The sequence below is a fragment of the Schistocerca americana genome, chromosome 1, assembly GCF_021461395.2.
Source record: "Schistocerca americana isolate TAMUIC-IGC-003095 chromosome 1, iqSchAmer2.1, whole genome shotgun sequence".
Taxonomy (NCBI): Eukaryota; Metazoa; Arthropoda; class Insecta; order Orthoptera; family Acrididae; genus Schistocerca; species Schistocerca americana.
This window is the reverse complement of record NC_060119.1, coordinates 302,022,965-303,108,139: the sequence shown is the minus strand read 5'-3', so window position 1 is coordinate 303,108,139 and position 1,085,175 is coordinate 302,022,965. Positions and strand designations below refer to the sequence as shown.

Sequence of the window (1,085,175 nt, the reverse complement as noted above, 5' to 3'; positions counted from 1 at the left end):
ATCATTGCTCATGGACCACTGAATATGGACTGACATGTGGTCAACAAGGACTCCAGAATTGTCCAAAGACATTGTAAACATTACACGATTTTATAAAATAATCTAATACAATCTGTAATACATTAACATTTGCCATTGAAGTTACAACGTTCAGTATATCATGAGGTTCTGTTTTTTCATGGAATTTCACACATACTTTTTATCCCAGTAGTCTGACAAGGAAGTGTCAGGGAATTTCTTGGCTGGTAATTTAAATCTGAAAAAATAATCACTAAAATCTTTGTAATAAAACTATAAAATTTTCAGAAAATTAAAGGCTACAAGGCAGTAACAAGATTTTTGGTATTAAGTTAATATTGAACATCCTTGAATATATATTTTTGAATAAACATTTCTTGAATTAGATAAATGTCTGAGATTAATCTTCTATATAATAGATCTGTTAAGTGTTTTGAATTTGACATGGTTTGCACTTAAATTTTTATTTCCTCACAGAAAATATTTCTGCGCAATATATCAGTTAAATATAAATTTGCCTATACCCTGAAAAAAATTCAGGACAAAGGTTCACAGCATACATGTCCTGCAAGCAAATGGTGACACAACTGCAAGTAATGTATACAGTAGTACCATCTGTCATCAGAGGTAATGGGGTATGGTGATGTATAAAGAAGGTAATCAGACCTGAAGGAAATGCTTGGAGAAAGTCTAGACTGTCTTTGTCTTACCTGTCAAACTACATACCAGCTGTTGATTAGTGCAAATTAGGTTCTGTAAGATTTTGCATTACCTATTGTTGCACTGAGATTCCAGATTTCTAAACATTACTGTTGCTATGACTATAGACACACTACTAAAATCCACCCTACCTATTCAACGCTGCTAAGAATGTCACATCCATGTCACTGAAAATTTAGTTAATACTTGGTCTCCCATGGCGCAATAGCCGTGCCACAGTGGATGCACCAGTTCCCGTGAGATCACCGAAGTTAAGTGCTGTTGGGTGTGACCGGCACTTGGATGGCTGACCATCCAGCCACCGTGCGCTGTTGCCATTTTTCAGGGTGCACTCAGCCTCGTGATGCCAGTTGAGGAGCTACTCGACCGAATTGTAGCAGCTTTGGTCAAGAATACCATCATAACGACCGGGAGAGCGGTGTGCTGACCCCACACCCCTCCTATCTGCATCCTCCTCTGAGGATGACACGGTGGTTGGATGATCCCGGTAGGCCACTCGTGGTCTGAAGACGGAGTGAGCTTTTTTCCCCATACCAGATAGGTCAAAGGTGATGGACTAAATGGGACACCCTGGTCCTCTAGGTTGAGGGTTGGGTCTGGGGCCAACATTCCCCACACTGTAAAAGAGGATTGTTATGAAACACCAGGAAATAGCCTTGGATTAGCTACGTAACAATGGAAATGACCCAGCAAGTCAAAAGTTAATGCCAGATCACAGAACATAGGGTGAAGCGTGGTACTCATATAAAAAAAAAACGCCCACCCGCACACGCCCACCCGCACCCGCACGCACGCACGCACCCACCCGCACGCACGCACCCGCACGCACCCACCCGCACGCACCCACCCGCACGCACCCACCCGCACGCACGCACCCACCCGCACGCACGCACCCACCCGCACGCACCCGCACGCACGCACCCGCACCCGCACCCACCCGCACGCACGCACCCGCACCCGCACCCACCCGCACGCACGCACCCGCACCCACCCGCACGCACCCGCACCCACCCGCACGCGCGCACCCGCACCCACCCGCACGCGCGCACCCGCGCACGCACCCGCACCCACCCGCGCACGCACGCACCCGCACCCACCCGCGCACGCACGCACCCGCACCCACCCGCGCACGCACGCACCCGCACCCACCCGCGCACGCACGCACCCGCACCCACCCGCGCACGCACGCACCCGCACCCACCCGCGCACGCACGCACCCGCACCCACCCGCGCACGCACGCACCCGCGCACGCACGCACCCGCGCACGCACGCACCCGCGCGCGCACGCACGCACGCGCGCACGCACGCACGCACCCGCGCACGCACGCACGCACGCGCGCACGCACGCACGCACCCGCGCACGCACGCACGCACCCGCGCACGCACGCACCCGCGCACGCACGCACGCACGCACCCGCGCGCGCACGCACACCCGCACCCGCGCCCACCCGCGCGCGCACGCACCCGCACCCGCACCCGCACCCGCGCCCACCCGCGCGCGCACGCACCCGCACCCGCACCCACCCGCGCGCGCACGCACCCGCACCCACCCGCGCGCGCACGCACCCGCACCCGCACCCACCCGCGCGCGCACGCACCCGCACCCGCACCCACCCGCGCGCGCACGCACCCGCACCCGCACCCACCCGCGCGCGCACGCACCCGCACCCGCACCCACCCGCGCGCGCACGCACCCGCACCCGCACCCACCCGCGCGCGCACGCACCCGCACCCGCACCCACCCGCGCGCGCACGCGCCCACCCGCGCGCGCACGCGCCCACCCGCGCGCGCACGCGCCCACCCGCGCACGCGCGCGCCCACCCGCGCACGCGCGCGCACCCACCCGCGCACGCACGCGCGCACGCACACGCACACACACACGCACACACTCTTCTCATATGGAAAGGGGAAGGTTGGTTGAACTGAATAGTTAGGGGCTAGACATGGTTGTACTAAAAGAAATGAGATGGCCTGGAGAAGGAATGCATAACAAAAAGTGGTATAGCTACTTCTGCAGTGGAAATAAAGGTAAACAGTTTGGAGTGGGCTTTGCAGCAGCCAACAGTTAGGGGAAATATCATGGACTTCAAAGCTGTTAATGAAAGAATATGCTGGATCAGAATAAAAGGAAAATTCTACAACGTAACTCTGGTTTTATTCCGTGCACCTACAGAAGATAAAGATGACAGTGAAAAAGGTTTCTATGAAAACCTAAACTCAGTGTAGGAAGATGCACTATCATACAATGTGATGGTTTTCCTTGGTGGTGCCACTGCTAAAGTAGAAAAAGATATTTTGAGACCTTAAGCTTTCCTTCAGTCTGCATGATTCCTCTAACAATGTAATGAGATTAGTCATTCCGGCAATTTCAAAAACTATAATAATTAGAACTTTCCTTGCAAAGACATCCATAAGATAACATGGAAGTCACCTGACCAAGAGACTGAAAACCAAATAGACCACGTACTTGTGGATGTGAGACAGAAGTGCTATCCAGAATTTAAAAAATCTGAGGTGCAGAAATAGAATCAGACCATGTGGTGACAACACTATAGGAGAAGATAGATAGCTGTAACAGCAGGAGAAGAGAAGCAGACCAGGAAATAAATGCAGACCTACTGAAAGAGGAGCACATTAAGGGAAGATATGCATTTGAAATTGGAAACAGGTTTGCTTCCATAGAACAGGATACTGAGAAGTTTTGGTCGAAAATAGACAGATTTAAAAGATGCTGCAAGTGAGGTGCTGAAACCAATGGAGAAGAGGAGGAAGAGCAGAGGATGGTTTGACAGGTGTAGAGATGCAGTAAAGAGAAAAGGAGTGAAACTGTTACGGCTGACAAATGAAATGGATGAAAGGACAGGGTTGAGATACATGGAAGCAACTAGAGGAGCAAGATAAGTCCTTTGAATAGAAAAGCTAATTCATAAACAGTAAAATAAAACTGGCAGAAGACCGGACAGTAGGAAATACAAGGGACTTTACAGGACAATCAGGTTCTTCAAGAAAGGATACAATCCAAAGATTGACTTGATCAGAGGTCAAGGACAGATAATCACAGATGAAATGAAAGCTATGGAGGAATGGAAAAACTACTTCGAAAAACCTCCTGAATATGGATGTAACAGAAAACGAAGAATTATATAGACAAAACAGAGACACCGTACCATTGGGGAGTATGAACTAGCCAGAATGGAAGAACGAATGACAATAAAACTGCTGAAGAGGGGGAAGGCACCAGGAATAGATGGCATACCTGCAGTGATGCTGAAGGAGGAAGAGCTACTCTACAATAGAGACTACACCACTTAATCTGCTTAATTTGGAAGAAGGAAAGGATCCCAGAAGAATTGGAGTAGTCTCTCATCTGCCCTATACTAAAGAAAGGAGACCCAATGAGATGTAGCAATTGTAGAGGAATGACGTTACTATGTACAGTTAAGATCTTGGGCATGTTGATACCGAAGCGACTAACACCACATGTTGAGAAAGTACTGGGATTCCAACAAGCAGGTTTCAGAAAGGGAAAGTCAATTGTAGACTATTTACATACAAAACAGCAAGTGTTGGCAAAGAGCTGCAAAAAATGTTCACTGCCTTTTTGTGGATTTCCAAAAAGCATATGATAGTGTGAATAGACAAGTAATATGGCAAGAACTCAAAAGGGCTCAAGTTCCTAGAAAACTCATGAAACTGACACAGATATGCACCCAGGAGACGACAAGCATGGTGAAAGTAAATGAAAACGTATCAAAGAAGTTAAAGGTGAGGACGAGAGTGCGATAAAGAGACTGCCTCTCCACCCTTCTGTTTGACCTGGTACTGAAGTGAGCCCTGAGAGAGATAGCAAGCCTAGAAAGGAATACAGTTGGGAAGAAGGATCAACACCCTGGCCTCTGTGGATGATGTAGTTTTAATAGCAGAGCAAGACCTGGTTCACATGACAAGAACATTAATGGAAGAGACAATGGGAGCAGGCCTGAAGTTGTATATGGATAAGACAAATGGCCTCATAGTTAGCAGAGGAAATGATGACAGACCCCTGAAGGTGGAGGACAACATCTTTGAAAGGGTAAAAGACTTTAAATATCTTGGGGCTGTACTCGGAGAAAGGAACGGGATGGACCAGGAAATTACTGCACGAATACAAGCAGGAAACGGGTCAAGGTTCGCGCTGGAAAAGCTGTTAGTCCCAGCTTCTATTGAGATCCTCAAAGACCAAGATATACAAGACAATAATACAAACTGTAGTCTTATATGGAGCAGAGACCTGGACCATTACCCAAAAGATAGAAAGAAAACTCCTGCCATTTGAGAATGCCATCCTTGGACAGATTTTAGGGCCAGTTAAGGATGGAGATGAATGGAAGAAAAGAAAGAACTGTGAATTGCATGAGCTATACAAGTCAATCAAAATCGTGACATTGGTCAAAGAAAGACGACTGAAGTGGTATAAACATGGAATGTGTCAAGAAGGCCAGATCATCAATGGATTAGTCAAAAGACCACGACTCCGATGGATTGAGCAGGTCGGAGAGGATATGGGTACGCTGGGGTTATCTGAAGAAGAATACATGGACCAAGGAGGCTGATTGGTGAAGCCAAAGACCAACTGCAGTTTTTAGTGGCCAACACAGTAAGTACTTACTAGATAGTATGTAACAAACTCTATGAACCTGGCTGAGTGTCACGTCATAATTTGTGTGGGACAAAGGATTGTGGTGTTTGATGATGCCACTGCAGGAAACTATTTAACCTTGAATGGACACACTGTGGAAATTTACGAAATTAGAAATAGATGCGAATTCTGCCTCAAAATGCAAAAACACAAAATTACTTAATACAGCCTATTTTGTAGCAAATTATATGCAAATGAGCTATTTTCTGAGACAGCTTTATTTTCTGCAGGCAAATATCAAAAATGTAACAAATTGTCAGTTACTGGTGTTGTATATCTGGCGAAGCCGAATTTGGAAAGATAATGTGCATAAGAAATTGTTTGCAAAATAGTGTATAAATGGGATGATGTATCAGTTACATTACATTAATACTTGTTCCATAGATCATGATGATGTGGAATCATAATGATGTGGAATGTGTTAGTTTAACACGAGTTTTTCTTTATATGACTTTTTACAGTTACTACTTCATGCATAAAAATTCATCTATTGAGTAGGAGTAGTTATTCAAAAATTATTTTGTTTTTAATTGCTGGTTGGCTATTTTTCAGGCTTTCAATGCTGTTTGGCAAATGACAAAAGATTTTTTGTCTCGGCATAACTCGCCCCTTTCTGTGCCAAAGTCAGATTTAATCCAGAATAGTGAAGTTAATTTCTTCTGGTGTTGTAGCTATGCAGTTTGGTATTATTTTTGCATTTGGATGGGTTATTAATAACAAATTTTGTGAGTGAGTATCCAGAGTGCCTTAAATAAATGTCTGCAAGGTGATCTTGGGTGATTACACATTTTTGTGCAATGAATACTTTTCCTTAATGATGAATTACCCCCAAAATGTAATATCATATGAATGAAGTGAATGGAAATAGGCCTAGTAGGCTAATTTTCTGATATGTTTCTCACTAAAGTTTGCAATAACTCTAATAGCATTTAAGTAGCGGAATCTAGTCATTTCAACTTTTCATAAATTTGTTTTTTCCAATTAAATTTCTCATTGTGCACACCCAGAAATTTTTAATGGTCTGCCTTAGCAACATACTTCTGTTCAGACTCTACATTTATCAGTGGTGTTATGCTATCTACTGTACACGACTGTATATACTGTTTCCCCCCCCCCCCCCTCCCCCTCAAAATTTGAGTGCCCTTTTGCAGAGAACCAGTTAAGTTTCCTGCAAGACGTTGTTTCCAATTTCTTCACCTAATTCTTGTTTCTTGGGTATGATACTATAACTGTATCATCAGCAAAAAGAACTAGCTTGCTTCTTAACCCATTTGATCCCAAGAAGGTTTGCCATTAAAATCTTTTACGAATTCCTGCTTAAATCTTGTGTTTGGAGTGTAGATAAACCATAAATACCACTTTCAAGATTGTAACAATATACAGGGTGGCACGCAAAATGGGTTACAAATTGTTTCTTTCACAATTTACGATGCACGTTAGATATCCCGCCCCAGCAGAGCTTGGAAAAACAAATGAGTTACGAAATGACGTGTAATGCACGATACTGCCGGTAGGAGACTAGTAAGCAGCAGTGGCTGACAATGGAAGACATGACACAGCAACGATCGGCAATTGTGTTACTTTTTCATGAAACGAAAAGCCTTGTTGTGACTCAGAGGCGTTTTCGACAACAGTTTAACACACGATGGGTTCCTTGCAAAAAGACAGGTTGTACGATAAATTTGTACAGGAAGGAACAGTATTGGAAGCGAAGCGACGCGACCTCTGCCTAAGCCTGTTTGTTCGCCAGATAATATTGAAGCGATACGAGTTGCTGTACAGAGGTGTGTAGAAAGGCAGCAGTGCAACCGGGAATATCCAGACGCTCCGTTCAACGCATTCTTAAAAGTGACCTTCATATGTACGCAATCAAGATGACCTGTGCACAGAAGCTCACTGAAGAACACAAGCAGCAGAGGCTACTGTTTGCTCAGTGGGCAGAGGATAGGGAAGAAACTCTCAACAAAGTTTGGTTTTCAGATGAGGCACATTTTCATTTAGACGGTGTGGTTAACAAACAAAATGTACACTTTTGGGCAACTGAAAATCCACAATTGCTTCATGAATGGCATTATTATGCTCCAAGGATTACAGAGTGGGCAGCAGTTCCAGTCACGGACTTATTGGACCCTTTTTCTTTTTCTTTGAAGAAATTGTGAACAGCGAGCGTTACTTGAGCATTCTTCGCAATAGTTTCATTCAGTGGCTTCTTGCTACTGCCTTGCCCTTCAACATGCAGTGTTTCATGCAAGATGGAGCAAGGCCACATACTGCAAACACTGTGTTGGAGTTTTTAGACGAGCATTTCGGCATGCGGATCATTTCACTCAGGTTTCCAGGTCGCTTCAATGACGAACAAAATGGTAACACATTTCATGCGCCACCCTATATTTAGTACCAAAAAATGGAACAGTGGGAACGGGAGGGTACAGGTACCATGCCTATAATACTGTGAGAAACGAATGTAAATTTTTCATGTTTACATTTATATTTCTCACTACATAGTTTACACAGCTCATTTACAGATTATAAAAAAATGTAAACATATAACCAAATAAGGAGCTCAGTTTTAACTTTAGCTTGTACGAAACTGCGCAAAACAATTGGCGTGTAAAGGAATTTTACATTTCTTACATTGTTTTGTTGTGTTGTTCTTACACTGGCCACATCTTAGTTGTTTGTCTAATGGTACAATCAGATGATCTTGTCCATCGTAGCGTACATTATTGAGCACCCTTTTAAGTAAGGCTTTTGGATTTTGCACTGGATGGGCAGGTGACTGTCGTGAGCTGTACTTTTGAAAGTAGCAGTTGACCACATACCTTGTGAAGGCAAGAGGATCGAGTGGATTGCGCTTATACTGTATTGTTTGCCTATACAGCAACCAAGCATTGTTTATTGATGCATTTAGCGAAAACGCAAGTACCATTTCTTCATTCTCAAATTAATGTAAGTGTTGTAGCTAACAACTGCAGCAGGAGTAATTATATCAGTAAACTTTCTCTAACTCTCACTGTATCAATTGGATTGTCCAGTTGGGTGAACTTCACTTCTGTTTGAGGTGATGGTAACAACGCTGTTGTCACGGTAGTGAATCAGTCAATCCAGATTTATTATTGGTTACTTGGTCATATGTTCCTCTCGGGGCTTTTTTCATTTTATGAAGATCTTACAGAGGAGCACTCTCTGTTCTATTTGAGCGAATTGTTCCTGTTCCAGTGCAGCCCTTTTCATTTAGTGCACCCAAAAGTGGCAATGAAGTAAAAAAGTTGTCAAAAAAGAAATCATATGACTGTTCATTCTCAAATGGAAGTTTTTATACTAGGTCTAACACAACTCAACCACCTACACAAAGCTCAGGTCTTGTGTTTCCTGCTGCAGCACCCTGGTACGGTTCAGCTTAAACTAGGTAAATAATCTTTTGCAGAGACACCAAACTTTATAACCAAACCTAATTGGTTTACCTGCCATATGTTGCTTTGTTCCATGTCTACCATAATACGGAATCCTGGGCTCATCAATAGATAGCAGTCTTTCATTATTGGAAGCTCTTAGCCACTTATCATTAAAGTGTTTCCAGAGGGGTCTCACTTTTTGAAAAGCTGTCATCTTTGGATAAGCTGTTGTTATCACAGGCATACATATATTTCACAATTTTTCCCCTTGACATTGCTTTTGACACAGCTAGATTATAGCAGTCGTCACTCTTTTCCCAGTACATTCTATATCTTGGTAAAGGGTTTGTAACCTGTCAGAAGAAATATGGCCAATAATACTTTTATTTCTGTATTTGACACATTGAATGTTGTATTCCCCGCTGATGTGCATATATTGTGTCAAAAATTCTGGGAGGGTCCATGTCTTCATCTGCACTTCACCTATATCATTCTGAGTCCATTTCCTACCAGCCTTCTTTCTTTTGCCGGTAACAGGAATAGTAATTGATGTAAAACATTCCGGACTGAGAATACTATCAATATGGGCAGCACCAGAAGTTGAACATGATACCTCATTAGACTCCCTAGGACCTACCTGTAATATAAATCAACTTTCTAGAAACCATAAATAATATTTATATAGTTACATATAAATAGCTCAGAAAACTCTAAGAAGTATATTTCCTAATTAAAATCTTCAATTCATAGTACTGTTTAATATTTACCTTTTAGGTAACAATTTCCCCTTCTCAATATGTTGTAACTTTTGCTTCTGCAATGGATCTTAGCTGTTTGTCAATTAGATGATTTATATCTCTTTCATACTCGTCACCTGAATCTGGTTGCCATGGGTCATCAGGGGGATTTATGTATAAATCAGCATCGGAATAATCAATATCCTCTTCCAGTAATGCTACACTTTTATCAGCAGTCAACCTAAGAAGCTAGTGCTTTACTGTTATTTCTGTGCACCCATTCAATCACATTGTTCCAAAAACTAGGACACTCAGCTATAATACATTATAACTCAATGTTATACACACACACACACCTAAAAATAAAGATGATGTGACTTACCTAACGAAAGCGCTGGCACGTCGATAGACACACAAAATTCAAGCTTTCGCAACAAACTGTTGCCTCATCAGGAAAGAGGGAAGGAGAGGGAAAGACGAAAGGATGTGGGTTTTAAGGGAGAGGGTAAAGAGTCATTCCAATCCCGGGAGCGGAAAGACTTATCTTAGGGGGGAAAAAGGGACAGGTATACATTCGCTCACACACTCATATCCATCCGCACATACACAGACACAAGCAGACTTTTGTAAAGGCAAAGGTAAGTCTTTCCGCTCCCGGGATTGGAATGACTCCTTACCCTCTCCCTTAAAACCCACATCCTTTCGTCTTTCCCTCTTTCCTGATGAGGCAACAGTTTGTTGTGAAAGCTTGAATTTTGTGTGTCTCTCTCTCTCTCTCTCTCTCTCTCTCTCTCTCTCTCTATATATATATATATATATATATATATATATATATATATATATATATATATATAAAAACCCGCAGCACAACTGGCAGTTTTGTGTAAAAGAAAGAGCATCTGGAAGGCCAGCAGTGTGACAAAATTACCAAAATCCCTGTGCACAAAAAAATTACGAACTCTAGTTACAAAAATGGAACAGTGGAATAAAATGGGTTAATGAATAGAGTGGCAAATCATTAATATATATTACGAACAATAAGGGACCCAAGACTGAACCCTGTGGGACATCATTCTTGATACCTCCCCAGATAGAAGACTCTGCTGATTTTTGCAGACAATCTGTTATGTTAATTTCAACGTTCTGCATTCATCCACTGAAATATGAATTAAACCATTTGTGTGCTATCCCACTCATACCCCAATGCTTAATCTTATCTAGAAGAATTTGATGGTTTAAACAATCAAGTCTCTGAGGGATCACAGAATATCCCAATGGGTGATGTTCAGTTGATCAGAACATTTAATATTTGACCATTGAATGCATATAGAGCATTGTCTGTTGAAAAGCCTTTATATGAAACCACCTTGACATTTCGTTAGTACTTTACTTTTACCAATATGTGGAGCTACTCTTGAGTACATTACTGTTTCAAGTATGTTGGATGAAGTTCTCAGAAGTGAGATTTGGCAGTAGTTGTTAGCATCAGACCTACCCCATTCTTTATACGATGCTTTAACAACAATTCTAACATTTTCAGACGACAAGAGACAGTGTCGTATTGGGATGCAAGGCACACACTTCTCTCAATTCAGTTAACTTCCACGCTGTGTGTAGCTGATCTTTTTCTCTGGATAATCAGCTACGTCGATCTCCCACAAGCTTCTTCTCCAAAGACTATAGATGGTTAAGGGAATTTATTAAAATACTTCTCTATCCTTGAAATAATTTTGGTACTCGTATAATACTTTTCAGTTCAATCACTTTATATTTTCAACTTTCATAGATAATAACTCCTGCAAACTAACTTATTCCTTACACGCTAGACTCATTTACACATACTCAAATAGCATACATGGGTCTTGTTTCGTTCATAGCCAGGTCTCAAGCGAGTCCAATACGTAAATTTGCATAGCAATCTATCTAATCACCAGATGCACTAAAAGAAAAAGCCAAACAAACACTAATCAGTGTATGTGAGTGGGCATCCAATAATAAACTAACACTAAATCTTAGAAAAACAAATGCTGTTAACTTCTATGTCTGCAAAAAACCACACTATAACAACTTTAAGTTAAACAATGAAACTATAGAATGTGTAGACTACACAAAATTTCTTGGTATGCATGTTGACAGTCAGTTAAAGTGGGAAGAACATATTAAAATACTTAGTAACAGAATCGCTACAGCATGCTATGCTCTGAGAATTCTGACTGCAGTTTGTGATACTACATGTGTCAGATCTGTATATTTTTCTTATATCCACTCTGTTATTACCTATGGAATAATATTTTGGGGAGTCAACAGTAAAAATATTCAAATAGTTTTCAAATTACAGAAAAGAGCAATTCGTATAATAACCAAGAGTGGCAGTAGGGCTCACTGCCTTGAACATTTCCAAAAGCTGGAAATCCTAACTGCCCCCTGTGAATACATTTTTCAAAGTGTTATGTATGTAAAAAAAAAATATTGACTGCTATATGAAAAATTCTTTAGTACACAGCTATGAAACTAGAAACCAATACAATCTGCATCTAGAGAGGAAAAATAAAGTTAAAACTCAGCAGAGCTTGTTGTACAATGCTGTTAAATTATATAATAAATTACCCCAAAAAATAAAAGATATTGACACAATCGGACAGTTCAAAACAAAACTAATTTTTTTTTTATTAAATAAAAGTTATTACGCAGTAATGGACTATCTGAATTAAAACATGTAGTGTAATTAAAGTAGCCTGCATTGTAATACATGAGGAAATAATTATAATATGAAATCAAAAATTGTACAGTACTATAAGAAAATTACACAAGGATATAAAACTAATTTAAGATACCTCAAAAATGTGTGTAAATATAAATTTTATGTGTAAAATTGTAGGTATATTGTATTGTATATGATTTTGCTGACGAAATCCACACAATGTAAATTGTTACATGGATTAATAAAGAAATCAATCTTAAACTGTTCAATAGACTTTTTTTTTTTACAATCACTACAGAAACTAACACATCAAAGAACACGACATAATTATTCATTGAGTTCTCACATTTTCTGTGGCGCTGGCGGCAAACACTTGTCGTCGCAGTGACTCGCCCCTCTTACAGTTTTCTAATAACAAACTTCCGTCCTGCACATAGAAACAGGTGGATCCGTAGGAACGTTCTCACTCTCCCGGGCGTACCTAAAATATCGGGTGTTTGAGACGTTTGAAGGCCAAGTGTTTCTAGACTTTACACTGAAATTCTTGAGGCGCTACATATCCCTGCCCTTAGCTTGAACACGCGATATTTTGTACATATTCACTATGTACAATAATATTACACAGATGATACCTTTTAACAGTACCTCTCTTTTTTACTAATAACTGTGCATATTTTACCACAATTACAAAACTTGAACCTTTCAATGTATGTTGGAGATAGCTCTTTTCACTCTCCAAAAATTCGTGAGTTCCAAACTTTTGTTTTCTATTCCTCTTCCAATTGTAAATTACAGGTGTACATAACTCATGAATACTCGACTGCTTTGTTCTTAATTCCCGTACTACTTTTCCGAAGTATGTACTTAATCATTACTTATTGTAATCTGGAGGAATTCTGGGTAGAAGAAAAGTGTTCCCTTCTACTGGCACTTTTAAACCTAAAACATAAAAATTCTAGTGCTGCATAGAATTCAAATTTACCAGACTCATCCCTTTAAACGTGTGACTTCTGTCACTATACTGCCCTTTTTCCCTTTAGGAACAGTACCTATATCTTCCGTGGGTTGATCGTAGGAGTACCCTGTCTCCTTCCGTTTTGGTAGGTACACTCCCTTCTTATTCCTATCCTCCTGTGGTACAGGTCAATCCCCTTCTTGGTGCCCCTGTCTGCGCAGTATATGTCAGCCTTTCATAGGTCTGCCTATCCGCCCTTTTTCTCATCCAGTAAATGTCGAGTGCGCCCTCTGTACTCTTCTTGAGTAGGCCTCCTGGTTCATAGCACTAGCATAAATCTTTATGAATACTATTCTTAAATATTCTCTGGTAAAATTACAAATCTACTTTACATTTCTATTCCACTTTCTAATATCTCATCTATTACACTTTTCAATTGACTGAGGACAGCCCTAGCTGAAGACAGAAGAACCACCACGAACGGAACTGGAGGTAGGAGCAAACTGCAGAAACAACGGATATGCTACTGGGATTCCCACATTGCGTTAGTATGGGTAATATACCCATCCTGCTAATTTCCATGCACACAAAGGGAATCATTGTGGATAATAGGCACAGTGACTATAGACTCACAAATAACGCCAAATAATTCGAATAAATAACAGAAAAAAATTTTGTCTTTCAAGGTGTTTCGAACCTTTACTATAAAGTCACCATGCTTCCCAGCCCTTCCCGTTCACCATTACACTATCAGTGATATGTCAAACAGATTGCTTGCAACTATACCTAGATCAAATTTACGTATATGTCTAATAACTGTCACTCTAAGCCTTTTTTTTATTCAAAATGTTGTAGGCTTACTTGGGTTTCTTAATAAGATTACTGTACATGAAAAGAGAAGCGTATGTTATAAAAAAGTGTAATTTAATCGAATGATTTTCACATTTTTATCATTTTGAATGGGAATAATATGCGTTGTTTCATTGTTTGGTTAGTGTTTATAAAGCAGATGTTACGCCATTTCGTAATAGGACAGTCAGCTAGAAACGAAGCTTTATTTTCGGGTATCTTAAGCTTCATTCTATTGCTTGTCAAAAAGAATTCGACACTCTTGAAAGTGTTTCATGAAGTGTTATGTTGTGTTTCAGTATCTGTGCCGAGCCCGAATCTCGTACGACACAGAGCGGAATGAAACATCACTGTTTCGATACAATTAGTCCGTTCCAAGCGCAGGCGGACTGAAACAGCCTTATTTTGAAACAACGATACAGTTTCAGTGTCTGGTTCAAGATCGAATCTGGTGCGGTTATCCGAAACAGGGGCGGAATGAAACACCAGTTTCGAAACAGTGAACCACGGCCTTTCCGAAACACTGAAACAGTTCCACGTATCGATACACTGTATCGAAACATGGAAACAGTGGTCAAGTCTAGTCCTTTGAATAGTGAAGGTCTTATACCGACTGAGGACGTCCCAGCACTTCAGGAAACAGGAAAAACAATGCGTTTGGAAAGATGTTTGATGCGAGACAACATGGACAGATTTTATTTTCGTATTGCGAAAATGAATACACAAATTCTACAAGTTACAGCACGGTAGTTTCCGAAGCCTTAAAACAGAGATTGCGTTGAGCGATGCACTTTTGACAGCCAGTCATAGCTCATGTCACGTGATCTCACTAGCGAATGACGGCAGTTATTCAGAGCACGAGGCCTACGAGAAACAGGCTGCGGCTCGTGCGTTACGAACGTAGGCCGAGCTCGCTAAACTCAGCAAAGTGCGTTTCTACACCGGTTAACGTAACTAAATGTGTATATATGAACGAGAATTGCATCGGCTACTGGAATCCACTGTTATTAGTCCTACAATGATAGGAAGTCCGTAGGCCTACTAACAGGCTCTAATTTGGCAATTAAAATCATACCAAAATGATTATCAGTTGTGTAAGGCATCACATCTTCTATGAAAGGAGAACTGTTACGAAGAAGAGACTAAATACTGTAAACGAGCGGTTATACCATTTCTATCGAGAACTGTAAAATTTTGTTGTACGAACAGTAATCAGTAAGACTTCATAATAACGGATTCCAGTACAAGATGAAATCCTCGTTAGTATGCACGCACCCGGTTGCGAGTTAAAAGATTTAAATACGCATTCTGCCAGCTGAGTTGGAACGAGCGAGCTGAGTCCGTTCTTCGTGACGTACGAGCCGCGGCCTGTGTCTCTCGTGGGCCTCGATCAGTGCATAAGACATGTTATGTACTCAACCACTAGCAGCATCCTTGTTAAGTAGCACGACCATACAAAGACGAAAGGTTAATGGGTTACAGTAATGTAAGTACACTATATCTTCTTGAAAAGCTGAACTTTCACATATAATATTGGGCATTAACAATGTTTTGCTGTTTTTTCTCGAAGGGCGTGGTTAGGCAGGAAACTAAGAATGCTTCGGAAACTAAACTGCTGTAATTGATGTATTTCATACATATACTTTCGTATTACGCAAACGTGCAGTCCAAACGCCGATGCGAATCAAAGATCTTTCCAAAACGCGTTGATTTTTGCTGTATTTCGTTTCCTAAAGTGCTCGGAAGTATAAAACCCCTAAACTTTCCATAAGCCGTTTTCCAATAACACTATTTAGTTTTTATTTCGTGATCATAGCTGCAGCGATTTAGGAGAACCTTTACAAAGTGAAGTTTATACTTCATGTTTTCTCGAAGAGTGATGCATCAACTTTTACATTGTTTTTATTCGAAACTCTGAATATACTGTACAACATTTAAACACCTACTGACGTAAGGCTGTGAGCACTCACCACAAGGTCTAGGGATCTTTGAGTGCAATCTGCGTTCTCCCTGACTGGGACTGGAGTGGCAATGAAGGATGGGACAGAATAGGAGACACCATGGCGTCAGCTGGTCAATGCAAAGCGATCCAGTGACTGGATGAAGTGGGAGGAGACATCGCTGCGAGCTGAGGAGGCGAGGTGAGATGACCAAGCCAGCAATCGATCACACGAAAGACGAGCCATCGCTTTCAGCAGCTAACATCGTTACATGCCTGCTCAAAATCCCAATACCGTGAAACGCCGTAATAATACAGCCGCTGTTCCCGTGATTAAATACAAATAAAACAATTGTCGTTTATACATTCAATGCCAAAAAATATAACTTGGTATACGTAAAAAAAAAAACGTCGAGACAGTATTGCAGGAAAATACTAGCTGACAAATAAGTGGTAAACAAAAACATTACGTAAGTTGGTCAATAATTAAAGAAGAAAAGTCTGGAGCAAGAGTCTTGAAATATGAGTTTATTGAGCCGAGTAGCATGTTCTTCAGATGATCATAGAATACCGTGTAGCTAGCACATTTCGGGTTGTTTTTGTGCTCTATCTTTGCAACAAACATTGGCAAATACAGAAGCAGTTACTAGAGCGCACTCCGCAACATTTAAGTTCGCCAACCATCGGATCACGCAAAACTTCATGTGCAAACGTTCCGATTCAATGGTCCAAATATACAGAGCTAGTCTGGAATGGAAATCCTTAAATAGGTTTTGCAAGGCATGTACAAACTGAATTATCATCCAGAATGTTTCCTTTACTGCGGATTTGATTAGCAGAAAGATATGGAGAGGGGTCTTGCAAGTACGTCAAAGAACAGCAAGAAAACATAACGTGAAGACAACAATAACAGCTGAACAGGGTTTATTACGTTTCTAGGTACGGAAGGATACATTAAATGCGACATTATCAATGTACTGGATGTCAAGTAAAACCATATTTTAAAATTAAGCGGGTAAATCATTCCTCTACAAGTAAATCAACATGTACGCTGCTACAGAATCTAGACTTTAAATTAAAATCGGTATATGTACAACAGAAGGTCTACCAAGTCCTAAAGCACTTCGGAAATTTTACACACAGTAGAGCGCCTCAGCTGTAAAGTAACTGGGAGGCCAAGTCGTTCGTAACCGGCAGACTTCGTAACTTAGAAATCGTGCATGGGAGACGAGAGCAAGCAACCAATAGCAGCCGATAGAGAGAGAGAGAGAGAGAGAGAGAGAGAGGGGAGAAGCCTCATGGTAAGGAATAAGCTAGAACGAAAAGGTGGCGAAGCGTTCAGAACTTTGGTCGATAAGCGCGGTGGCCTTAATGTCTTTCGTCTTTATAACTGAGATGCTGTACTGTACATGTAAAATTAGCTAGAAACTTGCAACAAATTACTGGTGCTAGACTGGTTGATAAGTCTTGTCATTCATAGTTTCTTAAAGGGTCAACAAACACAGCGCTATTAATAATATCATAATTAACGCCTATTGTTGCTTGGCAGGACAGTGTTGTCAAACGTGCCTCGTTCGATTTTCAAATCACACAGTCTGTCAGTAGTCAGTGTGCTCGGCTCACCTGTTGAATTCAGTTCTGCACACGAGCGGGGCAAAGTTTTATAAACTAACAAGGTAGGTAACACTCATTGTGTCACATTTCATTATGCGTAATAACGAGGTGCAGCCTTATTTACATCCATCGCTCCTCTTTCTCCAATAAAGGTTGCCGAGCAACAACCACTGCGACTGCGCCATGGCGATTGGTTTTCAAGATAGCTGGCTTTCAGATCCAGCATTCAAGGACTGGTTGGTGCAAGTACCTACAGACCTTTGTAGTGCTAAATGTGGATTATGTCCAGGGACCCTCATTAACATCCGACTATGGGAAGATCGGCTCTTACACATCACGTGACAAAATCCAAGAAGCACGTCGCGAAAGTAGCTGCCATGAGAAGCACAGCAAGTTTGTATGTCTACACACGACCGACGGCGACCACTTCAACCCAGCAGACAGATTCCACTACCACATCTGCGGATTCAGCTGGGTCAACAACAGTGGCGTTGGCCGCTGGAATTGTTGCGCCTCCGCAGAAGGATGTCACTGCAATGTCAAAACCCGGGGATAAACTGAGAGGAATTGATCGGATGGCAATAAAGGACGAAGTAACAAAGGCGGAAATACTGTGGTGTTTTGAGTACATCGTTTCACACAAGTCACTGCGTAGTTCTGCGAACGACGTGTTGCTTTTCCCCGCCATGTTCCCCGACAGTGAAGTGACCAAGAGCATGCGTTTACAAAAGGACAAAATCGGTTATATCGTGCAATATGGACTAGTTCCCTTCTTTGAGTCTGAAATTAAATCTGACCTCGTAAACGCATCAAGGATTGTTGTTTGTTTTGACGAATCCTTGAACAAGGTGTGCAAAAGAATCCAGATGGACATTTTAGTGCGTTATTGGGACATCAAAAAAAATCTAGTGTGCACCCGTTACTACGCATCGGCTTTTCTAGGCAGTCCGACGGCAACTAAGCTACTCGAATCCTTCAAGAAAAAAATTCCCGGCGAAGCAATGAAAAAACTTTTACAAGTATCGATGGACGGCCCTAACGTCAACTTCGCGTTCTTAAGGGAACTTAAAAATTATTTGAAAGAAATTGAAGGAGTAGACACCGTTTTACTGGAAATTGGAAAGTATGGGCTTCACGTTGTTCACGGCGCCTTCAAGTCCGCAATTCAAGAAACACAGTGGATGATAATTCAGTTTTTACGTGCCTTGTACAATCTTTTTAAGGGTGTCCCTGCCAGAAGAGCTCTGTATATTTAGACAACGGAATCGGAACCGTTTCCCTGAAAGTTTTGCACGATCCGATGGCTGGAGAATGTGGAAGTTGCTGAGTGAGCTCTAGTAATGCTTCCGTTTCAGCGAATATTTGTTGGAAAACTGGAAGAAAAAAACAAACCAAAATGTGCTAGCTACACGAGTAGTGGAGGATCACCTCAAGGACAAGCTACTTGGTCCGAAAATTGCCTTTTTCAAGACTCTTGCTGGAGACTTGACACCTTTCCTAAAGGATTTCCAATCCGATTGGCAGCTAGCACCGTTCCTCCACTCTGCTTTGACAGAGATAATGGAGACAATGATGACACGATTTGTCCAGCCGACGAAGATCTCGCCGTCAGTTAATTTGGACAAAGAATCCAATCTTTTGGGTGTGAACCACGTCAAGATTGGGTTCACCGTCAAGAATGAATTCAGAAAGTGCAGGTTTCTCACAGCCCTTAAAATCGCTAAGTTCCGGAGCAAATGCAGAAGAGGAATGATCAAGCTCATGTCAAATTTGATGGAGATATCTCCCTTACACTTTAGGTTGACAAAAGCTGTAAGCTGCTTTGATCCCACAACAACGTGCAGGGAGGCTGGTCCCAAACGATTTCATTCCTTTCTACAGATTTTGGTGCAGAGCAATTGGATGGACGGTGTATGTGCCGATAAAGAAGAAGCGCAATACGCTTATGTTGTAAAGAAGAACTGCAAAACAAAATTCGAAATATTCTACAAAAAGGGGCAACGGCTGGATGAGTTCTGAATGAAATGTCTCAAGAACCAGAATCAGCGTGCCACGAGCTGCAGAAGGCAATGGAAATCGCGCTCACTTTTTCGCACGGTCAAGCCGCTGCGGAGCGAGGATTCTCGGTGAACAAAGAGTGCCTCTTCGAGAATATGAGGGAACAATCTGTAGTGAGCAGAAGACTGGTGTACGACGCAAGACACACGGCGGAGTCCAAGGAGTGCCTATAACAAAGTCCCTTATACAAACTCTGTAAGAAACTCACGAGATCGATACGTTGAAGACCTCAAAAATCGAAACGACGAGTCATCCAGGAAAATGGATCATCTGATTAAAAGGAAGATTGTTGAAGCAGAAATAAGACAGCTCAAAGAGAAAAAGGCAAAACTTGAGGGGACCATTCAAAACGCTGAGATAGAGCGAGAATCGATTACAGAACGAATCAATGCTCTCGCACACAGCTCCAAGTGAGTTATTCTCCAAGGTCAATTCCTAAATTACAGTATTTGTTGTTAAACATGGCACTTCCTTCTAAATTATTTGTTGTATTGTCTAATAATAATTAAAATGTTTCTTTAATAAAATGTTTTTAAAACAAATGAATATGATAGCTAACTCCCACAGATGTTTAAATACACATTTCAAACAATAACTTTCGTGATTAAAAAATATTTGAAAAATAAACCTAATTTAAGAAATTAAGTATTAAAATAAAGACCAGAGCTAAAATTTAGCAACACGAAAATCCGAAAAGAAAGGATTGTAAAAATGCACAAAATATTTTACGGAAAAAATCTCTTATTATTCTAAAACGAAAGACAGAAATTAAAGGTCTTTAACAACGATTAAACCGCAAGCTTTTGTATTTAAATAAAAAATAATAAAATCAGAAAAACTGAGGAATGGAAGACGTAAAAGACATACTTGTCCTTACTGAAAGCAAATTTTAGAGCGGGGAATGTAGTAGCTGCGCTTGACACAGGTTTTCGCTCTAGAACTGGACTAATTTTGTACGAGAGGAAGGTACGGATGTCCCGCTACCTGTCGCATGACTGGTACTGCCCTCTATTGTCCATTTATAGGATTAGTTAGAAATAAGTAGTAGGGAACGTTAGAGCTGTTCGGAGACGAAGATCCAATTCACCGGCAAAAAAAGTAGAAAAGAAGCGAACTGATATAGCTCTGCATGCCAGAACACTTCGTCTTCTCTATACTATAGAAAATTCGAAGTGCTCTGGCATGAAGAGACTTGTGACATTGCTCAGTGACACATTATTCACTGTTTTTGAAGGTCAATTATACTTTTTGCCATCGATTGCATAATTTTTTATCTATGAAAGAACAACATTAAATATGAAAACTAACTTGAAGCTCGGTCTTTTTTTAACGTGTGTTTCACGTTAAGTCATATCAAATACAAATGTGCGGTAGAATTTTAAATAGTGGCATAAATGACTTATCTTCTGGGCACGAAATTTTTCAAATGGCTGATCCTCAAGTGTTACGGGTACGTTTTGAATGAGAGTTATAGCGCCCTGTGATTTAAGAAATTCACTGCACATTCTCACACGTAACATGCATCATTTTGCGTGGAAATTTACTTTGAAAGTAACGCTTCTCAAGTCACTATTCGTAATATTTTCCAGTGATCTGTTAGAAATGTAAGCAATTGCGACGCAAGCACATCCAATGCACGTTAGTTGTTACGGACGTACTGCATTATCTTCAACCTAAAGCCTTTGACACTTTTCGATGTCGGCAAACTGGTCTGTGCATTGTGTAAATTACTCATTTTCTACGCAACTTAACTTTTATTTTGGAGTTATTCTCCGATTTATGTTTCACTGTTGCAGTATTACTCAGCAGTAGTGGGCTAAAGTTCTTTGTCAGCGTATCAGATCTTACACGTCAAACCTACAAAAATTTAACTGAAATCTAAAAGAATGAAAAATCCCGGAATTCTAAAAAATTCCCGGGTTTTTCCCGGATTTGTCCCGGATGAAAAAATTCCGGGATCACCCAGATGTCCCGGTCCGTATACACCCTGCCTAGAGCAGTGGTCGTCAAACTTTTTTGCTCAAGGGCGAAAACTAACAATATGATGTGGCACCTCGTTCTACAGATTTCCAGGTCTTTTTATTAACTGGCAAACCGTGTAAATGGTGTGTTATGAACCTCCAATAGACTAGCTACAGTAAAGAAGTGAGAGGTTGACCACTGACTTTCCAGCACTTGTCGTTAAAGTCAATACCATTCGGACCACTACGTGTAGAATATTCTCTGTTTCAGATTGTTGCCACCCTCAATGACCCATAAATTATAACGCTGTCATTGCCCAACAAAATGTTGCTGCGTTGTCTTTGTGAACAGATGGTTAATAACAGCAAATGGACTTTTATTGAACTACAACAGCCCTAATTTTATTTCACGCTAGATGCAGTACCTGGCATTGGCTAGATATCTTCCTTCCCCAATTCTCTGTCGTCCACCTTGACTTTCCCCTCACTCACCATCTCTTCACCCCTTTATCTGTCCATTTCGCACTCCCCCTGTATGTGTCCATGTCCTCCTCCCCCTTCTCCTTCCACATTACCATCCCCAGCCCCACTGAGACGTTGCCTTTACTTACCCCACAATATTTCTTTGCAGGTTGAAAATAGTGTGTGTATGTGTGTGGTTCAAATCGATCTGAGGGTTTAGGAGGAGAAGTGGAGGAGCTAATGACTAATTATTTCTTTTAACAAATATGTACCACATATGACCGTCTCTATAATGCGTATTCATGAATCCTATGCACTTTCACTTGAGATTGATACAATAGCAGATAACTGGTAGGAGGCACACCCACCCATTTGTCGTCAGCACTGAGAAACAAACAAGAAAACATTTCCATTATTACATCCCCTCCCACCGCAACGACAAATCTACCTGCCCCTGTACTATGTGGCACCTGTAAAGCTTATAGAACAACTTTACGCACTCCTACTTACAGTTCTTGGAATATTTTTCATTTGACGAAGGAGACAGGTACAGCCAACAGCTGCAAACCATTTATTCTTTACTGGATTTGGATATATATCATTTATCGTTCTTCAGAAACTAAACATTAGTACCTGTTAAAATGAAATACTACTTTCGGAAACAAACCACTCACAACTGTTGGATGTATGTGACTCCTTCGCCAAATAACATTGCTGTCCAGTTGCTGACAACAATAAGCTATGTTTATGACACTGAAATTCTACAATACAGAGGAAAAGATTTTTAAATACCTGTCCGCCGGTTTGACAACTATTAGATTATGAGGTATATATTTGTAGGAGACATAAGAGTAGTTGGGTCATGTTGTCAACAATTACAGTTTTAGCCAATCTTCACAGGAGTCGAGTGTTAAGACCGACTGGAATAATCATTGTGGTAACATGAGTCAATGATGACATGTGCCAATTCATAGACTCTCACCGAATGACTGTCACCATGTTTACGAGTGTTGAAAACTGCATAAAATGCTGATTATCAAATTTCAATAAACTGGAAAAAAGCATACAGTGCATCTGACTAATTCATTCCAGTTTAATTATCTCTGCGAAAATAAAATTCACAAGTCTTGCATAATCCTACAATATTCATATAGCTAGGCAGGAGCATACGAAGGGTGAAGGGAAGGAAGGGAATCATTAGTAATTTTGAGCCACTACCAAAAACAAATCTGGGATCAGTGTATCTTGTTCCTGAAATTTATTTTAAACTACTTTCATGCAAGATGAGATGGATGCATTATTAAAATATTAATTATATTATTAAGATGGCCACAAAAACTTTATTATAATTGCATTAATCTCAAACTTTCGAAAAATGTAGAAATAAATAAGAAATTTAAGAAATAAGAAAAGGACTTATGCACTGCACATGCACCAGGCTATATAAGAAAGCTACAGGTCTCTTATTGAATCTGGTTTTTATTCATTATAATTGGAAAACAAACTTAAATACAAATAAATATATAATCTTTCATTAATGTGACTTGTGATGTTGAACTTTTTTGGCTATGTCGTCTATATCTGCGCTGTTTGTGGGGCTTGCCACCCTCATTGCATCTTCTAGATGACTGGACAACCAGTTGCTGACAACAATAAGCCATGTTTATGACACTGAAATTCTGCAATACAAGGTAAAATTACAAGTACTCACAAATTATGTACGTTACTTTCCTGGAAAAAATTCCGTCATGGTTCGCTGACGTTCATGGGAACGATAATATGTTGTAATTTCACAACCAATTGTAATGATAGCGCCCGTAAACCCAGCAGCGACGTCGGATGTTGAAGCGAACCGAAGGCTGTAAACATCTCCTGACGGGTGGGTGGAATGGTATCTATATTCTCTTCCTCATCACTTTCTTCTGATGGCCCTTCTTGCACCTCGTTCACAGCTTTTGGCACATCAGATTCCACAGAAGCACATACGGCAACATCAAGACTAATCCCAGGGTTCGCAACGTCCTGCAGAAGTGTCCGTTCATCAGGTGAAGTGGCATCTTCTAACTCGTGGACATCTTCAGTGTTGCTATGTCTCCAAGCTCTGTTATACCCAGTTCCAGGCTGCTGCAATGGCTTTTATTGCATCAAGCAGATTCCAATTTGGGGTTGCACTATTGTTTTCAGCAGCGTGAATTGCAGCTCTTACAAGTCGCTTCCGATAAGCTCTCTTTATGACAGAGATTATGCCTTGGTCCAAAGGCTGAAGGCGGCTTGTGGTGTTGGATAGAAAAAACTGAACCTTTATGTCGTATAGGTTCAGATCATGAATGTTACGGGCAGTACATCTGTCCAATGTAAGAAGAACGTGTCTATTTTGAGCAACCATTCGACTGTTGAAACGAAGAAGCCACTTCCGAAATGATGTGCCATCGATCCTAGCATTCTTGTGGTGAGAGTAGATGCAAGGTAAAGTGTCCATATTTATATTTTTAAAACAACTTGAATTCTGTGATTTACCGATAACCCAGGGACGAAACTTCTCATTGCCGTCAGCATTACAGCACAGTACAACAGTCACACGTTGTTTGCTTCGTGCTCCACAGTGACACTTATCACCTTTTATCGCGTGAGATTTGGAAAAAGACTAGAAAAATCCAGTTTCATCCATGTTAAGCACATCACATGAGGCATACTTTTCCCTCACTCGGTTGAATTCGTGCAACCAGCTCTTCGCACTTTCTTCATCAACTTTATTTGCTTCACCACAAATTTGTACAGATGAAATTGAATGTCTCTTTTGGAACTGATACAACCAACCAGCAGAACAACGGTAGTCTTCGATGCCCATATTTTTAGCAATATCATTCGTTTGACTGAATCACAGGGCCAGTTAAAGATATGTTAGATGCACGCATATGATTGAAGCATTCTAGCAGTAACGTCTCGATGTCGTCATACTTCGCGGTACAAAGTCGTTAAGATTTGTTTCCAGAACCTGATGCCGCAGCATTAATAATTTTTTCTCGGTTCTTAATAATCGTAGATAAAGTAGATTTAGGCATTCCAAGCTGCTCTGCAATTGCTATTTTCTTGGTACCATGGTGCACTTCATCTAGAATCTTAAGCTTTAACTGTACATTTAGAGCTGTCTGTTTCCTCTTTGCCATTTTCGCGTGCTACGGTACCGGTTGTAACTGTACTTTTTATTCAGTATTCCAACTCGATACGCCTGCGACTGCCAGAACACCTGTCAAATCTGGCACTGAGTACGTTCCTAAATTGTGCTGCACACATTATTGAATGTCTTACAATGTACAGCATACGCTGATTGTTGTGGTGATAATCGCGGCTATCGACCTACAATACGTTAAAAACGAGTCAACAATAAGTATAATTAGCTTTGTAGCTACATTTCCTACATTCATTTCGGGAAAAAATACGCTTTAGAATACTCTAAGGTCGGAAGTTTGTGTTACAATGAAATTTAGTTACGCTAGGAACTGAAACAGAGTTCGTAATTCGCCTTAACCGAAATTCGTGTTAACTGATAAAACATACCATAAGAACTAATGTATTCCTGGTGGGACCAATATTTTTTTCGCGTTAACCGCGAGTTCGTCTTATGCGAGTTCGCGCTAACGAGGTTATACTGTATGTCACCAAATGTGAGCACAAATACACTGGATACGCAACGAACGCTCAGGGGCATCGAAACTTGGTTTTCGTCTGACATGAGAAAGCTAACAATGACGCGGCTGCGCTACAAGCCCGTCGCCGACAAACGAGCAGCAGTGGGCACGCGGTGCGTTTGATGCACGGCTCCTATTGTTGTCTTGCAGGTCGTTCACGCCTTTAGCGCTGCACGGAACACAGTCGTGTGAAGTTAGCACCCCTTTTTCGAGAAATATACATTTTTTTCACAGTTCTTGATAGATGTACCATAGTTATAGAGTTCTTTGTACAAAATTTCAATAGTTCTGCAGAATTTAGCGAAGAAAACAACAATACTCGTAAAAATTTTCGTATCGAAAACATTCTTTGTCAATTTCCGCAAAATGTAAATAAGTACAACAGTTCTGAGCAGAGTTCCAAGAGTTCTTTCGAAAATCCATGTAATATTTATTGCTGCAGCTAATAATTTACGAGATAATTGCATTTTAATGAGAAAATCTTTTCACTTACTGTGAAGTTGGCACCCTTTTTTTCAGAAATGTATATTTTTTTCAGAGTTCTTGACAGATATGGCATAGTTATAGAGTTCTTTGTACAAAATTTGAATAGTTCTGCGGAATTTAACGAAGAAAACAGTAATACTCGAAAAAAATTTCGTATAGCAAACATTCTTTTTTAATTTTCGCGAAAAGTAAATTCGTACAACAGTTCTGAGGGCAGTTCTGAACGGAACCCCAATAGTTCTATCGAATATCCTAATAACAATTTTTGTGCAGCTAATAGGTTACGAGATAATTGCAATTTAAGGGTGAAACCACTTACTGTGAAGTTGGCACCCTTTTCTTCAGAAATATATATTTTTCAGAGTTCTTGAAAGAACTGCCATAGTTTTCGAGTTATCTGTACAAAATTTGAATAGTCATGCAGAATTTAGCGAAGAAAGCAACAATACTCGAAAAAATTCGTACAACAGTTCTGAACAGAACACCAAGAGCTCCTAATAACATCTTTTTGTGGCGATGATAGTTTATACGGTAACTGCTTTGATGTTAGACCCACTGTCTCCACAGAAAAAAAGTAAATTCGTACAACAGTTTTGATAAACATTTCTGGTTAACACCTCAAGACTTCTAGCAATAATCATAATAACATTTTTGTGGTTGTAATAGTTTGTAAGGTAACTGATTAATTGTGGGGCTCACTTACTCTACAAAAAAGTTATGTCTATTCGTATGTTCTGATAACAGCTGTGGATAGCATTCTAAGAGTTCTATCGAAAATACTTGTAACATATTGTGTGCAGGTAATTGTTTACGTAGTTACTGCATTTAATAAGGAATGCATATGAGCATTTCCCGTGAAGTTTGAACCCCTTTTACGAGAAATATACATTTGTTTCATAGTTCTTGATATATATGCAATAGTTCTAGATTTCCCTGCTCAAAAAACGAATAGTTCTGCAGAGTTTCGGGAAGAAAACAATAACTCGGCAAAATTTTGGTATGGTAAAAAATTATTTGTCAGTTTGGAAAAAAAAAATTTTGTATAACAGTTCTGTTGGCAGTTCTGGATAGCACCCGCAGAGTTGTATTGAAAATGATAAGAACATTTTTGTGGCGATAATAGTTTATACGTAATTGTTTTAATCTGATACTCACTTTCTCTACGATAGCAAAATTCGTAGAATAGTTCTGATGACAGTTCTGAATAGCACCCACAGAGTCCTACCAAAAACTATAGTAACATTATTTGTGACGATGAGATTATATGAGATAATTAATGTGGGACTCACTTTTGTCACGTAAAAGTAATGTATTAGTATAAAAGGCCTGATGGAATTTCTTAATAGGACCCTAAGAGATCTACCGAAAACTGTAATAACCTTTTTTGTGGGGATAACAGTTAATGAGAGAATAGTATTTATGAGAGACCCACTTGGTCTACATTATAATAAATTGCACAACCCTTTTCTGACAGTTCTGGATAGCACCGAAAAGGATCTTTTAAAAACCCTCATAACATTTTTATGGTGCCAGTAGATTATGAAATAGATTGTGTGTTCACTCTGCAGTGGGTGTGCGCCGATGTGAACCTTCTGGCAGATAAAAACTGTGTGCTGGGCCGGGTCTCTAACCCCAGGCTACGACGAAGGAATATCGTCACAATATCCTTTCGCCCAGGAGTGCTACTCCTGCAATTTTCGTAGGACAACTTCTACGAAATTGGGAACGCAGGAGATGAGGTAATGTTGGAAGTACAGCTATGAGGAGGATCGTAAATTCTCACTTTTATTTTGGAAAAACCGAAAACCCGGATGTATATTCTACTAAATACAAAAAGTCTAAATGTTCAGCACTATACAAATGCCAGTACACGTGGAAGCGTGGGATGTGCACGCTTAGATGATTCAAGGAGAGAAGGCTCGTCAGTGCAAAACAAACAGATGGCTGAGAGAGCAGATACATTCACATGCGCCACTAACCAGATGGTGTCACACTTGTCGAGAATCGCACCAGAGGTACAATGAGCTGTGGTGGAGTGCTGTTGGCGTGGTTACTATACAACTTACTTGATGGGCACCAATACACCGTTATATTAATGTACAATACTTGAGAAACAATGTCATTCACACACTCTAAGTTCCTTATCACTCAGTACTAGACTAAATTACCGGCCTAGTGATAAGCAGCCTATGTACCTCCCGACTACACATCTTCGTGTTATAAGAAAAAAGAGAAAAATACCAAGGGACACAAAATATGAATCCGGATAAACCGGAAATCCGGATTACAGAGGACCAAGTAAACGAGGTTCTTGTTTATAAATTTGGAACTCCTTATTAACGTTAATACTGTATCCCCTCAACATAATGACACCTCTATCAGTCATGTAAACATACTACTCAGTTCGTTTGTACAATATATTCATTTAAATATACTTACATTTCTATACATTGTAAAGACGTTTGATTCTCGCTGTAGTGTAACTCATAAGACTTCCACACTTCGTTTCTAACTAGAACAAATGTTTGCAACAATATTAACGACAGCAATTTCAAATTTATTCGTTACACACAGCACATGTTTTTATGTATCCAAGCGTCTGGTGATGTTGCCACATAACTTTCATCCATGAGGGTCCTGGGCATATTTTTAGCTGTTAATGGTTCCTGGATATCATGAGAGCTCAAAACAATTACTGTTTTACGTAATAAAATTCATCTGGTTCTTCCTGATTCTAAAAATATACACTTCATGTACAGTGCCTCGCAATTCTCGTGCTTAAATGTCATTTTGTATAATTTGGCGTACCGCGCCGGATTAGCCGAGCTGTCTCAGGCGGCTGCTCCTGGCAGAGGATCGAGCCCTCCCTCAGGCATGGGTGTGTGTTTGTCCTTAGCGTAATTTAGGTTAAGTAGTGTGTAAGATTAGGGACTGATGACCTTAGCAGTTAAGTCCCATAAGATTTCACACACATTTGAACATTTAATTTGGGCGCCGCAGTTTCCGTAGAACCTCGTTTATGTAATACCTTCGAAGAACCTGTCGTCTGTCGTATGTGCAGGAAAAACGTTTACATGGCATAAACCAAAATCAGAGTGCGTTTCAACAGTTGCAATAAGTTTTAATGGTGGAGTAAAAATGGTTCAAATGGCTCTGAGCACGATGGCACTTAACTTGTGAGGTCATCAGTCCACTAGAACTTAGAACTACTTAAACCTAACTAACCTAAGGACATCATACTCATCCATGCCCGAGGCACGATTCGAGACTGTAGCGCCTAGAACGGCTCGGCCACTCCGGCCAGCCTGATGGAGTAAATATTAAAAACAATGAGCAGAACAGGCATCAAAACTAGGAACAACACAAAAATTGTGCTGGTATGGGCGGACGGGCAATATGTCACATAAACTGAAAAAGCTGCTAAAAGGATAAAAAAGGAGGCCAGAGTAACAAAGAAAAGAAGCAAAACTAAAGAAAATGAAAAGGACATGAAATGTTTCAATAGGATTATGGAGCAGGAATGGTTTTGCAATGTCGTCATTGCAAAGAAAATGACATACAAATCTTTAGTTTCAATTTTCTGCAATCAACATGTTTGTATACAGAGATACTGTTACCGGTATCTCATCCACTATTAAAGCTACATAAACGAAGCTATGGATGAATAATAATAAAGTGCTTGCCTACACACTGAGCCACATTATTCAACAATGGATTAAATATTGTAACCTGCAGTATGTCATATTACGTTCCTAAATTATTAGGAGAAAAAATTTTCTCTTAAAATAAATTGTTTTTAAAATAATCAAAACATGAAACTGAAAAATATTACCGGTTTGCTGTTTCAACAAGGTAATAATTCAAAGAATAAAATTTGTTTTTAGCTTTTATTTGGAATAGCGTGTAAGTACATTGAACCTAAAATAACAATTATGTGTAATTCAGTGTGTAAGAAAAACATCAATATTCACTGCACAATGTATTTCACAGATTTACAATGTATTTCACCTAGAGGTCACAATATACCAATTCTTTGATAAAAGTTTCATTCCTGAATCTATTGACAGTCTTGCATTATTAAATTTCAAAGTACCAGGAAAAACTACAGGCCGTGATGTACAGGTTCCCTTAACAGCTCTTCTTCAGGATATACTAAAACCCAGAAGGAAGTACATATGTAGGGAATTCAGTAATAAATAAGCATAGAATTTATGAGGTGTGAAACAACTATGAAAAATAAGTACAAAAAATATATACGTGAAATTTAGGGCATAAAATGCTGTGCTGTAACTAAAACAGGAGGGCTGTGGTTCCAGAAAAAAAGATACGAAGAACTAACATAAGAGCTGTATTTGTAATATTTAGATATCAACTTTTAGCAATTGCTTACTTTATAAAGCAAACTTCCTATGTAGGAACTACTTGTTTCGTCTCATCGGTCTTGTAGCTGCCATTTGAAAATTTTCCTGTCTTGACATACATGAACAGGTGTGGAGGAATTATCGTTTCTTTTGAAACTCTCTGTACATCTTTATACAGGTCATCTTACTGCTATCAGTAGGTTCCATCGAAGACATATGCCGTGTATTGTTTGATGGAGCTATTATAATGAATGGCATCAACGAGAGTGTACTCTTGATTGTCGACTACGATTTCTTTCGTGATCGTTTGCAACACACATTTCTTCCTTTGATTCGGAGGAAACTGATCTTCAGTGGACAAGTGGACAAGTTGTTATACTAGTATCCATCATCAAGCAGCATCTGAATTTCTTTTCTTCGACTGCTTCTCCTTTACATTTCTTACATTTTATGATAGTCTTTAGACCTCCATTTGTTGCATCTACAGCCTCTTGCATGAAATTATAACCAAGTCTGAAAAGCACATACGTATCAACGGAAATATGTAGTTTCACATAGCGTGAATTAGGCACGTCAGACACGATATCTTTTTGTTCCAAATCGGGTTATCTTTTAATATTGTCTCGTATAATTCCCCAACATTCGACTCTGCATTCAGAGAGAATATTTTTCGAGAGATTACTCCTTTCTTTTAGGAACGGTATCACATATAAAATATCAAATCTCTGCTTAAAATGCTGGGAGTTTATAATTTTTTTGTCCAAAACATCCAAAGCCAGATCCAAAAATGGATGGCTCACCATTTGAATGGTACTTTTGAAATCATCACTGAGTGATACTGCTTGCATGAATAAGGTTATCAAAGAATCGAAACTGCACGTTCCCTTCAAGTTGTAGGTAGCAGATTTGAATTTACTTGAGGACCCATTTGGGAAAAGTGGCAAATTAATGTCTATAAATTTCTTAGTCGAATTCCAGTTTGAGCAATCATCTAAGTAGTTTTTCTTGCTCTTACTTTGCATGCTCGATGTGACAATGATTTCATTTTGAAGCTTTTTCAGCATTTCACTCTCCTCCATTTTATTGTTACAGGTCTCTCGGTTTTCTTCTGTTTTCGAACCACAGGATGAAATTTCAGTGCATCCCTGGTGAAGCATGATTCTCGATAGTCTTTTGTGGAATGACATATCTCTTTAGAGTCCAAATTCGGCAGTAAATTATTACCTGAAGAGCGCTGAAAGCACACTCTATCACTTTTGACTGAGAGACTGTTGTTCTCCGCATTCATAACAAGTGAGCTCGAAGTAGGAGAAACTCTGTATTCAAAACTATTAAAAATTTTGTTTAACTCTGTCTCATTGGCATCATCGAGTTGGGTCTCACTTCGTAAGGTATTGTTCAGTGTGCTCTCAGAATTATCAAGGATATGATTGCTTTTGGGGTTTGTTATCTCCAGCTTCTTATTTTTTCCTCTCCAGTTTTCTTCTTCATGGTAAGGCAATGATCCTTCAGTTGGTTTGTGCTTCACAGCTTCTTTTAATCTTGTTTTTTCATCATAAGTGGCGCTAACAGTTTTGTTTCCTCACGCAGCCACTTCAAATGTTGAAAAATGAATTTGTCTACTCGCAAAGGCAGCTTGTCAAAGCCCATTGTCTTTAATTTTGAAAATTGTCCTTCAGTCGCTGCTGACGAACGAATAGATAAAGGAATATGGAAAGAAGGATACATCACAGCTGTCCACAGTGGTATATAGCACATCAACTCTTTCAGCATCTCTGCAGCATTAGGAATGTTGTACGGATTCACATCAAAGAGATTTTCATCCTTTGTCTGATTTGCGATGACTTCAGCTTCATTGTAGATACGTTTTGCCCTATCAATCCACGCGTTTGCAGTAGATTCCTTAGAGTTCAAAATTGATTCTAAAAGACAGTCATCATTGTTTTCAACATCATCAGTTTTCTTGTCATCATCTTTCTTTTCGTCAACACATGAATGATGTGGACCACCTCTGATAATGTTATGAAGGTGGCGCTGATATTCCATTGATGAATATTCTTGACTGCACTCATCAATACCAAGATGTTCAGTCAATGCAACAACCAAAAGTGAGCGCAAAGCACTTTCAATATCACGAAAATCTGTCATCATGTAAATATGCGCCAAAACTCGAAGATAAAGTTGTTTGACTTGTGATTTACCTCTCGATAAGCATTTCCACCTCGAAATCATGACCATAAAATGGTTTAAGTCTATTCTCAAAGAACACGAGGGTAGAATCACTCTCTCACGCAAAACAATATGACTATAACACCTATTCAAATAATCTGTTAAGTCCGAGTAATTGGCTATTGCTCTAGAAATGGCAACCAACAAAGCCTTACCAAAATCAGTTACCATGATTTTTGGTCTGGGAGCTCCAGATCTGACGATTTCCATAAAGAGAAATGACAAGAATGATGCGTCATGCCTAGAGGATATCTTTTGATAAGTTGGGCAACTGATTGATGATCGATTGACGATATTTGGATCTTTCCTAGTGACGTTTACTTCGCGGATGCACATGTACTGATACAGGTATATATACTTTGATTTAATTTCCACACAGTCAGCCCTGTTTGACAGGTCTCCAAATCGTGAAATCACTCGAAATGCAGCGCCACCTGTAGCAACTACTGAGTCGTATACACTGCTATTGACTTGATGACAATATTTGTGCAACTGACTTTGATCTTTCAGCCAATATATAAAGAAGAGTGGGTCCAATCCGATTGCGTGAATTTCGTCCCGATGCGTTGGATGTTTTGCAATTTGCAGGTTTTCAACAGGCTTACTAGTTGTTATACCAAATCGTTTGTCCCTTTCCTCTTCTTTAGCCTTTCTCAAGACATCAGCATTTGGTAAATTTGGAGGAATCATGTCTCCGAAAGACATATCTTTCGCTTCATAATTTCGCCAAAGAGCTGCAGGCATCCTGTTATCAACCAATTTAACACCTACCTGTTGTCTTCTCGTGCCACGAAGTTGTCTTCTATTCAGGTGAATACTATCGTCTGAAAAGTTTGAAAGTCTACAGTTTAGAATAATATCGTTGTCCTTTTTTGGCTTCTTCAGAGCAATCCCTTCGAAAGTGGCTCCGCATTCTGTAAATCTTCCTTTGATCTTCAAGAAGTACTTTGAACTTGAACTTTCACACACTTTCGCGTATTTGAAAGAAAAGGCACATGGAATTTTGTGATGTTCATAAATTTTATCAGCCATCAAATCTGTCCATTTCCCTATTTCCAGTCTTGAAGGATTTCCAAGTTTCCTCTTTGTTGGTTTTATGGTCGACCATTTTTCTGCTGACAGTAGTAAGTCGAATTGCTTTGTCATGTCCTTGTTGCACGAAGAACCAAAAACATTCCACGACTCATCTTTGCTGTCGTCGTCTTTTTCTTCAACGAAACATTCCAGCCTGAAAGTGTTTCTAACAAAAGTAATCAGATCATGACGATCTTCTTTAATTGTTGTGTAAATATGTTTTGAAGACATTTTCGAGCCGATGTCGGCCATGGCATCGGACAGTTTTTGGAAGACCGGATAAGACGGAGTGAATTGAATGCCTCTATCATCGATTACTTTAAATTCCTCCATGCTGAGAAGACGTTTCAATTCTGGTGGATTGTACATTTTTATGGGTATTACGGTTCATAAATATCACTTACACAACAGCACCGCCTGCACAAGAGCTCTGACTGAACGAGCATAATGATTATTCGCATGAGAGTGAGCAGTATTGTTACGTTTAGTCATTAGGGGCAGATCAAGGAGCGAAATGTAGCGCAGGCGGGCGGCTTCACACGACGCGGCGCGCGCCACCCAAAAAGTGCAGCTGTTGTTGTCATTAGCTTTGATGCTACCTCTATTGTAACTACTACACTGACGTCATTTGCCGATTCTTTAAAAGACGCAGTTCACGTGTTCATTGTTTCAAGATGTAGTGCCACGACTTTTGCATTGTTGCTGTGTTTTGTTTATTATTTTTTGGCCTTGAGAGGTCTCAGGGACGTATCATAGTTTTCATTATCCTTCCATCGGGCGCAACTGTTCGGATTGACACATGTCGAATTTTTCTGTAAATTACTTTTCAACAATTTGCAGTATTGGCGCTGCTTCGTTAACAGCTTCCCTTCTCCGTATGCTTTTCATTGTTGTGTGATTCTGTAAATTACTTGTCAACAATTGGCAGCACTGGCGCCTTCTCGTTATAGCTTTCTTTCTCTGTATGCCTTTCATTGTTGTATGATTCAGTATCGACGCTAATGCACTCTTGATGAGATATGAGCCGATTGCTCATTTTTGTCCACTGTGCCCTTTCGTATTTCATTTCAGCAATTAATTTATTTGTTTATCAACGTAGTAAGTAGTACAAAGCTAATCCAGAATGTAAACTGCACTTAAATTCTGTTTGAACTGTTTAATCGTCAGTGTCCGCTGTCTGAACGTCAAACATCAGATTAATACACTGCGCCTGGTTGCGTTATTTTATAGGAATTTTATTATTTTAGGTGGGAAGTACTAGATCATGTTGAAGAAATCCAAAGCATATTGTTCGAAGAGGATAGTATTATTCGCAATTTACCTGGACCAATAGGTGCAGCCAAAGCAGCCTTTGTGATGCTGTAATTACCTCATAGATGACGATATTTGTCTATTGTAGTTTTGTATTCCAATCAGAATTTTGAGAGCACCAAAGCTTCATTTCAGCGTGAGAGAGGGGTAAAATCAATAGATGTTATCGAATTGAAAGCCTTCATCAGTCTCTTGTTTTTAATAGTTGTTAACAAAAGTAACAGATAACGCCTGGAAGATCTGTGTAGAACTGATGGTGATGGCATTGAAAAATTTCACCTCGCAAATGAACATAAAACGTTTCAAATTTATTGTGGAGTGCCTTAGATTTTACAGTCGCGCTATTCGTGATGAAATAAGACAATTAGACAAGCTAACAGCAATTCGGGAAATATTTACTGTGTTTGTATGCAACTACCACAAATCTTACACCCTTGGAGAAAATGTTTCAGTAGACAAGAAGCTGGAAGGATTCTGTGGAAGGTATAGTTTTCGCCAATATGTACCTATTAAAACAAACGAGTATGGATTCTTAAGCATTTTACCTGTACAATTTGGAAATATACGCTATGTTGCAACCAGAAGGATTTACCAACTGAGCAATAAACATTTTGATGTTGTTCTGTGACTGTGTAAACCTATATATCAGTTAGGTCGAAGTGTGAAAGCGGACAACTGGTTTACTAACACTGGAATGATAATAGAGCTATGAAGGGAGAATTTTTCTTTTGTTGGCATGATGAAGAAAAACAAGCGTGAGATTTCTCTAGAGTTTGCTATCAGCAAAAGAAGGGCTGCCCACATTTCCTTTTTTGGCTTCCACAAGACTGAACTCTTGTTTCCTCTGTACCTAAAAAGGGGAAGTGTGTGATCCTGGCAACACGTTTGCATGAAGATAATTCGATGGATGCTGACACTGTAGACAAACGGAAGCCATCCATCGTAAATTTTACAATAGCGTTAAGTGTGGTATTTTCACAGCGGATAAGCCGAATGCTTTGTACAACGCTGCAAGAAATGTGCGCCGCTGGTCAATGGTTATATTCTTGTAATGATCAGTACAGTTGGACTCTATGCACAAGTGATTTATTGTGGCAACAGTAAGAATTGTATCAGAAGGAAAGGGTTACTGAATCAGCTATGTTGTACATTGTTGTTTTCTTCGCTGAATTCTGCATAACTATTGAAATTTTGTACAGAGAATTCTAGAACTATGACTTATCTATCAAAAACTCTGAAAAAAATATATATTTCTGAAATAAAACGGTGCCAGCTTCACAGTAGGAGCTCTTATGGGATTCTTAATTAAGTTGCAGTTTCTTCTTAAAAAATTACCTGCACAAAAAATTCTACTAGAATTTTCGATAGAACTCTTCACGTGGTGTCCAGAACTGTCATCAGAACTGTTGTACGAATATATTTATATTTTCTGTAGAGAAAGTGTGTCCCACATAAAATCAATTTATCACAAAATACTATCGCCATAGAAAAATGTTATTAGGATTTTCGATAGAGCTCTTGAGATGCTGTTCAGAAGTGTCCTTAGGACTGTTGTACAAGTTTGATTTTTGCGAAAATTGACAAAAAATGTTTTCGATACGAAATTTTTACGAATATTGTTGTTTTCCTCGCTAAATTCTGCAGAACTATTCAAATTTTGTACAAAGAACTCTAGAACTATGGCATATCTATCAAGAACTCTGAAAAATATATGTATTTCTGAAAAAAAGGGTGCTCACTTCACAGTAGGAGCTCTTATGGTATTCTTAATTAAGTTGCAATTACCTCTTAAACTATTAGCAGCACAAAAAATTCTACTAGGATTTTCGATAGAACTCTTCACGTGGTGTCCAGAACTGTCATCAGAACTGTTGTACGAATATATTTATATTTTCTGTAGAGAAAGTGTGTCCCACATTAAGTCAATTTATCACAAACTATTATCGCCATAGAAAAATGTTATTAGGATTTTCGATAGAGCTCTTGGGGTTCTGTTCAGAGCTGTCCTCAGAACTGTTGTACAAGTTTAATTTTTGCGAAAATTGACAAAAAATGTTTTCGATACGAAAATTTTTTCGAATATTGTTGTTTTCTTCGCTAAATTCTGCAGAACTATTCAAATTTTGTACAAAGAACTCTAGAACTATGTCATATCTATCAAGAACTCTGAAAAAAATATACATTTCTAAAAAAAAGGGTACCAACTTCACAGTAAGTGAAAAGATTTTCGCCGGCCGCGGTGGTCTAGCGGTTCTAGGCGCGCAGTCCGGAACCGCGCGACTGCTACGGTCGCAGGTTCGAATCCTGCCTCGGGCATGGATGTGTGTGATGTCCTTAGGTTAGTTAGGTTTAAGTAGTTCTAAGTTCTAGGGGACTGCTGATCACAGTAGTTAAGTCCCATAGTGCTCAGAGCCATTTGAACCATTTTGCCAAAAGATTTTCTCCTTCAATTGCAGTTATCTCGTAAACTATTAGCTGCACAAAAAAATGTTACTTGGGTTTTCCACAGAACTCTCGGAGTTCTGTTCAGAACTGCGCTCAGAACTGTTGTACTTATTTACGTTTTGCGGAAATTGCCAAAGAATGTTTCCGATACAAAAAATTTTTCGATTATTGTTGTTTTCTTCGTTAAATTTTGCAGAACTATTGAAATTTTGTGCAAAGAACTCTAGAACTATGGCACATCTAATAAGAACTGTGAAAAAAATGTATATTTCTCGAAAAAAGGTGCTAACTTCACACGACTGCGGAACCGGCAAGTGGCGCGTTAAATGAAAGTGCTGGATGGTTTTCAGTTACCTAATTACTTCCCCTACTTTAATCACAATTCTATGCAGTTTCTGTAAACAAGACACCGCTACGCCAGATGAGTAGATAACTAATGCTACCCGTGCGACGCCGAGGAGAGTCGCGGGCCGCACAAAAACATGATCTGGGCCGCATGCGCACGCGGATTGTAGTTTGACGACCGCTGCCCTAGAGTCCTCTTTCACTCCTCACTTTTACCATATAAACAGATATCATGCTCACGCTTAGCAGATGCTATGTCTACCTGTATTTACCAACTTCCAGTAGATACTGTGCCTTTTCTCAAAGGACTAGCACGGCACATGTAAATATAATTTTGAGAGCGACAAAAAATAACGATGCAACAAAAAAAATAATGGCGCAGAACCGTCACAGGGGTAGCACGGGCTGTGTGGCGTGGTCTGGGCGGTTTTTTAGGTTAGATAGATCCATACCGCATAAGTTAATTAGAGACGGGACTGATCCACCATGGTACACAAAACCCGTCAGAACACTGTTGCAGAAGCAACGAAAAAAGCGCGCCAAATTCAGAACGCAAAATCCCCGAGACTGGCTAACAGTAAGTTTCACGGAAGATCGAAATTTAATGCGGACGTCACTGTGAGATGCTTTTAATGGTTTCCACAGTGAAATATTCTCTCAAAATATGGTAGAAAGCACAAAGATATTCTGGTCGTATGTAAAGTACGCAAGTGGCAAAAAATCAATACCATCAGTGCGCGATATCGATGGAAATGTTACCGATGATGGTGCGACTAAAGCGGAGTTACTAAATACAGTTTCCCGTAATTCCTTCGAGAAAGACGGCGAAGTAAATATTCCAGAATTCGAAACCAGAACAGCTGTTAGCATGAGCGACATAAAAGTAGATATCTTAGGTGTTGCGAAACAACTCAAATCACTCAAGAAAGGCAAGTTTTCCGGTCCAGATGGTATAGCAATCAGGTTCCTTTCAGAGTATGCAGACACAATAGCGCCTTTCTTAGCAATCACATACAACCCCTCACTTGACGAAAGGTCTGTTTCTAAAGACTGGAAAGTAGCACAGGTCGCACCAATGTTCAAGAAAGGAAATATAGACCCATATCACTGACCTCAATTTGCAGTAGGTTTTTGGAGCATATGTTGTATTCGAACATTATGAATCACCTTGAAGAAAATGACTTATTGATACATAACCAACACATATTCAGAAAATATCGTTCTTGTGCAACACAGCTAGCGCTTTATTCCCATGAAGTAATGAGTGCTGTAGACAAGGGATCTCAGATCGATTCCATATTCATAGATTTGCAGACGGCTTTTGATGCCGTTCCTCACAAGCGACTATTAATCAGATTGCGTGCATATGGAGTATCGTCTCAGTTGTGTGACTGGATTCGTGGTTTCCTCTCAGAGAGGTCACAGTTCGTAGTGATAGACGGTAAATTATCGAGTAGAACAGAAGTGTCATAGGCCCTCTGCTGTTCCTAATTTACATAAATGATTTAGGTGATAATCTGAGCAGCCCCCTTAGATTGTTTGTAGATGACGCTGTAATTTATCGTCTGGTAAAATCATCAGACGATCAATTCCAATTACAAAAGATCTAGAGATAATTTCTGTATGGTGCGAAAAGTGGCAATTGGCACTAAACAAAGAAAAGTCATCCGCATGGGTACTAAAATTTTGGGTATACGATACATTGCAGAAATCTAAGGGCTGTCAATTCGATTAAATACCTAGGAATTACAAATACGAGCAACATAATTGGAAACACCACATAGATAATACTGCGGGGAAGGCAAACAAAGACTGCGCTTTGTTGTTGGTAGAACACTTCTTAGAAGATGCGACAAACCCACTAAAGAGACAGCCTACATTACACTTGTCCGTCCTCTGCTGGAATATTGCTGCGAGTTATGGGATCCTTAGCAGGTAGGATTGACGGAGGACATCGAAAAAGTGCAAAGAAGGGTAGCTCGTTTGGTGTTATAGGGTTGAGAGTGTCACTGATACGATACTCGAGTTGGAGTGGCAGTCACTGAAACAAGAGCGTTTTTCTTTGCGCCGAGATCTATTTACGTAATTTCAATCACCAACATACTCTTCCGAATGCGAAAATATTTTGTTGACACCCACCTACGCAGGGAGAAATGATCATCATAATAAATAATAGAAATCAGAGCTCGAACGGAAAGGTTTAGATGTTCCTTTTTCCCATGCGCCGTTCGAGAGAGGAATGGTAGCGTAGTGGTATGAAAATGGTTCGATGAACCCCCTGCCAGGCACTTAAGTGTGAATTACAGAGTAACGAAGTGGACGTAGATAGGATACAGCTTAACATACTTAGACCAACACTCTGTTGTTGTTGTTATTGTCGTCTTCAGTCCTGAGACTGGTTTGATGCAGCTCTCCATGCTACTCTATCCTGTGCAAGCTTCTTCATCTCCCAGTACCTACTGCAACCTACATCCTTCTGAATCTGCTTAGTGTATTCATCTCTTGGTCTCCCTCTACGATTTTTACCCTCCACGTTGCCCTCCAATACTAAACTGGTGATCCCTCGATGTCTCAGAACATGTCCTACCAACCGATCCCTTCTTCTAGTCAAGTTGTGCCACAAACTTCTCTTCTCCCCAATCCTATTCAATACCTCCTCATTAGTTACGTGATCTACCCACCTTATCTTCAGCATTCTTCTGTAGCACCACATTTCGAAAGCTTCTATTCTCTTCTTGTCCAAACTAGTTATCGTCCATGTTTCACTTCCATACATGGCTACACTCCATACAAATACTTTCAGAAACGACTTCCTGACACTTAAATCTATACTCGATGTTAACAAATTTCTCTATGAGAACAAATATGTACGCCACTTCTCCTTTTCCTTTCGGAATTGGTTCGAAGAAGTCCGCTGCTGTTTCACAAGTAATAATTAAAGATGCTACCTTATGTCCCAACTTTTTAAAATATAGGAACTTGTTTATGTGCGTTATAAACTTTTTTATACCGAAGTGTCCATACCCTGCATGGACATACGACACGACTTTGTCCTCCATCAACTTCGGGGTGCATAAACGCCACGGTGGAGATGTTATACTGTCTCTCCAAAATAAATTTTGCCCTATAATTTTCCATTTCTCTGCTTGATTAGGAGGTAAAGATTTTCTATTACACATAGCACATATTTATGTAAAGTAGGAATCATGATGGATATTGTCGGTAATTCTTTGAGCCATTTCTTGTACTCTGTTGTGCAGATATTCTATTGTCATAAAATTAATCGCTGAAATTACGCCGGGTCCTTCTGTACGTTCTTTCATATCTACAAGTAATCTAGACAAAGCGTCAGGTACAATATTCTCAGAACCTTTTCGTACTGTATTTTAATGTCATATTCCTATAGGGCCGGCCGGAGTGGCCGAGCGGTTACAGGCGCTACAGTCTGGAACCGCACGACCGCTACGGTCGCAGGTTCGAATCCTGCCTCGGGCATGGATGTGTGTGATGTCCTTAGGTTAGTTAGGTTTAAGTAGTTCTAAGTTCTAGGGGACTTATGACCAAGGCAGTTGAGTCCCATAGTGCTCAGAGCCATTTGACCCATTTGACCATTCCTGTAGGAAAAACCTCCACTGCGTTAATCTACTAGGTAATAAGCGACTACTCATTAAAAAAGATAGAGCTTGATGATGCGTATATACATGGATCTCTGACTCCCATACTAACGTTTGGAATTTTTGGTTACTCCATACTACCGCTAATAGTTCTTTCTCTGTAGCCGTATAGTTTAATTCATGTTTGCTAAGACTTCGGCTAGCAAAAGCTATAGATCTATGATTTGAACTTTCCAGACCCCTTTCTCCTAGAAAAATTCCGCTGCTATACCATAGTCAGATGCACCTGTTGACATTTAAATGGTTCACCCATAACCGGATGGTGTAGTATAGGTGATTTTACCATCGCTTTTTTCACATTTTCAAACGCATCATTAGACTCTTGGCCCCAACTCCACTGTAATCCCTTCCATAATAAACGGATAAGTCTTTGGTCGTTCAGCTCTTGACTTCGTATGTATCGTCTATAATACCCGGCCATTCCAATAAATCCTTTCAATTGCCTTATGTTACTAGGGGCTGGACATTCCTTAATAGATTTTATACGTTCGGGATCTGGTTTAATACCGTGCACTCCTACGATATGCCCAAAAAACTTAAGTTCTTGCCTCGCAAAATGCGATTTAAATAATTTCACTGTAATACCATTTTTTTAAAATTTTTTCAGGGTTTTCTTTAAGGTTATACAATGTTCTTCCCATGTAGTGGAGATTATAAGGACATCATCCACATATATTATTAAATCCCTTAACAATTCCCTTCCTAACACCTCGTCCAGCGCGCGTATAAACACGGATACCGAGATATTTAGTCCAAACGGTAACACATTAAAATGATATTAATTCCCATCAAATAGAAACACTGTATACTTCTTTGAATCAGGATGTAACCGAATCTGCCAATACCGAGCAGCCAGATCCATCGTGCTAAAATACTGCGCTTTCTCAAATTTTGACAGTAATTCATCGATGTTAATTGGTCTGTCTCGTTCCGTCTCTATATGCTTATTGAAAGTGCGCGCGTCCAGCACTAACCGCACTCCTCCTGTACCCTTTTTTACCACTACTAAAGGGTTATTCATAACACTCGTACTATGTTCTATTATTTATTGTCAATAATTTTATCTATTTCTTCCTTAACCGCTTCTTTCAGGCTTACCGGTATCGGATAGGGTCTACAAAAAAAAAATGGAGTGTTGTCTTTGATCTTAAATTTACATACATAGCCACTAATACTGCCCAGACTATCAGAAAATACCCTTTCATATTACAATAGAAATTTAGATAAATCCAATTTTTGGTCGTTGGTTAACATTGGGGATTCATTTACTTTGTCCCGCGTCCGGCCATCCTGATTTAGGCTTTCCATGATTTCCCTAAATCGCTCCAGGCAAATGCCTGGATGGTTCCTTCGAAAGGGCCCGGCCGACTTCCTTCCCCATCCTTACTTAATCCTATGAGACCGATAACCTCACTGTTTGGTCTCTTCCCCCAAGCAACCAACCAACCATTTACTTTGTTTCGTATGTCAGCTCGGTGTGATGCATGACTTGTGTTTTCAATCTCTGGTGACAATTGCGCTGTCGTTATTAATCGCAAACGCTGATTTTGGGTTATTTGTTTACCATTGGCGTGCTGTGTCACAAACTTTACACAATATTTATCGTCACCTATTCCAAAATAAAGAAAATTCTCCTCAAAATTCAATATTATGTTAAATTCTGTTAGCCAGTCTATGCCAAATAACACATTGATATTTTCCACTACTAAAAGTGACTGACGAAATAGGACATTCCCAATGATGCAGTTCATCTGGGTCTCGTGTTTCACAACTTTACTTTTGATTCCAGTAATACCTACTATATACACTCCTGTTACCGGTAATGTTATGTTTAGTTCGTAATGTATTAGAGAAACCACTAGAAATAAATGACACTTCACTACCGGAATCAATAAATATGTTAACTTCAAAATCTGCTACCTTTCCAACTATAATTGGTTATGGATTAACGGTAGTTAAGCTAGGTTCTTCTAGTAACAACCATTCTTAGGTCAGTACTTTATGCGTAAAGCTAACAAATTTATTATATGCTAGGCCTCCTAATGTATTTCTACGACCTGGGCCTTAGCCCTGAATGCAGATCGCATAACGTTTTCCTCATTGTTTGTAATAACCAGCTGGTTACCAAATTGGGACATTACATTTTCACTTCGTGCTCTATTGCTACTAGGTACAAATTCCTGTGATCTTACTGGACCTACATTCGAAATGGATGTTTCTTTTGATAACTTTCATTACCCTTATTCCGACTACACTGGTGTACTCTAGCTAAATTAGTCTCATGTCTCTTAAAATTACCATTACTACTATTCTTATTTCTTCGGAAATTCTGGCTTTCATTTTGATGTACGTTCTCATTCCTGTCTTTCTTTTGGGATCAAGTGTATCTACAAAGGATAAAAATTCTTCGACGGTCTTCCACCCACTACATAATATATCTTTCCTGGAGTAGGTAGGTAATCGCCTTATTAAGATCGTAACTATCCCTTCTTCCCCCATGGGTTTGTCTAAGTACTTTGCCCGCTTCAATTGCCAGTCAGAATGCCTTCTCATTGTTCCCCACGTACTGTTATAACACTTTGGGTCCCACAAATCAGATAATTTTTCTTGGGCTCTCGCTGACCAATACTTCTCCTTAAACTTTTCGTCCCAAGACGAAAAGTTATCTATGTGCCCAGTGCCCCATTCTGAAGCCTCTCCTAATAGGTACCCTACCGCGAATTCGATCTTTTTTGAGTCTTCCCAGTTTTTCGGCAAGGCTTGGTTAAACCGTTTCAGAAAATGAATTGGATGTACGTCCCCGTCTGGCTTAAATTTCGGAAACTGCCTGGATAGTCCCGAATTTGCTCCCCATTGTAGGTTAACACCACGTTAGAAGAAGTCACTTTTTTGTCTACCTTATCCTGGATAAGTTTGAATTCTATCCATAAACTATCTATGCCTTTCTTCACATCATTAAGTTCCAAAGCTGAATCTGAAGAAACTCTTCCACTTGTTCCTCCAGGTTGCTTATATTTAAGGTATCTGATATCAGTAGTTTCTCTTTAAAATTCCTTTCCACGTCATTGGATAAAAGGAATTAGCTTGTCTTGTTTCTCAATACTCAAGGTATGCAACCTCTGATTTACAACATCAAAGGTAACATTGCATACGCTCTGAAATGATCCTAATTTTTCGGCAAGTTCCGTTTCTACGTTGTTACATTTATCTTCAATGTCAAATTCTAATTTTTTAGCTAAACCCTGAAGTTGCTCATCCTGTCTCTGGTTAAATTCAGTAAATAGTTGTTTAACCTGTGTATTCAAAGAACTAGTGAGTTCACTCTTTATATCTAACTTCAGATTTTCTACCTTATCATTTAAAGAGTCAAATCCAGTCTTTAATAAAACTATATTTGCTGCTTGACTATCCAAGGTTTTACTCTGATTACTTAAAATTTCACTCTGAGCATCTAATTTACTATTTAATTGGGTATTCACTGAATCTTACCTAAGACTTAAATTCTCACTCAGTTTATCTCTCAAGGAAACGTTTTCAGCATTTAACTCTGTTCTTTGATCGCCTAACTTAGCATTTAGTTCTTGTCTTAAAGTTGCCATTTGAGCGTTTTGAGCTTTGATTAGACTCACTACTTCTGAACAATCTGGCATTTCCCTATTCACTTTAATGGACGTGGTTGGTTCTGAAGTTTGTTGCTGTTTTTGGTCCATAATTTTATTGGTCTTAGACCTAGTAATCATCTAAACAAAATTCACCACTGAGTGCAATAACTATACTAACAGTTTATCATGCACAGTTCCTTCAACTTTACCAAAAAGAATCTTTTTTTGGCTCAACCGGCATAGACTTCTGGCTGCGTTGGTGAGAAGTTGTTTAATCAGCACCAGTGGACAGCACCAGCGCCGGCGACGTCGGACGTTGGTTTCAGCGTCGTCGTCGGCATGCGGACGTGGAGTCACCACCGGCGAGTAGCAGTTGGTGCAGTTGGCGTTGGTGGCTGGATACTGCGTCAGCGTTGGCGCGATGTACGTGTGAGAAAACTGCTTACTCTCCACACCCGATCTTCTTAGTCGAAAAGTTGAGGTCTTCTCTCCAGTTTTCTCTGCTATTACTTTTTCACGTCTCATTAGTTCACTGGCATCATCATGGTATTTATACTGGGCGCAATTGCTTATTCTTTTATGCCAGATATCAATACCATCACTGGTGCTATATCAAGCATCAAATGTAGCTTTTATAATGGTTCTGTATTTCACACAGCATCAGTTTCCCACGTTCCTATGGACATCGATCATTTGCACCACACATCTCCGGACCTTTGAGTGAATAATTTACAAAGTTTGTGGAATTTAGGAAAATGAAATTAATTAGACCATGTAACGGGACATCCTCCTCTAGCATTACTTTTCCACAACAGTAGTAATCGCTAACAATAATATTTTTCGAACTTTTGGGCAGGTCGATATTATCTCAGTTGTTTTTCTGAAAAATTTCATGTAACTTTATACGCCATATGTTATGCTTCAAGCTAAAATTTATAAACAGGAATTATTATTTTGGATGTTATAGTCGTTAAATACTGGTTCTGAATATAGAGGAAAAAGTTTTTTTTTTTTTTTTTTTTTTTTTTTTTTTTTTTTTTTTTTTTAGAGATGTTTGAAGTTACAAATTATTTGGCACACTTAAAATTTCTATTATTAATTGTGCAATCAAGTACTATTTTCATACCAGGAGTCATTTATGAAGTGGTAATCGAAACTAATAGAAATTCATTTGTCCAGAAAAATTGCATACCCTTTGGAATATTGTTATTATCGCAGAGTGAAGGGGCAGTAAGCATGTCTCAGATATGATCATACGTATTTATTTATTTTGGGCGAATGATGTAATTTTGCCTTTGTTAATGTAAAAATTCAGAAGACTGTGTGAAATACTAAAACTGTGTAAATACTAAAATGTGCCAAAATAAATTAAAAATAAAAACAAAAATTCTGCAATGTCAATCTTCAAAATTATTTAAATTAATTCAACCACAAGGACCTGAAATGTGAGAATTTCAGTTTCAAGAATCAGACCCCTAGACAAGAAGAAATAGAGCCAATTATGCAGGAAAAGATAAGTAAACTAAAATGTTTATTGTAATCTTAATCCTCTCTAATCTTCAGAAAAGACTTTGCTCATTTAGGGATAATAGCTGCAGCTAGGAAGGAGAAGGATAGATTAAAAGCAGCTGTTCTTTGAAATTTCCTATCTCCTGTCCATACTGTTTTTTCTTTTAAGCTTCTAGGCTTATTCCGTCTCCCTTACTCCACCTCTCACTTTTTACTGCTGGAGTTAATTTTATTCGGCTTGTGGTTATGGAGTGGGAGAGGGAATAAACACTTTCATCATAAATGTGGCACACCGTGGATCAATGACTGCTTTTCCACATCTGCTCTGGATAATCATGTAGGGAACATTCACTTGCTACTGTAGCGTAATCAAGAAAGAGAGAAAACTATATCTGGACTCACTACCTTGCATCGTATTCAGAAAAGTCAGTAATGAAATTCAAATGATCGTTACAGCACTGAATGTTGTTTACGTTATGCAGTGGATTTTTGAATACTGTTCATTAAAATAGGATCGCGGCTAGCCCGCGTTCTCTTAATTTCAGGGAAAAAATGTAAAATATTGCTTTAGTTTCACAGAGCAGACCTTGCCGCAAAATGTGAAAATGATAAAGTCATAACACAGTTATTCGTTATATTTTTTGCGGCCTCATGGAACATGTCGCACAGCAGCTTCCAAATCAAACTGAGAAATGCACTGAATAATACGATATAGTCTGCCGGCACTGCTGGAAGCTGTAAGAAAATGTTAAATACAATTATGTTACCTCGCTTTACCGGCGAGGCGACTGCGATGCCTGAAATAAATATTTTTTAAATGTGCCGCGTCTGTGGCCGTTACCTTCGCAGACTGGCACAGCGCCTTCCGCTAAATTAAATGCTGAAAATTATTTACGGGACGAATGGCTGGCAACTTTACAAATTATTTTAAAAACATATTTGCTCCAACTCTATATATTCAAACAAAAATGCATTAATTTTACACACCTTTTTACAACAACTTGCCTAATGGCTAATCTCAAGCTTTATGAACAAAAGACTCACGGCTAGCATATACATTTGCTTAACACGCGAGTGTTACTCATAACGAAACCCAAAGAGAACAGAGAGATTATTACAATGCTTTTTACTATATATACATCTACTCAATTGTCCTTTATATCTGAGGCACAGATCATAATCACTAATTCATTTAACAAGATTTTCAAAGATAATAATATGTCATGGATTCGAAGTTAAAAAATGCATAAAACGTCAAATAATTATGAATGTTCTACATACACACATAATACATTCGTGAAATGTTTACACAGTCTTGCTTTATTGCTTCACTTGGTCGTGTTTATTCGTGTTTAAATTATTTCTCTTTCGCCATGTGCGTGGCACTATATAGATACATGTTAACTGGTCTTACACACACGGAAAAAATTCTATCTCACGCTTTTTATGACGACTGGCCAGGAGACGCTACAGGCTGCATGCCCAACATGAATCGTTTTTCACCACTGACACTGAATATATTGTATACCCTATTATCACTGTGATGGTTAATGAAATCAGTAAATTCATCATCATTGTGTAATTTCATTGTGAGTTCATCAAAAGATTCAGTAACTGGTCTAAAGATTTCCCTCAGTGTTATCTCTCCATTCAAATGTCCTAAACCTTTCCTAAAACATGATGACCTTATGCTTAGTCGACATCTTGTTACATACTAAGCTGACTCCTTTACATGATGCTCCTAATATACATCCTGCCTAATTCTGTCAACCTTTACATGTAAGTCCTCTACTTTCTGATCAGTTGTGTCAACCTTTACAGTTAAGTGTTTATATTCTTTTCAAGTGGGACAACCCTAGCATCTAACTGGTTGATCAGTCTCAGAAGCTGTACAGAATACATCTCTAGGCCCTTAACTTCACATTCAAGAAGCTGAAATTTTCCAATTACATATATGCGATTTCTCTTTCACACCTATCCGGTCGATGGGACTGCCTGACATGTGTGCAAACTTGTCTGTGGAGGACTGTATACTCCTGTACCTGTTGTAACCGCGACTGGAACGGTCGCAGGGTGGCCGAGAACGAAAGTGTGGTGGGACCAAATGGGAGCGGCCAGCGAACAAACAAAACAAATGGGGAAGGACGGACACGAACAATGATGGACGACTGAGCAAGACCTGACGAACAACAACACGCAAATAGCAACAGGGTCACTAGTGAAACCTCACGAATCCACAACGTCCACTTGTACACAGAAAACAAGTAAACATGCTGTCTGTAGGTGAGATGTCGATAGACTAACGCGAATATCAGACTGCCTGCTGAGCAAGAGGCAGGCGCTTAAATACCTGATAGAGTACGTTGCTATTGGCCACTGGGACCACGTGCTCCACTCTGGCGGCCTCACACTACATGCGGGCCAGGAGCACACGCGCAACCATGGCTTACAGCGCAACAGCTGGGGAGACCTCTAGTGGTTATTGAGGTCCATGCCGTCTGACACGGATTTGAAACCCGTGGCGCTTGGTACCAGATCCCTCCCCCCTGAACCTTGCGCGTAGGAGCAGAAACGCCCCAGACAGTGCCAAGGTGGTCGGCAAATGGGAGAAGACCCAGACTCATCAACCACCGGTGGCCGGGAGGAAGGGAAGTCCAAGGTGTCCTTGATGGCTGACCCAGAGGCCAGGGCAGTGGAGGGAGCCGCCAATCCACCTGGGAGCGGGTAGGGCAAGTGGCAGGCACGTGGGGAGGCAGCAACCATGGGCAGTGGAGCAACTCGAGGACCATGTCTGTACCTGAAGGAGGTAGCGGAGGAGGAGGAGGCAGCGGCGGGGGTCCCACGGGGGCATGCGGGTAGAGCTGGTTATGACGGCGACGCTCCAACCCTTTAGACGTCTGCACCGATGTCACACGCTGCCCAAGGGCTGCGACGACCGTGGTGGGCGTCCAACCTGTCTTGCTCCTGTACACACGGCCACATTGGGGGTGTAACGCTGAGAGGGCCGGGAGTGGGAATAGGAGGGAGACGGCATCAGCAAATGGAGAAGGGTCCGTGGCTGTCGCCCATGGAGGAGCTCTGCCGGACTGCGGCCATCAATTTACGGCATGCAATAGGTGCTCAAAAACAGGGTGAGGACCGACGTGATTGGAGAGGTGTTGACCGCCTTCATCAACTGTTTTTTAAATGTGTGGACAAGCCTCTCCGCCACGCCATTTGAGGAAGGGTGGAAAAGCAGGCTATGGATATGTTTGAAACTGCTGGCCTGACAGAAGTCGTGGAAGGAGGATGCTTGAATTGGAGGCCATTATCGGAAACCAATGTGTGAGGCAGGCCCTCTATGGCGAGAACCTGGGCCAGGGCTGTGAGTGTGGCCTTCGTGGTGGTGGATGCCATGCGGACGACATATGGATATTTGGAGTAGGCATCAACGATAAGTAACCACATGGATGCCAAAAATGGGCCCGCAAAATCGAGATGGATGTGATCCCAGGGCCGGCGAGGTATAGGCCAGAGAGCAAATGACTGAGGGGGGCTTGCCTGGTGATGTGCACACACAGTGCACCCACGAACCAGTCAGTCAATATCGCCATCGATGCTTGGCCAATATATGTGCCGGTGAGCCAAGACTTTCATGTGGGACATACCCCAGTGCCCATGGTGTAACAAACTGAGCACTTGATGCTGCAAATCCGGAGGGAAGACCACTCGATAGGCATCTGACTCTGTGGCCAATAGAAGGACATCATCGACCACATAGAGCCTCTGGAACAAGTGGCCAGGGGCTGAATCGGTCCACATCCGACGAGTAATATAGGAGGCCCACCTGTGGACCACATAGCGGAGATTCTGCCGCAAGATAGGGTCATGGCGGGTAGCCACAGGAATGTGAGCGGCCATAAGAGGCAGACCGTCCAGCGTTCCCGGCGGGCGGAATCAATGTGAAAGTAGAGGACCTCCTGTTGGTCAAATGCAGAATCCACGTTAACATGGTAGGCGGTGGGTAGATGGTGTAAACATAATTTCGTAAAAATAACGCCCAGCGCTGGAGACGTCGAGCCGCCCGCTCTGGAAGGTGAGAGTGGGGTCCGAAAAGCGTAACTGAGGGTTTGGTCCCTCAGGAGGGTGAACTTTGCCCCAAAGAGATAGGTGTGAATTTTTTGGACGGCGAAAGCGATCGCCAGGGCCTCTTTTTCAATCTGGGAGTAGTTCCGTTGTGCTGAGGTGAACGTCTTAGACGCATAAGCGATGTGCTGTTCGGAGCAATCAGTATTCTCATGCGCGAGGACGCCGCCAATGCCATCTGCCGACACATCAGCCACCACAACCAAGGGGCGGTCCAGCGAGAAGGGAGTAAGGCAAGCATCGCCTTTAAATGGAGAAAAACCTGGTCCGAGGCAGAAGTCCAATCAAAAGGCACCCCTTTGCGACGCAAGTGATTGAGGGGTTGAGCAACAGAGGCAGCCTGGGGTAAGAACTTTAAGTAATAAGTAATCTTGCCCAAAAAGATCTGGAGTTCAGATAAGTCCTTGGGACGAGGAAGGGCGTCAATGGCCGTGACTTTACGACCTGAAGGGCGAATACCATCTTTGCTAAGCCAGTGGCCTAAGTATTCCATTTTCCGTTCAAAGAAACAACACTTGTCCAGGCGACAGCGTAAAGCTGCAGATTGCAGAGCGTGAAATAAGGCGTTGAGGATTTACAAATGTTCCTGGTGGGAACGCCTGGTAACCAAGATGTCATCTAAATAGTTCACACAGGCAGGGATAGGCTGCATAAGCTGCTCTAGGAACTGCTGGAAAATGGCCAGCGCCGAAGGGACACCAAATGGAAGGCGCTTGTACTTGTACAATCCAAAAAGCCTATTGATAACCAAGATATTCTGGGAATTGGCATCCAAGGGTAACTGGTGGTATGCCTCAGCCAGGTCGATCTTGGAAAAGTACTCTCCCCCAGCAAACTTGGCGAGAAGGTCTTCCTGTTGGGGAATGGTGTAAGTGTCTACTAGGGACTGAACATTGACAGTAGCGCCGAAGTCCCCACACAGGTGAAGGGACCCATTGGGTTTCCGTATGACCACCAATGGTGTCGCCAAGGCACTGTATGTCAGAGACTCCCAAGCGCCAGTAGCCTGGAGCCGATCAAGTTCCTGCTTGACTGCCGGCGTAAAGCCACCAAAAGGGGTCAGGCCTAGAAAAAGCGACGCTGCGCATCCGGCCGAAGTGTGATGTGGGTCTGAAAATCGGTAGCACATTCGTGATCCGTGGCAAACAACGACGCAAAATCGGGGCACAGTTCGTCCAAGCCCTGAAAAGGAGCAGCCTTCGAAACGACTTTAACTTCATCAGAAATTGAACAGCCAAACAGCTGAAATGCATCCAGGCCAAAAATATTCGAAGCCGACGGATGGTCGACGACAAATAGAGTAAGGAGCTGGGGAACATGTTTGTACATCACCTGGACGATGAACTGCCCACAAAGGGTAATGGAACCGTCTAAATAGGCAACCAAACACCGAGAGGGAGATGCCAACTCAGGAGAGCCCAGGCAGGTATATGTCGCCATACTAATCAGGGAGATGGTGGCCCCAGTGCAGATATGAAAACTGACAACCTCAGTGAAAAGGTGGAGCGTGAGGAAAACCTTCTGCACTGATGGGTCATCCTGTGGGACTACCGCTTGCAGAGCATAGACGGTATCTTGAGTTCCAGGAGGGGGAGGACTAGAGCGAGTCGAGCGACTATGACAAACCGATTGGATGTGGCCCTCCATGTTACACAGCATGCACGTTTTCCAGCGGTGGGGACAATCAGCTCGAGAATGTGCCGTAAAGCTCTGTGGGAAAGATGGAAGTGGGCCGCGCAACCGGTGATGAGGGGTGACCAGAGTCGCTGATGCCATAGAGATGTTGGACAAAGAGGAGTCCCGACGGCGCTGGCCTCTGTCGGCAGGGCGACGTCGATGTCACGAGGGCGGAACTCGCCGAGACGCATTGATCACTGCCACTTGCAGCCGCGCCATAAGACGCTCATTAGCCTCCTGAGCAATTTCAAAGGAGTGCGCAATGCGGAGAATCTCTTCCAAGGAGGGGTTATCGAGTTCGAACGCCGCAGTGCGGACCTCAGGATTGGGAGCCAGCTACATCCCAGATCAGGGAGTCCACATACAAAGCCTTACACTGCAGACTGCTGCATGTAAAATCGCATCGACAGCTGAGACCCTGCAAGTCCATGACCCAGGAATGATATGATTGACCAGGCTGTTTATGGTACTGGTGGTACAGCAGGCTGGAGAGTTTGGGAATAGTAGTTCGTCAGCAAAAGACATATCTCCTGGAAAGAGAGAGCCACACTATCAAACAATGGTGCCAATTTCTGGAGAAGAAAGAACATGTCTGGGGTGGCCCAAGACAAAAACAACGACCGCTCCGACCGCTGCCAGGAGCCATCTGTGACTTGAAAAGCCATGAAATGTTGTTTCTGCCGATGTAAGTATGTTTCCCAGTTTTCTTTAGAGTCATTAAATGGTGGGAACGACTGTGGCCTAGGGTAAGCATTGGACACCCAAGAACTCGGAAGCTGTTGTGGTAATGCGTCCTGGGCATCGACTTTGTCCATTAGCAACCACAGTGACTGTTGTAAGATGTCTAACTGGAGCTGCTGCTGCATGAGCTGCTGCTGTTGCTCCAGAAGACAGACCACCTTCGCCTCCATGCTGACAACTACCACCGTTTACCTCGTCACCAAAATGTTGTAACTGCTGCTGGACGGTCGCGGGGTTGCCAAGAACGAAAGCGCGGTGCGACCAAACGGGAGCAGCCCGCGAACAAACAAAACAAACCAGGAAGGACAGACACGAACAATGACGGATGGCTGAGCAAGACCTGACGAACAACGACACGCAAATAGCAACGGGCCAGGAGCACGCACACAGTCACAGCTTACAGCGCGAAGGCTGGAGAGACCTCTAGTGGTAATCGAGGTCCATGCCGTCTGGTGCGGATTCGAAACCCATGGCGCTCGGTACCAGAGTACCCACCTCAGCCATATATACACAAATTTCTGGAACTTGCAGCTGTATCTACCATCATTAGTTACCTTGTTTTATCAAGAACAAGAAAACCATACTGAGTGTGATTCCAGCAATCCCCACATATCTTTACAAATTCACTGAATGACTTATCAGTTCCTACATGCGCTTGGTAAATGTATTTTAAATTCAAAGTGTCTTGTTTGAAGGCTATAATGAGGTTTTCATTATCCCTCATCAACTGTTTTGGGATCCCGGAGCATGTTTGACGCAAATAAAACACATCAAGACCCGTATGACAACCAAAAAAGAAATATCATAGAATTTGATCCTGTTTTCCACAAAAAAACCCTGACTTAACAGGTCTTCGAAGACCCAATGTTACCGACCAGCTGCCGTGTCATCCTCAGCCCACAGGTGGCACTGGATGCGGATATGGGGGGCTTGTGGGCAGCACACCATTCTTCCAGCCGTGTATGATACCAGAGCCACTACTTCTCAACCAGGTAGCTCCTCAGTTTGCCTCACAAGGGCTGAGTGCACCCCGCTTGCCAACAGCACTCGGCAGACCAGATGGTCACCCATCCAAGTGCCAACCCAGCCTGACTGCACTTAACTTCAGTGAACTAACAGGAATCAGTGTTACCACTGCGGCAAGGCCGTTGGCTGTTTTCCACAGCAGCATCGTAAAATACGAACACATGATGAATGTCGCTGCTGGTCCAAACGTGCAGGAGCCCACTGAACAAAGAAGTAGAAACCATAAGCATCAGCCAACAAAGTCACAGAGTTGAACAAAGAAATGGAACTTGACAAAGAACCACTATGTCAGTAATACTAGCAAAGACATGTAATGAGTACTTACTCTTCTGCTTCTTCCTATTCTGCTGATGGGAAGCACTGGACAATCTCGGCTGTTGCTGCTGCTCCTGCAGACACTTCACAACTACTATTCCACTGACTGAGAATGGTGGGTTACCACGTCTGCCTTATATGAACCATGTTGTCAAGATCACATGACCAGTTGTTGTGTTCATGCATCCCTATTGGCCTTAAAATTTTTAGGTGGGGAGGGAGAATGCTGCATTCCTATTGGTTTCTGAGGGAAATTTTGGGGCAGCAAATCCCACTTCGGGCACCCTTTGTGACAGTTTTGTGAACTAGCTCAGTCGGTCTGGTATTATCATAATCCATCAGTATGAGTTGCAGTGACGTTTGGTTTGTGAGGCGCTCAACTGTGCAGTCAGCAGAGCCCCTGCCACGAATGATGAAATTATGAGAACAACACAAACACCCACCCCCAGGCAGCGAAAATCACCAACTCAGCCGGGAATCGAACCTGGGACCCCATGATCCAGAGGCAGCACCACTAGCCATTAGACCACAAGCTGCAGATGGCCTGAGTTGCGAAGTACAGCTTCAACACATCATGATGCATCACCATTATTAGCTTAAATACACTGGTCCAGTATCTGCACTTACCGAGCATCATGTAGGGAGCTATGGACACAGTCCTCAGCTGCAGGATCACAGCTAAACTCCCCCTCTTCAGACACTGATCTTTGCTTTCCAATCCTTGTGTAGGGAGCTATGGATGCAGTCCTCAGCTCTGCACTTACAAGTAGTCTGCTTATTAAAATACTCCCAGCTCATCACCAGCACCTCTCAATTGAACATCTTCTGAACAAGATGACTACACCAGAGTGGATGAGAGTCTCGCACCTTGCATTTTCAAAGACTGATTAGATTTTTTGTGAAAGGTCTACAGTTTCAGCACAAGCATCTATCAGCATGAGTTGTGAAATTTGACTTCAACCCATCACATTGCGCCATTATTACTTGATGAAACATATTCTTCTTGTTACGTTCATCCAATATCTGCACTTTCAAACATCATGCAGGGAGCTATGGACACAGTCTTCAGCTGCATGATTACAGCTAATACAGCTCTTAAACTCCTCCTTGTCCAACACCAACATCTCATCCATTGTAAACATCACACATAAAGACTTATGTCCACTCTCTCTTGCAGCTCAGCACAAATTGTGTCTTTTGCAGCCCATTCACAAGTGGGGTAGGGGGAGTACACTCTGATGGGAATTTGAAATTCCCACCATTTTGAATTTCCCACCATTTTTAAGTCCTGCCATTTTACTTTTGCGCCATTTTTGAATGTAATTAATTTGCGTGATTAATTTAATTGATTTGCATGTAATTTATTTTTTTCTATTTATTTCATTAATTTTGCATATTAATTTAAGTGTGACATTGCCACATCTACACCACAGTGAAGGGATGAGCACCCAAGACGAGCCGCCACCTTGGATAAATTTGGTAACAATCCAGAGTGCACCAGAAAGCAGTTTGCTCCTTTACTTAGGTCTACAAAAGGCCCACTTATATACAGGTTGTGATTATGCTGCTTCTATCTACAATAAAGGAACAGTCATTTTTCTTTTTATTTTCGAAAAACGAAAGCTACAAAAGAATTTTTGTGTCACTGACATTTTCACTGGCAAAGAAACTAAGATGCAGTTCAAGAGTTTACTGCTCCATTGACGACATAAAGCAGTGCACATTTGCTAATGATGCAAGAGTTCTTGTTTTCCAAACGAATGATTCAGCCAAGAAAGAAAATGAGAAATTTATGAAAACATTGCTAAGCTTCAATTGCAACACAATTCTGCCATGGTGGAAATCTTTAAAACAAAAAACAAAAACTTTACACACAATAAATGTAAATTAATATGCCTTAAAGCTACTGATCCTTATTGCATAAAACCATAGCCTGAAACTTGTGGAGGGTACCCAAATGGCTGTTTAAAGCCAAAAGGCTTCATCAGGGACCCAATACTCTTGCAAGTTGATAAAATTTTACATTTTACAATTTTGTTGTGATGATAATTCCACTGTACTGGAGTTCAATAGTGCCACTTCTCATGCATCAGCTTCGAAGAACTATAATATTTGATCTCTTTGTTAGTTGGTTGATTTGGGGGAGGGGACCAAATGGCGAGGTCATCAGTCCCATCTCATTAGGGAAGTTAAGTTCTACGATAAATTATGTTGTTTGTATCAAAAGAAACATATTAAGCAGTTTTTAAAGTATTAATTTATTTTCTTTCATTAAGATTTACTAACCCTCTTTTGTAAATAAATTATGTAAAATTTGAAAAGTAAGTGAATATTATTTAGGTATTATTATCATGTTTTATATTTAGACAGATAAAATTATTGCACACTTCAAAACAAAAACCAGTGGGTGTAGATGTTGAACGACACAGAACCTTTTCCATATTCATGAATAATAATCTTCTTCTCCGTCTCGGCCAACCAGGGACCATGTCAAGAACTAGCATAAAATATTCTTAACTTTGTTTGGTGCATTCTTTTTTTTAAAAAAAAGGGCAGGGGGTTATTGTGCTTGTGTACCTTGTGCCTATGAGCTTCTGTTGTATAAGTTTCAATTGGAAGTAACATGGATTCGTCATTGCCCATTACACAGGCTGTCGCCATTACAAACAGTACATATTTCTACCAAGGATTATGAAATTAAATTAAACCCGTTGTAACAAAACACAATGAGCAGAAGAAAAAGTATATTTAAGACATGTGGGAAACACTTATCTGGTGTCTCATACTGCATAATGCATTTAAATAAAAGTATAATTACTGTTATTAATCACTTAATCATCCAATCACAGTGGCAACACAACACTTCATCGACCAATTAAACTGTCACAACTTTGGGGTCACTGAATGTGTTGGCAAACAGAGAATAGTCGACACAAAATGTTCCGAATGGTGCTGACTTTTAACAATCAGTATTTGGGGACTGCCGGGCAGTTTACCACTGCCTTACTACAGCTAGTCTATTGTGATTTCATAACATACTAATTTCTGTTAGTTACCAATTAATGACAATATCGTTACAGACGGGACCCAAGGTGACACCCAACAATGTCAGCACTGGCTCCTGAGCAGAAACGTTTCACGACCACTGCTCTAGTTAGTTGATAGGCCATTTACATCTTGTTAATGTGTGGTGCACAGGCTTCCTCCTCTGACAGGTTGGGCTCTATCAATTCACCTAGGTATTTAAACGTATCTGTCTGCTTAGCGTTTTCTTGCCCAACCTCCAGTTTCCCTGGTGATGATTTTATTTTTATCGTAAAGTGTGTCTTCTCAAAGGAGATTTAAAGCCCAGAGTTTGTTGCCTCTGTCTTCAGTTGGTCAAGTTGTTTTCCTGCTGTACTGTATCTATGGGGTCTGAAAAGATCACTATATTATCCACAAAGGCTAGACAGTCGATTGCAAAATTTATATAGGCCTACTTGTAACCTAGCCTACTAATAGTATTACTGTTATTCATATTTTATACTCAGACTCAGATTATGGCGGAAAGGCTGTAGTTTTTATCACTTATTAAACACGATTATTATCTACAAAATTATTATTATTAGTAGTAGTATTATTAAAATTGTAATTGTTACTGTTATCAATGAAAACATTATTTACTTCTAAATGAATTCTGGATGGTACAACAGATTTGTGTGTCTATTACACTGAGAAACTCTAACTCAGTGACTGTCTCGCATGCAGCTGTCATTCAGCATCTTTGTCTGTTATGAGGTTTCTAGGTTCAGTGCTTTTCTGTCAAGCTACACTCTCATACTCTGTTACTGAAACTTAAAATCTCTACAAGCCTAATATTTGCCTCCTTTATCTAAGGCAACCCTATACCATCACGTTTGCATAAAATATCAGCTTTTTATACATAATTACATAACGAAACTTAATTAGAGAATTTACTCACACATGCTAATGTTTCCACTGGGAAACTTTCCATTACTGCAGAGAAAAAGGCATGCAACCTTACTTTGGAGTTTTATTTACACCTTTTACTCATGATTTCTTCTATAATTCTTAAGAAACTTCATGAGAGTAACTACCAAAAAAACTTTAATTATGTAGTTTTTAATCAAAAATAGCTTTGCAGGGACCTGGGACAACAACACTGCCATGTTTTGTTTAAATGTACATTGCATTGTATAAAAATACATTTTTATAAGAAACTTAATGAGGGAAGGTTAAGTTAAATCGAGATCTTAGGCTGCTAGCAGACTCGCCCATCATTAAGATGGCACCGTAGACTATCTTCCCACTAGAGGAGCGTACAGTCTTACAGTGTGGCTCTCCTATGAAAACACTGCCAGTTTTTTGAGCTCTGTTGGATATCGGGTGAATCCGTGAAAGACGGGAGTAAGGGGCCCATTTCTACTGCTGCCTATCTGTTCCTCTGGTCTGAAAGGACGCCCTGTGTGTCGTTTCGTACCACTAGCTTCAAAGTAGTTTCGCCACCACAGGCAGAAAGAAGCGTCATGAGAACTAGTGAAAATACAGAGTGCCATTTCAGTTTTTTTCCTTTCAAAAGGATCTGATATTGGATGGCGTATGTTCTTGATGTAAGTCCAAGGCACAGAATTCTCAGTACAGAGCAAGCCCACAGACACTGGATTGGAAGCTGTGTCTTTTACAATTTTGGTGGGAATAAACCTGCAAATACTACTGTCAGAAGTGCAAAATCATGTCATTGGTGCACCCAGCTTTTGTTCTGTGCAGGATTATATTTAGAATATTCCTCTAAAATTCGAAGTCAGGGACAAACTGCAGTCCCACGGGTATTTTCCGGGACACCGATTTCTTTTATTTCACAATTCTGCATCTGCATAGAAATCCATTAATACTTGCTATACTCGGCATAAATTGCCAGTTTCACACACCTTAAACTTAACACACTCTCTCTGCTACAACTTTCTTTCACAACAAGACCTTTTTGATCAATTTATATGACATGATTACAAACTACTTGCATAATATGTGTCAAACTCAAACCCACATTTTTCACTCAACACAAAGATTTTAAGCGTGAGCGACCCGCTGGTGAAATCCATGTTTGGAAACTCAGAAGCGTTGCCGCATAATAATATCTACTCCCTTATGGACGCTGTTAACTGTGATAGAACAGACTTTAGTGCTGTAGATCCGTGTTGTGATCGGAAGTGAACTTGCTGCAAATACTCAATACAAAAGGGAAAAGCATATTGACAAGTGTTTGAGGTGCCCTCAGAATTTGGAAAAAAAAATATGCTGAAGTTAGGCACAGTGTTTGAGAGCAATTTTTTAATTTTTTGCAGTAGTATAGTATAATTAAAAATACTATAAAGGCGAACTGCTTAATATAAACTTTACTTTATTAAGAAAGAAACCTTTATTCTTGAGTCTGAAAGCAAGTATGTACACTGCAAAAGGAGTCTGAAGTCGCTCTGTAGTCGGAAATTAATGCCAGGTGATGCTGCTGTCACCTGGGCGGGTTTATATCGATAGTAGTCGGTGGTCATAATGTGCTAGCAGTCATATCTGTAGAACAGGAAGCAATAAGTTTCTTTATGTCGTTTAAGTGATTTAAGGAAGTTACCATTTCATCTGACTGGGGTGAAATTACATTAGGTATTCCACTGGGTTCGACAATGGGTCCCCTTCTGTTCTTGATATATGAGAATGATCTCCCTTCGTATCTGAAACAAGACACTAACGTGGCGCTGTTTGTTGATGATACAACCTCTAATATTAATCCAGTAAAAGAAACTCCAATAGAACATGCTACAAATAATGTATTTGGAAAAGATATTGATTGGTTTTCTGCAAATGGGCTTGCTCCAAACTCTTAAAAAAAATACATCCAATTTTCTACTGCATCAAGTACAGTTTCTTCACTAAATCTTACACATCAACAGAAGTCAGTGCCCAGGGAGGAGCATACTAAGTTTGTGGGTGTACATACAGATGAGGATATTAATTGGAAAATTAATATTTTCGATCTTCTAAAGTGACTAGGCTCAGCAACTTCTGCAATCAGAACAATTGTCAATTTTGAGGATATAGAAATTAGTAAGCTAACATACTTTGCATAGTTTCACTTTCTGATGTCATAAAGAATAATATTTTGGGGTAACTCAATACTTACGCAAAAATATGCACTGCTCAAAAGAAAGTGGGTAGAATAATATGTGGGGCTCCTTGTCGCACATCTTATAGGCATCTGTTTAAAAGGTTGGGAATTCTTACAACAGCCGCACAGTACATTTACTCAGTAATGAAATTTGTTCTCGATGACATGGACCAGCTTAAAAACAACAGTGATATTCATGATTATAATAGCAGAAGAAATAAAGACTAACACTGTCCTCTACTTAACCTGTCTTTGGAACAGAAAGGGGTAAACTATACTGCTGTAAAACTTTTCGATTAATTACCAGGTGAAATAAAATGTCTGACAGACAGCAGTAATAGTTTCAAAAATAAACTGAAATAATATCTCCTTGACAACTCTCTCCATACCACAGATGAAATCCTGAAGAGGAATAAATAAATCTATAGGGACAATAAATACATTTTGTGCCATTTAAGGGAATGTGGTAGGCACTAAAAAATTTAAGCTTAAAAAAAACCTTGATTCATGTGTGCATTTCTTACGCATTTGAAGACAAGTTCCACATCGTAACAGTTACTGTGAGATTAATCAATGGAACAAGTAACTAAGTAACTATAGCCCACATCACATAGGACAACGCTTCAGCGCATAGAGGTGGAGCTATAAGGAAGTGTGGTAGCATTATACCTGCTTGGGGGCTGCAGCAGAGAGTGAGCAAACAAAGTCCACTTTGCCGAACTGTGTTGGTGTGGACAACAGTCAGGCTCATTTGCCTACAATACATCGCATTATACGTTCAGATCTGTGAGGGGAATAGTGAATATTAAAACCGATTTCGATCAGTCGTCATGAGAAAAATATTAATTCACCTCATGATGACTTTGCGTCCACTGCTCCACAGATTTACTCTGTGTGACATTGGGAGGCTCGAACAGCTGACAGTTTTGTGAAGGTGTGAAGTACAATATTTCTCAAAATTACAAAAGTCACACGACAAGATCACTGAAACTTCTTGCAATAATTTTATATACAACAAAATTAACTTCAAGTACAAACTGAAATCAGTTTATTTGCTGGACAACCGTTTCTACTCAACAGAGTTTTTAAAAATGTGTAAAGTGTGTGTGGTAAAAATGGTCAGTAAATTGTCATATTTTTCGCTGTTAATGAGCATTATGAGTGTGAACTAACTCGTTCGACATTACAGTGAGCACTTGCATTTGTAATCCATTGAACAAGCAAACAATTAACTATCATCTGCGTATAATTCCATGGAATGCTGACCGATAACATCGAAAACCACCGATATCTCCACAAGTTTCAGTTACTGTCATTTTAGGCACTTATTCAGTTCATGCCTTCAAAGTGACATAGGTTTACACGTGGAAATGTCAGACTTCTGACGAATTTACCCAGCTGCATTCTCATGTGGCATTAGAACATACAACATGGCGGGAGAAGATTAACTTTTCCTTGGGCAACATGTTGAACATTATAGTCTGCATAATTCAGAGGATGCAAAGTCGTAATCAAAACGGCTAGAAAGCTCTCATTATTATGTATGCAACAGTTAGTTGACAAGCACATTTTTTTAAAAAAATCATGAGTCGGAATATTATTACTTTGTTCCAAAGTCTACATCATAATGCGATTCTTACTTCTGTTTGAGTCTATTTCCGAACAATCCAATTGTAAATTTACGATCATAGGTTCAATGCTTATATCCATCAGCACTTCCCTGTAATTCTTCTGTTCTGAAGCTTTTCAGCAAGTCTCCCACATGCCCTTAACCGTTTGCCCAAATTAATTCTATGGAGCTACACTGACAGTGACTTATGCGTAAACACAAATGTGTGTGAACCCATTCATGTAGAAGGAAGTCAAGTTTGTATGTTCCGTCAGCTGACTTGTATAAATGGATGAGCTACAGGAGATCAGCACGAGTCTGGAACCGAGTCTGTGCTTAATATTTTTATTTTTCAGCCAGCGAAAAATATCCGCTTTTCTGGTGTTTGTACTTGGTGTTTTCTCTGTAACAGTTGAATAATAACTGACAATGACCGACTTTGAAGCAATGTATCACAAGAATTGTGAATCATGTCACGAAACTAATAGCTTTCATTTCTGAATAGTAGTCACTGTTGTTTTTCTTACACGTAAATACAAGTTATTCGCAGAGACAAAACCAGAAGAAGAGTTATCATGCAGAATAATTACCCGAGACCTATTCCCATGAGAACTTTAAAACGACCAGTAGTATTACTCATTTTCCAGCAGATCTTCTGGAATTATTCTAATTGACCTTTGTTTCATCAAGGTAATACACTGCTGAACTTACTCTTTCTCGTGTATCGTCAATCTTTATATGGTGTGTAGTTCGTGCTGCACGTATGTCACTTCTTTGAACTAAGAGCTCTCTTCTTTACATATCTGGAACAAACATCTTTTAAAATTATCTGTGTTGACGAAACGCTTACCATTGAAGATAACTTTCTCCTATACGACTGTAATATATTTTTGTGATGTCGGGCATTCATCCTTCACATGGAGCACTTACAAACATCGTTGTTAAAATCATCCATTTGTGTTACATGTTCCTTATGACTTCGATGCTTTCCAGGCATCACAAAACCAACTTTTTCTACGGTTCCTACTGCTCTGATACTTTCGTTTACAATTCTGTTTGCAGTTCTCTTGCCAACACCACATAGTTCTGGAGTCCGTTCTTGTGTCTTCAAATGTCAACGGTAGGAGACCTGCTTTCAAATTCAAGTTTGAAAAAATTGTAAATGCGGTAAATAATCCCCTTGGCCTGCTTGTGATGCACTTCACATTTCTTGCAGTTACCTGGCTGTTTTTAATCGCACTTAAACATTTACTGATACGTATTCATAGCTGGACTGCTACAAGAAAAAACCGACAGTTGAATGAATAATTCGGTTGTCGCGAAGTACGGCAACAGTGCAGGAGCGAGATTCTCGCTGTCTAGCTGTAACTCGCTGCTAGCCGCTCGGAAAGAGAATGAATATTATTGGCTGCTTGTGGCTGGTGGAGGGGGATGAGCAGAACGGCTGTAATTGGGCCGCCTTCCTATATGCTAGTGATGGGCTAAACTGCGATTTTCCGATATCAGTGATTTCTGTGAATGCTACTTTTCAGTATCTGTTATTCTTAACTGTGATTTGTCGCAGTTAAGAGTCGCAGTTAAGGAACCTAGGTGGTGTATCCCTCCGCCACTGCTATTTCCGCGATTTCTGCTACTTCCGCGATTTCTGCGACTTCTGCTACTTCTGCGACTTCTGCTACTTCTGCGATTTCTGTGACTCCTGCGATTTCTGCGACTTACTACCGTATGAAAAAGTTACATCTGTCCACACAGAAAATTGCATCTCAACAAACCTGTCATTGGTAAGTATGTTTTACGTTTGTTCTTCCGTTGGCTTTAATTTTGTGTTGAAGAAACAACTGTGAAAATGTTAATAGTGTAATTAATATGTAAGTAGCCATACAGTAGCGTAATAGTTCGTGTTTATAAAATGAATTCTAACATATTGTTATGTTCACAGGTACGCGAACTACATTTTAGTCACTCAGTAAAGTGATAACTCAAAATATCATTGTCAACAGATCTGGAGAAATTGCCACTGCGTCTTTAGACCGTTTTCGTCAGACGAGAGGTTAGTTTCTAAGTGTTTCGATGGACTTAATTACTTCAGTGAGATCGTTCTTGCAAATGTGAAATATACCCCATTGAGTGGCTTGCATTAGAGCAAATTTTAGCAATCTACTCTGTCAATTATATTACTTGTAATTAGTGACAGCAAAAATTGTTTAATAATCCTTGTGATTTTGCAGACACAGTTCTGACTCTGATTACTGGTTGCTGTACGAATCTGTCCACATCAAGGCTGTTGAGAGAGACTCGTGAAGATTCAAGACAGCTCTTAGAAGATTTTGCAGTTTAAAAGTGACATAATTGCGAAATAAGTGTGCAGATGAGTGATTAAACTGCGTTTTATTGAAGTTGTTGTGCGATTTTAAAGGAATAATAAATGTTAAATACAGTGAGTGAATAATGAAAATCTCATTTTCCACATGTTTAAGCCGTCCTATACCCGTAATTTTCCGCCACTTATTTACTGGTAAACACTAGTTGGAGAGTGACATGCCCCCCCCCCCCCCCCCCCCCTTCCCTGTCTCCACGATCTTGGTGTGACACTGACCTGTAACATATCGCAAAGTCTACAATATGCATTTTGAGGCTGTTGATATGAAAGTGGGAAGTACAGATCTTCCATTTAAATCAGGAATAGCTTAAGTGCATTACTTGAAAGTAACACAGGAAAAGCTTACTTATGTAGGTGGTAGTAGTGTCGGCAAAAAGTTCTTGTGTGTGAAGTTGCCATGTGGAACACCAGGTGTAAAACTTTTATCCTGAGTCTTGAACTGTGTCGGAACAAAAGTGAGGCATTCATATGACCCAATAACACTGTTTTCATTTCACTACACTTATACAGATGTCTGAGTTCCTCTGTGTTAACATTGCAAAGTCCTGTAGGCATGTGGAGTATTAAGCAACACTGCCATATTGGAAGCAGAATCAAACACATTTGTTACGTTACTCGATATTTTCGGGAGAAAAAGGCAATGTTGCTTCTTATTAATATAATACTTCCAGAGTCACAGCTGTGTTTGACCAACCATAACTGATGCTGAATGTGCATGTCGTCATATAATGTGAAGGGCTTATTTCAATAGTGGTACAAGTCCATTACCTCCACTTTTCTGTCTATAATGCTTCTGAAATTAATGATCCAAACAAACATAAATAAAGGTTCATCTCTAGCAAGAAGCTATATGCTTCAATATTTCTGGTATCTCAACTGCAGATTTTTCAGCTCTCATTTAACTTTACGACTCTGTATCTCAAAATGAACAAAAATGGACTTGTACCACTATTGAAATAAGCCGTTCATATGCACACACAGCACATCGATCTCGTGAGGCACAAGGCTCTCATAACGAAGTACGTACGTCGGTCAACAGATGACACTAGGAAAAGTATGTTAACTGCGCTTTTTAGTTGCTACTTGCGACTCTTAGTTGCGATTTGTCACAGAAATCGCAGTTTGACTCGGTAGCGAATAGCGTAGTATGAACTTTGCTCAACAGATGGCAGTGCTAACTGCGCTTTTTAGTTGCTACTTGCGACTCTTAGTTGCGACTTGTCACGGAAATCGCAGTTGGACTCCACAGTGTATCGCAGAGATGGGCGTAGTACGAACTTTGACCCACAGATGGCACTGTTAACCGCGCTTTCTAGTTGCTACTTGCGACTCTTAGTTGCGACTTGTCACGGAAATCGCAGTTAGACTCGATACCGTATCGCAGAGATGGACGTAGTACGAACTGTGGCCAACAGATGGCACTGTTAACTGCGCTTTTTAGTTGCTACTTGCGACTCTTAGTTGCGACTTGTCACGGAAATCGCAGTTGGACTCCATAGCGTACCGCAGAGATGGACGTAGTACGAACTTTGGCCAACAGATGCCACTGTTAACCGCGCTTTTTAGTTGCTACTTGCGACTCTTAGTTGCGACTTGTCACTGAAATCGCAGAAAGCAGTGTTGGTTAAATTCGACCAATAGATGGCTCACGTCTTTGAATGTGTAATACTACTTGCGACTGCTAACTGTGACTGAAATCGCAGTTAGATTCTGTAAAGTTGCTACTGTGATATCTGTGACTTCTCAGTCACTGTGATTTCTAACAGATACGCGATTTCCTGCCCACCACTACTATATGCCTTCAACACTTACAAATGAAACAGTATATTTCACAGTCACTTTTCCCTCCTTCTATGAGGAACCATTCTTTTGAATATTTTGCTTGGAACAAACGCTTCCTTTTTGGCATTTAGAGTTCCCTTTAATAACAAATTAACCGCGATACGAACCAGAGAAACACGTAACTGTAAAGCTTAAAGTAAACTGAAATAAAGGACAATAATGGAAACTCACAAGCGTTGCCGCGTAATACTATCTACTCCTTTATGGACGCTGTTAACTGCGATAATACAGACTTTTGTTATTTAGCTTAACAGCTGAAGTTGAAGTACAGATCCACGCAAGAATTTGAAGTAAAAATAGATTGAATTTAGAATATTCCTCTAAAATACGAAGTCAGGGATAAACTGCAGTCCCAGCGGTATTTTCCGGGATGCCGATTTCTTTTATCTGACATTAGGACTGTCCAGGAAAACCGGGAATCTGGCAACCCTATTTCCAAAGATATTAGCATAATTGCGCTGTAGATCCGCAAGGTACATCGCGGACAAACCTCCTTGGATTTCACCAGCGGCTCGCTCACGCTTAAAATCTTTGTGTTGTGCGGAAAACGTGGGTTTGAGTTTGAGACATATTGTGCAAGTAGTTTGTAATCATGTCGTATAAATTGATCAACAAGGTCTTGTCGCGAAAGAAAGTTGTAGCAGAGAGAGAGTGTTAAGTTTAAGGTGTGTGAAACTGTCAATTTACGCCATGTATAGCAAGTACTTGTGGATTTCTATGCAGATACAGAATTGTTCGTTAACATTCGGTACTGTTTAACATACTAAACGTGTTGTATTTTAGGCATGGCAGTGTCGGTAATTTCAAGCGGTTCCTGTACACCGTCCATTCTCAAAGTAGCTGGTAATAGAAGCCGTGCTGTGCAGCAGCGCGTTCGCTTTCAGTTGCCCAATGACCTGAGGGCTATTTTGTTGGATTTCATCAACGAAAAGAGTTTGAAACCATATGAAGAATTAGTTTGCATTCTTAAAGATTCAGAAATTCAGGTTTGTCTTGGCTATGTTGTCAACATATTTGACCAGTTTTCAAAGTATGCGTACTGCAATACATTTGTTTTGCAGGATGAAGATCTTTGTGAATTGCTTCGTAAATCAAGAGACTGCATATCTTTATTGAAACAGGATCTTCGTCATTTTGTTGAAGCTATACTTGTAAGTATTGTGTGTCCTCAACGTTACACACACACACACACACACACACACACACACACACACATAGCCCTTGGCATGTCGAATAGCATGGTTGATCTTCAACTTTTGAGCAAGTGGCTGTGTATGCAATTTGGAGGAGGACTGTTCTAGTATGACAGGTAGTTTACATATAGGTCCAGAGTGCAGAATGTCCACAGTAATTAATGTGCATGCAATTTGAAGAAAGACTAGGGCCTATTCTTGTATGACAGGTAGTTTACATGTAGATCTAAAGTGCAGAATGTCAACAGTACTTAATGTTATAGTCGATGGATTGCTCTGCGCTTTTCTCAAGATGCAGAGCTGCTAAATATACGTAAGTAGGGAGGTGTGTTATCTTTAATCAGCCTATATACTGCTGATTAGTGCATACTCTGGATCACAAGCATTTAATTGCGACCTTTGAAAAACAGTTAATTTTACTTTGGTGAAATGGTGCAAAAAATTGTCCTGTAAGTCATTTTAGGGTACTCTATATCTTGCATATTTTACTTGCATAGTTTAACCAGTACTCTCACTATTATTTTTATTTGTCAGCTGACAGATCATTGGCCTATTTGTGTGAATATTAACTGATCTTTAAATCCACAACGTTAACTACTCATACATATGTAGTATGAAAAAAGATTCGCTTCTAGTGGAAATCGTGCAAACTGTTTTATGAAGAATGGCAAAAACTTTTTTTATATCAAATTTCTGTGGAAACTGCGACTTCTTTCCATCTCCCATTTTATAGAACTGGTCTACAATATTACACCTGGAGAAAAGATTGCACCTCACTGTAGTCAGACTGCATTACAGTTTCTTAATTAGTGTTTTCTTTTTTATGTATTGTTTCTTTTAGCTAAATGATGATCCTACTGTAAATTGAAGGGTCGCAAGTGGATGTGTATGTAAACTTTATGTTGTTGTTTTTGTTGTTGTTGAGTTGTTTACAACCATGCGAGTCCATACTTGGCTTTAGATGTTTTATACTGTCATGGATTTGTCACTGTTGTTGAGTTGTTTACAACCATGCGAGTCCATACTTGGCTTTAGATGTTTTATACTGTCATGGATTTGTCACTGTTGTTCCTGATACATAGCAGATATAAGCAGTGATGTGAACTGACAAGTCACATAAGCATCAGCATTATATTTAAGGTAGCTCTATGTATTTTATAATGCACCCATGTTGTGGGTGGGGGTCTTTCTATTATGCTTGCCAGAAAAGCTATTAATATGTTTGTGAAACTAATAGAAATGGGTTGTAACTCTGGAAAATCTATATTGCCAATTGCTATACACATTTTGCAGTATTTCTAAGCTGCTTGTTTGTTCCATAGCATTTTTAAAGGTGAATTCTAAAAATGGTACAAATGTCTCATCCACAGAACTTGAAATGGGTGCACAGAACAGACAAAGCTGTCAGAGAATTCCAGGGCTTTGTCTTGGATCTGCTATCTGCACATACATATTACACAAAGTATACGCTAGATAAACTTGTTACTTCTTTCAAACCAGGTGAGTCTTTGTTGTAGTCCTACTGTGTACGACGTGTATAGGAGCTAAAGTGTGTGCTAAATTACATTTCTTTTTTCAGATGATGACAATGAGTGGGTTAACAGTATACCACCTGAGAAAGACAAAAGGAGCTTCATGAAAATCCATGATCTGATATCAGTCATTCTGCAGGTTATCCCTATGTAAGTTCCAAAATGTTTTGTGTTGTATAAATTATTGATGTGCAAGTCTTGTTCTGTTATTGTTTCCTACAGTTGTTCCTGTGTTCGTTTATCTACTGGTCATTCCTAAATCTAAAAATTAACTGAACTAAAAAGCGCCCTTAAGTACTTTTTTGTAAAAGAGTTCTTGACATGTTCCACATATATTTGTCAATGATGAGAAATGAAGAGGACAAGTGTGTGGAATCTAGTGCTCCATCTTTTGAACTTGGACTAACTAAGCTAGACACCCATAAGAAGCTCCTGAACATAATCTGCAAGTTCATGAACATACAGGTGACATGAAAAATTGTAAGGTGTTAATAAAAGGTCTTGGCCTCTTATCATTACTATCAGCTTATAAAGCTAAAGAAAGGCTTGGTAAAGCTTAAAAAACTGCAGGCGTACAGAAGGATATTTCCAGAATGTCAAATACATGGTTTTTCTAGCATTAGCAAATCAAACACGGGATAAAGTGTGTGTGGAAAACAACTTTGATGCTCAGTTCTCTAAATTCTGCTCTCTCTTTAGATGAATTTTTGAGATGATGATACAAACATAATCATTGCAACATGTAAAAAAAATAGATGGATCAGCGTACTGCAGTACACTTCTAAGTGGCAGACATGTAACACATTTTTTCAAGTGTAACAAAGTCACTATAACAGCCGGAGCATACTACCTTTCTTTCAATTCCATGATGACACTTTTGGTCATAGAGCGATTTGAGAACTGCTGTTTTGTTTGAAGATCATTGTCAAAAAATCTGCGATTGCTGGAAATCAGTTCCTCGATTGCCTAGACATGGTCTCTGGTCAGTGGCGTTCCTTTGCAATCAGCATCACCCACATCTGTGCAGAGTTGGTCAAATTGTTGACACCTTTTCACTGTGGCCATATAGCACCAGAGTTTAACGGTAACTGTGCAGTTTGGATGTTTTGTCTGCGAGAACCATACTGTCCCACATACTTCAGCTTTGGGGACAACTGAAGTTCACTGGCTCATCTGATTTGACCCCAGGGTCATACTTGTGTTGCGTTGATTGACTTTGTGGTGGCACGACGTGTGTAATAGCTCATGTTGGAATATGCTGTGTTGCTCTCTGGTGTTGGATATTTGTTTCTATATTGTTTTTGGGTGCTGTTAGTATAATTCTTGAGCAATGTTTGAAAGAATGGAATTTGAAGAATTTCTGGTGATTTATTAGTGAGCTATTGGGCCATTCCACACCAGGTGGTCTAAATTCGGAAAAAGTTCTCGCGTGGCCAACACGGACTTGCTGAAGTTCTGTGTGAACATTCGCATGTATTGCCAGTGAACATTACTAAAAATTTACTTTCCCCGTTTTACCCTTTAGTTCAGCTATCAAAGATGCAACCCATAGTTTTAGGCAACTTTGAGACTGAATATCCGTGGCAGTATGCTCTTAAAGAAAACAGAGCTAGCCTGTGTTCGGTGCCAGACGCAGCAGATGACACATCAAGAACTTTCTCAATGTGGAGGGGAAGAGGCGGTGAGAAAGAATCCCAGCCATAGATGAAATGCTTCAAATTTTTCTTCATATTAAAAAAAAAAAAAAATCTCCTGGAGAATGTTCTTTGGCTCTGAGAATCTTCTCTGGAGAATGTTCTCTTTTTCATTCATACAACGGCTTGTTTTTCGGGGCCTTATGTGCTTGCATTGCCAAACCAAATTAGTTATTTCAGTAGTTTAGAATATAGTCTTTCTAAGGAAAATGGTTAAAAGAGATTGTAGAAGAGTGATGCTTTTTTGTGAGCTCAAAAAAGCCTTTTTTTTTTTTTTTTTTTTTTTTTTTTGTTTTTTTTTTTTTTTTTTTTCCTCCAAAAATTGTCAACCTTGTCCTTAATTTGTAAACTGTTGGGGAGCAGTAGGAGATGAAATTTTATATTCTAAGACCTTGTTTTGATAAGTTATTGTATGCAAGGTTTCAGGTTTATCCAGCAATTGTGTCCAGATATACGAATTCCAAGTTCACACTTTTTTACCCCCAAGTCTGTCTGTCTTTTTTTTCTTTTCTTCCACCCCCCCCCCCCCCCCTCTTCGAGGTTGATTATCCATATAAAAATTTCTCAAGAAATATTATTATTTTGCTTAAGAGGGTGCAAGAAGTTGTAAAAGATCTCCTAGTTTTGCATCTTTTAAGAAAATATTGACAGAGATATTATGTCTCAAAAAGTAGGGCGCACTTGTGATGACTGCACTAAACCTTCATATAAATGTGTATATCCAGTGCTTAAAAGAGAGAGTTTGAGGGTACTCCGACATTGGATATAATGCAGCGAAATTTACTTATAACTGAAGCATGGGATACCACCCGTCTGCTTTTAGCTGTGACATCATCATCATGGTAGCGGGACCGTAGAGACATCCATCGGTAGCTCGGTGTTTGAGCTTGCACATATCTGTGTAGCATTACCATCGCCCACTATTAGCAGGTGAGGGCGCTACATGCTTTTCAAACTGGTTGCCAGTGATTCAGTTGTCGAGAACGGTTGCCACAGCTTCAAAATGCTTGAAACAGTCAATGACATCGCTTTTCCCACCAAAAACTGCACTAGTATCGTTCGTATTGCAATTACCAATACGAAAAAATGAAATAAAAAATTTACGTTCATAAAATAAATTCTTGGCACTTCTCCAAGTTCTCAACATCGTAAAAAAATTACTTTGTCGATGAAAAAGTTTAGGGGTACACATCCCCCAGAAAATCAGCATTGTGTATATCTCTGCAAGTACCCTATTAGCAAAATGAAACTTTTACCGATGTTTATTGGGAACATGTGTTAATGTTCCCACAAAGATTTATTAAAATGTATGATGGTTTTTATTTTGTAGTTCCCTAAGGTAATAACATAAAAATGACAGGGGAAGAGCAATAAAAAATGTAGTTAAGTCATTAATATCTTGCTTATGTTTGTATTTCCTTGCCAATTGCTTTTCTTTGTTGAGAGTTGTCTTTCTTTATGCCACTGTTTACATTCTGTAGAAGATTTCCTTCATTCTAATTCAGATAAGGAAAAATTATTTTCTTTCACATTTTTCAGTGACAAACCTAATCAGCAGTCTAATGTTGTTGTAATTTTCGTCAAGTGAGCCTCGAATAATAAGTCTCAACGAATTTACGTACATAAAAGGTCTGTTTAACAAGCTGTAGTCTCTATGAGTATGACAAGAAATTTTTTTGTAGAACATATCTGAGTGGTTCATGGTGTGGGTTCCTGTAGTCATGTCCTAGTTCATGAACCACGGGCAACGTATGAGTGGCCAAGTAAGTGGTCCCGACAGTCGGGATACCAGTTACTTTGGAATAAGGTTGGGCATCTCGGACATATTCTGAGTCGTGGTCACCTTTGTGCTCATACGGCAAAGACTGTCAAATCCACCGGTTAGTCCCTCAGCCGTTAGGGGTAAAACCCAATGGGACTCGGGGCAAGTAAGGCTAGCAACCTGCTTCCCTGGTACTTTAAATATGATGCTGGCAACAATCAGAGCAAAATGCCTCGGACCTTTGGAGGTGACGGAGTCCCACCTCTAACTGACAAACCAGGGACTCCTAAGATACGACTTGGCAAACAAATGGTAATGAGATGGGGAGCTATTAATATCAATGGGGGCTACTCTTGGAAGAAGGTAGAGCTGGCAGAGGCTGCAAGTAAGATGGGGGTGGGTGTTTTAGCTGTTAGTGACATTCGGGTAAGGGGTGAGAAAGAAGAAGAAGTGGGAGAATACAAGGTCTACTTGTCAGGAGACAAAGCAGGAATAGCACAATGGGGTGTAGGGCTTTACATCAGGAAAGAAATGGAACCCAGCGAAGTTGCAATAAGGTATGTAAACGAACGACTGATGTGGATAGATTTGACAGTGTCTAGCAATAAAATTAGGATTGTGTCAGTATATTCGCATTGTGAAGGGACTGATCAAGATAAGATGGATAGTTTTTATGAGGCACTCAGTGATGTAGTTGTTAGAGTAAAGGACAAGGACAGTGTTCTGCTCATGGGTGATTTTAACGCCAGGATTGGAAATCGAACAGAAGGGTATGAAAAGGTTATGGGTAAATTTGGAGAGGATATGGAGGACAACAGGAACGGGCAGCAACTCTTGGATTTCTGTGCCAGTATGGGCTTAGTAATCACAAACTCCTTTTTTAAACATAAGAACATTCACCGATATACTTGGGAAAGCAGGGGAACCAGATCTGTCATTGACTATATAATAACAGATCAGGAATTCAGGAAGGCTGTGAGGGACACACGTGTATTCAGGGGATTCTTTGATGACACTGATCATTATTTAATCTGCAGTGAAATTGGGATTGCGAGGCCGAAAGTGCAGGAGGTCAGGTCCATATGTAGGAGGATAAGAGTGGAGAAACTTCAGGATAAGGAAATCAGGCACAAGTACATAACAGCGATCTCAGAAAGGTACCAGTTAGTTGAATGTAGTCAATTACAGTCATTGGAAAAGGAATGGATAAGGTACAGGGACACAGTACTAGAAGTGGCTAAAGAATGTCTTGGAACAGTAGTGTGTAAAAGTAGGAGGAAGCAAACAGCTTGGTGGAATGACACAGTCAGGGCAGCCTGTAAAAGGAAAAAGAAGGCGTATAAAAAATGGCTACATACTAGAACTCAGGTAGACAGAGAAAGTTATGTTGAAGAAAGAAATGAAGCCAAACAGATAATTGCAGCATCCAAGAAGAAATCTTGGGAAGACTTTGGAAACAGGTTGGAGACATTGGGTCAAGCTGCTGGAAAACCATTCTGGAGTGTAATTAGCAGTCTTTGAAAGGGAGGTAAGAAGGAAACGACAAGTATTTTGGACAGGTCAGGAAAACTGCTGGTGAATCCTGTGGATGCCTTGGGCAGATGGAGGGAATATTTTGAAGAGTTGCTCAATGTAGGTGAAAATACGATCAGTAATGTTTCATATTTCGAGGTACAATGGGATATGAATGATGACTGAAATAGTATCACATTTGAGGAAGTGGAGAAAATGGTCAATAGATTGCAATGCAATAAAGCAGCTGGGGTGGATGAAATTAAGTCGGAACTCATCAAGTACAGTGGAATGTCAGGTCTTAAATGGCTACACAGGATAATTGAAATGGCCTGGGAGTCGGGACAGGTTCCATCAGACTGGACAAAAGCAGTAATCACACCAATCTTTAAACATGGAAACATAAAAGATTGTAACAACTACAGAGGTATCTCTTTAATCAGCGTTGTGGGTAAAATCTTCTCAGGTATTGTTGAAAGGAAAGTGAGAGTATTAGTTGAGGAGCAATTGGATGAAAATCAGTGTGGATTTAGGCCTCTTAGAGGTTGTCAGGACCAGATCTTTAGCTTATGACAAATAATGGAGAAGTGTTGTGAGTGGAACAGGGAATAGTATCTATGCTTTATAGATCTAGAAAAGGCATATGACCGGGTTCCTAGGAGGAAGTTATTGTCTGTTCTACGAGATTATGGAACAGGAGGCAAACTTTTTCAAGCAATTAAAGGTCTTAGGCAGCAGTTAGAGTTGACGGTAAATTGAGTTCATGGTTCAGAGTAGTTTCAGGGGTAAGACAAGGCTGCAACCTGTCTCCAGTGTTGTTCATATTATTTATGGATCATATGTTGAAAACAATAGACTGGCTGGGTGAGATTAAGATATGTGAACACAAAATAAGCAGTCTTGCATATGCAAGTGATGGCAGATTCGATTGAAAGTTTGCAGAGTAATATTTCAGAGCTAGATCAGAAATGTAAGGACTATGGTATGAAGATTAGCATCTCCAAAACGAAAGTAATGTCAGTAGGAAAGAAATATAAACGGATTGAGTGCCAAATAGGAGGAACAAAGTTAGAACAGGTGGACGGTTTCAAGTACTTAGGATGCATATTCTCACAGGATGGCAACATAGTGAAAGAACTGGAAGCGAGGTGTAGCAAGGCTAATGCAGTGAGCGCTCAGCTACGATCTACTCTCTTCTGCAAGAAGGAAGTCAGTACCAAGACTAAGTTATCTGTGCACCGTTCAATCTTTCGACCAACTTTGTTGTATGGGAGCGAAAGCTGGGTGGATTCAGGTTACCTTATCAATAAGGTTGAGGTTACGGATATGAAAGTAGCTAGGATGATTGCAGGTACTAGTAGATGGGAACAATGGCAGGAGGGTGTCCACAATGAGGAAATCAAAGAAAAACTGGGAATGAACTCTATAGATGTAGCAGTCAGGGCGAACAGGCTTAGATGGTGGGGTCATGTTACACGCATGGGAGAAGCAAGGTTACCCAAGAGACTCATGGGTTCAGCGGTAGAGGGTAGGAGGAGTCGGGGCAGACCAAGGAGAAGGTACCTGAATTCGGTTAAGAATGATTTTGAAGTAATAGGTTTAACATCAGAAGAGGCACCAATGTTAGCACTGAATAGGGGATCATGGAGGAATTTTATAAGGGGGGCTATGCTCCAGACTGAACGCTGAAAGGCATAATCAGTCTTGATGATGATGATGGTGATGAACATATCTGAATGCATGGAGAAACTCTTATCAGCATAAGATGTGGTGACTGGTGCAAATGACAGAAAAACTGAATAGGCAAAGAAAACTACAGAAGAGAGCTAATAATTGGAAGTAATAGTCAAACTAATGGGGAAGAACTCATTAAAGAGCACGATAAGTTGTAATCTCTGTTGTTGCCTAAAAAATTCATAAACTACTTCCTTGAAGGGTTCCCAAGCTTCTTTTTCTTTCTCCTCCAAAAATGGATCAGATACAGGATCCTTTAAAAGTTCTCCAATTTGTGGCCCGGTAAAAATACCTTCCTTAATTTTTGCATCAGTTGATTTTGGAAATTTCTCTCTTATGTACGTAAAGGCCTGTTCTCCTAGGTTCATACATTTGAAGGAGGTCTTTTGAGTCCATGATAGGCTCAGCAATGACATTTTTCTTGCTAGGATTAAGGTTTCTTACAGGCCAGTCTACTTTAATATTTCCAATCCCTACTGTCCCACATACATAAGAGACAGCAATGTATTTGTACTCCAGTAGCATTCCTAAGAGTGTGGCAGTGACTTTTAGATTACCACAGATTTTCCATTTATGTTCATGATATTTGATAGAGAACAAGAGGGCTGTCATATTTGCATATGTCTCCTTCATGTGAACTGCATGACCAACAGGAATAGAAGGAAGAGGGTTGCTATTGTGAAGTAATACAAATTTCAAACTAAGCTTGGAGGAGTCTGTGAATAGCCTCCATTTAGTTGGATCAAGATTTCATCAAACCATCCTGTTGCAGCAAACAAGATTGTTTTTCTTCTCCAAAAACGGAAGCAGTTCCATGTGGCATTTTCTGTACTGTGAGACTGTGACATCACTTTAGAGAGGATTCCATTGCTGTAGTCTCCCTTCTCCTGTGACACGTCAAGGCCTCTAATGAGATCACCCAATTCTATTTGACTCAGTGTGTGTGGTTTATCATCTTTTTCCTCAAAATCAGGGTCACAGGATATGGAAGGCTTGCTTGGTTCTTCTTCTTTTTCTTCTTTTTCTTCTTCTTCCACACTGTCTACATTTTCTACTTCAAACACACAATTTTTGGGTGGAATAGGAACTGGTAAACTGCCTGAATGGGGAAGGGATCGATGAAGATTGAAGATTCAGTTACTGTACTGTTCTTTTCTTCATAGACAATCGTGCCTCTATAGGTGGAGTCAAGCATAAATAGCAGTTATCTGTATGGTTTGTAGGCTCCTTCCAAGCCATAGGCACAGCAAAAACCATAGATCTTTTCTTATTTTTTCAGCAGTTCTCGCAGTGTAACTGAACATGTGTTGCAACATATATGGGAGCTCAAGACTTATGCTGATCCCCTACTTTCATACCAAAATAATGCTCATGGGCAGTCTTCGCAAGTGTTGTCAGATTGCATTTCTGTGAGGAAAATGTTATTTCACCACAAGTGCAACAAAAACTATTCACCTTATTTACAAATTTTCATGACATTTTTATGAATTTTGCACTGCAAAAGCACTCTCAAATCAGAAATTTTGCTTTAATTATAGCAGAAACTGTATGAAACTCAGTCACAGAAAATAGCTTAAGATCATTTGTTTTGTTATTGGACAGGGTGCCAACTCTGAAATCAAAATTTCCCCCAAACTGAAAATGAGGACTGTAAAAATGAAATGTCACTTCATCTCCAAAGCAAGAGTTAATCTGTCATTTTTATGGTGATTTTTTAATTCAACATATGAAAATACACAAGAATTAACTATTTTTGAGCCTGAACCATTTTCATTGTTGACCAATATAATGGAAAAAGAGCCAGTTTTGGATTTACATTTCCGAAGGAAAAAGAACAGAAAAACTCAGAACAGCATTTTTTTTATTTATTTTTTGGGTCAGGTACAATAAATCACCTAAGGACATGAAATAACAAGTAGGCCATATGGTATTGGACACCCATGCCTCATCACAAAATATAAAAGGCAGAGGATCTCCCCCCTGTGTAATCCAGGATAGTAAGCGATTTGTGGCAGATTAGATGATGGAGTTCAGTGCTGGTGCAGAACAATCAAAGGCCATTGTTGAACATGAAACTCCACACGCATTACTCCTACTTGTCCCTGTGTTAACCCAACAATATTGTCAGTTTTGATTGCAGTGAGAACAGCATCACAGAGTTTTCACTGTGAATCAGTAGAAACGTGTCGCCTATCAAAGGAATCACATTCCTTGTTACACCAGGTTGTTGGTTGGGTCCTTACACACAGTCATCCAGGTGAATGGCTGCATGAAACATGTGCTATGCCACAGAAGCAAGGTGGTGAGGAGAGAATTATGTTATGGCTTACATTGAGTTGGGCTTCCGTGGGATCTCTGGTGGTAATCAAAGGCATCATGACAGCAGTGAACTAGTGAATATAATTGTGGACCGTCTGCATCGTTTTATGCTTGAAGCCTCCCCCTATGACGGACTGTTGTGTTGCATGATCAGAATCATGCTACAGTGATTTGAGGGGCATTATAGAGAACTCACATTGATGTCTTGACCAGCAAACATGTGTGATCCGTACCCGATGGAACACACATGGAGCACCATCTGAGTGCCCTTAAACTACTGCTTGCAATTTGCAGAAATTGCTTGACTTGTGCGTAGTCATCTGGTGCCACATACTTCTCGACTCCTGACAAAGATTTGTAGAATCCATGCCAAGCTGAACCTCTGCTGTACTGTGTTTGAAAAGTAGAACAACACGCTATGAAACAGGTGGTCAAACTGTTTTGGTTCATTGGTGTATTTTTAAAGTTCTTAAAGATAGATGAAATACGTATGGGATGCTTTGGCTGTTGAATGGGCAGAGAACCATGCTTCAGCATACACACTAACAAGGAAAATACAAATGTCACAAACTCTTGTGCTGATAATTCATCACAACCCACCTCGTCTGATGGATAACACCGGATTACGGAAAGATTCCCTTATTTGAGACAAGTAACTGTGATTCAACAGTTCTCTAACTTGACATCAACAGTTTGCGTGAGAAAAAATAAGAACAATCTGAATGACAGCAAGGTAACAACAGAAGTGAGAGTAACATTAACAGTAGTGAATGAGTAGCGTGTTTATCCTTTCCTTCATTTTTTAAATGTAATTATGTATTGTATTATAAATTCATAAATGATTTACCAAGTTGAATTTAATATTTGCTCGCTCTTGCCTGTTCCCAGCTGCCCTTGCTTATTCAGATGATCTATCACAAGTAACTCATAACTCATTCCATGCATGAATCCTTGCTGTCCTTTCAACTGTTAGTTGATCAAATACTGTATCTTCTTCAATAGTAATGAAACGTATTGCATTAACATGTGATGTATTAAGAATTACAAATATTTAAATGAAATCTGTTTATTTCCACTTATCATTTTCTTACGAACTTCCAGAATGTTTGTTTGATAAGCAGTTTATCACCCTCTTTGATGGAATAAATGCTTTTTCCCTAATAAATCATCACTACCGCATAGACACTGTGGCACTTTTGACTTAGTATACACACCTGTAAAATTGTAGAAGAAAACCTGAATGTTTGCTCGACAGGTGGCAGTTTGCTTCCAGTTCTTTCATGGTGCTAGTATCCAAATAAATGACTTTTTTCCCCCATAAACAAACTGATGACAAAGACATTGGTTTTACTGCTGCTTCTACCACTACCTTCCTTAAAAGTGAAGGACTATTGGAGTTGCCAAGGTTGAGTTGTAAAAAGAAATGGTGTGGCTTGCTCTGCCCTCTCCCTACCTGTCTTGGGGTGACTGACCTTTCGTGTCACTCAAGCCAAATGATTTGTGACATGAGAATGCACTCGGTTGAGGCAACTGAGGTACACTAACAGCCTTCATTGGGAAATGATCGAGTTTATTGTGCAGAAGCAATATTTCATAAAGTGGATGGATATATATTTTTGTGTTGACCAATTTTGAAGGTTCCTGTCCTATTGAGCTCAAACTTCACACAGCTCATTTTTACATGGAATAGAAACCAAACTGGAGTGTAGCCAAGATAAATTATAAAAGAAATTTTAAAAATGCCAAATAACAGCCACACTAATGGGGCGTATTGAACATTTCCGAAAAAAACTTTGAGTTTCCCGTTCATCAAAATACAAAATTCATTTTATATTTTTATTAATTTCAGAAATATACATGCGCCAAATTAGATGATTCATTGTGATACAGTATGATGGCAAATCTGGTAGTGTTGTGCAATGATCCATGGATGAATGTACAAATAAAATCAAAGAAAATCTATATTTTTTGGCCCTAAGAAAGAAAAGCATAAATATTTGGGCCCTGAGAAAATAAATTTGTGGGAGAAAATGTGTATTTTAGTCATTAAAAGTGGAGTGCCTCATAAATGTCATTTATTCTTACAAAAATAGGTTTTTCAGTTGGCTCATCATGGAATGAATTAACCCTCTGGTCACTGGCGACTCAAAGGTGTGCATCCAGCTCTTTCCGCACAATTTCGCAGGCCCCGCCATTATTGTGTCTTCCTGCAGTGTTTGGAAATTGGAAGTTGTGATTTTCTCATGAAATACTTTTCTGTTGCTTTGGAATATTGTAGGCTGGTATTTTCCCCATCAGATATTTTTCTGTTGCTCTTGAATATCTGAAGTCATTATTTTTCTTGTCTGGAACATCAGGAGTCACGTTTTACATGTTTCCCAGTCTCGCTCACCTACTTACACATATACCATTTTGCACCAGCAATTTTATAAACTATATTTCTGAGCTTGTGTGTGGAACATTGCTCCAAAATATGCAACACTCAGAAAAATTATCAATAAGTTCTTTCTGACCTTGTAACATTGAACGCAATTTTCGTGTTTCCCACTTTATTTCTGTGTAAAATTTCAATTAAAAATCAACTCTAAATTAAATGTTTGGTTTTCTTATTACAGTCCTTTAGTTTTATTCTTACAGCTATACTCCACGTGATGTAGGAAGTGGCCCAGTTTCCAGCTGTTTCGCTCATTGCCCTCTGTTAACCACTGTACTTTGTTCATCATAAGAATGAACATGATGTAAACAAACGCAAATGCAATGGTTGGTCAGCAGCCATAGCTCATGTACACTGGTGTTGTTCCACTCTTGGAAGTAGGTCCTGTATATGCTATCTTATTACTATGTCAGTGTAAATGAAACTTTGACATTCTAATGCATTAACAGCCATCAACATTTTTCTTAATCATACTTTAGCTATGTAATTTGTATTTCAAAAATCTTATATGTTCAGTCTCTGTAAGCATTACTTGTGGTCTGATTGTCACGCTGTTCATACATAACATGAAAATGGATGACACTGCTTCCAGCTGTGTAGTGAAACCCTTGCAAAACATGGTTAATGGCTAGAAATAAGGTTTTCTTAATGTTTTTTACAAGTACAGAGCAAAATCAGCTAAGACTTTTTTGTTCGTAACAAATATAAGATAAAATAATTTAATTGTATGCATGGTGGAATCGGTAGCATCATAGATTGATAATTGAGTCTGCTGCTGGCCAGCTGTTCGAAACGCCATGTGGTATATAATTTTTCATGTTAGGTTTGAATACCTAAATCATTTAAATATGAAGTTCATCAAATCTGTGGTAATTAACTCCTACTTTACCATCACTTTTTCATGGAAAAGGCACGTCTTCTCATTTCTATGTACATATTGGATGCAAAATTCTATAGTTTTCATTGCAAATACACATCTTAATAATTGATATTTTATAAAAGATTGTTGCAGTTAAGAAAAATTACACAATTAAATTTTTTGGAGAAAAATGAAAAATCAAATACTCTGTTTGAATATGCAAATTGTTTTGTAGGACAGATGTGGTCTCACATGAGCCAGAGTGACAAGCATCATAAAAATGTGGAAAACAATAATTTTCATGGTGTTGAGTGCACTGTACAAATGCTGCATTTATACAGTTGTCCTTAACACTGCATTCTGATTCCAATAGAATTGATCTGGGGTCAGGTTAAGGGATTTGTCATAATGGACTTTCTGGTGGCTTGGGATTCTGTTGCTGATCGCCTCGTTATCAACCTAGCAGTACTGAAATGTATTCCTCAGAGTCCGATATGGAAGGAGTTCAGAGATTATCCGCCGGCTGATTGTAATACCTTCAGTGGCTTTAATATTTAACTACATGGTGAAATCCCAGCGGTGCACTTTTACGCCTCGCGTAGTTTGTTAGCTAAGATTGAGAGCATGTTATGTTTTCCATCAGATCACTTAAGAAAAGAACTGCTTGAGTTTTACCATTATTTCCTTCTGTTTAAAAATTAAATGACATTCAAATCTATATTGTTCTCTGCTTGTCCCATATTATTGCTGACTCAGTGTACATGTAATGCACAGCATAAAATTATCCTCATTATCGTACTTGACTGTATTTGAGACAGCATGGCTTCCGTTCCATATGAAACAAAATCCAATGAAGTTCCAGCAGACATGTAAGAATACTTAGTGTGATGCTTACATGAGGCTTATTCTTATGATAAACAAAGAGTAGCGACCAATAATATTAATTCTTTCTCCCAGCAGCTAGCTGCGAGCTACAACTAGATGGGAAGGATCTCTCTCCTGCATGCTGCCATATTTCGCAACAGTGCAGTTTTATTCACAGAGCGACTGAATTATTCTTACAGATGATGATGATATTTTCTTGTAGCAGTATAGCTGTGAATGCGTATATGTAAATGTGTTAGTATGATTGCCATACAAATGCATAAGGTGGTGGCAATAAACACGAAGTGCTTCACAAGCAAGTGACGTGGTTTATAATTTTTTCAGATGTGAATCTGAAATCAGATCTGTTGGTGACTTTTGGAAGACACAAGAATGAAGTACGGAAGCATATGTTGCCAAGATAACTGTGCAGAGAATAATAAACAAAAGTGTACGAGCTGTAGAAATGTTAGGAAAAGTTGGTTTCATCTCACGAGAAACATAAGACACGTGAATGGCTTTGAGGACGACATTTTGATGTGCTTCGTGTTTGAAATCTACATAGGGCGGTGAATACCCGATTTCACATAAACTTGCTACACATTGTTGTTGTTGTGGTCTTCAGTCCTGAGACTGGTTTGATGCAGCTCTCCATGCTACTCATACAGTAAAGCTGCATGTCCTCGGGAAAAATTACGGCTGTAGTTTCCCCTTGCTTTCAGCCGTTCGCAGTACCAGCACAGCAAGGCCGTTTTGGTTAATGTTACAAGGCCAGATCAGTCAATCATCCAGACTGTTGCCTCTGCAACTACTGAAAAGGCTGCTGCCCCTCTTCAGGAACCACATGTTTGTCTGGCCTCTCAACAGATACCCCTCCGTTGTGGTTGCACCTACGGTACGGCCATCTGTATCGCTGAGGCATGCAAGCCTCCCCACCAACGGCAAGGTCCATGGTTCATGGGGGGAGGTTGCTACACATAGACATGTGAAAATTGACTTCAAAGTGAGTGCTGCGCAGTTTTTCAAATAACAGTACATTAAAAGTAATGATAGAAGAAAGTTTTTAATGAAAAGGAGTGACTTAGCTGCAGTACAGCCCAAAAGCTTGAGAAAGATGCAGGAAACAAGAGAAGGTACTTCAGCAGTGCATTACCTTGATGAAACAAGAGTGAATGAGAATCATTTCAGGAATCCCCGCTAGAAAATGAGCGATGGTACTGGTGGTATTAAAGTTTCCATAAGAAAGTGTTCTCAGATAATTATTAGACATGCTGGGCGTTCTTCCGGTTTTGTTCCTGAGAGAAAACTTGTATTCAGCTACAATTAGGAAATTAAAGTTGTCAATTTCAAAAAGTGGTTCACTGAACAGTTTGTGCCTTACCTTGCTCTGAAGTTGGCCATTAAAAACATTGGAAGAGAATTTGTGTAGGGAGACAAAGAGAGATGTAAGCCTTAAAACTATTGTTGTATACTTGCAATCGTACAGTTTTGACACAGTCTCAGATAGCAGTAACATTGATATTAAGACGTAGACGTTGGAACAAAGTAACTTCATAATAGTGCTTGGTTTTAAAGGCTCGTAGTTTAAAAACATTCTTTTTTAATATATCAGTTACATAAATAGTATATGAGAGCTTCCTAGCCTTTATTTTTTGGGAATTTGTACCCTAAGAAATATACAGACATTCACTTGTTATGATTGACATAATTTTCAATATCTTCCCCAAAGAAAAGCAGCTAGGTAGTTGTGAAATACAAGCGTTTCTCAGCTCGTACTATGCTCTAATAACTCATGAGAATGCAACCAGATAAATTGCTGAAAATGTAGATAATTCAGTTTGTAATCCCTTGTCATTTTCAAGGCACAAACTGGAAAATATCTTAAAATGGTGAGGCAGATACCTGTCAAGATGTGTGTTTTTCAGTGTTATTGGGCAGTGCTCCCTCGAGTTATTCGAAGAAAGTATCCAGTTGTTTGCTTGTTCCATGGATCACAGTGCGGTCTCTTGTTGTGATGTTGAATGAGTTTATTTACACTATAATGCTCATTGACAGCGAAAAATATGACAACATTTACACAACAATCTTTTGCATTAGTCTTGCCACTAGTTATTCTTTTTTACTCACAATGATATACATTTAACTGCTCTCTCTCTCTCTCTCTCTCTCTCTCTCTCTCTCTCTCTCTCTCTCTCTCTCTCTCTCTCTTTCTTTCTTAAACACACACACACAAAGCCGAGTCAGCTGTTTTGCCTTCCCACATGATGCAGAAGCTGTAGGGCAGTGGACACAACATTGTCGGCATGTCTTTCATGTACACAATTGATCGAAATAAGTTTTAAAATATTTATTAGTCTACTCGTAGATCTGAACATATAATATGAACCACTGTAGGTAAATGAACTTCATTGTCCATAGCAACATGGTTTGCTCATGTGGAATTTGTTCGTTCAGTCTCTGCTGCCACACTTGTGCAGACACTGTCACCTGAAGGCTTTCCTTTCTCTCTCTGGATGGAAGTGCCTTCCTACATGATGCTGATTATTATCGAATAAAAATACCTTGCAATTCTGTATGGAAAACTCAGATGATTGCCTGTGATTAGAGGATTAAGTCTCTCTCCAGAAATTTTTTCAGCATTAGGTTAAGTTATTTCAGCTGGGAAAGATGACATTGGGCTCCTTGATATTATGTAGTAGTGGCAGTTAGTGCCATCGTGCAATTTTGTTGTAGCAATTACCAACAGTGGTTTTGGTTGGTTGAGGCATGCATTGGATTTCAACGTACTGATGCAAGCAATTCCTCTGAACAAGTGGCAGCTGTCAGCAGTCCCTTAAGAGCTTTTTCTTTCTGTGCTCTGAAAGCTAGTACACCCATACACTGCAACAAACAGTTTACTGTTTTAACCATTTTTCAACATTTTATTTCTGCTTTTTCTTGGGTGTTTCAGGTTGGGCTAAAGTTGATGCATCTCCTGCATGACCAAGAGACTGAAATACTATTTCAAGTAATTAAGAATAAAGGAAGGTGGCTAATTTTGAAACATTATGTATTTCAAAAAACAAATTATTTTTCACAAACTCCTTAATAGATTCTATATATGATTTAGCAGGTTTGCTAGTCAGTGTTCTTAACAACTTTTTGTTTGTTTGTTAAGTCTATGAATTATAGGAATTATTGTTTAAGACTGATATTTTTGGATCAGTTTAAACTACTCATGCATCACAAAACGATTATGTGGCAAATAGAATTTGAATGGGAGACTGACGATAGTTTTGTGTGTGTGTGTGTGTGTGTGTGTGTGTGTGTGTGTGTGTGTGGTTGTGTGTGGTTGTGTGTGTGTGTGTGTGTGTGTGTGTGTGTGTGTGTGTGGTTGTGTGTGTGTTATTTTTCTGGAATGTAAGCTGTGAAGACACAGGTATTTATTGTAGCCGGTGTCTAGGTTAAGTCGGTAGAGGGCAGTTTGTCAATTTGTGTGAAGTTGTATTGAAGGCATCAGTTAATCCCTGTTCTCCAGACAGTATATTAGTAAGGGCGTCTAACAATTTTCTTCTAAAAGCAACTGCCATAGAAGTTTCTTTTCCTCTGACTGTAAATGTGTTACTTAAATAGATAAAGTCTTGAAATATGATACATTGTGTACTTTCATACAGAAGCGTGCGACAAACCTCGGAGCATCTGCCAAATTGTCATGCTTGGAGAAATTCATCTTGTACCTTTAGTAAACTTGAAGACATGGCCTATTCACCATTCCACTTTATTGTAATATGTTTCATTGTCTTCTGTTTTCTGCAACATCTTGTACATTACAGTTTTTTTTTCTTAATTTCTTACATCATGTAAAATAAAATTTAAAATATACTGCTATTTTCCTGCTGTTTCAAAACAAGTGTGATTGAGCAAATTCTACTTTCTTCAATAGAAATGAGTGTCTGTCAGCACAGCGACACAATAGTGTGGTTACTGTAATTTCGCTATTCACACTATATGATTAAATAAAATTTAATGGTCATGCTACACATGATACGTGTATCACACGTCCTCATGTTTCACAGTTGCAGCAGTGTCCACCATTGTCTGTAACCATACAAATAGCTCTGCCTAAAGAAAACAACACTTCTCTGTGATATAGTTTTTTTCCTCCAACTTTTGTGCTATTCTTTGCAGTTCAGTTATCCTTAAAAACAAGACATGTAAGGCACCTCTATTACCTAATATTCCATTGCTGTGAGGTAAGTCACTTTAATGGAACACTGGTCATAAGTCCCATACAAAGTCTGCGTACATAGGTAGGCCGATTAAGAACAAGTAACAGTCGTCCTGAGAGTGGAGTCAAGTGTCAAGTGGGCATATGAATGAACCATAACAGAATGAGGAGGGAGAGCCCTCCAGTGTGGAATGTAATAGATTGATGCTTGTCTGATTAGCAATGTGGCACTGCCTGTGGGCTGCACAAACTGAGCTCATTGTGGTACTGCTGTTGCTGTTTGGTCATACCGACAGGTGCCAGTGCAGGCGAGTTGAGTCATAAAAAGATGAACTGGCACCGTCCTCTTATGTCCATGGACGGAATGGCACTGGTGCCATAGATGTGGTAAAATTTGGTTACCATAGTCCTCTCCTGTTGGTGAGGTGACTGTGAGATGATGCCAGAGGAGGGCGAAGTAGGTGAGATTGCACTTGTTGTTGGAGTTTGAGGCAAAAACAGAGGAGGAGTTTCCAAGGCCGGCAAAGAATGGAAGGATCTGCACACTGAGAGGGCCTGGGGTTTTTTTTGGGAGGGGGGGGTCGGCACTGTAGGCCGGTCTCCCATTTTTGAGTAAAGTTAGTTATGATGGCAGGCCACCAGCCTGTCCTCTGTGTCTCATGAATACTCACTGACCCCGCTGACATGCACAACCACCAGGATCCATTGTTCACAGTGCCCAAAAGTGAGAGTCCAAACAACAGTCCCTGTCATGTATGCTCTCAAGGAGGGCATGGGGCAGGCAGCAGGATGTTGAGGACTGTGCGCAGCTGGTACCGATGTACCATTTCAGCCAAACTCTTCTCACCCTATGGTGTGGACCTAAGAAAATTTTGTGTGTGTGTGTGTGTGTGTGTGTGTGTGTGTGTGTGTGTGGCTGGCTGGGACGTCCCCAATGAACTTCTTCATCTCCCTTTCAAAAGTCTGGATGCATTTTGTCTCCTCATTTGACTGAAGGTAGAACTGCAGTGTCTCGATGTGGTGTATACCAAATTGTGCACAAAAATCTTGAAAAATGTGAGACATGAACTGTGAGCAATTGTCAATCACCAGGTTGCAGGGAGAGGCCTTCAGTGGAGGAGATGCAGGTGAGGGCCTGCACCATCAATTCCACCATAGTCAAATTGCAGTTTACAGTGTATGGAAACAAAGAGCAGACATCTATAATCACCAACCAGTAAGCGTCCAGGAAGGGGCCCGCAAAATCAAGGTGGACTCATTCTCGTTCCTATGAAGATTCTGACCGTAGAGAGTAACACTGCTGCAGGGCAGCCTGGTGAGCTGCATACTTAAAAAAAGCAGCAGTCAAATGTTCAATCTCACAATCAAACCCTGGTCAGTAGACATGTTTGGCAGGCCAACGTCTTTGTTCGTGATATGCCATAATGACCATGTTGCAGGAGGAGGATGATGATGCCCCTCCTGAGTTACGCTGGAATGACCATGCGTGACACATGTTCTGTGGACAGCAAAATAACACCATTAACAAGTCAATAGCACAGCACAAAATAAAAATGAAAGGAAGATGCGAGATGGTATTGGCATTATTTCTGAGCCATTGGTGAAATTGGATCTCATAGTAGTAACAACTAGGGCCATGGCCCATTGTTGAAATGTGTGTGCTGTATCGTTCAGCACATGCGCTGCAGGGCTAAAAACAGAAACTATGGTCTGTAATGATGTCAAACTTGACACCATAGAGAAACACATGAAACTTATTGATTACATAAACGTCAGGGCTTCCTTCACAATTTGTGAGTAATTTTTGTCTGCCAAGTTGAATGTTGTACAGGCAAAACCAGTTGACCGCTTTGAACGCCAAACCATCTGTGATACACTGTAACAGCACAGCCACCACACCATACTGTGATGCGTTGGTAGCTACAACAAGATGATGACCCAGCTGATATGCGGCCAAGCACTGGATAAAATGCAGAACATCTTTCAGTTTCCGTATTGCTTGGGTGCAGGCAGTGTCCAAACAATGTGCTATTCTTTATCAGTTGATTAATAGGATACACTATTGTAGCTGGCTGTGGCCAAAACTAGTGGTCATACATGACTTTGCCAAAAAATTCCTGGAGCTCCTTCACATTGGTAGGATGTGGGAGGGCCTCAATAGAAGCGTTATGACAGTTTGTCAGCTGTACCTCCTGACAGGAAATAGCAAGGCTGGAAGAAAGACTTATTCAAATCTCACTTGAGACCCGCGTCCCCCAAGGTGTGAAACAGAATCTGAAGTTTGCGAAGAGGTTCTCGATGGAGGGACCCGTGACAATGTAGTCAAGCTCACTCGATACAGCAGGGGATTCTTTGTGCGAGTTTCTCCAACTAATGTTGAAATAGAGCCAGAGTTCTAGTGGCTCCGAAAACCAACCAGTTGTACCGGTAGACGCATATGGCACATTGATAAGAAGCATCTGACGTGACTCTTCAACTGGCAGCTGTAAATATGCTTCCAACAAGTCAAGTTTTCAAGAATATTGTCCCTGCTAGTTTTGTCATGAGGTCTTATGGGTGGGGAGTGGGGTACACTTGACCATAGACTGCAGATTGGTAGTCACCATGAAATTGCTGCAAAGGCAAGAGTTTGCCTCATGTTTTCATAACAATCACTAATGGTGTGGCCCAGGAACTGAATGATATGGGTTCCATGACACCCAGTGCTGTCAGCCTGTATAGTTCTTTTGCTCGACCATGAAGTGCCAGGGGCCTAGCCCAGCTGAAAAAAAAGGATGTAAAATTCTTTGCACAGGCCATCCAATTCTTGATTGGGCACAGGGCATTAACTTCAATATGCAGCAGGATTTTGGAACATATATTGTGTTCGAACATTATGAATTACCTCAACTTGCCTAACAAGTGGTACATTTGAGGAGACTTCCATGACAGAAACACAGCTTTATGAAAGTTGGTGTCTGTTACCTTAAAGGCCTCAAAGTGTTGCCGCCATAGGTGTTTCATATGATTCAGTCTTCGGCAGCTTTGTCATAGGGAGTGAAGGGTGATGGATAAGCCAGCAAATTGTGCGGCCACATTATCAAGCCTGTCAGCGCACTTGACATGGTCATGTGTCCCTCCTGCTGCATTTCCAAACGCCTGTGGGTTTCCAGCTGCTACCTCCAAGGATGTGCTTGGTGACATTGCAACTTTGTCAAAAACAACAACTGAATAACGAATTGTATTCCTTCACTTGTTTAGTAACACAGACAAATAAGTATGCATAATCACTTTAATGGGAACATCAATTACAAGTTCCATACGTAGTCCTTGTATGTAGGTAGGCCAAATCAAAACAAGTAACAGGCGTCCTGAGAGCGGTGTCAAACGGGCATACGAATGAACCATAACAGAATGAGGAAGAGAACCTTACACTCCGGGGTTATAAAAAGCAGATTGCTCTTCCAGTCGCAAGGTGGCACTGTCTGAGGGATGTGCACGCTTAAGTCGCTGCAGTGTTGCCATCACTGATCATGTTGTCGTCTGGTGGCTGGACCTGTACCATCATGTTGGTGTGAGCAAGTAGAATCAATCAAGATGAGCTGGCTCCCTGCTTCTTATGTTAATGGCAAGCATGGCACAGATGTGGTAGGTGTGGTAATTTTGGGTTACCACAAGAATCTTATCTGTTTGAAGACTAACCTGTAAGTTAGTTTAAAGTTCCATAGATTATTTTACACGATAAATTTTATGATGCGGATTGAGTCATTTTACATTCACATCCCAAATTAATCTGTAAATATGGGTACATGCTGAACATTTACAAGTTCTTTTACATACAGATGTGTTTTGCCTCTAAGAATGAATACTTATGAAAAGACATCGTGGCAGTATGATATGAAATTCAATTACATAATAAATTTTACCTGGATATAGGTTTAAAATGCTGTGACTTATGGGATTTTAAAATTAAATGAACAACATTTTTATTATCGTCTTGAAGAAACGGCAATATTCATACTCTGAGGATTTATTAATCTGTGTATCTACTTCATTTGAGCATAAAAAGTAAGAAACATTTATAGTACCAATAAATTATGCTCAGCATTCATGACAAAAATACTTGAATACATAATGATAACTGGAACATTCTTCTTAAATGAAAATGAAACTTCCCGATTCACTCCTTGTTAATAATCATCCAGTCATATGTAGTATTCCAAAAGTTTTTTATTTCCTCCTCATTACACGGGTATCCCTCTAACGTCTTCATATCGGTTGTAAAATTAATGAAGTGTACTTTTTTGGCATTGTAATGTTCCTTGGATCACCGTTTAGAAGACTGAATGTGTGATGTACAAGGCCGTTAATCCTTTGGCTCACCTAAAGTACATCAAAATGTTCTCTTGAGTAAGCAGAATGGTTATATGTTACATAATGTTAAATAGTCTTCACGGGTTTGCCGCCAGATGGAGGTGTGCAAATTGCACAATATTTGCTCGGAGCAACTGTCCAACATCTTCAGGTGGTTCAACATTGCTGATGGCTAGGTACAGCAGACGGTATCCGCATGCTGATATCCTGTATACAGAACCTGCATGCGAAGAATATGCAGGCATGGAAATCACTCATGCACAATGATTAGCAGATAGAGGGTGCCATACTAAAAAACCTTTGCCAAAATCCACAGAGTGGCCCTCCTGTGCGTGCACTGCATGCTGTGTTTACAACAGTGTGGCCAGACATCACTCACTAAAAAACTATACGAGGCCAATGTTATGATGGGTGTGTTATCCAAGAAATCTTAATTTTCTCAGCATGATTTAATAGCAGCCAGTGCAGGGTTCCAGGCTGAGCTCAGTTGAAATCCAGCATACCTGTTGATGAGATTATTGGCTGTACGGATATGTATTGCTTCTTTAATCATGCAATCCCAGAAAGATGATACCAGGGATAAAACTTCTGTCTTTTCATAAATCGTGTGGTGTCTTGTATTCAGACAGTGTTCTGCAATTGCTGACTTTTCTGGTTAATGTAGGCATGCCTGACGCTAATGTTCATCACAGTGTTCTTGTACTGTGCAACATGTCTGGCCTATATATGCTGCCCCACATTGGCTGCTATTAGACCATGACGAGAAAATTAAGCTTTTTTTTCGATAACAGACACGTCACAATATTCGTATAGTATAGTTTTTTGAGTTGCATCTGGCTGGACTGTTAGTAAACATAAAGTACAGTGCATGTGCAGGAGGGCCGCTCTGATTTTCGGCAGATGGCTTCTTAGTATGGCACCATCTATCTACAAATCATTGTGCATGCGTGATTTCCGTGACAGCGCATTCTTCGCACACGTGTTCTATGTACATGGCGTCAGCGTGCAGCTACTGTCAGTCGTACCTAGCCACCAGCTAGATGAAAATGTCGGGCTCTTGCTCTGAGGAAATATTGTGGAATTAGTACATCATCATGCGACTAACCTGTGAAGACTATTTAACAACATATCAGCCGGGAAAGTGTGAAGAGTCACAATGTTAAATAACATAGTGCCTATCTTTCCTCACATCTAGTGCTCTTGTCGTTGTCCAAGAAGTTGATTGTTCTGCATGCAAAAGGACACTCTGAACAGTTGGTCATGTGCTGTCCAGTCTGCTCTTCACCACATAAGCAATCTCAAGAAAGTATCACACTAGAACTTCTTGGCTCTTAGCCTGACAACACTGGTACAAAGGTGATTCAGAGCTTCTGAAGTTGCTCAGCGTTGATTAAAACCTGCAGGTGGTATCTGGGCTGTTTTCACCCTTTTGCCAAGCCAACTGTAGGTTGTTATGATATCCTACTTGTTTTGGGGCTAGTTTTGAATCTGGTGAACCAAAGGTGATGGAATAAAGGTCTGCGCTGCAGCCGTAAGGTATGTGAATAATGTTCCGTATTGAATGCAGTTCATTGTGAAAAAATGAGACACTCAAAAAGAGCCATTTAAAGCTCCATTTAATAAATTGTTTGTAAGCCATACCTCTTTCTTTGAAGAACTTTTGCTCTTCTCAAAACTCTCGCTACACTTTTATTTTGGGATTACTGCATAAAGTTATTTATTGTACATGTACAATCTTTTTGTTTATTTCTGTATCCATCTGAGTATGGGAAAGGTTGTCAGTTGTGGCCTTTGTGAAGGAACCATCTTAGTATCTGCTTTAAATGGCTTAGGAAAACCAAAATGATGGTGGCTGCACAGAGAAAGCCACCCTCCTGAATATGAGGTCATTGTCTTAATAACTTAACTGCTTCATTTGGTTGGTCCCTGTTGTACAGTGTTCTTTGATATACAGCTTTGTTTGCTAACTTATAGTATGAAACAGTTCACTTTTCATTGCGGCACATACTGACACCCACTGGTGCCTCTTCAGCCATGAAAGTGCTGCATTGCCCTTTGCACAGAATCCAGTCTTCCCAGAAAACTGATTCCCAGCCTGTAAACATGCAAGTCTCCTGGGGACATCTTCATGTCTTCCCATCCATCCACTTAAAACTGCATCATTATCATCCTCCCCCGAAGATCAGTGAAATGTTGAAGTCGGCAGAATGAAAAACATTACTGTCAATCACTAAAGATCTTGGCACATTGTGACCATGTACTGTAATGTGGTAGTGTGTTGTAGTTATCCTCTAGCCACTCATCTGAGTCCTCCACAATTTTTTATTTTGTAGTATGTATTATTTATGAATGATTTGCCTGCCTTTTTTAACAGAATTATTTTTGTAATTTTTCGCATCTCTTCAGATGGTTTATTATAGTTTTATTTCATGATAGAAAATGCTGTTTTGAGTTTTTGTTTGTTTCTCCTTGGTAAATGTAAGTCCAGAGTGATTTATTGTTCCCTGGTTGTGTATAGAACTATTGGTGGAATACTGAGTAATTACACCCCTTTTCTGAAGTTTTTGTATATTTTATTTTTCTGTTATTTGAAGGCGGTCACACTAGCCCCATTTCTCCTTGCAAGTGTATGAGTAGTTTTGTTGCACATAAAATATCCTGTTATTATGTATGCAGCTTACTATTTGCCAAAGAGACCTTCCGTATGATTTGGGAGTAGAAATTGTTGAGATTTACTATATGAGGATCACTTGAAAATAATTTGAAGAATGTTTTTCTGACAACTGATTATGTTAGTCACTGAGAAATGTAAAAAGGAAATAGCCTTGCTTATATCTGAAATAGACTATTTTAGATTAGAATGGTGGAAATCTTGGACTGAGTGTAAACAGTAGTATAAGGAAAGACAACTGTCTGTAGCAGTGGACCATGAAATAACACATATAAGGAAGATATTGATGACTCGAGCTGAGCCATGGAATTTAAGTTTGTCCTAATGCCGCTTCCTCTCATGCCCACCCATGCCACCCATGGTAGTGTAGAAAGGTATTTGGGTGGGGGGGATCCTGAGGCTAAGAAATTGTTCTGCTTCAGTCAGACACCTTGTTTGTTTCGGCTGCTGAAAGTATCTTCTGTATGGTTTAGTTGCTTTGAAATTATGCTCCATAACATGTAATTTGCAATTTTAAATTAGAATTTTCTCTTTACAGGTCATCAGCTTTGTTAGTAAAAACAATTAGGCATCACTTTCCATATCTAAAGCGAAGTGCTCATGAACATGAGTGCTACATTTATAATATTCTCAAGGTTTTTGACTATCAACCAGATCTACGGACAGATCTTCTTCTACTCGTTGCCAGCAGGTAGGTTGCCTCTGATATCTTTGTTCAAATTTAGATGCATCTGCAGAAAAGGCTTTCAAAAATTAGTCTTTATAAAATAATCACTAAGATTTGTGTATAGTAATCAGTGGCAAGATGATGGGTTGGTGTTATTGTTTCTAATTATGTTGTAATTTGCTTAACAAGTAATTATCCATGAAATTTATCATACTATTCAATTCAAGAAAGAATATATTTAAACTACAGATTTTTTATGGCTGCAGTAATGTAAAAATCAGAAGTGAGAGATACAATCATGCAGGGTCACTTGAGAATTCTTCAAAATCATCCATTGTAATAGTTCTGATGATGTCCAGCAATGCATTTTATTCTTTACCAAATTTCCCCAGCAAGAGGGCTTAAATGATAGGTAGATTAAAATAGCATTGTGACTGACAGATACCTGTTGTGGAATGAAGTTTTCAGCTCAACAACATGTCATATGCCCATGTGATAAGCAGTAGTGCGCACACAAAGTACCCCCTACAGCCTGCTTCACCTGGCCTCCGCCTAATCAGTTGGAGCTGCTGTCACCAGGCAAGCTAACAACGTTTGTACCTGCACAGTAGGCAACACAGTGGGCACATGAGGCCCAGCAAACAGCCGACCACTACCATTAAACTTTATCATTTCAAGAAAATCAATAATTTTATCATTACTCCTGTGATAGCTTAAGCATTTGAATTGTGCAGTTTGTACCTCCCAGGAAGATAAAGTGACTGTAGAGTGTCTCAAATTTTTAGAATTTGTCTGCCATACTCACTTTTGACAGTATCTATATCTGTATCTATACTCTGCAATTTGCCTTATGGTGTGTTCTGAAGATACAAATAAGTGTTCAAAATACTTACATTACATGTCTTAATGGTGCATGTCACCAATTTTTCAAATAATCCCATATTATTCAGTATTAAGTAATCTTAACAGATTTCTGGACCTTATAAAAATAAAATTTGCACTTTTATTTATAAATAGTATGGTATTCCCTTTGTAGCTTCTTGTGTGATTTGGTGCCATATGACACAACTTTTCCATTGGGTGTATAGCCTGGTGCAGTGATGAATATCCATTTGTGACATCAGGTCATTATTGAAGTTTCCATTAGATTATGTTAAATGGAATCCCATGCTGAAAGCATTGCTTCCAATTTACTTTGTGTAATGACGAAGTGAGATGGTGGCAGTGGATAAAGCACTGGACTCGCATTCAGGAGAACCCTTATTTAAAGCCCCATTAAACCATTCTCATTTGATTGTTCTTTCATTGTGCTTGAGGTAAATTTTAGAATGGCTGATTTCTTTGCCCAAAGCTGCAGATGAGCTAGTGCTCTGTCTCAAGTTGATGATACTTTACAGCTCAAAAATGAACATTTCAGAAAACTCTGACATCAGATCTATTGTTGATGTGAACACAAAAAATGTCATTTTTCACCAAACTTCTTTTTTTACCTGAAGCTGAAAGAACTAAACAAAGTAGTTCTGTGTTCCACAGCTTCCATAAATTGTAGAAATGACACATCATCATAATCTCCTGTTCAGTGTGGTCTTTGTGTGTCTAGTTTTTGTCACGGACCATTTTCCAGCACCTGTACATATGTCATTGATACACGAAAATTTGTGGTGAAAAGGTTGTTTGAAAAATTGTAGCAGAATGCAAGCAAAACTTGCAGATTTTTGTTAACAACAAGAGTTACATATTGTTATCAAAAGAGATAAAGTCAAAAATGTAATATTTATAGGTAACGTATAGTCCTGCAGAGGCAGATGTATGGAATGTCAGTTATAGACAACTGTGCAGAGAATACACAATATAAAATTGCAAAGAACTGCCTTCATGACTGATATTACATTTGTTACAGTGTATTGTGTAAATTTTTACTGTATTTTTTGTTTGTCAGTTACTTGTTCATTCAAAACGAAATTTTTATCTTTAGCGTAATGTGAACAAATTTCTGTTCCTTGTGTCAGACCCGTATGTCCACTTTTGCGTGCTTAACATAGAATAATAATACTATTTCTAATTTTATGTACTACATGCTTTTTATCACGTAAATACTTGGCAGTTGTCAATGGATTGCTGTAGTTGGTGTTACATCACATATATATTTTTCTACTGGTTTGTCAAATGTAATATTTATTGCAGCTGCTACACTGTACTGCTCATATCTACCCAATTATTAGTAGCCGGGTGCTGGGGCAGATTTATGTCCTTTAGTAGACTGAATTGTATTTCCAGTCCAAAAACCAATTTTTACTCCTATTTTACTAAATACTGATAGCTAATTTTGCCCCATGTTTTTGCAGTATATCATAAGATTACAATTTTGGTTTCTGTTTTTTCTCTTCATTTATTAATGTTCCTTCTCCGCTTGTTTTCTTATAGTTCTTAGTTTATGAAGTATATAGGGATAGTAGAAATATAAGAATATTTAAGGATTACAGCAGTTTTCCATGGCTAAGTGTATCATTGTAATTATCTCTGTTTCACTGTTGTTATCTGATAGTGGTAAGCAAATCATTTTGTCTGCTGTGGCAAGCTACTAACATTAAATATACTATAATGCATTCTACAGGTTTTAAATAAACGAAATATCTCTATCAAAACTGAAATAACTAAACATTCAGTCACTTAGCTATTACCCCTTGTGACATAACGACAAACAACATTCGATTAAAGTGGAGTATCCCACATAGAAGATCGCAAATATTAATATGGGCAATACCACAATATTCTTCCTTGATATATTAAATGCTGTTAAAATAATTTCATCTTTCCATCATCAAAAATTATAGTTATGCCTGTGTCTGAATCGATAACAAGTTGAGAGTATTATAGCAGTATATGCACCTCTGTGCATGCTATCATTTGAAAAAAAAGAGAGGGAGAGAGGGGGGGGGGGGGGGAGTGAGTTTCAATACATTGAACCATTTATGAAATATGATGGATATTACCACCACACAGTTCACATTGTGTGTGGCTAGAACACTAGGCCCAATACACACCACCCACCTGTGGATATAAAAACCAGTAGCTTGAGAATGTTGATACATACTGCTCTGCTCTCAGCTTTAAATAAAATTTCAGTATGTTAGCACATTTCACACATTGCAATCACTGGTGTAAAACGAACAGTATGCAAAGTTTACTCAATGTGTTTTTACCTCTGCGAAGCTCTTAAAGTATCATGCAACACTTTACTTCATTGGATGCAGCACAGTAACTAAGACAAACAATAAAAGTAAATTCAGTTCTTTATTGAGTGAAGATGAGAAAGAATCAGTTGTTTTTTTTCTAAGTAGTTTTCTTAAAATCAGATGATATGTATTTCATTGTGGTTGGCATGTCCACTCATGTGTTGCCAACAGTTCGTGTGACTCTCGTGTAGATATAACAACTAATATCATCAGAATGGTGATATAAATTGCCCTGCTTTCAGCTTTAAATACGGGGCGTATATGAGGACAATTGGAAAATGTAGAGAAAACATAGGAATTTTTTAGTCAGGGAAAACCCGGAAATTGTTTACAATTGCAGGAAGTTTTCATTGTTTTAGTTCCCAGTTAAATTTCTATAATTTTGCCTGGTAAGAAGTTATACTGTAACAACGAATTTTATATTAGCCTACTGCACAGAGTGGTATTGCAACAATAAGACAGAAATGGGAGAATAACACCAAAAGAAAACTTTGGTTACAAAGAAAATGTCCGATTTACAACAACAAGGCACAGTGCACCCAAGATATCTGCTGACAGTAGAATATGTTGTAGGAATTAGCATAAGAATATGCAATACTTCGTACCAACAGACTGCTTTCGATGAGCAAGACATCACTACTGTTTACATTTCTATCAGGTCACAGGAAAATATTGCAAATGTTGGTTTGAAAAGCATTATTTTCAAAGTAGATTTACCTTAATGCAAGATGAATTGCATCATGTGCGAACGTGTGATGAATTTCTTTAGTCACAAAGTGTTCTGACTCTCATTCAGAACTTAACACTATCAGCACCAGACACTTAGAAAAATACTGGACTCATAAGACCAGCCAGTCATCCCATTATCTAAAATTTTACTGGCATATTTCATTTGATATATCTTAATGGGAAACACACACTAAAAACGACAAAGTTCCAAGGTTTAGTTCTTTCATTGATTATAAATTATATAATAACGATGCCAAAAAGTATACTTATAAAAGTAATTATACTTAGAAAAAAGTGTGAAGTGAGTTCTTGAGCAATTTTGCATGTAATTGGCTTTATAAAAAAAAAAGCCAAAGTGCTCTGGCATACAGGGGGATATATTGTAATCAGAGCAATGCCAGTTTACTCCATTTCTGCTTCTTTTGCCAGCAAATTGTCTTGTCTTCTCAAAACTTCACCACAAACAGATCTAATGTTTGCTACTGCTTCTTTCGAAGTGATGCTGTAAATTGACAATAGAAGGCAGCATATGTTAAGTGACATGTAGTGGGACGTTTGTACCTTGTTCTCAAATGAAATAATTCCAGTTACCATTGTATTATTTGTCCCTTCTTTTGTTTTAGAATAAGAGATTTTATTCCGTAAAATATTTTGTCAGTTTTTAAAATCTTCTCTCCCCCCCCCCCCCCCCCCCCCTCCTTCCTGTTTGTGTGTTTGCGCCACTATAGTGATGTTTGATGTTGCTGTTGGCCAAGTACATCACATGTGCTGAATATCTGTTGTCATTGGCTGGCAAGATCACTAGACAGAAGCCACGATTGGCTGACAAAAGTGCATCTAGCTTTCAGTGCGTCGGAAGCTAGTATGCTGTATTCATTGGAAATCTTATTTATACTTTTATAATATGAAAATATGCAGTGTACATGTTACTTCTGCAAAAATCTGAAAATTTCATTCAGTTTGTTGTTTAGCTGGATGTATCAAAGTATCAAAGACAAAAATTAGTTCTTTATCAAGCAGACACCGACTTTTATGATGTGTAATTTTCCTTAAAATCAGATAAATAGTATTTCATTAGTAGCCTGCCTGCCCACTCAACTGCACCTCCAACAATTTGTGAACAGAATCAACACCCCCATGGAGCAAAAAAATTATTACTGTGGTTTGGTTCCCAGTGACTGGGAATGTATTAGAGCAATATTACTAATAGACTCATCTTTTCCTTGAGTTACTACAGTTATGAATATATGTACAACAGCAGGTTTATGGAGGAATACCTATGTAAGAACACTAAGTTACTGAGATGAATTGAAAGTGAGACTTCGCTTTCATCATAGGCTTCAAATGTGCTGCTAAAAACTCTAGGAAAGACATAATTCTTAGGCGTGAAACAATATTGACATACTTAATGTGTTTCTCTTTGTAGTGATTTATTTCTGAAGGTATTTTAAAGTGAAAAACTTAAGTTGTTTTAGTAACTGTGTTCATTTCGTATCTGGGCTGGCGAAACCCAGAACAGCAGACAAAATAGTCATACCCAGCCCTCCAGGAACATTCAGCACAGGGTCTCAGGCTGTGCGGCAGAACCAGTTATTCCATGGAACGCAGCGAGCCTGTTTTTACTATTCAGAGGAGTAAGCAAGTTGTTGAATCTTCTAGTAGAGTTGTTTTCTACCTTGTTAATATTTTTGTACATACATACATACACGCAATGCTTACTGTTAACAAAAATCTGTAAGTATTGCTTGTATTTTACTAAAATTTTCAAACATACTTTCCACCAGAAGTTTTCTTGTAGCCATGACATATGTGTAACAGGTGCTGGAAAATGGTCTCTGACCAAAGCTAGTCTCACGATAAAGAAATGTCATTTCTACAATAACTAAACAAGTACGGCCACACGTAAATAATTTATAATAACTTATTTGCCAAGGTATACTTTTTGTAGTTTTTATCTGTTAGGGTGAAATTATGGTAATGGGTGAATTTTCCTTTTCTTTCAGGTTGACAATTTTGGATGTAAATGCACCAAAAGCAGCTATAGAAGAATTAGAAGAAGAGAATGAACTCGAAATTGACATGGATGACCAAGACGTATTCGCTATGGATGATAGTGAAGCCCATGAAGATCACATGGCAATTAAACCTCAATCACCGCACAGAATGAAACATCCTATCGCAAATACATTAGATATTATAATGGAGCGTTTATTTCAGTACATGCACACTGAATGTCATGAACTAAAAGACCCAACACTCTTGAATTGGGACCGAACAAAAAAACTTTATCATGAAATGTTGACAGTATTTGACAAAATGATACTTCCAACTTACGCGTGTCATCATATACAGTTTCTCATGTTCTATCTCTGCAGTTTCAAACAGGCATTAGCCGAGTCTTTTCTTAATTACCTGTGGCAAAAAGTTTGTTCTCCAAATGTTGCACCAGTGATTCGTCAGACAGCTGTCTTGTATATATCCAGCCTACTGGCACGAGCTACGTACATCCCAGTGTCGTAAGTTCATTTACTTCTTTTGTGTTAAGTTCATTTACTTCTTTTGTGTTTACTATTACATTATCCATTAGGTCATGTTGTTAAGCAAGTACAGTTTGTGTTACTATTTCCCTGCAGTAAAATTTAAATGGTATTTAAAATATTTTGACTCATAAGTCACAAAGAATGAGATGAAGAGGTTGGCACCGAAAAGTAAGTTGTAGCGAACTGCCTCAAGTCCGTCTGAAAACATGAGTCACCTCTTGCCTGGGGTGTGAGTGCAGAATGTTAATAACTCATAAGAAGTAGTGAACTGAAAACAAATCTTTAGTAGAATTAAAGTAGTTAAGTAAGGACACACTTTGACTGGTTGTAGTATAAAAGTCAATTTTAGGGAGCGTAGAAAGTAATATCTACAAGAACTGGTGATGCTTGGAGACTGCTGTTTATGATTAAAAGGGAACAGAAGTAATTAAATCAGGTGATACAAAATGTACATTAAGTTTTCTGCTCACAGAATGCTGGTATGTTCTTTGCCAGAACACCAGTTCCAGAATTTTCTGTTGTTTCTTGTACCTCATTTTCATGCCCTTTTCCTCTACCTCACATTTGCTCAAAATACTTAAATTACTTTTCATATAGTTAGAACACGGTCTCAGCATATTTCTTTAGTTTTCATTTTACCATTCAGTCTTTTATCTTGCTCTGTAACATGTTGCCTTTCACTTCCAAATTTTTAAAGAATCTGAGTAAGACATTTTGGTTTCTGTTCTGCAGGAAATGTCTATCCAAAAATGTGAAAATATTTTAGATATCTTCGTATGTGCTACATCCATTTTTCACATTTTGAATACAGTCACTTGGTGAATTTAAATTGTCTAAATTTGAGAATATATCATGAACTTAACATAAAATTTTGAATGATACACAATTTTACAGTATGTGTACAGTGCACAGTTTAAGGTCTTGGACACAAGTTTCTTTCCTCACTTATATGAGCATACTACTTCACATTTTTCACTCATGCTGGCTTAAAGTGTAATATAATTTTTAAAAGTTGTATGTTGTCTGTTAGTGTCATATCTTAACTCAAACAATGAGTATCTTAAAGTTGTTAACTCCTTTGTGGGCCTATATGTTCAGACAAAAGTGTTTTTGCCATGGTTATATGAGATATGTATTGTGAGCAAGGTGAAGCAATGATTTATTTATGCTTTTTCAACCAAAGTATGTTATTTGCCACTTAAAGGGATATTTAAAAAGTATGTTACCGAGTTTGTGAAATACATTGATGGCAATTGAAATCATGTCAGAGGTAGCAAACAGTAAATTGACATGATCTATGGATGTGCAAAATTAGCATTTCAGTGCAGCTGCACAAAATAGATAAGAGTAATGCTATCCACATTCTGAATTGTAGCAGGCGTCAAAATGTCTGGTGTAATTAGGTACCATACTACAGGTTGCAGTTTGATTAGCAGTGCTGCCTGTTGCTTTACGCAGGTGGATATTCACTGATAGATCATAGAAGTAGAAGAGAATTTTGTTTGTTCGTTCTATCTGGTACAGTGTGGCTTCTGTATTTTCACTGAGTCAGCAGTGTTACAAGCTTGACTGCGGCATTGAGGCTTGCATGTGTGTTTACTTACACTAGTATGTGCCCTAGCAGTGATTCTTGCTGTCTTGCCACAGCATGCTTCTTGTTTTTTGCAAAAGAATGCCTTGCCAGCTCCCGTCTTCTTGTCAGTGTGCAGTGACATTTCCTGTCAACTCTAGCATAGATTTCAACTGCCATTAGGAGGCTCAGTGGCACAACAGTATTATAAAGATTACTCAGTGAGTTTCGTTAATCTAATTTCTACCATCATATGTGGTGCTTAGACGTATATAACAATACAGGAAATTTCATTAGTTTTCAAATTTATGTTGTCTGAGACAGCATGGTCAAATGGTAGGTGTGTGTATGTGCATAGCTACTTAATGAAACAAATTGCTATGTTTATTATGTCAGTGGCAAGTTCAGCAAGGAATAAAAGATATATCCATTGTATTTGTTGTAATATTGCTAATGTGTCAGTTGAGTTAATCCTGATTGACTACATGTCATTTCTTTAGAGCTATCATCCTGTATAGGCAGATTGTGAAGTCATCATAGTTGATGCTGCTCTATCGTAGGTACTATCCAGGATGTGAAATTGTTGTCCCTGATATAGCCAATGAAACTTTGCATTCAGAAGTAAATAAATAAAAATACTTTCTTCGTTATATAAATAAAAGTCTTGTAGAAAATGAAAAATAGATGATCGTCAGTTTTCAGTGGAATTAACAGTAAGGTCGTCAGCGTTGAGTGCAAGTGGATAGAGAAGAGTATTTCGAAGGCCTCTGTGAAGGGGAGGAATTGTCTGATCACATTGTAGGAAGAGAAATTGGAATTGATATGGAGGATACAGGGTACCCAGTGTTAGTCAGACTTTTAATAGAACTTTGTAAGACTTGTGATCAAACAAAGCGGGATGGATAGGTAACATTCCTTGGGAATTTCTGAAATCGTTGGGGGAGTGGCAGCCGTGTAGCCATTCAAGTTGAGTGTGGGATCAAAGAGTCTGGAGACATATAATCAGACTTTCGGGAGGGGGGGGGCGGCACCATCCACACAATCCCAAAGATAGCAAGGGCGGCCAAGTGCAAGGGCTATCATACAGTCAGATTAATGGCTCTTACATCCATATTACTAACAATTATATATAGAAGAATGGAAAAGAAAATTGAAGATCTGTTAGCCGACTATCAGCATAGTTTTGGAAAGCCAGGGCACCGGAGAAGCAGTTTGGACATTGAGATTGATCATGGAAACAAGACTTAAGAAAACTCAAGACAAGTTAATAGGACTTGGTGACCTGGAAAAAAGTGTTTGGCAGTGTGAAATGGAGCAACATGTTAGAAACTCTGAGTGAACTGGAAATAAACTGTAGGGAAAGACTGATAATATACAATATGCTCAAGAACCAAGAGGGAATTATAAGAATGGAAGATAGAGAACAAAGTGCTCAGATTAAAAAGGCCATAAACAGGGATTTAGTATTTTGCCCCTGCTGTTCAATCTGTACACTGAAGAAGCACTAAAAGAAAGATCTGAGTGGGATGAAAATTTAGGGTGAAAGGAAACATCGATATCCTCGGAGAAAGTGAAGACTAGGTACTGGTAGTGTTGAATAGAATGAACAACCTATTGAGTACAAAATGTGATTTGAGAGTAAATCGAAGAAAGATGAAAGTAATAAGGAATAGCAGAATAAGAGTAGCGATGTCAACATAACATCAAAAATAGTGACCAGGAAGCAAATCAACTGAAGAATTCTGCTACCTAGCAAGCAAAATAGTACATGGCATATGAAGCAAGTACAACATAAAATGCGGATTGACGCAGCCAAAGAGGGAATTGGTTCAAGAATAGTCTGTTAATATAAAACTTTTGACTTAATCTGAGGAAGAAATTTGTGAGAATGTATGTTTGGAGAACAGCATTCTATGGCCGTGATTCATGGACAATGGAAAAAATAAGAGAATCGAAGTGTATGAGGTATGGGATGGAAGGATGTTAAAAATGACGTGGACTGGTAAAATGAGGAATGTGAGGAAGTTTTTTGCAGAATTGGCAAATAAAATAATATAGAGAAAACACCGACAAAAAGAAGGGGCAGAATGATAGGACATGTGTGAACATGTAAGGGATAACTTTAATGGTATTAGAGGGACATGTAGGTGGTAAAAACTGTAGGGGAAGACAGAGATTGGAATGCAGTCAACAAATAGAGGGAAAAGAGTTACAGTACTACTAAGATAAAGAGATTCACACAAGAAAAGAACTCATGGTGGGTTGCAGGAAATCAATCAGAAGACTGATGACTCAAAACATATTTTGGAAACCGTTTTGTAATGTTTTTCATATGATTTACCATCCATTTTTTACTATTTTTTAAAATTTGTTTTCATTGCTTTTCTTGCAGGGTTCTGAAGAATAGAATCTCTGATATGGCTGTATGGATACATAATTATATATCCAGTCAAGATGGCCTGGAAAGTGTGAATTCTGATGTGCGTGTGCACACTGTATTTTATGCAATTTGCCAAGCATTTTTCTACATCATTGCCTTCAGGCATAAGGACCTAGTAAACACAAAATCAAGTATGTATATAAACATATTTTATTATATCTAAAAACAAAGATTCTGTAACTTACCAAACGAAAGCTTTGATACGTTGATAGAAACAATAACAAACACACACACACAAATTTCAAGCTTTCGCAACACACGGTTGCTTCATCAGGAAAGAGAGAAGGAGAGAGAAAGACGAAAGGATGTGGGTTTTAATGGAGAGGGTAAGGAGTCATTCAAATCCCGGGAGCGGAAAGACTTACCTTGGGGGGAAAAAGGGACAGGTATACACTTGTGCGCGCGCGCACACACACACACACACACATCCATCTGCACATAACAGACACAAGCAGACATATGTGTTTGTTATGTGCGGATGGATATGTGTGTGTGTGCGCGCGAGTGTATACCTGTCCCTTTTTCCCCCCAAGGTAAGTCTTCCGCTCCCGGGATTGGGATGACTCCTTACCCTCTCCCTTAAAACCCGCATCCTTTAGTCTTTCCCTCTCCTTCCCTCTTTCCTGATGAAGCAACCGTGGGTTGCGAAAGGTTGAAGTTTGTGTTTGTTATTGTTTCCATCAACGTACCAACGCTTTCGTTTGGGAAGTTACAGAATCTTTGTTTTTGGATATATTTTTCCCATGTGGAATGTTTCCCTCTATTATAAACATATTTTATTATGCATTTATGAGTACTTTCAGTGAAGTATCTGTGCTTGCTACTGAAACAGTTGAATTTTGTAAGATACCATCAATATTTAGTGTTCTCAATGAATTTTATTTGCTTTCTTTGTATCATCTCTGATAATAACAGAGATTAATCATCTTAGCAAATGAGCTGCTGAAATGTTGATAGGCACTAAAGTAAGAATATGAACTTTTCTAGTTTTTGGGATGAATCTGACACACACACACACACACACACACACACACACGAAGCCCTAGTTGCCCTGGCTGAATATGTTGTGCCAGTACTGCAGATTGACTGAGTGAGGGGATGTCATGTGCTGTAGTTGAAGGGTGGGATGAGGCAGGAATTGGGAGGGACAGTTGTAGAAAAGTGGCTGATGACTGGATGGAGGTAGAGGCATTTGTGCATGGGATAGTAATTTGGCTCTATGAACTTCTTCTGGCTTCAGGCTGGGGAGTTGTCTACAGTGCACAGGAATGTGGAGCAGTAGACTGGGAGGGAGAGTGTGTGGGACCATTTGGAAAGTGATTCATCACAGGAAGTATGTGAGAAAAGAATATGGGTGCAGGATGGGTGAGGTTAAGGACAGGGCTAGCAGAGATTGAGCCCCAGGAAGATTATGGGATTGAGAGATGTGTTGCAAGGACAGCTCCGATCTACATAATTCAGAGAAGATAATGATATGGAGAAGGATCCAGATAGCGTGAGTTGTGAAGCAACCATTGAAATATAATATGTTGTGTTCAGAAGCATGTTGTGCCACATGCTGGTGAATTCTGCTGTTTGTCAAGTTTGGCAGTGGCCATTCATTAAGGGAGGACAGCTGATTGGTCATGAACAGCCATCATGCTGTGCAGAAATTACAGATGAACTAGTATAAGATACGACTGCTTCCACAGGGGACTCTGCCTCTGACAGGATAGGGAAAGTCTGGGCCTTCCATTCATTTGAGACCATACAGAGTGGCACGTGGAAAGCCAGAGAAAGGAATTTTGTTGACGCCTCAAACAGCAGGTGGTCTTCATTAATGTACATTATCCCAAAGAAGGGTAACAGTTGGCACCCTGATGGCATTTACAGATAATGCAATGCTTGGAGAAGGCTGATTTCATATCCTGTATATTGAAGACATGCCATGACGGTTCATGATATGAATGGTTTGAAAAGTTAACCAAATGGAATAGAAAAAAAGTACTTACATCACCGAAATTTTTTATTGTTTTTCAATGTAGTCCCCTTGTAGATTAATGCACTTTGTCCCATGATGTTCCGGCACTTTATCCCATCTCGAAAATGAGTTCCCTCCAGGCCTGCAAAATAGTTGTCAACTCTGGCTATCAGTTCTTTGTTTGAAGTGAATATTTGTCTTCCAAGAAAAATTTGTAGTTTTGGAAAGAGATGGAAGTCTGACGGAGCCATATAAGGTGACTAAGGCAGGTGTGGTAACAATTCATACCTTAGTTCGTGTAATTTTGCCATGGTGATGGCACGTGTGTGGGCTCACATTGTCTTGATAGAATATGTCTTTCTACCTTGCTAAACCTGGCCTTTTTTTAATGTATCTTGTGTTGCAATTTGTCCAGAAGGTTAGCATAGTATTCTCCAGTAATTGTTTGTCCAGTGGGGAGATAATCTAGAAACAGAATCTCCTTCGCATCCCAAAACACTGATGCCATGACCTTTCGTGTCAAAGGAATTGTCTTTGCTTTCTTTGGTGGCAGAGAATTAGCATGTTTCCGCTGCTTTGAATGTTGTTTTGTCTCTTGGGTATAGTAGTGCACCTAAGTTTCATCTGTGGTCACAAACTGGCACAAAAAGTCTTGTTTGTTTCTCCTAAAATGGGCCAAACATTTTCCAATATGTCCACTCTCATGTGTTTTTTCATCCAGCGTCAGGACTCACGGCACCCATCTTGCAGATAATTTTTTCATTTCTAATTCTTCAATTAAAATGGAATAGACCCTTAGAGAACATCTGGCAAGTCTGAGCAATTTCACGCACTTTCAATTGACGATCCTCTATGACCATTTTGTGCACTTTTGCAATGATTTCTGGAGTAGTGACACATCTTTCCCGATCACTGCACGGATCGTCAGCTAAGCTCTCCCGACCAAATTTAAATTCATTTGTCCTCTTGGCAACAGGTGAATATGAAGGAGCAGAGTCCCTGAGTGTACTCTGGAAATCGGCATGAATGTCCTTTGTTTTCATACCTTTCTTTATGAAGTGCTTAATCACTGCACAAATCTCAATTTTTTTCCATCTTTGCAAATCTCTGCTTGGGAACAACAGAGCCACGCCTGGCACTGCTCTCTTCCAAGGGCACTGACGTGGCACATGTTTACAGGCAACAGTCCAATGAACATCACATGAATAACTTGTTGTGCTAGTGCTGACTTCTCGTGGTGATTCCGAGAACTTTTCAAACCACCCTCATAATAAGATATCTTCAACAATCAAACTCAGCCACATATTCCAGCATATACCAGTTGCTCCACAGGATTTCAAACGTCACACTTTGCACACCATTTGGAATGTTTGAATTTGCTTTTATACAGTAACAAACAATTTGAAGGTTAGTTTTGTCAAATGCAGATCATTTTTTTTTTGTTATTTGCTTTTGTGATTTGTGTTTCTCTGTTGGCATGCACAAATTTTCAAATGTAAGTACAAAACATTATATTTCGTGTTGTATCCTGCCTACTCCTCAAATATGGGGTGCCTAGGAAACTCGCTTTTTTGGATCGCTAGACAATAATTTAAGCAAATCGTATTAGTGTGTTTTATTTACAGAAAATAAATGACAATACTTAACTTTGATAAATTTACAATGAAGTGTCGCAAGCAAAGGGCGACAGCAAAAGCAAGGTCTTCAGTATATACAATTCCTAATACAAGAGAAGTAATATAGTTCCTAAGTCACTGTAGTTCCTAAGTCACTGCTATACAGGTGCCTATTCTTGATGCCGCTGTTGAAATCGGCGAACTGGCTCGTCTTCAACTGGGCCGCGGCCAGGCAGCGCGGCACTTATGTCCTCTTCTTGTTGAGGGCACTGCCGTCGGGTTGTCATCCTAGAGGGGGGTTCGTCTGTGTGGAATTGGCTGACATCATCTCCACAGCCCTCTCTGCTCTGATGTTCCCGACCAGCATGCCGACGCCTGACCTTACACCAGAACACTTCAGATGTGTCATGTAGTTCAAAAAACATGAATAACTGAAAAAAATAGGAAAAATTGTGACAGTTACTTCAATTTTGGTTCTGTGTGTACTACTACTGGTAATAAACAATCACAGTGTCATTTGTTTAAGTTCTACCTACTGAAATAATGTTTCCTTGTAAAATGAAACAACATTTCAGTGCAAATTACAGTAGTTTGGTTAACAAACCATGATAATACTTTTCCCACAAGTTACAAGCAACCATGAGGGGAAAAAAAGCTTCTGCTAAGCAAGCTCTTCTTTCATTTTGCAAAATTGCCTACCATTCTACAAAGATTGAGAAACCACACAACAGTTGCTCGAACATGGTATCTTTTGATGGGTGAGTCAAGTCCCAAGTAACTGGGTATTGTGTCTTTGTCAGATAACACTATTAATTGTTGAATACTCAATATGACTGACAATATTAGTGATTGGTTGGTTGAAAAACTCAATATGACCTTGTCATTCAGTTTGGTGAAGCTACTGGCAACCACATTAATGCATATCTAGTTTGTTACATGCACCTTTTTACAAGGCAAGAAATTTCATGATCTTTTCTGTAGAAACATAACATTTGGAACAAAAGCAGCAGACCTATTTGAAATACTATTCCCTTTTGTAGAAGAAAATGTTAATTCAAAAAACTGTGTAGGTGTGTGTACAGACAGAGGGCATAGTATGCCTGATTTTTCTGCTGCATTGCAAGCTCTAATTTGCAAAGAGGCTCCTCATACTGTTTGGATATAATGTTTTATTTGCTGTATGCACTAGCATCAGAAAGCTTGAGCCCTGCCCTTCATGATGTGCCTCAGTGATCTAAATGGTAAACTTCATTAAAAATAGGCCACTTAAGTTGAGATATTTTTCAACAAAGGTGCATTGATTTGGGGCTCCTATTTTATTACACTAGTCCTTGCTGTCTTTCATGTGGGAATGTCTTGAAGTGTGCGTGAACTCAGTGATGTAGTTTACTCTTACCTTGTTCAAAAGAAACATTCGTGCTCGAGAAATTCATGGACAGTGACTTTGTTTTGAAGCTAGCATATCTTCGAAAAACTCTGTTCATTGAGTGTATCTCTTCAAGGTAATGAGACCAATACTCTGCAACTATTAAATGAAATTTCAGTTTTCAGAAGGAAACTATTATTGTGGAAGAAAAGACTGGATGATAAATACAAATGTTGTCCTTGCTTTCCACATGGGTTTAGAAGGCAGTGACTTTCAGTTCCATGAAGAACTAGAGTATGTGTTTCTATATCATTTAACTGACGTCAGTGATTACTTTCTAAACCACTTCCCAGAAAAAGTTCAACAACACAACTGAATCAAAGATCCTTTCAGCATGTAACTTTCATAAACAAGAGCAGTTTGACATTTCAAGCTTCAGGCACAGCTCTCGTACAAGTGCTTTGCTCCTGCATCAAGCCTTCATCAATAGTCTTTTCTTTCTCTCTTTTGTTGTTTTTGTGTGGCAGTTTTGTATTGTATGTGCATACGTTTTTACCACTATAATGTGGTGCCCTTTAATGCTAAAGAAATACCAACTTAAAAATATTACTTTATGCTATACGCAAAATACAACTATGATTTTTTAAAAGGGTCTCCACCTAACTGTTACTAGGTAGTGTTTGGATATTGGACTGGAAATGAGTGAACACACAATGCATGATTAACAAATTCTTAACAATTTCTATACCCTTGAAGTGTTTGAAAGTGAAAAGATTTAGTGTTTACAATGTCATTATGTAACTGTTGAAATTGTACATTAGATTTGGGTTATTTAGTATGTGCTGCATATTTTTAAAATAACCTTTTTTTCTAAAATATAAAACAGATAAAGAAAATTTAGGAGGAAACAGAAAAGCATGAGCTAAAAGTTATCCATATATCATTTAAAGATAAAGCAAGAGGTGTGTGTGTGTGTGTGTGTGTGTGTGTGTGTGTGTGTGTGGGTGGGCGCGCGCGCGCGCGTGCGTGCGTGCATAGATCAGTGATGTCATAATTAAGGAAACACTACAGATATATGTATGGAGATAAGTAGTAACCTGTGAATTTCAGAATAGTTTGCTGCTAGATATAGAGGTTCTGGGAATAGATTAGTTTGTTCTGTTTAGGATCAGGTTAATTCTTCAGTTAAACAATACATTCAAATAAAGCAGACTATCTATGCTTAATATGTAGTGACAGTGGTGTCCAACACCATCATAGTGACACATCACGCAACTCATTTCAAAAGAGTGTTAATGAAATTGTGGTGTGCTAAGCGTAATTTGAGTGCTTTACAGATGTTGTCTCATTGCTTCATACCTAATTTGTGAATGAGCCTTTCTATGCACACGAAGTGGGACAAATAAAATTTATCTGCTGTTGAAGTAACATTATTTTCTATTCACTGCTTTTTGCTATATAACTTACATCATAGTCCAAGTTGCTTGCCAGTTGCTTTTAATGAAATGAAAATTATAGCAATATTTCACTGTGCTACCAGAAAAAGGGACAGAAAAGTTGTGAATGCCTTTTCCTTCACAGTGGAAACAGGAAAAATATTGTTTCTATTGTCATGTTTATTAGCCTATTGTAAAATTTGCTTTCTTTCAGATTTGGTGTTCCTGCAGAGTCTGAACTTAACAAAGATAGTAACATGTCGGCTAAATCCATTGAAGGTGTGTCTTCCAGCTGTAGTGCAGAACTTTGCAGCAGTTACCAGAGCTTATCAGCTTGCATACTGCTACACCATAATAGAACATAATACGAGGAATACCATGCCAGTTGCACAACAAGATGGACATATTGTGAAAGACAAGTCAGAGTTAGTTCTTCTGAACACGTTCTTCCCATTTGATCCTTACATACTTTACAGGTAACTATAATGTTCCACATTTACATTTCTTTCACCTAGCGCATCTATCAAATTGTTACAGAGATTTGAGATTCGCAAATAAAATATTATCAAGAACACAGTTTGGATTTCTGAAGGGTTCTGATATCGAGAAGGCTATTTATACCTACAGTGAAAATGTACTTAATTCATTAAATAACAAATTACATGCAGCAGGTATTTTCTGTGATTTGTCAAAGGCATTTGATTGTGTTAACCACAACATCCTTTTAAATAAATTAGAATTCTATGGTGTCACGGGCAGTGCTGCAAAATGGTTCAGGTCGTACCTCGCTAACAGGAAACAAAGGGTGTCAGTGCAGCGGACTAGTGAATTAAGTCATCAGTCATCATCAGAATGGGAAGATATTAGATGTGGTGTCCCACAAGGATGTTTGCATATGACACAAGTATTGCAATAAATAGTATGTCGAGTGTAGTTCTAGAAAGATCTGCTAATGTTATTTTCATGGATATTAATAAATGGTTTAAAGCGAACTCACTGACATTAAACTTCGAAAAGGCTCACTATATATAATTCAGAACGTGTAAGAGGTTTCCACCCAGCATATGCATAAAGTATGAAGAAGAGCAGATAGAAGAGGTTGAATAGTCTTAAATTCCAGGGATTACAACTTGAAAATAAATTCAATTGGGAGGAGCACACCAAAGAACTGCAGAAACGCCTTAACAAATCTGTATTTGCAATTCGAGTGTTAGCAGACATAGATGACATAAAAATGAAAAAGCTTGCATACTTTGCCTACTTTCATTCCATAATGTTATATGGTATAATATTTTGGGGTAACTCTTCCAGACAAACAAAAGTTTTCAGAGTCCAAAAGTGTGTAATATGTATTATTTGTGGAGTAAATTCACGGACGTCCTGTAAAACCTCTTCAAAGAACTGGGTATACTAACCACTGCCTCTCAGTATATTTACTCCTTAATGAAATTTTTCCTAAATAATATATCTCTTTTTTTCCAACAAACAGCTCAGTTCATACATACAATACCAGGAACAAAAATGATCTGCACAAGGACTTAAAAGCACTTATTTTTGTTCAAAAAGGGTCCACTACTCAGGAACACTCATCTTCAATAATTTCCAGCAAACATAAAAAATTTAGTTACAAATAAAGATCAGTTTAAAAGTAGCCTGAAAGACTTACTAGTGGCCAACTCCTACTCCATTGCCGAATTTTTTAGTGGACACAAATGATGTACTGTATATACTTATACTATTAGCATTGTTATTTCAGCTTTAAAAAAAAATTAAAAAAAAAATTGACATGTTCCACATCCACAAGGATCTCCTCAGCACGGATCTATGGAACAAAAAACTAATCTAATCTAAAATTTTGCAAGAGACAAAAAGGAGTCATCCATAGTAATCCACAGGACAGTAGACGAAGTGTTGAATAACATCAAGTATTGTGACAACAATGACCCATTGCTTACATCTCTATTCTTCAATTCTGTATTTGGGTACATCATAAGAAGTCACAACTAAGTTTATTAATGATTTCATCAGATCTTTTTTGATTTCAGTACCTTTATATTTGTGTTTTCCAGAAATGTTCTTTTGGGACTTGAGTACATGGACCTTAAGATTAATGAATATTGTGTTGAACAACACTTTTAATGTTGTGCCGTAATGGTGTATCAGAAAACACAAATAGGCTAGTAGTGTTGACAGTTTATAAGCATTCACTAGGAAATATCTTACATTTTATAAAGCATATTGTTTTAACGACATTATGCATGCATAACTGGACAATCATTTGCCTTGGAGGATTTAATGTTATTTTCTGTGAGATAGTATTAGTTGAGAGCACCAGCTTTGCCACTGTCAAATTCCTTACAAGGAATGTTAAAATGAAGTGAAACAGTTATGGTAAGCATAAGAATATTGTATACAGTAGATAATTGTACATTTTGCACTGCCCTTAAGAGTCATGGAATCCTTGTAGCCGGTTCTAAATAGATTCAATTTTTAATAATTTTTATTACTGATATTGAAAATCAGTTTCAGAACAACTGTGATTTGTACAGTCAGAATACTAGACAAAAATAATTTCATGTACCCATTGTCTGCTTCTCTAGGTTCAGAGATGAGATATGCACTCTTGTGCAAAAGTGTTCAACAAGCTCCCACGTAACAGAAAGCAAAAAATAGAAAATCCCTACCTACACAAAAGAAAATTAATGTAAAATACCTCATTAGTCATTCAGTGTACACATTATCTAACTACCAAGATTCAACAATTGGATATTCCTCTTAGCAGCATTGCAAGTAGCAATGTTCATTGTAAAGCTGCATGAAAATTAGTTTTGTATTGTAAATAGATATTTGCTGTCACAAACATAGGTATTTGCTTAAATAAATACCAGTTTATTCACATACGTGTTAAGCTGCTTGCTGAAAATAAACAGCAGCAGTTCAATATAATTTAGGCACCAGCAGCTTTTTAGGTAGCAGCTTTCCTTCAAATTTACTATATTAAGTTTAACTGGCATAAACACAACTAGTATTAAGCAGTGTAATAATGGTTTCTCATTAATACTGTATACATATTACAATATATTATCCCATTCCAGATCCTTGAAGGTGTTTCTATAATGGGATCTCTGGAACATGCATCAAAAATGTGGAAGTGTATTTTGTGTGTTAGTATGTGTTGTCTTGAAAATGTGTGCTTTCAAAAAAGACTGACTATTTATTCCAGTTTCTTGAGCTTTTTATTTATTTATTTTTGAATGATGATTACGTGATTTTATTCCATTTGTAAGTCTGTCTGTTGAAGTCAGCCAAATCAATATTTTAACAACTAAATAATCAATTTTTGACAACATAAAGTAATTGGATTGATAAAAAAATCTACTCACCAAGTGGTGGTTGGAGAACACACACATAAAAGGTTATGCTTACGCAAGCTTTTGGAGCCAGTGACTGCTTCTTCTGGCAGAAGGCTTGAAGGGGAAGGAAGAGGTGCGAAGGAAAAGGACTAGAGAGGTTTAGGAAAAGGGGTAAAGTTTGGAAAAGTCACCCAGAACCACAGGTCAGGGGAGACTTTCCAGTGAGTAGAATTTTTTTATCTATCCAGTTAAATTACAAATCAATATTTTTTTATTCATTTCCTTATGTTTGCAGATCTGGATGTGCCATAACTCCAATTTATCGAGAGTACCAGGGTTCTGTAAGCAGTGAAGACAGTTACGATATGTCCCATGAAGACAAGCATCTTGACGAATTTGAAGAAGACGACGACTTCTTGTCAGGCAGTAGTTTCGTGCCAAGCCCAGTTACCTATCCAGAACTTTTCTCTTATGGATCATCACCAGGATTTAAGCACATGTAGTCTTGCTGCACAGCCTTGAATTCTGTTAATGATTCTTCCTACTGAGGTGCTTTCATTTTGTGTTATGTGTGTAATGTGTAATGTTGTGTTTTCCATGAACGTCTTCCAGAATTTGTTTATACTGCAATTGTTTATCAGGCTATTGATATACACTTCATTGCATTCAGTTTCTATTGAATTAGCACTAGGCTCATTGTGCCTGTATTATATTATGTGTATGAATCATTTATTTATACCTATAAACTTATGTTCTCAAGAATATTCACTACATTTCTTTCACCTTCAGCTTTTTTGTCCATGAATTATGTTCATGAAAACATATGTCTCGTCAATTTGGCTTTCAGCTGTTAGAAGTAATTCATACTGTGGTTATCAAACAGAGCTCAGACTATGTTGTGAAATTAGTACTTTTAGTCTGTGGTAATTTGGCAGTGAACTTAAATTCATGCTTAATCAGCAGTGAGGCACCGCATGGAAGCCTTTAGTGATGTAGTTAAGAATTCTCTGAAGTTAAGCAATTTCATAAAGAACCTGATACTATACTATCACAATTTTTGAGGTAGTATACTATGCCCTGTTTGTTAAATTTTAATGAAGCCCATGGGCTTTCATTTTTATGTGTAACAGTCAGTCATGATAGTTTTGTAACATATACAGTTTTGTGTGTAAAGAAAACTAGAACAGCCCAGAATCAGTGAAGTAAATGATGATGTGATGTCTACATCACTTTCCCTTAACATCAGAACTCTTTGTGGTTATTTGGATCAAAGTTTCTCATGCTACGCAACTATTACATCACCATAGTATAAATGAATCAAAAAGGTTTATCCAGATAGCTATTTCCATGATTGTTCAACACAAGACTGAATGTTGAATTTATCATCATCAGTTCCTAGCTGCATAATACCATTTCCATTTGACATTGACTGTAGTGTGCAGGTAACTGCACAGCCACTTTTGTGGACATGTTCACACTGGCGTATCCAGACATTACTCGCAACCCATTCTCACAGGTTCAGTGCAGAGGAGAGCTTCTGTGATATTGAAAACATAGGAAAGAGGCACTGGCAGAGAAGAAGTTGAGGGTAGATGGCAATTCATACCTTGTTAGCTTAGTTCGTAAAAGTGTTGACAACAAGAAAGGAGGATTGTTCCTAGTCCAGAACAATTTTAATCTGTCTGAAATTTAAATTCATTGCTTCCTTGTCAGTAAAATGTGTTACAAAATTGGCTAGCTCGTTCTGAATTAGATGCTAACCAGTGGATACGCATTTAGGAAATTGAAGGTATTTGCAATTGCATTGCATAGCATTTAAAGACGTCGCACACATTACCATGCCAAAATGCTATGAAAATGTCAGCCACCAATAATTTTTCAGCAGCATTGTGAGATTTCATACCTCACTAATAGCAGTCTGAAAGTTTGATAATGCTGCATTTTTATGGGAAGTTGCAAATGAGTCTGTTGTTCATAATTCTGTGCAATACCCTAAACTTTCTTCCAAAGTTTTAAGAAAACATTCAGTTTTGAAAAGTTGTTGCCTTCTCAACACTAAATTGTTGTTGTAAACCATTTAAATTTTTAAGAAAGGCTGGGAGGAGGTTGTGGTATCCAACAGACATTGTATCTAAATGATATGTGGAGAATTTTAATTCTATGATATGAACATTCGAAATGTTTGTCAAAAGATGAATGTTGATTAATTTACATTCAGTAATAACCACAAAGTGATTTGAATGAATGTCTTCTGTTTTGAAAGTTGAACGTGTTAGATGTGTTTGACTTGCTCTTAAAAGTATTTTTAATGGAATATTAAACAAAACAATGGAATTGAAATATCAGAGCAAATTATGTGGTTGATGTTTATGCATAAATAAAATAAATATTTTTTTAAAGTGTTTATGGAGATGGCTGTTTTTGGCAACAGACTGAAGATCGGATTTGTCTAAAATGGTATTGTGTAATGCTGTTGAGGACAGAAGTTAATTCATTCTATGATGTTTCAATAAACAAAATAAAAAGATAAATTATTGTGGCCACTTGTAGCGTGTTCCAGCCATTGGGCAAGTAGAACTTAAATTTCATTGCCATTAATTGCCACATAAAAATCTGTGATGTCATTTTAGATAATAGTTTAAACATTTTGTTATGAACATAAGAAGAAAGAAATAGAAAGATCATGAGATTAAGTTATTTTGTTGATTGGACTTGACATGTTACCATTTATCTTAACCTTATTCCCATTGTTCCCAACTAGCCATATTCCTTAGACTCTTATAGTCTCAAATTAACGTGTAAGCAGTATCCAGTTATTCAATTTCAACAGGAAAAATAATTTACACACACCTGAAACAAAACAAAATTGCATTACATTTTTCACTGAGGTCACACAAATGCTGTCTAATCAGTTTTAACTTCTTAGCAAGTCATCAGATTTATTTAAAGAAAGAGCGGGTGGATAGTAAATTACAAAATCAGTCGAGCTTATATGCCCAGTTATACACACGTGAATGGAATGTAGTTACTAATCAAAATACAACAAGGTAGTTGATAAACTCATATGTTGCTACTGAAATTTCTAAAATACTGTACTGCAGCAGGTGTGTGGCAGGCTGATCTCATTCATGTGACCACCCACTCTGCAGTGGACTTGAACCTTCGACGTAATGTCAAGATATAAATTCCCCTCCATTGAAACAGAGTAGAGATATTTGTACACTAGATTGGGAAGATCTTGCCGGACTGTGACATTACATGTAGAGAACAGTGTCTTGACAGCTTGCATAGGAGTAGCACTGTGACATCTGCAGGTGTCCTCGGCTGCTATCTTGACTTTATTTCCATGGATTCCTATGTGCTCTGTCAACTAATCAAAATTATGAATCGTTACTCAGTTGTTAAAGTAGAAGTGTGACTTGAATTTTTGGTTCACTCTCGCTCCTGGAAAGGAAACTGATGGAATCAGAGTAGACAGTTTTTGCCTGCTACAGAGCCTGTGTAATCAAGTTAGTTCAGAACATGGTAAATTTATGAAGAAGGGAATTGCAGAAAATGTTGTCAAGAAAAAGTCATTGGAGTCCCCCTTGTTCTGAATGTATTACAATAAAATAGTTCCTATGTAAAATATGTCCACCTCTTGTGGCTGCCATGTGGAGGATCCGGGTTCGATTACCAGTGTTGCCAAGGATTTTTTGAGAGATTTCGGAATGATACGGGGTGCACTCAGCCTTGTAATGCCAATTGAGGAGCTTCTTCACCAAATAGTAGCAACTCCACAGTCTGGAAAGTCTGCAAAACAGCCAGGAGAGCAATGTGCTGACCACATTCCACTCCTTACTGCATTTGCAAGATGAAGGATGACACAGTGGTCAGTAGACCCCTTGAACCTTCATAGCTTGGTGAAGTAAAGCCTAAGCTACATCTAGATATGGCAACTTTTTAATTTTAAAAAATTTCTAGAACTCTTAATATGACAAGTTGGTGATCTGCAGCGACTTGTGTGTAAAACAGTGATATGAACCTTACCTAACTCTAAATGGCAGTTCCTTGTACGGATCTCAAAAGATCACAGTGCTTGCTGGCAGTTACTAAACAATTATTCCACTGGTAGGTAAGTTGCCTGTAACATGGATAGTACTTACTGTGCCTGTTTCAGTCTAAGAAATTTCCACCTGATGCTATATTGTAACTCCCCAGTCTCATCACAAATGGTATGAATGGTTGTGTAAAGTTAGAGCATACAGAAACTTTTTACTCTACATTAAGTTGTGAAATATTCAGAGCTTTCATGAACCTTGGTTCAAGTCCACAAATAATGGCAACCAACAGAACTTTGAATCAAATGTGTTACCCCAAGAACCGCAACACTGATTTCATATTTAAGTGTCCCAAGCCATAAGTTCAGGAAAGCTACACACAGGATGTGCCCAGTTATAAAAGAGACACAGATGTCTCAGTTAAAAGTGTGAAACCTTTCTTGTAACTGTTTACAACTGACAGTTCACTGTGAGGTGACTTTTTATTATGGATGAAATATTGTCAACAGCAACACTTAAAACACTGTCTACAGGGTCACTGCTTTTGTTCGAAGTGTCCAACCAAGACAGTGCTAACTTCATATTTAAGACATCTTGTGGAGGGAAACTGTCTAAAGATAGGAAAATGTCCTCAGAAGCCCCATTCACAGAGCAATCTGAGGACATTATCTCAAAGTAGACTTGTAGGCCTACGTGAGACAGAAAAAGGCAATTAAGTGATGAGTGCCGAAGTAAGCCTGATGTATAAGGTTATAAGTGGTGACAAACCCTGGACCTACATTAAAGAGGGTAATAAGCTTCCTGGATTCTAATAGCCAGACAAAACACCTTTCCTATGAAGCTCACCAAGACAAAACTGTGATAACTGATGGGCATCTATACTCCTAACCAGATTTCAGGAGGAAGATTAAAAAGTTTCCGCCCATGATTCAGGGGTACTGTCCTTTACACAGCTACCAATAGAAAAGGTTTGAAGGATATCTTAACTTTCCCCTTTGATGTGATGTAACATGAAATTGTTCTTATCATGACATATGATATGTTCCACAGTACATACAATGCTGACCCTGCTCCCACATGATTAAGGGATACTGGCATGCTCTAAAATATGTGTGTGTGTGAGAGAGAGAAGTTAGTATAGAAGAGCTAACCTGTTGTGATGTCAACAGAAGGCAGAAATGAAGGGGAGGCATCAGAGTGAGGTGGTGATAAAAGATAGCGCACTGGTAAGCACTGTAAGCATCAGTTCAGAGATAATGATGAAAGTAAGAAATAAGTACAAATTAAGAGAAATGAAATGGATAGTGCAGTTAACAACTAGGAGGAAAAGGTGATGGAGAAGAAAAAAAAAAGTGCAATTTGTAAGTGATTAAACTAAATGCCCAACTACCCCTATCTATGACCTTTGTGTGCTGATGAGAAGATAGATCTGGACTGAAAGGTGAGGAACTGGCAAAATGTTCTGTTGCCTGTGCTGTCCAACGGGTTGTTCTGAAGACTGCCATGTCATATTGTAATAATGATTTATGTACTCGCAGATAGTGCCCGTTGCAGCCATCTAGGCCAATCCTTATGAAAAAAAAGATCAAAATAATAGTAATTTGATAATTCCAACCACAAATTTGGTCTGCTTAGAAAATTACAAGCTTATTGATGATAATCTCAGACCAGACAGTACCATTACTTAAAAATTCAGAAAACTTAATTGATTAGTTTATGCAATTACACTAATTTTCCTCAACCAACGAGTACCACTGATGGATTTCTATGTGGAGAACCATCAGATGGAAAGAGTGAAGTACTTTGTGTGTTCTCCATTTGTTTAATATAGGAAATGCTCAAAATGGCAGATTTCCCCCAGAAGTTCCTGGCTGTTACATTTGAATTTAAGGTAAATCCATGTACTGTCAACGGTGTACCAATCCCACCCCTCATTTTGTAAATTCCTGCTCAAACAGGCATCCCAATTTGAGTGTCAAAAGGGCTGAGGCTACAGAAACTGCTCCAATTCCAACCCCGCGTTATGTTGGCAATGACGAATTATTTGTTACTGTGGATGCACACAATGGTGTGGAGTCAGATTATAAACAGGACAGAGAGAATCTGTCCACCCCTATTAAGCTGCTGATCTCGGATGAGTATAGATCGCAGATGGAAGGAGTGTGGCAATTAGTGCAATTTTGGTACACAGTTGTTGCTTCCTACTACCCTATGAGCAGCCTTGTCTTAGGACCATCCGGGTTGGTTAGCATGTTCTTTGTCAGAAAACGCACAGCTATTGTGGCATCGTGAATCCAGTGATGACAATGTGTTAAGACCTGCTTCTTAACTCCTGCCACGGTGCTCATAATATGCAATCCATGGTTAGCAACACACTGTTTCTGGAGTTATTTCAATTAAACATACGTCTCTCTCCTGTGTCTGGATCTATTGTCACTTACATTTGCATTACAGTTGATACTCTCCCCCCCCCCCCCCCATTCCCCGTCCTGCAGCAAGGCAGAATTTTGCCAAGATATCCCAAAGTGTTGATGCTTTCTATAAAATACTGTGATAGGCTACATTGCATTTGTGTGTCTTCCTGCAAAATATATGTATTCAAATTTAATCACTTTACTGGCTATCATTATTCTGTAGCTTTCCCTCTCTCCCTTTTCATTTAAATTAATCATTTAAGCAATGAAACACCCGCCAAGTGCAGAAGTCTTTATAGGCCAGGGATAGCAGATTAGCTGGTGAGTGCTGCTACCTGCCTGATAGGGAAATTGTGATGGTGGTTTCACACGACATTTCCATTTTATACCATTTTTATTCACATCACCCATCTTCTACAGATCAGTAGTTACAGATTTGGTGATACGTGACAGGATTCAACAAGTTTTTAAGATTGCCAAATCCATCTAGAAAGCCCCAGTTGTGTGTTTACTGCCATAGTTACAGAAAGTCCACCTTTGTTCTTGGTGTTGGCCTTGATCGGGTGGCTGAGATAGTTACAGTGATGGTATTGTTAATCATTAGCTACGTACCGAAGGTGGCGACCAACTTGCTGCATTCAATATTATACCCTTCAGAGAGAATTTGCTATATCTTCCCAGCAATGAGGGATTGTTTGCAGAGTGGACCAGATGGCTTTGCAGGTATGGAATAGGAACAGCCTGGTGCCATCCTAGGTGGGAATGGGAACAGCCTGGTGCCATCCTAGGTGGTCCATCCCAACCTACAGCCTTTGCAGAAACAGGCACCTTTGTCGAAGCCAGAGCTGCTACCTGCAAGAGGTTGTCGACTTGATCTGAGGTACAGATGAGCTGCCACTATGTTCCAGTGGCCAACTGCATGCTGCAAGGTGAAGCTACAGCCAACGAATGCACTGTCCCCAGCATTTAAGCAAGTGACGGCACACCAGCACAGACCACAGCACAACCAGCAACCTATTGTTGAGGAGACAGTCACATGGATGCTAACACCGCCGTTTGCAGACCCCAGTCACAACAATACAAGTGTCGTTTCGTGACCAGGTGTGGCGCAATGTAAGTCGAGCCAGTTGGTGACCGTGATTGTAGTGCAAAGTACAGAATTAAAAACAAAATTAGAAGGACAAAAAGCAGAATTGTGCATACAAAACGAGAAATTAAGTTCAGAGTTGCAATTGCAGGCTGTAGAAGTAGTTGAGAATTCATTTGCCGTGGCCGTGCAGACCCAAATGGGGGAATTTTTGAGCCACCTAGATGTACGGGTGGTTAAATTGCAACAGCAAGGCGAGATACTAAACCAAGTACTGGTTGAAAATAAGGTAGCATGGGACAATACGGAAACAAAACTTGGCTCTCTTGACGAAGGTTTAGAGGGTCTGATGAGCAAATAATCAATGAGGATAGATTAATTATCAATAAGCTAAGCTCAAAAATATAATAATTCCAATCCCAAAGAAAGCAGGTGTTGACAGATGTGAAAATTACTGAACTATCAGTTTAATAAGTCACAGCTGCAAAATACTAACACGAATTCTTTACGGACGAATGGAAAAACTAGTAGAAGCCGACCTTGGGGAAGACCAGTTTGGATTCCGTAGAAATATCGGAACACGTGAGGCAATACTGACCCAACGACTTATCTTAGAAGCTAGATTAAGGATAGACAAACCTACGTTCCTAGCATTTGTAGACTTAAAGAAAGCTTTTGACAATGTTGACTGGAATACTCTCTTTCAAATTCGGAAGGTGGCAGGGGTAAAATACAGGGAGCGAAAAGCTATTTACAATTTGTACAGAAACCAGATGGCAGTTATAAGAGTCGAGGGACATGAAAGGGAAGCAGTGGTTGGGAAGGGAGTGAGACAGGGTTGTAGCCTCTCTCCGATGTTATTCAATCTCTATATTGAGCAAGCAGTGAAGGAAACAAAAGAAAAATTTAGGGTAGGTATTAAAATCCATGGAGAAGAAATAAAAACTTTGAGGTTCGCAGATGACATTGTAATTCTGTCAGAGACAGCAAAGGTCTTGGAAGAGCAGTTGAATGGAATGGATAGTGTCTTGAAAGGAGGATATAAGATGAACATCAACAAAAGCAAAACCCGGATAATGGAATGTAGTCGAATTAAATCGGGTGATGCTGAGGGAATTAGATTAGGAAATGAGACACTTAAAGTAGTAAAGGAGTTTTGCTATTTGGGGAGCAAAATAACTGATGATGGTCGAAGTAGAGAGGATACAAAATGTAGACTGGCAATGGCAAGGAAAGCATTTCTGAAGAAGAGAAATTTGTTAACATCGAGTATAGATTTAAGTGTCAGGGAGTCGTTTCTGAAAGTATTTGTTTGGAGTGTAGCCATGTACGGAGGTGAAACATGGACGATAAATAGTTTGGACAAGAAGAGAATAGAAGCTTTCGAAATGTGGTGCTACAGAAGAATGCTGAAGATTAGATGGGTAGATCACATAACTAATGAGAAAGTATTGAATAGAACTGGGGAGAAGAGGAGTTTGTGGCACAACTTGACAAGAAGAAGGGATCGGTTGGTAGGTGTGCTGTCACCGCCAGACACCACACTTGCTAGATGGTAGCCTTTAAATCGGCCGCGGTCCGTTAGTATACATCGGACCCGCGTGTCGCCACTATGTGATTGCAGACCGAGCGCCGCCACACGGCAGGTCTAGAGAGACTTTCTAGCACTCGCCCCAGTTAGACAGCAGACTTTGCTAGCGATGGTTCACTGACAAATTACGCTCTCATTTGCCGAGACGATAGTTAGCATAGCCTTCAGCTACGTCATTTGCTACGACCTAGCAACGCGCCATTACCAGTTACTATTGATGCTGTAAAACATGTACCGTCAAGAGCGATGTTCACCAATTATGAATTAAAGTTAAGTATTCCAGTAGTTACGTACGTTCTTTGCTACTATAAATTCCTTGTCCTGTTCCAGACCTCACGCCAGCCTGCGTAAGCTTAAACGCGTGCCTTTCGGCTTCCTGTCATAGTGGATTGGCTGTCTTGCCAATCCACAACAGTAGGACATGTTCTGAGGCATCAAGGGATCACAAATTTAGCATTGGAGGACAGCGTGGAGGGTAAAAATCGTAGAGAGAGACCAAGAGATGAATACACTAAGCAGATTCAGAAGGATGTGGGTTGCAGTAGGTACTGGGAGATGAAGAACCTTGCACAGGATAGAGTAGCATGGAGAGCTGCATCAAACCAGTCTCAGGACTGAAGACCACAACAACAACAATAAGCTCAGAACGTTGAGCGAACGAATAGAAGAGTCCAGTTATTTTTGGTCATACTGAAATGTTCCATACTTTTGAATCCCGATCAAAATTAGAAGAAGAAAAATTTGAAGAGTTTGATTCAAGGATTTTGGACAAGTTTGCTGAGCAATACATGGACCTAGAATTAAAATTTGAGTCTAAGCTAGTTGATAAGATGGCATGTGCTACGCCTTCTCGGTGGATTTCTGAACCTGATTTGGGTAAGGTGCTTTCACCTGTAGTGCAGGTAGAAGGCACAGTACTGGCGGCCACCCCTGGTGGTCACAACACGTGGAACGGTGGCGCGCTTGAGGGATTAGGTTCACGTGCTGTCTGTCTGTCGGCAGCCGCTTCTGTAGCAGCGCTACAGTCAGCCGCAGAAGCTATTCCTGGGAAAGCGATCTCTGGAGCAGACCAGTCAATTAATAAGATGTTTTTAACTGCTACTGAGAGAGCCTGTACTGTTCTGCTGGGAGCGAGTATTCCAAATTCTCTTACAAACACGATTTGCCCCGGTCCCTTGGAAATCACAGCCAACAGTTTTTGCCTCCAACCATTCCTTGCACGTTTCCTAGCTGGGAGCATTTTAGTGGGATGAGATCTAAAATTCACTCCATGGACTATATAAGAACCTTTTTTATCCGGCCTTCATTAATTTGGATTTACGGTTTATAAGGATTCATTTTCTCTTTCCTTTTCCTTTTTTATGTGAAAATGTGCGGCATACAGTTGATACGATATGGTATATATCTGTTATGTGGCCATCGCTGGTAGCAAACTCGCGCTTCCAGTAAGTGGCGTATCAGGGTGAGAAGTGATGCCTCATACAGACGTAGCAGCACAGCTGGAAAAACTGAAGTTTTACCTAACTCCAACCAAACCGATGTTACTGAAACATCTATGCAATCCTGCTGCTCTCAAACGTCACACAAGTTTAAAAAAAAAATTAAAAAAAAAACAACCTACACGTTGTTTCAGTAAATAATCGTGAGTAGACTACAGTAACTATAGAGTTTAAGTGCCAAGAAAACGTTTCTTGTTAGTACCAAAATAAACGGTTTGTATATCGTAATACGTAGTAGAGTTTTTGCATTCATCAGAATATTTCCGGATTTTCAATAATCCAGATTACATTCAGTGCCACACCGCGAATTTTTTCTCTGGAAAGTGTCAGTCAAGCAACATCTGGAGCCTCCCATGCGTTCTGAGGAAATGATTCTTTTAATACCGGTATATCATAAGATGCCGGAATTGGCGAGATTACAATTACTAACTACCTCAGTCATCATTACTGGATACGCTTTGGAAATACCATTGACACACTACAATTTCCAAGAGGCGAGAAATCATTGGGTACCCCTCAGTGTAGGGACAAGTCAGTCAACGCCCGATCGCGTATTTTCTTTTCCGTGTTGAGTAGGAGGCAATAGTGTCTTGAAACACGCACGGGGGTATTACGCTAATTTCTTCTCTAAACTCATGTTCATTTCGAGACAAACTCCTCCAATCATTTACGGTTTTGAAATACAAACTGTTCTGTGCATGGAACATCATGCATTTTCTTACAGTCTACTCGTTTATATCCCACTTGTCTTTTAGCTCTGGGTACTGTACAAATCCCTTTTCGAAGAGACCTTCATTGGTACACTAATTTTACATACAATACTGACGTTTTGTACGTTAAGTTGGTCATTTCCAAAAAGTCCCACTCCTCTCCATACGGCTGACTGTGATGCCTGATTTATGCACATTCAGTACACTAGTACTCCCCTCATTTTGAACTATCACATAGTCATCTACTTGAGGAACATATACTACTGCCCATCAACAGACTTCATTAATTCATCGTCACTTTCTTCTGATGAGCTCTAGTCAAGTATCATCGTCATCTGATACAAATGTTGCTGAATCCTCATCAATAATATTGGTCACCTTTTTCTTGGGAATCTGAAAATTAAAAGTAATGTGAATGTTATTGCCTTAATGCAAATAATAAAAGTAACGGAGAATAATGTACGTGATGTACACTTACTGCAAATCTATTTTGTTTTTTGAAATTCCTGAAGGTCCAGGTATATTTTCTTAGCTATTGTGGGCTGAATGATCGCAACTTCTGTAGCACATACACTCTTCCCTGGCTCGACATTGACGTTTTTTCTCCTTCCCATAGTACCAGTACAATCAGAGTTTGTAAGAGTTTCTTATGCCCTCACTGACTCAAGATAATCTGTGAAGGAAGCACTCACTAATAGTAATGAGGAATTGAGTTCATTATTTGGTAATTGCTTAAAACTTCATTCCTGTTAAGAGGGTACAGTCGTGATTTTCTGAACCCAGCTTTCAGATTAGAAGGTCCTTTGGCAGCCAGCCTATCCACCAACTTCTTTAAGAGCCATGGGAAAATGTCTTTTGGGAGTGTCAGGTATTTTCTTCTGCAAGATGTTTGTATTCATCTAGTATCTGACTCCAGTAGATTTTCACAGGGCAAAAATACAATTCCAGATGTTGGGTCAGATGTATTGCATTTGAAGGCACGGCAATGAATGAAATATCATTGTCTTAACACATGTTAATAACCTTTAAGCTAATGTGACTGCTTAGGTTGTTCCCTATAATGACCTTCCTTCTGTCTTCTTCAGCTCAGATGAGAGTAAAGCCATGAACTAGTCTTCAAAACTGGTTCTGACTAATCAATCGCTTTTCATGCTGTTATATCTGGCTCCTAGAGGGCCACCTTCCATCCAAGTACCGCACATTTTCTCTTCTCTGGCTTATACAGCCCCGGATCTATGATATTTCTGAACCAGGGCAAAAACTTAATAGTGGCGCCCACCTTCTTCCCCTGGAAGGTTTGAGATAGGGCTTCAAAAATTAAAAAAAAATGATTTTTCAAAAATATGTTCATTTCTAGCCCATATCTTTATGAAGAGTGTGATATAATAAAACATATATGTTCAGGGAAATGTAAGACATGTTATTTGGTCTTAAGTGTGCCAAAGTGCAGTACCACACCTCTGCACACAGCAGTCTTTTACCGTATGTCACAGCATTTCACTCTGCGGAATTCAAACGTGTATATTTTGTAATGGAAGCCATCAAACCTATATTTAGGACAGTAGAAATTAAAATGTACTGTTTTGCCTCTACTGCTTCCAGTCGGTCGGTTTGTCATCCTACCCTTAAGGAAAAGCTCACAGTTAGTACTGGGCGGGATTACTTATGACTGGGAGAATGAGAACTCTTCAGAAAACTTGCACTCTTTATTATCTGTTAGCTAATAACGTTCACTTTTGTGTGACATAAAATTAAATATAGAAAACATACAAGCAGTAAAGACATGAGAGACATGAGAGAAGCAAGTCAATACAAATTTCTTCAATCCTTACGTCCCAGCATTTTTTTTTCTATCTAGCTACTGCTTTACACGGCATGCTTTCCTTTCTGTGAAAGAATTTAGTACCTCATCAAAGTTCGTCAAACGTTTTGCTACTTGAAAAATCAAAATGTCGTTATCTAATACTGAAAAAGCTTTTAACACGAATAGTACCCAAGACTGGTGTGATTTCTCGATTTGATTACTTTTATTTTGTGCCTGTCTGCTGGATAAAACGAAACAGGCCTTTCTAATATCGCAGCGGTTTTAACAAATGCCAAATAAACGAGACTATTTTGGCATAAATGGCCATTTTTATGTGCCTCATTTACATAAATAACACGACAGAATATAATTCACGAAGTACCAAATTCAAATGCCTTTTAGTCCTACTACAAGCAAAATGTTTTATGTTAGGAAATAGTTTCACACCTCATTCATACGCTCCAGTTTCTCAAACATGAGATCGAATCAACATATTCTTCCATATAATTTGTGTGATGTCCCCTTTTCTTCTCCTTCTTCGTTCTAACAAATACTCTTGTCATCACTAATTCTGTAACTATTCCTCCCATTGACAAAACTTATTCTCCGGTTAACTTCACTAAACCTGCCAGAATCACCAGTTTAGTTATCCCACGTTTATTCTCCGGTTAGGCGTTATTTCGTGTTCGTATTACACTTTTTCAGCACCATTCCGAGAACAGAACTTAAGCGGTTGCTAATCGGGGACTGTATAACTGGCCCTCAGAAGTGTAGCGACATGGCGAAGATTTTCTGTCAGAATTTCATTTTCTTGGATACACCGAGAAAATAACGTGTAATCTATCTTACCTGTTAGTCGTTTCTTTCCACTCTTGTAGTCTGAATATATGGATTTCGCTCATAATTATAACACCCAATCAACCACACAAACAAACAGCGATTGGCATTCACTCGTTAGGGTTTATTTGGGTCAGCTCGTACTGCCTCGTCCCCTTTTCTCTGCGGGAAAGTATTTCACTTCTAGATGCGACCGTGATTCCCATGACAGACATATCACGTAGAATATGCACGTGTTCAAAAATCAGCTTATGATTCTTTTAGAAATCAACTTATGATTCGTTCAGAAATCAGCTTAGAATGTGTTCAAAAATATTCGAAAACCAACAGGGATGGGTTTCAAATATCATATGAACAACTGATAGACCAACAAGAGCTGAATGCTAGGCGCTTTGTGAAACAAGACTTTTTCCTTCAAGATTATGATTTGGTGCCCCCTGAAATTGGGGCGCCCGTGCAGATACTCTGTTTGCCCCCACCCCCCCGCTGGCCGAGCGGTTCTAGGCGCTACAGTCTGGAACCGCGTGACCGCTGCGGTCGCAGGTTCGAATCCTGCCTCGGGCATGGGTGTTTGTGAAGTCCTTAGGTTAGTTAGGTTTAAGTAATTCTGAGTTCTCGGGGACTGATGACCACAGCAGTTAAGTCCCGTAGTGCTCGGAGCCATTTGAACCCCCCCCCCCCAGATCCAGGCCTGTCTTATGATTGACATATTGTGGTAAGATCTCACCAACTGCATTCCCATACATCACCATAGAGACCGATGTGTTGCTTGAATTCATTATGACTTAGGGATATTTACAACCCCATTTAGTTAAGCCCATTTTCTTTCCCAGGTCATTAGCCAGGTTTGCCTCATCGTAATTGTAAATACGAGGTATGTCCAGAAAGTAAGTTCCGTTTGGTTATATAAAACAAAAGTTGTACGGATACAGAAAAAATATTTATTGTACAAAAATCTACAGCTGTCAAACTACTTTTCCACATAGCTTCCGTAATTTTGTAGGCACTTGTCACAGCGTGGCACAAGTTTTTGTATGCCTTCCTCATAGAAGGTTGCCGCCTGTGTATTCAACCATGTGGTAACATATTCTTTCAGCTCGTCATCATCGTTGAAGTGTTAACCACCAAGGACAGATTTTAGGTGTAAGAAGATATGAAAGTCGCTAGGAACGAGGTCTGGGCTGTACGGAGGATGATCAAACAGGCCCCAGTGAAATTCCCATAAGAGTTGTTTGGTCACATTCGCTGTGTGAGGTCGAGCATTATCGTGGATAAAAACAACACCTTTTGGCAGTAATCCTCGGCGCTTGTTCTGCATTGCGCAGCGCAATTTCTTAATTGGTTCAAATGGCTCTGAGCACTATGGGACTTAACATCGGAGGTCATCAGTCCCCTAGAACTTAGAACTACTTAAACTGCGGCCGGCCAATTTCTTAATTGTCTCGAAGTAACCATGTGCACTGATTGTTTGGCCTTGTGGTAAGAAATCAATCAGCAAAATGCCTTTTCTGTCCCAAAAAAACGGTGCACATGACTTTTCGAGGTGTCAAGATTTCCTTAGGCTCAATCTTCGTTGGGGATGAAGTTACCTCCATTCCACTGATTGCTGTTTTGTTTCAGGGGTGTCGTACGACACCCAAGTTTTATCCTCCGTGACTTTCTGAGAAAGAAAACCATCACCTTCTGCATTGTAGCTTGTCAAAAACTGAAGTGCATTGCCCATCCGTTGTTTTTTTGTGTTGTTCAGTAAGAATTTTGGGTACCCAACGTGAGCAAAGTTTTCGAAATCTCAGTTTTTCAGTAACAGTTTCATGAATTAGTGGTCGTGAGATCTGCGGAACTTCCACAGCAAGGGCACTAAGTGTAAACTTACGGTTGAGCGTAATCTTCTCTTCAATTGTGTGAACCAGTGCATCAGTAACCACAGATGGGCGTCCACTTCGTTCTTCATCATGCACTTGATCACGTCCTTCATTGAACAGTCTGACCCATCTTCTAACCATTGAATCATTCATAGAATTTTGTCCATAAACCTCGCAGATTTGCCCATGAATTTTCTTTGGTTTAACTTTCTTTGCATTTAGAAAACAAAACACAGATCTGATTTCACACGCGGCGGCATTTTCAGTTACGGCTGACATTATAAAGAAGCACTACAAAGCACACGTCGGCAGCAGCGATCTGAAAATGGCGTACATGTCTTCTCCTTGAGTCAGAGTAATTGCCGCCCATGCTCGGAACTGCGATCGTAGCGCTGCCGCGGATAGAAATAGAAACAGAACTTACTTTGTGGACGCCCCTCGTATTTTCAGAAGCAACACCTTCCAGTTCCTTCTCAATGTTATCGAAGTATAAATTTATGTCATCTCTGTTCACAGTAGCTCTACCTCTCTTAACATTACTTGCAAATCCTTGTGATAATAGGCCTTGGTGACTTGAACAAATGATTCATCGCAACGCTTTCCAGGAAAATTGTTGGTGAATGTTATTTCTTTAAGGCCACACGAATCCAGATACATTTTTACAATGCAGCGAGGGTCAACTGTGAAATAGGGAATCCGAACTCACTCAATTTGGTAACACGCTGTACAAATGATTCCTCCTCTTGTGAAGTAAATACACAGCTTCGTACAGGTTGTGCCATATTGTTTACTCGTACAGCTTTCATCTGAAGAATTATAGAGCTACATGGAGTTCCAAAGACAAATGCATCCTTTCGAGAGTATAGTCCTTTTGTCTTGATATCTTCCAAATACTGTTGCATCACAGTTTCAGAATACGGTTTGTATGGCCGACCACCAATCTTCTTTGATCTCTTTCTCTTACGATCACTCATTGCTGTCTATAAGTTACCTAAAAAAAACTGCTTTATCACCCTTAATTTGCCTTCATGCTAACAGTCGAGAACATGGAACACAACTATGGTCTATCCTGCAAAGTGGACCACAGATGTCATATGTTTTACTTTTACTGCATATTTCTCACATATAATGCAAACAGATAAGCACCAAACTAAAGATAATACGAGGGTGACTACCTGTATGATGGAGACAATGACAATTACCAATGTAAAATTCAATGCTCTTTATCTTGTGAAGGCGGTTACGAATCACAGTGTGGTTATTTCACTGAGAAACTTTTGGAGCCATCTCAAATTGGACTATGATGAGACGTTATTCGCAGCAGGTACGATATGATTTCAGAAATGTATATAATTGTCATTTTTCACAACGAAACAAAGACAACGAGAAAGGTGAGACTAGAAACTTAAATTGTAAAGCAAAAATAGGAATCAAATTATTAAATGTAACTAAGAGTACCTCAAAAAATTCACCATTGGACGAGGATTGAATGTTCAAATAGAGATTAACTACAATGATTCCCATCGAGTCAACGTCGCTCAAGCATTGAACCTGTTGTGGTGTTCTAAGGACACTAAAGTGATTTGAATCGTATTTTGAGGGTGGCATGACAGCTGTAGCAGCTAGATCTTATCATGAAGTGGCCGTCATTGAGGATTGTGAGAAAAACGCTTACATTACGTTCTATAATGTACAAAAGAATCCACTTGACCGTCAAGTTACGTATCTACATAAACAATGGCGTCATCAAACCTACGGAAAGCAAAACGTCAGTGATGTTACCGACGTTTCAAAACAAAAGAATACTGAGTTAACATAAATGTAGATATTTCTGCCAAAGAAGAACAAACGGCGTGCGTTATAATTTGTTTTAATGATACCACTCCAAATCCTGTATCGTGTCAGTGACACTCTCTCCACTATTTCGCGATAATACAAAATGTGCTGCTCTTCTTTGAACTATTATGCAAAGAGTGTTTATGGTTGGTTTGCCTGACGAGACGTGTTTATTGGTACAAGCGGATCCTATGATCAAGCAAATACCTGTGTTACATTTACGTTTGCTGCAATGAAAATTGGTGCTACGCCAGTTGTCATTTTGCACACAAATCTATAGAAAATAACATACGAGTGCATGCCTTTCAATTTACAAAAGATTATTTTTCACCCAAAAATAGTTATGACAGATGAGAGCAGCACAGAAAAGAATGCCTTTCGAGCTGTACTTCCAAACAGTGGATTACATATACATCTACATGGATACTCTGCAAATCACATTGAAGTGCCTGGCGAAGCTTCATCGTACCACCTTCACAATAATTCTCTGTTATTCCAATTTCGTACAGCATGCAGAAAAAAGGACACCTGTTATGATTCCATGCGAGCTGTGATTTCCCATATTTTATTATAATGATCGTTTTTTCCTTATGTAGGTCGCTGTCAAAAAATATTTTCGATTCAGAGGAGAAAGTTGGTGATTGAAATTTCGTGAGAAGATTCCACAGCAACGAAAAGCGCCTTTCTTTTAATGATGTCCACCCCAAATCCTGTATCGTTTCAGTTACACTCTCTCCCCTATTTCGCTATAATACAAAACGTGCTGCCCTTCTTTGAACTTTCTCGATGTAATCCGTCAATCCTATATGCTAAGGACCCCAAACGGCACAGCAGTATTCTAAAAGAGGACGGACAAGTGTTAAGTAATGGGACAAGGGGGCCACAAGCACAATTTGATAACCATGTCTTTGATCTATTGTCCTGCAAGGAGGATTAAGAACCCCTGGGGATAATCAATCATTTTGATTGACAGGTCCTAAACCTATTGTACCTACCTACACCCCTTCACCTCCTCCTCTTTCCAACCCCTCAGGAAACCACCAACCCCCCCCCCCCCAATCCATCCTCACTGATTATACAGATACACTTTCAGACGTGAGTTATTCGCATAGCCCCCTCTCAGTTTTATCAGTTTGACTGACTGCTTAATTAAATTGATAAATTAATTAACCCATCCCTGTCTGGTAAACACGCCATCCCTCCCCTTCCCCTCTCCTTCCCTCCCTACAAATTGGCGGTTCTGGGGTGGAGAGCAAGGCTCTCATGACAGGGAATTCAAGGGTACGTTGTTTATTTATAAAAAATCAGTTTTCAGGGGTTGGATATCTCTTGATCATCATTCTTTGTTGTTTGAGAAGATGCAGGTCTTGTAAGAAGTAATTAAATCGATCGCTTTTAGGCTATTTACAATTTGTACAGAAACCAGATGGCAGTTATAAAAGTCGAGGGACATGAAAGGGACGCAGTGGTTGGGAAGGGAGTAGGACAGGGTTGTAGCCTCTCCCTGATGTTATTCAATCTGTATATTGACCAAGCAGTAAAGGAAAAAAAAGAAAAATTCGGAGTAGGTATTAAAATTCGATGGTTCGCCGATGACATTGTACTTCTGTCAGAGACAGCAAAGGACTTAGAAGAGTAGTTGAACGGAATGGCCAGTGTCTTGAAAGGAGGATATAAGTTGAACATCAACAAAAGCAAAACGAGGATAATGGAATGTAGTCGAATTAAGTCGAGTGATGCTGAGGGAATTAGATAAGGAAATGAGACACTTAGAGTAGTAAAGGAGTTTTGCTATTTGGGGAGCAAAATAACTGACGATGGTCGAAGTAGAGAGGATATAAAATGTAGACTGGCAATGGCAAGGAAAGCGTTCCTGAAGAAGAAAAATTTGTTAACATCGAGTGTAGATTTAAGTGTCAGGAAGTCGTTACTGAAAGTATTTGTATGGAGTGTAACGATGTATGGAAGTGAAACATAGACGATAAATAGTTTGGACAAGAAGAGAACAGAAGCTTTCGAAATGTGGTGCTGCAGAAGAATGCTGAAGATTAGTTGGGTAGATCACACAACTAATGAGGAGGTATTGAATAGAAAAGGGGGAGAAGAGGAGTTGTGTCACAACTTGACTAGAAGAGGGGATCGGTAGGTAGGACATGTTCTGAGGCATTAAGTGATCACCAACTTAGTATTGGAGGGCAGCGTGGAGGGTAAAAATCGTAGAGGGAGACCAAGAGATGAATACATTAAGCAGATTCAGAAGGATGTAGGTTGCAGTAGGTTCTGGGAGATGAAGAATCTTGCACAGGATAGAGTAGCATGGAGAGCTGCATCAAACCAGTCTCAAGACTGAATGAAGACCACAACAACGCTTTTTTTTATTCCTCTCGCACACGGAATACTGTCATGAAACACCCATCTCACGTAATTACGCTGTTTCGATCACAAAGCACACACCACCTGCTGTCCCCTGTCCACTGGACAGCACAGAGTGCCACCGCACACGCTGCCAGAGGTCGGGTTGCTCTGACGAGAACCTGAGAAGCGGCCGCCACATACAGGTGTTACCGCTCGCAGGCTCGCGACTGACAGACTGGATGTGAAATTAATCCTCGAGCAATAACATCAGGCTGCAGCGTCCCTCTCGTACTTGACAAGTGAGAAATTCCTGTCGAAACACTCGCTCTTGTTCTTTTTCTCCTCGTGTCCTGCCGGGCCCACATGCGCTATCAATCGCAGTCGGACTGAAACGCAAACAAAGCAGCGTTCACCCGATAAACCCCTATGGAATACCAATGCACGCGAGACGCCTTCCTGCCAAGGCAAATTTCTGACTGAGAATGGATTCCACCATTGGCTCTAATGTGTCACCTGTGCTGGAAAGAAAGGATCTCACAGCAAGAAATGCAATTATATAGCATAGGATATAATGTATATTTATAAAATTGCAGGGGCTGGAGCTCACTTTTACCTGGTAGGAAAAGCTCACATCCAGCAACTACAAGCCCTCAATACGTAATAACATTGCGGCAGATTGCTTGTGTCGTCTTATTAGAAAAATTTCCTCTGTGCACTCATCTTGACATGCAGGGATTGACAGAGCTAGAGCACAAAGCTACCACCAGAAGACGTTCCAGCCCCCCCTCCCCTTCCTCTAACCCTCGCCTCCTCCCTCCCCAACCCTCCCAGAAAAAAATAGTGGGAAAAAGACTCACTCTGAGCTGGAGAAGAAGGATCTCACGACACGAAATTCAAATCAGTCAATGATGTATTGATGCATATTCTTTATTTAATCACTTTGCGGGAGACGGGGATCCCCACTTGGGCAGACATCTTGACTGCACCCTCCCCCCCCTCCCCTCCCTGCTAACTGTGACCTAATGACTGTAATCACAAGGGAATGGAATGAAGTGCAATATAGTAATCACCGTTTGGGCTCTAGCGCGTGTCTCTCTCTATCGTCAGGACGCCGCCACGACAGTCAAAACAGCGCATTGTCCTAATTAAAGATCACGTTACTAAATACCACCGACCATGGACCGGTCATCGGCCTCCCAAACAAAGAATCAAGTGGCAGCATTCTGTTGATCGGCAAACTCCTGTCTCTCTCGTTCCCAAGAAGCCACTCCCTGCTTCTCTCTGTGAACCAGCATCTCCAAACACGAAGATGGAGGTTTTCATCTCTCCTCAGAATATTGTATTCCTATTGGATAATGTTGGAAACAATTGGAAACCTGACGCAATTTCGATATCAAAAACAGAGCAAAATAATCCATACTCACAGGCAAATAAATTTTTTAACAATTTCACCTTACGATGGTCCTTCTTCATAATAAAACATATGTACAACGTTTGGGTATCACACGTAAACGTTGTGCAACTCCAGTGATGAAATTTCAAATGGTTCAAATGGCTCTGAGCACTATGGGTCTTAACTTCTGAGGTCATCAGTCCCCTAGAACTTAGAACAACTTAAACCTAACTAATCTAAGGACATCACACACATCCATGCGCGAGGCAGGATTCGAACCTGCGACCGTAGCGGTCGCGCGATTCCAGACTGTAGCGCGTAGAACCGCTCGGTCACTCTGGTCGCCGATGAAATTTCCGTGACAAATAGATTGTAGCGCTAAATAAAAGTATAAGCGAGGCCTTGTTCGCGCCCTCCACTTTCACAACGTTTCCACTAAACATAACTGACGAAAAAAAAAAAAAAATCCTGACGATCACACAACCTTGCGATCACGATGCACGCGCCGCTTGCTGTCGGACGCCACTCTAGTTCGAAGCGGCGCGCCAACCGTGGCCCCCATACAGAACGCACGCTGCACGCAGCACTACTATTGGAAACAATAAATTGATCAGCCAGAAATTTTACGTCGCGATTGGGTTTTTAAAAGTACTACGGAATTCCCAAATTGGTCCTCTCTGCTACATTCGGAAGGAGGAGTAAGGTGCGCGATACAACAGTGGCAACAGCAAATACCACTGTAAGACAGAGCCCACTGCGATGTACTGAGAAGCACTAAACATAACACACTTAAACCACGATCCAGTCCGTAGCAATAAGCTGTCATGGCTAAATGTTGGAGACAGCTCAAAACACACACACATCACCTCCCAGATGCCCACACACGGTACCACCCTCCGTCCCCATCGTAGACCGCCAGCGCCGACGTAAAGAGGTCAGTGAAAATTACCGCTACGGCTGCAGCCGCAGTCCTGGGTGCGCGTGTACGCCAGAGTGCACCACCCTGACCATGGAGGGTATCCGGGGAGGACTGGAGTGGTGGGAATTCGGATGTTATCAATACGTCCAGCGCAAACGTCCATCATTTTGAATCTTCTCACACGCAACACACACACGTCCGCTTCGGTATGCGGACATTTGCCACACCGGACATTTGCCACGCCGGACGTCTCCCACGATTTTACCTGCTCCGAAGGGTTGTGTCCCTTGTCTCCCCCTCCCCCTCCTCACACGCCGCCCGACCCCTGTAACTGCATTTAGTAACTCCACTTTAGTGGCACTGTCATCAGTAACATTACCGTCGCTGTCGCGCAGTAAAGGCACTTACTTACTGAGCCTTTCCGCCGGTTTACTTAACATAGGTCCAGAGTCTCTTTGGTTTTTCCGCCACATTTCTATAGAGAAACTATAGTGGAAACTATTAAATGCAACTCTCATTGAAATCGGCACCAAATTTCGAGCCTCAGTAAATCATCGCCAATCTTGGAGATTTTGCGTTCGTCTAAATTATACGTGCCTTTTTCGGTGCTCCTGCAGCAGCTTTCTGTCGTGTTTTGTGTATCATGGGGGATCATTTCCGTATCTTATTAATTTATTTGGTATTAATCTCTCGAGTGCTGTTGATACTACTGTATTTCTTTGAACTTAAGCCACATATGGTCTTCACTTACATAGTTTCGAAAGATTGGAGACTGTCTCCTAGAAAGACGTCAACCGAATTTTTAGCTGCTTTTATAAATAGATGTATTTCGCGTTTAGTTTTGTTGAAATTCTTTGTTACGGAATTGAGCCTCGCTACGACTGTATTTTCACTAATCCCTGTATCCGTCGTGATGCTCAGGATTAGTTGTGACTAAGAGGTCAAGTGTGTTTTCGTAACCAATTACAATTTGAATGGCCTCGTGAACTAATTGTTCAAAATAATTTTAAAAAAACGCATTTAGAACAATTACGGAAGTAGTTTCCTATCTACAATAGAGACTGAAAAAGTATTTTCGTCAACATACGGTAGGTAGATTGAAGTCACTGTCAACTATAATTGTATGAGTACGGTACCTATTTGTGATGAGACTCAAGTTTTCTTTGAAATGTTGAGCAACTGTTTCATCTGAGACCGGGGGTCGGTAAATGGAGCCAGTTATTAATTTATTCCGGTTGTCGAATATAACCTCTTCCCATACTAAGTCACAGGAACTTTCTGCTTCAATGTCGCTTGTAAGCTGGAACACACATTACATTATTTTTCCTTAAGTTATGCTTCTTGTTTCTGTTGTAGTGTAGATCATCACAATTACGGCGTTTCCCTTCAAAACCTAGGACGCTTTCTCTGTGACGCTGTAAATACCAGAGCTAAACAATGTAGAACAACAACGTACGTTACAAGCATAGCATTCTGTATTACTTCATTTCCTTATTACTAACATTTTAAAATTGTACGTCGACCTTAGATGACATGTCAATAATATGAAGTATGTCGTTCTTCTTTTCAAACATTCTCATACCCATGCAGTTGTAGTAATTAAAGTAGGCAAAAATGCAGTGATGAAAAAGAAATGATTAGCGTACATTTGCATTCTCTTTACATCGTTTCTTTCTTGTTGCTCCCATGGCGATGGACTGTTTCTATCGCAATCAGTAAGCGTCAAAGGAAGCTACCATACATACAGAGGGATCTATATTTATACTTGGCAGAACTAATTACATACTGACATAATCGTCGGTATTGCTTTCGTTCCCCAAAAGTTATAAATATTTCGATTTCGGAAAAGAAGCTCTGTATTTCGCCAAGACGTCGAAGAAGAAGATCCCTTACATACTGGTTGTATCGAGTAAGATGCGGAGACGGCGGTTTGAAAGCGGACAGAAGAAGTACGAGGAAGGGCGTCCCTTACCTGAGGGATCGCTACTCAAGCTACCTGGCGAAGGGGCAAGTGTGGCAAATGTCCGGCGTGGTAAATGTCCGGCATTCGTCCGCTTCTGGTGCGCTCACCCAGCACACAGGTCACTTCGCCAGCCCTCGCTGCCGCGGGCAAGATCAGGCAGGTAGGCGCATTCTTTGTACATGTCAAAGGTTAAGCTAATCTGTTACTTCCGGTTGCCGACTTCTCGTGATCGCTCCTGCAGGCAGCTGCGGTGCATTCCGAAACAAGCAGCTGCAGCTTGGAAGCATACAGTAGCTGTAAACAATTCCACCCCGGCGTAGACCCGTCGGTTTAAATCCGAGGCAACGATGTTGTTGACCAAACACCAAGATTTTCTCACGTGAAATGTAGATTCCTCCCTTGTATACGAGTAATTTTCGAAGGTAGAAGAAATCGGACAATATACGCGTTTTCAAGTCGCTAAAATGTCGTTACTTGTGAAAATCGCGTGCAGAACTATGGCATAGCCTACATTCCCTCTAAGTATTCTTTCATCAAGTAGAAAAATATCTTCCTTTATCTGTCACGTCACGCATCACAGGACTAGAATATTAAACTCATTTTTGGCTCATGACGGAGTGCTAAGATCTACCACTGTCACAGGACGCTCCCTCACTTTCGAACTCTGTCTTAAGGTAACCAAACTTTTCGCCACATACGAAGTATCTTAAGGTAACACCACAGATAAGTTGTAAATATAAGTTTTATACTATGTATCACTTTATAAATTCGGTAACACATCTGATTTTATTACGATCGTTGTCTGTCCCTGTATAGGTGGACGATTGAAATATCGTAAAGATAACGCCGCAACGGAAAAAAATAAAAACACCAAGTGAAGCGACACAGATATACAGAAAACAGAGCAAACGCATTGCAACTGTGAAATATGTGGTTAGAGGTGACTGGATGCATTCGAGTACAGTGCTTATTAAATGCTGCCCGGCCAGAAAAATAGTGCATTTGTGCAAACTGTTGGGAATTGTATTACAAGCAATTTTTGAATACGGAATGAGATGCGATGTCATGTGGGTAGAAGTGATACAAAATCGATAAAGTTACGAAAACTGACGGAAAATACGTATAAATTGAGGGAAAATTCGTCGAAATTCGCGGAAATTGAGGGAGTACTTACATGTCTTCTGCTTACTGCAGTACAATTCTTGTACATGGGAACGAATATACGACAGCAAGAAGAATACGAGACAACGTTGACATGGAAGCACCGGGTACCAGGGAAATGGCCATTTATTTCGTCGAGGCAACATTCTACTGTATGTCTGTTGAGATAATAGTGATACAAGCGAGTTGACTGCTGTCTTTGATGCTTTTCTGCACAAAAGAGAACCATCTGCCTCTAAACTTACCTGCATTTGCGTTAAAGGACACCCGAGAGTGGATGGAGTGATCGGTGGAGGGGGAGTTGTAACGAGGTATGATTTAATGGTAGACAGATGATGCATTCTAGAGAAGCAGAAAGTTGTTGCTGCAGCTCATTTAACCATTTTTTCGGTTGTTCTGTCGGGATGTATCAGTTGCGTGACATAACCCACTTTCAACTCATATACAACTGCATGTTCTGTGTGTGACTTAGAGCACTGTCTACTTGCGATCGTTAACAGCAAATCTCCCTGTCATTAGAGAACTTCTATCTTATGTGTGATGAAACATATCCATCCTCTTTTGAACAATGCTGTAGACGAACAAAGATTTACACGACGTACTCCATTCCCCTGCCGCATCTTGGGCATAAAATCGAGCCTTCAGTTTGATAACTACATTGCGTTTAAGTTAGCGTCAGGTATTTGTGAGTTACTACGAGGGCTCTCCACAAAGTACATTACGTTTTCGTTTGTGTCCGTTAGGGGCGGGGCTAGCACGGCCATCTTGGTGGCATGGCATTCCGCCGCTCAGTCGGCATCCTGCCATGCTAGTGAGAGGTTCGTGCTGTACTCCGTTGAGTTACTGTGACAGTTTGAAACGTCAGCGTTAATTGAAAATGCCGCGAAGTATGAAGTGCGTGCTGTAATAAGGTTTCTGACTGCAAAAAAACTGTACACCGTTAGAAATCTATCGGCAGCTTTGTGAAGTGTATGGGGACAACATAATCACTGAAGGTGGAGTGCGTCAATGGGTCATAAAATTTAAAAATGGCCGAACTAACGTTCACGACGAAGAGCGAAGTGGAAGACCCAGCATAGTGACTGCCGAACTTGTCGAAAAAGTTGATGCCGCGGTCCGTGAAAACCGTAATTTCACAATAACGGAACCCTCTATGAGTTTTCCACAAATTTCACGAAGTTTGTTGCACGAAATCATTACCGAAAAGCTTGGTTACCACAAGTTTTGTGCAAGATGGATACCAAAAATATTGACAGAGATTCACAAAAATCAGCGAATGGCTGCAGCGTTAACGTTTTTGGACGCTTACGAGAAAGATGGCGACTCATTACTCGATTACATCGTTACTGGTGACGAAACATGGGTTAAGCATGTGAACTGCGAGACAAAATTGCAGTCAATGCAGTGGGGGCACACAAATTCCCCCCAAAAACCCAAGAAATGCGCGACCGCTACGGTCACAGGTTCGAATCCTGCCTCGGGCATGGATGTGTGTGATGTCCTTAGGTTAGTTAGGTTTAAGTAGTTCTAAGTTCTAGGGGACTGATGACCTCAGATGTTAAGTCCTATAGTGCTCAGAGCCATTTGAACCATTTGAACCCAAGAAATGCATGCAGACAATGTCAGCAAGAAAGGTGATGGCGACTGTCTTTTGGGACAGAAAAGGTGTGATTTTTGTGGATTTCCTGGAAAGAGGCACTACAATAAACTCTCAAAGGTATTGCCAAACTCTGCACAACCTCAGAAGAGCAATAAAAAACAAGCGCAGGGGAAAGTTGGGCTCAAAGATCTTGCTGATTCACGACAAAGCCCCGGGCCCACACGGCAAATGCCACTCGTGAAATTCTCGAATCTTTTAAGTGGGCGTTGTTTCCTCATCCGCCGTACAGTCCTGACTTGGCACCGAGCGACTTCCACTTATTCCCAGCAATGAAGAAGTGGTTGGCTATGCAGCGTTTTGATGACGACGCACAGTTTCAAGAAGAGGTAACAACGTGGTTGAAGGTGCAGGCGGCCGAATTTTACGACGAAGGAATTTCCAAGCCCGTCCATCGCTACGATAAAAAAAAATGGCTCTGAGCACTATGGGACTCAACTGCTGTGGTCATAAGTCCCCTAGAACTTAGAACTACTTAAACCTAACTAACCTAAGGACATCACACACATCCATGCCCGAGGCAGGATTCGAACCTGCGACCGCAGCAGTCGCACGGTTCCGGACTGCGCGCCTAGAACCGCGAGACCACCGCGGCCGGCGCTACGATAAGTGCCTTAATTTAAATAGCAACTATGTAGAAAAGTAGTATTTAAGTGTGGCTCTCATCTGTATACAATAAAAAAATTTCCAAAACTTTATTTATTTTTTTAAATTCAAAAACGTAATGTGCTTTGTGGATATTCCTCGTACAATCCCCACGCATACATCTGCTTCACAGATGTCCTGTTTATGGAGTTAGTGGCGGCATGACGCGTAATTTCAGATGTCAAACGCTGCCGATATGCGTCTGTATTTTTCTTTGTAAGAGGTATTCTTCGTTACTAACGATTATTTTATGTAGGTCTGATGCGGACGTAGTATAATTTCTGAACTGTGATAAGATGTGAACAGTGGTCGCTATACACCCCTGGGAAGTTATATTGTGCATGTACCATACAGAATCGATGTTTTAAGGAAGTAGTTTTTTTCATTTTACAGTTTTTTTCCATACTTTATCGTAGAGAAACCTGGAAGGAGAATGAATGTCATGCACTGGAAATATATTTCCTACATTGTAATATTAAAAGCGTTGCATTCCACACGACTGATAGATCAAAAACCGCACCGCTCTAACATTCCAGCCTCTTTTAAGTGCAGAACTGTGTAGCCTTAGGAGTGCATGCCTTTATGTCCTCTCTTACCAGTACCTTTTTGGTACTGATTCGAGACACTAGAACAATATTTCAGAATCGATAGCGCAACTGATTTACATAAAATGCTTCAAACGCCGTCCACTGGAGCTCTGACATGCATAAAAACCACCTGTTTCTTCTTCTTCCTATCCGTCTGCTATTACAAAACTTCCAAATCTACTACTGTACACTGATAAGGGGTGCTAACCTCCTCAACATGCACGTGTCTGGAGAAATCTTGTTCTCTTGGATGAGTATGGAACAGCAGTTATGGACCCGGCTCGCTCTATTCCTTCATGAGACATGGAATGTAGTTGTCTACTTCGGGTCAGCTGCAGATTAAATCAGTGACAGTTCTGCAGGGTGGGTTGGTCAAAGACAATGCGAGGAGATCTTTCAGTCTCTAATTTTATGCTAAAAATGTGAGAATGCCCTGTGATTCCCATCTGCATAGTGAAAGATTGTAAATTACGCACTATACTCGAAGTGGTAGAAATGTGTAGATCGCTGTCTGGTATACTTTGATGTATGTGTTCGAGAATTAACAACGAATTGACGTACACAGTCAACCATCTACATTCGCAATGGTACTCCCAAAGTAGAAGAGGGGCAGTTTAGCGATGCTACAGAAATTGGGAAGCATGCTGCTGCGTCATTGGTCGGTGTTGAAATTACGGTAAAATTTCTAAAATTGTTCGTACTATCAACTGTGATGTTTATTATTACAGTACATTAGTGGTGTCTTTTCCATCCCATCCGTTCACTGGTACACTGTTGATTACCACACAATGACTGACTGAGATCACATGTTTGAGATGGAGAAAGAGTCTTGGTGGAGGGGCAACACCTTCTGGGGATGGCTAGCACCGAAACAGTAAATGCGTACATGACTGCAATAAGAGGAATCTTTCGAAACAGAACACTGAGCCATCAACTATTCCACCACTGTGAAAGATGAGTTTAAATGTAGAGGCCATCAATCACCTTTAGACAGCAGTTTGCAAACGCTCCACAACATGGCTAAACTCTTCCAGTTTCCATATGTCGTGACTATCGTTTATTTAAAATCATCCTGTGTGTGTATTGTGGTAGCAGCAGAACATGATTTACACCATGCGATGTCCAGTTTTCTGTGAGAGCCAATGGATCGAAACATGTTAATATCAGATCACGACGTCACGGCAAAAAATGGTGGTGTACAAAGCACGTTACAGCACAAAAAATAACAATGTACACTACTCTCCATTAAAATTGCTACACCAAGAAGAAATACAGGTGATAAACGGGTATTCATTGGACAAATATATTATACTAGAACTGACATGTGATTACATTTTCACGCAATTTTGGTGCATAGATCCTGAGAAATCAGGACCCAGAACAACAACCTCTGGCTGTAATAACATCCTTGATACGTCTGGGCATTGAGTCAAACAGAGCTTGGATGGCGTGTACAGGTACAGCTGCTCATGCAGCTTCAACACAATACCACAGTTTATCAAGAGTAGTGACTGGCGTATTGTGATGAGCCAGTTGCTCAGCCACCATTGACCAGACGTTTTCAATTGGTGAGAGATCTGGAGAATGTGCTGGCCAGGGCAACAATGGAACATTTTCTGTATCCAGAAAGGCCTGTACAGGACCTGCAACATGCAGTCGTGCATTATCCTGCTGAAATGTAGGGTTTCCCAGGAATCGAATGAAGGCTAGAGCCACGGGTCGTAACACATCTGAAATGTAACGTCCACCGTTCAAAGTGCCGTCAATGCGAACAAGAGGTGACCGAGACATGTAACCAATGGCACTCCATACCATCACGCCGTGTGATACGCCAGTATGGCGATGACGAATACACGCTTCCAATGTGCGTTCACCGCGATGTCGCCAAATACGAATGCGACCATCATGATGCTGTAAACAGAACCCGGATTCATCCGAAAAAAATGACGTTTTGCCATTCGTGCACCCAGGTTCGTTGTTGAGTACACCATCGCTGGCGCCCCTGTCTGTGATTCAGCGTGAAGGGTAACCGCAGCCATGGTCTCCGTGCTGATAGTCCATGCTGCTGCGGCGGCCGGGATGGCCAAGCGGTTCTAGGCGCTAGAGTCTGGACCCACGCGACCGCTACGGTCGCAGGTTCGAATCCTGCCTCGGGCATGAACGTGTGTGATGTCCTTAGGTTAATTCGGTTTAAGTAGTTCTAAGTTCTAGTTCTGATGACCTCAGAAGTTAAGTCCCACAGTGGTCAGAGCCATTTGAACCAATTTTGAACCATGCTGCTGCAAACGTCGTCGAACTGTTCGTGCAGATGGTTGTTGCCTTGCAAATGTCCCCATCTGTTGACTCAGGGATCGAGACGTGGCTGCACGATCCGTTACAGCCATGCGGATAAGATGCCTGTCATCTCGACTGCTAGTGATACGAGGTCGTTGGGATCCAGCACGGCGTTCCGTATTACTCTCCTGAACCCACAGATTCCAAATTCTGCTAACAGTCATTGGATCTCGAGCAACGCGAGCAGCAATGTCGCAATACGATAAACCACAATCGCGATAGGCTACAATCCGACCTTTATCAAAGTCGGAAACGTGGTGGTACGCATTTCTCCTCCTTACACGAGGCATCACAACAACGTTTCACCAGGCAACAGCAACGCCGGTCAACTGCTGTTTGTGTATGAGAAATCGGTTGGAAAGTTTGCTCATGTCAGTACGTTGTAGGTGTCGCCAAAGGCGCCAACCTTGTGTGAATGCTCTGAAAAGCTAATCATTTGCATATCACAGCATCTCCTTCCTGTCGGTTAAATTTCGCGTCTGTAGCACGTCATCTTCGTGGTGTAGCAATTTTAATGGCCAGTAGTATATTAAACAACAAAACAGGGACCCTCTCTTGAGGCTGATAATCTGTGAGATATGGTCGTCCCACAGTACGGGCGATGAAACTTTGCAATGGTCTGTGCAAGCGACTTTGATCACTGGCCGCCTGCTGTAATAGATCAGTACCTGTATATTTTATAAGATCGTCACATATGCTCGATACTGGCACGCACCCCGTATTTGTTTTAGATATATCAGAAGAGAGAGATGCAGTAAAAATCTTATAGATTTCTCTGTTGGATGAAATTAGTAGAGCTTTTATTGTTTGTAGTTTTTCTCTGTTGGATGGTACAGAACAATGATGATAGAATGTTCGGGTGACAGATGTGAATGCACCCTGAGGGACGCACATCTGCTTCGAATTGTAGTACTTGTATGTAGTTTGGAAGCACATCACGATACAGTAGCAAAATCCTCGTCCCTCTTCCAGCTCCTGTATGATATGGAGTCTTCCCAATCTTCCCCGGTAAGAAACACCACCAATACTGTTCATACTGTCTTTTATACTACCTCTTGTTGCAGGAGCAATCTTCATTTGGCGCTGACTTTACACATCATCCATGTTTGGCGGAGCTACAACATTTTTCCATTTCCAGTGAGTGGTCAGAACATGGTCCTTTCGCATTAGCTCGGCTTGCCCTGTTTCTACACAGATTGCAGAATATCGTAGATATAGCGCTCTCTGACTTCTGCTCAGTTCCAACTCAAACTGCAACGATCGCACGCGCAAAGCTGCAGGGATGGCGGGGCAGAGACTGAGGAGCTGTTATGAGATGCATAGGGAATATCTAAAACCATATTAGAATTTTACTTTAGCAGATAGGTTCGGTAAAGGTGACTCGTTTCGAGATATGAGACGGCCATGAATAAGATTCACTAGTGGTTCTAATCATTGAAAGACATCTCCATAGGAGCCAATGCAGGTATGCGGTTGATTGGAAAGACTTTCGCAAATCGCATACAGCATTTCTACCAGAAAGCATAAGACTATCACCGACTCTTGCGTGTCCCTGTACAACCAAGACTGCTTTTTATGCATGGTGACGGTAGCATAGTCGTTGTGATCGTGAGTATGTAGCCCTTATGCGTAATGTATGTTGCCGGCAGTAGAATCCTTCTGTGGTCAGCTTCATTGGCGGAGCTAAGATAACATGTTCCCATGGCCAAAAGACAGTCCTGTGGCATTAACTCAGCGCAGCCTGTTTCTACATGGTTGCAGAAGGTGGTATAGCACTCTCTGACTTCCATTCAGTTCCGACTTAAATTGGAAGGATCACATGGACGCAAAGCCACAGGAAGGTTGGGGCAGAGGAACTGTCTGAAACCACATTACAGTTTTGCAGTAGCTGATAGGTTCGGAAAAGGTGACTCGTTTCGAGATATGAGAGTTGCACGAATATTGTTCACCAGTGGCTGTAATTATTAAAGGTCTTCTCCATAGGATCTAATGAAATTATATAGCTGGATGGAAACACTTGATTCCACATCACTGACAGCATTTCTACCACAAAGATTTACATTATCAGCGACTCTTGCTGTGCCTGAAGAAATAAGACTGCTTTTTATGCAGGGTTACGGTAACATAGTCGTAGTGATCATGTTTTTAGTAGCACGGTCCTTACGTGTAAAATATGGTAAAGTACGCTGCTGGCGGTAGTATCCTTCAATGGTCAGCTTCAAATGTCGGTTCTCAAAAGTGTTCTTTGCAAAGAACATCGTCTTCCTTCCAGAGGTTCCTATTTGAACTACCTGGCGAGTGTAATCCGACTACTGGAAAAGAGAAACTACTCACCCTGCAAAGTGACTCTCATGATTAATTCAATTAATTAGTTTATCAATTTGATAACAGTGACATGCTGCCTGGCAGGAGTAGGCGATGGCTAGGGCACCACGGATATGATTCTTCACTCAGTGTTTTTTTTTCATTGCGGCAATATCTTTTAACGATATTTCAATCGTCCACCTATACAGGGAAAGACAACCATCGTAAAAGAATCAGATGTGTTACCGAATTTATAAAGTGACACATTGTGTGTGTGTATTGAGTATTAAACTGGGGACCTAGAAACGATGGAGAGGCTTTGTGCCGCCGTAGCCCTCAGCGGTTCACAACCCCACAACAGACCACAGCAGTCCACCCACCCCACCGCCGCCCCACACCGAATCCAGGGTTACTGTGTGGTTCAGCCCCAGTGGACCCCCGCCCTCCCATCCTCAGGAACGCCTCATACCAGACGAGTGTAGCCCCAAATGTTTGCATGGTACAGTAATTATGGTGTACACATACATGGCGACAGTGTTTGCGCAGCAATCGCCGACGTAGGTGTAACTGAGGCGCAATAAGGGGAACCAGCCCGCATTCGCCGAGGCAGACGGAAAACCGCCTTAAAAACCATCCACAGGCTGACCAGCACACCGGACTTCGACACTAATATTCTAGTCCTGTGATACATGACTTGACAGATAAAGAAAGATTTTTTCTACGTGATGAAATAATACTTAGAGGGAACATAGTCTATGCAATAGCCTCTACGTGATTTTCACTACAAGTAACGATGTTTTAGCGACGTGAAAACGCGTATATTGTCCGATTTCCTCTATCTTCGAAAATAGCTCGCGTAAACGGGAGGAATCTATATTTCACACGAAAAATTCGAGGTGTATGGTCAACAACATCGTTGCCTTGGATTCGGTAAAGAAGATTTTTTAAACTGACAGGTCTACATCGAGATGGAATTGTTTAGAGCTACTGTAAACCTCCGAGCTGCAGCTGCTTGCCGCGTTAAGTGGCCGCGCGCTTCGAGGTACCATGTCACACATTGACAGGAGCTTCGATTCCTACCTCGGGCGTGAGCGTGTGTGTGTTGTTCTTAGCATACGTTAGCTTATGTAGTGCGTAAGTCTAGGGACGATGGCCTAAGCAGTCCTAAGGAATTCACACACATTTGCACATCTTTTTTTTTTTGCAACCACTTGTTTCGGAGTTCGCCAAAGCTGCCTGGAAGGACGGTCACGTGGAGCCGGCAACCGGAAGTAACGGATTAGGTCAGCCTTTGACATGTACAAAGAATGTCTGCGGCAGCGAGGGCTGGAGAAGTGAGCAGTGTGCTCGGTGAGCGCGACAAGAGCTGACGTGTATGTTCAAAATGATGGACGTTTGCGCTGGACGTATTGATAACATCCGAATTCCCACCACTCCTATCGTCCCCGGATACCCTCCATGGCCAGGGTGGTGCACTCTGGCGTACACGCACACCCAGGACTGCGGCTGCAGCCGTAGCGGTAATTTTCACTGACCCCTTTACGTCGGCGCTGGCGGTCTACGATGGGGACGGGGGGTGGCACCGTGTGTGGGCATCTGGGAGGTGATGTGTGTGTGTTTTCAGCTGTCTCCAACATTTAGCCAGAACAACTTATTGCTACGGACTGGATCGTGGTTTAAGTGTGTTGTGTTTAGTGATTCTCAATACATCGTAGTGGACTCTGTCTTACAGTGGTATTTGCTGTCGTCTCTGTTGTACCACACGCCTTCTCCCTCCTTCTGAATGTAGCGGAGAGAACCAGTTTAGGAATTCCATAGTACTTTTAAAAACCCAATCGCGACGTTAAACTGCCGACTGATCAATTTATTGTTTCCCAGAGTTGTACTGCATGCACGCATGCGGTTGGTATGGGGATCATGGTCGTCGCGGCACTTCCAACCAGAGTGACGCCCGACAGATTTGTTTTATTATGAAGAAGGGTTGTAAGGTGGAAGTAAGTGTATTAAGTGAGCTATTTGACTCGTGTAGATTGTTAAGCAATTAATTTGACAGGGATTATGGATTATTTCGCTCTGTATTTGATATCGAAATTACATCAGGTTTCCCTTTGTCTCCAATATTAGCCGATAGGAGTAAAGTGTTCTGAGGAGAGATAAAACCTCATCTTCGTGTTTGGAGATGTTTGTTCAGACAGAGAAGCAGGGAGCGACAGAGACAGGGAGCATGTCTGGAATTTGCCGATCAACAGAATGCTGTCATTTGATGCTTTCTTTGGGAGCCGCGAGGTCAAAGGAGACTGATAAATGGTCCATTATCGCTGGTATTTAGTAACGATATCTGTGATTAGGACATTGGGCCGTTTGGACTTTCGTGGCGGCGCCCTGACGATAGCGAGAGAGACACGTAGGAGGGCCCAAACGTTGGCTACTATATTGTATTTCATTCCATTCCCTTGTGATTACAAACGTTATGTCATGGAGAACAAGGGTAGGGGAGGGAGTAGTAGAGCAACAAGGACGTCGCCCCACTCTGTATTGTTGCCAAATTTATTCAAGATGGCGGATCCAAGATGGCGGCGATAGATACGGCAACGTCTGCAATGACGTCATGGCGGGAACTTCAAATTTTGGTCGGAAGGTAGGTCAGTTGGGCTACCTTCACTAACCCCCCCCCTCCCCCCTCCCAAAATGGAGGGAAATTCAAATTCAAGCAGGACAGTGCAACACACCACGGCTACCTCCACTAACCTAAGAAAATGGCGGGAAAATAGGTCACTTGGCCTATCTCCACAAACCTAAGTCATACAACTGCCACCTCTTCCTAGAAATTGGTGGGAAAAGGACTCAGCCTGTGCTGGATAGGATGCACATAAGTCTTTATTTTCAGTCTTTACTTAAACAATTTGAGGCAGTACAAGCATTAAATGTGTTCACCATGAGGTCCAGAGCCCAACTGACCTAATACACAGTACCACTATCAGAGGACACCATCGCCCCTTCCGTGACGTAATCCAAGATGGTTGTCTGGAGGGGAAAAATGGCGGGAAGAGGACACAGCCTGTTCTGGGCTGCTGGAGAGAGGAGGGAGTGTACTTTATTCGTTTCTGAACAATTTATTTAGAGACGGATTTGACGTAGTATATTTATTACACTGATACAAAACACTCACCCTGACACGCTTGAGGTCGCAGTAAATAGTCTACAAACCTGCAAACTTTCATAAATAATGCAGTACACTGATGTAGATACATGCAAACAACTCGTAAATTACCGAAATAATGCAGTACACAGCATACAGACATGCAAACTACTCGTAGATCACCAAAATAATGCATGTGTAACACTATGCAAACATGCTCATGGTACTTAAAAGGGCGAAAAACATAAACAAATGCTTTTATGCTGCACATAAAAAATGCTTTCGAACTATCATCAACTGCAACATATCAATGGCTCCAATGCGTGCAAGCGTCAATGCCGTCACGAGCCACTGCCGCTGCCAATGGCAGCCAGCAGGTGAAAGTCGCATCTATAGTTAAGAGTTCTTCGAGTGTTATACTGACATCACAGAACTCAGTGCACGCACGCACCACCCACCAGCCCCTGTCCACTGGACCACACAGCACACTACAGCACATGCTCCCAGGAGTTGGGATGCACTGGCAGCCCCATGAAGTGACAACATGGCTGTCAGCTGCCAAGCCACACACAGGTGTCCGTTCAGGTCCTGCAAGAATGAGGCGGCGGTATCCCTTTCATACTTGACACCTGAGAAATTCCTATTGAAATACATGTTCACATAGGCACCGTTGCAGGACCATGTCCTGCTACTGGTGGACCCAGCTTCGAACATGGAACACATCTTCTGAAGTAATGCGTGGTTTGTCCACCTGCAAGCCCTATCCCATATGCAATGTGGGGTGGATCTGCTCTGAACATCAGTCTGGATATATAGTGCACAGCGGATCCACATTCGAACGCTAACTCGGGTCTGCTGTGAGTCCTGGGAGTCATCTGCGACACATGCACATACACAGATATACAGAAAAGAGATCAGATACTCTGCAAATGTGGAATATGTGATGTGGAGACGACTGGATACAATCAAAAAATGGTTCAAATGGCTCTGAGCACTATGGGACTCAACTGCTGAGGTCATTAGTCCCCTAGAACTTAGAACTAGTTAAACCTAACTATCCTAAGGACATCACAAACATCCATGCCCGAGGCAGGATTCGAACCTGCGACCGTAGCGGTCTTGCGGTTCCAGACTGCAGCGCCTTTAACCGCACGGCCACTTCGGCCGGCGGATATAATCAAGTACAGTGTTATACTGTGCCTTCAGATCAGTGCATTTGCGCTAGGTGATGGCAGCTGTACTACGTTTACAAGTACCCATAGTACAGGGAAGCTTCAGGATAGGATGGAGCTTGTAAGCTGATTCACAATGCATAGTGTCAGGGACAGGATTCAATGGTGGATCCATCATGTGTTATGGTCGGGATAGGGCTCGAACGTGAATCCACTATGTACGAGGGTTATTCCAAAAATAAGGTCCGGTTATAAAAAAAAATCAAAACTAAAATGTTTTTTCAAAACAATTGTTTTATTTACATTTCTTACATCTTTATCTATTTTTCTACATAACTTCCATACTTATTTAAACATTTGTCACATCGTTCAACAAGCTTTTGAATGCCCATGTTATAGAAATCGGCCGCCTGTGGCGATAACCAGTCCTTAACTGCTTCTTTCACTTCATCATCTGTGTCGAAGCGCTTGCCGCCGAGAAACTCCTTTAAGTAACGGAACAGGTGGAAATCACTTGGCGCCAGGTCCGGACTGTAAGGAGGATGGTCCATCTGTTCACATCCAAATTTCTTGATCAGAGCTTGCGTTTCATTTGCAGTGTGGGGTCTGGCATTGTCATGCAACAACAAGATTCCAGACGACAAAAGACCACGTCGCTTATTCTGGATTGCACGTCGAAGTTTAGTCAGGGTAGCACAGTAGGCGGCTTTATTAATCGTTGTTCCTCTCTCCATAAAGTCGACTAACAATACTCCACGTCTATCCCAGAACACAGTCGCCATAACCTTACGTGTTGAGATTGTCTGCTTTGCCTTGACATTGACTGGCGATGACGTGTGACGCCATTGCATTGACTGACGTTTAGACTCTGGAGTGATGTGAGAAACCCATGTCTCATCCCCTGTGACAACATTGTCTAAAAGACTGTCACCTTCCTTATGATATCGCTCCAAAAAATCAAGAGCAAAAGCCATTCTTTTCATTCGTTGGGGCTCAGTAAGCAGCCTGGGAACCCAACGGGCACACAATTTGTGAAACTTCAAATGTTCAGACACAATTCTGTACAAAGTTGTTCTACTCACATTCGGAAAATGCATGTCTACGTCTGTAATAGTGAATCGGCGATCTTCACGAATTTTTTTGTCAACCGCATTGACCAAATCGTCTGAAATCACTGATGGTCGGCCACACCTTGGTTCATCGTGCACATTATCCCGTCCTTCATTAAAAGCTCGCACCCACTTGCGCACTTTACTGTCGCTCATTATGTTAGGACCTTACACTTCAGTAATCTGCCGATGGATTTCGCCGCTGAATTGTTTCTTGCAGACAAAAACCGTATCACTGCCCTTACTTCACAATCGGCGGGCTGATCAATTGTCTTAAACATTGTAAAGTGACACTGTGAACTACACTCAGCAACAGTAACAAAGCGAATGGCGGCGTTTGACGCGCAAGGCTTGCCGGGAGTCGGCGCGCATGCGTGTTTTGTCATTGGCGCCAAATTTCAATAGTTACGGCGAATCGGACCTTACTTTTGGAATAACCCTCGTATTATGGCTGGGATAGGGCTTGGAGGTGGATCCACCATGCAATACAGCCAGGATGATGTTCAAAAGTAGATCCATCATGTGTTATGGCTGGGAGACGGTTCAGATGTGGATTCACCACGTGTTACTGCCAGGATAGGGTTTGAATCCACCCGCTGTATGTCTGGGGCAGTGTATGAAGGTGGATTCACTGCTAGTAGGTTTGGAGTAGGGTATGGGAGGGAGTCCCGCATGTGAAATCGATACAGGCAGACAGACACACACACACACACACACACACACACACACACACACACACACACACATACAGAAAAATTGCGCAGTTGTGCTGGATGTTGACAACTGTACTACATTTACAAGCAATTTTAGAAGTGATGTCTTGATCACATGAGCAGAAGTGACATAAAGTCGGTAAAATTAAGAAAATTGACGGAGAATCCATATAAATTGAGGGAAAACATGCCAAAATGTGGAGAAATTGGAGGAAAATGAGGGAGTACTTGTGTGTCTGCTTGGTAAAGGAAAATTCTCGTACAAGGGAACAAGAAATGTGACAGCAAGAGGAATATGAGGAAGAGTTGACATTGAAGAACTGGGATCTATGCAAACAGTTATTTTTCATGGGCAGCGATAAGACGGCTAGAATAGATTGTTTAACGTTGATGACCACCAAATGTAGAATCATAAACTTATATATGTCGAATCACAAGCCCAGGTGTGACCCCAAAGTTAATGGCAACAACTTTATAGATTTTTATAACGTTTTCTTAGCTAAAGAGAATTGTGTTACCAGCTTGGATCATGTGTTTGACCCTGTGCAGGACAGTTTACATGTTTTAAACACTAACAAACAATAGTTACAAAGTGCTTCTCTGTACTCTCTACCAATCACAACGATGCAGTGTCAGCTAACAAATACCTTACAGAACAGCTGCTGCATGGTTTTCAACAACATTCTGTCGTATGTCTGTTAAGGTAATAGGGATACATAGAAGTTGACTGCGGTCTTTGATGCTTTCCTGGAAAAGAGAACCATCTGCCTCTAAATTGACATGGATCTCCGTTAAACAACAATAGAAAGTAGATGGAGTAATCGGTTGAGATGTGTTGTAATTAGTTATGATTTAATGGTAGACTTCTTGTGGTGTTGTATACTGGTGACGTCCAGTGCTGTAGCGCCTGTACACGTTTCCTGTCTGCTGGAATGGTTGCCATAATCTTGAGATCACATTTTGTGGCACACGGAGGGCCCTTGCTACGACCTGCTGTGTTTGACCAGCCTCCAGTCGACCTAGTATTCTACCCCTCATAACGTCATCAATATGTGTTCTTCCAGCCATTTTCCACACACAGTCACCATTAGCACGTCTGAAAACGTCTGCACACTTACTCGCTGCACCGTACTCTGACATGCACCAACACACCTCTGCGTTTGTGGTGGACTGCTGCCAGCGCCACCGTGCGACGACCGCAGGTCAGATGCACCGCGTGGTCATACCCCGAGGTGATTTAAACCCGCAAACCGCCCACCAGAGCGTTGTTTCACCACGTATCAGCATTATACTTAATTTATGAGCATGAGTGTACATGTAGATCTATCTGCCACGAGACTGAAGAAACCAATGAAACATAGGGGTTTAAATAAATTTAGCTAAGGTTCACTGTACAACACCAAGCAGCTGAAACGTGTATTTTAAGACGCCATCGTAATTGTCTTGCATGCTCCGCTTGGACAGGGTGAAGTCGCCAACAGGTAGTTTCTTAGACAGAATTGGCGTCGCTCTGTCACTAGTCCGACCTCTCAAACCGCTGCATGTCTCCTCAAATGCAGTACACCGAGTGTATCTCCCCAAACAGGCTACTGTGAACTGCGTGGAGCACCGCAGCGCCTCGGCGTGCGAACGTACACACTGGCCACCGGAGGCACGAAGACGCATATCCATTCCACGGGGAGCTATTCCAGTAGTAACAGACAGAGCAAGCCTGCGCGGACGGCTCTAAAAACAAGCAGGCGCGGCAAATAGCGCACTCTAGCGGGACGCCGTAGCCCTCATTGCTAGGTTACAGACACGATAAAGGGAAGGCTTCTATTGATGCTAGCCGTTGGGTCGGGGCATATCCCCAACAACCGACACTGCCCGGAGATAACACAACTTTTCAAATCATTATGCGGTCTCAGCGCGATCGGCGAAATTCATATAGCTTTGTCTTCTTCGGCCGAATTGAGAGGCGTTCTCACATGCAGGTCACGGATTATGAAAAATTTTTAATTTTAGTACGTGAAAGATGGAGTCTGTTGCATGTTGAGGATTAGAAACATAAAAAAGGGGATATGTCTGGGGATCTATAGCCTTAAATCGCTCCTTAATTGGAAACCACAAGTTTCGAACAACTTATCTTTATTATGAGGATCATTCAATGAGTAATGCCCCACATTTTTTTCTCACAACGTCTTTGTTGTTAAGAGTCAGGATTTTGTGACAATATATGCCAACATGTCTTGTCCATGTCATATTTTTCTACGTAGTCTCCATCACGTTGTACGGCCCAACGCCAACGTTGTGGAAGAGCATATATTCCCTGCTGGTAAAAGCTCATGTCCTATAAGTGAAGCCACGTTTCCACTGCATCCGTGACAGAGACGCCTCTCCGTCGGTCTCAAAACGCTCCAACAATTCCGATGAAATCGCCTTTCTTTGAATCTTGTGGTCCGCTGTGAGCATTCGTGGAACCCATCGTGAGCATTTCTTTGAATATCCGAGAGTCTCGATCATTTCAGACGCACTTCCAATGCTGACCGACAACTGTAGAAGCAATTGTCGAGTCGTGATGCGACGGTCGGCACGAATTACAGCATTCGCAAGATTCAGCACGTCTGGAGCAGTGGCTGTGACAGGACGGCCCGAGCGTGGCTGATCATGGAGCTCTGTTTCTGCATTTCCTGAGGCTCTAACTTTCTGTAACCCCCATCGCCCAGTTGTACTCCTATCAACTGCAGCATCGCCATACACTACACACAAACGTTTATGGCTGTTCATCAAGGTGTCTTTTTCTGCACAAAAGAATTAAATAACAGCGTGCTGCTTGTAACGTGAGTGGTATGTAGACATTTTGATCCTGTACCACGGCTCTGTCAGCTGCCAGAACGGTTCGAAACTTCATCCGGGCTCAGAACAAACATCAAATGTGAAGCACCAACAATGAAGTTTGTCTTTGTATATTAACGGCTTTTTTAAAAAAATGTGGGCATTACTTATTGAACGACCCTCGTACAGTATGAATGTTCTCTGGCTGTCTAGCTTTTTCAACCTGATGTCTATACTTAATGCAGCATGTCGTTTACAACAAAGGCAAAATCTGTATCTGAAACTTTAGACCTAGATTATAACTTCAAATATTATGTGTTCAAGTGAGAAAGGTCGTGATGTTGCGCTAGGGGAACATTAGGTGTCTACGATTTATTGTTGCCCCTTACCGCTGATTTTATGCCAGTAGGGTGGTGATTCTGTTAAACTGGGTGGTTTGCAAATGTGTTATATGTGTTTCCACTTTGCAGTGCCTTAGGTGTTCAGAGTGTATTATTCTAAAATTTATATTTGTCTTTCACGTGTCTGCTGAATGACAGTCATTGAAGATGAATTGACGTGCTGTATGTCTGTTCAGCTGAATTTATATGAAATTGTGCAGGGTGTTTGTAATCTTGCTTATGAAGGTTGTCATCAATCATCTCTACTATGCAATATAACGTTTCTTCTCTTCACTTCATATATATTCGTAAAATTTCTCTGTCCAGTAACTGAGGGAAGTAGTAAGCACTGGCCGCGTTCGTTTCAAGATCCGCATACACTCGGTGTCGTTTCAGTAGCAAAAGCCACAATGGAGCACTTGTCTCCAAGTAATGAGACGAAGCGGCATCCATCCCTCCCTCTTTAGTACTTACTCCAGTCGTAACACATTTTGGAAGCAGCATCCAAGGATCCACTTATACCACTCAAGGTACCTGCGAAATTACATAGTTGTATGACACATAGTTCAGGATAGATGCCATCATACACAATGAGATGCGTGAAAAGCTAGCTTTTTGCTTAAAATGGAGCGTAGATTACGCAAACCAAAGTAGTTCAGATTTTCGGAATGAGAACACCTAGCAATTTACAACACCCTTTCAACACAATTTCACACCTTTTCTAAACTTATTCTCGCTTATATGCTTAACGTCAAATATTTAACACTTTAACTCATCAGCAAAATATCACACATTTGAAGCTGTTTTATCCATCAGAGTTCGATTATTTAAAGGAAAACACTTCATTTGGGCGGGGGGGGATTAGGGAAGGAAGTCGGCCGTGCCCTTTCTAAGGAACCATACCGGCATTTGCCTGAAGCGATTTAGGGAAATCACGGGAAACCTAAATCAGGATGGCCAGACGCGGGATTGTACCGTCGTCCTCCCGAATGCGAGTCCAGTGGGCTAGCCACTGCGCCACCTCGCTCGGTCGATAATTTAAAGAATCGTGGTTGGGGGGGAGGCGTTGATTGGTAGATACTAAGAGGCTGAAGAATATTCATAGTTTCTGCTCTGAAATACGTTTTTGAAGATTGCTGACCAACTTCTCGCGAGGTGTGCGGTATCTTTCTTCGAGAGTCTGCCAGTTAGGATTTTTATACATCTCTGTTACACACCTGTCAAAAAACCTGTGACAGTTCGTACCACTCTCCTTTTTATACGCTCGATATATCAGCTGATATTTGTCCCGTACACTTTTGCAGTATTCGAGCATAGGGTTTGTATTTAGTCTAATTTGTAACCAAAGTACAGTTTCCCAGTATCCTATCAATAAATCGTAGCTGCCATTTGCTGTACCCACAACTGAGCCTTCGTGGTCTTCCCATTTCATGAGGCTACACGCTGTTAGTGCAAAATATTTTTGTGACGTGACTGCCTCTGTGACTTATTAATTCAATAATCAAGTGGTGCCACGCCTTTACGTTTTCTGAAGTGCACTATTTTATTTGTCTCTACATTGAGGTGACGCAGTGGTTAGTACACTGGACTTACATTCGGGAGAACAACGGTTCAAATCTCCGTCCGGGCACCCAGATTTAGCTTTTCCGTGGTTTCCTCAATTGCTTAAGGCAAATGATGGGATGGTTCCTTTGAGAGAGTACTGTCGATTTCCTTCACCTTCCCTCTATAATCCCAGCTTGTGCTCCTCTAACAGCCTAGTTACCAATGAAACGTTAATGAAACGTTAAACTCTGAACTTCCTTCTACATTAAGACCTGTGGCCGCGGTGGCTGAGCGGTTCTAGGTGCTTCAGTTTGGAACCGCGTGGCTGCTACGGTCGCAGGTTCGAATTCTGCCTCGGTGATGAATGTATGTGATGTTCTTAGGTTTAAGTAGTTTTAAGTTTAGGGGACTGATGACCTCAGATATTAAGTCCCATAGTACTTAGAGCCATTTGAACTCTACATTAAGACCTAGCTGGTAGTCTTTCTACCAGAATGACATTTAGTCGAGATCTACTGTGTCATAGGACCATTACTTTTCACTGTATACATAAATGAACTAGTGGATAGATAGCGTTGGAAGCTCCATGAGGCTTTTTGCGTATAATGCTGTTGTATATAGAGAAGGAAAGAAGAGCTACAAAGGATCGATGCTTGATGCAGGGATAGTCAGTTGACCCTCATCATAAGCAAATGTAACTTACTGCGCATAAGTATGCAGAAATATCCATTATTGTACGACTACACGATTGTAGAACAATCGCTGGAAGCAGTCTTATCCATAAAATAACTACGAGTAAGCGTACGGAGCGACTTAAAGTAGAAAGACCACATAAAACTAATAGCAGGCAAGTCAGATGCCAGGCGATTCACTGGAAGAATCTACATGAAATGCAGTCCATCCACAAAGAGGTAGTTGATAAGACCGTCGTTCGACCAATTCTTGAATATTTTCGTCAATGTGGGATCCGCACCATACAGGATTAATAGAGGAAACAGAGAAAATCCAAAGAAGAGCAGCGTGTTTCGTAACACATTCATTTAGTAAGCGAAAAAGGGTCATCAGATTGTCAATCAATTCCCGACGCAGACGCTGCAAGAGAGGCGTTCTGCATCACGTTGTAGTTTGCTGTTAAAATTCCGTGAGCATACGTTCCTACAAGAGTCAAATATTTCATTGCTTCCTATCGCGTATATCTCGTGAAAAGGCCATGAAAGTAAAATGAGATATTTTCCTCCTCACACAGAGACTTACCGGAACATGTTCTTCCCTTGAACAATTTGCGACTGGAACAGGCAAAAGGGGGAAGTAACAGCTGTACACAAGTACCCTCCGCCACACTGTAAGATGGCTTGCGGACTGTAGATGTACATGTAACTGGATATTAGCGCAGTTTTTTCCGGATAGTATTTTCTCGTAGAAGATGACCCTGAGATTGCAGTTAATACCATATGATAAGTCATTAATATATATCATGAACAGCAACGGTCCTATCACACTCCCCTAGAGCATATCATACGCTAGTTCTGTATCTGTGGGTGATTCTCCATTCACGAGTTAAAATTGTCAGCTATTCTTTCTCTACTATGAAATATATTACTGCCTAGGAGCAAAGTTGTGCTACCTGCTTCACGACAGGAGATAACGTTATTTCCGAAAAAATTTCCAGAGAGAATGTTTCTCCCTGCAACTGAGTGGGCACTGTTTTGAAATTTCCTGTTCTGTAAATCTGTGATCCGCACAGGGACTCCAACTCGGATTGAGAGAAGTCCTGGCAGTAATGAATCTGTGAAGGTGGGTCAGTGCTCAGTCGATAAGAGCATTACCCACCACAGGTGAAGATCTGATTTCGAATTCCGGTCCGGCAAGCAGTTTTAATCTGACAGGAAGTTTCAAAGTACCAGTTATTCTCAACACGTGCTGGCCATGTTCTCCATCGTATAGCGTGTGGCTGCACTGACTTTAATGATGGCAGTACCGATAGAGCACGGTTCACCTATCACTCAGAGAGAAAAAAAATGGCTTCGGGAGGTTAGAGGCAGTAGAGTGCAGTAAAATGTTGCTTAACTTCTAACTTTTGACAATCGATTATCTTGCAAACCTTATGACTAGCTTTCTCGTAAAGACGTTTATCTCAAAAAATGATTAGCTTTGACTGTTGTATCACATAACGTAACTAGAATCTCAATCCATCAGGGCCCGAAGATCGACAGAAGCTACAGTAAAAAAACATACTCGTGAATTGTTTCAGTACCATTATCTACACTACTGATCATTAAAATTACTACACCAAGAAGAAATGCAGACGATAAACGGGTATTCATTGGACAGATATACTAGAACTGACAAGTGATTACATTTTCACGCAATTTGTGTGCATGGATCTTGAGAAATCAGTACACAGAACAACCACCTCTGGCCGTAATAACGGCCTTGATACGCCTGGGCATTGAGTCAAACAGAGCTTGGATGGCGTGTACAGGTACAGCTGCCCACGCTGCTTCAACACGATACCACAGTTCATCGAGAGTATTGTGACGAGTCAGTTGCTTGGCCTCCATTGACCAGACGTTTCCAATTGATGAGAGATCTGGAGAATGTGTTGGCCAGGGCAGCAGTCGAACATTTTCTGTATCCAGAAAGGCCCATACAGGACCTGCAACATGCGGTCGTGCATTATCTTGCTGAAATGTAGGGTTTCGCAGGGATCGAATGAACGGTAGAGCCACGGGTCGAAACACATCTGAAATGTAACGTCCACTGTTCAAAGTGCCGTCAATGCGAACCAGAGGTGACCGAGACGTGTAACCAATGGCACCCCATACCATCACGCTGGGTGATACGCTAGTATGGCGATGACGAATACACGCTTGCAATGTGCGTTCACCGCGATGTCGCCAAACACGGATGCGACCATCATGATGCTGTAAACAGAACCTGGATTCATCCGAAAAAATGACGTTTTGCCATTCGTGCACCCAGGTTCGTCGTTGAATACACCATCGCATGCTCTCCTGTCTGTGGTGCAACGTCAAGGGTAACGCCGCGATGGTCTCCGAGCTGATAGTCCATGCTGCTGCAAACGTCGTCGAACTGTTCGTGCAGATGGTTGTTGTCTTGCAAACGTCCCCCTCTGTTGACTATGGGATCGAGACGTTGCTGCACGATCCGTTAATATGCCTGTCATCTCGACTGCTAGTGACACGATGCCGTTGGGATCCAGCACGGCGTTCCGTATTACCCTCCTGAATCCATCGATTCCATATTCTGCTAACAGTCATTGGATCTCGACCAACGCGAACAGCAATGTCGCGATACGATAAACCACAATCGCGATAGGCTACAATCCGACCTTTATCAAAGTCGGAAACGTGATGGCAGGCATTTCTCCTCCTTACACGAGGCATCACAACTACGTTTCACCAGGCAACGCCGGTCAACTACTGTTTGTATATGAGAAATCGGTTGGAAACTTTCCTCACACAGCACGTTCTAGGAGTCGCCGCCGGCACCGACCTTGTGCGAATGCTCTGAAAAGCTAATCATTTGCATATCGCAGCATCTCCTTCCTGTCGGTTAAATTTCGCGTCTGTAGCACGTCATCTTCTTGGTGTAGCAATTTTAATGGCGAATAGTGTATGTTTTATCTTTCAGATCACTGGTCATTTATTGTGTTTTTTGCTTTATCAAACATAAATATGAAGCTTGAAATTGCTCAGCGCGTACAGTTTTTGAGTTACAAGAAAATTTGCGAGCTTTAATAAAATTCCCTGAACAAACAACTTTTTATTAGAAACCCAGAAGAATGTCCTACGAAATTTCGGGTGAAATACCAGGTATCAACAACTTGCTACCATGACATTTCGGGACAGAGTTTTCTGGGCGTCTTCTGGTGCATACTGTCATAATTACACTTAGGTCCGCCTATATTTTAAGACCATGGTGAATCCAGTTACCACTCATTGCTAGGGCGCATGCGTTTCTGCGTCTGTGCGTGCTGTGGACGCTATCCCTAGTGAAAGCTCCTCTCATTAGTATCAGATCAATGGTCTTCACACAGTAGAATTTCAAAACGAATTTGGCTACTCAGAGCAAGAAGTTTTTCTATGACGTGGTTCTATGCGTTATCTAACTGGAAACACCCATCCCAATTGATAAGAGCCACAGTCAGTCGTATTTCCACCGATTCATTGATAATAAAGTACCAAATGTTTAAAGAACAAACAATGTCTGCTTCACTGTATTTCATCGAAAGACCAGCAGAAATATAGCGCTCTGTGACAGTGGATTTGCTGGCTTGCGAGAGGAGAGTACGTCGCTAGTATACGGCGATGCGGTCCTGAATGGTCCGTGTCGTTTGCCTCTCATGGAATCTTCCCATCAACTTCGTGGTGCAGCTCTAAATCGTCTCTGACTGGTCCAAGAAACGCTGATGTTTTTGATGGACGACTAAAGATCACTTTAGCCTTCTGTTTACAAAATTTCACAACGCAGAATAAGAAAATATTGTTAACAAATCCAAGACATTTGGTTTTTTGTGAGACCAAGCAGAGCAATTAAATAGTTAGAAAAAAGTATTTATCACACAAAAAGTTATTCATTTTTTGTGTTATGTAATACCATATCCTTTTTGTTAAAAAACTAACACTAATCACCCATCATGGCTGCCTCCCAACGTCCCTAGCATCTGGTTTTTATTGTTCTTATTGTTCTGTCTTGGTGGAACATTTCACCTTGTTCGTCACTAACTGCTCCTAGGATTTATGGGACTTAGTCCAGTTGTAAATGGAGGCAGCATAGTTTTAGAGATACTCGACATTCCATGGCGTTACATTGTAAGTAGGCTGTTTAGGTTTTTTTATTGGTAACGCCACCTTTGTATAAAAATCACTGGCTGTGCTGTGTGCAGTCTGTGTCTAGTTTGCATTGTTGTCTGCCATTGTAGTGTTGGGCAGCGGCAGATGGATGTTAACAGCGCGTAGCGTTGCGCAGTTGGAGGTGAGCCGCCAGCAGTGGTGGATGTGGGGAGAGAGATGGCGGAGTTTTGTAATTTGTCATCAACTGCTATATATATTATGACTACTAAGGTAAATACATTGTTTGTTCTCTATTAAAATCTTTCATTTGCTAACTATGCCGATCAGTAGTTAGTGCCTTCCGTAGTTTGAATCTTTTATTTAGCTGGCAGTAGTGGCGCTCGCTGTATTGCAGTAGTTCGAGTAACCAAGATTTTTGTGAGGTAAGCGATTTGTGACATGCATAGGTTAATGTTAGTCAGGGCCATTCTTTTGTAGGGATTTCTGAAAGTCAGATTGCGTTGCGCTAAAAATATTGTGTGTCAGGTTAAGCACAGTCTCGTGTATAATTTTTCAAAAAGGGGACGTTTCATATGGTGACCCTGCTAGGATACGAACCTGGAATCTTCTGATTTTTTCTTGTAGTTTGTGTAATTAGTGTAGATTTTGTTTATTGCTGGCGCATAATTGTAGAGAGAATCTCCTTTGTAGTTGCAGTCTTTCGTTGTTGTACAGTAAAACAGGTGTGGCATGCATGTAGATTTGCACCAAGTATTTCGCTGCTGCGCTTGCAATTAACTACATATTATTTTCAGTGCTATGTTAATGTGTTCTCTTATTTTTGCTCTTAAAATTGTGCTTTTCTGTGTTATCGTGTGAAATATTGTGACAATTATGGCTTGTGAAAAACGTAATACTAGGCTCCAAAGTAAACTGAGGAATGACAGTGAAGACGAAAGCAGTGTGTTAGCGCCACCGAGTAATGAATTAACTGATGTTCAAAGTAGTAATTTGGTAATTGTGCATAGGGAAATGGAGCGGGCTGCAAACAATGGTGTAGACAGTGAAACAGGTAGTGAACAGGGAAGCATTATCGATCGATCTGTCGGCAACAGCTCGCCTCAGGAATCCGAAATGACAGGACACAATTTCGCAAATACTGTAGATTCAGGTTTTGGGTCATCACCGTTTTCTCAAATAAGTCAAGACACATTTTCTGCTTGTCAAAATGTGAATGTTGCCGGTGCAAATGCACTGCCGAAAAGCGTAGAGAAACAGATTCCAGACGCTAATACATTATTATTGCAATTAATGCAACAAATGGAACAAAATCAGAGACAAATGGGACAAAATCTTCAAAAGTTAGACACAATGGAACAACACCAGAGACAAACACAGCAACAGTTAGACGCAATGGAAACAAATCTTCACACCACGCTTGAGCAAACACGTGAAGATTTAACTACTGAGTTACATAACATCGAATCGAAATGTCAAAAAGTCTGTAATGACGTAAAAACACAAATTTGTGAGCATTTCCAACCTATTTTTTCGAGTCATGAAAATGCATTACAGAATCACGAAGCAGCCATGAAAGAACTGCAAACTATTGTTCATGAAAATCATGAGACCTTGCAAGCTAAATTTGACTCAGTTGCATCTACCGATTTGGTTACGCAACTTGCAAAAACTCAGGAAAACTTAAAGGACACAGTAGATACTCTGAAACTTGGTTCAGAAAAACACACTGAGGAAATAAGTACACTATCGGAGAAAGTAGCCGAACAATCGGATCAGTTCACTAACTTATCTGCAAAGGTAGATGATGATCTGAATGACACAAGACCTGTTGCCATCACTGACACAGAAGAGTATGAACAAATTAAGAAATTCAAACAAAATCAGAATCAAATTAATACGCAATACAAAAGAGAAATCCGGGAAGTACAAGATCAGTTGGCACAAGTAATACAAAAATTTCATATTTCAGAGGACACTCGCGCTCCAACACGGGAAGAGAAACTTACAAATATGGAAAAGCCACAAAATAATAACACAGGGCATTTCGGAAATTATGAAAGAAATTGGCAATGTGCACCGAATTTTGAGATGGAACCGCCGACACGACGTAACAATGACCGATATGCAACTCGCCGTCATGATGATTTTGACTATAAGCTGTTCATTACTACACGTAAATTCAAAACATTTAAGAATTCTGGCAACGACATTCATCCACAAGCGTGGCTCCATCAATTCTCTCATTGTTTCCCTCCCAACTGGTCATTGGAGCACAGGTTAGAATTTATGTGTGGCTACTTGGAGAATGAACCAGCTGTAAGAATGCGATCGGTCATTCACGATTGCCACAATGAAGGAGATTTTTATCATGCCTTCCTCTCAGCGTATTGGTCTCAAGCTACACAAGACCGAGTAAAACATAGCATCATAATGATGAAACGTTTCGAACAATCTGAATTTTCCAGTCTTATGAAATATTTTGAAGACATGTTGCATAAGAATCAGTATCTTTCAAACCCATACAGCCCCTCAGAACTCATCCACATTTGCTTAATCAAATTACCTGAACATTTACGGCACATTATTTTAGCAGGACGTTGCAAAGACGACATTGAAGCTTTTCAGGGACTGCTACAAGAACTAGAAATTGACACTGATAATCGTGGAACGCGAAAACAAGAACACAACAATTACAGGTCACATCCGTCGCAATTCCGCGATGAAAGAAATAATAACTGGACACGACAAGGCTATTCTCACAACACAAATCGTGACCAAAACAGACACCACCCGTATGACAACCGTTGGCAGAGTAGTGATAATTACAGGGAAAGATCACCTCTCCGCGGTAATGAATATCACAGAGACAACCAGAGAAACAGACAATATGGGAACCAAAATAACTATTATCAAGGGAGACAGAATAACTTCAGACGCAACAGTTCAGTGCGCAGGTACGATTCAGGGAGAAATTCTCCACCACGTGATCGACAAGAAAGAAACTATGGCATCTACCGACATAACGACAGACGATATGATCGTAACGACAGACCTGAATTGCATCAGAACTGGCGGGATTCAAACAGAGCAGGGCCCCCTCGAGGAGGTGAATTTGTAGAAGTTAGGTCTCCAAATCCCAATAACGACGCGCGCCAACAAAGAGACAATAGGCAATGACTCATACCGCTGGCAGCCACGAAACGTACGTATGAAACTGACGACGCAGCTGCCGTAGCTAGTAATTACGTAAGACATTAGAGACATCTTACTCCAGGAACATGACGTAAAACATAACAACATTGCATATCCTGTGATTCACATTACAGTAAATGACGTAAAATTTACGGCAGTACTTGACTCTGGCAGTCCCATTTCAGTAATTAGTGAAACAGCCTTTAGCAAATGTAACAAATCGAACGATTGCCGCACACTTCCGTTATGTAAGATTAAATTACAAGGTGCAATCTTTGGAAAAAGTGTAGATGTACGCCAACAAACCAACTTAGAATTCTTTTGTCAAAGCCACAGCTTCTCTATGAGCTTTCTTATTGTTCCATTATTGTCGACGGAAATTATGTTGGGAGTAGACTTTTTGAATGAATACAAAGCAATCTTAAACTTTCACGATGCTGAAATAAGTTTAGAGAAAGAAGGTAAGTCAATAGCTTTGAAATTTAAAGATTGGCTCTCAAACCATGACGAGGAAATTAATCGGCTTTACCTTCTGTTAGACAACAGTTCGGAGTTTTCTACGGAACTAGACACTAACAATCACTCTGCAAGTACTGACAGGGATGATATCGACGACATATTTGAAACTAATGAGTTAATTCAAAATAAAATTCAAACAATTGAGAACTGTAATGACATTGATAGGCAGGACCTTTTTGAGATTTTACAAGCACATTCCACAGTTTTTACTCACAGAACAGGAACAATCAAGGGATTTCAATACCAATTTCGTGTTCGTGAGCATACTAAATTTTGTGTTAGACCATACGTAATTCCAGCACATTAGAACAGAAATACAATCTATGCTTAATGAGGGCATTATTGAGCCTGCAGTAAGCTCATACAACAATCCATTACATGTTGTCGAGAAGAAAAATGGATCGATCAGGCTTGTCTTAGATTCGAGACAAATCAATACTATCATCATTCCTGAAACAGACAGGCCGCAAACGTTGGAAGAACTTCTTCAAAATTTTAATGGCGTAAAAGTGTTGTCTTCTATTGATCTCAGATCCAGCTTTTATCAGATCGAACTTCATCCAGAATGTAGAAAATACACAGATTTCCTTTGTTTCGGCGTTTGTTATCAGTTTCGGAAACTTCCTTTTGGTTTGAAGATTTCTTCGGCAGCATTCATACGCGGGCTAAATTCCATATTACCTGAGTTCTTAAAACGTCACATCACCTTATATGTGGACGATATTCTAATAGCGGAAGCTTCATGGGAACAACATAATCGCATCCTCAACAGTTTCTCACGTATTTTTGCAGAATCTGGAATTACAGTTAACTTGGAAAAGTCTGAATTCGGTAGGTCAAAGGTGAGGTTTTTGGGACATATTATTTCTTCTGAAGGCATTCAGCCGGATCCTGAAAAGTTAGAAGCAATCAGAGCCATTCCAGTTCCATCCACAAAAAAACAAGTCCGCAGTTTTCTAGGTCTCGTAAATTTTTACCGTCGTTTTCTGAATATGCAAATTCTTGTTACACCAAAACTTTGTTCTCTCACTGGAAAAAATACTATTTGGAACTGGGACGAACAATCACAGTTGGAATTCAATTCTTTGGAAGAAGCGTTACTTAACGCGCCAATACTAGCTCATCCAGATCTGTCACAAGATTTCTGCCTTAGCACGGATTCTTCTAAAGTCGGTCTTGGTGCCCATTTATTTCAAGAAGCCATAGAAAATGACACTACTGTTCAGAAAACCATTGCTTTTGCTAGCCGAGTGCTAACAAAACCTGAAAAAAATTATTCCGTTACTGAATTAGAAGCTTTAGCTATCGTTTGGGCATTTAACAAATTCCGTTTCTTTCTTTCTGGTAAGCACGTAAAAGTATACAGTGATCATCGTGCATTACAATTTCTTATGTCTTCAAAATTAAAACATGACAGGTTAAAACGTTTGGCATTGTTTCTGCAAGAATTCCGCTTCACAATAGTCTACATTCCCGGCAAGGAGAACATTGTCGCGGACGCACTGTCACGCGCAGCGGCTGGGCTTGAGAAAAGTAACACAGAAGGCAACCTCGAGAAAAATTTCAGAATTCTTTACATTCAGAAAGTCGCCTTTGAAAACTTCATCACCACATCTTTAAAGGACATTGGTCATGAACAAGATAAAGATCCGATTTGGAAAGACATCAAGAGCAAATGGCATGGAAAGACACACACACAGATTCGGCATTATTACCTGGTTAGAAACAACATACTCTTCAAACGCTGCACTGTTGATGACAAGCTATGGGTACTTTGCATTCCAGACGATTTTGTTAATAAGCTCATTTGGTACATTCATTTCAGCTACGCACATTTTGGTCCACGAAAATGTTATCATATTCTTCGAACGACTTGTTATTTCAACAATATGAAAAAAAGAATTCGAAGAGTCTTGTCTATTTGTAAACTTTGTCAAAAGGCGAAACCATCTACTGTCTCACATCGTGCTCCGTTGTTTCCTATTATTCCTTCTAAATTAAAAGAATTTGCTGCTGTTGATCTCTTGGGACCGCTTGTCAGAACATCTAATGGATTTTCGTACGTTCTAGTCGCTGTTGAACTTACTTCAAAATTTGTTTCTTTCACTCCGTTACGTAAAGCCACTGGACGGTCTGTATCCAACGCCTTTGTTAAAAATTTCTTACGTGAAGTTGGACACGTTAGTTAAGTCATTTCAGATAACGGACCGCAATTCAGATCTGCTGTTTGGTCACGCACGCTTCGGAATCATAAAATCAAACCTGTTTTTATTTCATTGTACTCACCACATTGTAACCCGTCTGAACGGATTATGAAAGAAATCAATAAGCTTTGCAGACTTTATTGTCACAGAAAGCATCAGCATTGGGACAGATATTTACACTTATTTCAAAACGTGCTGAATGAAATGCCTCACGACTCCACTGCTTTACCACCTACTCTTGTACTAAAGAATGAAGAACCACCGAACAGAATCAGAGAGCTTGTACCTTTCCCGAATACACGTAAACTTCGACACAAAGACATAATTGATTTGGCTATTAAAAATATAAAATCTGCAGCAGACAAAAGGAGAAAACTACACGGTAAAGCAAATGCAAAGAAATTATACATTGGTCAGAAAGTTCTCATTAAAGCTCATTCATTGTCACATAAGAAGAAACACTTGAGTCACAAATTCTTTCTAGTTTACAATGGACCATACAGAATCCGACGTATACCACATGATAATTGCGTTGAAGTTGAAACTCTGCGTACTAGGAAGAGTAAAGGTTTACACCACATTTCACACGTAAAACCGTTTATTGAAAGATAATCTGCTTTTTAACTTTGTCTTTGCCATAAAACTCTTCACTTCACGTTTCTAGTATGCTTTGTCAGACTTAGAATCTGTTAACATGCAACAATGTTTGAAGTTAAATATCCAGTCTAGAACCTAGGGAACATTTTTAAACAGAAATTACGAATGCATTGTTATTGTGAACAGACGACACAGTGTTATTGTGTGTGTACATTCTTGCTTGTTAGTTGCTCGATTACGTAACGACTATAAGGCTCACATACTTAGAACATATACCGGCACTGCTAATGAGATTTTCATGTAACATTTTGGTTTACTTGAAAAGACATTCTTTATTTGAAGTACTTTCTGTGGGATTAAAGATGACTTAGCACTTGGTTTCTTTGACAGCTACACAATTATATCACGACGCTACTAATGTGTGACACAATTTACAATGTTGCTTTTGTGCTGTATCTGCTTTATATCTGCACAGTTTTTTTGAATTCTTCTGGAAAGTAAAATATGTTTTAGTAGTAACTTTTGTGGTATAGCTACAATGAGACTGCCTTTTCCGTAGCACAACAATACGTTACAGCACAGTACTTTCTTCATCATGGCAATAAGCGTAATAACTAAGATATCTATACGCAAAGCATTTCACTTTTTTTTGTCATGAGGTAAGTACATTGACTTCTGCAGAACTTAGCTTTCGGAGGACGACAACTACGACACTTCCACAGAGATTATCTTACAACAAGACGCACAGTTTAGCGCTACAGTACATGTATTTGAGTGATTAATTTTATACTTAAAACATTTATTTTTAAAGGTTTTTGAATTACAAAGAAAGTTTTCCGTGATACATTTTATTCCATTGCAATAATCTGTAACACCTGAGGGTATAATTACATTAATCCTCAGGGGGGTACACGCCTACTTTGTGTACCATGTGTTTGGCAAGCACAAGGAGCCCTAGCTAATATGGTATTTGCTTATACAACTTTACACATCGATACCATATTTCTCTAACACAGAATTACACAGCTATCTGATCATTTAACAGAGAAAGAAACTTTTTTTACTACATCAGTGACAGATGTTTACGTAATTACACAGTTGGATAACTTCACACTTATGAAATTGTATTTTGTCTGTACTTTCTGAAGTCCTCATATTTTTCAGAACCATTGTGATATTATGAGAGCTTTGAATGATATATTTGGTATGGGATCATGATTTAAAGTGCGTTTGAGGCAGATGACACTTTTGACATGAGCAGAGAAATTTTTTACGTTTTGACATTATTGCAAAAAGCTACGACGTTTTTGAGATTTGACTGAGGTGTTATGATGTTATTATTATGACGACGATGTGTATTATGCTGTTGAGGTATGTTTGTGATCAATGAGATGATGCTATATGAGGAATTTGATTATGCTACTTATTTATTATAATGACATATTGAAGAATGTCTACGAATACGTATATGTGTAATAAGGTAAGAAATAATGAGTAGTGGTTAGGGACGCTGATTTGTGAAAAAGGTTGTTGGAAACCAAGAATCGTACTTTAAGAGTTATGAAATGTGTGTAAATGCGTGAATGTATCACAATGCCGACGAAAACTTTTTGAACACTGTTATATTCATAGGATTTTGTTTCTACAGATTTGTAACGCAAATTCTTGACCTGTGAAATTTTTCATATGAGACTGTCACTGTAGCGGAAACTGGTGTCGTAAATATTTCGGTAAGAAAGCTAAGTGACCTTGATGTAATGCGTTGTGGCGCCCAGCTGGGCCAGCCGCCTGGAGAAAAAGCCATTAGGTGGAGAGAAAAAAAAAGAGGCCATTAACCTCGCTTCTGACATTCCTTTGTAGAAAGCATCGCAAATACGACACGCTCATTACTTGGAAACATATCGTACTTTCTGATATTTACTGAAATGCCTAATGAAATGACAAGAAATAGTTTGTCTACACACCTGATTACGACTACTGTCTTTCTAGATGAGATATTTTTTTACTACTTATGAAATGCCACATGGCTATTGAACGATGTTCTTATGCTTTGCTTTGTACATAGTTGCTTATTTCATTTGATATCTAGTTTCTAGCTGCGCTGCAGCATTGGTTAAAATAAAATTTTATAGATGTACTAATATAAATATTTTCTGTCTACAGATCGAGTAAATAATAATTTTTTTCAAAAAAATGAGGGAGCACAAAAAGACATTTACCTTCACAGGAACTGCATTCATAATTTTCTTTTCAACTACTTGGTAATATCTTTTGTAGAATTAGTTTTGTGGTGCACCATTTTAATTACATAGACATTAAGATGCGATTATACATTACCTTTATCTGTATTGTTGTTATACATTACCTTTATCTGCATTGTTGTTATACATTACCTTTATCTGCATTGTTGTCTTACTACTGATTTATTTCTCTTGTTTGCTACTCATTGCGTAATATTAGTTGTATTATTGCTGCTTGCTTGGCCAATTTGAATATTTTGTCATTGATGTTTGTGTTAATTGTTTTGTGCTGCTGCATTGCCTCGTCCCTTAGTTTAGCATCTGAGCTCAGTAGATTTAAGTTAGCTTAAGAGGGGGTAGCATATAAGAGAATGAGTTGCGATGAATTGGAAGAAACGCATTGAGAAGATATAAGAAACAGATTTGGTAAAAATGAGTATTGTGCACTGAGAAATAATTATTTTGAAAGAAATATGAATAGAATACAGAAAGCAGGTATAGATAGGACTTTTTGGGAATAATGATGAATGAAGGGAGATCTCCAAGAAGTAAAGAAAGTTTTGTTTGCAAAATACTGCAGTAAAACAAACCCTGTCCTTTCCTTTTGTATTATTATGCTATGTGTTTGTGTACCCTTGTGTATTTCTTTTCTTCCTGTCTCTGTGTACTGTTTCATATAATTTTTTTTCTCTTATAATACTAAGCTACATTCACTATGATGACGAATACTGTTATCCTCAAATATAACTGGCATTAATAATATCTTATTTACTTTGTAAAGATGTTAGACATTATTAATTCTGTTTTGTTTTCATGCTCATGTGTGAAGTTGGTGTTTCAAAAGTTATTCTGATCTTTTATGTATTTACTTATGTCATAATTCCTGTAACACTGATGTATATATCTATTTCTATTCTTTTGTAAAGCCTGTATTACTACAAATGTTATCTGTATTGTTATGTTCATTAACAGTGTATTTTGTACCTTTGTTACTGTATTCTTATGTTATAAAATTGTAATTGACACCAGTTCATTAAATTAAGTAACTTGTAAGTTACATTTCACTGCACACGTTTCTGTTGGTCATAGTATATGGACAATATGTGAGGAGTAGGGACTGATAGTGTTTGCACGTGTGTTAATGATTCAGCAAGGGACTGGATAACAGCATTGCTGGTTCTAAGGACAATTCCAGAAACTTTGTGAGTGCACAAGTGGTGGTTTATGGACTTGCTATATTGTCCACAAGACTCTTCGATGGTGATTGTGCACCTGCACATTTGCAACAGATGGCTGCTGGCCGTCTCTACAAGGACTACAGTGGGTCTGCGTCTTTGCTGACTCACCAGTACCATTATTTCTACAAGGACTGCAGTGGGTCTGCGCCTCTGGTGGCCCACCAATACCGTAATCTCTACAAGGACTACAGTGGGTCTGCGTCTTTGCTGACTCACCAGTACCACTATTTCTACAAGGACTGCAGTGGGTCTGCGCCTCTGGTGGTCCACCAATACCGTAATCTCTACCAGGACTACAGTAGGTCTACTCTGTGATGACCTACCTACCAATATTCTTCAAAACGTCCAATGACTCTGCTGTGGGTTTGGTCTGTTGTGGCCCATTATCTGTCAGCATGTCAAGAGTGAGCACTGTCTTTCTGTTGGAAGGACAACACTACTTCTTCAAGACTGCCTGGAAATCCACTACTTCCACGTGCATTTTCTTTTACTGCTCAGACTTAGAGAAAAACACTGCAATGTTACTGTGATGAATGATCAGGACTGTCTTTATGGTCTGAGAAAATTTTAGCTTTTGACCAACAATGTATCAATAAGTGTGTGCATTTGATATCTTTGTTTTTGTAATTATGAAAAATTTTATCAAATCATTATTGGCCACTGCCCAAAACAATTTGTAAAATTTTTTGTGGGGAGCATGGGGGCTATGTAAGTAGGCTGTTTAGGTTTTTTTATTGGTAACGCCACCTTTGTATAAAAATCACTGGCTGTGCTGTGTGCAGTCTGTGTCTAGTTTGCATTGTTGTCTGCCATTGTAGTGCTGGGCAGCGGCAGATGGATGTTAACAGCGCGTAGCGTTGCGCAGTTGGAGGTGAGCCGCCAGCAGTGGTGGATGTGGGGAGAGAGATGGCGGAGTTTTGTAATTTGTCATCAACTGCTATATATATTATGACTATTAAGGTAAATACATTGTTTGTTCTCTATTAAAATCTTTCATTTGCTAACTATGCCGATCAGTAGTTAGTGCCTTCCGTAGTTTGAATCTTTTATTTAGCTGGCAGTAGTGGCGCTCGCTGTATTGCAGTAGTTCGAGTAAATCAAGATTTTTGTGAGGTAAGCGATTTGTGACATGCATAGGTTAATGTTAGTCAGGGCCATTCTTTTGTAGGGATTTCTGAAAGTCAGATTGCGTTGCGCTAAAAATATTGTGTGTCAGGTTAAGCACAGTCTCGTGTATAATTTTTCAAAAAGGGGTTTCAACATGTCCTCTGAAGGATTGTAACAAGACAGTTTGTTTTTGCTAAGAAAACCTTTCACTACCTTCACAAATGCCTTGCTCTTTTTTATTTTGCTTATACTCAAATTCCGAGTCATTTATTACTTTTCTGATGCTAGTTCCATTTAAATCTCTAAACTTGAATTTAGCTTCACTCACTTCGGGAAAAAGTTCAGACACCCCAAGCCGGCACGTTTTTACACACAGCTTTCACAAAGTTTTTCGTCACTCCATGTTTGATACGAACCGGAGAAGAAGAATATTATTACAATCGACTAAGAGCTCATAAGATAATTTTTTCCTCCAGGGTCGTAAGATATTCTTTTGTGCCAGTTTTTCTTAACAAAATGTCGCTCTCTGGCTTTATTGTCCCATAAGCGTACAAAAAACAACACTTTTCATATCCATAGGCAAGGCTGATGGCAATGAACTTCTCTTATCTTTCATCTTATGCAGAGATTCACAAACTTTTTTTGTCTCGTAGACCAATGCTGCTCATTTTTTCTGTTTTTGGTGGATCCCTACATTTCGTACAGAGAGTTATCAGAAATTCATCAACTTCAAATGCGTGTGTGACCGCTAATACAGTGCTACTCGCTTTGTTGGGTTGAACTGTAGAAGTGTGGATTGAAAAACCTAAAAAACATGTTAAGTTTTATACATTTATAATTAAAACTATACAAACTGCAAATCCAGTAATGTTATTGCGTAAATGTTTTGAATAAAGGGGATGGGGGATGAGCCTAATGCTTTATAAGAGCAGATTTTCAATATTTGGTTTCAAATAAGTTGTGTTTAACCTTAAATCGCCTAGGTCAGTGATTTGCAGAAGACTGGAAACCACGCCGAACTCCCGTTCCACGAGGTATGAACATGGAAAAGCTGTTAAAAACTCTCTCACAATAGTCCATAACACAGGATGGTAAAAGATATCTCTCTCTGTAGCCGTAATTGTTGATATCCCTTTCAAAACTGTTCCTTAAGCTTTTCGTTAGTGCTTATTCCAATCAGTTTTTCTTGTAATTTGACATCCGTATCTTGAACATCACTGTATGGATTGACAGTCCACTGTGGTATTTCCTCCATAGTCAAAACATCCCTAAACCTGATTTCAAAGTCTATATGAAGAACATTTAAACGTTGAACGTTGGTTGAACTGTCATTATCTTGGCAGATTGTCTATGACAAATTAGGAAACTGGGAAAATTTGCATCCTCAAATGTTTTGCTTCATAAGTTTAATTCTGGCAAGAAAAGCTTAAGCACTTTGTTTTTTTCAGACTTAGACTGCCGTCTTATAATTGCGAGTTAACCTCATTATGTTTAATGAACAAATCTGTTAAATAAACAACGTCTGACTTCCACTTGGTTAAATTTCTTTTAAAATTAGATCCTTAGCGTCCAAAAACTCCAAAACAATCTCGAAAAGTGAGAAAAATCTTGTCCAGTGTAAGTCTTGACAGCCAGCATCCTTTAGTGTAAAGGGTTAATTGATCAGAGTTCCCGCCATTTTCTTCGCATAACTGCGCAAATAACGTAGAAGTCAAAGCGCTGCGTCGAATTTTGTTTACTGCTTTAATGTCGAATTGGAGAGTCTGATGCAATCTTCCACGCAGATTTTTGGCTACTTAATACTGTCGATGGATGACGCAGCATATTCCAAACATCCAAGTAATATTTTGTTTTAAATGGCTTATAAATTCACGATGGCGCCAATACATGGCAAATGGTCCATCTGTCTCTGCTGATATTATTTATGATAAAGGGATCACTTTTTCCACGAAATAATCCATCAAAACCTTATCTACTGATTCACATTTCGTGTCTGATCTCATAGTTCTCGGGAAGATCTATTCTTCATGGATTTCTGGTTCCATAACAAAACGAACATATGCCAATTATAGTATTTCATTAACACGTAAAGTTTACTCGTCCAGTTGACGGAGAAATTGATACTTTAAGGGTAGTTACACAAGATGCTTTCCATATCATAGCTCATTTCATCAATACGTTCTTGAACTGTGTCATTGCTAAAAAGAATCTTTTGAGTATATCAAAAGCAGATTTGTGCAGAACAGTTTTGAGACCTCTTCACCGGCTACAAAAATTACTTGTTCCCCTATACGATGAGTTTTCCATATTTTCCTGTAAGTAACGAGATATTGTAAGATTAATGCAAACTATCATCATCTCTTTGTGACGTCAAAACGTATATACTGTCCACAGTGGACTTTCGAAATTCGTCTTTAAGCATTTGAAAGTCTTTCAAATCTGTACTTGTTTTATCAGTACGACACCTTCTCAGATGATCCTTCAGCCTGGATGGTTTTATAGCGTCATTGCTTAACAGTTCCTTACATAAAAGATACAGAAGTAATCGTCTGTCCGACAACGATGGAATGAAACCAAACTTAGAATAATCAATACTGTATTGTCTACATTTATCTTTGGATTTGGCTATGTCTAGTATCAGTTATCCGTGTAAAAAAAGTTAAGCTATTTAGGTAAATATGCTAAGACATGACAATCAAACTCAACCGTCTCAGCCTCAGGTCATGATCGACGTGTCTCTAAGGAATTGAAGGAACTCCAAAACGAAAATTTTGTAAAAAAAATAATTCACTCACTTTCTCTGGCGCTCCCAAACAACATGAAATTGACTCATTTTAAAATGTATGGTACCTAACTACAGAAATGAGCGAGGGTTCCCTTGTTCTGAATCGGTAGAAGTCGTTCGACTTCGGACCGCTCATGTCTAGTGTCCGGCCGCTGCCACAAAGCCACTGCGAAGTGTCGCAAATTAATACATCTCTTGATGAGAGACGAAGAGAGTCCTGGCCCCTCACGGGCAGTGCCAGATACTCTGCCCACTCCTTGAAGAAGAGCAAGATGTACTACTTTAAGGAAAAAGGAAGACTGGGGTTTAACATCCCGTCGAGATCGAGGTCACTAGAAGCAGAGCACAAGCTCTGATTGTTTCAAGCACTTGGCGTTAATTGCAGAGCAGAACTAAACCGCTTTTGAAAACAAACACAAATTCCGCCTACCACCAGTTAGTGTACAGAAACTTAGGCTGGCCCGGCAGTCGACCAAACAACTCTTACCTCCACCACCAACGACTCGGGAGTATTAAGAAATTCCGGACTTGAACGATACAGTAAAACCAAAGATGCTACAAACAAAAATGTGACGTGCTGCACTTTTTAATATTTTTATTAGTAACTAGTATAAATAGCAACAACGGTATTTTGTTTGATACAAAATTATTGAGGCTTTCGCGGTCACTTGTTGACATATGGCCTGTTGGTTCCTGCCTCGGGTTCTTAGGCCGAAGTTGACAATAGTCAAAAAAATGTCGGCCGAACAGACCGAGAAAGAAGCCATCATTCTGGTTGATGTTACAAAACCGTTGTTGATCCATGTAATAAAAAGAGGAACAACATAGCATTTCGCAGATTTTTACTTTGCATCAAGATTCTTGTCACGATTCTTGCCGAGCAGCGTTTCGAGTTGCTGTTCGTCAGTCCGTTGAGCTATGGAAGAGTACCTTAAGACTGCCTGTTGTGATTACCGCTGTGGAAAGACCATCTACACTGCGGCATCCGTGCTCGGGGGCTTTCAGCGACGTAAAGAAATTAATGCCGGAATACTTCGAGCTCCCTGTCCCGGACGATTCCCAAGAGCTGAGGAGGAATGCCGCTGGAATGGGCTGCTACATCAGTCCAACGGAAAAGATACTGGCATATTTTACTTCATTATGTAGAGGCGCAGTACAATAAAAATGATAATCCTAGCTTGTAGTGCCCGACCGGATGGATATCCAGGCTCGGCATGTAGCCACTGCATGAAAGAACAGAACGTGGTTCGGTACACAGGCCACCCAGTTTGTTTTAGAGAAATTTTAAAGCAGTCCAAGTTCTTCAACGTTGCTGACTTAAACTAAGCGTTGCAAAAAACACGTAAAATGCATTAAACATTTGTCACAGGTATATGCGAGTCGCATTCAGCAAACTACGCAAAATCTCAACATTTGAGAAGGTAACCAATCATCGACGTGTGCATTTGGCATCCTTCGGTCACCAGACTTTCTCCCACGAGCACACTCACTATGGCAAAAGTATTAATTCCAATCTTTCTTAAGGAAACCAACAGCCTCATTCTTATCCCCAAACGCCACATAACCCCGCAGTGAAAACGACCTGCTTCTGTTGGGTCGGCAATATCGTGATGTGGACTGTCAAATTTCCTCATCAATAGCGTGGCCACTTACCTTACCTCTGGAGCCGCAAACTTACGGAGCTGTTAAGAAGCGAACCGTGTTTTTTAAGGACATTAATGAAGAAACATTATTTTAAAAATAACATTATTGAACTATTTTATTACACAACAAGAAATTGAAAGTTACATTTGCCGGATGCTTTTTCGAGGGTTTACTATTGCTGTAGGCTGTTTGATATATGGCTGATAACTGGTGAGTGCAGTTCGCACAAGCTCACTTAAATGTTCATCAGAAAGAACAGAAAAATTTGATTGTTGAATACAGTGATTCACACATATAAATGTTCCCAGAAATATATATCAATCTCTTGGCATATTCCCTTGTTAGGAAACATTTTTCTTCTGGAACCTACTTTCAAAATTTAACATTTGAACAACCGCTACGTTTCAGATCTTTCAGCCCTTTATCCTCTTGACGATCCAGTAGCTCCAACTGTACAGCTCCTGAAACCTTACTAATTAGCGGTGAAACAGGACAGTCATCTTCCACAACATCAACAATGAAAGGCTTTTCCAACAATGAAAATGATGGTTTAAGTGCCCTCACATCACTATATCTGACATTTATTTGTTCAGCAATGTCACGGCTCTTAACTTGTATTTGCACCTGAATTAAAGGAAGGCTTTCAGTAATTTTCTTCAAGCATATTAAATGAGCAAATGTTTTAGTCTCCAGTCCTTCCGAAAGAGTCTTCATTTGTTATGAAAGATGAACACAGTCTGCGCTGACTCAGAAATTAGTTTCTCTCTTCACTGCAATGTTGTGTTCAATGTTTTTAAATGCTGAACGTCAGTGAAAAAGGTCATATTTAACAGCCACAGTGGCTCATCAAGCTGAGGGAAAGATTTTCATTTTTCTTGCAGAAATTTCTTGATTGGATCCAAAAAATGCAAAAATCTTCCTAGAAAATTGCCTACTGTTTGCTATCTCACCAAACAATACTAAGACAAATCATCAGGAATGTCATCATTGCTGATTCCTTCTATGAAGTATTTGAACTTTTGTTAGAAGAAATGCAGCTCACGGTTATTAGAACCATCTGCGTAACATGAGGATACTGAAAACATTTAGATGTCAAATGTTCTCTAGGAATAGTACAGTGAACAGATAGGAATTCAGGGTACGAAATGTCAGCGTTTAAAAGCCCCAGAGGTCTTGGTTTTTAGCTGTCACAGACGGTGCAGCATTGGTAGCAATACTGACAATCTTCCCAGTGCAGACACTGAATGTTTCACGAAAACACCATCGAGGGCTTCATTAAAGTCATAACCTCGAGCAGTATCCTTCAATGTAACGAGGTATAACAGCTCTTCCACCACCTCCAAGCCATTTGCTACATATTTTACAAATATGGCAAATTGCGGTTAATCTTGAATATCTTTGGACTCACCCAAATCCAGACTCGTTGCAGAGCGGTCACTTTTTTTTTGCGAGTTGTTCACAGTATCACACTGATAGTAGAAATTCGCTTATATTGTGTGTCTAGAAACGGGCATTTGGTCACCGAGTTCTTGTAGTTTCTTATTTCGGGGTCTAAAACAGAAACTTGTGCGATATTGACTTTCGAAAACTGCCTCTCTGTGTAAGGTTTCTTTGATTTTACAATACCAAGGTAGCTCAGTTGTTAAATCTGCTTCCCTGATAAACGTTGTCATAAACCTAATGACAACAATTTATCTTTTCTCAACTGAGACCAAGAGAAGAAATTTTCGTGAATCCACTATGGATAATGTTATGATGGTATCTGAGATTAATTCCTTCGTACTGTGACAATGTCATTTCACACAAAAGAGACATTGGTTTACCATTTCTCTCCACAAATAGCAATTGCTCCTCCCACTCTTTAGTAACCTTTAACTCACTAGGTTACTTTCCTGTAGCGTATATTACGAAGTGGGGTCTCTGGGACCCATACTTTAAACTGAGATTTAAGGGGCAAATAATATGAAATTTTTAGTTTAAGTTATATAAAAATTATTTTTACAATTATTTAACTGTTGTTTAAATAATTCTTGTTGATTTTATTGCACTAAATAGATCCTGCAGTACTTTACTTTTTATCACACAAAGTCAAAAGCTTTTGTGTGGTTTTCTTTAAATAGTACACATAAATAAATTGTTAAAAATCTGAATGTTACATTCTGAAAAATTATTGTATCTCTGTAGTAAGTAAATTCCAGGATTTAATCCTGCGTGTAAAAATAGCGCTCCAAAGGTACAAAAGAAAATCTGCAAAATCGACGTGGGATCTACGTCGTTCATCTCCACACAGAACACATTTGATTTTAACTAACGCTTCAATTATTTTATTGGAGAAACAGAAAGATCCGCACCACAATTTTTTTGAAGTTCTTACACTGGCTAATATACTCTAGCAGAACTGTGATCACTGCCTATCGTAAAATCACCGTCGTTTTCATTTCTTGCTCCATGTCGCTGACATCTTCCTCCAAACACCAACCAACAATTTTATCGGAAATTACCAAATAAGCAGCAACCAGTCGCAAAATCATGTTTTATTTCTTCACTTTTGCAAATCGATTTGACCTCTGCTTAAGACAGTATTACTACTCAGGGCACATATTCGTTGAAAGCACCGATGATGGCTGTTAATCAGTTGAAATCGATTTGCAAAAGTGAATAAATAAAACATGATTTTGCGACTGGTTGCTGCTTATTTGGTAAATTTATGGTTTACGGTCTCTGCACAACTTGGGAACCACATGGAGCCCACCATTCATAATTTTATCGGACTTAGGATTGTTAAAACTTACATGTTCCTGCACGCACATTTCGTACTACAGTGGGGAAAAACAGAAACTTAGTTCACGAGGCGCACTCTAGAAGACCCAAACACGTGTCAAAAAACTTGCCGACCAGGCCATGCCAAACGGGCTTCCCGCACAGACTGCACATTCCCCCACATCGCCTCTCCCTCCCCGTCCCCCCACCCTCCACTCTCTACGTACACAACTACGATAAACGAATCAGTTCTCCTTGAGAAAATGGCCAGCCTTGAGGAAATCATTCCCTTTCCCGAACACCGTATTACCTGCCAGTGAAATACGAGTAGCTCTACACCCTGTATGTCGGTAACATTTTTCTATGGACTGATTTCTCCTTTAGTGCACCTAGTTCCTTAATTTATGACCTGATGTCCTCTCTACGTAAAAGTTTCGTTATGTGCTATAAAAAGCTTTCCACAGTTCATAATTGCGAACCATTCGAATTAGCTATCTAGGAAAGCCTAAATCTGCATGATTTGAACTTCCATCCTACTGAATGCGAATCCATTGTCCCAGGAACTATGTCTTCCAGTCCCTCCATATTCCAAGCAGTTCATATCTCTGTAAGGTTACCTTTTGAAAATTTATTCAATCCATCCTAGGAAGTACACTCACCCAAAGCAGTGCCAAAGTGCACCGAGGTGACAGTCATGGAACGCCTCCTAATATCGTGTGGACCTCCTTTTGCTCTGAAATAGTACAGCAACTCGAGACTGTATGGACTCAACATGTTGCTTACAACTTGGGTCCATGGCTTTGTGGGGGCTGCGACACTCTAACCTCACCATCAGCTCTTATCAACTCAAATCGGAACTCATCTGACCAGGCCACGATTTTCCAGTCGTCTAGGGTCCGACCGATACGGTTACGAGCCTTAGGAGAGGCGCTGCAGACGATGTCATGCTGTTAGTTAATGAAGGCACTCGCTTCTGCTGTCAGCTGCCATAGTCCATTAACGCCAAATTGCGCCGAACTGTCCTAATAGATAAGATCGTCGTACGTTCTACATTGATTTCTGTGCTTATTTCACGCAGTGTTGCTTGTCTGTTAGCATTGACAAATCTACGCAAACGCCGCTGCTTTCGGTCGTTAAGTGAAGGCCGTCGGCCAATGCGTTGACCTTGGTAAGAGGTAATGCCTGAAATTTGATATTCTCGGCACACTCTTGACACTGAAGATCTCGGAATATAGAATTCTCTGACGTTTTCCGAAATGAAATGTCCTATGTGCCTAGCTCCAACTACTATTCCACTTTCAAAGTCTGTTAATTCCTGTCGTGCAGCCATAGTGACATCGTAAACCGTTTCACATGAATCACCTGAACGCAAATAACAGTTCCGCAAATGCACTGCCCATTTATACCTTGTGCACGCGATACTACCGTCATTTGTATACATGAATATCGTTATCCCATGACTTTTATCACCTCAGTGTATTTCATCAGGAACAAAGACTCCCAAATCTCAGCTCCTGCGCAAACATAACTTAGCGTTCCATATCGCAGAGTTAACCTCTGTCTGTAAGTAGACGCAGATGGACAACGAATATCAGCATGCTCTGCTAAGCAGTAATCCTAGGTTTGTGTGTGACCTAGCTTTTCTCTGCATTTTGCTATTCCCGTCCATTTGTCTACTGGTTAACGATTTCTTTAGTTTATTCTTTACCACTTATTTCGTATTTTATCTATGTCTTTTTGTCTCGATGGTTACTCATTCTGCATCATCTTTCTGACAGCGCCTGCAGCATTTTACCTGAAATTACCTCACAAAAATTCTTGTTATATCTTTCTTGGCAACAAAATTTTGTGAACTAAACGTTCTACGCTATTCCGCCATCTCCTCTCTCCGTAACTCACGGCCTGTTAGATGCGTTAAAAGAGGGGATGCGAAATGCTCTGCTCTATTAGTTTAGGAACGAGACTTGGATTATTAACTGAACGTCTAGGAAAACAGAAAGGGCTAGTACCTGTTGGTCTGCCTTTTTCAGACGAACGTCTGATGTGTCTCGCAAGCAAATCCTTCGTCTCATAGTCTGATGTCCTTTTTCATGTCAAAAGTATTGCAGAGTGGGAGATATAGACCAAGAAAGAGTAATTCACTTATATTTGAGTCAGCGTAAATTGTCTCCCGATAGTTACAGTGAGCTGGGCTTCAGAAATTTCGAGGAAAAAAAAACATGCCGCAATGTAAACCGTTTTTATATTAATAGTTGTCAACCCGACTTGCTTATTGTATTGTTGATATTCTCTCCCATGTTTCGCGATAACACAAAACGAGCTGCCTTTCTTTGAACTTTTCGACGTCATCGGTTCTGTCTGGTAACGATCTCATACTGCGCAGCAATGCCCTATAAGAGGACGGACATGCGTAGTGTAATCATTGTCTTTGGTAGATTTGTTGTACCTTCCAACAATAATGTTCTCTCCCACTGAAACGCAGTCTTTGGCTCGCCTTTCCCACGAATATTTTCTACGTGACGGTTCCGAAACAATTTTTTGAAATTTTAGTCTCTAAGTATTTAGGTGAATTCATAACCTTTAAACTCGCGTTATTTTTCGTGTAACTGAAATTTAACAGATTTTTTTTAGTACCGGTACTCATGTGGAGGATCTAACACTTCCTATTATTTATGATCAACTTCACTTTTCGCACCATGCAGATATCTCGTCTAAATCATTTTGTAATTCGTTTCGACCGTCTCATGGCTTTACTAGTCGGCTAACGATAACAACATCTGCAAACAATCTAAGATGGCTGTTCATATTACTCCTAAATCATTTCTAAAGAGGCCTTTAACACTTCCTTGGGGAACCCCAGCTATGACTTCGGTTTCACTGCGTAATTTTCCGTCAACTATTACGAACTGCGACCTCTCTGAAAGGAAATCACAAATCCAGCCGCTCAACTAAGACCATCCATGGATACGAAATTTGATTAGAAGCTGCTTATGAGGAAAACCTAGATATAGGGAATAATTTGAGAGCCCCTGTTGACAGACTCATTACTTCGCGTGCTAAAGTGCCAGTTGTGTTTCACAGGAATGATATTTTACGAATCCGTGCTGGCTGTGTGTCAATAGATGTTAGGATATATTGCATCCAAGGGCAAAATGATATTAGTCCATACTGTACCTTCCTGCAACTATGCGACTTATCCTCGTGTCTCTGATGTGCGAGTGAGAGCGCTAATACGCTTCGCCAACGTAGGCGGAAGTTGCCGAAAATTACCGATGCTAATGACAACTGCGTGAGCACATGTACTCGTGGTTGCCACAGCCGCTTGAGCCGCGCGGATTCTACGCGCCTACACTCACTTGTAAGTAGGCTGCGAATTTGCAGTGTGAACTTGCGTGATGCGCTTCCCATAGCACCAGACGTGGGCCAAGTATATATGAATAACGAATGCAGTTATAAATTACTATTCGTCTTTCGTGACTAACGGATATTATTCGAAACATTATTCACTTACACGAATAAAAGCAAGTATTTGTCATCTGTGAATAAAAAGGGTTGTGAATAATAGATAAATTTGAAATCCAGTTGCATTTATAACTCCAATTCTCTATCATTTATTAAACGAATTTACTTTTCGTTTTTCCCAGAACAACTCTTTTTTCGAAACGTCCCATCAGAAAGTTTATTTGATTTAAGGAGATATACTGAATTTGTCTTTAATCATGACTTCGATGTACAACTTTCAGCTCACAATCTTCTTCAGCAAAAATTGAGAAATCATCAATTCCGCTGTAGTTTTTGGCAAATAATTGTGATTCCACTGTGACTTCACATCTTAAGTCACATTCCAAATACAGTTTTCTTTTTACATCGTAATCTCATTTGAAACTTGTGATCCGATTTCTTTGGCTATTATTTGTTTGAAGGTTCTTGTAAGCCTCCTTTGGTCATGGACAGCAATACATGTGAACTACTTGTTTCTAAATCGTGGATAACAGTTCGCTGTAAGAACCGCAGTTGGTATAGAAAGGCGAAAAACATCTTCCAGTTGTCTCCTGACACTTTCACGATACACAAGAAGCAAGTGTGCTGCTACATTATGAACTTTTTTATATACTCGAACCCAGACTCTCATCCCCAGTTTTTGAATCTCAAAATTGCATAGACGTATGTCGGATAGAAAAAATATTCCATATTCTAACTGCAAGCTCACTTACAGTTCATCCTACAACACTTTGGATGACTCTGGACGTCCAGCAGCGTTCCATAAACATTGTAGAAGACTTCCGTTAATCGTTGGCAACCACTGAGGTCTTGTTTGGTTCGCTCGTTTTCCAGCACTACAATCACGAAATGCGTGCTTATACTAAGGAGGCATGCATATCCGATAATGTTAGCAATCTAAGAAAGTTTTTGGAGGTTAAAGAGTTTTCTTCATTCTCCTTGTCGTCGTTGGCTGCTTACGTAGAGTTCTTGCGCCATGTTAGCAGTGAGAGAGGGAGACGTACTGGCAGATGCAAAGCTAGATGAGGGGGGCTGAGTAGATAGTGTAAGGGCTGTAAAGCACTAGGTAGGCCGTCTGCGGCAGACAATAACGAAAATGTTGTGCACTGCAGTGTCTGTGCACGTATCGAAGGAGCCAGACCTTCCTTGCATCCTGAAATAAACTTCATGATGACTTTCGACAGCTTGTAGGACTTGGGGGATTTTCCACTTCTCGAGGGACGTACAGTAGGTCTTCAGATTTATAGCCATATCTTTCTGGCACATTATTTTGCAAAATACAACATCCATTTATTATGGAAATCGTAAATTCATCTCGAAAATCCAAAAATGCATCTTGGGCGATGAAAATTACTCTCATCTCCATTTATTTGCCAGAATGTATTCTATAAATTGTCTAGTCCGACACAGTCGGTTTTTAAAGGCTATTTTATTGTTTGTTAATCTCCTTTCTCCATAAAGACGCATAAAATTTTCAGATATAATAAATACCTTATCTTGTCACTCAACCACAAAGGTACCTTTCTGGACAAACCATTAATAAGTTGTGACTTCTGACATTTTCCCTGCGTATTTCGTCATTTCCGGGTATGCAGCCGGACCCCGTCGACATTCGGCAGAATGTCGACGGGATCCGGCTGCATACCCGGAAATTATTAGATGGTTGGTTGTTTTGGGAAAGACCAGATAGCGAGGTCATCGGTCTCATCGGATTGGGGAGGGACAGGGAAGGAAGTCGGCCGTGCCCTTTGAAAGGAACCATCCCGGCATTTGCCTGGAGCGATTTAGGGAAATCACGGAAAACCTAAATCAGGATGGCTGGACGCGGGAAAATTATTAGAAGTTATGTATAAAACAGAAACTACGCTGAGCCAAGGGAACAAATACTAATTCTGTATACTAATTCTGTACAAGAAGTAATCAAAGAAAATACAGTGACATTATATGTTATTCGTTATTAAATTTACAGGTGATTTATTTGCAAATAAATTTGTTTGAATGATCTACTTATTCTAATAACTATCCACATAGAAATCTTCTTGAATTATACCCATCTGTTTTCACCATTACACCTTACACTTCCCTTCTCTTTCTGTTAATATTATCAAATGTAACGAGGTCTACTTGTTCACTTGCTTGATTTTCTCACGAGGACCTACAGTGTAGCTGGACTGAAGTTCCTTTTGTTGATTATAAACAGACCTGACAATTATAGTCTGTTGTTGTACTCTCAATGTAATTTTTAAAAAAATTGTTTTGTTCAAAATATGCTTAAATGCAAGTGCGATTTTAGCAGCTGATTGACATATGATGAGGTCCCATACTCCGAGGAGCGTAGGGGACGATGCGGAAGACCCGCACTGCTCTACTAGGCTAGGTCCTATTGGAAGTGGTTTGCCATTGCCTTCCTCCGACCGTAATGGGGATGAATGATGAGGATGAAGACGACACAACACCCAGTCATCTAGAGGCAGAAAAAATTCCAACCCCCGCCAGGAATCGAACCCTGGACCCCTCGCACAGGAAGCGAGAACGCTACCGCAAGACCACAAACTGCATACAGCTGATTCAATGTGAGCATTAATTCATCGCCTATTATTTCACGGAGATACATAGTTCCACAACTGCAACGATGACCTTCAATAACAATCAAATTCGGTTATCGCTTTAATTTTCGTTATACTGCGGCAACACTCTGTGAATGTCAGGCGCACAGCACACACCTTCTACATAGAAAACATGGAAAATAGACAGCTAAAAAGAAATTCTACTTCTAAGTGCATTTGAACGCTTGCCAGGCCCATTAGCGCCGCTTCATTCTGTCGTTGCTGTATAAGTAGAGCCTATGTCAAGTTACTTGCGTGGCAAGGGCACGCGGCTGTGGCCCGCCACCCAGCGTGTGAGCGCCTCGTGAGTGAACAACCAGCCGCGTGGTGCGGCTTGTGCGTGCGTAGCGAGTGATGTACACGAATACTACTCACGCAGATTCACCACGCAGATGAAGTGCTCTGCCTTCCACGACACATCGTTTTGCGACTTGCAGTTTACGAATGTAGAGGCATATGTTTTATAATGGGCCGCAGGAAATTCAAGGTTAATTCTTATCGTGGTAGCGTTTTGTATCCTGCAGGATTCAACAGCACAACGGAAGCAGCGCGTGTAAACAGCTCGCCTTCCGCAGAGGTAATTCAGCAACGCTATCTATACTATAACAGAGTACTGTAGAAATCGATTTGGATCGTGTCACAGGCGTGACGTAGCAGCTTAATCGCAAGACTCGCGCCGCCGTCCGTAGATAACAGTTGTCAGTGGACAGTCCTTGACCAGCTCCTCAGCTGTGCCGTTCGTTAAGCCATGTCCGGTCTCACAACACAACCGATCACCCTGGGATTCAGAACGACAGCCAACAGGTTGGTGTCAGCTTTTCGGGGTCGTCCTGCTCCGGAAGTGTCAACAGTCCCGCGCAAACAAATAACGCAGTTCCGTTAAAGGTGCCGCAAAAGCTTCTGTCCGTCTGTGAATGTAGAAGCAGGTATGTGTTGTTAAGAATGCGCTGTCCATTTGCTAATAACAAACGTGTTTTTCAGCCCAGGGTTTACGTCAACGCTTTCAGTGTTCCGCGAGAACATGAAATACGCTTTTCTATATGTGTACATTCGGCGTTATGCCTTAAGAGGAAAGCAGCTTTCTTATGTACAATTCGCTGCACGCAGTTTATGTTTGAGATACAAAATAAAAATAAATGTATAAAGTTTTTGCCAATTACGGCTTCCGCCTACAGTTCACATAATAGAAAACTGCGACCAAGTCCGCCTCGGTACCTACGTGGTCAAGGCGGCAGATTGTTAACCGAAAGGACCCGGTTTCGATTCCCGAGCTGGTCGGAGATTTTCTCCGCTCGGGGACCGGTTGTTTGGTTGTTCTCTTCTTCGTTACGTATAACAGCCTCGAAAATCGTCTGCATGGCATCACATGACAAGTCTAAGCATGTATAACTTGGTCATAATGAATGTTCTGAATCGTCGTGTCGTCTTTCCAATGTTGAGATGGCTGTATGGGAACGTCTCGTAAGGCAGTAAATAATAAAAAGTTACCGTGTTAATGTCGCGCCGAGATATAGAAATATGAAGAAGTACCGTCACTACATGTTGGTCGAAATGGTTATATGATGTAGAACAGTAACACACATTAAACTCTAATTTTATGAGAGAGAGAGAGAGAGAGAGAGAGAGAGAGAGAGAGAGAGAACGGTGCTTATTTTATTGTTTTTCTTTATTTTGGCCAGACCGGTGTATGGTTAGACGCATATCTGTAGCGGTCCTATATAAGATACACAATAGATAATATTAGGTGTAGCATATAATATGTGGCGCGTCCATATGTCCTCGTTTTCCTAGTGATGAGGCTGCGTGGTTTACACACCAGCTGAAAACTAGTAAAAATTAAAGTAAGATTTCCACCAAAAAGATGTACCGAAATGCTCTGAGGGGACAATAATAATTTATGAACATGTCCCATAGCATATAGTATTATGTATTGCACATCTTATTATTTATCTTCTACGGGGCCGCTGAAGTTGGGCTTGTAACATGATACTGGTCCGGACAAAATACAAATAAACAATAAAAATAACATCCTCGTCTATTTTTATAAGAACGTGTCATTCATCAACTTCATAACGGCCGCAGGAGATCGCGGATACGACACCCTAGTTCAATAATTTGCCAATTGTTCGTAGTTAACTGAAATTGAGACCGGTTGTGACCTGGATTATCACTGTTTGTTAAGTTTCACATAGCAAAGCTCAGAAATAGCACACAATGTAACCCTTCCAAGGCAACTGACAACATATTTAAATACCGAAAATCATTACAGCACTTTTGTAGAGAACATGCACGATATATTAATCGCTCAGCATATTGTACTTGGAACGCCGATTCACGGCACCGTGTTACATAAAACGCAATAAGATTTCATCACACCAGTCTCACCAATTAAGCTTAAAGACAGGAAACACACACATTTACACATTCGTGCCAGCACTTCTATTGTGTAATGTGTTCAGAAGCAGTCTGAACGGCTTGTAAGGGATGAAATTATAATGAAATCCAGACCTTTAGCTGCTTACAGGAGTTGATAAATATCAGCGGGGAGCTCTGCTAAGAAATCATAGGTAAAAAAAAATTTCCATACGGTGTATCGTGTTCAAGTTAATTAGCGCCAATGTTTGCCAATCGGGCTGTTGCGCGCGCAAATTCAAGCGGCTCGCCAATTGGTGTCAGTTGTTCTCATAGCGTAAATGACAGCGCACGAGACTGTCGCAGGGATTCGAATTTTACTACCACCCCATGTCCAAGTTTTACATCGCTCTCTTGGTCGGTATTAGGAAACCAAACGAAGAACGTGTTTGAATCACCGTCTCTGTGGGCCACTTACATTTGTTCGCGCAACGGCCTGATTGACTAACTTAAGTATCCCATTAACTCGGAAATGGCGCAAAGTATCGAATTTTTTCCTCAACATTTCTCAGCATAACGTACTCTGCCACACAGAATTTTCAGGCCGTTTCTGACCAGCCTATATTTCGTAAGCGAACAAACCGAAGTAGAGGACACAATAATTTTAACTGCGGATGTGCATCGTAGTGACGCAACACATTATATTATTTCAAACACAGTGTGGACCTAAACTTCATCGAAAAAATTTCAGGAGTTATTCAGGGATATTTTCTGAGTATTTTGGTACGAGGTGCCGTGGTATCCGGAGTAATTACCTTTCGTTTCATTTCTTACCACCCATTTAATTTTGTAGTATCTGTATTGTACTGAAAATATTTGCACGACAATGTTATCTTTATTCACGATAGACGACAGTAATGCCCACTTTACTTTTGGGCCTGAAGCCTCCCTCTAGCACTGCTCGGTTCTTTCTCGGGTTTCCTGCAGTGTTACTTGTACGTTTGTAGTGATACACGGCAGTAATTATTGACTGATGAATTGGCCGACATGCGCCTCGTGTGTGGATTTACTGAATGCAATCGAAGAGCCGCGCAACGCCGACATCCATGTCATTGAATATTTGCACCTGTAGACAGGAACTCACCTTGTGTTTTGTAGTACGTTTTGGTGACTGCCTATTACATCCTTTTTCGCTTTTGTAAAGGTATTTTCACGTAGACAATGGTAATTGTGACAACTAATCGAATAAGTCACTCACACTACTACTCTGTAACGAGCCACCGGAGCCTGTGACTCCCTTAACGACCTCTGAATTTTTGTCGGTGGGGTTATAAGCTGTCAAGCGTAGTGTAGCAAGACACTTATGAACACTAGAACACTAAAGGGGAACAATCGTACATAGCTACTAACCATCGTAAATATTACTATTCCAAATTTTATTCAAAGGGCGACAAAATTTAAAGGTTACGCAATAAGTACAAAACACCCTGTCTCATAAAGTACTGCGACCTTAAATTTTACGAGGGTTTGGTAATCTAGCGTTAATACGTAGCTGAAATCAGAGACAGTAAACATGCGGACAAGTTTTTTCCAACTGTTTCTTTAAGCTACACCTGTAGATGTGCTAGTAAAACTTTATCATGCATATTACAGTTAGTCTGGTCAGACAAACTGTTGGAAGGCAGGGACAAAATTGTTTCAAATGAACTATGAAGCTAATTTTTACTGATAGCTCTTATATTATGAAATCAACAGATAAAATCTACTGAGTAGACTACGTACAATCTGAAACTTCCTGGCAGATTAAAACTGTGTGCCGGACCGAGACTCGAACTCGGGACCTTTGCCTTTCGCGGACAAGTGCTCTACCATCTATTTTTTTCCCCTTCCTCGATATAGTTCGTTGCGTTTGGTCTGGGCGGACGTCACAAGACATCCGTTCAAATTGATCGTTGATTCCTTGACTCAGGTTTTTTTATTACAGAGAGCACGCAGCCCTCTGACCGAACACGCTGAGCTACCATTCCGGCCTCCTACTTTCCAAACTTCACAGAAGCTCTCCTGGAAGAAAGGATATTGCGGAGACGTGGCTTAGCCACAGCCTAGGGGATGTTTCCTGAATGAGATTTTCACTCTGCAGCGGAGTGTGCGCTGATATGAAACTTCCTGGCAGATTAAAGCTGTTCTGCAAGGTTCGCAGGAGGGCTCCTGTTAAGTTTAAAAAGTAGGAGACGCGGTACTGGCGGAAGTGAAGCTGAGAGGACGGGGCATGAGTAGTGCTTGGGTAACTCAGATGGTAGAGCACTTGCCCGCGAAAGGCAAAGGTCCCGAGTTTGAGTCTCGGTCCGGCACACAGTTCTAATCTGCCAGGAAGTTTCATATCAGCGCACACTCCGCTGCAGAGTGAAAATCTCGCTCTACGTACAATCTGGTTGGACTCTAATCGAGGCTACACTACCGTAGCAATTGTGTTGCTGAGACTAACACTTCTACGTACGAGTGAACTCATGCTCCTTCATTTATCTCGACGCGTCATAACACTGTATTGTCATATTCCTCCCATACTAACATTTTGGTCACGACCAGCAATTTTCAGCATGTCCACTAGACCAAGGCCGATCAGGAACTTCCTTTCTGTCGCCTCTCACAAATCGTTGCATCGCTTGGAAACAATCAGCCACATCAAACTGCGACAGTGCCTACTGCACGACTAGCCAGAATTGTGCACACAAAGTTCTTCATAATACTGCGATTTCATTACTGAAAGTCAAAAAAATGTTTGTGTTGACCGATAGCATTAATCCTGCATTGCTGTAGATGTACGCAATAACCGTGAACATTAACCTTGGGAATTGCCAGAGTCGGTTAGAGCACATTTTTCCATACAAGTGGCTTATCATTAGCCCCCCTCCCCCGTTTTTCATTCGTGTCACTTTTCGCTATCAAAAGTGAGAAGACTGTTTACGGACCTTGCTTGTGTCATTAGTGTTACAGATCATAACAGTGCCGCACAAATAAACGTTGGTGTTAACTATACGGACTCACGTGTAGCGGATGATTGCTGGTCCCAAGCTACTACTTCCCACTCCACACATTGTGCTTACCTACTCCAGAATTTACGTAGGCGTTGAAACGAAGAAGGGAACATATTCACTCGGATTATGTATGTGTTTCATTTATCTGCCTCTCTTACCCTACAGGGCGCATTCAAACACGGTTACAGTGATAACTACAGTAGACACTACAGCAGTCCTTACGCAGCGCTCTACAGTTATAATCACGTGCAAAGCACTGCAGACCGTGACACTTTCGATTACAACTGCAACAATGTGAGATAAAAAGCAAGGCGCTTCTACAAAAATAGACATTATAACAGCAGCTTGGCAGAAATAAAGACTTACGGCAGAAAACGGACATATTTGCAACGTAGGGCAGACAGCCACACGAGCCATCGAATGACCTGCTACGTAAATAAATCAAAAGCACACACACACACACACACACACACACACACACACACACACACACACACACACACACACCGATGTATCGTGTGTGGCTGAAAGTAAGAAAGAACGCATTTCAAAAATTTCTGGTTATGATATCAGCGACACAGTGGCATACTACAGCGAGGTGAGAAAAATCATGAGGTAATTCCTAATATCGTGTCGGACCTCCTTTTGCCCGACTTAGTGCAGTAACTCGAAGTGGTATGTACTCAACAAATAGTTGGAAGCCTTTACAAAAATGCTGGAACCTTGTAGGTGGGGCAACCACAGCTATGGGTAGCCATCTTGGGTATTAATAACCGCTTCAGCTGTATTAGTCCTTCGTTATTGGATCACTACCGGTTTCGTGGCCCTGCAAAAATACTGAGCCAAGTTGCCTTTATAGCCGTCTACAATTGCGAAAATGTTGCCATTGCAGGATTTTCTGCATGAACTGGATGTCCTGTAAATGTTCATGCGATGTATGGTGGGCGATCTGGGTGGCAAAAATATCCTCGAAGTATCCAAAACGTTCTTCAAACCAATCAGGAACAATTGTGGCCCGGTGACATGGCACATGGTTGCTTGGGAAGATGGAGTCCATGAGCGGCTGCAAATGGTCTCCACGTAGCCGAACGACACAATTTCGAGTCAATGATCAGTTCAGTTGGACCAGAGGACCCAGTCCAATCCACGTAAACACAACTCACACCATTATGAAGCCAACACCAGTTGTTTACAGCTTCGGTCCATTGCTTCGTGGGGTCTGCGTCACACTCGAACCTCACCATCTGGTCTTGTCAACTTAAATCGGGACTCACCTGACCAGGCTACAATCTTCCTGTCGTCAAGAGTCCAGCCAATATAGTCTCGAGCCCAGGAGAGGCGCTGCAGACGATGTCGTGCTGTCAGCAATGTCACTCGCGCCTCCCATAGTCCATCAACGCCAAATTACGCCGCTCTGTCCCAACGGATAAGCTCGTCGTACGCAGAGAGCAATCTCTGTACCATTTGGATGTTGCATTGCTGCTGTTTGAGCCTACCGGCCAAACATGCCCATATTTCGTTTACTGCCTAATTACAGCATGGCTGCCACTAAATGTCACGAGAATCCAAAATGAAAATACTTTTCGTTCTGCTCCCACATCAGCCTATTACGTCGCGTCTTGATATAAAATTCAAAGGCAAAAATAAGTAAAAAATACTGTATCACATAAGACCGCTGGAAAATGTTTGACTAACTATAAGAGGGCGGACTTTGCAGATGACAAGAATCTTCAGGTACGCCAAACTTTCAGGCTCAGAGATCAGAGTTCTGCATCCCAATAGTATAGGGATCGCTGATCGTACGTCCCACATTGATTTCTGCGGTTATTACCAGCAGTGTTGAGACTCGTCCGACATGCAGGGTCCATGGATGCATGAGGATGTATCCATACCCGTACACGTCCATCCACTCGATACAATTTGAAATGAGACTCGTCCGACCAGGCACCATCTTTCCAATCATCAACAGTCCAATGTCGGTGTTGACGGGCCAAGGCGAGGCATAAAGATTTGTGTCGTGCAGTCATCAAGGGTACGAGAGTGGTGGGCCTTCTCCTCCGAAAGCCCATGTCGATGATGTTTCGTTGAACCGTTCGCACGCTGACACTTGTTGATAGCCCAGCGTTGAAATCTGCAGCAATTTGTGAAAGGGTTGCACTTCTGTCACATTAAACGATTCTCTTCAGTCGTAGTTGGTCCCGTTCTTGCAGGATCTTTTTCCAGCCGCAGCGATGTCGGAGATTTCATGTTTTACCGGATTCGTGATATTCACGGTACACTCGTGAAATGCCCTACGGGAAAATCCCCACTTCATCGCTACCTCAGAGATGTGTCCCTTCGCTCGTGCGCCGATTATAACACCACGTTCAAACTCACTTAAATATTGATAATCTGCCATTGCAGCAGCAGTAACCGATCTAACAACTGCAACAGACTTTTGTTGTCTTAGATAGCCGTTGCCGACTGCAGCGCCGTATTCTTTTTACATATCTCTGTATTTGAATATGCACACCCATACCAGTTTCTTTAGCCCTTTCTTTCAGTGTACAGGATGCACGGGGCTCGCCTGGGGTAGGGAGAAACCAGGTGTACGCGTCTAAGATAAGATGCCGAACAGACTAAATAAAATGAGCAACGGGAGAAGAAGCACTTCATGTTAAGATCTGCTGGTTGCCAGTCATGTGGCGCAGGTCTGTGTCACAAGAGAGGGAAGCGGCTGAGTTCTGCTGATCAGGATCGTCGAGCTTCGACACACGTGACCTGCCTCCCACGCAGACCGATGGCGTGAATTCGGTAGCAACTTAGCAACTTGCCATGTACGAGGGTTGAATGAAAAGTAATGCCTCCACCTCCGTTAATTGGGTTTGGATGGGAATATTTTAATAAATCAAACGCAGAAATAATCCTTAGAATGTGATCTTTAATTGCCAATATTCACTTTTCCACATAATCACCAGCCAATTGGATACATTTCTGCCAACGATGAACAAGTTTCTTGAAGCCGTCACGGAAGAAGTCGACACTCTGTTTCCGCAACCAAAGTGTCACAGTTCTCTCAACGTCTTCATCAGAAGCATAATGATGTCCCGGCAGATCGTCTTTCATTATCGGGAAAAGATAGAAGTCAGACGGTGCTGAATCTGTACTGTATGGAGGATGCCGTACGGTGGTGAGATTCAGTCTCTGGAGTTCTGCTGTGATGGCACGTGAAGTGTGTGGTTTGTCATTGTCATAGTGCAGGAAAACATTTCCCTATTCCTTTCGGACCCTTGTTAGCCGTTGTTTCAGAGTTCGCAGTGTTGTGATGTAAAGCTCTGAATTTATTGTTTTACGATCAAGGAAATCAACATGGATAACACCATCTGCGTCTTGAATTTCTTTTTCTGGGGCGAGTCTTTGTGTCGATATTTCATAGACTGATGTTTCGTCTCCGGGTCGTTATGGTGTATCCACGTTTCGTCTCTTGTCACAATTGAATGGAGAAAGGCGTCACCTTCATTCTCGTAACGCGAGAGGAGTTCCTGGCACAAGTCTGTGCGCTTTCATTTCAGGAGTCAGCTTCTCGGGTACCCATCGTGAACAGATCTTCCGATAGCCAAGCAAAGCAATAATGTGACCCACAAATTCTTGTGAAATGCCGATTGTGCTTGCAATTTCTCTCTGAGTGATATGACGATCGTCCTGAATCAGTCTGTCATCACTTTGTTTGTGAAACTGTCATAGGACGTCCATCTCTTCGTCACGCAGGTCAGATGTTCCTGCCTCAACATCTTTAAACTTACTCGCCCAACGACGCACAGTACTCACATCAACACAATCACCATAAACTGCTTTCATTCTCTGAAGAATCTCCTTTGGGGTGACACCTTCTGCTCTCAAGAATTCAATGACTGCTCGTTGCTTAAATCGCATTGATTGACCGTCTGCGCAGAGTCCCATACTCTACACCGTAACAACACAACCGTTCAATGCTAACTCACCAACTGGAGCTATAGAGAAGAGGCTACGGAACAAGCCACTACCTGACATATACCAAAGCTGCCAATTGTTGAAGAGTTACGAAGGTGGAGGCATTACTTTTCAGTCAGTCCTCGTACGTACAGCCAGAATCACCCTCGGAGAAAACTTGTAAGGACTTGACTGGGGTCTTTGGCATAAATTTTTCTTAAATCCATGAATACCGGGTGATCAAAAGTCAGTATAAATTTGAAAACTGAATAAATCATGGAATAATGTAGATAGCGAGGTACAAATTGAAACATATGCTTGGAATGAATGGGGTTTTATTAGCACCAAAAAATACAAATGTTCAAAAAATGTCCGAAAGATGGCGCTTCATCTGATCAGAATAGCAATAATTAGCATAACAAAGTAAGACAAAGCAAAGATTATGATCTTTACAGGAAATGCTCAATATGTCCACCATCATTCCTCAAAAATAGCTGTAGTCGAGGAATAATGTTGTGAACAGCACTGTAAAGCATGTCCGGAGTTATGGTGAGGCATTGTCGTCGGATGTTGTCTTTCAGCATCCCTAGAGATGTCGGTCGATCACGATAAACTTGCGACTTCAGGTAACCCCAAAGCCAATAATCGCACGGACTGAGGTCTGGGGACCTGGGAGGCCAAGCATGACGAAAGTGGCGGCTGAGCACACGATCATCACCAAACGACGCGCGCAAGAGATCTTTCACGCGTTTAGCAATATGGGGTGGAGCGCCATCCTGCATAAACATCGTACGTTCAGCAGGTGTTTATCAGCCAGGCTGGGGATGATGCGATTCTGTAACATATCGGCGTACCTCTCACCCGTCACGGTTGCAGTTACAAAACCAGAATCACGCATTTCCTCGAAGAAAAAAGGCCCGATAACGGTAGATGTGGTAAATTCAACCCATACCGTGACTTTCTCGTCGTGCAATGGAGTTTCCACGACAGTTCTAGAATTTTAGTTAGCCCAAATTCTGCAGTTGTGGGCGTTGTCAAACCCTCGGAGCGTGAAATGAGCTTCGTCTGTCCACAAAACGTTACTCAACCAATCGTCATCTTCCGCCATCTTTTGAAACGCCCACACCGCAAATGCCCTCGGCTTCACTAAATCGCACGGTAACAGTTCATGATGCCAATGGATTTTGTACGGATAGCGTCGGAAGCTACGCCTAAGTGCCAACCAAACAGTCGTGTATGGAATGCAGGTGCGACGTGCGACTGCACGAGCGCTGACTTCCCCGTGCATAGACGAATCCGCTACAGTCTCCATTTCTTCCTGAGAATTACGCCTTATGCTCGGTCGGCCACTACGGGGTCTATCGTTCAAACAACCCGTGGCTTCCCCCCCAGGGGGTCCACAACTCTTTTGTGGACACGTGCGTAGCGAGCACGGGACCCCGAGCTAATGTGGCCCTCCTTCCTTTCCGGGATGCATACCTTCCCTTCCCTTTCCGCATCCCTCCCCGTCCCCCATCTTCGCCCCCCCCCCTCACCTCTGGCTCTTTCCTTCCCTTTCTCCCCCTCTGGGAGTATGGTTTGTGCCTACGTCCTGAGACGGACGCTCGAAACTGTTCCAAATTCCTTGCTTTTCCACTTGCAAGTCCTCGTCCTTCCTCTGTCCTTCTCTTTTCCTTCCCTCTTCTCCTTGCCCTTTTCTCCGCTGCGGCGTTTGAGACCCCCTTTTCTTTCCTTTCCTTTTCTCTTTTTTCCTCCCTGTGCGTGTCTGAAGGCCGACCCACGCACTTCCATGCGTAGCCGGTGACGGGGTAACGCGTAATTCCCCGCCCCGGGTAGACAGGTAGGACACGTACGTACCCCCTGGTAACGGCCAGGCCCAGGGAGGGGTGATTACCCGAGCTGATACCTTCCGAAAGTGCCGATTGGTCCCTCCGTCCGTTTGTCGGGAGGTGTGACCTGAGGTGTGAACAATCACCTAAGGCGGGTGTGCCCTCGGTGAGGGCCCCCACAAGGGAGGAGCGCGCCATCGGAGACGCCGGTAATCATGGGGGATTCTTCCGCAATGGTTTCCTCACCTTCCACTATGTCTGCTCACAAACGTAAGTTCACTGAGTCTCAGCCACAGACGGTTCTTCCATCGTTGCCACAGTTCCTTGTTGTTTCTCGGTCTGACGAAGGTCACGACTTTTCCATGGTCAACCCTTTCATTATTCAGAAGGGTGTCGACGCAATTGCGGGTCCTGTAAAGTCTTGTTCCAGATTACGGAATGGCACCCTGTTGTTAGAAACACACAGTGCCCTCCAGGCTCAAAAATTGCTGCGTACTTCTCTGCTCCACACCTTCCCTGTCCGGGTGGAACCGCACCGTACCTTAAATTCCTCGCGTGGAGTCGTTTATACACGCTCCCTCGATGGATTGTCTGACGAAGAAATTCAGCACTATCTGTCTGACCAGGGTGTCACGGCTGTTCATCGGGTTATGAAAAGGGTTGACTCGAACATCATTCCAACCCGCACTGTCTTCTTGACATTTGACAAAGTTCAACTCCCATCAAAAATCAAAGCAGGCTATGAGATAATTTCCGTTCGCCCTTATGTCCCAAACCCTACGCGTTGCTATCGATGTCAGCGGTTCAATCACACCAGCCAGTCCTGTTCCAATCCGGCCAAATGTGTTACGTGTGGCAAGGATGCCCATGAAGGTGCTTGTCCACCTCCATCCCCTCGCTGCATCAACTGTATGGGTGACCACGCTGCTTCCTCTCGAGATTGCCCCGTTTTTAAGGACGAAAAGCTGATCCAGGAAATAAGAGTGAAGGAAAAGGTGTCGACCTTTGCTGCTCGAAAGTTACTCGCCAGTCGACAGCCCACCGTGCCTCAGAAAGGAAAATACAGCACTGTCCTTGCTTCTCCTCGGCCAACAAAGGAGGCGGCCACGCAGACTTGCGACCTCACATTTAGTACCACGGTCGTCAGATCGGCCAGCGCAAAGATCGCCCGTTCAACCTCACCTCTTTCGCCTGCCCACTCTATGGCTCACCCTTCGTCGGGTTCTGCTAAATCTCGAGCCCAAAAGTCAGACGCCAAGTCTTCGAAAAAAGAGCATTCTCGTGAAGAGTTTTTACGTACTGCAACTTCACAACCATCGGTTCCTTCTTCATCTAAACATACCTCCAAGAAGGCTACGAAGAAACACAGTTCCTCTCCTTCTCCGCCAAGGCGTGTCCCATCTACAGCACCACCTGGCGGAAATCGCCCTCGGCCATCTTCTGTGTCGCCGAGGCGCACTTCTGGTGGCCGGTCAACTGGCCGATCGTTGGTGGCAGGAGCTGCTCCTGACCAACCTATGGATCAGGATCTTCTGCCTTCGACTGAATGCCATTCCATGCTGTCGGTCGCAAGCTCTGAGCAGTCGTTGAGTTGACAGCACCCTTGGTCACGTTCCTCCATTTTCTGTTCACCCTATGTCCATTATCCACTGGAATATCCGTGGCATTCGCGCCAATCGGGAGGAATTGTCGATCCTCTTACGATCCTACTCGCCGGTCATCTTCTGTCTTCAGGAAACAAAGCTGCGTCCCCATGACTGCTTTGTTCTCCCTCATTTTCAGTCCGTCCGATATGACCTCCCCTCTGTTGAAGGCACTCCAGCCCATGGAGGACTCATGATTCTGCTCCATGATACTCTCCATTATCACCCAATCCCCTTAAACACTTCCTTCCAAGCTGTCGCCGTCCGTCTTTCCCTTTCTGGATACACGTTCTCTCTTTGTACGGTATACATTCCATCGTCTACACCAATGGCACGAGCTGATCTCCTTCTTCTTCTTGATCAGCTTCCACCCCCCTATTTGCTGGTTGGGGACTTCAATGCCCACCACCCGCTTTGGGGATCTCCACATCCTTGTCCACGTGGCTCACTATTGCTAGACGTCTTCCACCAAGCGGATCTAGTCTGCCTCAACACTGGGGTCCCCACATTTTTGTCTGCCTCCACGGCAAATTTATCCCATTTGGACCTTGCGGTCGGTACTGTTCCGCTAGCTCGGCGCTTCGAATGGTTCGCCCTTGATGATACACACTCGAGTGACCACTTTCCATGTGTTCTTCGACTGCAGCCTCAACTGCCATATATGCGCTCGCGACGCTGGAAGTTTGCCCAAGCCGATTGGACACTTTTTTCGTCTCTAGCGACATTCGATGACCGTCGCTTTCCCAGCGTCGACGATGAGGTCACACATTTTACCGACGTTATTCTCACAGCTGCGGAACGCTTAATACCACGCACCTCCGAATTGCCCCAGCGCCCTCCAGTTCCTTGGTGGAACGAGGCATGCCGTGACGCAATACGTGAGCGGCGACGTGCTCTTCGCATTTTCCGTCACCATCCAACTTTGGCCAACTGTATCCGATATAAGCAGCTCCGTGCGCGATGCCGTCGCGTCATCCGCGATAGCAAGAAGGCAAGCTGGAAATTCTTTACTAGCTCATTTAACACCTTCACTCCCTCCTCGGAAGTTTGGAGTCGGCTTCGACGGTTCTCAGGCGCGCCTAGTTTCTCCCCGGTCTCTGGGCTCACTGTCGCGCATGATACCTTAGTGGACCCCGTCGCAATTTCTAACTCATTGGGTCAGCACTTTGCTGAGATTTCGAGCTCTTCAAATTACCCGCCAGCGTTTCTCCCGAAGAAACGTGCAGCGGAAGTGCGACATCTTGCTTTCTCCTCTCAAAATCGCGAAAGCTACAATACTGTTTTCTCCATGCGCGAACTCCAACATGCACTCTCTTCTTCTCGCTCCTCCGCCCCAGGACCGGATGGTATCCATGTCCAAATGTTGCTGCATTTATCAACCCATAGCCTGCGTTACCTCCTTCGCCTTTATAATCGAATTTGGACCGACAGTACCTTTCCCAGGCGATGGCGGGAAGCTATTGTCGTTCCCGTTCCGAAAGCTGGAAAGGACAAACATCTCCCCTCTAGCTATCGCCCCATTTCTCTCACGAGTAGTGTCTGTAAGGTTTTGGAGCGTATGGTGAATTACCGTTTAGCTTGGTGGCTGGAGTCCCGCAGTCTTTTAACACCAGCCCAATGCGGATTCCGAAAGCATCGTTCTGCCGTTGACCATCTTGTTGCTCTCTCCACTTATATCATGAACAATTTTCTCCGGAAACGCCAAACGGTAGCAATATTTTTTGATCTGGAGAGAGCATACGATACCTGTTGGAGGACAGGCATCCTCCGCACACTGTTCTCTTGGGGCTTTCGAGGCCGGCTGCCCCTTTTTCTTCGCGAATTTATGGCGGAGCGCACATTTAGGGTGCGGGTGAACACTACTCTCTCCCGTACTTTCTCCCAAGAAAACGGGGTACCCCAGGGCTCCGTGCTGAGTGTTGTACTGTTTGCCATCGCCATTAATCCAATTATGGATTGTCTCCTTCCTGATGTCTCGGGCTCCCTCTTTGTGGACGATTTTGCAATCTACTACAGCTCTCAACGGACCAGCCTTCTTGAAAGACGTCTTCAAGGATGTCTCGATCGCCTCCACTCGTGGAACATCGAAACCGGCTTCCGTTTCTCACCCAGTAAGACCGTTTGTGTTAATTTTTGGCGACGTAAGGAGTTTCTTCCGCCCTCCTTACATCTAGGTCCTGTCAACCTTCCGTTTTCCGACGTCGCTAAATTCTTGGGTCTTATGTTTGACAGAAAACTGTGCTGGTCCTCCCACGTTTCCTATCTTTCGGCTCGCTGTCTGCGTTCCCTTAACACCCTCCGTGTCCTGAATGGTACCTCTTGGGGAGCGGACCGAGTGGTCCTTCTCCGCCTCTATCGCGCCTTAGTGCGCTCGAAATTGGATTATGGAAGCATAGTCTACTCCTCTGCTCGGCCGTCTATTCTTCGGCGTCTCGACTCTATCCACCACCGTGGATTACGTTTAGTGTCTGGAGCTTTTTACACCAGCCCTGTGGAAAGCCTTTATGCTGAGACTGCTGAACCTCCGCTGTCCAATCGGCGGGCAGTCCTTCCGAGTCGTTATGCTAGCCATCTGTCTTCCATGCCTGCTAATCCAGCCCATAACCTTTTTTTCGACGCCTCCTTTGATGTCGGGTATGCAGGCCGCTCCTCCTCCCTACTACCCCCGGTAGTCCGCTTCCGTCACCTGCGCCATTCTCTTTCCTTCCGCTTTCCTAAACCCTTCTTGACAACTTGGGGTACAGCACCGCCTTGGCTCCGTCCCCGGATCGACTTGCTCAGAGACCTATGTCAATTTCCCAAGGATGGTACCCCTACACTTGTTTACCGTCGGGCATTTGCTGTTCTATGTGCACAAATGCCGGAAGCCACATTTATTTACACCGATGGCTCGAAAACATCGTTAGGTGTAGGGAGTGCCTATATTGTTGGCGACACCCCAAATCACTTTCGGCTTCCCGACCAGTGTTCGGTTTATACTGCGGAGCTTTACGCTGTTCTCCAGGCTGTCCACTACATCCGCCGCCATCAGCGGATACAGTACGTAATCTGCTCAGATTCTCTTAGCTCTCTCCTAAGTCTCCAAGCTCTTTACCCTGTGCACCCTCTGGTCCACCGGATTCAGGACTGTCTGCGCTTGCTCCACCTGGGGGGCGTCTCAGTGGCGTTCCTCTGGCTCCCGGGACACGCTGGTATCTGTGGAAATGAGGCGGCCGATATAGCGGCCAAGGCTGCAGTCTCTCTTCCTCGGCCAGCTATTCAGTCTCTTCCGTTTACCGATCTACGGAGCGGTTTATGTCGCCAAGTTGCTCGTTTATGGCATGCGCATTGGTCAACACTTCCCCACAATAAATTGCGGGAAGTGAAAGCCCTTCCTTGCGCTTGGACCTCTTCCTCCCGAACGCGTCGTCGGGAGGAGGTAATTTTAGCTCGACTCCGGATAGGGCACTGTCTTTTTAGTCATCGACATCTTTTAAGCGGTGATCCTCCCCCACTCTGTCCCCACTGCTCTCAGCTGTGGACGGTCAGACACCTTTTAATTGAATGCCCCTATTTTAATCCGTTACGCTCCCGTCTACAGCTATCGCCTGATCTATCGTCGCTTTTAGCAGATGACACGCGCTCAGCTGACCGCGTTCTACGGTTTATTAGTGACAGTGAAATGACGTCAGTCATTTGAAGCTTTTTTTTGGGGGGACAACCAACCCCTTTCTATAGTGGATTTTTAAGCATTCCTTCTGCCTTTAGTTTCTCAAATTTTATGACTTTGTTCCCATTGCTGCTGATTTTAAATTTCGTTTTTTCCTGTTTTCAACGTCACGGGCTGGGCGCTAATGACCATAGAAGTTTTGCGCCCTAAAACCACAAAAAAAAAAAAAAAAACCGTGGCTTCGAACTTCGAAATCATTCTCGCCACAGCTGCATTTGTCAACGGACCTTTATCCGTTCGAACCCCTTCCTATGGCGATAGGATCGTAACGCTGAACTGTCACGTTCCCCATTCTGATAATACAGCTTCACTAAAAACGCCTTTTCAGGTAACGCCAACAGGCTGCGACTGCTGGCGCATCTGATTCTCTCTCTCTCATTACAGCTCCTTTTATACACGATTGTCATGCGCAGTCACTGACGTTTTGCTGCCCAGCGCCATCTGTCGGACGTTTTATGAACTTTGTTGTTTTTTTTTTGTTCTAATAAAACCCCATGTCATTCCAAGCATGTGTGTCAATTGTTACCTCTCTATCTACATTATTCCGTGGTTTATTAAGTTTTCAAATTTATACTGACTTTTTGATCACCCGGTATTCCTCGACTGGCTGCCACCTTGTACAGTCCAATGGCATAGTTCTTTAGGCCACTTCAAGTGTTCCTTAGCAATGACTACAGAAATGTGTGGCTTATGAGGAACTGCTCGACCAACTCGGCGCACAGTCATTGAGCTAGCTAAACTGCTGGTAGCGTTTCGGATCACGCGTGTGATTCCTCCCACAGATGATATTTTTTTACTACCAACTTCCGCAACGCTCGAAGGTACCTGTCCGTAAGTACATCAGGTCTACCTGGTCTTGGCTGAGCTGCGGTTGTTCTTTCGCGTTTTCACATCAGTGACGTCACCAACAGTCAGTTTGGACAGCTTTAGAAGAGGTGAAGTGTCTCTGATAGATGTGTCACTCCGGTGTTATTTAATGACAGGATCATATTCGAAGTCATTAAGCACTCCCGCTGTTACTGCTTGTCTACTGACGATACATTAATCTCCGCCTACTTTTATATTGGTGCCTATCAATTTTGTCCGTCTGGTCGCTTCCTTCCTCTCGCACCGTCCTTCCTATGTCACCCTCCACAACACCAACTCTCGTATCTTTTATCCCACGGCTGGCGTCCCCCAGGGTTCTGTCTTCTCACCTCTCCTTTATCTCTTGTATACAGCTGATATGCCCAAGCCACCCCCACCAGTCCACCTTCTCCAGTATGCTGATGACACCGCCTTCCTGGCTCTCTATCCTACCCTTCAACGGTCTCAACGTACCCTCCAAACCCACCTTAACCAGTTCACCACTTGGTGTAACCAGCGGTTCCTCCGTCTCAACCCCTCCAAAACCCAGGCAATCATCATAGGCCGCACCACTCGCTCCTTTCGCCTCCATGATTTCTACCTCACCCTTTATGGTCGTCCTATCCAGCTCACCCCCACCCTGAAATACCTTGGCCTCACCCTCGACCGACACCTCACCTGGACCCCTCATCTCCAGACCATGCAGCAGAAAGCCCATTCCCGCCTCCGCCTTCAGAAACTCCTGTCTGGCCGGACATGGGGATTGCATCCTTCTACCATCCTCCACACCTACAAATCCCTCATCCGTCCTATCCTCTGTTATGCCGGCATTGTCTGGATCTCCGCCCCCACCCACTTTTACAAGGCCCTCCAAATCCTTGAACATCATGCGCTCCGCCTTGCCTTCCGTATCTGCCTTCCTTCCCCCACACGGCTCCTGTATGAACTGATCCCCTTCCCCCACCTCCTCCTGTTCCTCCAACATCTCCGCATCCTTTACATTGTTCGCAGGCTTAATGCCCCCCACCCTCTGGTTTCCTCCTTCCTCTCCACCCCCCGCCCGTTGCCGCACATCTATCGCTGTATCCCTCCATCTCTCCACCTTCACACCCTCCATCTCCTTCATCAGGGCAATTTCCAACGCCTCCCCCTCCCGGGTGACGAACTTCGCCGTGACATCTACCCTTCCTTCCAACTGTAACCTGGCCTTGTTCCCCCCCCCCCCAGGGCCCCCTTTTTCCTCTTCCCTCCTTCTCCCAGAGCGGATTTTCCTCCATCCCCCCTCCCCTGAGACCCTGCACCCCATACTTGCCTCTTTCCTGCAGCGCGCCCCCCGCTCATCTCCCCCATCTCTTCCCCTCCCTCCCTTCTTCAGGTCTCCCTCATCTCCTTGCGCCTGGCAGATCCTCTGTATTGATCATCATCATCAGTGTGCCACATCAGTGTTGTGTTTAGTGCTGTTTCTCCTGTGCATCATGAGGTGTGATTTTAATTGTGTACTGCCTTGAGGTTCGCCGTCAGTGTTACGCTATGTGCTATGCCATCCGTCGATACCTTTATGCTCCAGTCATACTTTTAATCATCACAGTGTGTGGCTTTTTGTATGTGCTACTTTTAAACAGTTTTTTATCTCCATTTTACAGTCACCCCGTTTTTTTTCTATTGCCTTCCATGATGTTCCCCCTTTTTTATATCTATGTTCACCTTATTCTCTCCTTTGCTGTTTTTAAATGTCTTCTATTGTTTTGTTCTATGTCTTTCGGCTGAAGAGCAGCGCATATGCTGCTGCCAGCCCGCCCCGATGGGGAATTGAAATACAATAAAGAAAAAAAAAAATTTATATTGGTGAGTCCTCCTCTCGTGCCATCTAGTGGTCAATTCCGCATCACACAGGGGTGTCCGCATACTTTCGATCAGATTGTGTAGGTTGCTGTTGCTGTCTTCAGTCTGGAGACTGGTTTGATGCACACTAGTCTATCCCGCATAGCTACTGCAAAATGCATGCATTCGATCCTGCTTACTGTGTCTAAGCCTTTGTCTCTCTCTAAAAATTTTACCCCCATATTTCTTTCCATTACGAAACTGAATTCCTTTATGCCTCAGGATGTCATATAAACTGATCTCTTTTTGGTCAAACTGTGACACTAATTTCTTTTTTCCTCCAATTTGATTCAATACTTCCCCACTAGTTATTCGATCTGTCATTTAATTTTCAACATTCTTTAGCACCGCATTTGAAAAACTTCTGTTCTCTTCTTGTCTGAACTGCTTATTGTTCTTGTTTCACATCCGACAACAGCTCTACTCCACACACATAAACTTAAATTTATATTCACTGTGAAAAAAATCTCTGTTTTTCAGAAGTACTTTTATTGCTATTACCAGGCTGTACTTTATATCCTCGTCGCTTGTTTTGCTGCTCATACAACAAAATTCAACGATTATTTGTGTTATCATGTTTTCTAATGTAGTTCCTTCAGCATCACCTAATTTAATTCTACTAAGCTCCATTATCTTCGTCTTACTTTTGACGGCGTAAATCTGATAACTTCATTTCAAGATACTATCCAGCCTATTCAGCTGGTCCTCCACGGTCTTCGCTGTTTGTGACAGAAGTACGATGTCAATGGCTTATCGCAAAGTTTGTATTTCTCTCTGAACTTTAATTCAAAAAATGGCCTTGACCACTGTGTGACTTAACATCTGAGGTCATTAGTTCCCTAGAACTTAGGACTACTTAAACCTAACTAACTTAAGGACATCACACACATCCACGCCCGAGCCAGGATTCGAACCTGCGACCGTAGCGGTCGCGCGGTTCCAGACTGAAGCGCCTAGAACAGTTCGGTCACAGCGGCCTGCTACTGTAATTTATTTTCCATTATTTAGGTAATATTGATTAAACACACTACACCAAAATGGAATCAGCCTTCTCTTGCTTAGATTACTTCACAATCACTCAGTGTAAAGGAATATTCACATAATTGAGTGGTCCTTGGACCGCAACGCAAAAAGCGTAGCTATGAGTTGTCTGTCACACGCAAACCAGGATTTCGCAGTCCTCTCCCACTGCCGTTCACCTCGGCCCCTTAATCGTGTTTGTGGAGTCATCCATTCCGTTACGGTTCCGTGTGGAGTCTTCCGATGTTCTGCTTACGTGATTTCCGCCGCGACGCAGAAACTCCGATACGGAAGGCCCTGCTGAATCTACCGAGGCGACGGAAGTTAGCGTGCAGTCAGCTCCACGGGGTGATTCGTATAGGAATACGACAGGGAGGAGATGGATCTAGAGAGAAACCAGCAGATACCGAAAATCTCTGCATCGTAAAGCAAAGAGAAAAGTGCACGAAACAATATCGAAACTGGATTTACGCTCTGCAGCAATGTTGCAAGAAAATCGCGAAGGGAAGTTAAAGCTTGTCTCTGAAATCTTTCTCATGAGAAACAATCAACAGTCCGATTACACAACAGTGACGAAGGAAATGGGCAGTAGTCTTACCGAAGGGAAAGTACCACATACATCTGAACATATTTTGAAAAAGAGCAAGTGAGAGAAACATTCAGGCTGGACGAGGGCGTGAATCATGCTACTTCTGAATATTTGGTTATTGCATTAACCACTGAACCACTGCATGCCTAGACTGTTGGGCTGGTTGTTGATTACTATTAATGAAATGAATGAAGAATAGTGTCGAAATTAAATTAATTGTCTTGACTTCTACAAATTTTTCATACTCCGCTATGAGGATGCATGTCAGCTGCCACAAGCTCTAACTCTGATCGGCTTTTGCAATATGCAAACGTTTCAAACTGAGTATAACGATCTATGTATCATTTATGCTACTCGATAGCCAAAATGGGATAATTAATGGGTTCTTCCATCGCTATGAGGTAGAACAATTTGATATTTCTGGATGAAACCCACAAACTGTGCAGTTCTTGCAGTATCTGACGGCGAAACGTTTTTCTGCTCAGTAGGCGAATGTCAGGTGTCTAACCTCCATCCGACAATATTTTGCCGATTCTCAGTTGAGAGTTTTCTTTTCCGCTATCGGAAATGAATAAGGTATTGTTAACACAGAACAATTATTGCGTGCTCTCAACTAAAATGCCTCACTGCTATGTCCAAGGTTAAATTGCTCTATAACTGTACAAAAGACAAGTGGCTAAAAATATTTCAGAAAATAATGACTCACAAGTATAGATAGATGAACATATTGTATAGACAGCAAACGCCAGCTTCTGTAGACAGCTGTATTCATGGTTATATAATTTTAATGTTGGCATTTTTTCTAATATTGCTTGATTGTCTTTTTTACTCGTTTGTTTCTAATTTTTTTCTTCTTTCGATAAATTTTAGAGCCATATTGAACTATACCGGAAATCAATCAGCTGTATTTCAATTTCTTCAAACTTCCAAACAATCAGGTTTAGACAAGTTCGAGTTATACGATGAAGTCAAATCTGGATACATAATAAACTGCAGTGTTTCCAACAGGTCTTCAGAGTGACAATATCTCGATGAAAAGTCTTCGACTGAAGATTGTATTATCAAAGAAAATTCCTCTGACTTTTTCTGGGTCTGGCTTTTTGTTAAATCTAAATCAGAGGACTTTTTTTTCAAATTTGGGAAATACTTGTAGCTTTTAGAGACAATATCGTTACTAAAATCTTGCAATATAGCCGCAGAAGCGCGAATAAGGTCTGTCATAACAATAATTGTTTTGTTTTTGTCTAAATCATGTAACATTCATTAACTGCAACATTGCACATTTTTTCCTCGTTTTGTAAAAGCAGCCTGATTTCTTCCCAATTCACAAATCTTTCAAGTATGCTGCCACGGCTCAACCAGCGAACATTGTTGTATGTCAGTATACCACTGTACGCAGAGCTGACTTCATCTAACAACAACTCGAATTTTCTTTTATTGAATGCTTGCGACGATATATGGTTCACTATTTTTGTGACTGCGACCATTATATTATCAAGGGAATCTAAACTATCTTTGCATACAAGGCGTATTGACGTATGACACAGTGGAGTTCAAGATCAGAATGTTTAATGTATGCTTGGAATGGTGGGAATTTAAGGAGATGGGACCTAGATAAACTGACTAAACCAGAGGTTGTACAGAGTTTCAGGGAGAGCATAAGGGAACAATTGACAGGAATTGGGGAAAGAAGTACAGTAGAATAAGAATGGGTAGCTCTGAGGGATGAAGTAGTGAAGGCAGCAGAGGATCAAGTAGGTAAAAAGACGAGAGCTAGTAGAAATCCTTGGGTAACAGAAGAAATATTGAATTTAATTGATGAAAGGAGAAAATATAAAAATGCAGTAAATGAAGCAGGCAAAAAAGAATACAAACATCTCAAAAATGATCGACAGGAAGTGCAAAAATGGCTAAGCAGGGATGGCTAGAGGACAAATGTAAGGATGTAGAGACTTATCTCACTAGGGGTAAGATAGATATTGCCTACAGGAAAATTAAAGAAGCCTTTGGAGAAAAGAGAACCACTTGTATGAATATCAAGAGCTCAGATGGAAACCCAGTTCTAAGCAAAGAAGGAAAAGCACAAAGGTGGAAGGAATATATAGAGGGTCTGTACAAGGGCGATGTACTTGAGGACAATATTATGAAAATGGAAGAGGATGTAGATGAAGACGAAATGGGAGATACGATACTGCGTGAAGAGTTTGACGGAGCACTGAAAGACCTGAGTCGAAACAAAGCCCCAGGAGTAGACAACATTCCATTAGAACTACTGACGGCCTTGGGAGGTTGCAGTAAATACTGGAAGATAAAGAAGCTTGCACAGGATAGGGTAGCATGGAGAGCTGCATCAAACCAGTCTCAGGACTGAAGACAACAACAACAACAACAACAACAACAACAACAACATGCTTGGAATAAACTAATTACACCATTTCTTTTGTTTCTTTCTTTGTTTTGCACATCATATTGGGACCACAATTTTCCGCCAGTTTCGGAATTTTGTCTTTCATTGACTTTCTAGATAAAGTGTAAGGAGAGTGTCAGAATTCTCCATTACATTGATTAAATATTACATTGAGTATCGAAAACAATGCAGCCAACTTAAGGCTATCTTTTGCATTGTGTAAAATTGAAAATAGATAAGCACTCTGATATCGAGAGTGACAATCTGAGGGTGAAACATGGAAGCGCGATTCTAAGGATTGTTGTGAGACGAGTCAGTAGTGTTGGTCGAGAGCTCGGAGACAGAAGACGTGTCACGCTGTCCTCACGTCGATGATGGCAGATCTGACCATACTCAAGGCCCGATTTCATTTATATAGCTAGGACAGATTTGGATGGCTTAACTACGCTTGAAGATGAAATTCAAAATAAAATTCGCAAGCTTAGCGTAAAGCGCAATTGCTGGGATACGCTCGTGATTGTTAGTCCGAGTTTGCAATAATTCCATGTTTTTCTTGTCACTTAAAAAAGCCTCCTTATCCTCCAACTAATAATAATTATTCTCCACACCTAATTAATAAATATGCTGTGGTTATTAAATGTTAAAGCAACTTTGAAATAGAAATAATTTGTTAATTTGGCACTCAGTCATTATTGATACGTACGAAGTCATTGTCAGGCATTTCGCCGTAATTAACACTTGTCAAACTATTACTGGTCATGTTGATTTCTAAAGTTTTTAAATAGACTTAATTTATAAAATCCCTTCTTACAAGTTATTTAGTAGTTAACAAGATCCAAGCAAACTCCTGTTTATTAAATTCATTCTTAGTAACGATAAGCTTTAGCCGCTGCTGCTGCTGCATGCTGCTACGAATTACTGTAAACCACTCGGAAAAAGGCAGTCATCTAAAGAGCTGAGTGCAAACTTAGGGCCAAAATAGACACACTTACACACCACAACACGTCATGTAATCTAATCGAGTAAATTCCGTTCCTCAAACCAGGTTCTGTATCACTTGTAAATTCTTATTCAAATACACAGTCAGATAGCTTATCCAAATATCAGTTTTAAGTTTTTCATGTAACGATTTCTTGAGGGCTTAAATGACAGTGAAACTGACACTCATACAACACACACAGTGTTATGCAGGTTAGATTCCGATTACTGATAGCTCAGGTTGCTTATCGAGTCCATTATCACATACGAACATAGGCTATACTTGTTGTAGGTAAGTTACATAGTATATTGTCGGTAAGCTATATATACAGTAGTTTTAGGTACACTACAAAAGGAGTATCTTTGATGCGCTGTTATTATTTTACCTTTATTTTAAAAATCTTCAAAAAGTGCTGGGGCACATCGTAACCAGGCTTCCTTCAGAAATTCCCCTTCGCAAAAAGGTTTACCATACCGGGAAACGATATTTTTGCAGCCGAGAAACTTGCGACACTGATAAGACAATTCTTGCTAACATACTTAATCGTATAAGGGCCCTTCAAAAAGAAACGAGCTGGAGTCTGGAACGCGCAAACCGGTGACAGGAGGGTAATATCGTGGTGTGTGTAATGAGGTGTGGTTCCGACCAGAGCATGAAAGTTCGCAGCCCGTCGCTAGAGGTTACGCGTGCGCGTCACGTGACTATACAGAGCTAGCAGCAGCATGCATCATCAATCGTCCACACGAGTGCAGGAAAGGTTATGCTGACGTTCTTCTTTGACCAAGATGACCCCCCCCTTCCCCCTCTGATTCACTTCCTGCAGCACGGAACAACAGTGTATGCCCAGCGTTACTCGCAAACCTTGACCAAGTGATCAAATCAAAACGACGAGGCAATCTCACCCGTGGGGTCATTCTGCTCTGCGACAACGCGAAGCCTCTTACGGCCAACACAGTCGCGGCACTCCTGCAGAAATTCAAATGGGATGTTCTCATCCACCCTCCATACAGTCCGGACCTCTCTCTCCTTGTGATTACGCAACTTGTCGCCCCCTTAAAAAGGCACTGAGGGGCAAACGATTCACCTCTAACGACGACGTCCAGCTGTACGTGCGGAACTGGTTAACATCACAGCCCCGGGAATTTTATGAGGCAGCCATTCACCGCCTTGTGTCTTAGTGGGACAAGTGTCTCAACGGCCAGGGTCAATACTTCTAACATACAGGTACTGGTTAATGTAATTTATGCCTCCGGCTCGTTTCTTTTTGAACGCCACTTGTAGACATCCGCTGTCTATTCCTGTCTTTGACAGCACACCCCGTCAATTCCTTTTGCTCTGGTACTCCTTTTTGAAAAAGATTTGTGATTTGTTTCACAGTACCGTTTTACAGACGATGTTCTACATACCACTGTTCCTGAACGTAAAACACATACCGCTTTTTGTCTTTATTAATCATTCCGTGCTTCAAAGACCACCAAGTTTGAAAATTTGTTACATTTATCCTACACTTTTTATCTCTTTGTCAAGTTAACGATGCTGAATAACTAAAGTTTAAAAATGCTACTGTGTGCTCAACGAACGAAACAGGTGAATAGTATTTCGCCACGACCATTTGGTAGTGCGGTAGGCCCTACTTAATCGTTAGAGGTCGGAAACTGTCGTTGTTGAAACAGCTGTCAAGCTATGATATCTAACAGTGGATGACGGTGTGTTATTACTAATGCAGCTGAGTAAACTGTGACTCACAATGAGCGAGCATGAGCGAATAGCTTACCTCTCCTTTTTCTAAGAAGCCACAGCACCGATAGCCAGTTCACGGTGAACTTTGGTACTATGACTTCAAATGCAGACGGACAACTGAACTATTTCCGTTAGGCAGACCTTCCTAAGTTCCTCGTTTAATGGTCACCTGCCACTAACTGTGTGTGTTCCATTGGTTTGTCATCCCTGATACGCCCGCTAAACCCGCTGGACATAACAAGTGATTAGGATTGTGGAAAGGGCCAAATAAGGTTGGGGTCAGTTTCACCTTAAAATTGTAATTTATTGTTGTTTGATAACATTTACAGCCAAAGCGGCACATAGCCGAACCTTTACAACTACGAGTTTCAAACTCCAAATCTTTCACGGCTGAAGGCCTCCAAACAAGAAATCTTAAAAATCAACAAGATGAATTTGCAGTTAAAACTGCCAATAAAAAAATTAAAATATATGTATATACTACAGCTAGGCTGACAGCCTTAAGGCAAAGGTGGATAGACAACATAAACAAGATGCAATACAAACGGCTGAAGGCCAACAATAAAATTTTCCAAGATTTTAAAATAAATTACTGTAAGCTTCCAAAGGCAATGTTTAAGATTGAAAAGTAATTTTAAGAATAAGGTTCCAAGCGGCTGAAGGCCCACAATTTTCCAAAATTTAAAAAAAATGTAACCATAAGCCTTAGGTTTTAAGTGGCTGAAAACGTACTAAATAGAAAAGGCAACAACGACAATAACCTTTCAGCAAATATCCACTTGCCGGAACTCAAACTTACTTATGCGCAGCTGAAGGCCTTTATTTAGATAAAAGACAGCAAAACCAAGAATTTTATTAATCATTGGCTATGATATATTATAAACGGACAATTAAACACCGATGAGAAAGACAGTAAAGACAACGGCACTCAGAAGCCTCCAGGGGGTCGGTCACTTAGGTGAGACAGGTGGTGAGCCCAACTGCACTTGATCCTGTAAGAACCCAACCACGGGACAGCTACGGACCGACCGACAAACGACTTGCTTGCCACCAATCGGTACATGAGAATTCAAACAAAATGTTATGGGCGTTATTATGCACAATTAAATATGTATATGTATTAAGCTGTCAAAACTACACACCGTGTTGGACAGCAACAACAGGTGAGGAAAGGACACTGCCTGAAATTACGTTAGTGGCCAGGGCAGATAACCGGAACACTAACGGACAAAAGGCAGAAAATTCCGTTGGTGTACTTGAGTTGTAGTCAACCAATATAGTTAATTCCACGGCATGGCGGCTGAATTTCAGCAATACAAACACTCGGTGTTGCTCACAGGAAAATCTCCCCAACAGCCAACCACCGACACGAACCACACAACATTAATGGACGTGGCTTGGGTACTTGAAACCACTACTCAACTTTGACGTCATGGGTCCGTGAACCACAAAGCTCGTAGCGATCGGACAGCTCCACGCAGGCTCCGACACTGCGCAGGGGCCGCCAGCGGACCAAGCCGACTGCACCACGCGGAGATAACTTCCGTGGTCCGCTGCAACCGACCGACTCCTCTCAAAATGCCGGCAACATCTAAAATAGTCGTCAGTGGAAATAACGCCAACTACACGCACAACCTGACAAACACTTGCACGAAGACCTGAACGATACCGAACAGTAACTAAGCACGCACGAAGACAAATCGGGAGTCGATGCACACACATAGCCGACTCATGAACGATCGGCGAGCCAAAACGCGTCGTTCAGTAGGACGACCGACCGACGATCCACTGAGACCGTGGCCCGACTCAAGTGATGCGTGGCGGGAATGTTCGGGCAAGCCATGTCGACGCAGACCTCAATGCTTCTCCAACCCGACTGCACTAGAGCCGCATTTGAAACTCGCCGACTGGCAGGTCCGGACTGCGCTCCAGACACGTTCCAACTGACTGGCAGCCCGAACTCGCGACCTGAACTGGCTTACGATAGACAATGACCGGGGAGTAATAGCAGTCGAGCAAAGATACTGCGAGAGGAGATATATCGATTCGCGCTGCTGGCGCCCATCACGGTCAGGCAAAGCAGCAACTCAGTGACACCAGTAATTTAAATTAACGTAGTGAAGTGGAAGTACGTTAAAAACATGGTGTAGAATACATGATGGCGGGAACATGAGCCACGCACGGCTCAATCCTTGTCTTCAAATATGCATTTTGAACCCACGTTTAAGAGACTTTTTTGATTCGTATGATCGTTCCTTTCATGCCTCTAAATACTACCATTCCTCTGAGGCTACCCTGTGTACGTGGTTTTCCACTTAACATTCACTAGGCAGCACTGGAACTTTTTGCAGACAATACTAGAATTAAATGAATCAAATTAGAGGGAAAGCACAAAAACTAAATTGTTAAAGATGTTTTTCAATTAATTATTAAGTGATTCTCTGAAAATGGAGTCTCCCTGAATTTTTTGAAAACACGCTGGAAAACTGGATATTTGTGTAAACCCCAGCATTCTGGAAGATTTGATGATCATATACAGTGATGAGCCAAAACATTATGACCACCTTCTTAATAGCTTGTTTGTCTGTCTTTGAAACGAAATACATCACTTATTCTTCGTATCATTGATTCTTGTGTACACAGTGATTGTGCCCGATAGCGAACCACATGAATTCCATAGGATTTACATCAGGCGCACTGGACGCCTAGACATCAACGTGAGTTCACTGTAGCACTCCTCAAACCACTGTAGCACGGTTATGGTTCTGAGACATGGCCACTTATATTGCTGAAAGATGACATCGCCGACGGGGAAGACACCAAGCATGAAGGGATGCAGGTGATTCGCAGCTGTCAGCGTGTCTTCGATTACTGTCGCAGGTCCCAAGCAAGTGCAGCAGAATGCCTTTCATAGCATAACACTGCTCCCACCATCTTGCGTCCATGGGGCATTGCACGTTTCGAGCCGCCGTTCACATCGATGACGGCTTTTGTGGACACGGTGATAGACCTAGTGTAGCAAAAATGTGATTCGCTCGAAGAGCCGAGGCGTTTCCATTGATCGACGGTCAAATCCGATGGTCCCATGCCCACTACAATCGTAATTGACGATGTCGTTGGGTCAGCACGTGAGCACGATGAACGGTGTGCTCCGAAACACTTGTGCTTTTTCGGCAGTGATGCCACATTTTACCATTTATCCTACTTTATAGAGCAGACAAGCATCCGAACTATACGTTCTGTGAAGAATTGAGGGTAACCGACCATTTAGCGTCTAGTGGTAGTTTCCCTATCCCTCTACATCTTCCCGTAGATGCTGACGACGGTAGCACGTGAACATTTCTCCTCGCTACGGTCACAGGTTCGAATCCTACCTCGGGCATGGATGTGTGTGATATCCTTAGGTTAGTTAGGGTTAAGTAAAACTAAGTTCTAGGGGACTGATGACCTCAGAAGTTAAGTCCCATAGTGCTCAGAGCTATTTGAACCATTTGAACATTTCTCCAGCTTGGCCGTTTTCGAGATATTTGTTCACAGGTTCTGCGTAATAATAATATTCCACTCTGTCAAAGACCTTATCTCAGTGGATTTCCCCATTTGCTGCCCATATCTTCGCTAGGGTAATCACCTGTCTGTGTCTGCTCTGCTTACATACCTTTGTTACCGCGTCACTTGCCCACAATGCCCCAGGCCGCGTCCAACGTCGGGATGGGCAGTGGCCGTAATGTTTTTGACTTACCAGTCTAAATAACTGCACACTCTGTTCAGGTAGACCTGTTCCGGCTGTACGTTGGTGACAGTGAAAAATATGCTTTCATTGCTGTTGTACTTCATTAATAACGCCGTCTTTGGATTTGGACTTGATTCTGGTTATGACGTAACAGTGTTTGGTATAGACACTGGGTACTTCGAAACATCTTCTCTGTTATGCCTGTCCCTTCCTCTGTCCTTTTCCTGGGCTCCCTCTCTCCCCCCCTTCCATCTTGTTTTTTCCCCGCCTACCCTCTCTCTGTCTCCCTTCTCTTCCCCGATTTCTTTTGCTCTCCCTCCACTGCTTTTCCCACTCCTTCTCGCGTCCGCCCACCCCCCCTTCTTCCCCCCTCATCGGTCCAGGTTCCCCCCCCCCCCCCCCATCTGCCTCCGTGTCGCCTGTATAGTGCTGTTTTAAGTAAGTGTTCAGTGTTGTGCGTCCCATATCAGTGTTGCGAACAACCACCATACTGTCGCTAGTTGTGTTTTTTTTTATCTCGTATGACCTGAAACCAGACTGTCGCCGTGTTTTTTAAATTGTGCCTGTCTATTTACTATGTGTTTTAATCAGCAGCGCCGACCGTTTTGTTTTTATATTTTCTTCCTATCTTTTTCTTTATGTTTCAATTTTCAACTTTCACCGTTTTATCGCCTCCTTTTGTTTGTTTTTCATATCTCCTAATTCTGTTTTTTAACTTATCTGTAGGCTGCAGAGCGGCGTATTGTGCTGCTGTTGCCAGCCTCTGCTACCCCTCCTCTGGGGGGGGGGGGGGGAGGAATCGAAATCCAATAAAGAAAAAAAAATTCCATCACAATGGCTGCAGTTGATCATTGTAGAGGCCGTCGTCTAAATGGGCAGCAACAGAAGTACAAATAGAGTATTGTTCCTAATATCCGTTAATTGATGAGACAGATGGATTGAAAAAAAAAATTAAGTGCGCTGCACATCAGGGATTCATCAGTTTTCTGAACCGCTGGTCAGGACCCGACGAAATTGCTGAAAGGATTCAACTGCGTCGCTAGTTGCAGCAGGTGGGGTTACATGATGCGTTTGGCAAATGTGTACTTTTACTTGGACGGTACAGCAGCGCAGTGGGTCGAGAAGAACGGAGAGAAGCTCAAGAGGTGGGATAAATTTCACCCCGAATAACTGAAGAAAACGTATAGCGACAGTCAGCAGCAAGGCAACTTAGCAGAAGTTTCTTATCCTACTCCGTGGAGCTAACGTCGCCGAACAAAAATTTAGTCACACCACTGCGCACGCACAGACGAATCGTTTAGCAGTGCTCAACTGCAAGCGCTCTGTCTCTAAATGAGCTAAGGCAGTAACGTTCAGTGAGGCATCTGTGTTTCAAGCGGGTATTATGTATAAACATGGGTAAGTGTCTCCCGCGTCGCTCCCCTACGCTCTGTAAAGAAGTATGGGACCCATCATCATCAAGTGTAAGGACGTGACAGAGTGACAATCATGTTTGGCCATGCCCCTGGCAATACGGTTTGTAAAGTTGCTTAATTTGCTGGTGTTTCACAGTGGACTGTTCAATGTGCCGATTAGTACTGGTGTAACACACGTGGCCACGACACACGGCGTCAGAATTGTGGTCGGAGAAGAACCCCGAGTCAGAGGGACCATAGAGTCGTTTTCGTGTTTGTGAATCAAAGTCGCTTCCAAACCCGACAGTAATTACTGCAGGCAATAAAGTAATATCCATTTCAATCCTCTAGCGAGAGAACATGGCGACGGGAACTGCGTGCAATGAACATTTGGAGTCGGTCACCCCGCAAGAGGCCATTGCTCACACAGGCACATAAATGTTCAACAACAAAGTTCATCGTGATGGAAGAATATGAGACTGGTTTTCTGAACGTTCCCCCACCGTATTACATTTCTACTGGCTTGCAAAATATCGTGACTCGAACACCACAGAAAATCTGTGGGACATATTGTAACAGTGGGTAATACGCTGACATAAGCATCCCAGATATTTGGTGGAATTGGGCGATCAAATCCTCAGTGAGTGGCTTAACCTAGATGCGACGTACGTACACGACCTTGTGGATTCACTTCCTAACCGAATCTACGAAGTTATCGAGACCAGGGGCGGAATTACACGCTATTGCGTGATGCTTGTAGTGATTTCTCTAGGAGAGACTAATTTTTGGTCCGCCGAGTTTAGAACACAGTTTATAACAACCCGCACTGGTGGTAACGTAGCGACTGGCGGAACGGAACAGGTGGTTCCGTATGTGAATGACAGAGTAGACCACAATGTGAAGTAATAACCAACGCAAGTCCAGAGCGTAGCCGTTTTAAGCATATACAACAATCCAGGGGCAATCCAAATCGCAAGCGTAAGTCGGGCGAGGGCAAAACTACTGTTGAATGGCGCACGCGTACGAGTAAAGGCTTCAGTGATTAGGGAGAGACTGGCCAGCAGTAGCTGGGCTGCGGCACCTATATATTGGGAGCGCCCCCTCGGGCGCTTGCTGCGGCGGCTGCCCCTGCGTGGGCGCAAGCCGCAGCTGTTGCCTGGAGCCCGAGTACCTTCTGTTCTCCCTGTCGATACTCAGGCTAAGGGGAGGAATTCGAATCTCCATCGGAAAACAGAGGAAGAACGCTTGAAGAACAGGGCCCAACATCGTGGGCCAATGACACAGTCGTATGTACAGGATGTTTTTGCCCAAAGTCACATCACCAGTCCGAATATCACAGAAGTTGACAAAACGTACAATTGATGATAGGGATCACAGAAGACATATACCGAGCTCTCCTGGTAAAGAATGTCACCACAAAAGAATAGCTCATCAAGTGGTGCCAGCGAATCGAAGAACAGCTAGAGAAAAGAAGAAGAAAAAAAGATATGATCGACTGCCGAATGTGTACCCTATGAAATTTGTGGAAGACCACTATGAGCTCGCCTCACTCGTGCGTCAGATAGTAAGAGAAGAGATACGGCAATGTTTGGCAGCCAGAAATGTCTGACCAAGTTCACCAAGACACAGCAGCTATAAATATTGAGAAAAAAATGGTTCAAATGGCTCTAAGATCTATGGGACTTAACATGTGAGGTCATCAGTCCCCTAGACTTAGAACTACTTAAACCTAACTAACCTAAGGACATCACATCCATCCATGCCCGAGGCTGGATTCGAACCTGCAACCGTAGCAGCAGCGCGGTTCCGGACTGAAGCGCCTAGAACCGCTCGGTCACAGCGGCCGGCTATAAATATTGAATCCATGACTTAGGGGATAGTACTGAATTTCAAACAAGAGGTGTATCGATCTGTAGCAACTATCTCCGTCACTAGTCGAACGCGCAATGAACAAAGGATTTGACCAACTCGCAAGCGTCAAACGAGAACTCAGCATCCGAACGATGTGGATACAACTAACTCCTCTGTCAAGTACAACGTCCCTCAGAACAACAGACATTTGGACAGACAACACTCTTGATGACCCGGACATGTTGTACGATACTGCAGAAAAAGAAGACGAGTTTTCGCCGATTTCTATGCCGCCAGACGTCAACCATCGCAACAGTTCCATTGACGTCAGTTGACAGCAGACGAAGCCCATCGCCTCGTCCTGGACGAGGTCGCTCCACAACACGCAGCAGCTGTTCCCCGTCGCTGTACAGAGATACCAGCCGTTCGCCTAGCCGCCGATTTCAAATTGCGCGAGGTGGCCATTTATGGAGCGGAGACCGTTGCAGATGTAAGTCCGCCAAGGTCAACGATCACCAAAATGTCAGGAAATCTTATTGATGTCATCAACGGCAAATCTGTCTGGGCGCTAGTCGACTCAGGGGCTTCCTTTTCTGTAATGTCGAATGTTCATCGTTTTCACCTGAAGAAGACTATGTTACGTGGTATGAAATCGACTGTGCTGAAAGTCGCAAATCGGAAAGACATCCAGCAAACAGGAAAATGTATTGGAAGAATAACTGTCGACGAGAGAACACAGACCTTCGAATTTGTCGATTTAACAGAATGTAGTCATGATGTTATTCTCGGATGGGAATTCCTTCGAGCATCACAAGAAGTCATAGACTGGGAGTATCGGAGATCCAGATTAATAAAGTTATTTCAACAAGCACACAAAGCAAAGATTGCTCTGGATGGTTGTTTGCTGTTGAAGACGTCGTTACTCCAGCCAGTAATCTTGAGGTTCAGTTAAACGACGAAGCTTTTGTCGATTCCAAAAGGCTACTCAGTCTCGCAAAAGAAATCTATATGCCAGCGACAACTATGAGCATAGTAGGCGATAAAGGAGAACTTTGGAACGCTGTCACAAGCAGCCACAACTCATCCCTAAAGGTATTCTCGTAGGGACAGCCGAACAAATTTAAGAAGAGCAACTTAGTATCATCGACGAAGAATTTCGCTCCACTACGACTAAAGACAACACCAATGCCAATGGGATATTGGCTTGATCGAATAACGTCGGTGAGTGATAGTCATTTGCATCAGTTTTCACATGCTTTCAAATCCAGAGTGGAGCAAAGACAGACCAATTTGGCTGCAGTAAAATACCATCTGAAAAATGGGATCATCCACCAATTATCCAGTTCTCATAGTGAATATCGCTGTCCTAACGACCGGTGATCCAGAGGCAATGACATTGACGAGCATGACATTGATGATACGAAAGTGCCAGTGTTGTTAACACGGTACAGTGTTCTTTCGGACATGCATGCATCTCTGAAGAACCGGGCACTGAGGTGACTACAGCTTTTATGAAATGTTATTCTTTGACACTGTTAATGAGGAGACACGCGATCTGATGAGTTAAAACATGTGTGGTCGTAGGACTTTTATCTCCATGTTTTATAAGAAATTTATTCGCAGTTGTGAATGCGAACAACCATAAGCTGTTGAAAGGAGTATACTGCGGCAGATTGCATGTTGCACCAGAATAAGATAAGAATATTAATAAATTAAAATGAAACTAGTGTACTATAAACGATGAATGTCTCTGATAGGCTATTCAAGAATTCATCTATGGTATAGAAGGAGTTGCCAAGGAGACATGATTTCAGTTTATTTTTGAAACTATTACTGCTGTCTGTCAGGCACGAATCAAGGCTCTTTTTTTTTAGGCTTAAAACTTTTATTACCTATCTCATTCCTGCAAATGGTGTAAAATGCATATATTATACCTATAGATTTATTTATCCCTAACTGTGCGCGACCGCAGAGCCGAAGACACCACTAGTGTTCGTGTAAGAGAGCGCTTGGCGCACAGTTGTAGGTAGCTGTCTGCGAGGGAAAGACGGTGGAGTGGGCAGGTTTTGTGGTGTGCTGTGTAAAGCCATCAATGTTAGATTAATTTTGGTATGTCAGTATTGTTGAACATGGAAGAGCAGAAGTCTTGATGGAAATAAGGTAAAAATATTAAATAATTATGATTTCTGTCTTTGCCAGTGCGTTAGTATAGATGAGTTGGCTGATAATTTGTTGAGTAACCCCAGAATGTACGTAAATTGTTTTGATAAAAAGGCTAGATAGATATTTCATTTTTGTAATGCTTTTAAGATTTGTTAACAGAGTTGTAAGTAATTTGATGATTTACATTTATGTTGGATTAATGAAGTTAGATAATACATGCTGTTTAAATCTCATTGTTTGTGAATCAGTTTTGAGTACTGCAACTTCAATTGTCGGATGTTTCTGAAAAGACAAACTTAACTTGTTATATAATTTTTCTAACAAAACCTGACTGTTAGTAATTTACCATAACCTGTACCGCCTCCCAGTCCAGGTCCTATATTTTTCAAAGAAGTTGAATTTTCTTAAATATTCTCGTTTATCAGCCAAATGAATTTCATGTGCATTTCAAGTACTATGGCCAGCATTGCACACTGCTGAGCCGGTAATTAGCATATTTCTATTTTTTTATGAGAGACTAGAATATATCGCGTTCCACCGTTGCTGCTGTAGACGTAATACAATTTAATTTATTGATATGTGCACAGGGACCAAAGTTATCCGTTTTGAACAGGGCCTTAGGATTCAGTGCCTAAGGGGCTGAATGTATTTTGCAGTGACTGTATTTCTTTATTGGTATTGGGAGTTGCATTGCCCAATCGATTCGTAAAGTTTTGCTGACAATAACACAGTGTAAACATACCACTTGCAGTTGCAAGAGCCAACATGACATTTCGAGTTCTGTATCCATTCCACAGTTAAGACTTCATTCAACGTGATCGTAAAGTTATCATTTTTAAAAGAACTTTACACTATATGGAGTTCAGACGTCTTGGTACGCTGAATGCAATCCACATTGGTCACTACTAAGTGCTGAACCTGCTGAAAACATAAAGAAATGGGCTTTATGATGCAGTCACTTCAACATGCTCCTAGGCTTCAGCCATGACTCTTCCTTTCCCTTGCCCAATCCTATACCATTATCTTGACGATTAGGATTATATACTGATTCTGCTTTACATGATTTATTTGCCAGCAACCTTGTTTACAAGACAATTTACTCAGATTATAACCAGATTATGATTTATAGTAGTGCATCTGAGCACTATCAATTCTTTCAAGCCGGCCCTTGTGGCCGAGCGGTTCTAGGCGCTTCAGTCCGGAACCGCGCGACCGCTACGGTCGAAAGTTCGAATCTTGCCTGGCGCATGGATGTGTGTGATGTCCACAGGTTAGTTATGTTTAAGTAGTTCTAAGTTCTAGGAGACTGATGACCTCAGATGCTATGCCCCATAATGCTCAGAGTCATTTGAACCATTTTTGAAATTCTTTCGAGTTAATGATGTTATAGAGTTAGATAAATTTATCGTACAAGGTACTTCCAAATATGCACCAAATATGTTAAACCCCGCTGGAGGGTTGTGAAAGGTGTATACCGGGTCACACTGTATAAGGGAATGACGACAATGAAAATTTGTGCCTGACCGGAACTCGAACCCAGATTGCTTACTTTGCGTGAGTCGCCCCCTTAAACGCTCTGGCTGTTCGTGCATGGCCCACGACTATGCTCCGTTCATCATAAGAATAAACGTGATGTAAACAAATACAAACGAAATGATCTGTCAGAAGCTGTAGCACACGTACACTAGTGGTGTTACGCTCTTGGAAGTAGGTCCCACTGATGTTTCAGATATATTATTACTAAGTTACGTTAAATGAAACTTTAAGATATTTAAATGTAGTAACAGTCATCAACTTACTTCCTTTAGCTAGGTAGCTTTCATTTCGAAAATCGTGTACAGTCAGTCTCTGCACTGTTGTGCTCTAATTATCATGCTGTTAATACGCAGCATGAAAATGCCTGAGGCTGCTTACTGTTCCGCAGTGAAACACGCGTGTGGAACATGGCTAAAAAATGTCGAGAAATAGGTTGTTCCTAAGGTTTTTCATAAATTCACAGAGATAACCGGCTTTGGAGGTTTCCGAGGCACTGTATTACATACAATCGAGTCACCAATTCACATTATACGTGTAGCGGTTTCGGTAGCATAATAATTTACACCCTTTAATGCAGTTAATGGTTCGGTGGTTCACTTTTGTCTGAGTAACTTTTATTTCTCGTTGAATTTGAAATACCTGCATCTCGTAATTGTGAAATTCATCACAATTTTTTTATGAATAATGGACGCCTTCTTGTTCTTTTATTACATATTGCCCGCAAAAGTCCTGTTTTCATTCCAAATATAAATTCTTAATTGTCGATATCTTCTGAAAGACTTTTAATAAAGGTTGCTTAATTTAAGAAAACATAACCAATTTTTGAAGGCAAAAATGAAAAACCAAGTATTTATTTGGACGATGTCCATTGTTCTATACCACAGACGTAGATAACCCCGTAGAAATGTGGAAAACAATCATTTTCACAGCATCGAGCATGTCATACAAATACTGCTTTTTTACATTTGCCACCGTACCACTATAATATGGACCCAACAGAATCAAGGGATTTGGCCCTAGAAATAACAAGACTGTCAAGCTGCCAGACATACTGGAGCTAACGCACGCAGCTTTTACACATCACTGTCGAACAATGGCGGGATATAGAACAGCACGTCACAGAAGACGTCTGAGTGGCTTCGTGGATTCTGTTGTTGATCGAGGCGTTATCAACGTAGGAGACAGTTCCAGAACTGAAAGGTATTTCTCGGATTCGGATACGGAAGGAGCCAAGATACCTTCATTGGCTTCAGTATTCAACAGTACCGTGAAATCCCTACGGTACGCTTTTGCATTACACATACTTCGCTCAGAAAAATTACCCTGTGTTTAAGTTAGGAATTTGAGCTATCTTTAAATTTATTTCTGGAACAATGCATCCCAGACACAAATTTGGTACCTAGTCCACCTTTGAGTACTGTTTATATGTGTTAGAGAACAGAATCAAAGACTTGCTCGACACGTTTGTAAGTAGAATACTAAGTAAGGTGAGAACGAGAGCATTTAATACTTTCTGTCTGGTTACGTAAGAAGCGCGCTGTAGTGCTGAAGTTTTCCCTAATATTATTTCGTTCTTTTTAAAAGTTAAATAACATTCGAAGCTATATTGTTTCTTTGCTCGTCTCTTTTTACATCTGCCGGCCGGTGTGGCCGTGCGGTTCTAAGCGCTTCAGTCTGGAACCGCGTGACCGCTGCGGTCGCAGGTTCGAATCCTGCCTCGGGCAAGGATGTGTGTGATGTCCTTAGGTTAGTTAGGTTTAGGTAGTTCTAAGTTCTAGGGGACTGATGACCACAGATGTTAAGTCCCATAGCGCTCAGAGCCATTTGAACTATTTTTACATCTGAACTGCAACTGCTCACACCATTTCAGGTTAATTGGATCGCTGGCTGGCTAGTGCTGTCAATAGTTAATGTGCCAGTAAAGCTGTTGTCACGCCTTATCTCTCAGTCTGCGTGCGTGCGCACGCGCGCGCGCGCGCTTGTGTGTGTGTGTGTGTGTGTGTGTGTGTGTGTGTGTGTGTGTGTGTGTGTGTAACACAGCATAAAACGTATACCTATGATCGTACCTGACTGTACTGGTCACAGCTTGGCTTTCGCTCCACGTGAAACGATATCTAATGAGATTCAAGCAACGCGGAATAATGTATGGTGTAATGTTTACATCAGGTTTATTCTTATGATGAACAGAATATAAACCCAGATTTCCATACGTCGTCGTTCCTGCGTAGACCCATTCCGACACAAATTTTGATGTCTCATTCCCTTACGCAGCTGATGGTTGTTTATATTCGCGAATGTGAATGCATTTAATGTATTTCATAATAGCTATAGTCACCGCAGAGCGTGTATTATGTCGCCTTTCATAACAACACAGGCACTGCAATATTTATCCATTTATACCAGGCAGCGACTTTCGGTTAAAATGTTCTCCCCTATACGGGAATTACATCATGTATAGCGGAGTACAAGTTGTGACGCAGGAACGACGACATATGGGAGTTTGGATCTGACCGTGGGTCGAGGTGACCCACAGCTGATGGCGTTTCGTATTTGCAACTGCGAATCTTGAGGCTTAGTCCTCTGCTGTGGTCCTCGTAAAGGAGGAGATGGCATTTCTGCGTCGGTTATCGTCGACTGTGGCCAGCGGCATGCGCCCTGTAGGCGCTAGTTTTAGTTACGCGACTGCCACTCGGTTCAGGGCCGTTGAAATGGTTGGCTGTCACGTCGGCACCAAGTAATCAGAGACTGGCTGTCTCCGTACTTGTGCTTTTTTTAGTGTCCAATAAAGGTGCATGGCGGGTCACCGAGGGTGTTGCCGAACTGGGGATGGGGGCAGGGGAGTGTATCAGAGGGGCCGTTTGCCGTTTTTATTCACACTGTCGCAACGCCCACCCATCTATCCCCCCACCCCGCCGTGATCACGCCACAGGAATCGGCGGAACAGGACGGCTGAAAAAGCATAAACATTGTTGGCTGCTTCGGATCGCTTTCAAATCACCTACCTGCAATAGGGAAGGGGTGGAGGTGAAAACGCTGTGATAAAGTAGAGTAATGCAGAGCACCAACTGTCCAATTAGAGTTCCTGCACAGTGGCCGTGCGTAGCAGATTGCGTCACAGTGCCTACAGGAGCAATATGCGTAAAATATCTTCCGCATAGAAGGCCTGCGACAGTTCATTCGGTTTATAGGTGCACGTCTGTAATGCCTGGAAAAATTTCTACCGACCAAGGCACACACATCACTTGCAACCTGGAAAAGAAATTAGTGTGACAATAAGAACCATTATAGCACCGCTACAGCTGGGCGTTGTATTGAAACCACGTGACAGAAGAGCGTAACTCAGTGTTGCCTATAGCAGTTTCGACCAATTTTCATATACACTGTACTTCTCTTACTACTTTTTAATAAACTCGTTGTTTTGTCTGTCTGTCTGTTCAGAACAACTTTTGCAGTTGATTTTAACTAACTTCCCAAATTAGCTAGAGACCTGGAACCTGCAACATAGCTCAGAACTGGATGGCAGTGCAATACTAACTCACATTCTTATCTGGTGTGTGGCGGAAGGCACTTTGTGTACCACTGCAATTTCCACCTTATTCCGTTCTGGTTGCAAATGAATCATAGGAGAAACGGTTTGTGATAACCCTCCAATCCTCTCTAATTGTTACTTTCACAGTCTTTTCCCGAGACATACATAGGAGGAAGCGATAAGCTGGTTGACACAGGTGAGGAGAAACTGAATTAAACCTAACATTTACCACAAGCCTTTGTTGTAATATCATCGGTATGTTTAACATCAACTGAAAAATTTCACATAAACGAAACTAGAAAGGGTCATACAAACAAATAAAAATAAATGTGAGATACAACTCAGACTAAAAAGCATAAAGTAATTTATCCTAGCCCCAAACAGATACTTAACCCCATACAGATAGTTCCGAAAATTTGTAATTATGAATTTTTAGTAGGTGAGGTATTCATGCGTCAATTATGTGTTGCATGCGCCCCACTTTTTTGTTATAAACCTTACAAGTGTAAGCATAGTTATTAAAAATTCACAATTACAAATTTTCAGAGCTGTCTATAAAGGGTTAGAAATCTGTAATGGACTAGAAGAAATTATTTTCTATTAGAAGAATTTTTTTTAATCAGGCGAACTGATAGTGATTAAGGGGGGGGGGGGGGGGGGGGGAATCGAAAATGATAGGAATAGGATTTGCCTTGTAACGAAGGGAAACCTCCCGAAAAACTTGTTTGGAACCGGTGGATTGGACTTACCTTTAAATTTATTTCTGGAACAATGCACCCTAGACACATATTTGGTGCCTAGTTCACGTATTAGTACTGTTTGTGTGTGTCAGAGAACAGAACCAAAGACTTGCTCGACACGTTAGCTGCCTGAGATTGTCCTGCCATCTTACTATAATATTTGTTGTTTCAGTCATCAGTCCTAATGCTGGTTCGATGCAGTTCTCCATTCCTACTGGATGTCAGCTGTGCCGTGTCCGAACATAGGACAGAATCCCCGCTCGGTTAGGAGCGATCACAGAGAGACAAACTTCCAGTGATGGCAGGTTCATTGCCTGGATCAGAGCCAAACACTGTCACAGGGTATCTACGACAGGAGCCGATTTTCGATAGGAAACTCGCAACAGGAGACTCAAGAAATTCAGAAACCTGAATAACACTGCATTGAGACCAGCCAGTACACTGAAAGCTAATTCTGAATACTATGAAAAGCAAAGGAAGCAAGTAGTTTCAGAGCAGAAGTCAGTGTCTGAGTCCGTGGGGGTTACAGCTAACAGAAGCAGAAATAACTAGCAGCATTGTAAAATACGAACTTCGAGAGCAACACTCCAAGTGGGAAAAATAGACTTGTCGGAGATTAGCCGAGGCTGGCTACGAGTGACATGGAGTTGGCATCCCAATAGCCTGACTGAAAACACTTCTCAATACAAAAACGTGGATTTTTAAAGGATTGTGGCTCACTATTTCTCCCTATCTATAGCGAGCCCGCCAATCCACCGGCACTTTACAGCCATCCGTCAGGCGCCTCCCTGGTGCCTCTGGCCAACCACATTCAGATTCGTCCCCTTCTTCTACTCGGTAGGTAGGGGTGTTTGCTACCAAATTTGGTAGCAACAGCGTTCAGCTAAAACTTAGCGTCACTGCTCTTCCTCTTATGGTTACAACAGCAGTGGTCGACGTCACTTCGCCCCGTCTTGACGCCTCTCGTGAGTGGGCACCGCTGTTGCAACAGTATTACCCAGTTCCCATCTCCCTCTAAAATGTTTAAACCCACTGACGTTGCAGTCCTTAGGGGCAACTATCAAGCCGGCTGCCCCTGCTAAGACATCCCTGTCTGTGAACACCTTCTACTGTGAGGCCTTAAGACAGCCTTATGTTGTGGATGGAGTTACCAGTTAATTCTCTGAAGTGAAACTTCTCCACAGGGACAGCTGCCCAAAACGTTTGCAATTCGCAGGGCCATTGTCTGCCTTCGGTAACCTAAATGGTAACATTTTGCCTGCTCCCTGCATTCTGTCTCTAGAGTGCCCTCGCTGGCTTTCAACAGCCTAAGACAGCTTAAGACTGTACGAATCAATGCCAAAGGCCTTGCCGCAGTGGTAACACCGGTTCCCGTCAGGTCACCGAAGTTAAGCGCTGTCGGGCTGGGCTAGCACTTGGATGGGTGACCATCCGGTCTGCCGAGCGCTGTTGACAAGCGGGGTGCACTCAGCCGTTGTGAGGCAAACTGAGGAGCTATTTGATTGAGAAGTAGCGGTTCCGGTCTCGGAAACTGACATACGGTCGGGACAGCGGTGTGCTGACCACATGCCCCTACATATCCTCATCTGGTGACGCGTGTGGGCTGAGGATGACACGGCAATCGGTCGGAACTGCTGGACTGCAGACGGAGTTTACGTACGAGTCAATACATCACCAATCCATTTCTGCCCTACTGCTACATCATATAGCATCAACTTTCAGCCTTATATCTCGGTCTGCAAATCTTTCTTTCCACCATACCTTCAACTGCAGCTTCCAGCAGCGACTCATGTCGTAATAAGTGCCCGACTTTTGTCACTCTTCATTTCATAGTGTTCTTTATAAGAACTATTTTTCACTTGACTCACTGCAATACTTCTTCATTTCTAACTCGATCAATCCATGTGATCTTTAACAGTCTACCGTAACATCTACATCATACTCCGCAAGTCACCTAGTGGTGTGTGGCGGAGGGTACTTTCGGTACCACTACCCGTGGCGGAACGCGCTGCTCTTCGTTGGATCTTCTCTATCCCTTCTATCAGTCCTACCTGATAGGGATCCCAGATATATGAACAACACTCAAGAATCGGGCGCCTTATAAGCCACTTCTTTCGTGGATGTGTTACATTTCCTTGAGATTCTTTCGACGAATCTGAGTCTTGTGTCTGCTTTTCCCACTATCAGTTTTATATGGTTATTCCACTTAAGGTCGCTCTGGATAGTTACGCCTAGATATTTTACGGCAGACTGTCTCCAGCTGTTTGTCATCAATAGTGTAGCTGTACAGTAGTGGATTTCTTTTCCTATGTATGCGCCATATGTTACTTATGTTTACGTTCAGGGTCAACTGCCAGAGCCTGCACCATTCATCAGTTCTCTGCAGGTCGTTCTGAAAATTCTTACTATCTTCTGGCGTTCTACTTTGGTATAAACAACTGCATCATCTGCGAACAGCCTTAAAGAGCATCCGACGCTTACTAATAGATCATTTATATGTATTGTGAACAGCAACGGTCCTAGCACACTTCCCTGTGGTACTCTGTATATTACCATTACATCTGCTGATTTAGTTCAGTTAAGAGCGACGTGTTGAGTTCTATCTGCAAGAAAGTCTTGAATCCAATCGCAGGTCTGCTCCGATACTACGTAAGCTCGTATTTTTTCCATTAAACGGAAATGCGGGACGGTGTCAAATGCCTTACTGAAATCAAGGAACACGGCAACAACCTGAGCGCCTTTGTCCACTGCGCTGTGGATCTCATGGAGGAACAGAACGAGCTGAGTTTCGCAGGATCTCTGTTTGCGAAATCCATGTTGATATTTATAGAGGAGCTGTTCATTTTCCAAAAACGTCATAACCCTTGAGCATAAAACAAGTTCCATAATTCTACAACAGATTGACGTCAATGTTATAGGTGCAAAATTGTGTAGACCTGTCTTAGGGCCTTTCTTAAAAGCTGGAATGACCTGCGCTTTCCTCCAGTCGTTAGGTACTGTTAGTTGTTCAAGCGATCTACGATAAATTATTGCTAGAAAGGGAGCAAATTCTTTCGCACAATCTTTATAGAATCTTATAGGTATCCTATCTGGTCCTGAAGCTTTTTCTTTACTAAGCGATTGTAGTTGCCTTTTTCGCGATCGATTATCTCAATATCTGCCATTTCGACGTTCGCACGACGATTGAGAGGAGGGACAGTGTTACGATCTTCAGCGGTGAAACAACTTCGGAAGACCGAATTCAGCATTTCGACCTTCTCTCTGTTATCTTCCGTTTTGGTGCCGGTGTGGCCGCTGTGAGAATGAATAGATGATTTTGACTCACTTACTGATTTTACATACGACCAAAATCTCTTAGGGTCTTTACTCAGGTCTGTTGACAACGTCTTACTTTCAGTCATTGAACGCTTCTCTCATTGCTCTCCTTACGCTCATTTTCGCTTCGTTCAGCTCTTGTTTGTCAGCTAGGTTTTTACCGCTCTTGAACCTGAGATGAAGTGTCCTTTGTTTATGTAGCGATTTTTTAACGCGGCTATTAAACCATGGTGGATCTTTCCCATCCCTTAAAACCTTACTCGGAACATACTTGTCTAGGGCATATTGAACGATGCATTTGAATTTTTTCCATTTGTTCTCCACATCTTCGTCCTCATCACCGAATATTTGATTCTGACTTCTGAGTTATTCAGAAATTTGTATGCTGTCACCCTTACTCAGCAAATATATCTTCCTACCATTCCTTGTAGGACCTGTCGTCATAGATGCTGTCACAACCTTATGATCACTGATACCTCCCTCTACGTTAATTGATTCAATAAGCTCAGGTCTGTTTCTTGCCAGCATGTCTAATACGTTACCTTCACGAGTTGGTTCTTTAACTATCTGCTAAAGGTAATTTTCGGACAAGATATCCTGAACAATACCACATGATTCCCTGCCTCTGGCACCAGTTTTGATGGCATAACACTCCCAATCTATACCTGGCAAGTTGAAGGCACCACCTATTACAACGGCATGGTCAGGAAAATTACTAATGATATTCTGCAAGCTCTGTTCGAAGCGCTCTACAACTACAGATCCCGACCCAGGTGATCTATAAAAGCATCCGATCACATTTTTTTACCGTTATTTGATACTCAGTTTCACTCAGATTAATTCACATTCGGAATCCGTGATAACCTCGCTAGATTTTATCGAATTTTTTACTGCAATAAACGTGCGGCCACCATTGGCGACTAACCTATTCTGAAGATAAACATCCCAGTCTGAACTTAAGATTTCGTTGTCATTGACGTCTGGCTTCATCTAGCTTTCTGTTCCCAATACTGTCTGTACATTATAACCTTCAGTAAGCGATACTAATTCTGGGACCTTTCCTTGGATGCTCCTGCAGCTTACTAAAATCATATTAATCTTTTCTATCTCTGATTTGCGAGGACCAAGATTCTATGAGGTCGCTGTGGCTGATTTAACGGGCAGATCGTGTTTACTCCCAAGGGAGGGGTCCTCTAACGTAAAAAAGCGCCACGTGCACGCCACACGTACTCCGCTAACATCGTAGCCGCTTCCTGCGTGTAGTGCATGCCTGGCCTATTAAGGGGAACTCTACAATTCTGCACCCGATAGCGGAGGTCGAGAAATTCGCATCCGATACCGTCGCAGAGCTGTCTGAGCCTCTGGTTTTGACCTTCCACTCTGCTCCAAACCAGAGGACCGCGATCAAACCTGGGTGCGATACTACGAGGGTCATTCCAAAAGAAATGCACACTATTTTTGTAATAATACAGTTCATTCTGCGTGTGTGAAAGTTTTACAGTGTGCAGATACATCCTTCCCGCTTGTTTTCAAACTTAGTTCAATCTGTTCCCGTGAGTGGCGTTGTCACAGCATGTCTTCAAAATGGCTGCTACACTTGACGTTCGTCAGAGGCAACGTGCTGTCATAGAATTCCTGTGCTGTGAAAACGAGACAGTGGGAAACAACTACAGGAGGTTAAAAAGGTGTATGGAAATGCTGCTGTCAATCGCAGTACAGTTAGTCGGTGGGCAAGCAGGTTACGTGATGAAAGCAGGCACGGCAATATTGAGGATTGTCCTCGCAGCGGCGGGCCTCGTACTGCACACACTCCAGACAATGTGCAGAGAGTTAACGAATTGGTGACTGCTGACAGACGCATCACAGTGAACGAATTGTCACGCTACGTTGGGATAGGGGAAGGAAGTGTTTGCAGAATACTGAAAGTGTTGGCGTTAAAAGAGGCTTGTGCCAGGTGGGTCCCCAGGATGTTGACAGTGGCTCACAAAGAAACAAGAAAAACGGTATGCAGCGAACTTTTGGAACAGTATGAGAATGGTGGAGATGAATTTCTTGGAAGAATTGTGACAAATGTTGAAACATGGCTCCATCATTTTTCACCAGAGACGAAGAGGCAATCAATAGAGTGTCAACATGTAAATTCGCCCAAGAAAAAAAATTCAAACCCACACCTTCTGCTGGAAAAGTTATGGCCACGGTGTTTTTCGATTCCGAAGGACTCTTGCTTGTGGACATCAAGTCAAGTGGAACCACCATAAATTCTGATGCATATGTACGACACTGAAGAAACTTCAAGCTCTACTGAGTCGTGTTTGACCACATCGGCAAAAGCAGGATGTTTTGCTGTTGGACGACAATGCATGGCCACATGTCAGTCAAAAAACCATGGAAGCGATCACAAAACTCGGATAGACAACACTGAAACACCCGCCTTACAGTCCTGACCTGGCTCCATGCGACTATCATCTCTTTGGGAAACTGAAAGATTCTCTTCGTGGAACAAGGTTTGAAGATGTTGACTCCCTTGTGCACGCTACCAAACAGTGGCTCCAACAGGTTGGTCCAGAATTTTACCATGCGGGTATACAGGCGCTGGTTCCAAGATGGCGCAAGGCAGTTGAGAGGGATGGAAATTATGTGGAGAAATGAAAATATTGTTCCTAAAGGACGTATCTACACACTGTAAAACTTTCAAACAAGTAGCATGCACCTCGCGTGCCTTCACCAAGTCAGCCAGCCTCCGAAAGGAGCCGAGGATGGCCTCAGAACCCAAGCGGCAGGCGTCACTTGTGCCGACATGTGCCACTACATGCACACTGTGTCATGGTTCCGACAAGTGTCTGCAAGCAAACAGGGCGCATTACAAGCCAACAAAAGTCCAGCCGTGGTCTCAGTGTCTGGAAATTACGTCTACTCCTTTGCTCTCGTGTGCCACAAGTAACGTATGTAAACTCTTTCCCTGCATCACAATTTTTATTCGGTGATTCTGCATACACTACCTGACAAATAAAGTGAAACCCTCAGAAAGGGGGAGGAAACGAATTGAGCCTTTCCAGGTATGCCATTCTCGGCGACTATGGTGATCCAGGCTAGTGCCGAATCCCTCATTCACCGCAGTCCGTGCTTCCCAGTCACGGCACCGCTCCAGACGCAGCAGTTTGTGTGGTGTTAATGTCAGCTTATGCATGAGATCGATAATTCCCTAGCACAGCGGCTGCAAGTTTCCGATCAAAGGTGCGGAATGACTAAGAATGTTGCAGGGAATCCATTACTTGTTCTCGAATAGCAGGTGCAGATTTGAAGATGTTACGGTGCACTTGGTGCACAATACGAGGACTTTCTCTTGTGGCGATCAGATATGTTCGTCCGGTTGGTTGATTCGGGGGAGGGGGAACAAACAGCGAGGTCATCGGTCCTATCGGATTAGGGAAGGATGGGGAAGGAAGTCGGGCGTGCCCTTTCAAAGCAACAATCCCGGCATTTGCCCGAAGCGATTTAGAGAAATCAAGGAAAATCTGTATCAGGCTGGCGGGCCGCGGCTTTGAACCGTTGTCCTTCCGAAAGCGAATCCAGTGTCGTAACCGCTGCGCCACCTCGCTCGGTTCATTTTATAAGCTGTTAATAAGGTTTATATTTTTTTTCAAAATTTCTGATTTTCTGCCTTAGCAGTGGGCAACGGGCTAAAAATATTTACTGTTGTAACTGCGACCAGGACGGTCGCGGGGTAGCAATGACGGAAAGCGCGGCGGGACCCGTGGAGACGCCCGCGAACAACAACACAACGGGAGAGGATGGACACGACCAATGAAGGACAGAACGAATACAAGATCGAACAACGGAGTCACAAGGAAACAAACACGTCCACTTGTACACAGAACAAGGAAGTAAACTGTCTAGCGCGAAACGAGGTGTAAACTGACGTACGCGAGATTAGACTGGCTGGATGAGTTTTTTTTTTTTTTTTTTTCTTCTTTTCTTTATTGGATTTCGATTCCCCCCCGAAGGGGACGGGCTTGCAGCAGCATAGTATGCCGCTCTTCAGCCTACAGACTTTGTTTTAAAAAGATGAAGAGAATAAACAATAAACACAGGCGATAAAACTGGAGACTTAAATAGTAACATGGCGAAAAAATCGTGGAACTTAAAACGTAGAACAAAGGGATGATGATGCTAATAAAATACATATGAAGCATACAGGTAAAACAATAGAGAAACAATTAAAAACACACTGCGACAGTCTGGTTTCTGTTCACAAAAGACATAAAATTCACACCCAGCGACAGCATGGTTTCTGTTTGCAACACTAGAAAGTCGAACAACACTGAACATTCATTGGAACACTGCACTAAAATGTTGGCAAATGTGACATACCACAGCCGAGAGCAGGTGGGGGGAAACTGGACAGATGATGGGAAAATAAAAAAGGGGGGGAAGGAGAGGAAAAGCGAAGGGGAGGAGGGGGGAAAGGAGCCAATGGAGGATGAGGACCCATAAGAGGGGCTGGCTGAGCTTTATTTCTTTTCTTTTCTTTTTTGATTTTCAATTCCCCCCGAAGGGGGCAGGCTGGCAGCAGCTTAGTACGCTGCTCTACAGCCTACAGACTTTTTTTTTTTTAAACGGAAGAACAAAAGAAACAAGAAACAGCCGATAAAACGGTGACAAAGTGTAAAATTGCGGAAAAATGCGGAAAGTTAAAACAGAAAGCAAAGGGGTGGGCAATGTTAATAAAATACACAGGAATCAGACAAGTAACATAGTAGACACACAATTAAAAAACATGGCGACAGACTGGTTTCTGTTCGCAAGATATAAAAAAATCACACCCAGCGACAGTATGATGGCCGTGCGCAACACTTCCCAAAAGACACAACAGGGAACACTCACTGTAAAACACTGCACGAAAATGGCGGCACAAAGATGACACTCCGGTGCCAAAGGCAGATGGGAGGGGGGGGGGACCTGGAGGAGGGGGAAAAACAAGGAGGGAGGAGAGGAAAAAAAACGAAAGGGAGGGGGGGGGGAACCAAGGAGGGAGAGGACCTGGCTGAGCTTTTTTTTTTCTTTATTGTGATTTTAATATCCGTATAAAAACAGGTAGGCTGGCAGCAGCACAATACGCCGCTCTTCAGCCCAAGATATTACAATGGTAAAACAGAGAAGACACATGAGTTGGAACAAAACGGCGGGGAAGAAACAGTAGACACATGAACACAAAAAACATGAAGCCGTTCACACCCGATGACAATGCACACCACAAACTGTTGACACGACGCAGAAACACTGAAGCTGTCGATCGCACAGGTGAACGATGGAGTGTGACGGTGAACACTGAACACTAAACACGACGGCACACACGAGACACTAATGGCGATGACCTCCGGCGCGCGGTTGTCCATGTAGCGTGTGCGAGTCCGGGGACCTGCCGAGAGGGGAAGAAGGGGGGGGGGGGAGAGGGGAGAACAAAGATGCCAATGGCTGAGGAGATGGGAGGAGGAGTAGAGGGACAGGGGAGGGGACCTGGCTGAGCGCGAGGCAGGCGTTTAAGTATGCTATCGGGGGCGCCGCTATTGGCCGCTGGGACCACTTGTTCCACTGTGGCGCCCTCACACTAAAAGCGGGCCAGGAGGCGCGTGCCACCACAGCTTACGACGCGATGGTGCAGAGACCTCTATGGGTCTTCGACATCTATGACGTCTGGCGCAGATTCAAATTCCGCGGCGCGCGGTACCAGATTTGCACCAAAATAAACGCTTCATTTTGTACTCTGGACAAACATGCATGGTTGATAATGGAATTGTTTTCACGCACTGGAATTTGGGAGTGTATCTTACAATTCATTGTAAATTGACTGTCTTTGTACTTAACTTGGCCTTTACAAGACATTGGTCCAGAATGTCAAGGTGTTTATAAGACCATGATTGATTCTTGTATTCGTGCTTGCTGATACTGAATTTCATTGCTCAAAACAATTAGGGGATGACTTTGGGCGTCTACCATACTCCATTGAGCATGCCGCACACATGTTCGATGGGGTTTGGGTCGGGACTCACGGTTCGACATTCCATTGCTTCAACGTCCAGGTTTCGCAAGTCATTGCTGGAGTCGCCCACCACATGAACCCTATCATTATTGTGAATGAGAAGGAATTCAGGGCCACCACCGGATGCATCAGCCACCACAAGGTCCAACGGGACCTGTTCGATGTACTGAGAGGCGGTGAGGCGACCACGGGAAACGATGAGATCCGTACGGCTGCTATACTGATGCCTGCCAAAACACGGTCACAGAATCTTGACCGATTCGTCGATTTCCTGAACAACATTTGGAAGGTACCCCTCGCGACTGCGTCTCCACACACGAACACGGCCATCACCTTGCGTCAGAGGAGACCTGCATTCGCCTGTGAATAACACGTTTCCCCAGTGACGAAGTTGCGAATTGCACGGGAACGGTAGACCTGAAGGCGAGCAGCGAGATGTTGTGTCAAGTAGGATACTAGAAAAGAACGTCTGGGTCGCAAGATCGTTCTTCGTAATGCGTTCCTTGCAGTCTGGCTGACAACAGTGGCCGGCCGGAGAGGCCGAGCGGTTCTAGGCGCTACAGTCTGGAATCGCGAGGCCGCTACGGTCGCAGGTTTGAATCCTGCCTCGGGCATGGATGTGTGTGATGTCCTTAGGTTAGTTAGGTTTAAGTAGTTCTAAGTTCTAGGGGACTGATGACCTCAGCAGTTCAGTCCCATAGTGCTCAGAGCCATTTTTTTTGACAACAGCGGCTCCAGTGGCCCCTCTGAGATCTTCTTGTGGGGCTCTGGCGGTAGGCGTACGACGCCGCAAGGAAGAAATGGCCAGATGTCGGTCTTCGCGTCTTGTGGTAATGCGTCAGCGGCCTTATCCGACTCACCATATGTGCTGACCTGCGTCACTATATCGTGTCCACAACCTGTGGATGACAGATGGAGAGACACTGGTGTCAGCAGCAACACGACAAAAACTTAGTCCTTCGTTGATCAAACTATTGCAGCTAGCATTGCAGTAAAATGTTGCACTGCACGTGATCCATTGAATGCAACTTCCACAAATGCCAACTGCCGTCTGTGTGCCTCACTAGAGAACGATGGGGCACCGGTACTCATTTCCTTCTAAGATGTCGTCTGATACTTTATGCATAACTCAGCTGACAGATGGCGAATTCATTGAAGACGATCTCAAACTACACAGCTAGCACCTATATCAAAGTACATGTAACACACCGGACGTTGATAAACGTGTTCCCCTAACTCTTTTTGAGCTGTATATTATATCATCTTCGTTGAACTCTCTCGAAGGGCTATTGAAGAAAAAGAAATAAATGTGTGTTAAAAATGTAGATGCTGAACCGATAATTGGGAACTCTTAAAATTAATTGTAGGAATCGTGTGTTCTTACTCGAAGAAACGGTTTTTCATATTGACGTTCTTCGAGGTAAGTTTCTGATACGTTTGCAGAGACTGCTTCGGAAGGCAGTACAGCGATACCGCGCAACGAAGCGTACTCTGCTCTCATCCACAGCCCACAACCATGCGGCCTGTCAGTTCCGCCACGGGCCGCAAGAGCGCTCTGCTGCGCCGCCCACTGGCGCAGGCGTGTCGTTGCTACTTTGTCAGAGCGCGGCAGTACACGCGCTGCGCTCGAACACAGGGGGCGGGTTTCGTGTGTGCGCGCTTGCTGTGGGTTGTGTTCTGTGATCAGCAGTCTCCTCTCTTCACCACCAGCATCGTTCCCACCTGGACTGTCAAGGTAAGAAAGAATGCACCTCTGCAGCATGGGTCGGGTCGACTTTCTCAACTATCACCACTACTTTCGCTTATTTCCGGTGTGTCGACTCGTCACCCACCTGCGATTGGTGTTCTAACAACCCTACCACAACAAGGGTCAAAATTTTAATAAAGATTGTGGTGTTGCTCACGCTGCTAAATACTGCATTATCAGGCAACAACTGTCATATTATGTGGCAGATGTCATTAGAGCACAGTTAATAAAGTCATTTCATGTAATAATGAAAAAACTAGGCACTCATCTTTTTGTGTTTCCCACGCAGGTCTCGTCGTAAAATCGTGGCTCAATCGTTGAAAATCTAGGTGGATATGATCCCAAGCTCTGATGCAAAGAGGCCTAGGTTTTATTCTGCTATATTCAAAAGTTTTGTAGATGCGCTTCAGAAACCATTCTTGGAGATTACACTTTTGCAGGACAATGATGATGTAAAAAAAGTAATCAGCATTCCGAACTTAAGTTACACTACCTTTTAATTGCTTTTATTGCAATATCACGTGACACACAAACATCACTTCACAATACAAAACATACTTGAAAACATCTTCATCACAGTCACTGTTAAAGTTCACATTTTATAAGCTGACTACGTTATGCGTCTTTCCAAAATGACGTCCACGACTTGACTTTCTCAAGGTCCGACTCTCTAACAAGTTAACAACTAACTAACAATCGCTTACGCGCCCAAAAATCAGAGTTACAAGTACGTCAAAGACCATAGTGACAAAAAAAAAAGAATACACATAAGAATAATATCATTGCAATATAAACATATCGATGTATCACAAATGAAATCAAATCTGAATGTTGTCTCAGAAATATGTCAACTACTTTGCAGAAACACAGTAGAATATTACTGGTATCGAGAGGTTCAGATGAGGTATCATAATGGTTACGTAATTCAAGTACCATTCGGGGAATGATTGCTCTTGAGATTCTGCCATTCCGTAAGACAGCCAGCAGATTAGCGACCTTTTCTGCGATAAAATGATCGTATGGCATTATGGCCGGATAGAAGGCACGATTTCCAAATAGTATAATCGATGTTAGTAGCAGACAGTTTTATTTTATACAATTTTTGTCACCAAGTCCACAATTTTTTTTTTTTTGGTGCATGTTGGTTCAGTCATCCTCCAGAATATTGCTTCTATCGAAACCTTTTGTATCAAACATGTACTTGCGCCATCTTCACACATGCATACCATTCTGTAATAGCCACAAAAAAAGGACAGATTTTGTTAATTTATTCAGCACACAATACATAAAAAAGATGTGATAACACAACTATGCGTTTTTTCGAACTTTTGATATTTTATTTTGAGTAAAATAATTTTGGGTTTTGGGTCGCTTGTTTGTAAACTACTAAAGCAATTAATTGCCGACGTTGCAACCGACTTGCTGCGGTCCTCTTCAGAGCGGTTCAGTCGAACCGGTCTGAAGGGAACCACAGCAAGTCAGCCGAAACGTCGGCAATTAGTTGCTATAGTAGTTTGACCCGCCCAGAAGAGGACCGCAGCAAGTCGGTTGAAACGTCGGCAGTTAGTTGCTTTAGTAGTTTACAATGACGCAGCCCAATACCCAAAATTATTTTATTAAAAATGCCACTGGCCGAGAAAGTATACGAACTTATATTGATAGCTTACGCTATTTTAAGCAGAAATAGTTGGACATACAACGTCGTAGCAGAGCGAGAAAGTTTACGTTTCTGCGTACTGTTTATCAGAGAGCCTTCATGACGATCGTATGTTTTCATTGTTGCAAAATGGTCTATCAGTAGCGTATTACTCAAGAAGGGAATATATGGGGAGACTGTGGCACAACAGACGGTAGTCTGTCCCATTTTCAGCATTAATGATTAATCAAAACCACTCTTATATGTATTATTACACGCTTATTGTGTTACGACCAGTTTCGTACGTTGAAAATCTTCAGGTTGCCGAGTTGTGCTGAAGTCATAAGATAAACAGTGTGGCAACCTGAAGATGTTCAACGAATGACACAATAAAATAGTTTATTAATCATTAACTCTGTCAGCTGTGACGCTCGATATAATCAGGATTATTGCTTGTAAATGATGAGTAGGAATGTTGATTTACTTCGTCAAAGACAGTAGCCGAGCAGTAGTAAAGCTGAAAACTAAAACTAAACATTGTGGCTACCTCAGTATCCAGGGAGCGTTGCGACATAGCCTCTCATCCTTGACCTTCCTCGATAGTCTTCCTTCCGTAGCTTCCAATTCCTGCGAATACACGACAGTTCCTACTGAAAGACTGTGGCGGGTGCCTGTGACGCTTCCGTAAACAGTTACTGCTACGTCCCTAATGGTGTCCCTATTTATGGAACGTTAGGTCGTTATAGCCATGTGTATATGACTCCCTGACAGGCGCTTGTGAAGTAATTAATTTCTGATTTTCACTCACTGAGGTATTCCATACAAACGTATGTGGAATGTCTGTGTAAATTTGTCTTGTTCATTCTGACCGTTGTTGAATACTGCGACTGTGGTGTAAATAGATGTTACGGGCGGAAGCAGCAAACAATCGGCGCCTTAGTCTGTCGAAATACACTCCTGGAAATGGAAAAAAGAACACATTGACACCGGTGTGTCAGACCCACCATACTTGCTCCGGACACTGCGAGACGGCTGTACAAGCAATGATCACACGCACGGCACAGCGGACACACCAGGAACCGCGGTGTTGGCCGTCGAATGGCGCTAGCTGCGCAGCATTTGTGCACCGCCGCCGTCAGTGTCAGCCAGTTTGCCGTGGCATACGGAGCTCCATCGCAGTCTTTAACACTGGTAGCATGCCGCGACAGCGTGGACGTGAACCGTATGTGCAGTTGACGGACTTTGAGCGAGGGCATATAGTGGTCATGCGGGAGGCCGGGTGGACGTACCGCCGAATTGCTCAACACGTGGGGCGTGAGGTCTCCACAGTACATCGATGTTGTCGCCAGTGGTCGGCGGAAGGTGCACGTGCCCGTCGACCTGGGACCGGACCGCAGCGACGCACGGATGCACGCCAAGACCGTAGGATCCTACGCAGTGCCGTAGGGGACCGCACCGCCACTTCCCAGCAAATTAGGGACACTGTTGCTCCTGGGGTATCGGCGAGGACCATTCGCAACCGTCTGCATGAAGCTGGGCTACGGTCTCGCACACCGTTAGGCCGTCTTCCGCTCACGCCCCAACATCGTGCAGCCCGCCTCCAGTGGTGTCGCGACAGGCGTGAGTGGAGGGACGAATGGAGACGTGTTGTCTTCAGCGATGAGAGTCGCTTCTGCCTTGGTGCCAATGATGGTCGTATGCGTGTTTGGCGTCGTGCAGGTGAGCGCCACAATCAGGACTGCATACGACCGAGGCACACAGGGCCAACACCCGGCATCATGGTGTGGGGAGCGATCTCCTACATTGGCCGTACACCACTGGTGATCGTCGAGGGGACACTGAATAGTGCACGGTACATCCAAACCGTCATCGAACCCATCGTTCTACCATTCCTAGACCGGCAAGGGAACTTGCTGTTCCAACAGGACAATGCACGTCCGCATGTATCCCGTGCCACCCAACGTGCTCTAGAAGGTGTAAGTCAACTACCCTGGCCAGCAAGATCTCCGGATCTGTCCCCCATTGAGCATGTTTGGGACTGGATGAAGCGTCGTCTCACGCGGTCTGCACGTCCAGCACGAACGCTGGTCCAACTGAGGCGCCAGGTGGAAATGGCATGGCAAGCCGTTCCACAGGACTACATCCAGCATCTCTACGATCGTCTCCATGGGAGAATAGCAGCCTGCATTGCTGCGAAAGGTGGATATACACTGTACTAGTGCCGACATTGTGCATGCTCTGTTGCCTGTGTCTATGTGCCTGTGGTTCTGTCAGTGTGATCATGTGATGTATCTGACCCCAGGAATGTGTCAATAAAGTTTCCCCTTCCTGGGACAATGAATTCACGGTGTTCTTATTTCAATTTCCAGGAGTGTACAAGGTGGGGCAAAAAAAAAAAAAAAGTGGGGCCGAGAACAGAGTTTCAGGGTACAAAGAAACACAGCAGGGGAAAGGAAATATGGTACTAATCTATAGTAGATGTTGAAAGTGACCACCATTCATTTCTTGGCACTTTTGACTCCTAGTCATCAAGTTGCTGAAGGTGGAACAAAACTGGACTGCTGGAAATGCTGCAGTCTCGTCCGAAATGTTCCGCTGCAGTTCTTGAAGACCACGAGGGTTGTTGCGATACACCTTAGACTTGAAGGCTCCCCACACAAAGTAATCGCACACTTATTAATCAGGTGACCTGGGTAACCAGCTAGGTCGCGACCAGACTGATCTCTGCTAACAACTGTCAGGCGTGGAGAATGTATAAACGTGCTCCAAGGTTCGGCCGGCTGTAAGGGTAGTTGCTCCATCCTGCTGGGTGTCAGGGGGTGTGGTTATATGCATACATCCACGTCCACTCGTCCGGGCCGCTTTTATTTTCCCCACCCTGTGTTCATTCTCTCATGATCAAGCTACAGCAGGCTCATCAGATGACACCACTTGCAGGATCAACTCTCATCCGACCCCGACGGTTGTGACAAGCTTTTGGGCGATCTGTATCATAGCCGGAGTGATAAGACAGCATGAAGCAATCAAAGGGCACATCATTTCACGCAAACTTGTGGATTCTTCGACGCCAACGCAACTTTGACTATGATATACACGTAACTCGCGAAATATTTGCGTAACGTCACCATCCGATGATAGGCCAGCAGTCGCTTGAAAATTGTCTGCAACCTCATTGAACTCTGCAAACGGCTGTGAAGTGCACGGCGAAGATTTCTACCCGTTTCATTCGCGTATGCCTAGGAGTCTATGCGAGAGGGATAGAGTGCATAGGGGGCTGTAGTATATTCCTAGATTTTTCACTTATTACTGGGTCTTGAAACCTTGTGTCTCATGAGAGATCATACATTTCAAGACAATAAATCGAGTCGATTTGCTGTTTTATGCGCCGACCGTCCTCTGATAATTTTCTACTCATGGCGGGGCTTCTGATTTTTTTGATGGAGTGGCGCATCTGTCACGCCACTAATCTTGAATTCTGGAAAGACAGTGGTCAAATTCATATCCGAATTTGTTTCCCACTTCCTTTAAAGGATCAAGTTTGATTCCCTGCTTCATCCTGGTCCAGTATTAACTCCATCTCTAACCATCCTTTTATTTTTACCGGAGTACACACTCAGTTGAAAATGCGTTAAGTTTGTGTCCGGCGGCGACTAGAAGGAGGAGGCGCACGTTTCTCGGACAGCGCTTGCCAGCAGAGCACCTAGAGTGTATCGTGTTTCATCTTCTCATTTGCTCTTCTCCAAATTCCACAGGAACTCTCAGGCGATGCCGTGAGACTAGCACCTCCAGGATAGTGAATACAGAGATAGTCTGAGTCAACGACTGCCTCGGCATAGTGGTACAACCATTCTGCACTGATGCCGAGTTGGAAATGAAATATTGGTTAAGATCTTTATATAAATATTAAAAAACAATGCGGATAATCACTAGAGCACTCAGGGGCACATCATCTTCCTGCCTCACCGTCCTAGCAGTTATGGAGCGCCTTGGAATTGGGTGCTCACACTTAGCTACAATAGCAAACAGAAAAATGATAGACACCTAGAACTCCCTATACCTAGCTGCTACAGACAAAATTTAATCGAGGTCACCTTTATGGAAAGTCGGCGAAGAACTGCAAGACATCGATTCAAGACAGCTTGGAAAGAACAATGGGCTGTAAGTGGACATAAGAATCGATAATTGGTGGACGAGCCCAGTAAGGAGGTCGATGAATTCAACCTCCCGAGAAAATCGTTGACAACTTTGAACCGCGTCAGGACTTGTTGGTAGTGTAAGCACTTAATGAACAAGTGGGGCGTATCGGACAGTCCTAAATGTGAGTGTGGGGAAATCCAATCAGTGGACCATTTACATGTGTGTCAAGTGCGTGGCTGAGAGGGTGATCTGACGAACGTACGCAGATTCTCCGCCTCAGCCATAGACTGGCTCAAGAATATTTGTAATGTTGTGTAGTGTTATAAGAACGTATGTAAAGAATATTGTAAATCAGTATAGAGCTACCAGAATATTTTCGTTATTACATTTCGTGATGAATACCTTTGCAGGTGCCGAACGAATACATAAATAAATCTGTCCTAGAAACTGAATTCCGTTGTTCGTTTCTAGGTCGTGTCAACTGACTCAGACGGGATTCTATGTGTGGCTGCACCGGCAGCTGTCATTATTTACACCGCGTGGATAAGTGGCTCACTCCCCTCCTGCTAGATCGCTACTAACAACAGCTGGTGGCGTGGGACAAGGAACAACCGGCTAGAACTGACCAGGATTAGCAAAAAACGAGCTATCGTACGTCTTCTAAGCTCATCAACGGGCCTCTTAACATTTTTAATAGTTTAACACAGCAATCGAAGACACGGGCACTTCATTGACATACTAATTGTAAGTTGCGATTGTGAGCTAATCCGGCAGCTACATACCTACTTTGTTTACGTCTCTCTCTCTCTCTCTCTCTCTCTCTCTCTCTCACTCTCACTTCTTGTTACTGGGCATTTTTTACAAATTATACTACATCTTTCTTCTTTACCTCGCTGTTCCGCAGCAATAAAAACACTATACTTCACATAAATCTCCTTCCGCGCTTCGCGTTATTTCCGAATGCCTCAGTCTTTAGTGGCCTGTTCGGAGTGGGACTGATGACCTTCGCTGTTTAGTCCCCCTTCAACATCCCAACAACCACCACCTGTTCGGAGCATCAAATGGTTTTTCTGTTCGACTCAATGATCAAGCTTTCGTTTCTACTCCGTCTCTCATCAGTCACAGACATGTTCCTCGTGGGTGTGGAACATGTCAGAAAGTATAACATAAAAACGTAAAACATTTGAATAAAATACTTACGGCCCTGATCAATTGTCAGGAGATTGTCGAAACAGATGATTACAATGCGGTGAGAACAGCTAATATTTACAGAATTAACATGCTGTCAAAATGAAACATTGTTATGCACTATTAATAAATTTATCATACACAAAATACCTAATCTTGACTGTTGTGACCAAGTGCTGTCAAAACTGAAATGTAACAGACATTTTTACTTACGCTGGCTTAACAGTCTCTGTTAAGCCAGCGTATGTCATTCGGACGGTCTAATGTTGCCAAGTTGGCTTGATGTGAAACAGGTTATTTCATGAACAGTCTCGACAGTAACTAGCTGTTGCCCTCCGATTCTCAGATCTATTATTTACAGCTAGAATAACGTTTTTGTAGTAACCTGCATGATCCTACAACAATTACTATTCAGATAATGAGGTTCGTTGCGTATAACCGGTACTACACTAACGTCATTCAAAATGGCTCTGAGCACTATGGGACTTAACATCTGAAGTCATCAGTCCCCTAGAACTTAGAACTACTTAAACCTAACTAACCTAAGGACATCACACACATCCGTGCCCGAGGCAGGATTCGAACCTTCGACCGTAGCGGTTTCGCGGTTCCAGACTGTAGCGCCTAGAACCGCTTGGCCACAACGGCCGGCCTAATGTCATTCCATCCGTACGTTGTAGATCTGAGAATTTGAAGATGACACCTAGTTACTGTCCAATCGGTGATGAAAAACTATTGCACATCCAGCGATCTTGGCTCCTAATTTTATAAATCACATGACAGATCTGCCCAGTGTCATCTTGCTGCATGTAGCGTGCCCATGCCTTAAGTCTACTGTCCATTCATTCTCTGCCTTAGGCCTTGTATCTTTCTTGTTCCTCCAGTTACAGACTTGTTTTATGCATTTACTGTACGCAGGATGTTTTCTAATTTTCACTGAAGTTTCTGAAATCGGTTCAGATAGCTTGAAGTAGCACCAAGTCTCACTAGTATATAAAACGCTACTTTCATTCAATTTTCTCATTCTATGAACGCAGATCTATCTATATGGATTTACGCCTTGTATGGAGACCTTTCACAGACGTCATTGCCGCTATCTTAGTATTGCTTTCTTTAATACCTACGTATTTCACCATTTTTATAGCACGTTTGGTTTACATCAGTTGCACTACTGCTCATGTCTACCCCATTAAACCAAGTATACAAATACTTAAAGAAAATTATCAGATACACAGTTAACATTCTTAACCAGGATAGTTGGTTGCCACAAATGAGAAAGCTGTCAGACACGTGTGCTTCTTTTTCTCTGGCGTTTCGAATAGGGTAAACTGGTTAGGCTTTCGTTCATAACATCATGGTCTATGGCAAAACTAGAAAAGAAGTGAATCGAAGCGTTTGATGTGCGGTTCCATAGAAGTATGTAGGAAATTAGATGGACTGATAATACATGAGGAGGTTCTCCGCACAGTGGGCGAGGAGAGGAATATGTGGGAGATATCGAGGGAGCTGGGAGGGAGAGAAGTACAGGGGAAGACAGAGACTGGAACACGCCCAGGACACTGGGTGTAAGTAGTACTCTGAAATGAGGAGGTTTGCCAGGAGAGGAATTCGTGGAGTGACGCATCAATCCACTCAGATGAGAGATGACCAAAAAGAAGAACGTCACACTAGTTTAGAAGTTGAAAGGCAGCGTGATGCGAGAAACAGCGGTATAACGATGCCTGATGCAGAAGCTTTAAGATAGTGTCAAACTCTCACTTGAGCAACATTTCAAAATCTAAATACTGATAGCATAAAAATCGAGAATAACTATGCGGGTGCTCTTTCATCGTAAATTTTGGACGCAGCGCTTCGGACAGAAACTATACCTTCGTATACGTGTAATTTAGAGATATCCACTGAGTTGACTTCTATCAGGTTAGTGAAAATAAACATAAACTGGAAGAACATCAACAATAGCCTCTGTTGATTCCGTTGTGTTTGCTCAAGAAAAATTGAAACATTATATGATTCCACTAAAACGGTATATGTGAAGATATTGCAAATACACATCTCACACACACATTTTTCCTCTTGCTGTGTCAATCCGATTAACACAATTAACGTTAATAGGTAGCTTATGACAGAATACATTAGTAAAACTTGTCCCTTACCTCATTAATTACATTATTAAATACGCCGCTCCGCGATAAGGGCACTGAAATCTAATGCCATAAGGAAAGCTCCCCGCTCTGGACAGGACATCATTGCAAATAACCTGGAACTTGTTGTTGCCTTCATGCTTGGCGAAATAACATTTTTATTGCTTTCTGACTGTGAATGTGACTTTCTAGAGGCGAGACTGTATTTCATTACTATCGGAAGGGAAAAAAAAATCCGTTGCCATTTATAGTACTGGCTTTAAGCAGTCTTGTTACCTCGCATTTGTCACATTAGTACTGGACAAGGCCGCTCAGTGCAGCGTCAGATTCGTAGACACTGACGCACGAAATCTGCAGCACAAAAGAAAATGTTTACTTTCATCTACCCCGTGCTGAAGCAACAACTTCATTAATATGGGAATTAGTCGACCACAGTGTTGTTGCGTGTGGGAGTGGTGGCGCTTTGGTAAGTTTATCGTGATCAGGGTTGATAATAAATGGACAAATTACCTGACAGTATTGACCGTAAGATGCGCTTCCCTTAGTCAGCGCCGTACTTGTTTACTGCAACAACACCGCGTGCTTCCGGTAATGGCCAAGTGCAATAATATCGTGGTTGAGTTGTACTTTGTGGTAATACGTCGATGATTAGTCGTTGAAGTAAGCTTTCCACATTTTTTACACATATTGAGACAATATCGTGCGGTACTTACAGGTCACAAAGGGGCTACGCTACGGCTAAATAAATTTGGATTTTTTGTTACTAATAACAACTCACGAATTTCTAAACTTAATGAATGCCACTACCTGCCATCAGACTGCCGGTGGTGGCGTTGCGAGCACGTGACCCTGTAAGTAGCGGAGACGAATGGGGAATCATTGTAGCGACGATACCGGCCGCAAAGGTGGAAATCAACTGATGTAAGGGACTTTGACGGAGAGCACATAGTTGTGGCCAGGGACCTGTGAACGAGCGTCTCGGTATCGGCAAAGCTGGTCGGATGTTCACTTCCTACAGTCATGAGCATTTGTCGGAAGCTGTTGAACGAGTCTGAAACTGTAGTGTTGGCAGAAGAGCCAACACCGTGTTGCTAGAGCGCGTTTAAGCTCACGCAGACTGGCGTGAGGTCTGGAACAGGACAATGTCTTGAGAATTGCAAATAAAGTACGAAGATCTTGGAATACTTAACTTTAATCCATAATTGGTGTACATCGCTCTTGTTGATACGTTAATAACAATCTCAATATAAACTGGTAATGGCGCCTTGCTAGGTCGTAGCAAATGACGTAGCTGAAGGCTATGCCAACTATCGTCTCGGCAAATGAGAGCATATTTGTCAGTGTAGCATCGCTAGCAAAGTCGTCTGTACAACTGGGGCGAGTGCTAGGACGTCTCTCTAGACCTGCCGTGTGGCGGCGCTCGGTCTGCAGTCACTGACAGTGGCGACACGCGGGTCCGACGTATACTAATGGACCGCGGCCGATTTAAAGGCTACCACCTAGCAAGTGTGGTGTCTGGCGGTGACACCACAGAAACTACGAGTGGGCGACAAAGTGTCGTATGTACACGCCTCATCACAGAACGTGGAGGTCGGAGGCTAGCCCGTTCTGTAAAATAGGCGGCAGTCTGTGGTAGACTAGCACATGCGCAAGTATTTCAGAGCACAGCGATCAGCGCACATTGTTGAACATGGGGGCTCCACTTCAGCAGACCCCTCCGTGTTCCGTTGTTGACCTAACGACATTGTCAGCTATGACTGCTTTGGGAGGCGAACGGCTGCTCGAAACGTGCACTGCGCCACTGGCGAAAGCCGATGGGGCGCTATTATGCTATTAGGAACATTCAGCTGGGCTTCTATAGGAACTGTGGTAGCAATTGAGGGCGCCGTGGCAGCTGTTGACTGCGTGAACACTATAGCGAACCATCTGCATGCCTTCATGCTCGATGACCTCCACGACAGCGACGGCATCGTCCCGCCGGATAACTGTCTGTGCCATAAGGTCGAAATCGTGCTATAGTGGTTTGAGGAGGATGATAGTAAATTCACACTGATGTCTTAGCCACCTAATCTGAACCCGGTGGAAGACATCTGGGTCGCTATCAGCTTCAACTCCGAGAAACAGACCACCAGACCGTAGATAAAAACTGTGTGCGAGTCCGGGGGATCTTCGCCTTTCGCCCTTTCGCTGGCAAGTGCTATATCGACTGAGCTACCCAAGCACGACCTCACGACCTCTTGTCACAGCTTTACTTCTGCCAGTACCTCATCTTCTACCTTCCAAACCTTCAAAGCCATGACGATTAGTCGTGAGCCGGGCTTTGGCACCTCAGTCGGTAGAGCACTTGCCAGCGAAAGGCAGAGGTCCCCGGGTTCGAGTCTCGGCCTGGCACACAGTTTCAATCTGGCAGCAGGTTTCACTTACACCCCATGTTGACATTCTTCATTATATTTGTTCCTCGATATTTCTTGAATGTTTACTGATGCAATATCACACTTATTATTATTATTATGTGCGATTGGACCCATACGGATCACGCAAAGCTTTTCCGATTCAATTTTTTAATTCTCCAAACTCCTCTCATTCTTTCCCCATGAATTCTCTTTCTTTCCTCTGTCCATTTTGTCCCCTGTCTCTTGCAAACTGCATTCTCGGGTTGTACTTTCCAACTATTGATTTTTTGCCTGTATACATTTCTGTTTATAACTTCTGAAGAATTTATTTGTGCATTTGCTAGATCTGTTTTGGTTTCTTGTATCCAGGGTATGGTTTTCAATTTTTCAATGTATATTAAAATTTTGTGGGAGAGTCTGGGTGTTGGGAGTCTGTGGATATGACCGTAAAATTTTAGTCTTCTTTTCCGGATGTCTGCGGCGAGGTTAGATAATTTTTCTGTAGTTTTCCGAGACTGTAACCTGTATCCATCTTCCGTTCTTTTTGGGCCAAGAATCTTTCTGATAATTTTGCGCTCCTCTTTCAGGATGCCTTCCAGGTCGCCTTTTCTATGGAGTGTGAGTGTTTCGCTGGCATATAGTGCTTCGGGCTTGATTACTGTATTGTAGTGTCGTATTTTTGAGTGAATGGAGAGACACTTTTTATTGTAGATGTTGTGGGTTTTCCAGTATGCTCTTTTCAGTTTTTGCAGTCGAACTTTTTGTGCAGTTTTCTCTCCCCCTGTGGGTTCTAGGACCTCGCCTAAGTATTTTAAGAATGGAACTCTCTCAATTTGTCCATATTTTGTAGTCAGTTTTTGAGTTTCAAATTTTGAGCAGATGAATTTGGTTTTTTGGAAGGAAATCACACTTATATTTTAGCGGATCTTCTTTAAACCACTAAATATCAGCTTTGTGTTAATTATTTATATTTTTTGTGTCTGAGAGAACAGGTACAACTTTGTTCCTGCAGCCACTATGAATGAAGACACAAAGGCACTAAAGACATTAGCTGCCACTGGGCGTTGATTTACATCAATGGGACAGCTTGAAAACTTGCGACAGAGTGGCACTCAAAGCCGGGTCTGCTGCTTACTAGGCAGTTGCGCTGACTGCCATCCGGACACAGTGGTCAGCACAACTGTACGGAAAGAACAGACACCACATATACATAATTGTGCATCTACATCTACACAGATACTTTGCAAGCCACGTAACTTACGCGGCGGAGGGCACCCTGTTGGTGGTAGCAGAATCGGTCGGCAGTCAGCTTCAAGTGCCGGTTCTCTAAATTTTCTCAATAGTGTTTCCCGAAAAGAACGCCGCCTTCCTTCAGGGATTCCCATTTGATTCCCGAAGCATCCCCGTAAAACTTACGATTCGGTCGAACCTACTGGTATCAAATCTAGCAGCCTTCCTCCGAATTGCTTCGATGCCTTCCTTCAATACGACCTGATACAGATCCCAAACGTTCGAGCAGTACTCAAGAATTTGATCGCACCAGCGTCCTATATGAGGTCTCCTTTACAGGTGAACTACTCTTTCCTAAAATTCTTCCAATAAATCGAATCAGACTATTTGCCTTCCATACCATAGTTTTCAGATGTTCGTTTCACCTCATATCGCTTTGCATGTTGCGCCCAGATATTTAAACGATTTGACTGTGTCAAGTTGGACACTCGTAATATTGTATCCGAACATAATTAAGGCGATGACGGCCAGCGACCCATTTAGTGCAGAAGCACACCAAGCTCTGACTCTTACGGGAATCGGCGACGTACCGCAAGTAATGAGGCTACTCAGTGGGGGCATCACATCAGTAGTGTGTGGTACAAGTTGAGAATTTGGGTGTGACGGGAGGCGTGCTAGGGTAGACCGTGCGCTTGTGGGGACCACTGTGCCCAGACGGCTTAGTTGTCAGCGCATTTGCCCTGGAAGCAGGAGGCCCGAATTGAAATCCTGGTGCGGCACAAATTTTCACCTCGCCCTGTTGCTATAAATCAACGTCTACATCTAAATCTACATGGTTACTCTGCAATTCACACGTAATATTTCGTCGTTCAGTTCTTCGTGACAACGTGTAACTTACAACAGTGCATAAATCAGTTGTAAAAATGAGCTCGAAAAAAGTACGTCTTTGACTTTCACAGAAAAGAAGCAGGTTATTGTGATCGCGGAATGTGGAGAGGAAAAGACAAAAAGAGATTGTAGCGAATTATTTCGGGATTCCGTTGCCCTCGCTGTCGTCAGTCCTCAAGCAGAAAAACAGGAAGAGGGAGGAAGTGAAACCGGTGAGGAAAGTTCCCACACCTTGAAGTGTTACTGACACTGACACGGAAACTTGTTTTACGATTTCTACGTTTAGATCTGACGATGATAGAAGCCGAACGACCCTGCAGATAAAGACGACTTTATTCGCAAAATATCTGTCGGAGATAATATGATTAAAGAAAGGCTAAGCCATTCGCTGTTAGCCTGGGCATTGAAAAGTTCGCCGCTAGACTTGACAGAATATCGCAAGTGGTGTATGTTTAATCAATGAATGGACTAAAATTGTCTGTTCAGATACGCTGTGAACGTTATGGTACTGAAGAAGAGGATGGCATAGAAAAGGCCTATATACTAAATGTCTTTTTGCAAAACTGTTTCACAGAGGGAGATCGGACTGTAGCTCCTTTTTTAAATCGTCGCACGAGCCACAAAATGTCACATATCGAAATAAGTGACCAAGGGATAGAAAAGCAATTGAAATTGCTCGACAGAGAGATTGCCACTGGAGCTGACGGGATACTGATACGATTATGCACAGAGTAGTCGGAGGAACGTGCTCCTCTTATAACAGCAAGCACCACAGGAGCGAAGCGTTCCCAGTCATTGGAAAAAAAAACGCAGGTAATTCCCGTTTTCAAGAAGGGTCGTCGGACAGACGCACAAAACTGTAGATCTATAGCTCTGACGTCGATACGTTGTAGAGTTTTGGAACATACTTTACGCTCGCGTATTATGACATTTGTGGAGACCAAAAATCTGCTCTAGGAATCAACATGGATTCTGAAACCAACGTTCGCGTGAAATCCTGCTAGCTCTGTTCGTCCACGAGACACAGAAAGCAGGCAGCCGCGCGAGTAGATGCTATGTTGCGAGACTTCCGGAAGGTGTTCGATACAGTTCCACACTGCCGCCTCACGGAAAAAATATGAGCGTACGAAATATCAGACCAACTGGGACTGTGACGAAACACGTAGCAGTCAACAAAGCACAGCATGTCATTCAGAACGGAGAAAAGTCTTCAGACGTAACTTAGGCTGTGTCCCAAGAGTGTGTTATAGGACCATTCCCTTTCGCTGTAGATAATGACCTAGTAGATAATGTCGAAAGTTTCGTTAGGTTTTTCGCGGATGCTGCTGCTATGTACGCGAATGGGGCAGGAAAAGGGGGAGCGACAGTGATACACGAACTAATCTCCGCCACATACCGGAAGAGGCTCGCCGAGTAAAAGTGTAGATGTAACAAGGGATAGCTCACTAGCTGTGAAAAGACGTCGTTTTTTAGCTGATTTCTGCAGAAAATGCGAGCGCTGATGACAGCTTGTTCAGCACGGAAGAATGAACGAAACTGAAGTTACCGCATGTTTTCGGAAAGCTGTATGTGCCTTTCCTTTGAAATATTAAAGTGAATAAAATAATTAAGTGAATGAAAACTTCGATTTTGCGTTACCTTCTGCTTACTTCAGTAAAGAAATGCGATTGTTATTAAAACTGCAGTAAAGAAATGCGATTGTTATTAAAACTGCAGTACCATTTTTAACATGTATTCTATTTTCGATCTTTTCCTGATTTCACAGTGATAAGTTTAATTTTCATTAAATCGAACTCTCTGTTATTGGAAAACTTTTCGTTGGGTCCTTTAAACCTGGAACCAACGAGGATCGACTGCAGATAGGAAAAAAAGACCTATCCGCATCGTTCCATCTTCCTGTTCCATGCGCGGTTGGCACGCTGGAGAAAGAATGCCGGCAGCCCTTCGCAGGAGCTCTTAATTTCTTCAGTTGTGGCCTCGTGGTCTTAGGCGGGACGCATATTGGAGCAAGTAGTATGTCTCTGTCTGGATTTAGTACGGCTCTCGACGATGCACAACGCTTTTCTTGCACCATCTCTATTAGTGCTGTTGCATTCGTTACTCACTTACGAGTGTTCCACGAGACTCGACGCACCGTTTCGTTACTGCCTGAAAAGTTTCGTTACTCGCATGCAATTCCGTGTCCGATACGGGCGGAATCGACAGTACTCATAGATCCTCCAGTTCTTTCGTTCCACACGCTACAGTTTCCACGGTACGGAAAATGGCCGGCTCTTCGACAGCTCACAGCTTTAGCCAGGGGCTTTAACAGGGCTATGGCAAGAGGCCGCCATGTCTTGCCTTGCCTCTGGAGAGGCGGTCGCCAAAAGAGGAAGAATACCATAGACGGGCAACACCGCCACCAGACTGAAGCAAACTGAACAACTCTCCGTCACTTTTTCGGAAGTCAAAAGAAAGGAATGTGATACAGGAGAGAGGCAGATGGTAACTACGACATAGCGCCCATCTTTTAGTTTAGCAGACGGAAGCGAAATTAACTGTGATTATGACAAACGAACACTTCATATACTCGTACACCGTCTTTCAGTAACTGCGGTAAAACATGCAGACAAATACTCCATTTCCAGGCTATCTGTTGCATGACATTCAGAATGTGACGACATGGTTTGGGAAATTCAGTTTACTACACGGAAGACGCATTCAACACGCAAAAATTCCAAAAGCAGTTGTAGATATAAGATTGGTTTGGTTGGGTTTAGGTTGTTTGGGGGAAGAGACCAAACTACGAGGTCATCGGTCTCATCAAATTAGGGGAGGACGGGGAAGGAAGCCGACCGTGCCCTTTCAAAGGAACCATCCTGGCATTTGCCTGGAGCGATTTAGGGAAATCACGAAAAACCTAAATCAGGATGGCCGGACCCAGGATTGAACCGTCGTCTTCCCTAATGCGAGTCCAGTGTGGTAACCACTGTGCCACCTCCTCGCTCGGATATGAGTTACCCACAAATTATGGAGAAGAGAGATCACAGAAAACCTTCTGGAAAATTTTTGCTTTTATTTATATTGTATGTACACATATTGCTAAATTTGAATTTGAAGTAACTGAAATAACCTGTTTGTTACGTGGATCAAGTACGTAAACTCATATTGACGAGTCGGGTGTACTACAACCTAACACCATCCAACCAGTCCAGTATACAACGAAGCTGTTGGACGGTCGTGTGTTTATGAAATTAATACTTACGACAGGCATCGCTAAACTGGCTTTCTCCTGAATTATACAAAATTAAGTTACATCAGTTTACACTGTTAGTTTACCATCAGCTAATTACATAGATCGAGACTTTGCGAAATGACTATCCATGTACGAAGGTACACCAAGTTCATTTCATCGAGTAAGTTGCACGTTTCATTTTCATACAAAAGACTACTATTATAATTTGAAGTTATAATTTAAAACGGGTAACTGTTTGTTCAAGGCCATTACTGGCCTCTCTGTCTGTAATAGATACTTTCTAGTGTGGAAGCACGCTTCAGGTATAATTTTAAGAAAGCAATGAAAACGATTATTAGTGTGAAGCCTATTGCAACTGTCAAAAACTGAACCACTTAGTTTATAATATTCACACTAAAAAGACGGAATTCACGATACCTTCCATCCAGCAGTTCTGTCACAGTAAAAACTTATGACCTTATGCTACTGACGTTTCGAAAATGTTACGAAGTGTGATACAAGCCTTTGTACGGCTTCTCTATCGTCACATAATTTTCAGAATACCATCTGACTTCAGTTATGTCATGGAGGACTTGATCAAGCAAGCTTTATCACACAAGTAAACGAATACATGAATGTACACAAAGCACAGAAATGTTACAGAACAAATGTAAAGATATGTAACCCAACCTCGAAATGTTTTTCGAGATCGTGCATTTATATTCTGAGCACACGGCAGGCGCGATTCTGAAAAGAAATTCAACAATTGTGTAGCTTATAAAAACATACACGAAAAGTCTCGCTTTCAAAAGAACCGCAGAGTGACTTGCTGAAACATGGCGGCTGACATGACGCGGTGGCACCGCAGGGGGCGATGAATAACGTGCCACAGCCCCACTAATATTATCCACCTCTCTGGCCGTATGTCACTGTAATGCGTCTACGTGTGGCAGAGCTGTGCTGACATGATTTGTCATTATTTTGAAGTGACGAGTTAATTTGCTGAAATTTCAGATGTTATCATTAATGCCACCATAGACACGCTAACTGTTCATCAACATGTAGGAGAGAGTGTACTTTACACACGAGCAGATACCCTTTGAATCACTGCTACACTCATGCTCAGAAAAAACAAAACACCTTGAACAAAAGAGGATATTTCCACTAGCATGTTCTGCAGAAATGATTCGCATTTGAACCATGTCGGCCCGCGGGTTCAAGGTCAACATCGATATCGTACGCAACACCACCTACTGGTGAAATGTGCCTGCACCTATAAACCGAAGGTAATGGATCAGTGACATGCAGGATGCCTCGCAGACGTATGCGCCAACCGTACGGTCAAATGACTGCAGCTACAAACCGAAGAATGGATCAGTGACATGCAGGATACCTCGCAGACGTATGCACGAATCGTACGGTCAAACCAATGAGTTTGCAAGAGGGCGCACTGTTGGCATGAGAGAATGTGATGCATCCATCCGGGAAATTGCTGCTCGTATGGGACGAAGTGTTTGGCAGTGCAACGGGTGTGTGCCGAATGGTTCACGGAAGGCCGTAGAACGCTATGAGATGGGTCAGGTCGCACCATCCAGACTCCCCCCCCCCCCCCCCCCCCCGACAAGATCAGCACTTCATCCGAATGCCGTCGCAGGACAGACCTGCGTCTTCGTCGTATCTGGCGCAATAGCAAAACAGTGGAAAACATCGTACACTATCAGGTGTGACAGTCGGACGCCGGCTATTACGGCATGATTATGCGTGCCGTCATCCACTTCTCCGCCTACCTTTGACAAACGTGCATAAACATGCTAGGTGTATGGAACGACGTCACTGGCGATAGGAGTGGCATCAGATAGTGGTTTAGGACGAAACCAGTTTCTGTTTGTTTGAAAATGATGGCCGCATTTTGGTTCGCCCCAGACAGGAGGAGCGGCATCACAGTGACTGCATTCGCACAGGACATATAGCACCAACGCAAGGCCTTATGGTGTGGGGCTCTACTGGGTACAACCACAAATTACAGTTGGTGCATATCTACATCTACATTTACATTTATACTCCGCAAGCCATCCAACGGAGTGTGGCGGAGGGCACTTTACGTGCCACTGCATTACCTCCCTTTCCTGTTCCAGTCGCGTATGGTTCGCGGGAAGAACGACTGCCGGAAAGCCTCCGTGCGCGCTCGAATCTCTCTAATTTTACATTCGTGATCTCCTCGGAAGGTACAAGTAGGGGGAAGCAATATATTCGATACCTCACCCAGAAACGCAGCCTCTCGAAACCTGGACAGCAAGCTACACTGCGATGCAGAGCGCCTCTCTTACAGAGTCTGCCACTTGAATTTGCTAAACATCTCCGTAACGCTGTCACCCTTACCAAATAACCCTATGACGAAACGCGCCGTTCTTCTTTGGATCTTCTCTATGTCCTCTGTTAACCCGACCTGGTACGGATCCCACACTGAAGAGCAATACTCAGGTATAGGTCGAACGAGTGTTTTCTAAGCCACCTCCTTTGTTGATGGACTACATTTTCTAAGGACTCTCCCAATGAATCTCAACCTGGTACCCGCCTTACCAATAATTAATTTTATATGATCATTCCACTTCAAATCGTTTCGCACGCATACTCCCAGATATTTTACAGAACTAACTGCTACCAGTGTTCGTTCCGCTATCATATAATCATACATTAAAGGATCCTTCTTTATATGTATTCGCAATACATTACATTTGTCTATGTTAAGGATCAGTTGCCACTCCCTGCACCAAGTGCCTATTTGCTGCAGATCTTCCTGCATTTCGCTGCAATTTTCTAATGCTGCAACTTCTCTGTATACTACAGCATCATCCGCGAAAAGCCGCATGGAACTACCGACACCATCTACTAGGTCATTTATATATATTGCGTAAAGCAATGGTCCCATAACACTCCCCTGTGGCACGCCAGAGGTTACTTCAACGTCTGTAGACGTCTCTCCATTGAGAACAACATGCTGTGTTGTGTTTGCTAAAAACTCTTCAATCCAGCCACACAGCTGGTCTGATATTCAGTAGGCTCTTACTTTGTTTATCAGGCGACAGTGCGGAACTGTATCGAACGCCTTGCGGAAGCCAAGGAAAATGGCATCTACCTGGGAGCCTGTATCTAATATTTTCTGGGTCTTATGAACAAATAAAGCGAGTTGGGTCTCACACGATCGCTGTTTCCGGAATCCATGTTGATTCCTACAGAGTAGATTCTGGGTTTCCAGAAATGACATGATACGCGAGCAAAAAACATGTTCTAAAATTCTACAACAGATCGATCTCAGGGATATAGGTCTATAGTTTTGCGCATCTGCTCGACGACCCTTCTTGAAGACTGGGACTACCTGTGCTCTTTTCCAATCATTTGGAACCTTCCGTTCCTCTAGAGACTTGCTATACACGGCTGTTAGAAGGGGGGCAAGTTCTTTCGCGTACTCTGTGTAGCATCGAATTGGTATCCCGTCAGGTCCAGTGGACTTTCAGGGCACTGTGACCAGTGTGGCCTACGCGAATGACATCCTGCGACCTGTAGCCATTCCCTTGCTGCACATCATCCCAGACGCCACTTTTCAACAAGATATGTCGCTGCACTTCTTGGTGTCACAGGATGTCAGCCTTTTCCCCTGGCCCGCCATATCACCAGACTTGTCTCCAATCGAAAATGTGTGAGATATGGTGAAATGACGGGCGCAGCGCTGTGACCCGATGCTAACCTCCACAGATGAAATTTGGAACCAGGTGAGTGCAGCGTGGCTATACCACAGGACTCTGGTAGCATCCATCCAGGTATCCATCTATGCCCTGGAACGGTCCCGTCGTTCAGTTGTGTTTTTGTGGACCCCTGGATATTCGGAACTCCAGGGAACGAACTTGTCGACAGGCTGACCAAACAGGCGACGCGGAAACTGTTTCTGGAGATGGGCATCTCCGAAGCTGACCTGCGTTCTGTTTTACGCCGCAGGGTTTTCAGGCTTTGGGAGACGGAATGGCATAACAGTACGCACAACAAGCTGTGTATCATTAAGGAGACGACGAATGTGCTATCCTCTCGCAGGGAATCAGTTGTCCTCTGCCGGCACTGCATTGGCCATACATGGCTAACGCATGGTCACCTACTCCGTCGCGAGGACCCACCTCAGTTTCGCTGTGGCTCACAAATGACAGTCGTCCACCCCTTGCTGGACTGCCTACTTTTAGCCGCTCTTCGGCGGGCTTTTAACTTTCCCACCCTCCCTACCTTCGGTGTTGGGCGACAGTGCCTCAGCAGCAGCTTTAGTTTTAAGTGTTATCCGTGATAGTGGCTTTTATACATCTATGTAGGTTTTAGCGCATGGCCTTTGGCCCTCTGTGTCCTCCACCCTAGTGCTTTTAGGGTGGAAGTTTTAATGTATTGCAGAGTGGCTGGCTTCTCATTTTAATTCCCGTGGCCGGTCAGTCACTGTAATCTGCTTTCTTGTTTTACTCTCTTCTGTTTCTAGCGCCTCTGTTGTCTTCTTGTCCTCTTTTGTTCCTTTTAGGGTTCGTTGCCTTTCCTTCGTTCTTGCCTTTTCCTTTCTTTCCGTTTTGTGTTATATGTCTCGTCCATTTTATTCTCACACTTGCGGCATTGTTTTATTAGGAACAAGGGAACGATGATCTCGTAGTTTGGTCCCTTCCCCCCTCTTTTAAACCAACAACTACTATACCACAGGACTCCATTCGCACCTTATATGTGTCAGTACCATCACACCTGGAACAAGCTATCAAGGCCCTATAGGCAACACGGCAGATGCTGGACCGAGGTGACTGAAACGCTAATCATTTTTGCAGAACAAACTAATGTACATGTCCTTTAAATATGAACGTTCTACTTCTAATCGAAAAGGAACGCGGGATTAGCCGAGCGGTCTAGGGCGCTCCAGTCATGGACTGTGCGGCTGGTCCCGGCGGAGGTTCGATTCCTCCCTCGGGCATGGGTGTATGTGTTTGTCCTTGGGGTGATTTAGGTTAAGTAGTGTGTAAGCTTAGGGACTGATGACCTTAGCAGTTAAGTCCCATAAGATTTCACACACATTTCTAATCGTAGGAGGCCATTCGTTTTTTTTTCTGTTTTGAACGTAAGTATATCTATTCCGTTTATCCCAGATTGAGGCACGAAACTAAAAAAAAAGAAATAAAGAAAAGAGAAAGAAAGGAAAGACTGAACGAGAGTTTCGTAAGCAGCCTTTCTGGAACAAAGGTATTTTTGCTGCTTACGTAATAATGAAATAAAAGTGATAAAGGCTAAAGCATGCACAGTATACCTGTTCAATGAGGAACTGTGGTTACAAGAAAGTCTGTATAACGTGACGTACTGGACTGTCCCGGCGGCTACTGTACGCCGTTATGTATGGTAGGCGGCGACGCCCGCGGGCCGCGGCTTTCCCGGAAAGTGGGCTGGCTGTGCCGGGGGAGCTGCAACTGTTCGGACGGCGAACCGGTTTGAGGGAAAGTCGCCTTCGGGCGCCGGCTCCCTACTGACGGCCTGCACGCTTTTGGATAGCTTCTTATACGCAGCTAAATATTTACTATGCTAACCGTGGCAGCCAGCGTAATCTGACAGTACGACGTCACGATGACGTAGATAGACCAATTACATGCCAGTTATTTGTTGTAAGACGCCAGCAGAACAAGAATTAAAAGACTTACTTACCTCACCAATGACATACACAAATGGCGTGGATGCCTCCTGCCACTTTTCGCACAGACATTGCTCTTGCATGACCACCTCCAACCTCTTATTCATAGAGAGGAAACTGCAATGACTTTTGTTGATCCGGGACTGCACAGGACAATCATTAATAATAACAAAACACAAGCCATAATGCTTTATAATTGTTTTTATTTACACGTTTGTTTCGCCTGGCAAGATTGTGCCCTTCAGACCCTGGCTTACATCTACCCAGACATGCCTGTGAGTTAACATTACTGTATGAGCACTAGACACCGATAATAATAACAGAGAGAATAATGGCCAACGGGCTCGAAGGCGGAAAAGGAAGTCTGATTTAAATCCCACGGTGGAGAGAACGAAAGAGCCTAGTGGGGCGGACCACGAACAAAAAATCAAATTTCGGGCTAACAATCCGATCTTATCTTAGAATTCAATTCCTTACTTTGTAATACAATTTCATTGCAGTATAGAAAATTCTCAAAATGAATGCACTATTCCAGGCAGAGAAATCCACCATTGCGTCACGCAATGCATTGGGACCAAGGGTTCTGGGGAATCCTAACAATTGCAGTCAGAAGGCTCAATCGGAACATCCTTCGAATCCTTCTAAAGTAATTTTTAACATTTTTATGCAGCGACAGCAACTGATATTGCTTATATGAGAATATACAGCCTACAGTTGCAGATTAACTTTGTCGTTTACCTAGGTTTCAACGTTAGTCACACGACGAGGTCCATACAACGGGCTTAAAGTGAATTTGCTACAGCTTGTTTAATGGAAGTGACAAAACCTTATGGTTATGCATCAAGTTTTATAAAGTTGACTTAGGACATGGCCTGTTTTAGGCAAACATTTAAATAATATTTTATGTTCTGAAGAAGACGTTATTACTAACGTTGAAACCTAGGTAAACGATAAAGTTAACCTGCAACTGTAGGCTGTATATTCTTATATAACCTTCTAAAGTAAAATTAAAAAAGAAATTCTTTCTAGGCAATTTAAATGTATAATTTCTAACCAAGACTGGAAAAAAGACCTAGAAATACTGAAAATGGAACGTGGTCCTCAGATGACCTATTCGCAGTGTAAAAAAATGGCTACTTTCTCCACAAGTAAATCAAGGAGGCGTGATTCACCGAGGTAGGAAAACAGCTGCGAGAAGCAGGGATAACACTAGAGGACATCCATAAACGTAACCAGCTCAAGAAGGACTTCCAAGAGCACCTTGGTTTCCGTCATAAGTCAAAACTAAAAAGTGGCAAACATGGGCCGAAGCGAGCGAGGAAGGAACAGCACAGAAACGAATGTGGGAATACTGGGCTAAGTTAGTCCAGGCGCAAAGGAAAAGTGCAGTTGATGAGGCGTGCTCTGGATATGTCCAGTACGAAAAGAACAAGAAAGACTAAAAGCAACAACAGAAATAGTACTCATTACAATGATTAGTGCATAATAATGCTAACAGATGTAGTAATCAATATGATATATCGTAAATGTTGCCTCTGTTAGGCAATTTCTGCATCTCCATACACACTCAATATGCCACCACACGTTGCATGGCGGAGGGTACTTTGTATTATTGCTCGTCATTCCTTTTCCTGTTCCACTGACAAATGGAGCGCGAAAATAAAAACTATTGTCTTCTGTACGACCCTGCTTTATCTTACCTCGTCTCCGCGATTCTTACGCGAGATGTACGTTGGTGGCAGCAGATCCTACTTTAATCTGTCGCAAATGCCGATACTCTAAACTTTCTCAATAGTGTTTCGCGAAAAGAACGTCTTCACTCCAGGGATTACCGTTTGTGTTGACGGAGCATTTCCGTAATACTCGCGTACTACCAGCAGCACATCTAGCAGCAGACTTTGAATTGCATCAGTGTCTTCCTTTAGTCCAACCTGGTGGGAATCTCAAAAACTCGAACAGTACGGTACTCAAAAGTGGGTCGCCAAGGGTTCTGTACGCGTTCCCCTTTCTAGATGAGTTACACTTCCCTCTAACTCGACCTCATCCAGTAAACCGAAGTCGACCTCTTGCCTTTCCTACAGCGGACCATATGTATCTGCAGCATCTGATATCTCTTTGCAGCGTTACGCCCAACATATAATTGATGGATTGTGTCAAGTAGAACACCACCAATATTGTATTCGAACCTCACAGAATTCTATGTGGGTAATTAAATATCAAAATGAAGTTGGCTGTTCTGGAGAAGGCAAAGAAATAGTGTAAGGTTAGTAGATGAAGAAGAGGAAAGAAAAACAAATCTAATGAGTCTGATGTGAGGTTTTCTACAACCAGAATTGAAATATAACACATGTGGTGTCCTAAGAGGCATAGGGAACCAAACTGTTTTAGTGTATCTAAGCTTTTGAAGAGCTTTTCTTACGCTACCAAATCAACGCAATAAAAAGAAGAAAGAAATCATTTGGGACGGGGGCTGAATTAAAAACGTCTTGACTAGCTGATGGCCGCACTTTATCCTGGGTGAAGTTTAATCAGCAGACACAGAAGTAATACGACTAATAATGTTCATGTTATACAGTTACGACTTCACGAATGGCATTAGCTGCGATCTCACAGTTAACGTAGTGAGTCTATTATCTCTTAGGAAACGTTTTCCGGTAAAGTATTAGAAAGATCCAGTAGATCTTGACAAATCATCAATACATTTCTTGAGCTAAAACTGCGTAAAGTACATATTAAACTGTGGTAGGGCTTGACTATATGGTTAACGTCAAAACTGGAGTCTGTCACGCCACCAAAATACCTATGTTGCTATGTGACGTGAAACATATACTTTCAGGTGTAGATAAAGCAAATGACAAGATTCTGTGTATTGGTAGAAAAATCCAAGCTTGTAGCTTTCGTGGGAAAGACATTGTTTGTTATTGCTTCTATGCAGTATAGTGAAATACTACTCAGATGCGTAGGATCCATGTCGAATGCAGAATTTAGTCTAACAGGAGTATTCATCATATGAAAATAAGAGCAAAATGAAGGTTCACATTTGCCCAGCGAGAGGGTAACTGAAATGCTGATGTCTGAAATGGCAGGTACATTAAGGCTACGAGTATATCGCAAAATTCCAAGAACCAGTTTTTAAGGAAGAGGCTCCGAATATTTTTCACCAGCATGTTGCACTCATTCATACCGAAAGATGAAAGTAGTCTAAAACAGATCACATTTTGCATGTCAGGTGGCATTGTTTCCACATTTTGTCTGTGAATGAAACATCAGAAAACGTTGATACAGGTAAAGGTGTATGTCTTTAGAGATCGTAACAACTGCTTGCGTCTAAAGTTCTTTTGGAATTGTTAAAGTGTTTCCCATTTTTAACATGAGAAATACAAGCGCATATTAACAGCATTTTATGTTTTGTTCTTTTTGGCTTACATTATCGTGCAGATAAAATTGGATGAATATTGTAAAGCAGTATGGCCAGCCGCTGTGGCCGAGCGGTTCTAGGCACTTCAGACCGGAACCGCACTGCTGCTGAGGTCGCAGGTTCGAATCCTGCCTTGGGCATGGATGTGTGTGATGTCCTTAGGTTATTAGGCTTAAGTAGTTCTAAGTCTAGGGGACTGATGACCTCAGATGTTAAGTCCCATAGTGCTTACAGCCATTTGAACCATTTTTTGTAAAGCAGTCTGTTCGAAACGTCGGAGACATCACTGTTGGAAACGACAAAGTGGAAGAGCAGAAATGGAGAAAAAACTAGAAACTGAGGAAAAGCATAGGGAAATAGGACGGAGCCACCAGGATGATTCAGTTGCATAACTTTTAATCCGTCCGATACTACTACCTACGTTGAAAATTTTGTGCTGTGTAAGAAATTTTCCTCTATGCAGACCGTTCAAGGCTGTAGAAATAAAACAGAAAAGTAGGGGGTGGGGGATATTACGAGACAGAGTTTCTCTTTAATCTGTCAAGTGTCTCATTATAACGTCCTCGACCTGCACGAAACATACGAGTATAAAAGAGCAGCTGCTACAACAGTTCGCAGAGCAAATCGAACTATAGTAAAGAAACCTATTTTTAGTTATCTGACAGTTAATAAAGAAGGATATCGAAAGTGAAACGCGATTCCCACACTGCTGATGACACAAAGACTCTCCAGAAACGAAAGATGTTTCCGTACGCACGATTTTGGTGAAACTTCGGCGCTCCAATAGTTTGCGTTTATTTGATCCGCTGCGAAGACTTTTCTTGATATACTTGAAACACGAAGTGTGTAGTATTAATTTGGCAACTAGAAGAGGCATCTCGTTCGGCGGAGTAATACCAAATAAAGATACAGTACTACAGTGCTTCTTTCACACAATGCAGCTGACTTGGCAAAGTGATCAGGCAAGTTGCGCAATTACTGCCAATGAAAACAGCAAACAGATGATAAGTTTGTGGTTTTGGCTTTGTTGCTGGAATGACGTCCAGCCACATAAAGCTGAGAGGTTCCCATTATTCACAACAGCTGCGAATCTTTCCACTGCAAGCTATGAATATATGGCTAATAGAGAATGTCCACATTCTTTAATTAGCGATCACATATTGTTCAGAGAGATTCAGCAACTCTTGCTTATTAACCACAATTTATTTGCAGTCACGTTACCATATGACATTTTCAACAAAACCAATTTGTCTATCTCACCATATTCAGATCTTTAGTCGTCACAAAGTGACCCGCTGGAGTAGAATCACAACACTCCTTGATCAGGAGGTTCTCTCGAAACTTTGTCAAATAACTCAAACTTGTGAGCCAAAAAAAGTTGCGGCTGCAGAATGACTGGCTTACTACCAACTACAGTACGGTTCAGCCTCGTTTGTAACAAAAAACTACCCTGTATTCAGTGTAACAGAAGATGACTTTCTTTTGATCGGTGAATACTTTTTGCGTAAGTGTTGAATTACCCCAAAATATTATTCCGTATTACATCAGAGATTGAAAGTATACAAAGTATGTTAGCTTACTGCTTTCTGTATCCTCCAAATTGGCAGTTACTCTAATTCCAAAAGTTGCTGAGCCTAGTCGCTTTAGGAGATCCAAAATATTAATTTTCCAATTAAGATTCTCATCTATATGTTGTAACCTCCCCACAGAAATTTTGAAGACATTAATAATAATTGGGAGCCAAGCGTAACCTCCCTAGCAATTAAATTTAATGACAATAAAAATGAGAATCGCAATCTGACTCAAGGTGTAAGCTCTCACGAAAATAATGAAAAACAATTCAATGCTAATGAGACTTCAGTGACAATGTAAACTCAATTAAACCGAAATATCGGTCTTTGGCCCTGTGCAAAAAATCAGAATTAATTTCTTACCTCATTGAAACTGCATGTCAAATTTCTGCTCTTATTGTTGGCCACGGCTTGGAGGAAATGCATCGCAAGTAATATTTTTTTTTTTTTTTTAAATTTAACTGAAACTTTTCTTTAAAGGAAATGGAAGGAAATCGTTCGTTCAATTAAATAGTTCTTTTGTTAAAAAATTGCTTTGAAATCAAAATTATTATTGGGGCAGTTGTTGAAAATTAATTACAATGAATAAACTTTACATTATCTGATGTGCGCAATGCAGCTTGGTTACCTTAATTACCAATATACCTCATTCAGCATCTTGACCAGAGACCCATGTCGACGCCTGCGACTGCATCCCGCTCGCGACTCTCTCGCGACCGTATAAGACCACTACTGCTAACAGACTACCATTAGCAACTGAACTCGACTACTGCTACCGACAGAGTGCAACAGACAACTGCACTGCCGACAGACCACTGCTCGCAACTCTCGCGCGGTCAAGCGCAGACTAGCCACGATAAAAAGCTCTCAGGTCAGAGACTCTGCAATGCCTCGCCATCGCCGCCACACAACATACGTGTTTCATAACCCTCCACTGGGGGGGCAAAAATTTGGCAGCGATAGTGAGTCATTTGGACTTGCCAAGCGCGGCAAAATTTTTTCTTCAATTAATCAACTTTTACAATTTACAGAATATTCAGATGTAGTACATGAATTAAATGTGGTGTACATGCACCGAGTACAAAAAATTTCAGACAAAGACAAAATATAAGTACAAAGCATATCAGGAAAATGTATACAAATTATTTGATAAGATAACAAAGTGCACACGCACTGAAAAAATTCCTTAGCATTTTCAGAACAAATAAATAGAATGGCAAAAAATCATATTGACAAGTGACATGAGTGCACATGCACTGCAGTTCAGAACATATCAGCAAATGACGAAATGTATATACAATGAGTAACAAATGACATAAGTGCATACGCACTGAAGTATTGAACATACAGAATGAGTACAAATCATATTGAAAAATGAGAAAAGTGCACAGGCACTGAAGTTCAGTAGAAAACATATTAACACATAAGTGCACGGAAAAACTTTTGAACATTTTCATAACAAATAAACGCAACTGACATAAGTGTACATGCAGTGAAGCAAATCACAAAATGTATTAATAAACGGCAAAAATACACACGCACTGTATATGACTTTTCATTTTACAAGAATTAGGGAAGGAATAGGAAGGATTGCATCATGGTTGTAGCACTTAGGTTGCACGAAGCTGCACTAAAAGTCCATATCTTTCCACAGAAGTACAACATCAAGTGAGACAATTTGCAGTTCTTTTCCCCAATGTATTTATCAGCGTATCCAAGACACTGAAATGTCGTAGTAATATTTCCTGTTATCATTTTGGCACTACATCAGGTACACCAAACGGTGGGACCATAATAACGTCTTCATCGCTCACGGTGGTGGACAGCATGTCGTGTCTAACACCACGCTCTTACAAGGCACACCAACGTAGAATTAGTGCAAAAACCAAATATAGTGCTCCATGATCATGAGGATGGACAGGACAAATGGATATTGCACTAATTCTAGGTAGTTAGGTCAGAAGGTGAAGGACATTAAGTCACAGACTAGTCTTGATTAGTAATTACATTAGTAGTTTTCGGCATTCATAGCCCAGTTATTGAACATTTCTGTACCATGTATTTAGTATTATAGAATAATGTTCATAAAATTAAATTATTGGCATCATGGGTAATCGTATTACAATAAACAGCGGCAGTCTTTGGCCAGTTACAAAGCATATTTAGTATGACAGAATAATGTTCATCAGAAGTCTTCATTGAAAAAAAGAGTCAATTATTGGCCTAGCATTAACATAATACATTGAGTTATACAAATTATTGGCACTCATTGGCCAGGTATCAAAACATGAAAACTCATAATTGAAATAGGAACTAATTAATGGCATAATTAATAACATAATTCATTTAGTAACATTAATTATTGGCACTCAGTGGCCAGTTATAGAACATGAAAAATCATCATTGAAAACAGGAGCTAATTAATGGCATAATTAATAACATAATTCATTTAGTGACATTAATTATTGGCACTCAGTGGCCAGCAAGTATTGAATAGTATAAAACATTGTTCATCATTCAGTATTATTCAGATCATTAAGAAGTCATTATTAAAAATCAGTTAATTACAGTCATAGCATTAATAATCATGGGCATTATAAGTAGTCTCATTACAATAAATAGTGGCAGTTATTAGCCAGTTACAAAGCATTACTATTATTTTTGTATCATTAAGAAGTCATTACTGAAGTGACATACTATTCAGAGCTGATCAGTATTATTCAGAATTCTCTTAAACTAGTAACATTGTTTGGGACTGGTAATACATTTTGTTTTTGTGCTAGCAATGCATTGCTTTGGGTAATTATAAGGGAATGCAACAAGAGAAAAAGAAAAAATTGCTTCTAGGTTGTTCCTGTAAATGAAAAATGTGTAACGTCATTCGTCATGAGTCAGCTGTAGCAAGGTTATGTAACAACGCAGTATATGTGATCACATTTATAAATTATAGACACAAATGGGCAAAAATAAAATTGCAAGTACTAGAACAGGTATAATAAGTAACAAGTTTAGTAAGTATCATGAAAGGCTTCTCCTGAAAAAAATACAAAATGGATTATTGAGCTGAAAGAAGAAATGCAGACTATGCTGAAAAGTAGTGAACTTCGAATTAACAGATATTGAAATGTTTATAAAAAATGTGTTCCATAGCTGTCCTTTCCAAAACCTTCAGTCATCATACCAAACGATATAAAACATACTGTCAAAACAAACTGCAACAAATACTTAAATAACTACATAGCCTAAATATAACTTCAACATTATCCTCATCTGCAAAGAAAACTTCATTATCCATATCATCATAACTCCATTATCATCACCACCTGTAAAGAAAAACTTCATTATTCATAGTAGCATATTCTTCATCAGCATTCATTATCATCTGCAAAAAAAAATCACTTCCTTACTCATTATACAACTATCACTCATCTCTAGCATATTTCATCACTAAAACTAAGATGTGTAGTTCTGTCTGACAGCTTGTATCAATCGCCTTGTATTCTGAAAGAAAAAATTAGTTAAGACTGCTATTCTACAATGAGTATAGTATATTCTTGTTAATGCTTGTTAATCCTGATCCATTTACTCTTCCTCATAAAGTTATTGCATCTTCTTTCGTTTATTCCGTAGGTGAAGTTCCCATTTCTGCGTAATTTATTTCCTTTACACGTTATTTTTTTTGAAAATGATGAACAAAGATTAATGCCTTGCATTTTCATCATATACTCACTAAATAATGACTGGTTTATGGTGACATAATTAAGCATACAGCATAACATGACAGAAAACGTAATATGTCAAAAGCATAGACAGTGTTCAAAGGCAAAAATGTACACAGAATATCACAATGCAGCAGCAAAAAATGTAAAACAGTCACGATCTTGAGATGTCATAAGGCAAAAAATGTCCAAGTCGACTGGTGTTTGCTATGTCTTCACCATTTCATAATGCATACAAACAAAACATGAAATAATCGTATATATATAAGAAAGAAAAAATGTGATGTTCGTTGTGTTCAGCTTGTATGTAGTGTAGTTAATAGAGGCGATAATTAAAGCCTTTAATAGAGAAAAAATGTAATGAAATTAACATGTCATTAGATAACATTGCATAATTAGTCATAAAATACGTAAGTGTCTCTGGAAAAAAATGTGCACAGTCTGATATATAACAAGAAAAGCGACCTGCTAACCTTACCTTGCCGGGCACTTGCCAAGAAAAATATACGATAATCACCAGTAATTAGTCATGTGAATATAATTGCATAAGTGGTCATAAAGATTAGTGAATGGCATCATAGCATGTTACATCATAAAGTGGTTTCATTCAATAAACGGTTTAATGTTTGAGATATGGTGATTGCCTTTCGATTTTCTGGTTCTCAAAGTTTCGACGTGTACAACATTGGGGTGAGGAATACTGCGAATCCGATATGGACCTGCGTATAGAAGTTCAAATTTACTGCACTTACCTTTTAATTTGCTGGATAAATAGTGTGTACGTACTAATATCTTCTGTCCAATGTGAAAGTCTCGGCGTCTACAAACCTGTTTTTGCTGTCTTCTCCGGCGCTCTGCGGCACGTTTGATGTTGTTCAGCGCAATGTCAATTATTTCTTGGTGTCTTAGTCGACGACAAGTAGGGAAGTTTACTAACTCTTTAATTTTGTTTGGTGGTTCAACGTTTTTCAGTATAACAGACGGAGATAGCATAGTGGATTCATTTGGAATGGAATTAATTACATCTTGGAATGAGAATATGTGTTTATCCCAATTAATGTGTCTTTTGTGGCAGTATATTCTACACAGTTTACCAATTTCTTTCATTAATCGTTCACAAGGGTTCGAAGAAGCATGGTACTTGGATATATAGATCAGAGAAATATTTCTAGCTCGTAACATACGTGTCCATGTAGCAGAACGAAATTGTGATCCATTGTCAGAAATTACTTTCATCACATGCCCTACATGAAATAGAAAATGTTTTACAAATGCTTTCGAAACAGTTTTAGCTGTAGCTTTGCGTAACGGAGTGAAAGTAACAAATTTTGAAGTGAGTTCAACAGCGACAAAGATGTAGCAAAAACCTCTATTAGTTCTCGGAATCGGACCAAAAATGTCTACAGCTGCCATGTGTCTTAATTTAACAGGTACAATGGGATATAAAGGAGGAATATGTGAAGTGGTGTTTGATTTAGCTTTCTGGCAAATTTTACAAGACGTTAAAACTCGTCGTATACGTTTCTCCATGTTGGTAGAATAACAGTTCTGTCTCAGTATAAGAAAACATTTTCTTGCTCCGTAATGTGCGTAACTGAAATGAGTATAACATATTAATTTATTAACCAGTTCGTCAGGAATGCACAATAACCAATTGTTGCTGTCAGGATGAGAGCGGCGAAACAGAATGTCATTGCGTACAGTGTAATGGTTTCTAATCGTAACATTATTCCTATCTTGCCAAAGGTGTTTAATTTCTTTCCACACGTTGTCTTTATTTTGCTCTTGTGCTATGTCCTGTAATGACGACGAAATAAAATTTTCAAATGCTACTTGTTGAATGTACATAACGCTGAAATTTGCTTTGCAGAAGTTGGTTGCTACGTCTTGCTGATTGTTGCTGAGAGAACGGGATAATGCGTCTGCTATAACATTTTGTGTGCCGGGAATGTGAACTATTGTAAAATTAAATTCTTGTAAATAAAGTTTCCATCTACTTAACCTGTCGTGAGTAAATTTAGCTGAAAGTAAGAATTGTATAGCTCTGTGGTCTGTGTAAACGGTGGTATGTCTGCCATAAAGAAAATGCCGAAATCTCGTAAAAGCCCATACAACACATAATGTTTCAAGTTCTGTAACAGAATAATTTCGCTCAGCAGGTGACAGAATGCGACTTGCAAATGCGATGTTTTTAATTACTGTAGAGCCATCTTCTTCAATTTCCTGAAAAATGTGTACGCCTAAAGCGGTGTTAGAACTATCGGTGGCAATGGAAAAATTTCTGGTAAGATCCGGGTGCGACAAAAGTGGAGCATTCAACAGAGCATGTTTCAGGTTCATGAATTCAGAGTGTGCTTGCTTATCCCAAGACCAAATACTGTTTTTACCTGTCAATTGGCATAATCTAGGCGTGTCTAAAGCGGAGTGATGATTAAATTTACGAAAAAAGTTAATTAAACCCAAAAAACTGCGTAATTGCTTCTTCGTTGTAGGAATAGTAATGTCACGTAGAGCTTGAAGTTTTTCCGGATCAGGCGCAATGCCTTCTGCTGAAATTACGTGTCCAAGAAATTTTATAGAAGTTTTGCCAAAGTGCGATTTACTGAGGTTAACTGTGAGTCCTTGTGCACGAAAAGTTTGCAACAGTTGTTCTAAAATCACATTGTGCTCAGACCAGTTAGCTTCTGCAATAAGAATGTCGTCTACGTACGTCGTGATAATATTTTCATGCAAACGTGTGTCGGATGGCGTCAAAATTAATAACGTTTTTCGTGAACAAGATTCTGCGTGTCAAAATTATTGCTTATGTTACTGGAATATGCAACCTGTACTGTATGTGGTCAAATTCTATCGTACGTGCTGTTATTTATTTTACGGGAGGATGCTGTGGCATATCCACTATTTGAACTGTTCTGTTAACTCTTCCTGACGTATTACGCTATGGATGACACCTATTGTCTGGATCATTCATGATAATGTGTTGTTGCTGATGTTCTTGCTGCTGAAAAATCGACTGTTATTAAATGTACGCTGAAAATTGTGCTCATTATTTTTACGTTGGTCATGATAGTCACTTCTATACGGTGCATTGCGATAGGAATTGAAATACTGTGTTTTCTATACGTAGTTATTTCCTTGGTGCTGTGCGTTACTATTTGTTGTAGCTGAAACTATACGTGCACGCGGCGAAACATTAAAGCTTGGTTGACCTTGTAGACTGCATTGTTGGTTAGGTATGCTAAGCGGCTGACTTTCATGCTGTTGTGGTGAAAAAACATCTATTGTTACAAAAAATACATTCGCTGTTAATTTTACACATACTGATGATTACGATTTTTACCTGTTATTAATATTCTCGTGGTAGTTCTGGAGTGCCTAATGAAAATTGTCACATTCGGTAAAAATTTGTCTTATCGGATTCTCATTACATATTCTTAATTCTAGATAGAGCAATAGTTAAAGAGCTGTTTTGATAGATATAAAGGATAGTAGAAGAGAAAGCAGTAGTGCAGAAAACTAAAGATGAAACAGCACTACTACAGCTCGGGGCCCTATGCACGCTACGGCACATATTCATTAAAGAGTAATGAATCCCCTGAGGTCTATTACGCACTGCAAATAAATTTTAGCTTTTGCGTTGCAGGCAATAGCGGTAAAAATCCAAAAGCAAATTGTTGTATTCTTGTTAATTCCAATTTCTGCATTACAGGTAATGCTGTTGAAAGTACAATAGCAAATTGTCTTATCGGGTTCAAAGCCAGCTTCCGCATTACAGGCAATAGCGGTGAAAGTACAAAAATAAATTGTCTTATACAGTGCAAATCGTGCATCTGTGCTCTGTCATTATTAAATTCCTTAGATTTTTTTACGGATAAAAACTGCTCGTAATCTACGTTCTTGTCTCTGAATTTGAGAATACGTTCAGGTTTGTGTGAAGATCTGTTCGTCTGTGTCATTTCGGATTTCAAGTTGCGTAGCTTTTCAGATTTTAAGTCGTGTAGTCTCTGTAGATTAGCCAAATTATGCGCGCTGCGCGAGTCTGACAAATGTTCGCAAAGTGGCGTCTGCTGTGATGTATTATTAACTGAAATATTTTTCATCTCTGTTACCTCTTGCTGTAAGCTTGACAATTTTCTACGCAAGGTGTTGTTAGATGAATCGATCTCATTAATTGTCTGCTGTAAATTTTGAAATTCAGGTGTTTGATTAAATGAAACCGGTGAAGTATCGTCTGATTTGCTGTCATTATTACCTTCAATGACGTCAATACGACTGGCCAGTTCATCACATTTTTCAGTCAGTATTTTTACCTGATCATCGGTTTTGGTGTCAGTGGCATTAATCTGTTTTTGCAATTTACGTGTAGTTTCATTCAGTTTTTTAACGTCAGCTTTGACGACATCGAAATCCTCTGTTAGTTCTAATTGTTAGAGTCTGTCGGTCACTGTTTGAAAATCGGTTGTGTATGGGTCTGTTTTCGATTTAAGATCCGAAATTTCGTCACGTAATTCTGTGTTCGACTGTTTGATGGTATTAATTTCGTCGGACACTGTGGCAATATTATTGTCTACATATGTTTTTGCCTTCGCAAACATTTTACGTTTGTCTTCCTGTCTCTGTGCAGTGATTGTTTCCATTACCTGACGTTTTACTTTATTTTGATCCTGAATAAATTTACGGAAACGCGTATCACTGTTTTGTATGTGAACACTAAGACGTTCGTTAATTTGAGAGTTCTGTTGCTCGAATTTAGCGTCTATCTTTTCATCCATTGTGCGCGAAAGTTCTGCTGTCATTGTTTTAAACTCGTCGCGTAATTGTGTAGCTTTTTCAGAGCATTGCTTAGCGACTGTACTAATTTCCGCTCTAAGTGTTTCTGTCGCGGCTGTTTGCATTTCCCTTAATTCTTGCGCAACAGACCTAATTTCTTCGCTACTTTTTTTTGAACAAGCCTCGATTTCCTCGCGCAACTGTTCCTTAGTGTCTTGACACTGTGCGGCAACGGCTCTAATTTGTTCACTAAGCTGTCTGGAATTGTTGTCTAATTTTTCATTTTACTGTTTGTTCTGTTCACTAAGTTGTCTAAAATCTTCACTTTGTTGTTTGGAATTTACACTAAATTCGTTCTTAAACTGTAGCATTACTGCCATAAATTGTTCCAAACCAAAAGTAGCTGCTGCATTCTCAGTGCTCTGTGATGGAGTACATGCAATTGTCACGTTCTGTGTGACCATTTGGTCATTCTGTAATTTGCAAAAAGATTTGTCAGTCAAACGTACACTGTCAGTCACTATTTCGGAATTAAATAAATCCGTCGTACTTTCACTACACTGACCATTTTCATTCGAAAAATTTGTCTGTATGTTACTTGAATTTTCCAAACCGGTTGTGTTAGGCTCGGCAGCGCTCATTACAATAGACCGCTCCGCGTCATCATCTCCTAATGAGGACCTGTACACTGTTGCTAATATCAACACTATATTATCTAGCTATAGTTCACATGCACAAACTTCAAAGTGCTGATCAACACAAAATTTGCTTACTTCTACAGTTTTGAAGTGTGCCCTTGTTTTGTGTAAATGGCAAAAAAATTTCCCAATGTGTGTGAATTCCTAAGGGACCAAACTGCTGAGGTCATCGGTCCCTAGACCTACACACTACTTAAACTAACTTATGCTGTGAAAAACACACACACCCATGCCCGAGGGAGGACTCGAACCGGGAGGGGCCGCGCAATCACTCCGCGCGGCGTGTAAATGGCAACTCCTCCTTCATCCATGCTAGATCTGCAAGTGTAAGATGCTAAATTATACCCATTTATACTGACGTTTTCCATCCCCACAGTTACACTGTGTTCAGACAGATAAAGTATGTCAATCTCGTTCTTGTTTCTGAGATCATCTGAATACACTAACGGCTCATCTACTTTATTTTTTATACACCTGATATTTTGTTGAAGTAAGTTGATACTACGCCCACCCGGTTGGCAGTTCGGTCTAACTCACGGCTTTCCGGGCGGGATGGAGCGCCGGTCCCCGGCACGAATCCGCCCGGCGGATTTGTGTCGAGGTCCGGTGAGCCGGCCAGTCTGTGGATGGTTTCTAGGCGGTTTTCCATCCTCGGTAAATGCGGGCTAACCCCCTTATTCCGCCTCAGCTACACTATGTCGGCGATTGCTGCGCAAACAAGTTCTCCACGTTCCACCACGGAAACATAGGGGTTACATTCGTCTGGTGTGAGACGTTCCCTGGGGGGTCCACCGGGGGCCGAACCGCACAATAACCCTGGGTTCGGTGTGGGGCGGCGGAGGGGTGAAGTTGGCTGCGGTAGTCGTCGTGGGGTTGCCGACCACCGCGACTGGGGCGGGGACGGAGCCTCTCCGTCGTTTCTAGGTCCCCAGTTAACGTAAGTTGGTACTACCCTTGTTGTTGTTGTTGTGGTCTTCAGACCTGAGACTGGTTTGATGCAGCTCTGCGTGCTACTCTATCCTGTGCAAGCTTCTTCACCTCCCAGTACCTACTGCAGCCTACATCCTTCTGAATCTGCTTAGTGTATTCATCTCTTGGTCTCCCTCTAAGATTTTTACCCTCCACGCTGCCCTCCAGTACTAAATTGGTGATCCCTCGATGTCTCAAAACATGTCCTACCAACCGATCCCTTCTTCTAGTCAAGTTGTGCCACAAGCTCCTCTTCTCCCCAATTCTATTCAATACCTCCTCATTAGTTATGTGATCTACCCACCCTTAGTTTATCCCTATTTTCTGTAGATGAAGCGTCTTTTATTCTATTTTTCTTGGGCGTTGTCTGTCTGGACTTTGGCTTTAACATACATCGAGCAGGTTTGCGCGACGTTCAATGCGACGGCCTTGCGCCATTTTACTGGGAATGCCAGTATGCGCGCGTAGTACCACTGTCCTGGGTGACGTCGGAGCCAACGTCTCTCTGCAGCAATAACCTGCCGTTCACCTCGTACTGGTTTCCACGGAGTGCATACTTCATTGGGCCAAACGGATGGAGCTCCGAAGGTGCGAGATCGTGGCTATAAGGAGGATGAGTACCCCAACTGCAGGACCAGCACTACGAACAGAGACGTCCAGACGTCCAGCGAGGTGATTGTGATGCGGCGATCACCTCGAATGAGTGTGTCCGCACGTTCCAACAATGCAGAAGTCACAGGCGTGTGAAGCCGGCCGGCTCGCGAGAGATCGGACAGGTTTGCGCGAACTCGTTGAGATGATGATAGACGCCTCGAACAACGACTCACCGTGGTTTTGTTCCCCATAGACATTCTGCAAGTGCCTATAAATATCTGCGATGCTCTGTTTTCCCGCCAAAAGAAACACAATGACGGCTCTCTGCTCAGAACGCACCTCCGCTACGTAACCATTTTGAAGGCTACTCATAGCGCCACCACCTATCGGAACTTCATTTAACTATAGATGCTGAGGGAATATTCCACGATGTTTCAGTAAATCCCACATTTTTTCAACCGAAACTGGGGGAGGAAAAAATGTGTGGCATTACTTATTGGACGCCTCTCGTGTTTTCCGTAATTACCATTAATCGATTCGAGCGCAAGTGCCAGAACGTTTTTTAAAAAGGTCACAGATGGTTTCCTCCATGGTCCTTATCCAAACATGTTCCATTTATAACTATATCGATGACGAGATGATGCTAAACTCTAAACTTCCTTACACACCTTTCTTTCCTCTGATATGCTTCATTCCCAGCGAGAAAGCGCGATGTCCAAGCACTGACCTCGCATTTGGCAGGACAGCGGCTCAAATCCCTGTCTGGCCGTCCAGAATAACGTTTTTCCTGGTTTCCGTAAATCTCTTAAGGAACATGCCCGGAAGGTTCCTTTGAAAAAGACACGGCCGATTTCCTTCCTCCATTCCCATGTGGACTGTGTCTCTAGTGACTTTCTTCCATCCTGAAACGTTCGGAGTATACTGAGCAGCTCGCACCCACTGGCACTAGACAATCGGGACACCGAGGTTAGTGTTCCCCACGACATTGCTAAGATGTGTGTCAAGGAAGAGAGATCATAAGTGTTCCCTTTTCTCATTTATCACGAGTAACGTCAGTGGATAAGCTGCAATAAAAAACCCATTCATTATTCTAAGATTATGAAATCTGGTCTGTGTGCAACGAATTGAATAAAATTTGTCATTTGTGTTTCGCCTCGACTTACTAAGAGTCCTCTTCAGTGATTTGAACTACATAAGATGTGTGTTTTCAAAGTAAGGGCCGTTTTGAAATATCGCCGTTTGAGCTTTGAGATCGTCGTGTTGCGCAATCTTGCATAGAACCTTCAACTGTTGATTATCCCTAGAACCATTACGGAAGATTTCGTTTGTATGAGTCTTTATTTACATGGGTTTAAAATAGCTCAGCATGTTGCAAATGTCACTGATTATGAAATACGCCCTGTTATTCGTTTCCTAAAAGCAAGGGACGTAGGCCTAAATGCTGGCGAAAGTCTTTGGCAGATTCGTGAAGTATTTAAAGAATACCATCTTAACACTGTAATGGGTGGAAAATGGTGTAGAACATCGAAGAATATCCGCACAAATTAGCTCTATGAGAAACGAAGTGGGTGACCGTCCGTCATTGCTAATGACCTGATGCAGAAAGTCGAGCACCATCTCGTTTTTATTACACAGTAAAGTCGGTTGTGGTCACATATTTTAAGTATCTTGTACAAGTTTATGAATGCTAGTTAACAATAACTGAGGAGCCGCAGTTGTGGAGGTAACAATACGCTACAATAAGAGCCGTAACGCATGAAACAATAGGTGATTGATTATTTAAAAAATATGTGAACAGCGGACCAATAAACGAAGTAAATATTTCATTACATTATGTTAATGTCCTTTTCCGTAGGATGACTACACCACACAGCAAGATTGTAAAAATCAAATTTAATATTTATGTGTGCTTTTGTTGAACTTCTTTTCTTTTGCATTGCCATTGTGGCCTGAAGACGAGGTTCGCACGTCGAAACATGTTACTTCATTAAATAATTTGAGTGTCAACGAAATTTTATGACTGGTAGCGGTCTCTGAAAAATCTTTCCACGATGCATGTGTAACACTACACTGTACTGCTCACGATCTTCGGCGTTTCGTATCTCAGCTAACTGGTCAGCCTGCCGTCTCAACCAGAAGCTCACGATATTTCTTGATTTAACTAAATCTGTATGCATCTCCAAAGCCTTGCGAACGTAGTGATGCGATCCTGCATCAATTGTTCTCATTTTCTAATTACAATAAAAACGTTGTTCAGTACGGTGCTTTTCTGATAATATTTACGGAATTACCCGTAAAAATTTTCTCGGAAGGCATTGAGATTGGTTATTGTTACCCGAAGAGTTGGGGGTTTTTTATTTGAATTTTGTTCTTTTTCCGCTGGATGCTAGAAAAATAAGGTCTACCAAGACGTGACCTTGCATACTCAAGCAAGTGAAACACAAGTAGGCTGCTGCAGGCATCAGAAATACCCCGCCAATGACTGTTTAGCCCGAACAGCCAGCCACGGCATCGGTACGAACGTCATCTCGGAAATTCCAGGTACCTCGAACACGCACACAGCCACTGTTCCCCGAGGCGCTCGCTGTTTAAAATGACAACCAACCCAAAGAGTATGTGCGGTTTTTACGTTATGAACCCCTCCCCCCCCCCCCCAAAAAAAAAAAGAAACTATAATTACTAAAAACGTTTGTATTTTTACATACATTAATTCCCATTTCTAGCTAAGTTTAGAAGAAAACAGTGTCGTGGGAAGTAAGTGCCCTGAAAATAGCAAGAAATTCTAAAAAATTAACAACTTCATTTAACACAGAATACTCTGTAGTAGGTTTGCTTGAGATTAGCCCATGTGAGTCGGTTTGCAGCCTGACTGAGCGCAGGAAACATTTGAACTAGAAAAGAGCGTTGAACACTGTCACGCCACAAGAACAAAGTGAGTATTTTATAAAAGATTTCATATGGACAAAGTGGCATCGTCTCTTACTACATTGTCCTTCTCTCTCTGCATAGAAAACTCACAGCAGTAATGTAAAAAAAATTTAACATTATGTTAAATGTTTTTGAAGTGCCACTATAGGCTGATAACGAGGTAACACCTCGAAACATGTCGCCAAATAAATAATTTAGTAATCAATAAATCTCGTGACTGGTAGCGGTATTTTAAAATCTTTTCACATTTTTGAAACAGTCACGGTCGATTAATGGTCAATATGGCTTCCAAAGAAATCTGACACGGTTCGTGAGTGGCGATAAACCACAAGGATTACATCCGCGCCCGGTGATATGACAGCAACCGCTGACTGATGCGGTGAAATGCGTAGTCTAAACTTAACGAAAGAATACAGTAGATGCGCCCGGCGGAGGTCGTTGGTAATAGTGTCATCCTGCGACGACATACATACCAACAAAGCTATCTGAAATAAAGTATTTCTTGAGGCGTCCCAGAAGCCACAGTTCTCCATGCCAATGCCCCATGGCAGAGTGTGACAGAAGCCAGCACTAGTCATAATTTTGTGTCTCTAGAGAAAGCTTTACTTAAGAAGTTTTTCTGACCATTCATCCTAATCAGAATTCCTATTTTTTTGAAACAGTACATTGCTTCGCTCCAATTGAAGGCGTGCGTTTGGAAGGTCTGAGGGTTGGTTTACGGATAGGAGGGAGTTTATATTGTTTTCTAGAAATTGTAAAAGCGATCCTCATAGAGGGAAAACTTCACGGAGAGTAGATGACCTTGTTTCCTGCGACCGACACACCAGTCGGTTTCCCACCTCAGTTTCAAGGAAAACGGCGAGCCAGATTCTCACTGCAATAAGCCGTTTGTGTCAAGGCCATTCGTAGGGTTGCCATACATATGGGTTTTGCCCGTCTTTGTCCTAATTTTGAGGGCATCCGGAGGCGTTTTAGATAGGCGGGCGCTGGGGAGATAACAACTTCTCTGGTACATCCATGCCTTTTTTGTCTCTGGAGACGTTCCATTGATTGGAAATATATAGACTTCATAAATCTTGTTAAAATTCATTAAACGAGGACTGGCGCGAAGACAGTTTCGTTAATTTTGTCCAGGTTGTTCCAGGGAAATGACAGGAACAGATAATTAGAAAAAAAATCATATGGACATAAGCCCTATTCCAAAAGGTTTCCGAAATAGAACACATTTAATGTATATTTGTTTTTTAGCTAATGGCGCGCACGTAGGGTCACGAGTCTTGTCCTAATCGGTGGACTAGTCGTGATAATAAAATTAACCGACCGCCAAGATCGCCTGACGTTAGCGCCATAAGGTATTTGTTTAAGGGGTTGCATGAAGTCCGAAGTGTACAAATAAAAGGTGAATATGCGAGGTGAACTTCTTGGTTGCATTGTGGACGCTGTTGCCCTCATTAGGAATCGTGCAGAGGCATTCAGACAAGTAACACAAATTGTTCTCCCGAGAGAGCCCAGACGCACTGAAGTTGACTGTATGATAGTTGAATGTTTATTGTGAACTGTACGGCAGCTGTAATGTGACGTGTACGATAAAGCATAGAGGTGAATGTATGAAAAATACGTATTTTTCAATTGATACTTTGTAAAATGAACGTCGTAATGTTTACTATCTGTGCATACGCGTAAACCTGACAATGGACAGAACACAGAAAATAAATAACAAAGTACATTAAATGTATTCCATCTCGGAAACCGTTCGGAAAGGGGCACATGTCCATTTCGAGGTTTTTTGCTTCAAGTGATCGTTCCTGTCATATTCCTGAATATTGAACATTACTTCTGGGACACTTTGTATTGAAGAAAACAACTAATCGTCGACAGATTGTACGTGACCAGGAAAATAATCCGATTTGACCCAATTATCCGGGGTATTCAGAGTCTTTGTGGGGGTCGGAAATTTAAGTAATTGCAGGCCTAGCCCTCGATGACACAACAGTACGTTCTCACAGTAATTACTGCGCGAAACTGCCTATGTTGTCAGACTGATATACTGCGTCTTATCCTTCCATTTTCTTCTCTGCTCATTCCTTGCTGTCCAAGCATTTGCGCTTTCAGATGGTGACAAACTGGACTGTTTCTTGATTAGTGTGATTGGGTGTGCTGGTGTTTGTCAGTAATAAGGTTGGCCACGGGACAAATGTGTTGCTGCGTTGTTTAATTCTGACCTCGACATTCAGAATTTGCGGTCCAAGATGTATTCATGATATCAGTGGAACGGCTGTTAGAGGATAAACTTTCGCTGTAGCAGCCTCCCTCTATTGTGGGATTCATACGAGGCGCAAGCAAGATCCCTCTGGCTATAAAATTCGACTGTTCGCTTTGATCAGTTTGCGCTTGTGCAGGAGCACGCACAGATATCCGTCTGCGGACAGCCCACATTATTCATGCTGTTGTTGCTTCCTCTTCGTGTTGTATTCCAAAACAGTGCCTCCGCGTTTGAATTTCCGATAACGCAGAGAAGCTGAGTGTATATATGTTTTTTCTCACATCTTAGCTGGAAATGAAACATTGCGCCAATGAGTAATGTATGCCAAACACAATGTGATGACCATGACGATGAGCGCCCCACGCCTGAATCATCACCATCCTCATATCCATAGTCACTTCCATGTCTTCTATCACGTCATCAAACCGTTTCTCGTTCTCGTAGAGATCGTCAGTGTATTCTTTCTACCTGTCAACTCTCTGCTGTACGTTTGACAGTGGACTTCCTGCTACAATCATAATCTTGATAGTTTGCTTTTGCATCCACCGAGAGTTGTTTTTACTTTTCTGCACGCTATATCTCTTTCCGACGACCATTTCTATTTATTGATTTCTCCACATTTTCCCTGCAGCTCTTTATCTACATGCGTAAAGAAATTCAAAAGCACATTGTAATTCCTCAGTACTATTACTTCACTTCTTTGCTCGTTGATTTTCATTGGCGATTCTTGTAAACTTCAGTCTACTCTTCATCACTATTGAATTGTGATCTAAATTTATAAATGCTGCTGGACACGCGTGACAACCCAAAATCTGATTTCGGAATCTCTGCCTCACCATGATGTTATTCAGCCGGTACCTTCGCGTGTCTCCAGGCCAGTTTACAAGTACACCTCCTCGTCGTATGATTTTTGAACAGTGTGTTCACTAGTAATAGCTCATATTTACTGCAGAATTCGACTAGTTTTTTCCTCTCTCATTCCTACTGCAGAGGCAAATTCTTCCGGAACACAGTCTTCAATTCCTTCCTCTATCACGTATTTGCAGTTACCCATGATTGTCATCCCTATTTATTTATTGAGGTACATGTTCAGTGCCCTCGAATATTCTCTCTCTTGATCCCCTGCTTCCGATTTTCTGGCCACGTTATTCGTTTTCTTTTTTAGTGTCTGGTGGTGTGACTCTACGAACCTGCTTTCTAAATGCATCTCTGTTCAGAATTTCATGGTCTTCTTTCTTAATCTCTTTCAGAAGTAATTGGCTGGTGTTGAGTAATTGGCTGGTGTTGATACATGATCCGGAAGCTTTCTATGAGTTGGTATGACAAGCTCTGGAAAATTTTTTTAGTCATCAATCTTCTGACTTGTTTGATACGGTCCGCAATTATTCCAAACAGGATACAGTATCGGCAGTCATTGCTTAAAAGTTGTTTGTCAATGACATCCAATAGCTTTACGTAAATTAGTAGCCCCATTCCAGGAGCCGTTTTGTAGGTGCACCATTTATAACAGAGAAACCAGAAAAAGCAGAAATACCAGTAAGGCGTCAAAGCGAGATGTGCACCGACCAGAGGTGACCAGCTGCATAATTCTGAACCAACTGAGCGCAGCACCTGGATACTCACAAACAATGGCCACCTTTGACACCACGTGGACCACTAGGGTTAGTAATCCGTTGCAAAAACGTGACCCCCGTAAGTGAGAGACCCTAATTTTCATTATGCTCAGATACTGGTAGTAGGAAATCTTCTGACCCTCTAGAGTAATTGGAGCACTCACTTCAATAATACAGTCCATATCGCTCAATCATGAATTTACGGTGAGCGTTATAAAAACGTAGCCAATGAAGAATCTTAAAAAGAGCACACGCAAAAATCATAGCGGTGGACGCACACACGAGCCTTAGAAGTTGATCTGCTCTGCTGTCCACTGAAACTACAACACCAAGATAACAAATAACGAAATTTTATTCATTGTGCTTATACAGGGTCGTCCACTGATAGTGACCGGGCCAAATATCTCACGAAATAAACACCAAATGAAAACAATACAAAGAACGAAACTCGTCTACCTTGAAGGGGGAAACCAGATGGCGCTATGGTTGGCCCTCTAGATGGCGCTGCCATAGGTCAAATGGGTATTAACTGCGTTTTCTTAAATAGGAACCCCCATTTTTTATTACATATTCGTGTAGTACGTAAAGAAATATGAATTGGACCACTTTCTTCGCTTTGTGATAGGTGGCGCTGTAATAGTCACAAACGTATAAGTACCTGGTATCAAGTAACTTTCCGCCAGTACGGACGGTATTTACTTCGTGAGAACATTACCCGTGTTAAAATGGACCGTTTACCAATTGCGGAAAAGGTCGACATCGTGCTGATGTATGGCTATTGCGATCAAAATGCCCAACAGGCGTGTGCTATGTATGCTGCTCGGTATCCTGGACATCATCCAAGTGTCCGGACCGTTCGCCGGATAGTTACGTTATTTAAAGGAACAGGAAATATTCAGCCACATGTGAAACGTCAACTACGACCTGCAACAAATGATGATGCCCAAGTAGGTGTTTTAGCTGCTGTCGCGGCTAATCCGCTCATCAGTAGCAGACAAACTGCGCGAGAATCGGGAATCTCAAAAACGTCGGTGTTGAGAATGCTACATCAACATCGATTGCACTTGTACCATATTTCTGTGCACCAGGAATTGCATGGCGACGACTCTGAACTTCGTGTACAGTTCTGCCACTGGGCGCAAGAGAAATTACGGGACGATGACAGATTTTTTGCACGCGTTCTATTTAGCGACGAAGCGTCATTCACCGACAGCGGTAACGTAAATCGGCATAATATGCACTATTGGGCAACGGAAAATCCACGATGGCTGCGACAAGTGGAACATCAGCGACCTTGGCGGGTTAATGTATGGTGCGGCACTACGGGAGGAAGGATAATTGGCTTCCATTTTATCGATGGCAATCTAAATGGTGCAATGTATGCTGATTTCCTACGTAATGTTCTAACAATCGTACTACAAGATGTTTCACTGCGTGACAGATATACGTCCAACATGATGGATGTCCGGCACATAGCTCGCGTGCGGTTGAAGCGGTATTGAATAGCATATTTCATGATAGGTGGATTGGTCGTCGAAGCACCATACCATGGCCCGCACGTTCACCGGATCTGACGTTCCCGGATTTCTTTCTGTAGGGAAAGTTGAAGGATATTTGCTATCGTGATCCACCAACAACGCCTGACAACATACGTCAGCGCATTGTCAATGCATGTGCGAACATTATGGAAGGCGAATTACTCGCTGTTGAGAGGAATGTCGTTACACGTATTGCCAAATACATTGAGGTTGACGGACATCATTTTGAGCATTTATTGCATTAATGTGGTATTTACAGGTAATCACGCTGCAACAGCATGCGTCCTCAGAAATGATAAGTTCACAAAGGTACATGTATCACACTGGAACAGCCGAAATAAAATGTTCAAACGTACTTACGTTCTGAATTTTAATTTAAAAAACCTATCTGTTACCAACTGTACGTCTAAAATTGTGAGCCATATGTTTGTGACTATTACAGCGCCATATATCACAAAGCGAAAAAAGTGGTTCAACTAAAACATTCATATTTCTTTACGCATTGCACCAATATGTAATAAAAATGGGGGTTCCTATTTAAAAAAACGCAGTTGATATCCGTTTGAGTCCGCAGCTCGTGGTCGTGCGGTAGCGTTCTCGCTTCCCACGCCCGGGTTCCCGGGTTCGATTCCCGGCGGGGTCGGGGATTTTCTCTGCCTCGTGATGACTGGGTGTTGTGTGATGTCCTTAGGTTAGTTAGGTTTAAGTAGTTCTAAGTTCTAGGGGACTGATGACCATAGATGTTAAGTCCCATAGTGCTCAGAGCCATATCCGTTTGACCTATGGCAGCGCCATCCAGCGGGCCAACCATAGCGGCATCTGGTTTACCCCTTCAAGCTAGGCAAGTTTCGTTCTTTGTAGTATTTCGTTTGACGCTTATTTCGTGAGATATTTGACCTGGTCACGATCAATGGACCACCCTGTATAGTACGCGTCAGGAGGGATGCTACATGCTTTGAGGGGTGAAAGCGTTAGTGATTCTAAACAGAAAACGTTATATGAACATATGTCCTGTTCGTAACAGGTTCTGGGGAAACTGATGAAATCCGGGAAGAGCAGGACAAATGCAGGTGATAATAATGAGACATTGTGATCTAATGTTTTGTTTAACTGTGTTCCCCGAAAATATGTTCAAAAACTCCGCTGTCAACTGCAACGCATTTTTGCAGATCTTGTGAACAGTTGCTGTCTTGCCGATCAGAGCTCATTCGGACAGAACGCTGTGTTTCACGTATTCTGTCCGCTGATGGGTCTTAATTTATCCGCAACACCATCAATAACACGCGCAACTCTCACGTGTGGACAGATGAACATCTGCACTCTACTGTGGAAACTAATTTCCACGACCTTTCCTCTTGAAAGTGTGGTGCGATATTGTCGATGACCAACTCATCAGTCCAGTTGCTTTAGATAACTTCCTTAACAGAGTACAGTATCTTGATTTCCTTCAAAATGTGTCACGAGAATACTGGCATCACGACTTCGTATGCACTTTCAGCGTGGTCTAGCGGTTCTGGCGCTGCAGTCCGGAACCGCGGGACTGTTACGGTCGCAGGTTCGAATCCTGCCTCGGGCATGGGTGTGTGTGATGTCCTTAGGTTAGTTAGGTTTAAGTAGTTCTAAGTTCTAGGGGACTTATGACCTAAGATGTTGAGTCCCATAGTGCTCAGAGCCATTTGAACCACTTTCAGCGCCACCGACACCTGTGATTTTCACACAACTGTACCGTTACGAAAATAGTGTAATGTTCATCTCAAGTTTTTTTTTTCAGAATCATCATTACTATCAGTGTTTAAAGCATGAACGTTTCCTCCTGTCTCGGCCTGTGTAGTATAGTAGGATGAATACAAAATTAAGTTAGTAGGTTATCTGGGAGTGTACATGCTGTGAAACTTGTTACACGGAGCTGACTCCTCTGGTAGCTACAATGAATCTATCCCTGCTGGGCAGAATGTTGAAATGAGTATGGATGACAGATTCGGCTATGTCATTCCATAGTGACTGACCACTGATGGTGTGCCAGTCTGTCAGCAGCCTATGACCAGATCCTTTCAGTGGGGAGGCACTCGAATACACGCTCTGTCGGATTGGGTCAGAACAGTAAAATCAGCATGCAGTTTTGCGTTAAGTCGTTGAAAGAGAGCTTCATGGAGACCTCAAAGCTACGTCACAGCCACAGGCCTTAAGTGACCAGAAATGCATACTGCTGTCCACTTTACCGGCTTTATGATTGAATGGCGTTAGTGTTGTGTACCCAATGAAATCCCGTACCATCAAGCTAATTGCTGGACTCATACGACGATGGTGGATACTATGTAGCAACTTTCGTGCACCTCGGAACGTCCACACGCAAATACGCTCAAGGCGATGCTCTAATGTCTAGACGGAACGAGTGGTCGTCTGAAAAGACATCACGCCACTCCTGTGTCCAGTGTTGCCGTTGGGCTCACCACTGCTGGCGCGTCTCTCTCTCTCTCTCTCTCTCTCTCTCTCTCTCTCTGCTGCCACGCCGAGGGAAGCCACAACAGTGGTCACCGTTTTGACACTGACAGTTCATGGAGCTGCAGACGTCGTTCCACTGCCCATATGGATGTTTGCGTTGTTATAAACAGGGTAGGTTCACGACGTAGCCGTATGATCCGCACGGGTAAGTTAACAATACAGGAGTTGGACAAATATTTGGAAACACCGCGAGAAATGCGTGCTTTAGCCAAGCCTGCCGTTTGGGCTGTTGTATTTGACCACAAAGGTCACCTGCACATGGTCCTCAATACACTGCAAATGTTAGGCTTGGTTGATGACAGTATTCTGTGTAGTTGTGAGTGCATTATGTTGGAGCTTTGTGAATTCGATTGTGGGAAAGTGGGTGGTGCTCCCATGGTGGATGCTTCCTAACCAAGGTAGCTGAAGTGTTTGGTGTTTCGAGACGCAGATTTATACTGAATACAGGAAAAGCAGAAAAACAGCACCCACTTAGTGACAATGAGGACGAAAGTACATCTTGACTGATTGTGAGAGATGGTCGTTGAAGAACATTGTGACGAAAAATAAGAGGAATGCACTTGCAAAAGTCACTACAAAACCGAATGTCGCACAGAAGAAGCTCTATCAGCAGGGAACTGCAGAGTGAACATTCGCCAATGATGCAGAGGCCCGTAACATGAAAACGCGGTGCCTAACCCACAAGATCTGGGCTATGGAGCAATGGAAGATAGTCATTTGATCGGATGAGTCTTGTTCCACACTGTTTCCAGCTTCTGGTCGAGTATACGTCACGAGAGAGAAACATGGTGCGACTTCGGTAATGACTCGGGCATCCATATCCTGGTATTCCATGGGCCCTGCAGTTACTCGGCAAGGTCGCATGCCTGTTAAGGATTGTGTGGCGATATTGGCTGATCAGGTCCATCCCGTGGTACAATGTTTGTTCCCCAATGGTGTTTCACTAAAATCTTTTCGGCTTACCATGAAAATCAAAGACGGAGGCTTAACGATTGTAAGGAGAGCGGTAGTTTCAGTCGTGATACCGGCCCCTCGCGCCACCTGACGTCACTCCGCCATCGCGGTAGGATGGAGCAATGAGCTGCCGAACTTGCTTTCCGCGCTTACATCACGTCGGCCTTTTCGGAAGGTTCTGCACGCTGCTATTGTATCTATACAAGCAAAACACTGCGCCAGCCACGGCAGTGATTTTACGTCCTGATGACTGTGGTGGAGACACCTGTCTAGAGCTCGAGTGTTTTATCGAAATGACGAGGCTTCTATACAGAGTGAAGCAGGTCACCGTGAAAGACACAGAGGACACCCCAATGGTGACGCTGTGTTCCAAGAAGACAGGCCCCTGTTCACACGGCTCGCATCGTCCAGGACTGGTTTCGTGAGCACCAGCATGAATTGTCACATCTTCCTGGCTACCAGCATCACCAAATCTCAATGTTATTGAGCCATTTTGGTCTATTTTGGGGGAACGGCGCGTGATGGCTATTCACCTGTACCCTAGTCACTAGTTTGCTGGAGGAATGGTATAAGATTCTCTTGAAAACCACACAGAACCTGCATTTATCCTTTGAGACGAATTGTAGCTGTTTCGGATGCCAATTGTTTTTCTAGTCCGTATTAGGCTTGGTAGTCTGTTTTTCACCCCTGTGTGTGTGTCCTCACGTGCGATAGTCGCCTGGGGTCATTGAGGCCCAACATGCTGTTCAACCCATCGATTCGGTACATGCATGATAGTTGTAGGATCTCTAATTCGGACGTGGGTTTCTATTTAAAATATTATGTACTCACTCGTCTCTAAAAGTCCTAGAAGTTTGTAACGGTTATTTCCGAACTCGCAGTATACAGAATGCTGATGGCGTGAATCACACCTAGTTTGTGCGGTTGCGCAGAAACGCAAACCATTTGCATGTCAAAGCGTGTAGTACAATATATGCACGTCTGCCGTTCGTTGCATATCACCTTCATGATGTAACTCTCAGGGCCATCAGTGTGTAGCAGGAATTGATGCCCCAACGCAGTGCCGGTGCAGCCACGTAGAATATCGTGCAGAGAGGAAAGAAAAAAGAGGACGTGTGTGTGTGTGTGTGTGTGTGTGTGTGTGTGTGTGTGTGTGTGAAAGAGGGAGAGAGAGAGAGAGACAGAGAGAGAGAGTACCACGTCAGCAGGCTGAGCCGCGCTCAGGCGAGCGCGTGAGGCAATCACGCCGAATCGTTCGAGCGGAAGGCAAGGCGGGAAAAACCGGCGCACCTTCCCACTCCACTGCCTGCCGCTTCTTTCCGCACATCGGCGTGACGTATCTGCCTGCCCTAGGCTCAGATGGTGCAGGGCAGCTCGCTAATTCCACTTCAGTGCTCGGAGATTACCATTCCAGTATGAACCAATGTAAAATCTCGCGTCACTTGGTTCACAGCTCCGTGAGATTACGACGTGGCATCCCTTTCTCATTGTATTAACCCCTAACTTTTTGATGCATTGCGCTTGCTCTTCTCATTGGAAAGGGGCTCAAACGTAGCTAGAAGTCGTTTCCAGCGAACTGAGTAGCGGTCGTAAGGGATTCTCGTGCTAGGTGCCCTTACCGCACACTGTTTTGGACCAGTTGACTACCATCAGAGCGAGCCGACGACTCTAATGGGTCTAAGTGTTCGTCTTCATAAATCCTGTGCCATGTGTAATCACCTGTTGGAGAATCCGTGTCTTGAAAGCGCTTCGTTTCAACGTAGTCCTAGTGAACTAAAAGAAACATCGATTCAAGATACTGCTAGGGAACTTGTCCTTTTACTGAATACGGCCTGACAACCAACGATGTGACAGACAGTACTTCGTCGTAGACGAGAAATTAATTTTTTTATTAGTCGCTGTGCAAGTTACATTTTTGCTCAGTGTATCTTGCAGTCACATTGTCGAACGTCATTATACTTGTTAACTTCGTGTCTTGGGTAATAAATTCATGGAGCGGTATCCCCCTCACAAAAAAAAAGCGTGACGACTCATTATTCGACCAGAGTATTTATCAACAAAATGGCTCTGAGCACTATGGGACTTAACATCTATGGTCATCAGTCCCCTAGAACTTAGAACTACTTAAACCTAACTAACCTACGGACATCACACAACACCCAGCCATCACGAGGCAGAGAAAATCCCTGACCCTGCCGGGAATCGAACCCGGGAACCCGGGCGTGGGAAGCGAGAACGCTACCGCACGACCACGAGCTGCGAGCATTTATCAACAGATTTCGGCTTTTTAGCACACTATCTCGACATTAGACTATTCCCTCCAGTACATTAATATCTCTTTCACAGAGCAAAAAAATTGTGTTGTGATTCTCACGGCGGATAAATACTTCATCTTGATTCTCGCCTCTCTTCGATCGTCGTGATAAAACAGTCTGGCACAGGCTTCATTGTTAGTCACTTCATGTGAAACACATACCACCATATTTGCCCGTCTGTAGTTATTATTATTATTTTCTTTTTTACAGAATCTTACTCTTTGCATGTTGTTTCGTCATGTCCACGGTTACAAAACTTCCTAACAAGTGAAACAGCATTCTCGGAAACTAGCACGTTGACTAAATGGTTGACGGTTTGTAAATTATGCGAAGGCAGTGCGATGTAGGCCAGACAGTTACTAACTTCCGTGTACTTGTTGGCAGGGTCACTGGCCATTGTCATGTGAGATTTTGTGTTCTAAGCGCAGACACAACGCTAGTGCAAACCACATCCATATCCTGGGCAGCAAGCCTGCTGTATGTAGAGGTCTTTGCAGATAAGAGAAATACTATCCCTATTTGAAAGTCTTTGATTCACATCCGCAACTATGGATACTGAGGTTCTTGTCGATCATGGCAACCTCTTCGGCTCGGCGCAGTTGCGGTCACAGTCTTGCGCCTGGCCTTGATTTGCGTCTACTAGCCGCGCGGGATTAGCCGAGCGGTCTAGGGCGCTGCAGTCATAGGCTGTGCGGCTGGCCCCGGCGGAGGTTCGAGTCCTCCCTCGGGCATGGGTGTGTGTGTTTGTCCTTAGGATAATTTAGGTTAAGTAGTGTGTAAACTTAGGGACTGATGACCATAGCAGTTAAGTCCCATAAGATTTCACACACATTTGAACATTTTTTTTTTTGCGTCTACTAAAGACCGCACCCGGCCTTTCACCCTTTGCTGCAGATTAGCTGCTGGACATATTTAAACATCAGTCATGTCGAATTTAAGCTCATTCCTTGCTGTATCTAAGGGTGGCACATAGTATTATTGTTCCTTATGTTTACACCCTGTCGCCGCCAAGAAGAAATTTCGTACCCGTTTATTATTTTACAAACTGTGCTCGCTATTCATTGTTGGTAGAATTACAAGGTAAAAGGCAATCATGAGAGCACTTGAATGCAAAATAATCTGCAAAGTTCTCGAAATGTTCCACAAATTATCACATTCCATGGTAATTATTAAACAGATTTTGGGAATTTTTCTGAGGAATATTTCTGGAGCACAGAAAAGTAAAAGGAAGTCACAGTACAAGTTTTCACGTGTCGTATGTTGTTAAATGTCAATTACCTAGAACATTCACAATATGTGCATTAATGTACAGGGCTACTATTAATTAATTTGCTTTTAGGTAGGGTCTGCCTTGAGAAAAACACAATTTTTATCTCTTTAATTATTTCCCAGGCACGTTTCGCCATCATCAGGGGCTTTTATTATCTTTCTAAGTCCGCCCCGATAGCTGAGTGGTCAGCGTGACGGATTGCCATCCTACGGGCCCGGGTTCGATTCCCTACTGGGTCGGGGATTTTCTCCGCTCAGGGACTCGGTGTTGTGTTGTCTTCATCATCATTTCATCCCCATCCGGAGCGCAGGTCGCGCAATGTGGCGTCGAATGTAATAAGACCTGCACCAAGGTGGCCGGACCTGTCCCATAAGGGGCCTCCCGGCCAATGACGCAAAACGCTCATTTCAATTTCCATTATCTTTCTATAAAACGAAAAAAATTGCTGTTTACTACTTGACAGTGTTTATAAATTTCAAAAACAGTTTTGTGTAAAGACCTTGTTTCCAAATGCTGTCATTTTTCTGCATTTTTATGTTTTTTATTGCAGTTTTCTTTCAGTTTGTCGTCTGCAACCATACAGAACTTGATGTAGAACTTTAACGACTGGAAATGTTCTGGTTATGCCTAATATTAACTAATTCTGTATGGAAGATTGTCTGTGGGCCCGCTCGCGCTATATGTTTCACTTACTTTTTGTGTTTCCCTCATTATCTTCACTGTGAAGACCTAAACAAATCTGTTTGTAAGTAAACACGACCACGACAGAAGAGCTTCCCTCAAGATGACGACTATAACCGAATAATTTGTGCTCGAAGGTCCATATTTTCCAAAAAATATTATACGCGCGAATACGACTGGTGCATGAGTAGTATCGTAAACCCAACAAGATAGCATTCTACCAATGCTCCAACCGACACACGTCAAAGCGGTAGTCAAGTTCGTTACGTACCTTAGGTAGCAATATCCTGTCAATCGTTGTAGCAACCGTATCAATGCTTCCTCTGAGCTGTTCCAGTGTTCTTGACAGCGGGAGTAAGTAAACACGGTCCCTAATGTACTCGCAAAGGAAAAAGTCAAAAGACGTTAGATCAGGCGACCTTTGCTTGGGGTGGGGGGGGGGGGGGAGGGAGGGGGCGGCAAGGGAAGAGAGCCACTTGGCCCAGTCCAGCGCTGCGGAAGTTCGTCGCTTAAGTAGCGATGGGCAACGATGCTCCAATGATGGGCTGCCTCATCTTGTTGCAAGATGGAATTCTCGGATTCAGCAGTCAATTGTAGAAACAATCAATGTGTTGTCACCGCCAGACACCACACTTGCTAGGTGGTAGCCTTTAAATCGGCCGCGGTCCGTTAGTATACGTCGGACCCGCGTGTCGCCACTATCAGTGATAGCAGACCGAGCGCCGCCACACTGCAGGTCTAGAGAGACGTCCTAGCACTCGCCCCAGTTGTTCAGCCGACTTTGCTAGCGATGGTTCACTGACAAATTACGCTCTCATTTGCCGAGACGATAGTTAGCATAGCCTTCAGCTACGTCATTTGCTACGACCTAGCAAGGCGCCATTACCAGTCACTATTGATGCTATAAAACATGTACCGTCAAGAGCGATGTTCACCAATTATGGATTAAAGTTAATTATTCCAGAAGCTCCGTACTTTTTTTACTAGACTCAACTCCTTTAACTGTTCCAGACCTCACGCCAGCCTGCGTGAGCTTAAACGCGTGCCCTTCGGCCTCCCGTCCTAGTGGATTGGCTGTCTTGCCAGTCCACAAAAATCACAATATATCAAGCTTACTCGTCATAGTCTTCTCAAAAAAGAAAAACGGCGCACACAACTTCGTCTGTAACATTGCACAAAAAACATTAATCATATGCGAATCTCGTTCATGGGGCACAATTTCCTGAGGATTTTCAGTGCCGCCACAGTCTCACACTGTGGCGTTTAACCTCTCCAGATAAATGGAAGATGGTTTAATCACTGAATATCAGCTTGGAGGCGGAACATTCATCCTCAAGTGCTTCCTGCATTGTGATGCAAAATTGATGGCGCCAGCCACAATCTTCCGCTTTTATTGTTGCACGAGCTGCAGCATGGTTTAAAATTTAACCCGTCACAAAATCTTCCACACAGTCTGCTGCGGTATACTGAGTTAGTGGCTTACGTGAACTTTTTTTACTGCGTACTAAACTTTCCCTCACCCTCTCCTGGGCTGCATCTGACACTTGGTCGACCGGTACTGTTCTGTGTACAGAGACCACCAGTCCCTAAATTGTACACACAGATGCAGAATGCTCAGTTTATATGGAGGTTCTTTTCCATAATTCCTTCTGAAACCACGTTACATTGTTGTAGCAGATAACCATCTCGTATATTCCAAAATATGAAAGCTCTTTTCTTGCTTTTGTCGCCAATTTTTCAAGGCGTTGCACTGGTAACGCCAGCTGGTGGGCACAATGCAAACTAGGTGAGTTTACGGCTTTATTCATGTTTCAACCATATTTATCATAGAAGTATGAAAACAAGTGAATCATTTATAGTATCCTTGTGCCATAATGTTAAACCATGTCAACGTGGTACACTTCTCACTTAATTTGAATCTGTCTTCAATTTTTAAAAATGTTGTTGTTGTTGTGGTCTTCAGTCCTGAGACTGGTTTGATGCAGCTCTCCATGCTACTCTATCCTGTGCAAGCTTCTTCATCTCCCACTACCTACTGCAGCCTACATCCTTCTGAATCTGCTTAGTGTATTCATCTCTTGGTCTCCCTCTACGATTTTTACCCTCCACGCTGCCCTCCAATACTAAATTGGTGATCCCTCGATGTCTCAGAACATGTCCTACCAACCGATCCCTTCTTCTAGTCAAGTTGTGCCACAAGCTCCTCTTCTCCCCAATTCTATTCAATACCTCCTCATTAGTTATGTGATCTACCCATCTGATCTGCAGCATTCTTCTGTAGCACCACAATTCGAAAGCTTCTAGTCTCTTCTTGTCCAAACTATTTATCGTCCATGTTTCACTTCCATACATGGCTACGCTCCATACAAATACTTTCAGAAACGACTTACTGACACTTAAATCTATACTCGATGTTAACAAATTTCTCTTCTTCAGAAACACTTTCCTTGCCATTGCCAGTCTACATTTGATATCCTCTCTACTTCGACCATCATCAGATATTTTGCTCCCCAAATAGCAGAACTGCTTTACTACTTTAAGTGTCTCATTTCCTAATCTAATTCCCTCAGCATCACCCGACTTAATTCGACTACATTCCATTATCCTCGTTTGGCTTTTGTTGATGTTCATCTTATACCCTCCTTTCAAGACACTGTCCATTCCGTTTAACTGCTCTTCCAAGTCCTTTGCTGTCTCTGACAGAATTACAATGTCATCGGCGAACCTCAAAGTTTTTATTTCTTCTCCATGGATTTTAATACCTACTCCGAACTTTTCCTTTGTTTCCTTTATTGCTTGCTCAATATACAGATTGAATAACATCGGGGATAGGCTACAACCCTGTCTCACTCCCTTCCCAACCACTGCTTCCCTTTCACACCCCTCGACTCGTATGACTGCCATCTGTTTTCTGTGCAAATTGTAAATAGCCTTTCGGTCCCTGTATTTTACCCCTGCCACCTTCAGAATTTGAAAGAGAGTATTATCTCCTGATAATGACGTCCTCTTGAGTAGTCCCCCCCCCCCCCCCCCCCGGAGATCCGAATGGGGCACTATTTTACCTCCGGAATATTTTACCTAAGAGGACGCCATCACCATTTAATCATACAGTAAAGATGCATGCCCTCGGGAAAAATTACGGCTGTAGTTTCCCCTTGCTTTCAGCCGTTCGCAGTACCAGAACAGCAAGGCCATTTTTAAAAATATGATTACGAAAATTTCTTCCAAATCTTTACATAATTTTCTAAACCGTTTAGGCTGCAGTCTGCTGTGGTCCGATCGACGCATATGCGTCCGCCCGTTCCTCCGACTCTTGAAGTTACGAGTACCTCATAACAAGTTACGAGCGGCCTTCGAAATCGTTGCGTCATTTAGCACTTTGGACTAACATGTCATTAGCGTCAGCTCACAGTGTAACGGTAGTGCATCGACTGACCAATTCAGACACTGCTGTCTGACCTGACGTCAGTACTGCAAGTGGCCATTGCGGTCTGTGCGTGATGGAGAGGTTGATCCTGATGAACCACGGCTTCATTTATTGGAACCCGTGGATATTAGACATCTGAACGTCCTCATCACTTATATCAAGAGCCTGTGCAGGAGGTAAAAACAAGAGTGTGGTGCGAAAATTCAACGCGAATTATTAAGCAGATCCTTTTCTACTAAACCATAACTACTGATAGGTATGTGAACTAACAAGGAATGGTTCCTGTCGTCAAATACTGGCATAGACGCATTGTTGAAATGGGCCCTCGCATTGTCCTGCACGAGATAATCGTCCACGAGACTCAGAGGGCCTTAGACACGGGTCCCCAGGTAGATGCCGTGTTTCTTGACTTCCACAAGGCGTTCGATATAGTTCCCCACAGTCGTTTAATGAACAAAGTAAGAGCATATGGACTATCAGACCAATTGTGTGATTGGATTGAAGAGTTCCTAGATAACAGAACGCAGCATGTCATTCTCAATGGAGAGAAGTCTTCCGAAGTAAGAGTGATTTCAGGTGTGCCGCAGGGGAGTTTCGTAGGTCCGTTGCTATTCACAATATACATAAATGACCTTGTGGATGACATCGGAAGTCAACTGAGCCTTTTTGTGGATGATGCTGTGGTATATCGAGAGGTTGTAACAATGGAAAATTGTACTGAGATGCAGGAGGATCTGCAGCGAATTGACGTATGGTACATTGAATCTCAATGTAGACAAGTGTAATGTGCTGCGAATACATAGAAAGAAAGATCCCATATCATTTAGCTACAATATAGCAGGTCAGCAACTGGAAGCAGTTAATTCCATAAATTATCTGGGAGTACGCATTAGGAGTGATTTAAAATGGAATGATCATATAAAGTTGATCGTCGGTAAGACAGATGCCAGACTGAGATTCATTGGAAGAATCCTAAGGAAATGCAATCCGAAAACAAAGGAAGTAGGTTACAGTACGCTTGTTCGCCCACTGCTTGAATACTGCTCACCGGTGTGGGATCCGTACCAGATAGGGTTGATAGAAGAGATAGAGAAGATCCAACGGAGAGCAGAGCGCTTCGTTACAGGATTATTTAGTAATCGCGAAAGCGTTACGGAGATGATAGATAAACTCCAGTGGAAGACTCTGCAGGAGAGACGGTCAGTAGCTCGGTACGGGCTTTTGTTGAAGTTTCGAGAACATACCTTCACCGAGGAGTCAAGCAGTATATTGCTCCCTCCTACGTATATCTAGCGAAGAGACCGTGAGGATAAAATCAGAGAGATTAGGGCCCACACAGAGGCATACCGACAATCCTTCTTTCCACGAACAATACGAGACTGGAATAGAAGGGAGAACCGATAGAGGTACTCAAGGTACCTTCCGCCTGACACCGTCAGGTGGCTTGCGGAGTATGGATGTAGATGTAGATGTAGAATCGTAGGACTCTTAGTTATCAGTTCTCTGAAAAAAGGTGTAAGGGTTCAGCTATATCGGCCGCAGTAAGCTACTTAATTTCCCCTTTTAAAGCAGTAACGCTAGGCTGATGCAGTAAATATGTTCGCTGAGTGAAGGAATGAAGGCTACAAGTGAGAGAAAATCATTTTGTTAGTTGTTTTAAAAATCGGTTTCACTGTAACGAGGCACCATGCACTGGTTCAACCTCCCGCGGGACAGATAACCTGCACGAAGGAGACATGAAAGCTGACGGCAGCTTAACAATAAACCAGTCAGTGTGGCCCGTACAGAAGCGATTGCCGATCAAAAACAAGGTATCAGTTACGTTGTAATGTGCTAGTCATTGGCTTGTATTCATTCCAGACAGATTTCAGTCTTTTATTGTGCCAGACTTGGCCAATTAACATGGACACTGGATTTAAAATGACTTTACTTACATGAAAGATAGTTGGGGGACTGCAAGACGGAATTTTATGTGTGGTTTCAGAGTGTAGGAAAGATTTGTTTGTTCAGTATTTCACTGTTTTTCTTTCATGTAGTGTGAGGATTAAGTGGCCGCGTGATGAACTTATTTTGGATTTATTAGAATTCATTTGCAATTTACTTTTCATTTAAAGCTTGATATGTGGAAGTGGGAGATAATTATTCTTTGCGTGTTGTGGCCAACTCCTTGGAATTCTTGTTCATCTGGACCGGCGCGACTTTCACTATTTTAGGAATTGCGTGTATTAGGCAAGAGGGATGAGACTCATATAGTGACTTCCGGTAACACGATCTTGGTTCACTGCATGTTTGTCAATCCCTCCTCAAAACGTTTCCTTATTGGATGATTTAAAGTCTTCCATTTCTGTTTTCATTTCGTAGTAAACAGAAGCTGGTTTCATCGCGTTGTGTTTCTAATTAGCTCTTCTTGTGTGTGTTACACACTTTGAATTGCATCGTAAATATGTTGTTTGTTCTGCTTGATTTTTGATCGGATTCAAAATACTGGGTGGTGTAAATAATTCCATATTTGCTGTTGTTTCATATAAAACACAAGTTGGTTTCGTCACATGCTCCTCCGCGGGCTCACGTCTATTTATTCCTGATTCCGAATCCGTGTGCAAACTGCTCGATTTAATTGCATTGAAAGCTTATTGCTAATATTCTACTTTATTTTTGATCGCATCAAATTTCCGTACATTCTCGCATTTAATAGAGAACTCCATGTTAGCAGCTTTTGACAATTGGTATTAAACTTTATCATATCTTGTCACGTGATGAGTATGTAATTCTGCTTTGAATGATGTTGCGTCTTCCCACTAAGTATGCTTTGTAATGTTAATGACTCGGGCACTCTTCCTTGCAAGTGATAAAAATGCAAATTTAGTGAAACAAATGTGTTCACCTGTTATTAACAGCAGCTAAGAACAATAGATTTTCGCAGAAATAAATGTACTGGAATCGTCATCCTACTTTAATGAAAATTTTGAAGTTCTCCATTAAATACGAACAAAAAAAAGAGAGTAGAATATGAACAGTATACTTAAAATGCATTTAAACTGAGAAGTCCATTTATGGATTTGTAAACAGGAACACACACACACATATATATATATATATATATATATATATATATATATATATATGACTCCGCAGAACACCATGAAATGAAATCAGCTTCTGTTTTACACTACTGGCCATTGATATTGCTACACCAAGAAGAAATGCAGATCATAAACGGGTATTCATTGGACAAATATATCATACTAGAACTGACATGTGACGTGGCTGCACAATCCGTTACAGTCATGCGGATAAGATGTGTGTCACCTCGACTGCTAGTGGTACGAGGCCGTTGGGATCCAGCACGGCGTTCTGTGTTACTCTCCTGAACCCACCGATTCCATATTCTGCTAACAGGCATTGGATCTCGACCAACGCGAGCAGCAATGTCGCGATACTATAAACCGCAATCGCGATAGGCTACTATCCGACCTTTATCAAAGTCGGAAACGTGATGGTACGCATTTCTCCTCCTTACACGAGGCATCACAAGAACGTTTCACCAGGCAACGCCGGTCAACTGCTGTTTGTGTATGAGAAATCGGTCGGAAGCTTTCCTCATGACAGCACGTTGTAGGTGTCGCCACCGGAGCCAACCTTGTGTGAATGCTCTGAAAAGCTAATCATTTGCTTATCACAGCATCTTCTTCCTGTCGGTTAAATTTCGCGTCTGTAGCACGTCATCTTCGTGGTGTAGCAATTTTAATGGCCAGTAGTGTATATGAAACAAACATAAATATTTAATCAATGAATTCACACTATATTACGTATGTGAGTAAATACCGATAAGAATCCGAGCAGTATATCCACAAAGCAGTTCAAAAAGTGCAATACACGAAAGATATAATCATCAACACAATATGATGAAACCAGCTTCTGTTAAATGTCAGATGATTTTTAGGTTTTGACATGTGCTAAGGGACAGTTATTTCCACTTGATAATGGCCACGTGGTCGAAGTTGCATTACTGAGTTTTACAAATTATTTTACAGTCAAAAGGTGACAATATATATTATTTACAAGAATTTTCGCATGGCTGAGAATGTCAACTATGAGAAGTTAATCTTAGTTTTTGACTGAAATTTCACTAATACATTACTTTTTAGGGTCACAAAAATGTTTCCAGGTATGCACCTTAGGACTAGATTACGAGGACCACGCGAAAAATATTATCATTTAACACTCGCGTTTCCCAAAGCAAGAGTACCGATTTTCGTGCCATATTTTTCCCGTATGGGAAGTTGACTGCCAGAAAATACTAGGAGTGGATGCTTGTATATTGATGTTCTATGGTGTTAGTCAGATGCGAATTTAGGACTCGGGTAAGCCATTACCTACTCGTTGCACATAAGCAGGGATTTTTAATGTTAGGTCCCTTTTAATGCTCAGTTTATTCGAGCCAGATTAGTAGAATTGGTACTTCGTGGACGCTCAGGAAATGGAGTTCCGACACATATCAGCAAAGCCCAATCTTTCAAGCCATTAAATGCGAGAATCACCACAAAGATTCCATTATGTTGTTCACATACCAATCCGAATTTATGGTCTGGGGGAAAAGGATCCGTCCAATCCATCATATTGCACCAATTGACCCATCCACAACTCAAGTGGTACTGGTTGCTTATTTTAGGCTCACTAGCCCCACAATCGGGATCTGTAATTTCTTTAACCCGAAATGGGACAAATATCAACTTCTCTCCTTCAGGAATGTGGTTGAAACTAATAATAGATGAAAATTTAAGTTGGATTTAACACGTAACTGCAATGTACAAGAAGACATCATCTCTCCAGGCCCACAAAAATATAAAAAGCTCTTTCCTCTTGACCTGAAAAAGAAACTTGTACAAATACATCTTAAGTAGCGATGTTATCCTGCAAGGTCTTTCTCATGAAATCTCACTGCGCGTTGAAATGATTATGAAAGACTGTGTTCGATTTATCCCTGACGTAGACTCCTTCATCACATCTCACAGTCCCACGTGCAGCTGGCTACGTGCAGACAACTGCAGAGCTTTCCGTTCACTATCTCCTCTACTGTCTTATCATAAGGACACTGTCCCTCATCTCACTCGTCGACCTCAACGCTCCTGTGTGAATAGCTTGGCAGAAACACACGTTTCCACCAGAGAAAAGTTCTTTCTACAGAAAGGCTCAGCGACTTTCTCTGGAATGCTGCTTGTACAAGGGGCGTTTAATAAACAATGCAACACATTCATTTCTGAAACCAGCTTGGTTCTATCCAGATTTCCAGTACACCATATTATTCCCTATTCTTTTTTTGTTACAAAATCCTGTTTCTCAAGAATAGTCACTGGCGTATTGTGTCGAGCCAGCTGCTCTGCCACGTTTTCAATTGGTGAGAGATCTGGAGAATGTGCTGGCCAGGGCAGCAGTCGAACATTTTCTCTATACAGAAAGGCCCGTACACGACCTGCAACATGTGATCGTGCATTATCCTGCTGAAATGTAGGGATCGAATGAAGGGTAGAGCCACGGGTCGTAACACATCTGAAATGTAACGTCCACTGGTATCGTGTTGAAGCTGCGTGGGCAGCTGTACCTGTACACGCCATCCAAGCTCTGTTTGACTCAATGCCCAGGCGTATGAAGGCCGTTATTACGGCCAGAGGTGATTGTTCTGGGTACTGATTTATCAGGATCTATGCACCCAAATTGTGTGAAAATGTAATCACATGTCAGTTCTCGTATAATATATTTGTACAATGAATACCTGTTTATCATCTGCACTTCTTCCTAGTGTAGCAGTTTTAATGGCCAGTAGTGTACTATCCGTTCTATCCGACGGCCTTGCGACGCCTTACTTGAGGACTTGTTTACCCGCATGATCCCACTCGATTGGTCGACACCGGAGCCAGCGTCTTGCTGCGTCAATAACTTCAACATCTTTCACGTACTGCTTGCCGTGAAGTGGATCCTCCATTGAGTCAAACGGATGGAAAGTGCGAGATCCGGGCTGAAGGGTGGAAGAGGAAGAACAATCCAATGAAGCTTTGAGAGTCCCTCTCGAGTGCGCAGGCTTGTGTGAGGTCTTGCGTTGTCATGGAAAAGGAGGAGTTCTTTTGCATTTTTGTGGCAACGAATACGCCGAGCTCGTTTCTTCCGTTTTCTGAATGTAGCATTCTTCAGCTTCTAGAGTGTAGCACAATACACTTCCGAGATGATCACTGCACTATGAGGGAGGACATCAACTGCAATAGCCCCTTCACTGTCCCAGTAGACCGTCGCCATTATTTTACCGGCAGAGGGTGCGGCTCTGAAATTTTTCTTCGACGCCATTCCGTGGATTGCCGCTTTGTTTCCGGTTGGAAGTGTTTTTTTCTCACCTGTGACTATGTCCGACAGATATCGAAACGATTAGTCTCGTAATGCGCAAGCAATTCCCCACGGATGGTCCTTGCTCTTTATGTCCTCTGCTAGGCGCCGAGGAACCGAGCAGGCACACACCCTTGAGTGCCCTAACAGGTGGATAGGTGTGTCGGCACTACCAAGACAGATGACCAATTGAACAGCGATATGTTTGATTGTGATCCGTCGATCACCTGGAATGAGAGTATCCGCATTTTCAAACATTGCAGTAGTCAGAACTGTGTGTGGCCAGCCGGCAGCGGGAGATCGGGCAGGTTTGCACGACCTTGTTGCGATGATGACAGATGCCTCGCCCAACGACTCAGCGTGCTTTTGTCCACTGCCAGGTCTCCGTAGACAGTTTGCAAGCGCCTATGAATATCTGCGATGCTCTGCTTTTCTGCAGAAAAAAAATACAACCTCAGTGTCTCCTCTGTGCTTGGAACGCATATGCGCTACAGATGCCATTTAGAAGGCTACGTAACCGCCGCCACCTATCGGAACTTCATGACACTTGAAACTTCCCCTTTGAATGTAAAGAATGACTGTGCTGGTAAACGTCTACGTTATTTGATACAGAAACAGCTGAGTAAAACTGAACGTACTTAGACAGTATTCTCTTTACTTATCCTGATCATTTCTAAACTGACACACAATATTTCAGCGCAACGCAATCTGACTTTTAATAATCCCTACAAAAGAAAAGCCCTGACTAACAATAACCTGTACCCCTCTTGAATCACTTACCTCACAAAAATCTTCGTTACTCGAGCTACTGCAATACAGCGAGCGCCAGTACTACCAGCTAAATAAAAGATTGCAACTACTGAAGGTACTAATTACTGATAGGCATATACTTAGCAAATGGAAGATTTGACAGAGAACAAACAATGTATTGACCTTAAAAGTGTTCGACATCTATTTTGACAAATTTACTTTTTCTGTCGGACCACCTCCAACTGCCCAACGCTACGCGCTGTTCACATCCAACTGCCCAACTCTAGACAAGCGAATATTCCAACAATGAGTCCCACTAGCCACAGACTGCACACAGCGCAGTCAGCGATTTTCATACAGAGCGCTACGTGGCGTCACCAACATAGAAACCTAAACAGCCTACTTACACACTATAGCAGCTAAAGTGGAAATATTCTACAATGTCACACGACAAATTTCGCGTGTTTTCAACCGAAATTTGGCGAGAAAAAAAGTGTTGCTTTACTTATTGAACGACCCTCTTATTAGAGAACTGAGTAACATGTCCAATTTCGAAAGACCCATCTACATCCTTCTTTACAACTAACTTTTGCTCATTTCCCAGCATTCTTAGCTGGAGCAGTATCCTTAAATTTCTCTTCTCCGGAAATTGCTATATCAGCAAATATCTATTCTGCATATCTATAAATTCTTTTTATGTTACCAGTACCCTAACAACAATAATAATAATAATAATAATAATAATAATTATTGTTTTTATTATTATTATTACTACTGTTGCTTTTATTATTATTTTTATCGTTATTATTATTATTTTCGATTATTCCCATTTAAAGAGAGCGTTTGAACTTGATTTCCTTTAGGATGATTGTTTATGTTTTTTCTGAGCCCAAATTTTTTTCATGTGTTCACTGTGTTGTTTCTTTCGCTTCGCTGTCCATTTGTATCCGGGTCTCTTCTGTGTTGTAGCGTCAAATTTATGTTTTTTGATGATGTTCCTGAATTCAGTTCTATTTTCTGCATCGTTTACTGTTATGTGTGCTTGTCTGAGGTCCTCTTCAACTTCTTTTATCCACTTTGTTTTTCCCCTGCCTGAGTTGATGGCTTTAAGCATTCGCTTTGAAATTCTGTTTTCATTCATCCTGTGGATATGTCCGTAGAACTGCATTCTTCTTTTCCTTATTGTATCTGTAATCTTGCTGTGTATTTATATAATTCTGATGTTGGTCTCTTCTTCCAGATTCCTTGCTCTTGTATTGGGCCAAAAATTTTCCTGAGAATTTTCCTTTCTTGTTTCTCTATTTCTTTGATTTTAGTTTGCCCACCTATTTGTGTTGTTTCAGATGCATACAGTGCATACAGTGTTGTAGTGCCTCAATTTTGCGTCAATGGATATGTACTTTTTGTTATAATAGTTCCACGTGAGTTTATATGCTTTCTTTGTTTTTTTTTATTCTTTCCTCGTTGGCCTTTAGGTTTATCTCTGATGGCTGGATGATTTCTCCCAGGTACTTAAAATGTGGTACTTGTACGATTTTCCCATGGGTTGTCACAATAGGCAGTTTGTCTTGTGGCACTCTTTCTATGTACTGGGTTTTCTCATACGAGATTTGCAGGCCAGTTCTTTTTGCAGTTTCGTGTAACTTCTCTATGGTGTTAGCGGCTTCTTTTCTATTATTTGTGAAGATTGCAAGGTCATCTGCAAAAGCTAAACATTTCACATTGAATCTATTATCTTTTCTAATGCCAATTTGGACTCCTTTGACTTCTTTTTCCCATGTCCTGATAATTTTTTCACGAGTAATATTAAAGAGTAATGGTGAAAGTCCGTCACCCTGTCGCACTCCAGTTTGGATTTCAAATGGTTCAGAGATACCCCCCATAAATTTAACCTTGGAGACTGTGTCACTTAATGTTTGCCGAATGATTGCTCTTGTCATTCTGTCAATGCTGAATTCTTCCGGCGTGTTGCAGAGCGCTACTCTGTCTATTGAATCGTAGGCCTTTTTAAAATCTATTATTATTATTTGTGTCAGAGGCAGCTGCAGCAGAAGCACTGTGACTATTACCTTTATCAGTTCCTAGTAATTCGCATTGTCTCTATAAACACTCAAGTCATTTTAGTCCTTTGTCTTATTAAGATTGCCGTTATTTCTTAGTTAACTATGACGTAAAAAACCGTACTGTATGTGTGAAACTCTGGCCCAATATGAAAGAGGGCCTGGCGGCCCTAATCAGATAAAGATAGATAAATAAATACATAATTTATAAAAGTTTAAGTTTGAGTACAACCGAAGCTGATGACGTACCAGTCTGGAGTGCTAATTGTCACAACAGATTTTTCTGACTTATTTCAAAGGCCACACCTGACTTGTATTTATTCAGTCGAGCCGATTCGCCACCCTCCACAGTTAGAGGAACGGACCGGAACGTATGCGGCGACATGTACCTGCCTTCGCAGTAATGTTTCCTGCGTGATGCTAGACACCGCTGACACCGTGCGTGGAACAGCCTGTATTTTTTGTGTATGTTTGTGAACATCTGTATAACTTCTTAATGTGAATGTTTCTCCTTATGTTACCTTGTTTGTCTTCTACAACCTTTTGTACTTTCTTCGCCGGCCGGGGTGGCCGAGCGGTTCTAGGCGCTACAGTCCGGAACCGCGCGACCGCTGCGGTCGCAGGTTCGAATCCTGCCTCGGGCATGGATATGTGTGAGGTCCTTAGGTTAGTTAGGTTTAAGTAGTTCTAAGTACTAGGGGACTAATGGCCACAGCAGTTAAGTCCCATAGCGCTCAGAGCCATTTGAACTATTTTTTTGTAGTTTCTTCATTCCCTTTTACGCTAGAATTCCTTATGCTTTTTTGTATACGGTGAGAGTTAATGCCCTGCGATCCGTCTTGCGTTACTACAGTGAATTCTTTTCCTACCCACTAGACGGAAATATGATTTACATGTGAATGACATACATTCACTTAACAGATAGCTGTGCTATAGGTTAGATTAAACTCGTCACCGAACTTGTGACATTCAGAGCTCGTAAAGTGCCCTTGCATTCTTACGCCTCGCTGCATGCTGTTCATTCATAGGACTAACAGCAAAGGTACTTACAACTATGTGATTCTTCAGCCTTTCCAGGCGATATGTTGACATGTTGAATAATCGGCTCTTCTGACGGTTGTTCGCGTCGTTCTCGCACGATATTTCGACCGCGTAACTCGGTGCCTTCTTCAGGTGCTCTGAGACTGTCATCCGGTGGATAGGACGCGGTGCGGACCGAAAACGGAGCGCATAGCATCATCCAGGCATAAATACTGCACCGTATCAGCCTAAGAACCCGTCTCAGTAGACCCTGTTATTCAGCACATCTACATATAACTAGCTTGCGGAACGGGCAAAATGGACCCACGTGTCTGGGTCATGGCTTGCTCATCTGATGACTAAAGCATGCGTCGTGCTTCCCGATGTAGTGACGCTCTCGCTCGCGCTGCTGTTGGTTATCTAAGTGATTCACACTGTAAATAGAGACTAAGGTCATATTAATTTTTTAGAGCTATAGATTGCTTCACAGCAGTTTGGAGTCAAACTCCTGTTACCAGATTAGCGGGTCTCAATCTCCTTAGTCTCCTGATCTCAATAAGGCGATAATCGATTAAAAAACGTTGTACTTTATACTTCGTTTACTGAACATAGTGTCTAAAGGATGCGTTCTTGTCTCTTAAAACCTTTGAAATATCGCACAAACAGCAACTAGTTTGCCAAAACAACAGCTTCACCCAGTGCTAGTTTACTGAAATAAGCAACCTTGTACATACATACATTCATTAATCCTAGTTCCATAGATCATGAATAAGACAATTCGTTACGCTATGGAACGTGTCACTTTAACATAAGTTTTTTTACACAAAATAATTAATTTTTTACCGTTACTAACTCATATTTAAAAATTAATGTATTGATTAGAAGCAGTTGTTACTCAGAAATTCTTTTAATTTGCTTTTAAATCTTGGTTGGCAATCTGTCAGGCTTTTAATGCTATTTGGCAAATGACCAAAGATTTTTGTGGCAGTATAATTCACCCCTTTCTGTGCCAAAGTGAGATTTAATCCAGAATAGTGAAGATCATCCTTTCTTCTTGTGTCGTAGCTATGCTCTTCGCTATTATTTTCGAATTGGGATGGATTATTAGTGATAAATTTCATATGTGAATATATGTATTGCGAAGGTACTGTAAATATCCCGAGTTCCTTAAATAAATGTCTGCAAGGTGATTTTGGGTGAGCTCCAACTATTATCCTGATTACGCGCTTTTGCACAATGCATACTTTCTCTCTTAATGACGAATTGCCCCAAAATATGATGCCATATGAAAGCAGTGAATGAAACTAGGCATATTAGGCTAATTTATTGATATGTTTATCACCAAAATTTGCAATAACTCTAATAGCATAACTAGCTGAACCTAACTGTTTCACCAAATCATCGATGTGTTTCTTCAAATTCAATTTTTCGTCAAAGCACACACCCATAAATTTTGAATATTGTGCCTTAGCAACAGACTTCTGTTCATAGTCAATATTTATCACTGGTGTTACGCCATTTACTGTAAAGAATTGTATAAACTGTGATTTCGCAGAATTTAGCCACAGTCCATTCGTAGAGAGCCACTTAATAATTTTCTGAAAGACATTATTTACAATTTCCTCAGCTGATTCTTGCTTGTTGGGTGTGATCACTATACTTGTATCATCAGCAAAAAGAACTAGCTTTGCATCTTCATCAATATAGAGTGGCAAGTCGTTAATATATATTAAGAACATTAAGGGACCCAAGACTGAACGCTGTGGGGCACCATACTTGATACCTCCCCGGTTAGAGGACTCTGCTGATTTTTGAAGACTATATGTACTGTTAATTTCAACCTTCTGCATTGTTGTTGTTGTTGTTGTTGTGGTCTTCAGTCCTGAGACTGGTTTGATGCAGCTCTCCATGCTACTCTATCCTGTGCAAGCTTCTTCATCTCCCAGTACCTACTGCAACCTACATCCTTCTGAATCTGCTTAGTGTATTCATCTCTTGGTCTACCTCTACGATTTTTACCTCCACGCTGCCCTCCAATACTAAATTGGTGATCCCTTGATGCCTCAGAACATGTCCTACCAACCGATCCCTTCTTCTGGTCAAGTTGTGCCACAAACTTCTCTTCTCCCCAATCCTATTCAATATTTCCTCATTAGTTATGTGATCTACCCATCTAATCTTCAGCATTCTTCTGTAGCACCACATTTCGAAAGCTTCTATTCTCTTCTTGTCCAAACTATTTATCGTCCATGTTTCACTTCCATACATGGCTACACTCCATACAAATACTTTCAGAAAAGACTTCCTGACACTTAAATCTATACTCGATGTTAAAAATATCTCTTCTTCAGAAACGCTTTCCTTGCCATTGCCAGTCTACATTTTATATCCTCTCTACTTCGACCATCATCAGTTATTTTGCTCCCCAAATAGCAAAACTCCTTTACTACTTTAAGTGTCTCATTTCCTAATCTAATTCCCTCAGCATCACCCGAATTAATTCGACTACATTCCATTATCCTCGTTTTGTTTTTGTTGATGTTCATCTTATATCCTCCTTTCAAGACACTATCCATGCCATTCAACTGCTTTTCCAAGTCCTTTGCTGTCTCTGACAGAATTACAATGTCATCGGTGGACCTCAAAGTTTTTATTTCTTCTCCATGGATTTAATACCTACTCCGAATTTTTCTTTTGTTTCATTTACTGCTTGCTCAATATACAGATTGAACAACATCGGGGAGAGCTACAACCCTGTCTCACTCCCTTCCCAACCACTGCTTCCCCTTCATGTCCCTCGACTCTTACAACTGCCATCTGGTTTCTGTACAAATTGTAAATAGCCTTTCGCTCCCTGTATTTTACCCCTCCCACCTTTAGAATTTGAAAGAGAGTATTCCAGTCAACATTGTCAAAAGCTTTCTCTAAGTCTACAAATGCTAGAAACGTAGGTTTGCCTTTCCTTAATCTTTCTACTAAGATAAGTCGTAAGGTCAGTATTGCCTCACGTGTTCCATTATTTCTACGGAATCCAAACTGATCTTCCCCGAGGTTGGCTTCTACTAGTTTTTCCATTCGTCTGTAAAGAATTCGTGTTAGTATTTTGCAGCTGTGACTTACTAAACTGATAGTTCGGTAATTCTCACATCTGTCAACACCTGCTTTCTTTGGGATTGGAATTATTATATTCTTCTTGAAGTCTGAGGGTATTTCGCCTGTTTCATACATCTTGCTCACCAGATGGTAGAGTTTTGTTAGGACTGGCTCTCCCAGGGCCATCAGTAGTTCCAATGGAATGTTGTCTACTCCGGGGGCCTTGCTTCGACTCAGGTCTTTCAGTGCTCTGTCAAACTCTTCACGCAGTACCGTATCTCCCATTTCATCTTCATCTACATCCTCTTCCATTTCCATAATATTGTCCTCAAGTACATCGCCCTTGTATAAACCCTCTATATACTCCTTCCACCTTTCTGCTTTCCCTTCTTTGCTTAGAACTGGGTTTCCATCTGAGCTCTTGATATTCGTACAAGTGGTTCTCTTATCTCCAAAGGTCTCTTTAATTTTCCTGTAGGCAGTATCTATCATACCACTAGTGAGATAAGCCTCTACATCCTTACGTTTGACCTCTAGCCATCCCTGCTTAGCCATTTTGCACTTCCTGTCGATCTCATTTTTGAGACGTTTGTATTCCTTTTTGCCTGCTTCATTTACTGCATTTTTATATTTTCTCCTTTCATCAATCAAATTCAATATTTCTTCTGTTACCCAAGGATTTCTACTAGCCCTCGTCTATTTACCTACTTGATCCTCTGCTGCCTTCACTACTTCATCCCTCCGAGCTACCCATTCTTATTCTACTGTATTTTTTTCCACCCATTCCTGTCAATTGTTCCCTTATGCTCTCCCTGAAACCCTGTACAACCTCTGGTTTAGTCAGTTTATCCAGGTCCTATCTCCTTAAAGTCCCACCTTTTTGCAGTTTCTTCAGTTTTAATCTACAGGTCATAACCAATAGATTGTGGTCAGAGTCCACATCTGCCCCTGGAAATGTCTTACAATTTATAACCTGGTTCCTAAATCTCTGTCTTACCATTGTATAATCTATCTGATACCTTTTATTATCTCCAGGGTTCTTCCATGTATACAACCTTCTTTCATGATTCTTAAACCAAGTGTTGGCTATGCATTATTCCATTTAAAAATGAATTAAATCATTTGCGCACTGCCCCATTAATGCCACAATCCTTAAGCTTATTTAGAAGTATTTCATGATTCACACAATCAAAAGCCTTTGCAAGATCACAAAATATCTCAATGGGTGATGTTCAGTTATTCAATGCATCTAATATTTGATCAGTGAAAGCATATATAGCAATTTCTATTGAATAGTCTTTCTGACATTTTGTTAGTACTGCATTTTCACAAATATGTGATGCTACTGTTGAATACATTACTTTTTCAAGAATTTTGGATAAAGTTGTCAGAAGTGAGATTGGGCAGTAGTTTTAGCATCAGACCTATTCCCTTTTTTATGCAATGGTTTAACAATAGTGTATTTCAGTCTATCTGGAAAAATGCCCTGTTTCAGTGAACTGCTACATGTGGCTGAGAATCCTACTTTCTGTTGGGAACATGCTTTTAGTACTCTGTTGGACATGCCATCATTTCCATGTGAGCTTTTACTTTTGAGTGAACTTATTATTTTCCTAATTTCATCAAACTGCATAGGTAATGCCATGTCCTTATACTGCCTTGCATTTTCTATTGAAGAGCTCTATCCCATTGTCTCTACAACACTTAAAAATGTCTTCTACTTTTGACTTCTTGTTAACAAACATTTCATTGCGTTTGATAGAAATAAAGTCCTCCTGTGCTCTCGGTTGCCTCGTTTCTCTTTTAAAAATATTCCAAATTGTTTTAATTTTATTATCAGATGTGCTAATCTCAGACATAATGCACCTACTTCTGGGCTTTTTAGTAACTTTTCTTAATACAGTGCAGAAGTTTTTGTAATGTTTCACAGTTTCGGAGTCATTACTCCTCCTAGGTATAAGAGGCAGTCCCCTTTTCTGTTTACAAGATATTTTTATCCATTAAGTAACCCATTGCTTTCTACATGGTTTCTTACCGTTATACTTCTGTTTTCTTAGGGAAATTGTTTTACAATATACTCATAAAGGTATCGTGAAATAGGTTAAATTTTAAAGTAGCGTCAATTTCCCTGTACACCTCACCCCAGTCTCACTGTTGCAAGCTTTCCCAAAAATTTTGAATTGTTAAATCATTGATTGAACTCACTATTTTGGAGGACTGTTTTGCATTAATGTATGGCACTATATCATATACTGTGACTAGCTGTGCATCATGATCAAACAGACTATTATTAACTCGAAAAGTTTTGGTTCAAATGGCTCTGAGCACTACGGGACTTAACTTCTTTGGTCATCAGTCCCCTAGAACTTAGAACTACTTAAACCTAACTAACCTAAGGACATCACACACATCCATGCCTGAGGCAGGATTCGAACTTGCGACCGTAGCGGTCGCGCGGTTCCAAACTGTAGCGCCTAGAACCGCTCGGCCACTCCGGCCGGCGAAAAGTTTTTATTTGATTAGATTTATCTTGGTCTATGAAAACATTACCTACCAGTGTTCTGTTTCCTGTACCAGCCGAGTAGGAAAATCAATAACTGACATCAAGTTGAAAGAACCAAGTAATACTTAAAGGTCAAGCTTTCTATCGAACTCTTTCAGAAAATTTACATTGAAATTCCCACAAACAATAATCTGCTTTCCTCTGTCTGACAGATAGCACAACAAATCCAAGTTTTTCAAAAATAGTTGAAAGTTTCCCAGTGGGGACCTACACACGGCTACAATTATAAAAGAGCCATTACTTAGTTTAAGCTCACACGCACATGCTTCTATATGTTGCTCTACGAAAAATTTTCTAGTTTCCAAATTTTTCACGCTGTGACAGATTTTAACGTATATGGCGCAGATTTTAACGTATATGGCGACTCCTCTCACCATAGTGTCTCTACTTACATGTGCTGAAAGCTTGTATCCACCTACATTTACCATTTCCTTACCTGTGACTGTATGTTGTTCAGACAGGCATAGTACATCTATTCTATCCTCATTTTCTAAATCTTCTAAACAAACAAGAAGCTCATCTACTTTGTTTTTTATTCCCCTGATATTCTGACGCAATATACTAACATTACTTTTCACTGCGCTTTTATGAGACTCTTGTAACATACTAACATTATTCTTCAAAGTACTGTTATGAAAATGTTGTGATATTTTAACATCTCTAGTACCTGCCTGTCTGAACCTCTCATTAAGCTTAATTTCAATCAATGTTGGATGATTGGACACTGATTTTACCTAAGAAGTAGCAGGCCATGTCTTGTTAACCACCGGAACCAGAACGAAATTACACGCAATTTTAGCGTCAGAATAGCTTGGTTGTCAGTTCCACAGCATAGAGCGTTGTTGCAGAGACAGAGAACACGTTACGTTAATTCATTAGTCTATGAATTTGTCAGGTCTGCGACAGTAGTATCGCCTCATACTCAGCAGTTAATAGCGTCCTCTCTCTTGCTTCACACGCAAGAATGTATTCATTCGTCCGTATTATTCGTATAATCAAGTTTTAGAAACCGCAGATCAAGAAATTAGTTCTCGGAGTTTTAGGGCCGCTTGAGTGAAAGTGTGATCGACAATGAGGAACCAACTTATACAGTCCCTAACAATTCGAGTTTGTGTCTGCATATGTGCAGACGGTATTTTAGTTCTTTGACGGACCAAAATTGTTATTAAACCTTATTCAAACAGTACATTCACACCGAAAATGATTATTGTAGAGTTCAGTAAAACATAGGAACGACTGGCCCAAATGCTGACCAGTAAAACCGAAACACTCGAAAGCATAGCAAATAATTAAATTTTACCTCTTGTGCATATTCAGTACAAGAGGAAGAAACATTAAATTTCTAGTTGGTGAGTATACGGAACTGCCACCTGGGGCAACAACAGAGGTGACCAGTTGGGCATCAAATAAGCTTGGACAACAGATACAGAAACGTCATTCCATGCTGCATGCATTCCAGACTTAATAAACGGCGTCCCAGGCTCTGGGCAATCCGTTAGCAGGCGTATTCATTCAGTGACCTTTCTGACAGGAAATCACTAATTGAGTCGCACAGCTGAAGCGATACTCCATATGTATGCAATTTAATTACAAGCCTCTTGTGAGGTATGCTATCAAAAGCCTTCTGGAGCTCTGTAATATGGAATCAATTTGAGATCCCCTGTCGATAGCATTCAGTATTTCGTACGAATGAAGAAGTGCTAGCTGTGTTTCACAAGAGCGAAATTTTCTGCAACAGTGTTCTGACCTGTTTTGTGTACTGTGTGGGTGAATACCATCACCATCTTTTATTAATGTATTTGGTATACATCTGTCAGTTGCCTCATATTCTTTTTCTTTGAATTTAATGCAATTCTGTTATTAATATAATTATTTTATTTAAAATTACTTAATAGAAGAAAGGAAACATGCATCAAAAGGACTCGATCAGAGGAACACACATAAAAGATCAACGATCGTCACTGAAGTCACATTTTAAGCAGAACAACAGAAGGAACTTACATAAAACATTCAAAAATAGTTTCAAGAGGCACACCACCAAGTTTACAGTTCATAGATCCAAAAACGCAAAAGACTTCATGTAACAACACAGAGAACTGCAGAATACTTGCAGACTACTTGAAATAACTACACAACTGCGATCCATCAAAAGGAGTATTACATTTTGATACTGCTGTCCAGATACAACCAGACTCAAAGCCAGCAAGAGGAAGTCAGAGAAATCATAAAACTAAAAATAGCAAAGCAGAACGACCAGACAGTATAGTTGCTGAACTGTAGAAACACTCTAGTGATAACATTATTCTATGCCTAAGAGAAATCACGAATGGAATTTCAACAACAAAAAGCTTAACATCAAAATGGACATCGGCATTAATACAGTCACTACATAAGAAAGGAGAAAAACTGATCCTAACAATTACAGAGGGATCTCCTTCTTACCAATAACATGTAAGATATTGCCCATGGCACTTTCACAGAGCCTGTTACCCGACCCACAGCTAGGAGCGTATCAAGCAGGATTTAGGAAGGGAAGGTCTTGCACAGAGCAAACATTAAATATAAGGAACATAACAGAAATGAGGAAAATCATAAACGTGGAATACATGATGAGTTTTGTAGATTTTAAAAACGCACATGACTCAACTGATAGAAATGCACTCATCGGTATTTTAAGGAAATTGTGACTCGACAATAAAACAACAGAAATAATTAAAGGAACTTTAACAAACATGACATAAAAAGTAAATTTATCGGTGAACTGTCAAAACCTTTTGACATAAAGTCAGGAGTAAGACAGGGAGATGGGTTATCACCCGTACTTTTTAACTGTGCATTAGAGGAGGTAGTGAGACAATGGAGAAAGTACATCAATACTAACGAGTTCCACTAGGAAGAAACTCCAATAAAATCAGCTTAGATTGTCCAGCTTTTGTGGATGACACATCATTAATCCCTAACTCACTAGATAGCGCCGAAGAACAAATCACAGAACTACAGAAACAAGCAGACAAAATCTGGGTGATCAATATCACTGATGCCCCTCAAAATCTTAAAATTCATAACAACACAATGTCTAAAACAAACTGTTTTAAATAGCTAGGAGAGTGGATAACAAGCATCACAAAAGAAAAGATAGCCACAGAAAATGGAGTACATCAAATAGGACGCTGATTACAAATGACAAAAACATATATAACAAGAAACTTTGTCCTGGAACACAAAACTAAGACACTATCAAACAGTGGTAAGGCCTGAAACACTGTGTGCGGCAGAAACACTTAACTAACAAGATTTTGGGATTCTGAAAAAGCTGGAAAAGGTTGAAATAAGAATTCTAAGGAAAATAGTGGGACCTAGTAATGTTGAATATGAATTAAGATCAAACAGCGAGCTCTATTTGAAAATGGAAAAGCTAATTGATGTAATGAGGAAAAGAAGTTTTACGGCCACACTTACTGAATGGATGATAATAGACTCATCAGGCAGATTTTCAACTTAGTAAACAGCTACAAATCCAAACCCATATGATTCAGCGAAAGTAACAAACATATGAAAAACTTAACATTTAGAATGGACACAATAGATAGCAGAACACTTTTTAGAAAAGCACAGGAAAAGGCAGGATTTCAAGAAAGAAAGTGGTCTGCAAAAGGAAGAAAGTGGAACCTAGATGAAAACGAACGACTCTCTCGAAGAATGAAGGAAGTATGCAAGCACGAAAATTAAACACAAAGAAATAAGATCAAATTCGATTTATCGTACCCTCCAGAATGGATATTCGAATAAATATAACGTAATTAATAATTGGGTCACGAGCGGGAGATCGTCCTGGCCAGGACAGTATCCGTCAGAACAGCATAGGCAACATGCGGTCTTGCTTCATCTTATTGAAAGACAACGTCACAAATACCTCGAAGCTCAGGTAATGCACAGCCACTGGTCTTAAGACATCAGAAACGTAACGCTTGCTGTCCGAATTCAACGCTATGTGAACCACAGGTGACTGTGTCGTGTACGGGAAGGCACGCCATACCACGCAAGTTGCTGAGCCCATATGTGATGATGAATGCAATGTGGCGATGTTCGTTCTCCGCGGAGCCTTCACACATCGATAACTCCATTGCTACGAGGAATCGGGACTCGTGTGAAAATAATAAGTGATACCACTCCTAGATCTAGTACGAGGCAAGATCGGAAATAGTCACAATAATTTTGTTACCAAAAAGTTTAATGTGTAACAAAAGACAAAAATCACAAAGGATCTTGCATCTTTTACCTACTTTTCCACATAGTTACCATCGTTTTGAACACATTTTTTTCCTTCGGGGTACTAGTTTTCCAATATGGCCTATATGTTGCAGCCCGTTTGTTGGAGTATACCCATCTGAAGGCTGCTGATTTCACATTCGCATCTGCCGCAAAGTGTTGGCAGTCTAAGAATTTCTTCGTCGGACCAGGTAGATCGACTGTGTAAGGTCCGGACTGTACGGTGGATACTGGAGGACTTCCCACCCAAATTTTTCGACGTTCTCACGAACAGGAGCAGCAACATGAGGGCAGGCATTGTCATAAAGAAGTTTGACATCTGCAGCATTGATGTTGTGGCATTTGTCACGAAGGGCACGTCGCAGCTTAACCAAAGTTTGATTGTAGGTTGCAGCATTCACAGTGGTCCCACATTCAGCAAAGTCCACCAGTAGCACACCATGCATTTCCCAAAATACTGCCACAAGCATTTTCCTAGCAGATTGAGTCACTCTGATTTTTTTTTCGAATTAGGGAGCCAGCAGGTTCCCATCCCACAGAGGCTTGCTCGGTTTCGGGCGTGTAGTTGTATGCCGGTGACACGTCACCAATGACGATTCCTTTCAGAATGTCATGCCCTTTTGCGACGTAACGTGTTAAGTGATCCAAGCTTGTCATCATTCGATGGCCCTTGTGGTTGTATTTCAGATTCTTAGGCAGCTAGCGAGCCCTGACTTTACGAATTTTCAACGTGTCATGAATAAAATCGTACGCCGCACCATAAGAAATGTTGGACTGCTAAGGTTCGCAGTTGCACTCGTCGGTCGTTCAAAACGGCCGCCTCGATGGCTCCCACAATCTGCGGGGTTTCAACCGTTACCGGCCGCCCGGAGCGTGGCGAATCACTGAGGTTCACACGGCCCCTTGGAAGAATGCACACAACCTGGAGACATTGCTATGGCCCGTGGAGTCATCCCCGTACACACCATTCTTGTCCTTGCGAATTTCGGGTTTATGCTTTGTAGCCCATAAATATCGAACTGCACTTCGCCACTCTTCTTAAATTGACAACAGGACTTGAGCGCTATGTTTGTTTCGTAGTTCAGGCTTCTTTCGCCAGAGCTGTACGTGAAAACAGAATACCCTCTGTAGCGCAGACTTCATACTACATCGTCGTGAAATTTCAGCATTCCAGCTGCAATACCAGTGGAGAAAAAAAATTATTGTGCTTTACTTTCCGATCCTCGTATTATTACTAGGCACTCTATTTACTGAGGGCCTCTCTGTTGCCGCGTCAAGGGAAGCGGTGACAGTGGCCACCGAGCCAACTGTCAGCGCTGCACAGACCGTCGTGCAGTGCAGTATCCGTGTAGATATTTGTCTTGCTGCGGACAAGCCCATTTCCCGACGCTAGGTATGTGGGGTTGCTGTATGATCGTACCCGACCGAGTGAAGTATATGTCTGCTCTCTTGGCATTAGTCGCGTTGGTCGCTGAGATCGTGCATAGCGTTGAGTATGACCCCCTTCCTCTCACCTCACCTCTCACACCCGCCCGCCCATCAATTCGACAATTCGATATTCGCACGATAGTCGTGTGATCCCCACCTACTCGTGCCACTGTGGAATTCCGACACGTGCCGGTAGACTTATACGAGGCACAACACAATTTTATCACAAACCAACAACATTGAAATTCGATTTCTGAATGAAAGACCTGCTCCTTATTCTTTCCTTACACGCAGAAAGTAGATGGCGTAACACCTAGCCTGCCTGTTCCCTGCGTTTTGGTGCAGTGCTGATTATCTGCATACCAAGCACGTAATAAACCTCGTGCCGATTTGACATCTGTTCCAAGCTGCCTTCATGGTGTTGCAGTTTCAGTGTCCTCAACTGTATAATCCGTCATATCTATAAGTCGTCCATATAGCTCTGTGTAATTTCTCAACCTGTTTCCAGCGTTTGGCGTACCTCAGTTAGCAGAACAGAAAGACAGCAAAATGAGTGCAAGGAGACACTTTATTGAATGACTCTCTGTGCTGCGTCAGCCTGTGTGCAGATTAGCGGAGCCTCTGTCCATCAACCTCTTGAGTGTGGTTCGTGTGCCTACAGCGTGTGAGTTGCCTCCTGTCTCCGCCTAGTCCACTTGCTGAGAACCGACAACATGGGCTGTGCAACGCGATGGAGCCGTAAAGGCCGCCTAAGCGGCACGTGGCAAATGAGTCTGTAACCTGACGAGACATGTCATCTCAGGAAACTACGATGACAAGCTTCTCGGAGAGGTCCTTTCATACCTCTGTCTGCTATTAATAGAAGAGACGAATACGCTGGCGTTCCTTCAAAAAAGTACTGTAGACACTGCTCCCCTCGCTCCAATTGTGTCTGGTTTGTTTCATGTGCCCAGAGTGAATCATTACACGTCTTCTCATGTCCAGTAATAACCCAGTTTGGGCTTAACTTAAACATGGTCCGAATAAGGGTCATTATAGTACCCATCGTAATATGAAAACACTTCACATAAATATAAATCGAAAGACAGACAGAGAGAGAGAGAGAGAGAGAAGGAGAAATCTATTGCACCAAACACGGAAACAATTGCGCACTTTCATATTTATAAAAGATGAAGAAACACACGAGGGAACAGCGTACTCTAATTGCTTCTTTAACATTAACGAATCGAGACTTTTCTTTCGAAATGCCAAACTCAAAAATAGAAGAGAATTATAATCGATTGGAAGTCGAGACAATTATAATTTTAAAGTAAAATTATTGACACTGGGGAATTTTGACTACTATGTCACGGTGCTGTACATGAGCCTTTCTCTTCACCTTTCCTAGCAGTGCTCTAACATCAACACACACCAATATTTGAAGCCATGTTGACTATTTTTCGACCGCGATTGTACCAAGAAATCTGCAAAGGTTTTTTTAAATTACCGCTACCAGTCACAAACTTTGTCAACTTTTTTGTATTATTTATTTAGCGACATGTCTCGAGGGAATACCTCATCTTCAGGCTAAATGGCATTACAAAACAACTTTACAATAAGGTCACACTGGTGTTACATAGTCTTTTTATAAATGCTGTGGTCATCTTTGTTCTTCTGACGTGGCAGTCTCGGTGTGATGCACTAAGGCGTTTCCATTTCCGTGCTTCTCTTGGTCACTGTTCAAAAAAATGGCTCTGAGCACTATGGGACTTAACATCTGTGGTCATCAGTCCCCTAGAACTTAGAACTACTTAAACCTAACTAACCTAAGGACATCACACACATCCATGCCCGAGGCAGGATTCGAACCTGGGACCGTAGCGGTCACGCGGTTCCAGACTGAAGCGCCTAGAACCGCACGGCCACACTGTTCACAAATTATCACTAACATAGCAGAAACTTGGAAACACGATCACAAACAGCTCTGTAGTGCAGTGCACTGCACTACAGATTTGTTTGTGATCAAGTTACTGTTATTTAGTGAAAATTTGTGAACTGTGACCAAGAAAGCCAAGAGAGCCACGGAATGCCATTTAGCCTGAAGATGAGGTATCCCTCAAAATATGTCGCTAAATAAATAAGTAATACAATAGTTGACGAGGTTTGTGACTGGTAGCGGTAGTTCAAAAAAAAAAAAAAAAAAAAAAAGCCTTTACACAATAATTTTGCCGGCTCAGCCAATTCATTCGCGCTTCACATAAGCTCTACAGACTGAAATTGATACTGATGTAGAACACATTTTCGAAAAAACAATTTCAGTATCGTTGTCTCGGGTCTCACACAATTTCAGTCTGTCAGTAGGCCCAAACGAGTGCGAATTACTGTCTAGGCCGCACTGAAGATTATTTCACAACATAAAAAGAGCGATACAATACCCGTTTGAATTGTAACATCTTTTCGTCATCACGGACATTGTGTAGTTCAGCGATCAGTTGATTACGCATAGCACCGAATACGACTGTATGGCTAACCAAAATAATTCTAAAAATTGCAGTTGCTAGATTAATGTAACTTTACTATCCGCTTGTAATATACCCACACTCTCCGGAAATTAATGAGACATGTACATGATGCTTTGTAATTTTCAGAAAAGGTATCTATTCCAAATACACTCCTGGAAATTGAAATAAGAACACCGTGAATTCATTGTCCCAGGAAGGGGAAACTTTATTGACACATTCCTGGGGTCAGATACATCACATGATCACACTGACAGAACCACAGGCACATAGACACAGGCAACAGAGCATGCACAATGTCGGCACTAGTACAGTGCATATCCACCTTTCGCAGCAATGCAGGCTGCTATTCTCCCATGGAGACGATCGTAGAGATGCTGGATGTAGTCCTGTGGAACGGCTTGCCATGCCATTTCCACCTGGCGCCTCAGTTGGACCAGCGTTCGTGCTGGACGTGCAGACCGCGTGAGACGACGCTTCATCCAGTCCCAAACATACTCAATGGGGGACAGATCCGGAGATCTTGCTGGCCAGGGTAGTTGACTTACACCTTCTAGAGCACGTTGGGTGGCACGGGATACATGCGGACGTGCATTGTCCTGTTGTAACAGCAAGTTCCCTTGCCGGTCTAGGAATGGTAGAACGATGGGTTCGATGACGGTTTGGATGTACCGTGCACTATTCAGTGTCCCCTCGACGATCACCAGTGGTGTACGGCCAGTGTAGGAGATCGCTCCCCACACCATGATGCCGGGTGTTGGCCCTGTGTGCCTCGGTCGTATGCAGCCCTGATTGTGGCGCTCACCTGCCCGGCGCCAAACACGCATACGACCATCATTGGCACCAAGGCAGAAGCGACTCTCATCGCTGAAGACGACACGTCTCCATTCGTCCCTCCATTCACGCCTGTCGCGACACCACTGGAGGCGGGCTGCACGATGTTGGGGAGTGAGCGGAAGACGGCCTAACGGTGTGCGGGACCGTAGCCCAGCTTCATGGAGACGGTTGCGAATGGTCCTCGCCGATACCCCAGGAGCAACAGTGTCCCTAATTTGCTGGGAAGTGGCGGTGCGGTCCCCTACGGCACTGCGTAGGATCCTACGGTCTTGGCGTGCATCCGTGCGTCGCTGCGGTCCGGTCCCAGGTCGACGGGCACGTGCACCTTCCGCCGACCACTGGCGACAACATCGATGTACTGTTGAGACTTCACGCACCACGTGTTGAGCAATTCGGCGGTACGTCCACCCGGCCTCCCGCATGCCCACTATACGCCCTCGCTCAAAGTCCGTCAACTGCACATACGGTTCACGTCCACGCTGTCGCGGCATGCTACCAGTGTTAAAGACTGCGATGGAGCTCCGTATGCCACGGCAAACTGGCTGACACTGACGGCGGCGGTGCACAAATGCTGCGCAGCTAGCGCCATTCGACGGCCAACACCGCGGTTCCTGGTGTGTCCGCTGTGCCGTGCGTGTGATCATTGCTTGTACAGCCCTCTCGCAGTATCCGGAGCAAGTATGGTGGGTCTGACACACCGGTGTCAATGTGTTCTTTTTTCCATTTCCAGGAGTGTAATTTGTACCCTCAGAATGTAGATAACTGAACTGCTGAAAGTTACAGTAAACCGCCGCGTTCTGGCCCTAGAAGGGCGTCGTCGGATTCGGTCTCCAGAGAGATGTGTTCAGCACACCGTCTCTCCCGGTCGTTCCGGGTTTCTGGACTTCGGAACCGCCACAAATCGGTCGAGTAGCTCCTTAGATGGTCTAACGAGGCTGAGCGCTCCCCGGTCCAGTCCTCCCAGTAACGAAAAATCCCTGGCAGTACCGGGAATCAAGCCGGGTCCTCCGGATGACAGTGAGCTGCGCAGACAACTTAATTACGGGGGTGGACAGTGTGTAAGTAGGCTGTTTAGGTTTTCTTATTGGTAACGCCACGTAGCGCTCTGTATGAGAATCACTGGCTGTGCTGTGTGCAGTCTGTGGCTAGTTTGCATTGTTGTCTGCCATTGTAGTGTTGGGCAGCTGGATGTGAACAGCGCGTAGCGTTGGGCAGTAGGAGGTGAGCCGCCAGCAATGGCGGAGTTTTGAAATTTGTAAGACTGGATGTCATGAACTGCTATATATATTATGACCTTTGAACACTATTAAGGTAAATACATTGTTTCTTCTCTATCAAAATCTTTCATTTGCTGACTATGCCTATCAGTAGTTAGTGCCTTCCGTAGTTTAAATCTTTTATTTAGCTGACAGTAGTGGCGCTCGCTGTATTGCAGTAGCTTGAGTAACGAAGATTTTTGTGAGGTAAGTGATTTGTGAAAGGTATAGGTTAATGTTAGTCAGGGCCATGCTTTTGTAGGGATTTCTGAAAGTCAGATTGCGTTGCGCTAAAAAAAAAATTGTGTGTCAGTTTAAGCACAGTCATGTATAATTGTTCAAAAGGGGACGTTTCAAGTGGAAGGTATAATGTCAATGAAAAATATTGCGCTAATAATGACCGAAAAAAGTATGATTGTGGTGATCAAAAAGTCAGTATAAATTTGAAAATTGAATAAATCACGGAATAATGTAGATAGAGGGGTGCAAATTGACACACATGCTTGGAATGACATGGGGTTTTATTAGAACCAAAAAAAAAAAAAAATACAAAAGTCAAAAAATGTCCGACAGATGGTGCTTCATCTGATCAGAATAATTAACATAAGAAAGTAAGACAAAGCAAAGACGATGTTCTTTACAGGAAATGCTCAATATGTGCACCATCATTCCTCAACAATAGCTGTAGTCGAGGAATAATGTTGTGAACAGCATTGTAAAGCATGTCCGGAGTTATGGTGAGGCATTGGCGTCGGATATTGTCTTTCAGCATCCCTAGAGATGTCGGTCGATCACGATACACTTGCGACTTCAGGTAACCCCAAAGCCAATAATCGCACGGACAGAGGTCTGGAGACCTGGGAGACCAAGCATGACGAAAGTGGCGGCTGAGCACACGATTATCACCAAACGACGCGCGCAAGAGATCTTTCACGCGTCTAGCAATATGGGTGGTTCTAATAAAACCCCATTTCATTCCAAGCATGTGTGTCAATTTTTACCTCTCTATCTACATTATTCCGTGGTTTATTATGTTTTCAAATTTATACTGACTTTTTGATCACCCGGTATTTTAATTATTTCACGAAAATGTTTTTAATTACGAGCTTGAAATTTAGCAAAGCTAATTGTTTAATGAAATAATAAGATCGCTAGCCCGGTGGGGGCAAAAGTTATGAAGCTGGCTACGTTAGGTTAAACTTTGAATTTACGTAACAATTATTGACATTTATGTAGGCGACAACGGTCAATACACGCGCGAGATGGGGATCAGGTCGAGACACTAAGCAGGCCAGTCCGCCTCCGGATTGTTGTTGTCCACTAACCACTGCCTCACAGATGCTGCGTTTATGACATTTTGCATTATGTCTGAACTGCTTCGGTGTTGTACGGGGTACACAATGTTGTAAAAGCGCAATAAGGGGACCGCACCTTTACCAAGAAAAACCACACCCATACGGTAACACCATACCGTCTGTATTTCATTGTAAGCACTACATATGATGGTAAATGATGTTCTTAATGCCTTCGCCAACTCCAAACAGTTCCATCGCATTTTCACGGACAATAGTGTGATTCAGCATTCCACATCGCTCGTTTCCTGTCGCCCATTGTCGAATGATACCGCTCTTTACACCAGCTGAAGTGTCGCTTACCTCTGACTACTGAAATGTGTTTCTTATGAGGAGCTGCTCGATCACTGTATCCCATTCTTTTCAACTCTCTACGTACAGTCATTCTGGAAGCTAGACAGCTGGTAGCACTCTGAAAGTTCAAATGTCTCTGAGCACTATGGGACTTAACTGCTGTGGTCATCAGTCCCCTAGAACTTAGAACTACTTAAACCTATCATTATCATCGAAGAGCTCTATATAAGTGGGACCACCAGCGCCTAGCAGCCAGTCGCCGACTCACCTCAGAAGATGTTGCCCGCAGCCGTCAACGAAACGTCAGGAAGGAGAAGTAGTTTTATATATGGACCACGACAATTCAGCCCGGAAGTTTTAATTAATGAAGACGCCGGTCGTGAAAGCTTACATGCTATGATTACTTAAACCTAACTAACCTACGGACATCACACACACTCATGCCCGAGGCAGGATTCGAACCTGCGACCGTAGCGGTCGCGCGGTTCCAGACTGTAGCGCCTAGAACCGCTCGGCCACCTCGGCCGGCACTCTGGATGTGACGAGTGATTCCTTACGCTGATTTCATGTGACTTTTTACAACCAGCTCTGCAATGCTTGACGGACTCTGTCCGTCGGTAAATGAGGTCTGCTTAGTATTCACTTAGCTGCGGCTGCTCCTTCGCAGATCCACTGCAGTCATAGCACGAACAGTAGGCATAGGCAGCTGTAGAAGGGTTGAAATGACCCTGATGGATTTGTCACTCAGGTGACATCCAATGACTACTCCACATTCGAAGTCAGTAAGTTCTCCTAACCGATTCATCCAACTGTTGTTGCTTCTCTACTGCCAACACAGTACTTCCTGCCTGCTTTTATACTGGAGTGTCAGCCTCTCGTTACATGTAGTGGTAAATTTCGCATTACTTCCGCATACTTTTGATTAGACAATGTATATTTCAGATATTATTAGCTTATTCTCATTCACGTCTGGCTGCTCAGTAGGTCCAATAATTCTTTTAGTTCCTTTATCACTCGTTTCATCCCTGCCACTTGGGCTCTGATTTACACTGAAGAGCCAGAGAAACTCGTACACCTGCCTAAAATCGTGTAGGGCCCCCGCGAGCACACAGAAGTGCCGCAACACGATGTGGCATGGACTCCACTAATGTTTGAAGTAGTGCTGTAGGGAGCGGACACCATAATCCTGCAGCACTGTCCATAAATCCGCAAGAGTACGAGGGGGTGGATATCTCTTCTGAACAGCACGTCGCAAGGCAGCTCAGATATGCTCAATAATGTTCACGTCTGCAGAGTTTGGTGACTAGCGGAAGCGTTTAAGCTCAGAAGAGTGTTCCTGCAGCCACTCTGTACCAATTGTGGACGTGTGGTGTGTCGCATTATCCTGCTGGAATTGCCCAAGTCCGTAGTAATGCACAATCGACACGAATGGATGCAGGTGATCAGAAAGCATGCATACGTACGTGTCATCTGTCAGAGTCGTATCTGGACGTATCAGGGTCCTGCTACGGTCGCAGGTTCGAATCCTGCCTCGGGCATGGATGTGTATAATGTCCATAGCTTAGTTAGGTTTAAGTAGTTCTGAGTCTAGGCGACTGATGACCTCAGATGTTAAGTCCTATAGTGCTTAGAGCCATTTGAACAATTTCGTATCAGGTGTCCCATATTACTCGAACTGCGAAGTGCACACGCCCAACACCATTACAGAGCCTCTACCAGCTTGAAGAGTTCTCTGCTGACATGCAGGGACCATGGATTCATGAGGTTGTCTTCAAACCCTTCCGCTCGATACAATTTGAAACGAGATTCTTCCGACCAGGCAACATGTTTCCAATCATCAGCAGTCCAAAGTCGGTGTTGACGGGCCCAGGCGAGGCGTAAAGTTTTCTCTCGTGTAGTCATCAAGCGTGCACTAGAGGGCCTTCGACTCCGAAAGTCCATATCGATGGTGTTTCGTTAAATAGTTCTTGCTGACACTTGTTGATGGCCCAGCATTAAAATGTGCAGCAATTTGTGGAAGGGTTGCACTTCCGTCACGTTGAACTATTATCTTCAGTCGCCGTTGGTCCCTTTCTTGCAGGATCTTTTTCCGGCCGCAGCGATGTCGGAGATTTGATGTTTTACCGGATTCCTAATATTCACGGTACACTCGTGAAGTCCGCAGCTCGTGGTCGTGCGGTAGCGTTCTCGCTTCCCGCGCCCGGGTTCCCGGGTTCGATTCCCGGCGGGGTCAGGGATTTTCTCTGCCTCGTGATGACTGGGTGTTGTGTGATGTCCTTAGGTTAGTTAGGTTTAAGTAGTTCTAAGTTCTAGGGGACTGATGACCATAGATGTTAAGTCCCATAGTGCTCAGAGCCATTTGAGCCATTTGAACACTCGTGAAATGGTCGTGCGCGAAAATCTACACTTCATCGCTACCTCGGAGATGCTGTGTTCCATCGGTCGTGCGCCAACTCTAACACCACGTGCAAACTCACTTAAATCTTGATAACACGCCATTGTAGCAGCAGTAACCGATATAACAATTATGACAGACACTCGTGTTATGTGTGCGTTGCGGACCGTAGCGCCGTATTCTGCCTGTTTACATATCTCTGTATTTGAATGTGCATGCCTATATCAATTTCTTTAGCGCTTCAGTGTACATTCTAGTTGTTGATACTGTACGGATTATGATTCGTGTTGCATGTGTTTGCGATTAATAAAACCAGTATCGTGTCCAATACTAAACAGGACCTGTAACACATTAAAATAAATGACGTTAAAATTCATGTCTACCTCTGTTTTCTCAGGTTGTAGTGTGTGCGTATTATTGTTGTCAAACACTTAACGTCGATGCATATTGGTCGTACTGGACATTGTCACGGCATCCGGTATGACGCGCAGCAGCGAATTGTTTGGCAACTGTAACCAGCACACACGGCAACGTGTGTACCACGGAGATCTACAGCCATTTTAACGTCGTAAAGGTTTCATACGTGACACACACGTCATTTGATGTAGACGTAAACAATATGTGCCACTGACGACAGGCTATGTCCGACTACCGGTATGGAAATTAAATATTTTTAAGTGCAGCTCGTGGTATACAGAAAGGTCGATGTCAATAAATATTTACAAGCTGCGGAACACGCACAAGATGTTCATATCATTGCACCTGTTTCGATTCTTGCACGTTTTATTTCACGATTTAACACAAAATATATCTGGTATAATTTGTTTCGGTCATTCTGACGTTCGTCAGAAATATAGACAGGAAAGACTTCGGTCTGGCACAAAAGTGGAAAGTGACTGAGATTTGAGGCAGCACAGTAAGTCATTGGAAGGAACGGAGCACGGCGTAGCCACCCGGCTCGAACATGCGCTGCGTAACAGGTGTTAAACACCGCGCCGTGTCAGCCGGAGTGCGGCGGCTGCCGGCTCGCATTACATGCCGCGGCCAGTCAGTCGCAGACGCGCCGGCCGCGCCGCGGCTCAGCCACGAGCGACCCCGCGATTGCTTGCTTCGTCTACTGTCCAGGCCTCGCCGCTCCTCCTGTCAACAATGTTGAACGTTTCTTCGGCCGAGGTATGGTATCTACACCTGCACTACTGGCCATTAAAATTGCTACACCACGAAGATGGCGTGCTACAGACGCGAAATTTAACTGACAGCAGGAAGATGCTGTGATAAGCAAATGATTAGCTTTTTAGAGCATTCACACAACGTTGGCACCGGTGGCGACACCTACAACGTGCTGACGTGAGGAAAGTTTCCAACCGATTTCTCATACACAAACAGCAGTTGACCGGCGTTGCCTGGTGATACGTTGTTGTGATGCCTCGTGTAAGGAGGAGAAATGCGTACCATCACGTTTCCGACTTTGATGAAGGTCGGATTGTAGCCTATAGCGATTGCGGTTTATGGTATCGCGACATTGCTGCTCGCGTTGGTCGAGATCCAATGACTGTTAGCAGAATATGGCATCGGTGGGTTCAGGAGAATAATACGGAACGCCGTGCTGGATCCCAACGGCCTCGTATCACTAGCAGTCGAGATGACAGGCATCTTATCCGCATGGCTGTAACGGATCGTGCAGCCACGTCTCGATCCCTGAGTCAACAGATGGGGACGTTTGCAAGACAACAACCATCTGCACGAACAGTTCGACGACGTTTGCAGCAGCGTGGACTATCAGCTCGGAGACCGTGGCTGTGGTTACCCTTGACGCTGCATCACAGACAGGAGCACCTGCGATGGTGTACTCAATGACGGACCTGGGTGCACGAATGGCAAAACGTCATTCTTTCGGATGAATCCAGGTTCTGTTTACAGCATCACGATGGTCGCATCCGTGTTTGGCGACATCGCGGTGAACGCACATTGGAAGCGTGTATTCGTCATCGCCATACTGGCGTATCACCCGGCGTGGTGGTATGGGGTGCCATTGGTTACACGTCTCGGTCACCTCTTGTTCGCATTGACGGCACTTTGAACAGTGGACGTTACATTTCAGATGTGTTACGACCCTTGGTTCTACCCTTCATTCGATCCCTGCGAAACCCTACATTTCAGCAGGGTAATGCACGACCGCATGTTGCAGGTCCTGTAGGGGCCTTTCTGTATACAGAAAATGTTCGACTGCTGCCCTGGCCAGCACATTCTCCAGATCTCTCACCAATTGAAAACGTCTGGTCAATGGTGGCTGAGCAACTGGCTCGTCACAATACGCCAGTCACTACTCTTGATGAACTGCGGTATCGTGTTGAAGCTGCATGGGCAGCTGTACCTGTACATGCCATCCAAGCTCTGTTTGACTCAATGCCCAGGCGTATCAAGGCCGTTATTACGCTCAGAGGTGTTTCTTCTCGGTACTGATTTCTCAGGATCTATGCACCCAAATTGCGTGAAAATGTAATCACATGTCAGTTCTAGTATAATATATTTGTCCAATGACTACCCGTTTATCACCTGCATTTCTTCTTGGTGTAGCAATTTTAATGGCCTGTAGTGTTTGACGGTATGTGATGGAGGGCACTTCTGATACCACAACCCCCTTCTCCGCGCCATATGTGAGTGGCGCGTGGGACAACGACTGTCGACAAACCTCTGTTTTATTCCAGTCACTTTTCTCGTCATGATCATTGTGCGAGACTTATGTGAGACAAAGTAACGCTTGTTTTGGAACGTAAGTTCTCGCAATCAGACGCCTACATGATGCTCGACATCACTGTCATATTTGAGCATCTCCGTAAAGCTCTCTCGCTTACTGAACCATTCCGTGACGGAACGTGCTCCTCTTAGTTGGATCTTTCCTGTCCATCTGCATCTAACTCCGCAAGCCATCATACGTGTGTGTACCGCTACTAGTCGTTTTCTTTTCTGTTCCACTCGCAGATAGGGCGATGGAAAAACAAGTCTACATGCCTCCTTATGAGCCCTAATTTAACGTGTCTTATCTTCGTGGTCCTTACGCGAAATGCACGTTGGCAGGGATAAAATCGTTCTGCAGTCAGCTTCAATTACCGGTTCTCTAAATTTTCTCAATAGCGCCCCTGGAAAAGATCGTTGCCTTCCCTTCACGGATTCCTATTCTAATTCCCGAAGTATCTCCGTAACACTTGCATCTTGTTCGAACCTATCGGTAAGAAACCTAGCAGCCTGCCTCCGAATTGCTTCGATGTTTCCTTTAATCTGACCTGGTACGGATCCCAAACATTCGACTAGTACTCAAAAATAGACCACACCAGCGTCCTATATGTGGTCTCTTTTACAGATGCACCGCAGTTTCCCAAATTCTACCAATAAACCGAAATCGACCATTTGCCTTCCTTACCACAATCCTCAAATGCTAGTTCTATTTCCAGTCCTCATAATCTAGTCGGATAAGTCCTCCAGACTGATGAGCAGTGCTCAAGAATGGGCCTTAAAAGCGTTTTGTGAACCAGTTCTTTCCGGAATGAATTACATTTGCATTCAATTCAACGGCGATTCTGAGGGAATTAGATTAGGAAATGAGACACTAAAAATAGTAGACGAGTTTTGCTCTTTTTTCAGTAAGGTAACTGATGATGGCCGAAGTAGAAGGGATATAAAATGAAGATTGGTAATGGGAAGAAAAGCATTTCTGAAAAAGAAGCAATTTGCTAACATCGGGTATAAATTAAGATGTTAGGAAGTCTTTTCTGAAGGCATTTGTCTGGAGTGTAGTGTTTTACAGAAGTGAAACGTGGGACTATAAGAAGCTCAGAACAGAAGCTTATGAAATGTGGTGCTACAGAGGAATGCTGAAGATTAGATGGGTTGATCGTGTAACTAATGAGGAGGTGCTGAATCGAATTGCGGGAAAAGTTTATGACAGAACTTCACTAAAAGAAGCTATCGGTTGATGGGGCACATTCTAAGACAGTTACGAATCGTCAGTTTACTATTGGAGGGAAGCGTGTGTGTGTGTGGGGGGGGGGGGGGGGGGGCGGAGGGGGCGAATTACAGAGGGAGATCAAGAGACGAGCACAGGAAACAGACTCAGTGGATTGGGGTTGCTGTAGTTATGCGGAGATGATGAGGCTTGTTTAGAATAGAGCAGCGTGGGTAGGTAGCTGCATCAAACCAGCGTTCGGATGGAAGACTATATCAACAAGATCTTTCAATGAATCTCAGAATGACGTCTGCTTTTCCACAGTTTGTATTATGCATTCATTCCACTTCAGGTCACTGTGGGCGCTCGCTTCTAGGTATTTTGCGATTTTTACAGTAATCGGTAACTGATGGATCTCTTCGCCTATATATGAACATACGTTACTACGTTCAGCGTCAACTGTGCCAGTCCCTGCGCCAGTCATCGATATTATGTAGGTCTTCCAGCAGTCCACTACACTTTTTCGCCGTTGCAGCCTTCCTAGCATCGTTTGCGACAGCCTCAAGAATCTTCGGACACTTTGCTTTATATTATATACTCTTCTAGGTAGCCCCGAAATTACCTATACGTCTGTCAATTTCATCCCCTTAGGTACAACGTTTTGAGTTCTGTGTGCAAGGAAATCCTGAACCCTGCCGCAAACCTGGTCCGATGCTCAGTAAGCGCATACTCTCTGCAGATCCCTACCGTGTGCCATCCAGCAATCAAGGTACACAGTATCAACCTGGGTGCCTTGCCTTTGGCTCTGATTTTCGTGAATGAACAAACCGAGCTGTGTTTCGTATGATCGCTGCTTACGAAATCCATGTTGATTTTTGTAGAGAAGATTTTTATTTCTCCATAAACATCGTAATGCCTGAGAATAAAACATATACATAAATTCTACTAAATATAAGCGATATAAGCGTAAAATTACATACAGTAGTCCGAGGCCCTTCTTGAAAACGACTGTGCCCTACGCTTTCTGAAGTCGGTTACTACCCTTCGTAACCCTAGCGACATACGATAAACCACTGCCGGAAGGCGAGCACCTTCTATCCCACAATCCCTGTCGAATCTACACCTCTACACACACTAAGCAAGCCATTATACACTCCACAGTGTAGGATTTTTTGTGCCACTGGTAGCGATTCCATTTCCTGTCCCACTCGCAGATGGCGACAGCGGACAAACAATAGCCTGTATACATCTGTGACTGCCGTAATCTCCCTTGTTTTATCCTTGCGTGGGATGAACGTTGGCGGCCGTATCATCGTTCTCTTCTCCGTCTCGAATGCTGGTTCTCTCAAATTCATGATTAACATTTTTCGAAGATATTGTGTTATTCCCACTCAGGATTCCCATATAAGATCGCGGAGCATTTGTGCTCCGAGACCTTAGATGGGAATCCTGAATAGCAGCAAACCTCTGAATTACTTTGATGTCTTCCTTTAATGCAGCATGTGGGGATCTAGCGTACTCAAAAATGGGTCATGCTTTATGGTTGCGCTAGACTCTCCCCAATTTCTCCCAATAAACCGTTGTCGGCTGTTCGTATCATTTCGTGTGACATTAACGTTAAGCGAAAATTACAGCACCCAAAAGGATGTCCCAGATCAATCCGAACACAGAGGTTATATACAAGCACTCCACATCATGCGCCACCTATTCGATAGCAGTTCACTCGTAACTATAGAAACAATATCTCCAGAATAGCGCCTCTGATGCTGCACCTATAATGAAACCTGTATTCTGCAAGCGGAGAGCACTTCGCGTTTAAGTACCAGTATTACTACCCACCCCTTCTTTCCCAGTCTAGTCGCGAACAATGAGTTAGAATATCCGCTATTGGTAAGCGTTCGTGTAAACTCGAGTCTCTCTAATATTTACTTATTGGTCTTACCGCGAGATACACTTAGGAGGAAGCGATATATTGGTTGACTCTTCTAGAAACGCACACTCTCGGAATTTTAACAGTAAACCATTCCGTGATATATACCGATCAGCCAGAACTTAATGAACACCTATCCAATAGTTGGTATGTTCGCCTTTCGCACGTAGAACAGCGTCGACGCGTCGTGACATGAAAACAATGAGGCCTAGGTAGGTCACTGGAGAGAGTTGACACCACATCTGGCACATATCAGTTGGAACTCGCCACTGTGCTCCTCGAACCGTGTTGTCTAGGAATCCTGCGTACTCGATTCGCTAGAAAAACAGTCAAACAACTCATATTAATGAGTTTTATTAAAATAAAACCATTACAATACTTTGAGTTTGTCAAATACATGGATGTGTCGCGTTGTCGTCCTGGAAGGGTCAGTCAGCGTGCAATTGGCTGACCTATTCTTGCAGCCTTCTCTTCCTTGTCGTGCCCGACTGGCGTGCCGGCGCTGACTTTACGCCGTAACACGAACCTCTCTATCATGCTCCTGGCTTTGTGATGTGGCGCATTATGTTGTTGAAAAACGCCACTACCGTAGGGAAATACGATCGTCATGAAGCGGTGTACGTGGTCTGCAACCAGTGTGCGATACTTCTTGGCCGTCATGGTGCCATACACAATGTCCAGTGGACCCATGGATGCCTACGTGAATGTCCCTAGAGCATAATAGAGCTGCCGCCAGCTTGTCTCCGACCCTCAGTACTGTTGTCGAGGAGCTGTTCCCCTGGAAGACACGGATTCGAGCCCTCCCATCGGCATGATGGCATATAAATCTACCTTGTCGCACCAATGACCTATATGCGGTATCCTTTACAGGTGAACCGAGCGGTCTGAAAAAAATAAACAAATTTGGGAGAAGTCTCCCACAGTTAGGTCAATGTATTGGTCGGAATATCATATCAGTCTCAGTTGCAGTAAAGAAAATTCAGTTTAGAACCTGTCGTACCTACAAGCTACCGAGCGTGTCAGTGCAGTGGCGAAAGCACTTGTATACGGAACGCTGGCGGTTTACATCAACGTCCGATCATTCAGATTTGGTTAAGTTTTCTTCGAGATCTCCCTGCATCCTGATGGTATGGTAGATCATGGCCGATTTCCTTTCACGTCCTTATCCAACTGAGAAAGTTTAATGCGGTAGAATATTATTGCGTTTACGATATACCGCAATCTAAATTTCAGTACAACTTTTGAAAAAAATATTGATTCGATTAAGTTACAGACATCACCGTAATGCTTATGACTCTGGACAAGTCATGCCTTTTCAAAAGGTGTGACAAGAAAGGCTAGAAACCTGATATAACGAGAAACTTAATGTGGTTTTCCGTTAGGTAAAACTACCTCAAGAGCGAACAGTGTATACAGTATTCGTCAGTAATATATTGATAGATACTTAGATCCTTGATGGATAGCTAAAACGTATCTTCATAGCAAACTGTGTATACACTTTTCGTCAGCAATATATTGAAACATGTGTATGTCCTTGATAGATGAAAATACTGAGAAACGCGTGCTTCTTAACGAAAACACTTCGGTTTCTGATGGTCGCTAAATATAACAGGCACATCCCGAATGAACTGATGCAGAATAACAACGATTACACATCGAACGAGAGATACGTGCTGTAATTAGTTTCAAGGTTATTCATTCTAACTCTCAGCAGCTGGTCATTTGCAGATAACTACTAGCGTTGAGTATCTTCTCATTGATTATTGGTACCGTTTCTTCCATCACTACATGTTTTTGTAGACCATACCGTCTGAGGAATGAGTTGCTTCCTACAGGAGATTTCTGAAGTTTTATTTCTGTCTAAGGATTTGTTAAAATAAGTTGTTGCCGTTGTGGCGGCAGTGAGCTACTGAAACTGGTAGTTCCCAATAACAGAGTGAGGCTGCTGTAACTTTTTTAAAAATTGTTGTTCTTGTATTTTGTAAGGGTGCTTGTGTCACAGTTGGTAATAATTGGTAAAGTATCTGTTAGACGGTGATGTAGGTATTGGGAGATGAATAACCTTGCACATGATAGAGTAGCATGGAGAGCTGCATCAAACCAGTCTCTGGACTGAAGACCACAACAACAACAACAACAACAACAACAACTGTTAAACGGTAGACTTCTACAGAATGAGTAGACGAATTTTGTTGTAAGAGCTTCTACGAGACCCAGAATGAACTACCGATACTGGACAGACAATGTCTTTGTGGCGTATCGCGTGGCTCCACGTGGTTTTTTTGTGTGTCGCGACGCTGCTACAGTGCTGAAGGTAATGTGCAAACTGGCTAACATGGACTGCAGGGCTGTAGTGGTTAACGGTGAATGAAATGTGAACTGTTACGTTCAACTGAATGGACACGGTCATTTTCATGAGTGCTATGGACGTACATCGTATATTTGCAGTTGAAATAATGTGCAAACGGCGTTAATATACACAGCACGATGGCACATTATCTGTGAATACAATGTGAACTAAGCGAATAGACAAATACGGTTTCGTGACTGCTACGGAATGAGACAGTGTTCGCGCAGTTGCGGTCACGAATTAACTGTGTGTCGTGTCATCACTTTGAACTCCCGGGCTGATAGACAGAGTTCGATGTTCGAAACTTTCTCCTAACGTTTCCTCTCCGACTGCGGGAGACATCTTCAGAGGTAAAATTCGCTACTTTACCTCTGAAGATGTCTCCCGCTGTAGGAGAGGAAACGTTAGGAGAAAGATTTATACGTTGACCATGGCCTGTTAGTCCGGAAGTTATGTCAATACCAGCCGTGAAAGCTTCATTATACAGGGTGTTACAAAAAGGTAAGGCCAAACTTTCAGGAAACATTCCTCACACACAAAGAAAGAAAGTATGTTATGTGGACATGTGTCCGGAAACGCTTACTTTCCATGTTAGAGCTCATTTTATTACTTCTCTTCAAATCACATTAATCATGGAATGGAAACACACAGCAACAGAACGTACCAGCTTGACTACAAACACTTTGTCACAGGAAATGTTCAAAATGTCCTCCGTTAGCGAGGATACATGCATCTACATGCATGGAATCCCTGATGCGCTGATGCAGCCCTGGAAAATGGCGTATTGTATCACAGCCGTCCACAATACGAGCACGAAGAGCCTCTACATTTGGTACCGGTGTTGCGTAGACAAGAGCTTTCAAATGCCCCCATAAATGAAAGTCAAGAGGGTTGATGTCAGGAGAGCGTGGAGGCCATGGAATTGGTCCGCCTCTACCAATCCATCGGTCACCGAATCTGTTGTTGAGAAGCGTACGAACTCTTCGACTGAAATGTGCAGGAGCTCCATCGTGCATGAACCACATGTTGTGTCGTACTTGTAAAGGCACATGTTCTAGCAGCACAGGTAGAGTATCCCATACGAAATCATGATAACGTGCTCCATAGAGCGTAGGTGGAAGAACATGGGGCCCAATCAAGACATCACCAACAATGCCTGCCCAAACGTTCACAGAAAATCTGTGTTGATGACGTGATTGCACAATTGCGTGCGGATTCTCGTCAGCCCACACATGTTGATTGTGAAAATTTACAATTTGATCACGTTGGAATGAAGCCTCATCCGTAAAGAGAACATTTGCACTGAAATGAGGATTGACACATTGTTGGATGAACCATTCGCAGAAGTGTACCCGTGGAGGCCAATCAGTTGCTGATAGTGCCTGCACACGCTGTACATGGTACGGAAACAACTGGTTCTCCCGCAGCACTCTCCATACAGTGACGTGTTCAACGTTACCTTGTACAGCAGCAACTACTCTGACGCTGACATTAGGGTTATCGTCAACTGCACGAAGAATTGCCTCGTCCATTGCAGGTGTCCTCGTCGTTGTAGGTCTTCCCCAGTCGCGAGTCATAGGCTGGAATGTTCCGTGCTACCTAAGACGCCGATTAGTTGCTTCGAACATCTTCCTGTCGGGACACCTTCGTTCTGGAAATCTGTCTCGATACAAACGTACCACGCAACGGCTATTGCCCCGTGCTAATCCATACATCAAACGGGCATCTGCCAACTCCGCATTTGTAAACATTGCACTGACTGCAAAACCACGTTCGTGATGAACACTAACCTGTTGATGCTACGTACTGATGTGCTTGATGCTAGTACTGTAGAGCAATGAGTCACATGTCAACACAAGGACCGAAGTCAACATTACCTTCCTTCAATTGGGCCAACTGGCGGTGAATCGAGGAAGTACAGTACATACTGACGAAACTAAAATGAGCTCTAACATGGAAATTAAGCGTTTCCGGACACATGTCCACATAACATCTTTTCTTTATTTGTGTGTGAGGAATGTTTCCTGAAAGTTTGGCCGTACCTTTTTGTAACACCCTATATATGTCGCGTGCCCACATTGCCATGATTTGAGAGCTGGAAGATAATAATATTAAAGTTCCGACTATAAAACCAAGAGGGCAACAGTCGGAACATTACGTGAAACAGACGGTTAAGAGATCTGGTGTCACCTCGTTCAAATGCAACATTTCCAAATGTCAGCATCGCGAAACGTTGTCGTCACCAGAGTGTTCAAATGTTCAAATGTGTGTGAAATCTTGTGGGACTTAACTGCTAAGGTCATCAGTCCCTAAGCTTACACACTACTTAACCTAAGTTATCCTAAGGACAAACACACACGCCCATGGCCGAGGGAGGACTCGAACCTCCGCCGGGACCTGCCGCACAGTCCATGACTGCAGCGCCGCAGACCGCTCGGCTAATCATGCGCAGCTCGTCACCAGACATTGGTAATCAGCCACGGGGTAAAACACAGCCAATGCAAAGACTTTTGTGATGGATTATTAGGAAAGCACATGATGAAACTGTGTGTGAATTTCTTAGTATTTAAAAATCAAAGATGTACCTTTTTTAATAATTCATATGGGTTCTATCTTAACATTCTTGGTTTTGTAATTAATTTTTATCTACCGCTACCTAATTAAGTAACGGTTATCACTGAAACGTATTTAATTAATCATTTAGTAATAGAGGTCAATGATTTACTGTAGGAGTTTAATTATAAAAAATGTTTTTCGTTGTTTAAAACAGGTAAGCGTTCACTTTTCGAGCGTCAAAACTTAATTTCACCTGTAGTAAAGATTATCAAACGTTAGTTAATAATATCAGATTGTATAAAAACAGTGTTTAAGATTCATGTAATGTTTCAATTAAGTGGCAAAGTGATGCTGATCAACTGCAGACTCTTTATTAAATGTCACCGTTATTACGTGCAGCGACCGAGCTGATCTAGTGGCTAGTGTTAGATTCTGGTCCTGGAGGTCCCACGTTCAACCCCGTGAAGGAGCGGGCAATCCTCTTCGTTCCAGTATCACCTGGACGGCCCCTAATCCACTCAGTCTGCTACAGATTAGAATACCGCGCATCTTTCCCGTGGCTGAAAGGGCGCGGAGGCACCATTACATACTGCACCAATAAAACAAACGACAAAGACAATATTTTCTCTCGCAATCAGTTAGTTCCTACAGTTTTGTTGATAATTTATGTAACAGCACAAGCACATATTTCATATCATTCACAGCAAATTACAAGATCGGTAGGTTGCAATTTTCTGTATAATAACTATTTTCCAAGTGAGGGAAATTATATTGCGCCATCGGCTTGCGCATTAACGTACCATAATCTGTGATTTGTTCTCGTTGGCTAAGAACAGTAGCATGCATCATATTCAGACTTGACAGATGGCGGGCATGTGTTTCGGTGTTATTGTTTACGTTTTTACGCCAACTGTTTATCTTTACGTGATCAGTATATTCTTGTAAGTTTATGCACTTTTGATTCCATGATGCCATATTATCAGTCATGTGTGTGAATTCCTAAGGGACCAAACTGCTGAGGTCATCCGTCCCTAGACTTACGCACTACTTAACCTAACTTATGCTAAGTACAAAACACACACACACACACACACACACACACACACGTGCCCGAGGGAGGACTCGAACCTCCCGCGGGAGTGGCCGCGCAGTCCGTGACATGGCGCCGTGACCTATACGACTGTGAATAACTAAATGTGATGACAGCAGATATATTTCGGCAATATTTTGGTTCCAATGTGAAAAGGTGAAACAGCATTACGAGCAGCATGACTTGAGACCCACTAGTCTACTTTCTGCCGTTACCGTGCCTAAAACTTCAAATTTGTGCATTCCTGCAGTCCTAGCCATCACAGTGCATGGATTAAAGGTGATAGGGAATAGCGCAACTCTACTTATATAAGACTCGACCGCATATTCAAATTTGTATATTTTTCTTAAAGACCCATCAACATACACTACTGGCCATTAAAACTGCTACACCAAGAAGAAATGCAGATGATAAACGGGTATTCATTGGACAAATATATTATACGAGAACTGACATGTGATTACATTTTCACGCAATTTGAGTGCATAAATCCTGAGAAATCAGTACCCAGAACAAACACCTCTGGCCGTAATAACGGCCTTGATGCGCCTGGGCATTGAGTCAAACAGAGATTGGATGGCGTGTACAGGTACAGCTACCCATGCAGCTTCAACACGATACCACAGTTCATCAAGAGTAGTGACTGGCGTATTGTGAGGAGCCAGTTGCTGAGCCACCATCGACCAGACGTTTTCAAGTGGTGAGAGATTTGGAGAATGTGCTGGCCGGGGCAGCAGTCGAACATTTTCTGTATCCAGAAAGGCCCGTACAGGACCTGCAACATGGGGTCGTGCATTATCCTGCTGAAATATAGGGTTTCGCAGGGATCGAATGAAGGGTAGAGCCACGGGTCGTAACACATCCGAAATGTAACGTCCACTGTTCAAAGTGCCGGCAATGCGAACAAGAGGTGACCGAGACGTGAAACCAATGGCACCCCATACCATCATACCGGGTGATACGCCAGTATGGCGATGACGAATACACGCTTCCAATGTGCGTTCACCGCGATGTCGCCAAACACGGATGCGACCATCATGATGCTGTAAACAGAACATGGATTCATCCGAAAAAATGACTTTTCGCCATTCGTGCACCCAGGTTCGTCGTTGAGTACACCATCGCAGGCGCTCCTGTTTGTGATGCAAGGGTAACCGCCGCCAGGGTCTCCGAGCTGATAGTCCATGCTGAGGCAAACGTCGTCGAGCTGTTCGTGCAGATGGTTGTTGTCTTCCATTGTCCCCATCTGTTAACTCAGGGATCGAGACGTGGCTGCACGATCCGTTACAGCCATGCGGATAAGATGCCTGTCATCCCTACTGCTAGTGGTACGAGGCCGCTGGAATCCAGCACGGCGTTCCGTATTACCCTCCTGAACCCACCGATTCCATATTCTGCTAACAGTCATTGGATCTCGACGAACGCGGACAGCAGTGTCGCGATACGATAAACCGCAATTGCGATAGGCTACAATCCGACCTTTATCAATGTCGAAAACGTGATGGTACGCATTTCTCCTCCTTACTCGAGGCATCACAACAACGTTTCACCAGGCAACGGCTGTCAACTGCTGTTTGTGTATGAGAAATCGGTTGGAAACTTTCCTCACGTCAGCAAGTTGTAGGTGTCGCCACCAGCGCGAACGTTGTGTAAATGCTCTGAAAAGCTAATCACTTGCATATCACAGCATCTTCTTCCTGTCGGTTAAATTTCGCGTCTGTAGCTCGTCATCTTCGTGGTGCAGCAATTTTAATGTAGTATGTTTACAAAGCATCTCACAGGTCAAATAGGGTAAAAAGGCAACAAAATGGGTGGCAAAGGTGCCTGGATACCAGAAAGTCGTTATTGACCTTGTAGACGACGGTCAGAAAAAACAGAGGACACGAAATGAAGAAATTGACGGCTGGCGAGGAGTTCTTAATGATGGCATACAGCAGTAGAACGAAGCAGCGGCGGCATACAAGCGCCGGTAGTCGGCATGCGATCGTAATTACGAGCTGCCTTCGTGATTTCGGATAATCTCATTGTAGCATGATTGACTGCAGGGAGCAACAAGATCCTTAACTGCTTCTCCGACTAACTGGCAGACAACAGGATGCCTGTAATTACACCTTCGCTACTTGAGAGGGCCCCCGAGATAAACGAGTGACCGTAGGAAAATGAAACATTGAGGTAATACATGGAGGGACACGCGGAAGAGTACGAATGAACCACGGAAAGAAACACATTTTAATTTTCACATGAGAGAGTAACATGTTACGAATTGCTCCTTACCCTGCGTCTGAATCTACGACAGCTTGTAAGCGCACAAGAGAAACCATTCCACAATTGTTCGCCTCATTTTTCGGACAGTGGACCACGGGATGTTCAGCTGTCGTGACACAGCTCCTGCACTGCTTAATGTTTGCACAATGCATCCATCATTCTACGTCTACCATCTACATCGACACTCCGCAAGCCACCGTACGGTGCGTAGCGGAGGGTACCATGTTCCACTCGCAAGCAGAGCTGGGATAAATGACTGTCTGTATGCCTCCATATGAGCCCTAATTTCTCGTGTCTTGTCTTCGTGGTTCTTACGCGCAGTGTGTGTTGACGGCAGTAGAATCGTTTGGCAGTCAGCTTCAAATGCAGGTTCTCTAAATCTTCTCAAGAGTGTTTCTCGAAAAGAACGTCCCTTCCCTCCAGGGATACCGATTTGAGTTCCCCAAGCATCTCCTTAACACTTATGTGTTGTTTAAAACTGCCGGTAAAAAGTGTAGCGGCCCGCCTCTGAATTGCTCCGAGGTCTTCCTTCAGTCCGCCCTGGCACGGATCCCAAACACCCGGGCAGTACTAAAGAACAGGTCGCACCAGTGACCTATATGGGGTATCCTTTACAGGTGAATCACTCGTTCCTAAAATCCTCCATGTGCTCGTACCTTTGTTAACAGCCTGCCACGGGCATCGTGTCAAATGCTTTTCGGAAATCTAGAAATATGGAATCTGCCTGTTGCCCTTCATCCATAGTTCTCAGTATATCACGTGAGAAAAGGGCAAGCTGAGTTTAGCACGAGCTATGCTTTCTAAAACCATGCTGATTCCTGGACGTAACTTCTCAGTCTTACGAAAGTCTGTTATATTCGAACTCAGAATATTTTCAAGGATTCTGCAGCAAACAGAAGTTTGAGATATTGGTGTATATTTTTCCGGGACCGTTCTTATACGTTTCTTATATACTGGAGTCGCCTGCTCTTTTTTCCAGTGGCTCGGGACTTTGTGCTGGTCGAGAGATTCACTATAAATGCCAACGCCTTAGAGTGCTCTTTGTAAAATCGAACTGGGATTTCATCCGGACGTGGTGATTTATTTGCTTTCAGATCTTTCAGTTATTTCTAAACGCCAGGTATGCTTATTACTATGTCTTCGATATGGGAGTCTGTTCGATGGTCAAATGACTGTACGTTTGTACGATTTTCCTGTGAGAACGTTTTCTTGAATGTGGAATTTAAACCTTTGGCTTTCTTTTTGCTATCTTGAACTGCCACACCAGACTGGTCAACAAGGGACTTAGAACTCACCAATTTTACATACGATCGGAATTTTCTCAGCTTCTCGGGCAGATATTTTGCTAATGTGTGACATTGGTAGATGTTGTATGCTTCACGCATAGATCTTTTCACAGACGTACGAATCTCTTCTAAACTTCGCTTGCCGTTATTTATGCGTTTCCTTTTGAACTGAGAGTGCAATAGCCTCTGCTTTTGCAGCATCCGCCGAATTTCGTTATTAAACCTTGGTGGGTCTTTTCCATCCGTTGTCCACGTACTAGGCACATAAGTCTCCAGACCACGATTTTAAATCTGCTTAAACTTTGCTCATAATTCCTGTGCGTCAATTTTAATGGAAATAATTGGTGACAATTAAGTGTCTGAGTGAGATGCTCTATCTGGCAGAAACACTCACCTAGTTTTCTTGATTGATTTATTATCTTTCGTAATCATACTTGCTGTAATGACATAATGATCGCTTATCCTCGTTTCTATATTGACATTGTCGATAAGTTCCGTCTATAGTAGCTACAAGGTTTAAGATATTTCCGTCGCATGTGGGCTGCCGAGGTAGCTGCTCAAGACAATTTTCAGGAAACGTTTTCAAAAGTATTTCGCATGACTTTCTGTCTGCACCCCCCCACAATCAATCCCTAGACATCTCAGTCTATGCTGGGCAGGTTAAAGTCGCCTCCAACTAGTAATGCATGATCTGATTATTTACGCACTTTTGACCGTAGAATTTCTTTGAATGACACTAGATCTGTCACAGCAGAATCGGGTCGCCGGTAGAAACATCCAACAATCAACTTTCCATCCGTTTTACGCAACCAGGTGACTCCACTCTCACACTCAACTTCAACCTCAATAGAGACAAAATTTTTGTCATCTGATGGGCACCAGTACGTCTTTCCGATGTACGTTCCACAACTCGCTAAATATCTCAGAGCTCTCCTCTTCGGATGTGACCCAGCTCTTGACCCCAAGAATAATTTGAACGCGAGAACTTTCCTGTTGGGGCAGTAAATTCGGGAACTTCACTACGAATACTTCGACAGTTTACAGATAAAGTTGTGACGGTCGAAGTGTCTTTATTCTGAACGCCGTTTGACTTTCTTTGCTGTATATCGAATGGCGAGTGTTCATCAGAGCCATGGCAACAGAAACTTGTTTAATAATTTGTGGCGAAATTTGTCATCGGCCTCTCCCAGGAGCATTTCCCAAATCATCCGTTGATAGGAACTTAAAAATCAAGTTCTTCAACTCCGTTGTGTAGAGAGAACCTCTGCGTACTCCTTTAATGCGTCGAGACGGCTGTTGTGGCCGGGCGGTTCTAGGCGCTTCACTCCGGAACCGCGCTGCTGCTACGGCCGGAGGTTCGAATCCTGCCCCGGGCATGGATGTGTGTGCTGTCCTTAGGTTAGTTAGGTTTAAGTAGTTCTAAGTCTAGGGGACTGATGACCTCAGATGTTAAGTCCCATAGTGCTCAGAGCCATTTGAACCATTTAATGCGTCGATACTCCGAAGAGCAACAGTACTATTGCTGATGTTTTAATAAAACAGCATTACGAGCCTTGTCCAGACCCATCTTCACTGTCTGCAACTGTAACGCACACTGATGATTGTGGCTACAACACTACGTCGCCTTACCAGTATCGGAGCATAACGGCAAGCCTTAACACTAACACTGACTGCTAACAGCGCAAATCCTGCAGTGCACAGTCTGAACATCATTGCTATACAGTTGGCTACCGATATGACAAGTACACAGCCCAGTCACCTTAATGTGAGCACACCCTATGTTTGAAGTGCACGTACAATAACCACTTGCGGACGGTAGTTGGCAGCACTGGGTATACAAAATGTGCCGGTCTGGAGGGGGGGGGGGGGGCTGGACGGAGAAAACAGTGCAGTCATTGTCGTAACGCGGCATTGGCAACGCACGTGCGTGGTAGGAGAGCACCGGGATGAGGTCGCCGCACCCACCTGGCCACCAAACTCCCCGTATTTAAACCCAATCGAGAATCTGTGGGACCACCTCAATCGGGCTGTTCGCGCTATGGTTTTTCAACCGAGAAGCCTGGCGCACCTGGCCACGGAATGGAGTCGACATGGATCCACATCGCTGTAGGTGCCCTACACGTCCTCACTGACACGTGCTTATTCAGGCTTTTGACAGACAGCCACTTTAATGTGACTGGACGGTGTAGATTTCTGCCTACAATGGCTCAAGTAGCGAAAGTTTAATTATAACCACCCTGCATTGTCGGCCTCTCTGATCCCTGCAGCACTCAATGCGCTGCTCTGGTTTCAGTATGTTGTGACCATAATCAGGTTTATATACTGACAAGTGTTTAAGAATTATTATTACGAGGACAGTCATAAGGTTTAAATTATCACATCCAAAAAATTTAAGGTACATAGTTAATTTTGTGTGTTTGCAGGTACATGTCGGTACATACTGAAACACGATCTTCAAAGTGCCGTAGCACGCCGCTAGAGAAGACAAAACAATATGGCGCAAGCCGTTGATAAGCTGAAGTGTCGTAATTAATTTTCTGGATCTGAAGAGGACAACATCTCAATTACAATCCATCTCAGTTTGTAGAAACATGCGGGAACAATTGACCATCAAATGGTTCACTGGTTAGGTGGCGTAGACGATTCCAGTGTAGTCAAACAAATCTGAATCAGAAGAATTAAGTGACAGCTTATGTTTTTGCGAAGAACCGGGAACAGCAAGAGGTGATGATGCTCAGAGACCGGGATATCACAACCAAGGCGGCATCTACATCTACATTTAAACTCCGCAAGCCACCCAACGGTGTGTGGCGGAGGGCATTACCTCCCTTTCCTGTTCCACTCGCGTATGGTTAGCGGGAAGAACGACTGCCGGAAAGCCTCCGTGCGCGCTCGAATCTCTCTAATTTTACATTCGTGATCTCCTCGGGAGGTATAAGTAGGGGGAAGCAATATGTTTGATACCTTATCCAGAAACGCACCCTCTCGAAACCTGGACAGCAAGCTACACCGCGATGCAGAGCGCCTCTCTCGCAGAGTCTGCCACTTGAGTTTGCTGAACATCTCCGTAACGCTATCACGCTTAGCAAATAAACTTGTGACGAAACGCGCCGCTCTTCTTTGGATCTTCTCTATCTCCTGTGTCAACACGACCTGGTACGGATCCCATACTGATGAGCAATACTCAGGTATAGGTCGAACGAGTGTTTTGTAAGCCACCTCCTTTGTTGATGGACTACATTTTCTAAGGACTCTCCCAATGAATCTCAACCTGCCACCTGCCTTACCAACAATTAATTTTATATGATCATTCCACTTCAAATCGCTCCGTACGCATACTCCCAGATATTTTACAGTAGTAACTGCTACCGGTGTTTTTTCCGCTATCATATAATCATACAATAAAGAATCCTTATTTCTATGTATTCGTAATACATTACATTTGTCTACGTTAAGGATCAGTTGCCACTCCTTGCACCAAGTGCGTAGCCACTGCAGATCTTCCTGCATTTCGCTGCAAATTTTCTAATGCTATACCTTCTCTGTATACTACAGCATCATCCGCGAAAAGCCGCATGGAACTTCCGACACTATCTACGTGGTCATTTATATATATTGTGAAAAGCAATGGTCCCATAACACTCCCCTGTGGCACGCCAGAGGTTACTTTAACGTCTGTAGACGTCTCTCCATTGAGAACAACATGCTGTGTTCTGTCTGCTAAACGCTTCTCAATACAGTCACACAGCTGGTCTGATATTCCGTAGACTCTTACTTTGTTTATCAGGCGACAGTGCGGAACTGTATCGAACGCCTTCCGGAAGTCAAGGAAAATGGCGTCTACCTGGGAGCCTGTATCTAATATTTTCTGGGTCTCATGAACAAATAAAGCGAGTTGGGTCTCCAACGATCGCTGTTTCCGGAATCCATGTTGATTCCTACAGAGTAGATTCTGGGTTTCCAGAAATGACATGATACGCGAGCAAAAAAGTGGAAAGACTGAAGACCGGAGATGGGTGAGTTTTTCAACATCTTCACGATACTTTGAACACAACCGCCCTTTGCGTTCCGCAACTGCTCACACGTCTTCAAACAGCTCGTCGAACGGAGGTATCAGCTAAATGTAGCAGGTCTAACGGCCAGTTCAAGTGGCTTCTTGCATCCACAATTACATGATTACTCTGCAATCCATAATTAAATGCCTGGCAGTAGGTTCATCGAACAACCTTCAAACTATTTCTCAACCGACATCGAACGGCGAGCTCTGATTCTTCTTATTTTATTGTCATGGTCATTTATGTCTATACTGGTGGATACCAACAAAGTATTTTCGCACTCGGTTGAGAAAGTTGGTGATGTTTTATGAGAAAATCTTGTTGCGACGAAAACAATTGCCATCCCAATTCTATCATATTCGAGGCAGTTTATCCCCTATTTCGCGACAATCGTAAACAAGCTGCTCTTCTTTGAACTTAATCGATGTCCTCCGCCAGTCCTGTCTGATTACGATTCCATACCGCGCATCAGTACTCCAGAAGAGGACAGAAGAGCGTGGTGTGGGCAGTCTCTTTAATAAACCTGTTTCATCTAAGTGTTCTGTCTATAAATCGCAGTCTTTGGTTCACTTTGCCCACAACGTTTTCTATGTACTCATCCCAATTTATAATTATAATCACTAAGAATTACAGCCTTTACATTTAGCGGATTCCTTTTAGAATTCATGTTGATGGCTTCAGACTTTTCATTATTTACAGTCAGTTTCCACTTTTTGCACTCTGAACTATCTTGTCTAAATCATTTTGCTATTGGTTTTTATCATCTGATGCGTTTACAAAGCGGTAAGTGACAGCTTCATTTGCAAATAATCTAAGAGTGCTACTCAGATTGTCGCCTAAATTGTTTATGTAAATCAGGAACAGCAGACGGCCTATAAAAATCTTTCGGGAACGCCAGATATACCTTCCGTTTCGATGACTTTCCGTGAATTACCACGAACTGTGACCTTTCTGATAGGAAATCAAGCCTAATCGTGACCGTCGCGTGCTGGATATATCGCTATGACCACGGGAAAAAGGAGAAAAGCAAGCAGTGAAAACGTATGGATTCACCACCGCCGGAATAGGCGAAGACAGAAGCATTATCAGAGGAGGTGACGCTGAGTCTTTTTTGGGACAGTCAAGGTGTGGTGCTAACAAATTATGGTCATAAGAGGCAAACTATTAGAGTAATTTGGGTTGGGTTGTGGGTTGCCAATTTCGCCTCCCCCCCCCCCCCCCCCCCCTCTCGTATTTTCCTGACATGCACTCGGAGACTTTTTCCGCTTTGCACGGATGAAGAGTAGGAATTTCCAACAAAAGCCAAAATTATACTTTTACAACCAAATTTTACAGTTGCAGGTTTATTTTCTTCGAGGTGGTGATTAAAACTTCTTCATTATTCTTCGTGTTAATAATCCTCTGACGTTCCCCTATCGACGTGTTCGAACTCGGTGCCGATAGTCTTGGAATTGCGCTCAGGTGTTGTATTTGCTTGTTGAACTAGTCACTTAAAACAATAACGGAGCATCCTTGTTACTAAAAAGTTTAGTATTCTCTTACCACTTGATGAACTTGTGCGTCGCTTACGAAACCATTGCTGGATCGTTGTTCGACTGTGAAATCTTTCTTCTGTGCTCAATGATCTTACCGACTGAGCTATCCGGACACGCGTCACACAACTGAATCCATTTTATGTTATTAGTGTATTTCGTACTTTTATACTTTGACGATAGCGTCATATTATGAACGGTGATTGGCAGTTGTGAGGTAGTGTGAGAGGAAGTAGGCGGAGCCTCTGCATATTTAAGCTCATGCTCAACACTCATAACCATCAGTTGACTTCGTAGCAGCTGAGGAGAGCTCCGCCTCCCATCCTCCAAGGAAGCCATGAGTATAATAAGTTTTATTTTATCTTGTTAAAATTTTGTCGTCATTAGACTCTTTTCATTTTATTTTAAGATTGGTCTCTAGTATTTTCTAAAATTAATTCACAGGTCTGAAGATGGTTATATAAATATATCCGAAACCGGTCACCTATGTTATTGAGACATAAGTGTTGTGATCAAGACTGAACTTTAGTTAAAATATAGTACATATTATGCCGGTTTACGTTACCGCTGTTGGTGAATGACGCTTTGTCGCTAAATAGAACGCGTGCAAAAAATCTGTCATCGTCCGGTAATTTCTCTTTTACCCAGTGGCAGAATTGTACACGACGTTCAGAGTCGTCGCCATGCAATTCCTGGTGCACAGAAATATGGTACGGGTGCAATCGATGTTGATGTAACATTCTCAACACCGACGTTTTTAAGATTCCCGATTCTCGCGCAATCTGCCTGCTACTGATGTGCGGATTAGCTGCGACAGCAACTGAAACACCTACTTGGACATCATCATTTGTTGCAGGTCGTGGTTGACGTTTCACATGTGGCTGAACACTTCCTGTTTCTTTAAATAATGTAACTATCCGGCGAACGGTCCGGACACTTGGATGATGTCGTCCAGGATACCGAGCAGCATACATAGCACACGCCCGTTGGGCATTTTGATCACAATAGCCATGCATCAGCACGATATCGACCTTTTCCGCAATTGGGAAACGGCCAATTTTAACACGGGTAATGTATCACGAAGCAAATACCGTTCGCACTGGCGGAATGTTACGTGATACCACGTACTTATACATTTGTGACTATTACAGCGCCATCTACCAAAAAGCGAAAAAAGTGGTCCAACTAAAACATTCATATTTCTTTACGTAATACACGAATATGTAATAAAAATGGGGGTTCCTATTAAAAAAAAAACGCAGTTGATATCCGTTTGACCTACGGCAGCGCCATCTAGCGGGCCAATCATAGCGCCATCTGGTTTCCCCCTTCAAGCTAGACGAGTTTCGTTATTTGTAGTTTTTTCGTTCGATGCTCATTTCGTGAGATATTTGGCCTGGTCACTATCAAAGGACCACCCTGTATAATGGAAACGAGTCATACTGTAAAAGTTGTGCAACTGAGACGGAAAAGTAAACCAGAAATTATTTCACCATGTATGATTTTCAGCGGTCAACCAATCAGCAGAAAGCAAGTAAGGTTAGGTTGTCCAGTAAATCATTAACTAAAATTTTGCGAGTGAAAAATTCTTGAATGGCGAAGGGTGCAGCGTCAGAAGGGAACGCAGCCTTACAGAGGGCTGTACCCGATGGTCGTGGACAGCCGCCCAGAGTGATCAGAGAGCGCCGCTGGTGCTGGCTGGTCTGCTCGGCTGGTTTGTGCCGTACGCAGGGAGTGGCCAGACTTTCTAACAGGTCTGGCGTGTTCCCCGCTGCTGAAAACGAAACTGAGTCAGTATGGCCAGCTTTTCCCCTGTGGGATGGCGACCACGCTGTCACTCAGGTACGTGTTGACGCGAGGGGTTATATGCATCAAATGGATAATGCAGTCTTTTGTACAAACGGCTTTGGTAGACGACTTCCTGCCGGCGTACATGTGTGCAACTGTTTTGACAGGTTGTTCAGGCCTTCACCTTAGAAAATGAAGGAGCCAGCTGTGGACAGTTGGCAGTCCGGACATATTTCCTATGCGATTTGTTCACAACTGCGGGCGTGTCAGACATCTAGCAGACTATAGCAGCGGTCACCAAACTGCGACGTTAGTTCACTCGGACTGCCGACGGTACTCAAATTTGCTTGTTAAAACGTATGGAACACGAGAAGTTGTGATTCAATTGAAATTTAAATATCATGTATAGAATACTAGATCTTGACATTTGCGGAGATCTACTGGCTGCTGTGTGCCTTAAATTTGATATGTTCAATTATCGGGACTCAGTTGGCTCTGCTGCGGTAAAGTCCTGTTCCGTTTTTACGAGCTCTAAAACGAAATATCTGTTTTCATTCATTGAAAAAGTTAGAGCTGATACATAGCTGTCAGATAAGGCCTTGCTGTCAAAGTTGTAATTTTTGATCGACATCACATCCCACACGAATAAACTGAAATTGAAACTTCAGGGAAAGGATGTGCACGTCTGTGGTCTCTGCAGAACCACCAAAGCATTTCGGGGAAAACTGTCATTGTTTGTAGCGCAACTGGAAGCAAAAAGCTTTTTTCATTTTTACCGTTTCGAAGAGTTTTGTGCTACAATCCCAGAAGTTGTCAACCTTGATTTTCCGAAAGAAAGTATTCGTAGCTTAAAACACTTCGGAGAGATTTTTCATATTCTGACAGAAACTCTTCTGTCTCAGAATCCATTTGATTGTAACCTTCATGATGTGCCAGTTGATGTGCAGCTGACGAATTTGCAATCAAGTGAATTGTTGAGAGTGATGCACAGAGAAAGAAAACTTTTCGAATTTTGCTGCTGCTTACCTGATCGAGTTTCCGAAACTGAAGAAATTTGCCGGTGCTATGGTATCAGTGTTTGAGACAAAATGGTTCAAATGGTTCAAAAAATGGCTCTGAGCACTATGGGACTCAACTGCTGAGGTCATAAGTCCCCTAGAACTTAGAACTACTTAAACCTAACTAACCTAAGGACAACACACACATCCATGCCCAAGGCAGGATTCGAACCTGCGACCGTAGCGGTCGCGCGGTTCCAGACTGTAGCGCCAGAACCGCTCGGCCACCAGCGGCCGGCGGTTCAAATGGCTCTGAGCACTATGCGACTTAACTTCTGAGGTCATCAGTCGCCTAGAACTTAGAACTAATTAAACCTAACTAACCTAAGGACATCACACACATCCATGCCCGAGGCAGGATTCGAACCTGCGACCGTAGCGGTCGCTCGGTTCCAGACTGTAGCGCCTAGAACCGCACGGCCACTCCGGCCGGCTGTTTGAGACAACTTATGTCTGTGAGCAAACATAGTTAAAAATGCAGTATGTTGATTCAGCACATCAATTGATGAACATTTCAAGGCAGTTCTCTTGATCAGATGCAGCAGTATCAAACCGAACATTGATGGTATCTAACCAACGTTTTTTCCTGCTTGATTTGAGTTATTCGGATATGTGCACACTATCTTTTGTAACGTTACTTTCTTTGATAATCATTTTATTAAATAAATATATTGGTTGCTCTTGTTTCTTGTACATTGCATGCCACTCACCCATGATTAACACAATATACTGGAATTAGTTATTCGACTTTTTTCCCAGAGCTTTCTTGTCCGTTATTTGGTCGGCTGTGAAAAAGTTTGCTGACGTCTGCACTAGAACCTTAACCGTAGAAATCTTTCCATCTTCCAGCGCCGCACTACTCCACCGTATGAATTTTTTCCTTTATTGTAATTTCATTTCCTGGTACCCAATGGCGAGTATGTTGGAAGCGTTTCATTGCCACTCTTCATATTTACATGATAAAATATTTACGTTTTGCTCAAAGTGACGGTGAAAAATATAGGAAGCTGAAAAATTATTTGTTGTCTTCTAAAACACAGAAAGTGTTGGCATGTTTTATAATAAATACGAGTCCCTTCCCTACACGTTTTCGACTTGCAGTGGGAAACATTAAGTTCGGAGCAGAAGGATTAAGCAATGCTATGAGAAGTGGGAGGGGGAGGTGATAATGAGTATACGGGTTGGCATGTGTGGCTGTGAAGAGTAGAAGAATGGATGGCAGGAGAGGCAGGATGTGGGATAGTGGTGATCAGGATTCTCAGACCATGGTCGTTCAGGGGAAGAAAAAAATAATTGGGAGGGAACCCTGTGGAATCAGTGGACAGATAAGAAATGGGTCGGATCTGATAGAAAGAATAAATTTCAGAGTCGAGTTCATTTATTGGAGGGGGAGGATGTGGAAGTTGCGTGGGGGAAACAATGTGGACGGCTCGTAGCTTTAAGGGTGGTGAGATGTGTTGGTATTGTCTTGGCAGCCTACCAGGTTGGTTAACTATGGTGAAAACAATGAACTTTCTGGTGCAGAATTTGAAGTGTGTGTGGGGTATACGGTGTGTAGGGGTTTATACGATATGTGGGAATGTCCAGTGTGTGTAAAAGAGAGGCTGACCGGAGTGGCCGTGCGGTTCTAGGCACTACAGTCTGGAACCGAGCGACCGCGATCGCAGGCTCGAATCCTGCCTCGGGCATGTATGTGTGTGATGTCCTTAGGTTAGTTAGGTTTAATTAGTTCTAAGTTCTAGGCGACTGATGACCTCAGAAGTTAAGTCGCATAGTGCTCAGAGCACTTTGTAAAAGAGAGAGAATTTGATGAGTTGGGAGGAGTTTCGTGAGACGGATGTAAGTGGATGTGGTGAACAAGACGAAATGCATAGCGCTCAAGAATTTGGAGAGACTTGTTGTACCACTAATTAACAAGGAAACGTTTACCAAGGAAACTGAAACAGTTCTCGTCACTGCTACACTTTAAATAGAGGTCGTCAGTTTTGACCTCCGAGACAGGGCTACAACAATGAAATTTTCACTCTGCAGAGGAGTGTGCACTGATATGAAACTTCCTGGCAGATTAGGACTGTGTGCCGGACCGAGACTCGAACTCGGGACCTTTGCCTTTCGCGGGCAAATGCTCTACCGACTGAGCTACCCAAGGACGACTCACGCCCCGTCCTCACAGCTTTAATTCCGCCAGTACCTCGTCTCCTACGTTCCAAACTTGGTAGAGCACTTGCCCGCGAAAGGCAAAGGTCCCGAGTTCGAGTCTCGGTCCGGCACACAGTTTTTTACTGCCAGGAAGTTTCAGGGCTACAACAGTTATAGTCCAATTTCTTTCTTTCTTTCTCGGGCCTTTGTCCCGCTCCAACGCGGGCTCGGCTTTGTTATGACGGATTTGGCAGTGTTAATTGCAGAGGGTGGCCGGATGCCCTTCCTGCTGCCACCCCGTACCCCCCGGGATGGAAGTAGTGTACCCCAGCTGTCAATAGTGCGAACGTTTTCAAATGTCTGTGAGTCGTGTAACTGAGGCGGAACTTGGAGGCCAGCCGAGTATTCACCTAGCAGGATGTGGAAAACCGCCTAAAAACCACATCCTGGCTGGCAGGCACACCGGCCCTCGTCTTTAATCGGCCGGGCGGACTCGATCCGGGGCCGGCGCGCCTACCCGAATCCAGGAAGCAGCGCATTAGCGCTCTTTTTTTTTCTTTTTAAATCTAATTTTGTTCGTTTTCCTTCGTTGTATCTGCTTGTGGCGGACGTCGCTAGACACCCGTTTCACTTTGTCGTTGATCCATTAACTCAGTTTTTTTATTACAGAGGGCAGCTAACCCTCTGACCGAACACGCTGAGTTACTGTGGCGGCTATGCTCTCGGCTACCCTGGCGGGTACAACAGTTATAGTCCAATACCGTTTATAATTGCGCCGTAGCAATCTAAATGCGAAAGGATTCCAAGACATGATCACAGGACAGGAAAACTTGCACCGATAACAGTCCGTACACCGCTTCCAATTGATTCCTTTTTAAACAAAGACAAAATAGAGGAACACTACGAAACTACGTAGGTCGTGAGTCAGAACTTTTCTAGCTTCCAAGGAAGCAAATGCCGTGCTTTATGTCTGCATAAAAAACAGCAGTTCAAAATAAATACCCATTCAGCTGTATGGGATGCGACATTATGAGAAACAGACTCACGGAGCGAGATAGAATTGTGGGAGCCTTGACAGCATGCGGCGGCTTAACGACTGGGTGGAGCGATGCAATACGCTTGCGGCCAGACGTTGGCTGAGGGGTTTCCCCAGAGGGTCGAGCGTGCGCGCTGGCCTGTAGGACGGAGACGACTCGACGGCAGCAAAGTTAAAGATTTCAGCGAAACTACTGCAGATCCTACAAACATGATGCAGAAAAACAGGACATTTGTGGCGGTGGGATGAACTCGTTACAACTTCAAGCATGATTATAGGATAAACATTGCGGAAGTTAGAGTTTTTTAATTACGATATATAATTAATATCAACACAATCATTGGAGCGATCTGATCATAGGGAGTGTAAAATAAAAGCTGACAATGCAGTAACCACTGCAACAAGCTACTTTTCAAATCATGCACATATGAGGAACGTTCAGTAAGTAAGTTTATCGACCAATTTCGGCTGAAAAATTCGGACTTTGTTGTGAGACATCGTAGAATAATCCCGTCTCAGCCCCTATAGTTTTATGACTTTCTGATAAGTGTCGGTGCCTTAAAAACGGCGTCTGTAGCGTAGCGGTGTTCCGAGTAGAGAGCTGTCATTGAGTTTCTTTTTGTGGAAAATTAGAGCATCGTAGATATTCATAAGTGCTTGGTCTACAGAGACCTGGCAATGAACAAAAGCACGGCGAATCGTTTGGCGAGGCGCCTGCCATCATCACAACAAGGTTGCGCAAACCTCTCTCTCGCGTGGTGGCCGCCGCACAGAGCTGCGGCCTCCTGCAGTGCTGTAATGTGTGGACACTCATTCGAGGTGATGCGTGGATCACAAACACCTCACTGCACAACTGAACTTTTTGTTGGTATTGCCGACTCACTAGTCCACCAGTTGAGGTACTCAAAGGTGTGCGCCAGCTAGGTTCCTCGCCGCCTAACAGAAAACCATACCGTCTGACTTCCATCTGTTTGGCACAGTGAAGGACGCTCCCGCGGGAAGCTATACTGGGATGATGGGGAGGTTACTGATGCAGCCAGACGTTGGCTCGGACGTCGACCAGTGGAGTGGGACCCAGCGGGCATACGGGCCTTCCCAGTAAGGTGCCATAAGATCATCGCATAAAACGGAGATTATGCTGAAAAATTAGGTTTTGTAGCTAAAAGAGTGAGGAATAATGTGGTGTATTAGAATTCTGAATAAAACCGACATGCTTTCAGGAAAAAAAAGTTACATTATTTGTTAAATGACCCTCGTATATAAAGAATAAATTTTAAGTGGATGATTACTCACAATTTACTATCTGATACGCTTTGTAACTCATTATGTTAATGGCTGTTAGTAAAATTGTATAAAACCGCCATGATGACGCTAATTTTAATGAATGAACATGAAAATTAGACAGCTCATCTAAGGAGCAGAAGGAAACTCGTTCTTCATGTATTTGTAATTTTAAGTATTTTTTATTGTAGACTCGGATGTAGGCATGCTTTGTGAATCTGTTAATGATGTGTTTAATATTTTGTCCTTATTTTTATAAGATGCCGGGAAATGACCATAAATTTTTTTTATGTGTGTTCTGGTCTCTTCTATGGACATGTAGTTAGGTTTAGATATGAGTGATGGTCATTATTTAAATGCACAACTTGAATTCAGTAGTGTGTGGCGTCACAGAAAGTATTTAAGGGTGAGCTGTAGAATGTGCGTGGTATTTGATGTTTTGATAGGCTTTCGTGGTTGTGTTTTATCTGGTCGCTCTTGGTGATTCGATTGAGAGACCTCTGCAGTCGAGCAAACGCATGAGAAACACACTTTTACTTTTGTTTGGAATCGTTTTATGAGTCGAGTTATGTACTTTAACTTCTCACTGGCCTTATATTGTTTGATTATGTTGCTGGCGACCTATTTTGTCCGACTGTACAAACTTGAACTTCATTTATAGATCTGAGGCAACTGATATCTGTAATTATCTCCTGCAGTTGGTATTTGCATTTGTGTGAGGGGGACTTGGGTGTATATTTAACAATGGTTAGTCACATTAACGAACTTCAATTTACGTCACGATTCATACTGGGAAACTTTCGTGAATTAATGTGCAGTTATATGAACTTTGGTCGCATGTTTTACTGTATTAGACGCTCTGCTCCTCTACATACATTAATTATTGTTTTCTTTTAATCTGCAATTTTTGTGAGACGACCATGGATATATGTGGAAATATCTTTCAGCTAACATTTACTTGGTTTAAGCTATAATTCTCTCTGCCGGCCGAAGTGGCCGTGCGGTTCTAGGCCCTGCAGTCTGGAACCGCGAGACCGCTACGGTCGCAGGTTCGAATCCTGCCTCGGGCATGAATGTGTGTGATGTCCTTAGGTTAGTTAGGTTTAACTAGTTCTAAGTTCTAGGGGATTAATGACCTCAGAAGTTGAGTCCCATAGTGCTCAGAGCCATTTGAGCCATTTTTATAATTCTCTGGTCTCAACATCATTAATTCTTTGGGATTTATCCAGTCATTTATATATTTATATATTTATATCTTATTCGCTAACTTATTTGCTTACTCAGAAGGGGTTGAGGATCAATTTTGTATTAAATGTAATACCTTTAAAGCGGTGGTTGATGACCGACACGTATGACAAAGAGTGAAGCCAACAAATTAGGTCGTACATTGTCCACACCAATAGCGACCAAAGAAATCGCCGATGCGTTTGTAAGGTCAAATAGGCAGATTTTTGAGGATGACTTTGGAGAACATTGTACTGTAGGTAGTAATAAAACAGCGTTTGCCTTATTTACAAAAACGCAGATATAAAATAGGGGCCAACCGGGTTGGCCGAGCTGTTCTAGGCGGTACAGTCTGGAACCGCGCGGCCGCTACGGTCGCAGGTTCGAATCCTGCCTCGGGCATAGATGTGTGTGATGTCCTTACGTTAGTTAGGTTTAAGTAGTTCTAGGGGACTGATGACCTCAGATGTTAAGTCTCATAGTGCTCAGAGCCATAAAATAGGGCGCATAATTCATCTCGATATTTGCCGTTATTTGGTGGGGACTTAGCATCTGAGGTCATCAGTCCCCTAGAACTTAGAACTACTTAAACCTAACTAACCTAAGGACATCACACACATCCATGCCCGAGGCAGGATTCGAACCTGCGACCGTAGCGGTCAAGCGGTTCCAGGCTGAAGCGCCTAGAACCGCCCGGCACACCGGCCGGCTGCCACTATTTCCTAGAGGAATATTGTGAATATTCTTAACCTTATTTCCTAAAGGAATATTGTGAACATTCTTAACCTTACACTTCCTTGATAGTTTTACTGTTTTAATTAAATATTCTGATCTATTATGTCTCTCTTAATTTTTAATTTGTTGAGATTCCTTTTCTTCTGGCTCGTACGTGCCTTAATAGTAACTTCACTTATCATTCCTTTCATGCTAGCTATTTAGTACACACTTGCAACCGGCAGATACTGGTTTACTATTCAGAGGTGTCATCTGTGTCACCTATCCTACTTCTGCTGCACATCTAGGTTATCAATATCAGTAATTAAGTAATTCTTCGTTAGTTTTCACTTTGAGAAAGCGTTCTGTCGCACTCTATTTTACATTGTGAGTATTGTTAGTCTTTTATTTGCGATTTATCAACTTTATATTGTTATGTAGCCAATTGCAACCTTGAGTTAGCAACAATCAAAATGCAGATAAGTTCTGAGTGCTCCCCGGCCTCTTCAGTTGACGTATTATAGTATGTAACATATTCAAGTATTTATAGTAGTGTGTATAAGTTCGATTTGTAATTAAGTGGTCCGCAGCTCGTGGTCGTGCGGTAGCGTTCTAGCTTCCCATGCCCGGGTTCCCGGGTTCGATTCCCGGCGGGGTCAGGGATTGTCTCTGCCTCGTGATGACTGGGTGTTGTGTGCTGTTCTTAGGTTTGTTAGGTTTAAGTAGTTCTAAGTTCTAGGGGACTGATGACCATAGATGTTAAGTCCCATAGTGCTCAGAGCCATTTGAACCATTTTTTTGTAATTAAGTCTCCTGTAATTTTAATATCCCCTTTTTTAAAGAGAACCGCGCGGGATTAGCTGCTGCAGTCATGGACTGTGCGGCTGGTCACGGCGGAGGTTCGAGTCCTCCCTCGGGCATGGGTGTGTGTGTTTGTCCTTAGGATAATTTAGGTTAAGTGGTGTGTAAGCTTAGGGACTGATGACCTTAGCAGTTAAGTCCCATAAGATTTCACACACATTTGAACATTTTTTTTTTAAAGAGATCATTTGATTATGGTTTGGTAATAAGGCCGTCTTGGACCTTATGCGAGTTCCAAGCAACTACAAGTATTGTTTAAGCATTCAAGCCTTTCAGCCAATGAAGTCTCAGGAGCAGAATTGTTGGCTTTTGAGTCAAACATGAGCACTCTCATTGGTCTTCCCTTTTTCCCGCTGGTAGCGCTTCTCTGCAAGGAGCTGCCTGCTGCCAACACTTCTTGCAACATTGTTTTCCACTTAGGTGTACCACAAAGAATAACCCACTTCAACCTCTAAATAAGTCTAGTAAGCTGCGATCGCAGCACTGAGCATGCAGTTTGTATCTCACGTCCAGTAAAGTTTTCACGAATTAGGAAAGCCCTCCCCATCACCTCCTCGTCGACAACAAGCTATCAACTAGCCCGTGAGGCCTGGAAATGTCGCTCGAAACTCTCATTGACGGCAGATTTTATTTCACTGAGGGCTAAGATCAGGTGCTAAACTAATGTCTAACGAGTAGTTCCCAACCTGGAATATTTATCCCTTGGAGGGAAAAAATGAAATCTTCTGAGGGGTAAAAATAAAAAAAAGGTTCGCTCATGATTAAAAGTGTCCTTAACGTTAAATCTCTCCTACTACAATTTTGTTAGATTCTAGCACTCACTGATTACCACAACAAGCCATTTGATATCCAGTTAGCACCAGGGGACTTTTCCGTAGATTGCAGTCTTTAACAATACACATCCATGCAGCTCCTATATATATTTTATAATGTTATCCACCCACCTTCCGATAGATCCTTGCCTCGGCGTTCTTTCTAGGTGCTAGCAAAGAACGTCCTTGTTCCATTTATTTCCCATTCACCTGGATAGGTATCCCGCCCAATCAATTATAATTTAATTACAATTCTAATATGTTTTCTTCTCCATTATTTTCCTTATTCCTGTCCCTCCTAGAAATTCCCATCATACCTCTCTCCTTGCTAACTGTCTAACCCTCAGTTTGAGAATGATTTAGTCGTTACAAGCGTACAGTTTACTGCCATAAATCAAAACTGGTAATACAAACTGACGATAATCTTTCAGTTCATAACCATTGAAAGTTTCGTTTTGAAAATGTGAATTGGTTTACCAAGAGCACTGCCGGCAATTTTTACTCTTTTGTTTTTTTACTGTCTGTCCGCTAGCGGTAGTCAGCACAGGTCAAGGGCAGTCAGTTTTATTGGCAACTATTTTCTCGATATGAAAAACAGGCGAATTAATTAAAATAAATGTTTCACGGAATTCTTGTCGCGTCCATTTTGTCGGTTTCGAACTTACGACGATTTCTTACGCATCGCAGTCAGGAGATTATATTTCAGTAGCCCCTTAGGCACTGCAATTGGCAGAATTATGTCATGCACGTCACGGAGATTACGTCGATATCTGTGACTAAAGAATATTAGTAGCTATGCTGATTTCGTGACGTCTTTACGACATCAATGGGCCAACTTAACTATCTAACGCCCACTGAAATATCTCCTGGCGATGAAGAAGGAGGAAGTCGTCGAAAGCTCGAGGCTAACAAACCTCATGCAGAAAACACAGCGTGAACCATTTATTCAAGAATGTCACCGCGAAAAAGCACGTTCGCAGACGAATTAATGTTTGGATTATACTAAAGTAGGTTTATTTTCACATAGTGGAATTCGAAACAAAGTGCAGTTGCTTAGACTTTATGTACGCAACACACTGAAAATAGATTTTTATAGAACAGGCAACATTTTGGTGAAAGGTTTGTTGTGAGTGTTTATTATTTTCGAAAAACCTTATGAGGCATTTTAACAATGGAAACATAAGCGAGGGACATACTTTGTACATTGGCCTACACCAAGCTGAATGTAAAATGAAGATAGCTGTAACATTGCAATCGTTGCTCCATCTGTCGACAGTCATTGCTGTCGAAGTTGATTTCTTACAAATGATACCATCCTTTGCCTGGTAGTATAGTATTCAAAAGAGCAAAAAGTTAATTTAGACAAGATACTTGCATGAGTCCGCCTCTGTAGTCAACTGGTCAACGCGACGGATCCTCAGGCGGGGTACCCGGGTTCGATTCCTGGTACTGCCAGGAAGTTTCCTTGCTGGGAGGACACGACCGAGGTGCACTCAGCCTCGTGATGCCAACTGAGAAGCTAGCCGATTGGGAGAACGTCAACAGCGGCTGGGAGTCCTGTGCGCTGACCCATGAGCCTCTGTACCGCATCCGATGATCAATGACTGATGATGATACGTCAGTGGTCTTCAGGGCCTGCTTGGTGCAAAAACTGCCAACTGATCCTTCACAATAAAAGTGAGAGATCCTCCGAATGAGTATTAAAAAATTCAGTAAATTTCCATTACGCGTTACCTAACACACCTTGAAACGTTGACCATTCAAATAAATACCTGGGGATGAATATGAATGGTCTAAACTCGAGTCATGATATAGAAAATGTTTTGGGAAGATGAACATGGAAATTACACAACACTGACAAGGTGCAAAGAACTTCCTAAGAGGACAGCCAACACCAGACCTGTGCGTCTCTTACGGAGCATTGATGCGCAATATTGGATCTTTACCAGACTGAATTGATGGATGACATGGAAAAAGTTCAAAGAAAGGTAGGCCATTTGTGTTATCACGAAACACATGAAAGAGTGTCACGGAAATGGTATGCGAGTACGAGTGGCTGTCATGGTAAGACAACGTTTTTCGTTGAGGTGAGGTCTTTCCGAGAATTTTCAATGATCAGTTTCCTCCTCCGAATGTCGAAATACTTCGTTGGCTTCTGAAAAGGAGGTAATCATCGTCATGATAAAATAAGAGAAATCAGACGCCGCACGGAAAGACTTACGTGTTCGCTTTTCCCACTTACTATTCGATAGTGGAACGGAAGGGAAATAGTCCGAGGCGCTTCTATAAACCCTCTGACAAGCTCTTAAATGTGAATTGCAGAATAGTCGTATAGATGTAGATTTCTTCAGTCGACGTTCACAACAGACCGCACTTAGTAACTTGAGAAATAGGTCACAGCGAGCTAGCCGTATTGCCATATAATGGTGTGATTCCAATGCGGCGGCTGTGGCGATTTAAGTCGAGTGGCAATAACCGTGCGCCTGTCCAGTGGCACTCCTGTAAAGTAAACGAACGCAACCCTTAGCCAACGTCGTGTCTGTACTCGCGCGTCACCAGAGACAACGAGGCGACGCGCAACCTGACTTCCGTCTACTTTGATATCCCTGCTGTCGAGCAACTACAGACGCACCATGGAAAAGGTATGCATACGTTTACTTTAAAGGAGTGCCATTGGACTTGCGCACGGATGCTGCCGCGCGGTTTGCGTCGCCACGACCGCCGCATTGGAATCATACCGTAAAGATGATTCAAAAAACAGTTCAAATGGCGCTGCAGTCTGGAACCGCAGGACCGCTACGGTCGCAGGTTCGAATCCTGCCTCGGGCATGGATGTTTGTGATGTCCTTAGGTTAGTTAGGTTTAACTAGTTCTAAGTTCTAGGGGACTAATGACCTCAGTAGTTGAGTCCCATAGTGCTCAGAGCCATTTTTGAACAGTTCAAATGGCTCTGAGCACTATGGGACTTAACATCTGAGGTCAAATGGTTCAAATGGCTCTGAGCACTATGGGACTCAACTGCTGAGGTCATTAGTCCCCTAGAACTTAGAACTAGTTAAACCTAACTAACCTAAGGACATCACACACATCCATGCCCGAGGCAGGATTCGAACCTGCGACCGTAGCTGTCGCGCGGTTCCAGACTGAAGCGCCTAGAACCGCTCGGCCACAAAGATGATTCCTCACCTGCTACTCATCGAATTGCTTGGCAACCAGTGGCGACCAGCAGATCCGTCTGCGATCAGCGCACACCTATGTGCCACCTATGGACAGATTGCGCGACCTGGCGACCAACTTCCGCAGCCTGTTGCTCACGCACAGGCCCCTTCACGCTTGAGACGTGGTGGCCGTGGTCAGTGATCAGCTGTTCTCGTGACTCCGGGCACGCCCAGAGCGGACATTTCCGAGGGGCAGGAAGCCAATAGGCTCTACAGGTGCAACCCGTTCAGAGTTCCTGTTCACGGCAGCTCCGTTCCATCGGAACCAGGTCCACTAACTCATGCACTGCCATGAGACGTTAATGTCGCTGTAGTTATGCTATCCCGTATGGATATCACCCCACAGGCATCAAAGCTGGCGTTGCAACTGCCGGTCTCCATCAGACGCTGAGAGCTGTCGCGCAGGATCCGGCAGATCCAGTGGTGTGCACCTGCTGAGCCACGGCTCCAGCGGCTCCGTACCGCGAGCGCCCCCTGCTGCCGCAGTACAGGACGGCTGGCGGCGGCCGCGCAGCCCACACACTCGGAGCCACTCCGTTACGTGACGCTATGCACACGCCGCCTGGTCACCGCTCTGACACCATCGTTCGTGCTTTAGTTCAGGGAACCTCATCCTTGTTGACAAGTGAACTCTATTTATGCTGCATTATTTGTAATTAGTCATCGAGCACTTGGAGAAATACAAGTTAAGCAAATGTTCTGTTCACTGTTTTACCTTGTTCGCTAATCATTTCTGCTGCTGTCCAGGTTTTCTACGACCATAATTCATCATTCTGTAGCTCACCTCTCCTAACCGTTGTTTGCAAAGTCATACACAACCGAGGTCAATGATGCTGATTAACTTGTCTTAATAGCACACTTCGTTTTCTAATGGTACACTATCAAAACAAAGGAAACGTGGTAAGCTGCTTTTGACAACCCCAGCACTGGTATCTCCATCAGCACACATACGCAGCAAGCCACGTGACCATATGTGATGGACGACACTTTGTGTACCACCGTTCTTTTGCCCTTTCCTGTACCAGTCACAAATGGTGCACGGGAGGAAATTTTCTTATTTTAGCTTCGTGGTTTCCCGCGAGTTATACGTACGAGGAAGCAATGTGGTGTGTGACTCTTCTAGAAACGTTCTGGAATTTTAACAGTGAACTACACTGTGATTCAGGATGCCTCTCCTACAGCGTCTGCCGCTGCAATTGGCTGAGCTTTTTTGTGGCGACTTCGCACTTACTGAAATGCACCGCTGTTCTTTCGATCTTCGGTATTTCCTCTATCAATCCTACATGGTACGCGTCTGACTGACGAGCAACATTCAAGTAATAGTTGAGCGAGAGACTTATAAAATCTGTGTGCCGGACCGAGACTCGAACTAGGGACCTTTTGCCTTTGCTGGGCAAGTGCTCTACCATCTGAGTTCCGCAACCACGACTCACGCCCCGTCCTCACAACTTTACTTTTGCCAGTATCTTGTCTCCTAGCTTCCAGACTTCACAGAAGTGCTCCTGCAAACCTTGCAGAACTAGCACTCCTGGAAGAAAGGATATTGCGGAGACATGGCTTAGCCACAGCCAGGGGATGTTTCCAGAATATGTCTTAGCCACAGCCTGAGGGATGTTTCCTGAATGAGATTTTCACTCTGCAGTGGAGTGTATGCTTATATGATGTTTCTTTCATATCAGCGCACACTCCGCTGCAGAGTGAGAATCTCATTCTGGAAACATCCCCTGGGCTGTGGCTAAGCCATGTCTCCGCAATATCCTTTCTTCCAGGAGTGCTAGTTCTGCAGGGGTTTGCAGGAGAACTTCTGTGAAGTCTGGAAGGTAGGAGACAAGATACTGGCAGAAGTGAAGCTGTGAGGACATGTCGTGAGTCGTGCTTAGATGATACAGCACTTGCCCGCAAAAGGTAAAAGGTCCCTAGTTCGCGTCCAGTCCGGCATACAGTTTTAATCTGCCAGGAAGTTTCGCATCAACGCACACTCCGCTGCAGACTGAAAATCTCATTCTGAGAGACTTATAAGCTAATTCGTGAGTGGACTACATATCTTGAGGATTCTCTCTATGAATCTGGCTTCTTGCTTACCTGCGATTAGTTTTATGTAGTCGTTCCACTTCAAGTCGTACGTACCCATACTCCTACATACTTTGTGGATGTTACTGTTTCCAGTGATTGGTTTGCAATCATCTTATCATATCGTGAAGGGTATTTCTGCCTATCTATGCTTGATATGCTGCATTTGTTTGTGGCCGTTACTTTAAAGTCTGCAGTTTCACCAAAGACGATGCTGAACGCAAATTTAAAATTTAAAAAATGGCGATAACTCGTCTCATGAATTACACTCTTGTTTAACATTCATGTAGATTTACAAAGTTGTGTCAAAAGCAATGCTCGACTCTCTAACTCAATACTGGTAAGCACTAGGCCGGCCGAAGTGGCCGTGCGGTTAAAGGCGCTGCAGTCTGGAACCGCAAGACCGTTACGCTCGCAGGTTCGAATCCTGCCTCGGGCATGGATGTTTGTGATGTCCTTAGGTTAGTTAGGTTTAACTAGTTCTAAGTTCTAGGGGACTAATGACCTCAGCAGTTGAGTCCCATAGTGCTCAGAGCCATTTGAACCATTTTTTTGGTAAGCACTAGCAATATAAAATTTTGCATGGTAAAGCGTTGTTACTTTATGTTGTCCATCTAATTTTTGTTTTCTGTTGTTTCAGGTAAGCCAGTGTGGTTAATTAACGTGACACCGTACCTCACCAACGACCTGTGGTGGAATTAATCTACAAATCCGGAGTTAACTCAGAAATATTGATTCACAGTAAGTTGTTTGTTAGTTTATAGGAAAAATAAAATGAAGAGATATGGTGAGCTCTGAAGGCTTCCAACATTTCACCACGGTGTGACTGTCTTACACCAGGCATGTATCATTTAGCCTTGTTGCCACCACTTCTTCTTCATCCTCGTCTTATTATTATTATTATTATTATTATTATTATTATTCACGACACTGTTAGCTGTCTTCCGTTAAACGTTGTGTTACACAAAATCATCATTGAATGGAGGGTCCGCAGCTCGTGGTCTAGTGACCTCTGGATCACGGGTCTCGGTTCGATTCCCGGCCGGGTTGGGGATTTTCTCTACCCGGGGACTAGGTGTTTGTGTTCTCCGCCTCCTCATCATCACCATCATCATTCGTGACAGTGTCTTGATTGGATTGAGTAAAAATTGGGCTGCGTAAAAATTGGAACTTTGTACGGGCGCTGATGACCGCGCAGTTGAGCGCCCTACAAACCAAACGTCGTCATCAAACAGAATGGAGGAAAGAAATCGAGTGCATAAACATCGGGATTTCGAGACAAGAATCAAAGTGAAGCGCCTGATGTTTGCTAACGATCTAGTTATTTTGATAGATTGATGAGGAAACCAAACATGCCATAGAGTAGTTATACGAGTTGATATCAAAGACAGGTCTCCGATATCATATGAGAGAAGACTCGTTGGACTGAAACTTTTCATCAAAGTATCATAACATCCCCACTACAACCAAAATACTACACAATGGTGGTGGTGGTGACGATGACGATGACGATGACGACGAGACTGAATGAAACTATGTGCTAAGAAGTGATGTACACTTACGAAATTGTTTTGAAAGGATTCAGTTTTATAATCTTGATAATGTGCAGACCACTGAATAGTTGAATGTTTAGTAGATGTTGATACTGTGTGCTTTTGCGAATACAGTTTCATGTAGTCAGGGGACCGTGGAAATCACAAAAATTGCAGTTAAAAAAATTGTACCGAATTATCAGTTTTATTACAGATGATAGACAGCTACACGAACATCAAACAATATATGCTAGTAAGAAAAATAAAGGGGAACCACTGAAGCACTTGTGGGTGAAACACAAGAAAAATGTTTACTCAACGTAGGATCCCTTTAAAGATTATTTCTTCGTTGATGCAAAAGCGGACACATCATGTGAGCTATCACCTCAAGTTGAATTACGTACATTTATAGGAGAAATCCCACTGGAGTGGCCGGTCTGAATCTGCCAGAACGAGATACCGATTAACACCAACAGCACTTCGTTCCAAAAAACACTGTGGCGAACACTAGGATTTGATTCGGGGCAGGAGCTCAGCGTCTGGTCATCGAGGACATTACGGTGAAGTTTTCCTGATATAAATAAAATGACAGACGGAAAGCACGTACGCTCAGTGTCACTATCTCTCAAAGATGCGAACGTTTTTCAGTTACTATGATAATTTAGACGCTGTATACTTCCCTATCGCTGTCTTCATTTACGAATTCACGAATGTCGTGCGCTTTGTGGTACGCCCGAGACTGCTAAGTGTGCAGAAATGAAATACAACATTAAACACTGACAGACACTTTTGTTTGACAATTCTCCTATTAAAAAATGGCTCTGAGCACTATGGGACTTAACATCTGAGGTCATCAGGCCCCTGGAACTTAGAACTACTTAAACCTAACTAACCTAAGGACATCACACACATCCATGCCCGAGGCAGGATTCGAACCTGCGACCGTTGCGGTCACGCGGTTCCAGACTGAAGCGCCTAGAACCGCTCGGCCACACCGGCCGGCAGTCTCCTAGTAGATTACTACTTCGACGGCATTTATCCACAGCGTAACCTGTAGAAATCCATGTGTCGACTGAAAAAAAAACCTGTCCGCTTAAATTCTAATGCTTCACTTTTTCGTTAAAATGTAAAGTAGTATGCCTTTATAAAAAGCGTCGTGTAGTTCCCATGCATGAGGACTCAATTATTCTGCCATCGTTTAAAAGCAAATCTCATTGACATAACAGTTTTTCTAAGAGTTTCTTTGCTAACGTTGGATTTTATACAAGCTGTGAAGTTTTCACAAAGTTTGTATTTCCATGTAGTGTTCATAATATCGCATACTGTTGCCTAATAACACATAATCTGGTAAGTCTAGAGCAGGGCTACTAGAGTACCTACTGTGTTTCGTACAGCAATATTGCCGTTGGCTTAAGGTATGATGGGAACGACAGAGGCTTTCTTCTGCTGGTTTCTACGCATTCAGTGAGAGAGCAGAAGATAGACAACGTGTTTCGAAGCAAAAGACGAGGGAATATTGTGACATTCATCGCAGTTGAGCATAGACTCAAAAATCGCAACACATTCTGAACAACCAGTCAAATTATTTTTGGAAGTCGAGATTATAATTTTAACTGTTGCTCGTTTCTCTCGTAGCAGTTTAAGCTTTGCTGTTAGGTACCAACCGAACCACAGATTCGGAAAAAAAAACAATTAAATACACTGACGTGCAAAGCCTAAGGAAGAAAGTAATTTTCGCATCATGTGCCACTGCCAAGTAACATATCTCGATGAAAGCTGCAACATTATATATATATATATATATATATATATATATATATATATATATATATATATAGAGAGAGAGAGAGAGAGAGAGAGAGAGAGAGAGAGAAATAACTGCTACAATATAGTAAAGAAGGTAACTGGCAGAAATAAGCAATGAGACGAACAGAAATTATACCTTCATTCAAAGCCTATAATTAAACTGCAGACACCACGATTTACGATGGTCCCCTGAACGTTACACAAGCCGGGACATGGTTCTTTTAATAGGATGTGTGTTCATCTCGGACGGCAGAGCATGCTCCGCAACTTGCTCCTATGTTGGCCACAAGGTGGGCAAGGAGTTCTTGTAGTAGGAAACTGGAAATTTGTGGAAAGTTCTTATGGGACCAAACTGCTGGGGTCATCGGCCCCTAAGCTTACACACTACTTAATCTAACTTACGTAAGGACAACACACGCGCGCACACACACACACACACACACACACACACACACACACAAACACACACACACATGCCAGAGGGAGGACTCGAACCTCCGACGGGGGAAGCCGCGCGAACCGTGACACGGCGCTTCGGACCACGCGGCTACCCAGGCGGCTTCTTTTGGTAGGACGTTGGAGTCTTCCACCAACGCGGTTGACAACTGGTGGATGGTGGTGTTGCAGTACGTCTCTCCCACGCATCCCACTCGTGCTGGATGAAATTTAAGTAGGGGTAATGAGCATATCGGTCTACCTACCGAAGATCCTCTCGTGCCAAGAGCTCCTATAACCAGCGATTAAAAGTGAAGTCGGAGCCAAATGCACCCATTGAAAGACGCACACTGGGAAAGAGTAGAAGATCACAATAACGTTGACTGGTGAATGTACCGTGTTCAAACACTGGAGAAGAGTAAGCCCATGCAAACTGTATGCGTCCCTACAACGTGACACCTGAACGCCAAAACGGTCATGTTCGACAATGTTCCTGGGTGCATTGTGTGTTCCCACCTCTCACCATACGACTGTACATCCACGATCACTACTGAGAGTGTGCTCCTACCTGAGCAGAGCACGTGACCACACTTCTCGTTCGTCCAGTGCTCTGCTCTTGACACCATCTGAAACGGTGCCGCCGATGTGCAGATGTCAACGGAACACAACGTACTGGTCTTCGGGCAAAGAGACCACCCGATTGCAGTGATCGTGCCACTGTGGAGCATAAGACTGCGTGCCTTACAATCCTGTTAAATGTGGTTGCAATTGCTGCGGCTGTTTAACGTCGATCCCATCGTGCCGGTTACACAATATAGCGGTCACCTGTTACTGTAGTTGAGCTTGGTCGACCACTTTCGGGCAGCAGTGCCGGTAATTCGGAACGCTCCCCATGCACATGAAACAATGTTTGAGCAATACGAAACTGCTGGGCTACACTCGTCACACTACGTCATCTTCCAGGTTCTCGGCGATTCTATTCCCTGTGAAATCATTCAAAAGTTACTTCCGGACCATGCTGTAATGAAGAACACCACAATAATGCATCGTAACTACACTACTGGCCATTAAAATTACTACACCACGAAGATGACGTGCTACAGACGCGAAATTTAACCGACAGGAACAAGATGCTGTGATATGCAAATGATTAGCTTTTCAGAGCATTCACACAAGGTTGGCGCTGGTGGCAACGTGCTGACATGAGGAAAGTCTCCAACAGATTTCTCATACACAAACAGCAGTTGACCGGCGTTGCCTGGTGACAATGCTGGTCGCGGTGGTCGAGATCCAATGACTGTTAGCAGAATATGGAATCGGTGGCTTCAGGAGGGTAATACGGAACGCCGTGCTAGATCCCAACGGCCTCGTATCACTAGCAGTCGAGATGACAGGCAACTTATCCGCACGGCTGTAACGGATCGTGCAGCCACGTCTGGATCCCTGAGTCAACAGATGGGGACGTTTGCAAGAAAACAACCATCTGCACGAACAGTTCGACGACGTTTGCAGCAGCATGGACTATCAGCTCGGAGACCATGGTGGCGGTTACCCTTGACGCTGCATCACAGACAGGAGCGCCTGCGATGGTGTACTAAACGACGAACCTGGGTGCACGAATGGCAAAACGTCATTTCTTCGGATGAATCCAGGTTCTGTTTACAGCATCATGATGGTCGCATCCGTGTTTGGCGACATCGCGGTGAACGCACATTGGAAGCGTGTATTCGTCATCGGCATACTGGCGTGTCTCTCGGCGTGATGGTATGGGGTGCCATTGGTTACACGTCTCGGTCACCGCTTGTTCGCATTGACGGCACTTTGAACAGTGGACGTTACATTTCAGATGTGTTACGACCCTTGGTTCTACTTTTCATTCGATCCCTACGAAACCCCACAGTTCAGCAGGATAATGCACGACCCCATGTTGCAGGTCCTGTACGGGCCTTTCTGGATACAGAAAATGTTCGACTGCTGCCCTGGCCGGCACATTCTCCTGATCTCTCACCAACTGAACACGTCTGGTCAACGGTGTCCGAGCAACTGGCTCATCACAATACGCCAGTCACTACTCTTGATGAACTGTGGTATCGTGTTGAAGCTGAATGGGCAGCTGTACCTGTACACGCCATCCAATCTCTGTTTGACTCAATCCCCAGGCGCATCAAGGCCGTTATTACGGCCAGAGGCGGTTGTTGTGGGTACTTATTTCTCAGGATCTATGCTCCCAAATTGCGTGAAAATGTAATCACATGTCAGTTCTAGTATAAAATATTTGTCCAATGAATGCCCGTTTATCATCTGCATTTCCTCTTGGTGTAGCAATTTTAATGGCCAGTAGTGTATTCGCTGATTGACAGCCAGTTTCTCTTCCCGTTGCTTCAACTCCATCGAGTTGCGAGCCCACCAGCATCTGGCGCTATAATCACGCCGACCTCACACCGTGTGAAGTCCAGCTTTCTGGGCACCACAGGGAGATCTCTGGCACCATGGACACACACTTTCATTCATGTCCACCGACTTGTTAATACACTCCTGGAAATTGAAATAAGAACACCGTGAATTCATTGTCCCAGGAAGGGGAAACTTTATTGACACATTCCTGGGGTCAGATACATCACATGATCACACTGACAGAACCATAGGCACATAGACACAGGCAACAGAGCATGCACAATGTCAGCACTAGTACAGTGTATATCCACCTTTCGCAGCAATGCAGGCTGCTATTCTCCCATGGAGACGATCGTAGAGATGCTGGATGTAGTCCTGTGGAACGGCTTGCCATGCCATTTCCACCTGGCGCCTCAGTTGGACCAGCGTTCGTGCAGACCGCGTGAGACGACGCTTCATCCAGTCCCAAACATGCTCAATGGGGGACAGATCCGGAGATCTTGCTGGCCAGGGTAGTTGACGTACACCTTCTAGAGCACGTTGGGTGCCACGGGATACATGCGGACGTGCATTGTCCTGTTGGAACAGCAAGCTCCCTTGCCGGTCTAGGAATGGTAGAACGATGGGTTCGATGGCGGTTTGGATGTACCGTGCACTATTCAGTGTCCCCTCGACGATCACCAGTGGTGTACGGCCAGTGTAGGAGATCGCTCCCCACACCATGATGCCGGGTGTTGGCCTGTGTGCCTCGGTCGTATGCAGTCCTGATTGTGGCGCTCACCTGCACGGCGCCAAACACGCATACGACCATCATTGGCACCAAGGCAGAAGCGACTCTCATCGCTGAAGACGACACGTCTCCATTCGTCCCTCCATTCACGCCTGTCGCGACACCACTGGAGGCGGGCTGCACGATGTTGGGGCGTGAGCGGAAGACGGCCTAACGGTGTGCGGGACCGTAGCCCAGCTTCATGGAGACGGTTGCGAATGGTCCTCGCCGATACCCCAGGAGCAACAGTGTCCCTAATTTGCTGAGAAGTGGCGGTGCGGTCCCCTACGGCACTGCGTAGGATCCTACGGTCTTGGCGTGCATCCGTGCGTCGCTGCGGTCCGGTCCCAGGTCGACGGGCACGTGCACCTTCCGCCGACCACTGGCGACAACATCGATGTACTGTGGAGACCTCACGCCCCACGTGTTGAGCAATTCGGCGGTACGTCCACCCGGCCTCCCGCATGCCCACTATACGCCCTCGCTCAAAGTCCGTCAACTGGACATACGGTTCACGTCCACGCTGTCGCGGCATGCTACCAGTGTTAAAGACTGCGATGGAGCTCCGTATGCCACGGCAAACTGGCTGACACTGACGGCGGCGGTGCACAAATGCTGCGCAGCTAGCGCCATTCGACGGCCAACACCGCGGTTCCTGGTGTGTCCGCTGTGCCGTGCGTGTGATCATTGCTTGTACAGCCCTCTCGCAGTGTCCGGAGCAAGTATGGTGGGTCTGACACACCGGTGTCAATGTGTTCTTTTTTCCATTTCCAGGAGTGTATATCATGTTAGTTTATCTATCTCGTCCTTAAGTTCTGCAAAGCTGGGTATGTGTGACACCAGCGACGAAGAAAATTGCTTCAGTTTTCGGCTCAGACTGGTTACGTGAAAGTATCATCGCAGTGGCTACGTGTAATTGACATGTCGCCAGCTTATGAGCTGTGGACAAACACGACCATGGTCGGCGCTGGCTCTGATCTACAATTCCGCACTTTGCTTCCATGCACTTGAATCTGACGCCGCTTAGCGCTACATGTCTCCTCTTCCTGTAATTTGGAAACCATCAGCTTATACTTTCCATAAATTTCTCCACGAGCACTGTCACTTCCTCCTCCTTACAATAGTCGGTAAATTTAATGAAGTTAACTGCAAGCAGACGCGGCTCTGCTCGAAAACATTTTAAATCGCATTCGGTACTCGCGCTGCGAGATAGCAAAGAGCGCTACTTGGAGCTAGTAGAACTCGGCTGTAACTAGTCACGTGGTCAAGATGTTTCCTGTTTGGACGAGTTCTGCGGTTCGCTTTGTAAAGTAATAGATTTGCAGAAAATGATTGTAGTGGGTACGCCGGACAGAAAACTTGTTAACAAGACGGCATGCGCGGGACAATGGAGGTGCGGTGTAGAGGCTATTGCTCAAGGCGGCTACCGAAGCAGTGCGCGACGGCGGATCCTGTTTGCCGTGGACGGTGGGTCGCGGTACTGTTACTGAGCCGACACACATCCCACGGCGACTCGCCTCGGTCTGCCGTCACCCAGCCGCCTATTGGCGCTACCACGGCAGCTGACCACCGACTTGTATGCCGGGTATAAAACTGCGAGTATTCGCTGACGATGAGCTTTTCTACGGGGAAATACCTCTGTCTGACGACAGTAACGAATTTCAGAAATATTTGGAAGAAACTTTTCACTCAATTTGGCAGGTGTGTATCACTGTAGATAGAAGTGGGTTAATAACACAAGGAGAAAGAACTTGATAGTATCTAATTGCAATATTTGTGCTGAATGTCTTGAACACATCAATTCGTATCAATATTTAGGGGTAATAGTAAGAAGCGATACGAAAAGATACGATCACGTAAAGGTAGAATCTCGGGAAGACGTGAGAGGGACCCAGATTTGTCGGAAAGACTCTGGAGAAGTGCAACGCATCCGTTAAAAAAAAAATAAAAATCGCTAGTGATCTTCGATAAGTTTCTTGAACATTGTACAGAAGAAGGTTGTACTATTCAGCAGGTTCCAGCCTCTGTAGGCTTTCACTAGAACTAAAAAAGAAAAACTGAGTAACAAACTCCAAGTGAAAGATTTTCTTGTGTCACAGTCCTTCTATTGTGTACGACAGTTCGTTGCAGTAGTTGAGAACTTTTCTCTATATGACATATTTATTCGTATTCTCTCACAACTTTTTCGTATTTTATTAATTCTTTTGTTTATAAATGTTCTAATCAACGTTGTGTAAACTATGTACTAACTCAGAAGATTCAGTATCTAAGTCATCCGCAACTGAGAGGCATGATTAATTAATTTGGAGATACGCTTCAGTTGTACTAACGATTTATTCAGTCCTCACGGACTGAATAAGTCATTAGTGCAGCTGAAGCGGATCCCTTTAGATTTAATCGATTATATACTAACCCGTTCCACAACCAACTAGATCGCATCACAGCACATAACCTGATAAATGAATAACTGCGACCAACTCTAAGTGTGTTGTTCCAACGTATGGTGCCATTATCTTAATGTCTTCTTCTTCTTCTTCTTCTTCTTCTGTCGGAGGACTGATCTGATGCAGCTCTCCACCCTAGTCTATCCTGTGCATGCGTCTTCACCTCTGCATAACTATTGCAACGTACTTCCATTTGAATCTGCTTACTTCAGTCAAGGCTAGGTATCCCTCTACAATCTTGTCCCCCATCTTCTCATCAAATTGACAAGTCCTTGACGCCACAGGATATGTTCTATCAATCGATCCTGTTGTTTAATCAAGTTGTGCCACAAATTTATTTCTCCCGATTACGATTCGGTAGCTTCGCATTAAATACCCAATCTACCCATTTAGTCAGCATTCTTCTGTAGCTACAAATTTCAAAAATTTCCATACTCTTCTTGACTGAAATATTTATCTTCTATCACTCCAGATAAATACCTTCAAAAATACTACGTAACTTTTAAATTTGTATTCGGTGTTAACGAATCTATCTCTCTCCAGTTGTGGAAGCAAGGACGAAATTTTCAAATGTGTATCTAAAGCTGCATCACGCGTGAAAGATATTACACTAAGCGCCAAAGAAACTAGTATTGGCATGAGTATTCAAATACTGAGATATGTAAACGGGCAGAAAACGGTGCTGCGGTCGGCAACGCCTGTATAAGAATGGTTTAAATGGCTCTGAGCACTATCGGACTTAACATCTGAGGTCATCAGTCTCCTAGAACTTAGAACTACTTAACCCTAACTAACCTAAGGACATCAAACACATCCATGCCCGAGGCAGGATTCGAACCTGCGACCGTAGCGGTCGCGCGGTTCCAGACTGAAGCGCCTAGAACGGCTCGGCCACAGCGGCCGGCGCCTATATAAGACAACAAGTGTCTGGTGCAGTTGTTAGATCGGTTACATCCACTGTTTCTGTACTGCCTGATGCATCGGTCTGAAGATTTTTTTTCAGTCAAGGCTTGTTCTCACGATTAGTTTAATAGTTTGCTCTGGGGACTTTTATATCATTCACTTGTCATTTTTTACCCCTTACTGCTTAATCTGTTAGAATGTTTTGCATTCCAGAAAACATTTCGGCAAGTGAAATCTTTCTCGAATTTTTAATTCTTGTTTAACTGGTTCCGTCATCAGCTTTGAGTGTGGATTCGTTTTGGGTGTGGTCAGTTTCTATCTTTTCAGTTATCCCCATCAGGCACCTCCGCGAGAGTTTCTCAGAGTACGAATAATAGCGGGAAAATTCATATACATTTTCGATAAAGGCATTCTTGTTTTGGTAGCAACCATTGGTCTGGTGTTAATTTCAGAATGTACTCATATTGATAATGTTGTCTCCATTTTAATGGTCAGTTGCTGTATCTATTTCTCACTTTCCTCCTACTACTACAGAATCTTTACGTGAATATGAGACAGTGTTAGGGGTCGTCTGATGAGCGAAATAAGAGCGTTCGGAATATCAAACCAGCAATGTGCTGTAAGAGTTTGTAGCCAACAGACGACATCATGTGATTCTCAACGGAGAGAAACCTTCGGACGTATCCCAAGGGAGTGTTGTAGGACCATTACTTTTCACGGATGATGCTGCTGTATAGAGAGAATGGGTAAGGCGTTGACAACTCCAACGCTACACTTGTGAAAAGCCGTCAACGGAGACCTAAGGTGATTTGTATGTGGGCATAATCATAATTACTTGTTAATAGACCCCCATCTTCTTCCCTGGTTATCCGAACTACTGTACACTTTGTACCTGAGAGATATATCTTACATGTTGTTGGAAGATACTCCACTTTATCCTCCTACACGTACGTGCTACAATCAGCTAGAATTACCTTTTTAAAAAGTTTTATCTTATTTCCATGACCTGCTCCAGCACAGTATGACCATCGTCAGGTAGATGCATTTGTTTTAGGACAATGTCGCAATCGTCAGTGGCATGTTGTCTACTCCTGTAATTCGTCTATTGGATGATGATTTGTTCTTCTTTGTCCTTATGCATTTTTGTGAGAAAGAACGAAATGATCGACAACATGTGAACAGCATCCATGCACTACACAATCGACTGGGGTACTCGAACATATATACTGAAGAGCCAAAGAAACTGATACACCTGCCTGATATCATGTAGCCCTCCCCCCCCCCCCCCCCCTCCTCCAAGCACGCAGAAGTGCTGCAACACGACGTGGCGTGGACTCGCCTAATATCGGAAGTACGACAGTGATCCCAAAAGTAAGGGCTCCTATTTTTTTTATAAGTACATAGACCTGTTTATTTCTACAATGGATTACATCAATTTACAGCTTGAACATTTAGCTATTTTTCAACATAATCACCATTTCTGTCGATGCATTTTTGTAGACGCTGCGGCAGTTTTTGTATGCCCATGTCCGTAAGAGTACGAGGGGATGGAGATCTCTTCTGAACAGCACGTTGCAAAGCATCCCAGATATACTCAGTAATGTTTATGTCGGCGGAGTTCGGTAGCCAGTGGAAGTGTTCGAACTCAGACGAGTATTCCTGGAGCCGTTCTGTAGCAATTCTGGACGTATGGGGTGTCGCATTGTCCTGCTGGAATTGCCCAAGTCCGTCGAAATGCACAATGGACATGAATGAATGCATAAGAGTCGTATTACACGTATCAGGGGTTCCATATCACTCCAACGGCACACGCCCCACATCGTTACAGAGCCTCCACCAGCTTCAACAGTGCCCCCGCTGACATGCATGGTCAGTGGATTCATGAGGTTGTCTCCATAACCGTATACGCCCATCCCCTCGAAACAATATGAAACGACTCTTACGCCCTGGTAACATGTTTCCGATCAACAGTCTACTGTCGGTGTTGACGGGCGTAGGTGAGGCGTAACGCTTTGTGTCGTGCAGTCATCAAGTGTACACGAGGGCGTTCGTCTCCGAAAGCCCATATCGATAATGTTTCGTTGAATGGTTCGCACGCTGACACTTGTTGATGGCCCAGCACTGAAATTGCAGCAATCTGCGGAAGGGTTGACCTTCTGTCATGCTAAACGATTCTCTTCAGTCGTCGTTGTTCCCGTTCTTGTAGGATCTTTTTCCGGCCGTAGCGATGTCGGAGATTTGACGTTTTACCGGATTCCTGATATTCATGGTACACTCGTGAAATGGTCGTACGGGAAAATCCCCACTTCATCGCTACCTCGGAGATGGTGTGTCCCATCGCTCGTGCGCCGACTTTTAACAGCACGTTCAAACTCACTTAAATCTTGATAACCTACCATTGTACCAGCAGTAACCGATTTAACAACTGCGCCAGACACTTCATGCTGTGCGAGCTGTACGTAATCATTAGAGACCAGATTATATTCATTTGCATGTTGCATATGAATTTGCAAATTAGATCCTTTTTCACCGGTTATTGCATATTTTAACTAAAAACTAGTGACGCTGTATATTTTCGCTCTATGTTTACAGTATTTTAAAAATTTAGACGGGCGGTCTCTAGCTCGATCTACTTTTGATGTGTGACAAATTTATCGCGACCTAGAATTGCGTGCTATTGCTAACCGAAATCATTACAAAAGAGGAACACGAAGCAGAGAGAGTCAATGCTCTTGCGCCCGCGCCCCCGGTTAATTCCCTCCACTGTCATATTGTAAGTGTCGGCAACAATTAAATTAAGCTGCGCAAGTTTTTAGTCGCACGTCCATTGTTTGAGTTTAGCTGTCTATTTACTTTTACACAGTTGAACGTGTTTATGACGTGTAGTGCGTAACGTGTTGTGCGCCATGCTGCCCGAAAATGAAACGTCGCTTCGTGGATAGCTAGCCATCTTGGATCATTTACATATGACGGAATTGTTTTATATTGTCGAGTTTGCGAGAAAAAAGTTTCGTGCGAAAACAAGTTTCGAACAGACCAGCATGTCAAGACAAGTCTTAATATCGCAGTAATGCAGGAGAAAGGACCACGACGACAAGTTTTGACAACAGCAGGGTGCAATAGTACGGCTTTGTCCAAAGGTAACAAAAAATGTCGGGTTAACATGGATCTATGTGAAGCATTCATTACAAGCAGTATTGATTGCTCTTCACAAACTTACAATCCTATCCTCAATGGCTTCCTGCGCAAATATTGCTTAAATCAAAATATACCAGTTGAATCAACTTTGCGTAAAAATTACATAACGACAATTTACGTAAATGTTATGGAAGAAATACGCAATGAACTCAGAACAGCATTATCTGGATTTCAGTTGACGAAACTACAGACACTTGTGGCAAATACATTGCAAATTTAATTGTTGGTGCTTTAAAAGTGCCTTCTTCTTCCTACTAACGGCCTGCAAAGAACTTGAAAAAGTAAATCATACTACGATCGCCTGGTTTGTGAATAAGGATATTAGAAAAATATTTCCCGAATCTTCTGCAGATGAAAGGGTGTTCGTGTTTATTTCAGATGCTGCTCCGTATATAATCAAAGCAGAAAAAGCCCTTCGAGTATTTCATCCCAATTTGATTCATGTGACGTGCTTTACTCATGGAGTACATCGCCTTGCTGAAGACTTACGTTCCACGTTTGTGAATGTAAATAAACTGATTTCATCCACAAATAAAGTGTTTCTAAAGGCTCATAATCGCATCAAGACCTGCAAAGAAAAATTACCAAATGTGCCTCTACCTCCCGAACCAGTGGTAACTCGGGATACGTCGGTCGAAACTGTGTTGTAGACTTGGCCACTGTTTCTATGTTTCGATACAGTGTATCGATACGTGGAACTGTTTCAGTGTTTCGGAACGGCTGTGGTTCACTGTTTCGAAACAGTGGTGTTTCATTGCGCCCCTGTCTCGGATAACCGGACCAGATTCGATCTCGAGCCAGACACAGAAACTGTTTCGTTGTTTCAAAATAAGGCTGTTTCAGTCCACCTGTGCTTGGAACGGACTAATTGTATCGAAACAGTGATGTTTCATTCCGCTCTGTGCCGGACGAGATTCGGGCTCGGCACAGGTACTGAAACACAACATACCGCTTCATGAAACACTTTCAAGAGTGTCGAAATCTTTTTGACAAGCAATAGAATGAAGCCTAAGACATCCGAAAATAAAGCTTCGTTTCTAGCTAACTGCCCTATTCCGAAATGGCGTAACATCTGCTTTATAAACACTAATCAAACAATAAAACAATGCATACTATTTACATTCGAAGTAATAAATATGTGAAAATCATTCAGTTAAATTACACCTTTTGAATAATATACACTTCTCTGTTCATGTACAGTAACCATATTAAGAAACGCAAGTAAGCCTACAACATTCTGAATAAAAAAAGGCGTAGAGTGACAGTTATTAGACATATAAATAAATTTGATGTAGGTATAATTGCAAGCAATCTGTTTGAAATGCCACTGATAGTGAACAGGAGGGGCTGGGAAGCATGGTGAATTTATAGTAACGGTTCGAAACACCTTGAAAGACACAATTTTTTTCTGTTATATTTTGTTGTTTATTCGAATTATTTGGCGTTATTTGTGAGTCTATAGTCACTGTGCCTATTATCCACAATGATTCCCTTTGTGTGCATGGAAATTAGCAGGATGGGTATATTACCCATACTAACGGAATGTGGGAATTCCAGTAGCATATCCGTTGTTTCTGCAGTTTGCTCCCACCTCCAGTTCCGTTCGTGGTGGTTCTTCTGTCTTCAGCTGTGGCTGTCCTCAGCCAATTGAAAAGTATGAAAGTCACATGACACGAAAGCAGAGCATTTGCTGCAGGAAATACGAAACTGCCAAGACACCTAAGTGATAGTTTCATACTTTCTGCGAGATGATTAGCGCTCTCGCACCTCATTTGTGTTTATATGGACATACTTATACAGTAGACATTCAAGATGATAAAATGTGTAGATTTATTAGATTACAAAACACAAACTGTTTCACTGTTTCGAGACAGCGTATCGAAACATTACATTGTACTGTTTCATTTGTTTCGAAACAGTTACGTGTTTCAGTTTGCCCATCTCTACTGTGTTGTTTAACAAAGAACATTTCAAAGACATTAGAGGGGTAGTAAACGTCTTCGATAGTACAGAGGCTTTGGCAGTTTGCCAGTGCAAGGGAGCTCTTAATGATTCCAGTATTAAAAAAGACATTTGCCATCTCATTTTCCCATATTCCTGCAAGTATTAAAAAACTTGAAACTCAAGGTTTGGATTTGTATGAATCTATTTAATTAACGAATAAAATTATTCTAGTGAACTCCTCATTGCTGGCGGTATTCCCAGGAAAACTTAAAGAATAGTTTGAAGACATTTTTAAAAATAACCCAGGCTTTGAACCCTTGTGACAAATTGATAGTTTTATTAATGGGACAGGTGAACTTTTACCAGAAACATATGTGCCAACATCGCACCCAAATTCAAATACAGCCCAGTTACCTCAGTTGATGTACAACGGTTCTTTTCTGCTTATAAAAATATTTTGAGTGATCTAAGACACAATCTTACTATCGAACATTTGGAACAGTACTTGGTCGTTTATGTTTACAATAGTAGAAAATAAATTGTAAATGATGCTTTGGTCCAATAGCATTAATTAAAAGTTAATGCTGTTCAAAAAATTCATGATCATGTGTTGTTTTTTAAATAAAATATTACGGAGCTTTTGGACGTGCCACTCTGCGTGCGATTTATCTCGAAGTTGGTTCTGCACATGTCGACTGTTTTGGTGCGACTCACTCGCATCGCATCCGCTTGTTACCGACAACAATGAAAAAAAAGAACATTATTGAAACACGGTATGCGTTCCCATTTTGCAAATTTTTAGAAAATGTTCCCAGAAAGGCCGCCTTCCTAATCTCCACCAGACAGTATTCAGAAAATGGTATCAGCGTTCTAAATGTACAGATTTTTCGCTTTGCCGGCGCTCTCCTTCGTAACTGATGTGCACAGGTTCGACTTTGAGATACAATGTAGACAGTAACTACCATGTTTTGTTATTATTTAATCTAGCATATTTCGACACTTTTTATGCATTTTTCAAGCATATTTTCATGCATATTTTAAGGTTCTTATGATGCATATAATCCGGTCTCGTGCTTCAAGGATTGAACCTTTTGTGTCAAAGCCTGTCACAAACTAGGCAGATCACTTTCACGAATTGCGCATCGTAAGGAAACGACGATGGACGCTAAATCGATGGACAGAAAGTCAGTGGAGAGCGAACGTCTCAGTGGCCAGTAACGTGAGCTCAAGTGAGGACCGATGAGTCAAACGTAAACCGCCTGTAACAGCAACACAGGTAAAAGTCAAAGACCAGGTTCAGAAGACGAAGTCATAGTAGCATTCGAGAAACGACGTATAGAGACTCGAGTAATGGGAGAAGAACTGCGGGTCCAGCCACCGGCATGACCTGGTATTTCCTGTAGAGGGCCAAAGACCGACACTTAAGTGACGTGTTCACAGCGACCACTGGAGCCGCGGCAGCCTGAAGCGCAACTACCTGCCCCATAGATGCTATCGCAGCTACTGTTTGGGTCTATTTCCACACCACTGGAGTAAAAACGTAAACTCTGTCCACTGGCAGTGGTGAGCCTGGGGTACCGACCGACCGCCGTGTCGTCCTCCGCCTGTGGTACCACCGGACATGGTGCGGTGGAGCGTGGGGTCAGCACACCGCTCTTCTGGCCGTTGTCAGTTTTTGTGATCTGGAGTCACTACTACTCGGCCTAGCATCTCCCCATTTGTCATCACGAAACTGACTGCACTCAAAGGAAAAATCCTTGGAGGTATCGGGAATCAAACCTGTGTTCTCCGCATGGAAATCAGCATCGCTAATAACATTTTTGTTGGACTCATTTTGTTCATTATTGTTCGTTGCAATTTTTATTTATTTTTACAGAAGGCAGCTAATCCTCTGACGGAACACGCTGAACTATTGTGCCGGTAGCCACTCAGCTCCGAGGGCAGACAGTCGCTGGAGTGGCGGGATATTGTAGAACTTTTTCCTTGAAATATTTATTCTCGACGTTAATTGAACTTGAAGGGCAATTAGTTGAAACATTCAGTTTTTAGATTAAAAACTCATCTTCATTTCCAAGTTGAGAATTTCTTCCCTTTCCCTCGCATATGCGGTTTTCATCGCAAGACGTAGCGATTGTCTTGTATTTCATTCTTCCAGTAAGCGGACTACCTTCTGAACCACTTAGAGCGTAAACGATAACGAATCACATTAGCGTAGGGAAGTCAAGATGAATATTCAAGACGAGAAATAACCTAAGTCTGGCCCAGGGCATGCTCGTCCCGCTAGATTGTTTATACCTTCTCGCCGTCTTATGCCACCAGGCCTTCGTTAACATTAGCAAGGTAACCCTACCTGCGAGGGTAACGAAAGAAAAGTACTAGCTGTCCGGGCTAGATTTATACACAAATAAGCCGGCCGCGGTGGTCTAGCGGTTCTGGCGCTGCAGTCCGGAACCGCGGGACTGCTACGGTCGCAGGTTCGAATCCTGCCTCGGGCATGGATGTGTGTGATGTCCTTAGGTTAGTTAGGTTTAAGTAGTTCTAAGTTCTAGGGGACTTATGACCTAAGATGTTGAGTCCCATAGTGCTCAGAGCCATTTTATACACAAATAAATCTTTATAACGAAAGAACTCGACAGTTTATGTTGTTGGGTAAATACGCAGTTGATGCAGACTCTCTCCAAGATGAGATCCTCACCATTTCGTGAACAGCGCTGAGTCGCATGGCGCATGCGCGCCAGTGTCAGAGCACATCTGTGTCGGCATGTCGGCGAACTGTGCAGTTCCACACATGCCTCCCGACGTAATTTTCCAGCAGGATGGTGCTCCCTCCTCCCCCCATCTCACCCCCCCCCTCCCCTGCACTATTATGCGGATGTTACCACATTTCTCCATGAGACGTTTCCTGAGCGTTAGATCATCAGAAAGAGGATCTTTGCCGCAGCAGAGGCCATGGCACCTGTCACGCTTATGAGCATGAGCATGTGATGAGAAGTGGAATACAGTTTCGATGTGTGTCAAGCTACAATCAGTGCCCATATTCATTTGTATCAACATGCAAAAAAATGTTTGAGTTGCTGTGTAAAAAGTGGGACAGATAGAGTTATCCGCTTTAATAGGCACTAACATTTAAACAAAGTGTTTTTGTATACATCTACCCTGGACACCCTGTACTTTTGAGTACGGTGTGCAACAACTTATTACTTTCCAATTCGATCTAATCTTAACCCTTCCAGGGACAGCTGTCTCGTAGTAAGAAGGCCAAAGTAACAAAAATACTTAATTCAAATTTTTAGGCAGTAAAATTCAAAACATTGAGGTGGAATGCATACAAATGTCAGATTTATAGTTTGTAAGTGCACGACTAAGCAGGTAGGTTAAGAAGGCGAGAGGACCGTTTATAATCTGCGTAAAATTGAAGTATTCGTGAGATGATGATCCATCTAGTAACGCCCCAAGGCTCACAGTAACAAAAACAACGCAAGAACGCAAGCCTTCATAACGGGTGCTACAGCACGATCTTCTAACGCCGATTTATCTGTGTTGCCTAGGCGACAGTTGCTCTTGTGTTCTTTAAACCGAGTGTTAGTAACTGCTTTTCTTAGATCCTCTGTACACAGGACTGCATGTTAAAGGTATTTGATACACTCCTGCTGTGGCGAGCACTGGGATTAGGTTCTCTGCGGTTTTCATCTTTCTTGTAAGTTTAAATACTATGACAATACCGCTTCTTCTTGCCACTCGGCTTACACGATCCTTGATTTTTCTGCTGTAACACCAATCTAGGCGATTCCGCCCACTGGTGGCGTCACTTCCCGACTGCTGTACCGAGCGAGGTGGCGCAGTGGCTAGCACACTGGACTCGCATTGGGGAGGACGACGGTTCAATCCTGCGTCCGGCCATCCTGATTGAGGTTTTCCGTGATTTCCCTAAATCGCTGCAGGCAAAATGCCAGGATGCCTCCTTTGAAAGCGCACGGCCGACTTCCTTCCCCGTCCTTCCCTAATCCGATCAGACCGACGACCTCGCTGTTTGGTCTCTTCCCCCCCCCACACAACCCAACCCAACCCGACTGCTGCGCAGATAATAGACAGTTAGCCTTTCTGAGCTTGACACTACTATCCGTCTTTATAGCCTTTGACGATGTTTCCAGAAACATGCCTTTGATCACAGCCGCATTAACGAATGCCCCAGTAACGAAAATAATCGACTAGTATGATATATATGCCAGGCAGCATGAGTATATGATATGCCAGGCAGCATAGGTTAGTGAGTACACTAGACGTGAAGGTGAGAGAAAATTGCTGAAGTATTAGTGACGGCGTTGCATAACGGAGTCGGCCTCGGTGGCCGTGCGGTTCCAGGCGCTTCAGTCCGGAACCGCGTGACTGCTACGGTCGCAGGTTCGAATCCTGCCTCGGGCATGGATGTGTGTGATGTGCTTAGGTTAGTTAGGTTTAAGTAGTTCTACGTTCTAGGGGACTGATGACCACAGACGTTAAGTCCCATAGTGCTCAGAGCCATCAGAACCTTTTTTTGCAAAACGGGACGCTGTGTACGCAAGCGGCAGGCCGGCGCCGACATGGTATATAGACCCTGCAGCCAACTTGTGACGTCACATTAGTAGGCTTGTTCGCTACACTTCGGGAACGCTCGGCTCCTTGCATGCCCACGGGAAATCAGTATTGAATTGAAAAGATACCCACTAAAGGCCTTAAATTTGTCGTGTGATACTGAGAGCTGCGTGAAGCGCAGTGAAGAATTACTAAATTCGTCTGAAATAGTTACTCGCTCCCCGCCGGAGACGGATGCTGTCACGCTTAAGACCTGCAGTGTCGCATGGTGTGACGTAGGCGGCCTGTCTTCCTCGTGAGCCTCGGCGGCAGGTGGTGTGACGTCAGAGATCATCGGCGGCGCGTCGGCCGGCGAGGAGTGGCTCAGTGCTCGCTCGTACACAGGCGCTAGCTGCGAGCTCGCCTACTCCGACACCTCGCACATTGATCGCCGCCCAAAATACCCTTCCCCCCAAAAAGGGCAATGCTCTGTGCCGGGAGAGGGAAAACAGTGGCCGGTGCGCGGCTGCCACGATGAGTTGTCGCCATTGTGACGCGCCGGGAGGGGGCCGGGAAGCCTTTGTTACTGGCGCTCCGGCGGGATGAGCCGCGATCACAAAGGGGAGCCGCGCCGCTACGAAAATTCCGGCGTGCCGCGCCAGAGATAATGTCTTGGCCAGATTAGCCCTCTGCGTCAGGCTCCGACGCCGGCGACGCGCTTTTGTTATCGTAACGGACGTCCGCGGATAGAGGACTCGTGGACGGCGACGGAATATACATTCATTTTGGTACGTACTCTAGTGTCGAAAAATCCGTCTGCTGTCGCCAAGCAGCGCCGCTTCTCATTCGCTGTAGGAGCTAAGGTTATTTTTTTATATTGTGCTGTCCTGGTGAACAAATGTCGTTAAACTGAACATAGCGCAGGTCCAAACTGTGACCGTTGTTTCAGATAGCCGCGTAAAATACCACTTAAAATTTTTGATTCCTAGCGACAGACGTTTCCCGTTGACGCTTGGCATCGCGTGAAACACGTGGGTTAAAGATTTTGTTTCGGCAAAAACAAAATTGCAGATATTTGCTGAAAGATCAGAGAAATAACGCCTGTCGATTTTTAGTGCACCATTATAAGCTTAATAACAAAGTTATAATAAATTACATAGAGAAATTTGGTCCTTGTACAGGGTAACAAATGATCATAATAAGACGAAACCTAAAGGTAAAACGGCGTTCCACGATCAGGACCATTTAAGGGCAAAAATAACAACTGATGATAAACCGTTAGATCTAATAAATGCTTCTAAATATCTGGGATGTGAAGTCTCATATATCACACATAATTATCTATAATACAAACTGCAAAAAAAAATCTGGTAGTTGGTAGGCACCATAAATCGCACTCCCCCAAACAAAGGTAGAACAGAGACAGTACTAAAGTTTTATAATGTAACGGCGGCAGTTTGAGTTCTAATGTATAGGTCAGAGACTTGGACTCCAACCGCCAGTCAAATGAGGAGGACTGAAGCAGCAGAGATGCGACTCATAAGACCTCTTGCCTGTTATAAACTCAAAGATCGGATGAAAAATAGTGAAATAAGGAATGAACTGGGTGTCAAAAGCATACTTCACAAAACAGATGAGTACAGAAACAAATAGCACGAACACACTCGAAGTATGTCAGAAGAACGAATACCTAAGTTAATATACAAATATAAACCTCAAGGGAAAAGCATTGTTTGGCGTCCTAAGAAGAAATGGAAAGTCCAGCTACAATCTACTTGAAACTGGAACAAGCAACGACACCTAGACCAAAACTGTATTGACGATGACGACGGCGACGATGATGATGATCCTTAGGGGAGGCACCGTGTATACACGGGATGGACGTCGTGAATGAGACGCGCCGCGCACACTTTTGAACATGTGGTTAGACGTGTGCATCTGCATTACGTTGATTTTAGCGTAAACGCTCCAAGGAGAACTCCCGAGTCGCTGCGTACCTAAAGGTGAATAAACAGTGCTTGCCATAGGCAGGAATTTTGGTCAAGTAGTTGTACCAGACATTATCGACGCCAAAATACAGCTTTACGCTACTAATTTTATTCAAGAACCAAGAATTTTATTCACCATCGATCATTTTAGAATGATATTGGCTTCGTCATACAGGAGTACTAGTATATAAAAAATAATAAAGTAGTTTCAGTGCATTATAGAATACATTTTAAGCATGGCAGTGGACCACATTACACCAGGATAGCTTCTAAAAGTTAATGTAATAAGCTATACTATAATCTAAAATAATACAGTATTTTATTGTTTATTGTTGAAACGTCCCCTTAGAACAATTTATACACGTGACTGGGCTTAAACTGACACACAATGTTTTTAGCGCAACGCAATCTGACTTTCAAAAATCCCTACAAAAGAATGGCCCTGACTAACATTAACCTATACCTTTCACAAACCACTTACCTCACCAAAAATCTTCGTTACTCGAACTACTGCAATACAGCGAGCGCCACTACTGCCAGCTAAATAAAAGATTCAAACTACTGAAGGCACTAACTACTAATAGGCATAGTTAGCAAATGAAAGATTTTGATAGAGAACAAACAATGTATTTACCTCAATAGTGTTCAAAAGTCATAACGTATATAGCAGTTCATGACATCCAGTCTTACAAATTTCAAAACACCGCCATCTCTCTCCCCACATCCACCACTGCTGGCGGCTCACCTCCAACTGCGCAACGCTACGCGCCGCTCACATCCAGCTGCCCAACACTACAATGGCAGACAACAATGCAAACCAGCCACAGACTGCACACAACACAGCCAGCGACTCTCATACAGAGCGCCACGTAACGCCGCCAATAATAAAACATAAACAGCCTACTTACATAGCCCCCATACTCCCCACAAAAAAGTTTACAAATTGTTTTGGGCAGTGGCCAATAATGATTTGATAAAATTTTTCATAATTACAGTAACAAAGATATCAAATGCACACACTTATTGATACAATGTTGGTCAAAAGCTAAAATTTTCTCACAGTCCATAAAGACAGTCCTGATCATTCATCACAGTAAAATTGCAGTGTTTTTCTGAAAGTCTGAGCAGTAAAAGAAAATGCACACGGAAGTAGTGGATTTCCATGCAGTCTTGAAGAAGTAGTGTTGTCCTTCCAACGGAAAGACAGTGCTGACTCTCGACATGCAGACAAGTAATGGGTCACAACAGAGCAAACCCACAGCAGAGTCATTCGAAGTTTTGAAGAATATTGGTAGGCAGGTCATCACAGAGTAGACCCACTGTAGTCCTGGTAGAGATTACGGTATTGGTGGGCCACCAGAGGTGCAGACCCACTGCACTCCTTGTAGAAATAATGGTACTGGTGAGTCAGCAAAGGTGTAGACCCACTGTAGTCCTTGTAGAAATAATGGTATTGGTGGGTCATCAAAGATGCAGACCCACTGTAGTCCTTGTAGAGATGGCCAGCAGCCATCTGTTGTGACTGTGCAGGTGCATAATCACCATTGAAGAGTCTTGTGGATAATATAGCAAGTCCATAACCACCACTTGTGCACTCACAAAGTTTTTGGAATTGTCCTTAGAACCAGCAATGCTGTTATCCAATGCGTTGCTGAATTATTAACACACGTGCAAACACTAACAGGCCCTACTTCTCAGATATTGTCCATATACTATGACCAACAGAAACGTGTGCAGTGAAATGGAACATACAAGTTAATAATATGATGAACTGGTGTCAATTACAATTTTATAACACAAGAATACAATTACAAAGGTACAAAATATATCATTAAAGAACATAACAATACAGATAACATTTGTAGTACAGGCTTTACAAAAGAATCGAAATAACATATACATCAGTGTTACAGGAATTATGACATGAGTACATACATAAAAGATCAGAATAACTTTCGAAACATCAACTTCACACATGAGCATTAAAACAGAACAGAATAAATAATTCACAATAAAGGATGGCAGCCAAAAACAGTTGCAGGTTAGAATTTTTTTTATTAAAATTCTTGACCAAGGTTTCGGTACATATAAATATACCTTCATCAGAAGTACATTTCCTGAATAGAAAGACACATTCATTAGAAAAGCCATATCAACGAAAGTGAGAAACAGAAGCTTAAATAACGGTGAAATTGCTAAAGTAATACAGACACACAATCTTTAGTACTTACTAAAATTACATCATGCACTGGAGAATAATGAAACAATTATGCCAAAAGGCGTCGTCAGTAATTAAAATATCATCTCCATTTGTACAACATGTGTAATGGGTACAGGATCAAAGCGAACAGTTTAACAATGTTACTTCGCCTATGAACTGTTGAGACACGAGTGTGAAGGCACTAAGGTAGATTGTTTCGCCGAGAGAGGGCACTTGCATGTGCCAGACTCGCGCATATTACAATCCATAAATACATACATAAGCGCATCAAAATTATTAAAGGTTGTGTTAATTCAAACTTTGTCTTAATAAATAAAGCGTATCACGCCAATTAAAGACATTTATGTAAACCAGAAATATAGAACCAAATTTACCTGTGTCCTAGTGTCAAACGGATAAAGCTTGCGCTTGGAACATCTAACGAGAGAGGGCACTACTGTAATGCGCGAGAGTCTCGCGTAACGTAGGCAGTGAAATACATACTAGCGAAACAACCAAAATGTTATAATAAAACGAAACCATCTGTCTGTATGAATAAAACATAGTAGTCATTTAACCACACATACACATTGAAATTCATAATTAACAAACATCACAATATGTAGATCCCAACAAGATAGGAAAAGCGCATTTCACCGGCATCAACAAGCAAGAAAATAACTCCTAGTCAGCCAGACTATATTACATTAAGGCAATGAGGGGTTTGAAACTGTCTAAAAAATTTTTGTTTCGAAGCTGCACCTGTTCATTAAGAACAAAACCATCTTTTAGAGACAGATGCTTGAAAATCTCTAATTCTTCGAGCAAGTCTAGTTTGTCACCTTTATCAGCTTCATGAAGCAGCTCTACGTCGTCCAGTTCTCTTGGCGTGTGCTGTAAGAGCCATAGATGTTCAGCAAAGGTGGAATTATATACGTTTTCTCCATTTTTACCTAACTTGTGTTCTTTATACCTAACTTTAATGGGTCTACCTGTCTGCCCTATGTAATAGTTTGGGCAGTCGTTACAAGTAATTTTGTATACACCGGACTTAGTGCTGAGTTCTTCTCGTGCTCCAATATTATGAATTACTCTACGTTTGAGGCTATTATTTACGGAAAAAGCAACTCTATAACCGTATTGTTTCTGTAAAAGTCTTTTAATCTTATATGAAACGTTCCCTAAAAATGGAATAGAAATAAAGTTATTACTCTCATAGTTTTTTGTCCTGTTATCTCCTAAAGTAGAAAATTTTACAGCTGTTTTTTTCTTAGCAATTTGGTCAATTAATTTAGGGTCGTATCCATTGTTAGTGGCTATTGATTTTAATAAAAATATTTCATTTTCAAAACACTTCTGTGCTAAAGGTGTGCTCACAGCGCGATGAACTGCAGAATGAAAAAGGCGATCTTGTGAGTTTGAGGATGACAGGAATCTGCTGGAATAATATTATCAGAAAAAGTTTCTTTACGGAAAATGTCGAAGCTAATGGTGTTACCCGATAACTTAAGTTTCAAATCAAGAAAATTGAGTTCTCTCTCGTTATTTTGTATCTCTTTTGTAAATTTCATTTTCTCGTGGAAACTGTTGAAAACATGAAACAGTTGTTGTAGATCTTGGTCACAACCTTGAAATAGTATGAGTATATCATCAACATAACGAGCATAAAAAGAAATCTTATTGCCTAACGTAGGGTTGTTTTTGAAGAAATTTTCTTCTAGTGCATTCATAAAGATGTCAGCAAAGATGCCAGCTAACGGGCAACCCATGGCTGCAGCCATGTTTAAAATCTTGAAATATGTACCTGCCCAGGTTTCAAAGGCTGTTTCAAAATACATGGACATCTCATTTAAAATCCTGAAAACAGATATGGCTATTGACTTCACTAAACAGTGTGAGAGACGCCATTTGACACCGAATTATGTGAAGGCTTTTATCAATGTGAAACAGTGTAAGAAGTTTCCATCTACTAAAGCTAAACTGGTGAAACAAATTATGAGTGACAGAATCAGTGACCTTTATAAGAAGAAAGATAAACTAAATGAAGAAGCTTACTCTTTATATCTCTATATTACTAGAACTTTTAAAGATTATTTTAGCTTTCACGTAGACAGTGTTTGGCATAGTGTTAATGAGTGGTTACACAATCGTAAGGTTGAAATTCAGTGTAGACATGATTTTAAACTTCATAAACTGGAAAATGTTACCCCAAAATCTAATGTTGTTCATGCAAAAAGAACTGTCAATTGCGAACACCAATTTTTCGACAGAGTACTAAACAAAACTTCTATAAGCTTTACCCCTCAAGAAAGCGCCATGCTAGCGAGAGGTTTTAAATACAATTTCATGCCTGATATTAACGATCCTAAAGTGATAGATAATTTTATTGTTGACCTTAAAGTTGGTCTTGACTCCGTAAAAACTGAAAAATCCCAACAAAATAGGATAGCTCATGAATGTAGCGCAATTATAGAAAGAAAGGTCAAGTCGGTAAAAAACAGTGATTTAAAACAGAGAGGTGGTAACATTATTACTAGTATTAACCGTAAATTAAAAAATAATGAGGCTCTCATCACTAAATCAGACAAAGGAAATTCGCTTGTTATAGCCTACAAAAGTGAATACATTGCTAAAACTTTGGCTTTTTTCGAAGAAAATGGTATATTTGAAATTGAGCAGGATCATACCCCTACGTTACAAAAGCAAATTAGAGATACGTTAAGGAGAAGTAAACATCTTATGAAAGAGTTTCAAAAGAAAACCTTAATTAACATGAACCCTAGAGCACCTACGCTTAGAAGTCAGTTTAAGGTACACAAAAGTCAACACCCAGTTCGTCCCATTGTTAATGGAATAAAGAGCCCACATCACAAATTAGCGAGATTTTTACACACTAAAATTAAAGAAGCCTTTGTTTTTGAAATCAATTACTCTGTTAAAAATAGTGCCGAGGTAATAAACAAGCTAAAATCAATAGAGATCACTTCTTCCTCTCGTTTGGTTTCTTTTGACGTCGTAAGTTTATACACCAATGTTCCAGTGGATATCACTCTTAAGATTATTGAAGGTAACATTCGACAACATAAAACTTTAAGTGAGCTACAGTTGTCGGAACTTATGTCACTACTGCAGGTTGTACTAGATTACAATTAATTTCAATTTAATGGTAAAATGTATGAGCAACCATTCGGCTTAGTCATGGGTTGACCGTTAGCTGGCATCTTTGCTGACATCTTTATGAATGCACTAGAAGAAAATTTCTTCAAAAACAACCCTACGTTAGGCAATAAGATTTCTTTTTATGCTCGTTATGTTGATGATATACTCATACTATTTCAAGGTTGTGACCAAGATCTACAACAACTGTTTCATGTTTTCAACAGTTTCCACGAGAAAATGAAATTTACAAAAGAGATACAAAATAACGAGAGAGAACTCAATTTTCTTGATTTGAAACTTAAGTTATCGGGTAACACCATTAGCTTCGACATTTTCCGTAAAGAAACTTTTTCTGATAATATTATTCCAGCAGATTCCTGTCATCCTCAAACTCACAAGATCGCCTTTTTTCATTCTGCAGTTCATCGCGCTGTGAGCACACCTTTAGCACAGAAGTGTTTTGAAAATGAAATATTTTTATTAAAATCAATAGCCACTAACAATGGATACGACCCTAAATTAATTGACCAAATTGCTAAGAAAAAAACAGCTGTAAAATTTTCTACTTTAGGAGATAACAGGACAAAAAACTATGAGAGTAATAACTTTATTTCTATTCCATTTTTAGGGAACGTTTCATATGAGATTAAAAGACTTTTACAGAAACAATACGGTTATAGAGTTGCTTTTTCCGTAAATAATAGCCTCAAACGTAGAGTAATTCATAATATTGGAGCACGAGAAGAACTCAGCACTAAGTCCGGTGTATACAAAATTACTTGTAACGACTGCCCAAACTATTACATAGGGCAGACAGGTAGACCCATTAAAGTTAGGTATAAAGAACACAAGTTAGGTAAAAATGGAGAAAACGTATATAATTCCACCTTTGCTGAACATCTATGGCTCTTACAGCACACGCCAAGAGAACTGGACGACGTAGAGCTGCTTCATGAAGCTGATAAAGGTGACAAACTAGACTTGCTCGAAGAATTAGAGATTTTCAAGCATCTGTCTCTAAAAGATGGTTTTGTTCTTAATGAACAGGTGCAGCTTCGAAACAAAAATTTTTTAGACAGTTTCAAACCCCTCATTGCCTTAATGTAATATAGTCTGGCTGACTAGGAGTTATTTTCTTGCTTGTTGATGCCGGTGAAATGCGCTTTTCCTATCTTGTTGGGATCTACATATTGTGATGTTTGTTAATTATGAATTTCAATGTGTATGTGTGGTTAAATGACTACTATGTTTTATTCATACAGACAGATGGTTTCGTTTTATTATAACATTTTGGTTGTTTCGCTAGTATGTATTTCACTGCCTACGTTACGCGAGACTCTCGCGCATTACAGTAGTGCCCTCTCTCGTTAGATGTTCCAAGCGCAAGCTTTATCCGTTTGACACTAGGACACAGGTAAATTTGGTTCTATATTTCTAGTTTACATAAATGTCTTTAATTGGCGTGATACGCTTTATTTATTAAGACAAAGTTTGAATTAACACAACCTTTAATAATTTTGATGCGCTTATGTATGTATTTATGGATTGTAATATGCGCGAGTCTGGCACATGCAAGTGCCCTCTCTCGGCGAAACAATCTACCTTAGTGCCTTCACACTCGTGTCTCAACAGTTCATAGGCGAAGTAACATTGTTAAACTGTTCGCTTTGATCCTGTACCCATTACACATGTTGTACAAATGGAGATGATATTTTAACTACTGACGACGCCTTTTGGCATAATTGTTTCATTATTCTCCAGTGCATGATGTAATTTTAGTAAGTACTAAAGATTGTGTGTCTGTATTACTTTAGCAATTTCACCGTTATTTAAGCTTCTGTTTCTCACTTTCGTTGATATGGCTTTTCTAATGAATGTGTCTTTCTATTCAGGAAATGTACTTCTGATGAAGGTATATTTATATGTACCGAAACCTTGGTCAAGAATTTTAATAAAAAAAATTCTAACCTGCAACTGTTTTTGGCTGCCATCCTTTATTGTGAAGAATTTTAACAGTTGCTGCTGCAGCCATGTTTAAAATCTTAGAATAAATAATGTCTAAACATCTTTAGAAAGAAAATAACACATTATCAGAAAAATTCTACAACATAACTCTTATTAGCTAAACACATTAAGACAGGAAAAACACAAATTCACATAGTGTAATAACACAAAAATACAGGACAGGGTTTGTTTTCAGTGTGACATTTGGTACTGCAGCCCATCCCAAAACTTCATTCCATATATCTTTCCTCTTATTTCAACATTTGTTTCCACTAGAAAAATTCTATCCAAGCATGCTTTCTGTATTTATATGTTCACACATTTCTTACCTCATTATTTATTTTCCATTATCTTACCTCATCATTTATTTCCAAGAAAATCCTACCTAAACCTGTTGTCCCTAAACCCTACTTTTTTTGTTCATATCCTCTTTCAAAATACGTTTTTGGCCAAACCATTTTCTTATAGCTTCTCAATGCATTTCTTCCAAATCATCACAATTTGTTCTCTTATATGACCTACCCCATCAAATGGTTCTGAGCACTATGGGACTTAACAGCTGTGGTCATCAGTCCCCTAGAACTTAGAACTACTTAAACCTAGCTAACCTAAGGACATCACACACATCCATGCTCGAGGCAGGATTCGAACCTGCGACCGTAGCAGTCGCGCGGTTCCGGACTGCGCGCCCAGAACCGCGAGACCACCGCGGCCGGTGCCTACCCCATCTTAAGCTAACTTAAGTCTACTGAGCTCAGATGCATAAACTAAGGGACGAGGCATTGCAGCAGCACAAAACAATTAACACAAACAGCAATGACAAAAAAAAAAAATGGAAATTGGCAAAGCAAGCTACAGTAAATCTAAATTACCAAGCAATGCAACATTACAACTAATATGAGCCAATGTGCAGCAACAAGAAAAATAAATCAGTAGTAAAACTAGCTTAACAGAGTAATACAAAGTGAAATTTAGTAGCACTATGCCTGGCAAACAGCCGCAGCAAATGCAATAACTTATATCTAAACATGAGAAAGCTCAAGCAGAAAAAATATTAGAGTAAAAATGGCCATGTTTAATACCTATGTCACATCTTAACACTGGAGTGATGCATCACTGTAACTTGCTCTAGCAGACAAGTTACCAAGTCACTGACAAAAATTATGTATGCAATTCCTGCGAAGTGGAAATGTCTTTTTGTGCTCCCTCATTTTTTTGGAGTACATCCATCATAGTTATTTTTTACTGGATCTGTAGACATAAAATATTTATATTAGTACATCTATAAAATTTTATTTTAACCAATGCTGCCACAGTTCCTCCGTCCACTCCAGAGCACCTACGCCAAATACGACTAGTGTGAGACGGTCTACGCAGACGACCCGTACACATCAGAATCTATCGAGATTCGAGTAATGGAAGCGCTGTTCAATCTTGATAGTGGTCACGTCGTAAGTAATGTCTGGGAAACCACACTTGGTCTGATTAAATAGAGGAAGGTGATATCCCATAATGGACTGACTTCTGGAGGGGGGTGGGGTGCAGGGGGAGCAACGGGAGCAATAGCTGAGATGTCACCGGTAACGTCCCCGGGCGCGAACCGCAGACGGAGCGTTGTTTCGGCGGGAAAAGGGGGAGCAGATGCTGCATTGGCGTCCACTCCTCAGTGCGGCCGCAAGCAGAGCGTCAAGTCGAGGGAAGGGGGCTAGAGGCAAAAGCGTCGCTCCATATCCTAAGCGACCAGTTCATCAGCTCGCCTGATAACAAGGTGGTCGCTTGCCGAAATATTGTGGCTGTTGGACTCTGACAACAGACCCATCACCCGTCAACTATTTCGTTATGGATGATGCTGGGAGAAGTGACGAAGTGGAGAATCTACACTCATGCTCATAAATTAAGGATAATTCCAGAGTGTGGTGCCACACAACGTGGCACTACACAAAACTGGCACTAATAGCATAGGCACCTAGGGAGCACACACGACACAGATCTTTAAGTCCACGATATTGATGATAAGTTGAGAAAACCGTCCCGAAACACATGTGCTACAAACGCCACTGTTTCCTGCGCATGTACCCCGACATCAATATGGCATATGATCACCATGCACACGTACACAGGCATCACAACGGGTTGGCGTACTCTGGATCATCTGGTCGAGCAGCTGCTGGGGTATAGCCACCGAGAGCATCCCAGACGTGCTCGATGGGGTTTAGGTCTGGAGAACAGGCAAGCCACTCCATTCGCCTGATATTTTCAGTTTCAAGTTACTACTCCAAAGTGGCAGCTCCGAGAGGCCGTGTGTTATCATCCATCAGGAGGGAGGTGGGACCCACTACAGCCCTGAAAAGGCGGACATACTGGTGCAAAATGACGTCCCGATACACTTGACCTAATACAGTTCCTCTGTCAAACACATGCAGGGGTGTACGTGCACCAATCACAATCCCACCCCACACCATCAAACCACGACCTCCATACAGATTCCTTTTAAGGACTTTAAGGGGTTGGTATCTGGTTCCTGGTTCACGCCAGATGAAAACCCGGCGAGAATCATTGTTCACACTAAACCTGGACTCGTCCGTGAACATAACCTGGGACCACTGTCCCAGTGACATGTACTGTGTTGTTGACACCAGGCTTTACGGGCTATCCTGTGACCAGGGGTCAGTGCAATGCACCTTGCAGGTGTCCGGGCGAATAAACCATGTCTGTTCAGTCGTCTATAGACTGTGTGTCTGGACGCAACTGTTCCAGTGGCTGCGGTAAGGTCCCGAGCAAGGCTACATGCAGTACTCCGTGGCCGTGTGCGGGCACTGATGGTGAGATATCTGTCTTCTTGTGGTGTTGTACATTGCGGACGTCCCGTACTGTAGCGCCTGTCTGCTGCAATCGCTGCCATGATCTTGGGATCACACTTTGTGGCACACAGAGGGCCCATGCTACGACCTGCTGTGTTTGACCAGCCTTCAGTCGCCCTAGTATTCTACCACTCATAACGTCATAAGTATGTGTTCTTTGAGCCATTTTCGACACACAGTCGCCATTACCAAGTCTGGAAACGTCTGCAAACTTATTCGCTGCACCGTACTCTGACAAGCACCAACATACATCTGCGTATATGCATTGCTGCCAGCGCCACCGTGCGACGACCGCAGGTCAAATGCAGCGCATGGTCATACCCCGAGGTGATTTAAACCAGCAAACCGCCCACCAGAGCGTTGTTTCACCATGTATTAGCATTATCCTTAATTTATGAGCATTAGTGTACACAGGCCACACTATTCGCACTGCTGTTGAACTTGCGCTGAGCGCACACTATGCAATCAACAAGGGGAACTTTAGAACTCTGCTGTGACTGAACATTGCCTCAAGAATAGTCACAAAATACAATTCGAAAAGGCTCAAGAGTAATCATATTGGGATTCCATTAAAAAGGAAGTGATAGAAATTGGAATAAACCGCAACAGTTTTGAAGGAGACCAGGGCTACACATCGAGTGGGGAATGGATGCAGGCTTTGGATATCGAGAGAAAGCGCAGTGGTTAGCACACTGGACTCGCATTCGGGAGGACGACGGTTCAATCCCGCGTCCGGCCATCCTGATTTAGGTTTTCCGTGATTTTCCTAGATCACTCCAGGCAAGTGCCGGGATGGTTCCTTTGAAAGGGCACAGCCGACTTCCTTCCCCATCCTTCCCTAATCCGAGCTTGTGCTCCGTCTCTAATGACCGCGTTGTCGACGGGACGTTAAACACCAATATCCTCCTCCTCCTCCTCCTCGAGAGAAAGCAAAGGTGTCTTCAGAATGCTTGAGGCTTGTAGAGGCGTGGGAGCAAAAATTTCAAACCTGGCGCCACCTGACGTCACTCAGTCCCGCGCGAGGCTCACAGGCCGTGGAGCGTACGTCACAACACGTGACACTGCCAGCAGCCGTTTCCGGCGAGGAGCGAGTAATTGTTTCAGGCGAGTTTAACCCTTCTTGACTACACGTTTAAATGGATGCAAACTCTTGACAGCTCACGACAAAATTAAGACCTTTAGTGGGTACCTTTCCATTGATATACTGGTTTCCCAAGGGCTTCTGCAGGGCGCCGAGCGTTCGTGAAGTATGACCAAGGCGATTAGTGTGATGTCTCAAGATGGTTGCGGACCCGTATTTTTCGTGGGTCCCCAGTCCCGTGGTGAGCCAGAGCTGGTATGAGCTGCCTAACTCGTCTTCCTTCGCGTGAGTCAATGCGGCCCTTTCTGGAAGGTTCTGGACGCTGCAATCGCGCCTGTTTAAGCGGTTCACCGTGGCAGCCCCGGCAGTCTGTGGTTTTATTTTACTCGTGATGACGATGGCCGAGATAGCTATCGAAATCTCGTGTTTTATCCGAAGTGACGCAGCTTGAAAACGAAGAAAACCTTATTCAGTCGTGCACCGCAAAAGGCTCCAAGAAAAAACGTATTAGGTCGTTAATTCTTTTGATTCCAAGACTAGCAATTATTACGAGCTCTTCATCCCACAGCGTGGAGGCTCAGGGCATGTCTACCGGCGCTATGTCATCCTCTGCCCTGCGGCGTTACGCAGACGTGGTATGGGGGAAGGGGGGGGGGGGTAAGTCATGTGGTCATCACACTGCTCTTCCGGATCTTTCGCAAGCTTACCGGACCATGGTTTCACGAAGCTGAGTGAATCCTGTGCCTGTACTTCCAGCAGGGAAAAATATTTGGCAGTATCAGGCATTCGGACCCTCCACACGGTAGCCATTTTTTCTTACAGTTCTTCATAAATTAGCAACGATGAATAGGGAACATTCCACCCTGTTTACTGACTCCTGATCTGGAATTGCATCAATGTTGGTATAGTTACCTGCTGTACAGAAATGAATAAAGTGTGTCTCCTCAGAATCAGGGGAGAGTCTGTTTTCAGAGACTCACATAATACTTCTTTGGATAACAACATTAACAACTTCTTCTCTTGCTTTCGTGTCTAATTGTATTTGTTATGACACTAGTATTGCCTGAGAAAAGTACCAATTCTGCTTGTTATGTGGGAGATAAAGGCATTGTGAAGGTCCCACCATGTGAATTTCAGCAAAACTTACTCGTCTATCATACTGGTACTCATCATCAGCGTTAGTGATTACTTGTATTTCCGTATAGACACTAGGTTTCTGATCGACAGTTTATTTTTTATTGGAGTGCAAGTATTTTTTTCTTTCTCTATAATTTAATTAAGGGGCCATTTCTCGTCACCATGAGCAGGACTGAGATGGTGTCACTGAAATAATGTTTTGATTTCCCTTTATCCGGCGTAGACTTCTACGATGGGCTGTATGACGGTACCGTCCGCCAACTTTGAGACGAGCAGAGAAGTTGCGCATCTGCTCATGGAAAGAAATATCCGACTGTTGATTTCGCAAAGGAGCCTTTCTTGATTTTGCTTGCTCTGGTAATGAAAATCGGAAGAAAATTTAAAAGCCTGATGTCTACATACTGAACAACAGACCTCTCAACTGTTCGCTGCTGCGTCAGTTTTTGTGTGTGACGTGGTGCGCGGACCTTGTGAACATGTTTTCACACCGTGGAACAGGTATGAGCTCGGTGCTTATGCCGGAGACGCAGAAGAGAGGGCAGGGACTTTCAGGCAGCATTTTCCTCCGCTCGGGGAATAAAAAACTCTTGCGTCAGGTTATACAACTTGAGGATGGAAAAAGTTTCTTGACGACGTGCGCATAGCTTTCGCGAGACCAGATCAAGCGGCCCAGTCTTTTCACGTAGTACTCCAGCTTTATGCATACAGATCGCTTCGAATTCTACGCTGCAGGTACAGGGAAACAGGGCAGTAATGAGAGACAGGTTGTCGAAATAGGGTTGCCAGGTCCGAAAATAGAAAAGCGTTATATTTTGCCCTGAAATTCGGTATACTTATTTTAGAAATAATTCAAAAGCCAAGATCGCTTAAATACTGTTTACTGGATAACCGGTTTCAGCACATTAAAGGTGTCACCATCGGATCTGAATGTAGCTTAACATTTATAAACCATTATAAATGTTAATCTACATTGAGATCCGATGATGGCACCTTTAGTGTGTTGGAACCGGTTATCCAGTAAACAGTATTTAAGCGATCTTGGCATTTGAATTATTCCTACAACAGAGTGATCTATCCACTACGCACTATGTGTTCACTGCAGCATGCTTATTTTAGATGCAAATATAGCCATTTGAGTATTTTCAATCGTTATTAACTACCAACTACAATTATTTTTTGGCGAAATCAAGCATAAACATGCTTGAACTAAAAAAAGTTAAACATCCTTATAATTCGGCTGTTATGATAGAAAATAAGTGGTCAGTCCTCTTAATTGCTCGGCCTCCTTTCCAAGATAAGCTTATGTGAAAATAAACAAGAAGTTCTTCAAAAAACAATAAAAACGAAGAAAAACATAAGACACAGACATAATAATGGCATTGGTTGATAAATGTACTGTACTTATCCTTATAGTGTATGCCCTTACTCCTCTTTTTATTGTTCCTTGCGCTTACGTCATTAGCTCGTAACAAGCCTTAGTTATGCGTTTACTTCATTGCTAAAAAGCCCAGACTGGACTTGCAAATATTTGGCAGGACACAACCGTAAAAATCTGGGCATGTCCGACTAAAGCCACACACACCTGGCAACCCTAGTTACCGCTGTGTTTTTCGGGACGTCAGATAGCAACAGCTTAATGTTTTCGTCGCGGACGTCCTTGGTCAGGGGAGGATTCCATAGCCTGTGTGTACCAGCAGATAACGTGGGAACAACTTTCTGTCGAGTGACTAAGTGGACACTGCAGTTATCGGACTGAGTTATAATGAATGCACAAATAAGAGAGCATGGTGAGAAGTAAAGCCTCCGAATTTTTATGTAAAAAGAAAGCTTTTTAAATAAAACAAACGTTATTAAGAGGTTCAATTGATTGGAAATAAGTCAACCAGCCGCATGTTACAGGTTCATTACACCTTCACTAGGGTTTCGACAGTTTTAAAACTGTCCTCTTCAAAGGGTATTGGACATGGAACCACATATTATCTGTACGGTGGTGGGAGTCGTTGACTGTCTAGTACATGTGCGTGTCATCCACTTAATCACCACTTAAAACACATGATTTAAAAGTAGTAGCACTCTACAGTAGAGAGCTACTAATCGAATAGTCATGCAACACCGACAACGTCAGATCTCGTATTGGCTGTTGACGTCAGAGTGTAGTGCAGGTTATCAGGCATTTCATCGCCGCCGGGCGGTGGATGTATGACGTGTGTAACGCTCTATTCCAGAGGTCGCGCAGACACTGCGCCTTTCCCGAACCACTGTGTCGGAGCGCACGCGCGCGGGCGCACACACACACGCACACACACACACACACACACACACACACACACACACACACACACACAAAACTTGGGTTAAACTGCTGCCGCCCGAGCCAACTGCCGTGGACAAAATATATTGATAAAAGTGGACGATGTCGACGACTGCAACGTCGGACTGACGGAACAGAGTGTCGTAAATCACTTGCCAGTTCAATTTGGACGACGAAGACAACAACAACAACAACAACAACAACAACGGTCAACGAGCAGCCGTACAGTCTAGAATCAGCTGTCAGCTACTCGCTGTGTGATACAGAACCGACCACATATGCCTCACTATTACCTGACCGTGTGATTGCGTACCCCAAGCATTATGCACTGACGGGAGAAAAAATTGCAACACCAAAAAATAATTAATGCCGAGTAATGAAGTTTCGGGAACACATTTGTCTAGGTAACATATGTAAGAGATTAAGTTTACAAGATCACAGGTTAATGCAAGCGCGAGATAAGCCATTGCAAATATGAAATGCTGATACATTAATAATCGATATAACCGCCAGAATTTTGAATGCAAGCATGCAAATGTGCATGCGTTGTGTTATACAGGTGCCGGATGTCAGTTTGTGGAATGAAGTTACATGCTGTTGCACTTGGTCGATCAACACGGGGACAACTTGTATTGTGGATGGTGTTGGAATTGTCCGATGACGTCTCATACGTTCTCGGTTGGAGACACATCTGGTGATCGAGCTGGCCAAGCCAACATGTCGACACTCTGTAGAGCTTGTTCGGTTACGATAGCGGTGCGCAGACGAGCACCATCCTGTTGAAAACACGCCCTGGGGCGCTGCGGTTCATGAAAGGCAACGCAATAGGTATAACCACCAGACTGACGTACAAATTTGCAGTCAGGGTGCTTGGGACAACTACGAGATTGCTCCTGCTGTCATACGAAATCGCACTGCAGACCATAACTCAAGGCGTAGGTCCAGTGTGTCTAGCATGCAGACAGGTTGGTTGCAGGACATCAACTGGCCCCCTTCTAATCAACACACGGTCGTCATTGGTACCGAGGCAGAACCAGCGTTTATCGGGAAACACAACATACCTCCTCCCTGCTCTGCAATGAGCTCCCACTTGACACCGATGAAATCGCAGATCTTCGTTCAAAAATGGTTCAAATGGCTCTGAGCACTATGGGACTTAATATCTGAGGTCATCAGTCCCCTAGAATTAGAACTACTTAAACCTAACTAACCTAAGGACATCACACACATCCATGCCCGAGCCAGGATTCGAACCTGCAACCGTAGCAGCAGCGCGGTTCCGGACTGAAGTGCCTAACAACCGCTCGGCCACAGCAGCCGGCGCAGATCTTCGTGGTTTGGGGTCAGTGGAACGGTCGCTACAGGGCGTCTGGCTCGGAGTTATCCTCGAAGTAACCGATTTTGCGCCAGAACCATGCGTCGAAAGCAATGACCTTCCTCACGGTATGCCACGTGGCCGTCTGGAGCCCAGTCTTCTTGAGATCGTACATTTTCATTAGCACTGCTGCCAGCAATCATGTACAGTGGCGACATTCCTGCCAAGTGTTTCTCCAATATCGCAGAAGGATATGCAGCTTTAGCCCTATTACACAACCTCGTTCCAGTTCAGTGAGATGGTGATAATGGCGTCTTTGTCTGCTCAAAGGCATTCTTGACTAAAGGCAACTCACCGAGTCCAGTCTCAGAGGTAACTAACGTTCACAACCGGACCGTAATGGCATGTATTTAAAGCAAACCTGATTTGCATCCTCAAGTGGCGCTACTAGCGACTGAATCGAAATTTGAACAGACGTCACCTTTCAGATCTAGAAACACGCCCAACAAACGATGTCGATGTCGCGCCAACTCCTTCTTTGTGTTGCGATATTTTTTTCCTTCAGTGTATATCATGTAGACACTTCTTCTTTTCTCTAACCGTATCGCGTGTCTTCACGGATTCAGCATGTTAATTGAACTGGGCAATGTAAGTGGTAGACGGTGGCCGGATCCCCTAGCCGCTTACTCCCCCTCCCCATTGTAATAGGAAGGACCCCTTACTGGAAATGTGGTACTATTGTAAGTACATTCAGACATGCCCTTTACACTGATTTGTGTAGATATAGATACTAAGTGTAATCTCATACAAAAAAAATTGTACATTTGGAAATTCCAGGCATAATGTATTACGCACATTGATCATAACCTCTACAACGACGCAAACTATCACCAACACGAAATAAATTTAGATGAATCAACTGAAACCATACTATGTCCAATACGAATATCGAAGCAGGGAAATCGTACGATGTTTGATGTGAAGCTTTTGCTTTCCTTTTCTAAAGCAGTGTTCCCTAGTACTGTTTCGAACTTGTTCAAATGTGTGTGAAATCTTATGGGACTTAACTGCTAAGGTTATCAGTCTCTAAGCTTACACACTACTTAACCTAAATTAACCTAAGGACAAACACACACACCCATGTCCGAGGGAGTACTCGAACCTCCGCCCGGACCAGCCGCACAGTCGAGGACTGCAGCGCCTAGACCGCTCGGCTAATCCCGCGCGGCTGTTTCGAACTTCTCATACTGTGTTACTTTCTTCACTGCTTGCCCTAAGCCATCCACAGTCTGCTTTATTTGTGCTAATCTTACCCCGAAAGTTTTTTACCTTTACTGCTCTCTCTGTTACCAGTGGGGATTGATGACGTCGCAGTTTGTTCCCTTCAACTCCATCCATCCATCAATCCACCTACCCTCCCTCCCACCCACCCACACACACACACACACACACACACACACACACACACACACACTCGCTCATCCACTGCGAACTAATATCATTTCTTCTTCTCATAAGATTCTGCTGAGTGACCTTCAGCTCCTTCCTCCTTCATTAGATTCCCTTTGAGTTCCTTTCCCTCTTGTTCAATTTAACACATCTACATTTCCTATGTAGCTCAGACTGTAGCTTTTGTGTGTGTGTGTTGCTCTTAGCATAAGATAGTTTAAGTAGTGTGTAAGTCTAGGGACCGATGACCTCAGCAGTTTGGTCCCTTGGGAATTCACACACATTTGAACATTTGAACGACATGAGCAGATAAATACATTTTATAGTCTCTTAATGAGAAATAGTAGGTTGTAACTAATTTTTTCATGGTTGTGACAGCATGGAGTGAGCTACTTCCAACGCTGTTTATGCAGCTTTAGATTATTTCTTCCCGTTCTGGGCATGCGAAACTGAGATTACAGTACCACGTGGTTCCTAAGGGTTGCCCACTCCTTGACACACGGTCGGTCCTGGAGGCGTACTCGGGTAGCCAAAGTAGATAATGCAACGGCTCGCAATAAGCGGGAAATCCAGGTTCAAGTCCTGGGTTGGCACCAATTTTCATGTGTCACGAACAGCTGACATCAATCTAGATTCGCAAAATGCGAATCTGTTTCTTAATAATTACCACAGGATATTGTAATGTGTCGATACAGACGCTGTACAAACACATACATTCTATCCAACAACAACGCTACAGCACCCTGAGGGAATATATCGCATTTTTTGCAGACGAACTAAACGAGTTTTTGTCAAATTGTTCATCTTTTTTTCTGAGTGATATAAATACTGGACTATGCGGAGGGCAGGAGTGTTCACTGTCTGTAGTATAATAGCGTCGTGTGGCTTCTTCCGGCAGCTTCGTGTTGAGCAGGGATCCCCAAACTATTTTGGACAAGTGACCCCTTTTCCAAAATGAACTGTTACCTCAAACCCCCATGGCCAAATTACCTACTTTTGAGATCAACCCCCTTATTCATAATGGTCCGCTAACTTAAAACAGCTGCTACAGAGTGTTATTTTTCATTCTGACTTAGGTCAATAGAAGAAGACAGAGTGAGAATTAGCAATGCTTTAAGTTAGCAGACTATTATGAATAAGGGGGCCTATCTTAAGTTTTTTTCCTATTGATACAAAATATCTAGGTACTAAGGTACCAATTGGAAAACTTTGCACTTGGTTAAGTGAGTAAAGTTGACTTCATTTTCTCATCAAAATTTAACAAAATAAAAAGACATACAATTCAGCAAATCTCAAGTTTAATTTATAATGATTATTACAAATTATGTACTTAAAGAATCTTGTAGGTAGGAAATTATATTTAAAAAAGTATTAATTCGCAAAGAGAAAATAAAACATTCAGTGTGATGGATGAACCTGGTCACTATCTACCAATCTAACTACTTCCTCTTCTTCTTCTGTGGTGGTCAATCCAAGGATTGGTTTGCAACAGCTACAATGGCAGCTTGTCTCCATTCTGTGCGTCTTTCAGCTTTTCTCTTCATTTCTTTATAGGTGTTACATCTCACATCTTTCACGATTTGATCCATGTACCTCAGTCGTGGTCTTCCTCTTGGTCTTTTTCCCTCGACATATCCCTCTATGATTGTGTTCAGGAGTCCTTTATGTCTTAATAGATGGCCTGTAAATTGCACTCTTCTTTTAACAGCCGGCCGCGGTGGTCTAGCGGTTAAGACGCTCAGTCAGGAACCGCGCGACTGCTACGGTCGCAGGTTCGAATCCTGCCTCGGGCATGGATGTGTGTGATGTCCTTAGGTTAGTTAGGTTTAAGTAGTTCTAAGTTCTAGGGGACTGATGACCACAGATGTTAAGTCCCATAGTGCTCAGAGCCATTTGAACCATTTTTTAACAATGAAACTCTAGAAGCTTCTCTTCTCACCTGCTCTTTCCAGAACCACTTCGTTTGTGACCTTGTCGATCCATTTTATTTTGAGCATGAATCTAGCTACATCCGGTTCAATATTGGTGAGCTGCAGCCTTAAATCTCCACGTTCGTTGATTTTCAAACGGTTTCTTTGTTTCGTCAAAATGTTTGTTACCACAATGAAGCTTTTTTCAATTAGGTACGATGATGGAAAAGCGATAAGGTATTTTTCAGCAATGTTCCACAATGTAGGATACTGTGTTTCAATGTTGCGTTGCTACCAGAACTTCTGATAGCCTTGGTTGAACTTCTGCTTAAGCTCTTCGTCTGTGCTGATGGTAATCAACTCTTCTTGCATTATCACATTGGCTTCTTCTATGGCTGTGGTATTGTACGGATTTATTATCCATTGAGGAATTTGTAAATTTAAAAGATCGTCAAACGCCTCTGTAAAATCCTTGTGTAATGCGTCCAAGTGAGTGACATATAATAAAATGTCATCATCTTGAAGCATTTCTGGTAATTTTGACAAATGCGGAAAGTGCGAATATTCTTTTCTGCCTAAATTTTGTTTATAAAGGATTGGTTTACCCAAGAAGGCCGATATTATTGATTTTGTTTTAATCAAGTTAAGATCGTCACTCTGCAGTTGCATATTAACTTTGTTGAACATTATAAAGATATCAGTCAAGTAATAAATATCAGTTTTACAATTGTTCAGATTTTCTTTCAAATTCGGATCTTTTTCTTGTAAAAACTCCAACACAGATTCAAAAATGGCTGAAAATCTTTCTAAGCAAGAGCCTCTTGATAGCCAGCGAACTTCAGTGTGCAGAAGTAATCGAGTAAAGACTTCGTCGTTTTCCTCACATAGCTGAGCAAATAACCGAGAGTTCAAAGAATTGCTTCGAATCTTGTTGATAGCATTTATTACATATTGTAAAGATTTATGCAATCTAGGACTCAGCTTTTTTGCTACTAAATGCTGCCTGTGAATCACGCAGTGAATGACCAGTACATCAGGCAGTTGTCGCTTTAAGTGAGCTATAAAACCACGATGACGACCAACCATAGACGGCGCACCATCAGTCGCAACAGAAACAATGTTCTTCCATGGAACAGCTTTGTCAATAAAAAAATGTTCCACGGCCTGAAAAATCGATTCTCCTCTGGTATCAGTCTCTAAATATGTAGCAAAAAACAGTTCTTGACACATATTTTCATCTTTGATAAATCGAACATATCCTAACAACAGAGCTTCATTGCCGGGTAATGTAGACTCGTCCAACTGGAGAGAGAATCTGTTGGTCTGTAAGAACTGGAATAAAACGTTTTCCACATCGCGTCCCATCTCGTCTATGCGTCTCTGAATGGTGTTATTGCTCAAAGGTATTCTCTTTAAAATATCATGTGCGGGTTTGTGCAATACATTGTTAAGGACCTCCGCAATGGCTGGTAAGATACGCTGCTCTCCAATTGTGTGGGGTTTCCCCGACTTCGCTATTAGTAAAGATATATTATAGGACGCTCGTAAACCATCATCCTCTTTAATAGATGATGACGCAAACATCGATCTTATGGATGGCCTTTTGTCTAGTTTTTCTTTAAGTGCTTGAAAGAATGACAAGGGCTTACTTTTTTTGTCAGCATGTACTCTTGATAAGTGGTCATCCATTTTTGAAGGCTTCATGGCATCGTTACTGAATACTTTTTAACATATGAGACACATCGGCAAGTGTTGATTTGATGGAGATGCAATAAATCCGAACTTCAAGTAATCCAAACTGTATTGTCTGCATTTTTTTCGTGTCCGCCATCATAAAACTCTTAGTAATTCCGCAAATAAAAAACTACCTAAATAAAAAACAATAATAAACTGTTAAATTTGCACACTATCTTATTTTTATCACACCCAGGTAATGGATTCTTGTTAGGTATTACTGATTTACTCACTGATAAACTTGGATACCTATATTAGGTAAGTAACTATAGTAGGTAATTAGGTACAGAAAATTCGTATTAGGTAAGTAGGTACCTATCAGCATAAGAACGAAAACCAAAGCAAACTGAACACTTCAAAGTTTAGGTACCTACCTACTTAACAACTTAAGTGTAAGTAATTTTTACAAATACTTTTATATCTACCTACTTAAAATATGTTGTATGTTGTGTTTACCACTTTTTCAGTCACTTTACTTCACTTAATTTAGCTATGTAATAACTTTGTAATCTCTTGAAATAAATGAGTACTTATGAGTACTTTTATGAGTTATTATCGTTCAAGCTACAACGAATTTCAAAATGCAGGTGAACTTTCAACCTAAGTGCAAGCTCGTTAAATAGTAAAATATCAGGAACATGTTTGGACTTTCTCATGAATTCGTTCGTGTTAAATCGCGTAAGCGTCAAATAGAGAGCAAGGCAAAACACGCCTGAAAGACGTATGCTCGAACTTGTCCATACAGACTTGCCGAGTTTTTCATCTTGTACGAACTTGAGACTTTACATTACTACAACAATGCTATTTCCTACAAAAATATTAATTATTCTTAGTACACGTAACTCAACATAAACAATACAGTACCAACCTATCTTGGAAGTTTTAAATAAGAACTTGTGTTAATTTAATAGGGGTTGATTTTTAGACCTCGTCGACCCCCAAAATCAGTTTTCGTTCATGTCGACCCCTAGGAAACCGATATCGACCCCAAGGGGCCGATATCGACCACTTTGCTAATCCCTGGTGTAGAGGGTGGCGCAGAGCAGTGAGTGATTTTGGAAGCGCAGGAATCGTGGTCAGGCGACGGAAGGTGGTGTCGATGCAGTCTGTCATGTTGACGTCACGTTATCATTGAGCAGCAGCGGAACGGTGGACACCTCAGCGTCGCGTGTGCTCTATTAGTTTTACCAGGACCGTAGCTGTTACGTGCAGGCACGTCATGCTTTTCGTACTCTTTTTCAAATTAATCGGAATAAACAGATGCCGTACACCTGTGCGATTAAAGGTGGCTTAAGAACTTAGAAGTACTTCGTCAACGATGGTAAAAAAAAGCCTGGGAAACCAAAGACAGTGTGCAGTACTGAAAACATGGAGCGTTAAAGACCTGCAGTCGAAAGACATATGCATCACTCCGCTCGCTGGCATAGCACTACACTTAGGACTTCCAACAGAACTTATAGACGGACTTAACAATATTCTCCGCCATCCATACAAGATCCAAGTTTTTCATGCTCTTAAAGAAGCAGATTACGTGAGTCCAACACAGGTCTGTGAAGAAATGTTGAATTTAATTAATGATGACGAAAGCACGTTAATGAAGAGTGACGATGCGCATTTCCAATTGTCCGGTTACATCAACAAGCAGACCTGGAGGCTTTTGAGTGACGTGAATCCGAGGCAACAGTATCAGCAACCTCACCACTCCACGAAAGTTATTGTGTGGAGCGCTTTGTCTTCATAAGGTATCACGGGGCCCTTCTTTTCCGAAGACGGTCAAGGCAATGCCGTGACAGTAACTTCACACAAATAAGCAGACGGGTTGGAAAAGATTCTTATTACACGTCCTCCTCGTTACGAAGTAAACGAGGAAACATTTTTCAACGAGACGGAGCAGGACTCGTCGGTAGGGATGCTGTTAATGCTGTATTTTCAAGGCACGTGGTTTCTCGAAATGGGGATATCGCACGTTCTCCCTGTTCACCGAACAACAATGTGCTACTTTTTCTTGTGGAGGTACGTAAAGAGCAAAGTTTATCAGGATAACCCATCACAAACAGTTGAAGCATTGAAAGAACGGATTCGAGAGGAGATAATTCCAATTCCCTCCTGCAGTGCTGCAGAGTGTGGTGAACAATTTCAAGGGTCGCCTGCACAAATGTTTACGCCTGAAGGAACGTAATCTTACTGGCGTTATTTTTAAAATTTAGTTACACTTACTTAATTTTCTTAAATGCTTTGTTTTTAATCTAAATTTTCAAAATGTGATTGAATTTTACAGTGTTTTCAAATTGATTTTTACTCTACTCCATCATGTATTTTCTTCTCCACCGACGACAGTGCAACAGAAAAACCAGAGGAACTGATCTAGTCGAAAAATCCGACTTCTGCGGTAGGTGAACGTCCAATTTGAAGCGTTCTTTCCATTCCTTTAGCAACTGGAGCCTCTGCTGATGTAATGAAATTTAATTTCGCGATAGTTATATGACCACCCTGCAGGTATCTGGACGACGCTACAATTTTGTATACGGTCAACTGTTTGTAGCGTAGCTGGGTCAAAGTTATGCTATCACTTTCTAGGGATTTAACTAAATCTCTGTACATTCTACAGAAGAACCTGAAGATGCTATAGATATTAACGCGCGAGAGAGGAAGACGAAAATATTCGTAGAAACAAGATGATCAGCAGTTCGTTTCATCACTCTCAATGTTTGATGGCCTTCTCTGAGCGGTTTATCGGACAAGATACGGCAGAAAAGGGGTCATCAAAAAATTTCCTTTTGAGGGTGTTGTTGCAGCGTATATGCAAAGTGGCGCGACTTCAGTGCGGGTTTATTGGCACCGAAATGTAGGCAAGGCATAAGTGTGGTATTCTTGTCTTTTCGAAGTGCTTTCGGTATATGCGGCAACATGAACTATGGCGACGTTATTACCAAATGCACCCAAACAGGATCAACGTACTGTTATTCTTTTCTTGGCTGCCGAAAGACAAATACCGGTAGACATCAATCGGGCAATGAAGAATGTGTATGGGGCAGCATGTCTGTCGTTAACGACTGTTGTGGTATGGTGCGCCAACGGGTGGTGTTGCTTTATGATAACAAACGTCCCCATATGTTAATATCTTTGGAAATAATGACTTTGTTAGTCTACGGTTCTCGTATGGAGGGCGAGAGCCAGAGATGTTATGGAGGACAATGCGCGAGCTGTATAGAGAGGTGAGCCAAAACAAGGAGATGAGCCTCCAGCAGGTACCCAGGTAAGAAACCACGCCGAACGTGGATGTAACTATGGACTTTCCGGTATTATTGGAATGAATATCGATATTATTGTTACGATATCCGAGTTATCGGCATCAATACCAACTATTTCGTAATTTATAATGTCGTAAGATAGCTAATCTAAATGGGATGTATCGAATGGCGGGTGGGGAATTCTAACCTTTCATACCTTGTTTAAAGATAATTAAAATGTATTCATTATTTATGTTGTACATAGGAAAGACAATTATATTATTTAATAAAAACTACATACCTTGCGCAGTCTATACAAACACGTCAGATGTCAGCAACGTGTTCCAGTAATCTGAAGTATTTAGTTGCTTCCTCAAAAATGTGGTCTGAATATTGACTAGGCAGTAAACCCCCCGATTCTTTAAACAATCGAACTCCCATATATATAATATCTTCAAAAGTTTGATTTCAAATGAATTAATGAGTTATTTGGTTTAAGCATATGATCGAGAACAACTTTAGAAATAGTTTGAAATTATGCTTAAAGTTTGTTAGAGATCGCCAGGTGCTCTCATTATGAAACATTGGATGGCTATAAACTGGGTAATTTGTGCTGCATTTGAAGCAAAAGCTAGTTTATCACGCATTCAATGTTTATGAAGTCATACCTTGTGAAGTGTGTCATACAGTGATATAATTTTGCATATACATTCAGTGATATATGCAGATATTGGATGAAAAGTGTGTCACGAATAGAGATAGTCGTGAAGAAGTAATAAATTAAAACGTCATACCTCAATTTTAAGCAAAAGCTTGTTTTTCACGCATCTAAATGTTTATGACACAATATCTCCTAAACTTTGTATCATACAATGATATAATACTGCTAGTACACTCACTGATACATGTGGGTACTGTGTGGAACGCGTGTTACCAAAAGAAGAGGTAATAAAGAGTCAATAAATTATAACTTCATGTCTGAGTCTACCGTTTTACTGCATGGATAGTGGAAATGTAGTAAGCGATAAATTTTTTTCCCTCCATCATTTTGTGGGGGATGTCAGCTAGAAAAAGTTTCGAAAAGGTTTGTAATTATGAGTAAACTTTGTTGGAAGTTGCTAAGTACTCTGATTCTCAAATACTGGATGAATAAAGTTCGGACATTTGCGCGCTGTCATTTATGTCGCCTCGAGACAACCACACAGTTTCTAACTCTCAAGCTTGTCTTATTATCTCAAACTTTTAACATTATACCTCTTAATGGTTAGAATATCAAAGCTTTTCAAATTCAGCCATAAATTACGCGAAATATTGAAAATCACATTTTTGTTGTTCCTGGAAATAGCTGGATAGGCATCTTACAGATGGCTTTGGGTACCGTGCACCGGATTTCGGGATAGCGGTTTAGTAATATAGGTTGGGTCCTGAAAACAGCACATTTCTCACATTGTGCCTTCAAAACGGGCGTTGATGACTTATAGTTTAAAAAAATTGTAATTAAGTATATGTGTCTGAAAGGAAAGCTTGTAGCGTTGCACTGTAACCAGGCCGCATACCCGTGCACGTTAACAGGCCGCTTTCGGTGTTTATGGGGCGCATTAACGACGAGGGCTGAAATGCCGGCCAGTCTGGCGATGGTTTTTAGAGTTTCCCCACATCCGAACATGTGAATACCGGGCTGGTGCTCACATCTCGCCTCAGATACACGATTGGCACATATCTCACAATTTCGCGTGGAATAACACTAGACACACAGATGCCGTCCCGGGTTGTGGAAAGGGTTTTGGGGTAGTGGTGGAGCGAGGGTTTGGCGACGGAAAGGGCATCTGACCTCACTCAACCACTATGCCAAATCTAGAATAACACACCGATTCTTTGAGGGGTTAATGCCAGGAGAATGGAGTTGCACTGTAATAATGATCCCCCTGCAGTTCCGGGGTTAGAATAAGCCCGAGATATTCCTGCCTGTTGTAAGAGGCAGAGTCTCACACGTTTCGACCTTTATGTGATGATGCCTCTGAGCACTTTGGGACTTAACTGCTGAGGTCATCAGTCCCCTAGACTTAGAACTACTTAAACCTAACTAACCTAAGGACATCACACACATCCATGCCCGAGGCAGGATTCGAACCTGCGACCGTAGCGGTCGCGCGGTTCCAGACTGTAGCACCTAGAACCGCTCGGCCACTCCGGCATGTGATGATGCCCTGTAGGGTTCGACCTCGATTTTTCTAAATTTTCCCGACGAGCGAGCCAATTGGGGAAGGGCGCCTTACATGGTTCATCGTGTCCATTGTGCACTGAGACCTTCACATCCTTTATCATCGTGACTTTGCAGTTCCACTCATTCTCCATTTCTTGGGCGAGGACACCTTCCTGGCTGCGTTTTCCTCCATCCACTATGCAGTGTCGTTTTTTGCGCCGACGATGACCATGGACTTCTTTGCACCTCATATCCAGCATGGTAGCCAGTCCATTGTGGTGGGGCCGCCATGTACCCTGTTGGTTGTAGCCCCCTGACCACACAGGGATCTCTCTGCCGGTGCCTGCACCGTTAACTCCCCACGTATGCCAAGGAGTAGGTACCCGTCACCCTGGGGCATCGGGACTCCCGGCAATGACCATCCTGCCAGGGAGGAACCCTGGTCGGAGTGGGTGGCATCAGGGCGGATGACACGCCATGAAGCGTAATACATTATTTCTTGCTGGTGGTTAACCACTAGCAGTTTCTAAGCGTTCAAGGGCTCAATTTAATGCACGGAAGTATGACCCCAAGTCGTTCCCCTCTCTGGCCACACCATGGGAGGAACGCCAGGCTAAGGATGGCAGCGAATCTTATTCGCCCTGGTACCTATTATGTATGAGAGCTAATGGGGAATCCTTTGTGCTAGTGAAGCCTAAGTTTTTTTAGAGCATTTAGAGGACATGTTTGGGGAGGTGGAGGGATTGTCCAAAATGCGGTCAGGGTCAGTCTTGATAAAAACAGCAGCATCCTCTGCCCAGTCACGGGCATTACTCGATTGTAACTAGCTGGGGGATGTTTCTGTTACTATCACGCCCCATAAGAGCTTAAATATGGTCCAGGGTATTATATTACACAGGGACCTTCTTTTGCAGTCTAACGACGAGCTGCACGCCAATTTAGAGCGGCGAGGAGTTCATTTCGTTTGGCACACCCTTTGGGGTCCAAGGGATAATCAGGTTGCCACCAGTGCCTTCATCTTGGCAGGGTGACCCGAGAAGGTCAACGTGATTGTCTACTGCTGTGATGTCAAGACATATATCCCTCCCCCAATGTGATGCTTTAAGTGCTTGAAGTTCAGCCATATGTCTTCCTGCTGCACTTCCAGTGTCACCTGTCGAGATTGTGGACGTCCTTCGCATCCCATATGTATCAACTGCGGAGAGCATCATTCACTTTGCTCGCCAGACTGCAGGATTTTACAGAAACAGAGGGAAATCATGGAATAAAAGACCCTGGACCGACTGACCACACTGAGGCTAAGAGGAAATTTGAAAGGTTCCATTCCATGCGCTTGGCATCTTATGCCGCCGCTATAACTACTGTTCCAGCCCCATCCCTTGCACCAATTCCAGTCGGCTCTCAGAGCCATAAGACTACACTGGCCCCTTTGATGGTGGGGGGCAGTTCCCTCGCTGTTGCTCCCACACCACCTACTTTGGGAGCAGCACACCCCCCAACCATAGGGGACATCGGTGCCCACTTCTCAGCTGGAGAAGCGTAAGTCTTCCTTGGCTCCTCTCGCTAGGACAGGGTCCCTTGGGTCATATCCTTCCCAGGTTCCTACCGGTGGCAAAGCGGACTCACACCAGTGGCTGAAGCAGCTGGTTGTAGGGTTTCATGGTCCTCCTCAGGGCCTGAGACTGACTCAGTGGGCCAGCCAGTGTGGCTGAGCAGTTCTAGGCGCTTCAGTCTGGATCCGCGCTACCGCTAAGGTCACAGGTTCGAATACTGCCTCGGGCATGGATGTGTGTGATGTCCTTAGGTTAGTTAAGTTTAAGGAGTTCTAAGTTCTAGGGGACTGATGACCTCAGATGTTCAGTCCCATAGTGCTCAGAGCCATTTGAACCGACTCAGTGAAGCCCTCCTAGCCAGAAAAACCAAAGGAGCAGGGAGAGAAACCCAAAAAGAGGAAGATGCCCAAGAACCCAGGCATTGTGGTGGCACCAGTACCACCACTACATACAAGCTCTGTGTCCGAGGATGAGATGGAGATTCTGGTGTCTCCTGAGGAGCTAGATCTCGCTGGACCCTCAGACACAATGGATGTTGATAGAATGGGTACTCAATCGATGGCAGCATGTGACCCTGCAGTGTGAACTTGAGCTACAGCAACTGTTAAGCTTTACACCTGCTTTCTGCACTGCCTTCCAGGAAACCTGGTTCCCAGCAATGCGGACCCCTGCCCTCTGTGGTTATAGAGGATATTACAAGAACAGTAGTGAATATAACAGAGTGTCAGGTGGAGTTTGCTTCTACGTCCTGAACTCGGTATGTAGTGAACCTGTGGCTGTCAGGATAAAGATGATGCAGGAAATAACTGTCTGCAATGTGTGTCTCCCTCCAGCTTGTGCAGTACCCCTGAACGCATTGGCTGCACTGATTCATCAACTACCTAAACCTTTCCTACTTTTGGGAGATTTTAACGCCCATAACCCCTTGTGTGGTGGTACCATGCCTACTGGCCGAGGTAGAGATGTCGAAAATTTACTGTCTCAGATCGACCTCCGCCTCTTAAATACTGGGGCCTCCACACATTTCAGTCTGGCTCATGGTACTTACTCGGCCATTGATTTATCACTTTGCAGCCCAGGACTTCTCCCATCTGTCCACAGGACAGCCCACGATTACTTGTGTGGTTGTGACCACTTCCCCATCTTCCTGACACTCCCCCAGCGTCATGCTCATGGACGCCTACCCAGATGGTCTTTAAATAAGGCTTGGAAGCTTTCACCTCTGCTGTCACCGTTGAATCTCCCCCACATGATCCCATCGATGTGGTGGTTGAGGGTCACTAGAACGATCGTTTCTGCGGCGGAAAACGAGATCCCTTGTTCCTCACGGGGCCCCAGGCAAAAGACAGTGCCTTGGTGGTCGCCGTAAATTGCTGAGGCCATTAAAGATCAGAGGCGATCTCTTCAGTGACATAAGCGGTACCCTTCTCTGGAGCGCCTAACAGCTTTTAAATGGCTCCGTGCCTGTGTTCGCTAGCTTATAAGAAGGACGGAAACAGAAGTGTTGGGAGAGGTACGTCTCGACCATTGGGTGCCATACGTCACCTTCCCAAGTCTGGACGAAGATCAGACGTGTTTTTGGGTACAGACCCCTAGAGGTGTCCCTGGCGTTAAGATACCTCTGCGACGGAGAACTACCCCCTCCAGCGTTTCGCACCCTCAGACGGCGGATGGAAGACAAAGTCCTGTCGTTCACTACTCGCCACAGTGAACCCTATAACGCCCCATCTGCAGAGTGGGAGCTGCTCAGTGCTCTCCCACATTGCCCCGACACAGCTAGTGGGCCGCATCGGATCCGCAGTTAGATGATGAACATCTCTCGTCTGACTACAAGCGACATCTCTTCATGATCTTCAACCGGATCTGGTGCGATGGCGTCTTTCCATCGCAGTGGCGGGAGAGCACCATCATTCCAGTGCTCAAACCCGGTAAAAACCCGCTTGATGTGGATAGCTATCGGCCCGTCAGCCTCACCAATGTTCTTTGTAAGCTGCTAGAATATATGGTGTGTCAGCTGTTGGTTTGGGTCCTGGAATCACGTGGGCTACTTGCTCCATGACAGGGTCGTTCTGCCACTGATAATCTCGTGTCCCTCGAGTCTGGCATTCGAACTGCCTTTTCCAGGCGCCAACGCCTGGTTGCCGTCTTTTTTGATTTACAGAAAGCATGTGGCACAACCTGGCGACATCATATCCTTGCCACTTTATATGAGTGCGGTCTCTGGGGCCCGCTCCCGATTTTTGTCCAAAGCTTCCTGTCGCTCCGTACTTTCCGTGTCCACGATGGTGCCTCCCATAGTATCCTAAGTTAACCTGTATGCTATTTCTGATGTCGGCGTTAATTTACTAGCAGCTCGGTTGCTTCAACTGCTTCTTTCCTACGGACCTCACTGTTTTTCTTGATTTTGCAAATTTATTTTATGTTTCCTTGTGGATGTTGTCCTTGCTGTCGTCACGGTCATCGCTTAAGGGGGGTAGGACGTCAAACGGGCCGACTTGGAGCAGGAGAGGCACCACACGACATTTTAATTTCCACTGTCTATACTTTTACAAATAAATTCGTAAAACTTTGTCAAAATGACCAGGAGGGATTCAGAATTCACACTCTTAGGAATGTAAGTTCAAAAATATAACAAAATAATTTTTTTTACGTGTGAAATTTCATGATTTTTTCACTTACTATTGGCTGCATTTGTTGCTATAGGTACACTTTTCTTTATAAGTCAGAGAGATACTTCGATGAATTTTGCCCAGCATACAAATCATACTTACGGGTGTATGGAACTCTAGAATTTTCCAAATCTATTAGAAACTGTGGTAAAAATTGAGATAATTAACCATAAAATTTGAGTTTTTTCTAAACACGAAGTTTAAAATGTAGCAGCTCATTCATTTTTTCATTAATTAAATAAATTATAGAGTTTCATACACCTGTAAGTATGGTTTGTATGCTGTGCAAAATTCATCGAAGAATCTCTTACTTATGAAGAAAAGTGTACCTATAGTAACAAATGCAGCCAATAGTAAGTAAAAAAATTATGAAATTTCACACGTAAAAAAAATTTATTTTGTTATATTTTTGAACTTACATTGCTAAGAGTGCGAATTCTGAATCCCTCCTGGTAATTTTGACAAAGTTTTATGAATTTATTTGTAAAAGTATAGACAGTGGAAATTAAGATGTCGTGTGGTGCCTCTCCTGCTCCAAGTCGGCCCGTTTGACGTCCTACCTCCCTTAACCAAAGGGATGGAGGTCACGTGCGGCATCTGTCTGTGAATCTAGTTAACTTTGTCGTGTGTGTTAACATATTCTGACTGTGTGTATGTCACATCTTGTGAGGCAGAGTGTCGGGTCCAGAATAGCATTTACCTCAACTAGCATTGAAAGCCGCACAAAAACCGCCCTCACGCTGGACGGCGTATCACACGAGATTCAACGCGAGTCTTGCCCAACTCTCCGTCTCAACCAAACGAGGTGGCGGAGTGGTTAGCACATTGGACTCGCATTCAGAAGGTCGACGGCTCAAACCTACGTCCAACCACCCCAGTTTAGGTCTTCTGTGATTTCCCTAAATCGCTTCAGGCAAATGGCGGGACAATTTCTTCCCTAATGCGTTAGGACCGATGACTTCGCTGTGTGGTCCCCCCCCCCCCCCCCTCAAATCAACGAAGTAACCTACCCGTCTTATAACCTAGTGCGCTACGCGTTGGTCTATACGAGCGGTTGTAGCTTCAAGTGATGTGGCAAATTCAGCGTAATGACTCCGATGTCATATTTTATAGAATTCTCAAGGATATTCTAAGTTAGAATCTAGTAAATTTGCTTCAGAGCGAAAAGCTTCTATCGACGAATCAACACTGATTTAGTATGCATCTCTTGTGTTTCACCCAGATTGCCTTTTTTCTCGCAACGATATCCTGCGAACCACTGATGAAGGGCAACAGACTTATTCCGTATTCGTAGATTTTCGGAAAGCGTTTGATTCACTGCCTCACTTCATACTGTTAACGAAGGCTAGAGCACAAGGAGTAAGTTCTGAGTAGTGCGAGTGGGTCGAAAACTTTTTGAGTAATAGAACCCAGGACGTTGTCCTGGATGGCGAGTGTTTATGGGAGATGATGGCATTCTCTGTGAACTCAAGTGGGAATACCTGGAGCGACGTTCATTTTGCGAATCGCCGGTGAAAAAGTTTCGAGAATCGTCATTTGAGACAGACTGTAGAACGGTTCTACAGCCGACCACGTACGAGGGAGAGTTGGAAAATAAGTTTCCCCTGTCGACTGTGGGCAGAATTGTGTGATATGGGCGAAAGACGACACGGCAGGTGAACGCACACGTGCAAGACACCGATACACCATTGGGTAGAGGTCGACCGCGATCAAGCAGATGGCGCTGTCGCAGTGCCTGCGCAAAGCAGAGGCCAGCCGCTCAGTCTACTCCCGGAGCTAAGGAGAGAAGGTGCATTTTGGAGTCGTGGTCAAAGGCGGAAGTGAGAGCTGTTATCCGCTACGAATGGGCACGTGGAGTATCAAGCACAGAAATTCATAACCGCCTTGTTGAGGTGTATGGGTCAGGCGTGATGTCGAGGCATATGGTGTGGAGATGGTGCCAGCAATTCAGTGATGGACGTCAGCAAGTGCAGGACATACCGAGACCTGGACGGACGCTCACGGCCACTACAGATGAAAATGCCAGGAAGGTGGATGACATGATTAAAGCGAACTGGAGTATCACCATCGATGGAGTAGCGGCAGAACTTGGAATCGGACATGAGCGAGCTCACAAGATCACCCACGACATTATTCGATACAGGAAGGTGTCAGCACAATGGGTGCCCCGCCAACTGACTACGACACACATGGAACAACGCATGGCGTTCAACCTGGAACAGCTCGTGCGTTACCATGAATTTGGCAATGACCTTCTGTTTCGGATTGTGACGGGGGATGAAACGTGGGTCCACTATTACACGTCCGAGTCGAAAGCCGCCTCCATGGAGTGGAAACATCCATCATCACCTGTCCGAAAGAAGTTTAAAAGCACTCCATCTGCAGGTAAAGTGCTACTCGCCGTTTTCTGGGACACCAAATGAGTTTTGCTGCTGGACTTTCTGGAGGATGCAACCATCAATGCTGCGCGGAACTGTGCCACTCTGTCGAAATTGAAAGAGGTGACTCGGAAAAAGCGACCTGGCCTTTTCAGATCTGACGTTCTGCTGTTGGATGACAATGCGAGACCACACACGGCGACGGCAACGCAAAACCATATCGCAACTCTTGGTTGGGAGCGCCTTCACAAATCGCCTTACAGTCCGGATCTCGCACCAAGTGACTTCCATCTCTTTCCCGGTTTGAAGAAAACGCTCGGCGGAAGGCGCTTTGGCAGCAATGCTGACGTCAAACAAGCCGTTCAACGCTTCTTCCGTATGCAACGCCTTGATTTTTTTCCTGGAAGGCTTTGAAGGCTTATAAAGCGGTAGGACAAATGTCTCAACGTACTTGGAAATTATCTAGAAAAATAAAGATATGTCTTCTCTTTAATGTCCCATTCTCTTTTTTTCCCTTTCACATACTACTCTGACAACAGTCGACAGAGGAAATTTATTTTCCAACTCTCCCACGTACTTATCGCTAAGGATAGCGAATACAAGCTAAGGGAAATGAGGGCTCTTATAGACAGTCGTTTTCCACTCGCTCTACACTAGAGTGGAAGAGGAAAGGGGATGACTAGGAATGATACAATCGCCATAATGCCATGCTGAGAATGTATGTAGATGTAGGATATTAGTCGACACGTATAGTATCAAGAATCAGAAGTTACCACCTCTCGTTAGAACTCGATGAACATCTGTGGTATGCTGTACTCTCGGTATTTAAGAAATAAAGAAAGCGGGAGCGAGTGCGGGGATTGCCTTTAAGAGCGTGACCCGGTTGTCCTGCGGACAACGTCTGCTGCGGCTGCCGTGTGCACCAGCGGAGGCGTCCGCTTTCGCCTCCCCACTGTGAGCCAAGGCCGGCCGGAATGCCGCCGCGGCCCGACCTGCCTGACTCACGGGCCGTCCCAGGCGCTGCGCTGGCCAGGCCAGCAGGTGAGAAGAGACCAGGGTACCGGGGATCAGGACCCGCCGGCTGGCTACGGTGTCGTGGACTTTGCGGCGCCTGACGTCACTGTAGTTATTCCGACCACAAATATTTTAACCTTGAATTTCCCCACCGTTCGGTGACGACAAAATCCCTTCACATTTTATCTAGGCTAACCATTGTACCGAGTGGTTATACACTACTGGCCATTAAAATTGATATACCACGAAGAGGACGTGCTACAGACGCGAAATTTAACCGACAGGAAGAAGATGCTGTGATATGCAAATGATTAGCTTTTCAGAGCATTCACACAAGGTTGGCGCCGGTGGCGACCCATACAACGTGCTGACATGAAGAAAGTTTCCAACCGATTTCTCATACACAAACAGCAGTTGACCGCCGTTGCCTGGTGAAACGTTGTTGTGATGCCTCGTGTAAGGAGGATAAATGCGTACCATTACGTTTCCGACTTTGATAAAGGTCGGATTGTAGCCTATCGCGATTGCTGTTTATCATATTGCGACATTGCTGCTCGCGTTGGTCGAGATCCAATGGCTGTTAGCAGAATATGGAATCGGTGGGTTCAGGAGGGTAATACAGAACGCCGCGCTGTATCCCCACGGCCTCGTATCATTAGCATTCGAGATGACAGGCAACTTGTCTGCATGGCTGTAACGGATCGTGCAGCCACGTCTCGATCCCTGAGTCAAAAGATGGGAACGTTTGCGAAACAACAACCATCTGCACGAACAGTTCGACGACGTTTGCAGCAGCATGGGCTATCAGCTCGAGACCATGGCTGCGGTTACCCTTGACGCTGCATCACAGACAGGAGCGCCTGCGATGGTGAACTCAATGACGAACCTGGGAGCACGAATGGCAAAACGTCATTTTTTCAGATGAATCCAGGTTCTGTTTACAGCATGATGATGGTCGCATCCGTGTTTGGCGACATCGCGGTGAACGCACATTGGAAGCGTGTATTCGCCATCGCCATACTGGCGTATCACCCGGCGTGATGGTATGGGGTGCCATTGGTTACACGTCTCGGTCACCTCTTGTTCGCACTGACGGCACTTTGAACGATGGACGTTACATTTCAGATGTCTTACGACCCGTGGATCCACCCTTCATTCGATCCCTGCGAAAACCTACATTTCAGCAGGATAATGCACGACCGCATGTTGCAGGTCCTGTACGGGTCTTTCTGGATACAGATGATGTTCGACTGCTGCCCTGGCTAACACATTCTCCAGATCTCTCACCAATTGAAAACGTCTGGTCACTACTCTTGATGAACTGTGGTATCGTGTTGAAGCTCCATGGGCAGCTGTACATGTACGCGCCATCCAAGCTCTGTTTGACTCAATGCCCGGGCTTATCAAGGCCGTTATTACGGCCAGAGGTGGTTGTTCTTGGTGCTGATTTCTCAGGATCTATGCACCCAAATTGCGTGAAAATGTAATCACATGTCAGATCTAGTATAATATATTTTACCAATGAATACCCGTTTATCATCTGCATTTCTTCTTGGTGTAGCAATTTTAATGGCCAGTAGTGTAATTAAACTGACGAGTTCAGGGGGCTGCAATGCGGGCTGTATACGTCACAGTACGCTGAAACATTGCAGGTATGTTCACTAATGGGCGCTTGCGGAGTACGCTAAAAAATAGAAGTTCCATTTTTGGCACCAAATGAAAATATTGCGCTGTAAACAGTCAGATTAAATGTTTCCTGTCTTGACGTCACTATGCTGTTTGTCCCTTGGCGAAGCATGTTGATTGCTTTGCTGAAGTGAGTTTTGCTGTAAAGGGTTAAGGAGATTGAAGTTTTTCGCACGAAACACAATGGCTATTGAAAAGAAGGCCGACTGTCGATAAAGTAGTTTTATCGCAACGGCAGTATTAGCAGCTTTACTGGAACATCGCCGACAGAAACAGCCGTGAAGAGGTCGCATATCAATAAATGCGCTAAACAATATTATCAAAAAATCTGAAGGAACAGGTGAAATAGGGAGACGGAGGCAGCTCATTCCCATGGTAGTTGTCGATGAAGCCTCTATAGCTTCAGCCGTCCTTGCAGCACATGCGTTAAATCCCGCACCAGTGCTCGAGCTGTGTCGCGGGAATTGTCTCCGCCCTTGTCAACGTCTGAAAAGCTTTTGGGGCGTATTTTACCCTGGTATCCTTACAAGATTCAGAATGAGCGCCGAATGAAGCTCCAAGGCAGGCTAAAACGCCCTGACTATGGTCTTCGTGTTTTGGCGCGCATGGAAATGGATGACATGTGGCTGGGGGAAATCTTTTGGACAGACGAGACAAATTTTACTCTGCATGGTGCTGTGAATGCACAGAACTGTCGTATATGGCTTTGTTGTGCAGGAACAGCCACTGCACTCGGCTTATATGACTGTGAGGTGTTCTCTCACAAGCTCCTTCATCCTCGGTCCGTTTTTCTTCGAGGAGATGACATGTTGCGAGCCTGTTAGGTGTACAGTGACATCTGCAAGTAATGAGGACTTCCCTGTGCAACACGTGATTCCAGCATTGCAAGAACACAACTGTGTCCACACCACCATTTTAATGTAAGATGGGGCGACACCGCAAGTCGCTTGCCAGGTGAAAGATATGTCTCTTGAAACCTTCGGTATTGACGGCGTAATCTGTAGACAATTTCGAGATGTGTGGCCTTTCAGATCCCCCGACCTAAATCCATGTGACTGGTTGTGGGGGTATCGAAAAGATCGTGTCTATCAGGGATTTATCCGGACTCTTCCTGATCTGAAGGATAGCAAAAAAATGGTTTAAATGGCTCTGAGCACTATGGGACTTAACTTCTGAGGTCATCAGTCCCCTAGAACTTAGAACTACTTACCCTAACTAACCTACGGATATCACACACACATCCATGCCTGAGGCAGGATTCGAACCTGTGACCGTAGCGGTCGCGTGGTTCGAGACTGAAGCGCCTAGAATCGCTCGGCTACTGCGACCGGCGAAGGATAGCATACGACGACATATCGCTCTTATTACACCAGATGTGCTGCGACAACTGTCGACCATGCTGTGTTTATAGATGTAGCATGTTGCTAGGTCGAGAGATCATACTGAACACGTATTTGTAACTTTGATTATATCCTAATAAATATGCCAGACCCACCGTTATCATGTGTTTGACTGTTCCTCCCCTTTTGCTGCACCCACACCACATTCTGACTGCATGTAGCGTCATATTTTCATATGGTGGCAGAAAATGGAACTATTATTTTTTCAGCACACTGATTAATGAAAATACCTACGATTTTTCAACGTCCGGCACTGCAGCATACGCAACACAGTCAGTTTAATTCTAACCACTCAGTACATGTAAAATATTTCCATTTTTATCTTTTTGTCTTTCTACAAAATTAGTGCAGCAAGGGATGAAGTACTTTTTGTCTTATTTCATGATCCTTAATTTCTCACTCAATTTTTTGAAAGAAAGCCAGAAATTTTAAACATCATCTTAAATCAGATGGTTCAAATGGCCCTGAGCACTATGGGACTTAAACTTCTGAGGTCATCAGTCCCCTAGAACTTAGAACTACTTAAACCTAACTAACCTAAGGATATCACACACATCCATGCCCGAGGCAGGATTCGAACCTGCGACCGCAGCGGTCGCGCGGTTCCAGACTGAAGCGCCTAGAACCACTCGGCCACTCCGGCCGGCCATCTTAAATCCCCCGCGTTCTTACATATCTTTAAAATATAGTGTTTACTGCTTCCTCCTTCAGCGTATTTATCGGAAAATATAAGTACAGCCGATTTTGATTTACTGCAGAGTTTAGTTCCTATGCCATCCTTCGACAGCTTTCGTGCCTCTGTGCCGGTGGTTGGAGACTATTCACATTCCAATTGGTATACTGGGATTTGGCATTCACTTATTGACCATACAGCCCAGAAATTACGACGTCTTTTCCCACTGGGCATTTGCTCCATTATTTCTATCTAGGCTTCATCAGCATCGTTAGTGGAAGATGTGTGACGGCAGCACACATGTGACAGAACTATCCGACTTATTCTCTATCCCTTAATCCCCAATCTTGTATTTTCTTTCACAGACATTGGTTGAAGTGAAAATTTTAAACGGAAAGCGATTGTTGGGGAAAACTGTTTTCATAGCTTTAATTGTACTTTCAAACATCCTATCCATGTGAGCAATTCCATTGTCGCGCAACATGTTCCCACTTCTTTACAACCGAATATTAGGACTCTTGTCAGGAACAGAGTTATCGTATATTTTTTTTAAAAAACTATTATCTTCAGTTAATTTTAGAATGCTTACTTTAATCTGTTAACTACAGCCAACGTTCTGGTTTGCCGCAAAAGCTCTTCTTCTTTATCTACACAATCCAGTACTGAAGTTCTAACGAAATATAAACTTTTAACTTTCAAATCTTGGACTTGTTCTTAAAAATTTTGGGAAACAGGCACTGTCTTTTCTTTGCGAACTCTTTTCTTGCAGTTATGCATTCGTTTTTTAATCTGTACATCTGTTGCGTCAAGTCGACAAGAATGTCGCTGTTCAGCCATGAATCCGTCATTTGCAGCTTTTGTAAACTCTTAGTCCATTCGGAATTCACGCACAACCAGTTCATATACTCATCATATTTTCTGTGCATTTACGCCATGATTGCCACTTGCAACTTGTCTTTCTGAGCTCAATATCTCTGTCATTGAAGGGGGATTCTGACTCAGTTTCTCAGGCTAACAAATTAAAAGACACGAGAGACAAAAATGAAAACTAAACATCGTCGCTATGGTCCTGATATCAGCTGATGGTGTGTGTAGTGTTACATTATAAAATAACGTGTCTATAGTGTATGTTAATGTATAGATTGACTAGAAGTGGGAAATGAACAGCGTAACACTAGCTTTTACATCACTGAATACATTCTTTGCTAAAAGGTATTATATACTACGGATAAACCTAACGAGATAGGGCAATTTAAAACAGACTGGCGACAGTCTAGTTTTTCCTAACATGCAAGGTCCAGAGTTTAATTAATTACCAGAAAAAGTTCCGGCTAGCTCACGTAAAAGTTGACCAGAGATTTTATTAACAGCGTCGTATTGAGCTTTAAAGTTAACATATGTCTGTCGCTGTTAATTTCTTTGTGGTTCGTAGCAAACTGTTCACACTGAAAAATTGTGATTAAATTCACTTTTTAAACTCTCACAGCCTATTTAATTGAAAGTCACTTCTTAATGAATTCTCATTTAATAAGCAGTTTATTAATATTTCTGTCTCTTTCTGTAGTTTCAGTTTTGAGAAATAATTATTTCATAGGATGAAATTAGCACCAACTTGGCGCAAGGATATTCTTTGGTTAAAGAACCATGGAGGTAGAAAAGGAACATAGAGTAGAAATATCTCTGGAGTGAGCATTGCGTCCTGCGCATGTTGTCAACATTAAACTGGAATTGTCACGTGATCTAGGGACGACGTCGATTGTTTAACGCCAATTCGCGTCCGCCATCAGGTGACGTCACGTCTCGTCACACAACACCAAAACATTCTACAATACCTTTCGAATGGAGGCATTCGCACCGGTCGTCAACTGAACGTCACGTTATTTCACGGTATGTCAAGGTTTCTCGGGAAGAAAATTTTGACGGTACCCGTCTGTTAACATCTTAAGTTAACCTATTTTCGCCGCGCTCATTCTCCTTATAATAGTGGATCTTGTACTGTTGTATCTTCATAATCTTTATTTGGTAATAGCGCTTTGTTTTAGTGACAAATTGGAGATGTTCCATGACGACTGGGATATTTTTTCCACTTTCTTACACAACCGAGGTCGTATATCTGAAGGCGAAAAGTTATTTAGGTTTTACGATAACACAACGGCGCTGACGCCCACAATGTCTATGTGTAAGAACATACGAAAACGAAGCAAATTCCACCATATGACATTTTAAGCAAAAAAGTCAGCTTTAATGAAGGAGTCAAATACATTAACGTTATTAATTACGTAAGAAAAAACATAATAGATAAGTTTAACAGGCTTCATTAATTCGTTTGAAGCTTTCTTTGATTTGTATGAATGTACATATTTTCCCTAGCAAATAATTGTCGATGTTTTGAAACGTTGTCTCACTTCTCAGTAATTTACCAAACATAATTGATCAAGAACGTAGGTTATAAAGTTTGCTTCGACCATTGACAAATTTTGTCGTTGTTAGCTCCACTGTTCTGATACTATACTCTAACATTTTATGCATATTAGGGATGGTGACTCAAAACCCCAATTTCGCCGTTCAGTACTGTGTTAAGCGACTTCACGAGATGTGACATGAAAGACACTGTAAATACATGCTGACGTGAAGCTTCTGTGACGTCATGCTCGTTCATTTTGCTGTTCAAAGCTAAGAGCCCAATTTCTTTCAAATATCAGACGTAAACTGCTATGGTGCCTGCAAAACTTCTATACTAAATCCACAGCACTTACGAAGGGAATCTGTCTTTACTAGCGATATGACAACATTCAAAATTTAGAGGATAAATGTCGGACAAATCTACGGCGTCCCGAGATCACGTGACCATTGTAGCAACGTATGTTGACAACACAAAATCAATTCTGCGTTTCTGAATGCTCACTCCAGAGATATTTCTACTCTATGAAAAGGAAGGGAGTTATCATTACGCCACAAACTTGAAGCCGACGTACGTCATCTTACGTAGCTCAAAAACAGTAGGTTCACAGCATTTATACCTCCATGGTTCACAGCGGTGATACTTCCCTGTGACATCACCCAGTTTCGATAGCTGGGAATAACTATTGACTTTCATGGTCGTATCCCAAATAATATCAGTGTGCAGACGTAGTTGTTTAATAAAAAAATTCCAGCTTGCGTCGTATACAGGTGTGCATTTTAATAATCGTTCACAGTGTTGACATATACAAGATACGATAGCATGTGTTGCCTCTTTCCTCAGCACATGCCGGGATTGTGCCTTTGAATAGGCGTGGCCCACTTCCTTCCCTATCCTTTCCTCATCCGATGGTATCGATGACCTCGCTGTTTGGTCCCCTCTCCCACATCAACCAAGCATTGTTTTCGGATTTCCAGCTTAGTATGCCATCGATACAGATACAGTTCAAGTGGAATTACGTGGATTATGAAAGCATCCTATTCACATCGTAACTTTCTCTTCTCGATTATTCGAAGTACATCAAGAAAAAACAAGTTACGATATCGACGCCAAATGTATCGTACGAGAGGTTGAAAATACCGCTACGGCTGTAAAGCTCTTTTATTATCACACAACCGGTTTCGTGCTCTTATACGCCCATCTTCAGGTGTTTTAACTTGGTGCTGTGGCCCCCGAGCGCGGCGGTGGACGTGTACCCAGCTATGCGTACGGGGTAATATTAAATTCCTAGGTTCACCCCTCGATGCTGGTTCTTGAAGCTTTGCAACTAGACCTCCACAGGAAAGTTTGCGTCTGTCTTCAAACGTTTTCCAGTTTAGGTTTCTTAGCATCTCCGTGTAGCTGTGCCGTGGGTCAGACAAACCCGTGACCATTCGTGTAGCCCTTCTTTATAGAGGTTCAATATTCCTTGTTAGTCGTATTCGGTGTAGGCCCCACGCACCTGAGTAGTGTTGTAGGACGGGTCGCACGTTGTTTTTAAACAATCTTCTTTACAGACTTATTTTGAATAAAATAATTTATGGGTACTTGGTCACGTCAATATAAAAATTATTATAATAAAATAATAATAATTATTATAAAATAATAATAAAAAATTATTATATTGGTCGTATAGAAAATCACTGAGTGGGTCAAAATGATCTATTCATTATCTCAGCGACCACACCGGCACTGAAACGGAAGATAACAGAGAGAAGGTCGAAATACTGAATTCGGTCTTCCAAAGTTGTTTCACCGCGAAAGATCGTAACACTGTTTTAGAATTATGACGCATTTGAAAAATAAACATGTCCTCTACAAAAATCAACATGGATTCCGCAAACAGAGATCCTGCGAAACTCAGCTCGCTCTGTTCCTCCATGAGATCCACAAGGCAGCGGACAACGGCGCTCAGGTTTATGCCGTGTTCCTTGATTTCAGTAAGGCATTTCACATCGTTTCGCTCCGAGACGCCTGGACACTCCCCTTGTTGAGAGCCCTTCCTGGCACAAAGTAAAAATGGTACGCCATCGAACCGCGGTATTGACCGTCTAGGCATGGTTGAACTACAGACAACACAAGCCGTGTACCTCCTTCCTGGTGGAATAACTGGAACTGATGGGCTGTCGGACTCCCTCCGTCTAATATGCGCTGGTCATGCATGGTTGTTTACATCTTTGGGCAGGTTTAGTGACATCCTGAACAGTCAAAGGGACTGTGCCTGTGATACAATATCCACAGTCAACGTCTATCTTCGAGAGTTCTGGGAATCGCGGCGATGCAAAAATTTTTAGATGTGTGTACTAACACCTTTCCATTGTGAGTCACCGTGAGTATGAGTCATGGAATACGAAGACGAACAAAATGAAAAATAAATGTGTACTGTGTTCAGACTGCGCCTGCTGTTCGAGTGTATTATCATTTACGTATTCTATAGCACGTAAGGGTGTCTGCTCTCCAAGCAGTGTCCTGTCGACTTTTATATGTTCTGCTCTATTTTTTGACGTCAGTGTATACCAATTGTGCTTTTGCTGTTGCTGGAAAATTATCTTTGGCAGGAACGATCACTTATTTAAGAATACTTTTGACAGAAGCGTACAGTGTTAGATGACGTCTATTTTAAAGTTTATAAAAGTTGTGGAGCGCAACCAACGGAAAATATTCCACATTGCATTGAAAATGGTGACATTTACAGAGGCCGTAAAGACGACGGAACGAGGCATCAACGTAAAGGTTATTTGGGGAGAAAGTTTTGACGTTGTCGTTCGTCGGTAAGGAGCGGACGGACGGACGGACGTATGGAGAAGTAATGGTAACAACTTTAGGTGTGTGTTTAAATCTCCTTATTCACATGCGACCTGTTTCGGTGAGACACTGCGCCCTCGTCATGCCTCTGTCACATTTTATAAAAGTATTTAAACACACAGATGAATGTGTTACCATTAATTCTCATTCACTGACTAGCCGTTGTCGCACTATCCGTCTGAAATAGAAGATGGGTGTGCTAAAGCTAATCTCGGAAGTTAACCTACTCTCGCCGTGGTCATTCGTGTTTTAGTGGTGAAATTTGTGATGTTATGCCTCTTTAATCTGTATTTGATTGTTTACTTTTGTCTTCGTTACCCACCCTCAGTTTCCGTAAGGACTTGGATTTTTTTCTCATGAGCGGCTTTCTACAAAACAGGCCGGACATCTGAAAGCAAAATGTCATTTAGACTTGACAACACCTAGACAAAAAGGGCTTATATTGATATACATAGGAACGTAAACGAATAAAAGGATGCATTTCTAATGAAAATTATTTCAACAGTGACAAAGATAGCTGTATTGAAGGAAAAAGTAGAGCTGTGTTTCTGGTTATTTAATACTTAAAAAACTAATGCATCATGCGGGTATGGGCAACCATTGATGACTGCGGGCCTGATTAATATGTTTACTTAACCTCGCGGGCCGTCTCTTCACGTGACAGCATCGCGCCTAGCGCATAAAGCCAAAATTATAGCGTCCGTGATGGTAGTTTATGGGGTAAAGCACCGATATGAATGGCAGCCCTTTCCCGACACGACACGCCAACAAATTATGCCGGAAAAACACTCGTTTTTGAGAGTACATTCATTTTATGTTTACCCCATTTTCAAATGTTTACATTCATTTACGCGTCGTGAAATTGTCTCTATATTAACGAATTAAAAAAAAAAAATCTGAAGTGGGGTGCCAGGTAACTCGATGAATAAAGACCTATAAAAGCAACTGGTTGCACCTCATTCATTGTAAATTACATTCAGTTTCAGCGGTTGCAGTGTTCCTATAAGTCCACAACGGACAGGAATTATTTACTAAAGTTAATACCGGAAAGAGTGGAAAAACAATATATGGCAAATGTATAGCCAATCCCAGTCGACAAACAATTAGGAGTAACTTTGAGAATTTCTTCCGTGGGCTGGATTGAAAACAACCGTTTGCCCACCCATGGCATGAGGTAAAAAGGTTGTATTTATTGCCTTCTAAATACTGTTTGATGTTCTAGTTTCTATACATTTTCTCTAGCAATAATTGTCGAGGTTTGAAATAGTTTGACAACTCTTCTCCTATTGTTTCACTTCTCGGCAGTTTACCATACAAACTTTGTCAGGAACATCCATTATGCATTTTACTTGGGTGTTAATAGTCTCTATCCTTGCCAGTTCCTTAATTCTGACACTACAGTCCGGAGTTTTGAACCTCGGATGGTATCTCACAAGACACTTTCACCGATAGGTGCTACGGTAAGCGAAGTGTGTTGTTTTGACGTTCCTTGTATGACACTCCACTCCTTTTGCCGGCTGGGGTGGCCGAGCGGTTCTAGGCGCTACAGTCTGGAACCGCACGACCGCTACGGTCGCAGGTTCGAATACTGCCTCGGGCATGGTTGTGTGTGATGTCTTTAGGTTAGTTAGGTTTAAGTAGTTCTAAGTTCTAGGTGACTGATGACCTCAGATGTCAGAGCCATTTGAACTCCACTCCTTTTCACTTTCGTCAGATATAAGCGAAACACCCTGTGAGTGCGTTAGCGTTTATAGAATAAATGACTGGGGTTAGGAGTGGACCCTTATTCTAGGACAGAGCACATCGGAGTTTAGCCGTTGACAGTTTTTTAAATTTCAGAATTATTGTCAAAGAAGTACACGATTTTACATGGATAGTGCCATTACATCTACAGGACAGTTGTCAATATAACGCATTATGGTCTGTTCAGCAGAAATAACCCTGAACACAACAGTATCAAATTTAAATAGAAGGTTCTCTACAAAATTATTTTTACTACTACACCGTGAAGTTGGCCAATATTACTACAAATCATCCGATTCAGGTTCTAAGTTCGGTACTAGTAAGGATGACAATCAAGTCTACGGAGGATGGTTACTTTTTGTGACAAGATGAGCAAAAAATTACTCAAGGTTGCTCGAGCTCACAGTGGACGCAAGCTAGTGAACCAACAAGTTTACGCGTCTGCCAGCAGCAACTACCTTTTAGCTGCGATGTGCTGTCGGCTGCATGGCTGCTCTCGCACTCTGGAAATCCTATAAAAAGCTAATCAAATTCTTTACTGATATTATCAGCTGAAACTGTTCTATGTTTCTCGTTAGGCGAGAAAACATGCCCTCATCCCTAGTGGAAAATATGGCGATATACACACGCATAGATGGTGCAGCGTCTATACTTCAATGCCATCTCCGTTCTCACAAGAACTACGTGGATGTTTCGCGTTTCTTCGCTATCGGAGCTCAACGAATCTTCAGCTAATTTTTACATCTACACCTACATGGTTACACTGCAATTCACACTTAAGTGCCTGGCAGAGGGTTCATCTAACCATTTTCATACTACTTCTCTACCATCCCACTCTCGAATGGCGCGTGGGAAAAGGAACACCTAAATCTTTCCGATAATTGCCATTGAGAAGCAAATGCATGGCAGATACATTATGTGGAGTCCTTGAAATCAGGCGAAATCTCTCATACTTGGGGGGAGACACTCTTTTCTAGGCCTCTTTCAGTAATCATTGTGCGATCGGAACTGAAAAAGAGCGACGTGAACGCGATCTGTGGACATACTGAAGACACTATACAATTTGTCATTTATATAAAGTTCAGTTTTTCCTGTTTTCTTTAGTTTTATCACAATTTTGTCTGTTGTACTCTTTCTTGAATTGTACAGATTTTCTTTACTAGAATTTGGTTTTTACACATTCTATGTAGACCTGTTACAATTTATTGCCTTAATATTTGTACTCTTTCCATGGAGCACGTGTGGCATGCGTTGAGGAGACGTAATGCAGCACATCCACGTAGACCGATGACGCTCCAGCAGTTATGAACCCCACTGGTGGAATAATGGGATGCCCTACCACATGGGCTCCTTACCAACCTAGTGGCCAGCATAAGAGCACGTTGCAGAGCACGTATTGCCGTGCGCGGTGATCCCACACCCTATTGAGAACCATGTCCCGTCTTTTGTAATGTAATTTGCTACGAGTAAACTGTGGTGACTTCAGTGTAAGTACTGTCTTTCGATAAAAGTGTCATTTCTGTTCGTCTCATTGCCTATTTCTTTCAGTTGCCGTCTGTATTATACTGTAGCAGGTCTTTCGACGTACGGTCCAAGTTTCATTGATGTATTTTATTTGGCAGCAACACATCATGCAAAGTTACTTTAGTCATTTTGCGGAGACGGAAAATGCTACTGATGTGCTTTTTTCACAAAATAGGGTGGTAAACAGAGGCTCTTTCTGTCAGCTAATAAACTAATTGTAATAATACTTAGTAAGTGTATTTCTTGTTCAAACACACACGTTTAAATGAAACAATGGCAGCTGACATTAACAAACTAAATGTAGAGTAAATTAGAATGTCAGTGGTGTTTGTTGCAGGATTATAATGCGATTCATTTACGAGATATCGCATTTTGATAAATTCCCACCATACCTGTGGTAGCACACACTAAAGAGCAACCCAAGTGCATATCCTACTGATGCGGATGCTGACCAGTAACGAGACAACTGACCGTCACAGATTGTGTACAAAATGACCACCGGCAGCGCCAGTACATGCTTCCAGTCTGGTATGGAGCGACTGCTGCACAAGTGCTAGCATTTCAGCGGAGATGTCTGAACGGGCTGCAGTAATACGTCGCTGAGTGTAGTTGCTGTGTCCACGTAGACAGCGTCTTTCAGCTTTCCCTAAAAAACAAGTCTACAGGCATCAAATCCGGGGAACATGCCGGCCAAGGTACAGGTCCTCTGCATCCAGTCTAACGATTTGGAAACAATTCGTGAAGACATGCTATAGTACTTAGTGCACTATGGGCTGGACAGCGATCATGTTGGTACCACAGGTTCCTCCTAGTGTACGGAAGAACGTCTTCCAGCTTACGTGGAAGATGGTATGTTAGGAGGCTGCGGTACTTTGGTTTCATCTACGGAAAACGGGCCTTTGAGCTGAAGGTCCACTATCCCACATCATACGTTTATGCTCCATGGACGCTGACGTTCCACCTGGTGAAGCCAACGACGACTGTCAACAGACTAATAGTGCATGTTTCGGGGGTTTACCTGACCATGATTGGTAAATGTGGTTTCATGACTAAACAAGATACATGATGCCTCTGGAGTGTGCTGTCTTAATGCCCATTACGGGAGTTAACACGGTCCTCACAATCGTTTCCATGCAGCGCTTGATGGAGATAGATATGATAGGAACGGAACGTATGTCGATGGAGAATACGTAGGACACTTCCCTGACTAATGCCACTTCCTCGTGTGATAGGGCGGGGGCTAACTTGCGGATCAACTATTAACTGCAGCCAGAACTTTAGTTTCCCTCCTCTTCTGTCGTCATTTGTTTGCTTCTGTTACGTTTTCTAGGTGTTACACTACCACTTTCACGTAACTGGTTGAAGAGGCTGATAAATAATTGCAGCGATGGTTAAGGCCTATTGGGATATCTTGCCGCATACATCGTACAGGAACGAACTGCATTCTTCCTGTACTCTCCACACGCCACGTGCCTGTCGGCTTGTCCTGCGTTGGTAAATCCCAACGTCCACTCACAACCTCCTGCTTGGACTGTTACACATTAACTGACTCGCAAGTCGCAGTGTACTCAAGTAACACACAAGAACACTGTAAGCAAAAGTAACAACATGGTACCTAGCAACTGCGCAGGCTGACAAGTGTCGGTGCGTGAACTTTTCAAAATACGATATCTCGTAAACGACTCGCACTAGAACCCTGCAACAAACACCACTGACATTCTAATTTATTCCACCTTTAGTTTGTAAGTGTCAATAGGCATTATCCCATTTAAAAAACTATATATTTGCACAAAAAATACACTAAGTAATCTTATAATCTGTTTATTACTAACAATACGAGCCCCCGACTACTAACCCATTCTCTGAAAACCAGACATCACTAGCACTTTAGATTTCCGTAATATTTGCGGTGCAAGTTTTAGATGATTCACCCTGTATATTAACCACAGTAAAAATGAAAATTCAATTCGTTGATTACTGATTGACCCTCGTAGATATTAACCTGTGTCTTCCTAGTTTAGAAACAAAAATAGTAATTATGTCACTGTAGGCTATACAGGCTGTGTCAAGGAGAAAGGTGCGTGCTTTGAAGGGTCACAGTATCAGCGATTCTGAACTAAAAACGTCTTACAAACATATGTCCTGTTCTTAACAGCGTCTGAGGAAACTAATGAAAACAATGAGTCAACAGGAAAATGCAGGTGATAGTAAATGAAACATTGTGACCTAATGTTTTGTTTACATGCGTACATTTCGGGGCAAAAGATGTTCAAAAACTCCACCATAAAGTGCAATGCATTCTGCGGCTCTCGTACACAGTTGCTATGTTGCTGGTCCGAACTCATACGTGCAGTCCTTTACTAGAGCACAGACGTGTAAAATACGAGTGAGAAGTTCCTCCTTTTGTGTCCACTGTGCTTTTGTAGACTTTTCTCTTAAGCCTACCCCACAAAAGTAATCTATTGGAGTAATACCGTATGACCTCGGTGTCCAGGAAATTATTCCATGGGGACCAAGCCGATGTCCAGGATACGTTTCAGTGACGTACTGACGTACGACGTCGTGTTAGCAAAGGAATACCCACCGAGTATTCTGACAATACATTTTGAAGGAAATCAAGACACCGTAGTCCATTAAGATGGTCATCTAAAACAAATGGACCGATGATTTGGTCATCAATAATACCGTACCACACGTTCACTGAGAATCATCGTTGAAAACCCTATGTAGCCTAATGTTGCTTTGGTTGTAGTCGCATGTGAGTGATGTTGAAGGTCATGTGACTGGCAACAGTGATTTTCATCACCCATACTGTCACTCCTCAAAGCATGAACCTCTCCTCCTTACTGATGTGTGTAATATTATCAGTTATACTGAAGAGCCAAAGAAACTGGTACACTTACCTAATGTCATTTAGGGCTCCCGCGAGGATGCAGAAGTGCCGCAACACGACGTGGCATGGACTCGACTAATGTCTGAAGTAGTGCTGGAAGGAACTGACACCATGAATCCTGCAGGGCTGTCCATAATTCCGTAAGAGTACGTGACCGTGGTGGTGGAGATCTTTTAAGAACAGCACGTTGCAAGACATCCCAGATATGCTCACCAGTGTTCATGTCTAGAGAGTTTCGTGGCCAACGCAAAGTGTTTAAACTCAGAGGAGTGTTCCTGGAGCCACTCTGTAGCAATTCCGCACGTGTGAGATGTCGCACTGTCCTGCTGGACTGTACAATGGACATGAATGGATGCAGGTCATCAGACAAAATGCTTACGTACGCATCAAGCGTCAGAGTCGTATCTATACGTACCAGGTGTCACTTATCACTCCAACTGCCCACGTCTCGCACCATTACAGAGCCTCCACCAGTTTGAACAGCCATCTACTGACATACAGGGTCCAAGGATTCATGAGGTTGTCTCCATAACCTTACACGCCCAACTCCTCGATGCAATATGAAACGAAACTCCTCCACCCAGGCACCAAGTTTCCAATCATCAACAGTCCATTGACGGTGTTCACGAGCTTAGGCGAGGCGTAAAGCTTTGTGTCGTGCAGTCATCAAAGGTACACGAGTGGACCTTCGGTGCCGGAAGCCCATATCGATGATGTTTCGTTGAATGGTTCGCACGCTGACACTTTTTGATGGCCCAGAATTGAAATCTGCAGCAATATGCGTAAGGGTTGCATTTCTCTCACGTTGAACGATTCTCTTCAATCGTCGTTGGTCCCGTTCTTGAAGGACCTTTTTTCGGCCTCAGCTATGTCGGAGATTTAATGTTTTACCGGAATCCTGATGTTCACGGTACAGTCGTGAAATGATCGTACGGGAAAATCCCCACTTCATCGCTAACTCGGAGATGATGTGTCCCATTGCTCGTGTGCCGTCTATAACACCACGTCCAATCTCGATAAGCTACAATTGTAGCAGCAGTAACCGATCTAACAACTGCGTCGCCGAACGCACCGCCGTATTCTGCCTGTTTACATATCTCTGTATTTGAATACTGTGACATCAGTGCAGGTCCGTGACTCCGACGTACCCTATAGAAATACTGTCAGATTTAAAGGTAGCTTTGCTGGGTAACACGAAACAAGACTGGAAATAAAGCACTCTATGGGAGACAGGGTGCATTTCAGCAAGTTATTTCGATAATTGTTAAACTGTAAGAAGACGAGGTATTAGACATAGTACAATTTTAGTTTGTCAAATCATGGAGACACTAATAAAGAATAAAAACGTTAATAACAACATGGAAACCAACACTCCAGCTTTTAGTAAGAAGAAAGTACAGTGTTCTAGACCTAATCACCAAATCATTAATCATTGAAGTATAGTGCTATGGCGCAATTAAGAAACTTAATGGAGCTATTCTAAAACAAGACTTAAGAAAATGGCCTGAATGGGCACGGGAAAAAGAAAATGAGCATGAAACAGCGGCAAATAAATTATTAGTTTCAACGTTACGAAGAGCGTAGCGTAGCTATGAGGGGTGTCGAGAAACGAAATAGAATAATACAAAATTAGAGATAAGAGCAAATAGAAACATTCGTTTTATGGAGCATCTTCTGTGCATCGAATGCGAAGGGAGGCAAAAAGTGCAACTACCATGTGTACGTATCTTTACCACCGGCGAATGAACGGGAGAGTGGGCGTGTGTAGGGATGTAAATGAGCAACGCGCCTCATCTGTTTCCATTAAGCCTCTTCAGGGAGACGCATCTCATCTGTTTTCATTAATTCACCTGAGGAAAATGAGGCGACAGAGCAATGTGACTAACAATGCGTCAATGGAACGCAGACACACAGAAACAGATAGTGTCAGAGTTAAAGCTGGATAGCATAATAGCTAGCAGCTGTGCTATTTGTAAACGATATTAAAAACTTAGAACGGAGACGCTCTGTTGTTGCGCTGTCATTAAATGCTATGACTGACAGAAATTGCGAAATTACTGGATGTTTAATGACGCATGAGGCGTCTGTAATATTACAGGGGTCTGATCCTCAGGACGTGGAGGCTACTGGAAGCGAATATCGTTATTACATGATTGCTAATTTCACCAAGCGATTTCCACCAAGGTCGCAATGAATAAGAAAATGTTTGCTTAGCAAAAATAATTTCATCGTTACGGCTGTGTAGAATATCTTAGTAGGCTTTCATAAATTCCAGTTGCCAAGAACAAAGCCTCCATTACAATGCGGCATAATACTAACACAGCGAAGAGAACTTTTTTTCTCCATCCATTTTAATGACATTGATTAACTGGACATTACACAGAGCAGACTCTACGTAATAGAGTCGAGAAAAATATTCTGTTCCTCAGCGACCCGAAGTGCAAAATCACAGGAGGTTTTGCCATTCTTGTGTAATTTAATGATCAGTCTTCTTTAAGGTGCGACCGACAGCTTTGATAAACCGCATTTTTATATACAGTGTGTCCCAGGAGGAATGGAAAATATTCAGGAATGTGACAGAAACGATCATTTGAAGCTATAAACTCCATGTGGACATATGTCCTAATCCGAATGGTTTCCAAAATCGAACTCTTTTAATGTGCATTGGTATGTATGTTCTGTAATATTCAACACTTTGTTAGGTTTACGAGTGTACAATAGTAATGGGATAGTAGCTGGAATGTGGCGTGCGTATTTTTCAATTGATACTTTATAAAATACGTGTTGTAATGTTTACTAACTATTGTACGTAAGTATGTAAATCTGGCAATGTACTGAATAACATAGAAAATAAATATCAATGTACATAAAGTGTGGTCTATCTCTGAAACCATTCGCGATAGGGCATACATCGATATGAAGCTCTTTGCTTCAAATGATCGTTCCTATAGTATCCGTGAATAACGACCACCCTACATACCACCAAAAAACAGTCTAGTGTTAATGATCAGCGTTACTGGTAGACGCGGAAGCGAAACATTCATCAAAATATCACTGCTGCCGCTCAACTTGACATTGAAACTGATTGTTTTAGAAGTTGGGTTGGGTTGTTTTGGGGGAGACCAGACAGCGAGGTCAACGGTCTCATCGGATTAGGGAAGGATGGGGAAGGAAGTCGGCCGTGTCCTTTCAGAGGAACCATCCCGGCATTCGCCTGGAGTGATTTGGGGAAATCACGGAAAACCTAAATCAGAATGGCCGGACGCGGGATTGAACCGTCGTCCTCCCGAATGCGAGTCCAGTCTCTAACCACTGCGCCACCTCACTTGGTGTTTTAGAAGTCCAATACTGTATATTTAATTAAAGTTACTTTTTTGAAATATTCTTACATTCCTTGAGTAAGAGCGTACAAAAAAAAAAAATGGTTCAAATGGCTCTGAGCCCTATGGGACTTAACTTCTGAGGTCATCAGGAGGAATGGAAAATGTGTTAGTAGCTAGAACTTAGAACTACTTAAACCTAACCAACCTAAGGACATCACAAACATCCATGCCCTAGGCAGGATTCGAACCTGCGACCGTAGCGGTCGCGCGGTTCCAGACTGTAGCGCCTAGAACCGCTCGGCCACGACGGCCGGCTAAGAGCGTACAGTTGGCACTCTGAGATGGAGAGGATGACTGATGACTCGGAATAAGAAAGAAAAAAAAACCTAACGTCTGCAGATCAAATGCAACGCGGCCCTCCGCCGTTTCTTCATAGAGCAATTTCTGGATACTAGCTCCTTGGGCAAAGGAAATGATTTTGACCTTCTGAAGAGCAATTATGGGATGGGAAGGCAGAATGGACAACGGTTAGACTCCCGCCTCTGGTTGCCCACATGAGGAGTGAAACCCGGCTAATGAAGCTACGTGACAACACAGAACGACAAACTCAAGAGGCCCCATGGAACAAAACACGCCGACCGATGTGGCCGAGCGGTTCTAGGCGCTTCAGTCTGGAACCGCGCGACCGCTACGGTCGCAGGTTCGAATCCTGCCTCGGGCATTGATGTGTGTGATGTCCTTAGGTTAGTTAGATTTAAGTAGTTCTAAGTTCTAGGGGACTGTAAACCTCAGATGTTAAGTCCCATAGTGCTCAGAGCCATTTGAACCTTTTTTTTTTAACAAAACATGAGTGTGGGCCTGCAGTAAGTACGCCTATCATCAGATACGCAAAGTTTGTTTCCGCATAGGCCGTTATACGAACACGTTGCCGCTGGTGCATTTTACAATACAACCACAAGATGTGGAAAATCGAGGTACTAAACAAATGACTTTGTGAAAAAGTTTCCAAAGAAGACGTAGCATGTAGAGATAGTATTTGTTGACATGATTTCACAAGGCGGAAAAATAATTACACTTTTGTCCTAAATGCGTCACATTAGTGAATGTACACGTTAGATTACTAATCCTCGTAAAAGTTAAGTTCCCGAAAATCTGGAATTGGAAGTAATGGGTGTAATAGCGGACGTTTTGTTCTTATTTTGTATGTGACGTACCACTGGAGACCATATAACTGTAATTAATTAGAGCATAAACTATAAATTAAGACTTACTTTGAATAAAATATGAAGCAGTAAAACTTACAACTTTTTAGCAACAGTGTAACATTTTCTCCCTTTAGTGTTCTAGGTTTAATCGACCGTCGGAACATTATCAAAGTTCACGTTGTCACACTCCATACAACTCTACAGTAAGGAACTTCAGTAAGTCAAATAGTTTCACTTAGTTTGCACACAACCTACAGCTATACAAAGTATCATAGCCTACATAGCCTAAGGAAGTAAAAAAAAAAAAAAAGAAAAAAAGGGTTCAAATGGCTATAAGTACTATGGGACTTAACATATGAGGTCATCAGTCCCCTAGACTCAGAATTACTTAAACCTAACTAACCTCAGGACATCACACACATCCATGCCCGAGGCAGGATTCGAACCTGCGACCGTAGCAGCAGCGCGGTTCCGGACTCGGACTGAAGCACCTAGTACCTCTGGAAGCCAATGTGGAATGTTATTGGGCTGGCCATCACGTAGTTTTCAAGAATTGTTTCACCTTTTTAATTCATTACTGGATACTTTTCAGCTTTCTTGAAGGATTCTTCGTTTCTTGTTCTAGTACATTACCCCTCCCCCCCCCCCCCCCTCTCTCTCTCTCTCTTTTTCTACCGGGATGTTTCCTTTGAAAACAACTCCCGGGATGCTTCCTTTTAAAAAAAGTCAAAACCGACTCCCATTTTTGCATCCAGAGCTTAGCTTTTGCGTCGTCGCCGGTGACCTTGCCGCCGACGAGACAAACACTCGCCTTCCTCTCTTTTTCCTTTCCTTGCTCATGCATCAGTCTGCGAGGTCATCGCTGCTTAAAACTTCTTGGAACGGAAATGATGTGTAGCATTACCTTTCTGCAAAGCGTGTAAAGTGTTTTGGACTTTATGTTTTGATTTGACGGTGAAATATTAACGTTGCACCGAGCGTGCAAAGAAGTCGACACGTAATTTTCCACCGAAGTGGCTTAGTAAAGTACTGACAAGAGCGTTAGCGCAAGTTGCGATCGTAATTGCAGTTGAGCTGTGGTTTGTATGAATATGTTCGAGGCGCTGATTCAAAAATATGTAAACGAAGTGCCATTGCCATTTACACTGTAAGTGACGAAGATGCGATATTCCGCTCACAGTGGACCAAGACTAACACGATATCAGGATTTCCGTGAGTGAGTGTAGCCATCGTAGACAGTGTTCCTCTAGCTAATTTAGTTATTTGAGTCTGTACGAAGGTTGATACCCTCCGCGCCATACCGAAGGTCACATGAAGTGTGCGATGCGACGTCTAGGACAACCAAACATTACGCATAAGAGCAAGGAAACCAGAATAATAGTGCCCCCCCCCCCCCCCGGCCCCTTTGTGTTGCCTTACACACGGGAGCTTATCAGTCTGATTGTGCTGTTATGTTATTCTCACTGTCGATGTAATTATTACGTCCAGCCTTGTAGTCAAATATTATATCTCTATGCTGCTCCTCAAATATGTGGAGTTTAGGAATCCTACGTACTCGGTTCGCTAGACAAACAATTCAAACAAATCGTGTTAATGAGTTTTTTAACAAAAAAGTAAATGACAGTACTTAAGTTTGACAAGTACACAGATGTGTCGCAAGCAAAGGGCGACATACAAAATAAACAATCTCTTCAGTATAAAATTCCCAAGTCTGTGTTACATAGAATGTACAATCGAAGTAACGAGCGTTGAAGCTTCTATCCAAGTCGCTTGTCTTGAAGCGGCTATTCAACTGGGCCGTCGCCAGTCCTCTTCTCATAGGGGCCGCTGCTGTCACGTTGTCGTCCTGGAGAGGGGTCGGGCAGCGCGCGATTGACTGACGTCTTCTCACAGCCATCTCTTCTCTATCGTACCCGACTGTCGTGCCTTAACTTTACGCCGTAATAGTAATTGTGTGATAATGAATATTGAAAATACAGGGTGGTCCATTGATCGTGACCGGGCCAAATATCTCAAGAAATAAGTGTCAAACGGATAAACTACAAAGAACGAAACTTGTCTAGCTTGACGGGGTAAACTAGATGGCGCTATGGTTGACCCGCTAGATGTCGCTGCCATAGGTCAAACGGATATCACCTGCGGCTTTTTTTAAATAGGAGCCCCCATTTTTATTACATATTCGTGTAGTACGTAAAGAAATATGAATGTTTTAGTTGGACGACTTTTTTTGCTTTGTGATACATGGCGCTGTAATAGTCACAAACATATGGCTCACAATTTTAGACGAACAGTTGGTAACAGGTAGGTTTTTTAAATTAAAATACAGAACGTAGGTACGTTTCAACATTTTATTTCGGTCGTTCCAATGTGATACATGTACCCTTGTGAACTTATCATTTCTGAGAACGCATCCTGTTACAGCGTGATTACCTGAAAATACCACATTAATGCAATAAATGCACAGAATGATGTCCGTCAACCTCAATGCATTTGGCAATACGTGTAACGACATTCTTCTCAACAGCTAGTAGTTCACCTTCCGTAATGTTCGCACATGCATTGACAATGCGCTGACGCATGTTATCAGGCGTTATCGGTGGATCACGATAGCAAATATCCTTCAACTTTCCCCACAGAAAGAAATCCGGGGACGTCAGATCCGGTGAACGTGCGGGCCATGGTATGGTACTACGACGACCAACCCACCTGTCATGAAATACGCTATTCAATACCGCTTCAAGCGCACGCGAGCTATGTGCCGGACATCCATCATGTTGGAAGTACATCGCCATTCTGTTATGCAGTGAAACATCTTGTAGTAACATCGGTAGAACATTACGTAGGGAATCAGCATACATTGCACCATTTAGATTGCCATCGATAAAATAGGGGCCAATTATCCTTCCTCCCATAATACCGTACCATACATTAACCCGCCAAGGTCGCTGATGTTGCACTTGTCGCAGCCATCGTGGATTCTCCGTTGCCCAATAGTGCATATTATGCCGGTTTACGTAACCGCTGCTGGTGGATGACGCTTCGTCGCTAAATAGAACGCGTGCAGAAAATCTGTCATTGTCCCGTAATTTCTCTTGTGCCCAGTGGCAGACCTGTACACGACGTTCAAAGTCGTCGCCATGCAATTCCTGGTGCACATAAATATGGTAGTGTGCAATCGATGTTGATGTAGCATTCTCAACACCGACGTTTTTGAGATTCCCGATTCTTGCGCAATTTGTCTGCTACTGATGTGCGGATTAGTCGCGACAGCAGCTAAAACAACTACTTGGGCATCATCAGTTGTTGCAGGTAGTGGCTGACGTTTCACATGTTGCTGAACACTTCCTCTTTCCTTAAATAACGTAACTATCCGGCGAACGGTCCGGACACTTGGATGATGTCGTCCAGGATACCGAGCAGCATACATAGCACACTCCCGTTGGGCATTTTTGTCACAATAGCCATACATCAACACGATATCGACCTTTTCCGCAATTGGTAAACGGCCCATTTTAACACGGGTAATGTATCACGAAGCAAATACCGTCCGCACTGGCGGAATGTTACGTGATACCACGTATTTATACGTTTGTGACTATTACAGCGCCATCTATCACAAAGCGAAAAAAGTGGTCCAACTAAAACATTCATATTTCTTTAAGTACTACACGAATATGTAATAAAAACTGGGGGTTCCTATTTTAAAAAACGCAGTTGATATCCGTTTGACCTGTGGCAGCGCCATCTAGAGGGGCCAACCATAGCGCCATTTGGTTTCCCCCTTCAAGCTAGACGAGTTTCGTTCTTTGTAGTTTTTTCGTTTGATGCTTACGTCGTTAGATATTTGACTCGGTCACTAACAATGGACCTCCATGTATACGAGCATTACAAACTCAAAAGAAATGCAGCTACATTCATAATGAATATGGTAGATGAAACAGTGGCAACCACGAAAATACAATAGACTATATTGAAGAACATGAACACGCAGGAGAAAACTTGTCAGATTGTGAAAAACTTACGGATCATACAGAACCTTATAGCGACGAAGAGTTGTTATGACGTGATGGAAGCCAGTCGTCTGCTTATCTGCCAAGCCCACCGGAGAGGACGAAGTGAGATGTTACAACTTTTGAAAATTCAAAGGAGACAATTTCATTCTATAATTCTGGGAAAGGTAAAAGATTAAGCTTCAGCACAGTACAGAAGCAATATCGTATGGTGCAAAACCTACACCATCTACGCAATATTTACGTCACGTGGTAGAGACAGAGGAGGAAGGCCAGCGCTACAAACTGCGCGTGCTTGTCGATTATGTAGCTGAAAAATTCAGGTTGGCGAGACCTCTTCTACGCTTTAATGTTCGCGACAGGGACACTCGTGATTGAGGTTTGGAAAAGGCCCGAGAAATTGCTCTCGATTCACTGGATGCATCCGTGGATGGGTTGCAAGGTTTTAGTGGGTATACCACTTTGGCTAACGGGCAACAACAAAATGTGTAACCACCAATGCTTAGAATGTACGAGTAGATGGTGACGTGGCTGAAAGATGCGACGAGTTTCGGAAGGAGGTACTGTCCTTAATGAGCAGATGGAACGCATACAGATTTATAATACCGATCCTAACTCCGCATTTCAAGGGAGAGAAGTCGGTAGAATTTTGGTGCGGAGTAACCGTGCAACAACTCATTCTTACACCAACAAACCCGCTACATCGGCAAGTGGATACGTTTATCCAAAGATGTTGGCTCTTTACCAGGAACTTAGAGGTCACTTTGGTGTGCAAGTATTGCAACATATGCTGAAACCGCAAAATATGGTTCAGATTGCCTCGAAGTCCGATCTAATTACGAAACAAACTCAAGCGCAATTCTTTCAAGACGCCTACTTGCCATATGTAACGAAGAAGTCTCTTTTTCTCGATGATTCGCTTGGGACATATCGTGACAGGACTCCTATCGTTGCTGCTCGACCGCAAAAACATGGCATATCCAGTCCAGACCATCCCTCCTATGTGCTCACATTAGATTCTGTCACTTGATGTTTTGTTCTTCCGACAGGTCAAAGTGATGCCGTGGCCGATTGCAGATCACAGTAACCTTAACGACTATCACTTCACACCACCGTCGAGATAATCAGTTCCGTTGCTGATGTGTTCTGTCCTCCAGTCTTCGCAGGCTTTGTTTAGTGTTGGGTTGTTTTGGGGAAGGAGAGCAGGCAGCGAGGTCATCGGTCTCATCGGATTAGGAAAGGATGGGGAAGGAAGTCGGCCGTGCCCTTTGAAAGGAACCATCCCGGCATTTGCCTAGAGCGATTTAGGGAAATCACGGAAAACCTAAATCAGGATGGCCGGACGCGGGATTGAACCGTCGTCCTCCCGAATGCAAGTTCAGTGTCTAACCACTGCGCCACCTCGCTCGGTTTTGTTTAGTGTTGGTGGACTGTAAATGAATACGACAACTTCAGAACACAGAGGTTTCAAACATCTCCCTAACATATTTTTGATACTCGAACGCTGTGTGACTCTGGAGACTGCTTCATACAGGCGTTATTGAAGTGGTTCTACCGTGATAAGCCACTCTGTTCCCGGCTCTTTATACTCTGTGGTCATGTTCATGCTCGTGGCTTTTTGCCAAGAGCTTACAACATCTCAGTTTCTAAACTCGGTGACCGAACATGCGCATGATTTTGTCAAATGCAGTGTAATTGTCGATGGCAAATACTGAGCGCACATGTGCAATGCACATTTAAACATTTACATATAAACGAAAACGTTGTTTCAATGCGATCGCAATAATGGGCGGGGGGGGGGGGGGGGCGTCTCAGATTCGCTGAACCCGTAGGTATTGTGATTATGAATTCGACAACGGACATTTCAGTTGAAGAGGACAGTTCTAAAACGCTGTAATCACAGGAAGTGGAAAGATATAGATACAAGAAAGGTAACGCGAAGAAACCTTGCGTAATCGAAGATATATTTCAGTTGATCGACCAACGACGCTAGTACAAAAATGTTCAGGAAAACACGGGAATACAGCAATATACTGTGAGCACCGACCTATTATCGATATAAACCCGTACAGACGATAGCAGCGTCGCCTCGCGAGGAATTACTGGTAGTCAGAAGAACTGTGCATATACACTACTGGCCATTAAAATTGCTCCACCACGAAGATGACGTGCTACAGACGCGAAATTCAACCAACACGAAGAAGATGCTGTGATATGCAAATGATTAACTTTTCAGAGCATTCACACAAGGTTGGCGCCGGTGGCGACACCTACAACGTGCTGACATGAGGAAAGTTTCCAACCGATTTCTCATACACAAACAGCAGTTCACCGGCGTTGCCTGGTGAAACGTTGTTGTGATGCCTCATGTAAGGAGGAGAAATGCGTACCATCACGTTTCCGCCTTTGACAAAGGTCGGATTGTGGCCTATCGCGATTGCGGTTTATCGTATCGCGACATTGCTGCTCGCGTTGGTCGAGATCCAATGACTGTTAGCAGAATATGGAATCGGTGGGTTCAGGAGGGTAATACGGAACGCCGTGGTGGATCCCAAATGCCTCGTATCACTAGCAGTCGAGATGACAGGAATCTTATCCGCATGGCTATAAGGTATCGCGCAGCCACGTCTCGATCCCTGAGTCAACAGATGGGGACGTTTGCTAGACAACAACCATCTGCACGAACAGTTGGATGACGTTAGCAGCAGCATGGACTATTGGCTCGGAGACCATGGTTGCGGATACCCTTGACGCTGCATCACGGACAGGAGTGCCTGGGATGGTGTACTCAACGACGGACCTGGGTGCACGAATGGCAAAACGTCATTTTTTCGGATGAATCCAGGTTCTGTTTACAGCATCAGGGGGGTCGCATCCGTGTTTGGCGACATCGTGATGAACGCACATTGGAAGCGTGTATTCGTCATCACTATACTGGCGTATCACCCGGCGTGACGGTATGGGGTGCCATTGGTTACACGTCTCGGTCACCCCTTGTTCGCACTGACGGCACTTTGAACGGTGGACGTTACATTTCAGATGTGTTACGACCCATGGCTCTACCCTTCATTCGATCTCTGCGAAACCCTACATTTCAGCAGGATAATGTACGATCGCATGTTACAGGTCCTGTACGGCCTTTCTGGATACATAAAATGTTCGACTGTTGCCCTGGCCAGCACATTCTCGTGATCTCTCACCAATTGAAAACGTCTGGTCAATGGTGGCCGAGCAACTGGCTCGTCACAATACTCTTGATGATCAGTCGTATCGTGTTGAAGCTGCATGGGTAGCTGTACCTGTACACGCCATCCAAGCTCTTTGTGATTCAACGTCCAGGCGTATCAAGGCCGTTATTACGGCCAGAGGTGGTTGTTCTGGGTACTGATTTCTGAGTATCTATGCACCCAAACTGCGTGAAAATGTAATCACATGTCAGTTCTAGTACAATATATTTGTCCAATGAATACCCGTTTATCATCTGCATTTCTTATTGGTCTAGCAATTTTAATGGCCAGTAGTGTATTATGAGTGAGCCTGCTGTCCATGTTTAGACTGGGGGAGGCGCGCGATCTGTCTGAGTTTGACTGAGGGCATATTGTGATGACCCGGAGACTCGGAACGAGCACTTCGGAAACTGCGCGCCTTGTCTGATGTTCGAGGAGTGCTGTGGTGTCTTCAACACGTGGCGAAACCAAGGTGACACCATGTCTAGACGTCATTGGTTTTGGCGGCCACCTCTCATTACAGATGTCGTACGTCATAGGCTGGGCGGACTGGTAAAACAGAACAGGCGGCGAACTGTGGTGGAACTAACTTTATAAGCTGGGTACAGTTTAAGTGTGCCTGAACACAAAGTACACCGAATATTCCTAACGATGGGCTTCCGCAGCCGACAACCCATGCATGTGCCAATGTTAGCATCACGATATCGGCAACTACGACTGAAATGGGCACTGACCATGGACACTGGGTGCTGACGCAGTGGCAAAGGGTTGCACGGTCTAATGAATCCCGATACCTTCTTCATCATACCGATGGGAGGGCTCGAATCCGTCTCTTGCAGGGGAACGGCCCCTCGACACATCTACTGAGGGTCGCAGACAAGCCTGCTCGGCTCCATTAAGCTCTGTGAAACATTCACGTGGGCATCCATGGGTCCAGTGGACCTCGTGCATGGCACCATGACGGACAAGGAGTGTCCTACACTGGTTGCAGACCACGTACACCCCTTCATGACGATCATGTTTCCCGACGGCAGTGGCATTTTTCATCAAGATAATGCGCCATGTCACAAGGCCAGGACTGTGATGGAGAGGTTCGAGGAACACAATGACGAATTCCAATGGACTGTTTTCCTTTGTTAAAAATATGATTCGGATTGTTCTTATTGATCATAACATTCAAATAGCCTTTACGGTCCACGTTCTCACAAAAATACGTTATGTTTATGTAATTTAAGCTTTAAAATCTTTAAATATCAAGATTTTGTCACTTGATCGAAAACGCTTTATTAATGACTGAAGGTGTGACGATGTCACAGACCAGGAGTAAGACGAAGCTATACGTGTGTTATAGAACTGTTAACCGAAGTTACGATGCTTTTATGTACTTTTTCTGCAAACGGTTTAGCTATTTAGTGATGGAGAACACAATTACTACTTTTAAACAACTATAGAAAGGTATTTTGTGAATGCTGATAGTGGAAACCTTGCGAAAGTTGATGCGTTTATGCTTCATCTACACTCCTGGAAATTGAAATAAGAACACCGTGAATTCATTGTCCCAGGAAGGGGAAACTTTATTGACACTTTCCTGGGGTCAGATACATCACATGATCACACTGACAGAACCACAGGCACATAGACACAGGCAACAGAGCATGCACAATGTCGGCACTAGTACAGTGTATATCCACCTTTCGCAGCAATGCAGGCTGCTATTCTCCCATGGAGACGATCGTAGAGATGCTGGATGTAGTCCTGTGGAACGGCTTGCCATGCCATTTCCACCTGGCGCCTCAGTTGGACCAGCGTTCGTGCTGGACGTGCAGACCGCGTGAGACGACGCTTCATCCAGTCCCAAACATGCTCAATGGGGGACAGATCCGGAGATCTTGCTGGCCAGGGTAGTTGACTTACACCTTCTAGAGCACGTTGGGTGGCACGAGATACATGCGGACGTGCATTGTCCTGTTGGAACAGCAAGTTCCCTTGCCGGTCTAGGAATGGTAGAACGATGGGTTCGATGACGGTTTGGATGTACCGTGCACTATTCAGTGTCCCCTCGACGATCACCAGTGGTGTACGGCCAGTGTAGGAGATCGCTCCCCACACCATGATGCCGGGTGTTGGCCCTGTGTGCCTCGGTCGTATGCAGTCCTGATTGTGGCGCTCACCTGCACGGCGCCAAACACGCATACGACCATCATTGGCACCAAGGCAGAAGCGACTCTCATCGCTGAAGACGACACGTCTCCATTCGTCCCTCCATTGACGCCTGTCGCGACACCACTGGAGGCGGGCTGCACGATGTTGGGGCGTGAGCGGAAGACAGCCTAACGGTGTGCGGGACCGTAGCCCAGCTTCATGGAGACGGTTGCGAATGGTCCTCGCCGATACCCCAGGAGAAACAGTGTCCCTAATTTGCTGGGAAGTGGCGGTGCGGTCCCCTACGGCACTGCGTAGGATCCTACGGTCTTGGCGTGCATCCGTGCGTCGCTGCGGTCCGGCCCCAGGTCGACGGGCACGTGCACCTTCCGCCGACCACTGGCGACAACATCGATGTACTGTGGAGACCTCACGCTCCAGGTGTTGAGCAATTCGGCGGTACGTCCACCCGGCCTCCCGCATGCCCACTATACGCCCTCGCTCAAAGTCCGTCAACTGCACATACGGTTCACGTCCACGCAGTCGTGGCATGCTACCAGTGTTAAAGACTGCGATGGAGCTCCGTATGCCACGGCAGACTGGCTGACACTGACGGCGGCGGTGCACAAATTCTGCGCAGCTAGCGCCATTCGACGGCCAACACCGCGGTTCCTGGTGTGTCCGCTGTGCCGTGCGTGTGATCATTGCTTGTACAGCCCTCTCGCAGTGTCCGGAGCAAGTATGGTGGGTCTGACACACCGGTGTCAATGTGTTCTTTTTTCCATTTCCAGGAGTGTATTTGGAGAGGCGATATGTGCAACGACGGACACTCTTTTCCTTGCTCCCTGCAACATCGTTAAACTCTCTCGATAGTAAGGAATTGTAGAACTTTGAAAATAGGATCATATATTATAACTGGGTTGTTGACTATCAACAATGAACTACGACTCAAAGCACGATAAAATTATTCTTGGCAGATCTTAGTGCTGAGTTTCTTTCTAGAAGGGGGCTGATGACATCAGACGCTAAGTCCCATAGTCCTTCGAGCCATTTGAACCATTTTTGAACCTTTCTAGAAGACAATTAGCAGAGACACAGCTGCATGCAGGCCCAAGGTGGTGCAAAGGGTAGCGTCTCTGACTGCAGAAAATGAGGTCACATGTTCAAATCAAGGAAGCGTCAAATATTTTTAAACGTTTTACACGAAATACACAAATAGAGATAGCAAGAACTGATTGTAGCAGTTGTTTCGATGGTGCGATGTATTATGTAAAGCTTCAGATTAATCTTTGGGAAACGCACCACAGAGGGTAAATGCATTTACGTTGGGAACAAACAGTTCCCTTTTTTTGGAAGCATTGCTAGTAGTGAAGATAGCATCGCACTCCCACACTATAACGAGGTGTAGGACGAGGTTTTTCTATACGAAGAAATACAAAGCATGTAGAGTCAGTTTTACAAGAAAGTGTACGCCATTCTCTGCATGAAATAAGGCACTATTATGAATATGTTTTAATGAAAATACATGTTATTACTAATTGCACAGTTATGTAATAGTTAATTCAATCGCCGCCATTATCGATTATAGCTTGGCACCTTTTTGACGTGCTTTTCACGATATTTCCTGCATATTCTCTCGGTAGCGATCTCGATATCGTCCTGATTTTATATAATAGCTGCTTCAAAGTATATATTGACTTTCCTTTGGCCTTCATCTTAATATACGACAAAATTTATCGATCGGATTTCCATCCGGAGACATTGCATGCCAGTACATCGTGGACACCCCATTGTCTTGCTCGCACGTTGTACAGAGACGGCTGCGATATTTGGGATCATTATCGTCTTGAAGCCCTAAGTTTGCCTTGTTCGAACCAATTAGCTTCTTAATGGACCTCAGAAGGTATTTTTGATAAATATTGCACCTTTTTCGAGCTTCTGATATTTTGCTCTCATTTTAAACTTCAGCCGACAAAACAAAACATTCAATTCTCACACTGCTGATCTACACACTGTCCAAAAGCGCATTGAGTACAGATGTCACTGCGAACGTTACATTTAAAATTACGGCATATACTTTCTTGTGCAACTGACTGTACAACACGCAGGAAACACAACCGTAGTAGTTGAGCGCCTCAGAGAGAACCTGCAGAACGTCGTGAAGAAGTTTCCTGATCATACTATTGTAATAGGGGGAGACTTCAATCTACCAGGTATAGAATGGGATAGTCACACAATCAGAACTGGAGCCAGGGACAGAGACTCTTGTGACATTATCCTGACTGCCTTGTCCGAGAATTACTTCGAGCAGATAGTTAGAGAACCAACTCGTGAAGCTGACGTTTTAGACCTCATAGCAACAAATAGACCGGAACTTTTCGACACCGTGAATGTAGAGGAGGGTATCAGTGATCATAAGTCAGTGGTTGCATCAATGACTACAAGTGTAATAAGAAATGCCAAGAAAGGAAGGAAAATATATTTGCTTAACAAGAGTGGTAGGGCACAAATCGCAGAATATCTGAGTGACCACCATCAAACGTTCATTTCTGAGGAAGAGGATGTGGAACAAAAATGGAAAAAATTCAGAAACATCGTTCAGTACGCCTTAGATAAGTTCGTACCGACTAAGGTCCAAAGCGAGGGGAAAGATCCACCGTGGTATAACAATCATGTACGAAAGGTACTACGGAAACAAAGAAAGCTTCATCATAGGTTTAAGAGTAGTCGAATCATAGCTGATAAGGAAAAGCTGAACGAAGCGAAAAAGAGCGTAAAGAGAGCAATGAGAGAAGCATTCAACGAATTCGAACATAAAACATTGGCAAACAATCTAAACAAGAACCCTAAAAAGTTTTGGTCATATGTAAAATCGGTAAGCGGATCTAAATCCCCTATTCAGTCACTCGTTGACCACGATGGCACCGAAACAGAGGACGACCGAAGAAAGGCAGAAATACTGAATTCAGTGTTCCGAAACTGTTTCACTGCGGAAAATCGTAACACGGTCCCTGACTTCAGCCGTCGCACGGACGCCAAAATGGAAAATATTGAAATAAACGATATCGGAATTGAAAAACAACTGCTATCACTTAGTAGCGGAAAAGCATCCGGACCAGACGAGATACCCTTAAGATTCTACAGTGATTATGCTAAAGAACTTGCCCCCTTTCTATCAGCAATTTATCGTAGATCGCTGGAAGAACGTAAAGTACCTAGCGACTGGAAGAAAGCGCAGGTCGTTCCCATTTTCAAGAAGGGTCATAAATCAGATGCGAATAATTATAGGCCTATTTCGCTTACGTCAATCTGTTGTAGAATAATGGAACATGTTTTGTGTTCTCGTATTATGACGTTCTTAGATAATACAAATCTCCTTCATCATAACCCACATGGATTCCGCAAACAGAGATCATGTGAAACTCAGCTCGCCCTATTTGCCCAAGAAATTCACAGTGCCGTAGACACTGGCGAGCAGATTGATGCCGTATTCCTGGACTTCAGGAAGGCATTTGATACGGTTCCGCACTTACGTTTAGTGAAAAAAATACGAGCTTACGGAATATCGGACCAGGTTTGTGATTGGATTCAGGATTTCCTAGAAGAAAGAACACAACATGTCATTCTTAACGGTTCAAAATCTGCAGATGTAGAGGTAATTTCGGGAGTACCGCAGGGAAGCGTGATAGGACCTTTATTGTTTACAATATACATAAATGACTTAGTTGACAACATCGGTAGCTCCGTGAGGCTATTTGCAGATGACACGGTTGTCTACAAGAAAGTAGCAACATCAGAAGACTCGTACGTACTCCAGGAGGACCTGCAGAGGATTAATGCATGGTGCGACAGCTGGCAGCTTTCCCTAAACGTAGATAAATGTAATATAATGCGCATACATAGGGGCAGAAATCCATTCCAGTACGATTATGCCATAGGTGGTAAATCATTGGAAGCGGTAACGACCGTAAAATACTTAGGAGTTACTATCCGGAGCGATCTGAAGTGGAATGATCACATAAAACAAATAGTGGGAAAAGCAGGCGCCAGGTTGAGATTCATAGGAAGAATTCTAAGAAAATGTGACTCATCGACGAAAGAAGTAGCTTACAAAACGCTTGTTCGTCCGATTCTTGAGTATTGCTCATCAGTATGGGACCCTTACCAGGTTGGATTAATAGAAGAGATAGACATGATCCAGCGAAAAGCAGCGCGATTCGTCATGGGGACATTTAGTCAGCGCGAGAGCGTTACGGAGATGCTGAACAAGCTCCAGTGGCGGACACTTCAAGAAAGGCGTTACGCAATACGGAGAGGTTTATTATCGAAATTACGAGAGAGCACATTCCGGGAAGAGATGGGCAACATATTACTACCGCCCACATATATCTCGCGTAATGATCACAACGAAAAGATCCGAGAAATTAGAGCAAATACGGAGACTTACAAGCAGTCGTTCTTCCCACGCACAATTCGTGAATGGAACAGGGAAGGGGGGATCAGATAGTGGTACAATAAGTACCCTCCGCCACACACCGTAAGGTGGCTCGCGGAGTATAGATGTAGATGTAGATGAGCTGTGATGTTTGTGAGTGTACACCAACATCAGTGTCTGAAGAAGACTCAATTCATCGTTATGGGAGATGATGAAACTTCAAATGTTTAAACAATAATAGTTCTAGATAGACAGTACAAAGAAAAAAATGTTTCTAATAAAGTGAAAAGTGTGTGGTTACGTTAACTAGAAAATAAGTTTTTGAACCGGCGTGTGTGAACAGCAATTTCAAATGTAATTAAATGTAAACAGCAAGGAAAACACGGAAATATTCTGTTTCTTTGTCTGTGAAGATTGGTAATTGTGATATGGCTTTCATATGAGAGGACTGTGGAGTCGTTTTAAAAATATGTTAATATATTTGTTCGAGTTGGATTCGAACCAGCGAGCTATAGACATCATCTTATAAAATTAGACAGCCTACCGCTCTAACAACTGACCAACCGAATAATTTATGTGAAATTGGATAAAGCGACAATTTTCACAAATGCAACACATTTTTAATTGGTGAATTTGTGCTTCGACTTGTTGGCAATTTGCTGGTGCAGTGCAACCACATTTTACGCATCTTCTCATTCTCTGGAACACTCAAAAACAACTTTTCAGGAGCTTTTCAAAATAGTTCAAATGGTTCTGAGCACTATGGGACTTAACAGCTGAGGTCATCAGTCCCCTAGAACTCAGAACCACTTAAACCTAACTAACCTAAGGACATCACACACATCCATTTCCGAGGCGGGATTCGAACCTGCGACCGTAGCGGTCGCACGGTTCCAGACTGAAGAATCGCTCGGCCACCACAGTCGGCCAGGAGCTTTTATAGATGTATTTGCACAGTATGGTACTACACACATTTTGTAACCCATTATCCAAAACGAGACATCACCACAGTCGACATTACTGTGAATTAGCATTATGACAATAGGAGCAGCGAGCTAGCCAGTGACGTCACAGGCATCACATGACTCGAATGGAGCGTTTTAGCGGTTTTTCAAACTATATCTGAATTTCATTTCCGTTTATACACTCCTGGAAATTGAAATAAGAACACCGTGAATTCATTGTCCCAGGAAGGGGAAACTTTATTTACACATTCCTGGGGTCAGATACATCACATGATCACACTGACAGAACCACAGGCACATAGACACAGGCAACAGAGCATGCACAATGTCGGCACTAGTACAGTGTATATCCACCTTTCGCAGCAATGCAGGCTGCTATTCTCCCAAGGAGACGATCGTAGAGATGCTGGATGTAGTCCTGTGGAACGGCTTGCCATGCCATTTCCACCTGGCGCCTCAGTTGGACCAGCGTTCGTGCTGGACGTGCAGACCGCGTGAGACGACGCTTCATCCAGTCCCAAACATGCTCAATGGGGGACAGATCCGGAGATCTTGCTGGCCAGGGTAGTTGACTTACACCTTCTAGAGCACGTTGGGTGGCACGGGATACATGCGGACGTGCATTGTCCTGTTGGAACAGCAAGTTCCCTTGCCGGTCTAGGAATGGTAGAACGATGGGTTCGATGACGGTTTGGATGTACCGTGCACTATTCAGTGTCCCCTCGACGATCACCAGTGGTGTACGGCCAGTGTAGGAGATCGCTCCCCACACCATGATGCCGGGTGTTGGCCCTGTGTGCCTCGGTCGTATGCAGTCCTGATTGTGGCGCTCACCTGCACGGCGCCAAACACGCATACGACCATCATTGGCACCAAGGCAGAAGCGACTCTCATCGCTGAAGACGACACGTCTCCATTCGTCCCTCCATTCACGCCTGTCGCGACACCACTGGAGGCGGGCTGCACGATGTTGGGGCGTGAGCGGAAGACAGCCTAACGGTGTGCGGGACCGTAGCCCAGCTTCATGGAGACGGTTGCGAATGGTCCTCGCCGATACCCCAGGAGCAACAGTGTCCCTAATTTGCTGGGAAGTGGCGGTGCGGTCCCCTACGGCACTGCGTAGGATCCTACGGTCTTGGCGTGCATCCGTGCGTCGCTGCGGCCCGGTGCCAGGTCGACGGGCACGTGCACCTTCCGCCGACCACTGGCGACAACATCGATGTACTGTGGAGACCTCACGCCCCACGTGTTGAGCAATTCGGCGGTACGTCCACCCGGCCTCCCGCATGCCCACTATACGCCCTCGCTCAAAGTCCGTCAACTGCACATACGGTTCACGTCCACGCTGTCGCGGCATGCTACCAGTGTTAAAGACTGCGATGGAGCTCCGTATGCCACGGCAAACTGGCTGACACTGACGGCGGCGGTGCACAAATGCTGCGCAGCTAGCGCCATTCGACGGCCAACACCGCGGTTCCTGGTGTGTCCGCTGTGCCGTGCGTGCGATCATTGCTTGTACAGCCCTCTCGCAGTGTCCGGAGCAAGTATGGTGGGTCTGACACACCGGTGTCAATGTGTTCTTTTTTCCATTTCCAGGAGTGTATAAAAGAATACTGAAATTCAAGAGGAAAAAATGCTTGTTGGGAGCATAAACGATTAATTATTTCAGATAATCATTTAAGAGAATTTCCAGAAAACGGTTAAGTAGCCTATTGGTGTGCTGTCCCCCAAACCCGCCTGATCTGCCCGATCGAGCACACCTGGGACTTTACTGGAATCAGGTGCCTTGTGCTTGCTGACGTGCTACTAGTTCCCTCCAGCGACTTACCAAGGCCTCATTGCTTCCATGCCAAGACGCGTCGCCGCTGTTATCCGTGCCGAAGGTGGATATGCCGGCTAGGTTGTCATAATGTTGCCGCTGATCACTGTAATTCGCTTAGAACATATGAAGTACTGGGAAGGCAAGACGAGTGGGTACCGGGAAAACGTGATGAAAATTCATAAGTGCATATCAGGATTGACTCGTCGAATACTCGTAAAAAGTTCAAAATAACTTCACGTGGAATTAAAAGCAACGGCGTTAACATTGATAGTACCAGGAGAATTCCACTGGGAGACACGGCGTATAGGTCGAAAGAGTACACAGAAGGTATCTTCGAGAGGCACCGAGCGAAGTGGCGCAGTGGTTAACATACTGCACTCGCTTTTGCGAGGAAGAAGGTTCAGATCCACGTCTGACCATCTCGATTTAGAGTTTCCTTCCGTGAAACGTTCCAGGGGAATACCCGAATGGTTCCTTTGAAAGGGCACTGCCGATTTCCTTCGCCATCCCTGAAACAATCGTCTCTAATGGCCTCGATGTCGACGGGACGTTGAACCCTAATCTTCCTTCTTTGAGAGGCAAAAACTGCCTGATGATGTCATAGAACAAGAAATGGGAGTCTGTATGGAATCATCGTCTTTGCCGACGCGGAGATGACTTGCGTGCCGTAGGTGCAACTACAATGGAATCCTGTCTGTGGAAAGGTCATACTAATCTTTACTTCTTGAGGAGCGGTAGCGGCCTTTTTAGCAGTTGCAGGGCAAGAGTCGGGACGATTAACTGATGTGGCTTTGTAACATTAGCGAATGTGGTTTAGTTGTGTTGGTACTGAGAATGACTGAAAGCAAGCGCATACTACAGCCATTATTATTTTCGATAACATGCAGCATTGTATGGTTAAACAATGACGGCATTCTCTTGCATAAAATATTCTGGAGGTAAAATGGTCTCTATTCGGATCTCCGGCAGGGACTCCTCAAGAGGCCATCGTTGTTAGGAAAAAGGGGCAGTCTACGGGTCTGAGTGTGCAATGTTAGACATCTTAATCTTGCAGGTAGGTTAGAGAACTGAATTTTCTGAATTAGGTGTAGCGGGAATTAGTGAAATGAGGTGGCTGGAAGAGTAGGCTTCTTGTCAGGTGAGTACATGTTCATAAATGCAAAGACTAATGCAGGAGTAGGTTTAATAATGAATAAGAAAACAAAAAGGCAGGTAAACTACAATGAACATTTTAGTGAACGCATTATCGTAACCATATTATGACGAAGAAATTGAAATAATGTATGATGAGATTTTTAAAAAAAAATTCAGATTATTAAAGAAGATGTAAATGTAATTAAGATGGGGGAGAGGAATTAATCAGCAGTAAAAAGAAGGAAAAAGTAGGAGAACGTGGACAGCGTGGAGACAATGAAATATTAAGTCGCCTGGTAGAATTTTGGACAGATGCATTTTTAAGATGAGGAATTTGTTAACGTTTAATATCAATTAAAGGGTGGTCTGGAGTGTATCCTTTGTACAGAAGTGAAACGTGGACAATAACCAATTCAGATAAGAAGAGAATAGAAACTTTTGAAATGTGATTTTACGGAGGAACGCTAAAAATTAGATGCGTAGGTCGCGTAAATATTGAGGTGGTACTGAATCAAGTTCGGGATAAAGAAATTTACGGGACAGCTTGACGAAATGAAAGGATTGGTTAATGGGACGCTTTCTGAGGCACCAAGGACTTATCAGTTTGCTAATGGGGGGAGGTGTTGTGGTAAAACTTGTGGAAGGAGACTTAGCCATGAATACAGCAAGCAGGTTGAAATGAACGTAGCTGGCAGCAGTTACTCAGAGATGGAGAGACTTGCGAAAGATGGGCGAGCGTGGAGAGCTGCATCAAACCAGTCTTTAGACTGACGAACACAACAACAACAACATGGAAGGCTTCGGGGCTCCATTATTAGAGCTTTGGATGTCACGTGGTTAAGTCAGAACTCATAGAAACTTTTCTTCGGAATTTCTAAAAGTCCTTGGGGGGGGGGGGGGGGGGAATGGCAAATGACTAAACGCCTGTTCAGATTGTTTCGTAGAATCTGAGGCTGTCAACCTTACGGAAAAAGGTCATCCAGCTAATCCCGAAGATAGCAGTGGCAGATAAATGCGAATACTATGGCTCAATCAGTTAATAGCTTATGCATCCAATTACAGACAAGAATAATAGACAGAAGATTGGAAAGGAAAATTATGTGTCTGTTTGGCTTTCGGACTGATAAAGGCACCAAAGATACAGTTTTGACGTAGCGCTTGATAATAAAGAAAATATGACATAACGAAAATCAAGACAGTTTCATAGGAGTTGTCAAGCTAGAAATTGTGTTCGTCAGTGTAAAAGTTTCCAAGAAAATGGATGTAAGCTATAGAAAAAGACACGTAGTATATGATACGTATAAGAACCAAGAGACGAAAATAAGAATGGTAGACTAAAATCCAAGTGCGCGGATGAGAAATGGAATAACACAGGATTGTAGTCTTTCGCTCTTCCTGTTCAATCTATACATCGAAGAAGCAATGACAGAAATAAAAGAGAGGTTCGGAAGCAGGATTAAAATTTGGGATGAAAGGATTTCAGTGACAATATGTCAATGATAAAAAGTGAAGAAGAAGAAGAAGAAGAAGAATTGAAGTGCTTATTAACTGATATGAACAGTCTAGTGGTCACACGCTGTTTGTTGGGAGGAAGCTCAAGAGTTAAGAAAGTGACGAGGAGAGACAGAAAATATATTAACGGTAAGCTTAGCATCAAAATTGGGCACCACGAAGTAGACTAAGTGCAATACTTCTCCTACTTTGGTGCCAAAATAACACAAAGGGACGAAACAAAGAAGACATAAAAAGCAGACTATCACAGGTAAACATTGCATTCGTGACCAAAAGACGTCTACTACTATCAAACATGAGCATTAATTTGAGGAAGAAATTTCTGGAATGGCCGTCTGCAGCCTAGAATTGTATGGAAATGAATCACAAACTGTGGAAAAAAGAGGAAAAGATGAGAATCGAAGCGTTTAGGATGCGATAATATGGAAGGAGGGTGACACTTAGGTGGGTTGATAAGGAATGAAAAGGTTCTCCGCAGAATCAACGGGGAAATAACATGAAAAACACTGGCAAGAAAGGCCAATGAGAAAGGACATGTCTCAAGACGTCAAAGAAAACTTAAGTGGTAGTAGAAGAAGCTTTAGAAGGTAAAAACTGTTGGGGAAATTGGAATATATCCAGCAAATATTTGAGGATGTTGTCTGCAAGTTATACTCTCAGAGAGAGGAATTCGTGGCGGGCAGCACCATACCTGTCAGAACACCGACGAAAAAACAGTCCATGTGTGTACTGAAGTAAGTAGCATTTGTATGAAGTGTTACTGTTCTATGTGCGCGTCGAAGTCACCAGCATTTCACTGCACGGTAGATGGGTACCGTTCTAGAGAGAGTCCGTTCTTGTTACCTCTGCGAATAACACAGTCTGCCTGGAAACTGTCGAGAAACCACTAGACCTTCCAAAGTCCATTGATCAATATTTACATATAGAATGAGCAATATGCGAGATACCATTGCCTTTGATAGCTGTCGGATCATCAGGTAGAGATGAATCGGCATTCCACCTACAAAGCTGTGCAACCTCTGAGACATTCACGGACATCAGTGAAAAGTTATTACTGTGAGCACCTCGTTTTGGACATAACTGCCACTGCCGGAGTAGCTAGAAACGACCCTGCCGCGATGCTACAAAGACTCTTTCAAACTGGAAAGAAGTGATGATGAGGTGATATGGGGATACTAGGATTTCCTGGTCGGGTTCTTATGGACGAGAGATACGGAGATGCGGAGATAATGTTGTGGGGAAGGAAAACCAAATATTGTGTTTTATTGGCAGAACACTTTAGAAAAATGGTTCAAATGGCTCTGAGCACTATGGGACTTAACTTCCGAGGTCACCAGTCCCCTAGAACTTAGAACTACTGAAACCTAACTAACCTAACGACATCCCACACATCCATGCCCGAGGCAGGATTCGACCGTAGCGGTCGCGCGGTTCTAGACTGTAGCGCCTAGAACGGCTCGGCCACTTCGGCCGGCTAACACTTTAGAACATCCACAGGTCTACTAAAGAGACTATGTACACTACGCTTATCCGCCCTCTGCTAGAGTACTGCTGTGCGGGAAGAGATTTTCACATAATAGGATTCACGGAGAACATCGAAAAAGTTCAAAAAAGTGCAAGTATTTTCGCGAAATAGGGGAGAAAGTGTCAAGGATATGATACGCGTGTGGGAGCGGCAGTCGTTAAAACAGAGGCGTTTTTCGTTGCGGCGAGATATTGTCAAGAAATTTCAGTCTCCAACGTTCTTCACCGAATGCGAAAATATTTTGTTGACATCCACCTACATAGGAAGAAATTATCATTATAACAAAATACGAGAAATCAGAGCTCGCACGGGAAGATTTAAGTGTTCGTTTTTCCCGCGCGCTGTTCCAGGCTGGAAGGAATAATGAAAGTGGTTCGATGAATCGCTGCCAGACAATTATGTATGAATTTGAGTACTCATGTAGACCGCAAATCGTGACTACCAAGGCGGACTTGTATCCCATTCTGACTGTCGAGATTTATATTTTACGTGTTCTCCCAAACCACTTACGGCAGCTGGGTCGTGTGGCATGCTAGGCTTGTGAAGTTTATATGAAACAAGTTTTTTTCGTTTCTATTTAACTCAGGGACAAATGCTTTGCACGAAACATCCTATACAAGGAGAAAAAACAATAAAACATGGAATAGCTCAAATTGTACTCAAAACAATAAAATATAGTGTAGCTCAAATTGTACTCAAGCTGGAGGCCTGTAAGCTAGACCGAAATTATTAGTTTTTGCTAAAAAAAAAAAAAAAAAAAAAAAAAAAAAAGCTTCGGGTCTTTTAACAGGAAAAGTTAGAATATAGGCGAAGATAAACGTCCATAATTGTAATAAAAATGTAATGATTAATCAACTGAGCACGATATCTGCTTTTTACCTGTACTCTGACAAAAGAAGTACAACTGCATGACAAAAAATGGCGAAAAACTGTAACTTTTCAAATTATTTCTCGTTTTTTGCAATAGGCTATTTAAAGAAAGCTGTTCCGCTCTTGCTAATGTACGTCTCTGAATAAGTTATGGGAAGCTGAAAAAAAGTGTGCACAAGAGTTCAAGAAACTTATATAAGTCAGAAGTCCAGCATAATGGCTTTCTTTACTCGGAGATATCTGCTCCTACTATTCTCCTTTTATCTGCTGTCTTCTCAATACTAACGGAGTGGCCGAGCGGTTCTAGGCGCTACAATCTGGAACCGCGCGAGCGCTACGGTCGCAGGTTCGAATCCTGCCTCGGGCATGGATGTGTGTGCTGTCCTTAGGTTAGTTAGGTTTAAGTAGTTCTACGTTCTAGGGGACTGCTGACCTCAGAAGTTAAGTCCGATAGTGCTCAGAGCCATTTGAACCATTTTTTCTCAGTACTAACTTTTTTTGATAATCTGAATAGTAAGTCTTTCTGCTTTGGCATGATGTTCCCTGTCGGCTGTTAGACCATGTTCTCTATAAATTGCATCACTAAATCCTCCTAAATCTGATCGACGTGCTAGTTGCTGCGTCACTGAAAAATGTTACGGTATGCAGAACTGCAACTTTCAAGTTACTTGTTCGTATAAAAATTTTTCTTGATGTCCCTTCCTAAACTACGAGACTGAAACTTTCATTCTGATTTTGCGAACGACAGTAGAGACATTTTGCTAAATGCCTTTCATCAATTAGATCTCGATAGACAGGTTTGACCTTACTGAGCATTGTACACAGTGGATAAACATCACAATGATAACTTATGCTTTGTTTTTAGATAAGCCTATACCACTTTCATCCTGTGTACATCGGTATGGACATGCTTAGACACTTTATCAGCAAGCATCACAGTATTTGAAGAGTCCTCTAATCTAAATGAAGAAGAGAAGTTTGCTAAGTACCATACCTTGCGGACACCATATTAAGTGTCCCCTTACCTCGTATTTAGTTTCATTCCCTTGGAGTTATTAGTTTGTGAGACCGTCTCTTTTCTGTTGTTGAGATCTTACTTCAACCATGCAAGGGGAAAACCTTTAAGGCTGTAACGTTTTTATTCCCTTTGAAAAATTTAGTATCTTCACAATTAATGACTTTCGTTAAAATACAGAAAATACCAGCAACATAATTTTTCTCGTTTAATTGAACCAAAACCATGTCTGGAGGAACGTAAACTGCTTTCTCTGTAGAGAATCCTTTGCAGAAGGCAAACCGAGCAGTGATTCATAGATTAATGTCACGTAAGTGGTTCACTATTACATTGCAAGCTAACTTTTGAATAACTCCTGAGAAAAAGTAGAGGATAGCGATGGATCTATAAATAGAGGTCACTTATAGATAAAAGTAAAGGCAAAGGTGTGTACACTCTTTGTATCAGTTGCAAAGCGATTTAGAAAAGATTGCTCTATGGTGTGGCAGGTGGTAGTTGACGCTAAATAACGAAAAGTGTGAGGTGATTCACATGAGTTCCAAAAGAAATCCGTTGGAATTCGATTACTCGATAAATAGTACAATTCTCAAGGCTGTCAATTCAACTAAGTACCTAGGTGTTAAAATTACGAACAACTTCAGTTGGAAAGACCACATAGATAATATTGTGGGGAAGGCGAGCCAAAGGTTGCGTTTCATTGGCAGGACACTTAGAAGATGCAACAAGTCCACTAAAGAGACAGCTTACACTACACTCGTTCGTCCTCTGTTAGAATATTGCTGCGCGGTGTGGGATCCTTACCAGGTGGGATTGACGGAGGACATCGAAAGGGTGCAAAAAAGGGCAGCTCGTTTTGTATTATCACATAATATGGGAGAGAGTGTGGCAGATATGATACGCGAGTTGGGATGGAAGTCATTAAAGCAAAGACGTTTTTCATCGCGGCGAGATCTATTTACGAAATTTCAGTCACCAACTTCCTCTTCCGAATGCGAAAATATTTTGTTGAGCCCAACCTACATAGGTAGGAATGATCATCAAAATAAAATGAGAGAAATCAGAGCTAAAACAGAAAGGTTTAGGTGTTCGTTTTTCCTGCGCGCTGTTCGGGAGTGAAATGGTAGGGAGATAGTATGATTGTGGTTCGATGAACCCTCTGCCAAGCACTTAAATGTGAATTGCAGAGTAATCATGTAGATGTAGATGTAGTAAAAATTAAGTGTGTTGTGAATCCCTGACGGGTCAAAATTTGTCCTTTAACGACAATTCAACGACTTCTATCTCCGCGTGATTGTTTGGATACCGAAGGATAGAGCACCCTGTTCTCGACCAATACAGAAATATCAAGGTTGATTAACTGAAACTCGAATTCCGGATCTCTGCATTTGTAGCCAGCGACACTGACCACAATATCAAGGAGGAGGTTCGAAAGTGAAAGTGGAATTCATACGACTCTAAATTTTCAAAAGCAGTTTTCGTTGTAGGGGCGTCTCAGGTGATGTTCAATAAAATTTCTCAAGACATCTGAAAAAAATTTGGCTTGCTTCGCCCCTTTTTCCATCTTTTTGTACGGTCATCCATGGAAAAGCATAGGCAGCGTGTGTTGTGACACAACGACGCGGGGAAGTGAAAGGGAGACGAAGCAAAAAAATAAGAGGGAAGGCAGCGAGAACGTGGCGCGCCAGATGTGGGTCGCCGTGAACTTGGCCTCTTTTGGCACGACCTGCCGCAGACCTGTTCGCTGTGAGATCCAGTAAGGCGGTCACAACAATTTCGTCTGATTCGCTGGCCTTGCTTAACACCACGAAAACAGCTTAATTGCTCTCTTGTACACTTCCTGCGATGGGAACGTACCGCCATTGTCACAAGGCCTCCCTGATGGCCGAAGCACTAATGAATGGTGGGTACAGACCGTGAAAGTGTGGCGGAAAGAAGTGAAAGGAGAGTTGCGGGTTACTTCTTGCTTTTAACACTTTCGCTCCGGCTGCTTGATCGTTTCCGTTTCTTTAAAATACCGCAATTGTAGCGGGGTAAGGTTAGAAAGGAAATACGTTATTTGTCGGTGGCAAGGGGAAACCAGGCGTACCAACCAATGAAATCGATCTATGTATGCTGAAAGCTGAGTACGTTTTAGGTTGGTTTTGAGTGTTTCTAACTTCGTTTCCAAAGGATGCTCAAATTAGTGATGTACCTGATATCCCTTAGTCTTGACGTAACATTGCTGCCATACATGTAAAAAAAATCTCTTGTTAGTCCAAACCTCTGATATGACTTTATGGTTTTAGATGTTCTGTCACACCCTGTGTCCTACAGAGGGTGTCCCAGGAGGAACTGTCAATATTCAGAGACGTGACACGAACGACCATACAAAGCAAAAACGACTAGTAAGCACGGGATCTAAAAGCCATGCCTTAAGAGATATGAGCACTTCATCTTCGTAATTGTGAAACAAGTCTGTTCTACTGTAACCTCTTTGCTTTCCATATTTTGGGAGGAGGTTGTATATATCAAAACAAGAAAAAATTGCATAGTAAAAATGCCCTTTAAATTGCATATACGTTAAGAGCTTCTTCATCTTCATCTGTGAAACACATCTCTCCTACTGAACAAATGTTCGTATTTCTTACGATATGCGTTTTAGAGCACATGTTTACTTGAGCTTTTTGCTTCGATTGATCGTTTCTGTCGTATCCTTGAATACTGGCCATTCCTCCTGGATCACCCCATATAAACGAAGAGTTAAATGACAGATACTTATAAATTTATGCATCATGCATAGTAATGAAAAATTTTTACCATCTAAATGAACTGGATCTAAATCTCATTTGTTGCTACCCGGCTACATCGATAAAGCACAAAAATAAAATCTCATAATATTGAAAAATTAAAAATGTCCTATGGATTAGTTTTGCCTCATAAACAGCCCAACGAGGTGCAATCCTCATGACATAACAGACTCTCTAATAAGTTAAGCGAGCGACCATTGTGGATTGACAATCTGTGCTACGTTCAGTGCACAAAATAATATTACATAAGCCCTTAAAAGAAAATACTGGTCGCTTTGGAGCACTGTAGGTTATTTAGAACCGGTACCATCAGACGTGACGCTGCACTGGTGACGTAAGTCATGGCAGTAAGTTGATGTGTATGTGGCACATGGATCATTAAATAGAATGGAGATCTAAAGTTGAACAACTAGCAAAAGATGCTCACAGCGGCAGATGAAGCCTCGTGTTTACTAGACCCAATGAACCGTATCACCGGAAGTGTGTGGAGGTGGATCTGTCATGTTTTTGCGAGTGTTTTTCGTACCAAGATTTGACCCACTTACCAAGGTTACCGTGGACAGGAATCAGGATGTTTATTACAACACTCTTGGTGACCATGCGCCATTTCTTCTACATCTCGATAATCAGATATAATCTGCACATTAACGTCTCCCAAAATAGCAACAGCCGTTTTCACAGAGTTGCGCGTATACTGTCGTGATTTGTCGAACACTCAGGCACGGTTTAGAACCTTTACTGGCCGACTCGACCACACTGATTTCGTCTCGTGGACGTTCGGATGCGTACACCAAAGCTAAGAACTGAGAGTCGAAAGTGGCTGGTTCGTCTACTGAATCCCACAGAAAATTTTGGTTGTTGCGAGGCACGTTGTTGTTCAGTTCTCTATTAACGACAGTTACCATACTGAGGGCAGTTTTGCTAGAAATGCATTCACTTCGTATAGTGCTCGTAGCGATCACTACAATTTGGATGAGTCGTACAGTTTTAATTATCACAGAAAAAAAAAATCAGATGCGACCATTAGATACGGTGGTATTAGTATTTACCTATATATTCACCCGTTCGATACAACACATGTTTCTCATCTATGGGTGACTTGGAGGAGACGTAAAAGTCCGCATTTTAGCTGATCAGGAAACGTTATACCTCGAAAATCACCTTGCCGTCATTTTCGAAATGCCTGCCAACCCCTGGTTTCTTCGTCCGAAGGACGAGGAAGACGTCACTGGGTGCCTAGTCAGCAACAGAATATGTAGGGAAGGGTGAGTTGCAAAATTTGAAATGCCAACGAAGCAGCATGTGTGACTGCGTCCGCTGCAGAATCAATTGTGGTATTGTGGAGCAAATACATCCCATAGCAGTGGCAGCTCGGCAACTCGTACAGTATTTTTACCACTCTGCTACAATGTGGCGGCCTACGGCGTTTTGATTTACAAGTGTAGTAATAGTAACTAAATTTGATACATTGTTGAAACCAGTTACTGTGACCTCGAAGGGACCGACAGTTTACGGTCGTTGTAGCCAATATTCGCATAAACCGGGTTTTTGCCTTATTTTGTGATAAAAATTTCGTACCTGTAAATTTCAGGCAGCCATAGAGTTAACACTTCAAAAAGTCACAGAAATACGGTACACCTACAGCATTGACAATACAGTATTTGTGCAAAGGGAATGAAGAGGAATTTTTCTTATCTTTGTGCTGTACACGCAGTAATAAAACGCCATCAAAATGTAAAAGCTTTAACAAGTGAGGAAAGAAGTAGCAATAATGTAAATTATTCCATAATCTCGATCACGGTCTTGGATAACGAACGATGTAAAAGTTGAGATGCTTAAAACTTTCTGTTAGTGCTGTGTGCTATAATAGTCACGAATGCCACAACTTCGTTCCAGTTACTGTATTACAAAAATTAAACAACAGTAGCAAAGTGATAAGACAGGATTTACACATAAATCACGCGAAGGCCTACACTTTCTCCTATTTTTCTCTTTAAAATATTGTATAAATGCGATGTACTGCTGTAAAATTTAGTAGAAATGCGATGTAGTGCGCATAGCACACTTAAAATATCAACACACACAACCACAAAACATCAATAACGAATACACTGTTATTCCATTTCTGTATTTTGAAAAAATAACACGAACGGGAATTTAATTTCCTTGTTTTCTCCAATCACAGCAAATACAGTGTTGTTTCGTTCTTTAAACAGTTGCTTTAACTTTAAAATGCGACACAGTAACGTATGCTACAGTATACTGTCCTACTTAAGGTAACCAGTTATCTTTGTCTGCTTTATGCATTTATGATGTGCACAAGCGTTTCCATTTGACGATGCATTCGTATTAATGCCTTATTTGAAATCATCAATCTACAGAAAACAAGTCTGAAAATAAGAATTACAGTGTTGATAGTCATCCCTAATTACGTAACAAACAAAAATGAACGTTGTACGTTATAGCCGGTATATGTCTCCGAAAATATAGTGAAAACTACGTCGTTTCATACGATAAGACGCAATAAGCGATGCCGTACTAAGAGATTTTTTCTTAAAAATATTGGGTTTACATAGGATTTAGATGGGACCGTTAGAGTTCACCGTTACAGCCAGTATGTCAGAAAAAGCGATGTCGCTATAAACGGTATCAGCTGTATTAATTTTGTGTATATAAATGGAACTGTTTGGATAAACTCTAGTGACCCATTCCAAAAAATGGTTCAAATGGCTCTAAGCACTACGGAACTTAACATCTCAGGTCATCAGTCCCCTAGACCTAGAACTACTTAAACCTAACGAACCTAAGGACATCACACACAACCATGCCCGAGGCAGGATTCGAAACTCCGATTCCACTTGTCGGCTTTGAGCAATGACGTCATATCAGAGGCAAGGAAGCTACATAGAGGTAAACTCTGAAACATGGAGGTAAAAAGAGAAGAGAGATAGCATTACGTCACAAACTTGAGGCCGATGTCCGCCATGTTAACTAGCCCAAAACATTAGATTCACCACAGTCATACCCCACAGTTCATCGAGGTGACGCTTCCCATGACCACTCTGTGTCGTATTACTAGAGCAAATACGCATTCAACAATAGAAAAAGCGTTCGGAATTGCCTTGCTAACACTATGTTATACTTGTAAGCTCTATAATTTTTAGTATTTAAAACAATTGTTGCGTGCATACGACAGAAATGATGAATAAGAAGCACTCGCAAACAGTAATCTGCTAATCGTTTTGGGCTACTTCAAATGGCATCCACTCTGGCTTCACAACAATGTATAGAATTAACTCTGTAGGGTGCCACCTCTCTTCTTTTTTTACCTCTTGTGGATGATATTAACAAACAAATAATTGTAGCATACGACAAAATCACACAATTCATGCAATTACAAATTTACTTAGCCACGAATTATATAGAAACGAATTTATAGGTATTTATAGATATCTGAAATAAAAATTATTGTTGTAATTTATGCGAGTAAGAAAGCACAGAGATCCTTTAAATTCGATTCGTGGTGAAGTCGTAATATTATAAAAAAGTGCTTATTTATAATAATAATTATTGATCCTAACGGTATTACCGTGAGAAAGTGGGTCGAACAGGGTGGCACGTAACTGTAAGACAACAAGGGGAAAATGAAATAACTAACAACATATATGCAATACTAGCATGAAATGTGGAAAAAGCGACACAGAAATACTAAAAAAAGTTCAGTATACAAGTAATGAAAATTCACAAAAGGAACAAATACTGGAATCGATAACTAGAACTGATGCGTACATAATTTTGGACATGTTTGCAGTAAGTGTGTGAATTTGGTTTTTGTAACATTTCTAGAGTTGTTGCTGAACTCTGAACTAATGCGAAAAAGAAACAAATGTCGTAAGTACCGATTCCAAGTTGTTTTCTTTTTCATACTAGTGAACGGAGTAAGAAACACCAACAGTAGAAATGCTGTAACACTTTAGCACAAGCACTTCTTGTAAAAACGGTCTAAATAGCGAACTGGGAAATTGCTGGAATCGATAGCTAGAATTAACTTCTAAAGTTTCAGAGAACAATTACAAACGCAGAAATTCTATTGCATTTCAGTGCACACATCTGCTGGGAACATGATCTAAGGAATGAATCATGTAACTGTTGTAATTTGTAACTAGAATTGACCTATATAGCGTAACTGTAGTTACAGATTCCAATACTTGTAATTTTTTCTGAATTTTCGTTGGAGTGTACTGGCTTTTCTTTCAGGATTTCTGTGTCGATTTCTCCACATTTCATGCTACTATTTCATATATGTTATTACTTATTTCCTCTCCCGGTTGCTGTGTTACATTTCAGTTTCTCCCCGCCCAAAACCCCCGCTTTCCCTCTGTAGTCCAGTTAGATTCAGTGATTGTTATTAAAAATTGAGGCTGTTTGACAATGTTGCATCACCGTGTGCTGTACAGTAATGGATTTGATGGTTCTCTGTGGTTTTCTTACTCGCATAAACTAAGATATTAATTTATTTCAGACATGTATATTTCTCATTTTCTGTTCTTATTTATTTTCGTTACCTTCAATTATTTTCGATACGGTTCGTGTCTAAGTAATGAATCTTGTGAACTGTGATTGTAATTTTATCGTATGCTTCATTCGTTTGTTTACTGGTATGATCAGCTGCTTTCAAAGATTGCCTCTATGTAGCGCTTTTGGCTTGGGTATGACGTCATTGCTCAAAGCTGACGGGTGGAATCGGACACTGAAATAGACCCAGCTGTTTAAATATTTTGTTTTTATAAGTAATCGTGAAACATTGCAAGGACTAAAATAATATGAACAAAATTTTGGCAACAGCGGTAATCGAGCCCCAGTGAATGAATTTCTATTCATTGCACTAGACCACTCAGCCACTGTGTCTTTGCAACAATGGCTTTTCAAATGCCCTCATACTCAACGCTTGCACAATACGCTACACGCAACTTCAAAGAAAAATGCCGTTCTGATGCTGTGAACAACGTAGTAACTCGTAGTACCACAAAGGATTTATCTATTTAATCGTGTGGATAGGGTGCCGGTCTGTCAATTTGACGCCACTTCGGTGACCTGCAGTCGATGAAAATGATAGAATGATGAAGATGACAGCACAACACCCAGTCCCTGGGCGGAGATAATACCCCGATCCAGCCGGAAATCGAACCCGGAGGATTGACAATCCATCACGCTGACCATTCAGCTACCGGGGGCGGACGCCAGAAAGGATGACTTTACGTCACATGGGAGCAAGCACAGACGAAAACATAGTTGCGTTCCTCCTCTGAGCTGATGGCATCGCGGGCGACCATCATTTCAGCATTCGACACTGGTTGCTAGTTATCGCGGAAAGAGAGCCACTAAACAGATTTTCGTCTATTTGCAGATCAGCACGCATTCGAAGAGAATTTGCGTGATTTTAGTGCGATTTCCGGTTCCTATTTGAAGAGAAATGGTGCAATTTCAGTGCTTTATTTAGGTGTGCTGTAGCACGTTAGCGCTGTATTAATGGCCGCCACTGCCCCATGGACAGCTTCCCGCGACGCTTCGTCTTGAGTGCCTCCCGCGACCTCGTCAGTAGATTTCGACAGAATGCTCCTGCGACGATTAGGCCCTTACGAACATAATCTCTTTGCACCTCACAATGTCAATCCCAATAAAACACACTGCGTCACCTCGGCCGCTGATGTTTGCGTCTTCGCTTTTTTTGGCGGCGTTGAATCAACAGGTATCCAATGCTTGCTTTGTTCCTTTGTCGGGGGTCCTAACGATACGCCCGGTACTAGTCCATGGTGATTAGGTGGTCAAAAAAGACATCTAGACTGGCATGAGATCGTTGCAACATTTCCGCTGCTGCCTCATTCCGGATGGCTTTTGTAACTCGGCATGAGCATACATGGAAGCCAGCGGATGGCGCCCTTTGTCTTGCTCAAAAGTTTTTCGTCATTTAGACTTACATGAGCAGATTGGAAGCTACTGCGGCAACCAACTGCTGTGTCATACGTTGCGAATCATACAGAATATAAAGAAAATAAAATCATGGCCAGTAGCAGGAAATGTTATTTTATAAGAAACAAAACCATTGTTTTTACTACTGCAGGCTTTCGCCAACAACATCTAAGGAGAACACAAAAATAAGAATTTTTGCTTGAGTTTCATTCGTTGTTTAGCATCAACACTAAATGGTTCAAATGGCTCGAAGCACTATGGGACTTAACATCTGAGGTCATCAGTCCCCTAGACTTAGAACTACTTAAACCTAACCAACCTAAGGACATCACACACACCCGTGCCCGAGGCAGGATTCGAACCTGCGACCGTAGCAGCCGTGTGTTTCCGGACTAAAGCGCCTAGCATCAACACTGCTTCTTCAATCTGAAACCTTTGGTAATGCAGCAGTACATAGTCCTCGTTAAATATTTTTAAAATTGATCAGCTCTAACTTGTGTTTCGTCTGACGTTTAAGGCTAGTTCCCACTGCTTAAATTGGAAATCGATCGAGCATAAGAGAAAAATTCAGTCTACACGCGAAGAAAAAATTATTCATGGAAGGGAGACGCTCCACAACTGCGGCGAGGGCATTAAACCAGTTTTCTGTTGCGCAAGCCAACACGACAAAAAATTAGCCACACCAGTGCTCACGCACAGACGAATCGTTAAACCTTTACCGATATCAAAGCGATCGAGTCACGTGCTCAACCGCGCACGCAATGCCTCTGCGTGAGCATGAGGCGCTGGCTATCAGTGAGGCATTTATCTTTCAAGCGGACATTGTACGTAAACATGGCTAAAGGTAAGAAGGAACGTGGCAGAGTGGCAAAAAGGGGCAATCGTGTCTGACTGCGCCCTCGGCCATACGGTGTGTGGGGTTGCTGGATTTGTTGGTGTTTCACGGCATACCGGTCAACGTGTCTACAAGCAGTGGTGTCACACATGTGACCACGACACAAGACGTCAGAACTGTGGTCGGAAAGAAATATCGACTGAGAGGAACCGGAGACGCCTTTCACGGCTTGTGAATCAAAATCGATTCCAGACATGACAGAAATTTCCCTACCAGTTACTGAGAGAACATCGCGATGGGAACTGCATGCAGTGAACATTTGGAGACGGTCACCTCGCAAGAAGCCATTGCTCACAAACGCACATAAAGGCGACAACAACGAAGTTCACCGGGCTGGAAGCATACGCGACCGATTTTCCGAACACTCCTCCTTCCTCTTATATTCCGAATGGGCCGCAACATCACCTGACTTGAATCCCATAGGAAATGTGTTGGACAAGTTGGAACCGCGTGTGAAGCGTTGACTTGAGCATCCTCGCAATTTGGTGGAAATGAAGAATTAGACCTGGATGCGAAGTAACTGCACAATTACGTGGACTTAATTCCTAACCAGAAACGGAATTAAATGGTATTAAATGATGCTTCTAATGATTTCTATAGGGGTGACTAATTTTTTGTGCTGTGAGCTTACATCGAATTTGACCACTTAATTACTTCAGTTTGAGTCCTGCTGTCGTACAACAGATTAATTTAACGTATTTCTCCCAGTCATATCTGCATTGTACTTCGTCTCTTTAGGGCGCAAAACACAGTGTATGTCCGAGTCTGAAAGTTTTCCGTTGGCTTCTGGCGTCTATGTAGCGGTCTGATGCCGCAGCGAGCGATCTCTCAGCTGAGAACCTTCTCAGCCCAGTAGTTGCCGCGACGAGATGCCACGGAGACAAAGCAGGCGACGCTCCGAAAGAAGCCATCAGGTTTATTAATGTCGTCTGGTTATACCGCGTTCGCCTCTTTCCTCCCTTTTTAACTTTTTTATACGTTATCTTAAAATAATCCTAAGAGGATATTAGGCTTTCAGACTTGAATATACTTCAGTTTTTAGCGGTATCTCTTCATCGACTCGACCGTGATCTACGGTACGTGGTAGAAACTTTCAGTTGCAAAAACCCCAAAAATGCTCCTCTCTCTTCAGCCCTCAATTCCGACAACTGTCATTGATTATCTCCTATAAAAGTGCTCGGAAGAAGTTCATGTAACAAGTAATATTGATATAAAAATTAAACGCAGTATACTGATATTGCAGGATACAGCGCACCGGAAGTAGACAACGGCGAATGACGACAGTAAGAAAGGGGGACCTTATCTATATTGAACTGTGCTGTTATAAGTAAACGTTCTATGAGAAACGCTGGATAAGGGACAAATAATGTCTTTTGCCAAAGAACTGAAAAAAGATGGAACCCTTGCATCAGCATATATATGGCGCTCTATCGATAAAGACGATCTTTATTCTTTCGATGAGTCTTCTTGTAATGCAGGTCACCTTTCAAAGGTGTACAGGTGAAATAAACATGATAACAGAATCCATCGAAAAGGCATTATAGAAGCATAAGTCTAACGGTAAATTTTGATACCTTGTTTGGGATTGATTCGGGTGGAAAAACAAGGAAATTCGTGAATTACAGTCGGCCTTCAGAAAATTCTCTTAATCACTACGTGAAAGAAGGAAAACGAGATAACTTTCTACCCTGCTCGTCTGTTCCGACATTTGAAGCTTTTTGACCAAGCGCATTCGATATGAAAACTACTCTACCATCTGTTTCACGACCTGGCATTCTACGAACACCAACTACATCTGATCTAGAAAGAACTCCATCGAAGACAATAAAAGAGAGGAAATGCAGAAGCTTTTATTTGAAAAGACGTCGTGTTCAATCTATGACTGTTTTAAGTAGTTCAGTCACAGGTAGAAAACATTAGAGGAATGTTATAGCGACACACAACGCGGACTTCGAACGAAATAATGCCATGCAACAGGTACGATAGCGTTGTTATTGCGGTGTTTTTCATTATATGTGCAACGAGCCAAATTTCAAAACATATACTAGCCGTATATCTATCTTTTTACTACTGATAACCTTTAATGGTAATTATAAATAAAGAATAACACATAATTTACAAGTCAGTAAGTAAAAACCTTCTAAGTGCAATAGTGTTACATTCACTTTTCTATTTATGTCAGATTATTGCTAGATATAGAAATATGAATTGTTTTGATAGGAGACGCTTTTGTTAGTAAAGCTTTAGGCGGAAAATGAGCAATATAATATGCACCAAGTTGTCATTTTCGAAGACGGAATTATGTATTCTGTAAACAATCGCTAGGTTGTGGTTAAGCCCTCCGCAATGTCGTTTCTTTCAACGAGTGCTAGTTCACTGAAAATACCGACGAGAGATTTTTTTGAAGTTAGGAAAGCAGGAGATGGGTGCTGGCAGTCCTCAAGCTGTGAATACAGATCACAAATCGTACACCTATAGCTCAGTCGGAAAGTGCATTTCCTACGAATCGCCTGGTTCCTGGTTCCAGTCCCAGTTCATTACGTATTTCTAGCCTCTCTTGGAGCTTCACACTCGGCTGCAGCGTGAAATTATCTTTCGGGATGTGAAACTTCGGAGCCATACAGTGCAGAAGGAAGAAAATAAACAGACGTTCCAGCGCTTCATCAGTAAAATAGTGTCGGACTTTGATACATGTATTGCAACTGAAAAAGCTACAAGCATTTCGTCGCTTAACCCGAAGCAGTATTCTACGGCATTCATTTTCAATAAGCTACCACAACGATTAAAAAATCTTAGCAGTAATTCTCGCACATTCAAGTCAAAAATCAAGAATTTCCTCCTGGATCACTTTTGTCATGTCGGGGAGTTCCAGGGGGAAAAAGTTCAGCTAATTCCTGTGTCACAGTGTTGATTGTGATAATATCTACTCGCAGCTTTTCATCTGCCTGGCATTTGACTGCATTTTATTTCATCTACGTTTATTTCATGTACTGACTCGTTCCATGATCATGGAGCTTTGCTCTGCGTTTTATGAACAGAGATAGCTAAACAATATCCAGTCCAGAACTAATAGAAAACGGAAATGTTTGTCGCTTTCCTGTAACGAGCACAGGATGTTAAAACCGCAGAAAAGTCGTCACTAATTGATTGTTCGTTTGTTGTGTTGCAGGTAAGATACGATGATTGCAACGGAGATTCGCTGCTCAGGGCTTGAAGCCACACCGCTGGGCGGTCGAAACACGGCACAGAGACGGCTGCAAAGGTCGTTACATGTACATCGTGTGCGCAGTTGAAAATAAGAGAAAAAATAAGGTAACGCTTAATAATGCCCACATGTCCGTCCTAATACAGGTAATATCGATCTCGAAACCGAAGTGTAAGAAGAATTTCAGACCCTCGGGCGATCCTAGGAGAAACCTTTTTTATTATCGTTTATTTATTTATTTTATTGATGTGTGAGGTGATGTGTATATCAGGCTTCCTGCCACGTTCAATATTGCGCAAACGGTACAGATATTGATTAAACTTTTTGTTGAAGGATATCGTAGTAGTTAATCGTGGCAACTGAGGACAAATACAGTTACTTTAAATTAATCAGCGAAAGGGAGTATAAAATAATACAAAATCAGTACTTTTTAAAAGTGGTATTACGGCATAATCTTCTGTTTGCGTGGTGGCGTCTATGTTTTAGAGATTAAGCAGTACGAAGCTCTTACAAGTTTAAAACAAGGTGAAACATGCTCCCGAAGCAATTTAAGCTTTCCGTTGGAGGAAGAAGCACTTTTTTACTGAAACCAAAGTCGGTGAATGAGCTGCAAGGCTGGGGGAGGAAATTGGCCCTGTTGCGAAAAGGAACCATTCTGGAATTCGGCGTAAGCGATTTAGGGAATTGAGGGAAAATCTATGTTTGGATGGGCGGACGTAGATTTGCTTCGTCGTTCTCTCAAGTACCCCACTAAGTGTTCGTCCCGCTAAGCAATTTCGCTCGGTCCTTTCGTATTTATTATTATATTTATTATTATTAATAATAATAATAATAACAATAACAATAACAATAATTGTACTAAATACTAACGGACCTAGCGAAGTAGCGTATTGGGGCGAATACGGATCGTATTTGAGAGGACAACGGATCAACTCCTCGCGTCCACCTGTCCACATTTAAGTTCCCTTGATTTCCCTAAAATGTTTACACCGTCTGTTAGGATGGTTCCTTTGAGTGACATGGGCGATTTCCTTTCCCAGTCCGAGTCTGTGCTCGGTCTCTAATGACCTAGTCGTTACGGGGCGTCAAACCCTAATCCTGCTTTTATTTTAAATACGAACAGAGCTTTGAAATAAAGTGTGGTAGGACGTGTGTTAAAATAGCTTTTCCTTCCGACGATGCATCAGCGTAGCCTATAAGTGAAATCCGTATCACAAAGTTTTGTGATCTACTGGAAACCTTTCTGTGTGCTACCAATAAACTGTCACATTATTGTTTTTTTTTTTCATAGGATCACGTACCAATTCCAGTTTTTCATATTCGTTTCATATTCCTTTCAGTATTTTTTAATCCTTTTGCTTTCTTCCTTTTTACTCTCGTCAGTCCATTTTTAACGTTTCTTTTCCTTCCTGCCTTGGAATCCTTCCAAGTGTAATACTTTTATTCCAAAATTCTTTCTACCTGTTAGTTCTTCTTCTTTTATGTTGTTTCTTTGCAAATCATTCTTGAACACTTGAAACTAGCTCTTAGTTCACCTTTTTTGAGGAAGTTCTTTGAGCATCTCTGTATTGAATATCTAGTCATACAGTCTGTATAAATGACCAAGGAACATCTGTCTCATCTTTCTCATTGAAACATTACTTCTTAATCTTTAAAAATCTGTCGTGTTTTGTGAACTCAGTATTTTCTTAGTAATGTTTTCAATGTTTCTAGTTTATCTAACTTACAATTCGACGTTATGGATTCATTGGCATATAGGCATTCATGTTTCCTAACTGTGTTACAGTGTTTTATTTTAAGGTTCTTATATATGCATTTTTTGTTGCGATACCGTACAGTATTTCCATTTTGTTGATTCTTCCCTCGTTTTCTTGGATTATTTTTGTTGTTACGGACTTCAGTCCGAATGCTGGTTTGATGCAGCTCTCCATGCTGGTCTATTCTGTAAAAGCCTTTCCTTTTTTTTATAGCTATGAAAACCTACATCCATTTGAACATTCTTAATGAATTCTACAACATTTACCACCCGTTCCATTACGAAATTGAAGATTTCCTTATGCCTCAAGGTGTACCCTATCAATCGATCCTTTCTTTTAGTTAATTTGTGACAGTTTCTTTCCCTATTTCGATTTAATACCTACTCATCGGTCGTTCGATCTACGCATCTAATCTTCCACATTCTTCAGAAGCCCCACATTTCAAAATGTTTTATTTGGCTGGACTGCTTGTCACCAACGTTTCACTATCATACTAGACTACACGCCAGAGAAAGTCCTACAGAAATGAATTCCTAATACTTAAATTTATATTCGATGTTAACAAATGTCTCTTCTTCATAAGAAAGCGTTTTTGGCGCTGCCAGTCTAAATTTTACATCCCCTCCAGTTCGGCCATTGTCAGTTATTTTGCTTCACAAATAGAAAAACTCATTTACTACTTTTAATGTCTCAGTTCCTAATGTAATTTTCTCAGCATCGTCTGATTTACTTCTGCTGCATTCCATTACCCCCTTTTCACTTTTGTTGGCGGTCATCTTATAATCTCTTCGCAAGACACTATCCATTCCGTTCAGTTACTCTTCCAAGTACTTATCCATCTGACAGAATTACAATGTTATCGGCAAATCACAAATTTTCTTTTTGCTCTCCATGAACTTTAATTCCTTCTCTAGCTTTTTCTCTGCTTTCCTTTACTGGCTGCTCAGCGTACAGACTGAATAACACTAAGCGCAGTTTGGTTTCTGTAAAGGTAGTAACGCTCTTTGCATTTTACCACTGTTACCCTCAGAAATTCAAAGAGTATGGTCCAATCAACATCGTCAAAAGCTCTCTAAATCAACAAATGCTGTAAACATAGGTTTCCCTTTCCTTAATATATCTTTTAAGCTAAGTCGAAGGTCCAGTATTGCCTCGCGTGTTCCTACCTTTCTGCGGAACCCTAAGTGATCTTTCCTGATCTCGCTTTCTACCAGTTTTTTTTCCATTCTCCTGTATATAAGTCGATTTAGTATTTTCAAGCATGACTTGTTACACTTATCGTTCGCTAAATTTTCCTCTGTCGGCACCTGACCTTCGAAATAGAAGTTATTGTACTCTTCTTGGAGTTTTTGGGTCTTATACCGTACGTATCTTGAGTGCTAAGTGGAATAGTATTATCATGGTCGTTCCCCGAGGATCTTAATAATTCTGAGGGAATGTCATCTACCCAAGTGCCTTATTCCTACTTAGGTCTTTCAGTCCTCTGTCAGCTTCTGATCGCTGTAACATATCTATCACCTCATCACTTCCTCCTCTCTTTCTATAATATTGTCTTCAGATTTGTTTCCAATGTATATTGTAGTAGACGTTTCATATGTTCGTCCCTCCTTCACCCTTCTTTCATTATTCCTCTCAAATATTTGATTAGCTAAATCATCAGAAAACGCCAGATAACATATCTGAATGCGTTTGTCGTCTATCTTCAACGTTGTTATCGATATATTAGGTTCCGACACTTTTTGATTCCAAAATGTTAGGATTTTTTCAACAACGCAGTTGAAAGGGAACTGAGATAAACTTTTGGCTTGAGCAAATTATGGATTTTAAATTGAATATCTGTTCAAAGTAAGATCTCATTCTAAACCTACTGCGGTCCTCACTCAAATGACTGTCAAGTGTTGATTTCATTTGTTATTTTGTTAGTAATATTTCTTTACTTTGGTATATTATACGGTTCTGTATTTTTCTTTCGATGCGCGATCTCGAATATTTACAAGTTTTCGGCCATGAGCTACATCAAAGGACCTGTAACACTCATTGTTCTTGTGGTGACCCCAATTATGGTGAAGCACATTCATGAGCCACGTAGCAGCCAGTGTATTTGATATTCAGGCCCGCCGGTGTGGCTTCGCGATCCCTTGTTCGGTTCCGCTTGGGTCGGCCGTTCCTAAGGGTATAGGTCAAACGGCAAATCGCATAATTGATGAGTCGCTTCGGTTCTGCAGCCACGACAGAAGGCATACGCTAACAATCCTCTGGCTCGGAGGTTTATTAGAGGAAATCGTCACAGTTGCGAGATGGGAAGAGATGTTCTGGTGAACCGTAAGATTCATGAAAATCGAATAATCTAACGAGAGAAAAAGGGGTACTGGTAGCTATGCGAGAAATAAGTTGCAAAATGGAAAGAATGTAGTGTTTGTAGATTAGCCTCGTGCAAAGTACTGTTAATTGCCTTATGTAAATATGTTCTGGTAAAATTTCGTAGGGTTTGTGGAGTAGCCTCGAGCAAAATACTATTTATCGCCTTACGTAAATATGTTTTGGTAAAATTTCACAATCGCCACTAAGTTGAACACCGGATAATGCTTAAAACGATGCATAGCGCGAATATAGTGATGTATCATCTATTTAGGTACATTGTGAACTATTAAAAGTAAATCCTTTTTCTTTTCATTTATTCAACACGAATGTTTATCATTTTCGTGCAATTTTTTGATCGATGTTGACTAGTTCATATTACCAGTGTATTCTTTATCCTTGTAAGTGAACATCGCTAAATAAGCCATGTTACTCGCATAGATTGGTTCTTTTGTTTGGTATTCTGTTTCCATTATTCTCCAAAGCGTCAGCAGTAGTATTTACCAGTCTTGCCTGCACGCTGGTCTAAACTAGACCAATGTTACTTACGTGAACACTTCTTGAAACTGTGATGAGAATAAGGAATTTTTGTTTAATGTGCTTACTTTTGGCTGTTGGGTTTGTTTTTTTAGAAAGGATGTCACTGTCGCGCAACACTTCTTTTTAGACAGACGAGATACTTTTTAAACTGTTACGCTGTTTATTTCACCGGGCAGTTAGCAGTGATATGTGACAACTGGGCGGCGCCTGCCGATGACTAAGAATCGCTGAGCAAGTGAGACATACTCAAGTAAACCATCCAGGAATGTCTTGATATAGAGAACTATTTCGTACAAAACGAACATGGCACCACAGCTATCACAAGCACGCACACTCATCAGATACGCTGAAGACGCGACTGTCACGCGCCTCGTGTTAAATAGCTATCGTGCGCGGAGATACAGAACACCCTTTCCGATTAGGCGGCTGTGCCTAATGTGTAATGACACTCTCTGTACCTGAATAGCCGGCCGGAGTGGCCGAGCGGTTCTAGGCGCTACAGTCTGGAGCCGCGCGACCGCTACGGTCGCAGGTTCGAATCCTGCCTCGGGCATGGATGTGTGTGATGTCCTTAGGTTAGTTAGGTTTAAGTAGTTCTAAGTTCTAGGGGACTGATGACCACAGTAGTTAAGTCCCATAGTGCTCAGAACCATTTTTTGTACCTGAATAAGTTTCGTCGAACATTTGCCCTCGTATCTTTGTTTTCATTACTGACAATAAAGATTGTATAACTATCGGTAATGGTGAAACAAATCATCTATCACTGCGCCTCATCTTTATTTTTTTCTGATTTTTAAATTTTAAACGTTGTCAACGAAATTTTACTGTCTGGGTTTTGGGTAACTGGTTTTCATCATGGAGCATTTGCAGATCTTACTTTGTTTTCTGAGACACGGCCCTATCAAGACAAAATTATGTAAACTGGAAAGAAAAAGTTTGTTCGTTGCCGAGTGATTTTTGTACAAGAAGTACATCACCGATTAATGTGACAGGTACTCAGCTGCTCTCTCACAAATATTGGGGCAGATGATCAGCTACAATAAGACGCCGATATTTGTTATACACAAATGACCACGCTGCAAACGGACGATGCACGAAACTATACGAAGAAGGGGAAACTGAAACCGTTCTACAATTTTTTTCCAAAAAATGTGTTTTCAGTGACGTTGTGTTCTCTGTACTCTGTTTCGTATCCCTAGACTCGATCTAGGTGCAAAACCACGGCGAAAGTCTTTCAAACGTACCTTGGTAGATGGCAGATGGCCTACGTGTCAAAAAGTGCGTCTCCCTGCAGTTGTAAGTGCCATGCGTGAAGATCTCCATTTAGCTTGGAGTGGTTTGAAAAAATCACACGAATGTTTTTGGTGAGTTGGCACAGCTTTTTCAGCAGTGACAGGATTTTGCACTTAGTCAAACGGAGAAATGTAAGCAAGGTTTTACACTAGATTGTTGAGTCAACTAAAGTTATGAAGCCATTCTATGTAATTCCAATACATACAACTTTCATTTTGTTTTTAAAGATGCTGCTGCAACACTGCTGTCAATACCGGCGATTAAAATCGCCAAATGCAGGCTCATCAAAGTGTCTCGTGCTCATCCATTTCAAATAGCTGTTACAAATTCTTACTCTGAAACAGAAGAATGAAAATATATCAATATATTCAAAAGAGAAGGCCATAGCTGATGTATGGCATACCGTACTTCACCAGTTGCAAAACAGAAATAGGTCACCAACGCTACTATTTCTTCCTCAAGAGAACAGAGAGTTTTACGGAAAACCTTAGAACATCTGATCGCAAGAAAGGTGTTGTGTACGAAACAAAGGTCAATGCTAGGAGATTTTTTTCCTTCGATTTAATTTTGGTAGTCTCTTGTAATAAATTAAAAAGATACGAGAAATGGTTTTCGTTGGCTACAGTTCTACTACTTAAAATATTATCTTTTACCACTTCGTTTCTGTATGTATATTATAACAAATAGGGCCTCCATGTTAATGGCAGATGAAACAAAAACTTTAATCTTAGCACTTATAGCCAGTCACTTTCCTGATATGGCATTAAGGTTCTTAATAAATTATTTATTTTCTCATGTATCTTATTTTTTGCAGTGATGAGGTGGGCAGCTTAAGTCTGTGTTATCAGAATACGTTCCATATTTTGAATACAAATAAGTTATGTACAAAAAAAGATACATAGCTTCCTGATCTTCCTGGCAAATGTGAGAGGTGTCAATTACAAACTTTTCAGTTTCCAATCTTCAAGTAATGTAATAAGAAATAGGTTCGATACCAGGTATTAAGTAGGTACTTAATCAAATGAAAGAGGAAAACTTCAGAAATAGAGAGGTTGATTTTTTGAAAAAAGACCGACTAACGTAAAGAGGCGTATTAAGATGATAAAATTGTTGGTGAAAAAGTAGGAAAGAAATGGAATTAGACATCAAAACATCTCAGTGCAAACATACGATTTGAATTCCGAAACCTAAATATATTTAAAACCTAAGTATATTTAAAACAATAAAGATAAAACACAACAAAGAAGTGGAGAACAGACAACTTAAAGGAAACGGCACTTTTCACATATCCTGGGCTGTAACTACTCAATTTAGAACAACAAGTCAATAAAGTACAGTTGAACGGAACATTCGCAAGAGGAAAGTAAGCCAGCTAGCAATGATTACGAAAACATTGTTTATATGATACCGAAACTGCTCTTCTTTCACTTGACACCGTGAAACCCACGGATCAAGGCATTCAGGTATACGCCGTATTTTCTGACCCGGAAAGCATTTGAGTCGATACCACTCCGATGTTTATCAACAATAGTGTTATATGGGGAAAAAAGTGACTGGGTTCAAATTTCTCCGTAGTGAGGACGCAAAATGTTATTTTGCGTGGAGAATCGTTGACAAATGTAGAAGTAACATCTTCGTAAGATTTTCAAGCGGCACAGAAATTCGTAACTAGTTGTAAATAGTCAGAAAAGTAGAATTGTTCATTTTACGAGAAGAAGAACGTAATATTCTATGCCTGCATCAGTGAGTCACAGTAGGAATTAGTCATCTCATACAAATATCTGGGTGTACCATGACAGTTTGTAAGCATTCAAATGGAACGATAACTTAGGCACAGATGGAGGTAAGGCAGATAGCATACTTCGGTTCATTCGCAGCATACCGGTAAAATTCAGTCAGTCTACAAACGAGACTGCATAAAAATCACTCGTGCGTCCTATATTAGAGTATCGCACACCACACAAGGTGCACCGAACGTATACAAAGAAGGACGGCACGACTGGTCACAGATTTGTTTTACTCGTGGGAGAACGTTACGGAGATGAGAAAAAAAAATGGAATGACAGACACCTGAAATTAGATGCCAATTATGCCGCAGAAGCCCACTTCCAAAGCTCCTAGATCCAGTACCAAGCAACAACCTATGAGACAGTCTTCAGCGCCGTACATATCGCTCCCATAGGAGTTGTGGGGACAGGATTAATTGCAGTACGCACAAAAGCATTTATGTCACTCTTCACGCGATCCATACGTGACTGCAACGGGAAGGAACCAAAACAAGTGGTACGATATAGAATACCTTCTGTCATCACTTCACGGTTGTTTGCAGATGGAGTATGTAGGTGTAGATGCAGATATGTATTATCGAAAAGAATCTGCAAACAGGATATGCTGCTGTGAAAATGGCATAAATATCTAAGAATTTCTTGCCCTTTATGTGCAAAGAAAGGAAATGTAATAGCGAGTGATATGTAAGATGAGCTCAAAAATGAAGCTCACGGTATCGCTAAGAAGAAAAACCGAATGTTGACGAGGCAAAGTACAAAAATTAAAAAAAAATAAATTATTGCAGGAAGGAATGATCTGACGTTCTGGAGAAGTAAACAGTTTTAGGGAAAAAGGGAAGTAAAAGCCAAACCGAAAACGAATGTCAACACAGAAGTAAGACAAGGCAGAGCTGTTTTGCACCATCAGAACTATCTACTTAGTGGGGTTACAATGGACGAGGAAGTATTAAACTGATAAGCGAGGCTGTTATAACTGTTTGATGTATAATACTTCAGAAGATTTGAGCTCAAACAGTGCTAGAAGGGACACATTCAGAAATAGCACAAAGCCATTCTTCCAGTATTTGTGTGGATGACGAGCCTTAAAGTAGCTGTGTAATTTGAAGAATAATATCTGGAAATGTACATTTCGAACACAGTACTGTATGGTAGTGAATTATGGGCTGTAGGAAAACCAGAAAAGAAGAGAATCGAAACATTTAAGATGTGGTTCTACAGAAGAATGTTGAAAATTAGGCGGATAGCTGTGTGTTCCCGGAGGGTCGACGGCAGCCCGTTTTGCAGATCTGGTAATCGGATTGCCTATTTGCAGGCGGAAACTACACACTAAGGGAAAAGAAACGACGCAGAACGTAGGAATTATACGAATAGAACGGAAATCGGTAGGTCTGTTAATACATGTGCGAACAAACAAATCGCTAGAATTTCAGAAAAATTGGAGTATTCATTCAAGAGGAACAGCTTCGCAAACTGAGCAAGTCACTAATGCGTTGCTCCACCTCTGGCTCTTATGCAAGCAGTCATTCACCTCAGCATTCATTGATAGAGTTGTTGGATGTCCTCCTGAGACATATCGTCCCAAATTCTGTCCAGTTGGCGCTTTGGATCGTCAAAATTTCGAGCTGGTTGTAGGGCTTCGTCCATAATGCTCTACACGTTCTCAGTTGGGGAGATATCTGACGACGACATTGCTGGCCAAGGTAGGACTTGGCAAGCCCGTAGACAAGCAGTAGAAGCTCTTTCCGTGTGCGGGTGGGCATTATGTTTTTGAAATGTAAGCCCAGAATTATTTGCCACGAAGGTCAATAAAACGGGGCGTAGAACATCGTCGTTGTACCGCTATACTGCAAAGGTCCGGCGGATGACAATCAAAAGGGTCCTGCCATGAAAAGACATGGCATCGCAGACCGTCACTCCTGATTGTTGGGCCTATGGCGAGCTACAGTCAGGTTGGTATACCACTGTTGATGGGGTGTCTCCACACACGTCGTCACCGATCATTGAGGCTCATTTCGAAGCGGAACTCATCACTGAAGACAACTCTACTCAATGAGATACCAAACTGACTGTTGCGCGCCACACGGCCCAACAACCAGGAGCTATAGTCTGGGAAGCCACTTCATACAACAGCAGGACCCCTTTGACCGTCATCCGCTGCACACTTACAGCACAGCGATACGTTGATGATACTCTACACCCTGTTTTGTTGCCCTTCATCACAAGCCATCCTGGGCTTACATTTCAGCAAGATAATGTTCGCCTGCACAAGACGAGAGTTTCTCCTGCTTGTCTTCGTGCTTGCCAAATCCTACTTCGGCCAGCAATGTCACGGGATCTCCCTCCAACTGAGAACGTTTGAAACATTTTGGGCATAGCCCTGCAACTATCTCGGGATTATGAAAAAATGGAAATGTCGTGTGGCTAGGGCCTCCCATCGGGTAGACCGTTCGCCTGGTGCAGGTCTTTCGACTTGACGCCACTTCGGCGACCTGCGCGTCGATGGGGATGAAATGATGATGATTAGGACAACACAACACCCAGTCCCTGAGCGGAGAAAATTTCCGACCCAGCCGGGAATCGAACCCGGGCCCTTAGGATTGACAGTCTGTCACGCTGACCACTCGGCTACCGGGGCGGACGGGATTATGAAGATATAACGCGCCAATTCGATAGAATTTGGCCCGATATCTCTCTAGAGCACACCCAACAGCTTTATCAATCAATAAAAAGCTGAATAGCTGCCTGCATAAGGGCCAGGGGTGGATCAACGCGTCGTTGACTTGGTGAATTTGTGAAGCTCTTTCTGAAGCTTTTTCTGAAAATGTAACCATTTGTTTCTCTGTATATGTACACCACATCTGCCGATTTCCGTCCCATTCACTTAATTCCCCTGTAGCGCATCTTTTTTTTACTTTTGTTAGAGTGTAATTCAATTCGATACGACTATACAGAGCAGAGGGTTAGCAATGAAACATGAGAACAGCCCAACGTACTTGGAGCAATCTGTAATCCTGAATATCATTAGTAGGCTTCCCTCTATCAGTGGGACACTGATATATAGCAATTCCACGCAGCAAATTCCCAATGGTTCGCTGATAACCTGGACGCATACATTCATATGGTAGTCAATGAGTTAAAATTTTGGTGGTTAGCAGCTCGTTGGCAGGATTCGTTTGGTAACGCAGGCGCGCACAGGCAGTGCCCAACCACGAAGTGGTCTGCCAAGGATGTATCCAGGATTTTGTCAAGGGAAAAGGGGGCTGGTTTGTTGAAGAGGACCTTACAAAGGCTCGTGTTTTCACTTCTTTAGGAGGCCTTCACGCAAACAGTATTTGGTCTATGAAACGAAGCAAGAAAAGCTTTTCTTAAAAATGTCCAACATACACTGCTGGCCACCGTAAATACAACACCAAGAAAGACAAGAGGTAGCACAACAAAATTTATTTTGTAGATAACATGTTGACCAAGTATGAAATGATTACGTTTACAGACGTCTGTGACATGTGGTTCCTGCCAGAATCAGTAGCCAGAGTAGCCGCCATTGTTGGAGATCACCGCTGCCACACGTCTCGGCATTGAGTCAAAGAGACGTTGGATGTGTTCCTGGGGTACAGCAGCCCAAGCAGCTTCCACACGTTGCCAAAGATCATCTGGTGTGGCAGCTGGGGATGTAATGTGGGTCACTCGTTGAGCGACCGTGGACCACATGTTTTCTATCGGCGAAAGATCCGGAGAGCGAGCCGGCCAGGGAAGCAGTTCAATCTGGTTATTGACGAAGAACCTTTGGACAATGCGTGCCACGTGTGGTCGCGCATTATCCTGTTGAAATATGGCTGTGGCCGAGCCCTGAAGGTAAGGAAGGACAACTGGCTCCAGCACCTCGGATATGTAGCACCGGCTATTTAAAGTACCGCCAATGCGTACTAGAGGCGTGCGAGAGTAATTTCCAATACCGCCCCATACCATAATACCCGGTGCAAGACCAGTGTGGCGGTGCATAATGCAGCTGTCCAGCATCCTCTCTCCACGGTGTCTCCACACTCGAATCCGACCATCGTGGTGCTGCAGACAGAAGCGTGCCTCGTCAGTAAAGACAACGTCATTCCATTCTGCCGTCCACATCCATCTGTCATCTCACCATTGGCGACGGAGACGTCTGTGGTTCTGCGTCAATGGTAGACGAAGCAATGGACGTCTTGCGGACAGACCACTCTGCTGTAAACGGCGTCGAATGGTACGCGCAGACACTGGATGATGCGTTACAGACGTAATGTGCTGTGCTATGGTTCGGGATGTCACTGAGCGATCCGTCACTGCCATGCACACAATTTGCCAATCAGCACGTGCAGTGGTGCATCGAGGTGAATGCGATCGACCACGTCGGTCCGTCGTACCCTCCTGCACCCAACGGTCACACATCCGCATTACAGTTGTTTGGTTTCGTCCAACACGACTAGCGATTTCTCTGTATGATAATCCACAATCTCGGTAAGCCACTATCCTTCCTCTGTCGAACTCGGATACTTGATCAAAAGATGTTCGCTGTTGTCTACGAGGCATAACTGATCGTCTTGTGAAACAACCACAAGGTAAACACACGTGCCGAACGTACACTCGTCGAAATCGCCAAGCCTTAAATGGCGCTATGAGGTGGCGCCATAGGCGCGCGTGATGTGCGTCTGCACTGAAATTCTAATCAGTTGCATATCTCATTGCTGCAAACTCATGGTGTAAATTTCACTTGATTCGGATGCTTCCTTCAGGGTGTTGCATTTACGGTGGCCAGCAGTGTATAAAATATTCTCAACATACAATTGGTTATATAAAGTATATATGGTGGTCCATTGATAGTGACCGGACCAAATATCTCACGAAATAAGCATCAAACGAAAAAACTAGCTTGAAGGGGGAAACCATATGGCGCTATGGTTGGCCCACTAGATGGCGCTGCCATAGTCAAACGGATATCATCTGCGTTTTCTTAAATTGGGACCCCCATTTTTATTACATATTCGTGTAGTACGTAAAGAAATATGAATGATTTAGCTGGACCACTTTTTTCGCTTTGTGATAGATGGCGCTGTAATAGTCACAAACGTATAAGTACGTGGTATCACGTAACATTCCGCCAGTGCGGACGGTATTTGCTTCTTTATACATTACCCGTGTTAAAATGGACCGTTTACTAATTGCGGAAAAGGTCGATATCGTGTTGAAGTGTGGCTATTGTGATCAAAATGCCCAAAGGACGTGTGCTATGTATGCTGCTCGGTATCCTGGACGACATCATCCAAGTGTCCGGACCGTTCGCCGGATAGTTACGTTATTTAAGGAAACAGGAAGTGTTCAGCAACATGTGAAACGTCAGCCACTGCGTGCAAAAACTGATGCTGCCCAAGTAGTTGTTTTAGCTGCTGTCGCGACTAATCCGCACATCAGTAGCAGACAAATTGCGCAAGAATCGGGAATCTCAAAAACGTCGGTGTTGAGAATGCTACATCAACATCGATTGCACCCTACCATATTTATCTGCACCAGGAATTGCATGGCGACGACTTTGAACGTCGTGTACAGTTCTGCCACCGGGCACAAGAGAAATTACGGGACGATGACAGATTTTTTGCACGCGTCCTATTTAGCGACGAAGCGTCATTCACAAACAGTGGTAACGTAAACCGGCATAATATGCACTATTGGGCAACAGAAAATCCACGATGGCTGTGACAAGTGGAACATCAGCGACCTTGGCGGGTTAATGTATGGTGCGGAACTATGGGAGGAAGGATAATTGGCTCCCATTTTATCGATGGCAATCTAAATGGTGCAATGTATGTTGATTTCCTACGTAATGTTCTACCGATGTTACTACAAGATGTTTCACTGCATGACAGAATGGCGATGTACTTCCAACATGATGGATGTCTGGCACATAGCTCGCGTGCGGTTGAAGCGGTATTGAATAGCATATTTCATGACAGGTGGATTGGTCGTCGAAGCACCATACCATGGCCCGCACGTACACCGGATCTGACGTCCCCAGATTTCTTTCTGTGGGGAAAATTGAAGGATATTTGCCATTGTGATCCACCGATGACGCCTGACAACATGTGTGAGCGCATTGTCAATGCATGTGCGAACATTACGGTAGGCGAACTACTCGCTGGTGAGAGGAATGTCGTTACACGTATTGCCAAATGCATTGACGTTGACGGACATTATTTTGAGCATTTATTGCATGAATGTGGTATTTAAAGGTAATCACGCTGTAACAGCATGGTAAGTTCACAAAGGTGCATGTATCACATTGGAACAACCGGAATAAAATGTTGAAACGTACCTACGTTCTGTATTTTAATTTAAAAATTCTACCTGTTCCCAACTGTTCGTCTAAAATTTTGAGCCATATGTTTGAGGCTATTACAGCGCCATCTATCACAAAGCGAAAAAAATGGTCCAACTAAAACATTCATATTTTTTTACTTACTACACGAATATGTAATAAAAATGGGGGTTCCTATTTAAAAAAAACGCAGTTAATATCCGTTTGACCTGTGGCGGCACCATCTAGCGTGCCAACCACAGCCCCATCTGGTTTCCCCCTTCAAGGTAGACGAGTTTCGTTCTTTGTAGTTTTTTCATTTGATGCTTATTTAGTGAGATATTTGGCCCGGTCACGGTCAGTGGACCACCCTGTATATAAACACACACACACACACACACACACACACACACACACACACACACATTTTTGGGATCCATCGATAGCCGGTGAAACGAAAAATGCTATGGGTTTTGGAACTATGTAAATTAAGACATTACACATTTATTTTGTACTAGGGATGTGCTTACTTTTCCTCAGTTCCTCACTTGATAAACCTAATAAAGCATGTTTCAGACTTCTCTCGCATTTGCGTCTGCACAGCGTGTTAGAGAAGTGACACTGTGTAATCTCCGCTGTGCTTTGACAAAAGAAGCAAGTTGTAACATGCTAAAAGAAATGTGTAGATTCTACTTAAAATTTTCCACTTGTGATGCTCCTCTGAAAGTCACAAATGGTTAAGAAGCCATGTGAAAATATATCGCTGCATTTTCATTTGAATTCTTTTAGGTACTAATCAAAGCAGAGGTGACTGATCTCTTTTAGTGATCACCATGCAAGAGTGCGCGCGACGAGGCTCCAGTTAATATTTACAAAAAGTGTGAGCTTAGGCTTCAGTTCAGAGCGACACTCCCTCTGCAACGCTCGGCATTTCCTACAGCGCCTGCCCGTAATCCCCACCACTAGCACTGTGTGTATGTGTGTGTGTGTGTGTGTGTGAATTTCTAAGGCACCAAACTGCTGAGGTCATCGGTCCCTAGACTTACACACTGCTTAAACTAACTTATGCTAAGAAGAACACACACCCACACACACACATATGCCCGAGGGAGGACTCGAACCCCACTAGCACTCTTCCCACGCATGCCCTCCCGTCCCGACTGCGCACCTACCAGCCAAGGTATTCCGCGCGGACTCTACAAAATAACGATCGCTAGCCACCTTCCAATGTAAATATTGCTCAATTACGCATATTGTCGAAATCGTACGCAAACCAACATTCTGCATCAGAATTGGTCATCATAACTGACTATCACCTGGATGAGCAGATTGGGCGATATTTGGCCATTTGGGCTACTAATGATAGAATTTTGACAAATTTTTCAACGAAATGCAACCATCTTAAAGAGAGTTAGTTTTGCTCCTATGGTACTGTGTATGCATATTTTTAACGTACCGTAACGCTAGTGGGCAGATGGAAATCGGTTTTCCTCTTCTTTCTTGTTCCAAATTTATCCTTAATTAGAAATTGTCTCAACACGACACAGCACAAAAGCAATAAACGACACCTCTTACATTAAATTCTACTACAAGTAAGAACTGAACTGATTAGTAGAACAACTGAGCTTAAGTAAGGGGAATGTACGATACTTCGGCTTACCTGAAGTATGGATGGGCGAAAACTGAAATCCGGCAGGTGTGAACGAGCGTTTCTAGGCGCTTCAGTCCGCAACTGTGCTGCTGCTACGGTCGCAGGTTCGAATCCTGCCTCGGGCATGGATGTGTGTGATGTCCTTAGGTTAGTTAGGTTTAAGTATTTTCTAAGTCTAGGGGACTGATGACCTCAGATGTTAAGTCCCATGGTGCTTAGAGCCATTTGAACATTTGAAAACTGAAAGTGCTTTCGATATATCGGTAGCTTGAATCTATTTATGGCCATGTTGGCTATCGATAGTGTGTATCCCTTTTTCGTCGTATGATTGAAAATCAAAATGACGATATTTTCTCATACTGGGAACTTAAAAGGATCGATCTACGTTTTACTTTAGAAAAATCTTTCAATCGTCTAGATCGCTTAAATTAGTCTATATCGTTGCCAACCCTTTTCTACAGTTTTAATCGTCACCTTCTGGTCTAGAAAACATTTTTGTTATATAATGTGTTCCATTGTGAGTTAGTACTTCATGCCAGAATGACAACATCTTTGTTGTAAAACGTGTTCTATTATACCTCATACTATGTTGTCATTATGGCATGAAGTATTAATCCACAACGGAACACGTTTTATAACAATAATGTTCTGAAGACCAGTTACAACTGTCGAAACGGGTTGTCAATAACAGAGACTAATTTGTGCCACCGAAAGTTTTTTTACCAAGAAAATAAAAAATCTTTCAACCTTAAAGACAGCGGCTAGGTTGCGTGTAATTTTGCTTAGGTGACTGGTTGTGAGGGGGAGGGGGAGGGGTGAAGGCTGGTCTGGACCCCCTTTGACTACATCCTTGGGTCTGCGCTAAGCTGAGAGCTGAGCTGTACCGTTGTCGCGGGCTGCGCGTGGAGGTGTGCGGCGAGTCATGCGGATCGCAGGAGAAAGCTGGGCAGCGTCACAGCTAAAAATAAAAACACAACACATCATACTACACACTCACTGTTGAACTCTGCCCCACAGTCTGCCTCACACAGCGTTCGGCCCAGGGCGCCTTCCGGATGTCAGTTTGTTGTGGACACAGCTTAAGAACTGAGGCATGAAATCAGATTAGCGCCGTTAAGGAAAAAAAAAAAAGATCAGAGGGCCTTGTCAACTGACAAGTTTGCAGAAGTCTTTATTTGAATAATATGTTGTCGTTGTGGTCTTCACCGTGAAAACTGGTTTGATACAGCTCTCCACGCTGTATCTGTACAATTTTTCTGTAAACAACACCGCTGATTTTCTCCCCCATTCTTGTCTCATCCCATCTTGTGCGCCTTCTTTAATGACCTTGTTGTCGACCGGACGATAAACACTTCCTTCCTTCAACCTGTCGTACTGAAATGCTGGTAATGTTAACGTGCCGGGTTAACAAGAAAAAAATTTCAACCAGAAACGATAGTTTATTTATTAAGAATGATACTGCACATATTTTTATACTTCTTTAGCACGTCTACTACTTCTGAGAACTTCAATAAATGCAAACAAATAAACAGTAAAATTTTATAATTAAAAATTGGGGCAATTTAACAGAAGTTAGGAAATTATTATGAACACTAAATACAAACCAATGAGCAGTCCAGTTTTAGGATTAGAAATTGGGACAATTTAACTGAATATGCCAAACTATTCAGGTTTTCCTCACTCCGGTGGTTCTATTTAAACACAGATCAACAAAGATAGTATTAACTAAAAGGCCGGCCAGAGTGGCCGAGCGGTTCTAGGCGCTACAGTCTGGAACCGCGCGACCGCTACGGTCGCAGGTTCGAATCCTGCCTCGGGCATGGATGCGTGTAATGTCCTTAGGTTAGTTAGGTTTAAGTAGTTCTAAGTTCTAGGGGACTGATGACCTCAGAAGTTAAGTCCCATAGTGCTCAGAGCCATTTGAAGCATTACCTAAAACAGAGAGAAACATTTCCATTAGCAGATATTCCATACCAGTGAATTAACATGAATAGACATTTATTTATGTATCATCTCAGAGCAAGCAATGAACTGATATTAAGGAACACTATAAAGAAATTGCTAACGACAAAAGACCAATAAATAAATTTTACAAACAACGCCCAGCTAGCTTCAGCTAACAGTGACATATTTAATCCTGTGTACTCAAGCCAGCCCACACAAATCTCCTCTATTACAAATCGCAGTCGAACCCAATAAACGGGAATATTTGTAACATGAAGAGGCAGGTATCCTCAGTACTGTGCACAGATTCCATTTTTAAAACCCACATCAAAGTGTATAGATATGATTTGAAGCAGAGCGCCCACGTGGCTTTAGTTAAAACAGGAAGATGGAATTTTAATATTTTGAAGAATCAGCCTCAGTTGCGTAAATTTTCTGGTCTTTACTATCAGGTTTCGGCTAAATTAATCTAGCCTTCTTCAGAAGCATAAAATTACTATAACATGCGAGAGTAAGGCATAGTCAACATTAAAATTACAACCTATAGTACTGTGCTACCATGTCATCTTAAAACTACTTAATTCGACATGGTACTATAGGTTATAATTTTAATGTTGATTGTGCCTCACTCTGGCATATTACAGTAATTTTATGCCCCTGAAGAAGCCTAGATTAATTTAGCTGAAACCTGGTAAAGACCAGAAAATTTGCGCAACTGAGACTGATTCTTCAAAATATTAGTCTATCACAGTTGCTGACGGGCTGCAACACGCTAAAAACTCTAAAATGGAATTTGCCTTTATGCTGAGTAGACATTACAGGTATCCTCATAATATTCATGATTTAACTAGAGAACGCAAAGACAAGAGACGGAAATAAGCATGAAGCAAAATAAAATTTAGTATGTAACGATCGGTAACCTCCTATTAACAACATTGAGGATAACCGAAGCGTAAAACACACAGTATAAGAAAACCACGGCATTGCGGATAACAGCACATAGCTCCTCATGCAGTCTACACACTAACGTGCACACTGTGGAAGTCCTTATGGCTCATCCATTCCGTTTTGGTTGCAACTTCCGTAGATACCAAACAGCAAACGTAATACCAAGGCCTTCTTCCACCAGATTCAGCGTCGTGTTTTTAGGGCGTGTAAATTGGCAGATTGGCGGTGCAGACTTTCCCTCAAAGTGCTGTCCAGTTCCGGCAGTTGCTTGCAACGTCCGTGCCCCACATAAGCCCCAGCCGCTGCCGTTGTGTGGCCATCCTCCTGTTATCGCTATGCATCAGCTGAGGCCGAACTGACTCGGGGCGACATTAAGTCGACCATCGAGACCGTGTTCGTGACCCCTGGAGGGACACTAACCAGGCTGCTTCTTAGCTACAGGCAAAGACGCTGAATCGTGCTTTCGATTGTGTGTCGAAAGCGCGCGCGGCTGCCCTACAGTGGTGGCCGCATACGCTTACGTGCTAGACGCCACCTTGGTGACGGCAGTTTGTCCATATGTACTGTTAAGCGCCATAGCAGACTCACACTGACCTGACTCTCTAAAGGAATAGACAGCGATATGAATGAAAACCGCTGATTGTTTAGCATGACTGACGGGTTGGCATTTATGTGTGAAGAAACTGATAAAACATTATAATTAATATGTGTGCTTTATCAATGCGAAGTGCAGAAAGACAGTGGTTAATATCGAGTGAACTATATGCCGCGCTTTTATTCGTTGATTAACTACAGTATGACAATGTTCGCGTGTCCAATGGACGCGTATCGTTGGATCACTGGTGAAACAATGCTTGCAAACGATATCAGGTTTGCGTAATTCGAAAACTGTGCTTTGATGCGAATAAGCCTTTAGTTGGGGTGTACCACTCATTGGAATGAAACTGTTTCGCGAATGACACTGATAAGGATATAGTGGGACCAAACTGCTAAGGTCATCGGTTCCTAGACTTGGTGTCAGTTCCCTCCAGCACTACTTCAGACATTAGTCGAGTCCATGGCACGTCGTGTTGCGGCACGTACTGCGTGCTCGCGGGGGCCCTACATGCTATTAGACATACACAGGGTGGTCCATTGATAGTGACGGGGAAAAATATCTCACGAAATAAGCGTCAAATGAAAAAACTACAAAGAGCAAAACTCGTCTAGCTTGAAGAGGGAAACCAGATAGCGCTATGGTTGGCCCGCTAGATGGCGCTGCCATAGGTCAAACGGATATCAACTGCATTTTTTTTTTAAATAGGAACCCCCATTTTTATTACATATTCGTATAGTACGTAAGGAAATATGAAAGTTTTAATTGGACCACTTTTTCCGCTTTGTGATAGATGGCACTGTAAGAGTCACAAACGTATAAGTACGTGGTATCACGTAACATTCCGCCAGTGCGGACGGTATTTGCTTCTTTATACATTACCCGTGTTAAAACGGACCGTTTACTAATTGTGGAAAAGGCCGATATCGTGTTGATGTGTGCCTATTGTGATCAAAATGCCCAACGGGCGTGTGTTATGTATGCTGCTCGGTATCCTGGACGACATCATCCAAGTGACCGGACCGTTCACCGGTTAGTTACGTTATTTAAGGAAAGAGGAAGTGTTCAGCCACACGTGAAACGTCAACCACGACCTGCAACAAATGATGATGCCCAAGTAGGTGTTTTAGCTGCTGTCGCGACTAATCCGCACATCAGTAGCAGACAAATTGCGTGAAAATCGGGAATCTCAAAAACGTCATTGTTGAAAATGCTACCATATTTCTATGCACTTGGAATTGCATGGCGACGACTTTGAACGTCGTGTACAGTTCTGCCACTGGGCGCAAGAGAAATTACGGGACGATGACAGATTTTTTGTACGCGTTCTATTTAGCGACGAAGCGTCATTCACCAAGAGCGGTAACGTAAACCGGCATAATATGCTCTTTTGGGCAACGGAAAATCCACGATGGCTGCGACAAGTGGATCATCAGCGACCATGGCAGGGTAATGTATGGTTCGGCATTATGGGAGGAAGGATAATTGGCCCCCATTGTATTGATTGCAATCTAAATGGTGCAATGTATGCTTATTTCCTACGCAATGTTCTACCGATGATATTACAACATGTTTCACTGCATAACAGAATGGCGATGTACTTCCAACATGATGGATGTCCGGCACATTGCTCCCGTGCGGTTGAAGCGGTATTGAATAGCATATTTCATGACAGGTGGATTGGTCGTCGAAGCACCATACCATGACCCGCACGTTCACCGGATCTGACGTCCCCGGATTTCTTTCTGTGGGGAAAGTTGAAGGATATTTGCTATCGTGATCCACTGACAACGCCTGACAACATACGTCAGCGCATTGTCAATGCATGTGCGTACATTACGGAAGGCGTACTACTCGCTGTTGAGAGGAATGTTACACGTATTGCCAAATGCATTGAGGTTGACGTACAACATTTTGAGCATTTATTGCATGAATGTGGTATTTACAGGTAATCACGCTCGTACAGGATGCGTTCTCAGAAATGGTAAGTTACAAAGGTACATGTATCACATTGGAACAACCGAAATAAAATGTTCAAACGTACCTATGTTCTGTATTTTAATTTAAAGAAAAAACCTACCTGTTACCAACTGTTCGTCAGCCATATGTTTGTGACTATTACAGCGCCATCTATCAGAAAGCGAAAAATGTGGTCCAACTGAAACATTCATATTTCTTTACGTACGACACGAATATGTAAAAAAAATGGGGGTTCCTATTTTTAAAAAACGCAATTGATATCTGTTTGACCTATGGCAGCGCCATCTAGCGTGCCAACCATAGCGCCATCTGGTTTCCCCCTTCAAGCCAAACAAGTTTCGTTCTTTGTAGTTTGTTCGTTTGATGCTTATTTCGTGAGATATTTGGCCCGGTCATGATCGATGGACCACACTGGATACCCGTTTGTTTGGCTCTTCAATGTACTTGTTACATTTGATAATGGTACTGAGCTTCACAGACAGTTGTCATGTAAACTTTCTGTAGTTTGCTGCGACTACGGCTTGACTGCTATATTGAAGTCAAATAAATTTGGAAAAACTGACAAAGGTCAGGAGGACGGTGTGCTGACAGCATGCCCTTCCACCTCCGCATTCAATGACGCCTATCGGCTGAGATGACACAGCAGGCGGTCGGTGTCGTTGGATCTCCAGAGATGTGTTCGGACGAGATTTAGTTTATTCTCTCTGGAGTTGTAGCAGCAAAGAAACTTGTCGAATATTTGGACGTCAGAAATTACTTGACTTTCAGTGCGGCCGATTTCGCGTTCCTGCCTCAAGTCATCTGACAGCTTCAAGAAACAAGACAGCCCTTGACGAGGTCAGTGAAAACTCTGGATGATGCAGTGGAGAGTTTGGAGAGTGTGCCAGGGAAATGGAATTCTTCACTTAGAAAAAATTTCGTTCTTGGGAAACTAAGAAACATCTCAAAAATTGTAAAACCTGGCACTTCTTTTGCAACAGAAACGGACCCTACAAATAGTTCAATGTTTTGGTTTTTCTCCAGTTACCACTACAGATGTTGAAAGGTCATTTTCTCAGATGAAAAATGTATTAACCGACAGCAAATTCAACATGACTCCAGAAAATTTTGAAAAGCATGTAGTTGTCAGGTGCAACCAATAAGTCAAAAAGGCATTACCATTTTTCTGTCAAATACAGTTAACATTTTAATTAAAATTTTACACTTACGTTAATAATATGATACAACAGATGTTGAGATAAATGTGGTGACTGTGCGTTTGTCTGAATAGTAAAACCTAGTAAACAGGCATAATCTAAAGTTTTCTGTTTCCTTTTATTGCCTATTTTAGTTTGTTGATTATGTCTTTTTCCCTACCTGTTTTAATGAGTTCTAACGTCTAAATTTCTAGTATCTGATTATCACTTTATTTCATAGTTTTACGAACACAGTCATGAATATTTCAAGCTCAGATACGGAGTAGGTCGACAACGGATCGCTGAATCCGTGTTCAGGAATCGTATAAATTCTGTACTTGTAATCATTTTCTATAATTCCATATAAAAGACTCTCTTGCCAACTCTTAAAACTGATAAATCGAATTTTTCAATAAATTTAATTGTCCTGTCTTTTCAGAGGGACTTGATATATCGAAAAAAGCACCTGTCTATTTTGTTACACTCCATATATCAAAGTGACTGCCATGACATGGCGCCGTTTTGTAATTAGAATGTGTCGTTGATTATGGTGGTAACTGTTCGATGTTCAACTCGTCCAAGCATTCCTTTGTTTCATCAACAATACCTGCCGTACTACAGTACATAAAACAGTTGTGAAAGTGACTTCAGAAAAGTCTACATGTTTGCTTCTTTCAAGGCCGCCTCTTTGTTTTGTAAGAAAATTTGACACTTGATGATTTCGTGCATTTTAACGATTATGTGGAAGAAAAGGCGGAGCGATTCTGCATGTGACTTCAGAATGGAAAAGGTCATTCTTGGAGACGTTGTGCAAGCCCTACCAGTCAAAAAAGTTCAGAGACTGCATTAATAAAAACTAGAGAAAAGTTAAGATGATGATTTTTTGTTGTACCGGACGAGGTAACACTCGTCGGTACAGTGGTAGGATCTTTGCTTTACTCCTGGAGGTGGCCGAGATAATACTACAACATGCAAAATATCATATCACTTTATTACAATTTGAAAAAGACGTCACTTTATTACAATTTGAAAAAGACGAAATGTTTAATTTTGTTACAATACATGAACTCAGGAATGTCATGAGTATTCATTTCTATCACTGAACGTTGACGTATCAGTTGATACAGAAAGCGTCGCTTCCCGCAGAGTACAGCTGATTAGACGTTTATGCAGAGCTCTCTCTAATACAATTGTCACACTGCTGGCCCAATAGAGAGACAATGCTGACGTCATAGGCGATGATTGCTGACTGGGCTGAGTGGCTCAGCTGTCAGACGTTAAGTACGCGAGCTGATGCAGTGGCGTATGGAGACTCTTCTGGCCGTGTCTACGCCATCGTCTCTCATTCGTCGTCGCCTACTTGTGGCTCCGTCGCAGAGTACCAGCCTTGCCATGGCATCTCGACACCACGGTTGTAGTGCTTCAGGCATTCTACATGATACTTGAGTACAGAACGTTCATAAAGCCACCTGTCAGAAGAGTCCTTCTCTGGGATGTCGTTCAACTCGCTCGTCACATTGGCTTAAATGTCAGTTAAGTCGTCAGAGTGTTGACTCTTCATGTGAATCTGCGCACTTCGTCGTTTCGTGGTAGGTTCGTATTGATAACGCCAAGTCCCGTCACCCTTGATGATCTTTTCCAGAAAAGAGTTGTCCGCGTTTTGCATTTCAGTCATATCGCGCAGGTGTTCGCGCGTCGTCATTTTTGTTAGAAAGTCAAGGAGTGCGGGAGAAAATTCATATGGCTCTAAGCACTATGGGATTTAACATCTGAGGTCATCAGTCCCCTAGATTCAGAATTACTTAAACCTAACTAACCTAAGGACATCACACATATCCATGCCCGAGGCAGGATTCGAACCTGCGACTGTAACATCCGCGTGGTTCCGGATTGAAGCGCCTAGAACCGCTCGGCTACAGCGGCCGGCAGTGCGGGACAACTTTTGCACAGCCTATACTCTTCTTCAGAACATTCTGAGAAATTGTTTGAACATTTTGTTTAGGGATGTTACTCTATTCCGATTTTTAACACAACAACGTTGGCACACTACGGTTGAATCCAGTACGTAACATTTGCTGCTCACAAATGGCTGGTCAAACGCACATCAGCTGTTTACAGTCCACCGTAGTCACTGTGCTGCGTGTTGGGTCAGAGGGTTAGCCGCCCTCTGTAATAAAAAAAAACTGAGTTAATGAATCGACGATGAACTAGAACAGGCGTCATGGGACGTCCGCCACGAACAAAGATAATGAACAACAAAGAAAAAAAAGAATGGCTAGTGTTGCTCTCTCTGGATGATGGGGGTCCCGAGTTCGACTCCCGGCCGGATTGGGGATTTTCTCTGCCCGGGGACTAAGTGTTTATGTTGTTCTCATCATTTCATCGCCATCATCATCATCATCATCATCATTTGTAACAGTGGCTATATTGGATTGTGTAAACAATGGACTTCGTAAAAATTTTAACTTTGTACAGGTGCTGATGACCACCCAGTTGAGCGCCCCACAAACCAAACATCATCATCACATCATCACTGAAGCCAAAAAAGATCATTCAGTACTTTTTTTAACTTTCGTTAATACCAGGTGCCCTCATTTTGACTCTTTCTTGTTTCCACCTTGAACAGTCAAACTTTCGTTGAATCGAATCAATAGTTCAAACTTTTCTTGAGGTTGTAACGCCGGAAATGCATATCCTCCTATTTCCATCTATTATACTATAAATTTTTTCCTTATTTTGTTACCTGAAGAAGTGACATTTCTGTGTTTTTATATATTGTAATTGTTTTACAATTTGTATATATATATATATATATATATATATATGTGCACTATGTCGATGTATAATTGGTTTGTTTTGTAAATATTATTTGTATTTTTACACTGGGTCTCGCCTAGGGAAAACTATGCTATCGAACGGTTACATCGATAGGTCGTGTGGAGAACCAAAGTGTTTAGGATCTTGGGTAGTGTTAACTCTGCCGCGTGGAGCGGAGCGGAGCCCGGCTGGAGTAGGGCGGTGGAGCAGGTGTGTTGAGTGACGCTCCCGAGAGTTGCCGCGCTTTCGGGGTCTGGGAGCATGTAATTGCGCTCGACGTGCTGTGATAGTTTCTGGCACGGTGTCGCGGACGGGAAACATTAGCTAGCACACATCAAGAGCCCGTTTCGCTTGGTGACCGTGTCGAGAAGAAGACGCGCCAACATCCAGCTTCTGCAACAGCGACGACCGACGATAAGTGATTGTCGCCACCTCCTCGATCGACGACTTCAAATCTTCAATCAACCAACAAGGAAGACTGAAAGCACGTAAAGTTTTAGAACTGTATGGCAGACCTCAGCTTTTCAAACTGTTCCGTTTGCATCACTAAAATACAGCAACTTAGCATGAACCTTTGTTGCTCGTTGTCCCAATTGCATTACCAAGCGGGGTCCCTTCCTTTTCCGAAATGAACTCGAGTGTCGTTGAAATTCAAACGCCAGCATTAAAGTAATATCATTCCATTTCACTGCTTTAATTTCAAAGTTCAGTTAAGGTATTCATAGCTGGCTACAATATTTTGATTACACAAGCACAAATTAAGAGTGCGAGTTTTGTTACCATATTTTACCCTACCTGTGACTGCAGCTCAGCTTGGTACATACTAAATTTTAGTATTGTTAATTGTTCAAAATCATTTAATTCAAGTTCAGAGTTAAATCTCTTATTTCTAAATTGCGTAGATTTAAGTAGCTTTTGAGATGATTGTTGAGGTAGCCCAAGACTAACCTTATTTTATTTTATTTCGTATTGCATCAGAAGCAAAGTTCACTATTAATTTCAGTCACTAAATTAACTTTCAATTTTCCGACTTTATTAATTCTTTTGCTAAATTAAGTCAGGGTGTAGCGAAATTTATTAGCCGGCCGCGGTGGTCTGGCGGTTCTAGGCGCTCAGTCAGGAACCGCGCGACTGCTACGGTCGCAGGTTCGAATCCTGCCTCGGGCATGGATGTGTGTGATGTCCTTAGGTTAGTTAGGTTTAAGTAGTTCTGAGTTCTAGGGGACTGATGACCACAGCTGTTAAGTCCCATAGTGTTCAGAGCCATTTGAACAATTTGAAATTTATTACTGCTGACAAACATTCAGTTTTCACACAACACGTGTCAACCTTCAGTTGCCACGCTTTTAGTGCTAATTATATGTGCATTAACCTTTCTTTTTCAGTTATTATAGTAGTTTTCCATAGGACTGGCGACCGTAAATTCCCCCAAATCTCAAATATCTAATTAACGCCAGTTAATTGTTAACGTAACGACCGCACATTTACTTTCTTTAGTAACTTTACCCTTTTTCAAAATTAATTTCCACCAATTTCATTTGAATTTTTCCTTTCATTTAGATGTAAACCCTTCCTCCCTCTTTACCGACAGATTAACTTCTGTGACGATTGCTTTTCCCAAATTTCCATTAGGTACACGCGGTTTAATTTTTCACTGTCATTAAGGTCGATAAGAGGGGGAGGTTACAAGGTCCCTCGAAATCTGAATTACCTGGAGTTGACAGTATCTGTTGTGCGGCATACAGTCCATTCCAGCCACATGTGTCCGTTTTGGTGCCGTAGTTTCACGAACTTCATTGTAGTGATAACGGAGCTATTACACCTTACGTCATTTCTTTAACATTTTATTCGCCTGTATGTCTTTCATCTTACTTGATACGCCTCGGTTTGTAGCTCATTTAACAGAGACCTCGCTCGCTCGTTGCGTCATACACACTGCTAGCAGTGCTGGGTGTATCTGCATAAAGGAGGGGAAATCTCCTAGCAGTTGCACATAAAGTAGCGACACCATTGTCCACGCAGCGTGGAGAACGGCTACCGCTTCCGCGTCGTTTACAATATATGACCTACTTCTCAGACAACGCGGAGAGACACAAGAGACGGAATCGGGACCGTTACAACAGAGTGTCCGTTCACTGCCGCAGGGTGTTCGCCGTATGGCAGCGGCGGTGGCGCGTGAGCATAAAGGCCGTCCTTAATACGCAAGTACTGTGCCCGAGCCGGATCGCCGTTCAGGAAACCGGGGCGCCGGGGATGCTGACGTCACAGCTAGCCTGTGGCAGCTCCGACGGAACATCGGCGTGGGCAGCAACCCGCAGACAGCTCTGCAGCAGCGAGACTTCACCCTGCGTACAGAGTGCGCATTGAACGTCCCACCGGCAGCGACAAGTTACTGATGGTGCGCGAGTTGTGAAGGACACGGAAGAAAACTGCCGCCTACTTTTCGAACGACAACAATTTAGGGAAATGGAAAATCGATATCTGGAAGGTCGACAGGCTTTAACTCCGTTCCTTCCAAATGCGAGTACAACGTCTTAACAACGGCGCCTCATTGCTAAGTTTCGTCTCTTGAATCCATCAGGAATACCGCCAAGTTCCTGATTGCTCAGATCTTTGTGGGCTTAGTGAGTTTTGCTTCCAGTGATGAGGATGCTGGGGACTTACTCCATTGCTATCAGCTAGTCTGTGACCTGAAATTGTAAGCCTCTACATGTAGGCGTATTGGGAGTCAAGTGCAGGACATCGTGAAACTACCATTGCTGTATGATTCCGTTTTTCCTCAGAAACACTGATTTCTCGCTTCAGTTGGAAAAAAAGTATCTGCATCTACATAAATACTCTGAAAGGTACCATGCGGCGCATGGGGGGAGGTTGTGGTATCCCGGAGGGATGGTGTACCAGGTATCACTGCTAGTCATTCCCCTTCCTGTACCACTCGTAACGGGGCGAGGGAAAAACGAATATCTATATGCTTCTGTACGCGTCCTGATTTCTGTTATCTTGCCTTCGTGGACCTTACGCAGTTTGTATATTGGTAGCAGTAGAATCGTTCAGCAGTCTGTCGCAAGTGCCAGTCTCTAAAATTCTCAATAGTAGAAATGAAATACGTTCTTTCCCGGAAGACCGCTATAGCTGCCTTACAGGTTGGTAAGAATCAAATAATAGCTCTGAGCACTATGGGACTCAACTGCTGAGATCATTAGTCCCCTAGAACTTAGAACTAGTTAAACCTAACTAACCTAAGGACATCACAAACATCCATGCCCGAGGCAGAATTCGAACCTGCGACCGTAGCGGTCATGCGGTTCCAGACTGCAGCGCCTTTAACCGCACGGCCACTTCGGCCGGCTTGGTAAGAATCAATTTCCCCTATAGGAGCGTAGAAGAGTGTGCAGGGACTTGCGTAGTCTGTCCATGTGTGTTTTTTTCCGTTTGTGTTATTAGTAACTCATGTGTGTATTCCACGCAGAGTTAATATATTTTGGGGAAAGTAAACACGCCCTAGGCACATTGTGTACCCAGTGATTCATAAGACGCGCTGCCGGAGGGTCATATAACTTTGCGACACGCCATGTAGTTGCCTTTTGTGACATTTTGGAGTAAACAGAATGGAGAATCACCTTCTCGCTCTTCAGTTTTCTGACCTACGAACGAGGAAAGTGCATGACCACATTCCGACAACCTACCTTCCCTCGGGCTTCTACCCTCCATCCCAGCCCCTACACCCTGTTACAACCTCCAAATGTAATTTATCGCTTAACACAGTTCTACTGCAGTTAGACATCGTACACTCATTTAATATTTGTTCTTACCCCTCGTCATTTAACAGTAAATATTAATTTTATACCATTAAAACGCTGTTTCTTATAGTCTACAATTATTCCGGCCCCTGCAACGTGGAAAGTATTAGTCGTTGAAAACAAAAATGAGTAGGACCTTTTCATAGAAAATTCCACGTTATTCAATTTTTTACCGGGACAAATTTTCGCTGGACATCGCGGTTTTCGAGTTATTCAAGAAAAACGTGAAAAAATGACCTTTGAACGGCCCGCCCCCACCCCACAGGTGGGGATTTTTATTATGTTGTTCATGGTAGTCCACCCCACCTCTGTACAAAAATTTGTTCAAATGTTCAAATGTGTGTGAAATCTTATGGGACTTAACTGCTCTAAGGTCATCAGTCCCTAAGCTTACACACTACTTAACCTAAATTATTCTAAGGACAAACATACACACCCATGCCCGAGGGAGGACTCGAACCTCCTCCGGGACCAGCCGCACAGTCCATGACTGCAGCGCCCAAGACCGCTCGGCTAATCCCGCGCGGCACTAAAATTTGTGACTATGTGCATTTTCCCTGTATTCGGCCTTTTTTGGTCTTTGTTTACTGGGCTGTATCAGCACAATCCGATTGTATAATTGGATACTACAGTCGAAACTTCGTAATGTCCGCTCCTTGCACTGATTTGTTGCTGTTGAAATTTTTCGTCGGTAATAAGAGCCCTGTGTCGTCTATCGTTATTGTCTGGGGGATTAAAATCGTGACTCTGTGTTTCAAAATACTTATGCAACCACAGATTATTACACTGATCAGCCAGAACATTATGAACACCGACCTACTATTGACATAAACCCGTCCATGCGATAGCAGCGGCACCTGGCGAGGAATGACTGCTAGTCTAACTCATGCACAACGCATTTTGTATCAGTGAACGTGCGTCCATGTCTGCAATGGGGAAAGCACGCGATCTATCTGAGTTTGACCGGGGGTAGTTTTTATGGCCAGGAGGCTCGACAAATGATTTCGGGTATTCGAGGAGTGCAGTGGTGAATGTCTTTAATGATGGGCATCCGCAGCCGACGACCCACGCATTTGCCAATGTTAACACCACGACATCGGCAACTTCGACTGAAATGGGCACGTGACAATTGGCACTGGATGTCGGCGATGTAGCAGAGCGATGCATGGTCTGCTGAAACCCAATACCTTCTCCGTCGTCTTCCAGGGGATCAGCTCCTTGACACCTACACTGCGGGAGAGTAGCTGGCGGCGGCTCCATTATACTCTAGTATCCATAGATCCAGTGCAGCTCATGCAAAAAGGCACCATGACGGTCAAGGAGTGCCGTACACTGGTTGCAGACCACATACACCCTTGCATGACTATTATGTTTCACAATGGCAGTGGCATTTTTCAACAAGATAATGCGCCAACTCACAAGGCCAGGAACACAGTGGCGAGTTCCAGTTGATGTACTGATTCCGCAACTCGCCAGATCTGAACGGGATCGAACACATCTGGGATGCGATTGAACGTAGCGTCAGAGCTCGTCGCCACCCTCCCCGGAAAGTACGGGAATGTGGTGACTTGTGTGCAGATGTGGTGGCAACTCCCTCCAGCGACTTACCAAGGCCTCATTGCTTCCATGCCGCGACGCGTGCCGCTTTTACCCGTGTCAAGGGTGCGCATACCGGTTATTAGGTAGATGGTCATAATGGTCTGGCTAATCAGTCTAATTTAAGTTTTTATGGTAATGGAAATGCCTTATGGCTAGGGCTTCCCGTCGGGTAGACCGTTCGCCTAGTCCAAGTCTTTCGAGTTGACGCCACTTCGGCGACTTGCGTGTCGATGGGGATGAAATGATGATGATAAGGACAACACAACACCCAGTCCCTGAGCGGAGAAAATCTCCGACCCAGCCGGGAATCGAACCCGGACCGTTAGGTATGATATTCCATCGCGCTGACCACTCAGCTACTAGGGGCGGACAGTATTTATTGTGTCGGACACTAATCCAGCCTCTAATACGGGAAAGAGAAGAAAATATCGCGTGCGTATGGCTCTCTCTCTCTCTCTCTCTCACACACACACACCGAGCGAGGTGGCGCAGTGGCTAGCACGGTTCAATCTCGTGTCCGGCCATCCTGATTTAGGTTTTCCGTGATTTCCCTAAATCGCTCCAGGCAAAAGCCGGGATAGTTCCTTCGAAAGGGCACGGCCGACTTCCTTTCTCAATCCGATGAGACCGATGACCTCGCTGTCTCCTCCCCCAAAACAACCCAACCACCCCCCACCCCCCCACCCCTCTCTCTCTCTCTCTCTCTCTCTCTCTCTCTCTCTCTCTCTCTCTCTCTCACACACACACACACACAACACAGTCTCGTCCAGAGGCAATCTTTTCACCGAAGACTGCTGAATAGCAGCCGATCCCGGCTCTAGCGTCATTAAAAAACATTTCCTGTCACTTTGCCAGCTCAACTGAGACTATTGTTCAGTGAACTTGGTTGCGTATATGACTGCACACCTACTTTCGTTAACGGTCCTGTTTAAGAGACGTTCATAATTACATGGGTCATGTTACGTAAATTCAATCTTTACTGCGCCTACTTAACGCTCTACCAAGCAACCAGTTGTTCTTAAATATATGTTTGTTGGTTTAAAAGGCACCAGTAGTTCGGGAGTGGTTGTTATAAGAGATCGTTTTACTCCTCAATTACTCCAACAGTGACACAATATACGAAAATCATGGTCCTTATCTACGAATAACCAACTAAATTGTGTGTGTGGATATAACCTTAATCGTGTAGACGGAGCGTATCTACTGGATTTATAGCTAAGTAAATTAACATGGTTACATTTACATAGCATGAATTTACCGTGTTACAAAAGCAGAATTAATTTCTTGAAAAGTGTTCTACAATTCTTTGCTGAACAGAACTGATTTTGTCGCGCTATCTTAGTTTTTCTTTATTATTTTATGATCTGCGAATAAACCTATTAGTACTACCCAAAGACTTAGAGGTGGCCATTTGCCTTCCTTCGTGCTCATAATTCTTTCAGTCTCTTCCTGTGGGCTTCCCTTCTCTTTTCAGACCATGTCGTTCCAGTCTTCTTCTTTAGTTTTCCTTGAGTTCAACTTGCCATTTATGAATTTTGAACCTGGAGGTTTTTGGTCGTTTTCTTGAGTAATTCCTGCCGATTTCAGATCAGTTTTGATCTCTCCAACCAATTCTTCGTGTCCATTTTGTCTCTGTAGCTGTTAAAAAAAGTAGTTTGTTTTTTAAGTCTGACTAGGTTCATTCTTTTAATGTATCCGTAGAATGTTAACCTACGTTTTATAATATCACTGTAAAAGTGTATTGTTTGATTTCCTCATTACTTCTGAGTTTGTCTTATTAGGCTACAAGTTTTGAGCTTATAATGTTTCTAACGACTTTCTTTTTTCTCAATGTTTTCATTGTTAGTTTTCTTGTTCATAATTAGTATTTCTGATCCATAGACATTCTGTTTAATTATTGTACTGTAGTGTCTTAGTTTTGTGTGCTTGGAGATACACTTCTTGTTGTTGATATTTTTGGTATGTTTGATTTTGTCATATTTTGTCTCCATGAATTTTTGATGCTTGTTTGTTGCACGGCATGTACTCTGTCTCTTCAAAAGATCTCTGGTGACCGATTTTTCCTGCAGTTCCATTCAACAGTTTATAAACAACCCAGTCCCACAGTCTAATTAAAAATCATGAAAATTTTAATAACAAAAATTTTTTCTTGGACGTTTCTGTCTAGAGTAACAGACGTAGAACTGTGTTGTTCAGTCCATAGGACTTACGCTGAAGATAGGCACCGTCTATGTTGTCTGTAGCAATAGAGAGAAGTTAAAAACTTACCTTAATTTCCTTGATTTTCCTTGAACTTATCTTAATTTCCTTGATGTTGGCTCAGCCGATAGTCCTGTACAATAAACGGAGTATACTTCCTGCAAGAGGCCAAGGTCTTCACTTGTTTTATTAACATATTCCTTTCCCTTATAATGCCTTCATGAGACAGTACTTTGAAATTGGTAACTGTTTTATGGTTGCAATTGTTTTCAAATCTAGACCTTGTTCTTATAATATTTGGAAGAATGTTTCGCAGTCATCTTAGTCATAGGCTTTTTTGAGATCAACAAATCTGCAGATTAAATTTTTGCTAGAAATTTTCTAATGTTTTAGGATTAGCTTTAGGTTCACGATTTGATCTGGATATGAACGACCTAGTCTGAAACCTGCCCGATGTTCCCCAATTTTTGGTTCAGGTTGTTTCTGTGCTCTGTCAGGAAGACAATGGGATAGAATTTTGTAAGTGACTGATATTAGTGAGATTCCTCTGAGTTATTTACGTCTGTTCCGTCTCCCTTCGTGTATAATGGGTGGATTAACGCATTTTTCCAATCTTCTGGAATTTGTTCCGTTTGCCAAATGTCTTATATGATTTTGTTGGTTTCTTTTATGGTGTCAAATGAGCCTGCTGACTTGAGGATTTCTGATATGACTCCTCCTTCCCCGATGTTTCCTTGTTTTTGAGTCCTTTATGGCGATTTCTTCATCATCTGGCGGTGGGTGAGAATCTGGGCAGTTTTTTGAAATGTCTCCTAAGTTTCTTACAGTTTTCTTCATTGTTTGGAGCCAGTTGCCTATTATCTTTCTTCAAGCAGAGATTTCGTGGTTTATATCCTATGAGCTTATTTTTTTCTTATAGAAACTTCGTGCGTTGTTCTTCCGAATTATTTCTCGATTTCAACTAGTTAATCCTTTCCGTGTTTCCTTTTGGTCTTTCTGATTAATATGGCGATTTGTTTTCTCAATTTTTTGTTGTTATCGCCTTCTATCTTATTGCTGATCCATCCTGTCGAAAATGAACTGCGTACTCGCATTTCTCTTTCCACCAAAGGTGCCTTTTCCTTTTCTGCAGATGAATTAATATTTGTGCTGTTTCGATCAATTTCCTTTTGAGCGGTTGCCAAATTTTTGACGCATTTTTTCTAGCTCTTCTGTGAGAGATAGTTGGATGTTAATAGTGTCAAATTTGGGGATTGCTGTCTTTTTTGCGAACGTGTGAGTTTTAACCTTAGTTTTATTGTCGTCAGGTAATGGTCTGAGTCCATATTTGCAGCCTGTCTTACTTGAAAGATCATGATTTCTACGTGGTTCGAATAAGATATTGCTACGTGTTTATTTTAGTATTCACCAGTGGATGAGTTCGGCGATCCCCAAGACATCTTTTTTTGATGGTTTCTTTTTGAAGGGTGTTGATATGATTTTAAGGCTGAATGTCCTTCAAAGTTCAACCAATCTTCGTTCGATTTGGTTGGTCCACTTATATGCTGGGAATTTCCAATTGTATTCTTGTACTTTCTTTCTTGGCCTAGCTGTGCACTGAAATCGCCTATTAGATTTTGAAATAAGTTTGTGGAATTTTAGATAGTGTTTCTTCTAACGTTTTCAATAATTTGTCTACCTTTCGTGGACACTGACCAGCATATGTGCATGTTTTATTTGCCCAATTCAGAGTGATAGTCATCAGTCTGTTGCTTACAGGTTTCACACGTTATGGAAATGAGTATATCTTTCTTGACGCGGGTCTGCTAAGAGTCGCAATTCCTTTTAGACAAATATATCGGCAGCCATGCCTAAAAAGTTTGGTTGGAACTTGAGTACCGGAACTATTTTAATTTATTTATATGAAAACGTTATCAAATGTTCCAGTGAAAAATAGTATGTGTCGATGTGTGTTGCTTCAATGGCAAGCCACTTTTAAATGACGTGAGGGTTAGGCTTAATTCAATTTATGCTGTTACTTAACATATGAGAACAGAGTAGTCATATGAGCGATCTTGTCATATCCCTAGCTTGAAATTCACTACACCGAACATCTTTTTCAAGAGAAAAAAATTGTACTCGCGCTCGCCAGTTTAACTACCCGGAAAAAGTCCTTTACCCAGTTCAGGCACGCGCAACTGTAAACTGATCCCTTCGTAAAAGTAGTTACGTTTCCAAACTCATCAGGATACTCAGTAACTAACTGGAATAGATGTCTGCTTGTGTACCAAAAGCAATAGGCGTCATCTCTTGCATACACGTGAGCTTCGTCACAGCTGTGTCGTCTCTCTGTCGGTACTCAAAACGGAGTCCCAAACGGAATGACTGGCGATTACTCTTCATTACAGTCGTGTAACAACAATTATAACCTTTTGTTAGTGACATCAGAAGGCTAGTTCTTGTTTATGTTTAGGGGATGCTTTGGCAAATCTGTGCTGTTAATGCTACGATCGATGCCATTGCTCGGTGCCTAGCATATGGCGGTCGATCGTCTAGCTTCTCTGGTTCAACTATTCTCATTAATTCGCGCTCGCAGTCTCTTTTTTTTACATTAAATATGACAAAACGTTACAGAACGAAAATTACACAAGGATATTACAAAAAATTCACGTTATTATTGGTGCGCAACACTCGTCAATTACATTTGCAGAAACACAAGAAACTGTTCACTTTGCATCATTACAAAAATCGAAATCTACTTTCTAAGGCTTTCACTTACACCTAACAAAATAAATTATAAGATGGCGTGTATACAGGTTGAAATAAAAAAAAAGTTCTTAATTCTACATATGTACTAATGGTCCAAAATGCTATTGAAAAATACTCTTGCTGGCTCTGTTCTCTCTCTATCAACATGATGGACGATATAAAAATTGTAAAAGCAGACACTATTCGTAAAACTTTTTGACATTTGAAATGTGGTGTATGCCAAGACTGCGTTTAGTCCGCAATGATTCCACCTCAAAAGCGTTAGGATGACAAATTCGACGAATGCGATAAGGACCGTTGTTAAGTTAAAAAGAATTGGCTGAAGGTGATATTCGGTGTGAATGAGCCAAGACTTTTTCACCTACTTGGAAATTTCTGTCTCTGCCTTTTATCTCTTAAAGTAGTTTAAAGTGTCGTAGAATCGTTTGGCATAGAATTTATGATTTTCTGAAAAATATTGATGTACGTGTGCCATCCTCTGTGTTTCTTGTGATAGTTTTAAGTCTGCATAATTTCCAAATTTCCTTCATGATTCTTTCAGGTGGACTGGATGAAGCATGTTATCGGGATATAAAAATTGGCTTAATCTTCCTACTGTTCAATCTGAAAATCCAAAAACTTGACCTAAATTGGGGCCCATTGTCAGATAACTTTTTAAACATAGTCCATTTCTCGTAAGTTCTTAACAAATGCCGCTGCGACAGTTTGGCAGTTGCTTTCCCAATGGAGTGAAAGAAACGAATTAGGAAGTAATCTCTATAGCTGCAAAAATTCACGAATAACCTTTTTTACTAGTCGCAACAAGCCCATACAGGTCAACGGCTGCTAAATGACGTTGTTTTGCAGGAATGATAGGGTATAACTAAGCAAAATATGAAGTAGTTGAAACACTTCGAATTCGTTTTTCCTTGTTGAAAAAGTAAGAAGTTTGTCGAAGCATGTAAAAACATATTCATGCATCATAGTGTGCGTAACCTAGATGAATATACCATATAAGTTAGTTAATTAAATCTTCAGGAATACAAACAAGCCATGTGGTACTGTGAGGTTACAGACGTTTGAAAAGAATGTTGTTTCTTACAAGATAAAATAGTCTTAACTGAGGAGTTGGTTTTGTCACGCCACTGTTCCTTAATGTTTTTCCATGTCGGATCTTCGTCTTGTTCCCTTGCAACGTCACTTAAAGTTGATGAAACTTAAATTTCGAATGTTACTTGTTGTATGTACAGTACGATGAGATTAGATTGACAAAAATCTGTACATGAGTCAGTTTATGTTCCTCCAAGAGATCGTGATAAAGCAACTGCTACAACATTTCCTACACGAGGAATGTATACAATTGTAAAGCTAAATGTCTGTAAATACATTGCCCATCTTATTAATCGATCATGAGAAATGTCGGCTGTCATGAAAAATTGTAAGGTTCGGTGCTCTGTGTAAATTTTAATGTGTCTTCCAAATAAGAAACGTTGAATTTTAGCGAAAGCCCAAGTTACTGCCAAACCCTTGAGCTCAGTGATGGAATATTTAAGTTCAGAAGGTGATAATACTCGACTTGCAAATGCGATACTTTTTTGAACAATAACCCCATCTTCTTCACTCTCCTGGAATATATACACGCCAACTGCCGTCTTTAAACTTCCGTTGCCAAACAAAACGCACGGAAAGATAGGGATGTGAAAGTAATGGTGCATCTTACAAAGCCTGTTTTAAAGTGTCAAATTCTTTCTGGGCCTGTTCGTCCCAGCACCAGTTTGTATTCTTACCACTAAACTGACAAAACGGTTGAGGGTCAAGAGCCCTGTAATGAATGAAACGACGAAAGGAATTTTTGAGGCCAAGAAAACTTCTCACTTGGCGTTTAGTTGTTGGCGCAACAATATCTCGAAGGGCTGAAGTTTGCCTGGATCAGGTTCAATCCCAGAAGCTGAAATCATATGTCCTAAAAATGTATTTGAAGTGTTTCCAAGTTCCGATTTATTCAGATTGACAGTAGTCCTACGTTTCGAAAAAAATTCTAACAATGAGTTTAAAGTGCTGTTGTGTTGGTGCCCCGATTTCTCTGCAATGAGTATGTCACCGACATATGTAGTGATTCTGTTCTTTAATTCTTCGGGTAGAATAGAGTTTAATCCTCCGGTAAGTGATGCTGAAGATATAACCAAGCCGAAAGAAAGTTTGCAAAACTGGACAGATTCCAAAGCAAAGAAACGCTGTGTACTGGCGACAAATTGGATGCAGTTCAATTTGCGAAAAACTGGACTTCAAATCCGGATTGGAAAACACGGTAACACCATGACTTTTCTGTAACAATTCGTCTCATCATATCTGAAATTGTGTCGTTTAATTTGTAATTCGTCTAAGGTTTGTGGTCCGTCTGTTTCTGGTACAATGATCTCATCTAATTACCTCTAAATCAGAACAAGTCTGAGAGTTCCATCTTTCTTCGGTACGATGTGTAATGGACTGTTGTAAGGGCTAGCTGCTGTTTCAATGATGCCTTGCTAAAGCAGGGATTCAGTCTCCAATTCTGTTTATCTCTATAAATTGTACGGTTTCATTTGAAATTCGTAAAGAAATCCCCTAGTGGTGCCCGGAATGTTGTCAAAACATAAGCATGCGTTTGAAAACTCTGCTGTAATTACTGTTTGTCGTGTTAAAAAAAAAAAAAAAAAAGGAAATGGTTCAAATGGCTCTGAGCACTATGGGACTTAACATCTGAGGTCATCAGTCCCCTAAAACCTAGAACTACTTAAACCTAACTAACTTAAGGACATCACAAACATCCAACTGACAAATTAGCCCAGGAAAAACTCAAGTGTTCCCTTTTTTTATTATTTAATTTTGGCTTACCTGTTGCACAATGGAAACACCGCGACACTGCTCTTGTCTTGAAAGCGCGTCGCATTTTCTGAGCTACAACTAACGACTGAGATGCGGCTGGTGCAATGAGCGCCTTTTTTTAAAAAAAACGGCGAAGTATACTTGGTGAGTCGTGGGACCATTAAGTTAGTAGACCGTTCTGTCTGGCGCCACTAGCTCAAGGGTAGTGTCGACTATCCCTCTTGCGGCCCCATGGCCAATATCTATGAGGAACAGTTGGTATCTGTGGGTTGTGTCGTTAGAGAAGGCTTTCCTTGCCGATATATGTACGGGTTCGCTGACCCGAGAGGAGAAGGTACCAAGCTTGGGGACTGACGGTAATGTTCGAATGAATCAGCTCCTGGTCGTAAGTACAGTCGGAACAATTGAATTAAGGTGCAGGTTGCCGTCAAACAAACAAGGGTCTTGTGGTTAGATTTAGATGTCAACCGGTTCATATCTTTGATTGTAATTGCATTAGCTATAATATGAACAACCTGTGGTACTAAGCTGTGCGCTGCTGTCTTTAACTGGATATTGTCGTTCCGCCGAGTGAGTTCTCTTGCAATAAGCGTTCGTAAGTTATGTTATAAAACATTCCTTCAGAGCGGTCCTCATAATTGACAATCAGTTTAACTTTTAAATATTAACAGCCAACAGTCACCAGGGCTTCAGTCAGATTATCAAAAGGGACGGATTGGAATCGATTCGCACCTTGGTTGCCGATTGAAATTAAGAGGTTGCTTGCTTTGGAGTAAGACTTATCATTGTCATAATTGTTTCCTAATCTGTTTAACCTTTAAGCACAGGTGCGGATCTTAACCCCGAACCTTTCGACATACTGCTTTCAAATTAAAAGTTACGTCATCTGTTTGAGTAATTGAAACACTCTTGTCATAAATGGTGCTTATATAGTATTCATGTGTTGCAGAAGGGCATTTAATAAGAGAAACTGTGTTCAGCGGGGTGGTAAACACCGCTGTTTCCCCGAATGACGGGTGGACCGCAGGTCCGATCGTCTTGTAATTATTGTCATGCTGTTTGTTGGTTTGATTTATCTTGCAAAAACTTATTCATTTCATAAATTTGTTCATTTTGTAATAAAAACAAAATTTATGATTATATATTGTTAAATAAACAAGTTGTGTCAAAAGAAAGTTATACTGGTGGATCCTCCCTTCCACGTTTTCCTTAATTCCAGTAAGTACCAAGTCTCACTTGGTTCATATCAAATCTGAATAAGTAAAACTGATAACTCATATTTTGGCATGGACTTTGAATGCGAACAATGACTTGGGATAAATTATAACATCAAATGTAATTAGTTTTCTGATCAGAAAAGTTCTACATTGAAAGATTATCTCTTTCTTTTCTTCACAAACGTTAGTACGCAAAAAGTTATAGTTCGTGAGTGGACAGTCCTTAACATCAAATGAGATCTTTCCGAAAATACGACTAAAAAGAAGAGACAGTAAATATTAAACAATTATTCGTATCCCCAAATTCAAATTGGAAATTATGCATAACATTTATCTTTCCCTGAACTCAAGTTCCTGTATGTCTGAACCAAAAACGTATAACTACAAGCTGCCGCAATAAAGTACAAAATTTGAAGTCAATCACCTCAAATTAAATCATCTTCTATTACTCATCAAAAGAATCATAAAAATATTCCTCTCAAAATGCTTCAGTCTCTTTTTCTCATCTCAAATAATAAATCGGAGAATCAACATGTTCCACTTCCTGAGAATATAACTGCAAGCGTACCACTAGTACAGCTAACTACTCATTACACACCACTGCCGACTACCGTGGCCCCTCGCCTCACGATTAACAGTGCGCACATCTGTCGCGCATCTTGCAAAGCGAAAATAGTCCGAGCAAGCATCCAGGCGACACAGCATCTCTGATGACACTGCGCACTTATAATTTCAGACAATACAAAGGCGCTTACGCCCTCGTGACATCCAAATACTAGAGAAATGCCCATCGAATTATCTAGAGTCCCCTATCACACTCGACACCAGTTCATGTCGATATTTGCGTAATTCTCGACTTTTTCTGAGATACGGTTTTCTTATTACATTTATTCATTGTTCTTTAAGGCACTGGATACTTGTGGAAATATTCTGTATGAATTTTATACAAGAATATGTACATTCTGAAAAATAACCTTCCAGGTACTTTTAAATTTAGCTTAAATTCGGATGAAAAAATTGTTAATGTCAGTACACGTTTTATTTTACAATAATATATGAAACTGTAATATTCTAATGTACGAAATTAATGTCCCAGAATCGATTAATGTAACTTCTCCGACAATCATTTTTGATGTATGAAAGTCTTCAGGTTCAAGTTGCTTCCATGTACAGAAGTTTGTGTTTTGTCTCTGGGTCAGTTCGTGTAAGCTACGGTTATAGCTACATTGAGTTGCGTTTCGTTTCTGTTTTGTGAAATTATATAGTGTATTAAAGTTATGAACCTGATTTGAAGAAGTTCGTCGAGATTTATGTTTGGTTTCAAGGATTACGACAAAATAAATCAACAACAGTAAAAGAAAATTAGTATTTCAATTATATAAGCGTCAGAACTTGGACCAACAGTTTAGAAAGATCTGAAAAATGAATTACAAACCCTTGAATATTCAAGCTATCAAACAACAAGATAGGTACAGATCAATTTTTTATATAAACTATCTTTCAATGAGCTATTTTTATCTGGCAAAAGTACGACGATTCGATAAAATGCAAGTTGAGTATTTTATGTTTATCGTCAGTGAACCATTGCGGAAGGTAGTTTATACTACGAAACAATGATTGCACCCAGGCGCACTCCTCTTCGAGCGAAGCAAATGGATAGCAATTATGACTTTTTTCAGGCGTCCAAAGCTATGGAAATGGATGATGTTTATGGTCTTCCCAGAGAAACGATTGCTGCGTGGTCGGAAGAACCTCGCTAAGATGGGGGCGTGGATTTTTCTTCAACAGAATGATACCGTCCGTAAACATTCCTGAACGTTTGGACTTGATCTCGCCCTTTAGTTTTTGCAAAGTCTCCACGTTCCGCTGTGCCTCCATTGTGGTGCTGTTTCCCAGAAAGTCAATGAGCAGCGGGTCGTTGCAGTCATAGAAATAGCTCATCGTGACTTTCTCGGAGCTGGCGGTTTACGACTAGGCTGCAGAAGTCCCGCTGGGAAGTCCTTACTCATACTTAATTCTGTCTCGATCTCTCCAAATGCGACTTCCATATTTTTGGAATCCTGAAGGAAGACAATCGTGGCCATCAATTTGCTTCGGACGAAGAGTGGCTCGCCTGGGTACAATCAGGGTTCCATAGGCCACCGCAACCATTTTTCCACGCAGGCATTGGCCGTTTTGTCTCACAGTGTGATAAGTGCATCAAAGGTTATCGTCATTGGTTTTCCATCTGTCTCATTTTCATGTGATTGCCCCTTATATTTGAGTGGAATAAGTGCTATATTGAAACTGAAAGTTCGATAAGAAATAAAGAAACTTCAGTTCGTCCCAGTGCGTCAGACAACGTTACAGACCAAGGTCGGCCAAGCTTTGTGAACAACCGGTGTGCTTCTAGAGCAGGGCGTCCCACATGTGACTGTTGGGAGTGAGTTAAGAAAACGGCTTCACATAGACGATACTAGCTTTCAGTGTTGTAAGAACTAAAAGATGTTGATAGGACTGCTTATAATGGCTGTTGTGTGGAAATGCTAGGTGCGACAGTTGCATGCCACCAGACCTGACACATCTTGACTTTTTCTTTTGGGGATTCATCAAGGATACCATGTTTGTTCCACCTCTACCGGCTTCTCTACAGGAGCTCAGAGCTAGATTCTACCTTGCAATTGAACAAGTAACGTCTAACAAGGTGCAGTGAGTTTGGCAAGAAATCAGCTTCAGATGGGATATGTGCCACGTTTAATAAAGTCACACTGAACCTGTTTAGGTATAAGGTAAGGAATTGATGTACGAGGAGTCTGAGAAAAGTAATGGGACTGATTTTTATCTACCAAAGTTTTTATCCTTTTTTAAGCAACGATGTAGTTCCCTAGGCAGCTACAGACCTGATGAGCCGAAAGGCTTCATGTGGTAGAAGTTTTGACATGTCGATTACATTCTTTTGAATGTCTGCAGAGTCCCAAAATGATGCCATTTTAAAACATTTTTCAATTTATGGAAAAGAAAAAAGTCACAATGACTCATATCAGGCGAATAGGGGAGCTGTGGAACAACAGGAATGCCTTTTGAGGTCGAAACTTCCGTGGCGGAAGTTGCCGTGTGACATGGGGCGTTGTCATGATGCAATATCCAATTGCCTGAAATACATTAAATGAATTCGCAATTGCAAATAAGGACAATCATCAACTGAAAAATTAAATGACAATGAAAATCTGTGCCGCACCGGGACTCGAACTCGGATTTCCCGCTTATTGCGAGCGGTCGCTTTACAATTTGGCTATCCGTGCACGACTCACGTCCAGACACGAATTTCCATATATCCTCAAGCATGCGTCTACAACTTGTACTCGTACATCCATTATGTATATTCCCGTACTGGTCAGACGTTGTACTTGAAAGTCGCTTGCCCATTATTGGCAGACAAATATGATATTGCAGTGCCTGTGTTATTCTGATTACGACACAAAGTTCCTTTCGACATGCATGCATGTCCAAAGGAACTTTGAAACTTCCCCTTTGAATGTAAAGAAAGATTGTGCTGGTAAACTTCTACGTTATTTGATACTGAAACGGCTGAGTAAAACTGAACTTACTCAGACAGTTTTCTCTTTACTTATTCTGATCATTTCTAAACTGACACACAATATTTTAGCGCTACGCAATCTGACTTTTAATAATCCCTACAAAAGAAAATGGCCCTGAGCACTATGGGACTTAACATCAGAGGTCATCAGTCCCATAGAACTTAGAACTACTTAAACCTAACTAACCTAAGGACATCACACACAGCCATGCCCGAGGCAGGATTCGAATCTGCGACCGTAGCGGTCGCGCGGTTCCAGAATGAAGCGCCTAGAACCGATCGGCCACACCAGCCGGCCCCTATAAAAGAATAGCCCTGACTAACAATAACCTATACCGTTCATGAATCACTTACATCACCAAAATCTTCGTTACTGGAACTTCTGGAATACAGCCAGCGCCAATACTGCCAGCTAAATAAAAGATTCTAACTAGACTTGGCCACTGTTTCTATGTTTCGATACAGTGTATCGATACGTGGAACTGTTTCAGTGTTTCGGAACGGCTGTGGTTCACTGTTTCGAAACAGTGGTGTTTCATTCCGCCCCTGTCTCGGAACACCGCACCAGATTCGATCTCGAGCCAGACACAGAAACTGTATCGTTGTTTCAAAATAAGGCTGTTTCAGTCCACCTGCGCTTGGAACTGACTAATTGTATCGAAACAGTGATGTTTCATTCCGCTCTGTGTCGTACGAGATTCGGGCTCGGCACAGATACTGAAACACAACAAACACTTAATGAAACACTTTCAAGAGTGGCGAAATATTTTTGACAAGCAATAGAATGAAGCTTAAGATATCCGAAAATAAAGCTTCGTTTCTAGCTGACTGTCCTATTACGAAATGGCGTAACATCTGCTTTATAAACAATACAATAAAACAACGCATACCATTCACATTCAAAATAATAAATATGTGAAAATCATTCGATTAAATTACACTTTTTTTAATAACACACGCTTCTCTTTTCATGTACAGTAATCGTATTAAGAAACGCAAGTAAGCCTACAACATATTGAAAAAAAAAGGTGTAGAGTGACATAAATTTGATCTAGGTATAATTGCAAGCAATCTGACATATCACTGATAGTGTGTGGTGAACGGGAAGGGCTGGGAAATATTGTGACTTTATAGTAACGGTTCGAAACACCTTGAAAGACAAAATTTTTTTCTGTTATATTTTGTTATTTATTCGAATTATTTGGCGTTATTTGTGAGTCTATAGTCACTGTACCTATTATCCACAATGATTCCCTTTGTGTGCATGGAAATTAGCGAGATTGGTATGTTACCCATACTAACGGAATGTGGGAATCCCAGTAGCATATCCGTTGTTTCTGCAGTTTGCTCCTACCTCCAGTTCCGTTCGTGGTGGTTCTTCTGTCTTCAGATATGGCTGTACTCAGCCAATTGAAAAGTATGTAAGTCACACAACACGAAAGCAGCGTATTTGCTGCAGGAAATACGAAACTGCCAAGACGCCCAAGTGATAGTTAAATACTTTCTGCGAAATGATTAGCGCTCTCGCACCTCATTTGTGTTTATATGGATATACTTATACAGTAGACATTCAAGATGATAAAATGTGTAGGTTTATTAGATTACAAAACACAAACTGTTTCACTGTTTCGAAACATTACATTGTACTGTTTCATTTCTTTCGAAACAGTTAAGTGTTTCAGTTTGCCCATCTCTAATTCTAACTACTGAAGGCACTAACTACTGATAGGCATACAGTTAGCAAATGAAAGATTTTGATAGAGAACAAACAATGTATTTACCTTAATAGTGTTCAAAAGTATATATATATATATATATATATATATATATATATATATATATATATATATATATATATATTCGTGACATCCAATTTGACAAATTTCCTTTTTCTGACGGACACACGTGCAGATCGTCCGCTCATATTAACATCTCAAAACTCTGGCATCTCTCTCCCCACATTGACCACTGCTGGCGGCTCACCTCAAACTGCCCAACGCTACGCGCTGTTCACATCCAACTGCCCAACACTACACTAACGAATAATCCAACAATGAGTCCCACTAGCCACAGACTGCACACAGCGCAGTCAGCGATTTTAATACAGAGCGCTACATGGCGTCACCAACATAAAAACCTAAACAGCCTACTTACGACTTTGTAACGTAATCAGAATAACAGAGGCACTGCAATGTCGACTTGCCTGTAATCTTCGGTGTGACTCGATTCACCGTTTTCCTGAGCCTTTCAAGGGCATCTATTAAAAAATGTTGACAGTTTGTCTTGGAGGAACAGTCTCACAAGAGCACGGACACGTTTGACGTTTTCGTCGGCTTTTGAGGTTGCAGGTCTTCCCGAACGAGGTTCACATCGGCCTTCCAAAATGATTTTTACTAGCGAAAATCTTGTGCTCTTGATAAGGAATATTCCCCATAGGTCTGATTCAACTTTTCAAAGACCACATTCGCGGATTCCCCACGCTTAACACATAGCATGACGTTGCTGTAAATTCCGCTACTGGGTATTAGAGGTACCGGCGTGTACAACAATCTGGATCACCACATCTGAAGGTCTCGGTCTAGGGTGATACAACATGCAATGTGTGGTTTTTAAGAGCAATAAACAGGACGGAAATTATGTTTATGTTGAGCTCTATTCCAATTTTCTGTACAGGTTCTGGAGCTCTCGGAGCCGAGGTGATGCAAAACTTTATTTGATGTGTGTACTAGAGCTACAGTACTGTCCGCCCCCGGTAGCTGAGTGGTAGCCGGCACGGTAGCTCAGCGTGTTCGGTCAGAGGGTTAGCTGCCCTCTGTAATAAAAAAAACTGAGTTAACGATCAACAACGAACTTAAACGGATGTCTTACGACGTCCGCCCCGAGCAGATGCAACGAACAAAAAAACTGAGTTAATCGATCAACAACGAACTTAAACGTGTGCCGGCACGGTAGCACAGCGTGTTCGGTCAGAGGGCTGCGTGCTTTCTGTAATAAAAGAAACGGAGTCAAAGAATCAACGATCAACTTGAACGGATGTCTTGTGACGTCCGCCCAGACCAAACGCAACGAACTATATCTCCGCTCAGGGACTGGGTGTTGTGTTGTCCTAATCATCATCATTTCAACCCCATCGCCGAAGTGGCGTCAAATGGAAAGACTTGCACCAGGCGGACAGTCTACCCGACGGGAGACCCTCGTCACACGACATTATTATTATAGCTACAGTACTATAGGATTATTTTTGAAGAGCATACGGAAGTGAGTACAAACGAAATGCGGTGGTTCTCTTCCGCGTGTGCGACGCCAGAGACTGACAGCTCATCTGTGAAGCAGAAGAGAGGAAGAGCTGTGCCATAAAGTAGGTGCACCGCGAGGAAGCGCGGCGAATGTACAGAGGCGGAGAAATCCCCGGCGGCGGCGGCCGGTGCGTGGCCGTCTGCCGCCTGGTCCGTGCTTTCGCCGCTGTTACGAACAGAACAGGTGGCGCAACTGTGCGGAATGTGAAAGCAGCGCGTCGCGTCCCGTCGTTATACCAGCCGCGGTCCACGGCGCCTGCGTACCGCTGCTCTGGCTGCAGCAAGAAAGTGAACCTTCTGCCTCTCTTATTACCAGGCAGCGCCGCTGACGCATAGACAGCTGGATAGCAGAGACGCTATCTTCGATATGTTCTGGCACTTGCATTGTTGTTGTGGTCTTCAGTCCTGAGACTGGTTTGATGCAGCTCTCCATGCTACTCTATCCTGTGCAAGCTTCTTCATCTCCCAGTACCTACTGCAGCCTACATCCTTCTGAATCTGCTTAGTCTATTCATCTCTTGGTCTCCCTCTACGATTTTTACCCTCCACGCTGTCCTCCAGTACTAAATTGGTGATCCCTTGATGCCTCAGAACACGTCCTACCAACCGATCCCTTCTTCTGGTCAAGTTGTGCCACAAACTCCTCTTCTCCCCAATTCTATTCAATACCTCCTCATTAGTTATGTGATCTACCCATCTAATCTTCAGCATTCTTCTGTAGCACCACATTTCGAAAGCTTCTATTCTCTTCTTGTCCAAATTATTTACCGTCCATGCTTCACTTCCATACATGGCTACACTCCATACAATTACTTTCAGAAACGACTTCCTGACACTTAAATCTATACTCGATGTTAACAAATTACTCTTCTTCAGAAACGCTTTCCTTGCCATTGCCAATCTACATTTTATATCCTCTGTACTTCGATCATCATAAGTTATTTTGCTCCCCAAATAGCAAAACTCCTTTACTACTTCAAGTGTCTCATTTCCTAATCTAATTCCCTCAGATCACCCGACTTAATTCGACTACATTCCATTATCCTTGTTTGTTTTTGTTGATACTTGCCCTCAAATAATTCACAGACGCACCCACATCTTGGTTTGCTAGAACACCCGCAAATTTGTTCTTTTCCACAGTAAGTAAATCCACATAGGCGATTTCTATAGTTTGTTTACACTGCTCTGATACCAAGCGCTAGTAACGTCTGACGTCTTTCTTCAGTAAACAACAAGGAGCACACTGTTCTATCTCTTCATTTTCCTGCTGCAATGTAGATTGGCTTTGAAATAAATAAATTCGTCAGCAAAGAGTAAATACAACCTATGAGTCCGTATGCCATAGATCGTATTAATAACTCATGTGTGGAGTCCTTTCGTTTGTCTCTTTCTTTTCGAAGAAGAGGAAAGTGAACAAATGTATTTACTCCTCGCATTCCATTCAAATATATAACACACATTCTCCGCCGCGTCCCCCATTAGCAGTAGTGTAATGAATGGAAACTACAATGAAGCGCCACCGAAAATGGTATAGGCATGCGTATTCAAATACAGTGATATATAAACAGGCAGAATACGGCGCTGCGGTCGGCAACGCCTATATAAGACAACAAATGTCTGGCACAGTTGTAACATCTGCTGCTGCTGAAGTGGCGGGGTATCAAAACTCTGTTATAGTCGGCACATGAGCGATGGGACACAGCATCTCCGAGGTAGCGATGAAGTGGGGATTTTCTCGTAAGACCATTTCACGAGTGTACCGTGAATATCAGGTATCCAGTAAAACATCAAATATCCGGCATCGCTGCGGCCGGAAAAAGATCCTGCGAGAACGGGATCAACGACTGAAGAGAATCGTTCAACGTGCAACCCTTTCGCAAACTGCTGCAGATTTCAATGCTGGGCCATCAACAAGAGTCAGCGTGCGAACCATTCAACGAAACATCATCGATATGGGCTTTCGGAGCCAAAGGCCCACTGTTGTACCTTTGATGACTACACGACATAAAGCTTTACTCCTCGCCTGGCCCCGTCAGCAACGGTATTGGACAGTTGATGACTGGAAACATGTTGCCTTGTCGGACGAGTCTCGCTTCAAATTGCATCGAGCGGATGTACGTGTAGGAGAGTATGGAGACAGCCTCACGAATCCATGGACCCTGGATACCGGCAGGGGACTGTTCAAGCTGGTAGATGCTCTGTAATGGTGTCGGGCGTGTGCACTTCGAGTGGTATGGAACCCCTGATACGTGTAGATACGACTGTGGCAGGTGACACGTACGTAAGCGTCCGATCTGATCACCTGCATCCGATTATGTCCATTGTGCATTCCGACGGACTTGGGCAATTCCAGCAGGGCAATGATACACCCCACACGTCTGTAATTTCTACGGGGTGCGTCCAGGAACACACTTCTGAGTTTAAAGACTTCCGCTGGCCACCAGACTCCCCAGACATGAACATTATTGAGCGTATCTGGGATGCCTTTCAACGTGCTGTTCAGAAGAGATCTCTACCTCCACGTAGTCTTACGAATTAATGGGCAGCCGTGCAGGTTTCGTGGTGTCAGTTCCCTCCAGCATTACTTCAGACATCAGTCGAGTCCGTGCCTCCTCGTGTTGCGGCACTTCTGCCGGCTGACGGGGGCCCTATACGATATTATGCCACGATATTAGGCAGGTGTACCAGTTAATTTGGCTCTTCAGTGTATAATCTGCCACGACACCCAAGCTTACTGATACGGTGGCATATGTAGTAGTAATGTTTAGGAGAAAATAATAATATCTAATCGCATACCTGCACGGAAAGATGTACAAGGTGAACCAGAACTTCACGGGCAACCTTTCAGAGGGTTAGTATGAGCCAAACAACAAAAGAAGTCCAATACACATGGACTCTAAAATACATACGTTAAAAACTACAAGCACTTGTTCGTATTCGCCACTGTGAAACACATCCCTCCTACCGAACAGCCAATAACCGCATAAACTTAGTCTACTCATCGAAAAACGTTGCATCTGCAATTACAATAATTTTGTCTGCCAACTGAAACAACTATCCGTAAGGACGTCTAGCCGCATTCTCTGTTCAGTCTTTTTACCTCAGTATTTATAATGATGCTATAAACGACAGAACTGTTTATATGACATGCAGACTATCTAGACCTACGTCGTGTGCCCTGGGTTTTGCGTTGCTACCTCATTTTCTGATCCAACAGCATTTCAAAGAAAGACGCCGTCTCAGCTCTTTGGTGTCCACACAACAAAGGAGAAAGAACGTATTAAATGTTGTCTGAGGGACTCTAACGAGTAGTTTCAATCGCCTGATCTCAGTCTATTCTTTCTCTGCGCACAGTGGCCTCTTTCTCGTGTTGTGTATGTAACTGTAATGGATGTTTTATAGTGTGGTGTAATGTTCGTGTTTCCTGATGATGAGAGAAGAAAGAGAATGAAACCTACTGCTGGACTACTACTCTCTACTAGCACCAAGGGGGTCGCCAGGCTCAACGTCCTCTTCTGACGAATGGCTCACAGTATGACACACAGTATGACACACCTTCGTGAGACACTGTGTAGCCTGGAACTGTATCCAGAACATTGGTGCAAAGTCTGGTAATCATGAGCTTCACGCCATCTCCTCTGCTGCCCTTGCTCGGCACCATGATTTGAACCGGCTCCCTCCGAGGTAACCGCTACCGCAGAGGAGGCGTGCGTTAGCGACATCTGCTATGCAGAAAATAGATATCTCAGGTTTCCTCAGCGTGCTTCGTTAATGGCGTGGTCTCAGGTGTACAGGAGAATTTTTTATGGCAGTCTTCTTCTTTAAGCGCTGCGACTATGTTTTTTAGCCGGCCGGGGTGGCGGAGTGGTTCTAGGCGCTACGGTCTGGAACCGCACGACCGCTACGGTCACAGGTTCGAATCCTGCCTCGGGCATGGGTGTGTGTGATGTCCTTAAGTTAGTTAGGTTTAAGTAGTTCTAAGTTCTAGGGGACTGATGTCTTCAGAAGTTAAGTCCCATAGTGCTCAGAGCCATTTGAAACATTTGTGTTTTTTATGAGTACCCGCTCTTTGACATATTTGTTGTCGTGCGCCGCTGTTGATAGCAGAGTTCGACTTCTGGCGTCCACTATGCTCTTTGATGCTCATTTGTTTCCCAGTTATGTTATTATGTGGAACGCATTTTCTCTCAACCTTGGAAAGCTCTAGAGAATGCCGAACGAGATCTTAATATGTTGAGTTCGCCCCCCAAGCCAGTTTGAATTGAAACCTTTGTCCCTGTTTACTATGTTTTCCTCGTTTTTAATTCGACAGATTCCTTAATCACGAGACAAAGCGTTGGCACGACGATAGGTGTAGACGTATTTGATCTAATGATTATATTCGACTCAGTGCTCGACGACAGCTGATGTGCTCGGTTGTTTTACTCGGGTGCGATACTGATTTTCCTTGCATCTCTCCTCGACTCTCCTAATACTCAACTCGATATCAGATATGCAATATTCGCGTGGGGCTCATTACACACCTGGCGTTTGGAGGCGTAGAACGTCTTTAACATTACGAAGCAGGCTTTCTGTCTTTCTTGACGGGAGCGAAATCCATTGGATGCCATATTTCCGTAGAAATGTACCCATCTTTCTGAAGACCGAACCATATAGAAGGAGAGAAGCAGTTCCTGGATTTTCTTTTTCTTTCAGAGTTTCGGCCTCTGAGCGAAAGCAGGAATTAAACTGTATTTTTTATACTATACTCACAATATTGTAAAATTATTAACACAGTTCCTGCTGGGACGTAACAATAGAGAATATCCGTGAACACATTCTAGTCAAGCGTAATCTCGAAGGGCGCCTTGATTTTTACGAAAAGCTGATACTAAAAACTGGCAAAAAATGGACTGAAGCGAGGAACGGATAGCACAGGAAACGAATGCGGGAATACTGGGCACAGGCGCAAGGGAAAGGAAGAATGTAGTTGAAATAGCGTGATCTGGAGGTGGCCAGTACAAATAGAAGAAAATGGCCTTCCTGGAGGCAAAAGTTAAGCTACTGCATATTGGGGTATTGTAGTAGAATCTTAGGGTTAGTCGAGAAGAGTGTAGTAGCGTCCTTTTTTTTTTTTTTTTTTTTTTTTTTTTTGCGTACCATACACAGCAGACATCGGTAAGTAGTCGTAATAACGAGAAATGGGAGCAAAGGACCGTTTTTTCCTGGCATGGGAACCGCAGCCTGTGACATGCGAGACGGCGCAGTTTTGTAGTGGACGTCCAGTGCGCCGGAACACAATTCTGCTGTGGCAGCTTAACGGGCGAATGTATACAACGCTAGCGTGCCCGCGGCTGGCCGCTTTCTGCTGTACCGGACACTGTCACGCGTCACGCGTCGCGTGCGGCCGCACAACCACACGGGCTGCACGTGCGACGCGTCGTTCCACAAGTTCCCCGCGCAAGCAACTGATATCTGCCTCCATACGTTAAAGTACATCACGAGGTAGTTCCAAAGTGGGTAATATACAGGGTGTAACGGGTACATGTGCAGATATTACTACTGGGAACAGAGGACGGTGACTGGACAACGTTACACCCGTATTTACGTCATTTACTGTCTAGTAATTAAAGCTATTACAAGTTGTATGTTTTTAGGATTGGTAGTACCTCCAAGTACATGTTGCAAGAGCGGGCCATTAGTGCTTATCCCTTGGCCTGCAGGTCTTTCTAAGTGTGGACAAGTGGACGCGAAACGGTTAGTCTATACTGACAGGAGTAGTCCACTTAGTGGTGTAGTTATGACCATGAAGAAAACATCAGGTCGTATAATTTGTGACATGTTTGTGGGGAGAATGTCCGACAGAGAAAAATACAACCATACCACACATAAAAATATCTGCACTTATGCTCGTTACGCCCTATATGTCTATCTCCTTGTATATTGAGTGGCCGAGCGGTTCTAGGCGCTTCAGTCTCGAACCGCGCGACCGCTACGGTTGCAGGTTCGAATCCTACCTCGGTCATGGATGTGTGTGAGGTCCTTAGGTTAGTTAGGTTGAAGTAATTCTAAGTTCTACGGGACTGATGACTTCAGATGTTAAGTCCCATAGGGCTCAGAGCCATTTGAACCTTGTATAGTGAAGCAGTACACACTAGTATAGCTTATCTCTTTTCGCGCTTCCGTTGCCTAACTCTGCCTCCCAGAACATTACTATGTCCTTGGCACGAAACCTGTCACTCTATTTATAGAGTTTGTATTAAGTATGAGAAATTTTAGTGACGTTTGGAAAACCGGAGTGCTCTGGCTATTATTTTCGATATTAACGAAGACATGGCCGGCCAGTGTGACCGAGCGGTTCTAGGCGCTTCAGTCTGGAACTGCGTGACTGCTACGGTCGCAGGTTCGAATCCTGCCTCAGGCATGGATGTGTGTGATGTCCTTAGGTTAGTTAGGTCAAGGGGACTGATGACCTCAGATGTTAAGTCCCATAGTGCCCAGAGCCATTTTGAACGAAGACATACCTTGTTTAGATTAGTCATTGGTGTCTTCCCATTTCGTGTTTTATATTGTGGCATGGTCACTCAAAACACATAATACATTGGCGGGAAAAAATAGTACAGAGGTTTCCTATTCACTCAAGATTTAATGTTGCTACATTGCATATGAAGTACATGAAATGATTACATTTACAGATCAGTAGCACAAGCGGTTCTTAGGTACTAGCTAACAACCTCTGCCGAAGCAGCAATATTAATAAGCGGTGAAGCCTCCACGGGCACCAATACAAACGCTGACTGGCTGCAGATGGCGAACGCTGTCCTGGGGTACGTTGTGCCATGCCTTCTCGACCTGTTCACATAGTCCTGTAAGAGTGGGTCGAAGAGTTGCACGAGTCACTCCTTAATCCTTCGCATCCAAAAGGTGTGCGATTGGAGACAAGTCCGGAGACCATGGTGGCCAGGGAAGTTGCTGCAAGTCTTACAGAGCAAGTTGAGTTTCACAAGTGGTGTATGGGCGAGTACTGTCCTGTTGGAATAACATACCACTTTCTTGTTGCTAGAATGACAAACTAACGGGTCTAACAACATTCTGCACCTTGAGGTACTATAATTGAAAAAAATTTCAGATTTCTTTCTACAGGAAAAAATCGAGACAAGAGTCATACTTCAAAAATGACGACGAAGGCAACATACAACCCGCTAAGTACCAGATTTATCATTTATCAAAGTTGGCATCATTACTTTCAGTTTTATTAAAACTGACGGATACCTTTTAAATTGATACGTCATTGGAAATACACTGCCGACAAAAGAAAATAGTACACCTGGAAAGACGTGATTCTGATCCGTTTACCACATCATAAGATGTACTGATAAGGGTTTCAATGTCGTCCGCCAGCAGATATCGTAGTGGCGTAGCTACCAGAGCGCCATTTGTGTCTACCATTTAATAGGGATGTTCACAGCCATCAGGCTCAGTGTGGTTCAAACGTGTGAAGCAATCAGGCAACCATGCCACGGAGAGGCTCTCGTACCTCCTACAGCCATCTGAGCGGGTTTGAGAGGGGTCAAATTGTGGTCTTCCCAGTGGCCGTATTCTCCTTTCGGAGAACTACCATAAAGCTGAAGTGCTGCGTCAGCTGTGCAACGAAGTTCGTGTCAGTGGTCACGTGAACAATGTCATAACCGTGACGACGTTCTGGAAGTCCACGCAGCACAGACGCCCGCCAGGATCGTCGTATTGTGAGGGCAGCAGTGGCAGATCGTACAGCTACCGCTGCACAGATAAGAGGGCTTGTCAGCCTAGGCGTGTCAACACGAACAGTTGAGAATCCGTAATTAGCAGTAGAACTACGGGCACGTACACCAATAGCCCGTCTTGGACTCACGCCGCAACATCGACGTGCTCGACTCCACATGTGCCGCCAGAGGATCTTGGAAGATGGAAAGGCGCGCCTTGGTCTTCAACGACGGAAGCAGAGTCTGCCTGCACGCAAGTTACGGTTGCTTGCCTGTACAACGTAGAACTGCTGAGCACTGTCTCATAGAGCGTGCTTTGGTGTTTCTGTAGGTATCATTCATTTTAGCTCCTGTATTTTTTTGAACACTCCAACAACTGAATGAGATTTTCACTCTACAGCGGAGTGTGCGCTGATATGAAACTTTCTGGAAAATTGAAACTGTATGCCGGACCAAGACTCGAACTCGGGACCTTTGCCTTTCGCGGGCAAGTACTTTGCCATCAGAGCTACCCAAGCACGACTCACGCACCGTCCTCATAGCTTCAGTTCTGCAATTCTGGGAACATCCCCCAGGTTGTGGCTAAGCCATGTCTCCGCAATATCCTTTCTTCCAGGAGTGATAGTTCTACGAGGTTCACAGAAGAGCTTCTGTGAAGTGTGGAAGGTAGGAGACGAGGTACTGGCAGAAATGAAGCTGGACGGGGAGTGAGTCGTGCTTGGGTAGCTCAGATGGTAGAGCACTTGCCCGCGAAAGGCAAAGGTTCCGAGTTCGAGTCTCGGTCCGGCACACAGTTTTAATCCGCCAGGAAGTTTCAGTCAATCAACTGGTTACAGACAGTCATTCAGCTTCTACAGAATATAATCTCCATGACCTATAGAATTCCAGCTACTTGCTACGACTGCGCAAACGTGTCTGACTTCTTCATCAGCCCTTCCTCCCAAGCGAGATGGATGACGTGCTTTTTATGTGAATACAAGCAAAGTTGTTGCAAATGACTTTCGTTAATTAACTTCAAAATTATTCTTTTCATATGAAATGAAAATAGTTCACGAAGTATATCGGTACATCTAATTTAATTTATAACAAGGTTATATTTTTTTATAAACTAAGTGATTGAGGTCAGCCTGTATCGAAGGATTCATACCATGCATTAGGCTTGATTGCATCATAATATTCAGTAAAGACATTCTTATAATTAAGGTTGTAAGTGATGTGACGTAGTATTATGAGAAAATTATTGTTTATTTCATATAGCAGCGAAACTGCAGTTTGGAGAAGTTTCTGTAGCAGTACACAACAGACAATAATTTGCTCATAATACTACGTCACGTCACTTGCAACCTTAATTATAAGAATATCGTCTCTGAATATTATGATGTACTCCAGCCTAATGCATTGTTCTGTCATGTGTTAAGATCGTACATATTACTTGAAATGAAATTCTATTTACCAAAATAAAGAGTATCTTAATCAGCAGTTAAATTCATATCTATTCTTTCGAATGCAATGGGTGAACGCGAACTCCAGCGACAAAATTTCGAAGGTTACCTATCACTGCATATTACAAATTACAGCCCTTAGGCGCTTTTCTGCCCTTATGTGAAAGCTGATCTCAGGAATTATTGGGATTTTGATTAGATTTTCTCTAATATATATCCTTATGCACGAGGAACGGTTGTGTACATAATGTACAGTATGATGAGGTGACAAAAGTCATGGGATAGCGATGTGAACATATACAGATGGCGGTAGTATCGCCCATAAAAGGGATAAAAGGAAACAGCGTTGGCACAGCTGTTTTTTATATTCAACTGATTCATCTGAAAAGGTTTCCGACGTGATTATGGCCGCACGATGGGAATTAACAGACTTTGAACGCGGAATGGTAGCTGCAACTATACCTACTGGACAGTCCATTTCAGAAATCGGTAGGATTTGAATATTTCGTGATCCACAGCGCCAAGAGCGTGCCGATAATACCAAAATTCAAGTAATACCTCTCACCACAGACAACGCAGTGGCCGACGGCATTCGCTTAACGACCGAGAGCAGCGGCGTTTGCGCAGAGTTGTCAGTGCTAACAGGCAAGAAAAACTTCAAGAAATGACCACAGAAATCGACGTGGGACATATGACTAATGTATCCATCAGGACAGTGCAGTGAAATGTGGCCTTCATGGGCTATGGTAGCAGACGACCGACGCGAGTGTCTTTGGTAACAGTAGGACATCGACTGCAGCGCCTCTTCTGGACTCGTGACCGTATCGGTTGGACCATAGACGACTGGAAAACCGTGGTAAGAGCTGATGAAGACCGCACGAAGTCATGGACTGTAGTTGTCGACAAGGCAGTGTGCAAGCTGGTGGTGGCTCCGTAGTGGTGTGGGCCGTGTGTACACGGAATAGACTGGATCATCTGGTCAAACTGAACAGATCATTGGTTGGAAATGGTTATGGTGGGCTGCCTGGAGACCACTTGCAGCCAAACAACCTGGAGTTTTTATGGATGACAATGCACCCTGTCACCGGGCCACAACTGTTCGCGACTGGTTTGGAGATTATTCTGGAAGATTCGACCAAATGATTTTGGCACCAAGATCGCCCAGCATAAGTCCGATCGAATATTTATAGAACATAATCGAGAGATCAGTTCCTGAACAAAATCGGGTAATATACAATATGTACAAGAGCCAAGAGAGAATAATGAGAATGGATGACCAAGAACGAAGTGGTCGAATTAAAAAGGGTGTAAGACAGGGTTGTAGACTTTAACCCCTACTGTTCAATCTGTACATCGAAAAAGCAACGATGGAAATGAAAGAAAGGTTCAGGAGTGGGATTAAAATTTAAGGTGAACGGATGTCAGTGATACGATTCACTGATGAAATATGAAATGGCTCTGAGCACTATGGGACTCAACTGCTGTGGTCATAAGTCCCCTAGAACTTAGAACTACTTAAACCTAACTAACCTAAGGACAGCACACAACACCCAGCCATCACGAGGTAGAGAAAATCCCTGACCCCGCCGGGAATCGAACCCGGGAACCCGGGCGTGGGAAGCGAGAACGCTACCGCACGACCACGAGATGCGGGCTATTCACTGATGACATGGCTGTCCTGAGTCAAAGTGAAGATGATCTACATGATATGCTGAATGGAATGAACAGTCTAATGAGAACAGAATATGAATTGAGAGTAAATCTAAGAAAGACGAAAGTAATGAGAAGTAGCAAAAATGAGAACAGCGAGAAATTTAGTATCAGGATTGCTGGTCACGACGTTGATGAAGTTAAGGAATTCTGCTACCGAAGCAGCAGAATAACCAGTGACGGACGGAGCAAGGAGGGCATCAAAAGCAGACTAGCACAGGCAAAAATGCACTCATGACGAAGAGAAATATGCTAATATCAAACGTAGGTGATGAAGTAGAAATTTCTGAGAATGTATGTTCGGAGCACAGCATTGTATGATAGTGACACATGGACTGTGGAGAAATACGAACAGAAGAGAATCAAAAGATTTGATGTGTGATGCTACACAAGAATGCTGAAAATTTGATGGACTGATAAGGTACGGAATTAGGAGGTTCCCCGGAGAACCGGCGAGGAGAGGAATTCAAGGAAAACACTGACAAGAAGAAGGACAGGATGATATGACATGTGTTAAGGCAACAGGGAATAACTTCCTTGGCAGTAGAGGGAACTGTAGAGGGAAGAAACACTGTAGAGGAAGACAGAGATTGGAATACATACAGCAAATAATTGAGGATGTCGGTTGCAAGTACCACATTGACATGTAAAGATTGGCACAGGAGAGTAATTCTTTGCGGGCTACATCAAACCAGTCAGAAGATCGATTCCTGAAGAAAACTTAGAAAATATCGCTGTACCTCCTCCGAAATTTTATCGGGGTTGGGACCATACGTCTACTGAACTGCAGTACAAAAAATCCATTTCGATTCACCAGTAACATACGAAACTTTACTTCGAACGGACAGCTACGCAAAATATTCGATATTATACCCCGTTTTTTCTGACAAGAAACGAGATGCCGGCAGAAACAGCACATTATTTTAAATTCAGTACGGCTGAGTAACAAAAAGAACCATATAGACATCCATACATGCGTATCCTAACGATGCTCGTTCACATTGTATAAGTGAATTACGCGAGCCTGAGCATGACTACTGGTATGGCACCCAACGGTAGCCGAGACGCACAGTTCAGAGTACTAACCTGAACTGAAGCCGTGCTAAACAGCAGAGCAGCCGCGGTCTGCAGAACTAACAACGCTGACGCCACACGGCGAGAAATTTTAGTGCAGTTTAGCGTCGCCACATTGTGCTTGTGTTCTTTGAGAGTGACAGCCCATCAAACTTCCTGCTTAGTGTGTGGGAATATTTTAGTCACTACGTGTGTGTTAAACTCCTTAGCACACAACTGTCATTTCCTCTCGACGTGGTTGCTGAAATGTGTTTTCCACGTTTCTCTCACAAACAGCATGTCCTTGGAGCTCCTTTCTAGATTACTATGTGAAGACAGTCAGTGCCGTACCTGTTATGCGTGCAGAAAGGTGACAAAATAGTAGATTTCGGGAATACGCTGGGGATGTTTTAAAATTTGTTGCAGCATGTATACAGTATAGATAAAAACCACACGAAATAGTTCTGTAGCGCTAGAGTTTCTGTACCATTTGCAATAGCAAAATCATTAGAGGGACTTCAAATTTCGTAACTTATGTAAAGAAATGAATTAGTCTGGTTGTATTAGCCTCTTCTAATGAAGTATTCCAGTATTAGGCTTATCCGTGCTTCCTCTTTTGGAATGCTGCTGCGCGATCTGGAAGCCTTACCAGATTGGATTAACAGAGTACATCGAGAAAGTTCAAAGAAGAGCATTACGTTTTGTATTACCGCGAAGTAGGGGAGAGAGTATCACTGACAGGATACAGGATTTGCTGAGGACACCATTAAAACAAAGGCGTTCCTCGTTGCGGCGGAATCTTCTTACTAAACTTCAATCATCAACTTTCTCCTCCGAGTGCGAAAATATTTTGTAGACACCGAACTACGTAGGGAAAATGTTCTTCATAATGAAATAAGGCAAATCAGACTCGCCCGGAAAGATATAGGTGTTTGTTTTTCCCGCGCACTTTTCGAGATTCGAATAATAGAGAATTATTGTGAAGAAGGTTCGAGGAACCCTCTGCCAGGCACTTAAGTGTGATTTGCAGAGTATCGATGTAGATTTAGATCTGGCAATTCTCTGTTTCTGACACCGTTACAGGGAAGTCATAACCAAAGGGATAGTGGCACTTCTTAGTACAGATAATTTGCTGTCTAGCTCTCAGTTTGGTTTCAGGAAAGGATTAGCCACAGAAAATGCTACATATTCTTTTGTTTGTGAGTCACTAGCAGGCCTAAACCATAGGCTGAGTACAGTAGGTTTTTTCTTCGCTTCGACAGATTCATTTCATTGTACGGACCGCAGAATATTTTTGCCTAAGTTGCAGGAGGAGAACTCAGCTACATATCTGGAAAGCAGGAAAAAAAAATGGCTCTAAGCACTATGGGACTTAACATCCGTGGTCATCAGTCCCCTAGAACTTAGAACTACTTAAACCTAACTAACCTAAGGACATCACACACATCCATGCCGGAGGCAGGATTCGAACCTGCGACCGTAGCAGTCGCACGGTTCCGGACTGCGCGCCTAGAACCGCGAGACCACCACGGCCGGAGAAAGCAGGAAACAAAGCACCGTGTTCAAGTGTCAAAAAAACGGGGAAGAAGTTTGAATCAAACCTGGGTCACGTAATGTGGCGGGGAGCGGGTTAAGGAGGCGGGGAGGCACAGGGATCTGTTCTGGTTCCGATGCATTCCTCGACACACTCTCTAAGACAAAAAAAAAAAAAAAAAAAAAAAAAAAACGACGCACCACGAAAGAATTATCCGAATCGGACGTAAATCGGTACATGTGATGTACACGTAAGGAGAAACAAATTATTGCAATTTCAGATAGAAACTGGATTATTTATTCGAGAGAAAGAGCTTCACAAATTGAGCAAGTCAACGTCTGGTCCTTACGAAAGCAGTTATTCGGATTTACATTGCTAGACAGAGTTGTTGGATATCCGCCTGAAGGTTATCGCGTTAGATCGAGCTGGCTGCAGAGCTCTGCCCTTAATGCTCCAAACATTCTCAACTGGGGACAGATCCAGCGACCTTGACGGCAAAGGTAGGGTTTGGCGAGTACGAAGACGCAGTAGAAGCTCTCACCGTGTGCTGGCGGGCATTATTTTGCTGAAACGAGGCGCAGGATGGCTTGCCATGAAGTTATTACCAGATAACATTCAGTACAGTATAACAAGCAGACGTGTGTCACGGAGGCCTCAGCTATGAATCACGCGCAGCTGTCGCTTGCGTCCGTGGGAACGATCGCAAGTAACGCCTAGTAGGAACGCAAACTCATGCCACCTACGAATCTAAATAAACTGTAGTAATTATTAACCGATTTTTTTCAAACTTGTTACGCAATCTTTTGTTATTCAGTAAAGGATCGTGTCAGAATTTCAAAAATGTACCTGTTATAGTTTCGGAGATTGAGAAAATTACTTAAAAGTCAGAAAACCGACACTTAGATCAAAAAACTCAGTTAGAAACAATAAAAGTTTGTCTTTCTGTTATCATTTAAAGTCATCCAGAGTTCTCAATTTATAAAAATAGTTTAATTGGAATTTTTCTTTGCAAAACTTTTAATTACCCTGCTTTTCGTAGTGTAAAAACCATTCAAAATTATTATTCGTTTATTATTTTATTGTGTGTATAAATGGGCATGAGTGGGAGAGTATATGTGAGACATACGTAAAATTTAATATCATTTTCTGTAAAACATTACGAAATTGGGCCGTAGGAAAGCTGTATGGTAACCAGGACATTGATGTCGTATGTCAAGGTGTGCATGCTTTTGTAACAGAGCAGCCAGAATAGCAGTCTAAAGTGTAATAAGTTTCTAAATTAATTTTAAAATTATTTTTTCATTTCGTTCATTTTTATTTAACAATATACTAGTATTTGCATTTGGAATGACGTCAATGACTTTCTGTTCAGTGATTGACCAAGGCAAGTTTTGCCACGAGAATGATGTAGAAGGATCATCTGATTGGGCAGTCAGACTTATCAGCCAATCAGAATTAAGATGTTCCCGCGCACCGAAAGTTAGATATGCAGGGAGTGGAGTAGCATCGATAGAGTCGCTCGCTGGCTATTGGACGCATAAAGTCATGTTAGATGTCACAGTGCGCATTATGTGTAAAATGAAGGAATATTGAGTTCCTCGCGTTTAGTACGAGTCGTGACTAAAGCTGTTGCAGTGACGCACATTTTGATGAAAGCGGGACTTTTCTGGATTGATTTGTTGGAAAGTTATGAGCATGTGAGATTTCGGCCTTCAGTGAAAAATCCACGTGGCACATTCTGTCTTCAGTATGAAGTACTTGGCGAGCACTTCTTTTATAGAAGACTACTGATAAGACCGAATGTGAAACTCGCTTATAGTAGTGGATCACTGATTGCTAGTTTGCGTATTCCATCGGGTCGGACTGGAAATCGATTTCTGGCTGCTTTCGCGTGCGAAATTTGTTGTTTTGACTGTGAACCGAGAATGATAGAGTAGTACAGTATCTCACTAAATGTGAACTTGAGAGCCATTTCCAATTGTTGCCTAAGCAATAAAAAGGCTTGTCATAGAATTTTCGGACACTTATTAAAATCACAGTACATTATACCACCGCCTGAAATATTGGAGTAATTGAACTTGCAGGAACTGTTTCGCAGCTAGAGCTACGCGGCCTCTGGATGGTAGGTATTAGGGTGTGTTTTATTCAGGCTGTTTTTTCGCTGCCTAGCAAGTACCTACGATTGCTGAGTGACGGGACGTCGAACGGACGCCGTACTGAGGTAGGTGGACATTTAATAAGAGCAATACCAGGTATGAACCGACCCCGCCCCGCCGCACGTGGCGTACAATATCGTCGACGTACCGCTGTGCTGACGGGCAAATGGTTCCTGCTATGAAATAAAATGGTACCCCGTACCGTCACCCGTGGTTATCGGTCGTAAGGCGGGCTACAGTCAGGTTGGTATCCTACCTCTGTTTCTTGGCGTTTCCAGACACGTCTTCGCCGGTCATAGGAGCTCAGTGCGAAGCAGGACGCGTCACTGAAGACGAATCTACTCCAGTCAATGAGATTCCAGGCCAAAGACGTGTCTGGAGACGCCCTTTACGGCTGTGGGATATCAACCTGTCTGTCGCCTGCCGTATGACCGACAACCAGGAGTTACGGTCTGAGATGCCATTTCATTTCATAGCAGCACCCGTTTGGTCTTCATCCGCGGCTTCTCTACAGCACAGCGTTACGACGACGATATTCTACGCACTGTTTAGTCCTCCCTCATAGCAAGCCATCCAGGACTTACATTTTAGCAAGATAATGACCTCTTGCACACGGTGAGTGTTTCTACTGCTTATCTTCGAGCATGTCAAGCCCTATCTGGGCCAGCAAGCTCGCCGGATATCTAACCAGTTGTGAACGTTAGAGCTTTACGGCCATAGTCCTTCAATCATCTGGGGGGTTTGACCATCTAACGCACCATTAGGACGCATTTTACCACTGTATTCCTCAGGAGGAAATCAACAGCTGTATCAGTTAATGCCAAGCTGAATAACTGCTTGTACTAGGGCTAGACGTGGCCCCACCTTGTTGACTTGCTCAATTTTCGGAGCTCTTACAATTGAATAAATCATCCAATTTTTCTGAAACTGTGATCATTTGAAACTTCCTGGCAGATTAAAACTGTGTGCTGGACAGAGACTTCTTGAGTTCGAGTCTCGGTCCGGCACGCAGTTTTAATCTGCCAGGAAGTTTCATATCAGCGCACACTCCGCTGCAGAGTAAAAATCTCATTCTGTAATCATTTGTTTCCCTGTATATGTATGTACATCACATATACCGATTTTCGTCCCATCCCGGTAATTCCTTCGTGGTGCGGCTTTTTTTTATCATAGAATGTATATCAATGAGGCTCTTGATACAGAAGAATCTCTTTAATAGTCAAGATAGCAAATTTAATTTCATTGATTACTAGTTTCGGTTTATGTACTGTCATCCTCAATAGTATCCGAACGACCTGAATTACTTTTCCCTTGATTTGCATGCAGCCCACATAACGTATTCGTCTTGCAGGTCCTCTAATCTCTTTTCGTTTTAGTCATTTGATTGTACAAAATGGTTATCACTAGCGGCCACTAGAAAACACTGCTCTTTATGGCGACAGCTCTATATATAAAGTAATATCACGATACTAGAAATACCAAGGAACACCTGAGACAATCCTTAACGCTTGTAAACTCAGTTTTAATGCAAGGAGTGAGATTTGTGAGGTGTTGCCACTCTCATTAGAGCCTGACACACATAATGAACGTTTCTCTGCCTCGTAATGACTGGGTGTTGTGTGCTGTCCTTAGGTTAGTTAGGTTTAAGTAGTTCTAAGTTCTAGGGGACTGATGACCATAGGATGTTAAGTCCCATAGTGCTCAGAACCATTTGAACCATTTGAACATAGTGAACGTAACTCTTAACACATTATTCATTCTTGTATTCTTGTTCTCTAAAAGATTTTCTAACCATCTATCAACCGTCGTTCACTTGATGAATGTTTTTTCATTGACTGATTAATCAACTAACCTCTTACAAAAACCACGAATAACAGCGTTAAGCGCTCAGTCGAAACCTCGCCGTCAACAACGTATCGCTAGTAACTTCACTGTACTCGTGATGGCACGTTGCTCTGTGTGCACTTCGAAAGCCACGTATCGTACATGTTACCTAACACAAAGCGATATTAAAAATGAAAATGATTCCTATGTTGTGAGACTCGACCACAACACTAATCGTCATTACTAACTAACCATAAAGAGACGTGATATAACACATTTTTAGCCAGTGTCAGTTATCATATCTGAATTGTAAATAAGATGACATTGCCGATAATGTTATGAACTATGCCAGCAGCTATTGTTATTGTTTTAGCTGTGTGTCCACTGTAACAGGTCGGTCTTCCGAATAATGTCGTCAATGCGGTTTTGAAGCGAGGGAGTTGACACTTCTACTGACCGGTCAAGACGTTGCTCGTCAGTCACGGAGGTTCGACCGCCTGGTCATCTGTATGTCCCATTCTTATCCTCAGAGATTACTGTGGGTTGCTGATATGTGTATCCTGACAGCCCACAGACTAAAGCAGAAATAAAATAATGACTACTATGAAGAGGAAGGCCATCCATTTCTTTTCCCATGCTCTTAATGTATGTTGTTTCTGTTGAGTTACGCACATTTGCTTACATCTTTCGTATTTCGAGATGCTTCCGCTGTGTCTTTGAAGGGCAAGCTTGACTCCTGGATTGCTAGCCTGCTCACGAAATTTATCGGCTGTGGAAACGTATTCCTTTCTGCTGCAAGAACGACTGAGATTTGCCGACATTGAAGATTAAGTCTGACAACTCTGTGATAGTCGAGATACTTCCTGGAGTGACAGAATTATCCTGCTAAATTCATTTGATATTGTCTTCGTATTTCAATTAAATTTTGTGAACGATTTTCACTTATGGTGTGTGTCATCTAACTATGAAATGTATGTTTTTAGTCCAGGAAGATCATTCCACGCAGAAACTGCAACTAATTTAGTCTTCATTGCGCATTATCTCTCTCAGCCCTCTCAGGCATTATGAGGGAGCACTCAATGCTGCAGTAGGTTGGTAGGTCAGTGGAAACGACGTCGCACTATGTTCGTTCTATGTTTTAATCTGACAGAACGGTAACGTTCTTACTCTTTACGTAACAGAGCTACAGCGGCAAATAATTCACGTTAAAAATCATACTACATGAACGCGGAAGTTATTATCCGACTTCATTTCTTCGATAGCAAAAAAAAAAAAAAAAAAAAGGTTCAAACAGCTCTGAGCACTATGGGACCTAACTGCTGAGGTTATCAGTCCCCTATCTAACAACCCTACCACAACAAAGGTCAAAATTTTCATAACGATTGTGGTGTTGCTCACGCTGCTAAATACTGCATTTTCGGGCAACAGCTGTCATATTATGTGGCAGGTGTCATTAGAGCACAGTTAATAAAGCCATTTCATGTAATAATCAAAAAACTAGGCACTCATCTTTTTGTGTTTCCCTCGCTGGTCTCGTATTATCATGGCTCAATCGTTGAAAATCTAGGTGGTTATGATTCCAAGCTCGGATGCAAAGAGACCTAGGTTTTATTCTGCTATATTCAAAAGTTATGTGGATGTGCTTCACAAACCATCCTTGAAGATTACACATTTGCTGGACAATGGTGATGTAAAAAAATAATCAGCACTCCGAAATTAAGTTACACTTCCTTTTAATTGCTTTTACTGCAATATCACGTGACACACTAACATCACTTCACAATACAAAACATACTTGAAAACATCTTCCTCACAGTCACTGTTAAAGTTCACATTTTATAAGCGGACTACGTTATGCGTCTTTCCAACATGACGTCCAACACGTGACCTTTTCAACGTCCGACTCTCTAACAAGTTAACAACTAACTAACTATCGCTTACGCGCTCAAAGACCAGAGTTACAAGTACGTCAAAGATCATAGTGACAAAAGAAAGAATACACATAAGAATAATATCATTGCAATATAAACATATCGATATATCAAAAGTGAAATCAAATCTGAATGTTGTCTCAGAAATATGTTAACTACTTCACAGAAACACAGTAGAATATAGCTGGTATCGAGAGGCTCAGGTGAGGTGCCGTAATGGTTGCGTAATTCAAGTACCATTACACCTAGAACTTAGAACTACTTAAACCTAACTAACCTGAGGACATCACACACATCCATGACCGAGCCAGGATTCGAACCTGCGACCGTAGCGGTCGCGGATCGAGCAGTAAATGAATATATTGAACTGACTGTAATCCGCTCCAGGGAGCCAGGAAGTCAGAATTCTCGTGTAGGCATTTTCGCGAAATCGTGTTACCTCCTTGCGTCATTAACAATGCAGCGTGTGGTCAGAACATAACAAATGGTTCAAATGGCTCTGAGCACTATGGGACTTAACTGCTGAGGTCATTAGTCCCCTAGAACTTAGAACTAGTTAAACCTAACTAAACTAAGGACATCACAAACATCCATGCCCGAGGCAGGATTCGAACCTGCGACCGTAGCGGTCTTGCGGTTCCAGACTGCAGCGCCTTTAACCGCACGGCCACTTCGGCCGGCTCAGAACATAACACCAGATGTATAAACTATTACTACGGGATATCTTCCCACCACAACATTCCCCGCCAGGCGGCGGCAATAGTGATTACCGCTTAGTTCCGTGTGGTCACCTTTAGCATGGCCCAAGAAAAATTGGAAAGACTATACAGTCCATCATACCGACATACTGTAGTGTTCAATTACGCGCAAATTTTCATTTCAGAATGAGACGATGGTTGAGATATCTCTAGTACAAGTAGCGGCGGTGGATACCACTCTGCAATTTCTGTTGGCACTTACGGGAAAGTGTCCAGGTTATTTCACTGCCACGGTGATATCCGGCGCGCGTGCTGCGCTTTACGTATTGTTAAACTTCTTCGGACAGTGCTAAATGTATGGTAGTGACGTCTTCCGGAGAGTAGAGAAGTGCGGTAGTAGAGCACCTTCTTGTGAGTTGCGGCAACAAGTGCAGTCTGAAAAGCAAAATCTAGTGGGACTAGTGTGGTTTAGACTACAGTATCTTAGTAGAGATACAGGTTAATATATTGAAAGATCCGCCTCAGTTGCGAGAATTTTCTGGTCTTTACCCAGATTTCGGCTAGAATAATCTAGCCTTCTTCAGAAGCATAAAATTACTATAACATGCCAGAGTAAAGCACAGTCAACGTTAAAAATTTAAACCTATAGTACTGTAGTACCATGTCGCATTAAAACTACTTAACTGAAGTCCAGCTTCGGCATCACTTCAGCACGCGGACGGTTGGCAGCGGCAACTACGTTGCCACTGACCCCGTTGCACGCGGAATTGCACTGAGCACTTACGCAACTCGTGCGCGTGCGCATACGGAGAGTCAAGGCTGTATATCATCGGCTGTCTGTATATCACGTGTTGGGGGCTGATAACCGTAATTGTAAGCAAACTAAGCATTATGTAGATGAAGTCCCTATGTGTATTACCTATACGCAAATTATATTAAATGGTAGGAAATTTACTTGGTTGGGTGTATAAAGTTTAAGGCTTACCTTTACGACTTAATGCACATATGGTCATCGTGTAAAGTATCCCCATCGAACATGAATAATCGCGAGCACCTTACTTGTCTCACTCATTTAAAACCTTAATCATTATCTATAATTTAATTAGGGTGTAACTGAGCAGACAACGCCCCTGTCATCACACTTAACTACTATTGACCGACATAGTCAAGCATATTAATTAAAGTGTGGCGGAGGGTTCAACATCTCCGTCATCATGTTCATGTCTGGGGAGTTTGGTGGACAGCGGAAGTGTTTAAACTAAGAAGAGCGTTCCTGGAGACATTTTGTAGCAATTCCGGATGTGTGTCGTGTCGCATTGTCCTGCTGGAATTTCCCATGTCCGTCGGAATGCACAATGTACATGAACGGATGCAGGTGATCAGACAGGATGCTTACATACGTGTCACCTGCCACAGTCGTATCGAGACGTATCAGGGGCTCCATACCATTCCAAGTGCACAGGTCCCACACCATTACAGAGCATCTACCAGCTTGAACAGTCCCCTGCCGACGTGCAGGGTCCATGGATTCGTGAGGCTGTCTCCATACTCGTAAACGTCCACCCGCTCGATACAATTCGAAACGAGACTCGTCCGACAAGGCAAAATATTTCCAGTCATCAACAGTCCAATGTCGTTGTTGAGGGGCCCAGGCGAGGCGTAAAGCTCTGTGTCGTGCAGTCATCAAGAGTACATGAGTAGGCCTTCGGCTCTGAAAGCCCATATCGATGATGTTTCGTTGAATGGTTCGCAAGCTGACAGTTGTTGCTAACCGAGCACTGAAATCTGCAGCAATTTGCGGAAGGGTTGCACTTCTGCCACGTTGAACTATTCTCTTGATTAGTCGTTGGTCCCGATCTTGCAGGATCTTTTTCCGGCCGCAGCGATGCCGGATATTTGACGTTTTACTGGATTCCTGATGTTCACGGTACACTCGTGAAATGGTCATACGGGAAAATCCCCACTTCATCACTGCCTCGGAGATACTGTGTCCCATCACTCGTGCGCTAACTATAACACCACGTTCAAACTCACTTAAATCTTGATAACCTGCTACTGTAGCATCAGTAACTGATCTAATAACTGCACCAGTCACTTATTGTCTTACATAGGCCTTGCCGAACCAGCGCCGTATTCTGCCTGTTTACATACTGTATCTCTGTACTTGAATACGCGTGCCTACACCAGTTTGTGATTTCGCTAAATCGCTCCAAGCAAATGCCGGGATGGTTCCTTTCAAAGGGCACGGCCGACTTCCTTCCCTAATCCGATGAGACCGATGACCTCGCTGTCTGGTCTCCTTCCCCCCAAAAACAACCAACCTTCACCAGTTTCTTTGTCGTTTGTTTCCTCAATTGTCTGAGAGAACTCGACACTTGCAGTGGTTCCCTTTTGTTCTAAATGAGTCAAAATGTGTTTCAGATGCTGTACTGGTGTTAATTTTTATTCGAGGGATACATGAAAATTATGAAGTGTATGAAGAGCCTCTTGACGTCCGTAGCATCCACGGCATGGCCACGAGAGAAAAAAGTTTTGAAGTAGTAGAAAATTCTGTTCATAAAAACAATGTTCAATGGAAAAATGTTAGATGTATCACAGTTGATGGTGGCAACAACATGTGCGCAAAAATTAAAGATGTATTAAATGACGGTGGGTGAAAAATCATTAATCGCATATTGCATCAAATAGTTCAAATGGCTCTGAGCACAATGGGACTTAACATCTGAGGTCATCAGTGCCCTAGAATTTAGAACTACTTAAACCTAGATAACCTGAGGACATGACACACATCCATGCCCGAGGCAGGATTCGAACCTGCGACCATAGCGGTCGCGCGGTTCCAGACTGAAGCGACTAGAACCGCTCGGCCACATCGGCCGGCCATATTGCATCATACACCAACAATCTTTGGCGGAAAATGCTTGGTTATATCATGAATTTTAAACACACTCATATCAATTATGTAAGGTCACATGCTCTTAGCAACCTCAATTCCGCGAGTTTATTTGAAGAGATTGAAGAAAATGACTTACCATGTTAAACAGCAGTACACTTGCTTAAATATTTTTTGGCGATTTTTTGAGCTCCAAACAACAGTCGAAAAGGAGAAAATCAGCTGCTGCCTGATTTGTACACTAATTTAAATCATTTCGAGAAAAAATTATTTTCTTTCGATCTCAAATGAACAAAAAATGTTCACTCGTTTTAATACTTACTTGCCACACATTCAGTCAGCAACCAGAGATTCCATTACCGGTTGATTTCGACACTGGAACTTTGACTGCTTTAAAAATAAATTGTGATTCTCATTTTACAGATTATGTTGGTCCTGCAAACAATATCAAGATTCTGAAAAGCCTTTTAACCTAATTTAGGAACTCTTGCCGCAGAACTTCAAATGGAAATGGGGATTTGCAATGTAGTGATTAAAAGACAAAGATGGAGAGCCGGCCGGTGTGGCCGTGCGGTTAAAGGCGCTTCAGTCTGGAAGTGCATGACCGCTACGGTCGCAGGTTCGAATCCTGCCTCGGGCATGGATGTGTGTGATGTCCTTAGGTTAGTTAGGTTTAATTAGTTCTAAGTTCTAGGCGACTAATGACCTCAGAAGTTAAGTCGCATAGTGCTCAGAGCCATTTGCACAAAGATGGAGATAACTCCAGACAGCAGCTACATTAATCTCATTAATCGTAATTAGAATGTTTCATGTGAATTGCCTATGTATGTCACTTAGGTACGGTAAATTTTCGGGAAATCTCATTTAATTAATTACAGTTAAAATGTTCAGTTCCGTTATACATGTATGTCACTTAATACGTGTCATATTTGGTCATAAAACAAAAACTGATTGTTGTGCGTATTTTGTGTTATTTCTTTGCGTTGTAACTTTTACACTGTACAGTGTTACTGCCCTTAATGAGCACGATTCGCTCCTGAAACCTGCTCTTAATTAACATTCGTTAATTGAAACACTTTTTTCCGTAGAAACCCATGTAGAACAGGTTATTGCGTTCCAGTCCGAAAAAATAGGTACTCAAACAGATTTGTAATACAGTGTTGCAATTTTTTATTTATAGTACAGTACATCTTATTGTAGCAGTAAGTTGTCTAAAGATATTTGTTGGTGCCTGTGATTCAAAATTTGTCAAGACACCTAGCATTATCGTTAATTAAAGTCGTATTGTGCATAGCTACTTTCTTATGCGCATCTTTAATGAAGTCGTGTTAGCTAACGACGACACATCAGAACTGGAATTCATAAACAGACAGTGTAATGAAAAGGATTACTAAGTGTCGGCTAGGAAAAGACTTACAATATCTTTACAGAGGCGTTGCAACATCGGCGTGAGGCGTATTGCGGTCATTATTACACCTGACTGAACACAGCATTATCGGAGCTTCCACTTTACAGAGCGGTAGTTCATAGGAGAACGCGTGACTTTGTCTTCATTTATAGCGGCCGAGGAGCCCGATCTAGGCCAGAATATGGTTTCTGAGATGGTTATTAATGGCTTAAAAAAAAAAACGCTTAACAGGCTCTTTATGCGAAACATCGATCACTGAATGAGTCAGTTTTTTACATTTTCTTCTGCTCGTCGGAATTACGCGCTGTGGAAGTTGCTCGATAAGCAAAGTGCGACTGTAATAAAAAAAAAATTACGGGGGCCGGATACCATGCACGTCTGACCCGTTACCGCGGGCCGTCGTTTGGAAACCTGCGTGTATGACGAACAGCGACATGTGATGATGCCATGTTGCAATTCGGATTTTTGTAGAGGAAGATGGTCGCCGTAGCATTCACAACATCCTTAAGCGGCTATTTCCTGGGGCTGCAATTGGACGCTCATCCATCGCAAAAATCCTGCCATACTACCTTCTCTACTGCAAAGTCTGTGCAAGATGGGTGACGTGTTTGCTGAGTGATGTCACTAGCATAACAGATGGATTCGGGCAGAATGTTCCTGGAACTGCATCAGACAGAAGCAGATCTGCTCACCAACCGGCTTCTTACTTGGTGTGAGACCTGGGTCCATAATTTGACTCGTGTGACAAAACGTTAGGGCATGCTCTGCAGAAACCTGGTGAAAATATCCCAAAAACGACAAAGGCCACACATTCGACATAGAAAGTTATAGTAACCATCTTCTGGGACTTTCAGGCGTTTTTTCTCGTTCACTACCTCCATCATAGCGTCACACTGAATGCGGAGAGGTACTGTAACGTCTTAAGGAATTTGAGAGGCGCCATCGAAAGAAAACTTTATGGACTTTTATCTCTCAAAATTCTCGTCGTTGATGACAATGCTCGTTCTCATACACCTACAATGACCCAGGCGGAGCTCGGAAGATTCAATTGGGAAGTGTTGACCCCAAGTGATTTTCACGTGTGTCCCCCCCCCCCCCCCTCCTTCCCACTCATAGGTCATCTTGCAGGTGAGCACTTCAACACAGATAATGAAGTCACATCAACAGTAAAGAACTGGTTTCTAACATAGAACCGAGGCTAGTATAGAAAAATTTATCACGTTACCAAAAATGCTTGGAAAAACATGGTGACTATGTAGAAAAGTAACAGAAGCCATTATAGAATGTCAATAAAATTACTTCAAAACGATAAATTGTATGTAATGTTTATTACATAAAATAGGGACATTTACTTATCGGATGTCAATCGTAGATAACCTTTGGTGTTGTGAGTGCTCCTGAAATGTTAAGAAAAATCGTAAAGTAGCTTATACAAGAGGTAGCACAACCTGCAGACTACAGTATTTGGATGGCATCATAGTCACTTGGTGTATCTGGGAGCAACACCCCAATAATTCAAAACTGACGTTTAATACACTTAGAAAGTGGATTTAGATTGAATTTAGGATTATTTTCTTGAAAAGAATGTTCGGTATTTCGGTCACATACTGAATTAAGATGGTCCCAGGCCAATGTCAGCTTACGTTCAAGCGATTAAGAGTCTCCGAATGCCAAAAGATTTCAAGAAGCTCCTGTCGGTCAGGTTGATTATAAATTATAATGACAAATTTATAGTTAGTGCCGTGCAGAATCCATACCCAGCGGTCAACTTTTTTTTTTTTTTTTTTTAAAAAAAAGGGGGTCAAATTTCAGTGATCTACCGCATGCCATCAGCGTTCCTGAGGCTAAAATACTGACGCCTGAAGCCTCCTCCCTGTCTGGACATGTTTACGCCAAGAAAACGTTTAGTCCCGGCAACAGGTGTACGGCAGTTTGGGAGAGCTGCTATTTTGTCACAAATGCCCTGACAACACGAACCAACCGACTGTGTTTTGCCGTATCTATAAAGAGAAGCCCGCAGGGACGTGATGTGTGGACCGAAGCGAAAGCCACGACTGACAGGCCCGTCAGTGGACCGCGAAACGTGACTTCAGTCCTGAATGCAAAGACCCCCGCCCCCTCCCTCCCCCCCCCATTCTCATAAACACCAGCAGCAGTGAATATAACCAGATTTCATATAAACAAGGAATATGACGATAATCCGTGAAACAGTGGACTATTTACTACTGACGCGACTAGAATACCAAAAGTCAACAGCAGGCTGTACAGGTAATCTGCAGTAGTGGTCAATTCGTTGTTCAGGTAGTGATAGATTTTTTAATTTTTCGCATGTAGTAAGAATATTCCGAGCTAATTTTATCGTGTTCCTTAAATTTTCTGTTTCTGACTCAAAATGAATGTTAACCTCTTTAGAACCACATTTCGCTCGAATATCGGATGTTAATACTTTTATGTTCTGAGAGCGTTAATTAAAGAGGATATCGAGCGCTTCCGTGGGTTTCTTTCCAGAGGGCAGGCTTAGCTCTACGTGTTACGACAGAGGCTCTTTATGCAATCAATGGTTTGATTTCTTTGACCCCGTTCCCCTCTCCTCTTAGTTGTTCTCACTGAAGACTGCCTGAATGAAATCATTGTCTCTCGAGAGTTCGTAGACTCTGCAGCTTGTCTCACCTTGAATAAAATTGTTGTTTGTATTGGGTGGTGGCATTGTGATGACCTCAGTTGGACAGCTGGAGCATTCTTCATCTTCTGAGCTTGTCTTACCACATTTAAACACTGTAACCCAAAATTTAATGGTGTTCAGTGACGATACAGAGCAAACATGAACTTCCCCCAACTGATCTGTGTGGCAGCCCAACCGCTCAGATGAAAATGTTTAATAACAGCATCATACTCGGTTTTCTCCATTTTTCAATTATGATCAACACACAGATTAGATTAGATTAGATTAGATTTACTTTCATTCCAATTGATCCGTAGTGAGGAGGTTCTCCAGGATGTGGAACATGTCAGAAAAACAACAATACATGACAAATATTTAAACTAAAACAAATAAGCTAATGTACCATTCCACAGGTCCCAAGTGGAATGATCGTCATTTTTTAATGAACACTAAGAGTCATTTTACAAATACTATTGCACTGAATTTAAAATAAAAAAGTTTTATATTTATTTATAAGGTAAGAAATATGTAATACAATACAGACCAATGCAGATGGCTGTCAGCAATGAACTGTATGCTGCACATTTGTGAATTTCTCTATATGATCCTTTGAATAATCAAGCTTATCAATTATGAAGGCGCAACAAAAATGTTTCATTCTTCCATGAAAATTTACCAGACTTACCAAGCCACCTTTGTATATACGCTTCAGACACAGTGCATTCAGACTTTTACGTTGAGCATCTTGCTTGCATTGTATGTACCTTTTAAAGCAGGATTAATAACGTCATTGTATTTCTTACTTTTATACCCTATCATTAGCCCTTTTGGGTCGTTGCCTTTACTATATACGTTAGTCATACGCAATATTTTAGCTTACGTTTGCATCTTTCTCGGTATACACTTGTCAGGGCTTTAGGACTTGACGTTTTGAAGAATATTATCTCAAAAAAACTTGAAGTTCCCCCAAATTTCTTATTCGCAACTTGTACTGCGTACTTGGTTAAATGTATCAAATACCTACCTAACATATATGGGTCATCCTTCCTGACTCCATAAGTGGTGTCTGTCTGTCGACGTCCTCTTTAATGTAATCGGTAAATCGGAAATAGTGTTCCCTTCTACTTTTCCTCCTCCGCTTTTGCTTCTTCTGCACTTCTGTCCCCATCCATAGATTATGAGAGCCTTTTCAGACTTTGCGACTGGTTTTACATTTCTGAGAGAGATTGGTCTTGTTGCAACTGTCCTAAATTTAGCAATCGCAATTTCTGTTGAATTGCTTTCCGCACTTCAGTAACTTTACACTTCTTTGTGGACATGTTGTTGTATATTAAACCCCTTTTGTGACTACATTCACCTTACATATAGTCTGCGGCTACTTCACATCACCTGCCGTGATAAAACTAAGCGTATGTGCTAGTATTGCATTGGCATTTCAGTTCTGTTACGGAAAATCTCACCTTTTGCAGCGACTACGTCGATGACACTGTCCAGTTATGTTTATTTTGAGTTGATTGTCTCAACTTTCTATCAACGTACTGTTTGGTCTTTGCTTTCTTTACCTCCTGAGAATGAGTGTATGACACATGTGCAAATTTGTCCATGGTCTACAGTACGCAGACACAGTTGTACATGTCAGATGGCTACCAGTTATTTCGTTATTGACTATTTTTACAATTACCAATATGTTTGCCAGTAGAGAGAACGCATAAAAGATGTTAAGTGCAACTATAGTGTTACTATGGAGACATATCGAGAATCCCTCTCTGGTGAAGCAGAGAACCTTTGCACGCTCAAACACTACCAAAGAGTAAACCGCTAGCGGGGAAGCCCAAACATACTAATAATCCTAGTCCCCGAGGTTGTTTTCAAAATACTTCAAGACGAAGCGAATTGAGTATCCAATTCCATCTGCCTCCCAGTATTTTCTACATTTTTTTTCTAAATTATGATAATGACAATATAATAGTGTACCTAGTACCCAGAAGTACATAGTAATTTCAGATTCACAAATAAGCTTAGTCCTATTGAATTTCATTGTTCTAATATAGTTGCAGTGATCCAGTTAGGTAACTCAGAAAATTTGTTAAGTGTTAAATAGTATTAATGAAAAGGTTCATACAGTACGACCTTTCATGTTAAGTGAACGGCAGGAAACATCCGGCACATTAACGCCTATTATTTGAAAGTACACATCTTCAACTTTTCCGTAAGTACCTAAAATCGTTTGTAAATGTCTTCCGAATTAATTAACATTAAAGCTTTAGACCATTGCTAACTTCAATGACAAATCACGTCAAAATTACTGTTAGATTCCGAACTTCGGCATTATAATTTTGTTGATATATTTTTTATGTTCCTTTTGACGCGCAACATTTGTTAATTTCCACGCTAATTAGAGACTTCAGTGTTTTGATGGTCATAAAATATTTTATTTGAGAGGACTACCCTCAATAAATGTGTAATGTAAAATATATTGTTCATAGGCTAAACTATACAGGTATATAGACGTAGCACATCTGAGGTCAGGCATTCTGCGGCTGAGACTAAAGTGAGCAACACGTATGTCTCTCGCCGTGTCAATGTGCCGTAGTCCGACAGCTAACATTCTGAAACATTCGCATATACTGCTTACAGTTCGTTTTTTCACTCGTGGGTTTAATTCATCAATTCTGTGACAGTAAGTACTTATTAATTCTGAGTGAGAACTTGTTAGAGGAACATAGTGATTATTGACACCTATGAACAACCACTGTTTAGCAGGACAGTGTTGAACCACTGGACTGTGTCGTGTGATCAGTGCAGTAGGATAGTTCAATAATCTATGAATTAGTGTAGTAGGTAACAATCTGCTTTCCTTTAATTCGAACTATATGTGGGACCCGAAACTGGTCATATCAGTGAACACTTGACATCTAGAGTGCAATTAATGTTTTTTAATTCTACCTCTGGTGTCGACCACACTATTGTATAGACTGGAATCAGCCAGTTTTGGAGCCATCGCAGCTACAGAAGAACAGAAGAGGCTTATGCAGAAGGAAGGATGTTTGTTCTAACGTACTGAATTTTGCTGATGATAAATGTGGAAAGTTCATTTGCAATGGCAAATTCTAAAGTACAGAGTGTTAGGAAAGTACAGGTGCAAAAAGTGAGTGTATTGTTGTTAGCGTGACAACAAGTATGGGGAAAAGAAAAGAAATCAATGTAGGACAGTGCGCTGGTTTCGGCAGAGTTGGTCACGCCACGCTGCTCGGGTGGGACATTTGCTCTCGCTTGGCTGCCCTCGCTCATTGTCTTCCCAGCATGGCTGGGGTCTGATGCGGAATGGGTTATAGGCAGTGCGAGTATTGCTAAGTACAGTGAATTGCTGAGGAGAGTGGGAAAGATGAATGTATTCAAAATGTATTAAGTACATAAATGTACAATCATCCCATTTTGACTTTTATGTGACATATTAGTAATGCAAATGCAAATCTTACTATCAGGAATGAGCCAACGAAGATGCTAGAACTGTGTTACTGAAGCTGATACCCTGAAAGAGCTAAATGTTAAATTATTTCGTGGAGCTGCTAGGAAATAGCAAAATCAGAAAGTTGTAGGGTGCAGGAGGTAAATTTTATGCCTCCTGGGGCAGAGGTGGTGTTGCAGAGTGCAGTCGGTAATTAGAGATCCTTAGGAATCAGCAAGGTTGCCCTGCCTGTGCGGAAAATTCCAAAGAATACAACCAATTAACCCGCATTATTTAAAAACTCCTATGTATAAGACAGCTTCAAACTTCTCATTACAAATGAGTTTACTTGTTAAATATTTGACCCTAAGGATGTAACCGAGAAAAGATGTAGAAAACATTTGAAATTATGGTCAAAGCCTGAAACTTCCTGGCAGTTTACAACTTATGCCGGACCAGGAATGAATCTGGAACCTTTGCCTCTCCCAGGCTGTGCGTACGTCATGCCTCCTCTATCCAGGAGTGCTAGCCGCACATGGTATTCAGGAGTACTGTGAAGTTCTGAAGGTGGGAGACGAGGTAAAGCTGTGAGTACGGATCGTGAGTCGTGCTTGGATATCTCACTCTGTAGAGCAAGTTACCCAGAAAGACAAAGGTCACATGTACCAGTCCCCGTCCAGTAAACAATTTTAATCTGTCATGAAGATTGAAGTCAGGGCGCACTCCGCTGCAGAGTGAATATTCATTCTGGGCCTTTAAAATCTGTTAGAAGTCCCAAAGTGCTCTCACCATCAAACACTGGCTGATTTTCGCTCCGTTTTAACAAAAGTTTTCCATACATCTCAATGTCTATGACTTCATATCTCATGATTACGTGACGTGATTTTGTTTGTTTGTTTGGGGAGGGGGGGGGGGGAGGGGGGAAGGGGGATACCGTCTTCGAAATGTGTTGAAGTAAAGAAGTAACAAATTAAAACTCATGCCTGATGCGGCAGTTTTAGTGCATGAACAGCGAAGATAGTAAGCGATAAACTTACTTCTTTTCATCATTTTGTGGGGGCCATCAGCAAGAAAAAGATTATTTGAAGTCTCAAAGATACGAGTAAAGTTTGTTGCAAGTCTCTTAAATTCTTTCATTTTTAAATACTTGATGAATACAGCTTGTGTATTTTAGCGCGGTGAATTCCGGTGCCTAAGAACTATACACAGTTTCTAACTGTAATACTTGTCTTATTGTGTTAAACACTTAAAATAAGATTATTCCTCCTGATGAGTATGTTACGAAAGCATTTTAAATTTTTAAATTTGACCATTGATTATATGAAATTGCAAATTTTGTTTCCCCTGGAAGTTGTTAGGTAGACAACCTGCAACTGGGATAGGTTGCCATTAGCCGCGTTAACCGTCTACTAATACAGGGGCCTTTCTTTGTTTTCCTTTTGTCAAAATCCAATACCTTTGTTTGTGAACTCTTGAAATCCTCTTTCTTTCTGATCGTAGGTACACAGAGACCTCAATAAGGTGCCTTGCAGACTCATGTCGGACTTGATTCTAACTGTCGTAACCGAGTATTAACGACACTGAGAGATCATTTCAGTGTACGGTCTTTCACACATCTGACAGCAAGACACTAGCTTGTTTAGAGCATTAGCAGGGGAGCTGTCAAACTGTTCACGGTTTATTACTGTATAAGTTACTAGGGAATCTCACCGTAAAGTCAGTATTCTTCGCAGATTCGTGAATCTGTTGATTATTCGACTCCAATATCGTAGTTTAATGAAACTCGGTTGCCGTGTCCTACTGAACTCCAAGAGAATGCCCCGCCTACGCTCAAGAGGGCAGCTCTTGAAATTGTTGACTGACAAGCTAGTGTTTGAGAAGGTTTCAGGAAAGAGATTCACAAGTAACGCAGTGAAACTGTAACCACATGTTAACTTGATTTATGCGTAAAACATACTCGAAGTTTCCTTCTTTGAGTGTGACATTTTTATTTATATTGCGATGTCATAGAGGCTTTACGCTATACTTCAAACATTTTATTTCTGGAAGCACGCTATTGACTGCAAACTTATATCCATATACTTTTAAAACCTCGGACTCAAGTGCAAGTCATTACTTGTTGAACTGAACTACAAAGGACGCCTTAAGAGCTGCAAGACGCGAGCGTGTAGTTTAGAACATCTTGTCGAGTGATGTTCTTGCAGCAAGCAGTTGAACTTTTTCGTAATCTGCAGTCACCGGTTACGATACCCGTTATGTGCAGATATTTCAATGACTCTATTTGCCTCCTAGCGTAGTCCTTTACACTGTATACGTGTGGGTATCTTGTAATGACGGAGACTTCCGCGCCCACTTCTTGACATATTGCCTGGAGACGGCTGTTTCAAGTTCCTACGCCGGCGGCTGTTTGATCTAACATTTCGTAAGCACAAGTGACTGGCTATCTCAAAGAATTTTCCTCCATTGCTCGTGGCAGATGTGTCATTTGTCGTTAAACACCAGCGGACCTTGTCTTTTATTTTCTGACCTAGTGAGACGAGACAGTGCTAAGACGCTGCACTTGGATTCGAGAGGATGCCAGCCACAAGCACGGCCTGACTACCCAGATCTAGGTTTTCAGTGCTTTCCTAAAATCGCTGAGGGCGAATATCGGGATGGTTACTTTGAAAGGGCACGGACAATTTCCCTTCCTGTCCTTTCCTGTTCCCTATGCGAGCCCGTACTTCGTCTCTAATGGCACCGATGGCAAGTTAAATCCTAATTTTCCTTCTTTTGTTATGTTCTGAATGCATTCATCGTCGATGTGGCCAGATTTACACACTTTCCATGAACGCCACTTCTTCCCTCGAATACCATTTTGTCACACTTGGCTTAACCGAAACATTTGGACCACGAATTTAGTGTCTGACGACGAATTTTAGCAACTGTTTCATCTTCAGTGTGTAGAAAACGATTCATGACACTAATTTCGCACTTAGTATGTTTGGGAATCGACACGGCCTTCTCAAACACAGTTTTCGTACAACTTTCATATAACGTATTCCGATCGTGCCTGTTTTTAATATAGTTAGGTATGTACGTTCTGATAACCATTTTAAATGGCGCTGGTTGCTGAAACTGGTTTTGATGTTAACAAATAAAGTTACATTTAGTGTTGTAATTTGATTAAATATTCTCACCTTGTTTAAAGGGAAAGTCCTCAAGCAATCCTTGTAAATTAAATGCAGCTTCACGTCAACGTAAGCATCCAATAATTTTTCTTAACTTTTTGTATTTCAGTGACTAGGAAGACTTCTTTTTGTATGGTGATAAGTCTGTCGTAGACCTGGTCAACCGCTACTATTTTTCTCCTCTTCTGTTCCAGGTTTCAGACAGGGTTTTGGAAACTTCCTCCTTTGTTCCATATCTGTAACTGACGTCAGCAGAGCCCTTTTAGTGAAAAGCTTTCATGTATTTAGGATATGTTTTGGCCATCGTAAGTGTTATTGTTTCCTGGACGGAATTGTTCCACTATTCTGCTCTTCCCAAATTTGATGTTAAGGATGTCGTTATCCTCTTTTCCACTACTCTTCTTCATATTCGCATTTGTTATGTTTATCCTCAAGTCATACTCCGTGCTGCCTGCTCATTGCTTTCAGCGGGTTTTCCGAGCCTTCCATACATCCAGCTGGTTGGCCTATGTCGCCTGCGATCATTAGCATTGATACGTGTCCCGCCTAGACTGTTATTCCCTTTCAGAATTTCCCACTTCGTTAATTGCTTCCTTGACGTACGAACTGAACAATATCCCAGCTAACAGGGCGATATCCATCGGCGCTCAGAGAAGGCACAGCATGCAGATGAAGACTGCCACCAGGAGCCTTCACAGCATGTTACGTGGGCTCAGGCACTCACAGCAACAGGCTCGGCTGGAAGCTATGATTCAGTCTACTACAATCTGTTGCATGACCTGCTACAAACCACGCCATTCTATTCACTGCATTTCGACGGTGCATTTTGCCTGGGATTCTTGTTCTCCTCTCGATGAATTTGGCTTCGTTTATGGATTATTTATTCGTGTCAAAGGTGGACAGAAAAGTAATAAGCTGTTTTTGTTGTTCATGTTTATGCCAGTGAGATCAGATGGTGAAGTTTCGGTGGTTCACAAACAAAAGTTAGAAATAGTGTTATAAAGTGCCGTAGCAATGAAGTGCAACGCTTCATTTACTTTAAAAGAATAAAGATTTGCCTGCTATATCTATCAAATAAGGACCCCATAGAAATAAACTAAAAACGTAAAACAGTTCATAGTATTTATCTGCTTGCAGCCCTTGAAAACAGGCAAATTAACACGAAAAATAGAGTCCTTCAATCTCAGTTTTTATCCCTTAGCACAGACTATTCGTAATGCGCAAATAGTGGTATGATCCACGGTTGCAACACGATTTTTAGCACAGTTTAAAAGAATTAAAATCAGTACAAGAATACTGGAGATTTTTTGTAGTATTCGACCACTTATCACTTTTCGAGACTAGTAGCCAATGGTAAAGAGTCTAAGCCTTCTTACCTCTTTAGTTTAATATTTTGGTTCTACGTGCTTTGAAACTAAGAGTCAAAATTTTTCAATCTTTGTTCGGTTTCTACATTTGCTACAACGAATAATAGGACTAAAAAACCGAGAATCGGTTATTTCAGAAAGCTGTTTCAACACAAGTTAAACTGGCGTGGAAAAAAACCGGTATAATCGAAACCGGTTGTTTAAGAGATAACCGCCATCCCTACCACGGCGTCACACGCCATACTGCTGTTCATTGGACGTCAGCTGCGATGGGAATTCTAATCGTTCAATACCTGCTATATGATGAGCACATTCTAAAGTTTTGCAAATATGAGACTGGTGCTTCTCGGTGCAACTACAGGTATTTCCCCGTCCGTCAGTGTAGCAGGCGAAGCGGCGTGGCGCCGCAGAGGAGGGCGAGCTGTGGCTCGTCGATGCAGCCTGTGACACGCGGGCTGAGCCAGCAGACAGCGGCGCATTGTCCGCGGAAGCGCGTCAGCCTCGCGTATCGCGGCCGCCCAGGGGACTGCAGGCACTCCGCTGCCCCGCCGTGTGTGATTAGCACCGTGTAGGGGCGCCCGGCTCTCCACCTGCCGGTCACTGGCTGCACGCGCACAGCGGCCTCAGCGTAAGCCACGTCGCCCCTGCTCTACCGACTGAGCTACCCAAGCACGACTCACGACCTGCCCTCACAGCTTCATTTCTGCCATTACTTCGTCTGCTACCTTCCAACCTTCACAGAAGCTCGTCTGCGAACCTCCCGAGTTCGAGCCTCGGTCCGGCACACAGTTTTAATCTGCCAGGAAGTTTCATATCAGCGCACACTCCGCTGCAGAGTGAAAATCTCATGCTGGAAACATCCCCCAGGCTGTGGCTAAGCCATGTCTCCGCACTATCCTTTCTTCCAGAATTGCTGGTTTTGCTAGGTTCGCAGAAAAGCTTCTGTGAAGTTTGGAAGGTAGGAGACGAGGTACTGGCAGAATTGAAGGTGTGAAGCCACTTCGCCCCTGCTAGTCACTGACAAGGGGCAGGCAACAGTCACAACCTAAAGCCTATTTTACAGGAGCGACTTTCTGGTCAAAATCGACTACACCAAGTGCGTGCGCCTTTCGTGCCTGCGTGTAGATCAGCAAACGCGACTGTGACTGTGACGTCAATGGTCTACAGTTTGTGCCGGTTGTGGAGTTCTAAATTTCCGAGTGTGTTGCGCACTGCGCATGCGCAGAAATGAGGGACTCTGGCTGCGTCTGCTAACATCCGAGGTTATAACCTATTCTGGTCGAGATAACTCCTATTATAGAAACTGATTTTGACTTTCGTCTCTTCTTATATTTATTGTATTTTTTGCTTTGTTTTCGTGGTCGAAACTTACATACGATCCTCAAGTGTTCTCCTGCAAGAGAGACGAAATACCTGAGAGCTAAAAGTATCTACGTTTTACAGAGAAAAAAAACTATACTATGCAAAAATAAAAATGTAAACAGATAACAGTGTTTTAATAAAACTATTTCAACGGTGAAAAAGTCAGATTTATTGGACGAGAAAAATAATTTTCGTTGTTATTTGACATTTAATAAGAAAACAGGATACAAAGGGTAAAGCAGAAAGGCACTATTTATTGCTTTCTACATATTGTCTGACGTGTTTGCAAGTACGCGTTTTCTGGAGCAAATAGATACGTATGTTCTGAAATGTTTGGACGCCACTTTTCCTATTCTGTCAGTTCTTAGGAGTGTAGGGAATTTGCCACATGGCCGTTGACACGAACTTCCATGGTGAATTCTGATTTTTTTTTCGTTAATAAACTCTATTGTCATTGCTTTTTCCTACATTTTGTTATTTGTTCTTCCATAAACAGGATGGTCGCTTATAACCTCACTTTCACCATACAGATGCCAAATTGCACAGCAGACAGCTTCCACAACACCCGCAATTTTGGCGCTGAGTGTAAACAAAAATGGCCATTTAGAACGGACGACACTCAGTACAGGAACAGAACGCCAGAAGCGCTGCAGTAGACGCACTTGTCTCAGACAAGGAAGTCGATCGTGTGAAAGGGGCTTAAAATGACTCTGAGATCTTTTGGCTGGTAATCTCCCTAATTGTGAGATAACCACCCCTAAGGTACATGACGCGTAGTCTTCTCAAAATTGACAGGATCGATAGATAACTGAAAACTGAGCATTTTTCATCATCATCATATATGGGGCCGTAGATGCATATTTTTCGAAAAATTGAGGAAAGAACATTTTAGAGCTGTCGCTTAGGTAGCTATTACATAAACGCTGTTTAACGAAAGCATCCCTTATAATCGTAAGTTTGTTTCTGTCGTTGGTGCGCTTTTCGGAAGTTAAGAAATATTGCACCCACCTGCTTGCTTTGACCCATTGCGTTTAACATGCCTTGTGAGAGGAGCGCAAGACAAGTTTCCCACTGTTTGAGCTCAGAATATGTTCTAGGATTCTACACCGCATGGACGTCAGCGAGTTTGGACGGTAATTTTGCGGATCGCCCATGCTGCCTGTCTTGTAGATGAGTTTGAGCTATGGTTATCTTCTAAGACGTGGGCACAGTTTTGTTGCTCGACATATATTATAATATTTACTATAGTTAAAATGCAAGCTAACTGATGTGTAGGTTCTGTGTTGAATCTGACAGTAGACCCTAAGTCTAACCCAAGTATATACCGGCATCTTTTGATACGTTGTATGACACAGCTATTTGAAAATTGTTATAGAGCCGAAACTCCGAAGTAATAAAAGCAAAAGAAAGATATTCGAAACCATCAGATTGTGGTGCCGTACAGTATCGATACCACACCAGGCAGAATGCGCCCCAGGTTGGCGGTAGACCGTGTGACGGCCTCGCCGATCCGCAAATGTCTTGAAGCCATACCTCCGTCTGTACGCGCACGCCGCGCCACCACCGATCCGGTATAAGAAGCCCGCCGCAACGACGCCGGCCCAGTCTATTACCGGTATACGAGCGGAGTCAGTCGAAACCTCAGCAATTTATAGTGGCGTTTCTGTATTGTGACCGTTTATGATGGTCAGGTTCTGATTAATCGACTCTCGAGGACTTGCTATTCCAAGTTACGTAAAGTTATTGGGCCATTCAGATTATGTGTTTTGCTGATCATATCTGGTTTCTGTCTAAGCACGTACCTATTCCTTACCACTCACTCCTGGCGAATCCAGCACAAATCACAATCAATGTCGCATTATGTTGTTGTTCACACAGTATATTGAAACGTTTATGAAGTATTACATTTATCAACGTAAGCTCAGTACCTAAGTACTCCTTCTGGGAATTTTTGTATGTACTAAGATCCGTTTTTTAGTAAATAAACTGGAAGCAGTCCTGATCGCTTAACTTTTTTTAATGGTGACCTGTTTCGATAGTTTTATCAGATCATCTTCGGACCTACAATAAATAGGGATTGACATGAACATATAAAGGACGAAATCATATATTCATAAAGCCATATATTCATAAAGCCTTATCTATACGCTATGTGTCACTTTTATGTGTCTTTGACAAGTGATGCTTTCCACCCTACCCTGCTATGCCGGCGGTTATTGGTATATTTATTAACACTATATTGCAAAATAACATTATGGTTATCGTAGACATTATTTCGTCCTCCCATGACGTGACCGTCCAGATAGTGGTTTTGTCTGTTCTTTATTGGCACAATGTCATCAATTTTACGCTCATGATAGCCATCACGTTGCATCCTATGCAGACCAACGACCGTAACGGTAATATAGCTCCTACTTTATAAAATATCTGTAACATTCCACTGCTGATATCGCGTATCAGAAGTAACATTTTTGAAGCTATTTTGACGAGATGTCTTTCAATTAAAATTTTAATGCTAACAGGAACTCATGTGCATATCATTTACTCATATCATGTACCTTCGTTGGGTCTCCCTGGCAACCTTAGAGCGACCAGGATGCTTTCTCCACAGGTAGTCTCTTTGGCCCTAGTAAGACGAGTAGGTAGCCATGCTTTGGATTGCCATGCGCCACCGCCTCATACATGGTATATCAACGTTATTTACTGCTTTATGAATATATGATTTCGTCCTTTATATGTTCATATCAATTCCTGTTTATTGTTGGTCCGAGATGATCTGATAAAAAGATCGAAACCGGTCACCATTAAAAGAAAGTTAAGCGATCAAGACTGCTTCCAGTTTATTTATAATAATTACAGATCGCTGTTTTCCTATATAAGAACTATGTTCTTTAAAAACTTTTTTAGTGGCTTTCTAAATTTGCCTTGTTTGATAAGATGACACTTTGTAAAATCTGTGGATAATTTCTCTGTGCAAATTGCAGTTTACCATTTACTCTACGTTTAATTCCCTTGTCATCTCTGGAAGGATACCTCAGCCACAACAGGCGCCTTTGTTTCAACCCCACTGACTCGCCTAATGAGCACAGCAGAAAGGTAACGTCGTCTGCGCTCTCAGCATCACAGCGATTTTCAACAGAAATTCCAGGAAGAGACAAGACTTGCTAATGGGCGTAAATGCACTCCACTCGACAGTGAAACTACACTAATGAGTACCTAGATGCAGCGGTGACCCGCCGGGTGCTGCTAGAGTTCCAAAGGCCCCGGCGCGCCGCCGCTGCTTCGTGCTGTTGATTCTGGGGAGAAGCGGCCAGTGAAATACAGACTCGGCGACACCATTCTGGAAGAGGCATGCGCAAGTGTTTGCACAGCTCGGCGGCGCCTTACGCATCTCCCGTCACCTCCTGCCTGCTTTGTCAGCTCTCATCTCAGCCAAAGGCTCCCCCCTTCAGCTTGACCTGTTTCCTCCTTTACGGAGAAATTCTGGCGTCGAAAGCTATGAGGTAAGTATGTGATAAAGTGTGATACGTATCATATGGGCAGCGTTCAATAAGTAATGCAACACTTCTTTCTGAAAGCAGCTTGCTTTTATTCGGGATTCCAATACATTATATTGTTTTCTATTCTTCTGGATACAAAACTATTTTCCAACATAATATCCGTTCAGTGCGAAGGCCCGACGCATTCTTACTGGGGGGGGTGATGTATGCCCGCATGGTACGACATTACTGGTCGACGTCGGAGCCAGCGTCTTGCTGCACCAATAACCTCCCAATCGTCCACCTACTGCTTCCCGCCAGTGCATCCTTCATTGGGCCAAACAGATGAAACTCTGAAGGTGCAAGATCCGAACTCTAAGGTTGATGAGGAAGAACAGACCAGTGAAGGTTTGTGAGCTGCTCTCGGGAGATGGTTCAAATGGCTCTGAGCAGTATGGACTTAACATCTGAGGTCATCAGTCTCTCTAGACACAGAACTACTTAAACCTAACTAACCTAAGGACCTCACACACATCCATGCCCGAGGCAGGATTCGAACCTGCGACCGTAGCAGCAGCGCGGTTCCGGACTGAAGCGCCTGGAACCGCTCGGCCACACCGGCCGGCTTCTCATGAGAGCAGACTTGTGTGAGGCCTTGTGTTGCCATGGAGAAGGGGAAGTGCGATTGAATTTTTGTGGCAACGGACTCGTCGCATTCGTTTCTTCAGTCCCAGCATTGCAGGAGTCACAGCTGTGGGCAGCCAGCAGGCACTTGGGATATGGGACAGGCTTGCAACGATGACATGCCCCGCCCAACGACCCACCGTGCTTTTGTTCATTGCCAGGTCTCCGTAGATATTCCGCAAGCGCCTGTGAATATCTGCGTGGCTCTGCTTTTCTGCCAATGGAAACTCAATGACATGTTCAAATGTTTCAAATGGCTCCACTATGGGACTTAACTGCTGTGGTCACCAGTCCCCTAGTACTTAGAACTACTTAAACCTAACTAACCTAAGGACATCACACACATCCATACCCGAGGCAGGATTCTAACCTGCGACCGTAGCGGTCGCGCGGTTCCGGACTGTAGCGCCTAGTACCGCTCGGCCACTACGGCCGGCTCAATGACATGTATCTGGTTGGTATGCACCCCCTTTTACAGACTCCATTTTGAATGCTACGTATAGCGCCGTCACCTATCGACACTTCATAAAACTATAGAGCTGAAGCGGGAGCATTTGACGATACCCCACAATCAGCTCCGCACTTTTTCAACCGAAACTGACCGAGAAAAAATGTGTTGCATTATTTATTGCACGGCCATTGTGAAATTGACATCTCTGCATTGGACTGAGACAGCATAGGGAAACAGCTGGAAACGACATTGAATCATTAAAATGAGGGACGCCCGGTTCCATCTCGACTTCATGAACCACCTGTCATCTCGCTCCAAACAAAGTTGTTTGTACGATAACAGACAAGAGATCAGTTACCTCGTGAAATTGGACAGTCGTGTGATACCTGCAAGTATGCACATCTAAACTCACCAAACAAAATATTAGTCCCTCATCCCACCTTAAAACGCACACTGGTCGCTTTGGAGCGCCGCAGATGGCATAGGCTTGGTACCTGCCGTTCACGTCCACCCCCCCCCCCCCCCGCCCACCCCTCACCACTGACGTAATTCGTGGCTGGGAAGCAGCACACGCGAATCCAACAATGAGTTGGTGGGGTCAAAACACACACCTCCGAAAACATTCTTTTTTGGTAAAAGCATTTATATTTTTACGTAATCAGTTTCCAAGTTCCACAGTTAACATGCGGACAATTCAGTAGCATGAAATATAAGCGTTATAGCGCGCCACAGTCCATAGACCTGTGTCGCTTAGCGAAATACAAACTTCGATTTTATGGTTGGTTCAAATGGCTCTGAGCACTATGCGACTTAACTTCTGAGGTCATCAGTCGCCTAGAACTTAGAACTATTTAAACCTAACTAACCTAAGGACATCACACACATCCATGCCCGAGGCAGGATTCGAACCTGCGACCGGAGCGGTCGCTCGGGTCCAGACTGTAGCGCCTAGAACCGCACGGCCATTCCGGCCGGCTTCGATTTTATATTGAGTGAATTAATGACGTTGTCATAGTGGCGAGAATCTGTTGCTATCATAGCTCTTAAATTAATTGCGTGACACATGTACACTACCGGCCATTAAAATTGCTACACCAAGAAGAAATGCAGATGATAGACGAGTATTCATTGGACAAATATATTGTACTAGAACTGACATGTGACTACATTTTCACGCAATTTGGATGAGAAATCAGTACCCAGAACAACCACCTCTGGCCGTATTAACGGCCTTGATACGCCTGGGCGTTGAGTCAAACAGAGCTTGGATGGCGTGTACAGTTACAGCTGTTCATGCAGCTTCAACACAATACCACAGTTCATCACGAGTAGTGACTGGCGTATTGTGACGAGCCAGTTGCTCGGCCACCATTGACCAGACGTTTTCAATTGGTGAGAGATCTGGAGAATGTGCTGGCCAGGGCAGTAGTCGAACATTTTCTGTATCCAGAAAGGCCCGTACAGGACCTGCAACATGCGGTCGTGCATTATCCTGCTGAAATGTAGGGTTTCGCAGGGATCGAATGAATGGTAGAGCCACAGGTCGTAACACATCTGAAATGTAACGTTCACTGTTCAAAGTGCCGTCAATGCGGACAAGAGGCGACTGAGACGTGTAATCAACGGCACCCCATACCATCACGCCGGATGATACGTCAGTATGGCGATGACGAATATACGCTTCCAATGTGCGTTCACCGCAACATCGCTAAACACGGATGCGACCATCATGATGCTGTAAACAGAACCTGGATTCATCCGAAAAAATGAAGTTTTGCCATTCGTGCACCCAGGTTCGTCGTTGAGTACACCATCGCAGGCGCTCCTGTCTGTGAAGCAGCGTCGAGGGTAGCCGCAGCCATGGTCTCCGAGGTGATAGTCCATGCTGCTGCAAACGTCGTCGAACTGTTTGTGCAGATGGTTGTCGTCTTGCAAACGTCCCCATTTGTTGATTCGGGGATATAGACGTGGCTGCACGATCCGTTACAGCCATGCGGATAAGATGCCTGTCATCTCGACTGCTAGTGATACGAGGCCGTTGGGATCCAGCACGGCGTTCCGTATCACCCTCCTGAACCCACCGATTTCATGTTCTGCTAACAGTCGTTGGATCTCGGTCAACGCGTGCAGCAATGTCGCGATACGATAAACCGCAATAGCGATAGGCTACAATACGACCTTTATCAAAGTCGGAAACGTGATGGTACGCATTTCTCCTCCTTACACGAAGCATCACAACAACGTTTCACGTGGCAACGCCGGTGAACTGCTGTTTGTGTATGAGAAATCGGTTGCAAACTTTCGTCATGTCAGCACGTTGTAGGTGTCGCCATCGGCGCCAACTTTGTGTGAATGCTCTGAAAAGGTAATCATTTGCATATCACAGCATATTCTTCCTGTCGTTTAAATTTAGCGTCTGTAGCACGTCAGCTTCGTGGTGTAGCAATTTTAATGGCCAGTAGTGTACGTCTCAAATTTAAAACGAATGCTCTTCAGATACTATACTTCTCTGAGTACCGATTTATTGCAGATTATGCTAAAGCGATGTGCGCGATCTGATCCAAAGTTTTGAAAAGTGTCCGCATACCTATTGTGGACATTAATATGAGCTGCGTCCACCACTCACCTGTGTGACGGGTTGAAATCTTCTGGGGACACTTGCATTGAGGTGTCTGAATGTGGTGGAGGAATGATAGCTCATTCTTCCCCAGGAACCAAAACCAGAGAAGGTGGCAACATTGGACACTGAGATCTGGAGCGTAGTGTACGTCCAAACTCATTCCGAAGATGTTCCATTGTGTAGGACTCTGCGCGCAGTGTACACTTCCAGTCGGGGCATCTCGCAAAGGCCGTTGCTCGCCGCAGTACATACGGCTGCACGTGTTGTGTAGACCGAACAACACCGAAACTGGACATTGACTGGCGGGAGGGGTGTGCTGTGGTCCAGCGACTGACAGTTTTGTCCGTTCTCGAATGATGCACGGCGTCGAGTATACTGGCACCCTAATAAGGCGGTTAACGGATAGCGTGCGTAGGATGTGGTTCTGGTTATTCGTGCCGTGACTTGATCCCACTCATTCGGGCAGCTGAATAGATTAACCAGGATGTCTTTTTCAATGTTGCGGGCGGCGTCTTCATGCAGTGACCACATCCATCTTCAAGATAGGCGTGTTGTCAGCGTTCACGCGCATATTGCTCTTTTGACGAACACTCGGGCTCCCTATCGCTCGATAACCGGAAAGTAAATCACCTGATCAAAGGTCTATAAATGTCTTAGATTCTTTGGAACAGCGGTCGAAATGTAATAAGCAACATCCTCCTAATTTCGTCGTTGTACACGGCATAACTGAAGAAATCTTCGGTTTCTTTCTAGCCGAATTCAGGCCGTTATTAATGCTGAAGACGGTGTTACACACTATTAGCATGAAGTGTCCTCTGGCAGCCTAGGTGACTAGATTTTTGTCCGGTGTCCTGATCTGCCACAAGAATAGCATACACAATTGTAGCATACAGAAGACAAACCTCCCAAGCCATAGCAGTCTGGTTTACACCGCCCACGCATAGTTTGTGGGCGCTAAGGCTAGAATTCTATCTGCATAATTTATGTACTCTTTCATAATCTCAGCAGTACGCGGTCGACAACTAAAACACAAACACATTTCAATTTTTTTGTACACGCTGTACATTATTCCGCGTTAACCTTGTGGCCTTAAGACGCGCCACTTACAACAGAGTTTGTAATACTACACCACCCACACAGTGGTGAAAACAAATTCTGTTACAATTCCCAATGCAAAATGAATCAACGGAGAGTACCGATTTACGGATTAACGCGGTGCATACAACAAATACCACGAGAGGCTGTCAACACTCACGCACAACCATTCAGCTGGCGCCTCACAGTTCCGTGCAGCACCCTCCAGATGGTGCTCACAAACCTGGACCTCTTCTTGCTCTAGCGCGGTATGTACGTCCACCTATAATGTGAATAGCTGCCATAGGAAACACTGTTGACTGCTCCCTACATTGCTTCCTCTCCTCACTGGCGGACATGAAATTCTTCTGTCCACAGACACAAAACATGGCGCGCTTAGGACACCAAGGCAGTTTTTAACCACAGACAGTTCACTTCAGTGCCTGCAGGTCGCTCATTAATGTGCTCTGAAGCCTACCATCTGGTTTAGCAATCACTGTTTACAGAGAACTAGGAACAGTAACAAAGTGCCTGATTTTAATTTCACCGAATGGTGCTTTGACTTTCCTATACGCTGAGTCAGTCCCTGACAATAAATTCTTTTTCGATTTCTTCATATTTTACGTGCAGCCATTTCGTATTGGTTTCCCTGCACTTCCCAATTGTTTCATTCCTCAGCGACTTGTATTTCTGAACTTCCCTTAACATTTTTGTACTTCTTTCTTTCACCAATCAACTGAAGTATTTCTTCTGTTACACATAGTTGCTTCACAGTTACCTTTTTTGTACTTATGTTTTTCTTTCCAACTTCTGTGATTGCCCTTTTTAGAGATGTCCATTCAACTGTACTGCCTATTGAGGTATTCCTTATTGCAGTATCTATAACTTTAGACATCTCGCCATTCCTTAGTGCTTCTGTATCCCACTTCTTTGCATATTGATTCTTCCTGACTAATCTCTTGAAGTTCAGCGTACTCTTCATTACTACTACATTGTGATGTGAGTCTGTATCTGCTCCTAGGTACGCCTTACAATCCAATATATATAATAAAAATTTAATAATAAATAAATGTATGTTTAGATATATTGTCCGACATTTTTATCTGCGCTGTGACTGTACTAATGTGTACAAACTTAGCTTACCACTTAACACAAAACATCTGAACTGGCTTTTCAAGCACAAGATGTTAAACAGACATTCTAAATAAATATAGACTTGGCCCTGTAAGGCAGGTAATATCAGGTGTGGATCGTAGCAAAAATCATTAGAAATGCTGCTGCCACGTAACTAGAATGCATGAATAAATAAAGGTGAAAGTTTGCGGTCTGTTCTAGAAAGACAAAACAGCTATTCCCTTTAATATTCTACATATACTTTATCAACTGTGCTTTCAGGCGGTCAAGTGATAAACAACAATCACGTTCGATTACTTTTGACACTCAATAACAAAATATTAAACTCCTGGACATATTGAAATGACGATTGTTAAAATCGTTACCTCGACACATGAAAATTTTTTATCACAAGAAAGAATGATTAAAAATCTTCAACTCATTTATATCTACATTGTCATAGCTGATCAATGCACTTAGTTGGTGGGGAGTAAATTTACTTTTTGAACCAAAGAAAAAACTCTCATGTACTCAATGTAAGGCTAGATTAGTATCCAAGCTTGTGATATTCAATGGTCAAAGCGTACGCAAGTTGGAGTGAGCAAAATTTAGACTCACAATTACTGTGGCCAAATGCGCAATTGTACTTTACCAGTGGCATCTGCAACGAGATTGTCTCCGTGCTGGATCTGAAACTCAAATTCCCTATTCTGGCCTTGACTGAATTCACTCAGTCTCAACTTCCCTGTGTTCCATAGAACGTTAATCTTTCCCTAGTCGAAATGATGGCTATTGCACACTCACTAAGGCTTGGAGCGACATGCACAATTTCTTTGCCTGCAAAAATTCCTGCAGGAATAATTATCTACCTCTTTGCTATCTGTCGCCAAGATACATGAAGCGTATCATCCTCACTTCACAGAAAGCAAAGCTCTCAGTGCCCTCAATTATTTCCACCCACTTGTGCGGTCCACTGTGAGACGAGACGAGACGAGACGAGAGAGAGAGAGAGAGAGAGAGAGAGAGAGAGAGAGAGAGATCTAGAATTTTTTTTTCTTAAAATGCTTTTATATAATAGGGATTTCTCTAATGGCAAACGATTCCAGAATATATAATGGGGATCTCCCCACCGTGTCGCGTCTGCATCGCCCAGTATGGGCTCAGCTAATCACCGTCTCACTAGAGGTGAATTTTTTTTTCTTGCTGGGTCACAGCCTAGCCCTGTTAATGCCGTGCAGCCACTTAACGTCGGTCCCAGCCATATTTACGTTAAAAGGAATAGTGTATTGTTCTGACCTTATCCCTATCTGCGCCGAATCTCGCCGTTCTTTTGTTAAATGGGTTTTCCGATGCCATTAACCACCTGCTCGACTCATCTCCAAAATGCGTTTCACTTTAACTTGTTTATTCATGACCATGTCCATATATTGGTAGATATTGTTTTGTTGCTTTTCGGTACATCAGATTAACTGCAATTGCCTTACAATATGGAAATAATGAGATTAATTTTTCGGCGTGTCGGACGTGCACAATAAGCTGACCTATGCCTGTAAATGGGTGAAGAAGCTTTTCATATTAGTTCCACTAAATGAAATAGTCTTTCTATCGCCGTATCCACCTACAAAATTTCGACCGTGTCCATGATATTGTAGTCGGATCTTCGTGGCAACTCCGAAGTACACAGGTGGGCTTCTTGGGTTTTTATATATTGCAGTACTACTAGGAATAATGACTCATACAATATTTCATTTAGTAAAATAATACTATATTCTTTCCTTCGATGCACATAAAAAATAAAGACTTTTTACTTATTCTCACTAATAAAAGGCCTACTGTCGATTTCGCTCTAAAATAATTCATTAACAGAGAGCGAGTCCTTCAGCTTACCGAGGAACAGGAAAAACATCTTATGTTTTTGTAACACTTCCAAATCAAAAATACATGACGGTAGGCGCAGACTCTATGCTGGGTTACCGCTTCACCTTTTCTCTTTGCTTTGAAGAAACACGAAAAACATATGAGCAATAAATGCAAAAGGTACATCACTTATTGGATTGTGGAATCTCTCTCTGACTATGATGTCACCTAACTGAAGTCTTCCCGTATCACCTGGCCTTTTCCCAGTATACTACCTCCTCTTACGATTCTTGAACAGAGCATTTGCTATTACCAGCCGAAATTTATTACAGAACTCAGTTATTCTTTCTCGTTTCTCATTCCTCGTTCCAAGCTCATATTGTTCTTTTTCTTCTACTCCTTCCCCTGCAACCGCATTCCAACCCCCATGACAGATTTTCATCTCCGTTTGCGTATTGTATTACCCTTTCAGTATCCTCACATACTTTCTCCATTTCTTCATCTTCAGCTTGCAAAGTCGGTATGTGTACCTGAATTATCGTCGTCGGTTTGCTGTCGATTCTGACTAGAATAAAACTATCACTGAACTCTTCATAGTAACACACTCTCTGGCCTACCTTCCTATTCATAACTAATCCTACTCCTATTATACTATTTTCTGCTTCTGCTGATATTACCCTATACTTATCTAACTAGGAACCCTTGTTTTCTTTCCATTTCACTTCACTGACTCCCCCCCCCCCCCCCCACTATATCTAGATTGAGCATTTGCATTTCCCTTTTCAGATTTTCCAGCTTCCCAACCACGTTCAAGCTTCTGAGATTCCACGCCCCGACTCGTAGAACGTTCTCCTTTCATTGGTAATGCAGTATTTTTCTCGTGGTCACTTCCCCCTTTGCAATCCCCTCCCAGAGATCTGAATGGGGGACTATTCTGAAATCGTTTGGCACTGGAGAAATCATCATGACAAATTTTCAATTACTGGCCACGTGTCTTCAATGCATTACCTTATGCGTCCTCATGCCGTTGATCATTGCTGATTCTTCCGCCTTTTGGAGCATTTTCCCACCCCAAGGACCTACTTCCGTTTTCTTCGCCCTCTTTGACAAGGCCGTTGGCAGAATGAGGGTGGCTTCTTATGCTGGAAGCCTTCGGTCGGCAGTGCTGATCATTAATCAAAATCTAGGCGGTGGCGGGTTTCGAAAACGAAACCGAGGACGTAACGATGCTACCCCTACACAATGGGTGCATTCCAATCTATGTATATTGATAATAAAAAACAGATTAAATGTCGGGTATGTTACACTATTAAAATCAAGCCACAGCTTTGGATTGCTGGCTACTATGTCGTTCTTCTATAGAAAAAAAATCACATGACAAATGCTATAAAGCGAGAATATAAGATAATTCAGACTCTAGAGCGTCGTGTCAGGGAAAGGAGATCAACGATTGGACGCAAGTATTAGAAGAGTGTATGAGAAATTTACGATGTGGATGCAAACGGGCTTTTACTTACCAACGACGACGCTTTCCAGAAGACAACAGCATCGTCAGCAAACAATCTTCTAGTGCTGCTGGTCCTATATTATGGTACTTTTTCGTAATAGGGGGTGTACTGGCCAGCTGTGTAGAGACGAATAGTGGAGACAAAGAGTGATGTGTGTAAGTCATTTGAAGTAAATGAACTGCCTCCGCCGACCGCTGTGGCCGAGCGGTTCTAGGCGCTTCAGTCTGGAACCGCGCTGCTGCTACGGTCGCAGGTTCGAATCCTGCCTCTGGCATGGATGTGTGTGATGTCCTTAGTTTAGTTAGGTTTAAGTAGTTCTAAGTATAGGGGACTGATGACCTCAGATGTTAAGTCCCATTGTGCTTAGAGCCATTTGAACCATTTGAACTGCCTCCAGACAAGGAAAGCTTCAGCGCCGACTTGTTCTCATGTTTCAGAACTGACGGCGGCCCCTGCGATGCCAGCCGCAGCCTTCTAGAACCGCAGCAGTCCAGGCTGCCCCCTACTTTCCACAGCCACTGAAACACAGGTAAGCTGCCGCACTCAATTACTGTCAACTGCCTCCCAATACACTGTAACCTCCCAACAGTTAAATAAAATTAATAATTATATCATTCGCATTCAGTGTAGCCTCCCCACTAATAAATTTCGTAACCTACCAATAATAAAAATATGACTAACCTAATAATTAAAAAAAATTGACTCATATACAACCTTTCAATAATTAACTGTGAATTTGAACGGGTAAATTTTGGACGTAAGCAGTGCTGCGTCATGGCCCTGAAAGATCATACTGAATAAATTGAAAATTCTTACCTCAATAAGGTCGCCGGAAAACGCGCATATATACACTCCTGGAAATTGAAATAAGAACACCGTGAATTCATTGTCCCAGGAAGGGGAAACTTTATTGACACATTCCTGGGGTCAGATACATCACATGATCACACTGACAGAACCACAGGAACATAGACACAGGCAACAGAGCATGCACAATGTCGGCACTAGTACAGTGTATATCCACCTTTCGCAGCAATGCAGGCTGCTATTCTCCCATGGAGACGATCGTAGAGATGCTGGATGTAGTCCTGTGGAACGGCTTGCCATGCCATTTCCACCTGGCGCCTCAGTTGGACCAGCGTTCGTGCTGGACGTGCAGACCGCGTGAGACGACGCTTCATCCAGTCCCAAACATGCTCAATGGGGGACAGATCCGGAGATCTTGCTGGCCAGGGTAGTTGACTTACACCTTCTAGAGCACGTTGGGTGGCACGGGATACATGCGGACGTGCATTGTCCTGTTGGAACAGCAAGTTCCCTTGCCGGTCTAGGAATGGTAGAACGATGGGTTCGATGACGGTTTGGATGTACCGTGCACTATTCAGTGTCCCCTCGACGATCACCAGTGGTGTACGGCCAGTGTAGGAGATCGCTCCCCACACCATGATGCCGGGTGTTGGCCCTGTGTGCCTCGGTCGTATGCAGTCCTGATTGTGGCACTCACCTGCACGGCGCCAAACATGCATACGACCATCATTGGCACCAAGGCAGAAGCGACTCTCATCGCTGAAGACGACACGTCTCCATTCGTCCCTCCATTCACGCCTGTCGCGACACCACTGGAGGCGAGCTGCACGATGTTGGGGCGTGAGAGGAAGACGGCCTAACGGTGTGCGGGACCGTAGCCCAACTTCATGGAAACGGTTGCGAATGGTCCTCGCCGATACCCCAGGAGCAACAGTGTCCCTAATTTGCTGGGAAGTGGCGGTGCGGTCCCCTACGGCACTGCGTAGGATCCTACGGTCTTGGTGTGCATCCGTGCGTCGCTGCGGTCCGGTCCCAGGTCGACGGGCACGTGCACCTTCCGCCGACCACTGGCGACAACATCGATGTACTGTGGAGACCTCACGCCCCACGTGTTGAGCAATTCGGCGGTACGTCCACCCGGCCTCCCGCATGCCCACTATACGCCCTCGCTCAAAGTCCGTCAACTGCACATACGGTTCACGTCCATGCTGTCGCGGAATGCTACCAGTGTTAAAGACTGCGATGGAGCTCCGTATGCCACGGCAAACTGGCTGACACTGACGGCGGCGGTGCACAAATGCTGCGCAGCTAGCGCCATTCGACGGCCATCACCGCGGTTCCTGGTGTGTCTGCTGTGCCGTGCGTGTGATCATTGCTTGTACAGCCCTCTCGCAGTGTCCGGAGCAAGTATGGTGGGTCTGACACACCGGTGTCAATGTGTTCTTTTTTCCATTTCCAGGAGTGTATATATATATATATATATATATATATATATATATATATATATATGCTCCTATAAGAAATTTTTCTGGCACAGCCAAGTGCAATGCTGGCCGATAGATTTGTCATGTATAAAAGAAACAACTGATTTTTTTTTTACTATAATCGGGATGACCATGGATTGGAGAAATTAGTAAATTCTTTCAATTGAGATGAATGATTGTCAAAAGTTAATCTTTATAAGAAAGATTATTATTAAGAGATTTAAAAAAAACATTTACATGGGACTTGATATAACAATAGTACATATGCGCGAGGCTGCTTTTACCTTATACTACATCGCTCAGGCACCGCCATCGCTCCCCACGACCGGCCCAGCCAACTCCACACGACTGCTCGCTACTACTACTACTACTACTACTACTACTGACACAGCTCCTACTGCAGCCAACACTGCCCTCTGGTCTGAGATTCTCTTATAGCTTACATATCGCAGGCAGCGCGTGAGCAATCCATCGAAATTACATCTGCTCGAGTGCGCTAGCAATAAATTCCTTAGTCATGGACCTCTTAAAACACTGATCTAGCACACGCGCGCCTTCACTGGGAAGCATATACATCCAACGGGACAGAAATTTCTCCCATACTTCGCGCGGTTGTAGTACACATGTTTAGCGACTGCTGCTCTCGTACAATGCGCTTCTCAAGCAGTTTCGAGAATACCTCACGAAAGTACAAGCCGACGAACAAAGGCGTTAGCGCAGCCGTCTAAGGCGGCAGACAGCTAGTGTGACCGTGCTGCTTTAGATAATAATAATAATAATAATAATAATGGTCGTCACGGTGGTTAATTTGTGGCAAGGTGTAATTAGGGATGGTGATAAAATAAATATTTATTTATCGATACATTTATGTGAATACCGCAGATACAATGTACACTATTTAAAGCAGGTGTAGATTGAGCGTGGTGGTGCAGTGGTTAGCACACTGGACTTGCATTCGGGAGGACGACGGTTCAAACCCGCGTCCGGCCATCCTGATTTAGATTTTCCGTGGTTTCCCTAAATCGCTTCAGGCAAATGCTGGGATGGTTCCTTTGAAAGGACACGGTCTGTTTCCTTCCCCAGCTTTCCCTCATCCGATGGGGCCAATGACCTCGCTGTTTGGTCCCGTTCCCCAAATCAACCAACCAACCAAAGCAGGTATAGCGCGTTGCGACGTAACAGCAATACGCACATGAATGTAACTTCATCACAGCTCCTTATTGTACCTTTCCACGAATGTGCCACAGCGTTTATCATTATTATTTTTCCTTTACAAAGAAACATGGTTCGTTGTAGCGATACATTTTTCTGTCGTTATGTGAAGACAATGGGCTCGCGTTCACCTCGTCTTGGTAACACCCAGGTTCAAATGGCTCTAAGCACTATGGGACTCAACATCTGAGGTCATCAGTCCCCTAGACTTAGAACTACTTAAACCTACCTAACCTAAGGACATCACACACATCCATGCCCGAGGCAGGATTCGAACCTGCGACCGGACTGAAGCGCCTAGAACCGCTCGGCCACAGCCGCCAGCACTGGCGGGGTGATATATCATTTGTGATTAATGGAAATTGTACGTCTGTGTCTAAATAACAAACAGCTAGTGTGCCTGTGCCTTATTTTATGATCACTGCAGTCTGTGTAGGTGGGAGGTAAAAATATTTTTACATTTGGAAGACAAAAGTTCGTGACTTCAGAAAATTTCAAAGATTTCGCCACAACGAAAAATTTTTTTTTTTTTTTTTTTTTTTTTTTTTAAATGATTGCCGATCCAACTCGATTATCTTAGCCTGACAATCTCTTCCCCATTTCCTGATAATGCAAAGAGGTTGCCCTTCTCTGAACTTCCGTCGATCTTATCTAGTAAGAACAGCGAACTGAGCAGCAATACTGCAGAAGAGGTGGAACAAACTTACTGCTGGCAGCCTCAGAAGTAGATTTTTTTTTTATATACACCTTGTAAGTGTTCAGGCAATAAAGAGCAGTCTTTCGTTCGCCTTCCTCACAACATGTACTACTTGGTGGTTCCAGTGTAAGTTGTTCGTAATTGTAAGCCTCAGGTATTTATTTAAATCGACAACCTTTAAATTTCTGTTGTTTATCATGCTACCGAATGTAGCCTACAAGACACGCCACTGATTTGAATCTTCTGTTTCACCTTTTTTCTATCGATTTTGTTTCCCTTATATTTACTGAAAATGCATATGCTTAAATGAACTGAAAATTTAAAGTGTTATGTGAAATAAAATATTTTTTTTAAATCTAATAATATCTCAAAGTCAGGTATGTGAAATAAGAGCTCCTTAATTCCCTTCTCAACGACTCTCTCCCCTCCCCTCTCTCCCCTCCCGACGACATAGAACACTAGCGTATATAACCTATGTATCCTGGAAATTAAACTCCAACAATCCTGTTGTTTACTCTTAATCTCTAGTCCTGCTTTGCCACTCCGCCTGTACATGCACACCCTTCAGACGCCACAAATTACATAACCTCTTTCACGATGAAACGTCAACAGACTCCCTAAGGCTAGTGCTTTGACATACACTGAAGTAGTCGGATAGCGATATTCGTACACGATATTCAGAAAGCGGTAGTATCGCGTACACATGATATAAAAGCGCAGTGCTTTGGCGAAGGTGTCATTTGTACTCCCGTGATTCATGTGGAAAGGTTTCCAACACGATTATGACCGCACGTCGGGAATTAACAGACTTTGAACGTGGAATGGCAGGTGGAGCTAGACGCATGAGACATTCCATTTCGGAAATCGTTGCAGACTTCAGTATTCCGAGATCAACAGTGTACAGAGTGTATCGAGAATATCAAATTTCAGGCATTACCTCCCACCACAAAGAACGCTGTGGCCGACGGCCTCTAATTACCGACCGAGAGCAGCGGCGTTTGCATAGTTGTCAGTGCTAACAGACAAGCAACACTGCGTAAGTAACTGCAGCAATCGATTAAGGACGTACGACGAACGTATTAGTTAGGACTGTGCGGCGAAATTTGGCGTTAATGGGCTATGGCAGCAGAAGACGGATGCGAGTGCGGCGTTCCTCTCGAGCTCGTGGCCGTATCGGTTGGACCCTGGATCAGATGAGTCCCGATTTCAGTTGGTAAGAGCTGATGGTAGAATTCAAGCGCGGTGTGGACCCCACAAAGCCATGGAGCCAAGTTATCAACAAGGCAATGTGCAAGTTGATGGTGACTCCATAATGATGTGGGCTGTTTTTACGGCGGTTTGTGACAGTGGGTCATGTGGTCCGACTGAGTCAGTGACTGGAAATGGTTATGTTCGGCTACTGCAGCCATTCATAGACTTCATGTTCCCAAGCAACGATGTCATGTCACCAGCCACAATTATTCGTGATTGCTTTCAAGGAAAAAAAAAAAAAAAGGTTCAGATGGCTCTGAACACTATGGGACTTAACTTCTGAGGTCATCAGCCCACTAGAATTTAGAACTACTTAAACCTAACTAACCTAAGGACATCACACACAGCCATACCCGAGGTAGGATTCGAACCTGCGACCGTAGCGTCGTGCGGTTCCAGACTGTAGCGCCTAGAACCGCTCGGCCACACCGGCCGGCCGTTTCAAGAACATTCTGGATAATTCGAGCTAATGATCTTGCCACTCAGGTCGCCCGACATAAATCCCATCGAACATCAATGGGACATAAAAGAGAGATCAGCTAGGTGACAAATCCTGCACCGGCAACACTTTCGCAATTTCAGACGGGTATAGAGGCGGTATGGTTCAATATTTCTGCAGGAGACTCCAACCACTTGTTGAGCCTATGCACGTAGAGTTGCTGTACGACGTCGGGCAGGAGGAGGTCCGACAAGAGATTAGGGCCGACATGATATTAGGACGAATCCCGTCGCTTTTGCTGCCTCAGTGTATATTCCTCCTACGAACCCAACCAGCCTCTTCCTTACCCACCCTCGGGGCTCCCGTCTTCCTTTTCCCTTCCTACTTTCTCTTTCCCAAGCCAACTACTTAAACCTAACTAACCTAAGGACATCACACACATCCATACCCGAGGCAGGATTCGAACCTGCGACCGTAGCGGTCGCGCGGTTCCAGACTGAATGGTACGACTATCTGTATCCTCGAGGGAAACTAGTCACTTCACCTCGGCAAGGTCGCTGGTTACAATGTTTGTTGTTCAAATGCTGAAGATCTCTGTACTATTCGACTACGTGAAATAGTACGATGTGAAGTTAGCTTGCGAAACAACTGGAATAGCACTCACGCGACTTTTAAGAAGAAATGCCGATTGGGGATTCAAACCTTTCGGTCGTTAGGCATTACTCATTCATTCGGTTGTCACATATATTTTCAATAAATACTTCTATCATAGTGTTTTTTCCTTAATGTTAATGTCTATTATGAGCAATTCTAAAGACACAGAATTGTAATGTTTTTTTTTCCATTGGCACATTTGGAATAGTCGTTTAATACAGTTACGTTTCAGATGTCAAACTGAAGTCGAAAGATAGTATCCGAAACAGGAAAGCAATTTTTACTTATTGCTTAACGACATATATTTAGCCCTAAAACAATAAAGGGGTGAAAATGTTACATTGCTATTAAACCACGGTAAATTTTACTACAACATTTTTAAGGAAGTCATAATTTATAGTTTATGCACTAATTACACGGTTCCCAATGGTATGTCACATGCAAACTAGGTAGAAAAGTCCTGATTTACAATCTGTACTGACAATGCCAGGTTATCGGGAGTTGCGAATTGGTACCAACTGCAATCGTAAGTTTTACGAGGGTTTGCTAATCTAAGGTTAATGTAAAATTCTGCATATCTTTGTCGGGCAATTGGAAATACTTAAAATCTCTATTGGTTCGCATTGTGTTCATACTGTTGACACCATAAATTGCACCTGATTTACATATACCGTATTGTAAATATGAAATCCGAAAAGCTTTAACACTGCAGCGCATCATTCTTGAGATTTCGCAGTAGGAGTCGCACGTGTCCGTCGTAACACGAAGGCCACAATCAGCCACGGCATTCCCGCCTGGAATTCCCAGAGCCGAGTCGCATTCTCTTGTTTACTTTGGCGTTACGCTGGACCTCGGGCCCTAACAGCTTCCGCCGCATACCTGTCACGACAATATTTCCGAACTAGAGACCGTGTCCAGAAGCTCTTCTCGTGTTGTTCACTCATTACTAGGCCTTCCAACCAGTCAAGCACGTGATGGATACTTGTCAGATTCAAAAACGTGATGCATTGTCTAGATTTAATATTTGGCCATTCTGACACACCAAGCTTTGTAATTTCTGAATTAAAAGCATAAAACGTATTGTTTCGATAGATATAACCACTATTTTCGTAAAATTCAGCTACAACTATAGATAGTTGTTCCATTCTTGTTCCTTTGCCGGCGTCAAGTTAAAATTGCAGGTTTTCGACCTCCAAGTATGAGAGTGTATTTTCCTTCGTGAAATAGCAGTGACACCTACCTGCACGTACATCTACTACACAAATGTGGATAACGAGTAAGTTGAGTGACCTAATATGCTTATAAACAAGCTAAATATTGTGGAACGTACGCAAGAATGAAAAAAAAGTTCTTTGCCACACCGAGTAGTTTTATTTCACCTGTGTTTGTAGATTTTAAAAAAATGCTATTTGATTATAACCTCGATTCGCAAATTTTGTCATTTGGGTCGTGTAATACTTTACATCGTATAAAGTGAAAATACGATTGCGGGAGACTGATACTTGTAGACAAAAGAAGGTAACTGCTAATGATACTGCATTTCTCACCTGAGACTCCTTTCTAGTAAGTCTAACAATTGTTTTGTTCGTTTTCTGAAACGTGAAAAAGTGAAACAGATGTGATGCCTAGAAGATTAAATATAGACCTTGAAAGCTTATTTGCTGCTCCGGAACGGGTTGCAATTAAACAGTTAAAATGAAATATCATGAATAAAGATAGCGTACTCCTAGTAAAAATATCCCTCACATAATTTCTTATAATGTAATCGTTATTTTTTCTGTCGCTACGGCAGTTCTAGACGTAAAATATACGGAAAGTTGTCCAACACTATCATCATGAAAAGAATGATTCAAAGACAGCCTCATGCTCATCTCTAACTTTGGCGACGTCATGCGTCAACACAAAAAAAGAAAAGACAAACGACTCACTGTCTTAAAGAAGCAACCGCAAAAGATGGGTGATTGAAGAGGGCATTTCTTCGTGTGTTAAGGGACAGCTAATGCTAGTATGAATGCGCTTAAATAGCAGCTTAACGGTTTGTGGGCATTGGGAGAAAAGTCGATCAAGTAATACGTAACAGGATGTCTTGTGTGGCCAAGATTACTAGCAGGGAAGAAACCCTATACCCTCCATCAGTCCAGAAAGTTTCGAGATTAGATTAACAAAAAATAGAGAACAGATGGTGGTCTACATACCTTAGGTATTCTACATATTGTCTCCCATTTGATACAAAGACAGAACGTTGATACTACCATGTGAAACTGTGAGAAAAGTCCTTCGGGACGTTGTTCAACTCGCGCATCACATTGGCTTGAATGTCGCTTATATCGTAGAAGAATTAGCCCTTCATAAGAATTTCTGCTTTGTCATTTTATGATAGATTCGCATTGATAATACCAAGGCCCATCGCCCGTGATGATTATACAGCGTTTTGCATTTTAGTTACGTCGCAGCAGGCGTCCACAAGTTATTATTTTTGCTCTGGAGTCAAGGTGTGCGGGACAAACTTTACTCATACTTTTCTCTCTTTCGAAAAATTTTGGAGAGTGTATTGATCACTTGATTTAGAGATGTTACTCTATTGCGATTTTTGACCCAACGACATTGACTAACTGTGACCGCACGTCAGCTACTTAATACTTCCGCTCAGAACTGACCGATCGATGCTCGCTCGCTTTGTTACGAGGGCTATTGGGAAAGTAAGGTCCGACCGGCCGCGAAATCCAGACCATTTTGAGATTCAAACGTTTTCTTTTCAACGGCTAGCCAAACCTTCCAGCTACTTCTCTACGTAGTCGCCGCTATGACTTAGGTATTTGTCGCAGCATTGTACCAACTTACCAATAACCTCGTTATAGAAGGCTTTCCGCCAATTCTCCACGCTGGTCTACAGTTTTTGTCTCTGCCAAAATGTTGTCTTCATCGTTTCATGTTACCAGAGAGGAGCTCTGGCGTAGCCAGTTACACTTCCCATCGAAACTGCTGCAGAAGCGGACAACGAGTCCCTGCAGGAAAGACGGCCGAGAATAGTCATGAAGAAAGAAACGTGTTACAGTTGTGTGAGCCGCGTGGCATCAGTCGAAATCTCTCACCAGCTTCTCATACTTGGCGGTAGACACTATTTGTCTAGGCATATTTACGTGCTTAGTGTGGGCTCTAACAGAAAAGCGCGTCGTGACGCGATCAACGGGCATACTAGAGCCACTTGCCCAGTATATGTGTGTGCAAAGCTTCATCACATTTTCAGTGTGGTTTTCATTTCGCGCCCGATCGGACGTTACTTTCCGAACAGCCCTCGTAGTTCAAGCTGCCGCCGTAGTCACTACGTAGACGCCGCTTGTAGGCCAGCAATGAAATCAATCTCGGAACTTTTTGGATGAACGGCGTGTGAACACAACCGTATGTTGGAATTTGCAAAGAGCTTATAATAATAATAATGATAACTGATAATTATGTTTACTAACATTTGATCATTCATAATACTTTTTTAAAAATCTGTCTGGTTGTAAAGTCCCTTGACTTTGTCACTGAACGGTATCTTCAATAGATAGCTTCGTGTTTTACTCTACGGCACGGCATATGGTGTCTTACAAAAGGTTTCGTGTGGGGCAACCTCCATGTTATTCACAAAGTTCTTTATGATGCCATGTTTCCTATCAAATATAGGCATATAATCTTCGATGAGATTTGCGAGTTCTTCCTTCTGTGGTTGGTTCAGATAGGTCGACTCTGATACTTTTGCTACAATTGATGCTGAATTTTTAGGTAGGTCTACTGCTGCGTCAATAATTATCGAGTGCAGAGATTCTGACGTCTCAAAATCCTTAGAAATGTGGAGTATTCTTGGGCCTACCAAATTAACAATAACATTACGACAGTATCTGTTATGTGCGTTCGGAGTCCTAATTAACCGTAGTGCAATTCTTTTCCCTTTGTTTGTAACCAGGCATCTTCCCGCAGGTAGATCAATCTTTGCATTTCTACCGCGTAGAAAATCCCATTCCAGGATGCAAGGAACCGATAAATTTTTAATTAGTAAGAAGTGGCACGTAAGTTGCTCGTATTCTATAGAGATCGGCCTGCACCTGTTGCTTAACTATCTGTGTGGCAGCGCCTAATGCGCTAGGAAGTCGGCAATTTTTACGGGCAATATAAATAATCTCTTTATGCGGTTAATTAGGTCGAACAAGGTTTGATTTATGATACTTGTTGTGACACCAGTATCAATGATTGCTTCCACACTAACACCATTAATAGTGACCATGATTTCAGCTTGCACCATGTATTCATCGTCATGTTTACAGACATTAGCTTCTTCTAATAATTCGTCCCTAATGTCGGCACGGTCGTTGTAATGTAGTGCTTTCAGGTTGATTGTGGGGTTGCCTCTAGTTATAGATGCGACTGTGCTTGGGAGGCCGTCAGAACGGTCGGCGCTTGTTTGACTGTCGGTGCTGGCCTTATTGTTCTACTACACATACTCGCCCTTTAGTAGGACAATTACTGTCAATGTGACTTTGACCGTTCGCGTTTGGAATGACTGGTATCGCTTTCATTGCATTTGACGTATGGTTACCGAACTATAGAATTGGTTGCTGGTTTGACTATTGATTGCCGTTATTACTATTCGTATATTGGTTCTTGTTCCCATTATTTGTGTTTGGCTGATTCGGAGGGCTGTTGTTGTTGCCCCATTGATTGCCATTCGGCTTTTTCCGCGGTTTCCTTTTATCGCGGTAAGCGTCATGATAATTATTTCCATCTCCGAATTTGCGCTTATGGCTCGTGCCGTTTCCCGAGTTACCGTTGCCATAATTCCGTTTATTGGCTACGTAACCGGTGTTTGCATCATTCGAAGCATGATTCGGATTATTGTTGTAACCAGGCACATTCACTTTGTCTTATTGACCTTTACTGTGTTGGTTACGTTTACTCTGTTCATTACTGTTCGGATTATCAATACTGTGACACCCGTTGCAGTTATTCGTGAATGCTTGGTAGTACTTTGCGTCTTCTTGAATTAGGTCTAAGGAGTCGATCACCGGAAGAAAATGCTCCAAATCTTCGTCTAGTACATTTATTAATTTTTCCCTGTGGTGGATCGGTAATTTTGTCTTTGATATTCTTAGTACTTCTTCGTGCGAGATAGGCTCAGACCAATATCTCGTTTTCGCAATGCATCGTTCAAAATATTTGCGCAGACTCCCCTTTTTCGGATTTTACAGTTCCGAGGTATAAACTTCTTTACGCAAACGTTCTTGGAATCCTGCAGACCAATATTTCGCAAGGAAAGCTTTCTCGAATTCAGCAAGTGTATTGCACGAGTCAGCGGTTTCTCTAGCCTATAACGCTGCCTCACCGGTGATGTGTGACCTCACGAACTAATCATTTTGATATTCTGACCAGTATCTGGGTAAGATATTTTTGAAAGCACGTATAAATGGAATTGGATGGATGGACTCCTTGTCCTCGGAAAATGGCGATGCTTGAGCAGACTTTGCTCAATCTTCGCTAAACTCACTATACGTTCGTCTTCGTGATTAACTTTTGCTGGCGACAAGTCGGGTGCTTGGAATATTTTTTCATTCCCGAATGTCGTTTTTCGTGCATTGTCGTCGTTCGGTGGTTGCATAGGAAAATTCCTTTCCGTTCTGGTGTCCGTCGAAACGGCTTTCTCCAAACCACGGACGCTGGCGTTTATTTCCCGTGTTCACATAGGCATTTCTTCGTTTGGTTCTTTTTATCCGTCTCACGGATTGTGCGCGGCGTCTGAATTCGCTTGTACGGCAGAACATATTTCTTCCCGTGCGCGCTGAACAGTGTTGTCGACGGCAACATTAATCTTTGTATCAAGTTCCGTCCCTTTAGTGGTTATCCAATTGGATACTCCAATACTTATTTGCCTTTTGTGAGATTCTAGCTGTTCGTCTAAGAGATTACTTATTTTGAGATTTGTAACGACAGATGTTAATTCTTCCACATCCCATTTTATTGCGGAATGCGAAATTTTTAATTTTTCACTGTCCAGTTCATTGACATGGTCCAAAATTGGTGCATAAGCTTGCTTTATATTCATTAGCTCAGAACTGATGTTCACTAATTCGGTTTTTATTTCATTTTTTAGTTTTTTGTCTCTTTGATCGCGTTCGTGATCGCGTAATTCCAACTTTTTCAGGAAAGCAGTAAGCGGGTCAAGCGCAATACTGTCTTTCGTCATCCCATAAAAATGATACGTACCTGCTGCAGTTTCATTAATTGCAGTGGTCGGACGACCGTTTTCGTTATTTTGTGCGATCTCCGAATTCGCGGTGGACATGTTCAAGTCCGGGAGTGAAATCTATGAGTCATTCATTTAGATTTACCGCTTCATTTTCGAAACCTGATGGTGAAGCCATGGTTTCAATTGCTAAATTCTCTTTTCTACCGACTTTGAGCATAATATGAAATTTCGAAAAATTGGGAAAAATTCGTCACACAAATATTAATTTTTAACAGTAACATGCATTTATAAATAACACTAAATAATGTTAATACAATAAATAATATTCCTGACTACGATGCTATTTTAACATTGAGCAGCCCAATCAACCATTTTGTGTTCTCTATCTTCACACGCAAAAACAATCTTATGTAGATTTTTGAAAAATGGTATTTTTCTTAACACACCCTTCCAAAATCACTGAGCTAAACTACTACGGAACATTTTGGATGAACGGTGTGTGAACACAACTGTATGTTGGAATTTGCGAAGAGCTTATAATAATAATAATAATAATAATGATAACTGATAATAATTGGCTCTGAGCACTATGGGACTTAACATCTGAGGTCATCAGTCCCCTAGAACTTAGAACTACTTAAACCTAACTAATCTAAGGACATCACACACATCTATGTCCGAGGCAGACCTGGAACCTGCGACCGTAGCGGTCGCGCGGCTCCGCACTGAAGCGCCTGGAACCGCTCGGCCACACCAGCCGGCGATAATAATTAAATAAATAATCAGTTAAAATGAAATCTACTAAATGAGAAGCAAAATGAACCTCAGTATTTCACACGCACTCACACATCACATTCTCAGTCTCTATAATGAAAATTATTTTTCGTCCGAAAATGCACTCGATATTATGAACTACGTAAAAAAAATCGCTTCACTCCTTAGTTAATACTGTTCTCTTTTTGTACCTTTCTTATTGTTTGAAGTGAAGGTTGGTAGACTCGTGGCGTGCTGAAAACGTTTAATTAGGGTTTTTATAATCTAAGGAAAATTACTGTCTCCTCGCCTCGTGAGAAAATTCAGAATAGTTTAATTTAATTTCGTGGGTATCGCGTTGGCAACGTAAGAAAAAATGTAGTATAGCAAAATCTGTAACATTTATAAACTGGGGATTGATGATCGTTACTATGAAATGAAAGCAGAAATGCCAAATTAAACAATTATTATTTAACGAAAGAAGCTTTTTCTGTCATCTCGTGCATTAATCTCACAGTTTTGAACGTAACAAAAGAGTTTTTTTGCCGTATTACGGCGAAATACGTAGAAATTACAATAATCTTCTGCCCAACTCTGGAGCGAAAGACAAAGGTATTCACAGTATAGTCATATCAGTAATCGCAGTTGGCATTAATAATGGCACAATTAAACAAATTCCTAACAGGAATACAATTTCAGTTCATTGGAACAAAATGGAAGAAAATAAGAGTATGATAGCGTAAGATGCTGTCGGAAAGGCGCGCGACTAAAGAAGAAGCGAGAGAAAAGACGAGCACACATTCTTATCTAGAACAAAATACAGATGATAATGTCACGTCGCTCTCATTATCCTGGGCGTACATGTTCGCTGACTTGCAGCGCAGTTCATTGACTCATTGGTTAACTTATATTTTTAACTCTTGGTATTTTGATCGGAAAGGAAAATAGTAGCCTATGTTATTACGTCGCGGTCAGGGCACAATATTACAAGCTGCATTAGTAACGATACAGGGAACGTGTTGTCCTTGGAAAGGAAACTAAGTCTAATGCCTACAAATGGAATGGCAAGGCATGGTTGCGGCCAAAGGCTAAGGAAGGACTGAAAGAGAAAAGTCTTCAGCAACAGTAAACTTCGGCGACGTCAATACAGTGCTGAGTTTCTTCAGCTGGGGTGTGAAAGCTTACACTTATCGATTGCGATATGACTAAAGATACTGATCCGACTAATTTAAAGATGCGTTCACACAGCACTAAAAAATTCAGCTTTAAGATCACTGTCAAATATATTCAGATGACGAAGCGAAACGTAAGACACACGTAGCGCACCTGTAGGTGAATAGAGGTAATTAAAAGTGTATTCCAGTATTAGATAGATAAATCCGATTGGCAAATCAAGACGTAGTGCACGAGCTATACAACGAAACAAGAAGCCAGTGTCAGGATTTTAGCAATGGAGCACATAACTCATTAAGTGAAAATTTCAAGCAATTGTAGAAGTTTTATTTACGGACTGGAGCGGGCGAACGTGAGTGAAAAAAGTCCCGTTACGGTTTCCTGCTTAAATGAAGGGGCGATGCGCTGCAGTTGGACGAGAGGAACGGATGCAGGCGGCTGCGCGCCAGAACGGAGGAAAGCGAAGCGAGCTGTCCCGGGAGAAAGTGGAAGCCACTCGGTCCGCCCGGAAGGTCGCCCCGCCAGCAGGACTTTCCTGAGAGCGCTCTCTCCACCCTTTCAGCGTCCGGGCCGCCCACCCTACCCCATACTACCCCATCTCACCACATATCAGCCGGCAACAGCGCTCCTGCCACTGCCGATACCGATTCCACCAAGACTGCTGCTTCACTGTCATAACGTCTCTGTAGCCGCTAACGATTACTTTCCCTTTCCTTCCTGTTTACGTATCAACTATCCTCTTTGTTTTTCCTTTGTCAGATTTGAGGCCAAAATAACAGTCATGCAAGTCTGTCAGTATCGTAAGAATATTTAACTAAGAAGTTGCGTCGCCTTCCATCCTTTCACGGTTTGGTAACAATACATTTTTAGGCGATCAGCCGAATTATCTACTCCTTGTTGGTCACGTGTAGAAATGCCATATCGAAAACCACATGGTCAGCATTCCGATCGACGTCTACATCTACATTTACCCTCCGCAAGACACCCAACGGTGTGTGACGGAGGGCACTTTACGTGCCACTGTCATTACCTCCCTTTCCTGTTCGAGTCGCGTATGGTTCGCGGGAAGAACTACTGCCGGAAAGCCTCCGTGCACTCTCGAATCTCTCCAATTTTACATTCGCGATCTCCTCGGGAGGTATAAGTATGGGGAAGCAATATATTCGATACCTTATCCAGAAACGCACCCTCTCGAAAACTGACGAGCAAGCTACACCGCGATGCAAAGCACCTCTCTTGCAGAGTCTGCCACTTGAGTTTGCTAAACATCTCCGTAACGCTGTCACGCTTACCAAATAACCCTGTGACGAAACGCGCCGCTCTTCTTTGGATCTTCTCTATCTCCTCTGTCAACCCGACCTGGTACGGATCCCACACTGATGAGCAATACTCAAGTATAGGTCGAACGAGTGTTTTGTAAGCCACCTCCTTTGTTGATGGACTACATTTTCTAAGGACTCTCCCAATGAATCTCAACCTGGCACTCGCCTTACCAACAATTAATTTTATATGATCAATCCACTTCAAATCGTTCCGTACGCATACTCCCAGATAGCTGTGTTTGTTCCGCTATCATATAATCATACAATAAAGGATCCTTCTTTCTATGTATTCGGAATACATTACATTTGTCTACGTTAAGGGTGAGTTGCCACTCCCTGCACCAAGTGCCTATCCGCTGCAAATCTTCCTGCATTTCGCTGCAATTTTCTAATGCTGCAACTTCTCTGTATACTACAGCATCATCCGCGAAAAGCCACATGGAACTTCCGACACTATCTGCTAGGTCATTTATATATATTATGAAAAGCAATGGTCCCATAACACTCCCCTGTGGCACGCCAGATGTTACTTTAACGTCTGTAGGCGTCTCTCCATTGAGAACAACATGCTCTGATGCGCGGAACGGAATTTTTGTGACCAACTTACATGGACGCCAGCAGTACGAGAGTGTACTGCGGCGTGAGGTTTGTCCTTAGGCGATCTGCAGTTTTGAATGTCAGTTACATCGCTAACACAGCCAGATACCGTTTCAAAAGTAGTCTCGATTTTGCACCTGCTTCTAATGAGCGTCGCAGCAATTTGCATTCGATATCTGGAATGAACTTAACTTATCGATTTGAAGGACATTTTTCTGTTTTGCGGCAAGTGTCAGCGCTCAAATATCGATACTTTTTGGTTAGTTATACTAGAAGAACGGAAGAGCCACGCGCGTTACCACGTGCTTCTGGGATTCGCTGAGGTGCTCCAGTTCTGTATCGAATCCACCCGGCCGATTAACGACGATTCACAAACGTTTAGAAAACTTTGTCGCCCTTCCACATGATCACACCGGATGCAAGCAGATGAGGTGCATAAATTTTGCCCGATGAAGAAGGGATGGCGACAGGAAGCGAATCTGGCAACTCTCTACAACTAACTTTGCCAAATCCAGATTAACGTGCCGACCCCTTAAGACACGGGTTCGATTCCCGGCTGGGTCGTAGGTTTTCTCCGCTCAGGGACTGGGTGTTGTGTTGTACTAATCATCATCATTTCATCCCCATCGACTTGCAAGTCGCCGAAGTGGCGTCAAATCGAAAGACTTGCACCCGGAGAACGGTCTACCCGACGGGAGGAGGCCCTTGTCACACGACATTTACATTTAAGGTGATTTTGTAAACGTCTCTATGGCAACGCCTCTTCAAAGATGTATAGGCAGCTATCGTTTACGCCTACAGCCGTTTGTAATTCACAGTTGAAAGTTGTCAAAAGCGCAGACAGGTATCAGCGATTTCCTGTAGGAGTGTCTTATTAGTAAAGAATAAACGTGTTACGACTTCACGCATGACGCTGCAGCTTTTCAGCATCTCGGTGCTTATGACGGCATATCTCTTGAACTGTGATAGGTAGGTGGTTCTTAACTCCACAGCGACCGTTGCCTCACAGCAAGGGATATGTGAAACAGTTTCGGTTGAAATCGGTCTATTGCTTTCGGAGACATGCGGAGCATATACGTTAGTGTCTCGAAAAACTTCGAATTTGGAGCTATGTCATGTAGCAAATTAGTGATTTATTGAAATTTGAAATGTTTTTACGAACTGAATTATTCCCTTTTTGCTTTGGGCCAGTCTTTTTAATTTTTGTTCGCCCTTAGTGAAACTAAAATACTGATTGCACGTAATTATTCAGCACAGCTATGGAACTTTGACTACGGTAAAATAAGCACAATGCTTTGGAAAACTAAATAGCAAGCAGGAAACGACTCAGACTCTAATATGGAAATGTTATCTGCGTGTGAAAATTGCTCGAACTGCGTGTACATTCAGCGGATTCACTGACGGTACAATGCGACACTACCGAATTTATCTAGCACTTGTGTAGTGTATGGCGATACAGCCACATTAATTAGCCTACGATGTCATGCCTTTGTTATACTGTGTATCGATACTTACCAGCACATAGTTAAAAAAAATGGCTCTGAGCACTATGGGACTTATCATCTATGGTCATCAGTCCCCTAGAACTTAGAACTAGTTAAACCTAACTAACCTAAGGACAGCACACAACACCCAGCCATCACGAGGCAGACCAGCACATAGTTGAAATGGTTCTAAGCACTATGAGACTTAACATCTGAGGTCATCAGTCCCCTGGACTTAGAACTACTTAAACCTAAGTGACCTAAGGACATCACACACATCCATGACCGAGGCAGGGTTCGAACCTGCGACCATAGCGGTCGCGCGGTTCCATACTCAAGCGCCTAGAACCGCTCGGTCACAAGGGTCGGCACCAACACATGAAGCGCTTGTAATTTGTATGATACCTACAACAGCACAATTGTGATAGTTACTTAAGGGTAATAAGGGTAATAAACTGCTAATTGCTTAGTGTTCGTAAAATCTGATTCATTTCAAAGGTTTGGCATTTTTTCGGATGAGTGGGAACAATTTCATAATTTAAAATACATGCAGGAAGACAACGAGCGCGCCTCATTATGAGGCTGACGACGGTTGTACCAGTATATAAAGCAATGGCTATTTCGGAGATGTGTGAACTGAGACCGCGCCTCAGGTGGTCTACCAGCCGGTATTGTTTCATTACGTTTAGCGAGCTTACCGTCAAAAAACAATACTGATCATCACAGGTTACTGCCTGTAGCAAAGATGAAGGAGCGAAGGAAAGATGATTAGTACTTACCGTCACATCGACTACGTGGTCACTAGGGCAGAGCACAAGTATCGACTGGAAAGGCACTGAATAAGAAATGGGCTGAGGATTTTTCAGGTGAACCATCTCTAAATTCGCCTTGGTTTATTTAGGGTGTTCGTGGCAAACCTAAAGCTGTATGGCTGGTGAAGAGTTAAATGCCGTTAATCCGAGTCCGAACCAATGTCTTCCGCTGCGCCAGCTCACTGCTTCAACAGAAAGTACGTAAGGAAGAAAAGATGATAAAGACACGATTATGGATAAAAATTATAAAATTGGACGAAATTAGACTGTGGAAACTTACTAAAACAAACAAACACACACACACGCACACACACACACACACACACACACACACACACACACACACACACTAGAGAAGATCCGCGCGGGATTAGCCGAGCGGTCTAGGCGCTGCAGTCATGGACTGCGGCTGATCCCAGCGGAGGTCCGAGTCCTCCCTTGGGCATGGGTGTGTGTGTTTGTCCTTACGATAATTTAGGTTAAGTAGTGTGTAAGCTTAGGGACTGATGGCCTTAGCAGTTAAGTCCCATAAGGTTTCACACACGTTTGAACATTTTTTTTTTTAACTAGAGAAGACATTCGGTGTAGCATGACACTGAAATTAAAAATACTGAGAAGAGGTTAACTATGGCATCAAACGATAGAAAGACCGAAAGTTAATAGGAAACTCTTAAAACTTCATCCCCCCCTCCCCTAACCCCCCCCCCCCCCCCCCCACTCTCTCTCTTTCTCTCTCTGTTGACTGCTACACTTCAAGTGTTGATACAGCAGGTGCTAAATTTAAATTGGCATAAGAGGTTTAGAGCCCACTATCCTATTAGATTAGAAAATCGCCGGTGAAAGAATATCAAAGATAAGATTCGCTGATGACATTACTAACCTCAGGGAAAATGAAGAAGTATTATTAGACGTATTGAATGAAATATATAGCCTATTGAGTACAGAATATGGATTGAATTTAAACCGGATAAAGCCGAAACTAACGAAGAGAGCGGTAGAAGTGAGATTATTGTGAAATTTAACATAAAAGGCGGCCGCGGTGGCCGTGCGGTTCTGGGCGCTTCATTCCGGAACCGCGTGACTGCTACGGTCGCAGGTTCGAATCCTGCCTCGGGCATGGATGCGTGTGATGTGCTTAGGTTGGTTAGGTTTAAGTAGTTCAAAGTTCTAGGGGACTGATGACCTCAGATGTTAAGTCCCATAGTGCTCAAAGCCATTTTTTTTAACATAGAAACTGGAGACCACGAAGTCGACGAAGTGAAGGAAATCTGCTGTCTTGGTAGCAAACGTCACAAATCGAACGAAGCAATGCAGGCACGAAAAGCAGACTAGCACAACCAAGGAGGGCATTCTTGGCCAAAAGAAGTCTACTAGTATCGGCCTTAACTTGAAGAAAAGATGTGTGAGAATGTACGTTTGTAGCACAGAAATGTACGGAAGTGTATCATAGGCTCTATGAAAATTAAAAGAGAAGATATTTATAGAAAAAATCCGCTTGAGTTGCTAGTAATTTTCTTAATTTCTTTCGAAGCTGAAAGCTTGATTTCGGATGCCACCAAATAATTATGAAAACATAAATGTTTGGTAGTCGGGTCAGTCAGTCATTGAAGATCACACAGAAGTCAAACAAACGCACGGGAGGATAGGACCAGCAGCCACAACGACCCCTGGGCAGCACGATATGGAAGTGAGTAGTCACTAGCAAAGGAAGCAGTTTTTTGTTCTATAAATACGTTCCTCAGTTGCGGATGTTAGCTGATCAAATATTTTTCGTCAAAAAGAGGAGAATGGAAGTGCTTGAGATATACAACTGCAGAAGGATTTTTAAAATTAGGCGGACTCATAACATAATAAATGAAAGGGTTCTCCGCAGAATGGGCTAGAAGAGGAACACGTGGAAAAAATTGACAGGAAGAAGGGATAAAATGGGTTCAAATGGCTCTGAGCACTATGGGACTTAACATCTGAAGTCATCAGTCCCCTAGAACTTAGAACTACTTGAACCTAACCAACCTAAGGACATCACACACATCCATGCCCGAGGCAGGATTCGAACCTGCGACCGTAGCGGTCACGCAGTTCCAGACTGTAGCGCCTAGAACCGCTCGGCCATTCGAGTAGTAGCTTCAATGGTACTTGAGGAAGCCATGGAGGGTAAAAACTGTAGAGGAATACAGATATTTGAGTACAAATAATTGAGGGCCTTGGGTACAGGTGATACTCTAAAGAGGTTAGCACAAGAGGGAAATTGAAATGCCGTCCGCATGCGGTCAGAAGACAGACGAAAAAAAAAGTGAATACATAATGAAAACAGAATTTTAATCGCCGCGCCATAATCTCAGTATTTGTTTCTTGTGTGCAGATAAACCGCCATAGGTCGCGTATTGTTTGCTTTATCAGCAGTTTCCACTCATCAGTTGCGAGCATCTTGAATTTGTGCATTGCTGTGGTGCCAACACGTTGAAAGCTTAAAGCTCCTCTCACCACTACATCATCTTACCCTTTAACATGTCAGCACCAGGACAATGCGTTACTGAAGACGCTCGTGTCTAATGTGTGAAACTATCAATAAGAAATAAATCACGATCTCTGGTAGATTATCTGAGCTTCAACTGCAACGGTTGCTGCCTCCCCTGCAGGCGATGCGCGCTTTGCTAAGTCTTTAAGAACTGAGATAGAAAATTACTTTTCGAAACGAGAGAACGGTTCAGAGAGTCAATTTACACCTTGCCCAGTGTTGATTTTTCCCTTTTTTGCGTAATTATTCCTTTTACTTGCGCTTATTCTCTTGCAGAAACGAGTCGCATAAGCGAACAAGTTTGGAACTGAAGATGGTGCGTTTTACCTAAGAACCGGGGACGGATTCACTGCATAGTGCAGAGCGGCTGCTGCTCATTCCTACGTCACTTTCCATAAATTTATGAAATACCGTTATGTAATCTCATGGTTCGCTCGAGAAGAGGAAGTGCACTTCCAAGCACCCGCCCTTGAGAGAACACCTCTGCCACTTCGCTTTACTCTGCCTCAAGCCGCGAGTTACGTCTCCGTCTTTCGTCGCCATTCTTCGCGCTAATGTCACGCGGCGCAACACTTTCTTCTTTTTTCCTCTCGTGCCGCCTCCCTCCCTCCCGCCTTGGCCACCACTTCTGCGGTTTTGCCCTCCTGCGGTCACGCGCCTGCTACGTCATTCGGAACCGGTCCAGTGACGCATGACCGCCAAACCTGGCGGTTCGCGCGGTGTACATTTTCTTTGCTGAGTTGCGCTGTGGTTCGGCGGCCACATTAAACTGTAGGTGCCTCTACAACAGGATGGGAGAATCAGTTCAAAGGTCAGAGGAAGGCATCTCTCCAGTAGCACCCTGTCCAGTAACGCACTGGTATTCGTGTTGATGACATCTTTACCACATGTTTTTTCTCCTCCGTTAGCAATTTCTCACTGAAAAAAGATTTCTTTCTGATCGTTTGTTGACTACACCAAAGAAACTAAAGTGATTATTTTTCAACCAGGCTAGGACGTTTTATATTTGTCTCGCTCCACACGTACGAGTAAATACGGTGTGTATAAGATGCAAGTGTTTCTTCTTCATCGGATAGACATCATCAAAATAACAAAAAGTTGCTTCAAATACCCTCCATTAGAAACATGAACGCCATTTATGACGCAATTTTGCAAACGTCTAAAAACTTTTCATTTAGCTGCACTGATTAGCCCGCCAAAGTAAAATATCACTCAAAAATTGTGTATACAGGACAAAGAGAACCACTAACAAACCACTCACGGTACTACGTTGCCAAGGTAGCTCTACAAACGCCGCACCGCCACATGTTTCTATTCATTGACATTTTAATCATGCAGAATATAATTTTGACTTTTTCTGTTTTTTGTTGTTGGCATCACTAAAGCTAAACCTCTCCGACTCTTCGCTGCATACAAACATATTCGGAATCAAACGAGTTACGAATCAAAGGAAGAAGATTTAGGGTTTAACGTCCCGTCGACATTGAGATTATTAGAGACGTAGCCCAAGCTCGGATTGTTTCAATGAAGGGGTAGAAAAATCGGCCGTGCTCTTTCAAAGGAACCATCCCGGCATTTGCATGGAGCGATTAAGAAAATCACGAAAAACTTACATCAGGACGACCGTCGCCCTTTTATATGCTAATCCAATGAGCGTGTTACGGTTATTAATAAGCAATTACCATCACATTTCGTGTACTGTCTGCTAAAAGTGGTTACTGAATATTTATGCGCCATCGCTCTTAAACGAGCGTAATCGATAGGTGGCCCACGGATGTAGTTACGGGGACTTTTATAAGGCTATGATATCTCGTGATATAAATATGTAAGTGATGTTGTGGATAACGTCGGACCCTCTGTGTGGCTACTTCATTATGGTACTGTTCTTTATAGGGAAGTTGCAATGCCAGAAAGTTACAGCGAACTGCAGAAACACCTATAGAGTACCAAAGCACTATGCTAGTACTGTCAGATGACCTTTGCATAAACGCATCTAACGTATAAAACTATTACACATAGCGAAGAGTGAAGGCACGTTCTTGCTAAACTACATGATTTTGCATCAATAACTTGTTTCAGTAACAATTGTAAAATAGCTACACTGTCCGATCAAAGTATCCGGACACCTATTAGAGCACATTAATGCGACTGAGTCCACCCTTCGCCTTTATGGCGGCTTAAACTATGCTCGGGGGGACACCTCCAGTGACTTATCTGATTGTGTGCGGAGGAATGGCTGCGCATTCTTTCTGGAAGCCGAAACCAGAGTTTGCAAACGTAGTGTCGGACGCTGACGTCGACAAACTAACTGATCCCAAAGGTGTTACATTGGCTTCAGGTCGGGACTCGGTTAAGACTACTCCATTTCAGGAAAGTTATTGTCCAAAAAAGTTGCCAAAGAGACGCTACTTGGATAGGGTGCATTGTCATTTTAATACAGTCAATTACCGTCTCCGAACCGTTCCTCTACTGCACGCAGTACACGATGCTCTAAAATGTTTTCATATACTTACCAGGAACGAAGTGCCCAGATTAAAAAGTAATTTTCAATTTACGCATTGAAGAAGCAATGACAGAAATAAAAGACTCAAAAATGAGATTAAAACACAAGATGAAAGGAGATCAACGAAAAGATTATGTGCTGGCATTGCAATCCTCAGTGAAAGTGAAGAAGAATTACAGCATCTGTTGAATGGAACGAACATTCTAGTGAGTACAGAATATGGACAGAGTAAATCGAAGAAACCCGAAAGTAGTAAGACATGGCAGAAATAGGAAGAGATAGAAACTTAATATCATAATTGTTGATAACTAAGTAGACGAAGTTAAGTAATTCTGCTACCTAGGCAGCAAAATAACCCATGCTGGACGGAGAAGGGTCATAAAAATCGGACTAGCACTGGCAAAAAGGGCTTTCCTGGCCGTGATAAATCTGCTCGTATCAAACGTAGCCTTAATTTGAGGAAGAAATTTCTGAGAAAGTACGCTTGGACCACAGCATTCCATGATAGTGAAACTTGGGCTGTGGGAAAACCGGAGCAGAAGAGAATCGAAGCATTTGAGATGTGATGCTACAGACGAATGTTGAAAGTTAGATGGGCTGATAAAATAAGAAATCAGGATGTTCTCCCCAGAGCCGGAGGAAAACGAATATGTGAAAAACACTGACGAGAAGAAACGACAGGTTGATAGGACGTCTATTGAGACATGAGGGAATAACTTCCATGGTACTAGAGGGAGCTGTGAAGGGTAAACATAGTAGAGGGAAACAGAGGTTGGAATAAATCAAGCAAATAATTGAGGACGTAGGTTCCAGGTTCTACTCTGAGATGAAAAGGTTGGCACAGGAAAGGAATTCGTGGCGGCCCGCATCAAACCAGTCAGATGACTGAAGACCAATTTATGTAGTGTGACTAGGGCCTCCCGTCGGGTAGACTGTTCGCCTGGTGCAAGTCTTTCGATTTGGCGCCACTTCGGCGATTTGCGCGTCGATGGGGATGAAATGATGATGATTAGGACAACATAACACCCAGTCCTTGAGCGGAGAAAATCTCCGGCCCAGCCGGGAATCGAACCCGGGCCCTTAGGATTGAAATCCTGTCGCGCTGACCACTCTGCTACAGGGGGCGGACGACTGAAGACTGAAAATAATAGTAATAATAATAATCCTCATTTACCGTTTTCTTAAGTGCAATAAGGGTACCACCCTCTAATCACGGCCGGCCGAAGTGGCCGTGCGGTTCTGGGCGCTGCAGTCTGGAACCGCGAGACCGCTACGGTCGCAGGTTCGAATCCTGCCTCGGGCATGGATGTGTGTGATGTCCTTAGGTTAGTTAGGTTTAACTAGTTGTAAGTTCTAGGGGACTAATGAGCTCAGAAGTTGAGTCCCATAGTGCTCAGAGCCATTTGAACCATTTTTGAACCTCTAATCACGAAAAATACCCCATACCGTAACTCCACTTTCCCTGTACTTCACTGTTGGCACTTCACGTCACAACGGGTAACACTCGACAGGCATTAGCTACACTCATCCCTTCCATCTGATCGCCGCAGGGTATAGCGTGATTAGTCTCTCCAAATCACCCGTTTTCAGTCATTCACTGGCCAGTGACGTGCTCTTTACACCGCACCAAGCAGCTTAGAATTGACTGCACAAAAATTCAAATGGCTCCAAGCACTATGGGACTTAACATCTGAGGTCATAAGCCCCCTACACTTGGAAGTACTTAAACCTAATTAACCTAAGGACATCACACATAGCCATGCCCGAGGCAGGATTCGAACCTGCTACCGCAGCAGCAGCGCGGTTCCGGACTGAAGCGCCTAGAACCGCTCGGCCACAGGGGCCGGCTTGACTGCACAAATGTGTGGATGATGATAATCTGCTCGTCCATTGTGCCCCACTCTTGTTAACTCGCTGCGCGCAGTCATTGCGCTGACTTGTTTGCTGCTAACACTTTGGAACTCAAGGGTGATTCCTTCCGCTGATTTCGTGTGATTTTTTACAACTAGCTTCCGCAATGCTCGAGGATCCATATACGTCAGTATGTGTCTACCTGGTCTCTGTCGTTGTTCCTTCGCGTTTTCATTTCACAATCACATCACCAACAATCGACTTGGGCAGCTTCCGAAGGGATGAAATGGCCCTGATGAATCTGTTACTCACGTGATATCCAATGCCCAGTCCACTTCCAAGTCACTGAGCTCTCCGTTGCACACGCACTCTGGTGTTACTGCTTCTCTGCTGACAATAGAAAATTCCTTTTATACCGGCAGGTCCGCCTCTTGTTATATCCTGTTCAGAGTTCAGCATTAAATAGGTGTATCTGTATTCTTTTGATCAGATAGTGTAGAAAAGAAGGTGAACTGGGACGACTACATAAAATTACTAGGAAAAGCATATCCCAAACTCAAATCCATTGGAAGAATCCCAAGGAAATTTAATCCAGCCAAAAAGGTATAGATTACAAAGCCGTCATTCGACCAGTTTTTGAGTATTTCATACAAGCCTGAGAAACTTATGAAGCCGGACAATAGATGAGAAATAGAATACACCGGGTGCTTATAATTAAATTGCAGCTTCTCACAGAGCTCCAGTGTAGGCTGTTCCAATGGTACGGCTGAGAAAACTTGCAGATTTTATTTATTTAATCGTGTCAGAAACACACAAAGTTATACAAAATGTCCCAAACACATGGTACTATAAGCATTACAATTACAATTAAATGCGGCGTGACTAGAATGCAGCAACTTCGCATACTTCCTTGGTGGCATCGATGGCATTCTGTGGCGTGCATGACCTTGGGCATAGGCTGCAGACAAGAAGATGACACATTGTCTGTTTTTCACGACTTTCGCGTGCTGTGGAGTCGCATGCAAATCCCAACTTTTTCAATTTGGTCTTCGTTCTTCCAACTCCAGAACGCAGCCTGTTGAGGGTCTTCCATATTGATCAGCTTTCTTCGTGACTTGATGGGAGGCTTTCGGTTGGAATCAGCCACCCTGCAAGGTGGCTGGATCTGGAACGCCATGAATTGACTCGGAAGTTCGAAGGTTGTTCAGTGAGGCTTTCAGTTGAATGGAGAAAGCTTTCCCTTGACTTGAGCCTTGGTACTGCTGGCTGGTACCCGTGTAATGCGTGGATCTTCAGATTCAGTGCCTTGACTTTTCCAGTCTGGACGCACATTTACGACGTATATCTGGTGGTGGGATTCCCGCTAGACAATAAACTTTATCAAGTCTTGTAGATCTCAGACATCCCGTAGTGAGTCATCAGGTTTCATTCAAGGCGATATCCACTTGTTTAGCATGGCGAGATCTGCACCAGACAGGGCAAGCATATTATGTAGCTGAATAGCAAAGAGCTACGGCAGAAGTTCTTAAGATGCGAGGATGCGTCCCCCAGGTTGTGCCCGATATTTTCCGGAGAATGTTTTTCCTTGAAGATACCTTCCGTTTGGTGTTCAAGCAATGTATTCTGTAGGTAAGTTCTCGATCAAGAGTTACTCCAAGATATTTGGGGGTGAAGCAGTGTTATAATTGCTTACCTTCGCAGAACACCTGCAATTTCCTTGCTGCGTGTCTATTTCTAAGATGGAACGCACAAATCTGTGTTTTTGCTGGATTTGGCTTCAGCTGGTTGTCTTGGTAATAGCCACTTAGAATTTACAGAGCATGGGAGAGCTTCTCTTCAACATGTACAAAAGATGTTCCTTGAACTGCTAGAGCGACATCATCAGCATAAATAAATCTCTTTGTAGATATTCTAATGCGTTAATGCGGAACCTATTTATGGTGAAAAGAATTACTTTCAATTTTGGCCACCCTGTGCAAATATCGCTTTTTGAATGGAAGGAAGACGTATCGAAATGTTTCCAAGTGAAAAGGAGTAGGAACAGGACATAGCAGAAAAGGCCAAACAAGTAGAAAGCCATGTTGATTTTATTATTATCCGCCACTTACATAGTTGTTCAATAAGAGCATCGGAGACATTGGCGAGATGATGCATCCGTAAAACGACGCAATTAACATTTGCTCGCAGCAGTTCCGGGGGAATCCGAGCAACATGTTCCCGTATACTGACCTCCAAATGAGGTAGAGAGCGACGAGTTCTTTAAGCTATCCCCAGAGCTTAACATCACATGTATTCAGACCAGGTGACTGCAGCCCATGCATCTGGGAAGCCTGTGGAGATAACACGTTCGTGGAAGGCTGCATTAAGCAGATTTTTCACTGGGCGAGCGACAAGAGGTGTTGCCCCATCTTGCATGGAAACGATGGTTTCTACACAGTTACGCTCTTCCAAAGCAGGAATCGCAGGAGGTCTCGATGACTTGCAGACGTCACGGTACACTTGACAGGCCATCTAGGTGATTTCTCTTCAAAGAAGAACGGACCGACAATAAACGTGCTTGTGAATTCGCACCGCACAGTCACATACCCCGAGTGCAATGGCTCTTGCCGCACTGGATTGGCCGAGCGGTCTGAGGCGCTGCAGTCATGGACTGCGCGGCTGGTCCCGGCGGAGGTCCGAGTCCTCCCTCGGGCATGGGTGTGTGTGTTTGTCCTTAGGATAATTTAGGTTAAGTAGTGTGTAAGCTTAGGGACTGATGACCATAGCAGTTAAGTCCCATAAGATTTCACATACATTTGAACATTTTTTGCAATGGCTCTTCACTCGAAATTCGGCAGATCAGTGTATTCGCTGCACCATGTAGTGCAAAATGTGTCTCGTCACTATACACAATATTTCCCGGCTACATGTGATCGATCCGTGCCACAAATCGAAGAGAAAATGCAGAAGGTTGTTGCGGATCATGAGGTTTCAGTTGCTGTGTACCGTTCTCGTATCCTGTACGGGTACCAGTGTAAAATAGACCGCAAAACTTTCTATAATGCCTGACCATGGGATGGACAGTTCTCGTGCAAGGCAGGAGCACTAGCACTACCTGGGCGCCTTGTCACGATTCGCGCGGCTCCCCACGTCGGAGGTTCGAGGCCTCCCTCGGGCATTGGTTTGTGTGTTGTCCTTAGTTTAAGTTAGATTAAGTAGTATGTAAGCTTACGGACCGATGACCTCAGCAGTTTGGTCCCATAGAACTTACCACAACTTGCCAACCACGCAGGCTACGTGCTGCAAGATCAGTTACAGCAACAGCAACCTCGCCAATAACTTCCAACGGAAAGGGACGCCTTCGTCTTCCAGGTGCCATACCAAGCTCACCTGTGTTTTCGAATTTTGATATCATCATCTTTAAATCATTTAACGACATCGGGCCTCTCCTCAGACCCTTCAGACCTCTGTCAGTGCAGCACTGTGATTCCTGTCGTTCACAGAAAACAGTTTCACTAACAGCGCACGGCTTTTCTTCTCGATAGCCATTACTGATTATTCACGTGATGGCTTGTCAAATGACAGCGTGGATGTCATCCCATCATACAAGCAGCGTACAGAGCAAATCTGCATCTGTTGTTGTTGTTGTTGTTGTTGTTGTTGTTGTGGTCTTCACTCCTGAGACTGGTTTGATGCAGCTCTCCATGCTACTCTCTCCTGTGCAAGCTTCTTCATCTCCCAGTACTTACTGCAACCTACATCCTTCTGAATCTGCTTAGTGTATTCGTCTCTTGGTCTCTCTCTACGATTTTTACCCGCCACGCTGCCCCAGAACATGTCCTACCAACTGGTCCCTTCTTCTAGTCAAGTTGTGCCTCAAACTCCTATTCTCCCCAATCCTATTCAGTACCTCCTCATTAGTTACATGATCTACCCATCTAATCTTCTGCATTCTTCTGTAGCACCGCATTTCGAAAGCTTCTATTCTCTTCTAGTCCAAACTATTTATCGTCCATGTTTCACTTCCATACATGGCTACACTCCATACAAATACTTTCAAAAACGACTTCCTAACACTTAAATCAATACTCGATGTTAACAAATTTCTCTTCTTCAGAAACGCTTTCCTTGCCATTGCCAGTCTACATTTTATATCCTCTCTACTTCGACCATCATCAGTTATTTTGCTCCCCAAATAGCAAAACTCCTTTACTACTTTAAGTGTCTCATTTTCTAATCTAATTCCCGCAGCATCACCCAACTTAATTTGACTACATTCCATTATCCTCGTTTTGCTTTTGTTGATGTTAATCTTATATCCTCCTTTCAAGACACTGTCCATTCCTTTCAACTGCTCTTCCAAGTCCTTTGCTGTCTCTGAAAGAATTATAATGTCATCGACGAACCTCAAAGTTTTTATTTCTTCTCCATGATTTTAATACCTACTCCGAATTTTTCTTTTGTTTCCTTTTTTGCTTGCTCAATATACAGATTGAATAACATCGGGTAGAGGCTACAACCCTGTCTCACTCCCTTCCCAACCACTGCTTGCCTTTCATGTCCCTCGACTCTTATAACTGCCATCTGGTTTCTGTACAAATTGTAAATAGCCTTTCCCACCCTGTATTTTACCCCTGCCACCTTTAGAATTTGAAAGGGAGTATTCCAGTCAACATTGTCAAAAGATTTCTCTATGTCTACAAATGCTAGAAACGTAAGTTTGCCTTTCCTTAATCTGTCTTCTAAGATAAGTCTTAGGGTCAGTATTGCCTCACGTGTTCCAACATTTCTACGGAATCCAAACTGATCTTCCCCGAGATCGGCTTCTATCAGTTTTTCCATTCGTGTGTAAAGAATTGGCGTTTGTATTTTGCAACTGTGACTTATGAAACTGATAGTTCGGTAATTTTCACATCGGTCAAGACCTGCTTTCTTTGGGATTGGAATTATTATATTCTTCTTGAAGTCTGTGGGTATTTCGCCTGTCTCATACATCTTGCTCACCAGATAGTACAGTTTTGTCAGGACTGGCTCTCCCAAGGCCGTCATTAGTTCTAATGGAATGTTGTCTACTCCCGGGGCCTTGTTTCGACTCAGGTCTTTCAGTGCTCTATCAAACTCTTCACGCAGTATCGCATCTCCCATTTCATCTTCATCTACATTCTCTTCCATTTCCATAATATTGTTCTCAAGTACATTGCCCTTGTATAGACCCTCTGTATACTCCTTCCACCTCTGTGCTTTCCCTTCTTTGCTTAGAACTGGGTTTCCATCTGAGCTCTTGATATTCATTCAAGTGGCTCTCTTTTCCCCAAAGGTCTCTTTAATTTTCCTGTAGGCAGTATCTATCTTACCCCTAGTGAGACAAGCCTCTACATCCTTACATTTGTCCTCTAGCCATCCCTGCTTAGCCATTTTGCACTTCCTGTCGATCTCATTTTTGAGACGTTTGTATTCCTTTTTGCCTGCTTACTCTGTACAACCTCTGGTTTAGTCAGTTTATCCAGGTCTCATCTCATTAAATTCCCACCTTTTTGCAGTTTCTTCAGTTTTAATCAACAGTTCATAACCAATAGATTGTGGTCAGAGTCCACATCTGCCCCTGGGAATGTCTTACGATTTAAAATGTGGTTCCTAAATCTCCGTCTTACCATTATATAATCTATCTGATACCTTCTAGTATCTCCATAATTCTTCCATGTGTACAACAATCTACATCTGGTTGTCACAATTGGAACTAATTTTTTTCCAGCTTAAATCGTCGGTTCCGCATTAGCGCATTAACTGTCAAGGTTCGCTGTTATACGATAATTACAGCCTCCGTGAGTTGCTGCACTTTAACTACAACCACCCGGTTTAAAGAAGAATAGTAGGTTTCTTCACGGATTCGCAGAGGGTCGAGGGTCTGACCTGTATGCACTGCGCATCGTGGGAGGATTCGTGTTCAGTTTCTCAATGAATTCCGCCATTTTATTTTGACTCGTTTAGCGGCGTGCTACTGTACTGTGACGCAGAGATTTTGCTGTGTACGAGGACTGCTGAATGTACCTACAATAAAGAAATTAATTTCATAACTTCATTTTTTTTCGATGTGTTAGTTGGAATTTTGTGACTACCCAATCTTCACTCTCTTGGTCCTCACGTTAAGAAGCGCAGGCACAGTCGTAATGCTCGAGATGGAGTTTGGATAAGAGTTTCCTATCCGACCTCGCGCCCATACCATCCACTTATTTGATGATGTACTCTTTTACACAATCTCTCGTTTGACCTATCAGTCTGGAAATCCATTTTCGTATGACACCTGTTAAACCCTCATTTGAGTATCACTTAAATATGACTGACAGGTTGCCAGTTGAAACATTCTGCTTGAAAGTAAACGACGAACGCTTACACACCCCAAAGCGCAAACGATTAATGTATGGCCTCATTATCCATTTCCTTGATGTATATACTCTTAAGCTACTTCCTGTCAATTACGACCACACAGCATAGCTTTAAACCTAACGCTATGACACCTCAGAATCAAAGAATGAAATGCTGTCCGAATTTTGAATTTCGTTCAATACTCTTCTCGTCAATTACCTTGGTCTCAAAGAATAGTACCACAAATACTGCTTTACGAAAAACATTGGTTCACCATGAAGGAATGGCCAAAAAGTCAAAGAAGCATAAAATATGCTCCAAACGTGACTCATTGTGCTATACCCGTATGAGAACGATTAAAGTTTCAGGTAATGTGAACAATTACTAATACAAGGAATATACTGAGATACCACCCACACTGTCAAAGGACTTTATTTATGTAAAATCTTCATATCAGGGGAATTTTATCTCTTTAGAGGTACTGCTGTCATTCTCTAACTCCTAATAGCAGGATACTGCTTCAAGACGCTTTTGGATTAGATGCCGTGTGACCTTTAACTACCCGTTTCTAATCGAGAACTCGTAAATCCAATAGACAATTCGGAAGAGAATCGTTACATTGCTCTGCAGCGAGGAAGTGTCAGGAATTCTGTCTTGAAATGTGAGTCCAGAAATACGATGGAACGTTATGCATTTCCTGAAGATATTTTCGTTCTGTCGTTGTAGCTACAAGAAAATGCGCGTATTTTTTCGCTAAACGCATTTCGCTTTGTTGAGGTGATGTATCACAGTGTCCTGCAATTAAAGATATTTACAATTTGATTTGTTTTTAAGATCGAAAAATAGTTCGTTATCAATATATTGCTTTTTACTCAGGGTGATTTCCGCTTGCTTTCTCTCCTACATCGCGAAATGCCGTCTGCTAGCACGTCTTTGGTGTCTTTCTCCATTAGGCACTGATACTTAGAGTCTAATTTTTATTTGCTCTGCAGAACTATGCGTTTCTTATGTTTTGCACAGCACACATTTTCGACACCACTGTTTTCCGTTTATTTTTGTATTTATTTAATTATGTTGCTGAGTATATATATTCTGTCTAAGAGTAATGAAAGACTAGTGATGGAGTGGTTTTTTCTTTATGTGGGAGAGGGAGAAGCGATGATGAGTATATAGTAGTGTGATGGAGTGTGATTTGGAGGAGAAAATGAGGATCAAGAAGTGAAATTAAATTGGGAGGGAGGGTGGGGGGTAGGGTAGGGTGGGGGGGGGGGGGAGGATAAAGTGTGGAAAAGGCTCTTTTCTTTATGCAGTTTCTTCAATTATATTATATAGTACCTGAGTTCCAATATTTATTTGGATTTGGTCACAGTGCAACTGTTTATTTTGTGTTAATGCTTTGTGTATGTGGAAATTTTCTTGGAAACGGAGGAGGTATCTATCTTTACTGATTCTCATGATGTTTATATCTTTTTCAGTATTGCTCGGTCTATAGTGTTCTTGTTTTAGATGATCTGCGAAATATTGAATGGTTTCCACCATATTTAAATGCTCTGACGTGTTCTTCATATTTGTGTCAAATGTCCTGCCAATCATAACAGTGAATAGGTTTTCACAATCTCTGCAACTGAGCTGATATATACCAAATTATTTGTATCTGTCTGGTTTTGATTTCAGTTTTAGGATGTGCTTTTGTATTAAGTTGTATGTTTTGGTGGTTTCCGAAAACGTGTGTTGCGTAAAACATAAGAAATGTATAGTTTTTTTAAATTTTTTTATGGGTCTTAACATCTGAGGTCATCAGTTCCCTAGAATGTAGAACTACTTAAACCTAACTAACCTAAGGACATCACACACATCCATGCCCGAGGCAGGATTCGAACCTGCGACCGTAGCGATTGCGCGGTTCCAAACTGAAGCTCCTTGAACCAATGTATAATTCTATAGAGCAACTAAATATTAGACTACAAGAAAGACACAACAGACGTACTAGCAGACGGCATTTCGATGTAGGCGAGAAACCAAGCGGAAATCACCGTAAGCAAAAAGCAACATATTGTTAACGAACTGTTTTTCGATCTTAAAAACAAATCAGATTGTAAATATCTTTAATTATAGACCACTGATGATGCATTTTCTGTAAAGCGAAACGTGTCTGGTGAAAAACAAACACACACACACACACACACACACACACACACACACACACACACGCACACGTTCATGTAGTTGCAACAACAGAAAGAAAATACCCCCAGGAATTGACGGACAATATGGCCACACAAATGAAGAAGATATACATTTCAGTTTTTCAATTATTTTATGGAAATAACCGTAGCAATTGGGAACTCGCGCAATTCTTCGTCACGGAGATTGCTGATGCTATCGAATTCGCCCCTTTCAGGTTGTCATTCGGTTTGTAAGACTCTCCAGAATGCACACTGGAAAACTCCTGTCAGCTAATGCACATGCGGCGATATTTTCTGAAATAACATGAGCGAGTCCTGTCAACAAAACCGAACGTAGCGTGCAGTAGACGCTCAACACATTGTAATATCCACGCATATATTTATTCAGAAAATGTATCATTGTATGTGGAATCTGAGTGAACATTCTCGTGATACTAATAAAAAGGACTTCATCGTTACTAAAATAAATAATTATTGTCAGTGACATAATTTAAGATTCTGTGAAAACCTGTATCTCAGGCAATACCTATGGAAAAAGATAATGAAAACCTCCATCTTTTGTTATCTATGATTCTTCTGGAATAACCCTTCTTCTTGCTCGAACGGTTGTAATGATCGGACGTGATTGATGTCTTGTAGCAATGAGGTCGGTAAAAAACTGTATTTTGTTGCTAATTTAATATTTGAAAAATAGAGTTTGTGTCATTGAAAAGAATCTACTTTGTTGGAGTTTTATTTCATCGTGATTCTCGCCATATATAAATGTTCAGGAAAACGTATCAGCTACAAAGGAGCACAGCCATTAGCGCTATTGATCTACAGCGCGTATTATTGGTAAATGCTGCATAATAAATGATTAACATTGAGAAATACTTTTAAATGTACAGTAAAGGCAGAGAAAAGATTTAATATACAGGGTGTCCCATTTATCTTGACCACTCTAAATAACTGTTTGTCCAGATACAAATTACAAAATGTTTCAAGCAAATGGTCTTTAGCTGTCAAGGGGACATCAATCAGCATGATTGCCTTCATTGTAGCTCTTTTTTCTTTTTTTTACAAAGATATGAACAGTGGTATGACTTTTTTAAACGGCACTCTATTCGGTAATTTATTTCCTCTCCTAATGACCTATTCAAAAATACACTCCTGGAAATGGAAAAAAGAACACATTGACACCGGTGTGTCAGACCCACCATACTTGCTCCGGACACTGCGAGAGGGCTGTACAAGCAATGATCACACGCACGGCACAGTGGACACACCAGGAACCGCGGTGTTGGCCGTCGAATAGCGCTAGCTGCGCAGCATTTGTGCACCGCCGCCGTCAGTGTCAGCCAGTTTTCCGTGGCATACGGAGCTCCATCGCAGTCTTTAACACTGGTAGCATGCCGTGACAGCGTGGACGTGAACCGTATGTGCAGTTGACGGACTTTGAGCGAGGGCGTATAGTGGGCATGCGGGAGGCCGGGTGGACGTACCGCCGAATTGCTCAACACGTGGGGCGTGAGGTCTCCACAGTACATCGATGTTGTCGCCAGTGGTCAGCGGAAGGTGCACGTACCCGTCGACCTGGGACCGGACCGCAGCGACGCACGGATGCACGCCAAGACCGTAGGATCCTACGCAGTGCCGTAGGGGACCGCACCGCCACTTCGCAGCAAATTAGGGACACTGTTGCTCCTGGGGTATCGGCGAGGACCATTCGCAACCGTCTCCATGAAGCTGGGCTACGGTCCCGCACACCGTTAGGCCGTCTTCCGCTCACGCCCCAACATCGTGCAGCCCGCCTCCAGTGGTGTCGCGACAGGCGTGAATGGAGGGACGAATGGAGACGTGTCGTCTTCAGCGATGAGAGTCGCTTCTGCCTTGGTGCCAATGATGGTCGTATGCGTGTTTGGCGCCGTGCAGGTGAGCGCCACAATCAGGACTGCATACGACCGAGGCACACAGGGCCAACACCCGGCATCATGGTGTGGGGAGCGATCTCCTACACTGCCCGTACACCACTGGTGATCGTCGAGGGGACACTGAATAGTGCACGGTACATCCAAACCGTCATCGAACCCATCGTTCAACCATTCCTAGACCGGCAAGGGAACTTGCTGTTCCAACAGGACAATGCACGTCCGCATGTATCCCGTGCCACCCAACGTGCTCTAGAAGGTGTACGTCAACTACCCTGGCCAGAAAGATCTCCGGATCTGTCCCCCATTGAGCATGTTTGGGACTGGATGGAGCGTCGTCTCACGCGGTCTGCACGTCCAGCACGAACGCTGGTCCAACTGAGGCGCCAGGTGGAAATGGCATGGCAAGCCGTTCCACAGGACTACATCCAGCATCTCTACGATCGTCTCCATGGGAGAATAGCAGCCTGCATTGCTGCGAAAGGTGGATATACACTGTACTAGTGCCGACATTGTGCATGCTCTGTTGCATATGTCTATGTGCCTGTGGTTCTGTCAGTGTGATCATGTGATGTATCTGACCCCAGGAATGTGTCAATAAAGTTTCCCCTTCCTGGGACAATGAATTCACGGTGTTCTTATTTCAATTTCCAGGAGTGTATATCACATTGTACCATTCACTGATACACAACGTTATTAATTACATAACACAACACTGATGTTGACGCTCCCAGCGCTTAGTGCAGGTACCCGGGGTAAGGGAACACATCCACGTGCTGACGTTGACAGAGGACAAACGTAAACATATGTAGAATGCCCACACATCATTCCGTCAACCATCGTCAGTTGAAGAGTTGTGTGAGTAGAATGTACATCAACGAAGAGAAGGTAGAAATGCTACTCATCTATGGGGAATGTAAGTTAGCAGAGCAGTAATTGCAGTGCTGTTTTCTTATGTACGGGTACGTAGGCGAAATGCTACCCAGGCAGCGGAACTGTACAGAGAACGATATCCTGGCAAGAACCCACCTTCCCGACGGGCGTTTCTTCGTCTTGTTGCGCCGCTTCAGGAAACGGAAAGTTTCAACCCACGACAACGCAATCGTCGTAGCACTCGCACAGACCAAGGTGCAGAAGTTACTGTTTTCGCTTCCGTTGCTATGAATCCACATGTGAGCACACGACAGCTTGAACACGAGATTGGCTTTCCTAAAACCAGTGTACATCGTATTCTTACACGTCACCGTTTCCATCCTTCCCATGTACACCTACATCAAGAATTGCATGGGAATGATTTTCAGGATCGGGTACAGTTCTGTCAGTGGGCACAGCAGCAAATCCTCGCCAACCCGAACTTCTGCTCCAATGTTCTATTTACCGACAAATGTTCCTTCTTAAACAAAGGACAGGTAAAGACAAGGAACATGCATTATTGGTCCAGCGACAACCCACGATCGCTTAGACAGGTGAAAACATCAGCATCAATGGAGAGTTAACGTCTGGTGGGGGATGCTTGGTACTACAATTATTGACCCTTATTTCATCAATGGTAGTCTAAACGGCACAGCGTATACCAACTTCCTCAGACGAATCCTTTCTCCTCTTCTGGATGAAGTGCCGCTAAGAAGCAGAATGCTTGCGTGGATTCAACACTACGGATGTCCAGCACATAATGCCTTGCGTGCACGTCGTGTTCTGAACCGAAGGTATCCTGCCAGATGGATTGGTCGAGTTGGAACAGTTACTTGGCCTGCTATGTAGGTCTCCTGATTTAAATCCTCTGGACTTTTTCTCCGGGGATGCATTAAAGACGTCGTCTGTCGCGATATTCCAACAACTCCAGTGGACATGCAGGAACGTATCGTGCTTGCTTGTAATTCTCTTCACCAGGCAACACTGGAAGCAGTAAATAATTCTTTCATTCAACGAGTGCACCAGTATATCGGTGTCGAGGGTCACCACTGTGAGCACCATTGAATGTTCTACTCCTGAGCAATGGTACAGGAGATTCAAAGTCAATTTTGTTTTATGTTTTTACTTGTTTTTCATTTGTTTTCTGACAACTCCAGCAAGTGGACGGGTTTGTGATTCCGGACTCAAAGTCAGTTTTGTGTTATGTAATTAATAACGTTGTGTTTCAGTGAATGGTACACTGTGATACATTTTTGAATGGGTCTTTAGGAGAGGAAATGGATTACCGAATAAAAAATACAGGGTGCCATTTAAAAAAGTCATACCGCTGTTCATATCTTTGTAAAAATAAACAAAGCTACAACGAAGGCAATCATGCTGATTGATGTCCCCCTGACGGCTAAAGAACATTTGCTTGAAACATTTTGTAATTTGCATTTGGAAAAACAGTTATTTAGGGTGGTCAAGATAAATGGGACACCCTGTACATTATCTGTTGATAGTAAATAATGCCTGAACCAGATTCGATAAGTGATTGTCTTATGTTAGCGCCATCTTAGTGAAACATTGCAGCAGCAGTTTTAAAAATGGTTCAAAAATGGTTCAAATGGCTCTGAGCACTATGGGACTCAACTGCTGAGGTCATTAGTCCCCTAGAACTTAGAACTTGTTAAACCTAACTAACCTAAGGACATCACAAACATCCATGCCCGAGGCAGGATTCGAACCTGCGACCGTAGCGGTCTTGCGGTTCCAGACTGCAGCGCCTTTAACCGCACGGCCACTTCGGCCGGCGCAGCAGTTTTAAATCAAACTTTTAAACAGACATAAATCTTGATGGTCAAATTTTACGATAATAATTGTGTATTGATGGCCCAGAACCCACTCAGAAATAATAAATTCGACTTAAGTTGTGAATAATCTTTAAATATAGTGCAAACAGCACCTTACGTGATAACGTTGTTCTCTGCTAATGTATGGACCCTGATCATTTCGTAAGAACTTTTATGAAATATTTTTGACAGGAAAGAATATATTAGTGTTGTTCGCTTGTGGTATTGTGTGTAAAAACTGTTCATTCTGCTTAAGGAAAAGTGTTGCCGCCTTGAATAACAGTTCGGTAAATTGTATGAGATCACTCTTGTGCATGAACTTAGTGCCATTTACACTGCTTGACAGATAACATTGCTACACGATCCCAGGTGGGGATTTCTTTGACAGAATAACTATTTTTAGCCGGGAGAGGCAGCGATTAAATGAAACCTCATGTTATGCTAATAATAAGTAATTGGTCCTGCCCACGATTTGTAAAATACCGCAATCTAACCGCACGCCACAACATTTACGCACGCGAATTTAGTTTTGTAAACGGATGATTTACATCTGTAGTCCAGCGTGTTGTTTAGGACGACAAGAAAGTGGAGGTGCTATCAACAACCCTCTCTAGCACTTCCAGAAGACACTCGTGGTGTCCAGTTTCATCGCGGCAGTAACAAACAAGAGCATGCCCACCTACACGGCACAAGCGGTAAGACTTCTTCTTCTTCTTCTTCCTATCAATTTTAGAGATTCAACATCGGTTGGGCATCAAGTTTTGTCTTCAACAGGTGAATAATGATTCAGTCTGTCCCAGCAAGAAGCACCAGTGAAAAATATTGAGTGTATGTCTCTCATTTGGTCTTTTCGGACTGAAATTTAAGTAGTTAATTTACGCAACTATGAATTATTCTTGGTCTCCCTTCCTTTCACTTTAGACAATTTCTTAATGATGATGCAATTTTTTGTCGACCGCTATATTCGAACGTTGTATGTGTATGCGATTTACGTCACATTCACATAAATTATTACCTTTTTCATTCGTGTTGCCATAATGTCTGTAGTTGCTTTATAATTATTAAAGTGTGCTCATTTCTTGCCGGTAGCTTGTTCATGTACACGCAGCGACTGATGATAGTCTTCTGTACGTTTTTTCTACAAAAACAATAACAGAGAGTGCTGTTTTCTTTTACTGTTTCGCGCACTGTTTCAGAACGTGTCTATCACGAAGTTCTGAAAACACTCTTTTCATAGAACATTGTTCGAAATAGATATTTGTTGGCTGCTACAGTTCAACAGGCTGCTGCAAATGGATGCGGGTTGCAGTAGATATGAGGCTTGCCCAGGAGGGAGTTGCGTGGAGGGCTGCATCAAACCAGTCTTCGGACTGAATATCACAAAAACACTACAATTCAAGAGAAAAAAATCACATGAATCATGGTAGCTTAGGACCTGATTTATCGAAAGTGATGAAAATGATTGACACTGGATTTCACATGGTACTTCATGAAAGACATGAAAAAAAAATTCCGTGTGGGATTTTATATCAGACACGTTTTAAAGCTACAAAATGAATTTGTCAGTTTGCTGTAGTACTAGTAACATCATGCTGTGTTTACCGAAGTAGCCTATGAGCTCCATTAGAAACAAATTAATTATTTTTGAAAAATGCCGAACGTGTGCTAAAAGTCTGGATAGAAAGAATGGGAGCAACGACACGAACTCATCGATTCAAGTCGGTATCTGTTAGATCGATGTGCGCGCGGCACGTGGTGAATGGCCTGCTTGCCGTTAAGACGCCGTCCAAGGGACGAACCCTGTGTATTAGAGCGCTGAGGTACTGGTCTGGAAGACTATGTCGTCAGCTTTTACACCGCCATAGATTACAAACGTGTATGTGAGCTTTTAAATGCGGTACGTTTGCGTAAGAAATTGTGTACGGCACTGGCAGTAACGATGAACGTTTCGTTTAAGTCTCCGTTTTGCTGACTTATTACTGTCGTCAATATGTTTGCTGTTTTAACACACTTTTTGCCCGGTCCTAGCTAAAATTGTTCCATTAACATACTCGTAGATTACGAGTCCGTGTTAAGTTCAATAAAATGCTTGGAGTGTTTACTTATCTTCTTGGTTTCGACGACTTTTTTTGCAGCAATTCAATGTTAACTGGTGTGCATAATATTAAATTCTTCACTGCAGATATCCCAGGAGACAATGTGAAACGCCGATGATAATTAAATAATGTATATCAACGTATGCATTTTGTGTTAATGTTTATTTTGTTTCAGAACATTTGTGCAATGCACAGTTCAAAGGAACTGATTAACAGATTTTATACTCGAACTAACTGGAAACAACTGCCACTGTATTGCCACCCTACTGCCGTTTTAGTACCTCTCTACTGCTTATATAGTCCTTAAGAATAAAAGTTCTTTGAAAGTATTGTTCAGCGAAGTCACATTACGACTAAAGTCGGTTGTTTTATAAGAAATTGCAGAATTGGAAGATAATAAATGACTGACAACAAATGTGATTTTTAAAATTGGATTTCCAATTTAGTGTCGAAATTATGCTTGAGAAATGTGACTAATAATACTTGATACAAAATAATTAATATCTCGTTAATTACAATAGGAATTTTGATACTAGCATATTTGGAGTATTTCCCATAATGCGGAAACAGATTTTGAGGTTCAAACTTCACGCAACAATCTCGTGTTGACCACATGATCGAAATAATGAACTGTTTATGAAAAGTTCTAGAACTCGTAGTTACAAAATTAATTACAATGAATCTGATTTGAGTTTTTGTGGTTGCATAATCCATTGAGACTAAACGTAGCTTTGAGTGCATTAGTTAGCCAGAAATCGTCCAAAGCATTAATTTTCACGTTTTATGAAATAATCGAGTTTTGACAATTTCGTATTCGACGACTGAACTGACTTTAACGCTAACATTTCTTCATGATTATTGTCTGATAATTTGTTGTTGTTGTTGTCTTCAGTCCCGAGACTGGTTTGATGCAGCTCTCCATGCTACTCTCTCCTGTGCAAGCTTCTTCATCTCCCAGTACTTACTGCAACCTACATCCTTCTCATTCTGCTTAGTGTATTCATCTCTTGGTCTCCCTCGACAATTTTTACCCTCCACGCTGCCCTCCAATGCTAAATTTGTGATCCCTTGATGCCTCAGAACATGTCCTACCAACCGGTCCCTTCTTCTTGTCAAGTTGTGCCACAAGCTCCTCTTCTCCCCAATTCTATTCAATACCTCATCATTAGTTACGTGATCTACCCACCTAATCTTCAACATTCTTCTGTATCACCACATTTCGAAAGCTTCTATTCTCTTCTTGTCCAAACTATTTATTGTCCATGTTTCACTTCCATACATGGCTACACTCCATACAAATACTTTCAGAAACGACTTCCAGACACCTAAATCTATACTCGATGTTAACAAATTTCTCTTCTTCAGAAACGCTTTCCTTGCCATAGCCAGTCTACATTTTATATCTTCTCTACTTCTTCCATCATCAGTTATTTTGCTCCCCAAATAGCAAAACTCCTTTACTGCTTTAAGTGTCTCATTTCCTAATCTAATTCCCTGATAATTACACGAATTAATTTCTATATACAATTCCTAAAATTGATGATTACACTAAGATACTTTTCTACTAATCAAAGATACCTGTTAATTGTATTTAAATGAACTGTGGTTGACGCCACTGGTGTATTGCAATTTATCTCGTGTACAATGCTACTTGACATGATGCAGAGTACCAAAAGTTGTATTTTAACATTTGATATACCGTGAAATGCATATCGTATAATATGTAAAAGCGTTGTGCCGAATACTCCATGTAAGAGTCCCCGCAGTATATCCTATCACATTATCCATTCCTGGAAACCGGCGTACCGAGAGGAATTATAACGTCAGTATATACTAAGCAACGTGTCCAACGTCTCATATACTCTTATAATTGGTACAGACATATACAGGGCGATTCAAGTGCCCCTACCAATGGCATTTCATGCAGCCCGCATTATGTCAGTGTTACAAACAGTATCGAGACAGGCGACGGCCTCAATTGTTGTAAGTTCCCTCCCAGAGCATTGGGCAGCCGTTAGCAAACGGAATCGTATTGCAAAAAGTACAAATTAGGACTGGCCATGAGTTACACGTTATTTTTGAACCAAGATATCTTACTTCTAACACTCTTACCCAGGTGCCTCCAATCTTTTTTTGTGTAATTATTGGTGTATTCATACAAGTTTTGGATGTCTATGTAAGTTTATTCTGTTTATATTACTTATTCTTTCGTAAATAGTTCAGAAACATTGCCTTTTAAAGTGTTTCACCATCGGAAACAACGAAATTAACAGAAGATATCCAAATAGGAAGCGTAGAAGTAACAACGTTCCTGTATACGATGCAGTGAAAGGATTATTATGAGACTCGCCGTGTTAATGTGCTAAAGCTGTTTCCAAAAAAAATTTGTAAAATAGAGTTAAGATGTATTCGTATACTGTACCAGTTATTCTGCCGTATTTTGACATCTCTAGAGTGAAATGGATAACAACATTGATCTGTCATGTGGCGTTGCCTAATACGAATTAGTAGGGGCAGCTGTATCGCCCTGTATGTATAGGAAATATGGTTTTTAGGTCTCTCAGTAAATCATTAAAAATGAAGGAACTGAAATGAATTAGAATCTAATAGCTATACGACGATTATTTACACTCTTGGGGGAAAAATATTGTAATTAGACAGCAGTGAATAACATTTGAATTTCATACTTAGACATATAGATGTGATTATGGTCTGCACACGAGAAAAACCGCAAAGATTCAACGTGTACGCCAGCTGCCAGATGCAACATAGAAGGTGGAAAACGTATTTACAGTTCTAGCTCAGGCAATGGGGAATTCCATTCACGAATGTTAGCGTATATTGTGTTACCAGTTTGCTAGATACTGATAAAGCTTATCTTGTATTTCTAAAATCTGAATTTGCATACTGCACGTTAATGTCATTTCGTATTACACTGTCATTCAAAGTAGGTAATTGGATGCTATATACCGGCATGTACATAATCAGGAGTAGGATGCATCCATATCATAATTTGTTTATTTCACTTAGGAGACGAGTAGGAACTTTTGGTCTGTGAGGAGGCCAACCGCTTACATTAGCGGGAGATGGGGTGATATCCCGTCGCTGGGAATTGCGAACGGAGTTCCGACCCGTGCCTGGCAACTTTCTCTTTTGATGTCAGGTCTCTGGGGCCAGAGCGAAGGACCCTCACTAGCAGTTTTCTCACGAAAGCCTCGTGTTTTGGACATAACGCGCGAGCCCAGTGCCAGGGCTGAGCTATTGTTTGGGATTTTTCGGAGAAATGGTCACCGAGTTCCTCGAGGATAGCCGACAGAATGGCGCCACATTTCGCACCCAAATTATCAAATTCTGTCGGCACACATCGCCAGAAAGCTTCCCGCGCGAAGTCCTGGTGGAGGCTGTGATAGGCTGCTCGACTGTTATATCAGCACACGAATTGGCGAGAAGTAATAGTATTGGTATCTACGAGGAGCGTTTGAAAAGTCCGCGCAAAGTCCGAGAGATGGCACCACGGGCGCGTATCGAGGTCATGTTTAGTTAGTAGTATTTTTGGAAAGAACGCACACAAAGTTTCAGCCATATTGGTCTTTTTCTTTGTGTTTGGAATTCGTGTGAATTAAGGAAGGCGAGTGATTGTCAAAAATGGATGAAAAAGAATTTCGTGTGGTGATTAAACATTACTTTATGAAAGGCAAAACGCCTCAGGAGACTAAAGAGAAGCTTTATAAACATTACAGTGACTCTGCACCTTCGATTAGAACAGTTTATAAGTGGTTTCAAAATTTTCGGAGTGGCCACATGGGCATAAGTGATGCTGAACGTTCTGGATGTCATGCGGAGGTTACGACTCCAGAAATCATTGATAAAATCCATGATATGGTGAAGAATGATAGAAGAGTTAAGGTGCGTGAGGTAGCTAGTGGTGTGGGCATCTCGAATGAATGGGTACATAATATTTTGCATAAATATTTGGACATGAGAAAGCTATCCGCAAGATGGGTTCCGTGATTGCTCACGCTTGACCAAAAACGGAATCGCGTGAAGTGTTGCAAGGATGGTTTTCAGCTGTTCAGGAAGAATTCGCAGGACCTTAAGCGTCGTTTCGTCACTGTGGATGAAACACGGATACATTAGTATACTCCTGAGACCAAATAACAATCTAAACAATGAGTTACTAAGGGAGAATCTGCACCAAAAGAGGCGAAGACCATACCTTCAGCCGGAAAGGTTATGGCGACTGTCTTTTGGGATCCGTAAGGAATAATCCTCATCGACTGTCTGGGTAAGCGTAAAACTATTACAGGTGCATATTATTCATCGTTATTGGACTGTTTGAAAATATGGAGAAGGATCCAGAAGAGCGACGCCGACCCTACGTGACGTGGGACAAGGCGACGATGAAGAAGAAGAAGATTTGACTGTTTAAAAACCGAGCTGCAAGAAAAACGTCGGCGATTGGACCGCAAAAAAGTCCTTTTCCATCACGACAATGCATCAGCACACACCTCAGCAGTTGTGGTCGCAAAATTATTGGAAATAGGATTCCAACTCGTTTCACATCCCCCCTATTCTCCAGACACGGCTCCCTCGGACTCCTATGTGTTCCCCAATTTGAAGAAATATCTGGTGGGCAAAGATTTTATTCAAACGAGGAGGTGGTTGCAGCAACTAATAGCTGTTTTGCAGACTTGAAGAATTCCTGTTATTCGGAAGGGATCAACAAATTAGAACACCACTGGAAGAAGTGTATAAGTCTAAAAGGAGACTATTTCGAAAAATAAAAAAGGTTTCCCCTACACCTAAGTAGTTTTTATTTTTGCTCAAACTTTTCAAACGCCCCACGTATGTTGACGGAGTACTGTAGTGGGAATCAAGATGAATTTACTGTAAGCCCATAGGTGGCAAAAGCTTTGTGTGACGGCGGCGACTGCCCAAGTTCTGGCACAGCGGAGTGGCCGCACTCTCGGCGCGGGGCAGAAGAGAATTGATTGGAGTGGGATCCTGGCTGCCGCAGGAGTTGTCCGGCCACCTGGACAAACGATTAGTTTTTTTCCGCGCCCACGCTTCGACTGGGTCTCTAAGGCGGAGCAGCCGACCAGCAGTAGCAGCCATCACCAGCTCGCCGCCTTCCGCCGTACAGTCGGTATTACGCGTAGCTCTTGCCTGTACGGTTTCAATCGATTTTTCAGCCGCCCCAGATTCGAAGTGCACCTGTTTATCCTTATTTTACGTTTCACTTGTTCTCTTTTCTCCTCTTTTCGCATTAGAGAAGCACACTAGATTCTATGCGGCGGCGTTTGTACTAGTTTCTTGCCAACACCTCTGTCATGTCAGGACTACGTACATGTCTGGTTTACGTTTATATGCATGACTGTGCCTTGTACAAATTCATGATCAATTTTGTATTCCAATTAAAGAAAATAAATGTAATTGTAAATTTTTATGGCATTTATCTGTTATACAGTCACACTCACCAGAATCCTTTCCCATCTTCATTTTTGGATTGGAACTTTTATAAACTAATGTAATGAATAAATTATATGAGAGGGTAACCACCCCGCGTGGTATTTGTATCAGCGCCATTATCCCTGTAAGATTGCGTTAAACACTTTATGCAGAGTCAATTTAAACCCACTTGGTTGTGATTTACATAACCTTGTGATTCTGCCCCCTAACTTGGATAACGGTTCAACGACAGCAAACACGCAGCTAGTTTCCAATAACAATGATAATGTATCCACTACTTAAGTCATCAGAAGATCAAAACAAACTGCTAAACGATTTAGAAGAAATATCGGAATGGTGTGAAATGTGGCAATTGACCCTAAATAACGAAAAGTGTGAGGTCATCCTGTAACGCCGGAAATGCATATCCTTCTATTTCCATCTATTGTACTATAATTTTTTTCCTTGCTTTGTTACCTCAAGATATGACATTTCTGTGTCTTTATATATTGTAATTGTTTTATATATATGCATTTATGTCGATGTATAATTGGTTGTTTTGTAAATATTATTTGTATTTTTGCGCTGGGTCTTACCTAGGGAAAACTATGCTATCGAACGATTACATCGATAGGTCGTGTGGAGAACCAAAGTGTTTACGATCTTTGAGAGTGTTAACTATGCCGCGTGGAGCGCGGGCAGAGGGGGAGTCTGGCTGGGGAGTGCAGTGGAGCAGGTGTGTTGTGTGACGCTCCCGCGAGTTGCCGCGCTTTCGGGATTTGGCAGCACGTAATTGCGCTCGAATTGCTATGATAGTTTCTGACACGGTGTCGCGGACGGGAAGCATTAGCTGGCGCACATCTAGAGCCCGTTTCGCCTGGTGACCGTGTCGAGAAGAAGGCGCGCCAACATCCAGCTTCTGCAACAGCGACGGCCGACAATGAGTGACTGTCGCCACCTCCTCGATCGACAGCTTCAAACCTTCAATCAATCAACAAGGAAGACTGGAAGCACGTAAAGTTTTAGAACTGTATGGCAGACCTCAGCTTTTAAAATTGTTGCATCACAAAATTACAGCAACTTAGCATGAACCTTTGTTGCTCATTGCCCCAATTGCATTACCAAGCAGGGTCCCTTCCTTTTCCGAAATGAACCCGAGTGTCGTTGAAATTCAGACGCCAGCATTAAAGTAATATCATTCAATTTCACTGCTTTAATTTCAAAGTTCAGTTAAGGTATTCATAGCTGGCTACAATATTTAGATTACACAAGCGCAAATTAAGAGTGCGAGTTTTGTTAGCATATTTTAGCTTACCTGTGACTGTAGCTCAGCTTGGTACGTACTAAATTTTACTGTTGTTAATTGTTCAGAATCATTTAGTTCAAGTTCAAAGTTAAATCTCTTATTTCTAAATTGCGTAGATTCAAGTAGCTTTCGAAATGATTGTTGAGGTAGCCCAAGACTAACCGTATTTTACTGAATTTCGATGTGCTTCAGAAACAAAGCTCACTATTAATTTCAGTCACTAAATTAACTTTCAATTTACCGGTTTTATTAATTCTTTTGTTAAATTAAGTCAGAGTGTAGCGAAATTTATTACTTCTGACAAACTTTCAGTTCTCACACTACACGTGTCAACCTTCAGTTGCCACGCTTCTAGTGCTAGTTATATGTGTAATAACCTTTCTTTTTCAGTTACTATAGTAATTGTCCATAGGGCTGGCGACCGTAATTTCCCCCAAATCTCAAATATCTAATTACCGCTAGTTAATTGTTAACGTAACGGCCGCACATTTACTTCCTTTATTAATTTTTAAAGAAATGGTTCAAATGGCTCTGAGCACTATGGGACTTAACATCTTAGGTCATCAGTCCCCTAGAACTTAGAACTACTTAAACCTAACTAACCTAGCCCGAGGCAGGATTCGAACCTGCGACCGTAGCATATTAATTTTACCCTTTGCTCAAAATTAATTTCCACCAATTTCATTTGCATTTTTCCTTTCATTTAGATGTAACCCTTTCCTCCCTCTTTACCGGCAGATTAACTTCGGTGACGATTGCTTTTCCCAAATTTCCATTAGGTACACGCGGCTTAATTTTTCACTGTCATTAAGGTCGATAAGTGAGGGGGAGGTTACAATCCACACGAGTGTTAAAAGGAACTCGTTAAACTTCGGTTACACGATAAATCAGTCTAATCTAAAAGCCGTAAATTCAACTAAATACCTAGGTATTACAATTACGAACAACTTAAATTGGAAGGAACACATAGAAAATGTTATAGGGAAAGCTAACCAAAGACTGCGTTTTATTGGCAGGACACTTAGAAAATTTAACAGACCTACTAAGGAAACTGCCTACACTACGCTGGTCGTCCTCTTTTAGAATACTGCTACGCGGTGTAGGATCCTTACCAGATAGGACTGACGGAGTACGTCGAAAAAGTTCAAAGAAAGGCAGCACGTTTTGTATTATCGCGAAATATGGGAGAGAGTGTCACAGAAATGATACAGGCTTTGGGCTGAAAATCATTAAAAGAAAGGCGTTATTCGTTGCGACGGAATATTCTCACGAAATTCCAAACACCAGCTTTCTCCTGCGAATGCGAAAATATTTTGTTGACGTCGACCTACATATGGAGGAACGATCACCACGCTAAAATATGGGAAATCAGAGCCCGTACAGAAAGATATAGGTGTTCATTGTTTCCGCGCGCTATACGAGGTTGGAATAACAGAGAATTGTGAATGTGGTTCGATTAACCCTCTGCCAGGCACTTAAATGTGATTTGCAGAGTATCCATGTAGATGTAGATGTAGATCTCAAATATACAGTTCAGGTTCAAAGTTTTGTAAGAGTGTTTAGAACAAGCAACTTCTCTGATTGAACTTGTGTTTAATTTGACGCTCCTGTTTGTACGTTCACCAGCCAATGTGTTGGTCACACCCCACCCTGTTAAAAGAGCACATTGGTCTCTTTGGAGCGCTATGGATGGTGTAGAACTTGTGCCAAATGACTGCCGAAGCAAAGGCATACAATCTCTAATACCGAATGCCTTGTGAAGCACTGTGACGTTCAGACCTGTCTCGGGTTTATGACGGCTTTTTAACTACTGATACCTCGATTCTGAAGTCATGCGGTCTGAATACGGAAACATTTACAACGAGAAGTTTATCTGGCGGCAGATAGTATTTCGCAATGTGTTCCTCCAAAACTGCTATGGCATGCGGCTAGGCATGTGCCACTCGCCGTCATTACGCAGTGCCGCCTCGCCCGGTGACCTAGACCGTGGCTGCTGGTAACTTTGCATGCAACTACACTAGTGGCCATTAAAATTGCTACACCGTGAAGATGACGTGCTACAGACGCGAAATTTAACCGACAGGAAGAAGATGCTGTGATATGCAAATGATTAGCTTTTCAGAGCATTCACACAATGTTGGCGCAGGTGGCAACACCTACAACGTGCTGACATGAGGTAAGTTTCCAACCGATTTCTCATACACAAACAGCAGTTCACCGGCGTTGCCTGGTGAAACGTTGTTGTGATGCCTCGTGTAAGCAGGAGAAATGCGTACCATCACGTTTCCGACTTTGATAAAGGTCGGATTGTAGCCTATCGCGATTGCGGTTTATCGTATCGCGACATTGCTGCTCGCGTTGGTCGAGATCCAATGACTGTTAGCACAATATGGAATCGGTGGGTTCAGGAGGGTAATACGGAACGCGTGCTGGATCCCAACGGCCTCGTATCACTAGCAGTCGAGATGACAGGCATCTTATCCGCGTGGCTGTAAAGGATCGTGCAGCCACGTATCGATCCCTGAGTCTACAGATGGGGACGTTTTCAAGACAACAGCCATCTGCACGAACTGTTCGACGACGTTTGCAGCAGCATGGACTATCAGCTCGGAGACCGTGGCTGCGGTTTCCCTTGGTGCTGCATCACAGACAGGAGCGCCTGCGATGGTGTACTCAACGACGAACCTGGGTGCACGAATGGGAAAACGTCATTTTTTCGGATGAATCCAGGTTCTGTTTACAGTATCGTGATGTTCGCATCCGTGTTTGGCGACATCGCGGTGAACGCACATTGGAAGCGTGTATTCGTCATCACCATACTGGCGTATCACCCGGCGTGATGGTATGGGGTTGCATTGGTTACACGTGTCGGGCACGTCTTGTTCGCATTGACGGTGCTTTGACAGTGCACGTTACATTTCAGATGTGTTACGACCTGCGGGTCTACCCTTCATTCGATCCTTGCGAAACCCTACACTTCAACAGGATAAGCACGACCGCATGTTGTAGGTCCTGTACGGCCTTTCTGGATACAGAAAATGTTCGACTGCTGTCCTGGCCAGCACATTCTCCAGATCTCTTACCAATTGAAAACGTCTGGTCAATGGTGGCCGAGCAACTGGCTCGTCACAATACGCCAGTCACTACTCTTTATGAACGATGGTATCGTGTTGAAGTTGCATGGGCAACTGTAGCTATACACACCATCCAAGCTCTGTTTGACTCAATGCCCAGGCGAATCAAGGCCGTTATTACGGCCAGTGGTGGTTGTTTTTGTCCAATGAATACCCGTTTGTCATCTGCATTTCTTCTTGGTGTAGCAATTTTAATGGCCAGTAGTGTAGTATCTAGTCCACCTGCCCTCCTTCCTGGGCCCAGAGCACGCTGCTCATTATGTATGGCCCCACCTGGGTGTGATAACTACGTGTTATTCATCTGTTGTTGGCGTTGATGAGCGAACGGAAAAAATAAAGTCTGGTGTCGGCACAAGGTCTACCTTCCCCCGAGTATAACGCCTGCAGATTGCATCAGCACTCTCCTGTCTTCTTACTGTAAGAATCCAAATATTTATGCGATCTTTTCCGAGCAGTCTCTGGCAGGAATTGCCACCACTGCTTCTTCCCGAGTTAGCCAAATAATAGCTTCGGCACTTTCTTCGGAGTCCAAGATATGGAAGTTGCTGTTGGTGTGTTAGCCTATTGGAAATAATCGATGTTCTGACACAAATCTTGCTCTCGATCAGGAAAGTACTCTTCAGTTTACCTACATGTACACCTGTGGTCTGCAAGCCACTGTAAAGTACATTGCAGAGGGTACTTTATAACGGGGCAAACAATTTGCTTTACGAAGCTTTTAGTTTACTCAGATCAGATTTAAAGAAAAGGGAGAATGTGATACATTTCGACCCCTGCACATGATCAGAACATGACTTCTGCTTCGAACCAACTCCGACCGGAAACCGAGATAATCTGTTAGCGCTTTTCGGACCATTAAGGTGTTGAAAATTCCTGGCAGATTAAATCTGTGTGTCGGACCGAAACTCGAACTCGGGACCTATACCTTTCGCGGGCAAGTGCTCTACCACCATTACAGAGCACTTGCCCCCGAGAGGCAAAGGTCCCGAGTTTGAGTCTCGCTCCAGCACACAGTTTTGATCTGTCAGTAAGTGTCATATCAGCGCACACTCCACTGCAGGGTGAAAATCTCATTGTCATTAAGATTTTAACAATAAGAATTCAACGATATCGGCAAATTCTGTCCGGACGCTAGAGTGATTGTTCTTTGGAATTGGTACTCACTGGCGACAAGCGCGGACCTCTTTTTGATATAGCAGTGGCCTTGTTGACACTGCAAGTGTGTCCGATTTGTACGTTGTAAATCAATGAATAAAGATAAATTTAAAAAAATGCGTATAAGAATGATTATCTATTGGCGCTGTAAAAAATATTACATAGTATTTACCAATATGCGTACGTAGTCTTACCTGGGCTCAAAAAGCCGCCCGCAAAGAGAGAAGCATTCCAGAAACCACATTAGGACTCTTGCTGATCGTATGATGTATTAATGGTCTAGCAAACCTCAGACTTTTTTGCAGATGATACAATTTCAAATTGAATCCGTATTTCTAGATTTCCAGAAGGCTTTTGACACTGTACCACAATAGCCACTTGTAGTGAAATGCTTGTGGAATATCGTGTCAGTTATGCAACTGGATTGTGATTTCCTGTGAGAGAGGTCACAGTTCGTAGTAATCAACGGAAAGCCATAGAGTAAAACGGAAGTGATTCCTAGCACTCCACAAGGTAGTGTGATGGACCCTCTGTCGTTGCTTATCTACATAAACGATTTAGGAGATAGTTTGAGCAACTATCTTAGGTTGTATGCAGATGATTCTGTCGCTCATCGTCTAGTCATCAGAAGATCGAAACCTATTGCAAAACTGTTTAGAAAAGATATGTATATGGTGCGAAAATTGGCAGTTGATCCTAAACAATGAAAAGTGTGAGATCATCCACATGAATGCTAAAAGCAGTCCGTTAAACTTCGGTTACACGATAAATCAGTCAGATCTAAAGGCCGTAAATTCAACTAAATACCTGGCATCACGATTTAAAAAAAACTTAAATTGCAAAGAATACATAGAAAATCTTTTGGGGAGGGCGAACACAAGACTACGTTTCATTGGCAGAACACTTAGAAGACGTAACAGGTCGACTAAAGAGACTGCCTACACTACGCTTGTCCGTCCTCTTTGGGAGTACTGCTGCTCGGTGTGGGATCCTTACCAATAGGATTAACGCATTACACCGAGGAAGTTCAAAGAAGGGCAGCACTTTTTGCATTATCGGGACACAGGGGAGAGAGAGTCACGGACAAGATACAGGATTTGGGATGGACATCATTAAAACAAAGCCGTTTCGGCGGGATCTTCTCGCAGAGTTTGTCACCGACTTTCTCTGATGGCTCTCGATCTTCCACCATAACCGAGTCCATCAGCACGAGGTAGCAAATAAGAGGTAGCCAAGGAGGTGGAAAAGTGGGTTCTACTATGCCAAGACTGCGTGGTAGCTACAACAGGAAAACACAATTAATTAGCAGGAGTACAATTTAAGAAAGTATTTACCGTATTACTTAACTTTGCTGCAGTGCATGATCTGTTGGTTGACAATTATAGAAGACGCGACTAGACTAAGCGTCTGTAGAATGACATAATTTACAAGTTACAAATCTTGCAGTGACGAATTAATCTCTCGTAATCTTGAATGTCGAATCCGGTGAATTTGTAGACTAACTTGGAACTGGGCTACAAAGACTTGATGGTAGCAATGACTGAGCTGCAGACGATGACTAACATCGGCGCTGGCTGACCACTGAGCGCGGCTACGAACTGTAGACTGGCGCAACTGCACTACACTCCTGCTACACATGAAGTGGCGAAGCGGCACCTCGCGGCGAGCATAAGTACTGCGACTGGCTGTGCACTCTTTGACTAACACAGCCGTTCTTCTGTTCCGTTATCGAGAGAATCGCATCCGGCGGATCGATCTTTCAGGCTACGGTGTGGTCGTATGACTGACGACATCACATTCTCTTCCTAATGCGAAAATATTTTGTTGACGCCGACCTACAGAGGGAGGAACGATGATCATAATAAAATAAGGGAAATCAGAACACGCACGAAAAGATATAGGTGTTCGTTTCTTCCAAACGCTGTTCGAAAGTGGAATAACAGAGTTATTGTGAAGGTGGTTCGATGACCCCTCTGCCAGGCACTTGAGAGTGATTTGCAGAGTATCCATGTAGATGTAGATGAAGTCAACAAAGACTGGATTTACCCGAATCCCTGGTTCCATGGCTTTCAGAACGTCACGCGAGAAAAACGTGGTCGACAGTTTCGGCTATTATGGTGCATGAAGGAGTAAATGACAAGTCTCTTCTCATATTTAGTGTTCGGCTGTTCTAGGTTAACTTTCATGGTGTAAGCTTTTCAGACGATCACATATGGAACCTGAATAAATGGCAAATGGTCTAGTGCACGGATCAACCAGAGTGTCACTTTTGCGCTGTTTTTCCCATCTGATTAAGCCAGAAAAAATCCCATGAACATTTATAACACAACACTGAGGTTACACAGATCTTAGGCTTTTACAATTCTACCGTCAGGTTACGATGAGGCTGTCACAAGTAAGGAATCTGGTGAGGAGACTCGAGTGATAGAAGAATACCGAAAAAAAAGGAGAGGAGATACTAGAAGGTATCCATAGGCTAGTTGTTTTGCATTATTTTAGGTATGTTAAGAAAATGGGGACAGAAAGCTAACTTCGAGCTATTCGTGTAGGCTGCAGCTCACAATCCGCTATGTGGATGACCTTTTGTTGTGGATCTATGGTTCAGCTCGAACATAATGTAGGACAAACTCCCTGCAAGTACTTATCCATGCATGAAATTTTTTGGTATGAAAAATACGCCGTAAGATCAGAATGTAAATAAGAAAGCATAGCAGACTGGGAGAAAGCCGTCACCTTGCTTTCAGATTAACACTGAATGGTATCTGATCAAGTATAAGGGCAGCTAAGAGGAGAGTATTCGGGTAGATATGGAGTCGGACCTTATCTTCTCAAAAAATTGTGTCCAGTTTTGGTAATACGTCGTGTCAGTTAATGAATCCAGATACCGAACAGAGAAAGAGAATTTTAGGTTGAAATTTTGATTTTTTATTTCCAGATTTTTTCGTACAACAACATCGTACTATTCTGCATTTTAATTGTCGCACAGGCACAAAAATAACACTGTAAACGGCAAGAATTTCATAGTAGTAAAGTAATTTGGCAAAAAAAGTCGATAGTCCTGATGCGGTACCCATTACATTCTGCACTGAGGGCAAAACAGACTTTGTCCCCTATTTATAGAAAAATTCCCTGGTGCAACGAGCGCCTCATGCCGCACGTCGTTGCAGTTTCAAAGTTGTGCGCGCTACAGTTACGGAACAATATCACAGGCTATAGTTCGTTACAAAACCAGAGGCAGCGTATAGGAGATCGCATGATGACGTTTCTGGAGGCCAAACAAGTAATTTGCAGCAATGAGAGTGGAAAATTGGTACACTGTTTGTACCGTCAGCGATACGTGATTTACGACCAGTAGTTGAGCAGTCTGGAGGGACGTAAAATGGAACTACTGCTTGTATTAAGCAGTTCTTTTTTACGGAACGGGCTCGTGCAACCATGTTAGCAATGGAAATTTGTACTAGTAAACAAGACAATGAGGTGACACAGGATAGACAGTGGCAGTATACTGTAAAAATCCTACTTGTAAAGCAATAAGAAATGATAAGTCGCCGTTGGTACACATTTGAGTTATTGTCAATACAATCCGTGTGAATGACTATGTATCTAAATTAGCACTGAAATGTTCTTTGTATGTACTGTAAGAAGTGTTTCAAAAGCTGCAGGTAGAGAATTGAATATTTGCACAGGTCTAGAAGTTTCATATAGACAGAACATGAGACAGTACACAAGAAGGAGATCTGAATATTGCAGCATACATAAAGAGGTACATAGTGACATACAGTTATAGGCTGAGTATGCCATATCCTGCTTAGTAGCACATGGGAGTATTATCAGTTAATGGTGCTTTGGGCTCTCCCTGGCATTGTGATTACCAAGAGTATTAGATTAGCAGCGCGGTGAGCTACATGGGGATTTTGGTCCGATTGACGAATTCGCACAGTGCTTTAAACGTTGCTGTATCGTTGGAAACTAACAAAGTTTGGAGGCTGCTTCGGAACTGATGACCAGGAGCCCGAAAATTATAGTAAGTGGATTCATCTGATACATATTCCGAGGACATTGAGGGATTACAAGGTTTGGATCTTCTTCTTCTTCGTAAACACTTAAAGAGGATACGCTTAAGTTGATCCGATATAGATGTTTGTTGAACTTCCACTGATTAACTGTTGTGAAGCTCCTCGATGTTTGCAGCATGATACTCTTCGAATCGTGGGATGAATTAGTGCGTAGTTACTGCTTTGATTTTAGATGTCTTTTACCATTCCTCTTGTCAGTCCGATTACACTCACTTTCTGAGCAGGGGTGTCACATCTGTGAAAGAGAGTTTATCATATTTAATAGCGCCACGTAGATGTGCTTGCTTTGCTATCTTGCAGCGGGAACAGCAGACGCCGCACTGAACTTCATTACACGAATCCGTGGTTCAAATGGCTCTAAGCACTATGGGACTTTACATCTGAGGTCATCAGTCCCCTAGACTTAGAACTACTTAAACCTAACTAATCTAAGGACATCACACACATCCATGCCCGAGGCAGGATTCGAACCTGCGACCGTAGCAGCCGCATAGTTCCGGACCGTGGTGCGACACATTTAGGAAGTTGGTCTCTTGTAAAAGTAGCATCCGAGCCATTCTTCGACAATGTTCAGGAGGTAAGAAATAGTACAACAAAAGAAACATGGAACGCTTGGAAGTATGTTGATTCTCCGCCGCCGCAAACGGCCTGTTAAGGGCAAACTGTCACAGGAGCATGCTACAGAAATCTCCTGCCTCACTCTGAAGAGGTATTTTTGCTCCTCGGAAACGTCTTAGCTCCTGCTATACGGGGCCCAATCACACATGATGCTTCTCGGCAGTCAAATTTTTACTCGACTCTAGTATTCTCCTAACATGGTACCCTGTGTCTTTTTTTCCTCTTTCATTGAGGAAAGCATTCTGTGACAGGGATTTCCAGAATGGCGACGAGGTGATTTTCGAGATGGAGCGTTTCCTGAGCAGCCAAAATGTAGACATGTTTAACCAAGGTCTCCTCTAAGTTATCCATCACTGGAAAGAATGTGTCACATTGAAGCGTGAATTCGTAGAAGAGGACTGACGCTCAGACCAAATTTCGTGATACAAACTTTTTTTCCGAGGTGATTATTCCCACTTTAGGACCCATGGTAGTTTCTCGCTTTAATCTACGGAAGTTAGATATCAGAACCAAAATACTGAGGTCTAAATTTGGAGTTGTATACGCGCTCTCAGATCCATGTCCTCCTCAGGAAGGGGGCTGGTAACTGCGAAAGCGTCACCGAAAGTCGGTGTACGCGTACGACTTGGACGAGTGCCAGAAAGACGTACGGGCAACCACTGCCGCAGTCAGCTGGTGAGGAATGCGTGCGGGCAGGGCGTTGACTCTCGGCGCAGCGCGACGCAGTGAATGGGGAGCACGACCTTGGGGGCGGCGCAGTGATGCAACGTGGCGACGCGCCAGCGGCGGCAGGCGCCGGCCAGGGCGATGCGGCTGCGTGGTGCGACGCGCCGCCCACGTGCCGCCCACGTGCCGCACGCGTGTGCGTACAGCCACCTCACGGAACTGGTACCCACCGTACTCATCTACAGAATAGAGACCTTCGATGCCTTTTACAGGAGCGACTATCTTGTCGGAGAACACTACTACGAAAAATACCTGACCCTCGTGCAACCTTTGCAATGTACCATGAAAACAAACATCAAAATAAAGATTAACCCTTGAATGCATAAGAGGGGTCTTTCTGGAACCAGCAGTCTTCCATTTCATGAATACACTGTTTATTTTAGCTCACATTTATGTAATCCTTCGGAATCCTTCGGTGAAATGTATTTTAGTGCAAGTCAATTACACTACTTAAATGGCTCTGAGCACTATGGGACTAAACTGCTGTGGTCATAAGTCCCCTAGAACTTAGAACTACTTAAACCTAACTAACCTAAGGACAGCACACAACACCCAGCCATCACGAGGCAGAGAAAATCCCTGACCCCGCCGGGAATCGAACCCGGGAACCCGGGCGTGGGAAGCGAGAATGCTACCACACGACCACGAGATGCGGGCAATTACACTACTGGCCATTAAAATTTCTACATCAAGAAGAAATGCAGATAATAAACGGGTATTCACTGGACTGATATATTTTACTAGAACTGACATGTGATTACATTTTGACGCAACTTAGGTGCATAGATCCTGAGTTCAGTACCCAGAACAACTACCTCTGGCCGTAATAACGGCCTTGATACGCCTGGGCATTGAGTCAAACAGAGCTTGAATGGAGTGTACAGGTACAGCTGCCCATGCAGCTTCAACACGATACCATAGTTCATAAAGAGTAGTGACTGGCGTATTGTGACGAGCCAGTTGCTCGGCCACAATTGACCAGACGTTTTTAATTGGTGAGAGATCTGGAGAATATGGTGGCCAGGGCAGCAGTCGAACATTTTCTGTATCCAGAAAGGCCGTACAGGACATGCAACATGCGGTCGTGCATTATCCTGCTGAAATGTAGGGTTTTGCAGGGATCGAATGAAGGGTAGAACCTCGGGTTGTAACACATCTGAAATGTAACGGCCGCTGTTCAGAGTGCCGCCAATGCGAACGAAAGGTGACCGAGACGTGTAACCAATGGCATCACTTACCATCACGCCGGGTGATATGCCAATATAGCGATGACGAATACACGCTTCCAATGTGCGTTCATCGCGATGACGCCAAACACCGATGCGACCATCGTGATGCTGTAAACAGAACCTGGATTCATCCGAAAAAATGACGTTTTGCCATTCGTGCACCCAGGTTCGTCGTTGAGTACACGATCGCAGGCGCTCCTGTCTGTGATGCAGCGTCAAGGGTAACCGCAGCCATGGTCTCCGAGCTGATAGTCCGTGCTGCTGCAAACGTCGTCGAACTGTTCGTGCAGATGGTTGTTGTCTTGCAAACGTCCCCATTTGTCGACTCAGGGATCGAGACGTGGCTGCACGATCCGTTACAGCCATGCGGATAAGATGCCTGTCATCTCGACTGCTAGTGATACGAGGCCGTTGGGATCCAGCACGACGTTCCGTATTACCCTCCTGAACCCACCGATTCCATATTCTGCTAACAGTCGTTGGATCTCGATCAACGCGAGCACCAGTGTAGCGATACGATAAACCGCAATCGCGATAGGCTACAATCCGACCTTTATGAAAGTCGGAAACGCGATGGTACGCATTTCTCCTCCTTACACGAGGCATCACCACAACGTTTCACCAGGCAACGCCGCTCAACTCTTGTTTGTGTTTGAGAAATCGGTCGGAAACTTTCCTCATGTCAGCACGTTGTAGGTGTCGCGACCGGCGCCAACCTTGTGTGAATGCTCTGAAAAGCTAATCATTTGCTTATCACAGCATCTTCTTCCTGTCGGTTAAATTTAGCGTCTGTAGCACGTTATCTTCGTGGTGTAGCAATTTTAATGGCCAGTAATATAATTACTATTCTTTATTAATTTTGTAGTCCTACATGTCTAATGCTTGGCAAGGGTCTTTTAGATCCCTTAACAGACAAGCCATCATTAGAATTATTTATTTATCTTTAATCTTAATAGCTCAGTAAACTGTGAATATTAGTGATAATAATAAATAGATAATGCGTTAAGCACACCTATATCTCATTGTTGAAAAGTTCGAGGTACTTCAGAAGCTACAACTGGGTATTGTTTCGAAAGCCATGTGTATTTCTTTATGCCAACATCGTTTCAGGTGAGCATAAGCTTAGTCATGAACAGAATAATTATACAAGATACTTCTATCCTCAACTTACAGCATGTAATCCGTTTAAACTGTTAGCGAACGCCCTGTTACCTCGTTTTAGCCGAACGGACAGAGGCCATCTGGGCTTGGCGGTCCTCCTCAGCCCTCGCCCTACCAGCTCCTTTGCGCTGCTTCCCCCTACTTGAGTGTTCTGTTTTTCTGTGCTTCTCTCACTCTGCCCGTGTCACTTGTCTTTTCAGGGCATAGTTGGGTGGGGTGCCTCTGATGCGTGGTTTGGGGGTATATACCAACTGCACATTCTGCCTTTGGGGACTTCCGGCTGCTCCCTGGACAGGGCACCTCGTTCGCCTTTTTTCTTTTTCCCCTTTTCTTCTTTCTTCTCTAGGCTTTGTTTGACCTTCAGTAGACCTTGGGGTTTTCTTCCCTTGGGTTTCACGCACTAAGCCCTTTGGTGTGGAGTTTTGTTGACTTACTTGTTCGGTGTAGGAGGAACTAATGACCTCGTAGTTTGGTCCCTATAATCATTATACCAACAAACCACATTATCCGTTCGAAGCAAAAGAACATTATCTAAAGCCGGCCTGTGTGGCCGAGCGGTTCTAGGCGCTTCAGTCTGGAACCACGCGACCGCTACGGTCGCAGGTTCGAATCCTGCCTCGGGCATGGATGTGTGTGACGTCCTTAGGTTAGTTAGGTTTAAGTAGTTCTAAGTTGTAGGGGACTAATGACCTCAGATGTTGAGTCCCATAGTGCTCAGAGCCATTTGAACCATTTTGAACATTATCTAAAGTCTCTGTCGATTCATTGACACGGGACAGTGGCCAGCCAAATATTTACCAGCCACATGTTTTGAGAAGTTATTTTATTCAGACAATCAGTTTACGCATCTCATTAATGCCATCTTCAGGCTCCTATGTACTCCATGTACAGACAGTCAGATATATCGATGCGTGCTCATATCTGGGGCCCTCATATCTGGATTCCGTGAATTCGTTTTTGGAGTGTTTACTTCGAAGAGTTGACAACAACAGGTGGAGGAAAACTTGTTACCAAAGTCATAATACCTGGTCTATGGAGCAATGGAAGAAAGTGATCCGCCAGGTTAGCCGAGAACGCTAATGCCCTGCTTCCTGGACTCGGGTAGGCGCGCCAGCTCCGGATTGAATCCGCCCGGCGAATTAACGACGAGGGCCGGTGTGCCAGCCAGCCTGGATGTGGTTTTGGGCGGTTTTACACATCCCACTAGGTGAATACTGGGCTGGTCCACACGTTCCACCTCAGTTACACGACTCACAGACATTTGAAACACGTTCACACTGTTTCATGATTTACACTAGATGCAGACAGTTGGAGTACACTGATTCCATCCAGGGGGGTACGGGGTGGCTGCAGGAAGGGCATCCGATTGTAACCACGCTGACCCTGCGAAAACTGCGGGACAAAGGCGCATGCGAAATAAAGAAAGAAAAGAGCAATGGAAGGAAGTCGTTTCGTTAGATGAATCTTGTTGCATAATGTTTACAAATTCTGGCCAGTTTTAGATTCCGTGGGCCCCACGGTCGCTCTGTGAGGTCGGGTCGCATCACTGCCAAGGATTATGTAACCATTTTGGCTCATCAGGACCATCCCACGGTACAGTGTTTGTTCCCCAAAGTGATGCTGTGTTCGAACACGACTGGTTTTGTGAGCACCAGGATTGTCATGTCTTCCTTTGTCACGAGTCACCTACCTCAGTACTATTGATCTTTTGTGGTTTGCTTTTGCTCTTTTGTGATTTGCTTTGGAGAGAAGGGTGCATGGTCGTTACCCACCTCCATCATCATTACCCAAACTTGCCACTATATGGTAGAAAGAATGGTATAAGATTCCCTTGAAAACCATACAAGACCTGTATTAGTCAACTCCGAGATGACTGGATGCTTTTTTGCGTGCCAACATTTTCCCTACACGCTATTATATATGGAAATGTGTTGTGATTTTGGTGTTTTTATATTGTTGTCCACCCCTGTACCTTCAACAAGTTTATATGTACGAAAACTACCGGTTCAGTTTCTTCATACTGTGTGTTACATCTTCTGTGAATGATAATGCTTTCTTACCATTTAGTTTATATTATTGAGACCACATCAGTATTAACGTCAAAGAGGTTGCCGTAACATAATTTGTGTATGTTAGATTTATTTTACAACTACATTTATAGTATCTCTTGTAATTGCAATACAGTTTGCAAGATGATGACATAAATTGAGATTGGAAGCGAATAGAGGTTTGCTTATTAAGAGCTCATGTTGTTATGCAGAATGACTTTCTTTAAAACTGACATATACTTGAGCACTTGTAAAAAATATGTTCAAATTCTTTGTTGTCGACAGTGAGAGACTTCTCATGTGACCTTGAGAGACTTCTTATGCCCAGATGATGAGTTTGTGATCTTTCTGTCACCATAAATTCGTAGGTCTTTTCCCGTGACTTTTCTGATTTACAGATTCACTCTGTGCAAATTGCTGCCGAGAAAAAACTGTGAGATCTATCTGCACCGCTTCATGCACTATATTCCGGAACTGTCCAGTACCACGATCTCAGCTTCCTGTTAACGTGTTGTAATCGTGGCTGTCCGATAAAACAAACCTTGCTTGCCCCCTTCCCCCGCCCCCTCTTTCAGTAGTAGCGGTAGGAGATGCTGTCAGTTTCCATGTAGAGAGCGGTGAGCCGAGATGTTGGGCAACCGTGAAACGAGGCCACTGATGCTGACTCAGTCCGGCACCGAAAACTGCACGGCTAGTTAGCCTTCCCTGCCAGACCAGACACAGCTCAGGTTGCCAGACCGCATGTCGTCGTCTGTGGATAATGTAGGTCATATGAGCGTGGAGGTTTTTTTCTGGAATGCTTGGTAGCACTTTATCGCACAAGCATGTTATAAAGGAATAGAAGCGTAACCAGGAACAGGCGAACCGTCGCGTCGTAAGCAGTACATCGACCTTTCCCAGTAACGTACCGAGGAAAAGCGTAGACATCTTAAAAGCGTTACAACCTGAGCAGGTGTCAATATTGTTTGATGTATTGAATAAGGTAAATCAGAAGGTGTCATCACAAGACCTAGAATTTCATTCATCAGGGAGACAGAGATTTAGGATACGGAACCCAGAAGACGTAGAAGCAGGGATAGGATAGAAGAGAGCGACCGACAAGAATTGTTGGACGGACAGCTGAAGATCTAGGAAACGAGACGGAACTACACGAGACGACTGAACACAAACGTGAGAACAGCAGTAGCATTCGAAGAATTCTGTGTCTGAATGTATAGCATCCATTGCCTTGAAGTATTTTGTAGTGGAACTAGTAGGTTGATAGGAGTGTTTTTCTAAACGTGGAATCAAAACAAACGTATTGTTCAGACAGATGACTGCCTGACCTTGCCGCAGTTACATACATTCATTGCTGAGTGCAGGTAAGCATGGATTTCAGTCGTAAACAGTGTTTCCAAGAGGTTAACAAGTAATTTGTAGAATGAAAAGACAGAAACAAACCTAACTACATAAAGCAAATCTACTTCTAGTATTTTCATTTACTTTCAGCATTGCCTATAACTAAGGAATATTCAGTAGATTCAGACAGGCTGTCTTAACAGCGCTGAGTAGCGGAGGTATTTGGCATCTCACAACACCTTGTAAGTGTCTGAGCGCGACTTCAGAAAAATGGGAGACAACAGATAACATAAACGAAGTGGTCGGCCTCGAAAAACCACCCAAAAAGGAGATAGGAGCAGCTGAAGGCAATCCATGGCTGATCCCAAACAATAAGCCCGGGCAACATGTGATGATCTACAGGCACAACACCGGGTGAAAGTCCCTGTTTCGACAATTAAACGTCGCTTAACAGCTGTGGATTAGAATGACAGGCGCCCTTCTCAATAACCTGTGACAGGTATGAAAAGAAAAAAAGGATGGTCAGACTGCAGTTTGCTGAGACGTACGTGCCATCGACCATTGAAGTGTGAACTGGGAGTAGTTACCCTAAAGCAGCTTAATACGCTGTTGAGCGATAGGGCTGGGCCAGAAGACAAGAAAACAGCGTCCACAGCTGAAAACGTGCATAAACTTTCATTTAAATAAAAGTCAACAACCTCGTGATGTCAGTAAAATTGCTTTTAAAACCAAGTAAGAAATTAAACAACTTGTCAAATATTCACGAGGAAATGAGATTATTAATTGACGTCAGCAAAAGATCTTATATACAATTAAGAAGTTAAGCAATTTGTCAAACATTAGCAAGCATCTGAAGTCAGCTAATCTGAATATTAATAATCAAAACCTTAATACACACAAAATTTTTCAGTTGCTTTTTAAATACAAAACCATAAATGATTGCAGCAGATATGGTAACAATTAACAGTAGCAATGCGTCACGTCCGTTGGTGACATAAGTTCAGAACCAGGAGACGCTATACAGATACAATTCAGCCCCGCGACAGGCAGGATAACCCTACGGTTAAGGTGGACGGTGTGATCTTGCCATCACGGGTGTGCTGGTAAATGAGGCGGATCCCTTACAACGTGAACAACGGATTAAGAACTAACCTTACAAAACAATTAACAGTGCACTGCTATACAAAAGGTGGCACATATTTCATTATTTTACCATTTAAGATCCAAACATAAATAAATAAAAAACAAGAGTCTGCCCAATCAACGAATATGGTGACAAGCAACAAAGCACTTAAGAACTAGCTAGCACTCTTATTACAGCAATGAAAAAACCAATAAAGTTTACGTGCCCGCAAAGTTAATTGGCAAACAGTTACTTGTACTACTTACGCAGCAGGAACAGTCATTAAACACTAATTTGAAAATTCAAACACGCTGACTTGAAACGTGTTTTAGAATAAGACAATAGTCATAGGTAACGAATCGGGTAGCTCTTACTAACGTAAACTCCACTATTTCAAATAGCTAAGCAACCGAATCTCAGATGTCATAACTAAGCAACCGAATCTCAAATGTCAAACTTAGTTTATCAGGCTGCCCATAACAACTACAATGAAAAAGTACTTTCTCATTTTAGCAGAATTTATCATAGAAAATATCAGGTCGAGTCAACTAACAACCCGACAACTCCAATAAGACAACCATTGAGAAAGAATAAATTGCGACTAATTTAAAGTTATCTCGCAGTTAAAATTACCATAATAGTTGCTTCACTGACGTCGGTTGTTCGCCACGAATATGAAAAGTCTCTGAATTTTTTGGATGGACAATGTATGCAAACAAAAGCGATTAAATAGAATATTTTACTAATTATTTTATTACTGTGTCCGGCGCACGCGCACATCACTTCCATCCTTTCGGACTTCTTTTAACAGTTGCTTAATATTATACCAAACAGCGATATGTTCCATAAATAGTTTAGCACCTCTTGGTAATGTTGAGCTGTTGACTAATGTCTGCCGTGAAATCAACCCAGTAAAGCAGAAAACCACTATCATATGTTTGCGGCAGTCATATCCTAGTTTTCAGTTCTCTTAACGTAAAGACAGTTTAATATACGGGGTGATCAAAAAGTCAGTATAAATTTGAAAACTGAATAAATCACGGAATAATGTAGACAGAGAGGTATAAATTGACACACATGCTCGGAATGGCATGAGGTTTTATTAGAACCAAAAAATACAAAAGTTCAAAAAATGTCCGACAGATGGCGCTTCATCTGATCAGAATAGCAATAATTAGCATAACTAAGTAAGACAAAGCAAAGATGATATTCTGTACAGGAAACGCTCAATATGTCCACCATCATTCCTCAACAATAGCTGTAGTCGAGGAATAATGTTGTGAACAGCACTGTAAAGCATGTCCGGAGTTATGGTGAGGCATTGGCGTCGGATGTTGTCTTTCAGCATCCCTAGAGATGTCAGTCGATCACGATACACTTGCGACTTCAGGTAACCCCAAAGCCAATAATCGCACGGATTTAGGTCTGGGGACCAGGGAGGCCAAGCATGACGAAAGTGGCGGCTGAGCACACGATCATCACCAAACGACGCGCGCAAGAGATCTTTCATGCGTCTAGCAATATGGGGTGGAGCGCCATCCTGCATAAACATCGTACGTTCAGCAGGTGTTTATCAGCCAGGCTGGGGATGATGCGATTCTGTAACATATCGGCGTACCTCTGAACCATCACGGTAGCAGTTACAAAACCAGAATCATGCATTTCCTTGAAGAAAAAAGGCCCGATAACAGTAGATGTGGTAAATCCAACCCATACCGTGACTTTCTCGTCGTGCAATGGAGTTTCCACGACAGTTCTAGGATTTGCGGTAGCCCAAATTCTGCAGTTGTGGGCACTGACAGACCCTCGGAGCGTGAAATGAGCTTCGTCGGTCCACAATACGTTACTCAACCAATCGTCATCTTCCGCCATCTTTTGAAACGCCCACACCGCACTCTCGTTACAGCTCCTTTTATACACGATTGTCATGCGCAGTCACTGAAGTTTTGCTGTCCAGCGCCATCTGTCGGACAGCTTGTGAACTTTGTTTTTTTTTTTTTTTTTTTTGTTCTAATAAAACCCCATGTCATTCCAAGCATGTGTGTCAATTTTTACCTCTCTATCTACATTATTCCGTGGTTAATTAAGTTTTCAAATTTATACTGACTTTTTGATCACCCGGTACATCCAATCCGAGCTCAGTTTTTCGTTAATACAGTTGCACTTCTAATTTTTACACTGAGGTGACAAAAATCATAGGATACCTCCTAGTGTCGTGTTGGTCCTCTTCCTTCCCGGCGCAGTGCAGTAACCCGACGTGGCATGGCCCCAACAGGTCGTTGGAAGTCAAATGCAGAAGTACTGAGCTATGCTGCCTCTATAGCCGCCCTTATTGCCTAAATGTTGCCGGTGCAGGGTGTCATCACGAACTGACCCCTCGATTATGTGCCATACATGTTCAATGGTATTCATGTCGGGCGATCTGGGTGGCCAAATTACACTCCTGGAAATTGAAATAAGAACACCGTGAATTCATTGTCCCAGGAAGGGGAAACTTTATTGACACATTCCTGGGGTCAGATACATCACATGATCACACTGACAGAACCACAGGCACATAGACACAGGCAACAGAGCATGCACAATGTCGGCACTAGTACAGTGTATATCCACCTTTCGCAGGAATGCAGGCTGCTATTCTCCCATGGAGACGATCGTAGAGATGCTGGATGTAGTCCTGTGGAACGGCTTGCCATGCCATTTCCGCCTGGCGCCTCAGTTGGACCAGCGTTCGTGCTGGACGTGCAGACCGCGTGAGACGACGCTTCATCCAGTCCCAAACATGCTCAATGGGGGACAGATCCGGAGACCTTGCTGGCCAGGGTAGTTGACTTACACCTTCTAGAGCACGCTGGGTGGCACGGGATACATGCGGACGTGCATTGTCCTGTTGGAACAGCACGTTCCCTTGCCGGTCTAGGAATGGTAGAACGATGGGTTCGATGACGGTTTGGATGTACCGTGCACTATTCAGTGTCCCCTCGACGATCACCAGTGGTGTACGGCCAGTGTAGGAGATCGCTCCACACACCATGATGCCGGGTGTTGGCCCTGTGTGCCTCGGTCGTATGCAGTCCTGATTGTGGCGCTCACCTGCACGGCGCCAAACACGCATACGACCATCATTGGCACCAAGGCAGAAGCGACTCTCATCGCTGAGGACGACACGTCTCCATTCGTCCCTCCATTCACGCCTGTCGCGACACCACCGGAGGCGGGCTGCACGATGTTGGGGCGTGAGCGGAAGATGGCCTAACGGTGTGCGGGACCGTAGCCCAGCTTCATGGAGACGGTTGCGAATGGTCCTCGCCGACACCCCAGGAGCAACAGTGTCCCTAATTTGCTGGGAAGTGGCGGTGCGGTCCCCTACGGCACTGCGTAGGATCCTACGGTCTTGGCGTGCATCCGTGCGTCGCTGCGGTCCGGTCCCAGGTCGACGGGCACGTGCACCTTCCGCCGACCACTGGCGACAACATCGATGTACTGTGGAGACCTCACGCCCCACGTGTTGAGCAATTCGGCGGTACGTCCACCCGGCCTCCCGCATGCCCACTATACGCCCTCGCTCAAAGTCCGTCAACTGCACATACGGTTCACGTCCACGCTGTCGCGGCATGCTACCAGTGTTAAAGACTGCGATGGAGCTCCGTATGCCACGGCAAACTGGCTGACACTGACGGCGGCGGTGCACAAATGCTGCGCAGCTAGCGCCATTCGACGGCCAACACCGCGGTTCCTGGTGTGTCCGCTGTGCCGTGCGTGTGATCATTGCTTGTACAGCCCTCTCGCAGTGTCCGGAGCAAGTATGGTGGGTCTGACACACCGGTGTCAATGTGTTCTTTTTTCCATTTCCAGGAGTGTATTCACTCGAATAGTCCAGAATGTTCTTCAAACAGTCGTGGCCCAGTAAAATGGCGTATTGTCGCCTGTAAAAATTCCTTCGTTGTTTGAAAACATGAGATCCAAGAATGGCTGAAAATGCTCTCCAAGTAGCCGAACATAACCATTTTGAGTCAAAGGTCTATTCACTGCGATCAGAGGACTCAGTCCGTACCATTATGGAACCACTACCAGCTTGCACTGTTCCTTGTTGACAACTTTGGTCCATAGCGTCGTGGGGTCTGCGCCACACTCGAAGCCTACCATCAGCTCCTACCAAGTGCAATCGTGAGGCATCTGATGGGCCACGGTTTTCCAGACGTCTAGGGTCCAGCCAGTATGGTCATCAGCCCAGGAGAGGCGCTGCAGGCGATGTCGTGCTGTTAGCAAAGGCACTCGCGTCGGTCGTCTGCTGCCACAGACTATTAACGCCAAATATCAGCGCACTGTCCTAGTGGATACGTACGTCGTACGTTCCACATTGACTTCTGCGATTATTTCACGCAGTGTTTCTCGTCGGTTGTCACTGTACGCAAACGCCACTGCTCTCGGTATTGAAGTGAAGGCCATCGACTACTGCGCTGTCTGTGGTGAGAGGAAATGCCTGAAATTTGGGATTCTTCGACCACTCTTGACACTGTGGATCTCGGAATGCTGAATTCCCTTGCAATTTCCGTAGTGGAATGTCCCATGCGTCTAGCTCCCGCTGTCATTACGCGTTCAAAGTCTGTTAATTCCCGCCGCGCGGCCGTAATCACGTTGGAAAACCTTTCACTTAAATCACTTGAGTACAAATAACAGCTCCGTCAATTTGCTGCATTTTTATATTTTGTACACTCGATACTATGGTTCAAATGGCTCTGAGCACTATAGGACTTAACTTCTGAAGTCATCAGTCCCCTAGAACTTAGAACTACTTAAACCTAACTAACCTAAGGACATCACACACATCCATGCCCGAGGTAGGATTCGACCCTGCGACCGTAGCGGTCGCGTGGCTCCAGACTGTAGCACCTAGAACCGCTCGGCCACTCCGGCCGGCCGCGATACTATCGCCATATGTATTATTGCATATCACTATCGTACGATTTTTGTTACTTCAGTGTTTAACAGTTAAACAGTTAGGTATAATTATCGCCTCTCTCTGGGATTTCAGTTCTGCCGTCAGTCGCGAGTGCCGTAGACACCCAGCCAAATACTTCCGCTTCTTTGCCAGACCTTCACTACGACGTACTAAATTATCGCGATAAAGCCACGCCCACCCCGTTGCAGTTGCCGAGCAGACGCGACGCCTGCTACGTCAGGCTCCTTCTCCGGTGAAGAACTATCGGTAGACTCTGATCCCGAACCCTGCCCTATATCAAGGTCGAACCAGGCCCAGTTTATCTCGCTTAGTCTTCGAAATGAACGCCTTAGAGTTCTATGGCAGTACAGTCTTTAAAGCGTCATAGCGATATCGCAGTGAAAACCGGCCCAGCGCGTTACACAGCTCCTTGAAACAGTTGACACAGACTAAAACACCTCATTTGGTTTGCAAGTTCGTACATCCTCGTGCCCTTTTGGCAATGAAGACTCGCTGCAGAACACTCAGAATGTCAATTCTCATGTTTACACAGCGTAAGTGGTATCGTCGGATAATGTGGTGAGTAGGAAGCGGAGGTGGAGGAATAAAAACACGAGTGACAATTTTCTGTGTAGAATGTTGGAAAGTAAATACTCTCCTACGGGAGAATACAGGTGAGAGGACATAATAAGTGTAAAAGTCGACTGTATTGGTAGAGTTCGAACTGGAAACAATGGGCATGATTTTTCAATGCTTCCTTCTGTAACACCATTTTGGGATTAGATACTCCTGTACTCGCCGTGACAAGTCTGCGAACATGGAGAATGTGCATGACCGTTGTTAGTACGTAAATCCATCAACCAGTTATACAAGTTCAATTGTGTGTTAACACATTGACCTTGAAGTAACTGCAAGTATTCTGTGGTTAACTAGGTGCGGCTCTCACCCATTCGGAGATCACCACCCTTCATGCGATGGTCGAAGATGAAAGTGTTACTAAGTCAGATGGTGAAGTGGTTAACGCACTGGACTCGCATTCGGGAAAAACTGGATTGAAATTTGTATACGCCCTTCCAAATTTAGGTTATTGGTGGTTTTCCTACGTCGAATAAGGAGAATGTTGTAAGAATGGCTTCTTTGAAATGGACACGTTCGATCCTTCTTCTCACTTGGTCTAATTGGAGTTTCCGTCTCTAATAATCTATTCGTGAATTCCATGTTAAACCTTAAGACGCTTTCCTTCCCTTGAAAGCGATTTTCTAGGTCTATGCAAGAGGCTGCTTTTATTTCGACTTTCTGCGGCTTCTGGTGTATATCGTGATTGAAAAGTATTCAGTGTCGCCTTTTGCCATCTAGCGAAACGTCTCCTTTTCATTTCGAGAAAGTTTTGTTTCTATTATGGATACAAATCCAACGCTGGAGGTTGCAGACTACCGAAGAGTATTCCGTATATCGTATTTCTCCTCGAAAGTTCGAACAATCCCGCGAAATCATTCAATTCTGGGGCGTTGAGAGGGACCTGCAAGACGTGAGTGATTTTTAAAATATGCTGCCGGATTTCATATTATATCATTCCACATGATGACTCTTCGGTATTTTACGGTAGTTATTGCTTCCAGTGAATTTTCACCAATCGTGTAATATAACGGCAGTAAATCTCTTCACCTACTGATGAGCAATACGTTACATTCGTTTCCGTTCAAGATCAACAGCCACTGCTTGCACCAGTGACCGATCCTCTACATTTCGCTTCAGTTTACTGGCGTTACAAATTTCCTACTGACAACAGCATCGTGTTCGAACAGCCTCACAGAACAGCAAATGTCATCCACCTGATTCTTAATATGAAGTGTAAACAATAACAGACGTATAACAATTCAATTGATGTACTCACGAAACTATATTAGTCGACTTTGTTTCGTTAGCCGGCCGAAGTGGCCGAGCGTTTCTAGGCGCTAGTCTGGAACCGCGCGACTGCCACGGTCGCAGGTTCGAATCCTGCCTCGGGCATGGATGTGTGTGATGTCCTTAAGTTAGTTAGGTTTAAGTAGTTCTACGCTCTAGGGGACTGATGACCTCAGCAGTTAAGTCCCGTAGTGCTCAGAGCCATTTTAAAATATGCTGTGAAATGAAAGGTCTAGGAATCATTGATGAGGCATACATTTATAGATTTTTTTGTTACTGCGTAATGCCCGAAAATATAAATGTTACATGTAATATGTTAATTACTCCATATATGATTCATTGACATCCAGATATGAAATATTAAAGGTGAAACAGCCCATCAGTAAATTCGTTAGACACCTGTGATATTCCAAAAAAATTTCAAATATTTCAAACACTGCTCTTTCTGGTAAATGTATGCACATTTTATGATTCGCCAATCCCCTTTACTCACATATTAGCATAACTGCAGTCATAGCTGATAAAGAAAAAACGCATTAATTAAAAGCTATGCGTATTTTGATATTTTTCTTCGCCTGTGTTGTGCGCTACAACACACGTTTAGTTTCTGATCATTCAGTCTGCCCAGAGTTCCATAGGCTTGCACATGGAAGGAACACAATTTTCCCAACAAGTACGACGAACTTATCCATTAGGACAGTGGATATCTGGCGTTACTGGACTACTGGTATGAAAGCAGATGACCGGCGCGAGCGCCTTTATTAACAGCACGACATCGCCTGCAGCACCTTTCCTCGGCTTGTGACCCACATCAGGTGGACCCTAGATGACTGGAGGACCGTGACCTGGCCAGATGAGTCCTCCTTACAGTTGGTAAGAGGTGGTGGTGCGGTTGGAGCGTGGCACAGACCCCAAGTAACCATGGATCCAAGTTCTCAACAAGGCACTGAGCAAGCTGGGCTGTGTTTACATACAATGGACTGTGTCCTCTGGTCCAAATGAACCGAAAACTGATGGAAATGATTATGTTGGGCTACTTCGAGAACATTTACAGCCATTCATAGATTTCATGCTACCAACGATGGAATTTTTATGGACGAACATTCTGGACAATTCGAGCGAATGATATGGCCACCCACGTCCCTCTAGGTGAATTCCATCGGACATTTACGGGACATAATCCAGAGGTCAGTTTGTGCACAAAATCGTGGACCGGCAACATTTTCGCAATTATGGACGGCTACAGAGGCAACATGGCTCAATGTTTTTGCAGGGGACTTCCAACGACCTGTTGAGCCCATCAAACATCGAATTGTTCCACTATGCCGGGCAAAAGGTGGTCCGACACGTTATTAGACGGTATCCCACGGCTTTTTTCACCTCTATATACATCGTACGGTGCGGAGCATTAGCTTGGAGTATGAGGAGATGTGCGAGACCCGAACTGAATGGTTCAAATGGCTCTGAGCACTATGGGACTTAACATCTGAGGTCATCAGTCCCCTAGAACTTGGAACTACTTAAACCTAACTAACCTAAGGACATCACACACATCCATGCCCGAGGCAGGATTCGAACCTGCGACCGTAGCAGTCGCGCGGTTCCAGACTGAAGCGCCTAGAACCGATTGGCCACAGCGGCCAGCCCGAACTGAATGGCCGAGCCATGTCTGACGATCACTGTTGTAGTACACAGTTAAACTTCTGTAAGCTTTCTAGGTGGCTACCCACACACATTAAGGTAGATGTCTAACTTGTTGCCCATCTAAGATGTGTAACCAGCAACCATTTAGTATACGGAGACACACAACACAGAGGACACAGATTTCGCACGCAGACAGTTACACAACCTTGCCCCCTTTAAAATTACAGGGTGACAGTTTATGAACTATATGAAAAAAAACGTAAACTAGGTACAAACTATGGTGTGCATACACTTAATTCAACATGTAAATGTCACTACAGATATTCGGATTTAGGTTGTGACATGTTCGATACGCCTGCCATGATTGGCGAGGATGTGGCGCAGATGCATAGCGAAATTCTGCATGACACGCTAAAGTGTCGGAACATCGTTGCGTCGATGACGACCTGAATGGCTGTTTTAAGTTCAGCAATGATTTTGTTATTACTGCTGTACACCTTGTCTTTAATATAGTCCTACAAAAAGGAGTCACATGTGTTCAGGTCCGGAGAATATGGGGGGCCAATCTAGAACCATGCCAGTGACGTCTCTGGGTTTCCTTGGGCCAGAATGCGGTCCAGAACATCAAACACTCTTCTGCTTCGATGGGGTCGAACTGCGTCTTGGATGAACCACATCTTTTAGAAATCAGGGTCACTCTGGATAATGGGGATGAAATCATCTTCCAAAACCTTCACGTACCGTTCGGTTGTCACCGTGCCGTCAAGGAATATAGCACCGATATATCCGTGACTGGACATTGTACACCACACAGCCCCTCGATGAGGATGAAGAGACCTCCTGATCGCGAATTCCGCCAGTTTTGCTTATTGACGAAACCCATTCAAATGAAAGTCGCGAAATCAAGCAACAATACGTATATTAATCCCCATCATGCCTCGTGGCCAACCGTGCTGTTTAAACGTCCTAAAGCAAACCGTTCAGAAGTTATGACGATCTGATTTCGTGTAGTTCAATGATTGTCACCCTGCAAGTGACACTGTAGTGACCTGCGTCGTGGTCACAGTAAGTAGTGCCACATCCAAGTCAGAAGTCATTAGATGAGGATCCTTCAAGTAAATAACAACGACGCGAGGTTAAAAACAATTTTTATGCACTAGTTTAAAACGTAATTGGTGGGCACCTGGAGAACACGCTTTTCCGCTAAATTGGTTCATTACATACACTATATGAACAAAAGTATCCGGATACCCCCAAACATACTTTTTTCGTATTAGGTGCATTGTGCAGCCACCTACTGCCAAGTACTCCATATCAGCGACCTCAGTAGTCATTAGACATCGTGAGAGAGCAGAATGGGACGCACCGCGGAACGCACGAACATCGAAGGTGGCCATGTGATTGGGTGTCACTTGTTTCACACGTCTGTGCGCGAGGTTTCCACACTCCTAAACATCCCTAGGTTCACTGTTTCCGATGTGGTAGTGAAGTGCAAACGTGAAGGGACACGTACGGCACAAAAGCGTACGGGTCAACCTCGTCTGTTGACTGAGAGCAACCACCTACAGTTGAAGGGGGTCGTAATGTGTGATAGGCAGACATCTATCCATACCATCACACAGAAATTCCAAACTGCATCAGAATCCACTGCAAGTCCTACGACAGTTAGGTGGCAGGTGAAAAAACTGGGATTTCATGGTCGAGCGGCTGCTTATAAGCCACACATCACGCCGGTAAATGCCAAACGACGCCTCACTTGGTGTAAGGAGCGTAAACGTTGGACGAATGAACAGTGGGAAAACGTTGTGTGGAGTGACGAACCACAGTCCCAACGTGGCGATCCGATGGCAGCGTGTGGGTGTGGCGAATGCCAGGTGAAAGTCATCTGCCAGCGTGTGTAGTGCCAACAGTAAAATTCGGAGGCGTTAGTGTGATGGTGTGGTCGTGTTTTACATGGAGGGGGCTTGCACCCCTTGTAGTTTGGCGTGGTACTATCACAGCACAGGCCTACATTGATGTTTTAAGCATCTCTTGCTTCCCGCCGTTGAAGAGCAATTCGGGGATGGCGATTGCATCTTACAATACGATCAGGCAGCTGTTCGTAATGCACGACCTGTGACGGAGTGGTTACAGGATAGTAACATTCCTGTAATGGAATGGCCTGCAGAGAGTCCGGACCTGAATCCTATAGAAAACCTTTGGGATGTTTTAGAACGCCGATTTCGTGCCAGGCCTCACCGACCGACATTGATACCTCTCCTCAGTGTAGCACTCCGTGAAGAATTTGGTCCCATTCCTCAAGAAACCTTCCAACACCTGATTGAACGTATACCTGTGGGGGTGGAAGCTGTCATCAAGGCTAAGGTTGGGGCAACACCATACTGAATTCCAGCATTATCGATGGAGGGCGCCACGATCTTGTAAGTCATTTTCAGCCAGGTGTCCGGATACTTTTGATCACATAGTGTACTTTGTGTAACGCAGTTACAATTATTTAAGAAAAATACAAAAATAAAATACCGTAGTGAACTTCGTTGATAAATACTAACTGGATTTTCATGGATTCTCTCTCAGTCAGTAAACTTACCCACGTTCATCGCTTGCTCTCTTTCTCATCCAGTTACTTTACATTTTCGTTGGAAAAAGCAGATTCCCATTTTAGTGTTTGAAAAGATGTGCATTCTCCGACTGACTCTGAACCATACCTGCTGTGGAACAGACTAAGTTGGTTTTGATTTCAACAAGTGTTTCCTGTGCTGTGAGAGAAAGTATGGAAAATGAACAGGAACGAAACAATAAATATGTTGGTTTGATACTTTTATTTCTTCCTGAACTGTTGAATAATTGATGGATCCTTCAATGCCCTACAGGTCTCCATGTCAAACGAAAAGAGATACGAATAGCAGAACTAGTTACTTGCCCATACGTATAAGATTGATTTTATAAAATAATAGACAATTGGCTTCATCATCACACGCGGAAAAACAACAATAATTTTCGAATCGAATGCTGAAACACGTAATTTTCTAGACAAACTGATACTGGGCTTTGCGGTGTATTGAAATCTAACTTCCACAGATTTCAAGACGATGCCTTCGCCTCGGCACCTGTCGCCGACGACAAATCTGTCACCGCCTCAGAAAATACAGCTATGGATTTCAGTTCTAGTAACACACTACTTTCATTTGTAAGCACCATTCGAATCATTTATCTCTTTCATCCCTCATAAAGCAGTGATTTGTTTAAAACGAAACAAGGAAGATGTGCAGTTTTTTTTTGTTTACCAAGATATTAGTGACGGACAAAGAAGAGAGGCTACAAAATGCAGACTGGCTGTAGTAAGAAAAGTATTTCAGCCTTGTACGGAAGTGAAACATGGACGATAGACAGTTCAGACAAGAACAGTATAGAAGCTTTGGAAATGTGGTGCTATAGAGGAATGCTGAAGATTAGATGGGTAGATCGAGGAGAAGTGAGAAATTTGTGGTGCAATTTGACTTAAAGAAGGGGTCGATTAATGGAACACGTCTTAAGGTTTACATGAATAGTTTTGCAGTGGAAGGGTGTGTGTGGGGAGATTAAGAATTGCAAAGGTAGACCGAGGGATGAATACAGTGAGCAGGCTCAAATGGATATTATGTTACAACATTTATTCGAAGATGAAGTCGTCTGCATGGATACACAAGTGTGGACAGCTGCACTAAATCAGCCTTCGGACTGAAGACCACAAGAACAACACCAAGCCATTATTCCACAACTCGAAGGAAGTTGTCTGTAAGTCACCTTCTGCATTCGCCTGCAAACGTAATCAATGTAATGCCGAAACTGGTAGCATATAAGAAGCCCATAAAATAAATTTCTACAATACACACGGCCGTTGGTAAAACATTCCATCAAGAAATCAATAATAGTTGGTAACATCTGTAGCAAACTTTTCTTTGTCTTGCACAGTGTAATCTCATTTAGCACTGACCCGACAGCCTGATGAAAAATATTGTCAACTGCTCTTTAATAGCTGACGGTAGCATTTCTTCGCTGCTACGTAGGACCCAACTGCAGTACTCTAAGCAACTCGTCTCATAGTTTCGCTATTCCTTCTCTCCTGCTGGTGGTTCACTTACCCACATTCATCGCTTACTCTCTTTCTCTTCCAATTACTTTACATTTTCTTTGGCGAAAGCAGATTCCCCTTTTTGTGTTTGAAAAGAAGTGCCTGTTTTCGCTGTGCTCTGTATACTGTTGCTAAACACGTAGTTTATGGAAACTTCCGACATGTGGAGCCACCTCCTCCTCGTAAAGGCGTCTAACGTGAATTTTATGATCAACCAAGAATATTTTGAACAGACTGACGGAGTCGGCCATGAGCAGCCCTCTGTCTCCCTTGGTGGCTTCCCTTTTTATGGAGGATTTAGAGTGGAGAAAGATTGACTCAACTGTCCTTCAACCAACTGTATTTTGGAGGTGTATGGACTACACCTTCATAGTGTGGCCTCATGGAGAAGATAGTAGAGTTTCTACATCATGCGAACACCATTCATAACAACATTCGATTCACTATGGAAATAGAGATAGTCGCCTGCCTTTCTTGGATTTCTTGGTTAGATTGAAGAATGATGAGTCTTGGGGTGCATTCAGTTTATCGTAAGGCCACTCGTACTGATTTGCATTTACAAATGTCGAGTTGTCGTCACCCATCGCAAACTGTGAGAGTGCTTAACACACTTGCACACAAACCTCAGACAGTCTCAGATCTAGATAGTTTGCCTAAAGAGCTCACCCATCTAAAGACAGTGTTCAGGGAAAATTATATTGTACTCAGCAGATTAACAGGGCACTATCAATTAAATCCAGGAAGCAAGAACTGGCTGAAGAGGAGAACACGCCGGGAAAATCCTTAGCTTTTCTTCCTATTGCCGGCAACATTACGTTTAAGAAAGTAATAACTCTCCGTAAATATCGGGTGTAAGTGGTTTCCGCCCACCACCTAAGATTGCAGACTTTCTGGGACCAGTGAAGGACGATTTGTTATTGCGGACGTCCGGAATTCACAAGATATCTTGCCAATGTGACATGACTTACATAGGTCAGACAACACGCACCTTGAAAGAAGGCTGCAATGAACATCACCGCTGCAACCGCTTTTGGTAACCAAGCAAATCCGCTATTGAAGAACACTATATTTCTACAGGTCAGTTGATGGAGTATGATAAAACAAGGAGTCTGATCACAGCAACATCTTTTTGGGACTCGGTACTTAAAGAATACATGGAAGTACACCAGTTGGACAGTGCCTGGAAGCTCGTCCTCTCCTCGATCTTTTTCTAATCGAAGACGACAGAGTGCGCCGACGGCCGCGGCGAGAGGTAATGCAGAGTTCCACTGTTCCACCATTGAGGTCGCTGCCACCGGTAAGTGCAGTACGTCTAACTTGATTTTCACGCACGCTCGAAATACACTCCAGCGCGCTATGTACAGGTATAGCGGAACGGAGGACGTCCTAGTCAGTCTTCGATCGCTCACCTGGGGATGACTGACAGGTGTACAGTTAATAAAATATCGTGAAATTTATTGAACGACGACTAGCTGCAAGTCCGAAATTCGCATGAACATTCGGTTCCCCGGGAACGTTTTAAAATTCACATACCGATAACTATTCGGAAATTGGTTGCGGAATTAATTAATAAATTAGGTAAACACAACACAAAGTTCCATTTTTTTAAAAGAAATTGTCTGTAAATGTAAATTTTTGCATCAGTGCGTCAGGAAAAATGGGTTCATTAAAGTATCGTTCACGAAGTGATAGCACCATTATGGGCATCATCCAACATTCCTTCATTTCATTATTGACGCAGCCAGAACTAAACAGTATTTAACATCTTGGATATTCGGGAATCCAGCCGGATGTTCGCGTCGTTCTCGCACGATATTTCAACAGCGTGCCTCGCTGTCTTCTTCAGGTGCTACCTGCACGCTGTTGAAATATCGTGCGAGAACGACGCGAACATCCGGCTGGATTCCCGAATATCCAAGATGTCAACAGATCGCCGGGAAAGCATGAAGAATTACAGTATTTAACATGTTTTTCCACTTGTACTCGGTCTTAAGTTTTCGGCTTCTTGAATGTATTCAGTACTTACGCTCACGTTCCATTTAAAATGCCTTACGTATTCGCCTTTGCGCCTTTTTTTTTAGACTTTGCCGTAGTACTCGCATTCTCTCGCACTGGACTTTTTAAGGCTGTTTTGACGCTTTCGACGCCAGCTTTCTTCTAACTTGCGTTTTCTGTAGTTTCAAGCACGTATAAATTTTCAGTATTTTTAATTTGCAATGTAATACAGATTTTCACTTACATTCCAGTGGATATTTATATTATCTCACTTAGGATTGAAGTAGTGTTCCGCAAGGTCTTCACAGTGACACCAGAATCAATGTCGTACCTAAAAGCGTCTCGCCACACAAAGCTAATTCGTAATAACCATGCGAATGCACCTACACTGGCACGATGAAGTCATAGGCAAAACAAATATTGTGCGCCAAACATATACAGAGATGATCTGTCCGTTGTGTGCTCTACCACCGTTTAGGCATTTTTAGCCTTGTAATTATTGGCGATTCAAATATCACAGAAGTTTGTCACACAAGAAAGTTCGGCCGAAGAACGAATAGGCATAGAAGGCAGAGAGGTAATGTAGCTTTCATTCTGTCTGTGTCGTTCACGTGTGTCGATTGCAGGTTAGTTTGAAAAGATTGTTCTTCTCAAACTAGGAGAAACTACATGTTATGCCACTTCTTTGGGGAGAATGCGAAAGGAATGTGCAGAGAAAAGTTGAGAGGTGCAGTTCGTTAAGTAAGATCTGGTCGGTTTAATAAGTAGAAAAATTTATCTGACATCAAATTAAAACATACACGTAGATCATATATGAACAAAGAAAAATACAATTACAATTAATACTACGTCCAGTCACCTGAAACATCCATACTTGCTTGTCATCTCGTAGGCATGCTTGAAACCAAGTTTTCCTGTAGTCGAAACTTCCTGGCAGATTAAAACTGTGTGCCAGACCGAGACTCGAACTCGGGACCTTTGCCTACCGCGCTACCCGAGCACAACTCACGCCCCGCCCTCACAGATCTACTTCTGCCAGTAGCTCGTCTCCTACCTTCCAAACTTTGCAGAAGCTCTCCCGCGAGCTTTGCAGATCTAGCACTCCCCAAAGAAAGGATGTTGCGGAGACATGGCTTAGCCACAGCCTGGGGGATGTTTCCAGAATGAGATTTTCACTCTGCAGCGGAGTGTGCGCTGGTATGAAGCTACCTGGCAGATTAAAACTGTGTGCCGTACCGAGACTCGAACTCGGGTCCCAAGTTCGAGTCTCGGTCCGGCACACAGTTTTAATCTGCCAGGAAGATCAGCGCACACTCCGCTGCTGAGTGAAATTCTCATTCTGGAAACTTTCCTGTATTCACTTGAAAGAAATCTCCAACTGCGTTGAACTTGCGTTGACAGCTGTTTTAAAATGAATATTTTTTCCTTGCTACTTCTTTTTAATGTAAGGCCATACAATTTCAATAGGATACCGTCAGACAGTGGCGGATACAGAAAAACCTCAAGGAGGGGGCGCCAAAGGTATATTGAGCTACCTTTACTTTTACCGTAATAAAAAAAATAATCAAGTCACATGCAAAGTTTAAGAAAGTTTTCAAATGGTTCAAATGGCTCTGAGCACTATGGGACTCAACTGCTGTGGTCAGAAGTCCCCTAGAACTTACAACTACTTAAACCTAACTAACCTAAGGACACCCAGCCATCACGAGGCAGAGAAAATCCCTGACCCCGCCGGGAATCGAACCCGGGAACCCGGGCGTGGGAAGCGAGAACGCTACCGCACGACCACGAGATGCGGGCTAAGAAAGTTTTATTTAAACTGATATCTAAGGCAGAGAAAATCCCTGACCCCGCCGGGAATCGAACCCGGGAACCCGGGCGTGGGAAGCGAGAACGCTACCGCACGACCACGAGATGCGGGCTAAGAAAGTTTTATTTAAACTGATATCTAAGGCTCTCTGTACAAGAAAACAGTGGAATATTCGAGACTTTCCTCGAACAAACGCCAGACAGAATAACGTATCGAGATCACTAGAATGGCCGCGAATTTTCTCGTAGATGTGTGTTAGCAACCTATGTGCCAGTCAGAAACGTATAAAATACGATCACGCGGACGCGCGTGCTACATAGGAAATTACAGATACTCGATTCAGTCGAATCGACTGACGAAACAAACGAACTATAGCGTGCAGGCTGACTGGCGGGTGTGGCGCGGGTGGCAATGCGGGCAAGAGGGGTGGGCGCACCGCACCCCCCCCCCCCCCCCCCCTATGTATCCACCACCGCCGTCAGGCGACTGTTACGGCCAATCCTATAACTGCACACCTCTCTCCTTTTTCTAGTCGCTGCAAAGCCTGCTGCGGATGCTGCGGATCATTGTCCTCTTGTAGTATCAAATCATTTCTATTGATGGACCAACTTTCTGCGGCACTCATGTCTCTCCTTGTGTATCTCAGTCAAGAATTCAAAGTAAAGTAATGCTTAATGGACTTGCCTGAAGGATAAAGGTTCCCTCTGATGGGTTGAGTAAGAAGGAGGCGATATCTTTTACCATCATGTATCTAATATTATGGAAATGGAAGAGAAAGTAGATGAAGATGAAATGGGAGATATGATACTGCGTGAAGAGTTTGACAGAGCACTGAAAGACCTAAGTCGAAACAAGGTCCGGGGAGTAGACAACATTCCATTAGAACTACTGATAGCCGGCCGTGGTGGCCGAGCGGTTCTAGGCGCTAAAGTCTGGAACCGCGCTACCGCTACGGTCGCAGGTTCGAATTCTGCCTAGGGGATGGATGTGTGTGATTTCCTAAGGTTAGGTAGGTTTAAGTAGTTCTAAGTTCTGGGGGACTGATGACCTCAGAAGTTAAGTCCCATAGTGCTCAGAGCCATTTGAACCTACTGGTAGCCTTGGGAGAGCCAGCCCCGACAAAACTCCACCATCTGGTGAGCAAGATGTATGAGACAGGCGAAATACCCCCAGACTTCAAGAAGAATATAATAATTCGAGTCCCAAAGAAAGCAGGTGTTGACAGATGTGAAAATTAACGAACTATCAGTTTAATAAGTCACAGCTGCAAAATACTAACACGAATTCTTTACAGACCAATGGAAAAACTGGTAGAAGCCGACCTCTGGGAAGATCAGTTTGGATTCCGTAGAAGTATTGGAACACGTGAGGCAATTTTGACTGGAATACTCTCTTCCAAATTCTGAAGGTGGCAGGGGCAAAATACAGAGAACCAAAGGCTACTTACAATTTGTACAGAAACCAGATGGCAGTTAATAAAAGTCAAGGGGCATGAAAGGAATGCAGTGGTTGGGAAGGGAGTAAGACAGGGTTGTAGCCTATCCCCGATGTTATTCAATCTGAGCAAGCAGTAAAGGAAACAAAGGAAAAAATTGGAGTAGGAATTAAAATCCATGGAGAAGACATAAAAACTTTGAGGTTCGCCGATGACACTGTAATTCTGTCAGAGACAGCAAAGGACTTGCAAGAGCAGTTGAACGGAATGGACAGTGTCATGAAAGGAGGGTATAAGATGAACATCAACAAAAGCAAAACAAGAGTAATGGAATGTAGTCGAATTAAGTCGGGTGATGCTGAGGGAATTAGATTAGTAAATGAGACACTTAAGGTAGTAAAGGAGTTTTGTTATTTGGGGAGCAAAATAACTAATGATGGTCGAAGTAGAGAGGATGTGAAATGTAGACTGGCAATGGAAAGGAATGCGTTTCTGAAGAAGAGAAATTTGTTAACATCGAGTATACATTTAAGTGTCAGGAAGTCGTTTCTGAAAGTATTTGTATAGAATGTAGCCATGTATGGAAGTGAAACATGGTCTATAAATAGTTTGGACAAGAAGAGAATAGAAGCTTTCGAAATGTGGTGCTACAGAAGAATGCTAAAGATTAGATGGGTAGCTCACATAACCAATGAAGAGGTGTTGAATAGAATTGGGGAGAAGAGGAGCTTGTGGCACAACTTGACTAGAAGTAGGGATCGGTTTGTAGGACATGTTCTGAGACATCAAGGGATCACCAATTTAATATTGGAGGGCAGCATGGAAGGTAAATATTGTAGAGGGAGACCAAGAGATGAATACACTAAGCAGATTCAGAAGGATATAGGTTGCAGTAGGTACTGGGAGATGAAGAAGCCTGCACAGGGTAGAGTAGCATGGAGAGCTGCATCTAACCAGTCTCGGGACTGAAGACCACAACAACAACAACAACAACAACAACAATGTAATGCCGATTATTCACTTACTTAACAGCAGTGTGCACAAAGGAATCCCAACAGAAGTTGCCCAATAATAATGAAAATTCAATGAATGTGCAAACAAATTGTTTCTGAAAGGGCAGTGAAATACTATGCTGTGGGTAATGAGGAAGCATGCAGTGAACGAAGGCAACTCAATAGATGTTCTGGCAGCTATTGCTCATAATTCACATGTTATTGACACAGAAACTGTGAGTGCCTCTATAATAAGTCAATCCAGCATTTTTCACGTTTTTCGCGCAAGCATCTTCCACCCGTATCGTGAGTCCCTTAACTAACATCTAAAGTAACGGGATGGCACGAGACGCATGTGATTCTGTCTCTTGGTTTTTATGAGACGATAGATTCTTTCTTCAAACAATTCTCTTTACCGATGAAGCTCCCGTAAAATTCGTGGAAAGGGAGATGTAAGGAACGTGCATTATTGGGCCGCTGAGATTCCGCACTGTCAAGTTTATGTACAAGTTGCGATGACCCAAGAGGATTTTAAAAAATCCAGTTGTTGCAGCATGCGGAATGCTGTCGAAGGAATGCCTTCAGTGTGTCCTGAAGTCTTTACAAAAACCACTGCAGACATGTATTAACAGTAGACGCTGGACTGAGCTGTCCCAGTACGTGACTAACGTCAGCGTAAGACAGCTGTTGCTTTAACACGGTACCAACAGCAAAAATGAGAATGGATCCATTTGTAAAACCTGAATTGATTACGTTATCTCTGTAATTACTATAGCTATGAAGAGAGATTATGAGTTACGTCATTTAGTGAGGACATCATCACATCCTGTAAACAGTAGCACGATATCTTAAACGGTCCAGGAAATGTGTGAGATATATAGCTTAGCTGTTACAACTTACCTCCACGTAGTTGAAATTGAAAAGAATTTAGAAATTCCTTCGGTAATAATACGGGAGGAAAAGCTATATTCTCTAACTTGGAAAAATATTGTTATTCTATTTGATCTTTGTCTTGCTGGATAATGGAAGTAAAAATTACTCTGTCATTTAAAGCTTTCCTTTATGAATTAATTTATGATAATTGTAATTTGTATACGTTAATATCTGCGATTTCTTTGAATTAAGTTCAAGTCGAAGCTACTGAAATAGCATCGGCTCTGTGTGGTTGTGATCAAGACCGCCTTGAAATACATAAATAAACATTGTACTGTATCGCCTTTATAAAACATAGGACTTCGTTTACAATCAATGAATCAATTAGATTCTTGTCTGCAGATACAGAAATAGCGATCGATTGAGAAACTCGGTCGTCCACAATTATTCCACACAAGCGTCAGCTATTACAAGCACTAAGGCCACCAACTTCAATATGAAAGTCAATGTTTATTTTACTCTGATATTATTAATGTAAAATGACTCACACTTAGATCAAGGTGCGACATCAAGTAGAGTTGGTCGAAGAGTAACATTGTTACTCTTTGACGAACTACAGTATCATATTCGGCACTTTTCCGCAGAAAATACAAAAATAGTTAACGACGGTAAAGGGATCTTCACACTGTACCAACTTGTATTATGTGTTCTTTTAAATTATAGTTAACGCTCATTCACACATATCAAGGCACTGCTGTCTGCTCATTTCTCAACCAAGTTGTTCCGAATTTCTATTAAAGAGTTAAATTTATTCATTTAATTAATAATTAATCGTAATTTTTCGTGGTAACTATGTTCATATTCATAAATTAACAATTTTTGCACATTTTTACAAGTACAACGAATTTTCTAGAATTTCGTACATCGAGAAAACAGCAGCTAATACCGTTACGTATTTCAGAGCAACCAAACAGAAGCAAAGATGGTTCTATGAATTGACTCAACACGTTTTTTATTTCGCCACCTTATGAGATTAACGCCGAGCAAGAAGGGGGTCGCACTGACAATCACAGCTTCAATATGTTCCCGTGTCGGAAGTGTGAGCCCTCGTACCACACTCCGCCGATAACACTGGCGGTTTGCGTGTTTCAGTGTATACCATTTTGACTTTCATCAATACTTCATGGCCATGCTAGGAAACTGCTCATTTCAAAATTTTCCCTCCAATTTCCAACCTCCTGCTTACTATTTATGACAGTAACGCACATGCTAATCGATGGAACTTGCACCATGGCCTCTGATTTCTTTTACGCAACGCAGCCTTGCAGTATACCATTTAAAACCTTCTGAACCAGTTAGTAGCTTAGAAATTTTCTATTTACGTCAGCGCGAAATTCCAGTGAAAGGCGTAGGTGTGAGCATGGCTGGCTGCTAGCTCGCCCTTGCACCGTCTCGCTACCGCAGGCTACTCCCAAGTGTTGGTAACGTGCAGACGACGACTGTCAAACGCATGGATACTCGTACGTCCAAGACGTTAGCTATTCTACAAATCAGCTGACCTACTCTAGTGGCCATTAAAATTGCTACACCACGAAGATGACGTGCTACAGACGCGAAATTTAACCGACACGAAGAAGATGCTGTGATAAGCAAATGAGTAGCTTTTCAGAGCATTCACACAAGGTTGGCGCCGGTGGCGACACCTACAACGTGCTGACATGAGGTAAGTTTCCAACCGATTTCTCATACACAAACAGCAGTTGACCGGCGTTGCCTGGTGAAACGTTCTTGTGATGCCTCGTGTAAGGAGGAGTAATGCGTAGCATCACGTTTCCGACTTTGATAAAGGTCGGATGTAGCCTATCGCGATTGCGATTTATCGTATCGCGACATTGCTGCACGCGTTGGTCCAGATCCAATGACTTTTAGCAGAATATGGAATCGGTGAGTTCAGGAGGGTAATACGGAACGCCGTGCTGGATCCCAACGGCCTCTTATCACTACCAGTCGATATGACAGGCATCTTATCTGCATGGCTGTAACGGATCGTACAGCCACGTCTCGATCCCTTGAGTCAACAGATGGGGACGTTTGCGAGACAACAACCATCTGCACGAACAGTTCGAAGACATTTGCAGCAGCATAGACTATCAGCTCGGAGACCGTGGCTGCGGTTACCATTGACGCTGCGCCACAGACAGGAGCGCCTGCAATGGTGTACTCAACGACGAACCAGGGTGCACGAATGGCAAAACGTCATTTTTTCGGATGAATCCAGGTTCTATTTACACCATCATGATGGTCTCATCCGTGTTTGGCGACATCGCGGTGAACGCACATTGGAAGCGTGTATTCGTCATCGTCATACTGGCGTATCACCCGCCGTGATGATATGGGGTGCCATTGGTTACACGTCTCGGTCACCTCTTGTTCGCACTGACGCCACTTTGAACAGTGGACGTTACATTTCAGATGTTTACGGCCCGTGGCTCTACCCTTCATTCGATCCCTGCGAAACCCTACATTTCAGCAGGATAAAGCACGACCACATGTTGCAGGTCCTGTACGGGCCTTTCTGGATACAGAAAATGTTCGACTGCTGCCCTGGCCAGCACATTCTCCAGATCTCTCACCAACTGAAAACGTCTGGTCAATGGTGGCCGAGCAACTGGCTCCTCACAATACGCCAGTCACTACTCTTGATTAACTGTGGTATCGTGTACACGCCATCCAAGCTCTGTTTGACTCAATGACCAGGCGTACCAAAGCCGTTATTATGGCCAGAGGTGGTTGTTCTGGGTACTGATTTCTCAGGATATATGCACCCAAATTGCGTGAAAATGTAATCACATGTCAGTACTCTTATAATATATTTGTCCAATGAATACCCGTTTGTCATCTGCATTTCTTCTTGGTGTAGCAGTTTTAATGGCCAGTAGTGTATTTCCGTAGTAATTCTAAATCCTCTCTTTCTTCCCTTATTTACGAGAACCCTTAAAATGTATGCACGTACTAACGGTACAAATCTAAGATACAGATGATGTCTTACTTCCCGGAACTGTAGCTGTGGTGGAAACGGGGATAGAAAAACGACTTACTAAACCAAGTACCACATGATCTCTACAAGGGGAGAACCACCAAGTGATATGTTTTTTTTTTCTTTTTTTTTTAATTAATGCACAAATTTCTTCACAAGAGCACCTTATATTACTTCATTGCTGTCACAGTAGCTCGTCAGTAGATCTTCCTATTAAAATCTTCCCAACATTTCATCACGAAATGTTAAACGGAAGATAGTAGGAAGAGCTCTGCAGACTGAACTATCAAACAGTTACACTGCTAAAATTTAGAACTATACGTTGATGGAATGATCTTGCTAGCCTCTTGTGCAGGGGTTCAATTAAAATTGTGAACTATAATTTATTTATGCCAATTTTATGCAGCCAATTGGTTTGTAACGATTTTTATTTGCTTGCTTCGAGAAAATATTTTGTCATCCTTGATAATTTGAGCTCAACACCAGTCTCTCCGTCCGTACAGTCCTCGGTAAGCCCAGCGGTGCCAAGCGACCGTCATGTCAGCCTCAGCCGATAGGCGTCACTGAACGCAGATGTGGAGAGGCATGTGGTCAGCACTCCACTCTCCCGCTTTCTGGGTCTTCGAATGCCAGGGGTGTATGGTGTCTTGTGTGAATACGGAAGCGTCTACACAGATCAAACAATTAGCACTCTGACCGTACGTTTAGCTAAGTGATATGGAGAAATCAGCCGCCGCTTAACACAGCCCAGAGAACGGACACAAATAAAATTTTCAAAGATGAACGTCTTGATCCATGCGCCATCATTTGGGATTCCGTTTTTAACCGTGGCCGAAGTTAGATTAAATTGTAATAATTTTAATCGAAATTCTCCAGGCCATTTGCTGGCACTGGCCGTGTTCTCGTGTAGCAGACGAATAATCTGAATGTACTGTGTCGGTCATTAAGACTGCAGCATCATGAACGCAGCGTGCAATCTGTAAATTGGTGTGACATGTACTAGATGCCTGAATATGCCACTGATTAGCATTGCAGTGCCCCGCATAAAGTAGGTAGACTGTTAAGGTTGTCAACATTTGTAATATTTTATGCAAATTCATATCATTTTCACGACGTACGCAGGCTCGTGTAATGTTGCTGCATTCGTTGCGTAGAGAGGCACATACGACGATGACGTATTGCGCCCCGGCAAGAAAAGTGACACAAGCATAGAGAAAGCAATTTTTAGTTTGTCACGGAAAAGCACGCGTATAGTGCTCGAACGCATATGAAATACGTCGAATCTGCGTGTTGCAATTTGTCTGCCGGAGGACACTTGTGTCAGGTTTGTTGCAAACTATTTCACGATTCGCCACCACAAGAACAGTGTCCCTTCAGTGTCGCTGCTGGCATGAGTACGTGGGTCATTCAAGAAGAGCAGCACAGTCGGTGTTACCACACTTTTCATGTGTACGGTAAGTCGAATGTAATTTTTGACATTATTGGGTATTACACACTTACGTTATACACACAGACGTTGTAATAATCAATGATGAAGATAAGTCGATGGGCTAAAATAACGATGATAAAAAAATGTTTCTCTCTACCTTTTCGGGAATCACAAGTGCGAATGTAAGTGATACGGACAATTTGATATAAAAGTGCTCAAAAGTGCAGAAGAGTAACCGAGGCATTCTTTTTGTGAGAACCGCGTACAAGCAAAAGGAAATGCGCAGATCATGGTCAGTAATACCAGGAGAGAACAACAGAACATCTCTGCAACGCAGTGCGTTGCAGCGTACAAGAGAAATTTATGCTGTAAAGAAAGCTCCTATTGTTTCCATTTTCTCAGCGAAATGAGTTCCTACATTATATAAGCCGAATTATGATTCTGTGTTTTCTTGGATTATGTTCCATAAATTGTACCTAATCGATGTTCCTTATTTTATTGCCGGCCGATGTGGCCGAGCGGTTCGAGGCGCTTCAATCTGGAACCGCACGACCGCAGGTTCGAATCCTGCCTCGGGCATGAACGTGTGTGATGTCCTTAAGTTAGTTAGGTTTAGGTAGTTCTAAGTTCTAGGGAACTGATGACCTCAGATGTTAAGTCCCATAGTCCTCAGAGCCATTTGAACCGTATTTTATTAATTTTCATAAATTATACTTCTGCACTGTGTAGTTTTCAAGTAAAACAGTTTCAATTTGCTTTTCATTTTTTACTCTCTACCTGCAGAGAGTACTAGTTCTGAAAGTTCCTGGCAGATTAAAACTGTGTTCTGGACCGAGACTCGAACTCGTGACCTTTCCCTTTCGCGGGCAAGTGCTCTAGAGCAAGTGGTAGAGCACTTGCCCATGAATGGCAATGTTCCAGAGTTCGAGTCTCGGTCCGGCACACAGTTTTAATCTGCCAGGAAGTTTCATATCAGCGGACACCTCGCTTCAGAATGAAAATTTCGTTGTGGGGTACCATTTATACTCGATGATGTTCGAACGTCGCTTACTATTGCAGTAGGTAAAAGAAAAAAATTTTTTGCAGTGCGAAAGAGGCAAAAATATTACATGATGGGTCATAAAAAAGACAAAAAAATTTGCAAAAAAGTAAGGAAAGTGACGCAACTCAAAGAATTAATTAATAATTGCGCGATAACACCTCATATTCGACGAGAACAGAGCTACATGTCCATGTTACTATTGTACAGAATATAACGGAATTTGCTGCCAAAAATACTTCAGATTTAAAGGAAACTTGTACTATTTCATTATAAGCTTCACAGAATTCCTTATGTCTATTTTACTCAAGTATTGCATTTTTGAGTTGTGCGTCTCTCTTCTTGCTGGGGTGCGTTATGTCGGAGGTTTTTAATGTTTACCATTTGCTGGAGCACAGTCGTCTGCAGTACACCATTTGATAATGGCCTCAACGCCAAAATTACAGTAGTGAGAACAAAAACTTTCTGCAGTCAATAGCGAATATAATGTCTTTTAAAAAGGCGGGTATATTGTTCGCTCGACCGTGCAGGACCGTACAGCCACGTTACGCCCCTTAAGTAAGGAAAAGCGCTTCCTACCAGCAGAACAATTATCCTCGCGGACGGCATTTATCACCGTCGGGCAGACCGAGAACCTGACGTGCTGGTCTAGGTTGCCATTGGGTACACAAGACGATCATCTCTGTTCCTCATAGCCGGTAATTGGACAGCAGGCGTTACAGTTTGACTTGTTAATGCAGGTGGCTGTCCCTTGTCTTTAAGGTGACTTTGACGTCATCTTTTGACAAAATAAGGCAAAATCTCATATTGCACAGTGCTGTCCCGACCGACCTCGACATAGAGGGCCACTATTGCCCTGGCCGCCACGTTCTCCAGATCGAGAACATTTGTTTATTTGACGTCGAGAGACTGTTGCACAACTACTCGCCGGCTGGTACAGCTGATGAACTCTGGCGTAAAGTTAAAGCTGCGTCTAATCACGTACCCGTCTCTGTCATCGAGGCTCAGTGCAGCTCAATGCCCAGCCATGTTGCTATCAGAAGTGTCAATTTCGGTGAACAAAATTTCGCATGCTGTACAAGCCCAAATCACTCACATACTTGATGAGCTATCATACTGGATTTTTTAGCTCAATTCTCGTGCTTGCGGAAAATAATAATGAATCAAGGATGGGTCCGCCTTTTTGTGATTACACAAATTATTATTTTGCTTTAACAGCCAAACATTTTTCACCACAGTTGTGGCATCATCAGTGGTATTTTTTTTTAAACTTTTTTCTGACATACAAACGTACAGGTTATGTTTAGGTTAGGAAATATGTTATGTCGGATTCTGTTATTATTTAAATTATATGTGCGGTTTACCTTTGACTTTACACAGTGTGCGTCCTCCAGCTCCCAAACGAAATTAGCCAAAGGTCTACATCAGTACGCCGTGTCATCTGCAAACACGAGGGATGTTAGGATATCGTCTGCAATGAATTTTTGTTTATAATCCAATCTTTAAAATATTTGTTCAGTAAAAAATCGTGTCACATGCCCGTTTTGGCCTTATCATTGCAGTATTTGGCAAATCTGTGACAGGTTTGCTTTCCGTGCCAAACGTGTTTTTGTTGTTTCGTCTCAATACCAGTTTATGTTTGGAAAAGTCTCTTCAGTAAGCTGTAATAAACGATTGGAGAGAATTCAGGCAATAGTTCTGCCAGCATTAGAGTGAAATAAGATTCTGGAGTACTTATCACACTGTTCCGCCGTCAATCATTTAAAGGGTACTAGAGAATACCTCGTGTCTTCCGGAATGATTTAATGAACTGGAAATATGTGCGTGTACATACTCAAATCATCACTTACTTCCTTGACGAGTTCTGCAGAAAGATTATCTAAACCAAGTTTCCCATTACTCTTTGGCTGTCTAATCGAATGTGGAGCTCTTGTCTGTAAGGTAGTCTTCATAAAAATATTTTGAGTGCTTATTCATCTACGTGTCTCTCTCTATTTGCACATTTACTGACTGAGACAAGCGTCGATTAGTAACTGGAAAATTTATTGGTTAGCAATGTCAAGGGTGTTACGACAAAATCTTCCAATTTTTAGTTCTCTTAATACCACTTAAAATTTGCATTTAAATTGGCTATCGCACAAATGTGCGTACAATCTTCCGATAAAAGTAAGACTATGAAACTGACACATTTCATGTTTAGCAATGAGACCACATGCTTTCTTGAAAGAATGGATGCATATCGTCATATTGTTGTTAGACAGTGATAGATACTAACGCAGTGTATCTTCTTTATAGCTCAAAACAGGTTTTAACAAATTGTGATTTGGCCATATAGTAGTCCACGTCGTGACACCCTTCGTAGATACAGTTTGTTCCGATAAAATTGGTACTGGTGGCATTCATCTTCACTTTCTTTGCACGCTTATATATCCGGCATCATGTTTCAAATATTTCGAAACGGATTCGCATGTGAATTTTTTCGTTGCAGTCTCTCTGTTTCTGTTGGGAGATTTTTGGTTTCGAAAAGGGTCTGTTTTTCTCATCTTAAAGACGACGTACAGAAATTACCTGCTCCATGTGCATTTCAGGTGCACATACGAATTACCAGTTTAAAAGATATTTACTAGCTCAAGACGAAACAACAGGGCTATGAGCATGGCAAATAAGAACATGCAGAAAAATCAATAAAACAGAAATGTTTTGCAAGCTGAAGAAAAACTTCGTTAATAATTTTTGCTGATGGATGTTCTGTATCTCCATGGTGGAGAGACAGCCACCAGCTGCCCTGATACACTGCAGCTTCCCCCGCAATGGTCCACAAGGGCCACCAGCGACGTTAAGGCGAGGCTGCAAGGCCAGCACCTCTATCGGCACCCTTTGTCCCCGGGGTAAGGCGACCCGTGACGAGAAAGCGCTCTGAAGTGCCCGTGTAAGCGGAACGCTTCGTCCTTAGTTCGGGCGAAGAAAATTGTTTGCTTTTTTTTCCTTTGTCTTCCAATATCATGTTCGCCATCTGATGTTATGTTCTTTGACCATCGAACAGCTTATAATTCATACGCTGCACTCTCTGTCACCATGTGTTCGCCACCATTCGTAACTTAAGTTTACTTAAATACGAAACTTTAAAATTAAATAACGTACGGAGCATTAGATGTACTATGTTGACCATCCCCAAATAACTTTTGCCCAGAAGCAAAATAAAAAATGTAACTAAGAAAGATTGTTTTCCACTAGGCGCACAGTAACAAAAAAAATGTCTCTGAGCACTATGGGACTAAACTGCTGTGGTCATCAGTCCCCTAGAACTTAGAACTATTTAAACCTAACTAACCTAAGGACATCACAAACATCCATGCCCGAAGCAGGATTCGAACCTGCGACAGTAGCGGTCGCGCGGTTCCAGACTGTAGCGCCTAGAACCGCTCGGCCATGTTTTTCGTTATGAAGACATGAACAGCAGTACGCCTTTTTTATATAGCACATTATATTTTTTGTTCGGTGAGCACTTCCTGTCTTCAACATTGTTAAAAAAACGTATCGTATTGCACCCTCCACGTAAATATGGCGTTATTAGAAACATAACACAACACTGATTTTGATTCTTCTGTTCTAGCACGTAGTGCTGTTACACGAGGTTATGCATCTCATCCAACTGCTAGGGCTGACAATGCACAAATCGAAACACAAGACAAATACACTCTGATCATTCAGTCAACCGCCGTCAGTTGAATGAATGAGTACGATGTACATCAACGAAGAGAGGTAAAAATGCTGTTCATCTATGGAGAATGTTAGCAGAAAAGTAACTGCAATCGTTATTTCCTTATCTACAATACGGGTACATGTACTATAATGCATTTTCATTGTATTTCCAGTTGGTCGCTGCCAACACCAGCAAGACGAATTTCGTTACCCCGAATACCCACGCTGTGTACGAGCAGAGGAGAGTCTTTAAAGTCCTTCTGGCAGCTAAAAACTATTGTCTTGACTTTTTGTATTTTGCTTCAGGACAAATACGAATTTGGGGTGATCGAGATATGTATACTGTGTTTGCCCACATTTTTGCTGTTTGTGACATCCGTTGCAGCTCATTAGAAAATTGTTTTCCGGTTCGTTCGGTTATGATATTATCGCTTAAGCCTTCTCGAACAAACTGGATTACAATGTTATGCTAATCGTTTCTAGTTTAATTCTCTGCGTGTGGTGTTTACGAGCGAGGTGACACAGTAGTTTAACATAGCGGACTCGCTATCGGGAAGATTGGGGTCCAGTTCCCATTTTGACCATCCGTGTTTGTTTGCCACGATTTCCCAAAACTGCTTGGGGCAAATGCAGGGATGGTTCCTTTGAAAACGACGACGACGGGACTCTAACCCTAATGTTCCTTCCTTGGTAAGTCTTCACGACGACGGGACTCTAACCCTAATGTTCCTTCCTTGGTAAGTCTTCTGTTTACCATTAGTTTAAGAGTAACAGATATGATCTTTAAATGGTTTGCCAACGTCACATTGCTAGTGAAATTTGTGTCGTGTAAGCAGCTGCTTCGACTTCACCCGTACTGGAGCATTTCATGTTGATTGATACTTAATTTTCGCACAGTGAAGCCCCATACCCAGCCAATCAAAATGTAAAAAATAGAGAAAGATTATGAGGGTGGCTTTAATGCTTCAGGTGTTATACATAGTCTCACCTATTTTACGACGTACAGAACCTTCACACTGTGTAACTGTCAGGGAAGCCCTTCTTTAGGATGTTGTTCAACTTGCGTTTCACACTGGGACTTAAATTGTCGATTATGCCGTCAAAGCGTTAACACTTCATGTGGATTTCTGTACTTTGTGGTTTTTATGTACGCTCGTGTTGATAACACAAAGTCAAGTCACCTGTGATGATTTTCTCCAGAAAAAAAATTATCCGCGTTTACATTTCAGTCAAATCGCGGCACTAGTCGTCGCTTCGTTGTTCTTTTTGTTCGGGAGTCAAGTTGTCTGGGACAGACTGACACACTTTCCTCTTCTTCAAAACATTCTGGAGAATGTCTTGAACAACTGATTTAGAGATGCTCAGTTCGTTGCTGTGTTCGATTTGTGATACCACAAAGTTGATACAGTATGGCCGCGCGCCCACTACTTAAAGCTACATGTTCACAACTGACTGCTAGAATGCTCGTCTGCTGTTTACAGGTATTAGTTCAAACTACCATAGTAGTTACCACTCCGACGTCGCTTATATACCAAGAATAAACTGTGTCAAACCTGTGAGTACAGATAAAGGGAAACTTTAACAAGTTCTTTTCTAAGATGTTATTTAAACTGCATGTAATTACGTATAAAAGTTAGCTATTAGAAACAGCGTGGAAAATATCAGATCGCATTTCAAGACAGTGTTCTCCTAAAGTTGTCTGTGTGAGTCTACACGAAGTATTTATCGTATTTCGAGTATATACAGTATCTCGACTGTTACGTGTCCACAAACGAAGAACTCCACATAAATTCAACTTCCACACAGTTTCTGGCGTTCTGTGATACTTTTTGCTTATTTTCATCAGCATAACAATCTGTACTAAGAGATGATACTCATATTTCAAAAAGATGTGCTGCATTCTTTTGAAACTGCAAGAATATTTCCTTCAATCTTAAACACTGACAAACGAGTATATTGAAATTACAATGAAATCCAGACCATTAGCTGCTTACAGGCGTCGATAAATATCAACGGGGACAGATGAAAATGTGCGGATGCACTCATATTGCTCAAACTCTTCCGGGAATCGGTAGATGGACTGCAAGTGTGGGTCTCACGGAGAGCGTGCCAGAGATGAGTCCCTGCAGTCGCACTGTCCTCTTTGTACTCGGATAGAGCGTCTGCCATGTTCGAGTTCGAGTCCCGGTCGGGACACACATTTTCAACTGTCCCCGTTGATATTCATCCCCGCCTGTAAGCAGCTAATGGTCTGGATTTCACTGTATTTTCATTCTTTGAGAGCTGCATGTCCGAAAGAACAGATACCATCTTCATAACGAATATACTGGAAACAAATCACACCGATTCATATAATTTATCTAATTATGTTGCCTTTACAGGAATAATGTATTATTAAGTAAAATCAACCACTCCTTATCAAGTATAGTGTTCCATCTTTAAGTATTACAGAACTGTGGTTCTGCTTTGCCTTGTCATCTGATCGACATTATGACTGCTGATGCAACCGCAACTGCAAAGTTGTTCTCTTCGGTAAATACCTCTCGAACTGCGGTAACCACCGCAAGTATTTGTTGCTTTTTACAGTGATTAACCTCCACTAACGGTACGTGCAGCAAAATTCCGAAGACAAAAAGAGCCGACAAGTGCGAAAATTATCGGACAGTCAGCTTAACAGCTCTTGCAGCCAAGTGAATGACAAGGATAATATACAGAAGAATGGAAAAGAAAATTGAAGATCTCTTAGAAGACGATTAGTTTGGCTTTAGGAACGGTAAAGGCTCCAGAGAGGCAGGTCTGACGTTGCGAATGATAATGGGAGCAAGACAGAGAAAAATCAAGACAGTTCATAGGATTTGTCGACCTGGAAAAGCGTTCGACAAAGTCGAATGGCGCAAGATGTCTGAAATTCTAAGAAAGATAGGAGTAAGCTATAGGGAAAGACGTGTAACCTAAAATATATAAATCAACCAAGAGGGAACAATAAGACGGGAAGACAAAGAACGAAGAGCTCGGATTAAAAAGGTTGTAAGACAGGGCTACATTGTTTCGCCCCTACTATTCAGTCTACACAACGAAGAAACAATGACGGAAATAAAAGAAATGTTCAAGAGCGGGATTAAAATTCACTGTGATTGAATATCAACGGCAAGATTTGCTGATGACATTGTTGTCCTCCGTGAAACTGAAGAAGAATTACAGGATCTGCTGAATGGAATGAACAGTCTAACGAGTACAGAATACGGTTTGAAAGTAAATCGAAGAAAGAAGAAAGTGGCGAGAAGTAGCAGAAATGAGAACAGCAAGAATCTTAGCATCAGGTTTGATGAAGTAGATGAAGTTAAGAAATTCTGCTACCTAGGAAGCGTTTGCCGGAGCAAGGAGGACATCAAAAGCAAACGAGCACTGGCGAAAATGTCATTCCTGGCCGAGAGACGTCTACTAGTATCAAACATGAGACTTAACTTGACGAATAAATTTCTGAGAATGTACGTTTGGGGTACGGCATTGTATGGTAGTGAAACATGGAGTCTATGGAAACCGGAACAGAAGATTCCTGGCAGATTAAAATTGTGTGCCGGACCGAGACTCGAACTCGGGACCTAAACCTTCGCGGACAAGTACTCTACCACCATGACAGAGCACTTGCCCGCGAAAGGCAAAGGTCCCGAGTTCGCGTCTCGGTAGGGCACACAGTTCTAATCTGGCAGGAAGTTTCATATCAGCGCACACTCCGCTGCAGAGTGAAAATCTCATCTGGAATCATCCCCCGGCTGTGGGTAAGCCATGTCTCCGCAATATCCTTTCTTTCAGGAGTGCTAGTTCTGTAAGGTTCGCAGTAGAACTTCTGTAAAGTTTGGAAGGTAGGATACGAGGCACTGACAGAAGTAAAAGCTATGAGCACGAGTCGTGAGTCGTGGTTTGGTAGCTCAGATGGTAGAACACTTGCCCGCGAAAGGCAAAGGTCCCGATTTCGAGTCTTGGTCCGGCACACAATTGGAATCTGCCAGGAAGTTTCAATTGAAGACATAGGTTGTAAGTGATGCTCTGAGAAGAAATGGTTGGCACAGAACAGGAAGCCGTGACGGACTGCATGACACCATTCAGAAGACCGCTGAAAGAGCGTTACAGGTATAAGACAAGTATAAGACGAATTCGAAAAAAAAAAAAAAAAATCTGCGACTGGCGAATACATCCTGTAAGATTATTTTTTGTTACAACACAACAGTGACTTGAGGTCTACATCTACATCTACATCTACATCTACATTTATACTCCGCAAGCCACCCAACGGTGTGTGGCGGAGGGCACTTTACGTGCCACTGTCATTACCTCCCTTTTCTGTTCCAGTCGCATATGGTTTGCGGGAAGAACGACTGTCTGAAAGCCTCCGTTCGCGCTCGAATCTCTCTAATTTTACATTCGTGATCTCCTCGGGAGGTATAAGTAGGGGGAAGCAACATATTCGATACCTCATCCAGAAACGCACCCTCTCGAAAACTGGCGAGCAAGCTACACCGCGATGCAAAGCACCTCTCTTGCAGAGTCTGCCACTTGAATTTGCTAAACATCTCCGTAATGCTATCACGGTTACCAAATAACCCTGTGACGAAACGTGCCGCTCTTCTTTGGATCTTCTCTATCTCCTCCGTCAACCCGATCTGGTACGGATCCCACACTGATGAGCAATACTCAAGTATAGGTCGAACGAGTGTTTTGTAAGCCACCTCCTTTGTTGATGGACTACATTTTCTAAGGACTCTCCCAATGAATCTCAACCTGGCACCCGCCTTACCAACAATTAATTTTATATGATCATTCCACTTCAAATCGTTCCGCACGCATACTCCCAGATATTTTACAGAAGTAACTGCTACCAGTCTTTGTTCCGCTATCATATAATCATACAATAAAGGATCCTTCTTTCTATTTATTCGCAATACATTACATTTGTCTATGATAAGGGTCAGTTACCACTCCCTGCACCAAGTGCCTATCCGCTGCAGATCTTCCTGCATTTCGCTACAATTTTCTAATGCTGCAACTTCTCTGTATACTACAGCATCATCCGCGGAAAAGCCGCATGGAACTTCGGACACTATCTACTAGGTCATTTATATATACTGTGAAAAGCAATGGTCCCATAACACTCCACTGTGGCACGCCAGTGGTTACTTTAACTCTGTAGACGTCTCTCCATTGATAACAACATGCTGTGTTCTGTTTGCTAAAAGCTCTTCAATATAGCCACACAGCTGGTCTGATATTCCGTAGACTCTTACTTTATCAGGCGACAGTGCGGAACTGTATCTAACGCCTTCCGGAAGTCAAGGAAAATGGCGTCTACCTGGGAGCCTGTATCTAATATTTTCTGGGTCTCATGAACAAATAAAGCGATTTGGGTCTCACACGATCGCTGTTTCCGGAATCCATGTTGATTCCTACAGAGTAGATTCTGGGTTTCCAAAAACGACATGATACGCGAGCAAAAAACATGTTCTAAAATTCTACAACAGATCGACGTCATAGATATAGGTCTATAGTTTTGTGCATCTGCTCGACGACCCTTCTTGAAGACTGGGTCTACCTGTGCTCTTTTCCAATCATTTGGAACCTTCCGTTCCTCTAGAGACTTGCGGTACACGGCTGTTAGAAGGGGGGCAAGTTCTTTCGCGTACTCTGTGTAGAATCGAATTGGTATCCCGTCAGGTCCAGTGGACTTTCGTCTGTTGAGTGATTCCAGTTGCTTTTCTATTCCTTGGACACTTATTTCGATGTCAGCCATTTTTTAGTTTGTGCGAGGATTTAGAGAAGGAACTGCAGTGAGGTCTTCCTCTGTGAAACAACTTTGGAAAAAGGTGTTTAGTATTTCAGCTTTACGCGTGTCATCCTCTGTTTCAATGCCATCATCATCCCGGAGTGTCTGGATATGCTGTTTCGAGCCACTTACTGATTTTACGTAAGACCAGAACTTCCTAGGATTTTCTGTCAAGTCGGTACATAGAATTTTACTTTCGAATTCACTGAACGCTTCACGCATAGCCCTCCTTACGCTAACTTTGACATCGTTTAGCTTCTGTGTGTCTGAGAGGTTTTGGATGCGTTTAAACTTGGAGTGAAGCTCTCTTTGCTTTCGCAGGTCTCCTTGCTGTTTGGCCCATGGTCCTGCACCTCCACTGGATATTCGTCAGTCGTACGTGTATTACATTCCCCGGAGCTCGCACTTCGGTGGCACCTTGAAAGTTCTTAACTGACGTTATGAAACAAACGTTCTCCGGAAATTACTAACAAGGATTGTTCCCCACTTGCCTTCCTTGATCCTTCAACCAAAAACTCGGGTGTTCCACCTTGCTCCATATACTCCACAAAGCGACAATGCTATTAGGTGTGGTGATGAAGTTTTATTTATCGCCTTGAAAAATCGTGCTTTGTTTGTTTGCAGATACATATCTGCAGACCTGGTACATATTAAAATCTCCTTACCGCAATACCGTAGCATTCCACTAGAGGACCCAAAACAACGTTGCACGGCCCATTGATAAAGTGGAGATTGGCTGCACCATGTTTTTTGGCTCCTCTTGCGGGGTGCTACGGTGCTGTGTCGCGGGGATTTTGAAGTGTACCAGGTCTACAGACATGCACCTGCGAATAAACAATAAAAACCCAATCAGAATTTTCACTTTGCAGCAGAGTGTGCGCTGATTTGAAACTTTATGACAGAACAGGTTCGAGTCTCTGGCCGGCTCACGGTTTCGGTCTGCAAGGAAGTTTCAGGCAAAACATTAATTACGTAACTTTGTGTTTTCTATGAGATAGTTCAAACTTGGACAAACCCTCCTATCTGAATGACTTGTGGGGTGGTTATTATCAATTTTCTTTATGCGAAACCATGATCATTCATAAGGATTCGCGCAATACACACCAGCCATAGCTTTATTCTTTGCCTAAGGCATCCTTGGATGGGAAAATTGGAAAGGTATGCGCTAATACTGAACTTCCTCGGCGCTTAGTATCAGCTTTCGAAACATAAACCAATACTCTTTCTTCCTATAGGAACTCAGTTGTCTTCACGAAGCTGTATAGTCTAAATATGGAAGAATTCATGGTTATGCCGAGGCTCAAACTCCTGTCCTCCATGCGGCAGGCAAGACTTGATGGCTGGTCAGCTAGGATGGGTATGGTACTGCGCCACAATGTAAAATAACGACACGTTCTTTGTGTTGCCCCATCATGAGCCATAACTACACAGATTTCACAAATATTTGAATAAGCTGCACAAGAAGGTTCAGTCCATTCTCTAAGTAAGGAAGCGTGATACAGTTCAATTCCTAGGCGTGAAGGTATACTGGGTATCTCTCCTGTGGGTCGCTAGGTGCATTTTTTTCTCTTTTTGTCAGTATCTCGTGTTACACACAACGCTCGGCGTTGATGGAAAGCGACGATTTGTTTCCTGTTACAAACAAAATTATCTTCAAATAGGAATTTCATGAGCCTATTTGATAGAAGTTGTAAGACGTGTATATTTCTATTGTTTATTGTCAAATCACAATTTATGAAAGATGTTTATATTTTATTAATAGGATTAAGTAGGAATAATTAATATTTGTCATGTTGGAAATAATTGTGGTAGCAGGGAATGTCTGCACCAAAGTATTGTTGACAAGAGAGACCACAAATTGATATAATTTTAAAAAGGTCGGGAGAGACCGCGTATGGATACATTTTAAGAAAAGAGCGGGAAAGGCCGCGCATTGATACATTTTGTAATGGTAGCAGGGATTGTCTGCACCAGAAAGCATTGTTGGCAGGAGTGACCGCACTTTAGCGTTCGTAGGAAGTCAGTAGTAAGCGAGAAGTGAAGCGAGTCTGTAGCAGGTCTGAAGCGAGAGGTTGAGAGGAGCGGTGTGCCTGCCAGCCACTAGCTATGATTTACAAGAGATTGTAAACGGATGTACAGAGACATCAGCTATCTATTATAATAAGAGGAACTAATATTATTGAATTAATTTTTTGAGAAACTCAACACTACGTGAGGTATGTTTGCGTATTGCTAGTTGTAAGATTATTGTAAAAAGTAAGTCCCATTTGAACGTTTGTAAAATCATTTCATTCAGAATATAATTAACTTTTGCCAGCAATATTGCATTTCTAATTATAATCTATCCCAAAAACCATCAACGTAAAACTTTGCAAAATTTTATTGTTGTCAAGAAAAAGTTTAACTATGGATTACGTAACTTCAGTCAAATTAATTAAAGAATAACGTCAGCTTTGGTAATAAATACAGCCACTTATTATGAAAGCCCACCAGCAGCTAATAGAGTATAGTAAAACAGAGTAGGTATATTCATGTTGCAGTTCGATGTAGCAGTCAGATGGCGATCCAGTAACAGTAAAAAAGGTAAGGAACAGCTTTGGGTTATTGCAGATAACAACTGAGGGCCACACGACGACGACACACTACGTTTCGTCGAAACAATCCGAAAACCACTTTTAAAAAAGCATCAATTAAATTTGTATGCGAAGATTGAGAAAGAGAATAAATTTCAAAGGGAAGATTTCATTTGTTATTATTAAGCAAGAGATAGAAATCCTAAGGGAAGGTTACATAGGTTATTGTAAAAAGGAAGGTTATCTTTAACACAAGAGGTATAGAGGAGACGGGAAGGTTTCAAAGTGAACGGTCCCAAATTAGTCTTGTGTCTTATTCTTTTTATTGACATGTATCAACAGGAACAGTAAATACGAGGAAAATAACCAGTACTCGTGCAGCGACTGAGCAGCGCTGATTCACGGCGGTAGCAGTCAGTGTGGGCCAGAGCGCCGCTTTCACTGCTGGAGTACTCGTTATTCTTCGTGTTTACTGTCCTGTTGACACATGTCAATAAAACAAATAACGCACAAGACTAATTTGGGACCTCTCTATCAAATACGCTCATGAAATTCCGATTTGAAGATAATTTTTTTATAATGGGAAACAAACTGACGGTTTTCGTCGACGCTGGGCCTCGTATGAAAGACGAGATGAGCAGTATTTCTTTCCGCTGACCCCAGCTACAGGTTAGGCTGGTATTACACTATCAAATTTCTTTGTCAAAAATTTGATCAAATATGTCATCAAATATTCGTCAAATATATTTGACAAAGATCTTTGACGTGGCGCTAAAAAGGGGTATTACACTGTCACCACATTTTTCGTCAAAGTTCAAGATGGCTGACAACAACAACTTGTTAATAACCGCAGCAGTTGCATGTACCACAATTGCACTGCGTGCACATGCAGAAGAGAAGCGGGGGAAAAAAAGGAAACGTACCTGTGTGAAGCCGTGGGTTTTACGACGACACGATAAAAGCATTCAACAAAACTTGTTACGTGAGCTTATAGTGAAGGACGTCAAGTAGTACGTCAATTACTTAAGAATGGATACACACATTTCTGTATGTGCTCAGCGAAGTGTATCCTCATATCACTAAGCACAATATTCACTCAAGAACTGCTATATCTGCAGGAGACAGGCTCACTGTAACACTCCGATTCCTTGCTACAGGAGAAAGTTAGGTTAGGTTAGGTCAGGTCTCCAATCTTCTTAATCCATTTTTGTATTCAGGGTGCCTTACATTGTAAAGCGCCTCACCAGCTACATATGTCTCTATTAATTTTGTAGTTGTCGGTACACACCAATTCTATTTACCAGCAATGCTTATAAAAAGACTACAGTTGACAGAACGGTGCAGCGATGCTAGCACTCCTCGTGGTAACATGTCACATTGCAGTGAACAGAAGACAAACGACTTCTTTGATCAAACCTACAGCGTGGCTCTAGATTTGATCAAATATTGGACAATGTTCCCTGTTACACCATCAAATTTCTTTGACAAAGATATTTGACAAGTATATTAGACAAAGAAATTTGATAGTGTAATACCGGCCTTACAAAGACGAAATTGCAAGTATCTGCCAGAGAAAATGCGCCTGTTGAGACTTAGGAAAGACATAGGATGGCTCAGTAGGGCACAGAGTACACCGGAAACCAACACAGAATGGTAGGTATTTATTATCCGACCGCGATGATACTGCGCTTGGTCTCCCGTGGCGTTATTGGAAACACGCATTAACCTTCAGTAAACAAGCACAGTGCTAAGGAAAACGCATCGCATGCATTGTAAATGAGTTGTGGATATACTGTCAAATACTTCAGCATGTCTTCGTCAAACATCTCGATCAAAACTCGCGATAAGTCGACCGAAGCGTCCTTACTCCGAGGTGCATGTTGAATCTCACCGTCACCTAGCAACGAGGAACTCGGTCGTCCGCTCACCGCAGCGTGCAGCGCGTAAATGATGCTCACAATGCAGTATCCGACTTTAAAAGTCTCCGAACAGTATTCTTAGCGAGGGGTATAAGCCCAAAACGATGCGCAGGGCCGTGGCAACCAATCAAAAACGCAAGACAGGCAGGGCATGGATAAACTGAAGCTTGCAGCGCGCTTACCAGGGACCGAATTGGTAACTATCTTCGCCGGACCGAAGTCCAGCCCTTCTACGGCAATCGTACGATTCAGTACGTACTACACTCTACCAAGGACAAGATAGATGCTTTTCACATTGTGGGCCTGTATAACGTGAACTGTAAATGTGGAGAAGTCCACATCGACAAAATCGACAGACTAGTAACAACACAACAAGGATCCTGAAGCATGTGCGCTGCATTCGACTTGGACAGCACAACAAATTGACAGCTGCTAAAGAGTTTTTTTTTTAAATCAGTGAACTTTCGTGTTTTCCAAGCAGTCCAAATTGGTGAAGCACAAGCTGAGGAGGCTATTTAAATATTAAAACATCTTAATAATTTTAACAAAAATATATTTTGTATTCGCTGCTATCAATGTTACTAATAGCAATTTTATTATTTTTATTTTTATTATTATTGTTGTTGTTAGCAGTACTAATAGCAGTAGTACTGCTTGAGACTAACTCTATTAGTTCTTAATACCGCTATTCACACTGGCAGATATGTTCAAATCTTGTTGAAAATCGTTCTGAATATTACTACCGGTTTATTACTGTTCATCATGTTACAACTGTTACCATTTTTCAAGTATATGATGTAAAAAGTACTGTACGTGTGAAAACCTGGTCCAGTGTATGAGATATCATCATGTTGAATTAATAAATAAAGAATAAAATAGAGAGGATGATTATAGGCTTACACTATCCTGATGTCAAGAGAGCCAAGCATGCTGTACAAACAGCTTGAGGCGCGGACGTTATCAGCGAGAAACTGACGTTATGCGATACGTGCCCCATGTGAGAAAAACAGACCCCATGGGCAGAAGACTGTCAATCACAGCCCATACTACATAGGGCAATAGACAATAGCAGATTCTCAATCCTTCCACCACAGGAAACCAATCCGAGTTTCCCTCTGTTTCCAAGACAGAAGACCAATAAAAATCAACTGTTTTCTAAAATTGTGACATAATGTCAAATTCAGTAGAGAGGTTGCCATGAAATAGAGTGGGCCGGGCCCTGTGGCCGAGCGGTTCTAGGCGCTTCAGTCCGGAACCGTGCTGCTGCTACGGTCGCAGGTTCGAATCCTGCCTCGGGAATGGATGTGTGTGTTCTCCTTAGGTTAGTTATGTTTACGTAGTTCTAAGTCTAGGGGACTGATGACTTCAGATGTTAAGTCCCATAGTGCTTAGAGCCATTTGAACCATGAAATAGAAATTTCGAAGCACATTTTAAGCTATGCCCTTCCAAATGGTCATGCAAGAGTGGGTCCAGCACTCACACTGGGTCAGAGACATATCTGTCAGCCAATTGGTGTAAGCAGCGCCACCCGAACTTGGCTGTGGTGGCACGACACAGTAGCTGGAAGTCTGGTGGTACATCGTGCCAGCAGCAACAACCTGAAGACGGCCCCGCGTCCAGTCGGCAGCAGTGACAGCAGTTCCAGTGCGTGCTGCCGGGTCCTATTTACCTTCCAGTGTTACTGCCTCTGAGCATTCGAGACTTGGCAGATGGCTGGAGGTTCGCTGCAGGCAGCTGGTAACAGCTGGACTCTTCAAGCAGCCGTGAAGAATGGGAGCAGTGACATCAACTTGAGCCAGCGTTGCGGCGCATTGGCCGTGCTTGCCTTTTTTATTGGTATGGATGGCGAAAGGTTGGGTGCTGTCGTCAGCTGAGGGCACGGCACCAGAGTCAGCTCTTGGCTTATGTCAGCAAAATGAGAGGGGCTATGCAGGAATAGTACAGCGCCATGAAGTGAGAAAGACCTGTGACGGAAGGAGAGCAGTGAGTCTGTAACGGTCAACATGGGCTGTAGCTGGCTGTCATGCGGGCATCGTTTGGCTGGGGTGGCAGACGGTGTCTCCTCCGTACATCCATAATATACGGTGCTGGGAGCCACCGAGAAATTGCGGAAGAGACTTTCCATTATGATGATTATAAAGCAGGGCGTAAGTGTGACTCGTGCCTTTCAATGTGGATATAACTACATGTATGCTGATATTAGTATGTGAATTTATTAGTGTGTATATTTGAATTGTGAAAACATAGTGGGGCCGTGTTGCACCCGTATTGGTTGAGCAGTGCTTGTGTAGTGGTACTTGAATTGTAAAGGCTTGACGAGGATATTCTCTAACCTGTATTATGACTGAAATTGAGTTGAAAAGTTACCATGTGGCTGTGGTGTGTTCAGTTGTGAGCTAAGAATTGTCATTCTATCACCAGTTTAAGCTCGAATGTATATTCGCTTGGTGTCAGTGTAGACTGTGTTGTTGATACTTGTTATTTGTCCCGTGTGTGGGTAGGATATTCGTTGCCGGTGGGTGTTGTGTTATCTGATAAGCTGGCATTGTTGAGCAGTATTATTTCTGTGCCCACGTGAAGTTAATTTCTGCAAGCCAAATCCATATTTCTTATGAATTGTATGTGTACGCATTATGTTAAGCACTATTGTGTGTTTTTAGTGTCCCTTTGTAGATTTATTCCCTTACTAGCTCAGAACCCAGTGTATCCAGGGTCTTCATTTTGACAGTTTTCCATTACAAACGAACACAAAAGATGGATTGTGTTTGTAGTGAAGTATCGAAAAAAATCTCATTTCCGTGTATTCGTGGAAACACCTTTGAAATTTTGAAACAGTCATACAAAAACCATGTATAATGTACAAATGGATAAGTACAGTATCCAAATTAAGAAACATTATTCCAGACAGTTTCTGTACGCTGGGTGCAGATGCTTCGCGTACCTACAACGTGATTGTGTAAAGTGAACGCAACCGCATTAAACGTAACTCCGTCTTGCAGTTACGGAATATGGGACTGCGGCTGGTCCATGAACGGCAACAATAATATTCCAGCAGCTGTTATTTCTATAACTTTTTATTTAGGATGAACTTCAGGTCCTGTAACGTGAACGACAAAAAGCATCCTGTAATGCATTTATATAACAGTGAACCAGTATTTGCGTCTGGTTTCCGTGGAAGATTTCACGAATTGTTGTTACATGTGTGAAGAGCACACACCGCTCGTGAAGTTCTACGGAAACAAGGTGCAAATATTGACTTCTCATTATACACATGAATGACTGGATGCTTCTTGTCGTTCATTCTACAAGGCCTGGAGTTGACTCCATTGAGGAGCTGAAATTGGTAGCCGAAATAAAAACCTATAAAGTTAAAATCTGTTGGAGTATTATTTTTACAATTCGATTTTATAAACGTCTCTATGGAAACGCCTCTTCATAGATCTGTAGACGGGTATTGTTTTCGCCAACAGATATCTGCGCTTTGCAGTTGAAAGCTGTGGCAGTTTTTCACGCATTTCAGTGTTTGTGACGTCACGTCACCTGAACTGTTCAAAATGGTTCAAATGGCGATGAGCACTATGGGACTTCACATCTGAGATCATCAGTCCCCTAGAACTTAGAACTACTTAAACCTAACTAACCTAAGGACATCACACACATCCACGCACGAGGCAGGTTTCGAACCTGCGACCGTAGCAGTCACGCGGTTCCGGACTGAAGCGCCTAGAACCGCTCGGCCACAGCGGCCGGCTACCTGAACTGTACGTGATACCATGACATACTTTTGTAGGTGCATGCAGTGGCATATGTGGATACTGTCTGCGAAATTTATTGCCAACACATTTAGTAGCAGAGATAACCCGCCAGGGTAGCCGAGAGCGCTAACGCGCTGCTTCCTGGACTCGGGTAGGCGCGCTGGCCCCGGATCGAATCTGCCCGACGCATTAACGACGAGGGCCGATGTGCTGGGCAGCCTGGATGTGGTTTTTAGGCGGTTTTCCACATCCCGCTAGGTGAATACCGGGCTGGTCCCCATGTTCCGCCTCAGCTACACGGCTCGCAGACATCCGAACACATTCGCACTATTCCATGGATTACACTTGAGGCAGATAGTTGGGGTACACTAATTCCGTCCTGGGAGGTACGGGGTGGCGGCAGGAAGGGCATCCGACCACCCCTTTAACATGCCAAATCTGATTAAAGATGGCTGACCCTGTGTAGATGTGGGACAAGGCACAAGCGATAGATAGAACAGTTAGTAGCAGAAAATTAATACATTTAAACGTCGTGCATGATGCGGCAATGTTTCACATATCTCATTCTTTATGACATATCTGCTGAGCTGCGAGGATCGTTCAATAAGTAATGCCCCATATTAAAAAAAAAAAAAAAGCCGTTAATACACATAGGCAAACGCCCTTGTTGGTGCTTCACTTTTGATGTTTTTTCTGTGCGTTGGTGAAGTCACGAACCGTTCTGGCAGATGACAGAGCCGTAGTACAGCGTCAAAATGGCGTCTACATATGACTCACGTTACAAGCAGCTTGCTGTTATTGAATTATCGAGGGCAGAAGAGAAGGAAACCGTTGTGAATATCCATAAACGGTTTTGTGCAGTGCATGGCGATGCCCGGCGATGGATAAAGAAAGTTACAGCCTCAAGACATGTAGAAACAGAGCTCCATGATGAGCCACGCTCGGGACGTCTTGTCAACAGCCACTGCTCCAGACATGCTGAATCGCGCGGATGCCGTTATTCGTGCCGAGCGGCGCATCACAACTCGAGAATTGGCTCTACAGTTGTCAGTCAGCATTGGAAGTGTGCCTGCAATGATCGAGATTCTCGGATATTCAAAGAAGAGCTCACGGTGGGTTCCATAAATGCTCATAGCGGGCCACAAGAATCAAAGATAGGCCATTTCATCTGAATTGTTGGAGGTTAAAGATTCTCTACGGGGAACACGCTTTGAAGATGGCGAGAGTTTCAGTCATGCAATGAAAACATGAGTACGCCTACAGGACAAGCAGGGAATACATGCTCTTCCACAACGTTGGCGTACGGCCGTAGAACGTGATGGAGACTGCGAAGAAAAACAGGACATTGACAGCACGTCTTGGTGTATATTGTCACCAGATTCTGACTCTTAGCAATAAATATATTGGTAGGAAAAAATGCGGGACATTACTTATTGAACGACCTTCGTATGTTAGGTAGGTGGTTCGTATCCCAACAGCAATTGTTATTCAGGATATGTGTATAAAGTTTGACAGAAATTTCTCCAGTGGTTAAGGAGGAGATGTGGAACACACACACACACACACACACACACACACACACACACACACTGTAAGTACGCTGTTTAGGTTCATTGTAGTGTTGGGCAGTTGGATGTGAACAGCGCGTAGCGTTGCGCAGTTGGAAGTGAGCCGCCAGCAGAGGTGGATGTGGGGAGAGAAATGGCAGAATTTTGAGAGCGGACGATCTGAACGTGTGTCCATCAGAAACAGTAAATTTGTAATATTGGATATCATGAACTGATATATATATGATGACTTTGGAACACTATTAAGGTAAATACATTGTTTGTTCTCTATCAAAATCTTTCATTTGCTGACTATGCCTATCAGTAGTTAGTGCTTTCAGCAGTTAGAATCTTTCATTTAGCTGGCAGTATTGGCGCTCGCTGTATTGCAGTAATTCGAGTAACGAAGATTTTTGTGAGGTAAGTGATTCATGAAAGGTATAGGTTATTGTTAGTCAGGGCCATTGTTTTGTAGGGATTGTTGAAAGTCAGATTGCGTTGCGCTAAAAATGTTGTGTGTCAGTTTAGTGTTGATCAGAATAGGTAAACAGCGAAATGTCTTCGTACGTTCAGTTCTGCTCAACTGTTTGAAAAGCAAATAATGTAAGAGGTTTATCAGCACAGTCATTCATAAATTTTTCTAAGGGGACGTTTGATATGAAAAATTTATGAACACACACACACACACACACACACACACACACACACACACACACAAGCACATACTTGCCTTTTCATAATACCTTTGGTTTACTGTGGGGTGGGTAGTTGCTTTCTTAAATTATTGTTTTCGTTTTGAAATATGTTAATTGAAGACAGAATGCAAATGTTTACCTCCTTTAATTATGTAGGCGCTCTGGCATTGCTAACTGATGTTAATAAAACAAAGCATCTGGTTGGAAGCCTACGCCTACACATCCCCCAGCCAAATACCACTCCCACCAAAATCCTGCCCCACAGGGCCATGAAGAAATATGACGGGCCCTGGCCAACCAAGTACACCAATAGCAAAAACAAACAAACACCGCCCGAAAAGGCCTGCAAGGTCCAACGGTATCGACCGCCCGCTGTGTCATCTTCAGCCCTTAGGCGTCACAGTTTGCGGATACGGAGGTGGTCAGCACACCGCTCTCCCGGCTGTTGTCGGATGTGTTGACCGGTGCCGCTATCTCTCAATCAAGTAGCTCCTCAACTGTCGCAAGGGTTGAGTGCACCTCGCTTGCCAACAGCAAAGGCAGCCCCGGAAGTGACCCATCCAAGTTCTAGCCAAGCCCAACAGCACTTAACTTCGCCAATAATCCCAGAAGGACCAGTGCAGTGATGGAAGAAAAGTTGGTTTACTTCGGTCACCATTTTTTACGGTATACTCGGTGCCACACCTAGGAAAATTTTATGTTGACTAACGCCTACGCCCTTGCGCGATCACTGATTTTCGAAGGGAAGATGTCTGTTGTTAATCTAGGTGGTGTTGTTCGCTTTGGCGCCGTGCGCCGTAGTTGCGTCAGTACACAGCGCTGGTCGTGCAGATGTAAGATAGCAAAGCACTCAGGCTGGAAGCGAGCACCAGGTTCCAGGCAGCTGGAGCGGAAAAGAACAGGCCCAGTGGCTGCTGGGAATGTTCCAGCCGCGCATGACGCGCCACCAGGGATAACCCAGCAGCCACGACTCCCACACACAGCCTCGCGAAAATATTTCTCTCACATAGCACGCTGGTGGGTAGATGTATTTCAGGGCTGCTGTCTGCTGCAGCACAGGCGCACGTGCGCGACCTGGAGAGATCGTTTTACTGTAAGTACCTCCCAGAGTTTAAATAAGGTACTTGGCAGGGTGGCCGTTTGCAGTATCGTTGTTTTTATTTTTGATTCTACAGTTCTTCCATCGTGAGCTATATTCCGGCGTGATTCTTTTTCGTTTCGTGTATGGCGCGTTACATTAGACGGCAAACGGCTAAATTTATTACACATCTGTAAGTTCTCTCATACACCTCAGGGTCAAAGAAAGACAAGGGTGTATAAATCTTCCAAAAAATACTATAAATTGGTGACAACTTACCTTAAATTTTATTTCCATTGTATCCGCCTTTTAAAAATAATAAAATACTGAAAATATAATTTGAGGAGGTCCAGATTTGCGAAACACAATTATTGGTATAAGACAAAATGCACTCTACTCATCCTTTCTTTTTCTTTTAGTGTTGACCACTCCACATCAAGCTATTTCAACCTCACCTTTTTTCTTTTCCTGGCGCCTGGGCCTTAACTTTAGGCCAGCATTCCCGCACTCATTTCGTGTGCTGTTCCTTCGTTACTTCTTGGAAACTAAATTGCTATTGGACTTTATTCTCAAGTGGAATAGGTTTATGGATTACCTCCAGCGCTACCCAAACTCCCTGCAGGTTTTCTTGTGCCTCGCTGAACTACACCTCCTTAGTTTTCTTGTTGAGGAGGTAACGGAAGACCCGATTACTCAACCTTTTAGGAATCATACAAACAGTATGGCCATAGAAAACAATCCTCATTCTGTGAAAGGTGTCTGTGATATTCTGTGCATTTGTATAGAGTTAATGATTGTATCGTCCTGTAAATTCACCATTTTCTTTGCTCGGGACAAGGATTTTCCACCAAATCTGTCTTTCCCTTATTGGATAAACCTTTTTCGTTCATAGCAAGGCATTGTGGTGCATTTGGTGCTTCCGGTCGTGTGACTGTGCAATCATTTATCTTGGCATTAACTGATACGGTGTGAATAAACCCGTCTAGATCGCTTATTAAAATTTCTTTATATATTACGATGTTTCGGCTGCTTTTGTCAGCAGATATGAGAAAGTTTAGAACTTAAAAGATTCTGTGTCAGTATTAAAACCTTTGCTTAAGCTGAGCTTTTTGATATATTATAACGATAGTAGGCAAAACGTTGTACTACATAAAGAAATTTTAGTAAGCAATCTAGACTGCTTTATTCACAACGATCGCGGGCTCGAACAGGAGATTCATTTCCTTTATTAATAACTGATTCTGGCTACTTTTTGTAGGCATCTTTGGTTAGTTGACATACTTTTTTCCATTTTCTCTCATCCTTCATCCAAAGGCTTCTTTCTGGGAGTTGTTTTGCTCTGTACGCTCTTCTAGAAATTTAAACCTGTCCATGTGTTGAATCTCCCCTACGTCTACATCTAATACTCTGTTTATTGACTTGATGACTGTAATAAATTCAGTTTCGTCGAAGGAGACGTGGAGTTCCGACATTGCCTCTTGTGTGGTCAGTTCATTGATTTGTTCTGTAGATGCGTCTAACAAACTGCAAGAAAAAAAATTGCAGGGTCACCTGCAAAGGCAAGGCAGTCAACTGTCAGATTAATATTTCGATAGTCAAGCCTGACTCCATTTCGAACATCTTCGTCACGCATTTCTTTTCACCACTCTCGGATCGCTTTCTGAAGCGCACAGTTCAAAAATAGAGGGCGGAATCAATATACACAGTATATATTTATCACTATAACCTAAGATGCACATTATTACAATAGCACTCTATTGAGACTGTCCAGATCTTTAACATAATCGGACGTGATTTGCAGTCAAGACGAGTTGCTGAGAATATTTTGACGGAAAATGAGAGCTGATTTTCATTTCGTACTCGTAACCAAAACTTTACTAGTTGTAAGAAAATTTGTTGACCATGGAGTGCCCTTGAAGTTAATAAATACAACATCTGGAGAAAAAAAAAACAGGTACACACTGAAAAGGCATTAACGCATTTTGCCTTCGCAAAATTCGTCTAAGAAATAGTCGCCATAAATAGGCAAAAGAATTTGTGGTTTTGCACTTTCACAGCCAGTTAAAAAGAACACAGAAGGAATTAAAGACGCCTGTACGTAACTAGCGCTCCATTTTCACTGAAAACATACTTCAAGGAAAGTCTGACATTTTCCCATTTCATGACGATTCTAAACTTTATGAATATGACGTTAAATTTAGACCGTATCTCTTTTCGAAATAGTCTCAACAATTCGTTGAGGCCGGCCGGTGTTGCCGAGCGGTTCTAGGCGCTTCAGTCTGGAACCCCTTGACCGCTACGGTCGCAGGTTCGAATCCTGCCTCGGGTATGGATATGTGTGATGTACTTAGTTTAGTTAGGTTTAAGTAGTTCTAAGTTCTAGGGGACTGATGACCACAGATGTTAAGTCCCATAGTGCTCAGAGCCATTTGAACCAATTCGTTTTGTTGCAGGCGACATGTTATATACCTCCCACCAGAAAGAAAGTGACTTGTCACTTTCAAGGACCGCAGACGAGAAAATTTGGAAGAAAAAAGAAAACAAAATCTATATGTATGCTCCACAAATCATCGAATCTAGTGAAGAGAACTATACATACTACATAGGAATAGTTTTCAACCCTTTCTATTGCATTCATGGATGGTAATGGAAGGAAACTTGTCGGAACCCCTCTGTGAATTCCGAAGTTTCTGTAATTTGACTCTCGTGGCTGACATGTAGACTTTGGGGATTTTGAAAGTTCTGCGATGCACAGATTGTTCTTCGTAGCGTCTCTCGTCGGAGTGCTTTGAAAATTTCTGTGAGGCTCTCGCGCAGTGTACTTCTGTCCGCATCTTTTTTCTTCCCTTTTTACTTAAGGTTTCTTGTTCCCTTAATTTTTCATGCCACATTTCAAAACTTTCTAGTTTCTTCACCTCAGAGTTACTAATACTTAGACCGTAAATGTATTCTGCTAGCCGATACACAAGATTAAATCTGAGATTAATAGAGGAGTTTGGAACGTGAACGAGAGACCAAGCCATTTTAATACATCGTCGCTTGCGTGCGGAAGCCTCCCTCAGTAATAGCTTTTTATCTTCCACGCTCCTCTTTCCAGACTGCGTATCCTCAAACCACTATGAATAATATACTAACAAGATAGGAGAGTAATTTCCCATCGGCGTGACTCAGATTATTTCATTCTAATGAAATAGAGAGTAATCTCTCCTCACTGATGCTTGTAGATGCTTTATTATTTTCAAATAAAAATACGTAGTTCCCATGACTCTCACACTATTCTTATGGAAATCATGCTAGCCGATAATTACAGCTATGTAGAAGCGTGTTCTCACCAGTCAGTGTTTGTTTAAGCATGAAATTCGTTATATATCAGTGTTAAATAATATGGCGCCCAGGTCCATCTTCCGCCGATATAACGTTTCTTGTCTCAACTGTCGTCATATCATGATGATGGCCACAGTCGAGCGTTATTTTAATACCTCCTCAGCACTGCTGATTTCCATTTCATCATTTTTTGAAAATAATGTTAAGGGACAGTCGATGAGGAATAGAGTTCTTGCACATAAAACATGATACATTATGTGCTTCTTTCTTATTGGTTGATAGTTCTGTGAAAAAGCGATAGATGGCAACTCTGTCTCAAATTTCAGATCCTCATTCATGGGAAATTTGTCAGGCTATCTGCATGTGAACAGTAGTAAGTACCAAAAACATGGCTGCCGGTAGTGGTAATGCACGTGGTGTTCGTGTCAGGAAAATTCTTCGCAGGGACGATTTGTACGAACGTATAGATGATGTAGATAACTACCGCTCAAATAAGAAACCTGTATACTCGTATGTTGCCGTACGCGAAAGAGCTTCGTTGCGAAACAGGTAAATGTGAATATTTAGTTAAGCAAGTAAACAATGTTAAGTTGTGTCATTTACCATAGTTTACGTGAATTCAGCTGACAGGTCCCTCCTTAATACGAGGGACATTCAGTAAGCAATGCAGAACATTTTTTCTCGGAATTTATTGTGGGACACCATGAAATATTCCCGCTTTAGCCCCTACAGTTTCTTGAAGTTCCGTCCCCCCCCCCCCCCCCCCCTCCTCAACAGGGCCCCCTTTTCCCCTCCTTCTCTCAGAGAGGATTTTCTTCCCCTCCCCCCCCCCCCCCCCAGAGACCCTGCACACCATCCTTACCTCTTTGCCTCTCACGTCCCACCCCACCTGGCGCTCTACGGCGCGCCCCCCGCCCATCGCCAACCTCTCTTCCCCTCCCCCCTTCTTCCCTTCTCCATCATCTCCTTGCGCCTGGCAGATCCTCCATTTTGCTCGTCGTCAGTGTTGTGTTTACTGCTGTTTCTCCGTACGTCGAGAGGTGTGATTTTAATTGTGTGCTGGCCTTGTACGTAGTGTTACTGTCAGTGTTTTGTTATGTGCTACGCCGTCCGTCGATACTTTTATGCTTCGGTCATACTGCGCCTTGTGTTCTTTTAATTGTCCCAGTGTGTGGTTTTTTGTGTGCGCTACTTTTTTATGTTTTTTATCTCCATTTTACAGTCGCCCCATTTTTGTCTGTTGTCTTCCATGATGTTCCTTTTTTATATCTATGTTCACCATGTTTTTTCCTTTGTTCAAAATCAAATGGATTTGAGCACTATGGGACTTAAACTGCTGAGGTCATCAGTCCCCTAGAACTTAGAACTATTTAAACCTAACTAACCTAAGGACATCACACACCTCCATGCCCGAGGCAGGATTCGAACCTGCGACCGTAGCGGTCTCGCGGTTCCAAACTGTAGCGCCGAGAACCGCTCGGCCACTTCGGCCAGCTTCTCCTTTGTTATTTTTAAGTGTCTTCTATTGTTTGTTCTATGTCTTTCGGCTGAAGAGCAGCGCATATGCTGCTGCCAGCCCGCCCCGATGGGGAATTGAAATACAATAAAGGAAAAAAAAATTGAAGTTCCGAAAGGTGGCGGCTCTCTACGTAGCCTTCAAAATGGCGTCTGTAGTGAAGATGCGTTCCAAGCAGAGAGCTTTTGTCATTGAGTTTCTGTTCTCTGAAAACCAGACCTTCACAGACTTTCACAGCCGCTTTCAGAATGTCTATGGAGACTTGACAGTGAACAAAAGCGCGGTGAATGGTTGGGCGAGGCGTCTGTCGTTCAAAGTAACAAGGTCGCGTAGACTTGTCCAGTCTCCCACGTGCCGGCCGACCGAACACAGTTGAGACTCTCGCATTGCTGGAATGTGATTTGAAGCACCTCGCTGAGCAACTGGACGTCTCTGGTGGTAGTGCAGACACAGCCTTCCACCACTTGGGGTGTTCGGAGATGTGTGTTCGCTGGGTTCCTCGCCGCCTAACAGAAAACCATAAGTAGCAGCGAGTTTGGTGCAATGAAGGATGCACTCCTTGGGAACCAGTACGTGGATGATGGGGAACTTATTGATGCAGGAAGACATTGGCTCCGACGTCGGTCAGTAGAGTGATACCAAGCGGGCACAGGACCTCCCAGTAAGATGGCTGAAGGCACTCACATTGAACGGAGATTACGTTAGAAGATAGAGTTTTGTAGACAAAAGGTGGAGAATGGTATGTTGTATGGAATCCTGAATAAAGCCAACCTGATTTCAAAAAAATGTGTTGCATTACTCATTGAATGCCTTTTGTATTTTTTACTTATTGCAGTAAAGTGGTTGTTAATATTAATTTTGTATTGTGCTGAATCACAGATTAATTCTTGAAGTTTTGTACTTCATTATTGCAAAAATTGTTAATGCAAATCTGTCGGACGATTTAAATTTATATTTTTGATAGGTTTCGTAGTTAAGTTACACAGTTGTAAGTCAGTGCTAACACACGTTAAGTGCACTCAGTTTGCACGTAAACAATATTAAGCACCCGCTCACGAATTTTTAAGAATAAAATAGTCATTACTGTAGACATATTTGGAAAAGTAACTTATCTGAATAAAGAACATCATTGCGTCTACTTAAAGTATTTTATTTATGAGCTATTATTGAAACTTTATTGTAGAATTTCTCAAACCAACCAACTTATCCCTTATAATAGTTTACAGCCGACGTCTTGTCTTTTCCTACAGTCATAAGAATTCTGTTTTTGCAGGAGCCGCATTTCATCGTGATGAGAGTGTGCACAATCTTTCCTGTTGTCAACAGAAGCGTTGATATGAACCGCAGAGTTGTATGCGATTCATCACGCTATTCTTTATGTAGTCGACTTAAAAGTCGACAAAGTACTAACACATACTGATTCGACGGGTGCAACCGAAGGAAAAACTAAGTCCTTCGGCACAAAATATACTGAGAAGTCTCAATCGAGCAAGGGAACTGCGTCACCTGGTTCATGTACGATGAATAGCAGGATATGTTAAAATTGCGGGCAACAGATGTGCGGACCAACTTCCAAAATAATGCAGCATCTACTTTCCACCGACATACCGCAGTAGGCTCGTCATTCAAACAAAAAGGGAATGGACAAAGTTAATAGATGTGGACCATAACGTCAAAGGTACGTGGTACTGGACGGTGCAGTAACAGACCCCACGTCACTATTAACAGACTAAGAACAGGCCACATGAAACTAATAAAAGAGACATTTGTTACAATTAATTCCCTCTTCAAGCTGTGAGTCCTGCATCACTGACGATGACATTGTACATACACTAATATACAAATACAACCAACCGAGAACAATTACACTGTACAAAATTTTAAAACTTAAGAACTATTTTTCTCTTATAGTAGCTCTCAGTTCCATGAATAGGTTCATTGGCAGATGCATCTGCAGTTTCATCCGTCTTTGCAAGAGGAAATTTAAAAATCTGAGGATCTTTTCTTATGTTTCATTGTTGTTTGTTGAGATATTCAGTCCGAAGATTGGTTTGATGCAGCTCTCCGTACTACTCTATCCTGTGCAAGCCTCTTGATCTCCGAGTAATTGCTGTAACCTACGTCCTTCTGAATCTGCTTACTGTTCATCTCTTGGTCTCCCTCTACGATTTTTACCCCGTCGCACTTCCCTCCTGTTCTAAATTCGTGAACCCCATGATGTCTCACAATATGTCCTACTAACCTATCCCTTCCTCTAGGCAGGTTGTGCCACAAATTTCTTTTCTCCCCAATTCTGTTCTGTACCTCCTCATTAGTTAGGTTATCTACCCATTTGATCTTCAGCATTCTTCTGTAGCACCACATTTCAAAAGCTTCTACTCTCCATTCTTCTGTAACGAATTCGTGTTAGTATTTTGCAACCATGACTTATTAAACTGAGAGTCGGGTAATTTTCACACCTGTCACCACCTACTTTCTTTGGAATTGGAATTATTATATTCTTCTGGAAGTCCAATGGCATTTCGCCTGTCTCATACACTATGCTCACCAGATGGAAGAGTATTGTCGTGGTTGGTTCTCCCAAAGCTATCAGTAGTTCTAACGGAATGTTGTTTCGACTTAGGTCTTTCAGTGCTGTATCAAATTCTTCACGCACTTATCTCCATGTCATCTTCATGTACGACCTCTTCCATTTCCATAACATTGCGCTCAAGCACATCTCCGTTGTGTAGAACCCCTGTATACTTCTTCCACCCTTCAACTTTCTCTTTTTTGCTTAGGAGTGCTTTTCTATCTGAGCCTTGACATTCATAAAGATGTTTCCCTTTTCTCCAAAGGTCTCTTTAATTATCCTCTGTGGGTATCTGTCGTTCCCCTAGTGACATATGCTTCTAGATCCTTACATTTGTCCTGTAGTCATTCCTGCTTAGCCATTTTGCACTTCCTGTAGCTCTCATTTTTTAGACGTTTGTATTCCTCTTCGCCTTCTTCATTTACTGCATTTTTGTGCTTTCTCCTTTAATCAATCACATTTAATATCTCTCGTGTCACTCAAGGATTTCTAACTGCCCTCGTCTCTTTACCTACTTGATTCTCTGTTGCCTTCGCTATTTCATCTTTTAAAGCTGCTAATTCCTCTTCTGCTGTATTCTTTCCCTCTGTTCTTGTCAATGGTTCCCTAATGCTCCCTCTGAAACTCTCAACAACCTCTGGTTCTTCCAATTTATCCAAATCCCATATCCTTAAATTCTTCCTTTTTTGCAATTTCTTCTGTTTTTATCTGCAGTTCATAACCAATAAATTGCGGTCAGAGTCCATATCTGCTCCTGGAAATGTTTCAATACGTACACACATAAGCTGACTATACGTTAAAATTTCCTTACTTTATTGTAATGGTGCAGTCAGATCAATGTCTTTTTTGTCTCCTTATGTGTAACAGTTGTGTACGGTGGAATGGACTCTTTCTGAAACCAAGTAAAAATTACGTAATTTCCGTGCTTATGCCAGCATCGTTTCAGAAAGAAATTTTGGAATTACTGTCAAAGCCAATCTGTAAGAAATTTAAATTCTGGGAACAGTTACTTCTCATATATTACACACAGAACAGTCGTTTTTATCCTTATTAGCTAGCATCTGTGCCCCAGCCAGCTAGCAAAGAGTGAAACAATAGTTTCATAAGCACAACACAGGGAATACAGGAGAATTTGCAGAACATAAAGGTCCCAAACATGTGCCGGCCGGAGTGGCCGAGCGGTTCTAGGTGGTACAGTCTGGAGCCGCGCGACCACTATGGTCGCAGGTTCGAATCCTGCCTCGGGCATGGATGTGTGTGATGTCCTTAGGCTAGTTAGGTTTAAGTAGTTCTAAGTTCTAGGGGACTGATGACCTCAGAAGTTAAGTCCCATAGTGCTCAGAGCCATTTGAACCCAAACATGCTTGTTACTTGTCAAATAGCCAAGATCACTGACGCACGGTAATATTGAAGCTCGCGGAACTCAGGTAACCGAAGTGAGGCTGTGCTATGGAAGGGAATTTCATCCCCAATTATTGATCTCCAGAGGGAGTTGAGTGCAGTTTCTGATCATCAAACGCGCAAACGTGCTTGGCTGAACAACATATCGCGAAAGATTATTATGCGACTTCGCGTTATCCATACACATCCCGCCCTGTGTCACATGTAGTCAGGGCTTGTGCCACTGTGATGCTGAAAAGAAATTCTTGTGGAGAACGTTCCGTTTCATACAATTGTAAAAACCGTCTACAATTTTGATTCCGCTACCTACTAAGAGTGCAGAAAATATTTCACCATGTGTTATGTCTTCTGCGGTAGCCGATAATCGGCATGTTTCAAATGAGATTCTAGACGAAGTCTTCATTTTTTGAGCCTATTTTCTTAACCCTTCGCATAGCTTGATCGAAGTTACAGCGTATCTTTTACTTAATTCTTAAGTGGTGTATCACAATAATGAGCTTCAAGCGCAGCATTCATTTCCCCATCTGTTGTGTCACTGTCAGTGCTTTCTCACATTATAGAAAGAGAACACCACGAGGCATATCTAAATTTAATATCATATCCTATGAGTTGAACTAAATACTTGAAAACCTAATAATTATGTTCGCCATTCCATTTTCAAGCATAAATTTAATTTCTTTACTTACAGCAACACAGCCACCAGCCTTTTTACATATAGGTCAAGCTTTATTTATGCCAAAGACGTGTTTCGGAAGTTGGCTCATCTTCATTTCGCGAGATACGCTTATATCTTTGCCTTCACCGCGTTTGTAGCGACAGAGTCTTAAAACCATTAAAATGAATAGATCAATGTCAGATTTAATTTCCTCTCTAGGAAATAATCTAGATTGATGGTACTTACCAAATAGGACATTATCGTAATATTTTCTGGTTCTACTCTGTAGGCTTTTGTTGATAATTACCATTATTTTCATTTCGTTTTACATTTTTATTCTTTTTATGGTTCGCCCACTTTTGAGATATAACCGCGTATCTCTAAATATGAAAGAAATTTCTTTGTAAAGAACGAGTTCAGTCTGAATTCGAAAAAAAGCGTGTAGGGTTATTAATTTACTCCTGCATCTATGCCCCCGTCCAACTGCCTCTTAAACTTTGCTCCCTTTGTCTATAAATAAGAAGACTAAGTGAAGAATCATTATTTTTTTCCGTTGTTAAAAAGATCAATACATAGCTGATAAACGTTATTTTATAATGATATTGAGATTGATATACACGAATAGCTTTCATATAAAAATTTTGTCGGCATTGACGCTGTCACATGTCACACAACGCTGCAAATAATTTCTGTCAGTACGTTGTTGATACAAAAGTATAGGAATAGGGAGTGATATTCGCATACTTATATTAGGAACAGTGTTTTAAATGTTTGGTTACAGCTGTTTTTTCTGTATTCCAGGTATGCTTGAAAAATCTAACATTCAGATTTCTGAAATGAACGCCTTCTTCGTACGTTCGTTTTGGCTGTATCTTGTTCTAGTCTGATTATAAGAATGAAACTGTTTACTATACACAGTGATTGTGCTCATTTTCAGAAAGAAACACTTAAGAAATTCATTGAATTGAGAAGTAAAATTATGCACGGAGTTATCGAAAGATTTATCAGAACACGAAATTAGCTGCTATCGTTTGTCGGTGTACTGAAAACTTTAATAACACATCGAGATTGAAAGAAACATTTGCGAGGTGGATCCTGTTAGTGATTTTTAGTAACTGCAAATTTAAGTGTAAATAGCAACAAAATCTTCTTTTGTAACGAGTGATCACGGGAAACTGTTCGTAAGCGAAATATTAAGTAGAAAGATGCCAAATGAAAACTCAAAAGAGTGTGTGTGTGTGTGTGTGTGTGTGCGTGCGTGCGTGCGTGCGTGCGCGCGTGCGTTTGAAACTTTTTTTTCCTTTTATTGAAAGGAACATACTTTTAATTGTTTGGTAGCATGGACACACATTAAAAGTGTATCATGTATCATAGAAAATTAACTCACAGTACTGAAATGTGCGCCTTGATCCTAGATTTCTAAACCCTCGTAAGATTTACAATTGCAGTTGGTACCAATTCACGGTTCCCGCTTATCTGATATTGCCGTATAGGTTGTAGCACACGACATTTTGCGCTAATTTTATATGTGACGTACCACTGGTGACCGCCGGCCGAAGTGGCCGTGCGGTTAAAGGCGCTGCAGTCTGGAACCGCAAGACCGCTACGGTCGCAGGTTCGAATCCTGCCTCGGGCATGGATGTTTGTGATGTCCTTAGGTTAGTTAGGTTTAACTAGTTCTAAGTTCTAGGGGACTAATGTCCTCAGCAGTTGAGTCCCATAGTGCTCAGAGCCATTTGAACCATTTTGAACCACTGGTGACCTTATGATTGTAATTAACTAGTAGATGAACTATACTCGTATATTATGACTACCTTTGAATAACATATGGAGTAGTAAAATTTACGATGGTTTAGTAACAGTGTAATAGTTTCGTGCCATTAGTGTTTTTGGGCTAAAGAGTAAACTATAGTCGTTTTGAATTGCTACTCCTGTACTAAAAAGTTTTTATAGTTTAAGAGATATCAGCTTTCAATTTCTAACGATCAAAGTTACCAAAGTGCTTTGCACTTGATTGATTCATTAGTTATTTCTACGAGTCGATATTTAATGAAATTACGTATTAAGTTTGCTTTGAATGATTAAAACAAACACTTCTTTTTCTTTCTTTCAGGTAATGCAGTACAACACAACTGCCGGGTAAGAAATGAACTATGCCTGTTTATAATTTATTGTTAAAGAAGGACGAAACGAATGACCACTTGACCGCCGTAGAGAATTTCCCTAAAGGGACGTCTGATGAGGCCATGGCGGTGATCATAAAATTTGTGGAAACAAAGATGGCAAGAATTTTAATCGTGTTTCTGTTAAACGTGTGCTGTGATGTGTACAAAGTTGTGTCCTCAAATGAATCCGTTTTATGATGAGACTGAAACAATAAAATTATATTTATGCAAATGCCATAAGTACAACATCTGAGAACTGTCTGAAATCGACTCCATTGTATATTAATGTAATTCGTGCTTGGAAGTAAAGGCAAGAAAATTGAAGTGCAAATTATGGTGATAAACGAGAACTAACAATTTCATTTTACGTTAGTTATAATAACTAGATTTTGTGCTACGTTAAAACCTGCCATAATCTTTAGACACAAGAGAAGCTGTTTTGTGTCTTGTTCTACAGAGGAGAAACTGGCGATATTGCATTCTTTCTGCTACCCGCTGCATTTTGACAGTCACAGCCCTGACGCTTCTAGAATTTTCAAATACACTACTGGCCATTAAAATTGCTACACCACGAAGATGACGTGCTACAGACGCGAAATTTAACCGACAGGAAGAAGATGCTGTGATAAGCAAATGATTAGCTTTTCAGAGCATACACACAAGGTTGGCGCCGGTGACGACACCTACAACGTGCTGACATGAGGAAAGTTTCCAACCGATTTCTCATACACAAACAGCAGTTGACCGGCATTGCCTGGTGAAACGTTGTTGTGATGCCTCGTGTAAGGAGGAGGAATGCATACCATCACGTTTCCGACTTTGATAAAGGTCGGATTGTAGCCTATCGCGATTGCGATTTATCGTATCGCGACATTGCTGCTCGCGTTGGTCGAGATCCAATGACTGTTAGCAGAATATGGAATCGGTGGTTTCAGGAGGGTAATACGGAACGCTGTGCTGGATCCCAACGGCCTCGTAACTCTAGCAGTCGAGATGACAGGCATCTTATCCGCATGGCTGTAACGGATCGTGCAGCCACGTCTCGATCCCTGAGTCAACAGATGGGGACGTTTGCAAGACAACAACCATCTGCACGAACAGTTCGACGACGTTTGCAGCAGCATGGACTATCAGCTCGGAGACCATGGCTGCGGTTACCCTTGACGCTGCATCACAGACAGGATCGCCTGCGATGGTGTACTCAACGACGAACCTGGTTGCACGAATGGCAAAACGTAATTTTTTCGGATGAATCCAGGTTCTGTTTACGCCATCATGATGGTCGCATCCGTGTTTAGCGATATCGCGGTGAACGCACATTGGAAGCGTGTATTCGTCATCGCCATACCGTCTTATCACCCGGCGTGATGGTATGGGGTACCACTGGTTACACGTATAGGTCACCTCTTGTTCGCATTGACGGCACTTTGACCAGTGGACGTTACATTTCGGATGTGTTACGACCCGTGGCTGTACCCTTCATTCGATCCCTGCGAAACCCTACATTTCAGCAGGATAATGCACGACCGCATGTTGCAGGTCCTGTACGGGCCTTTCTGGATACAGAAAATGTTCGATTGCTGCCCTGGCCAGCACATTCTCCAGACCTCTCACCAACTGAAAACGTCTGGTCAATGGTTGCCGTCAACTGGCTCGTCATAATATGCCAGTCAGTACTCTTGATGAACTATGGTACCGAGTTGAAGCTGCTTGGGCGGCTGTACCTGTACACGCCATCCAAGCTTTGTTTGACTCAATGCCCAGGCGTATCAAGGCCGTTATTACGGCCAGAGGTGGTTGTTCCGGGTACTGATTTCTCAGGATCTATGCATCCAAATTGCGTGAAAATGTAATCACATGTCAGTCCTAGTATAATATATTTGTCCAATGAATGCCCATTTATCATCTACATTTCTTCTTGGTATAGCAATTTTAATGGCCAGTAGTGTACATGTCGAATTGAATGATTGTGAAATTTTCTTCAGACTTAATACAATAACTAAGTAATTCACTAAATTTTTTTGGGTCATAGTTGTGTACGACATTATAACACAATGGTAAGGAGAGGTGGGGTGCCTGTTGTCGTAGGAAAGCTGGAAAAGAGCAAAAATGATTAGCGAACAAGTTAGCATAACAAAAAGATTTATTTAACTTGTATTTCTCCAAGCGAACGAAGACTCAGATGAGCATTAAGTACTAGAGTTCGGCTCATACAATAGCAGCAAGATGAAACTCAATGGTCTAAGCATAGTGGCTCCATGCGCAAATGGGGTGTGCGGCTGCCACTGGCCATTGTATACTGCGGTGGCAGAGGACGCTCGTAGCCCAGAACCACCAAAGCTCTGTGTAGGGAAGGTACGGCCAACTTGCCAATGGCCGCCATTTTGGGCCCAAAATGGCGGCCATTGGCAAGTTGGCTGTACTACGAGCTTTCGGCAGAGGTCCCCTCCGCCATTGTCAAGTGGTTGACTGTTAGGTCAGTGGACCCAAAATGGCGGCCATTGGCAAGTTGGCCGTACTTTCTCTATACAGAGCTTTAAGAACCACTGGAGGCGCAGCTCAGCGGGCGTGCTCCATTGGGAAAAGGTAGGAAGGAAAGAAAATTGTTTTTAACGTCATGTTGACAGTGAAGTCATTAGAGACGGAGTCCAAGCTCGGATCGTGTCAAAGATGGGAAGGAAATCGGCCGTGCACTTCCAGAGGAACCATCCTGGCATTTGTCTAGAGCGATTTCGGGAAATTCATGGAAAGCCTGAACCTGGATGGACGGACGCAAGTTTGAACCGCCGTCCTCCCAAATGCTGTGCTCTATTTGACCACTTTCGGCGTCTAACGGAATCTTGCAATTCCGCCACCAACTGCAGGACGCCAGGGCGGTGGTATCGATGCGTGAGACCACAATAATGAATGAAGATGCCCAATGAATCCTCATGAAAAATATGATACACCTTGTACCAACCAAACTGAGACAGAGACAAAGCCCAGTTTCCATCTAACAACCAAATAATTGGCTCACGTGCACTTCGTGTACTTCTACACGAACTTTTGCGATCAGACATTTCTCTCTCGAGGATGTAGAGCTCAGAACGAACTCAACAGTTGTTGATCGTGAGAAGCTCATCCCTTTTACGACAGAAGTGCCCCCCCCCCCCCAGCCCTCACCAAATCCTCGCTTTACCCCCACCCCCCACCCCCGTCGAACTATCCGCGATTCACCTGTCGTCAATCTTCTCCCTCCACAGAGGCACTCGTCATGGTATACACCACATCTCACGCCGGTGCTAAGTTCCGCTCAGTGGGCATGACAGAGTGTAGTGAAAGAAGCCACATACATACGTACACAACAATTACAATCTATTACTAAAATATTCCGGGGTTTCAAGCCGCGTCGTCGTTCTTTGCCTACGAGCTTTCGGCAGAGATCCCCTCTGCCATTTTCAAGTGGTTGACTGTCGGATAGATGCAAAGCATTTGGCCAGCCTCCTCCCGAAGCACATTGGACACTGTGCGAACCATATAAGGAATACCGCGGACTTCATCGATAGAATTAAACGTCTACGCCTTAGTGAAGGAGATATTACGTTTAGTTTTGATCTGGTTTCCCTACACACCTGTGTGTCCATGACAGATTCTATAGAAATGCTGTCCTGCCTCTTTGACAACACAATCGTGGATTTATGTAAACATACCCAAACGTCATCGTATTTTTAATTAGTGGGAAATTTTTCAGCCAGACTGACGGTATTGCGAATGGGGCCCTGCTAGCTTCAGTTATAGCCAATCTCTTTATGGGGGAAATCGAGGACATTGCTTGGGACACCGCTCCTGCGAAACCTAGTTGTTTTCGTCGCCACGTTGACGATATCTTCGTCATATGGCCTTATGAACATAAAAAGCCGGAAGAGTACCCAGAACTCATCAACAACGTCCACGGACACAAAATTCACGACAGAAACGGAGAAGGGCGGTTCCTTTCCGTTCCATGACGTCGTTGTCCGCCGCAAGCCCAGTGGGTTTCTCGGTCGCAGCGTTTACCGCAAGCCCATCCACACGGATCAGCATCTGCACGCCACCAGCAGCCACCACCCGACACAGAAACTTTGTGTTCTGATGGCCTTGGTACATCGAATTGAAACCGCCTCAGATGCCAAAAACCTGCCAAAGGAACTGAGCCACCTATGTAGGCTTTCAAGAATAACGGTCACAACAACAAACACATTTCGCAAGCAGTTTCATCTAAACCTCGAAAGCAGAAGGCCTGCGAAGAAGACACTAAGAAGTAGCGTTTCTACCTTTTTGTGGCTCAATAATAGGCAAGATTAGCCGGCTCCTGAAGAGGTATAAAATCGACTCAGTCTTCAGGCCCCCAGCGAACTGATGAAGTTTGTAACAGACGATGAAGACCTCAGAACAGCTGGAATGTAGAAAGCACCGTGTGGGCGTGGGCAGTTTTATGTCGATCACACTGTCCACATTCTTGAACAGCACCGCATTGAACAAGAAAGGACTTTCCGCATACGCTGTCCCGAAAAATCAGCTACAGTGAAACATGCACTAGAAAACGAGCACCACATTGCATTCGACGAGACTATTGTTATTAAACGGACCAACGGCGTCTGGAATATCGTAATAAACGAAGCAGTAGAGATCAAAATATCGGCAACACCCTCAATAAAGACGGTGTGTTGCATCTAAGTACGGTCTGGGATCCTGTCATTGGGGAATTCAAGAGGGCGTGGTGGTCGCGCCACTAAAACATTACCATACATGGCGCGCGACTATATAAGCACACCAGCAACATCTAAACGACAGTTACCTACTTGACAATGCCAGAGAAGTTCTCTGCCGAAAGTTCGTGGGCATTTAACCACTTGACGCGGCTTGAAACTCAAGAATATTTTATTAATAGATATCGCCGCGAGAGCATGTAATCGTACAAAATTACAATGTGTATTGCTATTCTAATTATTGTACAGTTCCGACCCTGGAAACGGCTCTGAACGTGTAATCATTTAGCATGGGTAAATATATGTCGTTTTATTGCTGATTAAATATAGTTCTTCACATCTATACTGCACTGAGGTATGTATCTCTCACACCGAGCCAAATAAATTTCCGTGATGTTGGGCGAAGACTGTGATATGTAGATGGTCTCACGTAATTTATTTGATTTCATATTATATCACTCCACATGATGACTCTTCGGTATTTTACGGTAGTTATTGCTTCCAGTGAATTTTCACCAATCGTGTAATATAACGGCAGTAAATCTCTTCACCTATTGATGAGCAATACGTTACATTCGTTTCCGTTCAAGATCAACAGCCACTGCTTGCACCAGTGACCGATCCTCTACATTTCGCTTCAGTTTACTGGCGTAACAAATTTCCTACTGACAACAGCATCGTGTTCGAACAGCCTCACAGAACAGCAAATGTCATCCACCTGATTCTTATTATGAAGTGTAAACAATAACAGACGTATAACAATTCAATGATGTACTCACGAAACTATATTAGTCGACTTTGTACCGTCAGCCGGCCGAAGTGGCCGAGCGGTTCTAGTCGCTTTAGTGTGGAACCGCGCGACCGCTACGGTCGCAGGTTCGAATCCTGCCTCGGGCGTGGATGTGTGTGATGTCCTTATGTTAGTTAGTTTTAAGTAGTTCTTAGTTCTAGGGGACTGATGACCTCAGATGTTATGTCCCATAGTGCTCAGATGCTCAGAGCCATTTGAACCTTTTTTTGTTCCGTTAAGAACAACGCAAAGACTTCTATCTATAAGAAAGTCATGGATCCAGTCCTATTCGACGCTCGTTACGGTCGTATTATGTTCACTAATAAATTAGTTTATATCGCTTTTTATCTCTCTGAATTATTTCCTACTCATTCTAGTGAAGTTGAATAAAATTAGATACAACTAGATCTAAAGATATGTTACAATACGTTGTCTCTGGTTTTGAAAATATTTATCGTAAACGTTTGAGAGAGAGGTGCATTTCTGTTGTTCCAGTAGGAGCGGGAAAATGTCCTGTATGTTTTTGTGTAAGTTTAGGTACTTGTCCGTAACTGCTTATGCGATTCACTTCGAATGAAGTGTCAAGCCTATAAGTAGTATTACAGCGTGTATGAGCAAGTGTAGGAGAACTGGTTGTCCAGTAAAAACCTGGCGATTTACGTAGGTTTTTTTAAAAAATTCGCGGTTTACAAATATTGCTTTATGATAGTAAGAATAATTCCGTGTGGTTCAATGAGGTGTGGAAATCTTTCAATTGGATGCCACTTTAGCGACCTGTGTGTTCTTTAAAACCAGCAGGACTGGAATATTTCTATCCCGCAGCCTTTCAGTATGCAGGCACGCGCTTTACCCCTAGATCACCAAGTTTGCAAGATATGAACAGCTGTTTTTCTGTTTTACGAGCACACATTTGAAGAAAATTAAGTGTAACTGAAGTGCACTGCTCGTAGTAATCACGATCTAGTGTATGTTGACTTTACAGTATGAAATCTACCCTATGCTGAGACCTGGAGACCAGCTAGCGAAGTAAAAGAGTGTATTCTTTTGGCGAGTTGAATCAAGTACACAAGTAAACGTAAAAACGTGTCCCACTGGAAATGTTTTAAGCCTCGTACACACCTAGAGACAAAGTCGCGGAACTAGAGTCGCGGGACAGGTTCTTAGGGCTGTTTTGTGACATGCTTCTCGCGTTCCGTGGCCGTCGCGATGCAATAGTCGCAACTCTCAGGTTCCTCATCGAAAGCGGGAAAATACGAAATGTTACGCTACTTATTGTACTCTGTACGTTTCCCGAATCAGTTTCTACTTGCCTGCCATGAAGACAACATTAAAAACAAAATTTTCCGTCCCTCCCCTGTCTCTGGGATGTGATGCATCAAGACTACAAAAGCAGAAGCAATAGGAGTCAAGCCATGGAGCATTTGGCCAAAAAATGTGAAATGTCGCAACACGACATAGGAAAAAAATTACACAATTTAACATCAAAGTTCAGGAGAGAACATAAGAGACTGTTCGAGCAAAAAAAAAAAAAAAAAAAGTCATTCTTTTCCGAAAAAATGAAAATGGCTTATTTACGAGCTATAACAATTTTCACAAGACGTGGAATCCAGGTCGTGGCCTACAGACGACGAAAACAGACAGATTCTATGCCGGTCGGAGTGGCCGAGCGGTTCTAGGCGCTACAGTCCTACAGTCTGGAGTCGCGCGACCGCTACGGTCGCAGGTTCGAATCCTACCTCCCTCCGGTATGGATGTGTGTGATGTCCTTAGGTTAGTTACGTTTAAGTAGTTCTAAGTTCTAGGGGACTGATGACCTCAGAAGTTAAGTCCCATAGTGCTCAGAGCCATTTGAACCATTTTTTGAACAGATTCTCAATGAAGTAAGTAGGCCTACGGTACGTTTCATTTTATTTTATTTCATAGTTTATGCAGTACGGTGCACTGTAACGAGAAGTATTAATTATGAATCATTTCTGACTAAAAATTATATCTATATATATCCGGTAAATTAAAATTCCCCTGTCCGCATTTTAACGCCACAGATTACAAAACATAATTTCTTACCATCATTTTGTTGATGGTTGTATCTTTGCCGCTTGAGCCCAGTTATAACCTGATTCTTTTATCAATTGCCAAATTCTGTAGTGCAACTGACTCCGAATGTGTGGGCACGCAACTTAGTACGGGGGCTGTCACGATACAACATATCTGGACTGTCCGTAAACATTGTCGCACGACTTTGTCTCTAGGTGTGTACGAGGCTTTTTAGACTGCATTAAGGAAATAATCTTACTAGTAGAGGTATAGAAGAGCATAGTGACAAAGCGCTCGGTCGGAGAGTTCCACTGACTGTGGAACACTTACACCTCTCTTTGAGAGGAGTCGAAGGTTTTCATGATTTATTGAATTTTACGCGTTTTCCGAAAATGTGATTAAGAATAGTAACAAAGCAATTATAGCAGCTAACATTCTCATCATTGTTTCCAGAAGCACAGCTGTGAAGCTTGCGTTATGCTTGTGCTCAGCATTTTATTTTGTTTCCAGATGTATACAGCAGTATGCACAAAGTTGCAAGCACATCCATTGTCCGCCACCGTCTGCGTAATCTGTCAATGCGCGAATTCCTAGCGTCAGCTGCCATTGTTCCAAGCGAAATTTGTAACTGTACCCGCACCAGATGTGTTGTCGATGGGATACCTATTGTTTACCCAGCCTCACTTTACTGAGCATTGACCTCGGTCTTTCAAATTACCATGCACTGTGTTATTCTTGTGCGAAACCGTATTTCCTATGATGTTTACTGGATAAAGCTTCCCTGTTAAATCAGCTGTGCTTAAAATACAGTAATTACGTTAATTTAAGGTAATAAGCTATACTGCATAAACGGCACTGAAGTAACATAGGAAATGTGGTTTTGTAATGAACAATGTTATTAATAATGAAATCTAAAGGCAATGTGTTTTCGTTTTTGCTAATGTGGAGCTAGCATTAAAGAATTTTTATTCTGATATGTGCACAACACAGTAACATGTGCAGTGGAGAACAACCACCACAGCATTACACAGCAGCAACTTAATCGGACTAAATCGCACTGCTAAACGCACACAAACACGTCCGCTTTACGCCGGCCGGAATGGCCGAGCGGTTAAAGGCGCTGCAGTCTGGAACCGCACGACCGCTACGGTCGCAGGTTCGAATCCTGCCTCGGGCATGGATGTGTGTGATGTCCTTAGGTTAGTTAGGTTTAAGTAGTTAGTTCTAGGGGACTTATGACCACAGCAGTTGAGTCCCATAGTGCTCAGAGCCATTTTTGAACGTCCGCTTTACCTGCCCAAATTCCATGCATTCGTCGCTGGTTGGCTGTCGTTTTATGGCCGTACCTACACACGGCGCACTTCAGACATATGATCCCGTGGAAACTTTTGCTCTATTTGAGATTCCCTGCTCTACTCTGGCCTTATTATGGCTTTGTTCTTTCCACCTTGTATGATTAGCTTCGTAAGCGTCGCTAAAATGACAGTAATGGCGTGCTTCTTAGTTCCTGCTTCTTTTAGTTTATCCTTCTTTTGTTTTTAATCATCTCGCATATTAATCTGTTCGATGGCACCTAAGAAGTCGCAGTCGTTGCAGACCTGGCTTACTCGCCGCTCCCCTCGTATTGTATCGGGTTCGGCCATTGCCCGATTCGTAGCCGAGGAAACGAACACTTAAATCTTTCTGTGCGAACTCTGATTTCTCTTATTTTATTAAGATGATTATTCCTCCCCATGTAGGTGGGCGCCAAAAATATATTTTCACACACTGAGGACAAATATAGTGATTTAAATTTCACGCGAAGATCTTGTCGTAACAAAAAATGCCATTGTTTTAATTATTGCCATCCCAGTTCACGGGGCGCTCTCTCCCCCTATTTCACGATAGTGCAAAACTAACTGCTCTTCTTTGACCTTTTTCGATGCCCTCCGTCGATCTTATCCGATGCGGATCGCACAACGCACAGCAGTACTCCAGAAGAGGACGTACAAGCATATCAAAGACCAGTTACAACAGTTGTGGTCTGGCTTGCATAAGGAGACGATACCACTGCCTTTAACGCCTTTCCCAACCCAATCAGTGCATGCATCCTAGCCAAAGGGGGGGGGAACGTCCTACACAGAAATAACATCATATAGCCTCTCAACCCGCGAAGGTTCATTTAGTTTCCTCCTCCCCTTCTGGCTGCTTCAATTTTTTGTCAGGTAATTAAAACCGTTATTAAAGAAAATCTACTGTTTTCATTGCACGACATTCAGTCCACACCATTTCATCGTCCGGCTGGCGCGAGCGCCCCGACTCGGCGCTGATAGGTTTTGACTGAATTCTGTCGAATGGCAGCTGATAACCACGCTCGCGAAGTCTATTTTCGCAGGAATTGTCTTCCGTCTTGGTTCAAATGGCTCTGAGCACTATGGGACTTAACTTCTGAGGTCATCAGTCCCCTAGAACTTAGAACTACTTAAACTTAACTAACCTAAGGACTTCACACACATCCATGCCCGAGACAGGATTCGAACCTTCGACCGTAGCAGTCGCGCGGTTCCAGACTGTAGCGCCTAGAACCGCTCGGGCACTCCGGCCGGCTATCTTCCGTCTTCTCTGAACACTTAGTTCGATGGGCTGTTGCTTCAGACGAACTATAGATGCGCACGAGGATCATTTCTCTCGATGGTCTTCCCTGATGTCGATCTGTAACAATAAACAATCTAATATTAGCATGTCGGAAAAAGAATTCTAGCACTCCATCTCCTAGCGGCGTTGTGGCGCTGCCCAGTTGCAGATGCCGATACGGTAGCTCAGCGTGTTCGGTCAGAGGGTTTAGCTGCCCTCTGTAATAGAAAACTGAGTTAATGGATCAACAACGAACTTACACGGATGTCTTACGACGTCCGCCCCGAGCAGATGCAACGAACAAAAGTGAACAAAATGAGATAAAAGAAAAAGTTGCGGTGTCGACTGTGTGACATTCCACGTGTCTCTTACAAATGTTGTTGTGGTTTTCAGTCCGAATCGTTTGATCCAGTTCTCCACATTAGCCTATCCTGCGCAAGTCATTTCATATCTGCATAGCTACTGCGACTTACATTCATCCAAAACTTCTTACTATAGTCAAGCCTTACTGTCCATCTATAATATTTCGCCTCCACTCTTTCTTCCGTTAACAAATTTACGATTCCTTGATGAACATGTGCGCTATCAACTTTTAGTCAGGTTGTGCCATATGTTTTTTTTTTCCTCCCCACTTCGATTCAGTATCTCATTAGTTATTCGATCCACCACCTCATTTTTGAAGTCCTTCTGTAGCACCACATTTCAAAAGCTTTCATTCTCTTCTTATCTGATCTGCCTGCGGTCCGCGTCTGACTTCGATACCTGGCTACACTTCATACAAATGCCTTTAGAAAAAACTTCCTACCAATTACTGTGCTCACGTGCGTTGAGAACAGCGCTGCTATGTGGAAAGCTGCTAGAACTTCGAGTAAACGTTTCTGCCCAGAAGAACGTGCAAAACCAGTAACTGAGTATTAGTCTGACGAAAGAAAAAGCGTCGCTGACACAGGGAAAATATTAAGTTGGTGCATAAGTTCGTAGCGTTTTTGCATAAGTTTAGTAAATACCACAGATAGACATAACAGAGACTTCAGTAATCAATAATATATTTTATCTGTTTACAGCAGTCTGAAAACGTTGGGGTAACATTTGGATTCCGCGATTTTAGAAATCAAGGAGTTTTGAGACAAAGAACTCGTTGAGTCGTGTTGGGAGTGCATGTTCGTCCGGAGAGGAAATTCCTTGATGGTTCTTCGACAGAGAGCGGAAAAGGTCAACATCTGAAGGCGCAAGATCAAGTGAATAAGGTGACTGTGAAATGACTTCCCAGCCAACTCCTATGTAGTGTTTTTTACCAGTCTAGCAGAATGCGGGCGGGCATTATCGTGGAGTTGCATCAATTCACACAATCTTCCTGACGTTCTTATTGGATTACGTCTGCTAGACGTCTCAGTTATGAGGTTCTGCCCACTCCTCTTTTACAGGGCTGCTGCGTTCACTGATAGCTATACAACAATTCAAGCAAATCACATTAATAGTTTTTACTACAATAAAGAAGACTGACAATACTTAACTTTGGATTTACAAGAACGTACACTACTGCCCATTAAAACTGCTACACCAAGAAGACGACGTTCTACAGACGCAAAATTTAACCGATACGAAGAAGATGCTGTGATATGCAAATGATTAGCTTTTCAGAACATTCACACAAGCTTGGCGCCGATGGCGACACCTACAACGTGCTGACATGAGGAAAGTTTACAACCGATTTCTCATACGCAAACAGCAGTTGGCCGGCTTTGCCTGGTGAAACGTAGTTGATGCTTCGTGTAAGGAGGAGAAATGCGTGCCATAACGTTTCCGACTTTGATAAAGGTCGGATTGTAGCCTATCGCGATTGCGGTTTATCGTATTGCTACATTGCTGCTCGCGATCCAATGACTGTTAGCAGAATATGGAATCGGTGGATTCAGGAGGGTAATACGGAACGCCGTGCTGGATCCCAACGGCCCCGTATTACTAGCAGTCGAGATGACAGGCATCTTATCATCATGGCTGTAAAGGATGGTGCAGCCACGTCTCGATCTCTGAGTCAACAGATCCCCATCTCCAAGACAACAACCATCTGCACGAACAGCTCGACGACGTTTGCAGCAGCATGGACTATCAGCTCGGAGACCATGGCTGCGGTTACCCTTGACGCTGCATCACAGACAGGAGCGCCTGCGATGGTGTACTCAACGACGAACCTGGTTGCACGAATGGCAAAACGTAACTTTTTCGGATGAATCCAGCTTCTGTTTACAGCATCATGATAGTCGCAACCGTGTTTCGCGGCATCGCGGTGAACGCACATTGGAAGTGTGTATACGTCATCGCCATACTGGCGTATCACCCGGCGTGATGGTATGGGGTGCCATTGGTTACACGTCTCGGTCACCTCTTGTTCACATTGACGGCACTTTGAACAGTGGACGTTACATTTCAGATGTGTTATGACCTGTGGCTCTACCCTTCATTCGATCCCTGCGAAACCCTACATTTCAGCAGGATAATGCACGACCGAAAGTTGCAGGTCCTGTACGGGCGTTTCTGGATACAGAAAATGGTCTACTGCTGCCCTGACCAGCACATTCTCCAGATCTCTCACCAATTGAAAATGTCTGGTCAATTGTGGCCGAGCAACTGGCTCGTCACAATACGCCAGTCACTACTCTTGATGAACTGTGGTATCGTGCTGAAGCTGTATGGCCAGCTGTACCTGTACACGCCATCCAAGCTCTGTTTGAGTCAATGCCCAGGCGTATCAAGGCCGTTATTACGACCAGAGGTGGTTGTTCTGGGTACTGATTTCTCAGGATCTATGCACCCAAACTGCGTGGAAATGTAATCACATGTCAGTTCTAGTATAATATATTTATCCAATGAATACCCTTTTCTCATCTGCATTTCTTCTTCGTGTAGCAATTTTATTGGCCGGTAGTGTATATAGTTAGATGGATATGGTGACTGTTCTTTCGGACATGTCCGAAATAACAGACACCATATCCATGCAAGTGTATAGTTCTGGCAATACCGGCCATGACCTTCTTTTTCTGTGTGAATGAACACATATTACCCGAACTCTTACTGGACTTGGTAAGAATGTCTTCGACGAGTAATGAATGCGTTGGGTAGGGACACTACGAATTTGGTGTGTGGACATATAAGGTGAGAATGTGGGTCTCGGGGGAGGCGTGCGCGAGGTAGTCCCTGCAGTCGCACTATTCTCTGGGCCCTCGGTGGCTGAGATGGATAGAGCGTCTGCCATGTAAGCAGGAGATCCCGGGTTCGAGTCCCTGTCGGGGCACACATTTTCACCTGTCCCCGTTGATATATCCACGCCCGTCAGCAACTGAAAGTATTAATATATAAATCAAATTTCGTTTCAAGAACGTGTCGCAAGCGATGGGCGACATGCAAACAATCAGTATCCTTTGCTATATACAATGTTCATGCAAGTTTGTCACACAGTTTGTGGGTCACTAATAACGTAGTGCTCTCTTCTAAGGCGTGGTTTCTACTAGTATCCGTCTTCTACTGCCTGGCCGAGGCTGGCAGGAGCGGCGCTTGTATTCTCTTCGAGTAGAGGCCGCTCCTGTCTTAGTGCGGTCCTTGTCAGCGTGCTATTGGCTGACGTCGTCTCGCAGCCTTCTCTGCTCTTCCGTTCTTCATCTTCTTGCCGGCGCTTGTCGATACGCAGGAACATCAATTGTTGACAATAAATATCAGCCGTGAGGATTACACCGTAAGGAAGCAATTCGTACCGCACCACACTGTCGGTGTTCCACCAGATGCACAATATTATCTTTTGTAGATGCGCGCAGGTCTTTGTACATGGAGTTGCTACCTTGTTTGGGCTCAACCATTCCTTTCTTCTACTTGCGTCAGCATAAAGACGCCGCATCTCGTCACTAATAACGATGCAGGATAGGAATGCTCGGTGTTATTACGAGACAATTGATGATGAGCAAGCAAAAATGCACAAATGACCACCTGCTGATTTTTGTGATTTTGGCTTGGAGCATTCGGTAGCCATACACCCGATTTTTGAACCTTTCCCTTTACATGCAAGTGTCGCAGTTGATGGAATGATCATAGTTCATTACATTTGGGAGTTCTCGAATACACTATGTCAAACGATCCTCCTCAAAACGAGGAAGTCATTTCCTTGACGTGCTCTGTCCAATGGCATTATCCTCATACAAGGTATAAATGTTTCTAGCTGCCTCCGCTGCAGCCTGAACTGAAGCAGAAAAATATATCGGAAATGTTTTGATTTCTCTACTTGACACTCCATTTTCTAGCGTCCACAGTTCCATTCACTACCTCCAAATGACAATATGTAAACTCAAATAGCAATAGTGAGCTACAACTAAAAAATTACAATCGATAAGTAAACACATAGCAAGCGGAATACCATCACGAAAAACAAAACCGCTACGAAGTTGTGCACCAACATAATATTGCTATCTGTGAGTGGAAATGCAACAATCAGTCCCTCGCTCGAATGCCACTCCTTAGTTGGCATAAGGATACAGCTGTTCTCTGCCAGGTGACACTCGCTTCGTACCATGCATTCGCGAAGGCTTTCCATTGTAAAACAGGAAATCACACTCTTCAGTGATTTTCCGTTGCCAGAAGCTGCTGAAAGTCTGTCCTTGATGGCGCCTGATGCAGTGGCGTTTGTCTTTTGTGAACAATAGATGGAGCACGACCATTGGTCTCCGCAGGTGAGGTGGGTGACGCTTATACGAGTAGTGGCGCCCCTTTCGGAGGATGTAAATTGTAATACTATTACTGCCTCGCTCAAAAACTGATGGGCCATTAAATACTGACGTTGCAGTTCCAGCTGCAAGCTTTTCGTTTTTGAGATCAGCCCACAACGTTGTTTCGCTTTTCACAAGAGTGCTAACGTCACCCCGTAAGACGGGATCAACGACAGACCTTCAGCAGCTTCTCGCAACGGAAAGTCACAGAGAAGTTTTATTCCCTTTTTACATGTGCAAGCCTTCAGTGAATACGTGGTACCCATGAAATGTCACTTGCTAGGGGACAACTGTTTCCTTGTGCAAAATCAGACCTGTTTTTGCAGCGTGAACTTCCATTTACAGACCGCTACATTTTTTATTTTGTCAGTCTAATACTTAAATACTGATCTTGCATCGTGTTCTGGACGGAAATACTCACTTGCAGTTGTAGGAGCTCGTCACATAACAACACCGTTCTCAGCGCTGGTGAGTACCGTAATTCTCATTAACGAAAGTAGCACACACGTTTCCATGACACGTAGAAACTGCGAAGCACTCTTAATCGTAAAGCACTCCCTGCTCGTTTAATTCACATCATTTGTAAAGCATAGCCCAATCAAGAAGACGACGTTTTTTTTTCAAGACCAAGAGAGAAGATAATGTAAATTTGGATGTGCAGCCCTTAAATGTGGTACTTTCACTTTGTACAAATTAATATAATATACATTCAAATTGCTGTGAAAGAAATCAAATCTCCGTTTATTACTGTGTTATGAATTTTCGTTCCTGACTGGTTTTTGTTATTGTCGAGGTTTTTTAAGTTTATAAACACCACTAGTTGTACGTTATTTAAAATAATGAAATTTCTGTGATCACATGATTTCTTAAAATTAGTATATAAAATAAAAGCAGTTTTAGAAGGTAGCAGGTGGAAAGATGCAGCAATCAATGTGTACATACTATCTGTAACGTCAGCAGATAAAAATAAGTTCCTCTCGACCAAACTAGCCAGTGATAGGCGAAGAAAAGCCGGAAAAGTTTCGATGTGCAGATGAGGTCTTCTTTAACTTTGTTTTTATTTGGTTGTTACCACTAGCCGAGAAGACATGTATATCCGATATGCTATACAGTTGCCTTCAGCTGAATTGCAGACATCATAGTGGAAATGGCACTAAACGAACAGCGTATAGATTCAACATTCTGTGTGTAGCTGCCGAAATCACACTCTGAGATGCAGGAAATTCTTATGGAAGCGAAAATTCTTAAATGTTAGTGTGGCAGGTACGGATTAGTGAAGATACAGCAATCACTGAGGTCAACTGTCGTGCCATCGCCAGATCAGTTCTACAAAAGCACATGCACCACAACCGTCACTAAGGAATAGAAATGACCAGCGATTGGTTATATGTAAACCCAGTCAGTTTACTACAAAGGACCCTTCTGAGATTTTTCCACGGTATCGTGAACGCATATAGGGTTCTTCATGTATGATTCTACACTACTGGCCGTTAAAATTGCTACATCACGAAAATGACGTGCTACAGACGCGAAATTTAACCGACAGGAAGAAGATGCTGTGGTATGCAAATGATTAGCTTTTCAGAGCATTCACACTAGGTTGGCGTCGGTGGCGACATCTACAACGTGCTGACATGAGGGAAGTTTCCAACCGATTTCTCATACACAAACAGCAGTAGACCGGCGTTGCCTGGTGACACTGCTGGTCGCGTTGGTCGAGATCCAATGACTGTCAGCAGAATATGGAATCGGTGGGTTCAGGAGGGTAATACGGAACGCCGTGCTGGATCCCAACGGCCTCGTATCACTAGCAGTCGACATGGCAGGCATTTTATCCGCATGGCTGTGACAGATCGTGCAGCCACGTCTCGATCCCTGAGTCAACAGATGGGGACGTTTACAAGACAACAACCATCTGCACGAACAGTTCGACGACGTTTGCAGCAGCATGGACTATCAGCTCGGAGATCATGGCTCCGGTTACCCTTGACGCTGCATCACAGACAGGAGCGCCTGCGATGGTGTTCTCAACGACGAACCTGGTTGCACGAATGGCAAAACGTCATTTTTTCGGAAGAATCGATGTTCTGTTTACAGCATCATGATAGTCGCATCCGTGTTTGGCGACATCGCGGTGAACGCACATTGGAAGCGTGTATTCGTCATCGCCATACTGGCGTGTCACTCGGCGTGATGGTATAGGGTGCCATTGGTTACACGTCTCGGTCACCTCTTGTTCGCACTGACGGCAGTTTGAACAGTGGACGTTACATTTCAGATGTGTAACGCCCTGTGGCTATACCCTTCATTTGATCCCTGCGAAACCCTACATTTCAGCAGGATAATGCACGACCGCATGTTGCAGGTCCTGTACGGGCCTTTCTGGATACAGAAAATGTTCGACTGCTACCCTAGCCAGCACATTCTCCAGATCTCTCACCAATTGAAAACGTCTGGTCAATGGTGGCCGAGCAACTGGCTCGTCACAATACGCCAGTCACTACTCTTGATGAACTGTGGTATCGTGCTGAAGCTGCATGGGCAGCTGTACCTGTACACCCCATCCAAGCTCTGTTTGACTCAATGCCCAGGCGTATCAAGGCCATTATTACGACCAGAGGTGGTTGTTCTGGGTACTGATTTCTCAGGATCTATGTACCCAAATTGCGTGAAAATGTAATCACATGTCAGTTCTAGTATAATATATTTGTCCAATGAATACCCGTATATCATCTTCATTTCTTCTAGGTGTAGCAATTTTAATGGCCAGTAGTGTATTAGTGTCATGCTTTGAGCAGAAGATAAACACTGGCGTCGTAAGTTCACTGGACGAAATGTTACTCACCTGTTCAAAAGAGCGCACTGGTTGCTCTGAAGAGCTGTAAATGGGAGATAACTTGTATTAGACCGCCATGTGATCCAGCTCAGGATAGTGAAGTTGTGTGTGTGTGTGTGTGTGTGTGTGTGTGTGTGCACCAGTTGCTTTTATCGAATCAGCGCATTGAGATGGGTCGACGTGAAGACGTGACAAGATGTCAACAACGAGCTATCATGTTGTGGAGTGCCCGTGCAAGAAGTTGATCGATCTATAACTGTATCATCGCGGACCCTACGTCTCTACTACGAGTAGAGTCCCACTCGGGGCCGTGTAACACTCCGTAAGAGCAGTGGTTGTAAAAATATCTTAAACGACAAACACCGCAGACGAGTGGTGAATGACAATCAGTTTCAGACCCGACATAAGCTACATACACTATGTGATCAAAAGTATCCGGACACCTCCAATACATACGTTTTTCGTATTAGGTGCATTGTGCTGCCACCTAATGCCAGGTACTCCATATCAGCGACCTCAGTAGTCATTAAACATTGTGAGAGAGCAGAATGGGGCGATCCGCGGAACTCACAGACTTCGAACGTGGTCATGTAATTGGGTGTTTCTTGTGTCATACGTCTGTACGCGAGATTTCCACACTGCTAAACATCCCTAGGTCCACTGTGGAAACGTGAAGAGACACGTACGGCACAAAAGCGTACAGGCCGACCTCGCCTGTTGACTGACAGTGACCGCCGACAGTTGAAGAGGGTCGTAATGTGTAATAGGCGGACATCTATCCAGACCATCACACAGAAAGTCCAAACTGCATCAGGATCCACTGCAAGTACTATGACAGTTAGGCTGAAGGTGAGAAAACTTGGATTTCATGGTCGAGCAGCTGCTCATAAGCCACACATCACGCCGGTAAATGCCAAACGACGCCTCACTTGGTGTAAGAGCGTAAACATTAGTCGATTTATCAGTGGAAAAACGTTGTGTGGAGCGACGAATCACGGTACACAATGTGGCGATCCGATGGCGGGGTATGGGTATGGCGAATGCCCGGTGAACGTCATCTGGCAGCGTGTGGAGTGCCAACAGTGAAATTCGGAGGCGGTGGTGTTATGGTGTGGTCGTGTTTTTCATGAAGGGGTCTTGCATCTCTTGTTGTTCTGTGTGACATAATCACAGCACAGGCGTACATTGATGTTTCAAGCACCTTCTTGCTTCCCACTGTTGAAGAGCAATTCGGGGACGGCGATTGCATCTTTCAATACGATCGCGCACATGTTGATAATGCACGGCCTGTGGCGGAGTGGTTACACGACAATAACATCCCTGTAATGGACTGGCCTGCATAGAGTCCTGACCTGAATCCTAATGAACACCTTTGGGATGTTTCGGAACGCCGACTTTGTGTCACAATTCACCGACTGACATTGACACCTCTCCTCAGTGCAACATTCCGTGAAGAATGGGCTGTCATTCCCCAAGAGACATTGCAGCACTTGACTGAACGTCTTCCTGCGAGAGTGGAATCTGTCATCATGGCTAAGGGTAGGTCAACACCATATTGCATTCCAGTTTTACCGTTGGAGGGCGCTAAGGACTTGTAAGTCATTTGCAGCCAGGTGTCCGGATACTTTTGATCACATATTGAACATATTGTGCCTGTCCGTAAGAAATGTCCGAAAGAATGGACACCATTTAATTCTGTAGCCACTATGAATCAAGATATAAAGGAATGAAAGTCATTAGCTGCCAGTGGACATTGATTTATATCAATAGGGCAAGTTGAAAATTTGCGCCAGACCATGATTCGAACCTGGGCCTCCTGTTTACTAGGCAGATGCGCTGGCCTTTGTCCCATCTGGACACAGTGGCCACCACAACCACACGGACTAACCTAGCATACGCCTCATCAAACACAAACCAGGTATGTGTGGATAAGTTAAGAATTTGGGTCTGACGGGAGGCGTGCTAGGGTAGTCGGCGTATGTGCTGAGTTCTAAGTGAACATACTGAAGGGCATTGCATGCAATGGACGTTTGTTGTTGGGTACCTCGCAAAAGTTCATCGCTCCAAGTAGCACATAAAGAGACAAGGTGGACAGCAGGTAACTGAACGGTGTAGTGTGGTCTGTCGAGTGCCTATTTTGCCTCACGTACACGTGCGGTGTTTTATGTGCATTGTGAGGATGATGCAGCTAGACCATAGGTGGTTCCATGATGTTTCTTGAGTGTTTTCCGTACCGCGACTTGGGCCAACTCACTCTAGCTACAGTGAACATGAACACGGATGTTTATTTCAACATTATCGATGAACAGCTGCCCTTTCTTTTGCTTCTTTGTAATCAGTGTGCTGTGGACACTTTCATCGTCCAAGATGAGAATACTCATGTTTACAAGGCTGTACAAATACGTTCTTGGTTTTCGAGCACTCAAGCATCGTACCACACCTTGTCTGGCCCACTAAATTACTCGATTGTAATCACATAGCAGCAATCTTGGACTATTTGTAGCAGCGGCTGAATCGTAGCAATCAGTATCACTGCAGTTTGCAGCTCTATTGGATCTAATCTTCACAATGGCTTCAGTTTCTCTCTCACCTTCAGCGACAAATCTTTCACAATAGTGAACATAAGTCGGTCGCTTAGCCAGGTATCAAAGATGATGGAAGTGGTTTCGCTTGCTTCTCAATTGCAATTTCAGCAATAATAAAGAAGCACTGCCTTAGGAAAACCCGTCACTTATTGTCTTCCAGTCTCTGCCACAGGGGTACCGTTATAAAATATGCAACCAAATGTTCTATGGTTAGTGGAATAGATGTCTGTCAATTGGAAAACGTTTTCTTTCTATTTCATAGCTTAAGTCTTCATCCCCTGATCCATTATGAACTGATTCCAACATCAGAAAAATTGTATAACAGGAGCAAGTTTGGAAATATAGCTGTACCGAACCAACGAAATCGTAAATTAGAGTCTACTGGAAAAACTGTTGCCTCCGTTTCCGCTCCCAGCTTCATCCTGTTCCGTTTGTTGTGATAAGGCGGGTATTAATGTACACTCGTATACGTACTCCGCAAGCTATTGTAATGATGCCGGAGAGTGTTTCTTACGAATATTAGCGCCTTAATCTGCTAATCTACTCGTGGATGAAGCGAGGGAACACAGTGCTTTCGTAGGCATGGCGAATCGCGCGAGATGGCGCCGTGGTTAAGACTCTGGACTCACATTCGATAGGACTACGGTTCAAAGCCATGTCCGGCAATTCCGGGCGATTCGTTTGGAAAGGAAGTCCTTTATGCCCTCGAAGTCGATGGGACGTTAAACTCTAACCTTCCTTGTTGGCTTAAAGGCAGCAGTGTCACCTTCTTCACAAAGATTCTCGTTTCAGTTTCCTGGCCTGTTGTGGTCCTAGTCACGCGTTTCTGAAATCGTTCCATGTCTGCTGACCTTTTAATTGCTGGAAGTAATATCTTACATGAGGATTATTTTATGGATACACCACACTTTCTTATAATATTCCCAACAAATTAAAAAAAATCATTTTCCTTACTACGGATTTGGCCAATAACTTTCATTCATACTGCAAAGTTCTCCTAGAAATTTGAAGGATGTATCTGGCTTTCTCCATGACATGGACATTGTCGTAGTTGTATCCAGCGTTCAATGTACCGAGTGAGTTGTATCCAGCGTTCAATGTACCGAGTCTAAATACTGCCTAGCCGTTATGCATGTCCTTAGAATTCTAAAGTCGCATATAGACCTAACTTCAGTGAACTATTTGTGAATGTAAAAATCGTATTCGCAGTTTCGTTATTGTCTGTGTGCGACTTTCGAATTCTTCGGCTGTATAAGGGAATGACGACAGAGAAAATTTCTGTCGCACTGGGTCTCGAACCCGGACCTCATGTATTTCATAACAGGTGTAGTCGCCTGTCCGAAGGAACACTGCATCGTTCTTGTTAACAACCCAGGCACCACAATATTGTATTTGTGAGTGTTGCTACCCTATATAATATATTTTGTATATGGAGCATATTTAAAGACACTAGCGTAAACGGGTACCTCACAAATGAATCGCTTCATTTTTACCTGTACTCCAGCCAGACAGACGCCATTGCTGGCGACCTTCATATTTTCGCATTGAAACCGCAACCATAGGCGGCGTTTTTGCTTTACCCAGCGAGACAGAGGAAAGCGCACAGCGATTAACGTGGAAGCGTCTAGATGCGCTTAATGGGAACGCTATGCAAATGACGCGACTCTTAATAATTTCGTAGCAGGAACTTATCGCAGATTGTCCCTGCACGAAGGGCCGCGACAACATGATAATCTGCACTGTCTGACATAACAGTTAAACGCCCAGGAGGAAATAAAATGAAACTATACGTGTTGACAGGGAATGCGATGTTATTTCAGTGGTTACTATATCGATTCAGATTTACAAAGAACTTAGAAGTAATAGCCCATGCATCAGTATGACATTGCATCCCTCTAGCCTTGGTGCATGCACTGATTTAGTTGCGAGCGGTGTCATAGAGCTGTTGCGTCCTGTCCTGAGTCAAAAATGGTTCAAGTAGCTCTAAGCCCCATGGGACTTAACATCTGAGGTCATCAGTCCCCTAGACTTAGAACTACTTAAACCTAACTAACCTAAGGACATCACACACATCCATGCCCGAGGCAGGATTCGAACCTGCGACCGCAGCAGCAGCGCGGTGCCGGACTGAGCCGGCCGCGGTGGTCTCGCGGTTCTAGGCGCTCAGTCCGGAGCCGCGCGACTGCTACGGTCGCAGGTTCGAATCCTGCCTCGGGCATGGATGTGTGTGATGTCCTTAGGTTAGTTAGGTTTAAGTAGTTCTAAGTTCTAGGGGACTGATGACCAAAGATGTTAAGTCCCATAGTGCTCAGAGCCATTTGAACCATTTTGTGCCGGACTGAAGCGCCTAGAACCGCTCGGCCACAGCGACCGGGTCCTGAATCAAGCTGACCCACAAGTGTTGTACGTGGTGTTTGATATCCTGGTTATTTCTGGCCCACGGACGGAGGTGACGTCCGAGCTGGTCCAGAACATATTCTATCGTGGACATACCTGGTGACCTTCTGACCACGCGAATACCTCAACGTCACGCAGGCAGTTCAGGCAGACACGTGCCATGTTTGGATGAGCATTGTCATGTTGTAAATAATATCATGATACTGTCACACGAGAGGACGCAGAACGTCAGTGACGTATCGATGTGCCATCAGAGTCTAGCCACTATCTGGCGTGACGTGAAGTCATACCGATGGCTCCCCTGACCATGATACCAGGAGTAACACTGCTATCCCTCTTCAAAATGTTTGTGTAAATCAACATATGCGAACACAGCACACAGAGACCAAGGTGTTCTCCACAACCCTCTTCCCTTCCACCCCCTCCCCTACTCCCTCGTCGTTCATGCAGATGTGGCATTGGTAGTCGGTACACCTATTTATTCTCACACTCCCACTGCTATGGAAACCTGTAGTGGTTGGAACAAAGACATTCGAGAAAAAGTAGGTAGTGTCTGTTGTGTGCCACACTAACCCCATTTTTGTCATGAACAAAGCAGTGGATATTTGGTAAACCCCCACCCCTGCTGGAAATATTCCCTCACTCTATCAGACTGATTGACTAATTAATTAAATCGATATTCTCTGTGTGTGGCCAGTTTTTCCCTTGCATCCTGTAGGTGCCTACCAGGACTGGTACATTTGGTGGAATTCGATCCTACAGCTGCCCAGTGTCTAGACCCTACTCCTCCCCTTCTGAATTTTTCCCCTTGCCTCTCATTGGCGGATAATGGAAAAGTTACAATTGGCAGGATGTCCACCACATTGGATATAACTGAAAATTTTAAATTTCATCTCAATTACATGCTGTGTCCTTACACAATTTGTGAGAGGGGCTGGACAGATGTGTGCTCACAATACCACTATATTGGAAACAATGAATTGATCAGTGGGAATTTGACGTTGTGATTAGGTTTTTAGAGCACTATGAAATTCCTCTGCTACATACAGAAAGAGGAGAAAGGGACTACCGCGTGATGGGGCAGAGGCAACAACCACTGCAATATAGACTCCACTGTGATGTACTGAGAAGCACTAAACATGACACACTCGAACCACGATCCAATCTGTAGTGGTAGTAATTGTCACAGCCAGATGCTGGAGATCGCCGAAACACATGCACATCCTGTACGCTCATGTCCTGATGTCAACAAACAGTGCCCCATGCCAGATGCATACACTGCTGTTTGCCACAGTGAATGCACCGAAGAGGACCAACCAGTCATGGAGGGTGTCCAGGATGACCCGAGGGGTTGGAATTAAGATGTACCAATGTTAGTAATCGATATTAAGTCGCTGAATTTTCCGTGGAGAATACTCGCAACACATGTGATCACAGAGATAGCGCAACACATACTGAATAGTGGTTGACTATTCATTTGCGATAATTCCTGCGCTTTTGGGAATATATGAGGTGACTGGTAAGTTGTATGACCCAGTGGACAGTGAATGTTTCGCAATCTAAAGTTTTTTAACATTGTAATTACATGCAGTGAGTTATGTTGCTGATATTCCTTACGTGATTGGAATAATAAAAGTGCCGCAGTTGTTTAAATATTCCGTACCGCCTTATCACCCTCAAAATGTGTAAATAAAAGTATTTCATAAACCGCAGCCAACTTTCTGACAAAATCTGTTAATAAATAAAGCAAATGAACTATATTGCAAACACTGCCTTGTATCCCATAAATCGTTTAAAAAAAACGACATTCCACACATTGCCTTATCTACCAGAGATTGTTTAAGCAATACTTCATACACTTCAATCAATTTTCCGTCTCATTATTTAAATAAATAAACTGTATTCATGCACCACTTTGTATCCCATAAATTGTTTACGTAAAACAATATTCAACACATTATCTTGTCTACCAGAAACTGTTTAAACAATCTTCAACTTTTGTAGTCCTGTCTTCCTCAGTTGCGTGTAATATTACGGTATATTGATAATTTTTACTTATGGACCGTCTGACAGCAATGTTTCATACACTGCAATCGATTTCCCACCAAGTAGCCAGTCAACTCTTGACCCCCACAATTTCCAAGTGGGGGAGGGAAAGCGGGAGTGGGGGCGGGGAAGTATTTAGTTAATTGATCAATTTCATTAATTAGTCATCAAAATGATAGATTGGGAGAGAGCTATTCGAATAACTCAGGTCTGAAAGCTTGCATCAGCGCGGTAAGTTCCCAGACGGGGCAGAGGTGGCGGTTTCTCAGAAGGATTGATTATCTCTAGGGAGTCATAAACTAGTTAGCAGAACAATAGGTTAAAGGTTGTAGAAGGGGGTCACACATCAGTCAAGTTAGCCCCTGAATGAGTTTGGTATTGCTCACAGCATTGTTTCAGATGCATTGGAAGCATTCAGAGTCACAGACACTGCTGTCTGCAGGAGAGGAGGTGGTCGACCACCGTTGCCTACAGCAGCAGATGACCACTACATTGTGCAACAGGCAAAAAGGGTCCTACGTCAAACAGCGGGTACAATTTCAAATATGTTTAACAGGACTACAAGACACGCAGTCTCATGCTTCACAGTGACACGTTGATGGCATGCCCAATGACCAGTACATTGTGTTTTGTTTACAACTGCACATAGGCAACACTGTTTGTGATGGTGCCAAGTGCATGACTAACGAGGAGTGGGATGGCCTGCTCTTCTTGGTCGAGAGCAGAATCTTGTCGAACGTGATCGTTTTGGTTGTCAATGTGTTATGGTGGGAGAAACATAAAGTCTCTGTGGGCATACTGTTCTCCAAATCTTTGAACACAAACTCATTGGTCAACATTATTGTGACGCTGTACATACTCATCCTCCATGTCTGTCTTTTAAGGCGTAGACCCAACTGTGACTTTATTTTTTTTGGATGACAACGCAAAACTACATCCAACTTTTTGGATCACATCCAACAGCACTGGTGGAAGAGCTCTTGGAACGAGAGGAAATTTGGCTAATAGACTGGCCCGCCAATTCCCCTGACTTAATCTCATCGAGTACATGTGGGTTGCAGTGGAGATACGTATTCCAGTATGTCCATACACGAACAACTGTGCAGCAGTCGTGTGCCGCGCTGCGCACACATACGAAAGACCGTGCAGCAGTCGTCTGCCATGTTGGTGAAGGAGTGGAACGCCACACAACAAAATGCTTACCAACTTTGTGGCCAGCATAGGAGCACGTTGTGGAGTATACCTTCCTATCGTTGGTGATCTCATACCCTATTAAGAACCATGCCCTTCCTTTTCTAGTGCCCAGATGACCATCATAACCTGTGGTGTCGGTAGTGTAATTATTGCCTTTGAATAAAAGTGGAATTTCTGTTTGTACTGCTGCATATTTCTTCCAGTTACCTCGAAGTTTCATCGAGGTATGTTACTTGGTAGTGGCACATCATGCGAGAGGTACTTTTGCCCTTAAGTTTTGCATTTGTGGAGTAAATTCACGGACGTTCTGTAGAAATCTCTTCAAAGAACTGGGTATACTAACTACTGCCCCTCAATATATTTACTCCTTAATGAAATTTGTCCTAAATAATATATCTCTTTTTCCAACAAACAGCTCAGTTCATACATACAATACCAGGAACAAAAATGATCTGCACAAGGACTTAAAAGCACTTACTTTAGTTCGAAAAGGGGTCCACTACTCGGGAACACTCATCTTCAATAATTTGCCAGCAAACATAAAAAATTTAGTTACAAATAAAGATCAGTTTAAAAGGAGCCTGAAAGACTTACTAGTGGCCAACTTCATCTACTCCATTGACGAATTTTTTAATAGAAACAAATGATGTATTGTATATATATTCATACTATTCTACTCCATTGACGAATTTTTTAATAGAAACAAATGATGTATTGTATATATACTCATACTATTAGTATTGTTATTTCAGATTTTTATAAAAAAAATTGACATGTTCCACATCCACGAGGATCTCCTCAGCACGGATCTATGGAACGAAAAACTAATCTAATCTAATCTATACCATTGTATGTTAATCATGAGTACTCAGGAATGCTCACAGAAGAAGAAGCAGTAAGAATTAATGACGTGCTTAACTTATGTGTTAGCTTGTAGATTAACATTTTTTAATCCAGTGTGTATGGGAATCATATGATGGAACAACTTCCATTTTTGTACATCAATACAGCTTTTACTTTCATAGTGAGGTGTGGTAGCTTTCTCAGTGGTGCTTTTATTATACATCCAACCAAAGAGCTTACAGTAAGCGAGACAGACCGAACTCACACGACTTCGTGTTGACGATGGTGCTGAGCGGTGGTTTATGCTGAGGAAGCTCGTGTGACGAGCGAAGCTAGTAAAGCAAAGAGTGTGTGACGTGTTGCTGTTTACCTGAACATTAATTACAACGATTGGTGTGTCCCATGCAGGTGAGTCCTCCGTTTGCTAAACCCCCTCATGTTAGCTGCGTGGCTTGTGCAAAATCACGCAATTCATGACGCTTACAAACGACTGCTGTCTTTGATTTCACAGAGAGAGAGAGATAGAGAGAGAGAGAGAGAGAGAGAGAGAGAGAGAGAGACTAACTGAGTGTTACAAAAAACATTGCGCTAAGATTCTCGCAGAATTAATCACAAACTAGGTCAATTTTGGGGATAATACTGCAGCCCACTGGGTAATTCTATCAGCTCAGCTCGGTGGCGCGTTAGCTCATTGTGGCGCACAGCAGATCGCGCTATGACGTCATAGCGGGCGCCGCCGCCGCCGCCGCCGCCGCCGCCGCAGCTGCCACATCCGACGCCCACGCCCGTACCTACCTCCCCCGCTGAAACGCCCACCCCCCCTCGCTCTCGGAAATGTGTATGAAGTGGTTCAAAATGTTCGCAAGATTTGAATTTTATATGCCAATGGTTACGAGTACCCGAAACACCAACACGTCCTTCTTGAATCACTATGGTACACAACTGCCCGCTGTTTGGTTTGGATAATGGTTGGTGGGCATATTTTCATTACTGTGTCTATGTTAGTTTGCGAGTTTGCTATGGTCGATATCAAAATATGGCGTATCTCTATAAAAGCTTTTTTTTTAATGACAGCCGCGCGGGATTTGCCGAGCGGTCTAGGCGCTGCAGTCGAGGACTGTGCGACTGGTCCCGGCGGAGGTTCGAGTCCTCCCTCGGGCATGGGTGGGTGTGTTTGTCCTTAGGATAATTTAGGTTAAGTAGTGTGTTAAGTAGTGTAAGCTTAGGGACTGATGACCTTAGCAGTTAAGTCCCATAAGATTTCACACAGTTTTTTTTTTTTTTTATGACACAACGCTTTATGTCACACGACTGGCATGAGAATTTCAAACACGGGCGAACATAGATTAATGATCGTGACCGTTCTGGTCGTTAGTCAACTGACACTACACCAGAAAACGTTCAGAATGAATCTGCAAGATTGTACAAACACTCTGTAGCATCTTGGGAGTGCCTTATGCTACGTTCTAACGCATGCTGTCGGAGGTACTGAACATGAAAAGGATGCGGTGAAGCTTGTCTCATACCCGCTTCAGAATGAGGAGAAATACATTGCGTGGATACCTGAAAGGAGCTTAAACAACTGCATCAAGACGATGCAAAATTTCTTGCAAGGATGTCACTAGTGATGGAAGTTTGGTTTATTGATACGAGCGTGAAACTAAGCAGCAGTCGTCGGAACGGAGGAGTCCACCTCCAACTCAGCCATAGATAGGTTTCACCTCAGATATTGTCTGCCCCCCGTAGCTGAGTGGTCAGCACGACAGAATGTCAATCCTAAGGGCCAGGGTTCGATTCCCGGCTCGGCCGGAGATTTTGTCCACTCAGGGACTGGGTATTGTGTTGTCCTAATCATTTCATCCCCATCGACGCACAAGTCACCGAAGTGGCGTCAAATCGAAAGACTTCCACCCGGCGAACGGTCTACCCGACGGGAGGCCCTAGTCACACGACATTAATTAAACGTCACATATTTCCTGAACCGTTATGGTTTCGTAATTCTCTTTTCACTCAAACGAAATACGATAAATTCCTAATATTTCATAACTACATTAATTATAGAGATATCGGTATCAACCTCGCTTTTTCAAATGGAAGTAATGTAATTTCTGGTGCTAGTATCTTAGTAATAACGAGACAATTCAATGGCGTTCTACACTTCAAAATCCTATTAGATGCTTCAGAATTAGGATTTTCTTTTTCTGAATGTGAAAGTGGTTGCTGTCTCACGCGTAGGTTCATGTTGTTAAACGAAACTGTCAGGTCAGGGCCGTCCGCGGTGGTCGTGCGGTTCTAGGCGCTCCAGTCCGGAGCCGCGCTGCTGCTACGGTCGCAGGTTCGAATCCTGCCTCGGGCATGGATGTGTGTGATGTCCTTAGGTTAGTTAGGTTTAATTAGTTCTAAGTTCTAGGGGACTGATGACCACAGCAGTTGAGTCCCATAGTGCTCAGAGCCATTTGAACCATTTTTTTTTGTCAGGTCAGGCTGAGGGGGACTCCAGCTTGTCAAATCTAAGAGAAACACTTACAAAAGCGGAATAATGGAGATAAAATAATTTGAGACTAATCACACTTCTCTATATCTGGATGGACTGATAAATCAGTTAGCCTGGAAAGGACGTTGCATCTAAGGATATTCACCACTTAACTACGGTAACAGTTCTGTCCTGCTCTCATTTCTGCCCAGCGCTTTGAAAGAAAGGTGAACGACAAGAATTGAATGGCTATGTAAAACAGGGAACTGAAGTGTAAAGATTGCTAAATAATAACTTCACATCGCGAGATTAATAGCTACATTACGAAATTACATCAGCAACAGCAAAAAAAGGAAATGACAAATCAACGTGATAAAAGTTACAGGTTTGAGATGAGACAGAGAGAGAAATACTAGCAATGAGGAGCAACTGTGAAACATGGTAGCTTGTTACCTAGCATGTAGGCCGTAACATCTCGCCGTGTTGTGCAGAGGGTGGCTGGCGGTTGTCTTCTGACGACGTGAATCATGTACATCATTTATGTCTCGTTAATATTAATCGTCATACTCGATTTTCAAAGGCTCTCACTACAATTATAAAGTGCTTGAGGCCATGGAGCCAGACATTCGCTAACATGGCGTCTACGACGAGGTCCCCTGTGACGGACGCTGACCACGCGGACTGCTGCAGGACACCGGCAAAAGTGAAGCTGAGTGAGCATTCCAGGTCCTGTTTGGAAACACGGCCCAAGCTGGAAAACAACGGGTGTCAGGGTAGGCACTATTTCCACCCTAAGCTGCAATTCCTAAATAGCAGGTGCATTCGTCCTAGAAGCGGCTTTTGAGGGAGTCCCCCGGCTCTCGTGAATTACAACTGCCTCGCAACAACATCTGAGGAAGGTACCCTGCGTTCCTGACGTCGTTCAGCAAACCAAGGAGCCTCTCTAACGGTCACCGCAATCTGGAACGCGCTATATTAAAATTTACCTGGCCAAAATTACTCCTGTATGGTGATCTACAAATGCATCATACTCCGCAAGCCACCGAATGGCGTGTGGCGGAGGGTACACCTGATACCTCTGACTAATCCACCGTACCTTTTTCCAGTCGCGAATGGCGCTTGCGAAGAATGATTGTCGGCAAGCCTCTGTATTAGCTCTAATTTCTCGAATTTTCTCGTCTTGGTCATTACACGAGATGTATGTGGGAGGAAGTAATGTTGTTCGACTCCTCTCAGAAAGTGCTCTCTCGAAATTTCAGTAGTAAACCTCTCCCTGATGCACAACGCCTCTCTTGTAACGTCTGCCAATGGACTTTTTTGAACATCTTAGCAGCGCCTTTGCGCCGATTAAACGACGCGACGGCGAAACACGTCGCTTTTCGTTGGATTTTCTGTATCTCTTCTACCAGTGCAACCGAGCGAGGTGGCGCAGTGGTTAACACACTCGTCTCGCATTCGGGAGGACGACGGTTCAATCCCGTGTCCGGCCATCCTGATTTAGGTTTTGTGTGATTTCCCCCAGTTCTGTTCCTTGGGTCTTCTTTTTGACTACAAGCTTACTTTGTTGCCTATATCCATCATCTGGCGGTCGGTTGTTTCTGTAAATTCAGTATCCTTTACTTTGTTGCCCATACTTCTCTTGGAGCAGATGGTTCTACACTTACCCGCCTTTACTGGGAATTAATTCTGTCTCTTCTGGACTATGGTTGTCAAGTTTACCTATGAATCTGCTACCCCTTCCACACCGCTCTTCTTGGGCCCAGTTCACCATTGTGGTATCCGTTTAGTCATCAGTGCCTTCCGCTCTAGCCCTGTTGATAGTCTCCTGGTTGACACGCCCCTTTTGTTTTGATGGTCCCCGCTGCTGGTTTCCTATGCCATCATTACCCACTCTTCCCCAATCAGCCTTCCTATTCTATTATTTTCACAGCTTCGGGCCATTGCACACCCACTGTCCACCCTCGAATGGGTTTACTGCTTGGGCTCCACATCGCTTTTCACTGCCGTGACTTTCATCTTACTTTCTTATCCTCTTTCCCACATTCGCTCCCAATCATCTCTCGTTCATTATTTCCTCGGCTCCAGATTTGGATGGATCTCTTCTGGGATCCAAAGCCTCCATTGCTCCAATGGTGTTCCGCTGTCTGTTCTGTATACTTATGCAGGAGATTCAGAATGCCATTTTTTTTTACACCGATGGCTCTACATCCTTCTTCATATCTTCTGTTTGCATGGAACACCAACTTTGGCCTGCTACATGTGTGATGTTTACCGCAGAATTGATGGATATCTATCAGGCCCTCTGCTTCATTAAACAGGCTTCACTCATCCCTGTTATGTAGAGGCTCAATGAGTGGCCTTCAGGTTATCGCTGTGGGTTCCTCCCCCCCCCCCTTTGGTCTCTCTCACCCACAAGCTCCTTGCTGATCTTGGTGATGCTGCTTGTTTGGTTGGTTTCGTTTATGTTCCTGGCCACGTAGGTATCCCAGGTAATGAAATTGCTAACTGTCTGTCTGGGAGGGCAGTCACCTACCCCCGTTCTCTATAACAACTCTGGGGGCGGATTTGCGGCTTTACATCAAACCCCTTTTGCTCAGTCGTGAGCTGCTTCCCTGTCTAATAAACTTTGCGCGATCAAGGAGACTCCCATCATGTGACGTTCTTCCCACTATCCCTCTCGTTGGGAATTACCATCCTCTGCCGTCTTTGTGTAGGCCATACTAGAATTACCCATAGTTTTTTACTCCACGAGTCACCCCCCCCCCCCCCATTTACTGTTGTGGGGCTCCCCTCATGGTGATCTGTATTTTGCTGTACTGCCCCGCCTTTGGCTCTTCCCACTAAATATGCCCTCCACCTTCCTCGTCTTGGTTGTTAGCAGACGACCCTCACATGGTTACGTCTGTGTTAGTGGGCGACCCTCACGTGGTTACGTATGTCCTCTGTTTTCTTCACGAAAGTGCTTTGTACTCTCAGATTTAAGTCGTTGAATTTTCCTGTGGAATTTGAGTCCCTGAGCGCTGGCACTGGTTATGAAGACCTTGACCTTGCTTCCCTATATTTTGTCTGGTCTGTTCTGCAGTTTAGTTTCCCCTTTTTGTGTCTTCTTCCACTGGTATTGTCCTCATTGTATCATGATAACGGTATGGTGTGGGTGTCGGGACAGTTCAGGGGCGGGGTTGGTGCCCCACCATGTATAGCGTTTCTGAGCCACCCCTGCTCTTCCTGTTCTTTCCTCTACCTGCTGCCCTGACGCCCCTTTTCCTTATCCCTTGCCCTTCACTGGACTGTGCTGTTGATTTCTGCTATCTTAAATCACAGGACCTTGTGTTTGGCCCCTTACTTCACTCAATCAACCAACCATCAAATCTTTCCATGCCTCCTCGATAGATTGTAGCTTTACCACCGTTGATATTCACGAGGGATTAACATTTCAGTTTTGAGATGTTAAACTGGCGTTGTGTTCATTGTTCAGTTGAGAACAAAAAAGCATATTCATATTTTGAAAGTGGTAGTAAACAATTTTTTCCATAACTTAAAAAGTTCTCTACAGAGGTCTGAGATCGATAGAACACCTCTATTTCTTACATTTAGGACTCTGTCTGCTTTATAGTTTAATTTTTGAATCTGCCACAGTAATTCTGATAATTTAATCTTGGTGGTAACGGAAGTGATATGATGTTTAAGGGCACTAGCAATAAACGTCTGTATCACATATTTCTTTAACATTTGAGGGAAAAATATGTTTTCACCCGATTCAATCAATTACAGATCTTGAAAGAATTGGGACGAGGAGCAGAAAGGTCTCCAGGATGTAAAATCGTTTTGCGTATTTATTTAAAAATGTACGAGTACAAGACAAGTAAAATTATTAAACTGTGTCATATGCACACCAAAAAGAGAACTAAATTCACTGGATTTTATATGGTAAACGTATGAGTAAATACGATATTTGGAACCACTGCGTAAATTGCGAGTAAATAAATATGTAGAGCTTATTCAATAATAGAATAACGGTGCCTAAAACAATGTTCAACTAATTCTAAAGCACTTCTAGCGTTAACAATCGGCTATACAAATGCGCTCTTGCGTTTCATCCTATAATGAGATCTGAGTATTGTCATGTTTTCATTGTGTTTCGCGTCTGACTGTGCTCAGCTTTTATGAAAGGACGGAGAGACTCTGTTTTAATATAAAGCGGCTCACGGACAATGCCGCGAAAATGTGCAGCAGTGCCGCACAAGCTTCGCAATTTGATAATCCGCTGAGTTGTGTGCGGCGCCAGAGCTGCAGTCAGGTTTCGAAAGCAGCGTATTACGGCATTTACGAAATATTTCCACCATTGCTCTGCAATTGAAAGAGAGCTGTTTTCACATACAAGAACGAAAACTGTGTATGAAGAACTTTGCTTACGCAACGGTACTCTGATGCTACGAAATTTTGTCAATTCATTTTATAGACGTATATCTGCAAGCCACTGGACAGTAAGTAGCAGAGTGTACGGTGTGTAGCGGTGTGTACCACAATTCCACCCTGCTCCCCCGTCCTTTCCTTTTCTATTTCATTCGTGGATAACGCGCGATTTTTATAGGCGTATGTTGCCTTAATTTTCCTGATTTGATAGATGCACAATGTGTATGTGGGAAGAGGTATTATTTATTAAGCGTTTAGCTAGCTTCACATCACACAATAAACATTTCTTCTTAAATACTCGTATATACTAAACGCATAGAACGAAAACATCATTTATAAGTTAATTACATATATAATATTTACAAAGCACAGAATATCACAGACCTGCTGAACATACACAGATGCCTTTATTGCCAACAGGAACTCCTACGGATCGCCGCGAAAGGACCATTTTGGACACTAACGTATGATATGCTGAACAGCTCTAAAGGAGTAACAATACTGGCGCCAGACAATACCTCTGATCTGACGTACATCACATCACCACACGCGAAGTCGATATGAATAACCAGCCCAACGACCCTTTTAAGTATGGTCTGTGAAGAAAATCTGGCCCCTGTGTTAAAATGTGTGAATAGGTTACGTGTTACTTTATGCGGTTTCCAACGGCCGCTGTAAGAATTTTACGAATAAAGATACCTGTGATTCATGGAATCCTTAGTGTAGCACATCCCACTGCAAATTATTGATCACTGCTGAGAAACTACTCCACAGACGAAAAGATGTATTTTCGTGCCGGTCACTTTACATTGTTTCAAGTAGACACTTGGGAAAAGTGATTACAGATATTTGGAAAACTGTTACATAATATGGAAGAAGGAAAGCTTCCATGAAAATCAGACTAGCACTGCAGAGTAAACCTTTCTTTAATAAAATGAATCTGTTGGATTACAACACTGGTCTCGAATATAGCGAGAGGTGCTTAAAGCTGTACTTTATATACTGACAGAAAAAATTGCAACATCAAAAAATAATTAACAAGGAGTGATGAAAATCCGGGAATGCATTTGTCTAGGTAACGTATTTAAGGATTAACATTGCAAGATCTCATGTTAACGTAAGCGCGATTTAAGTCATTGAAAATGTGAAATGCTGGAATTGTACTCCGATTATGTCCCGTATATGCTCGACTGCAGACACTTCTGGTGATCGAGCTGGCCAACATGTCGACTATCTGTAGAGTATGTTGGGTTACTACAACAGCGGTATATGGGCGAGCGTCATCCTATTGGAAAACACTCCCTGGAATGTTATTCATGAATCAAGCACAAGAGATCGAATCGCGAACTCGGCGTACAGATATGCAGTCTAGGTGTCCTGCTGTAATACGTAATCGAACCTCACACCATAACTCCAGGTGTAGGCCAAGTGTGTCAGCACGGAGACAGGCTGATTGCAAGAGGGTGATTTGTGGCACCTCTGCCGAAAGAGCACAATTCTAGAATGAGATTTTCACTCTGTAGCGGAGTGTGCGCTGATATGAAACTTCCTGGCACATTAAAACTGTGTGCCCGACCGAGACTCGAAATGGGGACCTTTGCCTTTCGCGGGCAAGTGCTCTACCATCTGAGCTACCGAAGCACGACTCACTCCCGGTACTCACAGCTTTGCTTCTGCCAGTATCTCGTCTCCTACCTTCCAAACTTTACAGAAGCTCTCCTGCGAACCTTGCAGAACTAACACTCCTGGAAGAAAGGATACTGCGGAGACACGGCTTAGCCACAGCCTGGGGGATGTTTCCAGAATGAGATTTTCACTCTGCAGTGGAGTGTGCGCTGATATGAAACTTCCTGGCAGATTAAAACTGTGTGCCTGACCGAGAAGTAAAGCTGTGAGTACCGGGCGTGAGTCGTGCTTCGGTAGCTCAGATGGTAGAGCACTTTCCCGCGAAAGGCAAAGGTCCCGAGTTCGAATCTCGGTCGGACACACAGTTTTAATCTGCCAGGAAGTTTCAGCACAATTCTGTTGCGCGCACATCAGTTTCGGAGCACACCATTCATCGTACATTGTCGAACATGGAGCTCCGCAGCAGGCCACCACTACATGCTCACATGTTGACCCAACGACATCGTCTGTCACGGGTGCAGTGGGCACGGAATCATCGAGATTCGAGCGTCCATCAATGGAAACCTATCAACTCCTCGGGTTGATGGTCGTTTCCACAAACGCCGTCGACGAGGTGAATGGCGGCTCGAAATGTACAGCGCGTCACGGATGCAGGCTGTTGAGAAAAGTCTTATGCTATGGGAGACATTATTTTGTGCTTGCATGGGACCTGCGGTAGTAATCGTAGACATGTTGGCAGCTGCGAACCGACTGCATGCCTTCATGCTTGATAGGTTTCCTGATGTCGATGTCATCTTTCAGCAGTATAATTGTCCGTGTATCGGAACCAGAGCCGTGCTACTGTTGTTTCAGGACCATTAGTGTGAACCCACGCTGATGTCTCGGCGACCAAATTCGTCCCATTTAATTCCTATGCAACCCACCTGGATCGCTATCGGGCGCCATCGCCGTTTACGCGTATCAGCTGCCCGTTATTTACGCGAATTACATGCCACATACTTCCACAAACCTACCAAAAAAGGGCCGAATCCCTGATACGCAGAATCAGTCATATGTATCGTTCCAAAGACGGACAAACAATAATTAAGCAGGTGGTCATAATGTTTTGGCTCATCTGTGTAGCAATTAAATATTAGTAAGGGGAAGAAGGAAGCTGGAACTATTTAATTGCCACAGCATAAAGATTTTAAAAACTGAGTTGGTAGCAGATGTGTGCTGTCAGACGTAGCAGTTGCGAGGATGTATCTGTGAAGAACGCTCAGAAAAGGAGGGTGCTAAGAATAGTGGCTGGGGTTTTGGCTGCTTGACGGAGGTTCCGGTTTGGATTACTCGTGGATACCCAGAATTTTCTGGCGTGAGCAGATATGCAGCGCCGTTCACTCAGCCTTGTGATGCTTCACGAGGAGTTTCTTGAGTAAATGCGACAATTACATGCAGGCCGCCAAAGTAGGAAACCGAGAGGTTTATTACAGAGGGAGACTGACTCACAACTTACGTTTAGCAGAAAGACAAACCTGTGGAACATGCTGCCAGATATTCTAGACACATTCAGCAATGGCAGGAGCAAGGCGATCTTAAATTTGAAAGTGAGGGCGTTGTGAAACAGAAAATAAAAGCCAGGGTAAGATTTTTGTGTAATCCCACATTTCCAGTGAGGCTCAACAAAAGACAAAATCAAAGGGAATGATATTTGAGATAGACCCCATGAGCTGGTGAAGAAAATAACTTGTGGGTCACCTCGTATGACTCGGCCGACCGTCGATCTGGCCACTCACATGGAGGGACTCGTGACACCTGGACATAACATAGAATGTGCAGCCGTCCAGGAATGAGCGGCGGAGCAAGAAATACGAGGCGTGTTTTTTAAATAAGTACCGTTTTGAAATTAAAAAAAAAGCCTTGCTAAGGTATCTCAATAATTTTATTTTTACATGGAAGCCTGTATCTTAATCTACGCACTAACGCCATTACAGTCTGATTCTTCCTTGTTTACGTTGTGTACTGAGTGTTTAAGATGCCTCCGATAATCGTGAGTCCCGCCGACAGTGAAGTACTGGCTCTTATAAGATTTCTTAGTGCTAAAGGCCTAAAAGCGATCGATATTCATCGTGAGATCTGTGCAATTTACGGAGAAAACATTGTTACTGATGGAATGGTAAGAAAGTGAGTGAGAGCATTTAAAGATGGCCGGATAAATGTGCATGATGAACAACGGAATGGCCGTCCTTCGGTCGTTAATGAAAGTTTGGTGCAGGAAGTGGACAATAAGGTGAGAGAAAACAGACGCTTTACGATTTCCTCCTCGCGGGATGACTTTCCTAATGTTTCTCGTAGTGTTTTGTATGGCATTGTGATTGAGCACTTGAATTACCGAAAATTGTGCGCAAGTTGGGTACCGAAAATGTTGACGGATGTGCACAAAACCAGACGTTGACACAGTGCATTGACTTTCCTTTAGCGGTACCACAACGACAGTGATGATTTCTTAAGCCAAATTGTTGCGGGCGATGAAACATTGGTGGCCTACGTCACACCAGAATCAAATCAACAATCCATGGAAGTTGAGCAAGGGCATCATTTTGCTGCAAGACAATGCCCGTCCGCATGTGGCGAATCAGATCAAAGACCTCATCGTATCTTTTCGATGGGAAACTCTAGATCATCCTCCGTACAGCCCCGATCTTGCACCCAGTGACTACCATCTGTTCCTGCACTTGAAGAAACACCTGGGCGGTCAGCGTCTTCGAGACGATGACGAAGTCAAATCAGTGGTGATGCAGTGGTTAACAAGTCAGGCGGAAGACTTCTATGAGGAGGGAATTAAAAAACTGGTACAACGTTATGACAAGTGCCTCAATATTGACGGAAATTATGTAGAAAAGTAGATTAAGGTACAGGCTTTCATGTAAAAATAAAATTATTGACATATCTTAGCACGTCTTTTTTTAATTTCAAAACGGTACTTACTTAAAAAAACACGCCTCGTAGATAAGAGTAGTCGGCGAATAAGTGGAACGCTGCTCCCTCAACTTTTTCAACTTATACAGTTCAATATAACAAATGGTTGAAATGGCTCTGAGCACTATGGGACTTAACATCTTAGGTCATCAGTCCACTAGAACTTAGAACTACTTAAACCGAACTAACCTAAGGACATCACACACATCCATGTCCTTAGGTTAGTTAGGTTTAAGTAGTTCTAAGTTCTAGGGGACTGATGACCATAGCTGTTAAGTCCCATAGTGCTCAGAGCCATTTGAAACATTTTTTGGATGGAGTTAAGATGATGAAAAAACTCCATTTACTTTTCTTCTCCGTGGGGCCACACTAAGAAAGTATCATCGACGTATCTGCAAAAAACAGTTGGTTTACAAACCACTGATTCAAGTGCTCTCTCCTCAAAATCCTCCCTTGTGATTGATTGTAGAGCAGTTGCTTTCTTCAGTCACGTAATGTTCAAATTACTAGTGAAGTATCCCTCAGATGCTAAACGCTTTCGCTCAACGGTGCGATATACGCTTCTTTCATATTCAGTACGGAACAAATAGCAGACAAACACCCACGTACTGAACACTTTTTTCGTTCATGGTTACTATATAACGAACGCCATATGGAACAACGTGAAGCCAGAACGTTCAACTCTGCTTGGATTGATTTAGATTAATGTCTAGTTAAGGACAAGAGTGTCGCAATCTTTTGTAGCAGACGCATTCAAATAAAATGACACTACCTGACAGATTAAACCCTTGCGCTGGAACGGGATTCAGTCACAATCGTGACAGGTGTCTCCTCTCGCAAACCGTTAAATGTTGCAATTCCGTGATTATCAAATGATTTTTAGTCATTATCCTACGATTTTACTCCCCGCCTTATGTTCTTGTTTCTGAAGTACTTGTGTACGTTAGCTGTTGCCTCTGGTATCACCGGAACTAATGGGAATAGTAACCTTCACTTTGAATACATTAATTTGTTTTAAATGAAAAGTCTGTGAATGTTATCAAAGGAGTTGTGACGTTGTATTTACGTTCTTATCATGGGCCTCGTCTCTGCTACTAATTACGCCTCCTGGACATCTGAACACCGGCACCCACACATCCGCTTAACGGCACGCAGATATCGTCTTGCCCGAAAATTTCGTTGTTCACTAGCGAGAATAGGAGCTACTCGTGGAGATGGGTGTCAGTTTCAAGTACCGTCAATAATTTTGCCCGTGCTTTGTTCGTTAGCGGAATAAGAGAGATAATAAAGTATAGTTGTGCACAGTAATCATGCATAGCCATCAACGATATACACCGCTACTAGCGCTCTTCACGGATCGCTTTTTCCAGTAGTGGAGCTTTCTCGTTAATTCAACCAGAGTTTCCGATGGGGAGCGATGAAATTTCATACAGGCTACATCCTTGGTTCGTGGTAATGACACTTTCCCGAACTCTACAAACAGAGGGAGACATTTATTTCATTTTAGATACGTTTTCATATGCTAAAGATGTTGATGAGCAATTTTCATTTTGAAGAATAGCCATTGATGCCGAACAAAATAATGAAGATCGTTATCGTAACCTTATAACCATCGAGATGCATATATCAATTTTTTTTAATGAAACTATGCGGTTTCATCGTTACAGACTAGTAATTATATTGGTTTGCTGCATAAGTTCGTAGTTGGTGCATAACTTCGTAGACTTTTTTCCATAAGTTTAATAAACACAACAGTTAAACATAACAGAAACTTTAATTATCAGTAATATATTCTCAATCAATAAAATTCTTCTGGGTTTGAGGCCGCATTGTCATCTGTAAAATTCTGACGTTTCAGCGACTGTTGCAAGGCGCCTTCCTCAGGGTGTATTGCAGAATCGATTAATAAACGTATAGCAGCGGGAGTAAATATCAACATGCAAAACAAAAACGCTACAAACTTTTGCATTACCCTAACAAAAGAATTCGGTTCCTGTCAGATAAGTCTTCATTATCGAAAGTTACTCTAGACCAAAAAATAATCTACGAATTAATAACGCTACGAAAAAAATAATATTTTACGTGAAGCATAAATTAAATGAGCTTTGGCCCACAGCTTAATACTCCTGATATGCGTAGATTTTGCTTCTGTTGTACATCATTCAACTTTCCGAAGGGCTAGTACACGATTAATAACGTGTCAGAGCTTGATCATTTCGTGCAACACAGACGAATAATGTAAATGTGAATAAAAACCTCCACCACCGTTTTTGAGTTCCACTTATTACGCCACAACCGGTTTCGCTCTAAATAAATACATTTAGAAGCAGTTTTCTTCAGAAAATATCGTCTATATTGTTTCCTTTTTGTATTTAGACCTCTTGTTTTTTCGTCCTTCATCGCTGTGATAACCTCCGTGGCCTCATTTTAAATGAGTTTTTCTCTATTTTTCGGTTACAAATGTAATAATATTCTCCGATAAAGCATGACATGTGAAGTACGACACGCAAAGCACATTAGAATGGACAATGTCCTTCAGTCTTTCATCAAATTACCCCATCATCATTTTCAAATTACCCCATCATCAGTTTCCTCGTCGCCTCCCATGATTTCACTCTTGATGACCGGAGAAAGCGCCTGATCAGAAGCTGCGATTTACTCGATAGTAAACCGACAGGCTATATATGCACAGTAGCTATCCCCAGTCGAGCGACTGCACTCGTTGCTCCCGTCTGGCTACAATTGCTGCTCGGCTCCTACAGTAGTACTGGCTGTAACTGTAGTGATCACACTACTGGGAACTGCGACGTATTCACTGGTTAAACGGTCTCACTGCCCACATCCAATCGCCACCTCTTCCCGGAACAGCTCCGACAGCAGCGTGCACCATATTCTTCTTCGGTCTGCAGCGAGCAGCGTTATCATCTGAAGTGATAGAAAGGACCACCACTTGCAGAGGCTGACTCCTTTACTTGATGATATAGCTCGTTCATTTTCTATTGCATTATGCGGTCTGTTTTCTACATGTTTACCTTTGCCCTACTATGGCCCCATCGCACTGCCGACACGCAGTAGTTTCGGGACTGTTTGGGGTGGAATGGATCTTCTTGGACAGAAGGGACTGTCTCGTAAATTATGTTAGCATAGGCCATAACGTAGAATTCGACAACAGGGGATTCCCGAAGAATAAAGGGTGGTTAGAAAGTCTGAAAAACATGTAAGGGTGTTGCAGGGTAGGTTCTGCCGAGAAATAATTGTTAAGAAAAAAATTAGATACGTGGCCCGACTAAATTAGTATCGAAATTAGCCTATAAGGCCGTTGCGCGCACAAACTCAAGCGACCCATCAGGTTCAATTAATTAGTGTCAGTTGTTCTCATAGCGTAGATGACAGCGGAGGACGCTGCTCAGCGTTTGACTCGGTTTCAGTTCTTGCTACCGTCTCATGTCCAGTTTTTGTATCGCTCTCTTGTTCGATTTTAGGAAACCCAACTAAGCACACGTTTGGCGAAACCGTCTCTGGCAGGCCGCCGGAACTTGCTCGTCTGATTGTCTAACTTTAATGCTCATTAACTCAGAAATGGTGCAACGCATCGAATACTTTAACGATTATTTCTCAGCACACTCTACCACGAAACACGCTTACAAGCTTTTCAGACTGTCCCCAACCACCTTGTATAACTTCCCTAACTGTGAGGTGTCTTCAGTGGCCAGGATCAGAATCTGCCAATAAGCCATCTGCTGAGATGGTGTTTTTGATTGTTTTTTTCCTTTTTTATTTTCTATCTAACTGCACCAGTTATTTTAAGTGTATGAATTACATCACAGATGAGGAACGAATGTTTAATTATACACGTATACAACTTTCTGCGGCTAATGGAAATACGACCTGCATTAGGTTCTAGGTGTCCGGTATAGATATCGAAAGCAACAACGAATAAATAAATGTCCTTCTGACCATATTTGTCGTGTTGCTGATGATATTCTTTTGTTTTCTAGCTTCGTTAACTGCTGTTTGCTATTCTCGTATTCGCTGTCATTTCTTCAGTACCATTCTGAACACGACATTGTGTAGACCAAGAATGACTGTTGTCTTGTGGGAGAAAAGTTGAGAAGCAATGGTTAGGCATCATCGCTTAGGGTGTCACCATACGAATGATCTCAGCACTTCAGTGTTCTTCCGTTTTCTGATGAGCGGAAACAGCTGAAGAATTATGATGAACCGCAGATGCCTGTGTCATTAACAATGATGCCATTTATTGTAATCTAGCGCTATGTGTTACATGTCCCGTATAGCCAGATGCCTGTGGCGGGACATCCGACGTCCTCCACAGGTGCATGTTGCACGGTATGCGCCGAGGCCAGCTGCCTGAGGACATTACTGGAAGCTGTCAGCTGAGATAACAGCCGGTTACGTAGCAACCGCGTTCGTAGCTGCGAATCTTCCTTTTGACGAACAAAGCTGGAGGGCGAGTGTAATCTGTGGTTAAGGCGAACGCTTGGCTAGCAGTGTCTGACGGCATCCGCCAGGGATCGTTAGCCGTGTCTGGCTCGACGCCATCTCTGTTGTCAGGCAGACGTGTAGCTCTCCATGCGTACAACTATTGCTCTCGAAGACGTGGGTTTCAAACTCTGTTCATTCCCTAAACAGTTGCCAGAACGGTTTCTTCGTTAAGCTTGTGCTTTGAATTTAGTGCGTCATAGTCACTGAAAATCACTACTTGCGCACATCGGGATAATTCCTCACCCTCACCACGATCGAGATTATTTATCTGATTTCAACAAAATTCAAGGACCTTTCCTAGAATCCTGATTGATCTTGATAAAGCATCTTGAATTATCTCCACCGCTGAGCTGCCAATTTTCTTTAGTAATATAACGAATTGTATTTGTGCCTTCCTCGGTTCTGAGAGTTCTGGAACCTGTACAGAAAATTGGAATAGAGATCAACATAAACATCATATCCCCCCTTTTTATTGCTCACGAAAACCACACATTGCATGTTGTACCAACATACTGCGAGACCTTCAGAGGTGGTGGTGCAGATTGCTGTACGCAACGGTACCTCTAATACCCAGTAGCACGTCCTCTTGATGCATCCGTCGTGGCATACTATCCACAAGTTCATCAAGGCACTGTTGGTCCAGACTGTCTCACTCCTCAACGGTGATTCGGCGTAGACCCCTCAGAGTGGTTGGAGGGTCACGTCGTCCATAAACAGTCTTTGTCAGTCTATCCCAGACATGTTCGATAGGGTTCATGTCTGGAGAACAAGCTGGCCACTCTAGTCGAGTGATGTCGTTATCCTGAAGGAAGTAATTCACAAGACGTGCACGATGGGGGCGCTAATTGTCGTCCATGAAGACGAATGTCCCGCCAAAATGCTGCCGATATGGTTACACTACTGATCGGAGGATGGCATTCATGTATCCTACAGCCGTTGTGACGCCTTCCATGACCACCAGCGGCGTGCGTCGGCCCCGCATAATGCCACCCCAAAACATCAGGGAATCTCCACGTTGCTGCACTCGCTGGACGGTGTCTCTAAGCCATTCAGCCTGACCGGGTTGCCTCCAAACACGTCTTCGACGATTGTCTGGCTGGAGGCGTATGCGACACTCATCGGTGAAGAGAAAATGATGCCGAATGGACCGCTGAGGATTGGCATGTTGTTGGGCCCATCTGTAGTACCCTGCACGGTGTCGTGGTTGCAAAGATGGACCTCGCCATGGACGATGGGAGTGAAGTTTCGCATCATGTAGCCTATTGCGCACAGTTTGAGTCGTAACACGAAGTCCTGTGGCTGCACGAAAATCAGTATTCAACGTGGTGGCTTTGCTGTCAGAGTTCCTCCGAGCCATAATCCGTAGGTAGTGGCCATCCACTGCAATAGTAGCACCTGGGCGGCCTGAGCGAGGCATGTCATCGACAGTTCCTGTCTCTCGGTATCTCCTCCATGTCCGAACAACATCGGTTCGGTTAACTCCGAGATGCCTGGATACTTCGCTTGCTGAGAGCCCTTCCTGGCACAAAGTAACAATACGGGCGCGATCGAACCGCGGTATTGACCGTCTAGGCATGATTGAAGTACAGAAAACAAATGCCATGTACCTCCTTCCTGGTGGAATGACTGGAACTGATCGGCTGTCGGACTCCCTCCGTCCAATAGGCGCTGCTCATTCATGGTTGTTTGCATCTTTGGACGGGTTTAGTGAAAAAATGGACTGTGTCTGTGATACAATACCCACAGTCAACGTCTGTCTTCAGAAGTTCTGGGAACCGGGGTAATGGATAACTTTTTTTGATGTGTGTAGTACGCGTTTAAGACGAAATCTTCTCGTAGAAGTTGTCACCGAAGCAAGCTAGTATGACAGCGCTAGTATTTCCTTCACTCGCAAACGCTGACAAACACACTCCGTCTCATCAACAACACTAACGTGCCACTACCCTCTATACAAATTCATCTGTCACATCCACTAAAACTAAACCGCTGGACTGAAGACACAAGGTGTGAGGTGCGAGATTACTAATACACTTGAGGCCTGTTGGGAGGATGGCGGCTCATATCTCCTTTCCCACATCCACATAGTTTTTCCGTGGCTTCCCTAAATCGTTTAAGGAAAACCTGAGGACGGTTCCCTTTAAAAAAAAAAAAAAAAAAGGCCTATTCCCTTCGTCATCCTTCACTGATACGGAATTGTATTGTGTATGTAATCGTTGACAGGCCGTCAAACCGGAAGCTTATTTCCGTCTTCTTACAAAGACACATTACTCAAAACTCGCACAGGAAAAATATCCAGTGGATGCATATAAAAACACCTTTTCACTTTAAGTGCCAGAACGCCAAGTAGACATTTTAGCCAACAAAACCATACAGCATTTATATTTGTATTAAAAATAAAATATTAACATTTACATCACGCGAATATATTTGAGAGTTAATTTACTAACCATGCTGTTCATAGCACGGAGAATTCTCCCCACCTTTCTTCTTTGCCTCGCTTCGTAACAGGTGCTCAGTTCTGGCGACAGTACATGTTGAACAAAATGCAGTTTTTTTCTTGTCCCCTAAAACCGAAACCGTCTAAAGCATTTGTACGTTCTTTAGAACATTACGAATCGTCAGCTAATACAATCACATTTCTTGCAAAAAAAATGGTTCAAATGGCTCTGAGCACTATGGGACTCAACTGCTGTGGTCATAAGTCCCCTAGAACTTAGAACTACTTAAACCTAACTAACCTAAGGACATCACACACATCCATGCCCGAGGCAGGATTCGAACCTGCGACCGTAGCGGTCGTGCGGTTCCAGACTGTAGCGCCTTTAACCGCTCGGCCACTCCGGCCGGCACATTTCTTGCAACACTTCAACAAACGATTCTGTAGTTTCCCTTACTTTTAATCCCAGTATACAGATATACATTTACTTATTTATACTCAAGTAGAAAATATTTAAATTTATAACTGATGTACACAATCAGTCCATTTATATGACTCTACATTATAGCGTATCCGGTGAAATTGTGCAGCAGCCCGAATTTTCTCTACATTTAAAAATACAGCAAAATTTCCTATTACTACCAACATCACCACAATATTACTGCTGCTACTGCTACTACACGTACCTATACCCACATAGGCCGTTATTACCTATGCCACCACTACTGTCTTTTTACATCGGAGACTGTGCATTCACTCAGTGGTACCCCCGTCCGTAACTTCACTGCAGGCTCCGTAGGCACTGCAGCAGATGATGTGAATGAATCTGATGTATTCGACCACTTCAGTTTAGGCACCAGTGTTTGTCTGTACACTTACCTCAGCGTTCCGTGGTCGCGGGGACAATCCCTTGCGATATTTCACATCGACCGTCGCCGCATGTCGACCCGTGTCAGTCCCATAACTTTAGACACACCCAGTAGTTATCACGCATGTACACCATTCTACATATAGACGATGGTCAGGAAGAATGGTCAGTTTTCAGGAATATGAGAGGAACGGTCATTTGAAGCAAAGAAATTTAGCGAACATGGGTTCTGAAACGCATATCTTACGAGCTGTGAGCACTTCATCTTCGATATTGTGCGAGAAATCTCTTCTATTGCGAGCTCTTTGCTGTCCATATTTTGATAGATGGTAGTATGAACCAAAATAAGAAAAAAATTCCAGTAAACTTGCATACCTCAAAACCTATGGGCGCTTGTACAACCTCGCTACTGTGAAACACATTTCTTGTACTGAACAAGCGCTCGTAGCTCTTAAAGCATTTTAGAACGCGTGTTTACTAAACTTTTTTTGCTTCCAGTGGTCTTCCCTGTCATATCCCTGAATACGTATCATTCTTCCTGGGATATCCTGTATAGTAACAGCTTTTATCTTTTTTTCTTTTTCTCTCTACGGAGAACATTGAAATTAAGGTCACATAAGTGTGAAATTTTAATCAACATATTGCACAGGCATGGAAATACTAGAGTATCTGGTATCGTTAGATCAAGATTTTCGTTGTCTAACACTTTCAGGTTCCCGCAGTATATTTAAGCCTTGAGCTAAATAGATGATTAATTTATTGCAAGCTCATTAACAGAATTTGAGATGCACTGTCTTGCACCTGATGTATCCCCTTCTTCAGAGTGGGTACTAAAACACGCGATCACAGTAGTTACCGACGATTATTAATATCTCTGTATTTCATTATTTTGCGGCAGTTCTTTTAGTCTTAATTATGGCCACAAGTGCGAGAGGGTGATTTAAAAACAGACTTGGCAGCTAGGCTGATTGCGGCGCTGTATGTAGACTGCATTGTGTGGTCGCACGCGTGGGAGAGAACAGGCGGCCGCTGTCCCTGGCGACTATCCTTAATAATTCGTGTCACGTGTGCTGCCAGAGTCGGGAAGGTCGGGCGGAAAGGCGCTCATTGTACCTGGCGATCGCTCCGAATGGGCTTCCGGTAGCCATTGTCAGCAAAAGGTGCCAACTGCCGGCAGCCAATGTTCGCCGGAGCGTCAGCTACAAAGGAACCACGGGGCCGCTCTCGAGTCTGTAAATATGTAATATTTTATTTATCAGTTATAAATATGTTTTTCATAAAATTGTAGTTATCGGTTTCCATAGGTTCAAATGGTTAACATCTGAGGAGGTCATCAGTCCCCTAGTCTTAGAGCTACTTAAACCTAACTAACCTAAGGACATCACACACATCCACTCCCGAGGCAGGATTCGAAGATGCGACCGTAGCAGCCGCGTGGTTCCGGACTGAAGCGCCTAGAACCCTCGGCCACAGCGGCCGGCTTTCCATAGGTACTGTCATCATCTGATGGCTTATAGTTGTATTAAAAATACACTCCTGGAAATTGAAATAAGAACACCGTGAATTCATTGTCCCAGGAAGGGGAAACTTTATTGTCACATTCCTGGGGTCAGATACATCACATGATCACACTGACAGAACCACAGGCCCATAGACACAGGCAACAGAGCATGCACAATGTCGGCACTAGTACAGTGTATATCCACCTTTCGCAGCAATGCAGGCTGCTATTCTCCCATGGAGACGATCGTAGAGATGCTGGATGTAGTCCTGTGGAACGGCTTGCCATGCCATTTCCACCTGGCGCCTCAGTTGGACCAGCGTTCGTGCTGGACGTGCAGACCGCGTGAGACGACGCTTCATCCAGTCCCAAACATGCTCAATGGGGGACAGATCCGGAGATCTTGCTGGCCAGGGTAGTTGACTTACACCTTCTAGAGCACGTTGGGTGGCACGGGATACATGCGGACGTGCATTGTCCTGTTGGAACAGCAAGTTACCTTGCCGGTCTAGGAATGGTAGAACGATGGGTTCGATGACAGTTTGGATGTACCGTGCACTATTCAGTGTCCCCTCGACGATCACCAGTGGTGTACGGCCAGTGTAGGAGATCGCTCCCCACACCATGATGCCGGGTGTTGGCCCTGTGTGCCTCGGTCGTATGCAGTCCTGATTGTGGCGCTCACCTGCACGGCGCCAGACACGCATACGACCATCATTGGCACCAAGGCAGAAGCGACTCTCATCGCTGAAGACGACACGTCTCCATTCGTCCCTCCATTCACGCCTGTCGCGACACCACTGGAGGCGGGCTGAACGATGTTGGGGCGTGAGCGGAAGACGGCCTAACGGCGTGCGGGACCGAGGCCCAGCTTCATGGAGACGGTTGCGAATGGTCCTCGCCGATACCCCAGGACCAACAGTGTCCCTAATTTGCTGGGAAGTGGCGGTACGGTCCCCTACGGCACTGCGTAGGATCCTACGGTCTTGGCGTGCATCCGTGCGTCGCTGCGGTCCGGTCCCAGGTCGACGGGCACGTGCACCTTCCGCCGACCACTGGCGACAACATCGATGTACTGTGGAGACCTCACGCCCCACGTGTTGAGCAATTCGGCTGTACGTCCACCCGGCCTCCTGCATGCCCACTATACGCCCTCGCTCAAAGTCCGTCAACTGCACATACGGTTCACGTCCACGCTGTCGCGGCATGCTACCAGTGTTAAAGACTGCGATGGAGCTCCGTATGCCACGGCAAACTGGCTGACACTGACGGCGGCGGTTCACAAATGCTGCGCAGCTAGCGCCATTCGACGGCCAACACCGCGGTTCCTGGTGTGTCCGCTGTGCCGTGCGTGTGATCATTGCTTGTACAGCCCTCTCGCAGTGTCCCGAGCAAGTATGGTGGGTCTGACACACCGGTGTCAATGTGTTCTTTTTTTCCATTTCCAGGAGTGTATAAACGTCACTTAGCAGGCATGCGAAGCGTAACTTTTTGAAAAAAAAGATAAAAAAACTTTAAGGTCACTAGTAATATCTCACGCAGACAACACCAAGTAGCCAAAAATATTCAAATCTTGGACTATCACGTGAGGAAAAGTCACCTTTTGTATAGCTGGATGCGCACGTGTCAGCAGCGTTTGTGCGCGTCGCATCTGATCAAAATTCAGTCCACGTGTCCACACTTCGCCTTTATGACGGCTTGAACTCGGTTGAGTATACTTTCAGTGATGTGTCTGCATGTCCGTGGGGGAACAGCAGTCTATTCTTCTTCAAGAGCCGGAAACAGAGAAGCTAGTGACGTTGGACGCTGGAGTCCGGAGCATACTCTGCGTTCTTACTCAGAACTGTTCCTCTACTGTTCGCAGTACACAATGTTGTAAAGTATCTTCCCGCATTTAACGTTTTCTTAAGCGCAATAAGGGAACCACGCCCTAACTATGAAAAACACACTCATATCGTTAACGCCACATCCTCCATACTTCACCGTTGGCACATGATGGACGGTAACGTTCTCGAGCCATTCGCCAAACACATCCTACCCTTCCACCAGTTTGCCGCAGAGTATCGCGTGATTCATCACTTCCCCTGTCCAGTGGTGTTGCTCCTTACACCACCTCAAGCGCCGCTTAGCATGGACTACAGAAATGTGTGGGTTGAAAGGAGCTGCTCCACCATTATTTGCCATTCATTTTAACTCCTCACGCACAGTCATTGTGCTAGCTTGACTTCTCGCAGCACTTTGGAACTCAAGAATGGTGCCTACTGTTGACTGCAGGCGAATTTTAGCAACCAGTGTCCGCTGTGTTGCGCGGTTCCTATCCGTCAGTAGGCGTACGTATCTGCCTGCTGTTGGTTTAAAAAAACTGAAAGTCCGCCCGAACAGGCCATGAAGGCCTAACGGTACTGTGTCATCCTTAGTCCACAGGCGTCACTGGATGCGCATATGCAGGGGCATGTGGTCAGCACACCGCTCTCCCGGCCATATGTCAGTTTACGCGGCCAGAGCCGCTGCTTCTCAGTCAAGTATCTCCTCAGTTTGCCTCACAAGGGCTGAGTGAACCCCGTTTGCCAACAGCGCTCGGCAGACCAGATGGTCACCCATCCAAGTGCCAGCCCAGTCCGATAGCGCTTAACTTCGGTGATCTGATGGGAACAGGTGTTACCACTGAGGTAAGGCCGTAGGCTGGTGTTGGTCAGCTGTGGTTATTTCTTCGCGCTTCCACTTCATACTCACAGCGCCAACAGTCGATCTGGGCAGTTCTTGACGGACTGATGGATTTGTCACGCAGAGGGTCCGATGACTAGTGCACAGAGTTCACCTGATTGGCTCATTCTGCTGTTACTGCTTCTCTGCTGACGATGATGATGTTTGGTTTGTGGAACGCTCAACTGCGCGGTTATCAGCGCCCGTACAAAGCCCCAGTTTTTCTACAGTCCAATTTTTTTCACAGGCCACCCTAGCCACTGTCACGAATGACGAAGATAATGGTGAAATGATGAGGACAACACAAACACCCAGTGCTCGGGCAGAAAAAAATCCCCAACCGGGACGGGAATCGAACCCGGGACCCTGTGATCCAGAGGTAGCAACGCTGGCACTTTTTTATTTATTATTATTATTATTATTATTATTATTTTATTTCGCCGTAGCGGACGTCACATGACATCGGTTGAAGTTCGTTGTTGATGTTTTCACACAGTGTTTTTTTTATTATTATTACAAAGGCCATCCAGCTCTATGACCGAACACGCTGGGCTACCGTGCCGGCGCCACTAGACCACGAGCTGCGGACTGCTGACATCACAATAGTCCCCGCCTAATTTAATACTGCCGGGTCCGCCACTAATCACATTCGGGTACCTCAGATCAGATAATGTATTTCGGGTATAACTCATTAAGTCACACATTACAATTACAATTTCCTGAAGCTGAATCACCTGACGACAACTTTATAAATCGAAATCGTCCATGATACCGAGCGAGGTGGCGCAGTGGTTAGCACACTGGACTCATTCGGGAGCTCGACGGTTCAATCCCGCGTCCGGCCATCCTGATTTAGGTTTTCCGTGATTTCTCTAAATCGCTCCAGGCAAATACTTGGATGGTTCCTTCGAAAGGGCACGGCCGACTTCCTTCCCCGTCCTTCCGTAATCCAATGAGCAATGAGACCGATGACCTCGCAGTTTGGTCCTTCCCCCCCCCCCAAACAACCCAACCCTTGGCCATGATATTATCTGTGTGCCCGGAAACTGGAAAGGCTCTATTTAAATCTAGATATTTTATTACTGAACAGTAACAGTTAACACTTTGCAGTAGCAAGACTGATGTTCTCATAATTGTGAATCATCTGATTATATCAGTAATTGTCGAACCTCGTAGTGGCAGTATTAATAAAAGATGTGACTGTGGTTGACAATTAAAAGTGAATACATTCAGCAGTCTCTGAAGCTCTGGCGGTTCGATAGTAATGTAAATCTCAAGCCATATCAAGAGCCAGAAAAAAAGGAAACAGCGTTTTGTCTGCAGAAGAGGAAAACAGAGATGCAGCCAACAGTAGTATAACTAATTTAGAGGTGCCATTTCGTATCTGGTGCACACCCGGTTTCTAGTCTTCACCTTGGTGCATCTGTAAAGACTTCGGGCCGCTATTGTTTTATTTTCTGTGACTGCTGACCTTAGTAGTCAATCAATACTGTCCCCGGCAGTACAGTAGTATTTATTGGCGAATGCTATATTTCTTTTGACTGTGCTGTGTTGCATTTAAATTTCTTCGTTGTAAAATTACAGTGGGAACAGCTATCGATCCTTCGCAGGTCTTACCTCCTTGCATCACTGAGGTGAAAAGTACAGGTTTAGTGGCAGGATCAGTGGCGGCAACACTGCATGGGGAGGTGTGGCGGTGAGATGGGAAGACGAGGCGTGCTGTACGGTATCCTCCGAGAATTACTGTAGCGGCAAATAGGTGGCATAGCTCATGAGCAGCGTCGGGAAAGCGCTTCGTCCATGTGTGGGTATTTGTCAGTGTCGTAACCAGGAGATATGAACGTACGAGCTCAGGGACTGGCTGTCTTGAACTGAGTGGCTTTCGTCGTAAAACTGAAACCTTCTTCAAAAGAGGATTTCTCGATTTCCAAATTATTTACGTTATTAATAATGACTACTTACCTCCATCCTTTCGTTTCCATCTCTTTCTGAGCTTAAATAAAAGTGGCACCACTTAAATTAAGTAATTCTAATTGTATGGATTATCCATATACAAGGGGATGGATCTGTCAAAAGAATGGGCGTGATTCACGGCTTCAAAAACTACTTTGAGAAATGCAGCTGGATGACGCCTTAGAAACCGCCGATATTCTGACAGATGAAAACTGCCGTCATTTTCAAGGCACAAGAGCAACGGTACAGCATTGTGCAAGGAAATTTAAATCCGCAGCGGTTGGAACTACGCCGCCCAAGATCGTATACAGGAAGACTAAACACAAACACACACTCACACACACACACACGCACACGCACACACACACCATAGACAACTAATGACACCACACAACCAAGGCTAACCAAGATCAGAAGTTGCTGGTAGAGAATGTTAATTAATGTTAATTACCAGCGGTTGAGTAAATGGCATTAACTGGATGCCCCTGTCGTTCGAGCAGGGAGAGAGTATAATACAAGCATAATTTAAGCAAAAATCTCCGTCTTTATTTGTAAGGCCACTTGCTAATTTAGTCTCGACTGGTTCTTTAATAACACTATCCCAATAGCAGGAAGTACACACGAGTATCTCAGTGTTGTTATATTCCATTGAATGGCCGACGCGAAGACAATGTTCTGCAACTGAAGATTTGCTCGGCTGTTGTAAGCGTTTGTGATGCTTATGCTCAGTACATCGGTTCTCCACAGTCCTGATAGCCTCATCATTGTATGACGCGCTACAGTTCCAAGGCATACGGTAGACATCCTGCCGTAGATCATCCCTTACAGGACTCTAATCTTACACGGTAATGGAAAAACGCGTTTCACACAGTGTTTCCGCAGAATACGACCCCCCCCCCCCCCTGTTGAAATTCTACCTGCACAAGGCAAAAAGGTTGCAGGGTCGGGTGCCACCTCGTTATTTTCATCACTCACCTGACTCATGGCTGGTCGGTAGCTGATCTGATGTTTCACGGTGACCTTTCTGGTGAATTTGGCGTCGTAGTGAGCCAACGCAGTTGACGAACTTTCAACGCCTGAGATGACGCGGTTCCTATGAACAAAGGTACGAAGTACTCCTTCATAGCGAGCCAGATGGTGACAACTATCAGCCTGATGGTTCTTTGAACATTTTATACGCCGTGTGAGCCGTGGTCGGCTTGCGTTGACGTCGTTTTTCCTTTTGGGCATTTTCTCACCATTGAGTGGCGTTTTATTGCTCCCTCATTTACTATCTGAACAAGTTCCTCACTTGCCTCCGTCAGTGGCAGCAGCAGCGTTTATCGATACTGGTACTGCTGTAACTTCTTTGGTGTGGCAGTTATATTTCCGTGTCATGGTGTGTGTGGCAGTTGGCGGAGCAGCGAGGAAGTCTCTGCGGCGTGTGATCAGGCCGGGGCCGCTGGCGGCGAGCACGCGCGGTCGGAGTTGTGTGGCAGTAGCTGTGAGGAATGCTAAGTTCGTCGGCCACCGCACCTGTAAACTGGAGTTGAGTAATAAGTGAACCTGTCATGAAAGCTCAACCGCTGTGAAGTCTCTTCGTTGATTGCTGGTTGTTGCATCCTGGGCTGTCCCCGCAAGCAGCAACGTGATGGTGCGTTGGAGTCGGCAAGATTTTGCAGCCGTTTCCCTGTATGGTGTTTAACCTTTGAAGTGATTATAATCTATTAGTGAAGTGCACCAGCGGTGTCTCCTGCCTTGTGGCCGTTAACCTTCCGGTTACCTGCCCTGGTCGCTAGCGTAGTTTTGTGACAGTGGATTTTCCTCGCTGTGTTGATGCTGTCCGGCATGGCAGGTAGTTCGACAGCTTGGTGGTGTTCTCCTTTTCTCTTCGAGTGTTTATTGTGCCTTGACTGTGTTTGTACGTCAATTATTAACACACAATCCTGCGGCGATCCTCGTCTTCGCTGGTACTTCTGGTTGTCATGCTGTTGGTCGGGTGGAAGGGAATTGATTAAGCGGTTGGTTGGTTCGTCAGCTGTCTGTAGGTCGTGATGCAACCCGATTTTTTAATATTACGCTGAGCTGTCTGTCTCACCTAAACTGTGGTTAGAGTTTTCTCCCCAGGCCGACCCTTGGAACATTTCTGAGCACCACTGTTGTTGTTTGTGATTGTCATTTTATTTGGTCGCAGGTACTCTGCCAGGCCTTCAGCCGTGTATTAATATTGTCTGTTTTATGTTTAGTGTATGGCCTTCAGCCGAACTTCACAACAACTTTAAGATTATGTTCAAATGTGTGTGAAATCTTATGGGACTTAACTGCTAAGGTCATCAGTCCCTAAGCTTACACACTACTTAACCTAAATTATCCTAAGGACAAACACACACACCCATGCCCGAGGGAGGACTCGAACCTCCGTCGGGACCAGCCGCACAGTCCGTGATTGCAGCGCCCTAGACTGCTCGGCTAATCCCGCGCGGCGCTTTAAGATTAGGCCTCCAGCCGTGTTTCATTTAAAATTCTTGTTGCTCTGCATTTAGGCCTTCAGCCGCCTTTGTTCCAAAATCTGTGGCTTTAATATGTGTATCCTTGTCTGTAAGGTTTCTCTTTAATTATCTTGAATTCTTAAAACGGCCTTCAGCCGTGTTCTGTAAATGTTTATCTTAAGGTTGTCTTTAATTATTCTTGAGTAATTGCTTGGGCCTTCAGCCGAGAAGATACTTCAAGTTTTCTTAATATGTTTTTCTGTTGTACTGTGTAATGGCTTATCTTTAAAGTCTGTCTTCTGTTATGTAAAAAAAATAAATTAATTGGGATTTCAGCCGAAGAATTAACTTGAATTTTCCTTAATATGGCCTTTAGCCGAAATTTGTGAATGCTTGGCTTTTAAAGAATTTCCTTAGTTGATCTGAAATATTATTTCGCCCTTTAGCCAAGATGATATAATTTTCTTAAGTCAGGCCTTCAGACGTTACTCTAAATCCTGGTGTTTTAAAAACAATCGTTTAAACTGATTCTGGAGAAGTTACTTGTGCCCTCAGTCGTGAATTGATCTTTGTTGGTTTAAAGAGAAAACTGTGCATTGGTTTGAGGAATAAAGTTGTGTGTGTTCTTGTGTAACTAACCTTGGACCCTTTCCACAATCTGATCCGCTCTGTCCTGCGAAACCAGATTTCACCAGGATAGGCTCAAGTTTCACAATGTGTTGTGTAATGAAATACTGATCAATTGTTGCGGGCTCAAGATCATCTAACGATATAACTCTGGCTAACTATCTGAGTAACTTATATTCACTGTTACATCCAGGTAAACTTTTGTAAAACAAACCATTTCTTTTGAATAATATCTTTTGACAAGAATTTTGATTGGAAATATATGTTTCCATAGAAGAAAGCAAACGGTAGCACGATTGGATGCAGTTCTAGTGTCATTGTTTATGCTCTTAGATGAGCTGTCACTCATCATTCGAAAATTCAGTAGCTCCGGATGTGGTATGCGCCGGATAGATGCTCCTAAAATAAATGATTTGGGATTGATATTACGAAAGGGCAGAAGCGGTCACACGTTCCCAGATGTAGGTTGCCTATCTAACGGCTTTCTTGGTAAGAAAAACTTGATTTTCAGTATTTTATATAATTATTGCCTGAATTTAAAAATTTCTAATACTGTCATAGCAGGGATAGTGGTTATCGCTGAAACAACCAGCTTCGGTCATATCATTTTTTTTCCCTCTATGCCAGCTTAATCTGAGTGTTAAAACCGCTCAAAATAAGCGGTTTCTGAAATAACCGATTTGCGGTTTTTTTATTTCTATTATTTTCTGTAATAAACGTAGAAATCGACCAAAGATTTAAAAATATTTTACTCTCTCAGCTTCAAGAATCATAGAATCAAAATCTTAAATTAAACAGACAAATAAAAGAAAACTTAGTCCTTCCACCGCTCAATATCACCTTTTGGGAATTACGAATAGTCAGTGCTAAAGGGTCAAAACTGATGAGAAACTTTTGTTTTTCGTGTTAATTTGCCCGTTTTCAAGGGCTACAAGCAGATAAAGGCGTATTATACAGACACACACAGCAGCTAGCTACCTTCTCTTTTCATTGTATACTGTGAACGAGTTGTTGTTATTACTGTTACCATAATTTCCTTGCTCTTTTATTATTTCATAGAAATTGCAGACAAACCTTCAATCTTTTTAAGCAAATGAAGCATTGTAGCCTACTTCGTTGCTACGTCATTTCGTAAAAGTATTTCCAGACTAGGGGTGGGACCATTCTGCAATACACCTAACTCCACATGACATATACAAGTGTACCGTCTAATAAGCAACGCCACGTGCTGAAAGCTACATTATTGTTTCAACAAAGCTGTGCCAATTCTTATGCCATGTGTTTGTTACTCGTTTCTGTCGGCATTGTTATTACTATCCACTCATCACTTTTCCCACTTTCTGTAATAACGCAATATTTCACAGCAAGGCAAATTTTACAAATAAAAATTACTTTTTAAAAAAAAAAAGTTTTATCTACAAACGAAAAATTTTAGCACTGCTGCTATGGTTAATTGATATTTCGGTTTTTTATTCGATTATTAGTTAAAAATGGAAACACTTGCTATAACGGAGACCAAACAAATATCGAAAAACACCGGTTGTTCAGAACTAAATTACCGGTATCGGTTTTTAATCGGTCGGTTTTTCCCATCCCTCTGTCATAGTATCCAGAAGTCAAATGTTGCTGTTGGAAACTGTGTATATATCTTGAAGAAGAGTAACTCACGGCGCACGAATTACCCATACTATATTAATGCATCATTTGAGAAAGAGAGAATTGAGCAACTGCCAATAAAATGATTAAATGGACACCCTAGCTGCAAACAGCCGTTGATATACTTCATTGGGGACATGTTGAAAATGTGTGTCCCGACCGGGAATCGAGCCCGGGATCTCCTGCTTACATGGCAGACGCTGTATCCATCTAAGCCACCGAGGGCACACAGGATAGTGTGCCTGCAGGGACTTACCCTTGCAGGCTCCCCGTGAGACCCACATTCCCAACATGTCCACACCACTACATTCATAGTGCGCCTAATAGACGTTTGCCCATCATACACACACGCTGTGCCCGAACTCGTACGGGACTTGGTAGATTAATCTGCAGCGAGTAATGAGTATGATGGGCAAACATATATTAGGCGCACTATGAATGTAGTGGTGTGGAAATGTTGGGAATGTGGGTCTCACGGGGAGCGTGCAAGGGATAAGTCCCTGCAGGCGCACTATGTGCCCTCGGTGGCTCAGATGGATACAGCGTCTGCCATGTAAGCAGGAGATCCCGGATTCGAGTCCCGGTCGGGACACACATTTTCAACAAGTCCCCAATGAAGCATATCAACCCATGTTTGCAGCTAGGGTGTCCATTTAATTATCATTTCATTCTAGCAAAGCTGCATGGTCATCAACGGTAACTGTTCTTTCGGGAACAGATACTATACTACCGTCATATATACTGCTAATAAACCTTTTTGAAACTTTTTCTTCCTAACCCCTTCCCCCCCCCCCCCCTCACATACACACACATACACACACACACACACACACACACACACACACACACACACACACACATACAAACAAAATGATAATCGTTCATCGCCTGCTACATTTTCGGAGTTCGTACAATACAATGTTTTCATCGGAAAGACTTTTACGTTTATTACTCCTTTACAGACAGTATCCACATACACTGATTAGCCAGAACCTTATGACCACCTCCTTAATAGCTTGTCTGTCCTTCTTTGGAATGAATTAAATCACTGATTCTGCGCATCAGGTACCTGACAATTAGTTGGTAGGTTTGTGGAGGTATGTGGCATTAGATATGTCATGTGATTCGTGTAAATAACGGGCCGCTGAACTGCGTAGCCGGCTGGTGTGGCCGAGCGGTTCTAGGCGCTTCAGTCTGTAGCCGCGCGACCGCTACGGTCGCAGGTTCGAGTCCTGCATCGGGCGTGGATGTGTGTGATCTCCTTAGGTTAGTTAGGTTTAAGTAGTTCTAAGTTCTAGGGGACTGATGACCTCAGATGTTAAGTCCCGTAGTGCTCAGAGCCATGTGAACCATTTGATCTGCGTACGCGTTGATGGCGCCAGATAGCGGCCGAGATGGGTTCCATAGGATTTTACATCAGGCGAATGTGGTCGCCGAAACATCAACGTGAGTTCACTATAATGCTCCTCAAACCACTACTGCACGGTTCTGGCTCCAGGACATGGGCAGTTATCCTGCTGAAAGATGACATCGCCGTCGGGGAAGACATCGAGCATGAAGGGATGCAGGTGGTTCGCAATAGTCAGGGTGTCTTAGATTGCTACCACAGGTTCCATGCAAGCGTCGGAGAACGTCTCCCTACCTTAATACTGGTCCCATCAGACTGCTTCCGTAACGCGCTGCACGTTTCGAGCCGCCGTTCACCTCGATGACGGCGTTTGTGGAGACGGCCATCGACCAAGCGTAGCAAAAATGTGATTCACCCGAAGAGACAACACGTTTCCATTGATCGAATCCTGATGGTTCCACGCCCACATTGATAATGTCGTTGGATCGACATGTGAACACGTAGGTGTGGTCTGTTGCGGAGCTCCATGTTCAACAATGTACGATGACTGGTGTGCTCTGAAACACTTGTACGTGGACCGGCGTTGTGCTCTTTGGACAGAGATGCCACAGATCACCATCTATCCTATTTTACAGAACAGACACGCCTCCGAACCCCACGTTCTATGATGAGTCGTGGATGTCCAGCCATTTAGCACCTAGTGGTAGTTTCACTGTCCTACCTGTTTTCGTTGACGCTCACGGTAGTAGCACGTGAGCATTCGACAGCTTCGCCGTTTTCGAGATACTCTTTCACAGGCTCTGCGTAATAGTAATCTGCCCTTTGTCAACGTCGCTTATCTGAATGGATTTCCTTATTTTCAGCCCATATCTTCGCTAGAGTGATCCCACTTCCATGTTTGCTCCGCTTAAATACTTATATTACCGCGTCACGTGACCGCAACGCCACCAGGAGGCATCCAACATCGTGGTGGGCAGTGGTCACCATGTTTTGGCTCGTCAGTGTATACCACTAAATGTAACTGCAAAAATATGTCATTATACAACACATAGTTTAGGGGATATGTTTTAAAAAGCATTGAGATTCGTGAAAACTATGCACCATTTGCCAGAAAGGTCATACATGAACATATAAAGTGTTATCAGTTTTTTTGTTTTCCAGTTTTGATTTTATCTTCTTAGCTGCCTGTGGGTGAATAATCCGAAACTAATAAAACCAGCATTATTATGGTTTGCGTCAGTTTTATTTGCTCAACGTCAAATGCTTAACAATTGAAGTCATGTGTAACGTAATCAGGCGTTGAGCTATTTTATACTTGGGAATTCGGTTTTCTAAGGAAGATAGAAGCCGACCTCGGGGAAGATCTGTTTGGATTCCGTAGAGATGGTGGAACACGTGAGGCAATACTGACCCTACGACTTACCTTAGAAGAAAGATTAAGGAAAGGCAAACCTACGTTTCCAGCATTTGTAGACTTAGAGAAAGCTTTTGACAATGTTGATTGGAATACTCTGTTTCAAGTTCTGAAGATGGCAGGGGTAAAATACAGGGAGCGAAAGGCTATTTACAGAAACCAGGTGGCAGTTAGAAGAGTCGAGGGGCATGAAAGGGAAGCAGTGGTTGGGAAGGGAGTGAGACAGGGTTGTAGCCTATGCCCGATGTTATTCAATCTGTATATTGAGCAAGCAATAAAAGAGACAAAAGAAAAGTTCGGAGTAGGTATTAAAATCCATGGAGAAGAAATAAAAACTTTGAGGTTCGCCGATGACATTGTAATTCTGTCAGAGACAGCAAAGGACTTGGAAGAGCAGCTGAATGGAATGGACAGTGTCTTGAAAGGACGGTATAAGATGAACATCAACAAAAGCAAAACGAGGATAATGGAATGTAGTCGAATTAAGTCTGGTGATGCTGAGGGAATTAGATTAGGAAATGAGACACTTAAAGTAGTAAAGGAGTTTTGCTATTTGGGGAGCAAAATAACTGATGATGGTCGAAGTAGAGAGGATATAAAATGTAGACTGGCAATGGAAAGGAAAGCGTTTCTGAAGAAGAAAAATTTGTTAACATCGAGTATATATTTAAATGTCAGGAAGTCGTTTCTGAAAGTATTTGTATGGAGTGTAGCCATGTATGGAAGTGAAACATGGACGATAAATAGTTTAGACAAGAAGAGAATAGAAGCTTTCGAAATGTGGTGCTACAGAAGAATGCTGAAGATTAGATGGGTAGATCACATAACTAATGAGGAGGTATTGCATAGGTTGGGGAGAAGAGAAGTTTGTGGCACAACTTGACTAGAAGAAATGATCCGTTGGTAGGACATATTCTAAGGCATCAAGGGATCACCAATTTAGTATTGGAGGGCAGCGTGGAGGGTAAAAATCGTAGAGGGAGACCAAGAGATGAATACACTAAGCAGATTCAGAACGATGTAGGTTTCAGTAGGTACTAGGAGATGAAGAAGCTTGCACAGGATAAAGTAGCATGGAGAGCTGAAGACCACAACAACAACAACAACAAGGAATCGGTGGGGAAGGAAAGAAGGAAGAAAGGAAGAGGAGGAGGGGGTTTACTAGTAATGAATTAATGTCGAAAATAAGGTTCTGTTTTTCGTTAAATCACGACTTGGGACATTCAAAGACGGACCTCTTGCTCACTTCGATGCAAATATACGGCGCGACCTGAACGCTACTAACTCAAATCGATTGACTGGTAGAAAGTGACTTGTTCCATAGCTACCTTGGTCACCAAATATTACTTTTGTCGGCTACCGTCTTTGGGGTACAAGAGAGACTGTAATATACCCCACTCAGTTATTCAGAATATGACCTTATCGCACGTATCCACACTACTACTAAAACACTGAGCACACAACCAAACTTAGTTTATCTTTCGCATCAGACTCGAAACCCTTTACGTCGTAATGAATCTTTCATTTTGCATCGGTTGGCTGGGTGGTTTGTTGAGGTTGAAGGGACCAGACCACAAAGGCCATCGGTCCCTTTTCTGCATCGGACTGTGCGCTAATTCGAAACTTCCTGCCAGGTTAAAACTGTATGCCCGACCGCGACTTGAAGCCGAAACCTTGCCTTTCGCGGGCTATGTTCTTACCGACTTATTTTTCATCTCATTTTGTTTGTTACAATTGTTCGGGGCAGACTTCCTAAGACACCCGTTCAAGTTCATCGTTAATCCATTCACTCAGTTTTTTTTTTTAATTACAGAAGGCAGGTAACCCTCTGACCGAACACGCTGAGCTGCCGTGTCGGCGACCGACTGAGCTATCCTGACATGGCTCACACAGCCTTACTTCCGCCAGTACCTCTCTCCTGACTTTCAAAGCGAAAGCCCATTGCACGTGAAAAGCAAGGTTGGGAGTTAAGTGTCTTGGTCCGGCACACCGCTTTAACGAGACGCGACTTTTCACTCTGCGACCATTTTTGGAGGTAAAAATTGGACAACTTTTAACATTTTTGCTGGGTTCCGTAACGATGTGTGGAATGCACACCCACGATCACATCCGTATCCTTCTCATATGGGTCGGTTCACAGCGCACAGTGAGGGAATTTTCAGACGTTCGTTCCCGCTCGAAAAATGGCTCGTTTACCTTGTCGGTGTGTGTATATTTTTTAAATTATTTTTTCCCTCTACATCGAGGTAACGTTCCGCTGGTTCAGTGCACTCTGCTTTGCATGTCACTAAGCGCCTAAAGAAATAGTACTTTCAACGGTCAATACACTTTGTAATATCTTAAAGGGAATAACTAGAGATTAGTTTCGTTGCGAGCCAACTTTCTCCGTAATCCGACGAATAAGACATTGACTCTACCTTACAATACTTCTCTCTGAAAATATGTGTACATAACTGAATGTGCTTTTAATTCAGAAATCAAATAACTCATCAGATAGCATCACAGATATATGACAAGCAGAAGTTCCCTTAACAGTATTTAATATTCCAATATTTCACTCACTACACCGAAATATTTCACTTCAGATGTAAAAGTAATTGCTCAATAAAGTATTTAACAATATTTTTGTACTCACGGGATTTAATTATATCTCCTACTGGGATTATCTTCTTTTGATATATTCCGGTAAATAGATTTGTGACAGGCAAATTAATTTTATATTTGCCACATTCCTTAAGAATTATTGTATACCGTTAGTCAGCACTACACCCAACAGTTACGACTTGACTGGCGGCATCAAAGATATCACCGTATCTAGTAGAGTAAAGTTTACATCCTTTGATATAGTTAACCTCTACACCAGTACATCCATAACAGAAACACTCGATATCATCAAAGATATCTTGTTGCAAGACAAAACGTTAAGCACTGTAGAAATCTACGAACTACTGGATCAGCTTGCTCATAATCACTGTTCCTTTAGCAACAAAATCTATACGCAGAAAGATGATCTGGCAATGGGAAATAGCTTAATTGGCCTGCTAGCCGACCTCTATATTAATGATCTGAAAGCAAAATTTTTTTTAAAGCAAACAATTGAAAATGACAGGACCATTTATTATAAACGTTATGTTGACGACACCTTGAAACTATAAATGGGACAACCACTGAAATAGAAAGCTTAACTGAGAAACATAACAGTACACATCCCAAAAAATGGCTCTGAGTACTATGGGACTTAACATCTGAGGTCATCAGTCCCCTAGACTTAGAACTACTTAAACCTAACTAACCTAAGGACATCACACACATCCATGCCAGAGGCAGGATTCGAACCTCCGACCGTAGCGGTCGCGCGGTTCCACACTGAAGCGCCTAGAACCGCTCGGCCAAAATGACCGGCAGTACACATCCCAAAATACAATTTACAGTTGAATCCCAAACACAACATGGAATTAATTTTCTTGACCTAAATATAACACTTCATAACAACGAAGATAATTTCCAAATTTATAGGAAACCTACCACATCAGATATCATTACAAATAATACATCTTGCCATTCAAATCAACACAAATTAGCATTGTTAATTCATCACTCAAATGTGTAGACAACATTCACGCTGAACCTGATGTAAAAACCAAAGAATTAATCATTTTCAAAATAATAGCCCACAACAATGCTTGTGATGCATCCATAATTGACAAAGTAGATGAAAAAATAAAAACCAACCAAACATTGTCAACAATACAGACTTCAATAGCAGAAGAAACTAAATAACTTGATAACATCTGATACCAACTTGAAAAAACTGTTTAAACCGAACAAAGTCAAAATAAGTTACCATACAAACAAAATACAAAATACAAAACAAAATAGTTCATAACACTAAAACAACCAAGCTACCTTTTCAGAAATCTGGTATGTATAAATTAACCTGCGACAGGTGCTGCTGCTACTACATGGGGCAAACAGGACGAAACTTCTAAATTCAATACAAATAACACACAGATGCACTACATTTAAAAAATATAAGTAAATCTAGTTTTGCAGTACACCTTGCTCAAGACAGTCTTTCAGTTAGAAACATCAAAACAAACCTCCATATCCTACACATTGCAGACAAAGGAATAAAAATGGACCTCCTGGAACAATTAGAGGTTTTAGGCCATAAGAATAAATCACCACACAGCATCTTAAATCAACAAACGCACTTAACAAATAACCCATTTTTCCAAACTTTCAAAGAATCATTAAGCTTGAAAAACTAAATAACTCACAAAAACCTCCCACCTCTCTCTCTCTCTCTCTCTCTCTCTCTCTCTCTCTCTCTCTCTCTCTCTCTTCCACACTGGCACACCTAATCAACACACTCTCCTTCTAGAGCACGAAAAAACACCCGCACACTCAGTCTCCTCCTCCAACATACTACCCCTCTTAACATTTCATTTTTCTTAAAAAAAAAACGATACTGTGATGTTTATTGTTGTTTTCATAAGAATTCATCAATGTTGTTAGTTAAACAAAAGATAAAGATAAATGAAATGTCAAACGAAATTTATGTGCTAAAATTTTGGATGTAATATTTTACAAACTATTTGTTTAGTAGATTTTGTAAATAACAGAGGTTAATTTTGCTATATAGTCAAATGTTACTTTTGCAATACAGAAATAGATAAGCACTTACTGTCGCTGTTGTGTACCACAAGAGCTGAACAGAGAACATCTCAAAATGGCTCCCCCACTGCTGCAAACAATCAATAACTGTGTACCGTCTGATGATGAATCGCTAGGCGTTCGAAACCGTTAAATTGATAATAAAAATTGAAGAACATAACAAAAGGCTGGTTGCAGTAATTTCAAGAAACCTTTACTCATCACAGTAGCAGTGATTCTCTCATCCATAGTGGATAAAAGTTTTACATATTTTTCTTTCTCAACGTATGGTGAAGTTAGTTCGGAAGTGCTGTTCCTTAGCTTACCCTTAGTCCTGAAAAACTCTTTAATGTAGTTTTTTCTTTTAATACATTAATACTACATGATTGTGATTCTTCAACTTTCTCTTTTTATTTTTAGTCTTTCTGATATAACAGAGCAATTGATAAAGACAAAGATTGTTGAGAACTAGTGAATCATACCTCTTATAGCCAGGTTTGTTTCAGTAATACAGCGTAAGTTTATTTCAGTAAATTATACCAGACCTGTAACACTGAGCTTTCAGCCAAACAGATTTTTCTCTTATCAAATAAACCTTTATTTTCTTGAAAAATTAACATCAATGCTAAGTTCTTCTGCCACTTACATACTAATAAGAAAACAAATTTTTCCTATTTCAAACGTAAGCTCCTAACTGCTTTCTTCTTCTCTTACACGACGTTTATTCGGTTAATTTAGCCCAAAATTAGAACTGAAAACAACATTCATGACTGTTTAGATACCGTATAGTCCATACTCTTGCGCAAACCCAGTTCTTTACAGTTATGTGTGTCTACGAATTACTTCTGTCTCGATACTGCTGAAAAAAAGCCAAAAGAATGTAGCTTTATCTTCTGCGCATTGTAATTCACCATTAACAATATTGATAGTTAGCAACTTGTTATCGCCATGTCTAGCCGTAATTTCAGAGTTCTTTCTGCAAGGCGCCGTATGTGCCTTAATTTCCGAGGTTATGAATGGTTGGTCCCGCCAGCGACCAAATAGATGGCCCTGCCATCACACAGCAAAGAGTTTCGTGGCGATAACTTGATACTATGTAACAGTTGGTCCAGAAGTGTTAATGAACAAATGTTATAGAAAAATATGCTATAGTCGAGTCGTTGTAACTTTATCCCTGACAGCTGGAGCCACTCTTGCCAGCTCTCAACTACGAGGCGCAATAGATCTCCGGCAGCACTGTGTCGTTGCCACAGAGACGTTTAATGCGACTGGTTGAATTAGGAGGCCGTAGCTGATGCGTTGAACGTGATTGGTTACTGTAAAAGGGCGAAGCTGCTGCGCCCAGCCCACTGCAGTAGTCGGGGACCTTCTAACAGCGACTCTACTGTAGACTCATATTTTATCTTTGATTAGTAATACCTTTCCTGTAGTAATAAGATTTCGTGATGTTCCTCTTATTTTGGAAGGTTACAGACCTTGATCTTATGCACATAAACGTCTGTTAGATGCTGAATTTTCTTGAAATCACGGTACTTTCAGATGTTCTCTGTAATCATTTTATGAGTAATTGAGCAGTGAAGACAATAATAATGATCCAGAATGAGATTTTCACTCTGCAGCGGAGTGTGCGCTGATATGAAACTTCCTGGCAGATTAAAACTGTGTGCCCGACCGAGACTCGAACTCGGTCCCGAGTTCGAGTCTCGGTCGGGCACACAGTTTTAATCTGCCAGGAAGTTTCATATCAGCGCACACTCCGCTGCAGAGTGAAAATCTCATTCTGGAAACATCCCCCAGGCTGTGGCTAAGCCATGTCTCCGCTATATCCTTTCTTTCAGGAGTGCTAGTTCTGCAAGTTTCGCAGGAGAGCTTCTGTAAAGTTTGGAAGGTAGGAGACGAGATACTGGCAGAAGTAAAGCTGTGGGTACCGGGCGTGAGTCGTGCTTAGGTAGCTCAGTTGGTAGAGCACTTGCCCGCGAAAGGCAAGGGTCCCGAGTTCGAGTCTCGGTCGGGCACACAGTTTTAATCTGCCAGGAAGTTTCAATAATAATGATATCACCCATAATTTATAATCAGTTTACTGTAATAAAACTATATATCACATAACAGTGTGTTTGCAGAATGCAGCCACAAGTTATTCCGACTCGAACTTTGATGGTGGAGAAAACTGCAAAGTGCACCCACGGGTGGTACAGCCATCGCTACATAATGAACAGCCGTTGCTTGGCAGCCATAAGCCATAAACCGTGCCGTAACCTGACAGCGCAGCGCTGGGTGGAAACGGCCAAATGTCGCGGGAAACAAATTCACCATCCTGATGGAAAACGACACTCTGTGGAGCCTAAAATGAAGATGCAGTTTCAAACCAAGCACTTTGATTATTATAATTTTAGTAACAACACAGACGTTGTGATAATCATACGCGAGGCGTAAATGATCTACTCACATTAATTTGCTTGTGGAAATGAGTGAGGAGCGCTTTTCTCCATACTACGTAACTGTAGCTTATGAATTTTCGCAAAGTCCTCATGAACTAGTGTGTCAGAATCCTGTGATATGATCGTCGCATGGAATGCGCAATTTTTCCTTACTGACCGACGATACTAAAACTGCGAACCCTAGAGGGCTAAAAGACATTTTGGTAGAAGCGTTTATATTTATATTAAATCATATTACAATGTTACTATTTTTAAAATCGTTGACATATGTAGCACGTTAAGAATAAGAGTGGCGAAAAATTTGGGAGGGACGGGGAAGATGGGGGAGATGCGAGGAACAACAGACTGTTAGCCCTCTCCCCAGAAACGAACCCTGGCACAATATGTCTACAGTTCAATGAGTGACCATCAGGTAATATGGAATCAAGGATAACAGTAAGAAAACTGAAACTTAAGACTTCTTCGTTAGTTGTTACTTATTTTATTATTACTTCGGAAATAAAAATAGTTGTACGCGTCTTTCTCAGTCGTTGCAGTGAAGCGTGGGCAGCGCGAAGTCACCGAAAGGATAAAAGCCTCCCGAGTTTGACAGACTTCCGATAGATCGACGCAGATTGTGTCGCCGAAACACTAGCTTTTGATTACTATGGCCTTCTGTTGCAGACAATAACCAGCAGAGTGAAGAGGAGCGCGATTAACACCGCTCTATAAGCAGTGTGAAATAGCTGAGCCGTACGCCTGTCACCATTTCCAGTCAGACGCTGCACGATCACGCGATACACTCTGCTGTTATGCAGTAATGTTAAGGGTGATTATGACCGGACGTTGTTGACTGGGCCTGTAACACTTTTACCCCAACAAACCCTTTTCGCTGTGCGTGACTAGCCGAGCGGTCTAAGGTGCTGCAGTCATGGACTGTGCGGCTGGTCCCGGCGGAGGTTCGAGTCCTCCCTCGGGCATGGGTGTGTGTCTTTGTCCTTAGGATAATTTAGGTTAAGTGGTGTGTAAGCTTAGGGACTGATGACCTTAGCAGTTAAGTCCCATAAGATTTCACACACATTTGAACAAACCCTTTTCGTCTCGTCTGCGTGAATTTGCGCATCATTATCCGATCACACGATATGTCTCTCGCACATAATGATGAAAGTTAATGTTCGGGACCTATCTAGCTCGTCATTAATTGCTAAACTTTCTGATGAAGACTCCATGTTGACGAAGATGTGCATTTCATGAAACGTTCCGCTTTCCAGCACCCGCAGAAATTCTGCGAAAGGAAACGCCATATACTCGTAATGTACGAAGAGAGTTCCTTAATTCAATGCAGATTATTACGGAGAATCGTATTACGCAAAGCGCTGGCGTGTTCGTAGAACTGTTCCGTTGGCCCCGGGTGGTACTTCGACACAGGTTTATGGGATCTTTAGCTGGAACTGAATAACTGTAAAAATCAATTCTCCGCTTCTGAGACGCATTAAGACCATACAGCCTCGTACAGAGAATAAACTAGACTACTCTTCGCATTAAGGAAATCTGCGCAAGATTTATCTGACATAAGCGGAATTCGATTGCACTGCGAACGTTGTGCCTCATAACCCTACATACGAGGTACAAAAGAAAGGAGTGGCTAGATTCCTCGTTGGAATGCTGTACAGTTGTTTGAAACGCTTTTCAGCTGGGTTACTACATTACGGAGGTTTACTTGTTCGACAGTGACATGTCACAACTTGCAAATGTTTTAATCTCTACTACGAGAATCTGTTCTCGACTTGCTAAAAACGTCTAAATTTGGTTGTCTGTCCACAGCGCATGGTCCTGCACAGAATGTGTATCACGTCTATTAATGTCTGGAGTCTGTCCACAGCGCATGGTCCTGCACAGAAGTGTATCACGTCTGTTAAGTTCTGGAGTCTTAAACAGCATCAACAAACCCTTACACCCCGTTCTTGAAAAAGCGGACTTCCATGTATAAAAAGCGATATCTCCCGAACTATGTGTCGCACAGTGGTATAATTGGGCATGTCCATTCTGTGGCATATGTAGATACTGTGTGCATAAAATTAGCGGTAAAGACGTAATAAATGAAAACGCCACGCCTTATTTTGCAGTTTTCCTTCCATTATTTCGATGGCGGTGTCACAGAGCAAAAGTTATGTAAATGTTTCAAACTATGCGTTAAGCTTTTTTTTTGGAAGGGCTCTCATTCTCAAGTACTGGATGCACCTAGTTGGGGTAATGTGCGCGCCACGAGTTACGCTGCCTCCAAACATATACTCACAAGGGAACCTCCCCATCGCACCCCCCTCAGATTTAGTTATAAGTTGGCACAGTGGATAGGCCTTGAAAAACTGAACACAGATCAATCGAGAAAACAGGAAGAAGTTGTGTGGAACTATGAAAAAAATAAGCAAAATGTACAAACTGAGTAGTCCATGCGGAAGATAGGTAACATCAAGGAGAATATGAGTTCAGGAGCGCCGTGGTCACGTGGTCAGCGTGAGCAGCTGCGGACCGAGTGGTCCTTGGTTCAAGTCTTCCCTCAAGTGAAAGCTTTGCTTTCTTTATTTTCGCAAAGTTATGATCTGTCCGTTTGTTCATTGACGTCTCTGTTCACTGTAATAAGTTTTGCGACCGCACCGCGAAACCATGCGATTAGTAGACGAAAGGACGTGCCTCTCCAATGGGAACCGAAAACATTTGATCGCAAGGTCATAGGTCAACCGATTCCTCCACAGGAAAACACGTCTGATATATTCTATACGACATGTGCGTCACGTGACAGGAATATGTTGTCGACCCACCTAACTTGTACACTTGGCGAATGGGTAAAAAGATTCTTCTACCTTGCCCGATTTAGGTTTTCTTGTGGATGTGATAATCACTCCCAAAAAATCGATGAAAACATAAGAGTTTGTCACATAAACTGCAACAAATGAATGCAACAGTTTCAAAGTCGCACAGTTTTCCCTGTACTCTGTCAAAACATATGTTTTTAACGTTTTCAAATTTTTCCGTGTGTAGACCGTCAAATCCTGCATATGTCCAAGCAAATCTGAACATGTCCTGGAATTTTGGGGAGCGAAGTTGATTATGTGTGAGTGCCTGAACTTTGATAATTGACACACGATCACGTAAACAATACTGCTCTGTGTAACTGTGCAGCTTCGCAAAATAATTGTCTGAAAATAAAAAATTAAACATTTCACTCGAGGGAAGACTTGAACCTAGGATCTTTCGTTCTGCTGCTGCTCACGCTAACCACGGGACCACGGCGCTCCTGAACTGACACTATCCTAGATGTTGCCTATCATGCACATGGACTACTCAGTTTGTATATTTTGCTTATTTTTTTCATAGTTCCACACAACTTCTTCCTGTTTTCTCGATTGATCTGTGTTCAGTTTTTCAAGGCCTATCCACTGTGCCAACTTACAACTAAATCTGAGGGGGGTGCGTTGGGGAAGTTCCCTTGTCAGTACCTAATTGCAATACTTTAGGTATTGTGTTTAGCACGATATTGTAGCTCTTAATAAGTAGATTCACAGCAATTTAAATTTTTAAATTCTGTCAATAACTGTATGAAATATTGGATGTGGTGGTGGTGGTGTTGGGGCTTATGGGCGCTCAACATCGAGGTCATCAGCGCCCTGACACACATTAAAAGGGACGAATGTGGACAGACCTAAGAAAACTAAAGCACACACTCAAACAAAGCAGGAAAAGAAGGAAAATGCTACATAAGAAAGTAAAACCTAAGGAAAGGGGAAACATAGCAACAACAATGTCACAGGAAATTGTTATTGGCTGGCCACTTACATAAAATATGGGCGAGCTTGTCACACAGTGAGCAAATTAAAATCCTCTCCCTAAAATCTTTGTAAAAACATTTGACAGGGCACAGAACTTTAAAACTTAAGCCACATTCGTCCGAGTGTTGCCTAAAAGAGATGGCAGGTCCGCTGGCAAGTCAGCCGCGACCCGCTGGTCAGAAAATAAAACGCAATCCAATAAAACGTGGCGCACAGTGACCTGGACGCCACAAGCACCACACATTGGAGGGTCCTCTCGCCGGAGCAGGAAGCCATGCGTCATAGGGCTGTGGCCTATTCGAAGCCGAGTGAGGAGAACCTCGTCCCGTCGATGGGGCTGAAAGGAAGTACAGCACACACGCGTTGTGCGCTTGACTATACGGAGCTTATTGTCAGTCACTTCCAGCCACTCATCCTCCCACCGACGCATGACCCGTGAGCTCAACAGCGAGGTGAGTGCGTGCAAGGGGATAGCATACTGAGATACTTGTGGGGCGAGACACGCCTCCTTGGCTGCGAGATCTGCCCTTTCATTCCCAACAATGCCAACATGCCCCGGAACCCAGCAGAAAGCTACAACTTTATGTTATGAAATATTGGAAATCAAATTTTTGTTCCCCCTGGAAGCTGTTAGACAGGCGACCTGTTACTGTGACCGTGCCCCGGATCAGCCATTTAGTAATGTAGATAATCACACCTTCTTGCCAACTCTGGTTTCTTCTCGGCTCTCGATATAGAAAGAATAGAATGTTTTTGATTGAAATCAGTGTGTACGTAAATTTAATAGAAGGAGAATGTGAAAGAATAAGAAACAAAGAGAGCGGTTCGCAGAAAATCCCATGTGGACAATTCCCCGTCACGTTGGAACGCTTTAAAGTACTCTATCACCGCGGCTCTCATCATAAATGCTGTGTTTTATCGATGTAATGGTAGTTGTCATACGAACTGTGGAACTAGTGAGTGTTATGGTGATACTTCTTAGTCCTTAGCAGCAATGGGAAACTTTCCTCCCCGCTTCCGTCCCTCTGTACTAAAAAAAAAAAGCTGCCCAGGATAAAGGCGAGACAGTATCGAGATAGTTGATGGCAGTAGTGGTTGGTCCGACAGCACATGTGTCACCTCAGATGACACTGTATTTTCCTTTTGAATAATGGTGAGGTGGCGACACTGATAGCAGCCATATTGGAGCGCCTGGGATAATTTTTTTATTACAGTGTTACGTCAATATCGCAGTTTTAATTTGTTTAATAACTAGTTTCGCCTATGGCCATCATGAGGTTTACATTACGTATGTTTCTTCAGATATGTTGTATCCAAATAAACACGTATAAAGTGAATCTTACGATGGCAGTGGTCGAATAATAGCCGAAACAAGTTATTAAAGAAATTAAAATTGCGATCTTGAAGGAACATCGTAATAAAATGTTAAAAATAACGACTGAGCACTCTTAGTCAGACGTTGCCCTCAATTGTCTCAGGTGTTTATTTTTGTTTGTACTGGAAATTAAGAATAATCAAACAGTCCATGGTGATTTTTTTAAATATTGAAAGTAGCGGTACCACACACGCCTGCTAAAACTATTTATTGCGACTGCAATTTCGACGTTTTGTTATTGTCGATCATTGTGAGGTATTAAAGCCCACTTTATAACCTTAAGTTGTGACATGCTGGAACATAGTTCCCAACAGTCTGAACCCAAAGACGTGTTATGGTTTAATTATACCCGCTCTCTCACGCGCCATGCGAGTAAGAGCCATACGGCGAACATAGTAACACCAATCAACATGCATAAAAATGAAGTCTACATCCACAATATACACCACAATCACTCGCTGGGAGTGTCAACGTAGTGATTGAATTTTTGTTAGCTGTTCAAACATCGACATCGCCTCAAAAATCAAATGGTACTGTCGATCTGTAACTCTGGATGAAACGACGTCAACTAAGATGAGGAGTTGTGGATCTGGTATCAACAACTGGGCTCGATAAATGCTAGAAAATAGACGTACAGTATGTTAACTGAAAAATGGTCTGTATGCTCGCTAGTCCTGAATCGGTAGAAGTTGGCAGAAGTAGGAAGGCTGGTAGCCACTTGTTTTTGGTCGCAGTCAACAATTCCTTGCTGGTATATAGTACCGTACGAGGTAGCCATTGTTCTGTGTTGAGTTCCTGTTTTACATTTCATTTTGTTTCTTACTGTTTACCTTCCTTGTGATAAATATATATAATAACTGCAGTTAGGAGCTTTACTAAACGTGGCAATCCATGAGACGATTTCAATTTTTAATACCAACAACATTTAAGCCATTTTTACCTCTGTGCGTTACTTCTACCTTTGTGGAAGTATGAAGCATATGTTAAGGTGCCTGAACTGAGAATACAACCGAAACAGGCGCAGCTAGTTATCTCCTCATGCCTCCTCAACCTATGTGTGTGTGTGTGTGTGTGTGGGTGGGTGTGGGAGGGGGGGGGGGAAGGGGGGGGGGGGGTTCAGCGGTGCTTCCTCCGCTCCCCGCAGTTGTCTTTGGCAGTCATCCAACAAGGGTCAACACACTGTAGGTAAACCTTAACCTAGCTACACCTTGCACCAAGCAGGATGCACCTCATGTGCTTCTCGCCTTTCTCACAAAGCGTCGTCAGCGTGTACCGGCTTGTAAATGTAACTCACAAATCTATGCGACCTTTTTCCATGCAACGAGCGTCCGAAGACGGTGTTCTAGCATATATGCAAATCTATTCGATTACGGATGAGCAAATGTATAACGTTTTGATTTCTGAGCCTCTTAGGTTCAGAACAGTTATAAGCTGATCATCACCCATTATTGTCCAAGAATGAATTAACGAGTAATTTGCTGCAAAGTGGTCTCTGAGATAGACCCTACTAACCGTGGCAGTCGACCGTCACCTCTGTCATGAACGTCTTTTTGGCCACGGAACATGATTCTGAAGGCACTGGTTTTCCCCTACTCGAGGCACTGACGGTACACTCCTCAGATGCCAAATGTACGAGGGTAATCCCAGAAGTAAGGTCTCCTATTTTTTTTATAAGTGTGGCAGTTGGTCACACTGTTATGAAGAGTGCTTCACGCGCTGTGTGTAAACATGCGCACGCCGCGCTGAGGCGCTCAGTCTTGGCTTAGCAGACGTTGAGAATGGAGTTCCTGTTGGCTGTTACCACCAAGTGCGAATTGCACGCAGTTATTCGGTTTTTGAACGCAAAGGGCACTGCGCCGCCAATTGACGGAATTGTACGGTGAGTCGTGCATGGATGTCAATAATGTTAGTAAGTGGTGTAGAGAGTTTGCAACTGGTCGGACCGAAATTCACGACGAACAAAGGAGCAGGAGACCGTCAATTTCTGTGGTGACATTGTTGAAGGTTTAGCAACGCATGCGTGAAGACCGGCGGATCCCCCTGGATGATCTTTGCACGTTGGTTCCTGAGGTTTCCCGAAGCACCGTTCACAGAATTTTAACGGATACATTGAACTACCGGAAGGTGTGCGCAAGATAGGTGCCACGCATGCTGACTGAGGACCACATGCGGCAATGAGTTGATGCTTCCCGCGCATTTCTTCACCGCCTTGCAGCCGAAGAGGACAACTTTCTGGACTCAATTGTCACAGGTGACGAAACCTGGGCATACCACTTTACACCTGAGGCCAAGCAACAATCACGCCAGTGGCGACATCCTTCTTCGCCAAAGCAGCGGAAATTCAAACAAACACAGTCTGCCGGTAAAGTCATGACAACCGTTTTTTGGGATCGGGTATTGTTGGTCGACTTAATGCCCACTGGGACGACAGTTAACGCTTACAGGTACAGTGAGACTCTAAAAAAACTCAAACGGGCAATTCAGAACCGGAGAAGAGGAATGTTGAGCAAGGGCGTACACATTCTCCATGACAATGCTCGCCCACACATCGCTCGGCAAACCGTTGCTTTCCTGCAACAGTTTCAGTGGAACATAATCACCCATCCACCCTATAGTCCTGACTTGGCGCCCAGTGACTATCACCTGTTCCCTAGGTTAAAAGAACATGTGACCGGCAAGTGATTCAGCTCCGACGACGAAGTGAAAGAAGAGGTTCATAACTTTCTGAACAGCATGGTGGCGAGCTGGTATGACATGGGCATACAAAAACTGCCACAACATCTACAAAAACGCATCGACAGAAATGGTGATTATGTAGAAAAATAGCTAAATGTTCAAGCTGTAAACTGATGTAAATCATTGTAGAAATAAACAGGTCTATGTACTTTTCAAAAAATAGGACACCTTCCTTTTGGGATTACCTCGTACGTAACACCTCAGAGATGGACTGTCGATGGGTCGCGACCGCACAGTATCTGACCGAGATCAGCTGCGTAGAAATTCTCTGATCTCGTCACGCTGATGGCCATTAAAAAATGTGGCAATATCCCAATCAAATTACACGCCGAACTATTCCTGTCAGTGTTGTGAAATGAGCACCATCTCTCTCTCTCTCTCTCTCTCTCTCTCTCTCTCTCTCTCTCTCTCTTTCTCTCCATCACGGCAGTTATCTTTAGTTCAGTTCCTCACTAGGGCAAAAAGTATCGAGTACGCCATCAGCTTCAGCAGCTATTCCACAACATAAAAGAACGACAACTGCACAAGAGTCGTCTTAGACTTCAGGATTTTTCTCACATGCCGTTTTGGTACACAGTAGTAGTATCATCAGGCAGCTTACGATTTTTACACAGCTTACACGGGATGACTTTCTTTGATAGTAAATCATGCCGTGAAGCACAACTCCCCCCTTATAACGTGTGCCACTGCTTTCAGTGAAAATCTCCTGGCCATTTTAGCGCTTATGAAAGGAAACCTTGACGAAGCGCGCTACTCTTTTCTGGGGCTTCTCTATTCTTTTATCAATCCTTCCCTGTAAGCGCCCAAGGCTGAAGAACAGTATTAAAGTGCCTGTCGAACAAGGTTTCTGTAAACTTCTTACTCCATGCTTGGACTAAAATTCCCTATAATTCTTCTAATGAAGCAGCCTGGCATCTGCCTTTCCTGTCGTTAGTTTTAAGATGACATACTGTAAAGTAATACCTCAGAATTGTTCATGTGAAAACTCTTCAAGCTTCTTAAATGAAACAAACGTCATTAACATTCTACGTCTTTATTCTTCATGTCTACATACACACATCAATAAAAGTTTTGCCTCCTCCCAATTCCCAGAGCTCCTGAAGACAGACGTTGACTGTGGATATTGTATCACAGACACAGTCCTTTTGACTGTTCAGAGATGTCATGAAGTCCGACCAATGATGTAAACAATCTTGCATGAGCAGTGCCTATTAGACGGAGGAGGTCTGACAGCTGATCAGTTCCTATGATTCCACTTTTAAGGAGGTACATGGCTCGTATTGTATGTAGTTCAACCATGCCTAGACGGTCAATATCGCAGTTCGATTGCGTCCGCCATGTTACTTTGTGCCAGGAAGGGCTCTCAACAAGGGAAGTGTCCAAGCGTCTCGGAGTGAACCAAAGCGATGTTGTTCTGACATGGAGGAGATACAGAGAGACAGGAACTGTCGATGACAAGCCTCGCTCAGGCCGCCCAAGGCCTACTACTGCAGTGGATGACCGCTACCTGCGGATTATGACTCGGAGGAACCCTGACAGCAACGCCACCAAGTTGAATAATGCTTTTCGTGCAGCCACAGGACGTCGTGTTACGTTTCAAACTGTGCGCAACAGCAGGCTGCACGAAGCCCAACTTCACTGTCGACGTCTATGGCGATGTCCATATGTGCAAAAACGACACCATGCAGCGCGGTACTGATGGGCCCAACAACATGCCGAATGGACCGCTGAGGATTGGCATCACGTTCTCTTCACCGATGAGTGTCGTATATGCCTCCTACAAACAGCGTGCTGTAATCGTGTGTCGAATTCGGAGTTCGTACACGCAGAGATCTTCTTCTTCTTCTTCTTCAACATGACAATGCCAGACAACAGACGAGCGCTGCGATGTGTGCAACTAACCGACGCCTTGGGCTCACCGTCAGCGATCATCCTTTGTACAGTAGGGATGGCGGTTATCGCTGAAACGACCAGTTTTCGGTTACACCGATTTTCTCCATCTCCATTTTAACCTGAGTGTTAAATCCCCTCAAAATAGCCAGTATGGCTGCCATTATTTCAGCAATACGCGTAGATATCGAACAAAGATTGAAAAATTCTAAGATTCCCTCACACTTTTATGTTATACGTTTCAAGATACACTGAAAAGCCAAAGAAACTAATAACCTGCTTGATATCGTGTAGGGCCCCCGCAAGGATGCAGAAGTGCCGTAACAAGACGTGGCATGAACTCGACCAATGTCTGAAGTAGTGCTGGAGAAAATTAACACCATGAATCCTCCAGGGGTATCCACAAGTCCGTAAGAGTACGAGAGGATGGAGATCTCTTCTGAACGCCGGCCGGAGTGGCCGTGCGGTTCTAGGCGCTGCAGTCTGGAATCGAGCGACCGCTACGGTCGCAGGTTCGAATCCTGCCTCGAGCATGGATGTGTGTGATGTCCTTAGGTTAGTTAGTTCTAAGTTCTAGGCGACTGATGACCTCAGAAGTTAAGTCGCATAGTGCTCAGAGCCATTTGAACCATCTCTTCTGAACAGCACGTTGCAAGGCATCCCAGGTATGCTCAATAATGTTCATTATTGGTAGGCAGCGGAAGTGTTTAAGCTCAGAAGAGTGTTGCTGGAGCCACTCTGTAGCAATTCTGGACATGTGGTGTGTCGCATTGTCCTGCTGGAATTGCCCAAGTCCGTTGTAACGCACAATGGACATGAATGGATGCAGGTGATCAGATAGGCTTACAAACACATCAACTGTCAGAGTCGTATCTAGACGTATCGGGGGTGCCATATGATACCAACTGCACACGCCCCCTACCAACTTCAACAGCCCCTGCTGATGTGCAGGGTCGATGAATTCATGAGGTTGTCTCCATAACCGTACACGCCCATCCACTCGATACAATATGAAACGAGACTCGTCCGACCAGGCAACATGTTTCCAATCATCAACAGTCCACTGCCGGTGTTGATGGCTCTAGGTGAGGCGTAAAGGTTTGTGTCGTGCAAGTCATCAAGGGTAAGCGAGTGGGCCTTCGGCGACGAAAGGCCATATCGATTATGTTTCGCTGAATGGTTTGCATTCTGACACCTGTTGATGGGCCAGCACTGAAATCTGCAGCAATTTGCGGAAGGATTGCACTTTTGTCACGTTGAACGATTCTCTTCAGTCGACTTTGGTCCCGTTCTTGCAGGATCTTTTTCTGGCCGCAGCGATGTCGGAGATTTGATGTTTTAGCGGATTCCTAATATTCGCGGTATACTCGTGAAATCGTCGTACGGGAAAATCCCTACTTCATCGCTTCCTAAGAGATGCTGTGTCCCAGCGATCGTGTGCCAACTATAACCCCACGTTCAAACTCATTTAAATCTTGATAACCTGCCATTGTAGTAGCAGTAACCGATCTAACAACTGTGCCAGACACTTGTCTTAAGAGTATATAGGCGTTGCCGACCGCAGTGCAGTATTCGGCCTGCATACGTATCTCTGTATTTGAATACGCATGCGTATACCAGTTTCTTTGTCGCTTCAGTGTACACATACCCAAAATATCTAATAAAATACATAAATAAAAGAAAACTTAGTCCGCTTAGTGTTCCATGCTTTTCTCGAAAAGTAATGATTTGTCTTTAATTATTTCGAATGAAAAACCCATGTTTTAGTCAAAATACATATATTTACTTTTTAACTGTAATTGGAATACTGTTAATTTTTTACTGACAGAATAAAAAAATAGTATATAAAAGATTCTAATAGACAGGTTACACAATAGCCAAAATGTGATGCCGGCCGAAGTGGCCGTGCGGTTAAAGGCGCTGCAGTCTGGAACCGCAAGACCGCTACGGTCGCAGGTTCGAATCCTACCTCGGGCATGGATGTGTGTGATGTCCTTAGGTTAGTTAGGTTTAATTACGTCTAAGTTCTAAGCGACTGATGACCTCAGAAGTTAAGTCGCATAGTGCTCAGAGCCATTTGAACCATTTTTTTTTTTTTTTTTTTCGATTTGTTGATCTGTTTTAGCTGACTTTTTCAATCAGAAACAACATTAGTCAAAGAAGATACGAATCTTTCAGAATCCAACGAACTTCCTACTAAACTCGTTTTTTAAAAAGTTTGTTTAAAAACCAAGGTCTTAGAACCATTGCCATGGTAAATTTCTATGATTTTTTAATCGTTCATCAGTAAAAAATAAAATATCTGTTACAACCGAGATCAAATAAATACCGAAAAATACTAGTTTTCAGAAGTGAAATTCTGGTATCGATTTAAACCGTTCGGTTATTCCCATTCACACGGTACAGTTATTCCAATTATTATTTGGTAATCATGTAATCATAGAGTAACAGGTCTTCCCGCCTATTTATGGGTAATACTCTATAACCGTTCATGCTGAGGGTCTACTGCCAATCCCTGCGCGAGCGTCGATACTCCGTATGTCTTTCCACATTACGCTGTGGTTTTCTAGCTTCGCGACTTCTCCGAGTACAGCAGGAGCAGCGTCATCATCATCATCATCATCATCACCACCATCATCATTATCATCCGCGTGCAGCCACAGGAAGCTTTCGACGTTATCTCCAGGATAATTTTCATATATTGAGAACAGTAACTGTCTTACAGCACTTCTTTGGGCTTTGTCCAAAGTTAATTTTACTCCTGAAGATTTCTCTACTTCAAGGACGAAATGCCATGTAGTATATGCACTGTTTTCTTGAACAACTGATACGCGTTTGCTGCTTGGATCCTGACCAGTGGTCAGCCGGCGGTGTGGCATGTCTTCGTTAGACTGCAATTGTCGCCGCTTGGTAGCACTGACCGGTGCTTTCCCTGCCTAACGCAAGGCTGCGCAGTGCAGCTTTCGCGCGCGAGAAAGCCGCGTGTCACAGCAGGCGGCGAGATGTACGCCGTCGCAGGTGCCGGCCGCTTCCGCTAATCATTATTACACCTTTCTGCCGTAAAGGACAGAGTTCACCTCGCCAGCACGCACGAATGTTGCCACTCCAGGAGCCAGACACGTGTAGTCGATGTCAAAAGTTTTCTAGCACACACACATTCTCGGCTTTGAAGATTATCAGGGTACAAATGCCTCTGCTTATAAATTCATGGGCCGCAAATTTCAGTTATTGTAAGATTCCTTTCTTAGATCAAGCTACAGGCCCCAGGATCTGTCTTAACAGTCGATCGCTTCTCTCATTTAAGTTTTAATGCGAATTCGGTTCAGTCCCTCCTCATTAAGTTACTGCACATACCCACCTAATCTTCAGCATTCTCCTGTAACAGCACATTTCAAAAGCTTACCGGCCTTGCCGCAGTGGATACACCGGTTCCCGTGAGATCTGTCGGGCGTGGTCAGCACTTGACTGGGTGACCATCGAGGCCGCCATGCGCTGTTGCCATATTTCGGGATGCACTCAGCCTCGTGATGCCAATTGAGGAGCTACTCGACGTAATAGTAGCGGCTTCGGTCAAGAATACCATCATCACGACCGGAAGAGCGTTGTGCTGACCCCACGCCCCTCCTATCCGCATCCCCCACTGAGGATGACACGGCGGTCGAATGGTACCGGTAGGCCACTCGTGGCCTGAAGACGGAGTGCTAAAATATACCTCAACTTACTCTTATTCAATAACCAATATTTTGAACAAGTGTGCGGTGTCGCCATGGGAATTCCTCTGTCTCCCATGGTGGCCAACTATTTTATAGAAGACTGAGGAAAAAAGCACTGGTTGCAGCAAGCCTCAAACCTCTCTGCTTCTAGCGGCAAGTGGACGACGTGTTTGTGGTGTGGCCCCATGGATAGAGACATTATCTATGTTTCTCCTGCATCTGATCTCACTCCATACGAAAATACAGTTCACTATGGAAGTGAAAAAAGACGGCATCTTACCTTTCCTGAATGTCATAGTTAGAAAAAAGTCAACGGTACACTGGGAAATAGTGTCTACTGCAAAGCAACTCGGAGTTTTATCTGCAGGCCACCAGCTGTCATCATCTTGCACAACGCCGTAGTTTCTTACGCTCTTTGGTAAATAGAGCACATGTGGTCTCAGATGCCGATAGTCTGTCGGGTGAGCTATAACACCTCAGAACTGTATTCAACCGGCCACGGTGGCCGAGCGGTTCTAGGCGCTTCAGTCCGGAACCGCGCGACTGCTACGGTCGCAGATTCGAATCCTGCCTCGGGCATGGATGTGTGTGATGTCCTTAGGTTAGTTAGGTTTAAGTAGTTCTGAGTTCTAGGGGACATGACCTCAGCTGTTGAGTCCCATAGTGCTCAGAGCCATTTGAACCATTTATTTGAACTGTATTCAAACAGACACGACATCAAGTGTGTTTTTCGGCCACCAGCAAAATTGAGGAATTTGTTGAGTTCGGTCAAGAACGCTGTTCGCTTTATAAGATCCCATACCAATGACCGAAACCTTTACTGGGCAGACGTGCCGTACCGTACAAGAACGATGTTCTGAACACCATCGCCATACACACCTGGGCCAACTTCATAAAACGGCGGTAGCGGAGCATTGCGTGGACTTCGGGCATCGCATATTTTACGAGTAGACTGGAGTTTTATCCTCAGGATCCTATTTCTGAGAAGCCATACATATTCGTGCGGCGAACGCAGGTTTTCACTAAAGAACATGTAATTTGGCTTTCTTCAGAAGCCAGTGCAATAGTTTAGCGTCACTGGCTTCTGAAGAAAGCCAACTTATTTTGGCTGAAACCTGGATAAAGATTGGTTTCTATTTGCAACTGAGGCTGACGTGTTACATGTTCAATTATCACAGTTACTGACAGGGCTGCACAATGTTAAAAATTTTCAGTAAAGCGCCGCCTGGAATCCAGCACTGGCTGCTATTGAGTTAAAACAGGAGAAACAAGAACTTCCGATTCAGGACCCGACGCAGCGCACTGCTGAGATTTAATTCGCTCAGAACAGCGTCCGGCAGCACATTCGTTGCCCATAACGCACGCTTTTCTGCGGCTCCCAGAAGGGGGCACTGGGAGCGCCGCTTTCCTGCGAACGTCTTCCCGCACACGCATATTGCCTGCACCTGGCCGGGTAAATTTCGCCGCTGTCGCGCGATTGTTATCGTTCGCGTATTGCAGCAGGACAACAGCAGCTACTACCACCTGAAGATGTCGAAAAATTGTATCGACGAACTATTGTGGGATTTGCACAATATGACCCGCCGGCAAGCCAGAGAAGTTTATTTCTAACAGGTCCGTCGAAGAAGCCTAAAAAATTACATCTGCTATTGTCTTTTTTGTCTGTTCTGTTTACCGCTCACGCTTATCTCCCATATAAGACTCCAGCTAAACACTTCCTCCTGTCAATATGCACCCAGCAATGCTTTGCCAAACAGACAAGCGCATCAGTTTGAAGAAAGCTATAACACGTACCGGATACCGATCAGTGTACCCGGAGTTGTTAGTCTTGAAATCTCAAAACTCTCAATGAGTCGCCGCGAAACAGGTGATGGAGGATGTGCAGTTCGACGTGGTCTCCGAACCAGGACTGCAGCGTGGTCTCTTCACTTTAATTTACACCTAAACACACACTCCTCAAATGACCGTACGGTGCGTGGCGGAGTTTCCTGCTCATTATATAAAACACTTATTCGCAACCTATTTAAATATGAAACTGCTTATCTCGCTTATATTAAATTATAATTATGTATTACAATCAAGTGAAGTAGTTCATCGTAACTGAATCCTCGTGATACTTTGTATCTTGAAAGGTCCTGCGAACCTGATGTTTCTGTCTCGTGAGAGGCTATACGCAGCATGATGTTGGAATGAATCGAAGTGAAAAATTAGTCTGAACAAGACGGATGAGCTCTTATTTCTCTTTCAGTTGAACTTTGGTGTTCATTTCCATCCTACTTCAGGTGTTTCTCTAGTGACTTGGCAGTTCCTCGCTAGTAGCAAAGTGACTTAGCATATTTGACCTAGTGTATGAAAGTTGTGCCAAGGACAGGCAATTCGAATATAAATTTAAGAACAGACCGAAAGTTTTATATATTACGTTAACAGTTACATAATAAACACGCAGGAAGTGATTCGAAAATTAATGAACTCGTTCGGAACTAATTACCATTAAGTAATATGTATGTAACTGTGACAAGAAATTAGATGAATGATAAAATATAGTTACTGGTCCATTGCGCTTACGCAATGTTGGAATTACGAAAGGGTCCATATTAATTTCCTCCGGTATTATTTGTTATCGTAAGCGATCGCGAAAGGTTTCTCCCAATTGTACAATGCTTCGACGTCAGCTGTATAATTCTGGAGTTCTGGACACCAGTGAAATAGAGTTAACATCGACATTTTCCAGTCACATGAAAAGGTCGAAATGGTCCGTTTCTCCTGCGACATGAAGAAGGGTCATTACAACTGTTGGTGATGTTGATCACAACAGTTGATCCCAACTTAACTGTAACACTGCCCTAGTTTCAAACTTTATGTGTTACTTAATGGGCAATTTCGCCAGGTAATTTTGGTGTATGGGAAATTTCAAACCCGTAACAGGTAACTTCTTCAGGTGAACTTCTATTTGTAGCTTTTATTACTTTCTTCTTCGAAGGAAAGAACCCCTTTTCGACAGCAGAAGTTCAGTAGCGACAAGAACTTTGGGTACGGCTTCAAGACAGTCCGTGTGTCTCACAGTGTTTGATGCAGTGGTGCTACTGTGGACACTAGTTTTATTGGAATTTCGTGCGCGGCTTGCAGTTTTGGCTTTATAACGGCCGAATCTATTGAGACATATTGTTCCATTATAAATTTGGAATTATAGAAATACCCCTGGCTCTAAATGACTTCACGGATATGCGACGGCTATCAACAAAGACTGAGATTGATTTTTTTTTTCACAGATTTTTTTTTCACGGATGTTTACATGATCTTTTTCGAAGCACAACCCTCCTACTTGAAAGCGTTTTTTATAGCGTATCTGCCAGTCCTCGAACACATTGTGCAGGCCATTCTTTGTCAGGTGCTTGAAAATTGCCTCACTTTCCTTGAGCACTTCAAAGTTTTCAAATCAAATACCCCGAAGCTTTGCTTTTAGTGATGGGAATTTCAAAAAATCACAGGGTGCAAGATCGGGGCTTTAAGGTGGATGCGGTGCACAGGTAATGCTGCACTGACCCAGAAGATGCACGACTTGATTTGCGAGTTGAGGCCAAGCGTTGTCATGATGAAGTCGCCAGTTTGTCCAAGTAAATTCTGGTCGCTTCCTTGCAATGCGCTTCCACAGTTAAGCCAATATGGAGGTGTAGTGTGCTGTTGTGACAGCAGCTAAGAGGGAACTGCATGCTGGTGAATCGTTCCATGACAGTCAAAAAATGTGATGACCATCGCTTTCCCTGCAGATGGGATAACTTCCGCCTTCCTTGGTGTTGGGGAACCTGGCGATTCCCACACTGCGCTGGCTCGTTTTCCTTCATCATAATGATGCAGCCGCGTCTCAGTACCGGTGGTAATAGATTCGAGAAATTCATCCGCTCCATCAGAAAAGATACTCAGCCTCTCACGTCTTGTCCCATTCGCACAGGCTTTTGTTCGGGATTCAACAGACATGGCACCCAACGTGCACAAATACGGGTCATATAGCGATGATCATGCACAGTCGTATAGACACTGCCGTATGAACTTCTCAACACTTCACTGAGATTATCGTCTTGAAGATGAAGCTCTTCTGTGCGTTTTGTTTGTTTTTGGAGAGGGTCTGCCTTGACCATATTTTTCAAATATGTAAATACTGTTTTAAAAACTTAAATCTATATGTGTACAAACAGTAAAAAGCATTTTTCTGCTATATAGAGGATAACAAGAAACCCACAGATGATGCTGAAATTTCAGTGAAACATGTCTGGGGAATAAAAATGAAAATTGTGTTTTGCTCAAGGCGGATCCTCTCCAAAAACGAATCACCGAGGTTACGTGATGCTATCCGCTGATCCTCACGTAAAATCACAGCAGCTGTGTTGATGTTCGGTCACAGTAGAAGCCAAAACACCAGGCTCACCTTTCTTAACATAGACAAGTCGGCCTTCTTTGAAGTTCTTGAACCGTCTACACACAGTTGCACGAAGTAGTGCAAGTTCGCCGTACGCTTCCTGCAGTTTTTGGTAAGTTTCAGTGGCTGTATGGTTTCAAAAATGGCTCTGAGCACTATGGGACTTAACATCTGAGGTTATCAGTCCCCTAGAACTTAGAACTGCTTAAACCTAACTAACCTAAGGACATCACACACATCCACGACCGAGGCAGGATTCGAACCTGCTACCGCAGCAGTTGCGCGGTTCCGGACTGAAGCGCCTAGAACCGCTAGGCCACAACGGCCGGCCTGTATGATTTAAACGAACACCGAAATTTATTGCACCGTACTACTCGTCTCGCATCAACTCCATTGTTTCGTACGCGAAATGCAAAGAGCGTCTACAAAATAGAACAGTGCTACCCGCCTACTCGTACGAGAGTGCTGCTGCCTATGGACATCATACATAAAAAGTGCTCTTTCCAAATAGTTCAAATAGTGATGTACTGATGGGAAACTATCTGGGAAGCTACAGGAAAAAATCTTCCTCAGTCTTTGTTAATCAGCCCTCGTATAAAATTCAGCTGTTGCTAACGGGTGGGCGTTCTTGGAAACAGCGTCTACCCACAGTTAAAGAAGTAGATATTTCGGTCTGAGACTTGATTAATGATTTGGTAACAGCATCCGAAACTAGTCGTAGTATATTATGACAAAAAATATGGTACCGTTGAGGACAAAGAGCCGGTCAATTTATAGTGCGTGTGGCGTGTTGCAGGAGCTACGGCGATCGCCCGGAGATGCGGCCGCTGCGGAGTCTGTAGGAGCGGGAGCGCGCCTCTGACGTCAGCCGCCCACACCTAGTGCAGCAGGTGAGCGGAGGGCCGGCGGCGGCGCCTTCCTTCACAACATTAACACCCTCTCCTTCTGTCTTGCGGCTGGATACGGCTAAAAATGGAATGTTGGGTAGCTTTCATGCCTTTTTTTTTTTTTTTTTGGAAATTTTGGACATTTGTGGTAAGGTATTATGGGACAAAACTACTGGGAGTCATCGGTCCCTAAGCTTACGCATTACTTATTCTAACCTAAACTAACTTACGCTAAGGACAACACACACACCCAAGCCCGACGGAGGACTCGAAACTCCGACGAGGGGGGAGCCACGTGGACCGTGACAAGGCGCCTTTGACCGCGCGCCTACCCCTCGCGGCCATGCGTTTTTCCGTCGCTGTGAGAGAGATACATACACTCCTGGAAATTGAAATAAGAACACCATGAATTCATTGTCCCAGGAAGGGGAAACTTTATTGACACATTCCTGGGGTCAGATACATCACATGATCACACTGACAGAACCACAGGCACATAGACACAGGCAACAGAGCATGCACAATGTCGGCACTAGTACAGTGTATATCCACCTTTCGCAGTAATGCAGGCTGCTATTCTCCCATGGAGACGATCGTAGAGATGCTGGATGTAGTCCTGTGGAACGGCTTGCCATGCCATTTCCACCTGGCGCCTCAGTTGGACCAGCGTTCGTGCTGGACGTGCAGACCGCGTGAGACGACGCTTCATCCAGTCCCAAACATGCTCAATGGGGGACAGATCCGGAGATCTTGCTGGCCAGGGTAGTTGACTTACACCTTCTAGAGCACGTTGGGTGGCACGGGATACATGCGGACGTGCATTGTCCTGTTGGAACAGCAAGTTCCCTTGCCGGTCTAGGAATGGTAGAACGATGGGTTCGATGACGGTTTGTATGTACCGTGCACTATTCAGTGTCCCCTCGACGATCACCAGTGGTGTACGGCCAGTGTAGGAGATCGCTCCCCACACCATGATGCCGGGTGTTGGCCCTGTGTGCCTCGGTCGTATGCAGTCCTGATTGTGGCGCTCACCTGCACGGCGCCAAACACGCATACGACCATCATTGGCACCAAGGCAGAAGCGACTCTCATCGCTGAAGACGACACGTCTCCATTCGTCCCTCCATTCACGCCTGTCGCGACACCACTGGAGGCGGGCTGCACGATGTTGGGGCGTGAGCGGAAGACGGCCTAACGGTGTGCGGGACCGTAGCCCAGCTTCATGGAGACGGTTGCGAATGGTCCTCGCCGATACCCCAGGAGCAACAGTGTCCCTAATTTACTGGGAAGTGGCGGTGCGGTCCCCTACGGCACTGCGTAGGATCCTACGGTCTTGGCGTGCATCCGTGCGTCGCTGCGGTCCGGTCCCAGGTCGACGGGCACGTGCACCTTCCGCCGACCACTGGCGACAACATCGATGTACTGTGGAGACCTCACGCCCCACGTGTTGAGCAATTCGGCGGTACGTCCACCCGGCCTCCCGCATGCCCACTATACGCCATCGCTCAGAGTCCGTCAACTGCACATACGGTTCACGTCCACGCCGTCGCGGCATGCTACCAGTGTTAAAGACTGCGATGGAGCTCCGTATGCCACGGCAAACTGGCTGACACTGACGGCGGCGGTGCACAAATGCTGAGCAGCTAGCGCCATTCGACGGCCAACACCGCGGTTCCTGGTGTGTCCGCTGTGCCGTGCGTGTGATCATTGCTTGTACAGCCCTCTCGCAGTGTCCGGAGCAAGTATGGTGGGTCTGACACACCGGTGTCAATGTGTTCTTTTTTCCATTTCCAGGAGTGTATAAGGGATTGTGGAGAAGCAAGCGCTCTCGATCGCTTTTGACAGGAGCAAGATAGCACAGAGCCTCTCCTCTGCTGGGATGGCTGCCTGACCGTGAGCTCAGCTAGAGATTTCGCAACAGCCTCTCTTGCAGAGTCTGCCACTTGAGTTTATTAAACATCTCCGTAACGCTATCACGGTTACCAAATAACCCAGTGACGAAACGCGCCGCTCTTCTTTGGATCTTCTCTATCTCCTCCGTCAACCCGACCTGGTACGGATCCCACACTGATGAGCAATACTCAAGTATAGGTCGAACGAGTGTTTTGTAAGCCACCTCCTTTGTTGATGGACTACATTTTCTAAGCACTCTCCCAATGAATCTCAACCTGGTACCCGCCTTACCAACAATTAGTTTTATATGATCATTCCACTTCAAATCGTTCCGTACGCATACTCCCAGATATTTTACATAAGTAACTGCTACCAGTGTTTGTTCCGCTATCATATAATCATACAATAAAGGATCCTTCTTTCTATGTATTCGCAATACATTACATTTGTCTATGTTAAGGGTCAGTTGCCACTCCCTGCACCAAGTGCCTATCCGCTGCAGATCTTCCTGTATTTCGCTACAATTTTCTAATGCAGCAACTTCTCTGTATACTACAGCATCATCCGCGAAAAGCCGCATGGAACTTCCGACACTATCTACTAAGTCATTTATATATATTGTGAAAAGCAATGGTCCCATAACACTCCCCTGTGGGACGCCAGAGGTTACTTTAACGTCTGTAGACGTCTCTCCATTGATAACAACATGCTGTGTTCTGTTTGCTAAAAACTCTTCAATCCAGCCACACAGCTGGTCTGATATTCCGTAGGCTCTTACTTTGTTTATCAGGCGACAGTGCGGAACTGTATCGAACGCCTTCCGGAAGTCAAGAAAAATAGCATCTACCTGGGAGCCTGTATCTAATATTTTCTGGGTCTCATGAACAAATAAGGCGAGTTGGGTCTCACACGATCGCTGTTTCCGGAATCCATGTTGATTCCTACATAGTAGATTCTGGGTTTCCAGAAATGACATGATACGCGAGCAAAAAACATGTTCTAAAATTCTACAAGAGATCGACGTAAGAGATATAGGTCTATAGTTTTGCGCATCTGCTCGACGACCCTTCTTGAAGACTGGGACTATCTGTGCTCTTTTCCAATCATTTGGAACCCTCCGTTCCTCTAGAGACTTGCGGTACACGGCTGTTAGAAGGGGGGCAAGTTCTTTCGCGTACTCTGTGTAGAATCGAATTGGTATCCCGTCAGGTCCAGTGGACTTTCCTCTATTGAGTGATTCCAGTTGCTTTTCTATTCCTTGGACACTTATTTCGATGTCAGCCATTTTTTCGTTTGTGCGAGGATTTAGAGAAGGAACTGCAGTGCGGTCTTCTTCTGTGAAACAGCTTTGGAAAAAGGTGTTTAGTATTTCAGCTTTACGCGTGTCATCCTCTGTTTCAATGCCATCATCATCCCGTAGTGTCTGGATATGCTGTTTCGAGCCACTTACTGATTTAACGTAAGACCAGAACTTCCTAGGATTTTCTGTCAAGTCGGTACATAGAATTTTACTTTCGAATTCAATGAACGCTTCACGCATAGCCCTCCTTACGCTAACTTTGACATCGTTTAGCTTCAGTTTGTCTGAGAGGTTTTGGCTGCGTTTAAACTTGGAGTGGAGCTCTCTTTGCTTTCGCAGTAGTTTCCTAACTTTGTTGTTGTACCACGGTGGGTTTTTCCCGTCCCTCACAGTTTTACTCGGCACGTACCTGTCTAAAACGCATTTTACGATTGCCTTGAACTTTTTCCGTAAACACTCAACATTGTCAGTGTCGGAACAGAAATTTTCGTTTTGATCTGTTAGGTAGTCTGAAATCTGCCTTCTATTACTCTTGCTAAACAGATAAACCTTCCTCCCTTTTTTTATATTCCTATTAACTTCCATATTCAGGGATGCTGCAACGGCCTTATGATCACTGATTCCCTGTTCTGTACATACAGATTCGAAAAGTTCGGGTCTGTTTGTTATCAGTAGGTCCAAGATGTTATCTCCACGAGTCGGTTCTCTGTTTAATTGCTCGAGGTAATTTTCGGATAGTGCACTCAGTATAATGTCACTCGATGCTCTGTCCCTACCACCCGTCCTAAACATCTGAGTGTCCCAGTCTATATCTGGTAAATTGAAATCTCCACCTAAGACTATAACATGCTGAGAAAATTTATGTGAAATGTATTCCAAATTTTCTCTCAGTTGTTCTGCCACTAATGCTGCTGAGTCGGGAGGTCGGTAAAAGGAGCCAATTATTAACCTAGTTCGGTTGTTTAGTGTAACCTCCACCCATAATAATTCACAGGAACTATCCACTTCTACTTCACTACAGGATAAACTACTACTAACAGCGATGAACACTCCACCACCGGTTGCATGCAATCTATCCTTTCTAAACACCGTGTGTACCTTTGTAAAAATTTCGGCAGAATTTATCTCTGGCTTAAGCCAGCTTTCTGTACCTATAACGATTTCAGCTTCGGTGCTTTCTATCAGCGCTTGAAGTTCCGGTACTTTACCAACGCAGCTTCGACAGTTGACAATTACAATACCGATTGCTGCTTGGTCCCCGCATGTCCTGACTTTGCCCCGCACCCGTTGAGGCTGTTGCCCTTTCTGTACTTGCCCAAGGCCATCTAACCTAAAAAACCGCCCAGCCCACGCCACACAACCCCTGCTACCCGTGTAGCCGCTTGTTGCGTGTAGTGGACTCCTGACCTATCCAGCGGAACCCGAAACCCCACCACCCTATGGCGCAAGTCAAGGAATCTGCAGCCCACACGGTCGCAGAACCGTCTCAGCCTCTGATTCAGACCCTCCACTCGGCTCTGTACCAAAGGTCCGCAGTCAGTCCTGTCGACGATGCTGCAGATGGTGAGCTCTGCTTTCATCCCGCTAGCGAGACTGGCAGTCTTCACCAAATCAGATAGCCGCCGGAAGCCAGAGAGGATTTCCTCCGATCCATAGCGACACACATCATTGGTGCCGACATGAGCGACCACCTGCAGATGGGTGCACCCTGTACCCTTCATGGCATCCGGAAGGACCCTTTCCACATCTGGAATGACTCCCCCCGGTATGCACACGGAGTGCACATTGGTTTTCTTCCCCTCTCTTGCTGCCATTTCCCTAAGGGGCCCCATTACGCGCCTTTCCATTTAAGGAGATTGTCCCTCGATCTTGCGACTTCGGTCCGTAGTCTGTTCAAGGACTTCCAGATGACCCACTTCTCCATGTGTCCAGGCGGCAGGGATTCTTATGGTGTCATCCAGTTTGAGAGGTGTTGGCATCTTTCTTTCCACTTGGTGAGTCGGGTAGCCGCAACTGATCTTTCTAAGGGCTGTGAAGTTGTTAGGAAACTCTTCCTGGACTTCAGTCTTGGCTTGGAAGGTTGATGTCCAAGGAGTGGATGCCTATCGATGTTAGCGGCGACCTCTCTTCTGATGTCACATGGAACAATCCCAGCGAGACATTGAACTTTGTCCATGGGGGTTGGCCTTAGGCAGCCTGTAACAATCCTACAGCTGTCATTTAAGGCTACATCAACCTGCTTTGCATGTACTAAATTGTACCACACTGGGCTACCATACTCTCCTGCAAAATAGCATAAGGCAAGAGCTGTTGTTCTTAAATGTTTGTGGATGTGTACCCCAGTTCGATTCCGCCAGTTTCCGAAGAAGGCAGTTTCTGGAGGATGCTTTCTGCTTCAGTTTCAGACAGTGTTCCTTGTAGGTTAGTGTACGGTCGAGAGTGACACCCAAATACCTGGGATAGAACAGAAGGTAATTAGAAGTAGTACGCAATGATACGAATAAAACTGACACTTTTATTCAAAGACACTAAGTACGCTGAAGTCACCGCGGTTTATTATGGTGCTCTGGACATTATAAAAGACAGGATGTAAAGTTGATGCATTAATTTGTTCTGAAAGCGGTGCTGAAATCCAAGACAATAAAAGCGGGTTAAAAGCTGTGAGCTCTCTGGGGAAGTTAACCTTGCATTACTGAGCAACTGTTTCACCAGGTATCCAGTCTAGCTTACCAAATTCCCAACCAGACTAACATTAATTATAATCTTTTAGTAGTATCAACAAATCAAAGACAGGAAAAGCCCCTGGACCGGATAAGATACCAAATGACATCCTGAAACTCATAGGAATAGACCATATAGATATATTTGTACAATTGTTTAATGATATTTATAATTCGGGAATTATTCCTAGGGATTGGTTGACATCTACCTTTGTTACATTACCCAAAAAGGCTAATGCCAAAACTTGTAATGATCACCGTACAATAAGCTTAATGAGTCACACGTTAAAGATATTTCTAAAAGTTATACACCAACGAATATACAAAAAAGTAGAAGAAGGTATAAGTGAAACACAATTCGGGTTTAGAAGTTCCCTCGGTACAAGAGAAGCATTGTTTGCTTTTAACATATTAGCGCAACGATGTATGGAGGTTAACCAGCCACTATATGTGTGCTTCCTGGACTATAATAAAGCATTTGACAAAGTTCGTCATGATCATCTCATAGAATTGTTAGAAAAGAAAACACTTGATAAGAAAGACATCCGCATTATATATAACCTCTACTACAATCAAACCGCAACCGTGAAGGTAGAAAATGAGTTATCGAATGATATAGAAATAAAGAGGGGTGTGAGACAAGGTTGCGTTCTCTCACCCTTATTGTTTAATATGTATTCAGAAGACATAATCCAGGCAGCTCTATCAGATGAAATAGCTGGCATTAAAGTGAATGGGCTAAACATTAACAATGTTTGGTTTGCTGATGACACTGCACTACTAGCTGGAAACCTCGAAGATCTACAATTACTTCTTGACAAAGTCGCAGAAAAAAGTGAAGAATTTGGCTTGACTCTTAACGTAAGCAAGACTAAGTTCATGGTGATATCTAAAACACACCAACAAGAAAATCTTACAATCAATAGGGAAAGAGTCGATCAAGTACGTAAATTTAAATATCTCGGAACAATTGTAAATGAGGAGATTGAAAGCTCAGAAGAAATTAAATCGAGAATAGGACAGGCCAGAAGTATCTTTAATAAGATGAAAAATGCATTCTGTTCGAGAGACATTTGTTTAAACACAAAAATGAGGTTGCTAAGATGCTATGTATTCTCAAAATTATTATACGGAATGGAAGCGTGGACATTGAAAAAGAAGGACATGAACAGTTTAGAAGCTTTTGAAATGTGGGCATATAGAAGAATACTTAGAATTAGTTGGGTGTCGAGGATTACTAATCAAGATGTCCTAAGAAGAATGGGAAAGGAAAAAGAATTAATTAAAATTATTAAAGTAAGGAAGCTACAATATTTAGGCCATGTTATTAGGGGAGTAAATTACAAAATATTGCAAATAATACTAGAAGGGAAAATTTGTGGGAAGAGAACGAGGGGTAGAAGACGGACATCCTGGATTGACAATTTAAAAAATTGGTACAACTGTTCAACGTCAGAACTCCTTAGATCAGCCAAATCAAGATCAGAAATTGCCATGATGACAGCCAACCTTCTTAGAGGAGACGGCACATGAAGAAGAAGAAGTAGTCATCTTATGATAACAGGTGATGTATATGTAAAAAGACAATTTAAATAAAAAGAAATAAACCAGTTTATATTTGGACATTTATTTTAACATTGATCATTGTTCCGTTAAAATTTGAGCATATTGAATTTGATTCTTAACTAAACTGGTGCCTTATTTACGATTGTGAAAATGTGAGTTTGTAATCTTACGGAACACATCAAATATGGAGCCAAGATTGGGAGACTGCATACAACACTGCATTCATAAAATAACACACGAAGAACGTTGAAACATATGCAAGAGGAAATTAATCACAACCAACCGATTCAATTTTCACCCAAAGGAGTTACGTTCGTAGCGCAATCCTGTCCGTCATGAAATTACCACACACTGGTATACTAAATTCACACTAACTCTCTGTGAAATCTTCCTGAAAAGAATAGCTGAGGGCTACTTTGACGATTACACTACATGCTTCACGTGGTCAACTTGGTTTACACAAAGAGTGTAACTCCACAATAATTTTGATAATTAAAATAAATTACATCGAAACACAAATTACAAAAGAAAAACGTCGAACTGGTTATTATCGTCTTACTATTAACCTGATGGGTCAAACAGTTGTATAAGCACGTGGTACTGGTCTCACAAAGTACATCCCACGTGGGTTGAACATAAAGAAAAGTTGCTGTATTGAAAAATATTGTCAAGACGAGACGTTATAATCTCACGCACATTCGCATTTAAGATTGATGATCTTAGTTAGAGTTACGGATCATCCACACGTGGTTCCACTTTACTCACAAAGTAGTGACAAAGCAACTACTGGAAGATATTCTGAACTTCACACTCGAATTACACTGCGTTGCAATTTAAGATAACATTAGATATTTTAGATATAAACCTGAAATAAAGGTGATTAAATTTTCAGTTAGGCTGAACTTAAGAAATCCATTGTCCTATGGACTTAGCAGAGACGCGCTTAGCCGGAGATCTTACCACTTCAGACACTCGCCGCGGACAGACTGGCCTGGGCCCCTACCGAGGGTGCTTAACAGATACAAATGGAAGAGACCAGAGAGGCAGCTTCCTATACCAACATGACAAGGGACGGACAGGACCATACTAAGAATAGAAACTTCTCTGCTTTTAGAAAGCATAGCTACCTGTTCCGGCGTTGGTCCTACTGTTCTCTAGCAGACAGGCTTGTCTGCTACCATCAATCATGCAACTAGAAATACATTTGCTCATTCATCCTTTCACACAGAAGGGAAGGGGGATGACATTATCTTATCATATACAGTATATAAAAGAAAGCGGATGTAGGTTCTGTATGAGACTGTGTGACATGAATTACATATAAACTGTGTTTTAAAGTGTAGTAGTGTGACAAATCGTTCCTGTTTATGTGTAAAAGTAACATGTTCCACTGCTCAGTCTCCTCCCAGATAGTCAGAAACACCACAGTAAATTTAGAAGAGGAATTTATCCCGTAAATGACAACAGATTTAAGAAATTAACATGAAAGGAATCCAACAGAGACCTTTCAAGGAGAACATGGTTCTCAGTGCTGTGCAACGTGCTTCGATGCTGGCTACAAGGTTGTTAAGGAGTTCTTGTGATAGAGCCTTCCATTCCTCTACCAGCTGGATGGTCGTTGATGCAAGTGCATGTACTGCAAGGCGTCTTCCCACCGCATGCCACACCTGCTTTATGAGAAGTCAGGGAACGGGTAGGCGAGTCCATCCACCGAATGTCCTGGAACAAGAGGATATTCGGCGAATGGAATGACCTGCCCATTCCCCAGACATATATTCCACCGAACACGTTTGCGTCCACAGGTTCTGACGACCATCCAGCAGATATTGATCGCGCTTCTGGAGGAATGGCGCGGCGTAGCACAAGAAGTCTTTACCAGGCTTGTGGCCAGCATCGGAGCACGTTGCACTGCATTAAGAACCGTGCCCTATCTTTTGTAAAGTCCATAGGACCATAATAAATCGCGGTAATTTCAGTATAATTACTGTCTTTGAATAAAAGTGGCATTCTGTACTTCTCATTTCGTATTTCTTTCAGTTACCTTCCGTGCTATGCAGTAGCACTTCTTTCTATGTGTGGTCCAAGTTTCATGGACAAATTTTTCTTGGCAGTGATAAATCGTGCGAAAGCTACTTTCGCGCCTACCTTTTTCACACCAGTGTATAATAGAATTTGTAATTTAAACTTTGCAGCTACATGTAAGAGTATCATATGCTGCGTTTGACGATGATGAATATATTATTTTCTGCAAAAATTCCGGGCTTTTCGTAATTTTTAGAGGGGCAAGATTTCAAAGCTACAAACACGAAAATGTAATAACAAATATATTGTACCATAAAATCGATACCCTGAAGTTTCTGTTGCGTTACTTTTTATTTTTCGAGATTTTCATGAAGATTTAAGTTTTAGCCCAGAATAATCTGAAGTATTTACACTTTAGAAATAAGTTAGGAAGTAAAAATTCCAGCACCACGTCCCTGTTAGCAGTTAATTTCCAGGCTAATAAGTACTGCTTGGTAAAGAGGGGAGGAAGTGGAAAGTTCGGATCAGAAGTGTTACGAATAGTTTTAGTGAAAAAAAGTTCTAGTGGATGTAATTAATCAAATAGAGACTCCTAATTTCGACATTATATTCTAGAAACCATAACGTAATATAGAAAAAAATAGTATTCGAACTGAATTAAAATTCTGAAAGAGATTTGAGAATTGGTGCTACGTGAGGATGCTGCTTGAGCCGGCAGTGCTAAGAAATGGTGTTCCCATCGCTGTGCGCCCTAAGTGAGAAAAGTAACACCGTTGTTGTCAGGAGGCGGTCGTTGTGGACACTTTATAGCAAAGCCGTGAACGCGTAACCCTAGCAGACGGAGACCACAAGCTCGGCTGGCTGTACAAGGAAAAAAAAAGTGCGTACATTTCATGAATTTGAGCTTTCGTGTGGATTGCACTAAAATACAAAGACACTAAACTGAGTTCTGCTTTCAATGTTTCCAATATTTGTCAGTTTTTGATTCCAACCTGTACCCAAAAAAATGGTTCAAATGGCTCTGAGCACTATGGGACTTAACATCTGAGGTCATCAGTCCCCTAGAACTTAGAACTACTTAAACCTAACTAACCTAAGGACAGCACACACATCCATGCCCGAGGCAGGATTCGAACCTGCGACCGTAGCGGTCGTTCGGTTCCAGACTGAAGCGCCTAGAACCGCACGGCCACACCCTCCGGCCCTGTACCCAAAATCAGCGTGGCGAGCAAAGTTATTAAAGACTAATCTGGCCTGTGTTTAATACAAATAGTAACTGTTATTAAAGTAACTTAAGTAGAATTTAGAATTTCAACGTTGCCAGATGCTGAGGAAAGATTAACAGCTGAACTTACAAGTTCGTGGCGCCCTCCATCGGTAATCCTGGAATTCAGTATGGTGTTGGCCCACCCTTAGCCTTGATGACAGCTTTCACTCTCGCACGGATACATTAAATCTGGTGCTGGAAGATTTCGTGGGGAATGGCAGCCCATTCTTCACGGAGTGCTGCACTGAGGAGAGATATCGATGTCGGTCTGTGAGACCTGGCACGAAGTCGGCGTTCCAAACATCCCAAAGGTGTTCTGTGGGATTCAGGTCAGGACTCTGTGCAGGCCAGTCCATTACAGGGATGTTATTGTCGTGTAACCGCTCCGCCACAGACCGTGCATTATGAACAGGTGCTCGATGATGATGAAAGATGCAATCGCCATCCCCGAATTGCTCTTCAACAGTGGGAAGTAAGAAGGTGCTTAAAACATCAATGTAGGCCTGTGCTGCGCTAGTGCCATGCAAAACAACAAAGTTTGCAACCCCCTCCATGAAAAACATGACCAAACAATAACAACACCGACTCCGAATTTTACTATTGGCATTACACACGCTAGTAGATGACGTTCACCGGGCATTCGCCAGACCCAAACGCTGCCATCGGGTCGCCACACTGTGAACCGTGATTCGTCACTCCACACAACGTTTTTGGCGTCGTTTGGCATTTACCGGCGTAATGTGTGGCTTAGGAGCAGCCGCTCGACCGTGAAATCCAAGTTTTCTCACCTCCCGCCCTACTGTCATAGCACTTGCAGTGGATCCTGATGCAGTTTCGAATTCCTGTGTGATGGTCTGGATAGATGTGTGCCTATTACACATTACGACCCTCTTCAAGTGTCGATGGTCTCTGTCAGTCAACAGACGAAGTCAGCCTGTACGCTTTTGTGCTGTACGTGTACCTTCACGTTACCACTTCACTATCACATCGGAAACAGTGGACCTAGGGATGATTGGGAGTGTGGAAACCTCGCGTACAGACGTATGCCTCAAGTGGCACCTAATAACTTGACCACGTTCGAAGTCCACGAGTTCGGCGTAGCGCCCCATTCTGCTCTCTCACCATTTCTGAGGTCGTTGATATGGAGTACGTGGCAGTAGGTGGCAGCGCAATGCACCTAATATGAAAAACGTATGTTTTTGGGGTATCCGGATAGTTTTGATCACACGCTATATAAGAATACCCTATGTGCAGAAAGAGAGCCTAAATTCGCATGATCAACGTTTCCAGGAACGATGCTGATTTCTACAGTGGGGGTTATTTTGTTGTAGGCAGGTCATAATGTTTGAATGCGGAATAAGTCACAGTTCTGGTTCTGATGAAAGTATATCGGATAAAAATTGAAACTGGACTCTCTTTTTTCCGCGCTACCAGTCGCGTCACAAGAGGGAGCGTAATGACCCGACTCGACGCTTTCACTTGTCACCGTGTCCTCTCCTTTCCTTGCAAACTGTGCACGCTGCAGAATCTACAGGAATAAGATATTGATCATGTTGAGTCGAAGCATTAGTTAATGCTACTAAACGAACAACTATCTTTTTTCTGTCTGTCAAATCCACTGACGTAGCCGACCCTGACAAACGGCAGATCGTTATGGCAGGCGCCCAGGAACGAGTATCTTGGAAGCGGCGAAACTGGTCGGCTGTTCTCGCGATACTGTCGTGATCATCTATAGAAAATCGTTCCGGTACGATGGAACTACTACTAGGTGGCAAGGTGCTAGAAATCCGCGCCTTAGCACAGAACGTGGCTCGCTCTGTAAAGCAAATTAGGCGGCGATCTGTAGCGGATGTGACCACATGGTAGAGTGCTGGTGCAGGTTCAGATGCCGCACTGTGCAGAAATTAGGCACTGTATTCACGTAAGGTGCGACGTGCACTCGCGAAGACGGCGTTGCGTGTTTGTGTAATGGGAGAGTGCGTGAGCGCGCTGGTGAGGCTGGCAGGTGCGTGATCAGGCTGTCAGCGAAAGTGCGCCGCCGGGACCCGGGAAGCTCACTTTCCAGGCTACTCCAGCTCTCTCCAGCGTCCAGGAAGCCTGCACTCCCGCTACCCGCCAGCCGCCAGCTACAGCCCACGGTGTGCGACGCGGAGCTACAGCGGCTGACAACGACGGATGCTACCGTCTCTTTTCTCTTATCTTGTCCGTTCCTAATTGGGAATGGCCTTCACTTGACCGAGAAGCGTCGGACAGAAACGATAGCTGTCTCTCACACACACAACGGCCCTGTGGATTCCATTCGAAAACGCTCTCCTAGGTCCCATGAAGTGACGGTATGCGGCACTACCACTTAACGTTCAATAAGTAAAATTGGTACTTTTTGCAGACGACACTAGTGTTATAGTAAGATCCATTAGAGCGAAAGCAGCAGAAGAATTAGTAAATGATATTTTCCGAAGCATTGTTAAGCGGTTCTCTGAAAATGGATTCTCCCTAAATTAAAAAAAGGAATACATTTTACGGTATATTGATAATTTTTACTTATGGACCGTCTGACAGCAACTGAATAAAACACAATTTTAGTGCCATACGCGTTTCGCCTTTATTTTCTGCAAGGCATCATCAGTGGCAGGTTGCGTAGACAGTTTCTTACATATTACGCTCCTGTTGCATTTTTGGTGCTGTTCTTCTTCCTATGAGCGCCAATTTGCTGTTTTTTCCACATTCCACAGCACTATGCACTGAACGCTTGTTTTAATGCATGGTGTTGTTCTTCTTCCTATGAGCGCCAATTTGCTGTTTTTTCCACATTCCACAGCACTATGCACTGAACGCTTGTTTTAATGCATTGCATTAAAACAAGCGTTCAGTGCATAGTGCTGTGGAATGTGGAAAAAACAGCAAATTGGCGCTCATAGGAAGAAGAACAACACCAAAAATGCAACAGGAGCGTAATATGTAAGAAACTGTCTACGCAGCCTGCCACTGATGATGCCTTGCAGAAAATAAAGGCGAAACGCGTATGGCACTAAAATTGTGTTTTATTCAGTTGCTGTCAGACGGTCCATAAGTAAAAATTATCAATATACCGTAATATTACACGCAACTGAGGAAGACAGGACTACAAAAGTCGAAGAAATACATTTATTTCCATACAACAAATAGTTATACCAACAGTTGATGTAGCAGACGAGCAGGAGTTAGTAAATAGGGTACAATGCAGAAAATTTTTGGATGTATAAATTGATGAAAACGAACGGTAAGAAGCATATTATTGAGCTTATTAAACAATTAAATTCAGCCACTAGTGTTCTCCGTATAATTTCTAACTTTGGAAACAAATGTAACAGTCTCACCACATATTTTGTATGTTTCCACTCGATAATGCCTTAAGCAACAATTTTCTGGGGGAAATCATCACTTATAAAGAAAGTATTGATTGCACAAAAGTGAGAAGTAAGAATAACGTGTGATTTTCACCCGTGGAACTCTTCAAGGAGATAGGCACTTTAACTGCCGCGTCACACATATATTCGCTAATGAAATTCGTCGTATGTAACCCGTCACAATTTGAGAAGAACAGTGGTCCACACCTACAGCACTAGAGGGAAAAAGTACTTTTATTAACCATTGTTAAAGCTGTCAGAGACTCAGAAACGAGATCGATATGTAGCAACAAAACTCTTTGAACATTTGCCCAATAACATAAAGTGTCTGACAGTTCGCCAAGCACGCTTTAAATTAAATTTAAAATAATTTCACGTGGACAACTCCTTCGATTCTATTCAGGAATCTCTATTTTAAACTGGTAATATATATATTAGTCCCCCATTCGGATCCCCGGGTGGGGACTACTCAGAAGGATGTCGTTATCAGAAGAAAGAAAACTGGCGCTCTACGGATCGGAGCGTGGAATGTCAGATCCCTTAATCGGGCAGGTAGGTTAGAAAATTTAAAAAGAGAAATGGATAGGTTAAAGTTAGATATAGTGGGAATTAGTGAAGTTCGGTGGCAGGAGGAACAAGACTTCTGGTCAAGTGACTACAGGGTTATAAACACGAAATCAAATAGGGGTAATGCAGTAGTAGGTTTAATAATGAATAGGAAAATAGGAATGCGGGTAAGCCACTGCAAACAGCATAGTGAATGCATTATTGTCGCCAAGATAAGTACGAAGCCCACGCCTACCACAATAGTACAAGTTTATATGCCAACTAGCTCTGCAGATGACGAAGAAATTGAAGAAATGTATGATGAAATGAAAGAAATTATTCAGATAGTGAAGGGAGACGAAAACTTAATAGTCATGGGTGACTGGAATTCGGCAGTAGGAAAAGGGAGAGAAGGAAACATAGTAGGTGAATATGGATTGGGGGTAAGAAATGAAAGAGGAAGCCGCCTGGTAGAATTTTGCACAGAGCACAACTTAATCATAGCTAACGCTTGGTTCAAGAATCATAAAAGAAGGTTGTATACATGGAAGAAGCCTGGAGATACTTACAGGTTTCAGATAGATTATATAATGGTAAGACAGAGATTTAGGAACCAGGTTTTAAATTGTAAGACATTTCCAGGGGCAGATGTGGACTCTGACCACAATCTGTTGGTTATGAACTGTAGATTAAAACTTAAGAAACTACAAAAAGGTGGGAATTTAAGGAGAAGGGACCTGGATAAACTGACTAAACCAGAGGTTGTACAGAGTTTCAGGGAGAGCATAAGAGAACAATTGACAGGAATGGCGGAATGAAATACAATAGAAGAAGAATGGGTAGCTTTGAGGGATGAAGTAGTGAAGCCAGCAGAGGATCAAGTAGGTAAAAAGACGAGAACTAGTATAAATCCTTGGGTAACAGAAGAAATATTGAATTTAATTGATGAAAGGAGAAAATATAAAAATGCAATAAATGAAGCAGGCAAAAAGGAATACCAAAGTCTCAAAAATGAGATCGACAGGAAGTGCAAAATGGCTAAGCAGGGATGGCTAGAGGACAAATGTAAGGATGTAGAGGCTTATCTCACTAGGGGTAAGATAGATACTGCCTACAAGAAAATTAAAGAGACCTTTGGAGGAAAGAGAGCCACTTGTATGAATATCGAGAGCTCAGATGGAAACCCAGTTCTAAACAAAGAAGGGAAAGCAGAAAGGTGGAAGGAGTATATAGAGGGTCTGTACAAGGGCGATGTACTTGAGGACAGTATTATGGAAATGGAGGAAGATGTAGATGAAGATGAAATGGGAGATATGATACTGCGTGAAGAGTTTGACACAGCACTGAAAGACCTGAGTCGAAACAAGGCCCCGGGAGTAGACAACATTCCATTAGAACTACTGACAGCCTTGGGAGAGCCAGTCATGACAAAACCATCTGGTGAGCAAGATGTATGAGACAGGCGAAATACCCTCAGACTTCAAGAAGAATATAATAATTCCAATCTCAAAGAAAGCAGGTGTTGACAGATGTGAAAATTACCGAACTACCAGTTTAATAAGTCACAGCTGCAAAATAGTAACGCGAATTCTTTACAGACGAATGGAAAAACTAGTAGAAGCCGACCTTGGGGAAGATCAGTTTGGATTCCGTAGAGATATCGGAACACGTGAGGCAATAGTGACCCTACGACTTATCTTAGAAAGTAGATTAAGGAAAGGCAAACCTACGTTTCTAGCATTTGTAGACTTAGAAAATGCTTTGGACTATGTTGATTGGAATACCCTCTTTCAAATTCTGAAGATGGCAGGGGTAACATACAGGGAGCGAAAGGCTATTTACAATTTGTACAGAAACCAGATTGTAGTTATAAGAGTCGAGGGGCATGAATGGGAAGCAGTGGTTGGGAAGGGAGTGAGACAGGGTTGTAGCCTATCCCCGATGTTATTCAATCTGTGTATTGAGCAAGCAGTGAAGGAAACAAAAGAAACATTCGGAGTAGGTATTAAAATCCATGGAGAAGAAATAAAAACATTAAGGTTCGCCGATGACATTGTAGTTCTGTCAGAGACAGCAAAGGACTTGGAAGAGCAGTTGAATGGAATGGATAGTGTCTTGAAAGGAGGATACAAGATGAACATCAACAAAAGTAAAACGAGAATAATGGAATGTAGTCCTATTAAGTCGGGTGATGCTGAGGGAATTAGATTAGGAAATGAGACACTTAAAGTAGTACATGAGTTTTGCTGTTTGGGGAGCAAAATAACTGATGGTGGTCGAAGTAGAGAGGATATAAAATGTAGACTGACAATGGCAAAGAGAGCATTTCTGAAGAAGAGATATTTGTTAACATCGAGTATAGATTTAAGTGTAGGAAGGCATTTCTGAAAGTATTTGTATGGAGTGTAGCCATGTATGGAAGTGAAACATGGACGATAAATAGTTTGGACAAGAAGAGAATAGAAGATTTCGAAATGTGGTGCTACAGAAGAATGCTGAAGATTAGATAGGTAGATCACATAACTAATGAGGAGGTATTGCATAGGTTGGGGAGAAGAGAAGTTTGTGGCACAACTTGACTAGAAGAAATGATCCGTTGGTAGGACATATTCTAAGGCATCAAGGGATCACCAATTTAGTATTGGACGGCAGCGTGGAGGGTAAAAGTCGTAGAGGGAGACCAAGAGATGAATACACTAAGCAGATTCAGAAGGATGTAGGCTGCGGTACGTATTGGGAGATGATGAAGCTTGCACAGGATAGAGTAGCATGGAGAGCGCATCAAACTAGTCTCAGGACTGAAGACCACAACAATATGTACATATATATATATAGTGTGTGTAGTATACGTATCCTGTAAGCTGACTCGTTTCACATCAATTCGATGAAAGAATTATTCAGATGATACGTGGAACTAACTAATTAACTGGTGATGGTGATCGGTGCGGCGGATGGGGACACTGAGCCGGCCGTCTCCTTGCTGCTCTTAGAGAGAATAGGCTATTTTCCGGCGTCGGTTCTCTCAGCATCTCCAGCGCGAACACCTCACCACACCACACTACACTACACGCGTAACTTTACAGTTGTCTACACTTGACAGATACACTTACACATACGAATCTTCGCGGAGAAAAAGCGCCTGGGGGCGCGGAGTATAAGTAGCTGAGCCGGGATCTCCCAGCCATTCATGCCATAAGACTGTTTTTTTACACGCATTATCAGGATACACATCATTCACCATGAAATAGAAGTACAAAAAGAAATACTGTAATGTAATGTACGACATTAGCTATCTACACTGTGCAAAAAATACAGGTGTAGTGGCGCATATAACAGAAGAAACAACATTTACGATCACTGGTAGATTATTTGACTTTTTGCGCTTTACTGTCAACTATTGCAGTAAACAGAAGTTAAATAAAATGATTCATTGAAATGTAAGTTTTGAGCACTAAAGGATTCGACTTCAGGACAACGCTTAACTGTGAAGAGTGCGTTCACCGAAGTCCCTTCACTGCATTGCCTGCTCTGAGTATTTAAAAATGTTAACAAGTACGTGCAATAGTCGGAGAAGCTGTGTCGTTCAATTATACATCGTACACCCACTAACAGGGAGCTGGTTTTGATCGCATTTGATCAAAGGCAGCTGCCTGAGTTTGAATATCGCAGTTTACCTTATCACAGCATTAGCGCGTAGAACTGTGAAATGTAAACAGTTCTTAGAAAGCAGAACAGACACAAGAGCAGGATTCATTCACAGATGGGAGTGCAAGAACATGTACCGGCAACGGCACTTTTTACGCAAATGATTACTGCTATAAGTATCATATATATGACAGTGAGTTTGGCTGCCGGCCGGGGTGGCCGAGCGGTTCTAGCCGCTTCAGTCAGGAACCGCCCGACTGCTACGGTCGCAGGTTCGAATCCTGCCTCGGGCATGGATATGTGTGATGTCCTTAGGTTAGTTAGGTTTAATAAGTTCTAGGGGACTGATGACCTCTGAAGTTAAGTCCCATAGTGCTCAGACCCATTTGAACCATTTTTTGAGTTTGGCTTAACAAATCAAAAGTATCAGGAGCATTCAAGAAGAAACGAGCCGGAGGCTGTACAATGAAAACCGCTGAAGGGATCGTAATGCCACTGCCTACGGAGAAAGTGTGGTCCCCATAAGAAGGCTGAGGCCTCGACCTCGCCTCTAGAGGGTCGGGCGCACAGCCACGTGAAGACAGAGCGAGCACGTGTATGCGTCTAGCCTCCACTGCACTCAGTGGTGCTGAAAACAGGGAAACACAGAAAAGAGCAGAGGTAGAAGTGCCTTTCCTGACGGCGAAATGAGTACTTTGAACGGACATTCATCGAAGAATGGCCAAGTGTACGGAGTGCACTGCATGTACGTTGCAAGAGTCAAGGCGTGGCATAAGCCGTTGTCGTTGGCCGAAGACGCACGGCCTGGAACGCCACACCTCATTACCGATACCAGTGTCCAGCACGTCGATGACCTTGTTATTGAATATCGGCAATTTACGGTGGCAGCCATTCTCCCAGAGATCGGACTGAGCGTCGGACATGTAGTGCTCTCGCTACATTTGTGCCATTCGTTAATGAATTTCCGTTCCCCGTATTTCTTCCGCTGCAACGAATCGCAATACACGCCTTCACTCTTCTGAAGCCTCCGTTTCTCTGTTTTTGGCACTACTGAGAGCAATGGATGGTCGCTCTGTTGTTACTTGGGTATGAGTCCACGACCCCCTAGACGCGAGTTTGGGCCTCAGCCCTCTTATATGGGTCACAAGAACTCGTATTACGGTCTCTTCAGCGGTTTCTGATCTACAGGCTTTGGCTCATTTCGTTTACAATGAACCTTATTAACTTGGCGTAGTAATATCCCAACAACACTATCACCGTTTAACGCTACACTTGTTATAAAAATACCCAACTGCAGTTATATCGTTATCTCGCATTCTCACGCCTCACGTCATTGCTACTCGCAATTAAACCTTCCCGCTGCAGCAACTTCAATATGTACTCCTTCGAGACAAGTCATGGCTCCCTTGTGCTTTTAGCCATTAGCCATACCAAGCTAAGTTGTGGTGTCCATTTCAGCACTGCGGAAGTTGGCTATTAAGTAAATGTAGAAAACTTGGTTAATGTTACAATCATACTTCTGGAACACTTTCGACAGTACCAAAGTAGCATTTTTATGTGACTGCATATGAGAGTCTTCCTCTACGAATTATCTCCGTGACTGCTTACAACGCACTCTCGGAAAGAACTCCTTCTATACATGGTGGATCAGCGAGACGCTTCATGTCTTTGGGAGGTCTCGTAATTGTTATACATCTTTGTTCTACGTACTGTCCCTACCCACCTATCAGCGTTGCTCTATTCCTAAAATACATTTGGTTATATTTGCAATAATATCTGTTTGTTTCCACTACACATACTACTAAGTTAAAAATCATTTCACAATTAATAAACTTGATTTTGAGCATAAAGATCAGTTTAAAATAATTTTCGTTTTACCATTTACACATAGAATCCAGGCCGCTTGTTAATTGCAGCAGTCGCTTACAGATGGCACCGGCTCACAGGAGCTGCTTGCTCATTTAATGTGACTTTCCGTAGATGGTGCGAGCATATATAATTCTGATATTCATATTTAGTATCTGTCTGGTGGCAAAGTAACTCGCTGATTATGGATGTTAAATCTGAAAAATAATACTAATATGTTATTAAGATACTAATAAGTGTCTCAATACAGTATTCCACGAGAGGCCGCTCCTCATTTTAAAATAAATCTCATTTGGCATAATGTACAGAGGTTGGACAAAATTATGGACACATCAAAAGCACTACACATTACCATGCCTAATGCGCTTTTGGAAATCCGTTGACATTCAAAATAGTTTTCTCCGATTGGATAAACACAGATCCTCTATGACTTTGAAGGTAACCTTATACTATTCTTCGTGTAAAATAGTGCCAAGATCAAGTAACACTAATGGAGGTATACAGCGATAAAGCAACCTTCACTCCAAAGTCGACCACAGAGGTTCGAGAATATCGAGATCTGGTGACTGCGGTCGCTTGGGTAGATACAACAATTGAGCCTCGCGCTGACCGCCTGGCCAGCTTGCTGGATGCCGACGGAAGAGGGACGGGTTCGATTCCCGACCGGATCAGGGATTTTCTCCACTCAGGGACTGAGTGTTTCCCTCATCATTATTTTATCATCACCTGGTGCCAGAGAGCCGCCACACGAAAGAAAATGAGAGAGAGAGACACTCGAGCTTACAAAACCAGTCCTGGATGATGCGAGCTGCGTGAACAGGGAACCTGTCGTCTTGCAACATAACATCACCATTAGGCAATAAGCATTGCATCATGTGATGGACCTGATAGGCGACATTATCTTATAAATCTTCCTTATTGTGCCTCTTCAACCACCAAAGATTTCGGCTCCCTTGGTTACGATAACGCCTACCACGCGAGCACCAACAGTGGGCCCACGTTCGAAGACGCTTAGCTCCGACGTACTGCACTCACAAGTACACGGAACACTGTTCTAACCACGACTGACAGTTACAACGTACTGAGGACATTGCACAGGTGCTGTTCGTGGTCAAATATAATCGTACAACCTGCATGCTTGTATACCATCTTCATTTATGTTCAAGAGTGCATTTCTCGCCATGTTTTTGTTCAACATCTGCACGTCGGCTACTTACTTTGATTTTCAAAAGAGTCAAATGTACTCCGTTTGATATCTCACCGCCACTGTCCAGTTTGCGGATTTTCACAAATGAGTCTGAAATGTAAGAATCAGCTGGCTAGGAACTATTACCGTCTGAATAAATCAGATGGCGCGTAAGTGTTAGCATGCGTATCTGTTCTTGCCTGAGTGGTCAGTGTTCCTGGTGCTGTTGTTGCTTTCTCTCTTGAGTGCCTCCAATGATGCGGTGTGTGTGTCGGACGAGCATGAGTTCTTAACAAGTCAGTGATATGACACGCTATGATCGCTAAAAGTCTCTCTACCCTGATAAACTGGAGACTGTCTTTCTGCATCTGAAATACAACATTAGTATTCCTACATTAATCACAAATGAAAACCATCACAACTATCTGAATACACATTTATTGTGTCGTGTCTTTGAAACATCATCAGGCTGTTAAATTGTGCCAGTAACAACTTGTAGATGGTGCAGTTGTCGTATGTAACGATGTGGACAAACTCTGGAAACAGTGACCACAAACATCCTGCTGGCGGTTGGAGGGAGCATGGACAGCAGACGCGGCATGCTGTGTACACTAGACTCATGATGATCCAAAGAACGACACCCATCTTGACAACAATAAATGTCTACTAATACGATTTTAGTAGTTTTCATTAGTGTCAATCAACTGCGGTGCTGAGTATCTTAGAGGGCATTTCTGTAAATACAAGCAGTATGATAACAGTTAACTTTCGTAGAAAATTATCTGTCGATGCTACATCTGGAGAGAACTTGCGACAACCGAAACAAACACGGTGAATCAGCCCATGAGGCGTGTTTAAGTGAAGCGTTCGATACATCTTCGAAAACTTGCAAGCAAACTGCAACCTTCTTTCCTACCCTAGACCTCGGACTACGCTACAAGTCGGTCTGTCATCACAACCTATATCCAAATAAGCAATTCTGGCGGAAAAGAAATATTGTCAGCATCATTCTGTTACGGTTCGAAGTCGATGCCTGGTATCGGTAAGCTCAACTGCCGTAAATCTCACTGCCTGAAAAAGGCAGACCCGAGAAGTGTATTTGCATGTAGTACATACTTGAGTATCTCTTCAGTATGAATATATTGAATAAAAAGGACACCTAATCTAATTAGACCTACAGCGGAGGATGCAGAGTGTATCAGTATCTGAAACTTCCAGACAGATTGAAACGGTGTGCCGGACCGGAGCCGGACGAGAACCTATACCCTTGCCTTTTCAGGATTGTGTTGTTATCTGCTGAGCTATCCGCGCTTAACACTCAATCTGCCCGCACTGTAGTTCCATGCGTGATACGTGTGTAGCGGAACGCGATAACTTCAGATTCTCAATTTCGGTCGATTCTTATCAGTTGTTAAACACAGGGTGTTTATAATTAAACTTTCGTGACTTGAGCCAGTTCAGACAGGAAACTGTTTACCGTATGGGTACCAAACTTTATAGGAATGATGTTCATACTGTGTGCTGCAGGTTTTGCGTTCTTAATAGGGCTAGTGTTATGACTTGCCGTTAGGCTCTTTTACTGGTGCAACGACATGGGGCTGAAACACAAGAATCAGTGTGCAGTACTGTTTCAGACAATCGCCATGGGTCTGGACAAGCTGAGCTGGGCTTCACTCGCAAAGCTGTTTGATCGAAACAGCACCAATAGAGCTGGTGATTTTCGCGAGTATCGACGCATTAAAAGAATACGAGTGTCCTCTTTTCGCACCAGGGTCAAAGAATGTGATTCGGAAATTTACTGGCTATTTGGGAATTGCTTATGGTAGATGCCGACGGTCAGTTGCAGCAAAGAATTGTTGAAGAGCATACTGTTGCCATAACTGAGAATGCTGGATGCAAGATGCGATGTTGAAGCAGAGCACCGTCCACATCATGACAGCTGAACGTTCCATGGTCCACCTTCTCTAGTGCAGTTCCATTCTGTAGTGGATGCACATGGTCGTCACATTGAGCAGCTTTTGTAACCTGGAACGTAAACATGGTACGCAACTAACTAATGTTACCCTCTCATGTAGAAATTAATATGTGTTTCTTTCAATGGTTGATTCGTTATTTATCTTCCACATGTCCTTAAAATGTTTCCGCAAAGTTTCATTGTCTTATGATCACTGGTTTTTCCTGGAGGCCCTTTTAAGTAGCGAAAATGTAATTATAACCATGTTGTACGTCTTGTGCAGCTCTGCTTTTGTTACCCTCAGTACCACGTGTTAGTCAACCGAAGGAGAATCACACGCACACACGAGACGACATCCTGGGTTCATCGAACTGCAAGCCATCTTATCCGGAAAGCAATGTATTACTATTCCGTAACTGGCCAGTCGGTCGATGCGTGCAATTTTCTCACTTGGTGTTGACCTTCCATTCCGTATTCCACTCATTGTGTGTAGCAATTATTTGTAGAAAATTAAACTGTCAGCTACGTTCGCCTGATTGGCTCGTTTGTATGTCATTGTCCTTCATATGTTACTGTCTGTCGTAACGAGCCTCCCATCTTACATCTCTTCGCAGGAATGCCCAAAGCATCCGTCTTATCCTCGTAACTCTACATTCTCCACACGGCTGTCATGCTCAGGCCATCTCTCTCAGTCCATCTAATCTCGCACGTCGACGAGCTAACCTTCCTTGCCCACCATCCATTATTTTCCCAAATGGTTCAAATGGCTCTAAGCACTATGGGACTCAACTTCTGAGGTCATTAGTCCCCTAGAACTTAGAACTAGTTAAACCTAACTAACCTAAGGACATCACACACATCCATGCCCGAGGCAGGATTCGAACCTGCGACCGTAGCAGTCCCGCTGTTCCAGACTGCAGCGCCTAGAACCGCACGGCCACCGCGGCCGGCTGTAGGCCTACCGACTTCATCACAAAACGCTTCATTATTTCAACTCGTATTTAAGTTTGCAAACGCTAACTACATACTAAAAACGATTTACAACTAAATTGAACATGCATGCACAACGCGTAACAAGTCTCTCAATAATTCAAATACCTTTCAATCGTTTCCAAAATTCCTCTGAACTACAATTCAACTCAAAAGCACGGCTAACATAGGAAGCGCGAGAGACGTTTGGCAGAAAAATGGCGCCAAAGCTAATCGACCAATCACGGGCAACTTCACCTATGGCCACTCTCTCTGTATACAGGCTCTCTAGGTCACCCATCCAAGTGCTAGCCCACCCAGACAGCGCATAACTTCGGTGATCTGACGGGAACCGGTGTTACCACTGCGGCAAGGCCGTTGGCCCATTAATACACTACATCTAACACTCAGGCTTGTCACCGGATAACACAGCACAAGCCCCACAATATTTCATCGAAACGTCTGTTCGATATTTTCAAGTGGTGGTAGGTGTGGTGTCACCGCCAGACACCACACTTGCTAGGTGGTAGCCTTTAAATCGGCCGCGGTCCCTTAGTATACGTCGGACCCGCGTGTCGCCACTATCAGTGAATGCAGACCGAGCGCCGGCAGGTCTAGAGACACTTCCTAGCACTCGTCCCAGTTGTACAGCCGACTTTGCTAGCGATGGTTCACTGACAAATTACGCTCTCATTTGCCGAGTCGATAGTTAGCTTAGCCTTCAGCTACGTCATTTGCTACGACCTAGCAAGGCGCCATTACCAGTTACTATTGATGCTGTAAAACATGTACCATCACGAGCGATGTTCACCAATTATGGATTAAAGTTAAGTGTTCCAGTAGTTACGTACGTTCTTTGCTACTATAAATTCCTTGTCCTGTTCCAGACCTCACGCCAGCCTGCGTGAGCTTAAACGCGTGCCTCTCGGCTTCCTCCTAGTGGATTGGCTGTCTTGCCAGTCCACAACAGTAGGTGCTGTCGTTACTGCTGCAAGACTCGACTGGTGACATCGAGCGCGGCGTCGAAATCGTATAAGGCCAGGAGCAAGCATTACGCATGCGCGGAGAGTCGCTGGATGACACTGGCGCTCATAGTGCCCCTGACGGAAGTCGAAGAGAGTCTTTCCGCACTTGCACAGTGGGCAATGTCTCTGCTGTACTTCTCCGACAGAATAAACGCTACTAGTGATTATTGCATGCATTTTTATGAAATAGAGAAAGGGGAAGGAAAGGGAGAGGGCGAGTGAAATTTTGTGACTTCCAGTCACACTGAACACTGTGGTAATGCAATGGCGAAAGCTGAAAATTTGTTGCGGTCTGGGACTCCACCCGGATATTTACCGCTTCTCACGGGTGTCTGCCTTAACAGCTTCGGCCATCTGGACACGGTCCATGGCCGGCTCAAATTTCTAACTTATCGCACGCTGTAATGCAGCGTCCCTCGTCTGTTAACAGCCGTCGCTCCCTTAAATATATATGACGGATATAAGTAGGGTAAGGTGGGGTAAATCCGACCGGGTGGGTAAACCCGACCGCCCTCTATTTGTGAGAAACGGCAAAGCGGAGCAATTTCGCATTAGTGTTGCCATATAGAGCATTCGAAATGACGAAAATGTCACCTTGACAGCTTTGCCGCATTTGACATTTAGACACTCAAAAGACGACAAGTGTGTTTTCGATTGTTTCAATTTCATTTTTGTGCAAATTGCATCATTACATTTACCTTATTAAATAAAACGATCGCAAAAGAAACGGTAAGAGATTTTGTAGTGCATTTAGTGACCTATTCACTGTATGTATCATTTTTGTTGGAAATTACGTGTAAATTGTTTATATGTGTGGTAAATGAAAAATGGCATTGTGGGGTAAATCCGACCGCATATTTTTTAACGTTTATGTGTATGGAATTATTTATTTATGGAAACAAAGTGAATTTTTGTTTATTTTTAGGAAAATGGTACGAAATTACAAACGAAAAACGAGAAAACGCAGTCAAAACGATATTCACGGAGCAGTTGCTGCAATGCAATTGGGAATGTCTTTACGAGCTGTCGCTCGTGATTTTAACATTCCGAGATCGACATTGCTGTTGCACCGCCGTGCAATGAAATCATCTTTTTCCAGTTAAAGTTTACATTCATTTAACTTTCACTACATTTAGTACTCTTAACATTGTTATTTTTTTAAATACATTTTGTTCATTTATGTAAAAAACATAATTGCTTATAATTATTTCCCAAAAAAAACATTCATTTAGAACTATTTCTGTGCAAAATCAGCCAGACAAATAGGGGGGTCGGATTTACCCCATCATTTTTGCAAATGGCAAAAATGGACGTTTCTTAAAATATGAACGTCTCAAAAACTATTGAGGGTATAACAAAAATACTTTGCAAACAGTTGCTCCTTTATATTACCTATAATTTAACGTATATAATGTTCAGATCCGACCTCGGATAAGCGTTTTATAGCCACAAGAAATTACTAGGTCGGATTTACCCCACCTTATCCTATGTTACTCACGTATAAGGATGATTAGTAGTTTTACAGGATAGTTAGTAGGTCGGTTTCCCAAATAAATGTGCTACCATCTTCTTCCACTTCCATGGTGAACTTAACCTAATGGAGCGAGTTCAAATGCTGGTAAACATGCCTCCAGTCCGTGCGACCACATCACAAATGTGTCTTCACCAAATTGCCAGAAGCTGCGAGATGGAGAGTTGCCAGTCACATAGGTTTTTACTCATACGCTTGCATAAAATTGTTGGCCACCATTGGAGACAAGGGACATCTCCTGGCGACACCATCCATTTATTCAAAATATTGATTATTAAATAAGAAATACGTTGAGGCAAGCATATCTTTAAACTGTGCCACAATTTTTCAAACTTTCTGCTAATCAGAGTGCCATCACAGAGCTTACTACATTACCATTTACAGCGCTTCTTTGTTTAATCTTTCTTTTAAAACAGTGGATAAGTTTTGTTGTCTGGACAACAAAATAAGTGACGATGGCCGAAGTAGAGACGATATGAAATGAAGATTGCTTGTAGCAAGAGAAGTGTGTCTTAAAAACAGAGAAATTTGTCAACAGAAAATAGAAACTTAAGTGTTAGAAAGTATCTTGCGAAGGCCCTTGTCTGGAGTGTAGTCTTGTAAGGAAGTGAAACTTGGACGATAAAAAGTTCAGACAAGAAAAGAATAAAAGTTTTCGAAATGTGATGCTACAGGAGAACGCTGACGATTAGAGGGGTAGATCAGATTACTAACGATTAGGTTCTGAATCGACATGGGGAGAAAAGAAAATTATAATAAAACTTTATTAAAAAGAAAGTTTGGTTGGATGGACATCCGCAACTGAGCTTCATGTCGTTATCTTTATTTTATTCTTATCCATCTTGCCATTATTGGCTCGTCTGTGCCGCTTTTATTTTTTAAATTTAATCGTTTATATAAGTTCTTACAGATGTTGGGCTCTGTGACTGTCTGTGCCCAATTACATAATTTTTACCGTATTTTATATTGTGACAATGTACATTTAACAATCTTCCGTTCTCTTAAATGTTATGTATTCACCATTTGTTATCGTTCCGGCTAATCAATCACCTCATACGCTATTAGCCAATATATGGCTTGACTTTCCCTTGTATGACGTTCACGAGTTTCCTTGCGCGGCTGCCTGCTACCAGCGTGTCATTCTGTATCTCGGTTTCAAGTGCGGCAGCCTAATGTTCACAGTACACGGCTACCAAGCGTCCCGCGTTGTAAGTTGTCTTACGTTCTTCGGTTATGTTCTCTTTACATTAATCTCCGTTTCTCTTCCACTGACTGCTCGCTTTCCTTGGGCTATTTTACGTTCATCTGTGTGTGCGATACCGGTGGTTTCATTCACACTAACACGACCGTATCACTTTCATATTTATAGTTGGACAGTGTAAACGCAATTACTATTATAACAACAACAACTCTCAAGTTTTATAAATCTCTTATTATAGCTTCTTTATTTTTCCCTTTAGCAGTCTTGTACACCTGAAGATAGGCTTATAATTGCCCGAAACCGTTTTTGAAACAGTAAAAATATCTACAATTGAAGTAGTTGATTATATGAGTCTACTTAAGAAGAAAAAAAAAAAAATCTCAGTTGATAGGGCACACCAAGGAATCGCCAAGTTGAAAGGGAAGTATGTGTTGGGTGAGGACGAGGATGAGATAAAACTGCAGAGGTTGACAAAGCTTTTGACAGCAGTAGTTCAAACGGATGCAGGTTTCAGAAGAGGCTTGCACAGGATCGAGTAGCTTGGATGATGATGATGATTGGTTTGTGGGGCGCTCAACTTCGCGGTTATCGGCGCCCGTACAAATTCCCAACCTTTGCTCAGTCCAATCTCGCCACTGTCGTGAATGATGATGACAACACAAACACCCAGTCATCTCGAGGCAGGTGAAAATCCCTAACCCCGCCGGGAATCGAACTCGGGACCCCTTACTCGGGAAGCGAGAACGCGACCGCGAGACAACGAGCTGTGGACGAGTAACTTGGAGAGCGGCGTCGAATCAGTCGTCGGACTAAAGACCAAAACACGACAACACACAAATCCTTCAGATTTAAAGAAACAAAAGTCTGGCTGTATGGCTCCTGAGGGCTCCCCCGACTGGAGAGATGGAATGAATACGTGCGGAAGAAAATAGTGGAAGTGCTGCATCCAGAGGCGAGACTTAAGTTCCTGTTGCGGCGCCGTCTGTTGAACACGACGCAGAAGAGTGCCGAGTGCGGCTGGTGGCGTCAGGTTCCTGCTTGCGCTGCGCGATGGCCGTGACTCGGCAATTGTTCCTGGCGAAGCGAGGCCTCCGGACAGCCATTAGCTGATTGCGGCGCCTAGGCCAAATTGCGAAGACTCGCGGCCCGTGCTCCATTAACGTGCCGGGACACCGCGGCCGCCCCGAGCGCTCCCCCGCCTCCTCACGACGATCTCCTTGAATTCAGCGCCGTGTACTGCGCAGAACCTAAGGTGCTCTGAAAATTCTGGCTAAGCTCGCATAAACGACGTTTTCAGCACGGGCCGACGCCAAAGCGTGGCGGAATTCGACATTCCCCTGCATATCGAACCACAGTGCTTGTCATTTAAATTTCAGCACCCGGAAAAAATAGCAAATAGCAAAATTTTAACTATTGTGCGTGTACAGTATAACACTGAGGATACATGCTTCTATTTATAGTTGGTCTGGGGCATACAGGGTGCGAAATTTAGGAATGCCGGAGGAATATGGAAACGCAGTCAGCAGGGTTTGCCGGAGATTTGCGGACGCCACCTGTGCCATTTAATATGGGCACCGATACCTCGGGACGAGCGAAGACCTTCGTCGAGCTGGCGGTGTCCGCAGATGTCCGCTTTCAAGCCGCCGTGTCCGCAAGTTTCCCGGCACTGGCAGTTCATAAGGAGCCCCAACACGTTTACTGTTTTATAAATTATAGAGTGCAGCAATCAGTCGTCCTTTTTTAGATTTTATTACGCAAATCCAGATTTCGGCTAGTAGCTAGCCATTCTCAATGCATTATTTTCTGTTGTCAATGCAGCCCGCCCGGTTAGCCGAACGGTCTAACGCACGGCTTTCCGGAGCGGGAAGGAGCGCCTGGTCCCCGGCACGAATCCGCCCGGCAGACTTGTGTCAAGGTCCGGTGAGCCGGCCAGTCTGTGGATGGTTTCTAGGCGGTTTCCCATCTGCCTCGGCCAATGCGGGCTGGTTCCCCTTATTTCGCCTCAGCTACACTATGTCGGCGATTGCTGCGCAAACAAGTTCTCCACGTACGCGTACACCACCATTACTCAACCACGCAAACATAGGGGTTACACTCGTCTGGTGTGACACGTTCCCCGGGGATCCACCGGGAACCGAACCGCACAATAACCCTGGGTTCGGTGTGGGGCGGCGGAGGGGTGAAGTGGACTGCGATAGTCGTCGTGGGGTTGTGGATCACTGCGGCTGCGGCGGGGACGGAGCCTCTTCGTCGTTTGTGGGTCCCCGGGTAACACACAACTACAACATTGTCAATGCATGTAAGTCCCTGTTGTTCTGGCGTCAGTCACAGTTCGTGGAATACTTTTAGTGTTTGCCGGCCGCTGTGGCCAAGCGGTTCTAGGCGCTTCAGTCCGGAACCGCGCTGCTACTACGGTTGCAGGTTCGAATCCTGCCTCGGGCGTGGATTTGTGTGATGTCTTTGGGTTAGTTAAGTTTAAGGGACTGATGACCTCAGATGTTAAGTCCCATAGTGCTCAGAGCCATTTGAACCATTTTTAGTGTTTATTAACATATTATATGCCAGTTCTTCAATATACCGAAGCCACGTCCCATCATCAATACTGAAGTCAGCTTTTCATTTGCAAATACGATTTCGAAAATTCAAGATGTCAAAGAAGGATTTTTAGCTATTTTGATAACTATAAACGTAAAAATAAGAAAAAATGAACACTTGAATCGTTCGGAAAAAACGACATACTCCATGTCGGTTTGCTGATTGAAATGCGATGTCTCGTGTCGATTATGAAAAATTATTAATGATCAGAGGACGGTATATAGAAAACATCAACAAACCACAGCAGTATAATTGTGATGAAAACCTGCAAAGCAGTTAATCTATCGTGCAATATTTTTTTAGTTAATTAATGAAAAGTGCAGAAACATTTTTTTGTTTTTTGATTATTTTTTCGCAAGGCATTCAAATAGGGATACAACCCTTAAATATATATAAGGAGCTCATAATTAATGGCGTACATTAGAAGGAAAACATGGGCTCTAAAATGCATACCTTAAAAGCTAAGAGCACTTCTTCATCTTCGATACCGTGAAACAAATGTTCAAATGTGTGTGAATTCCTAAGGGACCAAACTGCTGAGGTCATCGGTCCCTAGATTTACACATTACTTAAAGTAACTTAACCTAACTTACGCTAAGGACAACACACACACCCATGCCGCCGGCTGGTGTGGCCGAACGGTTCTAGGCGCTTCAGTCTGGAACCGCGCGACCGCTACGGTCGCAGGTTCGAATGCTGCCTCGGACATGGATGTGTGTGATGTCCTTAGGTTAGTTCGGCTTAAATAGTTCTAAGTTCTAGGGGACACCTCAGGTGTTAAGTCCCATAGTGCTCAGAGCCATTTGAACCATTTGAACACCCATGTCCGAGGGAGGACTACGGCGGGTGTTGAAACAAATCTCTTCCTCTGTAAACTCTTTGCTTTTCATGTTGGAAAGTGGCACTATGGACCAAACTAAGAAAAAGAAGCCCAGTAAACATGAGCTCTAAAGTGCATACCTACATTGCAGTGAAGGAGCATAATACATGCTGTTGATCAAAACATCTGTGTAACTGAAAATATCAGCCGTCTGGAGTTCCGCCTGGTAGCCCGAAACCGGTTATGGCAGTAAAATAAAACATTTAAAAAGTATTCGTGGCCGTTTTCGTCATTCACCAACTATGTTTTAATATTTGAAATGAAAGCAATGCTCTGAGAATCGTTTATAAACCATATAACAAACCGTTAAGTGTAATTATTATTGCAAAGACTTACGCTGTCTGAGAATTTTATATTAAAATCCTATTCAAAAGATTCAGTCTGAGGAATTAGTTTTTGTTTTGTTTTAAATGTCTGGTACGAAGACACGCATGGATGCATATGCCGCTATTTCAGGCATATTCTGAGGGCAAACAACACCTTCTGCTGGTTTATGGACTAGAAAACAAACTATTATTCGAGCAATGTGTCTTTTTGATGTTAACCACCACCATGTCCTGCTCTTTGAAGGGTACGTACAGACATTTGTGTCTCGACCGGCGTGAGATTTACACGATTCTTGAGGAGCGGCGGAAAGGGGAAAGTAGTGGCCGTTTTCAGGGTTAATCCTTATTTGAACCTAATGTGTCCGCAAATCTCCGGTGTCCGCAACTCTCCATGTGCACATATCTCCAGATACCGAAAGTTAGTACACACAGTTGTTACCGCTAGCAGCAACAAAGATTCTAATCCTCCTGAACATAGAGTCGAACTTAGCTTGAATGACGTATATGGGAATATAACTCCTTGCTACTTCAACTCCGTGACATATTTCGTCAACCATAGTGACTGGCGAGTGGTGGTATGCCACTCTCTCGGCAACCCAAGACCAGAAGTTTTCTGTGAATGAGAGATCTGGAGAATGTGCTCGCCAGGGTAACAGTCGAACAGCCTATGTACGGAGGTAGTTTAGGACAGCATAGGCAACATGTGGTCTTGCGTTATCTTGCTGTGAGATATTATCAAGGTAATTTCAGAGGTAGCACGCAGCCATCAGTTTACGCATTTCAGAAATCTAACGGCTACTGACCAAATTACCAACTGTGCGATTCAGAGTTAAATTGTCGCGTATCGATTAGCACACCATACCATCACGTCAGATGCTCAGTAGGTATGACGATGACGAACACAATCTCCTCGGAGCCTCCACGGCCAGATACGTCGATCGTGATGCAGTAAGGAGAACGGGAGCTCTGGACGATCTGGTCCAGTGTGTCACTGGCACACAACTGCCGGTGCATCTCATCCTATTGCCGTGTCAGAGAAAGCGTGATGCTCCAGAAGTTGGTCATTGTCCATGTGATTTCTTGCTTTATTGCAATAAAGACCATTTCCAGACTCAAATAACGCGACGTGGCTGTTCGATCTGCACGGTCAAGCGGAAATAGAAGTGTTTCCTCTCGGGCGCTAATCGCTTGTAACGTTGAGCTCCTGTATGGTGTTGAATATGGGCCTGCTGAATTCACTGGTATCATATCTGCAGGTTGTTGGGTACCTACCAACGCGAGCGGCTGTATCGTCCCTGATCCTGCCACTGTCAAACCCGGACAAGTGCTGGCACATGTCTCTCCTTTCCCCGCGAAGCATAATAAGATATTCTCACAAAAAAATAAGATTCTGCTCCGATTGTTGAATGAGAAAGACTCTGAGTAATTTCTTTACATATAGAATGTAGATGACGTTATTCTTAGCTTTTTGCAGTTACACTGCAATATGCTAATCATTTGCATAGCCGAGATATGTATTGCACTTTATGCTGTTTTGAGGTTTGTTGCACGATTCGTTCGTGTTGTTTAATGACACTCAGTGAACATTTGTAATTTGCTAGGCTTGATTCTACCGGATGCGGTATATGCTTGCCGTTGAAATGCCTCACTCTTCCCGTCATAGCACGAGCTACAGTGTAACGTAGGCACTGAAACAATGACAGTAATGGCGGTGTCGTGCACATATTGTCTTGGACAGCAATTCCAGTATTTTTTGCAGCCGCTATTTTTGTCAAAAACGCATTCCTGCAATCTCATGTAGAAACAATCATAGAATGTCGGACATCACAACGGGAGCCGGAGTTCCACGTAGTAATTTGCCAGTTTTTTAAAAGAGCCAGAACTAATAATAATTTTTGTACAGTTTCGATCTCGGGTACTGGGATCAATACATTAAGCGAAAATTGAAAAGTAAGCTCCTTTAAACGAAAATATACACAGTGCACAATGATATTCTGGAAGAGATCACAATAAAAATTAAACATTTACTGAAACTAAACAATAAAAGTTCATTGGAATCAGCAATTGCAAAGGTTTCTCGTCTTTCGCTTTGTGTCGCGTGCGCAGTCACGACACGTTAGTAATGTCTGTCACTTGTGACAGTTTAGAGCACATGTGTTTAGTGTGTGCTGTCCATATCGGAGGCAGTAGAAGGCAGATGGCGTAACTATCTTGGTAAAGAAGCTGCTGCTCTTAAAAATCGTCGAGAATGATGTGAAGTAGATGGATCACTGTCAGCGTCACTGAGATGAATTGAGGACACAACTTGACAAAGAAGGTTGATAGGACACGTCCTGCAGCGTTAAAGAATAGTCAGAATGAGATTTTCACTCTGCAGTGGAGTGTGCGCTGATATGAAACTTCCTGGCAGATTAAAACTGTGTGCCGGACCGAGATTCGAACTCGGGACGTTTGTCTTTCGCGGGCAAGTGCTCTACCATCGGAGCTACCCAACCAAAACTCACGACCCGTCTTCAAAGCTTCAATTCAGCCAGTACCTCGTCTCCTACGATCCAAACTTCACATAAACTCTTGTGCGAACTTTGCAGAACTAGCTCTCCTGGAAGATGGGATATTACGGAGACATGACTTAGACACAGCCTGCAGAGTGGAAATCTCATCCTGGAAACATCCTCCAGGCTGTGGCTAAGTCATTTCTCCGTAATATCCTTTGTTCCAGGAGTGCTAGTTATGCAAGGTTCGCAGAAGAGCTTCTGTGAAGTTCGGAAGGTAGGAGACGAGGTACTGGTTGAATTGAAGCTTTGAAGACGGATCGTGAGTCGTGCTTGGGTAGCTCAGATGGTAGAGCACTTGCCCGTGAAAGGCAAAGGGCCTGAGTTCGAGTCTCGGTCCGGCATACAATTTTAATCTGCCAGGAAGTTTCAAGGAATAGTCATTTTAATAATGGGTGGAAATTTAGCCGATAAAAGTTGTAGAGAGAGACCTGGACATGGATGCGGCTAGGATGTTTAAAAGGATGAATGTTGCAATGGTTATTCAGAGATGAACAGGGTTGCACAGATTACATTAGCGTGGAGAGCTGCATCAGACCACTCTTCAGACTAGAGACCACAACAACAAACAACCATATGAGGGATTGCGGTAGAAGGAGGATACGAAAAACATATAACTGTGTATCTTACGTTAGTACCGATGACGCAAATGCACAGTTTAGGTGCATTACCCCAAAAATTTGTTACGTTAAATACTCGTATTAATTAAAACCAATTACATAATGTATTTCGAAAAACACGTGCAGTCAGGCCTTCAGTTCAAGCTTACAAAACGATTCAGTGTACTGAAAAGAGGTGAGTTTGTCCCAATGCTGCCGTGGCCTCGCAGTTCGGCATTCCCACCTCTGAAGCAGACACTCTCGCTGTAATCTACCAGGAGTGTGTGCTGCAGGCCCTGCTCAGTTACTGGGAGTGGCGGCAGAAACCGGAGCTTAGCCACACAGCGCTCTTCACGCCTGTTGGTCTCTCTCCGTGCACTTTTACCGAGATCAATAGCGAGGACGAACACCACCTCTCAACACCAGTATCGACTCTCCCAGGAAATTTTCCAATATTTTCTCTATTACGTGAATGTACAACAAAAAACAGTTGACCTCTGACTGAGAGTAGAAAAGGGAACGGTCCAAAGCCCAGCGCTGCGGTCTTAGTAGGAACCGCACGCTGGACCTGAAGACGCTGCGGTATACGGTCTGTCTTGCAAGTTTCTTACATGGCAAATAGGACAACACCCTTTCAGTCTTGCTTAAGAAATTATCTGCTGTGTGCGGTATTGTACTGAATTAGTAAACCTCATAGACATACCAGGAATACCCGCAATTCTGTGAGTTTTAGCGAGGTCATAATGTGAGCCTGCGGGGACCTGAATGGTATTTCCGAACAACTGACCATGCTACGGTCGTAACGTCCCGTCTGTGTATCACTCACACGTTTACACGGGGCCCCCAAACCCGATTTCGTCGTGTAAACATTCCATATCTGCTTCTCTCAATCATGTTCTGGTTGCAGGATCTCAGTTTACACAATCGGTTTTCAACTCCATATGAACGTTGTACCGCATCTGAGTCGTTATTGGGTTGTTCAAATGGTTCAAATGGCTCTGAGCACTATGGGACTTAACTTCTGAGGTCATCAGTCCCCTAGAACTGAGAACTACTTAAACCTAACCAACCTAAGGACATCACACACATCCATGCCCGAGGCAGGATTCGAACCTGCGACCGTAGCGGTCGCGCAGTTCCAGACTGTAGCGCCTAGAACCGCTCGGCCACCACGGCCGGCTATTGGGTTGTCAGGATGGTACTTGCTTTTTATCATGTTGGTTAAAGTGGACAAAATAATTTAGTCTGAAGGAAAAAAAGAGGTAGTTAATCGGCCAGCAAGTTGTTAATTTCCTTTACTTAACCGACTATAATTTTTTTTCTTTAATTTGTGAGGCAGAAATATATACATGACGGCGATGCATTTATTGCTTTGCAACGACATTATATAGTGAGTAGTAGACTAATTTGTAAATTGTAGTAGCCACTCTCTGTTTAGTAGCAAGCGCTCTCGTGCACGATCAGTACCTGATGAGCAAATATTTGCTTACTAGACCCTATATGCCTAGGACTAAGAATGTGTCGTGTCTTTACCCACTGAGAAGTTTTAATAGCTATTCCAATTCTTAACAACCTATTCTTTGTCCCGCAGAGGCGCAGGATCCGCATGGTTAATAACTAATTTCATATGGTTTATTTAAAAGGTGGCCGGATGCCCTTCCTGTCGCAACCCCGGTACGGAATAAGTGTACCTCAATTGTCACCGTAAAAGTGAGAGCAAGTTTTCTAAATGTTTGTCAGTCATGTAACTTAGGCGGACCTTGGGTACCAGCCAGGATTTGGCCTAGTAGGGTAAGGGAAACTGCTAAAAAAAAAAAAAAAAAAAAAAAAAATCCAGTTTGGCCGCCGGCACTAACCCTCGTCGTTAGCCCGCCGAGCGGATTCGATCCACTGCCGCTTTAACAAACATTGCTTTCCGGGCGGGTTGATTCCAATTCTTCGAAACATTGCAGTGCAACACTGATCTCCCAGTTACCGCTTGCCGGCCGTTGTGCCCGAGCGGTTCTAGGCGCTTCAGCTACGGTCGCAAGGTCGAATCCTGCCTAGGGCATGGATGTGTGTGATGTCCTTAGGTTAGTTAGGTTTAGGTAGTTCTAAGTTCAAGGGGACTGATGACCTCAGATGTTAAGTCCCATAGTGCTCAGAACCATTTGAACCAGATACCGCTTCGCACATTTAACCGTATCTAACGGGGGTAATATAATACACTCCTGGAAATGGAAAAAAGAACACATTGACACCGGTGTGTCAGACCCACCATACTTGCTCCGGACACTGCGAGAGGGCTGTACAAGCAATGATCACACGCACGGCACAGCGGACACACCAGGAACCGCGGTGTTGGCCGTCGAATGGCGCTAGCTGCGCAGCATTTGTGCACTGCCGCCGTCAGTGTCAGCCAGTTTGCCGTGGCATACGGAGCTCCATCGCAGTCTTTAACACTGGTAGCACGCCGCGACAGCGTGGACGTGAACCGTATGTGCAGTTGATGGACTTTGAGCGAGGGCGTATAGTGGGCATGCGGGAGGCCGGGTGGACGTACCGCCGAATTGCTCAACACGTGGGGCGTGAGGTCTCCACAGTACATCGATGTTGTCGCCAGTGGTCGGCGGAAGGTGCACGTGCCCGTCGACCTGGGACCGGACCGCAGCGACGCACGGATGCACGCCAAGACCGTAGGATCCTACGCAGTGCCGTAGGGGACCGCACCGCCACTTCCCAGCAAATTAGGGACACTGTTGCTCCTGGGGTATCGGCGAGGACCATTCGCAACCGTCTCCATGAAGCTGGGCTACGGTCCCGCACACCGTTAGGCCGTCTTCCGCTCACGCCCCAACATCGTGCAGCCCGCCTCCAGTGGTGTCGCGACAGGCGTGAATGGAGGGACGAATGGAGACGTGTCGTCTTCAGCGATGAGAGTCGCTTCTGCCTTGGTGCCAATGATGGTCGTATGCGTGTTTGGCGCCGTGCAGGTGAGCGCCACAATCAGGACTGCATACGACCGAGGCACACAGGGCCAACACCCGGCATCATGGTGTGGGGAGCGATCTCCTACACTGGCCGTACACCACTGGTGATCGTCGAGGGGACACTGAATAGTGCACGGTACATCCAAACCGTCATCGAACCCATCGTTCTACCATTCTTAGACCGGCAAGGGCCAGCAAGATCTCCGGATCTGTCCCCCATTGAGCATGTTTGGGACTGGATGAAGCGTCGTCTCACGCGGTCTGCACGTCCAGCACGAACGCTGGTCCAACTGAGGCGCCAGGTGGAAATGGCATGGCAAGCCGTTCCACAGGACTACATCCAGCATCTCTACGATCGTCTCCATGGGAGAATAGCAGCCTGCATTGCTGCGAAAGGTGGATATACACTGTACTAGTGCCGACATTGTGCATGCTCTGTTGCCTGTGTCTATGTGCCTGTGGTTCTGTCAGTGTGATCATGTGATGTATCTGACCCCAGGAATGTGTAAACGACAGTAAAGTTGATGCAAATAACCCATGAAAGGTCCACGCGCTTGCCGTATAGTTACGGACTGTAACGACGTGCAGACTCACGTCCTTAGTCCAGGATTGAGCAAGAATTCACAGCGTATAGTACTGCCACCGCTGCACAGATTACGACGTAAGATGAATGTAGTGCCTGCATTGTCAGCTACAACTATTAAGAATAATTATGATGCTAATTATTATTTATCTCTCTAGCCGTTCAGCCTGTGCATTTACAGTGAAACGTGTGATGTCGTCAATCATACGACCACACCGATAAAAGGAACAGAAGAACGGCTGTGTCAGCCAAAGAGTACACAGCCAGTCGCTGTACTTATGCTCGCCGCTAGGCCACTTCATGTATAGCAGGAGAGTAGTGCAATTGTGCCAGTCTACAGTTCGTAGCCGCGCTCAGTGGTCAGCCAGCGCTGATGTTAGTCATCGTCTGCAGCTCAGTCATTGCTGCCATCAAGTCTTTGTAGCTCCGTTCCAAGTTACTCTTCAAAGTCACCGGATTCGACATTAAAGATTACGAGAGATTAATTCGTCACTGCAAGATATGTGACTTGTAAAGTATATCATTCTAAAGACGCTTAGTCTAGTCGCGTCTTCTATAATTGTCAACCAACTGATCATGGACTACAGCAAAGTTAAGTAATAAATACTTTCTTATTTTGTACTCCTGCTGATTAATTGTGTTTTCCTGTTGTAGCTGGGTTGGTTCAAATGGCTCTGGGCACTATGGGACTTAACATCTGTGGTCATCAGTCCCCTAGAAATTAGAACTACTTAAACCTAACTAACCTAAGGACATCACACACATCCATGCCCGAGGCAGGATTCGAACCTGCGACCGTAGCAGTCGCGCGGTTCCGGACTGAGCGCCTAGAGCCGCTAGACCACCGCGGCCGGCCACCTGTTGTAGCTACGAAGCAGTCTTGGTATAGTAGAACCCACGTTTCCACCTCCTTGGCTACCTCATATCTGCCACCTCATGTTGATGGACTCGAACGTATCTTTCCTTTCTGGCAGATAAAAGTAAGAGGAAATATTTAAATCTTGCTAAAATTATCCAGTGCTTGAATAAATGTTTGCCTCGGAAAAGACACGCCACAAATGCTGTGGCAGGATGGGGTTAATAATGTAACACACATCAAGGTACAATCAAATTTTCTACTGTTCTGAATAACTGTCATTAAATACTCTACCGTCGCTCGTCATTATCGTTTGATGTGTCAGGTCCTGGTGGCTATTGAAAATCATGACTGTTCGAAGGCTCGCTTTACGGTAAAAGTACTGTATGGATTTCCACGTATGAACTGGTAATCAGTATTTAATTCAGACTTCGCAAAATAAATCTGCAGGTTCGACTTGTTGAGATTACAAAGGTTAAACGACGTGTTAAGATAAACAATCCGTGATTCTGTCTTCAAACAATATGTACACAATTTCCTGTTATTTATATTATTAGGGCTAAAATATAAATTTGTAAGGTGAAATGTTAAAATTTATTTATAGCTCCTTCTATGAATCCGTGAAAATTAAATCACATGAAATCCTCAGAATAAAATTAATGTGATAACGACAAAAAGTTTCTACAATGAATGTAGGCCCCAAAAATTGTGGCTAGAACGATTATTATTAAGTTAATCAGTTATTACCCACAAAGATGACGAAACATACCTTCTGAGTCGGCAACAAGTAACATACGCATTTTGCAGCATAAAAGTTGTTACAGCCTGATGGTTTCTTCGTAAAAATAATGTAAAAATAAAGCTATATATCTTTTATAATATACATTTCAATAAACAGAAATGAAAACCGTTACAACATCCCACATTTATCAAACCTTGTCACATAACGGGTATTAAATGATTAAACTTTTATTCCTTTGGGAAATGATGGCCATCATAAATATTAGTATGAGGTGTGACGTTCGCGAGCACTACACTTGTATTCGATGGAAGAAAACGGCCTCCGAATGTCATCACAGAAGTTTATTCCCATATGTGAAACATATGGTACCGGTATATCAGTTCATGAAGACTGCTAGCTGGAGGCTCACATGAAAGTAAAATTCTTCCCATCGTAACCAAGACACACTCTCTAGATGTAACAAACCAGAGACATCTGGTCATAAACAACCTCGGCAGCTGGTGAGCTTGAACACTCAGATATAAGAAATTTCGCAGGACATTTGCACTGGCGTAGACCCAGCACATCATTAACTCCCTTTGGTTTGTGGCCTGTAATAAGCTAATTATCCGCAAAGGACAAATTACGAACATCAGTACCTTTTCTTCCTAATAAATATTCTCTGTATCTGATCCTGATGGGCCTTCCAGTCTGTACTGTGTAACAAAAGGGACAAGTGTCATATGTTAGTTTATAGACACTGAATTACGCAAAGGATAATCTAAGATTTCAAACTGAGAATTAGATCGTTCTGCAAACTATTGTCAGTGCAAAGGGCGACTTGGCATCCATATTTATAGCAGACGACGAATTATGTAGGAAATGGTCTCTAAGTACAGTATTCATTAACCTTTTTTTATCGTCATTGTCACTTGTAGCAATATTACCTACAGTAGTGACTCTGCTGTTAGTTTTTGGCCGCGCGGGATTAGCCGCGCGGTCTCAGGCGCTGCAGTCATGGACTGTGCGGCTGGTTCCGGCGGAGGTTTGAGTCCTCCCTCGGGCATGGGTGTGTGTGTGTTTGTCCTTGGGATAATTTAGGTTAAATAGTGTGTCAGCTTAGGGACTGATGACCTTAGCAGTTAAGTCCCATAAGATTTCACACACATTTGAACTTTTTTGTTGTTAGTTTTTGCTTTGAAAATATTACCAACTAAAGCAGGTTCATAACTATTATTGAGTGCTATGGTTTTTTTAAAATTCATGTTACGTTTAAGTTCAAAACCACATGTCGGTAATCACTTTATTGGGCCGATTACTGGCAGAAATGCTCCACAAATATGCGTAACTAACTGACTTATACGTGAACTAACTCTAGTGGCTGTTTGGCTAGCACTCCAATAGCATGCATGTTCAGGACACATCGGCAGAATTTTAATCAGTTTTCGTAAATGCACAAACGGCGAAATAATTCAAAATAATATGTTCATATTGGTATTCGTTAAGCTCAGGGGAAAAAGATGTATTCATTAAACATGACAGCGGGAGGAGAGCTCTGAAATGAAAGGCACAGGGTTGACTGATGACCAAAAACCAGTTTTCGGAAAGAAAACGCCACTAAAAATTGAAGAAAACGAATGCCTAGAAAACAGTTTTCATGTTTTAAGAATAAGAAACCGATTGCAATTAATATACCGCACTCTTTCACTACAAAGAGTACTACAAAACCCCAAGACTAACGGCCATTCTCTCAAGACCCATGGAACTCCATAAAACACGTGAATTTACCCCAAGAAAGATTTAGAATAACAAAAACTCCCGAAACCTATGAATTATCTCTCTGAAAGCTCCTCTAAAGTTAATCACAAACGCAAATCGAAGTAATGTAACGAAATTCTTTGTCCACCCGTAATGCCAGAACAATACTCGCATGAGCATCTGTGACTTAGCAGATCGCAACGAACATTGCTGAGTTTCTTTTCCGGAGCGTGCCTTTACCCTGGGCGAGTGGAGGGGGAAAGGGCCATTGCCAAGCAATGTACCTGTAACTCTCCCAAGGAGGTTATAGTAAAGGGAGATGGCGTTACCCATGTTGATAACAAGCACCAGCTGAAGACACATTCTTTTTGTGACAAAAATAAGCGTTTCTCCCTTAAAACTATTTGTAAAACTTGCCTTCGCCATTTAAAGCCACTGAATTGTATTTGAATACTACATGCTTTCATGAAGTAATACTCATTATCAGACAGATGAGATCTTAATTTATTGATGTGAGATTTCATTCTTTAAGCATTGACTACATCCCTGCAAAATAGCAGATCGTTTAATTTAAGGCGAACTATTTGCTGCGATAGTTAACAGAACGAACGAAACAAGATCCTTCCGATCATTTCATTACCAAAATGTACGATTTTTAGAATTTTAACACTCAAATGATGCTTTTTATTCTGAGGAACATGATATTATTTTATGAAAATTATTTAACTTAGGTGCAACTAAGCATTACCATTAAAATAAAAAGCTTACATTTTATGACAAGTAGTGCCCATCTTTGCCTCTCTCTCATACACATTTTCCCCTCCTAAGAATATTTAGGTCATTCTGCACGCTATCAATTTCGTTGGACAATTCTGCACAATCAGGTATATATATTTCATCTTGATTTTAACTTAGCTTTACAATCCTAGTGCACATATGTTCAGTTGCGATGTCTGTAGATAGGAATTTCAATAACAAATGTGTTATCCACGTAAATGATCATTTCATATGAAGCAAAATAACACTCTAGTTGTCTGTGAAGTTAGATCTTTATTCCACTTTCACAAAAAAAAAAACGAACTAGCAGCTTATTAACCAGTGTACTTTATCACAAATCTAATTCACTTCCTTCAAAGATAGATTAAGTAGATTACAGTATTTGCATTCACCTTTGTTTCTCTAACAAAAAGACATCCAGCATTCTCACTGCAAAGAAAAAATGGTTCAAATGGCTCTGGGGACTTAACTGCTGAGGTCATCAGTCCCCTAGAACTTAGAATTACTTCAACCTAACTAACCTAAGGACAACACACACATCCATGCCCGAGGCAGGATTCGAACCTGCGACCGTAGCGGTCACGCGGCTCCAGACTGTAGCGACTAGAACCGCGCGGCCACTCCGGCCGGCATTCTCACTGCATTAGCCATACCAGATTGTAATACGAAATAATTATCAAGTGTGTATTGATGTCTCATGTGGACACCCAAGTTCAGAAATAATGTATCTCTGAAACAGTTATACATAACTTCATTAAGCATGATGTCAATGGAATTCGGTGCACATACATATTGCATCACTTGTGAAACTAGGTGTGCCGCTTTGCTATCACTTATTATTCTAGGATGTGGCAAGCAAATATCAAATGTAACCTAACATAATCATATGTTCTTGTAGAATAAAATTTAGGTATTGTGCATAAGACACAAAAGCTGAACCACATTTTGTAAGAATGACCGAACATGTCTTGTCATACTGGAGTTACAACTCTTCATTTATATTGGATACACGGTTAAGCGCTGAAATACTCTCTTCATTTATGCAGCTCTTCTACTAGGCTTTTATCTCATCATTTAAATGACAATTTCGCTGCTTGGGGCTACAATCTGGCTGCTGAAGAAGTTTGATTTTCTTTCTGTTTTTTATGTTCACCTCTAACAGTGTTCTATTTTCGAATACGTTGTTCCATATTACTGAAGTAGCAATTTTCCCGTAATTTATGAAAACATTTTCTGGTGGGTCTGAATTGAGATAAACGTCTTTTGGCAACACTAGAAAACAAACAGATGCATAAAATTAGCATTACATGTCAAAATTTTTGATGCACATAAATTACTATCACTTTTTGGATCAACAGTTCCCAAAATAAAGATATTCCAATATGACAGAACAGTGCAGAATAATCATATATGCACAAAGAAACTGAATATGTTGAATATTTTGAATGAAGTATTTGTTGTCTAGTCACAACATGCAATTCCTGAATTACCTCAAATTCAGATATTTAAGTAAAATATAGAAAGCGTAGACAGCTGCTGTGACACCAGTTGCCAACATCAGACGAAAACAAGTTTAACATCAGATTCGATCAAAAAATGGCTATCATACACTGAAACATTACAATCACTTATGAAAAATCTAGTACAACTTAAATTATGCTTGTATGAGAGAGACAACGGAAAAATGCAAGGCTCTGATGCGACTCCATGACGTTGACGTTCAGTGGAACTGAGATTCGCGGAAACAATCTGTACATATTGTGCTGTATTTGACTGCTGTGCTGTATTTCATCGCAATACCTTGATCAACAAGCTTTACCTTCCCCAGTCGTACGTGAACCTACGTATTGTTAACAGAAGTCAGCGAGTGGAAACATGGAAACGACCAGTCCTTATTTAAACGAAAAGAATTATTTCAGCTAAAGCATTTACCTGTAGGTAGTAAAAGCAGTCTTTCCGCTTCTGTTTGTGAAATCTGTAGCTAACACGAATAACCATTTTTACACAAATTTACATGCGTGTTTCGAGGAATAACACTATGCAACATGTTCCTCACAATGTGTCGGTCTCAAGCATATAGCGGAGTGCGTAAGCCGCTGGTTTCACGCTTACAGCGTTAGGGCCTCTCCATAGATTCTAACCTCCTAGGGACATCCGCTCCGCCCGATGTGGCCGACCGGTTCTATGCGCTTCAGTCCGAAACCGCGCTGCTGCTGCGGTCGCAGGTTAGAATCCTGCCTCGGGCATGGTGTGTGTGATGTCCTTAGGTTAGTTAGGTTTAAGTAGTTCTAAGTCTAGGGGATTGATGACCTCAGATGTTAAGTTCCATAGTGCTCAGAGCCATTTGAACCTTTCGACAACCGCTCTCTGCTACTGGCCAGTGGCTCCGGCTCAATCTCAAACGATCTAAAACTTAGGTTCTCACAACAAGTATACGATTTTACGAAGACCTCTGAATACAACAATGGAGCGAACTTCAAATCACTAGTATCCTCATAATTACAGCTACTCGCACACACACACACACACACACACACACACACACACACAGTGTAAAAAATGGGGAGGAAAGCAGACTACATTACAGGAAGAAATAAGCAAATAAACATAGACCCACTCTCCTGTCCGAGAGGCTATGTGACTGATGTGGCAGAGAAACGTCGGAAAAGATAGAAAAAGTGCGTAGAACTAGTCGCCGGCCGGAGTGGCCGTGCGGTTCTAGGCGCTACAGTCTGGAGCCGAGCGACCGCTACGGTCACAGGTTCGAATGCTGCCTCGGACATGGATGTGTGTGTTGTCCTTAGGTTAGTTAGCTTTAATTAGTTCTAAGTTCTACGCGACTGATGACCTCAGAAGTTAAGTCGCATAGTGCTCAGAGCCATTTGAACCAAGAACTAGTCACTGTCAACAAGTTAAGGCGCAAGTTGCTCTGAAATTTTATCAAAGCGTGTCTTATTAACCCCCTTTCACTATATTCATTACCTGAAAGAGACTTCGTACTGGTTGAAGGATGATGTCGATTAAAGTCTGTTACAATTTTCGCTTCCTACTTTGTATCAGATGCAAGCGGTCAGTAGGTAATGCTTCTAATTTATTTCTCGTTTAAATTATAAATAAAATATTGCAACGTCTACGGTCGCAACGTTAGTAACATAGAACGTGAATCGACGCTATTTTCAATTATTGTAATTCTCGCGTAGAAAATATCAATCTGTTCATCAGCCATTGATGCATGTAATTATCCAGAGTCTCCGTATAGTTAAAGTGACGACAACAATGAGCTTGGTCTTGTGGGCCAAACCGGGGCAAGCTAACAACTGTTCGTCTACGATGTATGACGTGTTATATAAGTTTTATGTCGGACCTAGTGGTGCGGCCACTGTAATGTGTGTGACATCTTACGGCACTTAACTGCTAAGGTCATCAGTCCCTAAGCTTACACATTACTTAACCTAAATTATCCTAAGGACAAACACACACGCTCATGCCCGAGGGAGGACTCGAACCTCCGCCGGGAGCGGCCGCACAGTCCATGACTGCAGCGCCTTAACCGTCGCGCAGTCCGTTGGCCACCCTCTGAAATAAACTGAGTGAAGTTTTCATCAACAGAATAAAAGAGATGTCGTGCGACATCCGCACAGAACTGCTAAAGAAGGAGGACGAAGAAACAGAAAAACGGAAAAAAGTGTGCGCCTAGAAGTCGAGAGGTCGCGGATTCGAGTACTAGTCGGAAATCACAGTTTTCAATCTCCCTTTAACTTAGCCTGCACATCTGAATGATGCAAACATTCTCCAGGATCGACACGTGGCTAGGGTTCCACTTAAAACTATAGGTTCCCTCTCCCCGGTAGGTTAGTGGTGCCCAAATCGCCGATGTGGCCTCTGTCTGAGGCTGTTAAGCCATACGGAACTAATATTATCGTTGTCCAAGTTTGTATGCTGAAATCTACACATTCATGGCTATCTTGCAAACGGCTCGTTTTCATCTCCATGTTTAATGGAATATTTTAGCTTCTTTTATCATATAATTTCACCTGTGTCAGCTTCCGCTATTTATACGATATACCACGTATACTAGACAAACGGTACGTTCCCAGACATTGAGAATGATATCTTCCTGATGTCCCCCACAGAGTGTGTAATGGGAACATGCGAACATCCCATACGTCGTCCTACGGTTAAATTTTGAATGAATCATAGCTCTTGCTAGGCCAAGTATCCCCCATTTGTTTTAGAGCGGAGAATACTTGATTTTCTGCAGCATATCCTGAAATTTGTTTCGCTGCATAAATCCTGGCGAATTCTGGAGTTACTCCTTTCGTACTGCTTTATCTGTAACGATGTTTCTTGCCTTCTGAATCACAAACAAAAAATTGTCGTCGTAGCACGGCATTCTACCTCAGTGAACAGTTACACATAAGGCGACACAACCGTAGTTCTTGTGGTTGTAGCTTCTTCTGAAATCTGATGCCCTTTTCGTTCGGCTCGTGCTGCGTTTTCAAAGTTGTAGCGCCTTGCCCTTTATAGTGTGGTTTCGCCTGAGAGTGCGGATCGCATCCTAATGGTGCAGTATTACGCTCGGTCCGTGAGCAATTTTTGTGCGCTGAATGAACCATTCAGTATCTGCAGAGCGAGGAACGCTCTTTTCGAATACAACCGCGGCGGCAAGGGGACGGGAGAGTTTTATTTTCAGACTTCGGCGTTGCCATAAAGAAACTATGCTGCAGGATTTTCTGCATCAGCACTCTTGGCACGGACCATGATGGAAAAGTTTCTTTGAGACAACGCTTGTCTTTTCTAGCAGGAGTAGAAGTCACGTGCAGCAACATTTACCGAGCGAGGAATGTATTGCCTATTATATATTTCCGTTTTAGTTCATTCTTTGTTATTTCTCTGAACGACCCAGGCATACAGGGTGCACAAAAATCTTGGACGAATTTTGAAGGCGAGTTCCTCACATCAAAACAAGGAAAACTGCAATGTTTAACTTACGTATGCTTAGTTGTTGTTCAGGGCGTTCAAAGAAGGTTTTATACGATTTCACTACCGGAAGTCAAACTGATAATCCAGACAGAATTCCCTCATGACAGTAAGAAGAATTATGTGGTTTATGCTTGATGAAGCTACAAGTCATTTTAGTCAATTTGTTAGAGTAGCAGAGAGAGAATTGGTCTGTGATCTGCCCGTCATTACTGTTTCAGTCCTTTATATTAGTATCCGTGAGGACACCTGTGGCAAAAAGTATGTTTAGAGGACATTCCACACACTTACCAAAGTGCCTTGAAAACCTGCAATAGCTACAGGTCTGTGGAAAGTTACCACACTCCACGATCCTACCACTTCATGGATGTACGGAAGTAAGAATCAGTGCTTCAGTACAGTAAGGACTTTCAATGGCCGTAGACTGCAGTAGTTATGCAAACATGACGAGAAGTGCACATGATAGACCAGCGCAGAAAGCTGCGTCAAACCAGACCACAACAATAAGTCCCATGTGTAACCAATTTGGCTGAAATTAACCCAGACAGGAAATTTTTGAGATGAATTCCAATCGTTATTACAGGAGGGTTTCCTTGTTCCAGAAGTGTTTCGCCGAGAAAGATTTTATTGTGGTTGCTCCTCCTAGTCGTCGCATGTACAGCAAAATCACAGACATTGAAATAATGACCACAGGACAGAAAGTCAGACAAAATCTCTCAGCGGACGAGACTTGATGAAATTTCTATAAAATTTTACGTAGAATATGTGAAAGAACTTGCCCCTCTCCTAACAGTAGTCTATCACGGGACACTGAAACAACAAAGCCCGTCTAGTAACTGGAAAATTGCGCAGGTCCTTCTCGTTTTCAATAAGTATCGTCGATCAGACGTATACTGTTATAGGCCTATATTGCTTACGTCAGTCTGTAGTAGAATTTTCTAAGACTTTTAGTGTTTCGTATTGTTACCTTTCCGGGGACCAAAGATCTTCCTCTGTAGCATTCAACACGGGTTACGCAAAACAACGATCGTGTGAAACCTAGCTCCACGGGACCCAGAAGGCAGCACCGGCGCCTGGGTTACTGCAGTGTTGCTTGACTTCTGGAAAGTCGGTGAAATTCTGTACTGTCGCTTGATGAACAAAATACGACTATACTATACATACATGCTTTGAAACTGAATATCTCTTTAATTAAAACAGATAAAACTGGAAAGTTTTTGGTGTATACATTAAGGTGTAATTTAGGGTGGTACTTGCATGCTCAAAATGACCACCTTTCATCGCAGTATATCATCGACGACTTAGAATAGAGCGCCATACCAGCTGTATGATTCCTAATTCAACAGCTTCGTAAGTATGCTCAATTTGCTCTGTCAGATCATCCAGAGGTCTGCGGTGTGCAGTGCACTGTTTTCTTAACAGTACTCCAAAGATATAAGTCTAACAGAGTTAAATCCATTGAACTTGATCCTGCGCAGCACTTCCTCTTCGTCTTATCCACATCGAAAGGTATGTGAGGCTGAGAAATTCCATCAAGTGAGCTGGCGCCCCTTCCTGTTGAATGAAATAATCTTCATGTGCAGCATAGCCGGCGATACATCAGCGGATTTCCGCGACGGGCCACGGATTCTTGAACACCTGCAGTCCCCGCTCGTGCGTTAGTGGAGACGTGACCTTCAGCGCCGGCCGAGCGGTTCTAGGCGCTACAGTCTGGAACCGCGCGACCGCTACGGTCACAGGTTCGAATCCTGCATCGGGCATGGATGTGTGTGATGTCCTTAGGTTAGTTAGGTTTAAGTAGTTCTAAGTTCTAGGGGACTGATGACCTCAGAAGTTAAGTCCCATAGTGCTCAGAGCCATTTGAACCATTTGACCTTCAGCTCATGGAACCGTCGATCGAGCCCCTCAGTAGGTGTTCACACGGGCGGATTTCAGGGACGCATCTCGTTCAGCCAAGTCCGTGAGAGTTGGGCGAGCCGACGGCTGGCCCATTACTCCGGCAGAACGGCGAGCTCACGTCGGCTACCCCGCAATCTTTCTCAAACGATGTTGAAGATACTATTCGGTAAATAAAAATTGGTTTTCATATCAGTTATGGCTTTATGTGTCATCTTCATGATCAAGTACCTATCATTTCGCTAATAGCCGGTAGTTACTGTGATATTTTGTGGAAACACACTGCATAAAATTTGAAAAAGTTTGCTATGAAAACGCTGTGCATATGCTTTTGGTGCATGTTAGATCATGTATTGCTTCGTATGAAACTTAGCCAACATACTGAATTTTTCTTTAGACTGTGAGAAGGTCTCACTGATCTCGAGAAAACTGGTGTTATGTATCAGACTAATTTGCGATCGCCAGCGCGAGCAATAACGCTAGAACGAAATACTCATAGCACCAATCATAACTCAGAAACGGTTTGAGATAACGAAACGAGATTTTGGCAAATAGCATAAAAGGAAAAGAATATTTTACCGTACGGTAAATAAGCAAAACTTTCTTATCTACCGCGATATAACTCCAGACTTTTGCAGTGGAATGATGTAATTTTTAAGAGTCATCGGTAACGGTTGATATGAGAATTAGTGCCGTATTGCAACAAGATGAGTGAAGAAACTACACGGTTATATCAATGCCGAGAATGAGTTTTTCCAGAAGCTTTTGAACTGATTTGTCCTCAGTGCCTCGTTTATTAACCCACAGTTTCAGGGTTTTGTCATTAGTATGTCAGTTTTGTGGAGACAAAAGAAGAAAATTTTAAAATGGCGACAAGAGAAATGTAGGTGATACTCTAAACTCGCCACTGATGAATGAATGATTTTCAGATTACAGCAAGTTTTAGTTGCTCTAGAACTATAGTAAAGGGTTTGAATCAATGACCACATCGAAAAACTTGTACAACTGTACTGCGAAGTACCTTGTTTGCGAAAATTGACACATCAGTAATACACAGACGTGACTGCAAGAAATACGGCGCATAAAGAGATATTCGGAAATTTTCTGGACAGATTCCAAGTGTGGACCAAAGTGTTACAAAAACTAACAACATTGCCAAACGAGCAATACCTCAGAAACCATGCAGGCAGACAGCGCTTTCTGATGTGAATCAAAACCTTACATAAAATATCGTAAGTAACATCAACATTTTTTCTAACGATATATTTTGGGATGCAGAAAGCAAGCCAGATAGCAAATATGTTTCATTACAGATCACTGATAATTCTTTAGTTCAATAAAAATGAAACCCATATGGTGGCAAATTGTAGAGGGAGTCCAAAAGATGAATACGCTTAGCAGATTAAGAAGGATGCAGGCTGCAGTAGTTATTCGGAGATGAAGAGGCTTGCACAGGATACAGTAGCGTGGAGAGCTGCATCAAACAAGTCCCTGGACTGAAGACAACAACTACTACAATAACATCTGGCGACAAAAATACGCATTTTCTTGTATCTGCGAAGATGGAATTGAACTACATTCAATAACTTCTGAAATAATCTCACAAAGGTGTATATGTCTTGCAAGAAGCGTTAAAGTGGGAGAGAGTGAGTTTCATAAAAGAAGCGTTAAAGGGGGAGAGAATGAGTTTTATAAAGGAACACTATAGTGAGCGCCAGTAAAATGTTGCGTGTACTATGTTCATTATTGTAGGCTATTACTCATAACTGTGTTGTGTCCATTATTTAAATGGTATTAGGAATTACTGTATGTTAAAAAGGCTCAAGCAGTCAGCGACTGCCACAAATTTCTTCCTACCATCGTCCATACTTTCTCTCGAAGATATAAACTACACTACTGGCCATTAAAATTGCTATACCACGAAGATGACGTGCTACAGACGCGAAATTTAACCGACAGGAAGAAGATGCTGTGATATGCAAATGCCGGCCGCAGTGGCCGTGCGGTTAAAGGCGCTGCAGTCTGGAACCGCAAGACCGCTACGGTCGCAGGTTCGAATCCTGCCTCGGGCATGGATGTTTGTGATGTCCTTAGGTTAGTTAGGTTTAACTAGTTCTAAGTTCTAGGGGACTAATGACCTCAGCAGTTGAGTCCCATAGTGCTCAGAGCCATTTGATATGCAAATGATTAGCTTGTCAGGTTTAACTAGTTCTAAGTTCTAGGGGACTAATGACCTCAGCAGTTGAGTCCCATAGTGCTCAGAGCCATTTGATATGCAAATGATTAGCTTGTCAGAGCATTCACACAAGGTTGGCCCCGGTGGCGACACCTACAACGTGCTGACATGAGGAAAGTTTCCAGCCGATTTCTCACCCACAAACAGCAGTTGACCGGCGTTGCCTGGTGAAACGTTGTTGTGATGCCTCGTGTAAGGAGGAGAAATGCGTACCATCACCTTTCCGACTTTGATAAAGATCGGATTGTAGCTTATCGCCATTGCGGTTTATCGTATCGCGACATTGGTGCTCGCGGTTGGTCGACATACAATGACTGTTAGCAGAATATGGAATCGGTGGGTTCAGGAGGGTAATACGGAACGCCGTGCTGGATCCCAACGGCCTCGTATCACTAGCAGTCGAGATGACAGGCATCTTATCCGCATGGCTGTAACGGATCGTGCAGCCACGTCTCGGTCCCTGAGTCAACAGATGGGGACGTTTGCAAGACAACAGCCATCTGCACGAACAGTTCGACGACGTTTGCAGCAGCATGAACTATCAGCTCGAAGACCATGGCTGCGGATACCGTTGACGCTGCATCACAGACAGGAGCGCCTGTGATGGTGTACTCAACGAAGAATCTGGGTGCACTTTTTCGGATGAATCCAGGTTCTGTTTACAGCATCACGATGGTCGCATCCGTGTTTGGCGACATCGCGGTGAACTCACATTGCAAGCGTGTATTCATCATCGCCATACTGGCGTATCAAATGGTTCAAATGGCTCTGAGCACTATGGGACTTGTCATCACTCCCCTAGAACTTAGAACTACTTAAACCTAACTAACCTAAGGACATCACACAACACCCAGTCATCACGAGGTACTGGCGTATCATACGGCGTGATGGTATGGGATGCCATTGGTTACACGTCTCGGTCACCTCTTGTTCGCATTGACGACACTTTGAACAGTGGACGTTACATTTCAGATTTGTTACGACCCGTGGCTCTACCCTTCATTCGATCCCTGCGAAACCCTATATTTCAACAGGATAATGCACGACCGCATGTTGCAGGTCCTGTACGGGCCTTTCTGGTTACAGAAAATGTTCGACTGATGCCGTGGCCAGCACATTCTCCAGATCTCTCACCAACTGAAAACGTCTGGTCAGTGGTGGCCGAGAAACTGGCTCGTCGCAATACGCCAGTCACTACTCTTGATGAACTGTGGTATCGCGTTGAAGCTGCATGGGCAGCTGTACCCGTATACGCCATCCAAGCTCTATTTGACTCAATGCCTAGGCGTATCAAGGCCTTTATTACGGGGAGAGTTGGATGTTCTGGGTACTAATTTCTCAGGATCTATGCACCCAAAATGCGTGAAAATATAACCACATGTCAGTTCTATTATAATATATTTGTCCAATGAATACCCGTTTATCATCTGCATTTCTTCTTGGTGTAGCAATTTTAATGGCCAGTAGTGCACTTTCGAAGAGCGAAAATGTACTATAATAATTAAAAAGCCTACAAACGTACTTGCACTAAGACAAAGTTGAAACTCCTGAAATCCGTCTCCCATGGCCACTGGCCTGCCGAGCATGCACAGCAGTCCTGGGTCCGCGGATAAACCACGAAAACCCTCTCTCATTTGCCTCCACACACACACACACACACGAACGGACCTAGCGTGGGGGCGGATTGGTGAGCTAGATCCGACGGGCGGGGCGTGCACTTTAGTGGGAAATCCGCTCGTTTGTGGCTAGCTAGATAAGAGTCGTCTGTGACAGTCTCTTCAAAGTAGTACAGCCCGATCAACCACTAGAACAGTCTTTCAGAAACAGTGTTCCTCGTGAAGTGAGTAAGTCCCATGAAAAACTATTAACAACATGGCAGCATATTTCGACATTTTTTGTTTTTTATTTTATTATGAGTTCAGTGTTGTTAATTATGATTGTGATGTAGATGTACATGTACGTGATTACTCTGCTATTCTCAATAAAGTGCCTGGCATAGGGTCCAATGAACCACCTTCAAGCTGTCTCCCTGCCGTTCCACTCTCGAACTGCTCACGGGAAAAATGAACACTTAAATTTTTCTGTGCGAGCCCTGATTTCTCTTATTTTATATGACGGTCATTTCTACCTATGTAGGTGGACGGCAACAGAATGTTTTCGCAATCGGAGGAGGAAACTGGTGATTGAAATTTCACGAGAAGATCCCGTCGCAACGAAAAACGCCTTTGTTTTAATGATTGCCACTCCAATTCAAGTATCATGTCTGTAGTACTATCTACCCTGTTTTGCGATAATACGAAACGAGCTGCCCTTCTTTGAACTTTTTCGATGTCATCCGTCAGTCACACCTGATGCGGATCCCACACCGCACAGCAATACTCCAGAATAGGGTGGACAAGCGTGGTGTAAGCAGTTTCTTAGTTGACCTGTTGCACCTTTAAGTGTTCTGCCAATGAACCGCAGTCTTTGGTTTGCACTACCCGCAGTTTGTAATTGTAATCCCTAAGTATTTAGTTGAATTTACAGCATTCAGGTTTGTGTGACTTATCACGTAATTGAAATTGGGCGGATTTCTTTTAGTACTCATGCGAACAACTTCACACTTTTCTTTATTCAGGGTCAATTTCCACTTTTCGCACCATACAGATATCTTATCTAAATCATTTTTCAATTCGTTTTGGTCATCTGATGACTCTACAAGACGGTAAATGACAGCATCATCTGCAAACAATCTAAGATGACTGCTCAGATTGTCTCCTATGCCGTTAGCATAGATCAGGAACAACAGAAGACCTATAACACTTCCATGGGAAACGCCGGATATTACTTTTGTTTTAATCGATGGCCTTCCGTCTATTACTACGAACTGTGACCTTTATGACAGGAAATCACGAATCCAGTCGCACAACTGAGGCAATATTCCATGGGCACCAACTTTGGTTAGAAGACGCTTGTGAGGAACGGTGTCGAAAGCCTTCTGGAAATCTAAAAATATGGAATCAATTTGACATCCCCTGTCGATAGCTCTCATTACTTCATGAGTATAAAGAGCTAGTTGTGTTTCATAAGAACGATATTTTTTGAATCCGTGCTATGTGTCAATAAATCGTTTTCTTCGAGGTAATTCACTGCAACTCGACTTGATATGGGCCTGTAATTCAGCGGATTATTCCTATTTCCCTTTTTGGGTATTGGTGTGACTAGAGCAATTTTCCAGTCTTTAGGTGCGTATCATTCTGTGAGCGAACGGTTCTATATAATTCCTAAATATGGAGCTATTGTATCAGCATACTCTGAAAGGAACCTGACTGGTATACAATCTGGACAGGAGGCCTTGCCTTTATTAAGTGATTTAAGCTGCTTTGCTACAACGAAGATATCTACTTCTATGTTTCTCATCTCGGCAGTTGTTCTTGATTGGAATTCAGCAATATTTACTACTTCTTCTTTGGTGAAGGAGTTTCGGAAAACCGTGTTTAATAACTCTGCTTTAGTGGCACCCTCATCAGTGACGTCACCGTTGTAAAATTGAAGCAATCATTAAATAAAAGAAGTTTTCTCATTTTTTAAAAATTTTACTAACGTTCAGCATAAACAATGTGTTCCATCAGAGTGCCAGGATTCTCAGAGTGATCCAGCAGAGGAAAAGTTTGGGAGCCCTTGCACTAGGCTCTAGATGACAGACCACACCAGTCTGATGCTCCTGGTAGATTAGTACACCTTTCTTCAGTTACGTATGGATTTTCGTTTGCGGAGTACACGAAATTATAGCGGTTAATTGTTCCGTTAAATTTTAAGGTCGTTTAATCCGACCGAAGAATTAGATCTTGAAAACCTTCATCTTTTTCACACATGTTGATGCACTCATAAAATTCAATTCATCTAGCGATACATACTCGTTCAGAACACGGAGAAGTATTGGAATATAAGGCTTCCGACTCGGACTCTGCAGTATTCTATAAACACTGGGTTTGCTGGGCTCTGTCTCACGAGACTAAGGGATACATTTTCGGGGACTTTGTGTACATCCAAATCACTACCTCAAAACTTTCACTGCCCGTTGAACGTTTCTTTCTTCTGCTCCTTCCCTTTCACACATCTTGCACCGATCCGTCGCCTTCAAAGTGGTTACATATTCTTGCAACTGTTAACCGTGGAGGTGGTAGTGTTCCAAATTCCACTCTCCAACGTCCTCAAACCTCTCACACTGTTTACATCACCCTTTTTCGTTCTTTAAGCGAAAACCGTGTTTATTTCAATCCAGCAACAAATTGGAGCGTTGCCAGTTTTTCACTGGCCACTGGGTTATTACCCACAAAAAAATTTCTGTCTGATTTTATGAAAGAAAGATTCAGTTTCAAAGAGTATATACACTCCTGGAAATGGAAAAAAGAACACATTGACACCGGTGTGTCAGACCCACCATACTTGCTCCGGACACTGCGAGAGGGCTGTACAAGCAATGATCACACGCACGGCACAGCGGACACACCAGGAACCGCGGTGTTGGCCGTCGAATGGCGCTAGCTGCGCAGCAATTGTGCACCGCCGCCGTCAGTGTCAGCCAGTTTGCCGTGGCATACGGAGCTCCATCGCAGTCTTTAACACTGGTAGCATGCCGCGACAGCGTGGACGTGAACCGTATGTGCAGTTGACGGACTTTGAGCGAGGTCGTATAGTGGGCATGCGGGAGGCCGGGTGGACGTACCGCCGAATTGCTCAACACGTGGGGCGTGAGGTCTCCACAGTACATCGATGTTGTCGCCAGTGGTCGGCGGAAGGTGCACGTGCCCGTCGACCTGGGACCGGACCGCAGCGACGCACGGATGCACGCCAAGACCGTAGGATCCTACGCAGTGCCGTAGGGGACCGCACCGCCACTTCCCAGCAAATTAGGGACACTGTTGCTCCTGGGGTATCGGCGAGGACCATTCGCAACCGTCTCCATGAAGCTGGGCTACGGTCCCGCACACCGTTAGGCCGTCTTCCGCTCACGCCCCAACATCGTGCAGCCCGCCTCCAGTGGTGTCGCGACAGGCGTGAATGGAGGGACGAATGGAGACGTGTCGTCTTCAGCGATGAGAGTCGCTTCTGCCTTGGTGCCAATGATGGTCGTATGCGTGTTTGGCGCCGTGCAGGTGAGCGCCACAATCAGGACTGCATACGACCGAGGCACACAGGGCCAACACCCGGCATCATGGTGTGGGGAGCGATCTCCTACACTGGCCGTACACCACTGGTGATCGTCGAGGGGACACTGAATAGTGCACGGTACATCCAAACCGTCATCGAACCCATCGTTCTACCATTCCTAGACCGGCAAGGGAACTTGCTGTTCCAACAGGACAATGCACGTCCGCATGTATCCCGTGCCACCCAACGTGCTCTAGAAGGTGTAAGTCAACTACCCTGGCCAGCAAGATCTCCGGATCTGTCCCCCATTGAGCATGTTTGGGACTGGATGAAGCGTCGTCTCACGCGGTCTGCACGTCCAGCACGAACGCTGGTCCAACTGAGGCGCCAGGTGGAAATGGCATGGCAAGCCGTTCCACAGGACTACATCCAGCATCTCTACGATCGTCTCCATGGGAGAATAGCAGCCTGAATTGCTGCGAAAGGTGGATATACACTGTACTAGTGCCGACATTGTGCATGCTCTGTTGCCTGTGTCTATGTGCCTGTGGTTCTGTAAGTGTGATCATGTGATGTATCTGACCCCAGGAATGTGTCAATAAAGTTTCCCCTTCCCGGGACAATTAATTCACGGTGTTCTTATTTCAATTTCCAGGAGTGTACATTGTTTTGGATGCCACATATACAGGATGCAACGGGAATAAGTGCAGATATTTTTATACGTGTTACCTTGATACGTAGACAGATCAGTGTGGTGGTTGTTTTTTCTCTGTGTCGAATAGTCTTCCTACAAGCAGGTCACAAAACTTTACGACCCGTTATTTCCCGCACGGTCGTAACTGTACCACTAAGTGGACTACGCCTGTCAGCATAGATCAACCGCCGGGCGGTGTGGCCGTGCGGTTAAAGGCGCTTTAGTCTGGAACCGCGTGACCGCTTCGGTCGCAGGTTCGAATCCTGCCTGGGGCGTGGATGTGTGTGATGTCCTTAGGTTAGTTAGGTTTAATTATTTCTAAGTTCTAGGCGACTGATGACCTCAGAAGTTAAGTCGCATAGTGCGTCCACCCTTCCGCACTTCAACACCTCGTGCGACGCGGTTCCTTTCTGCGATTAAACCAGCACTACCTGTGAACTCATCACAGCAAATCGCTGGTAGGAAAGACGACCAGAAACCTACCGTACTGCGACTCGCGACGGGCTGCATACAACGCGACTATACTAAAAATCGAGAAAAGGTCTTAATTTTGAATGAAAGGTGGAAATACTGGCAAAAGTTTGGTATATTCTTAAGCCAAGAATTACAAGTTCACTGCCAAGCCCGTGCTAATCCTAACACAGTCATGCACAAACCCTTTCATTCACGTTAGCATGCATATGGTGACGTATTTCCCGTAATCCGAACAGCTACTAAACATGGATTGCTCCTAATGAAAATTCTCGCCACACTATTCAGTTTATGGGTGTCTAATGCACTCACGTTTTTGGTCACTGGTCTGCTCAATATGCCACGCTGAATTACTGTCTTTTCTCATACACAAAATTATTTAAGAATCCGTACTTTCTAAAATAAAACCACCCCGGAATAAATATGCCTTCACTTTAAAGGACTTTTGAGGCATGTAGCACAACTAAAACCGGCAAACTAGAACTTCCTTCGGAGCTCATACCACACGCGACCGTACCATTGAAAGGCTGGGGTCCGACTACTTTAGACTGCTGTAAGCATTTTCTATCTCCAAGAGAAAAGACGCGCGTAGAATACTCCGTTCTGATGGGTCAGTTCTCTTTAAGGCCAATAGAAAAATATTATCCTCCCGCGTTAGTCCACGCTTTTCATGACAACCAATCAACAAATAACACACTTTCGAATTGTACTTTTTCCCGAAATAAATATTTAACATTCTGTTGTTGTTGTTGTGGTCTTCAGTCCTGAGACTTGTTTGATGGAGCTTTCCATGCTACTCTATGCTGTGCAAGCTTCTTCATCTCCCAGTACCTACTGAAACCTACATCCTTCTGAATCTGCCTGGTGTATTCATCTCTTGGTCTCCCTCTACGATTTTTACCCTCCACGCTCCCCTCCAGTACTAAATTGGTGATCCCTTGATGCCTCAGAACATGTCCTACCAACCGATCCCTTCTTCTAGTCTAGTTGTGCCACAAACTTCTCTTCTCCCCAATCCTATTCAATACCTCCTCATTAGTTATATGATCTACCCATCTAATCTTCAGCATTCTTCTGTAGCACCACATTTCGAAAGCTTCTATTCTCTTCTTGTCCAAACTAGTTATCGTCCATGTTTCACTTCCATACATGGCTACAGTCCATACAAATACTTTCACAAACGACTTCCTGACACTTAAATCTATACTCGGTGTTAACAAATTTTTCTTCAGAAACACTTCCCTTGCCATTGGCAGTCTACATTTTATATCTTCTCTACTTCGACCATCATCAGTTATTTTGCTCCCCAAATAGCAAAACTCCTTTACTACTTTAAGTGTCTCATTTCCTGATCCAATACCCTCTGCATCTCCCGACTTAATTCGACTGCATTCCATTATCCTCGTTTTGCTTTTGTTGATGTTCATCTTATATCCTCCTTTCAAGACGCTATCCATTCCGTTCAACTGCTCTTCCAAGTCCTTTGCTGTCTCTGACAGAATTACAATGTCATCGGCGAACCTCAAGATTTTTATTTCTTCTCCATGTATTTTGATACCTACTCCGAATTTTTCTTTTGTTTCCTTCACTGCTTGCTTAATATACAGATTGAATAACATCGGGGAGAGACTACAACCCTGTCTCACTCCCTTACCAACCACTGCTTCCCTTTCATGCCCCTCGACTCTTATAACTGCCTTTTGGTGTCTGTACAAATTGTAAATAGCCTTTCGCTCCCTGTATTTTACCCCTGCCACCTTCAAAATCTGAAAGAGAGTATTCCAGTCAACATTGTCAAAAGCTTTCTCTAAGTCTACAAATGCTAGAAACGTAGGTTTGGCTTTCCTTAATCTAGCTTCCAAGATAAGTCGTAGGGCAGTATTGCCTCACGTGTTCCAATATTTCTACGGAATCCAAACTGATCTTCCCCGAGGTCGGCTTCTACTAGTTTTTCCATTCGTCTGTAAAGAATTCGCGTTAGTATTTTGCAGCCGTGACTTATTAAACTGATAGTTCGGTAATTTTCACATCTGTCAACACCTGCTTTCTTTGGGATTGGAATTATTATATTCTTCTTGAAGTCTGAGGGTATTTCGCCTGTCTCATACATCTTGCTCACCAGATAGTAGAGTTTTGTCAGGACTGGCTCTCCCAAGGCTGTCAGTAGTTCTAATGGAATGTTATCTACTCCCGGGGCCTTGTTTCGACTCAGGTCTTTCAGTGCTCTGTCAAACTCTTCACGAAGTATCTTATCTCCCATTTCATCTTCATCTATATCCTCTTCCATTTCCATAATATTGACCTCCAGTACATCGCCCTTGTATAGACCCTCTATATACTCTTTCTATATACTCCTTTCTGCTTTCCCTTCTTTGCTTAGAACTAGGTTTCGACCTGAGCTCTTGATATTCATACAAGTGGTTCTATTTTCTCCAAAGGTCTCTTTAATTTTCCTGTGGGCAGTATCTATCTTACCCCTAGCGAGATAAGCCTCTACATCCTTACATTTGTCCTCTAGCCATCCCTGCTTAGCCATTTTGCACTTCCTGTCGATCATGTTTTTGAGACTTTGGTATTCCGTTTTGCCTGCTTCATTTACTGCATTTTTATATTTTCTCCTTTCATCAATTAAATTCAATATTTCTTCTGTTACCCAAGGATTTCTGCTAGCCCTCGTCTTTTTACCTACTTGATCCTCTGCTGCCTTCACTACTTCATCCCTCAAAGCTACCCATTCTTCTTCTACTGTATTTATTTCCCCCATTCCTGTCAATTGTTCCCTTATGCTCTCCCTGAAACTTTGTACAACCTCTGGTTTAGTCAATTTATCCAGGTCCCATCTCCTTAAATTCCCACCTTTTTGCAGTTTCTTCCGTTTTAATCTACAGTTCATAACCAATAGATTGTGGTCAGAGTCCACATCTGCCCCTGGAAATGTCTTACAATTTAAAACCTGGTTCCTAAATCTCTGTCTTACCATTATATAATCTATCTGAAACCTGTCAGTATCTCCAGGCTTCTTCCATGTATACAACCTTCTTTTATGGTTCTTGAACCAAGTGTTAGCTATGATTAAGTTGTGCCCTGTGCAAAATTCTACCAGGCGGTTTCCTCTTTCATTTCTTATCCCCAATCCATATTCACCTACTACGTTTTATTCTCTCCTTTTTCCTACTACCGAATTCCAGTCACCCATGACTATTAAATTTTCGTCTCCCTTCACTATCTGAATAATTTCTTTTATTTCATCATACATTTCTTCGATTTTTTCGTCATTTGCAGAGCTAGTTGGCATATAAACTTGTACTACTGTAGTAGGCGTGGGCTTCGTGTCTATCTTGGCCACAATAATGCGTTCACTATTCATTATTAAACCTACTCCTGACTTTGTATTTATAACCCTATATTCACTTGACCAAAAGTCTTGTTCCTCCTGCCACCGAACTTCACTAATTCCCAATATATCTAACTTCAACCTATCTATTTCCCTTTTCAAAATTTCTAACCTACCTGCCCGATTAAGGGATCTGACATTCCACGCTCCGATCCGTAGAACGCCAGTTTTCTTTCTCCTGATAACGACGTCCTCTTGAATAGTCCCCGCCCGGAGATCCGAATGGGGGACTATTTTACCTCCGGAATATTTTACCCAAGAGGACGCCATCATCATTAACCATACAGTAAAGCTGCATGCCCTCGGGAAAAATTACGGATGTAGTTTCCCCTTGCTTTCAACCGTTCGCAGTACCAGCACAGCAAGGCCGTTTTGGTTAGTGTTACAAGGCCAAATCAGTCAATCATCCAGACTGTTGCCCCTGCAACTACTGAAAAGGTTGCTACCCCTCTTCAGGAACCACACGTTTGTCTGGCCTCTCAACAGATACCCCTCCGTTGTGGTTGCACCTACGGTACGGCTATCTGTATCGCTGAAGCACGCAAGCCTCCCCACCAGCGGCAAGGACCATGGTTCATTGTCTCTATCAAGCAGAAAAACCATGACCGTGAATGCATTTCATTTCAGAGCTCTTCTAAAGGCGTACAGCATTAACATTCTAATACTTTATTTATACTCTACGTTATTAACTATTTTCATTTGCACTCGAATTAGATTAACTTTTCCCATGAACTTACTTAACATATTATGATACATAATTCCCCGTCGTCTGTATTGACACTATCTTAAAAATTTCTCACGCTAGTGCGTACAGAGTTTGTCAATATAACAGTGATCCAGGTACACAGGCTCCAGACAGGAGCGATATAAAGGCACTACACCTCAACCTGACGTGCTGCCCAGGTTTGCTCTTGCCACATATACTTGGAGGCACTACACAACCTAAGAACTACGACTTGTAATAGCTATAATTATTAGTCTGGAAATGACCTAAATACTGATGTAATGTTCAATACACCCTCTACAGTCACCAAAAGAAGTATCCGCACTTATATACGTTACACCCTGTATACATCTTCTTTCTTCTTTTTCTTGGCTTTTATCCCGCATCTTAACGGAGTCAGTTTATTAATTGTTGGATTTGACAATGGTGTGAGAGAGGGAGAGGAGATTTAACGTCGAAAAATCGGTGCTATCGTCTACATATACAAGGGACAGTCAAATGAAAACGAGACAGATGGAAAAAGATACATAAACTATTTATTATTTAAAAAATAATAGCCATAACTGTTAATACAATTGTGTAACTATGAGACAAGACTGTCATTACCTTCATGAACAAATTTTTGCGGTTACCTGCGGAACCATGATTGCACCGAGGCGTCATTCCATTACTCTGTAGCAAATTGGTGGACACACGAATGTCTTGCTTCAGGGTTCCAAAAATGTGGAAATCGCATGGGGAGAGATCGGTATTATATGGAGGATGTGTTAGGACTTCCCAACGAAACTTCTGCAGCTTAGTCGAAACGACGTTGGCAATGTTCGGGCGGACATTATCCTGCAACAGAATGATTCCGATCGTCGGCTTTTCTGGGCGCTGCAGCTTGATGGCTCGCTTTAGTTTTTGATAAATGTCCACGTGGATCATGGTTCCGTAGGCGACCGCAAATATTGTTCCGTGAACGCATTGACCATCTTGCATCACAGGGGGGATGCATTAACAGTTATAGCGATTACTTTTGAAATAATAAACAGTTTACTCACTTTTTTCCAAAATTCTCTCGTTTTCATTTCACTACCCCTTATATAAGCGACACTGGACGCGGATCTCGCATATTGTTCATTTCAGCAATCTCCTGATCTCATCCTATCTCTCTCGCTTTCGCTTCCTTCAATGCTCACGGGCAAAGTATCGAAGCAAAATACACCACTGAAGAGCTGACTAAGAGGTAACATCACAGACAAGTTCCACGTATCTCGTCACTTTTAATCGTGGGCTTACAGACGGTAACTAGCTACGAGTCTCTCCTGGTTTACGTTTCGTGTGGTTTTCCTAGATAACTTGTGAGAAACTCTAGGATATTTTCTTTTACAGGGTTTCAGGTTCGAATCCTGCCTCGGGCATGGATGTGTGTGACGTCCTGAGGTTAGTTAGGTTTAAATAGTTCTAAGTTCTAGGGGACTGATGACCTCAGAAGTTAAGTCCCATAGTGCTCAGAGTCATTTGAACCATTTCTTTCACAGTACCACTTTGTAAAACTGACGACTGATGTCACTGAACTGCTTCTACCCTCACCTCACCCACACTGGTCACTTCCGACTGCTGCAGATGATTCGTGATTGATGCTCTACAACACTGACATATAACCAGTGAATCTACGTGTGTGTGGGTGACAGAATACCTGAAAGGTGCTACAATATCTCTACATGTCCATGACCACGTCGTGACTGAATTTGGCAGATTTGTTGGTGTATTAACGCGGACTGACCAATGTGTACACAAGCGGAGGCTTTTTCTAGGATATTATGTTTCAAATCCGACAGGAACTGTTGCTGTCGTTGACTGCAGATCCGTACCTACCAGTTTACGAGCGAACATTGTGAAGAGAAGTGCGCCCAATGGTCATTTGGACTCAGGTGTCTCGTAACAGGCCGTTGCTCACAGCAGCACAATGCTTTTCTTCAACGGAACAAACAACACAAAAAATGGACAGTAGGTGACTAGAGGGAGAAATCCCAGTTTTCTTCTTTTCAAATAGTGCAATGTGTAAAGCGCATCGACAGTCCTATGAGGCGTTTAACTTGCAGATTACGGAAGGTGTATTTCAGGCAGGAGGTGTTTCATTGATGTTTTCGGGGTATTTTTCTTAGCAAGAAAACCCGTTTCGGTGAACATGAAACACGATGTTTACATCAACAATTTCGATGAACAAATGTTGCCCTTTCTTCTACATCTTAATGATGAGTATACTGTGGACACTCCCATTTTCCAGCAATGAGCCATCTTCACTAGGCTGCAATGTACATTCCTGGTTTGACGCATACTCAGATGTCTTATCACGACTGGCCCGCCAAATCACCTGATCTTAGGCGCATAGAAAATGTATAGGACTATCCGTGGATTAGACGTAGCGATCGACATCCTCCTCAGTCTGGAAATGGCCTAAATACTTATGTAATGTTCAGTACACCCTCTACAGTCACCAAAAGAAGTATCCGCACTTATATACGTTACACCCTGTATATATCTTCTTTCTTCTTTTTCTTGGCTTTTATCCCGCATCTTAACTGAGTCAGTTTATTAATTGTTGGATTTGACAGTGGTGTGAGAGATCTGATCATCCAGGGACTGCTTCAGCTGGATGTACCACACTTGAAGGAATACACCGCCGGAAAAAATCCAGCACCCTCAAGAGCTGTGTTCAGTTGCTCCGTGTTATAATATGTGAATACTAAAGAGTTATAGCATCAGTGATTCAGTCGTAACGATCATCGCCGATCAGGTGGTGCTCAGAAGGCCTGTCTCTGGACTCTCTGTGTTACTGCAGGCAGTAACTGTGCTATGTTTAGAGGTGAACAGTGTTTGCAACATTCACTCTACGGTACAAACATGTCCCAGCGATGAGTGTGTTCTCCCGTTGAATAGCTTCAGCCATTTGAACGGGGTCGCATTGTGGGCCTGTGGGAAGCTCGATGGAAATATCGATGGATTGCTACATACTTTGGCCACAATATATCGGTGATGTGTCGCTGCTGTCAACAGTTGTCTCTGGAACATTGGCGAACGTGTAGAAGAGGTTCTGAACGCCTGCATAGTACAGACGCACGTGAAGCTCGATGCATTGCGTGATCAGCGGTGACCAACCGGTCATCATCCAGGGACGATATCTGGGCATATGTTGCACCTGCTGTCATCAAGAATCATTGGAAACCGTCTGCCCATGGACAGACTACTACTTGCATCACTACACCGCCAAGCGTGGATACTCTGCTGTCGTTAAAGGGTTGACTTGAGAGTGGAATGTCGCTCTGTTGCCTGTAGTTGTGAGAATAGGTTCTGTCTGTGCACGACTGATGTACGTACACATATACGGTGCAGACCTGGTGAGCTGCCTGTTCCAGAGTGCATTCTCCCACGACACTCAGGTCACATTCTGGCTTGTGGGAGGCTTCAGTCGCAGCTCACGGTCACATTTTATGTTTCTCAAGGTAAAGAATCCAGTGCCCATTTCACTGCACAGGTTGTTACGCCGTGCTTCCGCCATTTCTTCGGCAGGAGGGTGACGCGCTTTACCAGCAGGACAATGCATTTCCATTATACGGCTGCTGCAACTCAACTTACTGTTCGTGATGTACAACAACTGCCCTGGCCATTGCACACGTATGCTACTTGATGAAGCGGGAATTTATTCGTTCTCCAAGTCGTGCCGCAACGATTGCCGAATTGCAACAATAGGCGCAGGTTTCTTGGGACAGTTTTGAGACGCTTCGCTAATCCCGCAGTACAGGACAGATAGTATAGATTGTGGAAAGGGACCAAAATAAGGGGCTGTCAGTTACACTCAACATACAACTTTATTATTTGATCAAGCATTATAAAAGCTCAAAAAAAATTTTTCTTTAAACACACAGCTTTAATCTTTGGGACTTAATTACCGGTTGAAAGCCACTATAACTTAAAAACGGCTGAAGGCCAATAACTTAAAACGCAAGCATAATCAGAAATTTAAAAGGCAAGCATTATCTTAAAACAGTTTTTAGTTAGGCTGAAGTAAACAAGTTAAATTCAAATATTTTTTAAATACCAAAGGCCTTACGTGAAACGGTTCTTTAATTTAGGCTGAAGACCTTAAGTGCAAAGACCTTAAGAGCAAACAACTCAAACTCAAAATCGGCTGAAGGCCCAATACTTAGAATTCAACAACATTTAAATTTTTAAAATTCCAAAGGCCTTACGTGACACAGTTCTTTGCACTAGGCTGAAGGCGTTAAGAGCAAAACAACTCTAATTTAAAAGAGAAAAAAGTCGGCTAGAAGCCATAAAAATGCAAACAACAAGAACAAATTTAAACAAATTTGGGCAGTACGCCCAAGGGCGTTCACATGTTCAATTCAAACACTAACGCTCGCTTAGGTGAGGCAGGCAGTCGGGCCAACCATTCACGATCCAACGACAACCCAATCGACCGACAGTCAGCGGACCCACCGACAAGATAACTTGCACTTTACACGACCAGGTCACAACAGTGAGTTCAACGGAATAACGTAGAAGATATTGGCGCCCACAACCAATCATACATGGAGCTGTCAAACACACCGTGCTGGATGAGGAAACTACGCTGCCTGAAATTTACGTCAACGGCAGGGGGGATAACCGGAACGTTAACGGCCACAAGGCAAAAGATTCCGCTGGTGCACTCCAATTCAAATAACCAAATACAGTGAAACTCCACCGGTGGGTGGCTAGAATTTTCCAACTTGAAAACCACCTTGCTGCTAGCGGGAATATCCCAACAGCCGACAACGAACTTCAAACGACACAAATTGAACAGTCTTGACTTGCTGGTAGGTTAAATCAAAACTCAACTTTCGTGTCCAGGATGAGCCACGGACCTCACAGCAATGGGAACAGCGCCACACTCTCCGACACCGCGTAGACACCGCTAGCGGGCCCCGACCAAACTACACTCCGCCGAGAATTCCTGGCTGCTCCACGCCAACCGGCCGACTGGTCGCACACCGCCCAGCCGGAAACTATAAGCGCCAGGTCAAAGATAGTCCAAGGTGCTAATATCGATACACACCGCTACTGCCAGCCGCGGAAGGAGAGAATAACAGCATAATCACGATAACCGCGGGAGACTAAACACAGAATCGCAACGAAGGTTTAATCCAGCGCATAGCATGAGCCAGCCACGGCTCAAGTTTATCTCAGTGTGACATCTTTTTAATCGTTTGCATGCGACAATATACGCCACATTGGCGTCATAGTGGGTACACTGAGTATTGCTGTATTGTGAGGTGTGTTTCATTTCGTCTGAATTCGTTACCATCTACTGCAGTGCTAAGGTTCTTGTCGCATCATTTGTCAATAAAGTGACCTTGTCTACATCTACGGTGTGTGGCGGAGGGTACCTTGAGTACCTCTATCGGTTCTCCCTTCTATTCCAGTCTCGTATTGTTCGTGGAAAGAAGGATTGTCGGTATGCCTCTGTGTGGGCTCTAATCTCTCTGATTTTATCCTCATGGTCTCTTCGCGAGATATACGTAGGAGGGAGCAATATACTGCTTGACTCTTCGGTGAAGGTATGTTCTCGAAACTTCAACGAAAGCCCGTACCGAGCTACTGAGCGTTGCAAAGTCTTCCACTGGAGTTTATCTGTCATCTCCGTAACGCTTTCGCGATTACTAAATGATCCTGTAACGAAGCGCGCTGCTCTCCGTTGGATCTTCTCTATCTCTTCTATCAACCCTACCTGGTACGGATCCCACACTGCTGAGCAGTATTCAAGCAGTGGGCGAACAAGCGTACTGTAACCTACTTCCTTTGTCTTCGCATGTGTTCCATTTTTTTGCGACCCTGCATGTGTGCCCTCGTCGAATTGAAGTTATATTGACGTGGTGTCTCCCGTGCTGATGTGTCCTCGCGGCGTGGAAGTGGATGCTGCAACGTAAGAGGGAGTGTAAATGCAGCGGGTCCGCTGTGTGGCGGGGAGCAGCTGGCGTGAGTGCGATGCGTGCCGTAGCGCCGTTACGTAAAGCGCTCCCGTCGGGAGACGCCGGGCCGGCCACACGGGGGTTTTGCGCAACCTCCAGCTCTGCAGCGTGCGTGCCCCTCCAGGTAGCACGGTACACCCAGTCTTCAGAGGGCGCACCACAGGCACCGTCTGCTCTCTCCCAGAAATAAGTCGAATCTGGGAAGTCAATATCAATAATCGTACAATGAAGGCTTCCACGTCCGGTTATCCTAGAAGTCGGTGAATCTTCCCGGTTGCATGATCGTGGTCCGTGAAACTTTTTTGTAACTAACCTTTATTTTTAAACAAGTTGATTCATCCAGTAAACAGCTTTGAGTGCTGGAACAGAATTTTCATCAACCTCTCTGAGTTCAGTCTATAGGCAGGCAGTGATATACTTTTTTAAGTAAAAAATATTTTATCAGGAAATGTGTGATATCAGTCACTTCAGATGGCTGCCAACAGACATCTAAGCTTTGCATTTGTTTGAATATTCTACCAACCAGTTGTAGGAAACACGCTTCCCAACAGCCATTTCACTTGAAAAAAATTTTCATTGTTTCCCAGAAATTCACAATCCTTTTCTGTCTACCACGTTACTTATAAGGGTACATTCGAGGAGACTGGGTGGCAGTTCATGATTAGAGGCTGAAGTTATTTTACATTTTTCATCCTGGCTGCACGACTTGTATGAGTCGGCAGTACAGTCTGTGGCACCTGTTCTCAGTTAGAAAGATGCCTCATAGTGTCCTCGTCCTTGTGCCCAGTATGAAGCAAGTGATCTGTTTTTGACGTTATATCGGAAGAGCTGTTGTTTATCCCAGTTATGTTTAAGTTAAAATTAACAGTCGATATCGCAATAATATTTGTTTATTTACCGGTTTCGGCTTATGTAACGGCCCTCTTCAGAATGTTTGGCCATCTGTGGCTGGTGGTGGCGGTTCCTCGGTTGTCTAGTGATACCTCCTGTCCCTGCAGCTACCTGGCACACACCCGCGAATGGCGGGTGGCCGAACTCCCATATCACAGGCGTCTCCTGCCAGAGCTAGCACTGCGACAGCAGAACTGTTGTCGTGAGCACCGCGTGTTTGGAAACATTACGGACAACAGGCCGTTTGCTGTCTACATTTACGCCCTCATGACTACTCTGCAATTCACACTTAAGTGCCGGGCAGAGGGTTCTTCGAACCGCCTTTAGACCACTCCAACCTACCAATCTAATAGCGCATGGGATAAATGAGCAATCAAACCTTTCTGTAGGAGTTCTGATTTCTCTTTTCAAAGGAATTTCCTGCAACCATCAGAGAATTGTGAGGCACGAGACTCTCCAATGAGAGGTGCCTACCCCGTTCAGCAGTAGCGCGTGCATCGATGACAGCGACGCTACAAACTTAGGTACTACATTACTTCTGCAAATCACGTGCCCTCCGAGCGACAAGCAGATATCTTTCCGCCGGGCAGTCACGTAGGGTGCAGCGCAGCCCTCCAAGGGTAGTTTAATTTGCTGAGCCGACCTAGGATCATCTCTTTGAAGCATTCCTCCAGCCGGCAGTTCCAGCGCTGAACATGGACCGAGTAGAACCGGCTCATCTCCCTGGACGCCTTCGCCTTTGGAGCCATCGAACCACCAACCAGTCTTGCACGGTCAGTGCTCTGCAACTTTGGCCTCGCAGAATCCAGCGCCACAACGACTCATCGGCAGTCCTCCACGAGCTAGTCTGCGCACCCCTGGCCTCGACAGACTCCAGCTCTAGGATTCTTATCTGTGATAGTTAGTTCTGGACAGACAGCCAGAGGTGATTCGTTTGGACATTAATATATCGTATATTCCCAGTGGTAGTGAACTACTACAAACCTCCGCATTCAGACTTATCAGTGACTGTATTGCGGTCTAACCAGTTTGACAATTTTTCGGTTGATCTCTTGTGTTATTGTGACTATTTAAACTGCAGCCGTTGTGGCTTAAGGGTATGTGTCTCTTTTATAACATGTCAATAAAGCATTTATTGTCACTGATCTACCTGGGAGCTTGGTCTTGCTTAGTGAGCCGTTATCAATTTACTTCAGTTGATACTATAGAAAAGGCGCCAGCACGGGAGTCTAAAGCCAGTGGTAGGCACACCCATCAGTTCTAGTTGATCATCTACCAGAGGCTGTGAGGCTCTGATAAGATATAAGGCCGCCTTAGGATTCCGTCTCTGTCTGTTTTAGTGGTACAGAGAGTTTTCTGCCTTTAGTAACCTTCGCTGGTTCAAATGGTTCAAATGGCTCTGAGTACTATGCGACTTAACTTCTGAGGTCATCAGACGCCTAGAACTTACAACTAATTAAACCTAACTAAGCTAAGGACATCACACACATCCATGCCTGAGGTAGGATTCGAACCTGCGACAGTAGCGGTCGCTCGGTTCCAGAACCGCACAGGCACTCCGGCCGGCTTTCGCTGGTGGTGACACGAAGTGAGCTAACAAGGTAGCGACAAAGAATTCCCCAGATGTGTGTGCGGCGAGTACATTCACACCTACATCTACAATTACACTCCTTGAGGCACAGCACGGTGAGCGGCGAAGGACACTTACGATACGACTGTCATTTCTCTCCTTACTTGTTTCATTATAAAATACAGAGGGATCCAAAAGTATGTATCCACTGTTTAAAAGTCCATAACTTGCAAACTAATTGACGGAGTTGTTTCATTTTTGGTGAAAGTGTAGCTTAAAGTCCAACTTAAAAATATCACTGTAGGTGTTCGAAATGGTCACCATTAACATCCACATACAAACGATGCCGCCGAACTGCATCACCAACTACTGACTGCAACGTGTTCAGTTGGATATTTGCACATGAATGTACGATGGATTCTCGAAGTTCATCCAATGTGCGTGGCTTTTGGCGATAAACGACGTCCTTTAGTGTTCCCCACAGGTAAAAGTCCAGAGAAGTTAGGTCTGGGGAACGTGGTGGATACTTCAAAGCACCTCTACGGCCTATCCATCTTCCTGGTAGATTTTCGTCGAGATGCGCCCTAACACGATTTTGGTAGTGGGCTGGGGCACCATCTTGTTCAAAGTATACTCTTCCGTCTCCATACAAGTCTCGGATGGCAGGTAAAATGGATGTCAGAAGCTTCTGACGGTACACCTCACCGGTAACTGTGCTGTCAAAGAAGAATGGCCCAATCAAGCCCCGGTAAGACAACCCACACCACACATTTACTCCTGGCAAATTCACGGCTTTGTCTACATGGACGTTCGGATTTTCGGCGGCCCAGTAGATGCAATTGTGGCGATTTACTGTACCATTGAGTTTGAACTGTGCCTTATCAGACCACACAATCATCTCTGCAAACTCTTCATCGTTCTCAACATATTAGTAAACCACTCGCAGTACTCCATTCTACGATCTCGGTCGTCCTCGTTCATTGCGTGTAGCAATCGTGGAATGTAGCACTTCCACTTTGCTGTCTTCAAAATTCGCCGAACACTTGAGCGACACACTCCAGTTTCACGGGCACACTGTCTCTCAGACTTCAGTGGTGAGCGAGTGAATTGTTGTAACACACAACAGGAGTTAGCTGGACTTGTTACTGTTACAGGTCGTCCAGATCGTTGTTTGTGTACATCTTCAACACAGTCTTCGGCTTCAAATTCGTCTCGAATGCGACGAATCGTTAAACGCGTCGGTTGCTCTGTTTGATACTCATTTCGCCACTGCCGTTGAACCTCATTAATGTTTTCGTACTTAAAATACCACTTCAAAATTGACTTCCTTTCATCTAATGTAAGCCTTGCGCCAGCCATGTTTACTCGAGTAACTAGGTGCAACTAAGAACAAAGCACTGACTATCTGGCGACTGTCATCTGACAAAACAAAACAACGCAATACAACGCTTGTGTGGCGATTTCCAGAACTACAAACTACTACACTACCAAACATGAGACAACTCCGTCAATTACTTTGCCAGTTATGGACTGTTAAACAGTCGATACAGTTTTTTTGACCCCTCTGTAGTATACGGAAGCACAAACGAGCTCGATCCTGTTTCTAGTCGTGGTCGCTCCGCAAGATGTATGTGAGAGAAAGTAACATGTTGCGAGACTCTTCTTGGAGCGTATGACCTCGGAAACGCAGCAGTGAAGCACCCCGTGATGCACAACGCCTCCCTCGTTGCATCTGCCACTGGAGGTCGCGGAGCATCGCCGTGACGCTACCACGTTTGCTTATAGGGCCGCCCTCCTTTGTATCTTTTGTGTCTTCTCTATTAAACCAACACGGCAAGGCTCCCAGACTAATGAATATTAAAGAAGAATCAGTTGAGCGACTGCTTTATGAAACACTTCTTTCGCGAATGAATTAAATTTCTTTAGGAATCTTCGAATACTTCTCGGCCTGGCATATACTTACCCTACAACTAACTTTACGTGGTCATTATTATTATTAGGCTCCGTACACTTAGTTGTAGATATTTTACCGGTGTTACTGTTTCTACTAATTTACCATCAATATACAACGAAACCAACGGTTAGCGGTAATTACTGCTGCTAGCAATCCACCAGAGGGCGAGTTCATAACACATCTGCACACGGGTTTCGTTGTACACCGTTGCTTTATGCCCTTACATAAGCGATTAACTATAACTGTTGTGGCCTATGAGATCAGTCAGTGAAATACTGATATGTATTAGTAAACTGAGCAACGAAATCGGGAACTGAGGATATTAATGTACATTCAGAACACGTTAGAATTATACCGTTGCTTTATTCACAGAAAACTGCTTTGCTATGAATGATGATCCTGCACACAATGGTCCAATAGAATCTAAAATAGTTTTAGCACAGTAGTGGCAGGCATTAAACAGTTAACTACATCACAGTCACTGTAACTTCCACTATGTTCATTTATTTTAATGTATTGCACGAACCGGAACAGCAAACGCTCGTCAAGACTACTGCTTTATGCTTTCTTGCCCACTTTTCATTACGCTATTCAACTTCTTCTACAACTATCAATACATAAATTTATTATTAAATTAACATAGAAAATGAAATATTAGTACAAATTATCCACGCAGAGACTACAAGCTTTATGTATTTGTACATAACTCCGTATTAGGTGCACAGTTTTACCTGTTATGCTATAAACATTACAGTAAAACACTAATGGTTCTTTTCAACTACTTACGCGCAATACGCAACATTTACGAGGGTTGGAACTTTAGTAGTGGCAACTATTTATTTACAGCTCGTACAAAATAGATACTTGTTTCAAAGTTTTACTGACCTTGAAAGTAGTCACCAGCATTGTGTATAACCCGTTGTCAGCAATGTGGAAGTAGTAGGATACTCTTAGCACTGCCAGTTGTGTTGACAGTTCGAGCAGCGCGGTCTATTGCCCGACGAACTTGTGGCAGTTCTGAAGCGAATGCCGTGAAGTGTTTCCTTCAGTTTAGAAATTGAGTTGAACTCACGAGGGCTTAAGTCAGGGGAGTGCAGTAGGTGGTACAGCACTTAGCAGCCCCTTCAGTCAAACAAATCAGTAGCAGCTTACACTGTGCGTGCTTGAGCATTGTCCTGCAAAATGATGGTCAGGTCCTGCAGAAAGTGTCATCATTTCCGTCTTTATGCTGTTCATTTTTGGAAAACAACCTACGACCAGCTTAGAGACAGAAGTGATGACACTTTCTGCAGGACCTGTCCATCATTTTGCATGACAATGCTCAAGCACGTACAGTGTAAGCTGTTACTGATTTGTTTGACTGATGGGGCTGCTAAGTGCTATACTACCTACCGCACTGCCATGACTTAAGCTCTCGTAAGTTCAACTCGATTACTAAAGTGAAGGAAACACTTCACATCATTCGCTCCAGAACTGCCACAAGTTCGTCGGGCAATAGAACGCGCCGCTCGAACTGTCAACACAATTGGCACTGCTAAGAGTATTCTACGACTTCCACATCGCTGACAACGGGTTATACACCATGTTGATGAATACTTTGGAGGTCAGTAAAACTTTGAAACACGTATCTATTTTGTACGAGCTGTAAATAAATAGTTACCATTATTAAAGTTCCAACCCTCGTATTTACGTTGAGGGTCAGCTTGCAGTCCGTGTACCACACGTCAATCTTCTAAAGGGCTTCCAGCATTTCGGGACAGCTTTCTGGCGTGACACCTTTCGTCCACAAACAGCCTCATTCACTTGGAGTGCTCTCATAGTTTCTTTTACATTTGTCAATTTGGCTCTATTGAGAACGACGTGTTGAATTTTATCAGGAAGGAAATTGTGAACCAGTCGCAAGTCTAGTCTGATGTTCCATGAGCTCGTATATTGTTCAGTAGGTGACAGTGTGAACTGTATCAAAAACTATACGGATGCCAAATAACACGGCGCGAAGCTGAAATTAGTTATCTACGGCCATGTGGTTTACTGGCAAGGTTGGCCATTCCATTCTCTGAATATTAACCGACTTTTAGCTATAGGCTATTCCAGTTATTTCTGATCCAAGGTGGCGGACATTATTCTGGTGAAGAACCATTTTCCCCTCTGCTTAGGAGCAATGCCAACGGCCTTGCCGCAGTGGTAACACCGATTCCCATCAGATCACCGAAGTTAAGCGCTGTCGGGCTGGGCTAGCTTTTGGATGGGTGACCATCCGGTCTGCCGAGCGCAGTTGGCAAGCGGGGTGCACTCAGCCCTTGTGAGGCAAACTGAGGAGCTACTTGATTGAGTAGTAGCGGCTCCGATCTCGTAAACTGACATACGGCCGGGAGAGCGGTTGTCTGACCACATGCCCCTCTATATCCGCATCCAGTGACGCCTATGAGCTGAGGATGAGACGGCGGCCGGTCGGTACCGTTGGGCCTTCATGGCCTGTTCGGGAGGAGTTTAGTTTTTAGTTTAGTTTAGGACCAACTAGTGTAAGCAGGCTTCCTGAGTGAAACATGTCACTTAACCCGTGGATGAGCTGTATAGAGCATCTGGTTTCTCTGCTCCGTGTGTTTAACCATCTACAATAGAATATACAGAAAAGTTCAAACTTATGTTCGATGAAAAACGCGTACTGTTCCAAGCAGGGAGCAAATTCAACTAAGATTAAAATCCAGAAGCAGCTTCATTAACAATGTGGACATAGAACCTCCTGAATTTACCCACGACAAGACATTGAGCCAACAGGTACCAAACTGGAGTGCGAAACTTGGAGGGGCCTCAACATACTACGAACAGGAGCTGCACAAGAACAGCGAACATATCAAGACTAGTGTCAGAAGATGACAGCGTAACTTTCTGTGATTGTGGTGAGATACAGTCCTTACAAGCTGATCTAAGGTTGGGAAATAATGCAGCTATTGGCGTCGTCCAATATTGACCGGAAAATTTTAGAAGAAATAACGACTGACAGTGGCTGAGAACTCGCCTGAACACGAAAAAAAAGATGAAAGAAGAACCTAAAGTCATCCACGCGTCTTTGAGGGGTCAGGCTCGCATTTGGAACCACATAGTTCTCTCTGTTTCCCTCAAGAGCTTTAGTACTCGAAAAAGCAAAATAAATGTGAGGTGAATGACAACGCATTGCTGGTTACTTGCTGAAGAGTGCACATTAAGGGACGCAGTGAGGAAAAAGTGTGGACTCGTCAATGAACAGCACGCGAGCTGAACTGAAATATGCTTTACATCTACGTCTATACTCCGCAAACTATCTTACGGTTTGTGGCGGAGGGTACCTCTGGGACCGTTATCATTCCCACCCCTTGCCTTCTTCTATTTAAGAACGGTGCGTGGGAATATCGACTATCGACAAACGTCCGTATGAGGTCTGATTTATTTTCTAGTCGTGACCACTTCACGAGAGTTTATTGAGGGAAGTAACCTGTCGCCCAGCTCACCTTAGAGTGTAGTTCGTTGGAATTTCAGAATTGTACCTCTCTAAGATACGCAATGCCTCTCTTGTAGCGTTTGCCACAGGCGCCGTAAGGCTCTCCCACTTCTTGAACGATCCCGCGATAAAACGTTGAGCTATTCGTTGAGCCGTCTATCTTAATCTTACCTGGTGAAGGCCTCAAATTGATGAGTAGTTCTCAAAAAATTGTCTTTCAAGGGTTCTTCAAGGCACTCCTTTCATGGGTGAATTACGTTTGCTTAAGAACATGTTTTTTGCTCGCGTATCATGTCTGGAAACCTAGAATCTGTAGGAATCGACATGGATTCCGGAAACAGCGATCGTGTGAGACCCAACTCGCTTTATTTGTTCATGAGACCCAGAAAATGTTAGATACAGGCTCCCAGGTAGATGCCATTTTCCTTGACTTCCGGAAGGCGTTCGATACAGCTCCGCACTGTCTCCTGATAAACAGAGCCTACGGAATATCAGACCAGCTGTGTGGCTGGATTGAAGAGTTTTTAGCAAACAGAACACAGCATGTTGTTCTCAATGGAGAGACGTCTACAGACGTTGAAGTAACCTCTGGCGTGTCACAGGGGAGTGTTATGGGACCATTGCTTTTCACAATATATATAAATGACGTAGTAGATAGGGTCGGTAGTTCAATGCGGCTTTTCGCGGATGATGCTGTAGTATACAGAGAAGTTGCAGCATTAGAAAATTGCAGCGAAATACAGGAAGATCTGCAGAGGATAGGCACTTGGTGCAGGGAGTGGCAACTGACCCTTAACATAGACAAATGTAATGTATTGCAAATACATAGAAAGAAGGATCCTTTATTGTATGATTATATGATAGGGGAACAAACACTGGTAGCAGTTACGTCTGTAAAATATCTGGGAGTATGCGTTCGGAACGATTTGAAGTGGAATGATCATATAAAATTAATTGTTGGTAAGGCGGGTGCCAGGTTGAGATTCATTGGGAGAGTCCTTAGAAAATGTAGTTCATCAACAAAGGAGGTGGCTTACAAAATACTCATTCGACCTATACTTGAGTATTGCTCGTGAGTGTGGGATCCGTACCAAGTCGGGTTGACAGAGGAAATAGAGAAGATCCAAAGAAGAGCGGCTCGTTTCGTCACAGGGTTATTTGGTAAGCGTGATAGCGTTATGGAGATGTTTAGCAAACTCAAGTGGCAGACTCTGCAAGAGAGGCGCTCTGCATCGCGGTGTAGCTTGCTGTCCAGGTTTCGAGAGGGTGCGTTTCTGGATGAGGTATCGAATATATAGCTTCCCCCTACTTATACCTCCCGAGGAGATCACGAATGTAAAATTAGAGAGATTCGAGCGCGCACGGAGGCTTTCCGGCAGTCGTTCTTCCCGCGAACCATACGCGACTGAAACAGGAAAGAGAGGTAATGACAGTGGCACGTAAAGTGCCCTCCGCCACACACCGTTGGGTGGCTTGAGGAGTATAAATGTAGATGTTGATGTAGAAGCTTCTTCCAATGAATCTGTCTCGCAGCTGTATTTCCTACAGTTCCACTTCATGTCACTCCAGAGTACTCTGTCCGCCCCGGTAGCTGAGTGGTCAGCGTGACAGACTGTCAATCCTAAGGGCCCGGGTTCGATTCCCGGCTGGGTCGGAGATTTTCTCCGCTCAGGGACTGGGTGTTGTGTTGTCCTAATCATCATCATTTCATCCCCATCGACGCGCAGGTCGCCGAAGTGGCGTCAAGCCGAAAGACCTGCACCAGGCGAACGGTCTACCCGACGGGAGGCCCTAGCCACACGACATTTCCATTTTTTTCCAGAGTACTCTTACAAAGTGCTTCGCCCTCGCAGCGTCTGATATAATAACAAATGCTCTTTCCGCTCCTATGCTATAATCGTTACAAGCGCACCTTAACCTTCTCGACGTAGGCATCTCGCTGCTCACAGACTAATCGTACCTGAAAGAACGGTGCAAAATTAAGGCGGCGCTACTTATCTCATTACACTGATCCGAACAGCGTCACATCCATGGATTTTCGTCGACCTTTTTTCAGTTAAGACACTAGTTTTAATGCTTCAGATATTCTACATAGTCTCACCCACCTGAGTATAACGCTCAGAACCTTTACGCAACCACGTGAAACTGTCATAAATGCTTTTCTTGTGGATGTTGTTCAACTCGCGCATCACGCTGGCTTCATTGTCGATTACGTTATCAAAGCGTTGGTCCCTCACGTGAGTTTCTACTTTTTGTTGTTTTGTGGTAGGTTCATACTGATAACACCAAGCCCGTCACCCTTAATGATTTTTTCCATAAAAGAATTGTCCGCGATTTGCAAGTCGATCACGTTGCGGAGACGTCCACGCGTCGTTATTTTTTTTCGGAAGTTGTGTAGGATAAATTAAGGCCACACTTTTTTCGTCTTCAAAACATTCTGGACAGTGTCTTGAACTCTTGATTTAGAAATGTTGTTCCATTGAGATTGAGGCACACCAGCATTGATATACTACGGTCACACATTTACTACTTAACACTGTCTGCTCAAAATTGACTGATCGAATGCATACTTGTTTTTTACAGTTGTTAGTTCAAGCTTCCATCGTAGTTACTGTGCTGACATAGCTTATACGTCAAGAATAAAACCAATCTCGGGACCTTTTGGTCGGACGGTGTATGGCATTTCTTTAGTGTATATGGCTTTGGTAGCTATTTTGCATTTCTAAATGCGGTCGCGACATAATGCTGCTAAGAAACAAGAAAGCAACAAAGGTGAATTATGAGTTCATTAAGAGATGCAGCACAAGATTGGCTTATGGAAGAACGAGGAAGGCAATCAGCTGTGCCCTTTTCAAAGGAACCATCCTAAAATTTTCCTTAATCGATTTAGGCAACCGACGGGTAAATTAGACATACCTAACTGGGGTAGAAATGAGGAATTAAGTGTTGAAAAAGATAAGAGGTGCTTATAAAAATTGTAACCAGCCTACAGCTACTGACGTCGAGAGATTGTAAGCGGCTCTCGAGGCAGACACTGAGAATATGAAATACAGAAAAATCGTCCGTCATAGTTAAAGGGACGAACGTCTGCCGTTTGGCAGGTACGGACGCATTCGACGCAATCTAATGTCGTGAATGCAGTCAGGCCCATTGCGAGGAGTTGTGCTTGCGGTCCGTCTGCGTAAAACCTAAGGTTTGCTGTCTAAATATGGGAACAGAAAGAAAACTGGTAGTCTGCGACGACTCGCCACGGCGTCCAGCAAAGTTATGCGCGTCTACGGGTGCAAACAGATAGCTCTGGTTACCTGGTAAGAAAGGAGGCGTCAGTGCCATTTAGAGTAAAACATCGCGCGCTCTCCACTAGCTCTTTGTCAAAGGATTTTAAACAGACTATTCGCTCAAAAATTAGATTATTTCGTATGCTTGTAGCTTTATATATCAGCTTCATTGCGAAGTGGTCACCATTTTCTTAATGTTCATGTTTACTGTGATATTTCATGTTTAAATAAGACATTACCAGAAATTCGAAAAGTTTGCAATGAAAAACATGGATCGCTGTTATTCTGCGTTTGGATCGTATTATGTCATACATTCTTGCACATGAAATTTAGCGAAAACATTGAATTTTTCTTTAGATTTAGGAAGAGGTCTCTAACTCGAAAAAATGGATTGTATACAGCGCGTCACTTCCATTCGTCCGTGCCCGTGAATGAAAGGATTCGAGATATTAGGACGAGAATTTGGCAAATGATGCACGCAAAGAAGAGTGTTTTGCCATGTCCATAGCTTGTAGAACTTTCTTATCTGCGACGATATACCAGATGCTATAGTTTTTATTTTATTTTTTCCAGTGGAATACTGTCATTTTATAGGAATCATTAAAAGCTAGTGCAAAGAGAATTTACTAGGGTGGCCCAGCGGGAGGCGTTTGATCCTATAATTTGGACGCACTGTAGCGTCGTCGGATGACGTTTCGGGACACGGCTTCCTATCCTCAGTTTTTTTTCTCACGACATCCTCTGCTCTCCCTTGTAGCCTGTTGCTATCGTTGCAGTATTCCATGTTCATTAATGATAAGCACACGTAAGGAGCTGATGTTGAACATTTTTGGATGTTGAAACATTCACTATCTGATAAAAAATGTCCGGACACGCAAAAGTAAAGCGGAATTCATCACTAGGTGTCATGAGAGGCAGATCCGTCATTGTAGAAGGTGGGGAGAGCATTGTCCGTACAGAAGCAATAACAGCAGAATGGGTTGGTCAAGAGATCTCTGTGGTGTCGTCTGTGGACCAGTCAATGGTAGAGGGTGGGGAGAGTATTGTCCGTACAGAAGCAATAACAGCAGGATTGGTTGGTCAAGAGATCTCTGTGGTGTCGACTGTGGACCAGTCAATGGATGACACCGGCACAAAAAATCCAGCGGGGGCGTACAGTTGAGGTGGCGTGAAGAGTGACACCGTTGGAGAATGGATGACTGGATCGAGCGTTTCGTAGTGATGCCCTGTAGGACTCACGCTACATCCTATAGCAATCTCATGGATAGGTTTGGGTTTGGCCAATGCCTGGAGAACCTGCTATCAAGCGTGCGCCAACAGTGAAGTACGCAGAAGTTGGTCTCATGGTATGGTTTATTTTTATGGATAGCGTTTGTCCCCTTATTGCGCTAAAAAAACGCTGAATGCGGAAGAACATGAACGCATTGTACAACATTACATAATCCGTACAGTAGAGCAACAGTTCGTACACGATTAATTTTATCAGCATGACAATACAGCATGTTATTAAACAGCACCTATGAGGCACTGGTATGTGGACAATAACATTCCTGCAGTGGACCGATTTGCCCAGAGTCTTCATTGGGCCAATGAAACACCTCTGGGATAAGGTAGAACGTGAACTCCGCTCCAGACTCCGGCCTCCAACATCACTATCTTCTCTTGTTTTGGCTCTTGAGGAAGAATGTGCTGCCATTCCTCCAGACGTCCAGGGTCCTCTCTGGAAGTGTCCCCAGGAGAGTTGAAGCAGCCGTAAAGGCGAAGGGTGAAACCCCACCTCGTAATTCACTAATAGATGTCCGAATACTTTTGATCAGACCCTGTAGTTTTAATTTGTCTCAGTAATATTAAATCTTGTGTGCGTATGCAGGCGCGTGCGTGCGCGCGCTCGCGCCTGTGTGTGTGTGTGTGTGTGTGTGTGTGTGTGTGTGTGTGTGTTGCTTTCGAGTTCACGGGTGCTGAACGGCGAGGTTATCAGCACTCTTACACATATTAAAAGAAATGAATGTGGATATTAAATCTTACTGACCACGTTGAAAAAATATCGGCATATACGATGAATTTGTAAGATATGAGAATTGCGTGCGACTATATTCGCATAGTGCTACAGAGGTTGTAAAACTAAAAGAGTTTTATTTCCAAGTAAAAAATAGTTTCATAGGGCGCTAGTGCTGAAGAGTTTTTGTACAACAGTACGAATATTCTGAGCGACAAAAGGCTTGGGATACAGTTAGACTCCGCGACGTAACTGACACTCACGAATGAGCAACTAATAATGACTTAAAAGCAACATTAGTTGTCAACCAAAAATAATAATTGATTAGTTAACTTACCACGATTTTGCTTTGTTCCATTGCCAGAGAAATTATTACATATTCAGAGCAGTTACTATGTTTCTAAGTCAGTCAACAACTCTCCTTTGGAACGCTGTAAATGAGTGTATGATGACCATCTTAGATTTGCAGATACACGAGACAGTGGTTACCTTTCAGACTGGAGACGTTCGTTCCGTATCAAGTTATTTCCCAAATTTCTTTCTCCCATATTTCCACTCTACTGACAGGGTATGTCATAAATATAAACCACCTCGCTTTAAAAACTCGCTTTAAAAATTACGTTTACATTTCGAACCCAACGGAAAGGCTTTAGCAGCCACTAACACGAGAAATTAGCATCAGTAATAGCACTGCTTTTAATTTGACTGAGTACATTTCTTAAAGGGATTTTCTTTTAAAGACACGTTTCATAACGTCAGACAGTGGGTGTAATGTCATCATTTTTTTTACTGAGAAAACGCAGCAATTACTTATTTGCTATTTACTCAGTTTCTTCTTTCGATTGCCGCGCGTGGTAGCCACGAGGTCTGAGGCGCCTTGTCACGGTCCGCGTGGCTCCCCCCGTCAGAGGTTCGAGTCCTCCGTCGGGCATGGGTGTGTGTGTCGTCCTTAGTGTAAGTTCGTTGAAGTTAGTTTAAGTAGTGCGTAAGCTTAGGGACTATGGCCTCCGCAGTTTGATGCCATAAGACCTTACCACAAATGTCCAAAATTTTCGTCTTTCCATTATCAATCTCGAGCTTTTGTGACCGTCACAAAATGACGCGTTTTCACGTTTTTTGTTGATACAAAAGCAGTCATCCATTCTTGCGCGTCACGTTGGTTGCATTCAATCTAAGCAAACAGCAAATATAATTTGTAATACAGAAACACCCTCTTACATCCCTTAACAAGCAGGAAACAAATGAACTGCCGACATTACCTCTCAGCTTACACTCATGGCATGGAAATGATGGACATAAACACTTACTGAAACCTAATATGCGAAAATTAAGCCCCACAACAGGAACTATAGCTACGTTCATATCACCCACTCATGGCATGGAAATGATGGACATAAACACTTATTGAAACCTAATATGCGAAAATTAAGCCCCACAACAGGAACTATAGCTACGTTCATATCACCAAATTACACCAGTCAGGCATTCACAGTGCCTCGGTAGAAAAGTTACGTTCTTTTCTTTTAAATAGAAATGGATGACACATAAGTCGCCCGTGATTGGTCTTTTTTTCTCACTCTCTTGGTGTTTCAGAAGGTAATTTACGAAAGAGTGCTATATGAAAAATGTATGTTTATGCAGAACTCTTACATAGGTAACTGGATTCCTGCTTCGCACCTGCTCTGAAACTGTTTTATTTTCTTTACCAAAACACCTAAAGTTGCTAACCCCTTTCCGTGAACAGCCTTTGCATTCATCGTGTAATGCCAGTGCTTTCCCTGTTCTGTTTTTGTTTGCTATTCCTTGTGTAACTTGCTTGCATCTAACGTACTTTATGCGAGCGACGCACTCCCTGAGCTCTCCACGGCTATACTGCGATACGTGGCTGTTTGGTGCGTTGCCGCATCTGATGCGTGTAGGCGTAAAGGCTAAGTAAAAGACGACCTCCCCTACGCAAGTATAATCTAATTATTCGGCTGGCTAGCTGTATCACGCTACGACGCAGTTCAGATTTTTGGAACACCACACTTGCATTCCTGATATCACACCAAGTTCGTAGTAGGTGAAGGTCGCTCCGCAAGTTTGTGCGTTGGTCTCGAGAGGCTGTTTATGGCCTTGAGGTTCAAAACAACAGTATTTCTTCCTTTGCGTTCCCTGTCCCATGCAACCTGGTCACAGTGTTTGTTTGTGTATGGATACATTCGAAATTAGCTAGTCACAAAAAATAAAGGTGAACAATCTAGGTACTGGTGTGTGGTGACTTAACTAAGTGGTTATCAGGTATAGTGCTGCAAGTAACTCAAAACCAACTGCGTATCATCAGAATATTTCAAAATGGTATGTCGTATAAAAAATTGGATGCTTTGAGTGACTGCTTTTACAAATGGAACTCCAGTGATACCAGGTACACGGTGGCATAATGACAGAAAACTAGGTAACAAGAATGCTATCAACTCCGCTACTCACTCCCATTGTAACGCACCATCAACATTCTGAGTACGACACCAAGGCCCTTTTTCCGTTGATGGTTCAAATGGAGAACTCTGATATGTGTAGGCAATAAGCTGTATTTAACTTTATGATACATCTAGGCTGTTGCTTGCAGTGGTGCAAAAACGTGCCTAGATTTATCCTTTCTATTTACGTGTCGGAATAGAGGAAGTTATGGAGCTCTTACTTAATCTAATTACTGTAAACCAAAGTAACTTCAATTGGTGCAGCACTATGGGACTTAACATCTGAGGTCATCACTCCTCTAGACTTAGAACTACATAAACGTAACAAACCTAAGGACATCGCACACATCCATGCCCGAGGCTGGATTCGAACCTGCGACCGTAGCAGCCGCGTGGTTCCGGACTGAAGCGCCTAGAACCGCTCGGCGACATCGGCCGTCCCTAAGTAAATCTCTGTAGGGCGTTACGAGCGCAAAATGGAAACTACTTCGCTAGACAGTGGTCAGCAATGCACTGTTTCTTTTCCAACTTTTAGTCCTGTTATAGGTGACTGCACATTGTCCAACGTTTTTGCTGCCAGTAGATTGCCTCCCTCAACTGAGAATCTAGAAGGTTTGCAAAATTACCGTCTACGGAACCTACAACCTCGACCCAAAACGTTTTCCATCAGTCTCGCTAGGTTTGGAGAATGTATCCCGAAAACGCTTCCTGCACCCATTACAGCAGGTTAAACGAATTTCTCCTTTTCTTCCTCGGTACCATCGGTTTCCGCCCACTATTTTTACTGTTGTTTATTTTATAGTTTATAATAGCATCCACAATGGCAAATAGGTCCAAAAACGGAATTTATTGCGAAAATTCGTTTTCATATTTTTTAGTCGACACTGGACGAATGCAGCACCCTTCTTCTACAAAGGTTATCCAGTTAATTCTTCATGTAAAACGCAATGACACTTTCTTCTGATATGTTTAAGTTGTCAGATATTTAATACGCTTTTAACTGCCGATCTTCCGATACCATATAACGCTCATCGTCTTCGTAGAAGGACGTGCTAAGATATCTCAATAATTTTATTTTTACATGAAAGCCTGTACCTTAATCTACGCACTGACGCCATTACGGTATGACTCTTCCTTGTTTGCCTTGTGTACTGAGTGTTTAAGATGCCTCCGACAATCGTGAGTCCCGCCGACTGTGAAGTACGGGCTGTTATAAGATTTCTTAGTGCTAAAGGCCTAAAAGCGATCGATATTCATCGTGAGATCTGTGCAGTTTACGGAGAAAACATTATGAGTGATGGAATGGTAAGAAAGTGGGTGAGAGCATTTAAAGATGGCCGCACAGATGTGCATGATGAACAACGGAGTGGACGTCCTTCGGTCGTTAATGAAAGTCTGGTGCAGGAAGTGGACAATAAGATGAGAGAAAACAGACGCTTTACGATTTCCTCCTCGCGGGATGACTTTCCTAATGTTTCTCGTAATGTTTTGTATGGAATTGTGACCGAGCACTTGAATTACCGAAAATTGTGCGCACGTGGGGTGCCATAAATGTTGACGGATGTGCACAAAACCAAACGTTTAGACATGCATTGACTTTCCTTGAGCGGTACGGCAACGACGGTGATGATTTCGTAAGCCAAATTGTTACGGGCGATGAAACATTGGAGGCCTACGCCACACCAGAATCAAAGGAACAGTCCATGGAAGTTGAGCAAAGGCATTGTTTTGCTGCAAGACAATGCCCGTCCGCATGTGGCGAATCAGACCAAAGATCTCATCACATCTTTTCGATGGAAAACTCTAGATCATCCTTCGTACAGCCCCGATCTTGCGACCCGTGACTACCATCTGTTCCTGCACTTGAAGAAACACCTGGGCGGTTAGCGTCTTGAAGACGATGACGAAGTCAAAACAGTGGTGATGCAGTGGTTAACAAGTCAGGCGGCAGACTTCTATGAGGAGGTTATTCAAAAACTGGTATAACGTTATGACAAGTGCCTCAATATTGACGGAAATTATGTAGAAAAGTAGATTAAGGTACAGGCTTTCATGTAAAAATAAAATTATTGAGATATCTTAGCACGTCTTTTTTAAATTTCTAAACGGTACTTACTTAAAAAACACGCCTCGTACATTACACACCGCCGAGTTACACACTACAACTCTTTAGCGACAGAGAGCTGCAAATATGTAGATATGAAGAATAAAGTTGTAGAATGTGAAAACGTTTGTTTTATTTAAAAGCGTTAAAGGTTTTCATACAAAAAATTCGGAGTCATTACTTTTCAGCACGCCACATATTTTCTGCAGGTTGTGACAAGAATTGAGTCTTGAGTATATGAGTTTCTTTTGGAAACGAAAGGACCAGGGCATTGGGTGACGTAAGATTCGCCTCCGCTGAAATATGATGAGATGTCAAGCGATGCGCAAATCTTTTTGGTTCCAGAGCGTAGTTATATCATAAAATTGCCGGTTATTGAAAAATAATACAAAAACTTGATGAACGGACGAATAACTCGTTTGATTTTACGGAGGAGGAATGCTTTCAAATGCATTTTATACGCGTCCCTCCCCAATCTCCTCCCCTGCATAATTTTGTTTACTCGTGCGAAAAAAGAAGCTACCACTGAAACTGGACGTTTCTAACGTACTACTGCAAACAGATCGATCACTAAAGCAAAATGCAACCCACATTACCTAAGAAAAAGAGTGAAGCACCTAGAGAGGAGGAGGAAACGAAATGAAAATTCAAGTGCTAAAAGGATATGTAATGTGTTCAAAATGGTCCATATGGCTCTGAGCACTATGGGACTTGGCATCTGAAGTCATCAGTCCCCTAGAACTTAGAACTACTTAAGCCTAACTAACCTAAGGACATCACACACATCCATGCCCGAGGCAGGATTCGACCCTGCGACCGTAGCGGTCGCGCGGTTCCAGACTGAAGCGCCTAGAACCACTCGGCCACATCGGCCGGCTATGTAATGTGTGATTTCAGATTTACACGGCGTAAGAAAAACTTGAATATTTCTTGAGCATCCATTCGAGTATCGTCGTCCAAAAGGAGTGATAATTGGGCAAGCTGCCTTCTTGCCTTCTACAGGCGTTCCCGATGACTGACCGACAGTCGCAGTCGCTTTTCTCGGAAATATTGTCTGTGGGCGGCTAAGCGATTACGCGCTATTCCTGCTTCTCTTCGGTATTGTGGAACCGTTGTGGCCTCTCTTGGGTAGCTGGCCTCGGATGTGTGTCCGACGTCCTCCTCGGTGACAGAGGAATGCTACTCGCTCAGCAGGTTAGGTCAAAATGCAGTCGGCCTGTAGTGCAGTTGATGGCCCAGTTCCCTTATGACCTTTTCATAATAAGTACTGGCCGTCTGTCGGAATCTGCCTCTCAGTAGCAGGATGCCCGTGATCTCATGTAGCTGGTGCGTTGAGTGCCGCCGTGGAAAACTCAGGGCGCGCATCAGCGCCCGATTTTGCACCCTCAGCCATTTTCAGTGTGGCTCAAGGCATCGGTCTCAGCAATGCTAGATATAGCGTGATACCGTGGTGCGGAGGCAGCGCCGACGACGGACTAAGCAGAGGGTACTGGACGCGGGGGAGACCCACCACTCCGCTTCTGACGTCACTGATGTACGGTAGCCAGGTGAGCCGCTGCGCGAGTGTGTCCTCGAGGTATTCTGCGGCTCTTCTCCGCGGAGTGGCGTCTCCCATGATGTTGATTGGCGGCAGCTTCCTTTCAGGGAAGACGGGTAGCGGCTTTTGGCAGCATTGAGTTTTAACCTGTCATGTCCTGACGTAGGTGGAAGAGGAAAAAAGGGGTTACTGGTCAGTCTGCGCTCCCGAGCGGTACAGAGCAGCAGGCAGAAGGACAGCTCACAGTGAAGGCATTTGATTGCTTTCTTCTATCTGAGCCATCACTGGTGCAGGCATTTACTAGAAATTCAGGTGGTGAGACTCGGTATAGAACTCGTTTTGGAGACTCTTGGACAAACAGTGTTTTGAAATAGTTGTTTATTCCAGACAGGACTAACTAATACACTGGAGGCTAGTTCTAGGGTTAGAAAAATCATGACTAACGCTGTTACAACAGAAGCCAGAAGTCCCAGAAGTGGATGATAACCACAGTAGCAAACACTAGCAGCATCTTAAGGCAACAACTTAGTTGCAAAACAAAACATACTGAATGTGACACTGTTCACTGAGGCACTCCGAGTGAGAGAGCAGACTTACGCGGAGCTGGACCGAGGCTGGAGTCGACGGACGCGGATTCGGCGCCCAGATCGTCTGACTGAGAACTCCACCAAAATGCGAAATCTAAGGGTTTTAAAGAGTCGCGTGTGGTCACTGTTTTTCCCAGTTAAAGCCACCCAGCCAGTCCCGTAGATCTCTTGTAGGTGACTGCCAATCATCGTTTAGTTAGGTCCCCTCTACTGCTCCTAAGGCGGGGATGTTAATGCAGTTGCACTAACTAACTCCGTATTATTTGGTATCAACATTGTTCAGCTGAAAGCTAAACGTAACTGCCAAATAATGCTTGCAACATTATTGTTATACGTCATTTAGCCCCGCCTCTCGGGCTCCCCGGAGGAGGGACTGCTAGGTCAACAGTTTTTTGGCGTTTTCGCTCTCTTTCTAACCCTTGTGAGCCTGCTGACGTTGCTTTTCTTAGGGCTGGTATCAAGCTGGGCTTATAAGCTAGTACGTGCGTGTTGGTTACATAGTTCTACGGTGGCAACCTACTTCAGCGTCTAGACGACATATGAAGTTACATGTTAATTCCCCGAAGAGTAACTAACGCCCTGGGACCGCGTCTGAGGGCGTCTGCATTTTCGCAAGGCTCTCCCCTTACGGTTTACTTCATGTAACGATATCTCTCCTAGTTTCGTCTGCCCTCAGCATCGTCTCTACTTCCGCGCCTTGGAACGCCTGTCCTTCTTTTTCACAGCTTCAAGATAACACTACAGTAGCAAGGAATAATCAATATATTACAAACCGCCACTTGGTGTATCAGACGCCAAATGCGGCGCAACCGAGCTGCATGTGGCGTCTCGCTGTCCCCGCATTCACACAGCAAAATAATAGCGTCGGCGTACAGCGCCAGTGGTTCAAAAATGGTTCAAATGGCTCTGAGCACTATGGGACTTAACTACTGTGGTCATCAGTCCCCTAGAACTTAGAACTACTTAAACCTAACTAACCTAAGGACATCACACACATGCATGCCCGAGACAGGATTCGAACCTGCGACCGGAGCGGTCGCGCGGCTCCAGACTGTAGCGCCTAGAACCGCTCGGCCACTGTGGCCGGCACAGCGCCAGTGGGACTTGCTCACTCTACGGTGTGTCGGCAGTGCACAGGGAGTACAGGAGGAAGCCGAGTACCGACCCCTTCGACACTACCGCGAGTGTTCACCGCTCCGTTCACATGAAAGGTACTCTCAGCAATGTAAGACCTATGGAGGACCACTGTGCGTCTTCGGGATCCTATGCATCAAGAGTTTGTTCTCGAGAGCGTCGCGTCACATGGTCAAAGGCCCTGGAGACGTCGAGCAGTATCGGACTGATTGATATCTGCTAAGTGAAGCCTTTCTATTCTCCTCAGCCCCCCTCCCCCCCGCCTCGCATTCTCTACCCGCTCGCCTACGAACGCGGAGCTGATGCGGTGTCGGGAAACGCGCGGCGTCAGGCGTCGATCCAGTCTTCAGTTGCACCTCGGCCGGCACCGGACGTGGCGACGATGGGCCCACGTATTCTTCAGGTGTAATGACGGGAGTGGATTTTCACGTAGTTTGCCGCTGTCCTTTGATCATGCTAAAGGCTGGGTCGCATGTCTTGCTTAATTGCAAGCCCCTGTCTTTATTAGACCGTCACGTATTCGGATCTCTGCAACCTCATTGACAATACTGTCCCAGAAGGTGTCAAGTTGATGCAGCAACTTGGTGTAGTCATAATTCCTGGTATGTCCGTGGTTGATGTAGCGCTTTGCCACAGCGGACTTTGTCGGCTGGGCGTTGTCTGTGTAGCTTTTATGCTAAGTGCATCTCTCCTGTACTGTTCGGATAGTTTGGCCTACATGCATTTTCCCACACTGGCAACGCATGCGGTATTCTCCCGAGTACTTGGTTGTCCTTGACGGATCGTCCGAAAAATTGTCGAATTCACAAAACCTGTACAGCAAACTCGAATCTCTGGTCTTTGTCTTGCTTTCACGTTTAATTTTCTACGTAAAACACGCCACACCGTCGTTGTTGACATTTTCAACTCACGTGAAGCTCTGCGTAGACGTTTTGCAGGGCTGCTTGTGAAAGCTTTCGTCATTCGTTCAGTGTCATTTGCATTCATACCTGGCTAATTTGACTGCCTTCCTGGCTGCTGCTGTTTTCCCTTACTGCAGTCTTAATTTTTGTTGCACTCTTTGCTTTGTCAAATTGTAGCACACGCAAAGCCTTCACAGCTCCATAAATGCCATCTTGATTCTGATACCACCTAGCGACCATACAGGAACAACACTTCACGCCTGCAACACAAATGTTGTATATTGATACTTTGCAACGCTACTTATTAGGTGGCAATAAAAGTGCAACGCTACTTATTAGGTGGCAATAAACGCTATACAGTGTTACCAAACTCTTGAAACGGTTATTGGCTGTATGGTTCTTTTTTTCAATCTCTTGTTAAAATCGTCTGCGAGAGAAAAAAAATGCTGTGTTGTGAAAATGTGGGATTTCGTTTTCTTTCTCGCACTCAGTTTTAACCACGAAAGCGGGTTATTTAAACCGTTAGCCAAGTTCTTTCGCCCCCTTGTGCTGTCTCCTTGGGTTGTGTATACCATAGTATGTTGCTTTGTCTTCTTGCTTGCTGTTGCATACGGGTAACTGTAATCCTACCTGTTCGCAGATTAAAACTATGCCATATTGTCAATGAAGCCAGTGATTAATTTTTTTTTTAAGTTTAGGTACCGGAACGCATTCTTCAACCATACAATACCCCCTTCCCCACCCCACCCCACCCACTCAACGATAGAAATCACAAGTTTCAATATATGAAAACATGGAATAAAACTTAAAATGAGAAATCACTTTTTTACAGATTATGTTCTGAAATTCGGGTTTCTCAAACATAATTTCTTATAATCAAAACAATAAAATGTCAAGATATAATATAAACAACACCTGCAGGGTCATTTTGCACCATAGTTGTCCTCGTACATATCGGCACAAGTTGTTAGTCTTCGTGACCAGGACGTCATGTTTGCAACTACTGCCAGCAGCAACGTTCAGACAATTGCATTGTATTACGGTATATTAATAATTTTTACTTATGGACCGTCTGACAGCAACTGAATAAAACACAATTTTAGTGCCATACGCGTTTCGCCTTTATTTTTTGCAAGGCATCATCAGTGGCAGGTTGCGTGGACAATTTGCGGTTTTTTTCTTCTTGTGAACGCCAATTTGCGGTTTTTTTTCCCCATTCCACAACACTATGCACTGAACGCTTGTTTTAAAGCAATGTTTTGGTTTCTGTTGCCGACTGTCAAATGTTTTTGCCAAAGATCGAATTTTATTGCCAAACTTATGAGTGTAACTATTGAAGTATCTGTAGTCTGTTCGTGTATGCATTTGTGTGTGCGTTTGTGTATGTGTGTGTGTTTTTTGGTGTGATATATATTTTTTTGTGCTTTGGGTATATATATATATATATATATATATATATATATATATATATATTTTTTTTTTAATTTTTTGCTGTGTGTGTGTCTCCAGATGATGTGGGGAAGAGTTTTCTTTTTTTTAATTATTATTTTATGTGTTATGTTATCATTTCCTTTACTAAGTGTAGTAGGGAGCCTGTGCTAATGTGTGTTTGTTCATTTATCACATGTTTGTTTTCTGCTATGGCTTTCTGGATGTGGAAGTTTTCTTGCATTTGTATAAGATGTTTGTCATGGTTGCTTATTCTCATTATTTTCATTTCTTGTTCCATGTTTGTAGGATGATGGTTGTAGTGTTTTAAATGCGTATGGCACTAAAATTGTGTTTTATTCAGTTGGTGTCAGACGGTCCATAAGTAAAAATTATTAATATACCGTAATATTACACGCAACTGAGGAAGACAGGACTATAAAAGTTGAAAATCGCATTGTAGCTGATCAGTGAACGTGTTTCCAGTATTAATCAATAACGCATTTAGCGATGAACTACGAAGAAGACATTCCTGGTCAGTCGTTGTAACGTACAGTTCCAACTTCCCGATGAGTTACACACTGGACTCGCACTCGAGAGGACGACCGTTCAAACCCGCGTCCGGCCATCCCGATTTACGTTTTCCGTGATTTCCCTAAATAGCGTCAGGGAAATGCGAGGATGGTTCCTTCGAAAGGGCACGGCCGATTTCCTTCCCTATCCTTCCTTAATTTGAGCTTGTGCTCCGTCTCTTAACGACCTCGTTGTCGATGGGACGTTAAACATTAATTTCCTCCTGCCTCCCCTTCAAGAGTTAGGAGAAATAAAATACAATGTGACATGAGACACTGAGTTCGGCGTTTAGTAAATGCTTTAAAGCCTTTTGTTTTACTTACTGAACTACATTTGAACTGCATTGGTTTTAAGTCTGCATTCATCACTACAACCAAGCAACACATTTGAACGCGAACGTCCCTATAATACGTCTTCGCGAAAAGTTAACTTCGTGCTCCGTTTGTATTATAGTAGCTGATCGGTGCGTGACGCGTTAGTTGGTAGCAATGCAAGAAAAAGATAGAAACATAGCTCCCGCTCAGCTCTCCTTGCCTTACGGCTGCAATCTTACACCTCCCCACAGACTGATTGTACATGAGATTCTTCAATCAGATATTGTCGTTCGTAACTTTCATAATAGTGAGTGAAAAAGAAGTAACTAGTTTCATATGTACAGGGAATAAATAAATAAGCTTTTAAACGTAAAATGAGACCTATAGAATAAAAAATATCTATGACACACATAAAACGAGATATTGCCATGCTACTATCAATGAGATTGCTCCTGTCGTAAAGAAAACGCGATATGTACCGATCACAGCTTCGGAACGTACAGTATACACACACACACACACACACACACACACACACACACACACACACACATTCCGCCAATGGAGGTAACAATAACGTCGCCCCAAGCCCCCGCGCGCCGCATCACGTTGGTCACCCATTGTCACGTCCACTGGTGTCGATGCAATGTAATACACGTGTACCATTTTCAACTCTCCATTACCGAGATAAAAAAAGTCTAGGAAGTACCTGAACATCGTTCCGACATGTACCAACCGAAATTAAGCCCTGACTGAAGCTACTATTCTCACACATCCAACAGCACGTGAGGTTTCTCTCATACCTCTTAACACCAATGCTCGCAGCCCGATTTACTCATCCATTTTAAGCGACTTCAATTAACAATTAAAATTTCGTTTTCAGCAGCAATAAAAAAGATTCGAGGCCAAAGAAAGGGGGAAACAGTAAGTTTATGGGGGGAGGGCGGAGTAAATAGACATAGAGAGGGGGTGGAGGAGGTGGACAGAGAGAGAGAGAGGGGGAGGAGGAGCAGATGGACGAAGAAAGGGAGGAAACAGAGATGGGCATAGAGAGAGGGAGCAGGAAATCAGAACGTGCATCCAATTCCCGCACATATTTAGCAAGTGTAAGTCATTGTCGTGTTTGCTAGTGTAAAGTAATGTAGCCTTGTTGTTGTGCAGGTGGGCACGATGCCGTCGCTGAAACTGTTCGGACGCAGATGGCTGGTCGCCACCGACGACCTCGTCTTCCCTGGCCTCTTCGAGTTCGCCTTCAGAGCCGTATGGTGAGTACTCTGTGGCTGTACGTAGTTCCACCAACATTAAAACGTTACTCAACGCTGTGTGCGATGACTGCCGGACAATGTTATCGCTGGACGACACTTGTACGGCTGTTCATTTACAGCCCTCTTTCTCTTGCATTCGTACACTTAACTTTCTGAGTGTACAGTGCGACAGCATTCACCGCCATCACCTTATTTCCATTAAAATGATAAAATAGAAAACAAGATGTTTGATATAGAGAAAATAATGTTTGTTGTATTTTTGATAATAAACTGCTACAGCATAGCTACAGAATGCATCTGCTGACTGTGGCGCTCTTAATTTACTCTATCCTATCAAAGACGTCCGTACTGCAATTAACGGACATTAATGTAGGCTCTGTCCACGCGTTAATAGCAGCTTGAACTCTACTGGAGGATCAGTGAGGTTTCTGAACGTCTGTGAAGGAATGGCAGTCATGTTTGACGCTCAGGTCTAGGGCAAACTCCACTTTTCAACTCACACCAAAGGTGCTCCTTTGGGTTCAGGTCGGGACTACGGGCAAGCCAGTCCATTTCAGGAATATTATTGTCCATAACCGATCGCCTCCAGATGTTGACTTATGGGAGCGTCCCGTGTCATGCTGATGCAAAAAAATGTTCATACGTGTGTGAAATCTTATGGGACTTTACTGCTAAGGTCATTAGTCCCTAAGTTTACACACTACTTAACCTAAACTATCCTATGGACAAACACACACACCCGTGCCCGAGGCAGGACTCGAACCTCCGCCGGGATCAGCCGCATAGTTCATGACTGCAGCGACTCAGACCGCTCGACTAATCCCGCGCGGCCGTGCTGATGCAGTCATCGTCTGTTCTACTGTATGTAATATACAATACTGTAAATTGTGTTCATATTCTTCCGCTTTTAGCGTTTTTTAAATGCAGTAAGGATGCGACATCGAAAATCACAAAAAACACCCTCATATCTTAACACCACCTCTTTCGTACTTCACAGTTGACACCACACACTATGGCAGGTAACGGCCTCCAGACATTCGCCAAACCTGCGCCTCTCTATCAGATTGCTGTAGGCATGATTCATCACTGCAAATCACCTGTTTCCAGCCATCCACCGTCCAGTAGCGGCGCTCTTTGCCCACTTCAAGTATCGCCTGTCATTGACTACAAAAGATATGTACCTTATGAGGAGCTACTTGACCACTGTACCCCTATCACCTCTTTTCTTTTTAACTCCCTACGCACAGTCGTTGTGCTGGCTGCACTACTCACATTCACGAGTGATTCCTTCCCATGACTTCATGCGATTGCTTACAGCCAACCTGCGCAATGTTCCACGGTCGTCAGTACAGCAGGTCCCCCTGATCTAGATTTAGCCACGGTTGTTACTTCGCCTTTCATCTTCACAGTCACATCACCAACAGTCGACCTGGCAGGTTTATAATGTTGAAATATACCTGATGGTTTTGTTACTCAACTGACAATCAGTGGTTAATCCATGTTCGAAGTCACTGAGCTCTCGTGATCGACTCTTTCTGCTGCTAGGTGCGGTTCACACTGAGGTGATACGTTACACGATGCGATACGCGATAAGATGTAGAAGCAACCTGCATCGGCAGAGCGCGTGGAAACGTAATGGAAGTGACTTAATTGGTTCACGCAAGTATGACAGCGAAACTTCGCCGATACTCGTCTCTATCGCACTGCCCGTCGCAACATGGATTGCTGTTCACTCCACGCAACACGAGGAGCATCCGAGCGATGTGGCGCAGTGGTTAGCACACTGGACTCGCTTTCGGGAGGACGACGGTTCAATCCCGCGTCCGGCCATCCTGATTTAGGTTTTCCGTGATTTCCCTAAATCTCTCCAGCCAAATGCCGGGATGGTTCAAAGGGCACGGCCGACTTCCTTCCCCGTCCTTCCCTAATCTGATGAGACCGATGACCTCGCTGTCTGGTCTTCTTCCCCAAAACAACCAACCAACCAACACAAAGAGCGGAATTTCCATTCATCCGATCTGCCTAAAACCCACAGCTTTAAGACTCGCGGTGCACTCTCTCTCTCATTCGATTTTTGCGAAACTGTTCGGTAAAAAGATTTAGTTATTTGCATTATAGCCATACATCACAGCTTGAGTATGAAATGGTTTTCTTTTCGTTATTGCCAATAGTTCCTGTCTTACTTCAAATTAAAGCATAGCACCGCGCATATTTAGAAAAGCTTACAGCGAAAGCTGTAGTTTATGTTTGGTGCATTTTACTATGACATATACAGGGTGTTTCAGAATGAATGGTAAATATTTTAAGAGGTGGTAGTATAGACGAATAACAGTAAAAAATGCCGTATAATATGTGTCCAGTTTTGATCGAGTACAGAGATACAGCTGAGTTCAAACATTTTCGTTTCGTGTGTAGGCATACCGATTGCTATTGGTTGCTAAGGGGGTATTTATCGAATGTCAGCAATAGAGTGCTGATGTTCACGTTGTGAAGTTATGCTTTAATTTAAATTGAATTTTTCATTTAGATTTGTTGGCCGGGTCTACTGTACTGTAGCGTGTAAACATGCCGTGCCTATTTACGCATGCTGAGTATACCGATATGGTATGTGTGTATGGAAACGCTGTTACTGCTTGTAGAGAACACGGCATACGATATCCCAACCGCGGACTGCCAGATTCAAGAGTGTTTACTTTTGTGTTCAATACACTGCGTGACATTGGTACAGTGCCCAGCAGTCACATTGCATCTGGACTTGTAAATGAACAGACTGTGGTTGAACGAGAAGACATTATTTAATCGGTAGAACGTAGTCCTTCAACAAGCACAGGTAGAATTTCTGCACATATCGGTGTCCCACGGACAAGAGTATTTCGGACATTACGCATGTACGGGCTGCATCCGTATAATTTACAGTTCATTAGCACCTTAGAGCAGGAGGTGAAGATAGACGACTGGAATTTTGTCATTGGATACTTGAAAATCGCCAGGTAATCTCATTTTTACTCCTTACTGATGAAGCCACTTTCCCTCGTGACGGCATCAATGACACTTGTAATTCACATCAGTTGCCTGAAGAAAAACCACATGCTGTTGTAAGACATTTTCAAGAGCACTTCTTTGTAAATGTGTGGTGTGGTTTGACAGACAATCAGTTGATTGTGCCTTTTGTGTTATCGCATCGTCTTACAGAACCCCGTTATCTACACTTTCTTGAAAATAAGCTTCCAGCAATATTGAAAGAGATTTCTTTGGCTATAGGAAAGCGTATGTTCATCCAGCATGACGGGGATGCTGTACATTGTAGTCGTTAGGTGACACATCATCTAAACCTAACATTCTCCGGAAGATGGATCTGTAGATGTGGGTACGTTTCTAGATCACCAGCCCTCATAAAAGAACGCAAAGACTACCTCAGAAAAGCTACACGTGGTGTTATCAAGAGAAGTCAAAATTGCATTGAAGTTGGGTGGAATTTTTGAAAATAAACTGCGAATGTCCACATTTGCCTTTGCTTTAAGTTTGTTTGGGTTACATACTAACAGCTGCACCTCTGTCCTCAGTAACAATTGGACACATGTTATATGGCACTTTTATTGCAATTCGTCTATACTAACACCTAAAATATTTACTTTTCTTCCTGAAACATCCTGTATTGTTGCGTAAGAAATGTAGTTATTTACACTACTGGTCATTAAAATTGCTGCACCAAGAAGATATGCAGATGATAAACGGGTATTCATTGGACAAATATACTAGAACTGACATGTGATTACATTTTCAAGCAATTTGGGTGCATAGATCCTGAGAAATCAGTACCCAGAACAACCACCTCTGGCTATAATAACGGCCTTGATACGCCTGGGCATTGAGTCAAACAGAGCTTGGATCGCGTGTACAGGTACACCTGCCCATTCAGCTTCAACACGATAGCACAGTTCATCAAGAGTAGTGACTGGCGTATTGTGACGAGCCAGTTGCTCGGCCACCATTGACCAGACGTGTTCAATTGGTGAGAGATCTGGAGAATATGCTGGCCAGGGCAGCAGTCGAACATTTTCTGTATCCAGAAAGGCCCATACAGGACCTGCAACATGCGGTCGTGCATTATCCTGCTGAAATGTAGGGTTTCGCAGGGATCGAATGAAGGGTAGAGCCACTGGTCGTAACACATATGAAATGTAATGTCCACTGTTCAAAGTGCCGTCAATGCGAACAAGAGGTGACCGAGATGTGTAACCAATGGCAACCCATAGCATCACGACGGATGATACGCCAGTATGGCGATGACGAATCCACGCCCCCAATGTGCGTTCACCACGATGTCGCCAAACACGGATGCAACCATCATGATGCTGCCTGGATTCATCCGAAAAAATGACGTTTTGCCATTCGTGCACCCAGGTTCGTCGTTGAGTACACCATCGCAGGCGCTCCTGTCTGTGATCCAGCGTCAACGGTAACCGCAGCCATGGTCTTCGAGCTGATAGTCCATGCTGCTGCAAACGTCGTCGAACTGTTCGTGCAGATGGTTGTTGTCTTGCAAACGTCCCCATCTGTTGACTCAGGGATCGAGACGTGGCTGCACGATCCGTTACAGCCATGCGGATAAGACGCCTGTCATCTCGACTGCTAGTGATACGAGGCCGTTGGGATCCAGCACGGCGCTTCGTATTACCCTCCTGAACCCACCGATTCCATATTCTGCTAACAGTCATTGGATCTCGACCAATGCGAGCAGCAATGTCGCGATATGATAAACCGCAATCGCGATAGGCTACAATCCGACCTTTATCAAAGTCGGAAACGTGATGGAACGCATTTCTCCTCCTTACACGAGGCATCACAACAACTTTCACCAGGCAACGCCGGTCAACTGCTGTTTGTGTATGAGAAATCGGTTGGAAACTTTCCTCATGTCAGCACGTTGTAGGTGTTGCCACCGGCGCCAACCTTGTGTGAATGCTCTGAAAAGCTAATCATATGTCTATCACAGCATCTTCTTCCTGTCGGTTAAATTTCGCGTCTGTAGCACGTCATCTTCGTGGTGTAGCAATTTTAATGGCCAGTAGTGTAAATCGTTTTTAATGCTGCAAGTAAAGCCACACCTCTTTCCAGTACCGAGTAAATACACGATACATTGTGGCGGTTGGCCGCGACGAGCTACAACGCGCCACTCTCGACGCTGTGACCGCACGCCGCGCTATGCGGATGTGTCTCATGTTGCTGCCAGTACAAATCGGAGCATTCACTCGGGTGTGTGCTTTCAAGCGGGAAACACGTCTTGATTTGTGCATTTCTTTTTCTGCTGCGTATAGTCATCATGTCGTTCACACAAGAGGACTGTTCGCAGGTGACATCTTTCGTCCAACTTGCGCAGCCCGTCACATGGCGCATCCAATGACAGACAAGCAAGCTATTAAGCAAGTAGTCATAATGTTTTGGCTCATCAGTGTATACTGTGCATGAAGTAATATTGGCGGCCGGAGCGGCCGTGCGGTTCTAGGCGCTACAGTCTGGCACCGAGCGACCGCTACGGTCGCAGGTTCGAATCCTGCCTCAGGCATGGATGTGTGTGGTGTCCTTAGGTTAGTTAGGTTTCATTAGTTCTAAGTTCTAGGCGACTTATGACCTTAGAAGTTAAGTCACATAATGCTCAGAGCCATTTGAACCATTTGAAGTAATACTGTCGTATTTTCTTCAAAGAATTTTTACTGAGCAAAGTTCTATGGAAAACACAAATGCCTTAGTTGTATCTAGCACACAACGAACAGTATCCTCCATACCAATGTATCACCCAATCATGAAGCGTACTCTGTAACTTTGCTTGGTAGCTAGCAGCACACGCATGTGTATCTTGGCTACAGTGTAATTGGTACATATACACTATGTGATCAAAAGTATCCGGACACCCCAAAAACATACGTTTTTCATATTAGGTGCATTGTGCTTCCACCTACTGCCACGTACTCCACATCAGCGACGTCAGTAGTCATTAGACATCGTGAGAGAATGGGGCGCTCCGTGGAACTTACGGACATCGAACGTGGTCAGGTGATTTGGTGTCACTTGCGTCTTACGTCTGTAGACGAGATTTCCACACTCCTAAACATCCCTAGATCCACTGTTTCCGATGTGATAGTGAAGTGGAAACGTGAAGGGACACATACAGCACTAAAGCGTACAGGCCGACCTAGTCTGTTGACTGACAGAGACCGCCGACAGTTGAAGAGGGTCGTAACGTGTAACAGGCAGCTGTATATCCAGACCACACAGAAATTCCAAACTGCATCAGGATCCACTGCAAGAATTATGACAGTTGGGCGAGAGGTGAGAAAACTTGGGTTTCATGGTCGAGTGGCTGCTCATAAGCCACACACCACGCCAGTAAATGCCAAACGACGCCTCGCTTGGTGTAAGGAGTGTAAACATTGGACGATTGAACAGCGTGAAAACCTTGTGTGGAGTGATGAATCACGGTACACAATGTGACGATCCGATGGAAGGGCGTAGGTATGGCGAATGTCTGGTGAACGTCATATGCCAGTGTGTATAGCGCCAAGAGTAAAATTCGGAAGCGGCGGTGTGATGGTGTGGCCGTGTTTTCCACGTAGAGGGCTTGCACCCCTTGTCGTTTTGCGTGGCACTATCACAGCACAGGCGTACAGTGCTGTTTTAAGCTCCGTCTTACTTCACACTATTGAAGAGCAATTCGTGGATGGCGATTGCATCTTTCAACACGATCCAGCACCTGTTCATAATACACGGCCTGTGGCGAAGTGGTTACACAACAATAACATCACTGTAATGGACTGCCCTGCACAGAGTCCTGACATGAATCCTATAGAACACCTTTGGGATGTTTATGAAAGTATTTTCCACCCAGGTATCCTGATAATTTTGATCGCATAGTGTACTATGCACAGATAACTATATTTAGTGTTTGAACGTACTTACTACAAAAAAAATTGAACCTACTAATTACATAAGAGGCTAGGAATGAAAGTAGAGACAACAATGTACCTATTGTGTACGGTATTAGGAAAAGATGGTATTACTGTTCTCTTCTTCTGGGGCATAACGGATTGCTCTACTTTTCAACACAAACTGCTACTGCAAGAACTGACATAAAACAGGAACTATGCTATCAAATATCAGTGTTGTTTGCCAGACTGGCTTTTTCATTTTACATTGTAAGAAAACATGTACTGTCCAAAAAAAGAATGTGCAGTTAGTTACCTGCAGAATATAGCATTTAAGTTTCGTAAACTTTCATATGTAACAACGAACATTGTTTTGCGCACATGATGTAAGTTGTGCTACTTTCGGAATTTCCGTAGTGTGGTATAGAAATAGCTGTATAATACTGAGTTTTTAAAAAAAATTGATTGTACTGCATCTCTTTTATGCTTTTAATGTCTTCTTTTATTTTCTTGTATACTGTGGTGATACCTAAACGCATGTAAACAAATGTGAAAAGAATGCAGCAGTCTTAAATTCGAAACGATAATAAGTTGTTTTAGCTCAGCTATACATCAATTTTCAAATAACCACTTCTGTCTCTTCGTTCAGCAAAAATCCTAGAGAGTTTCTCAACCAAAGGAAGAAAAATGCAGCCGAAAGCTTCGTGCTGTGGCATCACCTCATTCGAAACTTCCGAAAAAACTTAACACTTCCTATCACTCAGGTAAGAGGAGGACCCAGTAGGGCGGCAAATGTCACGTGAAGCGATTGCCGCCAGTCACGAACTGCAGACGGAGGCAAGCGGATGGGGAAAGGAAGGCCATACTAGAGAGCCTACTTACAGAGAGAGTGGCCATTCCACAGGCCATCGCCAAGGTCGCTTTTTTGTTTTGTTTTTGTTTTTCAGGTTGTGTATGTGATGTAAAACTACTTAGCGTTATGACGTGAAAAGCAAATGTCATTCCTGTATGGCTATATATTTATGTGGAGGTTAGTGAACAATCTTGTGTGGGGTGTACACGTCGAACGAACGCCAAGAATAGTGAATATTTGTTAAAGACTTTTTGACGTTCTCGGAACTATGGGAGTCGACCAGATAACGTTTCGTTTGTTTTATTTCCTATGTTCTGAAGCCACTTCGGTTATTTCTGCTGGAATATGCAATGTTGAAATATGTAGCCTATAAGCTTTTAACACATCTTTTCATATCCAATTAATGCCTTTTCAATGCGTCATCGGCCTAATAACTTATACTGTGGAAACCCAGAAAACGTATTGTTGCTCTGACAGAATTGGAAACACAATATCATTATCCACGTTATGCACATTAGTAAAACACGAATTGTCAAGTTTATACTCCTTCCTCTTCATTTTCCATAACTGATAATTTGCCCTATAAATTTCAACATACAACAGTTCGGAAATAAATTTGTAAATAAAAACATGAGTTCAGTACATTGGGTGTATTACTACAGACATATCTCGCAAGACATAAATCAAATATTTCAGATCAACAATCTATTACAAAAGTAGTATCTGGCTTTCCCCAAGGAAGTGTTATAGGCCGTCTTCTGTCCCTGACCTAGTTAAACGATTTAGGAGACAATCTGAGCAACCCTCTTAGATTGTTTGCAGATGATACTGTCGCTTACTGTCTTGTAAAGTTATCAGATGATCAAAACCAATTTCAAACTGATTTAGGCAGATATCTGTATTGTGCGAAGAGTGGCAATTGACTCTAAATAATGAAAAGTGTGAAGTTATCCACATGCGTACTGAAAGGATTCCGCTAAATTTCTGTTAAACTATAGATCACACAAGTCTAAAGTCTGTAAATTCAACTAAATACTTATGAATTACAGTTGCGAACTACTTGAATTGGAACGGTCACATACATAATGTTGTGACGCCCGTCGTCTTCTCGAGTATTGCTGCGCTTTGTGGGATCCGCATCAGAGAGGACTGACGGAGGACATCGAAAAAGTTCAAAGAAGGGCAGATCGTTGTATGTTATCGCTTAATAGCGGAGAGAATGCCACGAATATGATGCGCGAACCAGGGCAGCGATCATTAAAACAAAGGATCTCCTCATGAAATTTCAATGACTTATTTTTCCCTCCGAATGCAAAAATATTTTACTGGCGCCCATCTGGATAGAGAAATCAGAGTTCGTATGGAAAGCTTTGAGTGTTCTTTTTTCTTGCGCCCTGCTCCTGAGAGGATCTGTAGAGCAATAGCTTGAAGGTGTTTTTATGAATCCTCTGCCAGGCAGTTAATTGTGAATTGCAGAGTAGCCGCGTGGATGTAGAATAAGTCAGCACCAGAGGTGAAGTAAACGGTAACTGAAATAAAAATAAAAATAGTGAAACAAAGTTCGATCTCAGGGCCTTTGGGTTAGTATTCAAGCACTTTACCACTTAGCCTTTTTCAACTAAAATCTTTAATTGTACAATGAATTGCAATGTTTTACAGATTTTGATGCGCATCTTAACCGTCATAAGTATACCCTACAAGTTATTTACATTAAGCAAGAAATTATTATTAAGGATATTAATAAAACGACTATAGCAATGCCCATTTTGTAATCACGTGTACATATCATTTTCTGATCAACATAAATTGTTTTCAAAATCTTTCAGCGCATTTTCATTATGCTGTGTTAATATATTGTTTGAACAGCTTTTAGATTGGAGAAATTACACAGCATTATTGCAACCATTGTGGCAGGACTTAATTTTTTTGAATAAGAATTTCACGTGCATTACAAGAAAGTGAACATGCGACAGTTAGATCTATAATATGAATGATTTGTTAAAATTTTTCGTAGAGGAAGCCATGAAGACATGTAATAACTAATTGCATGAAATACTTATGAAATGTAGTTTGTTACTTAGTAAATGAATTATTTAAATGATTTTTGTACGCCGCCTTCTAAGAACATCGTATGTCAACCATTTGACGTTGAAAATATGGCTTTTTCATTCATTCTTCTGTTAGCACGCACAGAATTGTACACAACACTGAATAGTCTTGGAACAATATCGCTGCTACTAGTAGATTCCACAAATGTTGGATAGACACTACTAATGGCATATCACAACGTAAAATACGTACTTCACACAGCGAGAAACAATAAGTCGGTTTCCACAAATCGCTTTTACGATTCCAGTCTCGGAAGTTTACTTTAACTGCTCACTGTTTGTGTATTTCTTCATTTATCGAAAATATTAGGGTCAGGAGCCACTTCCACTACAGTTTTTAGAGTCGATAGCAGGACAACTTGGAACTGCTCTTCATTTTGCTTAAAAACTACACATGTCATATTAGTTTCTTCGTCAAATCCCCCATCAATTAAAATTTAGTCTACAAGTGCTGGTGTGAAAATCTGATTGGTCAATTATCGTTGTAGATGCTTACACATACTTTCCCTGTGTAGAGCTTTAGGCCGGTTGATCTTTCTAGTAGAGACATTTAAAGCTATATTCCACTAGGACTAGCTAAAGTAACTGAGAAAACTCAGCAGCACAGAGTGGTTTACCAGATCGAGGAAGCAGTCGTGATATATGTCTAGCATCACCGTACGTTCCACTACAACATCCCACTTTCCTGGTAGTTGTCTCGTCAGCTGTATCAACAGACTGGTTCCGAAAATGTTCAGACCCCGTAAGTCACACACAGTCACTTAATTATGACAATTACGGTAACTCGTAGTCATATCACCGAGGCCATGTGAAGCTGAAAAGATTCAGTCCGCAACTTCGTACAGCAAATTGACAGGACTAGTTTGTCGAAAAGAAGGATGCGGTGAGAGTGAAGGAGAAACGAATGGATGTGTTTTCGAGACGAATTATGTCACGTCCGATGCTGTCGTTAAAAGTGTGCAACATTTCGACGTTCCTCTGTGGCCCGGTGAGTCGAGAGAAAAGACGTAAAATGAAGTTGTAAAATTGCCCCTAGTGCAAACAGTGTTATGTTCAAATTAAAACAGCGCATCGGTTTTTATGCAACAACAAATTCAAAAATATTGTCTCTATTGAGGTCGAATTCGACTGTGACAGTGGCTTATAACAGATCTGCGAGAAATAAAGTTTATTGTTCTATGGCTCTACCGGCCACCCGAGTCCTCTGTCACAGTTTTACAGTCATTCAAGGAAATTCCACGGTCAGTAGCCTGGAAATACTCAGATCATACAATGTTAGTTGAAGGTGACTGGATCTAACTAGTATACACAGGGACGTTTATGGTTCAAATGGCTCTGAGCGCTATGGGACTTGACTTCTGAGGTCATCAGTCCCCTAGAACTTAGAACTACTTAAACCTAACTAACCTAAGGACATCACACACATCCATGCCCGAGGCAGAATTCGAACCTGCGACCGTAGCGGTCGCGCGGTTCCAAACTGATGCTCCTAGAAACGCTCGGCCACTCCGGCCGGCGGACGTTTATGGATTCATTGCAACGGGTAAGGACAGTCAGTCTTGGAAAGTACTGTTGATCACATTTTCCGAGAACTGTCTTGAGCAGGTAGTTCGAGACCCCAAACGTTATGGGAATATTTTAGACCTTGTAGCTACAAACAGGTCTGACATTCTCGACAGTGTCAGTTTAGAGACATGGATTAGTGACCATGATATCATAGCGACGATGGTTACTGAAGTTAAGAAATTCGTCAAGAAGATCAGGTGAGTGTTTATGCTATAACGAGCAGGTAAGCTGTTGCTTGCATCCCACTTAGACATGAATGGACATTTTTCTCCAGCGGGACGGACATAGAACGCTTATGGGTAAAGTTTAAACTCATTATAAATCGCGCTCTTGAGACATATGTGCCAAGAAAGTTGTTTAAGGACGGAAAAGACCTTCTGTGGCTTAATAACCAAATTCGGAAAATGCGGAGGAAACAGAAATTGTTGCACTCTCGGTTCAAATAAGAATGCGTAAATGTTGAGAGGCGAATGTTACTAGAAATTATTGTGGTCGTAAAGATCCTGCCGAGAACCCGAGAAAATTCTGGTCATACGTAAAATCAATAAGCAGGCCGAAGACTCACATCCAGTCACTCGTCTACCAACCTCGTGCGGCAATGGAAGACAGCAAAAGTATAGATTAAGTTTTAAACCACACGTTTAAGAAATCATTCACGCACGAGATTCGTACAACATACCGTCGTTTGACAGTCGTACAGACTCACGATGGAGGACATAGAAATTTGTATCCGTAGCTTAGAGAATCAGCTAAAAGAATTGAAAAAAAAAGTTGCCAGGTGGAGATGGTATCCCAGTTCGGTTGTCCGGACAGTACTCTGTGGCGTTGAGCCCTTACTCAGCTCACATTTATCGTGAATCTCTCACCCAGCGCAAAGTCCAGAGCAAAAAGTACAAGTCACTCCTGTATATAAGAAAGGTAAAAGAACTGACCCGCCTACTGCAGACCATTGTCCTCAACACCGGTTTGCTGCTGAATTCTTTAACGCATTCTGAGCTCGAATACGAGATAATGCCAAAAGTAAGATCTCCTGTTTTTTTATAAGTTCATAGACCTGTTTATTTCTATAATGGTTTACATCAGTTTGCAGCTTGAACAATTAGCTATTTTTCGACATAATCACCATTTCTGTCGATGCATTTTTGTAGACGCTGTCGCAGGTTTTGTATGCTCATGTCATACCAGATCGTCGCCATGCTGTTTAGAAAGTTATGAACCTCTTCTATCACCACGTCGTCGGAGCTGAATCGCTAGGACCATAATTAACGCTGACAGGTACTGTGAGACTCTGAAAAAACTCAAACGGGCAATTCAGAACCGGAGAAGAGGAATGTTGAGCAAAGACGTACACATTCTCCATGACACCGCTCGCTCACACATCGCTCGGCAAACCGTTGCTCTCCTGCAACAGTTCCAGTGGAACATAATCACCCAACCACCCTATAGTCCTGACTTGGCGCCCAATGACTATCACCTGTTCCCTAGGTTAAAAGAACATTTGGCCGGAAAAAAATAGGAGACCTTACTTTTGTGATTACCCTAGTACAATAAATTTCCTTCAGATGGAAAATATTCCGTCCACAGATCAGCACGGATTTAGAAAGCATCACTCGTGCGAAACTCAACTTGCCCTTTTCTATCAAGATCTCCTACTAACCATGGAAGGAAAGCAAGGGGCCCATTCCATAGTCCTACATTTCCGGAAAACGCTTGACGCGGTGCCCCACTAGAGACTGTTGATGAACGACAGAGCTTACTCTTTAGGATCCCAGTTATGTGAGTAGCTAGACTTCTTAAGTAATACAATCCAGTACGTTGTCCTCGATGGCGAATGTTTATCAGAGACAGGAGTATCGTCAGGAGTGTCCCAGAAAAGTGTGATAGAACCACTTTTATGTTCCTTATACATAAGTGACCTGACGGTTTCGGAAAGGTGTCATTTTCGAGCGAGTGTAGGAGGATACAAGATGACTTATACAAGATTTCTAGTTGCTGTGACGAATGGCAGCTTGTTCTACATACATAAAACGGTAAGTTAATGCAGACGAGTAGGAAAAAGAATCACGTTCGAATACAGCATTAGTAGGTAGTAGTGTGAAGTTTGACAGTCACATTGATTAAATATCTAGACGTAACGTTCCTGAGCGATATGAAATGGAATGAGCTCTTCAGGTTGGTAGTAGGGAAGGCATTTTATTGAGAGAATTTTGGGAAAGTGTAGGTCGTCCGTAAAGGATACGGCGTATAAATGGTTAGTCCGACCGTTTTTTGCGTTCTGTTCGAGCATTTGGAATCCTCACCAGTTCGGATTAAAGGTAGAGACTGAAGCAATTCAGATGTGGGCTGCTAGATTTGTTACCAGTAGACCAGCACGCAGGTATTACGGAGATGCTTCGCCAACTCAAACAGGAATCCCTGAAGGGAAGACGACGCTCTCTTCGCAAGGCAGTATTGCGGAAACTTACAGATTTGAGGCCTCCTGCAGAACCATTCTACTGCCGCCAAAGTATATTTCGTGAAAGGTCGACGAAGATAAGATGCGATAAATTAGGGTTCGTATGGACGCTTTTAGTCGTTTTTCCGTAGCTCTGTTTCCGAGTAAAAAAGGAAAGGAAATGTGTATTAGTGGTATAAGGCATCCTCCGCCATGTAATATACTGCAGTTTGGGGAGTGTGGATGTAAGTGTAAATGTACTTGTAGATGTAAATGAAATGAGGAATTGGACCAGAAACGGAACGGAACGGTACCCCACATTAGAGATACGCTGAGAATTTTTCAACCGGACTGGAAATTGTTCCTGACAGCCAGGCACAATAGCTATGAGAGGTTCGACTGTCACTTTTTCCCTTACAGTTAACAACACATCAATTAACGATTTCGTGATTTACCTCTTGATATACTTTTGAAATATAGATCCAAGCAAAAAAAAATTTTTTTTTTTTTTTTTTTTCAGATTGCGTTATCCATTCTCATTCACACATCTGCAATAAAAGATACGAATGGTCACGAAACCTAACAACCAAGAAGCTTGATTTCTTCTTTTAGTCCTTTTCAAATTAATCCGCGAGAAGAGTGCACTTATTTCTTCTTTTAATTTCGTTCTGGAAATCCGTATCATTTACATTTTAAGAAAAGAAAAATTTCGAAGGAAAAACTCTTAGAGGAGGCTCAATTTGCATAGAAAATGCCACTCTACAAATCCAAATCACTGGTGTTCGATTCAGAATCGACCTTATGATATATTTCGTCATCGTCATCGCCGTCATCGTCGCCGCCGTTGTCGTCATCATCATCGTCATTGTCATCGCCATCGACGCGCAACTCGCAGAAGTGGCGTCAAATACACACACTTGCACTAGGTGGCCGAACAACCCCAGATGGGATCTCCCTGCCAAAAATGCCATACGATCATGTCATTTCATTTCACTCACTCTTTGCGTCTTTCGCCTATGACAATACAAAAACTGTACTCTGCGCGAACAGGCCATGAAGGCCCAACGGCACCGACCGGCCGCCGTGTCATCCTCAGTCCACAGGCGTCACTGGAAGCGGATGTGGAGGAGCATGTGGTCAGCACGCTGCTCTCCCGGCATTATGTCAGTTTACGAGACTGGAGCCGCAACTTAAATCAAGTAGCTCCTCAGTTTGCTTCACAAGTGCTGAGTGCACCTCACTTGCCAACAGCACTCGGCAGATCGGACGGTCACCCATCCAAGTGCTAGCCTAACCCGACAGCGCTTAACTTCGGTGATCTGATGGAAACCACTGTTACCACTGCGGCAAGGGCATTAGCGCCTATGACAGTACATTAATGAGAAGAAAGCTAAGTTGCAACGTGGCTCGGAATACATGTCAACCTGTAGGTCCCCTGTAATTGGGCAAGTCAGTTCGAAGGTCGGAGGAATGGAAGGGGCTTCCACCTCCAATAAGATCGTGTCTAGAAAAGTGTTCACACCAACCTTCGGGCTGACGATCGAGTCACTCTTTGTTTTATATTTTTCGATGAAGTTCCTGCCCATCGTATTGAGACGATACTGCTGCTAGCATAGAATGCAGCAGCAAAATCCGCAGTATGGACAAGAGGCGCTAGGCAGCACTGTTTACGGGCAGTGCCCAGATAACAGCACAGTCTGGCGAAAAGCGTTGATAACTGGTTGTCGATTGGGATGCCAAATGCGAAGATGGTAAGTAGAAGTCTCCTCTTGTTGATCCATTCTCTGTAGTCGAGCTGATTTTACCACATTGCCCTAACCATGAACGGCACCACTATCCTTAACAGTGCGACGTTTGACCAATGCAGGATTTTCCGCACAAGTATAGGATCCCGTAAACACTTTTCGGTCTTATATTGCTGTTGTCATTAACTAAATGCAAGAGGAAACGTATACATGCTGAAAGGATGCCTGATTTTCCACTTAATTGGCCCCTCTAATCTTGGAACAAATACTGTTGATGTACGTCAAGATGACAAATATTTCACTCTGTTCCTTTTGTCTGCCTTTTTAACTCCTTTCACACCTAATGTGTTAATTAAAGAAGACACGCTGACGAAAAAACGTGAATGGGTTCCTTTTGTCTGCATTTTAAACTCTTTTCACACCTAATGTGTTATTCAAGGAACACATACTGTCGAAATAACGTGAATCGTTATTGAAATGAGCCTATTTTATCTTCTCTCCTTTTATCTTCTTTCTCATCAGTCACATCCTTCTTCACTTATAATTTAAGCTTGATGAATTTCTTTCGAGCAAATAGATCACGAGAAAGCAGGAAGCAGAAGGTTGTCTTCCGGTGTCAACAAACAGGGAAGGGTACCAGTGTGACAGGGAAGAGATTTGCATCTGACAGGGGTCATGCAAAGAGGAGGGCGCCACATGGTTCTGTTATGGTTCAGTTGCTTTCCTTTATATATATCGATGATATATAGCCCACCAAAAGAACTGAAAAAAAGCTGACTGATAAACACCAAGTATCAAATCTAAGTGGAAACGTTTTGTTGTTGCACAGTCAATCTATTCTGTCAGGAGTTCCTTGCAGTAAGTGAGAACTTTTCTCTCTAATGTGTTATTTATTCGAGTATTCTCTTTTTTGTGTTTTTTTAATTCTTTAAATATTTGGTTATAGATTCCCTAACCAGCAATCTGTAAACTATTGAGGTTCTCATTCCATCACCAAGTAGCTCACATGGCTCCACATAATCTAATAAATAAATAAGATAAACCAAGTTCTTTGATAATGAAATGATGGTATGGCATTATTGACCAGACGACCTCGTCTGGAGTTGTGCGGCTGCCTAATGCAAGTCATTTTGCACTGAAGGGCCAAAGAAACTGGTACACCTGCAACTCAGAAGAGCGTTCCTGGAGCCACTCTGTAGCATTTCTGGACTTGTGGGGTGTCGCATTGTCCGCTGGAATTGCCCAAGTCCGTCGGAATGCATGATGGACATGAATGGATGCAGGTGATCAGGCAGGATGCTTACGTACGTATCATCTGTCAGAGTCGTATCTTGATGTATCAGGGGTCCCACACCAGCTTAAAGAGTCCCCTGCTGACATGAAGGGTCCATGGATTCATGAGGATGTCTCCATATCCGTACACGTCCATGCGCTCGATACAATTTGATACAAGACTCGTCCGACCAGGCAACATGTTTCCAGTCATCAACAGTCCAATGTCGGTGTTGACGGGCCCAGGCGAGGCGTAAAGCTTCGTGTCGTGCAGCCATCAAGGGTACACGAGTGAGCCTTCGGCACCGAAAGCCCATATCGATGATGTGTCGTTAAATGGTTCGCACGCTGCCACTTGTTTATGGCCCAGCATTGAAATCTGCAGCAATTTGCTGAAGGGTTGCCCTCCTGTCACGATGAACGATTCTCTTCAGTCGTCGTCGTTCCCGTTCTTGTAGGATCTTTGTCCGGCCGCAGCGATGTCGGAGATTTGATGTTTTACCGGATTCCTGATATTCATGGTACAGTCGTGAAATGGTCGTACGGGAAAATCCCCACTTCATCGCTATCTCGCAGATGCTGTGTCCCATCCCCCGCGCGGCGACTATAACACCACGTTCAAACTCACTTAGCCCGCATCTCGTGGTCGTGCGGTAGCGTTCTCGCTTCCCACGCCCGGGTCCCCGGGTTCGATTCCCGGCGGGGTCAGAGATTTTCTCTGCCTCGTGATGGCTGGGTGTTGTGTGCTGTCATTAGGTTAGTTAGGTTTAAGTAGTTCTATGTTCTAGGGGACTGATGACCATAGATGTTAAGTCTCATAGTGCTCAGAGCCATTTGAACCATTTTTCAAACTCACTTAAATCTTGATAACGTGCCATGGTAGCAGCAGTGACCAATCTAACAACTGCGGCAGAGGCTTGTTGCCTTATATAGGCGTTGCCGCCCGTAGCGCCGTATTCTGCCTGTTTACATATCTCTATATTTCAATACGCATGCCTGTTCCAGTTTCTTTGGCGCTTCAGTGTATTTGGCGCCACTCCGGCTATCAATGAAAACGGGATGAAACGATTAGGACAACACAAACACCCAGTACCTGAGCGAAGAAAACCTCAGTCCTGTCCAGGAATCGAACCCGAGACCCCGCGTTATGGAGACAGCGATGCTAACCAGTAGCTCAGGACTGCGGACAGCTGTTTGGTGCGAGAGCCGCTCCGGAGCAGCAGCCAATATGGAGAACCACATAGTGCCACTCACTGGCAAGTGTTGTGCTATAAACTGATTCACGTTATTCCCAATCGGTCATATTGCTGTCTAGTCTTCATTCAGTCAAATTTTCTTTTTTAAAAAAAGGTTAAATAACCAGGCATTACAAGTATATTGACTTGGAAAAGATCGGAGCCATTGAGAACAAGAGAGGGCAAAATCCATACGCATCGACATTTCTTGGGTTTAACAACTTATCTATTCACTTCTGCGGATTAATGTTGAACCAGTATAGGCGCCAAACGATACTATGAGAGTGAGTATATTTTTGTTGTTGGTACTTAATTCTTCAAGCTGATAAAGCGATTGGCCTGACTCCAGATTTGCAGGTAAAGCATACACCAGTTGCCATGTTGTAAGAAATGTGATTTGTGTAGATGTACTTTTTCACTACTCCGACGCAGATGTGTTCCACTTGCAATTATTCTTGACTTCATGTGTTCACTTAGGTCTCGTGTTGAACTGAGGGATAATATAATAAATGCACTTCTATAATAATTGCTAGTCTGATTTGCAGCCACTAAATATTGCTCTTATATACTCTGACTATCCACTATCCAGTTATTTATACCCTCATCGAACCCTCCACCTTGTCCACGTTAGTTAAGACTTTAAGACTAGAAAAACGAGGACGATTTGTAGTCCATAGTGGCGCCGCATAAAATTACTAAAATAGCTTCAAGTGTAGCGAGCGAGATCTAATTTCATGGAACTGAATTCTTCCTGTAAAATTCAACATCCTTATTGGCTTAAGGTTTATGTGGAATTAAACCATTTTTACCACCTCACTAACATGCAGGGTGATGGCAAAAATATGGAAACGCCAGAAACATAACACATTACCATGCCTAGTATGTCGTAGGAAACACCCTGGCACTCAGAACAGCTTCCAGTTGTCCCGGGATGGATAAATATAGGTCCAGTATGGTTTTCTAGGGAATCGTATACCACGCTTCGTGCAAAATGATGGAACGTTCAGGAGAGCAGAGCACAAACCCTCGATAATATTGAGGTAAGAGACTGTGCTAATGAGGGGAGATGAGACAGTTCATCCTCGTGCTCACAAAGCCAGTCCTCACCGACACGAGGTTTGTAAACAGGGACCCTGTCGTCTTGGAACGTAACATCGCCATTGGGGAACAAACATTGTACCACAGGATGGATCTGATCGGCCAAAATGGCCACATAATCCTTGGCAGTAATGCGACCTTGTACAGTTAACCTTGGGGTTCATGGAATACCAGATGTAGCTGCCTCCACGTTTCTCTCTTGAGACGTAAACTCGGCTAGAAGTTGGAAGCAAGATTCATCAGACTACATTCGAGGTTTCATGACTTCATTACCACTTTTTCCTGTTACTGGCATGAGTGTTTTTGGAATTCTAGCTCGCCCTGCAATAGCCTGCTTACGCAGCCCCCTTCGTGTTGTTTTGGTTGGTTGGGTTGTTGTGGGGGAGGACTCTAGACAGCGAGGTCATCGGTCTCATCGGATTAGGGAAGCACGGGGAAGGAAGTTGGCCGTGCCCTGTCAAAGGAACCATCGCGGCATTTGCCTGGAGCGATTTAGGGAAATCACGGAAAACCTAAATCAGGATGGCCGGACGCGGGTTTGAACCGTCGTCCTCCCGAATGCGAGTCCAGTGTGCTAACCACTGCGCTACCTCGCTCGGTGTGTTGTTTTGGTGCTGACAGATTTCGCGAGTGCGACGTTCAGTTCGGCAGTGACTCTTACAGCTGTCTACCTCTTACATTTCGTCATAATCTTCTTCAACGATCATCCATCACGATTGCTCAACACATTCTTTCGTCCGCGTTGTGACTTAACGGATGACGCTTTACCGCTTCTCCTGTATGCCGTATAAATCTTCGATACGGTGCCTCCAGAAGCACCAAACATTTGGCTACCTTGGCTACGAAGTACCCACTGTACGAGCACCATCAATTTGTCCACGTTGGAATACACTTGGCTCCGACATAATGCACTAAAAACTACGCAGAGCACTGTTCTGATGACGACTGACACTCGCAACGTATTGATGACACTGCACAGGTGCCGTTGCTGGTCAAATACAACAGCGCAACCTGCAGAGTCGCTAACATCTTCATTTATTTTCCAGCCTGCATTTTTCGAGGTATTTCCTATTTTAGCTGAATCTCTATTTCTTCCAAACTTCAAAGTTCTCCTTCATACCTTGTAGGTAGGACTCCTCGAAGAAAGGATATTGTGGAGACATGCCTTACGATCATATCGGTGTCAAAAATTTGTGGCTACATTGAGGATTTCTTTGTAGGAAGGGCGCAGCATTTTATCTCGGGTGAAGAGTCATCGACATCTGTAGAAATAGCTGGTGACAGGGATGGGTATTGGGACCCTTCTACTTCATGTTGTATGTTAATGACCTACCAGAAAATATCAATGGTAGACTCAAACCTTTTGTAGATGGCGCATTTGGCTATGACAACGCACTGTTGAAAAAAAGCAGCGTAAATATAAAATCAGATCTCGATAAGATTTAAAGATTGGCAACCTGCTTTAGTTGTTCGGAAATGCATACAAGGGAGATTGCCTAAAAGCACATGTGACTCATCCTAGAATATTGGTCCAGTGCTTCCGCTTCCACCCCCCCCCCCCCCCCCCCACCACCACGGCCGGCGCGCTTTATGTACCCTCCACTGCTAGTGCTGCCACCTGCCATCTGTGAGTGATTATTAAAAGTGATGTCGAATATAGCCAGTGGTCAAATTAATGTATTTGGACCGTGTATAAATGCGAAAGTAATCCTATCTGTTACGTTTTCACGATTAACCTCCTGAACTGAATTCATAGCTTGAAGCCTGAGGAAGGACTTTAGTGTATAGTACAAGATATTTCTTGATTTGAAGAATATAACGCGAATAAGGGAAAAATAATTGCTCTTTGGAAAAGCTGTTTACTCATTGACTTTTGATCTCTATCACACTATTTGTGAAAATCCAACCTAACCTAACCTAACAAGTTGGTTAATATGCACTATGTGATATAATTGAAAGTGATAAATACCATGCTTATACAATCTTCAATGTGTGGAATCCACGCTTCAGCACTATTTGTTGCATAATGTACGCATTTTATAACATATAGCTTCTTCAATAGCACAATGCATAGCTGAGCACTAATGCCCATGACTCTCTCATGCACTGCTTGGCAGTGAGGCTGCACATGCTCATGCATTGTGCATTGGGTCAAATTTGGAGGAGGGAGAGAGGGAATAGTGGGGTAAGGCTGGTATGGCCCCATGTTGCATTGTTGTCAAATTTATTCAAGATGGCAGATTCACGATGGCGACTATAAATGTGGCAATGTTGCAATGACATCATGGCGGCAAGTTCAATATTGGCAGGAAAATAGATCAATTGGGCTACCTCCACTAACCTAACCACCTCCCATCTTCCTCCCCCCGCCCCCCCCCCCCCCACAGAAATTCTGGGAAAATTTTGGTTGGGAAAAAAGGTCAATTGGGCTACCTCCACTAACCTAACCACCTCCTCTCCCTCCCCCCCCAAGGAAAAGGCGGGAAAATTTTGGTGGGGAGAAAAGGTCAATTGAGCTCTCTCCACTATCCTAAGAAAATGCCGGGAAAATTTTGGCGGGAAAATAGGTCACTTGGGTTGCCTCCACTAACCTAAGTTACCCAACCACCACCTCATCCTTGAATTTGGCGGGAAAAGGAGTCTGCCTTTGCTGGGTTGCTGGACAGGATGGATTAAGTCTTTATTTTGCATGCAGTGTTTACTTAAACAATTTGAGTTGTCATAGGCAGTAGCTCCATCCATTGTATTCACCATGAAGCCTGGAGTCCAACTGACCTAGAGTACAGTACCGCCACCAGAGGGTGCTGTCATCCCATGGCAGTCTGGGGAAAAATGGCGGGAAAAGGACTCAGCCTGTGTCCAGCTGCTGCAGAGAGGAAGGAGTGTACTTTATTTATTTTCAATGGGAAGTTGGATCACTTTACTTAGAGACGGATTTCATGTAGCCTCTACAGATTGGTTTGAACAAGACAGGGGAAGGTAAATATGGTAATTTCTGTGAGTAATGTGGTGTCTTCTTTGTTCATGTGTTCAAAGGCAAGTTGAAGCAGACCACCCATCTCTGGCAGGATGCTGCCCCTCTGCCATTGTGACATCAGGACATCTCCATATGAGCGGCTGTTGGACACCAAAAATTTCAGCCATTTTTCTCTTCTATAGGACAGTGCTTCGAATTCTGTTTGTGAAATTGTTCTGATTTTCCTGTCTGTGCTTACACAGTGTTCTCTTTCCAAACAACAACGATACTCTTATGATTAATGGTGTTTTTGCAAGCATCCACAGGTATGATGAAGGCTTTTAGCAGTGAGAACATTTATCGTTTCTGAGACGTATGTTGAATGCAGGATTTCTGGGACGGGTAACATGCGATGGATGGAGTGCCTCATTAGGACCATCAGGAAGAATGCATTCGTTGTTATTCTGGGCTATTTTCGTAAATTGGTCCTGTTGGGAGAATAATTTCGATGCGGACAAGCTGGGACATCACGAAAGCGACCATTAACTATTTCTGTGACACTTTACGATTTCCGAGAGGGAGACTTGGCTCTTATTTACACAGACATGTGATGCCAATAGAACACTGACAACCTTTTAGCTAGGGCTGTGAGGGTGAGTCACAATGCAAACATCTTGCTCGACACTGGAGCCGCAGCTATGAAAGTTACGCATCACTCATGTTGGCTAGGTAAACACTTGCATGGCCAGAGGACTCTTGCATGTGAGACAGGCTTTCCCATTAGGATCATGAGGAAGAATGCATCTGGTCATCAGTCTGCCTCGAACTCTGTAGGGAACAGTTTGCTGATACATTGCAGGGAATTTCTTAACGATAGTCCAAAAGCGTTTTTACAAACAGTGATTGTTTGTGCACTGCATTATTTAAGCTGTTTAAGCGTTATGAGATTGTTCGCAGAGCATTAAACATACTTTATTTTGCCAATTTTACGTGTAGTGAATGTTTCTGTACATCAGTGTACTGGGTGACCATCTCTGTAGGCTGTGCAATGCTTTATTTGAACAGTTTATAATTAGTGAGTGTGTTTGCAGAGCGCTGTGCAATGCATTATTTTGACAATTTACGAGTTGTTTGCATCTCTGCACATCAGTGTGCTGCATTATTTCGGTACTTTACGAGTAGTTTGTAGATCTATAGGCTATTTATTGTGACCCCAAGCATGTCAGGGCAAGTTTTTTGTATCAGCGTAATAAATAAACTATATGAAATCTGTCCCTAAATAAAGTGATCCATATTCCCATTGAAAATAAATGAAGTACACTCCTTCCTCTCCCCAGCAGCTAGACACAGACTGAGTCCTTTTCCCACAGTTTTTCCCCATGTGCCATGGGATGACAGCACCCTCTATGGCAGTACTGTGTACTAGGTCAGCTGGACTCTGGACCTTATGGTGAACACAATGGATAGAGCTACTGCCTATGACAACTCAAATTGTGTAAATAAACACTGCATGCAAAATAAAGACTTACATCATTCCCACCCACCAGTCTGGCAAAGGCAGAGTCCTTTACCCGCCAATTTCAAGGATGAGGTGGTGGCTGGATAACTTAGGTTAGTGGAGGTAGAGTAGACCAAGTGTCCTTTTTCCCGCCAAAATTTTCCCGCCATTTTCTTAGGTTAGTGGAGGTAGCCCAGTTGTCCTTTTCTCCCCGCCAAAATTTTCCCGCCATTTGTTTGGGGGGAGAGGGGGAGGGGATTAGGTTAGTGGACGTAGACCAATTGAACTATTTTCCCACCAAAATTTGAACTTCCCACCATGACATCATTGCGATTTTTCCACATTTATCGCCGGCATCTTGGATCTGCCATCTTGAATAAATTTGGCATAAATACAGTGTAGTGCTGCACTGGCCTTGCCCTACTACCAGCGGGGTGCACATCATGAGTTATGCTGTCCTGAACAGGCAGACATGCAAGGGCAGCTGATATTATTGCACACACAATAGCTTATTTACTCACCATCACTCATCATGAAAAAATCTACTGTTATGTGAGCACAACTAGTTCTGAGTGTATTGACTATGTTCAGTTTGCGTATCAGGCAGTAGAGTTCAAATCTTTAAGTGAACACAGTTCACAGATGGGAAAGTTTGAAACAGCTAATACTGTGATATTTCTTTAGATTTAGTAGTGTTACGTTACACAAACAGAAGAAAATTTACAGTTATTATGTTATTGTTTGGTCATTACAAATCCGCTGGTAAACGACAGACAAAAACAGTGGAAAGCTGCAGGTTAATTTCATTCTTTTCTGCTGGTATGGAAGTGAAAATATTTTTGGCTGGGACCATGCATATCTCATCTCAACTGATAGGAGACGCACAGAGCTCACAAGTATCCTACCATTTGTGGCGTCAGTAGCGGGTGTGGGGAGAAGTTTCAAGCAGAACTACTCCTCCTATTCCAGAATTGAAATGTCAGCTAAAGTTAGGAATTCAGTTGTGGCCCAATTAGATAGCAGTTGCCTCTTAACCAATACAGACTTACACAGCACTGAAACGGATTCTAATTTCAATTCTTGAGTTACGAACATGAGGAGAGGAGGAGATTCAGCATTCGATTTTGTGTGTGTGTGTGGAGGGGCGGGGGGGGGGGGGGGGAGGAAGAGTTCACAGTTTGTACATGTTTCCCCAACAAAATAAATAGAACTCATCCTCACTGACACTTTTAACATGTCACAGATGACTACAGTTATAATATATTACCAATAAAATATACATAAAGTTTTAATGTAATAATTCACTGGTACGCAAAAAGCAATGACAAAAGTAACTTCCACATGATGTGTCATTGCCAAGGACCATGCAGCTTGGATCATACATGAAGAGAACTGCAACAGTATAGTCCAGAAGACAACTGAAAGAGATACACAATGAGGTGAACAGAAATTGCAGTTTTATTCAAAGCCTATAACTGCATTGAAATCACCGCAATTTATGATGGTCCTCTGGACATTACAGAAGATGAGGCATGGTTCTTAATAGGTTGTGTTCTAACCACAGAGGGCAGTGCACGCTTTGCAACATGTTCCCATGCCAGCCACATAATTGGTAAAGAGTTCTTGTGGTAGGGCATTCCATTCCTCTACCAGTGCTTTTGACAACTGCTGGATGGTCATTGGTGCATGTGGACCTACTTTAGTACTTCTCCCCAATTCATGCCACAAGTACTTGATGGAATTTCAGACGAGGTAGCAGGCAGGTCACTCCCTTCACCAAACATCCTGTCGTTCCAAGAGCTCCTGCATCAGCACTGTTCGACACAGTCTCGCATTTTGATCCATAAAAATTAAGTCGGGGCCTCCCTCCAATATATCACTTGAAACATCAAAACGATCACGCAATACTTCAAACGTGGAAATGAAAACACTCCCCTACATCAGAAAGGTAAAAGTTATTTACTTAACTAGACAATAAGGGGATGAACTGAGCATTACATATTTGTTAGTATGCATACATGATGAAATGAATGGAAGAAGAATGTACGACGGCATTTCGAAAAGTAAGGATACAATGGCTGTCAGTCCTTAAATAGAACATTTATTTAGTAAACATCAGTTACATCTTATTAACTGGAATATTTGTTATTTTTCGACATAATCACACCCGTTATCCAAATATTTGTTAAGTTGGTGCACAAGCTTTTGTATCCCACAGACACAGAAGGTTGCCGCCTGTTGTCGGAACCACATTTCAATTTCATCTTTGATCTCTTCATCGTCATGGAATGATTTTCCACCAAGATGTGACTTCAGGTAACGGAAGACATGGACGTCGGTGGGCGCAAGATCCGAGCTGCATGGGAGATGGTCAAATACGTCCCATTTGAATTGTTTGAGTAGTGCTTTGGTTACGAGTGCTGTGTGAGGCCGAGCGTCGTCATGAAGCAAGCGGACTCCACTTGTCAGCATTCCCCTGTGTTTGTTTTGAATTGCCCTTCGAAGACGTTTCAAAGTCTGGCAATATGCAGCAGCATTAATTGTCGTTCCAGGAGGCATAAATTCCAAAGAAGAATTCCTTGTCTGTCGGAAAAAACAGAAGCCATGATTTTCTTCCCTGAAATCGACGTTTTGCATTTCTTGGCTTTTGGTGAATTCGAATGGCGCCATTGCATTGATTGTTGCTTGGATTCAGATGTATGGTGATAAACCCACATCTCGTCACCTGTCACAATGTGGTCAAGGAACTCATCATCTGTGAGGAAGTCGAGTGCAAAGCCAATCCTTTTCTTTTTGTGTTCTTCCGTTAACAGTTTTGGAAACCAGCGTGCACACAATTTCCTGTACCCTAACTTGACAGTCACAACGTCATAAAGAGTGGTCATTGACGCGTCCGGTATGATCTGATGCAATTCTTTCAATGTGAGACGTCTATTCGCACGAATTGCTTCCTCCGTTCTCCGAAGAAGGGCATCAGAGATCGCAGATGGTCGACCTGTTCTTTGTTCGTCATGAACATCGGTCCTACGTTCAGAGAAATGACGACACCATTTCATTACATTTCGTCAATTAATAATGTTCCCATAAACAGAAACAATTTCTTTGTGAATATCCGCTGGTCGCTGACCTTTTGCACGAAGAAAACGTATGTCAGAGCGCACTTCGCATTTGGCGGGATTCTGAATCGGCGCAGCCATTTTAAACACGACCTATTCCAACCAGAAGCAACGTTCAACTGCCGAACGACCGCGAGGAGAAAGCTAATGGTTCAAGGTTAACACTAGCATTGCCAACTTGCTCGCCAAAACTCTTCTGTTCCTCTGGCGTACGGTGTATCTTTACTTTCCGAAATACCCTTGTAAATCAAAAATTTGTTGTTTTGAGGTACCAAGTGTAAAAAATTGCGGCATTAACAAGCTGTCACGCATATGGTTTCAACTGAGAGGCTGACGGAAGTGCAATGGGGCTGTTAAGTATTGATCATTAATGTATCCATGGTTTTCATGCGATATTTCTTATGAGGAAAGTATCGATACCTTTCGTTCGCGCGTTGCTGCTACAGTCGCAGGTTCGAATCCTGCCTTGAGCATGGATGTGTGTGATGTCCTTAGGTTAGTTAGGTTCTATGTAGTTCTAAGTGTAGGGGACTGATGACTTCAGATGTTGAGTCCCATAGTGCCCAGAACCATTTGAACCTTTCGTTCGATGCCATACAGCAACTGTATGTTGGCAATTTACATTTTTTTTTGTTTGTTCATGAACAAGTGTGTCTGCTAGGGGGACAAGATATGGCTGGCGCTGACCAGAGTGGTTGTGGTGTCGCGCAGGCTGGTGCTGGTGGGGCTGGTGGCGGCGCGCGTGTTCCCCGCGACGTGGCGCTGCGAGCGCGGCGGGCGGCTGGCGCGCGCCTACCTGGCGGGCGTGGCGGCGCTGCTGGCGCTGCTGCTGCCTCTGCTGGCCGCCATCGTCAACCGCAGCGCGCAGGGCGCCGTCATGGACACCGAGGCGCGCCGGCTCGTGCCCGCGCTGCTCGCCGCCAAGTGAGTCGTCTGCACCGTACTTTGTGCACCTCTGCCACTTCTTCGTTCCCCTTTCCTCTTACGGTGCGCGGGAAGGCTTGTTGGCAGAGCCTGAGGTGATTTAGTGCCCCGGGCACTCTAGGAATAGTTTCCCCATTGCAGAGGTCAGAAAACCAGCAGATTACTAAAAATCGTGTTTCACTGGCGTAAAATTAATGTTTACTGTTAAATGAAGTAGGTTAAGAACGCTTTTGAAAGTGTGTACCACATCTAGGTGCGGTAGAGCAGTATTCAGCGTTAAACTGTTTTCTGGGGGTGTAACATGTTGGAGAGGACTGAGCTGGACGGTACAAGTGCGAGGGAAGGTAGGTCATCAGATTGTGGTTATGTGCTTCCCCCCTTCACGATTCGTCTTCAAACTGAACAGCGAGCAGCCGGTTCCCCATTCTATCTGGCCCATTACGCCACAAGAAGTAACTTCAGCGTATTTTTATGAAGTCCTGAGCAGAATGCCATTTGAATCACAGACGACAATGTGCCCAGACATGCACAGGTGTGTTTACCAATAATACCAACACAAGGAACTGCTATGGACAGGATGTAGTTAAATCTCTGAGCACTGCTCTACACTGCTAGAGAGGAAATTGATTCTTAGTAATCCTGTACGGTAGTTCTACAATTCATCTAGGAAAGGCAATCTATCCCACCACGAGTGGTACTCACTTGCATTACAGACAGACCTCCCAAGAATTTCCTGTCCTGTTCTCTCACGTGAGTAGGCAAAACAACTTCACTGAATTTGTGTTTACATAATGGAATTATTTTCAGTTTATTGAGTACCTATGTGTTGTTCTTAAGTGGGCTTTTCGTAAGGTACGTTGTTTTAATCAGTGTGTGAATGTGTAACGCTGATGGGAAAGGGATTGAATAGATAAATGCGAAATCTTGCTGCTGTCTAGCATACTGTAAAGCCATGTAATTGTGTTGTTGTCAGTTGGTGGAGAAATAATAAATGACTTCTCTCACCATTAATTGTGTTATTGGTAGACTGGATAAAAGTCATCTATTCTGGATTTGCTGGCACCTTACCACACATCAACAGCATATTTTTCAAGGTGGGTATGTATGATAATGCTGAGGTCCAGAACAGTAGTCTGCTGTAATGCGTTACCTGATTTACGTTGAAATGTGTGTAGTTCCATAACACCTAGGTGGCTTACATCTGTTATAGAGAGAACGAATTTAAGCCTCTGGGGCTCTTCAGGTGTTGAGAGAGTTGCTGCTGGGGTGACCCATTTGATAACTCTTATGCTGTGAAAACCATTCCAGCCAGTGATAGCTGAGACAATGAAATCGACAATGAGACAATTAAATCGAAATTGTCAGTATATATTGACAACAAGTTACACATGACAGTTTTTTACATAACAGCTCACTTAACAACCACACATAGGTACTCAGTAAACTGAAAATAACTTCATTATACAGGGTGAGTCCCTAACTATTGCCACCTAGAATAACTGCGAAAGTATGATTAGTAGCTGAAAAGTTTGTGGCACAAATGTTGCATAGAACAACGGGGGCCTTAATATGAAGGTCAAATTTGTTTTTCTAAATGGGATGCTACAGTTTGGTACTTATTATCAGATAGCGCCTATCGAGACGAATCCAATGATGTGTAACAGTAAGGTCTTTGAAGGTCACGTCCATTTATAGAAGGTATTCGAAGTGATGACCATTGGTATCAATGCAGTGCTACAATCTTCTTATCATGGTTTGAGTGGTATTCCTTATCACTTCGGCACTTATCGAAGCATAATTATGCTCTGACAATTCTCTCACTCATACCTTCAGGAGTAGTTGGAACGTGTTTATAAACAATTTATTTTACGAATACTCACAAGAAGTATGCATCTCAATGCGTTACCCTTTTTAATATGTGGTGTGTTCGCTAGTAGCCATATAACCACTCTGCTCGCAGACAGACGAAGAAACACATTTTTCACTCAGAACGAAGAGCAATATCGCATACTTTACTGGAAAACCGGAAGTTATCTACGTCGTTGAGAGCATAAAAACTTTCGCAGCGTTTGGCAACTATTAATCATCCGCACTTTCACCATTTTACGCGTTGGCGATTATTTTCTTCTGAACCACAACAGAAATTTCTACCGTGCGCATCTGGAGGTATCTTTGGCAGCTTCATTTGCCACCGTTTTCGTCCATCAGATGGATTTACTCCATCGAATTCTACAAAATTAGTGTCTGATTATTTCTACAGTTTAAAATTGCCGCTCCATTTAGTAAATCGTACTTTTTTTATCACTTATGACTACTTTTTACAATATTTTAAAAGAACAGACCTCAGCTTATCTTCGATCTCATCCGCTTCATACATCATAGAGAAGAAGAGCAGAAGAAGGAACAATTCCACAGACAATACAATGCCAATACATTCCTTTAGTGGTATTATCTTTTGTTATATGTTTACTCTTTGTAGAAAACTGGTTATAAAAACAATAAACTATATTGTTGTTATTTCACAATATAATAATAAATCACAATATAATTATAAGTCTTTTATCAGTTCCTCATTGCCGCGCGCGATTAGCCGAGCGCCGGCCGTGGTGGCCGAGCGGTTCTAGGCGCTACAGTCTGGAACCGCGCGACCGCTACGGTCGCAGGTTCGAATCCTGCCTCGGGCATTGATGTGTGTGATGTCCTTAGGTTAGTTAGGTTTAATTAGTTCTAAGTCCTAGGGGACTGATGACCTCAGAAGTTAAGTCCCACAGTGCTCAGAGCCATTTGAACCATTTGATTAGCCGAGCGGTCTAGGCGCTGCAGTCATGGAATGTGCGGCTGATCCCGGCGGAGGTTCGAGTACTCCCTCGGGCATGGGTGTGTGTTTGTCCTTAGGATAATTTAGGTTAAGTAGTGTGTAAGCTTAGGGACTGATGACCTTAGCAGTTAAGTCCCATAAGATTTCACACACATTTGAACATTTCAGTTCCTCACATATAGGCTCAAAACTCATTTCTGGAAAAATATTCGTTAAAATGTCGAGCACGGTCGCACACGCTTGCGACACAACAATATTGGCGTTGATATTACAAGACCCACGCCTCATAACCCGTTATGATTCTCTTAGGGAACTTCCCGTTCTCATTTGCGCGATCCAAGAAGTCTTCACAGAGGTCTTTCTGGTCTTGAGTCATGAGCCGTGAGACGAACATGGCGGCAACACGGTGCATTCCAAGATGCAGTGTCACGTTGTAGCGAGGCTCAAAACCATATCAACCAAAACCACTAAAAATGAACGCAAAAATATCTATCTAAAACAGCAGATTAAAATTCGCTTGATGCCTTCTTAAGAGAGAGCCTCCATTCCTTCCAAGCTAATTATGTAAGTGTAGACCAAATATGGCGACCAAATATGGCTCAAATTCAAAGATACAGTCTCGACAGCAATAGATAGATTCATACCGCATAAGTTAATTAGAGACGGGACTGATCCACCATGGTACACAAAACACGTCAGTACACTGTTGCAGAAGCAACGAAGAACGCATGCCAAATTCAGAAGAACGCAAAATCCCCAAGACTGGCTAAGTTTCACGGAAGCTCCAAATTTAGTGCGGACGTCAATGCGAGATGCTTTTAATAGTTTCCACAATGAAACATTGTCTCAAAATATGGTAGAAAACCCAAAGAGATTCGCGATAGCGATGGATATGTTACCGATGATGGTGCCACTAAAGCGGAGTTACTAAATACAGTTTTCCGTAATTCCTTCACGAAAGAAGACGAAGTAAATATTCCAGAATTCGAAACCAGAACAGCTGTTAGCATGAGTGACATAAAAGTAGGTATCTTAGGTGTTGCGAAACAACTCAAATCACTTAAGAAAGGCAAGTCTTCCGGTCCAGACGGTATACCAGTCAGACTCCTTTCAGAGTACTGTATGCAGACACAATAGCGCCTTTCTTAGCAATCATATACAACCGCTCACTTGACGAAAGGTCTATTCCTAAAGACTGGAAAGTAGCACAGGTCACGCCAATATTCAAGAAAGGAAATAGGAGTAACCCAGTGAATTACAGACCCATATCACTGACCTCAATTTGCAATAGGATTTGGGAGCATATACTATACTCGAATATTATGAAGCACCTTGAAAAAATGACTTATCGATAGATAACAAACACGGATTAAGAAAATATCGTTCTTGTGCAACTTAGCTAGCTACCTCTTTATTGCCATGAAGTAATGAGTGCTGTAGACAAGGGATCTCAGATCGATTCCATATTCATAGATTTGCAGACGGCTTTTGATACCGTTCCTCACAAGTGACTATTAATCAGATTGCGTGCATATGGAGTATCGTCTCAGTTGTGTGACTGGATTCGTGGTTTCCTCTCAGAGCGGTGACAGTTCGTAGTGATAGACGGTAAATCATCGAGTAGAACAGAAGTGATATCTGGCATTCCGCAAGGTAGTGTCATAGGCCCTCTGCTGTTCCTGATTTACATAAATGATTTAGGTGATAATCTGAGCAGCCCCCTTAGATTGTTTGTAGATGACGCTGTAATTTATCGTCTAGTAAAATCATCAGACGATCAATCCCAATTACAAAATGACCTAGAGAGAATTTCTGTATGGTGCGAAAAGTGGCAATTGGCACTAAACAAAGAAAAGTGCGAGGTCATCCACATGGGTACTAAAAGAAATCCGATAAATTTAGGGTATACGATAAATCGACTAAATACCTAGGAATTACAATTATGAACAACTTAAATTGGAAAGACCACGTAGATAATATTGAGGGGAAGGTGGAACAAATACTGCGTCTTGTTGGCAGAACACTTAGAAGATGCGACAAACCCACTAAACAGACAGCCTGCATTACACTTGTCCGTCCTCTGCTGGAATATTGCTACGCGGTGTGGGATCCTTACCAGGTAGGATTGACGGAGGACATAGAAAAAGTACAAAGAAGGGCAGCTCGTTTCGTGTTATCGCGCAATAGGGGTGAGTGTGTCACTTATATGATACGCGAGTTGGGGTGGGAGTCATTGAAACAAAGGCGGTTTTCTTTGCGGCGAGATCTATTTACGAAATTTCAGTCACCAACTTTCTCTTCTGAATGCGAAAATATTTTGTTGACACCCACTACGTAGGGAGAAATGATCATCATAATAAAATAAGAGAAATCAGAGCTCCAACGGAAAGATTTAGGTGTTCATTTTTTCCACGCGCCATTCAAGAGTGGAATGATAGAGAAGTAGCATGAAAATGTTTCGATGAACCCTCTGCCAGGCACTTAAGTGTGAACTGCAGTGTAACCATGTAGATGTAGATTTTTATGACATGATCCAACTGAAATGTTACCTTCTTCTGCAATGTCTCGGACAGTCAGTCTTCGATCGGCACACACAATTTAGTTGTTGTTCCTGACACGAGATCGTCGGCAGACGTCGAAGGGCGTCCTGATCTAGGTTCGTCTTTAGCTTCCGTCAGGTCATTTTTAAACTGTGTGAACCACTCGTAATGCCGCTTTTGGATTAAGCATTCATTACCGTTGGCCTCCTGCATCATTTGGTGTGTCTCTGTAAAGGTTTCGAGTTTCACGCAAAATTTAATGCAGACGCATTGCTCCTCTAACTCTGCCATCTCAAAAATTCGTAAACTGTGCTACACAAAGTTGTAGTCACCACAGCTCTGAACAATAACTAACAGACATACAAAAATGAAACTTATGGCAGCTACACATTAAACACAGGCGTGTGCAGGGATGCCAGCCACATTTCACTCCAACACACCATTGGCGCGAAACTACGAACGTTCCGGAAGTTTGTGGACAGATCTCGTAAATATCAGAGAGCTAGCGTATTAGTCGACTATCTGTAAAGTGAGGGCGCTCGGTCGACGTATCGTGAGTTTTTATCGTGATATTTCACGAGGACACTATGAACGACTTGATATATGCACAACTGTCCTGAAAGCATTCACAGAACGATGCGTTTTCTTTAATTACCACTGTGCTTGTTTACTGTAACGTCATCGCATGTTTCCGATAGCGGCCACGGGAGCCCAGGTGCACTAATATCGTGGTCAGCCAGTAGCTGGTGATGTACGTAGACATAATCATTCCCTACTGATGTCAGTAGCAGATGCTGTAAAACCCATCTATAGAACTAGGCTAGCAGAAACTTGCTAGCTAAACGCATCCATGAGAGAACTCAAAGTCCCAACGAAAATTTGCAATAACTGTGTGTGGGAACGCTTGCCAAAAAAAGTGTTTGTGGGTCTCAAAACCCAAAAAACCGTGTCATGGGCGCAGTGTTGTGTTTCAACGCTGGGTTAGTCAACCATAGAACCTGGGGTGAACATGAGGAATGCGCCTCTATCAGTTCACCAGCTGAGGGTGCGGGAGGCTGAGAAAAGTACCCTACAAATGACAAAAAGTGGCCAGAAATCAAAAAAGGGCCTCCTCGCGTAAGCTAGAGGATACAAAAACCAGTAACGCTGACAGTTAGGGACCTAGAGAGTTTTAACTTTGAGTATAGGTTAAACAGATCATATCATAAACTTTGACTGCATTTTCCAGAAAGTATGAAGTTTTTAGCCTTAGCTACAATTTTCTCTGAAACTAATACATCTATGCCTGTGAAACTTGGTAGTGAAATTAATTATATCTACTAGAATTGGAGAAATGAAATAAGAGGTGTGACAAATATTGAAATATTATTTTTTTGCGGTTTTTTAGGTCGCTCTTTTCTGTGAATTTCTACTGTAATGCACTTTGATGAACATATGATAAATTATACGCATTTCAGATTTGCTTTGATTCGAACAAATGGTTTTGAGAGACGTATGCCAGCAATAGTATGGTCAACCATAGGAAAAAGCTCACACCTGGGTCCCCTAAATGTCTTTTTCCGCCGCGGCAAGCAGATCGGTGGCAATTCCAGACCTCAACGGCATGAATGGCGTATATCTCTATATAATATGTAAAGCAAAATCTTTGTCATGGAAAGAATGTTGGACATTATCCTTTTATCGCAATGTTTGTTCTTTTATTGCTTCTACCTTCTTTCTGATCTATTCTGTCCGTATAATGCTGATGCTGTCAGACGATTTTCAGACTCTCATTTGGAGTTATCTGCAGAGAACAGCACATGTTCATTCGTGTGAAACTAATTTTGCACATCCAACGATTTCTGCACACTTGACAGTTCTTCCCTCTTCTTCCTAGAAACCGTCGTAGACATGCCAACTCGCCATAAGAAGGCTCTTGTTGTACTTTGGAAGCTCTCATTTCTTGAAAAGCACAGATATAATCTTCAAGAAATGCGCACAATAGGAATGGAGTGTAGTGGAACACTGGTCACTGCCTAATGCAGTATCACTGTACAGGATGTCCAAGTACGCCTCCAAGACCACACCACAAAATTTTTATAAAATTGCGGCTATACTAGCCCAGCTCCAGTCTTCTACGACCGTCGACACGGCTGGCCCTTGGACACCCTCTTTAACACAATATTGTTGAAAAAATCCAAACAAAGACGCAATTGAATTGGCGTAGAGGGCAGTTTATTATTCCAGCGTAGTAATAAATTCTGTTTTCCTTCACTCCGGGCTGCCTGTGGACTACGGATCCCATAGCTTCGAAATACAGCATTATATGCCTTAGAAAGCTAACCTGTTCGGAGAAAAACATGAAGACTGAAGTGGCAGCGCTACAAACTGAATGGGCTTGTTTCCTGCACTTTTGATTGAGGTACCATGGTACCATATCTTCATAACACCTCTTACTCAGATCACGAACACAAAAAGCTTCCAACCTGGCTTTCCACATCTGTGCAGATGGATATGTGTGTGTGTGTGCGAGTGTATACCTGTCCTTTTTCCCCCCTAAGTTAAGTCTTTCCACTCCCGGGATTGGAATGACTCCTTACCCTCTCCCTTAAAACCCACATCCTTTCGTCTTTCCCTCTCCTTCCCTCTTTCCTGATGAAGCAACCGTTTGTTGCGAAAGCTTGAATTTTGTGTGTATGTTTGTGTTTGTTTGTGTGTCTATTGACCTGCCAGCGCTTTTGTTTGGTAAGTCTCATCATCTTTGTATATATATATATATATATATATATATATATATATATATATATATATATATATATATATATATATATATATATATTCTGCACCATTTCAGTGCAGTAATGTGTTCATTGTAAATAAGTATTATAGTAGTTGTATTACATGTTTATTACCTTATAAATAAATAAAAAACTTTTTTATTTTAAATTCAGTGCATTAGTATATATAAAATGGCTCTTTCATATAGTGTTCATTAAAAAATGACAATCATTGCACTTGGGACCCGTGGAATGTACATTAGCTTGTTTGTTTTAGTTATAAATATTTGTCATGTATTGTTGTTTTTCTGACATGTTCCACATCCTGGAGGACCTCCTCACTACGGATCAATTGGAATGAAGTAAATCTAATCTAATCTAATCCTCTGGGACCATAGAACTGTTTGTACTAATTAGTCTGATTACCAGTTTCATTTGTTGTAGTCACATAAACACGGACAACATCGTTAACACGCAGCTGAACTTAAAAGTCTTACAGTTGGTGTATTTGCGCTTTCCATAGGAAACAAAATGAAAATCTGGTTTGCCTTGTGCCTTCTGTTTCTGTAGTCCTTTGAAGCATAGGACACAAGGTTCAAAAATGGTTCAAATGGCTCTGAGCACTATGGGACTTAACTTCTAAGGTCATCAGTCCCCTAGAACTTAGAACTACTTAAACCTAACTAACCTAAGGACATCACACACACCCATGCCCGAGGCAGGATTCGAACCTGCGACTGTAGTGGACGCACGGTTCCAGACTGTAGCGCCTAGAACCGCTCGGCCACCTGGCCAGCATAGGACACAAGGTAACTTCCTCTCAGTAAGCTTTAGTCTAAGAGCAATCAGGGACTTGTCTTGTGTTCTTGTGCACATTTTGCAGCCCACATGTAGCAAATTCTAAGTTAACTACACCTTCTCCGTTACTAAAGGCCATTGAGCGATTATTCCGCTTAGTCACTTTCATCCAAGACATGTCCGCCCCGGTAGCTGAGTGGTCAGCATGACTGATTGCCGTCCTATGGGCCCGTGTTTGATTCCCGGCTGAGTCGGAGATTTTCTCCGCTCAGGGACTGGATGTTGTGTTGTCTTCATCATCATTTCATCCCCATCTGACGCGCGGGTCACCCAATGTGGCGTCGAATGTAATAATACCTGCACCAAGGTGGCCGGACCTGCCCCACAAGGGGCCTCCCGGCCAATGACGCCAAACGCTCATTTCCATTTCCATCCAAGACATCGCATTAACTTCTTGAAGGTCCTCTTTCACTACTTGCTGTTTTCCACATGTATCCTTCTACTTCCACACAAATATCATTCTAGTAGAGTGCTCGGCAGTGATGGTGACATCAATGAAGCCATCTAGGACTCCAAGAGCATAAAAGGCGACATCTTCAGAGCTCACGCCTCTTCGTTTAATCACCTGGGCGATGTGAAAGGTGGCATAGCCAGCATCCGAAAATCCTTTGAAAGACATCACGTTGTAGTGGCATGGTTTAACACCACATGCCCACTCTGGCAAATTGATAAACCAGAAAGCAAACAACAGTACGTCTAGCCCGCGACGCAGCGCTAATGACCACCATTTAGAGTGAGGCCTCTGTTCGCTCTACATTAGCGAGCTGCGCTCGAGGAAGTGATGCCATTCACCAGGAAGGTACCCTCGACCTGACTGGGTGCACTGTAGCAGATGTAGTAGGGGCGACTGCTCTGGCCAAAATTTGCGAAAGTGTTGCAAATAATTTGCAGAAGTTAGTGACATAAAATGGTCTGTGTCTTGGGTATGGAAAGAAGGCACAAGATTAGGAAGAAAACCTGTCTATTGGCACAGTCGAAATAGAAAATTATCAAAGACGAAATAGCATTTGCCTGTTCGGTGTATCACAAAATGCTGCGCAACACAGACAACCTGCTGATGCAAGAGCACATAAAACAATTGTAGGCATGGATTTAAGCACAGCTAACATTGACAGGAACAATCAGGTGGGATGTAGACCATCAGGGGCCCCAAAACCTCAACTGATAATTATACAAGGTGAGTCAAAAAGGACCTTACAACTTTGGAATGATATAAATTTATTGAGATAACTGACAGAATCGGTAGATGTGTCATTTTGAAGCAAACAACCTCAAGTTTCACATAAGTGTCAAGTGTCATTTTAGTTCGATGTGACTATCTTTTGTGATGCGGCAAACATCCCACTGGTAATTAATTTCTTCCCACAATCTTTACAACAAGTCAAGTGCAACTTGTGCAGTGGCAGTGCAGATTCGATTTTTCAAGTCAGCTATATGGTTTGGTAGGTGAGATCCACATTGCGTTGATTTTTGTGGACTGCACATTGCGTTGATTTTTGTGGACTGCGGGCAAAGCTATCCGTGACCTGTCGACATAGCCATCAACACACGGGCGACCTGGTGATTTATCATGTCACAGTGAACAACCCATCTCAACAAAGTTTTTGTGTCAAGAGTAAATTGTAGGTCTGCTTAATGGTTCTTTAATGTGTTTGGTATGAAATTTACATTGGACAGTTGCTGCAGAGTTTATTTCATGAAACCAACACACTCATCACCAGTGAAAGTAGCCATTTTAACTGCGCACTACTCTGGCTCCACTGGTGGCAGAATAGGGTACTGCTGCTGTGAATCAAACTTGAGGTTGTTTGCTACAAAATGACACATCTATCGATTCTGTAAGTTATCTCAATAAATTTCTATATCATTACAGAATTGTAAAGTCCTTTTCAACTCATCCTGTCAATTCTGTCTCACAACAAAAAAGAGTGGAGATGTTTAACCACCCTAAGGAAATAACAAAGACGAGTTTAATTCTACGTAAGGCTAAATATTTTGAGCAACATCATTTCCCATTTAGCCCTTAGGAATAAATGGACCAAGCATGGTAGAATAATCACCAGCAGGAAATAAGATGATTCCAAGATGATAGAACTGAGTAGTATAAAATAAAACAGTACAGGCCAGATTGTAAGCTTAAGTGTTTGTCTTGCTTTTTCTACCAAACAAGTGAAATATTTTGCATTCATATTAATTATGCATTAATTTTTGTGTTTGTGCCTTCTTATATTGTTCTTACTACATACCCTGAACTATAATGAAGTACCCTTATACCAAGGAGAGATGAAAGATACTTTCTAATAACACTGCTTATTATCAAAATAGAAAACAGAACTCAAATACAGGGTCTATGAATGAATATCCACATAGCTGAAGTACAACCAGAAAAGTCTCTCCTAGACGTTGTCTGAGATGCTCCTAATCGACGAAGCCCACAGCTCGTGCTAGCTGGCAGGAGGAGCCAAAGATAATCGATGTTAGGATCCAACTTGGCACTCAGAGTATGTCCTTATGAGGACGGTACTTCTGGGTTCTCAGGCGACAGCAGTTGCCGAAGACAGTGCCTCGGATGATGATAGCTGCCACTAGTATGATGTATGGTGTTGTGGCATCTAGTAGCAGCAGGTAGTGGTCCTGCATAGCGTCAGTGACAGGTGCTCAAGACCTTACGGGGAGCTGCTGGTGCAGCCAGGTGAAGACCTGGGACTTAACAGCTCCAGCATGGTCCAGTGTTGGCCTAAATCGTCTCTGTTGGAAGGATACCAGCACTGCGCTGCAGAGGCAAGTGATTTTGCATAGTAAAGTAGTGTCCTGCCTACAGCACTCTCTACCATGATGGGCATGCTGTCTGTTGCTGATGTTTGCACCCTCGGACGCTGCAGTGTCTGCTGGCAGTTTGATTTTACTACTCGATCATGATATTATTGCATTTGCCCATTATCGGTAACAGAAGGTGATGTCACAGTAAACAAGTACAGTGATAACTAAGACAAACACATTGCACTGTCAATGTTTTTGGGTTAGTTGTGCATATACTATCAATCCCGATTATGCATTGATGCACCATAAGCCAATCGAAGCACCCTCACTCCCATGCGCGATAATATTGTGGTCAACTAATACAGAATATCCCTGACTCTGTTTACAACAACCTCCATGGTGAGGCAGGGGCTGTCTCTAGCATGTGAAGCATACACATTAGTGTGGTGGCTGAAATCTGCAGGGGGCAGCCCTGTATACGCCACATATAGCTATTTCTTAATTTTTGTCACTACTAATTCTGTACAACTGTTTGTAAAGATTGCATGACTCAGACACCTTTTGGCTATCTCTCTTCTTAATTCCTAAGTGAAAAAATTTCAACCAATGTCATTGTAATAATTTCAAATTGAATTGTAGCTTCATGTGGCAGTCTTCTAATTTTTAAGTTAATTTTTCGCTGCTAACAGCACCAGCACAGCAAATTATCCCTCTCTTTTCTCCTGTTTTGGACTGTGCAATCTACTAACAACATTTCATTCTTTATATTTCCTTGCCAACACTGTTCTGAGACAGAGGATTATTTGTTTCATACTCATTATTACCTCAGTCATGTCTCTTCAGCCTAATATTCCTTCTATATTCCCATTGCTCTGCAAACCTTTCTTCAGTGACCATTGGATGAACAAATTTCAGGTCTTCTGTGAGCTATGTGAATTCCTAGAAATGTGGATCAAAGTGCATTGTAATGTTCAATGCTTACCACACATTATAAAGATCTGAACCCACCTTCTGCACCACCTAAACTTTTGTAGTCATTCTATTCAAAAAGTGTCTAAAGCCATACAACTTTTCTTTTCTCATGGAACAAATGCTCCCAACAGACAATGAAAATGTGAAGTGGGCTCTGGCACATACAGTCTCAAACCCCAAGTTGTCAAAGCCTTGAATTCTAAAGAAAAAACAGGCAGAACTTGTATTCATAAAAAGAATCTGCAGAAAGAAAAGTACTTCATTGTTTTAGACTATAAATCTCCAAAAAATCAGCAAACTGACACTCTTTCAGTCAGAACCACTGTCACTTCAGTGTTATATGAGCATGAAAATGTAATAGGATATGTTATCATAGACATCTACTCATTGAGAAGAACATCCTCCACAATAAACCTACCGTTTAGTTGCTATAAGTTCAACACATTTGAATTATTTGAGAACCTCTGAAAATAATGTGGAGGCTGCACATTGCAATTTTTTTTGCACTGTTCAGTTGCCAGTTTCTCATAATTGGATCATTTATCTGACTTTTTTCACACAACACTAAAGAAAGAGTCTACTATGGGCACTACAACAAGTTTGTGGTGATGGGTGATGTTTTTCTACTTACAGTTCTCAAAATGTTGTATCTGCTAACAAGTGTCGGGGTGTAGGTCTTCTTATGAGTTTGATGTATTTTGATCCAAAATAATATTATATTTCCAACTACAATTTTTTGTTATGTGTTCACTATTCTGTGCCTTCTGTTAATTATGTAGCTTGTTGTACTGCTCTTTGTAAGTAAGTTACCACTTATTGTTTGATACATTAACAGTTGACACTACTCCATTTTGCCCCAGCCAATTATACTTACCCAGAGGTGGAAACGAAGCTTACTTTGAGCAGGTTTAAGAGCTTAGAATTAAATAAAATCGAAATATTACAAAACTTTGGCAGTACAAGCCTACTTATCAGTGCGATGTTGCTCTCCTTCAGGCCTTGGTATATGCACTGACTCAATTGGAAAGGGCATCTTAAAGCCATTGCATCCTCTCCTGGCGCAAGCTGGCCCACAACTGTTATAATTGGCCATTGATATCCTGGACTCTGGCACAGAGATACAGCTATTTCACATGTGTACGTGACATCTCCAGGCCCGGTAACAAAAATAAACACAATTTACACTAACGTGCTCAGGTGGCCGGTCTACCTGTCACAAAGAAATGCAACCCTAAGCATTTACATATCCACTGTAGGTGCATTTGTGTATGAAGTTACATTGATGCCTGACCATATTTTCTAAGTGCTTCACTTTTTTGTCAAGCAGCATATCATCTGGAAGTTATTCAATTTCATCTGGCTTCTCAAGCCACTTTCAACAATTCTAACTTTTGCCATTTGTTGTTTTTCATGTGATCAAGCCAGGATAATATTCTTCATCATAAAAATCTAAAACATGAATACCTGGACTGAAATCGTGTGTTGAAATGTCCCCTCAATTATTATCATAATGTTAGAAAAATCTCACTCCTATATTATCATCAGTTTCATCAAAGTTCATTCCTCTTTCATTAGTATTGTCATGTATGGAATGTACTCTACTGCTTTCTTTTTGTGAACTTATACTCTGGTGTTAAAGTTTCCTTTTAGTTGCTTTTTCTGGCTTTACTTGTCCTCCTAGCAAGGTCCAGAACTACATCTCCCACTCATGTACTGTTCGCATGTGCTACTTTTATCTTCTTTCATACTGTCACTTTTTCTTTGAGTGCTGTTGCATTGTTTGCATTGTGTATCCTAAATATTCCCCAAGAAAACATAACCAATCACACAAGATGTAAACATTCTACCAAAACAGAGGCAAATTAATGCTCTGTTTAGTGGTTTATCTCCCAGCCTCCCAGGAACATGACTGTAAATTTTTCTCCTTGTTTTCTATTCTGTTGATATATTTCTTAATGCATCTTGGGAACTTGTACTTTGCATTGATGAATAGTGAATGCCACTGGCAGTTGCTTCCAGTCTCCTAAAACTTTTCAATAATAACATTTTATCACTGTAGCTGACATATTCGTGATGAGAGATTCAGAAACTGTATTGATATTTAAAACAATTCTTATTTATTCTCTAGTCTCAGTGACACATTTTTAATTACATCCAGAGTGACTGAAACATGCCATGTAATTAAAAATGCACAACTGAGGTTGAAGAATAAATGAGAACATTTCATCAGTTGCTATAATACACATAATACACTCCTGGAAATGGAAAAAAGAACGCATTGACACCGGTGTGTCAGACCCACCATACTTGCTCCGGACACTGCGAGAGGGCTGTACAAGCAATGATCACATGCACGGCACAGCAGACACACCAGGAACCGCGGTGTTGGCCGTCAAATGGCGTTAGCTGCGCAGCATTTGTGCACCGCCGCCGTCAGTGTCAGCCAATTTGCCTTGGCATACGGAGCTCCATCGCAGTCTTTAACACTGGTAGCATGCCGCGACGGCGTGGACGTGAACCGTATGTGCAGTTGACGGACTTTGAGCGAGGGCGTATAGTGGGCATGCGGGAGGCCGGGTGGACGTACCGCCGAATTGCTCAACACGTGGGGCGTGAGGTCTCCACAGTACATCGATGTTGTCGCCAGTGGGCGGCGGAAGGTGCACGTGCCCGTCGACCTGGGACCGGACCGCAGCGACGCACGGATGCACGCCAAGACCGTAGGATCCTACGCAGTGCTGTAGGGGACCGCACCGCCACTTCCCAGCAAATTAGGGACACTGTTGCTCCTGGGGTATCGGCGAGGACCATTCGCAACCGTCTCCATGAAGCTGGGCTACAGTCCCGCACACCGTTAGGCCGTCTTCCGCTCACGCCCCAACATCGTGCAGCCCGCCTCCAGTGGTGTCGCGACAGGCGTGAATGGAGGGACGAATGGAGACGTGTCGTCTTCAGCGATGAGAGTCGCTTCTGCCTTGGTGCCAATGATGGTCGTATGCGTGTTTGGCGCCATGCAGGTGAGCGCCACAATCAGGACTGCATACGACCGAGGCACACAGGGCCAACACCCGGCATCATGGTGTGGGGAGCGATCTCCTACACTGGCCGTACACCACTGGTGATCGTCGAGGGGACACTGAATAGTGCACGGTACATCCAAACCGTCATAGAACCCATCGTTCTACCATTCCTAGACCGGCAAGGGAACTTGCTGTTCCAACAGGACAATGCACGTCCGCATGTATCCTGTGCCACCCAACGTGCTCTAGAAGGTGTAAGTCAACTACCCTGGCCAGCAAGATCTCCGGATCTGTCCCCCATTGAGCATGTTTGGGACTGGATGAAGCGTCGTCTCACGCGGTCTGCACGTCCAGCACGAACGCTGGTCCAACTGAGGCGCCAGGTGGAAATGGCGTGGCAAGCCGTTCCACAGGACTACATCCAGCATCTCTACGATCGTCTCCATGGGAGAATAGCAGCCTGCATTGCTGCGAAAGGTGGATATACACTGTACTAGTGCCGACATTGTGCATGCTCTGTTGTCTGTGTCTATGTGCCTGTGGTTCTGTCAGTGTGATCATGTGATGTATCTGACCCCAGGAATGTGTCAATAAAGTTTCCCCTTCCTGGGACAATGAATTCACGGTGTTCTTATTTCAATTTCCAGGAGTGTATATATTAGTAATGAATCATCATAGCAATTGCTGCTTTTGAACAGCATCAACGTATCACATACACACTACATGAAGTTGCCAGTTTTTAAAAAAAATATTTTGGAAAATGCAGGTAAAATTGATAAATGGGAACAAAAGTTGTCATACTGTTGTTCACAATTAATTACCGTCTATAAAATCCTATACTGTTGCTTCTAGCAAAACATGAAATGACTTGTACATGTAATGGTTTCCAGATACATGTTCTCAGTTAGCAATAGTGTGTCGTGCTTTAGTACATTTCAATTTATTCTTGTAATGCACTAATATCTCTGGAACACTTTGCTGTCTTCTGTGTTTAATTCCAAGAAACTGTTCAACCAGTGTTAATGAAAATACAATTTTGACAATGTCACCTCACTACTCTCAATGTCACTCCCACTGACGGTACACATACACCAGCTAAGCCTGTGGTCTTCAAGATAAACCCCTAAAAAATCCAGAAAGTAGTTATCAGATGAACCACCTATAGTTTCCATCTCCGTGGCTTTTTCATACTTTTTAGAACTGTTGTAACCTGTTAACTGGTGTAGTTGCTGGTGGCACAAAATTATTAGTAAAAGTGGCAAAAATTAAGATATCTAATGTGTAATAAGTTCTGTCAAAAGTAAGTACATTAAATTGTAAAAAAAAATCAATAAATTTCTGTAGCTGTCAAAATAAAGTTTGCATGACCTTGATGTCACCACCAGTAAATAATTCATTGTAAATAAATAGGCAATGAAATGTCTCAGAATTTTGATATAATGTGACCTAAATGGGACAAATATGTTGAATATATAAATTCTACACCGAACACTCGGTGTTACCTTTGAGGAATCCTAAAAGAATACACTAATGAGTGCTTTCTACCCATATTTTAATGTGTACCTGTAATATGACATCATATTCTGGGGAAATTCAGCAGTAGTTTAGGAGAACTTCATAACATAAAAATGACCCATTAGGGTTATTACAAGGAACAGAGCTAGACAATCCCATAAACTATTTTTTTATAACACTGAAAGTACTACCAACACAAAATAAAGGAAAACTTACATGTAATTCCATCGAAAACAAGTTTGTGTCAGAAAGCTACATGATACATGTAGGGATAAAACTCTTATAAAATTGCCAGTTGATTTAAAATGTATATTAAATGTAAAAGCATTTGAAAGAGCTAGTAGAGAATATCTACTGCACCACTGCTTTTATTCAGTATGTGAATACATGAGCTTCAGTACCATATATGTAATATGTAATTTTTAATATGTAATATGTACATATAGACATGATTATTTATCAAAAGTCGAGTATCATCTAGTACACTGTGCAGCATGTGATCAAATGGGCTAAATAAATTAATTTAAATATCTTGAACTAATCCTTGATTACAAACTAACTTTAAAACACTACCTAATAACGATGCAACAGAAACCCCACAATAGATTAAACTTACTTATGGGATGAACATGAGGACTGCATCCCTCCATTGTCCTCCACACGTACAAAGCCTTGCACGTTCTCCACTATACCAGTGTAATGTGGATATCCTGTTCATCAAATTTCTATCACTATCTTCAAATCCTCGAGTGTCACACATTCTACCTTTCTTCCTATGTCTGTATATTCCACACATTCCAGAAATAAATTCTTAATGCAAGGTGGCTAACAGTTCTGTCATCGAAGATATATTTAGGTTAAACAGGTTCAGTTCCCCAACTAGCTGTCCACTCAATCCCCCCCCCCCCCCCCCACTCCCCTAAAAAAAAAAAAACTATATCATGTAATTCGATTGATGGGATGGTGTTGCCTAAAAGGCTCCATGTAACCAACTTACTATTTCAGGCTTCTTCAGTCTTAGCTTATTGTCTGTATTTAACATTTTATTTATATCTACCATCAAATGGCCTCAACTTTAACAATTTTCAGTTGTCAAATGTATTCTCTTTTTCACAGTATTGCAGTTACTTAAATTTGCACCACTCCTAGCTGTTTCATCAGGTACTGTGTTCATCATTAGATTGACATTTGTCCACTACCATTACCCTGTGATAACTACAAAGATATTGTCCCATGCAGGTCAGCTCAAGAGATGCTTATTATGCTGTCTAGTGACCGGCAGCAGCATAAATGCCTTGCGTTTTACAAGTGGAACTGTTTCTTCTGACTGATTGTGGTATAATGGAAGCGGGAATAAGGTCACATGATGGTTATGACAATATTTGTTGAAACCTGAAGTGGCAGTATTGTGACTGAGTTATTGTCTTTAATTGCCACAATATTAATTTTCCATTCTTTTACTTTGTGAAGTGGAAGAAATGTATTGTCAGATTGAAACTATGAAATGGGCCACATAGTATGCTTAGATAACTCAGCTGGTAAAATTACTGCTCACAGAGAATTAATTTTTCAGGAAGTTTCATATCATGAACATTTTTTTCTCATTAAAACTGTAAAATTTTATGTTCTTATTTGTTTTATCTTTTTTTACAGAGTGCTGCTAATCATTCCTGAAGTTGGATGGAACATAATGGGGACTATATGGGCCTTCAGTGATTTAGTTGAATGTGAGAGTGATGAAAACTTTACTCGCACTGTCATTGAAGGTAATATAGTTCACCATCTACTTAAATTACATCACACCTAGGTTTTCCTCTGTTCTTATCGTATTTTACGACATCTTTTATTTATTAAAGGTGTTTAAAATCTGTCTGCGCATCTGCTAAACATGTGTATTCTATCAAACACATTTCTTTGTATTGATTTAAAGCACCTTCAGTGGTATTATTTTTTCTGATCTCCACTTATATCTTAAAGTGTTATCTGTTCCAACATTTTCAAGGTATTCCTGCATTTGACACTGATGTTTTTTGTGTAAACTCAAATTGGCTATAAGCACTATGCACTGCTTGTTGTAAAATATGACAAAGTACTGAACAACTAACTTTTATTTATGTTGTGCTGACTAACTGTTTTTACGGTCACAGTATGACTACATTTGACAACCTTGCAGCAAACTATGTCTTTGATGTGTGTTGCCAGGCTGTTGAGTTTAAAGACTAACTGATGTTCCTTTTATTGGATTTAATTTAGTTGACCTTGTGATTGAATTTGAAGCACTCAGAAGGTATTAACTATAATAAGGTATAGATTTTCAATGTGTTTAATAAATATATTGAATGACTAACTTTTATTTATGTTGTGCTGACTAACTGTTTTTACGGTCACAGTATGACTACATTTGATAAGCTTCCAGCAAACTATATCTTTGACATGTGTTGCCAAGCTATTAAGTTTAAAGACTAACTGACATTCCTATTATTGGATTTAATTCAGTTGATCTTGTGACTGAATTTGAAGCATGCATATAATAAGGTATAGATTTTCACTGTGTTTCATAAATAAATTGATTATATGCTAGACTAATTTGTAATAAAATTGGATCATTATTGTCATACAAATCACTCTCCTCTATAAATAACAGTATTAGAAATGGTAGTGTTGCTTTGATTATTAGACTAAAATATGGAATTACAATCTCTTGAGATATAAAACTAAATAATAATATAACTGTCACACTTCATGGCATCTTTGTGGTCGCACAGCTGATGGCCGAGTATTAATGAATTCTGCTGTGATGTAGATGTCCAGAAACTATAAAAAACCAGTGCTCAGTAATATTGGATCCAAAATGAGTGCACTGGACCTGCAACTAAATATTATTTGTCAACTTTTATAAGCGATAAATAATACACCACTTTTCATCATCTGGAAACATGTCTTGAGTCATTGACTGTATGAAAAGGTAGCTCAAGGGAAAAAGTCTTCACTTGTTCCTGCTATCACTCACTTTCCACAGAAGAGAGATACCAAGATTTTGTCAACCAGTTAATCCTATGTGTGCCTAGTAAATAACAAAAACTTTAATAGTTATTGTTGTCACCCCCCCCCCCCCCCCCCCTTTCAATGAACCATTGATCATGGACCTTGCCAGGGAAGGGTGGCTTACGTGTCTCTACCATATAATACAAACACTTTCGAATCTTGCAAGTAATAAACAAAATTTTACTTAAGTCAGTCTCAAATGGAGAAAGGTTCGGCGTAAGTTTTCCATGTGGTGTACTCGATTGTTAGATTGCAGGGAGTGCAGATGGGTAGCTCACATGACCAAGCTCTCACTGTAGTAATACACAATATTAATTACATCAATAATGATGTAACCACTTTAATGCTAACATCATGAATACATTCAGTACAGCATCCTTTCACATAGCCGGGTAGGCACTAATAAGACATACAGTGTTCCATGAGATAGTTGAACTTAAAAAGAGCATAAACCAACACAGAATGGGTATGAAGCCACTCTGTGCCATGGTTACATAGAAAGATGGGTGATTTTTCTATGTGGGGCACTGGGTGGTGGCTACACATGCTGTTATTGATGCATGGCTGCCAGCACTGTCTGAATGTGCAGATCTCTGGTAGCTAAGCTTAGGCATTATGCTCCAGTGCAGGCTACTTGACTAATACAAGATGGGCCAACACCTCATGTCCTGCTGACTTAACAAACAGGCAGGTACAAGGGTGATTAGGATGTAACCGTGGGTTACCACAGTGCTCTCCTTTTGTCAGGTCACTGTAAGCTGGTCTCACTCCAACATCTCTCCTCCATAGAGTAGGAAGGCCCTCAGTGCTGAGGAAGGTGACATCCATGTCCTCCACAGCACCACCAGTTGATGCCCTCTGTGCAACAAAGAGCTCCCTGTCGACCAGCAGTGGAATGTAGGGCAAAAGTGACCTAGTTGGTGATAGCATTGATATGAGCAGATGTATGTGGATGTAATGCTTGCTGCTCAGGGCAGTGCTGCAGGAACCAGATCCATGCAGGCTCAGAGCAAGAAATGGAGGGCTGGAAACAAGAATAGAAGAGGGTGAGAAAGGCATGATGCCCTGCAGCAAATGTGGAAGCAGAATCAGTGGAGGGGACATAAAGGCCAGAGTTGCAGAAGGAGGTCCAGATGGGGGGAAAAAGGACAGCCTTGTAGGTAAGTGTGGAGATGGTGCAGGTGAGTCCTCCAGTTTGAGGCACAATTGATTGCAGTGGTGGGTCACCAGCCTACCATCCATCAGCAACGTGAAGATATACTGACAATGCTGGATGGCTGGATGCAGGTGACTGCTATAATGAAGCACTTATGGTGCCCAAATGCACAAGCCCAGACTGGAGTCCCAGATGTGTAATGCAATGCTAAGATTCAGCACCATGTGACCATGTGTGCCTGGCACTTGGTGGCAGCTCTGTCTTGCTCTTCTTGCCGATGGGTGTGAACCTGAAGAACTAAGAAAACGAGTGACACGTCATCCAGGGCATTGCCAATATACTTCTTCACTCTGGAAAGTCCATATGAGGCAATCCACCTCCCCTTGTGACTGAGTGTGGAAATGGGGTGCACAAATATAGAGAATAGTATGGTGTGCACAAAAGCTTGAAAAGTCTGAGAGATGAATTGTAGATTGCTGTTGATTACCAGGGTGCAGGGCAGGCCATTGATGGAGAATATCAGAGTGAGAAACAGCACTGTTGCATCCACCATGGTGAAGCAGCAGTTGACAAATGTGGAAACCAGGAGTAACCGTCAACGACCACCAATCAGTAAGCATCCGGAAAGGGGCCTGTGAAGTCGATGCACTCCCAAGGCTGTGATGATGCAGGCCATGGTGAATACCATTGTCAGGGCTCAGTCCACTGACCTGCACACTTAGAGCAAGCAGTGATTAAATGTTCAATCTCACAATCGATCCCAGGTCAGTAGATGTTATAACATCAAGCTGAACAAATATATTTCTAGGATGACACAATACATGTAAGTCACAGATCAAGTGAACAAAGTAAGATGTGTGTACACTGTAACAGTCAAATCAGCACTGAGTCCAAGTCTAGAGGCCACTGGCTGGCTGGCTGCGTAGGTGGCACGGCTGCTGCATGGCTGGCAGACAGCGCCACATATAGAGTGTAACTGCATGGCGTCACTTTGAAAGACTGGCGAGTCACAACAGTAGACGTGTTGGTGAGTCAGTATCTTTGTCCCTGAGACAGTGATCCTATTGCAGGAGGTGAAGGATGTCCCACTAGAGAGATGCCAGAATGACCACCTGTGGCACAGCATTTTCTGTGAATAACAAAATAACATGACTGATGAGTGTGAGTCTATGCCATAACACAAAGTAATTGCAGATAGTATCTGACACACAAGCCAAATGTCAGTTGGGCCACTCTTGCTTTCATTCATTCGCACTTAACAAAGAATGGGGTCAGCAGCTCACTGGTAGGTATGAAAGAGCATCTGCATTGAAGTGCCGAGTCATGGGGTGGAAATCAATCTTGTAATTATACCTGCTAAGGAACAAGGCCCAGTGATGAAGTCTGTGGGCTGTCCTGTCTGGCAAGTGTGCCGAGGGACCAAATAGAAATGCTAAACAGCTTGTTACAGTCACCAAATGAAAATTATTGCCGTATAGAAATACATTAAACTTCTTGGTCACATAAATAATTGCGAGAGCCTCCTTCTATATTTGAGAGTAATTCTCCTGTTCATCACTAAGCATCTTTGGTTAAAAATCAATGGGCAGTCCCAAACCATCTTCACTACATTGAGGCAAAATGACCACCACGTCATATTGTGAAGTGTCCACTGCAACCACAAGCTGGTGCCACAGCTGGTAGGAGACCATGATGAGACAGAACATCAGCCATCTTTCAGTCTTCAGAATGCTTGGTCACAGGCAGATATCCACTCAAACAATGCACCTTTCTTAAGCATTTGATTTAAAGGATAGGAAACTTAAGGTGCTTGCACCAGAAACTTTTGGTAACACAAATAGACCTCTCAATTATGTCTCATAAATGTTCAATGGGATTCATGTTGAGCAATCTGGATGATCAAATTATCCATTCAAATTGTCCAGAACATTCTTCAAACCAGTTGTGAACAGTTGTGGCCAGGTGACATGGCGCATCATTGTTTGGGAACATGAGGTCCATTGATTGGCTGCAAATGGTCTCCAAGCAGTCAGTGATTGGATCAGTTGGCCCAGAGGACTTAGTCCATTCCACATAAACACAGCCCTTACCATTATCAAGCCGCCACCACCAGCTTGCACAGTGCCTTATTGACAGTTTGGGTCCCTGGCGTCATTGGTTCTGTTCTACACTTAAATCCTACCATCAGCTCTTACCAAATGAAATTGGGACTCATCTGACCAGACCACAGTTTTCCAGTCAGCTAGGGTCCAACTTATATGGTCATGAGCCCCGGACAGGTGGTGCAGGCTATGTTATGCTGTTAGCAAGGGCTCTTGCATTGGTCATCTGCTGTCATAGCCCATTAATGCCAAATTCATTGCACTGTCATAATGGATATGTCCATCATATGTCCCACATTTATTTCTGCAGTTATTTCCTGCAGTTTGGCTTGTCTGTTAGCACTGACAACTCTATGCTAATGTCATTGCTCTTGGTCACTGTGTTGTCCATGGTGAGAGGTAATGCTTGAAATCTGGTACTCTTGGTACACTCTTGACACTGTGAGTCTCAGAATATTGAATTCCCTAATGATTTCTGAAATGAAATGTCAATTACTCTATCTCCAACCTCTGTTCCATGTTCAAAGTCTGTTAATTCCTGTCATGTGGTGACAATTGTGTCAGAAACCTTTTCACATGAATCAGCTAAGCGCAAATGACAGCTCAACCAATGCACTGCCCTTTTATACCTTGTGTACCCAATAATATCACCATCTGTATACATTCATATTGCTATCCCATGACTTTTGTCACCTCACTCTACAGTATTATGAGATTAGCTTGTGTACATCAATTTCAGTGAGTTCTGTGTGAGTTCTGATACGTACAAGTCTGCTGCAACTCAACCTACCTTATCAGTTTCTGAAACGATATGTGAAGTTCTTTTTTATGCATAAGCCTTCAGATGTTTTAATGGAAGACTCTAAATATTTTCTTTTTATTATCCTTGGCTTTGTCCAAGCTGCAGTGTTTTGTTATACTAATAATTACATCAACTATAACTATGTTTATTCTGAAACTCTGCCATTTGCAAGAATTTACCCTAAAAAGGCCTAGTGAACACACTGGAAATCACTGGGATAGGATGGATACTACTTTTGTCAGACAGGATACTCCTGGCAATTAGCTGTGCAAGTATTCAGATACAAACCTCACCATGTGTGATGAGACTGAGTGAGGGGTGATGCGTCGGTCACACCCATGAATAAATGTCACTCTTCCCTGAGCAAGTTTCCAAGCTTTGCATTAACATGTTTCACAGAACACTTCATCCAGTGCTTATCATATCACTGAACCAGTGATACAATCTTCATGCTAGTGTGAAAAGCATTCTCAGCAATGTCACCTCAGTTGAGCCCTGCAGCCCTGCAGCCAAACGACTAGCGCGAGGTTTGGTGTTCTCGTAAAGATAAGTTATTTTAGATTATAAAACACATAGATTAGTACTGATTACGTGGTAAATAAGTGTATTAGTGTGCCGTTTAAGTGTACCATTAAAGGTTTCATTTCTCATTACGTAATATAGCAGAAAACGCGAAAAGACCGTACAGTCGTATTTTCTGTTTACGTTCTGCTGCAGCAAATCTATAGAATTTCGTTTAGTTGTTCCTTGCTCTCTCCAGCAATTTAACTTAGCGTACCTCTTCATTATTTAACTAGCATTTCTGGAAAGTAGCGTAAAGTTTAACTTGTTGTTTCAGAAACTTTGCACTTTTGTTTTTGTTTACACACAGTTGCGTATAGGCCAAATTTGTGTAACCATATTTTCGTGTTTATCTGTAATTTAACTGACTTATTCTTAATAAATTATTACGTTTATCATGAGTGAAAAGTGCTTGACTTGCCGTAGAATTGTTAGGTCGGGGCTTTGGTGTGATGGGTGCTGTAGTTTTTTCCATGTGGGTGACTGTAGTGGCGTGGGAATAGGGGAAGTAAATGAGACTCATCAGTGGTTTTGTAGGATTTGTAGTAGAGATAGGAAGATACTGGAACAGGAGGGGAAAATTGCTGCCCTTCAGGCTGAGTTAGACAAGGCCAGGGGAGATCTTGACAGGTTAAGGAGGGAGAGGGGTAAAGAGAGGTGGGAAGTGGCAACAGGCAACAGGAGGAACAGGCCTAGAACTTTGTCTGACAGCTTTATGGTGAATGTGGAAAATAGATTTGACCTGTTGCTTCAGTTAGAAGCTGGTGAGCCTCAAGCAGTTACAGGTGTAGACAGGGCACAACAAACTTTCAGCAGCAAATTGAAAAGTAAGAATGTAGGGAAATCAGTAAAGAGAAAGAAAGTGTTGTTGTTAGGTAGTTCCCATGGAAGAGGTGTTGGCCAACTCTTGCAGGATGAACTAGGATCAGAATACCAGGTCACCAATTTTTTTAAACCTAGTGCTGGTCTGGAGCAGGTGACAGAGGATTTAGGATCACTTTGCAAAGATTTCACTAAGGAAGACACCGTGGTTATAGTGGGTGGGGCAGGTAACAGTATTGACAGAGATCCTGGGTACAGCATAGAGTGTGACCTGGCGAAGATTGCATCAGCATCGAGGCATACCAGTGTTGAGTTTGTATCTGTTCTTGGGCGCCATGACCGACCTCATTTGAACTCTTCTGTCAAGAGAGTTAATTTGGAGCTGGAACGGCTGCTCATGTCGGGTGCGGGGTCACACATTGGTGTGGTTCATGTTGATTCTGTCAGTAGGTGGGATTATACTAGGCATGGCCTTCACCTCAACAGGAAGGGGAAGGGTAAATTGGCTGGGGAAATAGCAGGAAAGTTAAAGGGGGGAGGCACTGTCATGAGTGGTAAAATACCAGTGGTTATAGGATTCAGAAAAGACCCTTTTTTAGGGTAGGGAGGACAGAAAGAAAACAAATTTTAAGAGAGGTTAGAACTGAGACAAACCTTCAGTTTGAGAAAGAAATCAAAAAACATAATTCCAGCTTATTACATCAACATAAACAGCCATTGGTTAAGAATTTTCAACTGTCAGCAGATATTTTAACTCCATCCAATTTTAAGTCAGTCAATGTGAAATGTCAGCTATCTTTATTGCATCAAAATATTCGAGGACTGAGAAATAAAATTAATGAATTAACTATCTGCATAGATGAATTAGAGTCTTCAAACCCAGCTGACATAATCTGCCTCTCTGAACATCATGTGACCACTGGTATAGAACTTTTAAGTGTTACAGGGTTTAGGTTAGCATCTCACTATTGTAGATCAGAAATGGAGAAAGGAGGAGTTGCCACATTCATCAGGAACTGTCATAAATTTAAGAACATAGACATTCATAAATTTTGCCTAGAACAGCATATGGAAGCATGTGCAACAGAATTAGAATTTCACAAAAAATCTTTCATAATATTAAGTGTATATCGAGCACCTGCAGGTAACTTTAATCTGTTTGTAAACCACCTTGAAGCTGTACTGGCCCATTTAACAACCAAAAACAAAGAAATAGTGGTTGCTGGTGATTTCAATGTAGATTTCCTTAAAGACTCTCCCAATAAGAACCTATTTGAGTTAGTAACACTATCATTCAACTTAATTCCCACAGTAAAGTTCCCCACTAGGATAACCACTTGCTCACAAACAGCCATTGATAATATCTTTATAGAAAAGTCAAATGAACAAAATTATATTACAAAACCAATAGTCAATGGCCTCTCAGACCATGACATGCAGTTCCTTCTGTTAAATGTTAATACTGAACAAGATATAAAATCTGTTAAATCTGAGCTCAAGAGGGTAATCAGTAAGCCAAAAATTGATTATTTTAGGACACTCCTCAGAGACATTCACTGGACTGATGTTTACAGTGCTCATGGCATGAATGAAAAATATAACATTTTTGCTAATAAAGTGCTTACCTTATTTGAACACTGCTTTCCCCCAAAACTTACCAAGGTTAGAGCAAAGTCTACAAAGAAGCCATGGATTACTCGAGGAATAGGGGTATCTTGTAAAACAAAAAGAAAACTGTATCTGTCAATCCGAAACATTTCCAATGTTGATGCTATAGCACATTATAAGAAATACTGCAAAATATTAAAGACTGTAATACGGATGTCAAAGCAAATATATTACAAGGAAAAGATAGTCATATCAGATAACAAAATAAAGACAATATGGGATATAGTGAAGGAGGAGACCGGTAGAACCAGACATGAAGAGGAACAAATAGCATTAAGAGTAAATGATGCATTGGTGACAGATGTGTATAGTGTTGCAGAACTTTTTAACAAACATTTTATAACTGTTACTGAAAAGATGGGGTTGTCAGGTTCGGTAGATGCTGCTATGGATTACCTTAGACCAGACATTTCAAGTAACTTCCATAATATGAATTTGACCCTCACTACCCCAACAGAAATAATGTCCATCATAAAATCTTTAAAATCAAAAACATCTAGTGGGTATGATGAAATATCAACAAAGTTAATTAAAGAATGTGATTCTGAGCTAAGTAACATATTAAGCTATCTGTGTAACCAGTCGTTTATCAGTGGAATATTTCCCGAATGGCTGAAATATGCTGAAGTTAAGCCACTGTTTAAGAAGGGAGATAAAGAAATAGCATCAAATTTCCGTCCAATTTCACTGTTGCCAGCATTCTCAAAAATTTTCGAAAAAGTAATGTACAGTCGTCTTTATAACCATCTTATCTCAAATAACATACTGTCAAAGTCACAGTTTGGATTTCTAAAAGGTTCTGATATTGAGAAGGCTATCTACACTTACAGTGAAAATGTACTTAATTCATTAGACAAAAAATTGCAGGCAACTGGTATATTTTGTGATCTGTCAAAGGCATTTGACTGTGTAAATCACAATATCCTTTTAAGTAAACTAGAATATTATAGTGTAACAGGAAATGCTGCAAAATGGTTCAAATCTTATATCTCTGGCAGGAAACAAAGGGTGTTATTAGGAAAGAGACATGTATCAAGCTATCAGGCATCATCCAACTGGGAACTAATTACATGTGGGGTCCCACAAGGTTCCATTTTGGGGCCCTTACTTTTTCTTGTGTATATCAATGACCTTTCATCAGTAACATTACCAGATGCCAAGTTTGTTTTGTTTGCTGATGATACAAACATTGCAATAAATAGCAAATCAAGTGTAGTCTTAGAAAGATCAGCCAATAAAATATTTGTAGACATTAATCACTGGTTCCTAGCCAATTCTTTGTCACTAAACTTTGAAAAAACACACTACATGCAGTTCAGAACTTGTAAGGGGTGTCCCAAGAGTATATGTCTAACATATGATGACAAGAAGATAGAAGAAGTGGACGGTGTTAAATTCTTGGGATTACAGCTTGATAATAAATTCAACTGGGAGGAGCACACCACAGAACTGCTGAAGCGTCTTAACAAATCTCTGTTTGCAATGCGAATTTTGTCAGACATAGGGGATATAAAAATGAAAAAGCTGGCATACTATGCTTACTTTCATTCCATAATGTCATATGGGATTATTTTCTGGGGTAATTCATCAAGCCAAGCTAAAGTTTTCCGGGCACAAAAACGTGCAGTAAGAATTATATGTGGTGTGAACTCAAGAACATCCTGCAGAAGCCTGTTTAGGGAACTAGGGATACTAACTACAGCTTCCCAATATATTTATTCCTTAATGAAATTTGTCATTAAAAATATATCACTTTTTCAAACCAATAGCTCAATTCATGGAATCAATACTAGAAATAAGAATAATCTTCACAAGGATTTAAAGTCACTTAGTCTTGTACAAAAAGGTGTGCATTATTCAGGAACACACATTTTCAATAACTTGCCAGCAGCCATAAAAAGCTTAACAACCAATGAAATTCAGTTTAAGAGAAGCCTAAAGAATTTATTGGTGGCCAACTCCTTCTACTCCATTGATGAATTTCTGAGGAAAACCAACTGATTTGTATATAAGTACAACATATCTTCTGCACAATTTCAGTGCAGTAATGTGTTCACTGAAAATTTGTGTGTGTGTGTGTGTGTGTGTGTGTGTGTGTGTGTGTGTGTAAGTATAATCTAACTTCTGCACCATTTCAGTGCAGTAATGTGTTCATTGTAAATAAGTATTACAGTAGTTGTATTACATGTTTCTTACCTTATAAATAAATAAAAAACTTTTTTATTTTAAATTCAGTGCAATAGTATTTGTAAAATGACTCTTAGTGTTCATTAAAAAATGACGATCATTCCACTTGGGACCTGTGGAATGGTACATTAGCTTATTTGTTTTAGTTTAAATATTTGTCATGTATTGTTGTTTTTCTGACATGTTCCACATCCTGGAGGACCTCCTCACTACGGATCAATTGGAATGAAAGTAAATCTAATCTAATCTAATCTAACTGATGTTACAGTCCAGATGTTATGCGTGGCTCCCTACCATTATAATATGATCTTCTTTTTCAAGTTCCTTTGCCAAAGAGTCTAAATCACAGGTGACATAACTGAGTCCAGCACTTGGCTTAAAACTATTAGTTACCTTGTAATCCCATCCCGAAGAGCTCTGAACCAGTTCTAATGATTGAAGATATTCTCTCCAGATGGGGATGAAACATTGAGCTTCAACAAGAAATTTATCCGACCATGGTATAATTGCCCAGAATATTTCAATAAGTGTAAAGTTTATGCTGCAGTATATACAAGATTCAGTTCTGCTTCAAGTACCTAAAAATGGAGACTCTGCCTCAATGACTAATGGCCTCTTATTGACTTAATTGTACTGACTGCTTTATACTAACTCGCCTCTTGTTGAAGTTCAAGCATAAATAACTTATGATTGTTACTAAATGATACAAGTGGAGTTTTCATATATCCATATTGATTTGCAACTGACATAACATTTCTTCTATATAATAGCAAACAGACTTGTGTTGCTCTGTTTTTTTCCATTGGTTTTAACATTTATGAATTTTAATTCTTACAAATTTATCTTCACTGTGTTATCATGATACTCCCCTTTCTAGCTAAAGTTTATAAATTTCACTGAAAATCGGCAAAATTTGATGTTGCAAATTAAACTGAAGTACTGCAAATTAATCTAAAGATATTTTTCTCAAGATATATCATTTTAAATAGTCAGAAAAGAATCAAGTTTTGCAAGTAAGCTTCCATTTCTTGACTATAATAAGCTATAATGTCATGGATAATTTAGTAATGCTGTTATCCCCCATGAAACTTACACATTCCAGTTCCTTTCTACTTTCACAATATATGTCAGTATAGCTGGCAGAATTCTCAGGAAATATAAAATACATTATTTTCATTGAAATACTCTTCATAATGATATGGCTCATTCATAAATATACTGTGTGTGTGTGTGTGTGTGTGTGTGTGTGAGAGAGAGAGAGAGAGAGAGAGAGAGAGAGAGAGGAGGGGGGGGGGGGGGGGAGAATGGAACATCATTGGTCAAATGTTACAGCTTCTTATGACTCCAAACTTCTTACCCCTCTAAGACATCAGAGCATCATAGTAACAATATAAAAAGTAACAAAGAATGAAGTAACTTCAGATATGACATTCCTTGAGGCTTTGAATTATGATACCTTTTATTCTTGCTAACTGCTGTGCCATGATGCATGCTGTACAGCTTGTGGCATTGTTCCCTCTCCTAAAGAAATAGCAAACCACTGTTTCAGAAGTTCTCACTGGAGCTGACTACTGGGCATGGAAGCAATGGTGCGATCCACAAATTCTGGTCATGTTGTCACATCTTTTTCATTATGTTGAGCATTGAAGGTCGTGCCTCCCATTGGAGCTTCATGTTCACCGAACTGATATTCAGTTCTATTGAACAAGAAACCCTATCGCTCCATCATTGACCTGCACTTGAGGACTGTAGGAAGGCTTCATATGAAGGGTATGCACTCTGCACATGTGAATTCTTTATAACCCTCAGATTCATGTGTGCCACTCAGCAAGCGAAAAAGGAGATGATACGAGCCCAAATTAGCACTTTTGTTTTTCTGATAATTACACTTTCTACACATACCAAACTTCCCAGGCTGTATCTCACTGATCAGTGCTTGGCATTAAACTGCTTTTGGTCCTGCTATTGGGTGTCCAGGGTCTGTATGTGAGCCAGCTGTGTTGCTTCTTGTCTTGGGGATGAGATCATGACAGTGACAGTGATGTTTTAGAAAATGAGGATTGTGTACATGTAAGTTGTCATGATTCAGGAATAGAAGCAGAAGTGTCAGGGAAGATGAATTTGAATCACAGGAAGAAGTAATTCAAGAGGATGTATTTCTTTTATAAGACATCTTCCAAAAGATATTTCTACAAGGAACTGCACAGGGGCTTTGGCAGTTGGCACAGCTTTGGTGAAAGTGTAGAAGGTGAGGTAGTCATGATAGACTATTATCCATCAATTCCTATTTTTTGACTTCAGGAACCTCCCCAAGATGTTGATTCTATTTTGGTGGAGTGGCACTGCTGCAGGTAGAAATGGTACAATATGCCCAAAGGTAATTGCAGCATGTGCTGCCATCACTTTCAGTCCTTACAGTGGCTCGTGTAGTGACTAGCAAATTGGCAGAGGCCTGATAGTGATACCTGTGACTAATACTATCTAGAATCTCCACAAATCCTGGGTGACCAGATGTTAGAACACGTTGAAAAGCTTTAGGGTGCCTGGCGGTAAATGAGCTAGGATGATGGGCAACCATTTGTGCTCCACTGCATCAAAGTTTCTCTTGTACAATGTTCCCTATAGTAATTGGAATCCTTCTTTGGTTGATTCCTTCTTCTTTGAGGCTTGTAAAGTTTTCAGCAATGCTGAAGCAACTCTCTGTTCAGAAGTGATGACTGAGATTTTGTCGATGCTTTTGTGAGCTGTCACAGGATCCCTTGAAAGGCTGTCAGCATTCTTGTATTTGCAGCTGTTTTAGTGCACACCTAAAATGCTGTATTCTTCAAGCCTTAGTGTCCATCTCGCCAACTGACCCGACAGATCCTACAGTAGTTAGCCAGCATAGAGGGTAATGATGCATCACAATGGTGAATGATTTGTAAATAAATGTGACTGGTATTTATTGATGACAGAGGACTGCAGTCCAAACATACTGTAACACGGATGTTAAATGAATGGCTTAGATGTTCTTCAAATGTCTTTGAAAAAACAACCATGTCATCCAGATAGCAAAGACATGTTGACCATTTAAGTTATCAAAGCAGGTCGTCCATCATATGTTCGAAGGTGGCTTTAATATTACATAGCCCAAACAGCATAACTTTGAACTCATAGCGGCTACCAGTGTTTATGAAGGCATTCTTTTCCTAGTCAGCCTCATCCATCTCAGTTTACCAGTACATGTCTGGAGGTCCATAGTTGAGAAATCTTTTACTCTTTTCAGGTAGTCTAGGGAGACATATTTAAATAAATAAATAGATAAATAAATAAATGGTTTATTTGTTCATAATAACTTCGTGATTTTGTTCAGTCATTGGTAGTTGATGCATAAATGCCACATGTCACCCTTCTTCTTCTTCACAAGGATAACAGCAGAGGACCAACTACTGTCAAAGGATGCATGATGTGATCTTGCAACATCTTCTCCACTTTGTCCTGTATTATGCATCATTCATTGGATATAAAATACACAAGCACTGACTAGTTGGCAGATTATCCCCAGAGTTGACATGGTATTTTACCATGGGCAATTGGCCTGTCTTTCTTCCATTCTCAGTTTGAAAGTATTCAAAAATTGTTGCAGAATGGTAAACACTTGCCCCTCAGTCAGGCTAGATTCTACCAGCAGTTCAGTAGTAGTTTCTACCACTGTGTTTTCTGTTGCAGTAACAGTGCATGATTCTTAATGAGTGGCATTGAACTGATCATTGATGCTATGTAGATTCCTTTTGTGAGTGTTAATAGCTTCTTGCAACTGACAAAACTTCATAGTTTAACTCAGCTCCCAGACTGATGTCTGAAACTCATCTTGTTGATGATGGCAGCAAACAACCATCCAGAGCAATCTTTGCTATGTGTCCTTGTTGGAATAGCTTCATCAGTATGGAACTCTGGTCTTCCACAGTCCATGACTGCTTTTGATGCCTCCAAGAAATCCCATCCAGGAATAACATTATGACTAAATTCTGCTAAGATGACAAATTTGAAGGGCTGTCTTTTATCATTCATAGTTATTGTTGCATTGCCTGTCCCTATCAGTGGGATGTATTTTCTGTTTGTGACCCTCAGTAAAGCCACTTTCATATCATGGATCATAATCTTCTTTAGCTGGTGATGATAGGCATTCAACATTACAGAAAAAGAAGCCCCTGAGGCTACTAGTACCCAGAAAGGTTAGCTCACAGTGAGATTTCCTGACATCTTGGAAACTGCATGAAGCATTTTCATTTGTGGCAGCCTCACCTTCATATATGGCCACCCACTTAGTTTTCCTGAATTTAGCAGCCAGACAAGCAGCTGGATCTCTGTATGACTGTAGGTGTGGGTACAGCACATTGGGGAGCAATCTCATCCAGCGTCGGTGATGGCGTTTGTCCCACTGGTTGTCTGTAATCATATGCTGTTGACTGGTGTGAACAGGACTGTTGTGATGGTTGGCATCTTTTGACATAGTAGTTATCGGAATGTCGTCTTCTTTCTTTGCAGCAGTATGCAACATGCCCAGGGTGCCCATAGTGGAAACGTACCAGAATGCTGTCCTCTGGCCTCCAAATGTCCAAATATGTGTCCTCCTGTGGGATGTTGTACTTGGCAGAGGAGTTGGTTGTACTTGTGTTGGTCAGATGGTGGGCTGTTGTTTGATGGCTGTGGCTTAAAGCCTGAATTGGCTGAGTCTGTTCTTCCTGGCTGGTTTGACTGGTGATAGAGACCAGAGCTGAAGATCGATACACTTCTTCTTGGACATTCTCTGTTTCCTCCTGATGTATGGTGACAATATTTAAGGCTGCTATCTCTATATGCATGGCTTACTCAGTCTGACAGTTCTGGCTATCATTATCTGCTATACTTCTTTTATTAATATCTGGCGTATGATAGAGATGAGGTTGTTGCGATCTTCAACAATTGCCCTGTGGGCCACATTCAGAAATCAGTTGTACTTCTTTTGTTAGATTCTTTTTCTGTTGAGTTTCTTTGATGTGCTGTTATCACCTGACGAATTTCTCAGTGATTGTGACATCCTTTACCAGAAGAGATTGGTACACGTTTTCAGCAATTGCTTTCAACAAATGTAAGATGTTTTGGCTTCTGTCATACTTGGATTCACAATGTGGCATAAGGCCAAAACATTCTGTAAGATTGTGTCACTTCTCCTTGACTTTTGGCTCTATTCTTTAATTAATCATCTGATAACAGTAAGTGGCCTAGCTGCTAATTGTCACCAGATGTTTGGCCTGGAATTTATCCCAGCTATCAATGGACCTTGGGAATAATGTACTGCTTGTAATCTGATTCTTGTCCTTGTGTTGCCTAACTGGAGCCACAGTGATGTAAATGTTTTAGAGTACCTGGCGTGTCCACCAAACAATATCATGTGATAACCACAATCCAAAAGCAGGGTCGTCAATGATGTGCAACGCTTAGCACCTAGCACTGAAAGTACGTTTATTACAAACACCTACATATGGATAGAAGACAATTGAACTACTGAGTGGAGTGTGTTGCTATTTATACGAATAACAAATATTCCAGAATAAACAAATTTTATAAACATGAGAAGCTTTGAGAATCTTCCAACAATGGTAAACACTAAATAAAATAAATTGCTGTTGGTAGGATTTTAACTGCTACCCACCATGCGGCACAGCTACCACCAATATAAAATGTCATGTTTTTAACACTGCATCTGTATTTATTTTATTGTGTTTTTGTTTGCAGCTCTTGTACTGTTTAACTGGGTGTTATTTGCACTAAGTATATTTGGACTTGCTCTCGTATTTGATCCACTGGGCTCAACACGTTTGCAAGATGATGGTGTGTTGCACCATAGAAAGGTGACAAATCTCTGGGTACGACGTTTCCAATGGGTATTCTGCTGGGTTCGCAAGGACCGAAACTGTCATGAGGCATTCCAGCACATTGCCAGTGAGTATTTTGAGTAATTAATGTTTCTTGTTGCTGTATAATAATATTTATTAGACTCGCTACTACAATGGAAATTTTCCATCAAAGACAACAAAGAATGCTCTAAGATCATCATCCATTACAGTTTACACATTAACAGAAGGATCTGAATGATTATGCGTGCACACATTTTGTCTGTGTCAAGTTCCCCAGATACACACTCACATTCATTGTAGTCACTAAAATTACAAAAGGAGTAACCTTTTTTGCTAAATGACTCAAATCAGAAAGTCTGAGTACATATCCTATCACTTACATATGAATGCTTTTGTAGCCATTCTCAATTATCATGAATTTTTTTAGATATAATACTGCATTATTACATTGTCTATGGTTTTTGTTAATGTTTAACCCATTCTAGAGTCTGCAGCAGTACAGCAAATGAGTGTTGAAGAAAGGTTCCTTCATAGGACTTGAAATATTTGTCCAAGACTACAGAATCTTCTGACTATTAAAAGTGCAACAATACATAGGCAGAATGCAACAGTTGTCATGTTAGCATAAAGGATACTACATACTTGGGTAGGCAAGTTATCATCACTTCAGTGAAACATGAAACAAATTATTCATTTGATAATGATTTTCCCCTGACTTTCAGCTGATATTCTTGCCAGAATTCTACTTTTAATTGGTGTCTGTGTATTACATTTTAGTTGGAAAGGGGGGGGCACAGATAGTAATATTTCATCTACATCTACATCTACATCCATACTCCGCAAGCCACCTGACGGTGTGTGGCGGAGGGTACCTTGAGTACCTCTATCGATTCTCCCTTCTATTCCGGTCTCGAACTGTTCATGGAAAGAAAGCTTGTTGGTATGCCTCTGTGTGGGCTCTAATATCTCTGATTTTATCCTCATGGTCTCTTCGCAAGATATACGTAGGATGGAGCAATATACTGCTTGACTCCTCGGTGAAGGTATGTTCTCGAAACTTCAACAAAAGCCGGTACCGAGCTACTGAGTGTCTCTCTTGCAGAGTCTTCCACTGCAGTTTATGTATCATCTTCCATAATGCTTTCGCTATTACTAAATGATCCTGTAATGAAGCGTGCTGCTCTCCATTGGATCTTCTCTATCTCTTCTATCAATCCTATCTGGTACGGATCCCACACCGGTGAGCAGTATTCAAGCAGTGGGTGAACAAGTGTACTGTAACACACTTTCTTTGTCTTCAGACTGCATTTCCTTAGGATTCTTCCAATGAATCTCAGTCTGGCATCCGCTTTAGCAACAATCAACTTTATATGATAATTCCATTTTAAATCACTCCTAATGCCTACTCCCAGATAATTTATGGAATTAACTGCTTCCAGTTGCTGACCTGCTGTATTGTAGCTAAATGAAAAAGGATCTTTCTTTCTATATATTCGCAGCACATTACACTTATCTACATTGAGATTCAGTTGCCATTCCCTGCACCATGCGTCAATTTGCTGCAGATCCTCCTGCATTTCAGTACAATTTTCCATTGTTACAACCTCTCGATATACCACAGCATCATCCACAAAAAGGCTCAGTGAACTTCCGATGTTATCCACAAGGTCATTTATGTATATTGTGAATAGCAACGGTCCTACGACACTCCACTGCGGCACACCTTTAATCACTCTTACTTCGGAAGACTTCTCTCCATTGAGAATGACATGCTGTGTTCTTTTATCTAGGAACTCTTCAATCCAATCACACAATTGGTCTGATAGCCCATATGCTCTTACTTTGTTCATTAAACGACTGTGGGGAACTGTATCGAATGCCTTGCGGAAGTCAAAAAACATGGCATGTACCTGAGAACCCGTGTTTATGGCCCTCTGAGTCTCATGGACGAATAGCGCGAGCTGGGCTTCACACGATCGTCTTTTTCGAAACCCATGCTGATTCCTACAGAGTAGATTTTTAGTCTCCAGAAAAGTCATTATACTTGAACATAATGCGTGTTCCAAAATTCTACAACTGATTGACGTTAGAGATATAGGTCTATAGTTGTGCACATCTGTTCAATGTCCCTTCTTGAAAATGGGGATGACCTGTGCCCTTTTCCAATCTTTTGAAATGCTATACTCTTCTAGAGACCTATGGTGACCGCTGCAAGAGGGGGGGAAAGCTCCTTCACATACTCTGTGTAAAATTGAACTGGTATCCCATCAGGTCCAGCGACCTTTCCTCTTTTGAGCAATTTTAATTGGTTTTCTATTGCTCTGTCATCTATTTCGATATCTACCATTTTGTCATCTGTGCAACAATCTAGAGAAGGAACTACAGTGCAGTCTTCCTCTGTGAAATAGCTTTGGAAAAAGACATTTAGTATTTTGGCCTTTAGTCTGTCATCGTCTGTTTCAGTACCATTTTGGTCACAGAGTGTCTGGACATTTTGCTTTGATCCACCTACCACTTTGACATAAGACCAAAATTTCGTAGGATTTTCTGCCAAGTGAGGACATAGAACTTTACTTTCGAATTCATTGAACGCCTCTCGCATGGCCCTCCTCACACTACATTTTGCTTCATGTAATTTTTGTTTGTCTGCAAGGCTTTGGCTATGTTTATGTTTGCTGTGAAGTTCCCTTTGCTTCCTTAGCAGTTTTCTAACTCAGTTGTTGTACCACAGTGGCTCTTATCCATCTCTTACAACCTTGCTTGGCACATACTCATCTAATGCATATTGTACGATGGTTTTGAACTTTGTCCATTGATCCTCAACACTATCTGTACTCGAGATAAAACTTTTTTGTTGAGCCATCAAGTACTCTGAAACCTGCTTTTTGTCACTTTTGCTAAACAGAAAAATCTTCCTACCTTTTTTAATATTTCTATTTACAGCTAAAATCATTGATGCAGTAACCGCTCCAAGATTGCTGATTCCCTTTTCTGCGTTAACTGTTTCAAATAGTTCGGGTGTGTTAGTCTCCAGAAGGTGTAATATGTTATCGTCACAAGTTGGTTCTCTGTTTAACTGCTCAAGGTAGTTTTCAGATAATGCATTTAAAAAGAAAAAAAATTCATTGGATTCTTTGTTCCTGCCACCCATTATAAATGTTTGAGTCTCCCAGTCTATATCTGGTAAATTAAAATCTCCACCCAGAACTATAACATGGTTGGGAAATCTGCTCGAAATATTTTCCAAATTTTTCTTCAGATGCTCTGCCACAACAGCTGCTGAGCCAGGGGGCCTGTAGAGACATCCAATTACCACGTTTGAGCCTGCTTTAACCATGACCTTCACCCAAATTATTTCACATTTCAGATCTGCGTCAATTTCCTTTGATATTTAAGGAAAAGCATGCTGTTTTGGAGCATTTTGTGGCAAGTGTCAACTTTGAAGAGTTACAGAAGTCAGGCTGTAATAATATTAACAATTTCCTTTGCTTTTTTAAGATACAACCATTCTCTATTTACAGATAGATTTTCATTGCTTCTCATTCAGTCAGTTTTGTTGTAATATTGCTGGATGTAGAGTTCCGCAGTTCACTAAGATGATATGTACTATGAGCAGCTGTTGGCTTTCACAGCTGTTATGTATTAATCCATATGAATGTACATAATGTGCTTAATGTATTTCTGCTTTGTTATGTGCTTCCTGCCCACTTACTACACTACCTAGCCACACCTCTGGAGAGCATTTCCATTTCATTGGTCAATGTTCACAACTGTGCCTCCCATCAGATGGGACACAGTCATGCTGCCATACATTGTTGTGTACTCATGTGAGACAGTCTTCTTGATTTAATTATTTGCCTTATACATGGATGGAACCATGCATTATTTATGGAGTTGTGAAAAGTCTGTGGGAGCCTCCTAGTGGTGTGTATGCAGAATAATAGGCAGATACTGTTTCCACATACTGTACCACTTTATTCACATGAATCAATACATAATAAAAGAAACACACTTCAGTAACACAGTAAGCAGCAAGACAATAATGAGGCAGAAGAACATAGACAAAAGAATATTTAAAGACATAAACTCATACATTGTTCTTGGATCTCGTAGGTCGATGTCAACTCACCCCTCAATGTTGAGTACAGGTAGGATAGGAGGCATACCCTACTCCTGAATGTATCTTGCAGAAAGGTGGGAGGGTGGAGGGGCCTACTGCAGCGAGAGCAGGGTGGATCACTGTCAGCAATACTTGGAGACAGTTGCCAGGAGTCAAATTCCTGTGTGAGTGTAAGATTGTAGGACTGAAGATCCACATCAGTTGTAGTGAAAGTGGATGAAGGATCCTCTGTTAGGGATGGTAGGTTGTCCTCTTCCTGACCCCCAGCACCCAAGAAAGGTTTAAGAGCTAGATGGAGATCATTGATGGTTTACGATGATGTAGGATGGGAATAATTTGTTCTCCGCATCAGAGTACTTTATGAGGACCAGAATAAGGTTGTCTGAGTGCGGAATCCATAGTGTTGTCTCAAAACATCACATGGGTGCAATAACTTAATGCCTTATGCATGAAAACTTGCCATGCACAGTGAACTTAAGAAAGCGGTGTGCGAATGTGAGTTATATGGTGTCTGACCTTGTTTACCAATGTCAGTAACTCTGAGGATGCCACTGGCAGGAATGGCAAGGGAAAGTCTGCAGGGATCATCAGACATTTACCATACAATATATCAATGAGAGAAAATTTCAGATCATCTTGGTAAGCTGTCCGGAATCCCAGTAGAATCCACAGCAATGCTTTGGTTCACAGCGAATTGTGACACATCAGTAAACCCATCAGGGTATGGTGTCAATGTCTGACCAATGTATTACTTTGATGGTGGTAGACATTTGTGAGGAAGTATTGTTCTCCATACAAAACAAATAGTTCTGCAAAGAGTTGTGATTCAAACTACTGCACCTCGTCAGTCATGATTGACATCAGGTACCCGAAAGAGCACTGCACATATTGATATAAGACAGTACCATAGAATCTATTGTCAAGTCTTTTAAGGGAATGGCTTCCACCATCGTTGTAATTTTTTTATGCCAGATAAAATTTATTAGAAACCATTTGATTCGGGTAAATACCTGCCCTACAAAGTATCACACCATACGTGCATGCTAGAGCTAGGAATCTCAATATGTTGCAACCACAACCCCGTGCTGGTATCTTCTAAGAATGCCTGTAACTGTCCATATTGTTTCCGCCTCATTGCTAATTTGCCAAAATTGATCAGTGCACTAAGGGCGTGAATTCAAGTCAAGTAATGTGCTACCACACAGTTTGCTCTATCTATGTGCTGGATTTCAGTAGTAAATTGTGCAACATAGTCCAAATGTCTGAAGCAATGGGGGGAAGGGCCCTAATTCAGATTACATATCGCATGGGCTAATCGGTGATGGCCAGTAAAGAGTATGAGAGGACAAGAGGTCCTCAGTGTCCTCTTTAAAGTATTTCACAGCCTCATATAAAGCTAGCAATTCATGGCCATAAGCCAAACATAACTGTATGGTCTCCATCAGCTTACAGGAAAAAAACTGCATGGGTTGTTGGGAACTCTCAGTTCTCTGTTGCAAAACCATGCCTATAGCAGTCTTGCTTGTGTTGTCTCTAATAGGCAAATGTGCCACAGGTGAGGGATGGACCATGGTCACAGCATTCCATAAGCACTCTTTAATTTCTTCAAAAACCTGAATCATTTCCATCATCCACTGTACAGGATGCTCTCCCTTTGTACTTTTCCCAGTCAGGGCACTGGTTAGAGACATCTGGATGTGAGCAGTCTATGGAATGGTCAGCTGTAAAAGTTTATTATTTCTAAAGACTTTCTTTTCTGGCAGATGGTAGGCCAAGGCATCATTTTATTAGTTCTGTTCTCTCTTCCATTAGTATGATCCTGGCACAACACAATGTGTCCCAAAAACATCACTTGCTGTTTGCATAATTGACATTTTTCCTGTTTCATCACCACGCATAATTGATCCAGCATATTTAGGACCTGCTGGAATGTGTCTTATGTTATTGTGGTTAAGGTGAAAAAGGGAAGGGAAGCAGAAGGAAAACTTCCCTAGAGCAGAATGAATAAAAAGCTGCCAAGTCTGCACAGTGTTTTTCAGCTTGAGCAGCAGGTACAAAAAGTGAAATAAAAAAAGAGAGTAATTACAGTGGAATTTCAATTTTACATTCTCCAATTTTACATTTTTTATGATTCTACATCATAGCCCCTGTGAAAAACCGATAAGATAAATACTAAAAATTCCCTGGTTTTACATTTATTCCTTAGTAAGATTTACCTCGATTCTAAATTCTTACTTGATGTCTCACTTGACTTCATCCCATTTTCTTCCTATTGACATTTGATGTGACTGAATGAGTTTTAAGTGCCACAAAAGACAGATGGTTTGTACCATGTGTGGTGGGAGAGTTAAGGGAATATTTTAGGCTACTGTGGTGAGGGGAGATGTGAGAGAGGAAATGCTGATGTAATTCACAATTAGTGTTGCTGACACAACTTGCAACATTTAGTTTCTCTGTACAGTTATGATAAACTACTGTTAGATTGAAACGGTAATGGGAAAACAAGAGAGTTCATGCAAAGTGTTTTGACCAAGCCAATATGTGACTAAGGGGCCCAGCTACCACCTTTTCATGTGCCAGTTATAACTCAGTCTCATCTTTTGTATGTATTTCTGATGTACTGTATTTAGCAACAATATCAGTTGTCAACCTTTTAAATTCAAACACTGAGTCTTGAAGAATATGCTCATTCATAATCGAGGAAACATTGCCCATTTCTGACTAGAGAACTCTTATTGGCTGATGACTTCTTATGTCACACAATAGCCAGCACAGCCACCAAACCACACTAACGTAAGTAATATGAGCTCGTCTACTGGATGTGTGAAGAGGGGGAGTGCTCCCTCAGTGAAGGGAGTGCTGGTAGCGGTGAAAGCATTTTGCGAAGTGTTGAAAATATACTTTTCATGCAAATGATGTGCTATGACAAAGATTTCACATGGAAATAGAACAAAGGTTTTGCAATAGTACATTTTAAAGACTTTCGTGTTCAAATCTGACATGATAGAGACAACAACTACTTACACTACTCATGTATACATTTTGCACCACACACACCACACACTGTAGATTGTAAAGATTGGCAGCAATAATAGAGGACATGAAGTGAAACTGTAGCACCTGAGCTTTCTTTCAAATTTACATTTTCCGCAGTGTACAGAAATTTACTGAGCTGACTTTTAATAATTGTAATGTCAATTGGGGAAGTAAACTCATTTTTTCACATCTCTGTTTCTCTCATCAAGCCTAAAATAACATTTTAATGGTGGTGAGCATATGAAGTGTGGCTCATAAGAAAAGCATTAAACAATAATGGCAATGGTGACAAAGTATGACACTAAGCAGATGCTCATATTTATGCTTATGTTTTAACCATTTAGCTGCTATGCTGTATTTGGTTTAATTCAACATGTTCATCAATTTTTGTTGTTTTATGGGTGAGCACAAAGGATGATTTCTCAAAAAACATGTGTTTAAATGTATAATTTGTGGTTGTTGTGGCATGTCAGAAAACAGCTCAATTACGTTTTACCCAGATACCACTTTCAATTTGTTGATGATTTTTTATTTGCTGTTACACATCTGTGATTTTTGTAAGAACTGATGAAGTTCATTGTCACAAATTATTGTATAAACATTGCATTGTACATTTAATATCCTTCACTTAGACAGATTTTATATGAAGTATTGGAGAGGATTGTGATTTTTAATCATATATGCCAATTACATGTGTTTTTGCTCATATTTTGGGGGGTTGAAACATTTTCCTCAATTCTGCAATTTCCTCTCTTAAGTCTGAACTGCTCGAAAATTTAAAATAGGGATTTCACTGAGGCTAGGGATCTGAAGTATGATAACAGATTTCTTGGTTTCTGAAAAGCATTTGCTTCTGTGCCACACCTACGGTTATTGTCAAAGTACAATTATGTGGGGGTATCAAGCGAAATTTGTGACTGGCTTGAGGACTTTTTGGTAGGGAGGATGCAGAATGTTATCTTGGATGGAGAGCCATTGTCAGATGTAGAAGTAACTTTGAGCGTGCCCCAGCAAAGTGTGTGGGACTCTTGCCATTGATGTTGTATATCAGTGGCCTTGCAGAAAATATTAATAGCAACCTGAGACTTTTTGCAGATGATGCAGTTATCTATGATGAAGTACTGTCTGAAAGAAGCTCTATAAATATTCAGTCAGATCTTGATCAGATTTAAAAGTGGTGCAAAGATTGGCAACTTGCTTTAAATGTTCAGAAATGTAAAATGGTGCACTTCAACAAATGAAAAAATGCAGTATATAAATGAGTCACTGTTGGAATCGGCCATATCATACAAATACCTGAGTGTAACACTTTTTTGGGATGTGGAATGGAATGACTTTGTTGGTAGAATACTGGGGAGGTGCAATCATTCTACAAAGGAGATTGCTTAAAAATCACTCGTGTGACCAGTTCTAGAATATTTGCTCAAGTATGTGGAGCCATACCAAATAGGACTAACAGGGGATACTGACTGTATACAGAGAAGGGCACCATGAAGGGTCACAAATTTGTCTGCTCCGTGGCAGGGTGTCACAGAGATACTGAAGGAACTGAACTGGAAAACTCTTGAAGGCAGACGTTAATTATCCCAAGAGAGTCTATTAACAAAGTTTCAAAAACTTTAAAGTCAGTAACACCATTAGACTGTTTTTTATTTGCAGTGTTACATTTACACAACCACGATTTTGGCTTTAAAGTGCCATTATCAAGTGTTTTAATGTTATACAGTGCCTAAGATGGCATACTGTCATATTTAAAAAGCACTATTAGACACATTGTCTAAGAGTTAATATTTCTGGTAAAAGCCTACTGCTTTGTTTTATCACTGAGTATACCATCTTGGCATTATGCACACAAATGACAGCAAATTTTACAATTATGAGATGTAGGTATTTCAAATTGTACGAAAAACAAAGACAGAACAAGATGAGATTTGAACCATCAATTCATGAACTGCACCGGATTATAAGTCTACTGTGCTACCAATTCTGCTATACATCCAACATGTAATTCAATATCAACTGTTTCAAATATAGTCCCTCGGAAAACTTCAAAACCCATTTTTTCTGTAAATTTATGGAAATCATTAAGAACAACCTATTTATTGGCACTTTTTAGTGTGTTCCACATGCTTGTTTCACTATGAAGCAGGAAGTCACCTCAGCCATTTTCATACTGCGTGTTAACAGTGTGACAGTCAGAGCACAACCGTACAGAGACTGCAGCTGTACACGATTTTTGAAATAAAACTACATAGCTAAAACATGATTAAAAATGTTGATGGCTGTTAATACATTTGATTATCTTTAAGTTTCATGTAAGGTTACTTAGTAATACATAAGTAGGACATACTTCCAAGAATGTAACAAAACCAGTGTACATGTGCTACAGCTTCTGATGAATCATTGCATTTGTGTTTCCTTACATCGGGTTTATTCTTACAATGAACAGAGTATAGCACTTCTGGAAGCAAAGGTGTTGTGGAGGCATGGCTTCGCAACAGCCAGAGGATGTTTCCAGACTGAATTATTGTTGTGCAGGGGAGTGTGTACTGATGTGAAACTTCCTGTCATATCAAAACTTTGTGCCAGACTGATTCTTGAACTCAGGACCTTTGCCTTTCATGGCCAAGTAGTCTACCAACAGAGGAACAGAGTGAAAATTTATTCTGCAAACATCCCCCAGGCTGTAGCTAAGCCATGTCTTCACAATATCATTTCTTCCTGGAATGCTACACCCAGAAGTTTCACATGAGAACTTCTGTGAAGTTAAAATCTTGTTCCAGTACAGAGTTTTGATCTGCCAGGAAGTTTTAAGATTTCATTATTTATCATCCTTCCCATCACTGCAGTTTAAATGGTCAGCAGTGTATGATGCAGTATGAGTTCCTAAAAGAATAGTGTTATTTTCCTTGCACTGTTTATTCTGCCAGATGTCACTTCTCTCATCCAGAGTTTGAGTTAATATCATTTTATCATTTCTGAATGGAAATAACAAATACTTAAAGAGATGAACACAAAATACTGAACATTTCAAATGACCTAAGTTATTTAGTATCTAGTATACTTTCCTTCAAGTTACTCTGTCTTTCTCTGCTTGCAGGTTTATTTAGTGCATTGCTGCGCAACACAGATTTGGTACCATCAGACTTCATGGCTGCCCTTGTGTTACTTCGAGTGATGCAGAAAAGAGAGACTCGTGAATTACGAAGAGCTCAACTGTTGTCTGAGCAGCAGGTGAAATACATCATGGGTAAGGGTAATTTTAAGCAAAATAATCTTTTTTCCTTTTGTTTTTCAATTATATTAAAGATTGAGTGTAATAGAATTTAATAACTGTAAGAGTCACACACTATCCTAGAAACAATACTTTCTCATACTTCAAACTTATAGGTTTTTCATACTCTCTACAAATAAGAGTGTAGAAAATTTTTGACTCTAGTTATTTAGAGGGAGTGAGAAGAAAAATGAAATTTGGTGTCAAATTTTCTAATAATATAAACCACATGGACTTGACTGAGAGCTGAATTCAAATCATAGCACAAAGTTCTGCAAATTTCTCTCAATCTGTGTTAAAAAGTTTTATAACTGTAGTCTTAATTTTACTACATCTACATTGACATCTATACTCTGCAAGAAATCTTATGGTGTGTGTCAGGGAATACTTCTGGAACAACTGAATTTCTCCTCCTTTCCTGTTCCATTCACGGAAGGCATATGGGAAAAATGATTGTCAGTAAAGCTCCACATGACATCTAATTTCTCTTATTTTCATGTCATGATCATTTCACAAGAACTATGCAGAAGAAAATGATATGTTGCCTGTTTTCTTGAAATGCAAGCTCTCAAAATTTCAACAGTAAACCTCCCCATTATGCACAAAGCCTCTCTTGTAGCTTCTGCCACTGGAGTTGGTTGAGCAATTCTGTAACATTTTCCCACCAAGTAAACAATCCTATGACAAAACATGCCACTATTTTTTTGATCTCCTATGTCTCTTCTGTTAATCCTACTTGGTAAGACTCCCATGCTGATGAATAGAATCCAACAATTGGTCAAAGTTTTGTAAGCCACATCCTTCATGGATGAATTAAATTTCCTTGAACATTGGAAAGCCCAGGTTAGAATGTCAGCTATATTATGAAAAGAATAGGTTGGTACTTACTGCAAAGTTGAGTTGCAAACAGGTGCAACAAAAAGACTGTTATAAATTGAGCTTTTGGCCAAAGCCCTCTTCAGAAGCGAAAAGAAAACACACACACACACACACACACACACACACACACACACACATTCATACAGACATTTGTCATGCAAACATGACCACTATCTCGGACATGTCTGACAGAATAGATATATAAAGTATATATTTAAACTTGACTGCTATGATATCCTCAGTATGAATGTGCAGTAGGGTCTGAACCTCTTGCAGAAATACAGGAAACACTGTGACCCAATGGGGTAAATAGACAGGGCTGCTACTTTGTAGTGTGCAATAAGATAAGTACCTGGGTTGGACAGAAGTCACACTTGGATAACCAAAGCAGTTAAGGCAACAGCTCATGTGAAGTGGGAAATCAAGGTTCGAGTCCCAGTCTGACACTAATTTTCAACTTTTACCATTTAATTATTTCAGTGCCCAACTCCAGCTGACATTGGCACCTCCTGAAAACCCTTTTGAAATTCTTTACTCCATACCCAAACAGTATTCTTTGTAAGTACATTTGTTGGACCAGGTGCATTTAAACTTTGATCACTTATGAATTTTCTGTAAAAACTATGTAAACTGTAAAATAATTTCAATTTCTTTCCCTTATGTGGAGCTGGAAAGTTAGAAACAGCCTTGATTTACTCTAGGTCTGCCAAAATTCCTTCTTTAGTAATAATAAGTCCTGTTGTTGTGGTCTTCAGTCCTGAGACTGGTTTGATGCAGCTCTCCATGCTACTCTATCCTGTGCAAGCTTCTTCATCTCCCAGTGCCTATTGCAACCTACATCCTTCTGAATCTGTTTACCATATTCATCTCTTGGTCTCCCTCTACAATTTTTACCCTCCACGCTGCCCTCCAATACTAAATTGGTGATCCCTTGATGCCTCAGAATATGCCCTACCAACCGATCCCTTCTTCTAATCAAGTTGTGCCACAAATTTCTCTTCTCTCCAATTCTGTTCAGTACCTCCTCATTAGTTAAGTCATCTACCCATTTAATCTTCAGCATTCTTCTGTAGCACCACATTTGGAAAGCTTCTATTCTCTTTTTGTCTAAACTATTTATTGCCAATGTTTCACTTCCATACATGGCTGCACTCCATACAAATACTTTCAGAAAAACTTCCTGACACTCAAATCTATACTCGATGTTAACAAATTTCTCTTCTTCAGAAACGCTTTCCTTGCCATTGACAGTCTACATTTTATGTCCTCTCTACTTCGACCATCCTCAGTTAATTTGCTCCCCAGATAGCAAAACTCATTTGTTACTTTAAGCGTCTCATTTCCTAATCTAATTCCTGCAGCATCACCTAATTTAATTTGACTATATTCCATTATCCTCATTTTGCTTATGTTGATGTTCATCTTATATCCTCCTTTCAAGACATTGTCTATTCCGTTCAGCTGCATTTCCAGGTCCTTTGCTGTCTCTGACAGAATTACACTGTCATCGGTGAACCTCAAAGTTTTTATTTCTTCTCCATGGACTTTAATTCCTACTCCAAATTTTTCTTTTGTTTCCTTTACTGCGTGCTCAATATACAGATTGAATAACATCGGGGAGAGGCTACAACCCTGTCTCACTCCCTTCCCAACCACTGCTTCCCTTTCATGCCCCTCAACTCTTATAACTGCAGTCTGGTTTCTGTACAAATTGTAAATAGCCTTTCGCTCCCTGTATTTTACCCCTGCCACCTTCAGAATTTGAAAGACAGTATTCCAGTCAACATTGTCAAAAGCTTTCTCTAAGTCTACAAATGCTAGAAACATAGGTTTGCCTTTCCTTAATCTATTTTCTAAGATACGTCGTAGAGTCAGTATTGCCTCACATGTTCAAACATTTCTATGTAATCCAAACTGATCTTCACCAAGGTCAGCTTCTAGCAGTTTTTCCATTTGTCTGTAAAGAATTTGTGTTAGTATTTTGCAGCCATGGCTTATTAAACTGATAGTTCAGTAATTTTCACATCTGTCAACACCTGCTCTCTTTGGGATTGGAATTATTATATTCTTATTGAAGTCTGAGGGTATTTTGCCTGTCTCATGCATCTTGCTCACTAGATGGTAGAGTTTTCTTAGGCCTGGCTCTCCCAAGGCTGTCAGAAGTTTTAATGGAATGTTATCTACTCCCAGGGCGTTGTTTCGACTCAGGTCTTTCAGTGCTCTGTCAAACTCTTCACGCAGTATCTTATCTCCCATTTCATCTTCATCTGTATCCTCTTCCATTTCCATAATATTGTCCTGAAGTACATTGCCCTTGTATAGGCCCTCTATATACTCCCTCCACCTTTCTGCTTTCCCTTCTTTGCTTAGAACTGGGTTTCCATCTGAGCTCTTGATATTTATGCAAGTGGTTATCTTTTCTCCAAAGGTCTCTTTAATTTTCCTGTAGGCAGTATCTATCTTACCCCTAGTGAGATAAGCCTCTACATGCTTACATTTGTCCTCTACCCAGCCCTGCTTAGCCATTTTGCACTTCCTGTCGATCTCATTTTTGAGATGTTTGTATTCCCTGTTGCCTGCTTCATTTACTGCATTTTTATATTTTCTCCTTACATCAATTAAATTCAATATCTCTTCTGTTGCCCAAGGATTTCTATTAGCCCTCATCTTTTTACCTACTTGATCCTCTGCTACCTTCACTATTTTGTCTAACAAAGCTACCCATTCTTCTTCTGCTGTATTTCTTTCCCCCATTCTTGTCAGTCGTTCCCTAATGCTCTCCCTGAAGCTCTCTACAACCTCTGGTTCTTTCAGTTTAACCAGGTCCCATCTCCTCAAATTCCCACCTTTTTGCAGTTTCTTCAGTTTTAATCTGCAGTTCATAACCAATAAATTGTGGTCAGAGTCCACATCTGCCCATGGAAATGTCTTACAATTTAAAACCTGGTTCCTGAATCTCTGTCTCACCATTATATAATCTATCTGTGGCCTTCCAGTATCTCCAGGCTTCTTCCATGTATACAACCTTCTTTTATGATTCTTGAACCAAGTGTTAGCTATGATTAAATTATGCTCTGTGCAAAATTTTACCAGGCGGCTTCCTCTTTTATTTCTTACCCCCACTCCATATGCACCTACTACGTTTCCTTCTCTTCCTTTTCCTACTATTGAATTCCAGTCACCCATGACTATTAAATTTTCGTCTCCCCTCAATATCCAAATAATTTCTTTTATCTCATCATACATTTCATCAATCTCTATCATCATCTGCAGAGCTAGTTGGCATATAAACTTGTACTACTGTGGTAGGTGTGGGCTTTGTGTCTGTCTTGTCCACAATAATGCATTCACTATGCTGTTTGTAGTAGCTTACCCGCATTCCTATTTTCCTATTCATTATTAAACCTACTCCTGCATTACCCGTATTTGATTTTGTATTTATAACTGCTGTAGCCACCAGAAAGATCGCAGGAGGCACACATTGGCACGGCGCGTCACGCACGGTAGTTGCTCCAAGTAGAGTCCCGTCCACCAGAGGGCACGCGAGAATTCGGATGCGACCTCTGCCGGCATAACAACAACAACAACTCCGGCAGCACGGGCCGGGCCCAGTGAGTTCACATGGGGCAGGTCTAGCAGACAGTTCCCGGCCTACACTAGGTGAAGTGCGACGGAAACGTGAATCGTGTTACTACACAATTGGTGACGAGTAGGGTCGTTCTTTCACGTGTTGCGTCGTTGTTCCGGTTTCGCAGCTTCTCCACGGCATGGAGGATTTGGTGCGGGTTTTGGTTGCGCAGCAGATGGAGCTCATGGCCACCATGAAACAAGTGCTTCCGGCGTTGCTCTCCACGCCGTCTGCTCCGGCGCAGTTCCCTCCTCCCTTTCCCCCGTATGACGAGACGGCGGAGGATTGGGACGCATATGAACATCGCCTTTGGCAGCATTTCCAGGCGTTTCATGTTGCCGATGCGGAGGTATGTCGTGCTCTCTTCTTGTTTTGGATATCTCCCTCGCTGTATCACGTTTTGCGGCAGCTAGCGCCATTGCAGGAACCCTCATCCTTGTCTTTTGACGCATTGTGTTCCTTGCTGTCTTCATATTATCGCCGCCGCACGCATGTTGTGGCAGCTAGGGTCGAGTTCTATCAATGCAAGAAACAGCCCCATCAGTCTTACCGGGCGTGGGCAGCTACCCTGCACGGTCTCAGTCGCAAGTGTCATTTTGTCACGGAGCAGTCGCGAGAGTCGTATGCCCACGTTATGGTACGCGACGTCATTGTTCGTTCAGCCCCTGATAGGGAGGTCCGGCAACGGGCCCTGCAGTTAGAAGACCCTTCCCTTGAGGAAGTCCTGTCCATTGCTCAATCGTATGAAGTCTCTCACGCAGCAGGTCAACAGCTGGAAGCGTGGTGCGATGTCGCGGAGGTTCAGGGCGGCGCGCCCGCGTCCACTGTGTCCGGGATAGACGACGTGCGAGCGGTACAATCCGGCCATTATGGCCGCTCCCACATGGTGCGTAAACAGAATTCTGGCCGCCGGCCCCTGTTGCCGTCCTGTATATACGTCATGATCGGTCAGAGTGCCCCCAGTGTTGGGCCGTTTGTCGCAAATGTAATAAAAAAGGTCACATTGCTAAAGTTTGCCACTCAGCCTCAAAAGAATCAAAGGAAGCAGGTACTGAGGACATGGACGTTGACATTCAGGAAGTTTCATTGGGCCAGGCTCCCAACGCATCGGCACGCAAACTCTTTATTGAGGTGTTGGTTCGGTCGCGCCGGTTACAACTGCAAGTAGATAAGGGCGCGGCAGTTTCGTTGTTGAATGCACAAACTTATTCCGACCTTGGATCGCCCCCATTGGCGCCAGTTTACCAGCGTCTACGCGGGTATGGTAAACAGTTCATTCCCCTGTTGGGTCAATTCACTACCGACGTGACTTACAAATCAGTCACTCGGTCTATTACTTTTATTGTTGTCAGTGATGCGAGCACCGCTAACCTTTTTGGCCTGGATGCCTTTCAAGCTTTCGGTTTTTCTATCACTGACACCATACAGTTGGTCTCCGAAGACGTTCCCTATCAATCATTGGAATCTTTGATCTCAGACTTTCCAGATATTTTTGAGGAGGGCCTGGGGCATGTTTCAGATTTTGAAGCTCACTTAACGTTGAAGGCGTCGGCTCGCCCGCATTTTCTACGCGCGAGGCAGATCCCCTTGGCTCTCTGCCCTCAAGTAAAGGAAGAGCTAGACCGGCTGACAGACCTAGGGGTCGTTCTTCCCATTTCTTCCAGTGAGTGGGCTTCGCCCCCGTTATTGTAAGGAAGCCCTCGGGAAAATTACGTCTTTGTGGCGATTTCAAGGCCACCATTAATTCACAATTGGTGGTGGACACCTATCCTTTGCCTCGTGCTGATGAATTGTTCTCCACCGTGGCAGGAGGCCAATATTTTTCGAAAATCGATCTGTCGGAGGCCTATCATCAGATACCACTTGATGAGGACTCCAAACGGCTGGCGGTCGTCAACACTCCGTTTGGCCTTTACCAATACCAGCGGTTGGCCTTTGGAATATCCAGTGCCCCGGCGATATTCCAGCGTTATCTTGAGCATGTCACGTCGACAATCCCTCATTGTATTAATTACCTGGATGACATAATTGTCACAGGCCGCAGCATGAAGGAACACTTGCACAATCTTCGCACCCTGTTTCTCAAATTCAGGTCTGTGGGCTTGCGTTGCAACCTGCATAAGTCAACCTTCTTCCAACCGTCCATTGAGTATGTGGGCTACACCATATCTCGGCGCGTCATCCAGCCACTAGGAAGTTTGGTCCAAGGTATCATCAACCTTCCTCGGCCCGCTTCGCTGAAAGAGTTACAAGCTTTTTTAGGCAAGATAGCCTATTACCACCGGTTCATTCCCAGGGCTTTCACTATAGCCCACCCCCTGTACTGCCTTCTGCACAAGGGTGTTCCTTTTGATTGGTCGCCTGCATGCGAGCGAGTGTTCACCTCATTGAAGGGCCTCCTCACGTCAGCCCCTTGTTTGGCTACTTTTGATCCCCATAAGCCGTTGGTCCTGGCTACAGACGCTTCACGGTATGGGGTGGGGGCGGTCCTGGCCCATCACAACGCAGATGGTTCCGAGCAACCACTGGCGTTTGCGTCTAAAACGCTTAGTCCTGCGCAGGCCCATTACTCCCAGGTGGAAAAAGAGGCTTTGGCCATTGTCTACGCTGTTACCAAGTTTCACCCTTTCTTGTATGGCACGAAGTTTCAGTTAATCACTGACCATAAGCCGTTAATATCGTTATTTGGCTCTCAGATTCCGGATAGGGCGGCCCACAGACTACAGCGCTGGGCCTTGTTCCTCTCTAAGTACCATTACGGCATTCATTTTCGCCCTACAGGACAGCATGCCAACACCGACGCTCTTTCCCGTCTTCCGGTGGGCCCGGATCCTACGTTTGATCGAGAGGAGATTATGTGTTTTCATTTGGATGTGGTGTCCCGCCAAGCGGTTGATGGCTTACCGATCACTAGTTCTCGAGTCGCCAGGGAAACGGCAGCTGACCCGGTTCTCTGGCAAGTAGTTCACCTCATTCAGCAGGGGTGGTCTTCCCGCCCTCCGCGCCAGGCCTCGGACCCTCTTCGTAATTATTTTCTTCTACGAGACCGCCTCTCGGTCTTGGAAGGAGTTCTCCTTCTGGCTACCGATGATACAGCTCCTCGCGTGGTTGTTCCTGCAGGTTTACGAAGGGAGGTCCTCACGTTATTACATGCGGGGCACTGGGGTGTTTCCCGTACTAAAACCTTGGCTCGCAGACATGTGTACTGGCCCGGTATAGACAGAGAAATTGAGCACTTGGTGGCCGCCTGTTCCCAGTGTGCGAGCCAACAAGCATCTCCCAGGGCAGCGTTCTCTTCATGGCCGCCGGCAACCCAAGCATGGGAATGTGTTCACATTGATTTTGCGGGCCCGTTTCTCAATGGCTTTTGGCTCATTGTCATTGATGCTTATTCCCGATTCCCATATGTGGTTCGCTGCTCCTCAACCACTTCAGAAGTTGCAATCCAGGCACTAGCAAAAATTTTTTCTGTGGAAGGTCTGCCAATCACCCTGGTCTCGGACAATGGACCACAGTTTATTTCACAGACCTTCCAGGATTTTTGTAGCCGCTTCGGTATTCGGCACGTTTGCTCTCCCCCCTTCCATCCACAATCGAATGGGGAAGCCGAGCGCATGGTGCGCACATTTAAGACGCAGATGAAAAAGTATGTGCACGAATTTCCTGCGGAGGAAGCATTGACGTTTTTCTTGACGGCATACCGGACCACACCAATGGGAGAACACAGCCCCGCAGAGCTCCTCCATGGGCGTCAACCTAGGACACTGCTGCACCTCCTCCGGCCTGGTCCTCGCCCGTCTTCACAAAATGGAGTGCCTGGCTTTCCACTGGGTATGTCAGTCTGGGCCCGTGGGTTTGGTCGCAATCCACGTTGGATACCGGCGGTGGTCCTGCGCCGACATGGCCGCCGGCTCTATACCTTGCAGGCGGGGGACCAGGTGGTACCTCATCACCAAAATCAGCTACGTCCACGTTCGGGCACCCACCCTCCGACCTCTCGGACACCGGCTTCCCCATTGCCGGCACCTGTGTTGGTTTCACAGGGGACGTTACCTTCTCTCCCCGCTGTGACTCTGCCACACTGTGATGGTTCTCAGCCTTGGCAGCCTCCAGTAGCTCCAGCACCGGCATCACCATCGTTCGAGATGCCCCAGCGAGAGCCGGCCCCCTAGCAGGCCCGGTTTCTCAGGAGGCTGGTTCACCTGGGGTCGTCCCTTCCCCTTCGTCCCCGCCACTGGGTCTTGCCCCTCCCGAGGTGGAACAGGATCCGGCGTTCGACAGCTTGTCACCCGTTCTGTCCCGGGCTCCGGTTGTGGGACGACAGGGGCCTCTTCGTGTGGGTCACTTCCAGCCGTATTCGAAGGTTCCGGCTCGAGGGTTGGCAGATCCCCTCGACTCCGGCCATCCAATGGATATGGAGGTCATCGCTCTGGCCTGACGCTCCACCTTCCAACGCAGTGGATCACAGTGGCTGCACCCCCCGAAGGAGGAGGAGTGCTGTAGCCACCAGAAAGATTGCGGGAGGCACACATTGGCACGGCGCGTCACGGATGGTAGTTGCTCCAAGTAGAGTCCCGTCCACCAGAGGGCACGCGAGAATTCGGACGCGACCTCTGCCGGCATAACAACAACAACAACTCCGGCAGCACGGGCCGGGCCCAGTGAGTTCACATGGGGCCGGTCTAGCAGACAGTTCCCGGCCTACACTAGGTGAAGTGCGACGAAAACGTGAATTGTGTTACTACAATAACCTTATATTCACCTGACCAGAAGTCTTGTTCCTCCTGCCACCGAACTTCACTAATTCCCACCATATCTAACTTTAACCTATCCATTACCCTTTTTAAATTTTCTAACCTACCTGCCCAATTAAGGGATCTGACATTCCACACTCCGATCCGTAGAATGCCAGTTTTCTTTCTCCTGATAACAATGTCCTCCTGAGTAGTCCCTGCCCGGAGATTCAAATGGGGGACTATTTTACCTCCAGAATATTTTACTCAAGAGAACGGCATCATCATTTAACCATACAGTAAAGCTGCATGCCTTCGGGAAAAATTACGGCTGTAGTTTCCCCTTGCTTTCAGCTGTTCACAGTACCAGCACAGCAAGGCCGTTTTGGTTAGTGTTACAAGACCAGATCAGTCAATCATCCAGACTGTTGCCCCTGGAACTATTGAAAAGGCTGCTGCCTCTCTTCAGGAACCACACATTTCTCTGGCCTCTCAACAGATACCTCTCCGTTGTGGTTGCACCTATGGTATGGTTATCTGTATTATTGAGGCATGCAAGTCTCCCCACTAACGACAAGGTCCATGGTTCATGGGGGGAATAGGTCCTAAAAATTTTAATTCAGATACTTCAAATTTACATTTATCTAATTTTAGTGTCATTCCTCCTTGCCTAAGTTTTTCATCACTTGTCCCAAAATCTCAGTGTGTTCACCCCAATCTTCCTCAATTACTAAAATGTCATCTACATAAGCTGTTAATTTAGATATAAGTTCCTGTCCAAGTACATGATCTAATGCTCTACAAGGTCTGCTACATATAAATTTAAACCAAAAGATACTGCACAGTATTGGTAACATCATACACTGTAAATGAAAGCAGTATACTTCCTGGGTTCTGGGGATAAGAAAATGTAATGAAATCCTGATGATAAATCTAAGCTTGACACAATCTGAATATTTCTTAATTTGCCGTTGTTCTCACAGTGAACTGTTTCTCTACACAAAATTTTATTCAATTGTCCTGAATCCAAAACTAACCTCACTCCTCCACCTCTTTTTGAAGCAGTTGTGAGGGGATTTTTATATGAACTAACACTTCTCCCAATAATGTCACACACTTCTATTTTCTGTAACTTCTTTTTGGCAGCGGCTTGTTTGGCTATAGGTACCCCACATGGTTCTATGAAAAATGGTTGACGTAGTTGTAACTGTAAAGTACGCTGGTAGTCTTTAAGTCCCCCTGGTATTTTACTAAACACATTACTATATTCTCAGAATAAAGATTCCCAATCATGTCTTTGCCTGTCTGTAAGCCCATCTGTTTCAAAAATCCTCATGTCTTTTAAATTCTATAAAGAAACAAACTGCCTTGGTTGCAATGTTTCAAATATTATTTATATACCAATGACTCAGGCAACTTCAGACTGTCAATCTGAAGATGCCTGAATCAGGTAAAATGCATCATTGTAAATAAATGAAGTCTGAAGTTGTTATAACTTCAAGTTGAACAAGTATATTTCAAGGATGACGCAATACATGAAAGTCACAGATTAAGTAAACAAAGTAAGACGTGTGTACACTTTAACAGTCAAATCATAACTGAGTCCGAGTCTAGCAGCTGCTGGCTGGCTGGTCGCTTAGGTGGCGCTGCTGCTGCATGGCTGGCAGACAGCACCGCATGTAGAGGACGCGCGTAACTGTGCGGCAGCACTTTGATAGATCGGCGAGTCACAACAGAAATCAAGACTGTTTGCTTCTTCATTTTATATTGCTGGTTACTATAAAGCCCCAGTTTTGAATTCTGTTTTATCTGTGTCTAATCTTTGTCTAAAAGTCCTCCTCCTTTTGAAAATTCTATGGTGTTAACTTTATGATTATAAATTACATTTCATTTAATTGTTTTTGCTACTTTGCTATTTGGTGCTATTATTAAACTGACCAAAAGTTATTTAAGAACCCTTTTTCAACCTCTGAATAAGACCCGTCCACAGAAAAATTTTGATTAACTTATGACAGTTCTTCATCTTCTAAAATTTTTTAAACAAAATTAATTTTTAAGTTACGAAAAGGAAAGTTGGTACCATATAGCAGAGATTGTGAGTCTCAGATGTGCCTATCTGTGACTCAGCATCTCCACTATATGGTGAGGACCAACTTTCCTTTTCATAATATTGTTACATTCCATCCTGGATTTTCCATTGTTTACTTTTCATGCTATCACTCATATTAGCTACAAAATATCTTTAAAATGTTGTAAAAGAGGCAGCTGGATATAGACCATCCTCATCTGAAAAGTCTTTCACTGGAATGTTCCATCTCATAGTAACAGTATTACTAGCAAGGTTTTTATTATTAACACTTTCAACACTGCCCTCTTTACACCTGGGACTTGGCTGTGAACTGGCGTATTTAATGGCTGTTTGAAATTAGATCACAAAGAACAGAAAAATGATAGGAATATAGTTCTTGCATCATTTAAAAGGAAAAAGTAAGAGCCTTACATGAGTGTGAGTTTATTTTACAATATAAAATACAATTTGGGTGTTATAATTAAAAAAAGAAAACACAAAAATGTCGTGGATAAAAAAGTTTTGCATGATCTCTCTCTTGAGTAATGCCATTATTACTGTATCTAAATTTAAAACAAAATATCACTGGACTGTCTAATTACAGGTACCTGTAAACTACAGTATTTTAATAGTTCAGATGTAGTTAGCCTTTGTGTGAAAATCCTGGAAACACTGTGGGACGCAAAGGCCAACGCCACAGTCTTTGCACCACCATCTACTTTCCTTCCTGGTGCGCTTACCCGTCTCTTTCTTCCCCCTGTCTGAACATACTTTGCAATACCTAATAGTATTCACCCTGTTTGCAGTGGGTGGGACCTTCTCTGGAAAGTGCCTTGCAAATGTCCTCTAAATTTATGAGGATGAAGCGGCTTGTTGCTGAAAAATATTTCCGCCCTTCTCAGCCAATTTCTTCCCCACCCTGTGAATAAAGTCTACTAGGGATACATTCTTCCTAGTGTTCTCCTTATATAAAATAAAACTGTTAACAGTTGACATGATAAACAAGTGGAAAAACAGCTTTTACCACCACTTCAAAGTTTTTCGGGCAAACGGATAATAGCTGGAGAACTGATCTGCTCTGTCAACCCCAGCTTTATTCTTACTGTAATCAATAATAATGACTGGCTTTACAATTTCTGCTATTCCACCTTTGGCCCTCACTTGAATACTAGTGCTGGTAGACTTATGCTTTGCGGAAAGACAAAAAACATCTCGTTTTGACTTCCACTTCATTGCCAAGAGATGGTGTTTCCTTTGAAAAACTATCTTCTTTTTTTAGTTTTAGTGTTGTGAATATTCATCGCAAACCTTTCCTGTTTTTCATTACAGTTCCCACTCCAAGAGCTTTATTTTTCCACAACATGTCCAAAAGAGATGGACTGTGTAGTACCTATCCATATACAGGGTGTTTCAAAAATGACCGGTATATTTGAAACGGCAATAAAAACTAAATGAGCAGCGATAGAAATACACCGTTTGTTGCAATATGCTTGGGACAACAGTACATTTTCAGGCGGACAAACTTTCGAAATTACAGTAGTTACAAGTTTCAACAACAGATGGCGCTGCAAGTGATGTGAAAGATATAGACGACAACGCAGTCTGTGGGTGCGCCATTCTGTACGCCGTCTTTCTGCTGTAAGCGTGTGCTGTTCACAACGTGCAAGTGTGCTGTGGACAACATGGTTTATTCCTTAGAACAGGGGATTTTTCTGGTGTTGGAATTCCACCGCCTAGAACACAGTGTTGTTGCAACAAGACGAAGTTTTCAACGGAGGTTTAATGTAACCAAAGGACCGAAAAGCGATACAATAAAGGATCTGTTTGAAAAATTTCAACGGACTGGGAACGTGACGGATGAACGTACTGGAAAGGTAGGGCGACCGCGTACGGCAACCACAGAGAGCAACGCGCAGCTAGTGCAGCAGGTGATCCAACAGCGGCCTCGGGTTTCCGTTCGCCATGTTGCAGCTGCGGTCCAAATGACGCCAACGTCCACGTATCGTCTCATGCACCAGAGTTTACACCTCTATCCATACAAAATTCAAACGCGGCAACCCCTCAGCGCCGCTACCATTGCTGCACGAGAGACATTCGCTAACGATATAGTGCACAGGATTGATGACGGCGATATGCATGTGGGCAGCATTTGGTTTACTGACGAAGCTTATTTTTACCTGGACGGCTTCGTCAATAAACAGAACTGGCGCATATGGGGAACCGAAAAGCCCCATGTTGCAGTCCCATTGTCCCTGCATCCTCAAAAAGTACTGGTATGGGCCGCCATTTCTTCCAAAGGAATCATTGGCCCATTTTTCAGATCTGAAACGATTACTGCATCACGCTATCTGGACATTCTTCGTGAATTTGTGGCGGTACAAACTGCCTTAGACGACACTGTGAACACCTTGTGGTTTATGCAAGATGGTGCCCGGCCACATCGCATGGCCGACGTCTTTAATTTCCTGAATGAATATTTCGATGATCGTGTGATTGCTTTGGGCTATCCGAAACATACAGGAGGCGGTGTGGATTGGCCTCCCTATTCGCCAGACATGAACCCCTGTGACTTCTTTCTGTGGGGACACTTGAAAGACCAGGTGTACCACCAGAATCCAGAAACAATTGAACAGCTGAAGCAGTACATCTCATCTGCGTGTGAAGCCATTCCGCCAGACACGTTGTCAAAGGTTTCGGGTAATTTCATTCAGAGACTACGCCATATTATTGCCACGCATGGTGGATATGTGCAAAATATCGTACTATAGAGTTTCCCAGACCACAGCGCCATCTGTTGTTGACAATTGTAACTACTGTAATTTCGAAAGTTTGTCTGCCTGAAAATGTACTGTTGTCCCAAGCATATTGCAACAAACGGTGTATTTCTATCGCTGCTCGTTTAGTTTGTAATGCCATTTCAAATATACCGGTCATTTTTGAAACACCCTGTAAATGCAATGTCCTTTGCCAAAGTACTGTGAACACAACCTTTTTACAAGGCCCTGGATACTATTGTCAACACTGCCTGCAGAACCTGTATATACATCACAGTTTAGCATATAACCAGTTGATGAATCGCAGAGAGCATACAATTTTATTCCATATTTATTGGGTTTGTTTTTCATGTATACTCTGAAGCTTGTTCTACCACAAAACGGACACATTGCCTCATCTATTGTCAGATTCATGCCTGGACGAAAACTAATTTTGCTTTTATTCACAAAGAAATCAAATAAAGGCCTCACTTTGTGAAGTGGGTCATGCTTTTCTTTGCCTCTGCTAATGAACGTAGCATTGTCATTCAAGTGTAACATTGACAATGTAGCGCAAAATCGATCGCGACTCAACAATTTACTCGCAAATCCTGTCTGCGGAAATGGATCTGTTGACCAATAATCACTGATTTTCAGCAATTTGACGACGTACATATGCAAAATAATACTGAGAGACCAGTAAATCTCTTGCAATTTTATTGCAGACCACTTGTGCCAAACAGAGTTTATTTTCAGGCTACCTTTGTGTTTGCCGGCCGCAGTGGCTGAGCGGTTCTAGGCGCTACAGTCTGGAACCGCGCGACCGCTATGGCCGCAGGTTTGAATCCTGCCTCAGGAATGGATGTGTGTGATGTCCTTAGGTTAGTTAGGTTTAAGTAGTTCTAAGTTCTAGGGTAATGATGACCTCAGAAGTTAAGTCCCATAGTGCTCAGAGCCATTTTTGAACCTTTGCGTTTCATTGCCGTAATAACGTTACCAGTGTGCCGATTCATTTCACTTTTGATGAGCCGAAAAGGTTGTCATCAAAGAAATAACTAAAATATTGAAGTTCCTCAGTGTCATCTGAAAAATGCGATGCTACGCCGACTACTTCCTGGAAATCCGGCAGTACTGGTGACCAATCTTGCTCTTTGTGCTCAGTGAGGCACACACGCCCAGGTACAATGGATGGTGACTGATGGTCTGTACCACTGTCTGCAAAGAAAAAAATAATGTGAAGATTGATACTAAAAAGTACTAAATGCAAGTGAAGTAATGAACATTACTCACAATACAAAATGCGGTAACGAACTCTTCACTTTATGAACAATTGAGACATATACATACCTGAATTATCACTTGTACTTTCGTCTGGAGAGTACAAATCCTCTTTGTCATAATCGTCAATTTCAGACCCTGCATCTCCATAAAGAATATCTAAGATCTCGCTGCGTGATATTTTCACGATCGTAAACACCTGTGAATGAACTGCAGGTAACTTCGTCTTTGCAGTGCTCACAGCCGCTCCCAGGATGAGATAGCTGATAAGTGCTTGCCTCTTGCGGAATAAGAATGGAATACCTCCACATTAGTTGACGAAACTGCTTCGGAGACACGCTAAACGCACTTACGGAGCCAAATAAAGGCTCGCCCATACGGTATACGGGCGCCGTCGCCAACATCAGGGCGGCCGCGCACGTATGGTGTACGGGCACCGTGCTGTAAGTGTTAAGCTCATCACATTTCGTAGCAAGTACAGAAATACTACTTTCTGTGATGTCCAGGAAACCTGCATGCTCGGTTTGCTAGAGCAACATTCAAACAAATCAAATTAATGAGTTTTTTTACAATAAGAAAAGATACAATACTTAAATTTTGCAATTACACAGATGTGTCACAAGCAAAGGGCGACATTCAAAATAATCGATCTTCTTCAGTATAGACAATCCTAAGTCTGTGCTACATAGAGAGTACAAGTGAAGTTGCTAGAGTTGATGCTGCTATTGAACTGGGTCACGTTGACACTACTATAGAACTGTGTCATGCTGACACTACTATAGAAATGGGCCATCACCAGTCAGTTGTGGCACTCATGTCCTCTTCATATAGGGGCCGCTGCTATCACATTGTTGTCCTGGAGGGAGGTCTGGTCGGCGTAATATTGGCTGACTTCTTCTCACAGCCTTCTCTTCCCTGTCGTTTCCGACTGGCATGCTGGCACCTGACTTTATGCTGTAACATTCGTAACATTCCTCCCCCCCCCCCCCCCAAAGTGACAGACCATCATAATATAGAGAGAGCGTGGCTACTCAGATGGACCGGAAGTTGTGGCTGCAGGGGACATCGGACTTCTGGTCATACCCCACCATTCAGCCTTTGCTCTGGTGGAAACACCCTCCAGAAAACGCCCAGAAGGGTACACGTCCACCTCCTGAGGCCCATAGCAAGATTTAGAAGATGTCAGCTGCTGCAGAGTGGGGAGGTCTAGCTCCATTCGTAGAACGAGAGGAGGCAGAGAAGGCGAAGGCTCTGTCTCCATGGCATCATCCCGCTGTGTTGTGATAACACCCTCTGGCAGCTGCTGTGACCATTGTGTCCTCAGGATCCATGATACAAAAGGATCACCAAGCACATGATGGTGTTGAATTTGATTGTGATGTTGACCCTGCAATCCGTCTGGGCCTGAAATGAGATACATGCATGCGCCAAGTCGACGAAGGATCTCACCTCATGCCCACTGTCTGCTGCCACAAAAAACCCTGAAAAACACAATAACATGTGGCATGAAGTGATACTTGTGGCCTTCCTTTGATGCTAGATGCTGAGAAGGTTGGATCAGTGTCCGATGGTGGCAGCCATGAAGCAATTCTGCCGGTGTTGGTCCATCTCGTGAATGCGAACGATAGGAGGCAAGAAACAGTTGCAATGCTTTATCCATGGTGTGTGTGGTGCAAAGTTTGGCCATCTGCTGCTAGAAGATTCTGACAAATGGTTCCACTTTGCCATTTGACTGTGGATGGAATGGTGCACTAGTTAGATGCTGTATGCCATTACGTTCACAGAATGTTTCAAATTCATTTGACGTGAACTGAGGGCCATTGTCTGACACTATGACTTCAGGCAAACTTTTGAGGCAAAAAGTAGGGGACAATGCCTGAACAGTGCTGCATGACACTGTTGAGTTCATAGACACAGCAAAAGGAAGCGTGCTATAAGAGTCTACCACAATCAACCAATTAACATTCCCAAAGGTCCCGCAAAGTCTATGTGCATACATTGCCTTGGTGATTGCGACTTAGGCCAAGCAGAGAATTTTTGTGGCAGAGTGGACTGATTTACCATACATGTGTGACACTGTGACATCATCTGTTCTATTTGAGTGTCCATACACTACCAGGTACAGTGTCAACGCACTAACTGATTCATGCGAGCAGTGTCCCAGTGTCTTTGGTGAAGTAACTGCAACACTTCTTTTTGCAAAGCTTTGGGGAGATGTGTAGAGTATCAGCACACGACAGAGTTCTTTATGCTATGCAATGAGGTAGACCAAGATGTGCAAATGTATTTTAGCAAAATGTTCAAATCTGAATCAGATTCCGTGGCCTGTGCAAATTTCCTATAGTTCAGGGGAAAAGATTGAAGCAATTCAGAATCCTTAGCATCAATGTGTCAATAAGATGCAGCAGAAGCCTGTGCCAGGGCCAATCGGAAGGTGTGAAAGTGCACCTACATTAACATGCTGAGCTGTTGGATGATACACAATATTGTACTGATATTGAGACAATAACAAAGAGACCATCTTTGCAGTTTTTGAGGCAGTTCATACAGGAACCGGTTTTGTCGGATGAAACAAGGACTGCAAAGGCTTGTGATCTGTTACTAAGTAGAATTTTCTGCCATACAAATAGTGGTGGAATTTGATGACACCATACACAATAGCTAATGCCTTTTTTTCTATTTGTAAGTAGTTACACTGAGCTTTGGACAACATTTTTGATAAGAAAGCAATAAGTCTATCATTATCACCAAATCTGTGTGAAAGCACTGCACTGATTCTGTAAGAAGCATCAACTTGCAACACAACTGGTTTCTCAGGATCAAAGTGAACCGAGCATCAATCACTGAACAATGCATTTTTAAGTTTTTGAAAAGCTTCTTGGCACTCACCTGTCCAAACAAGGGGATGTTCTTGTGGTGCAAGCAAGCTGCAAGTTGTGAAGCATTTGGTATGAACTGAATATAATATTTCATTTTCCCAAAGACTGACTGCAATTCTGTGACACTGTGTGGAACTGGCAGGTCACATACAGCTAACAAATGTGGCTGAAGAGGATGTACACCTTGACTGCTTATGACATGACTAATACACTGCAGTTTAAAACAAATCACACTTGTCCAGTCTGCACTTCAGTCCTGCATCTGATAATGCATGAAACAAAAAACGCAAATTTGCAATGTGTTCTTTAGGTGTATGACCCATTATGACAATATCTTCCAAACAGTTTGGACAGGTTGGCACTTGAGCAGTCAGCTGTTCCAAATGCTATTGAAAAATGCTGGGTGTGGAAGCACTGCCAAGAGGCAAACGCAAATATTTAAACAAGCCTAAATGAGTGTTCACAACACACATGGTTTGAGATTCCTCATCTAGTGGTATTTGAAGGTAGGCATAGTGCAAATCAATTTTTGAAAAGTAACAACCAGGGCCTAATCTGTCCATGAGATCCTCTGTATGTGGCAATGAATTAGCATCAATCAGTTTGTGGATTGACTGTAGACTTAAAGTCAACACAGAGGTGAATTCAACCTGAAGGTTTGGGGAGCAAAACCAGTGGACTTGCCCATTGACTTGCTTGTATGGGCGCAATAGCTCTGCTGTCTTGGAATTCCTTAAATTCAGCAGCTACTTTGTCCCGTAATGCAATGGGAACAGGTCAGGCCAGGCAAAATTTTGGCTGAGCATTGTCTTTCATAGTAATTTGTACAACAAAATCGTTAGCCTTGCCTCAACCTTTAGAAAAGAGTTCCAGGAATTCTTTCAGCAAGCTAGCTACACAGTCTTTGAGATTGAACTCAGTCACTGACAACACATTGTCCTGAATTGAAAGCCAAACAAATCAAATGAATCAAGGCTAAATATGTTCTCACAATCATGTGATTGTAGCACAGTGAAAGTCATAGTTCACATATGTGAGCAATACATGGCAGGCAAAGTACATTTTCTGAGAATGGGAATGTCTTGTCCATTATAAGCCATCAGGTGCATGCTAGTTTTAGACAGGCATGGGGAGTCTAATAGTTCATACGTGTTACAATTCAGCAATGTAACAAAGGCACCCATGTCCAACTGAAATTTCACACAAATTCCACTAAGATGCAAATGAACAAAAAGTTTGTTAGACTGGCATTGCACTGAAGAAACTGTTCGCTAATGCCCATAGCAGGCTTTGAATACACTGCATTGATTACATGGGCCTTGTGACTAGATTTTTGTGAGTGGGCAGAATTCCTATGTTTGTTCCATTGCAAACATATGGATTGTATGTGACTTTTCTTGCCACAAGCATAACACTGTGCTTGTCTGGATGGGCAACCTTGGCGTTTGTGCCGTGAATAGCACTGAGGGCATGACTTAATTCTGTTCGCCTGTTTAGAGACCTGTTTATGAAACTTTGTGCATGCATGCTGTTGCTGCCTACTGGGCCAGTCATTAGCGAGGGACGACTCAACCCAGAAAATTAGTGGCTGCTCAAATTTATTGGCCACTATGGCATTTGAATCATACTGACCTAGAATTTGCACTACGTGCTGAAAGGATGGATCTGACCATTTCAAAATCTGTTCTCTAAGTTTGACATCAGTTACATTGTACATAATCACATCATGAAACATAGCATGTGAACATAAAGCACCACAAGCACATTTAAATTTGCATTTACTCATCATACCCTGCAAATCTGTTACCCACTCATGTTAAGTTCGTTCTGACCTTTCCTTGCAATGAAAGAAATGGTACCTAGCTGCCACAACATTCACTTGCTTTTCATAATAGTTAGTTAGAGAATCTACAATCTGATCATAGGAACATTCACTCAGATTGGCATTAGGAAACAATTTCTGAATGAGGTGAAAGACTGCACTTCCTACTGTTGACAAAAAGTAATGTAGTTTCATAGTACCTGATACATTTTGAGCAATGATGTGGGCTTTATACCGTTCCAACCACTTGAACCATTCCTCTTCTTTTTCATTAAACTGTTGAAAAGGCAGTATGGCACCCAGGGCTACAGTTGATGCCTGTGGTGCAGCGTTAGGTGTTCGATTGCCGAGTAGCTGCTGTACTGTGTTTAGCATCTGAAACTGAAACATCTGTGTTAGTTGTGTTGCATCTATCGCTTATAGCTATGGTGCCTGAGCAGGGGTGGGATAGTTGGGTTGCTCATTTTGGAATAGGCAAATGCTGTAAACAGACAGTGCAAGCAAGAAAAATAAGCACACAAGCAAAGAAAATTTCTGCAATGCCCACCTGAAAACACTGAATAGCAAAAAAACTGTTAAAATACATAGACACACTCCTACAAAGAAAAGACAGGGTAGAATTAAGGCGCCAGTAAAACCCAAAATCCCACGACAGAAAAAAATTGTGGCAGCCAGGCACAGCGTTGTCACATTGGTGTTTGTTCACCTCCTCGTCGCCAAATATGTGGTGTCTAGGAATCCCGAAGTTGCTAGAGTTGATGCTGCTATTGAACTGGGTCACTTTGACACTACTATAGAACTGGATCATGCTGACACTACTATATAACTGGGCTATCGCCAGTCAGTTGCAGTACTCATATCCTCTTCATATGGGGCCGCTGCTCACATTGTTGTCCTGGAGGGAGGTCCGGTCAGCGTGCTATTGGCTGACTTCTTCTCACAGCCTTCTCTTCCCTGTCATTCCTGGCCAGCATGCTGGCACTTTACTTTATGCCATAACACTTTCTAAGTCTAAGCAATGCAATTTCTAGGTTGGAATATCAACAATATAAGGAAAATATAGATTGCTACTCACTGAAATGTGACCTGTTTAATTTACTTGCATGGTACAAATTATTGATGACCTGTTTACAATAATGGATGCTTTGATATTCAAAACACATCATGTGTGCAAGTGAGGCAGTATTTTGTGTAAGATATTAATAAGTACTGATCTGTCTCACACTTACCTTTTTCTTAAAAGTACCAGAAAAGATTATTTATGCAAGGATTGTAACACACTACCTCAAAATAAGACAGTTTTGGATTTTGAAAGGGTGTCTCCAAAGAACGCACCATTTGTCAGTCACAAACCAGATTGCATAAAGTTTAAATGAGAAAATACAGGGTGTCCCACTCAAGCCTCCCTGATTTCTAGGACCCAGGAGATAAAAACCACAGTAGATACGACAATGAAAAATGCACCACACTGTAGAGCATCTCAAAGAATTTATATTCCTGCATCAGAAGTGCCAAGTATCATTGCCAGAAAGCAGCATGGTCTAATGAAGTGAAAATGGCGACCCCACAGCAGCGCGTGCAAGTAGTCGTGTGGTTTGCAGAAACAAAATCGCTGATTATTGTGAAAGAAATTATCGTTGTGTGTATGAATGTGATCCACCTGATGTGAAAGCAATCAAGGAATTGTACCGGAAGTTTCTGGCAACAGGAAGTGTTCTGAAACATTCTGGCAGTGCACATTATGGAGTTTCAGAAGAGAAAGTGGAGTACATCAGACTTACGTTTCACAGAAGCCCATGTAAGTCAATTTGTCAAGCATCTATGCAACTTGATGTACCTTGATCAACATTGCATCATTTAGTTCACCAGCATCTTCATATGTGTGTTCTTACAAAGTGCAAATTCTGCAACATCTGACGTCGAACAACAAACCACGCCGACAACAGTTTGCTGCGGATATGCTGCAGCGTATTGATGTGGTGGATACCAGCTTCCTGGAAAGATGTTTATTCTCAGGTGAGGCAACCTTTTATCTATCAGGAAGGATTAATAGGCATAATGTTCATATTTGGGGTTCGCAAAATCTGCATGTTATTATTGAACATGTTCGTTATAACCCTAAACTAAAAGTCTGGACTATTGGACCATTCTTCTTTGTGGAACAAACAGTGAATGAGTCAGTGTACTTGGACATGTTGGAGCAATCTGTGTACCCTCAGATACAAGACTTGCAACCCAACATCATTTTTCAACAAGATGGAGCTGACCACCACATTCACCTGACATTATGCCACTTGATTTCTTCATGTTGGGATTTGTGAAGGACTGCGTGTATGCGACCAAAGTGGATGACATTCCTACATTGCAACATTGTGTTGCTAATGCAATTGCAAGAAATTGAATGTAGACTTGATATTCTTCCTGCTACAAGTGTTTCACATGTAGAGGTGTAGTAATGATAAATAAATACATTACCGAGCGAGGTGGCGCAGTGGTTAGACGCTGGACTCGCATTCGGAAGGACGACGGTTCAATCCCGCCTCCGGCCATCCTGATTTAGGTTTTCCGTGATTTCCCTAAATCACTCCAGGCAAATGCCGGGATGGTTCCTCTGAAAGGGCACGGCCGACTTCCTTCCCCATCCTTCCCTATTCCGATGAGACCGATGACCACGCTGTCTGGTCTCCTTCCCCAAACCAACCAAATAAATACATTCTTTGAGATGCTCTACAATGTGGTGCATTTTTCAGTGTCATATTTAATGCGTGGTTTTTTTCCCCTGGGTCTTTGAAATCAGGGAGGTTTGAGTGGGACACTCTGTATTACCAACAGATATTTTCTGAGACTTGTCAAATGCATTTGATTGTGCAGCTCACAGCACTCTCCTAGAGAATTCTTGCTGTAAACTAATTTTAATCCTATGTAACTAAATGAATCTAGAGAGAAAGGAATTTAATGTAATCTCTCATGTTTTCTTGGTGCAATTGAGTAACAAATGGCTCAGACAGTCATCAAAATATTCTGCATAAAATGGAAATAACGACTTGTCAGAATACCCAGAAGCACACAGTTAGATTTAACATGCATAATTATAAATGAAGGGAAGGAAAAAAAGTAGTTAGAGATAGTCACATTGATGGTCAGCATACTGTCATAGCTTTCACTGAGAAGGTGTACATAATTGTGAAACTGGTGTGTTACACATTAACCCACCAAGATAGCTACATTAGATAAAGTACCACTACCAGGATGGGGAGGTGTACTGGCCACAGATTGAATCCACCAAGAGTCTGACCAACCTGGATGTGGCTTTAGATGATTTACCACACCTGACTAGGTAAATACTGGACTGGTACCCAAGTCCAGCCAGATTAATCAACTGCAAACATTTAGAAAATTTTTGCACACTTTCACAAGAATAACACTACATGCAGATATTTACGAGGGTGGTTTGAAAATATCTCAGAACGGAATAGAAAAAAAGTACTTCCATCACTGAAACTTTTTTTATTTTTCAATGTAGTCTCCTTGTAGATTAATGCACTTGGTCCAATAATATTCCAGTGCCTTGATCCCATCTCAAAAATAAGTTTCTTTCACGCCTGCAAAATAGTTGTCAACTCCAGCTATCAGTTCTTCGTCTGAAGTGAATCTTCGTCCACCAAACAAAAAATTTTCCTTAGTTCTTCTAATTTTGCCATGGCACCGACATGTGTGTGGGCACCCATTGTCTTGATGGAAGATGACTTTCTTCCTTGCTAAACCTGGTGTGTTTTCATGTATATTTTGTTGCAATTTTTCCAGGAGGTTAGCATAGTATTCTCCAGTAATTGTTTGCCCAGTGTGGAGATAATCTACAAACAGAATCCCCTCCACATCCCAGGACACTGATGCCATGACCTTTCCTGCTGAAGGAATTGTCTTTGCTTTCTTTGGTCTCAGAGAATCAATATGTTTCCACTGCTCTGACTGTTGTTTTGTCTCTCGGGTATAGTAGTACACCCAAGTTTCATCTGTGGTCATAAACTGGAGCAAAAAATCTTGTTTGTTTCTCCTAAAATGGGCAAAACATTGTTCCGATTTGTCCATTCTCATGCATTTCTGATCCAGCGTCAAGAGTCACGGCACCCATCTTGCAGATAAATTTTTTATTTCTAATTCTTCAGTTAAAATGCAATATACCCTTTCAGATGACATCTGGCAAGCATGAGCAATTTCATGCACTTTCAGTTGGTGATCCTCCATGATCATTTTGTGCACTTTTGCAATGATTTCTGGAGTAGTGACACATCTTGACTAACCACTGCGTGGATCATCATCGAAGCTCTTCCGACTAAATTTAAATTCAATTTTCCACTTGGAAACAGTTGAGTATGAAGGAACAGAGCCCCCCCCCCTCCCACCCCCCCCCCCCCCCCCCCCCCAGTGTAGTCTGGAAATTGGCATGAATGTCCGTTGCTCTCATACCTTTCTTTATGAAGTACTTAATCGCTGCTCGAATCTTTGATTTTTTCCATCTTCACAAATCGCTATGCAGGAACAATAACAGAGACACATCACCGCATCCAAGAGCACTGATGTGGCATGTGTTTACAGGCAACAGTCCAATGAATATCACATGAACAACTCCATACTGGGGGGGGGGGGGGGGGGGGGGGGGTATAGGGCTGGCGACAGGAAGAAAGGACATCCGGTCACCCCATAATGGAAAATCTATTAATGACCAGCCAACCCTATGCAGATGTGGAACAAAGGCACAAGTAAAAGAAGAATTGCATCACAGATCATAATGAGAGGTCATAATTATGATATATGTAACATTGAAATAACTGAGCTAAACTGAGCCGCACGGGATTAGCCGTGCGGTCTAAGGTGCTGCAGTCATGGACTGTGCGGCTGGTCCCGGAGGAGGTTTGAGTCCTCCCTTGGGCATGGGTGTGTGTGTTTGTCCTTAGGATAATTTAGGTTAAGTAGTGTGTAAGCTTAGGGTCTGATGACCTTAGCAGTTGAGTCCCATAAGATTTCACACACATTTTGAGCTAAACTGAACTCTGCTGGATGTACACAGAGCTGACCTGATAGAAAAATACTTTTGACACATCCTCCCATTTATAGTAAAGTATGTAGTTGAACAGTGTTATAAATTTAAAAAAAACACGCACATCATGAGATGATGTAAAATAGCACATCATGTAACAACTGGAGAAATATTTAAAGTTTTTAAATACTTACCTCACACAACTGTCTCACTGTCATATTTTGATGAAGGATTCAGGAAATTATAGCAACTATGGAATGAAACTGTGACTTTCATGCCACATCATGTTTTTTTCAACATGGCTAACATGGACTGAGCATCAAAAACATCATAGACAAACTTCTTCTGTAACTGACTTGCCATTGATGCTTAAATGATTGTATAACAGTAACAGTTGTTATACATGTTATTACCATCAGTATATTAATAAAATTACAATGGAAAATTAACTATTCACGTAATTTTTGTATGTTTACATATTCTGTATACAAGCAAAAACTCGGAGGTGATAACTTTGAATTTTTATCTCTCCAAAAATGTATAAATTTATATATCTGAACAATTAATTATGAATATTAATTTCATAAGACTGGACACATTCAGGATGGGAAAAAAGCAACCTTAATTTTCAATTTAAACCATATTTTTCTGTATCACAATATAGACAAATAAATATTAATTTCACAGACAAAGTAGTTATAGTTTCTAATTGCCTTATTTTATAGATATTCCAAGACTAAGACTCTATTAATTTATGAGCAGAAAGGTTTCTAAAGTCATAAATAGTTGATTTGTTTATATATTGAATAAGCAGCCATCATGTTTTATATTAAACTTCCTGGCAGATTAAAACTGTGTGCCTGACCGAGACTCGAACTCGGGACCTTTGCCTTTCGCGGGCAAGTGCTCTACCATTTGAGCTACCGAAGCACAACTCACGCCCAGTCTCACAGCTTTATTTCTGCCAGTATCTCGTCTCCTACCTTCCAAACTTTACAGAAGCTCTCCTGTGAACCTTGCAGAACTAGCACTCCTGAAAGAAAGGATACTGTGGAGACATGGCTTAGCTACTGCTTGGGGGATGTTTCCAGAATGAGATTTTCACTCTGCAGCGGAGTGTGCGCTGGTATGAAACTTCCTGGCAAATTAAAACTGTGTGCCCAACCGAGACTCGAACTCGGGACCTTTGCCTTTCACGGGCAAGTGCTCTACCATCTGAGCTACCGAAGCACAACTCACATCCGGTCTCACAGCCTCACTTCCGCCAGTATCTCATCTCCTACCTTCCAAACTTTACAGAAACTCTCCCACGAACCTTGCAGAACTAGCACTCCTGAAAGAAAGGATACTGCGGAGACAAAGCTTAGCCACAGCCTGGGGGATGTTTCCAGAATGAGATTTTCACTCTGCAGCAGAGTGTGCGCTGATATGAAACTTCCTGGCAAATTAAAACTGTGTGCCCGACCGAGACTCGAACTCGGGACCTTTGCCTTTCACGGGCAAGTGCTCTATTATTTTTTTAAATACTGTGATGGAAATTTTAGCCAAAATATTGCTTTAAATAATTGTATTGACATTAAAATGAAAAAATAGTCTGAACTGCAACATATTTACTTAGATTTTTGGTTTCTACACTTTTGTAATTTGGTATATGAAATTAGACGATGACACTACTGTCTATATGTCATTAAATTACTTTAAATGATCTAAAATAGCATTTCAAACACATAAAAGGAAGGAACAAATTGTCATTAAACACAATAAAAATATGATATATTGAGTACTCGTTATAGGTACTGCATAGTACAACTGAAAAGTGTATCTCTCCACTCCAAGTATCAGTTACTTCATTAGGTAACTCTCTTAACTTGACAGTTACACTTCAACCTGCAACATGAGGACACCATGTGCTGAGAGCAGCCAGCAAATTAAGGTCATTTTGCTCCCTCTGGGCCAGAGGTTCACAATCTTAACATGGCCACTGCCATAGTTTGAATAACAAATAAAAACTTTGAGTAATATTTGTTCATTATTACTATTCTTATTACTGTTATTATTGTTGTTCTTGTTATTATTATTCATGTTCAGGAAAAAGAAAAAAAAATTGTCCCTGATCTACTTCAATAAGGCCATCATCAGTGTTGCTAGAACTACACATTTGTATGACACATCTCCCCTTTCAAATTGCAACAATATTCATATTTAGAAATATGTTAGACATTTTATTTGCTTGCTGAACCTCCCATGTTGAGTTCATATGTTGTTATTGACCCCTAAATGTGGTTTGTCATTTACATGAACCTGTTCAACATTTGGTTGCTGTGCTGATATGGACTACAATCTAGCCTTTGTTCAGTGATGTCAATTCCTCCTCCAGTGAGTTCATCTGGAAAGTCAAAGCTGTAGTCTCCATCCTTTTCAGTTGTCTTCACCAAATGGAAACAATTCCTTCATATTGATTGTTAGTTATTTTTATGATGTAAGAATGAGCTAAATTGCAATTTTCCTTTACTTGCCAGTACCTGCTTTATCTTCCTTCTTTAATTCGGGAATGCCTTGTGCCTAGTGATGACTGCCATAGTAATTTTTTCATTTATTCAGTTTCCTTCTTCCTATTTTCAGACAATCTTTATGTTTTGATATCATAGATACCACAGTCTGCATTCCTCTACCATCTATTGCTGGTTGGAACTCATTGAAGAGTGACATTGCACTGTATGTTTGTAATCACTGTAGCCATCATCACTTCACGAGACAATATTAACAATTTTCATCAACCTATTGCTATGCGATAACTTTGGGCCTTTTTTTATGTGCTTCAAAGAACAATATGTTGCAGACTGTAAATGCTGATGTAAGTAATGGTTGAAATGAGTCCTAAAGTTGCTCACAACTTCCTCATGTACTGTGACTTCAAAATATGAGCATTAAGTGTTTGATAACTTCTGACTCATCCACTGAATGCAACAGTACAATTTCTGGATAATGGGGTAGAAGGTTACAACCAAATACCAGTTTTCATATAACTTGAATAAATTGACTGCAACTTGCTGCTATGGCTGTTGTGAAAATTCCTATTGGATAAGGATCTCAACTGAATTATTAGTTTCCATGGTGCATTGTGGTCATTGTTTCAGTTTCATTTTAAATTCTCGGCCATATATGAGTTGTCATTTCATTGCTTTACATTTTGTAACACATTATTCTCAATTTTTTTTAAATGTTGGTTCAGTGATTTGCAAACAAACATTTGAAAAAAAATCAAAATTTTTTTCTCACTGTTGGAAGGAAGGAAGGAAGGAAGGATGATCAGAGTTTAATGTCCCATTGACAATGTGGTCATTAGAGACAGAGCACAAGATTGGATTACTGAAGGATGGGGAAGGAAAACAACCATACCCATTGCAAATGAACCATCCTGACATTTGTCTTAAGCAATTTAGGGAAATCATGGAAAAGCTAAATCTGGATGACTAAATACTGATTTGAATGGCCTCCTCCCAAATACAAGTCCAGTCTTGCTAGCCACCATGCCACCTATACTTTGTACGTCAAGAGAAGAGCTCTAGCAGCTGGCAGCGCAATTGCTAGTATTCAACACGGGCGGGCAGCGAGCAAGCAGCGGTTTCCCAGCACTACGCCAACACTGGGGCATTGCCATGGTAATGTAAACAAAAGCTCACGATTTGATTGGCTGTCACGGATGTGCGAAGTACGTGCACCAGGGCTGCGTCAACTGTCAGAAATCTTCTCTCGCCATACGCACTATAGCTTGGTGCTCACAGTTGGTAGTTTGTGTTCTGTTTGTTAGAAATTTGTAGAATGTCCATTTTATTCTCTAACTACATTGGTTCAAAATCTATTTTAGAAGGATTTAGTAGTTGACTTTTAAATAATTACTGGAGACCTCAAACATTATTTTACGATGAGAAGTTAATCTTCTGTGCTGTAAACATATATGTTGTCTTTAATATGTTGAACAGTAGTCTGTTCCCTTAACATATTCTTAATAGTTTTTATACAAGGACACATTTTTGAAGTATCTGACTCTTTGAGTATGTCAGGCAATTTTATAAGTGTAATAAATAAATATAAAATAAATGGAGTACAATTTTTGTCTTAAAGCCTACCACAAATAATAGCTTTCTCCTCCCCATGAAATACGTTATAAAACCATAATCTTTGCATAAAATTTACTTGATGAGTAGAAGCATGAGCTTGGCAATTCTTCTTGCACTTTTCTGCAGAAATTAACAATACATTGCATCCATGTCAAAGTATCTTATTTCACTGCATTTCAGCTCTCAGTCACAGCATTACAATCATTACTCTACCTCACATAAATTTCTACACAGTATCACATTGAGATACAGCATGTATAAAATACTAACTGATGATCTCTGGCGTGAGAGTTGCATAAGATCCCATATCCACTCCCATGCTCTACTTCATTGTTTTAAAATTAAGCTTAATTTAGATTTAATAGACTACACATACAAAACCAAATAAGCAAACAGTAAAATTCAACCTAATCATAACAAGTTAGATGATAAAATCTGTCATGAATTACCTTGAACTTATCTCAGACTCTCAGCCAGGTGAGTCTACTGTTGAAATCATTGCTTGTTAATTTATGTGTGATATGGGCAGTGATGCCTTCTTTATATAGCTGTGAGTTTTATCATGCTTTTACCCTACATTAATCTCTTCCATTTTGAATGTGATGTAAAGAAAAGGAGAATATTTGTGTTTTTAGGTGACCTTTCTTTATGAGTGGATCAGTTTGTATCCACCTCCACTGAAGAATAAAACTGAAATCAGCTTGTACAAATGCATTTTATGTTATTACTTATGAATCAACGTAAGGCAATTTCTTTTCTTTTAAAATCAGAATCATTCTTTTTTTCTCTCAGTACCTATTGCAACAGTACAGTTTAAACCCCTGTTTTCCCTGTTCTACATGTTTTCTTTTATATACTGCTAATAAATCTTTGTTTCTGTCAACAGATGCTAAGGACATAATGGCAGACTGTCCAAGCTGGATGTCACTGGAAAGTGCACACCACTTCCTGCAGTTGGCCATAGCCTCATATGGGTGGCCATTTGTGATGTACCGCTATCCAGTAACAGGAATTTGTCGTCTTACCCCAAAGATGACTTGCTGTGCTTGCTTTAGGTATATTTCATCAGCATTTGTTTGCAAGACATTTGAGTATATATCAGTTAACTTAATAAAAAGATAAGAAGGTGGAATTGACTGACCATTGACTTTATGGACACATTACTAGCTAGGTCATAAAACAAATGTTGTACATGGCTTTGCACATTCCTACCTTCCTCTAATCAGCTCCAAACTTCTCTCTACTTTTAACTTTAGTTACTTTTACAGAATACATACCATTGTCTTGTGTCCTATATGGCTTTATTCTCTTCTGCCACTCCCCCGCGTGAGGCCAATTTCCTCCTAGCTTCTTGTTTATTTTATCTCTGTATTAACTGGTCATGCATAGGCATTATCTGTACCACTCTCTTATTGTATGCTCTATTCCTTCCCCATCACAACAAGATTAATGAACTCTTAATTAATATCCAGGAGCCACAAGATATAGATTGTGCCCTTGTTCTGTGCTTTAGTGAGCGCCATGTTATGTCAGATATTGAAAAACTTGCTATAGATAATTACTGCTTAGCAACATCTTACTGTAGGAAATTTATAGAAAAAGGTGGAGTAGCAATCTATGTCAGAAACAGCATCACATGTAGTGTAATTAATGTGCTGAATTTTTGTATAGATCAACAGTTTGAAGTGTGTGCCATAGAGGTGGCTTTAAATAATTCTTATATAGCAGTAGTAGCTTTATACAGGGCTCCTTCAGGTAACTTAAGCATTTTTTTGGAACAGTTAGATGCACTCTTAATACACATACACTCCTGGAAATGGAAAAAAGAACACATTGACACCGGTGTGTCAGACCCACCATACTTGCTCCGGACACTGCGAGAGGGCTGTACAAGCAATGATCACATGCACGGCACAGCGGACACACCAGGAACCGCGGTGTTGGCCGTCGAATGGCGCTAGCTGCGCAGCATTTGTGCACCGCCGCCGTCGGTGTCAGCCAGTTTGCCGTGGCATACGGAGCTCCATCGCAGTCTTTAACACTGGTAGCATGCCGCGACAGCGTGGACGTGAACCGTATGTGCAGCTGACGGACTTTGAGCAAGGGCGTATAGTGGGCATGCGGGAGGCCGGGTGGACGTACCGCCAAATTGCTCAACACGTGGGGCGTGAGGTCTCCACAGTACATCGATGTTGTCGCCAGTGGTCGGCGGAAGGTGCACGTGCCCGTCGACCTGGGACCGGACCGCAGCGACGCACGGATGCACGCCAAGACCGTAGGATCCTACGCAGTGCCGTAGGGGACCGCACCGCCACTTCCCAGCAAATTAGGGACACTGTTGCTCCTGGGGTATCAGCGAGGACCATTCGCAACCGTCTCCATGAAGCTGGGCTATGGTCCCGCACACCGTTAGGCCGTCTTCCGCTCATGCCCCAACATCGTGCAGCCCGCCTCCAGTGGTGTCGCGACAGGCGTGAATGGAGGGACGAATGGAGACGTGTCGTCTTCAGCGATGAGAGTCGCTTCTGCCTTGGTGCCAATGATGGTCGTATGCGTGTTTGGCACCGTGCAGGTGAGCGCCACAATCAGGACTGCATACGACCGAGGCACACAGGGCCAACACCCGGCATCATGGTGTGGGGAGCGATCTCCTACACTGGCCGTACACCACTGGTGATCGTCGAGGGGACACTGAATAGTGCACGGTACATCCAAACCGTCATCGAACCCATCGTTCTACCATTCCTAGACCGGCAAGGGAACTTGCTGTTCCACAGGACAATGCACGTCCGCATGTATCCCGTGCCACCCAACGTGCTCTAGAAGGGGTAAGTCAACTACCCTGGCCAGCAAGATCTCTGGATCTGTCCCCCATTGAGCATGTTTGGGACTGGATGGAGCGTCGTCTCACGCGGTCTGCACGTCCAGCACGAACGCTGGTCCAACTGAGGCGCCAGGTGGAAATGGCATGGCAAGCCATTCCACAGGACTACATCCAGCATCTCTACGATCATCTCCATGGGAGAATAGCAGCCTGCATTGCCGCGAAAGGTAGATATACACTGTACTAGTGCCGACATTGTGCATGCTCTGTTGCCTGTGTCTATGTGCCTGTGGTTCTGTCAGTGTGATCATGTGATGTATCTGACTCCAGGAATGTGTCAATAAAGTTTCCCCTTCCTGGGACAATGAATTCACGGTGTTCTTATTTCAATTTCCAGGAGTGTATTTAAACTCAGTGGAGATGTCATAGTTATTGGAGACTTCAATGCAAATTTCCTAACAAACTCCAGAGACAGAGTAGATCTTGAGAACTTGATGTCCTCATATAATCTTGCTTCTGTTATAAATTTTCCCACCAGGATAACTTCACAAACAAAATCATTAATTGATAATGTATTTATTGACATAACCAAGATTGATGATATAGCTGTCAGGTAAGTCCTGAATGGTCTCTCTGACCATGATGGACAAAGACTCACCATTAATAATTCAAGTATTTGTGAGATTAATAGTGGTCCCAACTGGAAAATTGCTAGGAAATCTATTGATGAAACTATTGAGATCTTTAAATCACGTCTCCAAAACGTAGACTAGAGTCCAGAATATAATGTAGAAAATGCCAATTCCAAATACAACCTTTTCAGTAATGAAGTGGCTCTAATATTTGAAAGTACCTTCCCAAAAAGAATATACACAACCCATACTAAAAAATCCACCAGCAAGCCTTGAATTACCACTGGAACTAGGATTTCTTGCAAAAGAAAGAGAGAGTTGTACATTGCCTCAAAAAATCATATGACCCTAACATTTTAAATAACTATAAAAAATACTGTAAAATATTGAACAAAGTCATTCAGAAATCAAAAAGTATGTATCTGTGCTCAAAAATTAATAACTCCACTAATAAAATCAAAACTATATGGGAAATGATATGAAATGAGACTGGTGCAAGTTACCCCAACAAGACCCAAAATATTGCTCTTAACAATGAAGGTAGGCTAGTTCAAAATCAAGATAGTGTAGCTAAAATCTTTAATGAGCAATTTTTAACTGTTGCTGAGAAAACAGCATGCAAAAGCTCTTCAGGAAAGGCAATAAAAACTCAGAAAGAACTTTTCCCTAACTCTATAGACACAATAGGTACGGCCCCCATAACTGTGCAAGAAGTAAGAAAAACCATAGTGTCTCTAAAAAGTAAAAATTCATCAGGTGTAGACAATATTTCCAGCAAACTGCTAAAACCCAGCTGTAACCAACTCTCTAAAGTTCTAGCTGATATATTCGATTCCTCTCTAAATCAAGGTATCTTCCCTGACAGAATGAAGTATGTTACTGTGAAGCCCCTCTACAAAAAAGGTGATCCCACAGATGTTTCCAACTATTGTCCTATCTCTCTTGTAACAACATTTTCTAAAGTCTTTGATAAATTAGTGTACGTCAGGATTGTCAATCACCTTGAAAAATATGCACTAATTAGCCTTGACAAGAAAAAATTACCCGTTGGCATATTCTGTGACCTGACTAAGGCTTTCGACTGCATCAATCACACAATACTTTTAGGAAAAGCAGCCCAATATGGAATCCGTGGACAAATGGGTAACTGGCTCAGATCATATCTAGAAGACAGACAACAAAAAATAATATTAGGTGTTAACAATCTACAAGTAGGAGAGGTAGAGTCTGAGTGGGAAACAGTACATCATGGAGTTCCACAAGGGTCAGTCCTTGGTCCGCTCCTATTTATTATATATATTAATGACCTATCCCTGTCCTCAAATAGTGCTAGCAGTATCACAATGTTTGCAGATGACACAAGTATAATGACAGCCAATAAAACCTCCACTGACGTAGAGTTAAATGCCAACCAAGAACTTGCAAATGCTCTGAACTGGTTCACGGCAAATTATCTAGCAATAAACCTCAGTGAACCAAATTACATGCAGTTCAAATCCAGTTACATAAGCCCAGAAGAGATTAACATTGCACACGAAAACCAACAGTTACAGAGCATTCTGTGCACAAAGTTGCTAGGCGTTCACATAGATAACTGGCTCAACTGGGAATTCCACATACAGCAAACACTAAAAAAGCTTAGCTCAGCAACATTTGCCATCCAAATAATCTCCAAAATTGGAGAGACAAATGTATCAAAGTCTGCATATTTTGGCTACTTTCATTCAGTGATGTGCTATAGAATAATCTTTTGGGGCAACTCACCACTTTCAAAAAAAAATTTTTGTAAGTCAGAAAAAAATTGTGCGAATTATATGTAGTGTCCCTCCAAGAACCTCATGTCGAAAGCTTTTTAAACAGTTAGGTATATTAACCACTACCTCACAATATCTCCTTTCACTCATGGCTTTCACTCTTCTCAATTCCTCTGAATATGAAACAAATGAGGCAAACCATCATTATAATACAAGACGGAAAGGTGATATGCATTGTGAATGGACAAATCTCTCTCTGGTACAAAAAGGGTAAAGTACACAAGTAAAAAAAAATCTTTAACGCACTCCCAAGTAATATAAAGTGTCTAAAAGAAAATAAAATGCTATTAAAAAAAAAGCTAAAGGAATTCCTATTGGAAAAATGTTTCTACTTTTTACATCTACATCTACATCTACATTGATACTCCGCAAGCCACCCAACGGTGTGTGGCGGAGGGCACTTTACGTGCCACTGTCATTACCTCCCTTTCCTGTTCCAGTCGCGTATGGTTCGCGGGAAGAACGACTGTCTGAAAGCCTCCGTGCGCGCTCTAATCTCTCTAATTTTACATTCGTGATCTCCTCGGGAAGTATAAGTAGGGGGAAGCAATATATTCGATACCTCATCCCGAAACGCACCCTCTCGAAACCTGGCGAGCAAGCTACACCGCGATGCAGAGCGCCTCTCTTGCAGAGTCTGCCACTTGAGTTTATTAAACATCTCCGTAACGCTATCACGGTTACCAAATAACCCAGTGACGAAACGCGCCGCTCTTCTTTGGATCTTCTCTATCTCCTCCGTCAACCCGACCTGGTACGGATCCCACACTGATGAGCAATACTCAAGTATAGGTATTCTTCAACAGAGATAAATAATTTGAGTAGTAATTCAGATTATTTCCTTTGTCATTGTTATCTGTATTGTTTTTTATCACTATTGTATTTTTTTATTGTATTGTTTATTAACTTGATTACATTATTGTATTATACCAGTTTTGAATCATTCATCTACCATGTGTAACATTCCAGTATGTACTGTATTGTATGATATCTATATTGTATCTCCTTTGACTTGTTCCACATCCATGCATAATCACGCCAAACTGGATCCATGGAATATGTATCTCAAATAAAATAAATAAAATAAACACTCATATCTTATCCATCTGAGTGAGAGCTATATGATACAGAAGTCTTATTATGTGACAGCTCTGTTGAAAACTCTGCATACTCCTCCTCATGCAGCTGAAAACCCAAGAACATTGTGTCAAACACATCTCTGATTCCACATCTCTGACTGATTAGCATCAATCTCCACTAGCCTGTCCTATATACACCTTTCTCCTTCCTGAAGTCCCAGCATCCTCCAGCTGCTCCCCATCACTTCATTTTTGTTTGATTTATCTTTCCAGCAATCTACATCTCTCTGTGGGCTCCTCATTCCTGTATTCTGACCCCCCCCCCCCCCTTACCCACCCACGCTGAACATGCACCATCTATTGTACTGTAAACAGTGTGTGACTTTCTCCATCTGACTGTTCCAGGGTTAGCTCACCTGTGCAACATTCATATCACTCGCCTCCTTGGTCTCTCACCTATTTCAATGTTCAACGTGTCAATTACATGGTCAGTGATTATTCCTTCCATTGACAATAAAGCTCTCATAGCTGAGTCACAAGCCATATGATTTTTTATCTAAAGGACTGATAGCTACACTGTTAACAGTGCATTTGAAAACTACATCATTGATCTATTGCACTCAGTGGCCCATTTCTTCTGGCCCTAGTCTAACACAAGGCCTTATAGTTCTTATCCTGTTGATATAAATAAATCTAATGCATTTTTATTTGGTTATGTATTAGCAAGACAATGTTTGCTAACACAGTGAGGAAGTGGTCATTGAATTTGGTGCCCAGTAATGTTATTCTGTCACACTTACTATATGAAAACTCATTTTCATTTACCTCACAGTTTAAAACTATAATAGGACTTCCATTCTTTGCAGACATTCTGCTATAGGTTATCGTTAAAAGAGATTGGTTTCTATTGATTTGCAAAAGTGAAATTGAATGCAAAGACCTTGAGCAGTCAAATAAAAACCAAACTGATGTGTAACATAGGTCACTTCTGATCATTTGTTCTGATAAATAGTTTTCTGAATATGATGTGCAAACAACATAAGATTAATAAAGAGTTTTTCAATTAAATAATGATACTTTTTTTCTAGGCAGAAGGCTGTTACCATACAGGAAGACAATTGTTGTTTGTGCCATTTTGCTGGTGTAAGGTACATGTCTGAACTAGACACTGAAGATATATTGTTTGCATCATTTGAAAATGAGTTATTCCAGGTAAAAAAAAATCAATTACAATGTTTCTTTGTTCAACTGATCAGCTCATCATGAACAGCACACCTTTGAAACTAGCAAAGTGGTATTTAGTGCTTCGGGAGGAAGGCAGCTTACCACTCATAACATAGACACATTGTGTGAAATTCCTTGGGGTACAGCTGGATAACTAATCATGAAGCATCTCTCATTGTGTGCATTGATCTTAGACATGAGTGTTTCATTTTATGTTTTTTTAAGTCTTTGTTGTTTATGGAATTATTTTCCTGTGAGTCAACCTAAAGTAAATAAAGTGTTTATACAAGCAGAAGTGAGTAATAACAATATTGTGTAAAGTAGATAACTCTATGTTTTGTAGAAGTCTTTTTAAATAGCTTGGAATTTTGACACTAACTTCCAAATAGAGTTACTCCTTAACAGTTGCTGTTTCTGATAATAACAAGCAGTTTCAAATGAATTTTGATTAACACAGTCACTGCATAAGACACAAAAACAGTCATGATATAGACTTTGCCTCCTTGTCGAGAGTTCAAAACAGAGTCATGTACTCAGATGGTGAGATATTCAACAAGCTCCCATTGATCGTAAAGCAGAATATTTGGGACCACCAGCAATTTGAAAGGAAATTTAAAACTTGCCTAATTATCAATTTTTTCTATAAATTAACTGAGTGTCTAAAAGCAGATTAAAAATTTCTGTTAGCTGCATGGCAAGTAGCTGTTTTGCTATAAAGCTGTATGACAAGTAATAATGCACTATAAATAGGACTCAGTATTTACAGAGGTAAAAATATTGTTTTGCAAAACACTATTGTATTCAAGTAAGTATTAAGCTTCTAATATCACATAAACAGCAGCTTTAAAATGAAACTAAGGAGGCAGAGCCCTTTTTTTTTTTTTTTTTTTTTGCCCCCTTCTAAAGCAGCAGCTCTCTTACTTATTTACTTGATTAAATTTTGATGGTGTAATTTTTAATAGCTTTAAGCAGAGCAATGATACATTATAGTTAATACAGTATACATAGTAAGATTCTATGATTTCTTTGACTTATTTTAATGTATACTTTGACTCATTTCACATCTCTGAAGTTTTTTCTTGATTTGATATACAGAACATCATGAATGAATGAATGAATGAAAGGACTGAAAAGTGAAGACTTGTAATTATAATTGTAGTATAAGATTAAAAATATGTAGCTTTTAAATTATGCAGCTCCATTTTGATACAGACATAGCGAGAATCTATTAAGTGAATTATCATCTAGATGATTAGACTGACTGATGACACTGGTAACTCAAGAGAGATGGTGATTTGATGTGGCGAGGCTAAAATGGGGAGAAATTGAAATCTGCAGGGGAAGTTAATATAGATATAAAAACCAGACAGACTCTGGGAAGGAAAGAAACAAAACAAGGGGCTCAAAGACCATGGGCAGTAAGATATATAGGCAAGAAACTAGATGGAACAAAAGAGATGACAATAAATAGGGTAAATATTGAACTGCAAGTACAAAGGTTTACGGTTCAGTTCTCAGCTGGCCAAAGATGTCTTTTTTTTTTTTTTTTTTGTACCACTACTAACCATTTCCTTTCCTGTCTCACTCGCAAACAGAGTGAGGGAAAAAACAACTGTCTATATGCCTCTGTGTGAGCCCTAAAATTTTGCAATTTTATGGAAAATGTGCATTGGTGGCAGGAGGAACATTCTGCAGTAAGTTTCAGATGCTGGTTCTCTAAATGTTCTCAATATCATTCTTCAAAAATAATGTTTCCTTCCTCCAGGTATTCCCTTTTCAGTTCCTTAAGCATCTCCATAATTCTTGCATACTGGTCAAACCTACTGGTAACAAATGTAAAAGCCCACCTCTGAATTGCTTAAATGTCTTCCTTTAATTTGACCTGGTGGGGATCCCATACACTTGAGTAGTACTCATGAACAGTTAAACAATACTTTCTTACTCATCTGCATTAACTTATATTTTTCTGTGTTTGGAGTTATTGGCCATTCATCACACCAGCTAGAAATTTTGTCCAAGTCATCTTGTATCCTCCTCAATCTTTCTACGCACAAGATCATCATCAGGAAACAGCCACAGGTTGCAGCTCTCCCTGTCTGTCAGATCCCTTATGTATATGGAGATCACTTATGTATATGGAGAATAATAGCAGTCCTATCCTACTTCCTTAGGGCACTCATGACAATACTCTTGCCTCCAATGAACACCTACCATTGAGGACAGATTGCTGGATCCCATTACTTAAGAAGTCTTTGAGCCACTCACATATCTGAGAACTTATTCTGTGTGCTCAATTTTTGTTAACAGTCTGTAGGGGACACTGTGTAAAATGCTTTTCAGAAATTGAGGACTGTGGAATCTGCTGTTGGCTTCATCCATAGTGTGCAGGATATCATGGGAGAACAGTACATGAGCGATGCTTTCTAAAACCTTGCTGATTTGTGGACAGAAGAATTTCTGGCTCAAGGAACTTTATTGTATTTGATATGAGATTACATTCAAGAATTCTGCAGCAAACCAATGTTAAGAGTATTAGTCTGTAATTTTGTGGATCAGTCTTTTACTCTTCTTATACACAGGACTTACTTTTGCTACTTTACTGTTGCCTGGGACTTTGTGCTGGGTAAGAGATTTCGAGTAAGCTAAGTAAGGGGCCAGTGCCGTAAACTACTGTTTGTGAAATAGAATTGGGTTTCCATGTGGACCTGGTGACTTATTTGTTTTCAACTCTTTCAGTTGCTTTTCTAGGCCACAGATGCCTATTGCTAGGTCCTCTATGTGGAGGTCTGTGCAGTGGTCAAATGATGGTATGTTTTGTATGACCCCCATGATGATTTCTTAAAAGTGTAATTTCAAACTTTGCCTTTCCTTTTGCTATCTTCTATTGCTATACCAGACTGGTCATTGAGTAACTGACTATAAGCCTTCAACCCACTTAGTGATTTTACACAGGACTAAAATTTTGGTAAGTTCTTGGCTAGATCTTTTACTAAGGTATGACAGTGGGAGTTGTTGTATGCTTTGTGCAGTGATCTTTTTACAGATGCACAAATCTCTACTAACTTTTGCCTGTCATCTGAATATTTGCTTTAGAACCAAGAGTGAAACAGTCTTTACTTCCTCAGCATTTTCTGTCCCTAATGCGTTTACTCAGTACATACTTCTCTGTGGGTCAATTTATAATCTGTTGAAACCTTGCACATAATCCCTCCATCATACTGGAAACAAATGATGTCCATTCATTATCTAAGTGGTATGCAAGCAACTGCATATCTGTTCTTTCTAGTAAATATACTCCTCTAGACTTCTTGATTGATTTATCTCACTGTAGTAATCATCATTGCTATGATGATATTATGACCACTAATATCTGTATCTGTACTGATACCATCAGTAAGTCAGTCCTGTTTATAGCTACAGGGTCTAAAATATTTCTGTAGTGAGTGGGCTCTCATACTAGCTGCTCAAGATGGAAAATGTGTTCAAAAGTTCTTTGGAAGACTGCCTGTTCATACCTCCTGCAGTGAATCCATAACCATCCCAGTTTATACTCGGTAGCTTAAAGTCACCTGCGATTAATATTCCATGATCTGGGTACTTTCACCCTACTGACCATGGACTGTCTTAGAATGACTCTAAAACTGTCACAGAAGGATTTGGTGGACAGTAAAAAACCCAACACCAAGACCTGTTGTATGGATCCAGATAACATCAAAGTCACACTTGAAATCAATATCATTAGAGACAATATGGCATCCAACCTGTCTTTCCAATATGTGTTCCTTGACTCAATAAATAATTAAGATCTTTCTACTTTGGGTTTCAGCTATCTCTCAGTCACAAGAATAATTTGAGGGCAACAAATTTCCTGGAGGGCAGTAAATTGGGAACTTTTTTATGAATTATTCGACGAATTACTGACAACATTTTGAGAGTTAAGGTGTCTTTACTATGAACCCGGTCTGATTTAGCTGTCTGCATGTCAACTGGCAAGTGTTCGTCACATTACCTCAAGCTCTCACCTAGCCTAAAAAATCCCCATATTCACTCCACAAGTACTCTGTTGTCCAAGCATCTGTTTCCTTTCTGTAGTGCACCTCTGACCTATCAAGGGGTGTCCTCTTGCTCTCCACCCGATAACACAGGTCCAGAAATCTGCTGCCAAGACCATCACAGAGTCATAGAAGCCTTTAGTTGATATCCTCCCTTGGCTCCAAACCAATGCACACTGATCAATTTTGGGAACAATGCAGCAAATTGTGAGCTCTGCTTGCACCCCAAGTGTGATGCCAGCGGCCTTCACCACATCCACCAACCACCCATATGAACTGAGGACAGCCTCAGAACCCGTGTGACAAGCTCCATTGGTGTTGACATGAGCCATAAGTTGCAGAGGACTATACTCCACATGCTCGATGGCTGCAGGCAAGTCCTCATCCACATCTTGGATGAGGGTCCACAGCAGACATACCAAGTGCACATTGGCCTTCTTTTCTGCCCAGAACACTATTCCCCTAAGGAGTGCCACAATGGGTGTGTGGTGTGCGTACTGTAAGACCTTTGGTACACACACCATCAGATTATTTGACTTGTCGCTCTAATGAAGTAGGCGAGTGTCAGCAATATGTCTCGTGGTGTTATCGTGGTGTGTTTATCTTCTGCCGTTTGGTCAGACCACAGAAATGCCACTTGCACACTTAGAGTAGCAGATTGACGGTGACCATCTTTAAACAGAACTTGATTAATTTTCACAAACATTTATTAAAATAATAACAAATATAGAATTACCTAACTTGATTCTGGATGCTATTTACAATTGACAATCTGAAGTTCCTTTGGTCTTGGTACTTTAATCTTATTCTCACATATCTCTGATACTTGACAAAGTGTCTATACATTTCTCTTCATGGCTATGTACAGGAATATGATAATCTTATTAGGCACAGACTGAAACTTGACTACAGACTAATGCAGACTGATGCAGACTGATGCAGACTGGCTAATCGGAGGTCTGTACACTCATTATAATACCTCGAGCATTCAGGTATCACTGTGCGAGTGTGATCCAGGAGGAGAAAAGGTTCTACGTTAGCAGCAATCTCATTGGCTGCGTTACATATTAATACGTGGATCGGCGGAAGCAGAATTTGGTCCGTCTCTAAGACGGCGCCATCTCGTAGTGCGGAGATGTACGAGCACTGGGCCTGAGCTGTTGTGCTTAGCGGGGCACGCTCTATTGGGAAAGTTGTGTACGCGCTGACTACGTGGAACTACATACACAACAGGGTGTAACATTGGAGATCCCAGTAATTACCCCCTGGAGCTGCTAGTAATTACCCCCTACTATGTCTCTGCTATGACTTTGCTGAAGAAGTGGCCACCTGTCCCTACAGAAGGTGAACAGGCAAGGCCAGACGACCAGCCTCCATTTTGGCCCTCCACATCGAGTACAGCAAATGAGTTATCACCCACCACCCACCCTGCAGTGAGGGCAGATCTCCCAGATTGGGTCCACTGCAAGGTGTCACGCCAGCAGACTGCAGATGAAACAAGTGATGTCTGAGGTCTCCCATGTGATGTGCCAGATGCTCTATGATTACTACACCCTGAGGTAGCAGCCTGAAGTTGGCTGACTGTAGCCAAAAGCACCTTCGGCTATTTCGCAACTGTGGCCAGCTCCTCCTGCACACAGCATGTACACATCCTATTCATCCCCGCACTAGTGAGAGAACACAGAAAAAGCTAAATATGTAACAAGCAGCTCTGCAGGTATGTATTGCAACTGTTGGAATCTTACTTTCTCTGTCACATATAGCTTCTTTTGTCAGTGGCAAGGGTTTTATAATATGTAATTTGCCAAAATGCACTGTGATGCAGAATCTGTGTTAAACTGCATGCACCCATGTAACTGGCTCAGGGCCATTCCGAGTTAAACACTGTGGTGTTTAAGCTGTACTTCAGGTTTGAAGCTTCCTGTCAAATAAAAACTTTATGTTAAACTGGGAGTGAAACCTGAGATCTTTGCCTCTTGAGGGAAGTATCCTACCAACTGGGATTTCCAGTCATGACCCACCCTCACAGCTTTACTTCTGCCAATATCTCTTCTCCTACTTTCATTCTTATAATATTCAGGTGATGACAAGTTTACCTATTGATAAATACTGAAAATAAAGGCATTTTGCAGTTTCCATTTTTTCTACAGCTATAATCAATAGCATGTCATCTGAGTATATAATATGCAGCCACTTGTTTCATTCATTATCTGTAATTTTTCCAGCATACTATCAAGGGTTACTGGACACTTTTTTTTCAGAGAATATAAGTTTAAATCTTGTGTCCTAGTATAGATCTCTTAGGTTATTGTAGAGTAGTGTTGAGCAACTGACTTATCATAGACATGATATTCTGGAGGGTCACTATAAGTCATCAAATGCTCCAGTGTGGCATATAAATGGTTTGTAGAGTATTTGAGCTATAAGAATTAATGCAGAAGTGAGTTCTCAAAACAGACCTTAAACACTTATACATGTAATAAAACAGGTACAGTCTCAAATATAGCTGCAATCCTAGTCAACAGAAACACCCACAGAAAAATATAGTGCCATGGAGAAAGTTTTCCAGTCACTGACCATTATCTGATATACTGTGCTCTGGTACAAATGACCGAAACTAATGATGATAAAATATGACCTAGAAGAGTGTTTGACTTTCTAGTGATGTGGACTGTTGAGCTTTCAATGAAAATCTAGGTCATGTTTATCACTAATAAGTTGAAACAGAGAATGGCAATTTAAAGCAACTGCATATAAGGTAGAGTAATTCTTCTTTTGATATTAAGCTCTGAAAATGCAAAAGCAGTTGGAATAATGATCTGCAAAAACTGAGAAGCAAAATCAGACTAGAGATAAAATTCTCTCAGTTAGCAGTAGGTATGAAAGATTTTCAGACGTAACTATGGACTTGACATAAAACCAAAAATGAGCACAAAGAACTAATAGAACAAACAGACATTGTCCTACAAGTCTACACAATAAACACTTACTTCAAGAATAAGGGTATAGTAAAATATATACAAGACAGCATCAATTTCCACGCTGATGAAAGGATTATGGTGGGGTTTTATCATCAAATTTCAAATTTTATACACTTTTATCTAGTGCTTGATTTATGACAGTGTGCACGAGTACCTCATAATGATACCTCTGACAAGAAAAAATCAGAACTGCAGGTTTTGAGACGTAGTACAACAGAACTTCTGCTGCAATTGAAGCAATATAATACAAATGTTGTATTCACACTGCGCAGAAAAGCATTAAAATAATATTTTAAGAAGTCTAAATTTGAAAAACACCCTGAGGTTGGTCACAGTACCAGAACCTCTTCTCTCTCTCTCTCTCTCTCTCTCTCTCTCTCTCTCTAAATCAAGCACTACTCTTATCTATCAGTATAGTGTTAAATCAAAGAAGATCAGAATATATGGTAGATAAAAATGACAAAACTATATCATCTGGATCATTGTGCCATGAAGAGATAATAAAAACAACCATCCAGAATTCAAATAATCATCTGACTCTCTTCAGTATTTTTCATTAATAAACATCTCATTAGGATTAAGTGGTTTATACTATTACAAACAACATTTGTGCTAACAAAGCATTTATACATTTTTTGAGAATAATCCCTGCCTGTAATTACTGATGTTAAGAGAGTTTGTGTTTTCATTATTAATTTTACTTGTTTATTATTCTGCTGTATATATGATTACATGTTCAATATTTTTCTATAGTTTTTCAGAGCTAAATGAATAAATACTGTTTTCTCTGTGTTCTAGTTGCCATTCTTTGTTACTTCTGATCATAAAACCTGCAGTATTGTTATTGTGATAAGAGGATCTATATCAATGAGAGATGTGTTCACTGACCTTACAGCTGGAGCTGACTATCTTGAAATACCAGAACTGCCTGAAAATAGTATGGTAAGTTTGTATCCATAAATATACAAATTAAATGCTTTCTGTATATTTATCATTGTAATGCATGACACTTTTGTATTTCTGAAACAAAGTGATTTCAGTTGTAATTTTCTCTGTTGGCAGGGCCATCGAGGAATGATACTAGGTGCAAAAAATTTGAAGAAAGTGTTGCAAGATACTGGTGTAATAGACAAAGCCATTGAGTTGTACCCACACTACAGTCTCACCTTAACAGGTACCATTAACATGATATACAAAGAGAAGACAGTACTGTAAGGTTATTTTAATGAAATGCATACTGATAGTGGTTCAGATATATTTAATATTTAGTTTTGTGACATATGGCACTCAGACTCATTGTTACAGGCACATTAATCAACAGTTCATAATGTTATAGAAAACAAATTTAAATGCCTCAGTCACCTTAATGCCGTTTACAGGGTGACAATTATTGAACTGTATGAAATAAAATTCTCATAACGTCTAAATGGTTTGTGTTAGGACTTTCAAACAGCACGGTGGTCCATGGGGTATGATGGCAGTTAGTATTCGCATTATGGTTTGGTTTAGTGACAAAGCCCACTTTCATTTGTAGGGGTTTGTCAATAAGCAAAATTGGTGTATTTTGGGGACTGAGGATCCACATTTCACAATCGAGAAGTCTCTTCACCCTCAACAGGTGATTGTTTGGTGTGCAACGTCCAGACATGGAATAATCGGTGAGATGTTTGTTGATGGCACAGTGACTACTGAATGGTACATGAAGGTTTTGGAAGATAATTTTATCCCCATTATCCCAGATCCAACAAGATTTCAACAAGATGAGTTCTTGCAAGATGGAGCTTTACCCCATCAGAGCAGGAGAGTGTTTGATGTCCTGAAGTAGCTCTTTGGAGACTGCGTACTGATTTTGGGGTACCCAGAGGCCACTGGCATGAGTCTCAATCGATCACCATAATTTCCAGATCTGAACATATTCGACTCCTTTTTGTGGGGCTTTATTAAAGACAAGGTGTACAGCAATAACTCCAAAACCATTGCTGAGCTGAAAACAGGCATTCAGGATGTCATTGACAGCATCAATGTTCTGACACTTCAGCGAGTCGCACAGAATTTTGCTATTCATCTGAGCCACATCATCGTCAATGATGGCAGGTACATTGACATGGCATAACCCGAATTCGAATATCTGTAGTGATTTTTACATGTTAAATAATTAAATAGTTTGTACATAATTCAATGTATATACATATAGGTCCATTGATTGTGACTGGGCCAAATGTCTCACAAAATAAGCATCAAACGAAAAAACTACAAAGAATGAAACTCCTCTAGCTTGAAGGGGAAAACCAGATGGTGCTATGGTTGGCCTGCTAGATGGCACTGCCATAGGTCAAATGGATATCAACTGCATTTTTTTAAATAGGAACCCCCATTTTTTATTACATATGCATGCAGTACGTAAAGAAATATGAATGTTTTAGTTGGACCACTTTTTTCGCTTTCTGATAGATGGCACTGTAATAGTCACAAATGTATAAGTACGTGGTATCAAGTAACATTCTGCCAGTGTGGATGGTATTTGCTTCATGATACATTACCCGTGTTAAAATTGACCATTTACCAATTGCGGAAAAGGTCAATATCATGTTGATGTATGGCTATTGTGATCAAAATGCCCAACAGGCATGTGCTATGTATGCTGCTCAGTATCATGGATGACATCATACAAGTGTCTGGACTGTTCGCCAGATAGCTACGTTATTTAAGAAAACAGGAGGTGTTCAGCCACATGTGAAACGTCAACCACAACCTGCAACAAATGATGACGCCCAAGTAGGTGTTTTAGCTGCTGTCGTGGCTAATCCACACATCAGTAGCAGACAAACTATGCGAGAATTGGAAATCTCAAAAACATCGGTGTTGAGAATGCTACATCAGCATCGATTGCACCCATACCATATTTCTATGCACCAGGAATTGCATAGCAATGACTTTGAACATTGTGTACAGTTCTGCCACTGGGCACAAGAGAAATTATGGGATGATGACAGATTTTTTGCACGTGTTCTATTTAGCGACAAAGCATCATTCACCAACAGCGGTAATGTAAACCAGCCTAATATGGGAAAATCCACAATGGCTGCGACAAGTGGAACATCAGCGACCTAGGTGGGTTAATGTATGGTGCGGTATTATGGGAGGAAGGATAACTGGCCCCCATTTTATCGATGGCAATCTAAATGGTGCAATGTATGCTGATTTCCTATGTAATGTTCTACCGATGTTACTACAAGATGTTTCACTGCATGACAGAATGGCAATGTACTTCCAACATGATGGATGTCCAGCACATAGCTCACTTGCAGTTGAAGTGGTATTTAATAGCATATTTCATGACAGGTGGATTGGTCACTGAAACACCATACCGTAGCCCGCACGTTCACCGGATCTCATGTCCCTGGATTTCTTTGTGTGGGGAAAGTTGAAGGATATTTGCTATTGTGATCCACCGACAATGCCTGACAACATGCATCTGCACATTGTCAATGCATGTGCAAACATTACGGAAGACGAACTACTCGCTCTTGAGAGGAATGTCGTTACATGTATTGCCAAATGCATTGAGGTTGATGGACATTATTTTGAGCATTTATTGCATTAATGTGGTATTTACGGGTAATAACGCTGTAACAGCATGTGTTCTCACAAATGATAAGTACACAAAGGTACATGTATCACATTGGAACAATGAAAATAAAATGTTGAAACATACCTACGTTCTGTATTTTAATTTAAAAAACCTACCTGTTACCAATTGTTCATCTAAAATTGTGAGCCATATGTTTGTGACTATTGCAAAGCAAAAAAAGTGGTCCAACTAAAACATTCATATTTCTTTATGTACTACATGAATATGTAATAAAAAATTAGGGTTCCTATTTTAAAAAATGCAGTTTATATCCATTTGACCTATGGCACTGCCATCTAGAGGGCCAACTATAGCACCATCTGGTTTCCCCCTTCAAGCTAGATAAGTTTCGTTCTTTGTAGTTTTTTCGTTTGATGCTTATTTTGTGAGATATTTGGACCAGTCACAATCAATGAACCACCCTATATATATATATATATATATATATATATATATATATATATATATATATATATATATATATATATATATATATAGTGTTTGTTATTGTCTCTACCAACGTATCAACACTTTCATTTGGTAAGTTACAGCATCTTTTTATATATATATATATAGGGTGGTTCATTGATTGTGACTGGTCCAAATATCTCACAAAATAAGCATCAAACGAAAAAACTACAAAGAACGAAACTTATCTAGCTTGAAGGGGGAAACCAGATGGTGCTATAGTTGGCCCTCTAGATGGCAGTGCCATAGGTCAAATGGATATAAACTGCATTTTTTAAAATAGGAACCCTAATTTTTTATTACATATTCATGTAGTACATAAAGAAATATGAATGTTTTAGTTGGACCACTTTTTTTGTTTTGCAAAGATGCTGCAACTTACCAAATGAAAGTGTTGATACTTTCATTTGGTAAGTTACAGCATCTTTGTTTTATATATATATATATATATATATATATATATATATATATATATATAAAGATGCTGTAACTTACCAAATGAAAGTGTTGATACGTTGGTAGAGACAATAACAAACACAAACACACACACAAATTTCAAGCTTTCCCAACCCAAGGTTGCTTCATCAGGAAAGAGGGGAGGAGAGGGAAAGACGAAAGGATGTGGTTTTAAGGGAGAGGGTAAGGAGTCATTCCAATCCCGGGAGCGGAAAAACTTACCTTAGGGGGAAAAAAGGACAGGTATACACTTGCGCACACACACACACACACATCCATCTGCACATATACAGACACCTGTCTGTACATGTGCGGATGGACATGCATGCCTGCGTGTTCTCCCTTAAAACGCACATCCTTTCGTCTTTCCCTCTCTTTCCTTCTTTCCTGATGAAGCAACCTTGGGTTGCGAAAGCTTGAAATTTGTGTGTGTGTGTTTGTGTTTGTTATTGTCTCTATCAACGTACCAATGCTTTCATTTGGTAAGTTACAGCATCTTTGTTTTAGATATATTTTTCCCACGTGGAATGTTTCCCTCTATTACATATATATATTGTTGTGTCATCATCATCATCATCATCATTCATGCCCATTACGGTCAGAAGAAGGCAATGGCAAACCCCCTCTGCTATCTCCGCTATATGTAACGCATATATTATATAATTGTTGTGTGTGTTTGTGTGTGTATGAGTGTGTGTGAGAGAGAGAGTGTGTTTGTACTAGTGGTACTTTATCATTTATATGGTTAGGTTTCAGTTACTTCAACTTGTTTTACTAAAAAATCAATGTAGTTAGGGCATCAATAATCATGTCATTTAATTTTCTTCAAATTCATTGATTTTCTGCACATAACTGTTCCTTGCTAGACCATGTCATAGAAAAAAAAGTAATATATAGCATTTCTTGGTCAAGGCGATGTACAGTCAGACTAATACAGAGTACATTATCTGAAAGAAACCCAAGGAATTCTTGTGTTTAATTATTGCCAAAGCACAGGCAGTGTTAGATTTGGTGCAAAATTGAAGTATCTCTTTATTTTTTGAGATGCAGGCCTCTAAAAAATTGATGCTTCTCAGAGAGAATCAGATACTGACTAGGCTGGCAACCATAATTTACACTTATGGAATATTGAACTTTATTTCTGAAATTCAAAGGTCACTTGTCTAGAAATAATAAGCACAATGGAAAAAAGGACATTTTGAAAAAGGTTTCAAAGAATATTATGTCACCTCACAATGATGAAGGGAAAGGAAGAACTTAAGTGGTATCAATAATTATGTAGAAAATATATAAACCACCACAGAGGCATTATCTGAATCGGATGGAAATCGATGTGATGTACATGTACAGACAAACAAATGATTGCAATTTCAGAAAAAAATGGATGGTTTATTTAAAAGAATGAGCTTCACATATTGAGCAAGTCAATAAAACATGGATCCACCTCTGGCCCTTATACAAGCTGTATTCAGTTTGGCATTGATTGATGAAGTTGTTGGATATCCTCCTAAGGGATGTCTTGCCAAATTCTGTTGGACTTGTGCATTAGATCATCAAAATCCTGAGCTGATTGGAGGGCCTCACCCATAATGCTCCATAATGCTCCATATGTTCTCAATTTGGGAGAGATCTGGTGACCTTGCTGACCAAGGTACAGTTTGGCAAGCATGGTGACAAGCAGTAGTGAAGCACACTGTGTGTGGCATTATTTTGGTGAAATGAAGCCCAGGATGGCTTGCCACGAAAGGCAACAAAACAGGGCATAGAACACACTGTTGTGCTGTAAAGGTGCTATGGATCACAACTAAAGTGATCCCAGTATGAAAAAAATGGCACCCCAGACCATTACTGCTGGTTGTCAGGCTGTATGCTGGGTGACAGTCAGGTTGGTGCCCCACTGATGTTTGGGTCATCTCGTTGTTTGGAATAGAATCTCATTGACTGGAGTGGAATTGTCATCTGTAATGAGTCCCACTGGGAACTGAGCCCTGACAATCAGTCAGTCTCTGGAGATTCCCTGGGCACTGGTGGGATTCCAACCTGACTGTCACCTGGCATATGGCCTAACAATCAGGAGTGGTGGCCTAGAGCACCGTTTCCTAATAGCAGGACCAACCTGACTGTTGCCCACAATAGGGCCTGACATCAGGAATGATGGTCTGAGATGCCACTTCTTTTCATACCATGATCCCTTCGGTTGCCGTCTGTGCCCCTTACAGAACAGTAGTACGTTGACAATATTCTATGCATCCTCTGCTTTGTTGCCCTTCATGGCAACAGATCCTGGTCTTACATTTCAGCAAGATAATGCCCTCCTGCATATGGCAAGAGTTTCTACTGCTTTTCTTCATTCTTGCCAAACCCTACATCAGCCAGCTAGGTCGCTGGATCTCTCCAAAATTAAGAGTGTTTGGAGCATTGTGGGCAGGGCCCTCCAACCAGCTTGGGATTCTGATGATCTAACATGCTTATTGGACAGAATTTTGGGCAATATCCCTCAGGAGGACATTCAACAACTGTATCAGTCAACACCAACCCAAACAACTGTTTGCATAAGACCAGAGGTGGACCAATACGTTATTGATTTGCTCTATTTCTGAAGCTGCTTCTCTTGAATATCCAATTTTTCTGAAATTGTAATCATCTGTTTGTCTCTACATGTACATCACATCTATCAATATTATTCAAGTGAGTGCAAATAATTGCAAGATGCACAAATTATGGGTGTGACGAGAATTAAATGGCACAGGAATAAGAAAGATAAGAAAAACAGGAAGTGAATAACTTTGACAGATTGTCTCAAAAGCGCTATGTCTTTGGTTCTTTTCTTGTTTACCTACTTATCATAAACTTTTCATGCTCTAAAGTAACTGGTTGTTATTTCAGGACATAGTTTGGGTGCTGGAGTAGCTGTTCTCCTAGGTCTGATGTTGCGTTCAAAATATCCTAACCTCAAGGTTTACGCCATTTCCCCTCCAGGTAATTATATGTTATACAGCTCATTGTTGAACTGAAATCTTATTTACATTATGTTGAATTATTATCATAGGTTCTGTATTCATCCTAATAGAAAAAGTAAATAATTTGCTAGCAGAGCACAGTGGTGTTCAAACCAACCATCAGATTGATGACATCTTTACTGTACCTTACAATGATTGTTTCTCTTCACTACCATTAATTCATTCATCCGCCTTGTGTTTCCCCAGTTCCACTGTGAGAAATAGCCTTAAGGATTGTAAAATAAGTTAAAAAATACAAGGAGCTCAGAAGATGTGGGGTAAAGAGGACCTGAGATTGCAACAAAAAAATGGGTAAACCGAATACATATATTTTTTCCTGAGACTGCTGTTTACTGTGCTCACAGAACATGCTAAATGTCACATTTGAAAGCCCACTATATTGCTTACATGTTATTCATCAGAAAATGACCACATATTTACAATTACATTTAATATCAGTTGCTTTCAGTTTGCTGTCAGTAAATAATTGTCCAATTTTCTCTTTTCCTAGTTTTCATTCACTTATTTTCTGATGACAGTTCTCATTTTCTGGAGAGTTAAAACATATGTATAGTCAAATATAACAGAGTAATTCATTTCATTGTCTCTTTGTGCATAATAATGGGTTCCTCGATCGCCTCATCATCTCTATTCCTCCAGCAAACACATCATGTGGCCACTCAAATCCCAGTTCATAGGCAAAACTATTTCACTATTTGTGGATGTTACCATCGTCTACATCTCTACAACCATTAATTTGTTTCACAAGATTGGTCAGAAGTGTAGCAGTGTCACATTTCTCACAACTATAATCTTCAAAACCGCTTTTAAGCAGAGGTAGTTGCATTGTCTTCCAGTGGTAAGACAGGAGTCACATGCATAATAGCTTATTCAAAATAAAAATAATCACTCTAATCATAACAGAATACTTTGAGCTTGGGTATTTCCTTTCTTCAAAATTTGCCCAGCTATACTCAGATAATCTTCACCTAGAAAATTGTGAGCTTGCTGTAGATTAGGATATAGGATAAGATATTATAAAATGTCACTATAAGTCCCATTAACAGTCATAAATATATCCTGCCTACGTTATTTGTAGAAGATATTTAAGTGTGGTCTATATCTAAGACATTGGTTGCAAATAGACATTTTAAGTACCATAACTTAACAGTTGCTGTTTAAGAAAAAGCTGCTAATTTTCCAATTAGACCAATACACTGCTGTCTGTGTACTACAGCATTATTTGCACATGTGATTATATACTGACAGTTATTGAAGAAAAATAGTTTCTGTGTCTTGTGAAGCCAGAGGCTTATTTCCTTTATATTTTTCCCTTTAGAGAACTATCAAGGATCATTAAGTATTACTGATTTAAATAATAAATACCAGTACATTTAAGAGTGCACTCTTTAATATAGTATTAAAAACTCCTTTACTCTGGTATCAAGAGCTGTACATTGGCACAATAATAGTCACTTCTATTTTTTTTCTTATGGAGAAGACATGATGATTGGGCATCAGTTTCCATTGGAGAAGAAATGGTTGGAATGACGGTTCTACATTATATAACTCTGAATAAATAATGCGCTCCACTAGACCCCTCTTGACAAAAAAGGATCATGCCTGCCAAACATTACTAAGGAACTGTGTGACATGACAGATTAATGTCCAACTGTTTTTTGACGTTTGTGTCTTTGCTTTGTTACAAGCTGCATCAAAATTGATCAGTCCATTGATAGTTGATGAGCAGTTTTGTACAGACATGTTCATGCACTCCTCCAAAAAGTAAAAACATTAGGGTTGTGTGCAAACTTATTTTAAACAACATAGCTACATGTTTTGCACAATGAAAGAAACAAATCCAATGTGTCACCTCAAATTATTCCTGAATTTGTACACAGCTTATTGTTAATGCCCAAACAGAAAACAATGATTTTAGTTACATCTGAAAATGGAGGAGCAACCATTCAAAAAGGAACATAAATTGTTGTAGGAAAGAAAATATATGTTTAGGAATTCATCAGAGAGTCCTCAGTGACACACGTCTCCATCAAAACTCATGTTGATTTTAATACAGCATGATGTTTCTCTTAGAAAGAAGATCTCAAGGACTGCAAAGATAAATTTGAGTGAAGTGAATGAAAAACTAAAAAAGTTAAAATCTTTTGAAGATCATAGAAGTATGAGGAACTGAAATTGCCCAGCATAGAGGGAACTGATCTCAGGTCTATTAATGTCATAAAATACTGAGAGAAAAAGGTCCGCATGAACGGCCATCAACAAACTGTGGCCAAGAAACAAGTGGACCACCCTGTTGCTGAACATGCTGCCAAACAAGATATCCCTCATCTTAATGACTGCTTCACAGCCTGTGCCATGTGGATCCTTCCCACCAACACCAGCTTTTCTGAACTGCGCAGGTGGGAACTTCCCCTGCAATACATCCTATGTTCCCGTAACCCTCCTGACCTCAACCTTCATTAGTCACTGTCCTCACCCATCCAGCCCCCTCCCTGTTCCCATTGCAGCACTACACAGCCGTCATTTTACTGCCTCACCCAGTCTTTTAATTTCTTTTATTTCTGTGCTCTCCACTACTTACCCCCTCCCCCCTCTGAACCTTCTCTCCTGCCCTCCGTCGAAACTGCAACACTTGACTGTCTGCCATTCCCACCATACTATCCCTCCCCCTCCCCCTCCCCACCCCAGCCTCCTCCTTACCCCCACCCAGTCACCACTCCCATCATGCACTGGTGCTGCTGTTTGCAGTGTGGTCTCAGCTCTCTGAGACTGCTGATGTGTGTGCAAGTTGCGTTTATGTGAATGTGTGTGTGTGCGTGTGTGTATGTGTGTCTACTGCTGACAAAGGCCTTAATGGCCAAAAGCTTTAATTGTGTGAATCTTTTTGTTGTGCCTATTGCTACTCAGCATCTCCACTACATGGTGAGTAGCTACTTACCTTCTCTGGTATTGATAAATTTGTCTTTTATTACAGCAACAGAGTCTGTGATACTATTGGCTATTTTGTTACATTATGCTGCACATTTCATTCATCAAAACTGAATTCCCATTAGCTTGATGTTATCTTAATACATAATTCATAGAAAAGTCACACAATAGTCATGAAACACAAGCTAAAGTCACTATTGCGCAACTAAATTCTGGTGAGATGTTTAATTTCATTATGGAGACAGTGAGATGTTATTTGTTAGTTTTTTTCAAATGGTTTACGTATAGCTAAGGAATAAAACTCATATTGCATTTACTGCTTTAATACATGTTTCAAAACTGGCTGCATGCTTTGTCTTGGACAGCATATCTAACATATCATGTTAATTACTTTGAAATCTCCAGCCCCACATGGCACTTTGGTTCATTTTATTGTTTGTTGTATTTCACGTTTGGGTTTTAAACTGTTATTGTTACAAAATGATGTAGGATTGCTATTACCAAGAGTTGTTTTTTAATCAGTTATTTGTTTTTACAGCTGGTGTTTTGAGTAGGGAAGCAGCAAAAGTGACAGAAGAATTTACATTTTCAATTGGTGTGGGAGATGATTTTGTTATGAGACTGGGCGTGGACAGCATGGAAAACATTCGAACAAATGCTCTCCATGTGTTAAAATTTTGTAAACTGCCCAAGGTAAGTGGCTAAACATTATCTGATCTACTCTGTTTGTGTCATAGTTGATAATGACAATAATAATGAAAACTGCAATGGCGGTAGTGGTAATAATAATTATGGTAAAGATAAACACAGTGATGATGGTGATGGTGGTGGTGATGATGATGATGATGATGATGATGATGATGATGATGATTGCAATAAACTCAACAACACAACTGAGGCCAACAAACCCATTTTCTGGTTCCCTGAGTCCAGACTATGTGAACAAGATGAAATTAAGTGCCACACTCCCCTCCTCGAAAGCAACGAAGCACCTGCAGAAGAATCAATAAATGTAGAGCTGCATAAACAAGGTCCTCAGGAATCAGCTGAAATGTTCCAAAAGCAAATTAAAAAAAAAAATTGGATTGAAGAAACCGTACCCAAAGACTGGAAAATAGCTCTAATCCATCCACTGCAGAAGAAAAACGTCAGCTACAGAGAAATATTCCTCCTACTGGTAACCAACAGAATTCTCTTGTCTGTCATCCAGGAGTGCTTAGAAAGCCAGGTCAAGCACCAAAAATTGGAAAGGTTGATCAACAGGAGAACAAATCCATAACTTCAAAAGCAACACCAGATACTGTACTTTATAGGTCTAAACAGTACATATCAGCCTTTTTGGCCTTCAAGGAAGTCTATTATTCAATAGGCTGTGAAGCCCTGTTCAATATCTGTAAGGAATTTGGGCTGACCTTACTACCATTAAGTAGAACCACTTGACAGTTACTAACTCCAAGATAAACTTCCTAAGTTGCCTCTCAGAGTTCTTTGTAATCAAAACAGGAGTCAGATAAGGCAGTGGACTGTTTCTGATGCTTTTCAACTGTGTTCTTGAAAAAGAAAAAAAGTCATCAGGACTGGTGAAGAAGACTGATGGAAACTGACTGTAGTCCAGTAAGAATGGGAACTAAATGCAAAAAAATCATGGTAGACTGACTAGCTTTTACCAGTGATATACCAATTCTGTCAAATGACATAGAAAATGCTAGCATTCAGATCTAACTGTTAAAGGAAACTGCCAAACATACTGGCCTGCAGATATCATTAGAAAAACAGAAAGAATTAACAACATCAAATAACCCCACTCCCCAGGGTAGAAAAATTTAAGTACCTGGATGAGATTATTATGAAAAACAGACTAGACATGGAAAACCTTAATGAGTAAATATGTAAATTTCAACAAGCCTACCAGATGTTGAGCATGACCCACAATGGAAAATGCTTTTCACAAAACACTTAAGATACAACACTGTGAAACAGTTCTGAAGCCAGTAATTGTGTATGCAGCTGAAAGCCTACCCCTAAGTGCAAATAAAAAGCTTCTTGAAGAACTGGAGAAAAAAGTGTGCAGAATCATTATAGCAATCATGGAATCCAACCACAAGAATGGCATCCACCAAGAAAGATCCAGCAAGGAAGTCTTTGCCAAAACAGAGAAAATTACAGAGACAATTCAAAAATCACATGCACTGTTTTACTATCATTTTCAACAAATGGATGGGAACAGGTTTACCAAGGAGATCTTCCACTTTTTTGATTCAGACCCCAAAACCATAATGCCCTGGTTTAGAAATATTAAACAAGACCCACAACTCCCACAAAATCAGACCCAAAGATGACTGTGACAGGGCTGTTTTCTGCAAAAAGACAGTGACGAATGGGCTGCATCAAGCCAAGCAACCATGCATGGAGGAATGTAAGCATGTCCACTCACAATGAATGAAGGAAGTGTGGCTGTCAAAGAAAGCAAAATTCACTGACAACTATAACAAGACTTAACATGATTATAGATGGCTTCACTGTAATAATAATAATAATAATAAATTATTTGAATGTATTTCATTAATCTTCACACAGTATTAATAATTCAGATGTAGTAGCATTTTCATCACCTATTTGAAGTCCATGTTGAAGCATTTTCATCATCTTGGTGAAAAATATATTGAACTCAAAAAATAAAAATAAATCTTACAAAGAATAGTTCCCCTATTCAAATCTCCACTGGTTGTCACCCTCACCTAGCCTCCTGCTTCCACTCTGCTTGCCCTTTCTTCTCTTGTCATTTCACAATCTGCTCCACCCCTATTGAAACATTTGACTTCCCTGATTTTCTCTATCTCTCTCTGCCCCCCCCCCCCCCCCCCCCCCTCTCTCATTCCCAATACTCTGTTACTGTGGATTGCTACCACAATTAATCCTGATTTTTCTAATGTCTCTGAGCACAACCTTACTCCACATTTCCTACCTCCCAGTGCTTTGCTACTCTCTCCTTGTCTTCCACCTTCTCACTTTCATATCCTATTCCATATCATACTTTTTATTTTATTTCTTAATGTAGTTTTACTCATATAAAACCCTTTGGAGGAGTGATACTGTTACTAGATTCTACTGAATTTTACAGCTATTTTTGTAGTACATATTGTTTACTTATCATGTGGATGTTACTGTTGTTACTGCTTAGAGGTAGAATCAGTGCTATTCTTTATATATGTTTCCACAAACATTTAATGCTAAATTTAAGTTTGACTAGTTTCTTTTGATTAATCATGCCATTTCAGTCACAGTTATTACTGTAAGCACCCTTTTGATCATTTCATTCAACTCTTACCTTATCTTGCAGATGCAGGTAGTAGTTAGAGCTATCTAAATATTTCAATAACACCAATATGGAAAGAATATATTGTTGCTCACCACATTGAGTTGCAGACAGGCACAATGAAAAAGACTGCTAAAATATTAAAACCTTTAGACAAAGTCCTGCAACTGCAGTGGAACACATGCGCGCACAAACAAACATGTGCGCGCACACACACACACACACACACACACACACACACACACACACACACACACACAAACACTTGGCCACTGTTGCAGGGCACTGGACCTTATTGCAATTGCAATTACAGAGCAGAAGTCTGCTGGGAAGGGTGGTATGGGTAAGGAGGAGGCATTAAGAGGGAATGGGGAGGGATAGTAGGGTAAGGGTGGAGGAAAATATTAGTGCAGTTTGTCAGAGCATGTAGAAATTTGCTGGGGACTGAATATCACTGTTGGATGCAGCACTGAGAGGCTCTGCTGGGATATGGGAAGTTATGAGGGGAAGGGAGGGGGAGAGGAGTACAGAATGGAAAAGGGCTTTTGGGTGCATTGGTGGGATAAAAGATGTGTGTAGAATTGGAGTTGGAGTGGGAAGGGGATAGGTATGGGAGGTAGAGATACCAGATATTTAGGCCAGGGGGTTTGGGAATGGAGAATATGTTGCAGGGAGAATTCCCATCTGCACAATTTAGGAAAACTGATGTTGGTAGGAAGAATACAGATGGACAACACAGGCTGTGAATCAGACATTTAAGTGAAGCACATCGTGTTGGGCAGCATGTTAAGCAATTGGGTGGTCTATTTGTCTTTTGGACACAGCTTGATGGTGACCATTCATGCAGACAGACAGCTCGTTAGCGATAATGCCCATATAGAAAGCAGCACAATAGTTGCTGCTTAGCTGGTAGACCACAAGGCTGCTTTCACAGTTGGCCCTACCTTTGATGAAATAGGGGATGCCAGTGACAGGACTGGAGAGGGTGGTTGTGGGAGGATGTATGGAACAGGTCTTGTTTCTAGATCAGTGGTAGTCAGCCTGGTACATATCACCCAATAGTGGGCACTGCAGCTTTCCTGGTGAGCAGCTAGAAAACTCTAGTACTAACAAAGATACAAAACTGTGTGATACATAACAAAAAATTGACTATCCCTGATCTAGCTCTATTGCAGGAATAGGAGCCATGTGGCAAGGGGTTAGGAGCAGGAATGGAGTAAGAACAAACAATGATATTACATATGTGTGGTGAGTGACAGAATACCAAAGTGGAGGATAGTGGGGAGGATATTCATTGCAGGATATGATGAAAGGTAGTCAAAACTCAGACAGAGAATGTGATTCATTCATCCTGTCCTGGGTGGTACTGAGTCATGAGGGGCATGCTCCCTTGTGGCCTGGCAGTGGTATTTGGGAAGTGATAGGTGACAGTAGAGACAAGACATGAGAGAGGCCTGTTTCTGGACAAGGTGAGGAGGGTAATTTTAGTCTGTGAATGCCTCCATGAGATCCTTGAGATATCTGGTGAGGGACTGCAACTGATGGCTTTGGATTGAGCCTGATTGGTACATTTGGTGGAAAACACATTTCTACTATAGGGATCAGGAGAATGAGACAAGGTTTTCAACAAGGCAGCTGGATTTAATTTGGGAGTGGGTCAAGAGGCAAGGCCATTGGAAAGGGTTGATACTCCTGTGGGACTGAGTCTTTTGGAGGACAGATTCATGACTGTTTGTGGGTCTGTTTAGGTTTTGATCTGCAACATGATTATAATCCTGTTCTGCTAAGGCCTAAATCCCACAGATGTATCAGTCCTTTTCAAAGGCCTTACCTTTCAACCCACTCCTAAATTCAGTCATGGCTGGACTTGTTAAAGATCCCTCCTTCTCCCAATCCCTACAGTGAAAACACTTTTTTGTTACCAACTCTAAAAATCAGGTTGTTCCTTTACAATCTGTTGTCCTGCTCATTACTATCAATGCCACCTCCCTGTACATTAAAATCCCCATTCCTATTGGTTGTGCCACTATTGAGCTTTACCTTTCCCAAAGTCTGACAGACTCAAAACCTACTGCCTCCTTCCTGGTCACCATAAACAAATGTATCCTCATCCGCTATTACTTCTCCTTTGAAGGCATCACCTACAAATGAATCAAAGATGCAGCAGTGGATACCCACATGGCACTGCCCTTTGTCAATCTATTCATGGGTCATCTAGAGGTATCCTTCCATATCACCCAGAACCTCAGATCCGTTACCTGGTTCAGATTCACTGAAGGCATCTTCTTGACCTGGACAGATGGTGAGGACACCCTATCCAGATTTTTCCAGAGCCTCAACACTTTCTCCTTCGAAGAACAAGTTGATATGCTTCTCATTTATGGAGAATGCCAACGAAATTCAGTGAGAGCTAGAGACTTATATGCTGAAAGATATCCTCAACGTACTCACCCTACACATCGTACATTTAAATATGTGTATGATAAATTGAGAACAACTGGATCTTTAACGTATCGGAAACATATCCAGCAAAGGAAAGTTACTAATGAGGAAATGGAAATTGGTTATCTTGCCACCGTGGTTCGAAATCCTTGTGTTAGTTCGCGTCAAGTTGTAAGGGAATCTGGCATGAGCCAGAGTAGTGTTTTCATGTTCTCCATCACTATAATATCATCCTTATCATATCAGTCTCCACCAAGAATTAACTGGTACGGTTTATATGCATCACATTGAATTCTGCCGATGGCCTCAACTTCAGATTCAGAGGGATGACACATTTATTAATTTGATTTTATTTACTGATGATGCTACATTCACGAACCATGGAAATGTTAATTTGCATAACGTGCATTATTGGGCAATTGAAAATCCATGTTGGCTGCGGCAAGTAGCACACAAAAAACTGTGGTCAGTGAATGTATGGTGTAAGATTCTGGAGGACAGAATTTAGGCCCCTATTTCATCAAAGGAAATCTTAATGATAGGAAGTACACCACATTCATGCAAGAAATATTAAGTCTGTTATTGGAAGAAATACCTTTAGGAACAAGGAACAGAATGTGGTATCAACATGATGGGTGTCTGGCACATTTTTCGCTAATGGCTAGAAATGAGTTGCGGAGACAATTCCCAAATCATTGGATTGGATGCAGAGGAGATGTGTTGTGGCTGGCTCTTTCACCAGACATGACACCTCTGGATTTTTTCATGTGGGGATTCGTAAAAGACCTTGTGTATAAAGACATTCCAACTACACCTGAAGATATGCAAGAGAGAATTGTCAGAGCATGTGCTTCGATAAATGCCAGTGTGATAAGGAATACCACTCCATCCATGATAAGAAGATTGCAGCACTGCATTGATACCAATGGTGCTCACTTCAAACACCTTCTGTAAAAAGATGTTCATGTCACCTTTGTGACCTTCATTGACCTTCAAAGAACTTACTGTTACACATTATTGGATTTGTCTCGATAGCCAGTATCAGAAAATAAGTGCCAAACTATAGCATCCCAGTAAAAAAGAACAAAGTTGACCTTCATATCTCTGAAGCAACCCCACCTAGCAACAAAAAACCAGCATCATATTATGGCCCCCGTTGTCCCACACAATATTTATCCCACAAACTTTTCAGCTGTTATCATACTTTTGGAGTTATTCTTGGTGGCAATAGTTATTGACTCACCCTGTATAGCAAGGATCTCATGAAGGCCTTCACAGACCAAAATTGTCCTCCCAACCTTGTCCAGAAACAGGTCTCTCATGCCTTGTCTTTCCATTCAACTGCCACTTTCCCACATACCCACTGTCTGACCACAAGGGAGCACTGCTCTCATTTCTCAGTACCATTCAGGACTGGAGCAGCTGAATCACATTCACCACCAGCTTTTTGTCTACATGTTATCAAGCCTTTAAATGAATATCTTCTGCACTATCCTCCTCGCCTAATCTATAGTTGTATTCCACCACCCACCAAACCTATGCAGTATCTTTGTTTGCCTCTACTCCCCTCCTGATCCCAACCCCCTGCATTGCGGCTAATATCTCTGCCGTAGACCTAGACACAGGACCTGTTTCATACATCCTCCTGCCACCACCTACTCCAGTCCTATCACAGGCATCTCTTCCCCCTACCCTTAGAGAAAGTAGCCATGTGATCTACCACCGAAGTTGCAACCACTGTGCCACTTTCTAAGTTGGCATGACAGCTAACAGGCTGCTTGTCCACATGAATGGTCACCCTCCAACCATGTCCAGGAGACAACTGGACCATCCAATTGCCAAAAATTCTGCCCAATATAATGTATGTCACTGTAAAAACTGCTTCAAAGCCTGTGTCATCTGGATTTTTCCTACAAAAACCAGCTTTTCTAAATTGCACAGGTCAGAACTTCACTCCCATAACCCTCCTGGCCTAAACCTTTGGCAGCCCCTGTCTCCCATACATACACCTTACTCTGCTCCCACTCCAACATTACACATCCCCTCTATCTCATCAACCCATCTACAAATCATTTTCCCTTTCCTGTTTCTCTCGTCTTCCCTTCCCCCTCACGATTCCTCATGAAACCTCTCCCCCACCTTCCCCCAGCACAGCCTCCTGACATGGTACCCAACAGTCATATCCTGTCCCCTCCAAACCCCTACATGCTCAAACAGGCAGCACTAAGATCTCTCTAGCATCTTCCCCCAGCTCAACCCTGCTATACCTTCCCTTCCCCATGTCATGTCTCATCCTTACCCCCATCCCAGCAGATGACTGCTCTGTCAGAGGCATTTGCAGTGGGCTCCTGCGGCCTGAGACTGTGGCCATGTGTATGTGAGTTGTGCTTGTGTGAATGTGTTTTCTACTGCAGAGGAAGGACTTTAATATTTTAGCAGCCTTCTTCCGTTGTGCCTGTCTGCGACTCCATGGCTCCTCTATGTGGCCAGTAACAATATATCTTTTCCATTTTGTTGTTTTATAAGCTGTATCACAGTTGCAAATATAAAACAGTGATCCAGGTATTGTCAAATGTTTTTTATTCCAGTCTTTTATCACAACATTAAGTCCTTCGGTGATGACTGGTTTTAGTCAGTAATAACCATCTTCAGATCTGTTCTACCTCATGCCCTTATGCGATAAAGCTGTAATACCATCATCAAAACATAGAAATACACTCAGAAAGTCATTGTCATGTAGAACCAAAATATAATGTAAAATAGGCCACATCATCCACACAGTTATTTTGCAGTTGGCGTTACTATGACAGTAACACCAGTTGCAAAATGACTGTGTCGACAACGTGGCCTATTTTAACGATATTTTAGTTCTACATGATGATGCTTTGTGGAGTGTATTTTTATGTTTTGATGATGTCATTATGGCTTTATCACACTAGGGCATGGTGTGGAACAGATCTTAAGATGGTCATTGCTGACTGAAACCAGTCATTGTTGAAGGACTTGATATTGTGATCAAAGACATTTTGTTGTAATTCAGTCAAAGATTTTCCATTGTTTAAATATTGTTTGACATTTCATTTGTTATCCTGCCACATTTTTCTGTGCTGTGTTTCTCATTCTAAAATTTTCTCCAGTATCGTATTCTTCTGAATGGCTTTGGATATGCACTTTTTGGCATACCTGCCCGTGATCTGGAAACTACATGGAAGAGTGATGCACCTGCTCCTAACACAACAGGGCATTTACCTCTGCTACTTAATACGTCAGAGACATTGCCGCCCAGTGTGAGTATATTTGATATGCTGCAATTTATTTTATTGTAAACAGAGCTCCTTATGACTAGCAAACTATATAAATTGAAGAGATGTTACAGCTAACTCGAGAGCATTGTATAGTGAGGTATCCTTATACACAGAAATTAGTTTCAGAACAGTCTGAGCTGTAGAAGTGCTTGTACAACTTCACTTAGTACTGTATATAACTGTGAGCTAGCTTGAAAGCTGACTGTAGATTAAATTGATGCGTGTCACTAAAACCAGTCCTAAAATATTAGTAGTTTTAACAGTTTGCAAGGTTGTGGCAGACTTTATCTATTACCTAGTTGTTTATTTTATTGAATATTTGGTTCAAGTGTGGGTCCACAGTCTCCCAAGAATTTTGTGAAAGAAAACATTGTCCATAATAGGCTGTACAGTTGTCCTTTATTCATTATGTGATCAGCTGATTTTGACACTATTGTTTTCAAGCACCTACAAATGAATTCATAACATGGTCATGTATTACATTAACATATACACCATGGAAAATCATAAATATGACTACAAGTATGTTGAAATTCTATTGAAGCAGTCTTACTTACTTATGCATGAACATTATGGAATATGTTATATGTGTTGTGACATACAATTCATGGTGGCAGTTCTTCTGAAAAACCTGTAATTCTCAGGGAATTTCATGTCAAGTGGAAAAATTGTGGAAATCTCAGGTAATTTCTTAAAATTGAAACTGAATTTTATTGAGTTTTATAAATAACAAAATTTAAAATACTTAATACTTCAAAGTGTGTTAATTATATAAACATTACTCCATATACATTTTTGATGTTTCAAAACTTCAGCTAAACTACTGCTTATGGCTGATAAGTAGCTCAGCTGAGAAGAAAGAAAGGTCATTACTGTGGTATGCTGCATGCCCTCCACCACCCACCCACCACTCACCATCTTCCTCCTCACACCTGGAATTTCTTTTCCAGATCTGAGTAGCCACACTGCACTTGAAAACAAATTCTGTATGTGAAGCAATTTGTGAAATATTTCATCTACATTACAGTCTAAGAAAAAACATCTTCCTACAGACATATAACCATGTCATCTCATATGTAAGCCACAAGACTTCCATGTACAGACTACAGTTGAAATCAGCTGTTCTAATTTATAGCAAAGGTACATTCAAAGATAACAGATCTTTGTATATTACTTGCTTTGCAGGTATGCCAATAAATGGGAGTTGATCTTATGTACAAAAACAGATTTTGTGAAACATGTGTTACATCAAAATAGATTAATGAAACATGAGTTATATGTGAAAGTGGTATACATGGAAATATACATTATAAAATAATATTTGTACATATTGAAGGTACAAATCCAAATATGTATTTTTAGTGAGAATCAGTACAAAATGGTTATAAGAACAACATAGCATAGTGGTAAAATAATATGCAAAGTCTCACTTTTGTCAAGGATAAGATAGGGATCAGAGAGGGGTAGGGACTATCATATTATTTGTCTAAAATGCAATACATATAGCCTTGAAGAAGTGCAGCAGCACAATGAAATATAATAAATGTATACAATGCCTGCTTTACACTTATACATATTTCTGTTGCTTCTCGGTGCAGCATAATTGTAAAAGCAGCATGTAATTGAAACTCAGGTAATATACATCTCATTATTTATGAAGTGTGTGAGAGATGAAAACTTAACATGAATGACACATCAACATATCATACGTACTTTCACAAAATGCAGCAGTGCAAGGTGTACAGTAATAATGACTATAAGACACCACTTTCTAATCATTGATATACAATCCAAGGTGATACACATGCCTGTAAATATTGTTACAGCACTTCAGAATATAAAACATGACAATACACCAAGTAATAGAGACATACATGTTAGAAATCAAATGAATGTCAAAGAATTACTGAAGTTATAGGTACCACATACAAAAGCAACTTGTATACCCAGTTTAGTACAGCATGGAAGTTGATATGTGCTCTAACTGAATTAAAGTTAATAAAAACTAAAATAAAATATAGCCATGACTAAGTTATTAATAAAATATAAACCATGTAAGTACAGCATTATTCACAATATAATTAAAATAAGTAGTGGATATATTATTCAGATTGCTACCATTATGGACATAAAGTAAACCATAATTATCTGTAAAACAAAGTTTTGATCCAGCATGTCATACAGATAATATTATAGATATCTAAAAACAAAGATGATGTGACTTACCAAACGAAAGTGCTGGCAGGTCGACAGACACACAAACAAACACAAACATACACACAAAATTCAAGCTTTCGCAACAAACTGTTGCCTCATCAGGAAAGAGGGAAGGAGAGGGAAAGACGAAAGGATGTGGGTTTTAAGGGAGAGGGTAAGGAGTCATTCCAATCCCGGGAGCGGAAAGACTTACCTTAGGGGGAAAAAAGGACGGGTATACACTCGCGCACACACACACATATTCATCCACACATATACAGACACAAGCAGACAGATAATATGATAGTATTTATTCCTCTCTGATCCCTATCTTATTCTTGACAAAACTAAGAATTTGTAAATTAAATTATCCCCATGCTATGTCATGCTTTTAACTACTTTGTACTCATTCTTATTTAAATACATACCTGGGTTTGTACTTTGAATATGTATAAATATTGTTTTATAATGTACATTTCTGTATATACCACTTTTTCATTGTAAAATATGTTTCTTTAATGTATTTTGATGTAATATATGTTTCATAAAATCTGTTTTTGTACACAATATTAACTTGCATCCAGCAAAGCATGTAATATACAAAGATGTACATTATCGATAGTCATATATGTTATCTTTGACTGTATCTTCGTTAGAAATTAGAACAGCTGATTTCAACTGTAGTCTGACTTAGAAGTCTTGTGATTTACACATGAGATGACATGGTTATATGGTTGTAGAATAATCTTTTCATTCTTAGATTGTAATATAGATGAAGTATTTCATAAATGGCTTCACAAATGAAATGTGATTTCGATTGTATACCACAACACGTACAACATATTGCATAGTGCTTATATACAAATAAGACAACTTCTATAGAATTTAAACACAATTGAGTGATGTTTAATGGTTTCCCATGGTGTATATATTTAATGTAGTTCACCATATGCTTGAAAATGACTTAGTCTTCAAATTGGCCAATCACACAATGAATAAAGGATATTTGTACAGTCTACTATTGACAATATTTTATTTCACAATATTTATTATATTTCATTTTAGTACATCTTACAATTAATAGAAAAAGAAAAACACATTTACTATGTTAACTACAAAGACCAAAACAGCACCTGATTATCTCATCAGGAATTACAACCTAATGAACGTATGTTTTAAATCATTCACAAATTATATTTTGCTGAACATATTTTTAAATCAAATTATATTGAACTAGGAAACATAATGGAGAATTCAGTGCACAAGGGAATCAAGTTACAGTAAGAGATTTTTGAGAAAAATAAACATGAAGTCTTTGCTGGATAATTAACTACAGGAAAAAGTTTACACAGTTTTAAAAAGTTTAAATGACAAAATACATTTTGTGTAATGTATTCTCATGCTGAGTAAGGGTAAATTTAAGTACTGTTACATGCTACCTTGAATAGAAAAGTAAAATTTTGAATTTGATTCTTTTGTGCACTGAATGGTATTGCACTTGTATCTTCCTCTTGATTCTACTCTACAAGTTTCATTAAGGAAACAGTACTGGTAATGAAAACACATTTCTTGAATATATAATTTTAATTTTATTCCCCGTGTCTGCTTGTAAGCAATGTTTCCAGCAGGAAGTCGTGCAATTCAGGTTTGAAGAAAAAATATTCACTTTCACCTCCTTGCTCTTGCAAAGCTGAAGAAGCTCTTATGGCAGTGTCACACAGTAGATTCTTGAAAAATGGTGATGCAAGTTGTAATATATAGCAGTAAGTCTGTGTGTACTTTTTATTCACTGTTATTGGTAAACTGGTTACTGAATATAATAGGATCCTGCTGGATGTTACAAAAAGTATGTCATGGAATGGGTGAGTTTCTTTCTTAAGACAATTTCATCAAATGGGACATCAGTTCAGAATCTGCTTAAACATCAGGGTTGAAGGAAGTTCTAGTTTAGAATGTTACCACCTCATAGTCAGCTGTTTGTAGCCATAACCACCAACCATCTTTTTCTGTTCATTACTGAGTTCTCCAAGCTTCCAATAGATAATAAGTCTGAGAATTTCATTTCAATGACCTCAGATCTGGGGGACATTTTCTTTGCTTTTCTAACAATATCCATACAATCCTTTAGTGTGTAAATCTGCAAACTTTTTCCTACTGGCTTTCTCCACTAAACCAAAGACACTATCATTAGGTAAGTAAGAGTTTTCTGATACCAAGAATTTGTGATCAATTGTTGAGACTCCACACTGGGCTCTTTATATAACTTCGTAAGAGACAATGACATTTTAAAGTCTCTGTTTTGCCCAGCACAACTGTTTGAATATATGATTATTTTATTACAGGTAGAGGCTACACACCCTAAATCTTACTCCAATCCATCAAAAATATTTCAAGCTAACATCTTTAGGATTTCCAGAACCAATTATTCTGACACCTCATAATTGAACTTGACTGAACAAGTTCCCTAAAGTACACATTTTGCCAACTGTAATCACTGCAATAACAGAAGGAATGAAATATGTTTCCTCTCTCTTCTTATTTGAGTTAATTGTGACATTGCAACATGCAGTATCCTGGCGCATCAGGGGCAGTGGGAGGGGGGGGTCATTCCTTGTAGTATACTCCTGCCCACAGTTTCACTGCCATTGCGTAAGTCTCCTCTTCCATTTCTCAGGATGTTGAGAGTGTCTTCTTACTCTGCTCTGTGCATTCTGTTCGATCTTGACTGCAGACATTATTGTCAGCTGCTGCAGAAGTTCCACCCCTCAACAGCTGTGCCATCTCCTGCATTAAAAGAAAAATGTGTTAATGTAACAATTACTGTAAAAGTACCATAAAATATTGTTCTCATAATCATCAGTCCACTTTGATCAGAGCTCACATGCCAATAAAACAAACCATTCAGACTTTGGCAGTGGATATGTTCCCATTGTGCTCTGAACAAAAGGCTACTTCCTCCTGTGCTCAATAGTGATGCCAATCATACAGCACTTATGACTCTTTTATGCTCAGAAAGCTGCTTCACCAGTAAGTCTTAAAAGTGGAATAAGTGCAAAATAACAAAAAATAGATTTGATTCCCTTGTACTCTGAATGTCTTTCGTGTGGATATTAGCATTGAAATAATGAGGAATCGACTGCAGTGTGATGTTCTGTATTTTGTTTTCATTTTTGGTGTCATAATTCATCATATCTGGGTGTTACAGTAAACAACATTAAAAATTGTAACAATTTCATATATCACCTATACATTATTGGTTACAATGAAACAAGAAACTCCATCTGGAATTGGCTGGCTGTGGCACAGAGACTAGCAGGAGTTGAAAGAGATAGAAAAGCAATAATAATAAGACATGGTTAGAAAAGTCATATAAGTAAAATTGGGGCAGATATTCAGGAAATACTATTGATCAGCTGACTTAAGATCACATGACCTCATCAGCTTCAGTGCCCCATGACTGTGGGCTATGTGTGTAGGACATTGAAAGAGACCATATACAGTCTGTCAGTAAAGGCAACAAAATGCAAATGAGGGCATAAACAGATTTTTAAAAAAGAGGCAAGAAGATCCTTCAGTCTGCAGCAGGTCTGTAAATGAATGTTCAGAATGACCAATCTGACAGTCAGTCATCCACATCGGTCAGTTTTCAACCCCTCTCCCCCCCCCCCCCCCCCCTTCCTTATCAAAGATGAAATACTGGTTCTAGCTAAGAGAGTGGGCTGTAGCAGTCCAAAGCACCTTTTAAAATTGCTATTTAGTCACACAGCATTCAATGTATTAAAAAGAATCAATGAGCATGTTAAAATTAACTCACACAGGCAAGTGACTGGCTGACAAATACAGCTTAGAGAGACTTATTCATGGCATAAAGCAGAAAGTGAGCATTCCCACATGTAAATCTTTAGCTACTAGTTTCCCAGTTCAGGTTCCATGACATTTCCCAAACCTCTGCCATCACCTAAGGTACCAAAGAGACCTTAATAATAATAATAATAATAATAATTTCTACTAGGCGTTGAGCAGTCTGGTATTGTGTGCAGCACCATCTCTGCTACGACTTTTTTTTCTGTTGTGGTACTAATTCTTCTCCTTCTACTGACCAGTTACTTCAAGAAGACAAAAAGCTGCATAGTTCTTCACTTGTAGGAATTTTTTTGAGGGCTGCTGCATGAAGAGAATTTAGAAATTGTGGGACAAATCTGACAGTGTTGCTGTTTTCATTAGACAAAGCCTATTGAAATTTTTTTTATTACAAATATTAGTTTGAAGCTTAACAAATGTCTAGAGCATATGGGAAATTTGCCATTGTATATCACTGCTGCATCATTCATTAGTTGGTTTTATCAAATGTGTATCAGCCTGCACCTTAAAGCCACTGGAGGACAATTTTTGCATTGGTAATTACTAAAACATTCACATGGAGCAAAAGGAAAGTTAGGGTTTAACATCCTGTCAGCTACTTGGTATACAGCCAGAACAGTATCTGCTCTACTCTCAAAGTTTCCAGTGTCCACTCCATGTCTTTTGAGTTACGAAAATCAAAATACAGAGCTATAGGAAGAAACTGGACCTCTTCTCACACTGCTCTATAAGCAAAAAGTGCTGAAGCTTTGTTGAGGCCAAATTTGAAAACGAATATAAATTTGATGTGTTTAATCAGACTGGAAGGAATTTTCCAAATAAAATGAAAGGTCATTTAATATCAGTAACAGAAAGTGTGAAAGACTGATTGTTTGTCCCCCGATGTGTTATGTCTGGCAGAATATCATTTGCATATTGAATGGATACGTGTAGAGAAACACAAGTTTAGCTCATTTTTCTCAAGAACTTAAAAGAAAAGACAAGTAACTGTTTGCAGAAGAGAAAATAGTCCTCAGGAATCGGAAATGAGCTATGTATACTGTCTTTGACACATTCCAGTCACTACCAGTTGCCCGTACAAATTATGGGTGCCTTGTGATCTCCCTAATAGTCAGTGCTCAAAGAATTTCTGGGTGGAGATTTGCTGTTTGTTACCACATGATGCGTTATTTCTGACCAGTGACAGGTTGAAGTCAGTTGTTCACTTTTTTAGTACTTTGGAGAGCCACTAGATGGATGATCCTGCTTCCACAAAGTGCTACGTGTCTTGAAAAGCATACCACAGGTGTGATCAGCTCCAATACATTTGTTGTTGCAGTGTTCTTCCTTAGTTGTCTTGATTGCAAAAGTTTGTCATGAATGGAGGACAATTGACTGATGGGGGAACTCTAGGTCTGCTTGAAGAATCTGGTTCCAAAACTGACAATGATAGTTTTGAAATCAATGACAGTATTTCTGAAACAGATGCTGATTTGCTTTTCTCCTTCATCTTTTAAGCAGGAGCCACACAAAGAAGATGAAAAGGTTTACAGCTTCTGGGGAATTCCTGCAGTCATTATGGCCTAACTGGAATGTGTTAAAATCACCAGCAGGTTTCATGACATCATCTCTGAGCTTGCCATTTCTGTATGCTCACGAAATCGACTCATGAGTCACAGCTGTTGCCTATTTAATGAAAACTAATCACTTGAGTCTGTTATCAGGTACAAGAGGGGTCTACCAGAAAGGCAAGCAAGTATAACTGTGGACTCATGGCATTGCTGTAACATAAGCAGCCATTACATGTAACAATTATAATTTATCAGTACTATAACTGATCAGTTAGCAGTGAATATTGTTCTTACATATATTTACTAGCTGACAAGCCTGGTATTGCTCTGTTATTCATTTTGCCAGTTTTCAATTAGAAATGAAAATAAAAAATTAACTGTTTTTGTAGTGAACCATCAAAAAAAAAAAAAAAAAAAAAAAAAGAAAAGTCACTTCCATATAGTGAAAACGTCTTTGTAATTATGAAATATTCATACAAAGAAATATGAATAATATAAAAATGTATAAGTACAGTTTCCAGATCAAGAAACATGATTGTGACAGTGTCTTTATGTTGGGTGCAGCTGTTTTGCATATCTACATCACAATTTTGTAAATGTCTCTTTGGCAACACCTCTTCATAGACCTATAGACAGCTATTGTTTTTACCTACGGCTGTTCGCATTTCAGAGTTGAAAGCTGTCAAAAATGCTTCCAGATGTCAGGGATTTCCTGAAGTTGACTCAATTGTATAAGTGTCTTAGTAGTAAATAATACATGTGTTATAACTTCAGCAGGCATGACACAGCATTTTTTTCACTTTTGTAAGTGTTGATGACACCATATCTCATGAATTACATGCTGTGCATTGAAATACAGAAGTTGTTTAAGTACATTCAGTGGCATGTGTGGATATCATCTGCAAAATATGTTGCAAATAGAGTTAAAAACAAAGATGTAATAAATTTAAACATCATGCATGATTTGGCAGTTTCTTGTGCATCTCTGAACTTTGTGTGGCTCCATGATATAATTTTGTAGGTGTATTTAGTGGAATAGTTGGATACCGTCTACAAAATTTATTGGAAATAGAGTTAGTAGAACAGGAGTGATAAATTTAAATGTCACACATAATGCATCTTATTGTTTGATATCATGTCTCCTGAACTATGACGTTAGGTGGTTCTTACCCCCACAACAACTGTTGTCCAGCAGTAAGGGATATGTTTACCAAGTTTGGTTGAAATCACTTCAGTGGTTTATGTCTGTACATACATATCTATGTACATATGTACGTATGTTACCCCTGACAGTTGGTTGTACTAAGTCACAGTTAATCTTACACTTCTGTGCATTTCAATAAGAGGGAATGAGTTGATGAGTAGGAAGCGATCACTGCACCACCATTCTCAGACTTGTCATACTCACAGAACTTCAGCAGGATAGAAGGAAGCCTTTATACCACTTATCTAATGTGGTGCCTTGATTTCTAATATATGCAACCCACAACAATATACTTGTACTCACTCCATTTATGATCTCTAACAGTTGTGTCAGTTTCTCAGTGCTTAATCTTAAGTATGAAATAACTGAACCTTCTATGAAAACTGGAAAATACATTAACAAAATTCTAAAAAGCAATTGAAAATCACACTATGTGGAGTTTTGAGATAACGAATAGTACTTATAAAGATCATTCAGAGCTGTTTAGTTCCACTTATCATTGGTTCTTGATAACAACTTTCCCATCAAACATACAGGATACAGGACATAGTAACCTTCCCAATTACCATGCAGGTCACAGCAATCAAATGGTCACAACACATCAATACAAGCTGTTCACAACAAACAGAAGAAAAATACTGTATGAAGGAAATGAAAATTCAGAAAATATGAAACAAAGTAATAGAAAGAAACATACTAGACAAATATAATGTATGAAAAATGTTCCGCATTTCAATGCTTTTCATACAATAATTTGAAACCAGGTTTTCCTTGACATAAATTATAGGAAATCCAGATGCAAATTACTTAATGTTATAACTTCAAGTTGAACAAATATATTTCAAGGAAGACACAATACATGAAAGTCACAGATAAAGTAAACAGAGTAAGACATGTGTAAACTTTAACAGTCAAATCATAACTGATCCGAGTCTAGTGGCCATTGGCTCACTGGCCTCTTAGGTGGTGCTGCTGCTGCATGGCTGGCAGACAGCGCCGCATGTAGAGGACGCACGTAACTGCGCGGTGGCACTTTGAAAGATCAGCGAGTCACAACACTTGAAGTTTATTGTCATAAATATCCTGATTTTTTGGGCATTTGTGTGTGACAGTGGCCCAATGTTGGATTGTGTGGGAATGTGCGGGATTACCTAAAAGCTGTCAATCACCAAGGTGCTGGTCAACTTTGACAGAGGAGGAACACCAATAGTTCTGAAGCACATTGTACCCTTTCACATCAGCGGCCACCATTTGAGAATGGGTAATGGACTCCCTCCAACATTGTGTGTCATCCCACATCACTGATCGGAGACTAGCACCAGCTGGACTATGGAATTACAATCTCATTCATAGGCTTCTGTTAACATCAGTACAGAAACAGCTGTGTGTGGTTTGGTGTGTTGATAAGGCAGCAAGCTGATGAATAGTGTTGCATTGTGTTCAGCACAGTTCTGCACTACCCTGGATGAACATTGTTGGTGAGTATTACTTTGACTGAGGAAGAGGTTCCATTATTCAATGTTTTGGAAAGAGAGTTGTCTTACTACTAATGTCATGAGGTGATACACTGTTGGCTGTGTCTTCAGGTCACAGCTGTTAGGATGCCACGATGGTACATTATGGATATCCTGCATCATCATGTGTTACATCTCATGCAAAAATATCATGGTGCCATTTTTCAACAGAACAATGCTCATCCTCACATGGCATGTGTCTGTATGAAGTGTCTGTGTGACATTGAGGTACTCCTGTAGCCAGCAAGATCCCCAGCAGTAACCATAAACAGAATGTGAAGGACCAGTGAAACAGTTGTGGACTGCTTGCTTCAGGAGAGGATACAACAGCTTTATGACACCATTGCCAAACAAATCAGTGCATGGAACAAGCCAGATGCAGTGCAATGCCATACTGATAAGTAGAATCATAGTACAAATTCTGTTCTGTAATCACTGAAATAACTCTCTCAATCTGTGAAGTTTCATTTTCTTTTTTTCTCCCATTCTGGGTGGCTTTGGCAGGCAGTGTATTACAATATGGCACAAGAGTTTTATTTGAATATTCTGTTCCACTATTGTCAACAGTGCATTATTACAAACTTGTGCTACAGTTGGACAGCAGGAATAGTCCATTCATTTGAATTAATGTTAGAGGTGATCTACCTCATATAGTGTGGGCTTTATGATCCTGTTTTATGTTACTTTCCCTAATTTTGAGTACAGCCACAACCTGCCTTTAATGTATGCTTGTCTACACACATCAGTGTATTTCTGTAAAGTTTTTCATGCATACTTTAATATTGAACCATTTCAGATAGGCCATTGCTCCCATTCATTCCTACTGAATGTTGCAGTACTAGGAATCCACCACACAGGATAATGTATATTTGGCTTTTCCAACCCATGTGCAGAGAAACTATATCATGGGGCACAAAGCTATGGAGTGTACTGTAATTTTTCTCTAGCCAGAGATCTCTATTGTATATGTTTATAATAAGATACATTTTACTTTTGACCTAAGTTGTAATAATTTATAATCATAACATTTTTGTTCTCCTTTTTATTTGAGTGGATCTAATAAATGCCAGTATCCAGGTATTTTTAGTGTCTTGAGGAATGCTAATTGTGTAGCTCAGATAATGATTCAAAAGGCAAGGTGCGTAGCATCCATTAGTTGTTAAATTAGTACGAAAATTTTATTAGAAATGACCTTTACAAAGTATGTGAAACTAAGACAATACATTAAAAATGTGAGTGCATACTGCTGAATAGGGGACTTACAGCAAACACAAAGTGAGGTAGCATAATGGCTATCACACTGGATTTGCATTTGGGAGAATGACAGTTCATCACATTTGACCATACAGATTTAGGTTTCTGCGATTTCTGTGAATTGTTCCAGACAAATACCAGGATGATTCATTTGAAAGTGCACAACCTATTACCTTCGCATCCCCTCTAATGACCTCAATGTTGATGAGACAGTAAACCCTAATTTTCCTCCCTACCTTGTCATACACTGATGTTATGGGTGTCTTGCAACCTTAAAATGGCTATGTTCAATATGTGAACTTTTTTCTGACACTGTAAGTTTTTACCCCTCTTACTTTTAATCTGTGCTTCATAATTAATGATTTTAGGAGAAGTTATTTCAATAAACATGTTTAAAAACATTTGAAGAACTTTTTTTCCAGCATCAGTCTTCTGATTGGCATGATGCAAGCAGCTGGTGCTTCTTCTCCTGTGCCAGTCTCTTCATTTCAGAGTACACACACAACCAACATCCTTGATCATTTGTTGGGTGTACTCAAATTTCTGTATACCCATACAATTTTTGCCCTCTGTGATTCCCTCTAGTTCCATGGAAGTTATTTCCTGATATCTTTTCTGTGCATGTGTTGGCTATTTTTGATATGTGTATTTTTAATGGAGTATGTATCCACAACAAAGAATCAGTAATAAAGTAAGAAACAATCTTCCATCAGGAATAAATGGAAAGAAAGTAAGCTCAGTGTTGATTATGGAATGTAAATTAGTCATGGAAAACTCTGTGGATAAAAACTAAGTAATTTGTTGACTGTTTGGTTGCTCAGGCATTGCACTGTAAAAGTACTCTCTTGCCACTCATTAAGTGCAACAAGTGTCCTCCGTCAAGGATTTTTTCTCCATTTTCTGCTATGTGTTTCTTTTTCTTTTCAAAAGCATAGTACGAGTAAAATACAGTAGCTATTACCATATTGGGGATATGGAAACTGAAAAATGAAACCATTCCATTCTGCAAAAAATATTGAAAGTGATACATATCAAACTGAATTATTACCACAGCCACATGGTTTTCTCTTGATCAGTCTCTAATGCAGTTGAAACAACAGACACCTGAGAATTGGTGAACATTTGTTTGTGACATCTTTCTTGCCTAACTTGCTCCACCTCATACAACAGCCCACACTGCACTGTTTGCTGTCACCATACAACAGCATTACTCAGTCTCTTTGTAGAAGTAATGGTCATTCTTCATGTTCTGCTGTCCCTGACAACACACATCATTATAGTGAATATCACACTGTGTGTGGATGATATCATAAAAATCCTCCTTGAAACTCATTTTCTGTTGATACGGGGTCTCACATTGGATACAAGACTGATAATAACAGTAAGGAAATTAGATTTTACATTAAATCTGTTTCATTCTGTGTAAAATGCAATGGCAAACTGAAAATCGTGTAAATATCTTAGACTTTAAAACTGTACTAGTTAACAACTGTTTTAATGACACAAAGAAATGGTGTGAGAGGATGAAGTACCGAAAATATGTAAATGTACTGTCTAAAAATAATTAAAAGAAACAAAAAGTAAGGTGAAAGGATAACAATTAGAAAGAAGTTAAAAAAGGTGAACTAGTAACAAACAACACAAAGTTGACACCAGTGCAGACAGAAGTAAGTTACAATAAACATGACAAGCAATGTACAGTGATTATTTACATTATTTCCTTTCATCTAGTCTCATTAATTTTTTGCTTTATATGCTATTAATCACATGCCTATTTTTGCAGATTACATTGTATCTGTCACATTTTGTTCTCAAATATGTGAACTTCTTGGGTATGAAACAAGATAAATTATTTTATTTTATGAATATTTTACAGGAATCTGCCGTTTTTGAGAGGGATTTTACTGTTAGACGATTCTCCCGCACACAGCTGTACATGCCAGGACGAATTCTCCATATTACTCACAGAAAGAAAACAAAAACTGAAAGGTAACACTGAAAGAGGAATATTTTGGTTTTAGTATTAGAATAGAAAATTAAGAAATTGGACTTCGTTATTGATTCAGTGATCAACTGTAAAGTGGATTTGAAGCAGTTCTCCACTCCTGTCACTTTTCAGTTATTCTTTTCATTTCAGCACACTGCAGTATCCTACAGGATTTAAAATTTGCCTTGTATATTCATGTCTCAGCTTGCTGCAGAACTCCTTCCCCTCCATCATCCCTTCAACTACAGTTTTCAGTTAAAGCTCAAGCCATAATATGTGCCCCCAACCATTTTATGTTTATAAATAATTATATTCATTATCATGTAAAATACAGGAAAGCAGGCACTCATCTATAGCTTAAATGTGTGAGGCTGCAGGTGTGAGTGTTTGGGTGTCTGTGCAGTTGTGTGTATTAGAAAAGATTGCTGGATGGCAGTTGATGCTAAATAATGAAAAGTGTGAGGTGATCCACAAGAGTTCCAAAAGAAATCCATTGGAATTCGATTACTCGATAAATAGTACAATTCTCAAGGCTGTCAATTCAACTAAGTACCTGGGTGCTAAAATTACGAACTTCAGTTGGAAAGACCACATAGATAATATTGTGGGGAAGGCGAGCCAAAGGTTGTGTTTCATTGGCAGGACACTTAGAAGATGCAACAAGTCCACTAAAGAGACAGCTTACACTACACTCGTTCGTCCTCTGTTAGAATATTGCTGCGCGGTGTGGGATCCTTGCCAGGTGGGACTGATGGAGGACATCGAAAGGGTGCAAAAAAAGGGCAGCTTGTTCTGTATTATCACGTAATAGGGGAGAGAGTGTGGCAGATATGATACGTGAGTTGGGACGGAAGTCATTAAAGCAAAGACGTTTTTCGTTGCGGCGAGATCTATTTACGAAATTTCAATCACCAACTTTCTCTTCCAAATGCGAAAATATTTTGTTGAGCCCAACCTACATAGGTAGGAATGATCATCAAAATAAAATAAGAGAAACCAGAGCTCAAACAGAAAGGTTTAGGTGTTCATTTTTCTCGCGCACTGTTTGGGAGTGGAATGGTAGAGAGATAGTATGATTGTGGTTGGATGAACCCTCTGCCAAGCACTTAAATGTGAATTGCAGAGTAATCATGTAGATGTAGATGTAGAATGTGAATGTGTGGACTGTTGCTAGTGTAAGTACGAGAGCTCAAAAGCTAGTGTAAATGTTGTATTCTGGTGAGTGTTTCTATTTGCCACACATCGGTCAGCTATAGGTAAGTGCTTGCCTTTTCATTATTTTATGTATTATTCATCTACATCTACATCATACACCACAAGCCACCTAATGGTGTGTGGTGGAGGGTACTTTTGGTACCACTATCTGATCTCTCCAACCCTGTTCGACTCGCAAATAGTGCATGGGAAGAATGATTGTTGGTAAGCCTCTGTACTGGCTCTAATTTCTCGAATTTTCTCCTTGTGATCAATATGCAAGATGTATGTGGGGTGGAAGTAATATGTTGTCTGACCCCTCCTGAAAAGTGCTCTCCTGCAATTTCAATATCAAATCTCACCCTGATTCACGACGCCTCTCTTGTAACGTCTGCCAGTGGAGTTTGTTTAGCATCTCTGTAACGCTCTCTCACCAGGTAAATGATCCTGTGATGAAACGCGCCACTCTTCATTAGATCTTCTCTTTCTCTCCTCTATCAGTCCTACCTGATAGGTATTCCAGATAGATGAGTTACATTTCCTTAAGATTCTTCCGATGAATCTCAGTCTGGTATCTGCTTTTCTCACTACCTGTTTTATAAGGTCAGTCCACTTAAGGTTGCTCTGGACAGTTACGCCTAGGTATTTTATGGAAGACGCTGTCTCCAGCTGTTTGTCATCAATAGTGTAGCTGTACAGTTTGGATTTCTTTTAATATGTATGCGCAGTATGTTACATTTATTTACGTACAGGGTCAACTCCAGAGTTTGCACCATTCATCAATTCTCTGCAGGTCATTCTGCAAATTCTTACTATCTTCTGGTGTTGCTATTTGGTATAAACAACTGCATCAACTGTAAATAGCCTTAAAGAGCATCCAACACTTTCTACTACATCATTTATATATATTGTGAACAGCAACAGTCTTATCACACTTAACCTGTGGTACTCCAGATATTACCTTTATGTTTGTTGATTCAGTTCCATTAACAATGTGTTGAGTTCTGTCTGCAAGAAAGTCTTGAATCCAATTGCAGGTCTGCTCCAATGCCCCATAAGCTTGTAATTTTTTCATTAAATGGCCATGTGGGGTGGTGTCAAATGCCTTACTGAAATCAAGGAACATGGCATCAACCTGAGCACCGTTGTCCACTGTGCTGTGGATCTCATGGAGGAACAGAGTGAACTGAATTTCACAGGACCTCTGTTTGCAGAATCCATGTTGATTTTTAAAGAGATGTTCATTTTCCAAGAACATCATAATTCTTGAGCATAAAACATGTTCCATAATTCTACAACAAATTGACGTCAACGATATAGGTCTATAATTGTGGGGATCTGTCTTACGGCCTTTCTTAAAAATGGGAATGACCTGTGCTTTTTTCCAGTCATTAGGTGCCTCCTGTTGCTAAAATGATCTATGATAAATTACTACAGAAATTTCTGGTGTTTGTTATATATGCATTATTAGGCTCTTTCTACCTCATTGATTCACTGCAAGGTGTCTTCATTCTCTATTCAGTCAATCTGTTTGATCTTGAACAGACTCCTGAAGTAACACATTTCAAAGGCTTCTAATTATTTACTTTATTTCTTTCCCATTGTTACGTACTGCTTCATACAAAGCTGTACTCCAAACATAACTTTTCATGAATCTTTTCTGGTCACAGGATTCATGTTTTTGGATTTTACCAGTTGCTTCTGTTTATAATTAGCCCTTTTATCTTCAGCAATCATTGCTACTACATATTTCCTGCATCTTCCTTATTTATATGTTCAACATCATAGGTAGCAGAATTTATCTACATCTTCAAAATATTTTTCTCCAAGTCTAACATTTAGCCATCCAGAATGTCCAGCCACTATGTTCATGATTACATTAGTTTTCCTTTTTATTTGTGTATATACTACAGCCATCAGTCAGCACATATTCCATTTCATCAAGCATCTGATTGCATTCATGTTGTTTTTCCCTCCCCCTGACCACTGCTAAGTCATCAGTGAACCATATCATGACTGATTTTTTTGTCTGTTAACAGAAAACTTCCACACTGAGACAGCCTTTTACTTCCCTCATTGCCTGTACACTACACACAAATTATCAGTAGTGATAATGAGCAATCTTACCTGACAGTTTTCCTATCTGGTCTCTTGTATCAATTCTTTACTGCTCTTACTACCAGTCTGCTTTATCAAGAAAATGGAATCTCTTCTACCCCTGTAATAACCTAAGAATGAAAAACATTTTATCTCATTGCACATTATCAATAGTTTCTCCAAATATACAAATATAAAGTATGTTTCCTTATTTTTCCAATAAATATGCCCACTGTTATTTGTCGCAATTTTAAAATAGCTTCTCATACGTCCCTACTTTTCCTAAAACTAAATTAACCTCCTTCTAACTTCTGGCGGTTTTCAGCGACAAGAGGAAGCAAAGTGGTGCGGGTGTGCAAGACTCACATGTTCCCTTCATGATTGGCCTTACTTGGAGGTGCTTTGCAGATCTTCTTTTCAGGATAGTTGGCTGCAATGATCTGTCCAACTTTTTCTCTGAAGATATGATGCTGTTTGGAGGAATTTTCTCTACTTTTAAAATGATTGCATACACTCAAAATACTTTTAAATCAATCCTACTATACTTCACTTCCACAAACAGATCACCACATAATAGTTCGCACATAAATGAATCATATTTCGTAACCACAATGGCTCACGGTCCATCAGAAACTGTTAAGTACTTTTACAATAAATACAGTTCCAAAAATCTCTCAAGGTTCTCACAAGTCCACCATCCGCAACTCTAGAGAGTAAGTAAGTGAGTAAGTAAATAAAAGTATGTAAAAATTGTCTTTCTTTTCTTTTACGTAATTCAACTGTTCATAATAATGACTGACATAGCAGCATCACAGAGCAAGGCACGCTTGCTCCAATTGTTGATCATGTAACTTCTGTGATGGGTGAGGCAACCACTTGCCCATGCCGTTTGACCGTCACTGTTGCTGTATTCTCCCGATACCTGTCCATCCTGCACACACAGTTTTTGTTTCCTAAACCCTGTACATTATAATGCAAAAGTGATAGATCATTCTCATGAGGACTGAAGTCTGATTGAGACACAAATGAAACACACACACTTGTATCTGGTGTTGCACTGGTGGAAGGATTTATTGTCCTAAAAAAAACATCACTTTTGTCCTGCTGATGTATTGTTTTACTGACCTGGCATTTTGTGGTTTTTTTCCCCAAGTATTCATTATTTTTGTCCTTGACAGGGATGGCCTCTGCAGCACAACACTGCACATTCAGTTTGTTGTTCACTACTTCTTGAATCTGTGTTATAACTAAGTCCTTCCCTAGTCTCTTGAGATGTAAGCCATGGGATGTGTGGAATCTTCTTCCTAAGCAGCTTATGACCACAAATGTAACATTTTTGAGTTTCATGCATATATTTAGGATCTGTTTACTGACTGGATCTGGTTATTTGCTCTTCTTTATTTATGCATGACAAGATTGGCAAGTCATGTTGGTTGTGAACAGAGAAGACAATCATGTTTAAGCTTCTCAGCTCATGTGGTCTTCTTTTGAGTGAGACCACTAGGTCTTTAATTTCGTTTTTTGCTACATCATTTGTTCCCACTAAGAACATGAAAAAAGTTGTTATTTGTTGTTGCTGTTTTCATGTCATGGCCCATGGAAGTCACTGCCTGAAATTACAATCTGTACACGTTTTTGATAGAATTTCATCAATCACAATATTTTGTCTGTTTGTACCACTTGCTTTAAAGTGAATAATATTAGTTTTTTTTCTATCTTTACATTTAGGTTCTCTCTTTCAATGTGAGCTCTTGCCTTTTCAGTAAATTCGTGTATCTCTTCAACTGGGCTCACTGCAAGCATAGCAGACACCTAATGTATTGTCTGCATAATAGTGATCAATTGGTTATTGTCAAGAGAACTTGGGAAATCATTTACATAGCATATGAATAGGACTGGACCTAAAATGGAGCCTTGAGGAACACCAAAATGTATATTTCTTATACTTGATCTCCTCTCCAGTATTGCTCCATTGGAGTACATAATCTCCATGCACTGCTGTCTACCCTTTAAATATGTTTCTAGCAATTGTATGAGTTTTCCAGTGATACCACTCTTTGCAATTTTTGATAAGAGCATGTCATGATGAACTCTATCAAAAGCCCTTGAGAGGTCCAGGAATACTCCTACTGCTTGGGATTTTTCATTTCTTTTTTCAAGTACAAGATGAACAAATTGTACTGCTACTGATGTGGTACTTCGACCTCTTCTGAAACCGTGCTGGAAATCACTTGATAGCTCAGCATTGCACCTGGTTTCACTATGCTAGCTATTTTGTGATTGCTTCTAGACTGAAATTCAGCTGCTGTCTTCTGTCCTTGACTATCTGCAAATAGGTTTATTTTATATGTTTTTGCTAGTTGATGATAACTATTTTCAGGCCTTCTGGTGCTTGGGTGTTGCATGGTGGTACTGTTTGTTTTGTCTTTTTTGTCCATATTAGTTGATTATCCATCTTGAGGAACACTTAATTTTGATTCATTGTCGGCAACTACATTCACAGTTGAATTGCTTTTTTTGTGTGGTTGAAAGTGACTCTGTCATTCCTTGTTTCTGATGACCTTTTTCTTCCCATGTGGTTTGATGCAGCTTGTTGGGATATCACAGTCTACAGTTGAAAGCACTTCAAAAAGTGTTTTGTGCACAAAGATTGTGTCACTGGTACTTTCACCATTTACATAATTTTATAGTTCTTGCATGCTGTTTTTGTAAGTGACTTTAGTCTAATTTTTGCTAGCAGGCGCAATGCTTTTTGGAACTTGTTGAGTATTTGGCTCACTTTTTCCAAGCTGAAAATTTGAGATAGCACTTTCAGGACGCTTATTATAAACTGTAAGCTGGACGCACTTTCCTTTAACTTTATGATTTCGTCTTTACAATTTCCACATGCCTTCTTTTTAATGGCAAAATTAACTCATTTCTGTGGAGAAACATGTTGAACTTTCATGTTGGCTGCCATGTTACAATGATGAACGTATGAACATATATAAAAGAAAGATACAGGTGGGGTAGAAAGTACCAGTGGGGCTATGAGGCTGGCACAGGGGCAGAAGGATGGACCTGAATGTCTACAGGAGAAAACTCTCTGAAAGTGGGCTTTGGAAGGTTGGCTAGTTATTATCTTCCCTACATGCTCACATTCCTATTAGAACCTTTTCTTTTCATTGAGTTGTGATCTATGAGGGCTGGTCAAAAAGTATATGGTTTTTATTTATAGAACCAATCTTTATTGAGATACAATGAAAAGGACAGTTGCTACTAGCCATACTGAGCTGCAGATAGGCACAACAAAAAGACTGTCAGAAAGTGAGCTTTCGGCCAACAAGGCCCTCATCAGAAATAGACAACCTAATACTGCTGCCACTGCTGGAAGCATCGCTGAAAAGCCTCTTTTGATATGGTGTGGAGCTCTCCACCAGATTCTGTATCTAGTCCTTTTCAGAATCTTTTTCAGCTTAGGCAAAAGCCAAGAGTCACTCAGGGTTAGGTCAGAGGAATAGGGAGACTGCCAAATTACAGCCTTGTTGTGCTTGGTTAAAAAAAAAAAAAAAAAAAAAAAAAAAAAAAAAACCCTCTGAATTAATTGTGATGAAGGTGCTGACTGCCCACTGCCCACAAGCCCAACTATTTGTGACTCACAGCTTCATGAAGATGATGTGTAGTACTCATTGACATTCATACCTTCTGAGGCATACTCATGATGGACCACTTCCTTGGAGTAAAACAAAGGTCAGCGTGACTTTCACATTGATGCAGACCCACCTCACTTTTTTGGGACTCAGGGATGGTGGATGCTTCCATTATGATGACTGCAACTTTCTTTATGGGTCATACCCACAAGTCCAGGCCTCATCATCAGTAATCACTGGTTAAGAAAGTTAGGATTGCTGTACACAGTATCCAGCATGTCCTGTGGACTCTCCAAATGAAGTTGCTTCCGCCCAGTTGTTAGCAGATTTGCTGAGATCCAAATGTTCTATTAAGATGGAATAAATGGATCCAGTACTAATTTTAACATCCTCTGCAAGTTCTCTGATCATGGATTGTCTATCTTGCATCACCAGGGTCCTTACATGCTCAGTAACTACCTCATTTGCAGATGTTGAGCACCTACCTGCACATGCTTCAGTCTTCACTGATGAGTGGTCACCTTTGAAGCAGTAGTACCATTCCTATATCTGTGTGGCACCCATTGCTTTGTCCCCAGACACTTGTTGAATCTTGTGAAGTCTTTCAATTTGAGAATTGGCACGCATAAAACAAAATTTGATTAAATAATGTTGTTCCTGTTTTTCTGTCATTTTACCCACAATAAAAAATCTGATGACTACCACTTACGCATGGTCACTTGTCAGTGGCTAGCCAGTGACTGGTTATTTCCTCAGTCTTGAAATAGATTAGGCATGCACACTATGCATGCCTACAGACATACAGTGTGTGTGCACACTAATTACATTGTTGGTTTCAACAATAAAAATAAGGTCAGTACTTTATGAACAGCCCTTGTACAAGTGGTAGGCATGAAGTTTTAACTACCAAACTATCATCTCAAAAACAAGAAGCTGCAGTCATGAGAATTGGTGATGGTTCATCTGCCAATGTGGACTTTCTTTTTCTCTCCAAATGATCAGTGGCTTGGCAGAGGCCTTGGTTAGCTGTTGTTGTGGTCTTCAGTCCGGAGACTGGTTTAATGCAGCTCTCCATGCTACTCTATCCTGTGCAAGTTTCTTCATCGCCCAATACCTACTGCAACCTACATCCTTCTGAATCTGCTTAGTGTATTCATTTGTTGTTCTACAATTTTTACCCTCCACATTTCAAAAGCTTCTATTCTCTTCTTGTCCAGACTTGGTTAGCTAACACGTCTCAACTGTCACATCTTGAAAATCATGCCTTTGTCATTCTGGAAATGCCTGCCATACAATGCTTTTTCTTCATCTAAGGAAAGATGAAGAGACCACTGGGAGCTATTTCTAGAGAATACAGGAGAGATGCAGAGGGGATGCAGGGGAAAAAATCAATGATGGTTGTGTATTTGCCTTTTTTGGTGACAATGCTTACTTTTCTTTTTTGCTCCCAGGGTCATAGTGATGTGATTGGATGGCTAAAGACATCATCTGCATTGGCCTGACACAGCTGCAATATTTCTGCTGATGATTTAATTCTGCAAGATCTTCAAAAGGGTGTGAACAGTCATGGGACCCAGCAGGCAGACCCTTTGTCATGATCTAAATGCTGTGCGAGATGTAAACTGATGTATAACTGATTTTCCCTTCCTCAACTCTCACCTCACTTGTAAACAATTAGGCTTCAAGTACCAGGGCCTCCACTTCTCTTGTATATCCTGGCTCATCATAGAGAGCTGGTCTACCACTTTGTTCTTCATCATTAAAACTTGTATGACCACGCTCAACATGTCTGGGCCAGCTAACCACAGTGTGATATTATGGTTCATCAATGCCTGACATTTCCACCAACTCAGCAAGATTTGCTGCAGTGTTGATATCTTTCAAATGCAGAAAACAAATTACCACACATCACTTCACTTTACCTTTGGGTTGTATCAATTTGCTTTGGGTCCTCTATTGGCGACATGTTTTTCACTGTGTCCACCTGCTTAGCTGGGTGGTAACGTGCTTTCCTCCCATCCAGCAACCCCGGGTTCGATTCCCAGCTGGGTTGGGGATTCCCTCCAGTTGTTGACTGGGTGTTGTGTTGTCCTCATCATCATTTCATCCTCATCACTGGCATGCAAGTCGCCCAATGTGGCGTCGACTGAAATAAGACTTGCACTCAGCAGTTGAACTTCCTTGGATGGGGCTCTAGCCAACAATGCAATATGATCATTTCATTTCATTTCACTGTGTACTGTGACTGCAGACAGACATGTACCAGCAACAAACAAAAAATTAGTTATTTAACTTTATTTTTTGAGATGATCATTCAATCTTTTGACTACCACAGTATCTTTATACAGATTTTTATATTCAATCCAGCTTTTGAATCAACAAGCAAGACTATTCATAATTTTGAGAAAGAAATCCAATGTACATTGGGATATTATTAACAATATTCTGAAAAGAACTTATTTTTGTAAAGTTAGGAACAAATCATAAGACAAATAATGTGAGTATATTTTACTTTTCAACTTCCAAGGACACGAAGTAACGAAAAGTATGTTAAGCATATGATAATAGAAACTGCGTACAGTAATGGAAAATCCATATCTGTATGAGGATATACATAGGATGTCTCTGTGAAATGATGTGTTGTACACAAGAAATGGGGATTTTGACATTCAGGTCATTGGCAACAAAGTGGGAGGGGCTCAATCTCATGTGCTATGAATCATCATAGAAACAGGAATTGATATTGAATTTTGGCTAGTCTCTCATTCTTTAGTCAAAACTCTGTCTTGTGCTGTCTGCGTGGGCTGTGGTTACCCCATCCCCGTCTCCCTCCCCCTCTCCCCTCCTACCCTGTAGCATTATCACCAAAAGCTCCATCTTCCATCTGCAACCCCCAAGTTGCTCTCTGTCTAATTTCCCCTCTTCTTATCTTTTAACTAAATGCAGGTCTGTCAGTCCATAATCCTACCAAAGCTCTGTTCCACTATTCATACTGAAGGAAACTTACGTATTTTAAAATTATCTGTTACAATGGAATGAAAATGGAAAGAAATATCAGGAGTCTTCAGGAAACTGATGGCAGCAGTGTCAATACTGAAAGAAGGAAAAAAGAAAAAAATCAGTAATTATCAATAGAGATGTGGAAATCACTGTCAGGCATCATTCGAACTGCAGTGGGTAGAACTCCTCTATTGGTGTTTCCTATCCAAAGGTCTAATATCTATCTAATGTAATGAAAACAAAACCGTACAATGAAAACACATTTATTAGTCAAAGCGAAGGTCACTGTTGTTCAATAAATATACACTCCTGGAAATGGAAAAAATAACACATTGACACCGGTGTGTCAGACCCACCATACTTGCTCCGGACACTGCGAGAGGGCTGTACAAGCAATGATCACACGCACGGCACAGCGGACACACCAGGAACTTCGGTGTTGGCCATCAAATGGCGCTAGCTGCGCAGCATTTGAGCACCGCCGCCGTCAGTGTCAGCCAGTTTGCCGTGGCATACGGAGCTCCATCGCAGTCTTTAACACTGGTAGCATGCCGCGACAGCGTGGACGTGAACCGTATGTGCAGTTGACGGACTTTGAGCGAGGGCATATAGTGGGCATGCGGGAGGCCGGGTGGACGTACCGCCGAATTGCTCAACACGTGGGGCGTGAGGTCTCCACAGTACATCAATGTTGTTGCCAGTGGTCGGCGGAAGGTGCACGTGCCCGTCGACCTGGGACCGGACCGCAGCGACGCACGGATGCACGCCAAGACCGTAGGATCCTACGCAGTGCCGTAGGGGACCGCACCGCCACTTCCCAGCAAATTAGGGACACTGTTGCTCCTGGGGTATCGGCGAGGACCATTCGCAACCGTCTCCATGAAGCTGGGCTATGGTCCCACACACCGTTAGGCCGTCTTCCACTCATGCCCCAACATCGTGCAGCCCGCCTCCAGTGGTGTCGCGACAGGCGTGAATGGAGGGACGAATGGAGACGTGTCGTCTTCAGCGATGAGAGTCGCTTCTGCCTTGGTGCCAGTGATGGTTGTATGCGTGTTTGGCACCGTGCAGGTGAGCGCCACAATCAGGACTGCATACGACCGAGGCACACAGGGCCAACACCCGGCATCATGGTGTGGGGAGCGATCTCCTACACTGGCCGTACACCACTGGTGATCATCGAGGGGACACTGAATAGTGCACGGTACATCCAAACCGTCATCGAACCCATCGTTCTACCATTCCTAGACCGGCAAGGGAACTTGCTGTTCCAACAGGACAATGCACGTCCGCATGTATCCCGTGCCACCCAACGTGCTCTAGAAGGTGTGAGTCAACTACCTTGGCCAGCAAGATCTCCGGATCTGTCCCCCATTGAGCATGTTTGGGACTGGATGGAGCGTCGTCTCACACGGTCTGCACGTCCAGCACGAACGCTGGTCCAACTGAGGCGCCAGGTGGAAATGGCATGGCAAGCCGTTCCACAGGACTACATCCAGCATCTCTACGATCGTCTCCATGGGAGAATAGCAGCCTGCATTGCTGCGAAAGGTGGATATACACTGTACTAGTGCCGACATTGTGCATGCTCTGTTGCCTGTGTCTATGTGCCTGTGGTTCTGTCAGTGTGATCATGTGATGTATCTGACCCCAGGAATGTGTCAATAAAGTTTCCCCTTCCTGGGACAAAGAATTCACGGTGTTCTTATTTCAATTTCCAGGAGTGTACTTTATCAATTTATGAAATTCAATAAATGCAGATGACTTCATTTCGAGTTAGCCAAGAAAAAAAGGGAATTAGAATATAACAGGATGTAGTAAGTGGAAGATATCACACTGTAAACATCAAGTCAAGATAGGTGCCTTTTATGCTTGGGCATTGACAAATACATCAGTAAAATATAGACAGACCTGTTTACGGCTCAAGTGCCACAAGTGGCCACTTGTGAGAGAGGCACCAGAGGTGCACAATGTCTACACAGGGCACATCATAATTATTAGCAAAAACAACTCATTTCCGCTCTCACCAGATTTTGGTTTATTTTTTATAGGTCTTACAAGAGGCCAAGGAGCAGCAAGGAATGTATGAGGAAAGGCGGGCAAAGGGGATGGAGGGGAAGGGGGGGAGGGAGGGGGGAGGTGAAATGACGTGCCACTTGTGTCAAAAAATGGAGGAAGAGCCACCAAATAATATGTCACTTGTGTGGAAAAATGTTCTCAAACTGGCCCAGAATAAAGGTGATAAAGGTCAACAATGCAGGAAAAGATGGATTGGTACTTACCATAAAGAAGACATGTTACACTGCAGACAGGCACAATTTTCTTTTAAAAAAAAAAAAGGGACGTACACTTAATTCCTACGTGAAGTTTCCATTGTTTGGTGATAAAGGTAACATGAAATTTTATGTTGGGCTGGCACACAGTAATGGGAGGTAGTCCTCATGGAATGAAGCTCATTACGCAACTGATTGAACCTGCCAGAACATCTCCAATTATTCAGGTTTCCTTAATTCAGAAGAGAAAGGAGACTCATCATCAGGACTAAACTAAATAGATGAAATTCCCTTTTCTTGTACTGTCTTTCACATCAGGTGTGCTTGTCATCAAATTATAACAGATAAAGTAGCAAAACTGATTCTTAGCAAAACAATGCCTATCTGCTCAATCATCTAGATTACATTCAGCTTGTTATATCTTAGGTTACATCTACATCTACACACACACACACACACACACACACACACACACACACACACACACACACACACACACCACAAGCCACCATTTGGTGCATAGCAAAGGGTACCTCATACTACTATTAGTTATTCTCTTTCCTCTTCCCCTCACTAATGGTCCACCTGCTTAGCTGGGTGGTAATGTGCTTGCCTCCCATGCACTGGGCCCGGGTTCGATTCTCATCTAGGTCGGAGATTTCCTCCGCTCGTGGACTGGGTGTTGTGTTGTCCTCATCATCCTTCCATCCTCATCATCAGGCGCAAGTTGCCCAGTGTGGCACCAAATGAAATAAGACTTGCACTTGGTGGCTGAACCCAAATGGGACATCCCAGCCAGCAATGCCATATGATCATTTCATTTCCTCTCACTAGCAAAGCGAGGGAAAAATGACTGTCTGTATGTTTCCATGTGACCCATACTTCCTCTTTCCTTTCTTTATGGTACTTGCATGAACTACACATTGTTGGCAGTAGAAGCATTCTGCAATGAGCTGTGAATGCCCATTTTCTAAAATTTTTCAATAGTGTTTCCCAAAAAGAACGCTGTGATCACTCCAGGGATTCCCATTTGAGTTCACAGAGCATATCTGTAATACCTGCCTACTGCTAAGAAATCTAGCAGCCCACCTCTGATTTAATTCGATGTCTTCCTTTAATTCAAGCTGGTGGGAATTCCAAACACTAACACATTACTCAAGAATGGGTCTCACTTGTGTTTGAATGCAGTCTTTCTTATAGATGAGTTACAATCCTTAGAGCTTTCCTAATAAACTAAAGTTGATGATTCACTTTCCTTACTAATGGGTGAATGTGCTCATTCCATTTCATATTGCTTTGCAACTTTATGCTTTGATATTTAATCAACATTGCTGTGTCAAGCAGCTCAGCACTAATACTGTATTCGAATGTTACTGGATTGTTTTCTCTACTCATCTGCATTACCTTACATTTTTCTACATTTAGAGTAAGCTGCCACTCATCACACAAAATAGAAATTCTGAATAATTTACCCTACTTTCACTCAGCAATAACACCTTCCTTACCGTCCAGCATCATTAGCAAATAGTTGCATGATTAGAGATTAGATTAGATGTACTTTTCATTCTAATTGATCCATAGTGAGGAGATCTTCCAGCATGCAGAATATGTCAGAAGAACATGAATAAACAATAAATATTTACAATGAAAACCAAAAATGCTAGTGTACCTTCTACAGATCGCAGGATCCTATCCAACAAATCATTTGTGTATGTAGAGAGGAAGAGCAGTCCTATCACACTTCCCTGGCACACTATAGATGAAACCCGTGTCTCTGATGAACACTCACAATTTGGGCACTATTGCTTAAAATGTCTTTAAACACTCACATATCTGAGCACCTCTTTTCTATGCTCAGATCTCCATTAACAGTCTGCAGTGGGAAACTATGTCAAATGCTGGCTGGGAATCTAGGAACACAGAATCTGCATGTTGCCCTTCATTCACAGTTAACAGGACCTTGTGCAAGAAAAGGGAAAGCTGAGTTCCGCATGTGTGATGCTTTCTAAATCTGTTATGATTTGTAGGCAGAAGCTTTTTATCTCAAGAAAATTTATTATATTCAAACTTAGAATATGCACAAAAATTCTCCAGGAAACCAGTGATAAGGATAGTAGTCTGTAATTTTACAGGTCCATTCTTTTAATTGTTTTACATATAGGAATCACTTGCAATTTTATACAGTCGCCAAAAAGAAAGATTCACAGTATATGCAAGCTAAGTAATGGGCCAATGCCAAAGAGTACTCTCTGTAGCAATCCATTTGCTTCTTCAGAGCATGATTTAAAATCAGATTAAACTCTGCCTGCCATGCGGGGTAGCTGCGTGGTCTGAGACTAGACACAGTTCATGTGGCTCCCCCCGTCGAAGATTCGAGTCCACCCTCGGGAATGGGTGGGTGTGTTGTCCTCAGCATAAGTTAGTTTATGTTAGATTAAGTAGTGTGTAAGCTTAGGGACCGATGACCTCAGCAGTTTGGTCCCACAAGACTTTACCACAAATTTCCAAAAAAACTTTGCCTCCTTGTGCATTGTACATCATACTGGATTCTCCTAGTCTTTTTGATGGGTTTATTAATTTTACTAACTTTATTAATGAAGCATGATTTAAAATCAGATTAATCTTTGCCTCATTGTGCATTGTACTGGAACTAACTGATGTCCATTCATTGTCTGAATAAGAGGTAAACAGCTGTTTATGTACTCTTTCAAACATAAAAACTAACATTTGTAACATCATCACATGATGATTTCATGATCACTAATCTCTGTCTCTATACTGACACTGTCAGTAAGGTCAGGCCTGTTTAAAGCCACCTCCAACTAATCCTGCATGGTTAGAACACTTCTACGTTACTGGACAAAAACTTTTTTTGGATGATTATGCAGTTGTTATGTGGCATCAGAATTGGGTGACTGGTAAAAATGTCCAATGATTATGTTGAGTCCACTTAGGCTAGTTAGTTGCATCCAGATAACTTTGAAGTCATACTCACATTTAACTTTGATACAAATAATATTTATATCAATTGCAGTGAACACTCCCCTCCTTTGACATGCAGTCTGTCTTTTCAATATACATTCCATACCTCATTAAATATTTTGGAGTTATCTGCTTTGGGTTTCTTGCAACTCTTAGTTCTGAGTATTATTTTTGCAAAACAACTTCCCTGGAGGGCAATAAATTCAGGGACTTTGTTATGAGTGCCTCAGCAATTTACTGTTAAAAACTTTACATTCGAAATGTCTTTACTTTGTACCTAATCTGATTTTGCTCTTTGCTTATCAAGTTGTGAGTATTCATCAAAGGACCTCAGACTGTAGCCTAGCCTAAAAGCCCCATATACACTCCAGAAGTACTCTAGGTGCTTCATCCGTGTAGTGCAACTGTGGTCTATCAAGGGGAATCCTAAAATATCCTTTGTATAGGTACTAGATACAGGGTGTTTCAAAAATGACCGGTATATTTGAAACGGCAATAAAAACTAAACGAGCAGCGATAGAAATACACTGTTTGTTGCAATATGCATGGGACAACAGTACATTTTCAGGCAGACAAACTTTCGAAATTACAGTAGTTCCAATTTTCAACAACAGATGGCGCTGCAAGTGATGTGAAAGATATAGAAGACAATGCAGTCTGTGGGTGCGCCGTTCTGTACGTCGTCTTTCTGCTGTAAGCGTGTGCTGTTCACAACGTGCAAGTGTGCTGTAGACAACATGGTTTATTCCTTAGAACAGAGGATTTTTCTGGTGTTGGAATTCCACCGCCTAGAACACAGTGTTGTTGCAACAAGACGAAGTTTTCAACGGAGGTTTAATGTAACCAAAGGACCGAAAAGCGATACAATAAAGGATCTGTTTGAAAAATTTCAACGGACTGGGAACGTGACGGATGAACGTGCTGGAAAGGTAGGGCGACCGCGTACGGCAACCACAGAGAGCAACGCGCAGCTAGTGCAGCAGGTGATCCAACAGCGGCCTCGGGTTTCCGTTCGCCGTGTTGCAGCTGCGGTCCAAATGACGCCAACATCCACATATCGTCTCATGCGCCAGAGTTTACACCTCTATCCATACAAAATTCAAACGCGGCAACCCCTCAGCGCTGCTACCATTGCTGCATGAGAGATATTCGCTAACGATATAGTGCACAGGATTGATGACGGCGATATGCATGTGGGCAGCATTTGGTTTACTGACGAAGCTTATTTTTACCTGGACGGCTTTGTCAATAAACAGAACTGGCGCATATGGGGATCCGAAAAGCCCCATGTTGCAGTCCCATCGTCCCTGCATCCTCAAAAAGTACTGGTCTGGGCCGCCATTTCTTCCAAAGGAATCATTGGCCCATTTCTCAGATCCGAAACGATTACTGCATCACGCTATCTGGACATTCTTCGTGAATTTGTGGTGGTACAAACTGCCTTAGACAACACTGCGAACACCTCGTGGTTTATGCAAGATGGTGCCCGGCCACATCGCACGGCCGACGTCTTTAATTTCCTGAATGAATATTTCGATGATCTTGTGATTGCTTTGGGCTATCCGAAACATACAGGAGGTGGCGTGGATTGGCCTCCCTATTCGCCAGACATGAACCCCTGTGACTTCTTTCTGTGGGGACACTTGAAAGACCAGGTGTACCGCCAGAATCCAGAAACAATTGAACAGCTGAAGCAGTACATCTCATCTGCATGTGAAGCCATTCCGCCAGACACATTGTCAAAGGTTTCGGGTAATTTCATTCAGAGACTACGCCATATTATTGCTACGCATGGTGGATATGTGGAAAATATCGTACTATAGAGTTTCCCAGACTGCAGCGCCATCTGTTGTTGAAAATTGTAACTACTGTAACTTCGAAAGTTTGTCTGCCTGAAAATGTACTGTTGTCCCAAGCATATTGCAACAAACTGTGTATTTCTATCACTGCTCGTTTAGTTTTTATTGCCGTTTCAAATATACCGGTCATTTTTGAAACACCCTGTACATAAATTCTGTCAAAACTGAACATTCACTGTTTCATTTTTACAATATGCATTCTCAAAATTCTGTATCAGTCAACTGTAATTGTATAATCGCACATTAGCTGCACCAACACAAACAAAAATGGCTCTAGAATGTGTGGACCCAATCTGCTGATGATTTCATTTCAGTTATGCACTTACATACTACAGTAACAAAATACAACGGTGATTATAAAATCTGCAAAGAGAGTGCATGTACTCTCAACCCAGTACAATTAAAAACCATTGTTTGTTAATGCACACAGATGTTCTATGGCCCTCTATAATAGGTACAAAGTTCTAGCAGAACCTGCAGAATTCTGTAATTATGCTGAATAAATTCTGAATCATATCCCATCATTACTTCAATAAACATTGAAAAACTTTGAGTACACCAAACTAACTCAAATATAGACTATTCAATTGGTAATTTTCAGATCTGAATCCTCTTACCCTTACAACCTGAGACAACAATTTCAATTTGACTTAGCTTTTCCTAGTTTTCATGTAACACACTTTTGAACCACTGACTGTTTTAACATAATATCTGAGGGCTTTTTAAAAATTATTTTCCAAATATTTCATAGTATTGTTTGAAAATAATTTATCTCACATAGAATAGTAAGTTATTAGTCATTTTCACATTATTATTTTCTGTATGTAGGAAAAATGGGACAGGTGGTCCTGACTATGAGATGCGCTGGGCCATAGCTGAGGAATTCACAGAATTCCGGATTATGCCACGGATGCTCCTGGATCATCTTCCTGAAAATGTGTATGACATTCTTGGCAGAATTATTCGTGATCAACAGAATGTCAGGCCACAGAAACCATATGTTTCTATTCTTTAATGAAATTGTGCATTTGATACAGAGAAGAATCAGTCCTATGTGTCATTCATTGTGCTCCTGTGATATCAAGTGTTAGTAGACCTCAGAAAATTAACATATTAGTAAAGACCCATTGAGTCTCTACACTGCTCTGTGATGAAGAAGTGACAACTAGCATCATACTGTATTACCATTTTCATCCAGATGCTTAGCTGTGTTTTGTGAGAAACTTTTCAACCACCCATCATCATATCATTGTTGAAGAATACTGTGACAAAGGCATATGCCACTATTCATTTGTTTAGCTTTAGTTGTAAAAATTCTCAAGTATTTAACAATGTGACAAAGTATTTCACTTATTGAAGGACATCATCTAAGCATCATGAGCTGCACTTGAAATGTTTATTTGCCAAACTGGTATTCAGGTGCGTAACCCATTCTCAGTGGCATCTGCTACAGAAGCACAAATTACTGTATGTACATCAATTTCTACAACATGACAGATGTAAATATAATAGCAGAAATGTATGACTAGTTACATCATGTATCTCTATAGGAATGACATGCATGTCAGTTAATGTATTAGGCTATGAAATCCATCCTATCACATACTACATAGGTTGTCGTGTATGTTACTGCTGTCAGATCTTTGGCAGTGGCAATCCTTAGTCACATCTGTCATAACTGTCATAGAGGGTAAACATGGAACTGACAGGTCAAAAAGTCTATGTTACCCATCTTTTTTTATTTTTAAGATCATATTTATATACATATGTGACATGCATTCATATATGTAAAATACAATCTCTAGACAGTTGGATTATGAAAGTAGAAAATACAAAGAGTATAAAATTGCAAAATAATCCAACATATCACGCTGTATGACACCGATGTCAGACTTGATCCAGAACAGTCACTGCCTAAGATTTGACAGCAGTAACATACTTGACAACCTGTGTGCTGTGTGATACAATGGATTTTATATCCTATTATATCAACTGACATGTATGACATTCATATAGAGATACATACTGTAAGTAGACTTATGTTTCTGCTGTTATATATACCTTTGTCATGTTGTAGATACTGATATACGAGTACATACGGTTGTTTGTTTCTCTGGATCAGATGCCACTGATGATGTGTTATATACCCGAAACGCCTTTGGCAAATAAACATTTCAAGTGCAGCTAATCATGTTTAGATGATGTCCTTTAATAAATATCTTGAAACTGTGGAGCACCAAGTGATCGAGATTTTTAAAGTATTTCACTTTATTTTATAATCCCATTTCATTTTGCTGTGTATGATTGTTCCCTGAATGAGACTGATTACCATAACAGTGTAAAACTGTTTTAAAACAGAGATTTCAAGTGTTTTCTTGTGTAAAATCTCTACAAACTAAGAGACTGTAACTGACTCCTTGTCCTTCATAAATACAAGTGCATAAACTTTATATTTTTTTTTTTGTGAATACCTATAGCTTACAAAAAGGTTCATATCAGTTATTCACCATATTCTATTTTATTTTCAACTCTTGTATAATCTCTCAGATAAGCTTATCAGTAAGACAGATTGCTGTACTTATAAAAAAAAAAAGAACTGTTATATGTGTGTTATGTTTATTTTTTACACTACTAGAAATTGTATGAGATCTACAGACTGGAAGAAAATCACTGTGATTGTCTTGTATAAGCCAAAATCCAGAAAGTTTTATGAATGTTCAAGGAAAATGTCTCTTTGTCATGAATGAGTAACAGGGAATGAGTGGAGTGTGAGAGTTCATAGAGTATTCTACCTAAATTCATCCTACTTTCTTGCTGAAACAAAAACTAGAGAAGCACAGGCAATACCACTGGTTAAATGCCAGTTACTGTGGACATGTAGTTTAAAGAAAAGAAACCCTTACAACAAAAATTGCAATAATAAACCAGTTGAACAGGTAAATATGTATATAAAAGATTTGCTTCCATAACTATCATCTGTAAAAAAATATGTTTAAAGAGTCTTTCATGACAGCATTCTTACAATTAACATTTACTGGTTTTTGAAGGTGAAAGAATTAATAATGTTTTGTGAGGTCATAAAATATAACCAAAAGCTAACTGAACATTTGCATTGCACAAGCCAGAACTAAAAGCATTGTAGAGGGCAGCAGTCTATACAACTGTACAAGAAGATAATCTAGTTGACATCCATGTCAGATTTCTCAATGTTTCTGTAACACACAGGAGTCAAATGTGTGACCATTCATGTAGCCCTTCTTTATACACATTTAACATCCCATGTTAGTCCTATAGGGCACGGGTCCCACACATTTGAGCAGTTTTCTAGGATGGGTCACACAAGTGTGTTTTAAGCAATCTATTTTGTGGGCTGAATGCATTTTCCCAGTTTACTGTTGCATTGCCATGATTGGTAGTAATTCACAGCAGCACTATGAAACAAGCAATCCACCAGCAAAAACAGGTGGTAGCATCATTTTTATTGGTGATGTTGACCACAGGAAAAATTTCAAGCCAATGGGTGAGTTGACTGATGGCAGTTAGACAATAGGTGTGCCCTTCAGATGATGTTAATGGTCCAACAATTTGTATATGAATGTGTTCATATTGTTGGCTACATGGAACAAAAGTGCAAAGAGGGTCTATCTTATCTCTTATTTTCAAGTTTCTCAAAAAATAAAAATTCAGCAAACATCACAGATTGCTTCTGTGAAAATGTCTGCATAACATATTCTCCTAACTCTGAGAGCAAATAAGAGACAGAATTAGAATTACTCATGAAATGAATTATAACAGAAGCTTTGTAGTTTCTCACTTGTGTTCTTCATTTTAGGTTTTAGGAGGTCTCTTTTGTAATACCACTACTATTTTTTGGTACTACTGAATAAAATGATGACACTCCCACAGCCGTTGCGAATGGCCCTGAGTTGACCAAACACCATTACATCAGATGCACCAAGAACTGCTGTTATGAAACCAGCAGCTATCACACTGCATGCCAGATGAGGAGGCAGAACTGTAATAACAACAATGCAGCAGGAAGACAGAATCACTGCTGCACAGAGGCCTGATTGCTTCACACTTGCCTCACAGGCTTTGTTGAGGTTATGTTATGGGAAGGATTGCTTTGGCAAAACAGCTATGTGCAAAGTCAGTATAAACACTCTTCATTTCGAGACAGTTGTATGCAGTCTGTGAGGAGAGGTCTACGCTGGTGTATGAGGTGACATAAGTTTTACAAGCAGTTACCAGCCTTCCAGCTGACATGGCACCTCTGGACCTGCTTCTGTCTGCTGCCCTGGAAGGCACCCATTCAAGACTACAGCAGTGCAGACATGTAACTGCCTTCCCCTGTGCAGGCTTACTTTTGTGGTCTGCCTTCACTCACAATGGTGAACATCACTACTGAAGGCCGTCTTCCTCCACAGGGTTCAATACAGTATTATGCATCTTCCAGTGCATCCTGCTCTGAACTGCTGAGCAGCAAGCAGACAGTGCACACATGCCACAGAATACATCAGAGTCGGCAGCTCTGTTAAGCCACTGGTGTCACCACAAGTTACCAAAGACAAAGCTTGTTTAATCAGCGCCATCACAATCACTGTCTGTAGCCGGTTCATTAATAAAATGTCTGGTTATTAATAATGTTTTTTGTGAAAAACCAGTGGTTAATATTCTACAACATCTCATCACCTCACCACAATCTGGCTGCTGTAGAGATCATCCACTGCAGGCCTCTAAATTTTGGTGATAGAAGTGGGTGCTGCGGCATCAGCCACCATCAATACAATTATCTGCAGCTGGATCCAGGACGTCATATTCAGTTACAGCCACAGCTAAAGGTATTGAGAAGCACAGTGAAGTTAGTGGACTAATTGCTGTCATCTCTTGGGTCATATACAAGTGAGATGAATGCAAAGTGGGGATGTCATAGGAACCTTAAAGTTGAGTTTGTTAAGCTGGAGGAGCTGATCAATGTTTTGCAATTTTGTGGGAACAGCAGGGAGCACACAGTGTGACCTGTTATGTTCAATGCACCATGTATTGATCATTACTACTGAAGGTTTACATGTGCCATCAGTATGGCCCTATTACTATCCAATGTATGGAGTTGACATGGCTCATTATTAGATTTAGACTCTAGAATAACTATTTCAGATTGTCTGTGCTTTATTGTTATCTCTGAGTGTTTCAGTTGTGTTGGGGTATTGTGTTTGGTTTCTGTTTGATGCGATTTAATGAATAGGGGTTCCTCTATGTCAGACAGGGAGTGTTTAAACAGAAGGTGATTAAGTATTTGATAAACCAAGGAGTGCAGTTTGGAACAGATAACTTGGAAATGCTTTAGCAGTTAGTTGCTATGATGGAAGATTGGGCTTCATCCACGTTGACCGCCCCTTCATTAGACTGCGCAATCCCCAGTTTGGTTACCCCATTTTTGTAAACTGGCAAAGGATGTGTTGTTATTTATAGACAATTTAGTGGTAACTGAAGGGCTGGGTTTCTGTATGGAGTAGCAATTACTACAAATGTCCTACTGAAACTTGAAGGGGAAGCAAAATCATTTGTTAGATGTCATAAAGAGTTAAGGAGCACATTCACATTCCAGCAGCTAAAGGAAGGTCTTGTGCACTATTATAAGAAATAGAATGGCACAAGATTTTTTTGGCAGCAACTGAGTGGATTGTTACAAAAGCATAGGGAGACAGTAGAGCATTTTGTTCACAGAATCAGAAATCAATGCAAACACATACCAACTAATGAAAAATGATGAATCAAACAAAATTATTCTGCAAGAAGTGGAGCATAGGATGCTGTATGTCTTTGTAAGGGGACTGCCACCTGATATGTCAAGGCAGGTATGGGCAAGAACCCTAAGAGATTTGGCTGCTGCTATTAGGATAGTTCAAGGAGATAGACATCACAACAAGACTGTGAGAAAAAATAAGTATTTTCTCTAGGGACATAAAATGCTATCGAGTGGGATGTTTGGGACACATCCAGAGGCAATATCACCAGCAACAGTGTGGAAGGTGTGGTGTGGTTGGGCACTGACAATGAGATTGTAGGAACAGAAGGTGTAATGGTCCAGGACAAAATAGTTAACTGTTAAACATCAATAGGAACTCCAAGTGTTCCCACTGAATTTTGATGGTATGAAAATGCAAAGATAAAGTGTGCCTTTTAAGAATGGTTTTTATTGGACACAGAGGCACACATGTCCTTGGCAAGTCTGGACATCTTGGGTGAGAGGCAGTTGAACTCCCCACATTCCAAGTTGTGTGGTGTACATAATAGTAATGTAGAGTCTCAGGGGTTGGTGTGTTGTCTTCCAGCAACTGAACAATGGTATAATACAGGTGGAGTACTAGTCCCTATGCAGCAACAGTCATCATACCTAAGAAGTCATCAGACGGTACAAGGAAGTATAAGTTCTATTGCGACTATCAATAATTGAATAGCAGCACAGTAACAGGTACATATCCAGTACCAAACATTACAGAAACTCTGGAAAACTTTGGGCAGTGCTATTACTTTCCTACATTAGATCTATGGAATGGTTACCATCATGTGGAACCGGTGCCAGAGGACCAACAAAAAACTGTATTTTCATTATCATGGGGTCATTACCAGTGTCAGTGAATGCCACTTGTTTTAAAACTGAATGATCTACATTTCAGAGGTTGCTGAAGGGAAGGGCACCCATACAATAGTTTGTAGGGGGGCCCAAGAGCTAGGACTTTGGAGTACTTTGAAAGACAAATGGTGACTTGCAAGTAGTCTAAATAGTTCCAGTTCCAAACCTGTTAGAAACCTGCAGACCCTTGCCTCCACATATGGGTGCCCTTGCTGGAGGGTACTAAGGGGTTTAAAGCCATGCCAGTGCTTGGTGTACCTTGATGACATCATGTTTTCCAAGGACATGGAGAAGCATGTGCAATGGTTAAAGGAAGTTTTTAGGAGATTAGGATCTATGCATCTTGCCTTCTGTATTGAGAAGTATCATTTTGCTTTGAAGGAAGTAAATTACTTGGGTCAGGTTATTAATCTAGAGTGGGATAGCTCAGTCCTTTTTTGATACATGCACTAGAGATTTTCCAGCACTCCAGTTGAGTAAAGAGTTGCAATCATTTTTGGAGTTGGCAAATTGCTATAGAAAATTTGTGTAGGGACTTGCAGATATTGCATGGCTACTTGCATATCTATTAAGAAATGGTATGAAATTTCAGTGAACAACAGAATGTTGAGTTGCATTTGAAAAATTAAAAGATGCTTTAACAACAAGTGTTGTATTGCTCTTTCTGGATTACCAGCAAGGCAGTAAGGTGTGTTTTGAGCCAAGAGGTACAGGGTAAGGAGCATCCAGTGGCATATGCTTCACAGTAGTTACACATAGCCAAAAGAAATTACTCTGACAGAAAAAGAGATTTTAGGATTGGTATATGGTGTCATCTGTATTGGAGAAATTTCAAAGTGCTAACAGACCATGCAACTCTGAAGTGGTTGTTGGAGTTAAAAGACACTTCCAGTAGGCTCACCTGGTGGGCAATGAAGCTGAGTGAGTTTGATTTTGTAGTAATTTATAAACCCGCAAGAGTCATCGTAACACAAAGGGACTTAGCAAGGAGGTTGGGATAGTGCAGGCACAGTGGCAGAGTGTGCAAGCTGCTGACACAAGATACAAGCTGCTGACAATGCAGCCACAGTTCGTTGTGCTCAATGGGTTGTCAACTAAGATGGTGCCATGCATGGTAGTCCCTGCTGACCCATAATAGGAGATGTTGAAGGAAGCACACAATCATGTGATATCTGGGCATGGAGAATGTAGAGTGAGAGACTGTAGAACTGGCAGAACAGTATTGATGGAGAACAAGGAAAAAGGATGTAGGTTGGTATGTAAGGAATTGTGTATCATGTGTGCAAATACCATTTCAAAGGTCACCAGAGCCAACCAAACTTTCTGAGATGATTAGAATGGATATTTTAGGACAGTTTAGCCAGACACCAGTGGCAAACCACTATGTCCTTGCTATTATCGATCATTTCTCATGATAAATTGCAGTGATTGCCATTATCATGGCACAGGCTGTGGGTAATAATTTGTTGCTGAAGTTTGGTGTCCCTGAAATGCTAATCATGGATCAAGGTGCCAGTTTCATGTCATATTTGATGAAGCAGTTGTATCAGTTATGGCAGGTTCAGAAACTCACAACCAGCCCACTCCATACACAAACTGATAGCAGGACACAACATGTGCATTGTACTATTGGTATGATGTTGCCTTATTATATCAACAGTCGCCATAATGACTGGGATGTTTCACATACAATTTGAAAATGCTCACTAGGACTGGTCCTTTTCCACATGACATGGTACATGGGAGAAACTGAATTTGCCATTTGATGTATTCAAACCACGAATTGGAAGGAATGAAGAGTCACTTCACGATTTCACAAGGACATTGAAGAAGAACACCAAGGTCCAAGAGTGCCAAGAGAGGATAGGGAAGAACCCATATAAATTACTACAATATCAAGTAGGACAGCAGTGACTAATCTGTATTCTCCAAAGGGAAAAATGAAGAATTCATCATGCAATAGAGATACCCAGGGCCATACCAGATAATTCAAATGTTGTCGCCAGTAAATATGAAACTGCAGCTAACAAAATGCATATGGGACACATTCAACCCTTTTGGACCATTCTGTATTCTTTGCCACAAGTATCAGCTCTGACCACTAAGAAGAGAGTGGGAGGAAATATGATGGTTAGAGAGCACAAGTATCTTGCACAGTCTGATTGCGAGGTACTATATGGGTAAAGGTTGTGAAGGTGAAAAGGGGACTATCAAGTGTTACTCTACATTACTTCTTTTGATGTGGGTAGTGTGTAAGAGTATTTTGGGTTATAAAGCTTGTTAAGGTGTTACTACTGCATGGATAAGAAAGACTGCTAGTAGTTGTATCACATTGCATGGTTGGCGTTATGATTTTGTTAGCGTAGGGACTGTAAGGGTTTTGTGGTTTTTCCTGTGGGAGCAGATCACAGATGCTATTCTGATTTAACTTTTACTGCAGATTAGCAAATTTTATAATGAGTTTAATGAAAATAAACCATTAAGGAAAAACATCATTGACATTAGTTGCCACATATGATGGTCTCTCATTTCAGTTGTGCTTTGAAAATGACAGGGTGCTCACTTGTCAAAATATTGGTCATTATCAAGGACATTATCTGGCTGCATTCCCATAAGTTATTTGAACATTTGATACAGATGCAGCTAAAGTTTCAGAGCAAAAGTGCTGTCTGGAGGGACTAGTAAACTAAATATAGCCTCCGCCTGTTCTACTTGCTTCCTCCATTGTCGCGTCTCGCTCCAGTCATCAGTCAGCAGAAATTGGGAAAAATTGGCAGTCTTCAAACAAATAGTGGATATGGTTCCGCACCTGCACATCAACCTTTTAAAAACTAAAATACTGTAGCAAGTAGTAGCAAGAGCTCCATTGCTGAAAATGAGCAAGCATGCTGTTGCCACTTAAAGCATGTTAGCAATCTGTTCAGTAATATATGATTTGGATCAAATGACACAGTAAAAATGACCATGTGACATCAATGTGTATGTACAGTCATAGGCTGAATGTAAGGCTTCTTGTAGGCAGAAGATAGGAACATGAGAGAGACAGATGAACTAACGTACATCTCCCAGTTCATCCTTAAGCCATATTTCTACCTTGGATTTTTTTTCTGGTCTGCATGCTTGACGGGGGCCTACCTCACCATGCCCTTGGTATGACCCTGTGCTGTAGTTGCCGAGTCTTTAAAGTTTCTTTACAAAGACTGTGGACATTGGTGGATCCTTCTCATCGTGAGCTGTTCTATGAGGTACATTTATATCTGAGCAGAAGCATGTAGAGAAATTGTTGCACAAGTTTAGAAGAATAGTTAACAAAGTACTGGAAATATATTTACCCCTAGAACAGTTGACGATGGGAGTGGTTCAGGGATAAAACATAATTTGTGGTTCATTGGATCATACCCTCTGCATGCATTTCACAGTGTTTTGCAGAGTATAGATGTAAGGTATAAAAGGCAACTAAAAGCACCATGTGTGGAGAAAGCACAAGAGACTTGTCACAGAAGATAAAAAGCTTAGTAGGGCTTTTTACATTACAGAAAAATTATGAGACAATGATACAGGGATGAAGATATTCAGTAAAGTTTCTCCTTGAAATGCTCTTTCTGGCAAAAATCCAAGCATTAACTTGTAGCATCACTGGCAGTTGAGAATCAGCCTCACTGGCAGTGAAGGTAAAAATATAAATGGACAAACCACCCAGCCGAAACAGTTTCCATTCTAAAATTCACCAGAAAATCGTACTTCAGATCATTTAGTATCTGACAATGCCATTAATTATGCATTGTGGCTGGAAAGGATTGAAAGCAGTTATTTAAACAAAGGCAGGACAAGAACACAATTTAATCAGAAAATTATTGGTCAGTTTGCATCATTATTGCAGTGTTCAAAATTCAGGTGTGGTGACAGTGTACAATCAGTTGACAACACATTGGAGCTCCAAGGACTACAACAGTTTCTGTATGCTTTTTCACCGTGTTGTCTGTTTAAGAAAATTTAAACAAAACCACTCAAATAGTAAAATACACTCCAAACAAACTTGCAGTGTCCATCACGATCTACAATGTGGATACACTTTCAAACTGTGAAAAGTCTATAGTCTTCTTGAATGCTGCAATGGCCAAAAAGCTGTATGAATTTCAAGAGCCATGACTGCAATAAAACAAGTTACTAAGGACTGTTCATTGGTATTGATCAGTGGTCCAGTTTTCTGAGATTTAGCTCTCAACCTACACAGTATGCTGAATCTGAAAGTGGGATAGAGGACGTGCTTGTTTGTGCAGAAGATATAATGGTATTGGAAGATCAAACACTATGTCTGGCTAAGAGGCATACAAGGACTGTTAGAAAATTATCTGACCTTTGATCAGGAAAAAACTGGCTTACCTGGAGTGTTGGACACCTAATCACCCTCAAAGTAGTTCCCTAGAGGCTCTACACACTTCTTCCAATGGTGTTGCCATTTTTGGAAGCCTGCCAAAAAAGCCTCTTTTGGAAAGGAGTTTAGCTCAGCTGTCATTGCTGCCATAATGTCCTCTCTTGTCTGAAATCATGTTCCTTTCAATGGCCTCTTGAGTTTGGGGAGCAGCCAGAAGTTGCAGGTGGCCATGTCAGAAGAGTAAGAAGTCTGTTGAAGCACAGAAGTCTGGTTTTTCACCAAAAATGTCTGAATCAAGTGTGAGGAATTTGCTGGAGCATTGTCATGATGGATGCACCATTTTCCTGTTGACTAAAAGTCCAGTTTTCGCCAGTTCAATCCCGCTTCCGGCCATCCTGATTTAGGTTTTCCGTGATTTCCCTAAATTGCTCTAGGCAAATGCTGGGATGGTTCCTTTGAAAGGGCACGGCCGACTTCCTTCCCCATCCTTCCCTAATCCGATGAGACCGATGACCTCGCTGTCTGGTCTTCTCCCCGAAACAACCCAGTCCAATCTTTTGCACCACACTGCATCAAGTATATGGCAGAGGACATCCCTGTGGTGCTCTTTAGTGACTGTTTGACACTGTGGTGTGTACTCATGGCATTCCACAATGCAGGAGTCAAAGAAATCAGTCAGCAACACTTTGACATTGCTGTGCACTTCATGAGCCTTCTTTGGTCTTGGTGACAAGGAATGCTTCCACTATAATGATTGGGATTTGGTTTCCAGAGTATACCAGAGTGACCAGGACTCGTCATCAGTGATTATGGTGTTCAAGAAATTGGAGTCACAGTTTGTGGAGTCCAGCATGTGCTGTTAGACTTCAACACAAAGTTGCTTTTGCTCCACTGTCAGCAGCTTCGACATGAATTTCATCGCACTCTCTTCATGGCCAAATCTTCAGTCACAATGAAATGTGCCAATGGTGTACTGATGCCCACCTCTTCCGCAATTTCTCTGACAGTCACATGATGGTCTCGCATCACCACAGTGTTCACTTTGGCACTAACTTGGTCTAACACTTTCTTGGACGACAAGAGACAGTGCGGTGTTGAGTTGCATGACTCACATGTCTCTTCCAGTTGACTTACACATTGTGTGTGCAGCCGATCCTCTTCTTTGGGTTATCAGCTACGTTGCTCTCACCATTTAATTCATCTCTGAAGACTGTATAAGGTTAAGGGAATATTATTAACCAGCTCTATATTCTTGAAATAAATTATGCACTCATAGGATCTTGTCAGTTCAACAACAATATATTTTCAACTCTAGTCCCAAAGTAACAATTATTCTGTACAAACTCCAGCAAGCCAACTGGTTCCAAGATGAATGTCAGAATCTACTAAACACTCATACAGTTACATATGTTCTGCCTCATTCAGAGCAAGACATAAAGTAAAGGTCTCTATATAATACATGCTTCATCTATCTCTGTAACAATCCTCATAACACCACAAACCACGGAACATTATCCACACACTCCTTGACTTTTTTATGTAACTTCCAAGGCCCTGCTGGTAACCACTTGTTGGGCCACTCATCTGATGCAGCTCCTGGTTCCTCGTGACAGCTGCCCTCCCTGCACACACAGATATGTGTGGCACAGTAAAAAGGCTCTCTCACCCTCGTCATTAAAATATCAGGTGTTCGACATGGTGGAGAGCCGAGTGTTTCTAAAATTTACCCCAAAACTCTCAAAGCACTACACTGGTCATTTCAGCATGTTGACAACCGACCAGAATGTGGCTCACTCTCCACTGATAAAGCAGCCATCTTTAAACCAGTTGTACCATTCCCTAATCTGTGTGATGCATATATTACGATCACCAAAAGCCATCTGAATCTTCTGAATGGTTTCCACCTGTCTGTCACCCAGTTCTGGCAAAATTTGAGTTAGTAGCACTGCTCCAGTCATTCCATCATTCCCCTTGCACTACACATTGCCAGCAACTGACACTATCGAAAGGCAGGAAAAAATTCACACTTGTGCATGAAGGTTCCAAGTCAGCTCATGCAAGTGTACTAGATTCAAATCCATCAGGTGTTTGTAAAAAAAAAAGGTCTGATACATTTCTAACAGACCTCATATAAAATACTCTTGCACATTCAAAAATAGGCTGCATATAATAAGCTGAAAACTGCTACTCAAAATATTACTTATGTACTGCTTATAAGTTAATCTTCTTGTTTACAAAGAATTTAAATATTTATAAGTTATTAGTTTTAAAAGTTGGAATTAAATTGCAACTGTTAAGTTTCGGTTTGTGTCATGCCATACCACATCGTGCCGTGTGTGTGTGTGTGTGTGTGTGTGTGTGTGTGTGTGTGTTTTCTAAGACAACGAGTGTCACATACACAGACACTGCCTTTGCAAGTAGTGTGATGGCAGGAGGTTTGGATCTGCTAAATTGCAATGTTCACCTTAATAATCAACTACACAAACAATGCCTGGACAAGAAGAATTATTTTACAGAATTTACAAAGAGGTGTGGTCCCAAAACTGACAAAATAGTTGTATGTATCAAAGGAAAATACTTTCAAGAAAGCAATGATATAACACTGCTGGCCATACTTATTTTCAGAAGGTGAAATATATAGTATTGCTGCTTTCTATTAAAACACTACTGTCCCCTAAGCCCCATTATAAATCATTATTACATAGTATGATGATAAAGAATACCATTTTTTTGCTAGTCAAACAGCTAAGCAAATGAGTAGTTGTGTATAACAGGAAGCAATAGTGCAGAAAAATAGTTCTAGAATGGTTGTTACTTCATTGATATAACTGTGGCTCCAAAGAGTGTTTTCTTGTTGTCTAGGAGATCATGTAAAGGTCCAGGTTTTTTAAATGTAAGTGAAGATACTTATTCACATTTTCATGATATTGTGGTTTATTTCCCATCCATATGTGGCAAACACCTGAACCGTGCTAAAGAGAGTCTTCTTGTGAACTTCACAGTTTTCATTGCAATCACTGTCCTTGATAAACAATTTGTGAAGATCATTGTAGAACCCCTGCAGCTTTCCACACTCAATGTCATCCCCAAAGGCTATGGCTTCTTACATAATGATGACTGTATGTGTGTGTCACAAAGCCAGTATCATGCTACGATGGTTTAAGGAAAATCATAGTGAGTTCAGTATGATGTCTTGACCACCAAATTCACCTGCTCTGAATGTGATGGAATACATCTGGGATGCTGATGGACACCTTGTCTGCATCAATAAACCAGTGGCATGTACTTCATATGACTTGCATGACTTGTGCTTAGACATCTCATGTCATGCACCACCAGAAACCTATCGAAGGTTTACTGAGTCCATGCTACACACAACTGCTACTCTATTGCATTCCAAAGTGGATGAACACACTTTTAACCAGGTGGTCATAATGTTTTGGCTCATCAATGTAGTAAACTCAGCTAAAATTTTTAACACTCATTTCATACAGTACCTTCAAGTCATGTATCATCTTATCACCCATGAAGAGAGACTGCATTTTTTATACAGCAAACTGTATGATTTTGGGCGAGGCAAGGCTTTCATTAGAACTGGACCATCATAAAAAACAAAGGCTTTCTCTGTCTGGTGATCTGGTTTGGAACTTAACTGATGGTTGCAAACTAAAACAATAAACACAAATTTAAATAAACTATGCACTCAAATTCCAATTCTTTTCCATTCTTCACCACTCTTTCCTGTCTATTTAAGATACTTCATTTAATATATCGCATGGGTATGGTTTAGACTTTGGTTAATATTCAATGTAGCAAAAGATCTTCCTCATTAACCTCACCAGCTCATTCAGTAGCATCAATATCTTTTTTTTCTCGAATTCTGCAACTGGCTCAGACCATCTTTAATGCTTTTCTCAACAGTGTGTCCTTCCTATGTGTTCTAACTCCGTCATCACTCTCTCTACTATGTTGGCTTGGGTGTTGTACCTCAATGTCAACACTTGCCTCACTGTTTCCCAAGGTAACAATTCCTTAAATGCTTTCGGTAGATATTATTTTTCAGTGTCTGATAACAACTTCTTGGGTTTATCAATACACTTAAAATTCAAACACCTTATCAGTGTCTCCTCCAGAGTGTGTTTTGTTAGATACAAGGCAATTGAGACCAATATTCTATGTGTTCCATATATGTACACCAAATCTTCCTGGTCACAAGGCAGAGTCCATGACCAACAAGTCCCATTTACTGGTTCTATTGTATATAAGTTGGTATTTGGTGAATGTCACACACCTTAATCTAGCAACACTAGCTATGTGTATACAATGTGTGCTTGATCCAATATATAGCATTAATAATATAATAGTATCTTCTTCTATGTAATAAATATATTGCAATAGCCACTACCAGTAGACTGGCCTGAGCTATCACACTTTTAGAAGGCGGGAAAACTATGCATTCTTCTTTCAAACTTTCCCTGGAATTTTATCACAATGACACATCCAGTGTCTGTAATGTTTCAAATCAAAGTAATACTGACAAATTGATGAAGAATTGCACTTTAATTGTTTGTAATGAGTTTATGATGTTCCGTGAAACACCCAATTAAGCTTCAGACAATAATAAATCTTAATAACAACTTTGTTTTGGCAGCAAATGTCTAGGAAAAAGATATCTGCAACATGTCAATTAAGTCACTTAATTAGTTTCAGGAAAGTGCTGTACTGTCATGTACAAATGAACAAGTCACTAAGGCAAATTACTTCATTCTGTCCAAGTCTGAAGTGCCTTCACAAATTCACTACTCAGTTGACACTGTCTTAGATAGAGAGGAGGTAGTGCATTACCCAACTGTATTTTGAAGTTGTTGATGGCACCAGGAACTTTGCCTTATAAATTAATATTAAAAGTAGGCACACCTATTATTTATAAAATGCTTTGATCGAGTGCAGTACTAACTGGCTGTGGAACTGGACAAACGTTTGATACTAAAAATAACAATGATACCCAGAGATTTAATTCCCAATTGAAATGGCTCCAGTTCCCCATTATATGTGCCTTTAGTATGACAATTAATGAAACACATGGCCAGATGCTGAACAGTACTATAACTGAACTAAGAGCATAGCATTTTTCGGGTGGTCAAATGTATGTGAGCCCTCTCACATGTGGCAACAAAATTTAATATGTTCACTTGTTGCATTAATCCTGAAGAGGCTATGGGTATTCTGTCAGCTACAGCAGGTACTTTAGACTGGAAAGTCTCTGGCTAGTGACAGTAGCCCGGTGTGGAGAATATCTGAGGAACTACGATTCAGTGTTCCTTATGCCTACCATGAACTTAGATGTGTATTCTTCCTGTGTTAATTATGGAGTAAAGTACATGTTATACACAACTGTGTCATTATTACACATTAGCTTTAATCCATCATGGTGTAAATTCACATTGATGACCCATGATGAGTGTATATGGCTCATTTGAACATTTCTGCTTCCCAGTTCAGATACTGCACATTGACAATGCAGCCATCTTGCAACTTACAAGCACTGAATTTCCTGTGACAAGACAGTGACTTTCACACAGATGTGTTTAGCACTTCACAGCAAAATACTCAGCAACTGATACTGTTCAGAAAACAATTACTCTCAATGCCTCAAAGCATTGTCATCAGTGCTGACAGTATTGTCTATAGTACCAAACAATGTATCCCTAAAAACAATCTACTGGGTCATTTCATTCCAAACTTTACTTCATTGAATATTTTTTCAGTATTCTACACCATCATCTTGGACATGCAAATTCTCAAATGTTCACTGATACTGACAGGCCTACCAGACTGCATCCAACCTTGATCTCCTTGTTCACATTGCATGACATGGTGCAACCTGTTGGACAATTTCCATACATTGCCACTGAACATATATATTGACTTCATGTATTGATACCATCAACTTATCCATTGTGCCTCTCCCAATACTGTCCTGACAATCAGCACGACCATGCACCAATGACTCCACTGCCCATTTTGGTTCATAACATCAGCTGCCTCAATTCCAGCTAGATAAACCTGTGATGTGCTTTGTGACCACTGACTGCATTCTGGCCACCCTTGGTATCTTGGACAACAGGGCATATTGCTGATTGTTGGGGACTGCATCAGATGAGATTTTCATCTGGTGCAGTCCCCAACACGCTCTCCTTCTCCTTCTATTCAGTAAGTCTTCCCCGACCCAGGGTTTTAGGTGACTTTTCAGAACTGTACCCCTTTTCCTAAACAACACCAGCCCTTTTCCTTCACCCCTCTTCCTTCCCCTTCAACCCTTCTGCCAGAAGAAGGTGCACTGGCTCCAAAAGCTTGCAGACTGTAATACCTTTTGTATGTGTTCTCCTGCTGCTGCTGCTGCTTGATGAAGATATTTTTTATTTTTCCAGTTACATTATATTTTTAAAAACTGATTATTTTAATTGATTACATACACTGGTGGATATGAACCACATGCCTGATCAGGCTCTTTGGACTCCTACCTTGAATACAACTGGCACTATTTCCCATGAACATATATCACTGAAAAAGTACATTAAAATCGGCAGACAGGATTTTTACTGTTTTGAAACACTGACGATTTACAAATGCTGTAATGTTCCACTGGTTCGTTACTGTGATACCAAGTAGTGAAGTACATTTTTATCAGGAGCTAAGGCTTCCTATTATTCAGTCTTGCTCACCTTACCGTTTCTGCACACTTGCCAATATCTTCTGGTCCATTTTTATTTCCCAAAGTGCTGCAGTTACTGCTGGAAGTTAAGAGCACAAATCCAGGATCCAGTTCTCAAAATAAATATGATGCTTCTCACAAAAAATGTATCATATATTGTACCCTTGTTTACAATGATCACACATTACAAAGTTTCTTCATTATGCAGAACATCACAAATACATTGATAAGGACTAAGTCCAAAAACATTCTACCTTATTTAACATATTCCAATTGAATAAGTATATTAAGGCCCATAGAGCTCAGAGCCATTTGAACCATTTGAATAAGTATATAACAAGTTTTCTCTTGTTCCCATGATCATCACAGCTGCTTTCCCCCATGGATCACACCATATCTCCAAGACATGACCTCACAACAAGGAATAAATTGTCCAATTGGCAGGTACCACAAACTTGGTACAGTGTTTATTATCATTCTGACTTGGAAATATGTTGCATCCATCCATTTCATAATACATATGCATAAATGAAACATTCATTCAAACAGTAGTTTATACTAATTCAGTACAAAAATAAACTTTTTACAGTGATGACCAATATACATCAGTTCGTAAAAATGCTTCAGCAAAGTTATGTGTTACACAACAATATCTCCAAACAGGGCTCACAGCAGCTACACTATGCCAGCTGTCTAGGCACAGCCAAACGAGACCGGCCACACCCAACCAGTGCTGAGCATGACATCAACCCTGCTAGTGGGGGTGGTGACCGTCAGCCGAGGACAACAGGCATTCACATATCCAGGAACAACATCTCACATGTTGACATTCCTGTATGCGGACAGCTCTGCTGGTTCCACATGAAGTTTGCTGATGTGGCTCACAACTACTGGCAACTTTGTGATTATTCAAAAGAGAAGCCTGATCCACAATAGGTGTATCAGATCATGGTGACAACTCAAGTCACCTCACCTTGCAACATATCAAGTAAATATCTTACATGCCACCTCTTCAGCAGAATGGTAAACTCTACATCTTTGACTGCATATGTACACAATATTTTCTCATAGTCACAGGTTCAGATGTGAGCAACTCACCCCTTAATATTCATCAGTGATGAGCAACATACCTGCCATCCAGCTCCATGTAGTGAATGACTCCTATATTACCATCTACTGCTCCATGTTTTGAACCTTAGATCTTGGCTTTGGGGAGTTGTTTTGATGGACCACTCTCATTGCAGACATTCCTGAACCAGAGCTGAGGGCTGACTTCCTTCAACATTTTCTTCTATTGGTGGATTTAGCATGCAGCACACTACAACATCAAGAAAGCAGTCTCTTCATTTCTAGTGTCATCAGTTATGGGGCCCCTACCACAATGGCAGGATTCTACAACTTCTCTCTCAAAAGGTACACAATATCATGACACAAATGATGGACATAAATGATACCTGCATGACTGCCTCACATCATTGTACCAGCTGCAACAATTCCAACAATGTTACTTCGACACAAGGTTGAAGTCGTTATGCCTACAGGACAGAAATGAAAACATATGATGAACCATTTGCATGGTGTCAGATGAATTCACTATCACACAATTGCATCTGGCCCCTACCCAGGTGCAACAATCTTTTCCATCTGCTCCCACTGACTCCAGCCAGCTCTCAGCCAGAGTGGGCTACCCAACACCACAGCACAAGCAACAACACTGCCTCCACATACAACCTAGGTTAGTAATGAGCATCTTGTTCATGTCCCTTGAGCATCAACTCAGAGTGTTACCATGCCCACCAGGCAGCCAGAAGTGCAATTTATGCAAACTGCTATACGAAACTGAATAGTCCTCAAGATCACCAACACCCCACGCCCTGCTGTCCACCACAGACTATGGAGGTTAGTGTGAGACAAGCTCCGTGCAAAAGAAATGGCCATTGATGAACTACTACAAGCCAGAATTAAGCAACCTTTTGCTATTTTGTGGGTTTCCTCAATCAAATTAGTGCCCAAGAAAGATGATACACTTATGCTATGTGCAGACTACAAGGCCTTGAATGCCTGCACAATCACTGATAGCTAGCCAATCCCCAACATTCATGACTTCACCCACTACCTTGTGGGTGCCTGCCTTGGTTTTTACAATCTTAGATTTATTCAGAAGATAGCCATCATTGTGCCCTTCAGTTTATGTGACTTTCTGTACATGCTTTATGAGCTCAAAAATGCGGCCCATACTTGGCAATGATTTAGTGATAGTGTCTCATTTAACCTTTTTGCTATACATATTTGGATGACATTCTAATTTTTCCCCCTTGATGGGGAGAGCATGAACTGCATCTCAAACAAATTTTTGATGCTCTTACTGACAACAGGAGTGATTAATGACGACAAGTGTCAGCTTTGTTAGCCTGAAGTAGTCTTGCTCAGCTACCTGGTCAAAACTGCTGGTATCTACCCTACGCCACAATGAACTGCAACTACCTTGACTGCAAGATTTCCATGAACTACGCTATTTTTTTTTTATTTTTTTGGCATGATTAAAATCTATTGTTGACACTTTCCTAATGCTGCCACTATACAGGCACCACTCATAGAAGTTCTAACTGGCAACAACACAACCATTAAGCACAAGGCTGAGTGGCTGCACAAATGCAACATGCCTTTGACAAAATTAAGAATGCCTCATGCTTGCCACCTAACATCCAATTGATGATTATGTTGGATGTGAGGAACTTTGTCATCAGAGTGGTTCTGCAACAAGAAGTTGTGGGCATACAACAGCCCTTTCTTTTCCCTCATAACTCATAAGCTGTTGGATTCTCAGCACAAGTGGTCCACTAATGGTTATGAACTATTGGTGGCATATGAAGCTGTCCGCCAGTTTAAAGATGATGTGCAGGGCAGACCCCTTACCATTTACACAGATCATCAACATTTGGCAGACTCCATACACAACCCTTCAGTATACTCCTACCCTCCATATTTCTGTCACTGAGACTGTATAGCACAATTCACAACAGACTATCTGTGGAGAATAAATCCCTTCACCACACGTCAACTACTACAAATTAGCAGATGTGTAATTGCAAGACTGATAAATTATACAACTCCTTCAAGGTTCTACAACAAACTTGTGTACAGTATGTTGTCCCACCCCTGAATCCACCAAGCAAGTATTGTGTGATGTCCATATCAATGAGGAAGATCATATCTGACTAATTTCACAGTATGTCACATTCTGGCATACATTCATATACAAGACTTGTCACAGAGAATTTTGTATAGCTTAATGTCAAAAAAGGATTGCTAAGGCTGGACACGCATGTGAATGGCTTGACAGTGCACCAAAGTGGGTCATTAAACACAGCCACCTCTCAGTCTTTTGGGATTCCACTAATCGGTTTCAACATATCCACCTCGCCCTGGTAGGGCCTCTTCCGGAGTCTCGAGAGTGTTATTATATACTCTCCAACATCGACTGATTGACACACTCAGTGGAAGTCATTCCCCTCAAGGAGCATTTGTCAACACATGTACACTCCTGGAAATTGAAATAAGAACACCGTGAATTCATTGTCCCAGGAAGGGGAAACTTTATTGACACATTTCTGGGGTCAGATACATCACATGATCACACTGACAGAACCACAGGCACATAGACACAGGCAACAGAGCATGCACAATGTCGGCACTAGTACTGTGTATATCCACCTTTCGCAGCAATGCAGGCTGCTATTCTCCCATGGAGACGATCGTAGAGATGCTGGATGTAGTCCTGTGGAACGGCTTGCCATGCCATTTCCACCTGGCGCCTCAGTTGGACCAGCGTTCGTGCTGGACGTGCAGACCGCGTGAGACGACGCTTCATCCAGTCCCAAACATGCTCAATGGGGGACAGATCCGGAGATCTTGCTGGCCAGGGTAGTTGACTTACACCTTCTAGAGCACATTGGGTGGCACGGGATACATGCGGACGTGCATTGTCCTGTTGGAACAGCAAGTTCCCTTGCCAGTCTAGGAATGGTAGAACGATGGGTTCGATGACGGTTTGGATGTACCGTGCACTATTCAGTGTCCCCTCGACGATCACCAGTGGTGTACGGCCAGTGTAGGAGATCGCTCCCCACACCATGATGCCGGGTGTTGGCCCTGTGTGCCTCGGTCGTATGCAGTCCTGATTGTGGCACTCACCTGCACGGCGCCAAACACGCATACGACCATCATTGGCACCAAGGCAGAAGCGACTCTCATCGCTGAAGACGACACGTCTCCATTCGTCCCTCCATGCACGCCTGTCGCGACACCACTGGAGGCGGGCTGCACGATGTTGGGGCGTGAGTGGAAGACGGCCTAACGGTGTGCGGGACCGTAGCCCAGCTTCATGGAGAGGGTTACGAATGGTCCTCGCCGATACCCCAGGAACAACAGTGTCCCTAATTTGCTGGGATGTGGCGGTGCGGTCTCCTACGGCACTGCGTAGGATCCTACGGTCTTGGCGTGCATCCGTGCGTCGCTGCGGTCCGGCCCCAGGTCGACGGGCACGTGCACCTTCCGCCGACCACTGGTGACAACATCGATGTACGTGGAGACCTCACGCACCACGTGTTGAGCAATTCGGCGGTACGTCCACCCGGCCTCCCGCATGCCCACTATATGCCCTCGCTCAAAGTCCGTCAACTGCACATACGGTTCACGTCCACGCTGTCGCGGCATGCTACCAGTGTTAAAGACTACGATGGAGCTCCGTATGCCACGGCAAACTGGCTGACACTGACGGCGGCGGTGCACAAATGCTGCGGAGCTAGCGCCATTCGACGGCCAACACCGCGGTTCCTGGTGTGTCCGCTGTGCCGTGCGTGTGATCATTGCTTGTACAGCCCTCTCGCAGTGTCCGGAGCAAGTATGGTGGGTCTGACACACCGGTGTCAATGTGTTCCTTTTTCCATTTCCAGGAGTGTATATAATGTTGTGGCTGCCAGATCTCTGTGACCACTGACCAAGGATTACAGTTGAATTGGTCCTATCTATGGACTATGCAACCTCTGGGGTGTATGACACTAGCACACAATGACCTACAATCAACAAAGCAACAACCTTTTGGAATGATGGCACCGCCCTTATCTGTCATTGTGGTCACTGGACAGAAGCATTACCTAGGATGCCATTAGGTGCACGTGCCACTCAGAAAGACAATCTCCATGCCTCTCTTGCAGAAGTTCTCTACAGTGAGTCACTCACTCTGCATACAGACTCTATGCTACAAGTTCCACTGATGGAAACCTTAGAACTCCCCACCCTCATCGCATGAGCCAAACAACACATTGGATGGCTTAGGATGCTGCCTCTACAGCTGCACTTTTCTCTGGAAATCTGAGTCCATAAGGCACCATCTGACTGAAACTACATCACACTCTGGAATGACACTATCCACTCTGCACACACACACACACACACACACACACACACACACACATATATATATATATATCCATCCACACATATACAGACACAAGCAGACATATGTAAAGCCTTTACATATGTCTGCTTGTGTCTGTATATGTGTGGATGGATATATATATATATATATATATATATGTGTGTGTGTGTGTGTGTGTGGGTGGGCGCGCGCGCGCGAGTGTATACCTGTCCCTTCTTCCCCCCAAGGTAAGTCTTTCCGCTCCCGGGATTGGAATGACTCCTTACCCTCTCCCTTAAAACCCACATCCTTTCGTCTTTCCCTCTCCTTCCCTCTTTCCTGATAAAGCAACTGTGGGTTGCGAAAGCTTGAAATTTGTGTGTGTGTTTGTGTTTGTTACTGTCTCTATCAACGTACCAACGCTTTCGTTTGGTAAGTTACAGAATCTTTGTTTTTAGATATATTTTTCCCACATGGAATGTTTCCCTCTATTATATTCTTATCATTTAATTGTGTAAACATCTATCTGACATCATCACTAGGTTGGCACAGCTTAGAATTAAAAATAAATAATTGTAATTTCCTTTTGATACATGTCATCCTTCATTAAATAAACAAACACCTGATTCCCTTATGATTGTCAATTGCTTGGTGCATGCCCAACAGTAATCTAGATATCAAGACTGGTACATAATTCTCAAGCACCTTAACATGATGAATTTGAAAATCACATTACTCCAGGAATAAAACCAACCTAGTGATTCTTGAAAGCAACAGGTCAGTACAGATTAAAATTGTTAATAACTTATGATTGGTAAGGAGATAGTTTCGCTTCCAGTTTATAAGTACTTCTTGAAACTCTACATGGCACACAGAAATTCCTTCTCTGAAATACCACATTTATGCACACATCATTTTAACAGTCTGCTAGCAGATGCAATTGGACACTTACCATCTGTTCCTTGTCCATTGATAACTTGAAATATTGTACAACACAGATGATAATTCAATGTGCCTCTGTACATCCAAAATGAGCACTCAAAATCTGAATGACATAAATGGGAAACAGAGTAAGAAAGTTGCTGTGTTGTTTTTCAACCTTCTCAGAATGTTCAATCTACATTGCAGGCACAGAAATGCAACATGTGATGGAGCATGTGTAGATAACATCATTGTTAATTTTGAAAGCAATCTGTACACTATCAGCATTGTTGGTGGAGGATTTACAGATCATGATCCAATATTCCTTAGACTTAACCAAAACAAAACTGAAAGACTCCACTCTAACACAGGTGTCAACGCTAAGAAAAAGGTGACATCGATTAGAGGGCAGAAGGAAGAAGTAGTAAACCAATTCATTCAGAAACTTAGAAAGATTAAGTGGGACTGTACATACCAGCTTCAATCTGTAAATGCAGTTTCCGGGCAGCATTTCTGTACATAACGCTTAATATTAATGATCGGCATACGGCCAACAAATGATGTGCATGGTCAGTCCACTCGACGGTATAAAAACCGGTTATACAAGATCTTGAATTATTTATTTTCTCTCTCTTAGTGGTAAATGTATCTGTGCCATGTGATAATGTAAACTTACCATTTTTTTCTTACTTGGCTGCTTCTTTTAATTAATGGCACTCCAATTAATTTCCTCTTATCGAAATTTATTTTTCAGTTACCACTAAAGAGCGCCACACAAAATAGAGAAAACTTTCTTTTTTTAAAATAATAATTCAGTGAGAGTGTAGCAGTGTGAAGGGGGTTACTCACAGTGTAGCAGCCAGTGCTCATTGTGAAAAGTTACGTGACGACAAATTCATGGAAACGGTGTCGTCAGTTGTTTTCCGATTAGTTTAATGGTGTCATAGTGCCAGCAAATGGTGCTATGCAACACTTATTCCAAAAATGGTGTCAGACAGGACCTGTTTTGAACAATTCAAAAAACATTCCGAAATGTGCCCACCCACCTCAAAATGTGGCTGCAGTTCACCTGAAAATGTTTCAGTATCCTACCAAATCAGGCAGATGCTGTCACAAGAGACAGGCATATCACATCAATCATGTGGATAAATATTCCACCTGGACCTGCACATGCATCCCTATGGAGTGTCTGTCATTCATGCAGATGCTCCTCAGTGCCTCCAGTTTTGTGAGTTGCTGTTCACTGAGATAATAATGATTGGCTTGGTAAGTTCTTTATGTCTGATGAAGCCTCTTTTATATTGAAACTCAGAATAGATGTGCGGAGATCTGCGCAACTTCCTCAAAACACCATTGCATGATCAGAAGGTTACAGTTTGGTGTGGAGTGTCTGCACGCCACATTACACATTATTGCCCCCACCTTCTTTCAACAGATGCTGATTTCAGTACGTTACATTGCCAACATTTTGAAACCACTTGGTGTATCGCAACAACCCTCTAGTCTTCATGAACTGCAGCAGAACATTTAGGATGAGACTGCAGTAATTTCAGCAGTCCAGCTTCTGTCCACCTTCAGCAACTTGCAGGTAAGTGTCCAAAAGTGCCAAGAGATGAATGGTGATCACTTTCATCATTTGCTATAGACAGCTTAGTACTGTATTTCCTTTCCTCTGCAGTGTTTCTTTGTGCCCTGGAAATCTGTTCTCCAGGCCACTTTTATTTGCCCCACCCTGTAGAGCTCATTTATTATATTCATAAAACAAATATGTATTACAGGCCACTGAAGATGCTTTGCAAATAAAAAAAGGGAAATGGGTATGGCAAGAAACTAGCTGCCTTTCAACAAGTGGCAAAGACAGAATATATCACCGTGAATAGTTAATCATTATGTACATCATTTTGTATTACCATTCAGGCAGTCTCTTTCTGAACTTCATCTCGACAATGTGCTGCATAATAAATGCCATAAGTGTATTCAAAATGCACAAATATTCTGTACCATGCATACTGAATAAAACATACTTTGGTGCACATTTCTTTTGCCTGATAGTCACTAAAAAATAAATTTGGATATATTCATGAAAATGAGTCTGTGAGTATTTTGTTAATAAGTAAGAAACAGCCTAAAGGATAATACAAAGTGGTATGCATTATTATTTCTGTAACCAAATATTGTATTATTGTCACCCATATTATATTACCTTATAGTTAATGCACGAAGCACAATTCCCACAACACCCTGGAAAAGTTGCAGAATGTAATATTTTCCAACAAATCAGTATCATTCACAGCAAATGATGAGTTATTAAAAGTATGCAGGCTGCATGGCATCCATTGCGATCCCAAATTATACCTGCCAGTCTTGCAAAGGGTGTGTGTCTGTGGTAGTTTGAGGCTGAATGCATTCCCATAACTTCAGATGCTTCATAGGATAGGTAGCAAACTTTTTGCTGCCACATATAGTCATATTGTGGGTAATGTTATGATGTCATGAGTGTGACAACTGTATCCGGAAGTATTAATCTCTTTCCAGTAGGATCACTCTTCAACATGTGTCGTCGTGATGTAGGAGTGGTTTGCAGAGCAGAATGTAATTTGCTTTCTTGATTGGCCTCATGTCCCAAATATCAACCCCACTGAAAATTTATGGAGCAGAGCAGAGACAAACAGACAATGCAAGATAACTGGTCTGATCCCACATCAAAAATGCACAATGAACTTCAGTATGTTACTCTAGCTGACTGGGGGAGGTAAAAGAAAGTGGAAGTTTTATTACTTACCTGAGAGACTTTCTTCTTCTCAGAACATGGATGGTCATTGAAGTGGTGGTGCTTTGGACAGAATATTAAATGGTAAAGAAACTACACGCTGTGTCCTCTTCCTGGCTGAAAAATCTTAGTATGAACTGTTCCATTAATGTCATATTTTCTATAGATTAAACAACATGCATGAGGTCTGGAGCAAGGAGGCCAGTCAAGAGGTAAAATTGCATTCTATTCTGCAAACCATTCTAAATCATGGACAATATGTGAGCAAATTAAGCCAGGAAAAAAAAAAAAAAAAAAAAATAGCTGTCAAATATGGTATTCAATCTTAATCGGACCATCATGTAGTTCTCATCAGTCTGGCAACTACACCACACAACTACGAAGTCAATATACCAAGTGCTTCGATATTCAGGTATCTCTTACTGTTGTTTTACTCTTGACTCTGCCTCACCACTTCACATGCCTTTTCCATGCCTGTAAATCTAGGAATAACACAGAGCACTTTCCTTGTGTGATTTTAGAGCATGCATGCTTTGTGCTGAGTGTGAATAAGACATAACTCCCACAATTATGAGTGTCATTTACTTTTACAGTCAATACCGTACACTCTGTGTGTGATTAGCTTCTGTGAAACACGGCAGGCATTTTTTGTGCAGTCAAGTGTGCTGAAGAAACAGGTAACATGATCAGCATGAGGCACTACTGTAACAATTGTAATTGGCTGCTGACAGCCCCCATCACACAACTCACAGAAACATCAATCTCCTTGATTCAAACAATAAAAAATATACTGAATTAACCACTTTTTCTACAAACTGTCTGAATACCTTCATTCAGTAATTGAAAACTCCTGCTAATAATGTGGCATGTAGCAATTTTGTTGTAAATCTGCATAACAAGTGTATTATAGTTCTACAGAATATGATGAATGAATGAATCACAATGTAGCTAATGTAACGAGCATACTCATCCACCAGGAAAGAAAACAACTTAGATTACTGTGTAAAATGGTGAACCATAAGTCTTGGTGAACATGTTTTCAAGTAAGTATCTAAATTTATGCTAATGACTGTTATACTGTTTAAATTAAAGTGGTGTCCATAAAATGATCTAGTTTCTTACTAAATGTGCTGTGAAGAAACAGAGTCTAGAACTCCACTTACATATCCTTGTCCACCAAGTTAAGTAGCCAAACAATGATCAGATTATTGATGTCTTAGATGGCTTAATACAGCTGGGACATGATCGTGTTCACAAAGCACAAAAAACCAACACCAAGCAGTACGATAACCAATACCAGTAAGATAACCAATACCACAGAACCACTTTCAAAATAATAAAATCAAAATATTGGACAGTAGCATTTTCTTGGAAGTCAAACACTAGACAACACAAGTATTAGCTTCAGTAAAATTATAAGCACAGACTCATATTATGAATGGTGATTTCATCCATTCCTGGCTGCTGAAATAAGAATCTTTCTAATCAGTTGTGAAAATGTGATCACAAAAATAATGACTTTTTAGTAATCTGTAGAGTCAATTTGGTGTCCTTCATTCATTATTTCTGGGTTCTGCAATGTTAAATAACAATTTTGTTCAAATTGCCATGGGCTGAAATCAACGTTTTGCATTTCTTGGCTTTTGGTGAATTCGAATGGCGCCATTGCATTGATTGTTGCTTGGATTCGGGTGTATGGTGATAAACCCACATCTCGTCACCTGTCACAGTGCGATCAAGGAACTCATCGCCTGCTTCAGCATAGCGTGAGAGGAAGCCAAGTGCAAAGCCCATCCTTTTCTTTTTATGTTCTTCCGTTAACAGTTTTGGAACACAGTGCGCACACAATTTCCTGTATCCTAACTTGACAGTCACAACATCATAAAGAGTGGTCATTGACACATCCGGTGTGATCTGATGCAATTCTTTCAATGTGAGACGTCTATTCACACGAATTGCATCCTCCGTTCTCCAAAGAAGGGCATCAAAGATCACAGAAGGCCGACCTGTTCTTTGTTCGTCATGAACCTCAGTCCTACCTTCAGAGAAATGACGACACCATTTCGTTTCATTTTGTCGATTCATAATGTTCCCATAAACAGAAACAATTTCTTTGTGAATATCCACTGGTCGCTGACCTTTTGCATGAAGAAAATGTATGATGGAGCGCACTTTGCATTTGGCGGGATTCTAAATCGGAACAGCCATTTTAAACACAACCTACTCCAACCAGAAGCAACATTCAACTGCCAAACAACTGCGAGGAGAAAGCAAACGATTCAAGGTTAACACCAGTGTTGCCAACTTGCTCGCCAAAACTCTTCTGTTCCTCAGGTGTACAGTGTATCTTTACTTTTCGAAATACCCTCGTAAAATTGTACAGCCTCTACCTCTAATAATCAGTCAGACATTTGAGCAAGCCAACTTACTTGGTGTACTTAAGTATGCAGCGGTTATACCACTACACAAAAAAGGCTCAAGGGAAGATACAGAAAATTACCATTCTACCTGTACCCTACCCAGTGTTATCCAAAGCATTTAAAAAAAAAACTGCAGCAGTCCAGATAACAAATTTTATCACAAACATCATGTTATTCTCAAAAACCATTACGGGTTCCAAAAAGGGAAAAGAATCATGAATGCAATCAATTAATTCATTGAAAAAAACCAGCTCATTACTGGACAAAAGTGATAAAGTGGCAGGTACCTTCTGTGTCCCTTCAAAGGCATTCAATTCAGTGAATCACTCCATGCTGCTTCACAAACTAGACAGGTAAGGTATCTGACAAAATGCTCTACAGTGGCTTAGATGTGATCTGACAAACAGGAAGCAAAGAGTAATCATAACATCTAGCACCATAAAGTATACATCTCATTAGGACACAATTTCACACGGAGTTCCTCAAAGCTCAATCTTAGGGCCAATCTTGTTTCTCTTTTACATGAATGATTCACCTCTCAATGTCAGTGGCCAACCAGTCACGTTTGCCTATGATACTTCAGCACTTATTGGGAAAGAAAATGTGAGGGAAATTCTGGATACTGTAATAAACACACTAAACAACATGGTTTCAACAAAATGGTCTGAAACTTAATATTTCAAAGATCCTGTTTACTCAACTTAAAATCAAACAATCCAAAATCAGTGATATCAGTACCATATATAAAAATCAAGGTACGGAAGAAGCTCAGTCCATCAAATTCTTGGGACTAAAATTGGAAAAAATTCTAAGCTGGCAAGCACATGTAGATTAATTAGGTACTAAGTTAAACAGCCTTGCTTTTGCAATGGATGTGCTACTTGATGTAACAGACATAAACAGCAGGAAGGTGGTGTACCACAGTTACTTTGAATCCATAATTAGACATGGTTTAAATTTTGAGGGGAATTCAAGTCACACACCACAAATCCTACTACTTCAGAAAAGAATCATTAGAAAATGTGTGCTGCCTCTCCAAGAACATCCTCTCACAAACTCTTCAAGAACCTAAAAATATTATCAATCCTGCATTGTACATATTTGAGATTATAATCTTGAGATAATTGAAGAAAACCATTTCAAACATACGTATAATACTATACATGAAGAAAATTTCATGCTTCCAACACATTACCTAAAACTCTACCAATAGACACACAAGAATATGGGAACAAAAGTCTACAATGGGTGCAGATGTACTGAGCATGGAGATAGGCTCACTGAAGCGAAAACTAAATGATCTCCTGGTTGAAAAGCGCTACTATTCAACTGAGGAATTTATCAACGATGAGAGATTCATTTGAACAGCCTAAGTATTCTATATCATTGTGTTGTGCATAATACTGTATGTATAAAATAATGTCTGAAAATTCAGACACCAAGTACTGGACACCATGAGAAAAACAGTTTAATAATGTGTTCAACACCTATGCTGGTAAAATTAGTGTTCAGACATAATGTAACAATGTATATCACAAGCCAAACATTGATGAGTCTCCTGTACAATACGATCAGATGATCTGTAAAATGTTTGTTATGAGATGAGTATAAATACAATGCAATACAATAACCAGCATCACAAGATTCGGAGAACACACTATTCTTTCTTAAGTAAATACCATCCACTGGCAATACTGACAAAACTGGAACGAGTAATTAAGCATACAGCCTACTGCTTCACTTACGCTGTACAAGACAATGAATTTAAACAAACTAAAACACAATAACAATGACAGCAGGTGCTCTCATCAAGATAACATCCAGCGGCTTGTGCAGTAAAGGTGCAAGGGAGAATGGCTAGAAACAGTGGGGAGACTTGTTCCTCCTATTACTTTGACCATTTTACAAAATTAAAAATTTTTGCTGCTGGTATTAGCATTTCTTTCATTCCATTTTTCCAGTGTTGTAATTTGCATTGTTGCAATTTACTGTCTAGTAAGAAGGAAACGAAGATTTTTCACTGAACTGACTTTTATTTTAGTAAGTGAATCTATTTCTTTATACATATTAATTATGTAAGAAATAATGCTGCTAACTATTTCTGGTAAAAGTTCATACTTTTAAGGCATAAAGCATAACTGAAAATAAAAGCTAACTGTAGACTAGGGAGCATTCAGAAACAATTTTGTTTATCCATGTCTTATAGGGATACTTGGTCCAGGGATCAAGAGTCCCTATTCAAATGTTTCCCAAAGATTTAATTGTTTTTGTGGCATCACATTATTGTAAAACATACCACACCCAACAAATCATATCATATACCAATGCTTTAAATTATATAAAATGGGTGAAAGCGAAACAAACCTAGTAAATTAAAATGAAAAGTATAAAAATTTTCTTTATATTGCAGAAATATGGGTCTTACACATAAAAGGAAAGAGGGGGGCCAAAGCTAGGAAAAAAAATGGACTCTACAAGTATGGGACTTGTAGTTATGGCTTGCATTGGAAGGAAAAACTTTTGAGAAGCTTAAAAGGAATTCCAAGACAGGCTAACAACCTCAAAACATTATGTTAGGAAGCAATTAAATCAAGATACTGAAATTTCTTATTGTCCTACATACAAGATTATTGATGTGAAAATTTCAAAACAGCTAGCAACTGACACCATGGCCTGAGTGCAAAAAGGTGTGTACTTGCATATGAATTTCTTTCTGAAAATAAAAAGTCCTGAAAATTGGAAGAGAGATGGCAAAGTTGGAAATGACAGGTTCACAGGTTTAATGAGAAGGCATCCTGACCTCTCTCCACACACCAAGAGGAATCAGTAGCAGCAGAGGAAGCAGCATTAATTAGACACAATGTTAGATAGTTTTTTTTATAATCTTCATCAGATTATCACTAGGGAAGTTCTTGGACCAGAATCTATCTGTAACACAGATGAAACAGGTCTTACTACAGTCCACAAACCAGGAAAAATAGTGGCTGTAAGAGGAAAGAAACAGATAGGAAAAGTACTTCCTCTGAGAGAGGTGAATTTGTGACAGCATGTTGTGTAATAAATGCTTTAGGTGGTTACATTCCATCATTCACTATCCCTCCACATGTGAACTGGAAGGTTAGGATACTGCATGAAGCTCCTCCTGGAAACAGTGGTCCACTCATTCCAGCAGTTGGATGACAGCTGATAATATTGTTCTGTTTTTAAAACATTTTCAGAAATGCGTGAAATGCAATGCTGAATACAAAGTGCTTATCATCATGAACAATCATTATGGTCATATTAGTTTGGAATCTATAGATTTTGTGAAAGAAAATGGAATTATTCATTTGACAATTTCTCACCCTACATCCCATAAAATGCAACCACTTGATAGCTCTGCTGCACGAGACAGGATGACAATGCATCCACGGAAAACTGTCTCTATTCATGATAGCTCTGAGATTTTTGGTAGAGCTTTCCCTAAAGATTTCACACACAACAACGTGATCAGTGGTTTTCACATTTCAGGTACATGGTCTTTAACTCTGATGTATTCATCAGAGTGATGAATTTTTGCCTGCATACAGAACACAGACCACTTAGAATCTGTGATTCTCCAAGGGAGTCTGTTTAAGTATCAATACTTTCATATTTTGTAATTAGACCTAGAACTAGAAGAAGACGGAAACGAGCATCTACAGCAATCCTGATGAACATTCCGGTAAAACATAAACTTGAAGATGAACTCAGAGCGAGAAATGCACAAAGATTGAAACTTGTAGAAAAACCTAAGAGACTGGGAGAGGTTATCAATGTTCCTGATGAAGATAATTTCACTGTCAAATATGCAAGAAACATAGAGGGCCATTTCAAGTGGTCAGAAGCTGAAGATATACATGACATTGAAAGAAACCAAATTCTACGAGTGACTCCACCTCCAACACTTTCTACAAAGAATAACAGAGTTACCAGTTTCACTTTTAACAGTGTCAAATTTGGGGGCTTCAATATTCAATAATTGGTATGTTTGTCTACAATTTCATCAAGTTGGGTATTTCAAACACAGCAGTCATTACTGATCATCCCAAGAAGTGTGTGTGTCTTTCTATGATTGTACTTAATCTTGTATGTCATCATGAATACATTAAACATGCTAATTATATTTTTACTGTGAGTCATTTTAATTACTTAAATTATATATTTGATAACTTAGCAGCATTTTGAAGCTCTCATAACACGTTTTGTAGGCTATCGATTGCACTTCAATAAATGCCTCTACAGACTGTGGATAAATTTGTTTTTTAAAGATTCTTACATTAATTTTTTTGTTATTAAACCTTAGTTCTCTCTTTTAAATTTTCTAGAAAAAATAAAATTTGGTTTGAATAATTAATTAATTGTTTTATTTACCACAATAAACTGGAAAATCAAGTCTCCCCATAAAAGGGATCAAGTGTTCCACACATGGTGAGACTTTATCCATCCTGCACAACTTTAGTTTTTAATTTTTTATGATGATACTAAATAGCAAAGAATTGAATTAAAAATAGGGACAGAAAGAGTTAAAAACTGACTATTACACATTTTAGTTTTTTCTGAAGTTAATACCTGCTGTTTTAAAAAGTAAAATGTAAAAAAGGGAACAAGTCTCAACACTCTCCCCTACCAAGCATAAAAGTGTGGCTCATTTAATCCTGAATGACTTGAAACTGTGAAATTATCATAGCACCATTGAAGCAAACCATAATCTCAAAATCATATATCCCAAATTTTTAATGATGACAATGACAGCTGTTAACTGCAGTGAACCATGAGTTTAAATTTAACACAAACGGGAACTAACACCTTTCAAAACTAAGAAAGAAACACAAATCTCATCTGTTTCTGTTAAAAATAAATTATACATAGGCCTACATAAAACTGCCACTACAGAAGAACAGTAAAAAGCACTGGTCACTACCAATGCAATGAAAGGAACAAATAGGCCCTAGTCAATATATCTACTGCCTTTTCAATGTTGCAAGTATCGCAGATGAAATATATTGCTGTAATGGGCCAACAAATTAATAAGAAAATATGTTACAACATACCTAATTTATCTTATAATTTGTTCCATACACAAAAGTTGTTTGGCCAATTCCAAATAGAAACAATATTTGTTTAAAGTCAGTCTAACACACACTAGAATTATTCATTTCCACCAGTTTCACTCGGAATTAAAACTGTCCTCAAAATAAAGGTACAAAAGTCACAAATGTAAGCACACAGCAACAATATTACAATTTGCAAATGTAATAACATCGATTCTCAAGCATTTCAATTTAACTAAATGTCCATGTCACAGTACAATAGTGTATGTAAACAAACACAAACAAGAGGTTTATAAGAGACACGTTGCTTCCTTTACAAATTATTCATAGTCACAGATTAAAAAAAAGCACAATCTTCACAGGGCTTTCACACTGTGGTACTATTTATTGTAAATCTGTAGTTCACAGTGCACCAAGTCACTCACACATATAATTAACTGTACAAGTTAAGTGGAATATCCATTCTGGAAGTTTCCTGTCTGATCCTGGTAACCATTATATGCAGCAGTAGCATCAGGTTGTTGTCCTGGTTGCGGTGGTGGTGGAGGTCTCAGTCCACGAGGTGGTGGAGGTGGACCTCTTGGTGGAAATGGTGGCCGTCCAAATGGAGGACGAACAGGTGGTGGTGGCCGCCAACCCGGTGGTGGTGCACCATGTGGAGGCGGAGGAGGAAACTGACCAGGTGTAAACTGAGTTGGTGGTGGCGGGGGAAATTGTTGACCTTGCCATGGAGGTGGCATCATTCTTGGTGGTGGTGGGGCTTGTGGTGGTGGTGGTATCGAAGGCACCTGCTGCTGTGTTTGTTGTGGTTGCTGCTGTTGCTGTGGAGGAGGAGGCTGTTGTGGTGGTGGAGGTGGCATTGAGACTGGTGGTGGCATCTGAGGTAGACCACTTGCAACGGAAGCAGCAACATGTGGCGGTGGTGGCACTGGTGGGGGTGGTGCTGCCCTGCTCATAGGAGGCACTGGAGGAGGTGGAGGCACACCTGGTGGCATTGGTGGTGGGTGCTGAGGTGGTATGGGTGGTGGTGGAGGAGGATGTCTTGGAACAGCAACAGGCATGGATGTAGGAGGTGGTGGAGGAGGAGCATGCATAGGATGCATATGAGCCATCTGAGGAGGTGGGGGAGGCATAGCGCCCATCATTACTGGAACAGGTGGCACAGGGACAGGAGGCAGCTGCTGCGGAGGCATTGGCGCAGGTGGTGGTGGTATTGGAGGTGGAGCATCTGCAAACAGCTGATGGGGCCGATCTGCCTGAGACAGTGGATTCTGTGCAGCTAGGAGGCGCTCAGCAGCTGACCCATGTCGTTCTCCTTTTGCATCTTTCTTAAATGCATAAGACACCGAAATAGGTCTGTTACACAAATATTGTCCATTCATTGCTTCAATTGCTGCATCTGAAGCATCGAAACTGGCAAAGTTAATAAAAGCAAAGCCTTTGGAGTTGCCGGTTTCTGGATCACGCATGATCTTCGGTGTTTGCAGAATAACTCCAAAAGCTGAAAATGTATCATATAATAGCTTCTCGTCAACTTCTGGATCAAGATTGCCGATAAAGATGTTAGCTCCGACATCGAGATTCTTCTGATGAGCTGATGCCTTGTTCACACGAATCGGCTTACCATAAAGTTTGATCATATTCATTATTTTAATAGCATAGTCTGCATCCTCCTCTCCCATAAATTCGACAAATCCATACCCTTGATGCATCTGTGTGACACGATCTTTCGGCATGTGAACATTGACAACTGGCCCCGATTGAACAAAGAGTTCCCACATAAGGGCTTCTGTAACTTTCTCGTCCAACCCGCCAACATATATGGTAGCATCTTGATTACGTTCAGCAATTGGACCCGCAGCCATAATCACATCGATCTACAAGCAACAAACAACGAAACTGAAAACACAAGCGCTGATCAATGATCTTATAACTTAAAGATAGAGCTAACACTTAGTTCATCACTTTGATAAAACCGAAGATACAACCGGCGCCAGCAACTGACTGGCGACAAGATGTACTTGGCCGCTGTGTCGCTTGCATTTTAATTCGTATTCCATAGGTCCTACGGTGTGAGCTCACAAAGACGTGGAACGATTCAGTTTTTTAAAAATACAATATGATAATCTTATAGCATATACAGACAGTTGGGTACATAATTATAGAAAAATTTATGCAGTAAATTCTTTGAGCAGAAATACAGAAAAAACGATACGTATTTTCTTAGATTCATTAAAGCAGTGCGGAAAAACAGACACAGAGCATACACGGATACAGATCTCAAGTTAAATTACATTCTTAGTGGCATTATGTCAACTTGTATTATATAATACCAAAATTTTTCATTTCATTTATTTAAAAATTCACCTAAACTGTAAAAAGCTTTTTCTAGCAGAAATATTTTTAGTGCTTTCTTAAACTTACTCTTGTTATGAATATCTGTCTTTATTTAAGGAGGAAGAGCATTGAAAAGTTTTGTTCCAGTGTAGTGGACACCCTTCTGCGCCAAGCTCAAATTTCTATGCTCGCTGTGTATGTCACTCATCCTCCGTGTGTTATGCTCATGATAATTATTGTTTGGTTGAAGTATCTCTATATTTTTGCAGACAAAAACATGAGAGAAAAAATATTGGCGTGTAGTTGTGTATATTTTAAGTTTTCGAAAGCTACTTCTACACGAATCTCTTGAGTACAATCCACATATAACTCTTAACGCTCGCTTCTGAGCAATGAACATTTTCCTTGCTAATGGCTCGTTGCCCCAAAAAATAATGCCGTGTCAATGAGTGTTTGAAAATAGCCATAGTATGCCACTTTTTCAGTGGTAGGTTCAACACATGTAGTTACAGCCGCTAAAACAAAAGTTGCAGAGAGATCTATAATATGCTAAGACCAGTTCGTTTTCTTGTCAATGTGCACTCCAAGAAATTTTGTTGTTTCCATTCTTTCTATTGGCTGATTACCACACGTCACACTTACCTCTCTCTCTCTCTTTTTGTGTTTTTGTACAGAACTGAATAAAGCTGGTCTTACTAGAATTTAATGAGAGGCCATTCAACTTGAACCAATTAACCACATCTGAGAGTCTGTGATTAACTGATTTCTCAGGATAATTGTCTATCCTACTGCTCATAAAAATTGTGATATCCTCAGCAAATAATTTAAATTTACATGGAAGGCTAGTACTTGATGGTAGATCATTTATAAAATCAGGAATAATAGTAGCCCTAGAATTGAGCCCTGAGGCACTCCAGATGTAATGGAACTCCTTTCAGAAAGTGAGGAAACATCACATACTCCACCTGAGCTATTCAAGACAACTTTTTGTTTTCTGTCTTCCAGACACGACTGTAGCCAATTGCCTGCAACACCACTGATTCCTATTAATATTGCTTTTTGCAAAGGAATCTGGTGATCAACACAGTCAAACGCTTTAAATAAATCACAGAAGACACCAAGTGCTAGCATTTTTTCATTAAGGATGTCTAGGACTTCATTTGCAAGTGTATAGATTGAGTCTTCTGTTGAATGGCACTTTTGATATCCAAATTGGCTCTTGCTGAGAACTCCATTCTTCATGAGATGATCAGTAATTCTTACATGCATTAGTTTTTCTAGAATTTTAGAGAAAGCTGTCAGCAAAGAGATGGGTCGATAGTTAGTTCAGTTTTATCGCACTTTTTGTGCAGGGGCTTCACAATAACATACTTAAGTCTACTGCGAACAACACCTTTCTGAAGGGAAGCATTGAAAATATGACAGAGAATGTCCCTTATCCACAGACAAGAATATTTCAATGAATTACTAGAAATACACTCCTGGAAATGGAAAAAAGAACACATTGACACCGATGTGTCAGACCCACCATACTTGCTCCGGACACTGCGAGAGGGCTGTACAAGCAATGATCACACGCACGGCACAGCGGACACACCAGGAACCGCGGAGTTGGCCGTCAAATGGCGCTAGCTGCGCAGCATTTGTGCACCGCCGCCGTCAGTGTCAGCCAGTTTGCCGTGGCATACGGAGCTCCATCGCAGTCTTTAACACTGGTAGCATGCCGCGACAGCGTGGACGTGAACCGTATGTGCAGTTGACGGACTTTGAGCGAGGGCATATAGTGGGCATGCGGGAGGCCGGGTGGACGTACCGCCGAATTGCTCAACACGTGGGGCGTGAGGTCTCCACAGTACATCGATGTTGTCGCCAGTGGTCGGCGGAAGGTGCACGTGCCCGTCGACCTGGGACCGGACCGCAGCGACGCACGGATGCACGCCAAGACCGTAGGATCCTACGCAGTGCCGTAGGGGACCGCACCGCCGCTTCCCAGCAAATTAGGGACACTGTTGCTCCTGGGGTATCGGCGAGGACCATTCGCAACCGTCTCCATGAAGCTGGGCTACTGTCCCGCACACCGTTAGGCCGTCTTCCGCTCACGCCCCAACATCGTGCAGCCCGCCTCCAGTGGTGTCGCGACAGGCGTGAATGGAGGGACGAATGGAGACGTGTCGTCTTCAGCGATGAGAGTCGCTTCTGCCTTGGTGCCAATGATGGTCGTATGCGTGTTTGGCACCGTGCAGGTGAGCGCCACAATCAGGACTGCATACGACCGAGGCACACAGGGCCAACACCCGGCATCATGGTGTGGGGAGCGATCTCCTACACTGGCCGTACACCACTGGTGATCGTCGAGGGGACACTGAATAGTGCACGGTACATCCAAACCGTCATCGAACCCATCGTTCTATCATTCCTAGGCCGGCAAAGGAACTTGCTGTTCCAACAGGACAATGCACGTCCGCATGTATCCCGTGCCACCCAACGTGCTGTAGAAGGTGTAAGTCAACTACCCTGGCCAGCAAGATCTCCGGATCTGTCCCCCATTGAGCATGTTTGGGACTGGATGAAGCGTCGTCTCACGCAGTCTGCACGTCCAGCATGAACGCTGGTCCAACTGAGGCGCCAGGTGGAAATGGCACGGCAAGCCGTTCCACAGGACTACATCCAGCATCTCTACAATCGTCTCCATGGGAGAATAGCAGCCTGCATTGCTGCGAAAGGTGGATATACACTGTACTAGTGCCGACATTGTGCATGCTCGGTTGCCTGTGTCTATGTGCCTGTGGTTCTGTCAGTGTGATCATGTGATGTATCTGACCCCAGGAATGTGTCAATAAAGTTTCCACTTCCTGGGACAATGAATTCACGGTGTTCTTATTTCAATTTCCAGGAGTGTATTATCAACCCGTGTAGAGTTCTTACTTTTTAGAGACATGATGATTTTTTGAATTTCATCTACAGTGACAGGATTATTGTGTAGAAATTAGTTATTATTTCAGTTGTATATGTCTCAAATTGTTGTTCCACACAATATTTCTTAATATCTATAGCTTTGTATGCTACACTATCCTTAACATTAATTGCTAGTCCATCTTTGTCTTTACTTTCCTGACAGTAGTATGTTACTAAACTATAACTTACTATAGATGGCGAGGCACATTTATCAGTAACACGGTGCTCAGATAAGCACAAAATCTGAGCATTACTTATACAATCCTTTTCATTAATGTTAATAAGAAGTTGATTTGTTTTGTTTAAGAGGCCTCTTATATTTTGATGAAAGAAAGATATGCCTTCCTCTTGCTTTTTTATTCTATTAATGCTGTTGTTACCTGACTGACATAAAAAATCGTTGAGATGTGAAGGAGGCTCAGCATTTCTTCTGCCCTACAACTTTTTATTGGAACTGCTTCATGAAGATTTCTTCCCATTTGTTGCATGTGGAATTTTCGTTTTTCCTGTAGATGTCACATCATTTTCTTTTTCAGGTGACGTTAATAGTGTAGGCGAGATCAGATCTTCAGCACAGGAGTGTGTTTTAGATGGACCTTGCATTTCGATTTGTACGCAAACTGACAAGTTTTTTTTCCTTTACATTTTCAGCACCTGGATGTCCTTGTATTCCCATTTCTAGGGCAGTCTGTGACTTTTTTCCCTTAGTTATGTTACTAATATGTTCTCTAATTTGACAATACATAAATCACTTTCCCTTGTTGTTTAAGTTCATGCCATGCCTAGTATAATGTTCCCTTTCATGGTAATGACATTCGAGGAAAGATACATTAGGAAATGCTTTAGAAATTTCCTGTAGTTTCCTATTGGTGTTTTCGATTCCTACTTGACACATGACGTAGGAATTAAGTCATATCTTGTTGGTTTGCTCAAGAGGATCACGTTTACATTTCGTAAATTGTTTAGGCTTTCAACGTTTCTCTGACAGCCTGTTCAGCATTATTATGATACACATCATTAGAACCTCCTAATAAGACAACATTTTTTGTGAGTGTCTCCGATAGTTTACTGCAGTCTTTTGTTACTTCATGCATAGGTGCACTTGCTTTTACGAAAGATGTTACGTTAATGCTATTTTCACTAAGTGTCTTCGAAATATTTCGATCATGACTACCAGTTAAAACTAGCATTTTTATGTCTTTATAACTTATGTCACAACCCTCCATGTGCCATGGGGAAAAGTACTGTCCTTGTTATTCAATTTTGTATAATTTGTTTGTACTTGTGGCACCATCATTGATAGTATCTAAAGAATAACCCGGTTTTCACAATACTTGAATTATTGTACGGTTACAATTACCATTTGAAAACACTTCAGAGCTGTTTTTGGTAGACACAGCCGTTGTAAACACTTGCCGGTGTTGTTTCACGGGTGAATGCACGTTCGACACAATGCAACAGTTCTTATTTTCACTACCGGCACCATCACTAGACATTTTCACTGAGAGAGATTTTAAGACCATCTCCAAATTGCGAACGAACCTTTTTGCTTCAGTGAGTTCCTGCTGAAGCGCATTGGCAGTGTTTTCCTCTCTTGGATTAGTCGTAAAATCTCTCAGAGTGAAAATATCTAGTGAAGGTACCGTAGTGAATTATAATCAAATAGGGATGTGATCCCACTACACCGAACGTCAATATTGAAAAGTGAAAGTACAGTTATCTGGTAGCATCCATGATACAAAACTTCGGTATAGAGAGTGCTACAAGAATTAACAAACCAGCAATGGAAGAGGTTATTTTTGGCCAAAGGAAAATGCATAGTTGTTGATCTTGACAGAAGTCGTATGGCAAATTTTTCTCACTGCTAACGAGAGAGACTACGAAAAACGTCGTCCAAGCATTTCAATATAGCAGTATTTATTTGCTGAAGGGAATATACGACAACAAACACGTCAAACAATATTTAGAAGTCAATGCACAGGCTATGCCCTCACCGCCTTTACAACTTTTTTTTTTTTTTTTTTTTTTTTTTTTTTTTTTTTTTTAAGTATCAAGTTAAGTCAAGACCACTGCTTTCTTTTCTTTAGCATAGCTGAATTTTTCATAAAAGAAGTACAGGTCGGAATATGTACTCTGATTCATTCCAAATAATGGCCAATTCATATTGGGCGTCGCGTCACGTCACATCACGTCAAATCATTCTGCAACACATTTCAAATGCATCCCATCCCATCATAGAGCTCCTGTTACGTTTCTTTGTGGTTTTCCTGGTTAATACCAAATGTTTGTCGTTATTTGTTATAAACTGCTGCATTTAATTATTTCTTTTATTAAAATTTGTTATTAATAACTGAATATTAGTGAAGTAGTGATGCAGCAGTCTGAATCGTACGGCAGGAGTGTAGAAATTACTTCCCCTCAAGTAGAGTTTTGTATATACCAGTATGGTATTTAATACTTTACAAAGAAATGCATTGCAGTATGGCTGCAACTTAAACTAAAAGATATGTTGTGGGTAGAATTAGACTGATTAATAGGTGGAATTTATTTGTATGTTGGCAGGCACTTGTAGTGCTTCGTAAAGGAATGGACTGAAACTTTCAGGCACTGCAGGTTATTGTTTAAATATGTGTTTGTGGCAGGCTTATTTTTTCTTAAGTAGCACTCTGTATTGTGAGTGAAACAGTTTAGCAAGCATCAGTGGTCAATACTTACGTGGTTTTACTAGCTAATCGCAGTACAAATAACACACTTGAACTATTAAAAGCCAAATACAAAACTTAAAGACAACCTATAAATCTTTAAGGGAAACGTACTGAGGGAGATGTGACTTTTGCAGAAAAATTGGCACTGGAATAGCAGCTAAACTTAACCTTAACCAAACCAATATTTCACGGTATGTGAAGGCAGCTCATAAGACTGTGTCCCTTTTTGTGATTCTGGGTGCAATTTAACATAAGAAATTAAAAAACTGATGCTTCGACTTTCTAAAGTATAAATTGAAGATCTCTTCCTCGAGCACCTTGTATAACGTGTGAAATTTCCTTTCTGTACCACACAATGACATCTTTCGGACCCACACTCTTGTTTATGTTGTTTTGCACTTCAATCTTCTTCCTCTAATACACACGCTATCACTGCAAGTTGCAAACAATTGGAGTCCATTAAACGACACTTTCGTGTAAATGTGGACTCTAGCATCCAAATATATAGCTACCATGATGAATCACCTTACGAAAATCGCAAAGGCCGCAACAAAATAGTTATGGAGAGCCATGCGAGTTGATATCACGTGACTTGAATTGACTTGACCTGCTGTGGCGTGACAGGCAGTGTGAGTACAATAGACCTTGACATGATGGTGCCAATCATTTCCAAACACTTGGCCGGCACGATCACCTATCTCATTCCCTGTAATTTTTCGTCATGGGACTACCTGAAAAACGGTGTTTAACAGGGGAACATTCACACACGTGCTGATTTGAAGCGCAGGTAGCCAGCGTACATATGGACATAGTTCATTCTGCTGCGCAGAATGTAACCCTGCGCTTTCAGACTGTTCTGGACACTGGTGGGCGCCATATTAAGCCCCTTTTCTAGCAGTTATGGAATCAGTACATAATAGTACGATGTACCATAACAGCACATTAAAAGTGTTTCAACTGAATTAATTCTGCATTATTTCTCTTCCCCATGTTCTTGACATTAATGCTACCAAGTTTGGTATTCCTAAAGTATTTAGTTTCCGTGTTATAACGTGTTAAATAGGGGAAGTTTAATTATAACCACCCGGTACAGCAAGAACAATGAGACATGATAATGGGAGAGATTATTCAGATTACCCAGCAATCAACAGACGCATATCCGTGAAGACCCATAGGCTCTCCAAGACTGAGTAACATCAGCTGGAAGTGTCTCTCTCTTTTGAAGTGAGTAAGCTGCACACCATAGGCAGTGCCTCCTACATACATCTGAAATGTAAGTAGCTCTCTATCCATTATTATTATTATTAATGTCATTACACTTAATATATATTCATTTATACTTATGTAATTGTCCTCCCCCCCTCCCTCCTCCCCCAGCAAAATACAAGACCAAGAAGTGCAGCATCACAGCAACTGTTCCTGTTATCACACTCATCAGTGAGAAAAGATCCAGTGGATTTATTTTAAAGACAGTGAATTACTGATTTATAAGAAAAATGTGAGTGGCTGATGTCTGTACATAGGATTTATTTAAATAACTTAATATGAAGGGTCTTTTTAACAGCAATAAAAGCCAAAACAAT

General features: G+C 42.3%; 3 protein-coding genes and 3 pseudogenes across 4 annotated transcripts; 4 read left to right on the top strand and 2 right to left on the bottom strand.

Moving 5' to 3' along the window:
• The first annotated feature begins 67,187 nt into the window (after nt 1–67,187).
• LOC124595656 (RNA polymerase I-specific transcription initiation factor RRN3) lies at nt 67,188–117,426 on the top strand. The gene is made up of 10 exons (XM_047134502.1): nt 67,188–67,351; nt 67,470–67,672; nt 67,748–67,837; nt 69,250–69,379; nt 69,459–69,561; nt 94,359–94,511; nt 100,456–100,968; nt 104,955–105,133; nt 111,595–111,856; nt 115,029–117,426. The coding sequence occupies exons 2-10, from the start codon at nt 67,472–67,474 to the stop codon at nt 115,234–115,236; spliced, it is 1,839 nt and encodes a 612-aa protein (XP_046990458.1). The 5' UTR covers nt 67,188–67,351; nt 67,470–67,471; the 3' UTR covers nt 115,237–117,426.
• Nucleotides 117,427–188,537: 71,111 nt separating this feature from the next.
• On the top strand, nt 188,538–1,044,207 carry LOC124595643 (diacylglycerol lipase-beta-like). Of its 2 annotated transcripts, none has more exons than XM_047134491.1 (17): nt 188,538–188,739; nt 572,404–572,495; nt 779,902–779,995; nt 873,573–873,676; nt 901,192–901,404; nt 920,297–920,409; nt 936,744–936,950; nt 947,122–947,271; nt 977,381–977,549; nt 983,932–984,055; nt 991,899–992,042; nt 992,163–992,274; nt 998,542–998,634; nt 1,002,142–1,002,296; nt 1,010,499–1,010,648; nt 1,024,122–1,024,234; nt 1,042,095–1,044,207. In XM_047134491.1, exons 4-17 carry the CDS (start codon nt 873,582–873,584, stop codon nt 1,042,279–1,042,281), a joined length of 2,025 nt encoding a protein of 674 aa, XP_046990447.1. In that variant the 5' UTR covers nt 188,538–188,739; nt 572,404–572,495; nt 779,902–779,995; nt 873,573–873,581; the 3' UTR covers nt 1,042,282–1,044,207. The 2 variants fall into 2 exon arrangements, with proteins under 2 accessions (XP_046990447.1, XP_046990437.1); XM_047134481.1 differs by lacking the exon at nt 188,538–188,739 and adding an exon at nt 239,703–239,824.
• On the top strand, nt 230,072–230,189 carry LOC124555546 (annotated as a pseudogene).
• Nucleotides 744,474–744,591, bottom strand: LOC124561027 (annotated as a pseudogene).
• On the top strand, nt 854,788–854,905 carry LOC124555991 (annotated as a pseudogene).
• Nucleotides 1,044,208–1,074,885: 30,678 nt separating the features above from the next.
• On the bottom strand, nt 1,074,886–1,077,527 carry LOC124595621 (splicing factor 3B subunit 4). The gene has a single exon (XM_047134445.1). The coding sequence runs from the start codon at nt 1,077,458–1,077,460 to the stop codon at nt 1,076,042–1,076,044; it is 1,419 nt and encodes a 472-aa protein (XP_046990401.1). The 5' UTR covers nt 1,077,461–1,077,527; the 3' UTR covers nt 1,074,886–1,076,041.
• Nucleotides 1,077,528–1,085,175: the final 7,648 nt, after the last annotated feature.

Excerpts from the sequence above, each read along its gene's own strand:
- LOC124595656 (XM_047134502.1), top strand. The coding sequence starts at position 67,472 with ATGGCAGTGTCGGTAATTTCAAGCGGTTCCTGTACACCGTCCATTCTC. Across the intron at positions 100,969-104,954 it reads GCTACGTACATCCCAGTGTC|GGTTCTGAAGAATAGAATCT; the intron begins GTAAGTTCATTT and ends CTTTTCTTGCAG. Across the intron at positions 105,134-111,594 it reads CCTAGTAAACACAAAATCAA|ATTTGGTGTTCCTGCAGAGT; the intron begins GTATGTATATAA and ends GCTTTCTTTCAG.
- LOC124595643 (XM_047134491.1), top strand. The coding sequence starts at position 873,582 with ATGCCGTCGCTGAAACTGTTCGGACGCAGATGGCTGGTCGCCACCGAC. Across the intron at positions 947,272-977,380 it reads GCAGGTGAAATACATCATGG|ATGCTAAGGACATAATGGCA; the intron begins GTAAGGGTAATT and ends TTCTGTCAACAG. Across the intron at positions 984,056-991,898 it reads TTGAAAATGAGTTATTCCAG|TTGCCATTCTTTGTTACTTC; the intron begins GTAAAAAAAAAT and ends TCTGTGTTCTAG.
- LOC124595621 (XM_047134445.1), bottom strand. The coding sequence starts at position 1,077,460 with ATGGCTGCGGGTCCAATTGCTGAACGTAATCAAGATGCTACCATATAT.